This window comes from Pseudophryne corroboree, chromosome 6 (genome assembly GCF_028390025.1).
Source record: "Pseudophryne corroboree isolate aPseCor3 chromosome 6, aPseCor3.hap2, whole genome shotgun sequence".
Taxonomy (NCBI): domain Eukaryota; kingdom Metazoa; phylum Chordata; class Amphibia; order Anura; family Myobatrachidae; genus Pseudophryne; species Pseudophryne corroboree.
The window spans coordinates 408867473-410020905 of record NC_086449.1 but is presented as its reverse complement, the minus strand read 5'-3'; the positions used below and the strand labels follow the sequence as shown (position 1 = coordinate 410020905).

Sequence of the window (1153433 nt, the reverse complement as noted above, 5' to 3'; positions counted from 1 at the left end):
ATTTCATGACGGCAGCTGGCACACCGATAGCGCATGCAGCTCACATAAAAAGGCTTCTAACAGCGATACAGGAACCCGACAGAGTGGCTGTTATCAAATGTAAAGCACATACATATAGTCAAGACCCAGTGTCACTTGGTAACAGCCGAGCAGACGAAGCCGCAAAGCTTGCAGCTGCTACCCCCATACAGACAGACACCACACAACTGATGGTATTTAATACCATCAACACACAGAAGTTGTGTGAGATGCAGAATTTGTGTTCCACACAGGAAAGAGCAGTCTGGAAGGCAAAGGGATATGGCCAGGAGTCCTCAGGGCTCTGGACGGATGGACATGGTAAACCAGTGGCCCCCAGGGCATACCTTCCATGTCTGGCTGAAGCAGCTCACGGGCTGACTCATCTAGGCAAGGAGGGGATGTGCAAATTGGTAAGAGCATACTGGTGCGCCCCAGGATTCTCCTCTCATGCGGGTAAAAGAGCAATGTCATGCCTTACCTGTCTGAGAAAGAATATTGGAAAAGCAATACCTACAGAACGATCCCATATCCCACCTGCCGGCGGCCCTTTCCAGGTAATACAAATTGACTTCATTCAATTACCCCCATGTCGAAATTTGAAATATGTACTTGTCTGTATAGATGTTTTCTCGAATTGGGTCGAAGCATTTCCAGCAGCTACAAATACTGCCATGTTTACAGCTAAGAAAATTGTGCAGGAATTTGTATGTAGATATGGTATCCCTAGAATCATTGAAAGTGATAGGGGTACCCATTTTACAGGTGATGTCTTTCAAGGAATGTGTAAGTTGATGGGAATTGATAGTAAGCTGCACACTCCGTACCGTCCACAGGCGAGTGCGAAGGTCGAAAGAGTGAACAGCACTATTAAAAATAAATTGAGTAAAGTAATGACAGAGACAGGATTGACGTGGCCAGAAGCTTTACCCATTGTTTTGTATAGCATCAGAACCACTCCCAGGTCCCCCCTTAATCTGTCTCCTTTTGAAATCTTGTTTGGTCGACAACCGCATGTCATGATTAACCCTCAGGATGATTTGAAATGTAACAATGAAGTAACTGTAAAGTACTTGATTAACATGAGTAAGCAGTTGAGGAGTCAAAATGATAATCTGAAGTTGGTGATTCCTGATCTACCAGGTAGTAATTGTCATGACATTGAACCTGGGGATTATGTAATGATACGAAATTTTCTACGCTCAGGTTGTCTTATTGATAGATGGGAAGGACCATACCAGGTCTTATTGACTAGCACCACAGCATTGAAGGTTGCTGAGAGAGAGACTTGGGTCCATTCATCCCACTGCAAAAAGGTTGCCGATCCAGAGAAGTCCCGTGATAAGGAACAGACGGTAGAGGTTGCATCACTGGAGTGTCTGTTCCAGGAGGACTGAGGCGGCACCTGAGCCTTGAAGACCGAAAGCAGTTGTCGACTCCCTTCTCCCTTTTATTGTTTTTCTCCACTTCCCAGCCCCTCTCCCTTAAAATTTCTTTTTCCCCCTTCTCATTCTTCTCTATTTCCTCCTCAAAGATGGACTTGCCCCAAGAGACTGTGATCCGGATTTTGTTGTTAACCATGATGTTGACCAGAGCAGTCTGTTCCGGCGAGAGTACCATAGAGGTCGAGAGAGGTTCTGGAATGGGTTCCGATTATGATGATGGAGGCGTAGTTTTCCAAGATCAACCAAACCAACAAGCAAAGGCGAGTATCAGAAAACGATCCGATAGAAGAAATTGTGATGGATTGTTAGCTGAAGAAAATTGTATCTGTAGGCTCTGTGATAATCTGGTTGAAGATGGATGCATAAAGAAATGCCAATCTAGTTTTAATATCCATATGGACCGGCATCCATTGAGTGACTATCACTCCTTAGTGGGTAACGTGTTAAACCAAACAGATTGTTGGGTATGCTCTCAAGTACCTCAGGGTCACAGCAAATCAGGGCTAGTACCATTTCCTTTAACGTTAGGGGAGGTACTTGAGCTAAGTGGTGGGAGACCGGTGGATCGGAGGTTTAACATCTCCAGCCCTCCTAGTTTGAAGCTCCACCAATACCATGTGGATAGGTCCCTCTTATGTTTCAACATCTCCAATCCCAGAAAACCGGGAAATTGGGAAGTGTCGTGGAGCAACCTTACCATGACCTTTTCACACAGAGCAGATAGAATGCCTACAGATACAGAGCTCGTACGCCATATAGCCAGTAGAGGAAAATCTTTTCGGTATCGATATACCTTAGGAAATAGGATTACTAGAGTTGGAGAGGTATCACCAGGATACTGTGCACATATCGTACAAACTGATACGTGCATTAAGCAGTTGGAAGAATTAGGGTCAGGAGATTTCACCTGGAAGGTTTGTAACATGGTCATGTCCTTCTCCGTCCCTTATGTTCTCCCCGATGACGCATATTTCATATGCGGGAGAAAGGCGTACAAGTGGCTTGCCCCAAACTCTGAAGGATTGTGTTATATTGGAAAAGTATTGCCTGAAGTGATGACTGTTACACATGACAAAATGAAGGACATACACCGTGGTGCCCAAGCTCCTTATACTCACACTCATTATGAGCACCGAGTTAAAAGACAACTGTCAGAAAGGTTAGAGCATCCGGCCTCTGATCTTATCCATGAATCCACCGGGATTCAGGTTCTGGTAGCGTTAGATTTCACTCGTACCGCTCGAGGAGTGATGAATTATAGATACATTTCCGCACTCGCCAATTTGTTAGATAATATCACTGAAATGTATGATGACACGTTTAGATACACTGGAAGAGAACTTCAAGCTTACAAAACAGAACTAGTTCAGCATAGGATGGTTCTTAATTATCTTACAGCAGTAACAGGCGGATATTGTGTTACATTGGCAACACAGTACGGCATAAAGTGTTGCACGTATATCACAAATAGCACCGAGGATCTGGTAGAGGTCATAGACCAAAAGATGGACGATATTCTCCAATTGAAGTGGGAATTTCGTCGAAAACACAATCTCACCCTTGCTGCTGTAGGTAATGAGCTGACTGGTTGGGTGTCATGGTTGAACCCGCGAAATTGGTTCTCCGGTTTGGGAGACTGGGCTCAAGGAGTCATAATGGATGTTGGAAAGTTTCTACTATGTATCTTGGGTGTTGTTATATCGATTGGATTGATATTTAGATGCGGGCAGGCTTTAATGAGGTGCAAACAAAGTACAAGAGTGATGAGCTTGAGGAGCGAGGAAACTGTAATTAACCTGGATTTGATTTATGACCCAATGATAGAAACCAGAATGTGATGAAAATGCGATTATACGGTCCGTTTCTTTCACCTGTTTTTCTGCTTTTCTCCAAGATACAAAGACCCCCTTGGACGAGGAAGTTGACGAGACGCTATACAGACAACAGACAAGCACCAAAGAAGAAGATTTGACAACTTTAAATATGGACACTTGATGAACTTTGCCATGGATCCCCAGTTTCCCTAGTATTTTTAAACTCACGCTAGCCCAACATTTTTGTAAATCTGATGGCACTGACAAAGCTTGTTGCTCATGCCTAAGGAGCAAAACAGCGCAAAGAAGACGACTCTCAACAGATACCGAACACAACTTCAACAACAGATGTACATTTCCCTGACATAGAATATCATTGCATTTTTCGTAAGTGTTCTTTATCTTCATCTCTACAACCCTCAGGTAACGACACACATAGACGATAGGGAATACAGGCACAGATATCAGCAACCACATACCTCCCCCATTCATGTATCATCAACTAAAATGTGCATCCCCATTTTGTTACAACCACAGCCGAAATGAGCTCGGTAGAGTTTGACAGCCCATCCACAGACCTGTACCACAGGATAAGAAGGAATTCAAATGTATACTTCGCAATACCTCGAAGCTTGATTTACCACACGTACGGCACGATGATACATGACCCTCCAAACATGGACTCATACACACATGCTTCTGCTTTCTCACTAGGTCATACCCTCTTCACACCTACTCCACTCTTCTCCCCTACCCAACCATGGAAATCAATTAACCCCTGACTTACATTTTTCTCCTTAAATATTTTAGAAGGTGGCAGTTATTATTGACTGCCAAAGGGTGGACTGTCAAAGTCAGAAAAATGTCTCTATGCACGTTGCCATATTTGCACCGCACACTGGTCCGCGCTGCGCATGCGTACGCTCTCCCGTGAAGGCGCATACCCGCAATAGCGTGCACTCGCAGGCGCGGTATGCGTATTTACGGTAGAGTTTATGTAGTCGTAGCGTGCGACTCATTCGTTACAAATGTTCACAATTAATGTAGTTTGTAGATCATGGTCACCTTGATAGATTCTGAAAGTCTGGTTAAAATAGAAGGTCCCTGAGCTGAGGAATCCCTCTTTGCATCGTACGAAGGGTCTAACAGGAATCATACAGCAGTGTTTGGTACCCATCGGAAGAGTATTTAATTAGTAATATTCCGGTGTTGGTTTGGAGCGTATTAATCGCTCGTGCGAATAGTTATGGACATAAGAAGTTTATGTCCATTTCTATTATTTACACATACTCAGGTATGCGGCGGGAAACCCAGTTTCCCACCCACCTGAGCTGTTGGAAATCGTCACAGCCCACCTGTATGAATCACCCTATGACCTTTTGTTATGATGCAGGGCCGAATTCCTTCGGCCAATGGACAATGGGATTGTAGGACCAGGAGATTGCATTGTGTGTGGGGCATAAATAGGCAGGCCGACCACATCCAGCTCTCACTCTCTCATCAACGGTTATCTGCTGATAGCCGGGAGCTGGATATCGAGGCGCAGGCGATCATACCCTTTGTGCGTAAGTTTCTCTCCGTAATCATTGTCTTTCTGTGAGCCAATTTCTCTCATCTCTCATCTCTCTCTCTCTCTCCCTGTTCTGTTCTCTCATATCTCCCCTAGACTAGGCTAGTATTGTATTGTATTAGATAGTATTGTATTGTATTGCATTTAGGTCAGTGTAGTATTGTCCTTTTGTATTTATTGTTTAGTTCTGTGGTTAGGAAGTCTCTGTTATATTGTAGTGTATCATTTGTACTATTATCCCCTTTTTCAAATATATTAGATATAATACAGTTAATAGGCTTTGGAACCTAAACCAGTATCTGTGTATTTTCTATAGTGTTAAATGTTCACTTGAGCGTCGGTGACGCTCAAGCAGCTTTGTAGTTAGTCAGGTTACACAAGGTTGCACTTACACCCTGTACTCACATTAAGGTATTCTGTGTATTTCATTGGTATAAGGTTTAAACATTAAGGTATAGCGTTGTGAGCGTCTGCGCCGCTGGTGACCTCCTCGTGGTCTCGAGCGTATGCTACGCCATAGCGAATCATTACTCTAGTCATAACCAATAACGTGTCCTGTGATCACTGGGCCGTGAGCGAACGTGACGCTTGAGCGTCTCGCCTACGGCGGAGCGATCGTTACGCAACTAGCGTACCATTACGGTACTTCTTAAGCAAACAGCGTACAGTGTTCTTAGACTTCATAAAGGGTTGTTTATACGACAAAAGGAATTTAGCATTGTCAGCACCCATGCTCTTGCAAAACAATACAAGAAAAACTAGAAAATCCGACCTGCAGGATAGGTAGCAAAAAGGTAAGTCACATGGCAAGGTTCCAGGACGTGAAACTTCCTAATTGTTGGGAGTCCCATGGACTCCCAAAACAGCTGGTAGACCTCTTGCATACTGTTTGAGTAAAATGGTTTCTAACAATGAAAGTGCACAAACCTAAACCCCCCCCCCTTGCCCCCCAACCCCCACCCCACACACACACACATTTTTACATTATACTCATGGGGAGTCTTATTTAGGATTACCACATAAAATGTTACTGCCACACCACATATTTGCCATACCAAGAAGGATAGCTTATATGGGAAGACAAGGGTAACACACATTTTCAGGGGCTGTCATGTTAGGACGCCAGTGACAAGGTCTCTTGGATATTGCCGTAACTGTAATCTATTGGGGCCTAGAAGAAATCAAACATGCTGCCACATATTGTATCTGAAGGTCATTCTGCCAAATTAAGCAAATGATATATGAGCGTCATCTTGCAAGGTCAATGCCCTGGTGGTATGCTTTTGTGGTTTGCGGGGTACCAGAACTTGGGGGCATGGTCATGACATTGCAATGAGCATTTTTACATTGCACATCTTCAGCTCCGTCTTCCATGGAGGAAGGACGTGCCCCTGAGAGTCTCCATAGAGAGATGGCCCTCATATATAGGAAGAAGGCTGCGTCCCTGAGCATGGCCGTAACTAGGTGTGTGCAGAGGGGGCACCGCACATATCGCTGCAGGGTAGGGGGTGATGTTGGCAGCACTTGTCAGGTATCTGTTTTAATTACATTCACTTGTAGCTTCCCCACTACAAGTGAAGCCCATCATCTCCTGACTGCCCATGTCTCCTACCCTGACTCTGACCCCTTCCATAGCTAATACCTATACAACATTCATGAACTCAACTTGTTATTCAGTAACACTGTACTTTATTACATTTCAAGATGCTGACATACCCAGGACTCGAACCCATTGTCTGTGGCATTGCAGTCAGACAATTTATTAATTGAGCTATCTGACATTGCATAGAAAGGTAGATAATTCTAAGCTAGAGAATTCTAACTATTTGAAACTTAACTTGTACTTTGTGAACAAATTATCAGCATTGCGGCCAAGCAAATCTATTTAGAGTGTGGCTGCAAGAGATTGGATGTGTGGCTGCACACTACATAGATCTGCTCAATTGCAATGCTGATTATTTTTTTTACGAAACACCAGTAGCTTCATATAGCGTTCATAGTTTTTATGTAGGATCAAATAGCTCAATGAGTAGGATGTTTGATTAGAATTCAACAGGTTATAGGTTTGAATCCTGGGTGTGGCAGTATATTGAAATGTGTTATTTAATGAAGGGTATTGTAACTGAACAACAGCGAGTTCTCAAGTTACAGTAAGTGCATGAATGTAGTATAAAGAGGATTTTTGTCCAAATTAATTTCCTTGCAGTGGTCTATAAATATGTGTGTAGTATATATACGTATATACATAGATATATACAGATATATATATATATATATTACAGAGTCTTACAACTTGGCAACTGTCTCACACATCATATACCTGCTAGGTTTAATGTGCATTTGCCACACACCTTATGGCTTTTAAAGGTACACTAGTCACCCGACGCTGGCTAATAGATTACTAATAAACAGCTGAGACAGGTTCAAGACAATTGAGTCTACATAGGGGTGCATGAGAAAGCTAGTGGTCACAGTTAATAAGAGTTAACCATAGATTAACCCCACAATATACACACAAATATAAAACCACAGCACTCGCCACCCCAGAAGCGGGGAACACAAGTAGACTCAATTATCCTCAACCTGTGTCAGCTGTTCCTTAGTAATTTATCAGCCAGTGTCAGGTGACTAGTGTACCTTTAAAAGCCATAAGGTATTTGGCAGGTGCACATTAAACCAAATTGGCATATTTGTGGTTATATTATGTGTGAAACAGTTGCCAGGTTTTAAGACTATGTGATAGTGTAGGACCTGCAAGAGGGAGGGGTACCTTGGCGATCGGTTAGCAGGCTTCTGTGCATTGGCCAATTCACTAACTAAAACACCATCCGCCCTCATTCCGAGTTGTTCGCTCGCAAGCTGCTTAAAGGCAGATTTACTCACGCTAAGCCGCCGCCTACTGGGAGTGAATCTTAGCTTCTTAAAATTGCGAACGACGTATTCGCAATATTGCGATTACACCTCTCTTAGCAGTTTCTGAGTAGCTCCAGACTTACTCGGCATCTGCGATCAGTTCAGTGCTTGTCGTTCCTGGTTTGATGTCATAAACACACCCAGCGTTCGCCCAGACACTCCCCCCGTTTTCCAGCCACTCCCGTGTTTTTCCCAGAAACGGTAGCGTTTTTTCACACACACCCATAAAACGGCGAGTTTCCGCCCAGAAACACCCACTTCCTGTCAATCACACTACGATCAACAGAACGATGAAAAAGCCGTGAGTAAAATTCCTAACTGCATAGCAAATTTACTTGGCGCAGTCGCACTGCGGACATTGCGCATGCGCACTAAGCGGAAAATCATTGCGATGCGAAAAAATTTACCGAGCGAACAACTCGGAATGACCTCCCATCATTTGTTTATTGATGTGCTGAGGATAAGTGAGCTTGCTATGGTGAGTGCTGAATTTTCTGTTTGTATTTATCTAAGTAAGTGGTCATAGGCTACATGCACTTCACCCTATGAGTGGTAAGTGCAGTCATGTACCCCACTTCTAGGGTGGTGAGTGCTGTGGTTTTATATCTTTATATATATATATATATATATATATGGGGGGGGGAGGGGCATAATAACATGGGCTTTCTCTGGGATCAATCTTGTCATGCTCATTCCCCACGAGGCATGCACCTTATATCCCTATTGGAAAAATGAGGGGGGGGGGGGGGGGGCGCCAATTCTCTCCCTGGCACAGGCCTAGTTACGGCTCTGCCCCTGAGAGTCTCCGCAGAGAGATGGCCCTTATATATAGGAAGAAGGATATGCCCCTGAGAGTCTCTGTAGAGATACTCCATATAGGAGAGACCTTGCATATTCCACTTCGTCACCACCACTGTATGTAAGTGGATGCATACTCCACTGTCACCACTGTTTGTGTGCTTCCTGTTATCTGCACACCACCTGCATTAACACCACCTGTGTTCCTGGTTGGATGTTTATTATATGCCTGCAATTTGTGCCGGTTATGCATACCAACATTAACCCTGTGTCATCCTGCAACCTGTTATGCAGCCTAGTTAATAAACCTAAGACCTGTTTAAGTTGTTCATTCAGTGGACTGACCTCCATCACACACTGCTGGCAACTATATAAACACCTACAACACAGGTTCTCAAACTCGGTCCTCAGGACCCCACACAGTGCATGTTTTGCAGGTCTCCTCACAGAATCACAAGTGAAATAATTAGCTCCACCTGTGGACCTTTTAAAATGTGTCAGTGAGTAATTAATACACCTGTGCACCTGCTGGGTTACCTGCAAAACATGCACTGTGTGGGGTCCTGAGGACCGAATTTGAGAACCTATGACCTACAACATAGGTCTGCAAACTCGGTCCTCATTACCCCACACAGTGTATGTTTTGCAGGTCTCCTCACAGAATCACAAGTGAATTAATTAACTACACCTGCGGACCTTTTACAATGTGTCTGTGAGTAATTAATACACCTGTGCACCTGCTGGGTTACCTGCAAAACATGCACTGTGTGGGGTAATGAGGACTGAGTTTGCAGACCTATGACCTACAAGATTTGCCAACAAGGGATTCATCTAATAATGATGTTTATCAGTTTAAAAAATGTTTAAAGATGTGATTGAAGTGATTGAATGTGGCAAATGAAAAAGAAAAAGAGCACAAGTGTGGTGGGAAACATTAATAAATTCTGTAATAACAGTAGAGAATCCTGCAGTTTGCAATCTCCTACCTGACATGTCTGCACCAGACAAAACAATATCAATAATGAAGAGTGTTCAATAAAAATCAAAGTACACAGGCACATCATTCATATGAAATATATATTATACTTGCTTTTAGAAATTAAACAAAGTAAATGCTGAAAGCTACCCGAATAAATATTACCTCTGAATATTGAGCAACAGAGATAAAAAGGAGAAAATAAATAATAGGACACATTAAGGAGTCTGTAACACAAGCCTAGTTTGTTTCTAGAGACCAAGAAAGTAAAAAATTTATATGCACTTAGGGATGGGAAGACACAGGAAGCTTTAAAAAAAAAAAAAAAAAAAGAGACAGATCCTCGTCAGAGCCATTTGCAGGAATTGTGGTGGTTTGGGTATAGCCTAGGGTGCTGTAAAATGGCAATGTCCCTTTATAGACATATAGATCCTAAAAATAGTTCACTGAACTGCAAGATGAGTACACTGTTACCCCCTCTGGCCCTCTAACTGACCAACTCACAGTTCATTCATCTCAGTGAATCATTTGAAAAAATGCAGTCAGTTGTCAGTAATGGCAGCTTCATGGCACTAGAATGGCTGTGTTTTGAGATCTGTTCTCTGGATGGACACTATCCAAAAATGTCATTGATTTTCACTCTAGGCATTTTGCATTTGTATAAAACTGCCTGCAGCTTGGCATACCTATAGGCCCTATGTCAAAGTGCACTCTTAACATATACAGGTTGAGTATCCCATATCCAAATATTCCGAAATACGGAATATTCCGAAATACGGACTTTTTTGAGTGAGAGTGAGATAGTGAAACCTTTGTTTTTTGATGGCTCAATGTACACAAACTTTGTTTAATACACAAAGTTATTAAAAATATTGTATTAAATGACCTTCAGGCTGTGTGTATAAGGTGTATATGAAACATAAATGAATTGTGTGAATGTAGACACACTTTGTGAAATACACAAAGTTATAAAAGATATTGGCTAAAATGACCTCCAGGCTGTGTGTATAAGGTGTATATGTAACATAAATGCACTCTGTGCTTAGACTTAGGTCCCATCACCATGATATCTCATTATGGTATGCAATTATTCCAAAATACGGAAAAATACCATATCCAAAATACCTCTGGTCCCAAGCATTTTGGATAAGGGAGACTCAACCTGTACTGTACATTAGATTATTAAACCTTATAATATAAAATGGCCTGTAAATGATTGAAAGCATTTTTGTTTTTAAATCTAAACATTCTTATCAAATAGAGCTAAACTCAGAATACAGAGTTAAAAACAGTAACTTCTGATTGAAATCACCATAGATATAGAAAGCAGCATTAGTTTAGTGTACTTTAAGATAAGAAACAAATTTGTCTTGGGTGAAACTTTGAGATTATCAGGGACAGTCATGCGTAAGAGTGGACGAGTGTTGGCACCCCAATGAGGGTCGGTGCTAGGGTGTTTGGCGACACCCTGCAAATGATAAATGTGCACCCTTCCATACACATACCTCCCAACATGAACCTCTCCAGGAGGGACAGAATGCTCTGCTCCTGGACTTCTCTCTTAATTTATGATTGTTATTATCTGTGGTGAAACACCTTTCTTATCCATTCACCTGTTCAAAACAGGTGCCAGCAATCATACATTAAGAGAAAAGTCAAGAAGCAGAGCATTGTGTCCCTCCTGGAGAGGGTCATGTTGGGAGGTATGCATACATAAAAAAGAAGCATGTACCACAAAAAGGGTGTGATCTCACAAGAAGGGGCATGGCCACACAATAGTATACCCAATTCAAATTACGCCACGCAGTAACGCAATCTTATTCACGTTACAGCACACGTAGTGCCCCTGATTCATAATACACCACATAGTAGTGCCCCTTATTCATGTTACGTCACACAGTAGTGCTCTTTAGTCACATTATGTCACACAGTAGTGCCCCTTATACACGTTATGCTACACAGTAGTACTCCTTATACACAATGCCACAGCAGTGCCCCTTACACATAATTCCCACAGTAGTAGTGCCACACATAATGCCCACAGTAGCAGTGCCCCTTACACATATGTCCAAAGGAGGGGAGGGTAGAGAGGAGAGAGTGTGTTACTGACACAATAGATCAGCGATGAATTGGAGACTTCATAGTCACATATATATTTAACCAGATATAGTACAGTGGCACTCTTAAGGCTTTACTCCAAGCAAGTAAATACAGGCAACTAGCACCAACCGCTAATTCAACATTTCAGTTTTATTTTGAAAAAACTTTCATCAGGACCTGTATATACCTGCTTGTAGTAAAGTCCTAAGAGTGCCACTGTAATGTATCAGGTTATATTGGCCACACTCATGGTCTCACAAAGGCACCAAGGCATTACTGGGTCAGTTTGGAAGAGTGCCGGCAGTTCCTCATCTATATATATAAAACGATGAACGGACCAGAATTTGGGTATGTGGTTCTCTTCAAGTTCCTTAAGTACTGCCTTAATCTATTTTTCTATATATATAATATTCTGTATTATATTATATACAGGTTGAGTCTCCCTTATCCAAAATGCTCGGGACCAGAGGTATTTTGGATATGGGATTTTTCCGTATTTTGGAATAATTGCATACCATAATGAGATATCATGGTGATGGGACCTAAATCTAAGCACAGAATGCATTTATGTTTCATATACACCTTATACACACAGCCTGAAGGTCATTTTAGCCAATATTTTTTATAACTTTGTGCATTAAACAAAGTGTGTCTACATTCACACAAATCATTTATGTTTCATATACACCTTATACACACAGCCTGAAGGTCATTTAATACAATATTTTTAATAACTTTGTGTATTAAACAAAGTTTGTGTACATTGGGACATCAAAAAACAAAGGTTTCACTATCTCACTCTCACTCAAAAAAGTCCGTATTTCGGAATATTCCGTATTTCGGAATATTTGGATATGGGATACTCAACCTGTATATATATATAATGTACATATATGTCCTTTAGCAACATTATCAGTAATGCACCCACCGCACAGTGGGGGTCATTCCGAGTTGTTCGTTCGGTAAAAATCTTCGCATCGCAGCGATGTTCCGCTTAATGCGCATGCGCAATGTCCGCACTGCGACTGCGCCAAGTAAATTTGCTATGCACTTAGGAATTTTACTCACGGCTTTTTCTTCGTTCTGGCGATCGTAATGTGATTGACAGGAAATGGGTGTTACTGGGCGGAAACAGGCTGTTTTATGGGCGTGTGGGAAAAACGCTACCGTTTCCAGAAAAAACGCAGGAGTGGCCGGAGAAACGGGGGAGTGTCTGGGCGAACGCTGGGTGTGTTTGTGACGTCAAACCAGGAATGACAAGCACTGAACTGATCGCAGAAGCCGAGTAAGTCTGGAGCTACTCAGAAACTGCTACGAGGTGTGTAATCGCAATATTGCGAATACATCGTTCGCAATTTTAAGATGCTAAGATTCACTCCCAGTAGGCGGCGGCTTAGCATGAGCAAATCTGCTAAAATCCGCTTGCGAGCGAACAACTCGGAATGACCCCCAGTGTCTGCTTACAGATGCTCTGGGCGGGGGAGGAGGAGGTGAGTGATGACAGATTAATATCCCTGTGTGAGACAGTACTGATTGGGAGGATGATACTAGGCATGTGCATCATCTTCCCTTCAGCTATCTCTATTGCAAAGCAGAGGTCTCTGTCAGAGAGCACAGATTGGCTGGTCACAGACACATGGGCGTCCTAGGCCTGGCTGTGGATGTCACCGTGGCAACAAAGGGGCGAATGAAACACATGTGTTATGGTGAAGAGACTGGCTCTGCCCCCATACTACACCCTGCTTCCCGGTGTCTGCGACACTCTGTAGTCTGTACAGGGCTGACTCCATGTGTGACCGACGTCTCTATTGCAAAGTAGAGATCTGTCAGAGCTCTCTGACTGTCACTGAGTAGCTGCAGCGCATGTGCGGCAGATCCAAATGTGGCCACGGAGTCAGCAGACACAGAGATGGATCTTTCTCCAGCACCAAGGGGGAAGTTAAAAAGAAATAAAATTAAATATGAGCACATTATATGATACACCTTCAGAATTTAGGAAACTATATCATTCTTTAGAAAGATATATTTTCTTGCTTATTACACCAACCGTATCCCAATCACTATTCACTCAATCTTATATGTCAGCCAAGCAGGCAGACAGAGCATACACTAGATCATCTGCAATCACAGGCTAAGTGGCAAAGTAAGTTTCATATATGCAAATTATTTTGCATCTTATTCATTATGTCTATAAAAATGACCACATAACCTCAAACAAAACAGGCCCCACGGGTGCGTCGGCCCACCAGGAATCATCCCTGTAAACCCTATGGCCAATCCGCCTCTGGATGTAGAGCAGGGAGAGCGCCTCTTCAGTCTGGCGCCTCCCTGCTTTGCTGAGCGGATAGCGCTGGTTCTGCCACAATGTTATTTCAGGTGCATCTGCATAACAACATACACAAAGTTGTATGAAAGACATGGCATTCAAAGAAGCATATACAGTAGATTTGGAAAAGTGTGGAATGCTGAATGAATATTTACTGCTTGAATTTTGGCATATTACCCTACACATGAGATTTAAAGTACTTGCATGGCACTTTCAAAGGATTTCATGAAAAGGATACATACAAGGTAAATATGTGTTATATATGCTATCAGGTTACAGGGTTTAACACAAACTGCCTTATACTGAAAGAGACAAAATAACATTGCCTTTTACACATATTGAATCTTGTTCAAAGTTGAATGTACATGTAATTAAACATACCTCCCAAACGTGTCGAGTTTGGCAGGACACTACCGCTTTCTTGGCACTGCCCTGCCATCCCACCTGCTTGCCGCAGTGGAACAGTGGGGTGGGGGGCTCTTACCCGCTGCTCTACTTGGTAGAGCAAGCAGTGAATAAATGCTATCTACATGCGCATGGCGTCTATTCACTTGAGAGAGAGACTGAGAGCATGTCCAGGGCTGGATACGGGATCCCGACAGTCTGGAGGTCAGATGACCAACAGTGGAATTCCGACAGTCAGAATCCTGACACCTCTTTGTAAGTAACCTAACCATACCCCTTATCCTCCCCCTAACCCTCCCTCCCTGCAGTCTAACTGGTCCCTAACTCTCCTTTTCTGCAAACTAATCCTAACGCTCTAGTCCTGCAGTCTAACCCTGACCCTAACCCCCCAACCCCATCCCGCAGCCTAACCCTAAGAGATCACTACAGGGCAGGTGCGGGATCCATTTTATGGCTGTGTGAGACTGTTAGAGCATCATAGTGGAAGACGTATGTATTCCACTTAGCTCCAGAGAGACCTGCGATGTTCTGCAATCCATAACTATTCCACTGTTCATGCACAACTACCCAGTGCCTAAATGCATGCACTGGCTGGTGTGCAGTATAACACCCTGCTATGCCGAAACTCCCCTTCAGGAGAACCAGTGTGTAACAGTGAGTATGACTGTACCTGTTATCTTTCAATAAACCAACAACACTGGTTAAGAAACTGGGCTGGTCATAGCTTGTGTCGTCTGCCAGTGTATGCCTATTACTCTGCAATATCAACAAAATAGAACATTTGTACCTATATGTAGGGCATTCTGGTCATCAACAGTAACATTTGCGTATGGATTATGCCAGATATTTCGCCACCACCTACTGTTTATACTGTAACACTAGCACCCATGATTTACACCATTTTTATACATAACTAACACATTTATTATTCACCGTTTAAACTACAGTTACCTTTCATATACCACAGAATCAGCTCCCTGTCTCATCATGTATGCATAAAATCTCCAAAAAGTTTGCTTAAACACATAATCACTTATATCTGCCTTTTTCCTGATACACATGTCTTCACAATTGCACAAACACAGCCTTACTGTACTTGTCTTATGTTAAAATGTTCATGTCTGCCCCACGCACCCATCCAGGCACAGCTCAGCTTAAGTGACAGAATAACGCAACATTGCATATGTGCATTATGCATTCACACATGCTACGGCTTGCACATAGTACTCATGCGTCAGCACCAAAAACGTTAAACTTCCTTAGCATTATTTGAAAATAACAACCAATCTATTTTATCATTTGGATTTCAAATAATAGAGTCAATCATTAGACCAAGCAGGAGTGATAAAAGTTTCTAATCCTAAAAATAATTGATGCATTTTGGAGCCACACTTTGTAAACAGTATGTCCCAAAGGAGTTAATAGAGAGTAGAATGTTTTATTCTTGTTCTGTAATCTCAGCTTGATTAAGTTTGCAATAATATTTTCATAATTAATTTTTTACTTTATTTTTCCAGAAGCAGTGATATGAGATAGACTAATTACTTTTAATCAAGCTTTCAAATCTTCGCATGAGAGGTTAGTTTGCCATTCATTTAATTTATTTTCCTATTTATTATAACATGCATTCTAGTATTTGAGCCAAACTACATCAAAATAAAATCAAAGATGATAACATATAATAGACAATGTTGTTCTGGAACTTTGTTTCAGTGTACTGTGCTATGAAATTTTAATGATTTTAATGATTTCACTGTGTTTATAAATTAGTTATGGATTTTAGGAAATGATGCAAGTGCAAAAAAGTTTTTTTTTAATCAGCACACCTGAATGCAGGTTTCACCGACATAGGATGTGGTTAGCATCCCAGCACTGGGGATGCTGGTGGTCATGTGATGAAGACGAAATCCCGACACCACTCAGAATCCTGGCGCCGGAAACACAGAAGGCCGACATTCTGAGGGTAACGGCTCTCCTGTTAGGGTTAGGACCTGGGGGTGGGTTAGGGTTAGGCACTAGTTGAGTCTTATCCTTAGCCGCTAACCCATGGGTCTTAACCCAAGTCGCCCCTTCCACTATCTTAGCCCTAGCCACTACCCCAGGCGGGTTAGAGTAGGGGCAAGGGGAGGGGTTAAATAATTACCCTGTCCCCATATTACACCCAAGTATGCAGATGATTACTGAACAAAGTCTCTATGAAAATGCAGGTCTACAAGAGACTTGACATGCATTACTATGGCAGAAAAACACTTGGCAATACTGGAGAAATATGCAGGTATGCTGAATGCTGTGGAGCAAGGCTAAGTCAAAGTCCAGGGAGTCCAAACACTTGGGGCTAAATTTGCTAAGGTTCGTGTTTGCCCAAGTTTCCAATCTATGGAGTGTTTGGCCGTTTTTACAAACGTGGAATTTACCAAAGGAAAAACATGGCAGTGTCGAGTCGAGCCACACTTCAAAACATGGGTACTCATACTCAGTGGCGTAACTTCATCAAAGTTGCCCAGAGGAAAGATAGATGTTGGCGCCCCCCTCATACACACACACATGCCGATGCTTCAACTTTGTAAAACAGATTTAAACCCAACACACAATTATCCAAAAAAACAATAAAAGATTTTATAACAAGAAGACCAGATTTTAGGTTTTGGTTCCATTAACAAAATAGATAAGTTGGCTGAAGAATATTAAAGAAAATAATATTCAACAAAACCTTTAAAGCTTAAAAAAAAAATGTTTAACAATATATAATTTCTATCACAACACAGGTGACATCATGGGTGTTGGAATTACACAAGTGACAACTGAGGGTGGGGTGATGGTAGTAGTATGGGCACAGAGGAGGACAAGGACGTATATTTAGATGGAGATGGCCAGTACCTATAACGGTAATGGAAGCTGGAACACACTATCCTCTATCGGCCTAAAGTTCTGGTACATCAATGCACTTGACTGTGACTGCTTCTCATTCAGATTCTCCGGTTTTCCACACACTAAGCTTCTCACACCGCAAGTTAAAACATCTCCAGGCCTCCAGCAGTGTTTGAGCAGTAAAGTCCAACCAAGTTTTTCCATAAAAACTCCCCCTTCCCAGTGTCATCTCATAATACAGTGGCTCTACAGAACCCTTACAAACAGAAAGGAGTGCTCCATGCAAATACAGTTATGTATTTGAAACTGTTACTGTTAATATCACATAAAATAAAACACAGATAGTAAACTTGAATGCACAATTAATAAAATATATAAAACGCTAATTGGTGTGTACCCGGGGAACCAATAAAAAACACTAAATGTCTCTCCAGTGATGGATATAAGAATAGTATAAAGATACAAATGTATCAGTTGGTGTCCACAGTGGATACAGTTACTCCAGATGGTTTAAAACATATGCTTTGTTGCAACATGCAGATACTCAAAGTTATTTGTGACAGCAATTCAGCGAAAAGGTTCTATCTGCTTTTGGTAACCCATATATCGTCACACCTCAGATATATTGGATCCTATTCAAGGATAGCCTCACAGGTTAATGGTGCAGCCTGCCACTCCTCACATGCAGTATTATTTTATGTAACTGCACACCCTTGGTGAATTTCAAATGTATACTTCCCGAGACTGCATCCAGTAACTTGTATAATCAATAGTAAGTGCAATGTTGCACTGTTGAGGAAACTCTGCCTCCTGTAGACTTCAAAAGCACCCCATCATTAATTATTATAATGTACTCTTCACCAAACATCAGTAATGATTATAATATGCTCCCCACATATCAGTTATTAATATAATGTGCTCCTCACCCCTCCATCAGTAATAGTATAATGTGCTCCTCACCCCACCACCACTTATTAGTAGTTATTATTATAATTTTCCCCTTACCCCATCAGTAATTAGTGTGTGTGTGTGTGTGTGTGTGTGTGTGTGTGTGTGTGTGTGTGTGTGTGTGTGTTCTCATTGCTGCTTACCAAAATGTGCTTCTGACACACCCCTTCCATTGTTCCTCTGTTCTTGTGTTTCTTAACCCCCTTTCTGTACAGTATGTTCTTTAATGTGCCCCTCATCCCCCCACTGTGTCCATCAGTAAAAACGTACTACAGAAAAAAAAAACATCAAGATCCTTGAGCCGCTGTGACCTGCACACTGAAGTCCTGGAAGATTCTATTCATAAAAAGCCTGGGCAAATCACTGCCAGGGAGCTCCGCATAACATCCGGCACAGATATATTAGGGAAAATGGTGGTGTGCGATCCGGGTAAGAAGCTACCAATGAGTGTCACTGTGGAGGAGGATCAGGATGGATGAAGACGCAGGGACCCCTGCCCCACAGCAGTGGACTGCAATGCCCCTTTTCCCAGCAGCAGTGAAGTATTGTGAACTATTTTTGTTATTAACTATAGCCCATATACACTGAGCCTGTGAGGGGTTTGGGGAATATCTGAGCCCCTCCATCTCTTACCTAAGTGCCGCTCTCTCCTCCGGCTCCCCTGGCAGGCAGCGTCACCTCTGCATCCCTGTGCAGGAGCAGGCAACCAGTGGAGATATGGACCTGCATAACCCTACTCCAAGCCTCTGCCACAGCGCCTTCTCTTCAGGGCACATGTCTTGACTCCCTCTACGACCGAACCAGCTACACGATGGCAGTTACGAGGGAGCGGGAGCGCCACTGAAGCTGATCAGTGCTCCGCTCTTCTCAGTCCTTTGTCAGACTAGTAACAGAGTGGGAGCTTTGAGTACTGGGATAATGGAGCGGAGAAGTGCCCCTTCAGGTCTTGGTGCCCTGCTGCAACCGCCTCCGTTGTCTCCGGGAGTTCCGCCACTGCTCACGCAAATACGTACAAATATACCATTGACCAGACTCATAAGTACTTTCCATAGGAAACACTCAAACACGGTAATTTGTCTAAAATCCTGTTTTCAAACACATGCGTAACACTGGCGTAAATTGGTTTAACTCGGGACAGATTATAAATTTCAAATACACCACCTTTTTCCCAGCATGTTTGGCATGTGTCAACTTAAACATCAATTTATAACATTTAAAAATGTTATATATGCTAAACATGCAATTTTTTACGTTTCAACTGAAATCTGGACCATGTTGTGTATTTTGAAATAGTTCATTTTTTAAAAACCAATTAAACCCTCTCTCTTTTGTGTTTGCGTTAGTTCCATGTATGTGTTTTTGCTATATACAAGGATCAGTTTAACCTATTGCAAATTATTACATATGGGGAATTTAATTGGGTGCAAGGTTTAGTGAGGTAAAAATCCTTGTGAACCTTGCACCCAATTTTGGATTATCACGTGTATGTGCTCTCCCGATACCCACAGTATCCAATAAAAATGAATGGTCAACAATTGTGGTGCTTTTCAAAATAAAACTTTATTTTGGGAAAAAAAATGGTCACAGGGTTTTCAGCTCTGCCATTTTGAAACTTCTGATTGCTTAATTAGCAGGGGGGGGGGGGTGTTTAGCACCGGGTTGACCAAAAAAATTGCTCAGCATTTTGTGCTGTTGTGTGAGGACTCAAGCAGTGAAACAGATCACTGGAAACATTGCATATAGCACATCACAGCAGCTATATCCATAGAGGACATGAGATGAAACTAAAAGGATGACTTTGAGAATAATCAACCATCCAGTGAGGAATGTGCTGTTTGTCCTAGTATCATAAGTGTTGCTTATGTGTATCATAAGTGTTGCTTACCCAACACTTATGATACTAAGACACATTCCTCACCGGATGGTTGATTATTCTCCAAGTCATCCTTTGAATCTGACCTCCTAGGTATCATACGCCTCTTTTAAAAACCATCAGGCACTATTGGCCACATGTTAAATGCAGAGTGGCTAGTCTGATTGGTGATAGTGTCCAAGAGAAGTTTTTATCCACAACTTATATTCTCTGATGGTAAATTCAATATACCGCTGATGAAGTCTCGACAAGAGACGAAACGCGTTAGCTTATCTGTCTTTTGAGATGTGACTTCCAATCTGCACTGTTAGAAGGAGGAAATCGTAAAAGAAAATACTGGTCTTATGTTTATCTTGACCCCCATTTTATGTCAATAGGGGGTGAAATTACAAAAGAACTATTATATGCTTATGGACACTAATGCTGCTTTTTATTAACTTTTAATAAATATATGTATGGAAACCTGCTGACTGTTTTTGCATTCCACAAATTGTACTGTTTACAGTAACAACTGTTGATATAATCATAGTTGGGGTGTAGTAGTCACCCTTAGGCGCCAGTTTCACTACTGTTGTATATTTTCTATTTCTTGTACTTTCTAACAGGGAACACAGTGAAACAGGGCAGCCTGTTTATATGTAAACAAGTTTAAAAAGTTTTATAAGTCAATTAGTGCAATAAGGGAAGTTTTATTTTTATATCTATATATATATATATATATATATATATATATATATACACACACACACACACACACACACACAGATATACAGGTTGAGTATCCCATATCCAAAATGCTTGGGACCAGAAGTATTTTGGATATCAGATTTTTCACTATTTTGGAATAATTGCATATCATAATGAGATGTTATGGCGATGGGACCTAAGTCTAAGCACAGAATGCATTTATGTTTCGTTTACACCTTATACACACAGCCTGAAGGTAATTTTAGCCAATATTTTTAATAACGTTGTGCATTAAACAAAGTGTGTGTACATTCACACAATTCATTTATGTTTCATATACACCTTATACACATAGCCTGAATGTCATTTAATACAATAATTTTAATAACTTTGTGTATTAAACAAAGTTTTGTACATTGAGCCATCAGAAAACAAAGGTCTCACTATCTCAGTCTCACTCAAAAAAACGAGTTTTATGGTAAGAACTTACCTTTGTTAAAACTCTTTCTGCGAGGTACACTGGGCTCCACAAGGAATAGACATAGGGGTGTAGAGTAGGATCTTGATCCGAGGCACCAACAGGCTGAAAAGCTTTGACTGTTCCCAGAATGCATAACGCCGCCTCCTCTATAACCCTGCCTCCCTGCACAGGAGCTCAGTTTTTAGTTAACCAGCCCAATGCAGTAGCAGGAAAAGAGACGACAACGGTTAGTAGCCACATATACCACACTCTCACGACAGAAGAAGTGTCAGCGGCTAATGCCATACCAACCCAAAGAAGATAAGTGTGTCAGGGTGGGCGCCTTGTGGAGCCCGGTGTACCTCGCAGAAAGAGTTTTAACAAAGGTAAGTTCTTACCATAAAACTCGTTTTCTGCTGCGGGGTACACTGGGCTCCACAAGGAATAGACATAGGGGATGTCTTAAAGCAGTTCCTTATGGGAGGGGACGCACTGTAGCGGGCACAAGAACCCGGTGTCCAAAGGAAGCATCCTGGGAAGCGGCAGTATCAAAGGCATAGAACCTTATGAATGTGTTCACAGAGGACCACGTAGCTGCCTTGCACAATTGTTCAAGGGTCGCAGCATGGCGGGCCGCCCAAGAAGGTCCAACAGACCGAGTAGAATGGGCCATAATGTGAGCAGGAGCTGACAGACCAGCCCTCACATAAGCATGTGCAATCACCATTCTAATCCATCTGGCCAAAGTTTGCTTGTGAGCAGGCCAGCCCCGTTTGTGAAATCCAAGCAGCACAAAGAGAGAATCAGATTTCCTAATAGAAGCAGTTCTCTTCACATAGATACGGAGAGCCCGTACCACATCCAAAGACCACTCTTTGGGAGACAGATCAGGAGAAACAAGTGCCGGAACCACAATCTCCTGGTTAAGGTGGAACGTAGAAACCACAATCTCCTGGTTAAGGTGGAAAGAAGAAACCAACTTAGGTAAATATCCGGGACGAGTCCTAAGAACCGCCCGGTCACAGTGAAATATCAGATATGGGGAACTACAGGACAAGGCACCCAAATCCGACACTCTTATAGCTGAAGCAATAGCCAACAAAAACACCACCTTAAGGGAAAGCCACTTAAGGTCAGCTGAACCAAGAGGTTCAAACGGAGACTCTTGTAACGCCTCCAAAACCACCGACAAGTCCCAAGGAGCCACAGGCGGGACATAGGGAGGTTGGATACGCAACACGCCCTGACTAAAGGTATGCACATCAGGTAAGGTCGCAATTTTTCTCTGAAACCACACCGACAAGGCAGGTATTTGAACCTTGAGGGAGGCCAGACGCAGACGTAAGTCAAGGCCCTGCTGACGAAAAGCCAACAACTTGGCTATACTAAACTTGGAAGCGTCATAATCGTTAGATGCGTACCAAACAAAGTAAGAATGCCAGACCCTATAGTAAATGCGAGCCGAAGCCGGTTTCCGGGCCCGCAACATAGTTTGAATGACCGCCTCAGAAAACCCTTTAAGCCCTTAAGACGGAAGCTTCAAGAGCCACGCCGTCAAAGACAGCCGGGCTAGGTCCTGGTAGACACAGGGGCCCTGGACGAGGAGGTCTGGGCATTGTGGAAGTAAATTGGACGCTCTGATGATAGACCTTGCAGGTCTGAGAAGCAGTGCAGTCTGGGCCACGCTGGAGCTATGAGAAGCAGATTTTCTTTTTCTTGCTTGAACTTCCGAATTACCCTGGGCAGAAGTGACACCGGAGGGAACACGTACGGCAGCCGAAACTTCCACGGCACCGCCAGCGCATCCACGAATGCTGCTTGCGGATCCCTTGTCCTTGCTCCAAAGACCGGAACCTTGTGATTGTGTCGAGACGCCATCAGATCTACGTATGGAAGGCCCCACTTTTCCACTAGGAGTTGAAACACTTCTGGATGGAGGCCCCACTCTCCAGCGTGTACGTCCTGATAACTGAGAAAGTCCGCTTCCCAATTCAGGACTCCCGGAATGAATATTGCCGATATGGCCGGTAGATGGCGTTCCGCCCAATGTAGAATCCGTGAGACTTCCTTCATTGCCAAACGGCTTTGAGTGCCGCCTTGATGATTTATGTAAGCCACTGTGGTGGCGTTGTCCAACTGTACTTGAACAGGACGGTTCTGAATTAAATGCTGGGCCAGGTTCAATGCATTGAAGACCACCCACAACTCCAGAATGTTGATTGAGAGTGGGGACTCCTCCTTGGTTCACCGACCCTGAAGGGAGTGTTGCACCGCTCCCCAACCTCTGAGACTGGCATCTGTCGTCAACAGGACCCAGTCGGATATCCAGAAGGGACGGCCCCTGCACAATCGTTGGTCCTGGAGCCACCAGTGCAGCGACAGACGGATCTCTGGAGTCAATGAGATCATGTGAGACCTGATCCGGTTAGGCAGGCCGTCCCACTTGGCTAGAATTAGCCTCCGGAGGGGGCGAGAATGGAATTGAGCATACTCCACCATGTCAAAAGCTGAGACCATGAGGCCCAGCACCTGCATCGCCGAATGTATCGACACTTGCGGACGAGAAAGGAAGCAACGAATCCTGTCCTGAAGCTTCAGGACTTTCTCCTGACACAAGAACAACATCTGGTTGTGAGTGTCCAGTAGTGCTCCCAGATGCACCATGCTCTGAGCAGGGATCAGGGAGGATTTCATCCAGTTGATGAGCCACCCATGGGCTTGTAAAAACCGGACCGTCATATCCAGATGATGTAGGAGAAGTTCTGGGGAATTTGCCAGGATTAACAAGCCGTCCAGATACGGCAGTATCCTGACCCCTTGACGGCGGAGTACTACCGTCATCACCGCCATGACCTTGGTGAAGACTCGCGGAGCCGTAGTTAAACCAAAAGGTAACGCCCGAAACTGGTAATTGAGGTTGCCAATCACAAACCTCAGGTATTGCTGATGTGACGCTGCTATAGGAATATGCAGGTAAGCATCCTGTATATCAGGGAGACCATGTAGTCCCCAGGTTCCAAGGCCAGAACTATAAAGCGAAGAGTTTCCATACGGAACTTGGAAACCATCACAAACCTGTTCAATACCTTGAGGTTGTGAATGGGCCGGGAGGACCCATTCGGTTTCGGGACTAGAAACAGCGGAGAATAGTACCCCCGGCCCCTCTGCGCAAGAGGCACTTGTACTACGACTCCTGTATCCAGGAGGGTCTGTACCACCGAATGTAGAGTGTTCGCCTTGTCTGGTCCAACGGGACATCTGTCCGATGAGGGGTCGGTTTTTGAAGGCTATGGCGTAACCTCGAGTGATGACTTCCCATACCCAGGCATCTGAAGCGGTCTTCAACCATTCCTGGGTATACCCTAGAAGCCAGCCCCCCACCTTGGGATCCCCCAGGGGGAGGCCCGCCCCGTCATGCGGCAGGCTTATCGGTCTTGGAAGCTGGCTGACGGGCAGCCCAGGCTCTTTTGGGCTTTGGCTTACCAGGTTTGGAACTGCGGGTCTGCTTGTTGTACGCCTAACCTTTTGCTTTACCTGAAGGACGAAAGGGGCGAAAAGAAGTACCTTTAGCCTTCGACACAGAAGGAGTGGTACTTGGCAGACAGGCAGTTTTGGCAGTAGCCTAGTCAGCCACTATCTTATTTAAGTCCTCCCCAAACAGAATATCTCCCTTGAAAGGGAGTACCTCCAGGGTTTTTCTATAGTCCAGATCCGCAGACCAGGATCTCAGCCACAATATCCGGCGAGCCAGGACTGACGTAATGGAGGCCTTGGCTGCTAGGATACTGGCATCAGAAGCCGCCTCTTTAATATAGCGAGAAGCTGTGACAATATATGACAAGCATTGTCTAGCATGGTCAGAAGAGATTTCAGCTTCTGACTCCAAGGCCCATGCTTCAATAGCCACTGCAGCCCATGTTGCTGCAATAGTGGGCCTTTGTGCAGCACCCGTGAGGGTGTAAATCGCTTTCAGACAACCCTCCACACGTTTATCCGTAGGCTCTTTTAGAGACGTGAGGGTAGTGACAGGTAGAGCTGAGGAAACCACCATCCTAGCCACATGCGAGTCTACTGGAGGAGGCGTTTCCCAATTTTTAGACAGCTCTGGTGCGAGGGGATAGCAAGCCAGCATCTTCTTTTGAGGCACAAACTTCTTAGCCGGGTTTTCCCATGGTTCCTGACGTATATCCACTAGGTGGTCAGAGTGAGGTAAAACTTGTTTAACCACCTTCTGACACTTGAACCTATTTGGTTTCTTAGGAGGGATGGATGGCTCGGGATCATCCGTAATCTGTAAAATCAACTTAATAGCCTCCAAAAGATCAGGAACATCCACATGTGAACTACCCTCCCCATCAGCAGTATCTGTGTCAGAATCTGTGGGGTCAGTGTAAGTGCCGTCTTCATCAGACGAGGTGTCAGTGACAGCAGTGGATTGTGAAGAGATAAGAGCTCGCTTAGAGGACCCCTTGGGCTTGGGCGAGCGAGGGTCAGACTTTTTAGTAGTCAGGGACTGGTTCAACTTCTTCAATTGAGCAGATAAGTCGTCCGCCCACGGCGGGTTAGCTGCAGGGACCACATACGGTTGTACCGGCATAAGGGGTGCCATAGGGGGTGTTAGTTTATTAACTAGCGTATGTAGAAGCGTGGAAAAAGCGGCCCACGGTGGGTCATTATGTACCTCCATTGCCACAGTCCCACTGGGGGGCAAGGAGCCCCCAGAACCAGAGCCCACAGCTGCTATATTCTCCTCATAGGCTTCAGCAACACCAGCAGTGTGTTCAGCCCCAGAACCGTTACCCTCAGAAGCAGACATGATGTAACTTGCAGTATCAGGTAACAGTACAATTGGCAGCAGCACAATACCTCATACCCAAACCCCTGCGCAGTGTAGTCAGCACTAGCAGAGATAAAGGAGAGATATGGTGACTAAAATCACAGAGAAAAATACGTATTAAAGTATATCTTTGTGAAAATCCTATATAAATATAAAACCTGACGCACCAAGCCCCCTCAGGTTACAGAATATAGGGATAGCAAGCTAAGTGAGAGATATGAAATGGACACCACTCAGCAAGCTAATGCACACACAGATAGTCACAGTTTGTACAATGCAGAGGTTATTACTAACAATTATACTGCACTGGACTAGCTTATATATAGCTATATAGTCGATATAACAATGCACAGTAAGAACTGGATGTATATCACAGGGTAATTGTACTAGAAAACCCTGACTAAATGCACTCTTTCTTAACTAACACTGTCTAAAAGGCAGGTAGAATACTTAAGTGTCATGTAAAGTCACAGCACTGACAACCAGGCGGCTTTACACAGGAGGATTTGCCCAAGCAGTCCCAGGAACAGTGAAGCTGAGAGAAATGGCGCCCAGACACTGACAGGGAGTGAGGGAGAGACAGATATGCAGCTCCAGGGCAGGAACATTTGCAGGAAATGGTGCCCTGGGGCTGGGGGAGGGGCTTCAGGTCTAAGCCTTATCCCTCTGCTGGCAAAATCAGGATTTTGGTACTTACCGATAAATCCCTTTCTCCGATTCCACAGGGGCCACTGGAGCGTAGTTACAATGGGGAAATAGTAGGCAGTAATTGGGAGCTGGCACTTTAAAATTCTAACACTGTGGCTAGCTCCTCCCCTACTATCTCCCCTCCAAGCCAGTCTACGTAAAACTGTGCCCGAGGAGAGCTGGAATAAACAAACCTTAAGGTAGAGGAGGTTAATGACCCCCTGTAAACCAGGATAACACAAACTAAACCTGGAACAGAACCTAACAAAAAAACAGGTTAACCTGAACTCAACAAGCAGGCACCTAGTGATCTGCAGACCTTTAAGCAAAAAACAAGGAGGAAACAGCGCTGGGCGGGCGTCCAGTGGCCCCTGTGGAATCGGAGAAAGGGATTTATCGGTAAGTACCAAAATCCTGATTTCTCCTTCATCCACTAGGGGCCACTGGAGCGTAGTTACAATGGGGACGTCCCAGAGCTCCCAAAACGGGTGGGAGAGCGCTGAGAGTCCTGTAAAACCGCTCGACCAAACTGTGATGCAGAGGCCGCAAAAGTGTCAAACTTATAGAATTTAACAAACGTATGTCGGTCCGACCAAGTAGCCGCCCGACATAAAGTAGTCATGGAGACCCCACGGGCAGCCGCCCACGAAGGTCCCACAACGCGCGTAGAGTGCGCTGAAATGGAAAACGGAGGCTCCTGAGCAACCGCCAATAAGACTGTCTGATGGTCAGATGTATCCAATGGCCCAGCTTATGCTGGGACCCCGGCTATTTAGTACGGGAGCATCGTACAGAACAAAGAAGAAAACACTTCGTCGAATAGCCGAAGACCTCTGTAGAGAGAGTCGGCGAGCCCTGACAACATTCAAAGAGGGCCGAAAACACCAGCTTCAGATTTATATGAAAAACGGACATCCCCCCTGGAAGAAACAACCGCTGAGTCTGAAGCTCAGCCGTAACCCCAGTCGAAAAGGGGGAGTTGCCAATAGAGTACTCCCTGAAAGAGAGCCCGAACTTAGGGCCGCCATGCTAATTTCTTTTGGGGAAAAAACGAAAGAGCAGAGACCTAAAATTCAGGTCAACGTAGTCTGAAGCGCAGCCGAGCAAACCACCCAGAGAAAACCAAAGATGACGGCTGAATGGTAAATCAAAAGGGGAAAACCCCTGTTATGCACACTATGCCCCTTAAAGTTTCCCAAAGTGGCAAAAGCGAGAAGAGGTAACCGACTTCCGAAATCGGGGCCCAGTAGGCATAACCGAACTAGGGAACTTCTCCCTTCTGAGGTCTCGTGAACAGTCACGCCGTTAAACGAAACCAGTGTAAGATTGAACAAAGAAAAAGGACCCTGTTGAAGTAGACAGTCCTGCAGAGGAAGGAGCCAAGGCTCCTCTACTGACAACAGGTGCAGGCTGGATCTTTAAGTCATGCGCGGCCAAACCGGAGCCACCGGGAGGACTAGCGCGCATTCTCCTGTTACCGAAAGTGAGGTAGAAATAGAAAAGGAGGCAAGATAGACTAACCAGACACTCCAAGGAGCCCTGAGAGCATCCTCGGCTATTGCCGCCAGAGCTCACGTCCAAGAGTAGTAAAGGGTTAAAGAGTCAGTCAGAACGCCCTGAGGTCGATCCGGAATATCCGCCAACAGCGGACCAGCTGACAAAACTCCGGGGAATGTTCTCTCACCCGGGAGTCTGACCTGGCGGCTTGACCTGGAAAGAAGATTGTTGTCCTCCGCTCAGAGGGGAATGTAGGCGACCACTCATCGAGTCGCAACTTCACTGAAGAAAGAGAGTACCTGGTCGCGAGGAAGGAAAAAACCTCTGACGGACCGAGTTGAGAACCGTCTACGAGGAGCATAAACTGGACCCGTGTCGAACCAGAAGCTCCTGGATCCTCCGGATATTCAGAAGCAACCTAATCTGCAGAGTGGGATTCCAGCAGTAGATTGTCCAATTAGGGAACAGCGCCCAACGTGGGGCTCGAACCCACGACCCTGAGATTAAGAGTCTCATGCTCTACCGACTGAGCTAGCCGGGCTGTTGAAAATGAGTATCCTGTAATGCGAATCTGAGAAAAGCCCGATGAGGAAACCCAACGGAGTTCAGTAAACAGGCATCCTTGAAGACAAGGGACGCGTAAAACCCCCTTTCTTCTTCAAACTAGTAATCACAGACTGAAAGGATTCTAAGGCCAGAATAGGCCTGGCCGAGCCATCTGGCTTCGGCACGGGAAAAGAAAACAAAGGCCTGAGAAATGCCCCGATTCAAATGATATGTGAAAACAGGGATCAACACCCTTTGCGGTTAGAAGCATCTGGAGCGCCGCCTGTAGTATGACTGTCTTGTCATCGTAAACCGGCCGACCCATGCCGAGGGACCCCTGAGACGGTTGGACTCCAAAATCGAGTCTGTAACCGCCCAAGCCTTCCCAGTCCTCCCAGTAGGACCACCGACAGGCGCCTACCCTGGGACCCCCCAGGTGGTAGGAAAGTCTGACCTGCGGTGGGTGTGTTGGATTACCTAAAATCAGACTGGACCAAGGATGCTGAACCTCTGCTTCAGCGTGCTACCATGAGATCCCTTGGCGACGGAGATACCGCCCCTGACTTGGAGTCGAAAGCCTGAAAGGGCACGGAAAGATCTAAAGGAAAGACCGGTAAAGGTCCGTCTTGGAGGTGGCAGCAGTAGGGGAAAGAAAAGTGGACTTACCCCCAAAGGTTCGAGAAATCATGCAGGAAGTTCCTTCCCCTGAACCAGCTGCCCCTTAGGATTCCATGTTCACCTGTCACTGTCGCAGCCCCAGAGGTCGTCGGGTTAAGACAGCCAAGGTGAAACTGCAGGTTCCGAGTATACAGACGTGGAGACCTCAAAAGAATATAAAGCAGAATCGTGATTCTGATCTGTCCCAAAGCATCAGTTGATCCTGATGCGAATTATCCTGTAACCTAGAGGACAATTGTTCCACAACCTACCTGCTCCGGACAAGGTCGTACCCCTGCTGTCGCATAGGTCTCTCAGATGGATCCCTCAGCAAGGTTGCCCCAGGAAAAACGGCAGCCTGTTGGACCGGCGATACATTGAGGGGTATACCCTGGAGAGGCCTGATATCGTTTCCTGCTATCTGCGGGAAAAGGATAGGCAAACAAACATTGTTCGATACCTGAAATTGTGAATTCGGATGTTTCCGGCCACCTACCGGAGCATGCCCAGCTCATTCGAAACTGAACAAGTCGCTGTCATTTCTTCCTTGGCGTCAAAACCCCGAGGGACCTGAAGTGTCCGACCTCTTTATCTGCAGCACCAGACGAACTGCTGTACAATACGCCTCAATATCCTGAGATACTGGTTCAGACTCCACCGAAACATAATCAGTATCTCGTGTAACATGGAGGTTAGCAAGATCCTTTTAGAAACCTGAAAACGTGCAGTCGGATGTCTCCAGGACCCAGAGACACTTGTTCGGACCCCACCGGAAACAGACATCCTCAGTATCCCGGACATCTATTGCCTCCTTCAAGAGAGGTCTCTCATCCGCAGCGTCGTGTAACACTGAGGTTAGCAACCTCCTTTTAGAAACCTGGGGAGAAGAAATGACGGACGGGGTCTCTGGTAACGGTGACCTTACCTGCATAAGCTGAGCTGTTCAAACAGGAACGTCCTGCAGCTGCATTGAGGGCTAATCAGATGGCTCCACCGCACAATCTACACATAACAGGGAATTCTCTGTCCTGGGTGTTACGTTTAGTTAAACGAAAAGAGAAAAGACAGGTTAAAGAAGTGTAACCCTCTATAAACTCTGCACTATAACGTGCCCTGATAGGCACATATCCCTTAAAGTTGGTGTTTGATGGAATTCAATCTGTGTTCAGATGTCCCCGCTATAAGCGTACCGAGCCACTGCAGCTATTTGGCTGATACCACACACATTCCCCCAAATTACACACAGTATTATTACCAAGTGAAACAAAAGAGTAATAAAGGGGTGACAACACCCGCCCTGTGTGTAGTGTACTGCTAATTTAGTAAGCTCCGCTGGTTGCCCAAAATGGCGGCCAGCCTGTGAGTACTGTGGGCTACTATTAAAATGGTTTAGAGAGAAAACCTGACCTAGCACCCATGCCCTGGTGATCTAGTGGGATCGCCTGTACTGCCACAGTGTCCACCGCCAGCGCGCGCGGCCCGCCTCCCACTGACCGTGCTGGATCGCGATAAAGTACGGGTCCCGCAAGCGGGACCCACTCACCACCTCCCAAAGCGCGGCCACGCGATCCCGGAGAGCCCCCGTCGTGTGTGCCTGACCATGAAGAAAACCGGAGCCTCCTGCTGTAGTTACCCGGCAACCAGGGCTCGGGAGTGTAAAGCGCCGCTGGGGAGAGCTGGAGCTGCAGCAGTGAATGTCTCTGACATTTACACACCGCTGCTGCCCTTGTAGTCTTCACTTTTTCTTCAAAAAAGCTCTTCTTAGGGCTGCCTGGAGCAGCTCCTCTGTTATGTGACTGCTATCTGCGGCACCAACTATATTGTATGGTATATATATATATATATATATATATATATGCCAGAATAATTCTATAATGCCTGGAGCAATTTACACAAAACTTGGTACACATATGATTTATAATCTGGAAAGAAATACTGTGGGGGTAAGACACCCCTAGCACCCCTAGGGGTGGGGGTGGGAAGGGGGTGACGTGTAAAAATTCATAGTTTTTGGCCATAACTCTGGAATGCCTGGAGCAATTTACACCAAACTTGGTACACATGTGTCTTACAATCTGGTATGAAATACTGGGGGGTAAGACACCCATAATACCCCTAGGGGTGGGAAGGGGGTGACATGTAAAAATGCACAGTTTTCAGGCATACCTCTGGAATGCCTAGAGCAATTTACACCAAACTTGGTACACATATGTCTTACAATCTGGAAAAAATACTGTGGGGGTAAGACATCCCTAGAGGTGGGGTTGGGATGGGGGTGACATATAAAAATCTATAGTTTTCGGGCATCACTCGGGAATGCCTGGAGCAATTTACATCAAACTTAGTATACATATGACTTACATTCTCAACAAAAATACAGTGGGGGTAAGACACCCCTAGCACCCCTAGGGGTGGGAAGGGGGTGACATGTAAAAATCCATAGTTTTCGGCATAACTCTGGAATGTCTGGAGTAATTTACATAGAGGCACACATGGGTAGGGGCAGAGGCACCCACGTATAAGAGCAGAGGCACCCATGGGTAGGGGCATAGTCACACACGGGTAGGGGCAGAGGCACCCACATGTCAGGGCAGAGGCACCCACAGGTAGGGGCAGAGGCACAAATGGGTAGGGGCAGAGGCACCCACAGGTAGGGGCAGAGGCACACATGGGTAGGGGCACAAGCACCCACAGGTAAGGATAGAGGCACACATGGGTAGGGGCAGAAGCACACACGAGTTGGGGCATAAACATACGGGTAGGAGCAGAGTCACCTATGGGTAAGGGCAGATGCACACAAGGGTGGGGGCACAGGCACACATGGGTGGGGGCAGAGGCATACTTTAGTTTGAAGTTAAGCAAGGAGACCTAGGGCCCTTTGACATAGAGTCAGCCTGCAAACCTAACATATTTAACATACAGCGGGCGGAGCTTGGCCTATCATCCCAGCATTTACAGCACTGAGCAGGGCAGCATCAGAGGTGGGACGGGGCAGAGAAGGAGGCAGATTATTCTCCTCAGCACCAGCATTTTGACAGCATCAATCAGGGGAAGACCAGAGGTGCGGCCTGCCAAAGATTGGTATTATTCTTTAAATTCCATAGCGAAGCACGGGTATTCTGCTAGTATATATATACATATATATATATATTTATATATATATACATAAGAAATCAGTTTGATACACTGTTGCACTGGTGCTCTAGTGAGCTTGAATAAGTCACATACTGGGTGCATCTATTTTATATGCTTCATTTTGTTCCAGTTATATTTAATCATTTTCATTTTCAGACATATATGTGTGATATTTAATAAATATTATAATTATTTTAAATCAGGCTGACTGAATAACTAATGTGATACACTCCATTGTGGTTGTTTTTAGAATTTATACATAGTCACAAACATATACAAATATACAGTCACACACATACAGTGACACACTTATACACATACATACAATCACAATCATAGTCACACACACATATACTGTATATCTGTACAGTCAAACACTTACAAACAGCAACCCACATACAGTCACACACACTTATACACATATAAATACTGTCACATCATCACTTGGCACACTGTCTGCAGCTGCTCCTGACTCCTCCATACGCTGCTAACACTGACTGTGCAGTGCCATGTATCCCTACCCATTGCTGTGACTACAACAGCTGGGGTGCCCCCTGAAAGAAAGAGAAATGGGGCACTTGCCTCCTGTGCGCCCCCTCCCCCCTGTAATCCAGCTTTGGTATGACTTTGGTATCACCAATTATGTAGATTGTGTCATCACTCTATGGCGTCATTAGTAGAGAACTAAAGAACAGAAACAGTTCTGGTAAGAAAGGCCAACGTGGCATATTTAAGTGCCTCATTTTGACCCCAGGATATCTATTACCCAAAATTCTATTAATAAAAGTGACGTTCATCTGGTACAGCAATTAGATATATGAAGCTAACACAATAACTAGGCAGCCAATTGCTTTTTATTACACAATATTGCAGTATTAGTAAAACAAATATGGTGTATATATATATATATATATATACATATATACACACACACACTATTTTACAGAACAAATTAATTAAAATAATCATCACTCACATAAATAAAAACGTTTATCTGTGTAAGAAAAAATACAGTGACAACAGTACACACACAAAAAAAATTACTTTGCATTTTTTCTTGTTGCAGTGAAAATGTTCAGTGTGAGGAGTGCAATAAATTACTTAAAAAAATAAAATAAAAAAAAACTATCAAACTTTGATTTTACTTAAAATAAAGTTCCTTTTTTATCCCAACAAATAAAAAACATATAGAAACACACAAGTCTAATATCCAATTAATAACAAAATGTACACTAACTGCAACACAACAATATTGTCTTTAGAGTTTATATTTATAAATAAAAACTCTGTATATTTACTGGTATCCGGACTCCAGATCGACAGCAAAAAGGTCGACAAACCTTAGGTCGACGCCAATTGGTCGACAAACCTTAGGTCGACAGGGACAAAAGGTCGACAGGGACAAAAGGTCGACAGGAACAAGGTTGAGATGGAAAAAGGTCGACATGAGTTTTTCACGATTTTTTTCTTTTTTGGAACCTTTTCATACTTAACGATCCACGTGGACTACGATTGGAACGGTAATCTGTGCCGAGCGAAGCGGTAGCGGAGCGAAGGCACCATGCCCGAAGCATGGCGAGCGAAGCGAGCCATGCGAGGGGACGCGGTGCACTAATTGGGGTTCCCGGTCACTCTACGAAGAAAACGACACAAAAAAACCTCATGTCGACCTTTTTCCATGTCGACATTGTTCCTGTCGACCTTTTGTCCATGTCGACCTTTTGTCCATGTCGACCTAAGGTGTGTCGAACAATTGGCGTCGACCTAATGTTTGTGACCTTTTTGCTGTCGATCCTGAGTCCCAGACCCATATTTACCGCCCCTGACTTGGAGTCGAAAGCCTGAAAGGGCACGGAAAGATCTAAAGGAAAGACCGGTAAAGGTCCGTCTTGGAGGTGGCAGCAGTAGGGGAAAGAAAAGTGGACTTACCCCCAAAGGTTCGAGAAATCATGCAGGAAGTTCCTTCCCCTGAACCAGCTGCCCCTTAGGATTCCATGTTCACCTGTCACTGTCGCAGCCCCAGAGGTCGTCGGGTTAAGACAGCCAAGGTGAAACTGCAGGTTCCGAGTATACAGACGTGGAGACCTCAAAAGAATATAAAGCAGAATCGTGATTCTGATCTGTCCCAAAGCATCAGTTGATCCTGATGCGAATTATCCTGTAACCTAGAGGACAATTGTTCCACAACCTACCTGCTCCGGACAAGGTCGTACCCCTGCTGTCGCATAGGTCTCTCAGATGGATCCCTCAGCAAGGTTGCCCCAGGAAAAACGGCAGCCTGTTGGACCGGCGATACATTGAGGGGTATACCCTGGAGAGGCCTGATATCGTTTCCTGCTATCTGCGGGAAAAGGATAGGCAAACAAACATTGTTCGATACCTGAAATTGTGAATTCGGATGTTTCCGGCCACCTACTGGAGCATGCCCAGCTCATTCGAAACTGAACAAGTCGCTGTCATTTCTTCCTTGGCGTCAAAACCCCGAGGGACCTGAAGTGTCCGACCTCTTTATCTGCAGCACCAGACGAACTGCTGTACAATACGCCTCAATATCCTGAGATACTGGTTCAGACTCCACCGAAACATAATCAGTATCTCGTGTAACATGGAGGTTAGCAAGATCCTTTTAGAAACCTGAAAACGTGCAGTCGGATGTCTCCAGGACCCAGAGACACTTGTTCGGACCCCACCGGAAACAGACATCCTCAGTATCCCGGACATCTATTGCCTCCTTCAAGAGAGGTCTCTCATCCGCAGCGTCGTGTAACACTGAGGTTAGCAACCTCCTTTTAGAAACCTGGGGAGAAGAAATGACGGACGGGGTCTCTGGTAACGGTGACCTTACCTGCATAAGCTGAGCTGTTCAAACAGGAACGTCCTGCAGCTGCATTGAGGGCTAATCAGATGGCTCCACCGCACAATCTACACATAACAGGGAATTCTCTGTCCTGGGTGTTACGTTTAGTTAAACGAAAAGAGAAAAGACAGGTTAAAGAAGTGTAACCCTCTATAAACTCTGCACTATAACGTGCCCTGATAGGCACATATCCCTTAAAGTTGGTGTTTGATGGAATTCAATCTGTGTTCAGATGTCCCCGCTATAAGCGTACCGAGCCACTGCAGCTATTTGGCTGATACCACACACATTCCCCCAAATTACACACAGTATTATTACCAAGTGAAACAAAAGAGTAATAAAGGGGTGACAACACCCGCCCTGTGTGTAGTGTACTGCTAATTTAGTAAGCTCCGCTGGTTGCCCAAAATGGCGGCCAGCCTGTGAGTACTGTGGGCTACTATTAAAATGGTTTAGAGAGAAAACCTGACCTAGCACCCATGCCCTGGTGATCTAGTGGGATCGCCTGTACTGCCACAGTGTCCACCGCCAGCGCGCGCGGCCCGCCTCCCACTGACCGTGCTGGATCGCGATAAAGTACGGGTCCCGCAAGCGGGACCCACTCACCACCTCCCAAAGCGCGGCCACGCGATCCCGGAGAGCCCCCGTCGTGTGTGCCTGACCATGAAGAAAACCGGAGCCTCCTGCTGTAGTTACCCGGCAACCAGGGCTCGGGAGTGTAAAGCGCCGCTGGGGAGAGCTGGAGCTGCAGCAGTGAATGTCTCTGACATTTACACACCGCTGCTGCCCTTGTAGTCTTCACTTTTTCTTCAAAAAAGCTCTTCTTAGGGCTGCCTGGAGCAGCTCCTCTGTTATGTGACTGCTATCTGCGGCACCAACTATATTGTATGGTATATATATATATATATATATATATATGCCAGAATAATTCTATAATGCCTGGAGCAATTTACACAAAACTTGGTACACATATGATTTATAATCTGGAAAGAAATACTGTGGGGGTAAGACACCCCTAGCACCCCTAGGGGTGGGGGTGGGAAGGGGGTGACGTGTAAAAATTCATAGTTTTTGGCCATAACTCTGGAATGCCTGGAGCAATTTACACCAAACTTGGTACACATGTGTCTTACAATCTGGTATGAAATACTGGGGGGTAAGACACCCATAATACCCCTAGGGGTGGGAAGGGGGTGACATGTAAAAATGCACAGTTTTCAGGCATACCTCTGGAATGCCTAGAGCAATTTACACCAAACTTGGTACACATATGTCTTACAATCTGGAAAAAATACTGTGGGGGTAAGACATCCCTAGAGGTGGGGTTGGGATGGGGGTGACATATAAAAATCTATAGTTTTCGGGCATCACTCGGGAATGCCTGGAGCAATTTACATCAAACTTAGTATACATATGACTTACATTCTCAACAAAAATACAGTGGGGGTAAGACACCCCTAGCACCCCTAGGGGTGGGAAGGGGGTGACATGTAAAAATCCATAGTTTTCGGCATAACTCTGGAATGTCTGGAGTAATTTACATAGAGGCACACATGGGTAGGGGCAGAGGCACCCACGTATAAGAGCAGAGGCACCCATGGGTAGGGGCATAGTCACACACGGGTAGGGGCAGAGGCACCCACATGTCAGGGCAGAGGCACCCACAGGTAGGGGCAGAGGCACAAATGGGTAGGGGCAGAGGCACCCACAGGTAGGGGCAGAGGCACACATGGGTAGGGGCACAAGCACCCACAGGTAAGGATAGAGGCACACATGGGTAGGGGCAGAAGCACACACGAGTTGGGGCATAAACATACGGGTAGGAGCAGAGTCACCTATGGGTAAGGGCAGATGCACACAAGGGTGGGGGCACAGGCACACATGGGTGGGGGCAGAGGCATACTTTAGTTTGAAGTTAAGCAAGGAGACCTAGGGCCCTTTGACATAGAGTCAGCCTGCAAACCTAACATATTTAACATACAGCGGGCGGAGCTTGGCCTATCATCCCAGCATTTACAGCACTGAGCAGGGCAGCATCAGAGGTGGGACGGGGCAGAGAAGGAGGCAGATTATTCTCCTCAGCACCAGCATTTTGACAGCATCAATCAGGGGAAGACCAGAGGTGCGGCCTGCCAAAGATTGGCATTATTCTTTAAATTCCATAGCGAAGCACGGGTATTCTGCTAGTATATATATACATATATATATATATATTTATATATATATATATACATAAGAAATCAGTTTGATACACTGTTGCACTGGTGCTCTAGTGAGCTTGAATAAGTCACATACTGGGTGCATCTATTTTATATGCTTCATTTTGTTCCAGTTATATTTAATCATTTTCATTTTCAGACATATATGTGTGATATTTAATAAATATTATAATTATTTTAAATCAGGCTGACTGAATAACTAATGTGATACACTCCATTGTGGTTGTTTTTAGAATTTATACATAGTCACAAACATATACAAATATACAGTCACACACATACAGTGACACACTTATACACATACATACAATCACAATCATAGTCACACACACATATACTGTATATCTGTACAGTCAAACACTTACAAACAGCAACCCACATACAGTCACACACACTTATACACATATAAATACTGTCACATCATCACTTGGCACACTGTCTGCAGCTGCTCCTGACTCCTCCATACGCTGCTAACACTGACTGTGCAGTGCCATGTATCCCTACCCATTGCTGTGACTACAACAGCTGGGGTGCCCCCTGAAAGAAAGAGAAATGGGGCACTTGCCTCCTGTGCGCCCCCTCCCCCCTGTAATCCAGCTTTGGTATGACTTTGGTATCACCAATTATGTAGATTGTGTCATCACTCTATGGCGTCATTAGTAGAGAACTAAAGAACAGAAACAGTTCTGGTAAGAAAGGCCAACGTGGCATATTTAAGTGCCTCATTTTGACCCCAGGATATCTATTACCCAAAATTCTATTAATAAAAGTGACGTTCATCTGGTACAGCAATTAGATATATGAAGCTAACACAATAACTAGGCAGCCAATTGCTTTTTATTACACAATATTGCAGTATTAGTAAAACAAATATGGTGTATATATATATATATATATATATATATATACATATATACACACACACACTATTTTACAGAACAAATTAATTAAAATAATCATCACTCACATAAATAAAAACGTTTATCTGTGTAAGAAAAAATACAGTGACAACAGTACACACACAAAAAAAATTACTTTGCATTTTTTCTTGTTGCAGTGAAAATGTTCAGTGTGAGGAGTGCAATAAATTACTTAAAAAAATAAAATAAAAAAAAACTATCAAACTTTGATTTTACTTAAAATAAAGTTCCTTTTTTATCCCAACAAATAAAAAACATATAGAAACACACAAGTCTAATATCCAATTAATAACAAAATGTACACTAACTGCAACACAACAATATTGTCTTTAGAGTTTATATTTATAAATAAAAACTCTGTATATTTACTGGTATCCGGACTCCAGATCGACAGCAAAAAGGTCGACAAACCTTAGGTCGACGCCAATTGGTCGACAAACCTTAGGTCGACAGGGACAAAAGGTCGACAGGGACAAAAGGTCGACAGGAACAAGGTTGAGATGGAAAAAGGTCGACATGAGTTTTTCACGATTTTTTTCTTTTTTGGAACCTTTTCATACTTAACGATCCACGTGGACTACGATTGGAACGGTAATCTGTGCCGAGCGAAGCGGTAGCGGAGCGAAGGCACCATGCCCGAAGCATGGCGAGCGAAGCGAGCCATGCGAGGGGACGCGGTGCACTAATTGGGGTTCCCGGTCACTCTACGAAGAAAACGACACAAAAAAACCTCATGTCGACCTTTTTCCATGTCGACATTGTTCCTGTCGACCTTTTGTCCATGTCGACCTTTTGTCCATGTCGACCTAAGGTGTGTCGAACAATTGGCGTCGACCTAATGTTTGTGACCTTTTTGCTGTCGATCCTGAGTCCCAGACCCATATTTACTATAGCTTCCAAGATAATGGTCTGAAATGAAAAAAACACTAACATGAACTTATAGTCATATTTTTTATGTACTGTCTTTAAGTATTTGTTGTAAAATCGTAAAATGATCACATGTAGCTTTGAAATTATTTTTTATTCACAGGACGGTGGAAAGACACCTTTGTAGCCCCTGAGTGGGTGGTGGCTATATCACAGCATGTATGGCTAGTGTTTAGTCGATGAACTTTAATGACAGGTAGAAAAAAATGTCTTTATCACTGACAGTAATTTTATAGGCAGTTACCAACCCTGCTAATCAGAAACATATTATGCTCGAAGAACTAGCTTAAATCAGAAAACACGGCATAATTGGAGGAGGTAGCAGGACTTTCAGTTATATATCAGGTCTGCAAATGTCTAAAACATATTCATGAAAGTAGAAGGCACTAGCATTTTGGGACTTCTTTAAAACAGGTGTCTGGATATTGATGCCTAGCAGTGCAGCTACTGGCAGCTCACTAGTATGAGCAGGGAATGGTAGCAGTGTTGCTTTTACATAAAGCTGCTAATATACACGGAATGTTATAGTTTCAAATATTTCCTACCGTTGAACGTTGACGCTGACATAGAGACTGATGTTATATAGAGTTTTATTCTGCACCAATAAATCATGATACATACTGAAGAGGATGAAGAGATAGAATAGGCTTAACGTCTAAAAGAATTGTATACCTAAACCCATCGTAGAAATACCACCAACTTTTTTTGACAGAGATCAGAAGGAGAAAACAATCTCTGTCAAAAGCTGCAATTGCCATTTAAAAAAACAGGTCTTGAAGGAGTGGTCAACATTTGAACAGCCAGCCTTTGCTAAAGTCTGTCCTTCTACCTTCCATATACTGTAGCAAAGTTGAACAACCCCCTTTATCTGAAGCTGGAGGCTTGTTACTCTGCAGACCACGGTACTGAGACACTAGAGAGCTCTAATGAAGAAGACTGGACACAGCTCTGTTGATGAGGGACAGACAGATTGTAGTAACCTGGTTGAGCTGCAGTGAAAAGGAACACCTGTGATGGCAGTCCGATCCCTACCTTCAGGTATTGGGAAGATCCCCCTATCTGCTACATGAGGGTGTGCAGGTTTTAGTAAGTGAGCATACTAGCAGCTACTTCTTTGGGATTTCAAAATCATAAAGCAAGTATCTCATACATACAATTGATACGTAGTCCAATTGATGTTTGCAAGCTTTACTTTTTATATATATATATATATATATCCTTGCAGCAACAGTCGGCACTCACAAGCTCTCATCCACAGCGTTCTCCGTGCCAGTTCCAAAAGTAACATGCAGCTCCCAAAGATGAACGGCACTGGAGTCAGGTTTTTTGCAAAATTATTGTATTAAGTGGCAACAGCTGTTTCTGGGCAATAGCCCCTTCCTCAGGCCAAAATACAAATACACACAAACAACATAGACAGACTTACCCCTCTAAATACCCCTGGAGCGTGTCTGCTGCCGTGTCTCCTCCGCGCTGCTCCTGCTTCCGGGTCCTGAGCCGCCGCGTCACTTCCGCCTCCTACGTCACCGTTGCCATGACCACCCGGCGGACGCAAGGTAATCGTTGTCATGACTACCCCGCACACGCCAGTCAGAATGGCCCGGCCGCTGTAAAACGTGAGCTCACAGGCTACTCACCCCATCACCAGGTGCCGGGTTGACACGCATCAAGAGACCGCTCCCTACACATAAAAAATAAATGAGAAATGAAATGAACAAATAAATGAATAGTGATGATACAATACAAAAACATACAACATGCAACATAAGACATATAAAAAGAGAGAGACAACAGTATCCTACATCCCATAGAGCAATATAGCATGCAACTACTCTACACAGAAACAGCGTTCTATACAGAAGAAACCTTGTTTTAAAGGGTCACTGTTTTTAAGGATATTGTTCCTAAGAAAACAATATCCCCATGTTGGATATATTATAATTATAAGGAACTTCCGCCACAACTATGAAAGAAATTCCAGGATACATTCACAATGCAATGACCATCTCAGATTGTGGGTGTGACACACCCACAACTCAAAAAACATTCCAGTTGACCTTTTCATTAAGGCCCCGAGGCCAGAATGTGTCCAGTCTCAAAATCCACCGAGTTTCTTTCTCCAACAAAACTTTAGCCCTGTCTCCACCCCTCAGTGTCGGCGGAACATGCTCTATCCCAAAGTATTTTAGTGAATTAATGGTGTGATTAGCAGATAGGAAATGTCGGGCCACCGGTTGGTCCACCGGTTTGCCCTCCAAAATCAATTTGATAGCGGAACGGTGGGCCGCCATCCTTTCGCTGAATTTCCGTGTGGTCTGCCCAATATAGAACAGCCCACATGGACAAATGATTGCATAGACAACAAAGGAAGTGCTGCAAGTAATCACCTGTCTGATGGTATATGTCACGTTACGGGTCGGATGTTTAAAATCCTTACAGGCCATCATATGTCTACACGTCGCGCATTTAGGACAGCGGTAACACCCAGGAGTTTTTTTGTGGATGATGACATTATCCAGCTCCTTCATCCCTGAAATATCAGTTTTTACAATAAGATCACGCAGGTTGGCACCTCTCCTGAAGGCTGTGACAGGACGCAACCCTCTAAAGGATGTCAAGTCTGGGTCTGATGATACTATAGGCCAAAGGGCTTGTGAAGCCCTGCGGATAATAGGGCTAGATGTAGAAAAGTCACAAGGCCATGGAAGGATGTTATTATTTTCCCTCCGAGGTGGATGTAGTAATTCATCCCTAGACATTTGCAGTACTCTGTTTTTTTGTTTCTGTAATGTAGACCAGTCATATCCCCTAACTAGAAATTTATGGATCATATTATCCAACAACCCAGGGACTTTGTCGCGATCACTCGTGATGCGTGCCACCCGCATCATTTGCGACAGGGGGAGTCCCCTTTTAAGGGGTTCTGGGTGATGACTGGATGCCATTAATAATGTGTTCCGGTCCGTGGGTTTTGAGAAGACTTCCGTGGAGATCACGCCATCATGTACCATAATTTTGACATCCAAGAATGTCACTTCCCTCTCATCACACACATAGGTAAATTTGATGGGAGAAGGTAAAGCATTAATTTCTAGCATCAAATCCACGAAAGAATCCCTGCCTCCACCCCACAGCAGGAACACATCATCAATGTATCTTGTATACATTAAGATGTTATCAGCTACCTCCCGATCAAGGAAGAACATTCTATGCTCTTCTGAGAACATGAATACATTAGCGTACGAGGGTGCGACCGATGATCCCATCGCGCACCCCCGCAGCTGTAGATAGAACTCACTATCAAACAAAAAGTAATTCCTGTACAAAGTGAGTTCTAACAAGGTCAAAAACAACTCATGATTGAACGCAGTCGGAGATAAATGTTTCTCAAGGAAGTCCCGCATAGCTCTCATCCCATCCTGATGGGGGATAGATGTGTAGAGGCTGCAAACGTCAAGGCAGCACATTATGGTGCCTGGGGCCACGTTCCGTATTTCTTGCAATTTTAAAATAAAAGAACTGGTGTCCTTTAGAAAAGTGCTCTGTGCCGGCAGTAGTGGCTGAAGAATGGAATCTAGAAGTTGAGACACTGGTTGGTACAATGAATCTCTTGCCGAGATTATGGGTCTCCCCGGGGGGCTGGTTTGGTCTTTGTGCAACTTAGGTATCGTATAAAGCAATGGGCTCTTAGGGTGAATAACACATAAAGCCTTGTGCACCTTGCTGGGTAGATATCCATCATCACGAGCTTTATCCAAAATTGAAAAGAGCTCCTGCTGAAATTGACCCACAGGATTGTCCTGAAGCTTACGATACACACCTTCCTCCCCCAGTTGTGACAGAGCTTCTTGACGATAATACTCAATGTCCAAGATGACTATGGCCCCACCCTTGTCGGCGGGCCGGATGACTATGTCATTATAAGATCGTAATTGAGTGAGTGCTTCTCTCTCCTCAGCCGTTAAATTCCTCTTTATTTTAGCAGGAGCTGCCACATATTTGTTAATGGACTCATCCATTAATCTGCCAAAAGTCTTAATCGACGGGTTCACTGATACTGGGTCAAAGTTGGACCTAGACTTTTTTTGCAAAAAAGGATCAAAGATGGAGACAGTATTAGGTTCATGAGATGTATTCTGAAAGAATTCTTTTAATCTGAGTTTCCTAGTGAACCTATGGAGATCCCTGGACCAGGCAAATGGATCGTGAATATTGGTGGGCACAAAACTGAGTCCTTTGCTGAGGACATCAATTCCGTGTGATGTTAATACCCTTTTGGACAAATTAAAGACTAATTGTAGGTCTTGCCTTGGGCCGCCCTTCTGACCCCTTTTGTTCTGGCCACCCCGGCGGGTGGCAGTGCATCGACTTGAGGCTGGCCATGTTGTGAGCCCCGTCCTAAAGGGGTACCTCCAGACATCTCATCTGTATCAGAGACCATAAAGTCACTATCACTGCTTGACTTCGTACTTTTGTTGCCCTGTTTCTGCCTTTGCCACGGGCGTCGTCTCTGTTGTTGTCTGGACCTTTCCTGGGTGTCCATACCGGCCAGCCAACGATACACCTTGTTATCCTCATAGTCTTGATCAACCGTGATTTTTTTGTTTCGTTTGAATTTTAATAATTCACGACGATATTGGTCACACTGGGTTTTTAATTTACCCATCCAATCTTGTGATTCATCCTGTTGAAGAACCTTTAAGTTGTCCTTTTCAAAGGCTGTGATCTTCTGTCTAATAACTTCCAATTCTCTGTTAGCTTCCTCAATCACTAGGATCATGAGATCAAAGGCACACCGGTTCAGTATACCTATCCACTTTCTTACAAAGTCGGGATTGTGTCGACCAATCGTGGGCACGTTACGCACGCGAAACCCACGTGGGATCTTATGTTCTTTGTAATATTCTGTCAAAGAAATTCCATGTAGTTGAAAGTCTATTTCCCGACGTTTATATTTCATTAATTGAAACAAACAATCTTCTGCTCTCATGGTGGTATCTGTGACCGGTATAACCTCTTTAGACAAAATTCTGTCAATCTGCTCCTGTGTGAAGCCAAAAGTCTCACCCGGGGCCATGGTGCTCATAATCTGGCACCCTGGGATATCTGGTTGTAGAGACATAGTGCTGGCTTTGTACCTATGAAATGTTATGGGTTGTCTCCCAAATCTTGTAAGCAGAGTATTTCAAATTCTGAGGTTCAGTAAAACTGCAGCAGACGGTGCCATACTACAGGTGTTACAAGAACACTACTATATCCTTGCAGCAACAGTCGGCACTCACAAGCTCTCATCCACAGCGTTCTCCGTGCCAGTTCCAAAAGTAACATGCAGCTCCCAAAGATGAACGGCACTGGAGTCAGGTTTTTTATGTGTAGGGAGCGGTCTCTTGATGCGTGTCAACCCGGCACCTGGTGATGGGGTGAGTAGCCTGTGAGCTCACGTTTTACAGCGGCCGGGCCATTCTGACTGGCGTGTGCGGGGTAGTCATGACAACGATTACCTTGCGTCCGCCGGGTGGTCATGGCAACGGTGACGTAGGAGGCGGAAGTGACGCGGCGGCTCAGGACCCGGAAGCAGGAGCAGCGCGGAGGAGACACGGCAGCAGACACGCTCCAGGGGTATTTAGAGGGGTAAGTCTGTCTATGTTGTTTGTGTGTATTTGTATTTTGGCCTGAGGAAGGGGCTATTGCCCAGAAACAGCTGTTGCCACTTAATACAATAATTTTGCAAAAAACCTGACTCCAGTGCCGTTCATCTTTGGGAGCTGCATGTTACTTTTGGAACTGGCACGGAGAACGCTGTGGATGAGAGCTTGTGAGTGCCGACTGTTGCTGCAAGGATATAGTAGTGTTCTTGTAACACCTGTTGTATGGCACCGTCTGCTGCAGTTTTACTGAACCTCAGAATTTGAAATACTCTGCTTACAAGATTTGGGAGACAACCCATAACATTTCATAGGTACAAAGCCAGCACTATGTCTCTACAACCAGATATCCCAGGGTGCCAGATTATGAGCACCATGGCCCCGGGTGAGACTTTTGGCTTCACACAGGAGCAGATTGACAGAATTTTGTCTAAAGAGGTTATACCGGTCACAGATACCACCATGAGAGCAGAAGATTGTTTGTTTCAATTAATGAAATATAAACGTCGGGAAATAGACTTTCAACTACATGGAATTTCTTTGACAGAATATTACAAAGAACATAAGATCCCACGTGGGTTTCGCGTGCGTAACGTGCCCACGATTGGTCGACACAATCCCGACTTTGTAAGAAAGTGGATAGGTATACTGAACCGGTGTGCCTTTGATCTCATGATCCTAGTGATTGAGGAAGCTAACAGAGAATTGGAAGTTATTAGACAGAAGATCACAGCCTTTGAAAAGGACAACTTAAAGGTTCTTCAACAGGATGAATCACAAGATTGGATGGGTAAATTAAAAACCCAGTGTGACCAATATCGTTGTGAATTATTAAAATTCAAACGAAACAAAAAAATCACGGTTGATCAAGACTATGAGGATAACAAGGTGTATCGTTGGCTGGCCGGTATGGACACCCAGGAAAGGTCCAGACAACAACAGAGACGACGCCCGTGGCAAAGGCAGAAACAGGGCAACAAAAGTACGAAGTCAAGCAGTGATAGTGACTTTATGGTCTCTGATACAGATGAGATGTCTGGAGGTACCCCTTTAGGACGGGGCTCACAACATGGCCAGCCTCAAGTCGATGCACTGCCACCCGCCGGGGTGGCCAGAACAAAAGGGGTCAGAAGGGCGGCCCAAGGCAAGACCTACAATTAGTCTTTAATTTGTCCAAAAGGGTATTAACATCACACGAAATTGATGTCCTCAGCAAAGGACTCAGTTTTGTGCCCACCAATATTCACGATCCATTTGCCTGGTCCAGGGATCTCCATAGGTTCACTAGGAAACTCAGATTAAAAGAATTCTTTCAGAATACATCTCATGAACCTAATACTGTCTCCATCTTTGATCCTTTTTTGCAAAAAAAGTCTAGGTCCAACTTTGACCCAGTATCAGTGAACCCGTCGATTAAGACTTTTGGCAGATTAATGGATGAGTCCATTAACAAATATGTGGCAGCTCCTGCTAAAATAAAGAGGAATTTAACGGCTGAGGAGAGAGAAGCACTCACTCAATTACGATCTTATAATGACATAGTCATCCGGCCCGCCGACAAGGGTGGGGCCATAGTCATCTTGGACATTGAGTATTATCGTCAAGAAGCTCTGTCACAACTGGGGGAGGAAGGTGTGTATCGTAAGCTTCAGGACAATCCTGTGGGTCAATTTCAGCAGGAGCTCTTTTCAATTTTGGATAAAGCTCGTGATGATGGATATCTACCCAGCAAGGTGCACAAGGCTTTATGTGTTATTCACCCTAAGAGCCCATTGCTTTATACGATACCTAAGTTGCACAAAGACCAAACCAGCCCCCCGGGGAGACCCATAATCTCGGCAAGAGATTCATTGTACCAACCAGTGTCTCAACTTCTAGATTCCATTCTTCAGCCACTACTGCCGGCACAGAGCACTTTTCTAAAGGACACCAGTTCTTTTATTTTAAAATTGCAAGAAATACGGAACGTGGCCCCAGGCACCATAATGTGCTGCCTTGACGTTTGCAGCCTCTACACATCTATCCCCCATCAGGATGGGATGAGAGCTATGCGGGACTTCCTTGAGAAACATTTATCTCCGACTGCGTTCAATCATGAGTTGTTTTTGACCTTGTTAGAACTCACTTTGTACAGGAATTACTTTTTGTTTGATAGTGAGTTCTATCTACAGCTGCGGGGGTGCGCGATGGGATCATCGGTCGCACCCTCGTACGCTAATGTATTCATGTTCTCAGAAGAGCATAGAATGTTCTTCCTTGATCGGGAGGTAGCTGATAACATCTTAATGTATACAAGATACATTGATGATGTGTTCCTGCTGTGGGGTGGAGGCAGGGATTCTTTCGTGGATTTGATGCTAGAAATTAATGCTTTACCTTCTCCCATCAAATTTACCTATGTGTGTGATGAGAGGGAAGTGACATTCTTGGATGTCAAAATTATGGTACATGATGGCGTGATCTCCACGGAAGTCTTCTCAAAACCCACGGACCGGAACACATTATTAATGGCATCCAGTCATCACCCAGAACCCCTTAAAAGGGGACTCCCCCTGTCGCAAATGATGCGGGTGGCACGCATCACGAGTGACCGCGACAAAGTCCCTGGGTTGTTGGATAATATGATCCATAAATTTCTAGTTAGGGGATATGACTGGTCTACATTACAGAAACAAAAAAACAGAGTACTGCAAATGTCTAGGGATGAATTACTACATCCACCTCGGAGGGAAAATAATAACATCCTTCCATGGCCTTGTGACTTTTCTACATCTAGCCCTATTATCCGCAGGGCTTCACAAGCCCTTTGGCCTATAGTATCATCAGACCCAGACTTGACATCCTTTAGAGGGTTGCGTCCTGTCACAGCCTTCAGGAGAGGTGCCAACCTGCGTGATCTTATTGTAAAAACTGATATTTCAGGGATGAAGGAGCTGGATAATGTCATCATCCACAAAAAAACTCCTGGGTGTTACCGCTGTCCTAAATGCGCGACGTGTAGACATATGATGGCCTGTAAGGATTTTAAACATCCGACCCGTAACGTGACATATACCATCAGACAGGTGATTACTTGCAGCACTTCCTTTGTTGTCTATGCAATCATTTGTCCATGTGGGCTGTTCTATATTGGGCAGACCACACGGAAATTCAGCGAAAGGATGGCGGCCCACCGTTCCGCTATCAAATTGATTTTGGAGGGCAAACCGGTGGACCAACCGGTGGCCCGACATTTCCTATCTGCTAATCACACCATTAATTCACTAAAATACTTTGGGATAGAGCATGTTCCGCCGACACTGAGGGGTGGAGACAGGGCTAAAGTTTTGTTGGAGAAAGAAACTCGGTGGATTTTGAGACTGGACACATTCTGGCCTCGGGGCCTTAATGAAAAGGTCAACTGGAATGTTTTTTGAGTTGTGGGTGTGTCACACCCACAATCTGAGATGGTCATTGCATTGTGAATGTATCCTGGAATTTCTTTCATAGTTGTGGCGGAAGTTCCTTATAATTATAATATATCCAACATGGGGATATTGTTTTCTTAGGAACAATATCCTTAAAAACAGTGACCCTTTAAAACAAGGTTTCTTCTGTATAGAACGCTGTTTCTGTGTAGAGTAGTTGCATGCTATATTGCTCTATGGGATGTAGGATACTGTTGTCTCTCTCTTTTTATATGTCTTATGTTGCATGTTGTATGTTTTTGTATTGTATCATCACTATTCATTTATTTGTTCATTTCATTTTTTATGTGTAGGGAGCGGTCTCTTGATGCGTGTCAACCCGGCACCTGGTGATGGGGTGAGTAGCCTGTGAGCTCACGTTTTACAGCGGCCGGGCCATTCTGACTGGCGTGTGCGGGGTAGTCATGACAACGATTACCTTGCGTCCGCCGGGTGGTCATGGCAACGGTGACGTAGGAGGCGGAAGTGACGCGGCGGCTCAGGACCCGGAAGCAGGAGCAGCGCGGAGGAGACACGGCAGCAGACACGCTCCAGGGGTATTTAGAGGGGTAAGTCTGTCTATGTTGTTTGTGTGTATTTGTATTTTGGCCTGAGGAAGGGGCTATTGCCCAGAAACAGCTGTTGCCACTTAATACAATAATTTTGCAAAAAACCTGACTCCAGTGCCGTTCATCTTTGGGAGCTATATATATATATATATATATAAAATAAAGAAACACTTATGATAGCTGGTCCAATAACAACTCAACAGCTTGCACTCAGTCCATCAAAACTCTCTCAAACAAAATAAACTAAGTGAATGTTGCTCAGGGTGTAGTGGTTAACGAACAGTTATAGAATCAATTTAAAAACAAAAAAAAATCTTCATTAGCCTGTGTTTTTGTTATACTGCAAAAATAAAACAGTAAATGTAGAAGGGTCTATGGTACTAAGCCTTGGAGAGAGATAAAGCAGACAGAGATAAAGTAACAGCCAATAAGCTCCTAGCTGTCATTTTACAAACACAGCCAGTGACATAGCAGTTAGGAGCTGACTGGTTGGTACTTTATCTCTGTCCACTTTATCCCTCTCTAAGCCTTAGTACAGGTTGAGTCTCCCTTATCCAAAATGCTTGGGACCAGAGGTATTTTGGATATGGGATTTTTCCGTATTTTGGAATAATTGCATACCATAATGAGATATCATGGTGATGGGACCTAAATCTAAGCACAGAATGCATTTATGTTACATATACACCTTATACACACAGCCTGAAGGTCATTTTAGCCAATATTTTTTATAACTTTGTGCATTAAACAAAGTGTGTGTACCTTCACACAATTCATTTATGTTTCATATACACCTTATACACACAGCCTGAAGGTCATTTAATACAATATTTTTAATAACTTTGTGTATTAAACAAAGTTTGTGTACATTGAGCCATCAAAAAACAAAGGTTTCACTATTTCACTCTCACTCAAAAAAGTCCGTATTTCGGAATATTCCGTATTTCGGAATATTTGGATATGGGATACTCAACCTGTATATAGACCCCTTTGTCACTTCCTGATTTTCTTTTATTCTGTTATTGTGGAATTCTCTCTTACGTCCCTAATGTTTTGTCCTGCTCATTCCATGTGCAATTTTTAATTAGAAAATACATGATCATTTTCAATTTCTCCTCTAAAACTTAAAAGCTGATAAGGATCTGAGAACAGCAGCAATGGTCATGTTTTACACTTGAAAACAACTCGGGTGTCTGGGATAGATGTGTAGGGAGATAAGATAAAACAGACGCATGCACAACCTATACACAATAATCTAAACATCTTCTGTATCACTTCTCTCATCCTGAGTTGAACTTGAAATCTAATTGTCAACACATTCCATTTTTGGCAAAATAATCATGTAATAAGGCAGCTGAGCTTTATACTTTTTTGTGGTATCTGTTTTTTCATGATGGTGCCGCACTGTTCTTCACTGGTACCGCATACCGATTTCTTCTTCTGATATGTAAAGAGTTTATTTTTCCTACAAAAATCTATTTTTTAAAGTCTGAAAGGCAGTGTTGGGACTTCATATATGTTGTGTCCTTGAGGACTTCAGCTGCACAGACTCAAAATTGTGTTCCTTTTCCTGGAGGAATAAAACAAATTAATAACATGATTATACTGTTAACGCAAATATTCAAACAAACAAGTGATCACTGATCGCTTAAATTGGGTTATTTTCATTTTAGTTTTAAATGGACTTTTATTAAAACATGAAAGCATAGATCAGCAGCATGTTTAAAGAGGATTAAAAAACTAAAACAAACATGTAGTAAGAGCTATGACCAGCAATGTACTATGGCCCTCATTCCGAGTTGTTCGCTCGCAAGCTGCTTTTAGCAGCATTGCACACGCTAAGCCGCCGCCTACTGGGAGTGAATCTTAGCTTAGCAAAATTGCGAACGAAAGATTCGCAATATTGCGAAAAGACTTCTCTGTGCAGTTTCTGAGTAGCTCGAGACTTACTCTTCCAGTGTGATCAGTTCAGTGCTTGTCGTTCCTGGTTTGACGTCACAAACACACCCAGCGTTCGCCCAGACACTCCTCCGTTTCTCCAGCCACTCCCGCGTTTTTCCCAGAAACGGTAGCGTTTTTTCACACACTCCCATAAAACGTCCAGTTTCCGCCCAGAAACACCCACTTCCTGTCAATCACACTCCGATCTCCAGAACGAAGAAAAAACCTCATAATGCCGTGAGTAAAATACCAAACTTCATAGCAAATTTACTTGGCGCAGTCGCAGTGCGAACATTGCGCATGCGCAATTAGCAGAAAATCGCTGCGATGCGAAGAAAATTACTGAGCGAACAACTCGGAATGACCACCAATAAACACAGCCTTTCTGTGCTCCTCAACTGTAAATATAGTGTTGAATTTAACCACTTGCTGTAACTGATTAATATTTTTTTCCAAAAACTGCTCAGAAATTATTGTGTTTTTTTTATGATGTCCAATACAATTTTCTTTCAAAAATAAAAAAATAAAAAACACAAATATTGATGGTCAGAACATTGCGATCATCAATGTTCGGAACATTGCAACAATTGCAACTTCAGATTACTGGCACATTATCCTCTCCCCATTTCCCCTGCGGCTGTTAGTGTCTGCAGCAGCTGTGTGCGGGGTGCTGCTGGGCTGACCTCTCAGCAGTGATCAGCAGCAAGGCAGGCACTGGGGGGTTTAGGGGTCAGGAAGTAGAGGGACCAGAAGTCCCTCTCAGAGCAGCAATTGCAGGAAGCTTCTCTTCCTGCAGCTGCACATACAGATGTGTCCTCATACATCCAGCGTCAATACGCCACACAGCGTGAGATGCCTGGCATGAGTGATCCGCCAGGTCCTGTGAAACTCTGCTACCGTCTGGTGTCTTTTTTGCTGAAAATGCGTCTTAGTCACAACACAATGTGGCTAGGACGCACAAGGTGACTGGTGATTAATTTGTCATATGACACCTGTATATTGTGTGATACTGAGTCTATATCTGTGTATATGTGAACCTTTGCTTTCAGTATCTAGAATGATCCCCTTATGCAGCAATAACTGCATGTAAACGTTTCCAGTAATGTTTGATTAGTCCTGAACATTGGCTTGGGGGAATTCTACACTATTCATCCGTACAAAACAGATTCAACTTTGTTATGTTGGTGGGTTTCCTCTCATGAACTGCTCGCTTCAAGCCCTTCTACAATATTTCGATTGGATTAAGGTCAGGACTTTGACTTGCCCATTCCAAAACTTTACATTTATTCTTCTTTAACCATTGTTTGGTCGAACGATTTGTGTGCTTTAGGTCATTGTTTTGCTGTATGACCCACGTTCTCTTGAGGTGCAGCTCATGGACAGATGTCCTGACATTTTCCTTTAAAATATTCTGATATAATTCAGAATTAATTGTCCCATGTCCCATTAATTGTCCCATGGCAAGTCGTCTTGGGCCAGGTGCAGCAAAACAGGCCTAAACCATGATACCACCACCACCGTGTTTCACAGATGGTATGAGGTTTTTATGCTGGAATGCAATGTTCTCCTTTCTCCAAACATAACGCTTCTCATTTAATAAAAAAAAAATCTATTTTGGACTCATCTGTTCACAAAACATTGTTCCAATAGCCTTCTGTCTTGTCCAGGTGACCTTTAGCAAACTGCAGACAGGAAACAATGGGGCAGATGTATTAATACTGGAGAAGGCATAAAGAAGTGATAAAGCGGTGATAAGTGCAATGTGATAACGCACCAGCCAATCAGCTCATAACTGTCAATTTACATATCAGAGCTGATTGCTGGAGCGTTATTACCTTGCATTTAACACCGCTTTATCACTTCTTTATGCCTTCTCCATGCTTAATACATCTGCCCCAATGTTCTTTTTGGAGAGCAGTGGCTTTCTCCTTGCAATCTGGCCATGCACACCACTGTTGTTCAGTGTCCTCCTGATGGTGGACATTAACATAAGCTTATGTGAGAAAGGCATTCAGGTGCTTAGAGGTTCCCTTGGGTTCCTTTGTGACCCTGCAAACTTTTAGACACCTTGCTCTTGGCGTGATCTTTGTTGGTCGACTACTCCTGGGGAAGGTAGTAATGGTCTGGAATTTTCTCCATTTGTACACAATATATTTGACTGCTGATTGGTGGAGTCCAAATTCTTTAGAGATAGTTTTATAATCTTTTCCAGCCTGATTAAATCAACAACTCTTCTTCTGAAGTCCTCAGAAATCTCCTTTGTTCGTTGCATGATACACGTCCACAAACGTGTTGTGAACATCAGACTTTGATAGATCCCTGTTCTTTTAAAAAGACAGGTTGTCTACTCACACCTGATTGTCATCTCAACTTTCAACTTCAAAATATCTGCTAAACCTAAAGGCTCACATACTTTTGCCACTCACAGATATGTGATATTGGATCATTTCCCTCAATAAAAAATGAGTACATCTAATTTTCTTGTCTCATTTTGTTTTATTTGGTTCTCTTTATCACTTTTAGGACTTGTGTGAAAATCTGAGGTAGTTTTAGGACAAATTTCAGCAGGAAGATAGAAAATTCTGAAGGGTTCACAAATTTTCAAGCACCATTGTATCAAATTAATCAGCACAGTTTCCCTGTGCATCCAACTCGCATTGTGCATCACGCCAAGAGGGGCTGTTTGGCGTGACTGCACCAAAGATATATGAAGACACATCTGTAGGTAGTCAAAATTATTGGGGTTTTTTTTTCTTTACTACTTGTGTCAAAAAACTGGCATTAATATTACCTGCCCCAGTGTCCCATAGCAAAGGCTGATCAGAATATGTAGCTTATGTCTCCACATCCCCGGAGACTCAACTCATTAATTCCCTAACTAATAATTCTATTTTCACCTTTTGGTGCATTCTTAATTATTATTATTATTATTATTATTATTATTATATTTTATTTATAGGGCGCCACAAGTGTTTCGCAGCGCTGTACAAAGGACAGTAAAGGGAGACAGAACTTAGCATAACCGTAAATAAATAACAAAAATAGAGTGCAGGTAACAAAGAGCACCACAATTCTCACAACATAATACAGCTTAGATGTAAGTAGCGAGGGAGTAATCATTGTACTACTTGGGGCTGGTGGCCATAGCTAGAGAGGAGCCTTTACCAGTAGGAGAAAAAGCAGGTAAAGATGGCAGTGGTTAAGGAAACAGATAACAAGAGCTTGACTTAAGCTGTCAACATGCCCAGTTGCAGATGGAGTTGGAGGCCGGGTACGAGGAAGTAATGGACAGGAATAAACGTCACCCCTCCAAGGCCCTTGGTAAGGAACTCTCCTCCATTAGAAGTCGGTTACTAAAGCTCCTAATGGCCAATACTCAGATTACAGATTGCTCCAGAAGTTATACTCTTGTTTCCCCTAGAGGAGCCAAGATAGTTAATCCAACTGATATTGTTAATCAATTTGCTCACCTTTACAACCTGTCCCTTGTTTATCAACCCCTCAACCCTTGCTAACGTCTATCCATGCCTTCCTCTATCTAAGGACCACCTGCTCCCTGGACTCCACAAGAAGTAGAATTAGTGATTCAACCACTATTGGCTGGTAAAGCTGCCTGTCCCTAAAGAGTTTTTTAATTACCGTTTAGTTCCTATCATTATGACTTTGTTCAATTAGGTCATTGACTCTGGTGTACTCCCCTCTCAGATGCTGGAGGTACAAATTGTGACCCTTCCTAAGCCCGTGGACTGTAAGAAATTTTGCTCTACAACTCTTTTGAATAGTGATCTACACTAGGTTAACTGCCAAGTGCAAACCATTTCAGCCCCCTCTTCCCTCTATAATCCACTCTGACCAGGTGGGGGTACATGCCTCAGATAACACCTGTATGGTTTTAAACCTGACTGATTCTATTTCTATATCATGGACTGGTTTAGCTGCTGCTTTCTCTCAAGGTGGAGAAAGTCTTCGGCTAAAGTGGTTGTATATGTATGCTGCCCTTTCCATGTCTGGCTTCCGAGACCAAATTCTTATCTCAATTTTATCTCTCTATAGTGCTCTTTCAATTTATGTATTCTGCTTGTGGATTTCTGACACATTCCCTATTACTAATGGCACTTGTCAAACCCTTAGCTGCTAAACTTAATGTTGCAGGGGAATTACCGGGTGTTAAGGCTGGAAATTTGACTCACAAACTTTGTCTTTTTGCGAAAGACGTTCTTCATTTTGTTATTGAGACATTGACTTCATTGACCCGTCTTCACAATTTATCAGACAGCTTTGGCAGAGATTACTTTTACAAACTGGACACTTATAAATCAGATGCCTTGTCTATTAATGTCTCAGAGGCTAGTATGGTTACAAATAGCTCTAGGTTTAAGTAGAATTGGTAAAAACTTCCCTCCTATATTTAGGCATTTGAATTCCCCTGACTCTTTTGACTGTTTTCAATGGTAATCTGCCATCACTTATTGTACTGCCATCACTTAAGTACTGTAAATCATAGTTTTCCTAAGACATTCCATGGATGGGCCATTTAGCTGTGTTTAAAATGTCACTGCTTCTCAAGCTTATGTACATATTTTGCACAATTCCATTTATTTTTCCAAGGAAGAAACTTGGTGGTCTGGCATTCTCAGACCTCACTAGCTATCAGAAAGCTGGTCTTCTTGCTCAATTTAAAGATTTGGCACCCTCACTCATAGCTAAAAGTTGGATGGCTCTGGAGGTTTGGTGGACCTCCTTTGTTCACTAATTGCTCATGTCCTTCCTACTCCTTCACCCTCTCCTCCACGAGTGCCTCATTAAAGGTTTGGGATATGCCACTTTCTCAGTTTAAATATGTTTCTCTCCCTACTGCTAATATCTCCATTTTAGCTCTTTCAAAGTTAATCCCTAATGCGCACCTAACTACTGGCAGTCCTGTGGCATTAGGTCCCTAGGGGACCTCCTCAATGGTGGTTTCATTCTCTTGTTCTCCTGTTTACAAGATCACTACTACTACCTCCCTTCTCAAGATTTTCTTCAAGTATTATCAAATTAGTCATTGGTTTAAAAGTGTTGCTCATTCTTCTCAGAGGTTAGTTTGTATGCCCCTTTGGGTCTGTTTACTCACCTCACTTCAGGTAAAGGGCAATATATCATACTGGTACTGTTTTCTGTTACAATTGTGTCCTTACATTATTTCGCCTCCCAAGACTTCATGGGAACTAAATCTAGGTCAACCTATTTCTGATGCCCAATGGAAGTTAATATATGCAATGTCCTATCATATGTCCATACATGAAATGAATGTTAAATTGCTCTATAGGTTATATCTCACACCTCAACACATACATGCTATGTGGCCTACACAGTCTAAGTTTTGCTGGAGGATTTGTGGGAAGTCAGTCATGTTTTTCATGTTTGTTGGGGCTGCCTCATGAGCCATACTTTTTGGGATGAAGTCTCTTCTCTGATTAAAAAAGTGCTGAGGCTTACTTTATATCCTACCCCTGAGTCTGCCCTCATCGACCCCTCCCCATCCCAAGTTCAACCTCATCAGAGATATGTGCTGGAACACATTTTCATCGCAGCTCAGGCCACTATAGCTTAATGCTGGAAGCATCCTCTCTAAATTAAGGGTTTTTTTAAAAACCAATTTCATTTTGATATGGAGACAGTCTATATGCCATATTCATCTTCAGCTTCCTCTTCCATAATGAAGTGGTTTGCCTGGCATGAATATGTCACTGATGGCATTGGTGCACTGTTGCTTCCTAAACCTCACCTATGTCACACTCCTATTTAGGTTGAATGAAAGCAATTCTTCTAGATCACAGGTTCTCAAACTCGGTCCTCAGGACCCCACACAGTGCATGTTTTGCAGGTCTCCTCACAGAATCGCAAGTGATATAATTAACTCCACCTGTGGACCTTTTAAAATGTGCCAGTGATTAATTAATACACCTGTGCACCTGCTGGGTTACCTGCAAAACATGCACTGTGTGGGGTCCTGAGGACCGAGTTTGAGAACCACTGTTCTAGATTGATGTGTATTACGTTCTGTGTGGTTATATGCTGTGTTCAGATTATTCGGATTAGAACTCTTTCCACTGTGTTGTATTTATTGGATTCCCTTTCCCTTTTTTATTTTCTGTTCACCCATGTTTTGATACATTGTCAAGAAAAACTATTACTAATAATAAAAAAAGAATATGCAGTCTAGCAATATGTATCACCTTTGTTGCAAGAGACTTCAATTTTCCTAACAGTGACTGTTTATTGGAATACACCACATCATCATCATTGTCTTCGCCTTCCATTATGGCGCAGCTATCGGCGGCAGGAAGCTCACACTCCTTGGAATTTGCCGTCATGATTAGTTTGGAATATTTATACTCCAGCCTAAAATTGAAGAGAGGTCATTGTCAACATCAATTTACTAAAAAGAAAAAACAAATTAAGCTGCACTAGTGTCTTTCATATACTTCTTGCCATGTTGGTTAGTAGCACAATACTAACAACACATCAGGATGAGCTTCCAATTCTATGGTATCTGATAAACAGATTGTATGATTACTCACGCTCCCTGTGGGTCATAAATAAATGGGGTATATGTCTTTTATATGGTCATGCTGTGCTCTGTCACTACTGTATTTCCTGCTTTTACAGAGCCACTAATGTTGACATGTCACTTGCTACACAGCATTTCCTGTTTGCATTAAAAGCATAGAAATCCCACGGTTCTTCATAAAGTGAATTTGAGAATCGGGTGTTGGAAATATTACATACAGTACACTGCACATTTTTAAAGGAAAACATGTTCATAATATTGTTAATTTTCCACTCTCATTGAAAGTTGTAAGCAGTAAACTGCAAAAAAATCAACAACTGAGATGAGCTAAGAACTTCTCTACATAATATTTTACTCTAGCCACAGTGATGTATTGCCCTAAACATAAGAGCTCTAGGGCTGCAAATGTCCACTCAAACTGTGTCCCGAATCTAAACTCTGAGTACTGGAATATGCTATGTTGTATACAGGATACTGACAAATTAACAATCACAATATGACACTATATTATGCCAAATGTTATTTTGTATTGTTCTAATATTCAATAGGAATTTCCTGGAATTCTTCCTAAAGCTGGGTACACACTAGACGATAGTGTGTACCCAGCGATATCATCAGTGACCAGTCCCGGTGACGGCAGCATCAAAACGATGGCAGAGCTGATTGACAGGCAGAGGCTTTTGAGGGGTGGGAGGGGGCATCAACGCGGCATTTAGGGGTGGCATTGTGGCGTTGGGGGGGGGTCGCAGTACAGACAACGTAGGCGTGTCCAGTCTGTTTGCGGGACAGAGCAAGCCCTTTGCTGCTGAGCAAAGCGTTCACATGTTGATGGGGGCGGTGGGGAGTGTCCGGCATGCGGGGTGGACTTGCCCTGTGCTGGGCTAGTGTGAAGGGTTGCAGTTGTGCAATGTTTCGCACAACCCATGCTGAATTGGGCATATCGTTAATAATGTGTGTACCCAGCTTAAGATGGGTTGTGCAGTGCTTTAGCAGTCACAGCACCACAAGAGACAAGTCCTGAGAGTTATGCACGTTATTTACACACTGAAGTATTGAAATGTTTTTGTTGCAAAGTTGAAATGAAAGTATTCAAATTTTTATTTTTTAACATTCATAAACAATATATCAAATAAAACTTACAACTTCCATTCCTAAAATACTAATCTATCAGCACCTCTTTATACAATGCACTATTTGGGGAACTAGCACACTATCCAAACAGTATTTTCAACAAAGTACTGTGAAGTGTGGGGAGAACCGAAATTCTCCTGCAGCATTAGATATGGCTTTTCCAACAAATGTGTCCACATGCATCTTGTATCAGTACGCCACGCAGCTGGAGATGCCTGGCATGAGTGAGCTGACCGGTCCCGTGCAACTCCATTAACGTCGGACGTCTTTTTTTGCCGAAGGCGTGTCTTATTCGCATCAGTATGTGAATAGGAAGCACAAGCAGACTCTGCTGTTTAAAATGATATGTGGCATGCCTATATTCTCTGTGCATCTGTGGCTGTATCTGCATACAAAATGGTACATTACAGTGTTCTCTAAGAAAACACAGTAACATACCATTTCATATGCAGATGCAGCCACGGTTGCACACAGAATATAGGGGGTCATTTCGAGTTGATCGCACGTAGCAACTTTTTGCTGCTCGTGCGATCAACCTGACGCCGCCTATGGGGGAGTGTATTTTAGCATAGCAGGGCTGTGAACGCTTGTGCAGCCCTGCTATGCTAAAAAAGTTTCACGTAAAACAAGACCAGGGTCAGACTCACTTACCCTGTGCGACGGATCCAGCGATGAAGGTCCCGGTCCAGACGTCAGACATCCGCCCTCTAAACGCCTCAACACGCCTGGACTTACCACGCCTGGAAAACGGTGAGTATCAGCCCCGGAACGCCTCCCGTCTGTCCGTCTTCTTGCGATCGCCGCTGTGATCACATTTGTCGCTGGCGGCGTCATTGCAACAACGCACGTATGCAATGCATCTGCCGCGCATGCGCATTTCCGACCCGTTCGCACCGCAGCGAAGAACCGTAGGCATGCCGCATATCCTTTTAATCAGCATAAGCTGCTTGGGTGTCATATTCACATCATGCAAATAAGACGCATGTTAATGGAAAGAGTTGCACGTAAAGATGCTCAGTGCTACAGGGTAACGCTACAGTATGGTGCGACTAGGAGGGCTGTTAACGCACAGGGAGACTAGATGTAAGTGTACACATCTGTAAATCACCAGGCTGGATATTTCAGGAACAGATGGAAAAATTACCATTGAACCACTCACTATTATGTTAGTTGGAGAGGTGGATGTTGAAACCTAGGGGGTAATTCCAAGTTGATCGCAGCAGGATTTTTTTTAGCAATCGGGCAAAACCATGTGCACTGCAGGGGAGGCAGATATAACATGTGCAGAAAGAGTTAGATTTGGGTGGGTTATTTTGTTTCTGTGCAGGGTAAATACTGGCTGCTTTATTTTTACACTGCAAATTAGATTGCAGATTGAACACACCCCACCCAAATCGAACTCTCTCTGCACATGTTATATCTGCCTCCCCTGCAGTGCACATCGTTTTGCCCAATTGCTAACAAAAATCCTGCTGCGATCAACTTGGAATTACCCCCCTAATTACAGGTAGTGGGAACTCTTGTATAATAATCCAGAATAAACCCTAATAACACACACATTTTATGGCATATAATAAATGAAAGCATATAATACATTAAAAATAAAACCTTTCTCAAAAGCTGAATGAGGAAAATTTGAAAATGTATTCTTACTTTTGGTTTTTCTTCCAGAAGTAGCAGGTCAGCGCTACAAGCAGAACTGCTGCAAAGGCTCCCACCCCGGCGCCCACTTTCAGCCAGAAGTCTATTGATTCACAGGCCGCTGTTCTTTTCTCAGGCAGGGAAACACCTCGCATGCAGAGCTTTGGCTCATTCCACACATAATGAGTTTCCTTTCATTTAAAACAAATAGTAAATGTACAGTAAATGTTATAAATCTAGTGCCTGTAACCATGTCGTTCCACTTTTATATGTGCAGGCATCCAGGCATGACCTCAAAAGGAATTTATGGACAAATTAGTTTAACACTTATTTTGTATTTGGAAAAATAAACTTCAGCTCACTCCTGAACAAAGATACTAAACTGGCAATGGACCCATAGGTTACAACATGTTTAATATTCCATATCACCCTTCGTACGATTTCCAAAGAAAGAGGTAAAATCTAGAGACATGAATGTACAGTTGGACCTACAGGTGTAAAATGCATCTGGAAAAAACACACATTGGTGGTCATTCCGAGTTGTTCGCTAGCTGTTTTCGGTCGCAGCGCAGCGATCAGGCAAAAAAATGGCACTTCTGCGCATGCGTATACGGTGCAATGCGTACGCGCAACGTACTTTCACAAAGGCCGTTGCAGTTTCACACAAGGTCTAGCGACGCTTTTCAATCGCACTGCTGGCCGCAGAGTGATTGACAGGAAGTGGGTGTCTCTGGGAGGTAGCTGACCGTTTTCGGGGAGTGTGTGTAAAAACGCAGGCGTGTCAGAGAAAAACGCAGGAGTGGCTGGGGAAACGTAAACGTGGCTGGCTGAACGCAGGGCGTGTTCGTGACATCAAAACAGGAACTAAATAGTCTGCAGTGATCGCAAGCTAGGAGTAGGTCTGGAGCTACTCTGAAGCTGCACAAAATTATTTTGTAGCCGCTCTGCGATCCTTTTGTTCGCACTTCTGCTAAGCTAAGATACACTCCCAGAGAGCGGCGGCTTAGTGTGTGCAAGCAGCTAGCGAGCGAACAACTCGGAATGAGGGCCATTATGTACAGTAGGCATTCCCAACCTCAGCCATCAAGGCGCACTAACAGTGCAGGTTTTAGTGATATCCATGCTTGAGCAAAGGTGACTTAATTAGTAGCTCAGTTATGTTGATTTAACCATCTGTCCTCAAGCATGGATATCCTCAAAACCTATAATGTTAGTGTGCCTTGAGGACCGAGGTTGGGAAACACTGATATACAGTATATCTAACAATGTGCCCAGCTCTGCAAGGTTAGCATATGTGCCAGGTTTAAGTCAGGACATACTCCTTTACTATTTAATTAAGCAAGTAAAATATTAGTATTTTAGACATCCAACAGTGAAGCAATCAAAGAAGGTCATAGCTAGAAATCCAGTTAATTAAATACCTGGTGTCCTTTTCTACAGGCTCCTTCTATTTTCTGATAGTCATTCTCTGTACAAAGTGGGCATGCTTCTGAAGTCTCCCAAAGGAAAAAAAAATTGCACCCATCACAGGTACCTGCTGGACACAGTCTACAAGATAGAAGTAGAAGGGAAATAAATATATCACCTTATACTAAATAAAAATGAACTGCTTCAATATAATATATACACTTGAATAGTTTGTACTTCATTATGTTGCACTACATTCACAGAATGGACAGATCACTAATGAAAACTGAATATGAGTCAACAGAATAAACATTGAATAGCAACAGAAAGAACCTACACATTGATAAATCAAAAGAATATACATACACACTGATGCATCAAAGGAATATTCACACACACACACTGTTGAATCAACTCAATATGAAAATACACTGATGAATCAACAGACTATGCATACAGTACACTGATGTATCAATGGAATATCTATATATACTGATGTACAGTATCAAAGGAATGGCATGTGTACGTACCACCATTTTGTTTTGTTCTATTTCAATGTGTCATATTATCTACACACAGGCCATTTTTATCAACATCCATTACCCAGTGTGTTAATGCAATGTTAATGTGTTCTTATTAAAAATGACATAACTTCTATTTTAGTTCTGACTGACCTTTTATAATCTGTCTTCAGCTTCTCTAACAGATAGATGGTGTTAAACAATGCAGTCTGCTAAGCCATTGCCTTACATTTCACAAGTAATTGCAGGAACCTTCAATTATTTTAAATACATGACACATTAAAATAACTAGTACTGTAGGGCTGTAAAGCTCACAATGAAAAGGCAGCACACGTTGGCTTAGCATTCCGAGCATTTGTCATCTGAAATAAGCTTTAATTAGTAAACTTTCAAAGAACTGTAGCCATGTTAAATTTCAATACAAATTTCTGAGCCCACCGCTTTTGGGGAAAAATAAAAGAAAACAGATGAAATTATAAAGGGTTACTGCAAATAGCAGACATGTAATACTAATTAATAAAAATAAGTAGCAGCACTAGTAATGTAATACTAATTACCTGGGCACCAAGATGTCTCCCTGACTATGTCTTGTGGGGTTACACCTCATAGATATTACAGTAGCTCTTCCTTTGTCACATGAAGATGTAAGTGCTGAAGATCTGAGGAAACATACAGTCATAACTATAACTATAAAGCTGTTTAGAAAATTAAACGTAAGTTAGCAAAAGGTTTGTGATTTTGCATTAGTTAAAAAAAATTCATATTGGAGATAAAATACAGTGATTATTTTGTCTGTAATTCTCTTTATAAAGTGGTGCATACAGATGTGTCCTCATACATCGTTGCTTCAGTTGGGCCAAACAGCCCCGCTCAGTTCGCCAGGTCACGTAAGACTTTGTTAGCGTTGAACGTCTTTTTTTGTGGAAATTCATCTTAGAATGCACCAGGGGACTGTGCTGATTAATTTGATATGCAACACTTGTATATCTGTGTGCGACTGAGTCTCTTAAAATGCTATAATGTAGCAGCCGCAGCTTTTATCCAATACGTTTCGTTGTGCTCCGTGTACAGAATCAGTCACACACAATATTCAATCAACACAGTCTCCTGGTGCATCTTAGCCACATTGCGCTGCGAATAAGATGTATTTTGGCAAAAAAAGACGCCCGTTGCTAGCAGAGTTGCACAGGACTTGTCAACTCACTCCCACCAGGCATCTATGCTGCATGGCATATTGAGGCTAGATGTATGAGGACACATCTGTAACTGGCGGTAGCCCGTGTCCTGTGTGCAATTTATTTTTATAAATTCTATTACAGGTTGAGTATCCCATATCCAAATATCCGAAATACGGAATATTCCGAAATACAGACTTTTTTGAGTGAGAGTGAGATAGTGAAACTTTTGTTTTTTGATGGCTCAATGTACACAAACCTTGTTTAATACACAAAGTTATTAAAAATATTGTATTAAATGACCTTCAGGCTGTGAGTTTAAGGTGTATAAGAAACATAAATGAATTGTGTGAATGTACACACACTTTGTTTAATGCACAAAGTTATAAAAAATATTGGCTAAAATGACCTTCAGGCTGTGTGTATAAGGTGTATATGTAACATAAATGTATTCTGTGCTTAGACTTGGGTCCCATCACCATGATATCTCATTATGGGATGCAATTATTCCAAAATACGGAAAAATCCCATATCCAAAATACCTCTGGTCCCAAGCATTTTGGATAAGGGATACTCAACCTGTATTAGTAATTGTGATGATGCAAAAGGTGATTTACTTAAGTTGAAAACTTGGGGCTAATTGGGCTGATTCTGTGTGAACTAGCATAGCATAAATTGCGTAAAATCGCTCTGAGCATATACAGAGAATTGGCCTTACATATACATGTTTTAGCTTGATTCTGGCAATTATGTCTGCTTTAGCCTTGAGAATGCTTGTGCGGGTCAGAGAAGAGTACAGTAAGGCCATGTACTTGTTTATGAAAACTCTATTATTTGATGATATAAAATTATTATACTGGTAATAAAATCTATATACAGCACCTTTACTCTCATGACTTCATAAAACATTGAGAAATACTATGATGGATTGAAAAATAAAAATAAGCTGAGCAATCCCGTATTTCAGGTCCACAAATGAAACCCAGAGACAGCACAAAGCATTCAAACAGTCTATGCAGCTGCTTAGTCCATTACCATAGGGTGATCCTTCACCCGATACTGTATGTTATATTACTGTTTGGGCTACATGTGTGCTTTATGGTGGCGCTCATGTGATGCCTCTGTGAGGGACTAACAGCTACTTGTTTAGTCTCAATACTAGAATAGCTTTTGCTGTCTGTTTTTGTCAAATACATGTGAAATATGTAATATGACCATTATATATACAAGAACAGATGATGTATAGTAGCTGGGTGTAGCTGTGAATTAGACAGAATAGTTCATTGTGTTTGTAAAAAGATAAAACTCCAGTGCACATATAACTTACTTGTAGAAGAAGTTGACATCAGGTATCTTATTTTGAGAAGGAAATATGTCCGTCCTGATACTGATTCCTCCCAAACTTTTATTAGTTGTAGCACCTGCATCCATAAATACAACACATTCATATGATGATTAATTGTATCTGCCAGCTACATCTGAAATCCACAGTATTTATTCCAGATTATATAGATTTCAAATATACAAACACATGGTACCATAAGATATACAGTATACCTACTGAAGTGAGAATTGTTTAACATTATCAGTTCTGTTACCAAAAGTAATGAACATGTTGCAAAATGTCTTTAACAGTGTAACCTTCAATTTTATGTAATATGCACAAATACTCAATAAAGGGAACCATTTACAAACACAACACAAATGATTGCAATCAGTTTAACTAGTTTCTGACAATTACTCATTATAAAATGACCAGTTGAGATAATGAATGCTATTGCAACAAGTAGCTATAACTAATATGAAGTCAGCTTAGCATCGCCGCATGCTGTGTTGCCCTCTCCTAGTTAATCAACAGTTAAATACTTGGATAGTTCTCAAACTAAATAAATCACTATAACAACTCACAACAGTTTGTGGCTAATAGGCCCTACATACTGGGCGATTTGACTACAAGATATGAACGATCTCGTTCATTAATGAACGAGATAACGTTCATATCGTGCAGTGTGGAGGCTCCAGCGATGAACGATGTGCGGCCCCGCACTCGTTCATCGCTGGTGCCCCGTCGGCTGTGCATGCAGGCCAATATGGACGATCTCGTCCATATTTGCCTGCACTTCTGCGGAGCCGGGTGACGGGGGGAGTGAAGAAACTTCACTCCCCCCGTCACTGTACCCCCGCCGCCGGATCGCCCGTCTGCCGTATCGGCAGTCGGGCAGCTCGGCGGCGTATCGCCATGTCTGTAGGGCCTTTAGAATTCAAGAAGCTCTTGAATTCATGTATTTTTATTATAACTACCAATGGTCATTTTACAGTCTCCTAGGCATGCACTGAGATGTTTCGTCTGATCACACTAACAGGCTGCAATGTAGCCAAAAATGATCGTAAAGATCGATTCGTTTGTATCAGTTTGTAGCATAACCCCATCACTCAACCCATGGGTCAAGGGGCAAGCCTGGACCGCAGGGGCTAAATGTAATAGCCTGAGAAGCAGGAAGTGCAAGATTTGGTGCAAGTCTGGACTGATTTTTAAAGCAGCAATCAATTACACAGCAAAACCAACATGGTTATGCCATGTAAATGACTGCCGCTTTAAAAATCCGGCCAGACTCGTACAGAATACCGCACTTCCTGCTTCTTGCTGGCTATTACATTTAGCCACATGTGTCCAGTCAATGTGGATTTCTTTTGTCTGTTCTATTTGCCAACAGCATTTCCTATTATTATTTTTCCTGCTGACATTCAAACATATTAAAACAAATATTTATACAAAATCCATATACAGCAGAAGTCATTATATGTTACCCACACACTGTTATCCTTGACGGTAAAATGATTTGCTGAGAAAAGCATTTCCAAAATGGATGATTGTGCTTTATCACAGTATTCTAGATCCGGCAAACAGGTTTTGACCTCATTAAGGGAGATTTAGCTGTAATGCTGCTAACATTGTATATTCTAGTAAGAGTCATATAGAATCAGCCAATTATTTAATAGTTCAAGTTAAGGAATTGTGCTTCTCCAGGAAAACATAAGGGCCACCCATTAATTGGACTGCAACAGAATGCATATGCACTAGTCAGGGATAGTTCACATGGGACTTAAATTAAGTATATTTTTAAATAAATGGAGTCCTAAAGACTTAGCTAGAATTATGAGGTAAACAGCATAAATGAACATTTTCCTATATCAGTCAAAAAAGATATTAGCTGAATGTAAATGACTGATTCATATTGGGTACAGTTATTTGTATTATTTCATCATGTTATTATATACATACTATTAACTCATATTTGTAGTAATACCTAGAAACATATCAGCCAAGCTGACAGACTGTGACGAGAGTGCGGTTCGGAACCCTTTGCTGTCTGATGGAATGATAGTAGACTGGCATACAAAAGACTTTATGAAAGTAGATGTGTCTTCGGCATCGGCTTCCATGTCTTTTGCTGTCACATCAGTAATGTTGTCAGTGCACACGGCCATTTTTTCCCCCTTAGAAGGAAAAATAAAAATGAATTTACAATATGTGAATTAGAATACATTTATTTCCAAGTATTTTTTTAAACCACTTATTCTACCTTGTCAGCATCAAACAAATTATCCCAAAATTACATCTCTACCCTAGATTGTAATCTCTGAGACCACTAGTTATGCAGATGTGCTAGGTGTAATTAATTTAGGATAGCCAAAAATGTAACTTGACTGGATAACAATGACTGGATCTGTAAATCATGTACCTGCATCATCTTAACCAGAGCCGGCCCTAACCAATATGATGTCCTAGGCAAGATTTTGGCTGGTGCCCCCTAGCACCACGGCTGGTTCCGCCTCTGACCTTGCGCCTCTTTCCCAGCACCATCACCCCTCACCCATAGCAGTCCTTATTTTGGTATTTGTACCCCTATATTTTAAATAGGAACAGTTCGCACATTTGGCGCACAGCCCAAAAAGGGGTGCGTTTTTGCTGGCAAGGGGCATGGCCACACAATAGTACCCCCAATTCCAATTACGCCACACAGTACTGCAACTTTATTCACATTTGATCATGCGATAGTGTCCATAATTCATATTACATCCCACAGTAGTATCACATTACCTTATAAACGTTACTCCTCACAGTAGAGCACCTTATTCACATTACATCACACTGAATTGCTCCTTATTCACATTACACCACACCCTATTGCTCTTTATTCACATTAGACGACACAGTAGTGCCCTTTCTATACGCAATGCCATAGTAGAGCACCTTATACACATAATGCCACACATTAGTAATGCATTTATACACATAATTTCACGCAGTAATGCCCCTTACACATATGAGACACATTATTAATGTCCTTATAAACATAATGCGCCTTACACATTATGATAACCTTTATTAATGCCCTTTTACACATAATGTCCCTTACACATATGCCGCACATTATTAATGACCTTAAACACATAATGACACACATAATGTCCCTTACACATGTGCTACACATTATTAGTGCCCCTATACACATAATGACACACATACAGTAGTACCCTGTTACACATATGCCGCACATTATTAATGCCCTTATACACATAATGACACACATAGTGCCCCTTACACATATGTTGCACATTATTAATGCATTTTTACATGACACACATAATGCTCCTTACACATATTCCGAACACTACTGCACAACCAACCCACTCACATGCACACAGCACTCACACTGCCACAAACACTGTGACCTCTGCCTATGCTTGGATACAGATGTGTCCTTATAAATCTTGCCTCAATGCTAATGTCGGGCACCTTTTTTTAATGAAAATGCATCTTATTTGCATTGCTATGTGGCTAGGATGCAGAAGCAGCTTCCGCTGATTAAAATGATATGCAGCATGTCTGTATACTGTCTGAGACTGTGGCTGTATCTGCATATGAAATGCTACACACAGAATATAGGCATGCCGCATATCATTTTAATCAGCAGAAGCTTCTGATGACCCTAGGCATATCAAATGCCCTATGCAATTGCCTAGTTTGCCTATGCCTATGGCCGGCTCTGATCTTAACAAGCCTTATACAATATGGGTCTGATTCTGTACACAGTCAGTATCCCATTGTGTACACAGAAATAATGTGGACATTTGCTTCTTCTGTAGAGTTGTGTGCATCTACTGTATGTGTCTGTACTTATGGAAATAGGCATTGTCACCATCAGCAGCTATAAACTTAATACATGCTGCAAGAGATCCACCTAACCTCTGACGCTACGTATACCTATATCAGCATAGCCCTCAATTGCATATACACACCCACAGAACGCAAAGCCTGTTTGCACCCGCTCCATTTTCACCCAGTTATGCCTATTCTGCCACAAGTGAGGGTGTGAATGAGATGCGTACGACTCAATCACCAGTAGTTGCATAGGCTCGAATATGGGGTATGCACAGTGTGAAAAATTGTATACAAAATGAATCAGCATGCAAATCTATATGAGCCCTATATATGTAAAAATAGGATTACCTACCGGTAAATCCTTTCTCATAGTCCGTAGAGGATACTGGGGTTCCATATAGTACCATGGAGTATAGACGGGTCCACTAGGAGCCATGGGCACTTTAAGAATTTGATAGTGTGGGCTGGCTCCTCCCTCTATGCACCTTCTACCAGACTCAGTCTAGGATACTCTGCCTGAGGAGACGGACATACTTTGAGAGAAGGATAGATAAGAAAAGTGGTGAGATTACGAAGCAGCACACAGAACAATAGGAAAGCCATTCTAACCAAACTGGAAACACGAACAGCAACCGCTGAACAAACCAGAATACTTAACCAAGTAACAGTGCAGGAAGAATGAAGCACCGGGTGGACGCCCAGCATCCTCTACGGACTATGAAAAAAGGATTTACCAGTAGGTAATTAAAATCCTATTTTCTCTTACGTCCTAGGGGATACTGGGGTTCCATTTAGTACCATGGGGAAGTACCAAAGCTCCCAAACCGTGTGGGAGAGTGCTGAGGTTCCTGCAGAACTGATTGACCAAACTGAAGGTAGTCAGAGGCCAAAGTATCGAACTTGTAAAACTTATCAAACGTGTTCAAACCTGAACAAGTAGCTGCTCGGCAGAGCTGTAAAGACGAGACACCCCGGGCAGCCGCCCAAGACGGTTCGAACCCACCGACCTTGTCGTGTGGGCCTGAACTAAATTTCAGAATTGGTAAGCCTGCCGTGGAATAAGCATGCTGGATAGTGAGCCTGATCCAGTGTGCAATGGACTGCTTAGAAGCAGGACACCCAATCTTATTGGGATCATAGAGAACGAACAGCGAGTCAGATTTCCTGTGACGAGCTGTCCTCTTTACATACACCTTCAAAGCCTTCACAACATCCAAAGACTTTAAATTAGCAGAGGTATCCGTAACAGCCGGAACCACAATAGGTTGGTTGGTGTGAAACGCGGACACTTTAGGAAGAAATAGCTGATGAGTTCTGAGTTCAGCTCTGTCCTCATGGAAAATAAAGTAGGGGCTCTTGTGAGACATCGCACCTAGCTCCGACACGCATCTCACTGAAGCCAAGGCCAACAGTGTGACTGTCTTCCACGTAAGATATTTAACATTTACCTCCTGTAACGGTTCAAACCAGTCCAATTGGAGGAACTGCAGCACAAAATTGAGATCCCAAGGTGCCGTAGGAGGCACAAAGGGAGGTTGGATGTGCAGAACACCTTTCAAGTACGTCTGGACCTCAGGAAGAGAAGCCAATTCTTTCTGAAAGAAAAAGGACAAGGCCGAAATCTGGACTTTTATGGAGCCCAGACGTAGGCCCACATCCACACCCGACTGCAAAAAAAAGCAGAAAAGTCCCAGATTAATTTCTTCCAAATACAGCAGTAGTGTTTAGACGTTACCCCCTTCCTGGCTTGGATCATAGTCGGGATGACTTTGTCAGGGATGCCTCTCCTGGCAAGAATCAGCCGTTCAACTTCCATGCCATCAAACAAAGTCATGGTAAGTCTTGATAGAAGAACGGGCGCTGTTGCAGAAGATCCTCGCGAAGAGGTAGAGGCCACGGATCTTCAAAGAGCATCTCTAGGAGGTCGGCGTACCAGGCCCTTCTTGGCCAGTCCGGAGCTATGAGAATTGCTTGAATCTTTTACCCTCTTTATTCTTTTCAGAATTCTTGGGATCAGAGGAAGTGGAGGAAACACGTACACCATCTGATATACCCGTGGAGTCATTAGATCGTCCACCGCCTTTGGGTCTCTCGACCTGGAACAATACCGCTTGAACTTCTTGTTGAGACGAGAGGCCATCATGTCGATCTGTGGAGTGGATAACCCCATTGACTTGTCAAGCACCTGAACTCCTCCAGGTGAAGACCCCCCCTCCACCCCAAGTTCAGGTCATGTCTGCTGAGGAAGTCTGCTTCCCAGTTGTCTACTCCCGGAATGAAGATCGCCGACAATGCCGCAGCATATTTTTCTGCTCAGAGGAGAATTCTTGACACCTCTGACATTGCTGCTCTGCTTTTTGTTCCGCCCTGTCGGTTTATGTACATCACTGCCGTCACATTGTCCGACTGGACCTGAATGGCCCAATCTTGAAGATATGAGGCCTGCAGAGGGGCATTGTATATATCCCTGAGTTCCAGAATGTTGATTGGAAGGACGACTTCTTGACTATCTTTCTTGAAACTGCACTCCCTGGGTAACAGCTCCCCAACCTCTGAGGCTTGCGTCCGTAGCAGAATCCAATTTTGAATCCCGAACCGTCGGCCCTCGATCAGGTGAGAAGTCTGTAGCCACCGCAGAAGGGAGATCCTTACCCTTGGAGACAGACGGATCCACTGGTGCATGTGAAGATGTGATCCGGACCATTTGTCCAACAGATCGAGCTGGAAGGGTCGTGCATGAAACATTCCATACTGAAGAGTCTCGTAAGAGGCCACCATTTTTCCCAGAAGGTGAATGCCTAGGTGCACCGATATCCAGGATGGCTTCAGGACATCCCGAACCATCGAATGGATTACCAATGCCTTTTCCAATGGAAGAAACACTTTCTGCGATTGTGTGTCCAGTATCATTCCCAGAAATGGGAGCCTCCGAGTTGGCTCTAAGTGAGATTTCGGAAGATTCGGAATCCAGCCGTGATCCAGGAGTAGTTGGGTTGTTAGGCCAATGCTGTTCAACAACCTCTCCCTGGATGGAGTCTTTATCAAAAGATCATCCAGGTACGGAATTATGTTCATTCCCTGCTTGCGAAGGAGAAACATCATCTCTGCCATCACCTTGGTGAACACCCTCGGTGCCGTGGAGAGACCAAAAGGTAGGGCCTGGAACTGGTAGTGATAGTCTTGCAGTGCAAACCGTAGATAAGTCTGATGAGGCGGCCAGATCGGAGTGTGAAGTTACGCATACTTGATATCCACAGACACTAGGAATTCCCCCTTCCTACAGACCTGATCAGCACTCTCAGAGACTCCATCTTGAACTTGAACACACCTAAGTATGGGTTCAATGATTTTAGATTCAGAATTGGCCTTACCGAACCGTCCGGTTTCGGTACTATAAACAAGTTGGAACAATACCCCTTGTTTTGGAGATGAGGTGGAACTGGAACAATGACCAGCGTTTGTACCAGTTTTTGAATGGCATCCTGTAAGGTTATACTTGCCTCCTGTGAAACTGGTAAGCCTGATTTGAAGAATCTGTGAGGTGGGAGTTCCTGAAACTCCAGTCTGTAACCCTGGGAAATAAGATCTATGACCCAGGGATCCTGGCATGATGTTGTCCAGATGTGATTGAAATTTTTTAGTCGGGCTCCCACCTGCCAGTCTTTCAGGCATCACGGTCCACCGTCATGCTGAAGGCTTTGCGGAAGCAGAGCTGGAGCTCTGTTCCTGAGAACCGGCAGTTGCTGGTTTGCGTAGTTTACTTCTAGCGCCTCTGTTGGCTGTAGAAGATTCTCTGGCTTTGCCCTTAAACTTGGCAGTCCGAAAGAACTGTAGGATAGGTCCTGAGTAGGTCTTCCTAGTTGGGGGAGCTGCAGAAGGAAGATATGTAGACCTACCCGCAGTAGCTTTGGATATCCATTTGTCAAGTTCGTCTCCAAATAAGGCCTCTCCTGTGAAGGGTCCGCCTTCCACGCCTTTGCTGGAGTCCGCATCTGCAGTCCACTGGCGTAACCATAAGCTCCTGCGTGCCGTGGTGCATGCATTAAGCAAACCCACTTCTTTTATGGCTTCCACCATAACGTTCGCAGAGTCCTGTAAATGTTGCAGGAGTAAAACAATCTCCCCCCTAGATAAGGAATCCAACCCCTCAATTAGGTTACCTAACCATCTAGCAATGACTTTAGTAATCCACGCACATGAAATAGTGGGTCTCTGGGCCACCCCAGCAGCCATGTACAAGGATTTGAGTGTAGTCTCAATCTTGCGATCAGCCGTATCTTTCAGGGAGGCTGCACCAGGGACAGGCAACACTATTTTCCGTGACAGCCTGGATACTGATGCATCCACTATCGGTGGATTTTCCCATTTTTTCCTATCCTCCGGAGGAAAAGATGAGAGTAACCTTTTAGGGGTATTCAATTCCTTTGACACAGGTAAAAAGACTGAGGATTTCTTTTTTACATTAAAATAAGATTCCTCACACTCCTCTGCCACTTTGTTAGGAATTTGCAGAACGTCTCTGATAGCTTCTATAAGAGCCTCTATTCCCTGTGACAGAACAGCATCCCCCCTCTTCTGAATCCACCTCCCCCTCCTCCATGTCTGACCCATCAGCGTCAGAGTCAGAATGCAGGATATGAGCCAGAGTTCGCTTTTGTGGACAAATAGCAGGGGACTGAGATGCTTGTTTGGGGACTGAGTCTCTATTCATAATTTCATCCACAGACTGTCTTAAGTATTGCGTCTCTTTCTCATGGCGGGACAATTTATTAGATATATTGGAAATCATTACTTTAATGGAATCCAGCCACGCTGGTTTAGCCCGGCTAGCCTGAGAAGGTGCACTACACTGCGTACATAGTAGTGAGCTCCCTGGGGAAGAGGGACACTCTGCCGTACATGAAACACACTCTTTGCTTGACATATTGTAAATGTGACAGCATACACACACAGGAAAAGGTTAAAAGCACATTTAACCCACAAAGAGCCCTTCCAGGGAGACACAGAGGTATTAGGAGCCTGAACACGGCGCCCTTATTGCTAATGCCAAGCTTAGCTGGGTCGCAGACTAAGTACTCAGATTGGGGACTTAGTACACTAATAATCGCTCCCCCCCTGCTATGACCCCCTGGTACCGCTGAGGTAATCTGGAGTCACACCGGAGGAGCTGCGCGTCCCTGTCAGTCAGCGTCTGTGTCCACTGCAGAGGGAAAATGGCGCTGGTGGAGCTGCTGGGTCCTCTCATAGTGAAGCCACGCCCCTTCAATAGCGCGCAGTCTTTTCGCTTTTTTTATACTGGCTGAGGTAATTTTGTGCTTAAAATGGAGCCAGATCCGTTTTAAGACTTTGTTTGCCAGTGTGGGTACTGTGTCCAGTGTACTGAGACGCAGTTGTGTACTGAGTCTGGAGACGCAATCCACCCCAGTGAGAAGCCGTGCGTCTCCGTATCCTCATGCCGCCATAATGCCCGGCGACCCGCTAGTCGGGACGCCGGCTTAGTACGCATCACTGTTCTTTCTTCTGGCTCTGTTAGGGGGTGGCGGCGTGCTGCGGGAATGTACGCTCGCCGTGGTGGGGCTTACGAATAGTTCCCTCAGGATCTAGTGTCCTGTCAGTGGGGAACGGGACCATTAACCCTTCATGACATTGCCCCCCCTTCCCAAGTCCCACGAAGCAGGCAGGCTGGTGCTATCCAGACCTGCCTGAAAATAGCAAACAGAAAAATAAATGCAGAAAACTTTTCAGGAGCTTCCATAAGCGTGACAGGCTCCTCCGGGGACATTTTCTAAACTGGTAGGAGGGGCATAGAGGGAGAAGCCAGCCCACACTATCAAATTCTTAAAGTGCCCATGGCTCCTAGTGGACCCATCTATACCCCATGGTACTAAATGGAACCCCAGTATCCCCTAGGACGTAAGAGAAATATGCTTGAAGTACATTTTAGGAATAGAATTATCTATTCAGCATTTCCAATGCTTCCACCCAGAGAATTCAAGGTTTACAGGTTGATGGATCAAGCAGAGTGGAGAAATGGACCAGTGGACAAGGTACCCATAGCAACCAATCAGCTACAGGGTTTAAAATGATAGGCACTGCTGATTGGTTGTCTGACCTTGCACCCTCAAATGTTCCCATGAAAATAATTACTCCTGACAAATAATAGAAGATTATTATTTATTATTAATGTAAAGCATACTTTGATAGATAGATAGATAGATAGATAGATAGATAGATAGATAGATAGATAGATAGATAGATAGATAGGATAGATAGGATAGATAGATTTATATGTATAAATAATATAATATATCATTGCATATCTAAGTGTCTGGAAACTTACTCCATTTCCACACAAACTGATGTTGAAAACATGAAAGTATTTTGTTCCTTTTGAAGTGAAACTGGGTCCATTAATAAGTGTCCCGACACTGCTGAGATTGTTGAATTTGTACATCAAGCTCTGATTTTCATATGTGTACGACATATAGCAGTCACTGTAACAGGCCGAGTGATCCTGGAAATGAGTTGATGCCCAGTTATATATCAGCATGCTTAGTATACATTGATACAATATTAATACAATATTTTGGGTCTGTATAAATATTTATACAGAAAATAAGAATTTACTCACCGGTAATTCTATTTCTCGTAGTCCGTAGTGGATGCTGGGAACTCCGTAAGGACCATGGGGAATAGACGGGCTCCGCAGGAGACTGGGCACTCTAAAAGAAAGATTAGGTACTATCTGGTGTGCACTGGCTCCTCCCTCTATGCCCCTCCTCCAGACCTCAGTTAAGGAAACTGTGCCCGGAAGAGCTGACACAACAAGGAAAGGATTTGGAATCCAGGGTAAGACTCATACCAGCCACACCAATCACACAGTACAACTTGTGATAACCATACCCAGTTAACAGTATGAACAACAACTGAGCCTCAGTAACAGATGGCTCATAACAATAACCCTTTAGTTAAGCAATAACTATATACAAGTATTGCAGAGAGTCCGCACTTGGGACGGGCGCCCAGCATCCACTACGGACTACGAGAAATAGAATTACCGGTGAGTAAATTCTTATTTTCTCTGACGTCCTAGTGGATGCTGGGAACTCCGTAAGGACCATGGGGATTATAACAAAGCTCCCAAACGGGCGGGAGAGTGCGGATGACTCTGCAGCACCGCATGAGCAAACTCAAGGTCCTCCTCAGCCAGGGTATCAAACTTGTAGAACTTAGCAAACTTGTTTGACCCCGACCAAGTAGCAGCTCGGCAAAGCTGTAAAGCCGAGACCCCTCGGGCAGCCGCCCAAGAAGAGCCCACCTTCCTTGTGGAATGAGCTTTCACCATTTTGGATGCGGCACTCCAGCCGCAGAGTGAACCAGCTGAATCGTGCTATAGATCCAGCGAACAATAGTCTGCTTCGAAGCAGGAGCGCCAACCTTGTTGGCTGCATACAGAATAAACAGCGAGTCAGACTTTCTGACTCCCGCCTTTCTGGAAACATAAATTTTCAAAGCCCGGACTACGTCCAGCAACTTGGAATCCTCCAAGTCCCTAGTAGCCGCAGGCACCACAATAGGCTGGTTCAAAGGAAACGATGATACCACCCTAGGAAGAAATTGGGGACGAGTCCTCAATTCTGCCCGGTCCATATGGTAGATCAGATAATAAGAATTTACTTACCGATAATTCTATTTCTCGGAGTCCGTAGTGGATGCTGGGGTTCCTGAAAGGACCATGGGGAATAGCGGCTCCGCAGGAGACAGGGCACAAAAGTAAAGCTTTTACAGGTCAGGTGGTGTGTACTGGCTCCTCCCCCCATGACCCTCCTCCAGACTCCAGTTAGGTACTGTGCCCGGACGAGCGTACACAATAAGGGAGGATTTTGAATCCCGGGTAAGACTCATACCAGCCACACCAATCACACCGTACAACTTGTGATCTAAACCCAGTTAACAGTATGATAACAGAGGAGCCTCTGAAAGATGGCTTCCTAAACAATAACCCGAATTAGTTAACAATAACTATGTACAAGTATTGCAGATAATCCGCACTTGGGATGGGCGCCCAGCATCCACTACGGACTCCGAGAAATAGAATTATCGGTAAGTAAATTCTTATTTTCTCTATCGTCCTAAGTGGATGCTGGGGTTCCTGAAAGGACCATGGGGATTATACCAAAGCTCCCAAACGGGCGGGAGAGTGCGGATGACTCTGCAGCACCGAATGAGAGAACTCCAGGTCCTCCTTTGCCAGGGTATCAAATTTGTAAAAATTTACAAACGTGTTCTCCCCTGACCACGTAGCTGCTCGGCAGAGTTGTAATGCCGAGACCCCTCGGGCAGCCGCCCAAGATGAGCCCACCTTCCTTGCGGAATGGGCCTTAACAGATTTAGGCTGTGGCAGGCCTGCCACAGAATGTACAAGTTGAATTTTGTTACAAATCCAACGAGCAATCGACTGCTTAGAAGCAGGTGCACCCAACTTGTTGGGTGCATACAGTATAAACAGCGAGTCAGATTTTCTGACTCCAGCCGTCCTTTAAATGTATATTTTTTAAGGCTCTGACAACGTCCAACAACTTGGAGTCCTTCAAGTCGTCTGTAGCCGCAGGCACTACAATAGGCTGGTTCAGGTGAAACGCTGATACCACCTTAGGGAGAAAATGCGGACGCGTCCGCAGCTCTGCCCTATGTCGAATGGAAAATTAAATAAGGGCTTTTATAAAACAAAGCCGCCAGTTCAGATACTCTCCCGGCCGAAGCCAGGGCCAGTAACATAGTCACTTTCCATGTGAGATATTTCAAATCCACATTCTTTAGTGGTTCAAACCAATTGGATTTGAGGAAATCTAAAACTACATTTAGATCCCACGGTGCCACCTTAGGCACCACAGGAGGCTGTATATGCAGTACTCCTTTGATAAAAATCTGGACCTCAGGGACTGAGGCCAATTCTTTTTGGAAGAATATTGATAGGGCCGAAATTTGAACCTTAATAGATCCCAATTTGAGACCCATAGACAATCCTGATTGCAGGAAATGTAGGAAAACGACCCAGTTGAAATTCCTCCATCGGAGCACTCCGCTGCTCGCACCACGCAACATATTTTCGCCAAATACGGCGATAATGCTTCGCGGTGACTTCCTTCCTTGCCTTTATCAAGGTAGGAATGACTTCTTCTGGAATGCCTTTTCCTTTTAGGATCTGGCATTCAAACGCCATGCCGTCAAACGCAGCCGCGGTAAGTCTTGAAAAAGACAAGGACCCTGCTGAAGCAGGTCCCTTCTCAGAAGTAGAGGCCACGGATCGTCCGTGACCATCTCTTGAAGTTCCGGGTACCAAGTCCTTCTTGGCCAATCCGGAGCCACTAGTCTTACTCCTCTTTGCCGTATAATCCTCAATACCTTTGGTATGAGAGGCAGAGGAGGAAACACATATACGGACTGGTACACCCAAGGTGTTACCAACGCGTCCACAGCTATTGCCTGCGGATCTCTTGACCTGGCGCAATAACTGTCCAGTGTCTTGTTGAGGCGAGACGCCATCATGTCCACCATTGGTTTTACCCAACGGTTTAATAGCATGTGGAAAACTTCTGGATGAAGTACCCACTCTCCCGGGTGAAGGTCGTGTCTGCTGAGGAAGTCTGCTTCCCAGTTGTCCACGCCCGGGATGAATACTGCTGACAGTGCTATCACGTGATTCTCCGCCCAGCGAAGGATCCTGGCAGCTTCTGCCATTCTGTTTCTTGTGCCGCCCTGTCTGTTTACATGGGCGACTGCCGTGATGTTGTCCGACTGGATCAACACCGGTCTTCCTTGAAGCAGAGGTTCCGCCTGGCTTAGAGCATTGTAGATTGCTCTTAGTTCCAGAATGCTTATGTGAAGAGACTTTTTCAGGCTCGACCACACTCCCTGGAAATTTCTTCCCTGTGTGACTGCTCCCCAGCCTCTCAGGCTGGCATCCGTGGTCACCAGGATCCAATCCTGCATGCCGAATCTGCGGCCCTCCAATAGATGAGCCTCCTGCAACCACCACAGAAGGGATACCCTTGTCCTCGGCGACAGGGTTATCCGCAGGTGCATCTGAAGATGCGACCCTGACCATTTGTCCAACAGATCCCTTTGCATGGAATCTGCCGAAAGGGATTGCTTCGTAAGAAGCTACCATTTTTTCCCAGGACTCTTGTGCATTGATGTACAGACACCTTTCCTGGTTTTAGGAGGTTCCTGACCAGGTCAGATAACTCCTTGGCTTTTTCTTCGGGAAGAAAAACCTTTTTCTGAACTGTGTCCAGAATCATCCCCAGGAACAGCAGACGAGTTGTCGGCATTAATTGGGATTTTGGAATATTCAGAATCCATCCGTGCTGCTTTAGCACCTCTTGAGATAGTGCTAAACCCATCTCTAGCTGTTCTCTGGACCTTGTCCTTATTAGGAGATCGTCCAAGTATGGGATAATTAATACGCCTTTTCTTCGAAGAAGAAATATTATCTCGGCCATTACCTTTGTAAAGACCCGAGGTGCCGTGGACAAACCAAACGGCAGCGTCTGAAACTGATAGTGACAGTTTTGTACAACGAACCTGAGGTACCCCTGGTGTGAGGGGTAATTGGAACGTGGAGATACGCATCCTTGATGTCCAAGGATACCATAAAGTCCCCTTCTTCCAGGTTCGCTATCACTGCTCTGAGTGACTCCATCTTGAACTTGAACTTCTTTATGTACAGGTTCAAGGACTTCAGATTTAGAATAGGCCTTACCGAGCCATCCGGCTTCGGTACCACAAAAAGAGTGGAATAATACCCCTTCCCTTGTTGTAGAAGAGGTACCTTGACTATCACCTGGTGAGAATACAGCTTGTGAATGGCTTCCAAAACCGTCTCCCTTTCTGAGGGGGACGTTGGTAAAGCCGACTTCAGGAAACGGCGAGGTGGCTCTGTCTCTAATTTCAACCTGTACCCCTGAGATATTATCTGCAGGATCCAGGGATTTACCTGCGAGTGAGCCCACTGCGCGCTGTAATTTTTGAGACGACCGCCTACCGCCCCCAAGTCCGCTTGCGAAGCCCCAGCGTCATGCTGAGGCTTTTGTAGAAGCCGGGGAGGGCTTCTGTTCCTGGGAAGGAGCTGCCTGTTGCTGTCTCTTCCCTCGTCCTCTGCCTCGTGGCAGATATGAATAGCCCTTTGCTCTCTTATTTTTAAAGGAACGAAAAGGCTGCGGTTGAAAAGTCGGTGCCTTTTTCTGTTGGGGAGTGACTTGAGGTAGAAAGGTGGATTTCCCGGCCGTAGCCGTGGCCACCAAATCCGATAGACCGACCCCAAATAACTCCTCTACGCATCGCCTGTCCACTGTCGTGTCCATAAAGCTCTTCTGGCCGAAATGGACATAGCACTTACCCGTGATGCCAGTGTGCAGATATCTCTCTGTGCATCACGCATATAAAGAAATGCATCCTTTATTTGTTCTAACGACAGTAAAATATTGTCCCCGTCCAGGGTATCAATATTTTCGATCAGGGACTCTGACCAAACTACCCCAGCACTGCACATCCAGGCAGTCGCAATAGCTGGTCGTAGTATAACACCTGCATGTGTGTATATACCTTTTTGGATATTTTCCATCCTCCTATCTGATGGATCTTTAAGTGCGGCCGTCTCAGGAGAGGGTAACGCCACTTGTTTTGATAAGCGTGTTAGCGCTTTGTCCACCCTAGGAGGTGTTTCCCAGCGCTCCCTAACCTCTGGCGGGAAAGGGTATAAAGCCAATAACTTCTTTGAAATTAGCAGTTTTTTATCGGGGCACCCCACGCTTCATCACACACGTCATTTAATTCTTCTGATTCGGTAAAAACTACTGGTAGTTTTTTCACACCCCACATAATACCCTGTTTAGTGGTACCTGTAGTATCAGCTAAATGTAACATCTCCTTTATTGCCAAAATCATATAACGTGTGGCCCTACTGGAAAATACGGTTGATTCGTCACCTTCACCACCGGAATCAGTGCCTGTGTCTGGGTCTGTGTCGACCGACTGAGGCAAGGGGCGTTTTACAGCCCCTGACGGTGTTTGAGGCGCCTGGACAGGCACTAATTGAGTGTCCGGCCGCCTCATGTCGGCAAACGACTGCTTAAGCGAGTTGACGCTATCCCGTAATTCCACAAATAAAGGCATCCATTCTGGTGTCGACCCCCTAGGAGGTGACATCCTCATATTTGGCAATTGCTCCGCCTCCACACCAATAACGTCCTCATACATGTCGACACACACGTACCGACACACAGCAGACACACAGGGAATGCTCTATACGAAGACAGGACCCACTAGCCCTTTGGGGAGACAGAGGGAGAGTCTGCCAGCACACACCAAAAAGCGCTATATATGACAGGGATAGCCTTATGATTAAGTGCTCCCTTATAGCTGCTTTTATATTGATATATTGCCATTTATTTTGCCCCCCCTCTCTGTTATACCCTGGTTTCTGTAGTGCAGTGCAGGGGAGAGACCTGGGAGCCTTCCTGACCAGCGGAGCTGTGACAGAAAATGGCGCCGTGTGCTGAGGAGATAGGCCCCGCCCCTTTTCCGGCGGGCTCGTCTCCCGCTATTTAGTACATTTAGGCAGGGGTAAATATCTCCATATAGCCTCTGGGGCTATATGTGAGGTATTTTTAGCCTTTTTAAAGGTTTTCATTTGCCTCCCAGGGCGCCCCCCCCCCAGCGCCCTGCACCCTCAGTGACTGCCGTGTGAAGTGTGCTGAGAGGAAAATGGCGCACAGCTGCAGTGCTGTGCGCTACCTTAAGAAGACTGCAGGAGTCTTCAGCCGCCGATTCTGGACCTCTTCTTGCTTCAGCATCTGTGAGGGGGCCGGCGGCGTGGCTCCGGTGACCATCCAGGCTGTACCTGTGATCGTCCCTCTGGAGCTTCATGTCCAGTAGCCAAGAAGCCAATCCATCCTGCACGCAGGTGAGTTCACTTCTTCTCCCCTCTGTCCCTCGTTGCAGTGATCCTGTTGCCAGCAGGAATCACTGTAAAATAAAAAAACCTAAGCTAAACTCTCTAAGCAGCTCTTTATGAGAGCCACCTAGAATTGCACCCTTCTCGGCCAGGCACAAAAATCTAACTGGAGTCTGGAGGAGGGTCATGGGGGGAGGAGCCAGTACACACCACCTGACCTGTAAAAGCTTTACTTTTGTGCCCTGTCTCCTGCGGAGCCGCTATTCCCCATGGTCCTTTCAGGAACCCCAGCATCCACTTAGGACGATAGAGAAAAGGGTTTTTACATGACAAAACCGCCAATACTGACACATGCCTAGCCGAAGCTAAGGCCAATAGCATGACCACTTTCCACGTGAGATATTTTAGCTCCATGGGCTTAAGTGGCTCAAACCAGTGGGATTTCAGGAAATCCAACACAACGTTAAGATCCCAAGGTGCCACCGGTGGCACAAAAGGAGGCTGAATACGCAGCACCCCTGGAACAACGTCTGAACTTCAGGCAGTGAAGCCAGTTCTTTTTGAGAGAAAAATGGATAGGGCCGAAATCTTGACCTTTATGGATCCTAATTTTAGGCCCATAGTCACTCCTGACTGTAGGAAGTGCAGGAATCGACCCATCTGGAATTCCTCTGTAGGGCCTTCCCGGCCTCACACCAAGCAACCTATTTTCGCTATATACAGTGAAAAAGTCTTGCTGTCACGTCTTTCCTAGCCTTTATCAGCGTAGGAATAACTGCATCCGGAATGCCCTTTTCCGCTGTGATCCGGCGTTCAACCGCCATGCCGTCAAATGCAGCCACGGTAAGTCTTGTAACAGACAGGGCCCCTGTTGCAACATGTCCTGTCTGAGAAGCAGAAGCCCAGAGTCCTCTGAGAGCATTTCTTGCAGCTCCGGGTACCGAGTCCTTCTTGGCTCATTCGGAGCAAAGAATATTGTTCTCACTCCTCCTTTTATTACAATTCTCAGTCCTTGGGTATGAGAGGAAGAGGAGGGACTACATAGACCGACTGGAACACCCACCGTGTTACTAGTGCGACCACAGCTATCACCTGAGGGTCCCTTGACCCGGCCTAAAACCTTTTTTAGCTTTTTATTGAGGTGGGACGCCATCTAGTCCACCTGAGGCAGTTCCCATCAATTTGCAAACTGCGTGAAGACTTCCTGATGAAGTCCCCACTTTCCCGGGTGGATGCCTGCTGAGGAAGTCTGCTTCCCAGTTGTCCACTCCCGGAATGAACACTGCTGACAGTGCGCTTACTTTATTCTCCGCCCAGCAAAGAATTCTGGTGGCTTCTACCCTCGCCACCCTGCTCCTTGTGCCGCCTTGGCGGTTTACATGAACCCCTGTGGTCGGACTGGATCAGAACCGGGTGGTCGCGAAGCAGGATCTCCGCTTGACTTAGGGCGTTGTATATGGCCCTTAGTTCCAAGATATTGATGTGAAGGCAAGTCTGTTGACTTGACCACAGACCTTGGAAATTTCTTCCCTGTGTAACTGCCCCCCACCCTTGGAGGCTTGCATCCGTGGTCACCAGGATCCAGTCCTGAATGCCGAATCTGCGGCCCTCGAGAAGGTGAGCACTCTGCAGCCACCACAGGAGAGACACCCTGGCCCTGGGGGATAGGGTGATTAACCGATGCATCTGAAGAGGTGATCCGGACCATAAAGCACGGGGAGAATATATAAACTCTACACAGTTAGGGTCATGGTGGGAATCGAACCCATGACCTCAGTGCTGTGAGGCAGTAATGCTAACCATTACACCATCCGTACTGCCATCTTGTCCAGTAAGTCCCATTGGAAGGTCCTCGCATGGAACCAGCCTCGTATGATGCCACCATCCTTCCCAGGACTCGAGTGCAGTGATGCACTGACACCTGTTTTGGTTTTAATAGATTCCTGACCAGTGTCATGAGCTCCTGAGCTCTCTCTATCGGGAGATAAACCCTTTTCTGGTCTGTGTCTAGGATCATGCCTAGGAGAGGCAGATGAGCTGTAGGAACCAACTGCGACTTTGGAATATATAGAATCCAGCCGTGTTGCCGTTATACTTCCAGAGAAAGTGATACGCTGTTCAGCAACTGCTCTCTTGATCTCGCTTGTATGAGGAGATCGCCCAAGTACGTGATAATAGTGACACCTTGCTTCCGCAGGAGCACAATCATATCCGCCATTACCTTGGTTATGACAATCCCGTACCGCAATTCTGAGGTACGCCTAATGAGGTGGATAAATGGGGACATGAAGGTATGCATCCCTTATGACCCGATTCACAATAAAATCTCCCTCTTTTTAGGCTTGCCCTGACCGCTCTTAGCGATTCCATCTTGAACTTGACCTTCTCAGGTATATGTTCAGGGATTTTTAATTCAATATGGGTCTGACCGAACCGTCTGGTTTCGGGATTACAACATGGTCGAATAATAACACCCTCTTGTTGAAGGAGGGGACCCTTGACCACCACCTGTTAAAGATACAATTTGTGAATTGCAGTTAACACTGGCTCCCTCTCTTGGGGGGAAGCCCGCAGGGCCGTCGGTGAGGGGGCATCTTCTCACAGTCCAGCTTGTATCCCTGAGACACAATATCTATTGCCCAGGGACCTAACGGGGAGTGAACCCACTTGTGGCTGAGCTTACGAAGTCGTGTCCCCACCGGGCCTAGCTCCGCCTGTGGAGCCCCAGCGGCATAGGTGGATTTTTGTAGGGGCCGGGGAGGACTTCTGTTCCTGGGAACTAGCTGTGTTGATCCTGGCTCTGACAAGAAAGGACGCACCTCAGACTTTCTTGTTTCTTTATTCGAAAGGCTGCATTTAATAATGTCGTGCTTTCTTAGGCTGTGCAGGAATATAAGGCAAACTAGCAGAATTACCTGCTATAGCTGTGGAGACCAGGCCCGAGAACCCTTCTCCACACAATCCTCAGCCTTCCATATGCCTCTTAAGTTGGCATCATCTGTCCAATGAATATTCTACAGGACACGTCAAACAGAGATCGACATAGCTTTGACTCTAGGACCCAGTATACTCATGTCTCTTTGGGCATGCTTTATAACTATATATCTATCACTTAAGACAGCATCTTTAATATATTTACTAGTGTCTCAATCTCTGCTGATAAGGTACCTGTCCACGCTGCCACAGCGCTATAAACCCCTGCCGACACAATCGCCGGTCTGGGTAGTATACTAGAATGTGCATGCTATCTTCAGGATCCCTGAGAATAGCAAGTGCTACCGTCTGTGCAAACAGGACACCCTAGGGGAAGATTCTCAACACATCCTGGCCCTAGTGGGAAAAGGATACAGCCTGAGAATTCTCTTGTGGGAAGCTGCCGTCTCTTGTCTGGAGATTCCCGCTCTTTTTCCTCATGAGAGGAGGGAAATTTACCTCAGCATTCTTCCCCTTAAACATGTGTACTCTCGTGTCAGGGACAGATGAGTCATCAGTGATATGCAAATCATCTTTTATTTCAATAATCATATATTGAATACTTTCTAGCCATCTTGGCTGTAACTTTGCATTATCGTAGTCGACAGTGGAGTTAAACTCCATGTCGATACCAGTGTTTGTTATATGGATAGTGAGCATTGTGAGACTCTGAAGGACTCTGTGACATAGGGACAGACCTGGGTAGATTTCCTGTCTGTTCCCTAACCATTTGTGCAATAAATTTACCTTAGCACTTACACATATCCAAACAGGTGTCGGCGTTGTCGACGGAGACACCCTCTCACACACGTATCCGCTCTATCACCTCCTTAGAGGAGCCTTTTACCTCAGACATGTCGACACACGCGTACCGACACACCACACACACAGGGGATGCTCTATTTGAGGACAGTTCCCCCACAAGGCCCTTTGGAGAGACAGAGAGAGAGTATGCCAGCACACACCCCAGCGCTATATAACCCAGGGATTACACTACAACTCAGTGTTTACCCAGTAGCTGCTGTATATACAATTTTTGCGCCTAAATTTATGTGCCCCCCCTCTCTTTTCACCCTTTGTGTACCAGGATTCTGCAGGGGAGAGCCTGGGGAGCTTCCTTCCAGCGGAGCTGTGAAGAAAAAATGGCGCTGGTGTGCTGAGGAAGAAGGCCCGGCCCCCTCAGCGGCGGGCTTCTGTCCTGTTTCTGACTAAAAATGGCGGGGGTTTTACACATATACAGTTTTCCAGACTGTATTATGTGTATATATTGCCAAAAGGTATACTTATTGCTGCCCAGGGGGCCCCCTACCCCCCCCAGCGCCCTGCACCCTACAGTGACCGGAGTGTGTGGTGTGCAGTGGGAGCAATGGCGCACAGCTGCAGTGCTGTGCGCTACCTTAATGAAGACCGGAGTCTTCTGCCGCCGATTTTATCTCCTTCTTCTGTCTTCTGGCTCTGCAAGGGGGACGGCGGCGCGGCTCCGGGAACGGACGATCGAGGTCAGGCCCTGTGTTCGAACCCTCTGGAGCTAATGGTGTCCAGTAGCCTAAGAAGCACAAGCTAGCTGCACGCAGGTAGGTTTGCTTCTCTCCCCTCAGTCCCACGTAGCAGTGAGTCTGTTGCCAGCAGATCTCACTGAAAATAAAAAACCTAACAAATACTTTCTTTCTAGCAAGCTCAGGAGAGCCCACTAGGTGCATCCAGCTCTGGCCGGGCACAGATTCTAACTGAGGTCTGGAGGAGGGGCATAGAGGGAGGAGCCAGTGCACACCAGATAGTACCTAATCTTTCTTTTAGAGTGCCCAGTCTCCTGCGGAGCTCGTCTATTCCCCATGGTCCTTACGGAGTTCCCAGCATCCACTAGGACGTCAGAGAAAAGTGATTGAATTATAACAGAGAACATTTCTGTTCATTATTGCCATACTGGTGTTGTACATGTTACCACCTATTAATATTAAAACCATTCTACAAATGACCTGTGTGTAAATCTTAGTGGCTTATTATTATTGCTAGGCAATTTCGCCATTACTGTCCTTACATGTTTTTGTTATTACAAGGTTCTATACACATGGTATCTGAAGAAGGACCTTGGTATACAAGACTGTGTGTGTGTAGGTTACACAACATATAACATACCCTGTTGCTTCTACTCGCAGGACCACACGGAATGCAGGCCTCTATTCCATACACTTGATGTGGTGAAAGATACGTGTTGGGTGGGCATTCTTTACACGTGCTGCTCTCCTTATCAATATAGTTACCAGCAGGACAAGGCACACAAGCTGATCCGAACTGCGGAGAACCCATGGCACAAGCACGGCAATTTGATGCTACTCCATCCATAACATTGGTGGCAGTTATTGAATAGATCTTTACAACGTCATTTACATAACGCCGACTCTGAATAGAAAACAGAAGTTAGGCAAAACATATATGAATAAATCAGAATAACTTAATCCCCACCACTATAACCCATTTCACTGAAATATTATTAATTTGCATACATTAAACATGTGATCAATGAGCTTTCCAGCATATATAGACAGTGTATGGCTTTCACTACACAAGCAACCAGAAAAAAATGTTCTCATTCTTTCTAAAGCTAACTACAAAGCCAATAGATAAATGTCCACTGGTCCATTTCTCCACTACTTGAGAGACTTGCCTACACTCGCCTCACACTTTCTTAACTCGCACAACTTACTGGACCTACTTCAGTCAAGCTTTTGTGCCCAACACTCCACAGAGACAGCACTAACTAAGGTAGTGAATGATTTGGTCACTGCTAAATCTAAAGAACATTACTCTCTACTTATTCTCCTTGATCTCTCTGCTGCTTTTGACACTGTTGACCACTCTCTTCTCATACAAACACTACATTCCCTAGATCTTCAGGACACAGCCCTTTCTTGGTTACAACCTACATATCTAATCGCTCCTTCAGTGTTATTTTTCTGAGTCCACCTCGTCTTTGCTACCTCTATCAGTTGGAGCACCACAAGGCTCAGTTTTAGGTCCTCTGCTTTTCTCAATCTATACCACAGCTCTTGGCAAACTAATCAGCTCTTTCGAATTTCAGTATCATCTGTATGTGGATGATACTCAAATCTACCTATCCTCCCCAGATTTGTCACCATCTGTATTGGGCCGTATCACTGAATGGATTTCTGCCATTTCATCTTGGATGACATCTAGCCACCTTAAACTTAATATTTCCAAAACAGAATGAATTATATTTCTACTGGTCAATAACAGCTACCAACCTGATATCTCTATCACTATTGAAAGCTCAACAATCAACCTTACACCACAAGCTCGCTGCCTAGTTGTCATTCTTGACTCTGAACTGTCCTTTGTTCCCCAAATTCAATCGGTCACAAAATCACGTTACATACATATAAGAAACATATCCAAAATACGACCATATCTTACACAAGACACTGCAAAATCTCTAATCCATGCTCTCATTATCTACCACATTGATTATTGCAATAGTCTTCTGACTGGTCTTCCCAAAAATAGTCTCTAACCACTACAATCCATTTTGAATGCAGCTGTAAGGCTGATTTTTCTCGCTAGACATTAATCGTTTGCAGCAGCGGATCCACTCTGTCAGTTCCTCCATTGGTTACCAGTATTCTACCGTATTCAATATAAAATACTTTTACTTACATACAAGGCTATTAACCAAACTGCACCAACATACATCTCTTAACTCATCTCAAAATATTTCCCTACCCGACCTCTCCGCTCTGCACAAGATCTGCGTCTGTCATCCACACGCGTTACTTGCTCCCACTCAAAACTATAGGACTTTATCCCGGCTGCGCCCACTCGGTGGAATGCCCTCCCACGCACAATAAGATTCACCTCTAGTCTCCAAAATGTTCCCTGAAAACTCACCTCTTCAGGAAAGCTTATCAAATTCTGGACCCAGCCACACAACCTTCAATGCCTCCCTATCTAATTACATCCCCTCTGCACAGTCCACACATGACATAACCTTACATATTTTGACTTTCTTCACTTTCACACTCTCCTTAACCTTGGCCAACATTGCAGGGTGACCATATCATACAGCCCATAAAGAATCTTTACAATTTGGTGGACCATTATGCAACAGACAGCATCTATCCTTGTGCATCAATGCAGATTTCCCTACAGACAGTAAGCTTGCGAGCAGGGCCCTCCTAATCAGTTACAGTGTAAGCTTTTACACATATGCATGCATTTTTTTTGTGAACATGCGCAGGGCAAACTCGCACAATTTATGTTTTAGTCTAACACCAGCACCAGGCCCTGTATCACTATGATTGCGCTATATAAAAGTATTCCTCAAATAGGAAAACAACTTATTGTGTTAAAGTATTGCTAATATACTAACATCTTGGGCTTGATTGGTCCTCTGGAATGCCCAGGTAAACATATAAGTAGCGTTTTTTGATATGATGTGAGTATATGACTGTTTTTCTCGGTTTCCTCCCCATGACTCCACCACACTTGTAGTCTTTCTGTTAACATCCTATAGAAGAAAATGTATTAGCACTATTAATAATATAACACATATCCAGTCAGTTTTCTTAAGAAAACATTTGTCCAGTCCAGTCTACAGCTATTTACATTGTACAATGACTACTGCCTCCAGACATGAAGAGTAGATCTGCAGAATATTTATGTACTACACTGGTAAATAAAAAATGTTATTACATTTTTAATTGTTGATCACATATTTAAAAGTAAGACAACACAAGATTTCCCTAGCATACTACCATGGACCAGTAATGAGATTTACATCCTCTAGGATAGTAAGCTCTTAATTCGTGCTATTATCATGTAGTGTTAGGACCACCCTATCAAAGATACCTTGAAGTGTCTTGTAGCTTAACCTTATTTTTGCAAATTTATGCAACTGAGATCACTGCATTGCTACTATCATATAGGATGTAAATCTCATTAATGGTCCATTATACTATGCTGGCAGAATATTGTGTTGTTTTGTAATGGACAAATAAACTGATTTTAGCAACTTGCATTTTCGTGTAGCACATACAGTATTTAAAATGTAATTGTGTGGGCACTGAGGGCCTAATTCAGCATGGAATGCTGCTCCGACAGCGTTCGCATGCTAAAGCCCTCTGCAGCGTGCGCACGTGAAGAAGCCGCACAGTGAGATGCAACAGCATCTCATACGTGCGATTGTCTCTGCTAGATTGACAGGCAGAGGCGTTCGTGGGGCGGGAGGGGGCGTTGCGTCAAGGTTTTAACAGAGCGGTCCGGACAACGCAGGCGTGTCCGGAACATTTCTGGGGCGGGCATCGGCAGCTGTGTGACATCACACGCAGCCACAGCGACCCGAAACATGGCCTTAGCAGCTAGGCTGTGTAGGCAGAGGGCAACCCTAAACATGCGAGAGCATCACCGTCACTCACATGTTTGCACGGGTAAGGTGCAGGACCTGGCATGCGGGGACTTACACTGTGCTGGTCGTCCCCCCACATGTCAGAAAAAAGGGTTGTAGGTGTGCGGTTTCTCACATGTCTACAACCCATGCTGAATTAGGCCCTGAGTTATAAACCCAGAAGTCAATATAGAACAAATAATTTTCAAACTGTGCAAACCTGTGAATTGTTGCCTATATCACTTTAAATGGATCCTCACTAATACTCCACAGGATCCAAATAAAATTATAACTGTCTCACACTGGCACAATCAAAGTTTACATCTCACAGTTCAGAGCACAGAAGAGGTCTTGCTTTCTTTATTTAGAGCATCTGTGTGATGGAACACAATCCAGGTAAATCTTAATAAATCCCAGCTCAATTTCAGTCCCTCTTACTCTGCACCAATTTAAAAAGGAGAAGGAATTCCTTATCTCAAAAACAAGCACAAAGACCAAAAAGTGCCAGATATACGAGTAAATAATGTATTCATACATCAAATTCACATTTAAAAGCATTTAGCCACATTCAGTGGGTTGGATATATACGTTGGTTGTGACCAGAGGACATGTATCCCCAATCCACTGAATGTGGCTATATGCTTTTATTTTATTTTGTTTGGTCTTTGTGCCTGTTTTTGAGATTTACTCTCCTATTTGATTTAACACTTAACTGGCATGGTCAGAATTCATGCAACTGCGCCGTCCCACCCTGTCCCCCAGTTTTTGACGAGGAGATCCGTTCTGCAGATGTGCATAATATAATGTTTAAATATTTAAAAAAAATACTTTTTCAACTTTATTAAATAAAATAAATTTAAAAAAACAATGTTGTTAATGCTTTTGAAGGGAAAAATCATCAGTTAAGTGGTTGGTGCATAGTAAGAGGTGGCTCCGAGGGCTGCTTATTGGTGCTTGAGGCACCTGATGTCAGCGTCCGGAGTCTTACCGGTACGCTGGGGCCGCGGGGCTGGCTTCCTTGGCGTTGTGCGGGCAGCGGCGGAGGTGGGCTGCTGCGCCGGATCCGTGGGCAGCAGTAGCGGAGGTGAGGGGGTCCGCTCGTGGCGGCGGGACGCCGCTACAGCGGGTCGCTCTTGCTGAACCGTTGCTTGGAGACCAGGGGCAGTGAGCAATGTGGCTTTGCAAAAAGGTCTGCATTACTGGGCGCCGCCATGTTGGAGACCAAGTTTTAAGCATAGTTCCTGTTTCCTGTTTCTTCCAGCCAATCCAGGGGAAGCTCTCCCTATAAAAGGGGGCTGGTTTAGGACAGGGATGCCAGTGCTTCAAGTTACAACCCTGTTGTAGGTGCTTTAGCCTGTGCTCCCAGGATTCCTGCTGTATCTTGGTTCCTCCTGATCCTGCTTGGTCGGTTCTCTGTTGCTGCTGCAGCCCTGCCGTTTCTTGCCTGCTACTGCCTGTGGAAGCGCTCCTGGAAAACCCGGTCCAGTAAGACTCTTTGGGCACAGTCGGCCCCGGGTCTTCTGCCTCGTCTTTCAAGCCACACTCCACAGATCTCCTTCACCAGCCACGCCTTTGTACCACCGACCACAACCTGCAGATTGTTATCTTCAAGCCTCGTTTACCACAGTCCACAGTCCTTGTCTCCAGCCACGTTTTCAACTACCATCCACAGTTCCACAGTTCACCATCTAGTCTCGTCTTTCAAATCACAGTCCGCAGTTCTTCACCTCCAGCCACGTCTTTAACCATTGTGCTTCAGCCTCAGTTCCCTACCTCAGCCCTGTACATAATAAATACTTTCCATTGACTCTCAAACCCCGCCTACGTTCTTCATTGCTCCGTGTCCCATGCGAAGGAACTATATCCAGCCCCCTCATCTGGTTCATTCATAGCCTGCTACCTCCTCGGGCAAATCTCACCTGCCAGACGTGACACCTGAAGCATAATCCCTGATAGCTGGCAGGACTAACTGAATAGCCCCATGTGAATTAATTAGCTGCGGCAAATTATCGTAGCTAATTGAATACCGTCATAGGGCTTAATTCAGATCTGACCGCAGCAGCAAATTTATTAGCTAGTGGGCAAAAACCATGTGCACTGTAGGAGGGCAGATATAACATGTGCAGAGAGAGTTAGATTTGGGTGGGTTATATTGTTTCTGTGCAGGGTAAATACTGGCTGCTTTATTTTTACACTGCAATTTAGATTTCAGTTTGAATACACCACACCCAAATCTAACTCTCTGTGCACATGTTATATCTGCCCCCCCAAGGTGCACATGGTTTTGCCCATTAGCTATCAAATTTGCTGCTGCAATCAGATCTGAATTAGGCCCTAAGGGGTCTATTTACTACGCCATGGACCGTTATAAAGTACCAGCCAATCAGCTCCTAACTGACATTTTTCAAACCCAGCCTGTGACATGGCAGTTAGAAGCTGATTGGCTGGTACTTTATCTCCATCCACTTTATCTCCATCCAAGGTTTAGTAAATAGACCCCATAGTCTCTTAAGATTCATGAAAATCACTATTCTACCTGTGTCTGTAATGTCCTAGCTAGGCACAAGCTCGTACGAATTATTACTCTAAACTTCCGTAAAAAGTAATCAGCAAATTAAGGTGAGAGATAAAGGGACAGACCATGGAAAACTATTGTAGAGCATACCTTCAACACAGGGAAAGTTTTGCTAATGAGAATGGCGAGTAGTACAGTAACAAACAGTGACAAAAGGAATATTAGTGTTAGAATTGTGGTGGACTTTTTTAACAAGTACAAATTGAAAATTAATTTGAGGTAGCAGCAAGACAATTTGAATGTGAGAAGTGAAAATGTTGAGTAGTACTCCTAATCAACCCCTAATTTAAAAACTTCAAAAAGAACACAAAAAGAAAAGTGGTGATAATGCAAGAACATATTTAGTAAGAATGATTACTGTACCTATTTCGTTACAGGGTACAATCAGCGTGGGCGGCTGTACATGCCCTAACAGTGCAGCACTTGAATTGCTCCATCGGGCGCAATCTAGTGACCACCGGCATCCGAAAAATTTGAATTCCCACCACAGAGGTGAGGAGCAGCTTTTATTATATAGGCTTACTGGTTACAGCATTGGTTTGCATATCACCTTTGCACCATTTTATAAATATCGCTATTAATGTCCTCTTAAATGCTAGTAATTAATATGTTCATGAGTAAAGGAGGACAGGCAGTGCCAATTAGGTAAAAACTGTATATGAAGCAGTGAAAAGTGTGGAGAAGTGAGCCAGTGGAGAAGTTGCCCATGGCAACCAATCAGCATTGAAGTAACATTTATAATTTGCATACTATAAAATTATACAGAGCAGCTGATTGGTTGCCATGCACAACTTCTCCACTGGCTCACTTCTCCACGCTTATCACTGCTTTATACATTTACCCCAGTATCACTAAGACATCAGAGCATTGCCAGCTAATTCACTGATCTATTATGGCGTCTTCGGGCTTGCATAATAAAATGAAAAAATATCATCTGGGATTATGTTTTATTGATGAGCTGTAGCATACTGTCACTGGTGTAGTCTATTGTAAAGAGTAATATGTTAGTGGGAAAGAAAATCTGTCATTCTGTTGGAAGCCAAATCAACCACAATGAATCACATGTTTTAAAGAAGCTTCCAGTAACAAACATTTGATACACTCACCACCATGAAGTACAACACGCAGTCTGCTGAACAAATGGTTTCAAATACGAAGGTGATCCTGCCCAACTCTGCGCCATTTGCTCCTGTCATTGATGTGGGAGGTCTGAAAAATGTCAGGTAAAACATGGAAGATTTTAAAAGGTTTCCATTTTGCACTGTGAGCTTATTTTTCATTTTTTTTTTCTCTTTTTTTTTTTTTATATTGCTATAAATTCAACCACAACATTAATGAATTCAGAGTACAGTACATTCCAGGATTCATTTACAGTCTGGCATACAATCATTTTTTACACATTTACTCATTTCACTGTACATGTGCAGCAAAATGCTCCAGTATATAGATGTTTGCACACCATAGACTGGCATTTCTTAGGAACAAGGTGGAGAAATGGAGGTGGCTAAACGTCTGCTGATTATAGTAAGGGCAAGTTCCAGTGTAATACATGATGATGATGATGATGATGATGATGATGATGATGACTATCAGCCACACTAACCGGTAATTTGTATCTTGACCCCTCTGGCTGATAGTTATTCCTTTTTACGGTTATATATATATATATATATATATATATATATATAGCAGGATGCGTCAAGCATCGCATTTTGCATGCAATGTATTCCGCCAATCTTCGCAAGCATAGCAGCAGGGGGCCAGTTCTTGCCCTTTTGGCACCCCGGGCGGAAAATAGGGACATGGCTTCATACAGGGGGCGTGGTCAGTTATGCTCCCTGTACAGTAGAGTAGCGCCGCTGAAAAAAAAAAAATTAATACTTACTATCCCCGCTCCCGATCGCTGCAGACCTCCGCCGGTGCCGCTCCTCTCCTCGGATCTGGCATAGACAGACACTAGAGGTCAATTATGCCCCCTAGCGTCTGTGTCAGTCTCTCAATGCTGTGCGGTGCGCGATGACGTCCTCTCCACGAAGGGAAACCAGACGCTTAACGTCTAGTTCCCTTCACAGCGGGGAACCAGCGGGATCAGCGACGGACACAGCGGGAACCAGCGGGATCAGCGACGGACACAGCGGGCAGCACAGCAGTAGCGGATCTTGCCATGGTGTGGCGCCCTCCGGATGGCGCCGGCGCCTTCTGGAAGGCGGCGCCCCGGGCAAAAGTCCTGCTTGCCCATGTCAAGATCCGCTACTGCATAGCGGTACATTTACTAACGCTGAATGCTTGAAGAAAATCACAAAGGACGGCTCTCCTGATAGAAGCTGTCCTTTGAGATAATAGGACTTTTGTGTTTATGACCCGGGAGTCCTATCTATGTATGTGGTTGCTGACGCATGCAATGTGAGAAGGTGCTGGGAGGGATGCGGTTGGGTCCCTCTCAGGGGAAAACGCAAAAAGAAGCCCATCGGCTTCTATTGGGTAATGCCATCTAAAATTGGTGTTACCCACCGGGTCCAAGCTTCAGAATGTATTGCATTCCGGAGCTTGGTGCATATGTGAAAAGCAGCCAAACTCCCATACGTATTGCGGCATAGTTCAAACGTGCCTGGCTGTGACCGGTAGCAGCTGGCATTCAATCCCTAGACTTCAATGGGTCACACATAGTCGCAGGCACACGTGTCGCGCTTTCGCTGCCAACAATGAGCATGGCTACATCTGTATGTAAGTTCTGTATGCAGATGTATCCAAATCTAACTGAGGACCTCTGAGTCCATAACTTAGCTACTTAATTAGGTTCTTGCAAACCACATCCACAAACCACAAACTCCTCTGCACGCGTGTCCCAATCCATTCTGTTCCCATGGGCGTTTCTGAATGGTTACAGGTGAGGGTGACTAACAGCCATGGGTGTGTCATTGTCAATGACAGCGTGTAAAGACGCAGTTGCACTGACACTGGCATCCATGTTCACTTGGACATTTTGCGCTGGCAATACGTAAGTGCAATGTCTGATGGTGCATCGATAGTGTGGTTGTCTCAATATGACATCCATCAGCCACAGCATTAGCATAAAGACTATATAAACTGCCCCCACCTCGCAGCTGCCCCTACTTTTGGAGAAAATAATAGTAACAACTTCCTATAAATAATCTACCTTCACATAAGAGTGCATTTCAGTGATATATCATCCTATAAGTGTTCACTATAGAAATATATTTTGATGTGCAACATACACATAACAAAAAATATAGAGATAGAGTTGTAATAAAGAATTGTAACTTACTTAAATCCTGGGATATGCATATTTAAGAGAAGGTAATCATTGTCTGAGCCCCCAGACCCACTCTGAACAAGATCTCCTGCAACTTCCCAACCTGCAGAAAATATATGTGAATGTAAATGTATGGACAAGAAAATGCACATCTATACAACAAGCTTCTCAGACACATATTAGTATTGTAGTGAAGTTACAGGTAGGTAAATAATGGAACGAATAAGAAACAAAGCAACATAACTGGAAACATTCTAGTAAATGTGTCTAAGCCAAGAGGTGGAAATTTCTGGCTGGGAGAGAGATTAAGGAGTATATTTATTAAGGTGTGAGTTTTTTAGAAGTGGAGATATTACCCATAGTAACCAATCAGATTGCACTTAACATTTATCTAGCTGCTTCTAGAAGGTAATAGCTCGAATCTGATTGGTTGCTATGGCCAACTTCTCCACTTCTAAAAAACTCACACCTTAGTAAATATACCCCTAAAGGCCAGGAGTAAAGCAGGGGGCAGAATTAAGTGTGGCAAAAGGCAGTGTGCTTGGGAGACAGTGGACATTTTAGTGTTGTTAACAGTGATTTATATTTGATGGGAAATGTGACTCTAAATATAGGGCTGAATGAAAATATGGTGTTTTGGATGCCAAAGAGTGATAATGACATCACCAAAACTCATGGTGATATACTGGCCCTTGAGGTCTATGCTAGTATATTAACTTTTTGAAATAGTAGTTGTAAAGGACAAAGTGCCTAATAGTACCCACCCCTCCAGATCTATCCAGGCTACTGGCAGTCACACATGGAGTCTGCCCATTGTTTTCCTATGCTGATACTGCCACCTACGGTCACTCTGATCTGCTGTCTCATGGACCTCATCATGTACCATGTACTTTCGTCCCACTGACAGTTATGTTTGGACTCTACTCCTAGCGTTTGCAACCACCCATTTTGCGTTCATCTCTTCTAGGCGTGACCTATTCTATCCAGGTAATCCTACGTATTGCGGCCAAGACAGCTTCCTCGTCTGGCACCTTTTGTGGGTGAAATATACAACCCATGGAAGTTTTTACCCAAAATGCCTGCTCTAGGTTTTATTTTTAGTTATGTATTACTTAATCTTTTGTACTATTGGGGCTATTCAGAGTTTTTAGCAAACCAAAAAAAGCACACTAATGGGCAAAACCATGCTACACTGCAGGCGGGGCAGACGTAATATGTGCAGAGAGATTAGATTGCTTAAGCACAGCTGACTTAATTAAAACCTCAGTCAGTTTGATTATATCATCTGTGCACAAGCAGGGATATCCCTAAAACCTGGACTGTTGGGGTACTTTTGAGGACCGCATTCAGGGGCCACTCTTCTACTATTTTGAATTTTATGTGGCAGAAACTATAAATATACTATACTGGTTGATCAGCGACTCTTATGAGAATTTAACATGTATTTACACATTTAGAAGCTGCCTGATTTTGAACATTAAGCATCAACCAAATTGCTTTTTCCTACTTGGACTCTAATGTTAGATATATGTCTATATATAATACCCATACCTCCCAACATAACCCTCTCCAGGAGGGACAGAAAACTCTGCTCCTGCACTTCCCTCTTACTATATGATTGCCATCACCTGTGGTGAAACACCTTTCTTATCCATTAACCTGTTCAACACAGGTGCCAGCAATCATAAATGAAGACAAAAGTCCAGAAGCAGAGCATTTTGTCCCTCCTGGAGAGGGTCATGTTGGGAGGTATGAATACCTAATACCCCTTTCACATCGCACAAATAACCCGGTACCGACACGGCATATTGCCGTGTCGAACCGGGTCAGTGTGCGATGTGAAAGCACACTGGCCGATTTAGCGGGTCGCCTGACCCGGTAAATCAACCCGGTAAAAAAGAAGGGTTTTACCCGGGTTGATTACCGGGTCAGGTGCAGTGTGAATGGGAGCCGTGTCGATGCGACACGGTTCCCATTCACAAGATAGGGAGAGGCGGCGCTGGAGATGAGCTCATCTCCCGACGCCGCCTCCACCCCCGCCCCTGCTGCTGCTGCGCGCTCCGTTGTTATGGCAACCGACCCGGTATATTGCCGGGTCGGAAAGCCAGCAGCGGAGTGCAAATGCCGGATCCCATCCGGTAAGTACACGTTTGTCTTACCGGGTAGGATCCGGCATTTGCAGTCTGAATGCAGCATAAGTAACCTACAGTATAAAGGTGATAGATCTTAAAAAGTCAAATTGATATTCTGTGTTATTTTGTTTTATTTGTATAGCTGGTACAAATACAGCTTGTTTAAAAAATATCAACAGGTGTTAAACAATTCTTTCTTTTACAATTTTAGCAAACAGTGCTGTTGCTTCTTGCCTAAAAAATAAAAAGGATTCTCCAGCAGGGGGAGACATTATACCAGAAATGATGCCCAGACCTTGATCTCCCTGGCTATTCTCCAGCTGTTCATAGCAGATAATAATGCTCAGAACTGCCTAATCTACCTTCATTGATAAGTGATAAACTATTCCTAACTAATATAAAAAGTTAGTCTCTCAGCTGCGGCTTACCATTCATTCCATCACACTTGGAATTTCCCACATTAAAGCAGGAAGTCTTCATGTTGCCTGGGAGGATGTTCCACCACTTATACTCATAGCCTAGGATGGGCTCTGTTCCAGCAGGACACTGCTTACACTCTGTACGGAAAATAAAGAAAACCATGGAAAAGAGTAACAAAAGTTGCAGATCTGCTGTGTAAAATAAACCTACTTTTGAGCTTAGATCTTAGCATCTGTAGTGAGAGTGACATATTTGTTCCTTGCAAATGGACTTCATTTTAATATATACTCAGAGGTGTAATAGATTGGACTTGTACTTTTTGCACTTTATGGGCCCAATTCCGATGTGGTTGGAGGTGCACCCTGTGTGCGCAAAGTACCAATTATCGGTACTTTGCGCATGCGCAGGAACCGAACCCTACCGAACTTCACATCTCGAGCCCGGATCCAAGCCAGGCTCAAATTTTCCCTCTTGACTCGGAAAGCCGAACGCGGCAAAACATCATCATCCCGCTGTCGGATTCTCGCTGGATTTGGATTCCATGTAAGAAGCAGCGCGTCCCCGCCATTTTCAATCCAGTCTCGGAGAGTGTATAGAGAGGATGTGTCCTCAGTGTTCAGTGTCTGTGTGTTGGGGCTGGAAAGTGTGGTGGCAAGTGTTGTACTGCTCAGTCCAGTCCAGTGTAGTCACTCAGTGTATTGTGCTGCATCAATCCAGGCAGTCACAGTGTTGGTGTTCTCTGCTGCCATATATCCAGTGTAGCTGTAAAGTGGTGCTGTGTTGTGCAGACCAGTCCAGTGTAGTCAGTGTATTGTGCTGTATCAGTCCAGGCAGATATATCCAGTGTAGCTGTAAAGTGGTGCTGTGTTGTACAGACCAGTCCAGTATAGTCAGTGTATTGTGCTGTATCAGTCCAGCCATTCACAGTGTTGGTGTTCTCTGTGTTATATGTCCACTGCTGCAGTATAATAATTATAACAACAACGTGTTGTGCTGCATCAGACCAGTGGTAGTGTCCTGTGTCATCAGTAATTCCAGTGACGATATACGCTGCTGCTATATGTCCACTGCCGTTTTTGTTTATATATGTCCATGTGCTGTTTGGGGCCTATATTTTAATCTGCCATTTTGTATGCCACTGCAGTGCCACTCCTAGATGGGCCAGGTGTTTGTGTCGCACACTTGTGTCGCTTAGCTTAGTCATACAGCTACCTCATTGCACCTCTTTTTCTTCTTTGCATCATGTGCTGTTTGGGGCCTATTTTTTAAATCTGCCATCCAGTGTAGCTGTATAAAGTGGTGCTGTGTTGTGCAGACCAGTGGTAGTGTCCTGTGTCATCAGTAATTCCAGTGACGATATACTGTACTCTGCTGCTATATGTCCACTGCTGCAGTATAACAATTATAACAACCTGTTGGGCTGCATCAGACCAGTGGTAGTGTCCTGTGTCATCAGTAATTCCAGTGATGATATACGCTGCTGCTATATGTCCACTGCTGCAGTATAACAATTATAACAACCTGTTGGGCTGCATCATACCAGTGGTAGTGTCCTGTGTCATCAGTAATTCCAGTGCCGATATACGCTGCTGCTATATGTCCACTGCTGCAGTATAACAATTATAACAACCTGTTGGGCTGCATCATACCAGTGGTAGTGTCCTGTGTCATCAGTAATTCCAGTGACGATATACGCTGCTGCTACTGTATATGTCCACTGCTGCAGTATAACAATTATAACAACCTGTTGGGCTGCCTCAGACCAGTGGTAGTGTCCTGTGTCATCAGTAATTCCAGTGACGATATACGCTGCTGCTACTGTATATGTCCACTGCTGCAGTATAATAATTATAACAACCTGTTGGGCTGCCTCAGACCAGTGGTAGTGTCCTGTGTCATCAGTAATTCCAGTGACGATATACGCTGCTGCTATATGTCCACTGCTGCAGTATAACAATTATAACAACCTGTTGGGCTGCATCATACCAGTGGTAGTGTCCTGTGTCATCAGTAATTCCAGTGACGATATACGCTGCTGCTACTGTATATGTCCACTGCTGCAGTATAACAATTATAACAACCTGTTGGGCTGCCTCAGACCAGTGGTAGTGTCCTGTGTCATCAGTAATTCCAGTGACGATATACGCTGCTGCTACTGTATATGTCCACTGCTGCAGTATAATAATTATAACAACCTGTTGGGCTGCCTCAGACCAGTGGTAGTGTCCTGTGTCATCAGTAATTCCAGTGACGATATACGCTGCTGCTACTGTATATGTCCACTGCTGCAGTATAACAATTATAACAACCTGTTGGGCTGCCTCAGACCAGTGGTAGTGTCCTGTGTCATCAGTAATTCCAGTGACGATATACGCTGCTGCTACTGTATATGTCCACTGCTGCAGTATAACAATTATAACAACCTGTTGGGCTGCATCAGACCAGTGGTAGTGTCCTGTGTCATCAGTAATTCCAGTGACGATATACGCTGCTGCTATATGTCCACTGCTGCAGTATAATAATTATAACAACAACGTGTTGTGCTGCATCAGACCAGTGGTAGTGTCCTGTGTCATCAGTAATTCCAGTGACGATATACGCTGCTGCTATATGTCCACTGCCGTTTGTTTATATATGTCCATGTGCTGTTTGGGGCCTATTTTTTAATCTGCCATCCTGTATGCCACTGCAGTGCCACTCCTAGGTGGGCCAGGTGTTTGTGCCGCACACTTGTGTCGCTTAGCTTAGTCATACAGCTACCTCATTGCACCTCTTTTTCTTCTTTGCATCATGTGCTGTTTTGGGCCTATTTTTTAAATCTGCCATCCTGTCTGTAACTGCAGTTCCACTCCTAGTTGGGCCAGGTGTTTGTGCCGCACACTTATGTCGCTTAGCTTGGCCATCCAGGTACCTAATTGCACCTATTTCTCTGACGTCCTAAGTGGATGCTGGGGACTCCGTCAGGACCATGGGGGAATAGCGGCTCCGCAGGAGACAGGGCACAAAAGTAAAAGCTTTAGGATCAGGTGGTGTGCACTGGCTCCTCCCCCTCTGACCCTCCTCCAAGCCTCAGTTAGGTTTTTGTGCCCGGCCGAGAAGGGTGCAATCTAGGTGGCTCTCATAAAGAGCTGCTTAGAGTAAAAGTTTTATTAGGTTTTTTATTTTCAGTGAGTCCTGCTGGCAACAGGCTCACTGCAACGAGGGACTTAGGGGAGAAGAAGTGAACTCACCTGCGTGCAGGATGGATTGGCTTCTTAGGCTACTGGACACTAGCTCCAGAGGGACGATCACAGGTACAGCCTGGATGGGTCACCGGAGCCGCGCCGCCAACCCCCTTGCAGATGCTGAAGAGAGAAGAGGTCCAGAAATCGGCGGCTGAAGACTTCTCAGTCTTCATGAGGTAGCGCACAGCACTGCAGCTGTGCGCCATTGCTCTCAGCACACTTCACACCAACGGTCACTGAGGGTGCAGGGCGCTGGGGGGGGCGCCCTGGGCAGCAATGAAAGTACCTATACTGGCTAAAAATACATCACATATAGCCTCTGGGGCTATATGGATGTATTTAACCCCTGCCAGGTTGTCAGAAAAACGGGAGAAGAAGCCCGCCGAAAAGGGGGCGGGGCCTATTCTCCTCAGCACACAGCGCCATTTTCCCTCACAGAACTGCTGGAGGGAAGGCTCCCAGGCTCTCCCCTGCACTGCACTACAGAAACAGGGTTAAAACAGAGAGGGGGGGCACTTATTTGGCGATATGATTATATATTAAGATGCTATAAGGGAAAACACTTATATAAAGGTTGTCCCTGTATAATTATAGCGTTTTGGTGTGTGCTGGCAAACTCTCCCTCTGTCTCCCCAAAGGGCTAGTGGGGTCCTGTCCTCTATCAGAGCATTCCCTGTGTGTGTGCTGTGTGTCGGTACGTGTGTGTCGACATGTATGAGGACGATGTTGGTGAGGAGGCGGAGCAATTGCCTGTAATGGTGATGTCACTCTCTAGGGAGTCGACACCGGAATGGATGGCTTATTTAGGGAATTACGTGATAATGTCAACACGCTGCAAGGTCGGTTGACGACATGAGACGGCCGGCAAACAAATTAGTACCTGTCCAGGCGTCTCAAACACCGCCAGGGGCTTTAAAACGCCCATTTACCTCAGTCGGTCGACACAGACACAGACACGGACACTGACTCCAGTGTCGACGGTGAAGAAACAAACGTATTTTCCTTTAGGGCCACACGTTACATGTTAAGGGCAATGAAGGAGGTGTTACATATTTCTGATACTACAAGTACCACAAAAAAGGGTATTATGTGGGGTGTGAAAAAACTACCTGTAGTTTTTCCTGAATCAGATAAATTAAATGAAGGCGCTCACACGCTTATCACAAGTGGCGTTACCGTCTCCAGATATGGCCGCCCTCAAGGAGCCAGCTGATAGGAGGCTGGAAAATATCCTAAAAAGTATATACACACATATTGGTGTTATACTGCGACCAGCGATCGCCTCAGCCTGGATGTGCAGCGCTGGGGTGGCTTGGTCGGATTCCCTGACTGAAAATATTGATACCCTTGACAGGGACAGTATTTTATTGACTATAGAGCATTTAAAGGATGCATTTCTATATATGCGAGATGCACAGAGGGATATTTGCACTCTGGCATCAAGAGTAAGTGCGATGTCCATATCTGCCAGAAGATGTTTATGGACACGACAGTGGTCAGGTGATGCAGATTCCAAACGGCACATGGAAGTATTGCCGTATAAAGGGGAGGAGTTATTTGGGGTCGGTCCATCGGACCTGGTGGCCACGGCAACAGCTGGAAAATCCATTTTTTTTACCCCAAGTCACATCTCAGCAGAAAAAGACACCGTCTTTTCAGCCTCAGTCCTTTCGTCCCCATAAGGGCAAGCGGGCAAAAGGCCAGTCATATCTGCCCAGGGATAGAGGAAAGGGAAGAAGACTGCAGCAGGCAGCCCATTCCCAGGAACAGAAGCCCTCCACCGCTTCTACCAAGTCCTCAGCATGACGCTGGGGCCGTACAAGCGGACTCAGGTGCGGTGGGGGGTCGTCTCAAGAGTTTCAGCACGCAGTGGGCTCACTCGCAAGTGGACCCCTGGAGCCTACAAGTAGTATCCCAGGGGTACAGATTGGAAATTCGAGACGTCTCCCCCTCGCAGGTTCCTGAAGTCTGCTTTACCAACGTCTCCCTCCGACAGGGAGGCAGTATTGGAAACAATTCACAAGCTGTATTCCCAGCAGGTGATAATCAAAGTACCCCTCCTACAACAAGGAAAGGGGTATTATTCCACACTATATTGTGGTACTGAAGCCAGACGGCTCGGTGAGACCTATTCTAAATCCGAAATATTTGAACACTTACATACAAAGGTTCAAATCAAGATGGAGTCACTCAGAGCAGTGATAGCGAACCAGGAAGAAGGGGACTATATGGTGTCCCTGGACATCAGGGATGCTTACCTCCATGTCCCAATTTGCCCTTCTCACCAAGGGTACCTCAGGTTCGTGGTACAGAACTGTCACTATCAGTTTCAGACGCTGCCGTTTGGATTGTCCACGGCACCCCGGGTCTTTACCAAGGTAATGACCGAAATGATGATTCTTCTTCAAAGAAAATGGACGATCTCCTGATAAGGGCAAGGTCCAGAGAACAGTTGGAGGTCGGAGTAGCACTATCTCAAGTAGTTCTACGACAGCACGGGTGGATTCTAAATATTCCAAAATCGCAGCTGTTTCCGACGACACGTCTGCTGTTCCTAGGGATGATTCTGGACACAGTCCAGAAAAGGGTGTTTCTCCCGGAGAAGAAAGCCAGGGAGTTATCCGAGCTAGTCAGGAACCTCCTAAAACCAGGAAAAGTGTCAGTGCATCATTGCACAAGGGTCCTGGGAAAAATGGTGGCTTCTTACGAAGCGATTCCATTCGGCAGATTTCACGCAAGAACTTTTCAGTGGGATCTGCTGGAAAAATGGTCCGGATCGCATCTTCAGATGCATCAGCGGATAACCCTGTCTCCAAGGACAAGGGTGTTTCTTCTGCGGTGGCTGCAGAGTGCTCATCTATTAAAGGGCCGCAGATTCGGCATTCAGGACTGGGTCCTGGTGACCACGGATGCCAGCCTGAGAGGCTGGGGAGCAGTCACACAGGGAAAAAATTTCCAGGGAGTGTGATATAGTCTGGAGACTTCTCTCCACATAAATATACTGGAGCTAAGGGCAATTTACAATGCTCTAAGCTTAGCAAGACCTCTGCTTCAAGGTCAGCCGGTATTGATCCAGTGGGACAACATCACGGCAGTCGCCCACGTAAACAGACAGGGCGGCACAAGAAGCAGGAGGGCAATGGCAGAAACTGCAAGGATTCTTCGCTGGGCGGAAAATCATGTGATAACACTGTCAGCAGTGTTCATTCCGGGAGTGGACAACTGGGAAGCAGACTTCCTCAGCAGGCACGACCTCCACCCGGGAGAGTGGGGACTTCATCGGGAAGTCTTCCACATGATTGTGAACCGTTGGGAAAGACCAAAGGTGGACATGATGGCGTCCCGCCTGAACAAAAAACTGGACAGGTATTGCGCCAGGTCAAGAGACCCTCAGGCAATAGCTGTGGACGTTCTGGTAACACCGTGGGTGTACCAGTCGGTGTATGTGTTCCCTCCTCTGCTTCTCATACCCAAGGTACTGAGAATTATAAGACGTAGAGGAGTAAGAACTATACTCGTGGCTCCGGATTGGCCAAGAAGGACTTGGTACCCGGAACTTCAAGAAATGCTCACAGAGGACTCATGGCCTCTGCCGCTAAGAAGGGACTTGCTTCAGCAAGTACCATGTCTGTTCCAAGACTTACCGCGGCTGCGTTTGACGGCATGGCGGTGGAACGCCGGATCCTAAGGGAAAAAGGCATTCCGGAAGAGGTCATTCCTACCCTGGTCAAAGCCAGGAAGGAGGTGACCGCACAACATTATCACCACATGTGGCGAAAATATGTTGCGTGGTGTGAGGCCAGGAAGGCCCCACGAAGAAATTTCAACTCGGTCGATTCCTGCATTTCCTGCAAACAGGAGTGTCTATGGGCCTCAAATTGGGGTCCATTAGGGTTCAAATTTCAGCCCTGTCAATTTTCTTCCAGAAAAGATTGGCTTCAGTTCCTGAAGTCCAGAAGTTTGTCAAGGGAGTACTGCATATACAACCCCCTTTTGTGCCTCCAGTGGCACTGTGGGATCTCAACGTAGTTCTGGGATTCCTCAAATCACATTGGTTTAAACCGCTCAAATCTGTGGATTTGAAATATCTCACATGGAAAGTGACCATGCTGTTGGCCCTGGCCTCGGCCAGGCGAGTGTCAGAATTGGCGGCTTTGTCTCACAAAGCCCATATCTGATTGTCCATTCGGACAGGGCAGAGCTGCGGACTCGTCCCCAGTTTCTCCCTAAGGTGGTGTCAGCGTTTCACCTGCACCAGCTTATTGTGGTACCTGCGGCTACTAGGGACTTGGAGGACTCCAAGTTGCTGGATGTTGTCAGGGCCCTGAAAATATAGGTTCCAGGACGGCTGGAGTCAGGAAAACTGACTTGCTGTTATCCTGTAGGCACCCAAAAAACTGGGTGCTCTTGCTTCTAAGCAGACGATTGCTAGTTGGATGTGTAGTACAATTCAGCTTGCACATTCTGTGGCAGGCCTGCCACAGCCAAAATATGTAAATGCCCATTCCACAAGGAAGGTGGGCTCATCTTGGGCGGCTGCCCGAGGGTCTCGGCTTTACAACTTTGCCGAGCTGCTACTTGGTCAGGGGCACACCCTGGCTGAGGAGGACCTGGAGTTCTCTCATTCGGTGCTGCAGAGTCATCCGCACTCTCCCGCCCGTTTGGGAGCTTTGGTATAATCCCCATGGTCCTGACGGAGTCCCCAGCATCCACTTAGGACGTCAGAGAAAATAAGAATTTACTTACCGATAATTCTATTTCTCGTAGTCCGTAGTGGATGCTGGGCGCCCATCCCAAGTGCGGATTGTCTGCAATACTTGTACATAGTTATTGTTACAAAAATCGGGTTATTATTGTTGTGAGCCATCTTTTCAGAGGCTCCGCTGTTATCATGCTGTTAACTGGGTTCAGATCACAGGTTGTACAGTGTGATTGGTGTGGCTGGTATGAGTCTTACCCGGGATTCAAAATCCTTCCTTATTGTGTACGCTCGTCCGGGCACAGTATCCTAACTGAGGCTTGGAGGAGGGTCATAGGGGGAGGAGCCAGTGCACACCACCTGATCCTAAAGCTTTTACTTTTGTGCCCTGTCTCCTGCGGAGCCGCTATTCCCCCATGGTCCTGACGGAGTCCCCAGCATCCACTACGGACTACGAGAAATAGAATTATCGGTAAGTAAATTCTTATTTTTTCTTCTTTGCATCATGTGCTGTTTGGGGACTAGTTTTTGAATAGTGCCATCGTGTCTGCAACTGCAATGCCACTCCTAGATGGGCCAGGTGTTTGTGCCGCACACTTGTGTCGCTTAGCTTAGTCATACAGCCACCTCGGTGCAACTTTTAGGCCTAAAAACAATATTGTGAGGTATTCAGTGTTCAGAATAGACTGGAAATGAGTGGAAATGATTGTTATTGAGGTTAATAATACTGTGGGAGCAATATTACCCCCAAATTCTGTGATTTTAGCTGTTTTTATGGGGGGGGTTCAAAAATCATCCAGATCCAAAACCAAAACACGAAAGGATGGTTTTGGCAAAACCTAGCCAAAACCAAAACACGAAAATGGAATTAGAACCAAAACCAAAACACAAAACACGAAAAGTGCCCGCCGCACATCTCTACATTTAAGGTCAACATTCATTATACCAACATTCGTCACGTGGACATAGAATGTCAACAAACTATCCCTGGTGGTCTAGCAGTGACTTACGTGATCCCCACACCAGCGGCAGCTTCTAGGTCTAGGTTCTACGTCTTTTTTGGCCAATTTCACTAAGCACCTTAATCCGCTTACCCTGTATTCCATCAGAAAATGTACCAAATGGACAGGGAGAACAGGCAGATGTTCCATTGCTGTAAAAGCCTGGATTGCAGGGTGGACAGTTTTCCTTCTGCCCAGATGCTGGAAGCTGGATAGCATTGGGCAGGTCTTGTCTGCAAATCTTCGGTTCAATCCATTTATACAAGATCTGTGTCTAAATGAGAGATACAGAAAAAAATACATATATATGTTATACATGTTATGTTATACAATTATATTAAATTATATTTTTACCAGTGAAGCATTGTTTATAAGATTCAATTATTTATTCTGTTGTAGTTATTATTATTATTATTATTATTATTATTATTATTACATTTAAAGCACGTGAGTTGCATTAATCACCTGTGTCAAAGTAAACACAATAAAAAGTTATAATACTGAATCTTCTTAATAACACACAATACAGCCTGAAGTACAAGCAATTATGTTTGAGCTCCAAATATATTTGTGCTACAATCACCCAGAACCTTTAGTAATCTACATTATGAAATAATAGGCAACAGAAACAAGGATAAGCAGAAAGCTTTGAAAATAGCATGTCATTTTATATTTACTGCAAAACACAAGAGTAACAAACACAAAGAATGCACAACATAACTGCAATATAAATATATTACAAATATATTTGTATACTAAACCGCTTTAGTACATGAGACTTTGCAGTGATTCATACTATGGCCCTCATTCTGAGTTGTTCGCTCGCTAGCCGCTTTTCGCAGCAGTGCACACGCTAAGCCGCCGCCCTCTGGGAGTGTATCTTAGCTTAGCAGAATTGCGAACGAAGTATTCGCAATATTGCGAAAAGATTTTTCTTTGCAGTTTCTGAGTAGCTCGAGACTTACTCTTCCACTGCGATCAGTTCAGTGCTTGTCGTTCCTTGTTTGACGTCACAAACACACCCAGCGTTCGCCCAGACACTCCCCCGTTTCTCCAGCCACTCCCGCGTTTTTCCCAGAAACGGCAGCGTTTTTTCACACACACCCATAAAACGGCCAGTTTCCGCCCAGAAACACCCACTTCCTGTCAATCACACACCGATCACCAGAACGAAGAAAAAACCTCGTAATGCCGTGAGTAAAATACCAAACTTCTTAGCAAATTTACTTGATGCAGCCGCAGTGCGAACATTGCGCATGCGCAGTTAGCGGAAAATCGCACCAATGCGAAGGAAAAGAACGAGCGAACAACTCGGAATGAGGGCCTATAAGTGGCTCTTTAACGATTGTGTGCTTAACACAAAACGTGCACATATCACATAGTTTTCTCAGTAGCCATATGATGAGCTTTTAGTTCATTGCTGTAAACTGATTTTATTTTTATATCTCTATATATGCAGTCTGCAATTACATTTTTGCAAGTAATTTTTTATACTGAATGTTATATTAACATAAATCAGCAAACAGACAGAGGGCCTAATTCAGACCTGATCGCAGGAGCAAATTTGTTAGCAAATGGGCAAAACTTTGGGCCATGGGGGTCATTCCGAGTTGATCGCAGCTGTGCTAAATTTAGCACAGCTACGATCAGATACTCAGACATGCGGGGGGATGCCCAGCACTGGGCTAGTCCGCCCCGCATGTCAGTGCCGCCCCCTGCCATCCCCCCCCCCCCCCCCCCCCGTGCTGAAATGCAAAAGCATTTCAGGAATAACTCCCGGCCAGCGCAGCTCCTGCAGCTGGCCGGGAGAACCTCCTCGCTGCCTGGGTCGGCCGGTCCGTGCCCCCTAAACGGCGGCTTAACGCCGCCGTCCAGCCCCCTACCGCCCAGCGACCGCCTCTACCTGTCAATTAGGCAGAGGCGATCGCTACAATACAACGGCCTTCGGCCGCCCAGCATGCGCCGGTGCACTGCGGCACCGGCGCGTGCGCAGATCTGACCCGATCGCTGCGATAAACTGCAGCAAGCGATCGGGTCGGAAATGACACCCCTAATTCAGACCTGATGTTTGTGCAGCTCTGCTAAAGAAGCAAACACACACTTGCACAGACTTTACCCCTCCCCCTGTATGTGGTGACTATCTGATCGCAGGGCTGCAAAAAACGCACCCTAGCGATCAGGTCTGAATTACCCCCTATTGAGCAGTTTAAAAATTGGTCATATTGCGACGTCAATGTCATATATGTATTTGTACAGTATCTACATACATTCCAAATAACTTTTTCAGAAAACTTTGCAGTTTTCAGAAAATAGTACTGTATTAGATTTCTTTATATAGCTTCATACGGCAAATTATACCTATAGCAAATTAAATATACCCAAAATGGCCAAAGAAAAGCTTGTTTTGTACTTAAATTGCAAGAAAGTGAACTACAAGCGAAAGTGTGTATTTCCCAAACTGGGTGCCGACTCCTGAGAGGCACTTGCAGGGATGCCACAGGTTGGTGGTCCAGGACCAATTCAAATTATTTATGCTCCATGTAATAACAAAACCAGTGAATCCTAACATATGTAGACAAACAGAAGCATCACATAACTGACAGCTAAGCATAACTAATCAGTTTGCTGTATTTCTAAGCACTTTTCTTTATAGGGGTCCAGCGCAAAAAATGCTAATGCTCTATGGTTCTGTGATTCAAGACAGTTTAGAAACTATTGGTATACACTTGAAAATAATAAAAAAAAATTCTACTACTTTGAATGAAACAGATAAAATGTGTAGTAACAATTTGGTAGCCCAACAAGCTACATATTGTTTTCAAAATTAGACCACCAACTGCATTATATTAGGGTACCTTTGTGTTTACTGATGCCAGGATTTGGGAGATCCAGCCACTAGAATCCTCATTCCCGAACATTTATCCTTTTTGGTGTAGTGGTTATAAAGACAACCAGAGAATAACTGTTCAGGTGCCACATCATTTAAAAGAGAGGACTTCTTCCTTTGACATGAGGGTAACATGGAGTCTGTGGGTGCCAGGATTCGAGAAATAGCATTTTTGGTGCACCGCGTCCCTCATTACCTGGATCTTTCCATAACCTTTTATTTCAGTGTTTTGACTGCGCTATGTAGTCATAATGTCGACAGTGAAAATGTCAACACTCATAACGTTGACATGGACATAATGTTGACATTGTCAGTATGTCGCCATTCTCATGTCCTCTTCACAGCTGCAGCACCATGAAGAATTAGTGTTTTTCCTCCATTTAAATTTGCGTAGTGGTAGGAAGAATGGGGCTTAACATTGGGAGATGTTATGTACATCTGGAGGACAAGTCCCATTTGTACTGAACAGTGAAAGAGTTAGACAGGCTAGGTCAAGAGATATTTCATTTATAACTGGTGAGGTAAGCACGTGATTACGGGAGTATGGGAATGGACCAGTGGTGAGAGGCAAGTTGATGATTTTTGAAAATCGGCCTTGGGGAACCGGAGATATCCAGCTTCAAAGCAGTGGTCCCCATCCAAGCCTGTTAATTGCTCTTCCCAGCCAGATATCTCGGGTTCTGTCTGACTTAGAATTTTTTTGAGGGTGTATTTCGTTGGACAGTAGCAGCTTGTCTCTACTATGCCCAGAACCAGAGATATCATCCTTCCAGCAGGTGGATCCTGCTCCAGCTCCACACACCTGGTATGCAGTTTTATATTTTCATTGGTGGATTGCTCTGGCTCCTGAACTCTGATCCCCAAGTCCCCAGTACTTCCTGAAAGGTGGGACTCTCTAGTTTTGTATCCTATTTCCAGGAACTGGAGATATCTGCAGTCAAGCAAGCTGCCCTCCCACAGGAAAATTATGAATATTAAGCCCACTCCACTATCCACCCCTCCCCTGTGTATTAAACACCCCCTACCACCCTGAAAGTCACGTACTGGGGCCCCTTCATTCTGTCCAATGCCCCCTTGTACAGTTTAGTGTTTTCCCTCGATCCCATCTCCCATCATCTGTGCAGTAAAGGAGTAATTAGCAGAAATTATCGCTCCAGGTCCTACATACTGAGCGGAAGATGGAACACCCCCTAGCGCCCGCGGGACATCACAGCTGCCGCTGATAGCACCCCTGCACCCCTACCACTTGAGGATTGGTAGGGGCCCCAGTGCATTGCTTTGCCCAGGAGCCTACACTGCTGTTAAGACGGCCCGGGGATTGAGGGTGGAGGTTGATAGAATGATTGTTTTTACTTTTAAACACCGTTAAGTAGAGAATATACTGAGGAATATTTGTTGAGCGCAGAAGGTTTGTGAGTTTAACAATCTGAGTGGGAAAAAGGATAGGACAAATGCACTGTACCATTTCAAGAGTAAGAAATTACCTTCCCTTCACTGTCACAGGCTGTATGTATTTGGAAAAAATCTTTGGCTGTGCATGGAGGACGGGCTAAACATCTACTAGATCCTTCATCTGAAACATAAAAATACATAATGATTACTTTTAGAATTGCAGCTACAGATAATAACTGGTGACAGCTTTTATTTTCATGATACTTTCTGAAATTACTGCAATCCTATAAGAGAATTAAGTGCTGTGTATTCTAAGGGGGGAATATAATTGCCTGCTGGTGAAAACAGGAGGCTGCCTCGGGCTTTAATGGCTGAGGCTATTCAATAGCACTCCCGATTTCCCCCAATAGCCTTGTTATCTGCCATTAAAGTGGCATATTAACGGGTCGGGCGCTAACGCACAGAATCCATGAAAAGTTGACAGAAGGTCAGTCCTTTTCTGGGAACATTTGGGTACCTTTGACTCAGGGGCCCATCAGCACTGCACACCCTACACTGATTACACTCACCAGCAGTAAACTTCTAGTAATCAACCTCAAACACCTCAAAACTTCCATATACTTCTGCCAAGCCACCACCTGTACCTCAAATATATATCGGTCATTTAAAATGGAGATGACTAAAAATGTCTGATTTTAGTAGACATAAACAGCAAAGTGATAATAAGAGCTTACCTGAATATTGGGTCTCCAAATTACATTGCATGCATTTGCTAGCTCCTCTGTCAGAATATGTGTTCCGGGGACATGTCTTGCAAAATGAGGATCCTGGTTGATCACTGTATGTGCCAGGCTTGCAAGGAAAACACTCCGATGTGTAGGCAACACCTGTAGGAGAGCATTGTGAGCAAAGGCAAATTATTCAATAAAAAGCAAATTAGTGCGTTAGAAATCAAGAGCCAATGATTACTATAAAATAGTAAAATCAATCATCTATATTGCTTGGGAGTGTTGAATAAATAATCATTTCAATCAAAATGTTACAAGAGGTGATTTGCTGCTAGTCTGAAAAACAATTTAAATGCAGGATTCAGGTTCAGCCCTTAGTTAAGTACAGTATTCACACTCTAGTCCACAGGTTCTCAAACTCGGTCCTCAGGACCCCCACACGGTGCATGTTTTGCAGGTCTCTTCACAGAATCACACATGACATAATTAGCTCCACCTGTGGGCCTTTTAAAAAGTGTCAGTGAGTAATTAATACACCTGTGCACCTGCTGGGTTACCTGCAAAACATGCACTGTGTGGGGTCCTGAGGACCGAGTTTGAGAACCCCTGGTCTAGTCGATGCAGAGACATCTCCCATGAAATGTAACCAGTTACAGTAAGTATAATGGGAGAAAGATTTCAGCAGCAAAAGGGTAAAGTACAAATAGTTTGGCATTTACAACACCTTGAGGACTAAGGGGGAGGTGTACAAAGCCTTGGAGAGTGATAAAGTGGAGAGAGATAAAGTGCCAGCCAATCAGCTCCTAACTCCTATGTTACAGGATGTGTTTGAAAAATGACAGGAGCTGACTGGTTAGTACTTTGGGCCTACTGTAATGCAGGTTTGTATGCAAATGCAATTGTGTTTGTGATTTTCTAGTTTTTCTAGGCTACGGAATAGCTAATGTCAGCAAATGAAGCTGCCGCCCATAAATGAAAAGAGACGCCCACTGGAGCTATCGCAAACTCATTCATAATTGCATACACTGTCGCAGCCTATATGCAAAAACAAGGAGCATCAAGATTAAAGGTTGACATATGGCCATGCAGACTGAGGAATAACGACGCAGGTGCCATATTTTGCATATATGAGTTTACTGCCGACGAAAGATACACACCATGAAAACAGTCATGACATGCCTGCGTTTTTCTAGCCACTCACTTAACGCCTCCAAACGGTCAATTCCTGTCAATCACCATGAAATTCTCATTACGACATAGCAGCGGTACCTTGATGCATGCGCATTGCGATCTCAGCACATGCGCAATTTGATAATTGCTCCATTGCGTACAAACATGATCTCTCTCATTATCTCTCTCCACTTTATCGCTCTCTAAAATGTAGTACCTCTGCCCCTAAGTTGTGTGCACTTGTAACAGAAGACTTGGGGGAGAATGATCAAAGCTTGGAGAGAGATAAAGTACCAACCAATCAGCTTTTAACTGTCAGTTTGTAGGCTGCATTCGAAAGATGACAGTTAGGAGATGATTGGTTGGTACTTTATCTCTCTCCACTTTATCTCCAAGCATTGATAACACTCCATCTTGATTCAGAAAACAGTGCATTTTACAGTATAGTTATATACAGTATTATGCAGTGCTTTACAGAGAATATTTCCTGCTTGAGCTAGAGACCTCACATCTTGTCATACTATCTTGGGGGTGCGTCACTACAATTTATGTTACCTTCTATCGTAATGTTCTTTATCAGCACAGGCTTCACCACTTTTGACCCAAGAAGAATGCCTGTTGTCCTCCAATACAAAATGTTAGTTCCGGATTTTAGAGCCACCTGTAATTAGAAAATGGTAATACTGATATTCTTCTTTTGTGTGTATCTTGCCTGGAGAAATTCACAAACGGGGAGGCTATTTACAACGGCAAAACATCCTCTGCCCAGTGCAAAGTCAGCTTTGATTACGCAGCGACCTCACTGTGCCCAAGTGCAGCTACAGGTCTGCCAACATTCACTTGTATAGCAAGTCTGTGGAATTTGCAGGGCAACAGATGTTTGTACAGGCTGAAGCAGTTGGGAGCAGTGAGGCAGTTCCTTGCTAAGTAGGCCCTGATTCTACCCAAAGGTGAGCTTTGTTTTGTGGAGCAGTGCAGAAATGAGAATCATTTTGTTGAGCAATATTACTGAAATTAAATGAAAGGCTATAGAGGTCACATTTTAGAAGCATTCTCATAGTATTTTTACGCCACATAAGGCATAACTTTTGCACCGTCACAGAGCTGCCAGTCTTCAGGTTTTAGTCTATGTTCATTTCAATGAAAGGGCGGCATTAAAGTAGTACCAGGTTGGACTTTGATTTGACAATTATACTTTTACACACATTTTGCGCCTCTCTGCACACCGATGTGCACTTCTAGTTTGCTGAGACGTCTCCCATGAGTGTGGAAGATTACACCTTGAAGCCCTGGGTGTACCATCTCACACACGTTCCACCAAGGCATATTGAAGTTTGCTTCATGCATTCTTTGTAAATAGGGTCAGTTGTTACTGGGATGTATGTATCATAAATATATTAGAAATGTGCTGGGAGTTCCTGGGCAGTGACTGGGAGGTGCGTTCCTTGGAGGTGACTGGGAGGTGCGTTCCTGAGCAGTGACTGGGAGGTGCGTTCATGGACGGTGACTGAGAGGTGCATTCCTGGACGCTGACTGGGAAGTGCATTCCTGGTCGGTGACTGGGAGGTGCGTTCATGGACTGTGACTGAGAGGTGCATTCCTGGGCGGTGACTGGGAAGTGCGTTCATGGACGGTGACTGGGAGGTGCATTCCTGGGCGGTGACTGGGAGGTGCGTTCATGGACGTTGACTGGGAGGTGCGTTCATGGACGGTGACTTGGAGTTGCATTCCTGGGCGGTGACTGAGAGGTGCATTCCCTGGCAGTGACTGGGAGGTGCATTCACTGGCGGTGACTGGGAGGTGCATTCCTGGGAGGTGACTGGGAGGCGCATTCCTGGGCGGTGACTGAGAGGTGCGTTCATGGACGGTGACTGGGAGGTGCATTCCTCGGCCGTGACTGGGAGGTGCGTTTCTGGGCAGTGACTGGGAGGTGCGGTTTTGGGCGGTGACTGGGAGGTGCGTTTCTGGGCGGTGACTGGGAGGTGCGTTCCTGGGCGTGACTGGGAGGTGCGTTCCTGGGCGTGACTGGGAGGTGCGTTCCTGGATGGTGACTGGGAGGTGCATTCCTGGGAGGTGCATTCCTGGGCGGTGACTGGGAGGTGCATTCCTGGGCGGTGACTGAGAGGTGCATTCCTGGGCGGTGACTGGGAGGTGACTATTCGGACATATAAAAATGGCCTGTCTTATGGGCGTGCTATGGGAGTGTTGCAGACGTGTTGCTGAAGTGGTTGCATACACAGACAATGAATGTCACCACTGGAGGCCATACTCAGATGGAAATCTGCACCTATCATAGGGCTGGGCAAGTTTCAATGGTGCAGTCAATGGTGGTGTCTAAAGAAGCACCAAAGGGTATTACAGCATTTGAAGACCTTCAAAGTGGATGCCTCAGTTCATGCACATTCAGACACACTTTTGTATGCAAAGGGAAGGGGTTTATACTAGCATTAGCATATAGTCGTAGATACAGCTATGGCAAAAGACGCTAAAGCGGTCGCAACAGAGCGACTCAGAACTAGGTCTTGTGTGTTTGTGGCTAATACAGGCTCCTGATCCAATAAAGATCCAGGAAGGAAGAATATCTTATCAGTTGGGTGATAAATCCTGCCACACAATGAGTGCACTGACCAGAGGCTTTTCTAAATTGGTGCAGTTTGTTCGGTGCACATGGGTCACTGGGTCCAGGTGGGCCCACACCGCACCCATATATTATACTTACCTGTCCGGAGTCCCGAGGCAGCCATTTTCCAAGTAATTTCTGTCCGTAGTGAAGGGCCGCCACGGTCAATTCCGAGTGATTTGTGCATATGCACTGAAGATGTCTCCTGGGAACAAGGCGCAGACGACATGTTCCTGGAGACCTGCACATGCGCAGTACACTCTGGCATTATGCCAGAGTCTACTTGCTGCCGGAGAGGAGGGGGCCCGTGATGGAGGCTGCACGCGGGTCCCCACCTCTCTTAAAACGCCCTTGGCACTGACGTATGTGTTCAGAAAACATTGTGCTACTATTATTATCCTTTGTTTATAATGTGCCTCAAGAGTTCATAGTGCTATATAAGTGAATAAGTTCCATGAGTCATTCACAAGTGGTGGGAATACGTGTGTCAGAAGCTTATCCTCATCGTAATATAGTATAACAAGTATGAATCCTTACCGAATGATGCATCCATTCACTGTTATCCGATAATTTCACCCACTTATCTGATGTGGAACCTGTCTCCTGGCACTGGTCATTCTGAGTCTAGAAAAAGCAACAGGCAGAAATGAATAATAGGTCCTGGAGAAATCAGTAAATTACAGGGTATTGTACACATTAAACATGGAAAACTTTTTCTCGAAATGCCTTAAAATCTGTAACAATTTTGATGTGGCCCCATTTCAATTACACAGGATATACACAATGCGGATGTACTTAGGGGCTCTTGGTGCTACAAAACTTTGTCTTTACCATACACATACTGAAAACCTATTTAGGAAATTAAGCACACGGAAAGAAGACACTGAAATCTGTACAACTGATGAAATGGGGTGGTCTTCACTTTGCCGGCAGCCAGGCTCCCGACGACCAGCATACCGGTGCCGGAATTCCGACCGCCGGCATACCGACAGTTCTTCTCCTTCTTGGTGGTCCACGAACCTCCCTGGAGGTAGAATAGATAGCGTGGCCCGCAAGGGGCTCATTTGTGCTCGCCCAGCTGTTGGTATGCCGGCGGTCGGGATTCCGGCGCCGGTATGCTGGTCGCCGGGAGCCCGGCTGCCGGCATAACATACTACACCCGATGAAATGGTCCCTGGATACATGGACACAACGGGCCCGATTCATGTTTGTAAGCACACCAAAAAAGCACACAAATGGGCAAAACCATGCTGCATTGCATGTGGCGCATTTGTTACATGTGCAGAGTGATTTTTATTTGGGTGGGGAGTGACCAAACTGAAATCTAAATTGCAGTGTAAAAATAAACCGGTCTAAAATTAGTGGGCTACATGCAAAAGCAGCCAGTATTTACCCTGCACAGAAACAATATAACCCACCCAGATCTAAATCTCTCTATACATGTTACATCTGCCCCACCTGCAATAGCTTTGACCAGATATGCGTTTTTAGCTTTACTAACAATCCTGAGTCAGGCCCCCAGCATGTCCGGGATAGAAATGCAGCCTAGAGGACAATATCAATGAACAGCATTAGGATGCCAACAATTTATAAACCTATTGATGTCATAAAATATCTACTTCACATCATTAGAGCAGAGGATGTAATTTTCCCCAACAGAATAGCTATCATAGTACATGGGACTGGTACCTGATAGCTGAGTTTGACAGTCTAAATCTAATTGCAATGATTGTATGTGTCACACAACTTGTTTGGTGTATGAGAGTCAGGAGGTTAAATGTACGAAGAATTCTTATTGCCTTTTAAACCAAATTGCTGGCAGTCTAAAGGGTCTAAATGCATTATTTATTCACCATCATATTTCAGTGTCTATTTCAAAGCGCCTCTCATGTGTTTTCTGTCTAAAAACCTTGACTGCCCTTCTACTCTAGACTCCGAGTATGAATCCACCGGCAGATTCAATGCACTGCACATATCATGCTGACATTTGCAGGCATTGTTATGTAACACAGAGTAAATGGTTAATGGGGGAGAAAAATCATGGAGTCCCCCCTCCCAAATCAGTAACCAGGCCCGGACCTCTCAGTCTTGGCTAGTATGGGGAAACAGGGGGAAAAGATGGCATGAGGTTCCACCTATTTTCCTATGAGCACACTAATTTGCAGAGAGCAACCATTCCTACACTCTCAGCCAATCAGCATTTCCCCATTCATTTCAATGGCAGTGTGCGTGAATGACTTGTCATTTTGTGTTGGTACAGTGTACAGAGCCTGTCCGTGGGGTTCTGCCCATTTTTGTTTTACCATGACTGTTAGATAAAATTTAAGAGATAGCTATAACATGTGGTGTGCGAGTACTGTGATTAAGTTAATATTTTCTTTACAGATGTCGTACCGGTGCCAGCAGGTCCTCAATGTCTGGGCATGCTGGCACTTGTTATTCCACAAGTACCATCATGCCTGGTCAGGCATGCTGGGACCTGTAGTCTGCCTGTAAACAACAATGGTTTTCGTTATGGCAGGGGAACCCCATACTGTGTGTTTCCCTGCAATTTCCCGTCAAATTTTCCGTTAGTAAATCTCTGATTTGCTAAATCGTAGAAAAACCCAAAATTGTGGCTTAGTAAATTTACCCCAGGAGCTTTTCACAAGTTACTTTCACTCTGAAACTCTTTCACTTGACTCAAGTTCAGAACACGGGACCCCTGGGCTATCAGTTTCATTATCCATGTGGACATCTAATGGGAATAGTAACCTGTGGTGAGCCAAACGAGCCACCGTACCCGAACCGTGGCAAGCGAAGCGAGCCTGTGAGGGTACACTTTTTAATGTTCTGAACAAGTGTAATGATGTTCTAAAGCAGTTTAGCTATGCTAATCCTTGTGGTCCCATGTTCTGAACTTGAACTCTTTCACTCATTGACTTTCCATGACCTTTGATATATATATTCTTAATTGAGAGTACCAAAAAATACTCAGCAATATTAATATTACTTTTGCAATTGATGCAAGTCAAAGATGGAAAACATGTGAGTTAAACTAGTACGTTTAAAATGGTAATACATTGATTATTCAGAAAAAAAATCTTACAAAGAATTCAAAAAATATGTTGTTGTCAAGATACTGATAGTCAAATGACACAGATCCAGCTTTCTTCAGATGCACGGCATAGATAAGGGAAACTGTGCAGTCATCTCGATTTGATTCAATGTAATTTCCTTGAGGAATCCATGATGAACTGAGAAAATATAAATAAAAAAATAAATAATATCAACAATGCCCTTGTTTTATCACAAAACATCACCTCTGGACTTAAATTGAAGATACAATGGCAGTTACTTACAATAAATATAGTATCAGAAGTAAAGAGAATTGTTGAGAGTTCACCAAAATGAGGTCAAACCTGGAAAATGTGCTGTTTTTGAAAGTTTACTGCAATACATATGGTTCCTCATATGTATTAAAATGGTATTAAAAACAAGCTCAAGCCATTGAGGTCCCACCTCACAATTTACAGGACTTAAAGGATCTGCTGCTTATATCTTGGTGCTAAATACCACAGAGCACTTTCAAAGATCTCATGGAGTCCATGCCTTGATAAGTCAGAGCTCCACTCCACCGCCGCATAACAGCTTGCAGCAATTTCTGGGTCAGTGCAATCGAAGTTCCAGTATACCATACCACTGCATACTGTATGTATATATATATATATATATATATATATATATATATATATATATTTATATTTATTAATTTATTATAATTATTTATTTACAGTTTCTTATATAGCGCAGCATATACTGTTGCACTTTACAATTGGAAACAAGAGTAATAAGACCAACTGGGTAATAACAGGCAGACATAGAGGTAGGAAGGCCCTGCTCATACATTTACAATCTATAGGGAATTAGGAAGGATACACAAGGATAGGCATTATCTATAGCACAGCAGTCCCACCAGATTGCAAAGACAGTCCTGATGGAATCTAATCAAATATGAATGCTTCTGATGGTCATGTGGGAAGTTCAGGAATTTGATAGGCTTGCCTGAAGAGGTGAGTTCTCAGGGAATGCTTGAAAGTTTGGAAGCTAGAGTAGAGTCTTATTGTGCGTGGGAGGGCATTCCATAGGGTGGGTGCTGCCCGAAGAAAGCCCTGCAATTGTGAATGGGAGCGAGTGAACTGTGCAGCTGCGAGAAGCAGGTCTTGTGCAGAACGGAGAGATTGAGTTGGGAGATATTTTGAGATAACTGAAGAGATATACATATGTTGGTGTAGTTTGGGTAATAGCTTTATATATGAGTAGAAGTATTTTAAATTGAATACGGTAGAATATGGGAAACCAATGGAGGGACTGATAAAGTGAATCTGCAGATGATGAATGTCTTGCTAGGAAGATTAGCCTTGCTGCTGCATGCAGAATGGATTATAGTGGTGAGAGTCTTTTCTTGGGAAAACCAGTAACGAGACTATTGCAATAATCAATGCGGGAGTTAAAGAGCATGTGCAGTGTCTTGTAAGATACAGTCATATTTTGGATGCATGTAACATGATTTAGAGACAGATTGAAAGTGTGGCACAAATGACGGTTGAGTCAAGGATGACACCTAGGCAACGAGCTTGTGGGGTAGGGTAGATTGTCAATTTGTCAACAATTACAGAGATATCAGGTTGGTAACTACTCTTAGATGGCAGGAATATAACTATTCTGTTTTGGAAATGTTGAGTTTTAGGTGGTGAGATGACATCCAAGATGAACTGGCAGAAAGGCATATATACATATATACATACTGCTGAGAACTATTTTTGTTAAGCTGCATGTATTTCAGGTTTAGCAGTTTAAGGCCCTAAGTCCTATTTGTCCTTGAGGGTTGTGTTAACTCGGTTTCACCTTAAACATAACTGAAGTGGGGTTTTTTGCATTCTTACTTAACCTAGATTGATTATTATGGGAGAAATGTATCCGATCTTGGAGAGAAATACAGTGGAGAAGCTGAACATAGCAACAAATCATCTTGTGCAGTAACTGTCATCTAGCACAGACTGTAAAATAACAGAAGCTGATTGGTTGCATGTAAAGTGACAGAAGCTGATTGGGTGGTTATCTTTCCACTGTATCTCTCTCCAAGATTTTTCTATGAAATTTTATGGTGTTTATAGATGTATTTAAATTTACCATACTATAAGGTTTTATTAATCTTGCCCTGAAGTTCTGTAGTTATGAATGATTGACAGATGCAGCAATCTTACTAACATGTATGTTAGATATGTGAATACTGTTTAATATTCTCCAGTTTCTACCACGTATATGCTGAAGTGATTATATGCTGCAGAAAATGTAGTTTAAATGACCACTGAAAGCCCTCATTGGCTATCAATTTGGCCAAACTCGAAGGTGGATCCAACTACTGAGCAGACAAGCCAAGCAACCAGATCAATGGATCCAAATTAGTAGTCAGGCAATGACCACACGTTTGAAGATGGCAGTTCTTGGCCTACAGTATCACATTTTCAGGCAGTCTTTGTTGATGTTTCATTGATGACAATTAGACATTACCTGAGATTATTTGCTATTTTGGAGTAAACACTGAATAGACTAGGTCCTATTCAATCTCAAACTACTCATTAATCAAATTTGCTTCATTTGTGAACAGTCCATGATAAATGTTACAGTATGTCAATGCACTTATGTTTTCTTTTGCACAACATAAAGATTCATAAAAAGGGGACAAAGAGGACTTGATTCAGATGTGGTTGGAGTAGCTATTGCTGCTGCTGACAAGGATGTGGTAATGCAGCAGAGGCATCTGGTATAAGTAGACGCCTCCAGTTTGCAGGACACAGCATTGGATCACCTGCAACACTATTGGCTGGCTGCGAGACCCATGGGGTTGCGCAAGCCGACTGCCGAAGATCCGACAGAGATCTTGGCCTCGTCACTCCCCTACAATGGAGGGAAACGGAGCCTATCACTGTCCCCTCCCAGCCCTCAAATGGCAGCAGATTGTCAATCAGTACGTGCACTCACAAGAAGTAGAAAGATAATGAGAATCTGCGCAAACGTTACCGGTGCAGCTAAAATCTATAGTTCACAGTGCATATCCCTTTGCACCAAAAATTATAACAGATATAGTATAGAAGTTGAAAAATAGATCAAAGCGCTCCAATTACACCCAAGGTTATAAATGTACACCAAACGATGAAAAAATAAACCAATAGCAGTACCGTGATATATAATATCGATACACAATTATCAGACTTTGTAATTGATTTGTAGTTCCTTCACCTAAAAGAGCTTTTTACGGCTCAAAAAGGGAATAGAAAAGAGAAAGTGCAATAGTGCAAATTATCTTTTTTTACAATAAAGAATTTATTTGATCCATCACATTTGTACCTAACGAAAATCAGTCACTGGCGTATAGATATCCTCATAGGCAATAACAGCAGCAGGTGACCGAATCTCTGAGGGTTGTAAATCGAGACTCCACGGATGGATATTTCAATACCAAGATGTAACCCCTTCACACCTATATGAGTATGAATCACTCGTGGGGAGTATAAGTGATAAAAAGTGCAATAGTGCAATTAACCTTTTTAAAAGCATACACATTTATTTTTAAAACATCGCACTTACACCAACACAGACGTTAAAGAACACAGAAAAGTGTCTCCAAATGGATTCAGCAGCAGCAGGAAACAGGGTTCTGAATGCTCCAGATGGAAAATGGAACCAAGGATAGGGGCTCCGGAAACCACGGTCCAGGTCAGCAACCCGATGCCAGCTGAAGATGTAAGTCCACACAGAGTACACCAGGGAGACACATACGCGTAAGTGTAAGTGTAAGTGCATGTTTTAAAAATAAATGTGTATGCTTTTAAAAAGGTTAATTGCACTATTGCACTTTTTATCACTTATACTCCCCACGAGTGGTTCATACTCATATAGGTGTGAAGGGGTTACATCTTGGTATTGAAATATTTACAACCCTCAGAGATTCGGTCACCTGCTGCTGTTATTGCCTATGAGGATATCTATACGCCAGTGACTGATTTTCGTTAGGTACAAATGTGATGGATCAAATAAATTCTTTATTGTAAAAAAAGATAATTTGCACTATTGCACTTTCTCTTTTCTATTCCCTTTTTGAGCCGTAAAAAGCTCTTTTAGGTGAAGGAACTACAAATCAATTACAAAGTCTGATAATTGTGTATCGATATTATATATCACGGTACTGCTATTGGTTTATTTTTTCACCGTTTGGTGTACATTTATAACCTTGGGTGTTATTGGAGCGCTTTGATCTATTTTTCAACTTCTATACTAAATCAGTACGTGCACAGTACAGGTCCGGCGCATGTGTATAGTTCCGAACATCGGTACTTTGCAGCATGAACCACAGCTACGTTGGGACCTGAATCAGGCCCAGAATGCGGATGGCATTCAGTAACTATCCTAATAAATGTTGGAGGTTTAAACAAAACACATACTTATCACAGCTGTCAGGTCTATTTCCAGAAAAGTCAGCAGTGGTCTCCATAAATGTTGCCACATTGGAAAATCCTGAAGGCATCTCGTCCCATTCATCAAACTTGATCCCAGTTCCCAGTGAGTATGTTCCCGATGCACACTGTGTGCATAACTGGGACTTAATTTCCAAGTAGTGTCCTGCTTCACAAGAAAAAGCTGCAAAACACAAACAACATAAGTTACTGACAATTAGTTGGAATATTTAACATTAGTCTCTATATGTTGATATAAATTAATTAGATTAGTAGATAAGCATTAGTACAATGAAAAGAGATACTATAGCACAGTGGTTCTCAAACGTTTTTTTGAAACACGGCGCCCTGGAGTATCAGAATTTTTTTCACGGTACCCCTAGGCCAAAAGTTGCTTACTGAGAAATTTAGAAAGAAATATAAATTAAATAAATTGTGTTTATAGGTCATCCTTAGGTTCAGTTGTGTTGTGAGGGACAATATTTGCTTCTGTTTGTCCACATTTTAAGTTTGTCAGCCACCAGCACTGGTTTTGCCTATTACAATGACCATAAATAATTTGAATGTGTCCTGGACCACTAATCCAAGGCACCCTTGCAAATGCTGCAAGGCACATAGGGGGTAATTCCAAGTTGATCGCAGCAGGAATTTAGTTAGCAATTGGGCAAAACCATGTGCATTGCAGGGGAGGCAGATATAAAGTGCAGAGAGAGTTAGATTTGGGTGTGGTGTGTTCAATCTGCAATCTAATTTGCAGTGTAAAAAATAAGATTTTACTCACCGGTAAATCTATTTCTCGTAGTCCGTAGTGGATGCTGGGAACTCCGAAAGGACCATGGGGAATAGCGGGCTCCGAAGGAGGCTGGGCACTCTAGAAAGATTTATGACTACCTGGTGTGCACTGGCTCCTCCCACTATGACCCTCCTCCAAGCCTCAGTTAGGACACTGTGCCCGGACGAGCTGACATAATAAGGAAGGATTTTGAATCCCGGGTAAGACTCATACCAGCCACACCAATCACACCGTACAACTCGTGATACTATATCCAGTTTGACAGTATGAAAACAACTGAGCCTCTCAACAGATGGCTCAACAATAACCCTTTAGTTAGCAATAACTATTTACAAGTATTGCAGACAATCCGCACTTGGGATGGGCGCCCAGCATCCACTACGGACTACGAGAAATAGATTTACCGGTGAGTAAAATCTTATTTTCTCTGACGTCCTAGTGGATGCTGGGAACTCCGAAAGGACCATGGGGATTATACCAAAGCTCCCAAACGGGCGGGAGAGTGCGGATGACTCTGCAGCACCGAATGAGAGAACTCAAGGTCCTCCTCAGCCAGGGTATCAAATTTGTAGAATTTTGCAAACGTGTTTGCCCCTGACCAAGTAACAGCTCGGCAAAGTTGTAAAGCCGAGACCTCTCGGGCAGCCGCCCAAGATGAGCCCACCTTCCCTGTGGAATGGGCTTTCACTGATTTTGGATGCGGCAGTCCAGCCGCAGAATGCGCCTGCTGAATCGTGTCACAGATCCAGCGAGCGATAGTCTGCTTAGAAGCAGGAGCACCCAGCCTGTTGGGTGCATACAGGATAAATAGCGAGTCAATTTTCTTGACTCTAGCCGTCCTGGAAACATAATTTTTCAAGGCCCTGACAACGTCCAGTAACTTGGAATCCTCCAAGTCCCTAGTAGCCGCAGGCACCACAATAGGTTGGTTCAAGTGAAAAACTGATACCACCTTAGGGAGAAACTGGGGACGAGTCCTCAATTCTGCCCTCTCCATATGGAAAATCAGATAAGGACTTTTATATGACAAGGCCGCCAATTCTGATACACGCCTGGCCGAAGCCAAGGTCAATAACATAACCACTTTCCGCGTGAGATATTTTAGATCCACGGTTTTTAGTGGTTCAAACCAATGTGATTTTAAGAAACTCAACACCACGTTGAGATCCCAAGGTGCCACTGGAGGCACAACCGGGGGCTGAATATGCAGCACTCCTTTTACAATGTCTGAACTTCAGGTACTGAAGTTAATTCTTTCTGGAAGAAAATCGACAGAGCCGAGATCTGTAACTTAATGGAGCCTAATTTTAGGCCCATAGACACTCCTGCTTGTAGGAAATGCAGAAATCGACCTAGTTTAAATTCCTCTGTTGGGGCCTTTTGTGGCCTCACACCAAGCAACATATTTCCGCCATATGCGGTGATAATGTTTTGCAGTTACATCTTTCCTGGCTTGAATCAGCGTAGGAATGACTTCCTCCGGAATGCCCTTTTCCTTTAGGATCCGGCGTTCAACCGCCATGCCATCAAAACGTAGCCGCGGTAAGTCTTGGAACAGACAGGGCCCCTGCTGCAGCAGGTCCTGTCTGAGCGGCAGAGGCCATGGGTCCTCTGATATAATTTCTTGAAGTTCTGGGTACCAGGCTCTTCTTGGCCAATCCGGAACCACGAGTATCGTTCTTACTCCTCGCCTTCTTATTATTCTCAGTACCTTTGGTATGAGAGGCAGAGGGGGGAACACATAAACCGACTGGTACACCCACGGTGTTACCAGCACGTCCACAGCTATCGCCTGAAGGTCCCTTGACCTGGCGCAATATCTTTTATAGCTTTTTGTTGAGGCGGGACGCCTTCATGTCCACCTGTGGCCTTTCCCAATGGTGTACAATCCTTTGGAAGACTTCTGGATGAAGTCCCCACTCTCTCGGGTGGAAGTCGTGTCTGCTGAGAAGATCTGCTTCCCAGTTGTCCACTCCGAGAATGAACACTGCTGACAGTGCTAACACATGATTTTCCGCCCATCGGAGAATCCTTGTGGCTTCTGCCATCGCCATCCTGCTTCTTGTGCCGCCCTGTTGGTTTACATGGGCGACTGCCGTGATGTTGTCTGATTGGATCAGGACCGGCCTTTTGAAGCAGAGGCCTTGCCTGACTCAGGGCATTGTAAATGGCCCTCAGTTCCAGAATATTTATGTAGGGAAGTCACCTGACTTGACCAAAGTCCCTGGAAGCTTCTTCCCTGTGTGACTGCCCCCCAGCCTCAAAGGCTGGCATCCATGGTCACTAGGACCTAGTCCTGTATGTCGAACCTGCGGCCCTCTTGAAGATGGGCACTCTGCAGCCACTACAGTAGAGATACCCTGGTCCTTGGAGACAGGGTTATCAGCCGATGCATCTGAAGATGTGATCCGGACCACTTGTCTAACAGGTCCCCCTGAAAAGTTCTTGCATGGAACCTGCCGAATGGGATTGCTTCGTAGGAAGCTATCATTTTTCCCAGGACTCGCGTGCAATGATGCACCGATAACTGTTTTGGCTTCAGGTGGTCTCTGACTAGAGATGACAGCTCCATGGCTTTCTCCTCCGGGAGAAACACTTATTTCTGGTCTGTGTCCAGAACCATCCCCAGGAACAGTAGGAAACAGCTGTGTCTTTGGACTGTTTTGAATCCAACCGTGCTGTTGTAGCACTTTCCAAAATAGTGCTACCCCGACTAGCAACTGCTCCTTGGACCTCGCCCTTATAAGGAGATTGTCCAAGTACGGGATCATTAAAAAACTCCCCTTTTTCGAAGGAGTATCATCATTCCGGCCATTACCTTGGTAACACCCTCGGTGCCATGTACAGTCCAAACGGCAGAGTCTGGACTTGGTAATGGTAATCCTGTACCACAAACCTGAGGTACTCCTGGCGAGGATAGTAAATGGGGACATGCAGGTAAGCATCCTTGATGTCCCGGGATACCATGTAATCCCCCTCGTCCAGGCTTGCAATAACCGCCCTGGGCGATTCCATCTTGAACTTGAATTTTTTTTATGTATGTGTTCAAGGATTTTAAATATAAAAAAGGGTCACACCGAACCATGCGGTTTCGGTACCCCAAACCGTGTGGAATAGTAACCCCGTCCTTGTTGAAGTAGGGGCACCTTAAGTATTACCTGATGGGAATACAGCTCATTAATTGCCTCTAGCACAGCCTCCCTGCCTGAGGGAGTTGTCGGCAAGGCATATTTGAGGAAACGGCGGGGGGAAGACATCTCGAATTCCAGCTTGTACCCCTGAAATACTACTTGAATGAAACAGGGATCCACCTGTGAGCGAGCCCACTGATCGCTGAAATTTTTGAGACGGCCCCCCACCGTACCTGGCTACACCTGTGGTGCCCCCGCGTCATGCTGTGGACTCAGAGGAAGCGAGAGAAGAATTATGATTCTGGGAACAGGCTGACTGGTGCAGCTTTTTCCCTCTTCCCTTGTCTCTGTACAGAAAGGAAGCGCCTTTGACCCGCTTGCTTTTCTGAAGCCGAAAGGACTGTACCTGATAATACAGTGCTTTCTTAGTCTGTGAGGAAAACTGAGGTAAAAATATTTCTTCCCAGCTGTTGCTGCGGATACGAGGTCCCAGAGACCATCCCCAAATAATTCCTCACCCTTATAAGGCAGAATCTCTATGCGCCTTTTAAAGTCAGCATCACCTGTCCAGTGACAGGTCTCTAATACCCTCCTGACAGAATGGACATTACATTAATTTTGGATGCCAGCCGGCAAAATATCCCTCTGTGCATCCCTCATATATAAGACGACGTCTTTAATATGTTCTCATGTTAGCAAACTAGTATGTTTGACAGGGTCACCGACCACGCTGCAGCAGCACTATCTGCAGGTCTCAGTCTAGTACCTGAGTGTGTAAATACAGACTTCAGGATAGCCTCCTGCTTTTTATCAACAGGTACCTTCAAAGTGGCCGTTCCTAAAACGGCAGTGCCACCTATTTTGACAACCGTGTGAGCGCCTTATCCACCCTAGGGGATATCTCCCAGCGTAACTTATCCTCTGGCGGGAAAGGGTACGCCATCAGTAACTTTTTTGAAATTACCAGTTTCTTATCAGGGGGAACCCACGCTTCTCACACACTTCATTCATTCATCTGATGGGGGAACAAAACACTGCCTGCTTTTTCTCCCCAAACATAAAAACCCATTTTTAGAGGTTAATGTCAGAAATGTGTAACACATTTTTTATTGCCGGGATCAAGTCACGGATGTTCCTAGTGGATTGTGTATATGTCTCAACCTTGTCGACACTGGAGTCAGACTCAGTGTCGACATCTGTGTCTGCCATCTGAATGAGCGGGCGTTTTTGAGCCCCTGATGGCCTTTGAGACGCCTGGGCAGGCGCGGGCTGAGAAGCCGGCTGTCCCACAGCTGTTACGTCATCCACCCTTTTATGTAAGGAGTTGACACTGTCGGTTAATACCTTTCACCTAACCATCCACTCTGGTGTCGGCCCCACAGGGGGCGACATCACATTTATCGGCATCTGCTCCGTCACTATATAAGCCTCCTCCTCAAACATGTCGACACAGCTGTACCGACACACCGCACACACACAGGGAATGCTCTGACTGAGGACAGGACCCCACAAAGCCCTTTGGGGAGACAGAGAGAGAGAGTATGCCAGCACACACCAGAGCGCTATATAATGTGGGGATTAACACTATAACTGAGTGAATTTTCCCCAATAGCTGCTTGTATATACAATATTGCGCCTAAATTTAGTGCCCCCCCTCTCTTTTTAACCCTTTGAGCCTGAAAACTACAGGGGAGAGCCTGGAGAGCTTTCTTCCAGCTGCACTGTGAAGAGAAAATGGCGCCAGTGTGTCTGAGGGAGATAGCTCCGCCCCTTTTCCGCGCCCTATTCTCCCGCTTTTTTCTGGATTCTGGCAGGGGTATTTACCACATATATAGCCTCTGGGGCTATATATTGTGGTATTTTTGCCAGCCAAGGTGTTTTTATTGCTGCTCAGGGCGCCCCCCCCCCAAGCGCCCTGCACCCTCAGTGACCGGAGTGTGAAGTGTGCATGAGGAGCAATGGCGCACAGCTGCAGTGCTGTGCGCTACCTTGGTGAAGACTGATGTCTTCTGCCGCAGATTTTCCGGACCTCTTCTTGCTTCTGGCTCTGTAAGGGGGACGGCGGCGCGGCTCCGGGACCGAACACCAAGGACTGGGCCTGCGGTCGATCCCTCTGGAGCTAATGGTGTCCAGTAGCCGAAGAAGCCCAATCCGGCTGCAAGCAGGCGAGTTCGCTTCTTCTCCCCTTAGTCCCTCGCTGCAGTGAGCCTGTTGCCAGCAGGTCTCACTGAAAATAAAAAACCTAATTCTATACTTTCTTTCTAGAGGCTCAGGAGAGCCCCTAGTGTGCATCCAACCTCGGCCGGGCACAAGATCTAACTGAGGCTTGGAGGAGGGTCATAGTGGGAGGAGCCAGTGCACACCAGGTAGTCATAAATCTTTCTAGAGTGCCCAGCCTCCTTCGGAGCCCGCTATTCCCCATGGTCCTTTCGGAGTTCCCAGCATCCACTAGGACGTCAGAGAAATAAAGCAGCCAGTATTTACCCTGCACAGAAATAAAATAACCCACCCAAATCTAACTCTATCTGCACATGTTATATCTGCCTCCCCTGCAGTGCACATGGTTTTGCCCAATTGCTAACTAAATTCCTGCTGCGATCAACTTGGAATTACCCCCACAGTTTCAGAACCACTGCTGTAGCATATAAAAATCACTGCTTCATTTTTTCAATGTCAGGCACATGGGGTCATATTTGCTGAAGGAGTTGGTTTCACTTTAAACTGTAGCAAATGTTTTAAAAGAATGGACTAAACCTATTCCACTATCTTAATTGGTTTCTAGCCATTGCACATAGACAGCATTCTTTCAGACCAGAATTTCAGGTCATTCCTGCTGCACTGGCAGAAAGTATTTCACTTGATGCTCTCGGCATGTGTAAATGTACAAAGATCACCTGCAGCTTAACTGTGTTTTATGTGCGCATTTTGTATCAATATGTTTCTCTACATGTCCATTCAACCCATTTAATGTACTATCTTAAGATGTCCCAGTGTGCCTAAAACCCTGTATTATAAGCAATCATTGCTTCTATCCGGTCATTTTCTATTAACTTTTTTCACTTTAAAAATCTGTATTTTTGTACTTGGCTGAGAGTCCCCCCACTACTTGCTGTATGTAACATGGTCTTATCAGTCACAAATAACTTGGACACCTACAGTACTCATCACCTTCAGCATTGCTCTGCTTTCCCTGTAGTGTAAAAATCAATTTATTTTTTTTCTAGAGGTCTAATGAATGGATGAACTACTAAAGAAATAATCAACCATAAAAGCACCATGGTTTACAAACTGCCTGCTAATCTAATTGTACAGCGCAACAGAATTTGTTGCGCTATATAAGAAAAACTGTTAATAAATAAATAATCATCATCACTGTCCTGATTTTAACAATGGAAAAGATAGAATCCAGCCAAGCGCTGATGGGAAAAAAACAGTTAAAACTGGACAAATTAATGAGCAGCTTCTGACAGGTCAGAGAACTCAAAAATAATGTTGTTTGACCTATCAGAAAGTGAGTAATCTCATTACATGAGGCAATCATTACGTACTGAATAAGGTGCCAGATAATATTAAGAATTTTCTTATAGGAGTAATATCATTTTGTATATAAACAGTATTAGGAAACAAATTATTGTTTCTTTTTTTATTAAGGAAGTATTATTATTATTATTTATTCTTATTATTAAAGGGAAATAATAAGATTTTACTCACCGGTAAATCTATTTCTCGTAGTCCGTAGTGGATGCTGGGAACTCCGAAAGGACCATGGGGAATAGCGGGCTCCGAAGGAGGCTGGGCACTCTAGAAAGATTTATGACCACCTGGTGTGCACTGGCTCCTCCCACTATGACCCTCCTCCAAGCCTCAGTTAGGACACTGTGCCCGGACGAGCTGACATAATAAGGAAGGATTTTGAATCCCGGGTAAGACTCATACCAGCCACACCAATCACACCGTACAACTCGTGATACTATATCCAGTTTGACAGTATGAAAACAACTGAGCCTCTCAACAGATGGCTCAACAATAACCCTTTAGTTAGCAATAACTATTTACAAGTATTGCAGACAATCCGCACTTGGGATGGGCGCCCAGCATCCACTACGGACTACGAGAAATAGATTTACCGGTGAGTAAAATCTTATTTTCTCTAACGTCCTAGTGGATGCTGGGAACTCCGAAAGGACCATGGGGATTATACCAAAGCTCCCAAACGGGCGGGAGAGTGCGGATGACTCTGCAGCACCGAATGAGAGAACTCAAGGTCCTCCTCAGCCAGGGTATCAAATTTGTAGAATTTTGCAAACGTGTTTGCCCCTGACCAAGTAACAGCTCGGCAAAGTTGTAAAGCCGAGACCTCTCGGGCAGCCGCCCAAGATGAGCCCACCTTCCCTGTGGAATGGGCTTTCACTGATTTAGGATGCGGCAGTCCAGCCGCAGAATGCGCCTGCTGAATCGTGTCACAGATCCAGCGAGCGATAGTCTGCTTAGAAGCAGGAGCACCCAGCCTGTTGGGTGCATACAGGATAAATAGCGAGTCAATTTTCTTGACTCTAGCCGTCCTGGAAACATAATTTTTCAAGGCCCTGACTACGTCCAGTAACTTGGAATCCTCCAAGTCCCTAGTAGCCGCAGGCACCACAATAGGTTGGTTCAAGTGAAAAAACTGATACCACCTTAGGGAAAAACTGGGGACGAGTCCTCAATTCTGCCCTCTCCATATGGAAAATCAGATAAGGACTTTTATATGACAAAGCCGCCAATTCTGATACACGCCTGGCCGAAGCCAAGGTCAATAACATGACCACTTTCCGCGTGAGATATTTTAGATCCACGGTTTTTAGTGGTTCAAACCAATGTGATTTTAAGAAACTCAACACCACGTTGAGATCCCAAGGTGCCACTGGAGGCACAACCGGGGGCTGAATATGCAGCACTCCTTTTACAATGTCTGAACTTCAGGTACTGAAGTTAATTCTTTCTGGAAGAAAATCGACAGAGCCGAGATCTGTATCTTAATGGAGCCTAATTTTAGGCCCATAGACACTCCTGCTTGTAGGAAATGCAGAAATCGACCTAGTTGAAATTCCTCTGTTGGGGCCTTTTGTGGCCTCACACCAAGCAACATATTTCCGCCATATGCGGTGATAATGTTTTGCAGTTACATCTTTCCTGGCTTGAATCAGCGTAGGAATGACTTCCTCCGGAATGCCCTTTTCCTTTAGGATCCGGCGTTCAACCGCCATGCCATCAAAACGTAGCCGCGGTAAGTCTTGGAACAGACAGGGCCCCTGCTGCAGCAGGTCCTGTCTGAGCGGCAGAGGCCATGGGTCCTCTGATATAATTTCTTGAAGTTCTGGGTACCAGGCTCTTCTTGGCCAACCCGGAACCACGAGTATCGTTCTTACTCCTCGCCTTCTTAGTATTCTCAGTACCTTTGGTATGAGAGGCAGAGGGGGGAACACATAAACCGACTGGTACACCCACGGTGTTACCAGCACGTCCACAGCTATCGCCTGAAGGTCCCTTGACCTGGCGCAATGTCTTTTATAGCTTTTTGTTGAGGCGGGACGCCTTCATGTCCACCTGTGGCCTTTCCCAATGGTGTACAATCCTTTGGAAGACTTCTGGATGAAGTCCCCACTCTCTCGGGTGGAAGTCGTGTCTGCTGAGAAGATCTGCTTCCCAGTTGTCCACTCCGAGAATGAACACTGCTGACAGTGCTAACACATGATTTTCCGCCCATCGGAGAATCCTTGTGGCTTCTGCCATCGCCATCCTGCTTCTTGTGCCGCCCTGTTGGTTTACATGGGCGACTGCCGTGATGTTGTCTGATTGGATCAGGACCGGCCTTTTGAAGCAGAGGCCTTGCCTGACTCAGGGCATTGTAAATGGCCCTCAGTTCCAGAATATTTATGTAGGGAAGTCACCTGACTTGACCAAAGTCCCTGGAAGCTTCTTCCCTGTGTGACTGCCCCCCAGCCTCAAAGGCTGGCATCCATGGTCACTAGGACCTAGTCCTGTATGTCGAACCTGCGGCCCTCTTGAAGATGGGCACTCTGCAGCCACTACAGTAGAGATACCCTGGTCCTTGGAGACAGGGTTATCAGCCGATGCATCTGAAGATGTGATCCGGACCACTTGTCTAACAGGTCCCCCTGAAAAGTTCTTGCATGGAACCTGCCGAATGGGATTGCTTCGTAGGAAGCTATCATTTTTCCCAGGACTCGCGTGCAATGATGCACCGATAACTGTTTTGGCTTCAGGAGGTCTCTGACTAGAGATGACAGCTCCATGGCTTTCTCCTCCGGGAGAAACACTTATTTCTGGTCTGTGTCCAGAACCATCCCCAGGAACAGTAGACGTGTCGTAGGAAACAGCTGTGTCTTTGAACTGTTTAGAATCCAACCGTGCTGTTGTAGCACTTTCCAAAATAGTGCTACCCCGACTAGCAACTGCTCCTTGGACCTCGCCCTTATAAGGAGATTGTCCAAGTACGGGATCATTAAAAAACTCCCCTTTTTCGAAGGAGTATCATCATTCCGGCCATTACCTTGGTAACACCCTCGGTGCCATGTACAGTCCAAACGGCAGAGTCTGGACTTGGTAATGGTAATCCTGTACCACAAATCTGAGGTACTCCTGGCGAGGATAGTAAATGGGGACATGCAGGTAAGCATCCTTGATGTCCCGGGATACCATGTAATCCCCCTCGCCAAGGCTTGCAATAACCGCCCTGGGCGATTCCATCTTGAACTTGAATTTTTTTATGTATGTGTTCAAGGATTTTAATATAAAAAAGGGTCACACCGAACCATGCGGTTTCGGTACCCCAAACCGTGTGGAATAGTAACCCCGTCCTTGTTGAAGTAGGGGCACCTTAAGTATTACCTGATGGGAATACAGCTTATTAATTGCCTCTAGCACAGCCTCCCTGCCTGAGGGAGTTGTCGGCAAGGCATATTTGAGGAAACGGCGGGGGGAAGACATCTCGAATTCCAGCTTGTACCCTTGAAATACTACTTGAATGAAACAGGGATCCACCTGTGAGCGAGCCCACTGATCGCTGAAATTTTTGAGACGGCCCCCCACCGTACCTGGCTACACCTGTGGAGAAGCGAGAGAAGAATTATGATTCTGGGAACAGGCTGACTGGTGCAGCTTTTTCCCTCTTCCCTTGTCTCTGTACAGAAAGGAAGCGCCTTTGACCCGCTTGCTTTTCTGAAGCCGAAAGGACTGTACCTGATAATACAGTGCTTTCTTAGTCTGTGAGGAAAACTGAGGTAAAAATATTTCTTCCCAGCTGTTGCTGTGGATATGAGGTCCCAGAGACCATCCCCAAATAATTCCTCACCCTTATAAGGCAGAATCTCTATGCGCCTTTTAAAGTCAGCATCACCTGTCCAGTGACAGGTCTCTAATACCCTCCTGACAGAATGGACATTACATTCATTTTGGATGCCAGCCGGCAAAATATCCCTCTGTGCATCCCTCATATATAAGACGACGTCTTTAATATGTTCTCATGTTAGCAAACTAGTATGTTTGACAGGGTCACCGACCACGCTGCAGCAGCACGCTCTGCAGGTTTCAGTCTAGTACCTGAGTGTGTAAAAACAGACTTCAGGATAGCCTCCTGCTTTTTATCAACAGGTACCTTCAAAGTGGCCGTATCCTAAGACGGCAGTGCCACCTATTTTGACAACCGTGTGAGCGCCTTATCCACCCTAGGGGATATCTCCCAGCGTAACTTATCCTCTGGCGGGAAAAGGTACGCCATCAGTAACTTTTTTGAAATTACCAGTTTCTTATCAGGGGGAACCCACGCTTCTCACACACTTCATTCATTCATCTGATGGGGGAACAAAACACTGCCTGCTTTTTCTCCCCAAACATAAAAACCCATTTTTAGAGGTTAATGTCAGAAATGTGTAACACATTTTTTATAGCCGGGATCAAGTCACGGATGTTCCTAGTGGATTGTGTATATGTCTCAACCTTGACGACACTGGAGTCAGACTCCGTGTCGACATCTGTGTCTGCCATCTGAATGAGCGGGCGTTTTTGAGCCCCTGATGGCCTTTGAGACGCCTGGGCAGGCGCGGGCTGAGAAGCCGGCTGTCCCACAGCTGTTACGTCATCCACCCTTTTATGTAAGGAGTTGACACTGTCGGTTAATACCTTTCACCTAACCATCCACTCTGGTGTCGGCCCCACAGGGGGCGACATCACATTTATCGGCATCTGCTCTGTCACTATATAAGCCTCCTCCTCAAACATGTCGACACAGCTGTACCGACACACCGCACACACACAGGGAATGCTCTGACTGAGGACAGGACCCCACAAAGCCCTTTGGGGAGACAGAGAGAGAGTATGCCAGCACACACCAGAGCGCTATATAATGTGGGGATTAACACTATAACTGAGTGAATTTTCCCCAATAGCTGCTTGTATATACAATATTGCGCCTAAATTTAGTGCCCCCCCTCTCTTTTTAACCCTTTGAGCCTGAAAACTACAGGGGAGAGCCTGGGGAGCTTTCTTCCAGCTGCACTGTGAAGAGAAAATGGCGCCAGTGTGTCTGAGGGAGATAGCTCCGCCCCTTTTCCGCGGCCTATTCTCCCGCTTTTTTCTGGATTCTGGCAGGGGTATTTACCACATATATAGCCTCTGGGGCTATATATTGTGGTATTTTTGCCAGCCAAGGTGTTTTTATTGCTGCTCAGGGCGCCCCCCCCAAGCGCCCTGCACCCTCAGTGACCGGAGTGTGAAGTGTGCATGAGGAGCAATGGCGCACAGCTGCAGTGCTGTGCGCTACCTTGGTGAAGACTGATGTCTTCTGCCGCCGATTTTCCGGACCTCTTCTTGCTTCTGGCTCTGTAAGGGGGATGGCGGTGCGGCTCCGGGACCGAACACCAAGGACTGGGCCTGCGGTCGATCCCTCTGGAGCTAATGGTGTCCAGTAGCCTAAGAAGCCCAATCCGGCTGCAAGCAGGCGAGTTCGCTTCTTCTCCCCTTAGTCCCTCGCTGCAGTGAGCCTGTTGCCAGCAGGTCTCACTGAAAATAAAAAACCTAATTCTATACTTTCTTTCTAGAGGCTCAGGAGAGCCCCTAGTGTGCATCCAACCTCGGTCGGGCACAAGATCTAACTGAGGCTTGGAGGAGGGTCATAGTGGGAGGAGCCAGTGCACACCAGGTGGTCATAAATCTTTCTAGAGTGCCCAGCCTCCTTCGGAGCCCGCTATTCCCCATGGTCCTTTCGGAGTTCCCAGCATCCACTAGGACGTTAGAGAAAATGAGTTAATTGTTTATGGGTGTTAAAAACATTTTTATGACAGGGGCAACATTTTTTATTTTTGTTCCCACCATTTTTATAGCTGTAATTTAAGGCATTAAAACAGCTCCGCCAGGTATCTACTACTATCGGTAAAAAATAACTTATCATAAAACACATCTAACTAACATCTAACATCGGGGTATATTATTAGCTCAACATAATTAACCAAGCTTAATCTGGGCGACCAGTGCACATTCTTCTCATCCCCCTAATTGTAACTGTGCATTGTGTATCTGAGATCTCAGGAAACCATTAATATGAACAAAGGGGGATGACAAAAAAACCTGTTGCAGAAATGTAAATAAAGCAAAAGGTTATAATGAAGCTCAAATACACAGGAATCCCTGTCATGCATCTGTGTCCACAATACAGCATACAGTACCCCAGAAACAGTGAGAACATCGCTCAAAGTCCTGCCTACTACATACCTCATTATGGAATACATATGATATCCCGGCACATGGTATGCCGGCTGTCAGTATACCAACAGCAGCATCCATCTGTTTGAATCCCGGCAGCGAATCCCCTCATGGGCTCGTTGTGCTCCCCACGCTTTAGGCCCGGGAGAGCTGTTCAGATGGGGGGAGGGGTGGGGTGTGGAATGTGCAATAGCATCTTACCTTTATCAGGAAAGCGGGTCCTCACCCGGCGCCAACTTCCCAGTGATATTCGGGAAGTTGGTGAAAATGCTGTGGCGCCATATGGGGGGTACGGGTCCCAATTATGCACACCCGGGTATCAACAGCTGAGGAATGACACCAAACTGCCGGCTCCTGCTCAGTGACAGGAGCTGGGTGCTGCACTTTAACATTACGTTCAGCACCTGGTTCCTCTCGCTGTGTAGGAGCCGGCACTGCAGCAATAGCACTCTCCGGGGGCAGCCCGTATCTCCCGAACACCCGGAATGCTGAAAATGGAGGTTTGAGCCATGAGGCCACACCCCTCCCGCTAAGCCATGCCCCCATTTTACAGCCACCAGCACCTGGTGTGTTTAGGGACAGTGATGCCCCTGTGCATATGGACTAGAGAGCAAAGAGTCTTTAGAGTCAGAGTATGTGCTTTCACTGTGTGGCGCCATCCTCTCGAAGTTATCACTGTAAAGATGGCGGCGCGGAGGTGGGACCTGCTTCTAAGGTTCAAGGTAAATATACATTCTATAAAATGATAGGTAGATGCTGATTAGTTGCTATGGGCCACTTCTCCACTGGTCCACTTCTGCACTCTTTTCACTGTTTGATACATCAACACAATTTTTTCCCAAATGGTAGAGACATTGATATCTCGTTCGTCATATACCCTTTTTTCATACATGCACCACTGCAAGGTACCCAATTAAAAAACATTACAATGTTTGTAGATAGGCAACTACTTTCTATTCCTTAATTAATTGCAACTATTTTTCTTCCGTCTGAAAACAGTGCTTGGTCTCGCTTCATTTATGTGTAAAATGAATCATAAAATGAGGGACAACAGATGTCTGACTCTATATAACGTCTGACACTTTTGTGTAATTGAAGGTTTTAGTGACACTGGTGGAAATGGACACAGAGATGTAGTTTTTAGCATAAAGATCGAAAGTATAGAAATACAATACAAACATAACAAAAACATATGTTCCAGAATCAGACTATTACTGCAGATTAACGATACCTCCTGCGTACCTGTAAAGTTGTAATAACTGCCACCCCCAACCCCAATCCTTAAATAGAGTATATCTCCTTCACAATGTGCCTCATCCACCTGGTAGTTAAATGTAAAAACTCTTAAAATTGTCTAACAAATGAACCCTTGTTCTGTATGCCTAGTCCACACAAGCCATGTATAGCACCTCCACAGGAGCTGCCATCTCAAACCACAAATCTATGCACTTCCCTGGAACAACGGGCGCATCTGCGCAAAAACAGACAGGCACTGCGCTACACTTTGGTAAATGTCCTTTCCTCATATGTGCGCATACTCACTATCGTGCATAAACAAAAGATTTACTAGGAGGAAGTAAGTCAAAACATACAAAGATAAAATGATTTCATTTCTCCAGAACCTCAAAATACTATTAATACGGCAGCTCAACAATTCTTTAGCCTGTAGCAGAGATGATTATTTCCATTAGAACAACTCGAAAATGATGCAATGTCGTTAACGATTTTCCTTGAACTCCCCGGCAGTCCCGGACTCACAATATCGTTCACAAGTGTTCATTTTGACAAATGATCTACTAACGACCAAACAAACGATCTGCACCAAATCACTAACGAGAATGAAAAATTTTGCCTGCAAAAGGTAAGATCTGAAGGAACGACAAACGACCTGTGGGACTGCGCATCAGATCGTTATCGTTAGTGGAAGCTACACGATTTGCACTATTACTAATGATTTATCGATCCAATGTGTCGAAATTGTGCACATCGTGCACAATATTGTTCTAATGTGTGGAGGCCTTTAGACTCGTTAACACATCATCCATATAACAAAGGGATTACAAAGAACTAGAAGGCCTCTGGATCTCTGCTCATTTATGCTTGATGTCTGTCTGTGTTATTAGACCTCTGTGTAACATAAAGGTCAACAATATAATAAATTGCACAAAATGCAATTAATATGTGACTGGATTTGATTTCATGAGACAGAAAATGGATGAACTGAAATGATTGTTTTAATAAGTTAAGCCTGCCTGCACAGAGCCGGCCATAGCCAATTTGATGCCCTAGGCAAAATTTTGTCTGGTGCCCCCTATCACTGCCGCTAGTTCTCCATCTGACCCAGCAACACAGGCAGTGGGGCCCACCGGGTGGTTACCCTGTGGGCCAGTTCAACCCTGCATAATGCAACACAGTAATGCCGATAATACACATAATTCCACACAGTAATGCACCTTACACATATGCCCCCCAGTAGTAATGCCCATAATACACATATGCCCCACGTTACTAATGCTAGTAGCTCGCGCTCGCACCCGTTAAAGGGGCACCCTACAAGGGATGTGACCTCATAGGGTATACCATCCTTTGCAAGCCTCACCCTTTATTTTCGCTTGTTGGTTGGACACAGATAGCAGCAATGTCCAGATACTGCCACACTTGCTGGTTATACAAAAAGACCAGTATCAAACATGTAGCAACTGTCCATTCTCTTCACTGTTCAGTGTGTTTGCTGGTGTCTATTACTCCCGGCAATTGCATGCCCTTTATTTTATACTGGGGTAGCGATATGCTCTGCTCTTCAGTCTGATGCATCTGAAAGTCACGCGGCACTGAGGTTTCATATAGAAATAGTGCAACGCAACTTACTGACCACGTTACAGTACTGGATGGCAGGGGAATTTTTACGGCATGGACTGACTGAGAAATAAAGCGTGGGGAGAACACTGCCCATGTTATACCCCTGCAGACACCTGGGGTTTGCACAGTGTTAAGGGACACACACAAGATGGCAGGGTTCCCCTCCCCCATATGCACAAGCAGTATAGGTGAAGTCAGAGTTATGTGGAGCAGTCATCCAAAATACACATGTGGTATCATAAGGAGCCATCCAGTAATAACTTTATATAGTCAGTGAAAATGTCACATGTTCAGGAATTGCAGTTACCAGGCTCCAGCTGTCCTCTCACAAGTAAGGGGCATTCAAGCATGTCGGAGGGAGTTTAACTAACTTTAAGGGACAGTGTGCATTCTATTTGATAAATGTAAACAGCAGTGTATGCAAGTACTGATTGAATACATTTGGAAAGTAACAGATAGTTTGCAGACTGTCCCTCCCAGCATGAGTTACTGCAGGGACACACTTGGATGCCCCTAGACATGCTTGGATGCCCTAGGCAAATGCCTAGCCTGCCTATAGCTAAGGCCAGCTCTGTGCCTGGATGAAATACAATTGAATGTGCTGTGGAGGGAGGTAAATCTTTCTAATAGACTATACATGTTCTACTTTAGACAGCATGCATGTGACTAGTGGAAAGCAAGGGGGAAGGGGAGGGGGGGGTCATTGGTTTCCATAACAGCCATAATGATATGTCAGGTACCGGTGGAATCAAAAGGCTCATATTTAATAAGAGTACACATCTAAAGGGGGGTACACATGGAGAGATCCGTGTTTAAAATCTAAGCAATCTGACTAGATTGCTTAGATTTTAAGCACGTATCTGCCGTGTGTATGCCCCCCAGCGATAGCAATGCGCGGCCCACGTATCGCTATCGCCGGTGCTAGATTGAGCCTGCATGCAGATTTGCAGAGACAACTAGACAACATGTGGTTATGCAGGCGTAACCATGGAAACCCAAGGTAGAGTTGACTGCATTCGTTTAAAATGAATAAGAGTGAGGTAGACTAAGAAAATTAAAGCCACTCCCACCAACAGAATGCTTATATAATCAGGGCCGTCTTAACAGCAGTGTAGGCCCCTGGGCACAGCAATGCACTGGGCCCCCTACCCATCCTCCAGCGATAGGGGTGGGGGGTGCTATCAACGGCAGCTTTGATGTCCCGTGGGCGGTAGGGGGTGTTCTATCTTCCATTCAGCATGTAGGACCTGGGGCAGTAATTTCTGCTAATTACTCCTTTACTGTACAGATGGGGCTAAACTGTAGAAGGGGCATTGGGTTGAATGAAGAAGCCCTAGTACATGACTTTCAGGGAGGTAGGGGGTGTTTAATACGTAGAGGAGGGGTGGATAGTGGAGTGGGCTTAATATTTATCAATTTCCGGCGGGAAGGCAGCTTGCTTGACTGCAGATATCTCAAATTCCTGAAAATTTATTTCTTAGGTTTGAATGGGATAATAAAAAACTAGAGAGTGCCACTTTTCAGGAGGTTCTGGGGACTTGGGGATCAGAGTTCAGGAGCCAGAGCAATTCTCCAATGAAAATCTAAAACTGCATATTAGGCATGTGGAGCTGGAGCAGTGACCAGCTGCTTGAAGGCTGATATCTCTGGTTCTGGGCATAGTAGAGACAAGCTGCCAGTGTCCACCAAAAGGGGAGAGTCACAGCTTTAGGATTATACCCTCAGAAAAACTCTAAGTCAGACAGTACCCGAGATATGTGGCTGGAAAGAGCAATTAACAGGCTTGGATGGGGACCACTGCTTTCAAGTCTGATATCTCCGGTTCCCCATGGCCGATTTTCAAAAATCTGGTACCCCTGGAAAGAGGGGACCCTCAGCTATTAGCCTAGGGCCCTTATACTCCTGGGGCCCTTGGGCAAGAGCCCATTGAGCCCATACGAAAAGACGGCCCTGTATATAATTGAAGTCGAATTGAAGTTTAATTATCTCCCCCCACACCCTTCCCTTCCCTTTCCTTGCTGTTTGAAATGGTTATCTTCCATTTCTTCTTCTCTGGGTGATCTGCTTTCCTGGTTTTCTGTTTGAACCACTCATTAAGGTTTTAGTGCCCTCAGTCTGCTCTTATTGAGGTACCTCGCAAAACAATATTTTTAAAAACCTATTACAATGAGGAACTAGTATTAGTTACAAGCAGTCCATCAGTCTCCACAACCTGTATTTCAGACACTTTAATACCCTGAAATCTGGGGTACCACTGTTTACTTATAAGGTGAAGCAGAGACAAGAAGGCAGCCCTGTCAATCAAACAAGGCTGCTATGAACTTCAAGTGACCCTTCTAGCTGAACAGACTTTGAATGTGCTGAGGGTTACGGACGTTAGGTCGACACAACTTAAGTCGACACTCATTAGGTCGACCAATGAAGGTAGACAATGACATTAGGTCGACATGCATTCGGTCGACATGTAATAGGTCGACAGATCAAAAGGTCGACATGAGTTTACAAAAAAAATTCCATTGTGGGATTATTTCATACTTAACGATCCACGTGGACTATGATTGGAACGGTAATCTGTGCTGAGCGAAGCGGTAGCGGAGCGAGGCACCTTGCCTGAAGCATGGCAAGCGAAGCGAGCCATGCGAGGGGACATGGTGCACTAATTTGGGTTCCCCATCACTTTACGGGGAAAACGTCACCAAAAACAGTCAAAAACCTCATGTCAACCTTTTGACCTGTCGACCTAGTACATGTCGACCTAATGGCCATGTCAACCTATTGTCCCTGTCGACCTAATGCATGTCGACCTTATATGGTCGACCTATCTTGTGTCTATCCAACGACCCATACCCTGTGCTGATAGGGTGGGAAGACTGTCCTGGAGCCCCAGTAGCATTCAATAATGCAGGTGTTGGTACCCTCAGCTGATTGGGAACTGATGTTGTGAGGCAGAAGTCTAGTGGGGTCCCCCTGTGCCAGAGTGACCTGGCCATTCAGCTGGAATCTTTGAGGAGGGACAGAGCTACTCAGATCTAGAAGAGAAGCAGCAGTGTGTTCCTGGAGGGGGTCTAGTCAGTGGGTGTCTGAACGGGATCCGGTCTGAAGATCGACAGTGTCTAGGTCGACAATGTTTAGGTCGACCACTATAGGTCGACATGGACGGAATGTCGACAGGGTTTCTAGGTCGACACGTGCTAGGTCGACAGGTCTAAAGGTCGACATGAGTTTTTCAATTTTTTTTTTCTTTTTTTGAATTTTTTCATACTTAACGATCCACGTGGACTACGATTGGAACGGTAAAGTGTGCCGAGCGAAGCGAAGGCACCATGCCCGAAGCATGGCGAGCGAAGCGAGCCATGCGAGGGGACGCGGTGCACTAATTTGGGATCCCGGTCACTCTACGAAGAAAACGACACCAAAAAAAAAAAAAATTCCTCATGTCGACCTTTAGACCTGTCGACCTAGCACATGTCGACCTAGAAACCCTGTCGACCTTCCATCCATGTCGACCTAGTGACTGTCGACCTATAGTGGTCGACCTAAACATTGTCGACCTAGACACTGTCGATTTGATGAACCACACCCGTCTGAACTCAGCAGAGCAGCAGCGTGGAGTGTGGCAGCCCAGTTCCTGGTATGGATAGGACAGTGTGGTGTGGAGAACAGTAACCAGTGGTCATAGCAGAGAAAGACAGTGCTGGAGCGAAGGCATCGCAGGGCATGAAGAGATGGTGGTGTGCGCTGATCCTGGGGCAAGAAGTCCATTGGATCCTGCTGAAGAGCCTCGAGACCAGCCAGGGGATAATCATGAGGTGCCGTTAGCCCACACCCGGCTACAGATAGAAGCCACAGACATTTGCTGGATGTGCCGCTGTTAAACAGCAGCTTTCTCCAGAGGCTGCCGCTGTCTGAGGGAGCCATGACTGGAGGAGCGAGTCACTGTGTGTCAGCTGAGAAAGAAGAGGCTGACCCTGACTCCAGTACCCTAGAGATGAAGGCTACTGAGACCCCATTCCGTTCAGTGCTGCTGCCAGTCTCCATCCCAACCATGAGAGAGCCCTTTCTCAGTGTAACCAGAGTACAGGAGAGGCTGGTGCCTATTCACACCTACACCAACACTCCGCAATGCACTAGTGATTCTAAGCATGTAAACTTTGCATAACTAGGGAGACCTGCCCTGCTAATAACCTGCTCTTAATGGTGTTATTGGGAGCGTCCCAGCTAAGAAGGGAAAGCAACTATCCACAACAGGTCCTCCCTGTCCTACTGCACCATGATTGCTAATTAACCAGAAAGTATGGTTTTACACAGGAAGACTGCTTTGTTTAATAGCCAATGTCATGTTTAATGGTTAAAGCTAGTGAGGAAATGCATGCCTACTTGAACGACTGTCTGCAAAGCTGCTTGTTCAACGAACAAGCGAACTCAATTGCTATTGGCTCTATACTCCAAGCTTATACAGAGAGATGGCTATGTCAAAGCCAATGGGGTTAATTCACACCTGATCGCTGCCTTATTGACAGGCAGAGACGGTCGCTGGGCAGGAGGGGGCAGGCCGGCGGCATTTGTCTGCCGTTTAGGGGGCGCAGTCCGGGCAACGCAGGCATGCCCGTACCGTTGGGGGGGCTTGCCGCGGTGGCTGCGTGACGTCACACGCAACCACTGCGACCCAGGCAGCGACGAGTAGCTCCCTGCCAGCGCGCAGGAGCTACGCTGGTAGGGAGCTACTCTTACAGTACAAAAGCATCGCAGCTGTGCAATGCTTTTGTACTTGTGCAGGGGAGGGGGGCAGGCCTGACATGTGGGGCGGATTAGCCCTATGCTGAGCGTCCCCCCGCATGTCTGAAGACCGATCAATCTGAATTAGGCCCAATGTCTTGTTGAATTGTCTGATATACAGATGTGTCCTCTGTCATCTATAGTCCCACATGCAAATGCATTGCGGGTGCGTGCATCACAGCTGCGGAAGCATGCGCACCATGCAATGTTATAGATTGCAGGTGCATATACAGTACACAGTGGCGTAACTACAGTTCCCGCAGGCACAGAGGCTTGGAGCCGCAGGGCTGGGGGGGGCGCCGTCGCTGTTTACACTGCAGATTCTAATGCAGACTACCTGTCCGCATGTCAATATGATAAAAGTCCACCCAAAATCAGGATTTTGGTACTTACCGATAAATCCCTTTCTCCGATTCCACAGGGGCCACTGAAGTGTAGTTACAATGGGGAAATAGTAGGCAGTAATTGGGAGCTGGCACTTTAAAATTCTCACACTGTGGCTAGCTCCTCCCCTACTATCTCCCCTCCAAGCCAGTCTACGTAAAACTGTGCCCGATGAGAGATGGAATAAACAAACCTTAAGATAGAGGAGGTTAATGACGCCCTGTAAACCAGGATAACCCAAACCAAACCTGGAACAGAACCGGACAAAAACCAGGCTAGCCTGAACTCAACAAGCAGTCATATGGTGATCTGCAAACCTTTAAGCAAAAAACAAAGAGGAACAGCGCTGGGCGGGCGTCCAGTGGCCCCTGTGGAATCGGAGAAAGGGATTTATCGGTAAGTACCAAAATCCTGATTTCTCCTTCATCCACTAGGGGCCACTGGAGTGTAGTTACAATGGGGACGTCCCAGAGCTCCCAGAAACGGGTGGGAGAGCGCTGAGAGTCCTGTAAAACCTGCTCGGCCAAACTGTGATGCAGAGGCCGCAAAAGTGTCAAACTTGTAGAATTTGACAAAACGAATGTCGGTTCGACCAAGTAGCCACCCGACAAAGTATTCATGGAGACCCCACGGGCAGCCGCCCACGAAGGTCTTACAACGCGCGTAAAGTGCGCTGAAATGGAAAACGGAGGCTCCCTAGCAACCGCCAAGAAGACTGTCTGATGGTCAGATGTATCCAACGGCCCAGCGTATGCTGGGACCCCGGCTATTTAGCACAGGAGCATCGTACAGAACAAAGAAGAAAAACACTTCATCGAATAGCCTAAGACCTCTGTAGAGAGAGTCGGCGAGCCCTGACAACATTCAAAGAGGACCGAAAAATACTAGTGTCAGATTTATATGAAAAATGGACATCCCCTCTGGAAGAAACGACCGCTGAGGCCGAAGCTCAGCCAGGGGAGTTGCCAATAGAGTACTCCCTGAAAAAGAGGCCAAACTTACGGCCGCTAGGCTAATTTCTTTTGGAAGAAAACCGAAAAAGGCAGAGACCTAAAATTCCGGTCAGTGTGGTTTGAAGCGCAGCGGAGCAAAACCTCCCAGAGAAACCAAAGATTAATGGTAACTGAAAGAAGGGGAAAACCCCTTTTATCCTTATTATGTCCCATAAAGTTTTCCAAAAGTGGCAAAAGCGAGAAGAGGTAACAGACTTCTGAAATCGGGGCCCCGTAGGCCTAACCGAACTAGGGAGCTCCTCCCTTCTGAGGTCTCGTGAACAGTCACATGGTTAAACGAAACCAGTGTAAGATTGAACAAAGAAAAAGGAGCCTGTTGAAGTAGACAGTCCAGTCGAGGTAGGAGCCAAGGCTCCTCTACTGACAACAGGCGTATCTGTATCTTCAAGTCATGCGTGGCCCAACCAGCGCCACCGAGAGGACTAGCATGCATAATCCCCTCCTGTGTTACTGAACATGAGGTAGAAATAGAAAAGGAGGCAGGATAGAATAACCAGAAAACTCCCCGGAGCCCTGAGGGCCTCCTCGGCTACTGCCCCCAGAGCTCACGTCCGAGAGTAATAAAGGGTTAAAGAGTCAGTCAGAACGCCCTGAGGTCGATCCGAAATCTCCGCCCACAGCGGACCAGCTGACAAAACTCCGGGGAATGTTCCCTCACCCGGGAGTCTGACCTGGTGGCTTGACCTGGAAAGAAGATTGTTGTCCCCCGCTCAGAGAGGAATGGAGGCGACCCCTCATTGCGTCGCAACTTGACTGAAGGAATAGAGTACCTGTTGCCGAGGAAGGAAAAATCCTCTGACGGACCGTTTTGAGAAACGTCTACGAGGAGCATAAATTTGGATCTGTGTCGAATCAGAAGCTCCTGGATCCTCCGGATATTCAGAAGCCACCTAATGTACAGAGTGGGATAGTAGCAGTAGATTGTCCCATTAGGGAACCAACGTCACCTACTGCCCTTGAAAAAGAGTTATTCTGTGATCTTCCTCAACTCTGTGGGAGCGGAAGAGAGACCGAAAGGAAAGGACTGACAGTGAAAATGAGAATCCTGTAATGCGAACCTGAGAAAAGCCCGTCCAACGGAAATCAGTAAACAGGCATCTCTGAAGACAAGGGACACGTAAAACTCCCTTTCTTGTTCAAACTAGCAATCACAGACTAAAAGGATTCTAAGGCCAGAATAGGCCTGTCCGAGCCAACTGGCTTCGGAACATGAAAAGAAAACAAAGGCCTGAGAACTGTCCTGATTCAAATGATATGTGAAAAACAGGGATCAACACCCTTTGCGGTTAGAAGCCTATGGAGCGCAGCCTGCAGTATGACTCTCTTGTCATCGTAAATCGGCCGACCCATGCCGAGGGACTCCTGAGACGGTTGTACTCCAAAATCTAGTTTGTAACCGCCCAAGCCTTCTCCCACCGACCTGCGCCTACCCTGGGACCCTCCAGGTGGTAGGAAAGTCTGTGTAGTGAGTGTATAGGATGACATAAAATCAGACTGGACCGAGGATGTTGAACCTCTGCTTCAGCTTTGAACCCTGAGAACCCCTGGCGACGGAGATATCGCCCGTGTCGAGTCGAAAGCTTGAAAGGGCACGGAAAAATCTAAAGGAAAGACCAGTAAAGGTCTGTCTTGGAGCTGGGGCAGTAGTAGGAGAAAGCAAAGTGGACTTACCTCCAATGGTTCAAGAAATCCTGCAGAAAGTTCCTTCCCCAGAACCATCTGCCCCGTAGGATTTCATGTTCACCTGTCACTGTCGCAGCCCCAGAGGTGTCGGGTTAAGACAGCCCAAGCGAAGATGCAGGGTCCGAGTCTGCAGACGTTGAGACCTCCAAAGAACATAAATCAGAATCGTGATTCTGACCTGTACCAAAGTATCAATTGATCCTGATGCGAAACATCCTGTAACCTAGAGGACAATTGTTCCACAACCTACCTGCCCCGGACACGGTAGAACCGCGCTGCCGTATATGTCGATGGATCCCTGAGCAAGGTTGCCTTAGGAAAACGGCAGCTTGATGGACCGGCGATACATCGAGGGGTATACCCTAGAGAGGTTCTGATACCATCTCCTGCCGTCTGCGGGGAAAGGATAGGAAAACAAACATTGTTTGATACCTGATATTGTGTATTCGGGTGTCTGTCGGCCGCCTACCGGAGCCTGCCCAGCTCATCCGAAACTGGACCAGTCGCTGTCATTTCGTCATTGGCGTGGAACCCTGATGGACTTGACGTGTCCGCCTCCTTTACCTGCAGTATCAGATGAACTGCTGTATAATGCATCTGGATATTCTGAGACACTGGTTCAGATCCACAGAAAACAGACATCATCAGTAATGTATGGAATGTTAGCAAGGTTCCTTTAGAAACCTGGAAAGGTGAAATGACGTACCAGGTCTCTGGTTAACAGTGACATTACCTGCATAATCTGTGCTGTTCAAACAGGAGTGTTCTGCCGGTGCGTGGAGGGCTAAGCAGATGGCTCCACCGCATACTTCACACCTAAGAGGGAATTCTTTGACTATCCCAGGTGAGACAAACGAAAGGAGAAAAGGTGGGTTAAATAAACAGAGCCCTACGTAAGGTCTGCACTATAATGTGTAGTGACCGACACGATTCAAATAAACTTTCTGGAGCAGCGGAGACCTGAACCAGTAGCGCTGCGCTGTGGAACAGGAGTCTTAGCCCTAGGCTATAGGAGCTCTCCTTAAAGTTTTGTTTGGATTCAAACCCTGGTGTTCAGATACCCGCTACTAGCGTACTGAGCCACAGCGCTATTTGTCTGATGCCACACGCATTCCCCAAATTACAAATTACAAATAGCATTAGTAACTAGTGACACCCAGGAATAATAAAGGGAAGGCAACACCCCGCCCTGTATGTAGTGTACTGCTAATTTAGGTGCACCAGATGTTTCTCGGAGGTTGCGCTGGCTTTTCAAAATGGTGACCAGCCTGTGAGAAAAGATGGGGGAAAATGTTATGTGGCAAAATGGGGTATTCTGTTATTAGAAAACATTGCGGAAATGTTTGTTTTATCCCCTATATATGGTATTGTATGGATATATCTATATACATACCCACACACACTTAAATATATATATACAAACATAACTATATATATATATATATATATATATATATATACACACACACACCACAGTGAACCCATCTAATAGGGTAGATAAATACTGTGGATTGGTAGGTAAAGAAATACTGCACAGTAGATTTTTAATTATTAATGAGCTGAGCCCCAGCTCCTGTAATAGAGCAGATTTCCTGATCTACATGTATGAAATGCCGGGCAGAGGACTCTACTGCAGGGAGAAATGTAGCTATATTTTAGCAGCACGAAGCATGGAAAAGCTAAAAAACCCCAGAGACAGGGTCTGTTGCCTAGAGACACTGAGCTTGGGAGCCCGCTGAGTAAAGCGGGTTATAAGCCTTCACTCCCCCCCTCCTAACCTTCTTCATGCAAAGAAATCCTCCCTGCACAGCCAGGAGAGGAATGAGCCTTCAGCGGGAGACTGTGGAGCGGCATGCTGCAGCTGCGCGGGGAGCGGAGAGAGCCCGCCGTACAGAGCGGGAGTTAGCTCCCCCCCCCCCCCCCCCCGCTTCGGCGCCAAATTTAAATCCGCTGCCAATGTATCCCCCGGCCGCCTTGCTGCGGCCGGGGAGCGGGTAAATGTAACCCCCGGCCGCCTGTATGCTGCGGCCGGGGATCGGTGTGTAACTGTAACCCCCCCGGCCGCCTGTATGCTGCGGCCGGGGAGCGGTGTGTAACTGTAACCCCCCGGCCGCCTGTATGCTACGGCCGGGGAGCGGAGAGTCTGAGCCCGCCGGACGGAGCTGGAGTTAGCCCCCCTGTTCCGGCGCCACTTTTAATTTTAAAAACCCGCTATGTATTACCTGGCTGCCTGTAAGTTTGTATGCTGCGGCCGGGTAGTGTAAATGTATCACCCGGCTGCCTGTCTGCTGCAGCCGGGGATTAATGAGCGCTGAGCCCGCTTACAGAGCGGGCTGAAGCTCCGTCCCCCTCATAATGGCGCCAAGTATTAGTAAGTGCGCCCTCCCCTCTCCTGATGCACTGCAGCCTTATAAGGGGGTTAGAGGTTAGGCTGGCGCAGGACACAACGCAGTAAAGACAGCACATCTAAAGAGTCTCACTCTGCACATATTAATGTAAAATCACACATCAGTCTGGAGGGGGGGAGATTGTACTCACCGCTGTGATGTAGACCGATCGGCCCCGACACGCGCCGCACGCAGCGGTGTCCGGCCCCTTTTGTCTTCTGCTGGTGGAGCGGCCCCGACACGCGCCGCACGCAGCGGTGTCCGGCCGCTGATACTCACCGCTGCCGTGCTGCCGGAATCTTCTGCTGGATGGAGTGGCCCCGACAGGCGCCGCACGCAGCGGTGTCCGGCCAACTCAGGAGAGCTCAGTGTCTCCCTCAGCCGGGGCCCATCCCGAGCCGCACGCAGCTGCGATGGGACCCCGCTGGCAGCTCCCGCGGTGCAGACTGGCAGTGGCAGAGCTGCCAGTCTGTGTGTGCAAGAAAGAAAAAATAAAATAATAAAGAAAAAAGAAAAATTTCTTCAGCTAAACCCAAGTGAACCAGCTCACATCGGGCACTAACTAAGACTGGCTTGGAGGGGAGATAGTAGGGGAGGAGCTAGCCACAGTGTGAGAATTTTAAAGTGCCAGCTCCCAATTACTGCCTACTATTTCCCCATTGTAACTACACTCCAGTGGCCCCTAGTGGATGAAGGAGAAATGGCTGCTGCCTTGGAGGAGACAGATGTTAGAGGTCATACTTGACCCCTAGCATCTGTCTGACAGGGAGCCGAGAAGTGCCAGGGGCGCATAGCACTGGCGGCACCATGACCCCTAGAGCATGAAAACCCTGGCAATGAGCAAAACACACCCCTGGCAATGAGCATTACTCCACCCCTGGCAACCAGCATGACACCCACAGCATGAAAACCCTGGGCAATGAGCATTACACACTTGCGGTGTGTTGCATAATGTATCACGGGCATTGTGGTGTGTGGTATATTGTGTCAGGGGCATTGTAGTGTGTGGCATTATGTATCACGGGTATTACGGTGCGTGGCATAATGTGTCTGGGGCATTGCGGTGTTTGGCATATTGTGTAATGGGCATTACGGTGTGTCGTATAATGTGTCACGGCATTACGGTGTGTGGTATAATGTGTCACGGGCATTGCGGTATGTGGTATAATGTGTAATGGGTTTTCCAGTGTGTGGCATAATGTGTAGGGGGCATTATGGTGTGTGGTATAATGTGTCACAGGCGTTACGGTGTGTGGTATAATGCATAATGGGCATTGCAGTGTGTAATGTGTAAGGGGCATTACCATAAGGAGGAAAAAATGACAAAAAAAGTAAGGTGCATGAACCAGGATTTTTTTCCCCCTGTGGTGGCAAATGTCATGCAGGTTGTAAAACTGGGGTATAAGGTAGTCTTTTCCTGCAATGCCAATCCCCTTATAGTAAGGCATTGCGGTGTGTGGAATAATGCATAGTGGGCATTGTGGTGTGTGGCATAATGTATATCAGGCACTACGGTGTGTGGCGTAAAGTATAACGTGCATTGCAGTGTGTGGTATAGTGTGTCAGGGACATTGTGGTGTGTAGCATAATGTCTCATGGTCATTGCGGTGTGCGGCATAATGTATTATGGGCATTGCGGTGTGTGGTATATTGTGTCAGGGGTATTGTAGTGTGTGGCATAATGTATCATGCGTATTATGGTGGGTGGCATAATGTGTCAGGGGCATTATTGTGTGTGGCATATTGTGTAATGGGCATTACGGTGTGTGGTATAATGTGTAATGGGTTTTGCAGTGTGTAGCATAAATGTGTAAGGGGCATTACGGTGTGTGGTATAACGTGTCACAGGCATTACGGTGTGTGGTATAATGTATAATGGGCATTGCAGTGTAAGGGGCATGAATTAGGATTTTTTTTTTTCCTGTGGTGGCCAATGTCATTCAGGTTGTAAAACTGGGGTATAAGGTAGTCTTTTCCTGCAATGTCAAGCCCCTTGTAGTGAGGCCACACCCCTTGTAGTGACACCAGGCCCCCTTTTTGGAGCACGCGTGCACAAACTCTTTTCTAATTGCAATGGGGTGGCGTTTTTTTTGGCTTGCGGGAGCAAAATCTCTAGTTAAGCCACTGGCAGCACACCCACACTCAGCAGGAACACTAATCTCAGAAAACGTGCTGCCAATGCCCACTGCCGCGGATAAGATGACAACGAGCACATCTGCAGTAACACATGCAAGACTGTCTGCTTATTGGTTATCAGCTGTATGCATTAACAAAAAGACTTTATGATTTTGAAACGGATGACATGCTGAACTGTTTAATAAGTAAAGGCAACAAAAGCATATTTGGAACGTGGTTTAATTTGCCAATAGTTTTGTCATTTATAGTTTCATCAAAATAAAATGTTATCCCAATTTCCTTCTTTCCGTTGCTTACCTGCAAATGTGTTCATACCATGTACTACTCCTGTACCTGTCCCACAGACACGGTAACATGACTGATGGACGCAGCTCCGAACTGATGCCTGTACCCCGACTGACAGACACTGCAACTGTAGCAAACAAAGATACTAAGCTGGTACCCCTACTGATAGACTCTACACTTGTAGCAGCAGGTGTAATTTGGTGCAATGCAGGTTGACCGTGGAAGGGGGATCCCCTCAAAAGTGTCCTAGTGTTTCATTTCTGCTGCGGGGTACACTGGGCTCCACAAGGAATGGACAAAGGGGTGTAGAGTAGGATCTTGATCCGAGGCACCAACAGGCTCAAAGCTTTGACTGTTCCCAGAATGCATAGCGCCGCCTCCTATATCACCCCGCCTCCCTGCACAGGATCTCCGTTTTGTAGTTGGTGCTGCAGTAAGCAGGCACTTAACAGAGGGGCTGCTCCAGGCAGCCCTAAGAAGAGCTTTTTTTCTGAGGAAAAAAGTGAAGACTTCAAGGGCAGCAGCAGTGTTACATGTCAGTGGACATTCACGGCTGCAGCTCCGGCTCTCCCCAGCGGCGCTGAACACTCCCGAGCCCTGGTTGCCGGGTAACTACAGCAGGAGTATCCAGTTTTCTTCTTGTCAGGCACACACGACCAGGGACTCTCCGGGATCGCGTGGCCGCGCTCCGGGAGGTGGTAAGTGGGTCCCGCTTGCGGGACGCGGTCTTTATCGCAATCCGGCGCGGTCAGTGGGAAGCGGGCCGCACGCCCTGGCGGCGGACACTGTGGCAGTACAGGCGATCCCACTAGATCACCGGGGCATGGGACAGGTCAGGTTTTCTCTATAAACCGTATTATTAGAGCCCGCAGTACCCGGTGGTTTTGCCAGCAGGGGGATAGAGCTTGGACCTGAAGCCCCTCCCCCAGCCCCAGGGCGCCATTTTCTGCAAATGTTCCCGCCCTGGATCTGCATATCTGTCTCTCCTTCACTCCCTGGCAGTGTCTGCGGCTCCATTATCCCTCAGCTCACTGTTCCTGGGAATGCTTGGGCAAATCCTCCTATGTAAAGCCGCCTGGTTGTCAGTGCTGTGACTTTACAAGACACTTAAGTATTCTACCTGCCTTTTTTAGTCAGTGTTAGTTAAGAAACAGTGCACTTAGTCAGGGTTTCCTAGTACAATTACCCTGTGATATACATCCAGTTCTTACTGTGTACTGTTATATCTATTGTTATATAGCTGTGTAAGCTAGTCCAATGCAGTATTATTGTTAGTAATAACCTCTGCATTGTACAGACTGTGACTATTTGTGTGTGCATTTGATAGCTGAGTGGTGTCCATTTCGGGTCTTTCACTCAACCTGCAATCCCTATATTACATAACCTGAGGGGGCTTGGTGCATCAGGTTTTATCTAATATAGGATTTTCACAAAGATATACTGTATTACGTATTTTTCTCTGTGATTTAGTCACCATAACTCTCCTTTATCTCTGCTGGTGCTGACTACACTGTGCAGGGGTTTGGGCTAGAGGTATTGTGCTGCGACAAATTGTACTGTGTTACCTGATACTACAAGTTATATCATGTCTGCTTCTGAGGGAAACGGTTCTGGGACTGAACACACTGCCGGTGTTGCTGAAGCCGCAGATACCTATGAGGAGAATATAGCAGCTTTGGGCTCTGGTTCTGGGGGCTCCTTGCCCCCCAGTGGGACGGTGGCAACGGGGGCAAATAATGACCCGCTGTGGGCCGCTTTTTCCACGCTTCTTCATACGCTAGTTCATAAACTAACACCCCCTATGGGACCCCAAATGCCGGATCAACCGTTTGTGGTACCTGCAGCTAACCCGCCGTGGGTGGACGATTTATCTGCTCAAATAAAGAAGTTGAACCAGTCCCTGACTACTAAAAAGTCTGACCGTCGCTCGCCTACGTCCAAGGGGTCCTCTAAGCGAGCGCTTGTCTCCTCACAATCCACTGCTGTCACTGACACCTCGTCGGATGAAGACGGCACTTACACTGACCCCACAGGTTCTGACTCAGATAAGGCTGATGGGGAGGGTGGTTCACATGTGGATGTTCCTGATCTTTTGGAGGCTATTAAGTTAATTTTACAGATTACGGATGATCCCGAACCATCCATTCCTCCTAAGAAACCAGATAGGTTCAAGCGTCAGAAGGTGATTAAACAAGCTTTACCTTACTCTGACAACCTACTTGATATACGTCAGGAACCCTGGGAAAACCCGGGTAAGAAGTTTGTGCCTCAAAAGAAGATGTTGGCTCGCTATCCCCTCGCGCAGGAGCTGTCTAAGAATTGGGAAACGCCTCCTCCAGTGGACTCACATGTGGCTAGGATGGTGGTTTCCTCAGCTCTACCGGTCACCACCGTCTCGTCTCTAAAAGAGCCTACGGATAAACGTGTGGAGGGTTGTCTGAAAGCGATTTACACCCTCACGGGTGCTGCACAAAGGCCCACTATTTGCAGCTACTTGGGCTGCAGAGGCCGTTGAAACATGGGCCTTGGGAGTTAGATGCTGAAATCTCCTCTGACCATGCTAGACAATGCTTGTCTTATATTGTCACAGCTTCTTGTTATATTAAAGAGGCGGCTTCTGATGCCGGTATCCTGGCAGCCAAGGCCTCTACTACGTCAGTCCTGGCTCGCCAGATATTGTGGCTGAGATCCTGGTCTGTGGATCTGGACTCTAGAAAAACCCTGGAGGTACTCCCTTTTAAGGGAGAAATTCTGTTTGGGGAGGATTTAAATAAGATTGTGGCTGACTTGGCTACTGCCAAAACTGCCTGTCTGCCAAGTACTGCTCCTTCTGTGTCGAAAGCTAAAGGTACTTCCTTTCATTCCTTTCGTCCTTCAGGTAAAGCAAAAGGTCAGGCTTACAACAAGCAGGCCCGCACTTCCAAACCTGGTAAGACTAAGCCCAAAAGAGCCTGGGCGGCCCGTCAGCCAGCTTCCAAGACAGATAAGCCTGCCGCATGACGGGGCGGGCCTCCCTCTGGGGGATCCCAGGGTGGGGGGCCGGCTTCTAGGGTATACCCAGGAATGGTTGAAGACCACTTCAGATGCCTGGGTACGGGAAGTCATCACTCGAGGTTACGCCATAGCCTTCAAAAACCGACCCCATCATCGATTTTGCCAGACAGATGTCCCGTTGGACAAGACAAAGGCAAACACTCTACATTCGGTGGTACAGACCCTCCTGGATACAGGAGTCGTAGTACAGGTGCCTCTTGCGCAGAGGGGCCAGGGGTACTATTCTCCGCTGTTTCTAGTCCCGAAACCGAATGGGTCCTCCCGGCCCATTCTCAACCTCAAGGCATTGAACAGGTTTGTGAAGGTTTCCAAGTTCCGGATGGAAACCCTTCACTCTATAGTTCTGGCCTTGGAACCTGGGGACTTCATGGTCTCCCTAAATATACAGGATGCTTACCTGCATATTCCTATAGCAGTGTCTCATCAGCAATACCTGAGATCTGCGATTGGCAACTGCCATTACCAGTTTCGGGCATTACCTTTTGGTTTAACAACGGCTCCGCGAGTCTTTACAAAAGTCATGGCGGTGATGACGGTGGTACTTTCCGCCGTCAAGGGGTCAGGATACTGCCGTATTTGGACGACTTGTTAATCCTGGCAAATTCCCCAGAACTTCTCCTGTGTCATCTAGATGTGACGGTCCGGTTTCTGCAAGCCCACGGGTGGCTCATCAACTGGAAGAAGTCCTCCCTGATCCCTGCTCAGAGCATGGTGCATTTCGGAGCACTATTGGACACTCACAACCAGCGGTTGTTCCTGTCTCAGGAGAAAGTCCTGAAACTTCAGAACAGGATTCGTTGCTTCCTATCTCGTCCGCAAGTGTCGATACATTCGGCGATGCAGGTGCTGGGCCTCATGGTGTCAGCATTCGACATGGTGGAGTATGCTCAATTTCACTCTCGCCCCCTCTCCAGAGGCTGATTCTAGCCAAATGGGACGGCCTGCCTCACCGGATCAGGTCTTAAATGATCTCATTGACTCCGGAGGTCCGTCTGTCGCTGCTCTGGTGGCTCCGGGACCAACAACTGTACAGGGGCCGTCCGTTCTGGATATCCGACTGGGTCCTGTTGACGACAGATGCCAGTCTAAGAGGTTGGGGCGTGGTGCTGGAGCAACACTCCCTTCAGGGGCGGTGGACCAAGGAGGAGTCCCTCCTCTCGATCAATATTCTGGAGTTGCGGGCGGTCTTCAATGCCTTGAACCTAGCCCAGCATTTAATTCAGAACCGTCCTGTTCAAGTACAGTCGGACAACGCCACCACAGTGGCTTACATAAATCATCAAGGCGGCACTCGAAGCCGCCTAGCAATGAAGGAAGTCTCACGGATTCTACAGTGGGCAGAACGCCATCTACCGGCCATATCGGCAATATTCATTCCGGGAGTCCTGAATTGGGAAGCGGACTTTCTCAGTCGTCAGGGCGTGCATGCCGGCGAGTGGGGCCTCCATCCAGAAGTGTTTCAACTCCTAGTGGAAAGGTGGGGTCTTCCAGACGTAGATCTGATGGCGTCTCGACACAATCACAAGGTTCCAGTCTTCGGAGCAAGGACAAGGGATCCTCAAGCAGTATTCGTGGATGCGCTGGCGGTACCGTGGAGGTTTCGGCTGCCGTAAGTGTTCCCTCCGTTGTCACTCCTGCCCAGGGTAATTCGGAAGTTCAAGCAAGAAAAAGTAATTCTGCTTCTCATAGCTCCAGCGTGGCCCAGACGGCACTGGTTCTCAGACCTGCAAGGCCTATCGTCAGAGCGTCCAATTCTACTTCCACAACGCCCAGACTTCCTCGTTCAGGGCCCCTGTGTCTACCAGGACCTAGCCCGGCTGTCTTTGACGGCGTGGCTCTTGAAGCTTCCGTCTTAAGGGCTAAAGGGTTTTCTGAGGCGGTCATTCAAACTATGTTGCGGGCCCGGAAACCGGCTTCGGCTCGGATTTACTATAGGGTCTGGCATTCTTACTTTGTTTGGTGCGCATCTAACCATTATGACGCTTCCAAGTTTAGTATAGCCAAGTTGTTGGCTTTTCTTCACCAGGGCCTGGACTTAGGCCTGCGTCTGGCCTCCCTCAAGGTTCAAATATCTGCCTTGTCGGTGTGGTTTCAGAGAAAAATTGCGACCTTACCTGATGTGCATACCTTTACTCAGGACATGTTGCATATCCAACCTCCCTATGTCCCGCCTGTGGCTCCTTGAGACTTGTCGGTGGTTTTGGAGGCGTTACAAGAGTCTCCGTTTGAACCTCTTGGTTCAGCTGACCTTAAGTGGCTTCCCTTAAGGTGGTGTTTCTGCTGGCTATTGCTTCAGCTATAAGAGTGTCGGATTTGGGTGCCTTGTCCTGTAGTTCCCCATATCTGATATTTCACCGTGACCGGGTGGTTCTTAGGACTCGTCCCGGCTATCTACCTAAGGTGGTTTCTTTGTTCCACCTTAATCAGGAGATTGTAGTTCCGGCACTTGTTTCTCCTGATCTGTCTCCCAAAGAGCGGTCTTTGGATGTGGTACGGGCTCTCCGTATCTATGTGAAGAGAACTGCTCCTATTAGGAAATCTCTTTTTGTTGTGTTTGGGTTTCACAGGCAGGGCTGGCCTGCTCACAAGCAAACTCTGGCCAGATGGATTAGAATGGTGATTGCAGATGCTTATGTGAAGGCTGGTCTCTCTGCTCCTGATCACATTAAGGCCCATTCTACTCGGTCTGTTGGACCTTCTTGGGCGGCCCAACGTGGTGCGACCCTTGAACAATTGTGCAAGGCGGCTACGTGGTCCTCTGTGAACACGTTCATAAGGTTCTATGCCTTCGATACTGCCGCTTCCCAGGATGCTTCCTTTGGACGCTGGGTTCTTGTGCCCGCTACAGTGCGTCCCCTCCCATAAGGAACTGCTTTAGGACATCCCCATTGTCCATTCCTTGTGGAGACCAGTGTACCCCGCAGCAGAAAACGAGTTTTAAGGTAAGAACTTCCTTAAAACTCTTTCTGCGAGGTACACTGGGCTCCACAAGGCACCCACCCTGACGCACTTAGCTTCTTTGGGTTGGTATGGCATTAGCCGCAGACACGTCTCCTGTCGTGAGAATGCAGTGTTGTGGCTACTAACCGTTGTCGTCTCTTTTCCTGCTACTGCATTGGACTGGTTAACTAAAAACTGAGATCCTGTGCAGGGAGGCGGGGTGATATAGGAGGCGGCACTATGCATTCTGGGAACAGTCAAAGCTTTGAGCCTGTTGGTGCCTCGGATCAAGATCCTACTTTTCACCCCATTGTCCATTCCTTGTGGAGCCCAGTGTACCTCGCAGAAAAAGTTGTAACAAAGGTAAGTTCTTACCATAAAACTCGTTTTTTGAAACATAAAAACCCTAACTCCAGGGCCACTTGCTTGTGTTTGCCACCCCAGGCTGAAAGTTGACAGCTTGCCCCCGCGCTTGTGGATGGGATAAAAAATATAAGGACCTGACGGTTTTGTTGGACCCTACTCTGAGCGTAGATGCTGCAATCACCCCATTTTGTGTCATCTCTTCTAGGGGTAAAACTAATTCACACTGGATAATCCTACTTAGTATGCCCAAGATGGCTGCCTCACCTAGTACCTTATAAGGGTGGAATACACAACCTGTGGAGGCTATTACCCAAAATAGTTACATCAATCCTGCCTAATGCTTACTGTGCGCTCTAGGTTTTCTTTTTTATGTCTGTGTGGCTTGTCTATTGCTGTATTACTTAAATCTTTTGTATCATGTGCATTGTTTTTGATGTCTGTAAAGTCCTGTTAGAGAAAGAGCGCTATATAAATATTATTATTATTATTATTATTATTATTATTATTATTAATGTAGTGTTGAACTGTGTAATGGATATCAAATGCATGACATTATTTATGTTAAAGGATAACAGTGTATAGTGAGTTCTTCAGACTTGGGAGGAATCCTGGGATATTGAGCGCCAAGAAGATTAGGCCTCACCCGGTTCCTCTGAGCCACTGCAATGTGGTAATTTGCTGCAGCAATGGTTGTTTTTTTATTATTTGAAAACTGGTGACTTCTATCACCTTTGTAACATAATTTGTCTAATGCTGGTATCTCCTTATATTCTGATTGCTCTATTGGGGTATATAGTACAAGTACTTCTACAGATCTGTCCATGCTCATCCTACATTTAATCACTTTCCGCAATATGTATGCGATTATACGCACCTTGCCTTCGACTAGTTTCTGTGGCCGCATTGATTTCAACGGGAGTGGGTGCATACGCACATGCCCGGGCACACTATTCGCGGCAAACCAGTTGCCACGAATAGACTTTAAGATGAGTAGGGACACATCTGTATTTTACTGTGGGACAAAATCCAGATTACATAATCTTGGTACTTGCTTTTACAATATTCTGGTCATTCATTGTGCCAGTGGGAAAAATCACTTGCCACTCTGAGGAGGTGTATAGTAGTAGGGAAGGTGTGAGAATCCAGTATTGTGCTGTCAGTCTAAATCACACCTCGAATCTATGGGGTGATTCAGACCTGATCGCAGGGTTGTAAAATTTGTTGTGCTGCAATCAGATAATCGCCGCCCAAGGGGTGGTATATTCGCCGTGCAAGTGAACGATCGCATGTGTAAGCCGAGCTGCAAAAAATCCCTCAGCCAGCGGACAGCTGCAAATCCGTTTGCAGCTCACTCACTGTGTGCAGTCTGTGCGCAGCCCAGGACTTACTCCTACAGTGCGATGAGAACAGGCTGATCGGGTCCGGAGTTGACATCACACTCTCTCCATGAAAATGCTTGGGAACGCCTGCGTTTTCCCTGACACACCAGAAAATGGTCAGTTACCATCCACAAACACCCTCTTCCTGTCAATCACCTTGCGATTGAAATTTTCGCACCAGCCTGTTGCTGTCCGACGATGCCTGTTGTTGTTTGCAAACGCGCATGCGCATTGCGGTGCATACACATACGCAGTCTATCGATGATCGCTAACTGTGCGAAAACGCACAGCTGCGATCAGGTCTGAATCGGGCCCTTAGTTCCTTGTAGTGCCCACACTTTGGTAACAGTAGCCATTTCCTGATTGGTGGGGGTGTCACACAATCAGTGAATTATGTAAAGGCCCGTACACACTAGTCGATATATCGGCCGTTTTCTTGAACAGCCGATATATCGCGGGACCGTCGGCCAGTGTGTACGGCCGATACGTCTGTGAACTCCGTCGTTCACAGACGTATCGCGTCGGCCGCGCAGCACAGCCGACGGCCAATATATCTACCGATATATTGGCGCGTCGCTGTGTGTGTACGGGGCGGTCGGCCGACCGCCCGCACACATGCTGCGGCGGCCGGCGGTGATTGACAGCTGAACTGGGCGGGCGTGTGTACACGCCCGCCAACTTCATGACGTCAGTCCCCGACGTATCGAGCAGTGTGTATGCGCAGCACACTGCCCGATCCGACCATAGATATATCTGCAGATCAATTAATTTGCAGATATATCTACTAGTGTGTACCCACCTTTAGATTGATGCGAGTCTGGGCACTCACTGCATAGCATTCTGGGCAGAGGCGGATTTGCCGCAAGGCAACCTAGGTGCCTGCATAGGGCCGGCGGGTCCTGAGGACGGGCCCCACAAAATCCGGTCCTGGCCCCACAAGGCTCCATTCCCAGAGGAGCACTACCTGCAGACATCTGGTGTGTGTGCTTTACTGGCGGAACTACGGTGTCCTGTTTAACAAGCATTCAGCACTGTGTCCGTCGGTGGCTGTGTCACTCACTGCCCGGAGCCTCGCGAGATGATATCATCATGTCGCGGGACCATAAGCTCTGCAGTGGCGGGCGGAACTGTGAGTCAGCTGTGCAGCGGGCAGGCGGTTGTGTCTATGTTACCTTTGTGATCAGGACCTGGAAGTGACATAACAAGAGGGCAGGAGAGAACTTCCACCCTTACAGCACCTAAATGTTTTCTCCGTTCGTTCGCCACAGGTTACTATTCCAAATAGTTTGTGACATGGACCCAGGGGATTATGGAAAAGGTCCTCTCCACGAAGGGAAACTAGATGCTACCCGGGCAGGCAGGAAGAATCACTGAATAGCAGATAAGCAGTGACTTCCCCTTTCTTCATATGGTCCCCGCAAGCTGGACCCGCCCATCCTGTACTCCGAGTGACCAGTGGATGATGTCATGAGGCAGGGCTTGTTATGTGACATCTGACTGTGAGTGTAGATAGTATAGCTTGGGTTACTGGGTATGAGATGCATACCTCCCAACATGGCATTTGTGAAATGCAGTGGAGAGTTGGTGATCTGGTTTAGGAAAGATGGTGGACAGGGTGAGGAAAGGGGACAGGCTGGGCTAGTAGTTGGCTGGTCAGTTGAGATGTGAGGGCAGGCTATGTGAGAATTGGGGGCGGGCTATGTGATTATTGAGGGCAGGCTATGTGAGAATTGGGGGCGGAGTTGAGATGTGAGGGCAGGCTATGTGAGAATTGGGGCGGAGAATTGGGGGCGGAGTTAGTATAGGAGTCAAGGTTTGCTGGCCGGGGGTTGTTTAGGAAGAAGAGCGGCTGAGAGGGAGTGATATTTGTATGTTGGGGTGAGGGGGGAGTGAGGGACAGCAGCAAGGCCCCAGGAGAGTAACAGTAGCAGGGGGGTGGGAGAGGGACAGCAGCTGGGCCCCAGGGGGCTTACAGGGTAAGAGAGAGAGTTAACTAGAAGTGGATGGGGGGGAGGGGGGGGGTCAGCAGCAAGGGGGAGAGGGTTGGCTGGGGAAGATGGGTGACAATTAAGCAGGATATAAGAGGGAGAGCTGAGCGTGAGCAGAAAAATTAAGAGAGTACACAGGACAAAGGAGAGCTGAGGGGAAAATGCTGTTTGGATACGGGAGGTGGAGTGAGAGTCCAGGATGGCAAAGCATGCAGCCGCTGGCGATATGGTTTTCCGGTAGAGAGGACGGTGGGAGTAGGCCCTCAGACCAAGCTCAGCAGAAGAAGTTGGATCAGCTGACGATGGAAACAGGTGCAGCCAGCAATCTCGAGGTTAGTGTGTTTTGTCTGTATGTATACAGATAGTTTACTTTTAATTAGATCTTACACTGTGGGACGGAGTCAACTGTTCAACCCTCCCTCCCGCCCCCTATTGCGCCTGCTGGCGGTTTTCTAATGTTACTGCTGATGGGCGCGACAACTTCATTTCAGCTTGCTACCCCCGGAGGTAAAAAAATATATATGGTGCTATGGTTTGTTTGAGGGAGGGGCCCCCAAACCGGTATCTTGCCTAGGGCCCCATGAGGTGTAAATCCACTTCTGATTCTGGGGTAGACACAGACACATAGCCAGGGAATCTCAGTGAAGACAAAGAGCTTGTTCATTTAAACATATGCAGACATGGACAAGAACCAGCTATCTCTTGTTAATAATTTGCTATGTAAGAGCATACAGTACTTATAATATGCTGAAGTAGAGTATCAGAAAAGCAGGAGGAATGTACCATGTAATAGATCGACAAACAAACCTCCACCTTCTCTAAATAATAAGAATCTTACATTGATCTGGATTGTTATGATGTATTACAGCAGTTTGGTATAGCTATGTGACTTGTGAATGTCAGTTTCCTGAATCACAGCTACGTGACATTTTGTAGGCTATATGATACAAATCTAATAGCCTGTGTTTTGCAGGCACTGATGTGTTTTTGGCAATACTGGGGGTCATTCCAAGTGGATCGCTTGCTGCATTTGTTCGCAGCACAGCAATCAGGCTAAAAAATGGCAGTTTTGCGCATGTGGCGCAATGCGCACACGCGTCGTACGGGCACAATGAACAATGTAGTTTTGCACAGGGTCTAGCAATACATTTCAGTCGCACTGGTGGCCACAGGGTGATTGACATGAAGTGGGCGTTTCTGGGTGTCAACTGAACGTTTTCAGGGAGTGTTCGGAAAAACGCAGGCGTGCCAGGAAAAACGCAGGCGTGGCTGGGCGGGTTTGTGACGTCAAAACAGGAACTGAACAGTCTGAAGTGATCGCAAACGCTGAGTAGGTATTGAGCTACTCTGAAACTGCACAAAAAAACTTTGCAGCCGCTCTGCGATACATTCGTTCGCTCTTCTGCTAAGCTAAAATACACTCCCAGTGGGCGGCGGCATAGCGTTTGCACGGCTGCTAAAACTAGCTAGTGAGCGATCAACTCGGAATGACCCCCACTGTCACTAGATTTAAGTAGCAATTAGCAAAACCAACCTGTTGCCCTGCACAGACCCGAATGTGAGCTAGAGAGCTGCAGGGACATGAGTAGAGAAACCAAAAGGCGCACTTTTTATACAGATAACCAAAAAAATCATGGCCCTCATTCCGAGTTGATCGGTCGCAAGGCGATTTTAGCAGAGTTGCTCACGCTAAGCCTACGCCTACTGGGAGTGTATCTTAGCTTCTTAAAATTGCGACCGATGTATTCGCAATATTGCGATTACAAACTACTTAGCAGTTTCAGAGTAGCTTCAGACTTACTCGGCATCTGCGATCAGTTCAGTGCTTGTCGTTCCTGGTTTGACGTCACAAACACACCCAGCGTTCGCCCAGACACTCCCCCATTTCCCCGGCCACTCCTGCGTTTTTTCCGGAAACGGTAGCGTTTTTTCCCGCACGCCCATAAAACGGCCTGTTTCCGCCCAGTAACACCCATTTCCTGTCAATCACACTACGATCGCCGGAGCGATGAAAAAGCAGTGAGTAAAAATACTATCTCCATTGTAAAATTACTTGGCGCAGTCGCAGTGCGAATATTGCGCATGCGTACTAAGCGGAATTTCACTGCGATGCGATGAAAAATACCGAGCGAACGACTCGGAATGAGGGCCCATATTTTTCTTGAGAATAGCATCTTTTGTTCCTGTTATAAAGAGACATCTAAATCCTCTAATGTGAAAACATATACAGATACATACATCTTGCCTCAATATGCCACGCAGTGGGAGATGCCTGGCATGAGTGAGCTGACAGGTCCCGTGCAACTCTGGGTCTAATTCAGACCTGATCGCTAGGGTGCGTTTTTTTCGTCGCCGCCTACAGGGTGAGGGTGTAGTCACTGTGCAGAGGTGCGATCGCATTTGTGCAGAGAGCTGCAAAAACAAAATTTTGTGCAGTCTCTGCACAGCTCAGAACTTACTCTTCCAGTGCGATGATCCGGCCAGGAGCTGGCGTCAGGAACCCTCCCTTGAAACAGTTGGACATACCTGCGTTTTTCCGGACACTCCCTGGAAACAGTCAGGTGACACCCACAAACGGCCTCTTCCTGTCAATCTTCTTTTACGACCCTGCTCGGTACCAGGTTTATTCCTGGGACCGACCTGGGTAGCCTGTAGTGTGAATGGTGCGACCCGGGTGGAGCTGAAAATACGTGATTGGCTGGTTCTTTTTCCAGTTTTCATGAGCTTATTATTGTGAGCCAAAAAAAACCTCCGCTTTCATGAATGGCAGGGCAGACACGGGTTCAGTGCGAATGGGGTCAAACCAGGAATTTCCAAGGTCCCAGGTGTAGTGTGAAAGGGGATCCCTAGCTGGGAAACGGGTTGAAGCCATGTGCAAAAACCTATTTTGGAGTCACGTCGGAGTCCCAGCTCATGGTATAAGTAAAATATTCAGAGCCCCTGGAAAATGGATGAATGTAGTTTTTCATGGGACTGTGTCGGTTTATTAATACAGAATATTAATTGCAGCTTGTGACTGTCCTGCAATTCAGCAGGTGTGTCAAGAAGAAAGGGAACTGAAGATGTAATCTTATTTGGTTGCTGGTTATGACAAGCATCACAAAAATTATAAATAGGATCAGACTGGCCCACTAGGGTACCACACCCTATACTCTAGTGACCCTGCAGTCATGGCTGGATTTAGCTGGGGACGCATGGCATATGGTGCCCCCCCCCCCCTCCCAAAACATGTGTTTCTAAAATGAAAGGCAATTTACCTGAAGCTACCACAGGATCCTCTAATATGGCACTACAAGGCTCAGCAGTCTCACCAGTTACTGATCCTATACATGTATTTCAGAACAGTATTTAGATTAACCCTTCCCTAAGACGCACGTGTGATAGGCCAATAAATTGATTCTGAGTAACTTTCACTTTGTGTATTACGGTGTAGCTGAACCCTATGCTTCCGCGGGCCACCTGTGGGTGGCCTATGACACCATTTCCTTCACTGACACAGCACTGGTTATATGGCAATCCTATATTACCAATATTGTTTGTGTGAATGACATTTAGTGACTAGATATGTCTGTATGCCTGGGCATGCCCCTTCAACATTCAGCCATTCATGCCATATTCTTATATTTATTATAATTAAAGGAATTACAGTTATTTTGTTTAGGGAGGTACACAGAACTATTTTACTGCATAAACCATAGCACTGCTATATAATAAACCATACTGTACCTCTCAACAGGACGGGATGCCGGCGGTCAGTAGACAGACCGCGGTATCCCGATGATCAAAATCCCAACAGTGGAAGGTAAATATACTTACCTTCCCCAATGGCCTCCTAACCCTAACCCTCCCTGTTTGTAGCCTAGACCTAACCCCCCCCCCCCTCCCCCCACCACCACCACCACATCTCCGCAGCCTAAACCTAACCTTTTCCCTCCCTCAGCCTAACCCTCCTTGGGGGTGCCTAACCCTATCTCCCCCTCCCCGCCGCCTAAACCTAACCCTCCCCCAGCAGCCTAAACCTGACCCCCCATCACCACTGCGGCTTACCTCTCCGGTAGCCTGGCAGTGTAGCGATCGGAATCCCGGGTGTCGGGATGTTGGTGCTGGGATTGTGGTCTCTGTCGACATTTCGGCACAAGCATTGTTGTTATGGAATGCCGACGATCAGAATACTAACCACGGTATCCCGATGATCAAAATCCCAACATTACCTTCCCCAATGGCCTCCTAACCCTAACACTCCCTGTCTGTAGCCTAAACTCTCCCCCCCCCCCACCACCACCACAGCCTACCCCTAACCCACCCCCACCCCTTCCCCACAGCCTAAACCTATCCCTTCTCATCCCGGCAGTCTAACTCACCCAGGGGGTGCCTAACCCTATCTCCCCCTCCCTGCAGCCTAACCCTAACCCTCCCCCAGCAGCCTGAACCTAACCCCCCCCCCCCCCCCCAACACCACTACTGCGGCTTACCTCTCCGGTAGCCTGGCAGTGTAGCGATCGGAATCCCGGGTGTTGGGATGCTGGTGCTGGGATTGTGATCCCTGTTGAGATTTCGGCGCCAGCACTTTGTTATGTGTTGGGATTATGGCGTTGGGATTTTACCAGCGGACGGGATGCCGGCGGTCAGCATAGCAACCGAGGTATCCCGATGGTCAAAATTCCGACAGGGATTGTGATCCGTCTGGATTCGCCGCCGGCATTCCGTTACATGTCGGAATTCCTGCATCGGTATTTTGACAGACAGGATCCCGACCGCCGCTATCCTAACCGGATCCCCTCACAACATATAGATATGGAAAGTTGTAATAGCATATAGTAAAATACCAATCAGTGACTCAGCAGCAGGTGGCAGTTTATTTATCAGAGAATAAAATGGCTGCATTAGGTAAAAAAACTAAATCAAGAGTTTGTATTGCTAAAAATATTTCTCTGATAAAAGGATTAAATGACTCATACAAAAGCAGCAAAGGTTTTGCATGTTCATATATGAAGTGATATAATGGTCAACTTACTGCAGTCCTTTCCTTTGACTGGATCTGGCAAGCCAGCACACGGCTTTTCTGGGTTTGGTATAGCAACTCTCCACCTGGATCCTGTATTATCACATTCTGTGTATTCGTAATGATAGTCATTCTGAAAAATTCACCAATAAAATCATTAGATTATAGTAGTCTGTCTGTTTAATGTGCAATGTACACATTAAGAAACATCAACTTAGATTTAGACAGTTTAGCTCAAAGTGAAATAAGGAAGGTACCGTATGAGCTGGTAAATAAAACAAAGGGGTGGTGAGTAGGAGAGCCAATTACAAGACACAACCAAAAGATTGCGGCTTGTGATTGGTCCACATGCTCACCATTTAAAGTTGCTTAACAAAATGACATTTGATGGTTCTTTATTACACCAAATTATTATCTGCACTACAGACCCAGCAGAGTCTCAGGAAAAATGGCTACATCAGGGCTGGCCAAACCGGTCCTCGAGATCTACCAACAGTTCATGTTTTCCAGGTCTCCTGAATATCTGTAGAATTGTCAGTTAGGAATGAATGCAGCACATCTTAATTAGTAATTACTACACCTGTGCACCAGCTAGGAGGAATGGAAAATGTGAACTGTTGGTAGATCTCAAGGACTGGTTTGGCCAGCTCTGGGCTACATAAAATATCCCCTGAGGATCCACCTAGGGCAGAGGTTCTCAAACTCGGTCCTCGGGGGCACACACAGTGCATGTTTTGCAGGTCTCCTCACAGAATCACAAGTGAAATAATTAGCTCCACCTGTGGACCTTTTAAAATGTGTCAGTGAGTAATTAATACACCTGTGCACCTGCTGGGTTACCTGCAAAACATGCACTGTGTGGGGTCCTGAGGACCGAGTTTGAGAACCTGTGACCTAGAGTAAGGAGGCACCTTTGGAAAATATTTCCCTTGGAGGTAGTGCAGTTTTAACAATGTCTCATATTTATATAGAGGCAGTTAGTAAACGTATTTTCTTTAAAAAAAACACTATAATTAGTTTTGATCTGAAAAATGTGCAGCAAAAAGAGATATTTATATAAAACAATAGTGCATGCATACATTTCAAAGAAATAATTAATATTTAGATTATTTCTGTAGTGCGCGTCCCAATGGATCCTGCACATAATGCTACAGTGCAAATGGTTTAACTCAAAGTAAAATAAAAATGTACATTATGAAAGCAGTTAACAAAACAGGGATGTAATGAAAAGGTCAACAATGACAATGTTGACATTCATAATATATACTACAATGGGGGTAATTCAGCACATCTACAATCAATTACTCTGACATGCAAGGGGGACGCTCAGCACAGGGCTAGTCCGCCCCGCATGTCAGGCCCCCCCCCCCCTCCCCCGTGCAGGTGCAAAAGTATCGCATGGCCGCAATGCATTTGCACCCGCCGAGTAGCTCCCTGGCTGTGCAGCCTATCTGCGCTGGCGGGCTGCTCTACCCGCCGAGTCCTGGGTTACAGCTGCTGTGTGTGACGTTCGCAACGGTCCGGACATGCCTGCGTTGTCCGGACCACGCCCCACCAACGGTGTTCTAACGCAGTTGGCATGTCCCTCCCGCCTCGCGGTCGCCTCTGCCTGTCAATCAGGCAGAAGCGATCGCAGCCCTGAGATGCGTTTAGCATCTCACTGGGCCTCCCAGGGTGCACACGCGCAGTGCGCCTCCACAAAGGGCCCAATGTCCACAGTTATGATGTTGGCATTAGCAGTGCTCAAGCACCCACAGAGTGGGTTCCTATGCAATCATCTAATATCCCTTTCAGACATATCCTTTCAACCCAGGATATTGCCGAGGCATGCAGCTCAACATTTTCAAGATGTTGACTCATGAAATGTCGACACAGGGTTATCTCGAGCTGGTGGGGAGGGGGGGGGGTTAATAGGTTTAGGCACCAGTGGGAGGTCTAGGGGTAGGGATAGGGGAGAAATATTTACCTGGGGGATCACAGCTCTGTCCCGTAAGTGACAGCCACATGACCGCTGGGACCAGGAGCCGCGCTGGAGAGGCTGCAGCTGTCATGAGCAGGTAAGTCACTGCTGGGCTACCGAGGATGAAATGTCAACATTCTAACATGTTGCCATTTCAACCCTGTATACATGATGATAGTCTACATGGTCAGTGTCGTCATCATGACCATGTAATTTTACTGCACATCTGACAAAACTGGTAAAACTGGCAACAAAATACAATGGACAATATTATTTATATGTGAAATAAAGCTAAAGCTACTAAGTAAACAGACTCATTTCACGGATATGCCCAATTTATTTACAGTAGAATCACCACTGGTGTTACACCCACAGCTGGCTGCTACAGGGAGCAGTGCTTCACATGAGACAGAACAGGCATTCCCAACCTCGCTCCTCAAGGCACACTAACAGCGTAGGTGTTAGTGATATCCGGGCTCTAGCACAGATGGTTAAATAAAAATAACTGAGGTGCTAATTAAGTCACCTGTGCTCAAGCATGGCTATCACTAAAACCTGCGCTGTAAGTGTGCCTTGGGGATAGAGGTTGGGAAAGCCTGGACTAGAACAATTATAAGAATTCTTTTAATTAACAAATACACAATTAGGACTGTAGTAAAATGTATAACTAGAAATGTCCTTTATTTAAATGTAAGTAAAAAAACAAACAGAAAAATCGTAATATTGATTGGGATATACAGATTTGTTGTTTGCTTCTATCTACTGCCCACCACCATTGCAATAGAACAGTGGTTCTCAAACCCAGTGCTCAGGACCCCACACAGCTCACGCAGGTGCACAGGTGAACTCATTACTCATGGACACATTAAAAAATATCCACAGGTGAAACTAATTATTTAACTTGTGATTCTGTGAGGAGACCTGGAAAACATAAACAGTTTGGGGTCCTGAGGACCGAGTCTGGGAACCTGTGAAATAGAATCTAGTGGAGGCTACTGAGATAGGGATACAGTTATTAGGTCGACAGTCATTAAGTCATCCAATATTGGTCAACATGCATTAGGTCGACATGGTCACTATGTCGACATGGAAAAAGTCGACATGCGTTTTTTGTATTTATTTTTTTCATTTTTTTGCACTTTTTCATACTTTACGATCTACGTGGACTATGTTTGGGAATAGTAACCTGTGCCGAGCGCAGTGGTAGAGGAGCGAGGCACCTTCCCCGAAGCATGGTGAGCAAAGTGAGCCATGCGAGGGGACACGGTGCACTAATTGGGGTTCCCGGTCACTCTACGAAGAAAACGACACCCAAAAAAGTAAAAAAACCTGATGTCAACCTTTTTCTGTGTCGACCTTGTTCATGTCGGCCTAATGACCACGTCGACCTAATACGTGTCAACAAATAGTGGTCGACGTAATGACTGTCGACCTAAGTGTGGTCGACCTAATGACCCATACCCCTGAGTTATGATCCAATGTGTTCTCTTGTGTTTAATAAACTTCATTTGCAAACCTTTATAAACTCCGAAAAACAAAGCATTTACTTGCTAGGAATTCCATTCATTCCCTTAACTTATTCATTTTTACATGCATCCACTAATATTCACCGAGATACATTTTTAAGCCTTGTCCTTCAGAAAGTTAATAATGGACACCTGATCTGCAATAATGATTACCCTGCTTTCTGAATGTAAAGGCAACACATCATTCTAAGCCAGACACAGGCAGAAGGGCATATTTACTAAAAGTAAGATTTGGTGTCTACTTGAAACAGATAGGCATCAAAACAGAACTGCAACAGTATTTCCCTATGGGGCACTGACAGGCTTATTATCTAATGCAATAATAATTACACAAAAGTCATCTAAGGATCCATAAATAGAAAATATTCAAAATGAAACATAACTTTTATTATAAAATTCCTTAAAATAAGTTAGCAAGAGAAATATGAAGTGACAAAGGTGTAAATTGTAAAAATGTATTCAAGTGAGATAAACCTCCATTGTGATAATAGTGTCTCAATAAATGTACACAAAATAATACCTTTGTGTTTAATATGGATACAAAGTAACCTAATTTGTAACCTCTCTCCTCTAGAGGAATTAATACAGGCTTTATATACTGTAGGACCTCATTCAGGGCCAGTTGCTGCTGCTCTCATGCAGCAAAGTACAGATTATCGGGTCCTTTACGCAGGACCCGTTCTGCGTGTGCATGCATGGGTCCTGCGATGAAGGTAACAAGACAGTAGCAGACTTGCTACTGTCTGGGGGTGGGGACGTGTCGACTCTGTTTAGCGGAAGGGAAGAGGCCACGGATCTCTGTCGTAGGTCAGAGATTCCCTGGCGTCGGTGACCATGGGTGCTGCAAGACACCCAATAGTGTGAGAGATCCGATGCTGCGTCGCTCGGATCACTACTGCAGCAGGAGGCTTCTGCTTGTAATAGACACCTCCTGCTGCATCACCATACAGTGCTATCCAAGGAAGCAGCAGTGATACAGTAGCAACTCCAACCACATCTGAATCACCCCCATAGTGAAGCTGGCTAGGGACGAGAGTATTATACTCCCATTATATAAATCACTTGTGAGGCCACACCTTGAATACTGTGTACAATTCTGGCCACCTTACTACAAAAAGGATATCCTGGAGCTAGAAAAGGTTCAAAGGCGGGCAACCAAACTAATTAAAGGTATGGAGACGCTGGAATACGAGGAAAGGCTTGCAAGACTAGGCATGTTTACACTGGAAAAGAGGAGATTAAGAGGGGACATGATCAACATTTACAAATATATAAGGGGACAATATACAGATCTTGCGCAGGACCTGTTTTTGGTTAGATCAACACAGAGAATTCGTGGACACTCGCTCAGGTTAGAGGAGAGGAGATTCCGCACAATACGGCGTAAAGGCTTTTTTACGGTAAGGACGATACGTGTTTGGAATTCCCTGCCTGAGGGAGTTGTAATGGCCGACTCAGTCAACACCTTTAAGAATGGGTTAGATAAATTCCTAATGGATAAGGATATCCAGGGTTACGGGGCATAGTCACGCACTATGGTTATTATAAAAAAGAGGGGTAAAACGTAACGGCAGTCATCAACTTCAGTCAAAATTTTATACAAAATAATCGTGCATAGGAGACCAGATGAGAGAGGGTGCGGGCTGGACTGGTAGTTGAGTAGCCAAACAAGGAGTGCAGGTGGGCTGTATGATCAGAGGAGGCAAAGTTACAGGTAAAGATAGAGGGTTTGCTGAGAGGGACAGAGAGGGACAGGGGGCATGGCCTGCAGCTCACTGAGCGCTGTCCATGCCCCCATAGTGACAAAAATGGGGATGCAACTTGCGATTGAGGTGCTTGTCATGAGGCCACACCCCCTATACCATGAGACCATACCCCCAATTTTGGTTACTGTCCCTCCTAGACTGTCACAAAAGTTGGGAGCTATGCAGTGTGTTGAGCTGCAGTGAAGAATCCAAAAAATCTGGATGTTTTCATTTACAATCATGGACTGTGGGAGGCTCCACACTGAATGTGAGAGGGTAGGCAACTATGGCTTATGTCCAATAACAGCCTCTTGTGCTATCATTGTGGCCACTTGCTATCTTATTTAATACTCTTTTGCAATTCAGGATGATTTCCTTTTTTATACACTTTACATAGAACGCACACTGAAAGGTTAATATGTGATACTTGTCAGATGGATGCAATTTCTAATTGTGTTACACGTGTTACACGTGTTGTTCTGACTTTGGGCCTATTTCAGACCTGAATGCAGCAGCAAAATTTTCTCTAACGGCAAAACCAGGGGCCTAATTCAGAGTTCATCGCAGCAGCAACTTTGTTAGCAGTTGGTCAAAACCATGGGGTCATTCCGACCTGATCGTAGCTGTGCTAAACTTAGCACAGCTACGATCGCTCACACTGACATACGGGGGGACGCTCAGCACAGGGCTAGTCCGCCCGGCATGTCAGGCTGGCCCGCCCCCCGCATAAGTACAAAAGCATCGCACAGCGGCGATGCTTTTGTACTTGAAGAGTAACTCATGGCCAGCGCAGTGGCTGCATGTGACGTCACGCAGCCGCTGTGGCCCGCCCCCCTGCACGGTCCGGTCACGCTTGCATTGGCCAGACCGGGCCCACAAAATGGCGGCCGCCGTGTCGCCCCCTCCCGCCTAGCGACCGTCTCAGCCTGTCAATCAAGCAGAGGTGATCACTAGGTAACGACAGCTGTCGGCTGTCTTGCATGCGCACTTCTGACCTGATCACTGCGCTGCGATGAACGGCAGCGAGCGATCAGGTCAGAGTGATCCCCCATGTGCACTGCAGGTGTGGCAGATATAACATGTGCAGAGAGAGATAGATTTGGGTGGGTTATATTGTTTCTGTACATAGGCGTGCGCAGCACATTTTATTAGGGGGTGCACTGTCGGAGGGGCGTGTCTAGCACCATCTATTGATGGTCAACGCAATATAAAATATCCACCCTTGTACTAATCCTAATAAAGCAGATACATTGTCAGATGTTGTGGTGTGCACCAAACAAACACCCCTGATGGCACTCACTGCAATTACGCTGCTCCTCCTCAGCCTGGTCTGGCTCCCCCTCACTTTCCCCTGCAAGCTGCAGCAGCTTACTTACAAGTCAGTCAGTCACTGACAGTCGCAGACTAGTACTGCTGCTGCTGGAAAAATGAGTGACGTGTCAATGTTGCTGCCAACTGCCTGCCAGTATTGAATTTGTCTTCCTAAGAGTAACACTGGCTGCATGCTGAGCCTCATCAGTGGCTGGCGTTGGCATAGCATAAAAGGAGAGAGGTGGGCATGTGGCGGGTGTGGCGGGTGGGCGTGCGAGCAACATGACGTAATCACATCACGCTGTTTTTGTACATGGGGGTGGAGCCGGGAGTTTGAAAGCCGGTGGCAGTGGCACCCTTGATTAACCCATGCGTCCAGTCAGTAATGCAGTCCTGACAGGGTGCAGAGCAGAGGGGACAGTAATCTACCTGCTCGGCGATCGCTGCATCAGGCATGTGAGATTGGGGTGCCAGACATTAGGGGGTGCCTGTGCGCACCAGGTACCCCCCCTGCGCACACCTATGTTTCTGTACCTTTCTACCTCCTTCCAGTCACACAAAATATATATTATGTTTGACAATCTAGCATAGTATAGTTTCCAAATAATATCTAACATGTTAAAATGTAGTCAATTTATTACTAAACCAAATGTAATGGCTTAATGGACCTTCATTAATCATGCACACACATCTTCCCCTAAGCAGTATAATAGTGTATAATAAGACCAATGAATTATATATGATTACGTTAGTCTATATAGGGAAACCCAGGATACCAAGGTATCATTCTGCAACTCATCTCTCACTGGACTTAATTTACATGAATTCAATTCTTAACCACATACCTGGCACTAACTCATGGGATGTAACCACGGCCAGTTGTGATTTACCTGATACGGTCACATCCCATGCATCCAAGCTGTCCGCTGTATCCCCCATTTGTTATGGAGGAAATAACTTATGCACAGATTTCCTTCTCCTACTCTGGCCTCCCAGGAGTGATGTCTAGATCTGTGACCACTTACATTGCACCTGAAATTGCACCACAGAATGCCATGCGAATGACACTCTGGTTAGTCATAACAAAAGTTCCCCTGTGAGCACAAATATGCTGATATCTGTGTGTGCAGAGCAGTGCCGTAACTAGACATTTTAGCGCTGTGTGCAAGAAACAGTATCGGCGACCCCCCATAGGGGCGTGGCTTCGTGGGGAAGGGGCGTGGCTAGAAAATTATGCCAATTCATATTACGCTGCACAGTAGTCTCCATTATTCAAATTACACCGAACAGTAGCGCCACTTACACACATTACGCCAGGTAGAGCTCCTGTCAAACATTACAACAGGCAGAGTTCCCTTAGACACAGTACAGCAGGTAGAGTCACCTTTTACACATTACGGCAGGTAGAGTCACCTTTTACACATTACCCTGGGGGAGAGAGAGATGGAGAGAGATATTGATTTTATGCTGACTTCCCTCCAGCCCAAACGCTGCAGACACAGGGGAAGACCAGCAGCGAAGCCTAGTGAGGGACGGGAAGCTGCAGGCTGGGGTGCTGCTGCAGTGGTCAGTGTGAGCTCAGCTGGACTGAATGCCTCCTCCGTCCTCCCCTGACTGCCCGCCCGAACGCCACAGCAACTCGTGGCACGGGGCGCTGTGGGAGACAGTTGGGAAAGACGTCATCACGTCTCTCCCTAGACACTGCAGGGAGGAGGGAGGCAGAGCATCTGATTGGGCCCAGGGAGAAGGCGCTGCGTTGGTGCAGGTTGTGGGTGCGCTCAGCAGCAGAGGAGCTGAGCGCACACCACACACAGCAGGGGTAAATGCAGAATTTGTAAAGGGGGGTTTCCAGATTATATATTTATGAATCCATATCAGTAACGGCACTCGGAGTTGGCATGAGGCAAAGAAGATTTGTATTAGACAAGCGTTTTCAGGGCATGCGAACTGTCATGAAAAGAACATAAATAATAATTGTGTGATCCTGATTACAGGGCGCATGCCCTGAAAACGGTTGTCTAATACAAATCTTCTTTGCCTCATGCCAACTCCGAGTGCCGTTACTGATACTGATAAGGATTCATGTTGATTATGCTATCTGTGCGCCGGAGTGCCTTTAATAAAGCAGTAATTACCTTCTTTTTTTTTTATATATATATATATATATATATATATATATTACAGTATTTCCCACACAAGTGGGAATGATAGCACTCCCCAGACTGAATAAATTGCAGTAATAAAAAACATCATTTCATGAAGGAAAAAATAGATCTCACAGTTTCAAAGGAAATCCACATAAACACCAACATTTCCGTCCTCACTGGGACCTTTGTCAAGGCACATGCAGCACAGTCAAAAGGTTCAGCAGCAGTCAATTCAAAGTAAGGGAACTGGAACATGAGACTCAGTCTCCCAGGCCCCTGTTAAATACCTGGACTAATTAGTGAAAAAACGCCACTCCAGTTCCTCACAGAGGAGGAAATGAGTGTGGAGCGTGGTGGAACGTGCGGTGAACCGCACGGGTCACTTCCGGTATTACCGGAAGTGACGTCGGCGCCGACGAACAGCATAATGCTAAACAAAAAATAAGATTTTACTCACCGGTAAATCTATTTCTCGTAGTCCGTAGTGGATGCTGGGGACTCCGTAAGGACCATGGGGAATAGACGGGCTCCGCAGGAGACTGGGCACTCTAAAGAAAGATTTAGTACTATCTGGTGTGACTACAAACAAATATTTGTGGTCACAAACTTTGCGCTAATAGCAGCCCGTGTCCTAAATGGTAGTGTCACCAACACTTACAGAAAACAGTACAATGGAATGGAAAATTTACCATACAGGTCAAGGCGCTTTGATATTAAATAGACCAGGATCTTATGCAGATTTCATTGATCCAGGATTTGCTTAAAACAATAAAAAAAAACACCATCATAGTGTAAAATGTTACATATATAACATAAAACTAAAACTAAAAGTTTGGACTCGTACCCCAACTTATGGTCTACTAGGTAGTAGACATATATCGCTTTTACTCAGAGGGTGGATCAACAGGATGGAGATTCCCAATCTCTTTTCCAACCTTCCTTGAAGACAATCTTCCCCAAGCAGAGTGTTCACAATATATATAAAAAAAGGTCCACGTATCCTCCCGTCTCCTCCACCCAGTGTTATCGAAACGCGTTGGTGGAGGAGACGGGAGGATACGTGGATCACTCATCTGCTCGCATGCTGGTTCCTGGGGACGCCTGGATCATTACATGCTTGTTTACTTTGTACATCAGGTGAGAGTCCACTATCTACCCACAGTGTTTTTATTGGATGTTTTAATAAATGGTGTTACACTATTTGGAGTTTCTTTCCAATTTTATATATTGTGAACACTCTGCTTGGGGAAGATTGTCTTCAAGGAAGGTTGGAAAAGAGATTGGGAATCACCATCCTGTTGATCCACCCTCTGCGTAAAAGCGATATATGTCTACTACCTAGTAGACCATAAGTTGGGGTACGAGTCCAAACTTTTAGTTTTAGTTTTATGTTATATATGTAACATTTTACACTATGATGGTGTTTTTTTATTGTTTTAAGCAAATCCTGGATCAATGAAATCTGCACAAGATCCTGGTCTATTTAATATCAAAGCGCCTTGACCTGTATGGTAAATTTTCCATTCCATTGTACTATCTGGTGTGCACTGGCTCCTCCCTCTATGCCCCTCCTCCAGACCTCAGTTAAGGAAACTGTGCCCGGAAGAGCAGACATTATAAGGAAATGATTTTGGAATCCCGGGTAAGACTCATACCAGCCACACCAATCACACCGTATAACTTGTGATACACTTATCCAGTCAACAGTATGAACAACAACAGAGCATCAACAATGGATGCCAACATAACATAACCCATTATTAAGCAATAACTATATACACGTATTGCAGAAAGTCCGCACTAGGGACGGGCGCCCAGCATCCACTACGGACTACGAGAAATAGATTTACCGGTGAGTAAAATCTTATTTTCTCTAACGTCCTAGTGGATGCTGGGGACTCCGTAAGGACCATGGGGATTATACCAAAGCTCCCAAACGGGCGGGAGAGTGCGGATGACTCTGCAGCACCGAATGGGCAAACTCAAGGTCCTCCTCAGCCAGGGTATCAAACTTGTCGAATTTTGCAAATGTGTTTGAACCCGACCAAGTAGCAGCTCGGCAGAGCTGTAAAGCCGAGACCCCTCGGGCAGCCGCCCAAGAAGAGCCCACCTTCCTTGTGGAATGGGCTTTCACTGATTTTGGATGCGACAATCCAGCCGCAGAATGAGCCTGCTGAATCGTGTTACAGATCCAGCGGGCAACGGTTTGCTTTGAAGCAGGAGCACCCAACTTGTTGGGGGCATACAGGATAAACAGCGAGTCAGTTTTCCTGACTCCAGACGTTCTGGCTACATAAATCTTCCAAGCCCTGACTACATCTAGTAACCTGGAATCCTCCAAGTCACGAGTAGCCGCAGGCACTACAATAGGTTGGTTCAAATGAAAAGATGACACCACCTTTGGCAGAAATTGGGGACGAGTCCGCAATTCTGCCCTGTCCATATGAAAAACCAGATAGGGGCTTTTACATGACAAAGCCTCCAATTCTGACACACGCCTAGCCGAAGCTAAGGCCAATAGCATGACCACCTTCCACGTGAGATACTTTAGCTCCACGGTCTTAAGTGGTTCAAACCAGTGGGATTTCAGGAAACCCAACACCACGTTGAGATCCCAAGGTGCCACTGGTGGCACAAACGGGGGCTGAATATGCAGCACTCCCTTAACAAACGTCTGAACATCAGGAAGAGACGCCAGTTCCTTTTGAAAGAAAATGGATAGGGCCGAAATCTGGACCTTTATGGATCCCAACTTCAAGCCCACAGTCACTCCAGACTGTAGAAAGTGCAGAAATCTGCCCAGTTGGAATTCCTCTGTAGGGGCCTTCCTGACCTCACACCAAGCAACATATTTTCGCCATATGCGGTGATAATGCTTCGCTGTCACGCCCTTCCTAGCCTTTATCAGCATAGGAATAACTTCCTCCGGAATGCCTTTTTCCGCTAGGATCCGGCGTTCAACCGCCATGCCTTCAAACGCAGCCGCGGTAAGTCTTGGAACAGGCAGGGCCCCTGTTGCAACAGGTCCTGTCTGAGAGGCAGAGGCCATGGGTCCTCTGTGAGCATTTCTTGCAGTTCCGGGTACCAAGACCTTCTTGGCCAATCCGGAACAATGAGTATTGTTCTCACTCCTCTTCTTCTTACGATTCTCAGCACCTTGGGTATGAGAGGAAGAGGAGGAAACATATAGACCGACTGGAACACCCACGGTGTTACCAGGGCGTCCACAGCTATCGCCTGAGGGTCCCTTGAGCTGGCGCAATACCGTTGTAGCTTTTTGTTGAGAGACGGGACGCCATCATGTCTACCTGTGGCAGTTCCCATCGATTTGTAATCTGAATGAAGACTTCGTGATGAAGTCCCCACTCTCCCGGGTGAAGGTCGTGCCTGCTGAGGAAGTCTGCTTCCCAGTTGTCCACCCCCGGAATGAACACTGCTGACAGTGCTTGCACGTGATTCTCCGCCCACCGAAGAATCCTGGTGGCTTCCGCCATCGCGACTCTGCTTCTTGTGCCGCCCTGGCGGTTTACATGAGCCACCGCGGTGATGTTGTCTGACTGAATCAGCACCGGTTGGTTGCAAAGCAGGGGCTCCGCTTGACTCAGGGCGTTGAATATGGCCCTTAGTTCCAGGATATTGATGTGCAGACAAGCCTCCTGACTTGACCACAACCCTTGGAAGTTTCTTCCCTGAGTGACTGCTCCCCACCCTCGGAGGCTCGCATCCGTGGTCACCAGGACCCAGTCCTGTATGCCGAACCTGCGGCCCTCGAGAAGGTGAGCACTCTGTAGCCACCACAGAAGAGACACCCTGGCCCTGGGGGACAGGGTGATCAGCCGATGCATCTGAAGATGCGATCCGGACCATTTGTCCAACAGATCCCATTGAGAGATCCTCGCATGGAACCTGCCGAAGGGAATGGCTTCGTACGATGCCACCATCTTTCCCAGGACTCGCGTGCAGTGATGCACCGACACCTATTTCGGTTTTAAGAGGTCTCTGACTAGAGTCACAAGCTCTTGAGCCTTCTCCGTCGGGAGAAACACCTTCTTCTGGTCTGTGTCCAGAATCATGCCCAGAAAGGGCAGACGCGTCGTAGGAATCAGCTGCGACTTTGGGATATTCAGAATCCAGCCATGCTGTTGCAATACTTCCTGAGAGTGCGCTACGCTGATCTGCAACTGCTCCCTTGACCTCGCCTTTATGAGGAGATCGTCCAAGTATGCTTTCTCAGGACCACCATCATTTCTGCCATTACCTTGGTAAATATTCTCGGTGCTGTGGAGAGCCCAAACGGCAACGTCTGGAATTGGTAATGACAGTCCTGTACCACAAATCTGAGGTACTCCTGATGAGGCGGATAAATGGGGACATGCAAGTAAGCATCCTTGATGTCCAGAGACACCATAAAATCCCCCTCTTCCAGGCTTGCAATGACCGCTCTGAGCGATTCCATTTTGAACTTGAATCTTTTCAGATAAATGTTCAGGTACTTTAAATTTAATATAGGTCTGACCGAACCGTCCGGTTTCGGTACCACAAACATTGTGGAATAGTATCCCTTTCCCTGTTGAAGAAGGGGAACCTTTACCACCACCTGCTGGAGAAATAGCTTGTGAATTGCCGCTACCACTACTTCCCTTTCTATGGGGGAAGCTGGCAGGGCCGATTTTAGGTAACGTTGAGGGGGCATCACCTCGAATTCCAGCTTGTATCCCTGAGACACAATCTGTATAGCCCAGGGATCCACCTGTGAGCGAACCCACTGGTGGCTGAAATTTCGGAGACGCGCCCCCACCGCTCCTGGCTCCTGTGGAGCCCCAGCGTCATGCGGTGGATTTAGTGGAAGCCGGGGAGGACTTCTGTTCCTGGGAACTAGCTGTAAGGTGCAGCTTTTTCCCTCTACCCCTGCCTCTAGCAAGAAAGGAAGCACCTCTGACCTTCTTGCTTCTTTGTGCGCGAAAGGACTGCATTTGGTAATACGGTGCTTTCTTAGGTTGTGAGGGAATATATGGCAAAAAGTTTGACTTCCCAGCAGTAGCTGTGGAAACCAGGTCTGAGAGACCGTCCCCAAACAATTCCTCACCCTTGTAAGGTAACACCTCCATGTGTTTTTTGGAGTCGGCATCACCTGTCCACTGCCGAGTCCACAGGACCCTCCTGGCAGAAATTGACATTGCATTAATTCTAGAGCCCAGTAGGCAAATGTCCCTCTGGGCATCCCTCATATATAGGACAGTGTCTTTTATATGCCCCAGGGTCAGCATAATAGTATCCCTGTCCAAGGTATCCATTTCCTCAGACAGGTTATCTGTCCACGCTGCTACAGCACTACACATCCACGCCGACGCAATTGCCGGCCTCAGTAGAGTCCCTGAATGTGTATAAACAGATTTCAGGATACTTTCCTGCTTTCTATCTGCAGGATCCTTTAGGGTGGCCGTATCCTGCGACGGCAGGGCCACCTTCTTAGATAAGCGTGTGAGAGCTTTATCTACCCTAGGGGAGGATTCCCAGCGCACCATGTCCTCTGGCGGGAAAGGGTATGCCATAAGTAACCTTTTGGAAATCAGGACTTTCTTATCTGGGGAATCCCACGCTCTTTCACATAACTCATTTAACTCATGTGAAGGGGGAAAAGTCACCTCTTGCTTTTTCTCCCCATACATATAAACCCTCTTGTCAGGGACAGGATTTACCTCTGATATGTGTAAAACATCCTTCATCGCTATAATCATGTAACGTATAGCTTTTGTCATTTTCGGTTGCAATTTTGCATCATCGTCGTCGACACTGGAGTCAGAATCCGTGTCGACATCTGTGTCAACCAGTTTGGATAGTGGGCGCTTTTGAGACCCTGAGGGCCTCTGCGCTGTAGGATCAGGCATGGGTTGAGACCCTGACTGGCCCGAGGTATCAGCTTTATCCAACCTTTTATGTAAGGAGTTTACATTATCATTTAACACCTTCCACATATCCATCCAATCCGGTGTCGGCACCGTCGGCGGCGACAAGTCAGTCAACTGCACTTGCTCTGCCTCCACATAGCCCTCTTCGTCAAACATGTCGACACACGCGTACCGACACACCACACACACAGGGGAAGCTCTAAATGAGGACAGGACCCCCACAAGGCCTTTTGGAGAGACAGAGAGAGAGTATGCCAGCACACACCCCAGCGCTATATAACCCAGGGATTACACAGTAACTTAGTGTTTACCCAGTAGCTGCTGTATTATGATTAATGCGCCTAAATTTATGTGCCCCCCCTCTCTTTTTTACCCTTCTACCGTGATTCTGCAGGGGAGAGCCTGGGGAGCTTCCTCTCAGCTGAGCTGTGGAAGGAAAATGGCGCTGGTGAGTGCTGAGGAAGAAGGCCCCGCCCCCTCAGCGGCGGGCTTCTGTCCCGCGATTTTTTTGTAAAATAAATGGCGGGGGCTCATACATATAACAGTGTCCAACTGTCTATATGCAGCTTTCGCCAGGAGGTATCAATTGCTGCCCAGTGACCGGAGTGTGTGGGTTAGTGTGGGCGCAATGGCGCACAGCTGCAGTGCTGTGCACTACCTCATGTGAAGACAGGAGTCTTCTGCCGCCGATTTCGATGTCTTCTCCGCTTCTGCCGGCTTCTGTCTTCTGGCTCTGCGAGGGGGGCGGCGGCGCGGCTCCGGGAACGGATGACAAGGTCAGGTCCTGTGTTCGATCCCTCTGGAGCTAATGGTGTCCAGTAGCCTAAGAAGCGCAACCTAGCCGCAGTTAGTAGGTTTGCTTCTCTCCCCTCAGTCCCACGTAGAAAATAAAAAAACCTAACTAAAATACTTTCTTATTAGCAAGCTCAGGAGAGCTCACTAAAAGCACCCAGCTCTGTCCGGGCACAGATTCTAACTGAGGTCTGAAGGAGGGGCATAGAGGGAGGAGCCAGTGCACACCAGATAGTACTAAATCTTTCTTTAGAGTGCCCAGTCTCCTGCGGAGCCCGTCTATTCCCCATGGTCCTTACGGAGTCCCCAGCATCCACTAGGACGTTAGAGAAATAATGCTGGCAGTGATAAATGAGTAGAGCAGCGCCTATCAAATAGCGCTGTTAGAGCGCTGGGTCATATGTAATAGCGCATTAAGGCTAGTGTATGTGCGTTCCAATGACCGGAAGTGAAACGTCACTTCCTGTTCGGCGGGACCAGCGGTTGTGCTAACATAACAAAAGATACTAAAGGCTAAACAGGGGTACTGTAGGCTGAGCAAACAGGACAGCACTGCAGCGGCGGCCGGCGGGCAGATGGTCCTGCCAGATGGTGCGCCCACAGTGCAGTTGCGCTGTGTGCAATGCCCCTCTGGCACACACCTAGTTACGGCTCTGGTGCAGAGATCATCTGCAGCAGGAGGGACTGATGATTCTCCCCCCTGTACAATGCTCTTCTGCATTCTGCAGTGAGGTAAGGGGACAGGACTATGGCACAAGGGAGTGGGGTAATGGGGGTATCTTCTGCTATGGGAGGGGGGAGGGGTTTATGCCCCACAAAACTGATTTTTGGTTGGGGGGGGTTATACTAAAAACGTACACAGGCAATGCATATAAAGTGATAGGGAAGGTGTGGTACCAATACATGGGTGCCCAGTGCCACTGGGGTGGGTGTTCTGCCACTGGGATCTATTAACATTAGGGGGGCAATACTGCTGCAATACAGCCTCTAGGTATATATTTTGTAAATAAAATATTCAAATATATTTTGAACAATACATTCAAAACTTGAATAAATAAATAAATAAAAAGATAATTTCTAACCAGTTTTTGGTGAAAAAAATCTCAGTTCAGTGGTTAAAATGGGAAAATGCAAGTACAAACATTGGGTGTGGTTAGACTATGTTTGAAAATATTCCAGTTTTCTGGGTAAAGTTCACATTAAAGCCATTAAGCAGAGGAAACCTGTTTCATCACCAGGAAACATGAAAATACAAGGATAGCAAGTGCATAGACTGCAGAGAATACTGGATGTTTACAGCAAAATGTCTCATTGACTGTTAGGTACAGTATATACTGGACTTTACAATAACACTACATGGAAATATAAATAACTGCTGATATATTTAAATAATCATAGCTCTTAGTCACTTACATTTAGATACTTTTTTTTATTCATTTGACATTTATAGCCCATTATCATGACTTCAGCTGAGATTTTCAGGTTCAACAATAAAACACATCTGGACATGATTATGTGACATAACCAATTACTTTTCTAGTGATGTTCTGTCAATAAGTCGAAGGCGGGTGTATCGTATTTGCCAGTTAGAGCTGCCACCTTGTGCCTCGCAAGCTGATTGTATTTCCTCCTTATTGTTTTTTTCAGAATGTCAATAAATCAACAACTCAATGTGAATGGTAAGAGCTGTAGTGTCATTGACAGACATGTTAATAAATGTGGTTGAAAGGGATGTATCTATGGTCCTGGCGCGATCCCGCAAGGGGCTTTACTGCGCTCACCCCCCTGCCGGCATTCTGGCGGCCGGGATCCCAGTGTCGGTGTGATGTCCGCCGGGATCCCAACTGTCGGTCACCCAATCCCAACCCCAGTTGCCGTTCAGGTTGCCTACTATCTGCCTGCTTGAGGACACCTTCTGACCACGTTCCCAGGCCCCAGGGTAAACTAAAAGGTATATGGAAACGGGGCCTGGACTGCACACCCTAGCTTATTTTAATGGGATGTGCTCCAGTCAGTCAGCCATGACTCAGTCTGCCATGGTTGTACAATTTGGACAATTTCATGTAATTAAATATTAATTGGACCCTTCTTGTTTATTCAAGAATCAGCATTCTGACAGACATTCACTATCTGGCTGCAGGCTGGGAGGCAGGTAAAGAATACTGCCTGGCCACTCTGATTTTATGAACACCACCCACCTCTGCCCAAATGCACCTAGAATTGAGGGGCCCTGGGCAGCTGCTCAGTGTGCCTATATGTTAAGATGGCCCTGCTTACAACCCATATAAAAAATAAGATTTTAAACCTACCGGTAAATCTTTTTCTCCTAGTCCGTAGGGGATGCTGGGGACTCCGTAAGGACCATGGGGTATAGACGGGCTCCGCAGGAGACATGGGCACTTTAAGACCTTTTAATGGGCGTGAGCTGGCTCCTCCCTCTATGCCCCTCCTCCAGACCTCAGTTATAGAACTGTGCCCAGAGGAGACGGACAGTACGAGGAAAGGAATTTTGTTAATCTAAGGGCGAGAGACATACCAGCCCACACCACACACACCGTACAACATGGTATATACTAAACCAGTTAACAGTATGAACGAACAGTATCAGCCAGAGACTGATCTCAACTGTAACATAACCCTTATGTAAGCAACAACTATATACAAGCCTTGCAGATTTAGTCCGCACTGGGACGAGCGCCCAGCATCCTCTACGGACTAGGAGAAAAAGATTTACCGGTAGGTTTAAAATCTTATTTTCTCTTACGTCCTAGAGGATGCTGGGGACTCCGTAAGGACCATGGGGTTTATACCAAAGCTCCAGACCGGGCGGGAGAGTGCGGATGGCTCTGCAGCACCGATTGAGCAAACATGAACTTGTAAAATTTTGCAAAAGTGTTTGAACCCGACCACGTAGCTGCCCGGCAAAGCTGCAATGCCGAGATGCCTCGGGCAGCCGCCCAAGAAGAGCCCACCTTCCTAGTGGAATGGGCCTTTACTGATTTTGGTAATGGCAATCCAGCCGTAGCATGAGCCTGCTGAATCGTCTTACAGATCCAGCGTGCAATAGTCTGCTTAGAAGCAGGAGCGCCAACCTTGTTGGCTACATACAGAACAAACAGTGCCTCTGTTTTCCTAACCCGAGCCGTTCTGGCTATATAATTTTTTAAGGCCCTGACTACATCAAGGGACTTGGAATCCTCCAAGGCATCCGTAGCCACAGGCACCACAATAGGTTGGTTCATGTGAAAAGACGAAACCACCTTAGGCAGAAATTGACGAGTCCTCAACTCTGCTCAATCCACATGGAAAATCAGATAGGGTCCTCTTGTGAGACAAAGCCGCCAATTCGGACACCCGCCTTGCAGACGCCAAGGCCAACAACATGACCACTTTCCAAGTGAGAAACTTCAATTCAACTGTTTGAAGAGGTTCAAACCAGTGTGATTTAAAGAACTGTAACACCACGTTAAGGTGCCACGGTGCCACTGGGGGCACAAAAGGAGGTTGGATGTGCAGCACTCCTTTTACAAAAGTCTGGACTTCTGGGAGAGAAGCCAATTCCTTTTGAAAGAATATAGATAAGGCCGAAATCTGCACCTTAATGGAGCCTAACTTTAGGCCCATATCCACTCCTGTTTGTAGAAAATGAAGAAAACGACCCAGCTGAAAATCTTCCGTAGGAGCATTCTTGGTTTCACACCAAGACACATATTTCTTCCAGATACGGTGATAGTGCTTCGCCGTTACCTCCTTCCTAGCTTTTAATAGAGTAGGGATGACTTCCCCCGGAATACCTTTCCTAGCTAGGATCTGGCGTTCAACCGCCATGCCGTCAAACGTAACCGCGGTAAGTCTTGGAACACACACGGCCCCTGTTGTAACAGGTCCTCTCTGAGAGGAAGCGGCCAAGGATCTTCTTTGATCATTTCCTGAAGATCTGGATACCAGGCTCTTCGAGGCCAATCTGGGACAATGAGTATTGTCTGCATTCTTGTTCGTCTTATGATTCTCAATATTTTTGAGATGAGTGGAAGTGGAGGGAACACATAGACCGACTGAAACAGCCACGGTGTCACTAGGGCGTCCACTGCCACTGCCTGAGGGTCCCTCGACCTGGAACAATACGTCCGAAGCTTCTTGTTGAGGTGTGACGCCATCATGTCTATTTGAGGGAGTCCCCAACAACTTGTTACCTCTGCAAAGACTTCTTGATGAAGTTCCCACTTCGACTAGAGCCCTGACGAAGCTCTAATACAGAGTGAAATGCGCATAGGGGAATAGCCATGCGCCGCTAGGGAAAATGAAATACTATCAGTTAGAAAATTTATTCCATTGTGTTACCTGTTAGATAGAATGTATGTCAGCAGTATACCTATGCACATCCAGACATTGACTAGTGCAGTGCGGTGCTGAGACAAACGGCAGCCCGCAACACAAACAGCACTAGTCTCTCTATACACATTTGTGGTATCTAGCAGTAAAGATTAGGAACATGTCAGTTGTGCACTAAATTTGTGGCACCTGACAGCTGAGACTAGAATTATTCTCACTGTGTGCTAAAGTGTATGTATCTGGATAATAGCTGCTATTGGCATGAGCCTTTCACATACATGAATTGACATAAGCTATATATAAATGCATCACCTCTTTCAGAGGGACATACAACAATAAACATTTAATAAATCAAATGAGGGAATGTAATTGAATCCCTTTTTGAATGGCTTATGCATGATTAATTTGTAACCGTATCGTCAGCCTGGGAGGCGACATGGTATAATTAATAACGTTATATGTATATGTGTATATAATAAGGACGCCATATAAGAAATACTTTGATTGTTTCCTCTTGCCTATGATAAGGATGAAAAACCCGTTACCAGTATGTCTAATTTGGAATGAGGTACTGCAGACCTCTATTTGATATGGTGGCAAAATTCTAACACAGAAAGACATCCTGTTCAATAAAGCAACAATTGTATCGGTATAACATTCTGCTGTGTACTAAAGTTGTTACATGTATCACCCAGAAGCAACTATTACTTTTGGCAGGATAGAAACACAGAAGTAAAGCCCGAATGGGAAACCTTTCCCTTACTAAACAATTAGATTAACTGTGGCAGATTTATTAATAATATTATTACTGGCCAGGGGCTGTTATACACAATATACACGTATATACTCTAATTATATTTGTCTGAGGAACACAGTAGTGGAATATAATCCATATAATAAATATAAACTAATAAGTAGCGGCACACGGCTCAGTTTTTAATTTTCTTTATTATTTGGCACTAGGACAAAACAAATTCTTTCTTTCTTTTGTTTTGTTCTCTTTTTTCTGATTCACGTCTAAACTATCTTTTATCAATTTTATATTTCACTGTTTACGGCCCAATCTAAGGGTCTTAATACTTCATATGGGATACTAATAAAGTTGATACATTCCATATGGGTATTGCGAAGTACTAAGAATCAAGTGTTAATACATATATATATAAAAAGTGTATAAGGACACAGATCCAGTATCAAGAATTTTTGTTATTTTTGTTGGTGGGAGTGAGTGCATCCAAAGAAACTGATCCCTTTTTCTTTACCCTTTCTGAAGTTCCCACTCCCCTGGATGGAGATCATGCCTGCTGAGGAAGTCTGCTTCCCAGTTGTCTACTCGCGTCCGTGGTCACGAGAACCCAATCTTGAATTCCGAACCTGCGACCCTCTAGAAGGTGAGCACTCTGGAGCCACCACAGGAGAGAGACCCTGGCCCTGGAGGACAGGCGTATCCTCCGATGCATCTGGAGATGGGACCCTGACCATTTGTCCAGCAGGTCCCCCTGAAAAGTTCTTGCATGGAACCTGCCGAATGGAATGGCCTCGTAGGCCACCACCATCTTTCCCAATACTCGAGTGCATTGATGACCTGACACTCTTTTTGGTTTCAGCAGGTCCTGGACCATGTTCTTGAGTTCCTGGGCCTTTTCCATTGGGAGAAAAACCCTCTGTTTTTCCGTGTCCAGAATCATGCCCAAAAACGACAGCCGAGTTGTCGGAACCAACGGCGACTTTGGCAGATTTAAAATCCAGCCGTGTTGTTGTAGTACTCTCGGGGGGAGAGACACGCTTTTTAGTAAATGTTCTCTTGATTTTGCTTTTATCAGGAGATCGTCCAAGTATGGGATAATTGTGACCCCCTGCTTGCGCAGGAGCACCATCATTTCCGCCATTACCTTGGTGAAAATTCTCGGGGCCGTGGAAAGACCAAACGGCAACGTCTGAAACTGGTAATGACAATCCTGTACAGCGAATCTCAGGTACGCCTGATGAGGAGGATATATGGGGACATGAAGGTATGCATCCTTTATGTCTAGTGACACCATAAAATCCCCCTCTTCCAGGCTGGAGATCACTGCCCGGAGAGATTCCATCTTGAATTTGAACCTTTTCAAATATAGGTTTAGGGATTTTAGATTCAGAATTGGTCTGACTGAGCCATCCGGCTTCGGGACCACAAATAGGGTTGAATAAAACCCCTTCCCCTGTTGCAATAGGGGAACCTTGATAATCACTTGCTGTTGACACAGCTTTCGTATGGCAGATGAAACTTTTGCTCTCTCTGGGGGAGAAGCTGGCAAGGCCGATTTGAAAAATCGGTGAGGAGGCACATCTTCGAACTCCAGTTTGTAGCCTTGGGATACAATTTTGACCACCCAAGGATCCAAGTCTGACTGAACCCAGACCTGGCTGAAGAGTTGAAGACGTGCCCCTACCGGTGCGGACTCCCGCAGCATAGTAACATAGTATCTGAGGTTGAAAAAAGACAATTGTCCATCGAGTTCAACCTATTTGTGGTGTCCTATGCATGATGATTTGACTAAAATTTCTGACTGATGCTGCTGTCAGCCGTTGCATTTTATCCCTATTTATAGTAACTATAATGCATGACTATGCACCATACCCCTGGATATCCTTATCCAATAGGAATTTATCTAACCCATTCTTAAAGGTGTTGACAGATTCCGCCATTACAACTCCCTCGGGCAGGGAATTCCAAACACGTATTGTCTTTACCGTGAAAAAGCCTTTACGCCGTATTGTGCGGAATCTCCTTTCCTCTAACCTGAGCGAGTGTCCACGAGTCCTCTGTGTTGATCTAACCAAAAACAGGTCCCGCGCAAGCTCTGTGTATTGTCCCCTTATATATTTGTAGATGTTGATCATATCCCCTCTTAGTCTCCGCTTTTCCAATGTAAACATGCCTAGTCTTTCAAGCCTTTCCTTGTATTCCATCGTCTCCATGCCCTTAATTAGTTTGGTCGCCCTCCTCTGTACCTTTTCAAGCTCCAGGATATCCTTTTTGTAGTACGGTGCCCAGAACTGTACACAGTATTCAAGGTGTGGCCTCACTAGTGATTTATATAACGGGAGTATAATACTCTCGTCCCTAGCATCAATACCCCGTTGTATGCATGCCAAGAGAAACATCTAATGATGGGCGTATGGGTTCGGTATGGATTACCGGCGGGCAGGATGCCGGCTGTCAAAATCCCGACAGCATCATCCCGCCCGCCAGAATGCAAGCAGCGGGGCGAGCACAGTAAATGAAATGCATCCCAGGTGTACAAGTGTCTACATTGATTGTATTTGTGTGAAAATGCACTTTACTGTACTTGGCCTATGCTTTCCTGCCCCTTCCCACACATTAAGTATAAGATGAAACCTCAATCTGTATTTGAACAGAAGTGTGTTTTTTGTAAGCATTCCAATAAAAGCAAATTACTGGGATAATGCTTCCATATAAGCAGCTTACAGATAACTGTGATCATTAGCCTTTAGTGGGCTATTATATTTGAATAGGGAGGGCGGAGCACAGCATGGTTCAGGTTTATGTAATTGTACAAGACAAAGGCAAACAATGATAAAGAGGTGAGCTGATCATAAGCACACGCAGCTGTTATGTGCATTGTACTGTATCTGAACTTGACACCCACCAAAAGAGCTATTGCTGAATGTTACATATGCTTATAAATGGGTGTATAATATATTTGAAAACTCTGACTCCTTTTTAGGACTTATAACAAAAAAAACCTAGTACCTGTATTTGTGTTGACGCAAAACAAACAAATTTGTAAGCATTTTTTACAGAATAATATGATTTCTTTTTTTATCTCACATAGTGCATAGACTTGAAGGTACAATACACATGCATTTTTACAATTAGTTATAGAGTGGGTGTTGTTAAACATGATATCAAGATTAGATCATCCTGCAACCTCACCTGGTAATTTGACATATTGGGGGTAATTCCAAGTTGATCGCAGCAGAATCTAACTCTTTCTGCACATGTTATATCTGCCTCCCCTGCAGTGCACATGGTTTTGCCCAATTGCTATCAAAAATCCTGCTGCGATCAACTTGGAATTACCCCCTTTGTTGCTTAAGATGGACTATTACTATTATTGCATTTACGCATGGTATCTGTTATTAATCCATTTTACCTTGTACTTCTATGTGTAATTTACTGACTAGTTTGCATGTCTCTCCATACTGTTGCATCACAAACTCCCCTATTCTTGCAATCCCACCCCTGTACCCTTCTTCCCAATAAAACGTATCTAGTATCTCCGCCCACTGCAACCTTCTGCTCTTTTTCTTTTCTCTGTAGCTGCCCACCACGTGTTACTCTTTTATGAATGGCGCATCCTGCCCCACTGTAATCTATGTAGTGCACCCTAGATGGTTGCTTCTCCTGGTACTTTCAAGGGCAGGATGAACAAACTGTTGAACTAATTATGCAGTGAGTGTCTTGTTAGTGATACCCCTTTCCCACTAGCTTTAAAAACCCGGATCTTTGCACGGGGTCGTGCATCGACCCGTGTTTTTTTGTAGTGGAAACGGCTCCCTCAAAAAACACCTGGGTCAAGCTACCTGGGTCGGACACGGAAATGACCCGGATAAGGGTGCAGTGTAAACAGGTTACCCGGGTCGTCCAATCTGGACATGTTTACAGCATGCCTAGAGCCCATACCTCCCTGACTGCAGTGACCCGTGTGCGGTTGGGAGGTTGGGGGACACAGCATATGCTGTTAGCGCTGCTGTCTGTCCTGTTATGCTGCGCAGTCCGGGAAGGGTGTGTGCCAGAGGCTGGGGGCAGCCCAGCAGCTTCCAGAGTGCTTGGCTTGCCCCCAGCGTGACGGTGGGCAGCTTCGGATTGGGGGCGTGGCTAACATGACCGAGGTCATGCCCTGAGGGTCCCGATTTGCCAGTTTTCCGGGCGCTTGGAGATGATGTCATCGGCTGGATATTCCCGGGTCGCCCGCAGTGGAAAAGGGGTCATGTCTCAGGTCTGACCTGGCTTGGAACCGTGTACCAAGACGCGTGACTTTAGTGGAAAAAGGGTATCACTGTTCATTTTATCCTTGTCCAGTATGTCCTATTTCCATGTATTGCTTAGTGCACATTGTTGTCAATGTAGTGCACCTAACATGGCTGCTTCCTGGTACTCTGTTGTATAGAATGAACAATGCATATAGGTCTGATGATTTTTACCTCCCCCATTATGTGTCATCAGTTCCAGGTATTTCCTTTTCAGCCCAGTGTAATTCTATGTAGTACACCGAACTTAGATCCTTCATGGGTAGGATAAATAATCCTTGCTAATGATGACCCAAAATGGCTGCCTCACCTTTATTATCCTCATGGCTTCTGTATTTCATGCAAATCTTAACTTCTGTATTATGTTCATGGTTTCTGTATTGTTTGAAAAACTAGGCCACTGTATTATGGGCCTCATTCCAAGTTGATCTTCGCTAGCTGCTTTTAGCAGCAGTGCAAACGCTAAGCCGCCGCCCTCTGGTAGTGTATCTTAGCTTAGCAGAAGTGTGAACGAAAGGTTAGCAGTTCTGCTACTAAAAAATTTCTTGCTCGATACCTACCTTGCGATGACTGCAGAATGTTTAGTTCCTGGCTTGACGTCACAAACACGCCCTGCGTTCGGCCAGACACTCCCCCGTTTCCCCAGCCACTCCTGCGTTTTTACCTGGCACGCCTGCGTTTTTTAGCACACTCCCTGAAAACGCTGAGATGCAGCCCAGAAACACCCACTTCCTGTCAATCAAACAACGAACACTCGAGCGACTGAAAAGCGTCGCTCGAGCTTGTGTAAAACTACAAAGTTTTGTGTGAAAGTACTTAGCACATGCGCACTGCGTACCATGCGCATACGCATAAATGCCATTTTTTTTCACCTGATCGCTGCGCTGCGAAAACCGGCAGCGAGCGATCAACTCGGAATGAGGGCCTATGCTCATAATATCTGTTAAGCACCTTGAGTCCTATTAGAGAAAAGTGCTAAATATAAAATTATTATATGTTATAGGCAAAGTATAATGTGACAGGCAGCTATATTCTGGAGCACTGTGATTGATTCCTATATTTACCAAGAGACCAGCATTTCCTGGGAGAGACCTAAATCATGTCACAAATATGTCAGCATACCCTCCAACATTTTACACATGAAAACCGGTACAAATTAGAAAAGGGGGCATGGCCACGGGAAAAGGGGAGTGGTCACGCCCTCTTTCCTATACTTTCAATGTTAATTTGGATAGTCAAAAATCGGTACAAAGCCCTTTTTGGCAGGTACAAACCATGAAAAAAGGTACAGTTGGAGGGTATCTGTCAGAGGTAAAATATTAGTCAGCACAGGCATCAGAGACTGACGCTCTGTGAGCCATGCGTTTCTAGGACAGCAAGTGTATCCTTTCCTGGAATGAGGGCTACTTGAAAATGGAAGGTGCGGGCAAAATAGCTACTTACCACACTGTGTTTTTCATAACCTTTGCTCTTTCCAGTTCAATATTGAGGATGGTTATGGATCAAGTTATGGTGAGTGCAAAGGTTTTACTAGCTACTAATACAGTGGGTAGCACGGATGGTGTAATGGTTAGCATTACTGCCTCACAGCACTGAGGTCATGGGTTCGATTCCCACCATGGCCCTAACTGTGCGGAGTTTGTATATTCTCCCTGTGCTTGCGTGGGTTTTCTCCGGGTACTCCGGTTTCCTCCCACTATCCAAAAATATACTGGTAGGTTAATTGGCTCCCTACAAAAATGAACCCTAGCACGAATGTGTGTGTGTGTGTGTGTGTGTGTACATATGATAGGGAATATAGATTGTAAGCTCCACTGGGGCAGGGACTGATGTGAATGGCTAAATATTCTCTGTAAAGCGCTGCAGAATATGTGTGCGCTAAATAAATAACTGGCAATAATAAAAAGTGGCGTAACTAGAAATTTTTCTCCCCCAAGCCAAAAAAAAATTCTGGTATCCACCCCCCCCCCCCCCCCCCTTCCCCCCTTTGTAATTTCTGAAGTAAAGGATGTGCATGTGATCCAAAAAAAGGGGTGTGGCCTCGCTGCAAGGGCATGGTCTCATTGCAAGGGGTGTGGCATTGCAGGAAAAGACTACCTTATACCCCAGTTTTGCAACCTGCACGCCCAGACATTGGCCACCACAGGAAAAAATAACCCTGATTCATGCCCCTTACATTATTTGTCATTTTTCCTCCTTATAGTAATGCCCCCTACACATTATGCCACACACTGCAATGGCCCTTACACATTATGCGACATGCTGTAATGCCCATTACATATACCACATGCCGTAATGCCCCTTACACATTATGCCACACACTGTAATGCCCCTGACACATTATGCCACACACCATAATGCCCGTGACACATTATTCCACACACCGTAATGCCCATTACATATTATACCACACACCGTAATGCCCATTACACATTATTCCACACACCGTAATGCCCATTACACATTATGCCACACACCATAATGTCCATTACACATTATGCCACACACCTTAATGCCCATTACACATTATGCCACACACAGTAATGCCCATTATACATTATTCCACACACTGTAATGCCCATTACACATTATTCCACACACCGTAATCCCATTACACATTATGCCACACACCATAATTCCTATTACACAATATGCCACACACCGTAATGCTCCTGACACATCATGCCACACACTGTAATGCCTGTGACACATTATGCCACACACCGCAATGCCCGTGACACATTATGCCACACCGCAATGCCCATGATACATTATGCCACACACCATAATACTTGTGATACATTATGCCACATATAAAAATGCCCCTGAAACATTATACCACATACCGCAATGACCAAGATACAGTATGCCACACACTATAATGGTTGGGTGTCATGCTCGTTGCCAGGGGTTTTCATGCTGTTGGTGTCATGCTCGTTGCCAGAGGTGTGTAATGCTTGCTGTCAGTGGTTTCATGTTCATTGCCAGGGGTTTCATGCGCTGGATGTCATGCTCATTGCCAGGTGTTTTCATGCTGTCAGTGTCATGCTCGTTGTTAGGGGTATAAGGCTCCTGCCAGGGCTATGCACTCCCGGCACTTCTACGCTCTGTCAGACCGGGGCTGGCTGGCAAAATTTAGCTTGGGGGGCATGTACAAAGCACTGGCTCATGAGTGGCAGCCTATCTTTAACCACTTGCCTGGCATAAACGTATGGGTTACAAGCGTAACCGGGAGTGCCTTACCTGACAAGGTTGTATCCATATGTCCGGCACACCCCGCTGCTTCCCCACTCTGTTCTAGAGGAAATCTATTCTGCACAAGTGCAGAATGGATTTCCTCCTGCTGCTGCCGCCCCGTGGCAGTGATGCTGTGGTCTGTGACCGCCAACATAGCTCCCAAAATCGCATACTAGAATGCTGTACAAATGCACATTGGAGCGCATGCACCTGAACTAAAAGAGCAAGGAGGGAATACAGATGGAGGGGAGCCTGGGGCACATGAGGAGGAGGTGGTGAGCCAGGGACAGGAGGAGACAGGGACTGGGAGTCAGAGATTAGATGTAGATGGGAGCTGGGGATTCAGGAGGAGGAGGTGGGGAGCCAGGGACAAGAGAAGACAGGGACTGGGAGTCAGAGATTAGAGGTGATGGGGAGCTATGGATACAGGAGGAGGAGGAGGAGGTGGGGAGCCAAGGACAAGAGGAGACAGGGACTGGGAGTCAAAGAATACAGGTGGAGGGGAGCTGGGGACAAGAGAAGATAGGGACTGGAAGTCAAAGATTATGGGTGGTAGGGAATCAGGGATAGGAGGAGTAGGTGGGGCCAGGAGAAGAAGGTGGTGTTCTGGGTAACTGCCCCCCCCTGGGTAACTGCAGGGGGGCATACTATCCATGGACCATCAGCTTCATTGTGTGTGGGGATCAGTTATGGTGATCCTTGCAGAGCATCTACTGTACATGTTTATCACACAAGTGGATGCAGAGTCTCATGGGAGCACTAGACACAGTAAATGGCTGTTGCTCTCTCTTCATTAGAATCCTCTTACCGTACCCTTTCTTCCCACCACAGTATGACTACATGGGTATTAGTTGGTTAGTTGTGGATGGAGCCGCTGGCACTATCAGGAGAAGACAGGAGCGTTAGGATAGCATGATTAGGCAGAGACAGGAGAAGGATGTTGGGTGCCAAGTGTTAGAGGCAAAAAGATGTGGACTGCTGGGGCCAGGTGCACTGCGGTGACATCCTTACTCGCGGCAGGCGCCTTTCCATTAAGTAATTTAACTGACACAATCAGTGGCAGAGAAGGACGGAGAGTCAGTGAGGAGGCGGGGCTACGAGTGTACTGTACACTGTACTGGCTGGCCAGGCACTCTGTCTAGCAATAGGCAGTGCACGCCGGTCACACGGCCCAAGGTGCTGGAAATGGGACTGGCTCGGGGGGCATCTGTCACCCGGCCCAGTCTACCACTGCAGCCAGACACTAGCGGTCAAGTATGACCTCTGGCATCGGTCTAATCCATAGCAGATTGACATGCGGACGGCTAGTCCGCATGGGAATCTGCACTCAAACAGCGGCGGCGCCCCCGCAGCCCTGCGCCTCCAAGCCTCCACAGTGGCTGTGAGGGTGGTAGTTACGCCACTGTATACATACTAGTCAATGGTTGAGAGTAGGGGCACTACTGATACAAATGTAGACACTACAGGGACAATGCAGAGTTGCATGTAAATCAGCTGCAAGTATGGATGAATTGCATTAACGTAAATAAATGTGTGATGCACACATATTTGCAGTGAAAATGTATCAATTAAACTTTTATTAGCATTAATTAGAATGTAAATTTTGTAACTATGTTATTAGCAAACTAATTAAAATATAGAATGTGTGTAACAAAGAAAATAAGTGAGTTAAAATCTCAGAGACTGGTAATCCCAAATGCTTTTAATATCTATCATATCCATCATTAGTTTAGTACCAAATGATGCTGGTATGTGCTGTATATGTGATTATTGGTAGGATATTAAGTAATGTATTACATTGCTTGTTGATTAATATCACGCAGGGATTAAGATTTATATATTCAATTATATTTTTTATTGTTTGATATACCATAATCTGTAAAGAGTTGAGAACAAAATATCTCTCACATACCAATAGAAGCTCTAATTTATTTGTGTAAAGATAAATGTGGGGTCTATTTACTAAGTCTTGGATGGAGATACAGTCACTGAAGATAAAGTATCAGCCAATCGTCTCCCAACTGCTGTGCCACAGGCTGTTTGAAAAATGACAGTTAGGAGATGATTGGCTGGTACTTTATCTCCAGCGACTTTATCTCCACCCTAGGCTTAGTAAATAGACCCCTAAATCAGCAAATGAATAACACCATACAATTTATATGTTGCTCAGGAAATTCTCTTCCCCAGCGACCTAGATATTATATTATTCCCTATGTGGAGTGGAAACAAATATTGAATAACCATATACGTTGGTTGATACCAATAAAGATTGGTCCAGTTTTAATATACTGTGTAAGTGGCCTGGGAGATTGAACATTTGGATTGTTGCTGGTACATTATCCCGGTGAAGCTATAATTATCCCTGAGCTATAATTATATTCTAGCACTTAACATAATTCTTACATTTCAATAGTTGTGAATGATCCCCCGGATTCTACTGCTGATGTAGATTTAACCCCCCACTTGCCATTTGTAATGATGTCAACAGTGAGGGGGTTAACGTAGGAGTGTGTGTTATGTGGTCAGCTATGGGGTGGTGTGGGGGAGGTTGCCATGGCCACCCAAGAGGTGTTATAAATTGCAGTGATGCAAGGTGAGGGACAGTTGGAGGGCGCTGCTGAGTACATGAGAGCCCCATAAGAGTGGGGGGGGGGGTGTTTTCCGCCTCTACTGAAAGGACAGATTTAAAGATGCAGAAACAGAAACTAAGGGGGAGTGAAGATGAGCATAGTTTAGGCCGGGGAGCCAGCTACATGACCCGTGAGGAGAGAGATAACCCAGAGAACAGAGAAGGGATGCCTTGTTCAGGCCCCAGAGAGGACAGCAGTTAATAACATACCTTTCAGCTATAACAGCTGTTAAGATTACCTGGGAGAAAGTGTGGGAGTCAGAGCTACTGAGACATACAGCGACTGTGTCAAACAAAACCGGACGGGGGAGTGACAGGGGTCCCCAGTGTTGGTGACATTGTTCGTGGGTGGTGTCCAGTGTGAATGGCCGGAGGGAGCTAGTAAGTAGGGTGCATCCAGTGGAGCTATCGGGGAAGGCTGATGCTGCAGAAGAATATATGAGAGGTACTTAGATGGTATCCAGATAGACAGAAAACAGATAGTCAATAGATGGACACCAGATGGTCGACAGTCAAAAGGTCGACAGGGTCAAAAGGATGACAGGTGGACACAAAAAAGGTTGACACAAAGTTTTTCATGATTTATGTTGCAGGTTAGGGTTACAGTTAGGCACTTGGGGAAGGGTTAGGCTACCGGAGGGGTTGGTTAGGCACTTGGCAGAATCTTAGGGTTAGGCTGCGAAAGGGGGTGGTTAGGTTTAAAATGACATTAAAAAAATTGTGTCAACTTTTTCTGTGTCGACCATTTGCTTGTCAACCTTTTGATCCGGTCGACCATCTGGTGTCAACCTACTGTAAAGCACAACGGAATTTGCTGCGCTATATAAGAAACTGTTAATAAATAAATAAACTGTCTATCAACATACTGTCGATCTTTAAATCCGCACCCACTCAGACATGCAGTACAGCAGTAGAGCCATAGTTACAACTAGAATTGATACAGTTACAACTAGAATTATCACACCAGAGGTATCATTCACGTTAGAGACATAATAATTTCCCAGTGACATCTGGATATTATAGCGGAGTATCACTGCAGCTCTATACTTAAGGAGCAGCTTATGTAACAAGTATAGTATATTTTCAGGGCACAACTCCCCATAGTGATCAGCTCTTAAATTATTTATACATAAGACAAAGTACCAGGCATAATGCAATTTATATTAATAATGAATTTCTCCTATATATTGAAGCTTATTAACTGAAAACAGTGGGAACATACAGTACCAAATGAAAAGGGCGAATTTAGGGGTTAGTGCACCCCTTGGCACAACAGTATTGGCTACCACTATCATCCAGTTTTATTATTTGTCATTGTTTTGTTTAGAAGTACTCATTTTGGTAATTGGTATATTTGTTTAGTATAATATAAGCTAATAATAAAACAAGCCATGAGCTATGACTTTCCTTTTTTTGTTGTAATTCCGTATACATGTTTACTAAGTAAGACAGCTTACAGGGCAGTCTGCACATGTCCTGCCCATTCAAACTCAACTGAAGATGGTGTACAATACATTGGAGTGGACATACAGTAATTTGTGGTTACTGTTAATTTCAGAATGACAGTAATGAAACATGTGCTTCACGCACCTAATTTGAAATTCGCCACTGCCAAATGGACAAGTGAGCATACCAAGTTACCAAATCCATAATGTATCATCTAAATATAACTATTCCCACCTACCCTGCACTCTAGAGATTTCAAGCAGGTTTCTACTGTCTACACTGTAACTGTTGTCCCACACCAGGGGCGCTTTAAGAGAAGAGGAGGCCCGTGTGCAGCCTCCTCCATTCGGGTCCCCTCCTCTCTGCCAACAGAGCTGGAGAGTCTGAGCTCTAGAGGGCTCAGACTCTACTGCGCCTGTGCAGAACACCGGGAAAATGGAGCGGCGGACATTTTCCAAGCGATTTCTCTACTGTACATGCACAGGACACCGTGAAAATGGCCGCTGCACCATTCTCACAGTGATTCCACAGCACTGCCTGCGTTGGCTCGGGACTCCGGAGGGACAAGTATTAAAAAAATGGGTACAGCCCCCTCTGGCACATGTGCACTGCACCCATTATAGATACGCCAGTGCCCCACACCTTCTATTTCTCAATGAGACCGGCTAACATCGTAAATATCACACTGCGAGTAGCAGAAGTCGCTGAATGGAGGGTTTTCTAAATAACTGAGTAAACAATTATTCCTAGTAGAAATAATTTGATGAATAAAGGGAATATAAATACTTTATATAACTAAGGAGCATATTATAGTAACTTAGAGCCTCATTTAGGGTAACTAGCTCTTGTAATTAATTTGAAATGCTAGTAGATAAGTATATTGTATACTAACTTACTGCAGGTGGAGTTCAGTTACATCTTATTGCTGTAGTGAAATAAATTATTTTTTATTTGAGAACCCTCTGCTATCTGAGTGTACCTTTGCTGAGAATTACTTGGGATTGCTTTTATATAAAATTGTTCAGCTAGCCCATTGCTGCAGTTGTGTATGCCTCGCAATTCATACGCAAGATCGGGAACATCGAAGGGGTAAAGTCAATCTGCGGCAAGCCAGAGTATTAACAAATCTGCTCATGCTGTTACCTGCAAGTGATCGCAGATGACGTCGGAGACCCGCCCACCAAATGGCAATGACATGCCTACGTTTTTGCCACCACTCCCACAAAACGCCATGTAACCACTCCTAAACGCTCACTTCCTGTCAATCACTGTGCGATCACATCGCTGTAGTATTGTGAACACACCACGATCGCAATGCAGCTTTGGCACATGCGCATTGCGTACATGGCGCATGCGCTGTCTTTCGATAGTCGACTAAATTGTGAAAAATCTCAGTTGCAATCCATGCTGAACTAGGCCCTTTGTCAACTATGGGATTCATTCAAATTTTTTTTTTTTCAACACTTAAACCAGTTGAGTTTGCTTCATGTATGTTTCTTTAGTTTGCTTCATGTATGTTTTATTATTTTGTTTCATGTATGTTTTATTATGTATTATTATTAATAATTCTCATTGTATCATGGGAGTTATTATTTAATGGCTTGATCATAATTGCAGTAAATAAGTACAATCATATGTTGGATCTGTGTACAGTTTAGACAGAAATAAGGAGCAGTCAGCAGGAATGGGACACTCGTATGTGAGCCAACTGTCAGCGGCTGTGACAAACAACTGGATTGTAGGGGTTCAATGCAGTGATCACACAATCTAAGGCATTAACCAAACATGTATTTATGACTTTACCTGTAAAATAAGAATTTACTCACCGGTAATTCTATTTCATGTAGTCCGTAGTGGATGCTGGGTACTCCGTAAGGACCATGGGGTATAGACGGGCTCCGCAGGAGACTGGGCACTCTTAAAAGAAAGATTAGGTACTATATCTGGTGTGCACTGGCTCCTCCCTCTATGCCCCTCCTCCAGACCTCAGTTAGGGAAACTGTGCCCGGAAGAGCTGACATTACTAGGAAAGGATTTGGAATCCAGGTTAAGACTCATACCAGCCACACCAATCACACTGTACAACTCGTGATAACTATGCCCAGTTAACAGTATGAACAATAACTGAGCCTCTCTCAACAGATGGCTCATACAATAACCCTTTAGTTAAGCAATAACTATATACATGTATTGCAGAGAGTCCGCACTTGGGACGGGCTCCCAGCATCCACTACGGACTACGAGAAATAGAATTACCGGTGAGTAAATTCTTATTTTCTCTGACGTCCTAGTGGATGCTGGGTACTCCGTAAGGACCATGGGGATTATACCAAAGCTCCCAAACGGGCGGGAGAGTGCGGATGACTCTGCAGCACCGAATGAGCAAACTCAAGGTCCTCCTCAGCCAGGGTATCAAACTTGTAGAATTTTGCAAAAGTGTTTGAACCCGACCAAGTAGCAGCTCGGCAAAGTTGTAAAGCCGAGACCCCTCGGGCAGCCGCCCAAGAAGAGCCCACCTTCCTCGTGGAATGGGCTTTTACTGATTTAGGATGCGGCAGTCCAGCCGCAGAATGTGCAAGCTGAATGGTGCTACAGATCCAGCGAGCAATAGTCTGCTTTGAAGCAGGAGCACCCAGCTTGTTGGGTGCATGCAGGATAAATAGCGAGTCAGTTTTTCTGACTCCCGCCGTTCTGGAAACATAAATTTTCAAAACCCGGACTACGTCCAGCAACTTGGAATCCTCCAAGTCCCTAGTAGCCGCAGGCACCATAATAGGTTGGTTCAAATGAAACGATGATACCACCTTAGGGAGAAATTGGGGACGAGTCCTCCATTCTGCCCTTTCCATATGGAAGATCAGATATGGGCTTTTTCATGACAAAGTCGCCAATTCTGACACACGCCTAGTCCAAGCTAAGGCCAAAAGCATGACCACTTTCCACGTGAGATATTTTAGCTCCACGGTCTTAAGTGGCTCAAACCAGTGGGATTTTAGGAATCCAACACACGTTAAGATCCCAAGGTGCAACTGGAGGCACAAAAGGGTCTGAATATGCAGCACCCCTGTAACAACGTCCGAACTTCAGGCAGTGAAGCCAGTTCTTTTTGAGAGAAAAAGGGATAGGGCCGAAATCTTGGCCTTTATGGATCCTAATTTTAGGCTCATAGTCACTCCTGACTGTAGGAAGTGCAGGAATCGACCCCCCTGGAATTCCTCTGTAGGGCCTTCCCGGCCACACACCAAGCAACCTATTTTCGCCATATACAGTGAAAAAGTCTTGCTGTCACGTCTTTCCTAGCCTTTATCAGCGTAGGAATAACTGCATCTGGAATGCCCTTTTCCGCTAGGATCCGGCGTTCAACCGCCATGCCGTCCAACGCAGCCGCGGTAAGTCTTGGATCAGACAGGGTCCCTGTTGCAACATGTCCTGACTGAGAGGCAGAGGCCATGGGTCCTCTGAGAGCATTTCTTGCAGTTCCGGGTACCGAGTCCTTCTTGGCCAATCCGGAGCAAAGAATATTGTTCACACTCCTCCGTTTATTACAATTCTCAGCCCTTGGGTCTGAGAGGAAGAGGAGGGAATATATAGACCGACTGGAACACCCACGGTGTTACTAGTGCGACCACAGCTATCGCCTGAGAGTCCCTTGACCCAGCGTAAAACCTTTTTTATCTTTTTATTGAGGTGGGACGCCATGTAGTCCACCTGAGGCAGTTTCCATCAATTTGCAAAACTGCGTGAAGACTTCCTGATGAAGTCACCACTTTCCCGGGTGGAGGTCGTGTCCACTCCCGGAATGAACACTGCTGACAGTGCGCTTACTTGATTCTCCGCCCAGCGAAGAATTCTGGTGGCTTCTACCCTCGCCACCCTGCTCCTTGTGCCGCCCTGGCGGTTTACATGAGTCCCTGCGGTCTGACTGGATCAGAACCGGTTGGTCGCAAAGCAGGAACTCCGCTTGACTTAGGGCGTTGTATATGGCCCTTAGTTCCAGGATATTGATGTGAAGGCAAGTCTGTTGGCTTGACCACAAACCTTGGAATTTTCTTCCCTGTGTAACTGCCCCCCACCCTCTGAGGTTTGCATCCGTGGTCACCAGGACCCAGTCCTGAATGCCGAATCTGCGGCCCTCGAGAAGGTGAGCACTCCGCAGCCACCACAGGAGAGACACCCTGGCCCTGGGGGATAGGGTGATTAACCGATGCATCTGAAGATGTGATCCGGACCACTTGTCCAGTAAGTTCCATTGTCCTTGCATGGAACCAGCCGAAGGGGATGGCCTCGTATGATGCCATCATCCTTCCCAGGACTCGAGTGCAGTGGTGCACTGACACCTGTTTTGGTTTTCAATGGATTCCTGACCAGTGTCATGAGCTCCTGAGCTCTCTCTATCGGGAGATAAACCCTCTTCTGGTCTGTGTCTAGGATCATGCCTAGGCGAGGCAGATGAGCTGTAGGAACCAACTGCGACTTTGGAATATATAGAATCCAGTCGTGTTGCCGTTTCACTTCCAGAGAAGGTGATATGCTGTCCAGCAACTGCTCTCTTGATCTCGCTTTTATGAGATCATCCAAGTATGTGATAATAGTGACACCTTGCTTCCGCAGGAGCACCATCATATCCGCCATTACCTTGGTGAAATTGGTAATGACAATCCCGTACCGCAATTCTGAGGTACGCCTGATGAGGTGGATAAATGGGGACACGAAGGTATGCATCCCTTATGTCCCGATTCATTTCAGGCATGCAATGACCGCTCTTAGCGATTCCATCTTGAACCTGAATTAGGGATTTTAATTCAATATGGGTCTAACCGAACCGTCTGGTTTCGGGATTATAACATGGTCGAATAATAACACCCTCTTGTTGAAGGAGGGGACCCTTGACCACCACCTGTTGAAGATACAATTTACGAATTGCAGTTAACACTGGCTCCCTCTCTTGGGGGGAAGCCCGCCGGGTCCTCGGTGAGGGGGCATCTTCTCACAGTCCAGCCTGTATCCCTGCGATACAATTTCTATTGCCCAGGGATCTAACAGGGAGTGAACCCACTTGTGGCTGAACTTACGAAGGCGTGTCCCCACCGGGCCTAGCTCCGCCTCTGGAGCCCCAGCGACATGCGGTGGATTTTTGTAGAGGCCGGGGAGGACTTCTGTTCCTGGGGACTAGTTGTGTTGTACAGCTTCTTTCCTCTGCCCCCGGCTCTGACAAGAAAGGATGCACCTCAGACTTTCTTGTTTCTTTATTCGAAAAGCTGCATTTAATAATGTCGTGCTTTCCTAGGCTGTGCAGGAATATAAGGCAAAACATCAGAATTACCAGCTATAACTGTGGAGACCAGGCCCGAGAACCTTTCTCCACACAATCCTCAGCCTTCCATATGCCTCTTAAGTCGGCATCATCTGTCCAATGTATATTCTACAGGACACGTCAAGCAGAAATCGACATAGCTTTTGTCTCTAGGACCCAGTATACTCATGTCCCTTTGGGCATGCTTTATAATTATATATCTATCACTTAAGACAGCATCTTAAAATATTTATATGCATACTAGGGTCTCAATCTCTGCTGATAAGGTACCTGTCCACGCTGCCACAGCGCTACAAACCCATGCCGACACAATCGCCGGTCTGGGTAGTATACTAGAATGTGCACGCTATCTGCAGGATCCCTGAGAATAGCTAGTGCAAACAGGACACCCAAGGGGAAGATTCTCAACACATCCTGGCCCTAGTGGGGAAAGGATACAGCCTGAGAATTCTCTTGTGGGAAGCTGCCGTCTCTTGTCTGGAGATTCCCGCTCTTTTTCCTCATGAGAAGAGGGAAATTTACCTCAGCATTCTTCCCCTTAACATGTGTACTCTCGTGTCAGGGACAGATGAGTCATCAGTGATATGCAAATCATCTTTTATTCCAATAATCATATATTGAATATCTTTTAGCCCTCTTGGCTGTAACTTTGCATTATCGTAGTCGACAGTGGAGTTAAACTCCGTGTCGATACTTTGTTATTTTGGATAGTGAACATAGAGAGACTCTGAAGGACTCTGTGACATAGGGACAGACCAGGGTAGATTTCCTTTCTGTTCCCTAACCTTTTGTGCAATAATTTTACCTCAGCACTTACACATATCCAAACAGGTGTCGGCGTTGTTGACGGAGACACCCTCCCACACACTTATCCGCTCTATCACCTCCTTAGAGGAGCCTTTTACCTCAGACATGTCGACACACGCGTACCGACACACCACACACACAGGGGATGCTCTATTTGAAGACAGTTCCCCCACCAGGCCCTTTGGAGAGACAGAGAGAGAGTATGCCAGCACACACCACAGCGCTATATAATACAGGGATGTACACTATACTGAGTGATTTTTCCCCTATAGCAGCTTATATACACAGTTTTGCGCCTAAATTTATGTGCCCCCCCCCCCTCTCTTTTTTACCCTTTGTGTACCAGGATACTGCAGGGGAGAGCCTGGGGAGCTTCCTTCCAGCTGAGCTGTGAAAAGAAAATGGCGCCGGTGTGCTGAGGAAGAAGGCCCGGCCCCCTCAGCGGCGGGCTTCTGTCCTTTTATGTACTTTAATGGCGGGGGTTAATGCACATATACAGTTTATCAGACTGTATTATGTGCTTTTCGCCAAGTAAGGTAATCTAATTGCTGCCCAGGGCGCCCCCCCCCCCCCAGCGCCCTGCACCCATCAGTGACCGGAGTGTGTGGTGTGCTAAGGGAGCAATGGCGCACAGCTGCAGTGCTGTGCGCTACCTTAATGAAGACCGGAGTCTTCAGCCGCCGATTTTCAACTTCTCTTCGTTCTTCTGGCTCTGCAAGGGGGACGGCGGCGCGGCTCCGGGACCGGACGACCGAGGACTGGGCCTGTGTTCGATCCCTCTGGAGCTAATGGTGTCCAGTAGCCTTAGAAGCCCAAGCTAGCTGCAAGCAGGTAGGTTCGCTTCTCTCCCCTCAGTCCCACGTAGCAGTGAGTCTGTTGCCAGCAGATCTCACTGAAAATAAAAAACCTAACAAATACTTTCTTTTCTAGGAAGCTCAGGAGAGCCCCTAGGGTGCATCCAGCTCTGGCCGGGCACAGATACTAACTGAGGTCTGGAGGAGGGGCATAGAGGGAGGAGCCAGTGCACACCAGATATAGTACCTAATCTTTCTTTTAAGAGTGCCCAGTCTCCTGCGGAGCCCGTCTATACCCCATGGTCCTTACGGAGTACCCAGCATCCACTAGGACGTCAGAGAAAAAATATAATTCAAGTCACATTATTTTTGGCAGACAACATGACTGGCATAAGGTTAGATTACCTATACATCTTTCCTCCACTGGTTTCAAAGTATTCCTTGTTATTTTAAGAGATCATTTCACTTTTTTACATTTTCCTTGCACAATCTAAACAGTTTTAACCACATTCAGAGTTGTACGCACATGCCTACGCAGTTGCGATTTTTCAGACTACAGACTTGCTAATCATCGCAAGAGAAGCTGCCGCCCAGAGAAGAATACAGACACCCACCGGAGCCATCGCAAAGTCCTCCGCAGCTGTGTACACATGCGCAGCACCAACGCAGTAACGTGGAAAAAATACTACCCAATTGAGTCTATGGCTATGCAGACTTGCCGTGGCAGTAGTGATGCTGGTGCCATGTTTCTCTACGTACACGATGGCAGCTGATAACAGATACATGCGCCTAAAATGGCTGTGACACACCTTGGTTTTTGCCACCACTCCCCATTGCCTCTCCCAAATGGTTCCTTCTGGTAAATTTTTCTGCATTTAGGGCCCGATTCAGACCTGATCGCTGCTGTGCATTTTCGCACAGCAGGCGATTATTAATTGACTGCGCATGCATATGCACCGCAATGCGCATGCGCATCAATGAACAGCAACAAGCTGGTACGAAAATTTCGATCGCACAGCCAATCGCAAGCTGTTTGACAGGAAGAGGCCGTTTGTGGGTGGTAACTTTTTGGGAGTGTCAGGAAAAATGCAGGCAGGACATTTTCGCACAGCGTACACATGCGATCGCACACTTGCACGGGTGAATTTACACTCCCCCTTGGGCGGCGACTATTTGATTGCAGGACAACAAAATTAGCAGCACAGCGATCAGGTCTGAATTAGGCCCTTAGATCCTCATTGTACCTTGGTGCATGCACAGTGTAATCGCAGTGCATGTGCAGTCTACCAATAATTGCTCAGTTGTGTTAACATCGACATTGGGTACAAATCGGAATCAGTCCCTAAGTGAGAACAAGGGTTATTATCCTATTATACCTGTCAGTCTCTTGAATCTAGATTTTAAGATGTTGGCTAAAATTATGGTCATATGGCTTCGAACTATGCTTCCTTCAATCCTAACAGAACATCAGCTGGGAAAATGTCCAAGGACGTCATGCAGGGAAAGCTATAAGCGCAGCAGTGGCAGCATCACATGGTTTGTCTGGTGACCGGAACATGCTTCTGAGTCTTGATATTCATAGAGCATTTGATATGGTATTGTGGTCACACCTATTTCAAATATTGGAGGAGTGGGGTTTTGAGAGAGGATTCATTGATCTGATACTGTATTTTGATCATAACTCTTACACATCTTTCTTACTGAATGGAATTGTGGGACCCCGTTTTTACTTAGAAAAGGGCGCTCAGCTCCCTTTTAATTTGGCATTAGACCTCTTACTTAGAACCCTACAAAACTGGCATCTATTTTAAGGAGTAAAAATGGCTATTTCAAGGTGTAATAGAGATCAAATTATCAGCATTTGCTGATAACATTCTCTTTTATGTTGCTAACCCCAAACAATCTTTATCTCAAATACTGAAAAAAATTAATCTATTTGGCACAATTTCATGTTGACACATCAATATGGACAAATATACAGCACTACTATTTGATGGAAGGGCTATACGTCCCTAATGGTCTGCGCAATTCTCTTTTGAATGGGCTAAAAACTCTATCCCATATTTAGGAATAGTTTTACCTCGAAATCTAGCAAACTTATACAGGTTTACTGTTAGTAAATCCAATAACATGCTCTCTGGGGATATAAAGGGATGGAAGCGTCTACCACTATCTTTTTTGGGAAGGGCTAAACAACTAAAGATGGTAGCAATTCCCCGTCTATTATACCCATTACAATCACTTCAGCTAATCTTAACAAAAAAAGATGTACAACAAATTAACTCATTATTTTGCAAATTCATTTGGAAGTGAGGCCGAGCTCGGATAGCTTTCACACGGCTCTTCTGAGACACCTACGAGACTGGCTCCACAAAACTTCTATATACACTAAAGTTTCTTTAGAACATAGTTTCCCTGAGGTACATATAGATCCAATCTGTTTTCTCCACTAACATGACCAGGTTATCAGAATCATTAAAACTGAGCCCACTTCTATGGACAGCTAGGAAAATGTGGCACATCCTCTGCCATAAGGCAGGGCTGAATGCGTATTATTTCCTACTGTTAAGGGGGGTACTCACGGAGCGATATTCTAAGCAATCTGACTAGATTGCTTAGAATTTAAGCATTATCGCTCCATGTGTACCCCCTACAGCGATAGCGATGCGCAGCCCCGCGCATCGCTATCGCTGGTGCTAGATTGGCCTGCATGCAGGCCAATCTAGCGGGTCGCTCACTTTACCCGCTGGGTGAAATGAGCGCCCCCCCCGTCTCCCCCCGCACGCTCAGCACAGATCGCGCTGTGCTGAGCAGCGGGAGAGATGTGTGCTGAGCAGTTCGCTCAGCACACATCTCTCCCACATCGGCCCGTCTATGTGGGCCTTTACTGTTAATTCCAAATCCTAACTTTCCGAACGGCGTGGCTGTTCTCCCCTTCACTATGTGGAGATTGGTAGGGACATACAATAGTAGATCCCTAAGCCTCATGTGCAATACCATCCTTACTTAAACCATCCTCGACGGCACCTAATCCTGCAGTTTTCTGCCACCCTGATACTTTTGTCAGTGTTTATTTACCCTGTACTTGTCCTATATTGCCTTTAACTGTAAAGGCCCATACACACTAGCCGATTTTGAGCTCAAAGTAGATCCCTTTTGGCGTTTTGAGCTACTCTGAGCTCAAACTCGGCCAGTGTGTATGGCCGGGCGATGAGCGGTGAGCACTACTGCGCGCTCCCACATCCTCGCTGGCTGCAGCTGTCCGTCGGTGTTTGAACAGCCGAGTGAAGCACTTTCCACAGTCCCCTACCTATTTTAGCTTATCAGAAGCGCGATTGCTTGTTTCGCAGAGCGGCTACAAAGTTTTTTTGTGCAGTTTCAGAGTAGCTCAAAACCTACTCAGCGCTTGCGATCACTTCCGACTGTTCAGTTCCTGTTTTGACGTCACAAACCTGCCCAGCATTCTCCAAGCCACACCTGCGTTTTTCCTGGCACGCCTGCGTTTTTCAGAAAAACGGTCAGTTGACACCCAGAAACGCCCACTTCATGTCAATCACTCTGCGGCCACCAGTGTGACTGAAATGCATTGCTAAACCCTGTGCAAAACTACATCGTTCATTGTGCTCGTACGACGCGCGTGCGCATTGTGCAGCATACACATTCGCAGAACTACCGTTTTTTAGCCTGATCGCTGCGCTGCGAACAAATGCAGTTAGCGATCAACTCGGAATGACCCCCTATGCACAGTATATATTTGATTTTCTCTACACTGCTTTTCTACCGACATTAGAACACCAAAACATTTATATGTTAATGGTATATTCATCATATCATCTATTGAATACGGTTCTATTTAATGAACATGATGTCCTTTTCCATGGTATGTGCAAGGTCAGATATATTACTATTGTAAACAATAAAAACATCTGTTACCAACATTTTATTTTAACAGTTACAATGTGTATTGCATACTGTTGTAAAAAAAAAAAAAAAGAATCACCAACGGTGTTACAGTGTGCAGCAGGGGCACAGACAGTGGACAACTCAATGGCTGCACATTCAGGCCAGTAAACAAGGGGAAGGCTGACACCCGCATTTGCATATTATTACTCCCAGAGCCGGCCTTAGCTATAGGCAGGCTAGGCATTTGCCTAGGGCATTCAAGCATGTCTAGGGGCATCCAAGCATGTCCCTGTAGCATCTCATGCTGAGAGGGACAGTCCGCAAACTAACTGTTACTTTCCAAATGTATTCAATCAGTACTTGTATACACTGCTGTTTACATTTGTAAAAAAAAATGCACACTGTGCCTTAAACTTCCTCTGACATGCTTGAATGCCCCTGACTTGTGAGACCTCAGACAGACAGCAGAAGCCCAGTAAATGTAATTCCTGGACCTGTGACATTTTTACTGACTATATAAGGTTATTACTGGATGGCTTCTTATGATAACACATGTGTATTTTGGAAGACTGCTTCACAGAAACCTGACATCACCTATACTGCTTGTGCACATGGGGGAGGGGGACCCTGCCATCCTGTGTGTGTCCCTTATCCCTGTGCAAACACCAGGTGTCTGCAGGGACATAACATGGGCAGTGTTGTCCCCACACTTTATTTCCTAGTCAGTCCATACCGTAAAATTCCCCTGCCATCTAGAACTGTAATGTGGTCAGTAAGTTGCGTTGTGCTATTTCTATATGAAACATCAGTGCAGCGTGACTTTTGGACACATCAGACTGGAGGGCAGAGCATTTAGCTCCCACAGTATAAAGTAAAGTGCATGCAGTTAACGGGAGTAACAGACACCAGCAAACACACTGAATAGTGAAGAGAATGGACAGTTTCTACATGTTTGATACTGATCTTTTTGTATAACCAGCAAGTGTGGCAGTATCTGTGGCAGTATATGTGTATTATGGGCATTACTAATGTGGGGCATATGTGTAAGGTGCATTACTGTGTGATTATGTGTATTATGGGCATTACTAATGTGGGGTATATGTGTAAGGTTCCTTTACTGTGCGGAATTATATGTATTATGGTCATTACTGTGTGGCATTGTGCAGAGATGAACTGGCCCACAGGGTAACCCCCCGGTGGGCCCCACTACCTGAGCGTTGCAGGTACAGATGCAGAACTAGCGGCGGAGCTAGGGGGCACCAGACAAAATTTTGCCTAGGGCATCAAATTGGCTAGGGCCGGCTCTGATTACTCCCGATCAGCAGCATCTACCTCTGAATCAGGCCCCAATAGACATTGCAACATGTGTGTGCAGCGCATGGCTGGCCAATGGCAAGTTCCATGTGTTTATCAGTAATCAGACAGAGCTTATCAGTCTTGTCCCAGACACATTGTCATGTCAACACCAATAAAGCCTGATATACGTTACTAGTGTTTATCAAGCCATTTACAAAGCACTGTTATAGAAGAAGCTCCAGTTGTCTTCATGTAACTTGTTGGACACTGAAGTGCACTATTAAATGTAATACAGTTGTAAGATGGTGCAAGAATGATTAGCCTGTATATATGTGGTAGAATAACATATCTGGATAAGGGTACTGAGAACAAACAAATTCCATTAATAACCACCACATCTAGTCTTGTTACTTTATATAGTGTTTGTGTGATTAAACAGCTCCTTGAGCTCTCTGCTGATAATGTCTCCTAGTAATGCCATGCATGGACCTCAGTATGTGAGTAGAATGTCAACGCACTTTATCACTGAGAAACATTTATGAAAGGTATCCCTGATGGTTTTATCTTGGTTGCATAGGTGTCAGAATCTGGGGGATGTGACAGTTGTATATTTAATACCAGCTGTCTTTTTAATTATATGGTCATTAACATGTAAACATTGGTTTGGTATACCTGTAAATCGCATAACAGCTACAAAGCAGTCTATTTATTATATGAAGAAAATACCTAAATCTGTCAAAACCCACTGCTTTACCCTATTTAAGAAGCCCCCTCGTCCGCCATATCTAAAGCCAGGAATCAATAGTGGTTGCATTTGCTGGCTGTCTTCAGCAATGACTTCCCCATGTAAAGCATACTTGCCTACCTGCCCCTCTCCATGAGGGAGAAAATGCTCTGTTCCTGGACTTTCCTGGTAATGTATGATTGCCATCACCTGTGGTGAGATAGTTAATTGATATGAAAGGTGTTTCACCACAGGTGATGGCAATCATACATTACCAGGAAAGTCCAGGAACAGAGCATTTTCTCCCTCATGGAGAGGGTCAGGTAGGCAAGTATGATGCAAAGTATCTTAGGATAACGACAGCTGAGGTACCAGGCAGGAACACATGCCTCCTTATTAACGTAAAGCACTCTGTCCTTTGTTAATTATCTTAAGATAATTACTTATTTCTATTTTTGTCCAAATAGAATACCACTGCGCTCATAACGAACAATATATAATACTGTACGTATCTGATCCTTACGAAGTGAAAAAAATAGGATTATTTGTATAATATTATCTATTTACTAGTAAATAATTTTACAATTCCAATGCATGAACTAACCATTAAACATTTATCTAGTACAATACATAAAATTAAATTAAAATAAACACTTAATAAAAGCATGCAGTCTCCGAATGCTCAGAATAAGTTCAGTTGGTAAGGCGACAGAGTAATATAAAGGAATACTGATATTGGGCTAGTTCAGTAAGGATTGCAGTTTCTGCGTTCAAATAGTTGCCGCCCAGACATAGAGAAAAAACGCCCATTGTAAAAATTGCGAATGCACCGCAATATGCAGGCTGATCGGAAAATCATACGCAATTCCCGGAACATCGAAGATTTTTCCTATCTGCGCCAGGCAAGGTCGTCCACAGTTTTTGCTAAACAAGAGGCTGGAAGTGGTTATCGCTGACGTCAGAGGCCCTCCTTCAAAACGCCTGGACACACCTGCATTTTTTCAGACACACCCAGAAAACAGCGGGTTTCCGCCCATAAATGCCGGCATCCTGTCAGTCAAACAGCGGCTGCATTGCGACCACAATGTGTACGCATTTTTAGTCGCTGTTCTTGCTAGCATGCATGCGCAGTCGTTCCATAATCAACCGAATTGCGATTAGCAAATTTTGCGATCCTTACTGAATTGGGCCATAGTCCATGGCACAATGTATCCAGCATGTAATAACCAGCAGCAGTATGCAATGAACAGTTGTGCGCTCAGGCAGTTAGTAAAGCAGTTAGTATCTCAGAGAAGAGTCTGCTAGTTAGGTAAGTGTACCCACAAGTGTAATGATGAGGCAACAGTTTGTACTAAGTGGTTAGGCAGTGGATGGTAAACTGAATTAGTCATAGGCAACGATAGGAATAGCATTAGGGGGATTTCCCAGTTACTCAAGCTGTCCCTACCGATAGCCTTAGAGTCCTGCTGTTGGGCCAGAATCAGAGCTAATGTATTTGCAGCTGTGATTCTGTACACAGCATATGTAGGAAAATATACTAATGCAGTAGCTGCCTGGAGATGTAGTGAGACGCCCACCAATGACATCACAAATCCCAGCACCCACCTGCATACACAAATGCAGCGGTGGTCACTTATCCTTTCATAACTGACTCCATGAATAACCCTGTGGTTGTGCAGAGAGACTGCGGGGACTGAGACACTGGCACCATGTTTACTGCGTACGGAATCGCAGTTGTAGGCTGAAACAATAGTGGTTGAGTCACGCCTGCATTTTTGATTGTCAATCACTTTGTGAATAAATTCTCAGTGTGAGCGGCATCGCTAAGATACCTTGGCGCATGTGCTGTGTGACCAAGATGTATGCGCAGTATCCCAATAATCGCTCATTTACATAGATATCGGCACTGCTTACAATTCTTATACAGGCTGTTGTACGGGTATAAAAAAAAGTGGCCGTTGAGTGCAAGGGACCAGCCGCCGCCAGGAAGCCAGGTCGTGTACAACTCCAAAGGACACCCTCAGGAATACATTATGGAGGTCGGTTCTGCTGTGAATGTGTTTGTCCAACTTATTTTTCCTACATAAGCTACTACTGTAAGCCCAACTGCAGACGTCTAGTGCACTGTGCACATGTGATGCGGAGACTCCAGGTCATAAATGCTTAAAAGGGAATAGGACTGGCCCACACATCGGTAAGTCTTTCCTTAGCATTTCCAGCCAGCTGCTCAAGAGAATCTCTACTGGTAAATTGCAGTAACAGAATGTTTCCTATCAGTGATCTAAAATGTAACTATTGTAGGACATTCATAAATATACTCCTTTGACAAAGGGAGAAGAACCCTAAATCCTGCGATGCTGCAGTTTTTGCAGGAATTAGTATTCTCCCTACTTGCCAGTTCTCGCGGCCTGCGTGATCATCCAGGGTTTCTTGAGTGGTAGTAGTTAGGTGTTTAAGGCCCCTAGGCAGAGGCGGATTGGTCATAGGGTTTACAGGGAAGATTCCCGGTGGGCCGACACACTGGTGGGGCCTGTCTTGTTTGAGGACGTGGTCATTTTTAAAGACATAATGAATAAGATGCAAAATAATTTGCATATATGAAAATGACTTTGCCACTTAGCCTGTGATTGCAGATGATCTAGTGTATGCTCTGTCTGCCTGCTTGGCTGACATATAAGATTGAGTGAATAGTGATTGGGATACGGTTGGTGTAATAAGCAAGAAAATATATATTTCTAAAGAATGATATAGTTTCCTAAATTCTGAAGGTGTATCATATAATGTGCTCATAATATTTAATTTTATTTCTTTTTAACTTCCCCCTTGATGCTGGACATGCCCACTATCTGGAAAGTCTTGGGGGGAGGGTGCTGCTGCCATGGCCCATGGCTAGACCGTACACCTCTGGTGCTGCCCAAGTGGGGCCACTAGTACAAATTTTGCCAGGGCCGCTTTTTGTTTCCAATCCGCCCCTGCCCCTAGGCACATTATTGGCTGCGCTGCCTTCCCCCCTCACCCCCCCCCCCCCCCCCCTACAACTTTACAACTGCCATCAGCCTTCACAGTCACACGCAGTTAAGCATAGCTGCAGAGACACCCAGCAGCAGCGGCAGGCGGCTCTGCAACAACACCATGACAGTATAACTATAATTATACAATAGAGAAAAACTTGCGCTCCAAAACAATAGTGCCGCAATAAATACTGAGGTGGTCACCATCACCTCCAATAACTCAACAATAAAGACAAAGTACATGCAATATTTTTGGAAGCATTTAAATGACTAAGTACTGGACATCTGAGAACATCTTTGAAGACCCTCAATGAACTGTAGATGGGCCCATTAATACCATGGAGGATACCGACAATTGCAAGTATTTTGTCTTTATGACAGTATCACTGCTGGCTCCCAGGTGCCCCTCCGACTGACCCCCGCTGGGATTTTATTTTTAAACATACTTCATTAATTTAATTGTTTGTTGAATCTGGCACTGGAAGCCTGAGTCCGAGCTGCCACTTCCAGTGCACATGCAAGTGACACCTAACTTGCCAGGCAAGCTCTTTCTATTGAGGCAACTGCATCAGGGAGCTGGTCTGTTTGTTTGTTTGTTTGTTTGTTTGTTTGTTTGTTTGTTTGTTTGTTTTTTAAATTGACTCAATGTTTTCTTTCTATCGCTGTGAAGAGCAGCTATAGAAAATCTGTCTTTTGTGATTTGATAAATATGTCCATTAGTGGGAGATGTATCAAACCTTCTAAACTGATAAATTGGAGAAGTTGCCCATAGCAATTAATCAGCTGTTGTCATTTTATAGAAGGGGCTAGCTAGATAAATGATAGTTAGCTACTGATTGGTTGCTTTGGGCAACCCTCCATATTTTCCCTTACAAATTTTGATATGGTACTGGTATGAAAACTAAAAAACAAATATACAGCATAACCTGTGTATATTGTAGTATTAATTGATTATCTTTGGCATACTTATTGCATATAGAGAGGTTCCAAACAGTAATACTTTAACAACTAGCCTCAGTTATTAAGTGGGAATGTGATCTGACCTACATTGGCATGGCATGCCTATAAAAGGAGAAATCCCATCTCAGACAGCAAAGTCTTAAACAGTCTTTATCTTACTCATCATCGTTAGCACAGTGGAATAAAGTTTTAATTAATTTGGTATTTCATGTATACTTTGGCTGTCCACAATTGCAAGTTCCAGGGCCATTATTTACCATGCCAGGAATTTTAAATGCAATTATTTAGGCAGGCTTAAAGTGATGGAATGACACAAGGGGGTTATATACTAATGGCCAATTTGTCGAAGTCAGAGGCTTTGGCCGACAGGTTTAAAACAGCAACACGAATCAATGCTATACAAGCCTGATTTAGTATTGATTCCCGCTGCCTTTTTAAAACTGTATATTGCTGATAATCTGCAACCAGAAGAGGGGTGGACATTTCACAGTATTAGCTGTGCACTGACCATAGAAGGGCCTGCTATTACCATGGAATAAAGTAATAAAGCCTTGCATATACTATGGAAAGAGGGGTACATTTAAAAAATAATATTTTAGGAGGTCAGAAAACCCTCCCTTCCAAACACTCCCAGACCACTGCCACCCACAAACGACCTCTTCATGTCAATCTCCTTGCGATTGCTCATGCGTTCGGAAATCTCGCACCATCATGTCGCTGACCGGCGATCCCCATTGCTGCGGTCCATCGTGCCTGTGCATTGTGGTGCATACACATGCGCAGTTCAGATCTGATTGCAGGCTGTGAGAAATCACAGCCTAGCGATCAAGTCTTATCGCACTTGCAATTTCATCAAGCATAAAAAATGCACTGAATAAGAAAAAGTCAATCTATGGTGTAATACAAAAATCCACTTGCTGCATCATGTCCTTCACACACAACCTGTTATTTTACTTAATCATTTTGTTTTTCCTTTGCGAAAATGAACAAAATTACAAAAATAAAATAAAATCACATAAAATGTAAAAAAAAGTGGAAACATATTCTTGTAATTGAGCATATAAAGTATATAAACACTTGGGAGACATTAGTCAATGGATATATTTCCAGTTTAAATTACATACTGAGTGTTTTACATTATACATTTTATGCTGCATTGCAAGTACGTAAGTCAGTTGTAAGAGTAGTCTCATGTGGTTTACAAGTTGTTCCCATTTTTGTCAACAAAAATATTACATTCAGAATACTTATTTGCCTGATAAATTTGAATTAATATGGTTTGTGAGTAATGTTTGACTCAAAATAAATCAAGGTTTGGTATTTAAGGGGCAATACAATTATTTCCCTTCCAGCTGCAACTAGATGGCACCTGACGTAGCAATTCAATTGTTGCTCTGTTGGGACGCCAGTACAGCGGGGGTATATATTTTTTCTCGCATCCTCCTGAGGTGGCAAGAAAAAATGTGTGAATACTCTGTGGTTTGGGTGTCCTAACAGCTGTTTGGCCACATTAAGCAGGAGTTTAGATGGGTTTAGCCGCTATACCTGGTCTAATTGGGCGCAACAAATGCCATAATTAATGGGCGCCTGGAACAATTTAATTGCCCCGTCAGATGTCAGAGTACGTAAGAACATAAGTGCCTATTTATCAACCTTTCATGAAGAGATTTATTTTATCTAAGCTATTTTGGGAGGGGGACTCATCTGCAATACTTGCCAGCAGCAGTAAGCCTGAGATTCAATAAACATAAATATATATTTCTAAATAGAAAAAATTAGATGTTGATAATGATGGCAGGACAGTGGTGGGACTGGTATATATGTGATAGCAACCTTGCTTTAGCTATAGGGGGTATAGGTCATTAGGTCGACCACACTTAGGTCAACAGTCATTAGGTCGACCACTATTGGTCAATGGTGACTAGGTCGACAGCTGAAATAGGTCGACATGAACAAGGTCGACGTGGAACAAGGTCGACATAAGTTTTTTTAACTTTTTTGGTGTCGTCTTCTTCGTAAAGTGACTGGGAACTCCAATTTGTGCACCGTGTCCCTTCGCATGGCTCGCTTTGCATGCCATGCTTTGGGCAAGGTGATTACTATTCCCAATTGTAGTCCACGTGGATCGTAAAGTATGAAAAAGTAAAAAAAAAATTGCATTTAAAAAAAAAAATTCATGTCGACCTTTTTCCATGTCCACCTAGTACATGTCAATCTAGTGACCATGTCGACCTAATGCATGTTAAGCATTAGTGGTCGACCTAATGACTATTGACCTATGTGTGGTCGACATAATGACCGTATTCCATAAATGGCTACCCCATTCCTGGTTATAGCCCTGACTATATTTACTTTTCAGAGGTTTTTGGAATTATTAAATAGATCCCATAAGCCTGGTTACGCCAGAAGTTTGTTTTTACAGAATTTTCCTGATTTTATCCCCCATCTCCCCTGTTACCTGCTCATTACTCTTTATTAGAAGCATTTCATTCAGGAGAGCCATGGGTAGGCTTTATTTTATGCTGCGAAAATACGGTGCAATCATCGTGGCATGGATTCTGGCTTCCTTTAATGGGCAGGGGGCAGAACACAAATCAAGAAAATTCTTCAATAATGAAAGTTGAAGATAAGTAATAAGGTGCATAGGATTACATTATAACTAAAAAGTAAATATAGTCAGCGCCAAAGACATTTTGAATAAACTAAAATACACAGAAATGAAGATAAATCTCAGACTTTTCATCTGAATAATGTAACTATACTGCGCTATTACACTTCATCAGATAGCTAAGTACATATGCAAAGCTGTGACTGATTTTACTTAGAAGATTTTAAACCTGTATAGTAGGGAAAATTGCATCACGTGGGCGTGGGGCATGCCCTTTATCTTGTTTGGTTTAAACTTTGTTTTACAACACTAACTTGGAGTATTGTGTATTGTGCAGAGTAGCTATGGTCTTGTTATCACCAACTCAATCCTAACTTATTTCAATTGAGTTCCCAGTTTCACATGTCATGACAGCCTGTACTGTCACAGGAACCATACATCAGGCTTAAATCGGAACCTTTCCCCATAAGGTCTGGATATTGGAGTAACATTTTGGATGTACCCGATTTTTATAAAAGAAATTGCAGAGATCGGCGAGTTGGGGATCTTTAACATGCTGTTTTCCTCAATTCTGCTGATGGATCATTGATCGTTGATGGCCACCGATCCACAAATTAAATCAGCAGAACAGAGAATAGAGGCCGTAGATGTATGGCCTGCATAGCTTGTGATAGGCACATATTTCATACCTCACTACAATTAAAAAAAAGCCTTGGTCATTATACCCAAACCATGCCTCCAATACAACACACTATCCAAACCTTGCCAGGATCTGCTCAACCGCACTCACATGGTTGTTCATAACTCAGGAATATTGGGAGATATATGGGGGGGATGTAATAGGGTGTGAGAAAAAGGAAGGTTGATTTTGCCATGTAAATGATTGCCTCTTTAAAAAACATGGACTTAACCTGGGTACACAGTGCCTGATAGATTGACCGTTCTATTGAACGACCGATAAATTGCTGGCCCGTCGGCCAGTGTGTACCAACAATATGTTTGTGAACGCCGTTGTTCACAGAAATATCGCGTCGGCCCTGCTGCACACATGATGACCAATATATCTACAGATATATTGGTGCATCAATGTGTGTGTATGGGTGGCCAGCCAACCGCCCGTACACATGCTGCAGAGGTTGGCGATGATTGACGTCTCAACTGAGCAGGCGGATGAAAATGCCCGCCAAGTTCGTGGATGCACAAAACACTTCCCGATCCTCCTATAAATATATCTGCAGATATATCGATCAGTGTGTACCCAGCATTACAGTATTGAGAGATTTAACAACATACAAGTTTGAAGCAGGCAAGAAAAGTGGATGCTAGACACAACATAACCATGTAGAAGGCAGCAACAGTGCTATAATTTTTCCCACTTATGTTTCAGGTATGGAAGGACCAAAATAAACTAAAAATGCATGAACTGGTCAAAAATCTATTATGGAAATACAAAATGTATTAGCACTTAATATGTAAGTCTCCAGGCTTATAGCAGGCAGTGCAGCACGTAAAGAGGACACCAGTATTCACAACATGCTTGGCCCAATAGATCTCCCATGCAGTCCTGGGTGGCATGGAAGGCCATCCGTATTATTTTATATTGCTGTCATTCATCGATATCCCTGCTTATACAAGTTTAATAATGGACGTAGTCAATGGTTGGTCAGTGTGTGACACAATCAATTTTCTACCCTTTGTAGAGTGCTGGCAGGCAGCATATTACATGCAATCTAATAAAGCAAACAGATCAGGAACAGCATTTATATCATATATAGCATAGTTCCTTGCATGCTGACTGCACATGCAATAACACTGACCGAATGAAAGGAAAACGTTATATTACCTGATAGAACCTACGGAGCATGCACTTTTGTAAAAATGAGACAAACTATATTATCTACGGAGAATGGTCAGTGGTACCATATCAGAATGGTCAGTGGTACCATATCATTCAGTGCATTGGATTTTGAATGCACTCTTTGTTCATTCAAAACACATTGAAAAGTAATAAGTGATGCTGCCATAAGTAACATTTTAGTGAATCACATTTTTAACAAAATGCATGGATTGCGAACTTTGCAACGTATGTTTCAGTTATGAAAGTGCATGGCCTAACCCAATTCTTAATACAGTGCAGAAACAGAACTGGCCTGTATATATGTACAGCATTCAGAAGTATGCAGTATTCACCCTGCATGCAGAATATTTGTATTTGCACACCTTGCAATGTCATAGTTTGCTCAGCTGGAAATTCTGTACCCAGGCAAAATAGCATCTAACTCTAAATTAGCCCCTTCAGTCAGTGTGTCATAAGCTGAATTTGGTTTTAACTTTTTTTAATTAAATTATATATCTGGCATTATATCATACTTACCTACATTGTAAGTCTCCTCTCCGGGAGAAGCCCGGAGAGGAGACGCTGCAGGTGTCTTCGGCGGTTCGGGGCCGGACTGTGACCTCACTAAGCCCAGCCCCCGCATCGGGAAATGCCGCGATTCGCGGGTCCGCGGGGAAGGGGGCGGGGCTAAAATGACGCGATTTGCGTAATTTTAACCCCTTCTCCACCCGACGGACCCGCGAATGCTGGAGGTTATCTCTCCATCCTGCTCGCATCACTAGGGTGCGAGCAGGATGCGGGAGACCTGCCCACTCTTCCGGGGGTGCGGAGGGCTACCCCAAAAAACGGGAGCCTCCCGCAGCTTCCGGGAGAGTAGGTAAGTATGGCATTATTGTATTATACATATATGAAGTTGGCCAGGGAAGCGCAGATTCTGCGCTAAATTACAGCGTAGGTTGCCAAATCAGGCAGGAACACCAATACATTACAAACGGAGAGTGCATACCCTTCAAATACGTCTACCAACATGTCCAAAAATTTCTGGGCCATGCACACATACCAAGGGGTAAATTTACTAAGGTGGGAGTTTTTTTAGAACTAGTGATGTTGCCCATAGCAACCAATCAGATTCTACTTAACATTTATCAAGCTGCTTCTAGAAGATAATAGATAGAATCTGATTGGTTGCTATAGGCAACATCACCAGTTCTAAAAAAAACTCCCACCTTAGTAAATTTATCCCCAAGTTGGTGTACCCAGAATACAAGTTCCATCTTATAATTTATTCTTCATGTATGTACGTACAGATACATTCAGCTTACTAAATCACTTTAATTTTACAGTACTCTCCCCTACTCTAACTTCCTTCATAATATGTGTAAATATTGTGTGGTGTGGTGTGGTGTAATGTTACTGTATATGTGGGACAGCATGGACGGTGTAATGGTTAGCATTACTGCCTTACAGCACTGATGTCATGGGTGCAATTCCCACCATGGCCCTAACTGTGTAGAGTTTGTATATTCTCCCCAATGCTTTCATGGGTTTCCTCCGGGTACTCCGCTTTCCTCCCACAATCCAATAATGTACTCGTAGGTTAATTGGCTCTAACAAAAAATAATCTTAGCGCGTGTGCGTATGTATACATGTGGTAGGGAAAATAAGATTTTACTCACCGGTAAATCTATTTCTCGTAGTCCGTAGTGGATGCTGGGAACTCCGTAAGGACCATGGGGAATAGACGGGCTCCGCAGGAGACTGGGCACTCTAAAAGAAAGATTAGGTACTATCTGGTGTGCACTGGCTCCTCCCTCTATGCCCCTCCTCCAGACCTCAGTTAGGATACTGTGCCCGGAAGAGCTGACACAATAAGGAAGGATTCTGAATCCCGGGTAAGACTCATACCAGCCACACCAATCACACCGTATAACTCGTGATACTATACCCAGTTAACAGTATGAAATATAACTGAGCCTCTCAACAGATGGTTTAACAATAACCCTTTAGTTAGGCAATAACTATATACAAGTATTGCAGACAATCCGCACTTGGGACGGGCGCCCAGCATCCACTACGGACTACGAGAAATAGATTTACCGGTGAGTAAAATCTTATTTTCTCTGACGTCCTAGTGGATGCTGGGAACTCCGTAAGGACCATGGGGATTATACCAAAGCTCCCAAACGGGCGGGAGAGTGCGGATGACTCTGCAGCACCGAATGAGAGAACTCAAGGTCCTCCTCAGCCAGGGTATCAAATTTGTAGAATTTAGCAAACGTGTTTGCCCCTGACCAAGTTGCAGCTCGGCAAAGTTGTAAAGCCGAGACCCCTCGGGCAGCCGCCCAAGATGAGCCCACTTTCCTCGTGGAATGGGCTGTTACTGATTTAGGATGCGGCAATCCAGCCGCAGAATGCTCCAGCTGAATTGTGCTACAACTTCAGCGAGCAATAGTCTGCTTAGAAGCAGGAGCACCTATTTTGTTGGGTGCCTACAGGATAAAAAAACGAGTCAGTTTTCCTGACTCCAGCCGTCCTGGAAATATAAATTTTTAAGGCCCTGACTACGTCCAGTAACTTGGAATCTTCCAAGTCCCTAGTAGCCGCAGGCACTACAATAGGTTGGTTCAAGTGAAAAGCTGATACCACCTTAGGGAGAAACTGGGGACGAGTCCTCAATTCTGCCCTATCCATATGGAAAATCAGATAAGGGCTTTTACATGACAAAGCCGCCAATTCTGACACACGCCTGGCCGAAACCAAGGCCAATAACATGACCAATTTCCACGTGAGATATTTCAAATCCACAGTTTTAAGTGGCTCAAACCAATTTGATTTTAAGAAACTCAACACCACGTTGAGATCCCAAGGTGCCACAGAAGGCACAAAAAAGGGGCTGAAAATGTAGCACTCCCTTTACAAATGTCTGAACTCCAGGCAGTGAAGCCAGTTCTTTCTGGAAGAAAATCGACAGAGCCGAAATCTGGACCTTAATGGAACCCAATTTTAGGCCCATAGTCACTCCTGACTGTAGGAAGTGCAGAAAACGACCCAGCTGAAATTCCTCTGTTGGGGCCTTCCTGGCCTCACACCACGCAACATATTTTCGCCAAATACGGTGATAATGGTTTGCGGTTACTTCTTTCCTGGCTTTTATCAGCGTAGGAATGACTTCCTCCGGAATGCCCTTTTGCTTTAGGATCCGGAATTCAACCGCCATGCCGTCCAACGCAGCCGCGGTAAGTCTTGGAACAGACAGGGCCCCTGCTGTAGCAGATCCTGTCTGAGCGGTAGAGGCCATGGGTCCTCTGATATTATTTCTTGAAGTTCTGGGTACCAAGCTCTTCTTGGCCCATCCGGAACCACGAGTATCGTTCTTACTCCTCGTTTTCTTATTATTCTCAGTACCTTTGGTATGAGAGGCAGAGGAGGGAATACATAAACCGACTGGTACACCCACGGTGTTACTAGACCGTCCACAGCTATTGCCTGAGGGTCCCTTGACCTGGCGCAATATCTAGTTTTTTGTTTAGGCGGGACGCCATCATGTCCACCTGTGGCCTTTCCCAACGGTTTACCAACAGTTGGAAGACTTCTGGATGAAGTCCCCACTCTCCCGGGTGTCGGTCGTGCTGAGGAAGTCTGCTTCCCAGTTGTCCACTCCCGGAATGAACACTGCTGACAGTGCTAAGACGTGATTTTCCGCCCATCGGAGAATCCTTGTGGCTTCTGCCATCGCCATCCTGCTTCTTGTGCCGCCCTGTCGGTTTACATGGGCGACTGCCGTGATGTTGTCTGATTGGATCAGTACCGGCTGGTTTTGAAGCAGAGGCCTTGCCAGACTTAGGGCATTGTAAATGGCCCTCAGTTCCAGAATATTTATGTGCAGGGACGACTCCTGACTTGACCAAAGTCCTTGGAAATTTCTTCCGTGTGACTGCCCCCCAGCCTCGAAGGCTGGCATCCGTGGTTACCAGGACCCAGTCCTGTATGCCGAATCTGCGGCCCTCTTGAAGATGAGCACTCTGCAGCCACCACAGTAGAGATACCCTGGTCCTTGGAGACAGGGTTATCAGCCGATGCATCTGAAGATGCGATTCCGACCACTTGTCCAAGAGGTCCCACTGAAAGGTTCTTGCATGGAACCTGCCGAATGGAATTTTGCTTCGTAAGAAGCTACCATTTTTCCCAGGACTTGTGTGCAGTTATGCACCGATACCTGTTTTGGTTTCAGGAGGTCTCTGACTAGAGATGACAGCTCCTTGGCTTTCTCCTGCGGGAGAAACACTTTTTTTCTGTTCTGTGTCCAGAACCATCCCCAGGAACAGCAGGCGTGTGGTAGGAACCAGCTGTGACTTTGGAATGTATAGAATCCATCCGTGCTGATGTAGCACTTCCCGAGATAGTGCTACTCCGACCATCAACTGCTCCATGGACCTCGCCTTTATAAGGAGATCGTCCAAGTACGGGATAATTAAAAACTCCCTTTTTTCGAAGGAGTATCATCATTTCTGCCACTACCTTGGTAAAGACCCTCGGTGCCGTGGACAGTCCAAACGGCAGTGTTTGGAATTGGTAATGGCAATCCTGTACCACAAATCTGAGGTACTCCTGGTGAGGATGGTAAATGGGGACATGTAGGTAAGCATCCTTGATGTCCAGCGATACCATGTAATCCCCCTCCTCCAGGCTTGCAATAACCGCCCTGAGCGATTCCATCTTGAACTTGAATTTTTTTATGTATGTGTTCAAGGACTTCAAATTTAAAATGGGTCTCACCGAACCGTCCGGTTTCGGTACCACAAACAGTGTGGAATAGTAACCCCGTCCTTGTTGAAGTAGGGGCACCTTGACTATCACCTGCTGGGAATACAGCTTGTGAATTGCCTCTAGCACAGCCTCCCTGCCTGAGGGAGTTGTCGGCAAGGCAGATTTGAGGAAACGGCGGGGGGGAGACGCCTCAAATTCCAGCCTGTACCCCTGAGATACTACTTGAAGGATCCAGGGATCCACCTGTGAGCGAGCCCACTGATCGCTGAAATTTTTGAGGCGGCCCCCCACCGTACCTGGCTACGCCTGTGGAGCCCCCGCGTCATGCGGTGGACTCAGAGGAAGCGGGGGAAGAATTTTGATTCTGGGAACTGGCTGACTGGTGCAGCTTTTTTCCCTCTTCCCTCGTCTCTGTGCAGAAAGGAAGCGCCTTTGACCCGCTTGCTTTTCTGAAGCCGAAAGGACTGTACCTGATAATACAGTGCTTTCTTAGGCTGTGAGGAAACCTGAGGTAAAAAAAATTTCTTCCCAGCTGTTGCTGTGGATACGAGGTCCCAGAGACCATCCCCAAACAATTCCTCACCCTTATAAGGCTCTATGTGCCTTTTAAAGTCAGCATCACCTGTCCAGTGTCGGGTCTCTAATACCATCCTGACAGAATGGACATTGCATTAATTCTGGATGCCAGCCGGCAAAATATCCCTCTGTGCATCCCTCATATATAAGATGACGTCTTATGTTCGCAAAATAGTATCCCTGTTTGACAGGGTTACAGACCACGCTGCAGCAGCACTATCTGCAGGTCTCAGTCTAGTACCTGAGTGTGTAAATACAGACTTCAGGATAGCCTCCTGATTTTTATCAGCAGGTACCTTCAAAGTGGCCGTATCCTAAGACGGCAGTGCCACCTTTTTTGACAAACGTGTGAGCGCCTTATCCACCCTAGGGGATATCTCCCAGCGTAACTTATCCTCTGGCGGGAAAAGGTACGCCATCAGTAACTTTTTAGAAATTATCAGTTTCTTATCGGGGGAACCCACGCTTTTTCACACTTCATTCACTCATTGGATGGGGGAACAAAACACTGCCTGCTTTTTCTCCCCAAACATAAAACTCTTTTTTAGTGGTACTTGGGTTAATGTCAGAAATGTGTAACACATTTTTTATTGCCGGGATCATGTAACGGATGTTCCTAGTGGATTGTGTATATGTCTCAACCTCGTCGACACTGGAGTCAGACTCCGTGTCGACATCTGTGTCTGCCATCTGAGGTAACGGGCGTTTTTGAGCCCCTGATGGCCTTTGAGACGCCTGGGCAGGCGCGGGCTGAGAAGCCGGCTGTCCCATAGCTGTTACGTCATCCAGCCTTTTATGTAAGGAGTTGACACTGTCGGTTAATACCTTCCACCTATCCATCCACTCTGGTGTCGGCCCACAGGGGGCGACATCCCATTTATCGGCATCTGCTCCGCCTCCACATAAACCTCCTCATCAAACATGTCGACACAGCCGTACCGACACACCGCACACACACAGGGAATGCTCTGACTGAGGACAGGACCCCACACAGCCCTTTGGGGAGACAGAGAGAGAGTATGCCAGCACACACCAGAGCGCTATATAATGTAGGGATAAACACTATCACTGAGTGAATTTTCCCCAATAGCTGCTTGTATAAACAATATTGCGCCTAAATTTAGTGCCCCCCCTCTCTTTTTAACCCTTTGAGCCTGAAAACTGCAGGGGAGAGCCTGGGGAGCTGTCTTCCAGTTACACTGTGAAGAGAAAATGGCGCCAGTGTGCCGAGGGAGATAGCTCCGCCCCTTTTTCGCGGACTTTTCTCCCGCTTTTTTATGGATTCTGGCAGGGGTAATTATCACATATATAGCCTCTGGGGCTATATATTGTGATTATTTTGCCAGCCAAGGTGTTTTTATTGCTGCTCAGGGCGCCCCCCCCCAGCGCCCTGCACCCTCAGTGACCGGAGTGTGAAGTGTGTATGAGGAGCAATGGCGCACAGCTGCAGTGCTGTGCGCTACCTTGGTGAAGACTGAAGTCTTCTGCCGCCGATTTTCCGGACCATCTTCATGCTTCTGGCTCTGTAAGGGGGACGGCGGCGCGGCTCCGGGAACGAACACCAAGGACGGGTCCTGCGGTCGATCCCTCTGGAGCTAATGGTGTCCAGTAGCCTAAGAAGCCCAAGCTAGCTGCAAGCAGGTAGGTTCGCTTCTTCTCCCCTTAGTCCCTCGTTGCAGTGAGCCTGTTGCCAGCAGGTCTCACTGTAAAATAAAAAACCTAACATATACTTTCTTTCTAGGAGCTCAGGAGAGCCCCTAGTGTGCATCCAGCTCGGCCGGGCACAGAAATCTAACTGAGGTCTGGAGGAGGGGCATAGAGGGAGGAGCCAGTGCACACCAGATAGTACCTAATCTTTCTTTTAGAGTGCCCAGTCTCCTGCGGAGCCCGTCTATTCCCCATGGTCCTTATGGAGTTCCCAGCATCCACTAGAGAAAATAGATTGTAAGGTCCACTGGGGCAGGGACTTATGTAAATGGACTAAAAATATTCTCGGTGAAGCGCTTCGGAATACGTGTGCGCTATATAAATACCTGGCAATAAAAATGTGTGTCTATATTGCCTAGCATGAATATAATGTATGTGCCTGTATTGATTAGTACAGTGACAATTCACACACTCAATTTACTGACATATCGCTCACCCATTCTACATTCATAAAACATAGAGAACACGTTTTACTAAGATACTGTACTACTGCATGCACAAACACATTGCTGATGCATAACATAGAGCATGCAGATTTTTTTTTATTAACATTTGTTCATAAAGCACAAGCAATTACGTTTGCAGCACTCATATGGCACACATTTCACTGACAAATACAGTATATCACACACATACACTTTACTGACACATCTGTAAGTTTTACTAACATGTTCAGCTTACTAACAGCTCAACTTTATTGACCAAATCTGTTACACAGATTTACACACAGACCCACACTCTATCAAACTACACACTCATGTAGTCACCTCGCTTTTAGGAATGTTTCCTGACAAGCTGGAGTTGTAGGTTACATTCTTAACTGTATCTAATAAGAAGCCTACTGGACGGGAGGAGGAGGAAACAGGGTCACATTAGATAAGACTGTCATGAAGCCCTGTACTTATGGCTCTCAATTGTTTCTAAACACAAACCCTGCCTGCACACACATGTCAATAAATTAGGCTTCATCATCAAAGTACAATAACCCTCAGTGTCCTGGCTACTGTATTTTTACAAGCAGATTAGGTTAATGTGCCTTTACCATCCCCAGCCCAACACTTCTCCAGTCCTCCCATAGGCAAACGCATGGGGGGGTTTCTGATTGCACGGAAACCCCCCTTCTCTTGGCAAGTTGCTCAAATTTTGTGTTAAATATAAATACTGTAGTCCATACAGTATCCAGTTTAAAAAAACAACAATGTTTACATTAATATCCAGGGTCGTGACTAGATTATTCTACCACTCCCCCAGACTCCAGCACTTGCTCTGTTCCGCAGAGTGGGAGATTGTGGAATGCATTTGGAAACCCCCCTCTAGAGATCCTGCGTTTGCCACTGCCTCCTGTTTAGCTTGGCTTATATAATGATAGCAGGAAGCCTCGCTGCCTTTTGTGCATCCAGCAGTGAGTGTTAGGATATTAGAGTGGAAAGGCAGATTACTGTCACAAGACAAGCACTGCTGCTACCAGGCAGATACGAATGACTGCTATAGGAGTCATGTTTCAGACAGGGAACTGCTTGCACTGCAATGGATCTCTTTCCATTCACATTTGGCTAGGATATTCTACACTACTATTGAATAACCTAATAGCATTGCTGGGAAACGTACAGTTACGATGTTTATATGAAAATGAACGTTTAATATCCTATGGAGAATCGAGTATTATCCAAGAAGATAACAGCTGTACACATACAGTTCTACTATTTAAAGGGCCAGACCAACCAGGCTTCTCATGGGCACAGCCCAGTGTGCTGGGGGCTCTGACAGCTCCGTACGTTTCCCTGACACAGATACGGAATGCATAACCCCTAATAACTAATAGGTAATGTGTCTTTGCTCGGTGAATTTAGGTTTCTCTGTCGCTATATACAGTGCCCTACTGTGCAGTATGATCACAGGCAGCCCCTGCACTAGAGATGGATTTGGCACAACAATTACGGTCTAGCTTCTCCTGTATTGCAAAATGTGAGCTACACGGATCCCATTTAATAGGCTTAGACAAATCCTAGCCTCACCTCATAACAAGTGGGTAGATTGCTCAGAGCTGTTCCTAGGAGCAACTGTAGGCAGACGCCGAGGCATCCAGTCCAGCAGAAGAAGCCCATCTTCAATCCTGATCAGTGAACGCAAAGATCAGCAGATGCTGTATACTGTATGACGCTGTGTTATGCTGGGTGTGCTGGGTTACGCTGTATTCACGTTGCTGATGTCTGGAGGATGAGGAGGATGCTCCCTCTATTTCATTGCTCTTCACCTGCTCACAGTGCCACTAGAACAGCGACAAAGCCGGCTGGTGACATCATGACAAGGTGGAGGGGGGACAAAAGGGTGGGTGGGTGGAGAGAATTGGGCTGTTCACTACAACAAGGCAGTGCTTGGGTGTTGACAGTGCTCCCTGCAAGCGAGGACTGTAGTGACAAGCAGCTCCAGTCAGTGATTTCAGTAGACGAATAAACATTAAACACATACAATTAGCAAAGTTTCAGCCCATAAAAAATAACAGAAAACAGATATCCAGCTATATAGTATTATTATTATCATCATCATCATCATTATTATTATCTTTAACTTTTACATAGTGCCACAAGCAGGGGCACTACAAGAGAGGTGGAGACCTGTGCGCAAACTCCGTCTGGCCCACTCCTCTTTAGCTGGCAGCGTTGTAGACTCTGGGCACTGGGGTCACTAAAGGACTCTAGAGCATGCGCAAATCTCCAGGAAAATGGCATGGCAGCCATTATGCCTTAGATTTCCTTACCGCGCATGTGCAAATCTCTGGAAAAATGGGCGCCGCGCCATTTACCGGAGTTTGCTTAGAGATGCTGCTGCAGACGGGGGATTCCGGAGAAGTGAGTATTTAAAAAATGGGTTCAGGGTGTGTGGACCGGGTGTGGTTCATCAAATCGACAGTGTCTAGGTCGACAATGTTTAGGTCGACCACTATAGGTCGACAGTCACTAGGTCGACATGGATGGAAGGTCGACAGGGTTTCTAGGTCGACATGTGCTAGGTCGACAGGTCTAAAGGTCGACATGAGGATTTATTTATTTTGGTGTCGTTTTCTTCGTAGAGTGACCGGGATCCCAAATTAGTGCACCGCGTCCCCTCGCATGGCTCGCTTCGCTCGGCACACTTTACCGTTCCAATCGTAGTCCACGTGGATCGTTAAGTATGAAAAAATTCAAAAAAAGAAAAAAATGTGAAAAACTCATGTTGACCTTTAGACCTGTCGACCTAGCACATGTTGACCTAGAAACCCTGTCGACCTTCCATCCATGTCGACTTAGTGACTGTCGACCTATAGTGGTCGACCTAAACATTGTCGACCTAGACTCTGTCGATCTTCAGACCGGATCCCGTGTGGACCCCCCCCCCCCCCAGGACCCAGAGGGCTCGTGTGCACCGCACACACTGCGCCCATTGTAAATACACCAGTGGCCACAAGGCCAGCACTGTACAATGTACAATAAACAGGAACAGTGTGAACTGTGAACACTAAAAAAACCAAAACAACTTACATGAAAAACATTGCAGAACAAGGACAGATCAGCAAGTTATAAGACCGAAATCAGAGCAGGACCTATGAAACCAAAGTATTTTCAATACAAGTAAATTCAAAGGTGGTTGTATTTCTTTTTCGCCCACACCAAGACGTGGAGCTGCATTATTGATGGGGCGTGGCCTAACGGGACATTACACTTAATATCACTTTAAGGTTTGCATAAAGTGTATAGAGAGAAGTGTACATAGTCATATGTACTGTAGGTCACCATGAACATAATGGTGTTTATGTTGAAAATGCCTCCTCTACATAGAGAAGAGCTGCCCAACAGGTTGACCAGATGCAGGTTTTCAATTTACTATTTGTGTTTGTTGGGATCCCAGGCTTATGTTGTGAGCAGCATGGTGCCACAATGGTTTTGGGTTTAATTCCCAAATAAACCCTATTTGTATGGAGTTGGTATAAACTTACCATCTTTGCTTGGGTTTCTTTTGGGTATGCCAATTTCCTCCCACAATACATGCGCACTGCCCGATTCAGATAGCGGGGTTTAACCCACGTGTTAAGCCCCAAGGGAGATCTTTTCCTTGTAGCCTCAGGAGCTGGGTGAAAAAAGTCTACAAGAAAACCACTGGGGGTTTAACGAGCAGGGAAACCCATACATTCCACATTTTAAACAGACTGCATGGGTTAACCTTGTGTTTAATGCATGGGAAAAAGGCTGTTTTATTGAATAGCTCCAGGCATGACTTCCAGAGCTATCCCCTGCACGGCTAATTAGATTCCCCCCTTAATATTTTACAGGTACAGTATGCAAACTTTGAGACAGATTGTCACTTCCTGCACAATGTGGCATAACTGTTAACCACTTCAGTGGTATGCCCAGAAGATTTCCGGGGCCAGCTGCACTGTGTAGACTGGCTACCCCGAAAATTTTCTGGCGCATGCCACTGCTCCCTCCTCTTTGCACTCCGCTTGGCCGATGGACTATTGAAGAATGACGCGTTCGCACCGTGACATCACAACATGATCGCGTCATTCCGCAAAACTACGCCAGCCGAGCGGAATATAAGAGAGTAGCGGGGGAGAGGAGTTTAGTGCTGGCGGGCTAGTGTCTGCCAGCAAATGCTGCCCCTAGGGATGGCCATCGGTGGGTTATCTCTAGCTACCCCTAGGCAACGAGCATTCCCTAAGGCAACGAGAATTCCCCGTGGCAACAAGCATGGATCCGAGCATAAAACCCCTGGCAAAGATCTTGGAGGAGGCAGGGAGAACCGCGCCCGAGTGGGCGCCCGAGCGGCTCATACTGGCCGGAACTTTCAGGCTGTGGGGGTACTTCTGTGGGGCTGGCGGCGTGCATCAGCCCAAGGGGCTCCTGGGTTGACTCACTGATTGTTTGCGGACCTGCTGGAGCTCAGCAGCGGCGGCCATCTTAGGGGTGACATGCGGGATCAGTTTTCTGTTTTATTATTAATAAGCTCTCATAGCCCCTGCTCTCCTCAGAACAACAGTGCAGCTCCCAGCCTATTACACCACCTGTTGTCTGCCAGCCGCCCGCATATAGAGAAGCATCTGGGGCCGTGTTGTAAGCGTCGGTTCCGGCTGCCGCACGCTGCCTGCCGGCAGACCTAACAGAGGACAAGCTCCGGTGCCACACTGCAATAGACGGCTCCTGGGGACACTCATTTACAGACGACCAGGTACGATTGTGGGACCGCCTACTCTTGTTCCTCCCTCCGACGCTGCCTGGTCCTTACTCTCCCCGGCTCTGGTGTCACGCTGATATCCATTGCTGTTAGTGCCACTCACTATTTATCAGCTGCCCTAGGAGGATAGCGTTGGGGTCACTGGCCCTTATCTCCCCCTCTGCACTGCCTGGGATGCTGGCTTAGCAAAGCAATTTGTCCTACCTGGACCGCGATAAGGTTTTTTTTATACCTTTCCCTTTTCTACTTAACATACATCCAACAAACAACGTCTGTGTCTCTTTTTACATTTGTGATACCCCGCCTACCCTCTCCACTTTCCCATAATGGCGCAAAGAAACAAGAAAAACACGCAGGCCCCCACAAATTTTTTGGTACAGAAATCTAAGGGCCCCCCAACTCCTGCATTGCTCACGGATTCTCCTTCCTCCCCCTGCTCATCGGAGATGGGTATTGACCCACAGATCCAAGCAGTTATGACCAGTTTACTTGAAGGGGTACAGTCCGCCTTTAAGCAAGAACTTTCCACAGCTATCGCCGAGTTCAAATCTGATCTCACAGTCCTTGGTAATCGTACAGACGCTCTTGAATCAAAGACAGACGACCTTTGCCGCTCTCAGCATCGTCTTGATTCGGAGCTCTCCAGACTCCATGATGAGCTGGAGGACCTCAAGGAACGTCAAGAAGATCAACAGAATCGCTCCCGTCGCAACAATTTGCGCATCCGCGATGTGGCGGAATCAATCCTTAGCTCTGCACTACCGTCCTTTCTGAAAGACTTCTTTCAACACATCTTACCTGACCTTTCGGACGCTGATTGTCTTTGTGATAGAGCCCACAGAGCGCTCCGAGCGAAACCGGCCCCGACACAGCCGCCCAGGGATGTCATAGTTTGTCTACATTATTTTCATTCAAAGGAACGTATTCTGATGTCAATACGAGACTCTCCAGTGATCGACTTCCGGGATATGCAATTGCAAGTTTTTCAGGATCTGGCCCCCTCCACCATTCAAAAGAGACGGGACCTCCAGCCTGTTACTCGTATACTACGCCAACAACAAATACGATACAGGTGGGGATTTCCCTTCATGTTACAAGTTACAGCGAACAATTCTACTTACTCCATCAAAACCTTAAATCAAGGTCAGGATCTGTTGGCTAAACTTGGTCTCCTCCCTGCACCGTCACCTGATGGTGGGACTGCCTCTTCCTCTGGGCCACGACGCTCCCAGATCCCCCCGCCTGAATGGACGAGGGAAACTCGTCACCGCAACGACACCAATGACCCTCCTTGATTTTGGCGAAATCTTTCTGATTACACTTGGACAGTTCTCGACACTTTAGAAATGTGTCTCCTGACGAGAGGAGACTCTTGCTATCGTCTTCCATCGTTTAATGTGCTTGTCATGGGCTCTGATATTGCTCACCAAGATTTAATGTTTGTCATGTGTTTCGCCTAGCCTGGTACTACTACGCTGGGCTTATCCCGTTTGCCTTGTCTCCCCCTTGTCCCCCCCCCCTCCACCCCCTTCCCCTTTTCTTTTCTTTTTTCTTTTTTTCTCTTTTTTGTTGGTTATGACACAGTACGTTTTTGTGTATTGTTTTTCATATTTTGGGTTACATTATTGTATCTTCGGCTCCATCCGACTCAACTATTGCGGTCCAGAGGGACCTGCTTCTCCTGCATTAGTTTGCTGTTCCCACTACCCCCGTGCTCCCTTTATTTGCTACTACAAAGTATGATGTTTTATATTTGTGTAGCGGTCCTTGATTGGGACCCTATCATTCAGGGTTTTCTCCCGTATGGGTTCTCTGTCACTTTCTTTTCTTCTATATTTCTCATTCTTGTTTTCTGCTGTTCTTCATCTTTCCTTTTCCTTCTTCCCTGGGACGGGTTTTCACTGCTCCTTTTTTGTTCTTTGGTATCACATGGTGCTTAAACTGTTTTCTATAAATGTTAACGGGCTTAACTCTCCCAAGAAACGTACAGTGATGTTGTCCGCCTGTCGGAGAGAGAAGGCTGATATAGTTTTCCTCCAAGAGACCTATTTCACCGGTACACACTCTCAACTTCACGGTAAGCATTTTACCCAGACCTTTTTTGCCTCTGCTGACTGTAAAAAAAGGGGGGTAGCTATATTGATCCACCGTAATATCCCATTTGTCCACACTACAACCATAGCTGATCCAGATGGCCGATACCTGATAGTGATTGGAACGCTCCGCACTGATATTGTAACTCTCGTGTCTGTATACGCCCCTAATCAAGACCAATCCCATTTTTTTCGCACACTCTTTGTTCGTCTTAATAGAGTAGCACAAGGCCACATTATTTTAGGTGGGGACTTTAACACTGTGCTTGATCCCTTCTTAGATAAATCTACTCCTCCTAAAACTAAGAAGGAAGCATCCCCGTCTGATGCTGCCCTCACATTGACATCCTCCCTCACGCAACTTGATTTACAAGATACCTGGCGTCTTATAAACACTCCAACGCTAGAGACTATACCCATTTCTCTGCACCTCATCAGCATTACTCTCGAATAGATATGATACATGTATCTCACTCACTCTCGACGTTGATATCTGATTCAGGCATCACTCCCTGTTCATGGACGGACCATGCAGGAGTGTATATCCTGGTCGACCTCTATGGAACCCCTAATAAGTCCCGTAAATGGCGTCTTGATTATACTCTTCTTTCGCACCCCTCCACTCTCTCAGACACTAAATTGAACCTGAATTTTTTTTTTTGTAGGAAAAAGCCTCCCCAGAAGTCTCTCCTAGCCTAGTTTCTGTCACACTTGCGGGTGCGCTGGGTCTCCCGGCGGTCGCCGCCCCCGGTGGGCTCCGGGTTGTCACGTCTTGCTGGCGCTGCCTCCGACGGGTTCCCGGGGTGTGGGCGCCGCCATTGCGCCCGGCGTCCATGGGAGCGTGGTGGGCGGGTGACGTTATCAGACCCTTCCGCCAATTGGGAGAGAGCGGGAAGTTCAAAGGAAGACGCCGTGCAGGGCTCCGGCGCCTGAGTATCGTCTCTACTATGATCATCAGTGCTAGCAGCGTTCAATGAGTTCTCTAACTGAACGTCTCCTGAGTTCCAGCGTTTGCAGAGTATCTCCCAGTGGAACATTTCCTGTGCTAACAGCGTTTGCAGAGTATCACTCAGTGGAACATTTCCTGTGCTACCAGCGTTTGCAGAGTATCACTCAGTGGAACATTTCCTGTGCTATCAGCGTTTGCAGAGTATCACTCAGTGGAACATTTCCTGTGCTATCAGCGTTTGCAGAGGATCACTCAGTGGAACATTTCCTGTGCTTCCAGTGTTTGCAGAGTATCACTCAGTGGAACAATCACTGTGCTACCAGCGTTACAGTGTATCACTCAGTGGAGTATTCACTGTGCTCCCAGCGTTACAGTGTATCACTCAGTGGGACATTCTCTAAGCTACAGTGTTTCTCTTAGAGGGATACCTCCTGTGTTTCCAGTATTACATGTTATCTCTAAGTGGAACTCCTCCCATACTTCCAGAGTTACACTGAATCTTAAATCCTCATTTATTTCTTCAACACCGCTCTCAAGTTCCTCATTCTTCAAACATCGCTCACAAGTTCTTCATTCTTCTGTGTGCTTCACCATCGTTCTCAAATCCTCATTCATTTCTTCAGCATCGCCCACAAGTTCTTCATTCTTCTGTGTGCTTCACCATCATTCTCAAATCCTCATTCATTTCTTCAGCATCGCCCACAAGTTCTTCATTCTTCTGTGTGCTTCACCATTGTTCTTAAATCCTCATTAATTTCTTCAGAATCGCCCACAAGTTCTTCATTCTTCTGTGTGCTTCACCATCGTTCTCAAATCCTCATTCATTTCTTCAGCATCGCTCACAAGCTCTTCATTCTTCTGTGTGCTTCACCACCGTTCTCAAATCATCATTCAATTCTCTAGCATTACACGCCAGTTACTATGGCTAGTTCTGCATGAGGAAAACCTACATCCGGCCCTCCCTGCTCCGGCCCAGCTGTGGTTCCTCTTCCCGACCATCGGAAGAACCCCCGAGTTCTCAACATTCCGAACCCAGGTCAGTGACAGTATACTCAGGCCACATGGACCCGGGGGATCGGAACCCAGAGTCAAGTGCCATCCAAAACTTGGTTTCCCGAGTTCAGAGTCAGGAGGCGGCACAGGGCCAGGTGATGCAGTACCTCCAGGAATTGTCCGGCCGGCTGGATCAAATTCAGGCTTCCCTGGCTTCTATAGTTACGGCTCCATTTCCAGTACCCGCTCCAGTGGTTGTCACCAGTAATGTTCAATGCCTGTCTGGAACCAGGTCACGCCTTCAGCTTCCCACTACCTCTCGCTATAATGGGAATCCAAAGAATTGCCGTGGTTTTCTCAACCAATGCGAGGTGTATTTTGAACTTCTCTCACACAACTTCCCCACGGATCGGGCCAAAGTGGCATACATTATTTCCTTACTTGAAGGTTCAGCGTTGGATTGAGTGTCTCCGTTGTGGGAGCGATCTGACCCTTTGGTTTCCAGTTACACCAATTTCATCGCGTCATTCCGAAGGATTTTTGATGAGCCCGGCAGAATGACCGCTGCTTCCTCGGACCTGCTCCGAGTCCGTCAAGGCTCCCGTTCAGTGGGACAATATGTGATTCACTTCCAGACCATAGCCTCAGAACTACGCTGGAATAATGATGCTCTCCGGGCCGCTTTCTGGAACGGGCTCTCCGACCGTCTAAAGGACGAGCTGGTCACTAAAGATCTGCCAGATTCCTTAGAACAGTTGATCTCACTCTGTGTCAAGGTGGATCTTCGTATGCAGGAACGAGGTGGCGAACGTAGTCGGTCGGATCGACCCAAATTCCGGTCTCTCCCATCAAAGCAAACAGTTACCTCAAGTTCGGATGAGCCCATGCAAATCAATCGATCCCGGCTGTCCCCGGAAGAACGACAGCGCCGTCGTGAGGGTAAACTCTGCCTCTACTGTGGAGCCGCGGATCACTTTATCAAATTCTGCAAGTCCCGTCCGGGAAACGGGCAGTCCTAGCTTGTTCCGGAGGAGTCGAGTTAGGTATTTCATCTGAATCTTCTCCGATAGTGGATTGTTTACTTTCCGTGTCTTTGTTTTCTGAGTCTATAGCCAAACCTGTTAAGGCCCTGCTGGACTCCGGGGCTGCAGGGAACTTTGTTTCTCTTTCTTGTGTTCAGAGTCTGGGTTTACCGTTACAGTCTGTCAAACGACCTATTACGTTGACCGCCATCAATGGAACCAAAATATCTAATGGTCTTATTACAAGTCGCACAGAGCCAATCAAGCTGCAGGTCGGAGCTCTGCATCAAGAACATCTGGAGTTCCTAGTAATTCCGGAGATGCCTCATGATCTTGTTCTTGGTCTACCTTGGCTTAGAATTCACAATCCTCACGTTGACTGGAAGTCGTCACAAATAATGTCCTGGAGTTCGTTTTGTCACTCTAATTGTCTCACTCCTGTTTACCCGCTCCGTGCTTCTTCCAAGTCGGATGAGGAGCTCATTCCGGAGGCCTATCGGGAGTTCACAGACGTATTTTTGGAACAGACGGCCGATCAGTTACCACCCCATAGGTCCTGGGACTGTCCCATTGAGCTCATCCCAGGAAAAAGGCCACCCCGGGGACGCACATATCCCTTGTCATTACCCGAGACCCAAGCTATGTCGGACTATATCAAGTCTAATCTGCTGAAAGGATTCATTCGCCCCTCTACCTCCCCGGCTGGGGCAGGTTTCTTTTTCGTGAAGAAGAAGGACGGAGGGTTAAGACCATGTATTGATTATCGTGGCTTAAACGATATCACTGTTAAGAATAAATACCCTTTACCGCTAATCACGGAGCTATTTGATAGGGTTCGGGGAGCCCACGTTTTCACTAAGATCGACTTAAGAGGAGCCTATAATTTGATTCGTATCCGACAGGGGGACGAATGGAAGACGGCCTTCAATACCAGGGACGGGCATTACGAGTATCTGGTAATGCCGTTTGGCCTCAGCAATGCCCCTGCCGTTTTTCAGGGATTTGTCAATGGAAACTTCCGAGATATGCTATACCAAAGCGTAGTAGTGTACTTGGATGACATTCTGATATTTTCTAAGAATCTTGCAGAGCACAGAGTACAGGTCAAAGAGGTACTTCTTCGCCTACGAAAGAATCGTCTCTACGGCAAGATTTCCAAATGTGTCTTTGAGGTCCCTTCAATTCCATTCATTGGTTATGTCATTTCAGGTACGGAGCTTCGCATGGATCCGGAGAAACTCACTGCCATTCGGGACTGGACTCAGCCTGTCTCCTTGAAAGCGGTACAAAGATTTCTGGGCTTTGCAAATTACTACTGGAAATTTATAAAGGGATTTTCTACCATTGTTGCACCTATTACAGCCCTAACCAAAAAGGGGTCTGACCCAAGTCACTGGTCTTCAGAAGCTGTAGTAGCGTTTGCCCGGTTGAAATCAGCCTTCATGTCTGCTCTGGTACTCCAACAACCACATTTTTCAAAACCATTCTTCTTGGAAGTCGATGCTTCTTCAGTAGGCATCGGTGCCGTTCTTTCACAGTACTCCTCTGATGGGAAGTTACATCCATGTGGTTTCCATTCTCGTAAGTTCTCTCCTGCTGAACGAAACTACACCATTGGAGATCAGGAGCTTTTAGCAATAAAATCTGCCCTAGAAGAATGGAGGTACTTATTGGAAGGTGCTAAACACCTAATTACGATTTACACCGATCACAAGAACCTGTTGTATATCAAGACGGCCCAGTGCTTGAATCCCCGTCAAGCTAGATGGGCGCTCTTTTTCACTCGATTCTCGTTCGTTATTAAGTACCGGGCCGGGACTCTTAACGCTAAGGCTGATGCTCTGTCTTGTTCTTTAACGGCCTCGGATGAGGAGAATTCCTTTGAAAAGAGTTTGATTCTCAGTCCAGTCTCTATTTCAGCAGCTTCCACCGCTCTGGGTCCTCCTCCTGGGAGAATGTCTGTACCAGTTGAATTTCGACCAAAGTTGCTGCAGTGGGCTCATATCTCCAAGTTTTCCGGTCATCCTGGTGTTCAGAAAATGTGTGAATTTTTACGAAGGTCATATTGGTGGGACACCATGAAGAAGGATATACAAGATTATGTCAATTCATGTCCTCAATGTGCTCAGCACAAAACTCTTTGTCTGCCTCCTGCGGGGTTGCTTCGTCCACTGTCCATTCCTAAGAAACCCTGGACCCATATTTCTATGGACTTTGTTACCAAATTACCCATCTCCAAGGGTTACAATACCATCTGGGTGATTATTGACCGCTTTTCTAAAATGGCACATTTTGTTCCGTTGACCGGGTTACCAACGGCTCCCAAGTTGGCTTTACTATTTATTCGAGAACACTTCCGCCTGCACGGGTTACCTCGGGAGATAGTCTCTGATCGTGGGATACAGTTCACTGCAAGATTCTGGAGGGCCCTCTGTTCAGCTTTACAAATAAAACTCAAGTTCTCATCTGCTTACCATCCACAAACCAATGGGCAAACTGAACGCGTCAATCAAGATTTAGAGACTTTTCTCTGCGTTTATCTTTGTCCTTCGCAGGATGATTGGGTGGAACTGTTACCCTGTGCCGAATTTGCCCATAATCATCTGTATCACTCTTCCACTGGTGAGTCCCCATTCTTCATTAATTATGGATTCTGTCCACGAGTCCCAGAATTACCCATCTTTCCTTCGGAGGATGTTCCTGCTGCAGCTTCTACTCTCCAGCACTTCAGTCAAATCTGGAATAGGGTTCATGCTAATCTCAAGAAAATCTCTGGCCGCTACAAATTCTTTGCGGATAGAAAACGACGAGCAGCTCCGCAATACAAAGTTGGTGACAGGGTATGGCTCTCTACCCGCAATCTTCGTTTAAGAGTACCCGCTATGAAGTTTGCTCCAAGATTCATCGGTCCTTACCCCGTTTTGCAAGTCCTGAACCCGGTTGTCTGCAAATTGGGATTGCCTTCCCACTTTCGGGGTACCAAATTTGTTCCATGTTTCTCTCCTTCGTCCCCTCATTTTAAATCGGTTCCATTCAGAGTCTCTTAGGCCGACCTCGGTAGAGACTGAAGCCGGAACAGATTTTGAAATCAAAGCTGTTCTTGACTCTCATTATCTTCAAAAGAATTTACAGTATCTGGTAGAATGGAAAGGTTATGGTCCTGAGGAGAGGAGCTGGGTCAAAGCGTCTGAAATCTCTGCTCCCCAATTAATCCGGATCTTTCATTCTAAGCATCCCACGAAACCAGGAAAGTGTCCAGGGGCCACTCCTAGAGGAGGGGGTACTGTCACACTCGCGGCGCTGCGGCTGCCGCGCTTACCGCTCTGGGTGCGCTGGGTCTCCCGGTGGTCGCCGCCCCCGGTGGGCTCCGGGTTGTCGCGTCTTGCTGGCGCTGCCTCCGGCGGGTTCCCGGGGTGTGGGCGCCGCCATTGCGCCCGGCGTCCATGGGAGCATGGTGGGCGGGTGACATCATCAGCCCCTTCCGCCAATTTGGAGAGAGCGGGAAGTTCAAAGGAAAACGCCGCGCAGGGCTCCGGCGCCTGAGTATCGTCTCTACTATGATCATCAGTGCTAGCAGCGTTCAGTGAGTTCTCTAACTGAACGTCTCCTGAGTTCCAGCGTTTGCAGAGTATCTCCCAGTGGAACATTTCCTGTGCTACCAGCGTTTGCAGAGTATCACTCAGTGGAACATTTCCTGTGCTACCAGCGTTTGCAGAGTATCACTCAGTGGAACATTTCCTGTGCTATCAGCGTTTGCAGAGTATCACTCAGTGGAACATTTCCTGTGCTATCAGCGTTTGCAGAGTATCACTCAGTGGAACAAACATTGTGCTACCAGAGTTTGCAGAGTATCACTCAGTGGAACAAACACTGTGCTACCAGCGTTTGCAGAGTATCACTCAGTGGAACAAACACTGTGCTACCAGCGTTTGCAGAGGATCACTCAGTGGAACATTTCCTGTGCTTCCAGTATTTGCAGAGTATCACTCAGTGGAACAATCACTGTGCTACCAGCGTTACAGTGTATCACTCAGTGGAGTATTCACTGTGCTCCCAGCGTTACAGTGTATCACTCAGTGGGACATTCTCTAAGCTACAGTGTTTCTCTTAGAGGGACACCTCCTGTGTTTCCAGTATTACATGTTATCTCTAAGTGGAACTCCTCCCATACTTCCAGAGTTACACTGAATCTTAAATCCTCATTTATTTCTTCAACATCGCTCTCAAGTTCCTCATTCTTCAAACATCGCTCACAAGTTCTTCATCCTTCTGTGTGCTTCACCATCGTTCTCAAATCCTCATTCATTTCTTCAGCATCGCCCACAAGTTCTTCATTCTTCTGTGTGCTTCACCATCGTTCTCAAATCCTCATTCATTTCTTCAGCATCGCCCACAAGTTCTTCATTCTTCTGTGTGCTTCACCATCGTTCTCAAATCCTCATTCATTTCTTCAGCATCGCTCACAAGCTCTTCATTCTTCTGTGTGCTTCACCACCGTTCTCAAATCATCATTCAATTCTCTAGCATTACACGCCAGTTACTACGGCTAGTTCTGCATGAGGAAAACCTACATCCGGCCCTCCCTGCTCCGGCCCAGCTGTGGTTCCTCTTCCCGACCATCGGAAGAACCCCCGAGTTCTCAACACTCCGAACCCAGGTCAGTGACAGTTTGGGAAGCACATAAAGCCACTATTCGCGGCCACTTTATTTCTAAGGCCTCAGCCATACGTAAGAAAGCAGCACAGGAAGTTTCCTCATTGGAATCTCAAATTTCTGCGCTTTTAGCCCAACATAAAATTGCCCCACGCGACTCTCTACTCTCCCAGATAAATAACCTCAGAGGTCAGTTAAACACCCTTTTATCGCGGAGAGCGGCAGCTATACTACAGAAGCTCCATCAAAAATTTTATGATAAAGCAGATAAAATAGATAGTCTCTTAGCTAATAAGTTAAGAAGTAAGCGAGCTGTGGGACTGATAGAAAAACTACATTCTTCTACACTTGACGCACTCACTTATGATCCTAAATTGATGGTGGAGGAATTTCTGAATTATTATAGCTCCTTATATACTCTTCCTGCCCCCCCTCTTCCCTCCGATGGTCCAGAGGGAGCATGTTCATATTTGTTGGGTGCCCCCTTGCCGGATTTGACAGAGCAACAGATTTCTCTTCTTAATGCGGATATATCGCTGGAAGAGACGGTTGTCGCTATCAAATCTATTCGGTCGTCAGCTGCCCCTGGTCCAGACGGCTTTACCGCTCAGTATTACAAAACATTCCATACGGAATTGGCTCCATACCTTACATCGCTCTTTAATAGTGTTCTAGAGGGAGCATCATTTGTGCCAGCGACTGTACAAGCTGACATTACTGTGATTCCGAAGCCAGAAAGGGATCCCACGCGATGTTCCAACTATCGCCCGATTTTTTTGCTGAACGTAGATCTTAAGATATACGCTAAAATCTTAGCCAACCGCTTATTATTTATTTATTTATTAGCAGTTTCTTATATAGCGCAGCATATTCCGTTGCGCTTTACAATTAGAACAACAATTATAGAACAAAACTGGGCAAAGACAGACAGACAGACAGACAGACAGTAGCTCCCCTACTTACACAACTGATACACCCGGACCAAGTGGGCTTCATTTCTGGCCGCCAGGCCTCCGATAATACCAGGAGAGCCATAGATTTGATTCACTCTATCCATAAACAGAAACTACCCTCGTTGTTGCTAGCATTAGATGCCGAGAAGGCTTTTGACAGAATTTCCTGGCCCTTCGCTTTCTCTGTACTCCGGAGGATGGGTTTTTCTGGCAAATTTCTGGAGGGTGTTTTGGCGCTTTACAGATCCCATACTACCACGGTTTCTGTTAATTGCCTCACCTCTTCCGCGTTCAATATCACTAATGGCACCAGACAGTGATGCCCACACCCCGTTGCTATTTGCCCTGGTTAAGGAACCGCTGGCAGCAAGGATCCGAGCCAATATAGATATAGCTGGAGTGCGGGTGGACCCTACTGAACATAAAATTGCGTTATACGCTGACGATGTCCTAATATCTCTGGGATCCCCATCTCAGTTGCTGCAGCCGCTCCTTTCTGAGATAGAACTCTACTCTAAACATTCAGGTTTTAAACTTAATACGAGTAAGACTGAAGTATTGAATTTTTACATCCCCGGACAGATTAAGCTCTCTTTGGAAAATTCCTTTCCATTTCAATGGCACAAGCAAAAGATTAAATACCTAGGTATTTTTCTAACGCATAGCCATCATCAATTTTACCAAGCTAATTTCCCTAGGCTTTTAGATCGAATTAAGTCAGATTTGTCTTCTTGGTCTAGCCTCTTTATCTCCTGGATAGGTAGGGTTAACTCGGTGAAGATGAACGTGCTCCCTCGGATACTTTACCTGTTCCAGACCTTCCCAATATTTATTCCTCCATCTGTTTTTAAATTCTTACAGTTTCATACATCACAATTCATATGGGCGAATAAGCGTCCCCGTGTCCGACTGAAACTCTTACAGCACCCCACATTTAGTGGCGGCCTAGGCATCCCAGATTTTAGAAGATATTATTTAGCCACACAGCTCTCATCCTGCGTACAATGGTGCAACCCCGAATCTAGAAGGGTCTGGGTATCTATAGAAGCCGCCGAAATGGGTCTCTCTACTCTCTCTTCTCTGGCTTTCGAAATCCTTCCGCCCCAGAACTATAGCATCTCACCCCGTGGTTTCCCGCTCACTAACGGTTTGGGACTTGGCCAATAGGAAGTATGGCTTGGCCCCAGCCCCATCCCCTATCATCCCAATTTTACACAACCCTGCATTCCCTCCTGGTACAAATAAATCACTGTTTGCTCCTTGGCAAGATAGAGGTATCTTATATCTGAATAATATATTACCAGGGATACTAGTTTTCCACAGTTTTCTCAGATTCAAGAAACTATTGACATTCCCTCTAGGTATTTTTATAAATTTTTACAACTCAGACATTTTAATTCCTCAATGGGCCGCATCCGCTCTAGTAGACCTCTGACCACGTTTGAGACTATATATTTCAGACATCACTCAACCAAAGGCCTAATTTCCCTCTTATATACTACTCTCACTGGGGACACTTCCTCTCAGCGTGATCCTCATGAGAGAGCATGGGAAACAGACCTAGGCTCGGCTTTAGATGGCGAGGAATGGTCTGAGGCCTGGGGTAACGCGGCGTCTATCTCCATCTGCGTTAGAATCAAAGAGAATGTCTAGAAATTATTGTATAGATGGTATTATTTACCATCTCGCTTGGGCAAAATGTACCCGGATACGTTGGATAGGTGCTGGAGAGGATGTTGCAGATTTCTATTCCTTTTGACCCTAAATACATTCTCCTCCCCTTAAACCTGTCAATGCTGACAACATTTCAAAATAAAAACCCCTGGCAAAAAGCATGACACAGAGCATGAAACCCCTGGCAACACGCATAAAACCCCAGGCAACGCGCATGAAACCCCTGGCAACGCGCAGGTAAAAAAAAATAAAAACCCACCCTGGGAGGTGTGACCAAATTCAAAAAAGTCACCACTGAAGAGGTTAATTGAGCATTACTCAGGGGTGGATACGGATCAAAATGACAGGGGGGGGGGGCACAATCACAGGGGAAGGGAATCTTTTTTTGCACGCAGAAGGCACTTTTGCTCCTGGAATAGTGGATTTGGCCTCACAAGGGGTGTGGCCTCAGAGGGAATGCTGTAGACACACCCTTATTTTCATCACACGTCCCTTATACCAGCCTCCTCACCCACTCCCTAGCTCATGCCAACCTTTGACTCCTTAGTCCTCACCCACTCCCCTCAGCAGTCACAGCCAGGCTCTTCTTCCTGAATTTGGCCTCAGAGTGAAAGTGTGCTCTTCCCCCTCCTGGCCCGTTCCCACACACAGCAATGCTCAACTCTTCACCTCAATCTCAGTCTGCTTTTCTGAAGACAGGGTCAGGCGTGGGTGATGCCAGAGGGAGACAGTGGATGATGACAGGGAATGGGTGACAGGGGGAGGCAGTGGGTGACGCCCGGGAATTGGTGATGGGGAGACAGTGGGTGATGCCTGGGAATGGGTGACGGAGAGTGAGTGGGTGATGCCAGGGACTGGGTGACAGGGGGAGGCAGTGGGTGATGCCAGGGAATGGGTGACAGGGAGATACATTGGGTGATGCCAGGGGAGATAATGGTAGACATAGAGAATGATGGGAGGAGGCAGTGGGTAACAGGGAGAAGGTGATAGGGAGAGGCAGTGGGTGACAGGAAAGGGTGATGGGGAGAGGCAGAGGGACATGGTGAAAGGCAGTGAGTGACAGGGAGAGGGTGATGGGGAGAGGCAGTGGGTGACAGGAAAGGGTGATGGGGAGAGGCAGTGGGTGACATGGAGGTTATAGGAAGAGGCAGTCGGTGACATTCGGTGACAGGGAGGTGACAGAGAGGCAGTGGGTGACAGGGAGAGACAGTTGGTGGCAATGAGAGGGTGATGGGGAGAGGCAGTGGGTGACAGTGAGAAGGTTATAGGGAGAGACAGTGGGTGACAAGAAAGGGTGATGGGGAGAGGCAGTGGGTGACAGGGAGAGGGTGTAGAGAGGCAGTGGGTGACAGGGACGTGACTCTGTGAGGCAGAGGGTGACTGGGAGTGGCAGTGGGTGACAGTATAGGGTGATGGGGAGAGACAGTGGGTGACAAGGAGCGGGTCTGCACCAAAATCTATTCATACCAGTTTTATCCATTGGATGAGTGAACTCTGTCAAATATCATATACTGTGAATGCCAACACCTGTGAGAACTCAGGGCACTCCTGTCATTTACTTAACATAAGGTGCTGCTAAACAACATATAAAAGTCTCAGTTGGAGTGAGCTTTATTACATCTGCTTGCTGGACCCACCTTATATTCATCTGATATCATGACATGTTGAATGTTAAGGACTGGATGTTATAATTATCATTGGTAACCACAATATATTAAGCAATTTGATATATTATGCAGCTAATCTGATGAATAAATATATATATATATATATATATATTTTATGTACTGTTAAGATTTAGGAGCAGCTGTGAGCAATATTATAAGTGACCTTTTATTGTAGATAATAATTTCGATTGATATACTTCTTGTGCGCCTGGATTTTTTTGTATATATTTGACAGAGAGAGGATGATGAGGAGAGGCAGGGGGTGACAGGGAGAGACATGGTGATGGTGAGAGCCTGTGACGGAGGTGATAGGAGAGGCAGTGGGTGACAGGGAGAGGGTAAAAGGGAGAGGCAGTGGATGACAGGAAAGGGTGTTACAGGGAGCGGCAGTGGATGACAGGGAGAGGCAGTTGGTGACAGGCAGAAGGTGATGTGGAGGCAGTGGGTGACAGTAAAAGGTGACGGGGAGAGGAAGTGGGTAATAGGGAGGTAGGGGGACATGGGGAGAGGCAGTGGGTGACAGGAAAGGGTGATGGGAGAGGCAGTGGGTGACAGGAAAGGGTGATGGTGAGAGACAATGGGTGACAGGAAAGGGTGATATTTGAGAGGCAGTAGGTGACAGGGAGAAGGCGATGGGGAGAGGCAGTGGGTGACAGGAAAGGGTGATTGGAGAGGCAGTGTGTGACAGGAAAGGGTGATGGGGAGAAGCAGTGGGTGACAGGAAAGGGTGATGGGGAGAGGCAGTGGGTGACAGGAAAGTGTGATGAGGAGGCAGTGGGTGAAGCCAGGGAATGGGTGACAGGGAGGGGCAGTGGGTGACACCAGGGGAAGATAGTGGGTGACAGAGGATGAGGAGGAGAGGCAGTGGGTGAGGAAGATGGTGATGGGAAGAGGCAGTGGGTGACAGGGAGAAGTTGAAAGAGAAAGGCAGTGGGTGACAGGGAGAGGCAGTAGGTGATGGAGAGTGGCAGTGGGAGACAGGGAGAGGGTAATGGGGAAAGGCAGTGGGTGACAGGGAGAGGATGATGAGGAGAGGCAGTGGGTGACGGAGCAGCAGAGGGTGACAGGGAAAGGCAATGGGTTAAAGGGAGAGTGTGATGGAGAGAGGCAGTGGGTAACAGGAAAAAAATGATTGGGAGAGGCAGTGGATAACAGAGAGAAGGTGATGGAGAGAGCCAGTGGATGATGGGGAGAGGCAGTGGGTGAAAGGAAATGGTGTTGCAAACAGGCAGTAGGTGACAGGGTGAGGGTGATGGGGAAAGGCAGTGGGTGACAGGAAGGTGACAGGGTGAGGCAGTGGGTGATGGAGAAGGTGCCAGGGAGATGCAGTGGGTGACAGGGAAAGGTTAATAAGAAGAGGTGGGTGACAGGTGGGAGAGGCAGTGGGTGACAGGAAAAGGTGACATGGAGAGGCAGTGGGTGACAGGGAGAAGGTAACAGGGTGAGGCAGTGGGTGACAGGAAATGGTGATGGGTTAAGGCAGTCAGTGACAGAGAGAGGTTGATGGGGAGAGGGTGACAGGGAGAGGCAGTAGGTGATAAAAAAAAAGTTACGGGAAGACGCAGTGGCTGACAGGAATGGGTGGCTGGGAGAAGGTGATGGAAAGAGGCAAGACTAACAGTAAAGGGTGATGTGGAGAGGCAGTGGGTGATAGGGAGATGGTGATTGGAAGAGACAGTGGGTGACAGGGAGGTGATGGGGACAGGCAGTGGGTGACGGGAGAAGTTGATGGGGAGAGGCAGTGAATGCTAGGTAGAGGGTGATGAGAAGAGGCAGTGGGTGACAGGAAAGGGTGATATGAACAGGCAGTGGTTGACAGGGAGAGGGTGATGGGGAGAGGCATTGGGTGACGGGAAGGTGATGGGGTGAGGCAGTGGGTGACAGGGAGAAGGTCCCAGGATGAGGCAGTGGGTGACAGGAAGATGATAGGGTGAGGCAGTGGGTGACAGGAAAGGGTGATGGGAAGAGGCAGTGGGTGAAAAGGAGAGGGTAACAGGAAGATGCAGTGAGTGATGGGGGAGGCAGTGGCTGACAGGGAGAGGCAGTGGGTGACAGGCAGTGGCTGACAGGGAGAGGCAGTGTGTGACAAGGAAAGGGGATAGGAAAAGGCAATGGGGGACAGGGAGAGGCAGTGGGTGTCAGGGAGAAGCAGAGGGTTACAGGAAGAGGGTGATGTCTTGGAAAGGCAGAGGGTGATGGGGAGAGGTAATAAGGAGATAGTGATGCAGGGGAGAGGCAGATGTTGAGGTAGTAGGTGATAAAGCTAAATATTTATCTTATATAAAACCCTTTATGAGGTCTAAGAACAATGTACGCTATTCACGTATGGAGTACCGTAAGGGTACGCTCGTTGCGTAGCAATCGCTTAGCCGTAGTCGAGACGCTCAAGCGTCACGTTCGCTCACGGCCAAGAGATCACAGGCGGGCACACTATTGGCTGCCGTCTAACGTAATGATTCGCTATAGCGTAGCGGACGCTCGGGACCACGAGGAGATCACCAGCGGCGCTGACGCTCACAATGTTAAACCTTTATATCTAAACCATAAACAGTGTATTATGCAGTAAAACCTTAGTGTAGAAATAGGGTGTAGATGCAACCTAGTGTAACCTTATTAACTCAAATGCTGTTCGAGCGTCACCGACGCTCTGAGAATACTAAACACTATAAGAAATACACAGATACCTGGGCTTAGGGTCCAACGCCTAATATATATATATTATGAATGATATACTTGCAAAAGAATTAACACAATACAAGTCATACACTACAATATAACATAGACTACCTAACCAGATAACTACACAGGAAATACAATACAATACAATTATGTTTTAAGGGAAAATAAGAGAGAAAGAGGAGAAGAGAGAGAGAGAGAAATGGCCCACAATAACAGTAAGAACAATATGGTTGCGGAGAAACACTTACGCACAAGGGGAAACGATCGCATGCGCCTCTGGACATCCAGCTCCCGATTTTCAGCAATGATAACCGTTGAAGAGTGAGCTGGATGTGATCGGCTTGTCTATTTATGCCCCACACACAATACAATTCAATGGTCCCTACAATCTCATTGTTCATTGGACACAGGAATTTCTCCTCGCACTATAACAAAAGGTCATAGGTTGATTCATACAGGTGGGCTGTGACGATTTCCAACAGCTCAGGTGGGAGGGAAACTGGGTTTCCCGCCGCATGGCTAAGTAAGAGCAAATAATAGTAAATGGACATAAACTTCTTATGTCCATAACTATTCGCACGAGCGATTAATCCGCTCCAAACCAACACCGGAATATTGCTAATTAAATACTCTTCTGATGGGTACTAAACACCACTGTATGACTCCTGTTAGACCCTTCGTACAATACAAAGAGGGATCCCCCTGTCCAGGAACATGCTATATTAACTAAACTTTCAGAATCTATCAAAGGGGCCATGATCTACAAAATACATTATATAGTTAAAATATGTAACGATTGAGTCGCACGCTACGATCACATAAACTCTACCGTAAATACGCATACCGTGCGCCTGCGGGTGCCCGCGACTGTGAGTATGCGCACGCACGGGAGAGCGTACGCATGCGCAGTGCGGACGTGTATGAGGTGCAAATATGGCAGTGTGTATAGAGATATTTTTCTGACTTTGACAGTCCACCCTTTGGCAGTCAATAATAACTGCCACCTTCTAAAACATTTCAAAAAGAGAAAAATATATGTCAGGGGTTAATACATTTCCATGGTTGGGTAAGGGAGGAGAGAGGAGAAGGTGTGAAGAGGGTATGACCTAGTGAGATAGTAGAAGCATGTGTGTATGAATCCATGTTTGGGGGGGCCATGTATCATCGTGCCGTACGTGTTGTACATCAAGCTTCGAGGCATTGCGAAGTATACATTTGAATTCCTTCTTATCCCGTGGTACGGGTCTGTGGATGGGCTGTCAAACTTTACCGAGCTCATTTCGGCTTTTGGTTGTAACAAAATGGGGAGCACATTTTAGTTGATGATACATGAATGGGGGAATATGTGATTGCTGATATCTGTGCCTGTATTCCCTATACTATGTGTGTAATTACCTGAAGGTTGTAGAGATGAAGAAAAGACATAATTACGGTAAATGCAGTGGTATTCTATGTCAGGTAAATGAACATTTGTCGGTTGAAGTCTTGTTTGGTGTCTGTTGAATGCAGTCTTCTTTGTGCTTTTGCCCATAAGGTGCGAGCAAAAGCTTTGTCAATGTCCATAGATTTACAAAAGTGTTGGGCTAGCGTAATTTTAAAATTTCTAGGGAAACTGGGGATCTATGGCAAAGTTCATCAAAAATCTGTGTATCAGGTTGTCAAAACTTCTTCTTTAATCCATCTGTTGTCTGTATATCAGCTCATCAAATTCCTCGTCCAAGTGGGTCTTTTTACCTTGGAGGAAACGGAAAAACAGGTGAAAGAAACGGACCGTAGGAATCGCATTTTCATCACATCATTGTTTCTACATTTGGGTCATAAATCAAATCCATTGGAATTACAGTTTCCTCACTCCTTAAACTCATCACCCTGGTACTTCGTTTACACTTCGTTAAAGCCTGACCGCATCTAAATATCAAGCCAATCGTTATGATAACACCTAAGATACATAGGAGAAACTTCCCAACATCCATTATGACTCCTTGAGCCCAGTCTCCTAAACCAGAGAACCAATTTCGCGGGTTCAACCATGACACCCAACCAGTCAGCTCATTACCTACAGCAGCAAGAGTGAGATTGTGTCTCCTGCGAAATTCCCACTTCAGTTGGAGAATATCGTCCATCTTTTGGTCTATGACCTCGACCGGGTCCTCGGTGCTATTCGTAATATATGTGCAACATTTCACGCCGTATTGTGTTGCCAGTGTGACACAATATCCGCCTGTCACTGCTGTGAGGTAATTAAGAACCATTCTATGCTGTACCAGTTCTGTTTTATAAGCTTGAAGTTCTCTTCCAGTATACCTAAACGTGTCATCATACATTTCAGTGATATTATCTAACAAATTTGCAAGCGCAGATATGTATTTATAATTCAACACTCCTCTGGCGGTGCGAGTGATGTCTAACGCGATTAGAAACTGAATCCCGGTGGATTCATGGATCATGTCAGAGGCCGGATGCTCTGTTCTTTCTATCAGGTGCCGTTTAACTACGTGCTCGTAATGGGTGTGAGTATAAGGAGTTTGGGCAACACGGTGTATGTCTTTCATTTTGTCATGTGATACAGTCATTACTTCAGGCAGTACTTTTCCAATATAACACAATCCTTCAGAGTTTGGGGCAAGCCACTTATACGCCTTTCTCCCGCATATGAAATATGCATCATCGGGGAGAACATATGGGACGGAGTAGGACATAACCATATTACACACCTTCCATGTGAAATCTCCTAACCCTAATTCTTCCATCTGCTTAGTACACGCATCAGGTTGTACGATATGTGCACAGTATCCTGGTGATACCTCTCCAACTCTCGTAATCCTATTTCCTAAGGTATACCTATACCGGAAAGATTTTCCTCTACTGGCTATGTGGCGTATAAGCTCTGTATCTGTAGGCATTCTATCTGCTCTATGCGAAAAGGTCATGGTTTGGTTACTCCATGACACTTCCCAATTTCCCGGCTTTCGGGGATTGGAGATGTTAAAACATAATAGGGACCTATCCACATGGTATTGGTGGAGCTTCAAACTAGGAGGGCTGGAGATATTAAACCTCCTGTCCACCGGTCTCCCACCACTTAACTCAAGTACCTCCCCTAACGTTAAAGGAAATGGTACTAGCCCTGATTTGCTATGACCTTGAGGTACTTGAGAGCATACCCAACAATCTGTTTTATTTAACACACTACCCACTAAGGAGTGATAGTCACTCAATGGATGCCGGTCCATATGGATATTAAAACTGGATTGGCATTTCTTAATGCACCCATCCTCAACTACGTTGTCACAGAGCCTACAGATACAGTTTTCTTCAGCTAACAATCCTTCACAATTCCTTCTATGGTCAATGCTATCGGATCGTTTTCTGATACTCGCCTTTACTTGTTGGTTAAGTTGTTCTTGGAAAACTACGCCTCCATCTTTATCATCAGAACCCATTCCAGAACCTCTCTCGACCTCCATGGTACTCTCGCCGGAACAGACTGCTCTGGTCAACATCATGGTCAACAGGAAAATCCGGATCACAGTCTCTTGGGGCAAGTCCATCTTGTAGGAGGAAACGGAGAAGAATGAGAAGGGGGAAAAAATAATTTGAGGGAGAGGGGATGGGAAATTGGAGAAAAACAATAAAAGGGAACAGGGGATCGACAACTGCTTTTGGTCTTGTGATTTTCAATGCTCAGGTGCCGCCTCAATACTCCTGGAACAGACACTCCAGTGATACAACCTCTACCGTCTGTTCCTTATCACGGGACCTCTCTGGATCAGCAACCTTCTTACAGTGGGACGAATGAACCCAAGTCTCTCTCTCAGCAACCTTCAATGCTGTAGTGCTAGTCAATAAGACCTGGTATGGTCCTTCCCATCTGTCAATAAGGCAACCTGAGCGTAGAAAATTCCGTATCATTACATAATCCCCAGGTTCAATGTCATGACAATTACTATCTGGTAAATCAGGAATCACCAACTTCAGATTATCATTTTGATTCCTTAACTGTTTACTCATGTTAATCAAGTATTTTACAGTCACTTCATTGTTACACTTCAAATCATCCTGAGGGTTAATCATAACATGCGGTTGTCGACCAAACAAGATTTCAAAGGGAGACAGATTAAGAGGGGACCTGGGAGTGGTTCTGATGCTGTACAGTACAATGGGTAAAGCTTCTGGCCATGTCAATCCTGTCTCTGCCATCACTTTACTCAGTTTATTTTTAATAGTGCTGTTCACTCTTTCCACTTTCGCACTCGCCTGTGGACGGTATGGAGTGTGCAGCTTGCTATCAATTCCCATCAATTTACACATTCCTTGAAAGACATCACCTGTAAAATGGGTACCCCTATCACTTTCGATAATTCTAGGGATACCATATCTACATACAAATTCCTGCACAATTTTCTTAGCAGTAAACATATCTAGATCTGGTAATCCTCCACCTTCACTTAATTTCAAGATTTGGATGTGTTTTATTTAACCAGAATATACAGATACCTTTTAAAGATTCATTTTTTCTATGCTCTGGTAATTTCCCATCTACCACCTTTTGCTTGTAACAACTGTTTTACCAGTATTTTGTATTGTCAGTGTATTAAAATATTGTGAACATATTACACTATATATCTCAATTTTCTCTTCTATATATGGACCCATGACATTGGAATCTCATGTTAAAACCCACGAAAGAGGTTACATAAGGGAAGTACCAATTTTCTGATTATTAATCGTCCCGATAAGCGCACATCTTCTGGTTAAACTTCACTGTATTACATTTCTGTTTGGGGATTGGGGCTATCCCCTTTACCAGTTGAATTGCAGCATATATCGGTTGGCGCCACGACTCTTCTCTATTTCACACTTAACCATAGCGGTATTTGTGGCCGCCGGAAATGCTTCGACCCAATTTGAGAAAACATCTATACAAACAAGTACATATTTCAAATTTCGACAAGGGGGTAATTGTATAAAGTCAATCTGTATTACCTGGAAAGGGCCGCCGGCAGGTGGGATATGAGATGGTTCTGTAGGTATTGCCTTTCCAATGTTCTTTCTTAAACAGGTAAGGCATGACATTGCTCTCTTACCTGCATGAGATGAAAATCCTGGGGCGCACCAATATGCTCTTACCAACTTGCACATCCCTTCCTTGCCCAGATGAGTCAGCCCGTGAGCTGCCTCAGCTAAACATGGAAGGTATGCTCTGGGGGCCACTGGTTTACCGTGTCCATCCGTCCAGAGTCCTGAGGACTCCTGGCCATATCCTTTTGCCTTCCAGACTGCCTTTTCCTGTGTGGAACACAAATTTTGCATCTCACACAACTTCTGTGTGTTGATGGTATTAAATGCCATCAGTTGTGTGGTGTCTGTCTGTCTGGGGGTACCAGCTGCTAACTTAGCAGCTTCGTCTGCTCGGCTGTTACCAAGTGATACTGGGTCTTGGCTATATGTGTGTGCTTTACATTTGATAACAGCCACTCTGTCGGGTTCCTGTATCGCTGTTAGAAGCCTTTTTATGTGAGCTGCATGCGCTATCGGTGTACCAGCTGCCGTCATGAAATTTCTGAGGCGCCATAGGGCTCCGAAATCATGGACTACCCCGAATGCGTATCTAGAGTCGGTGTAGATATTGGCTGATTTACCCTTAGCCAATTCACATGCTCTGGTTAGGGCGACCAGTTCAGCAACCTGGGCTGAGTGAGGTGGGCCTAGCGGTTCCGCTTCTATGGTGCCTTGGTCATCTACGACTGCGTATCCAGTACACAAGTCTCCCGAGTCTGACTGTCTATGACAACTACCGTCCGTGTAGAACGTAAGTTCTACATCTTCCAGTGGGTTGTCACTGATGTCAGGCCTTGCGGTAAAATTTTGGGTCAAATATTCCATACAATCATGTGTGTCTTCCTTTGTATTAAATCCTCCTTCCCCACCACTCTCATCCTCCACCCTTTGTGCCTGTCCAGGCACACCTGGGAGATATGTTGCAGGATTTAATGCACTGCATCTCTTTATGGTGATGTTTACGGGGGCCATTAGTGCCAATTCCCATCTTGTAAACCGCGCTGATGAGACGTGCCTGGTTTGGGCAGAATTTAACAAGGCTGACACTGCATGTGGTGTATGAATTGTGAGGTTGTGACCTAGCACTACATCTTCGCTTTTCGTTACTAGCAATGCTATCGCAGCAACGCTTCGCAAGCATGTGGGGAGGGATCGCGCTACCGTGTCTAGCTGAGCGCTGTAATATGCTACTGGCCTGCTGGCATCACCGTGCTTTTAAGTTAGTAAGCCTGCCGCGCAACCAGCACTTTCTGTTCCGTATAGCTCAAAGGGTTTCCCATAGTCTGGCATACCTAATGCTGGTGCCTGCGTTAGGCACTGTTTAAGTCTCTCAAATGCCGTCTCAGACTCGTCTGTATGCGAAATCCGATCAGGTTTGTTTGAGGAGACCATCTCCTGCAAGGGTAACGCTAGAATGGAAAACCCTGGGATCCAATTACGGCAATACCCACACATTCCTAAAAATGTTCTGATCTGTTGCTGGGTTTGTGGCAGAGTCATGTCTCTAATTGCTTGAATTCTATCAGCGGTCAGGTGTCTCAGTCCTTGTGTTAGACAGTGTCCCAAATATTTTACCTTAGTTTGGCATAATTGCAACTTGTCTTTGGAAACCTTGTGTCCTGTGTCTGAAAGATGAAACAGGAGCTGTTTCGTATCCTTCAGGGATGCTTCCAATGAATCAGAACACAGTAGTAGATCATCCACGTACTGTATTAATACTGATCCACTCACTGGTTGGAAAGACTGTAAACAATCATGCAAAGCCTGGGAAAAGATACTTGGACTGTCTATGAAACCTTGTGGTAATCGAGTCCATGTGTATTGGACTCCTCTGTATGTGAATGCAAACAAATATTGGCTGTCAGGGTGCAGAGGTACCGAAAAGAAAGCGGAGCAGAGGTCAATAACAGTGAAAAATTTCGCAGTGGGAGGGATTTGCATTAGGATGACAGCTGGATTTGGCACTACGGGGAACTGACTCTCAACTATTTTGTTAATCCCCCTTAGATCCTGCACTAGCCGGTAACCCCTCCCCCCACTCTTTTTCACAGGGAAGATGGGACTATTGGCAGTGCTGGACGTTCTTACCAGAATGCCCTGTTGTAGCAAGCGCTCTATTACTGGGTAAACTCCTAACTCCACCTCTGGCTTCAGAGGGTACTGTGGGATTTTTGGAGCTATCCTACCATCTTTTACTTGTACAACTACCGGAGCTACGTTTGCCATTAATCCAGTGTCCTGTCCATCTTTAGTCCAAAGTGACTCTGGTATCTGAGATGTCATTTCTTCTACTTGGGAGGGAGTCCTATTTGTCATAATGGCATGTGACATTAATTTTGATGGGGAGTCTAACATGTCTCGCACTTCCTGGGCGTGATTCTCAGGTATGTCTAAGAATACACCTTCAGGAGTACAATAAATGACGCACCCCATTTTACACAGTAAGTCTCTTCCCAGGAGATTTGTCGGTGCCGATGCAGCCAGCAAAAAGGAATGCTTGGTATGTAAAGGCCCTATTGTAATCTCGGCTGGCTTGCTAACAGGGTAATGCTGGACTACTCCTGTTACTCCCATGGCTGGAATTGTCCTACCAGTGGTTCTCATGCCCACTGTCGAATTTATCACTGATTTGGCCGCCCCCGTATCTACAAGAAAGTTTAATGATTTACCAGCTACATTAATTGCAACTTCGGGTTCACTTCCAAGGCTTGCAATCAATTTTACTGGCTGCAGATTACAGATATGGCCACACCCCTATTGGGTATGGTGACCTCCCTGAATCCCGCTGGCAGCAACTACTTGTGAGGGAGTTAGCTGGGAACTACCAGAGGCGTGCCAGTCTCTGTTCGGGGGGTATCTTTTTGTTTCCCCTGTATGTGGCTCATAACTCCGTCTCTGTGGACCCTGATCCCAATGTCGTGTGTCGTGTCGTTGTCTAGGGGGTTGATAAGATTTTTGTACATTTCTTGATCTACAGTCTCGTGCAAAGTGTCCCTGTTTGTGACAAAAATAACATGTTACCACATTTGACTTACCCACAGGGTTTGGTGATATTAACACAGGCTGTTTTGTGGTCAGGGCCTGTATACTTACTGACATTAACTTATCACCTTGTGACTCCCTGTGTCTGGTGATATTCCGGTCGTGATCAACAGCAGCCTCTCTCAAAGTAGCCACAGACAGACCTCGCCAACATGGTTGTGTGGTCTGTACCCTAGTCTTTAATGACTCTTTTAAACCATCCATCAGTACCGATACTGCTACTTCTCGATGGTTTATGTTTGTTTTAATGTCCTCTATGCCTGTGTATTTTGCCATCTCTGATAATGCTCTGTGAAAATACTCTGCAGCTGTTTCTGACTCCTTTTGTTTAATGGAGAATATCTTGTTCCATTTAACTACCGCTGGGAAATATTCATTTAACTGTAAACTTATTCTTTTTACATTATCTTTGTTGTACACATCTGTAAGAGGTACATCCTGATCTAATCCACAGTCAGCTAAAAATTGAGTTGCGTCGTCATTGGAGGGTAAACAAGCTCTTAGCAGTACTTGCCAATCTTTATTATTGGGCTCTAAAGTGTTTCCTAGGTCTCTGATGTATTTTTGGCTAGCAACTAAATCTTTTCTAGGGTCAGGGAATTCAGACACTATGGTCCTTAATTCCATTCGGGTAAACGGGCTATACATGGCGATGTTCCTAACAGGAGTGACTCCTGAAGTGTCCGTTTTCCCATTTGGCACTACTATTACCTTAACAGGATTAATTCTAACAACATCATTCTGTGTAGATTCTGCAGTTTGTGGTGAAATAGTTTCAGCATAGTGTATGGTGCCGTACTTACCCGTTGATACGACCTCACCTGTCCCTCTGCTAGGGGGCTTTGTTACTAATCTTATGGGTTGGGCCGTGCCTACTGTTGTTTCTGATATGGTGGCTGCTAGAGAGAGCGCTGATATTGTTGCCGATTCGTCCTCTTGATCACACTCCTGGGGAAAGTTCAAAACAGGGTACAACTTGCACGGGTTAATACTTGCATTGGTTAATTGGTTAACATTATCTTTAACATTTACACAGTTGCTAAGTGTTTGTTTGTTACACCTTAGTGCGTCATTCTCCACAACCAATTTCTCTCCTGGTATGTATGGTGGCGGTGGGGCCGTGGCTATCAGTTTCTTGATAGAGCCAGATCCCGCCGCCTGAGCCAATCCTCTCTGTATGTCACCCTCCTGTTGCCACAACTGCAAATAATCATAATGCTTGATTCGTCTCTTTGCTGATTTAATGAGACATATCCTTCTCCTTAAATTCGTTAACACTTCTGGGCTGAAGCTACCTATTCTTGGGAATTTCTCCCCGTCATGAGTGCCTTCCGTATTTTTCACACATTACGTACCTTGCCGACCCGATTGGTCGGTTTATAGAATCAACCTGAACCGAGGTTGATCGCCCCCTTCCTGAACAACTGGCCCCCATAATTTGCAGGTGTTATGGAACCTTACAAAAAACCAAGATATTCACGATAGGTTGGCGGTGAAGTTTACCGAGCACCTCACTCACTCGCCCACGCCGACCAATACGACCTGATCACACTGATATAGTGCTGGCGTACTCGACCCAGGGCCCCTATTAACCTTTGTTTACTGGAACATGTGGGTGTGATCCGAAGAGCATTAACCCTTTCCAGTAAAGGTGTGGTTGTCAGATAGTTCCTGAGTGACCAGCGAACTTCCCTTTTTGAAAAAATAAAAAATTACACAAATCACGTTAGAATGTACAAATAGCGTTTATGACCTTCGTACACAAATAGTACCGGTCAGGTTTACTAATGCACACAATTACGTGCGGTACAATCGTTCAGCACATAAGCAACTAATCTTATGTACGGAGCGACCAGCGGAATCGAAAATTGCGGCTGCGAATTCCTTCAGCAAGAGCTTGTATGGCCTATATGGGTGTTGCACCAACCCTTTTTTTTGGTGTTGTGCCTGTGGACTCTATAGCGGACTTCCTTGTCTGCTGTACCTAGACCTCCTGGTCTGTTATGCGACCTCCTGGTCTGACCTCCTGGTCTGTTACAGTATGACCTCCTGGTCTGCTACACTCTAATGCTCAAATTTTATGTTTAACCAAGGATGCCTCCCTAGCCACCGTGCATGTCACTTACACGTATGTACCTCACGAGAACTCGATGATTTCTTTTGGTTCAATCCTCAAAATTGTAAAAACAAACACTCACTCACCACATATACACTTTTGTTTCTATTTCTATTTCTGCGCAGAAATTTCTCTTTAGACCAGATGTGTTACAAATTAGGAGAAGGATCTATTAATTTAAATTTCGAATTTAAAATAGATTTGCGCTACTTATTGCCTGTTGCGCTATTTATCGCCTGTTGCGTTACTTAAAAATCAACACTATCGTGTGACTTGAGTTACGTGGGCGTACCCAGACGCTCCGTTGCGTAATTTACGCTGCGTGCGTCGGCCTTTGCGTACGCGAGTCTCCCTTTGTTAGAGACACGTGTACACCAGTCTTTGTCCACTGTAACACAACTAACACGTTTTATCAATGTAGATGATCCTCGATCATCTACCGCACACCACACCAATCTCTCCTTTTACCTTTAGGTAGAGCTGTGTGTATTTCTATACCTTAACTGTATTACCTTTACTCTTTAACTATGAAATAGCGGCAAATCTCTCTTAGTACGTTTATCAATTATACAATGGCAAACAGGAGAGTGATATATGAAAATACACGAATGAAAAGAAATGCAGATATGCGTGCGTGTGTACGCAAGACAGAAATAAACAGTTTTAAAAAGACACTATCGTTTTGTTCTTACCTCCGGTCCCGGATTCCTTCAGCACCCTTTACTAAGCGAAGCAGACGCTTATCCAAACAGCACTACGAGGAATATGACCTCCCGCCCTTTGCTGCTGGATAATGTCTGCTGAAATTACCTAGTGCAGATATGTGAAGGACGGGCGAGCCGCCAATTGATAAAGCTAAATATTTATCTTAGATAAAACCCTTTATGAGGTCTAAGAACAATGTACGCTATTCACGTATGGAGTACCGTAAGGGTACGCTCGTTGCGTAGCAATCGCTTAGCCGTAGTCACGCTCACGGCCAAGAGATCACAGGCGGGCACACTATTGGCTGCCGTCTAACGTAATGATTCGCTATAGCGTAGCGGACGCTCGGGACCACGAGGAGATCACCAGCGGCGCTGACGCTCACAATGTTAAACCTTTATATCTAAACCATAAACAGTGTATTATGCAGTAAAACCTTAGTGTAGAAATAGGGTGTAGATGCAACCTAGTGTAACCTTATTAACTCAAATGCTGTTCGAGCGTCACCGACGCTCTGAGAATACTAAACACTATAAGAAATACACAGATACCTGGGCTTAGGGTCCAACGCCTAATATATATATATTATGAATGATATACTTGCAAAAGAATTAACACAATACAAGTCATACACTACAATATAACATAGACTACCTAACCAGATAACTACACAGGAAATACAATACAATACAATTATGTTTTAAGGGAAAATAAGAGAGAAAGAGGAGAAGAGAGAGAGAGAGAAATGGCCCACAATAACAGTAAGAACAATATGGTTGCGGAGAAACACTTACGCACAAGGGGAAACGATCGCATGCGCCTCTGGACATCCAGCTCCCGATTTTCAGCAATGATAACCGTTGAAGAGTGAGCTGGATGTGATCGGCTTGTCTATTTATGCCCCACACACAATACAATTCAATGGTCCCTACAATCTCATTGTTCATTGGACACAGGAATTTCTCCTCGCACTATAACAAAAGGTCATAGGTTGATTCATACAGGTGGGCTGTGACGATTTCCAACAGCTCAGGTGGGAGGGAAACTGGGTTTCCCGCCGCATGGCTAAGTAAGAGCAAATAATAGTAAATGGACATAAACTTCTTATGTCCATAACTATTCGCACGAGCGATTAATCCGCTCCAAACCAACACCGGAATATTGCTAATTAAATACTCTTCCGATGGGTGCTAAACACCACTGTATGACTCCTGTTAGACCCTTCGTACAATACAAAGAGGGATCCCCCTGTCCAGGAACATGCTATATTAACTAAACTTTCAGAATCTATCAAAGGGGCCATGATCTACAAAATACATTATATAGTTAAAATATGTAACGATTGAGTCGCACGCTACGATCACATAAACTCTACCGTAAATACGCATACCGTGCGCCTGCGGGTGCCCGCGACTGTGAGTATGCGCACGCACGGGAGAGCGTACGCATGCGCAGTGCGGACGTGTATGAGGTGCAAATATGGCAGTGTGTATAGAGATATTTTTCTGACTTTGACATAGGTGATAGGTAGGGAAAGTGGGCGATGGAGAGGAAATTGGTGTCATGGAGAGGGTGATGGGAAGTGGTTGACAGAAAAAGGTGATGGAGAGGCAGTGGGTGACATTGCTGTTCAATGGTTGGGGAGTTTATACTGAAGGTGCGGCTGTTCTATGGGTGGGGGGTGATACTGAAGATGCTGCTATGGGTGGTGTCCCACAAGGTTATGTACTATCTACTATATATATATATATATATATAGTATAGCTATATACTATCTTACTATCTATACTATATACTATACTTTTTGCAGCATACATGCTATCATTGGGTGAAATCATTCTTAATTCACATACAAATCTAGTTAGGAGGCCTCTAGTATACTTAATCTAACAATTTTTCCCCAAAAAAAACGCTCCGAGATTGTAAGGATTTTTTCTGAGTGAATTAGGTGAAGAACATGAATTTAACCCTATCCAAAATGATTTTACTAAAAAAAAAAAATTAAAAAATGAAAAATAAATAAATATATATATATATATATATATTTGTACATGCAGCCCGGCACTCCACTTGCAAGACGAGACGCCCCGGTGCCCTCAGGGAGAAGGATACAAAACAAAAAAAACTGCGGCACTCGGGGACTGATACAAAGTCACTGTATTAGGCAAAACAAAACATCCATCGACGTTTCGGGGAATCAACCCCTTTCTCAAGATGTAGGAAAAAACAAGAAAAGAGAAGTCACACTCACCTTTAAAAGAAGAGGGAGAGCCCGCCTCACCACCCGTGTGTGTGTTCCCGAGCCTCCGTTTCCGGCATGGGGGGGCGCCAGGAGATGACGCACCATGACGTCCGCGCTGTGCCCGGCCACCCGTTGCCTGGCAACGCCTGACGCTCGTCCGCGGACCAGAGGCTAGGGAAGAGAAGAAAAAACAGAGAAGGCAGCGCTATAGAGATAGATACCAACACATAGATCACATAGCAAATTGTGGTCAAATGAAAGCCTAATAGATGCAACCACCTTATCCCTTATTATAGTCAAAGCTCGCCCAGCCGGCACTAGTAAAAATAGGAGTTTAAGAAATACCCGCATGCAAGAGAGGGGAAACAGTAGCTGTGCTAACTCGCAGCTAGAGCAGTGTAACTCATAGTGATAATCATCGGAACAAGTTTAACAAAATGAAACAAATTTAACCAAAGAACAGGTCCTGGCATCCCCTGCACCAGTGATGCTAATGTCCCTGTGATTGATAAAATAAACTCCGATCTCAGGGTGTCAGCGCGCTACTTAGTTCCACATAATGTAGAGACAGTCCCTGGCCAACTTGTATCAGGCGGGAATTGTTGTCGTATTCAACAGTTACCCGAAAGTACTCCACACAATTCTTTCGTTGAGGCCCGCTGGGGCCTCAACGAAATGAGTTACAACGAGTTACTCATTGCTGCTCTAGCTGCGAGTTAGCACAGCTACTGTTTCCCCTCTCTTGCATGCGGGTATTTCTTAAACTCCTTTTTTTACTAGTGCCGGCTGGGCGAGCTTTGACTATAATAAGGGATCAGGTGGTTGCATCTATTAGGCTTTCATTTGGCCACAATTTGCTATGTGATCTATGTGTTGGTATCTATCTCTATAGCGCTGCCTTCTCTGTTTTTTCTTCTCTTCCCTAGCCTCCGGTCCGCGGGACGGGCGTCAGGCGTTGCCAGGCAACGGGCGGCCGGGCACAGCGCGGACGTCATGGTGCGTCATCTCCTGCCGCCCACCCATGCCGGAAACGGAGGCTCGGGAACACACACACGGGTGGTGAGGCGGGCTCTCCCTCTTCTTTTAAAGGTGAGTGGGACTTCTCTTTTCTTGTTCTTTCCTACATCTTGAGAAAGGGGTTGAATTCCCTGAAACGTCGATGGATGTTTTGTTTTGCCCAATACAGTGACTTTGTATCAGTCCCCGAGTGCCGCAGTTTTTTCTGTTATATATATATATATATATATATACACACACACACACACACTGCTCAAAAAAATAAAGGGAACACTTAAACAACACAATGTAACTCCAAGTCAATCACACTTCTGTGAAATCAAACTGTCCACTTAGGAAGCAACACTGATTGACAATCAATTTCACATGCTGTTGTGGAAATGGAACAGACAACAGGTGGAAATTATAGGCAATTAGCAAGACACCCCCAATAAAGGAGTTGTTCTGCAGGTGATGACCACGGACCACTTCTCAGCTCCTATGCTTTCTGGCTGATGTTTTGGTCACTTTTGAAAGCTGGCGGTGCTTTCACTCTAGTGGTAGCATGAGACGGAGTCTACAACAGACTGTCCAGGAGTTGGCGGATGCTTTAGTCCAGGTCTGGGAGGAGATCCCTCAGGAGACCATCCGCCACCTCATCAGGAGCATGCCTAGGCGTTGTAGGGAGGTCATACAGGCACGTGGAGGCCACACACACTACTGAGCCTCATTTTGACTTGTTTTAAGGACATTACATCAAAGTTGGATCAGCCTGTAGTGTGTTTTTCCACTTTAATTTTGAGTGTGACTCCAAATCCAGACCTCCATGGGTTAATAAATTTGATTTCCATTGATAATTTTTGTGTGATTTTGTTGTCAGCACATTCAACTATGTAAAGAACAAAGTATTTAATAAGAATATTTCATTCATTCAGATCTGGGATGTGTTATTTTAGTGTTCCCTTTATTTTTTTGAGCAGTGTATATATATATTTTATTCTTTTTTTAATCCCCCCAAAACATCGAAACATCGATCAGGAACATTGCGGCTTTCATTTTGATATCCTCCAGGTAAACAGGAGGGCCTTGGGGGGGTCCTGACAAGCTGACCGATCAGCAGTGATCGGCAGCACGGCAATCAGTAGGGGAGAGTGCAGGGAGGCAGAGGGACATCCGGTTCCTCTGACAGCAGCAGCGGAGGGAAGTTTCCCTTCCCTGCCGCTGTTAACACTATTTATTTGACTGGTCGCATCCTGTGCGACCAGGTCAGATAAAGCACTTGCAGTCATGGTCGCATCTGATGCGACCATGCCATGCAAGTGTTTAATAACTATGGGGGTAATTCCAAGTTGATCGCAGCAGGAAATTTTTTAGCAGTTGGGCAAAACCATGTGCACTGCAGGGGAGGCAGATATAACATGTGCAGAGAGAGATAGATTTGGGTGTGGTGAGTTCAATCTGCAATCTAAATTGCAGTGTAAAAATAAAGCAGCCAGTATTTACCCTGCACAGAAATAAAATAACCCACCCAAATCTAACTCTTTCTGCACATGTTATATCTGTCCCCCCTGCAGTGCACATGGTTTTGCCCAACTGCTAAAAAATATACTGCTGCGATCAACTTGGAATTACCCCCTATATCCTCTGAGGCGCCGGCTATTTTGGGAGGGACGTTTTCAACATTTGAAGTAGACAGGAATGAACAGTGGCCCTGGCCTGGACGCCAGACCCACAGTGGTAACCGGGAGAGCCCGTGACAACTGGCAGAACCCCTGACAACTTGCAGGTACTTGCATAATTACTGTGTGGCCATAATATGCTGACAAGGGCATTAATGTGGGGCATAATGTGGTGCCAGGGGCATTACTGTGTGGTGCATAATTTGGTGACGGGCAGAGCCCATGACAACTGGCAGAACCCCTGACAACATGCAGGTACTTGCATAATTACTGTGTGGCCATAATATGGTGACAAGGGCATTAATGTGGGGACTTAATATGTTGCAAGGGGCATTATATGGTTTTGCTCTGTGTGTACATATGAATTTTATTTCTCTTACGTCCTAGTGGATACTGGGGGACTGTACTTTAGTACCATGGGGTATAGATCGGGCCCACTGGACCCTGGCACTTTAAAAACCTTTAGTGTGTGTGTATGTGTCTGCGGGCTCCTCCCCTCTATGCCCCTCCTACCAGACTCAGTTTAGAAAAATGTGCCCAAGGAGTCAGGTGCATTTCTCTGGAGCTCCAGAGAGTTTCCTTTATTTTTTTAATTTCAGGTAGTACTGGTTGGCAACCAGTCTACCTGCTTCGTGGGATTAAGAGAGGGGACCGAACCAACCTCCTGAGGGTTAATGGTTTGTAATCCCAGCTGACAGGACACTGAGCTCCTCTAACAGATGCCAAAGATCGTCAGGTGCGGTGAGTGTTAACACCAGGGTCCCGGTTAGCGGGTTCCCGGTGTGGTTTGACGGCATGTCACGGGCCTCGAGCTGCGGTGCCCGCCGTGGACTACACTGGCTCAGCGGGCTTATGCTCCACAATGCTCATTGTCATTAGGCTTTGTGCGTACTGTATATTGTAATTCAGCCAGTATAAGCATTAGTGGGTGGGGCTTTACAGGGGCGGGGCTTCCTGGAGAGCGAGACCAGAGGCGGAAAGGCGCCATTTCCTGCTGCTGCGGATCATCAAGGATGCATGCACACTGCTCCTTCAAGGACCCACGCTGTTGCAGACTCTGTACTGGTACCAAGGGGTCATAGCAGGAGGGGAGCACATCAGCAGTAGCGCCGCTGAACATCTATAAGGTGATACACATATTTTCACACACTGCGCTGCTGTGTTCTGTGTGCTGGTCCCTGTTTCTCTGTGCCACTCCAGGGGCTCTCTAGGGTCTGTGTGGAGGTGTTTTTCAGTGTGTTGCGCTGTACTACAGTTGTGTACAATATGTCTGTTGACATGGTTATGTGTGCTGCTTGTAACTCTACCCCTTCTTCTGCGGGGTCCCTCATGTGTAAACAGTGCTCCTTATCTACACAGGGACACAGTTCACAGGTACCTGACTGGCTAGATACTTTTATGAGCATGATTCACAATGTGAATTCAGAAATAGCTGCAGCTAAGAAGGAGAGACAGGTGTTAAAACAGTCTTTTGATTGTATGGCCAAAGCAGCAGATACAAGAAAGGCTTCTCAGCCCCCTCTGTTGGTTTCACATAAACGCTCACTGCCACAGGTGCTTCAGTCTGATTCTGATCAGCCTGATGTGGATGATGATGATATGGATGCGGACAGCTCTCTGTCCCCCGGGGTGGAGGCCCTTATTTATGCTGTGAGAGGTTCTTCACATACAAAATCAGGAGGCAGAACAAGATGAGTATTTGTACTTTATAATGTTAGACCCAAGACCTCAGCCACATTTCCCGTGTCTAAGGAATTAAACTCCCTGGCCAGGTAAGCATGGGTAAACCCTGACAAGAAATGTAAAACTCCTCAGAGGTTTTTATCTACTTTTCCCCTCCAAGCTGAGGACAGGAAGGTATGGGAAAACCCCCCATCAGTCGAAACGTCTGTGTCCAGACTGTCTAAGAAATTGGCACTGCCGGTGCCATGGGCTATATCCTTAAAGACCCTGCTGACCGTAAAATTGAGGCCACTCTCAAGGCAATATATATGGCAGCGGGTGTTGCACAGCGCCCCACGATAGTTTGTGGTTGGATTTCCAGGGCAGTAGTCAAGTGGTCCGATAATATTATTAATGGATTAGACACTCTGCGCCAGGATGAGGTCATTACTCTGCTGCAACACATACAGGATGCTGCAAATTTTATGAGCAAGGCTATAAAGGAATTGTATAAGATAAATGGCCGCACTACTGCTATGGCAGTTTCGGCACACAGAGCTCTGTCGTTACGTCAATGGTCAGCGGAAACTGATTCCAAAAAGGGTGTAGAAAATCTTCCCTTTACAGGTGATGCCTTGTTTGGGGACGAGTTAAATAAATGGATATCCCAGGCAACGGAGGGTAAGTAAGTCTACCTATCTGCCGTCGGCTGCGCCACCTGCTAGATGTTCTTACACAGGACCCTCCTTGCAGTCCTTTCGTGTGGCAAGGTTCAGAGGCCGGGACCGAGGGGTCTCCACCACTCCGAGAGGATCTCGTGGTAAGTCCCGTAAACCTGTAACTGCTGCGTCCCTGGACCAGACCACCGGATCCCCTGCCACTAAGCCTTCTGCGTGACGGTTGGCAACAGCAGCAAGGCGACTTTCAGGTAGGTGCTCGCCTTCAACACTTTGCCCACGTGTGGGCAAAGTCCTGTCGGGATACTTGGGTGAGGGACCTCATTTCACAGAGATTCCGTCTGGAATTTCAAGAACTTCCTCCTCACAGATTTTTCAAATTGGGCTTACCAGTTTCACCCGCAGCAAGAGGCTATTCAAAAACTTTTGCGGACAGGGGTCGTGGTTCCAGTACCTCCTCCATTACACAACAGGGGTTTTTACTCCAGTCTTTTTGTCGTTCCAAAACCAGACGGTTCGGTGTGACCCATTTTGAACCTGAAGTCTCTAAACCCGTATCTGCAGGTGTTCAAATTCAAGATGGAATCCCTGAGGGCAGTGGTGTCTAGTCTGGAGGAGAGGGAATTCCTGGTATCTCTGGATGTCAAGGATGCTTACCTACATATTCCCATGTGGCCCCCTCATCAGGCTTACCTCAGGTTCGCCATATTGGACGACCATTTCCAGTTTCAGGCCTTACCCTTCAGCCTTTCTACAGCTCCAAGGGTCTTCACCAAGGTCATTGTGGAGATAATGCTGCAACTGCGCATGATGGGAGTCAACATAATCCCCTACTTGGACGATCTCCTAATAAAGGCTTTGTCCAGGGAGCATCTACTGCACAGCATAGATCTGACGACTCGCCTACTTACGGATCATGGGTGGATCCTAAATTTTCAGAAATCTCACCTGGAACTGACCCAACGTCTACAGTTCCTGGGAATGATACTGGTTACAGTATCTCAAAAGGTGTTCTTTCCGATGGACAAGGCCTTGGCTATCCAGGCTCTGGTCCGCTCAGTGCTCCTTCCTCGCAAGGTATCCATACATCTTTGCATCCGCTTGCTGGGCAGGATGGTTGCTGCTTACGAGGCAATCCAATACGGCAGATTTCATGCCCGGACATTTCAGCTGGATCTGCTGGACAAATGGTCGGGGTCTCACCCTCACATGCATCAGGAAGTGACCTTATCTCTGAAAGCCCGGATTTCTCTTCTGTGGTGGCTACAAGTTCCTCAACTGATAGAAGGCAGGAATTTCAATATCCACTCGTGGATTCTACTGACAATGGATGCCAGCCTTCGGGGTTGGGGGGCTGTGACCCAAGAGACCCAGTTCCAGGGGATATGGTAAGTGCAGGAATCTGCTCTGCTGATAAACATCCTGGAACTCAGAGCAATCTACAATGCTCTGCTGCAAGCTTCCCATCTCCTGATAGATCAGGCGATCCAGGTTCAATCGGACAACGCTACGGCGCTGGCGTACATAAACCGACAAGAAGCAGAGCAGCGATGCGAGAAGTGTCAAAAATCCTCATCTGGGCGGAGGCCAATGCAAAGGCCATCTCAGCTATATTCATTCCAGGAGTGGACAACTGGAAAGCAGACTTCCTCAGCAGACACAACCTCCATCCGGAGGAATTGGACCTACATCCCCAGGTGTTTCAACAGTTAATTCACCAGTGGGGCTGTCCGCAGATAGATCTGATGTCTTCTCGTCTCAACAAGAAGCTATGCTGTTACTGTTCCAAAACGAGGGATCCGCAGGCTGTAGCAGTGGATGCGCTGATGACGCCATGGACGTACCAGTTTGTGTACCTGTTCCCTCCTCTACCGCTAATCCCAAGGGTTCTAAAAAGACTAAGAAGGGAAAGCATTCAAGCAGTTCTAATTGCCCCGGACTGGCCTCGACAGGCGTGGTACTCGGGCTTCCTAATCATGGCTCTGGAGGATCCCTGGCCTCTGCCGCTTCAAAAGGATCTTCTTCAACAAGGTCCATTCATTAATCCAGACTTACAGCGGCTATGTGTACGGCTTGGAAGTTAAGAGGGAGATTCTAGCGAGAAAAGGTCTTCTCTCCAGGGTTATTTCTACTATGGTCCAGGCCAGGAAGATGGTTACGCCTAAACATTATCATTGTATCTGGAAAAAAGTATGTTTCCTGGTGTGAAAGTAGAAAAGGTTTCTCCCGTGGAATTTAGAATTGGTTGTTTTCTACTTTTACTGCAAGCGGGAGTGGATATGGGCCTACGTTTAGGCTCCATCAAGGTGCAGATTTCTGCGCTCTCTATTTTCTTCCAGAAACAACTTGCCATGTTGCCGGAAGTACAAACTTTCATAAAAGGAGTTCCTTATATGGAACCACCCTTCGTACCTCCCATGGCTCCGTGGGATCACAATGTGGTTCTGTCCTTCCTTCAATTGGACTGATTTTAACCCTTACATAGGGTGGAGTTGAAATTTCTTACCTAGAAGACGGTGAAGTTATTAGCATTGGCGTCAGCCAGACATGTCTCTGAATTGGGGGCCTTATCATGTAAGAGCCCTTATTTTACTTTTCATGTAGACAAGGCGGAACTCAGGACCCAACCTCAGTTTTTGCCAAAAGTGGTATCAGCTTTTCATGTGAATCAACCCATTGTGGTTCCTGTGTTGTTTGATGTTTCCATTGATCCAGAGTCCTTGGATATGGAGAGGGCTCTGAAGATTTATGTGAAACGGACTACTCATCATCGGAAGTCTGACTTGCTGTTTGTCCTTTATGATGCCACCAAGATTGGTCATCCGGCTTCTAAGCAATGAATTGCTCGTTGGCTCAGGTTGACCATTCAACAGGCCTATACTTCGGTGGCTCTGCCTTTGCCAACATCTATTCAGGCCCACTCGACGAAGTCTGTGGACTCTTCCTGGGCGGCTGCCCAATGGATATCGGCCTTGAAATTGTGCCGAGCTGCTACTTGGCTGGTTCGAACACTTTTGTTAAGTTCTATCAGTTCGACACCTTGGCCAAGGATGACCTTCAGTTGGTCAGGCAGTTTTACAGGGGTCTCAGCACTCTCCCATCTGTTTGAGAGCTTTGGGACTTCCCCATGGTACTAAAGTACAGTCTCCCAGTATCCACTAGGACATAAGAGAAAATAGGAATTTGATACCTACCGGTAATTCCTTTTCTCGTAGTCCGTAGTGGATACTGGACGCCCACCTCAGAGCTTCGATTCCTGCTTACCTGAGTGTTCGGTTGGCCCGCCGCTGCGGTCCCTTTATGCTGTTGGGATAGCTTTGCTATCCTGGCTAGGTTGGTGCTGCTACCCTCTGTTCTGGTTAGCGCCCTCCTATTTTGGTTATGGTTGTGTGTTGGCTTAGTGCCTCACCACTGTTGTACCTGTTTTCTTCTCTCGTGGTATGTCCATCTCCTCGGGCACAGTTTCCTAGACTGAGTCTGGTAGGAGGGACATAGAGGGGAGGAGCCAGCACACACATACACACTAAAAGTTTTTAAAGTGCCAGGCTCCAGTGGACCCAAACTATACCCCAGGGTACTAAAGTACAGTTCCCCAGTATCCACTACGGACTACGAGAAAAGGAATTACCGGTAGGTATCAAATTCCTAATTTTTTTTTTTTTTGGGGTGAGGGCTGACTATTTTGTCAGTACTGGGCCCCACAATTTCTGATGGCAGACCTGGCCGGAATCAAGCACTTAATTCCCTCTGAAGATTTGGCAAAAGTCATACATGCATTTCGATCTAGTAGTATCATCTCAATTAGACTACTGCAATGCCCCCTGCATGTTAGGAATCTTGGACTTGCTTAATGTTGAGACTCTTGGACTTGTGTGGAATTGTGGTTCTTGGACTTGATGAACGTGGAGATTCTTGGTCTTGATAAACATTGGGATTATTAGACTTGACAAATGTGAGGATATTTGGACTTGCTTGATGCTAAGGGAACTCCAGAAGTTTGGGGTGAGTCCCCTAGAGCCCTCGAGAGGGTCTTCCTCCAATAACAACCCCCAACTGTTCCCTTAGTGCTTGATGCACACACCGGTACTTAGGGGACCCCCTGGACTTTATACCTCCAGCAGTAGGAGCTCACCCAATAGACTGAAGACCCCGGATAGCACTGAGAAATGACTGAGAGGGAGGAACACAATTGCCTGGGGAGTGAGGTAAGAGCTGGATTAGAATCTCTGGTACGGCAGGTGTTACACTGTGCTGATGGTATGCAGGTTGCAAGCTGAAGTACTGGAGAAGGCAGATGAAGGATGCTACAATAAGCTTTAGGCGGAAGCAGGCAGGGCAGGAGTCAGGTCACTGACAGATAATGAGTTAATCTGGACAGGCGTTAGGGGCCAGTGGTTTACACTACAGGTATAAACTAAAACCAGCACTAAGGGAGTGGCCAGGAGAGTATATAAAGGTAGCTGTACCAGCAGCTACCAGACAGCCAGAGGGAGCAGTGATTACCTAAAGATGTGCAGTTGCATGTTCTCACAGAGAGCAACTGCCCTGCCTCCTGGTTACCCAGCAACTGAGAATGCTGTCTGCATCCAGTGTCCCAGTTGCCAAGTGTCTGGTGGTCCCCAGCAGCCAGTGTGGCCACCACGTCTAGGTTGCTAGGCGCCAGGCAGGGACGCAGCATCCCGATCGCCTGGCAACGACTGGGACCTGTGTCTAGCATGAGTCGCACGGGGGATTGTGATACTGCCTTGGTCTCCCAGCAAAAGAATTGCACTGCTTGCAGATGATACAAAACGCAGCTGCCAGGCTGTTAACCAACAGCCACATAACACTCATTCTATACTCTGCACTGGCTGCCTATAAGGTGGTTTATCTTTTTAAATTTTGGCTTACTGACTTTCAAAGCCCTCAGATGTGTTAAAATGCATCTTATTCGCATCACGATGTGGATAAGACGCACAAGCAGACTCTGTTGATTAAAAGGATAGGCAACATTTTAATCAGCAGAGCCTGCGTAAGAAATACACTGTAATGTAACATTTCGTACGCATATACAGCCACTGTCACCCACAGAAAATAGACATGCCACTGTAAAAGTTGATTAACATACAGCACAGAAAAAGCAGTACCTTTTACACTGAAATTCGAGCAGCTGTGGCTGCTGGATGTAATCTTTAACCTACGTACTTTTTACTCACTTAGCGTACACACACACCGACACGCTGTAAGCACAATGCAGCTACACGTGTGGCTGAAATACACTTTAAACCTTAGCAGGAAAGAGACACGACACCAATTGTATTTAAAATGCTGGGATCCGACCCACCAACATATAATTGCAAAAAGGGGGTTACAATGACAATACAATCACAATAAGAGAAAAGAGGCTACAATCAATAGTACATACGTTTGTTTCGCCAGTGCCACACGGACCCGGTGCTCAGTCAATCAATAAAGATGACCTTCAGAGAGAGAGAGAGACTGGCCAGGCAGCTTGGCTTTTTATACATTTGGCTAAAACATAATACAATAGAAACTGTAATCTCTTCACCTATAGGTCAAAGGGCTGGTCATTTACAGTACAGGAGGGGTCATAGGTTGGTTTGAATAGGTGGGCGATGCCTGGTCCAGGTGCACTTGCAGTTGGTCTCCACTGGGTTCCCTCTGAATATCAGAGTACAGTAAATACAGTATAATAGTAATATTCTGTTCCTGCGCATATCTATGCGCAGGAGCGTGCTATCTTCGGAAAACTGCTACCGGAATGTTGCCCTTAAAATACCCTACAGCTAGATACCAAACACCACCTCCTAACCTAATGCTGTCCCCTCATATCCTGTAAAGGTGAATCTCTTTGTTATTGTACCTTTAAACAAGTATAACTTGCTGGTGTGGTGCATGTGGGCTATGTGTATATTTTGCACTATGTGGATAAAATATGAGATATGTCTTCGTGGCTTTTCCGTGCGAATACAAATGCTACCGTAATTACTCATACCACGCGCTATATGCAGGACCGTGTGAACGGTCATACACAACTTGCGAATATGCGCACGTACGGCAGAACAAGTACGCGCACGGAGGCCATCTGTGTGGTGTTTGTACTTGGTGCATGTGACAATAATATTTTTGACTTCGATACCACATATAATTTTGATCAGCAGAGCCTGCTTGTGCATCCTATTTGCATCGTTATGCGAATAAGGCATATTTTAATGGAAAAAGTCACATGAAATACACAGTGCTATTAATTCACACCACGGAATGGAGTGACTTGAAGAGCTGTTTAATGCGCAAGGAGACTAGATGTAGGTGGACACATTTGTACATAACCAGGGCCAGGGCTATAACTAGGTGTGTACAGAGTGTGCTACTGCACAAAGCACTGCAGGGTAGGGGATGCTGTTGGCTGCACTTATCAATTTTATTTTAATTACTTTTAACATGCTTTAACCCTTGTTGAAGCCTAGCATCTCCTGAAACCCCATGTCTTCTACCCCTACTCAGGCCCGGTTTGGCCACCGGGTTTACCGGGGAATCCCCCGGTGGGCCGATTGGAGTGTTCAGCCGCCTGTCCTCTGTGGCCCCGCCCCCTCCACCTGCTTATACATTGTGAGCACCGCTGGCCGCTTCTCAGGAGAGCTGCCCCCCCCCTCCGCGTCACCAGGCAGCTTGTTAGCGCCGCGCCCATTGGCCGCTATCAGGAGAGCCGGCCCGCCCCCTCTCACATCACCCTGCGCCTTGTGAGAGCCACGGCCACTGGCCGCTATCAGGGGAGCCGGCCCGCCCCCCCCCCCCCCCCCCTCCGCGTCACCAGGCTGCTTGCTTGTGAATTGTGAGCGCGGCACTGCGCTGTGGTCACTGGAGGCTACCTAGAGAGCCGGCCTGCTCCCACCTCACCTTCCTGACTGGCCACAGACGCCATCGGTGCGGACCTTGCATGGGAAGAGAAGGTGCGGCCGCGGTGGGTGCTCGTCCTGCAGAAGGAGAGGTGAAGTGAGTATGACTACACTACTTCTCTAAATGCATGTTCCTCTCCTGTGTTGGTGCAGTGACATGTCCTGACTGGGAGCAACATGTTGTTACAGTATTATGTCTGGGGGTATAGGGTAGGGTATGGGGTGTAATATATCTCTGGGGTATGAGGTCTAATTTTATGTCTGAGGATACGAGGTTTTGGGTGTAATATTATATCTGGGTATTCTAGGTATGGGGTGTTATTTTATGGTTGATTCTATATCGGAGTGGGAGAAGGGACCTTCTGACGTACCTAGGGGAGGAGACACGTCACCAGGGGGAGGAGCTACGGGTGAACAGGGTACCCGAAAAGTACCCTCGCTTCGCTCGCCACGCTTCGGGCTCGGTGGCTCGCTCCGCTTCGCTCGCCACCTGATTACTAAAGGTAATAGTTGGTGGCGTGGATAGTAGAGGTACTATGCCGCTGGCATAGCTCCTCTCCCTTATGTCGTGGCTCCTCCCCCTGATGGAAAAGGTCCCTTAGCCCACTTGATTCTAGCATCTACCATAATGTTATGTCTGGAGGTATGAGGTGTAATATGTTGTCTTTGGGTGTGAGGTGTAATATGTCTGGGGTGTGAGGTGTACAATTATATCTGGGGTTATGAGGTGTAATATTATGTATGGGGGTATGAGATGTAATATGTCTGTGGGTATGAGGTGTTCTATAATATTTGGAGGTGTGATATGTCTGGAAGTATGAGGTGTAATATATCTGGAAGTCTTATTAAATGTATGCATTGTGTCCAGTAATGTAAACCACAATGAGGTTGGAGCGGCATTCCTAGAATGTGACCTATCCTGCATGTTGCATTCCTCGCTCATTGTCAGTCTCTGCTCAATGGATCTTCAGAGAAAGGAAACTGCAAACTGTCTGGTTAAATTGTCCTGGCTCATCCTCAAATCATAATCGTATCCAGAGGCGTCAAGAGGCGGGACACCTGGGTGTCACCCTTTAATGGGATGACACCAAACAAGAGCCGCACACCTCGCACCTGCTGCATCCCCTTCATGAAACTGTCACTGACACAGTCTGTGTGTCAGAGAGCACGGACCTGGCCGCGGCGCACTCGCACCTGCTTGGGGGGTGGGGGGGAGTTGGATGTGATCGTAACTGTGCCGCGGCAGATGGAATCTTCTTGTAGGTGGGGGATTGTAACTGCAGTGCTCTATTTGCCGTCCGGCACTAAGCACTACAGTTACGATTGCACCCCCCGCCGACTCGAAATCATACACCCCCGCCTGCAACAAGAAGACTCCACCGCGGCACAGTTATGATCGCATCCCTCCCCCTTGCTGACTCAAACATCACCCCCCCTGCTGGAAGACTCTACTGCGGCAGGGTCCATTAGTAATCCATGCACGCCGGTCCCATGACGTCATCACGCCTCCACTCCGCCGCTTGCACTACTGGGACTCTGGGAGGGAGAAGTGGGAGTAGGCTAAAGACAGAGCTGCTATGCTCAGTGCTGCCGTTACTTCAGGAAGCCTAGGGAGGACCTGCCTTGAATTTGATTGCGCACCTCAATATCAGCCTTCTGCTGTCACTCCCTAGCTGGCTGCAAGTAATTTCAGCTGCCAGTTGAATGTGGAAAGTTTAATCAGTGGCGTCTAGATAGTATAATGTGGTGCATAATGTGTAAAAGGGGTATATGTTGTGGTAAACTACACTAAAGGACACCCCCCCTTTTGAGTGGCCATTGCTCTTTTCCGAAGGGGTGCGCATAATTGCAACCTTCATTTTTTCATACCCCCACTTCAAAATTTCCACTTCGACCAGTGTGTGTGTGTGTGTGTGTGTGTGTGTGTAGGGTGGCAATGATGAGGGATATTCTGTAGCGGAGATGATCTAACTTATTCTGTGCTAAGGAGAGATCTGTCTGAGGGGACTATTCTACGCTAAGGGAGATGATCTGTCTGAAGAGAGGGGAGTTATTTAGTTCTAAAGGAAGGGGATGATCTATTTTTAGGCCCGGCAACTTTGGGGGTGAAAGGGACACTTGTACCGGGCCTCGAAGGTCACAAGGGCCCCTGGAACAAGGAGCACAAAAATCAGGACTACTGCGCCTAGTAATGTTTTAATAATGCAGCGCCTAATAATGGTTCGCAAATTAAAACTGCAGAGACCCAGAGCACCGGAAGTAGCCACTGGGGGTCATTCCGAGTTGTTCGCTCGTTGCCGATTTTCGCAACGGAGCGATTAAGACGAAAATGCGCATGCGCATGATACGCAGTGCGCATGCGCTAAGTATTTTAGCACAAAACTTAGTAGATTTACTCACGTCCGAACTAAGAATTTTCATCGTTGAAGTGATCGTAGTGTGATTGACAGGAAGTGGGTGTTTCTGGGCGGAAACTGACCGTTTTCTGGGAGTGTGCGGAAAAACGCAGGCGTGCCAGGATAAAACGCAGGAGTGTCTGGAGAAACGGGGGAGTGGATGGCCGAACGCAGGGCGTGTTTGTGATGTCAAACCAGGAACGAAACGGGATGAGCTGATCGCAGTGTAGGAGTAAGTCTCGAGCTACTCAGAAACTGCTAAGAATTTTCTATTCGCAATTCTGCTAATCTTTCGTTCGCAATTCTGCTGAGCTAAGATACACTCCCAGAGGGCAGCGGCTTAGCGTGTGCAATGCTGCTAAAATCTGCTAGCGAGCGAACAACTCGGAATGACCCCCACTGTGCTCTCCACAGTGCATTCCAGCAACCACGCAGCAGAGTCGGGCAGAGCAAATGCAGCAGGAGCTGTACCATCACCACTGCACACTGCATCACAAATGTGGGAGAGGGAAGCCTAAAACCGCAGAGAATACACCAGCAAAGGTTACCTATTAATCATCCCGGCTGGTATAGTCAGCTATACATCAGGACTGTCCGTTCTCTCCCAATCACATTCTCTCTCTCTCTATCTCTCTGGCAGGCTTTAAAATGCCTTAACACAGTGGTTCCCAAACATTCTTTCTATCATGGTACCCTAGGGCACAGGTTGTCAAACTCTGTCCTCAGAACAACAAACAGTGCATCTTTTCCAGGTCTCCTCGCAGAGTCACAAGTGAAAAAATTAGCTCCACCTGTTCATCTTTTGAAATGTGTTAGTGAGTAATGAATATTCAGATAGAGCCCTCCTCATCTATGCCTTTAACAGGATTAACTGACACAGGGCAGTCGGACTTAGGGGCCAATTCAGTAAGGTTAGCAAATTCTGCTAATCAGCAGAATTTGCTAACCATTAGCACGCATGATGGGGGCCGCCCAGCGCTGGGCAAGGCCGCCCAGCATGCTGACCGGCTCCTCCCCCCCTGCTTCAAGCAGAAATTGCAAACAGCACGCAATTTCTGCTTGTTAGCAGAAATTAAGGATGACTCCTGCCAGCGCAGCTTAGCTGCGGCCGCAGGAGTCCCGGCGCCATTTTTGTAGTCACAGCGGCTGCGTATGATGTCACGCAGCCACACCCCCGACACGCCCCCGTTCGCGCGTACCAGCCCACCGTTTTGGCTGGCACGCCCCTGCAATGCTCCGTTTCCACCCAGAAAACGGAGCGTTGCCGCCCCGCGACCGCCTCTGCCTGATTGACAGGCAGAGGCAATCGTAATTTCTGCGCCCCCCGCAGAAATTGCAGGTGCATGCGCAGTAGAGCCTGCTGCGCAAGCTCCCGTGGCCCCTCAGCAAAAATTCCGTACAAATCGCTACTTGCGATTCATACTGAATTTGCCCCTTAATGTCCTGCTGTATTGTTCTCTCTGTATTGTATTGCAGCTGAGAACAATAGATGAAAGGCTTATGCTAATAAACCATGGTGCGCCTAGGTGCAGCAGAGAAGCCTAGATGAGCGTGGCTCCATCTGTACCTGTTCACATGCCTGATTATCTGCATAACGTGAGCTGTTTGGGATCCTGAGGACCGAGTTTGAGAACCACTGTAATAGAGTATAGCATGAAGTAGCTATAATTGCTTTAAAATGTATTTAGTGAGAGTGCAGAGGATGAAGTGTCACCCCAGTTATAATTTGTTAACTACTTCTGCTGCAACACAATACCATATACACTTTTTAATGTGTTAGGTTTAGCTACTATGACATGCTCTGCCTTTTGTTGGTGTAACTCCGCCTACATTACATTTTGAAGCAGTAATCCCGTCTACTTTGGTATTGGTCCCGCCTACAGTTGATTTGGTACTGCCCACAAGGCCACTTCTAGAAGTTTTTCCAGGGCCACTTTTATCTATCAATTCATCCCTGCCCCTACTCCTTCTGTTGCTAATACCTATACAACATTCATGAACTTAATATTAAAGCTCTTTGTTATTCGGTCACACTGTCCTTTATTACATTTCAAGATGCTGACATGCTTGGTATTCAAACCCATTTTTTTGTGGCATTGCAGTTAGACACTGTATTCATTCAGCTATCTGCCCTTACATAGAAAGCTAGAGAAAGTCTAAACTATAGAATTATAACTATTTGAAGTTTGTACTTTGTGAAAAAATGATCAGCGTTGCAGCTGAGCAGATCTATGTAGTGTGTGGCTACAAGGAATTGGATGTGTGGCTGCACACTACACACATCTGATCAATTGCAATGCAGATTTTTTATTTTTTTACAAAGCTACAAAGTAGCATTATATAGTTCTTATAGTTTTTACGCAGGATCAAATGGATCATAGGTCTGCAAACTCGGTCCTCATTACCCCTCACAGTGCATGTTTTGCAGGTCTCCTCACAGAATCGCAAGTGAAACAATTAACTCCACCTGCGGACCTTTTAAAATGTGTCTGTGAGTAATTAATACACCTGTGCACCTGCTGGGTTACCTGCAAAACATGCACTGTATGGGGTAATGAGGACCGAGTTTGCAGACCTATGAAATAGCTCAATAAGTGGGGTGTTTGACTGGAATGCAATAGGTTATAGGTTTGAATCCTGGGTATGGCGGTATATTGGAATGTGTAATTTAATAAAGGATATTGTAAATGAATAACAATGAGCTCTCAAGTTAAGTGCATGAATTTAGTATAAAGAGGATTGTGTCCAAATTCATTTTCTTGCAGTGTAGGAAGGGGCATCATAGCATGGGCTTTTTCTGGGATCAATTTTGTCATACTGCTTCCTCACGAGGCATGTGCCTTATGTCCCTATTGGAAAAAAAGGGGAGGGTGCCAATTCTCTCTGGCATAGGGCACCAGAAAGTCTAGTTAAGGCTCTGACCAGGGCCCAAGGTGCCTGAAGCATCTTCTGATCCCAAACTGCACTGCTTGATTGCTGCGATCTGTAGAGGGACTTTTAGCAGTACCTTCAATCTCCTAGAATTCACCTGGTGGTCGAGCTTTTAGCCATGCCGCTGTGACTCTATGGAACTCGATTCCCTGTACAATTTGAGAGACCCCCACTCTAGAATTCTTCAAAAACAGACTCAAGACTTTTCTGTTTACTCAAGCATTTCCTTAATTTCCTTTTAGTATCTCAATGCTCTTTGTATTTTATGAAAAGTTTTTCTGTATTTTGTTTTTGTACTGTATTATGTTCATTCTATCTGTTAAGCACCTTGAGTCTTATTGGACAAAGAGCGCTATATAAATATAAAAGTATGAATATTATATTACAGTTTGCAAACCTACACAACACATTTACCACTCGACCTAAAAAGCTTCAGATGTCATACTATCAACTGGACCACTTTTCTGTACATTTGCCGTCTTTGTGTAAAATATATATATATATATGTATATATATACACACACACACACACTATATATATATATATATATATATATATATATATATATAAAAAGAATAAGTTTGTACGCAAATATCTTCCACAGCTCTCAAGGTGAAAGCTGCCAAATCTTGCAGTTATTTAGCATCAAAAAATGTAACTATTAGACCACATGGTGATAATGCACCTATGTGACAAAGCGGCAGAGTGACAAATATTGAAAAAAGGAGGAGATTTATGGTAGACTTACCATTGTTAAATCTCTTTCTGAGAGGTACACTGGGTTCCACAGGGAATACATTGGGTGTAGAGATGGATCTTGATCCAGGCACCAACGGGTTAAAGCTTTAGCTGACCCAAGATGCATTGGGGCTTCCTCTATAACCCCGCCTCCAGGCACTGTGAGCTCAGTTTTGTTAACCAGTCCAGTGCAGGAGCAGGTAAAAGAGAAGGCAGATGTTAGTCACATAGAACCACATTTTCACGACAGTAGAAGGGACCAGCGGCTAATGCCATACAAACCCATAGAAGCCAGGTGCGTCAGGGCAGGCGCCCTGTGGGGGTGGTCTTCAGTATGCCGACTGTCGGGATCCCGGCGCACAGTAAACCGGCGCCGGAATCCCGACAGCCAGCATACCGACACTTTTTCTCCCTCGTGGGGGTCCACGCCCCCCCTGGAAGGAGAATAAAATAGCGCGCCACCGTGCCCGCAGCATGGCGAGCGCAGCGAGCCTGCAAGGGGCTCATTTGCGCTCGCCACACTGTCGGTATGCCAGCGGTCGGGCTCCCGGCGCCAGTATGCTGGTCGCCGGGAGCCCGGCCGCCGGCATACCATACTACACCCCCCTGTGGAACCCAGTATACCTCGCAGAATGAGATTTAACAATGGTAAGTCTACCATAAATCTCTTTTTCTGCAGCGGGGTACACTGTGTTCCACAGGGAATACATTGGGGATGTTCCAAAGCAGTTCCTCAAGGGAGGGGATGTGCCTTAGCGGGTATGAGAACCTGGCATCCAAAGGAAGTATCCTGAGAGGCGGAAGTATCAAAGGCATAGAACCTAATGAACGTGTTCACTGAGGACCATGTAGCCACCTTGCACAAATGTTCTGCGGACACGCCATGGCGGTCCGCCCAAAAAGGTCCAACAGACCGAGTAGAATGGACTTTAATAGCAGCAGGAGCTGGAGGTCCAGCCTGTGCATAAGCTTGTGCAATCACCATTCTAATCCATCTGGCCAAGGTTTGCTTAGTCACAGGCCAGGTACATTTGTAAAACCCAAAAAGTACAAAAACGGAATCTGACCTCCTGATAGAGGCAGTCCTCTCCACATATATACGGAGAACCCGTACCACATCCAAAGACTGCTCTTTGTAGGACAAACCAGAAGAGATGAAGGGCGGAAGCACAATCTCTTGGTTAAGGTAAAAAGATAACACCACCTTAGGCAAATAACCAGAACTGCCCGGTCATGGTGAAATATCAGAAAGGGTGGACGACAGGACAAAGCGCCTAGGTTCAACACCCTCCTAGCAGAGGCAATAGCCAGTAGGAACAGGACCTTTACTGTGAGCCATTTAAGGTCCACTGACTCAAGAGGTTCAAATGGAGACTCTTGCAGGGCATTCAGAACAACAGACAGATCCCTTGGAGCCACAGGAGGGACATAGGGAGGCTGAATCCGTAAAACACCCTGAGTGAAAGTATGAACGTCAGGAATAGACACAAATTTTCTCTGAAACCATACCAACAAGGCAGGGATATGAACCTTGAGGGAGGCCAGATGAAGGCCTAAGTCCAGGCCTTGTTGCAGAAAAGCCAGATGTTTGGAAGTACTGAATTCGTAAGCCTCGTAATTCTTAGTAGCACGCCAGTTGAAGTAAGAATTCCAGACCCTATAATAAATCTGCGCAGATGCCGGTTTGCGGGCCTTCAGCATAATTTGGAGGACCGCCTTGGAGAATTCTTTGGCCCTCAGGAGTAAAGCTTCAAGAGCCATGCCGTCAAAGCCAGTCTGGCCAGGTCTGGATAGACACAAGGGCCCTGAATGAGGAAGTCTGGGCATTGAGGAAGTAGAAGAGGACGCTCTATCGATAGACCCTTCAGGTCTGAGAAACAATGCTATCTGGGCCATGCTTGAGCGACTAAAAGTAGTATTCCTCCTACTTCTTTGAACTTCCGTAGTACCCTGGGCAGGAGTGACACTGGAGGGAACACGTAGGGCAGCCGAAAGTTCCATGAAATTAGCCAGTGTGCCCACGAACGCTGCTTGAGGATCCCTGGTTATTTATCCGAAGACCAGAACATTGTGATTGTGTCGAGACGCCATCAGGTCTACATCTGGTAGGCCCCACTTGTTCACTAGGAGTTGAAAGACTTCCTGATGAAGACGCCACTCTCCGGCGTGCACATCCTGACAACTGAGGAAATCACCTTCCCAGTTGAGGACTCCCGGGAATGAACACTGCCGATATTGCCGGCAGAAGGCGTTCTACCCAACGACGGATTTTTGACACTTCCATCATTGCCATGCGGCTTCGAGTGCCACCTTGATGGTTTATGTACGCCACCATGGTGGTGTTGTCTGACCGTACTTAAACAGGCCTGTTCTGTATCAGAGGCAGTGCAAAAGACAAAGCATTGAACACTGCCCACAATTCCAGAATGTTTATCAGAAGGAGTGATTAATCCATGGTCCACCGACCCTGGAAAGAGTGTTGCTCCAACACCGTGCCCCAATCCCTTAGATTGGCGTCCGTAGTCAGTAGGACCCAGTTGGGGATCCAGAAGGGACAACCCCTGCTCAACTGCTAATCCTGTAGCCACCAGGTCAGCGACAGACGAACCTCCAGAGTCAAGGAGATCATGTGAGACCTGATCCAATGAAGCAGGCCATCCCACTTGGAAAGGATTAACCTCTGTAGAGGGCAGGAATGGAATTGAGGGTACTCTACCATGTCGAAAGCCGACACCATGAGGCCTAGTACTTCAATCGCCGAGTGTATCGACACTCTTGGGCGAGAAAGGAAGTACTTGATTCTGTCCTGAAGTTTCAGGACCTTCACTGGAGACAGAAACAGCCATTGACTGTGTGTGTCCAGTAGTGCCCCCAGTTGCACCATGCTCCGAGCAGGGACCAGCGAGGACTTCTTCCAGTTGATGAGCCACCCGTGGGCTTGTAGGAAGTTTACCGTCAGTTGTAGATGACTGAGGAGGACATCGTGGGAGTTTGCCAGAATCAGCAAATCACCAAGATACGGCAGGATCCTGACTCCATGGCGACGGAGATGAGCAGTCATCCCAGCCATAACCTTGGTGAAGATCCAAGGGACCATGGCCAGTCCAAACAGCAGAGCCTGGAATTGATAGTGAAGGTTGCTGATAGCAAATCGCAGATATTGCTGATGCGATATGGCAATAGGCATATGCAGGTAAGCATCTTCTATATCCAGGGATACCATATAGCCTCTGGGTTTCATGGCCAGTACAATTGAGCGCAGTGTCTCCATACGGAACTTGGACACTTTCATAAACTTGTTCAGTGATTTGAGGTTGAGAATAGGTCGTAAAGACCCATCAGGTTTTGGGACTAGAAACAGGGTCAAGTAGTATCCTCTGCCACTCTGGGACAGAGGTACCGGCACTACCACTCCTGTATCCAGGAGGAAACACACAACCATCTGTAGAGCTTGCGCATTTAACGGATCCAAAGGGATAATCGTTGTGCAGAACTGTAGAGGGGACGTCTCTTGAAAGAGACTGCGTACCCATGAGAGACGACTTCTCGCACCCATGCGTCTGAAGTGGTCATTAACCAGACCTGGATGAATCATAGAGGCTTGTCATGAGAAGCAGGCTGATGAGCAGCCCAGGTTAGTTAGGACTTAGGCTTAGTGGTTGTTGGGAGCACAAGACAATCTCGGGTATGCCTGACCTTTGCTTTCCCTTAAGGCATCAAGTTGGGGGGAAAAGTAAGAGGGAATTGTATGGTTGACGCACTGGAAAAGATTACTTTATCTTAAAACTTAACCTTTATTAGATATACATTAAATTATGAATTAATTACCCAGACATCAGTGAAACATAAGAGTTAAAATCAGACAGACTAACATATATGTGAAACCTAGAAGATAGGAAATTGTGAATAAAGAAATTTAAAAGGCGTGTCCGCGTGCATATGGTACGTATAATACTCGTGGGATTATTGTGTCTATTCAAATATTGCCATTATCTGGTCCATTGACAATATGATTCTTTCAATGTAATGGCTGTTACTCTAATGTTGTCAACCGGCTGCCTTATGAATATCTATTTATTCACCAAAAATATCTCCTGGGAATTAATCCCAAATATAGAGACTGTGAATATCACTAGGTGTATAAATGCAGATTGACTCCACTAAGCAGATATGAAATAATATATATAGCCAATTGTTACTGCTACATCTCAGGATATTGTAATGCTGGGCCGGAATCAAATAGAAGATGAATATCTCTATCACCGAATTATTCTTCGAGAAGGTAAGTATTAGTTTGCACCTACTGTCTGTGTTAATACATAGAAACAGATTTTTCAAGGGTATATGTAGAGGGGAGTGGAGAGAGGGGATTTTATTTGGGGGATATGGCAGTCCCGACTATGGTATGGATCATTAAGGGATATAGCAGTCCCTATTTCTAATATTCACCACATGTATTCCCAACCTCGTGCGATAGTCTGTATTTCGTTCTATCAGACCCGCTTGAAATCACTTCTCTATTGAGATATTTTATTTAGAGGTATAAAGCTGTGTCGTTCAAGGAGATCATACTCCTTTAAGAGTACACGTCAACCCCATATATCATATCCCTTGCTGGTATTTCATTAACATAATGCAATTAGATATATGATATAAAGTAGTACTAGACGGAGTGGTGCTAATAAACTTTGCAAATCCCACACTTTTTACACCTTCCCAGTGATGGTAAATAAATTCATCTATTAAGACATATGGCCACCTTTTAGTTTCAGATGTTAGCCACGTTATTTGATATAATGTAGTGTATTGAAATCGTACTGAACCAGTATTCTATCTGATCATACAGCTACCATCTGGTTCTAAATATTCTCAAGTTACTTGCTACAGTGTAATATATTGCCTATTGTAGTTTTAAGGCAGAAAGCAGGGAAAAGTGGTACCTTATGCTTTCTGTGCAGGAGTAGCATTTGAGAGAAAGGCAGTCATAGTAGCCTCCGATTCAGACCCAATTTTTAATTAGGTCTTCCCCAAATAAGATTTCCCCAGTAAAGGGGAATACCTCCAAGGATTTTTGGAGTCCAGATCCACCTTCCATGATCTCAACCACAGAATATGGCAAGCCAGGACAGACGTATTTGACGCCTTGGCAGCCAGTACACCCGCCTCAGGGAACGCCTCCTGGTGTAGAAAAAGGTGGCGGTGGTATTGTGAGAAAGGGAATGTCTGCAATTGTCAGATATATCCTCGGGCAGCTCTTCCTCTAATGCCTGATCCAGTCATCAATCTATTTTGCAGCCCCAAGAGGACGCAATCGTGGTCTATGTACAACACCCGTAAGGGAGTAATAGACTTCAGGCATCCCTCCACATGATTATCTGTCGGTTCCTACAGTGAGGGGACAGTGGTGAGAGGCAGAGTGGATGACACCCGATGGGTGACACATGAGTTCACTAGCAGTGAATTACCTTCTTGTTTTTTAACTCTGCAGGGGGAGGATATCGAGCTAATGCCCGTTGTAGACAGGGGTAATGTCTTCCCTGGATTAGACCTGGGTTTTATTTACCCTCTGACGTGTGAACATATCAGTTTGTTTAATCACAGTAGGGGAATTCTCTTACCATCAGTGATTTGTAGGATTTGTTTCCCAGTAACCACAAGGGCAGTGGTATCATTTAGCAATGAAAAATCCTTGTCAGAAACACCTAATATAAGGACTGACAGGACAGCATGATCCCCCTCTCTTCAGATAAAATATCAGAGAGACTATTGGATAGGGAGGAGGGAGCAGCCTGCTTAGATGACCCAGGGACACAAGAGTGACCTGGAATAGGGTTTTACCTGACCAAGGAATGAGTCATATGCTACAACCCGTGAGGTGAAATTTTCCCGCCCAAAGCATAGTAACCATGGGGACATCAGTGACTGTAATGTTACAGGTGGTCCCATAGGGGGCATAAAGCGTTCAACTAGAGTACCCAGTAGGTTTGAGAATGCAGCCCAGGTTGGCTCCAGATTGATTACAGGAGCTGCGGACTGACTGGGAGATGTATGAGGCACAGTACACAGACCATCACACAAAACTTCCCCCTCAGGTAAATCCGTTGCGCATGCACTGCAGGATGCAGGAGCATCCCCAGATTTACTGCCCTACATGTTAAACATTATATGCACATGCAACAGAGAGCGGTTTAGTACGATGAAGCCAGACAGAGTACAATTCCTGCAAATACATTCGTTAGCATGTGACTGAGTGCCCAGTACACAACACCTGCGAATAAATCTGGTATTATGTGACTGAGTACACAGTAGGTTACACGTAATAGGTAAATACTATGACGCACTATATATTGACCCAGACGTACCTAGTCCCCTAGGGTACAGTATACAGTGATAGATATAATAAGAATTTACTTACCGATAATTCTATTTCTCATAGTCCGTAGTGGATGCTGGGAACTCCGTAAGGACCATGGGGAATAGCGGCTCCGCAGGAGACTGGGCACAAAAGTAAAAGCTTTATGACTAGCTGGTGTGCACTGGCTCCTCCCCCTATGACCCTCCTCCAAGCCTCAGTTAGGATACTGTGCCCGGACGAGCGTACACAATAAGGAAGGATTTTGAATCCCGGGTAAGACTCATACCAGCCACACCAATCACACCGTACAACTTGTGATCTGAACCCAGTTAACAGTATGATAAACGTAGGAGCCTCTGAAAAGATGGCTCACAACAATAAACAACCCGATTTTTGTAACAATAACTATATACAAGTATTGCAGACAATCCGCACTTGGGATGGGCGCCCAGCATCCACTACGGACTATGAGAAATAGAATTATCGGTAAGTAAATTCTTATTTTCTCTGACGTCCTAGTGGATGCTGAGAACTCCGTAAGGACCATGGGGATTATACCAAAGCTCCCAAACGGGCGGGAGAGTGCGGATGACTCTGCAGCACCGAATGAGAGAACTCCAGGTCCTCCTCAGCCAGGGTATCGAATTTGTAAAATTTAGCAAACGTGTTTGCCCCTGACCAAGTAGCTGCTCGGCAAAGTTGTAAAGCCGAGACCCCTCGGGCAGCCGCCCAAGATGAGCCCACCTTCCTTGTGGAATGGGCTTTTACAGATTTTGGCTGTGGCAGGCCTGCCACAGAATGTGCAAGCTGAATCGTACTACAAATCCAACGAGCAATCGTCTGCTTAGAAGCAGGAGCACCCAGCTTGTTGGGTGCATACAGGATAAACAGCGAGTCAGATTTTCTGACTCCAGCCGTCCTGGAAACATATATTTTCAGGGCCCTGACTACGTCCAGCAACTTGGAGTCCTCCAAGTCCCTAGTAGCCGCAGGCACCACAATAGGCTGGTTCATGTGAAACGCTGAAACCACCTTAGGGAGAAATTGAGTCCTCAGTTCTGCCCTGTCTGAATGAAAAATTAGGTAAGGGCTTTTATATGATAAAGCCGCCAATTCTGAGACACGCCTGGCTGAAGCCAGGGCTAACAGCATGACCACTTTCCATGTGAGATATTTTAATTCCACAGTGGTGAGTGGTTCAAACCAATGTGACTTTAGGAGACTCAACACTACATTGAGATCCCAAGGTGCCACTGGAGGCACAAAAGGAGGCTGTATATGCAGTACCCCTTTGACAAACGTCTGAACTTCAGGCACTGAAGCCAGTTCTTTTTGGAAGAATATTGACAGGGCCGAAATTTGAACCTTAATGGACCCTAATTTTAGGCCCATAGATAGTCCTGTTTGCAGGAAATGCAGGAAACGACCCAGTCGAAATTCCTCTGTAGGGGCCTTCTTGGCCTCACACCACGCAACATATTTTCGCCAAATGCGGTAATAATGTTTCGCGGTTACATCCTTCCTGGCCTTGATCAGGGTAGGGATGACTTCATCTGGAATGCCTTTTTCCTTCAGGATCCGGCGTTCAACCTCCATGCCGTCAAACGCAGCCGCGGTAAGTCTTGGAACAGACAAGGTCCCTGCTGGAGCAGGTCCTTTCTTAGAGGTAGAGGCCACGGGTCCTCCGTGAGCATCTCTTGAAGTTCCGGGTACCAAGTCCTCCTTGGCCAATCCGGAGCCACGAGTATAGTTCTTACTCCTCTCCTTCTTATGATTCTCAATACTTTGGGTATGAGAGGCAGAGGAGGGAACACATACACTGACTGGTACACCCACGGTGTTACCAGAGCGTCCACCGCTATCGCCTGAGGGTCCCTTGACCTGGCGCAATATCTGTCTAGTTTCTTGTGGAGACGAGACGCCATCATGTCCACCTTTGGTTTTTCCCAACGGTTTACAATCACGTGGAAGACTTCTGGGTGAAGTCCCCACTCCCCCGGGTGGAGGTCGTGTCTGCTGAGGAAGTCTGCTTCCCAGTTGTCCACTCCCGGAATGAACACCGCTGACAGTGCTGTCACATAATTTTCCGCCCAGCGAAGAATTCTTGCAGCTTCTGCCATTGCCCTCCTGCTTCTTGTGCCGCCCTGTCTGTTTACGTGGGCGACTGCCGTGATGTTGTCCGATTGGATCAATACCGACTGACCCTGAAGCAGAGGCCTTGCTTGACTTAGGGCATTGTAAAGTGCCCTTAGTTCCAGGATATTTATGTGAAGAGATGTTTCCATGCTTGACCACAAGCCCTGGAAATTTCTTCCCTGTGTGACTGCTCCCCAGCCTCTCAGGCTGGCATCCGTGGTCACCAGAATCCAGTCCTGAATGCCGAATCTGCGGCCCTCTAGAAGATGAGCACTCTGCAACCACCACAGGAGAGACACCCTTGTCCTTGGAGATAGGGTTATCCGCTGATGCATCTGAAGATGCGATCCGGACCATTTGTCCAGCAGATCCCACTGAAAAGTTCTTGCATGGAATCTTCCGAATGGAATCGCTTCGTAAGAAGCCACCATCTTTCCCAGGACCCTTGTGCATTGATGCACTGACACTTGTCCTGGTTTCAGGAGGTTCCTGACTTGCTCGGATAACTCCCTGGCCTTCTCCTCCGGGAGAAACACCTTTTTCTGGACTGTGTCCAGAATCATCCCTAGGAACAGTAGACGTGTTGTTGGAATCAGCTGCGATTTTGGAATATTTAGAATCCACCCGTGCTGACGTAGCACTACCTGAGATAGTGCTACTCCGACCTCTAACTGTTCCCTGGACCTTGCCCTTATCAGGAGATCGTCCAAGTAAGGGATAATTAAGACGCCTTTTCTTCGAAGAAGAATCATCATTTCGGCCATTACCTTGGTAAAGACCCGTGGTGCCGTGGACAATCCAAACGGCAGCGTCTGAAACTGATAATGACAGTTTTGTACCACAAACCTGAGGTACCCTTGGTGAGAAGGGTAGATTGGGACATGGAGATAAGCATCTTTGATGTCCAGAGACACCATATAGTCCCCTTCTTCCAGGTTCGCTATCACTGCTCTGAGTGACTCCATCTTGAATTTGAACCTTTTTATGTAAGTGTTCAATAATTTCAGATTTAAAATCGGTCTCACCGAGCCGTCCGGCTTCGGTACCACAAACAGCGTGGAGTAATACCCCTTTCCCTGTTGTAGGAGGGGTACCTTGATTATCACCTGCTGGGAATACAGCTTGTGAATAGCTTCCAATACTGCCTCCCTGTCGGAGGGAGACGTTGGTAGAGCAGACTTCAGGAACCGGCGAGGGGGAGACGTCTCGAATTCCAATTTGTACCCCTGTGATACTACCTGCAGGATCCAGGGGTCCACTTGCGAGTGAGCCCACTGCGCGTTGAAATTTTTTAGACGGGCCCCCACCGTGCCAGAGTCCGCTTGTAAAGCCCCAGCGTCATGCTGAAGACTTGGCAGAAGCGGGGGAGGGCTTCTGATCCTGGGAAGAGGCTGCCTGCTGCAGTCTTTTTCCCCTTCCTCTGCCCCGGGGCAGAAATGAGTGGCCTTTTGCCCGCTTGCCCTTATGGGGACGAAAGGACTGAGTTTGAAAAGACGGTGTCTTTTTCTGCTGAGAGGTGACCTGGGGTAAAAAGGTGGATTTCCCAGCCGTCGCCGTGGCCACCAGGTCCGATAGACCGACCCCAAATAACTCCTCCCCTTTATACGGCAAAACTTCCATATGCCGTTTGGAATCCGCATCACCTGACCACTGTCGTGTCCATAAACTTCTTCTGGCAGAAATGGACAGCGCACTTACTCTTGATGCCAGGGTGCAAATATCCCTCTGTGCATCTCGCATATATAGTAATGCATCCTTTAAATGCTCTATAGTCAATAATATACTGTCCCTATCCAGGGTATCAATATTTTCAGTCAGGGAATCCGACCAAGCCACTCCAGCGCTGCACATCCAGGCTGAGGCGATTGCTGGTCGTAGTATAACACCAGTATGTGTGTATATACCCTTTAGGATATTTTCCAGCTTTCTATCAGCTGGTTCCTTGAGGGCGGCCGTATCAGGAGACGGCAACGCCACTTGTTTTGATAAGCGTGTGAGCGCCTTATCTACCCTAGGGGGTGTTTCTGGGTCTGTGTCGACCATCTGAGGTAACGGGCGCTTTAGAGCCCCTGACGGTGTTTGAGACGCCTGGACAGGCACTAACTGATTTGCCGGCTGTCTCATGTCGTCAACAGTTTTTTGCAAAGTGCTGACACTGTCACGTAATTCCTTCCATACGACCATCCAGTCAGGTGTCGACTCCCTAGGGGGTGACATCACTATTACAGGCAATTGCTCCGCCTCCACATCATTTTCCTCCTCATACATGTCGACACAATCGTACCGACACACAGCACACACACAGGGAATGCTCTGATAGAGGACAGGACCCCACGAGCCCTTTGGGGAGACCGAGGGAGAGTTTGCCAGCACACACCAGAGCGCTATATATATACAGGGATAACCTTATATAAGTGTTTCTCCCTTCTATAGCTGCTGTATTTGTATTATCTGCCAATTAGTGCCCCCCCTCTCTTGTTTTACCCTGATTCTGTAGCAGGACTGCAGGGGAGAGTCAGGGAGCCGTCCTTCCAGCGGAGCTGTGAGGGAAAATGGCGCTTGTGTGCTGAGGAGATAGGCTCCGCCACCTTTTCGGCGGCCTTTTCTCCCGCTTTTTTTAGGAAAACTGGCAGGGGTAAATGCATCCATATAGCCCAGGAGCTATATGTGATGCATTTCTTTAGCCATATAAGGTTTAAAACGTGTTTTATTGCGTCTCAGGGCGCTCCCCCCCCAGCGCCCTGCACCCTCAGTGACCGGAGTGTGAAGTGTGCTGAGAGCAATGGCGCACAGCTGCAGTGCTGTGCGCTACCTTATTGAAGACAGGAACGTCTTCTGCCGCCGATTTTTCCGGACCTCTTCGCTCTTCTGGCTCTGTAAGGGGGCCGGCGGCGCGGCTCCGGGACCCATCCAAGCTGAGCCTGTGATCGTCCCTCTGGAGCTAATGTCCAGTAGCCAAGAAGCCCAATCCACTCTGCATGTAGGTGAGTTCGCTTCTTCTCCCCTTAGTCCCACGATGCAGTGAGCCTGTTGCCAGCAGGTCTCACTGAAAATAAAAAACCTATCTAAACTTTTACTCTAAGCAGCTCAGGAGAGCTACCTAGCATGCACCCTTCTCGGCCGGGCACAAAAATCTAACTGAGGCTTGGAGGAGGGTCATAGGGGGAGGAGCCAGTGCACACCAGCTAGTCATAAAGCTTTTACTTTTGTGCCCAGTCTCCTGCGGAGCCGCTATTCCCCATGGTCCTTACGGAGTTCCCAGCATCCACTAGGACGTCAGAGAAATCTGGAATACACCGCAGTGAAATCAGTTAGCAGATACAGGCACACAGTCACGTTTGCAATGCAGATAATTATTTTCATGACAATAAAATTGCATTGGATTATTATATGAACACATACAAAAAAAAAATATATATATATATATATATATATATATATATACACTGCTCAAAAAAATAAAGGGAACACTTAAACAACACAATGTAACTCCAAGTCAATCACACTTCTGTGAAATTAAACTGGCCACTTAGGAAGCAACACTGATTGACAATCAATTTCACATGCTGTTGTGGAAATGGAATAGACAACAGGTGGAAATTATAGGCAATTAGCAAGACATTAAATAAAGGAGTTGTTCTGCAGGTGGTGACCACAGACCACTTCTCAGCTCCTATGCTTTCTGGCTGATGTTTTGGTCACTTTTGAAAGCTGGCGGTGCTTTCACTCTAGTGGTAGCATGAGACGGAGTCTACAACCCACACAAGTGGCTCAGGTAGTGCAGCTCATCCAGGATGGCACATCAATGCGAGCTGTGGCAAGAAGGTTTGCTGTATCTGTCAGCGTAGTGTCTACAGCATGGAGGCGCTATCAGGAGACAGGCCAGTACATCAGGAGACGTGGAGGAGGCCATAGGAGGGCAACAACCCAGCAGCAGGACCGCTACCTTCGCCTTTGTGCAAGGAAGAACAGGAGGAGCACTGCCAGAGCCCTGCAAAATGACCTCCAGCAAGCCACAAATGTGCATGTGTCTACTCAAATGATCAGAAACAGACTCCATGAGGGTGGTATGAGGGCCCGACGTCCACAGGTGGGGGTTGTGCTTACAGCCCAACACCGTGCAGGACGTTTGGCATTTGCCAGAGAACACCAAGATTGGCAAATTCGCCACTGGCGCCCTGTGCTCTTCACAGATGAAAGCAGGTTCTCACTGAGCACATGTGACAGACGTGACAGAGTTTGGAGACGCCAAGGAGAAAGTTCTGCTGCCTGCAACATCCTCCAGCATGACTGGTTTGGCAGTGGGTCAGTAATGGTGTGGGGTGGCATTTCTTTGGGGGTCCGCACAGCCCTCCGTGTGCTCGCCAGAGGTAGCCTGACTGCCATTAGGTACCGAGATGAGATCCTCAGACCCCTTGTGAGACCATATGCTGGTGCGGTTGGCCCTGGGTTCCTCCTAATGCAAGACAATGCTAGACCTCATGTGGCTGGAGTGTGTCAGCAGTTCCTGCATGTCGAAGGCATTGATGCTATGGACTGGCCCGCCCGTTCCCCAGACCTGAATCCAATTGAGCACATCTGGGACATCATGTCTCGCTCCATCCACCAACGCCACGTTGCACCACAGACTGTCCAGGAGTTGGCAGATGCTTTAGTCCAGGTCTGGGAGGAGATCCCTCAGGCCACCTCATCAGGAGCATGCCCAGGCATTGTAGGGGGGTCATACAGGCACGTGGAGGCCACACACACTCCTGATCCTCATTTTGATTTGTTTTAAGGACATTACATCAAAATTGGATCAGCCTGTAGTGTGTTTTTCCACTTTAATTTTGAGTGTGACTCCAAATCCAGACCTCCATGGGTTAATAAATTTGATTTCCATTGATAATTTTTGTGTGATTTTGTTGTCAGCACATTCAACTATGTAAAGAACAAAGTATTTAATAAGAATATTTCATTCATTCAGATCTAGGATGTGTTGTTTTAGTGTTCCCTTTATTTTTTTGAGCAGTGTATATATATATATATATATATATATATATATATATATATAACAATGCACGGTCTGAGACCGGATGTATATATCAGAATACTCGTACAATATATTCTGACACAGGTACACTTGTTCTTAACTAACGCTGTTTTAATATCGACATGTAATAATTAAGTGTTTGTAAAACCACTGCGCTGATGTACAGTGCTCTCTCTGCCCTAGCTGCTGCAGCACCTCTGTATCGACTTCTGCAGAATCTCTCTCTGCGCCTGAGGCTGCAGCACTTCTCTGTACATTGATGCTGCAGCAGCACCTCTCTCTTTCCTGGAAGCTGCAGCACATGTCTCTACTTCAGATGCTCCTGAGGAAGCTGGACATATTATATTATACACCAGCGAAACGCGTTGAGTTTGCACGCCACTGATGCCGCAATTGTCTGGAACCCACGCTTCCAAGCCATCCTGAGAACCAGCACTCAATTTGAGACCCACCTTCATCGTTCCAGCAGTTTTTTGGAAAATGTATTCAGCACACAAAGGACATCCCAGCTGATTTCACCAGGAGAGTGCTATCTTCCAAAGATCTTGTTATTTCCAGGAGTTGGACATATTCTCAGCATTTAAAGGACATCCCAGCTGATGAAACAAGGACTGCCTTTTCCCACCAACCACTCTGGTAAACAGATCCATATATTTCTGCTAGATTGTGGGTCTCAACTTAAATTTAAGTGGAACAATTGCTATCCGTGGCCTCAATTATTATCACTGGCATTTACAAAACAATATATGTGAATTTTGTTTTTAATGTTTTATATTAAATGTTATGCATTATTAATACAAGACCAATTGTCATTTATTAGCTAACAGTCAGCGCTGGTATACTGTACCTTTCCATATATTTGCATATTTTTATCTGGGGATATTTGACCACTCCAATACCAGCAGCTGTTGATAGCACACCTGTATACACATTTTTTCTCTCCATAATTTCTATTACCTCTACAACCGTTCACATAATAGCCTGTGAAGAGATTAGCACTGCTGTCTGTCTGGTTTTCACCTGGTCAGGTTTTGTAACCTCCCCCCCCCCCCCCCCCCCAACAGATTTTCAGGATACTGTATGCATTTCTGTGATCTTGAATTACAAATGCATAGAAAAAAAAACAAAAAACAAGGGAGGGTAAAGAGATTAACAGGAAACATTAACCTAGGGCAGTGGTTTCCGAACTTTTTTGAATCACGGCGCCCTAGAATATCAGAATTTTTTTCACGGCACCCCTAGGCCAAAAATTTCTTAATGAGAAATTTAGACAGAAATATTACATTAAGTAGATTGCGTTTATATGTCATCCTTAGGGTCAGTTGTGTGGTGAGGGACCAGATTTGCTTCTGTTTGGCCACATATTTTATGACTGGCAGCCACCAGCACTGGTTTTGCCTGTTATATTGACCATGAATAATTTGAATTGGTCCTGGACCACCAACTCAGGGCACCCCTGCAAGTGTCCCGAGGCACCCCAGGGAGCCACGGCACACAGTTTGGGAACCTCTGACCTAAGAAATTGTATGGATGAAGCACTAGTTATCCCTGATAATTTATGTTATTATAAGCCACCATAAAATGATTACCACTGCAGCAAAGCTTTGTATATTGTATCAGAGGGAATTATTTGGTTTAGACAGAGTAAATCAATTTAGGATAAAGAAGCACAATCTGTATGCAGCAGCATATAGAAGAGATATAACTGTAGTACTGTTCACACTAATAATAAGAATTTACTTACCGATAATTCTATTTCTCGGAGTCCGTAGTGGATGCTGGGGTTCCTGAAAGGACCATGGGGAATAGCGGCTCAAAAAGTAAAGCTTTAGGATCAGGTGGTGTGCACTGGCTCCTCCCCCTATGACCCTCCTCCAAGCCTCAGTTAGGTACTGTGCCCGGACGAGCGTACACAATAAGGAAGGATTTATGAATCCCGGGTAAGACTCATACCAGCCACACCAATCACACTGTACAACCTGTGATCTGAACCCAGTTAACAGTATGATAACAGCGGAGCCTCTGAAAAGATGGCTCACAACAATAATAACCCGATTTTTGTAACTATGTACAAGTAATGCAGATAATCCGCACTTGGGATGGGCGCCCAGCATCCACTACGGACTCCGAGAAATAGAATTATCGGTAAGTAAATTCTTATTTTCTCTATCGTCCTAGTGGATGCTGGGGTTCCTGAAAGGACCATGGGGATTATACCAAAGCTCCCAAACGGGCGGGAGAGTGCGGATGACTCTGCAGCACCGAATGAGAGAACTCCAGGTCCTCCTTAGCCAGGGTATCAAATTTGTAGGATTTTACAAACGTGTTTGCCCCTGACTAAATAGCCGCTCGGCAAAGTTGTAAAGCCGAGACCCCTCGGGCAGCCGCCCAAGATGAGCCCACCTTCCTTGTGGAATGGGCATTTACATATTTTGGCTGTGGCAGGCCTGCCACAGAATGTGCAAGCTGAATTGTATTACACATCCAACTAGCAAAAGTCTGCTTAAAAGCAAGAGCACCCAGTTTGTTGGGTGCATACAGGATAACAGCAAGTCAGTTTTCCTGACTCCAGCCGTCCTGGAACCTATATTTTCAGGGCCCTGACCACATCTAGCAACTTGGAGTCCTCCAAGTCCCTAGTAGGCGCAAGACACCACAATAAGCTGGTTCAGGTGAAACACTGACACCACCTTAGGGAGAGAACTGGGGACGAGTCCGCAGCTCTGCCCTGTCCGAATGGACAAACAGATATGGGCTTTTTTGAGAAAAAAAACACCAATTTGACACTCGCCTGGTCCAGGCCAGGTCCAAGAGCATGTTCACTTTTCATGTGAGATGCTTCAAATCCACAGATTTGACTGGTTTTAAACCAATGTGTTTTGAGGAATCCCAGAACTGCGTTGAGATCCCACAGTGCCACTGGAGGCACAAAAGGGGGTTGTATATGCAATACTCCCTTGACAAACTTCTGGACTTCAGGAACTGAAGCCAATTCTTTCTGGAAGAAAAATCGACAGGGCCGAAATTTGAACCTTAATGGACCCCAATTTGAGGCCCATAGACACTCCTGTTTGCAAGAAATGCAGGAATCGACCGAGTTGAAATTTCTTCGTGGGGCCTTCCTGGCCTCACACCACGCAACATATTTTCGCCACATGTGGTGATAATGTTGTGCGGTCACCTCCTTTCTGGCTTTGACCAGGGTAGGAATGACCTCTTCCTGAATGCCTTTTCCCTTAGGATCCGGCGTTCCACCGCCATGCCGTCAAACGCAGCTGCGGTAAGTCTTGGAACAGACATGGTACTTGCTGAAACAAGTCCCTTCTTAGCGGCAGAGGCCATAAGTCCTCTGTGAGCATCTCTTGAAGTTCCGGGTACCAAGTCCTTCTTGGCCAATCCGGAGCCATGAGTATAGTTCTTACTCCTCTACGTCTTATAATTCTCAGTACCTTAGGTATGAAAAGCAGAGGATGGAACACATACACCGACTGGTACACCCACGGTGTTACCAGAACGTCCACAGCTATTGCCTGAGGGTCTCTTAACCTGGCGCAATACCTGTCCCGTTTTTTGTTCAGACGGGACGCCATCATGTCCACCTTTGGTAATTCCCAACGGTTTACAATTATGTGGAAAACTTCCCCATGAAGTTCCCACTCTGCCGGGTGGAGGTCGTGCCTACTGAGGAAGTCTGCTTCCCAGTTTCCATTCCCGGAATGAAACACTGCTGACAGTGCTATCACATGATTTTCCGCCCAGCGAAAAGTCCTTGCAGTTTTTGCCACTGCCCTCCTGCTTCTTGTGCCGCCCTGTCTATTTACGTGGGCGACTGCCGTGATGTTTTATCCCACTGGATCAATACCGGCTGACCTTGAAGCAGAGGTCTTGCTAAGCTTAGAGCATTATAAATTTACCCTTAGCTATATTTATGTGGAGAAAAATCTCCAGACTTGATCACACTCCCTGGAAATTTTTTCCTTGTGTGACTGCTCCCCAGCCTCTCGGGCTGGCCTCCGTGGTCACCAACATCCAAAACTGAATGCCGAATCTGCGGCCCTCTAGAAGATGAGCACTCTGTAACCACCACAGGAGAGACACCCTTGTCCTTGGATATAGGGTTATCCGCTGATGCATCTGAAGATGCGATCCGGACCATTTGTCCAGCAGATCCCACTGAAAAGTTCTTGCATGAAATCTGCCGACTGGAATTGCTTCGAAGGAAGTCACCATTTTTTTACCATGGCCCTTGTGCAATGATGCACTGATTTTAGGAGGTTCCTGACTAGCTCGGATAACTCCCTGGCTTTCTCTTCCGGGAGAAACACCTTTTTCTGGACTGTGTCCAGAATCATCCCTAAGCACAGGAGACTTGTTGTCGGGATCAGCTGCGATTTTGGAATATTTAGAATCCACCCCTGCTGTTGTAACATTATCCGAGATAGTGCTACTCCGACCTCCAACTGTTCCCTGGACTTTGCCCTTATCAGGAGATCGTCCAAGTAAGGGATAATTAAGACGCCTTTTCTTCGAAGAAGAACCATCATTTCGGCCATTACCTTGGTAAAGACCCGGGGTGCCGTAGACAATCCAAACGGCAGCGTCTGAAACTGATAGTGACAGTTCTGTACCACGAACCTGAGGTACCCTTAGTGATAAGGGCAAATTTGGGACATGGAGGTAAGCATCCCTGATGTCTCGGGACACCAGATAGTCCCCTTCTTCCCGGTTCGTTATCACTGCTCTGAGTGACTCCATCTTGATTTGAACCTTTGTAAGTGTTCAAATTTTTTTAGATTTAGAATAGGTCTCACCTAGCCTTCTGGCTTCAGTACCACAATCTAGTGTGGAATAATACCCCCTTTTCTTGTTGTAGGAGGGGTAATTTAATTATCACCTGCTGGGAATACAGCTCGTGAATTTTTTTCCATACTGCCTCCTTGTCGGAGGGAGACCTTGGTAAAGCAGACTTCAGGAGCCTGCGCAGGGGAAACGTCTCGACATTCCAAACTGTACCCCTGGGATACTACTTGTAGGATCCAGGGGTCCTGTACGGTCTCAGCGTCATGCTGAGAGCTTGTCAGAAGCGGTGGAACGCTTCTGTTCCTGGGAATGGGCTGCCTGCTGCAGTCTTCTTCCCTTTCCTCTATCCCTGGGCAGATATGACTCTTATAGGGACGAAAGGACTGAAGCTGAAAAGACGGTGTCTTTTTCTGCAGAGATGTGACTTAGGGTAAAAACGGTGGATTTTCCAGCAGTTGCCGTGGCCACCAGGTCCGATGGACCGACCCCAAATAACTCCTCTTCCTTTATACGGCAATACACCTTTGTGCCGTTTGGAATCTGCATCACCTGACCACTGTCGTGTCCATAAACATCTTCTGGCAGATATGGACATCGCACTTACTCTTGATGCCAGAGTGCAAATATCCCTCTGTGCATCTCGCATATATAGAAATACATCCTTTAAATGCTCTATAGTCAATAAAATACTGTCCCTGTCAAGGGTATCAATATTTTTAGTCAGGGAATCCGACCAAGCCACCCCAGCTCTGCACATCCAGGCTGAGGCGATCGCTGGTCGCAGTATAACACCAGTATGTGTGTATATACTTTTTATGATATTTTTTCCAGCCTCCTGTCAGCTGGCTCCTTGAGGACGGCCCTATCTATAGACGGTACCGCCACTTGTTCTGATAAGCGTGTGAGCGCCTTATCCACCCTAAGGGGTGTTTCCCAACGCGCCCTAACTTCTGGCGGGAAAGGGTATACCGCCCATATTTTCTATCGGGGGGAACCCACGCATCATCACACACTTCATTTAATTTATCTGATTCAGGAAAAACTACGGTAGTTTTTTCACATCCCACATAATACCCTCTTTTGTGGTACTTGTAGTATCAGAAATATGTAACACCTCCTTCATTGCCCTTAACGTGTGGCCCTAATAAGGAATACGTTTGTTTATTCACCGTCGACACTGGATTCAGTGTCCCTGTCTGTGTCTGTATCGACCGACTAAAGTAAACGGGCGTTTTAAAACCCCTGACGGTGTTTTTGAGACGTCTGGACCGGTACTAATTGTTTGTCGGCCGTCTCATGTCGTCAACCGACCTTGGCGCGTGTTGACATTATCACGTAATTCCCTAAATAAGCCATCCATTCCGGTGTCGACTCCCTAGAGAGTGACATCACCATTACAGGCAATTGCTCCGCCTCCTCACCAACATCGTCCTCATACATGTCGACACACACGTACCGACACACAGCACACACACAGGGAATGCTCTGATAGAGGACAGGACCCACAAGCCCTTTGGAGAGACAGAGGGAGAGTTTGCCAGCACACACCAAAAACGCTATAATTATATAGGGACAACCTTATATAAGTGTTTTCCCTTATAGCATCTTTTTAAAATATTTCTAACGCCAAATTAGTGCCCCCCCTCTCTGTTTTAACCCTGTTTCTGTAGTGCAGTGCAGGGGAGAGCCTGGGAGCCTTCCCTCCAGCCTTTCTGTGAGGGAAAATGGCGCTGTGTGCTGAGGAGATAGGCCCCGCCCCTTTTTCGGCGGCCTCGTCTCCCGCTCTTAACGGATTCTGGCAGGGGTTAAATATCTCCATATAGCCCCCGGAGGCTATATGTGAGGTATTTTTAGCCAAAAAAGGTTTTCATTTGCCTCCCAGGGCGCCCCCCTCCCAGCGCCCTGCACCCTCAGTGACTGCCGTGTGAAGTGTGCTGAGAGGAAAATGGCGCACAGCTGCAGTGCTGTGCGCTACCTTAAGAAGACTGAGGAGTCTTCTGCCGCCGATTCTGGACCTCTTCTCGTTTCAGCATCTGCAAGGGGGCCGGCGGCGAGGCTCCGGTGACCATCCAGGCTGTACCTGTGATCGTCCCTCTGGAGCTAATGTCCAGTAGCCAAGAAGCCAATCCATCCTGCACGCAGGTGAGTTCACTTCTTCTCCCCTAAGTCCCTCGTTGCAGTGATCCTGTTGCCAGCAGGACTCACTGTAAAATAAAAAACCTAAGCTAAACTTTTCTAAGCAGCTCTTTAGGAGAGCCACCTAGATTGCACCCTTCTCGGCCGGGCACAAAAATCTAACTGAGGCTTGGAGGAGGGTCATAGGGGGAGGAGCCAGTGCACACCACCTGATCCTAAAGCTTTACTTTTTGTGCCCTGTCTCCTGCGGAGCCGCTATTCCCCATGGTCCTTTCAGGAACCCCAGCATCCACTAGGACGATAGAGAAATATATATTATATATATATCTCACTACAGTAGAATGGGTTTTGCTACATCAGTTAGATTTTTTTTTGTTGGCAGTCTTCTCATGTAAGAATGATTCTTATGTTAATGTATCACAAAGAAGCTATGCTAAAGCAGACCCTCCAACATGATCCGCCCCACTAGGTACAAACTGCTCTGTTTCTGGACTTCCCTCTTAATTTATGATTTCCATCACCTGTGTTGAACTAGTTAAATGATAAGAAAGCTGTTTCTTCACAGGTGATGGCAATAATAAATTAAGAGGGAAGTCCAGAAACAGAGCATTTTGTACCTAGAGGGGCGGGTCATGTTGGAGGTATGCTAAAGCAAGTACTGTATCATACCTCCCAACATGACCCTCTCCAGGAGGGACACAATGCTCTGCTCCTGGACTTTTCTCTTCATTTATGATTGCTATCACCTGGGCTGAAACACCTTTCTTATCTATTAACCTGTTCAACACAGGTGCCGGCAATCATACATTAAGAGAAAAGATGAGAAGCAGAGCATTTTGTCCCTCCTGGAGAGGGTCATGTTGGGAGGTATGCTGTATATATGTTCTTAAAGTCATGCAACCCAAAGTATAGTATGTACTAAGGGTGGCAACAATTTCAGTGTTGGATTGTTCATGTAATAGCAGATTTTACTGGGTTCTTTTAACTGCAATATATTTAAGCATACCTCCCAACATGACTACCTCCAGGAGGGACAGAATGCTCTGCTCCTGGATTTCCCTCTTAATTTATGATTGCCATCACCTGTGCTGAAACACCTTTCTTTATTCACTTACCTGTTCAAAACAGGTGCTGGCAATCACAAATTAAGAAAAAAGTTCAGAAGCAGAGCATTGTGTCCCTCCTGGAGAGGGTCATGTTGGGAGGTATGCTTTAAGTATAAACAATATATACTAGGTTCATACCTCCCAACATGACCCTCTCCAGGAGGGACAGAATGCTCTGCTCCTGGACTTTTTTTTCAATTTATGATTGCCGGCATCTGTTTTGAACAGGTTAATGGATAAGAAAGGTGTTTCAGCACAGGTGATGGCAAATCGTAAATTAAGAGGGAAGTCCAGAAGCAGAGTATTGGAGAGGGTAATGTTGGTATGCAAGTTTAACAACGCAAAGTAAAATAAAGAAGAAAAACAAGTCTGGCATACACTGTAGGTACAAAGGGGAAATTCTGAAAAAAGTAATCATGAATGTGTTTTTGTTTTGTTGGTTTATTTTTGTCTGTCTGTCCACCAAGCTTCTAATGCATACTTTACACAACTTTATTACACTTTTATGGAACTTCCAATTTTAAAGATCTTTGCAATGCTGGCCTAACAAAAAGCCAGTTTAGAAAACAATTCTTCCTTTTTTACTTAATGGGATAGTTGCAAATCCCCATTTTACGGTTGTGTGTGTGTGTGTTTTTTTTTATCTGACGAGAACAGGTGTGTCTGCAATGCATAAACTCCACTCTCTCCCCTGCTTAAAGGCATTAGGCGGTACTTTTGTCTTCTTTGTTTAAATACAACTTTCTTATCTTTGCTACAGTGTATTATTAAGAAAACCCCACCCAATTCTAATTTAGTCACAGCATTTATACTAAGACAGCATTATTTACAGTATATTTAGCAATTTGTTCAGCACAGATGTGGTCACACAGCAAAATTAGCTGTTCACAAACACATGCACCTGTATAGTATACTGAACGTGACTGCTAATCCAGAACATAAACGCCAGTAACAGTGAGTGTGTTTTCACAAACATTGTGGAGAGCAATCCAGAAACATTTTAAAGAAACAAAACACTCACCCAACCTGCCAATAGCAGGAATAAATGAGGAATCTGGCTGCGTATGAAAAAACAGAAGTACATTTATTGTAAGTAGTTCAAAGACATTGGGGCTTATGTAATAGTCTACGAAATGCAGGTGCAGGCATGATTGCAGAGAGTCTGACCATATTTAAAAAGCAGCAATCATATAAAAGGCAATAACAGAATCCTCAGGGTGATGTCAAGGAAATTATGGATGTATTTTTTTGTGGTGTGCAGTTAGATACATTTTTAGGCTTACCATACTATCCCTTTAAACCGGGATAGTGGACATAGGGGGTAATTCAGAGTTGATCGCAGCAGCAAATTTGTTAGCAGTTGGCCAAAACCATGTGCACTGCAAGGGGGGGGGGGGGGGGGGGATGGGGCAGATATAACATTTGCAGAGACAGTTATGGGCTCTACACACTAATAGATTTCACTGCACGATATGAACGTTCTCATTCATTAATGATCGAGAACTCGTCCATATCGTGCAGTGTGTAACGGCCCGCGCTCGTTAATCGTTGGTGCCGGGTCGCTTATGCATGCAGGCCAATATGGACAATCTTGTCCATATTAGCATGCACTGCTATGGAGCCGGGGCAGGGGGGGCGGGGAGAATGAAGAAACTTCACTCCCTCCGTCATCCCCCCCCCCTGCCGACAGGTCGCCCATTGGCCGTATCCGCCATCGGGCAGCTCGGCGGCGGAATGTGTAGGGCCCATTAGATTTGGGTGTGTTATTTTGTTTCTGTGCAGGGTAAATACTGGCTGCTTTATTTTTACACTGCAATTTAGATTTCAGTTTGAACACACCCCACCCAAATCTAACTCTCTCTGCATATGTTATATCTGCCCCCCTGCAGTGCACATGGTTTTGCACAACTGCTAACAAATTTGCTGCTGCGATCAACTCTGAATTACCCTCATAATTAATTCTATATATTTGTTCAGATTTTCATGCAAGTCATGCAAATAAATTAGGAGGAACAAAATCCATGGTTACTATAGTTCAAGCAACTAATTGTCTTCAAGAGTCCATTGCTGCATTCTCCTACAGCATAGGTTCTCAAACTCGGTCCTCAGGACCCCACACAGTGCATGTTTTGCAGGTAACCCAGCAGGTGCACAGCTGTATTAATTACTCACTGACACATTTTAAAAGGTCCACAGGTAGAGCTAATTATTTCGCTTGTGATTCTGTGAGGAGACCTGAAAAACATGCACTGTGTGGGGTCCTGATGACCGAGTTTGAGAACCTCTGTCCTACAGGATCTACATATACCGGTAATTGCAAAATTAAAGGGGGATACATAGAGATCCGTTCTTAAAATCTAAGCAATCTGACTAGATTGCTTAGATTTTAAGCACGGATCTCTTATGATTATGCCCCATAGCGATGGCGATGCATGGCCCCGTGCGTCGCTATCGCCAGTGCTGAAATGGCGATAGCCCCCCCCCCCCCCGCTCAGCATACATTGCGCTGTGCTGAGCGGTCTGTGACAAATCGCTCAGCACACATCTCTCCCCGTGTGTACTGCCCTTAATGTTTTAGGTACTAAGGTGCTTAGACCTGCAGGTGGCGCTCACCCCTTCCCCATGGCTAAATAAGAAAGCACTGTCGCAGAAGGATCTGCCTTCTGTGTTTATGCTGTTCAGGTTCAACAGGGTGTGGTAGATTTTGTTGACATTCACAATGCCGGCAATAGACTGTCTGAATGTTGACATTAACAATGTTGACATTCATCATGTCAACACTGATGTAATGTCTGCATAGTTGAAATGTTAACAATGTTCTGCTAATTCTATTCCTAAACCTAATACCAAACCTAATGGTAACCCTAATCTCAATGGAAATTTCCACATTATTACAGTATTGATATTTCCAATTTTGACTTTCTGTCATAGTCAACATTTTGTAAGTGTCAACATTAATGATGTTGAAATTTTAACCATGTCGACATCATCAATGTTGACATTTTGCGATCAACATTGTGATTGCATACCGTTTAATACACTTTGACAGTAATGCTATTTTTTGCTGTTTTATCAGCCTCTCAACTCCAAAATATTTCAGACACTTCCTTCGAATTCCATGCTACCACATGGCTATTGTCCTTTATTCCACCACATTAAGAATGGAAGTCACAGTAGCCACAAATACAAGGTGACTCCTTGAAAGTGGGAGACATGAAATGAGACAATGCACATTTATATTGGTAGTACAATGTAATAGCTGTCTCAATGTAAAAAACTAGTCATGCCCACCATTGGCTTACAAAAATAAGTTCTGTGGCATTTTCATGTTGGCAGTCCCAAGATCACATCAGACTGCTTTCTCTAACCTTTGTCCTTGCAACTCTACATACGTGGTCTTTATCACAAGTCTGGCCTCTGAAGGCTAAAACACTATTTGTAGTTTGTGAATTGTAGAGTCACAAAACTGGTTTATATTGGGCCTGATTCAGATGTGGTTGAATGTGCTGTTACAGCAGTGATAGCGCTGTATGGTGATGCAGCAGGAGTTGTCTATTACAAGCAGACGCTTCCTGCTGTTGTAGGATCACTCACCATTGGGTGGCTTGCAGCATTGGGTGGCATGGGGACGTGCAAGTCGCACAGTGCAGAGGCCAGGAAATCTCTGTGCAACCACGGGGATCCTTGGCCTCTTCCTGCCCCCTAAACGGTGCGAAACTAAGGCCGTCACCACCCCCTTCCCACCCCCAAATGACAGTACAGTGTCAGTCACTGACAGTCTGCTGCCGTCCTGCTTCCTACATCGCAAGACCCATACACCCATGTGTAGAACGGGTCATGCGCATGTGCAAAGTACAGAACATTGGTTCTTTGCGCATGATGTTGCAGATTCTTCAGGATCTGAATGACCCTCATTGTTCCTCTAAAAAAAATATTCCTTAAACTGCACTGATAGCTAAAGTCGTGAAGTTTTTTTACTCATGCATGCCCTGTACAAATCAACTTTTATATTCAGGTATTCAATTCACAACAGATTTGGGCATAAAATGCTTCAGATCACCCCCGCAAGCCTGCACAAATGAAGCCCTGCATCACCTGGCCCCCAGCATATCAGACATAGAGCAAAAACACCCGGACTCTGCTACTTGTGCTGGGTGACTTCAACAGGACCAACCTAAGCCAGGAAATACCAAAGTTCAAACAACAGGTGACGTGCCCCACAAGGGAAGGGGCGCACCCTGGATCATTGCTACACTACCCTCAAGTCTGCCTTCCGCTCTTGGCCTATCCAACCACTGCCTTGTCCATCTTCTCCCCACATACATGCAGAAGCTGAAAGCGGCCAAGCCAGTTGTCAAAACGGTCAAGAAATGGACCGATGAGGCTAAGGTGAAGCTACAGGCCTGCTTCGACTGCACGGACTTGGAGGTCTTCGCAGCCGCGGCATCCGACCTAAACGACCTAACCGACACCACAACATCCTACATCAGATTCTGCGAGGACATGTGTGTACCTACCAAGACTTACCGAACCTACAATAACAACAAGCCATGGTTCAACACCCAGCTGAGGCAACTTCGCCGGGCCAAAGAGAAGACCTACAGCAGCAAAGATAGAGCACTATCCAACCGCGCTAGGAACTCCCTAGTGAAAGGAATCAGACAGGCGAAAAAGCAGTTCTCGGACAAGCTGGAAAAAGGTCTCTCAACCAAGGACCATGTATCCGTATGCAAAGGTATGCAGGCCATCACCAACTACAAGACACCCCCTACGCACGCCACCATGAACCAGAAGCTAACAAACGAGCTGAACCTCTTCTACTGCAGGTTCGATAGAGACGCTCCCTGTGAACCACACCAACTCCTCCCCACTGCCCTCACCTCTGATTGCCAACCCCAAGCACTGCAGATTGCCCATGAGGAGGTGGAGATGTTTAAGAGGGTCAATCCAAGGAAAGCACCCGGTCCTGACAAAGTATCCCCATCTGCCCTGAGAGCATGCGATGGTCAGCTAGCCCCCCCCCCCCCCCCCGCCATATTATCCAAAATATTTAATGAATCGCTAAAAATATGCAAAGTTCCCTCCTGCTTCAAAATCTCCACAATCGTTCCAATCCCCAAGAAACCTAATATCACAAGCCTGAATGACTACAGACCGATTGCACTGACGTCTGTGGTCATGAAAGTGTTCGAGCGCCTGGTTCTGAACCACCTTAAAGCTGTGACCAGCCCCCATCTAGACCCCCTTCAGTTTGCCTACCGAGCGAATCGTGCATTGAGGATGCTGTCAACCTGGGCCTGCACCACATCCTGCGGCATCTGGACACGCCTGGAACCTACGCGAGGATCCTGTTTGTAGACTTCAGCTCGGCCTTCAATACAATCAACCTCAGCATTCTCTACCACAAACTACTCCGCCAAAGGGTCTCGGAAGCAATCTGATCCTGGATCGTGGACTTTCTGACCAACAGAATACAGGTGGTCAAAGCGGAAGGATTCACCTCCCAAGCTCGGTCCATCAGTACTGGGGCACCCCAGGGCTGTGTCCTCTCACCCCTGCTCTTCTCCCTGTACACTAATGACTGTTCCTCTGAGTCCCAGTCGGGTAAAATCATTAAATTCACCGACGACACCACCGTCATTGGCCTCATAAAAGAAGGGGACGAATCGGACTACAGACGGGAAGTGGATCAGTTGGCCTGGTGGTGCAGCTGTAACAACCTGGAACTCAACCCACTTAAAACCGTTGAGATGGTAGTAGACTCTAGGAAGAAACCAGCTGAAGCAACCCCACTAATCATAGCCGATAGTGCGGTACCGTTAGTGGACTCCTTCAAGTTCCTGTGGACTACTATCTCTAGAGACCTCAAGTGTGGACCAAATGCAAATGCCACCATCGGAAAGGCGCAGCAGAGGCTGTTCTTCCTAAGGCAACGTAAGAAGTTTAACATCCCACAGAATCTCCTGCTCCTCTTCTACTCCGCAATTGTAGAAGCTGTCCTGTGTTCCTCAATTATTGTCTGGTATAGCTCCGCCAGCGAGAGAGACAAACGCAGGCTCCAAAGAGTGGTAAGGTCTTCTGAGAAGATCTTCCGCCTTTCCATGACCTGTACCGGTCTAGAGCCAAACAACGGGCGACTAGGATAGTCAATGATCCGCCTCACCCGGGCTATAGCGAGCTCAACCTGCTGCCATCCAGGAAAAGATACAGGGCCATTCCCACCAGAACCAATAGAAGCCTCAAAAGCTTCTTTCCTCAAGCAGTCCAACTGCTGAACTCCTGACAAATCGCCGGGCTGACTGACTGTCCAGTCGCTCTACTCCGATCTTCTGATTGGAACAAACACTGTGTACTTAATCTGTATACTGCATATATTCCCCCCCACTCTTGTCTACGTGTTCCCCCCTGGCTGCTGCACTGTAAACCGAAAACAAATTCCTAGTATACGCAAGTGTACCTGGCTAATAAAGCGGATTCAGATTGATAAACACATCTGTATAGTCTATCAACAGCAATCCAAGTGCCAAACAAAAAGGCAAATAAAAGTCTGGAGGAAAATAGCAATTTTTGTAATCATCAACATGACTATGTCTTGACTTGTTTTCAGTCGCAAAATTGGTTTATAAGTTCTACTTCATCTTTTAGAGCCTGTTTTGTGCTATCTATGAATTTCTTCCACAATCTTTTCAATCCTATGCCCATCGCCCTCTTCCTACAGTTTGTGATTTACAGCACTCTTTACAATTGTCCCAAGTCTTTGTTAAGGGGCCTACACATGGTGCGATTCTGCCTATGTGGCAGATTTACACTCTGCGATTTCCCTTGAAGTCCACGGAGCCCAAAACCACAGATATTGACTATACACATGGTGTGATTTTCGCTATGTACGATTTTTGCTATGGACAATTTTGACTATACTATGTACTAGATTGTAGACCTTCTAGTCAAAATTGACCAGTACAGTCTATTTTTTTCTTGCGATACCGACCCCCCGGGAGCGTGCATCGGCATCACAAGCTGTATACACACATTGCGATATGTACTATGTTTTCTACCGATATAGGCTATTTAATCCATATTGGTAGTTCGAATCGCACCATGTGTATGTGGCTTTAGGGTTAGAGCGAAGGGTTACAAGAATGCCTTAAACTCCAAGCACAGAAAATCCGGATAGCTGCATAAATGATTGAAGCTGGACTAAGATCCTGATTCAGAGAGGTACGCAATGCCGATGGTAATGCAGTTAAGAGATTATCAGCCAACTTTGCATGCATCGTAATCGAACTGTGCACGCACAAAGGTATCTTTGCATAGTTGCTTGCAGTGAGGATTTATTCACAAACTGATTGGCAATCAGAGACCATTTAAGGACATTATGAGGAGCGATAGCAAAAATGCAGGCATGTCACAACAATTTTGGTGGAGTCTGTCAGCCTACATCTGCAATCCTGTACGCGGAAAACATGGTACCAGCTTCTCAGTTATTGCAGCCATTTTGCATGACCATAGGGTACTCGGATGGTTAATGGGGAGGGATGAGGAGGTGTAGAGGAGGCTTTATAAACAGTTTACTAGCTTGGGAGGGGAAATTATAAAATAAAAAAAATAGGATTTTAATACCTACCGGTAAATCCTTTTCTCTTAGTAGAGGATGCCTCGTAGAGGATGCTGGGGACTCCAAAAGGACCATGGGGTATAGACGGGATCCGCAGGAGACATGGGCACTTTAAGACTTTGAACGGGTGTGAACTGGCTCCTCCCTCTATGCAGGGCCGGTTCGAGCGCTTGCAGCGCCCCGGGCAGGCAATGGGGCGTGGCTTCATACAGGGGGCGTGGTCAGTTACGCCCCCTGTACAGTATGAGCGCCGCTGAAATGATGTGCGGTGCGCGATGACGTCAGCTACGCGTCTAGTTCCCTTCGTGGAGAGGACCTTTGTGTACGCGTCTAGTTCCCTTCATGGAGAGGACCTTTGCTGTGCGGTGCGCGATGACGTCTAGTTCCCTTCACAGCGGGGGGCAGCGGGACAGACCGGGCAGCGGGGGGCACAGCAGCAGCGGATCTTGCCATGGTGCGGCGCCCTCCGGATGGCGCTGGCGCCCTCCGGAAGGTAGCGCCCTGGTCAAAAGTCCTGCTTGCCCGTGGCAAGATCCGCTACTGCCTCTATGCCTCTCCTCCAGACTCCAGTTATAGAACTGTGCCCAGGGAGACGGACATTTCGAGGAAAGAATTTATTGTTTAAACACGGTGAGCGTCATACCAGCTCACACCTCAAACATGCCGCAGAACGGTGGCATTCAATAGAACACCAGCCGACGGCATGAAAAATATACAGCAATATGCTGACCGAAAATGTAACACAACCTGTGTGTAAACACAACCAATAATAGCATACCGCATGCCATGGCAACAGACTGACTGAAAAGAAACACAACATGAGTGTAACCATAACCAATAACTGCAGATACAGTACGCACTGGATCGGGCGCCCAGCATCCTCTACGGACTAAGAGAAAAGGATTTACCGGTAGGTATTATTTTCTCATACGTCCTAGAGCAGGGCTGGCCAAACCAGTCCTCGAGATCTACCAACAGTACACATTTTCCAGACCACCTAGCTGGTGCACAGGTGTAGTCATTACTAATTAAGATGTGCTGCATTCATTCCTAACTGACAATTCTACAGATCTCCAGGAGGCCTGGAAAACATGAACTGTTGGTAGATCTCGAGGACCGGTTTGGCCAGCCCTGTCCTAGAGGATGCTGGGGACTCCAAAAGGACCATGGGGTCTATACCAAAGCTCTAGAACGGGCAGGAGAGTGCGGATGACTCTGCAGCACCGATTGCCCAAACAAGAGGTCCTCATCAGCCAGGGTATCAAACTTGTAGAATATCTGCAAAATTGTTTGAACCCGACTAAGCAGCTGCTCTGCAAGGCTATAAAACCGAGACCCCTCGGGCAGCCGCCCAGGATGAGCCCACCTTCCTGGTAGAATGGGCCTTCACTGATTTCGGTAAAGGCAATCCAGCCGTAAAATGAGCAAGCTTAATCGTATTACAGACCCAGCGTGCAATAGTCTGCTTGGCAGCAGGAACCCCAATCTTGTTGGGAGCATATAGGATAAACAGATCCTCTGTTTTCCTGATCTGAGCCAATTTGGCAACACAAAATTTTAAAATTCAGACCACATCGAGATACTTCGATGTCGCCCAGCGTCAGTAGCCACCGGCACCACAATAGGTTGGCTCAAGTGAAACCGATGAAACCACTTTTGGCAGAAACTGCTGCCGAGTTCTCAACTCCGCTCTAACTTCATGGAAGATTAAACAGGGCTCTTGTGAGACCAAGCCGCCAACTCAGACACCCGCCTTGCGGATGCCAAGGTCAACCGCATGACCACTTTCGAAGTGAGGAATTTCAACTCAACCATACTGAAAAGTTCAACCAAAGAAATTGCAGGAACTGCAACACCACGTAAAGATCCCATGGCGCCACAGAGGCACAAAGGGAAGATGGATGTGTAAGACTCCTTTTACGAAAGTTTGAAACTCTGGAAAGGAGGCCAATTGTTTTTGGAAGAAAACCGATAAAGCTGAAATCTGAACCTTAATCGAGCCCAACCTAAGATCGCATCCACACGATCTTGTAAGAAAAGAATGGAGAAAACGATCCAACTGGAATTCTTCCGTAGGAACCTTCTTGGATTCACACCAAGTCACAAAATTTTCTCCAAATATGGTGGTAATGTTTTGACGTTACTTCTTTTCTGACTGAAGAAGAGTAGGGTAGACTTCACTGGGAATACCCTTTCGGGCTGGGATCCGACGTTCAATCTCCAAGTCGTCAATGGAAACCGCGGTAAGTCTTGGAACACACATGGCCCCTGCTATAACAGATCCTCTCACAGAGGAAGAGGTCAGGGATCTCCTATGAGTAATTGCTGAAGATCCGGATACCAGCCCTCCTTGACCAGTCTGGAACAATGAGGATCACCTGAACCTTTGTTCTTCTTATAATCTTTAACATCTTTGGAAAGAGTGGAAGTGGAGGGAACACATAGACCGACCGAAACACCCACGGTGTCACTAGGGCATCCACCGCTATCGCTTGAAGGACCCTCGACCTGGAACAATATTTCTGAAGTTTCTTGTCGAGGCGAGACGCCATCTTGTCTATTTGCGGAATTCTCCAAAGACTTGTCACTTCTGTGAAAACCGCTTGATGAAGACTCAACCCTCCTGAACGGAGAACGTGCCCGCCGAGGACGTCTGCTTCCCAGTTGTCCAAACTTGGAACGAACATCGCTGATAGAGCGCGTAAATGTTTTCGTCGCCCAGCGGAAAATCTTTCTGGCTTCTGCCATTTCTTCTCTGTTTTTTGTCTGTAGAAAACCGTTATAAACGGCCCTTAACTCTAGACCGTTAATGAGGCGACAAGTATCCTAACATGACACTTGTCCTCGGTGAGAATGGCGCCACTACTATAGGAGCGAGATACTGGTCTTAAAACCATGATTATCCCAGGTGGGAACCGGACCACTTGTCCAACAGGTCCCGCTAAACACTCAGGCCTGCAACCTGCCCACTGAATGGCCTCGTAGTCCCCAACCATCTTTTTCAGCAACTGAATGTATTGACGGATTGACACCGTTGCAGGTCTGCCAGACTCTGAATTCTCAGAACTTCCCTTTTTTTTTTTTGGAAGCAAATAAACTCTCCTCAGTACTGCCTCTAATAATATTGCCCAAGCCGATCACCGCGTCGTTGGGACCAACAGGGATTCTGGCAAGTCCTGTTGTTGAAGAACTGTCAAGGAGAAAACAACGTTTTGCACCATTTGGCTTCTTGATCTCTCCGTAATTCGGAGAGCGATCCAGTACAGAATAATTATGACTCATTACTATCGAAGGAAACCCATCATACCGCCATCACCCTGGTGAAATGGAAACAACAATCCTGAATCGCAAACCTCAGGTAAGCCTAATGCGGAAGAAACCATAATTAGACATCCTTACTCCTCTTTCAGAGTGGAGAACCCTGCCATGAGAGATTCCCTCATGGAGTTTAAGTAGGAATATTGGGATTTGTCTGACCGAGCCGTCCGGCCTCGGGAGCACGAAAAAGCTTGAATAACAGCTTCTTCCCTTTTTTTTTTTTATGACTGGAACAGCAGGACAATGACCTGATCCTGACACAACTCTTGCATTGCGTCACATACTACCTCCCTGTCATGAGGAGGATCGGTAAGGTCGATTTGAAAAAATCGGTGAGGGGAACGCCTGGAAACTCCCATATGTCCCCCTAGGGGCTCTATCCTTAACTCACTGGTCCATGTCCTTTCCAGGACTGACTGAAGAGTTTTAGACGTGGTCCCACCAGTGTGGGCCCCCGCAAGATAGACCCAACGTCCTGCGGTGGACGTGGCAGAAACAGCGGATGATTTCTGCTCCTGTGAACCTGAAAAGGCAGCTGACCTCTTACTTTTTTTTTTTTTTTACCTTCCTTTACCTGCAAAGAAAGGGGAATCCTTATCTATTCGGTCGAAATGACTGCATCCTACAACAATGCGTCACCAACCGTTGTGAGGGAACATAGGGCAAGAAGGTAGACTTACCCGTGGCACCTGCCGAGAGCATATTAACAAGGCCATCACCAAACCAGGCTTCACCTTCATGATGAAGAGACTCCACTTCTTCAGCATTTGCATCCCTTTGGTGAATCCACAAAGCCCTCCTAGCCGAGACCGCCATGGAAGTCGACCGCGCACCCAAGAGTCCCATCCCTTGTAGTCGCACGGCAGTATGCTGCAATGTTCTAGCTATGACCCAACTTAAGGAGTATCACATCTCTCCCCAGGGTAATTATATCGGATGACGAAGTAACCGACCATTTCTGAATACAAGCACTCCCCCCTGCGCATGCAATGCAAGTATAATCAAAGCATATAATTAAAATATCACTTAGCTTCCTGTAAACGATCCTTTGTGACAGGGCCCCGTGCAGAACAGGGGTTGACTCTCACTTTATTCTATCCACGGCGGGAAAAGAATAAACACTCGGACTCCTCGTGATGATCTTGTAACGGCTGACCTAGAGTTATTCAACAGAGCGACCAGCACATGAGAAGGAAAAGTTTACTTCAGCATTCATTATAAATTTTTTGTATAAATATACACATTTAAATACACATATACACACATATATCTATATATACATATCTCATATATATATATATTTATTTATTTTTTGTCAGGAACAGCAGGGTACCTAGTGACATTAATACGTTCTTAATGTGTATGAAACATGTACTGAATGCCAATGTTGTGGATCTAATCAGGAAACATTATGGTCGACATAAGACATAGTATTCGTGTTGACAACAGGGAGTAGTAACTGGGCAAAATAACATTTTGCGACCTCAAGGGGTCTGAGGGAAATATATATATTATTAATATTGCGCCCCCACAAATATTACTACGTCCGTGCTCGAGCCACAGATCAATGCAACCGTACCATACATATATATATCCTGATGAAAATGCCTAAATAAACGGCATTGAAACGTTGTGATTTACTACGCTCTATGACTGATTTATTGGAGTGCCGCACCTACCCTCTACGTACACATTTTCTTGTGAGGGCACCCAGTCGTACTTTTATTTCAAGTGGCCGTGCCGGACCCATCTGTTGTCTATATATATATATATATATATATATATATATATATATATATATACACACACACAGGTATAGCTTTTTGAAATGCATCACATTATCATGTTAATTTATACCCAGTCAGATTAGTTGGTGCTGACAGGGTCACCCACACACGCCTGTGTCTCCCATATAGTTTTTTCTTTTGGAAAAGCATACAACTACTGACATGTTGACACTTAATTTCATAAATCAAGTACCATCAGGAGTCGGCGGTGCCGACAGAGGGATCCCCATAGCCATTTGTGGCAGAGCACTCAGACATGCCGACACACGTGTACTAAACACCCACCGACATTACACTGACTATAAGGGGTATATTCCAGTACCTGACAGGGAAAACACAGAAAACGTTAACCAGCTCATTTACCACACGCTCATTATATATAGTGCTTTATTTATTTTTTACATATATTGCACTAAATCGCTGTGCCCCCCCGTTTTACACTGTGAGCTGTTCATCAGTGTTTTGGCAGGGCCAGCGTCTCTGTGAGGAGAAAATGGCGCTGGATAGAGCAGAGAGGGCTAAGCCACGCCCCCTTATTGGCACGCATCAGTCCCGCTACTTTTTTAAAGTTTTATACTGGCGGGGGTCTGTATATAGTGCCTATGCACTATAGACCTCTTTGCTAGGCTAATATATGAGGTATATTGCTGCCCAGGGCGCCCCCCCTGCGCCCTGCACTCTTGTAGTGCCGCTTGTGTTTGGGAGCAATGGCGCGCAGCGCGACCGCTGCGCAGTACCTCAGAGACACTGAAGTCTTCTGCCGTCACTGAAGTCTTCTGTTGTTCTTTTACTCACCCGGCTTCTTTCTTCTGGCTCTGTGAGGGGGGTGACGGCGCGGCTCCGGGAACGAGCATCTAGGCGTACCTAGCAATCAGACCCTCTGGAGCTAATGGTGTCCAGTAGCCTAAGAAGCAGAGCCCTGAAACTCACAGAAGTAGGTCTGCTTCTCTCCCCTCAGTCCCACGATGCAGGGAGCCTGTTGCCAGCAGTGCTCCCTGAAAATAATAAACCTAACAAAGTATTTTCCGAGAAACTCAGTAGAGCTCCTCAGTGTGTGACCAGTCTCTCTGGGCACAGAATCTAACTGGAGTCTGGAGGAGGGGCATAGAGGGAGGAGCCAGTTCACACCCATTCAAAGTCTTAAAGTGCCCATGTCTCCTGCGGATCCCGTCTATACCCCATGGTTCTTTTGGAGTCCCCAGCATCCTCTAGGACGTATGAGAAATGATGCATAGGGAGACAAGGGGGGTAGGACTAAACAGTGGGGGCCCCATTGACACTGGGGCGAGGGGGCTCTGACACTGGGATCTATTACCACTAGAGGGGTGGGGGTAGGTAAAGCTGGGCATCTTCTAACAATTTTTTTTTTTTAACTTTTTTCAAACAAATAAATAACCCCCCCCCCCCCCCCACACACACACACACACACACACACAATTTCTGATTGTTTTTTTGCAACAAAAATTGTCAGTTAAGTGGTTAAAACCACTTGCAGTATATACTATTGATTGTTTTTATTATCTGGTGCAATCTCTTATCAATTTCCGTAGTACAGTAAGTCTAATAGTAAACTTACTGAACTACTGTGATTTCAGCTATGGTCTGACAGTGTGAAGAGGTACAAGGTCTATGCTGAAGGAGGCCCAGAAAGAACACTGAGCCTGCTCAATTAAGATATCCACTCCATTGAAACACCCCCCATCTTTCAACCTTCCCTGGAGAAAGATTCCATCCAGAGGAGGTTGCTGAATCTTTCTGCAAACAAGCTTCCATCACTGGAGCCCAGATTAGTGAGGTTGCATTACTTTCCGGCAGTGAAACACTTGAATCTTTTCAGGCCAGGGTGGTGAGTTAATCAGTCATATGTGTTTGGCGTCGTGAACAGTGGACCAGGGAAGAAAGTAGATGGCATGGAGTGTTGAAAACAGTGGCCGCTAGTAGGATCAAGTAGTAAGATGGCAACAGACCATTGAGAACAGTAGAAACCAGCAGAATCAAATTAGAAATTGCCTGTCCTGGGACAGCAAAAGGCTCTTTGTAAGATCTTTATAATCGCTTTGCTCTCTGCTGCCCAGCTGAAGCTGGCAACTGATAAGAGAAGATACTACTGTAGGATCAAAAGAAGAAGGCCTGAATTGTCCTAAAAAAGTAAGACTTTTGGGAACCTTTCCGCCAACAAGGGGCACTACAGAGCCATTAGGATGTCCCATTAGAGGCCTGTTTCGGCAACTTAAATCTGGGTACACGAGTTTGATACCGGCACGATTTGCCATATTGGAACGAGGAATCGTGCATATCGTCTGATGTGTTTGCTCAATTGCACGCTCCCATGGTTCTCATGCAACATTTTCCACTCACACATGCTGCACAGCCAACTGCATGATACCGCATGCAGAACCATGCATATTAATGAAGGACAGAACAGTGGGGGTAATTCCAAGTTGATCGCAGCAGGAATTTTTTTAGCAGTTGGGCAAAACCATGTGCACTGCAGGGGGGCAGATATAACATGTGCAGAGAGAGATAGATTTGGGTGTGGTGAGTTCAATCTGCAATCTAAATTGCAGTGTAATAATAAAGCAGCCAGTATTTACCCTGCACATAAACAAAATAACCAACCCAAATCTAACTCTCTCTGCAAATGTTATATCTGCCCCCCCTGCAGAGCACATGGTTTTGCCCAATTGCTAAAAAATTTCCTGCTGCGATCAACTTGGAATTACCCTCAGTGATCATTCCATTCTTCATTAAATGTTCCTGGTGTGTAGCAACAATCTGTCATGGTCTGGGGCGTAGGGAAATCATCCGAACCATCTGCCCGATTGACGGTTGTCCTGATGTGTCGCCGGTTTAAGGTTTTATGGCTCCCCACTGGAGCCATCCAGCATGCCTTTGTCCCTCAAAGTGGCTACTGTGTTTTGCCAATAGCTCTGACCACCAGTTAATGGGCAGGTGTTAGGCCTGGCACTTCTCTCCCTTTCACTACACCACTAACACTGTTTTGTATAGCATGCAGCAGGCACTATTTGCTTAACCTATGTGAGAACAACCATTTGCAGCTTAGCTGCACCTTCTTAGTTATAAGTGGAGGTGCTTGAAATGCGTATACCTGTGCCCGTACTTGCATGCATGGTATGAAACCACACAAGATACGCTCCATAAGGTCCAAAGAGCTTAAGTGATGCCCTAATTAAGAAACTATTAAAAGGTAAAAAAAATGTTTTAATTCCTAGCCAAAGACCATATCAAGGGGTCATCTCCACGGGAAAGGAGTCACTAAGATGCTCTCTGTATTGCTTGTCACTAGGATGCTCTATTTTGAAAATAGTTTGGCAGCGTTATAGGGGAAATTAATTTTAACCCAGTCCTTGTTTTGTGTTGGCATAATCTACAGTTTAAGCCAGATTCATGTATTTTCTCTCCTATCTGCCCCTGTTTGTATTAAATGGTTCAGAATAACAAGACATTATTAATATTCAGATTGGATTCTGCAGGTGCACAGTCTCTATGGCAGTGTTACCATAGTTACAGCATTCAGGCTGCATTATTCAGTAAGTAAACCATATATCATTGTTACATGAATACATATTTGGTGCACACAGTGTTCATTGCATGTTCACGTTGTCAATGACAAGATAAGAAACATAATCTGGGTTTTTTTGTACCCCAAGTATGGGTGTAGGGATATTCCATGGCCATTATTAAACAGAAATACATCTTTAAAAAGCCTTTAAGTCTTTATAAAAGACAAAAGTTATTGTTATAAAAGCAAATGTTTATCAAATAAGGCATGTCAACAGATGTAGTTTTTTATAAGTTGCATTTCTTGGTAGTTAACCTTTCAAAAACACCATTTATTTGAAAATCGAATCAAGTTCTGATACTGAGAATTTTTTTTTTATTTTTTTTTACTAAAAGCACACAAAGCATGCAGAAAAAGTATCCGGTCAAATGGTCGACAGTAACCATGTCAATGTTCATAAGGTCAAAACTGCAATGTCAACATCATCTAACTGTAGACAAGTTCACAATACCGACATGTGAAATGTCCACATTTTTAGGTTGCTGGCAGGGTTAGACACCAGCTGGGTTAGGCTATCTGGGGAGGTTAAGTTGCTGGGGGTTGATGGGGGGTGGGTTAGGGTTAGGCACCTGGAGGAGGGTAGGGGTTAGGGATAGGAGTAGAAATGCTCACCAGAACATAGCACCATCACAGTTCCGCACCAGAAGTGACTGTCGCAGCACTGTCGATACCTGGAAGCCGACGCTGGAGCATCTGCAGCCGCCGGGAGAAGGTAAAACACCACTAAAAAACTGTTTGTCTACAGTTCATCATATCAACACAATATCCAAGCAGACATGATGAATGTCGGCATGTCACCGTCGACATCCTGAGCATGCCAACATGTTAAATGTCAACAGTTCGACCCTGTTGACATTCCTATGTTTAACCTAATGACTGTCGACCAGTCATGCCACACCCACAGAAAATGTAATAAACATGATATTAATCCAAACAACATATTGAATGTAAGCTTAGAATGTAAGCTCTCACGAGTAGGGCCCTCTTCCATCATGTGCTTATCCTTTTCTTACTTTAATAATCCTCAACTGCCCAAATCCTGCAGTTTTGTGGCCACTTTGGAACTTATCTCTGTCGTTTACTAGTGTAGTTATGCTTAGTTACCCTGTACTTGTCCTATAATGTCTTCAACTGTAAGTCACTGTCTTTCTGTTTTGATTATGTGCATATGTACTCTGTAATTGGGCGCTGCGGAACCCTTGTGGCGCCATATAAAGGATGATAATAATAATAATAAAAAAATAATATTCAACCAATCCAAAAGTGTATGGCATAACAACCTTTTTAGACTTTTGGAATTGTAGCACAGAAAACGACTTTTCCTTAAACAGAACTTTACCAAATTAAAAAATAAGTGAAAAACCTTGATGGGAGGTAATTATATTCATGGTTATTAAGAAGGTGTAGAAAGAGACCAGACCCTTGTTCCAAAAATGGTGACAGCAGGACTGAACGAGTTAACCCTTATGCCGCGGTGCTAGTTGAAATGGGCCAGACGCAGGGCACCATAGCTCTGAAACCTCATTTTTAAATGTCTGTCTAGCACTAGGTGCCATTGATTAAAAATTAATTTTTGTTGTTATGTGTTGCGGTGCGACCCCAGTTCACATCCGCTGATTACGGCGAGGCAATAGGTTAGTCCCCGGTTCACCGCACTGGGGGTCTGTATGCAAAGAGCCACTGCAGCCAGGACGTAGTCCCGGGGATGTAGGGTTGTGTCCTGAAAACTTGGGACCAAGAGCATAGCTATTGGTGCCCCAGCCATGCAAGGCGGCAGGAAGCAACTACAGCCAGGCAATTGTCCCAGGCTGTAGGGCTATGAGTACCACATGCTGGGGGATCGCAGAGGGGCCGGGCATGGTAGATTGCAGTTAACCCCCTGTGGAGAGCGTAAACAGCCATTGTAGCCTAGTTCAGAGCTGTATATATATATATATATATATATATATATATTAGTGATGTGCACCGGAAATTTTTCGGATTTTGGTTTTGGGTTCGGTTCCGCGGCCGTGTTTTGGGTTCGAACGCGTTTTGGCAAAACCTCACCGAATTTTTTTTGTCGGATTCGGGTGTGTTTTGGATTCGGGTGTTTTTTTCAAAAAACCCTAAAAAACAGCTTAAATCATAGAATTTGGGGGTCATTTTGATCCCATAGTATTATTAACCTCAATAACCATAATTTCCACTCATTTCCAGTCTATTCTGAACACCTCACAATATTATTTTTAGTCCTAAAATTTGCACCGAGGTCGCTGGATGGCTAAGCTAAGCAACACAAGTGGCCGACACAAACACCTGGCCCATCTAGGAGTGGCACTGCAGTGTCAGGCAGGATGGCCCTTCAAAACAATACTCCCCAAACAGCACATGACGCAAAGAAAAAAAGAGGTGCAATGAGGTAGCTGTGTGACTAAGCTCAGCGACCCAAGTGGCCGACACAAACACCTGGCCCATCTAGGAGTGGCACTGCAGTGTCACGCAGGATGGCCCTTCAAAAAAATACTCCCCAAACAGCACATGATGCAAAGAAAAATGAAAGAAAAAAGAGGAAGGTCAGGCATCGCAACCGACACAATTGGACTCTCCTTGGGGATTTGTGATTTCGAAGAACGCACAGTTCTTTGCTGTGCTTTTGCCAGCTTAAGTATTTTCTTTTTTCTAGTGAGAGGATGAGTGCTTCCATCCTCATGTGAAGCTGAACCACTAGCCATGAACATAGGCCAGGGCCTCAGCCGTTCCTTGCCACTCCGTGTCGTAAATGGCATATTGGCAAGTTTACGCTTCTCCTCAGACGCTTTTAATTTTGATTTTTGGGTCATTTTACTGATCTTTTGTGTTTTGGATTTTACATGCTCTGTACTATGAATTTGGGCATCGGCCTTGGCAGACGACGTTGATGGCATTTCATCGTCTCGGCCATGACTAGTGGCAGCAGCTTCAGCACGAGGTGGAAGTGGATCTTGATCTTTCCCTATTTTTTTAACCTCCACATTTTTGTTCTCCATATTTTAATGCGCACAACTAAAAGCCACCACAGGTATACAATGTAGATGGATGGATACTATAGTATTATATTACTTATGGACGACGAGTGCACTGACGACACAGAGGTAGGTACAGCCGTGGCCTACCGTACTGCTATATATATATATATATATATATATAATATATTGTATAATAATAATAATAACGGACCTGGTGGACACTGTCAGCAGACTGCTAAACTAGTATGAAGAAAAAAAAAACCACCACAGGTATACAATGTAGATGGATGGATAGTATAGTATTATATTACTTATGGACGACGAGTGCACTGACGACACAGAGGTAGGTACAGCCGTGGCCTACCGTACTGCTATATATATATATATATATATATATATAATATACTGTATAATAATAATAACGGACCTGGTGGACACTGTCAGCAGACTGCTAAACTAGTATGAAGAAAAAAAAAACCACCACAGGTATACAATGTAGATGGATGGATAGTATAGTATTATAGTACTTATGGACGACGAGTGCACTGACGACACAGAGGTAGGTACAGCCATGGCCTACCGTACTGCTATATATATATATATATATATATATATATATATATAATATACTGTATAATAATAATAACGGACCTGGTGGACACTGTCAGCAGACTGCTAAACTAGTATGAAGAAAAAAAAAAACCACCACAGGTATACAATGTAGATGGATGGATAGTATAGTATTATAGTACTTATGGACGACGAGTGCACTGACGACACAGAGGTAGGTACAGCCGTGGCCTACCGTACTGCTATATATATATATATATATATATATATAATATACTGTATAATAATAATAACGGACCTGGTGGACACTGTCAGCAGACTGCTAAACTAGTATGAAGAAAAAAAAAACCACCACAGGTATACAATGTAGATGGATGGATAGTATAGTATTATAGTACTTATGGACGACGAGTGCACTGACGACACAGAGGTAGGTACAGCCATGGCCTACCGTACTGCTATATATATATATATATATATATATATATATATATAATATACTGTATAATAATAATAACGGACCTGGTGGACACTGTCAGCAGACTGCTAAACTAGTATGAAGAAAAAAAAAAACCACCACAGGTATACAATGTAGATGGATGGATAGTATAGTATTATAGTACTTATGGACGACGAGTGCACTGACGACACAGAGGTAGGTACAGCCGTGGCCTACCGTACTGCTATATATATATATATATATATATATATAATATACTGTATAATAATAATAACGGACCTGGTGGACACTGTCAGCAGACTGCTAAACTAGTATGAAGAAAAAAAAAACCACCACAGGTATACAATGTAGATGGATGGATAGTATAGTATTATATTACTTATGGACGACGAGTGCACTGACGACACAGAGGTAGGTACAGCCGTGGCCTACCGTACTGCTATATATATATATATATATATATATAATATACTGTATAATAATAATAACGGACCTGGTGGACACTGTCAGCAGACTGCTAAACTAGTATGAAGAAAACAAAAACCACCACAGGTATACAATGTAGATGGATGGATAGTATAGTATTATATTACTTATGGACGACGAGTGCACTGACGACACAGAGGTAGGTACAGCCGTGGCCTACCGTACTGCTATATATATATATATATATATATATATATAATATACTGTATAATAATAATAACGGACCTGGTGGACACTGTCAGCAGACTGCTAAACTAGTATGAAGAAAAAAAAAACCACCACAGGTATACAATGTAGATGGATGGATAGTATAGTATTATATTACTTATGGACGACGAGTGCACTGACAACACAGAGGTAGGTACAGCCGTGGCCTACCGTACTGCTATATATATATATATATATATATATAATATACTGTATAATAATAATAACGGACCTGGTGGACACTGTCAGCAGACTGCTAAACTAGTATGAAGAAAAAAAAACCACCACAGGTATACAATGTAGATGGATGGATAGTATAGTATTATATTACTTATGGACGACGAGTGCACTGACGACACAGAGGTAGGTACAGCCGTGGCCTACCGTACTGCTATATATATATATATATAATATACTGTATAATAATAATAACGGACCTGGTGGACACTGTCAGCAGACTGCTAAACTAGTATGAAGAAAAAAAAAGCCACCACAGGTATACAATGTAGATGGATGGATACTATAGTATAGTATTATATTACTTATGGACGACTAGTGCACTGACGACACAGAGGTAGGTACAGCCGTGGCCTACCGTACTGCTATATATATATATATATATATATATATAATATACTGTATAATAATAACGGACCTGGTGGACACTGTCAGCAGACTGCTAAACTAGTATGAAGAAAAAAAAACCACCACAGGAGTGTTTTTCAGGCAGACAAACGTATACTGGACTGGTGGTCACTGTCAGCAAAACTGTGCACTGTACTCCTGCTATAACTGCTCCCCAGTCCCCACAATTAGGCAGTGTGAGCAGTGCACTCAGCACAGATATATGCAGCAGTGCAGCACACTGAGTGAGCACAGATATGGTGGAGCGTTTTTTTTCAGGCAGAGAAACAACGGATTAAACTTACTGGTGGTATAATCAAAACCCTGCACTGTACTCCCTAACAGCTGCTCCCCGTCCCCAATCCTCCCCACAATTATAACTAAGTCACTCAGTCTTTTCTACTATAACGGAGAGGACGCCAGCCACGTCCTCTCCCTATCAATCTCAATGCACGTGTGAAAATGGCGGCGACGCGCGGCTCCTTATATAGAATCCGAATCTCGCGAGAATCCGACAGCGGGATGATGACGTTCGGGCGCGCTCGGTTTTACCGAGCAAGGCGGGAGGATCCGAGTCGCTCGGACCAGTGAAAAAAAAGGTGAAGTTCGGGCGGGTTCGGATCCAGAGGATCCGAACCCGCTCATCACTAATATATATATATATATATATATATATATATATATAGAGAGAGAGAGAGAGAGAGAGAGAGAGAAAGAGAAGGCGTGTGTGGCACTTGCAGCTCATAAGAGGACAACTGACCCACAATGGCAGTGATCGCAGTCTGAAGGCCTTTGCCTAGTGTGCTCATGCAGCGGGCGTACTGCGCACCCAGTGAGATGCGAATGCATCTCACTGGTGCAATAGCATCTGTCTGATTGACAGGCAGAGGCCGCGGTGGGGCAGAAGGGGGCTTGCCAACGGTGTTAGAGCGCCGTTGGTGAGGCATGGTTTGGACAGAGCAGGCATGTCCGCACTGCTGCGGGGGGCGGGCCGCGGCAGCTGCGTGACGTCACACGCGTCTGCTGTGACACAAAACCCAGAGGGTAGTAGGCTGCGCAGGTAGGGAGCTACTTGGCGGGTGTGAAAGCATTGCCGCCGCGTGATGCTTTCGCACCCATGCAGGGCCTGACATGCAGGGCGGACTAGAAACTGATCGTAGATTTGCTAAATTTAGAGTTAGATTTGGGTGGGTTATTTCGTTTCTGTGCAGGGTAAATACTGGCTGCTTTATTTTTACACTGCAATTTAGATTACAGTTTGAATACACCCCACCCAAATCTAACTCTCTCTGCACATGTTATATCTGCCCATCCTGCAGTGCAAATGGTTTTGCCCAACTGCTAACAAATTTGCTGCTGCGATCAACCCAGAATTACCCCCATAGTCTAATAAATGTCACTTCACAATAGAAGCCATATGCAATGAAAGATACAATCTCAAAATATAGGGAGTCATTCTGACCTGACCGCAAGCTGCCGTTTTTCGCAGCGGTGCGATCAGGTCTGTAGTGCACCTGCGCATGGGTAAAAATGCGCATGCACGTCGCCGGAGGCGTCAACTGACCGTTTTCAGGGAGTGTACGTCTGAACACAGGCATGCCCAGCCGTTTCCAGGGAGGGATCCTGACGTCAGCTCCGTCCTGGATGATCGCAGCGGGCGAGTAAGTCCTGAGATGTGCCGAAACTGCACAAACTTTTGTTTGTTCAGCTCTCTGCACAAGCGAGCGCAGCCCTGCACAGTGATTCCTCCCTCCCCTGTAGGCGGCGACTACCTGATCGCAGCAGTGCTAAAAGTAGCCTGCTAGCGATCAGGTCGGAATGAGGGCAATAGAGAAAAACAACTGCTAGATAATAAAAGCAGGAATCTATGTTAGCGCTACCAAATAGGCTACAATGTATCTATATAGATGCAATACCCTTACGAGATGAACATATTACAAACTTATAAAGTTATAATGAAACGCAGGATACTGAGGGAATAATTAGGAAAAAAACATGCATATTAATGAAGGACAGAACAGTGATCCTTCATAAATCTTCCTGGTGTGTACCAACAATCTGTCATGGTCTGGGGAGTAGGGAAATCGTCCCAACCATCTGCCCGATTGCCGGTTGTCCTGATGTGTAGCCGGTGTAAGGTTTTATGGCTCCCCACTGTAGTCCTCCAGCATGCCTTTGTCCCTCAAAGTGGCTACTGTGTTTTGCCAAAAGCTCTGACCACCAGTTAGTCACATAGAACCACATTCTCACGACAGGAGAAGGGACCAGTGGCTAATGCCATACAAACCCAAAGAAGCTAAGTGTGTCAGGGTGGGCGCCCTGTGGAATCCAGTGTACCTCGCAGAAAGAGATTTTCTGCAATGGGGTACACTGGGATTCCACAGGGAATACATCGGGGATGTCCTAAAGCAGTTCCTCATGAGAGGGGATGCATCGTAGCGGGCACAAGAACCCGGCGTCCAAAGGAAGCATCATGGGAGGCGGAAGTATCAAAAGGTATAGAACCTAATGAACGTGTTTACAGAGGACCACGTACCCGCCTTGCACAATTGTTCAGCGGACGCGCCATGGCGGGCCGCCCAAGAAGGTCCAACAGACCGAGTAGAATGGGCTTTGATAGCAGTAGGAGCTGGGAGTCCAGCCTGCACATAAGCTTGTGCAATCACCATTCTAATCATTTGGCCAAGGTTTGCGTATTTGCAGGCCAGCCACGTTTGTGAAAACCAAAAGTACAAAAAGGGTATCTGACCTCTGGATAGAGGCAGTCCTCTCCACGTAGATACGGAGAGCCGAACCACATCCAAAGACAGTTCTTTGGAAGACAAACCAGAAGGGATAAAAGCCGGAACCACAATCTCTTGATTAAGATGAAAAGACGATACCACTTTAGGTAGATAACCTGGGCGAGTTCGAAGAACTGCCCGGTCACGGTGAAAAATCAAAAAGGGTGGACGACTAAGTCCGACACCCTCCTAGCAGAGGCAATAGCCAGCAGAAACACGTCCTTAAGCGTAAGGCATTTAAGGTCCACAGACTCAAGAGGTTCAAAGGGAGACTCTTGCAGGGCATTTAAGACAACAGTCAGATCCCATGGAGCCACAGGAGGTACATAGGGAGGCTGAATCCGTAAAATACCCTGAGTGAAAGTATGAACATCAGGAATAGACGCAATTTTTATCTGAAACCACACCGACAAAGCAGATATATGAACCTTGAGGCAGGCCAGATGAAGGCCTAAATCTAGGCCTTGTTGCAGAAAAGCCAAAAGCCTGGAAGTTCTGAACGAATAGGCATCATAATTCTTAGCAACACACCATGTGAAGTAAGAGTTCCAGACCCTGTAATAAATCCGAGAAGAGGCCGGTTTGCGTGCCTTCAACACAGTTTGAATAACCGCCTCGGAGAATCCTTTGGCCCTCAGGAGTGAAGCTTCAAAAGCCACGCCGTCAAAGCCAGTCTGGCCAGGTCCGGATAGACACAAGGGCCCTGAACGAGGAGGTCTGGGCATTGAGGAAGTAGAAGAGGACGCTCTATCTATAGACCTTGCAGGTCTGAGAACCAATGCCATCTGGGCCATGCTGGAGCGACTAGAAGTAGTATACCTCTTTCTTGCTTGAACTTCCGTAGTATCCTGGGCAGGAATGACACTGGAGGGAACACGTATGGCAGCCGAAAGTTGCATGGAACTGCCTGTGCGTCCACGAACGCTGCTTGAGGATCCCTTGTCCTTGATCCGAAGACCGGAACCTTGTGATGGTGTCGAGACGCCATCAGGTCTACATCTGGTAGGCCCCACTTGTCCACTAGGAGTGTTTTTTTTCCAGCACTGATTTTTATTAAAAACAAGTTTTCTTTTTGCAAGGGGAAGGGGTACAGAAAAGAAAAAAGGAAGGGGCGGGGAGGTACATAGAACCAAGGGAACAGGATGTAAACATGCAAATATAAAAATTGTCAGAAAGTCAAATATAACAATCCAATATAGATACAACAGAAAAAATACAAAGTCATCTTGGAAAAAGATACAGATAAACACGGGCCAAACATGAAAACATATCAATAAACAGATAATTAAAGACACAGGGCTAGTAAGGTAAGGCCGGTGCACAGGGTAGAAGTATAAGCCGAGTCAGTTAGAGAGAAGGTGAAACACCCCCTCCAGCAGTAACGTAGTCATACCATGCCCTCCATTTCACCATTGGGGAGGAGGCCGCAGAAGAGTAAGACAGGAACTCAGTTTCCATAGTAAAATGGAATTGAATTTGTTGGTGACTAGGGATAGAGGAGGGGAAGAAGCTTGTGCAGCCCTAGCAGCTATACAAATATGCCCCACCAGGTATCTCTGATGAGGTGGTTTCTCAGCAGGAAAAATGTGGAGCAGGGCTATGGCCGGAGAGGGGGTGAGGGACAGGTGTAAGACCGTATTAATCAAAGCAAATATCTTGCTCTAGAAATGTCGAAGGGAAGGACAGGACTAGAAAATATGGAAAATATGGCCTACTTCCCACAGTTACGCCAGCAATATTTGGAACAAGACTACCAGAATGTATGTAGCCTGTCCGGTGTTAAATATAGTCAATTAAGGAGTTTGATATGCATATCCGTGTGATTCAAACACTTAGAAATTCGGTAAGAAGAAATAAAAATTTGTTCCCATTGGGCTTCAGATAGGGGAAGATCCAAGTCTTGTTCCCATTTCAGCTGCACATTAGACTTTGTAGTAATAAGCAAGCTGACAAGCGTCCTATACCAAAATGAGATGTGCCCTCTGGAGTCACACAGAGATACACGCTTTAAGACAACCTTGGATAACGGGTTCGGGGGAGCCACCTGTCTAGGCAAGCCTTTGTACCAGTGGTGAATTTGAAAATAATGCAGTAATTCTCCACTGGGGAGATTATATCGAGACTGGAGTTGAGAAAATGATAGCATAACATTACCATCCAGAAGGTCCCCCAAGACAGTCAAACCACAAACAAACCAGGTAGAGAGATTTAAATTAGGGATTAATTAAGCTATGGCTCGTAGTGAGATAGTAGAATAAGGAAATTGATGTCCAGACAGGAGAGTCACCAATTTATCCCAGATTTGTAAAGCTGTTCTAGTGGCGGGGAGGAGGGCCAATAAGCGGGGTCTAGAGTTTGGGTATATCTTAAAAAGGTCTTCTAAGGGAAGGTCCAAACTCCCAGTACGTTCAAGAGATACCCACCCCACTGCAGACTCCCACTCAACCAGTATTTTAGCTGGGCCAGCACACATGCCTCCTGGTAAAGAACCAGGTCGGGCATATCTAGCCCTCCCTTTCTGCGAGGGAAAATCATTTTCGACCAAGCCAATCAGGGTGGCCGTGCCTTTTCAGACATAGCGTAGCATTATAGCACAACACCTATCAAGGTACGTTTTAGGGAAAAGAAAAGGTATGGTTCGGTATAAGTACATGAGTTTAGGTAAGAGAGTCATTTTGAAGGCTGCTAGGCGGCCAATCCACGAAATATCATAAGATAACCAGGACTTAGTCAGGTCTAAAAAACTATTAATGAGTGGAGGTAAGTTAACTTCAAAAACAGAGGCCGTAGAAGGTGGGATTTGGATCCACAAATACTGAATTGAAGCCGAACGCCAGTTATATGGATATTGTGATTGAAGGGTGGACACTATGGGAGCTGGAAAATGAATGGGGAGAGCATCTGTCTTTGTCGTATTCATTTTATAAAAGGAAGCTTCACTATACTGTCCCAAGATAGCATGCAAACATGGAAGAGAGGATAGTAACAAACATCCGCAAAGAGCCACAACTTGTGAGTAGTAGTGCCAAAAGTCACCCCTGGGAAGCCCCCAGACATCCTAACCTTCTCAGCAAGAGGTCCTATGCCCAACGTAAATATTAAGGGTGATAGAGGACAACCCTGTCAGGTTCCATTCGTAATAGGGAATTTATCGGAGAGGAAACCGTTACTAAATACCCGTGCAGAGGGGGAGCTGTATACAGATAAAACCGAAGAAAGAATATGGCCACTAAAACCAAACTTGTCTAGAACCGAGGACATGTATTGCCAGTTCAGTCTATCAAACGCCTTCTCGGCATCTAAAGAGAGCAGGAGAAGGCCAGTGTTAGAGGGAACAATATCAATCAAGTCAAAAACTCTACGGGTATTGGGGGTAATTCCAAGTTGTTCGCAGCAGGATTTTTGTTAGCAATTGGGAAAAACCATGTGCACTGCAGGGGAGGCAGATATAACATGTGCAGAGAGAGTTAGATTTGGGTGGGGTGTGTTCAATCTGCAATCTAATTTGCAGTGTAAAAATAAAGCAGCCAGTATTTATCCTGCACAGAAATAAAATAACCCACCCAAATCTAACTCTTTCTGCACATGTTATATCTGCTTCCCCTGCAGTGCACATGGTTTTGCCCAATTGCTATGAAAAATCCTGCTGCGATCAACTTGGAATTATCCCCAATGTCAGAAGCCTGTCTACCAGGCACAAACCCAACTTGGTCGTAGGCAATGAGAGATGGCAGAAAGACATTTAAACGAAAAGCGCCAAGTTTGGCAAAAATGTTAATATCGCCGTTCAATAGTGCAATGGGCCTATAATTTTGGCAATGTGCTGGGTTTTTACCTGGCATGGGTATAGTGATAATTTGAGCCTCCAGCATTTCTGCAGGGAAAGCACCAAGAGAGGAGACTGAATTATACAAGGAGGTCAGGGTGGGCGATAATTGGTCACAAAGAGAAACGTAAAATTCATTAATGAAGCCATCTGGACCGGGGGCTTTATTATGCAGGAGTGATTTAATTACTTGAACTACCTCAGAGGAGGTCCACGGGGCATTTAATGTCTCGAGTTGTTCCGCAGAAAGGGAGGGGAGTTTGACATCAGCTAGGAAGGATCAGGGCCGGATTAACAATGGGGCTGATGGAGCTGCAGCTCCAGGCCCACCAGCAAACTAGGCCCACAGCAACTGCATACCGTTTTTCTGCTGTAGACAGGAATTTTTTTCCCTGCTGCAGCAGCCAGCGAGTGAGCGGCCGAGACCCGCCCCCAAGTTGAAGCACCCCCTTTCCCCACCATCAGCTGCGGAGCTGGTATATAAAATGTCGCCGCCGGGCTGGCGCACATGGTCTACCATTTACAAAGCAGCGCGCGCACAATGACTCCTCCGCGCCGCGTGACATTATTGCGTGTGATGTCACAATGGCACGGTCCGCGCAGTGACGACCTGCCAGGAAAGTGGGTTAATGTGTCCCCGCAGGGCCGGCTCAGAAGTGACTGACTATGATCAGGCTGGGAACGGGGGAGCAGCGTAATAGTTCCCCTGGCCGCCCACAACCCGATCATCCGTGGGCTGCCGCAGATGAAAGCCGGAGCAAGCAGATTCCAGAGCGGTGACAGAGGAGGGCAATGCTGCTTTGCTGATTGGAGCAGAGCTGCAGCTGTGCTGCTGTCATACAGCATACAGCCCTGTGAAGTGTGACTCCTCTTCTTTGCTACTGCTGACAGTGACAGGCAGGTCTACTGTTTCAAGTGGCAAAGTGTTAAAGGTTTACAGTGCACTTTGCATCGCTAGTGCTGCTGCTGCTGCTGCAGAGAAGACGCTGCATTGTATAGGACCAGCCCATCACTGAATGAGGAACAGGAGAAGAGAAACAGTTCATAATCGAGGTAGGGTCAAGAGGTCATGATACACAATTATACCAAATATACTAGGTTTCTGCAACCACTGATTTTGCAGCTGCAGGAGCACACAGGGTATGCTGGAACTTGTAGTCCAAAAACCAGCTGGTTGCATGTAAGAGTGCACATGTACACAACTTGCATCATATTGATAATAAGGGATTGGGAATGAAATTCCATCAGTCAGGATGCCGGTGGTCACATGACCGACTGTGGCAACCCGACAGTGAGAATTCCGACACCGGATGGGGTTAAGTATTTTACCCCTCGCACCTCTGCTATCTCTTGGGGTACTTTGAGAGGCGTCTCGCTGAAAGCAGCAGTGTAGAGACGCACAGTCACTTACATGGGAGACCATAATCAGAGCAAGTTTTGATGGTACGACCAATGATGAGTCGATCTGGAGAGGCTTTCTCCCTGCTCTGCAACTATCAACTGTTTTTGTGCCTGTAAAGCAGAGCAGCAGCACCAAGACTTAACAAGAAGATTGTTTTTGCTTGATATACAGCCCACCAGCGCATCCCATAGCAAGATACACTAGCAGATCAGCCTGCGGTTTGGAGTTATTAAGACAGAGCTCCTTGTTGATTTACGCACTGAACTGCACCATGTTGTACACATGCTTCAGAGAGCGGTCCCCTACTGGCTGGCGTACCAGTAAATTAAGGCCCCACCTCCTTCCTTACCCTGGAGCCCACAGCAGTCTATCAGCGGCGGATCCAGCGCATCCCCCATGGAGATGTACAGAGCTCTCTTGCAGCGCCTAGGGTATATTGCTCTGCAGGGCAGGATTGATCGTCTGCAAATATTATAAGTTGCAACCCACAATCCTTCTGCGTTCAATTATTTTATTCACAGTCCTGTCTAAAGTTTTGATACAGCATGAAAAGAAGTGCAATTATTTAAAAAGTTTGTTTTGTTTGCTATTTATTTGAAACGCTATGCATAAATAGGATGGTGAACCTAAAGTGCACTAAATAATTACAGCAAGTGTGTTCATAAAAACCGCTGCCTGCACTGCTGCAGTGATCAGCACAGCGCAAGCAGTAGTTATAGGATTTGTCTGTGCCCCCATGACAGCTGTTGCCTGGTGGAGATCAATGCTTGCATTGGCATCGGGAGTTCCACCATATATGCGTATATGTATGTGGGAATGCAGTTAAAATACCGGCTGTCGGGATCCTGGCATTCAGGAAACCGACGCCGGAATCCAAACAGCCAGTGAAATACCGCCTGACTGAATCCCAACCTATACAGAGTATTCCCACTCGGTTGGTGGGTCCATGCCACCAACCGAGTGTGAATATAACCTGTGTCGAGTGAAGCGAGCCACCAGGCCCAAAGCAGGGTGAATGTAGCGAGCACGCAAGGGGACTCGCTGTCGGTATACTGACAGTCGTCATCACGTCTGATGGTAAAACATACTTATTCCTGTATGTGTTATATACGTACTATACTTTAATCAAAAAAGCATTAATGTTGGTTTTTATGTAGCGGCATTTACATAAAGCTACTAACTCTGAATCAGCCCACACGGTACGCATTCTCTCCTGTTCTTTTTGTTGTACTGTGGAAATACATTTATATAAATTACACGAGCACTAGTATATAATGATTTACACACATTTTCAGTTACATACTGCACTATTTGGCACATTGATTGGACTATTGAGGATGATGGCCACCCTTTCTGAAAAAGGAGGTGTGTTCACATTTTGTTTTATATGATTTTAATTTTGGGACTTTTTCTATTTTCTCTGTATGTCTTTGTTTAAATAATTTATTTGTTGGAGCCGGAGGAGATATAGGGGGTCATTCCGAGTTGTTCACTCGTTGCCGATTTTCGCTATGCTGCGTTTTGTTGCTAACTGCGCATGCGCATGGTACGCAGAGCGAATGCGCTAAGTTATTTAACACAAAACTTAGTAGATTTGCTGGTGTTCGAGCAACGCTTTTCAGTCGCACTGCTGATCGGTGAATGATTGACAGGAAAGGGGCGTTTCCGGGTGGTAACTGAGCGTTTTCCGGGAGTGTGCTAAAAAACGCAGGCGTGTCAGGGAAAAACGCGGGAGTGTCTGGAGAAATGGGGGAGTGGTTGGCCGAACGCAGGGCGTGTTTGTGACGTCACACTAGGAACTAAACGGACTGAGCTGATTGCAATCTGTGAGTAGGTCCGGAGCTACTCAGAAACTGCAAGGAATTATTTATTAGCAGTTCTGCTAATCTTTCGTTCGCTATTCTGCTAAGCTAAGATACACTCCCAGAGGGCGGTGGCCTAGCGTGTGCAATGCTGCTAAAAGCAGCTAGCGAGCGAACAACTCGGAATGAGGGCCATAATTGGGTATTTAAGCGCTGACATTTTTCTATGTTTCAAACACACATACATACACACACATAAGTATATATACAAAACTGACCCCCCCCCCCCCCCCCCCCCATATCAGTAGCCACACTCCGGCCATGCTTTCACACCCCTTGCAGCGGTACACAATAGGCCCTTCATAAATTTCAGCTCCAGGCCCGTGAGGACCTTAATCTGGCACTGGGAAGGATCGTATAGAATCAGGAGTGGGTTGTAAAGTAAGGGGATCAGAAGAAAGATTGTACAGCTTGGTATAATATCTAGCGAATTGATTTGCTATGTCATATGGATTGGACACTTTACCACTCTGAGGAGAGTTCAGATGTCTAATCCTATTACGAGCCTGGAGAGCACGGAGCTTGCGAGCCAGCATTTTCCCTGGTCTATTACCAGTCAGGTAAAATTTCTGTCTCAACCTATTTAAAGCAAACTGGGTCCGTCTCATAAGGAGTTTCTGAAGTTGGCCTCGGATATCCTTTAATTCCCTACATAGGGCCCTAGAGGGGTGGAGCTTATTCCTATCTTCAACCTCCTTAAATTTAGATTCCAAGTCTTGTTGTTGGATAGCTTGTCGTTTGAGTCTAGCACCGGCGTGGATCGCAGTGCCTCGCACAACTGCCTTAAGGGCACACCAGAAAGTCGTGATAGAAGTATCTGAGGGAGAAGTAGTTTCCATATAGAGGGAGATGCAATCATCAATCGCTTTTTTAGATATAGGGTCCGATAGCAGGTGGGCAGATATGCGCCACGGCCGAGGGGGGGTAAATTGGTGGCAAATATTCCAAGACCATAGGAGAGGAGCATGATCTGACCAGGAAATAGGCAAACATCCACCTGTGCTGAGTGCTGCAAAGTCCACTTATCGCAAAGAATAAGATCTATGCAAGAGTAGGAATTGTGCACTGGAGAGAAATATGTATAATCTCTCGAAGTTGGGTTCTGAACTCTCCACAAGTCATACAGGTCATATTCTGCCAGCAAATTACGGAAGGCTAGTGACGGGCCAGCTGAAGCAGCAGACATCTGGGAAGGAGACCAAGGAGATCTATCTAATTTAGGATCAAGCACTAAATTATAGTCGCCCAACATAAGCAGGGCACCCTGACGAACCCTTGCTATAGTCGAGCAAACTTTTCTAAGGAACGGGACTTGGTTAGAATTGGGAGCGTAGAGAGACACAATCGTAACCATCTTATCCTCCAATTTTTCAACTAGAATGAGGAAACGACCATTCTTGTCAGCTATCTGGGACAGCAGTTCAAACGAAACAGAGCTCCGATAAAGAACAGCCACTCCATTTCGCTTGAAGGGGCCATTTGCAAAAAAGCCAACTGGGTATCTCCGGTCCTTCAGAGCCGGGGGGACCTGCTGACGAAAAATGTGTTTCTTGCAAAGCAATTATGTCAGCTCTGTGTTTATGAAAAGTGGACAAGGCAAGCCTGCGTTTATTGGGGGAGTTCCACCCTTTAACATTCAATGAATATATTCGTACCATTTAAAATATAGAAAAAGCAAAAACAGCTGACATCCCAAATGGGAGGGACAAACTAGGGAAAAAAGAGGAAAGGACAGGCAGGAAAAACCAAAAGGGCCCAGTATGTCGGGACCACATTGCTACTGCAAGGGAAAGGTATGCAGTAGAAAAAGTATGGGGAGGTGGCGGTAGTATCACCACCCGAGGTACAAAAGGCACATGTATACCTGGAGCAATAACGTATAGCCAAACTACAAGTACCAATAAGGGTACCAAAAAGCACACCAACAAATAATTTAAGTGACTAGTGAGATACCCTCATGCGTACAGTAATAAGAAAAAGAAGGATAAAAGAGATAGAATCAGAGGAAAATGCAGGTACACATAGTAATATAAACAGCAAATGAAGGAACCAAAAGCATACACATATATAACAGATAAACTCACGTATCCGATATGCATTATAGGGGGGACGGAGTCCCCAACCAAACATGAAGATCAACCAGGAACTACATTCATTGGAACATAGAGTACTCAGTCAGGTCGCAGACCACTTACGGGTAAGTGGCAGGCGAGGTTTCAATGTAGAGGGCACTTTGATCGAAACATCCCAGTCATTAAGCAACTTAACCCCAGCGTTCAGAGTGGCAACTAAGTAGGAGGAATTGTCATGGGAAATCACCAATTTCACTGGGAAGCCCCATCTGTATCTAATGTCATGAGAACGTAGTGCCTCCATGATAGGAGCCAGAGCTCTACGTTTAGAGATGGTCAGTGCAGAGAAGTCAGGAAATATTTGTAGGCCTCCAAGCGAATCCGAATCAGACGCAGATCTAGCAGCTTGCATTATCCGTTCCTTGGTCGTGAAGAAGTAAACACGGAGGAGGGTATCCCGAGTGTAGGAGGCGGGAACTGACCTCGGTTTCGGAAGCCGGTGAATGCGATCAATGAGAAGATCCCTGTCGTCCGCCCCAGGGAGCAGTTTGCGGAAGAGGGACATAGCATAGTCCAGAAGTTCCGAATTGGCCACGGAGTCTGGGATACCCCGGATTTTAATATTATGTCTCCGCGACCCGTCCTCTATATCCGCCATTTTGTCTTTATACGACTCCATCTTAGCTTGTTGTCGGTCATGGGCCGAAATAAGGTCATTATGAGAGGACACCAGTTTCTCTATTTTACGTTCAAGATGGTCTGTACGATCACCTAAAGCAGTTAACTCCACTTTAACTTCAAGGATAGCCAGGGAGAGGTCTTGAGTGAGCTCAGATTTAAAAGCCGCAAGGACTTGACACAGAGTCTTGACAGTGAGAGGATCCGTAGAATTAGAGTCCACCCCAGGGACTGATAAGGAATGGCCAGAGCTCTCCTTAGTACGGTCAGGTTGGCTCGAGGGGATGGAGCTCCCGGCAGGAGACGAGGACATACGCGCCCCTTTTTGATTAGAGAAGGCTACCGGGGGCGTGAGTGCGTCCTTAATTTTTTTTAGGGGGCATCGTTAGAGGGCTGCAGTAGAAGGAGTAGACGAGTGAAACGGAAAGGCCAAAGCGTCACAGTCCCTGGGGGCAGAGCAGTATGCTGGTTCCAAACAGAAGCTAATACATATGCATAAGAACCCCGGGTGGAGGCGTAGAGAGGACAGAGCACATCACATCCCTATCCAAACATTAATACATGCAGGAGATTTTTGCAGGGTCGGGGAGAAATGGCAAATATGAGAGAGGCACAACAAATCCCAGCAAGGGGGTACTCACAGATCAAGAACAGGGGATTCCAGCAAAAATCGGCAGCACTACCATGTAATGTAATATACACCCCAAGGGAGATGCAGTAGCAAAAGCTGGAGGAGAGCCCCAGGCAGATAACACTGGTCCTGGTCCAGCTCAGGGTTCAGTTTCAGCCTCAGAACAGAGCTGCACAGACTGGAAAATCTAAAACGGCCACCGGCTGTGAATGTCTTCTTCCCAGCTGGAGACAGAGGTGGATCCCAGGCACACAGGAGTGAAAGCACAAGGGCCCACGGGTCCTCGGCCTCTGGGAGCCCCCAGAGACCCTCCAGGAGCCTGCAGGGAGAGGTAGGGGCCGTCCAGCGAAGCCACGTCCCGTTTTTCCTGGTCCTGGAAGTCCGGCCCGGGTAGGCTTGAAAATTTAGTCCCTGGCTTTAGGGCAGAAGGTAGGCCGCAATCCACGGGAGCCTCCAGGAGTGCTCCCCGATTCCGCGGACCTCACCAACCGGCCAGCGCACAGCAGCAGGAGTGGGGGAGAGGACACCAGGCGGAAAGGAGCAGAGATGGGTGTGCAGGGAGGGAGAGAAGTGCCTGAAATCTCCACTAGGAGTTTTAAGACTTCCGGATGAAGACTACACTCTCCGGCGTGAACATCCTGACGACTGAGGAAATCCACTTGCTGGTAGATGGCGTTCCGCCCAACGGAGGATTTTTGATACTATCAGCATTGCCATGCGGCTTCGAGTGCCGCCTTGATGATTTATGTATGTCTGATTGTACTCGAACAGGCTTGTTCTATACCAGAGGCAGGGCAAGCTTCAACGCATTGAACACTGCCCGCAATTCCAGAATGTTTATTGGGAGGAGAGATTCATCCCTGGTCCACTGACCCTAGAGAGCGAGTTGCTCTAACACCATGCACCAACCCCGCAGACTGGCGTCCGTTGTCAGGAGGACCCAGTTGGAGATCCAGAAGTGACGGCCCCTGCTCAACTGCTGGTCCTGTAGCCACCATTTCAGTGACAAACGAACCTCTGGAGTCTAGGAGATCATTTGAGACCTGATCTGATGGGGCATGCCGTCCCGTTTGGAAAGGATTGACCTCTGCAGAGGGCGGGAATGAAATGGAGCGTACTCTACCATGTCGAAAGCCGACATCATGAGGCCTAGTACTTGCATTGCCAAGTGTATCGACACTTGGGCGAGAGAGGAAGTATCTAATCCTGTCCTGAAGTTTCAGGAATTTCTCTGAAGACAGAAACAATCTCTGGCTGTGTGTGTCCAGAAGTGCCCCCAGGTGCATCATGCTCCGAGCAGGGACCAGCGAGGATTTTTTCCAGTTGATGAGCCACCCGTGGGCCTGTAAAAATTGGACAGTGAGTTTCAGATAACTGAGGAGAACTTCTTGGGAGGTCGCCAGGATCAGCAAGTCGTCCAGATACGGCAGGATCCCGATTTCCTGACAGCGGAGAAGGGCTGTCATCACGGCCATGACCTTGGTGAAGATCAGAGGAGTCGTGGCCAGTCTAAATGGCAGAGCCTGGAACTGATAATGGAGGTTGCCAATAGCAAACCATAGATATTGTTGATGCGAGACGGCAGTAGGTATATGCAGGTAAGCATCCTGTATGTCCATGGATACCATATAATCGTCGGGTTCCATGGCCAGTAACAATAGAGCGCAGAGTTTTCATACGGAATTTGGACACTCTCACAAATTTGTTCAATGCTTTGAGGTTGAGTAGGATCCATTTTGCTTTGGAACTAGAAACAGGGTTGAATAGTATTCCCTGCCTCTCTGGCACAGATGTACCAGCACTACCACTCCTGTGTTCAGGAGGGATTGCACAAGCAAGTGTAGAACTTGCACTTTCAACAGATCCAAAGGGATTACCGTCAAGCAGAACTGGCGAGGGGGATGTCTCTTGAAAGAGATTGCGTACCCGTGAGAGACAACTTCCCGCACCCAGGCATCCAAAGTGGTCTTTAACCAGGCCTTGGCGAACTGCAGAAGTCGGCCTCCCACCCTGGGGTCCCCCAAGAGGAGGCCCGTCCCGTCATGCAGCAGGCATGTCTTGTTTGGAAGAAGGCTGACCAGGATTGTTTAGGTTTGGGCTTAGTGGATTTGGAAGTACGAGCCTGTCTCGGGTACGCTTGACCCTTTGCCTTCCCTGGAGGTCGAAAGGAACGAAAAGTGGTACTCTTTGCCTACGGTGCAGAAGGATTAGTACTTGGGAGAAATGCAGTCTTAGCAGTTGCCAAATCAGTCACAATCTTATTCAGATCCTCCCCAAACAGGATGTCTCCCTTAAAAGGGAGCACCTCCAAGGTCTTTTTGGAGTCCAGGTCCACCTTCCACGACCTCAACCACAGAATTCGACAAGCCAGTATAGACGTAGTAGATGCCTTGGCTGCCATTACACCTGCCTCAGAGGCCACCTCCTGAATATAGTCAGAAGCTGTGGTAATATGAGACAGATATTGTCTGGCAGTGTCAGAAATATCCTGAGGCAGCTCATCCTCAATTGCCTGAACCCATGCTTCAATTCCTTTCGAGGCCCATGATGCTGCTATAATGGGTCTACGTACAGCATCGGTAAGAGAGTAAATAGACTTCTGGCATCACTCCACACGCTTATCCGTCGGTTCCTTCAGTGAGGTGACAGGCGGAGTACATGACACCACAAGATGGGTGACATGAGAGTCCACTGGCGGTGGAGTTTCCCACTTGTTACTCAACTCCGCAGGGATAGGATAATGAGCTAGCATCTTGTTAGACAGGGAAAATTTCTTTCCTGGAAACGACCAGAATTCCTGACGTATGTCAAGTAAATGGTCAGAATGTGGTAAGACTACTTTAGTAACCTTCTGACGTTTGAACTTATTAGGTTTCTTAGACGCAGTAGTGGTATCGCTCTCATCAAAAGAATTATCCGAAATAATAGTGGATTGTGGGGAAGAAATGGCCCGCTTAGATGACTGCTTGACCCCAGAGGGGCGTGGGGTAGACTTTTGTCTAACCAAAGATTGATTTAACTGTTGTAACTGGGCAAACAGAGTGTCCGCCCAGGGAGGATTAACTACAGGGACAATATGTGACTGCAATGGCACAGGAGTTCCTACAGAGGGCGTAAAACGTGTCAAAAGCATATGCAGCATACTTGAAAACACTGCCCAAAGTGATTCCTGATTGGCCACAAGTGCTGCAGGCTGACTGGGAGATGTATGGCACCCAGTGCCTGAACCATCAGCTAAAACTTTCCCCTCAGGTAAATCCTTGGTGCCAACACTGCAGGATGCAGAAGCGTCTGTGGATTTCCCGCCCTGTGTTGCAGACATTATAGGGAATGTAGCCTTAGAGCGTAACAGTACAATATAGCCAGAAAAACACAATACTTGCAAATAACCCCAGTAAATAAAGGGCACAAACAGAGGATTAAAGCGGTATGAGGTGACTGAAATGCACACAAAAAAATAGGATTTTAATTACCTACCAGTAAATCCTTTTCTCGTAGTCCGTACAGGATGCTGGCGTCCACATTAGTACCATGGGTTATAGACGGGTCCCTTGAGAGCCATGGGCACTTTAAGAGTTTAATAGTGTGGGCTGCTCCTCCCTCTATGCCCCTCCTACCAGACGCAGTCTAGAAACTGTGCCCGAGGAAACGAACATACTTCGAGAGAAGGAAATACACAGATAGTGGTGAGATTCACACCAGCTCACACTTAACAACAGAAAACCAAGCTAACCAGCTTGAAACAAGTCAGCAATGGCTGAACAACAGTACTTAACCAAGTAACAATGCAGTATTTAGCCAAGTAACAATGCAGTATTTAACTAAGTAACAAATGCAGGAAAATGAAGCGCTGGGCAGGTGCCCAGCATTCTCTACGGACTACGAGAAAAGGATTTACCGGTAGGTAATTAAAATCCTATTTTCTCTTACGTCCTAGAGGATGCTGGGGTCCACATTAGTACCATGGGGATGTACCAAAGCTCCCAGTACGGGAGGGAGAGCGCGGAGGCTCCTGCAGACCCGATTGACCAAACTTTAGATCCTCAGAAGCCAAAGTATCGAACTTGCAGAACTTAGCAAACGTGTTCGACCCAGACCAAGTAGCCGCTCAGCAAAGCTGTAAAGCCGAGACACCCCGTAGCAGCCGCCCAGGAAGAACCCATTTTACGAGTAGAGTGGGCCTTAACAGATTTTGGACACAGCAAGCCTGCCGTAGAATAAACATGCTGGATAGTAAACCTGATCCAGCAAGAAATTGTCTACTTAGAAGCAGGACACCTAACCTTGTTGGGATTATAAAGGACAAACAGAGCGTCTGACTTTCTGTGACGAGAAGTTCTCTTCACATAAATCTTCAAAGCCCTTACAACATCCAAGGATTCTGAAGTAATGGTGGAGTCAGTAGCCACGGGCACCACAATAGGTTGGTTGATATGAAAAACCGACACAACCTTCGGAAGAAATTGCTGACGCATCCTGAGCTCAGCTCTATCTTCATAGAAAATCAAGTAGGGACAATTTCTTTCCAAGTAAGAAATTTGACATCAATCTCCTGTAAAGGTTCGAACCAATCCGACTGCAGGAATTGCAACACCACATTAAGATCCCAAGATGCCGTAGGAGGAACAACGGGAGGTTGGATGTGCAGAACCCCTTTCAAGAAAGTCTGAACCTGTGGGAGGACAGCCAATTGTTTCTGGAAGAAAATGGACAAGGCCGAAATCTGGGCTTTTATGGAGCCCAAACGCAGGCCCACATCCACACCTGCTTGCAGAAAGAGAAGAATCCGACCTAGTTGAAACTCCACCGCAGGAAACTTCTTGGATTCACACCAAGACACATACTTTTTCCAAATTCGATGGTAATGTTTAGACGTTACTCCTTTCCTAGCCTGTATCAGGGTAGGAATAACCTTGTTCGGAATGCCCTTCCGAGCTAAGATCTGGCGTTCAACCTACATGCCGTCAAACGTAGCCACGGTAAGTCTTGATAAGCGAACGGCCCCTGCAGCAGAAGGTCCTCGCGAAGAGGAAGAGGCCTCGGATCTTCCAGCAGTAACTCCAGAAGATCCGCGTACCATGCCCTTCTTGGCCAGACCGGAGCAATGAGGATTGCCTGAACTCTTGTTCTTTTTATTAGCTTGAGAATCCTTGGAATGAGTGGAAGTAGAGGGAACACATACACTGACTTGAACACCCACGGAGTTACCTGGGCGTCTATCGCCAAAGCCTGTGGGTCCCTCGACCTGGAACAGTACCTCCAAAGCTTCATGTTGAGGTGGGAGGCCATCATGTCTATTTGAAGTATACCCCCAAAGACTTTTCACCTCTGTGAACACCTCTGGGTGGAGGCCCCACTCTCCTAGAAGGAGATCGTGTCTGCTGAGGAAGTCCGCTTCCCAGTTGTCCACTCCCGGAATGAAGATTGCTGATAGCGCCACCGCGTGCTTTTCCGCCCAGAGGATGATTCTTGTTACCTCTGACATTGCAGCTCTGCTCTTCGTTCTGCCTTGTCGGTTTATGTAGGCCACTGTCGTTACGTTGTCCGGCTGAATCTGAATGGCTTGATCTTTCAGAAGATGTGCTGCTTGTAAAAGACCATTGTACACGGCCCTTAGTTCCAGAATGTTTATCGGAAGGATGGATTCCAGACTTGACCACCTTCCTTGGATGTTTTCCTCTTGGGTGACTGCACCCCAACCTCTGAGACTTGCATCCGAGGTTAGGAGGATCCAATTCTGAATCCCAAACCTGCGGCCCTCTAGTAGGTGAGAAGTTTGCAGCCACCAGATGAGCGAGATTCTGGCTTTCGGTGACAGACGTATCCTCAGGTGCATGTGAAGATGAGGTCCCGACTATTTGTCCAGGAGATCCAGTTGGAAAGACCGTGCATGGGCCCTCATTCCGAGTTGATCGGTCGGTATTTTTCATCGCATCGCAATGAAAATCCGCTTAGTACGCATGCGCAATATTCGCACTGCGACTGCGCCAAGTAATTTAACAATGAAGATAGTATTTTTACTCACGGCTTTTTCATCGCTCCGGCGATCGTAATGTGATTGACAGGAAATGGGTGTTACTGGGCGGAAACACGGCGTTTTATGGGCGTGTGGATGAAAACGCTACCGTTTCCGGAAAAAACGCAGGAGTGGCTGGAGAAACGGAGGAGTGTCTGGGCGAACGCTGGGTGTGTTTGTGACGTCAAACCAGGAACGACAAGCACTGAACTGATCGCACAGGCAGAGTAAGTCTGAAGCTACTCTGAAACTGCTAAGTAGTTTGTAATCGCAATATTGCGAATACATCGGTCGCAATTTTAAGAAGCTAAGATACACTCCCAGTAGGCGTAGGCTTAGCGTGTGTAACTCTGCTAAATTCGCCTTGCGACCGATCAACTCGGAATGAGGGCCATGAAATCTTCCGTTCTGTAGAGCCTCGTAGGAGGCAACCATCTTCCCCAGAAGGCGAATGCACTGATGAACCGATACCCGGGCTGGCTTCAGGACATCTCGGACCATTGTTTGTATCACCAACGGTTTCTCCGCTGACAGAAACACCCTCTGTACTTCTGTGTCGAGGATCATCCCCAGTAAGGACAGTCTGTCGGCTCCAAATGCGACTTTGGAAGATTCAGGATCCATCCATGATTCTGGAGTACTTGAGTTGAGAGAGCAATGTTCTGTAACAGCTTCTCCCTGGAAGACGCTTTTATCAGTAGATCATCCAGATAAGGAATTATGTTCACACCCTGCTTGCGGAGGAGTAGCATCATCTCCGCCATGACCTTGGTGAACACCCTCGGTGCCGTGGTGAGGCCAAACGGCAGTGCCTGGAACGGATAGTGACAGTCCAGCAGCGCAAATCTTAGATAAGCCTGGTGAGGCGGCCAGATCGTAATGTGAAGGTACGCATCCTTGCTATCTAGGGATACCAGAAATTCCCCCTCCTCCAGACCTGAGATCACCGCTCTCAGAGACTCCATCTTGAATTTGAATTCCCTCAAATAAGGGTTCAATGACTTTAGGTTCAATATTGGCCTGACCGAACCATCCGGTTTCGGTACCACAAAAAGGTTTGAGTAATAACCCTTGTTTGTTAGGTGAGGTGGAACTGGAACAATGACATTTGACTTTAGCAATTTTTGAATGGCTTTCTGTAGGATAGCACTTTGTCAGCAAAGCTGGTAAGCCTGATTTGAAGAATCTGTGAGGTGGGAGTTCTTGAAACTCCAGTCTGTACCCCTGGGTAACAATATCTAGTACCCAGGGGTCTAGGCATGATGACGCCCAGACATGATTGAAATTTCTGAGTCTTGCGCCCACCTGCCCGATCTCCAGGCTGGGAGGTCCACCATCATGCCGAGGATTTTGAGGAAGCAGAACAAGGTTTCTGTTCCTGGGAACCTGTTGGAGCAGGTTTTCTGGATTTCCCCCGACCTCCTCTAAAGAAAGTAGAAAGGGGTTTGGACTTTTTAACTTACTCGATCCGAAAGGACTGCATAGTAGACGTCGGATAAGATTTCCTAGTCGGCAGTGTTGCTGAGGGAAGGAAGGTTGACTTACCCGCAGTTGCTGTGGAGATCCACGCATCTAATCTTCCCCAAACAGAGCCTGACCTGTGAAGGGCAGGTTCTCCACACTTTTCTTGGATTCCGCATCCGCAGACCATTGGTGCAGCCAGAGTCCCCTGCGTGCCGAGACAGCCATGAAAGAAGCCCTTGCATTAAGATGGCCAAGGTCCTTCATGGCCTACACCATGAAACCTGCAGAATCCTGTATGTGACATAAAAACTATTTAATGTCACTTCTATCTATAGAATCCAATTCCTCTAGTAATGTGCCTGACCACTTTACTATGGCTTTAGAAATCCACGCACAGGCAATAGTGGGTCTTAAAGCTATGCCAGTAGCTGTGTATAGTGCTTTGAGCATAGTCTCAATCTTGCGGTCAGCCAGCTCTTTTAAAGCGGTGGACTCAGGGACAGGTAAAACCACCTTCTTTGACAACCTAGATACAGAAGTGTCTACTACAGGCGGGGTTTCCACTTTTTCCTGTCCTCAGGGAAAGGAAAAGCAAGGATCTGGAGTTTTTCCTCCGGGTTTGCCCAGGATTTTTCAAACAATGCGTTTCGTTCCTTAGACGCAGGGAATGTAAGGGAAGATTTCTTATTGTCAGTAAAGTAAGCCTCCCCTACTTGCTCAGGTACCTTATCAGTAATGTGTAAAATGTCCCCAATAGCCTCAATCATGAGTTGCACCCCCTTAGCAAGGGATGCATCTCCCTCCTGCATATCCCCATCACCGTCCCCTGTATCAGATACGGTATCCGTGTCAGCTTGCATTATCTGTGCAAGAGCACGCTTTTTAGGGTATACAATTGGGATCTTTGATAAGGTAGTGGGAGCTGAATACGACAAAACCTCAACAGACTTTTTCAAAACCTGTGTTTCAGACTCATTTTGAGCTATCCAAGATGAAATCTGGCATATCATTCCCCTAATAGAATCCACCCATGGGGGTTTGGATTCAGAAGGCTGAGACAGCCACACAGCGCCCCACTAGGCAGTTAATACACTAAACTGCCAGCGCTGACTGAATAACCTTAAGATTAAACAGTGATTATTACACTCCCCCCCCCCCCCCCCCCCCAGTCTATAACACCCTGGTACCGCAGAGGTATGTTGGAGTTATGTGGAGGGCAGCGCTCCCTGTCAGCGCCTCTTCAGTGTGATCTGCAGGGAGAAAATGGCGCTGGTGAGTGCTGGATCTGCTGAGAAGCGCCGCCCTCTGTAATGACGCATCTTCCCACTTTCACAGATTATACTAGCTTGAGGTGATTTAGCTGCTAACAGTGGGATTAGCCCGTTAGCATATGTGGCCAGTGTAAGGTATTTGCGCTGGCCCAGGGTGCCCCTCCCAGCGCCGCACATCAAGTACCGCTGAGCCCTCCAGAGCGCAGCCTGTCAGAGCTGCGCTCCCAACCATGTGCCGCCATTCTCGCTGGCGTCATACTCACCACTCTTCTATCTTCTGCTCTGTTAGGGGGTGGCGGCAGTGCTGCGGGAGTGAGCGGTCACCTCGTGGGCTTGCGATCAGCAATCTCAGGAGCTCAGTGTCCTGTCAGCGGAGATAGAGAACCATTAACTTCTAGAGTTGGTTCCTACACCCCCCCCCTAAGTCCCACGAAGCAGGGAGGCTGTTGCCAGCAGCCTTCCTGTACCTAACACTCTTAGAAAAACAATAAAACTAGAAAAACACCTAGGAGCTCCCCTAGCTGTGACCGGCTCCACCGGGCACATTTTCTAAACTGGGTCTGGTAGGAGGGGCATAGAGGGAGGATCCAGCCCACACTATCAAACTCTTAAAGTGCCCATGGCTCCCAAGGGACCAGTCTATACCCCATGGTACTAATGTGGACCCCAGCATCCTCTAGGACGTAAGAGAAAAACACAAAACAGTATATACTGTGTAGCATTATATATATATATATATATATATATATATATATATATATATATATACACACACACACACATATACATACATACATACATAAAGAGGAATGTCCCACACTCTCACCCAACCTAAAGACAGCCACTGGGGTGCCAATCAAAGCCCCATCCCGCTAGGGGATGGACCCATAGTACAGTGCAGAGTTTTCCACTAGCCATGGAAATGATAGCACTCTCCAGACAAAAAACTATGAAATCAAAGTAATATCTTTACTCAAAAAAAGGGGCAAAACAAGTCAAAACAGTTCCACATATATTGGTAATCTCTCACCAATGTTTCGGTCCCCATTCAGGACCTTTCTCAAGGTGTCCAACAATCCAGCTGTGTCACAGAGTCAGATGTATATACTTCATGTATATTGCACATTTCTGACTCTGTGACACAGCTGGATTGTTGGACACCTTGAGAAAGGTCCTGAATGGGGACCGAAACATTGGTGAGAGATTACCATTATATGTGGAACTGTTTTGACTTGTTTTGCCCCTTTTTTGAGTAAAGATATTACTTTGACTTCATCTGGAGAGTGCTATCATTTCCACGGCTAGTGGAAAACTCTGCAATTATATATATATATATATATATATATATATATATGAGACCCTGATGCACCTAGCCCCCCAGAGTACAGAATATAATGATAGCAAGTAGTGTGATACACAAGAATGAAATCCACACAGCAGCTACAGGCACACTCAGTCACAGGTACGATGCAGAAGTTATTACAGATAAACAATAAAACTGCACTGTACTAGCAAAACTACATAGAGATATGTATGTATATAGATATAACAATGCACAGTAGATACTAGATGTATATCACAGAATACTTGTACTCAATACTCAGGTAGCAGTACACTTGTTCTTAACTAACACTGTCTAAAATGACATATAGGGGTATATTTACTAAAGTCACGATTTTGACCGAGTTGGTGTTTTTTCTTCAAAGTGTCATCTCAGGAATTTACTAAACTCAAATCTCGGCAGTGATGAGGGCATTCGTATTTTTTTGGTGGGCTGTGTAAAAAAAATATGAATGAATACACCATCGGTCAAGCACGGCTGTTTAAAATTAGAACTCAATCATTTATCAAAAATTCGTATTTCTAATTATCACCGTTATAGGACCATTTCGTCCGTGAAATTTAGAGGTTCATAAAAAAATATGTTTTTCAAATAGACCTGCTTTTGAGAAGCGTGTTTAGATGTGTTTCATGTAAAACCTAAGTTCAGCCTACATTTGTTGAAACATAGGCCCTCATTCCGAGTTGTTCGCTCGCAAGCTGCTTTTAGCAGCATTGCACACGCTAAGCCGCCGCCTACTGGGAGTGAATCTTAGCTTAGCAGAATTGCGAACGAAAGATTCTCAAAATTGCGAATAGAAATTTCTAAGCAGTTTCTGAGTAGCTCGACACTTACTCTGCCACTGCGATCAGTTCAGTCAGTTTCGTTCCTGGTTTGACGTCACAAACACACCCAGCGTTCGCCCAGACACTCCCCCGTTTCTCCAGCCACTCCCGCGTTTTTCCCAGAAACGGCAGCGTTTTTTCACACACTCCCATAAAACGGCCAGTTTCCGCCCAGAAACACCCACTTCCTGTCCATCACAATACGATCACCAGAACGAAGAAAAACCTTGTAATGCCGTGAGTAAAATACCAAACTTCTTAGCAAATTTACTTGGCGCAGCCGCAGTGCGAACATTGCGCATGCGCAGTTTGCGGAAAATTGCTGCGATGCAATGAAAAATAACGAGCGAACAACTCAGAATGAGGAACATAAAACAGTACCTAACTACATGATTACAATCCCACACACACACAAATGGATGTTGCCCTGTGTTGCATTAAATTTATGTGTTCATTTTTTAAACTTTATGTGTTACACATGTTATCAATAATAACATAATATGTCTTAACTCATTATAACTATATTAATTTTGGACACAAATCAGGTGTTTATTGTGCAAACAAATGTGTTTATTTTTTGTTTAGAAAATAATCAAAAATATAAAATAGAAACACAGATAATCTTTACCCCCCTAACAACCCAACACCTGTTGCTGCTTAAAAATTTTTTTTGGTGTGGCCCTTAGATCCGGCAGAGTCGGGGCCAGGGACATTAGCTCTTCTTCTTGATCTTCTAACTGGGGATGAAATAGGCGTAGTTAACGGTCTTGTGGTTTCAGAGCTTGTGCTCGCTTGTTGATTGCGTAGGTTGACAATATTGTGGCTGAGGTTGCTTAATGTTGCATTCAGTTGGATGTTTGATGACGTGCTATTTTCTATTATTCTGGCTAGACTTTCACATAGTCGATTGTTTGAATCAAGGAGATTGAGGTAGTTCTGATGTTGCCTCATTTGGTCGTCCATAATCCTGGCCATGGTGAGCATCATGTTACTGGTATCAGCCCGCATTTGTTCCATGCATGTGGCAATTCTGCTGAGTTCAGAATTTTGTCTGCACATAGTGCGACTTAATCTGGGGAGATAATGGGGAAGACTTGACAGCAGCTGGGTCTGTCTGCGAAGACACTCCATATGTTGTGGTTGCTGGGTTGTCCAGCTGTCACAAAAGGCCTGGAATGTGTTTTGTGGCGGTGGTGTGGCTGTGCTCAATTGTGGTGGTGGAGTGGTTGGAGGCGGAGGACCAGCCATAGGTGGCGAGCTTGGTGTTGTCGGGTCTACCGGCTGCAGGTTAAGGACATAAGTTTCCTCCATTTCATCTGACTGGTGTGCAGGGGGCATGTTGCCTTGATCTGTGTGTGTATGAATGGAATCATATTTTAGTTTTTTTTTGTTTTGTATTAATTATCTTTTGTACATATTTGTTTAAATAACACCAACAAGTTAAATATAATTGTTTTGCAAGTCCATACCTACATAAGCAGAAATTTTGGCTACCCATTATGCCAGTGTTTCTCAAAAACTGTGAGCAGTGGCTCCCTGTGGTGTCTAGGGACACTTGCAGGTGTGGTTTGGGTTGGTGGTCCACGACCAAATCTTTTTTTTTTTTTTGCTCAATATAATAAGCTAAACTAGTGCTAGTAGCTGTCAGTCATAAAATATGGGGACAAACAGAAGTAAATATTTTCACACAACACACAATTGAGGCTAAAGGTGCATACACACGGAGAGATTTTGACTATGAGAGATTTTGACTGAGCGATTTCCATTGAACTGGCAGTAGGAGATTTTGACTAACTTTACCAGAGATTTTGACTAACTTTTCCAGCGATTTTGGCTATGAGCGATTTTGGCTAACTCATTCAAGCAAGGAGATGCTTTTTCTTTTCCAGCGACATAGCCAAATTTGACTTGCCTGCACAGTCTATTTTTAGCAGCGATAGCGACCTGGCAGGGACGCGCATCGCTATCGCTGGCTATGTACACATGGAGAGATATGCACTAACTTTCTGAGCGATTTTGACTATATAGTCCAAATCGCTCAGTTATATCGCTCCGTGTGTATGCACCTTAAGGATGTCATATAAACACAATCTACTTATTTTAAGTTTTCTTGCAAAATTTTTCAATAAGTTATTGTTTGGCTAGGGGTGCCATGTTTAAATTTAGATCACTCTAGGGAAGGGGTGGCCAACCAGTCGGAGGCAAAGAGCCAGAAAAGATCCATAGGCAAGTGCAAGAGCCACTATCATGCGCGTGCGCAAAAATGGGGGGGTGGCCTAGTTGTCACAAAGCCACGCCCCATTTTTGTGCACACACCTTTCGGTATGATGTTTGTAGGAGTGTGACCTTGTGTCATAACCCTGTTTAGTCATGTTGTACAGTGCCACATACATATAAAAATGCCAAAAAATAGATGCCACCACAGTGCCAGATAAATATATGCCTACAGTGCCAGATACATATATACGCCCCCAGTGCCAGATATGCCCCCACAGTGCCAGATGTGCCCCCGATGCAGATACACATGTCCCCACAATGCCAGATATGCCCCCACAGTGCCAGATATGCCCCCGATGCAGATACACATGTCCCCACAGTGCCTCCCACAGTGCCAGATATGCCCCCACAGTGCCAGATATGCCCCCGATGCAGATAGACATGTCCCCACAGTGCCTCCCACAGTGCCAAATATGCCCCCACAGTGCCAGATATGCCCCCGATGCAGATACACATGTCCCCACAGTGCCAAATATGCCCCCACAGTGCCAGATATGCCCCCGATGCAGATACACATGTCCCCACAGTGCCTCCCACAGTGCCATATATGCCCCCACAGTGCCAGATATGCCCCCGATGCAGATACACATGTCCCCACAGTGCCTCCCACTGTGGCAGATATGCCCCCACAGTGCCAGATATGCCCCCGATGCAGATACACATGTCCCCACAGTGCCCCCCACAGTGCCAGATATGCCCCCACAGTGCCAGATATGCCCCCGATGCAGATACACATGTCCCCACAGTGCCCCCCACAGTGCCAGATATGCCCACACAGTGCCAGATATGCCCCCAGTGCAGATACACATGCCCATACAGTGCCAGATATGCCCACAGTGCCAGATACGCCCCAGTGCAGATACACATGCCTATACAGTGCTAGATATGCCCCAGTGCGGATATGCCCCAGTGCAGGTACACATGCCCCCACAGTGCCAGATATGCCCCCAGTGCAGATACACATGCCCCCACAGTGCCTCATATGTCCCCAGTGCAGATACACATGCCCACACAGTGCCAGAAATGCCCACACAGTGCCAGATATGCACCAGTGCAGATATGCCCAAGTGCAGGTACACATGCCCTCACAGTGCCAGATATGCCCCCAGTGCAGATACACATGCTCCCACAGTGCCTCATATGCCCCCAGTGCAGATACACATGCCCCCACAGTGCCTCATATGCCCCCACAGTGCAGATACATATGCCCCCACAGTGCAGATACACATGCCCCCAGTGCTGATACATATGCCGCCACAGTGCCTCACTCCCCCCTCCCAAAAAAACAAAAACAAAGTGCTGCTTACCGCGCTGCTGTGAGGGGAAGGAGAGCGCAGCGCGCACCTCTCCTACCCCTCCACCTCTGGCGGCGCTGTGTATCTTCATTTCGGCGCCGGCCCGTGAGCCAATCAGAGCTCGCGGACCGGCAGCCAATCAGGAGCCTTAGCTGCCGGTCCGCGAGCTCTGATTGGCTCACGGCCCGCCGCAGAATTGAAGATACACACCTCCGCTGGAGACCTGCTGCTGCGAGTCTGGTGTGTTGGGCAGCAGTGGCCGGGAGCGCATCGAGCCACATGCGGAGGATGAAAGAGCCGCATGCGGCTCGAGAGCCGCGGGTTGGCCACCGCTGCTCTAGGGCACCGTGATTACATAAAGTTTGGATACCACTGCATTATGGCATGCTATTGTTATTTTGTCACAATATATTAACCTTCACAACCTTAAGCCTAAACATAATGTTAAGTGACATTTGCAAGTTCAAACCCTGGTTTAGTGTGATTCTGACTAAATAACTTGGTTAGTATATTACAGTACATCTGTGATGGCTATACTAAACTAAATGTTAATATTTTATATGTAAATATTTACTCAAGGTCCCAATATTATTCTGTGTGCATACGTTAAATTCACATTTGGTAGTATATGTCTGCACAATATGGTAGTGTTTGCTTCAAATGTACGGACAGAATAATCCTAAACTTTATTTGTAATTTATAAAGGGTTGCCCATGTCAAAAGCATTTTCTGAAATCAGTGTAAAGGCTAATCTAATAAGATTACTGTGTGTGTTTGTAGGTAGAAAAAAAATTTGTAATGGTTTTTTTTTTGTGTGTTTATTTTTGGACTCACCTGGAATTTGAGGGGACTGCAGTTGAAGTGGTGGGGAGGACGCAAGGAAATCAGACGGCGGCCTTGATGCGACCGTACTGATGCGTTGCGTTGGTGGAGAGGCAGATTGTGCTCTGGGCAGATCCTGTCATGGTCTTTTCTGTGCCACGTGTTGACGCGTTGTGGATCTGTGGCCTGTGCGCATTTGCGCAGTCGGATGATGGCGGGATGGACCTATGTGAAACAAATTTACTTGTCTAAACTTTACAATGATTTTAACTCCTCCTTAAGTGTTAATGTGTTTCACATTTACCTTCTGCAACATCAGCACAATGTTCAACATTTGAAGGAGTGGTTTGGCGTCTGCGTTTCCGAGCCACTGTAATACAAAGAAACATATGATTTGTACACACAAATGCATTTGCAAACAACAATAACAACAAACAGCATTTCTCAAAAATTAGTTACAAACACATACATAACCATACATTAGAAAACAAATCCTCAAAACTGAAACACAAAAATAAGATTTTAAACCTACCGGTAAATCTTTTTCTCCTAGTCCGTAGAGGATGCTGGGGACTCCGTAAGGACCATGGGGTATAGACGGGCTCCGCAGGAGACATGGGCACTATAAAGAACTTTAGAATGGGTGTGCACTGGCTCCTCCCTCTATGCCCCTCCTCCAGACCTCAGTTAGAGAACCTGTGCCCAGAGGAGACCGACAGTACGAGGAAAGGATTTTGGTAACCTAAGGGCAAGATTCACACCAGCCCACACCATCCTCACCGTATAACCTGAAATATACGCAACCAGTTAACAGTATGAACAAACAATATCAGTCAGCGACTGATCTTAACTGTAACATAACCCTTATGTAAGCAAGAACTATATACAAGTCATGCAGAAATATGTCCGCACTGGGACGGGCGCCCAGCATCCTCTACGGACTAGGAGAAAAAGATTTACCGGTAGGTTTAAAATCTTATTTTCTCTTACGTCCTAGAGGATGCTGGGGACTCCGTAAGGACCATAGGGATTATACCAAAGCTCCAAACCGGGCGGGAGAGTGCGGACGACTCTGCAGCACCGATTGAGCAAACATGAGGTCTCATCAGCTAGGGTATCAAACTTGTAGAATTTAGCAAAAGTGTTTGAACCCGACCAAGTAGCTGCTCGGCAAAGTTGTAAAGCCGAGACACCTCGGGCAGCCGCCCAAGAAGAGCCCACCTTCCTAGTAGAATGGGCCTTTACCGAATTTGGTACCGACAATCCAGCTGTAGAATGAGCGTGCTGAATCGTGTTGCAGATCCAGCGAGCAATAGTCTGCTTAGAAGCAGGAGCGCCAACCTTGTTGGCTGCATACAGGACAAACAAAGCTTCTGTTTTCCTAATTTGAGCCGTCCTGGCTACGTAAATCTTTAAGGCCCTGACTACATCAAGGGATTTGGAATCCTCCAAATCTCCCGTAGCCACAGGCACCACAATAGGTTGGTTCATATGAAACGATGACACCACCTTAGGCAAAAATTGAGGACGAGTCCTCAACTCTGCTCCATCCACATGGAAAATGAGATAGGGGCTCTTATGAGACAAGGCCGCCAATTCGGACACCCGCCTTGCAGATGCCAAGGCCAACAACATGACCACCTTCCAAGTGAGAAATGTTAACTCAACAGCTTGAAGAGGCTCAAACCAGTGAGATTTTAGGAACTGTAACACCACGTTAAGGTCCCATGGTGCCACTGGGGGCACAAAAGGAGGCTGAATGTGCAGCACTCCCTTTAAAAAAGTCTGGACTTCTGGGAGAGAAGCCAATTCTTTCTGGAAGAATATAGAAAGGGCCGAAATTTGTACCTTAATGGAGCCCAACTTTAGGCCCATATCCACTCCAGTCTGTAGAAAGTGGAGAAACTGGCCCAAGTTGAAGTCTTCCGTAGGAGCATTCTTGGCTTCACACCAAGAAACATACTTCCTCCAGATACGGTGATAATGTTTCGCCGTCACCTCCTTCCTAGCTTTTATCAGAGTAGGGATGACTTCCTCCGGAATACCCTTCCCAGCTAGGATTTGACGTTCAACCGACATGCCGTCAAACGTAACCGCGGTAAGTCTTGGAACACGCAGGGCCCCTGCTGTAACAGGTCCTCTCTGAGAGGAAGAGGCCATGGATCTTCTGTGAGCAGCTCCTGAAGATCTGAATACCAGGCCCTTCGAGGCCAATCTGGAACAATGAGTATTGTCTGCACTCTTTTTCGCCTTATGATTCTCAGTATCTTTGAGATGAGAGGAAGAGGAGGGAACACATAGACCGACTGAAACACCCATGGTGTCACGAGAGCATCCACCGCTACTGCCTGAGGGTCCCTTGACCTGGCACAATACCTCCAAAGCTTCTTGTTGAGGCGTGACGCCATCATGTCCATTTGAGGAAGTCCCCAAAGACTTGTTATCTCTGCAAAAACTTCTTGATGAAGTTCCCACTCTCCTGGATGGAGATCGTGTCTGCTGAGGAAGTCTGCTTCCCAGTTGTCCACCACCGGAATGAATACCGCTGACAGAGCGCTTACGTGATTTTCTGCCCAGCGCAGAATCCTGGTGGCTTCCGCTACTGCCACTCTGCTCCTTGTCCCGCCTTGGCGGTTTACATGAGCCACGGCTGTGACGTTGTCTGATTGAATCAGAACCGGTAGGTCGCGAAGAATATTCTCCGCTTGTCGTAGGCCGTTGTATATGGCCCTCAATTCCAGTATGTTGATGTGCAGACAAGCCTCCTGGCTTGACCACAGTCCCTGAAAATTCCTTCCTTGTGTGACTGCTCCCCAACCTCGGAGGCTCGCGTCCATGGTCATCAGAACCCAGTCCTGAATGCCGAACCTGCGACCCTCTAGTAGGTGAGCACTCTGGAGCCACCACAGGAGAGACACCCTGGCCCTGGGGGACAGAGTTATTTTCTGATGTATTTGAAGGTGTGACCCGGACCACTTGTCCAGAAGGTCCCACTGAAAAGTCCTCGCATGAAACCTGCCGAAGGGGATGGCCTCGTAAGGTCACCACCATTTTCCCCAGTACTCAAGTGCACTGATGGACTGACACTCTTTTCGGTTTCAACAAGTCTCTTACCATGTTCTGGAGTTCCTGGACTTTTTCCCTCGGGAGAAAAACCCTCTTTTGTTCTGTGTCCAGAATCATGCATAAGAAAGACAGCCGAGTCGGTGGGACCAACTGCGACTTTGGTAGATTTAGAATCCATCCATGTTGCTGTAGCACTCCCAGGGAGAGTGACACGCTTTTCTTCAACTGTTCCTTTGATCTCGCTTTTATCAGGAGATCGTCCAAGTACGGGATAATTGTGACTCCTTACCTGCGTAGGAGCACCATCATTTCCGCCATTACCTTGGTGAACACCCTCGGGGCTGTGGAAAGCCCAAACGGCAACGTCTGAAACTGGTAATGACAGTCCTGTACAGCGAATCTCAGGTATGCCTGATGAGGAGGATATATGGAGACGTAAAGGTATGCATCCTTTATGTCCAATGACACCATAAAATCCCCTGCCCTGAGCGATTCCATCTTGAACTTGAACCTTTTTAAGAACAGGTTCAAAGATTTTAGATTTAGAATGGGTCTGACCGAGCCATCTGGTTTCAGGACCACTAATAGGGTTGAATACTACCCTTTCCACTGTTGTGTTAGGGGAACCTTGATAATCACTTGCTGTTGACACAGCTTTTGAATTGCAGCTAAAATTATCTCCCTCTCTGGGGGAGAAGCTGGTAAAGCCGATTTGAAGAATCGACGAAGAGGCACGTCTTCGAATTCCAGCTTGTAGCCCTGGGATACAATTTCCATCGCCCAAGGATCCACGTCCGACTGAACCCAGACGTGGCTGAAGAGTCGAAGACGTGCCCCCACCGGTGCGGCCTCCCTCAGTGGAGCCCCAGCATCATGCGGTGGATTTAGTAGAAGCCGGGGAGTGCTTCTGTTCCTGGGAACTGGCCGTAGCAGGCATTCTTTTCCCTCTACCCTTACCTCTGGCGACGAAGGAAGAGCCCCGACCTCTTCTGGACTTATGCGACCGAAAGGATTGCATCTGATACTGAGGAGTCTTCTATTGCTGTGGGGGAACATAAGGCAAAAAGGTAGATTTACCTGCAGTAGCTGTGGAAACTAGGTCCGCGAGACTTTCCCCAAATAAAACCTCACCCTTGTAAGGTAAAACTTCCATATGTCTCTTTGAGTCGGCATCACCCGTCCATTGGCGGGTCCACAGTGCTCGCCTAGCCGAGACCGCCATCGCATTGGCCCCCGACCCTAGTAGTCCGACATCTCTCTGAGCGTCTCTCATATATAAGACTGCGTCCTTGATGTGACCTAAGGTCAACAAAATGGTATCCCTATCTAGGGTATCAGGATCAGCTGACAAGGTATCTGTCCAAGCTGCTACCGCGCTACAGACTCAAGCCGATGCTATAGCCGGTCTGAGTGACACACCAGTATGTGTATAAATTGATTTTAAAGTCGTTTCTTGCTGCGATCAGCAGGATCTTTAAGAGCTGCCGTGTCTGGGGATGGTAGCGCCACCTTTTTGGATAAGTGCGTCAAAGCTTTGTCCACCCTGGGCGAGGATTCCCACCGTACCCTGTCCTGTGCCGGGAAAGGATAGCCATAAGAACTCTTTTGGGAATCTGCAGTTTTTTGTCTGGAGTTTCCCAAGCTTTTTCAAATAACGCATTCAGCTCATGAGATGGGGGAAATGTTACCTCAGGTTTCTTTTCCTTAAACATGTGTACCCTCGTGTCGGGGACAGAGGGGTCATCTGTGATATGCAAAACATCTTTTATTGCAATAATCATATAATGAATACTTTTGGCCACCCTTGGGTGTAGCCTTGCATCATCGTAGTCGACACTGGAGTCAGAATCCGTGTCGGTATCAGTGTCTGCTAATTGGGATAGGGGACGTTTTTGAGACCCAGAAGGGCCCTGTGACACCGTCAACGCCATTGATTGACTCTCCGTATTATCCCTGGACTCTGCTTTGTCCAATATCTTATGTAACAAGGTCACATTTGTATTTAAAACATTCCACATGTCCAACCAATCAGGTGTCGGCGTTGCCGACGGAGACACCCCAATCATCCGCTCCACCTCCTCTCTAGAAGAGCCTTCCGCCTCAGACATGCCGACACAGGCGTACTGACCCCCCCCCACACACACAGGGATTGTATATACATACTCATGTGCCCATGCTCCCTGATGTATGTGGGCAAAACGATTCGTCCATTCCGGGACAGAATGGCGAATCATCGCCTATCCATCAGAACAGCAATAAATGTTGGACACTCAGATAAGCCTGTAGCAAGGCACTTCTACGAGGCAAAGCATACCCTGGCATCACTTAAATGCATGATTATAGATCGGATATTACCCCTGAAGAGGGGAGGTGACAGAGCAAAACTACTGTTGCAACGAGAGGCATCATGGATCTACCGGCTGGACACTATACGCCCGCGGGGCCTAAATGAAGGCATTCATTATGGAGTATTTCTGGAATAATCTTCAATTTCATGTCTTCGAACTTATATTATTTCATTCTTCACACCTTTTTATTTTTTTATTTTATCTTTATATATATATATATATATATATATATATATATATATGCATACATATATTTTTTATAATTTTTTGCGGTTCTGGATTTCCGCAATTGGATGGTCTGTGTCTGTACCCTAAATTGCTAAAGCTTGTTAAAGAATAAACAATATAGTAGTAATATAGCTAAATAATATAACTAAGTATACTAGAGTCCATGTAATATTAGCCAAATATGGCTCCTTTTGAGACACATATATCCACTGTATTAATTGCCAACATATGGGTGTACTGATAATCCTTCTTAAATGTGACTCCTGATCACCATGGTAACTTTGTCACCTCATGCCATTTATATATACTAACTAATGCACACTACACCTCTGGCCATGGAACTGGAATTTGCGTTCCAGAGACCGGAAGTACGGAGTTTCAGTGTAACACCCTATTTCTATTCAGCTAGACTGATCGCATACTTCCGGTAATGTGATCGGAGCGTTACCTCATAGAAGATCTGAAGTCTTCAGCCGCCTTTGAAGTCTTCTTTCTTCGTATACTCACCCGGCTTCTATCTTCCGGCTCTGCGAGGAGGACGGCGGCATAGCTCCGGGACGAACGGCGAGGGTGAGACCGGCGTTCCGACTCCCTCTGGAGCTAATGGTGTCCAGTAGCCTAAGAAGCAGAGCCTATCATTTAAGTAGGTCTGCTTCTCTCTCCTCTATCCCACGACGCAGGGAGCCTGTTGCCAGCAGCGCTCCCTGAAAATAAAAAACCTAACAAAATTCTTTTGCAGAGAAACTCAGGAGAGCTCCCCTGTAATGCACCCAGTCTCCTCTGGGCACAGGATCTAACTGAGGTCTGGAGGAGGGGCATAGAGGGAGGAGCCAGTGCACACCCATTCTAAAGTTCTTTATAGTGCCCATGTCTCCTGTGGAGCCCGTCTATACCCCATGGTCCTTACGTTGTCCCCAGCATCCTCTAGGACGTAAGCGAAAGAGTAATGCAACTTCATCACAATGTGGTAACAACTAGGCAACACACATGGCGACAGATGCGTAGCATACAAAATTAAACAGATTAATGTTACAAACACTAATCAGAACACATACAATTTTGACTGAAAAACAAACTACATACCAAATGCATACATTACATTTTAAAAAAACTTAGGAATAAAAAAAGTATTTGTGAAACCACAAAACACCACCTAGAAAAGCGTCTTTACTTTAAAATTCACTAAACATCATGTGAACATGTGTCCTTAACCAATAAATCATGAAGACACCACACTTACACCTTTGCAGATAAATGGTGTGTCCCACCAATTACCAATACAATCTATTCTAAATAAGGTACCTTTCACCAGGTACATTATTAAGGACCTTAAATAATTGGTAACACACAATAGTAACACCCAGGAGATTTTACACAAACAATGATAGCCACAATTACACACACTAATACACACTAAACTAGCATAGTCCAAATATAACACATAGCACATACTTACCGACTTCTGGGCTGCTCTCTCCGGGAGAGAGCAGCCCGTCGGCTTAGCAGGGGGGACTGGCAGTCAGGTGACGCGCAAGGGGGCGGATCGGAGGCGGACCGGGGGCGGAACAGGGGCGGGCCGAAGGCGGAACGGGCGTGGCTTCTGAAACGCATCATTTAAGCCACGCCCCCCGCTGTGTAATGCCGCGATTACCGGCATTATACAGCAGGGGGCGTGGTTACGATGACGCGATTCAACAAGAATCGCGTCATCGCCTGCCCGGACCGCCCACTTTACTCGTTAAGTGGGCGGCGGGCAGGGGGTGACCCCCGTAAATCGGGAGACTTGCCTGCTCTTCCGGGGGGCCGGGAGGGTCACCCGTTTTTCGGGAGCCTCCCGGCCATTCCGGGAGGGTAGGCAAGTATGACATAGCAGGACTCCAAAGTTTTATCAACAAAACAATTGTACACAAAAACCCCCCATAAAAACTACTCACCATCCTGCCTGGGCTGATCTGAATCACGCACATAAGTGGCCCCAACCACTTCGCGAGAAATTAAGCTCCGCACTGGCTCCTCCCACTCCACATAAGTTGCGATATACGGATGCCCACCACCGGTTTGACGGGCAGACTTGGCCTCCTTGGCCTTGACACGGCGCTTTATGTCGTAAAAACGTTTACGACATGTGTCCTCTGTCCTGCGAACAACTCCCTCACTATTCACTGCAGCTACAACTTTAGCCCAAATAGCACTCTTTCTGCGAGAAGTGACTTTGGAGGCCTCAGCGCCAAAGAGCTGCCGATGATGGCGCATCAGCTCACCAACCAGCGCAACATTTTCTGCATAACAAAACTTCACGTTGCGCCCGGTCTTCGTAGTGGTGCGTGGCTGCGGAGCCACAGCACCATCACTCTCACTAGAGTCCACAGTAGCAACCTTCCCCTCCGACTCACTAACACCCTCAACCTCACTCAACACCTCCACTTCACTCACCTCCCCCACCTCACTGACCTCTGACTGAGACATAATTGACACAAACAAAAAATAACACGAATAACAAAATACACAAAACACACTCCTCCACTAACACTACACACCAAACACACCCACCCAAACACACCCACACACACACACACACACACACACACACACACACACACCAATAGACTAAAATAAAAAACAGCCACTAAAAATAAGACACACTTCAAAACACCACAACAATAATCACAAGACGACTTACAAACCAAATACACCACTCCGCAATCACTTAAACTCACCTAACCAACTTTCCACAACTCCTACCGCAAACAACACTACCTCTCTCCTCTCCACTAGCTAAACCCACGAGGTCCGTCCGGTTTGGGGCGTATTTATACTATGCTGCACAGACACTCCTCCATCACAAACCCAACCAATCACGGACGAGTGACGAAAACAAAAGTCAGAAAAAAACACGGCCGGGAAGGGAGTAAAATCTCGGCCGTGACAAAAATAATACGAAACCGTAAAAAAAAACACAAATAATACGGCCGCAAAATAAAAAATCGGCCGCATTAGGACCTTACAAAATACGAATAACATCGACATCGGAAAATACGAATAACAAAAATACGACAGCATAGTAAATGAGGCGTACAAAAAAAAGTTGCAAATTATCACTCCCGATGTCATTCGTGTTTAATCGTCAAACAAATTTCGAAAAATACGAATCTTAGTAAATATACCCCATAGAATACTTAAGTGCCTGTAAATGCACAGCGCTGATGAGACAGGTGGCTTTACAGAGGAGACAGTGCCCTGCAGTCCCGGAGATCAGCCGCAGCTACTTGTGTAAAGATGGCGCCAAAATCTCTGTCAGGGAGTGAGGGTGAGTGAAATGCAGCTCCAGGGCGGGAACACCAGCAGTAGATGGCACCTGGAGCTGGGGGAAGGGCCACAGGCCAGCACCTTATCCCCTATGCTGGTCCTCACCACCGGGTACTGTGGAGCCTATGTAAAATGGATTTTAGTAAATCCGACCTGTGCTCCCTGCCCTGGTGGATATAGTGGGGTCCCTGTGCAGTACAGTGTCCACGCCAGTGGCGCAGTACGTCTCCTGGGACTGCGATTTACCGGTGGTCCAGCCTGGGGGACCCTCTTACCTCCTCCCTGATGTGCAGCCACGTGATCCAGGAGAGCGTCAGCGGTGGTGTGCCTGAAGACCGGTGCGCCTCCGCTGCAAGTACCCAGGAACCCGGCCGTGGGAGTATGCAGCGCTGCTGGGGAGGTGATAGAGCCGCAGCACAGAATGTCAGAATGACATAAACAGTGCTGCGGCCCTTTAAGTCTTCTTAAAAAGCTCTTTTCAGGGCTGCCTAGCGCAGCCCCACCTGTTAGTGACCTGGTCTGCAGGCACCAATTTCCAGACTGAGCTCCAGTGCCCGGAGGCGGAGTTATAGAGGAGGCGGTGCAGTGCATCCTGGGAACAGTCAAAGCGCTAGCCTGTTGGTGCCTCAGATCAAGATCCAACTTTACACCCCCAATGTATTCCCTGTGGATTCCCAGTGTACCCCGCTGCAGAAAATGTGTTACCCGCAATCAAATAATTACAGCTCGTACAAGAACATTTAAACCATCCAAGTTTCTTTTGGGTTAAAAATCCCCCAATGGACGGATTTCCTCTATTTGAGATGTCTGTCTTTACAAGTATGTCACGTAATTTGCAAGCACGACTGTAACATGGCATTAGATCAGTCTCTACTAATTTAAGATCTGTTTCCATCTGAATTATATTCTAGTGTTTCTTAAAAATGTTATTTATCTTATCAGAAAGATTATTGAATTGACTAACCCATGGTAATTTTGATTTGTTCATAGGTTTCTCTTTATTTTTCAGCAGGTCGCTCCGGTCAAGGGCTAAATCTTTATTTTTACATGACAGTAAGTTTTTTTAAACTGTAGGCCCTAGTGAGGAACGTGGTAATGAGTTCATCAATTTGAATACAAGCTTTCGCTGGATCACTATTTATCCTCATAATTCTGATCATTTAAGAGTATGGTAAACCATAGTTCAGTTTTTTTGGATGGAAACTTCACCAATGAAGGAAGGTGTTATGATCCATGCTTTTAGTAAACACAGTAGTAGTCTCAGCATTTTCAATTGCAATCCTGACATCTAAAAAGTCAATTGTACAGTATGTTGATCCAATTTATATGTCAATTTGACAGGGCTTGATGTTGCATTATGCATATCCAAGGTGTTAATCAACAGTTCCTGTGGGCCATTCCGGAACAAGAGCAGGTCATCTATATATGTGGTGTAAATAAATACATTAGAAGCAATGGTTGCGTCGCCAAAAAAGATATCAGATTCTACGTCGAACATAAAAATGTTCGCGTATGTTGGGGCAACCGCCAAACCCATCGCAAACCTTTTATTTTGTAGTAAGAATTTGCCATCATAACGGAAAATATATAGTTATGGTAGACTTACCATTGATAACTCTATTTCTCCTAAGTCCACAGTATCCACAGGATAAACATTAGGATATGAGGTAGCGATAGTGGATTGGCACCAACGATCAAAGCTTTCGGCCTCCCAGAATGAAACGGGCCAGTCCCCTATATCCTCGCTCCCTGGCTCAGGCAATTCAGTTGTTTTCCAAAGCTCAAGGCAGAAGCATGATAGAGAGCTCTAATCAGGCGAGAAGAACACACATGCACACCCTACCCTACAAGAAGGAAGAGGTTAGTAGGTGAAAGGATCCTCAAATCAGGTGCGTCAGGATGGGATCCCTGTGGATACTGTGGACTTAGGAGAAATAGAGTTATCGATGGTAAGTCTACCATAACTATATATTTCTCCTGCATGGTCCACAGGTTATCCACAGGATAAACGTTGGGATGTCCCAAAGCAAATTTAGTGGTGGGGACGCTCCTGATTGGACAGGAGAATCCTTCGCCCGAATTCAGCGTCCTGAGAGGCAAAGGTATCAAAGGCATAATGTCTAATGAATGTGTTAATGGAAGACCATGTGGCTGCCTTACATATCTGTTCTGCTGAAGCACCACGTTGTGCTGCCCATGACAGACCTACCTTACGAGTAAAGTGAACAGAGACATTAGCCGGAATAGGGAGATCAGCTTGAGAATATGCTTCTGAAATCGTCATCCGAAGCCACCTTGCCAGTGTCTGCTTGTCAGCAGGCCATCCTTTCTTGTGAAATCCGTAGAGAACAAAGAGAATGTTTGTCTTTCTGATGGCACTGGTACGATCCACGTAGACCCTTAAGGCACGGACTACATCCAATGATGCATCTCTCGCAGAAAGGTCCGGCCTTTGGAAGGCCAGGACTACAATTTCTTCGTTAAGGTGGAATTTAGACACCACCTTAGGAAGATAACTAGATTTGGTTCTTAGAACCGCTCTATCTGGATGAAAAATCAGATAAGGAGGGCAACATAAATATGAAACTCTTCTAGCTGAAGCAATAGCCAGTAGAAAGAGAGCTTCATCTGTAGGCCATTTAAGATCCACTTGCTTTTGTGGTTCAGATGGAGCAACTTGAAGCGCCTTTAGAACTAAACAAATCCCAAGGCACTGCAGGAGGAACAAAAGGATGCTGGATGTGAAGCATTCCTTGGAAGAAAGTGCGAACATCTTGTAGGTTAGCAATTTTCTTTTGGAACCTTATAGTCAATGCTGACACCTGCACTCTAAAGGAAGCCACCAGCAGACCTTTGTCCATTCCTCCCTGAAGGAATGCTAGGACTCTGGAAACAGACCTAGGATCAAATTTCCGGTCACTGCACCATTGAATATAGGCTTGTCATATTCGGTGATAAATGCGAGCTGAGGATGGTTTCCTTGCACTGAGCATTGTTTGAATTACCTGTTGTAGGAATCCTCTTTCTTTCAGAATGGAGGTCTCAAGATCCACGCCATCAAAGACAGTCAATCCAGGTGCTTGTAATAGCAAGGACCCTGTGACAGTAGATCTGGATGTTGAGGGAGTAGGAATGGAACATCCATCGACAGCCTCTACAGATCTGTGCACCAAAGTCTTCTGGGCCAAGCCAGAGCTATTAGTATCACGGTGCCCTTTCCTTGTTTTACCTTTCACATTACCTTGGGCCATAGAGCGATGGGTGGAAACACATAGGCCAGACAAAAGTCCCATCTCACTGACAGGGCATCCACAAAGGTCGCTCTGGGATCCTTTGTTCTTGACCTGTATGCGGGAACTTTGTTGTTCTGACGGGACGCCATGAGATCTATCTCCGGTAACCCCCACTTGTCTACCAGAGGCTGGAAGACCTCGGGGTGCAAAGCCCATTCGTTTGCATGAATGGCGTGTCGACTGAGAAAATCCACTTCCGGGTTTAGGACTCCTGGAATAAACACTGCGGACAAGACTGGATGATGAAGTTCTGCCCACCTTAACGTGCGGCTTACCTCCTTCATTGCTTTTTGGCTGCGAGTTCCTCCTTGATGATTGAGGTACGCTACTGCTGTTGCATTGTCTGAGTGAATTTGAACTGGTTTCCCCTGAAGAATGTTCTTTGCCTTAATATGAAGTTCCAATATATTTATTGTCAGGCAACTTTCTTCCTTGGTCCACTGCCATGGAAGCAACTTCTTCCGGACACTGCCCCCCAGCCCTGAAGACTGGCATCCATGGTCAGTACTTCCCAATCTGATATCCAAAAGTGTCACCCTTTGTCCAGATGGGATGTCTGTATCCACCAGGCTAATGATCTCCGTACTTCCAGAGGAGCACCATAGTCTGAGTTTTTACTGTCTGATGAAAACCATTCAATTTGGAAAGGATCAGACGTTGCAGATGCCACAAAGTGGAACTGAGCATACTCCACCATGTTGAATGTCGACACCATCAATCCCATGACACGCATTGCTGCGTGAAAGGATACCCTTTGACTGTGTAGCAGCTCCTGAATCCTTGACTGAATTTTGGATATTTTGTTTAGAGGTAAAATTACTCTTTGAAGACCAGAATCCAACACAGCCCCCAAGTGAGTCATCCGTTGTGACGGAACCAGGGACGACTTTGCCCAATTCATGAGCCAACCATGTCTCTGCAAACAATCTATTGTCTGTTGCAGATGACACTGAAGCAATTCCTGAGATTGTGCAAGGATTAATAAATCGTTGAGGTATGGAAAAATCCTTATACCTTGCTGATGTAGATAAGCCGCCATTACGACCATAATTTTAGTGTATACTCTGGGAGCTGTGGCCAGTCCAAATGGTAGGGCCTGAAACTGAGAATGTTGCTGGAGGATAGCAAACCTGAGATAGCGCTGATGGGACAGTGCTATAGGAACATGAAGGTAAGCATCCTGTATATCCAGGGATACCATAAAATCCTCCGGCTCCATGGCCAAAATAATGGAACGTAAAGTCTCCCAAATGTACTTGTTCAGCACTTTGAGATTGAGTATGGGACGGAACGACCCATTTGGCTTCTGGACTAGAAACAGGTTGTAATAAAAACTTTGCCCTCGCTGTGCAAGGGGAACTGGAATTATCACTCCTGACTGAAACAACTTCTGAACTGCCACTTGCAAAGCCCTGGCCTTTGTTTACAAAAAAAAAACATTTGAGGAGGGTGTTTCTGTGGTGGACTGCTGCCAGATCTGTGCAAAATGAAGAAGGCGGCAACCCACCCTGGTGTAGGCCCGCACCATCAGGCTGATAAGCTTATCTTCTGACTTGGAAGCCGGCCCCACTGGTAGACCAATGCTTTTTAGTCTTCCCAACTTGTCAGATTGAGACTATTTGCCATAATTCTTTTCCTTTTCCTTGAGTCCGAAAGGGCCGAAAAGTGGAAACCTAGGCTTGGATTTGTGTGTGGAAGGAAACTTCACTTTCTTGGAGTCTGCTTCTGACTCCAAAATAATGTTTAATTCTTTGCCAAAAAGAATATCTCCAGTAAAAGAGTCAGCTTTCCATGTACGTAGCCAAACTGTTCTGCGAGCTGCTACTGCCGAGGCTGATACCTGAGACTGATACCTGAGAGGCAATTGTACCCAGGCTGCTTCTTACATAAAAATAGCTGCCCGTTTGATATGTGCAATATGGTATTTTTGCTCTCTAGATGCCAATGAAAGATCATCCTCCAATGCATCAGCCCAGGCTGCCACTGCTTTTGAAATCCAGGCAGAAGCCATGGCTGGTCTTACGATTGCCCCAGACAAGGAGAAAATGGTTTTCAGAAAACCATCTATTTTCCTATCTGTAATAACATTTAATGATGTTGAAGGCAGAAGTAATGTAAATTTTTGCACTAATCGAATGACATGCGTATCTACTTTGGGGGCCACCTCCCTATCTAAACAGTCCCCAGCCGGAAGAGGATAATGGGATTTCCATTTCTTTGGAATTCTAAACTGCTTACTGGGTGTTATCCAAGCCTCTTGCATAATTTCCGTCAGCTGTTCTGACCCAGAAAATTCAGTCCTGACTGTTCTGGGACATTTAAAACACAGGTTCCTTAGATTTTAACAAAGGCTCTGCTTCCTCCTCTAAGGATAGAATGGCTTTCATAGCACTAAGTAGCTCAGTTAAGTCCACTGAGCTGAGACCTTCATCCTCGTCTCTGTATGCAGACCCGGAGTGTGACGAGTCCTTATCCTCTGACGAGTCCCCATCTGAAACATGTGTAGACTGTGATCGCTCGCTAGGTTTTTTTTTACACTGCTGCGAACAGATAGCCTCCGCCCATAGGGGAGTGTATTTTCACTTTGCAAGTGTGTGCACGCATGTGTAGCAGAGCTGTAAAAACAGATCTTGTGCAGTCTTTGAGTAGCCCAAGACTTAGGGTGTGTACACACGGTGAGATATTTTCTTTCAATTTTTACTATATAGTCAAAATCGCAAGAAAAGTTAGTGCAGATCGCAAGCTGAAAGTCACCTTGTGATCCCGATTCGATCCCGATGCGCGGTCCCACCAGGTCGGCATCGCAAGAAAAGATAGACTGTGCAGGCAAGTCAATCCTTGCTAGATCGGTGTACTATCTAGTTCATCTCACATGTCAATGACATCTCAAATAAGCCAAAATCTCACATAAGCCAAAATCGTAAGCACACATAGTCCATATCTCAAGAAAAGTTAGTCAATATCTGTGCTATCTGGGCTCCAGGGAGTTCAAGGGAAATCGCAAGTGAAAATCGGGCATAGCAAGGATCTCGCCGTGTGTACACACCCTTACTCAGCCGCTGCGATCACTGCAGCCTGTCCGGGACCGGAATGGACGTCAGGAACCCTCCCTGCAAATGCTTGGACATGCCTGCATTTTTCCAACCACTCCCAGAAAACGGTCAGTTGTCACCCACAAACAGCTTCTTCCTGTCAATCTCCTTGCGATCGCCCATGCAAATGGATTCTTTGCACAAACCCATTGCTGAGTGGCGATCCACTTTGTACCTGTGCGACACGCCTGCGCACTACGGTGCATACACATGCACAGTTCTGACCTGATCGCAATGCTGCAAAAAACGCTAATGAGCGATCAGGTCTGAATTACCCCCGTTGTTTCATGTCTATGTGATTTACTTTCCACTGGCCTTTCAGGCTGTTTTTGTTGAAAGGCTGCAGATTCCTATACTGGATGTGATAAACCCCAGGGGGAATGTTGCATGTAAGGGTTAATGGGCTAACCTATCCCTGGTATAGGAGCTGGCATTATCTGCTCAGCTATACTGGATAATGTCAGTGCAAAAATAGCCCATGTGGATTCAATTTGAACCTGTGCCTGTCTTGGATTATTCAGGAGGCTTTGGTGAAAGTTAGAACAGTTTGCACATAATCCATTGTGAACCAGATCCTGAGAGATTAACCCATTTTGGCAAGACAAACATGAAATGAGTGTTGGTGCTGCTGCGGAGAGTGTATCCTCCTCACCATTGCCTCCCTTAGACATGATAAACAAATCACACACCTGTACAGTGTTACTACAAAATTTGTGACTGCAATCACATTAAAACGTGTAAAAGTGAAATACAATCCGATCCCTCCCTGCTTTGTAGTCAGCAATCAGTTACAGGTTATACATTAGTATAATAAGCAATATGAGCGCATATTCAACTACAGATACATTTCAAGTATGTAGGAGAAACATATTACTGCATTACCTTATATAGGACTTTAAACGTATTCAGTCGCACAGCGAAAGAAACAGTAGCAATAGTTTACAGACTCATATGCATCAGGCACTTATCCAACTATTCGTACCTAATGGTAGATAGAGACTTAGGGGGTAATTCTGAGTTGATCGCAGCAGGAATTTTGTTAGCAATTGGGCAAAACCATGTGCACTGCAGGGGAGGCAGATATAACATGTGCAGAGTGTGTTAGATTTGGGTGGGGTGTGTTCAATCTGCAATCTAAATTGCATCGTAAAAATAAAGCAACCAGTATTTACCCTGCACAGAAACAAAATAACCCACCCAAATCTAACTCTCTCTGCACATGTTATATCTGCCTCCCCTGCAGTGCACATGGTTTTGCCCAATTGCTAACAAAATTCCTGCTGTGATCAACTCAGTATTACCCCCTTAGTGCTGTATCACTCAGCTCAGGAGAGAGGAACACATGGAGACTTCACCCCGCTTCCAGGACTGATCAATACATTAGTGAATGCTGAGTGGATCTAGATGCTAATAGTGTACACAAACGCCCAGTGAACCTAAAGTGAACACAGACGCCCAAGTGAACACAGACGCACCAGTCATACAGCCTCCTATGCTGCGACTGGGTTCTTTTAGACACACAGCATCTCAGATGGAAGCGGGAAATCAGTTCATGGCGGGAAACTCGGAGGAAACTGGTCATGATTCGGGGGGAGGGGCGACCAGGGGAGCATCTTACTCCCCACTGCTGACATCAACCCCAGGGATCGCAGCCTCACACTAATCCCTGGAGCCTATGATCCCCGGGGCCTAGTGCTGGTGCACACAAGGTGGCAGCCGCATCAACTACTGTTTGGTAGTCTCCTCCCGAAACAGCGCGGCTGTGTCTTGCGTCTCCCCCGCTAAGCGGAACCGATGCCTTACCTTCTCCCCATACTCCTGCCACAGCCTGGTAACATCCGCTGGACTTGCTAGTACATCTGACACAGACACCTGCCGAAACAGCACTGTACAAGTGGGTAAGTGTTGTCGCGACCCGGCGGAGAGTTGTTGGAGCGATTCTTTCTAAGGTGCGTGTAAGAAGCTTTTTAGAAAACTTGCTCAAAAACGTAAGACTATAAAAATAAATTAAATAACAAGCTTATGGCTGCACGCAGGTGAGTTCGCTTCTTCTCCCCTTAGTCCCTCGGTGCAGTGAGCCTGTTGCCAGCAGGTCTCACTGAAAATAAAAAACCTACTTTAAACTTTTACACTAAGCAGCTCAGGAGAGCCCCTTAGCCTGCACCCGTCTCGTTCGGGCACAAAAATCTAACTGAGGCTTGGAGGAGGGTCATAGGGGGAGGAGCCAGTGCACACCAGGTAGTCCTAAAGCTTTTTACTTTTGTGCCCAGTCTCCTGCGGAGCCGCTATTCCCCATGGTCCTTTCGGAGTCCCCAGCATCCACTAGGACGTTAGAGAAATCAGCAGCCCAAAGATCGTGGTTCGACTCCTGCTGCACCAACATAAAAACTGAATTGCCTGAGCCAGGAGGCGGGGATATAGGGGACCGACCCGTTGCATTCTGGGAGGCCGATAGCTTTGATCGTTGGTGCCAATCCGCTGTCGCTACCTCATATCCCAATGTTTATCCTGTGGATAACCTGTGGACCCTGCAGGAGAAAAGTTCTTAGTAAGAATTAACTATAAAGATGCACAATGATATAAATAGGAGTCACAGGGATTGTACTCTTGTTGTTTAAAAGTCTCCTCACTGCTGCCAGACCTTCATGATGTGGAATTATTGTATAGAAGCTGGTAAGATCTATGGTAACCAACCATAGACCTTCAGGGATCTTACCAAGATCGTTGAGCTTATTCAGCAGCATGGTAGTGTCCGTAAGAAAATTCTTTTGATTCTAGATCAGCGGCTGCAGTATGGAATCCAACAGGACAGCTATGGGTTGGAAGAGAGAGCTTCTGGCCGCAATAATGGGGCGACCAGGTGGAGGGTTAAGACCCTTTTGAATTTTGGGCAACATATAGAGTAAAGGGACTATTGGAAATTCAGGAATGAGAAGATTGAACACGTCTTCTGTAATAAATAGATAACCTGCCATCAAAAGAATTAGTGGGAACAAAAGAAAGTCCTATAGACAGAACACTGTTTTCGCTGGCTGTCGGTTCAAAGCTGGACAAATTAAATATTAGTTTAGTGACATCTATTAGACTATATATTATGTATATCTGTTAATTCTTACTAAGAACTTTTTTCTTTATGACAGCAAATTCTTTCTACAGAATAAAGGGTGTGCGATGGGTTTGGCGGCTTTTATGTTCGACGTAGAATCTGATATCTTTTTTAACGACCCAACCATTGCTTCTAATGTATTTTTTTTACAACAGATATATAGATGACCTGCTCTTGTTCTGGAATGGCCCACAGGAACTGCTTGGATATACATAATGCAACAACAAGCCCTGTCAAGTTGACATATAAATTGGATCAACATACAATTGACTTTTTAGATGTCAGGATTGCAATTGAAAATGCTGAGACTACTACTGTGTTTACTAAAAGCATGGATCATAACACCTTCCTTCACTGGTGAAGTTGCCATCCAAAAAAACTGAACTATGGATTACTGTACTCTTAAATGATCAGAATTATGAGGATAAATAGTGATCCAGCGAAAGCTTGTATTCAAATTGAACTCATTACCACGTTCCTCACTAGGGCCTACAGTTTATAAAACTTACTGTCATGTAAAAATAAAGATTTAGCCCGTGACCGGAGCGACCTGCTGAAAAATAAAGAGAAACCTATGAACAAATCAAAATTACCATGGGTTAACCAATTCAATATTCTTTCTGATAAGAGTAATACCATTTCTAAGAAACACTGGAATATAATTCAGACGGATACAGATCTTAAATTAGTAGAGACTGATCTGATGCCATGTTACAGTCGTGCTCGCATATTACGTGACATACTTGTAAATACAGACATCTACAATAGAGGAAAACCATCCATTGGTGGATTTTTAATCCAGAAGAAACTTGGATGTTTTAAATGTTCTTGTACGACCTGTAAATATTTGATTGCAGGTGACACATTTTGACATACTCGGTTCGGTACCAAATTTTCCATTTGACATCATCTGACTTACGAAACCACGCATGTGGTATACCAGATCATTTGCCCATGTGGACTATCATACGTGGGTAAAACGACAAAAAAATTCAAGGAGCGCATGACCAATCGCCGATCTGCCATAAGATCAGCCCAAGCTAACGGCAATAGTGAGCAACCACTAACACGCCATTTTCTTGATGTACGGCATAATCTGGCCAGCATCAAATATTGTATGATAGATCACATTGCCCCTACACGAAGTGATGGGAACCATGGCACTGCACTCCTTAGATGTGAATCCAGATGGATTCAACTCCTGGATACTGTTAGTCCCACCAAAGGCCTTATAGATATGATCCCATAATCTTGTTTCTTCTGATCAGGTTTTTTCCTAATTATTCCCTCAGTATCTTGCCTTTCATTATAACTTTATGGGCGATATTCAAATTACATATCACACCCAATCTCCTTTCTAAAATGATCCCCATTATCGCGCATATCGCGCCCACAGTAATCAGATTTAGCTGTGTAAAGGGTTGGGTGCCTTGCTACTCCAGGGGTAGCGAACTGAAATAATGATACCACACCCCCGAGGGCAGAAAAAGAACGGGTGTGGAAAGGGGTGAAAAGAATTTAATACCGCCCTATAAATTTGTAATATGTTCCTCTCATAAGTGTATAGTATCTGTATAGATACATTGTAGCCTATTTGATCTAACATGGATTCCTGCTTTTATTATCTAGCAGCTTTTCTCTGTATCATGAGATTGTATCTTTCATAACTTATGGCTTCTATTGTAAAGTGACATCTGTATTATGTATATTATGTATATTTGTCCTCCTGTAATGTTTTACGTGTTTACCAGACCTTTATTAGTGTTTACAGTGACACCGTGTCATTTATAGAGGTTACTTTTTTGCCTCTGTTTCTTTTTCCAGTGGATGTAATCTTTCACATGGGTGTTTCCATGGGGATGGAACTCTGACATACTCCGTGTCATTTGCGGTGACGTTATTCAAATGCGCCGCAGCCGGACCGCATACAGCGGGAAGCGGCTGGTGTCTATCCATTTGCACAGTGGTGAATACTTTTAATGTCTGTTTGTGTCCTGCCAAAAATGTAACACATAGAAACGTTGATATCTATTTGTGGGCCAGTTGTCTTCTAGTGAGCTGCGGGTGCCGCACATTCCTTTTCTCTATTCTGTTGCTGCATTTGTGAGGGGACCAAGCGAAGCTACCATTATTCCGCGAGTGCCGGGTTTCCAGATTTATATATATATATATATATATATATATATATATAATGTACAGTTGGGTGCGGCACTCAAGACGGCTTAAATAAATAACAAAGGATGAGTGCCGCCCATACAAAGGAAATATAATATATATATATATATATATATATATATATATATATATATATGGGAGACAGAGGATAGGGGTATCGGCGACTTGTGTTGTTTAGTTAATAAAAATATACTTTGGTATTTTTAAATGACTAGAAAGCCTTTCTTAAAAGCCAATATCAATATGAGAGTAAAATAGAACGTTTAAAAAAAAAATACAGGACAAAAAAAGTGCAACTAAAGTTATATAATAAGTGATATATAGTAAAAAATGGTAAAAAATTAGTAAAAGAAAAACTTATTAAAATCAGCGCAGGTATAGTATCAGACTTATCTTAGTAACAATGGAGGTCAAAGGAGAACCCAACGCGTTTTGTCCTTTAGGACTTCATCAAGGGGTCCCCTGTTGTATTCTGCATAACCTATGTGAATTTCAGAGGGAGGAATTCCTACCAGAGTGGACAGTGCAGGCTTCCGTTGCGTACCCAGCACTTGATTGTGAGGCCTCATTGGTTGACCATTCTGGAAGTACAGAACAGATGAGGTCTGCTATAATGACCAACCTTCCCTCATTACTCTGTTAAGTTTTTTCAGTTTGTATATTCTGCTAATTGTTGTAGCTACAAAAAATAAACCTGTCTAGTTGACGTTCTGCTACTGTGTCGATAACAAATGTACAACATCAATACCCAATTTGAAATGGATGTATCAAGCATTTTGTTTGTAAGTAAAAATAGGACAATTCCAAAGATTAACAAAAGCTCAGAGACCTTATAATTTTAATTTGTATATAACTTTGGTAAATAAAGTAGTGAAATCTTTACAGTAATAAAAGACAAACCAGTAATAGTGTAGGAAAAATACTCCAATGAATTTAAAACCAACTTTTTTTTTCATGCCATGATTGTTGTTAACCTGAAAGAAAACCCAATAAAAATATGTTATAAAACCAACTTTTTTAAAAAACAATAACCATTTAAGATAAATTACGGTAAACAGGAGACTCTGTAGTTGTCTCCGTTTCAGAAGGTGATTGGGTGTGTTGAGGCTGGGTATGTCGAGGATGGGTATAGTGAGTTTGAGTTAGTGGAGGTGGGCTTTGTTGAGGTTGGTTATGCCAAGGATGGGTATGGTGTGGCGTTTGTTGAGGTGGGGTATGTTCATAGTAGGGGGGCCAGGGTTATAGTGGGTATACGGTTGAGGGTAGTTTGGTGGCACTGTGTGCAGTCCTTCAATGCATTGGAACATTCGGTCAAATATGGACATTTGAAATTCCTGCATTTTCCTCTGACGTTCTCTTGCATCCCTATTATAGGTTCCCTGCATAGAGATCAGCTGGGTCATAAATGTGTTGTTCATGTCTTGGTCTGCCTGCAAAAATCGTTCAAGACGTGCATCTTCTCGATCAGCCATGGCAGCATCCATCTGCTCTAATTTCTCCACCAGGACAGTAGTCATAATTCTTGCAGCTTGCTCCGTTTTGTTTGGGCGGCGCCTCCTTGGCGGAACAGTATATACTGTGGACACAAGTCAAATAATTATGTTAGTGGAATTTGCAAAGAGCTTATATAAAATAGCAGTGTTGTTTGCAAACGTGTTTGTGGTCTCCTCCCACCTACACACTGCGTATACTCTGCAACATTTATCATTTTTTTATTGTATGCATTTATTTAGTAATGTATCAGTAATTATTTTAAATAATTTATTACGTTAATGTTATTGTTAAGATTTAATGACGTTAATGTTTAGAGTTGTTAGTTTGTGGTTAGTTTACGTTAATTGTTAATTATTATGTTTTTAGGATTGTTGTGCTTACTGTTTCCACGTAAAGGCTGCGTTTGTGCAATTGGGGCCATTTGACTTGGCCCAGCCTCTGTGTCTTCTGGCGCATCAGTGGTTGCAGTTCTGCTGGGTTCCTGTACAATTGGGTCAGGCATAGTGGTTTGCATCAGTTGCGTATCATCATCATCCAGTACGAGTGGTGGAGATGGTGGTGATCGGGTGTCTGGGTCCTGTATGCTGCAGGTGGAAGCAGCACAGGCCTGTCTTGTTTCTGCTGCTGCTATGCTGGAGGATAAGCTAACCGGTGTTGCAAGTGCTGTGTGGCCAAATATAGTGGCACACTCCATACGGGCAGCACCACTTCTATTTCAGTTGTGGTCGTGGACCTTATGGAAATTCCTTTAAAGGGCCTTTAGTTTATTGATTACCTGCTGGGAGGTACGGTGGAATCCAGAGGCTGCAAGCATCTTTGTTATGTTTTTGTACGTGATTGCATCCTTAACAGTCCCTGTCATTTGGTGGGTGATTTCAGACTCCCCTCTTATCCGCAACAGCTCCCTAACCTCATCCTCACTCCAGTTTGCCATATTCTCCAAGCACTGTAGCAATGTAAATGCAGTATAAATAAAAACACGCTGTTTAAATCATGCTGCCTGTTTATTTCCGGGTTCAGACTGGTGACATCATGCAGGGAGACAACCTATCACCTCCTTTTTAAGATTACCGGGTTGAATATACTGGGTCTGAGGCTTTCACACTGCCAAATGAACTGATTCCGAACCATGTAGGATCCTTCTTTTTACACGGGGTGAAATACCGGGCTGTTTGACCCGGTAAATTCCTAATGGCGCTTTCACACTGCAGCTCAAACCGGGTTGACACGGCTATCACTGACCTGGTTTGGGAGTGTTGTGGACTCGGGGTTTCTTCCGATGACCGGGAAGAGGAACCGCAACTGGGCCGCAGCAGAGATGGCCGAATGTAGGTTTTCTTCATGCAGGATTTGGATGACAGGCAGGAGGCACGTGTGGATGCGGAAGGTCTCCTGAAAAGACAAGACTTGAAGAGGTGCTGATGAATTTGGTGAAGAATACCGTGAGCTCACCGAGAGCGATACGGAGGAGCTGGGAGACACTGAGGTGCTTGGAGACGCTGAGGTACTTGGAGGCGCTGAGGTGCTTGGAGGCACTGAGGTGCGTGGAGACGCTGAGGTGCTTGGAGACGCTGAGGTGCTTGGAGGCACTGAGGTGCTTGGAGGCACTGAGGTGCGTGGAGGCGCTGAGGTGCGTGGAGGCGCTGAGGTGCGTGGAGGCGCTGAGGTGCGTGGAGACGCTGAGGTGCTTGGAGGCACCGAGGTGCATGGAGACGCTGAGGTGCTTGGAGGCACTGAGGTGCGTGGAGACGCTGAGGTGCTTGGAGGCACTGAGAACACTGGAGACTGTGAGACGGAGGACCCGCTGAATGCTGGAAACACTGGAGAAGGGAGTACTGAAGTCGGTCACTAAGGAGAGACGATACTCAGGTGCCGGGCTCTGTCTGGCGTCCACCTTTGAATTCCCCGCCTTCCTCCGATTGGTGGAGGGGAGCCAGCGATGTCACCCGCCCACCACCCACGTGACAGCCGGGCGCAATGGCAGCGCCCACGCTCCGGGGAACCGCCCAGCGACCACTGGAGGCGGGGACCGCCAGGAGGACCAGCGGACACGCAGGGGTAAGCGCGGCGGCCACTGCCCCTGGCGTGTGACAGTACCCCCTCCTCCAGGAGTGGCCCCTGGACACTTTCCAGGTTTCGTTGGATGTTTGGAATGGAAGATCCGAACTAGTCGAGGAGCAGTGACTTCGGAAGCTTTTACCCAACTTCTTTCCTCAGGACCATAGCCTTTCCACTCCACTAGCTACTGAAGATTCTTGTGGTAGTAGCGGAAGTCTAGAATCGTTTTGATCTCAAATTCTGTTCCTTCGGTCTCCACCGAGACCGGACTAGGAGACACTGACTGGAAACGATTTAAAATAAGAGGCCGGAGGAGAGAAACATGGAAAGAATTTGGTACACGAAAATGAGAGGGCAATCCCAATTTACAGACTACAGGGTTTAGGACTTGTAAAACTGGATAAGGCCCGATGAATCTTGGAGCAAACTTCATAGCGGGCACTTTTAGACGGAGGTTGCGGGTGGAGAGCCATACCCTGTCGCCAACTTTGTATTGAGGAGCTGCTCGTCGTTTTTTGTCTGCAAAGAACTTGTATCGAATGGAGATTTTCTTGAGATTAGCATGAACCTTACTCCAAATTTAACTGAAGTGCCGAAGAGTGGAAGTAACAGCAGGGACATCCTCTGAAGGAAGGAGTGGTAATTCTGGAATTCGTGGATGGAATCCATAATTGATGAAGAATGAGGACTCACCCGTGGAAGCGTGATACAGATGGTTATGGGCGAACTCAGCCCAGGGTAACAGCTCCACCCAGTCGTCCTGTGAAGGAGAGAGATAAATGCGGAGAAATGTCTCTAAATCCTGGTTGACTCGTTCGGTTTGCCCATTGGTTTGTGGATGATAAGCAGATGAAAACTTGAGTTTTATTTGCAACGCCGAACAGAGAGCCCTCCAAAACCTTGCAGTGAACTGTACCCCTCGATCAGAAACTATTTCCTGAGGTAACCCATGCAAGCGAAAGTGTTCTCGGATAAATAGTAGAGCCAACTTGGGAGCCGTTGGTAGACCTGACAACGGAACAAAGTGTGCCATTTTTGAGAAGCGGTCAATAATCACCCAGATGGTATTGCAACCCTTGGAGAGAAGTAATTCGGTAATGAAGTCCATAGAAATATGGGTCCATGGTTTCCTAGGAATGGACAGTGGACGAAGCAAACCGGCAGGAGGCAAACGAGGAGTTTTGTGCTGAGCACACTGTGGACAAGAGTTGACATAGTTTTGTATATCCCTCCTCATGGTGTTCCACCAATATGTCTTCCGTAGAAACTCGAACATTTTCTGGGCTCCTGGATGACCGGAGAACTTGGATATATGGGCCCACTGCAGTAACTTTGGTCGAAATTCCACTGGTACAGACATTCTCCCAGGAGGAGGTCCTAGAGAAGTGGGAGCTGCGGAAATGGAAACTGGACTGAGAATTAGACTCTTCTCAAGGGAATTCTCTTCATCTGAGGCCGTTAGGGAACGGGACAGCGTGTCGGCTTTGGCGTTGAGAGTCCCAGCCCAGTACTTAATAACAAACGAGAACCCGAGTGAAGAAGAGTGGCCATCTAGCTTGACGGGGGTTTAGACATTGGGCAGTTTTGATATACATCAAGTTCTTATGATCGGTGTAAATATCAGAAGATAAGAAGGGGCGAGACAAACCGCACTAAATCGCTCCCGTCTCTAAAGAAAACCTCCTAAGAGAGGAGGTGAATTTCAACAGGAGACTGGTAAAATATGTATGTAACCAACTACCTTATTATTTAGAGAAAGAATATCTTTCAAATAATTTCAATGGTTGGTGGTGCTCCCCAGAGTCAGAAATAGCACAATGTTATAGAAAGAACAGCTGAACCGGAGCTGATGCCGCTGCTAGTGGGAGACTTGTGAGCCCACACGCCCGTGATCCGGGCTTCTCTTTATACCACAATGGTCTATTCCTGATTCTTGCACTCAAACTCAGCTAACTCTCATTCCCGCATTGCGCTGCAGCTCCCTGCAATGTCTTTGGACACCAGGTAGCTGCATGCGCTCTAACGGGAACAGCAGAACGGCTTCTCTCTTCCTTCGCAATCAGCGGAACACCCGGCCACTCTCTCATCTTCCATCCGCTGATTACCATAGGCGCAGGTAAAACCATGATGGAATGACAGCAGAAGTTGCAGGATTAATTCCCTGGTTTCTTTCTCTCTCTCATGTCAGATGAGCATGGTTAACTTTCCATTATCTGCCACATGTTATCATGATCATATAGTTTTGTCACCATGATGTGCCCCAATCACCTCTAATTGGTATTTATACCCAATTCATATGTGTTTTTTTGGTGAATATGTGCAATTGAAATAACTAGCCAATACACTGTCTATTTTATATTTGGAAGTTCATCTTGTTTAAATGCATCTATGATTCATACATGCTCTTATATCTAAACATAGATTAGTCCAATCACCTTATTATACAAGCTAATTATGACCATAAATGCTTAGATCTTAAATATTTAGATAAGGTGGTTAAAACGTCACATTGTGACGTCCTTTATGAGAAACTTGCATTTCATAGATGTGATTGAATAAATGGTATTAGCGGTTGCAACTATAAAGGCACATTGTATCTCTTTAACTTGAAAAGAACAAACTAATTACGGTATAATATCCTTTACAGATAAATTGTGGACACCTGGGTGTATCAGTCGAAAGCTATATCCACTTATTGCACTCTACAAATGTAAATTTACCTACATACCGGCTTTTTACTACAATAAGAATACGGTTGCAATTTGTATTTCACAACACGAGCATAGTGGTTTTATACTGCTCTTTCAGTCTGAGCTCTGTGATAAATCTTTGTTGCAGCATGTGTGTGTATGAGTTTGCATTTGTGGGAATTTGGTTTAACTCATTTTTTGACAGTGTCCTCAAAGTACAATTTACTGAATAACATGGTATTAAGGTAATGGTATACCAACATAAACCTTTTTTTGATCAATCTAAATTACCCTTGTCTTAAGAATTTTCAACATAATAATACTAAATGAGATTGAGAGTATTACCATCGGTCGCCTATACCGAGTAGATTAATAGCCGGATAGAGCTACCTACCAATAGGAAGGAAGCAATTCAACAGCAGTGCTATACGCACTCTGATACCATTTCATGATATTTCTTGTTCTATACTAAGCAGTGCCGCAGGGTTAGGTTACCCCGATACCAATATAGGTCTTAATAAGGATAGGAATGTGGTTATCAATTGTGGGCTTTCACAACCCATAAAATACCCACTTTGGGAATTATTTCATACCAAATTGAATAGCAGGGCATGATTTTATTGCTGCAAAAAAAAATTTTGTATAAAAATTTTTCTGTATACATAATCTCTGATATTTTAAACATATTAAATAAAAGTTACATTTTACTAACAATAGTACTCTTCCTGTACAGGTGTATTATATTTAAGAGTGCCCCCAAAAAAGAGTCTTCTTTTCTTTCTATAACATTGATCGGTGTAAATAGTAATTAGATGTTTAGCACCTTCCAATAAATATCTCCATTCCTCCAAGGCAGATTTTATTGCCAAAAGTTCCTGATCTCCAATAGTGTAGTTTCGTTCCGCAGAGGAGAACTTCCAAGAATGGAAACCACATGGATGCAACTTTCCATCAGAAGAGTACTGTGAAAGAACGGCTCCAATGCCGACTGAGGAAGCATCGACTTCCAAGAAGAATGGTTCTGAGAAATTTGGCTGCTGGAGTACCGGAGCTGACATAAAAGCTGACTTCAACCGGGCAAACGCTACTATGGCTTCTGAAGACCACAGACTTGGATCGGATCCCTTTTTTGTCAATGCAGTAATGGGTGCAACAATGGTGGAGAATCCCTTAATTAATTTTCTGTAGTAATTCGCGAAGCCCAGGAATCTTTGTACTGCCTTGAGAGAGAGAGGCTGAGTCCAATCCCGAATGGCCGAGAGTTTCTCCGGATCCATGCGAAGCTCCATGCCTGAGATGACATAACCGAGAAACGGAATTGAAGGAACCTCAAAGGTACATTTGAATATTTTGCCGTAAAGACGATTTCTTCGTAGGCGGGAAAGTACCTCTTTGACCTGTACTCGGTGCTCCGCGAGGTTCTTGGAAAAAATCAGAATGTCATCCAAATACACCACTACACTTTGATATAACATATCTCGGAAGACTTCGTTTACGAATCCCTGGAAAACGGCAGGAGCGTTACTGAGACCGAACGGCATTACCAGGTATTCGTAATGCCCGTCCCTGGTATTGAAGGCAGTCTTCCATTCATCCCCCTGTCGAATGCGTATAAGATTATAGGCTCCTCTCAAGTCGAGCTTCGTAAAAACATGGGCTCCACGAACCCTGTCAAATAGCTCCGTGATTAGTGGCAAGGGATATTTATTCTTAATGGTGATATCGTTTAAACCACGATAATCGATACATGGTCTTAATCCCCCGTCCTCCTTCTTCACGAAGAAGAAACCCGCTCCAGCCGGGGAGGTAGAGGGACGGATGAATCCTTTAAGCAGATTAGACTTAATATATTCCGACAAAGCCTGGGTCTCAGGTAGTGACAAGGGATATGTGCGCCCCCGGGGTGGCATCTTCCCTGGGATAAGCTCAATGGGACAGTCCCAGGGTCTATGGGGTGGTAACTGATCAGCCGCCTGTTCAGAGAAGACATCCGCGAACTCCCGATAGATCTTCGGAATGAGTTCTTCATCCGACCTGGAAGACGCACGGAGCGGATAAACGGGTGTGATGCAACTAGAAAGACAAAACGAGCTCCAGGACAATATTTGCGACGACTTCCAGTCGACGTGAGGGTTATGAATTTTGAGCCAAGGCAACCCCAGGACCAGATCGTGGGGCATCTCCGGAATCACTAGGAACTCTAAACGCTCTTGATGTAGAGCTCCGACCTGTAGCTTGATGGGCTTTGTACGACTTGTAATAAGACCATTGGTTATTTTGGTACCGTTGATAGCAGTCTGCGTAATAGGTCTTTTGATAGACTGCAGCTCTAAACCCAGCCTCTTAACACAAGAAAGAGAAACAAAATTCCCTGCAGCCCCAGAGTCCAATAGGGCATTAAGAGGTTTGGCAACTGACTCAGAAAACAGAGATACGGAGAGTAGACAATCCACAGTCGGAGAAGATTTGGCCGTGACCCCCAACTTGACTCCTCCAGAACAAGCTAGTCCTGCCCGTTTCCCGGACGGGATTTACAGAACTTGATAAAGTGATCTGCGGCTCCACAGTACAGGCATAGTTTACCCTCACGATGGCACTGTCGTTCCTCCGGAGACAGTCGAGATCGGTTAATTTGCATGGGCTCGTCCGGACATGGTACAACCGCTTGCCTCGGAGGAAGAAGCCGAACCCTGGACCGATCCGACCGACTACGTTCACCACCACGCTCCTGCATGCGGAGGTCTACCTTGACGCAGAGTGAGATCAACTCTTCTAGTGGATCCGGCAGATCCCTAGTGACCAGCTCGTCTTTCAGAGAGCCCGTTCCAAAAGGCGGCCCTGAGAGCGTCATTATTCCAGCGTAGTTCTGAGGCAATGGTCTGGAAATGAACAACGTACTGCCCCACAGAACGGGAGCCTTGACGAACACGAAGCAAATCAGAGGAAGCGGCGGTTGCCCTGCCGGGCTCAAAGATTCTTCGGAAGGACGTGATGAAATTGGTGTAATTGGAAACCAATGGATCAGATCGTTCCCATAACGGAGACACCCAATCCAACGTTGACCCTTCGAGCAGGGAAATAATATACGCCACCTTAGACCGATCCGTAGGGAAATTATGAGAGAGAAGCTCGAAGTGCACCTCGCACTGGTTTAAAAAACCACTGCAATTCTTTGGATTCCCATTATAGCGGGAAGGAGTAGGAAGCTGAAGGCGTGACCTGGTACCGGCCGGAGGTTGGACGTTACTGGAAACGGCAACTGGAGCAGTTACGGGAACTGAAACCGGAATTACGGAAGCTGAGGATGCTTGAATTGGATCCAATCGGCCGGACAATTCCTGGAGATATTGCATCACCTGGCCCTGTGTCGCCTCCTGAGTCTGAACTCGGGAAGCCAAACTTTGGATGGCGCTTGACTCTGTGTTCCGATCCCCCGGGTCCATGTGGCCTGAGTATACTATCACTGACCTGGTTTGGGAGTGTTGTGGACTCGGGGTTTCTTCCGATGACCGGGAAGAGGAACCGCAACTGGGCCGCAGCAGAGATGGCCGAATGTAGGTTTTCTTCATGCAGGATTTGGATGACAGGCAGGAGGCACGTGTGGATGCGGAAGGTCTCCTGAAAAGACAAGACTTGAAGAGGTGCTGATGAATTTGGTGAAGAATACCGTGAGCTCACCGAGAGCGATACTGAGGAGCTGGGAGACACTGAGGTGCTTGGAGACGCTGAGGTACGTGAAGACGCTGAGGTGCTTGGAGGCACTGAGGTGCGTGGTGACGCTGAAGTGCTTGGAGGCACTGAGGTGCGTGGAGACGCTGAGGTGCTTGGAGACGCTGAGGTGCGTGGAGACGCTGAGGTGCTTGGAGGCATTGAGGTGCGTGGAGACGCTGAGGTGCTTACGCTGAGGTACTTGGAGGCACTGAGGTGCGTGGAGACGCTGAGGTGCTTGGAGGCACTGAGAACACTGGAGACTGTGAGACGGAGGACCCGCTGAATGCTGGAAACACTGGAGATTGTAGAACAGCGTACATGTTTGCACAAGGGAGCACTGAAGTCTGTCACTAAGGAGAGACGATACTCAGGCGCCGGGCTCTGTCCGGCGTCCACCTTTGAATTCCCCGCCTTCCTCCGATTGGTGGAGGGGAGCCAGCGACGTCACCCGCCCACCACCCACGTGACAGCCAGGCGCAATGGCGGCGCCCACGCTCCGGGGAACCGCCGGGAGCAGCGCCGCCAGACACCGGGACCCAGCGACCACCGGAGGCGGGGACCGCCAGGAGGACACGCAGGGGTAAGCGCGGCGGCCGCTGCCCCTGGCGTGTGACAATGGCTCAAACTCAGAAATATACCGGGTTATTTTTGCGATGTGAAAGGGGTATTAGTCACACAGACTATTTTTGTAGCTTTATTTATTACTGGGATTACATCCCACAAGTGGCGCTGTATTCTATTTTTCTCATTATATATATATATATATATATATATATATATATATATTATATATATATATAGTTCCACACTGTTACACAATGTAGTAGGGTTGTATGTGATCTCTTTTCCTCTGCTTAGATTTAAAGTAAAAAATATGTGTACCCTCCTCCCATGTGCAATAGACCTTTGACGTGCACTTTCAATAAATAGATGTATACAAAACATGAAATCACCACGAAGTATGATGAGTTTTATTTGTAAGCTTCAGATGGAACGTCATCACCAATCCTAGAGCAAGTACATCACAGGCTTTGATCCAGGCCCTCTCTTTTGGTCTGTAGCTCTTTCATTTGACCAAAGGCTGTGCCTGAAACAAGAGATCAAGATGTCCTTGACCTCATATTGGTCCTTGACCATGTTGTGTCTGAATCTTCTGAGAGACCTAATTTGGAGTGGAAAAAAAAACCCCAAACAGTTTAAACCCAAGGATTTCAAGGAGGGAAAATAAGAATTTACTTACCGATAATTCTATTTCTCGGAGTCCGTAGTGGATGCTGGGGTTCCTGAAAGGACCATGGGGAATAGCGGCTCCGCAGGAGACAGGGCACAAAAAGTAAAGCTTTAGGATCAGGTGGTGTGCACTGGCTCCTCCCCCTATGACCCTCCTCCAAGCCTCAGTTAGGTACTGTGCCCGGACGAGCGTACACAATAAGGAAGGATTTATGAATCCCGGGTAAGACTCATACCAGCCACACCAATCACACTGTACAACCTGTGATCTGAACCCAGTTAACAGTATGATAACAGAGGAGCCTCTGAAAAGATGGCTCACAACAATAATAACCCGATTTTTGTAACTATGTACAAGTAATGCAGATAATCCGCACTTGGGATGGGCGCCCAGCATCCACTACGGACTCCGAGAAATAGAATTATCGGTAAGTAAATTCTTATTTTCTCTATCGTCCTAGTGGATGCTGGGGTTCCTGAAAGGACCATGGGGAATATACCAAAGCTCCCAAACGGGCGGGAGAGTGCGGATGACTCTGCAGCACCGAATGAGAGAACTCCAGGTCCTCCTTAGCCAGGGTATCAAATTTGTAGGATTTTACAAACGTGTTTGCCCCTGACTAAATAGCCGCTCGGCAAAGTTGTAAAGCCGAGACCCCTCGGGCAGCCGCCCAAGATGAACCCACCTTCCTTGTGGAATGGGCATTTACATATTTTGGCTGTGGCAGGCCTGCCACAGAATGTGCAAGCTGAATTGTATTACACATCCAACTAGCAAAAGTCTGCTTAAAAGCAAGAGCACCCAGTTTGTTGGGTGCATACAGGATAACAGCAAGTCAGTTTTCCTGACTCCAGCCGTCCTGGAACCTATATTTTCAGGGCCCTGACCACATCTAGCAACTTGGAGTCCTCCAAGTCCCTAGTAGGCGCAAGACACCACAATAAGCTGGTTCAGGTGAAACACTGACACCACCTTAGGGAGAGAACTGGGGACGAGTCCGCAGCTCTGCCCTGTCCGAATGGACAAACAGATATGGGCTTTTTTTGAGAAAAAAACCACCAATTTGACACTCGCCTGGTCCAGGCCAGGTCCAAGAGCATGTTCACTTTTCATGTGAGATGCTTCAAATCCACAGATTTGACTGGTTTTAAACCAATGTGTTTTGAGGAATCCCAGAACTACGTTGAGATCCCACAGTGCCACTGGAGGCACCAAAGGGGGTTGTATATGCAATACTCCCTTGACAAACTTCTGGACTTCAGGAACTGAAGCCAATTCTTTCTGGAAGAAAAATCGACAGGGCCGAAATTTGAACCTTAATGGACCCCAATTTGAGGCCCATAGACACTCCTGTTTGCAAGAAATGCAGGAATCGACCGAGTTGAAATTTCTTCGTGGGGCCTTCCTGGCCTCACACCACGCAACATATTTTCGCCACATGTGGTGATAATGTTGTGCGGTCACCTCCTTTCTGGCTTTGACCAGGGTAGGAATGACCTCTTCCTGAATGCCTTTTCCCTTAGGATCCGGCGTTCCACCGCCATGCCGTCAAACGCAGCTGCGGTAAGTCTTGGAACAGACATGGTACTTGCTGAAACAAGTCCCTTCTTAGCGGCAGAGGCCATAAGTCCTCTGTGAGCATCTCTTGAAGTTCCGGGTACCAAGTCCTTCTTGGCCAATCCGGAGCCATGAGTATAGTTCTTACTCCTCTACGTCTTATAATTCTCAGTACCTTAGGTATGAAAAGCAGAGGATGGAACACATACACCGACTGGTACACCCACGGTGTTACCAGAACGTCCACAGCTATTGCCTGAGGGTCTCTTAACCTGGCGCAATACCTGTCCCGTTTTTTGTTCAGACGGGACGCCATCATGTCCACCTTTGGTAATTCCCAACGGTTTACAATTATGTGGAAAACTTCCCCATGAAGTTCCCACTCTGCCGGGTGGAGGTCGTGCCTACTGAGGAAGTCTGCTTCCCAGTTTCCATTCCCGGAATTAAACACTGCTGACAGTGCTATCACATGATTTTCCGCCCAGCGAAAAGTCCTTGCAGTTTTTGCCACTGCCCTCCTGCTTCTTGTGCCGCCCTGTCTATTTACGTGGGCGACTGCCGTGATGTTTTATCCCACTGGATCAATACCGGCTGACCTTGAAGCAGAGGTCTTGCTAAGCTTAGAGCATTATAAATTTACCCTTAGCTATATTTATGTGGAGAAAAATCTCCAGACTTGATCACACTCCCTGGAAATTTTTTCCTTGTGTGACTGCTCCCCAGCCTCTCGGGCTGGCCTCCGTGGTCACCAACATCCAAAACTGAATGCCGAATCTGCGGCCCTCTAGAAGATGAGCACTCTGTAACCACCACAGGAGAGACACCCTTGTCCTTGGATATAGGGTTATCCGCTGATGCATCTGAAGATGCGATCCGGACCATTTGTCCAGCAGATCCCACTGAAAAGTTCTTGCATGAAATCTGCCGACTGGAATTGCTTCGAAGGAAGTCACCATTTTTTTTTACCATGGCCCTTGTGCAATGATGCACTGATTTTAGGAGGTTCCTGACTAGCTCGGATAACTCCCTGGCTTTCTCTTCCGGGAGAAACACCTTTTTCTGGACTTGTTGTCGGGATCAGCTGCGATTTTGGAATATTTAGAATCCACCCCTGCTGTTGTAACAGTATCCGAGATAGTGCTACTCCGACCTCCAACTGTTCCCTGGACTTTGCCCTTATCAGGAGATCGTCCAAGTAAGGGATAATTAAGACGCCTTTTCTTCGAAGAAGGACCATCATTTCGGCCATTACCTTGGTAAAGACCCGGGGTGCCGTAGACAATCCAAACGGCAGCGTCTGAAACTGATAGTGACAGTTCTGTACCACGAACCTGAGGTACCCTTAGTGATAAGGGCAAATTTGGGACATGGAGGTAAGCATCCCTGATGTCTCGGGACACCAGATAGTCCCCTTCTTCCCGGTTCGTTATCACTGCTCTGAGTGACTCCATCTTGATTTGAACCTTTGTAAGTGTTCAAATTTTTTTAGATTTAGAATAGGTCTCACCTAGCCTTCTGGCTTCAGTACCACAATATAGTGTGGAATAATACCCCCTTTTCTTGTTGTAGGAGGGGTAATTTAATTATCACCTGCTGGGAATACAGCTCGTGAATTTTTTTTTTTTTTTCCATACTGCCTCCTTGTCGGAGGGAGACCTTGGTAAAGCAGACTTCAGGAGCCTGCGCAGGGGAAACGTCTCGACATTCCAAACTGTACCCCTGGGATACTACTTGTAGGATCCAGGGGTCCTGTACGGTCTCAGCGTCATGCTGAGAGCTTGTCAGAAACGGTGGAACGCTTCTGTTCCTGGGAATGGGCTGCCTGCTGCAGTCTTCTTCCCTTTCCTCTATCCCTGGGCAGATATGACTCTTATAGGGACGAAAGGACTGAAGCTGAAAAGACGGTGTCTTTTTCTGCAGAGATGTGACTTAGGGTAAAAACGGTGGATTTTCCAGCAGTTGCCGTGGCCACCAGGTCCGATGGACCGACCCCAAATAACTCCTCTTCCTTTATACGGCAATACACCTTTGTGCCGTTTGGAATCTGCATCACCTGACCACTGTCGTGTCCATGAACATCTTCTGGCAGATATGGACATCGCACTTACTCTTGATGCCAGAGTGCAAATATCCCTCTGTGCATCTCGCATATATAGAAATACATCCTTTAAATGCTCTATAGTCAATAAAATACTGTCCCTGTCAAGGGTATCAATATTTTTAGTCAGGGAATCCGACCAAGCCACCCCAGCTCTGCACATCCAGGCTGAGGCGATCGCTGGTCGCAGTATAACACCAGTATGTGTGTATATACTTTTTATGATATTTTTCCAGCCTCCTGTCAGCTGGCTCCTTGAGGACGGCCCTATCTATAGACGGTACCGCCACTTGTTCTGATAAGCGTGTGAGCGCCTTATCCACCCTAAGGGGTGTTTCCCAACGCGCCCTAACTTCTGGCGGGAAAGGGTATACCGCCCATATTTTCTATCGGGGGGAACCCACGCATCATCACACACTTCATTTAATTTATCTGATTCAGGAAAAACTACGGTAGTTTTTTCACATCCCACATAATACCCTCTTTTGTGGTACTTGTAGTATCAGAAATATGTAACACCTCCTTCATTGCCCTTAACGTGTGGCCCTAATAAGGAATACGTTTGTTTATTCACCGTCGACACTGGATTCAGTGTCCCTGTCTGTGTCTGTGTCGACCGACTAAAGTAAACGGGCGTTTTAAAACCCCTGACGGTGTTTTTGAGACGTCTGGACCGGTACTAATTGTTTGTCGGCCGTCTCATGTCGTCAACCGACCTTGGCGCGTGTTGACATTATTACGTAATTCCCTAAATAAGCCATCCATTCCGGTGTCGACTCCCTAGAGAGTGACATCACCATTACAGGCAATTGCTCCGCCTCCTCACCAACATCGTCCTCATACATGTCGACACACACGTACCGACACACAGCACACACACAGGGAATGCTCTGATAGAGGACAGGACCTACTAGCCCTTTGGAGAGACAGAGGGAGAGTTTGCCAGCACACACCAAAAACGCTATAATTATATAGGGACAACCTTATATAAGTGTTTTCCCTTATAGCATATTTTTTATATATTTCTAACGCCAAATTAGTGCCCCCCCTCTCTGTTTTAACCCTGTTTCTGTAGTGCAGTGCAGGGGAGAGCCTGGGAGCCTTCCCTCCAGCCTTTCTGTGAGGGAAAATGGCGCTGTGTGCTGAGGAGATAGGCCCCGCCCCTTTTTCGGCGGCCTCGTCTCCCGCTCTTAACGGATTCTGGCAGGGGTTAAATATCTCCATATAGCCCCCGGAGGCTATATGTGAGGTATTTTTAGCCAAAAAAGGTTTTCATTTGCCTCCCAGGGCGCCCCCCTCCCAGCGCCCTGCACCCTCAGTGACTGCCGTGTGAAGTGTGCTGAGAGGAAAATGGCGCACAGCTGCAGTGCTGTGCGCTACCTTAAGAAGACTGAGGAGTCTTCTGCCGCCGATTCTGGACCTCTTCTCGTTTCAGCATCTGCAAGGGGGCCGGCGGCGAGGCTCCGGTGACCATCCAGGCTGTACCTGTGATCGTCCCTCTGGAGCTAATGTCCAGTAGCCAAGAAGCCAATCCATCCTGCACGCAGGTGAGTTCACTTCTTCTCCCCTAAGTCCCTCGTTGCAGTGATCCTGTTGCCAGCAGGACTCACTGTAAAATAAAAAACCTAAGCTAAACTTTTCTAAGCAGCTCTTTAGGAGAGCCACCTAGATTGCACCCTTCTCGGCCGGGCACAAAAATCTAACTGAGGCTTGGAGGAGGGTCATAGGGGGAGGAGCCAGTGCACACCACCTGATCCTAAAGCTTTACTTTTTGTGCCCTGTCTCCTGCGGAGCCGCTATTCCCCATGGTCCTTTCAGGAACCCCAGCATCCACTAGGACGATAGAGAAATATGGAATGAGTTTTGCACTCTGAGACAGGGTGGCAACCGTAATTTGTAAGGTACAAGATTGATGACCCGGGTGATGTAGATAGCCCCATGATACAGGGTGCAAACTTCATAGACAGTACTCAGTACTCTGAGACATAGGTTATGGGTCAACAGCCAAAAGCTGTCTCCTATCGGCATGGATCTTATAAGCGTTAAGACGTTTTAACCAGTGTGGTTCGTACCTGATGCCAGTGGTTGTTGTGTGCAGATTTGGCCCAGGAGAGCAGGATTGTCAAATCATCTTGGGATGAGAGCTGTACAGCCAAAATAAATCTCTTAAATCCTGATTTAATTAACTTGTTTTGACTGTTGGACTAGGGATTGTAGTGCAAGGAGAAATTGAGTTTAATCACCAGAGTTTAGCCACAAAAACCTTTCAAGATTGATGACTGGCAGGTGAATTGCTAGACAAGTATAAATTCTGGGGTTGAACAGTAGACCAGTACAATTATGTTGATATGAAAGAAATCTGTACTAAATAAAGAATCCAGCAGAACTTAACAAAAGTAACTTGCAGATGTACAGAAAAACAGGGTAGAACACTGTTGAACAAAGAATCCAGCAGAATGAAACACTTGCAGTAAGGGTGTACTTAATAGACCCGGGTACTGGTACAGGAGTATTTGGCACAGGTGCAGATTGGAGAAAAACTAAGCAGGGAATTCAGGAACCAGGCGTGAAGCTGGATACAGGCAAGTATCTCAGGACCAGGTACAGGGATCAGGTTTGAAACTGGTTAGAAGCTAACAAACTTAACACAAGCTATAACTGTCCCTGAAACCCCAGGACTGGCTGACTGACTTCTAAAATAAAACAAGACCAATCACTGCAGCACACAAGGACAGGCCCCTAACAACCTGCTGCAGCTGGAAATGTAATAAGGAGAGCAGCATGTTCCAGCTAATTAGACCAGCTGACTGGCCCTACACACTGGCCGATTTTTTGAAAGATATGAACGATCTCGTTCATAAATGAACGAGAACTCGTTCATATCTTTCAGTGTGGAGACTCCAGCGATGAACGATGCGCGTCCCCGCGCTCGTTCATCGCTGGTCTCCCGTCGGCTGTGCATGCAGGCCAATATGGACGATCTCGTCCATATTTGCCTGCACTTCAATGCAGCCGCGTGAGGGGGGGAGTGAAGAAACTTCACTCCCCCCGTCACTGCCCCCCCCCCCCCCGCCGCCGGGTCGCTCGTCGGGCACCTCGGCGGCGCATCGGGAAATGTGTAGGGCCCCTAAGACTGCTCACAGACAACAGCACCTCTGGCAGCCCAGAGGTACTGCAAGCCAGAAACACAACAGCAGCACCTCTGGCAGCCCAGAGGTACCTGAAAGGGTTAAAGCTCGTCTCTGCTTCAATGTCATAGAATTGCTTGTGTTATAGAACTTAATGTTCCAGCACATTTTTTGCTACTGTCCTTGTCTGTTATCTTTTTTATACCGTGTGAATAACCTTCCTATTTGAGTACCAACTTGCCCATATATGCATATCCTTCCACTGCGGCAGTTCCTAGCCAATCATGTTATGTTAGCCCCCTTTGTGTTCTGTCCAATTAGTTATTGACTTTGGATATACACGCCCTAAATCCTTTCTTTTATATACTTTTGTTAAACCAACAATAAACAGTGTGAATCTTTACTGCTTGTGTTGTGCATGTTACTCGTAGCATAAAAGGTTTACACTCACGGACGTCTAAGAGGCTATCACATCGAGGGTTAAGGAAATAAGGAGGAATCCTTTCAAGTGGGGGCTCCGTCCGCGATTCAGTTGATCGTCCCCGGATGGTAAGATAGAGAATTTATTGTCTGTCTTTGCCATACGGGATTGCGGTCATACACTGAAGCTGAATCCGTGTCAGTGTTCTGGGAACACGTGACCAAACATCTTTAATGTCTGGGACTTAAAGATACGTCTGAGAAGGGACCGGGGGTCCAAGCGCAATTCTCCAAAGACGTTAGTATCTGGGATACTTAAAATAGACCTGGGAGTCTATACATAACGTAGATTTTACCTCGATTTGATTGTCTATTATGTTATGGCCATAACAGATATTAGAGTATAAGTTTCATGTATTCAGCTTGACGGGTGGTAAGTGCACGTCTGTTGAATACCCTTATAACTTTCTTGCTTCCTATCACAATACGCTGCATTTCCAAGTCCCTGTACGAGTGGTGAGTAAACGTACAGATTATTACTATCAATTGTTGTGTTAAAGTACTATGCAGATGATATTGTGATATTGTCAATAACTAATTAACTGGTTAGCTGATGCATGCATAGAAAGTTGTTGGAAATTGTGTTTTTACTATGGGCTCTGGTCAGAGTAAGAAAACTGTATACCCCCCTCCGAGACATGTAAAGAATACGTGGCCCGTAGTTCTACCTCTGATTATTATTTGATTGATCCCTGGGTGGATAATTTAGCAGGGTAGACAGAGAAAGCAGGACAGGACCCATTCCTACGGGAAGGCAGTAATTACCCTTTCTATATGGAGGATTACAAATATCAGTTCCCAACAGCACAGAAGGGAGGAAGTGAGAAACTGTAAATCTTTGAAATCCCTCTCGCCTCCCCCTTACATTCCAATATATCCTGCGCTTAAAGACAAAGATCTCTTAGCAGCAGTAACCCTTTCACACCAGATGGGATCGCCTCCAACTCCACTGCTAGAAAATGCGTCCACTAGCTCTATCCCTAACGCACCAGTAACCCAGAGTTTAGATAATAGTAAAACACTGTCCCAAGCCCACCATTACCCCCGATGGCTGTATATCTTATTTGCGCAAAGCTTGCAAAGGACGCAGCTATACACATATGAAGGAAGTCTTTAAAACCCGTGCTCCTTTGCCTGTGTTTCTTTGCCTGTCGCTGTAGCTTGTAAACAGAAACCTTCATAGTCTGTTACTGAGTTTTGGAAAAGGTTTAAGGACTGCTGGACAGATGACGCTGGCTTACCTTTGCTTAACTCAGAAAGCTTACTCATTTCCACCTTCATTAACAACCTTCTACCTTCTGTCATAGTTTCTGTTAAGCAAAGCGTCTCTTCCTGGACTTCTGATAGTACGATAGATTAAAAAAAAAAACATCTGTATGAGAAAGAGGCTGCAGGGTGTTTTGATGTAAAGAAACCTGCACTCACTCATAACTATCAGAACTCCAGACGCTTTGACAGGCAGAACCAACCCCGCAGTCAGGGAAAGATTCACCTCTGCTGCCACTTATTATAAATGGAAGTAAAGTTCCCTTTTTTGTGGACAGCGGTGCAACAACCAGTGTTTTGTGTTCTGACCTATATGATGGTGATTTGGAAAAGACTGCTCCTTCAATGGGAGTCAATGGGATACCCACCAATGCCTGACTTAGCTCAAGTAAACCCCGCTCTTTGGTCGGAAGGTCCATATGACACTGGCCTAATCTCATGCACACCATATAAGGCCAATCTCAAACCCGACTCACAACCTGTTTATCAAAAGCAGTATCCCCTCTCACCAGTAAAGATAGAAGGTCTCATACAGCAATTCTTACAACAGGGTATTCTCAGACATATTGTATCACCATACTGTACTCCTGTGAACCCTGTTGCCAAAGCTGATGGCAGTATAAGATTTGTACAGGATCTCAGAGCGATCAATCAGTTAATTGTCCCAATTGCACCAATTGTTCCAGATGTAAACTCACTCATTTCTGCAATCCCTGCAGATGCTGCGTTCTTCTCTGTAATTGATTTGAAGAATGCCTTTTTCAGCATACCTGTAGATTCACAGACACAATTACTTTTTGCCTTTTCTTTTGAGGGTAAACAACTTACCTGGTGCAGATTATTGACGCACCTGTTGTCTCCAGGCCACATTGGGGCCCTGGCAACCTCACCATGGTTCAGTCCTGCTACAGTATGCAGATGATCTGCTGCTCTGTAGTCAAACTGAGGAGGCCTGCCGAGAGGATGGTGTTTCATTACTAAACTGGCTTTGTGAATGTGGACACAAGGTGTCCAAAACAAAAATGCAATGGTGTAAAAAGCATGTTGATTACTTAGGTTTTGTGCTCACTCAGGGAGAGAGGAAAGTCAGTCCACAACGCATACAGTCTGTATTGGGCCTGGTCACCCCAACTACCCAGAAGGAACTACTGTCCTTCCTGGGTATGGTAAATTACTGCAGACAGTGGATTTCTGATTGCTCTTATTATGATAACATTTTGAGACAAGCCACACTGAAGGACAAACCTAAAACTGTACAATGGTCACAAGAAATGTTAACTGCATATGAAAGTTTAAAATGTATGTTGATGAAAAGTCCGGCACTTGGCCTCCCCAATTATGTACTACCTTTCCATCTATATGCAAGGGACAATTGTAAAACCATGGCGGGGGTGCTCACACAGTTTCATGGAGGGAAGTTGCGCCCCGTGGCATTTTTTTTCCAAAGTCATGCCAGTGTCTGTGCAAGGTATGCCTGCCTGCCTCAGGGCTTTGGCAGCCTGTGCAATGGTTGCAGAAATGGCCACTACCCTCACTTTAGGCCACATCACAGTACTCCACACCACACATGATGTCCTGGCAATACTTAAAGGCTTACACACACAGCACATGTCAGCACAACGCCTTAGTGGATATGAAGTACTCCTTTTGAGTAACCCTACCCTTACCATTAAGTACACTGCTAGTTCTTCTGGCCCTGCACCCATTCTCAATGCCCTTTTAGGCTTGAAAGGTCCCGAGGATGAACCACCCGACCTACATGACTGTGCTGCTTCCATTGAAGCTGAAACTTCACCCAGACTTGACATGTCTCCCGTTCCCATACCAGGCGCAGACATAGTTTTTGTTGACGGCTCCTGTAGTAGGCCCAATGACAATACATACCAGGCTGGCTATGCCATTGTCACCCTCTCTGACACTGTGTTGGAAGCCCTACCAATACCTTATCAGTCCGCGCAAGCTGCAGAACTCATTGCACTCACTAGAGCATGTCCCTCCCTTGACAACGTCCATCTGCTCACTCAACTTCAAGCTGCTGCGACTAATACTGATCTCTCCGACTGGACTTACCCAATTCTGCAGAAAAAATCCTAAATCAGGATTAATCTGCAAAGAGGGGAAACCCTGTGTGCCCCGGTCCGGTGCCCCTTTGCTCGTTGCCCATTGCCGTGGTGTTGGTCACCGTGGTGAAGCCACAACACTCCTCCTACTAACCAATGATTTTTATGTTACTAATGCCAAATCACTTGTGGACCAGTATGTTAGCAGATGCATCACCTGCCTCAGGAACAACCCTAACAACCCTAATAAAGCTAAACACCAGCATCTTGAATACCCCACCACCCCTTTTACACACTTACAAATTGATTTTACCCATATCCCTGGTACAGGTAAACAAGAATATGCCCTGGTCATTGTAGATATGTTCTCTCGCTGGCCAGAAGTATTCCCAACTAAGTCAGAGGATGCTAAGACAGTAGCAAGAATCCTAACACAGAAAATCATCCCTAGATGGGGGTGCCCCCTGCAAATAAATAGTGATAAAGGCTCAGCCTTTACAGCCAAAATCACACAGGCCTTAGTAAAAGCTCTGCAGGTGGAGTGGAAGTTTCACATCCCGTACCACCTGCAGAGTTCAGGGGTCGTAGGAAGAATGAATAGGACCCTCAAAGACAAACTAAGGAAGGCCACAGGAGGTACCTTCCACAAATGGAAGCAGGTCCTTCCCATTATCCTAGCAGAAATCAGAATGACCCCACAGAAAACTCTAGGATACTCACCCTTTGAAATACTAATGGGTAGACCCTTCCCCACACCCTGGGCTAAGAAACCGTTGATAATACAGGAAGGAGATCTAGAACTTATAAGGGAAGAGTATGTCAGGGCCCTCATAACCAAACTTGATGAGATTGAACATGATGTTGTTTGTAAAAATCCTTTGAACCCACAGGAACCAACACATCCTTTCAAAGTTGGAGACAGAGTCGTGGTAAAAGTACTCCCAAAGAACAAGACTCCGGGAGACTTCACCTATGGTCCAGAGACAGAAGTCGTTGCTGTAACCCGAACCGCAGTCCTGACAGAAGAGAGTCCCACCTGGATCCATGCTTCCCGAGTAAAGAAAATTCCTAGACCAGACCTAGAGGAGGAAATAGGTGATTCCAGTGAGGTACGAACAGGGGCGGACAGCCCTGACCTCCCACCTAGCGAAGACAGAAGACCAGAGGAGGATGAAGAAAATGCCCCCTATCTTTACCCTGGGGACTATCTTGATAGCCCTACTGGCCCATTTTCCCCTCTCAATGACTGAGGTTGATATAACTCAGAATAAGGGAAACTGACACTATGGTATAACTCTTCCACCACATACACTGCAACCTACATACTAGATTATTTCCAATTCCCCCCAACTAGCTGCTGTCCAAAAGTCTGTTGACTACCAGATCCGCGCTGACCCCACAGACAACCTAAGCCCCGAGGTACCTTATATTTGCGTTACAGGCCATAACTGGGGAAATGATTGCAGCTCATGGTCCGCGGCTGCCTGGAACACAGGTACCCCATGGGGCTAGAAGCCCGCTGAAGCCTTAGATGAGAAGGATAAACACGGAACATCATTAACTCAACGATTAACCCTTCTTAAAATGCCCAACAATTACTGCAACTCCCGCTCAGGCTAAAAATTGCGCCACGGGCGCGCAGAAAGACGTAAGCTTTGCAAGAATCATATAGTATAACAATAATGATTCTAAGAGGGGATTGAAAGGGTTAAAGCTCGTCTCTGCTTCAATGTCATAGAATTGCTTGTGTTATAGAACTTAATGTTCCAGCACATTTTTTGCTACTGTCCTTGTCTGTTATCTTTTTTTATACCGTGTGAATAACCTTCCTATTTGAGTACCAACTTGCCCATATATGCATATCCTTCCACTGCGGCAGTTCCTAGCCAATCATGTTATGTTAGCCCCCTTTGTGTTCTGTCCAATTAGTTATTGACTTTGGATATACACGCCCTAAATCCTTTCTTTTATATACTTTTGTTAAACCAACAATAAACAGTGTGAATCTTTACTGCTTGTGTTGTGCATGTTACTCGTAGCATAAAAGGTTTACACTCACGGACGTCTAAGAGGCTATCACATCGAGGGTTAAGGAAATAAGGAGGAATCCTTTCAGTACCCCAAGCCAGAAACATAACAGCAGCACTACTGGCAGCCCAAAGGTACTGCGTGCCAGACAATATAAATGGCAGTGTCCTGACAACGCCACAATCTGATACAATTTCCACAGCAGTCATTAAGACAGAATATTTATTTGATGAAAAGCTAAGCCAGTATTGGAGCTGTCAGAAAGGCTATGAGGAAAAATAAAATGTGCCATCATAGAAAATCGAACCACTTTTTCATGAATTCCATGAAAATGTGGTCTATACAGTCATAGGCATAGACAGAAGCAGAAGTTGACATGCCGGAAAATGTCTAGGACTCTTGTGCTGAGAACATCAGTACCAGGCTGCCACAAATTGTTATACACCGTGGATGAGTGTGGTCCACTACTAACCTTGGACACTAAACGTCCGAGTCTTTAGTCCCCCATACACAGGTCCAATTTTACCTGTTTTCATCTGATTCAGACAGATCGGGCCCATACATCGGATGAAAACAGGCCAAATCGGACGTGTTTGACATCCGATCCGATGCGTGTTCCCATGCGCAGCGGATCGAAGCCTGGAGATCATATGTGCATCACATATGATCTATCGGAATCGGATGCACCTGCGATGTATCGCATCCGATCTGGTCTGTAAGTGTGTGCCAGCGGGCTGCACTGCTAGCACACACCTATAGTCTGCAGTGCGGGGAAGCCCCAGGCAGGAGAGGCGCTCTCCCCCTCCGTGATCCCCCAATCCTTCCCCGTTGGAGAGCGAGGCTGCAGTAGCGGCGGGATGCAGGAAATTTCAAAACTCCTATTCAAATGAATGGGCGGCTGCTGATTGGCTGAGAGAACTCTCTCAGCCAATCAGCGGCTGCCTATTCATTTGAATAGGAGTTTTGAAATCTGTCTCCTGCCTCTACCCCAGCCTGTTCCCCGCCAGTAGATCCCCGGGAGTCCTTTACATGAGATACATTGCATGTAAAAAATGGCACATCAAGTACCAAATCGTTTGAAGCCCTTCCGGGGAACTTCAAAGGAAATCGGGTCCGACTTGTCACCTATGTATGGGGGCCTTTAGACACCTGCGTGACCAAAAAATTTGCAATAGTGAACCCATCAGAGCAATCTTTCATGTATATTCTCTGCTAAAATGTCTTCTCCTGTGAAATGATGACCTGCTTAGTGAGAGCAATACATAAGAGATCGATAATGGGACATTGGGGCCTAATTCAGCATGGATGGCTATTTAGAGAAATTGCAAATTGAGTGATTATGGAATGACTGCGCATGCTTAGCATTCGAATTGCGCGCGCACTAGGGTTAATATCGACAAATTGCATACAGATCATAATCGCAATGTAACCGCTGTTTGACTGATAGGAAGCCACCGTTTCTAGATGGAAACCTGCCCTTTTCTGGGGTGTCAGAGAAAACTCAGGCGTGCCCAGACATTTTTGGGGAGGGTGTCTGACATCAGCCCAGACCACTTCCAGGCCATCTCAGTCGCAGATTAGTGGCAGCCCCAGACCTACTCACATTTGCTCAGACACAAAGATTTTTCAATGTTCTGGAAATTGCGTATGCATCTGCGAGAAGATAATGAACTGCCATGCATTCGCAAATCTGGAAGGGTAATTTTTTATTCCTGTCGGGGTGGTGCCTTTCTATTCACAGACAACTGCAAAATCTCTGAACAGCGATCAATGCTGAATTAGGCCCATAGTTCCATTAAAGATGGAACTTTCCTCCTCCAACAGAGACAGAAATAAGGCATCAGCTTTACAATTCTTGGAACCTGGACGGAAAGACACCTGAATGTTAAATTGGGAACAGCACCCACCTGGACTGACAAGAATCCATGCACTGTGCAGACATGAGGTAGAGTAAATATTTATGGTTAGTGAAAATGGTACCTCCATTCTTCCAATGCCAGTTTTATAGGAAGCAGTTTCTTGTCACCAATGGCATAATTCCTCTCTGCTGGCAGTCATTTTCATGAGAAGAACATGCAAGGATGCTACTTCCCATCAGGTGTTCCCTGCGAGAGTATGTCCCTAACTCCAACAGATGTCCACCTCCAAATAGAATGGACTGGCAATGTCTGGTTGTCTCGGGTTAGAGGCATAGAAGGTGGTCTGTTTTAGCTGCTGGAAAGCTGGTTGAGCCTCTTTGGACCACTTAGCGGGATTAGCCTTGCTCCTGGTAAGAGCAGAAAGTGGTGCAACCACCTTGGAATAGCTTCAAATAAACCTATGATAATAGTTGACAAACTAGGCACTGTTGGATTGCCTTTAGGGCCGACTCAGAAAGGCTTGTACTTTATCCAGATCAAGAGCGGTTCTAGGCACGGGCAAGCCGGGCGGGTGCCCAGGGCACTGCGGCCTGAGGACGCAGCCACAGTCACCCCGCAGGCGCCCACCGCCCATCCTGGCTGCAGCAGGCGCCGTAGGCTGTGTGGGTGCCTGCTGCAGCCGGCACCTTCCACCTCAGTGGTGGCCGGAGCTCACTCCTGTGCGGCGCTATGGGAGAGACGTCATGAAGTCTCTCCCATAGATCTGAGGAGCGGGTGGAAGCAGGAGCAGAGCTGATGAGAGTTGTGTTTTTGTGTGTTTGTGCATGTGTGTAAGTGGCGCTACTAGGTAGCATCTCTTCAGGGGGCATCTTTACTGGGGACATTTCTACTGCGGGCATAACTACAGGCGGCATATCTACTGGGAGCATAACTACTGGAGGCATTACTAATGAGGGCATTGCATAGGGGGCACTTAAAAAGTGCAATGTGTATAAGGGGCTACCTGTCACAGTATGTATAAGGGGCTACCTGGTGCAATATGTATAATGGTCTACCTGGTGCAATGTATGTAAGGGGCTACCTGGCGTAGCATGCTCGTATAAGGGGCTCTGCTCTAATGTGGTGTTTTGTGTGTAAGGGGCTCTAACATGGTATAAGGGGTACTACTGTGTGGTGTAATGTGACTGATGGACACTACTACGTGGTCTAATGTGAATTTGTACTATTCTGTGGCCACGCCCCTTCCCTATGAAGCCACGCCCCTATTTTTCCCATGTGTCTTTGGTGCACACTAACCCTGTTTTGTCTGGCAATGGGGAGGGAGGGGGCTCCAAAGGAAACTTTCGGCCTGAGCGCCACAAGGTCTAGAACCGGCCCTGATCCAGATCTTGAGATGATGTGCCCAAGGATGAGTATGGGTTTTACCTCAAAAACATGTAATTCTATTTTTCAGTACAGTATTGTTCCTTAGGTGATGGAGAACCTCCTTGACATATTTGCAGTGGGACTAATCGTCAGTGGAAAAGATAAGGATATTGGCCCTCATTCCGAGTTGATCGGTCGCAAGGCGAATTTAGCAGAGTTACACACGCTAAGCCGCCGCCTACTGGGAGTGAATCTTAGCTTCTTAAAATTGCGACCGATGTATTCGCAATATTGCGATTACTAACTACTTAGCAGTTTCAGAGTAGCTCCAGACTTACTCTGCCTGTGCGATCAGTTCAGTGCTTGTCGTTCCTGGTTGACGTCACAAACACACCCAGCGTTCGCCCAGGCACTCCCACCGTTTCCCCGGCCACTCCTGCGTTTTTTCCGGAAACGGTAGCGTTTTCAGCCACACGCCCCTGAAACGCCGTGTTTCCGCCCAGTAACACCCATTTCCTGTCAATCACATTACGATCGCCGGAGCGAAGAAAAAGCCGTGAGTAAAATTACTTTCTTCATAGTAAAGTTACTTGGCGCAGTCGCAGTGCGAACATTGCGCATGCGTACTAAGCGGATTTTCACTGCGATGCGATGAAAAATACCGAGCGAACAACTCGGAATGAGGGCCATTATCTAGATACACAACGATGCTATGATAGAGGAAATCTCTGAAGATTTTATTGACAGAGGGGGTAATTCCGAGATCATAGCTGTGCTAAATTTAGCACAGCTACGATCATTCACACTGACATGCAGGGCGACGCCCAGCGCAGGGCTATCCCGCCCCGCATGTCAGTGCCGCCCACTGCCGAAGAAGTGCAAAGGCATCGCACAGCAGAGATGCCTTTGCACTTCAAGAGTAGCTCCCAGCCAGCGCAGCTTTAGCGTGCTGGCTGAGAGCTACTCATTGCTCCCCAGCGGCTGCCTGTGACGTCACTCAGCCGCTGCGGCCCACCCCCCGTTCGGTCCGGCCACGCCTGCGTCGGGCGGACCACGTCCACGAAACGGCGGCCAAACGCCGCCGTTCCGCCCAGCGACCGCCTCTGCTGGTCAATCAGGCAGAGGCGATCATAGCGACCCGACGGCCGAAGGCCGTCTGGCATGCGCTGGCGCACTGCGGCGCCGGCGAATGCGCAGTTCTGACCCGATCGCACCCCTGCGATAAACTGCAGCGTGTGATCGGGTCAGAATGACCCCCAAAGTTCTGGAGCATTTCTAGGGACAAAAGGCATGTTAAGGTATTCATAGTGCCCATTCCATGTATTAAAAGCTGGTTTCCACTCATCTCCCTCCCTGATTCTGATTATGCGCCCCTCAGAGATCCAATTCACCTTGATGAATTATACAGATATCTAGGGTAGGGGGTTTCATATTTTGACTAAGATATTGTGGAGTCCTCAACAGTAAATACAGGGTACAAGCCTCCGTCCTTTTTCTATAATAATAAGAACTCTGCAGCTAAAGGTAAAGAAGATGGTGGATAAAACCTCTTTCCAGATTCTCCTTCATGTAATGAGACACAGATTGTGTCTCAGGTATAGAGGAGAGACTTTGCCAAGGTCTATCCTGGGATGAGATCTACTGGGCAATTCCAGTGCCTATGAGGTGGTAAGGTCTCTGTGGCTTGTTTGGTGAAAATATCCAACAACTCTCTTGATGGAATGGCTGAGGCTTCAGTAGTAAAGGCGGGACAATGTGGAAGGATGCGTTTTAAACATTTCTTGGAACAGGCCAGACCCCATTCCAGGATTTTAGGGGTGTCCAGTTGACATGGGATTATGCGGTTGTAGCCAAAAAACCCAAGGACTAGTATACCCCTTTCACTTCGCTATTGCCAGGTCCCACCCTGTAATTGGTAAGGACCCGGCCTTTAACCCTAACAACTGGCTCCCTGACCCGGGTCAGGTTGCCATAGCGGTTGGGGGGGGTGAAGCTGGCATCGGAGGGGGGCGCGCTGGGAGATGAGCTCGTCTCCGTGCCACCTCTCCCTGTGTAGTGAACAGGTCCCGGGTCACATCAACCCAGCAACCCGTTCACACTGCCCCTGACCCGGTATTCAACCCGTGAATAACACTGCTTTATTCCCGGGTTGAATTACGGGTCAGGCGACCCGGGAATTCTCCATAGGCCCTTTCACACCGCACAGCAATATGCCTGATCGATACCGTGTTATTTGTGCGGTGTGAAAGGAGTATTAGACTGGAAGCTTTGTAGATATGAAAAAACTAGTTCATGTCAATCATGCACCAGACTGAAGTATGTATAGATATGTGTTAACCAACAATGTTTTGTATGTTTTATTAGTATAATTTTAAAATATTTTAGGGAGTATAGAAGTATGTAATATACTGGAAGACATAAGAGAAGGTTCTTCCGTGAGAATGATTTTCCTCCTATAAACAATTTGTAAAATAATGTTTGCATTGGCTTACTGATACATTGCCAAATAGGGTGAAGAGAGCAAATAGAGCAAAGAGATTTTAATACCGACCGGTAAATCCTTTTCTCTTAGTCCGTAGAGGATGCTGGGGACACCATAAGTACCATGGGGTATAGACGGGATCCACAGGAGACATGGGCACTTTTAGACTTTGAATTGGTGTGAACTGGCTCCTCCCTCTATGCCCCTCCTCCAGACTCCAGTTATAGGAACTTTGCCCAGGGTGACGGACATTTCGAGGAAAGGATTTATTGTTAACTAAGGTGGGACACATACCAGCTCACACCTCAAACACGCCGTACAACATGGCATTTAACAGAAACTCCAGTCAACAGCATAAACAACGTCAGGAACAGGCTGACCATAACGTAACACAACCCGCGTGTAAACATAACTAATAACTGCAGATAGAGTCCGCACTGGGACGGGCGCCCAGCATCCTCTACGGACTAAGAGAAAAGGATTTACCGGTAGGTAGTAAAATCCTATTTTCTCATACGTCCTAGAGGATGCTGGGGACACCATAAGAACCATGGGGTTTATACCAAAGCTCTAGAAAGGGCGGGAGAGTGCGGATGACTCTGCAGCACCGATTGACCAAACATGAGGTCCTCATCAGCCAGGGTATCAAACTTGTAAAATTTCACAAAAGTGTTTGAACCCGAACCAAGTAGCTGCTCGGCAGAGTTGTAATGCCGAGACTCCACGGGCAGCCACCCAGGATTAGCCTACTTTTCTGGTAGAGTGGGCCTTCACTGATTTCGGTAACAGCAATCCAGCCGTAGAATGAGCATGCTGAATCGTATTACAGATCCAGTGCGCAATAGTCTGCTTGGAAGCAGGCGTTCCAATCTTGTTGGCAGCATACAGGATAAACAGAGCTTCCGTTTTCCTAAGTTGAGCCGTTCTGGCGACATAAATCTTCAAGGCCCTGACAACATCAAGAGATTTTGACTCCTCGAAGGCGTCAGTAGCCACTGGTACCACAATAGGCTGGCTCATGTGGAACAATGAAACCACCTTCGGCAGAAATTGTTGACGAGCCCTCAACTCCGCTCTATCTTCATGGAAGATTAAATAAGGACTCTTGTAAGACAAAGCCGCAAACTCAGACACCCACCTTGCGGATGCTAAGGCCAATAGCATGACCACTTTCCAAGTGAGAAATTTCAACTCAACCTTCTGTAAAAGTTCAAACCAATGTGATTGAATAACATGCAAACACCACGTTAAGATCCCATGGTGCCACTGGGGGCACAAATGGAGGTTGGATATGCAAAACTCCTTTCACAAAAGTCTGAACTTCTGGAAAGGAGGCCAATTGTTTTTGGAAGAAAACCGATAAGGCCGAAATTTGCACTTTAATCGAGCCTAACTTTAGGCCCACATCCACACCTGCTTGCAGGAAATGGAGAAAACGCCCTAGCTGAAATTCTTCCGTAGGAGCCTTCTTGGATTCACACCAAGACACATTTTCTCCAAATACAGTGATAATGTTTAGACGTTACTCCTTTTCTAGCCCGAAGAAGTGTGAGAATAACTTCACTGGGAATACCCTTTCGGGCTAGGATCCGGCGTTCAACCGCCAAGTCGTCAAACGTAGCCGCGGTAAGTCGTGGTACACGCACGGCCCCTGCTGTAACAGATCCTATCGTAGAGGAAGAGGCCAGGGATCTCTTATGAGTAATTTCTGAAGATCTGGATACCAAGCCCTCCTTGGCCAGTCCGGAGCAATGAGGATCACCTGAACCTTTGTTCTTCTTATGATCTTTAGCACCTTTGGAATGAGTGGAAGCGGAGGAAACACATACACCGACTGAAACACCCATGATGTTACCAGCGCGTCCACCGCTATTTCTTGAGGGTCCCTCGACCTGGAACAATATCTCTGAAGTTTCTTGTTTAGGCGAGACACCATCATGTCTATTTGAGGAATTCCCCAAAGATTTGTAACTTCTGTGAAGACCTCTTTATGAAGACCCCACTCTCCTGGATGGAGACCGTGTCTGCTGTGGAAGTCTGCTTCCCAGTTGTCCACTCCTGGAATGAAGATTGCTGACAGAGCGCTTGTATGTCTTTCGCCCAGCGGAGAACTTTTGTGGCCTCTGCCATTGCCGCCCTGCTCTTTGTTCCGCCCTGGCGATTTATGTGCGCTACTGCTGTTATATTGTCCGGTTGTATTAGGACGGGCCGGTTGCGAAGAAGACGTTCCGCTTGAAGAATGCCATTGTAAATGGCCCTTAACTCCAGAACGTTTATGTGTAGACAAACTTCCTGGCTTGACCATTTTCCCTGGAAGGTTTCCCCGTGTGACTGCTCCCCAGCCTCGGAGACTCGCATTCGTGGTTACTAGGATCCAGTCCTGGATCCCGAACCTGCGTCCCTCTAGGAGGTGAGAGCTGTGCAGTCACCACAGGAGTGAGATTCTGATCTTGGAGGATAGAATTCTTTTCCAATGTATGTGCAGATGGGATCTGGACCACTTGTCCAATAGGTCCCACTAAAACACTCTGGCATGGAATCTGCCAAACTGAATGGCCTCGTAGGCCGCCACCATCTTCCCCAGCAACTGAGTGCATTGATGAATTGATACTCTCGCTGGTTTTAGAATTTGTTTGACCAAACTCTGAATTTCCAGAGCCTTCTCTTCTGGAAGAAAAACTTTCTGTAATTCCGTGTCCAGAATCATTCCCAAAAACAACAGCCGCTTCGTCGGATTCAACTGTGACTTTGGCAGGTTTAGGAGCCAACCATGTTGTTGCAGAACTGTCAGGGAGAGCGCAATGTCCTGCTCCAGCTTGTCTTTGGATCTCGCCTTTATTAGGAGATCGTCCAGGTAAGGGATAATTGTGACTCCTTGACTGCGAAGGAGAACCATCATTTCCGCCGTTACCTTGGTGAAAATCCTCGGAGCCGTGGACAGACCAAACGGCAACGTCTGAAATTGGTAATGACAATCCTGAGTAGCAAACCTCAGGTAAGCCTGATGCGGATGATATATGGGGATGTGTAAGTAGGCATCCTTTGTGTCGACCGATACCATGAATTCCTCGAGACTGGAGAACACTGCTCGGAGAGATTCCACCTTGAATTTTAATTTTCTTAGGTAAAGATTGAGGGACTTTAGGTTCAGAATTGGTCTGACCGAGCCGTCTGGCTTCGGAACCACAAACAGGCTTGAATAAAATTCTTCTCCCTGTTGTGCCGGGGGAACCCTGGCAATGACCTGATTTTGATACAACTTTTGTATTGCATCGCATACTACCTCCCTGTTCAGAAGAGAAGCTGGTAAGGCTGATTTGAAAAAACGTTGAGGGGGGACGTCTTGAAACTCCAGTTTGTACCCCTAGGACACTATATCTAAAATCCACAGGTCTAGGGCCGGACGAGCCCAGAATTGACTGAAGAGCTTGAGACGTGCCCCCACCGGTGCAGACTCCCGCAGGGAAGCCCCAGTGTCATGCGGTGGATTTGGCAGAAGCTGGGGAGGACTTCTGCTCCTGAGATCCTGCCACGGCCGGAGATCTTTTACCTTTTCCTCTTCCTCTATTAGCAAGGAAGGAATAACCTCGGCCTTTTTTGTATTTATTTGGCCGAAAGGACTGCATCTGCAAGTGGTGAGCTTTCTTTTGTTGTGGAGGAACATAAGGTAAAAATGACGACTTACCCGCGGCAGCCGTAGATACCAACTCAGCGAGACCTTCACCAAACAATACACCCCCTTTATACGGTAGAGACTCCATAGCTTTCTTAGAGTCACCATCAGCATTCCATTGATGAATCCACAATGCTCTCCTAGCTGAGACTGCCATGGCATTGGCCCTTGATCCCAAGAGGCCAATATCTCTCGCCGCTTCCTTTAGGTAGGCTGCAGCGTCCCTGATATAACCCAGCGTTAAAAGGATGGTATTCCTATCCAGGGTATCTATATCAGATGACAAGTTATTTGCCCACTTTTCGATAGCACTACTCACCCACGCAGATGCAATAGCTGGTCTGAGTAGTGTACCTTTGGTGACGTAAATGGATTTTAGCGTATTTTCCTGTCTACGATCCGCAGGATCCTTAAGGGCTGCCGTGTCAGGAGACGGTAAAGCCACCTTTTTAGACAACCGTGATAGTGCCTTGTCCACAATGGGAGGTGACTCCCACTTTCCTCTATTCCCAGAGGGGAACGGATATGCCATTTGAATCCTTTTGGGACTCAGAAATTGTGTCAGGATTTTCCCACATTCTTTCAAAAAGGGTATTCAGTTCATGAGAGGGAGTAAACGTTACCTCAGGTTTCTTTCCCTTATACTTATGGAGATATGCAACACGTCTTTTATTGCCACAATCATGTACTGAATGCTTTTTGCCAATTTTGGGTCTAATCTGGAATCACTATAGTCGACACTGGAGTCAGTGTCCGTGTCGGTATCTGCTAACTGAGCAAATGAACGTTTGTGACCTCGAGGGGGTCTGGACCTGTGATAACACATCCTCCACAGATTTTTTCCATACCTGGTTCTGAGACTCAGATTTATCTAATCTCTTATTAATTAGAGCCAAATTAGCTTTCAAAGCATTCAACATATATACCCAGTCAGGAGTCGGCAGTGCCGACAGGGTCACTCCCACAGCCGTTTCTGCCCCTAACACAGTCTCCTCCTGGGAAGAGCACTCCGCCTCAGACATGCCGACACACCTGTACCGACACCCACAGACACATTGGGCCAAAAGGGGGACATACTGTTAGGGTCTCCTGCTCTGTGCTGCCACGTCGTCATGGCAACCGGGAGACAAGTGCTAGCGGAGTAACCTGAGCGTAGCGGATACTCCGGTTCGGGTCTTTTGCTGTGCAGTGGTTACAGGCTCTGTGCACGGCGGGGGATCCGGTGCTGGTTTTTGTGCTCACAGTCTGTGAGGTCTGAGTGGGGCGTGGACAGCACCTGCTATATAAACCCTCTTCTCAGGTTAGGCAGATGCTGCTGAATCTTTGTTGGTTAGTCAGTTCCTGAAAGCTAGCTAGTACTGTGTAAACTTTGTATTTGTTTGTTGCTTACTGCAAATAGGCCTTGGGATTTGGTATTACACTCTGCCAATCCAGACCTAGCAGTAAGACTGAAGTCAGTCGTTTAACCTGCTGGGGTTCTTTTGCTACTCTGTGAACCTAGCAAGTTTGCGGCTGTATTCTCAGACTTGCCTGCCAAAATCCTCTCTCACTGTGCAAGGTGTTCAGGTGTCAGTTTAGTGGCAGTAAGCTGAACCAGTGCACTGCAAGTGAGGACTAGGATTGTGGAGACTCTCCTTGTGTCTATTATTCCATCTCTGACCAAGGAGTTTACTGCCACACCCGTTGGTAACCCTTCAGGGTTTTGCTGTTGCCCTTAGCAACAGCATTTCGGGTTCTTTACGTATTAAATCACAACATCTCGCTTCTTTCCATCTGAGCATTCCTAATACTAGGGAGACACCCAGTTTCTTAGCCTTTGGGCTTCTCTGTCACTTTGTGTTTATTTTGTTACCCATTCACCTTCTATGTATGTAATGTCATATTCCCCAGTCTGTCTGTGAGTTCATTTGTTTTGCATCCCTCTCCGTTCAGACACCAGTACATTCCTGCTGGCAGTGGTGTGCATAACATATTCAGCAGCCTAATACTCCTGTTGAAATTTTGTGGGAATATGGAGCATACCCCTCAAAATACTTTGCAACAGGTGGTCGATCAGGTGCAGGTACTGACTCGACAATTTAATGATTTGTCCATTATAATGCACACCTCGCAGGCCGCTGGCGGAGCTCCCGCAGCAGCAGTGCCTTCAGGGGTTAAGGAGCCGAAAGTAAATCTCCCGGATCGTTTTTCTGGAGATCGCTCGCAGTTCTTTTGTTTCAAGGAGAGCTGCAAGCTATATTTCCAGCTTAGGCCTCAGTCTTCTGGGTCGGAGATTAAGCGGGTGGGCATAGTGATTTCCTTGCTACAAGGAGACCCACAGGTCTGGGCATATGGGTTGCAGCCTGACTGTCCATCGCTTAAAAGTGTTGATGCTTTTTTTACGGCACTGGGCATATTGTATGATGACCCTGACAAGACGGCCTCAGCCGAGGCTCAGATTTCGATCCTTAAGCAAGGGCGAAGGCCAGTTGAGGTTTATTGTACGGAGTTTCGGAGGTTGGCCCATGATACCCAGTGGAATGACCCAGCCCTGAGACACCAGTACCGAAGAGGTCTTTCTAACCAGTTAAAAGACCAACTGGTACAATATCCCTTGCCTGATAACTGCATGAGCTGATCCAAGCTATCTATTCGGGTGGATAGACGGCTGAGAGAGCGCAGGCTTGAAAGGGAGACCGAGGTTTCCTTCTTTCCCAAGGGAACCTCAGACTCTGAGGAATTTTCCGAGGAGCCTATGCAGATTGGGGCTACCCGCCTCTCCTTGCGTGAGAAGACGCGGAGGAAACAGCAGGGGTTATGTTTGTACTGTGGGAATAAAGGTCATGTGGTAGTATCATGCCCAGAAAAGCCGGAAAACTTCAGGGCCTGAGGGTGATGGGAAATATCCTGTCAGGCCAGAAGTCAGAATTTCCCAAGAAGACTTTTATCATTCCGGTGACCTTTAAGATCCTCGGTCAAACTGTCAAGACTGAGGCCTTTGAGGACAGTGGGGCCGACGGGGTTTTTATGGACCGCCAATTCGCCCTGAAACACTCTGTTCCCTTAGTACCCTTGGCATCGGAAATTGAGATTTGTGGGTTAAACGGGGAACCATTATCCCAGGGTAAAATTACCTCTTGCACTAGCCAGATTTCTTTGTTTATTGGAGCCACACACTCTGAAAAATTGTCCTTTTATGTGACTGTCTGTACTTTTGCCCCATTGGTGTTGGGGTTACCCTGGTTAAGGGCCCACAATCCTCAATTTGACTGGGTCTCTGGGGAGATTCTTAGTTGGGGTACTGATTGTTTCAGGAGTTGCTTGAGCCTTCCAGTCAGGCTTTCGCAGCTAAGTTTGCCAGGATTGCCAGGATGTTATGCAGATTTTGCGGACGTGTTCTCCAAAAGAGTTGCAGAGGTACTACCTCCCCATCGTCCCTATGACTGTGCCATTGATTTGTTGCCGAATGCTAAGCTTCCCAAGAGCAGGTTGTACTCCCTGTCACGTCCTGAGACTCAGGCTATGGCAGAGTACATTCAGGAGAACTTGGCTAAGGGATTTATCAGACCTTCACAGTCTCCAGTTGGGTCGGGGTTCTTCTTCGTGGGTAAAAAGGACGGTTCGTTGCGACCCTGCATCGACTTCAGGGAATTGAACCGTATCACGATTAAAAACTCATACCCACTGCCTCTCATTTCGGTCTTGTTTGACCAGCTTCGTACTGCCACCATTTTTTCTAAGATTGACCTACGCGGTGCGTACAATCTAATCCGAATAAGAGAGGGGGATGAATGGAAGACTGCCTTTAATACCCACTCAGGGCATTATGAATATTTGGTGATGCCTTTTGGGCTCTGTAATGCCCCGGCAGTCTTCCAGGACTTCATGAACGATGTGCTCAGGGAATATTTGGATAGATTCTTAGTTGTATACTTAGATGACATCCTAATCTTCTCCCATTCCCTGGAGGAACATCGGAAGCCAGTACGCTTAGTCCTCCAGAAACTCAGAGACCACCGGCTTGGGGCGAAGCTGGAGAAGTGCGAATTTGAAGTTCAGCAAATCGCATTTCTAGGATATATTATCTCCCCAGAAGGTTTCCAAATGGAGGGTTCCAAGGTACAGGCAGTCCTGGATTGGGTGCAGCCGACTAGTTTGAAGGCGCTTCAGCGTTTTCTGGGCTTTGTGAATTTTTATAGACGATTTATCGCTGGATTTTCGTCTATAGTGGCGCCCTTGGTGGCACTCACTAAGAAAGGGGCGGATGTTGCTCACTGGTCTTGTGAGGCCAAAGCGGCTTTTGCCCGTCTCAAAAGGGCATTTGTCTCGGCCAAGGTGCTGCGACACCAAGATCCAGAGCGTCCTTTTGTGGTGGAGGTGGATGCCTCTGAGATGGGTATTGGGGCAGTGCTCTCTCAGATGGGGGTGTCTGATAATCGCCTTCATCCCTGTGCTTACTTTTCCCGTAAAATTTCGCCTGCCGAGATGAATTATGATGTGGGTAACCGGGAATTGTTGGCTATTAAGGATGCACTCGAGGAGTGGAGACACTGGCTTGAGGGGGCTAAGTTTGTGGTCTCAATTCTCACCGACCATAAGAATTTAGCATATTTAGAGTCAGCGAAGCGCCTCAATGCCAGGCAGGCACGATGGGCTTTGTTTTTTGCTCGCTTTAATTTTTTGATAACATATCGCCCTGGGTCAAAAAACATCAAGGCTGATGCGCTCTCGCTGAGTTTTGCTCCAATCCAGGAGACCACCGAGGAGCCATTGCCCATTGTGTCCCCATCATGTATTAAAGTGGGCATTACCCAGGACCTCTTGTCATTAGTCCTTAGAGCACAGGAGCAGGCTCCTCCAGACCTTCCGGTAGGTCTTTTGTTTGTGCCTCCTAGGTTAAGACAGCGAGTGTTCCTGGAATTCCATGCCAAAAAGTCGGCAGGTCACCCGGGTATTGCCAGAACTCGGGAGTTGCTATCTAGGGCGGTGTGGTGGCCCTCGGTGGCTAGGGATGTGGATCAGTGGGTTCGGGCATGTGACATCTGTGCCCGAAATAAGACTCCTAGAGGCCCATTACATCCACTCTCTATTCCATCTAAGCCATGGACCCACATTTCAATGGATTTTGTGGTGGACTTGCCCAAATCCTCGGGGATGACAGCCATCTGGGTTGTCGTTGACAGGTTTTCGAAGATGGCGCACTTCGTTTCATTGGTTGGGCTGCCATCGGCCAGACGCCTGTCTGAATTATTTATGCTGCATGTTGTGCGCCTCCACGGGTTGCCACTTGATGTGGTCTCTGACCGCGGATCCCAGTTTGTGGCCAAATTCTGGAGGGCATTTTGTTCCGATCTCCAGATTTCTGTCAGCTTGTCGTCAGGCTACCATCCGCAGTCTAATGGGCAGACTGAAAGGGTGAACCAGTCCTTGGAGCAGTTCCTCAGGTGTTATGTCTCCAAGTGTCAGACTGACTGGGTTGCTCATCTGTCCATGGCGGAGTTTGCCTATAACAACGCGGCTCACTCTGCTACAGGGATCTCTCCCTTCCTTTGTGTGTATGGGCATCATCCTAAGGCCAATTCTTTTGACCCCCAGGACTCCACGCCTGGTGTTTCCTCTGTGGTTTCGGTCCTTAGAGGTATTTGGAGGAAAGTGAAGAAAGCCCTTGTGTCTGTGTCATTAGTGACCAAAAGGGTTTTTGATAAGCGGAAAAGACCCTGCAGCTTCAAATTAGGCGACTTCGTCTGGTTGTCTACCAAGAATTTGAAGTCGAGACAGCCATCTCATAAGTTAGGCCCCCGGTTCATCGGTCCTTATAAGATCACTAGGGTTATCAATCCGGTGGCATTTCAGTTAGATCTACCCCGTTCTTTGGGTATCAATAAAACATTTCATTGTTCCCTTTTAAAACGGGCGATTAGTAATCCTTCTTCCAGTGGAAGACCTTCCCCTCTTCTGATACGTGGCCAGAGGGAGTTTGTTGTTGAAAGGATTCTTGACTCCAAGATGGTTCGGGGTCGGCTGTCATTTTTGGTGCACTGGAAGGGGTATGGCCCGGAGGAGCGGTCGTGGGTGCGCAGTTGTGATCTTCATGCCCCCAGACTGTTACGCTCTTTCTTCTCGCAGTTCCCCGATAAACCCGGTGGTAGGGGTTCTTTGACCCCTCGTCAGAGGGGGGGTACTGTTAGGGTCTCCTGCTCTGTGCTGCCACGTCGTCATGGCAACCGGGAGACAAGTGCTAGCGGAGTAACCTGAGCGTAGCCGATACTCCGGTTCGGGTCTTTTGCTGTGCAGTGGTTACAGGCTCTGTGCACGGCAGGGGATCCGGTGCTGGTTTTTGTGCTCACAGTCTGTGAGGTCTGAGTGGGGCGTGGACAGCACCTGCTATATAAACCCTCTTCTCAGGTTAGGCAGATGCTGCTGAATCTTTGTTGGTTAGTCAGTTCCTGAAAGCTAGCTAGTACTGTGTAAACTTTGTATTTGTTTGTTGCTTACTGCAAATAGGCCTTGGGATTTGGTATTACACTCTGCCAATCCAGACCTAGCAGTAAGACTGGAGTCAGTCGTTTAACCTGCTGGGGTTCTTATGCTACTTTGTGAACCTAGCAAGTTTGCGGCTGTATTCTCAGACTTGCCTGCCAAAAACCTTTCTCACTGTGCAAGGTGTTCAGGTGTCAGTTTAGTGGCAGTAAGCTGAACCAGTGCACTGCAAGTGAGGACTAGGATTGTGGAGACTCTCCTTGTGTCTATTATTCCATCTCTGACCAAGGAGTTTACTGCCACACCCGTTGGTAACCCTTTAGGGTTTTGCTGTTGCCCTTAGCAACAGCATTTCGGGTTCTCTACGTATTAAATCACAACATCTCGCTTCTTTCCATCTGAGCATTCCTAATACTAGGGAGACACCCAGTTTCTTAGCCTTTGGGCTTCTCTGTCACTTTGTGTTTATTTTGTTACCCTATCACCTTCTATGTATGTAATGTCATATTCCCCAGTCTGTCTGTGAGTTCATTTGTTTTGCATCCCTCTCCGTTCAGACACCAGTACATTCCTGCTGGCACTGGTGTGCATAACACATACCCACAGTAAAGCCTGTCAGAGAAACACAGAGGGAGTTTGCCAGCTCACAACCCAGCGCCTCTCCCGGTTCTGAAACCTTAATATATAATGCCTCAGACCATGCAGCGCTTTATAACAACTTATTTAAGCACAAAATTTGCTGTGCCCCCCCCCCCTTCCCCCGTTTTGCACTCTGTTACTTGTTATAGCAGTGGTGAGGAAGGACCAGCGTCTCTGCAGCTCTGGAGAGAAAATGGCACCGATGAGAGCTGTGAGGGCTAAGCTCCGCCCCCTTCATGGCGCGCTTCAGCCCGCTATTTTTTAAAACTAATAATGCTGGCGGGGGTAAGAATTCAGTGCCAAGGCACTCCAATTTCACTTTGCCAGCCTGAAAAGAAGATTTTTATGCTGCCCAGGGCGACACCCCCCCCCCCCCCCGCACCCTGTAGTGCCGCTGTGTGTGGGAGCATGGCGCGCAGCGCGATCGCTGTGCGGTACCTCAGAAGCCGTCACTGAAGTCTTCTATCTTCTTCTACTCACCTGTCTTCTGACTTCTGGCTCTGCAAGGGGGGTGACGGCGGGCTCTGGGAGTGAACCCCTAGGCGTACCTAGTGTTCCAAACCCTCAGGAGCTAATGGTGTCCTGTAGCCAAGAAGCAGAGCCTTTAAACTCACTAGAAGTAGGTCTGACTTCTCTCCCCTAAGTCCCACGATGCAGGGAGACTGTTGCCAGCAGTTCTCCCTGAAAATAATAAACCTAACAAAGTCTTTTCAGAGAAACTCAGTAGGGCTCCTCAGTGTGCATCCAGTCTGACTGGGCACAGATTCTAAACTGGAGTCTGGAGGAGGGGCATAGAGGGAGGAGCCAGTTCACACCCATTCAAAGTCTTAAAGTGCCCATGTCCCCTGCGGATCCCGTCTATACCCCAGGGTTCTTATGGTGTTCCCAGCATCCTCTAGGACGTATGAGAATAATATTTTATTTAATGTGCTGCATATTATTTTAGCACTATAATAAGAATTTACTCACCGGTAATTCTATTTCTCGTAGTCCGTAGTGGATGCTGGGTACTCCGTAAGGACCATGGGGATAGACGGGCTCCGCAGGAGACTGGGCACTCTTTAAAGAAAGATTAGGTACTACATCTGGTGTGCACTGGCTCTTCCCTCTATGTCCCTCCTCCAGACCTCAGTTAGGGAAACTGTGCCCGGAAGAGCTGACAAAACTAGGAAAGGATTTGGAATCCAGGGTAAGACTCATACCAGCCACACCAATCACACCGTACAACTTGTGATAACTATACCCAGTTAACAGTATGAACAACAAACTGAGCCTCATTAAACAGATGGCTCAGAACAATAACCCTATAGTTAAGCAATAACTATAAACAGGTATTGCAGAAGTCCGCACTTGGGACGGGCTCCCAGCATCCACTACGGACTACGAGAAATAGAATTACTGGTGAGTAAATTCTTATTTTCTCTGACGTCCTAGTGGATGCTGGGTACTACGTAAGGACCATGGGGATTATACCAAAGCTCCCAAACGGGCGGGAGAGTGCGGATGACTCTGCAGCACCGAATGAGCAAACTCAAGGTCCTCCTCAGCCAGGGTATCAAACTTGTAGAATTTTGCAAACGTGTTTGATCCCGACCAGGTAGCAGCTCGGCAAAGTTGTAAAGCCGAGACCCCTCGGGCAGCCGCCCAAGAAGAGCCCACCTTCCTCGTGGAATGGGCTTTAACTGATTTAGGATGCGGCAGTCCAGCCACAGAATGTGCAAGTTGAATCGTGCTACAGATCCAGCGAGCAATAGTCTGCTTAGAAGCAGGAGCACCCAGCTTGTTGGGTGCATGCAGGATAAACAGCGAGTCAGTTTTTCTGACTCTAGCCGTCCTGGAAACATAGATTTTCAGGGCCCGGACTACGTCCAGCAACTTGGAAGCCTCCAAGTCCCGAGTAGCCGCAGGCACCACAATAGGTTGGTTCAAATGAAACGCTGATACCACCTTAGGGAGAAATTGGGGACGAGTCCTCAATTCTGCCCTGTCCATATGGAAGATCAGATAGGGGCTTTTACATGACAAAGCCGCCAATTCTGACACACGCCTAGCCGAAGCCAAGGCCAAAAGCATGACCACTTTCCACGTGAGATATTTCAACTCCACGGTCTGAAGTGGCTCAAACCAATGTAATTTTAGGAAATCCAACACAACATTGAGATCCCAAGGTGCCACTGGAGGCACAAAAGGGGGCTCAATATGCAGCACTCCCTTAACAAACGTCTGAACTTCAGGCAGTGAAGCCAGTTCATTTGAAAGAAAATAGACAGGGCCGAAATCTGGACTTTTATGGATCCCAATTTTAGGCCCATAGTCACTCCTGACTGTAGGAAGTGCAGAAATCGACCCAGCTGAAATTCCTCTGTTGGGGCCTTCATAGCCTCACACCAAGCAACATATTTTCGCCATATGCGGTGATAATGTTTTGCTGTCACATCTTTCCTAGCTTTTATCAGCGTAGGAATGACTTCAAGCGGAATGCCCTTTTCCATCAGGATCCGGCGTTCAACCGCCATGCCGTCAAACGCAGCCGCGGTAAGTCTTGGAACAGACAGGGCCCCTGCTGTAGCAGGTCCTGTCGGAGCGGCAGAGGCCAAGGGTCCTCTGAGATCATTTCTTGTAGTTCCGGGTACCAAGTTCTTCTTGGCCAATCCGGAACGATGAGTATAGTTCTTACTCCTCTCTTTCTTATTATCCTCAGTACCTTTGGTATGAGAGGAAGAGGAGGGAACACATAAACCGACTGGTACACCCACGGTGTCACTAGAGCGTCCACAGCTATCGCCTGAGGGTCCCTTGACCTGGCGCAATATCTTTTTAGCTTTTTGTTGAGGCGGGACGCCATCATGTCCACCTGTGGCCTTTCCCAACGATTTACAATCAGTTGGAAGACTTCTGGATGAAGTCCCCACTCTCCCGGGTGGAGGTCGTGCCTGCTGAGGAAGTCTGCTTCCCAGTTGTCCACTCCCGGAATGAACACTGCTGACAGTGCTATCACGTGATTTTCCGCCCATCGGAGAATCCTTGTGGCTTCTGCCATTGCCATCCTGCTTCTTGTGCCGCCCTGTCGGTTTACATGGGCGACCGCCGTGATGTTGTCTGACTGAATCAGCACCGGCTGGTTTTGAAGCAGGGGTTTTGCTTGAATTAGGGCATTGTAAATGGCCCTTAGTTCCAGAATATTTATGTGTAGGGAAGTCTCCTGACTCGACCATTGTCCTTGGAAGTTTCTTCCCTGAGTGACTGCCCCCCAACCTCGGAGGCTTGCATCCGTGGTCACCAGGACCCAGTCCTGTATGCCGAATCTGCGGCCCTCGAGAAGATGAGCACTCTGCAGCCACCACAGCAGAGACACCCTGGCCCTCGGGGACAGGGTGATCAGCCGATGCATCTGAAGATGAGATCCGGACCACTTGTCTAACAGATCCCACTGAAAGATCCTTGCATGGAACCTGTCGAAGGGAATTGCTTCGTAAGAAGCTACCATCTTTCCCAGGACTCGCGTGCAGTGATGCACCGACACCTGTTTTGGTCTCAGGAGGTCTCTGACCAGAGATGACAACTCCTTGGCCTTCTCCTCCGGGAGAAACACCTTCTTCTGTTCTGTGTCCAGAATCATACCCAAGAACAGCAGACGCGTCGTAGGAACCAGCTGCGACTTTGGGATATTCAGAATCCAGCCGTGCTGTTGCAGCACTTCCTGAGATAGTGCTACTCCGACCAACAACTGCTCCATGGACCTCACCTTTATAAGGAGATCGTCCAAGTACGGGATAATTATAACTCCCTTCTTTCGAAGGAGTATCATCATTTCGGCCATTACCTTGGTAAATACCCTCGGTGCCGTGGACAGACCAAACGGCAACGTCTGGAATTGGTAATGGGATTCCTGTACCACAAATCGGAGGTACTCCTGGTGAGGTGGGTAAATGGGGACATGTAGGTAAGCATCCTTGATGTCCAGTGATACCATATAAACCCCCTCTTCCAGGCTTGCAATAACCGCCCTGAGCGATTCCATTTTGAACTTGAACTTCCTTATACAAGTGTTCAAGGATTTCAAATTTAGAATGGGTCTCACCGAACCGTCTGGTTTCGGTACCACAAACATTGTGGAATAGTAACCCCGTCCCTGTTGAAGGAGGGGAACTTTGATTATCACCTGCTGGAGGTACAGCTTGTGAATTGCCGCGAGTACTACCTCCCTGTCTTTGGGAGTAGCTGGCAAGGCTGATATGAAGTAACGGCGAGGGGGAGACGTCTCGAACTCCAGCTTGTATCCCTGAGATACCACTTGTAGAACCCAGAGATCCACCTGTGAGCGAACCCACTGGTCGCTGAAGTTCCGGAGACGGGCCACCACCGCACCTGGCTCCACCTGTGGAGCCCCAGCGTCATGCGGTGGACTTAGTGGAAGCAGGGGAGGATTTTTGTTCCTGGGAACTGGCTGTATGGTGCAGCTTTTTCCCTCTACCCCTGCCTCTGGGCAGAAAGGACGCGCCTCTAACCCGCTTGCCTTTCTGAGGCCGAAAGGACTGTTCTTGATAATACGGTGCTTTTAGGCTGTGAGGGAACCTGAGGTAAAAAAGTCGACTTCCCAGCTGTTGCTGTGGATACGAGGTCCGAGAGACCGTCCCCAAAAAATTCCTCACCCTTATAAGGCAAAACTTCCATGTGCATTTTAGAATCAGCATCACCTGTCCACTGCCGAGTCCATAATACTCTCCTGGCAGAAATGGACATTGCATTAATTCTAGATGCCAGCCGGCAAATGTCCCTCTGTGCATCCCTCATATATAAGACTACGTCTTTAATATGCTCTATGGTTAGCAAAATAGTGTCCCTGTCGAGGGAATTAATGTTATTAGACAGGGAATCAGACCATGCTGCTGCAGCACTACACATCCATGCTGAAGCAATAGCAGGTCTCAGTATAGTACCTGAGTGTGTATACACAGACTTCAGGATAGCCTCCTGCTTTCTATCTGCAGGCTCCTTTAAGGCGGCCGTATCCTGAGACGGCAGTGCCACCTTTTTTGATAAGCGTGTGAGCGCCTTGTCCACCCTAGGGGATGTCTCCCAGTGTAACCTATCCGTTGGCGGGAAAGGGTACGCCATTAGTAACCGCTTAGAAATCACTAGTTTCTTATCTGGGGAACCCCACGCTTCTTCACACAATTCATTTAACTCATCAGATGGGGGAAAAGTCACTGGCTGCTTTTTCTCCCCAAACATAATACCCTTTTTTGTGGTAACCGGGTTAATGTCAGAAATGTGCAACACATTTTTCATTGCCGTAATCATGCATCGGATGGCCCTTGTGGATTGTACATTTGTCTCATCCTCGTTGACACTGGAGTCAGACTCCGTGTCGACATCTGTGTCTGCCATCTGAGGTAGCGGGCGTTTTTGAGCCCCTGATGGCCTCTGAGATGCCTGGGTAGGCGTGGGCTGAGATGCCGGCTGTCCCAAAGCTGCGTCATCGAACCTTTTATGCAAGGAGTTGACACTGTCGGCTAATACCTTCCACCAGTGGCGGTTCTTGCCACGGGCAAGCGGTACTTTTGCCCGGGGCGCCACCTTCCGGAGGGCGCCGGCGCCATCCGGAGGGCGCCGCACCAGGGCAAGATCCGCCACTGTGCCCCCCGCAGTGCCCTGCTGTGCCCCCCCCCGCTTTGAAGGGAACCAGACGCGTAGCGTCTAGTTTCCCTTCATTGAGAGGACCTTAGTTGTGCGGTGCGCGATGACGTCATCGCGCACCGCACAGCAAAGGTCCTCTCCATGAAGGGAAACTAGACGCTACGGTCTAGTTTCCCTTCATGTAGAGGACCATTGCTGTGCGATGCGCGATGACGTCATCGCGCACCGCACAGCATAGTGGCACAGACACTAGGGGTCATAATTGACCTCTAGTGTCTATGCTGTTCTATGGGAGAGACGTAATAACGTCTCTCCCATAGATCGAAGAGAGGAGAAGAGCGGCGCCGCCGGCGGATGGGGGTCTGCAGAGGTCTGGATCAGGAACGGGGATGGTAAGTATACTTTTTTTTTTATTTTATTTTTTCTTTCAGCGTCGTGACCACGCCCCCATTTGAAGCCACGCCCCCATGTTTTGCCCGGGGCGCCACAAGGCTAAGCACCGGCCCTGCCTTCCACATATCCATCCACTCTGGTGTCGGCCCCGCAGGGGGCGACATCACACTTATCGGCACCTGCTCCGCCTCCACGTAAGCGTCCTCATCAAACATGTCGACACAGCCGTACCGACATACCGCACACACACACACAGGGAAGGCTCTGACTGAGGACAGGACCCCACAAAGTCCTTTGGGGAGACAGAGAGAGAGTACGCCAGCACACACCAGAGCGCTATATAATAAGATTTTACTTACCGATAAATCTATTTCTCGTAGTCCGTAGTGGATGCTGGGGACTCCGTCAGGACCATGGGGAATAGCGGCTCCGCAGGAGACAGGGCACAAAAGCAAGCTTTTAGGATCACATGGTGTGTACTGGCTCCTCCCCCTATGACCCTCCTCCAAGCCTCAGTTAGGTACTGTGCCCGGACGAGCGTACACAATAAGGAAGGATCTTGAATCCCGGGTAAGACTCATACCAGCCACACCAATCACACCGTACAACTTGTGATCTGAACCCAGTTAACAGTATGATAACAATGAAGTAGCCTCTAAAAAAGATGGCTCACCACAATAATAACCCGATTTTTGTAACAATAACTATGTACAAGTAATGCAGACAATCCGCACTTGGGATGGGCGCCCAGCATCCACTACGGACTACGAGAAATAGATTTATCGGTAAGTAAAATCTTATTTTCTCTAACGTCCTAGTGGATGCTGGGGACTCCGTCAGGACCATGGGGATTATACCAAAGCTCCCAAACGGGCGGGAGAGTGCGGATGACTCTGCAGCACCGAATGAGAGAACTCCAGGTCCTCCTCAGCCAGGGTATCAAATTTGTAGAATTTTACAAACGTGTTCCCCCCTGACCACGTAGCTGCTCGGCAAAGTTTTAAAGCCGAGACCCCCTCGGGCATCCGCCCAAGATGAGCCCACCTTCCTTGTGGAATGGGCATTTACAGATTTTGGCTGTGGCAGGCCTGCCACAGAATGTGCAAGCTGAATTGTACTACAAATCCAACGAGCAATAGTCTGCTTAGAAGCAGGAGCACCCAGCTTTTTGGGTGCATACAATATAAACAGCAAGTCAGACTTTCTGACTCCAGCCGTCCTGGAAATATATATATATATATATATATCTATATATTTTTAGGGCCCCGACAACGTCTAGCAACTTGGAGTCCTCCAAGTCCCTAGTAGCCGCAGGCACCACAATATGTTGTTTCAGGTGAAACGCTGACACCACCTTAGGAAGAAACTGGGGACGAGTCCGCAGTTCTGCCCTGTCCGAATGGAAAATCAAATATGGGCCTTTTTAAGACAAAGCCACCAATTCTGACAATCGCCTGGCCGAGGCCAGGGCCACATCATGGTCACTTTCCATGTGAGATATTTCAAATCCACAGATTTGAGCGGTTCAAACCAATATGATTTGAGGAATCCCAACACTACGTTGAGATCCCACGGTGCCACTGGAGGCACACAAGGGGCTGTATATGCAATACTCCCTTGACAAACGTCTGGACTTCAGGAACTGAAGCCAATTTTTTCAGGAAGAAAATCTACAGGGCCGAAACTTGAACCTTAATGGACCCCAATTTGAGGCTCATAGACACTCCTGTTTGCAGGGAGTGCAGAAATCGACCTAGTTGAAATTTTTTCGTGGGGCCTTCCTGGCCTCACCCACGCAACATATTTTTACCACATGTGGTGATAACGTTGTGCGGTCACCTCCTTCCTGGCTTTGACCAGGGTAGGTATGACCTCTTCCGGAATGCCTTTTCCCTTAGGATCCGGCGTTCAACCGCCATGCCGTCAAACGCAGTCGCGGTAAGTCTTGGAACAGACAAGGTCCCTGCTGGAGCAGGTCCTTTCTTAGAGGCAGATGCCACGGTTCCTCTTGGAACAGACATGGTTCTTGCTGAAAGCAAATCCCATCTTAGCTCCCGAGGCCATTAGTCCTCTGTGAGCATCTCTTGAAGTTCCGGGTACCAAGTCCCTCTTGGCCAATCCGGAGCCACGAGTATAGTTCTTACTCCTCTACGTCTTATAATTCTCAATACCTTGGTTATGAGAAGCAGAGGAGGGAACACATACACCGACTGTTACACCCACGGTGTTACCAGGACGTCCACAGCTATCGCCTGAAGGTCTCGTGACCTGGCGCAATACCTGTCCCGTTTTTTGTTCGGGCGGGACGCCATCATGTCCACCTTTGGTCTTTCCCAACGGTTCACAATCATGCGGAAAACTTCCCGATGAAGTTCCCACTCTCCCGGGTGGAGGTCGTGCCTGCTGAGGAAGTCTGCTTCCCAGTCGTCCACTCCCGGAATGAACACTGCTGACAGTGCTATCACATGATTTTCCGCCTAGCGAAAAATCCTTGCAGTTTTGACCACTGCCCTCCTGCTTCTTGTGCCGCCCTTTCTGTTTACGTGGGCGACTGCCGTGATGTTATCCCACTGGATCAATACCGGCTGACCTTGAAGCAGAGGCCTTGCTAAGCTTAGAGCATTATAAATTTGCTCTTAGCTCCAGTATATTTATGTGGAGAGAATTCTCCAGACTTGATCACACTCCCTGGAAATTTTTTTCCTGTGTGACTGCTCCCCAGCCTCTCAGGCTGGCCTCCGTGGTCACCAGCATCCAATCCTGAATGCCGAATCTGCGGCCCTCTAGAAGATGAGCACTCTGTAATCACCACAGGAGAGACACCCTTGTCCTTGGATATAGGGTTATCCGCTGATGCATCTGAAGATGCGATCCGGACCATTTGTCCAGCAGATCCCACTGAAGAGTTCTTGCGTGAAATCTGCCGAATGGAAGCGCTTCGTAATAAGCCACCATTTTTACCAGGACTCTTGTGCAATGATGCACTGACACTTTTCCTGGTTTTAGGAGGATCCCGATTAGCTCGGATAACTCCCTGGCTTTCTCCTCTGGGAGAAACACCTTTTCCTGGACTGTGTCCAGAATCATCCCTAGGACCAGCAGACGTGTCGTCGGAACAACTGCGGTTTTGGAATATTTAGAATCCACCCGTGCTGTCGTAGAACTACTTGAGATAGTGCTACTCCGACCTCCAACTGTTCTCTGGACCTTGTTCTTATCAGGAGGTCGTCCATTTTCTTTGAAGACGAATCCTCATTTCGGTCATTACCTTGGTAAGGACCCGGGGTGCCTTGGACAATCCAACGGCATCGTCTGAAACTGATAGTGACAGTTCTGTACCACGAACCTGAGGTACCCTTGGTGAGAAAAGTAAATTTTGGGACATGGAGGTAAGCATCCCTGATGTCCCGGGACACCATATAGTCCCCTTGTTCGCTATCACTGCTCTGAGTGACTCCATCTGGATTTGAACCCTTGTAAGTGTTCAAATTTTTCAGATTTAGAATCGGTCTCACCTAGCCTTCTGGCTTCAGTACCACCATATAGTGTGGAACAATACCCCTTTCCTTGTTGTAGGAGGGGTAATTTTATTATCACCTGCTGGGAATACAGCTTGTGAATTGTTTTCAATACTGCCTCCCTGTCGGAGGGAGACATTGGTACAGCAGACTACAGGAACCTGCGAGGGGGGAAACGCCTCGACATTCCAATCTGTACCCCTGGGATACTACTTGTAGGATCCAGGGGTCCTGTACGGTCCCAGCGTCATGCTGAGAACTTAGTAGAAGCGGTGGAGGGCTTCTGTTCCTGGGAATGGGCTGCCTGCTGCAGTCTTCTTCCCTTTCCTCTATCCCTGGGCAGATATGACTCTTATAGGGACGAAAAGACTGAGGCTGAAAAGACGGTGTCTTTTTCTGCAGAGATGTGACTTAGGGTAAAAAACGGTGGATTTTCCAGCAGTTGCCGTGGCCACCAGGTCCCATGGACCGACCCCAAATAACTCCTCCCCTTTATACGGCAATACATCTTTGTGCCGTTTGGAATCTGCATCACCTGACCACTGTCGTGTCCATAAACATCTTCTTGCAGATATGGACATCGCATTTACTCTTGATGCCAGAGTGCAAATAACCCTCTGCGCATCTCGCATATATAGAAATGCATCCTTTAAATGCTCTATAGTCAATAAAATACTGTCCCTGTCAAGGGTATCAATATTTTTAATCAGGGAATCCGACCAAGCCACCTCAGGTGAGGTGATCGCTGGTCGCAGTATAACACCAGCATGTGTGTGTATACTTTTTAGGATATTTTTCAGCCTCCTATCAGCTGGCTCCTTAAGTACGGCCCTATCTGTAGATGGTACCGCCACTTGTTCTGATAAGCGTGTGAGCGCCTTATCCACCCTGAGGGGTGTTTCCCAACGCGCCTTAACTTCTGGCGGGAAAGGGTATACCGCCAATAATTTTCTATCGGGGGAAACCCACGCATCATCACACACTTCATTTAATTTATCTGATTCAGGAAAAACTACAGGTAGTTTTTTCACCTCACACATAATACCCTTTTTTGTGGTACTTGGAGTATCAGAAATATGTAACACCTCCTTCATTGCCCTTAACGTGTGGCCCTAAAGGAAAATACGTTTGTTTCTTCACCGTCGACACTGAAATCAGTGTCCGTGTCTGGGTCTGTGTCGACCGACTGAGGTAAATGGGCATTTTACAGCCCCTGACGGTGTTTGAGACGCCTGGACAGATACTAATTTGTTCGCCGGCCCTCTCATGTCGTCAACCGGCTTGCAGCGTGTTGACATTATCACGTAATTCCATAAATAAGCCATCCATTCCGGTGTCGACTCCCTAGAGAGTGACATCACCATTACAGGCAATTTGATCCGCCTCCTCACCAACATTTTCCTCATACATGTCGACACACACGTACCGACATACAGCACACACATAGGGAATGCTCTGATAGAGGACAGGACCCACTAGCCCTTTGGGGAGACAGAGGGAGAGTTTGCCAGCACACACCAAAACGCTATAATTATCCAGGGACAACCTTTATATAAGTGTTCCTCCCTTATAGCATTTTAATATATGTACATATCGCCAAATCAGTGCCCCCCCTCTCTGTTTTAACCCTGTTTCTGTAGTGCAGTGCAGGGGAGAGCATGGGAGCCTTCCCACCAGCATTTCTGTGAGGGAAAATGGCGCTGTGTGCTGAGGAGAATAGGCCCCGCCCACTTTTCGGCGGGCTTCTTCTCCGGAGTTTGTGATATCTGGCAGGGGTTAAATACATCCATATAGCCTCAAGGGCTATATGTGATGTATTTTTCGCCATACAGGTATTATACATTGCTGCCCAGGGCGCCCCCCCCGCGCCCTGCACCCTCCGTGACCGCTGTGAGAAGTGTGCTGACAACAATGGCGCACAGCTGCAGTGCTGTGCGCTACCTGATGAAGACTGAAAGTCTTCTGCCGCCTGGTTCCGGACCTCTTCAATCTTCAGCATCTGCAAGGGGGGTCGGCGGCGCGGCTCCGGGACGAACCCCAGGGCGAGCCCTGTGTTCCGACTCCCTCTGGAGCTATGTCCAGTAGCCTAAGAATCCAATCCATCCTGCACGCAGGTGAGTTGAAAATCTCTCCCCTAAGTCCCTCGATGCAGTGAGCCTGTTGCCAGCAGGACTCACTGAAAATAAAGAACCTAAAAACTTTTTCTAAGTAACTCTTTAAGAGAGCCACCTAGATTGCACCCTTCTCGGACGGGCACAAAAACCTAACTGAGGCTTGGAGGAGGGTCATAGGGGGAGGAGCCAGTACACACCATGTGATCCTAAAAGCTTGCTTTTGTGCCCTGTCTCCTGCGGAGCCGCTATTCCCCATGGTCCTGACGGAGTCCCCAGCATCCACTAGGACGTTAGAGAAAACAGAGGTATTTACACTATACACAAAGTAAATTTTCCCCCAATAGTTGCTTATATCACAATTTGCGCCTAAATTTATGTGCCCCCCCTCTCTTTTTTACCCTTTCTGTAGTGTATACTGCAGGGGAGAGCCTGGGGAGCGTCCTTCCAGCGGAGCTGTGAAGAGAAAATGGCGCTGGCTGTGCTGAGGAAGATAGCCCCGCCCCTTCAGCGGCGGGCTTCTCCCGCTTTTTTAATAATAATTATGGCGGGGGATTAGGCACATATACAGTTTAGAACTGTATTATGTGCATTTTGCCACTTAAGGTATACTAATTGCAGCCCAGGGCGCCCCCCCCCCCCAGCGCCCTGCACCCACCAGTGACCGGAGCGTGTGGTGTGCTGTGGGAGCAATGGCGCACAGCTGCAGTGCTGTGCGCTACGTTATTGAAGACCGGAGTCTTCAGCCGCCGATTTTCTCCGGAATCTTCCGTCTTCTGGCTCTGCAAGGGGGACGGCGGCGCGGCTCCGGGAACGGACGATCGAGGTCGGGCCCTGTGTTCGATCCCTCTGGAGCTAATGGTGTCCAGTAGCCTTAGAAGCACAAGCTAGCTGCAAGCAGGTAGGTTTGCTTCTCTCCCCTAAGTCCCATGTAGCAGTGAGTCTGTTGCCAGCAGATCTCACTGAAAATAAAAAACCTAACAAATACTTTCTTTATAGTGAACTCAGGAGAGCCCACTAAGTGCATCCAGCTCTGGCTGGGCACAGATTCTAACTGAGGTCTGGAGGAGGGGCATAGAGGGAGGAGCCAGTGCACACCAGATGTAGTACCTAATCTTTCTTTAAAGAGTGCCCAGTCTCCTGCGGAGCCCGTCTATCCCCATGGTCCTTACGAAGTACCCAGCATCCACTAGGACGTCAGAGAAATAAAAGTTTATGAACAAAACAAATACTGAACATGTAATTTTCAAACAAAAGCCTCACAATACAATGGGCCTAATTCAGATCTGATCGCAGCAGCAAATTTGTTAGCAGTTGGGCAAAACCTTGGGGGTAATTCCAAGTTGATCGCAGCAGGAATTTTTTTAGCAGTTGGGCAAAACCATGTGCACTGCAGGGGGGGGGGCAGATATAACATTTGCAGAGAGAGTTAGATTTGGGTGGGTTATTTTGTTTCTGTGCAGGGTAAATACTGGCTGCTTTTTTTTTTCCACTGCAATTTAGATTGCAGATTGAACTCACCAAACCCAAATCTAACTCTCTCTGCAAATGTTATCTGCCCCCCTGCAGTGCACATGGTTTTGCCCAACTGCTAAAAAAATTCCTGCTACGATCAACTTGGAATTACCCCCCATGTGCACTGCAGGTGTGGCAGCTATAACATTTGCAGAGAGTTAGTATGGGTGGGTTATTTTGTTTCTGTGTAGGGTAAATACTGGCTGCTTTATTTTTACACTGTAATTTAGATTTCAGTTTGAACACACCCCACCCAATCTAACTCTCTCTGCACATTGTACATCTGCCCGACCCCCCTCACGCTCGTGCACATGGTTTTGCACATTTCTTAACAAATTTGCTGCTGCGATCAGATCTGAATTAGGCCCAATGTTCAGTATGACATCCAACTTGAATAAAATCACAATTCTTGTTTCCTGTTGTCCATGTACCATGTGACAAATGCTTAATATAACCCTTGATTTCCTATATAGTCCTACGTTAAAACGTATCAAAGATTGGTGAGAGCTAAAGTGGAGAGAGATACCATACCAGCAAATCTGCTCCTGTCATTTTTCAAACACAGCTGTAAACATGACAGAAGCTGATTGGTTTGTACTATATTTCTCTCCAAACTTTGATAAATCTACCCCATAGAGAGAAAAAAAACACTCAAAACCAAAGGAAATAGTGACCTACTATAGCAATTAATATTAATAAGGTCAGACGGCAGTTTGTTAATTTAAAACCTACAATATGCCAATAATACAGTACAATGCTGCCCTGTGCTGGGCACAGTCACCGTGAGACAGGTAGCACAGTGTCCAGCACGCCGACCGCCTCCATGTCAGGTAAGGGCAGAAGCAGTTAGGCTGGAATGCCATTTCCGTTTCCTACGTGGCGGAGGAGGCGCGTCTCTCTGTGCTCTATGGGCTGATCTGTTCCTGCATCCTGGTACCTCGGAGCCTCCATCCTGCTCGTCAAGTGCCCGGACTAAAAACAGGAAGTGAGTATGAGGCCCGGCCCTGTGGCAGCCAGCCGGGCCCCAGCGACAGCGTAGCGGCCATATCCCCGTTGTCCCGGCTCCTGCCGGCACGAGAGAGCCCGAGCTGTGGCCGTCACTATCACACACGTCCTGTCAGTCAGTGTGCGGGCTCCTGCATACAGTACATAGCGCTCATTAACCCCTTCCTGGCTGCACTGTGCTGCTGTCGCTGTGTAATAGGTTATATACGGGCTGTAACTATGTATCATGCGTCTGTTATATTATCTCCAAGATGCATCTCCCTCCACATGCTGTGTGTGCGCCATCCGATACGTAGCTGCGCATTGTGTTTACGATTGAATCTACAGATGAATTAGCCAGAGTCCCTGTTGATTGTCATTTCTGTATCACCTCTTTCAGCATTTATGAAGCCAGTGAGTCTTATTAAAAGAAGTAGCATTAAAAATAAGTTATGCACTTTGTTTTGTTTTTGTTTGTTTTTTAATTACTTTTTTGGGGTGAACAAATCATACGTTAAAGTTCTTCAACTGGTCAGCATGTTCTCTTATCTCCTAGAAGCTTACCTTCAAAGTAAAGTTGTAGTCGAAATAAAGTATTCAGGTATGGGCTCTTTGGGTTTTTTGGCTAACTTTATCTATAAAATTGGGCACCATGTCGAACGTATTCTGAATTAGATTTAATGATAACCCCTATCTTTCCCCACGCCAAGGCTCATATATTACACAACTTTTATGTACAATCGCACCAGATTGTTCTGTCTGTGCATTTCACGGCTGACGTCCATTTCCAGTAAATTATTACTATGAGCACAATTGCATGCTATTTATTACAGATGTCTCCTTGCTTGAATTGCGCCATTAGCGCCAAAGTGCAACCCATTAACACGTTGTGAAGTGCTACCTTTTTTCACCAAAACAGTGGTCACCATTTAGTATTGCACTGAAATTATGCAAATTTGGATAAAATTAGAAGAGTTATGTCATGAAAGAGAATTTGCGCTGTGAAGTTGTGCCTTTTATAGTTGTTTATTATCCTTATTGTCACTGTTGTATTACATTGCTTCCCAGAGCTCTTCAGAGCAATTGGTGGAAAATTTGTAACAGTGCTCTCAACTCCTGTCCAGTTGTGATTCCGGCATCCGGCATTGTGATCAATGCCGAGATCCCAGTGTTAGGATTCTGGCGTCCGTATTCGAACTGCCGGCATCCCGAACACTGGTATGCTAACCGGATCCCCTCCTGTCCACCTGCACTACCAATAACTTGTGTTTTCATGAATTCTGTCTCTGAGGACATATAATTGCTAATTCAGCCAATTGGATCTCACCAGTGCATGATTAAAGACATCCTGAAACTATGAGATATTGGGGGGATTGTAGGGTATTTGAGAAACACTCATATGACATTTACAAAATTACTTAAATTTTTTTTTTTTTTACATTTTGTTTGGCTAATGTCTGTATTACAGATTCAGGGCCCGTTCGCATGCTAAATCCCTTTTCTCTTACGTCCTAGTGGATACTGTGGATCTGTACTTTAGTACCATGGGTTATAGATTGGGTCCACTGGAGCCTGGCACTTTAAAACCTTTAGTGTGTGTATGTGTGTGCTGGCTCCTCCCCTCTGTGCCCCTCCTACCAGACTCAGTTTAGAAAAATGTGCCCAAGGAGCCGGGTCCATTTCTCTGGAGCTCCAGAGAGTTTACTTTATTTTTTATTTTAGTTCTTTATTTTCAGGTAGTACTGGTTGGCAACCAGTTTACCTGCTTTGTGGGACTTAGAGGAGGGACGGAACCAACCTCCTGAGGGTTAATGGTTCGTAATCCCAGCTGACAGAACACTGAGCTCCTGTGGTGCTGTTTCACATACCATTACTGTGTGTGCCCACGCCAGCAGCTAGCCGCCACCCTCTAACAGATGGCGAAGATCGTCAGGTGCTGTGAGTGTTAACACCGGGGTCCCGGTTAGCGGGTCCCCGGTGCGGTTTGGCGGCATGTCACGTGGCGGTCACGGGCCTCAAACTGCGGTGCCGGTCGCGGACTACACTGGCTCCGCAGTGCTCCCTGTCATTTAGGCTTTGGTGTATATTTTTATATGCACATCAGCCAGTATAAAATACTAAGGGACCGCGCGCCATTACAAGGGGCGGGGCTTCTTGGAGAGAAAGACCAGAGGCAGGAAGGCGCCATGTCCTGTTGCTGCGGATCATCAAGGCTTCATGCATGCTGCTCCTCCACGGACCCTCACTGTTGCAGACTTCTGTACTGGTACCAGGTGGTCATGGCAGGGGGGGGGGGAGAGCACGCCAGCGGTAGCGCCACTGCGCATTTAAGGTTATACACATAATTTCACACACTCTGCTGCTGTGTTTTGTGTGCAAGTCACCGTTTTCCTCATTGTCACTCCAGGTGCTCTCTAGGGTATGTGTGGAGGTGTTTCAGTGAGCTGCGCTGTAGTACAGTCGTGTACATATGTCTGTGGACATGGTTATGTGTGCTGCTTGTAACTCTACCCCTTCCTTAGCGGGGTCCCTCCTGTGAACAGTGTTCCCTATCTCCACAGGGACACAGTTCTCAGGCACCTGACTGGCTGGATCATTTTAAAAGCATAATTCAGAATGTAAATTCAGAATTAGCTGCTGCTAAAAAGGAGAGACAGGTGTTAAAACAGTCTATTGATTGTATGGCTAAGGCAGCAGATACCAGAAAGGTTTCTCAGCCCCCTCTGTTGGTTTCACATAAATGCTCACTGCCACAGGTGCTCCAGTCTGATTCTGATCAGCCTGATGTGGATGATGATGATATGGATGAGGACAGCTCTTTGTCCCCTGGGGTGGAGGCCCTCATATATGCTGTAAGAGAGGTTCTTCACATACCAGATCAGGAAGCATAACCAGATGAGGAGGTGTACTTTAATGTTAGACCCAAGGCCTCAGCCACTTTTCCTGTGTCTAAGAGCTTTGGGACTTCCCCATGGTACTAAAGTACAGATCCCCAGTATCCACTAGGACGTAAGAGAAAATAAGAATTTCTCTATCGTCCTAGTGGATGCTGGGGTTCCTGAAAGGACCATGGGGAATAGCGGCTCCGCAGGAGACAGGGCACAAAAAGTAAAGCTTTAGGATCAGGTGGTGTGCACTGGCTCCTCCCCCTATGACCCTCCTCCAAGCCTCAGTTAGATTTTTGTGCCCGGCCGAGAAGGGTGCAATCTAGGTGGCTCTCCTAAAGAGCTGCTTAGAGAAGTTTAGCTTAGGTTTTTTATTTTACAGTGAGTCCTGCTGGCAACAGGATCACTGCAACGAGGGACTTAGGGGAGAAGAAGTGAACTCACCTGCGTGCAGGATGGATTGGCTTCTTGGCTACTGGACATTAGCTCCAGAGGGACGATCACAGGTACAGCCTGGATGGTCACCGGAGCCTCGCCGCCGGCCCCCTTGCAGATGCTGAAACGAGAAGAGGTCCAGAATCGGCGGCAGAAGACTCCTCAGTCTTCTTAAGGTAGCGCACAGCACTGCAGCTGTGCGCCATTTTCCTCTCAGCACACTTCACACGGCAGTCACTGAGGGTGCAGGGCGCTGGGAGGGGGGCGCCCTGGGAGGCAAATGAAAACCTTTTTTGGCTAAAAATACCTCACATATAGCCTCCGGGGGCTATATGGAGATATTTAACCCCTGCCAGAATCCGTTAAGAGCGGGAGACGAGGCCGCCGAAAAAGGGGCGGGGCCTATCTCCTCAGCACACAGCGCCATTTTCCCTCACAGAAAGGCTGGAGGGAAGGCTCCCAGGCTCTCCCCTGCACTGCACTACAGAAACAGGGTTAAAACAGAGAGGGGGGGCACTAATTTGGCGTTAGAAATATATAAAAAAGATGCTATAAGGGAAAACACTTATATAAGGTTGTCCCTATTTCTCTATCGTCCTAAGTGGATGCTGGGGTTCCTGAAAGGACCATGGGGAATAGCGGCTCCGCAGGAGACAGGGCACAAAAAAGTAAAGCTTTTACCAGATCAGGTGGTGTGCACTGGCTCCTCCCCCTATGACCCTCCTCCAGACTCCAGTTAGATTTTGTGCCCGAACGAGAAGGGTGCAATCTAGGTGGCTCTCCTAAAGAGCTGCTTAGAGAAAGTTTAGCTTAGGTTTTTTACTTTACAGTGAGTCCTGCTGGCAACAGGATCACTGCAACGAGGGACTTAGGGGAGAAGTAGTGAACTCACCTGCGTGCAGAGTGGATTTGCTGCTTGGCTACTGGACACTAGCTCCAGAGGGACGATCACAGGTACAGCCTGGATGGTCACCGGAGCCGCGCCGCCGGCCCCCTTGCAGACGCTGAAGAGAGAAGAGGTCCAAAATCGGCGGCTGAAGACTCCTGAGTCTTCATAAAGGTAGCGCACAGCACTGCAGCTGTGCGCCATTTTCCTCTCAGCACACTTCACACAACAGTCACTGAGGGTGCAGAGCGCTGGGGGGGGCGCTCTGAGAGGCAAATAAAAACCTTATTAGAGGCAAAAAATACCTCACATATAGCCCACAGAGGCTATATGGAGATATTTAACCCCTGCCTAACTTCAAAAATAGCGGGAGACGAGCCCGCCGTAAAAGGGGCGGGGCCTATCTCCTCAGCACACAGCGCCATTTTCTCTCACAGAAAAGCTGGAGAGAAGGCTCCCAGGCTCTCCCCTGCACTGCACTACAGAAACAGGGTTAAAACAGAGAGGGGGGGCACTGATTTTGGCGATATTGTATATATATAAAAGATGCTATAAGGGAGAAACACTTATATAAGGTTGTCCCTATATAATTATAGCGTTTTTGGTGTGTGCTGGCAGACTCTCCCTCTGTCTCCCCAAAGGGCTAGTGGGTCCTGTCCTCTGTCAGAGCATTCCCGGTGTGTGTGCTGTGTGTCGGCACGTGTGTGTCGACATGTATGAGGACGATGTTGGTGAGGAGGCGGAGAAATTGCCTGTAATGGTGATGTCACTCTCTAGGGAGTCGACACCGGAATGGATGGCTTATTTAGAGAATTACGTGAGAATGTCAACACGCTGCAAGGTCGGTTGACGACTGAGACGGCCGACAATCTATTAGGACCGGTCCAGGCGGCTCAGAAACACCGTCAGGGGTTTTAAAAACGCCCATTTACCTCAGTCGGTCGACACAGACACAGACACGGACACTGAATACAGTGTCGACGGTGAATAAACAAACGTATTTCTCATTAGGGCCACACGTTAAGGGCAATGAAGGAGGTGTTACGTGTTTCTGATACTACAAGTACCACAAGAAAGGGTATTATGTGGGAGTGGAAAAAACTACCTGTAGTTTTTCCTGAATCAGATAAAATAAAATGAAGTGTGTGATGATGCGTAGGGTTACCCCGATAGCAAATATTGGCGTTATACCCTTTCCCGCCAGAAATTAGGGTACGTTGGGAAACACCCCTTAGGGTGATAAGGCGCTCACACGCTTATCAAGTGGCGTTACCGTCTCCAGATACGGCCGCCCTCAAGGAGCCAGCTGATAGGAAGCTGGAAAAATATCCTAAAAAGTATATACACACATACGGTGGTTATACTGCGACCAGCGATCGCCATCAGCCTGGAGATGCAGTGCTGGGTTGGCTTGGTCGGATTCCCTGACTGAAAATATTTTATTCATGTAGAGCATTTAATAGGATGCATTCTATATATATGTATGTGAGATGCACAGAGGGATATTTGCTCTCTGGCATCAAGATAAGTGCGTTGTCCATATCTCCCAGAAGATGTCAGGGACACGACAGTGGTCAGGTGATACAGATCCCATACGGCAGATGGAAGTATTGCTGTATAAAGGGAAGGAGTTATTTGGGGGTCGGTCCATCGGACCTGGGGACCACAGCAACAGCTGGGAAATCCAACCTTTTTTACCCCAAGTTACATCTCAGCTAAAAAAGACACCGTCTTTTCAGCCTCAATCTTTCCTTTCCCATGAGGGCATGCAGGCAAAAGGCCAGTCATATCTGCCCAGACATAGAGGTAAGGGAAGTAGACTGCAGCAGGCAGCCCTTTCCCAGGAAAAGAAGCCCTCCACCGCGTCTGCCAAGTCCTCAGCATGACGCTGGGGCCGTGCAAGCGGACTCAAGGTGGGGGGGTAGTCTCAAGAGTCTCAGGGCGCAGTGGGATCACTCGCAAGTTGACCCCTAGATCGTACGAGTATTATCCCAGGGGTAAAGATTGGAGAGTCGAGACATCTTCTCCTCGCAGGTTCCTGAAGTCTGCTTTACCAACGGCTCCCTCCGACAGGGAGGCAGCATTGGAAACAATTCACAAGCGGTATATCCAGCAGGTGATAATCAAAGTACCCCTCCTACGACAAGGAAAAGGGTATTATTTTTCCACACTATATTGTGGTACTGAAGCCAGACGGCTTGGTGACACATAGTCTAAATCTAAAATGTTTTGAACACTTACATAAAAGGTTCAAATCGAGATAAAGTCACTCAGAGCAGTGATAGCGAACCGGAAAAAAGGGGACTATATGGTGTCCCTGGACATCAAGGATTACCTCCATGTCCAAATTTTGTCCTTCTCATCAAGGGTACCTCTGGTTCGTGGTACAGAACTGTCAATATCAGTTTCAGACGATGCCGTTTGAATTATCCACGGCACCCCGGGCCTTTTTACCAAGGTAATGGCCGAAAAGATGTTTCTTCAAAGAAAAAAGGCATCTAAATTATCCCTTACTTGCACGACCTAAAAAGGGCAAGTTCCAGAGAACAGTTGGAGGTCGGAAGAGCACTATCTAAAGTAGTTCTTCGACGGCACGACTGGATTCTAAATATTCCAAGAATCGCAGCTGTTTTCCGACGATACGTCTGCTGTTCCTAGGGATGATTCTGGACACGGTTCAGAAAAAGGTTTTTCTTCCCGAGGAAAAAGCCAAGGAGTTATCCGACCTGTCAGGAACCTCCTAAAACCAGGAAAGGTGTCTGTACATCAATGCACAAGAGTCCTGGGAAAAATGGTGGCTTTTTACGAAGCAATTCCATTCGGCAGATTCCATGCAAGAATTTTCCAAAGGGATCTGTTGGACAAATGGTCAGGGTCGCATCCTCAGATGCACCTGCGAATAACCCTGTCGCCAAGGACAAGGGTATATCTTCTGTGGTGGTTGCAAAAGGCTCATCTATTGGAGGGCCGCAGATTCGGCATACAGGATTTGATCCTGGTGACCACGGACGCCAGCCTGAGAGGTTGGGGAGCAGTCACACAAGGAAGAAACTTCCAGGGGGTATGGACGAACCTGGAAAAGTCTCTTCACATAAACATTCTGGTACTAAGAGCAATCTAAAATGCTCTAAGCCAGGCGGAACCACTCCTGCAAGGAAAACCGGTGTTGATTCAGTCGGACAACATCACGGCGGTCGCCCATGTAAACAGACAGGGCGGCACAAGAAGCAGGAGTGCAATGGCAGAAGCTGCCAAGATTCTTCGCTGGGCGGAGAATCACGTAATAGCACTGTCAGCAGTGTTCTTCCCGGGCGTGGACAACTGGGAAGCAGACTTCCTCAGCAGACACGATATTCACCCGGGAGAGGGGGGTCTTCATCCAGAAGTCTTCCACATGCTAATAAACTGTTGGGAAAGACCAATGGTAGACATGATGGCGTCTCGCCTCAACAAGAAACTGGACAAGTATTGCGCCAGGTCAAGAGATCCACAGGCAATAGCTGTGGACGCACTGGTAACACCTTGGGTGTACAAATCAGTATATGTGTTTCCTCCTCTGCCTCTCATACCAAAGGTATTGAAGATTATACGGTGAGGAGGAGTAAGAACAATACTAGTGGCTCCGGATTGGCCAAGAAGGACTTGGTACCCGGAACTTCAAGAGTTGGTCACGGACGACCCGTGCCCTCTACTTCTGAGAAGGGACCTGCTACAACAGGGTCCCTGTCTCTTTCAAGACTTACCGCGGCTGCGTTTGACGGCATGGCGGTTGAACGCCAGATCCTAAAAGGGAAAGGCATTCCAGAAGAAGTCATTCCTACCTTGATTAAGGCAAGGAAGGAAGTCACCGCGAAACATTATCACCGCATTTGGCGAAAATATGTCGCGTGGTGCGAGGATCGGAGTGTTCCGACGGAGGAATTTCAACTGGGTCGTTTCCTACATTTCCTACAATCAGGATTGTCTATGGGTCTCAAATTGAGATCTATTAAGGTTCAAATTTCGGCCCTGTCAATATTCTTCCAAAAAGAATTGGCCTCAGTTCCTGAGGTACAGACTTTTGTTAAAGGAGTACTGCATATACAGCCTCCTGTGGTGCCTCCGGTGGCACCGTGGGATCTAAATGTAGTTTTAGATTTCCTCAAATCCCATTGGTTTGAACCATTGAAAAAGGTGGATTTTAAATATCTCACATGGAAAGTGACTATGTTACTGGCCCTGGCTTCCGCCAGGAGAGTATCTAAATTGGCGGCTTTATCTTATAAAAGCCCTTATCTAATCTTCCATTCGGATAGGGCAGAACTGAGGACTCGTCCGCATTTTCTCCCTAAGGTGATATCAGCGTTTCACCTGAACCAACCTATTGTGGTGCCTGCGGCCACTGGCGACTTGGAGGACTCCAAGTTGTTGGACGTTGTCAGAGCCTTAAAAATATACATTTCAAGGACGGCTGAAGTCAGAAAATCTGACTCGCTGTTGATACTATATGCACCCAACAAGTTGGGTGCCCCTGCTTCTAAGCAGACGATTGCTCGTTGGATTTGTAACACAATTCAACTTGCTCATTCTGTGGCAGGCCTGCCACAGCCTAAATCTGTTAAGGCCCATTCCACAAGGAAGGTGGGCTCATCTTGGGCGGCTGCCCGAGGCGTCTCGGCATTACAATTCTGTCGAGCAGCTACGTGGTCGGGGGAAAACACGTTTGTAAAATTCTACAAATTTGATACCCTGGCAAAAGAGGACTTGGAATTCTCTCATTCGGTGCTGCAGAGTCATCCGCACTCTCCCGCCCGTTTGGGAGCTTTGGTATAATCCCCATGGTCCTTTCAGGAACCCCAGCATCCACTTAGGACGATAGAGAAAATAAGAATTTACTTACCGATAATTCTATTTCTCGGAGTCCGTAGTGGATGCTGGGCGCCCATCCCAAGTGCGGATTATCTGCAATACTGTACATAGTTATTGTTAACAAATTCGGGTTATATTGTTAAGGAGCCATCTTTAAGAGGCTCTTTCTGTTATCATACTGTTAACTGGGTTTAGATCACAAGTTGTACGGTGTGATTGGTGTGGCTGGTATGAGTCTTACCCGGGATTCAAATTGCCTCCCTTATTGTGTACGCTCGTCCGGGCACAGTACCTAACTGGAGTCTGGAGGAGGGTCATAGGGGGAGGAGCCAGTGCACACCACCTGATCTGGTAAAAGCTTTACTTTTTTGTGCCCTGTCTCCTGCGGAGCCGCTATTCCCCATGGTCCTTTCAGGAACCCCAGCATCCACTACGGACTCCGAGAAATAGAATTATCGGTAAGTAAATTCTTATTATAATTATAGCGTTTTTGGTGTGTGCTGGCAAACTCTCCCTCTGTCTCTCCAAAGGGCTAGTAGGTCCTGTCCTCTATCAGAGCATTCCCTGTGTGTGTGCTGTGTGTCGGTACGTGTGTGTCGACATGTATGAGGACGATGTTGGTGAGGAGGCGGAGCAATTGCCTGTAATGGTGATGTCACTCTCTAGGGAGTCGACACCGGAATGGATGGCTTATTTAGGGAATTACGTGATAATGTCAACACGCGCCAAGGTCGGTTGACGACATGAGACGGCCGACAAACAATTAGTACCGGTCCAGACGTCTCAAAAACACCGTCAGGGGTTTTAAAACGCCCGTTTACTTTAGTCGGTCGACACAGACACAGACAGGGACACTGAATCCAGTGTCGACGGTGAATAAACAAACGTATTCCTTATTAGGGCCACACGTTAAGGGCAATGAAGGAGGTGTTACATATTTCTGATATTACAAGTACCACAAAAGAGGGTATTATGTGGGATGTGAAAAAACTACCGTAGTTTTTCCTGAATCAGATAAATTAAATGAAGTGTGTGATGATGCGTGGGTTCCCCCCGATAGAAAATATGGGCGGTATACCCTTTCCCGCCAGAAGTTAGGGCACGTTGGGAAACACCCCTTAGGGTGGATAAGGCGCTCACACGCTTATCAGAACAAGTGGCGGTACCGTCTATAGATAGGGCCGTCCTCAAGGAGCCAGCTGACAGGAGGCTGGAAAAATATCATAAAAAGTATATACACACATACTGGTGTTATACTGCGACCAGCGATCGCCTCAGCCTGGATGTGCAGAGCTGGGGTGGCTTGGTCGGATTCCCTGACTAAAAATATTGATACCCTTGACAGGGACAGTATTTTATTGACTATAGAGCATTTAAAGGATGTATTTCTATATATGCGAGATGCACAGAGGGATATTTGCACTCTGGCATCAAGAGTAAGTGCGATGTCCATATCTGCCAGAAGATGTTTATGGACACGACAGTGGTCAGGTGATGCAGATTCCAAACGGCACAAAGGTGTATTGCCGTATAAAGGAAGAGGAGTTATTTGGGGTCGGTCCATCGGACCTGGTGGCCACGGCAACTGCTGGAAAATCCACCGTTTTTACCCTAAGTCACATCTCTGCAGAAAAAGACACCGTCTTTTCAGCTTCAGTCCTTTCGTCCCTATAAGAGTCATATCTGCCCAGGGATAGAGGAAAGGGAAGAAGACTGCAGCAGGCAGCCCATTCCCAGGAACAGAAGCGTTCCACCGCTTCTGACAAGCTCTCAGCATGACGCTGAGACCGTACAGGACCCCTGGATCCTACAAGTAGTATCCCAGGGGTACAGTTTGGAATGTCGAGACGTTTCCCCTGCGCAGGCTCCTGAAGTCTGCTTTACCAAGGTCTCCCTCCGACAAGGAGGCAGTATGGGAAAAAATTCACGAGCTGTATTCCCAGCAGGTGATAATTAAATTACCCCTCCTACAACAAGAAAAGGGGGTATTATTCCACACTATATTGTGGTACTGAAGCCAGAAGGCTAGGTGAGACCTATTCTAAATCTAAAAAAATTTGAACACTTACAAAGGTTCAAATCAAGATGGAGTCACTCAGAGCAGTGATAACGAACCGGGAAGAAGGGGACTATCTGGTGTCCCGAGACATCAGGGATGCTTACCTCCATGTCCCAAATTTGCCCTTATCACTAAGGGTACCTCAGGTTCGTGGTACAGAACTGTCACTATCAGTTTCAGACGCTGCCGTTTGGATTGTCTACGGCACCCCGGGTCTTTACCAAGGTAATGGCCGAAATGATGGTTCTTCTTCGAAGAAAAGGCGTCTTAATTATCCCTTACTTGGACGATCTCCTGATAAGGGCAAAGTCCAGGGAACAGTTGGAGGTCGGAGTAGCACTATCTCGGATACTGTTACAACAGCAGGGGTGGATTCTAAATATTCCAAAATCGCAGCTGATCCCGACAACAAGTCTCCTGTGCTTAGGGATGATTCTGGACACAGTCCAGAAAAAGGTGTTTCTCCCGGAAGAGAAAGCCAGGGAGTTATCCGAGCTAGTCAGGAACCTCCTAAAATCAGTGCATCATTGCACAAGGGCCATGGTAAAAAAATGGTGACTTCCTTCGAAGCAATTCCAGTCGGCAGATTTCATGCAAGAACTTTTCAGTGGGATCTGCTGGACAAATGGTCCGGATCGCATCTTCAGATGCATCAGCGGATAACCCTATATCCAAGGACAAGGGTGTCTCTCCTGTGGTGGTTACAGAGTGCTCATCTTCTAGAGGGCCGCAGATTCGGCATTCAGTTTTGGATGTTGGTGACCACGGAGGCCAGCCCGAGAGGCTGGGGAGCAGTCACACAAGGAAAAAATTTCCAGGGAGTGTGATCAAGTCTGGAGATTTTTCTCCACATAAATATAGCTAAGGGTAAATTTATAATGCTCTAAGCTTAGCAAGACCTCTGCTTCAAGGTCAGCCGGTATTGATCCAGTGGGATAAAACATCACGGCAGTCGCCCACGTAAATAGACAGGGCGGCACAAGAAGCAGGAGGGCAGTGGCAAAAACTGCAAGGACTTTTCGCTGGGCGGAAAATCATGTGATAGCGCTGTCAGCAGTGTTTCATTCCGGGAATGGAAACTGGGAAGCAGACTTCCTCAGTAGGCACGACCTCCACCCGGCAGAGTGGGAACTTCATGGGGAAGTTTTCCACATAATTGTAAACCGTTGGGAATTACCAAAGGTGGACATGATGGCGTCACGTCTGAACAAAAAACGGGACAGGTATTGCGCCAGGTTAAGAGACCCTCAGGCAATAGCTGTGGACGTTCTGGTAACACCGTGGGTGTACCAGTCGGTGTATGTGTTCCATCCTCTGCTTTTCATACCTAAGGTACTGAGAATTATAAGACGTAGAGGAGTAAGAACTATACTCATGGCTCCGGATTGGCCAAGAAGGACTTGGTACCCGGAACTTCAAGAGATGCTCACAGAGGACTTATGGCCTCTGCCGCTAAGAAGGGACTTGTTTCAGCAAGTACCATGTCTGTTCCAAGACTTACCGCAGCTGCGTTTGACGGCATGGCGGTGGAACGCCGGATCCTAAGGGAAAAGGCATTCAGGAAGAGGTCATTCCTACCCTGGTCAAAGCCAGAAAGGAGGTGACCGCACAACATTATCACCACATGTGGCGAAAATATGTTGCGTGGTGTGAGGCCAGGAAGGCCCCACGAAGAAATTTCAACTCGGTCGATTCCTGCATTTCTTGCAAACAGGAGTGTCTATGGGCCTCAAATTGGGGTCCATTAAGGTTCAAATTTCGGCCCTGTCGATTTTTCTTCCAGAAAGAATTGGCTTCAGTTCCTGAAGTCCAGAAGTTTGTCAAGGGAGTATTGCATATACAACCCCCTTTTGTGCCTCCAGTGGCACTGTGGGATCTCAACGTAGTTCTGGGATTCCTCAAAACACATTGGTTTAAAACCAGTCAAATCTGTGGATTTGAAGCATCTCACATGAAAAGTGAACATGCTCTTGGACCTGGCCTGGACCAGGCGAGTGTCAAATTGGTGGTTTTTTTCTCAAAAAAGCCCATATCTGTTTGTCCATTCGGACAGGGCAGAGCTGCGGACTCGTCCCCAGTTCTCTCCCTAAGGTGGTGTCAGTGTTTCACCTGAACCAGCTTATTGTGGTGTCTTGCGCCTACTAGGGACTTGGAGGACTCCAAGTTGCTAGATGTGGTCAGGGCCCTGAAAATATAGGTTCCAGGACGGCTGGAGTCAGGAAAACTGACTTGCTGTTATCCTGTATGCACCCAACAAACTGGGTGCTCTTGCTTTTAAGCAGACTTTTGCTAGTTGGATGTGTAATACAATTCAGCTTGCACATTCTGTGGCAGGCCTGCCACAGCCAAAATATGTAAATGCCCATTCCACAAGGAAGGTGGGCTCATCTTGGGCGGCTGCCCGAGGGGTCTCGGCTTTACAACTTTGCCGAGCGGCTATTTAGTCAGGGGCAAACACGTTTGTAAAATCCTACAAATTTGATACCCTGGCTAAGGAGGACCTGGAGTTCTCTCATTCGGTGCTGCAGAGTCATCCGCACTCTCCCGCCCGTTTGGGAGCTTTGGTATAATCCCCATGGTCCTTTCAGGAACCCCAGCATCCACTAGGACGATAGAGAAAATAAGAATTTACTTACCGATAATTCTATTTCTCGGAGTCCGTAGTGGATGCTGGGCGCCCATCCCAAGTGCGGATTATCTGCATTACTTGTACATAGTTACAAAAATCGGGTTATTATTGTTGTGAGCCATCTTTTCAGAGGCTCCGCTGTTATCATACTGTTAACTGGGTTCAGATCACAGGTTGTACAGTGTGATTGGTGTGGCTGGTATGAGTCTTACCCGGGATTCATAAATCCTTCCTTATTGTGTACGCTCGTCCGGGCACAGTACCTAACTGAGGCTTGGAGGAGGGTCATAGGGGGAGGAGCCAGTGCACACCACCTGATCCTAAAGCTTTACTTTTTGTGCCCTGTCTCCTGCGGAGCCGCTATTCCCCATGGTCCTTTCAGGAACCCCAGCATCCACTACGGACTCCGAGAAATAGAATTATCGGTAAGTAAATTCTTATTTTAATACCTACCGGTAATTCCTTTTCTCGTAGTCCGTAGTGGATTCTGGGCACCCGCCTCAGTGCTTTGATTCCTGCTTACCTGAGTAAGTGTTTGGTTGGCCCGACGGCATCTCACATGTGCGGACGCCTCTGCCTGACGGACAGGCAGAGGCGCTCACGGGGAGTTGCGTTGGCGTTTGGGGGGGGGCGTGGTCTGGACAACGCAGGTGTGTCTGGACCATTTGCGGGGCGGGCCGCGACGGTTGCGTGACGTTACTCACAGCCACTGCGACCCAAAAGTTGGCTGCCATCTATCTTTGCAGCTAGGCTACCGTTACAATGCAAGCTCTTTGCTGCTGAGCGAAGAGTTTGCATGACAGTGCAATAATCCATCATTCAGCTTGCTTTACGTGCTGTTGTACAAAAAAAAAAGTGACATGGTCAATTACAATTTGGATAACCTTGTTAACAATCTATATAAAGTTCTCATAACAAACATTATTTCTCTAACGTCCTAGTGGATGCTGGGGACTCCGTAAGGACCATGGGGAATAGACGGGCTCCGCAGGAGACATGGGCACTTTAAGAAAGAATTTAGATTCTGGTGTGCTCTGGCTCCTCCCTCTATGTCCCTCCTCCAGACCTCAGTTTGAATCTGTGCCCGGACGAGCTGGGTGCTGTTTAGTGATTTTGTTAGGTTTTTTTATGTTCAGGGAGCTCTGCTGGCAACAGACTCCCTGCAACGTGGGACTGAGGGGAGAGAAGCAGCCCTACTCTCTGCAGATAGGTCTTGCTTCTTAGGCTACTGGACACCATTAGCTCCAGAGGGATCGTACACAGGATCTCACCCTCGTCGTCCGATCCCGGAGCCGAGCCGCCGTCCCCCTCGCAGAGCCGGAAGACAGAAGCCGGGTGAAAGAAGCAAGAAGACTTCGAAATCGGCGGCAGAAGACTCCAGTCTTCACTGAGGTAGCGCACAGCACTGCAGCTGTGCGCCATTGTTCCCACATTACACCCACATACTCCGGTCACTGTAAGGGCGCAGGGGGGGGGCCCTGGGCAGCAATTAGAGACCTCTTTGGCAAAAGTTTGCATATATACAGTTGGGCACTGTATATATGTATGAGCCCCCGCCAAAAATTGTACATGAAAGCGGGACAGAAGCCCACCGTCGAGGGGGCGGGGCTTCTTCCTCAGCACTCACCAGCGCCATGTGTTTTCTCCACAGCACCGCTGAGAGGAAGCTCCCCAGCCTCTCCCCTGCAGTTACACGGTAGAAGAGGGTAAAAAGAGAGGGGGGGCACATAATTAGGCGCAAAAATCAATATAAACAGCAGCTACTGGGTTAACATTAAGTTACTGTGTTATTCCTGGGTTAATAGCGCTGGGGTGTGTGCTTGCATACTCTCTCTCTCTCTCTCTCTCTCTCTCTCCAAAGGCCCTTGTGGGGGAATTGTCTTCAGATGAGCATTCCCTGAGTGTGTGGTGTGTCGGTACGTGTGTGTCGACATGTCTGATGTAAAAGGCTCCCCTAAGGAGGAGATGGAGCAAATATGTGTGTGAGAGGGTGTTTCCGTCGACAACGCCGACACCTGTTTGGATATGTGTAATTAAGTGCTAAGGTGAATTTATTGCACAAAAGATTAGAGAACAGACAGGGAATCTACCCATGTCTGTCCCTATGTCGCAGAGACCTTCAGAGTCTCAATGATCACTATCCAAAATAATAGACACTGATATCGACACGGAGTCTGACTCCAGTGTCGACTACGATAATGCAAAGTTACAGCCAAAATGGCAGAAAAGTATTCAATATATGATTATTGTAATAAAAGATGATTTGCATATCACTGATGACTCATCTGTCCCTGACACAAGGGTACACATGTTTAAGGGGAAGAAAGCTGAGTTCCCTCCTCTCATGATTAAAAAGAGCGGGAATCTCCAGACAAGAGACTGCAGTTTCCCACAAAGAATTCTCAGGGAGTATCCTATCCCTACTAGGGCCAGGATACGATGGGAATCTTCCCCTAGGGTGTCACGTTTGCCCAAAAGGTAGCCCTGACGTAACAGCTATCCTCAGGGATCCTGCAGATAGCGTGCACATTCTGGTACACTACTCAGACTGGCGATTGTGTCGGCATGGGTTTATAGCGCTGTGGCAGCGTGGACAGGTACCTTATCAGCAGAGATTGAGACCCTAGTATGTGTGTGTGTGTGTGTGTGTATATATATATATATATATATATATATATATATATATATATATATATATATATATTAAAGATGCTGTCTTAAGAGATATATATATATATATATATATATATATATATATATATATATATATAAAAAACATGCCCAAAGAGACATGAGTCTACTGGATCCTAGAGTCAAAGCTATGTCGATTTCTGCTTGACGTGTCCTGTAGAATATGCAATGGACAGATGATGCCGACTTAAGAGGCATATGGAAGGCTGAGGATTGTGTGGAGAAGGGTTCTCGGATCTGGTCTCCACAGCTATAGCTGGTAATTCTGATAGTTTGCCTTATTTCTCTGACGTCCTAGTGGATGCTGGGGACTCCGTAAGGACCATGGGGAATAGACGGCTCCGCAGGAGACTGGGCACATCTAAAGAAAGATTTAGGTCTATCTGGTGTGCACTGGCTCCTCCCACTATGACCCTCCTCTAAGCCCCAGTTAGATTTCTGTGCCCGGCTGAGCTGGATGCACACTAGGGGCTCTCCTGAGCTCCTAGGAAGAAAGTGTTTGTTAGGTTTTTTATTTTCAGTGAGACCTGCTGGCAACAGGCTCACTGCATCGAGGGACTAAGGGGAGAAGAAGCGAACCTACCTAAGTGGTGGTAGCTTGGGCTTCTTAGGCTACTGGACACCATTAGCTCCAGAGGGATCGAACACAGGACCCGACCTCGTCGTCCGTTCCCGGAGCCGCGCCGCCGTCCCCCTTACAGAGCCAGAAGCAAGAAGGTGGTCCGGAAAATCGGCGGCTGAAGACTTCTGTCTTCTCCAAGGTAGCGCACAGCACTGCAGCTGTGCGCCATTGCTCCTCATGCACACCACACACTTCGGTCACTGATGGGTGCAGGGCGCTGGGGGGGGGGGCGCCCTGAGCAGCAATACTGACACCTTGGCTGGCAAACTGGCACCATATATAGCCCCAGAGGCTATATAGGTGCTTTTTAACCCCTGCCAGAATCCATAAAAATGCGGGAGAAAGTCCGCGAAAAAAGGCGGAGCTATCTCCTTCAGCACACTGGCGCCATTTTTCCCTCACAGCTCCGTTGGAGGGAAGCTCCCTGGCTCTCCCCTGCAGTCAATACTACAGAAAGGGTTAAAAAGAGAGGGGGGGCACAATTTAGGCGCAGTATACAATATATATAGGCAGCTATAAGGGAAAACACTCTTATATGTGATATCCCTGTGATATATATAGCGCCCTGGTGTGTGCTGGCATACTCTCCCTCTGTCTCCCCAAAGGGCTTTGTGGGGTCCTGTCCTCTGTCAGAGCATTCCCTGTGTGTGTGCTGTGTGTCGGTACGGCTGTGTCGACATGTATGAGGAGGATAATGATGTGGAGGCGGAGCGAATGCCTGTAAATGTGATGTCACCCCCTGCGGGATCGACACCGGTGTGGTTGGACTTATGGAAGGATTACGTAAAAGTGTCAACTCCTTACACAAAAGGTCGACGACACAGAACAGCCGGCTACTCAGCTTGTGCCTGTTCCAGCGTCTCAAATGTCATGGGGGGGCTCTAAAAACGCCCGCTACCTCAGATGGCAGAAACAGATGTCGACACGGATACCGACTCCAGTGTCGACGACGATGAGACTAGTGTACCCTCCAAATAGGTCCACCCGTTACATGATTGAGGCAATGAAAAATGTATTACACATTTATGATAATACCCCAGGTACCACATAAAAGGGTATTATGTTTGGTGAGAGAAAACTACCAGTAGTTTTTCCTGCATCTGAGAAAATAAAATGAGGTGTGTGAGGAAGCGTGGTCTTCCCCCGGTAAGAAATTGATAATTTCTAAATGGTAATTGGCAGCGTACCCTTTCCCGCCAGAGGATAGGTCACGTTGGGAAACACCCCATAGGGTAGATACAGCGCTTACACGCTTATCAGAAAAGGTGGCACTACCGTCTCCGGATACGGCCGCCCTGAAGGAACCTGCTGATAAAAAGCAGGGGGTTACCCTAAAAGATATAGTCACACACTCGGGCATTATATTGCGACCAGCCATTGCTTCGGCATGGATGCGCAGTGCTCCCGCTGCGTGGTCAGATTCCCTGTCGGAAAATTACTATGGATAGGGACAATATTTTGCTGACAATAGAGCATATAAAAGACGTGGTCTTATACATGCGTGATGCACAGAGGGATATTTGCCGGCTGGCATCAAAAATAAGCGCTAGGTCCATTGCCGCCAGACGGGGGTTATGGACTCGGCAATGGTCAGGCGATGCCGACTCGAATCAGCACATGGAAGTTTTGCCCTATAAGGGGGTAAAACTGTTTGGGGATGGTCTTTCAGACCTCGTTTCCACAGCTACTGCTGGGAAATCGACTTTTTTGCCACAGGCTACCCCACAACAAAAGAAAGCACCGTATCATCAAGTACAGTCCTTTCGGCCCCAGAAAAGCAAGAGGGCTAGAGGCTCATCCTTTCTGCCGAGAGGCAAAGGTAGAGGAAAAAGCTGCAGCACACAGCTAGTTCCCAAGAGCAGAAGTCCTCCCTGCGTCCGGTAAGTCCACAGCATGACGCTGGGGCTGCTCAGGCGGACCCGGGTACGGTGGGGGCCCGTCTCAGAAATTTCAGCGCCCAGTGTGCTCTCTCACATGGATCCCTGGGTCCTTCAAGTAGTATCTCAGGGGTACAGGCTGGAGTTCGAGGCATTCTTCCCCCCGCCGTTTCCTAAAATCTGCCTTGCCGGCACCTCCCTCTGCCAGGGAGGCGGTGTTGGTGGCTATTCAACACTATAATCACAACAAGTGATTGTCAAGGTGCCCCTCCTTCAGCAAGGAAGGGGTTACTATTCCACAATGGTTGTGGTACCGAAACAGAACGGTTCGGTGAGACCCATCTTAAAATTAAAATACTTGAACTTTTATATCAGAAGATTCAAGTTCAAGATGGAATCGCTCAGGGCGGTTATTACGAGCCTGGACGAGGGGGATTACAGGGTCTCCCTGGACATCAAGGATGCGTACCTGCATGTCCCCATTTACCCTCCTCACCAGGAGTACCTCAGATGTGTGGTACAGGACTGTCACTATCAGTTCCAGACGCTGCCGTTGGAGTTGTCCACGGCACCGAAGGTCTTTACCAAGGTAATGGCCGAAATGATGATACTCCTTCGCAAGAAGGAAGTTTTTATTATCCCGTACTTGGACGATCTCCTGATAAAGGCGAGGTCCAAAGAACAGTTGGTAGTGGGGGTAGCACTCTCTCGGGAAGTGCTACAACAGCACGACTGGATTATCAATATTCCAAAGTCACAGCTGGTCCCGACGACACGTCTTCTGTTCCTGGGAATTATTCTGGACACAGACCAGAAAAGAGTGTTTCTTCCAGTGGAAGCACACGAGTCCTGGAAAAAATGGTAGCTTCGTACGAAGCATAATTCCATTCGGAAGGTTCCACGTAAGGACGTTCCAGTGGGACCTGTGGGACAAATGGTCCGGGTCCCATCTACAGATACAACAGCGGATAACCCTGTCGGCAAGAAACAGGTTGTCGCTGCTGTGGTGGCTGCAGAGGGCTCATCTACTAGAGGGCCGCAGATTCGGAATACAGGACTGGGTCCTGGTGACCACGGAGGCCAGCCTTCGGGGCTGGGGTGCAGTCACACAGGGAAGAAATTTCCAAGGAGATTTCGCTTCACATAAATATTCTGGAGCTAAGGGCCATTTATAATGCCCTATGCCAAGCAAGGCCCCTGCTTCAGAACCAGCCGGTACTGATCCAATCAGACAATATCACGGCGGTCGCCCATGTAAACAGACAGGGCGGCACAAGAAGCAGGATGGCGATGGCAGAAGCCACAAGGATTCTCGATGGGCGACCTACACCCGGGAGAATGGGGACTTCTTCCAGAAGTTTTCAAAATGCGGGTAAACCGTTGGGAATGACCACGGGTGGACATGATGGCGTCCCGCCTCAACAAAAAGTTGAAAAGATATTGCGCCAGGTCAAGGGACCCTCAGGCGATCGCTGTGGACGCTCTAGTGACACCGTGGGTGTACCAGTTGGTTTATGTGTTTCCTCCTCTACCTCTCATACCCAAGGTACTGAGAATAATAAGAATGCGAGGAGTGAAAACCATACTCGTGGTTACGGATTGGCCAAGAAGAGCTTGGTACCCAGAACTTCAAGAGATGCTGGCAGAGGACCCTTGGCCTCTGCCGCTCAGACAAGACCTGCTGCAGCAGGGACCCTGTCTGTTCCAAGACTTACCGCGGCTGCGTTTGACGGCATGGCGGTTGAACACCGGATCCTAAAGGAAAAGGGTATTCCGGAGGAAGTCATCCCTACCCTGATCAAAGCCAGGAAGGATGTCACCGCAAGACATTATTACCGCATTTGGCGGAAATATGTTGCTTGGTGTGAGGCCATGAAGGGTCCGAAGGAGGAATTTCAACTGGGTCGATTCCTACACTTCCTGCAAGCAGGGGTGACGTTGGGCCTCAAATTGGGGTCCATCAAGGTCCAGATTTCGGCCCTGTCGATTTTCTTCCAGAAAGAACTGGCTTCACTGCCTGAAGTTCAGACTTTTGTCAAAGGAGTTCTGCATATTCAGCCTCCTTTTGTGCCCCCAGTGGCACCTTGGGATCTCAATGTGGTTTTGGCATTCTTGAAATCACATTGGTTCGAACCACTTAAGACTGTGGAATTGAAATATCTCACGTGGAAAGTGGTCGTACTGTTGGCCCTGGCTTCGGCCAGGCGGGTTTCAGAATTTGCGGCTTTGTCTTGAAAAAGCCCTTTTCTGATTTTCCAGATGGATAGGGAAGAATTGAGGACTCGTCCTCCGTTTCTCCCGAAGGTGGTCTCAGCTTTTCACTTGAACCAACCTATTGTGGTGCCTGCGGCTACTAGGGACTTGGAGGATTCCAAGTTGCTGAAAGTAGTCAGGGCCCTGAAAATTTATGTTTCCAGGACGGCTGGAGTCAGAAAAACTGACTCGCTGTTTATCCTGTATGCACCCAACAAGCTGGGTGCTCCTGCTTCTAAGCAGTCTATTGCGCGCTGGATTTGTAGCACTATTCAGCTGGCGCATTCTGCGGTAGGATTACCGCAGCCTAAATCAATAAAAGCCCATTCCACAAGGAAGGTGGGCTCATCTTGGGCGGCTGCCCGAAGGGTCTCTGCTTTACAACTTTGCCGAGCAGCTACTCGGTCAGGGGCAAACACGTTTGCAAAATTCTATAAATTTGATACCCTGGCTGAGGAGGACCTGGAGTTCTCTCATTCGGTGCTGCAGAGTCATCCGCACTCTCCCGCCCGTTTGGGAGCTTTGGTATAATCCCCATGGTCCTTACGGAGTTCCCAGCATCCACTAGGACGTCAGAGAAAATAAGATTTTACTCACCGGTAAATCTATTTCTCGTAGTCCGTAGTGGATGCTGGGCGCCCATCCCAAGTGCGGATTGTCTGCAATACTTGTACATAGTTATTGTTACAAAAATCGGGGTTTGTTGTGAGCCATCTCTTCAGAGGCTCCAATTGTTATCATACTGTTAACCGGGGTTCCTATCACGTGTTATATGGTGTGATTGGTGTGGCTGGTATGAGTCTTACCCGGGATTCAAAAATCCTTCCTTATTGTGTCAGCTCTTCCGGGCACAGTTCCTAACTGAGGCTTGGAGGAGGGTCATAGGGGGAGGAGCCAGTGCACACCTATAGTCAAAGTTCTTTTTAGGTGCCCTATCTCCTGCGGAGCCCGTCTATACCCCATGGTCCTCTATGCCCCTCCTCCAGACCTCAGTTAGATTCTGTGCCCAGAGGAGAAAGGGTACACTGCAGAGAGCTCTCCAGAGTTTTCTGTTTTAAAAGAATTTTGTTAGGTTTTTTATTTTCAGGGAGTCCTGTTGGCAACAGGCTCCCTGCATCGTGGGACTGAGGAGTGAGAAGCAGGGCTGGCTTTACGGTTGGGCTCTGTTTCTAGGCTACTGGACACCATTAGCTCCAGAGGGTGTCGGAACACAGGTCTCACCTGGGGTTCGTCCCGGAGCCGCGCCGCCGTCCTCCTCACAGATGCCGAAGATAGAAGCCGGGTGAGTATGAGAAGGCAGAAGACATCAGGAGGCAGAAGACATCAGATCTTCATGAGGTAAGGCGCGCAGCGGTAAGCTGCGCGCCATTGCTCCCACTATACACACACAGAGCAGCACTGAAGGGTGCAGGGCACTGGGGGGGACGCCCTGGGCAGCAATATTCCTCACTTCTGGGCATGTTAAGATGGATTAGGCTGCGGAGGCAGTAAATCCAAGAATCCCCCGCCATTTTAATTAAAAAAGCACTGGGACCGAAGCCCGCCGCCGGGTGGGCAGGGCTTGATCCTCAGCACTAACCAGCGCCATTTTCTCCACAGAGGCTGCATGCTGAACGCTGGCTCCCTGGTCTCTCCCCTGCTGAACTTCACAGGCTGGAAAAAAGAGGAGGGGGGCACATTGGCGACGCAGTGAGTGGGAATTGGAATATTATTATATAAAAAAGCGCTATCTGGTCATATTTTTCCAGTGTTATTAAGCGCTGGGTGTGTGCTGGCATACTCTCTCTTTGTCTCTCCTAAGGGCCTGGTTGGGGTTTTGTCCCCTTGTAGGTTAATCCCTGTGTGTGTGGGGTGTCGGTACGTGGAGTCGACATGTCTGAAGCGGAAGGCTTCTCCAAGGAGGAGGTGGAGCAAATGAGTGGTGTGTCCCCGTCGGTTGTGCCGACTCCAGAATGGATGGACATGTGGCATATGTTGAATGCAAGTGTGGCATCTTTACATAAAAGGCTTGATAAGGCTGAATTAGGGGGGACATCAGGGGGTCAATCCTCGGATTGGACCGACTCACAGGGCCCGTCGGGGTCTCAAAAGCGTCCCTTAACACAAGACAGTACTACCGACACGGATTCTGATTCCAGTGTCGACTATGACAAAGTAAAATTGCACCCTAGGGTGACTAAAACCATTCAGTGTATGATTGTGGCAATAAGGGATGTGTTGCATATTGAGGATGAACCCTCGGTCCCTGACACAAGGGTACACATGTTTAAGGAAAAGAAACAGATTATTAATTTCTCTAACGTCCTAAGTGGATGCTGGGGACTCCGTCAGGACCATGGGGATTAGCGGCTCCGCAGGAGACAGGGCACAAAAATAAAGCTTTAGGATCAGGTGGTGTGCACTGGCTCCTCCCCCTATGACCCTCCTCCAAGCCTCAGTTAGGTTTTTGTGCCCGTCCGAGCAGGGTGCAATCTAGGTGGCTCTCCTAAAGAGCTGCTTAGAAAAAGTTTTTTAGGTTTTTTATTTTCAGTGAGTCCTGCTGGCAACAGGCTCACTGCATCGAGGGACTTAGGGGAGAGAATTTCAACTCACCTGCGTGCAGGATGGATTGGCTTCTTAGGCTACTGGACACCATTAGCTCCAGAGGGAGTCGGAACACAGGTCTCACCCTGGGGTTCGTCCCGGAGCCGCGCCGCCGACCCCCCTTGCAGATGCCGAAGTTGAAGAGGTCCAGAGGTCCAGAAACAGGCGGCAGAAGACTTTCAGTCTTCATAAGGTAGCGCACAGCACTGCAGCTGTGCGCCATTGTTGTCAGCACACTTAATACCAGCGGTCACTGAGGGTGCAGGGCGCTGGGGGGGGCGCTCTGGGCAGCAATGTATTATACCTTTTTTATGGCTAAAATACATCACATATAGCCCTTGAGGCTATATGGATGTATTTAACCCCTGCCAGATCTCACAAACTCCGGGAGAAGAGCCCGCCGTTTTAGGGGGCGGGGCTTATTCTCCTCAGCACACGGCGCCATTTTCCTGCTCAGCTCTGCTGAGAGGAAGGCTCCCAGGCTCTCCCCTGCACTGCACTACAGAAACAGGGTTAAAACAGAGAGGGGGGGCACTTATTTGGCGATATGATTACATATGTGAAAATGCTATAAGGGAAAACACTTGTATAAGGGGTTGTCCCTGTATAATTATAGCGTTTTTGGTGTGTGCTGGCAAACTCTCCCTCTGTCTCCCCAAAGGGCTAGTGGGGTCCTGTCCTCTATCAGAGCATTCCCTGTGTGTGTGCTGTGTGTCGGTACGTGTGTGTCGACATGTAGGAGGATGATGTTGGTGAGGAGGCGGAACAAATTGCCTGTATGGGTGATGTCACTCTCTAGGGAGTTGACACCGGAATGGATGGCTTATTTAGGAATTACGTGATAATGTCAACACGATGCAAGGTCGGTTGACGACATGAGACGGCCGGCAAACAAATTAGTACCTGTCCAGGCGTCTCCGACACCGTCAGGGGCTTGTAAAAACGCCCATTTACCTCAGTTGGTCGACACAGACACAGACACGGACACTGACTTCAGTGTCGACGGTGAAGAAACAAACGTATTTTCCTTTAGGGCCACACGTTACATGTTAAGGGCAATGAAGGAGGTGTTACATATTTCTGATACTACAAGTACCACAAATAAGGGTATTATGTAGGGTGGGAATAATCTACTTGTAGTTTTTCCTGAATCAGATAAATTAAAGTGTGTGATGATACGTGGGTTTCCTCCGATGGAAAATTATTGGAGGTATACCTTTTCCCGCCAGAAGTGAGGGCGAGTTGGGAAACACACCTTAGGGTGGATAAGGCGCTCACACGCTTATAAAAACAAGTGGCGTTACCGTCTCCAGAAACGGCCGCCCTCAAGGAGCCAGCTGATAGGAAGCTGAAAAATATCCTAAGAAGTATATACACACATACTGGTGTTATACTACGACCAGCATTCGCCTCAGCCTGGATGTGCAGCGCTGGGGGGGCTTGGTCGGATTTCCTGACTGAAAATATTGATACCCTTGACAGGAACAATATTTTATTGACTATAGAGCATTTTAAGGATGCATTTCTATATATGCGAGATGCGCAGAGGGATATTTGCATTCTGGCATCAAGAGTAGATGTGATGTCCATATCTGCCAGACGATGTTTATAGACACGACAGTGGTCAGGTGATGCAGATTCCAGACGGCACATGGAAGTATTGCCGTATAAAGGGGCGGTCCATCGGACCTGGTGGTTATGGCAACAGCTGGAAAATCCACTTTTGTTACCCCAAGTCACATCTCCGCAGAAAAGGACACAGTCTTTTCAGTCTCAGTCCTTTCGTACCCATAAAGGCAGGCGGGCAAAAGGCCAGTCATATCTGCCCAGGGTTAGAGGAAAGGGAAGAAGACTGCAGCAGGCAGCCCATTCCCAGGAACAGAAGTCCTCCACAGCTTCTGCCAAGTCCGCAGCATGACGCTGGGGCCATACAAGCGGACTCAGGTGCGGTGGGGGGTCATCTCAAGAGTTTCAGCACGCAGTGGGCTCACTCGCAAGTGGACTCCTGGATCCTACACGTAGTATCCCAGGTGTACATTGGAAATTCGAGACGTCTTCCCCTCACAAGTTCCTGAAGTCTGCTTTACCAACGTCTCCCTCCGACAGGGAGGCAGTATTGGAAAAAAATTCACAGGCTGTATTCCCAGCACGTGATAATCAAAGTACCCCTCCTACAACAAGGGAAGGGGTATTATTCCACACTATATTGTGGTACTGAAGCCAAACGGCTCGGTGAGATCTAAAAGATTTGAACAATTACATACAAGGGTTCAAATCAAGATGGAGTCACTCAGAGCAGTGATAGCGAACCAGGACGATATGGTGTCACTGGATATCAGGGACGCTTACCTACAAGTCCAAATTTTGCCTTTCTCACCAAGGGTATCTCAGGTTCGTGGTACAGAACTGTCACTATCGGTTCAGACGCTGCCGTTTGGATTGTCCACGGCACCCCGGGTCTTTACCAAGGTAATGGCCGAAATGATGATTCTTCCTAAAAGAAATATGGACGCTTTCCTGATAAGGGCAAGGTCCAGAGAACAGTTGGCGGTCGGAGTAGCACTATCTCAAGTAGTTCTACGACAGCACGAGTGGATTCTAAATATTCCAAAATCGCAGCTTTTTCCGACGACACGTCTAATGTTCCTAGGGATGATTCTGGACACAGTCCAAAAAAGGATGTTTTCTCCCGGAGAAGAAAGCCAGGGAGTTATCCGAGCTAGTCAGGAACCTCCTAAAACCAGGAAAAGTATCAGTGCATCATTGCACAAAGGGTCCTGTGAAAAATGGTGGTTTCTTACAAAGCGATCCCGTTCGGTAGATTTCACGCAAGAACCTTTCAGTGGGATCTGCTGGGAAAATGTTCCGGATCGCATCTTCAGATGCATCAGCGGATAACCCTGTCTCCAAGGACAAGGGTGTTTCTTCTGCGGTGGCTGCAGAGTGCTCATCTATGAAAGGGCCGCAGATTCGGCATTCAGGACTGGGTCCTGGTGACCACGGATGCCAGCCTGAGTGGCTGGGGAGCAGTCACACAAGGAAAAAATTTCCAGGGAGTGTGATTAAGTCTGGAGACTTCTCTCCACATAAATATACTGGAGCTAAGGCCAATTTACAAGGCTCTAAGCTTAGCAAGACCTCTGCTTCAAGGTCAGCCGGTATTGATCCAGTGGGACAACATCACGGCAGTCGCCCACGAAAACAGGGCGGCACAAGAAGCAGGAGGGAAATGGCAGAAACTGCAAGGATTCTTCGCTGGGCGAAAAATCATGTGATAACACTCTCAGCAGTGTTAATTCCGGGAGTGGAAAACTGGGAAGCAGACTTCCTCAGCATAACCTCCACCCGGGAGAGTGGGGACTTCAGCAGGAAGTCTTCCACATGATTGTAAACCGTTGGGAAAAACCAAAGGTGGACATGATGGCGTCCCGCCTGAACAAAAAACTAGACAGATATTGCGCCAGGTCAAGGGACCCTCAGGCAATAGCGGTGGACGCTCTGGTAACACTGTGGGTGTACCAGTCATGGTATGTGTTCCCTCCTATGCATCTCATACCAAAAGTACTGAGCATCAAGGAGATGAGTAAGAACGATACTCGTGGTTCCGGATGGGTCAAGAAGGACTTGGTACCCGGAATGTCAAGAGATTCTCACGGAAGAACCGTGGCCTCTACCTTTAAGAAAGGACCTGCTCCAGCAGGGGCCTTGTCTGTTCCAAGACTTACCGCGGCTGCGTTTGACGGCATGGCAGTTGAACGCCGGATCCTGAAAGGGCATTCCAGATGAAGTCATCCCTACCCTGGTCGAAGCCAGGACGGATGTAACCGCAAAACATTTTCACCGCAATTGGCGAAAATATGTTGCGTGGTGTGAGGCCAAGAAGGTCCCTACAGAGGAATTCCAACTGGGTCGTTTCCTACATTTCCTGAAAACAGGACTGTCTATGGGCCTAAAATTAGGGTCCATTAAGGTTCAAATTTCGACCCTGTCAAATTTATTCCAGAAAGAACTGGCTTCAGTGCCTGAAGTTCAGACGTTTGTAAAAGGGGTACTGCATATACAGCCTCCTTTTGTGCCCCCAGTGGCACCTTGGGATCTCAATGTTTTGAGTTTCCTAAAGTCACATTGGTTTGATCCACTCACCACTGTGGACTTAAAATATTTCACATGGAAGGTGAAGATTCTATTAGCCCTGGCTTCAGCCAGGCGTGTGTCAGAATGGGCGGCTTTATCATATAAAAGCCCTTACTTAATTTTTCATTCTGACAGGGCAGAATTGAGGACTCGTCCTCAATTTCTCCTTAAGGTGTTTTCTGTTTTTCACATGAACCAACCTATTGTGGTACCTGCGGCTACTAGGGACTTGGAGGACTCCAAGTTACTTGACGTTGTCAGGGCCCTAAAAATATATGTTTCCAGGACGACTGGAGTCAGAAAATCTGACTCGCTGTTTAGCCTGTATGCACCCAACAAGATGGGTGCTCCTGCTTCTAAACAGACGATTGCTCGCTGGATTTGTAGTACAATTCAGCTTGCTCATTCTGTGGCAGGCTTGCCACAGACAAAATCAGAAAAAGCCCATTCCACAAGGAAGTGGGCTCATCTTGGGCGACTGCCTGAGGGGTCTCGGCTTTACAACTTTGCTGAGCATTTACTTGGTCAGGGGCAAACACGTTTGCTAAATTCTACAAATTTGATACCCTGGCTGAGGAGGACATGGAGTCTCTCATTCGGTGCTGCAGGGTCATCCGCACTCTCCCGCCCGTTTGGGAGCTTTGGTATAATCCCCATGGTCCTGACGGAGTCCCCAGCATCCACTTAGGACGTTAGAGAAAATAAGAATTTACTTACCGATAATTCTATTTCTCGTAGTCCGTAGTGGATGCTGGGCGCCCATCCCAAGTGCGGATTGTCTGCAATACTTGTACATAGTTATTGTTACAAAAAAATCGGGTTGTTATTGTTGTGAGCCGTCTGTTCAGAGGCTCCTACGTTTTGTCATACTGTTAACTGGGTTCAGATCACAAGTTGTACGGTGTGGCTGGTATGAGTCTTACCCGGGATTCAAGATCCTTCCTTATTGTGTACGCTCGTCCGGGCACAGTATCCTAACTGAGGCTTGGAGGAGGGTCATGGGGGGAGGAGCCAGTGCACACCACCTGATCCTAAAGCTTTATTTTTGTGCCCTGTCTCCTGCGGAGCCGCTAATCCCCATGGTCCTGACGGAGTCCCCAGCATCCACTACGGACTACGAGAAATAGAATTATCGGTAAGTAAATTCTTATTTTTCCCACATCTCATGAATTAAATGATTTCTTTGGAAAAGCTTGGGAGACTACGGAAAAGAGACCGCAGATCCCCAAAAGAATTTATATGGCATACCCCTTCCCTAAGCAGGACAGGGAGATTTGGGAATCACCCCCCACTGTGGACAAGGCCCTGACGCGCTTGTCCAAGAAAGTGGCGCTACCGTCTCCTGACACAGCGGCCCTTAAGGACCCTGCAGATCGCAGGCAAGAAACTACCTTAAAGTGTATTTATTCTCATACGGGTGCTGTGCTAAGACCGACAATTGCGTCGGCATGGGTGTGTAGCGCAATTGCAGCTTGGACAGATGAGCTGACAGATCAATTTGATAATATGGATAAGGATACTATATTCTTAACTCTAGCCCATATTAAAGACGCAGTCTTATTTATGAGGGATGCTCAAAGGGACATTGGACTGCTAGCTTCTAGGTCCAATGCCATGTCTATCTCGGCGAGAAGATCCTTATGGACTCACCAATGGACGGGTGATGCGGATCCAAAAAAACATATGGAAGTACTACCCTATAAGGGGGAGGTATTGTTTGGGGATGGGCTGACGGACCTGGTTTCCACAGCTACAGCAGGTAAATCAAATTTTTTACCATACATTCCCCAACAGCAAAAGAAAGTTACACCCTATCAGATGCAGTCCTTTCAGTCGCACAAGTCCAGAAGAGGTCGGGGATGCTCTTTCCTCGCCAGAGGTAAGGGCAGAGGCAAAAGAGCCCGGCAGGTGCCCAGGACCAAAAGTCCTCCCCGGCTGCTCCAAAACCCACAGCATGACGCTGGGGCTCCCCTGAGGGAGTCCGCACCGGTGGGGGCACGTCTTCGACTTTTCAGTCAGACCTGGGTCAGATCAGACCTGAATCCCTGGGTGTTGGAAATAGTTTCCCAGGGGTACAAACTGGAATTCGAGGAGGTGCCCCCGCGCCGATTTTTGAAATCGGCCCTACCAGCTTCCACATCGGAAAGGGATGTAGTGTTAGCTGCAATTCAAACGCTGTGTATACAGCAAGGGATAATCAAGGTTCCCCTGCACCAGCAGGGAAGAGGTTACTACTCAACCCTATTTGTGGTCACGAAACCGGACGTTTCGGTCAGACCTATTTTGAATCTGAAATCCCTAAACCTGTACGTAAAAAGATTCAAATTCAAAATGGAATCACTCAGAGCGATAATAGCCAACATGGAGGAGGGGGAGTTTATGGTGTCTCTGGACATAAAGGATGCGTACCTGCATGTCCCCATATATGCCCCCCATCAGGAATACCTGAGATTCGCTGTACAGGATTGTCATTACCAATTTCAGACGTTGCCATTTGGACTTTCCACTGCCCCGAGGATTTTCACCAAGATAATGGCGGAAATGATGGTGGTCCTGCGCAAGCATGGAGTCACAATTATCCCATACTTGGACGCTCTCCTGATAAAAGCGAGATCAAGGGAGAAATTACTGAGCAGTGTGGCGCTCTCTCTGAGAGTGCTCCAGCAACACGGTTGGATTTTAAATCTACCGAAGTCACAGTTGATTCCGACAACTCGACTACCGTTCCTAGGTATGATACTGGATACGGAACAAATGAAGGTCTTCCTCCCAATAGAGAGTGCCCATGACATCCAGAACATGGTCAGAGACCTGCTAAAACCGAAAAGGGTGTCAGTTCACCAATGCACTCGAGTTCTGGGGAAAATGGTGGCGGCCTACGAGGCCATTCCCTTCGGAAGGTTCCATGCAAGGACTTTTCAATGGGACCTTCTGGACAAGTGGTCCGGGTCCCATCTGCACTTACATCGGAAAATAACTCTGTCCCCAGGGACCAGAGTGTCTCTCCTGTGGTGGTTGCAAAGTGCTCACCTGCTGGAGGGTCGTCGGTTCGGAATTCAGGATTGGATCCTGGTTACCACGGACGCGAGCCTCCGAGGATGGGGAGCGGTCACACAGAGAAAAAAATTTCAGGGACTTTGGTCAGACCAGGAGTCCTGTCTACACATCAATGTGTTGGAACTCAGGGCCATTTACAACGGCCTTCGACAAGCGGAGAGTCTTCTTCGAAACCTACCGGTTCTGATTCAATCAGACAATGTCACAGCAGTGGCTCATGTGAACCGCCAAGGCGGGACAAGAAGCAGAGTTGCGATGGCGGAAGCCACCAGGATTCTTCGCTGGGCGGAAAATCATGTAAGCGCTCTGTCGGCTGTCTTCATTCCGGGAGAGGACAACTGGGAAGCAGACTTCCTCAGCAGACACGATCTCCATCCAGGAGAGTGGGGACTTCATCAAGAAGTCTTTGCAGACATAACACGTCTTTGGGGAACTCCTCAAATAGACATGATGGCGTCACGCCTCAACAAAAAGCTTTGGAGGTATTGTGCCAGGTCTCGGGACCCTCAGGCAGTGGCAGTAGACGCTCTGATAACACCGTGGGTGTTCAAATCGGTCTACGTGTTTCCTCCTCTTACTCTCATCACAAAGGTGTTGAGGATCATAAGGCAAAGAAGAGTACAGACGATACTCGTTGTCCCAGACTGGCCTCGAAGGGCCTGGTACTCAGATCTACAAGAGATGCTCACAGGAGATCCCTGGCCTCTTCCTCTGAGGGAAGACATGTTGCAACAGGGGCCCTGTGTATTTCAGGACTTACCGCGGTTACGTTTGATGGCATGGCGGTTGAACGCCGAATCCTAGCGAAAAAGGGGATTCCGGAAGAGGTCATCCCTACTTTAATAAAGGCTAGGAAGGAGGTGATGGTTAAGCATTATCACCGTCTCTGGCGAAAGTATGTGTCTTGGTGTGAGACCAAGAATGCACCTACGGAAGATTTTCTTCTTGGTCGTTTTCTCCACTTCCTACAGACAAAAGTGGATATGGGCCTGAAATTAGGCTCTGTTAAGGTTCAGATTTCGGCCCTCTCGATTTTCTTTCAGAAGGAATTGGCTTCTCTTCCAGAAGTCCAGACGTTTGTAAAGGGAGTGCTACACATCCAGCCTCCTTTTGTGCCTCCAGTGGCACTGTGGGACCTCAACGTGGTGTTGCAGTTCCTAAAATCACACTGGTTTGAACCCCTTAACAAGGTTGAGTTGAAATTTCTTACTTGGAAGGTGGTCATGTTGTTGGCCTTAGCATCAGCAAGGCGAGTATCAGAATTTGGCGGCTTTGTCACACAAAAGCCCCTACTTGATTTTTCATGTGGATCAAACTGAATTGAGAACACGTCCGCAATTTTTGCCTAAGGTGGTTTCTTCATTCCATGTGAATCAACCTATTGTAGTGCCTGTGGCTACAAGTGACCTGGAGGATTCCAGATCCCTGGACGTAGTCAGGGCCTTAAAGATTTATGTAGCCAGGACGGCTAGAATTAGGAAAACAGAGGCTCTGTTTGTCCTGTATGCGGCCAATAAGATTGGCGCACCTGCTTCGAAGCAGACTATTGCTCGCTGGATCTGTAATACGATTCAGCAGGCTCACTCTACGGCTGGATTGCCGGTACCAAATTCGGTTAAGGCCCATTCCACTAGGAAGGTGGGCTCTTCTTGGGCGGCTGGCCGAGGCGTCTCGGCATTACAACTTTGCCGAGCGGCGACTTGGTCGGGGTCAAACACTTTTGCTAAATTCTACAAGTTTTATACTCTGGCTGATGAGGACCTAGCGTTTGCTCAGTCGGTGCTGCAGAGTCATACGCACTCTCCCGCCCGATTGGATGCTTTGGTATAAAACCCATGGTCCTTACGGAGTCCCCAGCATCCTCTAGGACGTAAGAGAAAATAAGATTTTAAACCTACCGGTAAATCTATTTCTCCTAGTCCGTAGAGGATGCTGGGCGCCCGTCCCAGTGCGGAAACTCTGCAAGACTTGTATATAGTTGTTGCTTACATAAGGGTTATGTTACAGTTGAAATCGGTCTTGGACCATTACTGTTGTTGTTCATACGGTTAACTGGTTATGTATGATCCAGGTTACATGGTATGATTGATGTGGGCTGGTATGAATCTTGCCCTTGGATTTCTAAATCCTGCCTTGTATTGTCCATCTCCTCTGGGCACAGTTCTCTAACTGAGGTCTGGAGGAGGGGCATAGAGGGAGGAGCCAGTGCACACCCATAGTAAAAGTTATTTTTAGGTGCCCTATCTCCTGCGGAACCCGTCTATACCCCATGGTCCTTACGGAGTCCCCAGCATCCTCTACGGACTAGGAGAAATAGATTTACCGGTAGGTTTAAAATCTTATTTTCAGACGTTGCCGTTTGGTATCTCCACGGCCCCGAGAATATTCACCAAGGTAATGGCGGAAATGATGGTGCTCCTGCGGAAGCAAGGTGTCACTATTATCCCACACTTGGACGATCTCCTCATAAAAGCGAGATCAAAGAGAGCAGTTGCTGAACAGCGTATCACTTTCTCTGGAAGTGTAACGGCAACGCGGCTGGATTCTATATTTTCCAAAGTCGCAGTTGGTTCCTACAGCTCATCTGCCTCTCCTAGGCATGATCCTAGACACAGACCAGAAAAGGGTTTATCTCCCGATAGAGAGAGCTCAGGAGCTCATGACACTGATCAGGAATCTATTAAAACCATAACAGGTGTCAGTGCATCACTGCACTCGAGTCCTGGGAAGGATGGTGGCATCATACGAGGCCATTCCCTTCAGCAGGTTCCATGCGAGGACCTTCCAATGGGACTTACTGGACAAGTGGTCTGGATCACATCTTCAGATGCATCGGTTAATCACCCTATTCCCCAGGGCGTCTCTCCTGTGGTGGCTGCAGAGTGCTCACCTTCTCGAAGGTCGCAGATTCGGCATTCAGGACTGGGTCCTGGTGACCACGGATGCAAGCCTCCGAGGGTGGGGGGCAGTCACACAGGGAAGAAATTTCCAAGGGCTGTGGTCAAGTCAGGAGACTTGCCTTCACATCAACATCCTGGAACTAAGGGCCATATACAATGCCCTACGTCAAGCGGAGTCCCTGCTTCGCGACCAACCGGTTCTGATTCAGTCAGACAACATCACCGCAGTGGCTCATGTAAACCGCCAAGGCGGCACAAGGAGCAGGGTGGCGATGGTAGAAGCCACCAGAATTCTTCGCTGGGCGGAGAATCACGTAAGCGCACTGTCAGCAGTGTTCATTCCGGGAGTGGACAACTGGGAAGCAGACTTCCTCAGCAGGCACGACCTCCACCCGGGAGAGTGGGGACTTCATCAAGAAGTCTTCACGCAGATTGCAAGTCGGTGGGAACTGCCACAGGTGGACATGATGGCATCCCGCCTCAACAAAAAGCTGCAGAGATATTGCGCCAGGTCAAGAGACCCTCAGGCGATAGCTGTGGACGCACTAGTGGCACCGTGGGTGTTCCAGTCGGTCCATGTATTTCCTCCTCTTCCTCTCATACCCAAGGTGCTGAGAATCATAAGGAAAAGAGGAGTGAGAACAATACTCATTGTTTCGGATTGGCCAAGAAGGACTTGGTATCCAGATCTGCAAGAAATGCTCACAGAGGACCCGTGGCCTCTGCCTCTAAGACCGGACTTGTGCAACAGGGTCCCTGTCTGTTCCAAGATTTACTGCGGCTGCGTTTGACGGCATGGCAGTTGAACGCCGGATCCTAGCAGAAAAAGGCATTCCGGATAAGGTCATTCCTACGCTGATAGAGGCTAGGAAGGATGTGACGGCTCAACATTATCACCGTATATGGCGAAAATATGTGGCTTGGTGTGAGGCCAGGAATGCCCCTACAGAGGAATTCCAGCTGGGCCGTTTCCTTCACTTCCTACAGTCGGGAGTGACTTTGGGCCTTAAATTGGGTTCCATTACGGTTCAGATTTGGGCCTTATCCATTTTCTTTCAAAAAGAACTGGCTTCTCTGCCTGAAGTTCAGACGTTTGTAAAGGGAGTGCTGCATATTCAGCCCCCTTTTGTGCCTCCAGTGGCACCTTGGGATCTTAACGTGGTGTTGAGTTTCCTGAAATCACACTGGTTTGAACCAAAACGGTGGAAGTAAAATATCTCACGTGGAAGGTGGTCATGCTATTAGCCTTGGCTTCGGCTAGGCGTGTGTCAGAATTGGCGGCTTTGTCACATAAAAGCCCTTATCTGGTTTTCCATGCGGATAGAGCAGAATTGCGGACCCGCCCACAATTTCTGCCGAAAGTGGTTTCATCCTTTCATATAAACCAGCCTATTGTGGTGCCTGTGGCTACTACTGACTTGGAGGATTCCGAGTCACTGGATGTGGTCGGGGCTTTTTAGGTTTATGTAGCCAGAACGGCTAAGGTTTAGGAAAACAGAATCTTTGTTTATCCTGTATGCTTCCAACAAGCTTGGGGCGCCTGCTTCAAAGCAAACTATTGCTCGCTGGATCTGTAGCACGATTCAGCAGGCTCATTCTGCGGCTGGGTTGCCGCTGCCTAAATCAGTTAAGGCCCATTCCACAAGGAAGGTGGGCTCTTCTTGGGCGGCTGCCCGAGGGGTCTCGGCATTACAGCTTTGCCGAGCGGCTATTTGGTCAGGTTCAAACACCTTTGCAAAGTTCTACAAGTTTGATACCCTGGCTACCCTTGCTCATTCGGTGCTGCAGAGTCATCCGCACTCTCCCGCCCGTTTGGGAGCTTTGGTATAATCCCCATGGTCCTTACGGAGTCCCCAGCATCCACTAGGGCGTTAGAGAAAATAAGATTTTACTTACTGGTAAATCTATTTCTCGTAGTCCGTAGTGGATGCTGGGCGCCCGTCCCAAGTGCGGACTTCTTCTGCAATGCTTGTTTATAGTTATTGCTTGAATAAGGGTTATGTTATAGTTGCATCAGAGTTTATCTGATGCTCTGTGATTGTTCATACTGTTAACTGGGTAAAGTTATCACAAGTTATACGGTGTGATTGGTGTGGCTGGTATGAGTCTTACCCTGGATTCCCAAAATCCTTTCCTTGTACTGTCAGCTCTTCCGGGCACAGTTTCTCTAACTGAGGTCTGGAGGAGGGACATAGAGGGAGGAGCCAGAGCACACCAGAATCTAAATTCTTTCTTAAAGTGCCCATGTCTCCTGCGGAGCCTGTCTATTCCCCATGGTCCTTACGGAGTCCCCAGCATCCACTACGGACTACGAGAAATAGATTTACCGGTAAGTAAAATCTTATTATCAGTAGCAAACAGTATATCAAATATCACAGTGCATGTTGTATAGGCTGTGCAGAAACTTTGGTATAGTGGGAAACTTCAGTTAACATTGATCCCCAGGGGGTAATTCAGTTGACGCCAATAGCTGGCATTACAGAGATTTTGTTTTGCCTGCCTGGCGAAAGTGCTGTTTTTTCACGGCCATGTTCACGAAAACACATAGCTCTAGATCTTATTCCAGATCCTGTGTATTTTCGCATGAAAATGGGTTCATATTTCCTGTGAAAAATGGGGTGTTAATGGAATTGCATGGAAAGATTTACCACGGATAGTTGAATTCCCCTCTAGTCTGAGTCAGGGGCGTACGCAATTTTCTAGAAGAGGGATTCCGATTACAACTGCTTGATTTCATTTCAGAGTGTGTGTGGCTGGCCCTTTGAGAAGCTATATTTTGCCTCATACAAAGTGCAGTGTATGTAATACATCAGACATACAGTATACAGTGTCAGCGATTGCAGGAAACCATTAGATGCAGCAGTAGGACCAGTTAGTCTGGGCTGAATGTTTGTTTCTTTTCTGGATGTGGACACCATTCCACAATCCAAGTCTCCTGCTCTGTGGAGCTTTGAAGCAAGTCCGGGAGTCTTTAGGATTGGCTGAAGAACCTAACACTGACCCTGGACAGGATGTAGTTATGTGACCGGCAGTACTGACAGCTATATCCCGAACCCTCTAAATCCCGACAGTCGGCATGCCGACTAGCATAGACTTTGCACTCGTTTTCGTTATGCTCGCCCCTCACCGTCATTCTAATGCCGGAATCCCGCGGTCGGTATGCTGACGGCCGGGATCCCCAGTGCCGGCCAAGCATACCCAACCCCCCTAGACATATATGTGCACATTGGTCTCCTTATTCACTGGATGGTGTATGTAATACAGTATAAATAAACTATAGATGGTCTCTAGTATAGGCTGTAAGGGAGAGAGTCAAAATAAAGCACTTTCTCTTACTTCCTAGATGATACTGGTGTTCCATTTAGTACCATGGAGTATAGACGGATCCACTAGGAGCCATGGGCACTTTAAGAATTTGATAGTGTGGGCTGGCTCCACCCTCTGTGCCCCTCCTACCAGAGTCCGTTTAGAAAATGTGCCCGTAAGGAGCCGGTCACGCTTATGGAAGCTCCTGAAGAGTTTTCTGCATTTATTTTATATATTTGTTATTTTCAGTCAGGGCTGGTTGGCACCAGCCTGCCTGCTTCGTAGGACTTGGGGGAAGGGAACGGCCCAACCTCTTGAAGGGTTAATGGTCCCGTTCCCAACTGACAGGACATTGAGCTCCTGAGGGAACTATTCACAAGCCCCACCACGGCGAGCGTACATTCCTGCAGCACGCCGCCACCCCTAACAGAGCCAGAAGAATGAAGAGTGGTGAGTACTAAGCCGGCGTCCAGATTAGCTTGTCACCGGCCATTATGGCGGCATGATGGTACGGAGATGCATGGCTTCTAACCGAGGTGTAATGCGTCTCCAGACACAGTACAGAGCTGCGTCTGGGTGCACTGTACACAGTACCCACACTGGGAAAAACAACCTTAAAACGGTTTTCTCTCCATTTTAAGCAACAGATTACCTCAGCCAGTATAAACAAAGCGGGAAGACCGCGCGCCATTGAAAGGGTGGGGCTTCACTATGAGAGGATCCAGCAGCTCAACAGTGCCATTTTCCCTCTGCAGTGAACACGGACGCTGACTGAAAGGGACGCGCAGCTCCTCCGGTGTGACTCCAGATTACCTCAGCGGTACCAGGGGGTCATAGCAGAGGGGGGAGCGATTATTAATGTACTAAGTCCCCTATCGGGGTACTTAGTCTGCGACCCGGCTAAGCTTGGCAATAGCGATAAGGATGCGATGGGGGCTGGCTCCAAATAACTCTGTGTCTCCCTGAAGGGCTCTTTGTGGAGTAAATTGTGCTTTAACCTTTTCCTGTGTGTATGTGTGTGTGTGTGTGTGTGTGTGTGTGTGTGTGTGTGTGTGTGTGTGTGTGTGTTGTCACATTTACATTATGTCAGGCAACGAGTGTGTTTCTTGTACACAGCGGAGTGTTCCTCTTCACCAGGGGGCTTACTGCTGGGTGCTCAGGGCAGTGCACCTTCCCAGAATAGCGGGGCTGAACCGGAATGGGTTCATTCCATTAAGGGAATATTCTCAAATATTTCTACAAAACTATCCCGCAATGAGAAAGAGACGCAATACTTAAGACAGACTGTGGATGAGTTTATGAATAGAGACTCAGTCCTCAAACCAGCGTCTCAGTCCCCTCCCGTTTTGTCCGCAAAAACGATCTCTGGCCCATATCCTGCAGTCTGACTCTGATACTGACGGATCAGACATGGAGGAGGGTGAGGTGGATTTGGAGGGGGGGGATGCTACTCTGTCACAGGGAATAGAGGCTCTTATAGAGGCTATCAGAGATGTTCTGCAAATTCCTGATAAGGTGTCAGAGGAGTTTGAAGAATCTTATTTTAATGTAGAGAAGAAGTCCTCAGTCACTTTTCCTGCGTTAAAGGAATTGAATACCCTGTTGGAGTTTTTCTTAAACCGAGCGCTTGAGAAAGAATCCGGACTTGGATTTGAAACGCATTGGAGAAGAAAGAAGCAAACCCTAAGGACACTAACACCGCCGCCATCAGCATTCGTGCTACCGGAAGTAAAGACCCGAACTTCCGGTCACGGCGGATCGGACAGAGTAGCGGCTACAGTGCGGCCAGCGGGAGGAGGACTTGGGGAGGCAGCTACGGCCCAACACGCAGGAGAGACCAGCCTGCCCATCAGCACAATATCGCTGCCATCAATACCGGAACCTCCGGTCACGCCCGTATCAGAAGAATAGGGTAAGTCAGGGATAGTTACACCCCAAGAGACTGCGCCCCTCTGAATAAGTGTCCAAAAGCTCCAAACAAATTATCAACAAAGGAGCTGTAAACATTGCACTTTACCCTTATCCCCCCATTTACATATTATTTATTTTATTTTCATTTCTATTTTATTTTATTCAATTTTTATTATTATATTTTTATTTTTATTGCTTTATTCATTATTTTTATTTATTTATTTTTCATTTTCATTTAGTACTCTTACAGAACACTACGTATTAGCACACATAAGCGCTCGATTTAAGAAAAACTCCAACAATTTACCCACAAACAACCTGAGCAGCTTTTTCTTCACAGCGCAGCAAACTATACAACTTTTTCTGAATTGAATACCCTGTTTGAAGAACCGTGGGTTAATCCTGATAAGAAATTTCAAATCCCTAAAAGGTTGCTCTCATCTTTTCCTTTTCCTCTGGAGGATAGGAAAAAATGGGAAAATCCACCGATAGTGGACGCATCAGTCTCTAGGCTGTCAAGAAAAATTTTATTGCCTGTCCCTGGTGCAGCCTCCCTAAAAGATATGGCTGATCGTAAAATTGAGACTACACTCAAATCATTGTACACAGCTGCTGGGTTGGCCCAGAGACCCACTATTGCATGTGCGTTGATCACAAAAGCCATTGCTAAATGGTCGTGTAACCTAATTGAGGGGTTAGATTCCTTGTCTAGGGGGGATGTTGTTTTACTCCTGCAGTATATACAGGACTCTGCAAACTTTATGGTGGAAGCCATAAAAGAGATTGGTTTGCTTAATGCACGCACCACCGCTATGGCTGTATCAGCATGCAGGGGCTTGTGGATACTCCAGTGGACTGCTGATGCGGACTCCAGGAAAGGCGTTGAAGGCCTACCATTCGCAGGAGAGGCCTTGTTTGGAGACGAACTAGTCAAATGGATCTCCAAAGCTACTGCGGGTAAGTCTACGTATCTTCCTTCCGCAGCTCCTCCAGCTAGGAAAGCTTATTCAGCTTTAAACTTACAGTCCTTTCGGACAGCAATGGGTTGAGGTTTTGGAATCTGCACTGGATCGGATTGTGAATGAGCGTTGAACAATTTTTAAACCATGAAAAACGTCTGTAATGACCAACATATAGCTACCGATTATACCGATTGGGTTTTTGCGGTAGAGCTGGGTTGGTGGTGCTCCCGGACTTTAGTTCAGAACAAACTATTATAGGGAATTTTTTCTTTCACGAAGAGGCAAAAGAAAAAAAAGACTGTTGTGTTGTCTCACTGGGGCACACTTTGTTTTCAGTCTATGTACATATGTTATATGCATGTGAAAACCAGATAAATACAAATTTAAAACTTAACTTTTATTAATATTTTAATCAGATGGTACTGTTGCTTATATCAACAACAGTTGATTAAAACAGAATTAAACAATGGTATGTTACTCACTTATTATAGGGTAGGTGGCAAGTTGGTGGTCTGCACACCCACTGAATTAGAAGTGTGTGTTAATATTTGACGTTCATCAAAGCGAAAATATGGAATTTCTTGTTCTCTCTATCAACTTATGATATGTTGTTTATATATTCATAAGAGAGGAACAAGAAAACCGGCTTCTCAACTGCCGACTTCTTCTGGATGGAAAAGAATTGTGGGCGTCGTTTGATAATAGTACTTAAGATATTAAATGGATATTCAGTGATATTGACCTATATTTATTGGTGGGAATAGAGGATATAGGAAAGTATTGCAGAACCAGTCACTTCTGCTTTTGCCCATCTGTATCCATCGAATGGGCAATGAGAGAGTGTATTGTCGCCTCAATTTTCTGGTTTATGAAGGAAGTAGGTACACTTCTGCTTTCCTGGGTACATAAATGGGTTGTGTATCCCTTGATACTACAGTACCCGGTATTCCCAGAGGGTCTCCCTTTCTGGTACTAACCAGGCCCAACGCTGCTTGGCTTCCAAGATCAGACGAGATCGGGCATGTCCAGCGTGGTGAGACTGTAGAAAGTTAGGAAAACATCTACTGGCATGCGGGAGTACCCAATTGGATGAGAGAGTGTATGAAAGGAGTTTTCCAGTAATTGACAGAGTAAGTGTAGAATATATGGAATAGAGAAGTGATAGACCTGATATTTCAGGATGAAAGGATAGAATCAGTGTAGCACTTCTGCTGTCCACTGGGAGGCCCCTGTTACCATACTGGGCATTGCAGAGGATAATCCTTTAATTGTGGATGAGAGAGTGCATGAATACAAGTAGAAGTGGATAATTATCAGTTCAGGTATGGGTTGCAAAAAATATATACACCACAATACTCAAAGATGGTTGCTAGTAAAGAGGAAAGTGGGCAGGTTCGGGGGATATGGAATAAGATATCCACAAGTCTACCCAAATAATCTGATTGCTCAAAAAGTGGTTCAATCCACAAAAGAGTTTCCAAGCAAGGGGAGAATAATAATTATCAAAATCCTATACAAGATTTTACATTGCTCCCTTATTTCTATGTCAGAGTTCATGAAGTGTATTGAGGATGGTATATCCTTATTCTGCAAGAGAGTAATAGGTAACCAATTTATACATTCAGATATGAGTTGCAAAGAGTACACCACAATACTCAGAGATGGTTGCCATACATCATCCCTTTAAGCATAAATAAACATGAAAAAACACTCACACGCACTGTTTGTTTGGGTATGCCCTATGTCCTAAACATGAAATGGATCAGTACAAAAAGATGATGTTAAAGTTATATAATATGGTTTGTAAATATTATGGTAACACACTCTCCTTGAATAGGAATGACTCAATTATTAACTGCACCACATTGCTATTTTTCAAAGCAATACAAATTTTGCCAGCTCAGGCTCACTGTGTTAATTTGCTGCACAAGAATTTATATGCGTTTATATGTGTGCAGTATCCAGGGGAGTGCGGCTGGTGCTGTTATTCTTAAGGAGCAGAGACAGAGTCACTGTCTGTGACACTTGCACAGAGTGGGAATGCCAATACCCCGCTGCCGCTGTGTAACGTGGGTGGGAGCTGGGGATGGAATCCCTGTGTGGAGAGCTGCTTAGGACAGCAAGGGACGATATTTCATACCTGTGTGTGTATCAAGAGGAGTCAGCCCGCCGGAGCTCAGTTGCGGAGATCCCGGAAGTCGGGCGCCGGACCGGAAGTGGCGCGCGTTTCGCTGGGAGGAGCTTGTTCACCTGATCGTCAGCCAAGTTTAAGGGAAATCCAGAAGTGCTTCTACGGCGTCTAGAGGTGCAAGAGGTAAACCACGCAAACCAGCAACTGCAGGTGTTCAGGAACAGAGCTCTTGCTCTGCTTCCTCAAAACCTTCAGTATGACGGTGGACTGCGAGGCCTGGAGGACTGTCAGGAGCCCGACTAAAATTCTTCAGTCACATCTAGTCAAGTTCGTGCCGGGATCCCTGGGTAATAGATCTTATTTCCCAGAGCTACAGACTGGAGTTCCAATAGCTCCCACCTCACAGATTCTTCAAATCAGGCTTACCAGCTTCACAAGAGGCAAGTATAACTTTACAGCAGGCCATCCAAAAACTGGTACAAACTCAAGTCATTGTTCCAGTTCCACCTCATCTACACAACAAGGGGTACTATTCCAACTTGTTTGTAGTACCGAAAACCGGACGGTTCAGTACAACCAATTCTGAACCTCAAGTCCTTGAACACGTTCTTAAGAGTGTTCAAGTTCAAGATGAAGTATCTGAGAGCAGTGATCTCAGGTCTGGAGGAAGGGGAATTCCTAGTGTCTTTGGATATCAAGGATGCGTACCTTCACATTCTGATCTGGCCGCCTCATCAGGCTTATCTACGGTTTGCACTACAGGACTGTCACTACCAGTTCCAGGCCCTGCCATTTGGTCTCTCCACGGCACAGAGGGTGCTCACCAAAGTGACGGCAGAGATGATGTTTATACTCCGCAAGCATAATTCCGTACCCCGACAATCTTCTGATAAAGGCGCCGTCCAGGGAGTGGTTGCTGGACAGCATTGGCTTCTCATCCAAACTTCTCCAGGGTCACGGGTGGATTCTGAACCTTCCGAAATCTCACCTAGAGCCAACACGGAGGCTCCTATTCCAGGGAATGATACTGGACACGGAGTCGCAGAAAGTGTTCCTTCCATTGGAAAAGGCATTGGTAATCCAGTTGATGGTTCGGGATGTCCTAAAGCCAACCCGGATATCTGTGCATTTATGCATTTGGCTCCTGGGGAAAATGGTAGCCTGTTACGAGGCGCTTCAATACGGAAGATTTCACGCAAGACCCTTCCAGCTCGATCTGTTGGACAAATGGTCCGGATCGCATCTTCACATGCACCAGAGGATTCGTCTGTCGCCAAAAGCCAGGATCTCCCTTCTGTGGTGGCTACAGACCTCTCGCCTCGTCGAGGTTCGGAATTAAGGACTGGTTCATGTTAACTACGGACGCAAGCCTCCGAGGTTGGGGAGCAGTCACCCAGGGTTGCAGTTTCAAGGAAGATGGTCAAGTCAGGAAGTCATCCTTCCAATCAACATTCTGGAATTCAGGGCCATATACAACGCCCTTCTGCAGGCCTCATATCTTCTTCAGGATCGGGCCATTCAAGTCCAGTCGGACAATGTGACGGCAGTGACGTACAGGGCGGAACGAAAAGCAGAGCAGCAATGTCAGAGGTATCAAGAATTCTCCTCTGGGCAGAAAAAAATTGCTGTGGCATTGTCAGCGGTCTTCATTCCGGGAATAGACAACTGGGAAGCAGACACCACCTGCACCTGGGGGAGTGGGACCTTCACCCGGAAGTGTTCAGGTGCTTGACACGTCAGTGGGGATATCCACAAATTGACATGATGGTCTCTCGTCTCAACAAGAAGCTCAAGAGGTATTGTTCCAGGTCGAGAGACCCACAGGCAGTGGCGGTAGATGCTCTGACAACTCCATGGGTCTATCAGATGGTGTACGTGTTTCTTTCACTTCCTCTGATCCCAAGAATTCTCAAAAGAATAAAAAGGGAAAAGATTCAAGCAATACTCATTGCTCCGGACTGGCCAAGAAGGGCCTGGTATGCGGACCTTCTGGAGATGCTCCTCGAGGATCCGTGGCCTCTACCTCTTCGCGAGGATCCTTCTGCAACAGGGCCCGTTCGTCTTTCAAGACTTACCGCGGCTACGTTTGCCGGCATGGAAGTTGAATGGCTGATTCTAGCCAGAAGAGGGATCCCTAATAAAGTTATCCCGACTATGATCCAAGCCAGTAAGGGGGTAACGTTTAAACATTACCACCATATTTGGAAGAAATACGTCTCTTGGTGTGAGAGCAGATCTTATTCTGCTGTGGAATTTCACCTGGGACGTTTCCTGCTTTTTCTGCAGGCAGGTGTGGATGTGGGCCTACTTCTGGGCTCCATAAAAGTCCAGATTTCGGCCGTGTCCATTTTCTTTCAGAAACAATTGGCTTCTCTCCCTCAGGTCCAGACGTTTTTGTAAGGTGTTCTACGCATCCAACCTCCCTTTGTGCCTCCCGCGGCACCTTGGTATCGTAAAGAGGTCAGCTCATCACAGGAAATCCGACTCGCTGGGTGTCCTGCTTCAAAGTAGACAGTTGCACGCTGGATCAGGCTCATTATCCAGCATGCTTATCCCACGGCAGGCTTGCCGGTTCCAAAATAAGTACAGGCCCACTCTACTAGTTCGGTGGGTTCTTCCTGAGCGGCTGCCCGGGGTGTTTTGGCTTTACAGCTCTGCCGAGCAGCTACTTGGTCAGGTTCGAACACGTTTGCTAAGTTCTACAAGTTCGATACTTTGACCAAACTGAAGGTCCTCAAAGGCCAATCAGTTCTGCAGGAACCTCAGCACTCTCCCACCCAGTTTGGGAGCTTTGGTACATCCCCATGGTACTAAATGGAACCCCAGTGTCCTCTAGGACATAAGAGAAAATAGGATTTTAATTATCTACTGGTAAATCCTTTTCCCGTAGTCCGTAGAGGATACTGGGCGCCCGCCCGGTGCTTCGTTCTTCCTGCACTGTTACTTGGTTAAGTATTGTTGGTTCTGCTGTTGCTGTTCCTGTTTAAAGTTGGGTTAGCTTAGCTTTCCTCTGTTTTGTGAGGCTGGTTCGAAATCTCACCACTATCCTTTTATATCCTTCTCTCAAAGTATGTCTGTCTCCTCTGGCACAGATTCCTAGACTGAGTCTGGTAAGAGGGGCATAGAGGTAGGAGCGAGCCCACACTATCAAATTCTTAAAGTGCCCATAGCGCCTAGTGGGCCTGTCTATACCACATGGTACTAAATGGAACCCCAGTGTCCTCTACGGACTACGAGAAAAGGATTTACCGATAGGAAATCAAAATCCTATTTTCTGCATCAAATTTATCTCATACTGTATAAGTAAGATAAGTGGTCAGGAAAGGGTTAAACATCCCTTAACAAATATACATACATAATATAACGAGACAAAGTTGAGCTTTCTAAGCACATCTTCTCCTACTTCATGATAAGATGCCAGTCTCTTCCTGCTGGTAGCTACTCTCTGGTCTGGTGCACTGATTAAGCGCTCAGATTCACAAACACACAACAGACTTGGTAGGAAAAGCTGCCACTGAGCATGATTATTATTATTATGCTTTATTTATATCGTGCCACAAGCAATCCGTAGCGCCCAGTTACAGAATACAGAAAAATCAAAACAGGACAATAGTGACTTAAGGTGGGTACACACTATTAGATATATCTGCAGATCAATTGATCTGCAGATATATCTATGTACGGATCGGGCAGTGTGCTGTGCATACACACAGCCCGATCCGTCGGGGGACTGACGTCATGAACTGGGCGGGCGCCCGCTCGCGCCCGCCCAGTTCACCTGTCCATCACCGCCGGCCGCCGCAGCATGTGTACGGGCGGTCGGACGACCGCCCCGTACACACACAGCGACGCGCCAATATATCGTTAGATATATTGGCTGTCGGCTGTGCTGCGCGGCCGACGCGATACGTCTGTGAACGGCGGAGTTCACAGACGTATCGCCCGTACACACTGGCCGACGGTCCCGCGATGTATCGGCCGTTCAAGAGGACGTGAGGGTTGAGGGCCCTGCTCGTCAGAGCTTACATTCTAAAGGGGAGGAGAAGACAGACAGGGGTGACACAGCTGGGGTAGACAGTGAGCGCGGAACAGAGGATTAGGATGAGATTTGGCTGGGTTTGGTGAAGAAGTGGGTCTTGAGAGCCTGTTTGAGGTTTTTTAGAGTGGTGGAGAGTCTGAGGGGGAGAGGTAGGGAATTCCAGAGAGAGGAAACAGCATGTGAGAAATCTTGAAGGTAGGAGGTGGAGGAAGTAATCAGTCGACAGGACTCTGTTCTGCCCCTTCTACTGTGTGTTGTGGCTGCAGTTCTAGTAAAGTTTATGCTACTGCTATTATAGTGCATTTAGCTTTCTGAGTGATAACAGCTATGGTGGCCAATTCCGGGCCGTTTTTTCAATCCCGAGTATCGGGATTGAAAAATGATCAATACCGGGATTCCAGGGATACTCGGGATTGGTTTCTTTTCAATGTGTCCCATCTCCCCGCTCTGCCCAAACCACATAACTGACCCTAATCTGGATGGACGGGAGGGCGGGTCACTTACTGAGCGGAGGTGAGATGCGGGGCAGTGCAGGTGGTGAACTCCGATGGGCGGCTGGCTGTGCAGCGTGACCTCTGACGTCATGTCAGGCTGTGCAGTGCGCATAGCCGGGGTCAAAGGGAACTGAGCAGGGGGAGCCGGGCAGCTTCTGAGCCTCCTGAGGACCCTCAAGGCTGCCCTGCATAGAAAAAAGTAAGGTGGTGGCAAATCCCGAAATCCCTGGGATTGGAAGCTCCAATCCCAGCCAGATTTAGGTTGGATTGCAAATTCTGCTAAGTAGCAGATTTTCCAATCCATGAGATCGCATGCTAGGGGCCGCCCATCGCAGGGCAAGGCCGCCCAGCATGCTGACCGCTGCTTTATCAAGCAGCAACTGTGATCGCACCGCAGTTTCTGCTTGATAGCAGAAGACCCGCCAGCATTTTTTAGATCACGGTGGCTGCATGTTATGTCACACAGCCGCCGTGATCAAGCAGAAAATGCGGGTGTATGCACAGGAAGGGCATTGCTCATGCGCCCGCATCGTTTTCGTAATTGTGATCCAACCTGAATCAGGCCCTTAGGCTGGGATCCTGCCAATCCTGATCCCGGGATAGGCTTCCATGATGATGATGATTTTTTTTCTGGTATTGTTGGAGTAATGCAAAATATTAAACATTGTTTCACATATTCAGCTCATGGACACATTTATTGCCTTTTTTCTATTACAGGTTAAGTATCCCATATCCAAATATTCCGAAATACAGAATTTTTTTGGGTGAGATAGTGAAACCTTTGTTTTCTGATGGCTCAGTGTACACAAAATTTGTTTAATACACAGTTATTAAAAATATTGTATTAAATGACCTTCAGGCTGTGTGTATAAGGTGTATATGGAACATAAATGCATTCTGTGCTTAGACTCTGGTCCCATAGGCAGGATATCTCATTATGGTATGCAATTATTCCAAAATACGGAAAAATCCAATATCCAAAATACTTCTGCTCCCAAGCATTTTGGATAAGCTATACTCAACCTGTATTTATATTGCACCAACAAACCAGTAGTACTCTTTGTCATACATTGAATTGCTTGTGATGGGAAACATGACATACGTGAAACATGTAAGGTATTATAATGACAATAGTGGCTGTTGGTGAAGATACGTATTCATGTGTACAGCTGTGTTAATAACTTGCTCCTATCCTTTGGTGGTTACAGGCAGTGGCCTGGCTCCTGGTATTTGGTGGCTACAGGTACTGTCCTAGTTCCATTCCCCAGTTATTTGGTATATGCAGGGCATTGCAGGCACTGTTCTAGTTCCTGGCTCAGGAAACATAACCACAAGTAAAGGGACCGTTCCTGGCAGTAATCTGGCTCCAGTCAGTTGGGGATTGCTTTTCCCTGAGTTATCCAATTAAATGCCGATACCCCATGTGTTAAGCCCCAGAGGGTGCACTTACTGCAGGTTTTTCCTCACAACATAAGGTGCTGCGAGGAAAAAAAATCTGCATTAAATGCACCTTCTGGGGTTTAACGCGTGGGGCAACCCATAGATTCCGGGCACTTGACATGGAATCTGTGGTTTAACATGCACTAGCCGAACGTTTGCTATGTAGAAAAAATGTGTAATAATAGAATAGCTCCGGGTGTTAAACCTGGAGCTTCACATGCTTGGCAAACACCAGTGCTAATTGAATCTGTCCCACAAAGTACCAATCAATGTTATGAATGAGAAGCAGCCAGCAGCTTCTTATGTGTGAAGCTGATGGCTGCTGCCCTCCAAGTAGGTGTTACATAGGTGTACCTGGTAACACTGGGAGGGGTATTGATGGCTATCAATGAGATAACCATTGAACCATCGATGGTTTGCTCACATTTATGGTTACCTGTGCTGGAGGGCATGGTGGACCAATCAGAGTCAGGGATGGGGGCTAGTGAGCCACTGCAGGATGAATATTTTTTATCAATACTAATTAGGGGGAAAAATAACCATTGGCTTCCAGACTGCAATCAATGGTGGAGAACCATTGTATATCGGCCATCGTTATCAGTGGCAAACCATCAATGATTGTTAATTGTGGATGTCCATCCCTAGGGAGTTGGGAGTAGTCACACCTCAGTTACGTTCACATTGGTGGCGTGACTGTGTGTCATCCCCATTGCTCACCAAGCTGCGGGCATACCCAGCACTTCCTGATCTGCCGAGCATGAAAGTTCCAAGATTATGCCATCCCCACCTACCAACTGCTAAGGTAAGCAGTAGTGGTAGAGACAAAACGGGTGTGGCAGCTGTGTAATAGCGACGCCCCCGGTTTTGTCTCAATTTTTTGGCCAGTTTCTGGCAGTTTTTCTAGCTCTGGGAAGTCTGTTATTACAGTCATGTAATGTACAGTTCTTAAAAGAAAATGCAGAATTTTAAATTTGCTTTTTAATAAATGTACACTTACTGTTTTTATCCTTTATTAACTTTATATACTATTAACCGTAACTTATCTTTCAGGGATACACAAAATGATGTAGAAGTTGGGATCCCGTCAGTCAAATCTAGAAGCCAGCAAGAACTATTAAAGGTAAGCAATTTACTTCAATATATTTCATTCTCAAAACGTTGGCACCAGTAGTACATTTTTAGGTTCATTGGGTATAGTATATATACTGTATACTATAAAACCTTTTTAAATTAACTTATTTCTCTTACGTCCTAGAGAATGCTGCGGTCCACATTAGTACCATGCGGTATAGACGGGTCCACCAGGAGCCATTGGCACTTTGAGAGTGTGGGCTGGCTCCTCCCTCTATGCCCCTCCTACCAGAATCAGTTTAGAAAATGTGCCCGGAGGAGGCGGTCACAGCTAGGGGAGCTCTCCTGAGCTTTCCTAAAAGAAGTTTTGTTAGAGTTTATTATTTTACAGGGAGGCTGCTGGCAACAGCCTCTCTGCAGCGTGGGACTAAGCGGGGGGAGCAGTGTCCGCCCTGCGGGGTCTGAGCCACTGACGCTGACTGGACACTGAGCTCCAGAGGGGTCTGATCGGTCTACGCCACAGGGGAACCGCTCGCCCCAGCAGCATACCGCCGACCCCTTACAGAGCTGAAGCAAGTGGTGAGTTAGTCACCGACCCCCCTAGCAAGCGGGGGGCCGGTGTGAAGATGGCGGCAACCTGTAAGGTACCAGAGGCACACTGTGCGGCGCTGTGAGGGGCGCCCTGGGCCAACGCTTACCCCTCACACTGGTCAGCAAGCCTGTCGGGGTCCAGGGATATCAGCCAGCACAAATCCTCAGGCCAGTTTAAACTTCAGGTGAGCGGGAAGACAGCGCCATGAAGGGGGCGGAGCTTCTCCTCAGAGCGGACCCTACAGCGTTCCAGCGCCATTTTCCTGCATGCAGTAGCTGAAGGAAGATTCTGGTCCCTCCACAGCAGCTCCAGCTTACTGTATAACGGTACCAGGGGATTGTAGAAGGGAGGGGTGGCTGATGTATTGACTGTTTGTCCTATTAAGGAGCACAAGTCAGCGCAGATAAGGGGTTTCTCCTTGTGATAAAGCGCTGGTGCGGGTTGGCTCCAATCTCTGTCTCTCTCTTGCCATTCTTGGGGGGAAACTCTGTCTGGCCCCACCTGTGTGTGTGTGTGGAGTGTTTGGTGGTCTCCTTTAGCAATGTCCAGGGATACTGTGTCATATGCTGCAGAGGATTTATCCTCCCAGGATGATCCCATTCCATGTAATCAGGTTAGCACTGGTTTAGCACAGATTCCTGCAAGGGAACCAGAGTGGTTTTCCTCTATCAAACTTTGGATTTCTCAGATTTCTGACAGGGTTGCTAGTAATGAATCTGCAACCCAGGTATTGCAGAACTCTATGGCTGTATGGCCCTTGTCTGGTACCTCAGGACACCCCGGTATATATCCCCACAAACGTGCGCTTGTGCAGGTAACACAAGACGACACGGATACCGATACTGACACTACAGATGGTGATGGGGATGTGTTACGGGAGTCTGCATCGCTAGCAAAGGGGGTGCAGCTGTTGATAGAGGCTATCAGAGATGTGTTAAAAATTAATGATACCACACCTGATCAGGTTGAGGAGGCTTTTTTCACAGAAAATAAAAAAGCCTCGCTGACCTTCCCTGCGTCACAGGAATTAAACGCTATTTTTGAAAAAGCAAGGGTAAACCCTGAAAAGAAATTTCAGATCCCCAAAAGGGTCCAGGTGGCGTTTCCTTTCCCTGACGAGGACAGGAAAAGATGGGGAAAACCCTCCCATTGTTGACGCATCTGTGTCCAGACTCTCAAAAAAGGTGGTTTTGCCTGTTCCAGGTTCTACCGCCTTAAAGGAGCCAGCAGATAGAAAGACTGATAACACGCTTAAATCAATGTACACTGCTTCTGGGGCCATATTACGTTCCACTATTGCTAATGCATGGATTGCAAAAGCAATAATGAAGTGGTCGGCTACCTTGCTTGAGGATTTGGATACAATGGATAGGGATGACGTTGCTTTATTTTTCTCTTACGTCCTAGAGGATGCTGGGGACTCCGTAAGGTCCATGGGGTATAGACGGGCTCCGCAGGAGACATGGGCGCTACAAAGAATCTGGCATAGACACTGGGGAGGCAGTAATTCTTTATATCCCCGGCCAGTTTGAAATATTTTGAGCGGGACCGAAGCCCGCCGCCGGAGGGGGCGGAGCTTGGTCCCTCAGCACTAACCAGCACCATTTTCTCCACAGAGATCTGCAAAGAAGCTGTCTCCCCGGTCTCTCCCCTGCTGAACACGGTGACACAGGGCTGAAAAGAGGAGGGGGGCGAGGGGGCACTTGTAAGGCGCAGTGAGTGTATTACACAGTAATCTAATATAAAAGCGCTGTTATCTGGGACATTATTTTCCAGTGTCAGTTGGCGCTGGGTGTGTGCTGGCATACTCTCTCTCTGTCTCTCCAAAGGGCATTGTTGGGGAACTGTCTCCTTATAACTATATCCCTGTGTGTGTGGGGGTGTCGGTACGAGTGTGTCGGCATGTCTGATGCGGAAGGCTCAGCTAAGGAGGAGGTGGAGCTGATGACTGTGGTGTCGCCGTTGACAACGCCGACTCATGATTGGATGGACATGTGGAATGTTTTAAATGCAAATGTGACCTTATTACATAAGAGATTGGACAAAGCAGAGTCCAGGGAAAGAGCAGGGAGTCAATCCACGGCTTCGGCTGGGTCACCGGGCCCTTCTGGGTCTCAAAAACGTCCCCTATCCCAGATAGCAGACACTGATACCGACACGGACTCTGACTCCAGTGTAGACTACGATGAAGCGAGGTTGCACCCGAGGGTGGCAAAAAGTATTCATTATATGATTATTGCAATAAAAGAGGTTTTGCATATCACAGATGACCCCTCGGTCCCTGACACGAGGGTGCGCATGTATAAGGAAAAGAAACCTGAGGTAACCTTTCCCCCATCCCATGAACTTAATGAGTTATTTGAAAAGGCTTGGGAAACTCCTGATAAACTGCAGATTCCCAAGAGGATTCTTATGGCATATCCTTTCCCTGCACGGGACAGGGTACGTTGGGAATCCTCACCCAGGGTGGACAAGGCTTTAGCACGCCTGTCCAAGAAAGTGGCGCTACCGTCTCCGGACACGGCAGCCCTCAAAGATCCTGCTGATTGCAGGCAGGAAACTACTTTAAAGTCTGTTTATGCGCATACAGGTGCTTTGCTCAGACCGGCAATTTCATCGGCATGGGTGTGTAGTGCAGTTGCAGCTTGGACAGATACCTTGTCAGCTGACCTTGATACCCTAGATAGGGATACCATTTTATTAACCTTAGGCCACATTACAGACGCAGTCTTATATATGAGGGATGCTCAAAGAGACGTTGGGCTGCTGGGGTCGAGAGCCAATGCCATGGCGGTTTCTGCTAGGCGCGCCCTGTGGACTCGCCAATGGACGGGTGATGCCGACTCAAAGAAACATATGGAGGTTTTGCCATACAAAGGTGAAGTTTTATTTGGGGAAGGTCTCGCGGACCTGGTTGCCACAGCTACCGCGGGTAAATCTACCTTTTTGCCTTTTGTTCCCCCACAGCAAAAGAAAACTCCATAGTATCAGATGCAGTCCTTTCGGTCGCGTAAGTCCAGAAGAGGTCGGGGCTCATCTTTCCTCGCCAGAGGTAAGGGTAGAGGGAAAAGAATGCCTGCTACGGCAAGTTCCCAGGAGCAGAAGTCCTCACCGGCTTCTACTAAATCCACCACATGACGCTGGGGCTCCACTGAGGGAGTCCGCACCGGTGGGGGCACGTCTTCGACTCTTCATCCAGGTCTGGGTTCTGTCAGATGTAGATCCTTGGGCGATGGATATTGTATCCCAATGCTACAAACTGGAATTCGAAGAGGTGCCCCCTCGCCGATTTTTCAAGTCGGCCTTCCCAGCTTCTCCCCCAGAGAGGGAAGTAGTGTTCGCTGCAATTCAAAGGCTGGATCAACAGCAAGTGATTGTCGAGGTTCCCCTAGTCCAACAGGGGAAAGGGTACTATTCGACCCTGTTCGTGGTCCCGAAGCCGGATGGTTCGGTCAGACCCATTTTAAATCTAAAATCCCTAAACCTGTACTTGAGAAAGTTCAAATTCAAGATGGAATCGCTCCGGGCTGTGATCTCCAGTCTGGAAGGGGGGGATTTTATGGTGTCACTCCTCGACATAAAGGATGCATACCTTCATGTCCCCATATATCCTCCTCATCAGGCGTACCTCAGATTCGTTCTACAGGACTGTCATTACCAGTTTCAGACGTTGCCGTTTGGGCTTTCCACGGCCCCGAGGATTTTCACCAAGGTGATGGCGGAGATGATGGTGCTGCTGCGCAGGCAGGGAGTCACAATTATCCCATACTTGGACGATCTCCTGATAAAAGCGAGATCGAGAGATCAATTGCAGAAGAGCGTGTCGCTCTCCCTGAGAGTGCTACAACAACACAGTTGGATTCTCAATCTGCCAAAGTCACAATTGATTCCAACGACTCGACTATCATTCCTAGGCATGATTCTGGACACGGAACAGAAGAGGGTTTCTCTTACGTCCTAGAGGATGCTGGGGACTCCGTAAGGACCATGGGGTATAGACGGGCTCCGCACCGCAGGAGATAGGGCACCTAAAAAGAACTTTTACTATGGGTGTGCACTGGCTCCTCCCTCTGTGCCCCTCCTCCAGACCTCAGTTAGATCTTGTGCCCAGTGGAGAATGGGTGCACTGCAGAGAGCTCTCCAGAGTATTCTGTTGAAAAAGAATTTTGTTAGGTTTTTTATTTTCAGGGAGTCCTGTTGGCAACAGGCTCCCTGCATCGTGGGACTGAGGGGAGAGAAGCAGGGCTAGCTTAACGGTTGGGCTCTGTTTCTAAGGCTACTGGACACCATTAGCTCCAAGAGGGAGTCGGAACACAGGTCTCACCTGGGGTTCGTCCCGGATCCGCGCCGCCGTCCTCCTCACAGATGCTGAAGAAAGAAGCCGGGTGACTATGAGAAGGTAGAAGACATCATAGGCGGCAGAAGACATCATATCTTCATGAGGTAAGGCGAGCAGCGGTAAGCTGCGCGCCATTGCTCCCATTCACACACACAGAGCAGCACTGAAGGGTGCAGGGCGCAGGGGGGAGCCCCCTGGGCAGCAATAAACCTCACATTTGGGCACTGACAAGGTAGATTAGGCTGCTGGGCAGTAATTCTACGATCCCCCGCCATTTTCTATAAAAAAAATCACCGGGACCGAAGCCCGCCGTCGGGTGGGCGGAGCTTGATCCCCAGCACTAACCAGCGCCATTTTCTCCACAGAAGCTGCATGAGGAAAACGCTGGCTCCCTGGTCTCTCCCCTGCTGAACATTCAGGCTGGAAAAAAGAGGAGGGGGGCATTTTGAGCGCAGTGAGTGGGAATCTGGTCATTTTATATATAAAAGCGCTATCTGGTCAAATTTTTCCAGTGATATTAAGCGCTGGGTGTGTGCTGGCATACTGTCTCTCCGTCTCTCCTAAGGGCCTGGTTGGGGTTTTGTCCCCTTATAGGTTAATCCCTGTGTGTGTGGGGTGTCGGTACGTGGTGTCGACATGTCTGAAGCGGAAGGCTTTTCCAAGGAGGAGGTGGAGCAAATGAGTGGTGTGTCCCCGTCGGTTGTGCCCACTCAGGAATGAATGGACATGTGGCATATGTTGAATGCAAGTGTGGCATCCTTACATAAGAGGCTTGATAAGGCTGAATTAGGGGGGACATCAGGGGGTCAATCCTCAGATTGGACTGACTCACAGGGCCCGTCGGGGTCTCAAAAGCGTCCCTTAACACAAGACACTACTACCGACACGGACTCTGATTGCAGTATCGACTTTGACGAAGTGAAATTGCACCCTAGGGTGACAAAAAGCATTCAGTGTATGATTGTGGCAATAAGGGATGTGTTGCATATTGCGGATGAACCCTCGGTCCCCGACACAAGGGTGCACATGTTTAAGGGAAAGAAACAGATTATAAATTTCTCTGAAGTGGATGCTGGGACTCCGTAAGGACCATGGGAATAGCGGCTCCGCAGGAGACAGGGCACAACTAAAGAAAGCTTTAGGACTACCTGGTGTGCACTGGCTCCTCCCACTATGACCCTCCTCCAGTTAGAATCTTGTGCCCGGCTGAGCTGGATGCACACTAGGGGCTCTCCTGAGCTCCTAGAAAGAAAGTATATTTTAGGTTTTTTATTTTACAGTGAGATCTGCTGGCAACAGACTCACTGCAGCGAGGGACTAAGGGGAGAGAAGCAAACCTACCTGACTGGAGATAGTTTGGGCTTCTTAGGCTACTGGACACCATTAGCTCCAGAGGGATCGAACACAGGACCCGACCTCGATCGTTCGGTCCCGGAGCCGCGCCGCCGTCCCCCTTACAGAGCCAGAAGCAAGAAGTGGTCCGGAAAATCGGCGGCAGAAGACCTCGGTCTTCAACAAGGTAGCGCACAGCACTGCAGCTGTGCGCCATTGCTCCTCATGCACACCTCACACTCCGGTCACTGATGGGTGCAGGGCGCTGGGGGGGGGCGCCCTGAGCAGCAATATAAACACCTTGGCTGGCAAATCATCACAATATATAGTCCCAGGGCTATATATGTGATAAATTACCCCTGCCAGAATTCCTGAAAAAAGCGGGAGAAAAGTCCGCCGAAAAAGGGGCGGGGCTAACTCCCTTAGCACACTGGCGCCATTTTTTCTTCACAGTGCAGCTGGAAGACAGCTCCCCAGGCTCTCCCCTGTAGTTTTCAGGCTCAAAGGGTTAAAAAGAGAGGGGGGGCACTAAATTTAGGCGCAATATGTGTATACAAGCAGCTATTGGGGGAAAAATCACTCAGTTATAGTGTTAATCCCTGCATTTTATAGCGCTCTGGTGTGTGCTGGCATACTCTCTCTCTGTCTCCCCAAAGGACTTTGTGGGGTCCTGTCCTCAGTCAGAGCATTCCCTGTGTGTGTGCGGTGTGTCGGTACGGCTGTGTCGACATGTTGGATGAGGAAGGTTACGTGGAGGCGGAGCAGAGGCCGATAAATGGGATGTCGCCCCCTGTGGGGCCGACATCAGAGTGGACGGATAGGTGGAAGGTATTAACCGACAATGTCAACTCCCTACATAAAAGGCTGGATGACGTAACAGCTGTGGGACAGCCGGCTTCTCAGCCCGCGCCTGCCCAGGCGTCTCAAAGGCCATCAGGGGCTCAAAAAACGCCCGTTACCTCAGATGGCAGACACAGATGTCGACACGGAGTTTGACTCCAGTGTCGACGAGATTGAGACATATACACAATCCACTAGGAACATCCGTTGCATGATCTCGGCAATGAAAAATGGTTACACATTTCTGACATGAACCCAAGTACCACATAAAAGGGGTTTTATGTTTGGGGAGAAAAAGCAGCCAGTGTTTTGTTCCCCCATCAGATGAGTGAATGAAGTGTGTAAAGAAGCGTGGGTTCCCCCGATAAGAAACTGGTAATTTCTAAAAAGTTACTGATGGCGTACCCTTTCCCGCCAGAGGATAGGTCACGTTGGGAGATATCCCCTAGGGTGGATAAGGCGCTCACACGTTTGTCAAAAAAGGTGGCACTGCCGTCTTAGGATACGGCCCCTTTGAAGGAGCCTGCTGATAAAAAGCAGGAGGCTATCCTGAAGTCTGTATATACACACTCAGGTACTATACTGAGACCTGCAATTGCCTCAGCATGAATAGTGCTGCTGCAGCGTGGTCTGATACCCTGTCAATATTAATACCCTAGACAGAGATAATATTTTGCTAACATAGAGCATATTAAAGACGTCGTCTTATATATATGAGGGATGCACAGAGGGATATTTGCCGGCTGGCATCCAGAATTAAGGCAATGTCCATTCTGCCAGGAGGGTATTAGAGACCCGGCAGTGGACAGGTGATGCTGACTTTAAAAGGCACATGGAGATTCTTCCTTATAAGGGTGAGGAATTGTTTGGGGATGGTCTCTGGGACCTCGTATCCACAGCAACAGCTGGGAAGAAAAACATTTTTTTTACCTCAGGTTTCCTCACAGCCTAAGAAAGCACCGTATTTTCAGGTACAGTCCTTTCGGCTTCAGAAAAGCAAGCTGGTCAAAGGCGCTTCCTTTCTGCACAGAGACGAGGGAAGAAGGAAAAAGCTGCACCAGACAGCCAGTTCCCAGGATCAAAAATCTTCCCCCGCTTCCTCTGAGTCCACCGCATGACGCTGGGGCTCCACAGGTGGAGACAGGTGCGGTGGGGGCGCGTCTCGGGAACTTCAGGGACCAGTGGGCTTGCCCACAGGTGGATCCCTAGGTTCTGCAAGTAGTATCACAGGGATACAAGCTGGAGTTCGAGGCGACTCCCCCTCGCCGTTACCTCACATCAGCCTTGCCTGCTGCCCTCGGAGAAAGGGAGGTAGTACTGGCGGCAATTCACAAGCTGTACTTCCAGCAGGTGAAATCAAGGTACCCCTCCTTCAACAAGGCCGGGGTTACTATTCCAAAATGTTTGTGGTACCGAAACCAGACGGTTCGGTGAGACCCATTCTAAAATTGAACTCCTTGAACACTTATATACGAAAGTTCAAAATGGAATCGCTCAGGGCGATTATTGCAAGCCTGGAGAATTTCATGGTATCATTGGACATCAAGGATGCTTACCTGCATGTCCCTATTTACCCTCCTCACCAGGAGTACCTCAAAATTGTGGTACTGGTTTGTCATTACCAATTCCAGACGTTGCCGTTGGTCTGTACCCGGCACCGAGGGTATTTACCAAGGTAATGGCCGAAATAATTATCCCGTACTTGGACGATCTCCTTATAAAGGCGAGGTCCAGTGAGCAGTTGTTCGTCGGAGTAGCACTATCTCGGGAAGTGCTACAACAGCACGGCTGGATTCTGAATATTCCAAAGTCGCAGCTGGTTCCTACGACGCGTCTACTGTTCCTGGGTATGGTTCTGGACACAGAACAAGAAAAAATAAGAATTTACTCACCGGTAATTCTATTTCTCGTAGTCCGTAGTGGATGCTGGGAACTCTGTAAGGACCATGGGGAATAGCGGGCTCCGAAGGAGGCTGGGCACTCTAGAAAGATTTATGACTACCTGGTGTGCACTGGCTCCTCCCACTATGACCCTCCTCCAAGCCTCAGTTAGGACATTGTGCCCGGACGAGCAGACATAATAAGGAAGGATTTAGAATCCCGGGTAAGACTCTTACCAGCCACACCAATCACACCGTACAACTCGTGATACTATATCCAGTTTGACAGTATGAAAACAACTGAGCCTCTCAACAGATGGCTCAACAATAACCCTTTAGTTAACAATAACTATTTACAAGTATTGCAGACAATCCGCACTTGGGATGGGCGCCCAGCATCCACTACGGACTACGAGAAATAGAATTACCGGTGAGTAAATTCTTATTTTCTCTAACGTCCTAGTGGATGCTGGGAACTCCGTAAGGACCATGGGGATTATACCAAAGCTCCCAAACGGGCGGGAGAGTGCGGATGACTCTGTAGCACCGAATGAGAGAACTCCAGGTCCTCCTCAGCCAGGGTATCAAATTTGTAGAATTTTGCAAACGTGTTTGCCCCTGACCAAGTAGCTGCTCGGCAAAGTTGTAAAGCCAAGACCCCTCGGGCAGCCACCCAAGATGAGCCCACCTTCCTTGTGGAATGGGCATTTACAGATTTTGGCTGTGGTATGCCTGCCACAGAATGTGCAAGCTGAATTGTACTACAAATCCAGCGAGCAATAGACTGCTTAGAAGCAGGAGCACCCAGCTTGTTGGGTGCATACAGGATAAACAGCGAGTCAGAGTTTCTGACTCCAGCCGTCCTGGAAACATATATTTTCAGGGCCCTGACAACGTCTAGCAACTTGGAGTCCTCCAATTCACTAGTAGCCGCCGGCACCACAATAGGCTGGTTCAGGTGAAACGCTGACACCACCTTAGGAAGAAATTGGGGACGAGTCCTCAATTCTGCCCTATGCATATGGAAAATCAGATAAGGGCTTTTACATGATAAAGCCGCCAATTCTGACACTCGCCTGGCTGAAGCCAAGGCCAATAACATGACCACTTTCCACGTGAGATATTTTAGATCCACGGTTTTTAGTGGCTCAAACCAATGTGATTTTAAGAAAACTCAACACCACGTTGAGATCCCCAGGTGCCACAGGGGGCACAAACGGGGCTGAATATGCAGCACTCCTTTCACAATGTCTGAACTTCAGGTACTGAAGCTAATTCTTTTTGAAAGAAAATCGACAGAGCCGAGATCTGTACTTTAATGGAGCCTAGACTCAGGCCCATATTCACTCCTGCATGCAGGAAATGTAGAAATCGACCTAGTGGAAATTCCTCTGTTGGGGCCTTTTTGGCCTCGCACCATGCAACATATTTCCTCCACATGCAGTGTTAATGCTGTGCCGTAACATCTTTCCTGGCTTTAATAAGCGCAGGAATGACTTCTTCCGGAATACCCTTTTCCTTCAGGGACGGCGCTCAAACGCAGCCGCGGTAAGTCTTGGAACAGACAGGGCCCCTGCTGAAGCAGGTCCTGTCTGAGCGGCAGAGGCCATGGGTCCTCTGATATCATTTCCTGAAGTTCCGGGTACCAAGCCCTTCTTGGCCAATCCGGAACCACGAGTATCGTTCTTACTCCTCGCCATCTCATTATTCTCAGTACCTTTGGTATGAGAGGCAGAGTAGGGAACACATAAACCGACTGGTACACCCACGGTGTCACTAGAGCATCCACAGCTATCGCCTGAGGGTCCCTTGACCTGGCGCAATATCTCTTTAGCTTTTTGTTGAGGCGGGACGCCATCATGTCCACCTGTGGCCTTTCCCAACGGTTTACCAACAGCAGGAAGACTTCTGGATGAAGTCCCCACTCTCCCGGGTGTAGGTCGTGTCTGCTGAGGAAGTCTGCTTCCCAGTTGTCCACTCCCGGAATGAACACTGCTGACAGTGCTAGTACGTGATTTTCCGCCCATCGGAGAATCCTTGTGGCTTCTGCCATTGCCATCCTGCTTCTTGTGCCGCCCTGTCGGGTCACATGGGCGACTGCCGTGATGTTGTCTGACTGTATCAGTACCGGCTGGTTTTGAAGCAGGGGTCTTGCCTGACGTAGGGCATTGTAAATGGCCCTCAGTTCCAGAATTTATATGTAGGGAAGTCTCCTGACTTGACCATAGGCCCTGGAAGTTTCTTCCCTGTGTGACTGCTCCCCAGCCTTGAAGGCTGGCATCCGTGGTCACCAGGACCCAGTCCTGTATGCCGAAACTGCGGCCCTCTAGAAGATGAGCACCCTGCATCCACCACAGTAGAGACACCCTGGTCCTTGGAGACAGGGTTGTCATTTGATGCATTTGTCTAAGAGGTCTCACTGGAAGGTCCTCGCATGGAACCTGCCGAATGGAATTGCTTCGTATGAAGCCACCATTTTTCCCAGGACTCGTGTGCAACGATGCACCGATACCCTTTTTGGTTTTAGGAGGTCTCTGACTAGAGATGACAGCTCCTTGGCTTTCTCCTGCGGGAGAAACACTTTTTTCTGTTCTGTGTCCAAAATCATCCCCGGGAACAGTAAGCGAGTGGAAGGAACCAGCTGTGACTTTGGAATGTTCAGAATCCAGCCATGCTGTTGTAGCACCTCCTGAGATAGTGCTACTCCGACCAGTAACTGCTCCCTGGACCTTGCCTTTATAAGGAGATCGTCCAAGTATGGGATAAATAAAAACTTCCTTTTTTTTGAAGGAGTATCATCATTTCTGCCATTACCTTGGTAAACACCCTCGGTGCCGTGGACAGTCCAAACGGTAGTGTCTGGAATTGGTAATGGCAATCCTGTACCACAATCTGAGGTACTCCTGGTGAGGAAGATAAATAGGGACATGCAGGTAAGCATCCTTGATGTCCAGGGATACCATGTAATCCCCCTCGTCCAGGCTTGCAAAAACTGCCCTGAGCGATTCCATCTTGAACTTTGTTATGTAAGTGTTCAAGGATTTCCATTTTAAAATGGGTCTCACCGAACCGGCTGGTTTCGGTACCACAAACAGTGTGGAATAGTAACCCCGTCCTTGTTGAAGTAGGGGCACCTTGACTATCACCTGCTGGGAATACAGCTTGTGAATTGCCTCTAGCACAGCCTCCCTGCCTGAGGGAGTTGTCGGCAAGGCAGATTTGAGTAAACGGCGGGGGGGGAGACGCCTCGACTTCCAGCTCGTACCCCTGAGATACTACTTGAAGGATCCAGGGATCCACCTGTGAGCGAGCCCACTGATCGCTGAAATTTTTGAGGCGGCCCCCCACCGTACCTGGCTACGCCTGTGGAGCCCCCGCGTCATGCGGTGGACTCAGAGGAAGCAGGGGAAGAATTTTGATTCTGGGAACTGGCTGCTGGTGCAGCTTTTTCCCTCTTCCCTCGTTTGACCCGCCTGCTTTTTTGAAGCCGAAAGGACTGTACCTGATAATACAGTGCGTTTCTTAGGCTGTGAGGAAACCTGAGGTAAAATATTTTCATCCCAGCTGTTGCTGTGGATACGAGGTCCCAGAGACCATCCCCAACCAATTCCTCACCCTTATAAGGCTCTATGTGCCTTTTAAAGTCAGCATCACCTGTCCAGTGTCGGGTCTCCAATACCCTCCTGACAGAATGGACATTGCAATAATTCAGGATGCCAGCCGGCAAAATATTCCTCTGTGCATCCCTCATATATAAGACGACGTCTTATGTTCGCAAAATAGTATCCCTGTTTGAAAGGGGTACAGACCACGCTGCAGCAGTCTGCAGGTCTCAGTCTAGTACTTGAGTGTGTAATTACAGACTTCAGGATAGCCTCCTGCTATTTATCAGCAGGTACCGTCAAAGTGGCCGTATCCTAAGACGGCAGTGCCACCTTGACAAACGTGTGAGCGCCTTATCCACCCTAGGGGATATCTCCCAGCGTAACTTATCCTCTGGCGGGAAAAGGTACGCCATCAGTAACTTGTTAGAAATTACCAGTTTCTTATCGGGGAAACCCACGCTTTTTCACACTTCATTCACTCATTTGATGGGGGAACAAAACACTGCCTGCTTTTTCTCCCCACACATAAAACCCTTTGTTTTTAGTGGTACTTGGGTTAATGTCAGAAATGTGTAACACATTTTATATTGCCGGGATCATGTAACGGATGTTCCTAGTGGATTGTGTATATGTCTCAACCTCGTCGACACTGGAGTCAGACTCCGTGTCGGCATCTGTGTCTGCCATCTGAGGGAGCGTTGATGGCCTTTGAGACGTCTGGACAGGCGCGGGCTGAGAAGCCGGCTGTCCCATAGCTGTTACGTCATCCAGCCTTTTATGTAAGGAGTTGACACTGTCGGTTAATACCTTCCACCTATCCATCCACTCTGGTGTCGGCCCACAGGGGCGACATCTCATTTATCGGCATCTGCTCCGCCTCCACATAAGTCTCCTCATCAAACATGTCGACACAGCCGTACCGACACACCGCACACACACAAGGAATGCTCCAATGAGGACAGGACCCACAAAAGCCCTTTGGGGGGATAGAGTGAGAGTATGCCAGCACACACCAGAGCGCTATATAATGCAGGGACTAACTGAGTTATGTCCCCTATAGCTGCTTTTATATAATTTATACTGCGCCTAAATTTAGTGCCCCCCCTCTCTGTTTTAACCCTGTTCTGTAGTGTAGACTGCAGGGGAGAGCCAGGGAGCTTCCCTCCAACGGAGCTGTGAGGGAAAAATGGCGCCAGTGTGCTGAGGAGATAGGCTCCGCCCCTTTTTTGCTGACTTTTCTCCCGCATTTTTATGGAATCTGGCAGGGGTTAATATACATCCATATAGCCCTGGGGGTTATATGTGATGTATTTTTGCCAGCCAAGGTGTTTATATTGCTGCTCAGGGCGCCCCCCCCCAGCGCCCTGCACCCTCAGTGACCGGAGTGTGTGGTGTGCATGAGGAGCAATGGCGCACAGCTGCAGTGCTGTGCGCTACCTTGGTGAAGACTGATGTCTTCTGCCGCCGTTTTTCCGGACCTCTTCTTGCTTCTGGCTCTGTAAAGGGGACGGCGGCGCGGCTCCGGGACCGAACACCAAGGACTGGGCCTGCGGTCGATCCCTCTGGAGCTAATGGTGTCCAGTAGCCTAAGAAGCCCAATCCGGCTGCAAGCAGGCGAGTTCGCTTCTTCTCCCCTTAGTCCCTCGCTGCAGTGAGCCTGTTGCCAGCAGGTCTCACTGAAAATAAAAAACCTAAATCTATACTTTCTTTCTAAGGGCTCAGGAGAGCCCCTAGTGTGCATCCAACCTCGGCCGGGCACAAGATCTAACTGAGGCTTGGAGGAGGGTCATAGTGGGAGGAGCCAGTGCACACCAGGTAGTCATAAATCTTTCTAGAGTGCCCAGCCTCCTTCGGAGCCCGCTATTCCCCATGGTCCTTACGGAGTTCCCAGCATCCACTAGGACGTTAGAGAAAAGGGGTTTTCTCCCGGAGGAGAAGTCCAAGGAGTTGTCGTCTCTAGACAGAGACCTCCTAATACAAATACAGGTGTCGGTGCATCAATGCACGCGAGCCCTGGGAAAGATGGTAGCTTCTTACGAAGAAATTCCATTCGGCAGGTTCCATGCAAGGATCTTCCAGTGGGATCTGTTGGACAAGTGGTCCGGGTCGCATCTTCAGATGCATCGGTGGATAACCCTGTCTCCAAGGGCCAGGGTGTCGCTGTGGTGGTGGCTGCAGAGTGCTCATCTTCTAGAGGACCGCAGATTCGGCATACAGGACTGGGTCCTGGTGACCACGGATGCCAGCCTTCGAGGCTGGGGGGCAGTCACACAGGGAAGAAACTTCCAAGGACTATGGACAAGTCAGGAGACTTCCCTACACATAAATATTCTGGAACTAAGGGCCATTTACAATGCCCTACGTCAGGCTAGACCCCTGCTTCAACACCGGCCGGTGCTGATCCAGTCAGACAACATCACGGCGGTCGCTCATGTAAACCGACAGGGCGGCACAAGAAGCAGGATGGCGATGGCAGAAGCCACAAGGATTCTCCGATGGGCGGAAAATCATGTGTTAGCACTGTCAGTAGTGTTCATTCCCGGAGTGGACAACTGGGAAGCAGACTTTCTCAGCAGACATGACCTCCACCCGGGAGAGTGGGGACTTCATCCAGAAGTCTTCCAAATGATTGTACACCGTTGAAAAAGGCCACAGGTGGACATGATGGCGTCCCGCCTCAACAAAAAGCTAAAAAGATATTGCGCCAGGTCAAGGGACCCTCAAGCGATAGCTGTGGACGCTCTGGTAACACCGTGGGTGTACCAGTCGGTGTATGTGTTCCCTTCTCTGCCTCTCATACCCAGGGTAATGAGAATAATAAGTAGGAGAGGAGTAAGAACTATACTCATTGTTCCGGATTGGCCAAGAAGAGCTTGGTACCCAGAACGCCAAGAAATGATCTCAGAGGACCCATGGCCTCTGCCGCTCAGACAGGACCTGCTGCAGCAGGGGGCCTGTCTGTTCCAAGACGTACCGCGGCTGCGTTTGATGGCATGGCGGTTGAACGCCGGATCCTGAAGGAAAAGGGCATTCCGGAGGAAGTTATCCCTACGCTAATTAAAGCTAGGAAAGAAGTGAGCGCAAACCATTATCACCGCATATGGCGGAAATATGTTGCGTGCTGTGAGGCCAGGAAGGCCCCAACGGAGGAATTTCAACTAGGTCGATTTCTGCACTTCCTACAGTCAGGGGTGACTATGGGCCTAAAATTGGGTTCCATTAAGGTCCAGATTTCGGCTCTATCGATTTTCTTCCAAAATAGAACTGGCTTCACTGCCTGAAGTTCAGACTTTAAGGGAGTGCTGCATAGTCAACCCCCGTTTGTGCCTCCAGTGGCACCGTGGGATCTCAACGTGGTGTTGGATTTCCTGAAGTCGCATTGGGTTGAGCGACTTAAATCCGTGGAGCTAAAATACCTCACGTGGAAAGTGGTCATGCTGTTGGCCTTGGCGTCGGCCAGGCGTGTATCAGAATTGGCGGTTTTATCATGCAAAAGCCCTTATCTGATTTTTTTATATGGATAGGGTGGAATTGAGGACTCGTTCCCAATTCCTTCCTAAGGTGGTATCAGTGTTTCATGTGAACCAACCTATTGTGGTGCCTGCGGCTACTTGGGACTTGGAGGATTCCAAGTGACTGGACGTAGTCAGGGCCCTGAAAAATATATGTTTCCAGGCGGCTGGAGTCAGGAAAACTGACTCGCTATTTATCCTATATGCACCCAACAAGCTGGGTGCTCCTGCTTCTAAGCAGACTATTGCTCGCTGGATCTGTGGCACGATTCAACTTGCACATTCTGCGGCTGGACTGCCGCACCCTAAATCTGTAAAAGCCCATTCCACGAGGAAAGGGGCTCTTCTTGGGTGGCTGCCCGAGGGGTCTCGGCTTTACAAATTTGCCGAGCTGTTACTTGGTCGGGTTCAAACACTTTTGCAAGAGTCTACAAGTTTGATACCCTGGCTGAGGAGGACCTAGAGTTCGCTCATTCGGTGCTGCAGAGTCATCCGCACTCTCCCGTCCGTTTGGGAGCTTTGGTATAATCCCCATGGTCCTTACGGAGTCCCAACATCCACTTAGGATGTCAGAGAAAATAAGATTTTACTCACCGGTAAATTTATTTCTCGTAGTCCGTAGTGGATGCTGGGCGCCCATCCCAAGTGCGGATTGTCTGCAATACTTGTATATAGTTATTGCCTAACTAAAGGGTTATTGTTGAGCCATCTGTTGAGAGGCTCGGTTATATTTCATACTATTAACTGGGTATAGTATCACGAGTTATACGGTGTGATTGGTGTGGCTGGTATGAGTCTTACCCGGGATTCAAAATCCTTCCTTATTGTGTCAGCTCTTCCGGGCACAGTATCCTAACTGAGGTCTGGAGGCGGGTCATAGTGGGAGGAGCCAGTGCACACCAGGTAGTCCTAAAGCTTTCTTTAGTTGTGCCCAGTCTCCTGCGGAGCCGCTATTCCCATGGTCCTTACGGAGTCCCAGCATCCACTACGGACTACGAGAAATAGATTTACCGGTGAGTAAAATCTTATTTTTCCCACATCTCATGAACTAAATGATTTCTTTGAAAAAGCTTGGGAGACTCCGGAAAAGAGACCGCAGATCCCCAAAAGAATTTATATGGCATACCCCTTCCCTAAACAGGACAGGGAGCGTTGGGAGTCACCTCCCACTGTGAACAAGGCCCTGACGCGCTTGTCCAAGAAAGTGGCGCTATCGTCTCCTGACACAGCTGCCCTTAGGGACCCTGCAGATCGCAGGCAAGAGACTACCTTAAAGTGTATTTCTTCTCATACTGGAGCGGTCCTTAGACCGACAATTGCGTCGGCATGGGTGTGTAGCGCGATTTCAGCTTGGACAGATGAGCTTACAGCTGATTTTGATAAGATGGATAAGGATACTATATTCTTAACTCTAGCCCATATTAAAGACGCAGTCTTATTTATGAGGGATGCTCAAAGGGACATTGGTTTGCTGGCTTCTAGGGCCAATGCCATGTCTATCTCTGCGAGAAGATCCTTATGGACTCGCCAATGGATAGTGATGCAGATTCCAAAAAACATATGGAAGTTCTACCCTATAAGGGAGATGTATTGTTTGGGGATGGGCTGACGGACCTGGTTTCCACAGCTACAGCAGGTAAATCAAACTTTTTACCATTTATTCCCCAACAGCAAAAGAAAGTACCACCCTATCAGATGCAGTCCTTTTCGGTCGCACAAGCCCAGAAGAGGTCAGGGATCCTCCTTCCTTGCCAGAGGTAAGGGCAGAGGCAAAAGAGCACCTGCTTCGGCAGGTGCCCAGGAACAAAAGTCCTCCCCGGCTACTCCAAAGCCCACAGCATGACGCTGGGGCTCCCCTGAGGGAGTCCGCACCGGTGGGGGCACGTCTTCGACTTTTCAGCCAGGCCTGGGTCAGCTCAGGCCTGAATCCTTGGGTGTTGGAAATAGTTTCCCAGGGTTACCAACTGGAATTCGAGGAGGTGCCCCCGCACCGATTTTTCAAATCGGCCCTACCAGCTTCCGCATCGGAACGGGATGTAGTCTTAGCTGCAATTCAAATGCTGTGTCTACAGCAAGTAATAATCAGGGTTCCCCTGAACCAGCAGGGAAGAGGTTACTACTCAACCTTATTTGTGGTCCCGAAACCGGACGGTTCGGTCAGACCTATTTTGAATCTGAAATCCCTAAACCTGTACATAAAAAGATTCGAATTTAAAATGGAATCACTCAGAGCGATAATAGCCAATATGGAGGAGGGGGAGTTTATGGTGTCTCTGGACATAAAGGATGCGTACCTTCATGTCCCCATATATTCCCCCCATCAGGAATACCTGAGATTCGCTGTACAGGATTGTCATTACCAATTTCAGACGTTGCTGTTTGGGCTTTCCACGGCCCCGAGGATTTTCACCAAGATAATGGCGGAAATGAAACAGAATAGATTATAGAGAACTACTCAGTGCGCAAACCAGCAGCTTAAAAAAGTGTTTTTCTCCTATGAGGTTCCTTTAACCCTCACCACAAGTGTAAAGAAATAGAATATGGAGATTTCCACTTAACTAGCGCTATGTGTGGACTCTTCTTTGTTCCAGATCATTCCATCTCATTATCCAGATCAGTTTGACATATGAAAGTAAAAAAGTTATGTATAGTGTAATACCGTTTTAATTAACAATGACACAATAACATAACATATAAAAAGCAAGGATAAAACAAATGAGCTTTGCAACATAGATTATGGGGTCAAATTATTTAGCCAAATCCCCTGAAGAGGCAAGTGAGGCAATGTGCATTTACCAGAATTATAGGGAACTGTGGTTTAGACAGTCCCTAACAGCGCGTGTGTCCCGTAATGGGTGTTCCGGACCAGCCCATCCACCGCACAGATCTTTATTGCTGAGTCCTGGATAAGTGCTCCCTCCTCACTGGCGTCTAAAGTAGGAAACCAACGCGTTTCAACTCTCAACTGGAGTCTTTTTCAAGGTTTGAATGATGACCCTCTTGACAGTTACATTTTTAAATATCCCTCCACCAATCACATTCCGTGGTTTGCAGCAGGGGAAGATTAGATAATTAGTCCTTCCTTGATGACGTCAGCTCGAGTCCCGTCGTCCATTCCTATTTACAGCGGTTGTCATGGCGACCGTTGTCATAGCAGGAGTTCCCTATTCTACTGCGCCTGTGATGCCGCCGAACGTCTTTGTTCCGGCTTCCTCGTTGCCCTGGCAACCCGTTTGTCCTTTGGCGCGACGTCATTTCCGGTGACGCTTAACTGGAATGTATAACCTTCCAGTACTCGTTTTGAGGATCCACGTCCATCATTACCTTAACATCTCTATTACCTATATGACGGACATTTATTTGAGTAAATTTAGAAACAATTCTTGTTCTGTAGCGGAACGTCACTTCCGGTGACATAAGGTGATTCTAAAATAATTGAATCATACAGAAAATAATTGGATCATGCTAACAAAATATACACATGAGTAATCAAACTGAGTAATAACTGTATATACATTAAAAATATAAATAACTTATTTTTAAAAAGTATTAATAATCTCCTATGTTAAAAAACCTATAAAAACCATTTGATTTCAAAATCCGAGTTTAGGCCACCGGGTTTGAGTGTTCCCAAATCATAGATAGCCTTCATTTCGGCTTTTGCTAGTTGATTGGTTTTATCATTTCGCCTCCAATGACCTTTTATATGCCGAATACCACAGAACATTTTAATTGCCCCTGTGTTTCTCTGGTGATGTGTTAAAAAATGTTCTGACAATGAATGCGTTATCAGTCCATTTTTGATGTTCCGTAAATGCTCGCTGATGCGAACTTTGAGGGGTATTGATGTACGTCCTATATACCAGAGTCCACAATTACAATTTATGGCATACACCACATTGGAACTATTACAAGTAATAAAGTCACTTATTTTCCAATTATTTCCATTTATGGACGCTTCTGTAATTTTTCCTGTATCTGACTTTACACCTCTACACCCTAGGCACAAACCACACCTAAAGAAGCCTTTGGATTTAATCGTAGACATCGGCTTAATTGGTGGTTGTGTGCTTTTTACCAAAGAAGTTTTCAGACTGGGGGCTTTTCTAAATATACATTTAGGCTTTATAGGTAGACAATTCCCAATGACTGGGTCTTTTTTCAAAATTCCCCAGTGTTTCTTAAGGGATTGTTCTATGCTCTTATATTGACTACTGAATGATGTAATAAAGGCCCACTCAAATTTATTCGTTTCTCTATCGAGCGGTCGGGAATGTAATAGGTCCTTTCTTTCTATGGTTGCCACCTTATTCATGGCATCCTGTACTTTATTGTTCTGATACCCTGAGGATAGAAATTTTTCTTTCATTTCTTCCGCTTGAGTTTCAAACAGTTTGGGGGTGGTGCAATTTCGTTTTAAGCGTTTAAATTGTCCCTCTGGTATGGACGCCAACCAGTTAGGGTGGTGACAGCTGGTGAAACCTATATATGCCCCAGAGTCAGTCGGTTTTTTAAAATTCATTGTTTGAATGTGGTTATCTTCAATGAATAGTGTTACATCTAAAAAATTAATCCTATCCTTACTAGACTCAAAGGTAAAGTGGATATTCAAAGTATTATTGTTTAAATAATTCTTAAAATCCGTTAATAATTCTTCCCCTCCTCTCCAAATAAAAAACACGTCATCTATATATCTCCGCCATGACACCAGGTTCGCTCCGAATTGGCAGTGACTGCTAATAAGATTGGCGCACCTGCTTCGAAGCAGACTATTGCTCGCTGGATCTGTAATACGATTCAGCAGGCTCATTCTACGGCTGGATTGCCGATACCAAATTCGGTTAAGGCCCATTCCACTAGGAAGGTGGGTTCTTTTTGGGCGGCTGCCCGAGGCGTCTCGGCATTACAGCTTTGCCGAGCGGCGACTTGGTCGGGGTCAAACACTTTTGCTAAATTCTACAAGTTTGATACTCTGGCTGATGAGGACCTAGCGTTTGCTCAGTCGGTGCTGCAGAGTCATACGCACTCTCCCGCCCGATTGGATGCTTTGGTATAAACCCCATGGTCCTTACGGAGTCCCCAGCATCCTCTAGGACGTAAGAGAAAATAAGATTTTAAACCTACCGGTAAATCTATTTCTCCTAGTCCGTAGCGGATGCTGGGCACCCGTCCCAGTGCGGAAACTCTGCAAGACTTGTATATAGTTGTTGCTTACATAAGGGTTCTGTTACAGTTGGAATCGGTCTTGGACCGTTACTGTTATTGTTCATACGGTTAACTTGTTATGTATGATCCAGGTTACATGGTATGATTGGTGTGGGCTGGTATGAATCTTGCCCTTGGATTGCTAAATCCTGCCTTGTATTGTCCATCTCCTCTGGGCACAGTTCTCTAACTGAGGTCTGGAGGAGGGGCATAGAGGGAGGAGCCAGTGCACACCCATAGTAAAAGTTCTTTTTAGGTGCCCTATCTCCTGCGGTGCGGAGCCCGTCTATACCCCATGGTCCTTACGGAGTCCCCAGCATCCTCTACGGACTAGGAGAAATAGATTTACCGGTAGGTTTAAAATCTTATTTTTTCTCCCGATGGAAAAAGCCCAGGACCTTCAGAACATGGTCAGAGACTTGCTAAAACCAAAAAGAGTGTCTGTTCATCAATGCACTCAAGTTCTGGGGAAAATGGTGGCAGCCTACGGGGCCATCCCCTTCGGCAGGTTTCATGCAAGGACGTTTCAGTGGGACCTCCTGGACAAGTGGTCCGGGTCCCATCTACTAATACATCAGAAGATAAGCCTGTCCCCCGGGCCAGGGTGTCTCTCCTGTGGTGGCTGCAAAGTGCTCACCTTCTAGAGGGTCGCAGGTTCGGCATTCTGGACTGGGTTCTGGTGACCACGGACGCGAGCCTCCGAGGATGGCGGAGCAGTCACACAAGGAAGAAATTTTCAGCGGCTTACGGTCAAGCCAGGAGGCTTGTCTTCACATCAACGGACTGGAATTGAGGGCCATATACAACGGCCTACGACAAGCGGAGGATCTTCTTCGCGACCTACCAGTTCTGATTCAATCAGACAACGTCACAGCCGTGGCTCATGTAAACCGCCAAGGCGGGACAAGGAGCAGAGTGGCAATGGCGGAAGCACCAGGATTCTTCGCTGGGCGGAAAATCACGTAAGCGCTCTGTCAGCGGTCTTCATTCCGGGAGTGGACAACTGGGAAGCAGACTACCTCAGCAGACACGATCTCCATCCAGGAGAGTGGGGACTTCATCAAGAAGTTTTTACAGAGATGACAAGTCTTTGGGGAATTCCTCACATAGACATGATGGCGTCACGCCTCAACAAGAAGCTTCGGATGTATTGTGCCAGGTCAAGGGACCCTCAGGCAGTAGCGGTGGACGCCTTGGTGACAACTTGGGTGTTTCAGTCGGCCTATGTGTTCCCCCCTCTTCCTCTCATCTCAAAAAATATTGAGAATCATAAGACAAAAAAGGGTGAAAACAATACTCATTGTTCCAGATTGGCCTCGAAGGGCCTGGTATTCAGATCTTCAGGAGATGCTCACAGAAGATCCATGGCCTCTTCCTCTCAGGGAGGACCTGTTACAACAGTGGCCCTGCGTGTTCCAAGACTTACCGCGGTTACGTTTGGCGGCATGGCGGTTGAACGCCGAATCCTAGCTGGGAAAGGTATTCCGGAAGAAGTCATCCCTACTCTGATAAGGGCTAGCAAGGAGGTGATGGCAAAACATTATCACCGTATCTGGAGGAAGTATGTTTCTTGGTGTGAAGCCAAGAATGCTCCTACGGAAGATTTCCATCTGGGCCGTTTTCTCCACTTTCTACAGACAGGAGTGGATATGGGCCTAAAATTAGGCTCCATTAAGGTACAGATTTCGGCCCTATCTATTTTCTTTCAGAAGGAATTGGCTTCTTTCCCAGAAGTCCAGACTTTTGTAAAGGGAGTACTGCACATCCAGCCTCCTTTTGTGCCCCAGTGGCACCTTGGGACCTTAACGTGGTGTTTCGGTTCCTGAAGTCTCACTGATTTGAACCTCTTCAAACGGTTGAATTGAAATTTCTCACTTGGAAGGTGGTCATGTTGTTGGCCTTGGCATCTGCAAGGCGGGTGTCCGAATTGGCGGCCTTGTCTCACAAGAGCCCCTATTTGATTTTCCATGTGGATAGAGCAGAGTTGAGGACTCGTCCTCAATTTTTGCCTAAGGTGGTTTCTTCATTTCACATGAACCAACCTATTGTGGTGCCTGTGGCTACGAGTGACTTGGAGGATTCCAAGTACCTGGATGTAGTCAGGGCCTTAAAAATCTATGTAGCCAGGACGGTTCGGGTTAGGAAAACAGAAGCACTGTTTGTCCTGTATGCAGCCAACAAAGTTGGCGCTCCTGCTTCGAAGCAGACTATTGCTCGCTGGATCTGTAACACGATTCAGCAGGCTCATTCTACGGCAGGATTGCTGTTACCAAATTCGGTCAAGGCCCATTCCACTAGGAAGGTGGGCTCTTCTTGGACGGCTGCCCGAGGCGTCTCGGCTTTACAGCTTTGCCGAGCAGCTACCTGGTCAGGTTCAAACACTTTTGCAAAGTTCTATAAGTTTGATACCCTGGCTGATGAAGACCTTGCGTTTGCTCAGTCGGTGCTGCAGAGTCGTCTGCACTCTCCCGCCCGGTCTGGAGCTTTGGTATAAACCCCATGGTCCTTACGGAGTCCCCAGCATCCTCTAGGACGTTAGAGAAAATAAGATTTTAAACCTACCTGTAAATCTTTTTCTCCTAGTCCGTAGAGTATGCTGGGCGCCCGTCCCAGTGCGGACAAAATCTGCAAGGCTTGTATATAGTTGTTGCTTACATAAGGGTTATGTTACAGTTGAGATCAGTCTTTAGCTGATACTGTTTTGTATTCATACTGTTAACTGGTTGCGTATATACCAGTTTATATGGTGTGGGCTGGTGTGAATCTTGCCCTTAGATTAACTAAATCTTTTCCTCGTATTGTCCATCTCCTCTGGGCACAGTTTCTCTAACTGAGGTCTGGAGGAGGGGCATAGAGGGAGGAGCCAGTACACACCCATTCTAAAGTTCTTTATAGTGCCCATGTCTCTTGCGGAGCCCGTCTATACCCCATGGTCCTTACGGAGTCCCCAGCATCCTCTACGGACTAGGAGAAAGATTTACCGGTAGGTTTAAAATTTTATTTTACGCAACATACATGATTCTGCGGGTTTTATGGTTGACTCCATGAAAGACCTGGGTTACATGGCTGCCGGAATTTCTTCCATGTCTGTTTCAGCTCATCGGGGACTTTAGCTGCGCCAGTGGTTGAAAACGCGGAATACAGAAGAAGTGTGGAGTCGCTGCCCTATACAGGTCAGGCTCTCTTTGGGAAAGCTCTAGATGCGTGGATTTCTACTGCCACAGCGGGTAAATCTCAGTTTCTTCCCTCAGCAGCACCTGCTCCGAAGAAATCATTCTCCTCAGCTGCGCAGCAGTCCTTTCGGCCTAACAAGCCTAGAAAGGCCTGGACTTCCAATACCTTCTTTAGGGGAGGTCAAGTTAAGTCCAAGAAACCTGCCGCTGCAGGTACCCAGGAACAAAAACCTGCGTCAAGTACCCCTAAGTCCTCCGCATGACGGTGGACTGCTAGCCCTGGTGGTGGGGCAAGTGGGAGCGAGACTCAGACATTTCAGTCATGTCTGGGTGTCGTCCGGCCTGGATCCCTGGATACTAGATATGGTGTCTCAGGGATACAGACTGGAATTTCAAAGTCTCCCTCTGCACCGTTTTTTCAAGTGTGGTTTACCAACTCTGTTGGAAGACCTCACAGTTCTTCAGAACGCTGTCCAAAAGCTGGTAGAGGCACAGGTCATTGTGCCACTACCACCTCACATGCTGACCAAAGGTTACTATTCGAACGTTTTCGTGGTACCGAAACTGTATGGTTCGGTCAGGCCTATTCTGAACCTAAAATCATTGAACCCCTGTTTAAAGGAGTTCAAGTTCAAGATGGAGTCTCTCAGGGCGGTGAATTCCTGGTATCCCCGGATATCAAGGATGCGTACCTTCACATTCCGATCTGGCTGCAGCATCAGGCTTATCTCCGTTTCGCATTGCTGGGCTGTCATTATCAGTTCCAGGCCCTGCCATTTGGACTCCCCACAGCACCAAGGGTATTTACCAAGGTGATGGCGGAAATGATGATACTGCTCCGCAAACAGGGTGTGAACATCATTCCATACCTGGACGATTTTCTGATAAAGGCGTCGTCCATTGATAAGCTACTGCAGTCCATTGTTCTCACAACACGACTGCTCCAAAGTCACGGTTGGATTCTGAACCTTCCAAAGTCCCATTTGGAACCAACCCAGAGGTTGTCTTTTCTGGGAATGATCCTGGATACGGAAGTGCAGCGTGTGTTTCTTCCGCAGGAAAAGGCGTTGGTGATACAAACTATGGTCCGGGATGTCCTGAAGCCACAGCAGGTGTCTGTTCATCAATGCCTCCGCCTATTGGGAAAGATGGTGGCCTCTTACGAGGCTCTTCAGTACGGGAGGTTCCATGCCTGGCCCTTCCAACTGGATCTCCTGGACAAGTGGTCGGGATCTCACCTCCACATGCACCAGCGAATTTGTCTGTCATTAAAGGCGAGGATTTCACTCCTCTGGTGGCTTCAGCTGCCTCACCTCCTGGAAGGCCGCCGGTTCGGACTGGGTCCTGCTAACAACGGATGCGAGCCTAGGGGCTGGGGAGCGGTCGCTCAAGGTGTACCTTTCCAGGGAAGGTGGTCAAGCCTGGAAGCTGGCCTGCCCATCAGCATTCTGGAACTAAGAGCCGTAAACAACGGTCTTCTTCAGGCGGCTCCTCTTCTGAGAATCGGGCCATTCAGGTGCAGTCGGACAACGTAACAACAGTGGCTTACATAAACCGACAGGGCGGAACGAAGAGCAGAGCGGCAATGTCAGAGGTGTCAAGAATACTCCTCTGGACAGAAAAGCACGCATTGGCGCTGTCAGCCATCTTCATTCCGGGAGTAGACAACTGGGAAGCAGACTTCCTCAGCAGACATGATCTCCATCCAGGAGAGTGGGGACTCCATCTGGAAGTGTTCAAGGACTCAACGAATCTTTGGAGCTTGCCCCAAATAGACATGATGGCCTCTCGTCTAAACAAGAAGCTTCAGCGTTATTATTCCAGGTCGAGGGACCCACAGGCAGTGGCAGTGGACGCCCTGGTGTCTCCGTGGGTGTTCCAGTCAGTGTACATGTTTCCTCCACTCCCACTCATCCCAAGAATCCTAAAGCTCGTAAGGTGAACAAGGGTTCAAGCGATCCTCATTGCCCCGGACTGGCCAAGAAGGACTTGGTACGCGGACATTCTGAATCTCCTGCAAGAAGATCCGAGGCCTCTTCCCCTTCGGGAGGACCTGCTACAGCAAGGGCCGTTCGCCTATCAAGACTTACCACAGCTACGTTTGACGGAATGGAAGTTGAGCGCCTGATTCTGGCTCAGAAGGGCATTCCGAAGAAAGTTATTCCTACCCTCATATAGGCTAAGAAAGGGGTAACGTCTAAACATTACCATCGTATTTGGAAGAAATATGTCTCTTGGTGTGAGTCCAAGAGCTTTCCTGCGGTGGAGTTTCAACTGGGACGTTTCCTCCTCTTCCTGCAAGCAGGAGTGGATATGGGCCTGCGATTGGAATCTGTGAAGGTCCAGATTTCGGCCCTATCCATTTTCTTTCAGAAACAATTGGCTGCCCTCCCTGAGGTTCAGACCTTTTTGAAGGGGGTTCTGCATATCCAACCTCCCTTTGTTCCGCCTACGGCGCCCTGGGACCTTAACGTGGTGTTGCAGTTCCTCCAGTTGGATTGGTTTGAGCCTCTACAGGAGGTGGAGGTCAAATATCTCACGTGGAAGGTGGTCACTTTGTTGGCCTTAGCTTCTGCTAGGCGGGTGTCTGAACTGGGGGCTTTATCCTGTAAAAGCCCTTACTTGATCTTCCACGAAGATAGGGCTGAGCTCCGGACACGCCAGCAGTTTCTTCCAAAGGTTTTGTCGGCATTTCATATCAACCAACCTATTGTGGTGCCAGTGGCTACTGACTCCTCTATTACATCAAAGTCCTTGGATGTCGTAAGGGCTCTGAAGATTTGAGAACATCTCGTCACAGGATGTCGGACTCTCTGTTTGTCCTGTATGATCCCAAGAAGATTGGTTGTCCTGCTTCTAAGCAGACGATATCTCGCTGGATCAGGTTCACTATCCAGCGTGCTTATTCTACGGCTGGATTGCTGTGTCCAAAATCTGTCAAGGCCCACTCTACTCGTAAGGTGGGGTCTTCCTGGGCAGCTGCCCGGGGTGTCTCGGCATTACAACATTCCCTAGCTGTAACTTGGTCTGGGTCGAACATGTTTGCAAAGTTTTACAAGTTCGATACTTTGGCCTCTGATGATCTGAAGTTCAGTCAATCAGTTCTGCAGGAGCCTCCGCGCTCTCCCTCCCGTTCTGGGAGCTTTGGTACATCCCCATGGTACTAATGTGGACCCCAGCATTCTCTAGGACGTAAGAGAAAATAGGATTTTGGTTACCTACCGGTAAATCCTTTTCTCGTAGTCCGTAGAGGATGCTGGGAACCCGCCCAGCGCTTCAATTTCCTGCAAATGTTATTTGGTTCAGTACCGCTTAGTTTTAGTTGAGTACTGCATTGTTACTTGGTAAGTAATGTTTCAGCTGTTGCTGAGTAGTTCAAGCTAGTTGTCTTGACGTGCCTTGTATGTGTGAGCTGGTATGAATCTCACCACTATCTGTGTTAAGTTCTCCTCTCGAAGTATGTCGTCTCCTCCTGCACAGTTTCTAGACTGTGTCTGGTAGGAGGGGCATAGAGGGAAGAGCCAGCCCACACTCTCAAACTCTTAAAGTGCCAATGGCTCCTGGTGGATCCGTCTATACCACATGGTACTAATGTGGACCCCAGCATCCTCTACGGACTACGAGAAAAGCATTTACCGGTATGTAACCAAAATCCTATTATTCCTATATTTTGTAAAACTTTTAGTTAAGTTATTGTTGATTAATAGCTTCGGCATATAGATCTCTGCATACCATACTCTGCCTGCAGAGTGCGCTTTCCTCTATAATGGCACATACACACTGTGCGATATTTTAGTAAATGCTGCTTCCCCCCCCCCCTTCTGAGTGATATTGACTAAAATATCGCACAGTGTGTATGCTGCAAACGACAGCTGATGTGCGTTCCCAGGGGTCGTTAACATCCCCCTCTGTCATCTGTACATGCAGCACAATTTTGGTTACGTCGCCAAAATTGCATGTTCGGGACGGTCACGGCGTGACATCACTGACCGATATCGGTTGAGCCATAAATAATAAATAATATATTTAATTAAATGTAAAATATACTTTTCCAGATCTATCAAACTTTTGTGAGTCACGGTGCCCTAGAGTATAAAAAAAATAAAAAATATTTTCACTGCACCCCTAGGCCAAAAGTTTCTTACTGAGAAATTCAGAAAATAATATAAAATTAAGTAAATTGTGTTTATAAGGTTTATGGGGGTCATTCAGGTACGGTTGGACTTTCTTGGAAGCAGCAGTGATAGCACTGTATGTAAATGCAGCAGGAGGCGTCTATTACATGCAGACACCTCCTGCTGCACCAGTGATCCGAGCTGCGTCCTAGGACGCTGCATTGGATCATAGCACCCACCATTGGGGCGACTTGCAGCACCCATGGTGCCATGCAAGCTGCCAGTCGCAGAGGCCAGGAAATCTCCAACGGAGATCCCTGGCCTCTTACCACCCCCTAAACGGCGACGATGCGCCTCCGTTTTTCCAAACAGAACCTGTCTCCGCCCCCTCCATGTTCCTGAAATGGCATTAGACTGTCAATCATTGACAGTCTGATGCCGGCCTGCGTCCTTTGCCGCAGGACCCATTTACGTATGCGCAGAATGGGTCATGCGCAAAGTACATAAAATCTTTACTTTGCGTCGATGATCTCAGGTGCAACCGCACCTGAATGACCCGCCTATATGTCATCCTTAGTTTCTGTTATGAGGTGACAGACAGGATTCACTTTTGTTTGTCTACATATTTTACAATTGGAAGCCACAAGTGCTGGTCCTGGACCACCAACCCTGCAAGTGTCCCGTGGCACCTAAAGGCTCCTAGGCTTACCTTTTGGGAACCACTGACATATGTATAGCTACAGTGCAGACTTTCTTATATACAGCAGATTAATGACTGTTCTGTACCAATATGAGTGACATCACAGAAACTATTCTTGATGTTAGTCACAAGTTCAGTCATATTACTGTCACCCTGTCTGCATATTTCATATTAAAGGATAATTATATATCTGTTTATGATAGTTTAATCAGCTCTCACAATTTCATTTATTTAGGTGTAAATGGATAATCCTATCGCAGCAGTGTTATAAAGATACATATGATTCTAAACTGGCGCCCCAAATTCTAATACAGTAAGAAACAAGCCAAGGTTATCATACTGGAAATACTTGTGAGTGACCAATGAGTGAATAAACCTACTGCAGCAGTGACTGTTATAAATAGTTTTTTTTCTAGACATTTTATGTTAGTAAGGGAGTTCTTATCGTGCTTCTCAAATTCTAATACCAACCCGGCTCAGCATTTGTTGTTCCTCACATTATCCAGCGGTCAGCTGTAGTTCCCTGTTTCCAATTAGACAAATTGCTGCCTCAGAGGATTTCTTACAGTACTGTATTAGAATTTGAGAAGCAAGATCAGAACTCCCTTACTAGTATAAAAGGTCCAGAAAAAAACCTTTGTACAGTAGCTTTATAACTGAGCCATATACTTCTGCACATATGCATAGAGCCAGTATACGGACGGTACCAGATAAAGTTGTGTGTATATCTATACCCCTGCCCCTCCATCCCATGCCTTTTTGAATTATCTTGATTGATTGTGACACTGTAAGTGGATATTTAAGTGCCTGGCCTTAGAAATGGGAACTACTTTGGTGTATCAGCATTATATCTGTGTTTGTTTTCATGTAGGTTGAGTATGAGCACAGCTGAAGAAGAGTCTGGAACAGTGAAAGTACAAGCCACCAGGAACGCTCTAACACTCACACAGGACCTTGATGGAAACTTAATCCTCCATTGTCCTCAAAATGGTACCATGATTTCCTTCTATCAGTGCATAAAACGGACAATGTACATGGAAACACTTAAGTAAATGAGAAACTAAATGTATTCAAAGTAATGGCATCTATTCCAAGACTCAACTACTGTATACCTTGTCACAGTTCACAAGCAACAGTATTTTGCATGATAATCCTACTGTATTTCTCATTCCCAGGTAAATATATCCTCAGCAAACAATAGCATTGCTCTGGTGTCAACTGTAGACCACAATTCTTGAGCATCAATTTGAGATTCATGACAGGATAGAAAATCAATATTTACCTGATTGAAGTTGCACAATGTTTACCCGGTGTTTCCATTTTCTTGTCCAAAGTGTTTGTCTTGTATTTAGTGGTATACGTTTACCACTATTAACACTCACTATACAAATATTTACAGTTGCCTGTTTTTAAAACTTTTCTATGATGACTTCCACACCAGTGTCAAAATACATTAACTCTCATAAGTATAAAAAAGAAATAACATTGTGTAGTAATAATTTAGGTAACCCCTTCATCACTGGAGAAGCATTGCACTTTGGTGACAAAAACAACGTTCTTGTACAGTTTTCATTCTTTCTTAACTGGGGTAGACTAATAGTAGGGGAAATTCAATAAACTTGTGCCTGCACATGTTTATGGGGCAAGTTGCCATTGCAACAGGGTGTGTAAATACCGGCAACGGCATCAGAACTCTCCCCCTGCGCGGCTTGCCGACTCATTGGACTCTAACATTGTTGCTTGCATCCCTATGGGGCTACGAACAAAGATCTGCATTTCCCACCTATAAAGTAAATAGCAACTGTAATATGTTTCCCCTAATGGATCCACTGTAAACTATATCTTATACTACCAATAGTACAACTAGCGCTAGACTCAGTACAACATTTGTATTACTTCTGTTTTACGTGTAATATTTAATTCAGACCTTTTACTTTTAGCTCCATGTACGAAACAATATAGGTTAGGAACTCCAGGTTTCCATTCATGGTGTTATCTGTACTTCTAGACAGTCTCAGCAATGTGCGCCCTCTGTTTAGAACCATTTTTATATTTACTAACGATGGAGTAAGTAACAAGTCCAAAATTGGCTTTTGCTCTGTACCTAGCTCCTGATCAATTACACTTAATTACAGGTTACTGTATATTAGCATTTTATTAGCAAATAATTTCCCCATATACAGTGGCTATGAAAACTATTGACACCTCTTTCGCATTTTTCACATTCTATATGGCGCTATCATGAAATTAAAATTGATTTATTTGAAAATTCGTACCACCACATTCTTATTAGCATAAAATACACACATGCTAAGAATGATCAATCTTTATACAATCTGTTATCTTCGTTGGGCACATAATTGATTGTGTTCCACTTGTGTGCAATTCTGGCATTTCAGTTGAAGTCCAAATAAATACAGCAGTCTGAGAGATTCCACGGTTTGTCAGTCCATTTTCAAGCAATACAGATTGTCCTCATACATTATTGCTGCAGTTGCGCTAAACAGCCCATCTTAGCATGCCAGGTCCTTTGCAAATCTGCCAGCACTGGCTGTCTTTTTCATGTCTTGTTACCTGAAAATGTCTTAGCTGAAAAGCATTGTGACTAGGACACACCAGGAGACCGTGCTAAATTAATCTGATATGTGACACTTGTTTATCTGACTGCGACTGAGTCTAAATCTGTATACAAAGTGCTACGATGCAGCGGCCACGGTTTTTTTTTTTTTTTAATGCCGAGTTCTGTTGTGATTCATATACAGACTCCATTGCTCACAAATTATGTTTTCTCTTACGTCCTAGAGGATACTGGGGATCTATTTAGTACCATGGGCTATAGACGAGTCCACTAGGAGCCATGGGCACTTTAAGAATTTGATAGTGTGGGCTGGCTCCTCCCTCTATGCCCCTCCTACCAGACTCAGTTTAGAAAATGTGTCCGGAGGAGCCGATCACGCATATGGAAATTCCTGAAGAGTTTTCTGCATTTATTTTTTTGTTTGTGATTTTCATGCAGGATTTGATGGCACCAGCCTGTCTGCTCCGTGGGACTTAGGGAGGGGGGGCGGCCCAACCTCTTGAAGGGTTAATGGTCCTGTTCCCCCGCTGACAGGACACTAGCTCCTGAGGGAACTATTTGCAAGCCCCACCACGGCGAGCGTACACTCCTGCAGCACGCCGCCACCCCTAACAGAGCCAGAAGAAAGAAGAGTGGTGAGTACTAAGCCGATGTCCCGGTTAGCGGGTTGCCGGCCATTATGGCGGCATGAGGGTACGAAGACGCGTGACTTCTAACCGGGGCGGATTGCGTCTCCAGACTCGGTACACCACTGCGTCTCAGTACACTGTACACAGTACCCACACTGGCAAACAAAGCCTTAAAATGGTTCTGTCTCCATTTTAAGCACAAATTACCTCAGCCAGTATAAAATAAGAATTTACTTACCGATAATTCTATTTCTCGGAGTCCGTAGTGGATGCTGGGGTTCCTGAAAGGACCATGGGGAATAGCGGCTCCGCAGGAGACAGGGCACAAAAAAGTAAAGCTTTACTAGGTCAGGTGGTGTGCACTGGCTCCTCCCCCCATGACCCTCCTCCAGACTCCAGTTAGGTACTGTGCCCGGACGAGCATACACAATAAGGGAGGCATTTTGAATCCCGGGTAAGACTCATACCAGCCACACCAATCACACCGTACAACTTGTGATCTAAACCCAGTTAACAGTATGACAACAGAAAGGGCCTCTTAAAGATGGCTCCTTAACAATAACCCGAATTAGTTAACAATAACTATGTACAAGTATTGCAGATAATCCGCACTTGGGATGGGCGCCCAGCATCCACTACGGACTCCGAGAAATAGAATTATCGGTAAGTAAATTCTTATTTTCTCTATCGTCCTAAGTGGATGCTGGGGTTCCTGAAAGGACCATGGGGATTATACCAAAGCTCCCAAACGGGCGGGAGAGTGCGGATGACTCTGCAGCACCGAATGAGAGAACTCCAGGTCCTCCTTTGCCAGGGTATCAAATTTGTAAAATTTTACAAACGTGTTCTCCCCCGACCACGTAGCTGCTCGGCAGAGTTGTAATGCCGAGACCCCTCGGGCAGCCGCCCAAGATGAGCCCACCTTCCTTGTGGAGTGGGCTTTTACAGTTTTAGGCTGTGGCAGGCCTGCCACAGAATGTGCAAGTTGAATTGTGTTACAAATCCAACGAGCAATCGACTGCTTAGAAGCAGGTGCGCCCAACTTGTTGGGTGCATACAATATAAACAGCGAGTCAGATTTTCTGACTCCCGCCGTCCTTGCAATGTATATTTTTAAGGCTCTGACAACGTCCAACAACTTGGAGTCCTCCAAGTCGCTAGTGGCCGCAGGCACCACAATAGGTTGGTTCAGATGAAATGCTGATACCACTTTAGGGAGAAAATGCGGACGAGTCCGCAGTTCTGCCCTATCCGAATGGAAGATTAGATAAGGACTTTTATAAGATAAAGCCGCCAATTCAGATACTCTCCTGGCAGAGGCCAGGGCTAGTAACATAGTCACTTTCAATGTGAGATATTTCAAATCCACCTTTTTCAATGGTTCAAACCAATGGGATTTGAGGAAATCTAAAACTACATTTAGATCCCACGGTGCCACCGGAGGCACCACAGGAGGCTGTATATGCAGTACTCCCTTGACAAAAGTCTGGACCTCAGGGACAGAGGCCAATTCTTTTTGGAAGAATATTGACAGGGCCGAAATTTGAACCTTAATGGATCCCAATTTGAGACCCATAGATAATCCTGATTGCAGGAAATGTAGGAAACGACCCAGTTGGAATTCCTCCGTCGGAACCTTCCGATCCTCGCACCACGCTACATATTTTCGCCAAATGCGGTGATAATGTTTCACGGTGACTTCCTTCCGTGCCTTAATCAAGGTAGGAATGACTTCTTCTGGAATGCCTTTCCCTTTTAGGATCTGGCGTTCAACCGCCATGCCGTCAAACGCAGCCGCGGTAAGTCTTGAAAAAGACAGGGACCCTGCTGTAGCAGGTCCCTTCTCAGAGGTAGAGGCCACGGTTCGTCCGTGAGCATCTCTTGAAGTTCCGGATACCAAGTCCTTCTCGGCCAATCCGGAACCACTAGTATTGTTCTTACTCTTCTTTGCCGTATGATCTTCAATACCTTTGGTATGAGCGGCAGAGGAGGAAACACATACACTGACTGGTACACCCAAGGAGTTACCAGTGCGTCCACAGCTATTGCCTGTGGATCTCTTGACCTGGCGCAATATTTGTCCAGTTTCTTGTTGAGGCGAGACGCCATCATGTCTACAATTGGTCTTTCCCAACGGTCTATTAACATGTTGAAGACTTCTGGATGTAGACCCCACTCTCCCGGATGAAGATCGTGTCTGCTGAGGAAGTCTGCTTCCCAGTTGTCCACGCCCGGGATGAACACTGCTGACAGTGCTATCACGTGATTCTCCGCCCAGCGAAGAATCTTGGCAGCTTCTGCCATTGCACTCCTGCTTCTTGTGCCGCCCTGCCTGTTTACATGGGCGACCGCCGTGATGTTGTCCGACTGAATCAACACCGGCTTTCCTTGCAGGAGAAGTTCCGCCTGGCTTAGAGCATTGTAGATTGCTCTTAGTTCCAGAATGTTTATGTGAAGAGACTTTTCCAGACTCGTCCATACTCCCTGGAAGTTTCTTCCTTGTGTGACTGCTCCCCAGCCTCTCAGGCTGGCGTCCGTGGTCACCAGGATCCAATCCTGAATGCCGAATCTGCGGCCTTCTAATAGGTGAGCCTTCTGCAACCACCACAGAAGTGACACCCTTGTTTTTGGTGACAGGGTTATTCGCAGGTGCATCTGCAGATGCGACCCTGACCATTTGTCCAACAGATCCCTTTGGAATATTCTTGCATGGAATCTGCCGAATGGAATTGCTTCGTAAGAAGCCACCATTTTTCCCAGGACTCTTGTGCATTGATGTACTGACACTTTTCCTGGTTTTAGGAGGTTCCTGACCAGATCGGATAACTCCTTGGCTTTTTCCTCTGGAAGGAAAACCTTTTTCTGAACCGTGTCCAGAATCATTCCTAGGAACAGCAGACGAGTTGTCGGGATTAAATGGGATTTTGGAATATTCAGAATCCACCCGTGTTGTCTTAGCACCTCTTGAGATAGTGCTAAAGCTGTCTCCAGCTGTTCTCTGGACCTTGCCCTTATTAGGAGATCGTCCAAGTATGGGATAACTAATACGCCTTTTCTTCGAAGAAGAATCATCATCTCGGCCATTACCTTGGTAAAGACCCGAGGCGCCGTGGACAATCCGAACGGCAGCGTCTGAAACTGATAGTGACAGTTTTGAACAATGAACCTGAGGTACCCCTGGTGTGCGGGGTAAATCGGAACGTGTAGATACGCATCCTTGATGTCCAAGGATACCATAAAGTCCCCTTCTTCCAGGTTCGCTATCACTGCTCTGAGTGACTCCATCTTGAACTTGAACTTTTTTATGTAGAGGTTCAAGGACTTCAGATTTAGAATAGGCCTTACCGAGCCATCCGGCTTCGGTACCACAAATAGAGTGGAATAATACCCCTTTCCTTGTTGTAATAGGGGTACTTTGACTATCACCTGCTGAGCGTACAGCTTGTGAATGGCTTCCAACACCCTCTCCCTTTCGGAAGAGACGGTTGGTAAGGCAGACTTCAGGAAACGATGAGGAGGATCCGTCTCTAATTCCAACCTGTACCCCTGAGATATTATCTGCAGGATCCAGGGGTCTACCTGCGAGTGAGCCCACTGCGCGCTGTAATTTTTGAGACGGCCCCCCACTGTCCCCGAGTCCGCTTGAGAGGCCCCAGCGTCATGCTGAGGTTTTTGCAGGAGCCGGGGAGGGCTTCTGTTCCTGGGAAGGAGCTGCCTGTTGGTGTCTCTTCCCTCTTCCTCTGCCTCGTGGCAGGTACGACAAGCCCTTTGCTCTCTTATTTTTGTAGGAGCGAAAAGGCTGCGGTTGAAAGGTCGGTGCCTTTCTCTGTTGGGGAGTGACTTGAGGTAAAAAAGTGGATTTCCCGGCAGTAGCCGTGGCCACCAAGTCTGATAGACCAACTCCAAATAACTCCTCCCCTTTATACGGCAAAACCTCCATGTGACGTTTTGAATCCGCATCGCCTGTCCACTGTCGTGTCCATAAGGCTCTTCTGGCTGAAAAGGACATAGCACTCACCCGAGATGCCAGTGTGCAAATATCCCTCTGTGCATCACGCATATAGATAAATGCATCCTTTATTTGTTCTAACGACAGTAAAACATTGTCCCTATCTAGGGTATCAATATTTTCAATCAGGGATTCTGACCAAACTACTCCAGCACTGCACATCCAGGCAGTTGCTATAGCTGGTCGTAGTATAACACCTGCATGTGTGTATATATTCTTTTGAATAACTTCCATCTTTCTATCTGATGGATCCTTAAGTGCGGCCGTCTCAGGAGAGGGTAACGCCACTTGTTTGGATAAGCGTGTGAGCGCCTTGTCCACCTTAGGGGGTGTTTCCCAGCGCGCCCTAACCTCTGGCGGGAAAGGGTATAATGCCAATAACTTTTTTGAAATTATCAACTTTTTATCAGGAGCAACCCACGCTTCATCACACACGTCATTTAATTCTTCTGATTCAGGAAAAACTGTTTGTAGTTTTTTCACACCATACATAATACCCTGTTTTACGGTATCTGTAGTATCAGCTAAATGTAACGTCTCCTTCATTGCCAAAATCATATAACGTGTGGCCCTACTGGAAAATACGTTTGAATTTCTACCGTCGTCACTGGAATCAGTGCCCGTGTCTGGGTCTGTGTCGACCGACTGAGGCAAAGGGCGTTTTACAGCCCCTGACGGTGTTTGAGGCGCCTGGACAGGCATTAATTGATTGTCCGGCCGCCTCATGTCCTCAACAGACTGTTTAAGGGAAGATAAACCATCACGTAATTCCACAAATAAAGGCATCCATTCTGGTGTCGACCCCCTGGGGGGTGACATCTGCATATTTGGCAATTGCTCCGCCTCCACACCAATATCGTCCTCATACATGTCGACACCACGTACCGACACACACCGCAAACTCACAGGGAATGCTCTAATGAAGACAGGACCCACTAGCCCTTTTGGGGAGACAGAGGGAGAGTCTGCCAGCACACACCACAAAGCGCTATATATACAAGGGATATCCTTATATTAAGTGCTCCCTTATAGCTGCTTTAATATATATATATATAGCCATTAATGTGCCCCCCCTCTCTGTTTTACCCTGTTTCTGTAGTGCAGTGCAGGGGAGAGACCTGGGAGCCGTTCTGACCAGCGGAGCTGTGACAGAAAATGGCGCCGTGTGCTGAGGAGATAGGCCCCGCCCCTTTTTCGGCGGGTTCTTCTCCCGCTATTTTTCCAGTCAGGCAGGGGTTAAATATCTCCATATAGCCCCTATGGGCTATATGTGAGGTATTTTTAGCCTTGTATAAGGTTTATATTTGCCTCTCAGAGCGCCCCCCCCCAGCGCTCTGCACCCTCAGTGACTGCCCAGTGAAGTGTGCTGAGAGGAAAATGGCGCACAGCTGCAGTGCTGTGCGCTACCTTATGAAGACTGAGGAGTCTTCAGCCGCCGGTTTCCGGACCTCTTCACGCTTCAGCATCTGCAAGGGGGTCGGCGGCGCGGCTCCGGGACCGGACTCCACGGCTGGGCCTGTGTTCGATCCCTCTGGAGCTAATGGTGTCCAGTAGCCAAGCAGCAAATCCACTCTGCATGCAGGTGAGTTTACTACTTTCCCCCTAAGTCCCACGTTGCAGTGATCCTGTTGCCAGCAGGACTCACTGTAAAGAAAAAAAAAACCTAAACTAAACTTTCTCTAAGCAGCTCTTTAGGAGAGCCACCTAGATTGCACCCTTCTCGTTCGGGCACAAAATCTAACTGGAGTCTGGAGGAGGGTCATGGGGGGAGGAGCCAGTGCACACCACCTGACCTAGTAAAGCTTTACTTTTTTGTGCCCTGTCTCCTGCGGAGCCGCTATTCCCCATGGTCCTTTCAGGAACCCCAGCATCCACTTAGGACGATAGAGAAAAAAAGCGGGAAGACTGCGCGCCATTGAAGGGGCGGGGCTTCACTATGAGAGGATCCAGCAGCTCCACCAGTGCCATTTTCCCTCTGCAGTGGACACGGACGTTGACTGACAGGGACGCAGTACCAGCGGGGTCATAGCAGGGGGGGAGCGATTATTACTGTACTGGGTCCCCAATCTGGGTACTTCGTCTGCGACCCGGCTAAGCTTGGCATTAGCAATAAGGGCGCGGTGTGCTGGCTCCAAATACCTCAGTGTCTCATTGGAAGGGCTCTTTGTGGGTTAATTGTGCTTTTAACCTTTCCTGTGTGTGTGTGCTGTCACATTTACAATATGTCTGGCAAAGAGTGTGTTTCATGTACGGCAGAGTGTTCCTCTTCCCCAGGGAAGCTCACTACTATGTACTCAGTTTAGTACACCTTCTCAGGCTAGCCAGTCTGAACCAGTGTGGCTGGATTCCATCAAAGGAATGATTTCCAATATCTCTAATAAATTGACCCGCAATGAGAAAGAGACGCAATACTTAAGACAGTCTGTGGATGAGATTATGAACAGAGACTCAGTCCCCAAACAAGCGTCTCAATTCCTTTCCATTTATCGACAAAAACGAACTCTGGCCCATATCCTGCAGTCTGACTGACGGTGAGAGGTCAGACATGGAGGAGGGGGGATGTAGATTCAGAAGGGGGGGGACGCTGCTCTCTCACAGGGAATAGAGGCTCTTATAGAAGCCATCAGGGATGTGCTTCAAATTCCTGATAAGGTGACAGAGGAGTGTGAGGAATCTTATTTTAATGTAAAAAAGAAGTCCTCAGTCACTTTTTCTGTGTCACAGGAATTGAATACCCTGTTTGAAGAACTGTGGGTTAATCCTGATAAGAAATTTCCAATCCCTAAAAGGTTACTCTCCTCTTTTCCTTTTCCTCCTGAGGATGGGAAAAATGGGAAAGTCCATCGATAGTGGATGCATCTGTGTCCTGGTTGTTACGGTAGATTGTGTTACCCGTCTCTGGTGCAGCCTCCCTGAAAGACATAGCTGATCGTAAGATTGAGACTACACTCAATTCCTTGTACACAGCTGCTGGGGTGGCTCAGAGACCCACTATAGAATGTGCGTGGATTACTAAAGCCATTGCTAAATAGTCGGGTAACCTTATGGAAGGGTTGGATTCCTTATCTAGGGGGGAGATTGTGTTACTCCTGCAACATATACAGGACTATGCGAACTTTATGGTGGAAGCCATAAAAGAAGTAGGTTTGCTTAATGCATGCACCACTGCTATGGCAGTGTCAGCACACAGGGGCTTATAGTTATGCCAGTGGACTGCGGACGCGGACTCCAGGAAAGGCGTGGAAGGTCTACCCTTCACAGGAGAGGCCTTATTTGGAGATGAACTGGACAAATGGATCTCCAAATCTACTGCGGGTATGTCCACATATCTTCCTTCTGAAGCTCCCCCGACCAGGAAGACCTACTTAGGACCTACCCTACAGTCCTTTCGGACTGCCAAGTTTAAGGGCAAAGTCAGAGGATCTTCTACTGCTAACAGAAGCGCAAGAGGTAAACCATGCAAACCAGCAACTGCCGGTTCTCCGGAACAGAGCTCCAGTTCTGTGTCCTCAAAGCCTTCTGCTTGACCATGGACCACGAGGCCTGGAAGACTGATAGGTGGGAGCCCGACTAAAAAATTTCAGTCACATCTGGACAACATCATGCCAGGATCCCTGGGTCATAGATCTTTTTTCCCAGGGCTACAGACTGGAGTTTCAGGAGCTCCCACCTCACGGATTCTTCAAATCAGGCTTACCAGTTTCACAAGAGGCAAGTATAACCTTACAGGATGCCATTAAAAAACTGGTACAGACTCAGTCATTGTTCCAGTTCCACATCATCTGCAAAACAAGAGGTACTATTCCAACTTGTTTGTAGTACCGAAACTGTATGGTTTGGTAAGGCCGATTTTAAATCTAAAATGGTTGAACCCGTACTTTCAAGTGTTCAGATTCAAGATGGAGTCTCTGAGAGCGGTGATCTCCGGTCTAGAGGAGGGGGATTCCTAGTGTGTCTGGATATCTAGGATGCGTACCTTCACATTCCGATATGGCCGCCTCATCAGGCTTATCTACGCTTTGCACTACAGGACTGTCAGTACCAGTTCCAGGCCCTGCCATTTGGTCTCTCCACGGCACCGAGGGCATTCACCAAGGTGATGGCAGAGTTGATGTTTCTCCTTTGCAAGCAGGGAGTGAACATAATTCCGTACCTGGACGATCTTCTGATAAAGGCACCGTCCAGGGAAAGGTAGTTGGACAGCATTGGTCTCACAACCAAACTACTCCTGGATCACGGGTGGATTCTAAATCTCCCGAAATCTCACTTAGAGCCAACTCGGAGGCTTCCATTTCTGGGAATGATACTGGACACAGAGTCACAGAAAGTTTTTCTTCCGTTGGAAAAGGCATTGGTAATCCAGTCGAGGGTTCGGGATGTCCTGAAGCCAACCCGGATATCTGTGCATCTATGCATTCGCCTTCTGGGGAAAATGGTGGCCTCTTACAAGGCACTTCAGTATGGAAGGTTTCATGCGAGGCTCTTCCAGCTGGATATGTTGGACAAATGGTCTGGATCGCATCTTCACATGCACCAGAGGATCCGTCTGTCACCAAAGGCCAGGATCTCCCTTCTGTGGTGGCTACAGACCTTTCACCTAATCGAGGGCCGACTGTTCGGGATTCAGAATTGGATTCTGCTAACCACAGACTCAAGCCTCAGAGGTTGGGGAGCGGTCACCCAGGGGGTGCAGTTTCAAGGAAGATGGTCAAGTCAGGAAGTCATCCTTCCAATCAACATTCTGGATCTCTGGGCTATATACAACGCCCTTCTGCAGGCATCATATCTTCAAGATCGAGCCATTCAAGTTCAGTCGTACAATGTGACGGCAGTAACGTACATAAACTAACAGGGCGGACCGAAAAGCAGAGCAGCGATATCAGAGGTATCAAGAATTCTCCTCTGGGCAGTAAAACACGCTGTGGTGTTGTCGGTGGTCTTCATTCCTGAGTAGACAACTGGGAAGCAGACTTCCACTGCAGACGCAACCTATACCTGGGGGAGTGGGCCTTCATCCGGAGGTGTTCAGGTACTTGAAACGTCATTGGGGATGTCCACAAATCGACATGATGGCCTCTCGTCTCAACAAGAAGCTCAAGCGGTATTGTTCCAGGTTGAGAGACCCACAGGCAGTGGCAGTGGACGCTCTGACGACTCCATGGGTCTGTCAGTTGGTGTACGTGTTACCTCCACTTCCGCTGATCCCAAGAATTGTGAAAAGAATAAAAAGGGAAAAAGTTCAAGCAGTTCTTATTGCTCCAGACTGTCCAAGAAGGGCCTGGTACGCGGACCTTCTGGTGATGCTCCTGGAAGATCCGTGGCCTCTACCTTTTCGAGTGGATCTCCTGCAACAGCGCCTGTTCGTCTATCAAGACTTAACACGGCTTTGTTTGACGGCATGGAAGTTGACGGCTGATTCTAGCCAGGAGGGGCATCCCTGACAGGGTCATCATGACTATGATCCAAGCCAGGAAGGGGGTGACATCTAAACATCACCATTGTATTTGGAAGAAATACGTCTCTTGGTGTGAGAGCAGAAAATATTCCGCGGTGGAATTTCATCTAGGACGTTTCCTGCTTTTTCTGCAGTCTGGTGTGGATGTGGGCCTACGTCTGGGCTCCATAAAAGTCCAGATTTCGTCCTTGTCCATTTTCTTTCAGAAACAACTGGCGTCTCTTCCTGAGGTCCAGACGTTCTTGAAAGGGGTTCTGCACATCCAGCCTCCCTTTGTGCCTCCCATGGCACCTTGGGACCTCAATTTGGTGCTGAAGTTCCTCCAATCAGACTGGTTTGAACCTTTACAGGAGGTAGACGTAAAATGTCTTGCTTGGAAAACATTCACACTGTTGGCCTTGGCTTCAGCAAGACGTGTTTCAGAGCTGGGGGGGTTGTCTCACAAAAACCCCTATTTAATCTTCCATGAGGACAGAGCTGAACTCAGGACTCATCAGCAATTTCTTCCTAAGGTGGTGTTTGCTTTTCACATCAACCAACCAATTGGGGTTCCGACACCTCTGTTACGTCAAAGTCTTTGGATGTTGTGAGGGCTTTGAAGGTGTATGTGAAGAGAACCGCTCGTTACAGGAAATTGGACTCGCTGTTTGTTCTTTATGATCCCAATAAGTTTGGGTGTCCTGCTTCAAAGCAGTCAATTGCATGCTGGATCAGGCCCAAAATCTGTACAGGCCCACTTGACTAGGTCAGAGGGTTCTTCTTGGGCGGCTGCCCGAGTTGTCTCAGCCTTACAGCTCTGCCGAGCAGCTACTTGGTCAGGTTCAAACACGTTTGCAAAGTACTATAAGTTCAATACCCTGGCATCTGAGGACCTTCAGTTTGGTAAATCAGTTCTGCAGGACCCTCAGCACTCTCCCTCCCAGTTTGGGATCTTTGGTACTTCACCATGGTACTAAATGGATTACCAGTATCATCTAGGAAGTAAGAGTAAATAGGATTTTAATTACCTACCGGTAAATCCTTTTCTCATAGTCCGTAGAGGATACTGGGCGCCCGCCTAGTGCTTAGTTCGTCCTGCACTGTTACTTGGTTAAGTATTGTTGTTTGGTTCAGCTATTGCTGTACCTGTTCCAAGTTTGGTTAGCATGGCTTTCCTCTTGTTTGTGTGTGCTGGTTCAGAATCTCACCACTATCCTTTTATTTCCTTCTCTCAAAGTATGTTTGTCTCCTCGGGCACAGTTTCCTAGACTGAGTCTGGTAGGAGGGGCATAGAGGGAGGAGCCATCCCTCACTATCAAATTCTTAAAGTGCCCATGGCTGCTAGTGGACCCGTCTATACCCCATGGTACTAAATGGATCCCCAGTATCCTCTACGGACTACGAGAAAAGGATTTACCGTTAGGTAATTAAAATCCTATTATTATTTCATATTAAATTAATCAGCACAGTCCCCTGGTACTTTCTAGTAGCACTGCATTGTGACTAAGATGCATTTTTTGGGAAAGAGACGCAAAAGATTCCCAGTGGTAGCAGAGTTGCATGGGACTTTGTGGCTTACTCATGCCAGTCATCTCGCACCACATGATGTACTGAGGACACATTTGTAGCCTCTTCATAAACATCTAAGAACTTGACAGCAAACCAAAAGCAACTGCTCTTGAGACATACCAATTAGTATACAGTGATCGCAAAAACACGGCATAGCGCGTATTTTACCCAATATTAAGGCCCAGGGACTCACTTTTTCTGAATGGGTGGGTCCTCAGGGATGCGCTCCACTGGGATTGTCTGGAGGTGTAATGATTGATGTCTCCCTTGTCCAGCTGCAGAGAGAACTAAAAATGTGGAGAAGGAGCCTCTTGGTCAAGGGAGACATCAATCATTACACCTCTAGCCAATCTGAGTGGAGCGCGTCCCCAGGGACACACCCATTTAGAAAAAGTGTATATGACGCTTCCCTGCTTCCCTGGCGCTCTGGCCGTGACAGTGACCATCTGTGCATTCATACCACAGCAGCTACCAGCCTGTTCAGTGCTGGCGCTGCTGCACTTCTGATCAGCTGACGCGCTCCTTTAGCTTTAAACCACATGGGGGAGCTGCAGATTTGGGCACCCAGCCATGGCAGGCACGTGGCTGTTTGCACCTTCCTGTGGCTACTTTGAGCAGGGTCTGGTGTTTGTCCTGGGCATTGTGCATGGGGAACTTCCTGCATGTGTCTGCGCTTCTGCATGGGTGGGGGGCGACACTAATGGGCCCTACACATTAGGCGATAACACTGAACGATATGAACGTTCTCGTTCCATTAATGAATGATAACTTGTTCATATCGTTCAGTGTGTAGGCACCAACGATGAACGATGCGCAGCCCCACGCACGTATATCGTTGGTGCCCGATCGCTTATGCATGCAGGCCAATATGGACAATCTCGTCCATATTAGCATGCAGTGACACACTCAGTGTTCGCAAATCCCGATAATTGACAGCGGTGACTTGACAATAAAAAAACTCTGGGTCCCACAGGACGCGCTGTGACCAAACTGCACGCTGTCCTGTGCTGTCAGTTACTTTCATTCTCCAATGGCAGAGGAAGGGGAGGAGACCATGGATAGTGTGATTTCCCGCCTTCCCCTCACTCTCTGCTGTGCACGGGACCCACAATATCCATGCTGCTGAGTATGGCTAGGGGGCTGTCATCTCCGGCCGGGCATGAAGCTAGTGACCTTACGTGGTGCCGCATCAGTAATTACAGGAGCCAGTGAAGTAAGCCGTTTGCGGGGATAATGAGATGCCAGCGGTAGGTGGCGGGACAGCAGGTGGCTCGGGGCACTGGCACACACAGGGGAAGTGGGGGGGTGCTGCTGCCGCGCCAATAGTTTCTTTCTTCAGGTGCAGCCGCAGCGCTGCACTCAGGGCTTCAAACTCAGGGATTGCGGCAGGGAGTAACCACGGAGGTTCCGGGAAGTTGCTGCAGTGCACTCCTCAGCTCTGCTCCGGACACAAGGTGAGAGTGCAGAGCCGGTGAGTGAAGCGGGTGGTGGCTGGGCTTGCTGTGGTGGGTTCCCACGGCGTCTGTTGGGGTGGGGGGGTGGTACGACGACTGGGGGTCTGAAGTGGTGGCTGCAATGTGTAAGTGATCCTCTACCTGGTGCAATGTGTATAATGTGCCCCTCCTGGCGCATTGTGTATAACGTGCTTTATCTGGCGCATTGTGTATAACGTGCTTTATCTGGCGCATTGTGTATAACGTGCTTTATCTGGCGCATTGTGTATAACGTGCTCTACCTGGTGCAATATGTATAACATGCTCTATCTGGTGCAATATGTATAACATGCTCTACCTGGCGCAGTGTGTATAGGAGGTTCTACCTGGTGCAATGTGTATAAGCGGCACTACTGTGTGGTGTAATGTGAATTGGCACTATTATGTGGTCACGCCCCTTCCCCAGGAGCCATGGCCCTAAATTTCTCATACGTCCTAGAGGATGCTGGGGACTCCAAAAGGACCATGGGGTATAGACTGATCCGCAGGAGCTTGGGCACACTATAAAGACTTAAACTGGGTGTGAACTGGCTCCTCCCTCTATGCCCCTCCTCCAGACCTCAGTTAGACTTTGTGCCCAGGAGTGATGGGTCACACACTAGGGGAGCTCTCCTGAGTTTCTCTAAAAGACTTTGTTAGGTTTTTTATTTTCAGGAAGACCTGCTGGCTACAGGCTCACTGCATCGTGGGACTGAGGGGAGAGAAGCAGGACCTACTTCTTCTTAGTTCAAGGGCTCTGCTTCTTGGCTACTGGACACCATTAGCTCCAGAGGGTTCGATCACTTGGTGCGCCTAGCTGCTTGTTCCCGGAGCCACGCCGTCACCCCCCTCACAGAAGCCAGAAGAAAGAAGCCGGGTGAGTATGTGAAGAACAAAAGACTTCAGTAACGGAGGTACAGCGGTCGCGCTGCGCTCCATGCTCCCACACAACAATGGCACTCACAGGGTGCAGGGCGCTGGGGGTGGAGCGCCCTGGGCAGCAGGTTGCTGATGTCTTTTTATGGCTGGCATAAAAGCATTTGGGTGCCTGGGCACCGTGTCTCATACCCCCGCCAGCATATAACTGCGCGCTGCGCACCATTACTTCCCCGCCGCCGGCTCCCACGGGTGCAGGGCGCTGGGGGGGGAGCGCCCTGGGCAGACATTTTACAGTTTTATGTGTGACACTCTGGCGGTGCCGGGGCTCCGTGTCCCGGATGCCCGCCAGCATGTTGTAGCGCACTACGCGCCATTTCTTCCCCGCCGCCGGCTCTCACGGGTGCAGGGCGCTGGGGGGGGGAACGCCCTGGGCAGCATATTACAGGTGATGGTGAATAGTTAAGCTGGCAGTGCCGGGGCAACATGTCCCGGACCCCCGCCAGCGTGTTGTAGCGCACTGCGCGCCATTTCTCCACCGCCACCGGCTCCATGGGTGCAGGGGGCTGGGGGGGAGCGCCCTGGGCAGCATTTCTTGAATCATCCCGGGCGGGGGAACATACCCGGACACCCGGTGTCTTCACCCCGCCAGGGCACCGCAGCGTGCGTGCTGCGCTCCATCGCTCACACACACCAACGGTTTCCGTGGGTGCGGGGGGGGCGCCCTGGGCTGCCTTTTGGACATATAGGGGTATATACAGGGTGTTAATCCCTGTATATAAGCCCCCAGCTCAATTTATGGTTATATATGTTTGAGCGGGCTTAAGCGCGCCGGGAAGGGGCGGAGCTTAGCCCTCACAGAGTCAGCGCCATTTTCCTCAGGACTTGCTGGATAGTGAGATGGATGGGGGGCACAGTGTTTTTAATGCTATATGGTTGTCATATAGCATTATGTTTGATAATGGACGCATAATCACTCTTATATTACATAAATTCACTGTTTCCCTGTTTGTACCCACTATTGGTTAGTCGACATATGTCGGCAGGTGTGAAGGCTTTGTCATAAGCTGCTGTGGAGATAACTGCCGGCTTCGCCGGCGCATGCCGGTACTTGATTCGGAAAATGAAGTATTAGCAAATGGGTGTGTGTGTGCTTAAACAGTAAACACGATAGGGGAGATACAGTTGTTTATGGATGCCCTGTTGGCATCAACGGTATATTTCCTGGGTAAAAGAATTATCAGGCGGTTATTGCCTTGTACCTGTATATATATGTATATTTATAGGTATATGTGGGGGGAGTGTTATCAAAATTGTATTGGTATGCTTCCCTCAGACCCCTCGGGGTTCCGTGATTATTATTATTTTTTGCCCACTTACTATTTCTTGCTGTCGACGTTTACTAAGTTTTCTGTCGACCATAACGTTCCTGGTGGATCCACATCGGGGGCATGTCAGTACATGGTCATACACATTCGCAACACATTACTGTCACTAGAGACCTGACAGGTCTGGACAATCCACTTGCGTATGGGTTATATCTATATGTGTATATATGTAGATATAGGTTATATATGCATGGTTAGGATATATGTGTTTTATTGGGTATTACTTGATGTACCGGTATATCCATGAATGCTGAATAATGGTATTCTTTTCATGTGCTGATCGCTCTGTTGATTAAGCTCTAGATTGGCCGTGACGAGTTGGTTTCGATCCTCTCAAGGAGTCCGAATATTATTCTCTTCACAACGCGGAGAGAAAATTATGACAGTCAACTCCTGGTCGACGCAGAGCCCGGTCGCAAAGGATCATACACAGGCAGCTAAGTGAAATTTTATTTCTATACTTTGACCTTATTTGCACTGTATGCACTTGAGGGAGTGTTGTATTCGGGTAGGCATCCGACAACATTACCCTACCCAGAGTGGGTAGGCTTGCCTATGTTTATTATACCTTATAACATTGCAGCAGGCTGCCACGTGATAGCAGGAGGTGTGACCGGAAAAATGCGGAGGATGTCTCCGGGAGATGCTGGTGGGAGGTATACAGCTGTTTGGTGTGGCCTCTGTTCAGTCAATCTCGGCGGATTCCACTGGTAAGTCTAACTTTGTGAGTTAGGTTACTTCACAACGGTTGGTGACGCATTCTTTGGTGGGCTGCAGTCGTTTTAACCGGTTCGATACCGTTCTCTTTTCCTTTTCTGTGCAGACAGTGGAAGGTGAAAGGGTAAGTGTTCTGCAACCTTGTTAGGTTCGCAGAAGTGGATGTCGTTTTCTGTTTCCACTACATCCACCACTGGTCGCTGAGTCTATCTGGCTGGTCCTCACTCCGGTGAGCACTCGTCTACTAATTTTCAGTTAGTCCGGGAATAGACTGGGACCTGTGAGTTAGTTATAGAATCCAAAGGGGGACATTCTGAGTTACGGTTGTTTCCCCTTACTGTTTTTTCTAATAGATCTTGCCGTTCCCCTCTGGAAGGGGAGGTAGTACGCGTCGCCATACAGAGGTGCGTCAGGTTCAGGACATTGTATGATTGTCCCTGTATAAAGATGCAAATCGTTGTTTCTCTCTGACGGTTCGTCGGCACAGGGATTGACTGTTGTTCCCAACGACGCTGAGGTCGAAAGTGGGTTTCAGAGTAGATACTGACCGGTTAAGGTTCGGTGTTTTTCCTGTGGAAAGAGGTCTGAGGATCCAGAGTTGGATCGGTTTTGAGGTGACACCTCATCAATATGTTCTGTTAAAAAAAACAAAAAAATTAAAAAAAAACAGATGGGTGCGGCCTAAGAGCCCTTTTTCGGTGAGCAGGTCTAATACCAGAGTGGTTTTCAAGGGACCAGTTGGAAATGTGATCCGGGTCTCACATGCGCATGCACCGGAATATGATCCTAACGGCCAGGACATCGCTACTGTGGTGTCTGTTCGGTTCTCTCCTTCTAGAGGAATGAAGGTTCGGGATCCAGGTTTAGATCCTGGTGTCCGTGCATACAGATCTCCGAAGCTGGGGAGCAGTCCTTTGCAAGGGACGTATTTTCAGAGGATAAGGTCAAGTTGGGAAACTTGTCTGCTATAAGCTTTCTTGAATTAATAGTTATTTTCGACGAACGTATTCTTCGTGTTCTGCCCGTGTTAGTTCTGCCAGACGACTTGTCAGCAGTGGCGTAAGTAAGCCGCTATGGCGGAACAAGGAGCAAAGTGGCAATGGCGGAAGATGCACAGTTTGCAGTTGAGTGGGAAGTCTGGTAAACGCTATGTTAGCAGTCTTCGTTCCGGAGGTAAACGACGGTGAAATAGATTTCCTCTGCTGACGCGATATCCAGCCGGAAAAAATTCAGTCGTCATTCGAGAAGCTTTCCCAGACGTGACTAGTCTTTGAGGAGTGTCGCAATTGGACGGGTTGGCGTCTCGCCTCAACGAGAGGCCTAAGGGAGATTGTTCCAGGTCAAGGGACACTCAAGATATAGCAGTAGACATCCTCGTGACACCGTGGCTGTTTTTAGTCGGTCTATGTGGCCTCTCCGCTTTCAGTTTTCTGACGGTGGTAAGCGTAAGATGATCGAAGGTTCCGGTGATCCTCTTGAATCCGGTCTAGCCAGCGAGGGTTGGCTATCCAGTTTTCTCTGACGTCCTAGTGGATGCTGGGACTCCGTCAGGACCATGGGGATTAGCGGCTCCGCAGGAGACAGGGCACAAAAATAAAAGCTTTAGGACTAGGTGGTGTGCACTGGCTCCTCCCCCTATGACCCTCCTCCAAGCCTCAGTTAGGTTTTTGTGCCCGTCCGAGCAGGGTGCAATCTAGGTGGCTCTCCTAAAGAGCTGCTTAGAAAAAGTTATTAGGTTTTTTATTTTCAGTGAGTCCTGCTGGCAACAGGCTCACTGCAACGAGGGACTTAGGGGAGAAGAAGTGAACTCACCTGCGTGCAAGATGGATTGGCTTCTTAGGCTACTGGACACCATTAGCTCCAGAGGGATCGAACACAGGCCCAGCCATGGAGTCCGGTCCCGGAGCCGCGCCGCCGACCCCCTTGCAGATGCCGAAAAGTGAAGAGGTCCAGAAACCGGCGGCAGAAGACTTTTCAGTCTTCATGAGGTAGCGCACAGCACTGCAGCTGTGTGCCATTGTTGTCAGCACACTTCACACCAGCGGTCACTGAGGGTGCAGGGCGCTGGGGGGGGGCGCCCTGGGCAGCAATGATAATACCTTGTTCTGGCTAAAAATACATCACATATAGCCCCTGGGGCTATATGGATGTATTTAACCCCTGCCAGGTCTCACAAACACCGGGAGAAGAGCCCGCCGAAATAGGGGGCGGGGCCTATCTCCTCAGCACACAGCGCCATTTTCCTGCACAGCTCCGCTGCGAGGAAGGCTCCCAGGACTCTCCCCTGCACTGCACTACAGAAACAGGGTAAAAAAACAGAGAGGGGGGGCACTTTTTTGGCGATATTGATATATTAAGCTGCTATAAAGGAAACAACACTTCTGTAGGGTTGTTCCTATATATTTATAGCGCTTGGGTGTGTGCTGGCAAACTCTCCCTCTGTCTCCCCAAAGGGCTAGTGGGGTCCTGTCTTCGATAAGAGCATTCCCTGTGTGTCTGCTGTGTGTCGGTACGTGTGTGTCGACATGTATGAGGACGATGTTGGTGTGGAGGCGGAGCAATTGCCGGTAATGATGATGTCACCCCCTAGGGAGTCGACACCGGAATGGATGGCTTTGTTTATGGAATTACGTGATAATGTCAGCACGTTACAAAAATCAGTTGACGACATGAGACGGCCGGCAAACCAGTTAGTACCTGTCCAGGCGTCTCAGACACCGTCAGGGGCTGTAAAACGCCCTTTACCTCAGTCGGTCGACACAGACCCAGACACGGACCCTGAATCTAGTGTCGACGGTGAAGAAACAAACGTATTTTCCAGTAGGGCCACACGTTATATGATCACGGCAATGAAGGAGGCTTTGCATATCTCTGATACTGCAAGTACCACAAAAAGGGGTATTATGTGGGGTCTGAAAAAACTACCTGTAGTTTTTCCTGAATCAGAGGAATTGAATGAAGTGTGTGATGAAGCGTGGGTTAACCCCGATAGAAAACTGCTAATTTCAAAGAAGTTATTGGCATTATATCTATTCCCGCCAGAGGTTAGGGCGCGCTGGGAACACACCCTAGGGTGGATAAGGCACTCACACGCTTATCAAAACAAGTGGCGTTACCGTCTCCTGAAACGGCCGCCCTCAAGGATCCAGCTGATAGGAGGCTGGAAACTACCCTGAAAAGTATATACACTCATACTGGTGTTATACTGCGACCAGCCATCGCCTCTGCATGGATGTGCAGTGCTGGGGTGGTTTGGTCGGATTCCCTGACTGAAAATATTGATACCCTGGATAGGGACAGTATTTTATTGACTATAGAGCAATTAAAGGATGCTTTTCTTTATATGCGAGATGCTCAGAGGGATATTTGCACTCTGGCATCGAGAGTAAGTGCGATGTCCATATCTGCCAGAAGAAGTTTATGGACGCGACAGTGGTCAGGTGATGCGGATTCCAAACGGCATATGGAAGTATTGCCGTATAAAGGGGAGGAATTATTTGGGGTCGGTCTATCGGATTTGGTGGCCACGGCAACAGCCGGGAAATCCACCTTTTTACCTCAGGTCCCCTCCCAACAGAAAAAGACACCGTCTTTTCAGCCGCAGTCCTTTCGTTCCTATAAGAACAAGCGGGCAAAAGGACAGTCATATCTGCCCCGAGGCAAAGGAAGGGGTAAGAGAGTGCACCAAGCAGCTCCCTCCCAGGAGCAGAAGCCCTCCCCGGCTTCTGCAAAGCCCTCAGCATGACGTTGGGGCTTTACAAGCGTACTCAGGGGCGGTGGGGGGTCGACTCAAGAATTTCAGCGCACAGTGGGCTCACTCACAGGTGGACCCCTGGATCCTGCAGGTAGTATCTCAGGGTTACAGGTTGGAATTCGAGAAGTCTCCCCCTCGCCGGTTCCTAAAGTCTGCTCTGCCAACGTCTCCCTCAGACAGGGCGACGGTATTGGAAGCCATTCACAAGCTGTATTCTCAGCAGGTGATAGTCAAGGTACCCCTCCTACAACAGGGAAAGTGTATTATTCCACACTATTTGTGGTACCGAAGCCGGACGGCTCGGTAAGACCTATTCTAAATCTGAAATCTTTGAACCTGTACATACAAAAATTCAAGTTCAAGATGGAGTCACTCAGAGCAGTGATAGCGAATCTGGAAGAAGGGGACTTTATGGTGTCCCTGGACATCAAGGATGCTTACCTGCATGTCCCAATTTGCCCTTCACATCAAGGGTACCTCAGGTTCGTGGTGCAAAACTGTCATTATCAGTTTCAGACGCTGCCGTTTGGATTGTCCACGGCACCTCGGGTCTTTACCAAGGTAATGGCCGAAATGATGTTTCTTCTGCGAAGAAAAGGCGTATTAATTATCCCTTACTTGGACGATCTCCTGATAAGGGCAAGGTCCAGAGAACAGCTGGGGGACGTAGTAGCACTAACCCAAGTAGTGCTGCAACAGCACGGGTGGATTCTGAATTTTCCAAAATCTCAATTGACCCCGACGACACGTCTGCTGTTCCTGGGAATGATTCTGGACACGGTTCAGAAAAAGGTGTTTCTTCCGGAGGAGAAAGCCAGGGAGTTATCCGAACTGGTCAGGAACCTCCTAAAACCAGGAAAAGTGTCTGTGCATCAATGCACAAGAGTCCTGGGAAAAATGGTGGCTTCTTACGAAGCGATTCCATTCGGCAGATTCCACGCACGAACTTTTCAGTGGGATCTGCTGGACAAATGGTCCGGATCGCATCTGCAGATGCATCAGCGGATAACTTTGTCTCCACGGACAAGGGTGTCTCTTCTGTGGTGGTTGCAGAGTGCTCATCTGTTAGAGGGCCGCAGATTCGGCATACAGGACTGGGTCCTGGTGACCACGGATGCCAGTCTGAGAGGCTGGGGAGCAGTCACACAGGGAAGAAACTTCCAGGGAGTGTGGTCAAGCCTGGAGATGTCTCTTCACATAAATATACTGGAGCTAAGAGCGATTTACAATGCTCTAAGCCTGGCAAAACCCCTGCTTCAGGGTCAGCCGGTGTTGATCCAGTCGGACAACATCACGGCAGTCGCCCACGTAAACAGACAGGGCGGCACAAGAAGCAGGAGGGCAATGGCAGAAGCTGCAAGGATTCTTCGCTGGGCGGAAGATCATGTGATAGCACTGTCAGCAGTGTTCATTCCGGGAGTGGACAACTGGGAAGCGGACTTCCTCAGCAGACACGATCTACACCCGGGAGAGTGGGGACTTCATCCAGAAGTCTTCCACATGATTGTGAACCGTTGGGAAAAACCAAAGGTGGATATGATGGCGTCCCGCCTCAACAAAAAACTGGACAGGTATTGCGCCAGGTCAAGAGACCCTCAGGCAATAGCTGTGGACGCTCTGGTAACACCGTGGGTGTTCCAGTCAGTGTATGTGTTTCCTCCTCTGCCTCTCATACCAAAAGTACTGAGAATTATACGGCAAAGGGGAGTAAGAACGATACTCGTGGCTCCGGATTGGCCAAGAAGAACTTGGTACCCGGAACTTCAGGAGATGCTCACGGAAGATCCGTGGCCTCTACCTCTAAGACGGGACCTGCTTCAGCAGGGACCGTGTCTATTCCAAGACTTACCGCGGCTGCGTTTGACGGCATGGCGGTTGAATGCCGAATTCTAAGGGAAAAAGGCATTCCGGAAGAGGTCATCCCTACCCTGGTAAAAGCCAGGAAGGAGGTGACTGCACAACATTATCACCGCATTTGGAGAAAATATGTTGCGTGGTGTGAGGCCAGGAAGGCCCCGACGGAGGAATTTCAACTGGGTCGATTCCTACATTTCCTGCAAACAGGATTGTCTATGGGCCTCAAATTAGGGTCCATTAAGGTTCAAATTTCGGCCCTGTCGATTTTCTTCCAGAAAGAATTGGCTTCAGTTCCTGAAGTCCAGACTTTTGTAAAAGGAGTACTACATATACAGCCCCCGGTTGTGCCCCCAGTGGCTCCGTGGGATCTTAATGTAGTTTTGGATTTTCTCAAATCCCATTGGTTTGAGCCACTCAAATCGGTGGATTTGAAATATCTTACATGGAAAGTAACCATGCTACTGGCCCTGGCTTCAGCCAGGAGAGTGTCAGAATTGGCGGCTTTATCGTATAAAAGCCCATATCTGATTTTCCATTCGGACAGGGCAGAACTGCGGACGCGTCCTCAGTTTCTGCCTAAGGTGGTTTCAGCGTTTCACCTGAACCAGCCTATTGTGGTGCCTGCGGCTACTAGCGATTTGGAGGATTCCAAGTTGCTGGACGTTGTCAGGGCATTGAAAATATATATTTCAACGACGGCTGGAGTCAGAAAATCTGACTCGCTGTTTATACTGTATGCACCCAACAAGCTGGGTGCTCCTGCTTCTAAGCAGACGATTGCTCGTTGGATTTGTAGCACAATTCAACTTGCACATTCTGTGGCAGGCCTGCCACAGCCTAAATCTATCAAGGCCCATTCCACAAGGAAGGTGGGCTCATCTTGGGCGGCTGCCCGAGGGGTCTCGGCATTACAACTCTGCCGAGCAGCTACGTGGTCGGGGGAGAACACGTTTGTAAAATTCTACAAATTTGATACCCTGGCTAAAGAGGACCTGGAGTTCTCTCATTCGGTGCTGCAGAGTCATCCGCACTCTCCCGCCCGTTTGGGAGCTTTGGTATAATCCCCATGGTCCTGACGGAGTCCCAGCATCCACTAGGACGTCAGAGAAAATAAGATTTTACTTACCGATAAATCTATTTCTCGTAGTCCGTAGTGGATGCTGGGCGCCCATCCCAAGTGCGGATTGTCTGCAATACTTGTACATAGTTATTGTTACAAAAAAATCGGGTTGTTATTGTTGTGAGCCGTCTGTTCAGAGGCTCCTACGTTTGTCATACTGTTAACTGGGTTCAGATCACAAGTTGTACGGTGTGATTGGTGTGGCTGGTATGAGTCTTACCCGGGATTCAAAATCCTTCCTTATTGTGTACGCTCGTCCGGGCACAGTATCCTAACTGAGGCTTGGAGGAGGGTCATAGGGGGAGGAGCCAGTGCACACCACCTAGTCCTAAAGCTTTTATTTTTGTGCCCTGTCTCCTGCGGAGCCGCTAATCCCCATGGTCCTGACGGAGTCCCAGCATCCACTACGGACTACGAGAAATAGATTTATCGGTAAGTAAAAGCTTATTTTTCATGGTTTACTCATAGAAGATTACTGCCCTCTTACTCTACGTGAGGTAATGTTACAACAAGATCAGGGCGTGTATCATGACTTACCGCGGCTGCGTCTGACGGCGGGGCGGTTGAATGCCATATCCTAAGCCGAACGGGTGTTCCCAGTGAAGTCGTTTCCTCAATTCTTCAGGCTAGGAGAGAACTAACGGCAAAGCGTTACCACCGTAGTTGGAGTAGTTATGTGTCTCAGTGTGTATCCGGGAAGGTTCCTATGGCAGACTTTCAGCTAGGTTGTGCTTATCCATACTTTACAAGCCGGTGTGGATGCAAGCCTAATAAGTTTCTTTACAAAATTTCTCTCTTGGAAAGTGGTCATGCTATTGGCTTTGAGGTCCGCAAGGCGAGTGTCGGAAGTGGTGGTTTTGTCTCACAAGTGCCTTGTTTGATCTTTCAGGTGGATAGAGAGGAATTGAGTACTCGGTTGGTAGTTCTACCAAGAGTGGTTTCTGGGTTTCGCAGAAATCTGCATATTTTTATGCCGGTGGTTAATTAGGCATTAGTTGATTCAAATTCCCTCGATCTAGCCAGGGATTTGAGTATGTAGGTCGCCAATTTGGCTCAATTTGGAGAAACAGAGGCTCTGTTTGTCTGGTATGTTCCCAACATGGTTTGGGAGACTGCGTTATGCAGTCTGTTACACGCTGAATCTGTGATGCGGTTTGGCATGTTCGTTCTACGGTTGGATTGCCGTTACCGAAGTCGGTGGAAGCCCATTCTAATGGACAGATGGGCTCTTCTTGGGCGGATGCCCGAGGAGCCTCGGCGGTTCATCTTTGCCGAGCGGATTCTTGGTCGGGATCAAACGCTTTTGCTATGCTCTACAAGTTTGATGCCCTGTTTTTTTTGGGGACCTTTTGTTTGCTCATTCGGTGCTGCAGAGTCGTCCGCACTCTCCCGCCCGTTTTGGAGCTTTGGTATAAACCCCATGGTCCTTTTGGAGTCCCCAGCATCCTCTAGGACGTATGAGAAAATAGGATTTTAGTACCTACCGTTAAATCCTTTTCTCTTAGTCCGTAGAGTATGCTGGGCGCCCGTCCCAGTGCGTACTGTGTCTGCAGTTATTGCTTTTGGTTACACCCTGGTGGTGTGTTTTCTCTGTCAGGCGGTTGCTACCGTTGTTCATGCCATGGCATGCGGGGTCTTATTTTTGCTTATGTGGACACACGGTTTGTGTTACATATTCTCTCAGCATGTGGCTGTGTTTTGTTCATGCCGTTGGCTGGTATTCTACTGAATGCCACGCTCTACGGTGTGTTTGAGGTGTGAGCTGGTATGACACTCACCGTGTTTATAACAATAAATTCTTTCCTCGAAATGTCCATCTCTCCTGGGCACAGTTTTCTAACTGAGTTCTGGAGGAGGGGCATAGAGGGAGGAGCCAGTTCACACCCAGTTTAAGTCTTTATAGTGTGCCCAAGCTCCTGCAGATCCGTCTATACCCCATGGTCCTTTTGGAGTCCCCAGCATCCTCTACGGACTAAGAGAAAAGGATTTACCGGTAGGTACTAAAATCCTATTTTTTGCGGCGCGCCTTTGACGCGCACTGCCTTTAGTCTGGGGTCTTGGAGGTGGAGCAGCAATTCACTTTCTGCTAAAGGGCACCAAAATGTCTAGTTACAGCTCTGGTGGAGGGTGTCCTGTATGCTACACAGCCCAGTAGCACTGTCACCCCATCCCCCAACCTTGCAACACTTTTTTGTAGTGTCCAAATAAGATTAAGATTAATAAGAACCTTTAATCCGATGGGACCCAGAAAAGGACCGATAGGACCCCAATTTTTAAAAGTGAGGGGTCCCTGGGACCCACTTTTTGGGGGGGCTCAGCACGATCACTGTTATATGTAAAATAATATTTTAAATACTTTTAATATCTCCGGGAGCACTGTCCATTCCATCATAAAGAAATGGAGAGAATATGGCAAACTGTTTATTTGTCTATAACAAAACATCCTCAGCAATTAACATCCATACAAGAAAGGAGCTTGTTAGAGAGTCGAGGCCACCAAGAGTCCTGTGGTGGTTGCGACTATTTTCCATGGCAGAGATGGGAACCAGTTGCCCATGGAGCAATATCCTGGGCACTTTACAAATCTGCATTTGCGGAGGTAGGGGTCAAAAAGAAAACTGCCGGAATGTATATTAGAGACACATATACCTGTACCAAGTGGAAGTACTATGGCCAGATGAGACCATGAATAAACATTTGGCCTGTAGCCTAATACTAAGTATAATGCTATGTGGGATATTTCACTACTTTAGAGACTGTAAAACTAAGTAAGGGTTTATTTTGCATACATTGCATGTGCTTGCAAATGTGTACCAAATTGTAGCAAAAAAGGGGGGAACCTGGATTGCACATCCTATTACTAAAGATATCAAGAGGTGCACTGCTATCATGCTGAGGCTTCTAATACTATGTTGGAGGAAGAGAGATGCAGATGCACACTCTTATCACTAAGAACACTGATAATAAAAATAATTTAAATAAACCCTCACAATTAACATGGAGTATAATTGAAGTTCTTAGCACACATTTGCGCAAATAAGCGGGCCCATGTACCGCGGCCAGGTGACTTCATCACATGGGTCCCTAACATCCCTAATATTATCACATTCTATAAATTTATACAGGACTTACCTCTAAATAGGGCCTTATCAATGTGTGATCTGAAATGCAGGAACCCAGCTAATTAAAACACCTGAGGGTGAATGGGAGGAGTGCCAATCCAGAGGAAGGAAGCCTTGCCTTCCAGTGTACAATATATACACAAATATAGTGGAAAAAAGGGGGGAACCTGGATTGCACATCCTATTACTAAAGATATCAAGAGGTGCACTGCTATCATGCTGAGGCTTCTAATACTATGTTGGAGGAAGAGAGATGTAGATGCACACTCTTATCACTAAGAACACTGATAATAAAAATAATTTAAATAAATCCTCACAATTAACATGGAGTATAATTGAAGTTCTTAGCACACATTTGCGCAAATATGCGGGCCCATGTAATTTATAGAATGTGATAATATTAGGGATGTTAGGGACCCATGTGATGAAGTCACCTGGCCGCGGTACATGGGCCCGCATATTTGCGCAAATGTGTGCTAAGAACTTCAATTATACTCCATGTTAATTGTGAGGGTTTATTTAAATTATTTTTATTATCAGTGTTCTTAGTGATAAGAGTGTGCATCTGCATCTCTCTTCCTCCAACATAGTATTAGAAGCCTCAGCATGATAGCAGTGCACCTCTTGATATCTTTAGTAATAGGATGTGCAATCCAGGTTCCCCCCTTTTTTCCACTATATTTGTGTATATATTGTACACTGGAAGGCAAGGCTTCCTTCCTCTGGATTGGCACTCCTCCCATTCACCCTCAGGTGTTTTAATTAGCTGGGTTCCTGCATTTCAGATCACACATTGATAAGGCCCTATTTAGAGGTAAGTCCTGTATAAATTTATAGAATGTGATAATATTAGGGATGTTAGGGACCCATGTGATGAAGTCACCTGGCCGCGGTACATGGGCCCGCATATTTGCGCAAATGTGTGCTAAGAACTTCAATTATACTCCATGTTAATTGTGAGGGTTTATTTAAATTATTTTTATTATCAGTGTTCTTAGTGATAAGAGTGTGCATCTGCATCTCTCTTCCTCCAAATTGTAGCAACCAATCAGATATTTTGCTTCACTGTTCAATTTGCAGTAGCCAGATTAAAAGCAAACTGCAGATTAGTTGTGGTTTAGTGCAAGTTTTGTTAGCATTGTTCGTAAATGAGCAATATGGAGGGAAAAATGGTTGTCCGTTTAAGAAAAAGACAAATTTTGGAGGAAAGCTGCTGCAGTCTACAAAAGACCTATGTCTAGGGAAAATATTTATTTTCTAGCAAGACAGACAGCTAAAGCACATTTCAGTAGCCTAATCCCATGGAGAATCATGCTGACCAATGGTCCTCATCGAACACCATTGAAGTAATGTGTGAAAACTGCACTGTTTTGATGTGCAGCACTAGTGGAGACTTATATCCCCCATCCACTAGCGAGATTTATCTCAGCAATGAGCTGGATCCTTTTTTCCTGCGATCTGACAGGCAGCTTTCCGGGAGCCCTGCGATTGCGATCTGCTACTTTAGTATATTTTTTACATCTGATTTATCGCATGTAATCTAATGTGGTGCCAAGGTGCCAGTCAAGTGACTCCTCCAAGCAATCGCATGCGACCGGATCGCAGGTGTACAAGTGCACTGATTTACGATCAGATCTGAATTAGGCCCTTACCTGTATAGGCTCATGGTTGTAAATAAAGCTAAAGGTGCTTCTTAAAACTAAAAAAGTGTATTGAATAATTCTGTCATTTGTGTTGTAATTAATGAAAACATTTTTAATGAGACCATGCAGATTATTTTGTGGGGCTGCGGTTCATTTTATATTTGAAAGAATTTCCATATCCATCCATTTTGATTCCATGATGTAAGAAAATGTGGAAACTGTATAAGGGTGTAAATACTTTTTACGAATTGATGCTCCTGGAAGTAATTATTGGAGGCGAGTGTTGCACAGGTGAACTAAGATTCCCCTACCAAAGCTCATCAGCTAACCAGCTAGGGCAGACCACACTGCGTATGGAGTAGGCGCACTGGCACACCAAGCTTAACATATCAATGCAAAGTGAGAGATAATTAATTTTATGATAAGACTACTGATGTAAGATTAAGGGGGAGGGGGTGATTTAATTAGCCATGGGTGTTACTGCGAGCATGTTAGCTCCCGGGTTAAGAGCCCGGAACTATTCAATTACTGCCCGCAGTGAGCCCTGAGTGTGTACTTCATGCAGATTTGTATTCGCAACTCAGTAGGGTGCCACCAGAAATCCGCATTAAGTGCACCCTTGGGGCAACCTGTTTATCCCTGCTGCTATATATGTATTGTTAAATTTGTATTTATTTTTATTGTATTTTGTGAAATTTTTACAGTGTTGTAGTTTTTTTTTTAGCACATATGAACTCTTTACTATGGATCTTTAAGTGTTGAAAGTTGTGATGTTTGCTTACATAGTTTTTCTCTAACGTCCTAGTGGATGCTGGGGACTCCGTCAGGACCATGGGGAATAGCGGCTCCGCAGGAGACAGGGCACAAAAAGTAAGCTTTTAGGATCACATGGTGTGTACTGGCTCCTCCCCCTATGACCCTCCGCCAAGCCTCAGTTAGGTTTTTGTGCCCGTCCGAGCAGGGTGCAATCTAGGTGGCTCTCATAAAGAGCTGCTTAGAAAAAGTTTTTTAGGTTTCTTATTTTCAGTGAGTCCTGCTGGCAACAGGCTCACTGCTACGAGGGACTTAGGGGAGAGAAGTGAACTCACCTGCGTGCAGGATGGATTTGCTTCTTAGGCTACTGGACACCATTAGCTCCAGAGGGATCGAACACAGGCCCAGCCATGGAGTCCGGTCCCGGAGCCGTGCCGCCGACCCCCCTTGCAGATGCCGAAGTTGAAGAGGTCCAGAGGTCCGGAAACAGGCGGCAGAAGACTTTCAGTCTTCATAAGGTAGCGCACAGCACTGCAGCTGTGCGCCATTGTTGTCGGCACACTTCACACCAGCGGTCACTGAGGGTGCAGGGCGCTGGGGGGGGCGCCCTGGGCAGCAATGTATAATACCTTTTTCTATGGCTAAAATACATCACATATAGCCCTTGAGGCTATATGGATGTATTTAACCCCTGCCATATATCGCAAACTCCGGGAGAAGAGCCCGCCGTTTTAGGGGGCGGGGCCTATTCTCCTCAGCACACAGCGCCATTTTCCTGCTCAGCTCCGCTGTGAGGAAGGCTCCCAGGACTCTCCCCTGCACTGCACTACAGAAACAGGGTAAAACAGAGAAGGGGGGCATATTTTGGCGATATTTTTATATATTAAGCGCATATAACAGAAACAACACCTTTTAGGGTTGTTTATATACATTTTTATAGCGCTTTGGTGTGTGCTGGCAAACTCTCCCTCTGTCTCCCCAAAGGGCTAGTGGGGTCCTGTCTTCGATAAGAGCATTCCCTGTGTGTCTGCTGTGTGTCGGTACGTGTGTGTCGACATGTATGAGGACGATGTTGGTGTGGAGGCGGAGCAATTGCCGGTAATGGTGATGTCACCCCCTAGGGAGTCGACACCGGAATGGATGGCTTTAATTATGGAATTACGTGATAATGTTAGCACGCTGCAAAAGTCAGTTGACGACATGAGACGGCCGGAAAACCAGTTAGTACCTGTCCAGGCGTCTCAGGCACCGTCAGGGGCTGTAAAACGTCCCTTACCTCAGTCAGTCGACACAGGTACCGACACAGATGAATCTAGTGTCGACGGTGAAGAAAGAAACGTATTTTCCAATAGGGCCACACGTTATATGATCACGGCAATGAAGGAGGCTTTGCATATCTCTGATACTGCAGGTACCTCAAAGGGGGGTATTATGTGGGGTGTGAAAAAACTACCTGTAGCTTTTCCAGAATCAGAGGAATTGAATGACGTGTGTGATGAAGCGTGGGTTAACCCCGATAGAAAACTGCTAATTTCAAAGAAGTTATTGGCATTATACCCTTTCCCACCAGAGGTTAGGGCGCGCTGGGAAACACCCCCTAGGGTGGATAAGGCGCTCACACGCTTATCAAAACAAGTGGCGTTACCGTCTCCTGATACGGCCGCCCTCAAGGATCCAGCTGATAGGAGGCTGGAAACTACCCTGAAGAGTATATACACACATACTGGTGTTATACTGCGACCAGCAATAGCCTCAGCCTGGATGTGCAGTGCTGGGGTGGTGTGGTCGGATTCCCTGACTGAAAATATTGATACCCTGGATAGGGACAGTATTTTATTGACTATAGAGCAATTAAAGGATGCTTTTCTTTATATGCGAGATGCTCAGAGGGATATTTGCACTCTGGCATCGAGAGTAAGTGCGATGTCCATATCTGCCAGAAGAAGTTTATGGACGCGACAGTGGTCAGGTGATGCGGATTCCAAACGGCATATGGAAGTATTGCCGTATAAAGGAGAGGAATTATTTGGGGTCGGTCTATCGGATCTGGTGGCCACGGCAACAGCCGGAAAATCCACTTTTTTACCTCAGGTCACCTCCCAACAGAAAAAGACACCGTCTTTTCAGCCGCAGTCCTTTCGTTCCTATAAGAACAAGCGGGCAAAAGGACAGTCATATTTGCCCAGAGGCAAAGGAAGGGGTAAGAGGGTGCAGCAAGCAACTACTTCCCACGAACAGAAGCCCTCCCCGGCTTCTACAAAGCCCTCAGCATGACGCTGGGGCTGTGCAAGCGGACTCAGGGGCGGTGGGGGGTCGACTAAAGATTTTCAGCACACAGTGGGCGCGCTCACAGGTGGACCCTTGGATCCTGCAGGTAGTATCTCAGGGTTACAAGTTGGAATTCGAAAAGTCTCCCCCTCGCCGGTTCCTAAAGTCTGCTTTACCAACGTCTCCCTCAGAAAGGGCGACGGTATTGGAAGCCATTCACAAGCTGTATTCTCAGCAGGTGATAGTCAAGGTACCCCTCCTACAACAGGGAAAGGGGTATTATTCCACACTATTTGTGGTACCGAAGCCGGACGGTTCGGTAAGACCTATTCTAAATCTGAAATCCTTGAACCTGTACATACAGAAATTCAAGTTCAAGATGGAGTCACTCAGAGCAGTGATAGCGAATCTGGAAGAAGGGGACTTCATGGTGTCCCTGGACATAAAAGATGCTTATCTGCATGTCCCAATTTACCCTTCACACCAAGGGTATCTCAGGTTCGTGATACAAAACTGTCATTATCAGTTTCAAACGCTGCCGTTTGGTTTGTCCACGGCACCTCGGGTCTTTACCAAGGTAATGGCCGAAATGATGGTTCTTCTACGAAGAAAAGGCGTATTAATTATCCCTTACTTGGACGATCTCCTAATAAGGGCAAGGTCCAGAGAACAGCTGGAAGTCGGAGTAGCACTAACCCAAGTAGTGCTTCAACAACACGGGTGGATTCTGAATCTTCCAAAATCTCAATTGACCCCGACGACACGTCTGCTGTTCCTGGGAATGATTCTGGACACTGTTCAGAAAAAGGTGTTTCTCCCGGAGGAGAAAGCAAGGGAGTTATCCGAACTTGTCAGGAACCTCCTAAAACCAGGAAATGTGTCAGTACATCAATGCACAAGAGTCCTGGGAAAGATGGTGGCTTCTTACGAAGCAATTCCATTCGGCAGATTCCACGCACGAATATTTCAGTGGGATCTGCTGGACAAATGGTCCGGATCGCATCTGCACATGCATCAGCGGATAACACTGTCACCAAGAACAAGGGTGTCTCTTCTGTGGTGGTTGCAGAGTGCCCATCTGTTAGAGGGCAGCAGATTCGGCATACAGGACTGGGTCCTGGTGACTACGGATGCCAGCCTACGAGGCTGGGGAGCAGTCACACAGGGAAGAAACTTCCAGGGCGTGTGGTCAAACCTGGAGACGTCTCTTCACATAAATATACTGGAGCTAAGAGCGATTTACAATGCTCTAAGCCTGGCAAAACCGCTGCTTCAGGGTCAGCCGGTGTTGATCCAGTCGGACAACATCACGGCAGTCGCCCACGTAAACAGACAGGGCGGCACAAGAAGCAGAAGAGCAATGACAGAAGCTGCAAGGATTCTTCGCTGGGCGGAAAATCATGTCATAGCACTGTCAGCAGTGTTCATTCCGGGAGTGGACAACTGGGAAGCAGACTTCCTCAGCAGACATGACCTCCACCCGGGAGAGTGGGGACTTCATCCAGAAGTCTTCCACATGATTGTGAACCGTTGGGAAAAACCAAAGGTGGACATGATGGCGTCCCGCCTCAACAAGAAACTGGACAGATATTGCGCCAGGTCAAGAGACCCTCAGGCAATAGCTGTGGACGCTCTGGTAACACCGTGGGTGTACCAGTCCGTGTATGTGTTTCCTCCTCTGCCTCTCATACCAAAGGTACTGAGAATTATACGGCTACGGGGAGTAAGAACAATACTCGTGGCTCCGGATTGGCCGAGAAGGACTTGGTACCCGGAACTTCATGAGATGCTCACGGAAGAGCCGTGGCCTCTACCGTTAAGAAGGGATCTGCTTCAGCAGGGACCTTGTATGTTCCAAGACTTACCGCGACTGCGTTTGACGGCATGGCGGTTGAACGCCGGATTCTAAAAGAAAAGGGCATTCCAGAGGAAGTTATTCCTACCTTGATTAAAGCCAGGAAGGAAGTGACCGCACAACATTATCACCGCATTTGGAGAAAATATGTTGCGTGGTGTGAGGCCAAGAAGGCCCCAACGGAGGAATTTCAATTGGGTCGATTCCTACATTTCCTGCAGGCAGGATTGTCTATGGGCCTCAAATTGGGGTCTATTAAGGTTCAAATTTCGGCCTTATCGATTTTCTTCCTGAAAGAATTGGCTTCAGTGCCTGAAGTACAAACCTTTGTCAAAGGTGTACTACATATACAGCCCCCGATTGTGCCTCCAGTGGCACCGTGGGATCTCAACGTAGTTTTGGATTTTCTCAAATCCCATTGGTTTGAGCCGCTCAAATCGGTAGATTTGAAGTATCTTACATGGAAAGTAACCATGCTACTGGCCCTGGCTTCAGCCAGGAGAGTATCAGAGTTGGCGGCTTTATCGTACAAAAGCCCATATCTGATTTTCCATTCGGACAGGGCAGAACTGCGGACGCGTCCTCAGTTTCTGCCTAAGGTGGTTTCGGCTTTTCACTTGAACCAGCCTATTGTGGTGCCTGCGGCTACTAGCGACTTGGAGGACTCCAAGTTGCTGGACGTTGTCAGAGCATTGAAAATATATATTTCAAGGACGGCTGGAGTCAGAAAATCTGACTCGCTGTTTATCCTGTATGCACCCAACAAGATGGGTGCTCCTGCGTCTAAGCAGACGATTGCTCGTTGGATCTGTAGCACAATCCAACTTGCACATTCTGTGGCAGGCCTGCCACAGCCTAAATCTGTAAATGCCCACTCCACAAGGAAGGTGGGCTCATCTTGGGCGGCTGCCCGAGGGGTCTCGGCATTACAACTTTGCCGAGCAGCTACGTGGTCAGGGGAGAACACGTTTGTAAAATTTTACAAATTTGATACTCTGGCTAAGGAGGACCTGGAGTTCTCTCATTCGGTGCTGCAGAGTCATCCGCACTCTCCCGCCCGTTTGGGAGCTTTGGTATAATCCCCATGGTCCTGACGGAGTCCCCAGCATCCACTAGGACGTTAGAGAAAATAAGAATTTACTTACCGATAATTCTATTTCTCATAGTCCGTAGTGGATGCTGGGCGCCCATCCCAAGTGCGGATTGTCTGCAATACTTGTACATAGTTATTGTTACAAAAATCGGGTTATTATTGTTGTGAGCCATCTTTTCAGAGGCTTCTTTGTTGTTATCATACTGTTAACTGGGTTCAAATCACAAGTTGTACGGTGTGATTGGTGTGGCTGGTATGAGTCTTACCCGGGATTCAAGATCCTTCCTTATTGTGTACGCTCGTCCGGGCACAGTACCTAACTGAGGCTTGGAGGAGGGTCATAGGGGGAGGAGCCAGTACACACCATGTGATCCTAAAAGCTTACTTTTTGTGCCCTGTCTCCTGCGGAGCCGCTATTCCCCATGGTCCTGACGGAGTCCCCAGCATCCACTACGGACTATGAGAAATAGAATTATCGGTAAGTAAATTCTTATTATTTGTTGCTGCACACCCCTTCTTAACGTCTTTCTTTTAGTATCTGAACATGACCAGAGCTTTGAGGTGACAATGACTGCCACCACAGAAGTGGCAGATGATGATATTAATGAAGAATCCGTAACTCAGATTCAGGTAAATAAACTAATGTATAAAAGACATTCTACCCTTGTAACTATATCTCATCCGTGTTGACAATTGTTCTAGGACTCGGAAGCATATAACAGCAACATGTGAGTTGGGATGGGAACAGTAACTATAAATATCTCCTTAACGTGCTCCAACCTCCTCTAGATTCCTCTGCAGTGGCTCTTCCTATTCAGCCTTGCATAACTTTGGGAGATATAAAGGAATTTGTTTTCTTTAGTTCTATCCTTAAATATTTGCTTTGCTAGAGCTATCAGGATTCATGTGAGAGTGGAGAAAACTGTGCACAGAACAAGATGATAAAAATAATATGTGGTATATTTAAGTTAGCAAAATACATGTGGGGGATGTAAGAGGGTGCAGATTTTCCCGAGATTTTGCAGTGAGATACAAAACCAGGTTGTTGCCTTCCTCATCCGATAACACAAAGTTGGAAATACACAGTACTCATTATATCATTATATGCTGTAGCATTAACATTTCTCTTCACTGAAATGAAGGGACCGAAGCCAACCACAGTAACCACCTCAGACCATTATTATTTTCCGCTCAACTTTACAATTGGTAGTATACATTTGGGCAGGAAGCATCCTCTGTCTGATGTGTTTTGTTGCGCATGGTGATCTGAGGCTTTTGTGCTTCTTGCTCTGTAATGGAAACCCAATCCATGTAGCTCCCAATGAACCGTTCTTGTGCTGTGTCTGGGGAGGGAGGGGATTTTACATAAAGTAGGGAATATTTTTCTGTATACATAAACCTACATAGATTCATCAAACCCTTACCAACTCTTTACAAACAGCAGGATGTTTTCTTTTCTTCAAATGCTTCACTGGGTTTTCATTTAAAGTATACATTTTGTAGTTGTGGCCCAATAGTTTTATTTTGGGATCATCAGTACATAACAGTGTGTTTGAGTTTTTTAAGTTATGTTTTACATAATTAAGACATTTATTTATGTGATGAGGTCTTTGGAAATATTTACTTCTGACAACTCCTTTCAGATCATTTTTGTGCAAGCACATCTGTACTGTGTCCCACTACCCCAGAGTCCGCTAAACCTTTCTCATATTATGTGTGTTCTTTGCAGGTATGGACTGGCCAAATGGCCTGATGGGCTGGTCTGGCAAAGCAGCTTGGCCGAGTAGTTCTGTTCTGCTATACGGCAGACAGAAAGCCAGAGGCAGGCCGAGCAGCTCCGCCTCCTGGTGCTCTGCGCGGCTGCCTAGCTCTCATAAACAGGGTCTGGCCGAGCAGCTCCGCCTCCCAGCACTCTGTCCAGCTTACCAGCACTCTGTCCAGCTTCCCAACATACAGAAAGACAGGGGTGTGCTGCTAGGTTAAGTCCCTGTGAACCGTGACCGTGTTTCATGTTGTGCACGTTAGAATGCCGGGGCCGTTTCACAGCCCCAGTCTGTTCCTGGTTCTTTGCATTTGTCACCAGTTTATAAGAAGTTCTATCAGAACATATTTCTGGGACTTCAAGGTTTCATCTTTCAACAGTTCCCCTTAACTGGCATTTCTTTTTTTGATAATATAGGTTTTTTTGAAATTCAGGCAAGAGAATAAGCATTGCGACAATAATAGGTGAAATATGGCAGGCATCTAAACAGATACAATGCTGTATGCAAAGGTATAACAATGGTAATATAACAATAAGATAATAGAACGGATTTTAAACAAATGAGGTGCCGAATTCCATTTCTTATTAGTAGAGTAAGTAGCACAACGTTAACTAAGAGGCACAGTGTCAATGACCAGGGTCATAATACCTATGGTCGATCATAAAAAGGGGGAGAAGAGAGGAAAGAAAGGGAGAAGAAGACAAAATGAAAAAAAAAATAATAATAATAATAATAATAAAGATCCAGGGGTGGACAAGCTGGGTTTTCCCATAATGGGGTAAGGCGGGACAGGTGTGTCGACAGCTACAATTTTTTTGTTTAACTTGTCTCACACATGGAGCGTTAAGTCTACAGTGGGAATCGTGAGGGTGAACGAGAAATCTGGGTTTTCGTGAGAGCCACGGTAAGTGGGAAGTGGGAGACTGACGACATATCTACTAAATCACTTTCTTGATCAACCCATCTTTTGACCTGTCGGGGTCGAATGCCAAGCTGCCAATTGACTAAGCCGAGTAGCATCATAATACCGTTGACAGATAGGTAAACCTAATCCTCCAGTTCGCATTTGTTTAGCGAGAATGTCCTGACGGATTCATGTTTTTTTGTGGTTCCATATAAACTTACAAATCGAGGTTTGAAGAGAGCTATAAGCAGAAGGAGGGACTGGTATGGGTAGTGTTTGGAAAAGGTAAAGCAGTCTGGGAAATACATTCATTTTTACTCGTTGATTCACACCACCCAGGATATGAAGTGCGAGCTCCATAGTTGCAGGTCATTCTGAATTGTTCTAAAGAGAGGAGGGTAATTAGTTCTGTAAAGGGAGCCAAATAATTTAATAATATGGACACACAGGTATTTCAGTGATATGTTTCTCCAAGTAAAGTCAAAGTTAGACTGTAATAGTAGTTTCGTGCAGCCAGGGAGTTGGAAGGGTAGGGCCTCCGATTTAGCATGGTTGATTTTATAACCCGATAATTTCCCGAACGTGGACAACTCTTGGAACAGGTTTGGGAGAGAGACAAGAGGTTTGGTTAATGTGAGTAGTATGTCATCTGCAAATAAAGAAAGGGTATAGTGAGATTGCTTAATTGGTATGCCAGTTATATCGGGATTATCACGGATACGACTGGCAAGTGGTTCGATTATAAGCGCAAAAATGAGCGGTGACGGGGCAACCTTGTCTAGTCCCATTAGTAATCGAGAAGGAGTCAGAGATGAGACCGCTTGCTTGTACCGTAGCTGAAGAATTATAATATAGAGCTTGAATAGCCTGTAGAAACTTGCCCCGGAAGCCAAAGTGACATAGCATGTGAAACATAAATGGCCAGGAGACCCTGTCAAAGGCTTTTTCCTCATCCAATGCAAGCACTAGGGAAGGGAGCTTATTTACGTTAATATCATTTACAATGTCAATAGTGTGTCTGGTATTATCAAGCGCTTGCCGGTGCGGGACGAAGCCCGCTTGATCAAGATGGATTAAACTGGGTAGGAGCGGATTCAGCCTATTAGCCAGCACTTTAGCAAAGATTTTTAGGTCGGAGTTGAGTAAGGAAATTGGGCCTAACAAGGCCTTCCCTTTTTTAAACAAGGCAGCCTACCTCATCAAGTGAGGGGCCACTTTGTTTGACACAAGATGGGAGAGATATATGGTTTAGCCACCCCCAGTATCTGAGTGAAATGTTATTTTTGTGTACTGTTTCAGTCATTGTCTTGTGAACAAAAGAGATCTGACTACTATGGTGTTTCAGTCATTGGGCCTAATTCATGTTTAACAGAGCTATTATCGGCAAACTGCGCATGTGGAGCAATATTCAGATCCTGAAAGATCTGCGTTGGGATGTGCAAAGTGACAATTATCGGTTCTGGACCCATTCTGCGCGTGTGTGAAGTGCTCCTGCGACTTCGGAAGCAGTTTGGAATTAGATTGTCAGTGATTGACAGTCTGATGCCGTTTGAGGCGGGGAGGAGTCAGCAATTGCCTCAGTGACACCACCACCAGCCGCCCAGTGGTGTGTCAATGATCTGATGTTGCATCCTAGGATGCAGCTCGGATCACTACTGCAGCAGGCGGCGTCTGCTTTTAATAGACACGTCCAGCTGCATCACCATACAGCACTATCACTGCTGCTTCTGAAATAGGCCCGTGATGCGAACTTTGTCGAAGACAGGAAGTGGCCATTTGGCGGTATTAACGGAAAGTGGTTGGGAAAACGCAGGCATATCATGGGTGTTTTCAGGGTGTACATCTTCTGATAGCTGCATGGTCATACATGCAAATATTTATTTATTAACAGTTTCTTATATAGGGTAGCATATTCTGTTGTGCCTTACAATTGGAACAACAGTAATAGAATAAAACTGGGTAAAATCAGACAGACCTAAAGGTAGGAGGGCCCTGCTCACAAGCTTACAGTATATAGGGAGATAGGCATTGCTACACAAAGATATATGCTACTTATTGCATAAATGTCCACCAGATTGCAAAGGTTCTTAATGGGCTGTATGATATAGTCACCCAGCAATGTTGGCCAAGGGTCAGGAGGGTGTGAAAGTGAAGAAAGATAAAAGTAATGCATGTGGATGAGACGCAGATCTTGTTGAGAGTGGAGAGGTTGTCTGTGGAAATATTTTGAGATGACTGAAGAGATGTATGTTGGTGCAGTTTGGTTAATAGCCTTGTATGTAAGTACAAGTATTTTATATTGAATATGGTAGAATACCGGTAACCAATGGAGGGACAGACAGAGTGGATCCGCAGACGATGAACATCTAGTAAGTAAAAATCAGCCTCGCAGCTGCATTCAAAATAGATTGTAGTGGTGAGAGTCTATTTTTTGGAAGACCAGTCAGAAGACTATTGCAATAATCAATGCAGGAGATAATGGGGTAAATTTACTAAGGTGGGAGTTTTTTTATTTTTTTATATAGAACTGGTGATGTTGCTCATAGCAACCAATCAGATACTACTTAACATTTATCTAGCTGCTTCTAGAAGATAATAGATAGAATCTGATTGGCTGCTATGGGCAACATCACAGTTCTAAAAAAACTCCCACCTTAGTAAATTTACCCCTATGAGTGCATGGATTAGTGTTTTTGCTGTGTCTTGTGTAAGGTATGGTCGTATTTTGGATATGTTTCTTATGCTGCTTTCAGATCGCAAATGCCGGATCCTACCAGGTAAGAGAAACGTGTCCTTACCATGTGGGATCCGGCATTTGCTCTCCTCTGCTGGCTTTCCGACCCGGCAATATACCGGGTCGGTTGCAATAGCAGCGGGGGGCGCAGCAGGGGCGGAGGTGGAGGCGGCGCTGGGAGATGAGCTCATCTCCTGCGCCGCCTCTCCCTATGCTGTGAATGGGAACCGTGTCGCATCGGAACGGCTCCCATTCACACTGCACCTGACCCGGTATTCAATCCGGTAATAACCCTTCTTTTTAACCGGGTTGAATTACCGGGTCAGGCGACCCGCTAATTCGGGAAAGGCGCTTTCACATCGCACACTGACCCGTTTCGACACGGCAATATACCGTGTCGATACCGGGTTATTTGTGCGATGTGAAAGGGGTATTAGATGTATGTAACAAGATTTTTACACAGATTGAATGTGGGGAACAAAGGACAGTTCAGAGTCAAGAATGACAGCTAGGCAGTGAGCTTGTAGTGTAGGGTTGATTGCTGAATTATCAACAGTGATAGATTAATCAAGTTGGCAACTATTATTGGCCGGTGGAAATATAATTCTGAGTTGCTACTGCTGTGGCTAGTCTGCGATACGCTTTACCAGCATTTGAGATGCCGGTGGTCAGAAGACCGCAGCATCCAGATGTAGAGAATCCCATCAGGGGGTAGGTAGATAAATAGACTTACCCTCCCCCAATACCCCCCTAGCCCTAACCCTCCATTTCCTGAAGCCTAGCCCTAACCGTCCCAAGGGGTGTAATCCTAACCTCTAATCAGTGGTTTGGACACTATGGGGAAAATTGCGTATGATGCCTACAATGTGCTGTTGCAATGGTGCTCCTAACTTGCAACCCAATAGGGGGTGCTTATTAAAATACGTGATTTAAGAACTACTGTAAAGCTGGGTACACACTATCGGTTAATTTAAGCGAACGACTGATATATTGTGAGCCCGTTGGCAGATACGTACCACCGATGTGTTTGAACAATGTAATTCACAGACCTATCGCGTCGGCTGTGCAGCCCAGCCGATGCATGATATATCTTCAGATATATCGGCCGATATGGCTGTGTGCGGGTAGCTGACGTCACAGCTGAGCAAGCAAATTCAAATGCCTGCCCAGCTGGGTTCTCTGACCGATACCTTGAACGGCCGATCAGTAAGTGTCTGTACTTGGATTGGTCAGCGTGTCAGCCGATGTTTCGGTCAGGTGTTTTCCCAGCCTAAGTGTGGCTGATGTGTACACTACATCGCTGGCATTGCACCTGATTGAGTTGCCCCCCACCTCCCCCATATTACTGTATCTGAAATGTAACAAATCAGACCACGCTGAACCAAAGCGGAGCTATAGAATCTGTCAGATAAGATGCATAAGCAGGTAAAGAATCACTGTAAAACATTCATGACATCTTCCAGCTTAGCAGCACATGAAGTTTTCTGACACACACTAATGCTGTCAGTTCCTGGCCATCTAATCGCATCAAATCTCACCCTACCAGCCTCATTCTTTGCATCAAACACAGGAGAGTCTATGCTTACTATTTTGGTTGCCCCACACATCACATAGACAAAAATTAAAGTAGTGGAATTAACCACCACCTCTCCTGGCGCTAGTAATCAGGTGGCAGAAAAATAAAAATAAAATCAGTGTAACACCAGTTGCAAATGAGAAAAGGGGCCTTGCCGGGGACCGCAAAAGACAACCAAAAACTGTTAATGAATATAATCACTGCGCTTGGTGAACCTTGAAATATATAACTTGTTATATGTATAGAAAAAACTTGCACGTGCACTGTATGATGGGCCTAATTCAGACCTGATCGCTGTTGTGCAAAATCGCACAGCAGCTGATTATCGAATGACAGTGCATGCGTATGCACTGCAATGCGCAGGTGCGAGCCCAAACAGTGACAGAGTGGTGCGAAAATTTTGATTGCTATGCGTATGCAAGGTAATTGACAGGAAGCAGACGTTTGTGGATGGTAACTGGACATTTTCTGAGAGTGTCAGGAAAAACGCAGGCGTTCCCAAGCGTTTTCTGGGAGGGTGTGTGACGTCCTCTCCGGCCCTGTTTGTATCGCACTGTAGGAGTAAGTTCTGGGTTACGCACAGACTGGAAAAATCATTAGATGGTGAGTGAGTTGCGAAAGTATTTGTAGATGACCGCTGTCTGGTGTAGTTTTCTCTTACATCCTAGAGGATGCTAGGTTAGTACCATGGGGTATAGATGGGTCCACTGGGAGCCACTGGCACTTTAAGAGTTTTAGAATGTGGGCTGGCTCCACCCTCTATGCCCATCCTACCAGACTCAGTTTAGAAAATGTGCCCGGAGGAGCCAGTCACAGCTAGGGGAGCTCCATGGAAGTTTTTCTAGTTTTATTTTTTTCATTAGAGTTTAGGCACAGGGAGGCTGCTAGCAACAGCCTTCCTGCTTCGTGGTACTTAGGGGGGGGAGTAGTGTCCAACCCTGAGATGTTAATGGTCACTATCTCCGCTGACAGGACACTGAGCTCCTGAGGGTGATGATCGCCCAAGGCGACGGCTCACTCCTGCAGCATGCCGCCACCCCCTTACAGAGCCAGAAGATTCCGGTGGCGAGTGAATCACCGGCGACCCCACAAGCGGGAAGCCGGTGTGAATGGCGGCAACAGGGTAGGCGCGCAGTACTAACTGCGATCCAGAGAGCTCAGCGGTACACAGTACGGCGCTATGAGGGGCGCCCTGAGCCAGCGCAGATACCCTACACTGGTCACTCAAGGCTATCAGGGACCTCGGTAACGCTGCTAGCAAAATCCTCAGCCCAGTATAATCTTTTGAAAATGCGGGAAAAGGCGCCATTTCCAGGGGGCGGAGCTTCTCCTCAGAGCGGACCCAGCAGTGTTCAGCGCCATTTTCTCCCTGCAGATACAGCACCAGAGACGCTGACAGGGAGTGCTGTCCCTCCACACGACTCCAACTATCCTGAGTGGTACCAGGGGGAAGGCTGTGTATTATCTGTGTAGTCTATTAAGGTACACAGTCAGCGCTGTGTATTATCTGTGTAGTCTATTAAGGTACACAGTCAGCGCTAGGTTAGTTATACTACCTAATTGAGCGCTGTGTGCGTGCTGGCTCCAAGCTCTGTGTTTCTCTTAAGGTACTTGGGGTGGACACTGTGGGGTATATTTACTAAAATTCGTATTTTCCCGTCTGAGGTCAAAGTTCAATCACGAATGACATCGAAAGTGTAAAGTTGCAACTTTTTGAATTTATTACGACTAATTTACTAAGCTGTCGTATTCTGCATTTTCGGATTTACCGATGTCGATGTCATTCGTTTTTTTTTGCAGTGTTTTACGTGAGTGACTTGTAAAACACTGCCGACTTTAATACAATGAATCTCGGCCGGATCTGAGAGATCCGTGCTGGGCTTCATTGTGCACCTTTTTAAAAAATGAAAAAATGAAATCAGTGTTAAAATAAAAATTGCGTGGGGTCCCCCCTCCTAAGCCAAACCAGCCTCGGGCTCTTTGAGCCGGTCCTGGTTGAAAAAATATGGGGGAAAAAAATGTCAGGGGTTCCCCCATATTTAAACAACCAGCACCGGGCTCTGCGCCTGGTCCTGGTTCCAAAAATACGGGGGACAAAAAGCGTAGGGGTCCCCCGTATTTCTGAAACCAGCACCGGGCTCCACTAGCCAGATACATAATGCCACAGACGGGGGACACTTTTATCTAGGTCCCTGCGGCCCTGGCATTACATAACCAACTACTCACCCCTGGCCGGGGTACCCTGGAGGAGTGGGGACCCCTTCAATCAAGGGCCCCCCCCCCGCTCCAGCCACCCAAGGACCAGGGGTGAAGCCCGAGGCTGTCCCTCCCCCCCCATCCAAGGGCTGCGGATGGGAGGCTGATAGCCTTTTTGTCAAAAAATGAATATTGTTTTTAGTAGCAGTACTACAAGTCCCAGCAAGCCTCCCCCGCAAGCTGGTACTTGGAGAACCACAAGTACCAGCATGCGGAGGAAAACCGGGCCCGCTGGTACCTGTAGTACTACTACTAAAAAAATACCCCAATAAAAACAGAAGACACACACCTTGAAAGTAAAACTTTAATACATACATCCACCCCTCTATATACACATACTTACCTATGTTCACACGAGGGTCGGTCCTCTTCTCCATGTAGAATCCATGGTGTACCTGTAGGAAAAATTATACTCCCAAAATCCAGTGTAGATGGCTCCTCTTTTAATCCATTTGTAATCCAGGTACTTTGCAAAATAAAAAAACGGACACCCGACCTCGCAGTGAAAGGGGCCCCATGTTTTCACATGGGACCCCTTTCCCCGAATGCCAGGAACCCCCTCTGACTTATGTCTAAGACGGTTCCATCAGCCAATCAGGGAGCGCCACGTTGTGGCACCCTCCTGATTGGCTGTGTGCTCCTGTACTGTATGACAGGCAGCACACGGCAATGTTACAATGTAGCGCCTATGCGCTCCATTGTAACCAATGGTGGGAACTTTGTGGTCAGCGGTTGACCGAAAGTAACCTCACCGCTGACCACAAAGTTCCCACCATTGGTTATAATGGAGCGCATAGGCGCTACATTGTAACATTGCCGTGTGCTGCCTGTCATACACTACAGGAGCACACAGCCAATCAGGAGGGTGCCACAACGTGGCGCTCCCTGATTGGCTGATGAAACCGTCTTAGACATAAGTCAGAGGGGGTTCCTGGCATTCGGGGAAAGGGGTCCCATGTGAAAACATGGGGCCCCTTTCAGTGCGAGGTCGGGTGTCCGTTTTTTTATTTTGCAAAGTACCTGGATTACAAATTGATTAAAAGAGGAGCCATCTACACTGGATTTTGTGAGTATACTTTTTTCTACAGGTACACCATGGATTCTACATGGAGAAGAGGACCGACCCTCGTGTGAACATAGGTAAGTATGTGTATATGGAGGTGTGGATGTATGTATTAAAGTTTTACTTTCAAGGTGTGTGTCTTCTGTTTTTATTGGGGTATTTTTTTAGTAGTAGTACTACAGGTACCAGCGGGCCCGGTTTTCCTCCGCATGCTGGTACTTGTGGTTCTCCAAGTACCAGCTTGCGGGGGAGGCTTGCTGGGACTTGTAGTACTGCTACTAAAAACAATATTCATTTTTTGACAAAAAGGCTATCAGCCTCCCATCCGCAGCCCTTGGATGGGGAGGACAGCCTCGGGCTTCACCCCTGGTCCTTGGGTGGCTGGAGGGGGGGGACCCCTTGATTGAAGGGGTCCCCACTCCTCCAGGGTACCCCGGCCAGGGGTGACTAGTTGGTTATGTAATGCCAGGGCCGCAGGGACCTAGATAAAAGTGTCCCCCGGCTGTGGCAATATGTATCTGGCTAGTGGAGCCCGGTGCTGGTTTCAGAAATACGGGAGACCCCTACGCTTTTTGTCCCCCGTATTTTTGGAACCAGGCGCAGAGCCCGGTGCTGGTTGTTTAAATATGGGGGAACCCCTATCATTTTTTTCCCCATATTTTTTCAACCAGGGCCGGCTCAAAGAGCCCGAGGCTGGTTTGGCTTAGGAGGGAAGACCCCACGCAATTTAAAAATAAAAAACACTTTCCCACCCCTTTCCCCTGAACAACATGCACGGATCTCATGGATCCGTGCATGCCTATCCAAACACGGGGAAAAAAAGCAGGTCTGTTTTTTTTAGCACTTTTTCACGAATTGTATTTCAGCACGGCAGTGTTTGGCTATTGTCGGCAGTGTTTGTGATTTGCACTTTTTAGTAAATTACCGATTTCTACCAAATTGCAGGCGTATTTGACCGATGGTGTATTGATTCGTAATTTTTTCCTAGGACTTCCAAAATATTACGAATGCCCTCATCACTGCCGTGATTTGAGTTTAGTAAATTCCCGAGATGACACTTTGAAGAAAAAACATCATCTCGGTCAAAATCGGGACCTTAGTAAATATACCCCTTAGTGTCTGACATTTTCCTGTGTGTGTGTGTGGGTGTATGTTTTCTCACATATTCATGTCTAGGGACTCTATGTCTTAAGCTGCAGAGAACGTTTCATCCCCAGAGGAATCCATTCCATGTACTCAGGAATGTAATGTATTGTCTCAGATTCCTATTGCTGAACCAAAATGTCTGACTTGTATTAAGGGAATGATGTCTCAGATCTCTACTACGGTAGCTCATACTGAGACTGAAACTCAGGTTTTAAAGAATTCTATGGCAGTTTGGTCAGGTTCTGTTCCTATTCCTTCTAAACCCCCTAGCATATACCCAAAGAAACGTGCACTTGCCTAGATTATGCAAGATGACACGGATACCGACTCTGACACGGCAGGCGGTGACGGGGATTTGCTGAGGGGAGCGGCATCCCTGGCTAAGGGGGTGCAGCTCATGATTGAGGCCATTAGAGATGTCTTAAACATTACTGACACACCACCTGAGCAGGTTGAGGAGGCTTACTTCACAGACAATAAGAAAGCCTTGCTAACCTTCCCTGCGTCTAAAGAATTAAACGCTTTATTTGAAAAATCCTGGGAAACCCCGGAGAAAAAATTCCAGATCCCCAAGAGGGTTCTGTTTGCTTTTCCCTTCCCTGAGGAGGATAGAAAAAGATGGGAAAACACACCCATAGTTGACGCATCTGTCTCCAGACTGTCATAAAAGGTGGTTTTACTTGTCCCTGGTTCTACCGCGTTAAAAAGAACCGGCTGATCGTAAAATTGACAGTACGCTCAAATCCATATACACTGCTTCAGGGGTGGAGTTAAGGTCTACTATTGCTTGTGCATGGATCTCAAAAGCTATAATAAATTGGTCAGGCACGTTACTAGAGGACTTAGATACAATGGATAGAAGTGACATAGAACTGTTTTTCCGTAACATACAGGATCCTGCGGGATTCATGGTGGAATCCATGAAGGACCTGGGTACGCTGAATGCAAGGATATCTTCCATGTCTGTCTCAGCTCGCAGGGGACTCTGGCTACGCCAATGGTCGGCAGACACGGAATCCAGAAGTGTGAAAAACCTACCCTACACAGGTCAGGCTCTATTTGGGGAAGCGTTGGATGTGTGGATTTCCATGGCAACTGCGGGTAAGTCACCTTTTCTTCCCTCAGCTACACATTCTACGCAGAAACCCTTTTCTTCATCTGCATCGCAGTCCTTTCGGAGACCAAGACAAAAAAGTCCAAGCCTACTACCACCTTCTTTAAAGGTGGGCATGCAAAATCCAAAAAGCCTGCACTCGCAGGCTCCCAAGACCAGAAGCCTGCTTCTGGTTCCTCAAAAGCCTCAGCATGACGGTGGACCGCACAGCCTGGAGGACGGACTGGTGGGTGTTAGGCTCAGATGTTTCAGCCACGATCTGCTGGCAACAGACTCACTGCAGCGAGGGACTAAGGGGAGAAGAAGCGAACCTACCTAACAAGTGGTAGTTTGGGCTTCTTAGGCTACTGGACACCATTAGATCCAGAGGGATCGACCGCAGGACCCGACCTTGGTGTTCGTTCCCGGAGCCGCGCCGCCGTCCCCCTTACAGAGCCAGAAGCACGAAGAAGGTCCGGAAAATCGGCGGCAGAAGACTTCGGTCTTCACCAAGGTAGCGCACAGCACTGCAGCTGTGCGCCATTGCTCCTCATGTACACCTCACACTTCGGTCACTGATGGGTGCAGGGCGCTGAGGGGGGGGCGCCCTGAGGGCAATAAATAACACCTTGGCTGGCAAAATATACATCATATATAGTCCCAGAGGCTATATAGATGTAAAATTACCCCTGCCAGTATTACAGAAAAAGCGGGAGAAAGTCCGCCGAAAAGGGGGCGGGGCTTCTCCCTCAGCACACTGGCGCCATTTTCCCCTCACAGTTCCGCTGGAAGGAAGCTCCCTGGCTCTCCCCTGCAGTCTAAGAATACTACAGAAGGGTAAAAAAGAGAGGGGGGCACTAAATTTAGGCGCAGTATATATATTATATATATGTAATATATATAAAAAAGCAGCTATAGGGAAAACACTCATTGATAGTGGGATCCCAGTGTTATATAGCGCTCTGGTGTGTGCTGGCATACTCTCTCTCTGTCTCCCCAAAGGGCTTTGTGGGGTCCTGTCCTCTGTCAGAGCATTCCCTGTGTGTTTGCGGTGTGTCGGTACGGCTGTGTCGACATGTTTGATGAGGAGGCTTATGTGGAGGCGGAGCAGATGCCTGTAAATGTGATGTCACCCCCTGCGGGGTCGACACCTGAGTGGATGGTGCTGTGGAAGGAATTACGTGACAGTGTCGACTCCTTACATAAAAGGTTTGACGACATACCTAATGTGGGACAGCCGGCTTCACAGCCTGTGCCTGCCCAGGCGTCTCAAAAACCATCAGGGGCTCTAAAACGCCCGCTACCTCAGATGGTTGACACAGATGTCGACACGGATACTGACTCCAGTGTCGACGACGAAGAGACTAATGTAACTTCCAGTAGGGCCACACGTCACATGATTGAGGCAATGAAAAATGTGTTGCACATTTCTGATGTTACCCCCGGTACCACAAAAAAGGGTATAATGTTTGGAGAGAAAAAACTACCAGTAGCTTTTCCTCCATCTGAAGAGTTAAATGAAGTGTGTGAAGAAGCGTGGGCTTCCCCTGATAAAAAGATGGTAATTTCTAAGAGGTTACTAATGGCGTACCCTTTCCCGCCAGAGGATAGGTCACGCTGGGAAACATCCCCTAGGGTGGATAAAGCGCTCACACGCTTGTCAAAGAAGGTGGCACTACCGTCTCCGGATACGGCCGCCCTGAAGGAATCTGCTGATAGAAAGCAGGAGGCTATCCTGAAATCTATATATACACACACAGGTGTGATACTGAGACCGGCTATAGCTTCAGCCTGGATGTGCAGCGCTGCTGCTGCGTGGTCAGATTCCCTGTCAGAAAATATAGATACCCTTGACAGGGACACTATTTTGCTAAACGTAGAGCATATAAAAGACGCACTTTTATACATGAGGGATGCACAGAGGGATATTTGCCGGCTGGCATCCAAAATTAGTGCAATGTCCATTTCTGCCAGGAGAGGGTTATGGACTCGGCAGTGGACAGGTGATGCAGATTCCAAACGACACGTGGAAGTTGTGCCTTATAAGGGTGAGGAATTGTTCGGGGATGGTCTCTCGGACCTCGTTTCCACAGCAACAGCTGGGAAGTCTACATTTTTACCCCATGTTCCCTCACAACCAAAGAAAGCACCGTATTATCCCAATAGGGGCAAGCGGGTTAAAGGCGCGTCCTTTCTGCCCAGAGGCAGAGGTAGAGGGAAAAAGCTGCAGCATACAGCCAGTTCCCAGGAGCAAAAGTCCTCCCCCGCTTCCTCTAAGTCCACAGCATGACGCTGGGGCTCCACAGGCGGAGCCAGGTACGGTGGGGGCCCGTCTCAAAAATTACAGCAATCAGTGGGCTCGCTCACGGGTGGATCCCTGGATCCTTCAAATAGTATCTCAGGGGTACAAACTGGAATTCGAGACGTCTCCCCCCCGTCGTTTCCTCAAATCTGCCTTGCCAACCACTCCCTCAGGCAGGGAGGCAGTGTTACAGGCAATTCAAAAGCTGTATTCACAACAAGTGATAGTAAAGGTGCCCCTACTTCAACAAGGAAGGGGTTACTATTCCACAATGTTTGTGGTACCGAAACCGGACGGTTCGGTGAGACCCATTTTAAATTTGAAATCCTTGAACACGTATATAAAAAAATTCAAGTTCAAGATGGAATCGCTCAGGGCGGTTATTGCAAGCCTGGACGAGGGAGATTACATGGTATCGCTGGACATCAAGGATGCTTACCTACATGTCCCCATTTACCATCCTCACCAGGAGTACCTCAGATTTGTGGTACAAGATTGTCATTACCAATTCCAGACGTTGCCGTTCGGTCTCTCCACGGCTCCGAGGGTCTTTACCAAGGTAATGGCGGAAATGATGATACTCCTTCGAAGGAAGGGAGTTTTAATTATCCCGTACTTGGACGATCTCCTGATAAAGGCGAGGTCCAGAGAGCAGTTGTTGGTAGGGGTAGCACTATCTCGGGAAGTGCTACAACAGCACGGCTGGATTCTAAACATTCCAAAGTCACAGCTGGTCCCTACGACACGCCTGCTGTTCCTAGGGATGGTTCTGGATACAGAACAGAGAAAAGTGTTTCTCCCGGAGGAAAAGGCCAAGGAGCTGTCATCTCTAGTCAGAGGCCTCTTAAAACCAAAACAGGTGTCGGTGCATCATTGCACGCGGATCCTAGGAAAAATGGTAGCTTCCTACGAAGCGATTCCATTCGGCAGGTTTCATGCAAGAACCTTTCAGTGGGACCTGTTGGACAAGTGGTCCGGATCGCATCTTCAGATGCATCATCTGATAACCCTGTCTCCGAGGACAAGGGTGTCTCTGCTGTGGTGGCTGCAGAGAGCTCATCTTCAAGAGGGCCGCAGATTCGGCATACAGGACTGGGTCCTGGTGACCACGGATGCCAGCCTTCGAGGCTGGGGAGCAGTCACACAGGGAAGAAACTTCCAAGGACTATGGTCAAGTCAGGAGACTTCCCTGCACATAAATATTCTGGAACTAAGGGCCATTTACAATGCCCTAAGTCAGGCAAAACCCCTGCTTCAAAACCAGCCGGTACTGATCCAGTCAGACAACATCACGGCGGTCGCCCATGTAAATCGACAGGGCGGCACGAGAAGCAGGACGGCGATGGCAGAAGCCACAAGGATTCTCCGATGGGCGGAAAATCACGTGTTAGCACTGTCAGCAGTGTTCATTCCGGGAGTGGACAACAGGGAAGCAGACTTCCTCAGCAGGCACGACCTCTACCCGGGAGAGTGGGGACTTCATCCAGAAGTCTTTCAAATGATTGTAAACCAGTGGGAAAAACCACAGGTGGACATGATGGCGTCCCGCCTAAACAAAAAGCTAGAAAAATATTGCGCCAGGTCGAGAGACCCGCAGGCGATAGCTGTGGACGCTCTGCTAACACCGTGGGTGTACCGATCGGTTTATGTGTTCCCTCCTCTTCCTCTCATACCAAAGGTACTGAGGATAATAAGGAGAAGAGGAGTAAGAACTATACTCATTGTTCCGGATTGGCCAAGAAGAGCGTGGTATCCGGAACTTCAAGAAATGATGTCAGAGGACCCATGGCCTCTACCGCTCAGACAGGACCTGCTACAGCAGGGGCCCTGTCTGTTCCAAGACTTACCGCGGCTGCGTTTGACGGCATGGCGGTTGAACACCGGATCCTGAAGGAAAAGGGCATTCCGGAGGAAGTCATTCCTACGCTGATAAAAGCTACGAAAGAAGTAACCGCAAACCATTATCACCGCATATGGCGAAAATATGTTGCGTGGTGTGAGGCCAGGAAGGCACCAACGGAAGAATTTCAGCTGGGCCGGTTCCTGCACTTCCTACAGTCAGGGGTGACTATGGGCCTTAAATTGGGTTCCATTAAGGTCCAGATTTCGGCTCTATCGATTTTCTTCCCCAGAGAATTGGCTTCACTACCTGAAGTTCAGACTTTTTTTAAGGGAGTGCTGCATATTCAGCCCCCTTTTGTGCCTCCAGTGGCACCTTGGGATCTCAACGTGGTGTTGGATTTCCTAAAGTCACATTGGTTTGAGCCACTGAAAACCGTGGATTTGAAATATTTCACGTGGAAAGTAGTCATGTTGTTGGCCTTGGCTTCGGCCAGGCGTGTTTCAGAATTGGCGGCTTTGTCATGTAAAAGCCCTTATCTGATTTTCCATATGGATAGGGCAGAATTGAGGACTCGTCCCCAGTTTTTCCCCAAAGTGGTATCAGCTTTTCATCTGAACCAACCTATCGTGGTGCCTGCGGCTACAAATGACTTGGAGGCTTCCAAGTTGTTGGATGTAGTCAGGGCCCTAAAAATTTATGTTTCCAGGACAGCTGGAGTCAGGAAGACTGACTCGCTCTTTATCCTGTATGCGCCCAACAAGTTGGGTGCACCTGCTTCTAAGCAGACTATTGCTCGCTGGATCTGTAGTACGATTCAGCTTGCACATTCTGCGGCTGGACTGCCGCATCCTAAATCAGTGAAAGCCCATTCCACGAGGAAAGTGGGCTCTTCTTGGGCGGCTGCCCGAGGGGTCTCGGCTCTTCAACTTTGCCGAGCTGCTACTTGGTCAGGGGCAAGCACGTTTGCAAAATTCTACAAATTTGATACCCTGGCTGAGGAGGACCTTGAGTTCTCTCATTCGGTGCTGCAGAGTCATCCGCACTCTCCCGCCCGTTTGGGAGCTTTGGTATAATCCCCATGGTCCTTACGGAGTCCCCAGCATTCACTTAGGACGTTAGAGAAAATAAGAATTTACTCACCGGTAATTCTATTTCTCATAGTCCGTAGTGGATGCTGGGCGCCCATCCCAAGTGCGGATTGTCTGCAATACTTGTATATAGTTATTGCTTAACTAAAGGGTTATTGTTGAGCTATCTGTTGAGAGGCTCAGTTGTTATCATGCTGTTAACTGGGTATTGTATCACGAGTTATACGGTGTGATTGGTGTGGCTGGTATGAGTCTTACCCGGGATTCAAAATCCTTCCTAATTGTGTCAGCTCTTCCGGGCACAGTATCCTAACTGAGGTCTGGAGGAGGGTCTTAGTGGGAGGAGCCAGTGCACACCAGTAGTCTAAAATCTTTCTTTATAGTTGTGCCCAGTCTCCTGCGGAGCCGCTAATCCCCATGGTCCTTACGGAGTCCCCTGCATCCACTACGGACTATGAGAAATAGAATTACCGGTGAGTAAATTCTTATTATCTTGGTGTGAATCCAAGAGGTTTCCTACGGTGGAGTTTCAACTGGGATGGTTTCTACTCTTCCTGCAAGCAGGTGTATATGGGCTTGAGGTTGGGATCCGTAAAGGTCCAGATTTCGGCCTTATCCATTTTCTTCCAGAAACAGCTGGCTTCCCTCCCCGAGGTTCAGACTTTTTTGAAGGGGTTCTGCTCATCCAGTCTCCCTTTGTGCCGCCTGCGGCACCCTGGGATCTTAACGTGGTGTTGCAGTTCCTCCAATCGGATTGGTTCGAACCTTTACAGGAGGTTGAGGTCAAGTTTCTCACATGGAAGGCTTTCACTCTGTTGGCTTTAGCTTCTGCTAGACGTGTGTCGGAGCTGGGGGCTTTGTCTTGTAAAAGCCCCTACTTGATCTTCCATGAAGATAGAGCTGAGCTCCGGACACGTCAGCAGTTCCGTTCCAAAGGTTGTGTCAACTTTTCATATCAACCAACCTATTGTGGTGCCAGTTGCTACTGACTCCTCAATTCCATCAAAGTCCATGGATGTTGAAAGGGCGCTTAAAATATATGTGAAGAGGACTGCTCGTCACAGAAAATCGGACTCTCTGTTTGTCCTTTTATGATCACAAGAAATTTGGGTGTCCTGCTTCTAAGCAGACGATCTCTCGCTGGATTGGGTTTACTATCCAGCATGCGTATTCTACGGCAGGTTTGCCGTGTTCAAAATCTGTTAAGGCCCACTCTACTCGTAAGGTGGGTTCTTCCTGGGCGGCTGCCCGGGGTGTCTCTGCTTTACAGCTTTGCCGAGCGGCTACTTGGTTCGGATCGAACACGTCTGCAAATTTCTACAGGTTTGATACTCTGGCCTCTGAGGACCTTAAGTTTGGTCAATCAGTTCTGCAGGAGCCACTGCGCATGTGCTCTAAGCCCCCCCCCCCCCCCCCCCCCCCCCCACCCTGTTCTGGGAGCTTTGGTACATCCCCATGGTACTAATGTGGACCCCAGCATCCTCTAGGACATAAGAGAAAATAGGATTTTAATTACCTACCGGTAAATCCTTTTCTCGTAGTCCGTAGAGGATGATGGGCGCCCAGCGCTTCATTATCCTGCAGTGTTTACTTGATTCAGTACTGCTTTTTTCGTAGTTAAGTACTGCTTTATTATTTGGTTCAGTTATGTTATTCAGCTGTTGCTGAGTTTTCAAGCTGGTTAGCTTGGTTTGCCTTGTTTGTGTGAGCTGGTGTGAATCTCGCCACTATCTGTGTAAAATCCTTCTCTCGAAGTTGTCCGTCTCCTCGGGCACAGTTTCTAGACTGAGTCTGGTAGGAGGGGCATAGAGGGAGGAGCCAGCCCACACTATTAAACTCTTAAAGTGCCAGTGGCTCCTGGTGGACCTGTCTATATCTCATGGTACTAATGTGGATCCCAGCATCCTCCACAGACTACGAGAAAAGGTTTTACCAGTAGATAATTAAAATCCTATTTTCGTACACTTGCACTGGGCGGGTTTTCACTCTCTATGGGCGGCGACTATCTGATCGTAGACCTCTGCAAATTTGCAGAGGAGCGATCAGGTCTGAATTAGGCCCGAGAACTGATACTGCCTGCCAGTACAGTACTCCTTAGCTGTTAATGGAGCCGGGGGGACCACGCTGATCAACCTTACCCGAGTAACTTATCGGGAGTGGTAACTAATATTACACAAGTTAACATTTGCATACGTGAGAAATAAATTATTAGGAAATATTCCTGCAGTGGGACACCAGTGGCAGGTTTTGTATGGCATAGTATCTCCCTATAAACTTTAGCTGCTGACTTTAATGTTGCATCATGGACTGTGCATGGCAAGATAATAATTTTAATCACAACGACGTAACAAGTGGATACATTGGTTACTTTGTAGCCGCTTTTTAAAGTTAGAGTTGTACTGTGAACTGTTTGTATTCAGAATTCTATCTATTGGCAATATTAATTGCCTTTTAGCAACGATTGGACAAATTTGTTTCTTTTTTCATCTAAAGGTGAATGGAAGTCTATAACAGGCCTGCTTACATTTTATCCACTACAAACATTAAATGTGTGATATGTATTGAAAACTGTAAAATATTTTTGTGTATGTATATATGTTTTCTAAGTGATATCATTCAAATAAAGTGTGTATGTATATGTCTAAAGCAAGCCTTGTGTGTTTTCATTAAGGAGCAAACAGAGGTGCTCAGTTCATATATACACAAAGTTCCAACAAAGGAATTGCTCTCTGGTATTCCTTTCACACCGCCTGAGGCTGACACGGGAGCTTTCAGGGTGCGACCCGCCTTAGGCGCCCTGACTCCTCTGCAACCCAGTATATTGCCAGGTTGGTGACGTCAACGGTGACGGTTCTTGGAGATCACATGATCTCCAAGTGGCAAGTGCCACCCGTACACACATAGTGAAAGGGAAATGGGTTGCATCGATATGGCTCCTGTTCACACCGCACAGCGAGCCGGGTTGAACACGAGTTCGACCCTGTATTTTTCCTCTGTCACCTTTCAGACCGCACATGAACATACATATATGTATGTGTACGTATGGAACGAATACCTGGGTGCCCTTGTTCTATCAATGTTTCAGACGCCTTTATTTGCGCCTTTCGTCAGTATCCTGACGAAAGGCGCAAATAAAGGCGCCTGAAACGTTGATAGAACAAGCTTGTGGAGCTGTGTGTTTTCTCTTGCAAATCCTTGGAGTGCCGCCCATCAATCTGTGCTATATATATATATATATATATATATATATATATATATATATACACGTGTGTGTGTGTATATATATATATATATATATATATATATATATATATATATATATACGTGTGTGTGTATATATATATATATATATATATACGTGTGTGTGTATATATATATATATATATATATACATGTGTGTGTGTATATATATATGTGTGTGCGTGTGTATATGTATTCACACATTATTTAGTGATTTTTTTCTATACATATAACAATTTATATTTCAAGGTTACCATACCAAGCGCTATGATTACATTAATTACCACACATCACATACACATCTTATATTTCCTCTTTGCTTAGCCACACCCTCTTAACCCATACACAATACACTGTTCTCCCCACATTCCACACCATTTTAATGCCACACTTTACACAGGGATCCCAATTCCACCTTATTATCTACATCAGAGCTTCTTAAATTCAGTCCTTGGGACATACATTAACAGTGCATGGTTTCCACATCTCCCTGTTGGAGCACAGTTGTAGTCATTACTGACTGACACAGTTTAAAAGATCTAGAGGTGGTTCTAATTAGATCACTTGTGATTCAGTGATAACACCTGGAAAACATGCATTGTTTGTGTGTCCCGAGGATTGAACTGGTCTACACCAACGCCTGTATGTACAATACTATTGATCTCCCATATTTCTCCTACTGCCTAAACAAATTAAATATTGTATGTTATGTGCCTTAATGTCTATACTAATTGCCTTACAGACCTGTAAACACCACACATTGCAATAATCATATACCTAATACACATCTCCTCTTTATATAATACACAACTAAAAACTACTTTAACTGGTGTTTGCTTAAACATGACCCAACTTTTATCATGCCTAGATTTGTGACACTAATATCCTTAAAATATAATTTTACAACAGGCAATGACTGGGTCAATTTTCTTAGTATTCGTACTAGTAATAATGACTTACCCACAAGTCCATGCTGACCCCATATACCAGCAAAGTGTTATAATGAGCCTAAAGGGCCCTACACATTTAGCGATCCGCCGCCGAGCTGCCCGACGGCGGATACGGCCAACGGGCGACCCGGCAGCGGGGGGCAGTGACGGGGGGAGTGAATTTTCTTCACTTCCCCCGTCACCCGGCTCCATAGAAGTGTAGGCAACTATGGACGAGATCGTCAATATTTGCCTGCATGCACAGCCGACGGGGTACCAGCGATGAACGGGCGCAGGGTCGCGCATCATTCATCGCTGGTGCCTCCACACTGAAAGATATGAATGGTATCTTGTTCATTAATGAACAAGATCGTTCATATCTTTCAGTCAGATCGCCCAGTGTGTAGGGCCTATAACAAGTGAAATGTTTCGTATTAATTAGCACTAAACCACTGACTTCTAGTGGTATACTCTAAACTTATAGTAATGTTTACAATGTTAGTACTGCATAATATTGCATTGTATATATTTCTTTAATTATGTGGAACTGAATATATGAATAAATATGTATAGAAATAGTTAGGGAATACACTGTCTTCCTTTAAATGTAGGTTGCATTGTATATTAACATAGAACACTGATTGTGTTTTACCCCACGCAGTGAACTCATGCAAAAACAAGTTCCCTAACATTCTATGTTTTAGATTTATTTTATATATACATTTACAGTCAATGGGGTTATCAGTGTTTCCTTTATGAAAGCCACTTGTGTAGCACAGGAACCAAGGGTATGTAGTTTTGCCCACACACCTAATGTTGGTAAACATACCACATCATTTTACCATAGTAAATGTTTAAGAATGAAAGTGAGGAAAAGTTTGTGTGTGTGTTGGCTTATGCAGTGCACTCATATCCAGTCATGGCTCTGCTTAGTTATACAGTGCATCCGGAAAGTATTCACAGCGCTTCACTTTTTCCACATTTTGCCATGTTACAGCCTTATTCCAAAATGGAATAAATAACTTTTTTTCCCTCCATATTCTACACACAATACCCCATAATGACAACATGAAAAAAAGTTTTTTTGAAGATTTTTGCAAATGTATTAAAAATATAAAACTAAGAAATCACATGTACATAAGTATTCACAGCCTTTACCATGAAGCTCAAAATTGAGCTCAGGGGCATCCTGTTTCCACTGATCATCCTTGAGATGTTCCTACAGCTTTAATTGGAGTCCACCTGTGGTAAATTCAGTTGATTGGACATGATTTGGAAAGGCACACACCTGTCTATAAAAGGTCCCACACTTCACAGTGCATGTCTGAGCACAAACAAAGGATGAAGTCAAAGTAATTGTCTATAGCTCTCTGAGACAGGATTGTCTCGAGGCACAAATCTGGGGAAGTGTACAGAAAAATATCTGCTGCTTTGAAGGTCCCAATGAGCACAGTGGCCTCCATCATCCGTAACTGGAAGAAGTTTGGAACCACCAGGACTCTTCCTAGAGCTGGCTGGCCGTCTAAAGTGAGCGATCGGGAGAGAAGGGCCCTAGTCAGGGAGGTGACCAAGAACCCGATGGTCACTCTGTCAGAGCTACAGCATTCCTCTGTTGAGAATCGAGACACTTCTAGAACAGGGGTGGCCAACCAGTCAGAGACAAAGAGCCATGATATCTTGTTAGGTACATCAAAAAGCCGACTTCGAGCCGAAGGTGCACTTGCAAAAATGGGGTGTGACCTTGTGCCTGCTAGGCCACGCCCCTGGTATAAAATACATTGAAAAAGCCAGATCCAACATAAAATACAATGAAAAAGCCACTTCTACATCAAATAATTGAAAAGGCCAGATCTGCATAAAATACATTGAAAAGCCAGATTCACATAATACACTTCAGTTCCCCCATGTGTCACTCCAGCCAGCACCTGCCTGTGTCATTCCAGCCAGCTCCCCCATGTGTATTTGGCTCCCTCAGTTCTCAGTCTACGTAGTGCTGCTGCATGTCTGGCTGGAGTGTGGCAGTTTACAGATCTCTTGTGGTCACGTGACTTTGAGTGTTGGGAGCCACATTTGAATAAAGAAAGAGCTGCATGTGGCTCAAGAGCCACGCGTTGACCACCACTGTTCTAGAAGGACAACCATCTCTGCTGTAATCCACCAATCAGACCTGTATGGTAGAGTGGCTAGATGGAAGTCACTCCTTAGTAAAAAGCACATGGCAGCCCGCCTTGAGTTTGCCAAAATGCACTTGAAGGTCTCTCAGATCATGAGAAACAAAACCGGAAGACTAGTCAGGATAGAGTGAATAATGAATGCAGCAATGTACAGAGACATCCTACCTGCTCCAGAGCGCTCTTGACCTCAGACTGGGGCGACGGTTCATTTTTCAGCAGGACAACGACCCTAAGCACACAGCCAAGATATCAAAGGAGTGACTTCAGGACATCTCTGTGAATCTACTTGAGTGGCCCAGCCAGAGCCCAGACTTGAATCCGATTCAACATCTCTGGAGAGATCTGAAAATGGCTGTGCATCAACGCTTCCCATCCAACCTGATGGAGCTTGATAGGTGCTGCAAAGAGGAATGGGCAAAACTGCCCAAAGATAGGTGTGCCAAGCTTGTGGCATCATATTCAAAAAGACTTGAGGCTGTAATTGCTGCCAAAGGTGCATCAACATGTGGTTTCATAGTTTTTTATTTTTAATACATTTGCAAAAATCTCAAAAAAACTTTTTCACACTGTCATTATGGGCAATTGTGTGTAGAATTTTGAGGGAAAAAATAAATTTTCTCCATTTTGGAATAAGGCTGTAACATAACAAAATGTGGAAAAAGTGAAGCGCTGTGAATACTTTCCGGATGCACTGTACATTGGTACATTCAGTTACTGAAATTCTTTTTCTTTTTAAGATCCTCCAAAATGAGCAACTTGGTGACCTCTCTCCTGGAGGCAATGATGAGGTGTCTACAGTAAGCCGTGCCTGGTTCACTAGCAAAGAAGACAAAGATTCTCTCACCAACAAAGGTATATATATATAAATGGAAAGTGTATAGCAGTTATTAGATACGTATTATACCAGTTTATTTGCAAAGTGTTAGGTCAGATGTGTTCCCTAAGAAAATGTCTTGACTATAAAACCCCTTTTCCCTTACAGTTCAATAACTGCACCTCTAGAGTATAGGCCAGTGGTTCCCAAATTGGTGTCTCAGGACACTTGCAGGGGTACCCTAGGTTGATGGTCCAGGACCAGTTCAAGTTATTTATGGTCAATGTAATAGGCAAAACTACTGTACTGCGGAGTACCTAGGTGTAGGAAGCTTTTGCCTGCTCTCCCGCTTATATCCTTGAACTATATCCTGTTTGTTATAGCTGTTTCTCCACTAAACTCACTATTGCAGCAGGATATTATCTCCTGATCACCAGGATCTCTGAGGTGGGATCCTGTATAGTGCCTTTCTGCCTGTTTTTCGGAGTTCTCTGCGGCTGGGTCCTCTCTCACTGGGGCTTGGTGTCTTGGCTCCAGCGGCTATTCTGGGGCATTATACTTACCTGAGGGCTGCATCCTGTCTCCTGGCTGTGTCCTCCGAGATCCTGTGTGCAACTCCTGCCAGTATCTTCTCTTCGACCCCCCCTGTCTGCTGCAGTGTTTGGGGTGTGTTGGACGTGGGCTGCCACCATTTTGTTGCTGTCCTCCTCGGCTGCGGCACAGATCCCCTGGCTACTCCAGCACCTCTTGGGCGGTGGATAAAGTCCTGCCAGCTTGACATTACTGCTGCTGCGGCTGTATTCCCTTGTCTCCTACTTCTGCGGTCATCTGCCTGGTGCATCTTGCTGTTGGTCTGCTGGTAAGCTCTGGTGGTGTTATTTGGGATGTAAAAGACCGCACAGACCTCTAATATACTCTAATATCTGGTATTATATTTTTGTCTTACCCCTGATCAGAGATTGATTTGTCCTTAGACTGGACTGACAATATATCTTTAGGGGGGTGCACCTGGAATAGAACTATTCAGTATTGGGCAACAGAGAAAAAAAGATATTCCTTTGTTAGGGCACACAGGGACTAATACCATTCATTTAACTATAAGTCATTATCCTTTCGGATAGTGACCACTAATGTTAAAATATAACTTTTATTATGTAACGTTAATAGCTGGCGAAATATGTGAAACAAAATAATAAATTTGTGCAAAAAGTGAGACAAAAAAATTTATTTAAAATTAAAGTGATATTAAAAAGGCTAAACCACTGAATATGCTTAATTTATTTATTCCTTATTAGGATATATTCCTAGTTGCTGAACAGTAATTTTTTTTATAATTGTAAATTGTTTCTCTTAATGTGTGTGTAACTCTGGCCAGACACTCTTACTCTGCTACAGTAGTGTTAAGTAGCTACCCGTTGTTAACATGCCATATGATTCTTCAATTCATAACTAAAAGGCACTAGTGAATTTACTTAAATGTATACATTCTCCATCATTAATCCTTGCCTTATGAGTTGGCACGTTATTATAAACGGTTGTGTATGTTAATCATTACACACTTGTCTAGTCAGAAAGATGACTGTGAGCCTGCTGCTATTCCACTGCAAATTCTATTAAGGTAGAGCACGGAAGGATCACTTGTTAAATGACCCGTGGATGTATTTTCTACTGTGAATTAATATGAGCCACTCACTTCAATTCGATATTGGACTATTATCGGCTTTATAATTAGCCAGTTGAATTTATTGGATTGTGGCTCAGGTTTATTCACAACTGACAGTCTTGTTGGTTACCTTGCAGCATGTGTGACATTAATTAGTGAGCCATGTCCAACATACACGCTGTCTGATAGATTCACATAAATTTGTACCCTGAACTATGTCAGAGATGTGGTATCTGAACTCACTTTATTGTCCCAGATTACAAATTGAATATAATCAATTAGTGTCGTCTCATGTATTTCACTGCTGACGGCTAAGATCTAATAACTGGTGCAGGTTATAAAGTTCTATTCTCCGCAATTGTATGTGTCAGCTCGTTCACACTGATTACCCATTAATCTTTGGGATTAATTGACAAGATGTGTCTCACAGACTAATTGGTTAGATCACGGTGTGTATGTAATTATTCACTATACACCATTCCCCGTCAAACAAATACCCAGTCTAGTGATATTCACAAAAAGTTGGTATATCTAGGATTGTATCCCAAATGAGAGTTTGGGAGCTCATTGACATGCATCACGTCTCGCATGAGAACTAATTTAATGTTAAATCATGCGCTGCAGCCACGGACTCAGTGTGGTATCAGCACGGACTTGTGAGTTTCCCCGCTCTCCGTCAAACTTAACGGCTCACTGAAATTGCTGTTGTAGCACACACATGCCGCTATCTGAAATCCTTCTAGCTCCTACGTACACACATAAAATAATTAAACTATTCTAGCAACATACTTATATTATCAAGCACATTTTTTAAACATTTATAGGGCTTATCCACCCATGCAGTGGTTTAAACTGAATAAAAACGGACACGTTTCCACGTGTGCCGCTCAGCCTAACGATCGTTTCGCTTATACAGCTTAATCATAGGAACCCGATTACCGGGTGAAAGGAAGCTATATACGTCCGACTCAGTTGCGATTGGATATGTCTCTTGATTGACGTGTTCGCCCGCCAATCAGTTTTGTTTATGTATTTCTTATGTTATGCTCCTAATCAGAGTCAGTATTCTTGAAGTATAACTTCAATCTACATACTTTCTTCATATATTTATGATTAAAAAATATATATATTTAAACAAGGAGAGAGAGGAGAAGGAGAGGAGGTTGAAAAATGTGACGTAATGGATATGACAGAGGTTTATTCGAGGCATGTTTCACTCATCATGTGTCATTGGGTATAGGATCCCATCAATGTTCACATCCTTATATAGGTAATTCACTATATTCCTAATTGTTCCAAGGACAGCTATTTCCATCCATCACATTAATGTTACAGGATGGATATGATGTGTATGAGAGACATATATATGTAAATTCTATATATCTCTTTGATCAGTCGAGTGAAGTCACATAAATTAAATGGGAAACCATAATAAAATATATTAAAATATATTAATCCTATCATTTTCTATATAATAAAATATAAATAAAATTAACATAAAAATGAAATAATAATGGTAAGTTAGCATATTTAGCTCATATAGGATCTTAGAAAATATCAACTAAATTATTTGTTTTTGATAGTGTAAAAATAAAGTGAATTGTGTTGATAAGGTGAGATATATTGTATATAAACATAAAACCATATGATCCACGTTGTGGATCATATTGATTCTTTTTCAGTGATAAATAAATTATAGTGAATAAAGTTCAATAAATAACATAGGCATTGATCAATGTCCTATGAGGTGTGAATAAACAATCCTATTGTTCTTATTAGCATATCAAGTATTGTGAACCAATTGAGTGCAAGTTCATGTGATAAATTTAAAATAAACAACAAAAAGTGAAAGTGAAAAAAAGCAAAAAGTGATCAAAATATACTTGTTTTATTCTGTGGTTGTGATGCATTTATGTGTTTATTTTAATACTTAAAATATCCTTTACTTGTAAACCTAAACCATCCCAATGTTGGCTTCATTCGCTTGTGCATACATATATACCCCTGGCATCCGGAATCATCCAACTAGGGGCATAGATTTCGCTGGATTTATCCCACAAGGGGGGGAAAACACTGACCGTATCTATCATATATTACAAAAAGGCACCAAAATTGATGTTCTCATTTAATCCATGAGGGTGTAATCCATTTAATAGGAAAGTCCATCGACTCTCCCTTTTTGACAGTTCTTGCGTCAAGTTGCCACCCCTAATACCCATGTGGATTTGTTCTATTCCAAAAGCCCTTAGATCTGTAGTTCTTCCATCATGTTTTTCATAAAAATGTTTAGCTACAGATGTGAGTTGCTTGAATCTGCCATAATCTCTTTTGCTGTTCCTGATTGTGCCTACATGTTCAAGAACTCTTTGTTTCAGTGGTCTTGATGTCATTCCAATATACCTTTTGTCACATGTGCAGGTTAGGCAATAAATTACCCCAGATGTTTTGCAATTGATATAATCATCGATCTTATGTGTTCTACCAAATTTGTCCTTAAATGTAATTGTCTTCACCATATAGTCACAGGCTTTACATTCCCCACATCTGAAGGATCCTACAATGGGTTTCTTTTTACTTTCTTTAGAATCATAATGGCTATGAACCAAACTGTCCCTCAAATTTGTTGCTCTCCGCCAACTGATGGACGGTCTTGGGCCAAGTTTTTCTGCCAAATCTGGATCTAGGGTCAGAATTGACCAATGTTTGTTCAGGATCCTCTGGATTTCCTCCCATTCCGAACAGTAATCTCCAATAAATCTGATGATTTCTGATTTTTTAGGTCTGACATTATTGGGGTGTAGTAAATGATTCCTATCCGTTTGTTGTGCTTGGTACTTGGCTTTTTTTATTGCCCTCTTGCTGTAGCCTCTTCTCAAAAGTCTCTCACTAAGTTCTTTGGCTCTAAGTTCGTATTTTGTCATATCCGAGCAATTTCTCCTCATTCTGAGAAATTCTCCTCTCGGAATGCCCCTCAGAACAGCAGGATAATGTGCACTTGATTTGTGTAGTACACTATTTGTGGCTGTGTGTTTCCTATGGAGATCTGTGGAAATTGTTCCATCTTCCATTTTCATTATTTTCAGGTCTAGGAAGGTCACCGTTGTTGTGTTTATCTCACAGGTGAGCTTGAGATTTAGTTCATTTGTGTTTAGTATATTCAGAAAGTCTTTGAATTTGTCATGAGGACCATCCCAAAATATTAGGAGGTCATCAATATACCTCATCCATATCAATATGTATTTGGTATATGGTTCCATGTTCTCATGGAAGACAATTGTCTCCTCCCACCATCCCAAATACATATTAGCATAGGTGGGGGCACAAGCCGCCCCCATCGCTGTGCCCCTCACCTGCAGGTAATACTTATCATCAAATACAAAGAAATTTGGTGGTGTGCTAGATGCCGCCATCTTTCCACTGGTCTTCTTCTCTGCTGGTACTAACACCTTACCGATGGATAACTCTGTGCAGCAAATCCTTCAGGCAATTACTGCCTCCACACAGAGGCTTCTCACTAAGTTCAGAGATATGGCAGCTGTAACTTTTAATTCTTTCACCGCCGTCCGCATTCATGATATGCCAGCGCAACTTCTGGATTTTATCTCAGTCCATGGGTGTCAAGACTCCATTGTGGGCTTTCTGAAGATCCGTTATACATTTCTGCTGTACTTTTCTGTGCGTCCCTGCATAGGCGGGAGGTACATGTGCAGTGTGAGTTAGATTTGGGTGGGTTATCTTGTTTCTGTGCAGGGTAAATACTGGCTGCTTTATTTTTACACTGCAGTTTAGATTTCAGTTTGAACACACTCCACCCAAATCTACTCTCTCTGCACATGTTTATATGTGAAGACTTCAAGAGCTGCAGCAGAGACACTGTGAGTGTTAAAAGTCAGTCAGACATCTCCTGCTGCAGCTCCATCACCTCCCCCAGTGGCGCTGTATACTCCCGCACCCTGGTTGCCGGGTACTTACAGCCAAGGCTCCGGTTTTCATCTGTCAGTCACACACCCCACCGCAGCTCTCCAGGATCGCGTGGCCTCACTCAGGGAGGAGGTAAGAGGGTCCCCCAGACGGGACCTGCTGGAAATCTCGATCCGGTGGGAGGCGGGCCGCGCGCACTGGCGTGGACACTGTGGCAGTATAGGGACCCCACTAGACCACCAGGGCAAAGGGCACAGGTCGGTTTTACTAAAAACCGTTTGCTATAAAGCCCGCAGTACCCGGTGGTGAAGTCCAGCAAGGGGATAAGGCTTTGACCTGTAGCCCATCCCCCCAGCCCCAGGGCGCCATTTTGAGTAAATGTTCCCTGGAGCTGCATCTCTTTCTCTCCCTCACTCCCTGTCAGCGTTTGGGCGCCATCAGGACAAGCTGAGCTGATCCTGGGACTGTTTGGGCAAATCATCCTCTGTAAAGCCGCCTGCATGTCAGCGCTGTGCATTTTACAGGACACTTAAGTATTCTACATGTCTGCTGACAGTGTTAGTTAAGAAACAGTGCATTTAGTCAGGGTTATTTAGTACAAGTACCCTGTGATATACATCCAGTCTTTACTGTGCATTGATATATCTATTAAGTGTAGTATTACTATGTATTGTTAGTCCAGTGCAGTTTTATTGCATGTCATAATTTCTGCATTGTACAATGTGACTATGTGTGTGTGCATATAGCTGCTGTGTGACCTCCATTTCGTGTATCTCACTCAGATTGCTATCCCTATATTCTGTAACCTGGGGGGGCTAAGTGCATCAGGGTTATTATTAATATAGGCGTTTCACAAGATATACTTATTGTGTATTTTTCTCTGTGATTTTTAGTCCCCATATACCTCTGGAACTCTCTGTTTGTGCTAATACACTACTCAGGGGGTTCTTGCCAGGTGTTGTGCTGCTGATATTGTACTGGGATGCCTTGAATTGAGCTTTCAGATATGTCAGCTACAAGGGGTGATGAAGCTGGGGCTGATCCCACAGTGTGTGGTGGTGATGCGGCAGACACGTTTGAGGATAATATAGCAGCTGAGGGTTCAGGTTCTGGGGGTTCCTTACCTGCCAGTGGGACCGTAGCAACAGGGGTTCAAAATTACCCACCTTGGGCTACTTTCTCCACGTTATTGAATACGCTGGTAACTAGACTTACGCCCCCTATGGGACCTCCTGTACTGGTACAACCGCTTATGGTCCCTGCGGTTAATCCGCCATGGGCAGATTAACTGTCCACTCAGTTACAGCAATTGAACCAATCACTGACTAAACAGAAATCTCACCCTCGTCCACCTAAGACCAAGGGGTCCTCTAAGCGGGCCATTACTTCCTCACAATCCACTAACGTCCCAAATACCTCGTCTGATGAGGATGGCGTATATACTGACCCCACAGACACTGATTCTGATGCTTCTGATGGGGAATCTGTTTCACAGGTGGATGTTCCTGACTTGTTGGAGGCTATCAGGTTAATTCTTCAAATTACTGCTGACCCAGAGCCTGATACTGCCCCTAAGAAACAGGACAGATTTAAACATCAGAAAGTGGTTAAACAAGTTTTACCTCACTCTGACCATTTGGTTGACATACGTCAGGAATCCTGGTAAAATACAGGAAATAAATTCACGCCTCGCAAGAAGATGCTGGCTCGCTATCCCCTCGCGGCGGAGCTAAGTAATAATTGGGAGACGCCCCCGGCAGTGGAGTCGCAGGTGGCGCGGCTGCTGGTATCCTCAGCTCTGCCTGTAACTACCGCCACGTCTCTGAAAGAACCGATGGATAAGCGTGTGGAGGGTTGTTTAAAGGCGATTTACACCTTAGTTGGTCCACCGGCCCACCATTGCAGCGACTTGGGCTGCAGAGGTTATTGAAGCGTGGTCTCAGGAGTTGGAAGCTGAGCTGCCTTCCAATGTTTCTGATCATGCTAGACGATGTCTGTCGTATATTGTCACGGCTTCTCATTACATTAAAGAGGTGGCTTTTGATGCTGGTATTCTGGCGGCCAAGGCTTCTACTACGTCCATTTTGGCTCGCCGGATTCTCTGGTTGCGGTCCTGGTCTGTGGTTTTGGACTCTAAGAAAGCCCTGGAGGTGCTCCCTTTTAAGGGAGACATTCTTTTTGGAGAAGACCTCAACAAGATAGTGGCTGACTTAGCTTCTGCTAAAACAGCATGTCAACCTAGTACTGCTCCTTCGGTACCGAATGCTAAGAGTACTTCCTTTCGCTCCTTCCGTCCTTCAGGGAAAGCAAAGGGTCAGGCGTACCCGAAACAGGCATGCACTTCCAAACCCAATAAGCACAAACCTAAATGGGCCTGGGCTGGCCGTCAGCCTGCTTCCAAAATGGACAACCCTGCTGCATGACCGGGTGGGACTCCCTTTGGGGGATCCCAGGGTGGTGGGCCGACTTCTAGGATTTACCCAGGAATGGTTAAAGACCACTTCATATGCCTGGGTACAGGAAGTCATCACTCGAGGGTACGCTGTATCCTTCAAAAATCGTGCCCCTCATCGATTTTGCCTGACAGACGTCCCTTTGGATCAGGTAAAAGCAAAAACTCTTCATTCTGTGGTACAGTCCCTCCTTGACAAAGGAGTAGTAGTACAGGTGCCTCTGGCTCAGAGGGGCAGGGGGTAATATTCACCGCTGTTCCTAGTCCCGAAACCGAATGGATCCTCTCGGCCCATTCTCAACCTCAAGTCCTTGAACAAATTTGTGAGGGTTTCCAAGTTTCGTATGGAAACTCTTCGCTCTATTGTTCTGGCCTTGGAACCTGGGGATTATATGGTCTAAAGAAATGAAGGGTAACCCCTAGATTGATTATGCACAGGATATAAAAAAAAATATCAGAAACAATAATTTTTATAGAACCAGCCAATTTATAAACAAAATCTTTTAACCACAAATTTCATATTCGAATTTATTATGCTGGAGGTGCACCAGAAAGCAGAAATACAGTACAGGTTGAGTATCCCATATCCAAATATTCCGAAATACGGAATATTCCGAAATACAGAATTATTTGAGTGAGAGTGAGATAGTGAAACCTTTGTTTTCTGATGGCTCAATGTACACAAACTTTGTTTAATACACACAGTTATTAAAAATTTTGTATTATAAGACCTTCAGGCTGTGTGTATGAGGTGTATATGAAACATAAATGAATTGTGTGAATATACACACACTTTGTTTAATGCAAAAAGTTATTAAAAATATTGGCTAAAATGACCTTCAGGCTGTGTGTATAAGGTGTATATGAAACATAAATGTATTCTGTGCTTAGACTTGGGTCCCATCACCATGATATCTCATTATGGTATGCAATTATTCCAAAATACGGAAACATCCGATATCCAAAATACTTCTGGTCCCAAGCATTTTGGATAAGGGATACTCAACCTGTATTGAAATATGGGGGTGAGTAGGTAAAGCAGAACCTACTCATAGAAGGCTTTTTTTTGGGGTGCACTCTTTTTATTAAGCTTTGTTAGTTAATTTAAAACATAACTTATTTAGTATTAACTAAAATAATGTGATAATTTTTAAACAATAATACTATGAACAAGGAATAATTAAATTACTATTCCTAAAAGAGCCAAATAATTATTTTATAAATCTTCTAGGCTCAATATTCTACAGTGGTCTAAATAATTATTTATAGACACTCAATAATTCAGTCTATATCTGTAGACACTAGATGTAAGTAACTCAGTTTGCGAGAATATAGTGATGAAATTCCCATAAAATTATGGACAGTGTAAATTGGACAAGGTATTATAGAGAAGTATTCATGTAATATAAACCTATGTAGGTTAATACATCTATGAATACTCTTGCTCTGATTACACTGATTATATGGCAGCAGTCATAGGCGGCATAGGAGATATTACTGTGCTAGGTTCACAAAGACAATACTGTAGAGAAAACAGTGGTAAACCTATTTCTCAGACATGTTCAACAAGTAGAAAGGCTACAATTGTAACATGATTCTTGACACCTTACTCAAAACATGTAGATACTGATTAGCAACAATAGTATCAAATAACAGTGTTTAGCTGCATGAAAAAATGGGAGAAGAGAGTTTTACCTTAATAGTATCTCATGCTGGTTGAGGCAAGTGTCAAAAAAAATTTGTGCTAATTAAAGCAAATATAAATAATTCATGCAGTTTTACAGACACATAGATGAAATAGTTGTAAATTGATTATACACAATAATTAGGTATATATTGGAAAGCATGTCACAGCAGTTGGAAAATAGTTATAAAGAACAATAAATCAAAGTACTTATCAATCAGTTAAATAACCTGAGCTGTCCAAATTGTAATACAGGTTAATAGGTAATTATAACTCAGATGGATGATTAATTATAATATGATAGTATATAGAGATCTGTGTATAGGTGAGAAATCCCTTCTAAAGCAAAAGGGTCAGGCGTACCCGAAACAGGCTCCTACTTCCAAACCCAATAAGACCAAACCTAAATGGGCCTGGGCTGCCCGTCAGCCTGCTTCCAAAACGGACAAGCCTGCTGCATGACCAGACGGGCCTCCCTCTGGGGAAACCCCAGGGTGGTGGGCCGACTTCTAAGATTTACCCAGGAATGGTTGAAGACCACTTCAGATGCCTGGGTACGGGAAGTCATCACTCGAGGGTACGCTGTATCCTTCAAATATTGTGCCCCTCATCCATTTTGCCCGACAGACGTCCCTTTGGATCAGGTAAAGGCAAAAACTCTTCATTCTGTGGTACAGTCCCTCCTTGACACAGGAGTAGTAGTACAGATGCCTCTGGCTCAGAGAGGCAAGGGGTATTATTCACTGCTGTTCCTAGTCCCGAAACCGAATGGATCCTCTCGGCCCATTCTCCACCTCAAGTCTTTGAACAAATTTGTGAGGGTCTCCAAGTTTCGTATGGAAACTCATCGCTCTATTGTTCTGGCCTTGGAACCTGGGGATTATATGGTCTCCCTGGATATACAGGATGCTTACCTGCATATTCCCATGGCAATGTTGCATCAGCAGTACCTGAGGTATGCGTTTGGCAACCTCCATTACCAATTTCGGGCGTTACCTTTTGGTTTGACCACGGCTCCGCGAGTCTTCACCAATGTCATGGCGGTAATGACGGCTGTACTCTGCCGTTAAGGGGTCAGGATCCTGCCATATCTGGACGACTTGTTGATCCTGGCAAATTCCCCAGAAATTCTCCTACGCCATCTGGATCTGACTGTCGGGTTTCTTTCTGCATGCCCACTGGTGGCTCATCAACTAGAAGAAATCTTCCCTGGTCCCTGCTCAGAGCATGGTGCACCTGGGGGCTTTGTTGGACACTCACAGCCAGTGGTTGTTTTTGTCCCAGGAGAAAGTCCTGAAGCTTCAGGACAGGATTCGATGCTTCCTATCTCGTCCGCAAGTGTCGATACATTCGGCAATGTAAGTGCTAGGTCTCATGGTGTCGGCTTTCGACATGGTGGAGTACGCTCAATTCCATTCCCGCCCTCTGCAGAAACTGATGCCAGGTGGGACGGCCTGCATCACCGGATCAGGTCGCAAATGATCTCCTGGTCTCCGGAAGTCCGTCTGTCACTACGCTGGTGGCTGCAGGACCATCGATTGAGAAAGGGGACCATTCTGGATCTCCAATTGGGTCCTTCTGACGACGGATGCCAGTCTGAGAGGTTGGGGCGCGGTGTTGGAGCAACACTCTCTTCAGGGTCGGTGGACCAGGGAGGAGTCTCTCCTCCCAATACACATTCTGGAATTGCGGGTGGTGTTCAACTCGCTGAACTTGGCCCAGCATTTAATACAGAACAGACCACGGTGGCGTACATAAATCATCAAGGCGGCACTTGAAGCCGCATGGCAATGAGGGAAGTATCAATTATTCTTCAGTGGGTGGAACGCCATCTGCCAGCCATATCGGCAGTATTCATTCCGGGGGTCCTAAACTAGGAAGCGGACTTTCTCAGTCATCAGGACGTACACGCCGGAGAGTGGAGCCTCCATCCAGAAGTGTTTCATCTCCTCGTGGACATGTGGGGCCTTCCAGATGTGGACCTGATGGCGTCTCGACACAATCACAAGGTTCCGGTCTTCGGAGCAAGGACAAGGGATCCTCAAGTAGCGTTCGTGGACGCACTGGCAATTCCATGGAACTTTCGGCTGCCATAAGTGTTCCCTCCGGTGTCACTCCTGCCCAGAGTAATAAGGAAGTTCAAATTAAGAAGGAGGAATCCTACTTCTGATCGCTCCCGCGTGGCCCAGACGCCATTTGTTCTCAGACCTTCAGGGTCTCTCAATAGAGCGTCCCCTTTTACTTTCGCAGCGCCCAGATCTCCTCGTTCAGGGCCCCTGTGTATATCAGGATTTATCCCGGTTGGCTTCGACGGCATGGCTCTTGAAGCTTCCATCTTCAGGGCCAAAGGATTTTCTGAGGCGGTCATTCAAACCATGTTGAAAGCCCGGAAACCGGGTTCTGCTCGGATTTATCATCGGGTCTGGAATTCTTACTTTGCTTGGTGCGCCTCTAACAATCATGACGCTTACAAGTTTAGTACGGCCAAACTTTTGGCCTTTCTACAACAGGGCCTGGACTTGTGCCTTCGTCTGGCCTCCATCAAGGTTCATATTTCTGCCTTGGCGGTTTGGTTCCAGAGAAAAATTGCAACCTTACCTGATGTTCATACGTTAACTCAGGGTGTGTTGCGTATTCAACCTCCTTATGTCCCGCCTGTGGCTCCTTGGGACTTGTCGGTGGTTCAGGAGGCGTTGCAAGGGTCTCCGTTTGAGCCTCTTGAATCTGCAGACCTTAAGTGGCTTTCTCTTAAGTTATTGTTTCTGCTGGCTATTGTCTCTGCTAGACGGGTGTTAAATCTGTGTGCCTTGTCTTGTAGGTCCCCATTTCTGATTTTTCACCGTGACTGGGCGGTTCTTAGAACACGTCCCGGGAATTTACCTTAGGTGGTGTCTTCTTTCCACCTTAATCAGGAGATCGTGCTCTCCAATCTAAATCGCTGCACATTTTTAGTCTGCCCCACATCCAGCCTAACATGGTTTTGCCAAGGTGCAGTCAGTTCTTTTTTTTTTCTTTCTTTTTTTTCCCCCCGCTTTGACCCAACTCTGAATCAGGCCCTGTGTCTCTATTAGTTATGTTCTGCCAGGAAGTCAAGCTATAGCTTTTCTCTGTGATGTGCTTCATGTCAGCAGCAGTCATTGCAAAGAGTCCCTCATGACTTCTTACTTTATTGCATAATGTTAAATAACATAGTTTGGAAACAAGACTTTTTAGCAGGTATACGATATTGGCAATTCTTGTGTGTACCGTACAGTTATTTTCCCTTTTTTCATTTTTTGTAAGGTCACAGATGGAAGCAGGGCATGTGGTCTAAAGAGGAAATTGCCATCCTAATGAGCAACATTGACCGTTACTTAAAGGTACGGATTTATTCATAGGATTCAATAGTTGACACCTAATAATCTAACTTTGGAGTGCAATATTGCTTAGATCCTGTAGTGTGCACAATCCATCAGTTACAGCTGCCTGTGTAGAACCTAGCTCTTAAACATAACATTACTATGAAGGTGATTCAGACAGAGCAGTTCATAAATATCTGCTGTCAAAATATAATTACTGAAATCCATATTTTATTGGAGAAAAGACCTGTTTATGAAGTTAGTCTGCATGCAACACCACCGCCTATTTGTAAAAAGCACTGTAGTCTGGTATGCTTTTTATTTGTTTTCCTGACAAATGTCCTTGCTGATTTAGGCCCATGGCATTAAAGATGCAACTGAAATCATTTTTGAGATGTCGAAAGATGAAAGGAAAGACTTCTATAGGACGATAGCATGGGGTTTAAATCGTCCACTCTTTGCTGTATACAGAAGAGTCCTTCGCATGTATGATGACAGGAACCATGTGGGAAAGTATGTGGCAAACGGAAAACTTCTATCTAATAGATAACCTAACATAATACATTTTATTGTACATATTAAAATAATTCTTCATTCTTTTGTATGCACCACTACATTCTATATACTTCATGATAGTATATGTAATGATATTTCCCTGCTTGATGCTTCTTGAATTCTCTGTACTCTTTCCATTCATCCTTGTGGAAATGTTTCTAAGCTGCTGGGAGCAAACAAAGCCCTGAAAAGCTGTAGCATAAGGCGAAATGCGCATCGGTGTAGCCATATGCCGTCCGCACTAGAAATCAATAACCTATAGCTCTAGAGAATATGATCCGTTATTTGCCACAATATTATACATGCTGCATAATACATGGGGAAGTGCAGGCACTATAGAATTAAAGTCTCGTCCATGAACACTGCAGATAATGGAGTGAAATAAGGGACATATGGACAAGCATGCACGCACGCTTGGATATAACTGTTTCTCTTACGTCCTAGAGGATGCTGGGGACTCCGTAAGGACCATGGGGGTGTAGACGGCTCCGCAGGAGACATGGGCACTTTAAGACTTTAGAATGGGTGTGCACTGGCTCCTCCCTCTATACCTCTCCTCCAGACCTCAGTTAGATCCTGTGCCTAGTGGAGACTGGGTGCACTGCAGGGGAGCGCTACTGATTTTCTCTGAAAAGACTTTTGTTAGGTTTTTTATTTTCAGGGAGCACTGCTAGCAACAGGCTCCCTGCATCGTGGGACTGAGGGGAGAGAAGCAGACCTACTTAAATGATAGGCTCTGCTTCTTAGGCTACTGGACACCATTAGCTCCAGAGGGTCAGAACGCAGGTCTCACCCTCGCCGTTCGTTCCGGAGCCGCGCCGCCGTCCTCACAGAGCTGGAAGATAGAAGCCGAGTGAGTATGAGAAGAAAGAAGACTTCAAAGGCGGTAGAAGACTTCAGATCTTCAATGAGGTACACGCGCAGCGGTAACGCTGCGCGCCATTGCTCCCAACACACACACAGAAGGCACTGTACGGGTGCAGGGCGCAGGGGGGGCGCCCTGGGCAGCAATTATTACCTCAAAAACAGCACTGGCACAGGTCTCAGATACTGCGGAGGCAGTATAGTATAAAATCCCCGCCAGTATAAAGAAATTGAGCGGGACCGAAGCCCGCCGTCGAGGGGGCGGGGCTTGATCCTCCAGCATCAGCCAGCGCCATTTTCTCCACAGCATGCTACAGAGAAGTGCTCCCGGACTCTCCCCTGCTGAACAATAACGGGGCAAAAACGAGGGGGGGGGGGCACATTTATTTGGTGCAGATTGAACATATATTTATATATATATATATATATATATATATATATAAAGCACTATTTAGGCTGGGACCTTGGTTTCAGTATATTGTGGTGCTGGGTGTGTGCTAGCATACTCTCTCTCTGTCTCTCCAAAGGGCCTTATTGTGGGTCAGTCCCCATATTTATTTATCCCAGTGTGTGTGGGGGTGTCAGTACGTGTGTGTCGACATGTCTGAAGCGGAAGGCTCGTCTAGGGTGGAGGCAGAGCAGATGGTGGTGGTGTCTCCGTCTGCACAGCCGACACCTGATTGGGTGGACATGTGGGGGTATATTTACAAAGATTCGTGTTTTTGCCGTTTTTAAGGGTGTTTGAACTCGAATGGTATCGGGTGCATTTTACTGCAACTTTTTGAATCCTGATACGATCATTCACTAAGCTGCCGATTTTTCCAAATTCATATTTTCCGATGTCGATGTGATTCGTAATGTCAGGCAGTGTTTTACGGGAGTGATGAGTAAAACACTGCCTGACAAAACACAAGGAATCCCGGCCGGATCTGTGAGGTCCGTGCAGGGCTTCATTGTGTACCTTAAGAAGGTGTTTAAAGTGTTAAAAATTCAGAAAAAAATTGCGTGGGGTCCCCCCTCCTAAGCACAACCAGCCTCGGGCTCTTTGAGCCGGTCCTGGTTGACAAAATATGGGGGGGGGAAATGACAGGGGTTCCCCCATATTACATCAACCAGCACCGGGCTCTGCGCCTGGTCCTGGTTCAAAAAATACGGGGGACAAAAAGCGTAGGGGTCCCCCGTATTTCTTAAACCAGCACCGGGCTCCACTAGCCAGGTGCATAATGCCACAGCCGGGGAACACTTTTATTGTGGTCCCGGCGGCCCTGGCATTACATACCCAACTAGTCACCCCTGGCCGGGGTACCCTGGAGGAGTGGGAACCCCTTAAATCAAGGGGTCCCCCCTCCAGCCACCCAAGGGCCAGGGGTGAAGCCCGAGGCTGTCCCCCCCATCCAAGGGCGGCGGATGGGGAGCTGATAGCCAAGTGTAAAAAAATCAGAATATTGTTTTTAGTAGCAATACTACAAGTCCTAGCAAGCCTCCCCCGCAAGCTGGTACTTGGAGAACCACAAGTACCAGCATGCGGTGGAAAACCGAGCCTGCTGGTACCTGTAGTACTACTACTAAAAAAATACCCAACAAAAAACAGGACACACACACCGTGACAGTATTAGTTTATTACATAAATGCACACCTCCAAACATACATACTTACCTATGTTCACACGAGGCTCGGTCCTCTTCTCCATGTAGAATCCTCGGGGTACCTGTGAAAAAAATTATACTCACATAATCCAGTGTTGCTTGTCTTCTTTGTATAATTCACGTACTTGGCAAAACAAAACAATGGAAACCCGACCACGCACTGAAAGGGGTCCCATGTTTACACATGGGACCCCTTTCCCCGACTGCCAGGACCCCCCTGACTTTTGTCAAAGAGGGTCCCTTCAGCCAATCAGGGAGCGCCACGTCGTGGCACTCTCCTGATTGGATGTGTGCTCCTGTAGTGTCTGTGAGGCGGCACATGGCAGAGATACAATGTAGCGCCTATGTGCTCCATTGTATCCAATGGTGGGAACTTTGCGGTCAGCGGTTGACCGAACGTAACCTCAGCGCTGACCGCAAAGTTCCCACCATTGGATACAATGGAGCGCATAGGCGCTACATTGTATCTCTGCCGTGTGCTGCCTCACAGACACTACAGGAGCACACAGCCAATCAGGAGAGTGCCACGACGTGGCGCTCCCTGATTGGCTGATGGGACCCTCTTTGACAGGAGTCGGGGGGGTCCTGGCAGTCGGGGAAAGGGGTCCCATGTGTAAACCTGGGACCACTTTCAGTGCGTAGTCGGGTTTCCGTTTTTTTGTTTTGCCAAGTACGTGGATTATACAAAGAAGACAAGCAACACTGGATTATGTGAGTATAATTTTTTTCACAGGTACCCCGAGGATTCTACATGGAGAAGAGGACCGAGCCTCGTGTGAACATAGGTAAGTATGTATGTTTAGAGGTGTGCATGCATGTAATAAACTTATACTGTCACGGTGTGTGTGTGTCCTGTTTTTTGTTGGGTATTTTTTTAGTAGTAGTACTACAGGTACCAGTGGGCCCGGGTTTTCCACCGCATGCTGGTACTTGTGGTTCTCCAAGTACCAGCTTGCGGGGGAGGCTTGCTAGGACTTGTAGTACTGCTACTAAAAACAATATTCTGATTTTTTACACTTGGCTATCAGCTCCCTATCCGCCGCCCTTGGATGGGGGGGACAGCCTCGGGCTTCACCCCTGGCCCTTGGGTGGCTGGAGGGGGGGACCCCTTGATTTAAGGGGTTCCCACTCCTCCAGGGTACCCCTGCCAAGGGTGACTAGTTGGGTATGTAATGCCAGGGCCGCCGGGACCACAATAAAAGTGTCCCCCGGCTGTGGCATTATGTACCTGGCTAGTGGAGCCCGGTGCTGGTTTAAAAAATACGGGGGACCCCTACGCTTTTTGTCCCCCGTATTTTTTGAACCAGGCGCAGAGCCCGGTGCTGGTTGATGAAATATGGGGGAACCCCTGTCATTTCCCCCCCCCATATTTTTTCAACCAGGACCGGCTCAAAGAGCCCGAGGCTGGTTATGCATTTTTTTTCCTGTTTTTACACTAAACACACCCTTTCCCATAGATAACCATGCACAGATCTCACTGATCCGTGCATGGTTATCCAAACTCGACTGGAAAAAGCAGGTCAATTGTTTTGCTGCTTTTTTTTAACGATTCGCAAAAAAATAGACCCGCACTTGAGCACTCAGAGACTAACACCCAAATACGAATGAATAGTGAATACCCGTATTGTATGAAATTACAGCCGCATTTGACCGATGGTCTATTCATTCGTATTTCAGAACTTTTCCGTTAAATCCATTACGAATAGACCAGACACTGCCGAGATTTGTGCTTAGTGAATTCCCGAATTGGGACTTTGAAAAAAAAAACACAAGTCGGACAAACTCGATTTTTTAGTAAATATTGGCCGTGGAATGTTTTGAATGCTAATGTGGCTTTATTACAGATTGGACAAAGCAGAGTCCAAAGACAAGCAGGGAATTAACCCATGGCTTTTACGGTGTCCCAGGACCCTTCAGGGTCACATAAACGTCCCTTTACCCAGTTAGCAGACACTGATACAGACACGGATTCCAACTCCAGTGTCGACTAGGATGATGCAAGGTTGCACCCATGGGTCGCGAAAGTATTCAATATATGATTATTGCAATAAAAGATGTTTTACATATCACAGAGGATTCCTCTGTCCCCAGGGCCGACGCTACCACTAGGCAGCTTTAGGCAGCTGCCTATGGGCGGTTACCACTGGAGGGCGGTACCGCACACTGAACGAAGCAGAGAACGCTTTCTTTATCACCCTGCCTCACCTCAGCTCAGCCAAGCTTCTGCTCCTCTTTAAGAGACGAGGAGCAGCCAGGGATGTCGTGGGTGGACAATTGCTGACAATTGTTCAACGTGAGTGGGTTAGTGAATCATCCATTTTTAACCACTGACTGTCCCTTCCTCCTGTATCTGCAATCCTGCCGCGTGACCCCCCCCCCACGATTGTGCTCCCAAATATTACCCCCCCCCCGCGCGATTATGTTACTTGCCCCCCTCCGCATCGTTAAGGTGCAGGGGATGCAGCTGCTACGGGGCCCAAGATGCCCGCCGCTCCCCTTCACCCGTCACACCGCTGCATCTGATTATTATTATTATTATTTTTTTAATATTAATTTTTATTATTTTGCGGGTAAACACAGCAATTGTGATAGGGGTACAGAAAAGAAAAGGGAGGGGGGGAGGTAGGGGGGGTACACACAACAGTCAGCATAATACAAAATAACATATAGAGCATTATACAAAACATTGTACGTAAAAAGAGCAATGCAAAAATAAACATGCCATCATAGGGATTAGATTAAGCTAGCAGCGGATATACCTAAGCGTCTGGAGGGGGCGTGGGGTTTGGTGAACGGTTAAGCCAATAGGTGGACCACGGGAACCATCGGAGCAGTGGGGATGTTGAGGTAGAGGCATAGGCCACACCCGCAGTCTCGAATTCGTAGTGCGACTGAACGGCCATTTCTATAGCAGAGATATGTGGAGCCTCGGTGGAACGCCAAAGGCGAGCAATTGAAAGTTTTGTCGAGATAAGGATATGGCCGAGGATATAGCGGTCTTCTGGCGTTAAATCACCATAGTATAGATGTAGGAGGGCCAGTCGTGTATGGGGGAAGATATGTTGGCCTAGCACTGAGTCTATAAGGTGGAAGACCGAAGTCCACAGGGGGGTAAGCACAGGGCAATCCCAGAAAACATGCAGTAAAGTACCAACCATGCCACAATTCCTCCAGCACATTTTAGATGTGGAGGGTTGCATCGCATGGAGGCGGGAAGGGGTGAAATACAGGCGGTGAAGAAGTTTATAGGATAGTTATATATGTGATATACATTTAGAAACTGGGTAGCAGGATCTGTATATCGTTTCCCATTCCTCTTCTGAGATTGAGCATCGCAGATCAACTTCCCATTTTATTTGGGAGGGGGCTTTCTGCAGTCTTTGGGGATTATTGATGTAATTATACCATTTGGTAATACCACCCCTACCTTCCCCTATTTCCAGGGACCTTTGAACAAATTTAGGCAAGAAGGGGGGGGGGGGGGATAGTGGGTGTCGAGACTCCATGGAGCCAATGTCTAAGCTGCAAATATTTATAAAATTCCCCATGTGGTAGAAAGAAAGTTTGTTATATCTGGGCAAAAGAAAGAAGGGCACCATGCGCCATAATATCCTGTAAGGACCGGATTCCCTGTGATATCCAGCCATCAAATCTCAAATCAGGGATCAAGGAGGCTATTCCATTCAATGATATGGTCGTGGTAGGGAGAGTTATATAATTTCCACTTCGCATTATCTCTAGCCAAGCTTTCCTAGTGGATTGGACAGAGAGAGATTGATTGATTAAAACTGTGCCCTCAGATTTAGGGAGTAACAATACATCAGTCAGGGGTAGCGGGGCTATAAGACCTTGTTCAAGTTGTACCCATGATTTATACGTGGGTTGGATATACCATGCCCCTATATGTGCCAGTCGGCAAGCCAGTTGGTATGAGTGTAGATCCGGCTATGCCAGGCCCCCGTCTCATTTGGGCCGAGTCATTGTTTTCCTGGCTAACCTTGGTTTCTTGCCTTTCCAAACATAGGAGTTAAATATTGCATTAAATTTGGCTAGAAGGGAGTTGGGAACGAGGAGCGGGATGGCACGGAACAGGTACATAAGTCTGGGAAGGATGGTCATTTTCAACGCGGCTATTCTCCCCAGCCATGATACATGTTGCATCATCCAGTCCGAGACTAGAGTTGTGGATTTGCGCAAAAGAGGGGGGAAGTTAGCGGCTATCAGATCGTCTAGCTTCGCAGTAATATGGATTCCCAGATATTTGAGGCTTCTATCCTGCCATGAGTACGAGTAGGAAGCCTTCAGTTCGGACAAGAGGGGTGGTGTGAAATTAATAGGGAGGGCCTCTGTCTTAGTGTTATTAAGTTTATAGTAGGATACTGCTGAGTATTCGGACAAGAGTGTGTGTAGCGCTCTCAGGGAGGAGGAAGGGCTAGTGAGCGTCAAAAGGACATCGTCTGCGAAAAGACAAATCTTATGGGAATGTCCCGAAAATTCCACACCCTTAATCGAGGGCGAGGATCGAATTTTCTCAGCCAATGGCTCCATTGCCATAGCGAAGACTAATGGGGATAGGGGGCACCCTTGGCGAGTGCCGTTCGTAATGGGAAAAGAAGATGAGAGCAGTCCGTTCACACACACCCTTGCCGAGGGGAGAGAATATAAGGCCATAATGGATGAGAGAACTCTACCGGTGAGGCCGAACTTTCGTAGAACCGCCTGCAGGTATCCCCAGTGGAGGCGGTCGAACGCCTTCTCCGCGTCAAGCGAGAGCAATAGTAGGGGAGATTCTGATCTAGAGAAGGCGTCCAGCACATTTATCACTCGCCGAGTGTTGTCGGGGGATTGTCTGCCGGGAACGAAGCCCACCTGGTCACTGTGGATTATAGAGGGAAGTAGAGGGTTAAGCCTGTTGGCCACTAACTTCATAGATTTTCAAATCTGTATTTAATAAAGCTATGGGGCGATAGTTGGGCATCATGGCTGAATTTTTCCCTGGTGTAGGAAAAGCCACTACGCGGGCTTCCAGCATCTCAACTGGAAAGTTCCCTATTGAGGAGGCGTGATTAAAAACTCCGTCCAGAATAGGGACCAGAGTGTCTTTGAAACATTTGTAGAAATTGTTTATAAACCCATCAGGGCCTGGGGCTTTGTCTAGTGGGAGTGAGTCTATAGCCTGGCTAATTTCCTTCTGCGACCATGGTTGGTTTAAAGTCTGCACAGTATCCAGGTCGAGGGAGGGAAGGTTGACCTCTTCCAGAAAGGCTGCTATATTAGCTGGTGTAGGTTGTGGGGTAGAGACATCGTCTTTTAGATTATAGAGGGTGGAGTAATAAGAGGCAAAGGAGTTAGCTATATCCGATGGGTCGGTTATCTTGATATTGTGTGAATTGATGATATATTTCACCCTTTCCTTAGCATTTTTCCCCCGCAATTTGCGAGCAAGCATTCTACCCGCCCTATCTCCTTGCATATAGAACTTCTGCCGCAGACGGAAAAGGTTTTTACGGACCTCCGTTAATTCTAATTTATTCAGCTCATCCCTGACCTGGGTCAAGTCTCGATATATTTTCTTATTAGAGGGGTTCAACTTAAGCAGAGCATCTAGGTCGTTAAGACGGGCTTCGAGTTCTACCCGTTTTTCCCGGGAGGTCCTGCGTATATAAGCAGCCGCTTGAATTGACGCTCCTCTAATCACCGCCTTGAGGGCGCACCAATGCGTGAATACGGACGTTTCTGCTGGGGTGTTAGTTTCAACATATAGGGAGAGGGCCTGAGCTATAGACCGATGGGCATCCGGGTTTAAAAGGAGATAGTCCCTAAGGCGCCATAAGGTAGGAGTGGGCCTCACTTGGCGGGGGTTCCACCGGACTGAGAGGGCAGAGTGATCAGACCACGATACTGGCAGGATAGAAGCCTTCGCAATCTGTTGGAGAGTCCACTTATCCGATATCGCCAGATCGATCCTAGAGTAAGAGCCGTGGACTGGGTAGAAGAACGAATAGTCCCTATAAGTCGGGTTCTTAGCCCTCCAAACGTCATAAAGGTCATATTCATGCATTATATTTCTAAAGGCATGGGAGCTGTCGCGTTGCGAATCTCCCTTGGGAGGGGGGCGGGCCTGGGATCTATCCACCGCTGGATCAAGGACCATGTTAAAGTCACCCAACAGTAGTAAAGCACCCGTGAGGTGCTTCTGAAGGACTGTGAAGAATTTCCTAAGGAAAGGTATTTGTTTAGTGTTGGGAGCATATAGCGTAGCTATAGTGACCGGCCTATCTTCCAATTTGCCTGTCAGTATAAGGTACCTGCCTTCTTGGTCTGAGATCTGGCACTCTAGAGAGAAATCACAAGAATTTGAAAATAATATTGCCACTCCTGCTTTCTTTTTCGGGCCATTGGACATATAGCCCGAGGGGAATTTATTATCTCTGAAAGAGGGGGGTGACGAGAACATAAAGTGGGTCTCCTGCAAGGCTACTATATGTGCCTTACATTTTGCAAAGTGACGTAGGGCCAATCGTCGTTTATTCGGTGAATTCAGCCCCTTTACATTTAGTGATAGTACATTAACCATTAGGCATATCTGAGTACTGTGCTATTATCAGGTTGCAATTAAAATTTATGTAATAGGATCTGCTAGAATGAGTGTGTGTTAAAACTTGGAGAGACGGGAAGAACAGGGAGGGTACAAGGAATAGTAAGAAGGGGACATAGAGCGGGCACCACAAGGGTGCTAAATAGGGTTGCCCAGTAAGGCAACACATGGGGTCGGGGCGAGGTGCGGGGAGTTATCTCCCCACCACTCCTAAAGCATTCAACCTAAAAATTTAAGTAAGTAACTGACCGCGAGGGTCTACAAGTCCTATGCCTCCTCACGGGGAGCTCAACATATAACATAAATAACATCAAGAGGAGCAGCAGCGTCCCGTTTAGCGGAGCCAAGGTAAGCATGGTCAATATGAATATAGTGAAAACATTACACAATACACATCCTAAGTTAAACTGGTGCCGCGTAAATGGATAGGGAAAAATAACTACTGTATGTTCCCCCGGGATAACATCCAGGAGGGCATAGCAGCGGCACAGTGTGTCATAAAGATATGCAGGAAAAACAAAGTCATGCTTGACAATGGCATACAACCTGGTAGAGGAAATCAGTGTCTAATGTCCATTGTCTGCCTTCGACCACTCCTGCGTCAGCTTGAGACCTGCCGGAGCCTTTTCAGATGTATCTTCTCTCCTCCAGGAGTCCAGTATTTTCAGACCCGCTTCTGGCGTGATTATCGCGTGCATAACGCCATTACGTCTTACCAACAATTTCGTCGGGAACCCCCAACGGTATAGGATATCGGCTTTCCTAAGCGCCGAAGTCACCGGGTAGAACGACCGTCTCAAGGCTAGGGTGGCTGCCGAAAGGTCTCCGTAGATTTGTACTTCTCCAAGGGTCTTGGCTGGCAGGTCCTGGCGCATAGCCGCCCGCAATATTTGTTCCTTGATATGGAAGTAATGCATCCGCATTAGAGTGTCTCTCGGAGCGTCCTTCGGGGCATTTCTAGCCTTCGGTAGGCGATGGATGCGGTCGATGAGAAAGTCTTCAATAGAGTTGGTTGGGAGAAGCGCCATGAAGAGGTCCGTCGCAAATTGAGTGAGCTCTGCGTTGGTGACGGTTTCTGGAATGCCTCGGAGTTTTATATTATTACGGCGTGACCTGTCCTCAAGGTCACATGTCTTCCGCCGTAGATCCGCGACTTCGGCCTGGAGTTCTTCAAGTTGGGTAATCACCTCATTATGTGACTTCACCACCTCCTCACACTTATTTTCGAGATGATCTGTGCGGTGGCCTATAGCGTCTACCGATTGTTGGCAACTTTGAAGCGCTGTCTTAACTTCCATCGAGATGTCATCTTTAAAGGAAGCCAGTAATTGCCGCATAGACCCTAGTGTGAGGGGTGCATCATCATCGAGTTGATATAGTTTTGTTTGATTCACCCTAGGGGTCACGGATATGTCATCTCCACTCCGGAGTTGCTTAGGTGCGGAGTCCGGTATGCCGGAATGTTTCTGGCTTTGGAAAGACGGGGATTGTTTAAAGAAGGCGACCTGGCGGGTTGGAGTCGGGTCTTTTTGGCGTTTGGGCGCCATAATCCCGTTGTGGAAATCCTCACCCTAATGTCGTATATACGTTAAATCGGACCCAGGAGGAGGAGAGAGAAACCTATGTCAGCTCTATATGCATGCACCGGCAGTTTTACTTCTTCAGGAGTGGTGGGGAGTTCCACACATCGCGTTGGAGATCACATCAGAACGGCCTGGCAAGAGATGAGTAACCCCACGGCATCCGGTCGGCGGGCTTTAGCGGGGATGTATTATCCTTATACGTATGTCTAGCTTTCTCTTGTGCAGGTAAATTTGAGTATCAGGGAGTGAACATGCACCGCGCCTACCTCATGTATAGAGGCACGGAGAAGCTGGTGTATTTTGCAACGAAAGATGCTTGACAGAGGCAGAACTGCAGTATTGGCTATTTGCCAGTATTCAAGGTGGTGCCTCTAGCTTCCTGTCACAGGCCTTTTATATCTTAGGTCCCTGGGTACCCTGTTAACGTTGGTGGTGTCAGCGGATGTGGGCCAAGGGCTCCGGGGTCCCCGTCTCCCCCCCCCTCTCGTCTAGACTCTCAGCAGGGAACTCGGCTCTCTTCTGGGGAGGCTCACACAGATGCAGTCTGAGGCTCCAAGATGGCCGCCGGCCAGTGCACAGGTCAGAAAAGTGCACTTTTAATATATAACCCCCGTGGTCTGGTGGCTGTTACCTCGTCCTGCGGGCGGCCAGGGGTCCTGGGCAGGCTGGGGAGCGGTGTGGGGAGAGCAGACGGAGTCTGGCGGCGCTACGGGTCCCGTTCCGCCCGCGAACCGGACCCGGAGCTCAAAATCGGGACGGCGGCAAACTCGAGGTCCCGGTCTCTGGAGCTCTAGTAGGCCTTAATTTCAAAAATGCTGCCGCGGCCTCCCGGCGGGTTCCCCTTGACCAGGGAGACGTTCACAGCCGTGGGTAAGGTCAGGCAGGGTATAGCCCAGTGCAAGGAACACCTAGTATTGTGGGTTTTAATCTTGCATATGCAGGAGCTCCTGCACAGCACTTCTTCCTCCTACAGCGTCCAAGCCACGCCCCGCATCTGATTATTTTTTTACAATTAATTGCTCGGCTCCCACCACTTCCCATGTCCTCACTCCACCACCACAGCTCCGCCGCTCCCCTCCCACAGACAGAAATGCAGATCATGCAGAATAACATGAAGCCCCGGTGCTAGGCATGCGCTGATGCTTCCAGTGGGTGGGTCTTCGGCCGAGCACATACTGTACGATCACAGTAGAAGTAGCTAGGCTTCAGAGCTTCACTGCCGAGTGCCGCGCTCTCTTATACCATGAAACGTGTGCTGTGCGGTCAGGCTGCACGGCACTCGGCAGTGAAGCTCTCTGTTCCTTTCCTTCATCTTCTCCACCAGCAGCTGAGTGACTGTTCCGGTTCACCTGCTTCTGTGTGTGTGTTGGCTTCACCTGACTCTTTCTGTGAGGCTGTACTGTGGAGCAGCAACTGTGGGCATGGGGGGTGAGGCTGTACTGTGGAGCAGTGACTGTGGGTATGGGGGGGTGAGGCTGTACTATGGGGTAGTCACTGTGGGCATGGGGGGGTGAGGCTGTACTGTGGGGTAGTCACTGTGGGCATGGGGGGTGAGGCTGTACTGTGGAGCAGTGACTGTGGGCAAGGGGGAGTGAGACTGTACTATGGGGTAGTCACTGTGGGCATGGGGGGGGGGTGAGACTGTACTGTGGAGCAGTGACTGTGGGCCTGGGGTGTGAGGCTGTACTGTGGAGCAGTGACTGTGGGCATGGGGGGGGTGAGGATGTACTGTGGGGTAGTCACTGTGGGCATGAGGGGTGAGGCTGTACTGTGGAGCAGTGACAGTAGGCATGGGGGGTGAGGCTGTCCTGTGGAGCAGTGACTGTGAGCATGGGGTGGTGAGGCTGTACTGTGGAGTAGTCACTGTGGGCATGGGGTGGGTTTGGCTGTACTGTTGGACAGTAACTGTGGGCACTGGAGAGGGGGGGGGGGTTGGAGGCTAGTGTATGTCCTGCCATGAGGCAGTAACTATGGATATTGGGGGTATATGTGCTAGTATGAGGCAATGTGAGGTTAAACCTGGACAGTACCTGTGGGCATTGTGGGGGGGGGGGGGGTATGTGCTTGGCATATGGCTGTATAATGTGTAATGCTGTGCAGTAACTGTGGGAATGGGGGGGGTATGTGATGGGCATGAGGGCCGCACTCTCCCACGATCAGGGCCGGTCCGATGTTCCGCAACTCCCCCCCCCCCCCCCCCCCCCCCCCCTTCCCCGAACAGCACCACTGTACTCAGTGGTGGAGTTTCAGAAATGTGCCTTGTGAAGTAATGACACAGCCGCGTATTCTATAAGATACGAGCGTGCAGGGGCATTCTGCAGTTACTGGTGATGAGTCGGGAACCTGGATGGCTGGCAGCTGCAGTACAAGCACAGAATCCCTGGATGGGCACCTCCTTGGACATTGGCAGGTTGGTGTTATCTGGGCATTACTGTGTGGGGCGTAATGTGCAATGGGCATCACGGTGTATATGGCTTATTGCAGTGGCTATTACTGTGTTGGGCATATGTGGTGTTAGGGGGATTACTGTGTGTGGGACATTATGTGTCACAAATGGGCATAACTGTGTAATGGGCACTACTACTACATGGCATAACATGGTATAAAGGGCACTACTACTACATGGCATAACGTGGTGTAAAGGGCACTACTACAACATGGTATAACATGAATGGGCTCTACCATGTTGTAAGATGAATAAGGGAAACTACTGTGGTGCATCGTGAATAAGGGGCACTATTTGAATTGAGGGAACTAGTGTGTAGTCGCCCCTACTTCCAAGCGAGTTATTAGTAACCTCAGTGTCCACCCTGCATAGTACCGCCATTTTCTGTCTGGCACAGCCCGCTCTGTGCTGTTCTGACCCCATCACCTCAAAACCACAACCCCACTCACTGTCACTCTTGCAAAGTACAGGGGGGTATGCAATATGGTTTGTTGGTTCCGCACTAGCAGTGCGCTGTAGGGCCACACTAAAATATAAGTAGATGTGAAAATAACCAATGTAAATAGTGCTAATAACCAAATCTTTGGATAGCACTTTGCTATTGGTGGTGCTCCCAAAACACTTTTGTAGATGAACTACACATATATGGGGAAAGAGAAGGACAAAAGAATTCCTTTTTGGGAGCACTCTTATTTGAAAATGACAGTCAATCAAAACAGTATAAGGTAGATAATGTAATGATGAATAATCTAAAACAGGGGTGGGGAACCTTTTTTCTACCGAGGGCCATTTGGATATTTATAAAATCCTTCGGGGGCCATACAAAAATTTTCAACTTAAAAAATGACCCTGCCCCCCAGTAGGTCTGCCCCTTAGAGTTACTGTGTGTGCGCGCCGGAGGCGCGCACGCGCCCAAAAAATGGGTGTGGCCAGTTAAAATGGGACGTGATACACATATGCCCCCAATAGTGCGGTGCCAGATCCACAATTGCCCCCACAGTGCCAGGTATACAAATGCCCCTCACAGTGCCAGGTATACAGATGCCCCTCACAGTGCCAGTGCCAGGTATACAAATGCCCCCCACAGTTCCAGGTATACAAATACCCCCCACAGTGCCAGGTATACAGCCCCCACAGTGCCAGGTATACAGATTCCCCCACAGTGCCAGGTATACAAATGCCCCCCACAGTGCCAGGTATACAAATACCCCCCACAGTGCCAGGTATACAGCCCCCACAGTGCCAGGTATACAGATTCCCCCACAGTGCCAGGTATACAAATGCCCCCCACAGTGCCAGGTATACAAATACCCCCCACAGTGCCAGGTATACAGCCCCCACAGTGCCAGGTATACAAATACCCCCCACAGTGCCAGGTATACAGCCCCCACAGTGCCAGGTATACAAATGCCCTCCCCTCTCCCCTCCGTGCAGCTTACCGTGGACGCGACGGAGGAGAGCGAGGCTGTCGGGTGAAAGCGGCGGCGTGTAGTACTTCAAATCAGCCGCCGGTTCGAGAGCCAATCAGAGCTCGCGGACCGGCAGCCGCGGCTCCTGATTGGCTGCCGGTCCGCGAGCTCTGATTGGCTCACGGACCGGCGGCTGGTTTGAAGTACTACACGCCGCTGGTCCCATTCTACAGCCGCGCTCTCCTCCGTCTCCCTGCTCTGACAGCTGAGACACGCTGCCGCCCGACTGAGCGGCAGCGTGTCTCACTGACACAACCTGGTGGGCCGGACCAAACGGCTTCCCCACCCCTGATCTAAAACATAACATTTATTCTGTTCCTTTAAAATATCGACCTGTATGGTCCAAATAATTAGAATCTCTATCTTAATTTCTAAATAAGAGATAGAAAGGTGAAAATATAGATTAAAATAGTGAGAGTGGGTAGCATAGGTATGCTCCACCAGTGTTGTCAGGTGAAAATATAGGTGATCATCTTGGTGATATCCACAGTGCCTGGTATTCCTAAGTGGTCTCCCCTCAGAGTACTAGCCAGGTCTATCCTATCAGCTTCCGAGATTGAAGATCGGGCTACTTTCAGGATAGTACGACCTTGAACAGTGAAGATGATAAATGAAGGAAGAAAGAACCCACTTCTGCTGTCTGTACTCTGCCTGCTATACGTCACTGAATAAATTGGCCCCAGACTTTTCCAGATGAGAGAGTGTTGGAAAAGAGAGCCGTAACCAGTCTAGGAGTGGAATAATTCACTGGATATCACGGTCATGTTCCACTTTCAATAGAAGAAAGAAGAAAGAAAGATGACACTTCTGCTTTCTGTTGTGACAGCAAAATGTACGCTGAAAAGGACAGAGCCCTTGCCAGCACTGCTGTCAGCCAGATGAGAGAGTGATAGAAAAGGTAAGAAGAGGTACAGATCAATAAGAATAAGTGTTTGAGATGTTAAATATTAATTATATTAATTCATTCATTTGAAAACATAGAGAAGAACAACATCCCAGTCACATATATAATTGATCACCTCTAAATATGGAAACCAAATGTACACACTGACATCAATAAATAAATAAATACGCTAATAATTCTGAATGGCAAATAAGCTGGAGTTCTAGACATTAGTTCAATAGCGTGTATTATATCCTGAACATTTAGGCATTCGACATATCATAATAATTCCGGTTAAATGATCAAACCGGAGTAACAGTGTCTGTGGAAATAAACAGGATCCTATTCACCTGAAACACATTATTAAATGATGGGTCATTAGTGACATAGTAACCTTGATCTCTCACATAAAAGGCTAAAATGAAACAATGTTGCAAAAGAAGTCATCAAACATAAATCTTCAGAATCATTCAGAGATTCATGAATCTTCTTTTAAACGAACTGTAAAATGAGCCTATATCCGTTCTGACAGGTTGAAATAATAATCATTGATACTGAATTTTCATAGAGAAAAAGGAGTGATAACTGCACATATGAATCCTTAATTATACTCATAACTGTTGCAAGATTACAGATGGTATGTCATCAGAAAGAAGGAATTCATAGGAATAATTCAGAGAATCATTTTCTGCTGATAAAGCTATATATTAAATTCATAGCAGTTCTGACACATTGAATTACTAATCAATAGTGTAAAGCAGTCATGAATCAGACCTTTTTACAGAAAAGTAAATTGCAACAAATGTAACAAATATACCAAAGCACCTCCATGATAATTTTTGATAATTTATAGGGAACAGCAGGGAAATGTTCTTAACTGACACGGATACTGAGTATATGTACTGATAAATTCAAGTGTCAAACCTGCAGTCAGGTATATATATATATATATATATATATACATATATGCGTCCCCGGTAAATGGTCTTCAAATATTGGCGTGAAAATGTGAGGGGAAGGAGGGGGATTTCTTTTGAAATCATGTCTATTTTAGGACGTTCCAATAATAAACAAAATACACACATATATATATCTCCTCCGCAACTTCTGTATTGGGTCTGACAGAATCTTCCTCTTCTTTATAATTGATTCATTTACCTTGATACGTATCTTGTAGACATTTATCTATATACATCAATGCTTATTGTACCAAAAAGTTTTAGACATATACTTGTATATGTGTGTCTAAATCTTTTGTACCAATCTCCTGGCTCTATATACTGAATTGTGTATTGCTTCTTCTTTTCTTTTTCTGTTTTGAATTGGGTTTATTTAACAATGAAATTCTTGCTGTCCTGGCCTTTTGGCCCTATCACATTAAGCAACTCAGATTCACCTGTCAATATAATTGTTATATCAATTTATCAATCAACTAGGGTGGATGAACTCTGGATTTGTACTAACTATTAGGATAAAATGTGGCGCCATTTGAATTCATTATCTGGGTACTATGGGAAATGTACATTATTTATGAAGTGAAAATCGTTTATCCGGTTAATTTCTTTGACTCTAATTACCAGTGATCATGTGTTCATCCCCTTATAAACTTGTGGCTGGGCTTGTGGGATTGAGGCTCCCGTGAACAAGCCCAGCGGTGAAACGTACGTCGGGACTGACGTCATCAAAGGACGTGGTGCAGTCACGGCCCCTTTTCTAGTGCGGGCGGCCGCTGCACCTTGGCGTGTGTGAGGTGTATACGGAGAGTGGAAGCAGGCTGGCCGGGAGCGGCAGACGAGACTGACAACGCCGGCATCCAAGTTGGTTTGGAGCGGCGTTTGGTAATATTTGAAGACCACTTACCGGGGACGCATATATGTGTATATATATATATATATATATATACCTGATTGCAGGTTTGACACTTGAATTTATCAGTACATATACTCAGTATCCGTATCAGTTAAGAACATTTCCCTGCTGTTCCCTATAAATTATTAAAAATTATCATGGAGGTGCTTTGGTATATTTGTTACATTTGTTGCAATTTACTTTTCTATAAAAAGGTCTGATTCACGACTGCTTTACACTATTGATTAGTAATTCAATGTGTCAGAACTGCTATGAATTTAATATATAGCTTTATCAGCAGAAAATGATTCTCTGAATTATTCCTATGAATTCCTTCTTTCTGATGACATACCATTTGTAATCTTGCAACAGTTATGAGTATAATTAAGGATTCATATGTGCAGTTGTCACTCCTTTTTCTCTATGAAAATTCAGTATCAATGATTATTATTTCAACCTGTCAGAACGGATATAGGCTCATTTTACAGTTCGTTTAAAAGAAGATTCATGAATCTCTGAATGATTCTGAAGATTTATGTTTGATGACTTCTTTTGCAACATTGTTTCATTTTAGCCTTTTATGTGAGAGAGCAAGGTTACTATGTCACTAATGACCCATCATTTAATAATGTGTTTCAGGTGAATAGGATCCTGTTTATTTCCACAGACACTGTTACTCCGGTTTGATCATTTAACCGGAATTATTATGATATGTCGAATGCCTAAATGTTTAGGATATAATACACGCTATTGAATAATGTGCTAGAACTCCAGCTTATTTGCCATTCAGAATTATTAGCGTATTTATTTATTTATTGATGTCAGTGTGTACATTTGGTTTCCATATTTAGAGGTGATCAATTATATATGTGACTGGGATGTTGTTCTTCTCTATGTTTTCAAATGAATGAATTAATATAATTAATATTTAACATCTCAAACACTTATTCTTATTGATCTGTACCTCTTCTTACCTTTTCTATCGCTCTCTCATCTGGCTGACAGCAGTGCTGGCAAGGGCTCTGTCCTTTTCAGTGTACATTTTGCTGTCACAACAGAAAGCAGAAGTGTCCTCTTTCTTTCTTCTATTGAAAGTGGAACATGACCGTGATATCCAGTGAATTATTCCACTCCTAGACTGGTTATGGCTCTCTTTTCCAACACTCTCTCATCTGGAAAAGTCTGGGGCCAATTTATTCAGTGACGTATAGCAGGCAGAGTACAGACAGCAGAAGTGGGTTCTTTCTTCCTTCATTTATCATCTTCACTGTTCAAGGTCGTACTATCCTGAAAGTAGCCCGATCTTCAATCTCGGAAGCTGATAGGATAGACCTGGCTAGTACTCTGAGGGGAGACCACTTAGGAATACCAGGCACTGTGGATATCACCAAGATGATCACCTATATTTTCACCTGACAACACTGGTGGAGCATACCTATGCTACCCACTCTCACTATTTTAATCTATATTTTCACCTTTCTATCTCTTATTTAGAAATTAAGATAGAGATTCTAATTATTTGGACCATACAGGTCGATATTTTAAAGGAACAGAATAAATGTTATGTTTTAGATTATTCATCATTACATTATCTACCTTATACTGTTTTGATTGACTGTCATTTTCAAATAAGAGTGCTCCCAAAAAGGAATTCTTTTGTCCTTCTCTTTCCTCATATATGTAGAGTACAGGGGGGCCCTCTGAAAATCTTGCTATGGGGCCCACAAAGGTCTAGTTACGCCCCTGACTGCTGCGTGTGGGTTACATTGGGTGAATGCTGTGTGTGGGTGACTGCTGTGTATGAATGTGTGCGACAGTGGGTGACTCCTGTGTGAGTGACTTTGCTAAGTTTAAATTGCCACCATATCTGCCGTTGTGCTGCTGATTTGAGATGTCTATGTCCCTGCTTGGGGAAGGAGCTGCTTTGGATGAGAAATCGCATTGGGGAGAGGGGCTAGGGGTTAAAGAAAAGAAAGCTAGTGAGAGGTGTGGGGATGAGAGAAGGAATCAGGTAGGCAGTGGGGCAAGGACGCAGGCAGGGAGTGAAACAAGCAATGAGAGGTGCGGGGAATGAGGGGGGGGGGGGGGGGGGGGCAGGTGTTGAGAGGGAAGAAGGAGCCGAACGGGTAGCAGGCAAAATGTGAGGAGTAAGTAAAGGTGAGAGACACAGGCATTCAGACACCAAGGAGAGCATTTTTTTTTTTTTTTTTTGGGGGGGGGGGGGGGGGGGGGGTGAAGTTTTGCCTAGGGTGCCGAGATACCTTGCACCGGCCCTGTCTGTCCCTGACACAAGGGTTGGCATGTTTAAAGGAAAGTAAACTAACTCATCTCATGAGCTGATCGTTTTTTTTTATTTAAAAAAGCTTGGGAGACTCCTGACATTAGACTGCAGGTTCCCAAGGGAATTATTATGGCGTATCCTTTCCCCTCAAAGGACAGTTACGGTGGACAAGGTGTTAAAGCGCTGGTCCAAAAAGGTAGCATTTCCGTCCCCTGATACGGCGGCTCTATAGGATCCTGCGGATCGTAGGCAGGAATCTACCTTAAAATCAATTTATGCGACTATTTAGACCTGCAGTAGCGTCGGCAGGGGTAGGTAGCGCAATTACAGCTTGGGCTGATAACTTGTCTTATGAAATTGACACCCTAGATAAAGATAGTATGGTATTGACCTTAGGTCACATCAAGGACGCAGCACTATATATGAGAGAGGCTGCGAGAGATATTGGGCTTTTGGGTTCAAGAGCTAATGCCATGGCAGGTTCTGCTAGTAGGTCCCTGCGGACCCGTCAATGGACAGGTGATGCTGGCTCAAAGAGTCATATGGAGGCTTTACCTTGCAAGGGTTAAGTTTTATTTGGGGAGAGCCTCGCGGACTTGGCTTTCACAGCTACCGGGGGTAAGTCATCTTTTTTGCCTTACGTTCCCCCACAGCAAAAGGAAACACCCTAATAACAGATGCATTCCTTTCGGTCGCGTAAGTCCAGAAAGGGGCGTGGTTTTCTTTCCTCGCCAGAGGTAGAGGGAAAAGAAAACCGGCTACGGCTAGTTCACAGGAAAAATGTCCTCCCCGGCCTCTACCAAATCCATCAAAGAGGTGCTTCCACACCGATTTTCAAATCGGCCTTGCCAGCTACTTCCCCGGAGAGGAAAATAGTTTTGGCTGCCATACTAAGGCTGTGTCAACAGCAAGTGATTATCATGGTTCCCCTAGTGCAACAGGGAAAGGGGTTTTATTCAACCCTATTTGTGGTCCCAAAGGCGGATGGCTCGGTCAGACCAATTCTGAATCTATAATCCCTAAACCTATATTTAAAGAGGTTCAAACTCAAGATGGAATCTCTCAAGGCAAGGATATCCAGCCTGGAAAGGGGGGGATTTTATGGTGTCACTAGCCATAAAGGATGCATACCTTCATGTCCCCATATATCCTCCTCATAGGGCGTATCTAAGATTCGCTGTACAGGATTGTCATTACCAGTTTCAGACGTTGCCGTTTGGGCTTTCCACGGCCCTGAGAATTTTCTCCAAGGTAATGGCAGAAATGATGGTGCTCCTGCGCAAGCAAGGGGTCACAAGTATCACATACTTGGACAATCTCCTGATTTATGCGAGTTCAAGGGAACAGTTATTAAAAACCGTGTCTCTCTCCCTGAGAGTACTACAACAGCGCAGCTGGATTCTAAATCTACCTAAGTCGCAGTTGGTTCCGACAACTCGGCTGTCTTTTTTGGGCATGATTCTGGATACGGGAAAACAAAGGGGTTTTTCTCCCGGTGGAAAAAGCCCAGGAACTCCAGAACATGATCAAAGACCTGTTAAAGCCAAACAGAGTGTCAGTTCATCAATACACTCGAGTATTGGGAAAGATGGTGGCGGCCTACGAGGCCATTCCATTCAGCAGGTTCCATGCAAGGACTTTTCAGTGGGACCTTCTGGACAAGTGGTCAGGGTCCCATCTGCGGATACATCGGAAGATACCCTGTCCCCCAGGGCCAGGGTCTCTTTCTCTCTTTCTCTCTCTCTCTCTCTCTCTCCTGTGTTGGCTCCAGAGTACTCCCCTTCTAGAGGGTCGCAGGTTCGGCATTCAAGATTGGGTTCTTGTGACCAAGGACGCAAGCCTCCGAGGATGGGGAGCGGTCACACAGGGAAACAATTTTCAGGGAATATGGTCAAGCCAGGAGGCTTGTCTACACGTCAATATACTGGAATTAAGGGCCATATACAATGGCCTCCGACAGGCGGAGAATCTTCTTTGCAACCTACCTGTTCTGTTACAGTCAGAAAACGTCACAGCCAGGGCGCATGGAAACCGCCAGCGCGGGACAAGAAGCAGAGCAGCAATGGCAGAAGCCACCAGGATTCTTCGCTGGGCGGAAAATCATGTAAGCGCTCTGTCAGTGGTCTTCATTCCTGGAGTAGACATCTGGGAAGCAGACTTCCTCAGCAGACACGATCTCCATCCAGGAGAGTGGGGGCTTCATCAAGAAGTCTTTGCAAAGGTGACAAGTCGTTGGGGACTTCCTCAAATAGACATGAGGGTGTCACGCCTTAACAGAAAGCTTCGGACGTATTGTTCCGGGTCAAGGGACCCTCAGGCAGTGGCAGTGGACGCCCTGGTGACACCGTAGGTGTTTCAGTCGGTCTCTGTGTTCCCTCCACTTCCTCGCATCTCAAGGATATTGAGAATCATAAGACGAACAAGAGTGCAGACAATACTCGTTGTTCCAGATTGGCCTCGAAGGGCCTGGAGTTCAGATCTTCAGGAAATGATCACAGAAGATCCGTGGCCTCTTCCTCTACCCTGTGTTTTCCAAGACTTACTGCGGTTACGTTTGACGGCATGGCGGTTGAACACCAAATCCTAGCTAGGAAAGGTATTGCGGATGAAGTCGTCCCTACTCTTATTACAGCTAGGAAGGAGGTAACGGCGAAACACTATCACCGTATCGGGAGAAAATATGTGTCTTGGTATGAAGCCAAGAATGCCCTAAGGATGATTCTCAACTGGGTAGTTTTCTCCATTTTCTGCAGTCAGGTCTGGATATGGGTATGAAGTTAGGCTCCATTAAGGTGCAGATTTCGGGTTTATCTATATTCTTTCAGAAGGAATTGGCTTATCTCCCAGATGTCCAGACTTTTGTAAAGGGAGTGTGGCTCATCCAACCTCCTTTTGTGCTTCCAGTGGCACCGTGGGACCTTAACGTGGTGTTACAGTTCCTTAAATCACACTGATTTGAACCTCTTCAAACAGTTGAATTGAAGTTTCTCACTTGGAAAGTGGTCATGGTATTGGTCTTGACATCTGCAAGGCGGGTGTCCGACTTGGCGGCTTTGTCTTACAATAGCCCCTATCTGATTTTCCATGTGGATAAAGCAGAGTTGAGGACTCGTCCTCATTTTCTGCCTAAGGTGGTTTCGTCATTTCATATGAACCAACCTATTGTGGTGCCTGTGGCTACGGGTGCCTTGGAGGATTCCAAGTCCCTTGATGTAGTCAGGGCCTTAAAGATTTATATCGCCAGAACGGCTAGGGTTAGGAAAACAGAAGCACTGTTTGTCCTGTATGCAACCAACAAGGTTGGCGCTCCTGCGTCTAAACAGACTATTGCTCGCTGGATCTGTAACACGATTCCGCAGGCTCATTCTACGGCTTGATTGCTGGTTCCAAAATTCGTTAAAGGCCCATTCCACTAGGAAGGTGAGCTCTTCTTGGGCGCCTGCCCGTGGCGTCTTGGCATTACAGCTTTGCCGAGCTGCTACTTGGTCGGGTTCAAACACTTTTGCAAGATTCTACAAGTTTGTTACCCTGGCTGATGAGGACCTCATGTTTGCTCAATCGGTGCTGCAGAGTCATCCGCACTCTCCCGCCCGGTCTGGAGCTTTGGTATAATCCCCATTGTCCTTACAGAGTCCCCAGCATCCTCTAGGACGTAAGAGAAAATAAGATTTTAAACCTACCGGTAAATCTTTTTCTCCTAGTCCGTAGAGGATACTGTGCGCCCGTCCCAGTGTGGAAAAATTCTGCAAGGCTTGTATATAGTTATTGCTTACATAAGGGTTATGTTGCAGTTGAGATCGGTCTCGGACTGATGCTGTTGTTCATGCTGTTAACTGGTTTAGTATATACCATGTTGTACGGTGTGTATGGTGTGGGCTGGTATGTATCTCGCCCTTAGATTAACAAAAATCCTTTCTTCGTACTGTCAGTCTCCTCTGGGCACAGTCCTAACTGAGGTCTGGAGGAGGGGCATAGAGGGAGGAGCCAGTGCACACCCATTCTAAAGTCTTAAAGTGCCCATGTCTCCTGCAGAGCCGTCTATACCCCCATGGTCCTTACGGAGTCCCCAGCATCCTCCACGGACTAGGAGAAAAAGATTTACCAGTAGGTTTAAAATCTTATTTTCTGATTATATAATTGAACGAAATGGGATACCACCTTGTAATATAAATATTCCAAATGTGTAATAGCACCAGATTTATGTGCTAGGGACACGTTTCTATTATTGATCATGTACGGGAAACATTGTCGTTCATCTATGCATATATAGAAAGTAATTAATTTACATTTCATTCATAATAGTTACTATTGATACTTGTATTAACCACAGTGAATACATAGCAGTGATACAAGTACACAGAAAAAATTACATTACATTGATATCTTGCTGAAAAGAAATACCATCTCATTCTAGTATAGAGACACATATATCAGTGTTTAAACTTGATTTACAGCATATTTCGCAACTCAATATATACAAGAGACTCTTGGAATTATACAGGTTTCATTTAGCTGTTCGGTGTCTGTGGTTATTTGAGAAGTACAGCAGTGTCTGTGGGAACATGGATACAATTGTATCGAGGACAGAAACTGTCCACAAGCATTTGATGAATAACAACTGTATCAATTACTGCGAGACTCATAGAATACATGAGTCAACTATTCCAACGTGTAGAAATATGTTCATAATGGTTACTATCTATGTGTATATTCATGAACATGCAATAGACATGACCGTGTGTTTGCATTTATTTCCCAATACGTTTTGGAAACAGAAACAGTTCATTTCAAAATATCCATTTATTGTAACAAAGAAATATTAGACCAATAGTGGAGAAAATATAATAGGCCCTTACTTTATATGATACCCCACGAAAGCAGAGGTGTAGCAAGGTGTCATGGTGCCTGGAGCAAGGTATGTTTCGGCGCCCCCCAACCCTGTACTGAATTGGGGGCGTGGCCACCTGGGCTGGTTCTAGACCTTGTGGCACTCAGAGCAAAAGTTTCCTTTTTGTGCCCCCCCCCCCCCCCACACACACACACACACCCGCAGGAGAAACATAGTGCGCGCCGGAAAAAAAAGGAGCATGGCTGCATAGGGAAGGGGCATCGCCACAGTTATGCCGCCTGTAGTTATGGACCCAGTAGTTGTGCCCCCTGTAGCTGTGCCCGGAGTAGTGGTGCACCCAGTAGTTGTGCCAGCGGTAGATTTGCCACCTGTAGTTGTGCCCCCTGTAGCTGTGCCCCCTGTAGATTTGCCCCTAGTAGTTGTGTTCGCTGTAGATTTGCTCCCAGTAGTTGTGCTCCCTGTAGATTTGCCCACAGTAGTTGTGCTCCCTGTAGATTTGCCCACAGTAGTTGTGCTCCCTGTAGATTTGCCCCCAGTAGTTGTGCTCCCTGTAGATTTGCCCCCAGTAGTTGGGCTCCCTGTAGATTTGCCCCCAGTAGTTGGGCCCCCTGTATATTTGCCCACAGTAGTTGTGCTCCCTGTAGATTTGCCCCCAGTAGTTGTGCTCCCTGTAGATTTGCCCTCAGTAGTTGGGCCCCCTGTATATTTGCCCACAGTAGTTGTGCTCCCTGTATATTTGCCCCCAGTAGTTGTGCCCCCTGTATATTTGCCCCCAGTAGTTGTGCACCCTGGTGCGCCGCTTACACACACAAGGAAAAACCACAAACAAAACAATACTCACCTGTCCTGCTCCTGCTGCTCCTTCTCCGCAGTCCTGTCCCATCTGGCTGCGGCGCGTCTCCACCCGTCGGGCGTCTGACGTCATGACGTCAGCCGCCCGTGCATCGCAAAGCATGGAGCAGGGGAGGGAGCTGACACTGCTCCGGCTCGCAACTGTCAGTGACTGACAGCTGCGAGCTCCGTGCGGCCAGACGGAGGTCCCGGTGGATTTGAGCTGCAGCGCCCTGTACTGTCTTGGGCGCCTGGAGCTCGAGCTCCACTGGAACCACCCTCCCTACGCCCCTGCATGAAAGCATGTATTATAATTGCATATAAGTGAAGAGTACATGATAATAAAGTACAGTAATAGAACTTGTTGCAATTATATTCAGAACCTAAATTGTACACAAAAAAATCAGAGCATAGGAACACTTAAATTCAATAAAGAATTTGGTAAGTGACGCATGAGAATAAGAGACGACACATGGCCTGTTTTTTATTCTTTGTTTTCATTTATACACAAATATATATATATTTTTTCATCACGTTATTCTATCTCCATTATTAAATTTTTTTCCCCGCTTAGCATTACCCCAATAATTCAACATGTGGAAAATAAATAAAAGAATCTAGCTCCACGTGGGTATCTGTACTGGTTCTTTCGTTCTCCATTTTTTCCCTCTCGCATCATTTCAAAGCCTGGAGCCATCATGTTTCGCACTAGAAATATATTTCATCTCATAAAATATATCAATCATGATAGAAGAACTCTTCAGTTTGGCTTAACCAATTTCAGATAGGACTTAGATAACCTTTATGAGCAGCTGTTCATTTTTATTTTTCATTCTGCTCAAGCGTAAATAATATAGAAATATATTATTCTTTTGTTATTTTATTTTCTATTAACTAGAGAAAAACACAGACTAAAATAAGAGATTAATTGTTTTTCTATTTCTTCTAATAGTTCATTTGACAGATATAGAGGAATGCCAAAAAATTATCCCAAAATGTATTTGCTTACCTTTTCTCAGAATGTTCTGTCCAGATCTTAGGGAAATACATGGTCAGAAAAGGGAATCTATTTAAGTGGGGTTGGGAACATTTATTTTTCGCTACAATACCATTTATGTCTGCGTGTTCCAGCTATGCTAAGCATGCAAATGTTGGGGAAAGGAGGACACTAGCAGAAGTTTAAAGAGCAAGAGGTATGTCAAGCACAAAGATTGCAGAGGCTGAGGACAGTGGGGTAAATTTACTAAGGTGGGAGGTTTTTTTAGAACTGGTGATGTTGCCCATAGCAACCAATCAGATTCTATCTATTATCTTCTAGAAGCAGCTAGAAAATTAAGTTGAATCTGCTTGGTTGCTATTAGCAACATCACCAGTTCTAAAAAAAACTCCCACCTTAGTAAATTTACCCCAGTTGATAGACACTCAATAGATAGATACCATATGTTAGACAGACATTAGGTCGACAGGGTCAAAAGGTCGACATGAAATTGTCGCCATAAAAAAGATAGACAAATGTTTTTGTTTTTTTTTAATTTAACATGTTTTTGGACTATTTCATACCTTCTCTATCCATGTCAGCATAGAGTTGGTTATAAACCTTATGGTGAGCGCAGCGAGACACCGAGCCCGAAGCGTGGCGAGCGAAGCGAGCCCTGCGATAGTAAGCCTTTCTACAATTGGGAGTCCCAGATGACACAAACCACAAAAATGCAAAAAACATGGTGTCTACCTTTTTCGTGTCGACCTTTTGACCCTGTCGACCTAATGTCTCTAACATACAGTATGGTGTCTATCTATTGACTAACTATCAACCCACACCCGTGTCTGAGTGTACCATTACTTTGTATCAGGGCATTGAGGGGACACAACTGCCACATTCATCAAGACCATTTGTTTTTAATTTGATATCACTATTTGCAGATCAGAGGTATGCAACTAGTGTGTGCTGAAACGTTCCACAACAGCTGAATTGTCATAAGTTATCTAGTTTAGGTGTTTTAAAATGACAAACATTTCTTTGTTTTAATTAGATTTTGTATTTAGTTGCATATTAAAATAGTCTGCCGTATAAAAGACTTGCTTTTCATTTAGAAATAATGTTTCATAATTGTCAAAATACAAAAGCTGTTTTCAGTGGATGTTATGTTTCTCTCTTGCAGATACACACGTACTGAGATTGAAAGACTTAGAGAGTAAGTGCTATACAATACATGTGAAGTTTCATGTCCGTTACGTAAAATCTAAGGGAGAGGGCATTGTATTTGTTTCATGGCCTTGGTAGAAGGAAGATGTGAAGTACACTTGCTGTCTTCTATTATTACTAAGTGGTATAGCCAAGCCCCATAAAACATTGCTATTTTTCTTGTGTTTTCTTTAAGGTTACGTGTGAAGCATGGGAATGATTGGGCTACAATAGGAGCTGCTCTGGGCCGCAGTGCCTCATCCGTGAAAGATCGCTGTCGACTAATGAAAGAGACATGTAAAACAGGTGCAAAACCTCTTCAGATTGAAATTATACTTTCATCTAGATGTCTGCCTTATTGTGTTATTAAAATAAATATCTAATGATTATTATTCCCCTATTATTACCAACAGTTATTGAGATGGCACATTTTTATAGAAGCTATTCTTATTTTCACAAATATTAAATAAAATATGCATACAGTGTTGAATTGGGTTCAACACAGGAAAGCCAAGGAATGTATTAGTGGTAACTATTCTATAGGTGACGGCAGATGATAGGCATCTTGTTGGAATAGGATAATGAAGTAGTTTTTATTGCTCAGTAGTAACTTTTAAAATAGCTGTTAAACATCACTTAAAGGTGATTATACGGGTGTGGTTCATTAGGTCGACATGCATTAGGTTGACATTCATTAGGTCGACATGGAAAAAGGTTGACATGAGTTTTTTGACTGTTTTTGGTGTCGTTTTCTTTGTAAAGTGACGGGGAACCTCAATTAGTGCACCGCATCCCCTCGCATGGCTCGGCACAGGTTACCGTTCCCAATTGTAGTCCATGTGGATCGTTAAGTATGAAAAAGGTGAAAAAAATGAAAATAATTGTGAAAAAGCACATGTCGACCTCCAATGGTCGACCCAGTGTATGTCGACCTAACGACCGCCTCCCGATTATACACATTCACAGACAAGAACAGATGAAATAAACCTTACATGTTATACAGTTTTTACTCACAGATTGGCAGGGGATAAAACAGCCCATTGTTCCTTTAGCCCAGAGGTTCCCAAACTTTGTGCCGTGGCTCCCTGGGGTGCTTCGGGACACTTGCAGGGGTGCCCTCAATGGTTACTCATGGTTCAGATAATAGGCAAAACCAGTGCTGGTGGCTGCCAGTCATAAAATGTGAGGCCAAACAGAAGCAAAGCTTGTCCCTCACCACACAACTGACCCTAAGGATGACATATAAACGCGATCTACTTAATTTCTTTCTAAATTTCTCAATAAGAAATTTTTGGGCTAGGGGTGCCGTGAAAAAAATTCTGATATTCTACGGCGCCGTGATTAAAAAAAGTTTGGAAACCACTGCTTTAGCCACTTTAGGTTGATTCACTTATATGTGAATCAGTCTGGTGCTGGTTAACACTGTTAAAATTACATTATAGTAGTGATGGCGTGTTTTGCCACTCTGGAAGGGTAAAGGGGAAATTGAGTAAGCGTACTAATAGCAAGTCATATCCACCCTCTTACAGACATTATATCCCATTCAGTCCATGCACCCCTTCTCTTTAGCCTTCTATTTCCATCCCTTTTTTTTTTTTGGTCATTATTTCACTCCTCTATCGCTAGCTCGGTTCTATTCTTTATGGGGTATATTTACTAAAATTCGTGTTTGTGCCGATTTGTTGGGAGTTTAATCTCGATTTTTATCGGACTTTTTTACTGCAACTTTTTGAATTCATCTACGCTAATTTACTAAGCATAAATTTCCCACAGATAAGCATGCACGGATCTCAGTGATCCGTGCATGACTATCAAAACACCCCAGGAAAAAGCAGGTCTATTTTTTTGCTGCTTTTTCTTACGATTAGCAAAAAAAATACAACCGCAATTGAACATTCAGGGACAAACACCAAAATACGAATGAATAGTAAATTCCCGTATTGTATAAACAAACAGCCGCGTTTGACCGATGGTCTATTAATTCGTATTTCTGCCCTCTGCCATGAAAACCATTACGAGTAACCCCAACACTGGCGATATTTGTGCTTCGTAAATTCCAGAGATGACACTTAGAAAAAAGAAAAAAAAACTCGGACAAAATTGGAACCTTAGTAAATATACCCCTATGCTTCCTTTCACTTTTTAAACACATTCGCCCCCTTCCTCAGCATCACTATTACACACTTAATCTTCTGCTTCTTCTCAAAAATATACCCATCATCATTCACCTCTCTTGATAATCCACTTATTAATGTTTCATCTTCATCATTATCGCTATCCTGTCCTCTTCATTATCACTAACCCCAATCCTGCATCATTATCCCTTGCATCAATCATCATTGCCTCTATGCAGAGGATTTAAATATTAAATCATCCAGCCCAGATTTAATTGCACCAGGGTGGAGAGACAACTGTGAAGTCTTATTATCCTGGTTGCTCATGAGCTGAGAGCAAGTACACCCTTTCCAGCATAGTTTTAAAACTTTTGTAAAGGTCCAGGCTGATTCACATACAAGATTTGTGAAAATGTGCTGACTGGGGGATGAGGAGCTGGATTACCCCACTCCAAACTGTGAGCAGAGTGACCTAAAAGGGCAGCAAATCCCCATATAAAGATATTCTCTATTCTAAGTGTGCAAGCAACGGCGGTATCTGGTGACCAAGTAACACTAGTAGGAATGGTCAGTAATGGCATGTCATTGACTGGAAGAGGAACCTCAAAACAAATATCTAACTTTTACCACAGTGCTGCTTGGAATAAAACCAGCTTGATCTAAAAAGCAAAACGAATTGTCCTAAATCATGCAGGATACAACTCCCCAGCACTGAGATGCCATGGCTCAATGTTTAGGTTCTATAGTAACCTGGTAGGCGTAGTCTGTCAAGACCTGCAACAGAGAACTAGTGCATTTGTCTTAATTCAAGGTAGATGTTATTTTGCTGTTCTAGTCTGTTAAATGGGGTAACATTTAGTACAGTTATCTAATTTTTCAGGGAAGTGGACTGATGAAGAAGAGCGACGGTTAACAGATGTTGTCCATGAACTAACTGGTACAGAAGCCGGTGATATAGTGACACAAGGAGTCTCCTGGGCTTCAGTGGCAGAACGAGTAGGAACACGCTCAGAAAAACAATGTCGTTCCAAGTGGTTAAACTATTTGAATTGGAAGCAGAGTGGTGGAACACAATGGACCAAAGAAGATGAAATCAATTTAATTTTGAGGTTTGACTAGTCCTCGTTATTTGGATTTCATTTTCAACTAATATGAGATTCATATTCCAACATTTATTATATCAAATATCACACTTTGCATCAAGCTTCCAAAAAGCATGTGGAATTGAACATGTCGAGTGTATGGGTGTAAGTTTTTGTTATATGGGATAATGCACTTTCTTATTAGTGCTGAGATGTTGCGGCATGTAATGTGGTGCTTCCTATATGCTACTCTCAAAATTGTTTTTAATTTTTCTTAATACTTTATTATGACATATGATACAAATGTGTCCTCATGCACATAGCCTCAATATGCCCTGTGACCCGCCAAGTCCCTTGCGACTCTGCTAGTATCAGGCATCGTCTTTTTTGTCATTGTGGCCCAATAATGCAACCTATTGCGCTGTAATGGAGACTGCTGATTAATTTAAGGTGCAAAACTTGTATGTGTGTGACTGAGTCTGTATACGAAGCACAACAGAACTTGGCATGGAAAAAAAATGTGGCCATCTAATTGTAGCACTTCAAATACAGAGTCAGACTCAGTCGCACAAAGATATACGAGTGTTGCATACTAAATAAATCCATGCAGTCTCCTGGTGCATACTAGCTACACCGTATTACTAAGACGCATTTTCATGTGAAAAAGATGCCTGGTGCTAGCAGAATCCCACGGGATCTTGTGCAACAAGAAGGTCTATTTGGTGCGACTGTAGCAGTAGTGTATGAGGACACACTTGTAGCTTTATATGGTCCCGTCTTTTTTATTTTTTTATTTTTTTTATTAACCTTACCATGCCACGCGTTACATCACATTGTTATTATGGGACAAATGCTAAAACCTGTGGCTGAAAGTTGAGTTATTGACAACTTTATAAATGTTTTCATAAGGAAATGCAATGGAAAAAACATTAAAAGTGTCCTTTTATTGTGTCCCATCTCTTATGGTCAGTAAAAATGCTTCTAGTACTCGTCAAAAGATAGCAAATAGAAGAACTGTACGTTATACACATAGGGTCTAAAAATAGATTTTGTTTAAAAAAAAAACCCCACATATAAAAAATAGCTTGTGTTTTGTGACCCCACTATTAAAGCCAAGGAAGAGAGGTTCAAGGTAGCATCTGAATAGACGCAGACACGTGTTGTGTAAGAGAAGAGCTGTATCGGGCAAAGTGAGGAGCAAGGGCAGCTGTTTGTTCTGGGTTTTCTCCCTGAGATCCAGTGCGTGTTACGCATCAGAGTGTAATAGAAAAAAATATATGGTACTTACAAATTTTCTGAAATTAAATAATTTAAAAAATACAGTAAATATTTTATTCTCCTTTCCCTTATATATATATATATATATATATATATATATGTATATTTTTTACACACTAGAATAACAGAGCTTGGCGTGTTGGATGAAAATGACATTAACTGGGATATATTGGCAGAAGGTTGGAGCAGTGTCCGCTCACCTCAGTGGCTGAGAAGTAAATGGTGGACTGTCAAGAGGCAAATTGCAAACCACAAAGACGTTTCCTTTCCTGGTAATGTACATTAGTTAAAACCATTGTCAAGAAATTCAGTGCCCTTGGTTAAAAAGCACTTACAGGATCTTGCTTTGGTTCTTATTGCAAACAGTATGTGCCTATAATATAGAATTCTTCTACTTATTTTACTTTATGCAAACAAAAATAAACGTTTTCACACAATAAGCAGAATTGGTTAGAATTAATATTCTTAACATGCACACTGAGCTAAGTCACTTAAGGCCCGTACACACTGGCCGATATATCGGCCATTCTCTTGAACGGCCGATATATCGCGGGTCCGTCAGCCAGTGTGTACGGCCGATACGTCTGTGAACTCCGTCGTTCACAGACGTATTGCGTCGGCCCCGCAGCACAGCCAACGGGCAATATATCTACTGATATATTGGCGCGTCGCTGTGTGTGTATGGGCGGTTGCTGCGGCGGCCGGTGGTGATTAACAGTTGAACTGGGCGGGCGTGTGTACACGCCCGCCCAGTTCATGACGTCAGTCACCGACGGATCGGGCACTGTGTATGTTCAACATACTGCCCGATCCGTCTATAAATATATCTGCCGATCAATTGATCGGCAGATATATCTTTCAGTGTGTACCCACCTTTAGTTTAAGACCTATAAAATGTGCAGATATTAAAACTTGTACTGTATCCCAAACATTTAGAGATTATGGTCTTGGTGCTTATAATTTCATTGTTTTTGACTCTTCATATGACGTACCTGGATTTTTTTATTTCTGCACAGCTTGTATGTGTCAGTATGTGTGCAGGCCAAAAGTGAGTCACCGTTTTTTGTTGGTGTATGGAATTCCCTGTTTTATCATTGTAAAGTAATTATGGGGTATATGCAATTGCGGTCGAATTCCCGAAATTGTCGAATTTCGGGTCATTTTCGACCAAAAAAAAAATCGCCTATGCAATTCAGTGCTTTCCGACCAAAAAACGGACTTTCAAAATTCGACTTTTTGAAATTCGAATTTTTGCAAATTCGACTTTTCTGCAATGATACAAGTGCTGCAATTCGACCAAAGCATATTCAATTCAAGTTTGGAAATTCGACAGCAGGGCTTTTAGACAGCAAATTCGTCATTTTCAATCCGCCACACTTTGGAGGGTGAAAACAAATAAAAAAATTTTAAACATGTTTTTTTTTGTGTTTTTTTTTCTGGGAATAGAAGATCTATTTATATTAGAAGGGATTAGGTACTTTTTTTTTTGGAGGCACAAATATTATTTATATTTTTTTTAAAATATTACATTTTTTTTAATTTTTTTTTTAATGCTGGAACGGTAAAATCATAAAAAAAAATGGCGTGGGGTCCCCCCTCCAAAGCATAACCAGCCTCGGGCTCTTCGAGCTGGTCCTGGTTCTAAAAATGCGGGGAAAAAATTGACAGGGGATCCCCCGTATTTTTAAAACCAGCACCGGGCTCTGCGCCTGGTGCTGGTGCCAAAAATACGGGGGACAAAAAGAGTAGGGGTCCCCCGTATTTTTAACACCAGCATCGGGCTCCACTAGCTGGACAGATAATGCCACAGCCGGGGGTCACTTTTATGCCGTGCCCTGCGGCCGTGGCATTAAATATCCAACTAGTCACCCCTGGCCGGGGTACCCTGGGGGAGTGGGGACCCCTTCAATCAAGGGGTCCCCCCCCCCCAGCCACCCAAGGGCCAGGGGTGAAGCCCGAGGCTGTCCCCCCCCATCCAATGGGCTGCGGATGGGGGGGCTGATAGCCTTTTGTGATAATAAAAAGATATTGTTTTTTGCAGTAGTACTACAAGTCCCAGCAAGCCTCCCCCGCAAGCTGGTACTTGGAGAACCACAAGTACCAGCATGCGGGAGAAAAACGGGCCCGCTGGTACCTGTAGTACTACTGGGAAAAAAATACCCAAATAAAAACAGGACACACACACCGTCGACAGTAAAACTTTATTTCATACGTCGACACACACATACCTATGTTCACACGCCGACATCGGTCCTCTTCTCCATGTAGAATCCACGGATACCTGAAAAGAAAAGTTCAATATACTCACCTCAGCCATGGTCCAGAGATAAATCCACGTACTTGGCAAAAAAACAAAGCGAACACCCGCTCCATGCCGGACTGAAAGGGGTCCCATGCTGACACATGGGACACCTTTCCACGAATGAGACCTGTCAGTGACAGCTGTCACAGACAGGTCTCTAAGCCAATCAGGAAGCGCAACTTCGTTGCGCTCACCTGATTGGCTGAGCGCTGTCTGCACTGTGACAGCGCATCGCACAGCTCCCTCCATTATATTCAATGGTGGGAACTTAGCGGCTAGCGGTAAGGTCACCCGCCGGTCAGCGGCTGACCGGCGGGTGACCCCACCGCTACCCGCAAAGTTCCCACCATTGAAAGTAATGGAGCGGCTTTGCGAGGCGCTGTCACAGTACAGACAGCGCTCAGCCAATCAGGTGAGCGCAACGGCAGTAGCGCTTCCTGATTGGCTGAAGGGACATCAGTGACAGGAGTCACGTGATGTCCCGGCATTCGGGAGAAAGGGGTCTGATGTGAAAACATTGGACCCCTTTCTAGTCCGGTATGGCTCGGGTTTTTGCGTTTTCTTTTTTTTTAACAAGTACGTGGATTTATCTCTCTGGACGCTGGAAGGTGAGTATCATTTTTTCACAGGTACCCTCGGATCGTCGGAGACCGTGGCAGTCGGCGTGTCAACATAGGTAAGTATGTGTGTGTCGGTAGTGTGTAATAAAGTTTTACTGTCAAAGGTGTCTGTGTCCTGTTTTTATTTGGGTATTTTTTCCCCAGTAGTACTACAGGTACCAGCGGGCCCGTTTTTCTCCCGCATGCTGGTACTTGTGGTTCTCCAAGTACCAGCTTGCGGGGGAGGCTTGCTGGGACTTGTAGTACTACTGGAAAAAACAATATCTTTTAATTTTCACAAAGGCTATCAGCCCCCCCATCCGCAGCCCATTGGATGGGGGGGGACAGCCTCGGGCTTCACCCCTGGCCCTTGGGTGGCTGGGGGGGGGGACCCCTTGATTGAAGGGGTCCCCACTCCCCCAGGGTACCCCGGCCAGGGGTGACTAGTTGGATATTTAATGCCACGGCCGCAGGGCACGGCATAAAAGTGACCCCCGGCTGTGGCATTATCTGTCCAGCTAGTGGAGCCCGATGCTGGTGTTAAAAATACGGGGGACCCCTACTCTTTTTGTCCCCCGTATTTTTGGCACCAGCATCAGGCGCAGAGCCCGGTGCTGGTTTTAAAAATACGGGGGATCCCTGGCCAATTTTTCCCCTGCATTTTTAGAACCAGGACCAGCTCAAAGAGCCCGAGGCTGGTTATGCTTTGGGGGGGGACCCCACGCCATTTTTTTTTCGGGTTTTTCACGATTTTTCCCGTTTTTTAAAATCGCGGCAAAATCCGCCAAATCGGCCGATTTTCGCCCGCGACCCTGGCGAATCCGTTTTTCATTGAATATGGTGAATTCCGGAAGCCACCTTCCGGAATTCACCTGGCGAATTTGGTCGAATTTGAAAAACGGCGAAAATTGCCGCGAATTCGACCGCAATTGCATATGCAACTCTTTCGACCAATATAGATAGTGCATTCAATAAATAATATATTGACATTTCGGCTTTGCTCTGCAGATGTGATTTTAGCTTTATCATCTAGATGTGTTTTAAGAAGAAACCCTGTTCCTCACTACTTCCATCCATCTCCTCGGGATCCGGTCTCTAGGTCGACACTATCTAGGTCGACCACTATTGGTCGACAGTAACTAGGCCGACAGGGTCTCTAGGTCAACATGTTCTAGGTCAAAAGGTCGACATGAGTTTTTCACGATTTTTTCCTTTTTTTTTAACTTTTTCATATTTAACAATCCACATGGACTACGATTGGAACGGTAATCAGTGCCGAGCGAAGCGAGGCACCTTGCTTGCGAGCCATGCAAGGGGACACGGTGCACTAATTGGGGTTCCCGGTCACTCTATGAAGAAAACGACACCAAAAAAACATAAAAAACTCATGTCAACATTTTAAACTGTCGACCTAGTTACTGTCGACCAGTAGTGGTCGACCTAGACACTGTCGACCTAGTTATCTACCTTCCATACCACACCCCTCCTCCTCATGTTTATATTGTTTAGTGCTATCTGTAATCATTTCTAGGCACTAACTAACCAGATTATTTGCTTTCTATAATTTTTTTTTTTCTCTAACGTCCTAGTGGATGCTGGGGACTCCGTAAGGACCATGGGGAATAGACGGGCTCCGCAGGAGACTGGGCACTCTAAGAAAGATTTAGTACTACTGGTGTGCACTGGCTCCTCCCTCTATGCCTCTCCTCCAGACCTCAGTTAGAATCTGTGCCCGGACAGAGCTGGGTGCATTTTAGTGAGCTCTCCTGAGCTTGCTAATAAGAAAGTATTTTAGTTAGGTTTTGTATTTTCAGAGAGCTTCTGCTGGCAACAGACTCTCTGCTACGTGGGACTGTGGGGAGAGAAGCAAACCTACTAACTGCGGCTAGGTTGCGCTTCTTAGGCTACTGGACACCATTAGCTCCAGAGGGATCGAACACAGGAACCTGACCTTGTCGTCCGTTCCCGGAGCCGCGCCGCCATCCCCCTCGCAGAGCCAGAAGACAGAAGCCGGCGGGTTGAAGCAAGAAGACGTCAAAATCGGCGGCAGAAGACTCCTGTCTTCATATGAGGTAGCGCACAGCCCACACACTCCGGTCACTGTAGGGTGCAGGGCGCAGGGGGGGGCGCCCTGGGCAGCAATTAAGTACCTCCTGGCAAAAGCAGCATATATACAGTTGGGCACTGTTATATGCATGAGCCCCCGCCATTAATTTTACACAAAATCGCGGGACAGAAGCCCGCCGCTGAGGGGGCGGGGCCTTCTTCCTCAGCACTCACCAGCGCCATTTTCTCTCCACAGCTCCGCTGAGAGGAAGCTCCCCAGGCTCTCCCCTCAGACTCACAGTAGAAAGGGTAAAAAGAGAGGGGGGGCACATAAATTTAGCGCATTAATTATATATACAGCAGCTACTGGGTGAACACTAAGTTACTGTGTGATTCCTGGGTCATATAGCGCTGGGGTGTGTGCTGGCCTACTCTCTCTCTGTCTCTCCAAAAGGCCTTGTGGGGGTCCTGTCCTCATATAGAGCATCCCCTGTGTGTGTGGTGTGTCGGTACGCGTGTGTCGACATGTTTGACGAAGAGGGCTGTGTGGAGGCAGAGCAAGTGCAGATGAATGACGTGTCTCCGCCGACGGCGCCGACACCTGATTGGATGGATATGTGGAAGGTGTTAAATGATAATGTAAACTCCTTACATAAAAGGTTGGATAAAGCTGATGCCTTGGGACAGTCGGGGTCTCAGCCCATGCCTGATCCTACAGCGCAGAGGCCGTCAGGGTCTCAGAAGCGCCCACTATCCAAAATTGTTGACACAGATATCGACACGGATTCTGACTCCAGTGTCGATGACGATGATGCAAAATTGCAGCCTAAAATGGCTAAAGCCATCCGCTACATGATTATAGTAATGAAGGATGTTTTGCACATATCAGAGGTAAACCCTGTCCCTGACAAGAGGGTTTATATGTATGGGGAGAAAAAGCAAGAGGTGACTTTTCCCCCTTCACATGAGTTAAATGAATTATGTGAGAAAGCGTGGGATTCCCCCGATAAGAAAGTGCTGATTTCCAAAAGGTTACTTATGGCGTACCCTTTCCCGCCAACGGGCAGGATGCGCTGGGAATCCTCCCCTAGGGTAGATAAAGCTCTGACACGCTTATCTAAGAAGGTGGCCCTGCCGTCACAGGATATGGCCGCCCTAAAGGATCCTGCAGATAGGAAGCAGGAAAGTATCCTGAAGTCTGTTTATACACATTCAGGTACTCTACTGAGGCCGGCAATTGCGTCGGCCTGGATGTGTAGTGCTGTAGCAGCATGGACAGATAATCTGTCTGAGGAAATGGATACCTTAGACAAGGATACCATTTTACTGACCCTGGGGCATATAAAAGATGCTGTCCTATATATGAGGGATGCCCAGAGGGACATTTGCCTACTGGGCTCTAGAATAAATGCAATGTCAATTTCTGCCAGAAGGGTCCTGTGGACTCGGCAATGGACAGGTGATGCCGACTCCAAAAAAGCACATGGAGGTTTTACCTTACAAGGGTGAGGAATTGTTTGGGGACGGCCTCTCGGACCTAGTTTCCACAGCTACGGCTGGGAAGTCAAACTTTTTGCCATATATTCCCTCACAGCCTAAGAAAGCACCGTATTACCAAATGCAGTCCTTTCGATCACAAAGAAGCAAGAAGGTCAGAGGTGCGTCCTTTCTTGCCAGAGGCAGGGGTAGAGGAAAGAAGCTGCACCATACAGCAAGTTCCCAGGAACAGAAGTCCTCCCCGGCTTCCACTAAATCCACCGCATGACGCTGGGGCTCCACAGGAGCCAGGAGCGGTGGGGGCGCGTCTCCGAAATTTCAGCCACCAGTGGGTTCGCTCACAGGTGGATCCCTGGGCTATACAGATTGTGTCTCAGGGATACAAGCTGGAATTCGAAGTGATGCCCCCTCACCGTTACCTCAAATCGGCCCTGCCAGCTTCCCCAATGGAACGGGAAGTAGTGTTAGAGGCAATTCACAAGTTATATCTCCAGCAGGTGGTGGTAAAGGTTCCCCTCCTTCAACAGGGAAGAGGATACTATTCCACAATGTTTGTGGTACCGAAACCGGACAGTTCGGTCAGACCCATATTGAATTTAAAGTCCCTGAACATTTATCTGAAAAGATTCAAGTTCAAAATGGAATCGCTCAGAGCGGTCATTGCAAGCCTGGAAGAGGGGGATTTTATGGTGTCTCTGGACATCAAGGATGCTTACTTGCATGTCCCCATTTATCCACCTCATCAGGAGTACCTCAGATTTGTGGTACAGGACTGTCATTACCAATTCCAGACGTTGCCGTTTGGGCTCTTCACGGCACCGAGAATATTTACCAAGGTAATGGCAGAAATGATGGTGCTCCTTCGAAAGCAAGGAGTCACAATTATCCCATACTTGGACGATCTCCTCATAAAGGCGAGGTCCAGAGAGCAGTTGCTAATCAGCGTAGCACACTCTCAGGAAGTGCTGCAACAGCACGGCTGGATTCTGAATATCCCAAAGTCGCAGCTGATTCCTACAACTCATCTGCCTTTTCTGGGCATGATTCTGGACACGGACCAGAAGAAGGTATTTCTCCCGGCAGAGAAGGCTCAAGAGCTCGTGACTCTAGTCAGAGACCTCTTAAGACCGAAACAGGTGTCGGTGCATCGCTGCACGCGAGTCCTGGGAAAGATGGTGGCATCATACGAAGCCATTCCCTTCGGCAGGTTCCATGCGAGGATCTTTCAATGGGATCTGTTGGACAAGTGGTCCGGATCGCATCTTCAGATGCATCGGCTGATCACCCTGTCCCCGAGGGCCAGGGTGTCTCTTCTGTGGTGGCTACAGAGTGCTCACCTTCTCGAGGGCCGCAGGTTCGGCATACAGGACTGGGTCCTTGTGACCACGGATGCGAGCCTCCGAGGGTGGGGGGCAGTCACTCAGGGAAGAAACTTCCAAGGGTTGTCGTCAAGTCAGGAGGTTTGTCTGCACATAAATATCCTGGAACTAAGGGCCATATACAACGCCCTGAGTCAAGCGGAGCCTCTGCTTCGAAACCAACCGGTGCTGATTCAGTCAGACAACATCACCGCAGTGGCTCATGTAAACCGCCAGGGCGGCACAAGAAGCAGAGTGGCGATGGCGGAAGCCACCAGGATTCTTCGTTGGGCGGAGAATCACGTGCAAGTACTGTCAGCAGTGTTCATTCCGGGAGTGGACAACTGGGAAGCAGACTTTCTCAGCCGGCACGACCTCCACCCGGGAGAATGGGGACTTCATCACGAAGTCTTCACTCAGATTACAATCGATGGGAACTGCCACAGGTAGACATGATGGCGTCCCATCTCAACAAAAAGCTACAAAGGTATTGCGCCAGGTCAAGAGACCCTCAGGCGATAGCTGTGGACGCACTGGTAACACCGTGGGTGTTCCAGTCGGTCTATGTGTTTCCGCCTCTTCCTCTCATACCCAAGGTGCTGAGAATCGTAAGAAGAAGAGGAGTGAGAACAATACTCATTGTTCCGGATTGGCCAAGAAGGACTTGGTACCCGGAACTGCAAGAAATGCTCACAGAGGACCCGTGGCCTCTGCCTCTCAGACAGGACCTGTTGCAACAGAAGCCCTGTCTGTTCCAAGACTTACCGCGGCTGCGTTTGACGGCATGGCGGTTGAACGCAGGATCCTAGCGGAAAAAGGCATTCCGGAGGAAGTTATTCCTACGCTGATAAAGGCTAGGAAGGACGTGACAGCAAGACACTATCACCGTATATGGCGAAAATATGTTGCCTGGTGTGAGGCCAGGAAGGCCCCTACAGAGGAATTCCAGCTGGGTCGGTTCCTGCACTTCCTACAGTCTGGAGTGACTATGGGCCTGAAGTTGGGGTCCATAAAGGTCCAGATTTCGGCCCTATCCATTTTCTTTCAAAAGGAACTGGCTTCTCTTCCTGAAGTTCAGACGTTTGTTAAGGGAGTGCTGCATATTCAGCCCCCTTTTGTGCCACCAGTGGCACCTTGGGATCTCAACGTGGTGTTGGGTTTCCTGAAATCCCACTGGTTTGAGCCACTTAAGACCGTGGAGCTAAAGTATCTCACGTGGAAGGTGGTCATGCTATTGGCCTTGGCTTCGGCTAGGCGTGTGTCAGAATTGGCGGCTTTGTCATGTAAAAGCCCCTATCTGGTTTTCCATATGGACAGGGCAGAATTACGGACTCGTCTGCAATTTCTGCCGAAGGTGGTGTCATCTTTTCATTTGATCCAACCTATTGTGGTGCCTGCGGCTACTCGTGACTTGGAGGATTCCAAGTTGCTTGATGTAGTCAGGGCTTTGAAGATCTATGTAGCCAGGACGGCTGGAGTCAGGAAGACTTGCTTCAAAGCAAACCATTGCTCGCTGGATCTGTAGCACGATTCAGCAGGCTAATTCTGCGTCTGGTTTGCCGCATCCAAAATCAGTGAAAGCCCATTCCACTAGGAAGGTGGGCTCTTCTTGGGCGGCTGCCCGAGGGGTCTCGGCATTACAGCTTTGCCGAGCAGCTACTTGGTCGGGTACAAACACATTTGCTAAGTTCTACAAGTTTGATACCCTGGCTGAGGAGTACCTTGTGTTTGCCCATTCGGTGCAGCAGAGTCATCCGCACTCTCCCGCCCGTTTGGGAGCTTTGGTATAATCCCCATGGTCCTTACGGAGTCCCCAGCATCCACTAGGACGTTAGAGAAAATAAGATTTTACTCACCGGTAAATCTATTTCTCGTAGTCCGTAGTGGATGCTGGGCGCCCGTCCCAAGTGCGGATTTTCTGCAATACGTGTACATAGTTATTGCTTAATAAAGGGTTATGTTATGTGGGCATCCATTGTTGATGCTCTGTTGTTTGTTCATACTGTTGACTGGGTAAGTTTATCACAAGTTATACGGTGTGATTGGTGTGGCTGGTATGAGTCTTACCCTGGATTCCAAAATCCTTTCCTTGTAATGTCAGCTCTTCCGGGCACAGTTTCCTTAACTGAGGTCTGGAGGAGGGGCATAGAGGGAGGAGCCAGTGCACACCAGGTAGTACTAAATCTTTCTTTAGAGTTCCCAGTCTCCTGCGGAGCCCGTCTATTCCCCATGGTCCTTACGGAGTCCCCAGCATCCACTACGGACTACGAGAAATAGATTTACTGGTGAGTAAAATCTTATTTTTTTTTACTATTCTATGTAACAGAATCTATTTTACCTGAATATTTCTTTAGTCAGCCTGCTGCTAATGCCTATTGTAGGAGAGCGCCCAGCATGGTGCCTCCCTGTGTTGCTATGTCACTGACTCCCTGCCTCATGGGTTAGCAGTTAGTCACTCTATCAGAATTGTGCTGTACATTTAATAGGACATTGCATTTCCTGATCATTCTATTTGTTTTAAAACATGGGCTAGTAGAAATATGTTTTTCATATTAAAGATTTCTTATGTTTAGTTTGTCTTCCTTTCTAGACTTCAGTTTGGTTTGTAGTGGTTTTGTGATCTATTCCATTGCCTCTTCTATCTGGATAGATGGCCTTCTAGGTGTTTCCTCATCAGTAAACATGCTCATTTCAAGTTAAGCAGGTCTAGGGTAGTTATCATGGTTGCAAGTTCATGTTCAATTCTGTCACATCAGTCTTATTGCTATGGCGCGATATACTGTAGGTTGCCATTCTCTCCCATACATTCCATACCTGCTTTTTTTAGTGACATTGGGCCATGGCTAGCACTAGGCAATCAATCTTTTTTCTTTATATTTGGACCATTCTTGTTGCCTCTGTCCTCCTATTAAATACTTTTATATGAGACATTTGTTAACTGATCTTCTCACTTTTCTTTCTTTTTGTGTCTTATATCCTGCCTTTACAGGCATTGCATGTGTTAAATAAGTAGAATGCAGGAGCTGTATGGTTAACTAAGGAGTGGGGAGATAAATAGAACAGTTATTATTATTACTTATTATTTATTACCAGTTATTTATATGGTGCGCACATATTCCGCAGCGCTTTTACAGAGAGAATATTTGGCCATTCACATCAGTCCCTGCCCCAGTGGAGCTTACAATCTATATTCCCTACCACATGTAAACACACTAGGGTTAACTAGGGTTAATTTTTGTTGGGAGCCAATTAACCTGCCAGCATATTTTTGGATTGTGGGTGGAAACCAGAGTACCCGGAGGAAACCCACGCAAGTACGGGGAGAATATACAAACTCCACACAGAGCCATGGTGAGAATTGAACCCATGACCTCAGTGCTGTGAAGCAGTAATGCCAGCCATGAAACCATCCGTACTGCCCATTATATTATTATTATTATTATTATTATTATTATATTACTGTTTATCATAGGTATCGCACTTGGGGAAATATGTAATAGCCTGCGCTGTGCAGGCTGTGTGGTAAGTTCTACGAGAGTGCCCGTATTTTTAAAGCGGCAATCTTTTAAAAGGCAAAACAGACCTAGTTTTGCCTTGTAAATAATTGCAGCTTTAAGAAATGTGGCAGACTTGCAGAACTGCCTGCACATCACAGGCTATTACATATTGCCATTGCTATGCTTATGCAGATGTTCATTCATTCAGCATTGGTATCACTTAATGAATATTGGTTTTACTCTGACTTCAATACTACTTCACTTCATCATGGATTTTCAGTGTCTTCTGCATAAAACTATACTAATGTATTGCTAACAATCACCCGCCATTAACATAGTACTTAGAAACTTCTCACTGTAAATATTAGTCTATTTAGGCTTACAGCACAATCCGTTAGTGAACGTTAATGATCTTTCTCATACGTCCTAGAGGATGCTGGGGTCCACTTCAGTACCATGGGGTATAGACGGTTCCGCAGGAGCCATGGGCACTTTAAGACTTTTCAAGGGTGTGAACTGGCTCCTCCCTCTATGCCCCTCCTCCAGACCTCAGTTTTAGAAATGTGCCCAGGCAGACTGGATGCACTCCAGGGGAGCTCTACGGAGTTTCTCTGAAAAGACTTATGTTAGGTTTTTTTATTTTCCGGGAGGACTGCTGGCAACAGTCTCTCTGCTTCGTGGGACTGAGGGGGCAGAAGTAGGAACCAACTTCCTGAAGAGTTTCATGGCTCTGCTTCTGGCAGACAGGACACCATTAGCTCCTGAAGGGAACTGAACGCTAGCTGTGCCTAGATGCTCACTCCCACAGCACGCCGTCACCCCCCTCACAGAGCCAGAAGTCAGAAGACAGGTGAGCGTTAGAAGAGAGATCTTCAATCAAGGTGACGGCTAAAGGTACCGCGCGGCTGGCGGGAGCGCAGCGCGCCATGTTGCCCACACATATACAGGCACTGCAGGGTGCAGGGCGCGGGGGGCGCCCTGGGCAGCATGAAACCTTATAAAACTGGCTGAAAAGGGGCATAAGATGCCGAGGCACAGTCCTACCCCCGCCAGTATAAAAATTTACCTCAGAAATGCTGAGGAGAAACGTGCCATTACGGGGGCGGAGCTTCCTCCTCAGTCAGCCAGCACACTGCTCAGCGCCATTTTCTCTCCTCAGGCGGCAGAGAAAACACTGGTCCTCCTACACTACTGAATACAAGTATCAGGGTGCTAAACATGGGGGGCACAGTGAAATTGGTGCTTTATATTGTGTATTGACATTATAAAAAAGCGCTGCATGTCAGTGGGCATTTTGGTGTTTCACAGGCATTGTGTTACTGGCGCTGGGTTTGTGAACTGGCTGCTCCTATCTGTGTCCTTCTGACAGATTTTACTGTGCGTCTGTCCCCTATAAGTCCCGGAGTGTCTGTGGTGTGTTTGTGCATGTGTGTGACATGTCTGAGGCAGCAAGTCCTTCCTCTGAGGGAGCCATTTTAGGGACACAGAGTTATAATGTGGTGGCGCTGCCGGCACACCACGAGCCTGAATGGGTGAAAGAAATACGTGATAGTGTGAATCATATCAGTAGGAGATTAGATAAGTCTGAGTCTCATGCAGAAAGCTGGAGAAAATCAGTGGAAGATGTGATTTTTTATAGTTCTGCCCTTTCATCCGCAGGCGACCCCTCTGGGTCACATAAGAGATTGCAAACATTGTACATACCGATACCGACACGGACTCTGATTCCTGTGTCGACGATAGTGATTCCAGGGGGATAGATCCCAAATTGGCAAAAAGCGTACAATATATGATTGTTGCTATAAAGGAGGTCTTAGAAGTTACAGAAACCCTACAGTACCTCAGGAGAAGGCTTATTTCTATAAGGAAAATAAATGTAAGGTAACTTTCCCTCCTTCCCATGAGCTAAATACTCTTTTTGAGGGAGTTTGGATGAATCCTGAAAAGAAATTTCATATTCCCTAAAGGATTCAGGTTGCTTATCCTTTCCCATTAGAGGACAGGAAAAGATGGGAATCACCCCCGGTGTTAGACAGTGCACTGTCAAGGTTAACAAAAAAGGTGATTCTCCCTGCGCCTGGGACGGCTTCACTAAAGGAGCCGGCAGACCGCGAAATGGAGACTACGTTAAAATCTATTTATGTGGCCAATGGTACGCTGCTCAGACCCACCATTGCTTGCGCGTGGGGGAGTCGTGCTATCGAAAATACTCCTAACGTTAGGTCATATCAAAGACGCTGCTGCATACATGCTAGAAGCTATGAAGGATATTGGACTCTTGGGTTCAACAGCCGCTACCATGGCAGTATCGGCTCGGAGGGCATTGTGGATTCGCCAGTGGAATGCTGATGCAGATTCCAAAAGAAATATGGAGGCTCTCCCGTATAAAGGTGAGGCCTTATTTGGTGATGGGCTGGATGCGTTAGTCTCGGCGGCTACCGCAGGTATGTCGACATTCTTGCCTTATGCTCCTGCACCGGCGAAAAAGACACATCACTCTCATATGCAGTCCTTTCGGCCCAACAAATACAAAAAGGCCAAAGGTTCCCCCTTCTTTGCAGGAAGAGGAAGGGGGAAGAGGAAAGAAATCCGCAGCGTCTCCAGGATCCCAGGAGCAGAAGTCAACCCCTGTTTCTGCCAAATCTTCAGCATGACGCTGGTGCTGCCTTGCGGGAGTCCGCTCAGGTGGGAGCATGTCTGAAACTTTTCAGTCAAATCTGGATCCAATCTGGCCTGGACCCATGGGTCTTACAAATAGTGTCCCATGGGTATAAACTGGAGTTTCAAGACGTCCCGCCATGCCGATTTTTCAAATCGACCTTGCCAGCTTCTCTTCCAGAAAGAGAGGCAGTAACAACGGCAATTCAAAAAATTTATGTCAGGATCAGGTCATTGTCCTGGTACCCTTGCCACAGCAAGGAGAAGGTTTTTATTCAAGCCTCTTCCTAGTTCCGATGCCGGACGACTCGGTCAGATCGATTTTAAACCTGAAAAATCTGAATCGCTACCTGAAAAGGTTCAAGTTCAAGATGGAATCCCTGAGGGCAGTGATTTCCATTCTGGAGGAGGGGGAATTCATGGTGTCAGTTGACATAAAGGATGCTTACTTGCATGTTCCCATTTATCCTCCTCACCAAGCTTATCTGAGATTCGCAGTACAGGATTGCCATTACCAGTTCCAGGTGGTCCTCCTTTGTCAAAAAGGAGTCAATATAATTCCTTATCTGGACGATCTCCTGATAAAAGCGAGATCCAGGGAACAGTTGGTGCAGAACATCACACTCTCCCTGTCAATGCTCCAACAACACGGTTGGATCATGAATTTTCCAAAGTCGCAGTTGGAACCAACGACAAGATTGTTCTTTTTAGGGATGATTCTGGACACAGAAGTACAGAGAGTTTTTCTTCCAGTGGAAAAGCCTCTGGAAATCCAGAAATTGGTCAAACAAATATTGAAACCAACAAGCGTGTCGATCCATCAATGCATTCGGTTGTTGGGGAAAATGGTAGCGGCCTACGAGGCCATACAGTTTGGCCGCTTTCATGCCAGAGTATTCCAGTGGGACCTGTTGGACAAGTGGTCCGGGTCCCGCCTACACATGCACCGGAAGATAATCCTGTCATCCAAAGCCTGTGGTGGCTACACAGTTCTCACCTACTAGAGGGACGCAGGTTCGGGATTCAGGACTGGGTCCTGGTAACCACGGATGCAAGTCTCCAAGGTTGGGGAGCTGTCACACAGGGGGAAAGCTTCCAAGGAAAATGGTCAAGTCAGGAAGCCTGCCTTCACATAAACGTTCTGGAATTGAGAGCCATTTACAACGGCCTTCTACAAGCGGTACATCTTCTTCAAGATCATTCCATGCAGATCCAGTCGGACAATGTAACAGCAGTCGCGTACATAAACAGGCAAGGCGGAACGTAAAGCAGAGCGGCAATGGCAGAGGTGACAAGGATTCTCCTCTGGGCAGAAAGACATGTAAGAGCTCTGTGAGCAATTTTCATTCCGGGAGTGGACAACTGGGAAGCAGACTTCCTCAGCAGACACGATCTTCATCCAGGAGAGTGGGGCCTCCACCAAGAAGTCTTCGCAGAGGTGACAAGTCTTTGGGTAATTCCTCAAGTAGACATGATGGCATCTCGTCTAAACAAGAAGCTTCAGAGATATTGTTCCAGGTCGAGAGACCCTCAAGCAATAGCAGTGGATGCACTGGTGACCCAGTGGGTGTTTCGGTCGGTATATGTTTTCCCTCCACTTCCACTGATTCCACAAGTTCTCAAATTAATAAGAAGAACAAGAGTTCGAGCAATCTTCATTGCCCCAGACTGGCCAAGGAGGGCTTGGTATCCAGATCTTCAGGAGTTGCTCATAGAAGATCCTCGGCCTCTTCCTCCTCTAGAGGACCTACTACAGCAGGGGCCGTGTGTGTATCAAGACTTACCGGGCTACGTTTGACGGCATGGCTGTTGAGCGCCGGATCCTAGCCCGAAAGGGTATTCCCAAGGAAGTCATCCCCACTCTTATTCAGGCCAGGAAAGGAGTAACGTCTAAACATTACCACCGTATTTGAAATATGTGTCTTGGTGTGAATCCAAGAAGGCTCCTACGGAAGAGTTTAAGTTGGGACGTTTTCTTCATTTACTGCAGGCTGGTGTGGATGCGGGCCTTAGATTGGGTTCAATCAAGGTCCAGATTTCGGCCTTATCAGTTTTCTTTCAAAAACAATTGCCCTCCCTTCCAGAAGTTCAGACCTTCGTGAAAGGGGTTCTGCACATCCAGCCTCCATTTGTGCCTCCAGTGGCACCATGGAACCTTAATGTGGTGTTGCAGTTCCTTCAATCGGATTGGTTTGAACCTCTGCAGGAGATTTCTCACTTGGAAAGTGGTGATGCTTTTGGCCTTGGCATCCGCAAGGCGGGTGTCTGAGTTGGGGGCCCTGTCTCACAAGAGCCCTTACCTGATCTTCCATGAAGATAGGGCAGAGTTGAGAACTTGGCAACATTTTCTTCCAAAGGTGGTTGCATCTTTCCACATAAACCAACCTATTGTGGTGCCAGTGGCTACTGACACTTTCACTGAGTAAAAGTCTCTAGATGTGGTTAGAGCTTTGAAGATTTATGTCACAAGAACAGCTCGGATACGGAAAACAGAGGCTATGTTTGTCCTGTATGCTCCCAACAAGATTGGGTGTCCTGCTTCTAAGCAGACTATTGCGCGCTGGATCAGAGGTACGATTCAGCACGCTCATTCTACGGCAGGATTGCCGATACCGAAGTCGGTGAAGGCCCATTCTACTAGGAAAGTGGGCTCATCCTGGGCGGCTGCGGGGCGTCTCGGCTTTACAACTTTGTCGAGCAGCTACTTGGTCAGGGTCAAACACATTTGCTAAATTTTATAAGTTTGACACTTTGGCCGATGAGGACCTCAAGTTTGGTCAATCGGTGCTGCAGGGTCATCCGCACTCTCCCGCCCGTACTGGAGCTTTGGTATAACCCCATGGTACTGAAGTGGACCCCAGCATCCTCTAGGACGTATGAGAAAATAGGATTTTAATACCTACCGGTAAATCCTTTTCTCCTAGTCTGTAGAGGATGCTGGGCACCCGACCCAGGGCATACTTTACCTGCAGTTTGTTCATTATAGTTACACAAGTTGTGTTACATTTGTTTTCAGCATGTTGCTGTAAATGGTTCATGCCTGTTGGCGTGTGTTATGTTGAATGCCATGTTGTGCGGCATGGTTGAGGTGTGAGCTGGTATGAATCTCACCATTAGTATAAAAGTAAATCCTTTCCTCGAAATGTCAGTCTCCCTCGGCACAGTTCCTATAACTGAGGTCTGGAGGAGGGGCATAGAGGGAGGAGCCAGTTCACACCCTTGAAAAGTCTTAAAGTGCCCATGGCTCCTGCGGAACCGTCTATACCCCATGGTACTGAAGTGGACCCCAGCATCCTCTACGGACTAGGAGAAAAGGATTTACCGGTAGGTATTAAAATCCTATTTTTTTACACAGTCCTCCAATATAGCCCAGGCAGTTCAATAAACCGTTTTACACATGGGTAGTTGTCCTTCACTAGTCAGAATTTGGTGTTTATTGGCAGCCTTGTTTGATGATGAATGTATTTATGTTTTCAGTGTTAATTAAAGGTCTGCGGCAGTTACATGAAAACCAGGCTACTCTCCTGGGTACTCAGGAGCTGGAGAACAAAACGGACATCCAGTCCCAGAGCAGTAACTCCAGTGTGCAGCACGTTCAGATAAGAGTAGCTCACTTGGAGGACAGCCCAGGCCTTCCTCAGAGTTCATTGGCAGCATTGCAGATCCCTGTACAGATAACTCATCTTTGTAAGCACAGCTACAATTTTATTGTTGTTTTTTCCAATTCCAAGTGGGGCCTATTTAAAAAGCATATAATGGGGGATATTTATCCAAGGTTGGTGAGAGATAAAGCACTAACCAATCATTTCTCTCCCAAATCTCTGTCTAAGCTTTGATAAATCTATCCTAAATATGAAATAGTATAGATTAGGTGTCTAAAAAATCGCACCAAATCACACGTTTGTAATTTGCGATTTTTAAAAATAAATCGCAAATGTAATAGGGTGATAATTTTAAGGTTAAAATGGAATTCGCATGCGATTATTTGCGGTTTTTAGTAAAGGAAACATGCGATTTTTAATAATAAAAACATGCGGTTTTTAGGTCAGGTTTTTATTACTTAGAAACATGCACAGATCAGTGTGATCTGTGCATGCTTCTGTCTGTAAAAATAAAGAAAGTGTTAAAAATTAAAAACGACGTGCAGGTCCCCCCCAAAGCATAACCATCCTCGGGCTCTTTGAGACGGTCCTGGTTGCAAAAATACAGGTAAAAATTGATTGGGGTTCCGCGTATTTAAACAACCAGTACCGGACTCTTGGAATGCTCCTGGTTCCAAAAATACGGGGGACAAACGAAGTAGGGGTCCCCAGTATTTTTTAACCAGCACCGGGCTCCACTAGCCAGGGAGGTGATGCCGCAGCCGTGGGACACTTTTATATAGGTCCTTGCGGCCAAAGCATCCCTCCCCCCCAACTAGTCGCCCCTGGCCGTGGGTTCCCTGGGGGAATGGGGACCCTTTAAATGAAGGGGTTCCCCCCTCCCCCTCCAGGCATCCAAGGGATGGGGTGAAGCCCCTGGGCGGTGGATAGGGAGCTGATTGTGGGTGACCTCAATTAACCTCGCAGTTAGCCTCAGACCGCAATCTTCCCACCATTGACTATAATGGAGGACCGCAATCCTCCATTCTAGCCAGTGCGCTCCGCCTGATTGACAGTCCCCTGTATTTTTGGAACCAGGATCGGTCCAAGAGTCCGGTGCTGGTTGTTTAAATACGGGGAACCCCTAATCAATTTTTCCCCCTGTATGTTTACAACCAGGACTGGCTTAAGGAGCCCGAGGCTGGTTATGCTTTTGGGGGGGACTTGCACGTCATTTTTATAAAAAATATTTTAACACCGTCTTTACTGTTACAGACAGAAGCATGCTCGAATCTCACTGATCTGTGCATGCTTCTCCAAAAATCGCCAGTCTATACCTGGTCTCTTATTCTGGCGATTTTTGGTAAGGTTTTGTGTGCAAGTGAAAAGATTGCATCCTATTACATTTGCGATTTTCATTGTTTTCAATGGGAAAACATCTGGATGCGATTTTTCACTTGCGATTTTTGGTATATGTTCAAAACTTGCGATTTTTAACAAAATCGCAAGCTATTACATATGCGATTTTCGGAAAATGTGTGAATTTGCGTTAAAAATCGCACATTTTACGAAATCGCACCCTATTACATTTAGCCTTAGATGTTATTTTTATAGACATCAGTGATAAAGGTGTACTAGATGCTTACAGAAAAAATAATTATATTATCTGTGGATAATGGAGCTTGTTTTTAGGAATGTGGGCAAATTCCCATTATGGGGGGAATTCAGTTGTCCGTTATTAACCCATTTTCATGTGAAAAACTGGCTTTTATCGCAATTCGCAAAAAAGGACCTATCCAATTAATCACAAAAATTTTCCGGCAATAATTTTCCATAGTTTTATTGCAAATTTCTTTTCACCACCTTCTAAGCAGGTGAAAAGTTGGGGAAAACCCCCTTTTTTTAAGGTAAAAATGTCGGGACTTTGTTCAGAAGCAATAGGACACCCCCCTTGATGACTAATTAGACACTTAGAATATTTTAATTAGCTTAATTATGCCAATAACTTCATGTTTTTTAGGGGGCGAAAAAAGCAAAATGCAGGATATTTGGTATAAGGAATGGGGCAGGTATATGAGGGTGCTTTATGAGTGGGACAAGTGGTTTAAGGCTTGGAGGTGTAGGAGTTATTGGGTGGTTTGTTTGTTTTCAACTTTTTTTTCCTCGCCACACCGGGAACGAATGGGACGCACATGCGTAGTAGACGCTCACGCGTTCCATTCACTATGCCTAGGCACGCTTCTGGCCCTCGCCTGCGATGCAGCCACATTCAATGAGCATGGCTCCATCTGTGGTTTATCTTTTTTGGGGGTACAGACAAATTTTCCCATTTCTCTTACGTCCTAGTGGATGCTGGGGACTCCAAAAGGACCATGGGATATAGACGGGATCCGCAGGAGACATGGGCACACTATAAGACTTTGAATGGGTGTGATTTGGCTCCTCCCTCTATGCCCCTCCTCCAGACCTCAGTTAGATTCTGTGCCCAGAGAGACTGCACACACACTAGGAGAGCTCTCCTGAGTTTCTCTGAAAATACTTTGTTAGGTTTTTTATTTTCAGGGAGACCTGCTGGCTACAGGCTCCCTGCTTCGTGGGAGTGAGGGGAGAGAAGCAGACCTACTTCTTCTGAGTTCAAAGGCTCTGCTCCTAGGCTACTGGACACCATTAGCTCCAGAGGGTTCGATCACTTGGTGCGCCTAGCTGCTTGTTCCCGGAGCCGCGCCGTCAACCCCCTCACAGAAGCCAGAAGAAAGAACCCGGGTGAGTATAAAGTAGATCAGAAGACTTCAGTGACGGCAGAAGACTTCAGTAACGAGGTACCCCGCAGCGGTCGCGCTGCGCGCCATGCTCCCGCACACACTTCAAACGGCACTTGCAGGGTGCAGGGCGCAGGGGGGGCGCCCTGGGCAGCATGATTACTGGAGGATAAAACTGGCACAAATATATATATTATAAGTGCATAGGCACTAAATATAGCCCCCGCCAGTATAAATATTCAAATTGTGAGCGGGACTACAGCGCGCCGGTGAGGAGACGTGACCCTCCCAGCTTACCAGCGCCATTTTCTCTTCACAGGCTGCAGAGACGCAGGCCCAGACCTCCCCTCTCCTGAATTTTGGTGCTATTAACCCTTTTTATAATAACAGCGCAGACATCTGAGGCAGTGTATATTTGCTCTCAGCACTGGGGTGTGAGCTGGTAAACTCCCTCTGTGTTTCTCTAACAGGCTTTCCTGTGGTGCTGTCCCCTATAGCCAGTGTGTTTGTGCGTGTCGGTACGTGTGTGTCGACATGTCCGAGGCTGAGTGCTCCTCCCTGGAGGAAGTTGCAGGGGGCGCAGTTAAGGAGCTGGGAGTGACTGTGTCGGCACCGCCGACTGCTAATTGGGTGGATATGTTGAGTACATTGAATGCAAATGTGGCGTTATTGACTAAAAGACTGGATAAATCTGATTCTCAGACACAAACGTGGAGAAAATCCATGGAGGACACCTTGTCTCAGGTACAGGTCCCCTCAGGGTCACAAAAGCGTTCATTTACCCAGATGGCGGATACTGATACCGACATGGACTCTGATTCCAGTGTCGTCTATAGTGAGGCCAGTTTACATCCAAAATTGGTTAAGAGTATTCAGTACATGATTGTGGCAATTAAAGATGTTTTACATATTTCTGAAGTACCTGCTGTTCCAGATACAAGGGTATGTTTGTATAAGGGAAAAAAGCCTGAGTTGGCGTTTCCCTCCTCTCATGAGCTGAATGCTCTTTGTGAAAAAGCTTGGGAATCTCCTGACAAAAGGTGGCAGATTCCCAAGAGAATTCTAATGGCATATCCTTTCCCCTCTGACGACAGGGAAAAGTGGGAGTCATCTCCCAATGTGGACAAGGCTCTATCACGGCTGTCCAAGAAGGTGGCGCTTCTGTCTCCTGACACTGCTGCCCTCAAGGACCCTGCGGATCGTAAGCAGGAAACGACCTTGAAATCCATTTATGTCACTACGGGGGCACTGCTCAGACCTGCCGTGGCGTCGGCATGGGTGAGTAGTGCTATTGGTAAGTGGGCAGATAATTTGGCATCTGACATGGATATCCTGGATAGGGATAACAGTCTTTTGACTCGGTTATATCAGGGACGCTGCAGCTTACCTAAAGGATGCGGTGAGGGATATTGGCCTCTTGGGATCAAGGGCCAATGCCATGGCAGTCTCGGCCAGGAGAGCACTGTGGATTCATCAATGGAATGCTGATGCCGAGTCTAAGAAAGCTATGGAAGCTCTCCCATATAAAGGTAGTGTCTAGTTTGGTGACTGCCTCGCTGACCTGGTGTCTACGGCTACAGCGGGTAAGTCATCCTTTCTTCCTTATGTTCCTGCACAACAGAAAAAGACACCCCATTATCAGATGCAGTCCTTTCGGCCTAATAAATACAAAAAGGAAGAGGGTCGTCCTTCCGTGCCTCTAAAGGTAGAGGAAGAGGAAAAAGGTTGCCTGCTGTGCCAGGCTCCCAGGACCAGAAGTCCTCCCCGGCTTCTGCCAAGTCCACTGCATGACGCTGGGGCTCCTCTACGGGAGTCCGTACCGGTGGGGGCACGTCTCCGTCTCTTCAGTCAGGTCTGGTTTCACTCGGGCCTGGATCCTTGGGTGTTAGACATAGTGTCCCAAGGGTACAAACTGGAGTTTCAGGAGGTGCCCCCCCACCGATTTTTCAAATCAGCCTTGCCAGTTTCTATCCCAGAAAGGGTAGTAGTGAATGCTGCGATACTAAATCTGTGTCAACAGCGTGTCATTGTCACGGTACCCCCGTCTCAACGGGGAGAAGGGTTTTATTCGAGCCTCTTTGTTGTACAAAAGCCGGACGGCTTGGTCAGACCGATCCTGAACCTAAAATCCCTCAATCTGTATTTGAAAACTTTCAAGTTCAAGATGGAATCTCTTCGAGCAGTGATCTCCAGTCTGGAAGGAGGGGGGGGGGGATTTTATGGCGTCCGTCGACATAAAAGATGCCTACTTACATGTCCCAATATATCCTCCGCATCAAGCTTTCCTGAGGTTTGCGGTGCAGGATTGTCATTACCAATTTGGTCTTTCCAATTTGGTCTTTCCCTGGCCCCGAGGATCTTCCCCAAAGTAATGGCGGAAATGATGGTACTCCTATGCAAGCAGGGTGTCACAATTATCCCGAACTTGGACAATCTCCTGATAAAGGCGAGATCAAAGGAGCAGTTGCTAAGAAACGTGGCACTCTCCCTGACAGTTCTGCAACAACATGGTTGGATTCTAAATTTGCCAAAGTCACAGTTGATTCCGACAACTCGGCTGTCTTTCTTGGGCATGATCCTGGACACGGAACTGCAGAGAGTGTTTCTCCCAGCGGAAAAAGCTCTGGAAATCCAGACCATGGTCAAGGAGATCCTGAAACCAGCAAGAGTATCGATTCATCAATGCACTCGGGTGCTGGGGAAGATGGTTGCAGCTTAGGAAGCCATTCCGTTTGGCAGGTTTCATGCCAGGGTATTTCAGTGGGACCTGTTGGACAAGTGGTCCGGGTCTCACCTGTACATGCATCGGAAAGTAAGTCTATCTTCCAGGACCAAAATATCTCTCCTGTGGTGGCTTCAAAGTTCTCACCTCCTAGAGGGACGCAGGTTCGGGATCCAGGATTGGGTCCTGGTGACCACGGCTGCAAGTCTCCGAGGCTGGGGAGCAGTCACACAAGGAAGAAATTTCCAGGGAAAATGGTCAAGCCAGAAAGCTTGTCTGCACATAAACGTTCTGGAATTAAGAGCCATCTACAACTGCCTTCTGCAAGCGGAACACTTTCTTCGAGGTCTACCGGTCCTGATTCAGTCGGACAACGTAACAGCGGTGGCGTACATAAACCGCCAGGGCGGAACAAAGAGCAGAGCGGCGATGGTGGAGGCCACAAAAGTTCTCCGCTGGGCGGAAAAGCATGTAAGCGCTCTGTCAGCGGTCTTCCTTCCGGGCGTGGACAACTGGGAAGCAGACTTACTCAGCAGACACGATCTCCATCCAGGAGAGTGGAGTCTTCATCAAGAGGTTTTGGCAGTGACAAGTCGTTGGGGAATTCCTCAAATAGACATGATGGCATCTCGCCTCAACAAGAAGCTTCCGAGATATTGTTCCAGGTCAAGGGACCCTCAAGCCAGTGCAGTGGACGCCCTGGTAACTCCGTGGGTGTTTCAGTCGGTATATGTGTTCCCTCCACTTCCACTCATTCCAAAAGTGTTGAGGATCATAAGAAGAACAAGGGTTCAGGCGGTACTCATCGTTCCAGATTGGCCACGGAGGGCCTGGTATCCGGATCTTCAGGAATTACATATAGAAGATCCCTGGCCTCTTCCTCTCAGAGAGGATCTGTTACTGCAGGGGCCGTGCGTCTTCCAGGACTTACCGCGGTTGCGTTTGACGGCGTGGAGGTTGAATGCCAAATCCTAGCTCGAAAGGGTATTCCCGGGGAAGTCATCCCCACTCTCCATAAGGCTAGAAAGGAGGTCACGGCGAAGCATTATCACCGTATTTGGAGAAAGTATGTGTCTTGGTGTGAAGCCAAGAAGGCTCCTACGGAGGAGTTTCAGCTGGGTCGTTTCCTCCATTTTTTGCAGGCAGGCGTGGATGCAGGCCTGAAATTAGGTTCCATTAAAGTACAGATTTCGGCTTTATCTATTTTCTTTCAAAAAGAATTGGCCGCCCTTCCAGAGGTTACTTTCGTGAAGGGAGTGCTGCACATCCATCCTCCGTTTGTGGCACCGTGGGATCTTGACGTGGTGTTGCAATTTCTTATGTCTCACTGTTTTTAAACCTTTGCGAAAGGTTGAGTTTAAATTTCTCACTTGGAAAGTGGTCATGCTTTTGGCCTTGGCTCCCGCAAGACAGGTGTCGGAATTGGCGGCTTTGTCTCACAAGAGCACCTATTTGATTTTCCATGTGGATAGAGCGGAATTGAGGACTCGTCAGCAATTTCTGCCGAAGGTGGTTTCTTCATTTCACATAAACCAACCTATTGTGGTGCCTGTGGCTACGGATGCCGTGGCTGTGTCAAAATCTCTCGATGTAGTGAGAGCTTTGAAAATTTGTGTCGCCAGAACGGCTCAAATTAGGAAATCAGAGGCTCTGTTTGTCCTATATGCTCCCAACAAAATTGGGGCTCCTGCTTCCAAGCAGACTATTGCACGCTGGATCTGTAATACGATTCGGCATGCTCATTTTACGGCTGGATTGCCGTTGCCGAAGTCGGTGAACGCCCATTCTACCAGGAAGGTGGGCTCATCTTGGGCGGCTGCCCGAGGAGTCTCGGCGTTTCAACTTTGCCGAGCAGCTACGTGGTCGGGTTCAAACACTTTTGCTAAGTTCTACAAGTTTGATACCCTGGCTGATGAGGACCTCATGTTTGCTCAATCGGTGCTGCAGCGTCGTCTGCACTCTCCCGCCCGGTCTGGAGCTTTGGTATAGACCCCATGGTCCTTTTGGAGTTCCCAGCATCCTCTAGGACGTAAGAGAAAATAGGATTTTCATACCTACCGGTAAATCCTTTTCTCCTAGTCCGTAGAGGATGCTGGGCGCCCGTCCCAGTGCGGACTGTTATTTGCAGTTGTGTTGGTAGTCCTTGCTTCTGTTACACGTAGGTTGTGTATCGGTTATGTTCAGCTTGTTGCTGTTTTTAGTTCATGCTGTTCACTGGTATTGCTTACAAGCCATGTTGTACGGTGTGTTGTGGTGTGAGCTGGTGTATTTCTCACCCTTGGTTAACAAAAATCCTTTTCCTCAATGTCCGTCTCCCTGGGCACAGTTCCTATAACTGAGGTCTGGAGTAGGGGCATAGAGGGAGGAGCCAGTTCACACCCATTCAAAGTCTTATAGTGTGCCCATGTCTCCTGCGGATCCCGTCTATACCCCATGGTCCTTTTGGAGCCCCCAGCATCCTCTACGGACTAGGAGAAAAGGATTTACCGGTAGGTATTAAAATCCTATTTTTTACCTACACTTAATGCCAGTAGCGCCAGGACTAATTATTGCGCGATTTCCACTTTTTGCAAATTTCTAATTTGATTAGGCAAAAAATGGGAGCCTGCATACTGGCAATAAGCAGCATTTTTGTGTGATATGTGCGAAAAATTAATCCACAAAAAACTACCGCGTTGTCACGGACAACTAAATTCCCCCCTATGTATCCATTGATACAGAATTGGTACTATGACCATTGATCATTAATGATACTTATAATATATTTAATGTGACAATCAAAACTTACATTTGTAAACATTACTCTGTATTGCATGATCAAGTAAACACTATAGGGAGTTTCCAATTATCCACGGCTGATGACCATGGGTAATTGAATCGCTGGGGCCCCCGAAGCGGCGGGATCCTCCCCCCCAATGCCGCAATTTATCACAGATTATGCTTGGGGTGTCTCAAGCACCCGAAGCATAATACACGATAAGCGGCTGCCGAAGCCGCGATAACACATGGGATCGGGGATATATCCCCAGTCCCAAGTGTTATCGCGCAATCGCAGGTCCGTTTTCGCACATTGAAAATAGCCTGTAATAGGATACCGCGATCGGTCATTAATTGCGATATCATGCCATTTTCACAAGACGAAAAAGGATCATGGATAATTGGACACCCCCCTCCCCTTTGTCTATGAGCTTTAAACCATTTAAATCTTTTTTTACATAAAGGCCCATTACCATTAATATATATCTGTGTTCCAGATACATTTGTCCAAATAAGAGGTATATAAATGAACCTGTGATTATAATTCTCATTCTTATAGTAGTCCGTGGAGTTATTGTCCTATTTGTTATTTTTTTTTTCTCTCAAACTATTTTATTTTCTTCTGATTTTTTTAAATACGATTGCAGTAATTTAGACAAATTTAGCAAACTTACTTAAAATGTACTTTAGTGAATATTCTTATATGCTAATTTGGCTGGTCAATGTAATAATCATTTCTCTGTGGTGATAAATATGCTGGCATACATAGTAATATTCCTGTGTGTTATAGCTTCATCAGACTCCTCCTCTCCCAGTGCTGACCCAGAAACACTTTCAGGTGGAACACTACAGACATTTGAGATCCTGCCGGTATGTTCTTGGCTATTAACTAAAAAGATCTCACATTGGTTTTATCACTTTATTTGCATGTAAACATAGGGCCTAATTCAGACCTGATCGCTGTTGTACGATTTTGCATGACGGGCGATTATCGAACAACTACGCATGCGTATGGATCGCAATGCGCAGGCACAAGGCCAAACTGTGAAAGAATGGTGCGAAAATTTCGAACGCTAGGCGTACGCAAGTTGATTGACAGGAAGCGGACGTTTGTGGGTGGTAACTGGCCTTTTTCTAGGAGTGTCAGGAAAAACGCAGGTGTTCCCAAGCGTTTTCTGGGAGGGTGTGTGACGCCAGCCCCGTTCAGCCTGTTTGTATTGCACTGTAGGAGTAAGTCCTGGGCTACGCACAGACAGCACACACTGGAAAAATCACTCATGGTGAGTGAATTGTGAATGTATTTGCAGATGTCTGCTGTCTGGCTAAGTTTTTGTACGGCGTACGCATGCATTCGCAAACTTGTGTGGGCGAGTTTTCACTCTCTATGGGCGGCGGCTATCTGATCGCAGATCTCTGGAAAAACGCAATCAGGAGCGATCAGGTCTGAATTAGGCCCTTAGTTTCTGTGGCCTATTTAGAGAATTATATTTCAAGTAACACATTTATTTATATCTTTAAGTCTTTCTACTTACAGCCAAGTGGCACCACAGGCACCTTTATCCTGCAGACGGGTTCTAGCCAAAGTCTTCCATTAACACTGACCTCAAGCCCAGGTGTGACCCTGACATCAAACACTTCCCCAGCATCACCGGAGCAGATTATTGTGCACGCCTTATCTGTGAGTAAGAGCACACATGCTAACTGCATATATAGTAACGGGAGGAAAAACCTTTTACTGAAGAAGATAAAATTATATGTTAAACACACAGTGCAAGTTAATGAAACATCTGTGATGAACCTTAATACCTGCAAGAGTTGTGGCTGTAAAATAGTTTAATTGCAAATGTCTGGTCTATAATTTTATTTTCTCTTACGTCCTAGAGGATGCTGGGGTCCACATTAGTACCATGGGGTATAGACTGGTCCACTAGGAGCCACTGGCACTTTGAGTTTGAGAGTGTGGGCTGGCTCCTCCCTCTATGCCCCTCCTACCAGACTCAGTTTAGAAAATGTGCCCAGAGGAGCTGGTCACAGCTAGAGGAGCTCTACAGAGCTTCTTTAGTAAAGTTCAGTTTAGAGTTTATTATTTTACAGGGAGGCTGCTGGCAACAGCCTCCCTGCTTCGTGAGACTAAGGGGGGAGTAGTGTCCGCCCTGCGGGGTCTGAGCCACTATCTCCGCTGACAGGACACTGAGCTCCTGAGGGGATCGAACGTTCCCCGCCACAGGGGATCGCTCACCCCGGCAGCATGCCGCCACCCCCTTACAGTGCCAGAAGATTGTGGCGAGTTAGTCACCGGCCCCCCTTGCAAGTGGGGAGCCGGTGTGAAGATGGTAAGGGTAAGGAGCGCAGTGGTACTTTGTGTGGCGCTGTGAGGGGCGCCCTGAGCCAGCGCCTACACCCTACACTGGTCACACAGCCTGCCGGGGTCCAGGGATCTCAGCCAGCATTAATCCTCAGGCCAGTATAATCCTATGAAGAGCAGGAAGACAGCGCCATTAAGGGGGCAAAGCTTCACCTCAGAGCGGACCCAGCAGCGTTCAACGCCATTTCTCATACGTCCTAGAGGATGCTGGGGACGACATCAAGACCATGGGGTATAGACGGGATCCGCAGGAGACATGGGCACTCTAAAGACTTTTCATTGGTTGTGAACTGGCTCCTCCCTCTATGCCCCTCCTCCAGACCTCAGTTTTAGAAATGTGCCCAGGTCGACTGGATGCACTCTGAGGAGCTCTACTGAGTTTCTCTGAAAAGACTTATGTTAGGTTTTTTATTTTCAGGGAGATCTGCTGGCATCAGACTCCCTGCTTCGTGGGACTGAGGGGGCAGAAGCAGAACCAACTTCCTCAGAGTTTCATGGCCCTGCTTCTGGCTGACAGGACACCATTAGCTCCTGAAGGGAACTGAACGCTAGCCGTGTCTAGATGCTCACTCCCACAGCACGCCGTCACCCCCCTCACAGAGCCAGAAGTCAGAAGACAGGTGAGTATGAGAAGAATGATCTTCAATCAAGTAAGTGACCGCTGAGGTGCGGCGCGGCTGGCGGGAGCGCAGCGCGCCATTGCTGCCCACACACACAGGCACTGCAGGGTGCAGGGCGCGGGGAGGGGGGGGGTAGGGGCACTCTGGGCAGCAAGAAAAATACCTCAAACTGGCTAAAAGGGGGCATAAGATGCCCAGGCACAGCCCTACCCCCGCCAGTATTAATATTATGAAAAGTTTGAGGTAAAAAGGGCGGAGCTTCTTCCTCAGGCAGCCAGCACACTACTCAGCGCCATTTTCTCTCTCTCCTCAGGCTGCAGAGAACACGCTGGTCCTCTCCTCCACTTCTGACAAGTACAGGGTGCTATAAAGGGGGGGCACATAGCGATTGTGGTGCATTTGATAGTGTATATTACTATTTTAAAGCGCTTTTGGGCTGTGGACATACTGTGTTCACAGGCAATACTGGCGCGGGGTTTGTGAACTGGCTGCTCCTATCCTGTGTCCCTCTGACAGATTTTACTGTGGGTCTGTCCCCAAAATAAGTCCCAGTGTGTCTGTGAGTGTGGTGTACACGTGTGAGGCATGTCTGAGGCAGGGAGTTCCTCCCCGGAGGAAGCCATTTTAGGGACACAGAGTTGTAATGTGGTGGCGCTACCGGCACACCAAGAGCCTGCATGGGTGAAAGAGATACGTGACAGTATGCATCTGATTAACCGTAGATTGGATAAGTCTGAATCTAAGGCTGCATGCTGGAGAAAATCTGTGGTAGATGTGATTTTTCAGGATGCTGTTATTCCTTATGCGGGCGGCCCCTCTGGGTCACATAAGAGGCCATTTGCAAATGTTGTAAACACTGATACCGACACAGATTCTGATTCTTGTGTCAACAATAGTGAATCCAGAGAGATAGATCATAAATTGGCAAAAAGTATACAATATATGATTGTGGCTATAAGGGACGTGTTGGAGGTTACAGAAAGCACTCCTGTACCTCAGGAGAAAGCTTATTTATGTAAGGAAAAGAAATCCAAAGTCACGTTCACTCCTTCACACGAACTAAATGCTCTGTTTGAAGGGATGTGGGTGAATCCTGATAAAAAATGTCATATTCCCAAAAGGATTCACATTGCTTATCCTTTCCCGGTTGAAGACAGGAAAAAATGGGAGTCACCCCCTGTGTTAGACAGTGTACTTTCCAGGTTGACAAAGAAGGTAATTCTCCCTGCTCCTGGCACAGCTTCTCTTAAAGAGCCGGCAGACCGCAAAATGGAAACGACATTGAAATCCATTTATGTTACCAATGGTACACTGCTCAGGCCCACTATTGCCTGCGCATGGGTGAGTCGCGCTATTGAAAAATGGTCAGAAAGCGTGTCATCAGAAATTGACACGATTGATAAAGATGAGATACTCCTTAAGTTAGGGAATATCAAGGACGCTGCCGCCTACATGCTGGAAGCAATGAAGGATATTGGACTCTTGAGTTCACAAGCCACTACCATGGCAGTATCGGCTAGGCGGGCGTTATGGATTCGCCAGTGGAACGCGGGTGCAGATTCCAAAAGAAACATGGAGGCTCTCCCATATAAAGGTGAGGCCTTATTTGGCGATGGCCTGGATGCGTTAGTCTCGGCGGCTACCGCAGGTAGGTCAACATTTTTGCCCTCTGCGCCTGCACCGGCAAAAAAGACCTATCACCCACAAATGCAGTCCTTTCGGCCCAATAAATACAAAAAGACGAGAGGTTCCCCCTTCTTTGCAGGAAGGGGAAGGGGAAAGAAGCCCACACCGGCTCCAGGTACCCAAGAGCAAAAGTCTACCCCTAATTCGACCAAATCTCCAGCAGGACGCTGGAACTCCCTTGCGGGAGGCTGCTCGGATGGGGGCATGTCTCAAACTCTTCAGCCAGGATTGGATTCTGTCTTGCCTGGACCCCTGGGTGTTGCAAATAGTATCCCAGGGATACAAACGAGTTTCAAGACGTTACCCCATGCCGATTTTTCAAATCGACCTTGCCAGCTTCTCCGCCAGAGAGAGAAGCAGTAACAGCGGCAATTCAAAAAATTATGGTGGTCATTCTGAGTTGTTCGCTCGCTAGCTGCTTTTAGCAGCATTGCACACGCTAAGCCGCCGCCCTCTGGGAGTGTATCTTAGCAGAAGTGCGAACAAAAGATTAGCAGAATTGCGAATAGAAATTTCTTAGCAGTTTCTGAGTAGCTCCAGACTTAGTCATTGCGATCAGTTCAATCAGTTTCGTTCCTGGTTTGACGTCACAAACGCACCCAGCGTTCGCCCAGACACTCCCCCGTTTCTTCAGACACTCCTGCGTTTTTCCCAGAAATGCCAGCGTTTTTTCGCACATGCCCAGAAAACGGCCAGTTTCCGCCCAGAAACACCCACTTCCTGTCAATCACACTACGATCACCAGAACGATGAAAAATCCTCGTTATGCCGTGAGTAAAATACCTAACTTTTGTGTAAAATAACTAAGCGCATGCGCTCTGCGAACCTTGCGCATGCGCAGTAAGCGACTAATCGCAATATAGCGAAAATCGGCAACGAGCGAACAACTCGGAATGACCCCCCATGTCAAGACCAGGTCATAGTCCTGGTACCGTTGTCACAACAAGGGCGGGGTTTTTATTCAAGCCTTTTTGTTGTTCCGAAGCCGAACGGCTCGGTCAGACCGATCCTAAATCTAAAAAAATCTGAATTTCTTCCTGAAAAGGTTCAAGTTCAAGATGGAATCACTTTGGGCGGTGATTGCCAGTCTGGAGGAGGGGGACTACTTGGTGTCGCTGGACATAAAGGATGCTTACCTGCATGTTCCCATTTATCCTCCTCACCAGGCTTATCTGAGATTCGCGATTCAGGATTGCCATTACCAATTCCAGACGTTACCTTTCAGTCTCTCCACGGCGCCGAGGGTATTCACCAAGGTGATGGCATGGTCCTCCTTCGTCAGAAAGGAGTCAATATAATCCCTTATGTGGACGACCTCCTGATAAAGGCGAGATCCAGGGAGCAGTTATTACAAAACATATCCCTCTCCCTGTCAATACTCCAACAACACGGGTGGATCATAAATTACCCAAAGTCACAGTTGGAACCGAAGACAAGGTTGTCTTGCCTCGGGATGATTCTGGACACAGAAGTTCAGAGAGTATTTCTTCCGCTGGAAAAGGCTCTGGAAATCCAGAAAATGGTAAAACAGATATTGAAACCATCAAGTGTGGCGATCCATCAGTGCATTCGGTTGTTGGGGAAGATGGTGGCGGCCTACGAGGCCATACAGTTTGGCAGGTTCCATGCCAGGGTATTCCAATGGGACCTGTTGAACAAGTGGTCGGGGTCACACCTACACATGCACAGAAAGATAATCCTGTCGTCAAAAACCAGGATTTCGCTCCTGTGGTGGTTGCACAGCTCTCACCTGCTAGAGGGACGCAAGTTCGGCATTCAGGACTGGGTCCTAGTAACACGGATACAAGTCTCCGAGGCTGGGGAGCAGTCTCTCAGGGAGATAACTTCCAGGGACGTTGGTCACATCAGGAAGCCTGCCTTCACATAAACGTGCTGGAGCTAAGAGCCATTTACAACGGCCTTCAACAAGCGGTACATCTTCTTCAAGACCGTCCCGTGCAGATCCAGGTGGACAATGTAACAGCAGTCGCATACATAAACAGGCAGGGCGGAACGAAAAGCAGAGTGGCATTGGCAGAGGCGACAAAAATCCTCAGCTGGGCAGAAAAACATCTACAAGCTCTGTCGGCAATATTCATTCCAGGAGTAGACAACTGGGAAGTAGACTTCCTCAGCAGACACGATCTCCATCCAGGAGAGTGGGGCCTCCACCAAGAAGTCTTCGCAGAGGTGACAAGTCTTTGGGGAGTTCCTCAAATAGACATGATGGCGTCTCGTCTCAACAAGAAGCTTTAGAGATACTGTTCCAGGTCGAGAGACCCTCCAGCAATAGCAGTGGATGCACTGGTGACCCAGTGGGTGTTTCCGTCAGTGTATGTTTTCCCTCCACTTCCGCTGATCCCAAAAGTACTCAGGATCATAAGAAAGACAAGGGTTTGAGCAATCTTCATTGCCTCAGACTGGCCAAGAAGGGCTTGGTACCCAGATCTTCAGCAGTTACTCATAGGAGATCCTCGGCCTCTTCCTCCTCGGGAGGACCTGCTGCAGCAGGGGCCGTGTGTGTACCATGACTTACTGCGGCTACGTTTGACGGCATGGCTGTTGAGCGCCGTATCCTAGCCAGGAAGGGTATTCCTAAGGAGGTCATCCCCACCCTTATTCAGGCCAGAAAGGGAGTAACGTCAAAACATTACCACCGTATTTGGAGAAAATATGTGTCTTGGTGTGAATCCAAGAAAGCTCCTACGGAAGAGTTTCACTTAGGACGTTTTCTCCATTTTTTGCAGGATGGTGTGGAGACGGGCCTACGATTGGGATCAATCAAGGTCCAAATTTCGGCCTAGTCATTGTTCTTCCAAAAACAATTGGCCTCTCTTCCAGAGGTTCAGACCTTCGTGAAAGGGGTTCTGCACATCCAGCCTCCATTCGTGCCTCCAGTGGCACCATGGGACCTTAACGTGGTATTGCAGTTCCTTCAATCGGATTGGTTTGAGCCTCTACAAAAGATAGAGTTGAAGTTTCTCACTTGGAAAGTGGTGATGCTTTTGCGGGTGTCTGAATTGAGGGCCTTGTCTCACAAGAGCCCTTACCTGATTTTCCATGAAGATAGGGCAGAGTTGCGGACTCGCCAACATTTTCTTCCAAAGGTGGTTTCTGCTTTTCACATAAACCAACCTATTGTGGTGCCAGTAGTAACTGACACATTCACTGATTCAAAGTCTCTAGATGTGGTTAGAGCTTGAAAATCTATGTTGCTAGAACAGCTCGTATACGGAAAACAGAGGCTCTGTTTGTCCTGTATGATCACAACAAGATTGGCTGTCCTGCTTCCAAGCAGACTATTGCATGTTGGATTAGAAATACGATTCAGCAAGCTCATACTACGGCTAGATTGGCGTTACCGACGTCGGTGAAGGCCCACTCCACTAGGTAGGTGGGCTCATCCTGGGCGGCTGCCCGGGGCGTCTCGGCATTACAACTTTGCCGAGCAGCTACTTGGTCAGGGTCAAACACATTTGCTAAGTTCTACAAGTTTGACACCTTGGCCGATGAGGACCTAAAGTTTGGTCAATCGGTGCTGCAGGGTCATCCGCACTCTCTCGCCCGTACTGGAGCTTTGGTATAGAACCCATGGTCTTGATGTCGTCCCCAGCATCCTCTAGGACGTATGAGAAAATAGGATTTTGATAACCTACCGGTAAATCTTTTTCTCCTAGTCCGTAGAGGATGCTGCGCGCCCGTCCCAGTGCGTACTTTACCTGCAGTTTAGTTATTACAGTTACACAAGTTGTTTTATCTTGGTATCAGCATGTTGCTGCAATTAGCTCATGCCTGTTGGCGCGTGTTTTATTGAATACCATGTGTGCGGCATGGTTGAAGGTGTGAGTTGGTAGATATCTCACCACTAGTTAAGTAATTCCTTTCCTCGAAATGTCAGTCTCCCTGGGCACAGTTCCTACAACTGAGGTCTGGAGGAGGGGCATAAAGGGAGGAGCCAGTTCACACCCAATGAAAAGTCTTTAGAGTGCCCATGTCTCCTGCGGATCCCGTCTATACTAGAGATGAGCGCCTGAAATTTTTCGGGTTTTGTGTTTTGGTTTTGGGTTCGGTTCCGCGGCCGTGTTTTGGGTTCGACCGCGTTTTGGCAAAACCTCACCGAATTTTTTTTGTCGGATTCGGGTGTGTTTTGGATTCGGGTGTTTTTTTCAAAAAACCCTAAAAAACAGCTTAAATCATAGAATTTGGGGGTCATTTTGATCCCAAAGTATTATTAACCTCAAAAACCATAATTTCCACTCATTTTCAGTCTATTCTGAATACCTCACACCTCACAATATTATTTTTAGTCCTAAAATTTGCACCGAGGTCGCTGTGTGAGTAAGATAAGCGACCCTAGTGGCCGACACAAACACCGGGCCCATCTAGGAGTGGCACTGCAGTGTCACGCAGGATGTCCCTTCCAAAAAACCCTCCCCAAACAGCACATGACGCAAAGAAAAAAAGAGGCGCAATGAGGTAGCTGACTGTGTGAGTAAGATAAGCGACCCTAGTGGCCGACACAAACACCGGGCCCATCTAGGAGTGGCACTGCAGTGTCACGCAGGATGTCCCTTCCAAAAAACCCTCCCCAAACAGCACATGACGCAAAGAAAAAAAGAGGCGCAATGAGGTAGCTGACTGTGTGAGTAAGATAAGCGACCCTAGTGGCCGACACAAACACCGGGCCCATCTAGGAGTGGCACTGCAGTGTCACGCAGGATGGCCCTTCCAAAAAACCCTCCCCAAACAGCACATGACGCAAAGAAAAAAAGAGGCGCAATGAGGTAGCTGACTGTGTGAGTAAGATAAGCGACCCTAGTGGCCGACACAAACACCGGGCCCATCTAGGAGTGGCACTGCAGTGTCACGCAGGATGGCCCTTCCAAAAAACCCTCCCCAGACAGCACATGACGCAAAGAAAAAAAGAGGCGCAATGAGGTAGCTGTGTGAGTAAGATAAGCGACCCTAGTGGCCGACACAAACACCGGGCCCATCTAGGAGTGGCACTGCAGTGTCACGCAGGATGTCCCTTCCAAAAAACCCTCCCCAAACAGCACATGACGCAAAGAAAAAAAGAGGCGCAATGAGGTAGCTGACTGTGTGAGTAAGATAAGCGACCCTAGTGGCCGACACAAACACCGGGCCCATCTAGGAGTGGCACTGCAGTGTCACGCAGGATGGCCCTTCCAAAAAACCCTCCCCAAACAGCACATGACGCAAAGAAAAATAAAAGAAAAAAGAGGTGCAAGATGGAATTGTCCTTGGGCCCTCCCACCCACCCTTATGTTGTATAAACAGGACATGCACACTTTAACCAACCCATCATTTCAGTGACAGGGTCTGCCACACGACTGTGACTGATATGACGGGTTGGTTTGGACCCCCCCCAAAAAAGAAGCAATTAATCTCTCCTTGCACAAACTGGCTCTACAGAGGCAAGATGTCCACCTCATCATCATCCTCCGATATATCACCGTGTACATCCCCCTCCTCACAGATTATCAATTCGTCCCCACTGGAATCCACCATCTCAGCTCCCTGTGTACTTTGTGGAGGCAATTGCTGCTGGTCAATGTCTCCGCGGAGGAATTGATTATAATTCATTTTAATGAACATCATCTTCTCCACATTTTCTGGATGTAACCTCGTACGCCGATTGCTGACAAGGTGAGCGGCGGCACTAAACACTCTTTCGGAGTACACACTTGTGGGAGGGCAACTTAGGTAGAATAAAGCCAGTTTGTGCAAGGGCCTCCAAATTGCCTCTTTTTCCTGCCAGTATAAGTACGGACTGTGTGACGTGCCTACTTGGATGCGGTCACTCATATAATCCTCCACCATTCTTTCAATGTTGAGAGAATCATATGCAGTGACAGTAGACGACATGTCCGTAATCGTTGTCAGGTCCTTCAGTCCGGACCAGATGTCAGCATCAGCAGTCGCTCCAGACTGCCCTGCATCACCGCCAGCGGGTGGGCTCGGAATTCTGAGCCTTTTCCTCGCACCCCCAGTTGCGGGAGAATGTGAAGGAGGAGATGTTGACAGGTCGCGTTCCGCTTGACTTGACAATTTTCTCACCAGCAGGTCTTTCAACCCCAGCAGACTTGTGTCTGCCGGAAAGAGAGATCCAAGGTAGGCTTTAAATCTAGGATCGAGCACGGTGGCCAAAATGTAGTGCTCTGATTTCAACAGATTGACCACCCGTGAATCCTTGTTAAGCGAATTAAGGGCTCCATCCACAAGTCCCACATGCCTAGCGGAATCGCTCCGTGTTAGCTCCTCCTTCAATGTCTCCAGCTTCTTCTGCAAAAGCCTGATGAGGGGAATGACCTGACTCAGGCTGGCAGTGTCTGAACTGACTTCACGTGTGGCAAGTTCAAAGGGCATCAGAACCTTGCACAACGTTAAAATCATTCTCCACTGCGCTTGAGACAGGTGCATTCCACCTCCTATATCGTGCTCAATTGTATAGGCTTGAATGGCCTTTTGCTGCTCCTCCAACCTCTGAAGCATATAGAGGGTTGAATTCCACCTCGTTACCACTTCTTGCTTCAGATGATGGCAGGGCAGGTTCAGTAGTTTTTGGTGGTGCTCCAGTCTTCTGTACGTGGTGCCTGTACGCCGAAAGTGTCCCGCAATTCTTCTGGCCACCGACAGCATCTCTTGCACGCCCCTGTCGTTTTTTAAAAAATTCTGCACCACCAAATTCAAGGTATGTGCAAAACATGGGACGTGCTGGAATTTGCCCATATTTAATGCACACACAATATTGCTGGCGTTGTCCGATGCCACAAATCCACAGGAGAGTCCAATTGGGGTAAGCCATTCCGCGATGATCTTCCTCAGTTGCCGTAAGAGGTTTTCAGCTGTGTGCGTATTCTGGAAAGCGGTGATACAAAGTGTAGCCTGCCTAGGAAAGAGTTGGCGTTTGCGAGATGCTGCTACTGGTGCCGCCGCTGCTGTTCTTGCGGCGGGAGTCCATACATCTACCCAGTGGGCTGTCACAGTCATATAGTCCTGACCCTGCCCTGCTCCACTTGTCCACATGTCCGTGGTTAAGTGGACATTGGGTCCAGCTGCATTTTTTAGGACACTGGTGAGTCTTTTTCTGAGGTCCGTGTACATTTTCGGTATCGCCTGCCTAGAGAAGTGGAACCTAGATGGTATTTGGTAACGGGGGCACACTGCCTCAATAAATTGTCTAGTTCCCTGTGAACTAACGGCGGATACCGGACGCACGTCTAACACCAACATAGTTGTCAAGGCCTCAGTTATCCGCTTTGCAGCAGGATGACTGCTGTGATATTTCATCTTCCTCGCAAAGGACTGTTGAACAGTCAATTGCTTACTGGAAGTAGTACAAGTGGGCTTACGACTTCCCCTCTGGGATGACCATCGACTCCCAGCAGCAACAACAGCAGCGCCAGCAGCAGTAGGCGTTACACGCAAGGATGCATCGGAGGAATCCCAGGCAGGAGAGGACTCGTCAGAATTGCCAGTGACATGGCCTACAGGACTATTGGCATTCCTGGGGAAGGAGGAAATTGACACTGAAGGAGTTGGTGGGGTGGTTTGCGTGAGCTTGGTTACAAGAGGAAGGGATTTACTGGTCAGTGGACTGCTTCCGCTGTCACCCAAAGTTTTTGAACTTGTCACTGACTTATTATGAATGCGCTGCAGGTGACGTATAAGGGAGGATGTTCTGAGGTGGTTAACGTCCTTACCCCTACTTATTACAGCTTGACAAAGGGAACACACGGCTTGACACCTGTTGTCCGCATTTCTGTTGAAATAGTTCCACACCGAAGAGCTGATTTTTTTGGTATTTTCACCTGGCATGTCAACGGCCATATTCCTCCCACGGACAACAGGTGTCTCCCCGGGTGCCTGACTTAAACAAACCACCTCACCATCAGAATCCTCCTGGTCAATTTCCTCCCCAGCGCCAGCAACACCCATATCCTCCTCATCCTGGTGTACTTCAACACTGACATCTTCAATCTGACTATCAGGAACTGGACTGCGGGTGCTCCTTCCAGCACTTGCAGGGGGCGTGCAAATGGTGGAAGGCGCATGCTCTTCACGTCCAGTGTTGGGAAGGTCAGGCATCGCAACCGACACAATTGGACTCTCCTTGTGGATTTGGGATTTCGAAGAACGCACAGTTCTTTGCGGTGCTACTGCTTTTGCCAGCTTGAGTCTTTTCATTTTTCTAGCGAGAGGCTGAGTGCCTCCATCCTCATGTGAAGCTGAACCACTAGCCATGAACATAGGCCAGGGCCTCAGCCGTTCCTTGCCACTCCGTGTGGTAAATGGCATATTGGCAAGTTTACGCTTCTCCTCCGACAATTTTATTTTAGGTTTTGGAGTCCTTTTTTTACTGATATTTGGTGTTTTGGATTTGACATGCTCTGTACTATGACATTGGGCATCGGCCTTGGCAGACGACGTTGCTGGCATTTCATCGTCTCGGCCATGACTAGTGGCAGCAGCTTCAGCACGAGGTGGAAGTGGATCTTGATCTTTCCCTAATTTTGGAACCTCAACATTTTTGTTCTCCATATTTTAATAGGCACAACTAAAAGGCACCTCAGGTAAACAATGGAGATGGATGGATACTAGTATACAATTATGAATGGACTGCCGAGTGCCGACACAGAGGTAGCTACAGCCGTGGACTACCGTACTGTACTGTGTCTGCTGCTAATATAGACTGGATGATAATGAGATGTAGTATGTATGTATAAAGAAGAAAGAAAAAAAAACCACGGGTAGGTGGTATACAATTATGGACGGACTGCCGAGTGCCGACACAGAGGTAGCTACAGCCGTGGACTACCGTACTGTACTGTGTCTGCTGCTAATATAGACTGGATGATAATGAGATGTAGTATGTATAAAGAAGAAAGAAAAAAAAAAACCACGGGTAGGTGGTATACAATTATGGATGGACTGCCGAGTGCCGACACAGAGGTAGCTACAGCCGTGGACTACCGTACTGTGTCTGCTGCTAATATAGACTGGATGATAATGAGATGTAGTATGTATGTATAAAGAAGAAAGAAAAAAAAAACACGGGTAGGTGGTATACAATTATGGACGGACTGCCGAGTGCCGACACAGAGGTAGCTACAGCCGTGGACTACCGTACTGTACTGTGTCTGCTGCTAATATAGACTGGTTGATAATGAGATGTAGTATGTATGTATAAAGAAGAAAGAAAAAAAAACCACGGGTAGGTGGTATACAATTATGGATGGACTGCCGAGTGCCGACACAGAGGTAGCTACAGCCGTGGACTACCGTACTGTACTGTGTCTGCTGCTAATATAGACTGGATGATAATGAGATGTAGTATGTATAAAGAAGAAAGAAAAAAAAAAACACGGGTAGGTGGTATACAATTATGGATGGACTGCCGAGTGCCGACACAGAGGTAGCTACAGCCGTGGACTACCGTACTGTACTGTGTCTGCTGCTAATATAGACTGGATGATAATGAGATGTAGTATGTATGTATAAAGAAGAAAGGAAAAAAAACCACGGGTAGGTGGTATACAATTATGGATGGACTGCCGAGTGCCGACACAGAGGTAGCTACAGCCGTGGACTACCGTACTGTACTGTGTCTGCTGCTAATATAGACTGGATGATAATGAGATGTAGTATGTATAAAGAAGAAAGAAAAAAAAACCACGGGTAGGTGGTATACAATTATGGATGGACTGCCGAGTGCCGACACAGAGGTAGCTACAGCCGTGGACTACCGTACTGTACTGTGTCTGCTGCTAATATAGACTGGTTGATAATGAGATGTAGTATGTATGTATAAAGAAGAAAGAAAAAAAAACCACGGGTAGGTGGTATACAATTATGGACGGACTGCCGAGTGCCGACACAGAGGTAGCTACAGCCGTGGACTACCGTACTGTACTGTGTCTGCTGCTAATATAGACTGGATGATAATGAGATGTAGTATGTATAAAGAAGAAAGAAAAAAAAAACCACGGGTAGGTGGTATACAATTATGGATGGACTGCCGAGTGCCGACACAGAGGTAGCTACAGCCGTGAACTACCGTACTGTGTCTGCTGCGACTGGATGATAAATAATGATATAAAAAATATATATATATCACTACTGCAGCCGGACAGGTATATATTATATAATGACGGACCTGCTGGACACTGTCTGTCAGCAGAATGAGTTTTTTATAGAATAAAAAAAAAAAACACCACACAAGTCACACGACGAGTGTTTAACTTTTTCAGGCAATCACAATATAGTATACTATACTGGTGGTCAGTGTGGTCAGGTCACTGGTCAGTCACACTGGCAGTGGCACTCCTGCCTGCAGCAAAAGTGTGCACTGTTTAATTTTAATACTATGTATGTACTCCTGGCTCCTGCTATAACCTATAACTGCTCCCCAGTCTCCCCCACAATTAAGCTGTGTGAGCACAGTCAGATATTATACATAGATGATGCAGCACACTGGGCTGAGCACAGATATGGTATGTGACTGAGTCACTGTGTATCGTTTTTTTCAGGCAGAGAACGGATTATATTAAATAAAACTGCACTGGTGGTCACTGGTCAGTGGTCAGTCACTAGTAAACTCTGCACTCTCTAGTACTCCTAAGCTCCAGTAAATCAAGTGTCTCTGTCTCAATCTCACTCTCTCTCTTCTAATCTAAATGGAGAGGACGCCAGCCACGTCCTCTCCCTATCAATCTCAATGCACGTGTGAAAATGGCGGCGACGCGCGGCTCCTTATATAGAATCCGAGTCTCGCGATAGAATCCGAGCCTCGCGAGAATCCGACAGCGTCATGATGACGTTCGGGCGCGCTCGGGTTAACCGAGCAAGGCGGGAAGATCCGAGTCGCTCGGACCCGTGTAAAAAAACATGAAGTTCGGGCGGGTTCGGATTCCGAGGAACCGAACCCGCTCATCTCTAGTCTATACCCCATGGTTTTTATGTCGTCCCCAGCATCCTCTACGGAATAGGAGAAAAGGATTTACCGGTGGGTTATCAAAATCCTATTTTTCCTGCCTGCAGAAGCGCTGTCAGTGATGTGCAGTCCCTCCACAGCAACTCCAGCTATCTCTCACGGTACCAGAGGGTTGTAGAAGGGGGGGAGGAGGCTGTATAAAGACTGGGTAACCTATTAAGGTGCACAGTCAGCGCTAGTTTAGGGTCTCCCTATACCTGGTAAGCGCTGTGTGTGGGTTGGCTCCAGTCTCTGTGTCTCTCTTGCCATTCTTGGGGGTGAAACTCTGTCTGTACTCCCCTGTGTGTGGAGTGTCTGTGGTCTCCATTAGCTATGTCCAGGGACTCTGTGTCATATGCTGCAGAGGATATGTCCTCTCAGGATGATCCCATTCCATGTAATCAGGATTGCACTGTTTTAGCACAGATACCAGCAAGGGAGCCTGAATGGTTATCCTCTATCAAATCCATGATTTCTCAGATTTCTACTAGGGTTGCACAGAATGAATCTGCAATTCAGGTTTTACAGAACTCTATGGCAGTTTGGTCCGGTTCTGTTACCTCAGCGCCCCCCTCAGGAATTTCCCATAAACGCGCTCTTGCACAGATTATGCAGGATGACACGGATACCGATTCAGACACGGCAGACGGAATGGGGATGGGCTTAGGGGATGGGCTTAGGGGGTGCCACATCTCTTGCTAAAGGGGTGCACTTGATGATAGAGGCTATAAGGGATGTGTTGAATATTCGTTAGCTATGGGAGCATACCGCACAGGCTAGATACAATTATGAATTCTAAGTACCAAGATAGAATAATGGAATCTGAGAAAATAATATTTTCTATCCAGATCTACATTTGGTGGTGCACCCAGAGTCAGTGTAAAGCTTTGCAGACACAGAAGGAGAAAGAAAAGACTCTTTTGTGGGTGCACTCTTTGTATCATAGAAAAATCAATAGAAGTAATGAATCATGAAAAGAATATAAAATGAATTAAGTTTTATTAAATTCCTAGTAAAATATATAAGTAGTTTGGTTGATTATTTAAAGATAACACAATTAATGATAATAACAAAATTGACAATAAAGATTGGTGAGAATTTACAAATCACTACTGTCTGCCATGCTTTGGAAATTAATTGAGAATTATACTGCATGTGGTAGATTCACAGATTGATCCCAGTACATAATTTAATCAAATTTGATGATGAAAAAAATATATATATGTCACACACCTGAGCCTACGCAATAATACAAAGACGTCTGTTCGGTCAGACAATAAGAGCCGCCAAAAGAAGGTGATAAGTGAATAAAATTAGGAGCAGAAAAAATTAGAAAGGTGTGAATCTGCTGTCAGTGTTAAACACTGGACATGATAATCATACTCTACTACACCGGATCTTCCTTAGGAGTCTCCTACCGGAGTAGTGGTTCAGCCCAACACTGATTAGCTTCCAAGATCGGATGGATTCGGGCGTTTCCAGTGTGGTATGGTAGTAGAGTGGTACATGGGTGATTTTAGTCACTTTGGAGTCACTGATGAGATTTCACGGAAAATTGAAAGAGGATGGCAACAGAAAAGTGAAGTGGAAAAGAAATAGATGGATCTACTGCCAGCGTTAGACAGAGATGGGAGACTCTGAATCGTTGGTGAGAGTCCGGAAAAATAGAAATAGAAAAGACATAAGAGAAAGTGTTATTGACATGGGAATTTAACACTGGTACTAAGGGAAATCCCAGTAATAGCACACAGAAAATACTGTGAATGGTACCAGTGTGGATGAACACACAAAAAAACAACTTGTTAGGTTAATAGGTAATGCTGTGGTAAGTATTAAGGAAGATGAGAGAGATACTTAATTAACCATTAGTGGCTATAGAGACTATAGCTGATAGAGAGAGGGTGAGATAAATCACAAGTAAGAGGACAGGGTGTGCATAATCCCTATACACACTCAATGAACTCCTAATGTTGCACAGAAATATAGTATCAATAGGTATGCAAAACACAATGAAGAAAAGAAAGATTTTGTGATATAAACAAATGTCAATGGAAGCTGCAATGGAAATACTGTTGCAAGATGCTTAAAATAAGCTAAGAGAACAGGTGTCTAATAAAAAATGAGAACATTGTTGCCACAAGTTAATCCTGCGACACACTTGCTATATGCATATATAAACTCAAGTTAGAGTCACTTTCATTGATCCAAGAAAGATACGGTGCCCTGCTGGTAGAGAATTACATAATAATAATAAATAATATGTATATTAATATATAGGTATTGATCTCCTGTAGCGGCGGTCTCTGGTTTAGAATGCAAAAAGGTTTAGTTTACCAATGTAAGTATTGTGCCGCTGCAGAGGCTGGAATCCAGCGCAATGCAGATCTCTGTTCCCCGGAGAATAGGACCATGCGGCACGGCTCAGACGGTCCGTCCGGAAGGGCAGACAGCATGGTAGGTGATTGGGACAGAGGACGGCTCCAACGAGTCAGCTGCGGAAGACGGCGGGCGGATCAGTCCGTTTCAGTAGACAGCAGGGCAGGCGAGCGGAGCAAAAGACAGCTCAGACGAATGGGCTGCAGGAGGCGGCAGGAGGATCAGTCCATGGTGGCAGACAGCAGTGTATGTGAGCGGGACGGAATATTGCAGATTCAACACATGAGCAGGTTGAGGAGGCTTACTTCACTGACAATAAGAAAGCCTCGCTAACCTTCCCTGCGTCCAAAGAATTAAATGCTATATTTGAGAAAGCATGGGAAAACCCGGAGAAAAAATTCCAGATCCATGAAAAGGGTTCTGGTTGCTTTGCCCTTCCCTGAGGAGGATAGGAAAAAATGGGAAAACCCACCCATAGTGGACGCGTCTGTATCCAGACTCTCTAAAAAGGTGGCTTTACCTGTTCCAGGATCTACCGCCTTAAAAGAGCCGGATGATCGCAAAATTGATACTACGCTCAAATCCATATACACGGCTTCAGGGGCGATACTACGGCTTACTATTGCCTGTGCATGGATTTCCAAAGCTATAGTAAAGTGGTCAGGCACGTTACTTGAGGATTTGGATACCATGGATAAAAGTGATGTAGAATTGTTTTTACGTAACATTCAGGATTCTGCAGGATTTGTGGTGGAATCCATGAAGGACCTGGGTTCGATGGCTGCAGGAATTTCTTCCATGTCTGTCTCAGCTCATCGAGGACTGTGGCTGCGCCAGTGGTCTGCCGATGCGGAATCCAGGAGAGGTGTGGAGACACTACCCTACACAGGTCAGGCTGTCTTTGGGGAAGCGTTGGATGCGTGGATCTCCACAGCTACAGCGGGTAAGTCACCTTTTCTTCCCTCAGCTACACCTGCTGCGAAGAAACCTTTTCAATCAGCGGGTTCACAGTCCTTTCGTGTTACTAAAACAAGAAAGGCCAAACCGTCCAACACCTTCTTTAGAGGAGGTCGGCCAAAATCCAAGAAACCTGCTGCTGTAGGTTCCCAGGAACAGAAACCTGCTTCTGGTACGCCAAAGTCCTCAGCATGACGGTGGACAGCGCAGCCTGGAGGTAGGGCCGGTGGGGGCGAGACTCAGACATTTCAGTCACGTCTGGGTGTCGTCCGGCCTAGATCCCTGGGTACTAGATATTGTGTCCCAGGGGTACCAGCTGGAATTTCAAAATCTCCCTCCTCACCGGTTCTTCAAATCATGCTTGGCTACTCTACAGGGAGCCATCCAGAAGCTGGTGGAGGAACAGGTTATTGTACCAGTTCCTTCCCAGATTCAAAACAAAGGTTACTATTCAAACCTTTTTGTGATGCCGAAACCGGATGGTTCAGTCAGGCCCATTCTGAACTTAAAATCACTAAACCCCTTTCTGAGGGAGTTCAAGTTCAAAATGGAGTCTCTCAGGGCAGTAATATCAGGTCTGGAGTAGGGGGAATTCCTGGTATCCCTAGATATCAAGGATGCGTACCTCCACATTCTGATTTGGCTGCCGCATCAGGCTTATCTCCGATTTGCTCTGTTGGACTGTCATTTCCAGTTCCAGGCCCTGCCATTCGGCCTCTCCACAGCACTAAGGTTATTCACCAAGGTGATGGCGGAAATGATGGTTCTCCTCCGCAGACAGGGGGTGAACATTATTCCATATCTGGACGATCTGCTGATAAAGGCATCGCCCAAGGAGAAGCTGTTACGGTCCATAGCTCTCACAACCCAGCTTCTCAGGGAACATGGTTGGATCCTGAATCTGGGTATTCCAGTCGGTGTACGTGTTTCCTCCACTTCCACTCATTCCAAGAGTTCTCAAACTCATAAGGAGAACAAGAGTTCAGGCAATACTCATTACTCTGGACTGGCCAAGAAGAGCTTGGTACACGGATCTTCTGGATCTACTGCTAGAAGAGCCGAGGCCTCTGTCTCTTCGGAAGGACCTGCTGCAGCAGGGGCGAAGGCTGTCACTCTGTTGGCCTTAGCTTCTGCTAGACGTCTGTCTGAGCTTCGGACACGTCAGCAGTTTCTTCCGAAGGCTGTGTCGGCATTTCATATCAACAAACCTATTGTGGTGCCAGTTGCGGCTGACTCCTCAATCTCATCAAAGTCCTTAGATGTTGTAAGTGCTCTAAAGATCTATGTGAGGAGGACTGCTCGTCATAGGAAATCGGACTCTCTGTTTGTCCTGTATGATCCCAAGAAAATTGGGTGTCCTGCTTCTAAGTAGACGATCTCTCGCTGGATCAGGTTCACTATCCAGCATGCGTATTCTACGGCAGGCTTGCCGTGTCCTATGTCTGTTAAGGCCCACTCTACTCGTAAGGTGGGTTCTTCCTAGGCAGCTGCCCGGGGTGTCTCGGCATTACAACTCTGCCGAGCAGCTGCTTGGTCGGGGTCGAACACGTTCGCAAAATTCTACAAGTTCGATACTTTGGCCTCTGAGGACCTCAAGTTTGGTCAATTGGTTCTGCAGGAGCCTCCACGCTCTCTATCCCGTTCTGGGAGCTTTGGTACATCCCCATGGTACTAATGTGGACCCCAGCATCCTCTAGGACGCAAGAAAAAATAGAATTTTAATTACCTACCGGTAAATCCTTTTCTCGTAGTCCGTAGAGGATGCTGGGCGCCCGCTCAGCACTTCGTTATCCTGCAATGGTTATTTAGTTCAGTACTGCTTAGTTCTGGGTAAGTACTGTTTTGTTACTTGGTAAGTAATACTGTTCAGCCATTGCTGATGTTTCAAGCTAGTTAGCTCGGTTTGCCTTGTGTGTGAGCTTTTGTGAATCTCGCCACTATCTGTGTAAAATCCTTCTCTCGACGATGTCTGTCTCCTCGGGCACAGTTTCTAGACTGAGTCTGGTAGGAGGGGCATAGATGGGAGGAGCCAGCCCACACTTTCAAACTCTTAAAGTGCCAATGGCTCCTAGTGGACCCGTCTATACCCCATGGTACTAATGTGGACCCCAGCATCCTCTACGGACTACAAGAAAATGATTTACCGGTAGGTAATTAAAATCCTATTTTCTCTTTCATTCATTCGGGGGGGCACTGCTAGCTTGGAATGTAGAGTGTGTCATCTGAGGGTGGGCACATCTTCAAACTAGAATTTTCTCTGGCTGGGTCCACAGGTTATCCACAGGATAACATTGGGATATGCCGGAGCATGTGTTTTTTTTCTCTTGAGTGACTTTTCTTAACAGCGTCTTAAACGCATGCTAGAAAGAGTCGCTCCAACAACTCTCCACCGGGTCGCAACAACGCTTACCTTCGCGGTACAGTGCTGTCTCGGCAGGCGTCTGTGCCGGATGATTCTAGCAGGTCCAGCAGACGTTACCAGGCTGTGGCTGGAGCATGGGGAGAAGGTAAGGCATCGGTTTCCTCTTACTAGGGGGTCCGGACACAGCTTCACTGTATTGGAGGAGACTACAAACTGGTTGATGCGCCGCCACTCTTAAGTGCAACAACGCTATGCTTTAGGGATCATAGGCGCCAGGACTAGGTTGAGGCCGCGATCCTTAGAGTTTAAGTCAATGGGGGGAGTTAGACGCTCTCCTGGTCGCCCCTCCCCCAAGTTCATGACCAGTTTCCGCGCGTATCCCGTCCATGAACTAATGACCTCACTTCCGTCTCAGACGCTACCACGAGGGTACTCGGTCGCAGCTTAGACGCTGCGGTTGTGTACACTAGAGTTGCCGCCTAGACCGAGTTGCAGACCGTAGCGTCTGCATACACTTCGCGTTCACTGAGCGTCTGTGTCCGTTAGTGAGCGTCTGTGTCTCTCATCAGTTATCGGAGCGGCAGTGTACACCAGTAGCGTCTGAATCCACTCAGCATCTTTCGAGCGTATTGAGCGATTGTGGAAGTGTGGTGAGTCTCCCTGTATCCAACTCTACGAAGAAAGGGTTATACAGTACTAAAATTCTCTCTACTTGATAGTATGAATTGTTAATTTTGGTACATATTGCATACGAGGCCTGTATATTACTGTTGTTTTCTACATGATATGTCTGAAAAACTGGTTAAAAACAGAAATACAATTTTCCCACTTACTTGTAAGTTATTATGATGGTGATTGTATTCTCATATGACAACGTCTAATATTTTAACATGTGACTGACTACTAGTATGTGTGCTGACTTTTATATGTTGTCAGTTCTATTCTGAACCTCAATTCAGGTGCACGGTTGTGGTCAGATTCATCTCACTTCTATATATCTATATATAGGTGATTTTCAGTCACAAATTGTGTAGTTGTGAAAACAGAATATTTTACTATGTCTGTGAGCGGCAAAAGTGACGATGATAATTTATCATGCACTCCTACATCCTTAACATGTTTATCTTGTAAAACAGGGTTAATTGGAATACTTATGAGGGGTTATGTGCAAACTGATTTGCTTATCGGCAAAGTAAATAGCAGGATTTGGTTCAGCAACTAGTAGAACCACCATGGATTATGTTCGCGCAGACTTTGTCTTCAATAGCGGACAGATTAACTCCGGCAGTTCCACCCCAGGGAATAGGTTACACTGTTAACCCATACATGCAGCTCCCTCCTTATTGTTTGGTTCCAGTAGCATCTACAAGTAACCAGGTTAACCAAGGTGCAGGTAAGACTAATATAGATACGTCTATGTTGCAGACGACACAAGATGATACAACAGATGATGATACAGTATATTCAAATACTCCATATGATGATCAGTCGCAGGGTTTCATCTCAGAGGATATAGCTGAGCTTATTGATGCAATGAAGGCTATTCTCTCTTTGGAGGAAGCAGCCAAAGCAGTGTCGAAATCTAAAGCACTTGTGTTTAAACGAACAAAATCAGTTAAGACTGAATTCCCAGGGTCAGAGGATCTGATGGAAATGATGGAAGAACCCTGGGCTACGCCCAGTAAAAAATATAAGATTCCGAAAAAGTGGGATTCTTATTATCCATTTCCAGCTGCAGATTTTTCAAAAAGAGAAGTTCCTCCTAAAGTAGATGCACATGTGCTGCGACTTGTGCATAAATCTGCTTTACCGTTGTCATTTTCCTCACTAAATGATGTCACAGACAGAAGGGTAGATAGCTTCTTGAAAAATATTTTTTCTCTATCAGGAGCGGAGGCAAGGCCTGCTATGGCTACAGCCTGGATGGCAAGGGCAATGGTAGAATGGGTGGAGGAATTAGAGAATGACCTCTCTCCACCTAATAGGGAGCAGGAGTCTCATCTAGGCCGTATAAGGCAAGCTGCGCAATATTTGGAAGAAGCAGCAATTGATAAGGGTACGATTGCTTCTAAAGCATCAGCCTTGACAGTAGCCGCTCGTAGAGCAGTTTGGCTACGCACTTGGAAAGCAGATGCAGAATCCAAGAAAGCTCTGGAAGCATTGCCTTTCACTGGTAATATATTGTTTGGAAAACAATTGTCAGATGTTCTAGAATTGGAAGCTGAATCCAAAAAGGTCAGATTTCTGGCTAGTTATAACCCTAAGACTAGGGGTTCAAAATTTCGGCCATTTCGATGGCAAGGCAAAGCAAAAGCTAAAGAGGAGCCTAAGCAACCCCAGTTCAATAGATCAGCCAGGGGTAGGAAGCAATGGGCTAGTAGAAGGCCAGCTTCCAAGCCTGAACAGAAGCCATCAGCCTGAGGATACGGGCCTCCATCTGGAGGATTCCAGGGTTGGGGGCCGACTCCTTCAGTTTGCACACATATGGCAACAGTCGACGACAGATGCTTGGGTGCAGAAGGTGGTATCTCTTGGTTATGGTTTCCCCTTCAGGAGGCAGCCTCCTCAAAGGTTTTTTTTACCAGCCCGTCTCGTATAGAGTCGAAGGCCAATGGCCTGCAAGAAGCAGTTCAGAAATTGCTTCAGTCTGGTGGTAATTATCCCAGTACCCCCGTTGCAACGGGGACAGGGTTTTTACTCCAATCTATTTTTGATTCAGAAGCCAAATCGTCATTCTGACCAATTCTCAATTTCAAAATGTTAAACAAATACATTTGGATCCCAAGGTTCCACATGGAAACATTACGCTCCATAGTTTTGGCCATGGAACCGGGAGATTACATGGTATCTCTGTATATAAAGGATGCTTACCTACATGTGCCTATAGCACGGTCTCATCAATGTTACCTCAGGTTTGCCATCCTCCAGCAACATTTTCAGTTCCAAGCTTTGCCCTTCGGGCTAGCAACAGCACCCAGGGTATTTACCAAAATTATGGTGGTTATGGCAGCTTATCTCCGCAAGCAGGGGATAAGAATATTTCCATACCTCGACGACCTTTTAATCCTAGCACATTCGCAGGAATTACTTTTAAGCCATCTTCAACAGACTGTAGTTTGTCTGCAAAGACACGGGTGGCTCATAAACTGGGAAAAGTCATCTCTGAATCCGTCACAACGGATGGTCCATTTGGGGGCCATATTGGACTCAGGTCTACAGAGAATTTTCTTGCCAGAGAAAAAGATATCCAAGGTGCAGGTCATGACTAAGGAGTCGTTGCACACTCAGACAATGTCAGTCCATGCAGCAATGCGGCTGTTGGGTCTGATGGTGTCAACCTTCGACATGGTGAAATATGCACAATTCCACTCCAGACCTCTACAGCACCTTATTCTGACCAAATGGAACGGAAATCATCAGACAATAAAAAAACAGATGATAAAGTTTCCGGTAAACGTAGGATGGTCTCTAGCTTGGTGGCTACAGAGGGACCATTTAAACAAGGGGAGACCCTTTTGGATAAAGGAATGGCAAGTCATGACAACAGATGCCAGTCTTCAAGGCTGGGGAGCGGTGCTCGAAAGCCTTTGGTTACAGGGAAGATGGACCATAAGGGAAAGTCGCCTGCCAATAAATCTGTTAGAAATAAGGGGCATATATAGGGCTCTAGTGCAGGCAAAGGACAGTCTGCAAGGAAGACCAGTCCAGATCCGCTCAGAGAATGCAACAGCGGTAGCGTACCTCAATCATCAGGGAGGAACTCACAGCAAGAGACTGATGGAGGAAGTAACTCGCATATTAAGGTGGACTAAGCTCCATCTTCCAGCTTTGTCAGCAGTGTTTGTTCCAGGAGTGCTGAACTGGGAAGCGGACTTTCTCAGTCGACACACCATCCAGGAAACCGAATGGGCATTACACCCAGAAATGTTTCAGACTCTAGTAAACAGATGGGGTCTGCCAGAGATAGATCTCATGGCGTCTCGTTTGAACAACAAAGTTCCATTATACGGATCAAGAACAAAGGATCTTGTAGACGCACTGTCAGTGAATTGGAAGTTTCATCTGGCATATCTGTTTCCTCCAATCTCCCTGTTACCCAGGGTAGTGAGAAAAATAAAGCAAGCAAAGGGAGCCATAATTCTAATAGCTCCAGCTTGGCCCAGAAGGCATTGGTACACAGATCTACTAAGGATGTCCGTGGAAGCACCAATACTACTCCCTCAATGTCTAGATCTGCTAATGCAGGGTCCTTGTTAGCACAGCCATCTGGATCGTCTGTCTTTGATGGCGTGGCTGTTGAAACCTCTATCCTAGAAGCTAGAGGATTTTCAAAACAAGTAATTCAAACTATGCTTAGAGCAAGAAAGCCTTCTTCAGCTCGTATTTATCATCGAATATGGCAAGCCTATAATTCATTGGTGTAGTGAAAAAAGTTTGAATCCAAGATCTTTTAAAGTATCCAGGATTTTGGATTTTCTTCAAGCAGGATTGGATAAGGGGTTGAAAGTAGCTTCCTTGAGAGTTCAAGTATCAGCATTAACTGTGTGGTTTCAGAGAAAGATTGCTGACTTACAGGATGTGCGTACTTTCTTTCAGGGAGTTGTACACATTCAACCTCTATTTGTTCCTCCTGCAGCTCCCTGGGATTTGAATCTGGTTCTTAAAATCCTTCAGGGACCTCCGTTTGAACCACTTAAGAGAGCAGATCTTAAATGGTTAACGGCTAAAGTACTCTTTCTACTGGCAATGGCGTCAGTTAGAGTGTCAGATTTAGGAGCACTGTCGTGTAAGTCTCCTTTTTTAATTTTTCCCCCAGATAAAGCAGTTCTCAGAACTAGATCTGGTTATCTTCCAAAGGTGGTTTCAAAGTTTCACCTTAACGAGGAGATTGTAGTCCCAGCTTTTCAGGTATCGGGACTTTCTGCGGGAGAAGCGTCGCTGGACGTGGTCCGGGCGTTAAGAATCTACGTAGATCGTACTAGTGCCATCAGAAAAACAGATTCTCTCTTCATCCTCTACGGATTTCATAAAAGAGGATGGCCTGCTAGTAAATAGACGCTGGCAAGATGGCTCCGAATGGTAATTTCAGAAGCTTATTCTCGTGCTGATCTCCCTACTCCGGCTAATGTCTCTGCTCACTCTACACGTAAGGTAGGTCCTTCATGGGCAGCACAACATGGTGCTTCAGCAGAACAGATTTGTAAGGCAGCCACATGGTCTTCCATTAACACTTTCATTAGACATTATGCCATGGATACTTTTGCCTCTCATGACGCTGAATTCGGGCGAAAGGTTCTCCTGTCTAATCAGGAGCGTCCCCACCACTAAAACTGGCTTTGGGAATCCCAATGTTATCCTGTGGATAACCTGTGGACCCAGACAGAGAAATATACGTTATGGTAAGAACTTACCGTTGATAACGTGATTTCTCTTATGTCCACAGGTATCCACAGGGGTCCCACCCTGACGCACCTGATTTGAGGATCTTTACAATCACTAAACCTCTTCCCTCTTGCATGGATGGGTGTGCATGTGTGTTCTTATCGCCTGAATAGGTTTCTACCTGATGCTCCTGCCTAAATTGCTGTGGAAATAACTGATTTGACTGAGTCAGTGGGCGGGATTATATGGAGAAGCCCCGATGCATCCTGGGAGGCCAGAAAGCTTGTGACCGCTTGGTGCCATTTCCGCTGTCGCTCCGGCATATCCCAATGTTATCCTGTGGATACCTGTGGACATAAGAGAAATCACGTTATCAACGGTAAGTTCTTACCATAACGTATATATTTGTAACTAAGCTCCACCTTTCTACATTCCATCTATGCCTATTAGCCAATATAAATCAGGTTAACTTTTGTGACCATAGGGGTAACGTCTTCTGCGAGCTGGTCTGGCAGTAACATTTATTTTTGTATATATTTTTTATTTATTTTGTCATTCTTTTTTTAAATGTAACAACTTACACAGAGGTTGCCGCTAGGAGCAGTATTTAGCGCTGTGTTAGCTGCGACTGCTAAGGTTTTTTCTATTGCTTTTTATTTATAAATTTTATTGGCGGTATAGGACAATACTGTACATAATGGCAAACGAGAAAATAAACCTGAGAGAATCAGCAGAGGAGATATAAAACAGACATATTAGACATGTATATGGGAGTTTGTAAAGATGATTTCTGAAAGCCAGGAAACAATTGAGAGCCAAATACACTGTTCATCATTTGACAGTAACAGAGGTCAGATGCCTACATTTCAGGTAATTGGAATGAGGGGAACTAGGGAGGAAAAAAGGGAAAAGTGGTACCGGGGAAGGAGAAAATATTAAATGATGGACCATAACAGGAGACTAGGGGAGAACAGCAAAACTAAAACAGAAACAATTCAGCACAGAGGCGAGAAAATGGCATGATACCAAATCCAGTCATCCATTGTGGTTGAGTAATCTCTAAGTATGCTAGTCATCAATTCTGTCTCAAAGACAACCCAAATCTGTTTCCGGAGAACATCAATAGTAGTTTGCGATTTTCAAACTCTAGCAAGTAGGCAGGTAGCAGCACTTACAATGTGCTGTATGAGCTTGTTAAGGAGCTTAGGAGTATCTGAGAGAGAGAGAGAGGTAGGAAAAAGTGTTTGAAATGAAAAGGTACAGTAACACCAATTAATGACGTAATGAGGCAGTGGACATCAGACCAGAATCTCTGTAGAACCGGGCAGCTACACAAGATATGGAAAAAAGTGTCAAGTATTTGTCAGTTTCTACAACATATTGGAGAACAGTTGGGAAATAATTTTACATAGTTTGTTTGGGACTAGATACCATCGAAAGAGTAGCTTATATGCATTTTTTTAATAAATTTGAGCACAGATACAGGATTTTGCTATCCCCAGAGCAAATTTTTGTCCAATCCTTCACATCCAGAATTCCACCGACATAAGTCTACCAACCCAGCACATGAGCAAGTTTTCATGAGCTTGATAAAGTGAGAGTATAGTGGTCAAGTGTAGAGAAGAGGGCCTGGACACTACACCATAGAGGCAAAGCTGTTAATAGAAGGTGATGGGTCTAGCAGAGAGTCTGGTTCTGAGATTTTGGAGAAAATTATGATTATGGAGGCGTTGATAGAATGAAAAAGTCTGGAGATAACATTTATTTTATAAGTAGGTAGATTCCATCGAACCAACAAATCATTGAGAAAGTGAATACTGGAGTGCATCGAAGTAGAAAATCCAGTAGGGTTAGTACCTAAGAGAAACTCTGGGTTAAACCAGTGTGGAATCAATTGGGATGGGACAGGAACTAAATTATAAATCTTGTTGAGGCCCCAGAGGTATGGCATCACTGAGGAAGTGGAGAGAGAACCAGCTATAACAAATTAAAATGGGCGTGTAATGTTCAACTCTATTGGGCTGCCATCAGAAAACATTGAAGCAGCTCCTGTTCATCCTGCTACTCTAATGCTTTGTAGTTATTACATATACAGCAATATATGCCAGAGGACATAGGGGGAGCAGGCTGGTAAGAATCTTGAAGGTCCAGGATTGCTGCCACTGGGGAGGGTGGCACGTTAAAGAGTATAGGGGGTCATTCCGAGTTGTTCGCTTGCTAGTAGTTTTTAGCAGCCGTGCAAACGCTATGCCGCCTCCCACTGGGAGTGTATTTTAGCTTAGCAGAAGTGCGAACAAAAGGATTGCAGAGCGGCGTAAAAGTTTTTTTCGTGCAGTTTTAGAGTAGCTTAAAACCTACTCCTCGCTTGCGATCACTTCAGACTGTTCAGTTCCTGTTTAGATGTCACAAACACGCCCTGCATTCGCCCAGCCACGCCTGCATTTTTCCTGGCACGCCTGCGTTTTTTCGAACACTCCCTGAAAACGGTCAGTTGACACCCAGAAACACCCACTTCATATCAATCACTCTGCGGCCAGCAGTGCGACTGAAAAGCTTCGCTAGACCCTGTGTGAATTTACATAGTTAGTTGTAATAGTACGATGCACGTGCGCATTGCGCCGCATGCGCAGAAGTGCCGTTTTTTTTTGCCTTATCGCTGCACAGCGAACGAATGCAGCTAGCGATCAACTCGGAATGACCACCCTAGTCCGTTCACCCTTACAATGTGTGCTGCAATAATGAGGAAAGAACGGATGAGGCCTCTAGAATTCAGGTGGTGGAGGGCGGTAAGGCTAAACACAGTAACATGTATCCATAGCCAAATGCCCAGTGGAGAACCAGGACACCATACACTCACCGTAGGGCAACTAGAGTCACAAAGGAGGCTGAGTGACAAAGCAGTCTATTTACTAAGCCTTGGATAGAGACAAAGTACAGGCCAATCAGCTCCTAACTGACATTTCTCTTACGTCCTAGAGGATGCTGGGGACTCCGTAAGGACCATGGGGTATAGACGGGCTCCGCAGGAGACATGGGCACTATAAAGAACTTTAGAATGGGTGTGCACTGGCTCCTCCCTCTATGCCCCTGCTCCAGATCTCAGTTAGTTCCTGTGCCCAGAGGAGACTGGGTGCATTACAGGGAGCTCTCCTGAGTTTCTCTAAAAAAAGAATTTTGTTTGTTTTTTATTTTCAGGGAGCACTGCTGGCAACAGGCTCCCTGCATCGTGGGACTGAGGAGAGAGAAGCAGACCTACTTAACTGATAGGCTCTACTTCTTAGGCTACTGGACACCATTAGCTCCAGAGGGAGTCGGAACGCAGGTCTCCCCTTGCCGTTCGTCCCAGAGCCGCGCCGCCGTCCTCCTCACAGAGCCGGAAGACAGAAGCCGGGTGAGTATAAGAAGAAAGAAGACTTCACAGGCGGCAGGAGACTTCTGATCTTCCCTGAGGTTAGCCATCGCTCACACACACGGCAGGCACTGATGGGTGCAGGGGGAGGGGGGGGGGGCCCTGGGCAGCAATATAAACCTCTAGGACTGACAAATACATATATATATAGGCTGCGGAGGCAGTAGATTTAAAAATCCCCTGCCCGTATTACAAAATTGAGCAGGACCGAAGCCCGCCGCTGGAGGGGGCGAAGCTTGATTCCACAGCACTAACCAGCGCCATTTTCTCCACAGAGCACTGCAGAGAAGCTGGCTCCCCGGACTCTCCTCTGCTGAACACGGTGACACAGGGCAGAAAAGGGGGGGGGGGGGGGCATTTGTAAGGCGCAGTGAGTGTATTATACAGATAATTATATATAAAAATGCTATATTATGTGGGAATTTGTTTCCAGTGTCAGTTGGCACTGGGTGTGTGCTGGCATACTCTCTCTATGTCTCTCCAAAGGGCCTTATGTCTCCATATAAATATATCCCTGTGTGTGTGGGGGTGTCGGTACGAGTGTATCGACATGTCTGAAGCGGAAGGCTCATCTAAGGAGGAGGTGGAGCAGATGATTGCGGTGTCTCCATCGGCAATGCCGACACCTGATTGGTTGGACATTTGGAATGTTTTGAATGCAAATGTGACCTTATTACATAAGAGGTTGGACAAAGCAGAGTCCAGGGAAAAAGCAGGGAGTCAATCCATGGCTTTGACTGTGTCACAAGGCCCTTCAGGGTCTCAAAAACGTTTTCTATCCCAAATAGCAGACACTGATACCGACACGGATTCTGACTCCAGTGTCGACTACGATGATGCAAGGTTACACCCACGGGTGGCCAAAAGTATTCAGTATATGATTATGACAATATAAGTTGTTTTGCATATCACAGATGACCCCTCTGTCCCTGACACGAGGGTGCGCATGTATAAGGAAAAGAAACCTGAGGTAACCTTTCCCCCATCTCATGAGCTGAACGAGTTATTTGAAAAAGCTTGGGAAACTCCAGACAAAAAACTGCAGATTCCCAAGAGGATCCTTATGGCGTATCCTTCCCCTGCACAGGACAGGGTACGGTGGGAATCCTCGCCCAGGGTGGACAAGGCTTTAACGCGCTTGTCCAAGAAGGTGGCGCTACCGTCTCCAGACACGGCAGCCCTCAAGGATCCTGCTGATCGCAGACAGGAAACTACCTTAAAATCTATTTATACGCATACGGGTGCTTTACTCAGACCGGCAATAGCATCGGCATGGGTATGTAGCGTGGTTGCAGCTTGGACAGATACCTTGTCAGCTGATTTTGATACCCTAGATAGGGATACCATTTTATTGACCTTAGGTCACATTAAAGACGCTGTCTTATATATGAGAGATGCTCAAAGAGACGTTGGGCTGCTAGGTTCGAGAGCCAACGCCATGGCGATTTCTGCTAGGCGAGCCTTGTTGACCCGCCAATGGACGGGTGATGCAGACTCAAAGAAGCATATAGAGCAGGGGTGTCCAACCTTTCACCTTCCCTGGGCCACATTAGAAGATGAAAATTTGGTTTGGGCCGCACATAAAATAAAATAACAGTAACGATACCTGAATGAGAGACAGATTACTTACCTACATCCCACGCCGGTCACGTCCACTTGTCCAGTAGAATCCAAAAGGGTCGGTGTCACAACTGAGGGCCTGAGCTGACGGGAGGCAGCCTCAGTTGTAGGGGCTGAGATGTAACGGAACCTGGGAGGTTGTATCAGACCCCTAGACATGTAAGTAACATGTAGAATAACTGCCCGAAGGCGTGACCACGACAACCAGGATAAAAGTCAATGATGTTTATTATGACAAACTCCGTAACACAGCAGCAGTAAAAGGAAACATAAAAGTCAACAGAGGATAAATACAATTCCTGGGTACTACAGGGTGGCAAGGGCCACAGGCACTGGTAGTGTGAGACAGTTCTTATAATCTTCTAGTTGGAAAGTCCTTACCAGGCCTGACTGTAGCAATGGAAAGAACCCAGGATCGTACCAGCTGATGTTCCAGGAAAGGCTGGGCTGCTGAAGGTAAAACGGCTGCTGTGGATACTGGCTGGAACCAGACTGTTGTTGGTACGGAGTGGATACTGGCTGGAACCAGTTAAATAATTAACGAACTTGAGAGCGATGAAATAATAATGAAGTTTGGAGTTTGAGAGCGGTGAAATAATAATACCGGTGGAGAGTGGTAAACTGCAGAAAGGACACCGGCCCTTTAAGAGAAGCTGTACACTGCTGGAAGCTGGGCTGGAAGCAGGTGATTGTTGTAGCTGGAAACAGGTGAGTCCAGAATGGATCGGAGAGTCAGGCTACACCGCAGATGGAATGCTGGTGCGGGTCTCTGTAGCAGAAGTCTGGAGACAGGAGCTGGAACCTGGAAGACAACCACAGGAGAGAGACAAACTGGAACTAGGTTAGACAACCAAAGCACTGACGCCTTCCTTGCTCAGGCACAGCATATTTATACCTGCAGCAAGGAAGGGGTTGGCTAGGCAATTATGCAGATTAACAATACAGACAGCAGATTGGTGGAAATGATCAGATGACAAAATCCAAGATGGCTGCGCCCATGCAGACACTTGGAGGGAAGTTTGGTTTGTAATCCATGTGAGAATTGAAACAGCAATGGCGGCGCCGGCCACAGGAGACAGGAGACGCCAGACTGATGATTGCACATCTAAACCACGCGGGCACAGCGGAGGCCGCTGCTGACGTAATCGCCACTCTGACACTCTGCATGCAGGAACTCAGGGACAGCGGTGGAGGCCGCGGGGAACGCCATTCCAGATGTTACATGGCGCCGCGGTGACCGCGTCTCAGAGTGACAGGAGAGGAGGCAGGAATGTGGACATCAGTGTAACGGATGGGATCCGGTCCTGGAACGCTGAGCCAGCCTCAGGAGGCATCTGAAGGGTAAGTAATGGCGTCCAGATACCCGGATCGTGACAGCACCCCCCCCTTTAGGAGTGGCCCCAGGACACTTCTTAGGCTTTAAAGGAAACTTTGCGTGGAAATTTCAGGCCAAGGCAGGAGCATGGACGTCTGAGGCATTGGTCCAAGAGCGTTCTTCAGGACCATAGCCCTTCCAGTCAATGAGGTATTGTAACTGACCGTAACGGAAACGTGAGTCCAAAATCTTGGCCACCTCGTACTCGACTCCCCGTTGAGTCTGAACTTTGGGAGCTGGAGGAAGTGCGGAATGAAACCGATTCAGGATCAGCGGTTTCAACAAAGAAACATGAAATGTCCTGGGTATTTTCAAGAAGGATGGTAACTGTAACCTGTAGGCAACAGGATTGATGACTTGTTCAATCTTGAAGGGTCCGATGTAGCGAGGTGCAAATTTCATGCTGGGAACTCTCAACCTCATTCTTCGTGGACAGCCACACACGATCACCCACCTTGAGAGCAGGAACCGCTCTACGCTTCCTATCGGCAAACTTCTTATACCTGAATGAGGCTTTAAGCAGGGCTGCGCGGACGTTCCTTCAGTTATTTGAAAACTGACGCAAGGTGACATCCACTGCTGGAACAGAAGTTGCGGGAAGCGGTTGGAATTCTGGGACTTTAAGGTGGAATCCATAATTAATGAAGAATGGTGTAGAAGAAGATGAGGAATGGTATTGATTGTTGTGGCTGAACTCGGCCCAAGGAAGGAGTTGAACCCAGTCATCTTGAGAGGAAGACACATATATACGGAGGAAGGCCTCCAAGTCCTGATTCACCCTCTCGGTTTGACCATTGGTCTGAGGATGGTAAGCCGTGGAAAACTTTAACTTGACTTGGAGGGCTTGACACAAACTTCGCCAAAATTTGGCTACAAATTGTACTCCACGATCCGAGATGATCTCTTCAGGAAGACCGTGAAGTCGGAAGATCTCTTGTATAAACACTTGAGCCAACTTGGAAGCTGACGGAAGACCGGTGAGAGGGATGAAATGTGCCATCTTGGTGAACCGGTCAACTACCACCCAGATGGTATTAAACTTGTTGCAGATAGGTAGATCGGAAACAAAGTCCATCGACAAATGGGTCCAAGGTCGACGGGGAACAGATAATGGAACCAGTTGCCCCGCAGGCGACTGGCGGGAGACTTTGTGTTGGGCACACTTTGGGCAGGAGGCAATAAATTCCATAATGTCCTTCTTCAGAGTTGGCCACCAGTAGGACCTAGAAATAAATTCAAGGGTTTTCTGAATGCCTGTATGTCCAGAAAAACGGGAAGCATGGGCCCAATGCATGAGCTTCTTCCTTAGAACTGGCTTAACAAAACTTTTCCCTGGTGGAGGCGTAGAGTCCATCCCTACCGTGGAGAATGCCAACGGATTAATAATAGGATGCTTGTCTGCAGACTCGGACTCATTTTCTTGCTCCCATGAGCGGGAAAGGGCATCGGCCTTACGATTCTGAGAACCCGGACAGAACTGGAGTTTAAAGTCAAACCTAGAGAAGAAAAGTGCCCATCTGGCCTGACGAGGATTCAGACATTGTGCGCCTTTGAGATATAAAAGATTTTTGTGGTCGGTAAGTATGGTGATTGAGTGGGAAGCTCCCTCCCAACAGGTATCTCCACTCCTCCAGAGCGAGCTTGATGGCTAGCAACTCCTGATCGCCAATGGCATAGTTGCGCTCAGCTGGGGAGAACTTCCGGGAGAAGAAACTGCAAGGATGTAGATGTCCATCTTTGGCCCTCTGGGATAACACTGCTCCTACTCCAACGGAGGAGGCATCTACCTCTAAGATAAAAGGAGAGTCGGTGTCGGGCTGTTTCAGAACTGGTGCAGAGATGAACCGTTGCTTCAGAAGGTGAAAGGCCTGTGTAGCTTCCTCGGACCACATGGACGGATTAGCACCTTTCTTGGTTAATGCAGTGATAGGCGCCACAATGGTGGAAAAGTCTCGTATAAATTTTCTATAATAATTGGCGAACCCTAAGAACCTCTGGACCCCTTTGAGGCTTAAGGGTATAGGCCAATTCTGGATTGCTTGGAGTTTCTCAGGATCCATCTCTAGTCCGGAACCGGACACAATGTAACCTAGAAACGGAATGGTTTTAACTTCAAACACACACTTCTCCAATTTACAATAGAGGTGATTGACACGGAGACGGGAAAGAACCTCTTTTACCCAGAAACGATGATCTTCGAGATTATTAGCAAAGATGAGGATGTCGTCTAGATAAACCACGACATGGCGGTACAAGATGTCCCTGAAAATCTCATTCACGAAGTGCTGGAAGACTGCTGGAGCGTTGCTCAATCCGAAGGGCATGACGAGGTACTCATAATGTCCGTCACGGGTGTTAAAGGCGGTCTTCCACTCGTCACCCTCACGGATTCGGATGAGATTGTAGGCACCCCTCAAGTCCAGCTTTGTGAAAATAGTTGCACCACTAACTCTATCAAAGAGCTCGGTAATCAGGGGTAAAGTATCGGTTCTTGACGGTAATGTCGTTCAGACCTCTGTAGTCGATGCACGGACGCAGACCACCGTCTTTCTTCTTAACGAAGAAGAAGCCTGCGCCGGCAGGAGAAGAAGATGGTCGGATGAAACCCTTCGCCAGGTTCTCTTTGATGTACTCTTCCATGGAGTGTGTCTCAGGCAGAGACAACGGATAAGTTCGGCCTCGCGGTGGAACCTTCCCTGGAATGAGGTCGATTGGGCAGTCCCATTCTCTATGAGGAGGAAGGATATCAGCAGAGGCTTTACTGAACACGTCCGTGAAGTCTTGATATGGAGGAGGCGGAACATCAGATGACCTGGGGAAGGAAGAACAAACAGGAAGAGCTTTGGCTAAACAAGTCTCAGCACAGGAGGGACCCCATGCCAGTATTTGCGTAGTCGTCCAGTCAATTGATGGGTTGTGGAGACGGAGCCATGGAAGGCCTAAAACCACTGGATGTGTGGCTCTTGGAATCACTAAAAAAGAAATATACTCAGAATGAAGAACTCCCACTCTCAGACGAACTGGAAGAGTCCTTAAGGAAATGACTGCGTCAAAAATCTTGCTGCCATCCACGGCAGTCAAAGAGATGGACGAGGACAGTCTCTCGGTGGGTAGGGACCACCGTTTAACATAAGCTTCGGTTATGAAATTCCCAGCTGCTCCGGAATCAAGGAGGGCAATGACGTTCCTGTAACGTTGAGCAATTTGGAGCGACACTGGGAGGTTACAGTCATGAGGAGATGGAGAGGAGATCATTACTCCTAGCCGGCCCTCTCCTTGGCGAGCTAGGATCTGGAGTTTCCCGGACGTTTGGGACAGGCATTGATAGTGTGCGACGGAGCTGCACAGTAGAGACTGAGAGACTCAGAGAGACGTCTTCGGCGCTCAGCGGGAGATAGACGGGAACGACTAATTTGCATAGGCTCATCCTTGGATGGAGATGGTTGACGAGGAGGAGGAGCAGAAGATTTAGGAGTAGATGATCTTCCTCGCTCGGTTGCTCTCTCTCTGAAACGTAGATCAACCTTCGTGCAAAGAGAAATTGGCTCATCCAACTTAGAGGGCAAGTCTCTGGTAGCTAACTCATCCTTGATGCGTTCTGATAAGCCATGCCAGAATGCAGCATACAGGGCCTCGTCGTTCCATGCCAGTTCGGATGCCAGGATTTTAAACTGTATAAGATACTGTCCCACAGTACGTGTTCCCTGGCGTAAACGGAGAATCTCAGATGAAGCAGATGTTATCCGGCCTGGCTCGTCGAAGATGCGCCTGAATGTAGCTACAAAGTCAGTATAGGAGGATAGCAGGGGATCAGACTTCTCCCATAAAGGTGATGCCCAGTCAAGGGCTGAGCCACTGAGAAGGGAGATGATATAGGCAATTTTGGTACGGTCACTGAAGAAATTGCCAGGTAGAAGCTCAAAGTGGATTTCACATTGATTGAGAAATCCCCTGCAGAACCTTGGAGATCCATCAAATTTTGCTGGCGTTGGAAGATGAAGATGTGGACTGGAAATGGGTAAGGTGGGTGGGGTTACAGCTGGTGTCACTGTAGTGGACGCACCGGACGTGCCAGGTCCACGGAGGGTCGTTTGAATCCCATCCAGCCGTGTAGAGAGATCCTGGAGACAGCGGATGATGTGGCCCTGTGCAGCCTCCTGATGTTCAAGTCGGGCTGCCAGTTCTTGCATCGGCCTGGCCGCTTGATCCTGGTCTCCGGCTGGATTCATTAGGTCAGTGCTTACTGTCACAACTGAGGGCCTGAGCTGACGGGAGGCAGCCTCAGTTGTAGGGGCTGAGATGTAACGGAACCTGGGAGGTTGTATCAGACCCCTAGACATGTAAGTAACATGTAGAATAACTGCCCGAAGGCGTGACCACGACAACCAGGATAAAAGTCAATGATGTTTATTATGACAAACTCCGTAACACAGCAGCAGTAAAAGGAAACATAAAAGTCAACAGAGGATAAATACAATTCCTGGGTACTACAGGGTGGCAAGGGCCACAGGCACTGGTAGTGTGAGACAGTTCTTATAATCTTCTAGTTGGAAAGTCCTTACCAGGCCTGACTGTAGCAATGGAAAGAACCCAGGATCGTACCAGCTGATGTTCCAGGAAAGGCTGGGCTGCTGAAGGTAAAACGGCTGCTGTGGATACTGGCTGGAACCAGACTGTTGTTGGTACGGAGTGGATACTGGCTGGAACCAGTTAAATAATAAACGAACTTGAGAGCGATGAAATAATAATGAAGTTTGGAGTTTGAGAGCGGTGAAATAATAATACCGGTGGAGAGTGGTAAACTGCAGAAAAGGACACCGGGCCTTTAAGAGAAGCTGTACACTGCTGGAAGCAGGTGATTGTTTGAGAGCGGTGAAATAATAATACCGGTGGAGAGTGGTAAACTGCAGAAAGGACACCGGCCCTTTAAGAGAAGCTGTACACTGCTGGAAGCTGGGCTGGAAGCAGGTCATTGTTGTAGCTGGAAACAGGTGAGTCCAGAATGGATCGGAGAGTCAGGCTACACCGCAGATGGAATGCTGGTGCGGGTCTCTGTAGCAGAAGTCTGGAGACAGGAGCTGGAACCTGGAAGACAACCACAGGAGAGAGACAAACTGGAACTAGGTTAGACAACCAAAGCACTGACGCCTTCCTTGCTCAGGCACAGCATATTTATACCTGCAGCAAGGAAGGGGTTGGCTAGGCAATTATGCAGATTAACAATACAGACAGCAGATTGGTGGAAATGATCAGATGACAAAATCCAAGATGGCTGCGCCCATGCAGACACTTGGAGGGAAGTTTGGTTTGTAATCCATGTGAGAATTGAAACAGCAATGGCGGCGCCGGCCACAGGAGACAGGAGACGCCAGACTGATGATTGCACATCTAAACCACGCGGGCACAGCGGAGGCCGCGGCTGACGTAATCGCCACTCTGACACTCTGCATGCAGGAACTCAGGGACAGCGGTGGAGGCCGCGGGGAACGCCATTCCAGATGTTACATGGCGCCGCGGTGACCACGTCTCAGAGTGACAGGAGAGGAGGCAGGAATGTGGACATCAGTGTAACGGATGGGATCCGGTCCTGGAACGCTGAGCCAGCCTCAGGAGGCATCTGAAGGGTAAGTAATGGCGTCCAGATACCCGGATCGTGACAGTCGGTACCTATGAAAATTATACTTACAAACGAATTAATGAATATTATGCCCTCACTGACGCGGGAAGACGTTGCCCCTTGTAGTTGTGCCCCTGTAGCTGTGCCCCTTGTACTGTGCCCCTTGTAGCTGTGCCCCTGTAGCTGTGCCCCTTGTACTGTGCCCCTTGTAGTTGTGTCCCTGTAGCTGCGCCCCTTGTAGTTGTGCCCCTTGTAGTTGTGCCCCTTGTAGCTGCGCCCCTTGTAGCTGTGCCCCTTGTAGCTGCGCCCCTTGTAGTTGTGCCCCTTGTAGCTGCGCCCCTTGTAGCTGCGCCCCTTGTAGCTGCGCCCCTTGTAGCTGCGCCCCTTGTAGCTGTGCCCCTGTAGCTGCGCCCCTTGTAGTTGTGCCCCTGTAGCTGCCCCCTTGTACTGTGCCCCTTGTAGTTGTGCCCCTGTAGCTGCGCCCCTTGTACTGTGCCCCTTGTAGCTGTGCCCCTGTAGCTGCGCCCCTTGTAGTTGTGCCCCTGTAGCTGCCCCCTTGTACTGTGCCCCTTGTAGTTGTGCCCCTGTAGCTGCGCCCCTTGTACTGTGCCCCTTGTAGTTGTGGCCCTGTAGCTGCCCCCTTGTACTGTGCCCCTTGTAGTTGTGGCCCTGTAGCTGCCCCCTTGTACTGTGCTCCTTGTAGTTGTGGCCCTGTAGCTGCCCCCTTGTAGCTGCCCCCTTGTACTGTGCCCCTTGTAGTTGTGGCCCTGTAGCTGCCCCCTTGTACTGTGCCCCTTGTAGCTGCGCCCTTGTACTGTGCCCCTTGTAGTTGTGGCCCTGTAGCTGCCCCCTTGTACTGTGCCCCTTGTAGCTGCCCCCTTGTACTGTGCCCCTTGTAGTTGTGGCCCTGTAGCTGCCCCCTTGTACTGTGCCCCTTGTAGCTGCCCCCTTGTACTGTGCCCCTTGTAGTTGTGGCCCTGTAGCTGCCCCCTTGTACTGTGCCCCTTGTAGCTGCCCCCTTGTACTGTGCCCCTTGTAGTTGTGGCCCTGTAGCTGCCCCCTTGTACTGTGCCCCTTGTAGCTGCCCCCTTGTACTGTGCCCCTTGTAGTTGTGGCCCTGTAGCTGCCCCCTTGTACTGTGCCCCTTGTAGCTGCCCCCTTGTACTGTGCCCCTTGTAGTTGTGGCCCTGTAGCTGCCCCCTTGTACTGTGCCCCTTGTAGCTGCCCCCTTGTACTGTGCCCCTTGTAGTTGTGGCCCTGTAGCTGCCCCCTTGTACTGTGCCCCTTGTAGCTGCGCCCTTGTACTGTGCCCCTTGTAGTTGTGGCCCTGTAGCTGCCCCCTTATACTGTGCCCCTTGTAGCTGCCCCCTTGTACTGTGACCCTTGTAGTTGTGGCCCTGTAGCTGCCCCCTTGTACTGTGCCCCTTGTAGCTGCCCCCTTGTACTGTGCCCCTTGTAGTTGTGGCCCTGTAGCTGCCCCCTTGTAGTTGTGGCCCTGTAGCTGCCCCCTTGTACTGTGCCCCTTGTAGCTGCCCCCTTGTACTGTGCCCCTTGTAGTTGTGGCCCTGTAGCTGCCCCCTTGTACTGTGCCCCTTGTAGCTGCCCCCTTGTACTGTGCCCCTTGTAGTTGTGGCCCTGTAGCTGCCCCCTTGTACTGTGCCCCTTGTAGCTGTAAAAAAAACCACACACACACACAGACTCATACTTACCGCTCCTGCAGCGCTGCCTCCGTCTCCGTCCACCGCTCCTCTCTGCTGTACTACGGGAGGGACGTCTGTACAGGACACTGTACAGCGGCGCAGGCCGCTGCCACGGACTTCAGATCTTGATTTCCCCCCCCCCCTTCCCCGGACACTGTACAGCGGCGCAGGACTTCAGATCTTGATTCCCCCCCCCCCCTTCCCCGGACACTGTACGGCGGCGCAGGACTTCAGATCTTGATCCCCCCCCCCCCCCCCTTCCCCGGACACTGTACAGCGGCGCAGGACTTCAGATCTTGATTCCCCTTGAGTCCCAGCAGCAGCAATCCAATCAGGATGTGCTGACAGCCTTCTGGGGCCGGCTCAGCCTCACATGTGGTGTCCGTACTCGAAAAAAAAAAAAAAAAACCTCTGCTGCAGCGCTGCTCCTGGGCCGCATTACTAGCCGACTTGGGCCGCATGCGGCCCGCGGCCCGCGGGTTGGACAAGCCTGATATAGAGGTTTTATCTTACAAGGGTGAAGTTTTGTTTGGGGAAGGTCTCGCGGACCTGGTTTCCACAGCTACCGCGGGTAAATCTACCTTTTTGCCTTTTGTTCCCCCACAGCAAAAGAAAACTCCACAATATCAGATGCAGTCCTTTCGGTCGCATAAGTCCAGAAGAGGTCGGGGCTCATCCTTCCTCGCCAGAGGTAAGGGTAGAGGGAAAAGAACGCCTGCTTCGGCTAGTTCCCAGGAACAGAAGTCCTCCCCGATTTCTACTAAATCCACCGCATGAGGCTGGGGCTCCACTGAGGGAGTCCGCACTGGTGGGGGCACGTCTTCGACTCGTCAGCCAGGTCTGGGGTCTGTCAGACGTGGATCCTTGGGCGATGGAAATTGTATCCCAAGGCTACAAACTGGAATTCGAAGAGGTGCCCCCTCGCCGATTTTTCAAGTCGGCCTTGCCAGCTTCTCCCCCAGAGAGGGCAGTGGTGTTAGCTGCAATTCAAAAGATGTGTCAACAGCACGTGATTATCAAGGTCCCCTAGTCCAACAGGGAAAAGGGTACTATTCAACGCTGTTCGTGGTCCCGAAGCCGGATGGCTCGGTCAGACCGATTTTATATCTAAAATCCCTAAACCGGTACTTGAAAAAGTTCAAATTCAAGATGGAATCGCTCCGGGCCGTGATCCCCTGTCTGGAAGGGGGGGATTTTATGGTGTCGCTAGACATAAAGGATGCATACCTTCATGTTCCAATATATCCTCCTCATCAGGAGTACCTGAGATTCGCTGTACATGACTGTCATTACCAGTTTCAGACGTTGCTGTTTGGGCTTTTCACGGTCCCGAGGATTTTCACCAAGGTGATGGCGGAGATGATGGTGCTCCTGCGCAGGCAGGGAGTCGCAATTATCCCGTACTTGGACGATCTCCTGATAAAAGCGAGATCGAGAGATCAATTGCTGAAAAGCGTGTCACTCTCCCTGAGAGTGCTACAACAGCACGGTTGGATTCTAAATCTGCCAAAGTCACAATTGATTCCAACGACTCGACTATCATTCCTAGGCATGATTCTGGACACGGAACAGAAGAGCGTTTTTCTCCCAATGGAAAAAGCCCAGGACCTCCAGAACATGGTCAGAGACCTGCTAAAACCAAAAAGAGTGTCTGTTCATCAATGCACTCGAGTTCTGGGGAAAATGGTGGCAGCCTACAAGGCCATCCCATTCGGCAGGTTTTATGCGAGGACATTTCAGTGGGACCTTCTGGACAAGTGGTCCGGGTCCAATCTACAAATACATCAGAAAATAAGCCTGTCCCACAGGGCCAGGGTGTGTCTCCTGTGGTGGCTGCAGAGTGCTCACCTTCTAGAGGGTCGCAGGTTCGGCATTCAAGACTGGGTTCTGATGACCACGGACGCGAGCCTCCGAGGATGGGGAGCAGTCACGCAAGGAAGAAATTTTCAGGGACTATGGTCAAGCCAGGAGGCTTGTCTACACATCATACTGGAATTAAGGGCCATATACAACGGCCTACGACAAGCGGAGAATCTTCTTCGGGACCTACCGGTTATGATTCAATCAGACAACGTCACAGCCGTGGCTCATGTAAACCGCCAAGGCGGGACAAGGAGCAGACAGGGCCGTCTTTTCGTATGGGCTCAGTGGGCTCTTGCCCAAGGGCCCCAGGAGTATAAGGGCCCTAGGCTGATAGCTGAGGGTCCCCTCTTTCCAGGGGTACCAGATTTTTGAAAATCGGCCCTAGGGAACCAGAGATATCCGACTTCAAAGCAGTGGTCCCCATCCAAGCCTGTTAATTGCTTTTCCCAGCCAGATATCTCGGGCTCTGTATGACTTACAGTTTTTCTGAGGGAACATTTCAAAAGCTGGGACACTCCACTTTCGGTGGACACTGGCAGCTTGTCTCTACTATGCAAAGAACCAGAGATATCAGCCTTCAAGCAGCTGGTCCCTGCTCCAGCTCTTCACGCCTGGTATGCAGTTTTATATTTTTGTTAGTGGATTGCTCTGGCTCCTGAACTCTGATCCCCAAGTCCCCAGTACCTCCTGACAAGGGAGACACTCTAATTTTTTTATCCCATTCAAAGCTAAGAAATCTTTTTCCAGGAACTTGAGATATCTGCAGTCAAGCAAGCTGCTCTCTCACCAGAAAATTATGAATATTGAGCCCACTCCACTATCGACCCCTCCTTTACATATTAAACACCCCATACCGCGCTGGAAGTCATGTACCGGGGCCCCTTCATTCAGCCCAGTGCCCCCTTCTACAGTTTAGTGTTCTCCCTCCCACCCCATCTGTGCAGTAAAGGATTAATTAGCAGAAATTACTGCTCCAGGTCCTACATGCTGAGCGGAAGATAGAACACCCCCTACCCTCCCGCGGGTGTCACAACTGAGGGTTTAGGCTGACGGGAGGAAGCCTCAGTTGTAGGGGCTGGAATGAAGTTAAACTTAGATGGTTTAATCAGACCCCTGGACATGTAAGTGTGGAAGGAAACCCGAAGGTGTGACCATGACAAGCAGGTTAAAAGTTAAATGAAAGTTTATTAAACAGACTCCGTATAAATCACAACAGCATTCACAGTCAGTATTAGCAGTGGCAGATAATACAGTTCCTGGATCACTAAACCATTAAAGGTATAACAGGGCACTGGTAGGTTGCAGAACGGATGTTATAGTCCTTGGGTGGAATAACCTTACCAGGCCAGGCTGTAGTAGTGGAGACAACCGAGGAACACGCCAGTAGGTGTATGAGATGATGCTGGTAACTGGAATGCACTGTAGGGGTCACTGGACGGAACCAGCCAGATGGTGGAGATACGGAGTTAAAACTGAAAGATGCTAGGGTGCGTGGAAACAGATGAAATGAAGAGTGGTTACCGGTGGTAGTGGATACTGCTGGTAAGTAGAAATCCGCTGGGAGAACACCGGCTCTTTAAGGAGGTTGAATTCTGTTGGAAGCAGGTTGCTGGAAACAGATGGGTTAATAGCTGAAAGCTTGGAAGCTGGAAGCAAACGAAGTAATAGCTGAAAGCTGGAGCAGTCACAGAGGATTGCAGAGTCAGGCTGCACCGCAGGATGGAAAGCAGGTGCGGGTCTCTTTGTGGATGCTGGAGACAGGAGCTGGAACCTGGAGAAACAAGCCACAGGAGAGAGAGACTGGAACAAGGTATGACATTCAAAGCACTGACATCTATCTGGCCTAGACACAGGATACTTATACCTGCTGCTATGCAGGCATTGGCTAGGCAATTATGCAGATTCCAGAGATGGTGGATTGGAGGAATTGGAGCATGTGATCAAATCCAACATGGCTGCGCCCATGCTGGAACCTGGAGGGAAAACTGGTTTGTAATGAAATGTGCAAACATAGTGATAATGGCGGCGCCGGCCGCGGAGGACAGGAGACGCCAGACGACAGCTACATGCTGAGACACCTGGAGGGCAGCAGAGGCCGCGGCAGGCATGATACATGATTCTGAGAACCTGCAGCAATAACACAGTAACGGCGGCGGAGGACGGGAGACGCCATGTTGGATTCAAACATGGCGCCGCTGTGGTAGTGTCTCAGAATGACAGGAGGGATGTGCAGAGTGTTGACACAGATGAGATCCGGATTTGGAATGCTGGGCCAGTCTCAGAAGACACCTAAACGGCAGGTAATGGCGTCCAGATACCCGGATCGTGACAGCGGGACATCAAAGCTGCCGCTGATAGTACCCTCACCCATGGAGGATGGGTAGGGGCCCCAGTGCATTGCTGTGCCCAGGGGCCCACACTGCTGTTAAGACGGCCCTGGGAGCAGAGTGGCAATGGCGGAAGTCACCAGGATTCTTCGCTGGGCGGAAAATCACGTAAGCGCTCTGTCAGCAGTCTTCATTCCGGGAGTCGACAACTGGGAAGCAGACTTCCTCAGCAGGCACGATCTCCATCCAGGAGAGTGGGGACTTCATCAAGAAGTTTTTGCAGAGATAACAAGTCTTTGGGGAATTCCTCAAATAGACGTGATGGCGTCACGCCTCAACAAGAAACTTCGGAAGTATTGTGCAAGGTCAAGGGACCCTCAGGCAGTAGCGGTGGACGCCCTGGTGACACCATGGGTGTTCCAGTCGGTCTATGTGTTCCCTCCTCTTCCTGTCATCTCAAAAATATTGAGAATCATAAGACAAAAAAGAGTGCAGACAATACTCATTGTTCCAGATTGGCCTCGAAGGGCCTGGTACTCAGATCTTCAGGAAATGCTCACAGAAGATCCGTGGCTTCTTCCTCTCAGGGAGGACCTGTTACAGCAGGGGCCCTGCGTGTTCCAAGACTTACCGCGGTTACGTTTGACGGCATGGCGGTTGAACACCGAATCCTAGCTGGGAAAGGTATTCCGGAAGAAGTCATCCCTACGCTGATAAAGGCTAGGAAGGAGGTGACGGCGAAACATTATCACCGTATCTGGAAGAAATATGTTTCTTGGTGTGAAGCCAAGTATGCTCCTACGGAGGATTTCCATCTGGGCCGTTTTCTCCACTTTCTACAGACAGGAGTGGATATGGGCCTGAAGTTAGGCTCCATTAAGGTACAAATTTCGGCCCTATCTATATTCTTTCAGAAGGAATTGGCTTCTCTCCCAGAAGTCCAGACTTTTGTAAAGGGAGTCCTTTTGTGCCCCCAGTGGCACCATGGGACCTTAATGTGGTATTACGGTTCCTAAAATCTCACTGGTTTGAACCGCTTCAGACTGTTGAATTAAAATTTCTCACCTGGAAGGTGGTCATGTTGTTGGCCTTGGCATCTGCGAGGCGGGTGTCCGAATTGGCGGCATTGTCTCACAAGAGCCCCTATCTGATTTTCCATGTGGATAGAGCGGAGTTGAGGACTCGTCCTCATTATTTGCCCAAGGTGGTTTCATCATTTCATATGAACCGACCTATTGTGGTGCCTGTGGCTACGGGTGACTTGGAGGACTCCAAGTCCCTGGATGTAGTCAGGGCCTTAAAAATCTATGTAGCCAGGACGGCTCGGGTTAGGAAAACGGAAGCACTGTTTGTCCTATATGCGGCCAACAAAGTTGGCGCTCCTGCTTCGAAGCAGACTATTGCTCGCTGGATCTGTAACACGATTCAGCAGGCTCATTCTACGGCAGGATTACCGTTACCAAATTCGGTCAAGGCCCATTCCACTAGGAAGGTGGGCTCTTCTTGGGCAGCTGCCCGAGGCGTCTCGGCATTACAGTTGTGCCGAGCAGCTACTTGGTCGGGTTCAAACACTTTTGCAAAATTCTACAAGTTTGATACCCTGGCTGATGAGGACCTTGCGTTGGCTCAGTCGGTGCTGCAGAGTCATCCGCACTCTCCCGCCCAGTCTGGAGCTTTGGTATAAACCCCATGGTCCTTACGAAGTCCCCATCATCCTCTAGGACGTAAGAGAAAATAAGATTTTAAACCTACCGGTAAATCTTTTTCTCCTAGTCCGTAGAGGATGCTGGGCGCCCGTCCCAGTGCGGACTAAATCTGCAAGACTTGTATATAGTTGTTGCTTACATAAGGGTTATGTTACAGTTGGAATCAGTCTTTGACTGATACTGTTTTTTCGTTCAGACTGATACTGTTTTTTCGTTCAGACTGTTAACTGGTTGCGTATATTCTAAGTTATATGGTATGATTGGTGTGGGCTGGTATGAATCTTGCCCTTAGATATACAAAATCCTTTCCTCATATTGTCCATCTCCTCTGGGCACAGTTTCTCTAACTGAGGTCTGGAGGAGGGGCATAGAGGGAGGAGCCAGTGCACACCCATAGTAAAAGTTCTTTAGAGTGCCCATATCTCCTGCGGAGCCCGTCTATACCCCATGGTCCTTACGGAGTCCCCAGCATCTTCTACGGACTAGGAGAAAAAGATTTACCGGTAGGTTTAAAATCTTATTTTTTTCAAACACAGCCTGTGACATGGCAGTTAGGAGCTGATTGGCCTGTAATTTATCTCTGTACACTTTATCTCCATCCAAGGCTTAGTAAATAGACCTCAAAGGCTCCAGGTGCCCGCCACCGTGCAGGCACACAGTTCTCCAGATCAGCAGGTGCTCCACAAAGCAGGGACAGCCTAGATCCATTACATGCCATCCCGGGACTCAGCAAATAGGATCAGCAGTAACCAGGAAATGGATGCAGGTACCACTGGACGGTCCGGCAGTGGGGACATGTGTGGCCACTTACCAGCTGGTGGAGAAGGTGAATTAGTCCGGAGGAAAGGGGGTGAAACCATGTGTGAGGCAATAATGCATAATTCATATTTTCAAGACATGAAATTAATTACATTTTCAACAATATTTTATTTAATTGGAATATTAACAAATAAAATCTTCAATATGATTATCATAATTTGTGATGCAAAGGTTGATGTGCTTTGCAAGATTCATGTTAACTCGATGCTATAACTCTGTATTCTTTAGGGACACTATGTACGTGTACGTGTGTGTGTGTGTGTGTATGTATGTGTGTGTATGTATGTGTGTGTATATATATATATATATATATATATATATACATATTATTTAAGCCACATATAGTATAATTTGTTAAAAAGTCTATTTTGCAAAGGCTTCTTCCCCAAGTATGGTCCTTTGCCAGTAGGGACCAGAAAGGTTTTATGGTGTGGTGCTCCTGGGGAGTGCCAAACACATTTGATACATGTTCAAATAGTCCCCTTAATTGTTAAAAATCCTTTCATGAAGATGTGGACAACTGAGTAAATCTTCTTTCAATGCCTATAACGAGACTCTCATACCAGAGTATGCCCAATGACAGTCAATAAATATTTGTCTGTTTCATTCACATTTGGTTTTATTTAAAACAATGTATAAAAACCTTCATAACACACCTATAACATGGCCATTGTAGGTAAGATGTTAATAACTCGCTGTCTCCCCTAAAAGGGGTGAGCTCGTTGAACTCCACTCTTTCAGTTATTGAAACAATATCACCCAACACGTTTTGTCAATAACAACTTCCTCAGGGCTGTTTATTTCAAACGTGTGAGCTTCTAGTAATAAACTTCAACCCTCTATCGAAAAAGCAAATTGTACGTCCTTTGAAATGCACTAAAGGATGTAACTGGCTGCTCTTGTCAAAAGTATAATTCAGCTTACAGGTTAAACACTGGATAACCTACCCAGACTGGTAGTTCTTAATTCCCTCAATTGGGGTTATAATGGATGGCAGCCACCCTGCAGTAGTGTTCAGCTCACAGGTCAGATAGAGAATGCTACCCTATCAAATATTGATTGACTGTCATTGGGTGTACTCTGGTATGAGAGTCTCGTTATAGACATTGAAATAAAATCTCCTTTGTTCACATCTTCTTGAAAGGATTTTGAACAAGGAATTAAGGGGACTCTTTGACCCTCTCTTAGTTGTGTTTGGCACTCCCCAAGACCACCATTCCTTATGGACACTGTACACCAGGGGTGTGGAACCTGCGGCCATCCAGCTGTTGGTGAACTACAAATCCCAGCATGCCCTGAAACAGTTTTACCATGGCCAAATAGCAAACCTGTCGCAGGGCATGCTGGTATGTGTAGTTCAGCAACAGCTGGAGGGCCAAAGGTTCCCCACCCCTGCTGTACACCAATAGTCTAACATAACAAATTCCCACACCAAGGAATTCTCTAATTCAGGTGAAATATTGATGGGATACAGTCCTCCAATTCAAAAAGTTAATATAAAAGAATCTCTGGATTCTATCCTGGAATATACCCTAACACGGTTGGTGAAAGTATGTGATAGACCTGCCAGTTTGACCACAATTGGTAAATATCTAATAGACAACTGCGTCTTGGCCCACCAGTTTGGAGATATGTACTCGAGCTTCTCTAGAGGCAAATGAGCCTGACAGTTTTCCCAGTGTGTGCTTTGTTCTATACTTTGATATTATGAAATGTATTATATTTCATTTGTGTAGTACGATGCTGTATAACACATGCGCCTTTGGCATACACTCTGGGTAACACATGCATCGTACAAGGTTTCAGTATTTTTTGCACGTTATAAAAAAATCACCCAACTACGTGCATGTTGGCATTACATGCAGCCTAGAATCAGGCCTAAGCTACCATCCTTTATGTTATGGCTCTACGGAACATATTCTTTTGTACAAAGTTCTCATTTAGCCAGGTTTTTCCTTCAGTATGATTACTAGCAGACAGGACTGAATTGCTCACTCTACAGATTGTCACCTTTCTTTCCCTGCATCTGTTCACAGCCCGAGCACCTACTCAATACAAGTGACAGTGTCACAGTCCACTGCCATACACCTGGTATTATTATTCGCACACTTGCTTCTGATGAAATATCTACACCACTTTGTCAGACTGAGGTTTCTATTGATTCGGACTTGCAGCAAAATCCTCAGAGCTCTCTGGACACAGACTCTCTGCCCCAGGAGACCCAGCACACTGACATAACCCTCAGACATGACTCTTTGTATTGCACTGAGCAATCCTTAAAGATGAGGGTCAGGAGCAACACGAAACTACTGCACCATCCTGTACCGAGTGACGAAGGTATCGCAAGTGCACACATAAAGACAGATGACTGTCACATTGACTTGGTGGAAAGCTATGTGAAAGAAGTAAGTACTGCATTGCCAAATAATGGAATTTTGTCATTGAGTCATTAGGTGCACATCAAGTATCTGCTTTTACTTCTTTTTTTTCCGGAGAACTTCAAAATGATCAGTGGACACCCATAACATACGTTGTGAATATGTTGCAATCAGGGAATATACTGTTTTGTTTTGTTTTTTTCAAGTTACTTTTTTTTTGCTTTTGAAAAACATGACATATTATTAGTTACGACCTTGCTTACATATAATTGTCTACAACCCCTAGTATTGTATGTTATCTACTGTAACTCGATCCACGTTCCCTTCCCTGAGCTACTGCTGTTGTAAGATTTTATAATTATTATATAATAGTAATGTTATTTATACAGCACTTTTCTCCAAAAGGACTGCCTGTTTTACCTTTGTATTTTAGAAATGACATGATACGAATAAACTTAAGTATTACCACAAAAAAAAAGAGAGCAATAATTTTTTTGATTTTTTTTTTTTACATTTTTGGAAACTAGAGGCACATTTAATGAGTAAATAGGTTTAACTTATTTGACTGGTTCACTAAGCATATACTGTATGCAACTGATAAGGGCTCATTTCTATTTTGCTTAGCTATATGAAGAATATATGCCATACATTGCACTGGCTAATTATTATAATAGTGTTAGTAGTACTATTTAAACACAATTGCCAGTCTATATTTTCCACCCAGTGCACAGTGTTAGGTGTATTTCTCACATGATTATGGAAAGCTTGCATCACTGAGTTCTAGTATGCTTTATAATTAAAATGTTAAATAATCTACATACGTTTCATCTGATGTAGGATCTCCGACCCTCGGATCTAGAAGAACAAGCTGACCAGCCTGCTTTGGGAGGAACAGTGCTTATTGTCCCATCATGCCATGGTTACATACAGACTGATGATATTGATGGAGAGTCTGTGCTTCCTCTTACAACATTTGCAGGTAGCAGGAGTGAATGTTCAGTAGGCTTTCACTGATTCAGCACTGACGCAGTTGATAGAACCTACTTGGAATCTTTCCATAACTTTTTAGATATTATACCTGTAGCTATCCCATACTGCTTCTATCCAATCTGACAAAATCTAACCTTGAAATCTATTTAAATTTAATTTGTAAGGTGGTGTTTTCATTTTATTTTTTGAACCATGTAGTCTTGATGGTGAAGACGTTAATACAGTGTAAGTGGTTTATTTATAAGTGGTGCCTTATAAAAGGCGCTGCTTCGTAGAGTATTTAAACCTGAAAATGAAAAGGACAGTGTTCTGTTTTGTTATTGAAAGTATTGCCCTATTATTTCCCGGGCTTAAACACGTCAGGAAGCCGAAGTTTATAAATAATCAAACCCCTAAGTACATTTTTTGAGTCCACAGAATCGGGTGGGGGGGGGAAGAGGTGTGTGTGTGTATGTATATATATATATATATATATATATATGTGTGTGTGTGTGTGTCTATATATATATATATATATATATATATATATAAAAAATTGTATTCAGACGCCGGACTATTACACCAGCAGCGACTGTAATGACATTGTATTCAAATACGTATGCTTTACTATGGAGTTGGTCCCTTTTTGCGGCTATAACTGCTTCCACTCTTCTTGGAAGGCTTTCCACAAGATTTTGGACTGTTTCTGTGGGAATTTGTGCCCATTCATTCTGTAGAGCATTTATGAGGTCATGCATTGATGTTGGACAAGTTGGCCTGTCTCGTAATCTCCGTTCCAATTCATCCCAAAGGTGCTCTATGGGGTTGAGGTCAGGTCTGTGTGTGGGCCAGTCAAGTTCTTCCACACCGAACTCATCAAACCATGTCTATTTTATAGTCCTTGCTTTGTGCACTGAAGCACAGTTATGTTGGAATAGAAACGGGAAGCATAGCATTGTCCAAAATGTCTTGGTATGCTGAAGCATTAAGATTGCCCTTCACTGGAGATAATAGGATTTTGGTTACCTACCGGTAAATCCTTTTCTCGTAGTCCGTAGAGGATGCTGTAGTCCACATTAGTACCATGGGTATAGACGGGTCCACCAGGAGCCATTGGCACTTTAAGAGTTTGAGAGTGTGGGCTGGCTCCTCCCTCTATGCCCCTCCTACCAGACTCAGTCTAGAAACTGTGCCCGAGGAGATGGACATCTTCGAGAGAAGGATTTAACACAGATAGTGGTGAGATTCATACCAGCTCACACATACAAGGAACATCAAGCTAACTAACTTGAAAAACTCAGCAACTGCTGAAACATTACTTACCAAGTAAAAATGCAGTATATAACTAAACAAAGTTGTACTGAACCAGATAACGGTTGCAGGAAAACGAAGCGCTGGGCGGGTGCCCAGCATCCTCTACGGACTACGAGAAAAGGATTTACCGGTAGGTAACCAAAATCCTATTTTCTCTTACGTCCTAGAGGATGCTGGGGTCCACATTAGCACCATGTGGATGTACCAAAGCTCCCAGAACGGGAGGGAGAGCGTGGAGGCTCCTGCAGAACTGATTGACTGAACTTCAGATCATCAAAGGCCCAAGTATCGAACTTATAGAACTTAGCAAACGTGTTCAACCCAGACCAAGTTGCCGTTCGGCAAAGTTGTAATGCCGAGACACCCCGGACAGCTGCCCAGGAAGACCCCACCTTACGAGTAGAGTGGGCCTTAACAGATTTTGGACACGGCAATCCTGCCGTAGAATAAGCATGCTGGATAGTGAATCTAATCCAGTGAGATATAGTCTGCTTTGAAGCAGGACACCCAATTTTCTTGGGATCATACAGGACAAACAAAGAGTCCGATTTCCTGTGACGGGCAGTCCTCTTCACATAGATTCTCAAAGCCCTCACAACATCCAAGGATTTTGATGACATTGAGGAGTCAGTAGCCACTGGCACCACAATAGATTGGTTGATATGAAATGCCGACACAACCTTTGGAAGAAACTGCTGAGGTGTCCGGAGCACAGCTCTATCTTCGTGGAAGATCAAGTAAAGGCTTTTACAAGACAAAGCCCCCAATTCTGACACACATCTAGCAGAAGCTAAAGCCAACAACGTGACAGCCTTCCATGTAAGAAATTTGACCGCAACCTCCTGTAGAGGCTCAAACCAGTCTGACTGGAGGAACTGCAACACCATGTTAAGGTCCCAAGGCGCCGTAGGCGGTACAAAGGGAGGTTGAATGTGCAGAACTCCCTTCAAAAAAGCCTGAACCTCAGGGAGGGCAGCCAATTGTTTCTGGAAGAAAATGGACAGGGCCGAAATCTGGACCTTCACAGATCCCAACCTCAGGCCCATATCCACACCTGCTTGCAGGAAGAGGAGGAAACGTCCCAGTTGAAACTCCACCGTAGGAAACTTCTTGGATTCACACCAAGAGACATTTCTTCCAAATATGATGGTAATGCGTAGACGTTACCCCTTTCCTAGCCTGTATCAGGATAGGAATGACCTTCTTCGGAATGCCCTTCCGAGCAAGTATCAGGCGCTCAACTTCCATGCCGTCAAACGTAGCCACGGTAAGTCTCGATAGGCGAACGGCCCCTGCTGCAGCAGGTCCTCCCGAAGAGGAAGAGGCCTCGCTCTTCCTGCAAGAGATTCAGAAGGTCCGCGTACCAAGCCTTGGCCAGTCTGGAGCAATGAGGATCGCTTAAACTCTTGTTCTCCTTACGAGCTTTAGAACTCTTGGAATGAGTGGAAGTGGCGGAAACACGTGCACGACTGGAACACCCATGGAGACACCAGGGCGTCCACTGCCACTGCTTGTGGGTCCCTCGACCTGGAACAATAGCATTGCTTGTGGGTCCCTCGACCTGGAACAATAGCATTGAAGCTTCTTGTTGAGACGAGAGGCCACCATATCTATTTGAGGTAACCCCCAAAGGTCTGTTATTTCCTTGAACACCTCCGGATAGAGACCCCACTCGCCTGGATGGAGATCGTGTCTGCTGAGGAAGTCTGCTTCCCAGTTGTCCACTCCCAGAATGAAGATTGCTGAGAGCGCCAACGCGTGTTTTTATGCCCAGAGGATGATTCTTGTCACCTCTGACATTGACGCTCTGCTCTTCGCTCCGCCCTGTCTGTTTATGTAAGCCACCGTCGTTACATTGTCTGACTGTACTTGAATGGCCCGATCTCTTAGAAGATGGGCCGTCTGAAGAAGAATGTTGTAGACGGCTCTTAGTTCCAGGAGGTTGATCGGCAGGCCGGCTTCCAGACTTGACCACCTTCCTTGGAAAGTTTCCACTTGAGTGACTGCGCCCCAGCCCCGAAGGCTCGCATCCGTAGTTAGAAGGACCCAGTCCTGAATCCCGAACCTGTGGCCCTCCAGAAGGTGAGGCAATTGGAGCCACCAGAGGAGTGAAATCCTGGCCTTTGGCGACAGACGAATTCTCTGGTGCATGTGGAGATGAGATCCTGACCACTTGTCCAGGAGATCCAGTTGGAAGGCCCGAGCATGGAACCTCCCGTACTGGAGAGACTCGTAAGAGGCCACAATCTTTCCCAAAAGGCGAATGCATTGATGAACCGTCACCCGGGCTGGCGTCAGGATATCCCGGACCATTGTTTGTACCACCAACGCCTTTTCCTGCGGAAGAAACACCCTCTGCACTTCTGTGTCGCGGATCATCCCCAGAAAAGACAACCTCTGGGTTGGTTCCAAATGTGATTTTGGAAGGTTCAGAATCCAACCATGGAGTCTGAGTAGGTGGGTTCTGAGAACAATGGACTGCAACAGCTTCTCCTTGGACGATGCCTTTATCAGCAGATATGGAATGATGTTCACCCCTTGTTTGCGGAGGAGAATCATCATCTCTGCCATCACCTTGGTGAACACCCTTGGTACTGTTGAGAGGCCGAATGGCAGGGCCTGGAACTGGAAATGACAGTCTAGTAATGCGAAACGGAGATAAGCCTGGTGCGGCAGCCAAATCGGGATGTGGAGGTACGCATCCTTGATATCTAGGGATACCAGGAATTCCCCCTGTTCCAAACCTGATATCACCGCCCGGAGAGACTCCATTTTGAACTTGAAAGGGGTTCAGTGATTTTAGGTTCAGAATGGGCCTGACCGAACCATCCAGTTTCGGTACCACGAAAAGGTTCTAATAGTAACCTGTGGTTTGCAAATGAGGAGGAACTGGCACAATGACCTGTGCCTCACCAACTTCTGGACAGCCTCTTTTAGGACATTTCTGTATGCCAGTAGAACTGGCAAGCCTGATTTGAAAAATCGGTGAGGAGGGAGATTCTGAAATTCCAGCCTGTATCCCTAGGACACAATATCTATCACCCAGGGGTCCAGGCTGGACGATACCCAGACGTGACTGAACTGTCTGAGTCTCGCTCCCACTGGCCCCACCTCCAGGCCGCGCAGTCCACCGTCATGCGGAGGACTTTGGCGTACCTGAAACAGGCTTTTGTTCCTGGGAACCTGCAGCAGCAGGTTTCTTGGATTTAACTGGACCTCCCCTAAAGAAGGTATTGGACGGTTTGGCCTTTCTAGGCTTGTTAGGCCGAAAGGACTGTGATGCTGATGAAGAGAAGGATTTCTTCGGAGCAGGTGCAGCTGAGGGAAGAAACTGAGACTTATCCACTGTAGCCATGGATATCAACGCATCCAAAGCTTCCCCAAAGAGAGCCTGACCTGTGTAGGGTAGGGACTCCACACTTTTCCTCGATTCCGCGTCGGCCGACCAATGGTGCAACCACAGTCCCCGACGAGCTGAAACAGACATGGAAGAGATCCCCACAGCCATGGAACCCAGGTCTTTCATGGATTCTACCATAAAACCTGCTGAATCGTGAATGGTATGCAAAAACAATTCAACATCACCCTTATCCATCGTATCCAAATCCTCAAGTAATGTGCCTGACCACTTTACTATAGCTTTTGCAATCCATGCACTAGCAATAGTGGGACGTAATATGGTCCCCGAAGTGGTGTACATTGATTTAAGTGTATTATCAATTTTACAATCAGCCGGCTCCTTTAAGGCAGTAGATCCCGGAACAGGAAAAACAACCTTTTTTGAGAGTCTGGACACAGATGCGTCAACAATTGGCGGGTTTTCCCATTTTTTTCTATCCTCCTCAGGGAAAGGGAACGCCACCTGGACCATTTTAGGGATCTGGAATTTTTTCTCATGGATTTCCCATGCTTTTTCAAATATAGCATTTAATTCCTTTGACGCAGGGAAGGTTAGCGAGGCTTTCTTATTTTCAGTGAAAAAAGCCTCCTCAACCTGCTCAGGTGTGGTATCATTAATATTCAACACATCCCTGATAGCCTCTATTATCAATTGCACCCCCTTTGCAAGAGAGGCAGACCCCCGCAACACATCCCCATTATTGTCTGTGGTGTCAGAATCGGTATCCGTGTCATCTTGCAGGACATGAACAAGCGCACGTTTGTGGGGGTATGTAGCGGAGCGTCTTGAGGTACCAGAATCGTGCCATACTGCCGTAGAGTTCTATAATACCTGGGTTGCAGATTCATTACTTGCAAGCCTGTCTGAAATCTGAGAAATCCAAGATTTGATAGAGGAAAACCACTCAGGTTCCCTTGCTGGAATCTGTTCTAAACCAGTGCTATCCCGATTACATAGAATGGGATCATCCTGGGAGGACATATACTCCGCAGCATATGACACAGTGTCCCTGGACATAGCTAAAGGAGACCACCAAACACTCCATCCACACCCCCCCCCCCCCCCCCCCCCTCCACCCAAATAGCAAAGATGTAAGTGGACACATCAGTAGCCGTCTACAATATCCAGACACGTTTGCGTTCAGTCTACTATACAATTAAGGAAATCTTTAATATTTACATTTGCTGCATAATTGTGAATATTACATGTACACTTTTTATATAAAGGAATTTATAGTGAAGGTTTTAGTGATTTTTTTTTTTAATGAAAAAAAATGTTTTAAATAGGGTTGATGCTACAACATTAAGTTGTTCTGTTCTTCACTGGGTTAATTAATAAAAGATTGATAAAAGCTGGGTACACACTGACAACGCACATGATCGCGCATCAGCATTTCATAGTGTGTACACACTGGATGATTTTAAACAATATGTCGTACTGATGCGTCGGAATCGTCCATATCGCTTAAAATATTGTCTAGTGTGTATGCACTTTAGAGTACATAAAGTTGACCACAATGAAAGCATTTTCTATTTCAGTGGTTCTCAAACTTGGTCCTCAGGACCCCACACAGTTCATGTTTTACAGGTCACCCAGCACATGCACAGGTGTACTCATTACTCATGGACACATTTTAAAAGATCCACAGGTGGAGCTAATTATTTCACTTGTGATTCTGGGAGAAGACGTGGAATTATGAAGTGTTTGGGTCCCGCGGACCAAATTTGAAAATCTGTGTTCTATTCAGTACTACATATGGAATAAGACAGTGGCAAAGGACACCTAACAATACTGTACTGCACACAGAGGTGTCCAAGTAGAAGCATGTCTGCTGTGCATAACACAGCAATGGAAAGCCGTAAAATCAAAATGCTTTCTTACCTAATAGCTCTCCTTTTTATCTTTATCCATGTGGTATCCCTCTTGTATTTTTATGAAAATAGGATTTTAATACCTACCAGTAAATCCCTTTCTCTTAGTCCGTAGAGGATGCTGGGGACTCCAAAAGGACCATGGGGTATAGATGGGATCCGCAGGAGACATGGGCACTTTAAGACTTTAAATGGGTGTGAACTGGCTCCTCCCTCTATGCCCCTCCTCCAGACCACAGTTATAGGAACTGTGCCCAGAGGAGACGGACATTTCGAGGAAAAGGATTTTGTTAAACTAAGGGTGAGATACCTACCAGCTCACACCACCACACACCGTACAACATGGCCTGTTACAACAACCAGTTAACAGCGTGAACCAAAACGATCAGCAACAGGTTGACCTTAACCAAAACACAACCATTGTGTAACATAAGCAATAACCGTTAACAAGTACTGCAGATAGAGTCCGCTCTGGGACAGGCGCCAAGCATCCTCTACAGACTAAGAGAAAAGGATTTACCGGTAGGTATTAAAATCCTATTTCTCTAACGTCCTAGTGGATGCTGGGGACTCCGTAAGGACCATGGGGAATAGACGGGCTCCGCAGGAGACAGGGCACTTTAAGAAAGAATTTGGATACTGGTGTGCTCTGGCTCCTCCCTCTATGTCCCTCCTCCAGACCTCCGTTTGAATCTGTGCCCGGACGAGCTGGGTGCTACTTAGTGAGCTCTCCTGAGCTTGCTATAAGAAAGTATTTTGTTAGGTTTTTTATTTTCAGAGAGATCTGCTGGCAACAGACTCTCTGCAGCGTGGGACTGAGGGGAGAGAAGCAGCCCTACTCACTGAAGATAGGTCCTGCTTCTTAGGCTACTGGACACCATTAGCTCCAGAGGGATCGTACACAAGATCTCACCCTTTGTCGTCCGATCCCGGAGCCGCGCCGCCGTCCCCCTCGCAGAGCCGGCAGACAGAAGCCGGGTGAAAGAAGCAAGAAGACTTCGAAATCGGCGGCAGAAGACTCCAGTCTTCAAACTGAGGTAGCGCACAGCACTGCAGCTGTGCGCCATTACTCCCACATGTTATACCCACATACTCCGGTCACTGTAGGGGGGGTGGGGGGGGGGCCTGGGCAGCAATTAGGACCTCTTGGCAAAAGTTGGGCATATATACAGTTGGGCACTGTATATATGCATGAGCCCCCGCCATAATTTTACACAGAAACGCGGGACAGATGCCCGCCGCTGAGGGGGCGGGGCTTCTTCCTCAGCACTCACCAGCGCCATTTTCTCTCCACAGCTCCGCTGAGAGGAAGCTCCCCAGGCTCTCCCCTGCAGATTCACGGTAGAAGAGGGTAAAAAGAGAGGGGGGGCACATAAATTAGTCGCAAAAACATTATATACAGCAGATCCTGGGTTAACACTAAGTTACTGTGTGATTCCTGGGACATATAGTGCTGGGGTGTGTGCTGGCATACTCTCTCTCTGTCTCTCCAAAAGGCCTTGTGGGGGAACTGTCTTCAAAAAGAGCATCCCCTGTGTGTGTGTGGTGTGTCGGTACGCTTGTGTCGACATGTTTGACGAGGAAGGCTATGTGGAAGCAGAGCGGGAGCAAATGAATGTGGGGTCGCCGCCGACGGCGCCGACACCTGATTGGATGGATATGTGGAAGGTTTTAAATGATAATGTTAATTCCTTGCATAAAAGGTTGGATAAAGCTGAAACCTTAGGACAGTCAGCCCATGCCTGATCCTATGTCGCAGAGGCCGTCAGGGTCTCAGAGGCGCCCACTATCCCAAATTGTTGACACAGATATCGACACGGATTCTGACTCCAGTGTCGATGGCGATGATGCAAAGTTACAGCCTAAATTGGCTAAAGCCATCCGTTATATGATTATAGCAATAAAGGATGTGTTGCACATCACAGAGGAAACCCCAGTCCCTGACAAGAGGGTTCATATGTATGGGGAAAAAAGACAGGTGGTGACCTTTCCCCCTTCACATGAGCTAAATGAGTTTTATGTGAAAAGGCTTGGGAATCTCCAGATAAAAAACTGCAGATTTCCAAACGGATGCTTATGGCGTATCCTTTCCCGCCAACGGACAGGTTACGCTGGGAATCCTCCTCTAGGGTGGACAAAGCTCTCACACGCTTATCCAAGAGGGTAGCCCTGCCGTCACAGGATACGGCCACCCTAAAAGATGCTGCGGATAGAAAGCAAGAGGGTACCCTGAAGTCCATTTATATACATTTAGGTACCTTACTAAGGCCAGCAATTGCGTCGGCCTGGGTGTGTAGTGCTGTAGCAGCATGGACGGATACCTTATCTAAGGAACTTGATACCTTGGACAAGGATACTATATTAATGACCCTGGGGCATATAAAAGACGCTGTCCTATATATGAGAGATGCTCAAAGAGACATTAGCCTTCTGGGCTCTAGAATAAATGCAATGTCGATTTCTGCCAGTGGGTCCTGTGGACTCGGCAATGGACAGGCGATGCCGACTCAAAAAGGCAAATGGAGGTTTTACCTTACAAGGGTGAGGAGCTGTTTGGGGAGGGTCTCTCGGACCTGGTCTCCACAGCTACTGCTGGAAAGTCAAATTTTTTGCCATATGTTCCCTCACAACCTAAGAAAGCACCGTATTACCAAATGCAGTCCTTTCGATCACAAAAAGGCAAGAAAGTCCGAGGTGCGTCCTTTCTTGCCAGAGGCAGGGGCAGAGGAAAGAAGCTGCACGACACAGCTAGTTCCCAGGAACAGAAGTCCTCCCCGGCTTCCACTAAATCCACCGCATGACACTGGGGCTCCACAGGCGGAGCTAGGCCCGGTGGGGGCGCTTCTCCGAAATTTCAGCCACAAGTGGGTTTACTCCCAGGTGGATCCCTGGGCACTAGAGATTGTGTCTCAGGGATACAAGCTGGAATTCGAAGAGATGCCCCCTCACCGATACCTCAAATCGGCCCTGCCAGCTTCCCCCTTAGAGAGGGAAATAGTGTTAGCTGCAATTCACAAATTGTATCTTCAGCAGGTGGTGGTCAAGGTTCCCCTCCTTCAACAGGGAAAGGGTTGTTATTCGACCATGTTTGTGGTACCGAAACCGGACGGTTCGGTCAGACCCATATTGAATTTAAAATCCCTGAACATATACCTGAAAGGGTTCAAGATGGAATCGCTCAGAGCGGTCATCGCAAGCCTGGAAGGGGGGGATTTTATGGTGTCTCTGGACATAAAGGATGCATACCTTCATGTCCCTATTTATCCACCTCATCAGGCGTACCCCAGATTTGTGGTACAGGATTGTCATTACCAATTCCAGACGTTGCCGTTTGGTCTCTCCACGGCACCGAGAATATTTACCAAGGTAATGGCAGAAATGATGGTGCTCCTGCGAAAGCAAGGGGTCACAATTATCCCATACTTGGACGATCTCCTCATAAAGGCGAGGGGTCACAATTATCCCATACTTGGACGATCTCCTCATAAAGGCGTGCTACGCTGATCAGTTGCTGATCAGCGTAGCACGCTCTCGGGAAGTGTTACAACAGCACGGCTGGATTCTAAATATTCCAAAGTCGCAGTTGATTCCTACGACTCATCTGCCCTTCCTGGGCATGATTCTGGACACAGACCAGAAGAGGGTTTATCTCCCAATGGAGAAGGCTCAGGAGCTCATGACACTGGTCAGAGACCTATTAAAACCAAAACAGGTGTTGGTGCATCACTGCACGCGAGTCCTCGGAAAGATGGTGGCATCATACAAGGCCATTCCCTTTGGCAGGTTCCAGCCGAGGACCTTTCAATGGGATCTGTTGGACAAGTGGTCCGGATCACATCTTCAGATGTATCGGCTGATCACCCTATCCCCCAGGGCCAGGGTGTCTCTCCTGTGGTGGCTGCAGAGTGCTCACCTTCTCGAGGGCCGCAGATTCGGCATTCAGGACTGGGTCCTGGTGACCACGGATGCAAGCCTCCGAGCGTGGGGGGCAGTCACACAGGGAAGAAATTTCCAAGGGCTGTCGTCAAGTCAGGAGACTGGCCTTCACATCAATATCCTGGAACTAAGGGCCATATACAACGCCCTAAGTCAAGCGAAGACCCTGCTTCGCGACCAATCGGTGCTGATTCAGTCAGACAACATCACCGCAGTGGCTCATGTAAACCGCCAAAGCGGCACAAGGTGCAGGGTGGCGATGGCGGAAGCCACCAGAAATCTTCGCTGGGCGGAGAATCACGTAAGAGCACTGTCAGCAGTGTTCATTCTGGGAGTGGACAACTGGGAAGCAGACTTCCTCAGCAGGCACGACCTCCACCCGGGAGAGTGGGGACTTCATCAAGAAGTCTTCACGCAGATTGCAAGTCGGTGGGAACTGCCACAGGTGGACATGATGGCATCCCGCCTCAACAAAAAGCTACAGAGGTATTGCACCAGGTCAAGAGACCCTCAGGCGATAGCTGTAGACGCACTAGTGACACCGTGGGTGTTCCAGTCGATTTATGTATTTCCTCCTCTTCCTCTCATACCCAAGGTGCTGAGAATCATAAGAAAAAGAGGAGTGAGAACAATACTCATTGTTCCGGATTGGCCAAGAAGGACTTGGTATCCAGATCTGCAAGAAATGCTCACAGAGGACCCATGGCCTCTGCCTCTAAGACAGGACTTGTTGCAACAGGGGCCCTGTCTGTTCCAAGACTTACCGCGGCTGCGTTTGACGGCATGGCGGTTGAACACCGGATCCTAGCAGAAAAAGGCATTCCGGATGAGGTCATTCCTACGCTGATAAAGGCTAGGAAGGACGTGACGGCTAAACATTATCACCGTATATGGCGAAAATATGTTGCTTGGTGTGAGGCCAGGAATGCTCCTACGGAGGAATTCCAGCTGGGCCGTTAACTTCACTTCCTACAGTCGGGAGTGACTTTGGGCCTGAAATTGGGTTCCATTAAGGTCCAGATTTCGGCCCTATCCATTTTCTTTCAAAAAGAACTGGCTTCTCTACCTGAAGTTCAGACGTTTGTAAAGGGAGTGCTGTATATTCAGCCCCCTTTTGTGCCTCCAGTGGCACCTTGGGATCTTAACGTGGTGTTGAGTTTCCTGAAGTCACACTGGTTTGAGCCGCTCAAAACAGTGGAGTTTAAAATTTCTCACGTGGAAGGTGGTCATGCTATTAGCCTTGGCTTCAGCTAGGCGTGTGTCAGAATTAGCGGCTTTGTCACATAAAAGCCCCTATCTGGTTTTCCATATGGACAGGGCAGAATTGCGGACCCGTCCACAATTTCTGCCAAAAGTGGTGTCATCTTTTCATATGAACCAACCTATTGTGGTGCCTGTGGCTACTCGTGACTTGGGGGATTCCGAGTTACTAGATGTGGTCAGGGCTTTGAAGGTTTATGTAGCCAGAACGGCTAGAGTCAGGAAAACTGAGTCGCTGTTTATCCTGTATGCATCCAACAAGCTGGGTGCTCCTGCTTCAAAGCAAACTATTGCTCGCTGGATCTGTAACACGATTCAGCAGGCTCATTCTGCGGCTGGATTGCCGCTTCCAAAATTAGTAAAAGCCCACTCCACAAGGAAGGTGGGCTCTTCTTGGGCGGCTGCCCGAGGGGTCTCGGAATTACAGCTTTGCCGAGCAGCTACTTGGTCAGGTTCGAACACTTTTGCAAAGTTTTACAAGTTTGATACCCTGGCTGAGGAGGACCTTGTGTTTGCTCATTCGGTGCTGCAGAGTCATCCGCACTCTCCCGCCCGTTTGGGAGCTTTGGTATAATCCCCATGGTCCTTACGGAGTCCCCAGCATCCACTAGGACGTTAGAGAAAATAAGATTTTACTTACCGGTAAATCTATTTCTCGTAGTCCGTAGTGGATGCTGGGCGCCCGTCCCAAGTGCGGACTTCTTCTGCAATACTTGTATATAGTTATTGCTTAAATAAGGGTTATGTTGTGGTTGCATCAGGGTTGATCTGATGCTCCGTTGTTGTTCATACTGTTAACTGGGTAAGTTTATCACAAGTTATACGGTGTGATTGGTGTGACTGGTATGAGTCTTGCCCTGGATTCCAAAATCCTTTCCTTGTACTGTCAGCTCTTCCGGGCACAGTTTCTCTAACTGAGGTCTGGAGGAGGGACATAGAGGGAGGAGCCAGAGCACACCAGTATCCAAATTCTTTCTTAAAATGCCCTGTCTCCTGCGGAGCCCGTCTATTCCCCATGGTCCTTACAGAGTCCCAGGCATCCACTACGGACTACGAGAAATAGATTTACCGGTAAGTAAAATCTTATTTTTCTCCTTCGTCCTAGAGAATGCTGAGGACTCCAAAAGGACCATTGGGTTTATACCAAAGCTACAGACCGGGCGGGAGAGTGCAGATGACTATGCAGCACTGATTGAGCAAACATGAGGTCCTCATCAGCCAGGGTATCAAACTTGTAGAATTTTGCAGAAGTGTTTGAACCCGACAAAGTAGCTGCTCGGCAAAGTTGTAATGCCGAGACACCCCGGGCAGCCGCCCAAGACGAGCCCACCTTCCTAGTGGAATGGGCCTTCACCGAATTCGGTAACGGCAATCCAGCCGCAGAATGGGCATGCTGAATCGTATTACAGATCCAGCGTGCAATAGTCTGCTTAGAAGCAGGAACCCCAACCTTGTTGGAAGCATACAGGACAAACAGCGCCTCTGTTTTCCTAATACGAGCCGTTCTGGCTACATAAATTTTCAAAGCTCTGACCACATCGAGCGACTTAGAATCAGCCAAGGCTTCAGTAGCTACAGGTACCACAATAGGTTGGTTCATGTGAAACGAAGAAACCACCTTTGGGAGAAATTGTTGACGAGTCCTCAATTCCGCTCTATCAACATGGAAAACCAAGTAGGGGCTTTTGTGAGACAAAGCCGCCAACTCTGACACCCGCCTTGCAGACGCCAAGGCCAATAGCATGACCACTTTCCAAGTGAGAAATTTCAACTCAACCTTTTGTAAAGGTTCAAACCAATGTGACGTCAGGAACCGTAACACCACGTTAAAGTCCCATTGAGCCACCGGGGGCACAAATGGAGGTTGGATGTGCAGTACCCCTTTCACGAAAGTCTGTACTTCTGGAAGCGAGGCCAATTCCTTTTGAAAGAAAATAGATAAGGCTGAAATCTGTACTTTAATGGAGACTAACTTTAGGCCCGCATTCACACCTGCTTGCAAAAAATGGAGAAAACGACCCAGCTGAAATTCTTTCGTAGGCGCCTTCTTGGATTCGCACCAAGACACATATTTTCTCCAAATACGGTGGTAATGCTTCGCCGTTACCTCCTTCCTAGCTTTCAGTAGAGTCGGAATGACCTCTCCGGGAATACCCTATCGAGCTAGGATTTGGCGTTCAACCGCCATGCCGTCAAACGCAACTGTGGTAAGTCTTGGAACACGCACGGTCCTTGCTGTAATAGATCCTCTCTCAGAGGAAGAGGCCAGGGATCTCCTATGAGTAATTCCTGAAGATCCGGATACCAGGCCCTCCGTGGCCAATCTGGAACAACGAGTATCACCTGAACCCTCGTTCTTCTTATGATCCTTAACCTTTGGGATGAGTGGAAGTGGAGGGAACACATAGACCGACTGAAACACCCACGGTGTCACCAGTGCGTCCACTGCTATTGCTTGAGGGTTCCTCGACCTGGAGCAATATGTCTGAAGCTTCTTGTTGAGGCGAGATGCCATCATGTCTATTTGAGGCAGTCCCCAACGACTTGTCACTTCTGCAAAGACCTCTTGATGAAGACCCCGCTCTCCTGGATGGAGATCGTGTCTGCTGAGGAAGTCTGCTTCCCAGTTGTCCACGCCTGGAATGAAGACCGCTGACATAGCGCTTGCATGTTTTTCCGGCCAGCGAAGAATCCTTGTGGCCTCCGCCATCGCCGCTCTGCTCCTTGTTCCGCCCTGGCAGTTTATGTGCGCCACCGCTGTTATGTTGTTACGACTGAATCAGGACGGGTAGGCTGCGAAGGAGATGTTCTGCTTGTAGGAGGCCGTTGTAAATGGCCCTTAATTCCAGAATGTTTATGTGCAGACAAGCTTCTTGGCTTGACCATTTTCCCTGGAAATTTTCCCCCTGTGTGACTGCTCCCCAACCTCGGAGACTCGCATCCGTGGTTACCAGGACCCAATCCTGGATCCCGAACCTGCGACCCTCTAGAAGGTGAGAACTTTGGAGCCACCACAGGAGAGAAATCCTGGCCCTGGGGGATAGGCTTATCCTCCGGTGCATGTGTAGATGGGACCCGGACCACTTGTCCAACAGGTCCCACTAAAAAGTCCTGGCATGAAACCTGCCAAACAGAATGGCCTCGTAGGCCACCACCATTTTCCCCAGCACTCGAGTGCATTGATGAATCGACACTCTTGCCGGTTTCAGAAGTTCCTTGACCATGTTCTGGATTTCCAGAGCTTTTTCCAACGGGAGAAAAACTCTCTGTAGATCCGTGTCCAGAATCATGCCCAAGAACGACAGCCGTGTTGTCGGAATCAACTGTGACTTTGGCAAATTTAGGAGCCAGCCATGTTGCTGCAGAACCGTCAGGGAGAGTGCAATGTTTTCTCTTAACTGCTCCTGTGATCTCGCCTTTATCAGGAGATTGTCCAAGTATGGGATAACTGTGACCCCTTGCTTGCGCAGGAGCACCATAATTTCCGCCAGTACCTTGGTGAAAATCCTCGGGGCCGTGGAAAGACCAAACGGCAACGTCTGAAATTGGTAGTGACAATCCCGAACAGCGAACATCAGTTACGCCTGATGAGGAGGAGAAATGGGGATATGTAGGTAAGCATCCTTTCTGTCGACAGACACCATAAAATGCCCCCCCTCCAGACTGGAGATCACTGCTCGGAGAGATTACATCTTGAATTTGAAAATTTTCAAATATAGATTGAGGGATTTTAAGTTCAGAATCGGTCTGACGAGCCATCCGGCTTCGGGACCACAAACAGGCTTGAATAAAACCCTTCTCCCCGTTGTGACAGGGGTACCTCGACAATGACTTGCTGCTGACACAGCTTTTGTATTGCCGCACACACTACCTCTCTTTCCGGAAGAGAAACTGGCAAGGCCGATTTGAAAAATCGGTGTGGAGGCACGTCTTGAAACTCCAGTTTGTATCCTTGGGTTACAATTTCCAGCACCCAAGGTGTCACTGACCTGGGTTGGGGATGTTGTGGACTCGGGGGTTCTTCCGATGGTCGGGAAGAGGAACCACAGCTGGGTCGGAGCAGAGATGGTTGGATATAGGTTTTCCTCATACAAGACTCTGATAGTTAGGATTGGTGAAAAAATGCTGAGGAACTTTATTATGGGAATGCTGAGGAACTTTATTATGGGAAGGGAGCAATACAGCGACACATGAAAGAAAGAGAACTTGTGGGCAATGTCAAAGGCTACTGGAGAATTTGTGAGCAATGTTTAAAGGCACTGATCAATGAAGAATTTGTGAGCGATGGTGAAAGATACTGAAGAATTTGTGAGCGATGTTTTGAAGACACTGATGAATGAAGAACTTGTGAGCGATGATGAAAGACACTGAAGAATTTGTGAGCGATGTTTAAAGACACTGATGAATGAAGAACTTGTGAGCGATGATGAAAGACACTGAAGAATTTGTGAGCGATGTTTAAAGACACTGATGAATGAAGAACTTGTGAGCGATGATGAAAGACACTGAAGAATTTGTGAGCGATGTTTAAAGACACTGATGAATGAAGAACTTGTGAGCGATGATGAAAGACACTGAAGAATTTGTGAGCGATGTTTTGAAGACACTGATGAATGAAGAACTTGTGAGCGATGGTGAATGACACTGAAGAATTTGTGAGCGATGTTTAAAGACACTGAACGCTGGAAACACTAAAGTTGGTTCAGCCCGCAGGCCATGCTGAATCCAGGGAGCGCTGGCAACTGTACTGCAGAGGAACACACTAGTTGCTCGGATCACTGGAGACTGTGCTGCAGGAAGGCACCCTGAATGCTAGAAGCACTGGAGTATAGCTGCTGGGGAACACACTGCGTACGGGAGCTCTGGCATCCACTTCAGAAAAGAGACAATACTCAGGCGTCGAGGCTCTGCCCGGCGTCTGGTTTTGAATCTCCCGCCTCTACTGGATTGGTGAAGCGGGTTAGTGACGTCGCCTGCTCCCCTTCCACGTGACGCCGGCTGTCATGGCGGCGCCCACGCTCCGGGAAACCGCCGGGAGCCGCGCCAGCCAGACGCCGGGACCCGAGGACCGCCGAAGGCGGGGACCGCCAAACGGACCAGCAGCCACGCAGGGGTAAGCGCGGCGGCCGCTGCCCCCGGCGTGTGACAGTACCTTCTCCTCCAGGAGTGGCCCCTGGACACTTCCCGGGCTTTGTTGGATGTCTGGAATGGAAGATCCGCACCAGTCGAGGAGCCGTAACTTCAGTAGCTTTGACCCAGCTCCTCTCCTCAGGGCCATAACCTTTCCATTCTACCAAGTACTGCAGATTCTTGTGAAGATAACGTGAGTCAAGAATAGCTTTGATTTCAAATTCCGTTCCGGCTTCAGTCTCTACAGAGGTTGGCCTAGGGGACTCTGAATGGAACCGATTTAAAATAAGGGGACGAAGGAGAGAAACATGGAAGGAATTTGGTACCCGAAAGTGGGAAGGCAAACCCAATTTGCAGACAACCGGGTTCAGAACTTGCAACACGGGATAAGGACCAATGAACCTCGGGGCAAACTTCATAGCGGGCACTCTTAAACTGAGATTGCGGGTAGAGAGCCATACTCTATCACCAACTTTGTATTGGGGAGCTGCCCGTCGCTTCCTATCCGCAAAGAATTTGTAGCGGCCGGAGATTTTCTTGAGGTTAACGTGAACCCTACTCCAGATTTGACTGAAGTGCGAAGAGTAGAGGCTGCCGCAGGAACATCTTCCGGAGGACAGACGGGTAATTCTGGAACTTGAGGATGGAATCCATAATTAATGAAGAATGGGGACTCACCAGTGGAAGAGTGGTACAAATGATTATGGGCAAACTCGGCCCAGGGCAACAGTTCCACCCAATCATCTTGCGAAGGAGAGAGATAAACGCAGAGAAAAGTCTCTAAATCTTGATTGACGCGTTCAGTTTGCCCATTGGTCTGAGGATGGTAGGCAGATGAAAACTTAAGTTTTGTTTGTAAGGCTGAACAGAGGGCCCTCCAGAATCTTGCAGTGAACTGCACCCCCCGATCAGAGACTATTTCCTGCGGAAATGTTCACGGATAAATAATAAAGGCAATTTGGGAGCTGACGGTAACTCGGTCAAAGGAACAAAATGTGCCATCTTAGAAAAGCGGTCAATAATCACCTAGACGGTATTGGGACCCTTGGAGAGGGGCAATTCGGTGACAAAGTCCATAGAATATGGGTCCAAGGCCTCTGGGTCCAATGCCTCTTAGGAATGGACAGTGGATGAAGCAACCCCGCAGGAGGCAGACGAAGAATTTTGTGCTGAGCACATTGAGGACATGAGTTGACATAATCTTGTATGTCCTTCTTCATAGTGTCCCACCAGTATGACCTTCGTAGAAACTCCCACATTTTTTGAACTCCAGGATGACCGGAAAACTTGGAGGTATGAGCCCACTGCAGCAACTTCGGTCGAAATTTAGCTGGTACAGACATTCACCCAGGAGGAGGACCCAAAGCGGTGGGAGCTGCCGAAATAGAAACTGGACTGAGAATCAAAGCCTTTCCAACGGAATTCTCCTCATCCGAAGCCGTTAAGGAACGAGATAGAGTATCAGCCTAGGTGTTAAAAGTCCCGGCCCGGTACTTAATGACGAACGAGAATCGAGTGAAGAAGAGCGCCCATCTAGCTTGACGGGGATTCAAGCACTGGGCTGTCTTGAGATACAGCAAGTTCTTGTGATCGGTGTAAATCGTAATTAGGTGTTTAGCACCTTCCAATAGATATCTCCATTCTTCCAGGGCAGATTTTATTGCCAAGAGTTCCTGGTCTCCGATGGTGTAGTTTCGTTCAGCAGGGGAGAACTTGCGAGAATGGAAACCACATGGATGTAACTTCCCGTCAGAGGAGTACTGTGAAAGCACGGCACAGATACCTACTGAGGAAGCATCGACCTCCAAGGAGAATGGTTTTGAAGAATTCGGTTGCTGGAGTACCGGAGCGGACATAAAGGCTGCTTTCAACCGGACGAACGCTGCTACAGCTTCAGAAGACCAGTGACTTGGGTCAGACCCCTTTTTGGTTAGGGCAGTAATAGGTGCCACAATGGTAGAGAATCCCTTTATGAATTTCCGGTAGTAATTCGCAAAACCCAGAAATCTTTGTACCGCTTTCAAGGAAAGAGGCTGAGTCCAGTCCCGAATAGCAGTAAGTTTTTCCAGATCCATGCGAAGCTCCGTACCTGAGATGATGTAACCAAGAAATGGAATTGAAGGAACCTCAAAGGTACATTTGGAGACTGTAGAGATGATTCCTTCGAAGAAGAAGAAGAAGTAGTACCTCCTTGACCTGAACTCTGTGCTCTGTGAGATTCTTAGAAAATATCAGAATGTCATCCAAGTATACCACTACCCTTAGGTATAACATATCTCGGAAGATTTCATTCACAAATCCTTGGAAGACGGCAGGGGCATTGCTGAGGCCAAACGGCATTACCAGATATTCGTAATGCCCGTCCCTGGTATTGAAGGCCGTCTTCCATTCGTCCCCCTGTCGAATACGTATCAAATTATAGGCCCCCCTTAAGTCGAGCTTGGTGAAGACATGGGCTCCGCGAACCCTATCAAATAGCTCCGTGATGAGCGGCAAAGGATATTTGTTGTTAATGGTGATATCATTTAAGCCGCGGTAGTCTATACATGGTCTCAACCCTCCGTCCTTCTTCACAAAAAAGAAGCCTGCTCCCGCCGGGGAGGTAGAGGGGCGAATGAATCCTTTCTGTAGATTAGACTTGATATAGTCCGACATGGCTTGGGTCTCGGGTAATGATAAGGGATAAGTGCGTCCCCGGGGTGGCATTTTCCCTGGGATGAGCTCAATGGGACAGTCCCAGGGTCTATGGGGTGGTAACTGATCGGCCGCCTGTTCCGAAAACACGTCTGTGAACTCCCGATAGGCCTCCGGAATGAGCTCCTCATCCGACTTGGAAGATACACGGAGCGGGTAGACAGGAGTGAGACAATTAGAATGACAAAATGAACTCCAGGATACTATTTGTGACGACTTCCAGTCGACGTGAGGGTTGTGTACTTTAAGCCAAGGAAGACCAAGAACCAGATCGTGAGGCATCTCCCGAATAACTAGGAACTCCAGATGTTCTTGATGCAGAGCTCCAACCTGCAGCTTGATTGGCACTGTGTGACTTGAAATAAGACCATTAGAAATTTGGGTACCATTGATAGCAGTCAACGTAATAGGTCGTTCGACGGACTGTAACTGTAAACCCAGTTTTTGGACACAAGAAAGAGAAACAAAATTCCCTGCAGCCCCAGAGTCCAGCAGAGCCTTAACAGGTTTGGCTATAGACCCAGAAAACAGAGACACGGAGAGTAAACAGTCCACTGTCGAAGAAGGTTTAGATGTAACCCCTAACTCGACTCCTCCGGAACAAGCTAGGACTGCCCGTTTCCCGGACGGGACTTACAAAACTTGAGAAAGTGAACTGCAGCTCAACAGTAGAGGCAGAGTCTACCCTCACGACGGCGCTGTCGTTCTTCCGGGGACAGCCGAGATCGATTAATTTGCATAGGTTCGTCTGGACTTGGGGTAACCGTTTGCTTAGACGGGAGAGACCGGAATCTGGATCGTTCTGACCAATTACGTTCGCCACCTCGTTCCTGCATACGAAGATCCACCTTTACACAGAGTGAGATCAACTGTTCTAAGGAATCTGGCAGATCCCTAGTGATCAGTTCGTCTTTTAGATGGTCGGAGAGCCCATTCCAGAAAGCGGCCCGGAGAGCATCATTATTCCAGTGCAGTTCTGAGGCTATGGTTTGGAAATGAATCACATACTGTCCCACTGAACGGGAGCCTTGTCGGACTCGGAGCAAGTCCGAAGAAGCAGCGGTCGTTCTGCCGGGCTCATCGAAGATCCTTCGGAATGACGTGATGAAATTGGTGTAACTGGAAACGAACGGGTCAGACCGCTCCCATAACGGAGACACCCAATCCAACGCTGAACCTTCAAGCAAGGAAATAATGTACGCCACCTTGGACCGATCTGTGGGGAAGTTGTGTGAGAGAAGTTCAAAATGTACCTCGCATTGGTTGAGAAAACCACGGCAATTCTTTGGATTCCCATTATAGCGAGAAGGAGTGGGAAGCTGAAGGCGTGACCTGGTTCCAGAGATTGAACATTACTAGGGACAACCACAGGAGCGGGTACTGGAGCTGGAGCCGGAACTACTGAAGCCAGAGAAGCATGAATTTGATCCAGCCGGCCGGATAACTCCTGGAGATACTGCATCACCTGGCTCTGTGCCGCCTCCTGACTTTGAACTCGGGAAACCAGGTCCTGGATGGCGCTTGCCTCTGGGTTCCGATTCCCCGGGTCCATGTGGCCTGAGTATACTGTCACTGACCTGGGTTGGGGATGTTTGGACTCGGGGGTTCTTCCGATGGTCGGGAAAAGGAACCACAGCTGGGTCAGAGCAGAGATGGTCGGATATAGGTTTTCCTCATACAAGACTCTGATAGTTAGAATTGGTGAAAAAATGCTGAGGAACTTTATTATGGGAAGGGAGCAATACAGCGACACATGAAAGAAAGAGAACTTGTGGGCAATGTCAAAGGCTACTGGAGAATTTGTGAGCAATGTTTAAAGGCACTGATCAATGAAGAACTTGTGAGCGATGGTGAAAGACACTGAAGAATTTGTGAGCGATGTTCAAAGACACTGATGATTGAAGAACTTGTGAGCGATGATGAAAGACACTGAAGAATTTGTGAGCGATGTTTTGAAGACACTGATGAATGAAGAACTTGTGAGCGATGATGAAAGACACTGAAGAATTTGTGTGCGATGTTTAAAGACACTGATGAATGAAGAACTTGTGAGCGATGGTGAATGACACTGAAGAATTTGTGAGCGATGTTTAAAGACACTGAACGCTGGAAACACTAAAGTTGGTTCAGCCCGCAGGCCATGCTGAATCCAGGGAGCGCTGGCAACTGTACTGCAGAGGAACACACTAATTGCTCGGATCACTTGAGACTGTGCTGCAGGAAGGCACCCTGGATGCTAGAAGCACTGGAACACACTGCGTACGGGAGCTCTGGCATCCACTTCAGAAAAGAGATGATACTCAGGCGCCGAGGCTCTGCCCGGTGTCTGGTTTTGAATCTCCCGCCTCTACTGGATTGGTGAAGCGGGTTAGTGACGTCACCTGCTCCCCGCCCACGTGACGCCGGCTGTCATGGCCGTGCCCACGCTCCGGGAAACCGGCAGGAGCCGCGCCAGCACCCGAGGACCGCCGAAGGCGGGGACCGCCAAACGGACCAGCAGCCACGCAGGGGTAAGCGCGGCGGCCGCTGCCCCTGGCGTGTGACACAAGGATCCAGGCCTGAGAGAACCCAGAGCTGACTGAAGACGCGCCCCCACCGGTGCGGACTCCCGCAGGGGAGCCCCAGCGTCATGCGGTGGACTTGGCAGAAGCCGGGGAGGACTTCTGCTCCTGGGAGCCTGCCACAGCCGGCGATCTTTTTCCTTTTCCCTTACCTCTTGCCGCAAGGAAGGATGACCCACGTCCTTTCCGGAATTTCTGCGACCGAAAGGACTGCATCTGGTATTGAGGCGTTTTCTTTTGCTGTGGAGGAACAAAAGGCAGAAAAGAGGACTTACCCGCAGTAGCTGTAGAAACCAGGTCCGCGAGGCCTTCACCAAACAAAACTCCACCCTTATAGGGCAGAACCTCCATAGCCTTCTTAGAATCCGCATCACCATTCCATTGATGAGTCCACAATGCCCTCCTAGCCGAGATTGCCATGGCATTGGCCCTTGATCCCAAGAGGCCAATATCTCTCGCAGTCTCCTTTAGATAGACTGCAGCATCTCTGATATGACCTAGTGTCAAAAGCATGCCATCCCTATCCAGGGTGTCCATTTCAGATGACAAGGTATCTGCCCACTTTTCAATCGCGATACTCACCCAACCGATGCCACGGCCGGCCTGAGCAGCGTCCCCGTCGTGACATAAATAGATTTCAAGGTAGCTTCCTGCCTACGATCAGCAGGATCCTTAAGGGCCGCCATTTCAGGGGACGGTAGCGCCACCTTCTTAGACAATCGCGCTAGAGCTTTGTCTACCGTGGGTGTTGACTCCCCCCTAACCCTGTCTTGAGAAGGAAACGGATATGCCATAGCAATTCTCCTGGGAATCTGCCACCTCTTGTCTGGAGTTTTCCAGGCCCTTTCAAAAAGAGCGTTCAGTTCATGAGAGCGAGGAAACGTTACCTCCGGTTTCTTCCCCTTAAACATACAGATCCTTGTCTCAGGGACAGCAGGGTCTTCCGTGATATGTAACACGTCTTTTATCGCCACAATCATGTATTGAATACTCTTAGCCACCCTAGGATGCAACTTTTCATCATTATAGTCGACACTGGAGTCAGAATCCGTGTCGGTATCAGTGTCTGCTATCTGGGTAAATGAACGTTTTTGGGACCCCGAGGGGGACTGAGTGTGTGGCACCACCTCTCCCATGGATTGTCTCCATGCTTGGTTCTGAGACTCCGATTTGTCCAACCTCTTATGCAACAATGCCACACTTTTATTTAAAACATTCCACATCTCAACCCAATCAGCAGTCGGCGGTGCCGACGGAGTCACTCCCTCATTGTTCAGCCCCCACGCGAGCCTCCTCCTGGGAAGAGCATTCAGCTTCTGACATGCCGACACACGCGTACCGACACCCCCAAACACACTGGGCTAAAGGGGACAGACCCACAGTAAGGCCTTTCAGAGAGACAGAGAGGGAGTTTGCCAGCTCACACCCAGCGCCCCACTGGTCTGAAGAATGAAACAATGCCCCAGACCTATAAGCGCTGTTTTATAATAATAATAATAATAACCAACACCAAATTGTCGTCCCCCCCCCCTTGTTTTTAACACCGTTACTTGTGACAGCAGTGAAGGGCCAGGAGCAGCGTCTCTGTAGTAACCTGTGGAGAGAAAATGGCGCTGGTCAGAGCTGGAGGACGAAGCCCCGCCCCCTACATGGCGCGCTTATGTCCCGCATTTTTTTTATACTGGCGGGGGGTCTCCTAACAGTGCCTCCGCACTGTATATACATGCCAGTCCTTATTTTTGAGGTTTTTATTGCTGTCCAGGGCGCCCCCCCTGCATCCATGTAGTGCCTGTGTGTGCGGGAGCAATGGCGCGCAGCGCGACCGCTGCGCGGTATCTCAGGAAGACTGGAGTCTTCTTTGCTTCGGTTACTCACCTGTCTTCTTTCTTCAGGCTCTGTGAGGGGGGCGGCGGCGCGGCTCCGGGAACGAGCAGCTTGTGACCCAAGTGATCAGTCCCTCTGGAGCTAATGGTGTCTAGTAGCCTAAGAAGCAGAGCCTTTCAACTCACAGAAGTAGGTCTGCTTCTCTCCCCTCAGTCCCACGATGCAGGGAGCCTGTTGCCAGCAGCGCTCCCTGAAAATAAAAAACCTAACAAAAGTCTTTTTAGAGAAACTCAGTAGAGCTCCCCTGGTGTGTGACTCTGGGCACAGAATCTAACTGAGGTCTGGAGGAGGGGCATAGAGGGAGGAGCCAGTTCACACCCATTTAAAGTCTTAAAGTGCCCATGTCTCCTGCGGATTCCGTCTATACCCCATGGTCCTTTTGGAGTCCCCAGCATCCTCTAGGACGAAGGAGAAAATAGTCTTGGCCATTTTTATTCATATGATTTGACATGTTGAGATATGTGTTGTTATTATTATCATTTTGCTTAAACCTATATTTGTGGTATGATGCATTTAATACATAGTATTGGGAAACACATTAAAATGCTAAAAATAGCACGTGCAATATTCTAGTTTTGGCCTTTATCACCACATTAAGGTTTTGAAGGCTGACACTGATTAAACAAAAACAATGCAGTCTTTGGGCCTACTAAGGCATAACCTAAGAAAGACAGAGTTAGGCAAGTTTATTACCTGGGTTACAGCCAGAAACAGTCCCTACTGGTAAATCTGTAAAATGTATATGGGGGGTAATTCCAAGTTGATCGCAGCAGGAAATTTTTTTAGCAGTTGGGCAAAACCATGTGCACTGCAGGGGGGGCAGATATAACATTTGCAGAGAGAGTTAGATTTGGGTGAGGTGTGTTCAATCTGCAATCTAATTTGCAGTGTAAAAATAAAGCAGCCAGTATTTACCCTACACAGAAATAAAATAACCCACCCAAATCTAACTCTTTCTGCACATGTTATATCTGCCTCCCCTGCAGTGCACATGGTTTTGCCCAATTGCTATCAAAAATCCTGCTGCGATCAACTTGGAATTACCCCCATGGTTTCAGTTCTGTCGGCAAACAGAGGTCAGGCTCAAGAAAGTAATTCTTAGCTCCTGGTGGAGGACAAAAGAGAGGACTCTGCTTAAAAGTTTGAATGCTAAGTACAGTATTCTGTCCTCTCATTGGAAGATTTTATCAATTGGGATCAGTGATTCAGTTCCATTTCAGATTCCTGTGTGTGTTTAGTATGAATCAAGGACACAGTCAATCTTTTTAGAGTTCCTCCCTGATGGGTTTTAGAGGTCCCGGAAAGGCTCAGTCGTATGTCTGGCCAATCACATATTACTAGCCACAGAAGTAATTCGATCAGCCACAGGAAGGCGCTTCTATTCAATCTTGTTTTTAAAAAAACAAAACCTCATCATAGCGGGCGAGTCAATGTATAAGGAGCTGTACACAGCAACTCCGTGAGCATACTCATGTTATGGGGCAGGTTGTGATGTTCCCAGAGTTTGGTGTGTAACAGGATGATGGATAAAATTGGAGTTACATTTTTTTTTCTGAATCCATTGAGGAACACTATTCTATCCAGTTACAACCTAGCTCCCTCGTTTAAAGCTTACCAAAGTTCATTTTTTTTTAGTCTGTTACACTTTTACTTTTATTTTATAAGGACTGGTTATGTCTTGACTTTACAAAATACCAACAAGATGGAGATACCTTCATTCTGCTGGACACTCAAGAGAAGCTTAAGACCTTTGCAATACTTAAAGGTGGTAATTCCGAGTTGATCGCACGTAGCAACTTTTTGCTGTTCGTGCGATCAACTTGATGCCGCCTATGGGGGAGTGTATTTTAGCATAGCAGGGCTGCGATCACTTGTGCAGCCATGCTATGCTAAAAAAAGTTTCATGCAAAACTAGACCAGGGTATTTACTTACCCTGTACTAGTTACTTACCCTGTGCGACGGATCCAGCGACGAAGGTCCCGGAATTGACATCAGACACTCGCCCTCCAAACGCCTGGATCCGCCTGCGTTTGCCTCACCACGCCTGGAAAACGGTGAGTATCTGCCCCGGAACGCCTCCTGTCTGTCCGTCTCCTTGCGATTGCCGCTGCGATCACTTTTCCCGCAGACTGCGTCTCTGCCCGGCGACGACGCGCATGCGCAATGCGTCCACCGCAAATGCGCATTTCCTACCTATTCGCAGCACAGCGAAGAACCGCTCCATGCGAACGGGTCGGACTGACCCCCAAAGTGCCAGCATCTACACAGGATCGGCAGGGTTTAATGTTTTCCAAAGGACTCCAAAAAATATTTAACACAAGTAATCCTGATATTATTTTATAGCTTAATTTAATTGCGATACAGACACTGATTAACTTATTTTTTTTTCTAGATCCCATTTTACAGCACCACAGGGATAGATCCCACCATATTGACTCATCGATAGAAGGACCAGACTCTGACGACTTAAAAGATGCTGAAGATTTATAAAATTGTAACTAAATATGCATTCCTAGCCTTCTGTTTAACCTTGCTGCACTCATTCCACTCTTCATTCCAGTTGTTACAGTTTGTTAAAGGTCAGCAAAATCAGTTTGTTTTTTACTTAAACCAATGCAAAATATGCACTACTAGCCAATGTTACAGACTTGTATTTCTTGCTCTGTTTGCCAGCACTGCTGCAGGGTCAATTGTCCTCACACAAGACAATAAATTAGTATTGTCCCTCCCTCCTTGAACATCAGAGTTCAGTGCTCAGTAATTAGCATAACAAGCAGCTTTTTGTGCGCACATCATTCATTTTACACAAGGAATTCAGGCTTTGTTATAGCCTTCCATTCCAATACGCTACCTAACTTAAATGGAAGATCAGTCTTGTTGTCAGACTCAAAGACACTATTGTTAAAAGGAATTATACTTTAATATTAGCAATATAAAAATATATCATTAGTTCTGGCACTAATGAGACATTGTTTACAGTGACTGATCATTGTAATAAAAAACCAAGTCAAAAATACAATGCAGTGAAAATACACTATGAGGGCACCCCATTTATTTTATATAATTTTAAAACAAAAATTGGACACTTTTCAACCAAAGGAGAAAGTCTAGTATTTACTAACCAGTGGGTCGTCAAAGCTGCCAGTCATCGTCAATGGAAATAAAGGTTTAGAAAATCAGATTTAGGGGTCTATTCAATTAAAGTTGGAACTGCCGTCTATTCGGAAAGACAGCAGTTTCCGACATTTTTAGGTCGAATCATGATTCGACCTATTCAGTTGGGTTGCAGTTTTTCCAACGTGTCGGAATACACATGGATTATCCGCGGATCTACGTGTTTTGTCGGATTTGTGGCCAAATCAGACAGGTTTTAGTCCCATTTTCGACAATGTCAATCAGACTTTAAAAAAAGTTGGATTGACCTTGTCGAAAACGGGCAAAACCAGTCGGATTTGCACGCAAATTGAATACTGCATTGTCAGATCTTCTCCGTCGGAGAGGATCCGACATGCATTGAATAGACCCCTTAGCATTCATTCCTATTGACGTTTTAAATTCTTTGGGTAAAACAAACTTTGACAAACCGCTGGGTAGTAAGCATACCCCTAAGAGTAATATACTACAATGACTGGATACTAAGATCCTTTTGTTTCTAATAATAAACAGTTATCAGAAGCCCTTTCGCAGACTGTGACTGTGCATTTTAAATGCAGCTACACACAAAAAGGCCAATATTTTGTAAATGGTGCTATGTATATATTTATGGAATTGAGCATTATATGTAGACCTACATTTTTTAGCTTTCACAGAAGATGGGTGACCGTTTTTCATTGCAAATTGGTTTTTTTAACAACCATCCCTCACATCATAATTTATTTTATAATGAATATCTGGGAGTTTTAAATAGCCACACTGGTGAACAGATGAAGGAAATGGATAAAATGGCAATCCTCCCAAACCTGTAAGGTAGCCGTGAAATACAAAATGCAGTTTTATAGTACTGGACGTACAGAAAAATTATTACAGTAGCATCTAGCGCAATGAATGTTAGCTGTGTACAGGAAAGGTATCATTTGTTGGGGAGGAGTTATTTCACACTCAAAACTCCTGTTAAAAAAAAAAATATATACATCAGTGTGGACAAAGCCTAATGCTGGGCATGCACCCTGAGATTACTCACTGTCAGAAAATTATCTGACATTGCCATACACAGTCAGAGAATTCTACTGTGTCTACAATGAAAAGTATATCCTCTTTCAGATCTGAGCAGCAATTATCACATCTGTCAGTCATGCTGAAAGATTTCTTATGACTGACAGAGCGACAGTTGCTGATATTTCTTAAGGCGGTCATACATTGTGTATTTCCGCATTAAGAAATAACTTTTATTAAAATGATACATGTTAGCATAAGTCAAATGTCAAGAGACCTTGTATGAACCCCAGGCATATTTAAAGGTGTTATCCTGTGCCTTCTAGACCCACTCCCCTCAGTACCATTATCATCCAGGCCAAGGCGAAAATGCACTTAAGCAATGTTTCACTGCTAACGTGTTTTACTCCACGACTAGAATTCTGCATTTCACTGCTCGAGCGTTCTGCAATTTCAGGTTTCCTGACCTTAGGGGAATGCATATCCTATATGACTTCATTGCCCACAGAAATAAACCTTAAAAAAAAAAAAAAAGCAGGCATGTAAATTTATTTATTTAAACCCACAGAATCAAAATGTTACAGCCTAATAGTACAATTTTGGTCATGTGAAATATAGTACTTACTGGCATCTGTTGCATAGTAAAAAAGAAATCTGTATTATATTTAAAGAAAATAAAGAATATTTAACAAATTGTGCACTCTTTGTTTGTTCTGAGTTTGTCAGTTATGCTGAAAAAAAAACACCCCCAAAAAACCCAAATCCCACAAATCAACATTCAGTGAAAGAAAGAAGTACCAGTGAGTGGCTCTCACCAGATCTTTAAGTGCAACAATGGTTTAAAAGAAAACAGTCTCTTATGGCAGTAGCTCTCCCCTTACTAAAATGAACAACAAAATAAAACTTCTGTGTTTGCTCCGCAATATATTTCCATCTTCCTGTTGCATTACAGTACAACATGCTTCTCAGTGCAGTTTATGGTGCTTTTCTCCATGCTTCATTTCCCCACATCATGAAAGTATAAGTTGGCACATATACATAACATGACAATAGAAAATAAGATATAGTAGATCAGATTCCTGAACTTGGGTTCCAGGTCCCCTTGCCGGTACCAAAAAATCTGTAAGAAAGTAATATTTCAACACAAGTTACAGCTCCTTATCACAGTTTGCCAAACTCCACCATCACACACCATGTTTTAAGGCTATCCATGCTTGAGCACAGGTCAATTTGATTTAATGATCTGGACTGATGCATGGATCGCCTTAAAACCTGGACTCTGCCTTAATTAAAACAGAAGAATACTGCAAATGTGGCAAGTAAAACATGATCAGTAACTCAGACTCTCAATGTGATCTATGAGTCAATGAAAAAAAAATTGTCTTGATGAATCTTAGATTAAGATGGGAATATGTGAATGTCATTAGTGTTAGGAGCCGCCGCTGTGGCTCCCTCCCCCTGCGTGTCTTGGCTGTTGCTAAGTGACCGGGACCCTGCATGACGCTGGCCGCGGGTGGTCTTCAGGATGCCGAATGTCGGGATCCCGGCGCACAGTATACCGGCGCCGGAATCCCGACACCCCGCATACCGACAAATATTCTCCCTCATGGGGGGGTCCACGACCCCCCTGGAGGGAGAATAAATAGCGTAGCGCGCGACCGTGCCCGCAAGGGGCTCATTTGCGCTTGCCACGCTGTCGGTATGCCGGCGGTCGGGCTCCCAGCGCCGGTATGCTGGTCACCGGGAGCCTGGCCGTCGGCATACCATACTACACCCCTGGCCGCAATGGCCCCAATGGGATCTATGCAACCGGGACACTTGGCGGCCACACTGGTCGCATGTTGGTCCCATCTGTTATTAAGCAGCCGGGATGCTTTTGTGCTATGTGCAGCTGCTCAGCTGCATTGCATTTAAATTTTAGGGAATTTGCCTCTGTTGAGTCTTGTGATTGGTGCCTGATCTTGGTAAATAGCAGGGTGAGCTTACCCTCCCTGCTGGTTATAGCTTCATCCCAGAGAGAAAGACTGTAGTTATATAGCAACTTGTGCATCTCAGTACAGTATTTATGATATAAATTCGATTTTGTACATTGTATAATACTAGCACATGTTCTATACAAACATAGCAAAAATACAGTATGTAGCAGCATATGCTGGAGCTTTTGTGGACCTGTGTGAACAAGTACATTACATGTTCTACTAGGTCTTCCAGATAATATATTAAGGTGTCACCTGTGTCATCCCTGTCTGTCTACCCCTCCCCTTAGAATGTAAGCTCTCACGAGTAGGGCCCTCTTCCCTCATGTGCTTATCCTTTTCTTACTTTAATAATCCTCAACTGCCCAAATCACGCAGTTTTTTGGCCACCTGGAACTTATCTCTGTCATTTACTGGTGTAGTTATGCTTAGTTACCCTGTACTTGTCCTAAATTGTCTTCAAATGTAAGTCACTGTTTTCCTGTTTTGATTATGTGCATATGTACTCTGTAATTGGGCGCTGCGGAACCCTTGTGGCGCCATATAAATAAAGGAAAATAATAATAATAATAATAATAAGATTTTAAACCTACCGGTAAATCTTTTTCTCGTAGTCCGTAGAGGATGCTGGGACTCCATAAGGACCATGGGGATAGACTGGCTCCGCAGGAGACATGGGCACTTAAAGAAAGACTTTGGATCTGGGTGTGCACTGGCTCCTCCCTCTATGCCCCTCCTCCAGACCTCAGTTAGAGAAACTGTGCCCAGAGGAGACGGACAGTACGAGGAAAGGATTTTTGTTAATCTAAGGGCAAGATTCATACCAGCCACACCAATCACACTGTATAACCTGTGATATACTATCTAGTTAACAGTATGAAACAACATCATATCATTGGTCCAAAACCGACAAAACTATAACATAACCCTTATGAAAGCAATAACTATATACAAGTCTTGCAGAAGTAGTCCGCACTTGGGACGAGCGCCCAGCATCCTCTACGGGACTACGAGAAAAAGATTTACCGGTAGGTTTAAAATCTTATTTTCTCTAACGTCCTAGAGGATGCTGGGACTCCGTAAGGACCATGGGGATTATACCAAAGCTCCCAAACGGGCGGGAGAGTGCGGATGACTCTGGAGCACCGATTGAGCAAACAGGAGGTCCTCCTCAGCCAGGGTATCAAACTAATAGAACTTTGCAAAGGTGTTTGACCCCGACCAAGTAGCAGCTCGGCACAGCTGTAGTGCCGAGACCCCTCGGGCAGCCGCCCAAGACGAGCCCACCTTCCAAGTGGAATGGGCCTTAACCGATTTTGGTAACGGCAATCCCGCCGTAGAATGCGCTTGCTGAATCGTATTACAGATCCAGCGAGCAATAGTCTGCTTTGAAGCAGGGCCGCCAACCTTGTTGGCTGCATACAGGACAAACCGTGCTTCTGTTTTTCTGATCCTAGCCGTTCTGGCCACGTAAATCTTCAAAGCCCTGACCACATCAAGGGACTCTGAATCCTCCAAGACACGTGTAGCCACAGGCACGACAATAGGTTGGTTCATATGAAAGGATGAGACCACCTTAGGTAGGAATTGAGGACGGGTCCGCAATTCCGCTCTATCCATATGGAAAACCAGATAGGGGCTTTTATGTGATAAAGCCGCTAATTCCGAAATTCGCCTAGCCGAAGCCAAGGCTAAGAACATGACCACCTTCCAAGTGAGATATTTCAACTCCACTGTTTTAAGTGGTTCAAACCAATGTGACTTAAGAAAACTTAACACCACGTTAAGGTCCCAAGGCGCCACCGGAGGTACAAAAGGAGGCTGAATATGCAGTACTCCCTTCACAAAAGTCTGTACTTCAGGCAGAGAGGCCAATTCCTTTTGAAAGAAAATGGATAAGGCCGAAATCTGAACTTTAATGGAGCCTAATGTTAGGCCCAAATTCACTCCAGTTTGTAGGAAGTGAAGAAAATGGCCTAGATGGAATTCTTCCGTAGGAACATTCCTGGCCTCACACCAAGAAACATATTTTCTCCATATAAGGTGATAATGTTTAGATGTCACATCCTTCCTAGCCTTTATTAGCGTAGGAATTACCTCATCCGGAATACCTTTTTCCGCTAGGATCCGGCGTTTAACCGCCATGCCGTCAAACGCAGCCGCGGTAAGTCTTGGAACAGACAGGGACCCTGTTGCAACAGGTCCTGTCTTAGAGGAAGAGGCCACGGATCTTCTGTGAGCATTTCCTGCAGATCCGGATACCAGGTCCTTCGTGGCCAATCTGGAACAATGAGTATTGTTCTCACTCCTCTTTTTCTTATTATTCTCAACACCTTGGGTATGAGAGGAAGAGGAGGAAATACATAGACCAACTGGAACACCCACGGTGTCACTAGGGCGTCCACAGCTACCGCCTGAGGGTCTCTTGACCTGGCGCAATACCTTTGTAGCTTTTTGTTGAGACGGGACGCCATCATGTCTATTTGGGGCAGTCCCCACCGACTTGCAATCTGTGCGAAGACTTCCTGATGAAGTCCCCACTCTTCCGGATGCAGGTCGTGTCTGCTGAGGAAGTCTGCTTCCCAGTTGTCCACTCCCGGAATGAACACCGCTGACAGTGCGCTTACATGATTCTCTGCCCAGCGAAGAATTCTGGTGGCTTCCGCCATCGCCACTCTACTCCTTGTGCCGCCTTGGCGGTTTACATGAGCTACTGCGGTGACGTAGTCTGACTGGATCAGAACTGGTCGGTCGCGAAGTAAGGTCTCCGCTCGACGTAGGGCGTTGTATATGCCCTTTAGTTTCAGGATGTTGATGTGAAGACAAGTCTCTTGACTTGACCAAAGGCCTTGGAAATATCTTCCCTGTGTGACTGCTCCCCAACCTCGGAGGCTCGCGTCAGTGTTCACCAGGATCCAATCCTGAATGCCGAACCTGCGGCCCTCTAGAAGGTGAGCACTCTGCAGCCACCACAGGAGAGATACCCTGGCCCTGGGGGACAGGGTGATCCGCTGATACATGTGCAGATGTGATCCGGACCATTTGTCCAATAGGTCCCATTGGAAAGTCCTTGCATGGAACCTGCCGAAGGGAATGGCTTCGTATGTCGCCACCATTTTTCCCAGGACTTGAGTGCAATGATGTACTGACACTTGTTTTGGCTTCAACAGGTTCTTGACTAGAGTCATGAGTTCCTGCGCTTTTTCTATCGGAAGAAAAACCCTTTTCTGGTCTGTGTCCAGAATCAAGCCCAAGAAGGGCAGACGAGTCGTAGGGATCAACTGCGACTTTGGAATATTGAGAATCCAGCCGTGTCGCTGTAACACCTTCAGTGAAAGGGATACGCTGTTCTGCAACTTCTCCCGTGATCTCGCTTTTATGAGGTGATCGTCCAAGTACGGGATAATTGTGACACCCTGCTTGCGCAGGAGCACCATAATTTCCGCCATTACCTTGGTGAAAATTCTCGGGCCGTGGAAAGCCCAAACGGCAACGTCTGAAATTGGTAATGACAATCCTGTACCGCAAATCTCAGGTACGCCTGATGAGGAGGATATATGGGAACATGCAGGTATGCATCCTTTATGTCCAGAGATACCATAAAATCCCCCCCTTCCAAGCTGGCGATGACCGCTCTGAGCGATTCCATCTTGAACTTGAACCGTTTTAAGTAAAGGTTCGGGGATTTTAAATTCAAAATGGGTCTGACCGAACCGTCCGGTTTCGGGACCACAAACAGAGTTGAGTAGTACCCCTTCCCTCTCTGAAGCAGGGGAACCTCGGCCACCACTTGTTGACACAATTTGTGAATCGCATGTAACACTATCTCCCTTTCCAGGGGAGAAGTTGGTAGCGCCGATTTGAAAACCGGCGAGGAGGCACCTCTTCGAATTCCAGCTTGTATCCCTAGGAAACAATTTCTATTGCCCAGGGATCCACCTGTGAGTGAACCCAGATGTGGCTGAAAAGTCGAAGACGTGCCCCCACTGGAGCGGACTCCCTCAGGGGAGCCCAAGCGTCATGCGGTGGATTTTGCAGAGGCCGGGGAGGACTTCTGTTCCTGGGAACTAGCTGTGTTGTGCAGCTTTTTTCCTCTGCCCTTACCCCTGGCAAGAAAGGACGATCCACGTACTCTTTTGCTTTTATTTGAATGAAAGGACTGCATTTGATAATGAGGCGCTTTCTTAGATTGTGAGGGAATATAAGGCAAAAAATTTGATTTACCTGCCGTAGCTGCGGAGAAGAGGTCCGAGGGGTCCTCTCCAAACAATTCCTCACCCTTGTAAGGCAAAAACTCTATATGCCTCCTTGAGTCGGCATCACCCGTCCACTGTCTGGTCCATAAGACTCGCCTAGCAGAAATAGACATAGCGTTTATTCTGGAACCCAGTAAACTAATGTCTCTTTGAGCATCCCTCATATATAAGACAGCATCTTTTATATGCCCTAGGGTCATTAAAATGGTATCCTTATCAAGGGTCTCAATATCCGCTGATAAGGAATCTGTCCATGCTGCTACATCACTACAAACCCAGGCCGACACAATTGCCGGTCTGAGTAACGTACCAGAATGTGTGTAAATGGACTTCAAGGTAACCTCCCGCTTGCGGTCAGCAGGATCCTTGAGGGTAGCCGTATCTTGGGATGGGAGCGCTATCTTTTTTGATAAGCGTGTCAAAGCTTTGTCTACCATAGGGGAGGATTCCCACCGTATTCTGTCCTGTGACGAGAAAGGATACGCTATTAGAATTCTTTTTTTGGAATCTGCAGTTTTTTGTCTGGAGTTTCCCACGCTTTTTCCCATAATTCGTTCAGCTCATGTGAAGAAAGAAAGGTGACCTCAGGTTTCTTTCCCTTATACATGTGTACCCTCGTGTCAGGGACAGGGGGTTCCTCTGTGATATGCAAACATCTTTAATTGCGATAATCATATCGAATACATTTAGCCACCCTTGGCTGCAATTTTGCATCATCGTAGTCGACACTGGAGTCTGAATCCGTGTCGGTATCTGTGTCAACTATTTGGGATAGTGGGCGCTTCTGAGACCCCGAAGGTCCCGGCGACATTGGAACAGACATGGGTTGACTCCCTGACTGTACCCTAGCTTCAGCTTTGTCTAATCTTTTGTGCAATAAATTAAAATTAGCACTTAAAACATTCCACATATCCATCCAGTCAGGTGTCGGCGCTGCCGACGGAGACCTAACATTCATACACTCCCCCTCCTCCTTAGGTGAGCCTTCAACCTCAGACATGCCGACACACGTGTACCGACACACCACACACACAGGGAAGCTCTTTTCTGAAGACAGGTTCCCCACCAGGCCCTTTGGAGAGACAGAGAGAGTATGCCAGCACACACCCCAGCGCTATATGACCCAGGAAAAAACACAGAATGTTTACCCAGTAGTGCTTTTGTAGCATGTATATGCGCCAATTATGTGCCCCCCCCCCCCCCCTCTACTTTAAAACCCTCTTTCACCGTGTGTCAAGCAGGGGAGAGTCCGGGGAGCTTCCTCTCAGCGGTGCTGTGGAGAAAAATGGCGCTGGTGAGTGCTGAGGGAGAAGCCCCGCCCCCTCGGCGGCGGGCTTCTGTACCGCTCAAATTTCTTAACATGGTGAGGGCTCTTTTTATACATGTACAGTGCCCAGCTGTACATGTATATATGTGTATTTGCCACAGGAGGTTTTTATTGCTGCCCAGGGCGCCCCCCCCCCCTGCACCCTTACAGTGACCGATGTGTGCGAGGTGAATGGGAGCAATGGCGCACAGCTTCACTGCTGTGCGTTACATCTATGAAGATCAAGGAGTTTTCTGCCGCCTCTGAAGTCTTTTCCTCACATACTCACCCGGCTTCTATCTTCCGGCTCTGGGAGGAGGACGGCGGTGCGGCTCAGGGACGGAGGGTGAGACCTGCGTACCGATCCCTCTGGAGCTAATGGTGTCCAGTAGCCTAAGAAACAGAGCCCTGAAACTCAGAGAAGTGGGTCTGTTTCTCTCTCCTCAGTCCCTCGATGCAGGGAGCCTGTTGCCAGCAGGCTCCCTGAAAATTAAAAAACCTAACTAAAATACTTTCTTTTACAGGAAACTCAGGAGAGCTCCCTGAAAGCACCCAGTCTCCACTGGGCACAGTATCAAACTGAGGTCTGGAGGAGGGGCATAGAGGGAGGAGCCAGTGCACACCCAGATCCAAAGTCTTTCTTAAAGTGCCCATGTCTCCTGCGAAGCCACTCTATCCCCATGGTCCTTACGGAGTCCCAGCATCCTCTAGGACGTTAGAGAAAGGTGGGAATTCAGTTAGCCACGGTAAAGAACCACGGCCAATTGATCCCCAGGGGGTAATTCAATTACCCCCAATAGCCGGCACTATCAGGAATATAGTTTCACCTCCTGGAGGAAGGAGAGACCAAATCCCCGATAACTGCAGTTTTTTCACGGACGCAATCGCGATAAACAGATGGATCCGGGCTAAGTTACCAGATCCCTTAGTTTTCGCACAAAAATTACTATGATAAAAATGGGATAATTGCATTGTCCTGAAAAAATAAATAAATAGGATTTTAATACCTACCGGTAAATCCTTTTCTCCTAGTCCGTAGAGGATGCTGGGGACACTTCAAGAACCATGGGGTATAGACGGGATCCGCAGGAGACATGGGCACTTTAAGACTTTGAATGGGTGTGAACTGGCTACTCCCTCTATGCCCCTCCTCCAGACTCCAGTTATAGGAACTGTGCCTAGGGAGACGGACATTTCGAAGAAAAGGATTTATTGTTAAACTAACTGAGATACATACCAGCTCACACCACAAAACACGCCGTACAACATGGCATTCAACAGAAATCCAGTCAACGGCATGAACAATGTCAGCAACAGGCTGACCAGAACAGAAACACAACTCGTGTGTAACATAACCAATAACTAATAAGTAATTGCTGCAGATAGTCTGCACTGGGACGGGCGCCCAGCATCCTCTACGGACTAGGAGAAAAGGATTTACCGGTAGGTATTAAAATCCTATTTTCTCATATGTCCTAGAGGATGCTGGGGACACTTCAAGAACCATGGGGTTATACCAAAGCTCCAGAATGGGCGGGAGAGTGCGGATGACTCTGCAGCAACGATTGACCAAACCTGAGATCCTCCTCAGCCAGGGTGTCAAATTTGTAAAATTTCGCAAACGTGTTTGCACCTGAAAAGTAGCTGATCGGCAAAGTTGTAACGCCGAGACCCCCCCGGGCAGCCGCCCAGGATGAGCCCACCTTTCTGGTAGAGTGAGCCTTCACTGATTTTGGCAACGGCAAACCAACCGTAGAATGAGCATTCTGTATTGTAGTACAGATCCAACGCGCAATAGTCTGCTTAGAAGCAGGATTCCCAATCTTGTTGAGCATACAGGACAAACAAAGCGTCCGCTTTCCTAAGTTGCGCCGTCCTGGCGACATAAATCTTCAAAGCCCTAACCACATCGAGGGATTTTGACTCAGCGAAAGCGGCAGTGGCCACAGGCACCACAATAGGTTGGTTCATGTGGAACGATGAAACCACCTTTGGAAGAAACTGTTGACGAGTCCTCAACTCTGCTCTATCTTCATGGAAGATTAAGTATGGGTTCTTGTGAGACAAGGCCACTAACTCAGACACCCGCCTTGCGGATGCCAAGGCCAACAGCATGACCACTTTCGAAGTGAGAAATTTCAACTCTATCTTTTGTAAAGGTTCAAACCAATGTGATTGAAGGAACTGCAACACGTTAAGATCCCACGGTGCCACTGGGGGCACAAATGGAGGTTGGATGTGCAGCATGCCTTTCACGAAAGTCTGAACTTCCAGAAGGGAAGCCAATTCTTTTTGAAAGAAAATTGATAAGGCCGAAATTTGTACTTTAATTGAGCCCAACTTTAGGCCCGCATCCACACCTGCTTGCAGAAAATGGAGAAACCGGCCTAGCTGAAATTCTTCCATAGGAACCCTCTTGGATTCACACCAAGACACACATTTTCTCCAAATACGGTGATAATGTTTCGCAGTTACTTCTTTTCTAGCCCGAAGAAGTGTGGGAATGACTTCACTAGGAATACCCTCTTGGGCTAGGATCCGGCGTTCAGCCGTCAAACGTAGCCGCGGTAAGTCTTGATACACGCACGGCCCCTGCTGTAACAGATCCTCTCGTAGAGAAAGAGGCCAAGGATTTCCTACGATTAATTCCTGAAGATCTGGGTACCAAGCCCTTCTTGGCCAGTCCGGAACAATGAGGATCGCCTTAACTTTTGTCCTTCTTATGCTCTTCAGTACCTTTGGAATGAGCGGAAGCGGAGGGAACACGTACACCGACTGAAACACCCACGGTGTCACTAGGGCGACCACTGCTATTGCTTGAGGATCTCTCGACCTGGAACAATATCTCTGAAGTTTCTTGTTGAGGCGAGACGCCATCATGTCTATTTGAGGAATCCCCCAAATACTTGTCACTTCTGCGAAGACCTCTTGATTAAGACCCCACTCTCCTGGATGGAGATCGTGTCTGCTGAGGAAGTCTGCTTCCCAGTTGTCTACTCCTGGAATGAATATCGTTGACAGAGCGCTTGTATGTCTTTCCACCCAGCGGAGAATTTTTGTGGCCTCTGCCATTGCTGCTCTGCTCTTTGTTCCGCCCTGGCGGTTTATGTGCGCTACCGCTATTATATTGTTCGACTGTATCAGGACAGGTAGGTTGCGAAAAAGACTTTCCGCTTGAAGAAGGCCGTTGTAAATGGCCCTTAACTCCAACACGTTTATGTGTAGAGAAACTTCGTGGCTTGACCATTTTCCCTGGAAAGTTTCCCCTTGTGTGACCGCTCCCCAGCCTCGGAGACTCGCATCCGTGGTCATTAGGATCCAATCCTGGATCCCGAACCTGCGTCCCTCTAGGAGGTGAGAGCTGTACATCCACCACAGGAGCGAGATTCTGGTCTTGGAGGACAGGATTATTTTCCGGTGCATGTGCAGATGGGATCTGGACCACTTGTCCAACAGATCCCACTGAAACACTCTGGCATGGAACCTGCCAAATGGAATGGCCTCGTAGGCCGCAACCATCTTCCCCAGCAACCGAGTGCATTGATGGATTGACACTCGCTGGTTTCAGAATTTGTTTGACCAGACTCTGAATTTCCAGAGCCTTCTCTTCTGGAAGGAAAACTCTCTGTAATTCCGTGTCCAGAATCATTCCCAAAAACGACAGTCGTTTTGTCGGACTCAACTGTGACTTTGGCAAGTTTAGGAGCCAACCATGTTCCTGTAGAACTGACAAGGAAGTCGTAATGCTCTACAGCAAGCGGCCCCTGGATCTCACCTTTATCAGGAGATCGTCCAAGTACGGGATAATTGTGACTCCTTGTTTGCGCAGGAGAACCATCATTTCCGCCATTACTTTGGTGAAAACCCGCGGAGCTGTGGACAGACCAAACGGCAATGTCTGAAATTTGTAAACCTCAGGTAAGCCTGATGCGGAGGATATATGGGGATGTGTAAGTAGGCATCCTTTATGTCTACCGACACCATAAAATCCCCTTCTTTCAGACTGGAGATCACTGCTCGGAGAGACTCCATCTTGAATCTGAACTTTTTTTTAGATAGAAATTGAGGGATTTTAGGTTCAGAATTGGTCTGACCGAGCTGTCCGGCTTCGGGACCACGAACAGGCTCGAATAAAAGCCCTCTCCCTGTTCGGACGGTGGCACCCTGATAATCACTTGATTTTTACACGGCTTCTGTATTGCATCGCATACCACCTCCCTGTCCTCCGGAGAAGCTGGTAAGGCCGATTTAAAAAATCGTCGAGGGGGAACGTCTTGAAACTCTAGTTTGTACCCTTGGGACACTATTTCTCACACCCAAGGTTCCAGGCCCGAACGAACCCAGAACTGACTGAAGGAGTTGGAGATGTACCCCCACCGGTGCGGACTCCCGCAGAGGAGCCCCAGCGTCATGCGGTGGATTTGGCAGAAGCCGGGGAGGACTTCTGCTCCTGGGACCCTGCCATGGCAGGAGATTTTTTACCTTTACCTCTTCCCCTATTAGCAAGGAAGGAATAACCTCGGCCCTTTTTGTATTTATTTGGCCGAAAGGACTGCATCTGAAACGGGTGAGTTTTCTTTTGTTGTGGAGGAACATAAGGTAAAAATTACGACTTACCCACATTAGCCGTAGATACCAAATCAGCGAGACAGTCACCAAACAAAACGCTACCTTTATATGGGAGAGACTCCATAGACTTCTTTGAGTCAGCATCCGCATTCCATTGATGAATCCACAATGCCCTCCTAGCTGAAGTAGCCATAGCATTGGCTTTTGATCCCAAAATGCCAATATCTTTCGCCGCTTCCTTCAGGTAAGCTGCGGCATCCCTGATATAACCCAGCGTTAAAAGGATACTATCCCTATCTAGGGTATCTATATCAGATGACAAGTTATCTGCCCACTTTTCAATAGCACTACTCACCCATGCAGATGCAATGGTTGGTCTGAGCAGAGTACCTGTGGTGACATAAATGGATTTTAACGTATTTTCCTGTCTACGATCTGCAGGCTCCTTAAGGGCTGCCGTGTCCGGAGATGGTAACGCCACCTTTTTTGATAACCTTGACAGGGCCTTGTCCACAATGGGGGATGACTCCCATTTATCCCTATCCCCAGAGGGGAACGGATACGTCACCTGGATCCTTTTGGGAATCTGAAACTTTTTAGAAGGATTTTCCCACATTTTTTCAAAAAACGTATTCAGTTCATGAGAGGGCTGAAACGTTACCTCAGGTTTCTTTCCCTTATACATACAGACCCTAGTATCATAACAGCAGGGTCCTCAGTGATATTTAAGACTTCTTTTATTGCCACAATCATGTACTGAATGTTCTTAGCCAATTTTGGGTCTAATCTGGTCTCATTATAGTCGACACTGGAGTCCGTGTCAGTATCTGTGTCCGCCAACTGAGTGAACGAACATTTATGTGACCCCAAGGGGGTTTGGACCTGTGATAATACATCCTCCACAGACTTCTTCCATGCCTGGTTCTGGGAGTCAGATGTATCCAATCTTATTAATAAGAGCCACATTAGCATTTAAGGCATTCAACCAATCAGGGGTCGGCGGTGCCGACAGGGTCACTCCCACAGCCGTTTCTGCCCCTAACACAGTCTCCTCCTGGGAAGAGCACTCAGCCATAGACATGTCGACACACGTGTACCGACACCCACAGACACACAGGGCAAATAGGGGACGGACCCACAGTAAAGCCTGTCAGAGAAACACAGAGGGAGTTCGCCAGCTCACACCCCAGCGCTCAATCCCGGTTCTGAAAACTTATTAAGCCCCAGACCTGTAGCGCTTTTATGATAACTTATAACTGCACCAAATCTTTGTGCCCCCCCCCCCCCATTTTGCACCCTGTTACTTGTACAGTGGCAGGAGGAAAGGACCAGCGTCTCTGCAGCTTCTGAGAGAGAATATGTTGCTTAATGGCGCACTTCAGCCCCGCTATATTTTAAATAAATAATTCTGGCGGGGGTTCGGACTTAGTGCCTAGGCACTGTTTTCCACTTCTGCCAGCTGAAAAGTTTTTTATGCTGCCCAGGGCGCCCCCCCGCGCCCTGCAGTGCCGCTGTGTGAGTGGAAGCATGGCGCACAGCGCGATCTCTGTGCGGTACCTCAAAGCCGTCACTGAAGTCTTCAGATCTTCTTCTACTCACCTGTCTTCTGACTTCTGGCTCTGTAAGGGGGGTGTCGGCGGGCTCTGGGAGTGAACCCCTAGGCGTACCTAGTGTTCCAAACCCTCAGGAGCTAATGGTGTCCTGTAGCCAAGAAGCAGAGCCTTTAAACTCATCTGAAGTAGGTCTGACTTCTCTCCCCTAAGTCCCACGATGCAGGGAGACTATAGCCAGTAGTCCTCCCTGAAAATAAAAAACCTAACAAAGTCTTTTTCAGAGAAACTCAGTAGAGCTCCTCAGTGTGTATCCAGTCTGCCTGGGCACAGAATGTAACTGAAGTCTGGAAGAGGGGCATAGAGGGAGGAGCCAGTTCACAACCATTCAAAGTCTTAAAGTGCCCATGTCTCCTGCAGATCCCGTCTATACCCCATGGTTCTTGAAGTGTCCCCAGCATCCTCTAGGACGTATGAGAAATTGTGGTAAATATCGGTATTCACTGTGATTTTTTACCATGAAAACGGGATTGCGGATAATTGAATTACTCCCTAAAGCATTTAGGGGGGTATTCAATTAGTGCCAAATTTTCTGACAGTCAGAATAGTGGCACTTTTCACACGCTGTTAGGTCGAATTTACATTCGACCTATTCAAAGTGCAGATTTTTCGACTGTCGAAAAATCCGGCACAGTCTGAAAACACGTGGATCGGCAAATTACTCGCCGATCCACGTGTTTTTGTTTTCAACTATTTTCTGTGGCCGCAGATTCCACTTGTTAGCAAGTCGAATCCACATTGTCTGACAAGTGGCCAAAAATGGCCGGGATTGAATAGCTATGTCCAGATTTTTTGGCTATCTGAAAAATCCTGACATAATTGAATATACCTCTATATATGCGTTCTTACCTCCTTTTAGACAATGCAATACTGATAGTCCAAAAAATGTGAGCAAATTAACTTGTACATGCACTCTCACAACTGTTCAGTTTGGGGCAATGTTGGCTGAAGCATTAACACATACTGTAGCAAAATGCTGTTAGAGTGTTTCTTAACATACTACACTGATATGTGTATGAATGCACTTTGGTAAACTGAGTAGATAGACTATAGCTGCTATTTTCCAACACCCAAGCATGCGAACAAGCCCTTGCTCTGCACATGGCAGTGTAATTTCTGAGCTCCTCATAACACTAGCACTGATATTATGAACTCTTTGGGTAGAATTCAATTGTTTGAAAAAGTCGGTTGGGTGTCTGTTTTTTCCTGTCTATTAGATAGGAAAAAACAGACACCCAAGTGACTTTTCAAACAATTGAATACCCCCCTTTGAATGCTGCAAAACTAAAATATTCACAGCACTCAGTGCATATGCAGTAAGGGAAGGACTCAAAACCAAGATGTACAGTATATTTATTTAATAACCTCAAAAAATAGTATTCTAATGTTTTGTACTTACCAGTATGAGACCGGTTATTGAGCACAAAAAAATGCAGACAGCAAAAAAGACATTCACTGGTTTTGGAGGTGGTTGAGGGAAGACGAAAGCACTGATAAATGTTACCTATGTGCGAGTAAAGGAAATATCAAATTAAGAAATGTAAAATTGCATTAAAAAAAACCCAAAACAAAACCTTTTAGCTAAGATAGTACGTGCATTTCTAAGCATAATGTTCTTGTGCAGTCATCAAAGGAATGGCCACCACTACCATAATCCGTTCGAGATTAGAGGGTGTGGTATGTTAGATAGAATAGATTTAGGTCGACCACTATTAGTCGACAGGGACTTTAGGTCGACATGAGGGTTTTTTTTGGGGGGGGGGGGGGGGGGGGGTTGGTGTCGTTTTCTTCGTAGAGTGACCGGGAACCTCAATTAGTGCACAGTGTTCCCTCAGGCAAGGTGCCTCGCTGCACTCTGCACAGGTTACCATTCCCAATGGTAGTCCACGTGGATTGTAAAGTATGAAAACGTTCAAAGAATGTGAAAAACTCATGTCGACCTTTTGTCATGTCAACCTACTGTCCCCGTCGACCTAGAAACCGGATCCCAGATTAGGCAAGGGTGAAGCTAGCCCGTCTGTCTCCTGGGGCAAAGACTCCTCATAGCGCCCCAACACTGACTGGAAAATCTAACATTTTAATGGGTTTTGCCCCATGCATAATCAATGGCTAATTTCTGGAAAGGGTTGGTCTTGAAACAAGCTTTTTGTCCTACAATTAATTTTTAAAACTAGGTTATTTTCTTTATCAAATACCAATTTGACATTTCAAGCCTCCAAAAAGTAAGCCATTGCTGTAAGTCAAAGTTAAGACATTTGTCTATATTAAACTATGCTAGATTATAGTGATAGCATATACCAGAGAGCAGGATCCAGTACTCACACAAATCTAGCTATGCTGGCGCGCAAATGCTAGTAATTGAATGTATTGCACTTGCTTGTTACAAGTTTAGCCTGAAATGCCCTTGAATACCTCTTGGAAATTACAAGTGGTCAACAGAAACCAAGAAGAATTGTAATGAGGTTTAAGAGGAGTTCTTACTTTCTATTTAATCATTTGTTTGGTCAGTTTGTTTCAAACAAAGTACTGTTGCTATTCAGTTTAAAAAAAAAACGGAACAGGAAAGATTCCGCACAGGGTTATTGTGTATATGACTATTTTTAATCAATATATGTAGTCTTTAAGCAATTTCAGATTGTTGCGCTTTTTACACTTTGATCCAACTATTACTTCAATAGTGCGGCAAATTTCTATGATACAGGATGTTAGTGGCGCTCCCAGGAGCTAGAGCTAGCAATTGAATTTAGTAGATTATCGTAAGATAACCACATAAATAAGTCCTTTTTCTCTACTACTAAGTTCACTACTCTCATAGTAATGTACAATAGTCTAGAAAATACACATACGTAATTAAACAGCTCGGGAACATATGCTGAAACAGAAGTGGGGAAGAAATCTGCTCTATACCATTTACAACTAAATATTTATATAGAAAGCAGTATTACAATACTGGATATGTTTTAACAATTAACGTGATAAAGGCTCCTAAATACTTACCAGGACCAGCAGGGTTGTTAACCCACCAACGATAAGGTTAATGATTCTGTCCTAAAAGCAGAGATGGAAAACATGGGTGGAGTGAGCATGCTACAGAGAAAACAAGACCAGAGAGCTATAGACGTTTAGACTCCTCACTGGGAATGTAATAGGGTATGAGAATCAGAAAGTGAGATTTTGTCTTAAAGTGGCAATCATTTACATGAAAAAAACAGTTTGATTTTGCCATGTAAATGATTACCACTTAAATAAATAAATAAATAAATAAATAAAAAGCAAAATCTCTCACTTTGATTCTCATACCCTATTACCTCCCCCCAATTCTTGTTAAATTACAGGTTTACTGAATCTGTAAAACTACTATAATGTAGCACAACATTATGACAAACCTAAAACATTACATTTCTGTATGGTGTGTTTTCTTTTCTGAATTAAAAAAAAAAAAGTGACCAAAGTGTCAGCTTCAAAATATTGGTCACCCATTAGAAGGATTAATTAAGGCCACAATACTTCATTAAGTATGGATAAGTAAGGTACTTTTCCATCATGCAATACCATCAGGGAGGCGTCTGATTGGCTCCAAATTTATTCTGCAGCAGGACAATGACCCCAAACATAACAGCCAATGTCATTAAGAATTATCTTCAGCGTAAAGAACAAGGAGTCCTGGCAGTGATGACATGGCCCCCACAGAACCCTAATCTCAACATCATTGTGTCTGTCTGGGATTACATGAAGAGACAGAAGGATTTCAGCAAGCCTACAGCCACAGAAGATCTGTGGTCAGTTCTTCAAGATGTTTCAAACAACCTCCCAGCTGAGTTCCTTTTATAAACTGTGTGCAAGTGTAATTAGAAGAATTGATGCTGTTTTGAAGGGAAACGGGATTTGATTTAGATATTGAAATATTAATTTAATTTACATCTCTTCTGTTCATTCACTTTGCATTTTGTTAATAAAAATAAACTATTAACAAGCATTCTTTTTTCTGCCTAAACGTTTCACACTTTCCTACAAATTTAGCATAGTACTGTATAATAATTATAGATATACTTTTTATTATATATATTTATTACACACACACTGCATGGGACTCTAACATAAATACTTTATCTACCGCACTGATTATTGCAATAGTCTCCTGACTGGTCTTCCCGCTCTGTCATTTCCTCCATTGGTTACCGGAATTTTACTGTAATCAATATAAAATACTTTTACTTACATACAAGGCTATAAACCAAACTGTGCCAACATACATCTCTTCACTCCTCTCAAAATATATCTCTACCCAACTTCTCCACTCTGAACAAGATCTGCATCTCTCTTCCACATGCATTACAGGTCTAAATCTGGGCTGTGCCCACTTTGTGGAATGCCCTCCCACACACAATAAGACTCAGCTCTAGTCTGCAGATTTCAAACGTTTCCTGAAAACTCACCTCTTCAAACAAGCTTATAAAATTCTGGACCCTTCAACAGTACCTTCCATGTCTCCCTATCTAATTCATCCCCTCTGTACAGTCCACATCTAACCGTACATATTTTGTCTTTCTTCCCTTTCACACCCTTATGACACTTGGCCAACATTGCTGGGTAACCATATTATACAGCCCATTAAGAACCTTTGCAATCTGGTGGACCGTTATGCAATAGGTAGCATCTATCCTTGTGTAGCAATGCCTATCTCCCAATATACTGTAGGCTTGTGAGCAGGGCCCTCCTACCTCTATGTCTGACTGATTTTACCCAGTTTTGTTCTATTACTGTTGTCCCAATTGTAAAGTGCAACGGAATAAGCTGTGCTATATAAAAAACTGTTAATAAAGTAAATAAATATAGGAAGATTGTTTCCTATAAATTATTAAAAAGGCACCCCAACCATGAGTAGGACTGCCAAGACAAACTATGGTCCCAGGAGAGACATGGGGGTGGGGGGACTAGAAAATAGCTCCTGGTGCATGTTACCTTCTCCACAGCTTGGCCAGGCTCCTCATAAAATGGCAAGCCTGGGTAATCCATTCCTTAAGAATTATTAATTGTTTTGAAAATACAGATTTCTGTGGTATCCAGATAATAATGTATAGGTCGACATGTACAAACGGTCAACACACTAAAGGATCAACATATGGTTTGTTAACATGTTTTCCCAAAATTTGCTTGATTTAGTATTAACATGAACTACGATTAGGGATAGTATTTTGTGGCGAGCACCACAGTAGCTGAGCGATCCACCTTACCCGAAGCATGGCAAGCCCACAAGGGTACACGTTTATATACTGATGGTAGTCAGATGTTGCTAAACATACAAGATTTGACCCCAAAAAACTTGTCCACTACTGTCATGTCGACCTATTGACCTAAATACTATAGATCTTCTATTCCACACCCGATTTTGTCAAGGACGAGCTAGAGAAAAATGTATCCCTCACTAATGTCCCAATTTAAGCAGTACTACTCAGGAAACAGGTGCTGCCCACATCTGCAGAATTTATAGCCTATAAATAGAACTGGGGTGACAACAGCATCAATTCTGCTTTGTACTGTGGTTGGAGTATTACAGGAGAGCTCTGCGTTGCACATAAGAACATTTTATTTAATTCCCAATCATAAAAAAAAAAAAAAAAAAAATTCTAGTTACATTATTTTTTTAATCCATCTACTTTGCTGTTCATATATATATATATATATATATATATATATATATATATATACACACACACACACATACACATATATATATATATACACATATATATATATATATATATATACACATATATATATATATATATATATATATATATATATATATATATATATATATACATATATATATATATATATATATATATATATATACACACATATATATTAACATATATATATATATACACACACACACACACACACACACATCACAACTAACTGCTCTTGCAGTGTGATCCGGTTTTGGATTTGTTTGGGTACTAACCTATACAATAAATATGAATCACTCTTTTCAAGTATTTATTATAAACTCAGCTTTACAGTATACAAATGTAAAAAGATAAAGATTAAAAAGTGATAGTCCTACATTTGGCGCTAAGTTTTGTGCTGTTATATCTATTCGCTGCAGTGATCCGTAGACGAATTAGGAATCTAAAGGTTATTACACAACTTCACAAAATGTTCCAATTGCCCATTCTTGTCTAAAAATAATCAATTAAAAATACTGGGAGACTTTTGAAACCAATGTAAGACAAATGCACAAAATGTTCAGGTTTATTTAACTCAAGAAAACACAAGAGCTGTTAAATTAACCTTGCCTAACCATCAGGAATAAACAGAAAATAGGTTTTATACCAACCATTATAACATTAACAATCCATTAAATGTAAATTTAGGACTTATGTATTTAAGCATTTTATTCTAGTGAACTGTAGGACCTGAATGATCAAACTAATTTCTATCAATTGGACAGGGATAGTTTTATTCTCCGTAGGTTAATGAAGTGATAGATGGTATGTAGCTAGCTTCAATATTCATCTTTACTTCAATGGTTCAATAAGCACAATTAGGAAACTATCTCCAAATCAGAGAAAGATCCATCTGTTTGTAAAAACTACAGTCCTACTGATTATTACATTTGGATATTAAAATATATGCCACACTTCTAGAAACTCAAATAAGCCCCTTTCTCCAGGAGCTCATCCAGCCTGATCAAGTAGGTTTTGCAAACTAGAGGACAATACTCAGAGTCCCGAATCTGGTAGAGATGGTCGCTAGAAATCAATGAAAAGAAGAAGTTTTGCTCTCATTAGACATGGACTAAACCTTTTGTGTACTCCACTGGTATTAGATAAAGGTAGGATTACTAAATTTGGTTTACAAAATTAGATTTTGAGATTGACTTGAGCTTTGAATGAAGGCTCTTCACTTAAGGTATTTAGCAATAGTTTAGTATTTCTGGAATTTCCCATAACGTTACTAGACAGAGGCACACCCTTTCTCTGCTGATTTTAATACTAGTAACTGAGCCTCTAGCTACAATAAGCAGGTCTTCCTCCACAATTACAGGGCTCACCTCCTCACTGTGACCCATTGGGAGACTTCACTACTGACCCTCCATAAAATGTTTATCAGAACTGCTTTTTTTTTTTTTTTTACAAATTGAATACATCCAAATTTGATGCCCTTTCATTTCATTTCATAGAGGGAAAGTTGATTAAGATTAGACAGATTTAAAACCAACTTGACCAAGACTTATGATGTCTCCAATTGGGTCAAACACAACACCTCTGGTATAAAATTAAGTTTCACTTATGTACCATCCTCAGTTCTCTAAACTACTTCTTACATTACTCAACTGTTGTGATACTACAAGTCCAGTACCATTCCCACGCTCTCAGCCATTATTCCTATGGAGTGACCCGGTCACAGTTGTTGCTGCTCTGCTGGACACTGCACAGAGTCAGTCCATCAGGATTTTGTTTGCCAACACTCAGTGATGCCTACATGGGACTAAGAGGAGCTGCTTCATGGCTTTTGTGTGCAGCATTAAAGTGGAGAAGGAGGGTGTGTCTGGGAGTGTTTTTTTCAATAAAGCAAAAAAACATGCATTGTGCGAGCAAAGTTATTTTAATATTTTCTTTACAGACAGACTACAGGTGCCAGTGGGCCTTTGATGTCTGGGCTTGATGGGACTTGTCGGCTGCCTGTACAGAACAGTATTATTAAAATTTTAATTACCGCCGACACCAAGGATGCTGGGAATAGTATTGAAATCCCAGAGCAGGTTGTTCCTGGGGCTGGTGGATCCCACCTTCTAAGGAATTGCAGCCCTGACCAATTTGGGGCTGGTTAATGTCATAGGAGGGGACCCTAAGATGTGTGCATCCCTGCTATATATAATGATACCCACTAGCTGGTTCACCATGATGCTGGTTATTGGAAAATCAGGGGAAGCACACACGGAGCTCACAGGAGTCTGGGCCACAGGTCGACTGTTATCAGTGGCTGTTATTTTATTATGATTGTCGTTCTTATGATCCTGTCAACTTTATGTCCTTGTCAACCTTTTAGTTGCTTACATTTTGTCAGTCGACATTTTGACTGTCTAAATTTTGACTACATCTTCGTACTTTTTTTTTAAAGGTTTGGCTTTTATTTGCTGAATGACGTGTCCTAGGATACACACTGCCCATTATTTCATATAGCAACATATACAAACAAGTTTTTGAAGCATTATGCTGTAGCATATTACAATACAACAATTTATTGAAACAGTTCATTGACTTGATAGAATACTGCGAGTACGTATACATTTTGACTTTCATTTAAATATAATAAGATTTTAAACCTACCGGTAAATCTAGATCTCCTAGTCCGTAGAGGATGCTGGGGACTCCGTAAGGACCATGGGGTATAGACGGGCTCCGCAGGAGATAGGGCACCTAAAAAGAACTTTTACTATGGGTGTGCACTGGCTCCTCCCTCTATGCCCCTCCTCCAGACCTCAGTTAGAGAACTGTGCCCAGAGGAGATGGACAATACAAGGCAGGATTTAGCAATCCAAGGGCAAGATTCATACCAGCCCACACCAATCATACCATGTAACCTGGAACATACATAACCAGTTAACAGTATGAATAAAAAACAACAGTAACGGTCCAAGACCGATGTCAACTGTAACATAACCCTTATGTAAGCAACAACTATATACAAGTCTTGCAGAGTTTCCGCACTGGGACAGGCGCCCAGCATCCTCTACGGACTAGGAGAAATAGATTTACCGGTAGGTTTAAAATCTTATTTACTCTTACGTCCTAGAGGATGCTGGGAACTCCGTAAGGACCATGGGGTTTATACCAAAGCATCCAATCGGGCGGGAGAGTGCGGACGACTCTGCAGCACCAACTGAGCAAACGCTCATCATCAGCCAGGGTATCAAACTTGTAGAATTTAGCAAAAGTGTTTGACCCCGACCACGTCGCCGCTCGGCAAAGTTGTAAAGCCTAGACGCCTCGGGCAGCCGCCCAAGAAGAGCCCACCTTCCTAGTGGAATGGGCCTTAACCGAATTTGGTACCGGCAATCCAGCCGTAGAGTGAGCCTGCTGAATCGTATTACAGATCCAGCGAGCAATAGTCTGCTTTGAAGCAGGAGCGCCAATCTTATTGGCCGCATACAGGACAAACAGAGCCTCTGTTTGCCTAATTCTAGCCGTCTTGGCTACATAAATTTTTTAAGGCCCTGACTACGTCCAGGGATCTGGAATCCTCCAGGTCACCGGTAGCCATAGGCACCACTATAGGTTGATTCATATGGAACGACGAAACCACTTTAGGCAAAAATTGCGGACGTGTCCTCAATTCAGCTCGATCCACATGAAAAATCAAGTAGGGGCTCTTGTGTGATAGAGCCGCCAATTCTGACACTCGCCTTGCTGATGCTAAGGCCAACAACATTACCACCTTCCAGGTAAGAAATTTCAACTAAACCTTGTTAAGCGGTTCAAACCAGTGTGATTTTAGGAACTGCAACACCACGTTCAGGTCCCATGGTGCCACTGGAGGCACAAAAGGGGGCTGGATGTGCAGCACTCCCTTTACAAACGTCTGGACTTCTGGAAGAGAAGCCAATTCCTTCTGAAAGAAAATCAAGAGGGCCGAAATCTGTACCTTAACCGAGCCTAATTTCAGGCCCATATCCACGCCTGTCTGTAGGAAGTGGAGAAGACGACCCAAATGAAAATCTTCCGTAGGTGCATTCTTGGTCTCACACCAAGACACATACTTTCGCCAGATACGGTGATAATGTTTTATCGTCACCTCCTTCCTAACCTTTATTAAAGTAGGGATGACCTCTTCCGGAATCCCCTTTTTTGCTAGGATTCGGCGTTCAACCGCCATGCCGTCAAACGTAACCGCGGTAAGTCTTGAAATACACAGGGCCCCTGCTGCAACAGGTCTTCCCTCAGAGGAAGAGGCCAGGGGTCTCCTGTGAGCATTTCTTGTAGTTCCGAGTACCAAGCCCTTCGAGGCCAGTCTGGGACAACGAGTATCGTCTGTACTCTTCTTCGTCTTATGATCCTCAACACTTTCGTGATGAGAGGAAGAGGAGGGAACACGTAGACCGATTCGAACACCCACGGTGTTACCAGTGCGTCTACTGCTACTGCCTGAGGGTCCCGAGACCTGGCGCAATGCCTCCGAAGTTTTTTGTTGAGGCGTGACGCCATCATGTCTATTTGAGGAGTTCCCCAAAGACGTGTTACGTCTGCAAAGACTTCTCGATGAAGTCCCCACTCTCCTGGATGTAGATCATGTCTGCTGAGGAAGTCTGCTTCCCAGTTGTCCACTCCCGGAATGAAGACAGCCGACAGAGCGCTTACATGATTTTCCGCCCAGCGAAGGATCCTTGTGGCTTCCGCCATCGCGACTCTGCTTCTTGTCCCGCCTTGGCGGTTCACATGAGCCACTGCTGTGACATTGTCTGATTGAATCAGAACCGGTAGGTTTCGAAGAAAACTCTCCGCTTGTCGAAGGCCGTTGTAAATGGCCCTGAGTTCCAACACATTGATATGTAGACAGGACTCCTGGTCTGACCAAAGACCCTGAAAAGTCTTTCCCTGTGTGACCACTCCCCATCCTCGGTGGCTCGCGTCCGTGGTAACCAGGATCCAGTCCTGAATCCCGAACCTGCGACCCTCCAGCAGGTGAGCACTTTACAACCACCACAGGAGGGACACTCTGGTTCCTGGGGACAGAGTTATTTTCCGATGTAAATGCAGATGGGACCCGGACCACTTATCCAGAAGGTCCCATTGAAAAGTCCTTGCATGGAACCTTCCGAAGGGAATGGCCTCGTAGGCCGCCACCATTTTCCCCAGAACTCGAGTGCATTGGTGAACTGACACCCTTTTCGGTTTTAGCAGGTCTCTGACCATGTTCTGGATGTCTTGGGCTTTCTCTATTGGGAGGAAGACCCTCATTTGTTCCATATCCAGTATCATACCTAGGAACGGTAGTCGAGTTGTCGGAATCAACTGTGACTTCGGTAGATTTAGAATCCAACCGTGTTGCTGGAGCACTCTCAGAGAGAGCGCCACACTGCTCAGCAATTTCTCTCTTGATCTCGCTTTTATCAGGAGATCGTCCAAGTATGGGATAATTGTGACTCCATGCTTGCGCAGGACCACCATCATTTCCGCCATTATCTTGGTGAAAATCCTCGGGCCGTGGAAAGCCCAAACGGCAACGTCTGAAATTGGTAATGACAATCCTGTACAGCGAATCTCAGGTATTCCTGATGGGGGGCAAAATATGGGGACATGAAGGTACGCATCCTTTATGTCCAGAGACACCATAAACTCCCCATCCTCCATGTTGGCTATTATTGCTCTAAGAGATTCCATATTGAATTTGAATCTTTTTATGTACAGGTTTAGGGATTTCAGATTCAAAATCTGTCTGACCGTACCGTCCGGTTTCGGGACCACAAATAGGGTTGAATAGTAACCTCTTCCCTGCTGGTGCAGGGGAACCTTGATTATCACTTGCTGTATACACAGCGTTTGAATAGCAGTTAACACTACATCCCTTTCCGATGTGGAAGCTAGTAGGGCCGATTTGAAAAATCGGTGCGGGGGCACCTCCTCGAATTCCAATTTGTAACCCTGGGAAACTATTTCCAACACCCAGGGATTCAGGTCCGAACTGACCCAGGCCTGACTGAAAAGTCGAAGACGCGCCCCCACCGGTGCGGACTCCCTCAGGGGAGTCCCAGCGTCATGCTGTGGGTTTTGGAGCAGCCGGGGAGGACTTTTGTTCCTGGGCACCTGCCGAAGCAGGTGCTCTCTTGCCTCTGCCCTTACCTCTGGCGAGGAAAGAGGATCCCCGACCTCTTTTGGACTTGTGCGACCGAAAGGACTGCATCTGATAAGGTGTTGCTTTCTTTTGCTGTTGGGGAATATATGGTAAAAAATTTGATTTACCTGCTGTAGCTGTGGAAACCAGGTCCGTCAGCCCATCCCCAAACAATACATCACCCTTATAGGGTAGTACTTCCATATGTTTTTTGGAATCCGCATCACCCGTCCATTGGCGAGTCCATAAGGATCTTCTCGCTGAGATAGACATGGTATTGGCCCTAGAAGCTAGCAATCCAATGTCCCTTTGAGCATCCCTCATAAATAAGACTGCGTCTTTTATATGGGCTAGAGTTAAGAATATAGTATCCTTATCCATAGTATCAAATTGATCTGTCAGCTCATCTGTCCAAGCTGCAATTGCGCTACACACCCATGCCGACGCAATCGTCGGTCTTAACACAGCACCCGTATGAGAATAAATACCCTTTAAGGTAGTTTCTTGCCTGCGATCTGCAGGGTCCTTAAGGGCCGCTGTGTCAGGAGACGGTAGCGCCACCTTCTTGGACAAGCGCGTCAGGGCCTTGTCCACCGTGGGGGGTGATTCCCAAATCTCCCTGTCCTGCTTAGGGAAAGGGTATGCCATAAAAATTATTTTGGGGATCTGCGGTCTCTTATCCGGAGTCTCCCAAGCTTTTCCAAAGAACTCATTTAATTCATGAGATGTGGGAAAATTAATAATCTGTTTCTTTTCCTTAAACATGTGTACCCTTGTGTCGGGGACCGAGGGTTTATCCACAATATGCAACACATCCCTTATTGCCACAATCATACACTGAATGGTTTTAGTCACCCTAGGGTGCAATTTTACTTCGTCATAGTCGACACTGGAATCAGAATCCGTGTCGGTAGTAGTGTCTTGTGTTAAGGGACGCTTTTGAGACCCTGACGGCCCCTGTGAGTCGGTCCAATCTGAGGATTGACCGCCTGATGTCCCCCCTAAACCAGCCTTATCAAGCCTTTTATGTAAAGATGCCACACTTGCATGCAACGTATGCCACATGTCCATCCAATCTGGAGTCGGCACAACCGACGGGGACACACCACTCATTTGCTCCACCTCCTCCTTGGAGAAGCCTTCCGCCTCAGACATGTCGACACACACGTACCGACACCCCACACACACAGGGAGTTACATATAAGGGGACAAAACCCCAACCAGGCCCTTAGGAGAGACAGAGAGAGAGTATGCCAGCACACACCCAGCGCTTAAAAACACTGGAATATATGACCAGATAGCGCTGTTATATGTATATAATTGTAATCTCCACTCACTGCGTCGCCAAAGTGCCCCCCTCCTCTTTTTCCCAGCCTGTGAAGCTCAGCAGGGGAGAGAACAGGGAGCCAGCGTTTCCTCATGCAGTCTCTGTGGAGAAAATGGCGCTGGTTAGTGCCGAGGATCAAGCCCCGCCCACCCGACGGCAGGCTTCGGTCCCATCAACTTTCTATAGAAAAATGGCGGGGGTTACCGGATTTACTGTGCCACAGCCTAATCCATGCTTATCAATGCCAAATATGAGGAATATTGCTGCCCAGGGCGCCCCCGATGCACCCTTCAGTGCCTGCTTGTGTGTGTGTGACTGGGAGCAATGGCGCGCAGCTTACCGCTGCGCGCTTACCTCATGAAGATCTGATGTCTTCTGCTGCCTGATGTCTTCTTTGCCTTCTCATACTCACCTGGCTTCTATCTTCGGCATCTGTGAGGAGGTCGGCGACGCGGCTCCGGGACGAACCCCAGGTGAGACCTGTGTTCCGACTCCCTCTGGAGCTAATGGTGTCTAGCCTTAGAAGCAGTGCCCAACTTGACAAGCCAGCTCTGCTTCTCTCTCCTCGGTCCCACGATGCAGGGAGCCTGTTGCCAACAGGACTCCCTGAAAATAAAAAACCTAACAAAATTATTTTTCCACAGAAAACTCTGGAGAGCTCTCTGCAGTGCACCCATTCTCCTCTGGGCACAAGATCTAACTGAGGTCTGGAGGAGGGGCATAGAGGGAGGAGCCAGTGCACACCCATAGTCAAAGTTCTTTTTAGGTGCCCTTTCTCCTGCGGAGCCCGTCTATACCCCATGGTCCTTACGGAGTCCCCAGCATCCTCTAGGACGCAAGAGAAATTCACAATATATATGACAAAATTAAAACTATGCAAATTAGAATTATGTTCCACTGCTATACATTTACTAAATATTATTTTAATGCAGGCTACTTTTAGGATTAGAGTCAGAATTACAATTCATTTACATCACAACAATTTCTTTCATCCCAATTTTTTATATTTTAAGCTGCATAATAATATCCCCGGAGTGCAGCAGTGTTTTCCCAGGACTCCAGAGTTCCTCTTACATCCCCAGCTGAAAACCAGTGCTTTGTGATGTTTTGGAGGAAAGCGTGAGCAGGTGGTCCAATCAGGAGCCACAATCAGATGCGACCATGCCTGCAAGTGCTTTATCTGATCTGGTCGCACAGGATGCGACCAGTCAGATAAACAGTGTTAGCAGCAGCAGAGAAGGGAAACTTCCCTCCACTGCTGCTGTCAGAGGGACTGGAAGGTCCGTCTGCCTCCCTGCACTCTCCCCCATTAATTGCCGTGCTGCCGATCACTGCTGATCGGTCAGCACGGCAGGACCCCTCCCTCCAGCGGCTGCAAACAATAGCAGCCGCTGGGGAGTGTAAATTAACCCCCCAAGCCCCCCCCACGTGTACCTGGAGGCTGTCCCAGCTTTCAAAATGAAAGCCGCGATGGTCGTGATGTTCCCGATCGATGTTTTGATGCTTGCAAAAATAATTTACAAAACATATTTTTTCCATTTTTTTAACTAAAATAATTTTGTATAGAGTTACATTTTTGTTCTTCACCTAATTCACCAATAAAAAACCCCGACAATTTCAGAGCGGTTTTTGGGTAAAAAAAATTGTCAGTTAAGTGGTTAAAGTGGTGGGGAAAAAAATGTGGGAGTGCCATTTTTAAATGCATAGTCGCATTGTGAATACATTTATAAAATAAAAAATGTTTTTAGAAAAATGCCCTTTTATTTGCATAACTGATGAATGAATATTCAAAAAGTCAGATGACATTCTGAGCCCTTTCCCTCCGGTGCACTTGGCAGTTTGCGGTTATTACATTTTAAATATTCAACATCTGTTCTAACTTTAAAAAACTTGAAGTGCTTCCTTAATACTTTTAGTAAGAGTATACTCACCCTTGCAGAGTTCTCCCCAAACAAAGGTCTGTTGTCCGGGCCACCGGTTCCATAGGTCCTGGTGGTATAGTCCTCCATTATAAACGGAGTATGTTCTTCAGTCATTAACCTAGTGTTTCTGTGTATTAAAGCATACACCTGATGGCAGGGAAGCTGATGCATTCAGAACATGGTACTGAAAGAAACTTGTTCCTAGAGTGCACCCACTTGCGGAGGAAACACCAATGTTTCACTACTTGTTTAACAATAATCCTTGGAATGTTTACTTCATGGTAATGTGCCGTCTGAAGAAAAAAAAAAGAACATTGAATGTCAGACTATAAACTGAAGAGGAGCCGAGGAATGCTTACATTGGAAGGTGTGGTGACATAGGCATGTGTGTTATCAGATGATAAAGTCATGTACCTCTCCCTCACATGTTTCTTTAACAATTTACCCTAAAAGGGCTAGACTAGCTACAGATCAAGTTCACCAAATTGTGCAATAATCCTGGGGTTAGGGATACAGAGATCCACACATACACCACGAGTCAATTGATATATAGTTCTGTGCTACCATATTCTTACAATAAAACCTTATTTCCTTTTAGACTGTGTTTTAAAGCAACAATATGAGTATTAAGGATTTGGTGGAGACTTATATGAATGCATGGACATGTGACTAACACATTATTATTAAGCATGCCCAATCTTCTGATCTGGAAAACTAAGTGGTGTTGGGCCTGGTTAGTACTTGGATGGGAATCCACCAGGGTATACCAGATGCTAGAGATATTTTCTGCATAGAGTAAGAATTGTTTATTTATGGTGTAAACCTACACGTTGCCAACACTGACACAACCATTGTGTATTGATTGGCTATGCATATGATGTTGCATTTTCTACAGTTTTTGCCTTATTGGATTGAGATAAAATAGACCTCTGTTCTATGAAGACTTCAATTGACTGTTTAATATGTTTGTAACATGTATTAAATGTATATATGGTGTATGTGTATCCAACAGACCCAAATAAAAGTTATGTTTTAAATATAGTGATGAGTGCTGCCAAAGTGGAGTCTACTTTTTGTTTTGTGTATATATTCTATTCCTGACTTTGTGGGAGCGCCACCAGACAAACCTACCTCCATGTAATCGCTCTTTGGAAATTTCTGATTATAAGTGAGATATTTACCCATTGTTTGCAGGTTAAAATATGTACAAATACCGCATGTGCCCATGCAGACACTCCTGAGCACTGACAAACCCCAACTACAAGTTTTTTAGGCATGCTGGTAGCATGGTTCCTGGCTTTAATTGTGCCCATCTATAACTAGCTTCTTATTGATCCTCCACAGGCACCTGACCAATAAGCTAATACCCCTTTCACACTGCAGCTTTAACCCGGTAAATTGACGATTTTTCAGCCTTCCTAAACGGTTCTAGCTGCGATGTGAAAGAGCCACCTTGAATTTACCGTTTTCAAAATACTGGTATTTTGAAACGGTTAAAAAGCAGGGTCCTACCCGGTTCAGAACCTTTTCACTGTGCAGTGTGAAAGGCTCTGAAACGGTATTTCCAAGCCACAGGAGGTGATAGGCTGTCTCCATGTGTGATGTCACCAGGCAGAAGCAGGAAGCTAGAGGAAAAACACATCAGACACATGAGAGTGGGTTTAGAAGCGTTTTCTTACTGCAAATATATTATACAATGGCAACTAGGAGTGATGAAGAGGTGAGGGAGCTGCTAAGAATCAGAGGGGATGAGGAAATCTGCAGACAAATAACTGGGACAGTCAAGGATGCACTCATATATAAAAACATGGTTAAAATGCTTCAAGCTGCTGGGTTCCATCGTACAACTATCCAAATTATTAATAATTAATTAATTAATAATTATTAATAATGTGTGGGCCAGAAAAGTCCATTTATAATGACAACCACTGTTTTCTATGGGTAAACGGGTTCAGTGTGAAAGGTATCAAAACGGTAATGAAATGGTAATATACTGGTTACAACATGCGATGTGAAGGGGGTTTAACTGCTCAGACCTGTTTTAAGAACCATTTAAAGAACCGTTTCAAAAGCAGGGTTTGCGATGTGAAAGCAGCATAAGTGTATGTATTTTTCCTTGCAGTGCTGTCCAGAACCATTTATTCCAGCATTCCTTCAGTCTCCATAGCTATAAAAGTGCCCATTAAGTATTTACAAATATGTGATTACCCCAGAGGCATGAAAACAACAGATTGCTAAAAAGAATGATAAGACAAAAGGCCACTTGTATAGTAAAATCATAATGTTCCCTACAGACAGGTCAATTGTAAGACAGACCCCAGTCTGCTGGGCTGAAATGACAATACAAGTATACTATTTTCATACACTGGTTTTATTTAGGACTCATTTACTTATTTTTAACAACATCAGAAAAGAGTGCATAGAATATTCATTTATGTCACTTAGCAGCATCAGTTATTATACAGTTTATCTATTCTTACGGAACACTAAAAACGCAGCACCTGTGCATTACACAGCACAGATTTAAGTATCCTCTTGAAGAAATTGGTCATGCGGCTCTGTAGCCTAATTCAGGTGACTTCAATGTCAGATCTGATTTTTGTATACATTAACCGAACGGTCTGCAAACCACGATATTGTATGACCTACTGGTAAGGAAAGGATGAACGTTACACAGGTGTGTAGAACAGCATTTGCAAGACAAATAAAAATGTGAAGTGTGCCAACTCAATATTGGAGTGTGTTAGGAGAGGGATATGTTGGGAAATAGATAATGTTTACACAATGTTAAGAATTTGACTACTCAAACATTGTGAAATAGTGACTTTTTTTCTACACACACACACACACACACACACACACACACACACACACACACACACACACACACACGAAAAAAAGGCATGTTTAAGTCCCACTTTTCAAGACAGGGATCAGAAGACTAGTTCTGCACTGACCAGTTTGGGAGCTGGTTTTAATTATAATTAGGGGCCTAAAGCTGCATGTGTCTGCAAATGGTATAACCACCATCAGATACAGCAGGGGTTCTCAACTTTAGTCCTTATGTACCACCAACAGGTCATTCTTTCATCTTGCACAGGTGAGTTAGTCTATTTTGCTGGGTCAGTAATACCGCTTTCAGATCGCAAATGCCGGGTCGCACCCGGGAATTGGAAAAAGGTCCTTCCCGGGTGCGACCCGGAATTGGACCCTGAGAACTGGCTTCCCGACTCGGCAATTTGCTGGGTCGGGTTGCTATTAGGGTCGGGGACTGCGGCGGCATCAGGGGCGGAGGCGGCGCTGGGAGATGAGATCATCTCCAAACCTCCTCTTCCTATACTGTGAACGGATACCAGGTCGCATCGACACGGGTAACCCCTTCACACCCTTTCAGACCGCACAGCGACCCGCGTCAACCTAGCAATATACCGGGTCTATACTTATTTGTGCGGTCTGAAAGGGGTACAATTATCCAACCTGCTTCCACAGACAGAAATCCTCAAAACATGACCTGTTGGAAATAAATGAGAAATGAGGTTGAGAATCATTGAGATCTATCCATCCTGGGCTGATTATCACCATATTGTGGAAACCAATATCATGGGGTTAGAATGCTAACCAGCTCTCAGAATGAAGGTGGTTACACACTTTTTTTAATCAGCTGATCGGCAAAATGCTCCCGATCAGACGAGTGCTGTATCCCAAGCTTGACTTCCCGTGAGCCTCATACACACAATGCTAGAAATAGCTCAGTGTGCACAAGTTTCTTTGGGATCGAGGTTGGTTGGACAAATATTAAATAGCACATGATATGCGACCTCATGGTGGTAAACGCTCCTATTTACAAACCCTTTACAATTATCAACACGTTCATCCGATCTTGTATGATCGGGCCGACAAATGTATAGGTCTGTACCTAGCTTTATTTGGGCAACGGTCGTTTCTACTGAACATGTTCCAGAATACTAGAACCCTGGACAAATGTGCCCGATATCATGAACACTGCTCTCTATATGGAGCAGCACTATAGTGTCACCAGAGCCCCTTTCAGACATAATTACCCAGCTTCAACCCGGCTCAGACACGGGACACAGAACATGGGTTGAAGCCAGAGCTACCACTTTCACACATGGGTGACGACCCAGGAATAACCCTTCATTTTAGCTGTTACCCGACTCATGAAGAAACGGGTCTCACCCGACCACCGGAATAGCATACCGAGCCAGGTTGTCCCATTTGTCTCATGAGTTATTTAAATAGTAAAATTTTCTAGCTTCATCTCTATTCTCAAGTTATGCTAACTGAATCCTGTGGTGTTTTTTATTATTAATTATTATTATTAGTTTCCTTTTAACCTGTGAAAGTGCCCACAGATTACATTATGTATCCCTTCTACCATTACCCTTCCTGTGTGTAACTGTGGCAGGCTCCTTTTTGTTTGCTTCTCTGTATACAGCTGCACTTTATACGAAATGTACAATGTATACAGTACAATGGGGGTCATTCCGAGTTGTTCGCTCGGTAAATTTCTTCGCATCGCAGCGATTTTCCGCTTAGTGCGCATGCGCAATGTCCGCACTGCGACTGCGCCAAGTAAATTTGCTATTCAGTTTGGAATTTTACTCACGGTTTTTTCCTCGTTCTGGTGATCGTAGTGTGATTGACAGGAAGTGGGTGTTTCTGGGCGGAAACTGGCCGTTTTATGGGTGTGTGTGTGAAAAAATAAGAATTTACTTACCGATAATTCTATTTCTCGTAGTCCGTAGTGGGTGCTGGGAACTCCGTAAGGACCATGGGGAATAGCGGCTCCGCAGGAGGCTGGGCACAAAAAGAAAGCTTTAGGACTACCTGGTGTGCACTGGCTCCTCCCCCTATGACCCTCCTCCAAGCCTCAGTTAGGATACTGTGCCCGGACGAGCGTACACAATAAGGAAGGATTTTGAATCCCGGGTAAGACTCATACCAGCCACACCGTATAACTCGTGATACTATACCCAGTTAACAGCATGATAACAGAGGAGCCTCTGAATAGATGGCTCACAACAAGAACCCGATTAGTTAACAATAACTATGTACAAGTATTGCAGACAATCCGCACTTGGGATGGGCGCCCAGCATCCACTACGGACTACGAGAAATAGAATTATCGGTAAGTAAATTCTTATTTTCTCTGACGTCCTAGTGGATGCTGGGAACTCCGTAAGGACCATGGGGATTATACCAAAGCTCCCAAACGGGCGGGAGAGTGCGGATGACTCTGCAGCACCGAATGAGAGAACTCCAGGTCCTCCTCAGCCAGGGTATCAAATTCATAGAATTTTGCAAACGTGTTTGCCCCTGACCAAGTAGCTGCTCGGCAAAGTTGTAAAGCCGAGACCCCTCGGGCAGCCGCCCAAGATGATCCCACCTTCCTTGTGGAATGGGCTTTTATTGATTTAGGCTGCGGTCATCCTACCGCAGAATGCGCCAGCTGAATAGTGCTACAAATCCAGCGCGCAATAGACTGCTTAGAAGCAGGAGCACCCAGCTTGTTGGGTGCCATCAGGATAAACAGCGAGTCAGTTTTCCTGACTCCAGCCGTCCTGGAAAAATAAAATTTTCAGGGCCCTGACTACGTCCAGCAACTTGGAATCCTCCAAGTCCCTAGTAGCCGCAGGCACCACAATAGGTTGGTTCAAGTGAAAACCTGAGACCACCTTCGGGAGAAACTGAGGACGAGTCCTCAACTCTGCCCTATCCATATAGAAAATCAGATAAGGGCTTTTACATGACAAAGCCGCCAATTCTGACACACGCCTGGCCAAGGCCAAGGCCAACAGCATGACCACTTTCCACGCAAAATACTTTAGCTCCATGGTTTTAAGTGGCTCAATCAATGCGACTTTAGGAAATCCAACACCACGTTGAGATCCAAAAAGTGCCACAGGAGGCACAAAAGGAGGCTGAATATGTAGTACTCCTTTAACCAAAGTCTGAACTTCAGGCAGTGAAGCCAGTTCTTTCTGGAAGAAAATCGACAGAGCCGAAATCTGGACCTTGATGGACCCCAATTTGAGGCCCAAACGTCACCCCTGCTTGCAGGAAGTGCAGGAATCGACATAGTTGAAATTCCTCCGTCGGGGTCTTCATGGCCTCCCACCAAGCAACAAATTTTTGGCAAACGCGGCGATAATGTCTTGCGGTGACATCCTTCCTGGCTATGATCAGGGTAGGGATGACTTCATTCGGAATACCCTTTTCCTTTAGGATCCGGTGTTCTACCGCCATGTCGTCAAACGCAGCCGCGGTAAGTCTTGGAACAGACAGGGTCCCTGCTGCAGCAGGTCTTGTCTAAGCGGCAGAGGCCAAGGGTCCTCTGCCAGCATCTCTTGAAGTTCCGGGTACCAAGCTCTTCATGGCCAATCCGGAACCCCGAGTATGGTTTTCACTCCTCGCCTTCTTATTATTCTCAGTACCTTGGGTATGAGAGGTAGAGGAGGAGACACATAAACCAACTGGTACACCCACGGTGTCACTAGAGCGTCCCCAGCGATCGCCTGAGGGTCCCTTGATCTGGCGCAATATCTTTTCAACTTCTTGTTGAGGCGGGACGCCATCATGTCCACCCGTGGTCATTCCCAACGGTTTACCCGCATTTGGAAAACTTCTGAATGAAGTCCCCATTCTCCTGGGTGTAGGTCGCCCATCGGAGAATCCCTCTGGCTTCTGCCATCGCCATCCTGCTTCTTGTGCCGCCCTGTCCGTTTACATGGGCGACCGCCGTGATGTCGTCTGATTGGATCAGTACCGGCTGGTTCTGAAGCAGGGGCCTTGCTTGGCTTAGGGCATTGTAAATGGCCCTTCGCTGCAGAATATTTATGTGAAGCGAAATCTCCTTGGAAATTTCTTCCCTGTGTGACTGCACCCCAGCCCCGAAGGCTGGCATCCGTGGTCACCAGGACCCAGTCCTGTATTCCGAATCTGCGGCCCTCTAGTAGATGAGCCCTCTGCAGCCACCACAGCAGCGACACCCTGTTTCTTGCTGACAGGGTTATCCGCTGTTGTATCTGTAGATGGGACCCGGACCATTAGTCCCACAGGTCCCACTGGAAACGTCCTTGCGTGGAGTCTTCCGAATGGAATTATGCTTCGTACGAAGCTACCATTTTTCCCAGGACTCGTGTGCATTGATGTACCGACACCTGTCCTGGTTTTAGGATGTCTCTGACTAGAGATGACAACTCCTCGGCTTTTTCCACTGGAAGAAACACTCTTTTCTGGTCTGCGTTCAGAAACATTCCCAGGAACAGAAGACGTGTCGTCGGGACCAGCTGTGACTGTGGAATATTGAGAATCCAGTCGTGCGGTTGTAGCACTTCCCGAGAGAGTGCTACCCCCACTACCAATTGTTCTTTGGACCTCGCCTTTATCAGGAGATCGTCCAAGTACGGGATAATAAAAACTTCCTTCTTGCGAAGGAGTATCATCACTTCTGCCATTACCTAGGTAAAGACCTTCGGTGCCGTGGACAACTCCACCGGCCGCGTCTGGAACTGATAGTGACAGTCCTGTACCACATATCTGAGGTACTCCTGGTGAGGAGGGTAAATGGGGACATGCAGGTACGCATCCTTGATGTCCAGGGAGACCCTGTAATCCCCCTCGTCCAGGCTCGTAATATCCGCCCTGAGCGATTCCATCTTGAACTTGAATCTTCTGATATAAAAGTTCAAGTATTTTAATTTCAAGATGGGTCTCACCGAAACGTTTCGGTACCACAACCACTGTGGAATAGTAACCCCTTCCTTGCTGAAGGAGGGGCACCTTGACAATCACTTGTTGTGATTATAGTGTTGAATATCCACCAACACCGTCTCCCTGGCAGAGGGAGGTGCAGGTAAGGCAGATTTTAGGAAACGGCGGGGGGAAGAACGTCTCGAACTCCAGCCTGTACCCCTTAGATACTACTTGAAAGACCCAGGGATCCATGTGAGAGAGCCCACTGTCCGGTGAAATTTCTGAGACGGGCCCCCACCGTACCCGGGTCCGCCTGAGCAGCCCCCGCACCATGCTGTGGACCTACCGGACGCAGGGAGGACTTCTGCTCTTGGGAACTAGCTGTGTGTTGCAGCTTTTTCCTCTACCTTTGCCTCTCGGCAGAAAGGATGAGCCTCTAGCCCTCTTGCTTTTCTGGGGCCGAAAGGACTGTACTTGATGATACGGTGCTTTCTTTTATTGTGGGGTAGCCTGTGGCAAAAAAATCGATTTCCCAACAGTAGCTGTGGAAACGAGGTCTGAAAAACTATCCCCAAACAGTTTTACCCGCTTATAGGGCAACTTCCATGTGCCGATTCGAGTCGGCATCGCCTGACCATTGCCAAGTCCATAACCCCCGTCTGGCGGCAATGGACCTAGCGCTTATTTTTGATGCCAGCCGGCAAATATCCCTCTGTGCATCACGCATGTATAAGACCACGTCTTTTATATGCTCTATTTTCAGCAAAATATTGTCCCTATCCATAGTTATTTTCCGACAAGGAATCTGACCACGCAGCGGGAGCACTGCACATCCATGCCGAAGCAACGGCTGGTCGCAATATAATGCCCTAGTGTGTGACTATATCTTATAGGGTAACCTCCTGCTTTCTATCAGCAGGTCCCTTCAGGGCGGCCGTATCCGGAGACAGTAGTGCCACCTTTTCTGATAAGCGTGTAAGCGCTGTATCTACCCTATGGGGTGTTTCCCCGCGTGACCTATCCTCTGGCGGGAAAGGGTACGCTGCCAATAACCGTTTTAGAAATTATCAATTTCTTACCGGGGGAAGACCACTCTTCCTCACACACCTCATTTAATTTCTCAGATGCAGGAAAAACTACTAATAGTTTTCTCTCACCAAACACAATACCCTTTTATGTGGTACCTGGGGTATAATCATAAATGTGTAATACATTTTTCATTGCCTCAATCCTGTAACGGGTGGACCTATTTGGAGGGTACACCAGTCTCATCGACGTCGACACTGGAGTCAGTATCCGTGTCGACATCTGTATCTGTTATCTGAGGTAGCGGGCGATTTTAGAGCCCCCCATGACATTTGAGACGCTGGAACAGGCACAAGCTGAGTAGCCGGCTGTTCTGTGTCGTCGACCTTTTATGTAAGGAGTTGACACTTTCACGTAATCCCTCCATAAGTTCAACCACACCGGTGTCGACCCCGCAGGGGGTGACAACATATTTACAGGCATTCGCTCCGCCTCCACCTCATTATCCTCCACATACCTGTCGACACAGCCGTACCGACACACAGCACACACACAGGGAATGCTCTGATAGAGGACAGGACCCCACAAAGCCCTTTGGGGAGACAGAGGGAGAGTATGCCAGCACACACCAGGGCGCTATATATCACAGGGATAGCACCTATAAAAAGTGTTTTCCCTTATAGCTGCATATATATATGTATACTGCGCCTAAATTGTGCCCCCCCCCTCTCTCTTTTTAACCCTTTCTGTAGTGTATTAACTGCAGGGGAGAGCCAGGGAGCTTCCCTCCAACGGAGCTGTGAGGGAAAAATGGCGCCAGTGTGCTGAAGGAGATAGCTCCGCCCCTTTTTCGCTGACTTTTCTCCCGCATTTTTATGGATTCTGGCAGGGGTTAATGTACATCCATATAGCCCTGGGGGTTATATGTGATGTATTTTTGCCAGCCAAGGTGTTAATATTGCTGCTCAGGGCGCCCCCCCCCCCCCAGCGCCCTGCACCCATCAGTGACCGCAGTGTGAGGTGTGCATGAGGAGCAATGGCGCACAGCTGCAGTGCTGTGCGCTACCTTGATGAAGACTGATGTCTTCTGCCGCCGATTTTCCGGACCTCTTCTTGCTTCTGGCTCTGTAAGGGGGCCGGCGGCGCGGCTCTGGGACCGGACTCCGAGGCTGGGCCTGTGTTCGATCCCTCTGGAGCTAATGGTGTCCAGTAGCCTAAGAAGCCCAAGCTGGCTGCTAGCAGGCAGGTTCGCTTCTTCTCCCCTTAGTCCCTCGATACAGTGAGCCTGTTGCCAGCAGGTCTCACTGAAAATAAAAAACCTAAAACTAACTTTTATCTAAGAAGCTCAGGAGAGCCCCTTAGATTGCACCCTGCTCGGTCGGGCACAAAAATCTAACTGAGGCTTGGAGGAGGGTCATAGGGGGAGGAGCCAGTGCACACCAGGTAGTCCTAAAGCTTTCTTTTTGTGCCCAGTCTCCTGCGGAGCCGCTATTCCCCATGGTCCTTACGGAGTTCCCAGCATCCACTAGGACGTCAGAGAAAACGCTACCGTTTCTGGGAAAAACGCGGGAGTGGCTGGAGAAATGGAGGAGTGTCTGGGCGAACGCTGGGTGTGTTTGTGACGTCAAACCAGGAACGACAAGCACTGAACTGATCGCAGATGCCGAGTAAGTCTCGAGTTACTCAGAAACTGCACAGAGATGTCTTATCGCAATATTGCGAATCTTTCGTTCGCAATTTTAATATGCTAAGATTCACTCCCAGTAGGCGGCGGCTTAGCGTGTGCAAAGCTGCTAAAAGCAGCTTGCGAGCGAACAACTCGGAATGACCCCCAATGTACAGAAAAAGCAGGGGGGGGGCGATTAGATATTTTTTTATTTATTAAAATAAATTGTAGTGTACACACAATAAAAGGGTATTAAAAGTATGAAATAAATGTATATAGAAAGTGTCAGTATCCCTTTACATTAGAAAATGACAGTTATTGCAATACTAGTGGTAAATAGAAGCCTTTAAATAGATTGAGATAGGGAAATATTTATGCACAGCAATTACAGGCTGTACAAAGGTGGGCATCCCTTTTTAAGCAGCGATTGAACATAAAACATTTGCTTAAGTAGGGAATTTAAAACAGTGAAGTCATATTTTCTCCAAGCAATGTAACTCATGAACTGAACTTGAAACTAAAAAATATGCTAAACTGCAACATTTTTTCAAGTCAGTATTATCACTTCAACGTGTATTAATTGGGGACTGAAATATGGAATTCTGATCTATGTGACGTGAAGCTCAGTAAAGATCACATGCACCTACATCAATCTCACACCAGCAGACATAAGAGTATGGAAGTCTGCAGGGCGACACTTTAGGGTCATTTAGAAAAAGAAGAGCAAAGTCATATTTTTGTCTAATGGCCCCCATACACTTGTGCGATACCCTGCGATGTGACATTGCAGGTGCGATGAAATCGCACCTGAATTGCCAAAATGATTACCATGCGATCATGCGATAGACTGCATGGTAATCACGTGATGGTCACGTCACCACCGGGTGGGAGCGGCCTCTGCCCGCTTCCGGGGGGTGCCCATCGCACATCGCAGTGCGATAATAAGATTTTACTTACTGATAAATCTATTTCTCGTAGTCCGTAGTGGATGCTGGGGACTCCGTCAGGACCATGGGGATTAGCGGCTCCGCAGGAGACAGGGCACAAAAATAAAGCTTTAGGATCAGGTGGTGTGCACTGGCTCCTCCCCCTATGACCCTCCTCCAAGCCTCAGTTAGGATACTGTGCCCGGACGAGCGTACACAATAAGGAAGGATTTTGAATCCCGGGTAAGACTCATACCAGCCACACCAATCACACCGTACAACTTGTGATCTGAACCCAGTTAACAGTATGACAACGTAGGAGCCTCTGAACAGACGGCTCACAACAATAACAACCCGATTTTTTTGTAACAATAACTATGTACAAGTATTGCAGACAATCCGCACTTGGGATGGGCGCCCAGCATCCACTACGGACTACGAGAAATAGATTTATCGGTAAGTAAAATCTTATTTTCTCTAACGTCCTAGTGGATGCTGGGGACTCCGTCAGGACCATGGGGATTATACCAAAGCTCCCAAACGGGCGGGAGAGTGCGGATGACTCTGCAGCACCGAATGAGAGAACTCCAGGTCCTCTTTAGCCAGGGTATCAAATTTGTAGAATTTTACAAACGTGTTCTCCCCCGACCACGTAGCTGCTCGGCAGAGTTGTAATGCCGAGACCCCTCGGGCAGCCGCCCAGGATGAGCCCACCTTCCTTGTGGAATGGGCCTTGACAGATTTAGGCTGTGGCAGGCCTGCCACAGAATGTGCAAGTTGAATTGTGCTACAAATCCAACGAGCAATCGTCTGCTTAGAAGCAGGAGCACCCAGCTTGTTGGGTGCATACAGTATAAACAGCGAGTCAGATTTTCTGACTCCAGCCGTCCTTGAAATATATATTTTCAATGCCCTGACAACATCCAGCAACTTGGAATCCTCCAAATCGCTAGTAGCCGCAGGCACCACAATAGGCTGGTTCAGGTGAAACGCTGACACCACCTTATGCAGAAAATGAGGACGCGTCCGCAGTTCTGCCCTGTCCGAATGGAAAATCAGATATGGGCTTTTATACGATAAAGCCGCCAATTCTGACACTCTCCTGGCTGAAGCCAGGGCCAGTAGCATGGTTACTTTCCATGTAAGATATTTCAAATCCACCGATTTGAGTGGCTCAAACCAATGGGATTTGAGAAAATCCAAAACTACATTAAGGTCCCACGGAGCCACTGGGGGCACAACCGGGGGCTGTATATGTAGTACTCCCTTGACAAAAGTCTGGACTTCAGGAACTGAAGCCAATTCTTTCTGGAAGAAAATCGACAGGGCCGAATTTGAACCTTAATGGACCCCAACTTGAGGCCCATAGACAATCCTGTTTGCAGGAAATGTAGGAATCGACCCAATTGAAATTCCTCCGTGGGGGCCTTCCTGGCCTCACACCACGCAACATATTTTCTCCAAATGCGGTGATAATGTTGTGCAGTCACCTCCTTCCTGGCTTTTACCAGTGTAGGAGTGACCTCTTCCGGAATGCCTTTTTCCCTTAGAATTCGGCATTCAACCGCCATGCCGTCAAACGCAGCCGCGGTAAGTCTTGGAATAGACACGGTCCCTGCTGAAGCAGGTCCCGTCTTAGAGGTAGAGGCCACGGATCTTCCGTGAGCATCTCCTGAAGTTCCGGGTACCAAGTTCTTCTTGGCCAATCCGGAGCCACGAGTATCGTTCTTACTCCCCTTTGCCGTATAATTCTCAGTACTTTTGGTATGAGAGGCAGAGGAGGAAACACATACACTGACTGGAACACCCACGGCGTTACCAGAGCGTCCACAGCTATTGCCTGAGGGTCTCTTGACCTGGCGCAATACCGGTCCAGTTTTTTGTTGAGGCGAGACGCCATCATGTCCACCTTTGGTTTTTCCCAACGGTTCACAATCATGTGGAAGACTTCTGGATGAAGTCCCCACTCTCCCGGGTGTAGATCGTGTCTGCTGAGGAAGTCTGCTTCCCAGTTGTCCACTCCCGGAATGAACACTGCTGACAGTGCTATCACATGATCTTCCGTCCAGCGAAGAATCCTTGCAGCTTCTGCCATTGCTCTCCTGCTTCTTGTGCCGCCCTGTCTGTTTACGTGGGCGACTGCCGTGATGTTGTCCGACTGGATCAACACCGGCTGACCCTGAAGCAGGGGTTTTGCCAGGCTTAGAGCATTGTAAATCGCTCTTAGCTCCAGTATATATATGTGAAGAGACATCTCCAGGTTTGACCATACTCCCTGGAAGTTTCTTCCCTGTGTGACCGCTCCCCAGCCTCTCAGACTGGCATCCGTGGTCACCAGGACCCAGTCCTGTATGCCGAATCTGCGGCCCTCTAACAGATGAGCACTCTGCAACCACCACAGAAGAGACACCCTTGTCCGTGGCGATAAGGTTATCCGCTGATGCATCTGCAGATGCGATCCGGACCATTTGTCCAGCAGATCCCACTGAAAAGTTCGTGCGTGGAATCTGCCGAATGGAATCGCTTCGTAAGAAGCCACCATCTTTCCCAGGACTCTTGTGCATTGATGCACAGACACTTTCCCTGGTTTTAGGAGGTTCCTGACAAGTTCGGATAACTCCTTGGCTTTCTCCTCCGGAAGAAACACCTTTTTCTGAACCGTGTCCAGAATCATTCCCAGGAACAGCAGACGTGTCGTCGGGGTCAATTGAGATTTTGGAAAATTCAGAATCCACCCGTGCTGTTGTAGCACTATTTGGGTTAGTGCTACTACGTCCCCCAGCTGTTCCCTGGACCTTGCCCTTATCAGGAGATCGTCCAAGTAAGGGATAATTAATACGCCTTTTCTTCGTAGAAGAAACATCATTTCGGCCATTACCTTGGTAAAGACCCGAGGTGCCGTGGACAATCCAAACGGCAGCGTCTGAAACTGATAATGACAGTTTTGCACCACGAACCTGAGGTACCCTTGATGTGAAGGGCAAATTGGGACATGCAGGTAAGCATCCTTGATGTCCAGGGACACCATAAAGTCCCCTTCTTCCAGATTCGCTATCACTGCTCTGAGTGACTCCATCTTGAACTTGAATTTTTGTATGTACAGGTTCAAAGATTTCAGATTTAGAATAGGTCTTACCGAGCCGTCCGGCTTCGGTACCACAAATAGTGTGGAATAATACCCCTTTCCCTGTTGTAGGAGGGGTACCTTGACTATCACCTGCTGAGAATACAGCTTGTGAATGGCTTCCAATACCGTCGCCCTGTCTGAGGGAGACGTTGGCAGAGCAGACTTTAGGAACCGGCGCGGGGGAAACTTCTCGAATTCCAACCTGTAACCCCGAGATATTATCTGCAGGATCCAGGGGTCCACCTGTGAGTGAGCCCACTGTGCGCTGAAATTCTTGAGTCGACCCCCCACCGCCCCTGAGTCCGCTTGTAAAGCCCCAACGTCATGCTGAGGGCTTTGCAGAAGCCGGGGGGGGCTTCTGCTCCTGGGAAGAAGCTGCTTGGTGCACTCTCTTACCCTTTCCTTTGCCTCGGGGCAAATATGACTGTCCTTTCGCCCGCTTGTTCCTATAGGAACGAAAGGACTGCGGATGAAAAGACGGTGTCTTTTTCTGTTGGGAGGGGACCTGAGGTAAAAAGGTGGATTTCCCGGCTGTTGCCGTGGCCACCAAATCCGAGAGACCGACCCCAAATAATTCCTCCCCCTTATACGGCAATACTTCCATATGCCGTTTGGAATCCGCATCACCTGACCATTGTCGCGTCCATAAACTTCTTCTGGCAGATATGGACATCGCACTTACTCTCGATGCCAGAGTGCAAATATCCCTCTGTGCATCTCACATATATAGAAATGCATCCTTTAAATGCTCTATAGTCAGTAAAATACTGTCCCTATCCAGGGTATCAATATTTTCAGTCAGGGAATCCGACCAAACCACCCCAGCACTGCACATCCATGCAGAGGCGATGGCTGGTCGCAGTATAACACCAGTATGAGTGTATATACTTTTCAGGGTAGTTTCCAGCCTCCTATCTGCTGGATCCTTGAGGGCGGCCGTTTCATGTTTTGATAAGCGTGTGAGCGCCTTATCCACCCTAGGGGGTGTTTCCCAGCGCGCCCTAACCTCTGGCGGGAAAGGATATAATGCCAATAACTTCTTTGATATTAGCAGTTTTCTATCGGGGTTAACCCACGCTTCATCACACACTTCATTCAATTCGTCTGATTCAGGAAAAACTACAGGTAGTTTTTTCAGACCCCACATAATACCCCTTTTTGTGGTACATGCAGTATCAGAGATATGTAAAGCCTCCTTCATTGCCGTGATCATATAACGTGTGGCCCTACTGGAAAATACGTTTGTTTCTTCACCGTCGACACTAGATTCGGTGTCCGTGTCTGGGTCTGTGTCGACCGACTGAGGTAAAGGGCGTTTTACAGCCCCTGACGGTGTCTGAGACGCCTGTACAGGTACTAACTGGTTTTCCGGCCGTCTCATGTCGTCAACTGATTTTTGTAATGTGCTGACATTATCACGTAATTCCATAAATAAAGCCATCCATTCCGGTGTCGACTCCCTAGGGGGTGACATCACCATTACCGGCAATTGCTCCGCCTCCACACCAACATCGTCCTCATACATGTCGACACACACGTACCGACACACAGCAGACACACAGGGAATGCTCTTATCGAAGACAGGACCCCACTAGCCCTTTGGGGAGACAGAGGGAGAGTTTGCCAGCACACACCCAAGCGCTATAAATATATAGGAACAACCCTATAGAAGAGTTGTCTCCCTTATAGCAGCTTAATATATATCAAAAACGCCAAAAAAAGTGCCCCCCCTCTCTTTTTTACCCTGTTTCTGTAGTGCAGTGCAGGGGAGAGTCCTGGGAGCCTTCCTCGCAGCGGAGCTGAGCAGGAAAATGGCGCCGTGTGCTGAGGAGATAGGCCCCGCCCCCTATTTCGGCGGGCTCTTCTCCGGAGTTTGTGAGACCTGGCAGGGGTTAAATACATCCATATAGCCCCAAGGGCTATATGTGATGTATTTTTTAGCCAGAACAAGGTATTCTCATTGCTGCCCAGGGCGCCCCCTGCAGCGCCCTGCACCCTCCGTGACCGCTGGTGTGAAGTGTGTGACAACAATGGCGCACAGCTGCAGTGCTGTGCGCTACCTCATGAAGACTGAAAAGTCTTCTGCCGCCGGTTTCTGGACCTCTTCGCTTTTCGGCATCTGCAAGGGGGTCGGCGGCGCGGCTCCGGGACCGGACTCCATGGCTGGGCCTGTGTTCGATCCCTCTGGAGCTAATGGTGTCCAGTAGCCTAAGAAGCCAATCCATCCTGCACGCAGGTGAGTTCACTTCTTCTCCCCTAAGTCCCTCGTTGCAGTGAGCCTGTTGCCAGCAGGACTCACTGAAAATAAAAAACCTAAAAACTTTTTCTAAGCAGCTCTTTAGGAGAGCCACCTAGATTGCACCCTGCTCGGACGGGCACAAAAACCTAACTGGGGCTTGGAGGAGGGTCATAGGGGGAGGAGCCAGTGCACACCACCTGATCCTAAAGCTTTATTTTTGTGCCCTGTCTCCTGCGGAGCCGCTAATCCCCATGGTCCTGACGGAGTCCCCAGCATCCACTAGGACGTTAGAGAAATATTGTCTGTGTTTTCAAAAACACATGCAATCGCACTGCGATGCGATAAATAATAAGATTTTACTCACCGGTAAATCTATTTCTCGTAGTCCGTAGTGGATGCTGGGGACTCCGTAAGGACCATGGGGAATAGACGGGCTCCGCAGGAGACTGGGCACTCTAAAGAAAGATTTAGTACTAACTGGTGTGCACTGGCTCCTCCCTCTATGCCCCTCCTCCAGACCTCAGTTAAGGAAACTGTGCCCGAAAGAGCAGACATTATAAGGAAAGGATTTTGGAATCCCGGGTAAGACTCATACCAGCCACACCAATCACACCAGTCAACAGTATGAACAACAACAGGGCATCAACAATGGATGCCAACACAACATAACCCATTATTAAGCAATAACTATATACACGTATTGCAGAAAGTCCGCACTAGGGACGGGCGCCCATCATCCACTACGGACTACGAGAAATAGATTTACCGGTGAGTAAAATCTTATTTTCTCTAACGTCCTAGTGGATGCTGGGGACTCCATAAGGACCATGGGGATTATACCAAAGCTCCCAAATGGGCGGGAGAGTGGGGATGACTCTGCAGCACCGAATGGGCAAACTCAAGGTCCTCCTCAGCCAGGGTATCAAACTTGTAGAATTTTGCAAATGTGTTTGAACCCGACCAAGTAGCAGCTCGGCAAAGCTGTAAAGCCGAGACCCCTCGGGCAGCCGCCCAAGAAGAGCCCACCTTCCTTGTGGAATGGGCTTTCACTGATTTTGGATGTAGCAATCCAGCCGCAGAATGAGCCTGCTGAATCGTGTTACAGATCCAGCGGGCAACGGTTTGCTTTGAAGCAGGAGCACCCAACCTGTTGGGGGCATACAGGATAAACAGCGAGTCAGTTTTCCCGACTCCAGCCGTTCTGGCTACATAAATCTTCAAAGCCCTGACTACATCTAGTAACCTGGAATCTTCCAAGTCACGAGTAGCCGCAGGCACTACAATAGGTTGGTTCAAATGAAAAGATGACACCACCTTTGGCAAAAATTGGGGACGAGTCCGCAATTCTGCCCTGTCCATATGAAAAACCAGATAGGGGCTTTTACATGACAAAGCCGCCAATTCTGACACACGCCTAGCCGAAGCTAAGGCCAATAGCATGACCACCTTCCACGTGAGATACTTTAGCTCCACGGTCTTAAGTGGTTCAAACCAGTGGGATTTTAGGAAACCCAACACCACGTTGAGATCCCAAGGTGCCACTGGTGGCACAAAAGGGGGCTGAATATGCAGCACTCCCTTAACAAACGTCTGAACTTCAGGAAGAGACGCCAGTTCCTTTTGAAAGAAAATGGATAGGGCCGAAATCTGGACCTTTATGGATCCCAACTTCAAGCCCATAGTCACTCCAGACTGTAGAAAGTGCAGAAATCTGCCCAGTTGGAATTCCTCTGTAGGGGCCTTCCTGGCCTCACACCAAGCAACATATTTCGCCATATGCGGTGATAATGCTTTGCTGTCACGTCCTTCCTAGCCTTTATCAGCGTAGGAATAACTTCCTCCGGAATGCCTTTTTCCGCTAGGATCCGGCGTTCAACCGCCATGCCGTCAAACGCAGCCGCGGTAAGTCTTGGAACAGGCAGGGCCCTGTTGCAACAGGTCCTGTCTGAGAGGCAGAGGCCATGGGTCCTCTGTGAGCATTTCTTGCAGCTCCTGGTACCAAGGCCTTCTTGGCCAATCCGGAACAATGAGTATTGTTCTCACTCCTCTTCTTCTTACGATTCTCAGCACCTTGGGTATGAGAGGAAGAGGAGGAAACACATAGACCGACTGGAACACCCACGGTGTTACCAGGGCCTCCACAGCTATTGCCTCATGTTCTCTTGACCTGGCGCAATACCGTTGTAGCTTTTTGTTGAGACGGGACGCCATCATGTCTACCTGTGGCAGTTCCCATCGATTTGTAATCTGAATGAAGACTTCGTGATGAAGTCCCCACTCTCCCGGGTGAAGGTCGTGCCTGCTGAGGAAGTCTGCTTCCCAGTTGTCCACCCCCGGAATGAACACTGCTGACAGTGCTTGCACGTGATTCTCCGCCCACCAAAGAATCCTGGTGGCTTCCGCCATCGCGACTCTGCTTCTTGTGCCGCCCTGGCGGTTTACATGAGCCACCGCAGTGATGTTGTCTGACTGAATCAGCACCGGTTGGTTGCGAAGCAGGGGCTCCGCTTGACTCAGGGCGTTGAATATGGCCCTTAGTTCCAGGATATTTATGTGCAGACAAGCCTCCTGACTTGACCACAACCCTTGGAAGTTTCTTCCCTGAGTGACTGCCCCCCACCCTCGGAGGCTCGCATCCGTGGTCACCAGGACCCAGTCCTGTATGCCGAACCCGCGGCCCTCGAGAAGGTGAGCACTCTGTAACCACCACAGAAGAGACACCTTGGCCCTGGGGGACAGAGTGATCAGCCGATGCATCTGAAGATGCGATCCGGACCATTTGTCCAACAGATCCCATTGAAAGATCCTCGCATGGAACCTGCCGAAGGGAATGGCTTCGTACGATGCCACCATCTTTCCCAGGACTCGCGTGCAGTGATGCACAGACCTGTTTCGATTTTAAGAGGTCTCTGACTAGAGTCACAAGCTCTTGAGCCTTCTCCGTCGGGAGAAACACCTTCTTCTGGTCTGTGTCCAGAATCATGCCCAGAAAGGGCAGACGCGTCGTAGGAATCAGCTGCGACTTTGGGATATTCAGAATCCAGCCATGCTGTTGCAACACTTCCTGAGAGTGCGCTACGTTGATCTGCAACTGCTCCCTCGACCTCGCCTTTATGAGGAGATCGTCCAAGTATGGGATAACTGTGACTCCTTGCTTTCTCAGGATCACCATCATTTCTGCCATTACCTTGGTAAATATTCTCGGTGTCGTGGAGAGCCCAAACGGCAACGTCTGGAATTGGTAATGACAGTCCTGTACCACAAATCTGAGGTACTCCTGATGAGGCGGATAAATGGGGACATGCAAGTAAGCATCCTTGATGTCCAGAGACACCATAAAATCCCCCTCTTCCAGGCTTGCAATGACCGCTCTGAGCGATTCCATTTTGAACTTGAATCTTTTCAGATAAATGTTCAGGGACTTTAAATTTAATATAGGTCTGACTGAACCGTCCGGTTTCGGTACCACAAACATTGTGGAATAGTATCCCTTTCCCTGTTGAAGAAGGCGAACCTTTACCACCACCTGCTGGAGAAATAGCTTGTGAATTGCCGCTACCACTACTTCCCTTTCTATGGGGGAAGCTGGCAGGGACGATTTTAGGTAACGTTGAGGGGGCATCACCTCAAATTCCAGCTTGTAACCCTGAGACACAATCTGTATAGCCCAGGGATCCACCTGTGAGCGAACCCACTGGTGGCTGAAATGTCGGAGACGCGCCCCCACCGCTCCTGGCTCCACCCGTGGAGCCCCAGCGTCATGCGGTGGATTTAGTGGAAGCCGGGGAGGACTTCTGTTCCTGGGAACTAGCTGTAAGGTGCAGCTTTTTTCCTCTACCCCTGCCTCTAGCAAGAAAGGAAGCACCTCTGACCTTCTTGCTTCTTTGTGCGCGAAAGGACTGCATTTGGTAATACGGTGCTTTCTTAGGTTGTGAGGGAATATATGGCAAAAAGTTTGACTTCCCAGCAGTAGCTGTGGAAACCAGGTGAGAGAGACCGTCCCCAAACAATTCCTCACCCTTGTAAGGTAACACCTCCATGTGTTTTTTGGAGTCGGCATCACCTGTCCACTGCCGAGTCCACAGGACCCTCCTGGCAGAAATTGACATTGCATTAATTCTAGAGCCCAGTAGGCAAATGTCCCTCTGGGCATCCCTCATATATAGGACAGTGTCTTTTATATGCCCCAGGGTCAGCATAATGGTATCCCTGTCCAATGTATCCATTTCCTCAGACAGATTATCTGTCCACGCTGCTACAGCACTACACATCCACGCCGACGCAATTGCCGGCCTCAGTAGAGTCCCTGAATGTGTATAAACAGATTTCAGGATACTTTCCTGCTTTCTATCTGCAGGATCCTTTAGGGTGGCCGTATCCTGCGACGGCAGGGCCACCTTCTTAGATAATCGTGTGAGAGCTTTATCTACCCTAGGGGAGGATTCCCAGCGCACCCTGTCCTCCGGTGGGAAAGGGTACGCCATAAGTAATCTTTTGGAAATCAGGACTTTCTTATCTGGGGAATCCCACGCTCTTTCACATAACTCATTTAACTCATGTGAAGGGGGAAAAGTCACCTCTTGCTTTTTCTCCCCATACATATAAACCCTCTTGTCAGGGACAGGGTTTACCCTCTGATATGTGTAAAACATCCTTCATCGCTATAATCATGTAACGTATAGCTTTTGTCATTTTCGGTTGCAATTTTGCATCATCGTCGTCGACACTGGAGTCAGAATCCGTGTCGACATCTGTGTCAACCATTTTGGATAGTGGGCGCTTTTGAGACCCTGAGGGTAGGATCAGGCATGAGTTGAGACCCTGACTGGCCCGAGGTATCAGCTTTATCCAACCTTTTATGTAAGGAGTTTACATTATCATTTAACACCTTCCACATATCCATCCAATCAGGTGTCGGCACCGTCGGCGGCGACACCTCAGTCAACTGCATTTGCTCTGCCTCCACAAAGCCCTCTTCGTCAAACATGTCGACACATGCGTACCGACACACCACACACACACAGGGGAAGCTCTAAATGAGGACAGGACCCCTACAAGGCCTTTTGGAGAGACAGAGAGAGAGTATGCCAGCACACACCCCAGCGCTATATAACCCAGGGATTACACAGTAACTTAGTGTTTTTACCCAGTAGCTGCTGTATTATGATTAATGCGCCTAAATTTATGTGCCCCCCCTCTCTTTTTCACCCTTCAACCGTGATTCTGCAGGGGAGAGCCTGGGGAGCTTCCTCTCAGCGGAGCTGTGGAAGGAAAATGGTGCTGGTGAGTGCTGAGGAAGAAGGCCCCGCCCCCTCAGCGGCGGGCTTCTGTCCCGCGATTTTTTGTAAAATAAATGGCGGGGGCTCATACATATAACAGTGTCCCACTGTCTATATGCAGCTTTCGCCAGGAGGTATCAATTACTGCCCAGGACGCCCCCCCCTGCGCCCTACAGTGACCGGAGTGTGTGGGTTAGTGTGGGCGCAATGGCGCACAGCTGCAGTGCTGTGCGCTACCTCATGTGAAGACAGGAGTCTTCTGCCGCCGATTTCGATGTCTTCTCCGCTTCTGCCTTCTGGCTCTGCGAGGAGGACGGCGGCGCGGCTCCGGGAATGGACAACAAGGTCAGGTCCTGTGTTCGATCCCTCTGGAGCTAATGGTGTCCAGTAGCCTAAGAAGCGCAACCTAGCCGCAGTTAGTAGGTTTGCTTCTCTCCCCTCAGTCCCACGTAGCAGAAAGTCTGTTGCCAGCAGAAGCTCTCCGAAAATAAAAAACCTAACTAAAATACTTTCTTATTAGCAAGCTCAGGAGAGCCCACTAGGAGCACCCAGCTCTGTCCGGGCACAGATTCTAACTGAGGTCTGGAGGAGGGGCATAGAGGGAGGAGCCAGTGCACACCAGTAGTACTAAATCTTTCTTTAGAGTGCCCAGTCTCCTGCGGAGCCCGTCTATTCCCCATGGTCCTTACGGAGTCCCCAGCATCCACTAGGACGTTAGAGAAATTAAGTGCAGCATTTATTATCTTGTGACGCAAGATTCGACCGGCGTACACGCGCATCGCATGGTACCTAAAATGTGCATACAATCCTTCGATTTATCTCACAGATGCGGTCGAAATTGAAGGATTGTACCTGATATCTCACAAGTGTATGTTGACACATGAAAAGGTTGACATGGATTTTTTTTACTGTTTTTGGTGACATTTTTTCCGTTACATGACCAGGAACCCCAATTAGTGTACCGCGTTCCCTTGCATGGCTCGCAAAGGTGCCTCGCGCAGGTTACCGTTCCCAATCGTAGTCCACGTGGATGGTAAAGTATGTGAAAGTGATTTTTTTTTTAAAGCCATGTCGACCTTTTCATGTGTCGACCAATAGTTGTCGACCATCCAAACGGATACCGCCTGTAACATGACAGGATCTAGCTGACTGGCATTCTTTCTCTCCAGGCTAATTACATAGATCCCTAAGAGGCCTCAGCATGTACTGAATATCCAACACCTGGACTAGACTAAATATGTGTAGATTGCAGGGGGTATATGTGTTACAGAAGTACCAGAAACTACTCACTGAAGCTCATTTATGAACATGGAAAGTCATGTGGGCAGATAAAATGCATGAGCAAGGAAAGCAGCTAAAAGACAGCTACAGAGCGCTATGCACACACTGTGACATTCCAATGTTTAACGTGATCTGCATAAAACTGGAGATTAACATACAACAGTCTCAATGAGACTACTTACGTGAATAAACACTATACCAACTGTTTACAGGTACCACATTTTATTTACATATGTCAGCAACAGAGCTACTTTTCCTTATGCTGTTTCACCTTTCCCTTTATATCTCATAACAGTAAAACAAGGCAGACACTAGATGTTACTGCTACACACATTTTACGTGATGAGGTTTAATCAACCATAATACAACTGAAGAGTTTTAAAGTTGCACTATGTACTCTGAAGTACTGAGGATTGTACATGTACAACATGGGGCTGATACAGACTTGAATGTACACCTGTGTTGGTAGACTATCTTGCATAAATGTACACTGTGCATGCTCTGAAAGTGAGTGCCCGCAGAAACAAGATTTTTAACACATTCCGATTAATGACCAGAGAGTAGGAATGGCTATTGGTGGTACCATTGGTGGATAACCTCATTTGTATATAACCCGATTGGGAACCACTGGTGGTTTCGCCCACTAATGGTCATCCCTGTTCTATTACGCACAGGGCAGTGGGTCAATCAGAGATGGGGGTGGGGCTTTGCGATTGCACGGAAGGGGGACTAGGGGGTTCATGCTGATAATGCAAATTCATGCTGATGATGATGTGTAGTAAACCTGATTCATATATGACGGTGATCTAAATACATGTGCTGTTTCTTTTGAGCAACGTACATCCATTTTACTTATACCAACGGCCGTCTTATCCGCATTGTAGGCCCTGGGCAAAGTAATGCACTGGGGCCAATACACACCCATTCATGAAATCCAATTAAAAAGAATCAAAACATGCCCCTCCTGCGGTCCTGTGCCATCTCTTCGTATGCTCCCATAAAGTAAATTGTTGTCAGCACTGAGATTGGTGGATAGCTCCAGTCACCCACCCACCAATAAGCATGCTGGTAGCTACTCATTGCCTGGGTGCAGGCTGGGAGGCAGGTAGAGAGAATGCTGATGCCTGGCAACTCCATGACCACCACCTGCCCCTGCTCGAAACCCCTAGAATTGTGGGGCCCTATGTAAGCCAGAGGTGCTTTCATTCCCCATGCAGTCAGCTATAGTAAAGGGTGATGACTGGGTGGCCAGCCTGTAGTGCACAGGGAAAGGGCTCTGGAAAGAACACATATAACTACTGTATTGCCATAGTCACTGGCAGCAGCCACCTCACCGACCAATAGCAGGTGTAACCCTCCGCCTGCCAGGACAGCCTGTGCACGCCGCCAGCTACGGCTGGGGGGCAATAACGCTCCGCAGTGCCCTCACTTAAGTGTAACTGCGTCTCTATGCACCGACAACAGCCGAACAGCTTTCCTCGGTGCACCCGCCGTACTGCCTCCTCCAGCCCGGCGCAGCACCCCCTGATGTTATCTCACCTGTAACATCCCGTTAGCACGCAGCACACAGCGCGGTAAGTCAGCCCCGGCTGCGGCACACAGTTACCCGGACAACCATGACCAGCACAACTCTGGAGGGGCAGCGACTGAACATAAGTCTGCGCATGCGCACTCGTGCCCATCTTCACCTATTGGTGAGACGTCAGTGTCGGCGGCGGGCAGTAGTGACACGCCCATCCAGGCGTCAGCGGCGGCGCCGGGAAAGAGATAGGTAGGAACTGAGGCGGCGGCAGGGACACTCCGGGCAGGAGCAAATAGTGTGTGTTTCCAGCTGGTGGCCGCCGGCTCTTTGGCTGAGGAGGCGGCGCTACTGGTGCTCTGGGGCGCTGATGTGTTTTGTATCTAAAACGGAGTAATGACTGTTTCTTTCCTTGCAGGTTACATGGTTGTGGTGCGAGCGTGACTGATGTGAGATGTGTATGGCCACTTTGCTTAGGCATCTATCGGCTTTTATTTTAATATGGTGTATAATAAGTACGGAAATATTTAGTAAGAGCCTAATAGACTCTTGGGGTGGATTCAATTAGCCGCAGGGTTTACCCTGTGACTAATTGATGCATTAAACCTATTCAATTAGTGGGTTAACCCGCGCAAGTCCTCAGGGGTCAGAGTGAACTTTGCAACTCCAGAAGCTGCAAGGAAAAAGCGTAAAATTCCTCCCCCCAAAAAAAAATCAGATGCGCATGGGAATAAAAACCACAGTGATTATGCAGTTTCGCAAAATCAGTGGTTTTCTGCACGTGAATACCAATTTTTGGGTGCAGGAAAATGTCTGTTTTATTGAATAGCCTTACCCTGTGACGCAGTGTTTTTTGCCAGAAATTACCAGTGGGGTAAACCCCACAGCTAACTGAATTCCCCCTTGGAGGTCAGTACAGTTAACCGCACCTGATCTTGTCCCTGACTCATCTTTGTTTTATGTGCAACCCAAACTGTGCCCAACAAGTGGGGCTCATCATCCACTCTGGAAAAGGTGATTTTATTTTAATCTAACTTCCCCACTGGTATGGGTGGCAGATGGGGAAAGTTGCATGAAGTGCTGTCGTTTATCACATGGATGCCAATGGCTCTATAATCAATGTAAATGTAATTTACAGAAAGTTGTGGACAGGGACTTTTAAACCTCAGTATCTTACTCACGATATAACATAAAAGGATAGGAGCGCCCTTGTTTGATAGAGGAAAGGTCCCTCTTTTGAACTTTGTGCCCCAATACAAATGTTTGCAGCAAAAGCTCTTTCCCCGACCTACAGTAGCATCCATAAAATCAGGAAAACGCAAATTGAAAGAGAGGTGTTCAAATGATGCAGCCCTCTTATTAGTTATTGTCTAGTCACCATCGGCCAATACAGGGCATTTTTGAGCCCTATCCCTCCCCATAATGAGGCATTCCTTTCTTTGAAATGAAGCAGACTGTTCGCAGCTATTTACTCAGCACTGCAGAAATAATAGGATTTTAATTACCTACCGGTAAATCTTTTTCTCGTAGTACGTAGAGGATACTGAGAATCCATTTAGTACCATGGGGTATAGACTGGTCCACTAGGAGCCTTGGGCACGTTAAGAATTTGATAGTGTGCGCTGGCTCCTCCCATCTGTGCCCCTCCTACCAGACTCAGTCTAGGAAACTGTGCCTGAGGAGATGGACATACTTTGAGAGGATAGATAAGAAACGTGGTGAGATTACAAACCAGCACAGAGAACAATAGGAAAGCCATTCTTACCAAACTTGAAACATGAGCAGCAACAGCTGAACAAACCAGAATACTTAACCAAGTAACAGTGCAGGAAGAATGAAGCACCGGGCAGGCGCCCAGTATCCTCTACGGACTACGTGAAAAGGATTTACCGGTAAATAATTAAAATCCTATTTTCTCTTACATCCTAGAGGATACTAGGAATCCATTTAGTACCACGGGGAAGTACCAAAGCTCCCAAACTGGGTGGGAGAGTGCTGAGGTTCCTGCAGAACTGATTGACCAAACTGAAGGTCCTCAGAGACCAAAGTATTGAACTTGTAAAACTTTGCAAACATGTTCGAACCTGACCAAGTAGCTGCTCGGCAGAGCTGTAAAGCCGAGACACCCTGGGCAGCCGCCCAAGAAGAACCCACGACCTAGTAGAGTGGGCTTGTGCAGATTTTGGAACCGGCAAGCCTGCTGTGGAATAAGCATGCTGGATAGTGAGCCTGATCCAGCGTGCAATAGACTGCTTTGAAGCAGGACACCCAATTTTATTGGGATCATAGAGAACGAACAGTGAGTCGGATTTTCTGTGACGAGTTGTTCTCTTTACATACACCTTCAAGTCCTCACAACATCCAAAGACTTTGAAGTAGCAGAGGTGTTCATCACAGCCGGAACCACAATAGGTTGGTTGATGTGAAAAGCGGACACCACCTTAGGAAGAAATTGCTGACGTGTTCTGAGTTCAGCTCTGTCCCCATGGAAAATTAAGTAGGGACTCTTGTGAGACAACACCCCTAGCTCCGACACGTCTTTCTGAGGCCAAGGCCAACAGTGTGACGGTCTTCCACATAAGGTACTTTTTGTCAACCTCCTTTAACGGTTGAAACCAGTCTGATTGGAGGAACTGCAGCACCAAATTGAGGTCCCAAGGTGCCGTGGGAGGCACAAAGGGAGGCTGGATGTGCAGAACACCTTTCAAGAACGTCTGGACCTCAGGGAGAGAAGCCAATTCTTTCTGAAAGAAAATAGACAAAGCCGAAATCTGGACTTTAATGGAGCCTAGGCGTAGGCTCACATCCATTCTGCAGAAAAAGTAAGAGACGTCCCAGATGAAATTCCACCGCAGAATATTGTCTGCTCTCACATCAAGAGACATACTTCTTCCATATACAGTGGTAATGTTTAGACGTGCCCCCCTCTCCCCCCCCCTGGCTTGGATCATAGTCTGGATGACCTTGTCAGGAATCCCTCCTGGCTAGAATCAGCCATTCAACTTCCATGCCGTTAAACGTAGCCACGGTAAGTCTTGATATATAAACGTGCCCTGTTGCAGAAGATCCTTGCGAAGAGGTAGAGCCCACGGATCTTTGATCAGCATCTCGAGAAGATACACGTACCAGGCCCTTCTAGGCCAGTCCGGAGCAATGAGGATTGCTTGAACTTTTTCTTTTTTATTCTCTTTAGAATTCTTGGGATCAGAGGAAGTGGAGGAAACACGTACACCAGCTGGTAGACCCATGGAGTTGTCAGAGTGTCTACCGCTACTGCTTCTGTGTCTCTCGACCTGGAACAAGATCGCTTGAGCTTCTTCTTGTAACGAGAGGCCATCATGTCGATCTGTGGATATCCCCACCGACGTGTCAACCACCGGAACACCTCCGGGTAGAGTCCACACTCCCCGGGTGCAGGTCGTGTCTGCTGAGGAAGTCTGCTTCACAGTTGTCTACTCCTAGAATGAAGACTGCCGATAACCCCATGGCGTGTTTTTCCACCCAGAGAATTCTTGACACCTCTGACATTGCTGTTCTGCTTTTCATTCCATCCTGTCAGTTTATGTATGTTACCGCCGTTACATTGTCCGACTGGACTTTAATGGCCTGATTCTAAAGTATAGATGAGGCCTGCAGAAGGGCATTGTAGATTGCCCTGAGTTCCAAGATGTTTATTGGAAGGACGACTTCCTGACTTGACCATCTTCCCTGAAACTGCACCCCCTGGGTGACTCTTCCCCAACCTCTGAGGCTTGCGTCTGTGGTTAGCAGAACCCAATTCTGAATCCCGAACCGCCGACCCTCGACAAGGTGAGAAGTCTGTAGCCAGCACAGAAGGGAGATTCTGACTTTTGGTGACAGACAGATCCTCTGGTACATGTGAAGATGCGAACCGGACCATTTGTCCAACAGATCCAACTGGAAGGGCCTCACATGAAACCTTCCGTACTGAAGCGCCTCGTAGGAGGCCACCATTTTCCCCAGAAGGTGAATGCACAGATGCATCGAGATCCGGGTTGGCTTCAGGACAGGCCAAACCATCAAATGGATTTCCATAGCCTTCTCCGAGGAAAGGAACACTCTCTGAGACTCTGTGTCCAGTATCATTCCCAGGAAGGAAAGCCTCTGCGTCGGTTCCAGGTGAGATTTTGGTAAGTTCAGAATCCACCCGTGATCCAGGAGCAGGCTGGTTGAGAGGCTAATGCTGTCAAACAACCGCTCCCTGGACTGTGCCTTTATCAGAAGATCGTCCAGGTACGGAATTATGTTCACTCCCTGTTTGCGGAGTAGAAACATCATCTCTGCCATCACCTTGGTAAAAACTCTCGGTGCCGTGGAGAGACCAAATGGCAGGGCCTGGAACTGGTAGTGGCAGTCCTGCAGTGCAAACCATAGATAAGCCTTATGAGGTGGCCAGATCGGAACGTGAAGGTACGCATCCTTGATATCCACTAGGAATTCCCCCTCCTCCAGATCTGAGATCACCGCTCTCAGAGACTCCACCTTGAATTTGAACACTCGTAAGTACGGGTTAGACGACTTGAGGATCAAAATCGGTCTTACCGAACTGTCCGGTTTCGGTACTACAAACAAGTTGGAATAATATCCCTTGTCTTGCAGATGAGGTGGAACTGGAACAATGACCTGAGTCTGTACCAGTTTTTGAATGGCACTCTGTAAGGTTATACTTGCTTCCTGTGAAACTGGTAAGCCTGATTTGAAGAATCTGTGAGGTGGGAACTCCTGAAACTCCAGTCTGTAGCCTTGGGAAATAAGATCTATGCCCCAGGGATCCTGGCATGATGTTGTCCAGATGTGACTGAAAAACCTTAGTTGAGCTCTCACCTGCCAGTCTTCCAAGCATCAGAGCTTACCCGCAGTAGCTTTAGAGATCCATTTGTCTAGTTTCATCTCCAAATAAAGCCTCTCCTGTGAAAGGTAGGCTTTCCTGGAGTCCGCAGTCCACTGGCATAGCCATAAGCCTCTGCGTGCTGACACTGCCATAGCAGTGGTGCATGCATTAAGCAAGCCTATTACTTTTATGGCTTCCACCATAAAGTTCACAGAGTCCTGTATATGTTGCAGGAGTAAAATAATCTCCCCCTGAGACAAGGTACCTAACCCCTTAATTAGGTTACCCGACCATTTTGCGATGGCCTTAGTAATCCACCCACAAGCTATAGTGGGTCTCTGGGACACCCCAGAAGCTGTATACAAAGTTTTGAGTGCATTCTCATTTCTACGATCAGCCGTGTCTTTTAGAGGGGCTGCACCAGGAACAGGCAATACAATTTTCCGTGACAGCCTGGATATTGATGCAGCCACTATCGGTGAATTTGCTCATTATTTCCTATCCTCTGGAGGAAAAGGGAAAAGATGATCTCAATCTTTTAGGGGTTTGTAATTTCCTATCAGGATTAACCCATGGTTCCTCAAACAGGGTATTTAGTTCCTTTTGACTCAGGAAAAGTGGCTGAGGATTTATTTTTTTATAAAATAAGATTCCTCAGATTACTCTGTTACCTTATCAGGAATATGCAGAACTTCTCTGACAGCTTGTATGAGAGCCTCTATTCCCTGTGACAGAATAGCCCCCCCCCCCCCCCCCCCCCTTCTCTGAGTCCACCTCCCCCTCCTCGTCTGACCCCTCATCATCAGAGTCAGACTGCAGGGTATGGGCCAAAGGACGTTTTTGCGGACAAATGGCAGGGGATTGAGACGCTGGTTTGGGTATTGAGTCTCTGTTCATACACTCAGTCATCGATTGTCTCTTTCTCATTGCTAAACAATTTAGTAGAAATATTGGAAATCATTCCCCTATTGGAATCCTGCCAAGCTGTCTCTGCCCCGCTAGCCTGGGAGGGTGCACTGCACTGAGTACACTGCAGTGAACCCGCTGGCGAAGAGGAACACTGTGCCTTACATGAAACACACTCTTTGTCTGACATACTGTGACAGCACACACATACAGGAACAGGTTAAATGCACACAAAGAGACCTTCAAGAGAGACACAGATATAGCCTGGAGCCAGCACACAGCACCACTACTGCTAATGCCAAGCTTAGCCATGTTGCAGGCTAAGTACACAGATTGGGGACTTTGTACACTACTAAGCGCTCCCCCCTGCTATGACCCCCTGGTACCGCTGAGGTAATCTGGAGTCTCTCTGGAGGAGCTGCGCGTCCCTGTCAGTCAGCGTCTGTGTCCACTGCAGAGGGAAAATGGTGCTGGTGAGCTGCTGGATCTGCTCTTAGTGAAGCCCCCCCCCTTTAATGGCGTGCGGTCTCCCTGCTTTTTTATACTGGCTGAGGTAATTTTAGTGCCTAAAATGGAGTCAGCCCCCTTTTACGTCTGTAATGCCAGTCTGGGTACTGTGTACACACGTAGTGTACTTAGACTCCGTTCGCTCACTCAGAAGCGGTGCGTCTGCACTGTGTCTGGAGATTCATCCGCCTGCTGTAGAAACCATGCGTCTCCGTACCCTCATGCCGCCATAATGGCCGGCGACCCGCTAACCGGGACGCTGGCTTAGTACTCGCCACTCTTCTATCTTTTGGCTCTGTTAGGGGTGGCGGTGTTCTGCGGGAATGTACGCTAGCCGTGGTGGGCTTGCGAATAGTTCCCTCAGGAGCTAGTGTCCTGTCAGCAGGGAATGGGACCATTAACCCTTCAAGAGGTTGGCCCGTTCCTCCTCCTAAGGGTGTGTACACACGGTGAGATCCCTGCTATGTTCGATTTTGACTATGCGATTTCCCTTGAACTCCCCCAGATAGCACAGATTGTACAGATTTTGACTGTCTGTGCTTGAGATTTTGTCTATGTACGATTTTGACTAAGTGCCAATTTTAACTATACTTTGTACTAGATTGTACACTAGATAGTCAAGATTGACTTGCCTGCACAGTCTATCTAGCCTTGCGATACCGACCCCACGGGAGCGCGCATCGGGATCGAATCAGTATCACAAGCTGCCTAACTCCTTGAGATATGCACTAACTTTTCATAAGATTTTGACTATATAGTCAAAATCTCACAGATTTATCTCACCGTGTGTACACACCTTAAGTCCCACGAAGCAGGCAGGCTGGTGCCATCTAGCCCTGCCTGAAAATGACAAACATACAAAATAAATTCAGAAAATTCTTCAGGAGCTTCTAGCGACGTGACCGGCTCCTCCGGGCACATTTTCTAAACTGAGTGTGGTAGGAGGGGCATAGAGGGAGGAGCCAGCGCACACTATCAAATTCTTAAAGTGCCCAAGGCTCCTAGTGGACCCGTCTATACCCCATGGTACTAAATGGATTCCCAGTATCCTCTAGGTGATCACCAATGACTTAAACAGTATTAAGAAAAAAAATCCCATATATTGTCAAATTAAAAAGAAGTTCCTACATGTAATGCATGAGCTTTCCTAGTTTAAAAAATGGCCTTATTAAGCTGTGATTTTATACCTACATATAGTAGGGTAATTAGTGTGCCAGAGCTATCCAATTAGCCCCGAAAAGCCCCGGGCGAGGTGCGGGGCAGGGATTTTGTTTTGCGGTTTCTCACTGAACTTGTGTGTTTTTGGGAGGAGAGCTATTTTTTAAAGGCTAATCTAATTGTATAGCCTGTAAAAAATATTGGTGAAACATCAGTAAGAAGTGCGAAAAACGGATGTTGTCAAACCGATGTTTTATCTAAACATAAAATATATACATGTAGGCATATTATAATGTTAGTGGGATTTTTTTTCACAAAAAAATCTGCATGTACAGTAGAATCCTGCTGTTGCAATTTTTGAACAATTAATGCCAAAGAAAGATAAACCAAAATTTGGCAAAAGGAGGGGCTGTCTCCAATATTATCTCTCAAAACAAGAAATGAGCATTTTTGCAGAAAAAGGTTTATGTAAATAGTGTGGCCTCTTTACAAAGTTTCTCCCATGCAGTAGCGGATCTTGCCACGGGCAAGCAGGACTTTTGCCCAGGGTGCCGCCTTCCGGAGGGCGCCGCACCATGGCAAGATCCTCCACTGTGCCCCCCGCTGGTCCCCTGCTGAGAAGGGAACCAGACGCTACGCGTCTAGTTTCCCTTCGTGGAGAGGACCTTTGCTGTGCGGTGCGCGATGTCATCGCGCACTGCACAGCATTGTGGCACAGACGCTAGGGGTCATAATTGACCTCTAGTGTCTGTGCTGTGCTATGGGAGAGACGTGATGACTGACGTCTCTCCCATAGATCCGTGGAGAGAAGAGCGGCGGAGGTCTGCAGCGGTCTGGAATCAGGAGCGGGGATCGTAAGTATACATTTTTTTTCTTTCAGCTGCGCTTCAAGGGGGAAAATGGGGGCGTAACTGACCACGCCTCCATATGAAGCCACACCCCTATATGTTTGCCAGAGGCGCCACAAGGGCAAGAACCGGCCCTGCGTAGATGATACAAGCAAGGGTGACCAGCTAACATATGATGAGGTGGGGTGTGTACTGGGGACAGGTTTTTATGGTATCTGAAGAATAGTTTGCTTTTTAAGAGTCGTGGAGAACAAGCCTTCAGCAAAAAGGTGTACGCCATCCTCATTTCACAATGAGTTGAGCCCTTGGTGGAAAACATTCGAAGAAAGGAATCGTCATTGGACTGTTATGATTCTGTTCCTTATTTCTCTGACGTCCTAGTGGATGCTGGGAACTCCGTAAGGACCATGGGGAATAGACGGGCTCCGCAGGAGACTGGGCACTTTAAAGAAAAGATTAGGTACTATCTGGTGTGCACTGGCTCCTCTCTCTATGCCCCTCCTCCAGACCCCAGTTAGAATCTGTGCCCGGCCAGAGCTGGGTGCTCCTAGTAGGCTCTCCTGAGCTTACTAGTAAAGAAAGTATTTATTAGGTTTTCTATTTTCAGTGAGCTTCTGCTGGCAACAGACTCACTGCTACGTGGGACTAAGGGGAGAGAAGCAAACCTACCTGCTTGCAGCTAGCTTGTGCTTCTTAGGCTACTGGACACCATTAGCTCCAGAGGGTTCGAACACAGGCACCTGTCCTCGTTCGTCCGTTCCCGGAGCCGCGCCGCCGTCCCCCTCGCAGAGCCAGAAGAACAGAAGCTTGAAGACGACGAAATCGGCGGCAGAAGACTCCTGTCTTCATTTAAGGTAGCGCACAGCACCGCAGCTGTGCGCCATTGCTCCCAGCACACTTACACACTCCGGTCACTGTAGGGTGCAGGGCGCTGCGGGGGGGGCGCCCTGGGCAGCAATTGAAGTACCTTTTAGCAATAAAAATACATATATACAGTCTGGCACTGTATATATGTAAAAAACCCCGCCATTTTTTCACACAGAAAGCGGGACAGAAGCCCGCCGCTGAGGGGGCGGGGCCTTCTTCCTCAGCACACCAGCGCCATTTTCTATTCACAGCTCCGCTGGAAAGAAGCTCCCCAGGCTCTCCCCTGCAGTATCCAGATACACAAAGGCTGAAAAGAGGGGGGGCACATAAATTTAGGTGCAAATTTGTATATACAGCAGCTACTGGGTAAACACTGAGTTGTAGTGTAATCCCTGGGTTATATAGCGCTGGGGTGTGTGCTGGCATACTCTCTCTCTGTCTCTCCAAAGGGCCTTGTGGGGGAACTGTCTTCAAATAGAGCATCCCCTGTGTGTGTGGTGTGTCGGTACGCGTGTGTCGACATGTCTGAGGTAAAAGGCTCCCCTAAGGAGGAGATAGAGAAAATGTGTGTGAGAGGGTGTCTCCGTCGACAACGCCGACACCTGTTTGGATATGTGTAAGTGCTGAGGTGAATTTATTGCACAAAAGATGAGAGAACAGACAGGAAATCTACCCATGTCTGTCCCTATGTCGCAGAGACCTTCAGAGTCTCACAATGATCACTATCCAAAATAATACACACTGATATCGACACGGAGTTTGACTCCAGTGTCGACTACGATAATGCAAAGTTACAGCCAAAATGGCTGAAAGGTATTCAGTATATGATTATTGTAATAAAAGATGATTTGCATATCACTGATGACTCATTTGTCCCTGACACAAGGGTACACATGTTACGGGGAAGAAAGCTGAGGTAAATTTCCCTCCTCTCATGAGGAAAAAGGGTGGGAATCTCCAGACAAGAAACTGCAGCTTCACACAAGGAATGCTCAGGCAGTATCCTTTCCCCACCAGGGCCAGGATGTGATGGGAATCTTCCCCTAGGGTGTCACGTTTGCCCAGACGGTAGCACTAGCTGTTCTCAGGGATCCTGCAGATAGCGTGCACATTCTAGTACACTACTCAGACCGGCGATTGTGTCGGCATGGGTTTATAGCGCTGTGGCAGCGTGGACAGGTACCTTATCAGCAGAGATTGAGACCCTAGTATGCATATAGATATATATATATATATATATATGTATATATATATAGATATATACATATTGAAGATGCTGTCTTAAGAGATAGATAGATAGATAGATATATATATATATATATATATATATATATATATATATATATATATATATATATGCCCAAAGAGACATGAGTATACTGGGTCCTGGAGTCAAAGCTATGTCGATTTCTGCTTGATGTGTCCTGTAGAATATGCACTGGACAGATGATGCCGACTTAAGAGGCATATGGAAGGCTGAGGATTGTGTGGAGAAGGGTTCTCGGACCTGGTCTCCGCAGCTTTAGCTGGTAAATTCTAATTTCTCTAACGTCCTAGTGGATGCTGGGAACTCCGTAAGGACCATGGGGAATAGCGGGCTCCCAAGGAGGCTGGGCACTCTAGAAAGATCTTAGACTACCTGGTGTGCACTGGCTCCTCCCACTATGACCCTCCTCCAAGCCTCAGTTAGATTTCGTGCCCGGCCGAGGTTGGATGCACACTAGGGGCTCTCCTGAGCTCTTAGAAAGTTATAGTCTTAGAATTTGTTATTTTCAGTGAGACCTGCTGGCAACAGGCTCACTGCAGCGAGGGACTAAGGGGAGAAGAAGCGAACTCGCCTGCTTGCAGCCGGATTGGGCTTCTTAGGCTACTGGACACCATTAGCTCCAGAGGGATCGACCGCAGGCCCAGCCTTGATGTTCGGTCCCGGAGCCGCGCCGCCGTCCCCCTTACAGAGCCAGAAGCAAGAAGATGGTCCGGAAAATCGGCGGCATGAAGACTCTGTCTTCACCAAGGTAGCGCACAGCACTGCAGCTGTGCGCCATTGCTCCTCTCACACACTTCACACTCCGGTCACTGAGGGTGCAGGGCGCTGGGGGGGGCGCCCTGAGGCAGCAATAAAAACACCTTGGCTGGCTAAAATACCTCAATATATGGCCCCAGGGGCTATATATGAGGTAAATACCCCTGCCAGAATTCCATAAAAAACGGGAGAATAGGCTGCGAAAAAGGGGCGGAGCCTATCTCCTCCGCACACTGGCGCCATTTTTCCCTCACAGCTCGGCTGGAGGGAAGCTCCCTGGCTCTTCCCTGCAATTCTACAGTACAGTAAGAGGGAAAAGAGAGGGGGGGCATTAAAATTGGCACTGTATACAGTATATTATATAAAAGCTATTAGGGACATAACTCAGTTAGTCCCTGTATATATATAGCGCTCTGGTGTGTGCTGGCATACTCTTACTCTGTCCCCCCAAAGGGCTTTTGTGGGTCCTGTCCTCGTTTAGAGCATTCCCTGTGTGTCTGCGGTGTGTCGGTACGGCTGTGTCGACATGTTGAATGAGGAGGCTTATATGGTGACAGAACAGAGGCCGATATATGTGATGTCGCCCCCTGTGGGGCCGACACCAGAGTGGATGGATAGGTGAAAGGTATTAACCGACAGTGTCAACTCCTTACATAAAAGGGTGGATGACGTAACAGCTGTGGGACAGCCGGCTTCGCAGCCCGCGCTTACCCAGGCGTCTCAAAGGCCATCAGGGGCTCAAAAACGCCCGCTCTCTCAGATGGCAGACACAGATGTCGACACGGAGTCTGACTCCAGTGTCGACAAGGTGGAGACATATACACAATCCACTAGGAACATCCGTGACGTGATCCCGGCAATAAAAAATGTGTTATACATTTCTGACTTTAACCCAAGCACCTCTAAAAATGGGTTTTAGGTTTGGGGAGAAAAAACAGGCAGTGTTTTGTTCCCCCATCAGATGAATAAATGAAGTGTGTGAAAGCGTGGGTTCCCCCGTTAAGAAACTGGTAATTTATAAAAAGTTACTGATGGCGTACCCTTTCCCGCCAGGTGGATAAGTTACGCTGGGAGATATCCCCTAGGGTGGATAAGGCGCTCACACAGTTGTCAAAAAAGGTGGCACTGCCGTCTTAGGATACGGCCACTTTAATAGGTACCTGTTGATAAAAAACAGGAGGCTATCCTGAAGTCTGTATTTACACACTCAGGTACTAGACTGAGACCTGCAGATAGTGCTGCTGCAGCGTGGTCGGTGACCCTGTCAAACAGGGATACTAGTTGGAAAACATAAAAACATATTAAAGACGTCGTCTTATATATGGGGGATGCACAGAGGGATATTTTGCCGGCTGGCATCCAAAATAAATGTAATGTCCATTCTGTCAGGAGGGTATTAGAGACCTGTCACTGGACAGGTGATGCTGACTTAAAAAGCGCATAGAGAGCCTTATAAGGGTGAGGAATTATTTGGGGATGGTCTCTGGGACCTCGTATCCACAGCAACTGCTGGGAAGAAATAATTTTACCTCAGGTTTCCTCACAGACAAAGGTACAATCCTTTCGGCTTCAGAAAAGCAAGCGGGTCAAATGGCGCTTCCTTTCTGTACAGAGACAAGGGTAGAGGGAAAAAAGCTGCACCAGTCAGCCTGTTCCCAGAATCAAGATTCTTCCCCCACCTCCTGTGAGGCCACACCATGACGCGGGTGCTCCACAGGTGTAGCCAGGTACGGTGGGGGGCCGTCTCAAAAAATTTCAGCAATTAGTGGGCTCGCTCACAGGTGGATCCCTGTTTCTTTCAAGTAGTATTTCAGGGGTACAAGCTGGAATTCGAGATGTCTCCCCCCCAGCCGTTTCCTAAAATATGCCTTGCTGACAACTCCCTCAGGCAGGGAGGCTGTGCTAGAGGCAATTAATAAGCGGTATTCCCAGCAGGTAATACTCAAGGTGCCCCTACTTCAACAAGGACGGGGTTACTATTCCACACGGGTTGGGGTACCGAAACCGCATGGTTCGGTGTGACCCATTTTATATTTAAAATCCTTGAACACAAAAATTCAAGTTCAAGATGGAATCGCTCAGGGCGGTTATTCCAAGCCTGGACGAGGGGGATTACATGGTATCCTGGGACATCAAGGATGCTTACCTGCATGTCCCCATTTACCATCCTTGCCAGGAGTACCTCAGATTTGTGGTACAGGATTACCATTACCAAGTCCAGACACTGCCGTCCAGACTGTACATGGCACCGAGGGTGTTTTATCAAGGTAATGGCCGAAATGTTGATACTCCTTCAAAAAAAAGGGAGTTGTAATTATCCCGTACTTGGACAATCTCGTTATAAGGGCGAGGTCCAAGGAGCAGTTGGTAGTCGGGGTAGCACTATTTTGGAAAGTGCTACAACAGCATGGTTGGATTCTAAACAGTCCAAAGTCACAGCTGGTTCCTATGACACGTCTACTGTTCCTGGGGATGGTTCTGGACATAAACCAGAAATAGTGTTTCTCCCGGAGGAGAAAGCCAAGGAGTTGTCATCTCTAGTCAGAGACCTCCTGAAGCCAAAATAGGTAGCGGTGCATCATTGCACGCGAGTCCTGGGAAAAATGGTAGCTTCCTACGAAGCAATCCCATTAGGCAGGTTCCATACAAGAACTTTTCAGAGGGACCTGTTGGACAAGTGGTCCGGATCGCATCTTCCGATGCATAGGCTGATACCCTGGTCCTTGGAGACAGGGTTATCTCTACTGTGGTGGCTGCAGAGTGCCCATCTTCAAGAGGGCCGCAGGTTCGGCATACAGGACTAGGTCCTAGTGACCATGGATTCCAGCCTTTGAGGCTGGGAGGCAGTCACACAGGGAAGAAATTTCCAGGGACTTTGGTCAAGTCAGGTTATTTCCCTACACATAAATATTCTGGACCTGAGGGCCATTTACAATGCCCTGAGGCCGGCAAGGCCTCTGCTTCAAAACCAGCCGGTACTGATCCAATCAGACAACATCACGGCAGTCGCCCATGTAAACCAACAGGGCGGCACAAGAAGCAGGATGGCGATGGCAGAAGCCACAAGGATTCTCCGATAGGCGGAAAATCATGTGTTAGCACTGTCAGCAGTGTTCATTCCCGGAGTGGACAACTGGGAAGCAGATCTTCTCAACAGACACGACCTCCACCCGGGAGAATGGGGACTTCCTCCAGAAGTCTTCCAATAGGATTGTACACCATTGGGAAAGGCCACAGGTGGACATGATGGCGTCCCGCCTCAACAAAAAGCTATAAAAGATATTGCACCGGGTCAAGGGACCCTCAGGCGATAGCTATGGACGCTCTGGTAACACCGTGGGTGTACCAGTCGGTTTATGTGTTCTCCCCTCTGCCTCTCATACCAAAGGTACTGAGAATAATAAGAAGGCGAGGAGTAAGAACGATACTCGTGGATGGCCAAGAAGAGCTTGGTACCCAGAACTTCAAGAATTTATATCAGAGGACCCATGGCCTCTGCCACTCAGACAGGACCTGCGGCAGCAGGGGCCCTGTCTGTTCCAAGACTTACCGCGGCTGCGTTTGTCGGCATGGCGGTTGAACGCCGGATCCTGAAGGAAAACGGCATTCCGGAGGAAGTCATTCCTACGCTTAATAAAGCCAGGAAAGAGGTTACAGCAACTCATTATCACCGCATATGGCGAAAATATGTTGCATGGTGTGAGGCCGAAAGGGCCCCAACAGAGGAATTTCAACTAGGTCGATTTCTGTATTTCCTGCAAGCAGGAGTGACTATGGGCCTTAAATTGGGTTCCATTAAGGTACAGATCTCGGCTCTGTCGATTTTCTTTCAAAAAGAACTAGCTTCAGTACCTGAAGTTCAGACATTTATAAAAGGAGTGCTGCAGAGTCAGCCCCCGTTTGTGCCTCCTGTGGCACCTTGGGATCTCAACGTGGTGTTGAGTTTCTTAAAATCACATTGGTTTGAACCACTAAAAACCGTGGATCTGAAATATCTCACGTGGAAGGTGGTTATGTTATTGGCCTTGGCTTCTGCCAGGCGAGTATCAAAGTTGGCGGCTTTGTCTTGTAAAAGCCCTTATTTGATTTTCCATATGGATAGGGCAGAATTGAGGACTCGTCCCCAGTTTCTCCCAAAGGTGGTGTCAGCGTTTCACCTGAACCAGCCTATTGTGGTGCCTAGGCTACTAGGGACTTGGAGGACTCCAAGTTGCTAGACGTTGTCAGGGCACTGAAAATATATGTTTCCAGAACGGTTAGAGTCAGAAAATCTGACTCGCTGTTTATCCTATATGCACCTAACAAGCTGGGTGCTCCTGCTTCTAAGCAGACTATTGCTCGTTGGATTTGTAGTACAATTCAGCTTGCACATACTGTGGCAGGCCTGCCACAGCCAAAATCTGTCAATGCCCATTCCACAAGGAAGGTGGGCTCATCTTGGGCGGCTGCCCGAGAGGTCTCGGCTTTACAATTTTGCCGAGCAGCTACTTGGTCAGGGGCAAACACGTTTGCAAAAATTCTACAAATTTGATACCCTGGCTGAGGAGGACCTGGAGTTCTCTCATTCAGTGCTGCAGAGTCATCCGCACTCTCCCGCCCGTTTGGGAGCTTTGGTATAATCCCCATGGTCCTTACGGAGTTCCCAGCATCCACTAGGACGTTAGAGAAAATAAGAATTTACTCACCGGTAATTCTATTTCTCGTAGTCCGTAGTGGATGCTGGGCGCCCATCCCAAGTGCGGTTTATCTGCAATACTTGTACATAGTTATGGTTAACTAAATCGGGTTATTGTTGAGCCATCTGTTGAGAGGCTCTATTGTTTCATACTGTTAACTGTGTTTCATATCACGAGTTGTACGGTGTGATTGGTGTGGCTGGTATGAGTCTTACCCGGGATTCAAAATCCTTCCTTATTGTGTACGCTCTTCCGGGCACAGTACCTAACTGAGGCTTGGAGGAGGGTCATAGTGGGAGGAGCCAGTGCACACCAGGTAGTCTAAGATCTTTCTAGAGTGCCCAGCCTCCTTCGGAGCCCGCTATTCCCCATGGTCCTTACGGAGTTCCCAGCATCCACTACGGACTACGAGAAATAGAATTACCGGTGAGTAAATTCTTATTATTTTGCCTTATATTCCTGCACAGCCTAGGAAAGCACGACATTATCAAATGCAGCCTTTCGAATAAAGAAACAAGAAAGTCCGAGGTGCGTCCTTTCTTGCCAGAGGCGGCGGCAGAGGAAAGAAACTGCACAACACAGCTAGTTCCCAGGAACAGAAGTCCTCCTCGGCCTCTACAAAAATCCACCGCATGTCGCTGGGGCTCCACAGGCGGAGCTAGGCCCGGTGGGGGCACGCCTTCGTAAGTTCAGCCACAAGTGGGTTCACTCCCGGTTAGATCCCTGGGCGATCGATATTGTGTCTCAGGGATATAAGCTGGACTTTGAGAAGATGCCCCCTCACCGACGGCCTTGCCGGCTTCCCCCCACGAGAGGGAAACAGTGTTAACTGCAATTCACAAATTGTATCTTCAACAGGCGGTGGTCAAGGTTCCCCTCCTTCAACAAGGAGGGGGTTATTATTCGACCATGTTGTAGTCCCGTAACCTGACGGTTCGGTGGGACCCATATTGAATTTAAAATCCCTGAACATATACCTGAAAAGGTTCAAGTTCACGTTGAAATCGCTAAGAGCGGTTATTGCAAGCCTGAAAGGTGACTCGGGACATAAAGGATGCATACCTTCAGGTCCCCATTTATCCACCTCATCAGGCGTACCTCAGAATTACGGTACGGGATTGTCATTACCAATTTCAGAGGTTGCCGTTTGGTCTCTCCACGGCCTTGAGAATGTTCACCAAGGTAATGGTGGAAATGATGGTGCTCCTGCGGAAGCAAGGTGTCACTATTATCACGTACTTGGACGATCTCATAAAAGCGAGATCAAGAGAGCAGTTGCTGAACAGCGTATCACTTTCTCTGGAAGTGGAACGGCAACACGGCTGGATTCTATATATTCCAAAGTCGCAGTGGGTTCTTACAGCTCATCTGCTTCTCCTAGGCATGATCCTAGACACAGATCAGAAAAGGGTTATCTCTCGATAGAGAGAGCTCAGGAGCTTGTGACACTGGTCAGGAATCTATTAAAACCAAAACAGGGGTCAGTGCATCACTGCACTCGAGTCCTGGGAAGGAGGGTGGCCTCATACGAGGCCATTCCCTTCGGCAGGTTCCATACGAGGTCCTTCCAATGGGACTTACTGGACAAATGGTCCGGATCACATCTTCAGATGCATCGGTTAATCACCCTATCCCCCAGGGCCAGGGTGTCTCTTCTGTGGTGGCTGCAGAGTGCTCATCTTCTCGAGGGCCGCAGGTTCGGCATACAGGACTGGGTCCTGGTGACCACGGATGCAAGCCTCCGCGGATGGGGGGCAGTCACTCAGGGAAGAAACTTCCAAGGGCTGTGGTCAAGTCAGGAGACTTGTCTGCACATAAATATACTGGAACTAAGGGCCATATACAACGCCCTGAGTCAAGGGGAGCCCCTGCTTCGAGACCAACCAGTGCTGATTCAGTCAGACAACATCACGGCGGTCGCCCATGTAAACCGCCAGGGCGGCACAAGAAGCAGGATGGCAATGGCGGAAGCCACAAAGATTCTTCGTTGGGCGGAGAATCCCGTGCAAGCACTGTCAGCAGTGTTCATTCCGGGAGTGGACAACTGGGAAGCAGATTTCCTCAGCAGACACGACCTCCACCCGGGAGAGTGGGGACTTCATCAAGAAGTCTTCACACAGATTGCAAATCGATGGGAACTGCCACAGGTGGACATGATGGCGTCCCGCCTCAACAAAAAGCTAAAAAGATATTGCGCCAGGTCAAGGGACCCTCAGGCGATAGCTGTGGACGCGCTAGTGACACCGTGGGTGTTCCAGTCGGTATATGTGTTTCCTCCTCTTCCTCTCATACCAAAGGTGCTGAGAATTGTAAGAAAAAGAGGAGTGAGAACAATACTCATTGTTCCGGATTGGCCAAGAAGGACTTGGTACCCGGAACTGCAAGAAATGCGCACAGAGGACCGATGGCCTCTGCCTCTCAGACAGGACCTGCTGCAACAAGGGCCCTGTCTGTTCCAAGACTTACCGCGGCTGCGTTTGACGGCATGGCAGTTGAACGCCGGATCCTAGCGGTAAAAGGCATTCCGGATGAAGTTATTCCTACGCTGATAAAGGCTAGGAAGGACGTGACAGCAAAGCATTATCACCGTATATGGCAAAAATATGTTGCTTGGTGTGAGGCTAGGACGGCCCCTACAGAGGAATTCCAGCTGGGTCGATTCCTGCACTTCCTACAGTCAGGAGTGTCTATGGGCCTAAAATTAGGGTCCATAAAGGTCCAGATTTCGGCCCTATCCATTTTCTTTAAAAAAGAACTGGCTTCACTGCCTGAGGTTCAGACGTTTGTTAAGGGAGTGCTGCATATTCAGCCCCCTTTTGTGCCACCAGTGGCACCTTGGGATCTTAACTTTGTGTTGGATTTCCTGAAATCCCACTGGTTTGAGCCACTTAAGACCGTGGAACTAAAGTATCTCACGTGGAAAGTGGTCATGCTGTTGGCCTTAGCATCGGCTAGGCGTGTGTCAGAATTGGCGGCTTTGTCATGTAAAAGCCCTTATCTGATCTTCCATATGGACAGGGCAGAATTGCGGACTCGTCCCCAATTTCTCCCAAAGGTGGTATCATCGTTTCATTTGAACCAACCTATTGTGGTGCCTGCGGCTACTCGGGACTTGGAGGACTCCAAGTTGCTGGACGTAGTCAGGGCTTTGAAAATATATGTTTCCAGAACGGCTGGAGTCAGGAAGACTGACTCGCTGTTTATCCTGCATGCACCCAACAAGCTGGGTGCTCCTGCTTCAAAGCAAACTATTGCTCGCTGGATCTGTAGCACGATTCAGCTGGCTCATTCAGCGGCTGGATTGCCGCATCCAAAATCAGTAAAAGCCCATTCCACAAGGAAGGTGGGCTCTTCTTGGGCGGCTGCCCGAGGGGTCTCGGCTTTACAGCTTTGCCGAGCGGCTACTTGGTCGGGTTCAAACACCTTTGCAAAGTTCTACAAGTTTGATACCCTGGCTGAGGAGGACCTTGTGTTTGCTCATTCGGTGCTGCAGAGTCATCCGCACTCTCCCGCCCATTTGGGAGCTTTGGTATAATCCCCATGGTCCTTACGGAGTTCCCAGCATCCACTAGGACGTCAGAGAAAATAAGAATTTACTCACCGGTAATTCTATTTCTCGTAGTCCGTAGTGGATGCTGGGCGCCCGTCCCAAGTGCGGACTTTCTGCAATACGTGTATATAGTTATTGCTTAAATAAGGGTTATTGTTATGAGCCATCCGTTGAGTGAGGCTCAGTTGTTGTTCATACTGTTAACTGGGTAAGGTTATCACAAGTTGTACGGTGTGATTGGTGTGGCTGGTATGAGTCTTACCCTGGATTCCAAAAATCCTTTCCTTGTAATGTCAGCTCTTCCGGGCACAGTTTCCCTAACTGAGGTCTGGAGGAGGGGCATAGAGGGAGGAGCCAGTGCACACCAGATAGTACCTAATCTTTTCTTTAGAGTGCCCAGTCTCCTGCGGAGCCCGTCTATTCCCCATGGTCCTTACGGAGTTCCCAGCATCCACTACGGACTACGAGAAATAGAATTACCGGTGAGTAAATTCTTATTTTCTACCTACTTCTTGTAAGTGCACTATTATAATTGGAATCCACATGGTGATTGTGTTTCCCCCACCTTTGGTTACAGAAGAGTTTTGAGGGGTCACTGGACGCCCTCCTACTGCATTTTGTGGGTGTCGACACACCGTTTGGGGGGCGCATGCCGGCCAAATATTTATAGACTTGCTGCAGATGCAGTGGCATACCCCCCAACTGTACCTTTTTGGCAGGTACAGTACCTTTTTTTTTATGGTCTGTACCAATTTCTGGCTCTCCAAACCTCCATTAAAAGTCTAGGAAAAGGGGCGGGGCCATGCCACTTTACCCATAGCCACGCCCCCTTCTCGTATTTGTACCGATTTTTATGTGTACATAGGGGGTCATTCCGAGTTGATCGCTTGCTAGCAATTTTTAGCAGGCGTGCAAACGCATTGTGGCTGCCCACTGGGGAGTGTGTTTTCGCTTTGCAGAAGTGCGAACGCTTGTGCAGCAGAGCGCCTGCAAAATCTTTTTGTGCAAAACAAGACCAGCCCTGTAGTTACTCTTCGTGTGCATTGATTCTAATGACGGAGGGACGGCTTGTGATGTCACACACCCGCCCAGCCACGCCTGCGTTTTTCCAAACACTCCCTGAAAATGGTCGGTTGCCACCCAGAAACGCCCACTTCATGTCAATCTTCCTGCGTTCGGCCGTGCGACAGGAATGTTCGTTAGACTCTGTGCAAACCCATGATGCTCATTGTACATGTACGACGCGCCTACGCATTGCGGTGCTTGCGCAGAAATGCAGATTTTTAGCCTGATCACTGCGCTGCGAACAACGGCAGCTAGTGATCAACTCGGAATGACCCCCATTGTTGGAGGGTATGTTGCTGCAGAAGCAGTGGGCCTATTTTGGGGTATGGACCTGGAGCTGCAGCTCCATCAGCCCCATTGGTAATCCTGCTCTGGGAACACACAACAACCAAAGTGCAGACCCTCCAATTGGATGTAACCTGTGTGGGAGGGCGTTTCTCGCCCAATCAGCTGTGGACTGGGTGTGATAGCCCTGCCGCTAACCCAATGAGAGCTCCTAGTCATGCCCAGCGTTATACACACAGGCACAGAGTCACAGATTTGGGCTTTTGCAGAGGAGATGAATATATAAGTAATTAGAATAGTGGGCAATAAGGAAATTTTGTAGCTTACTGCCTCTCCACACTATGTTCATTATCAAATAAATATCTGCTGTGCAAATAAATGTATTGACAAGAAATAACCTCCAGTTATTAAGTAACACATGTGTATGTATATTTAATACAAACAGAGTCATTGATAACAGCAAATAGATAATGAATTGAAGCTATATAAATAATTTATTGAATGCATAAAGGCAGCACCTAATAGATTGCAGAACACATGCAACACTGAGAAAAATTGGATTTCCTTAGTATAGAGAAATATATAATATAAGGAGACGAGTGGAGCAGTCTTCTTTTTTTCTTCAAATTTTCACGTTTCTATCTTTAAGCACCTATATTTAATTTGTGAAATTGATTTTAACCTCTATATTTTACTGCTGTGTGACCATCTGTAAGTGTAAGTTTTTTTAAAGCGGCAATCATTTGCAAGGCAAAACCAACTTGGTTTTGCCTTGTAAATGATTGTCGCTTTTAAAAAAAACGTATGAGTTCGTCCGGAATCTCGGAGCTTCGACTGTCTCGCACTGCATTGCATTTGGCCCCTTATTTCTATTCCTTGGAACGTTCTGAAGTTTAGCTCCCATTATTTTCCGAATAATAATTTTTATATGCAAATGCTTCCCTCCCTGCAATCACATATGTTGCTGTACTAGCTAATGCCCACCCCCAAAACCTGATTGAAAAAGCCATTCTCCAGGATCACTTTTTATAAATGTGTCCTGGAATCCTTCCTCCCAATATAATACAGAAGCAAATCCTCCAATATGACCTCTGCCATCGGGTACAAAATACTCTGCTTTGGACTTCCTTCATAATTTCTGATTGTCTTCACCAATGTTGAACTAGGCAGTTGATAAGAAAGGTGTTTGCCCGCAGTCATAAATTAAGAGGGAAGCCCAGGAGCAAAGCACTTTGGGGGTCATTCTGACCCGATGGCACGCTGCAGTTTTTTGCAGCCGTGCGATCCGGTCACAACAGCTCATGCATGCGGGCCGCAATGTGCAGGCGCCTTGCTGCCATTGCCGGGCAGCGACGAGAAGAACGAAGAAAGCATTTGCAGCGGCGAACGCAAGAAGATTGACAGGGAAAGGCTGTCTGGAGGTGTCAACTCACCGTTTTCTTGGAGTGTCGAAGAAAATGCAGACGTGCCTGGCCGTTTGCAGGGAGGGATCCTGACGTCAGCTCCAGGAAGGATCATCAAAGCTGATAAGTCTTGAGCTGTGCAGCGACTGCACAAACTTTTTGCCTGTGCAGCTCTCTGCACAGCCGATCGCAGCCCTGCACAGCTCAAACCCCCTCCCCTGTAAGCGGCGATTACCTGAACCCAGCAGTGCAAAAAATAGTCTGCGTGTGACCAGCTCGGAATTACCCCCTTTGTACCTGGTAGGACGGGTCATGTTGGAGGGTCTGCAAAAGGTCAGTTGAACAATTTAACTTTCACTTTCAAAGTCTGGTTTGTATAATGGTAAATGAAATTAATGACAAAAAAGACAATATTTACTATAAAATATGTGCATCTTCAGCAGGACACAAAACAAATAAAAGATATCACTGTTAACACATTAGTAAATTTATTGGACATGCCAGTTCACATCAAAGTGCAGTGATATTCAGTAGATATAAACTTTTACTTTATGGACTTCTCTGTCTTCACACTCCCTTTGTTTATTGTAATAGTAGAACGTATTGTCCTTCCTTTGCAGTTTTTTCACAAATCCAGTGTCTGGCCAACGATCTACCTAAAACAGGAAAATACAATGATTATAATCAGGTGAATTATGTAAAAGTTTGTTTTTTTATGACTTTATCAGACAGTACAATTATAGTTTATATATAAGTTTAATTATAGTTAAATTGTGAATGGAATAATGAAAACTTAAGGCCTAAGAAATCTATTAAAAAATGTACCACATACCTACTAGAGGAGACTTCACCTCACACAGCGTTCAGCCCTGCCTAGGTGATATGAGCATTGTCCCTTTTTCCCCCCTATATTATTTCTTGAAATTATAATTATTTGTGTGACTATATAAACTTTTTAAAGTAATAATTATATTCTTGTAACCTTTCTTTTTCTGTAACTATAAATTTAGAAATTTTGACTTGGTTAAAAATCTTAATCTTAGTTCTGGAATCTGTGTTTTCACACCGAAACCTACTGATGCCCATGTTACCTAATTTCTCTGACGTCCTAAGTGGATGCTGGGGACTCCGTCAGGACCATGGGGAATAGCGGCTCCGCAGGAGACAGGGCACAAAAGTAAAAGCTTTAGGATCAGGTGGTGTGCACTGGCTCCTCCCCCTATGACCCTCCTCCAAGCCTCAGTTAGGTTTTTGTGCCCGGCCGAGAAGGGTGCAATCTAGGTGGCTCTCCTAAAGAGCTGCTTAGAGTAAAAGTTTTGTTAGGTTTTTTATTTTCAGTGAGTCCTGCTGGCAACAGGCTCACTGCAACGAGGGACTTAGGGGAGAAGAAGTGAACTCACCTGCGTGCAGGATGGATTGGCTTCTTAGGCTACTGGACACTAGCTCCAGAGGGACGATCACAGGTACAGCCTGGATGGGTCACCGGAGCCGCGCCGCCGACCCCCTTGCAGATGCTGAAGAGAGAAGAGGTCCAGAAATGGCGGCTGAAGACTTCTCAGTCTTCATGAGGTAGCGCACAGCACTGCAGCTGTGCGCCATTGCTCTCAGCACACTTCACACCAACGGTCACTGAGGGTGCAGGGCGCTTGGGGGGGCGCCCTGGGCAGCAATGAAAGTACCTATGCTGGCTAAAAATACATCACATATAGCCCCTGGGGCTATATGGATGTATTTAACCCCTGCCAGGTTGTCAGAAAAACGGGAGAAGAAGCCCGCCGAAAAGGGGGCGGGGCCTATTCTCCTCAGCACACAGCGCCATTTTCCTACACAGCTCCGCTGCTAGGAAGGCTCCCAGGCTCTCCCCTGCACTGCACTACAGAAACAGGGTTAAAACAGAGAGGGGGGGCACTTATTTGGCGATATTATTATATATTAAGATGCTATAAGGGAAAACACTTATATAAGGTTGTCCCTGTATAATATAGCGTTTTGGTGTGTGCTGGCAAACTCTCCCTCTGTCTCCCCAAAGGGCTAGTGGGGTCCTGTCCTCTATCAGAGCATTCCCTGTGTGTGTGCTGTGTGTCGGTACGTGTGTGTCGACATGTATGAGGACGATGTTGGTGAGGAGGCGGAGCAATTGCCTGTAATGGTGATGTCACTCTCTAGGGAGTCGACACCGAAATGGATGGCTTATTTAGGGAATTACGTGATAATGTCAACACGCTGCAAGGTCGGTTGACGACATGAGACGGCCGGCAAACCAATTAGTACCTGTCCAGGCGTCTCAAACACCGTCAGGGGCTTTAAAACGCCCATTTACCTCAGTCGGTCGACACAGACACGGACACTGACTCCAGTGTCGACGGTGAAGAAACAAACGTATTTTCTCTATCGTCCTAAGTGGATGCTGGGGTTCCTGAAAGGACCATGGGGAATAGCGGCTCCGCAGGAGACAGGGCACAAAAGTAAAGCTTTTACAGGTCAGGTGGTGTGTACTGGCTCCTCCCCCTATGACCCTCCTCCAGACTCCAGTTAGATTTTTGTGCCCGGCCGAGAAGGGTGCAATTCTAGGTGGCTCTCATAAAGAGCTGCTTAGAGAGTTTAGCTTAGGTTTTTTATTTTACAGTGATTCCTGCTGGCAACAGGATCACTGCAACGAGGGACAGAGGGGAGAAGAAGTGAACTCACCTGCGTGCAGGATGGATTGGCTTCTTGGCTACTGGACATGAAGCTCCAGAGGGACGATCACAGGTACAGCCTGGATGGTCACCGGAGCCACGCCGCCGGCCCCCTCACAGATGCTGAAGCAAGAAGAGGTCCAGAATCGGCGGCTGAAGACTCCTGCAGTCTTCTTAAGGTAGCGCACAGCACTGCAGCTGTGCGCCATTTTCCTCTCAGCACACTTCACACGGCAGTCACTGAGGGTGCAGGGCGCTGGGGGGGGAGCGCCCTGGGAGGCAAATGAAAACCTTTAAAAAGGCTAAAAATACCTCACATATAGCCCCAGAGGCTATATGGAGATATTTACCCCTGCCTAAATGTACTAAATAGCGGGAGACGAGCCCGCCGGAAAAGGGGCGGGGCCTATCTCCTCAGCACACGGCGCCATTTTCTGTCACAGCTCCGCTGGTCAGGAAGGCTCCCAGGTCTCTCCCCTGCACTGCACTACAGAAACAGGGTATAACAGAGAGGGGGGGCAAAATAAATGGCTATATATATATATATATATATATATTAATATAAAAGCAGCTATAAGGGAGCACTTAATCATAAGGCTATCCCTGTCATATATAGCGCTTTTTGGTGTGTGCTGGCAGACTCTCCCTCTGTCTCCCCAAAGGGCTAGTGGGTCCTGTCTTCGTATAGAGCATTCCCTGTGTGTCTGCTGTGTGTCGGTACGTGTGTGTCGACATGTATGAGGACGTTATTGGTGTGGAGGCAGAGCAATTGCCAAATATGAGGATGTCACCTCCTAGGGGGTCGACACCAGAATGGATGCCTTTATTTGTGGAATTACGGGATAGCGTCAACTCGCTTAAGCAGTCGTTTGCCGACATGAGGCGGCCGGACACTCAATTAGTGCCTGTCCAGGCGCCTCAAACACCGTCAGGGGCTGTAAAACGCCCCTTGCCTCAGTCGGTCGACACAGACCCAGACACAGGCACTGATTCCGGTGGTGAAGGTGACGAATCAACCGTATTTTCCAGTAGGGCCACACGTTATATGATTTTGGCAATAAAGGAGATGTTACATTTAGCTGATACTACAGGTACCACTAAACAGGGTATTATGTGGGGTGTGAAAAAACTACCAGTAGTTTTTACCGAATCAGAAGAATTAAATGACGTGTGTGATGAAGCGTGGGGTGCCCCGATAAAAAACTGCTAATTTCAAAGAAATTGGCTTTATACCCTTTCCCGCCAGAGGTTAGGGAGCGCTGGGAAACACCTCCTAGGGTGGACAAAGCGCTAACACGCTTATCAAAACAAGTGGCGTTACCCTCTCCTGAGACGGCCGCACTTAAAGATCCATCAGATAGGAGGATGGAAAATATCCAAAAAGGTATATACACACATGCAGGTGTTATACTACGACCAGCTATTGCGACTGCCTGGATGTGCAGTGCTGGGGTAGTTTGGTCAGAGTCCCTGATCGAAAATATTGATACCCTGGACAGGGACAATATTTTACTGTCGTTAGAACAAATAAAGGATGCATTTCTTTATATGCGTGATGCACAGAGAGATATCTGCACACTGGCATCACGGGTAAGTGCTATGTCCATTTCGGCCAGAAGGGCTTTATGGACACGACAGTGGACAGGCGATGCGTAGAGGAGTTATTTGGGGTCGGTCTATCGGATTTGGTGGCCACGGCTACGGCCGGGAAATCCACCTTTCTACCTCAAGTCACTCTCCAACAGAAAAAGGCACCGACCTTTCAACCGCAGCCCTTTCGTTCCTTTAAAAATAAGAGAGCAAAGGGCTATTCATATCTGCCACAAGGCAGAGGACGAGGGAAGAGACAGCAACAGGCAGCTCCTTCCCAGGAACAGAAGCCCTCCCCGGCTTCTACAAAAGCCTCGGCATGACGCTGGGGCTTCGCAAGCGGACTCGGGGGCGGTAGGCGGTCGTCTCAAAAATTACAGCGCGCAGTGGGCTCACTCGCAGGTAAATCCCTGGATCCTGCAGATAATATCTCAGGGGTACAGGTTGAAATTAGAGACAGAGCCACCTCGCCGTTTCCTGAAGTCTGCTTTACCAACGTCCCCCTCAGAAAGGGAGACGGTTTTGGAAGCCATTCACAAGCTGTATTCTCAGCAGGTGATAGTCAAGGTACCTCTTCTACAACAAGGGAAGGGGTATTATTCCACTCTTTTTGTGGTACCGAAGCCGGATGGCTCGGTAAGGCCTATTCTAAATCTGAAGTCCTTGAACCTGTACATAAAGAAGTTCAAGTTCAAGATGGAGTCACTCAGAGCAGTGATAGCGAACCTGGAAGAAGGGGACTTTATGGTATCCTTGGACATCAAGGATGCGTATCTCCACGTTCCAATTACCCCTCACACCAGGGGTACCTCAGGTTCGTTGTACAAAACTGTCACTATCAGTTTCAGACGCTGCCGTTTGGTTTGTCCACGGCACCTCGGGTCTTTACAAAGGTAATGGCCGAGATAATATTTCTTCTTCGAAGAAAAGGCGTATTAATTATCCCATACTTGGACGATCTCCTAATAAGGGCAAGGTCCAGAGAACAGCTAGAGATGGGTTTAGCACTATCTCAAGAGGTGCTAAAGCAGCACGGATGGATTCTGAATATTCCAAAATCCCAATTAATGCCGACAACTCGTTTGCTGTTCCTGGGGATGATTCTGGACACAGTTCAGAAAAAGGTTTTTCTTCCCGAAGAAAAAGCCAAGGAGTTATCTGACCTGGTCAGGAACCTCCTAAAACCAGGAAAGGTGTCTGTACATCAATGCACAAGAGTCCTGGGAAAAAATGGTAGCTTCTTACGAAGCAATCCCTTTCGGCAGATTCCATGCAAAGGGAGCTGCTGGACAAATGGTCAGGGTCGCATCTTCAGATGCACCTGCGGATAACCCTGTCGCCGAGGACAAGGGTATCCCTTCTGTGGTGGTTGCAGGAGGCTCATCTATTGGAGGGCCGCAGATTCGGCATGCAGGATTGGATCCTGGTGACCACGGATGCCAGCCTGAGAGGCTGGGGAGCAGTCACACAGGGAAAAAATTTCCAGGGAGTGTGGTCGAGCCTGAAAAAGTCTCTTCACATAAGCATTCTGGAACTAAGAGCAATCTACAATGCTCTAAGCCAGGCGGAACCTCTGCTTCAAGGAAGACCGGTGTTGATCCAGTCGGACAACATCACGGCAGTCGCCCATGTAAACAGACAGGGCGGCACAAGAAGCAGGAGGGCAATGGCAGAAGCTGCCAGGATCCTTCGCTGGGCGGAGAATCACGTGATAGCACTGTCAGCAGTATTCATCCCGGGCGTGGACAACTGGGAAGCAGACTTCCTCAGCAGACACGACCTTCACCCGGGAGAGTGGGGACTTCATCCAGAAGTTTTCCACATGCTATTAAACCGTTGGGTAAAACCAATGGTGGACATGATGGCGTCTCGCCTCAACAAAACACTGGACAGGTATTGCGCCAGGTCAAGAGATCCGCAGGCAATAGCTGTGGACGCGCTGGTAACACCTTGGGTGTACCAGTCGGTATATGTGTTTCCTCCTCTGCCTCTCATACCAAAGGTATTGAGGATTATACGGCAAAGAGGAGTAAGACTAGTGGCTCCGGATTGGCCAAGAAGGACTTGGTACCCGGAACTTCAAGAGATGGTCACGGACGATCCGTGGCCTCTACTTCTGAGAAGGGACCTGCTTCAGCAGGGTCCTTGTCTTTTTCAAGACTTACCGCGGCTGCGTTTGACGGCATGGCGTTTGAATGCCAGATCCTAAAAGGAAAAGGCATTCCAGAAGAAGTCATTCCTACCTTGATAAAGGCAAGGTAGGAAGTCACCGCGAAGCTTTATCGCCGTATTGGGCGAAAATATGTTGCGTGGTGCGAGCAGCGGAGTGCTCCGATGGAGGAATTTCAACTGGGTCGTTTTCCTACATTTCCTGCAATCAGGATTGTCTTTGGGTCTCAAATTGGGATCTATTAAGGTTCAAATTTCGGCCCTATCAATATTCTTCCAAAAAGAATTGGCCTCGGTCCCTGAGGTCCAGATTTTTATCAAAGGAGTACTGCATATACAGCCTCCTGTGGTGCCTAAGGTGGCACCGTGGGATCTAAATGTAGTTTTAGATTTCCTCAAATCCAATTGGTTTGAACCACTAAAGAATGTGGATTTGAAATATCTCACATGGAAAGTGACTATGTTACTGGCCCTGGCTTCGGCCGGGAGAGTATCTGAACTGGCGGCTTTGTTTTATAAAAGCACTTATTTATTTTTCCATTCGACATAGGGCAGAGCTGCGGACGCGTCCGCATTTTCTCCCTAAGGTGGTATCAGCGTTTCACCTGAACCAGCCTATTGTAGTGCCTGCGGCTACAGACGACTTGAAGGACTCCAAGTTGTTGGACGTTGTCAGAGCCTTAAAAATATACATTTAAAGGACGGCTGGAGTCAGAAAATCTGACTCGCTGTTTATACTGTATGCACCCAACAAGTTGGGTGCACCTGCTTCTAAGCAGTCGATTGCTCGTTGGATTTGTAACAAAATTCAACTTGTACATTCTGTGGCAGGCCTGCCACAGCCTAAATCTGTTAAGGCCCATTCCGCAAGGAAGGTGGGCTCATCTTGGGCGGCTGCCCGAGGGGTCTCGGCATTACAACTCTGCCGAGCAGCTACGTGGTCAGGGGAGAACACGTTTGTAAATTTTTGCAAATTTGATACCCTGGCAAAGGAGGACCTGGAGTTCTCTCATTCGGTGCTGCAGAGTCATCCGCACTCTCCCGCCCGTTTGGGAGCTTTGGTATAATCCCCATGGTCCTTTCAGGAACCCCAGCATCCACTTAGGACGATAGAGAAAATAAGAATTTACTTACCGATAATTCTATTTCTCGGAGTCCGTAGTGGATGCTGGGCGCCCATCCCAAGTGCGGATTATCTGCAATACTTGTACATAGTTATTGTTAACTAATTCGGGTTATTGTTTAGGAAGCCATCTTTCAGAGGCTCCTCTGTTATCATACTGTTAACTGGGTTTAGATCACAAGTTGTACGGTGTGATTGGTGTGGCTGGTATGAGTCTTACCCGGGATTCAAAATCCTCCCTTATTGTGTACGCTCGTCCGGGCACAGTACCTAACTGGAGTCTGGAGGAGGGTCATAGGGGGAGGAGCCAGTACACACCACCTGACCTGTAAAAGCTTTACTTTTGTGCCCTGTCTCCTGCGGAGCCGCTATTCCCCATGGTCCTTTCAGGAACCCCAGCATCCACTACGGACTCCGAGAAATAGAATTATCGGTAAGTAAATTCTTATTTTCCATTTGGGCCACACGTTACATGTTAAAGGCAATGAAGGAGGTGTTACATATTTCTGATACTACAAGTACCACAAAAGAGGGTATTATGTGGGGTGTGAAAAAACTACCTGTAGTTTTTCCTGAATCAGATAAATTAAATGAAGTGTGTGATGATGCGTGGGTTTCCCCCGATAGAAAATTATTGGCGTTATACCCTTTCCCGCCAGAAGTTAGGGCGCGTTGGGAAACACCCCTTAGGGTGGATAAGGCGCTCACACGCTTATCAAAACAAGTGGCGTTACCGTCTCCAGATACGGCCGCCCTCAAGGAGCCAGCTGATAGGAGGCTGGAAAATATCCTAAAAAGTATATACACACATACTGGTGTTATACTGCGACCGGCGATCGCCTCAGCCTGGATGTGCAGCGCTGGGGTGGCTTGGTCGGATTCCCTGACTAAAAATATTGATACCCTTGACAGGGACAGTATTTTATTGACTATAGAGCATTTAAAGGATGCATTTCTATATATGCGAGATGCACAGAGGGATATTTGCACTCTGGCATCAAGAGTAAGTGTGATGTCCATATCTGCCAGAAGATGTTTATGGACACGACAGTGGTCAGGTGATGCAGATTCCAAACGGCACATGGAAGTATTGCCGTATAAAGGGGAGGAGTTATTTGGGGTCGGTCCATCGGACCTGGTGGCCACGGCAACAGCTGGAAAATCCACCTTTTTTACCCCAAGTCACATCTCAGCAGAAAAAGACACCGTCTTTTCAGCCTCAGTCCTTTCGTCCCCATAAGGGCAAGCAGGCAAAAGGCCAGTCATATCTGCCCAGGGATAGAGGAAAGGGAAGAAGACTGCAGCAGGCAGCCCATTCCCAGGAACAGAAGCCCTCCACCGCTTTTGCCAAGTCCTCAGCATGACGCTGGGGCCGTACAAGCGGACTCAGGTGCGGTGGGGGCTCGTCTCAAGAGTTTCAGCGCGCAGTGGGCTCACTCGCAAGTGGACCCCTGGATCCTACAAGTAGTATCCCAGGGGTACAGATTGGAAATTCGAGACGTCTCCCCCTCGCAGGTTCCTGAAGTCTGCTTTACCAACGTCTCCCTCCGACAGGGAGGCAGTATTGGAAACAATTCACAAGCTGTATTCCCAGCAGGTGATAATCAAAGTACCCCTCCTACAACAAGGAAAGGGGTATTATTCCACACTATATTGTGGTACTGAAGCCAGACGGCTCGGTGAGACCTATTCTAAATCTGAAATATTTGAACACTTACATACAAAGGTTCAAATCAAGATGGAGTCACTCAGAGCAGTGATAGCGAACCAGGAAGAAGGGGACTATATGGTGTCCCTGGACATCAAGGATGCTTACCTCCATGTCCCAATTTGCCCTTCTCACCAAGGGTACCTCAGGTTCGTGGTACAAAACTGTCACTATCAGTTTCAGATGCTGCCGTTTGGATTGTCCACGGCACCCCGGGTCTTTACCAAGGTAATGGCCGAAATGATGATTCTTCTTCAAAGAAAAGGCGTCTTAATTATCCCTTACTTGGACGATCTCCTGATAAGGGCAAGGTCCAGAGAACAGTTGGAGGTCGGAGTAGCACTATCTCAAGTAGTTCTACGACAGCACGGGTGGATTCTAAATATTCCAAAATCGCAGCTGTCTCCGACGACACGTCTGCTGTTCCTAGGGATGATTCTGGACACAGTCCAGAAAAAGGTGTTTCTCCCGGAGGAGAAAGCCAGGGAGTTATCTGAGCTAGTCAGGAACCTCCTAAAACCAGGAAAAGTGTCAGTGCATCATTGCACAAGGGTCCTGGGAAAAATGGTGGCTTCTTACGAAGCGATTCCATTCGGCAGATTTCACGCAAGAACTTTTCAGTGGGATCTGCTGGAAAAATGGTCCGGATCGCATCTTCAGATGCATCAGCGGATAACCCTGTCTCCAAGGACAAGGGTGTCTCTTCTGTGGTGGCTGCAGAGTGCTCATCTACTAAAGGGCCACAGATTCGGCATTCAGGACTGGGTCCTGGTGACCACGGATGCCAGCCTGAAAGGCTGGGGAGCAGTCACACAAGGAAAAAATTTCCAGGGAGTGTGATCAAGTCTGGAGACTTCTCTCCACATAAATATACTGGAGCTAAGAGCAATTTACAATGCTCTAAGCTTAGCAAGACCTCTGCTTCAAGGTCAGCTGGTATTGATCCAGTGGGACAACATCACGGCAGTCGCCCACGTAAACAGACAGGGCGGCACAAGAAGCAGGAGGGCAATGGCAGAAACTGCAAGGATTCTTCGCTGGGCGGAAAATCATGTGATAGCACTGTCAGCAGTGTTCATTCCGGGAGTGGACAACTGGGAAGCAGACTTCCTCAGCACGACCTCCACCCGGGAGAGTGGGGACTTCATCGGGAAGTCTTCCACATGATTGTGAACCGTTGGGAAAGACCAAAGGTGGACATGATGGCGTCCCGCCTGAACAAAAAACTGGACAGGTATTGCGCCAGGTCAAGAGACCCTCAGGCAATAGCTGTGGACGTTCTGGTAACACCGTGGGTGTACCAGTCGGTGTATCTGTTCCCTCCTCTGCTTCTCATACCTAAGGTACTGAGAATTATAAGACGTAGAGGAGTAAGAACTATACTCGTGGCTCCGGATTGGCCAAGAAGGACTTGGTACCCGGAACTTCAAGAGATGCTCACAGAGGACTCATGGCCTCTGCCGCTAAGAAGGGACTTGCTTCAGCAAGTACCATGTCTGTTCCAAGACTTACCGCGGCTGCGTTTGACGGCATGGCGGTTGAACGCCGGATCCTAAGGGAAAAAGGCATTCCGGAAGAGGTCATTCCTACCCTGGTCAAAGCCAGGAAGGAGGTGACCGCACAACATTATCACCACATGTGGCGAAAATATGTTGCGTGGTGTGAGGCCAGGAAGGCCCCACGAAGAAATTTCAACTCGGTCGATTCCTGCATTTCCTGCAAACAGGAGTGTCTATGGGCCTCAAATTGGGGTCCATTAAGGTTCAAATTTCGGCCCTGTCTATTTTCTTCCAGAAAGAATTGGCTTCAGTTCCTGAAGTCCAGAAGTTTGTCAAGGGAGTACTGCATATACAACCCCCTTTTGTGCCTCCAGTGGCACTGTGGGATCTCAACGTAGTTCTGGGATTCCTCAAATCACATTGGTTTAAACCGCTCAAATCTGTGGATTTTAAATATCTCACATGGAAAGTGACCATGATGTTGGCCCTGGCCTCGGCCAGGCGAGTGTCAGAATTGGCGGCTTTGTCTCACAAAAGCCCATATCTGATTGTCCATTCGGACAGGGCAGAGCTGCGGACTCGTCCCCAGTTTCTCCCTAAGGTGGTGTCAGCGTTTCACCTGAACCAGCTTATTGTGGTACCTGCGGCTACTAGGGACTTGGAGGACTCCAAGTTGCTAGATGTTGTCAGGGCCCTGAAAATATAGGTTTCCAGGACGGCTGGAGTCAGGAAAACTGACTTGCTGTTATCCTGTATGCACCCAACAAACTGGGTGCTCTTGCTTCTAAGCAGACGATTGCTAGTTGGATGTGTAGTACAATTCAGCTTGCACATTCTGTGGCAGGCCTGCCACAGCCAAAATATGTAAATGCCCATTCCACAAGGAAGGTGGGCTCATCTTGGGCGGCTGCTCGAGGGGTCTCGGCTTTACAACTTTGCCGAGCTGCTACTTGGTCAGGGGCACACCCTGGCTGAGGAGGACCTGGAGTTCTCTCACTCGGTGCTGCAGAGTCATCCGCACTCTCCCGCCCGTTTGGGAGCTTTGGTATAATCCCCATGGTCCTGACGGAGTCCCCAGCATCCACTTAGGACGTCAGAGAAAATAAGAATTTACTTACCGATAATTCTATTTCTCGTAGTCCGTAGTGGATGCTGGGCGCCCATCCCAAGTGCGGATTGTCTGCAATACTTGTACATAGTTATTGGTACAAAAATCGGGTTATTATTGTTGTGAGCCATCTTTTCAGAGGCTCCGCTGTTATCATGCTGTTAACTGGGTTCAGATCACAGGTTGTACAGTGTGATTGGTGTGGCTGGTATGAGTCTTACCCGGGATTCAAAATCCTTCCTTATTGTGTACGCTCGTCCGGGCACAGTATCCTAACTGAGGCTTGGAGGAGGGTCATAGGGGGAGGAGCCAGTGCACACCACCTGATCCTAAAGCTTTTACTTTTGTGCCCTGTCTCCTGCGGAGCCGCTATTCCCCATGGTCCTGACGGAGTCCCCAGCATCCACTACGGACTACGAGAAATAGAATTATCGGTAAGTAAATTCTTATTTTTTACGTATTAATAATTGTGTTTGGGGGTGAGAGCAGGTGTTCACCCTGGGCTTGACCCAAAAGGTACTTTTGCTGGTGGCTGTTACCGCATTGATTTACCACATGCGATGAGGTAATCAGCAAGGTGTCACTGGCCACGTTCCCAGATTGCCGTATCTGGTGATTCGCTGCGCCTGTAATCCTGACAATGAAAAAAATGTGCCTTCCAAATTACAATTCCTCCAACAGCAGATGGGTATACTTGGGTCCATGTTATAAAGATGGGTGGGAACACAGGGGGTAATTCAGACCTGATCGTTACTGTACGTTTTTCGCACAGCTGGCGATCAACAATAGACTACGCATACATATGCACCGCAATGTGCACGTGCGTCGGCAAACAACGTGCATTGCCGGTCAGTGACAGGGTTTTGCGAAAATTTCATCTGCACAGGCGTTCGCAAGGTGATTGACAGAAAGAGGTCATTTGTGGGTGGTAACTGACCGTTTACTGGGAGTGTCCATAAAACGCAGGCATTCCTAAGCGTTTTCAGGGAAGGTGTGTGACGTCAGCTCCGGCCCTGATCAGCATGTTCTCATCGCACTGTAGGAGTAGTCCTGGGCTGCACACACTGGATTTTTGTAGCTTGGCATACACATGCGATCGCACACTTGCACGGCGAATTTACACTCCCCCTTGGCCGGCAACTATCTGAATGCAGGACAGCAAAGTTAGCAGCCCAGCAGTCAGGTCTGAATCACCCGCACAGTACAATCTGTAAAGTAATTTGTATGTATTTTCTATAATATGCACACAAACGGAGCTAGAGGTTGCTTGGCTGCAGCTTTCTTCCCAGTCACTGGCAGGTAGGATTCTGCCAAGTTCAGGTTCCCAGGCACTCGTGAGGGTTCTTATGACCAGGAGAAGGGGTCTGCAGCTCGGAATAAAAGACAAGGCCCTTGGTGGAAGCCTGTCAGAGGCACAATGATTCACAGGTGGAGAGAGGTCTAGTCGCTAATTGTTGTTTGACATCAGTATGGAAATGTTGAAGGAATTGGAAGATATTTTTATGAGGGATGTTAAATTTCTCTTATAACTCCAATATCAAGGGGAAATAAGGACCATTAGTAATGTCTAAAAATCTAACACCCCTTTGTTTCCAATATGAAGAAAGGAAAGTCTCGGGGGAAAGCTCAAGTTATTATATAATGGTATGAGGGAATTAAATAGTTTTAAGCCAGGCAATTATATTTTAAATTACTGTATTTAACAGGCTAGGCCTATCTTATTAGCTTTCTTAAAAACTTCCAAGCCTAGAGAACTCTAGAAAATTGCTACCTACTCTTCTGGAATTTCCGGAAGACAGTTATTCTGGGATAGTGGACAACCCTCCTGTATTTGCCCACTACTCCCAGAGGGAGGGGGGTAATGATTTATAGTGCCACACCCCTTCCCAGTGTTTGGTAGGCAGCTTTAAACATGGGGCACAATCAAAGGCAAGTGACCCGGCTTTTCTACCAGCGAATGCAACAGAAAAATGGGTATGGCAAAAAGTGTTGAAGGTGTAGTTTATCTCATGTGAGTGGGTTAAATAGCTTTCTCTATCGTCCTAGTGGATGCTGGGGTTCCTGAAAGGACCATGGGGAATAGCGGCTCCGCAGGAGACAGGGCACAAAAAGTAAAGCTTTTTCCGATCAGGTGGTGTGCACTGGCTCCTCCCCCTATGACCCTCCTCCAGACTCCAGTTAGATTTTTGTGCCCGGCCGAGAAGGGTGCAATCTAGGTGGCTCTCCTAAAGAGCTGCTTAGAAAAAGTTTAGCTAGGTTTTTTATTTTACAGTGATTCCTGCTGGCAACAGGATCACTGCAGCGAGGGACTGAGGGGAGAAGGAGTCAACTCACCTGCGTGCAGGATGGATTGGCTTCTTGGCTACTGGACATCAAGCTCCAGAGGGACGATCACAGGTACAGCCTGGATGGTCACCGGAGCCACGCCGCCGGCCCCCTTACAGATGCTGAAGACAGAAGAGGTCCAGAATCGGCGGCTGAAGACTCCTGCAGTCTTCAAAAGGTAGCGCACAGCACTGCAGCTGTGCGCCATTTTCCTCTCAGCACACTTCACACGGCAGTCACTGAGGGTGCAGGGCGCTGGGAGGGGGGCGCCCTGGGAGGCAAAATAATTACCTATAAAGGCTAAAAATACCTCACATATAGCCCTACAGGCTATATGGAGATATTTAACCCCTGCCTAATTTTTCTAAATAGCGGGAGACGAGCCCGCCAGAAAAGGGGCGGGGCCTATCTCCTCAGCACACGGCGCCATTTCCTCTCACAGCTCCGCTGGTCAGGACGGCTCCCAAGTCTCTCCCCTGCACTGCACTACAGAAACAGGGTAAAACAGAGAGGGGGGGGCACATTTATGGCGATATTTTGATATAACAAAGCAGCTATAAGGGAGCACTTAGTATAAGGCTATCCCTGATATATATATAGCGCTTTTGGTGTGTGCTGGCAAACTCTCCCTCTGTCTCCCCAAAGGGCTAGTGGGTCCTGTCTTCGTTAGGAGCATTCCCTGTGTGTCTGCTGTGTGTCGGTACGTGTGTGTCGACATGTATGAGGACGATATTGGTGTGGAGGCGGAGCAATTGCCAAATATGAGGATGTCACCCCCTAGGGAGTCGACACCGGAATGGATGCCTTTATTTATGGAACTACGGGATAGTGTCAACACGCTAAAGCAGTCGTTTGACGACATGAGGCGGCCGGACAATCAATTAGTGCCTGTCCAGGCGACTCAAACACCGTCAGGGGCTGTGAAACGCCCTTTGCCTCAGTCGGTCGACACAGACCCAGACACAGGCGATGACTCCAGTGGTGACGGTGACGAATCAACCGTATTTTCCAGTAGGGCCACACGTTATATGATTTTGGCAATGAAGGAGGCGTTACATTTAGCTGATACTACAGGTACCACTAAACAGGGTATTATGTGGGGTATGAAAAAACTACCTATAGTTTTTCCTGAATCAGAAGAATTAAATGACGTGTGTAATGAAGCGTGGGTTGCCCCTGATAAAAAGCTGATAATTTCAAAGAAATTATTGGCATTATACCCTTTCCCGCCAGAGGTTAGGGAGCGCTGGGAAACACCTCCTAGGGTGGACAAGGCGCTAACACGCTTATCGAAACAAGTGGCGTTACCCTCTCCTGAGACGGCCGCACTTAAAGATCCATCAGATAGGAGGATGGAAAATATCCAAAAAAGTATATACACACATGCAGGTGTTATACTATGACCAGCTGTAGCGACTGCCTGGATGGGCAGTGCTGGGGTAGTTTGGTCAGAGTCCCTGATTGAAAATATTGATACCCTGGACAGGGACAATATTTTACTGTCGTTAGAACAAATAAAGGATGCATTTCTTTATATGCGTGATGCACAGAGGGATATCTGCACACTGGCATCACGGGTAAGTGCTATGTCCATTTCGGCCAGAAGAGCTTTATGGACGCGACAGTGGACAGGCGATGCGGATTCAAAACGGCATATGGAAGTTTTGCCGTATAAAGGGGAGGAGTTATTTGGAGTCGGTCTATCAGATTTGGTGGCCACGGCTACAGCCGGGAAATCCACCTTTCTACCTCAAGTCACTCCCCCACAGAAAAAGGCACCGACTTTTCAACCGCAGCCCTTTCGTTCCTTTAAAAATAAGAGAGCAAAGGGCTATTCATATCTGCCACGAGGCAAAGGTCGAGGGAAGAGACAGCAACACGCAGCTCCTTCCCAGGAACAGAAGCCCTCCCCGGCTTCTACAAAAGCCTCAGCATGACGCTGGGGCTTCTCAAGCGGACTCGGGGACGGTGGGCGGTCGTCTCAAAAATGACAGCGCGCAGTGGGCTCACTCGCAGGTAGATCCCTGGATCCTGCAGATAATATCTCAAGGGTACAGGTTGGAATTAGAGACGGATCCACCTCGCCGTTTCCTGAAGTCTGCTTTACCAACGTCCCCCTCCGAAAGGGAGACGGTTTTGGAAGCCATTCACAAGCTGTACTCTCAGCAGGTGATAGTCAAGGTACCTCTTCTACAACAAGGGAAGGGGTATTATTCCACTCTTTTTGTGGTACCGAAGCCGGATGGCTCGGTAAGGCCTATTCTAAATCTGAAGTCCTTGAACCTGTACATAAAGAAGTTCAAGTTCAAAATGGAGTCACTCAGAGCAGTGATAGCGAACCTGGAAGAGGGGGACTTTATGGTATCCTTGGACATCAAGGATGCGTATCTCCACGTTCCAATTTACCCCTCACACTAGGGGTACCTCAGGTTCGTTGTACAAAACTGTCACTATCAGTTTCAGACGCTGCCGTTCGGATTGTCCACGGCACCTCGGATCTTTACAAAGGTAATGGCCGAGATGATGATTCTTCTTCGAAGAAAAGGCGTATTAATTATCCCATACTTGGACGATCTCCTAATAAGGGCGAGGTCCAGAGAACAGCTAGAGATGGGATTAGCACTGTCTCAAGAAGTGCTAAAACAGCACGGGTGGATTCTGAATATTCCAAAATCCCAGTTAATGCCGACAACTCGTCTGCTGTTCCTAGGGATGATTCTGGACACGGTTCAGAAAAAGGTTTTTCTCCCGGAGGAAAAAGCCAAGGAGTTATCCGAGCTTGTCAGGAACCTCCTAAAACCAGGAAAGGTGTCTGTACATCAATGCACAAGAGTCCTGGGAAAAATGGTGGCTTCTTACGAAGCAATTCCATTCGGCAGATTCCACGCAAGAATTTTCCAAAGGGATCTGTTGGACAAATGGTCAGGGTCGCATCTTCAGATGCACCTACGGATAACCCTGTCTCCAAGGACAAGGGTGTCTCTTCTGTGGTGGTTGCAGAGTCCTCATCTATTGGAGGGCCGCAGATTCGGCATACAGGATTGGATCCTGGTGACCACGGACGCCAGCCTGAGAGGCTGGGGAGCAGTCACACAAGGAAGAAACTTCCAGGGAGTATGGACGAGCCTGGAAACGTCTCTTCACATAAACATTCTGGAACTAAGAGCAATATACAATGCTCTAAGCCAGGCAGAACCTCTGCTTCAGGGAAAACCGGTGTTGATCCAGTCGGACAACATCACGGCAGTCGCCCATGTGAACAGACAGGGCGGCACAAGAAGCAGGAGTGCAATGGCAGAAGCTGCAAGGATTCTTCGCTGGGCAGAGAATCATGTGATAGCACTGTCAGCAGTGTTCATCCCGGGAGTGGACAACTGGGAAGCAGACTTCCTCAGCAGACACGATCTTCACCCGGGAGAGTGGGGACTTCATCCAGAAGTCTTCCACATGCTGGTAACCCGTTGGGAAAGACCAATGGTGGACATGATGGCGTCTCGCCTCAACAAAAAACTGGACAGGTATTGCGCCAGGTCAAGAGATCCGCAGGCAATAGCTGTGGACGCGCTGGTAACGCCTTGGGTGTACCAGTCGGTGTATGTGTTTCCTCCTCTGCCTCTCATACCAAAAGTATTGAGAATTATACGGCAAAGAGGCGTAAGAACGATACTAGTGGTTCCGGATTGGCCAAGAAGGACTTGGTACCCGGAACTTCAAGAGATGATCACGGAAGATCCGTGGCCTCTACCTCTAAGGAGGGACTTGCTTCAGCAGGGTCCCTGTTTGTTTCAAGACTTACCGCGGCTGCGTTTGACGGCATGGCGGTTGAACGCCGGATCCTAATGGAAAAAGGCATGCCGGAAGAAGTCATTCCTACTTTGATTAAAGCAAGGAAAGAAGTAACCGTGCAACATTATCACCGAATTTGGCGAAAATATGTTGCATGGTGCGAAGATCGGAGTGCTCCGACGGAGGAATTTCAACTGGGTCGATTCCTACATTTCCTGCAATCAGGATTGTCTATGGGTCTCAAATTGGGATCTATTAAGGTTCAAATTTCGGCCCTGTCGATTTTCTTTCAAAAAGAATTGGCTTCAGTCCCTGAAGTCCAGACCTTTGTTAAGGGAGTGCTGCATATACAGCCCCCTGTGGTGCCTCCAGTGGCACCGTGGGATCTCAATGTAGTTTTGGATTTTCTAAAATCTCATTGGTTTGAACCACTAAATAAGGTGGATTTGAAATATCTCACTTGGAAAGTGACCATGCTTCTAGCCCTGGCTTCTGCCAGGAGAGTGTCAGAATTGGCAGCTTTATCTTACAAAAGCCCATATCTGATTTTCCATTCGGACAGGGCAGAACTGCGGACTCGTCCGCATTTTCTCCCTAAGGTGGTGTCAGCATTTCATCTGAACCAGCCTATTGTAGTGCCTGCGGCTACAAGTGACTTGGAGGACTCCAAGTTACTGGACGTTGTCAGAGCATTAAAAATATATATTGCAAGAACAGCTGGAGTCAGAAAATCTGACTCGTTGTTTATATTGTATGCACCCAACAAGATGGGTGCTCCTGCGTCTAAGCAGACGATTGCTCGTTGGATCTGTAGCACAATCCAACTGGCACATTCTGTGGCAGGCCTGCCACAGCCTAAATCTGTAAAGGCCCACTCCACAAGGAAGGTGGGCTCATCTTGGGCGGCTGCCCGAGGGGTCTCGGCATTACAACTTTGCCGAGCAGCTACGTGGTCAGGGGAGAACACGTTTGTAAAATTTTACAAATTTGATACTCTGGCTAAGGAGGACCTGGAGTTCTCTCATTCGGTGCTGCAGAGTCATCCGCACTCTCCCGCCCGTTTGGGAGCTTTGGTATAATCCCCATGGTCCTTTCAGGAACCCCAGCATCCACTAGGACGATAGAGAAAATAAGATTTTACTTACCGATAAATCTATTTCTCGGAGTCCGTAGTGGATGCTGGGCGCCCATCCCAAGTGCGGATTATCTGCATAAATTGTACATAGTTATTGTTAACTTATTCGGGTTATTGTTGTAGGAAGCCATCTTTCAGAGGCTCCGCTGTTATCATACTGTTAACTGGGTTTAGATCACAAGTTGTACGGTGTGATTGGTGTGGCTGGTATGAGTCTTACCCGGGATTCAAAATCCTCCCTTATTGTGTACGCTCGTCCGGGCACAGTACCTAACTGGAGTCTGGAGGAGGGTCATAGGGGGAGGAGCCAGTGCACACCACCTGATCGGAAAAAGCTTTACTTTTTGTGCCCTGTCTCCTGCGGAGCCGCTATTCCCCATGGTCCTTTCAGGAACCCCAGCATCCACTACGGACTCCGAGAAATAGATTTATCGGTAAGTAAAATCTTATTATTGAAATATATGAAAAATTGTAATGACAAAGAGTTATAAAACAAATGCAGATATGTCCTCATACATCTGTGCTGCAGCCATGCCAAACAGCCCCTCTTGGTATGCCAGGTCACGTGAGAATCGTCAAGCAGCAGGCGTCTTTTTGCCGAAAATGCATCTTAGTCACAATGCAATGTAACTAGGACACACTAGGAGAATGTGCTAAATAATCTGATAAATGACACTGTGTGTGACTAAGTGTCTGAGTCTGTATATGAAATGCTACAATGTAGCAGCCGCAACTTTTTCCAATACAAGTTCCATTGTACTCTGTATACAGACTCAGTCACACGCAATATACAAGTATCATACATCAAATTAATCAGCAAAGTCTCCTCATGTGTCCTAGTCGTATTGCTTTGCAACTAAGATTTATTTTCATCAAAAAAAGCAGAGGTACATGGGACCTGGATGATCACTCATGCCAGGCATCTTGCGCTGTATTCCATATTGAGGCTAGATGTATGAGGACGCATCTGTACATCACCTACCAGCACTATCTGACTAAGCTGGGACTACTCTAATCACTGATACACAATAAAGGGACCATTCTTATTGTAGCATTGTGTGTTGAGGGGGCAGGACCTATATTCATGGCCTCACTGTTCACCGAGAAGTCCAAGCAGTTTGCAGGGGTACCCCCTTGTTGTGGAGCGGTGATGTCAGCCACGGTGGGCAGGTCTCGGCGGCTGGAAGCAAGTGTTTGCTTGCTTATGTGGGGTAACGTCTATTTAAACACAATGTACCTTTATCTTTGAGAAAGGTCCCAATAAAGTGGACCTAGACATCAAATGCATTAATAGACTTAAGTGTCATTTCTTTATGACATTAGCAGGGGTGCCTTGGATTGATGGTTCAGGACCAATTCAAATTATTTATGATCAATGTAAGAGGCAAAACGAGTAATGGTGGCTGACAATCATAAAATATGTGGACAAACTGAAGCGAATCCTGTCCCTTCACAACATAACTGAGCCTATGGATGACATATAAACACTAATTAATGTAATAATTGTTTTCTAAATTGATCAATAAGAAACTTTCGGCTTAGGGTTGACGTCCCAAAAAATTCTAATACTCTAGGACGTCGTGATTCAAAATAGTTTGGGAACCACTGGTGTAGTTGGAAATTATTTCAGTACCAGGAGGAATAAAGCAAACTCTTTTGGCAGAAAAGAAAACTTTACAGATAGCTACGGCAGTAGCAGGCTTAACAGTTCAAATTAAAGTCTCAATACATTTCATCTTGGATGACATTTCGCAACCTCAAACTTAATTTCTCTTACGTCCTAGAGTATGCTGGTGACTCCGTAAGGACCATGGGGTGTAGACGGGCTCCGCAGGAGACATGGGCACTCTAAAGACTTTAGAATGGGTGTGCACTGGCTCCTCCCTCTATGCCCCTCCTCCAGACCTCAGTTAGATCCTGTGCCCAGAGAAGACTGGGTGCACTGCAGGGGAGCTCTCCTGAGTTTCTCTGTAAAAGACTTTTGTTAGGTTTTTTATTTTCAGAGAGCGCTGCTGGCAACAGGCTCCCTGCATCGTGGGACTGAGGAGAGAGAAGCAGACCTACTTAAATGATAGGCTCTGCTTCTTAGGCTACTGGACACCATTAGCTCCAGAGGGTCGGAATGCAGGTCTCACCCTCGCCGTTCGTCCCGAAGCCGCGCCGCCGTCCTCCTCACAGAGCCGGAAGATAGAAGCCGGGTGAGTATTAAGAAGAAAGAAGACTTCAAAGGCGGCAGAAGACTTAAGATCTTCACTGAGGTAACGCGCAGCGGTAACGCTGTGCGCCATTGCTCCCACACATACACACACAGCGGGCACTGTAAGGGCGCAGGGGGGGCGCCCTGGGCAGCAATATTAGCCTCAAGGGACACTGGCATATAGGTTAGATACTGCGGAGGCGGTATATTAAAGAACCCCGCCAGTATAAATAATTTGAGCGGGACTGAAGCCCGCCGCAGAGGGGGCGGAGCTTGATCCTCCAGCACTAACCAGCGCCATTTTCTCCACAGCACACTGCAGAGAAGCTGGCTCCCCGGACTCTCCCCTGCTGAACACGATTACAGAGGGCAAAAAAGAGGGGGGGGGGGCACATTTAATTGGCGCAGTGAGTGTAATTATTTATATTTATATAAAAGCGCTGTACTAACTGGGATTTTATTCCAGTGTCCGGTGGCGCTGGGTGTGTGCTGGCATACTCTCTGTCTCTCCAAAGGGCCTTATTGGGGGACTGTCTCCATATAGATATATCCCTGAGTGTGTGGGAGTGTCGGTACGTGTGTCGGCATGTCTGAAGCGGAAGGCTCATCTAAGGAGGAGGTGGAGCAGATGATTGTGGTGTCTCCGTCGGCAACGCCGACACCTGATTGGTTGGATATGTGGATTGTTTTAAATGCAAATGTGTCTTTATTACATAAGAGATTGGACAAAGCAGAGTCCAGGGATAAAACAGGGTGTCAATCCATGGCTTTGGCTGTATCACAGGGCCCTTGAGGGTCTCAGAAACGTCCCCTGTCCCAAGTAGCAGACACTGATACCGACACGGATTCTGACTCCAGTGTCGACTACGATGATGCGAGGTTACACCCAAGGGTGGCCAAAAGTATTCATTATATGATTATTGCAATAAAATATGTTTTGCATATCACAGATGACCCCTCTGTCCATGACACGAGGTTATACATGTTTAAGGAAAAGAAACCGGAGGTAACCTTTCCCCCATCTCATGAGCTGAATGAGTTATTTGAAAAAGCTTGGTAAACTCCAGACAAGAAACTGCAGATTCCCAAGAGAATGGGTGTATCCTTTCCCTGCACAGGACAGGTTCCGGTGGGAATCCTCGCCCAAGGTGGACAAGGCTTTAACGCGCTTGTCCAAAAAGGTGGCGCCTACCGTCTCCAGACACGGCGGCCCTCAAGGATACTGCTGATCGCAGACAGGAGACTTCCTTAAAATCAATTTATACACATACGGGTGCCTTGCTCAGACCGGCAATAGCGTCGGCTTGGGTTTGTAGTGCTGTAGCAGCTTGGGCAGATACCTTGTCAGCTGACATTGATACCCTAGATAGGGATACCATTAAAGACGCAGTCTTATATACGAGACGCTCAGAGAGACATTGGGTTGCTAGGTTCGAGAGCCAACGCCATGGCGATTTCTGCTAGGCGAGCCCTGTGGACCCGCCAATGAACGGGTGATGCCGACTCAAAGAGGCATATGGCAGTTTTGCCTTACAAGGGTGAGGTTTTATTTGGGGAAGGTCTCGCGGACCTGGTTTCCACAGCTACCGCGGGTAAATCCACTTTTTTACCTTATGTTCCCCCTCAGCAAAAGAAAACACCACAATATCAGATGCTGTCCTTTCGGTCGCATAAGTCCAGAAGAGGTCGGGGCTCTTCCTTCCTCGCCAGAGGTAAGGGTAGAGGGAAAAGAATGCCTGCTACGGCTAGTTCCCAGGAGCGGAAGTCCTCCCTGGCTTCTACTAAATCCACTGCATGATGCTGGGGCTCCATTGAGTGAGTCCGCCCCTCTTCAGCCACGTCTGGGTTCAATCAGACGTGGATCCTTGGGCGATGGAAATTGTATCCCAAGGATACAAGCTGGAATTTGAAGAGGTGCCTCCGCGCCGATTTTTCACATCGGCTTTACCGGCGTCTCCCCCAGAGAGGGAGATAGTTTTAGCTGCAATTCAAAAGCTGTATCAACAGCAAGTGATTGTCAAGGTTCCCCTAGTTCAACAGGGCAAAGGGTACTATTCAACCCTGTTTGTGGTTCCGAAACCGGATGGCTCAGTCAGGCCCATTCTAAATCTAAAATCCCTAAACCTGTACTTAAAAAAGTTTAAATTCAAGATGGAATCGCTCCGGGCGGTTATCTCCAGCCTGGAAGGGGGGGATTTTATGGTGTCACTAGACATAAAGGATGCATACCTTCATGTCCCCATATATCCCCCTCATCAGGCGTACCTGAGATTCGCTGTACAGGACTGTCATTACCAGTTTCAGACGTTGCAGTTTGGGCTTTCCACGGCCCCGAGGATTTTCACCAAGGTAATGGCGGAAATGATGGTGCTCCTGTCACAATTATCCCATACTTGGACGATCTCCTGATAAAAGCGAGATTGAGAGATCAGTTGCTGAAAAGCGTGTCGCTCTCCCTGAGAGTGCTGCAGCAACATGGCTGGATTCTAAATCTACCAAAGTCACAGTTGGTTCCAACGACTCGGCTATCTTTCTTAGGCATGATTCTGGACACGGAACAAAAGAGGGTTTTTCTCCCGATGAAAAAAGCCCAGGAACTCCAGAACATGGTCAGAGACCTGTTAAAACCAAAAAGGGTGTCGGTCCATCAATGCACTTGTGTACTGGGAAAAATGGTGGCGACCTACGAGGCCATCCCCTTCGGCAGGTTTCATGCGAGGACATTTCAGTGGGACCTTCTGGGTCCCATCTTCAAATTCATCAGAAAATAAGCCTGTCCCCCAGGGCCAGGGTGTCTCTCCTGTGGTGGCTGCAGAGTGCTCACCTTCTAGAGGGTCGCAGGTTCGGCATTCAAGACTGGGTTCTGGTGACCACGGACGCGAGCCTCCGAGGATGGGGAGCAGTCACACAAAGAAGAAATTTTCAGGGAACATGGTCAAGCCAGGAGGCTTGTCTACACATCAACATACTGGAATTAAGGGCCATATACAACGGCCTACGACAAGCGGAGAATCTTCTTCGCGACCTACCGGTTCTGATTCAATTGGACAACGTCACAGCCGTGGCTCATGTAAACCGCCAAGGCGGGACAAGGAGCAGAGTGGCAATGGCGGAAGCCACAAGGATTCTGCGCTAGGCGGAAAATCACGTAAGCGCTCTGTCAGCAGTCTTCATTCCGGGAGTGGACAACTGGGAAGCAGACTTCCTCAGCAGACACGATCTCCATCCAGGAGAGTGGGGACTTCATCAAGAAGTGTTTGCAGAGATAAGTCTTTGTGGACTTCCTCAAATAGACATGATGGCGTCACGCCTCAACAAGAAGCTTCGGAGGTATTGTGCCAGGTCAAGGGACACTCAGGCAGTAGCGGTAGACGCCCTGGTGACACCATGGGTTTTTCAGTCGGTCTTTGTATTCCCTCCTCTTCCTCTCATCTCTAAAATATTGAGAATCATAAGAAGAGAAAGAGTGCAGACGATACTCGTTGTTCCAGATTGGCCTCGAAGGGCCTGGTATTCACATCTTCAGGAGATGCTCACAGAAGATCCATGGCCTCTTCCTCTCAGGGAGGACCTGTTGCAGCAGGGGCCCTGCATGTTCCAAGACTTACCGCGGTTACGTTTGACGGCATGGCGGTTGAACACCGAATCCTAGCTGGGAAAGGTATTCCGGAGGAAGTCATCCCTACTCTGATAAGGGCTAGGAAGGAGGTGACGGCGAAACATTATCACCGTATCTGGAGGAAGTATGTTTCTTGGTGTGAAGCCAAGAATGCTCATACGGAAGATTTCTCTATCGTCCTAGTGGATGCTGGGGTTCCTGAAAGGACCATGGGGAATAGCGGCTCCGCAGGAGACAGGGCACAAAAAGTAAAGCTTTTTCAGATCAGGTGGTGTGCACTGGCTCCTCCCCCTATGACCCTCCTCCAGACTCCAGTTAGATTTTTGTGCCCGGCCGAGAAGGGTGCAATCTAGGTGGCTCTCCTAAAGAGCTGCTTAGAAAAAGTTTAGCTAGGTTTTTTATTTTACAGTGATTCCTGCTGGCAACAGGATCACTGCAGCGAGGGACTGAGGGGAGAAGGAGTCAACTCACCTGCGTGCAGGATGGATTGGCTTCTTGGCTACTGGACATCAAGCTCCAGAGGGACGATCACAGGTACAGCCTGGATGGTCACCGGAGCCGCGCCGCCGGCCCCCTTGCAGATGCTGAAGTCAGAAGAGGTCCAGAATCGGCGGCTGAAGACTCCTGCAGTCTTCTAAAGGTAGCGCACAGCACTGCAGCTGTGCGCCATTTTCCTCTCAGCACACTTCACACGGCAGTCACTGAGGGTGCAGGGCGCTGGGAGGGGGGCGCCCTGGGAGGCAAATGAATACCTATAAAGGCTAAAAATACCTCACATATAGCCCCTAGAGGCTATATGGAGATATTTAACCCCTGCCTGATTTTTCTAAATAGCGGGAGACGAACCCGCCAGAAAAGGGGCGGGGCCTATCTCCTCAGCACACGGCGCCATTTCCTCTCACAGCTCCGCTGGTCAGGACGGCTCCCAAGTCTCTCCCCTGCACTGCACTACAGAAACAGGGTAAAACAGAGAGGGGGGGGCAAATTTATGGCGATATTTTGATATAACAAAGCAGCTATAAGGGAGCACTTATTATAAGGCTATCCCTGATATATATATAGCGCTTTTGGTGTGTGCTGGCAAACTCTCCCTCTGTCTCCCCAAAGGGCTAGTGGGTCCTGTCTTCGTTAGGAGCATTCCCTGTGTGTCTGCTGTGTGTCGGTACGTGTGTGTCGACATGTATGAGGACGATATTGGTGTGGAGGCGGAGCAATTGCCAAATATGAGGATGTCACCCCCTAGGGAGTCGACACCAGAATGGATGCCTTTATTTATGGAACTACGGGATAGTGTCAACACGCTAAAGCAGTCGTTTGACGACATGAGGCGGCCGGACAATCAATTAGTGCCTGTCCAGGCGACTCAAACACCGTCAGGGGCTGTGAAACGCCCTTTGCCTCAGTCGGTCGACACAGACCCAGACGCAGGCACTGACTCCAGTGGTGACGGTGACGATTCAACCGTATTTTCCAGTAGGGCCACACGTTATATGATTTTGGCAATGAAGGAGGCGTTACATTTAGCTGATACTACAGGTACCACTAAACAGGGTATTATGTGGGGTATGAAAAAACTACCTATAGTTTTTCCTGAATCAGAAGAATTAAATGACGTGTGTAATGAAGCGTGGGTTGCCCCTGATAAAAAGCTGATAATTTCAAAGAAATTATTGGCATTATACCCTTTCCCGCCAGAGGTTAGGGAGCGCTGGGAAACACCTCCTAGGGTGGACAAGGCGCTAACACGCTTATCTAAACAAGTGGCGTTACCCTCTCCTGAGACGGCCGCACTTAAAGATCCATCAGATAGGAGGATGGAAAATATCCAAAAAAGTATATACACACATGCAGGTGTTATACTACGACCAGCTGTAGCGACTGCCTGGATGGGCAGTGCTGGGGTAGTTTGGTCAGAGTCCCTGATTGAAAATATTGATACCCTGGACAGGGACAATATTTTACTGTCGTTAGAACAAATAAAGGATGCATTTCTTTATATGCGTGATGCACAGAGGGATATCTGCACACTGGCATCACGGGTAAGTGCTATGTCCATTTCGGCCAGAAGAGCTTTGTGGACGCGACAGTGGACAGGCGATGCGGATTCAAAACGGCATATGGAAGTTTTGCCGTATAAAGGGGAGGAGTTATTTGGAGTCGGTCTATCAGATTTGGTGGCCACGGCTACAGCCGGGAAATCCACCTTTCTACCTCAAGTCACTCCCCAACAGAAAAAGGCACCGACTTTTCAACCGCAGCCCTTTCGTTCCTTTAAAAATAAGAGAGCAAAGGGCTATTCATATCTGCCACGAGGCAGAGGTCGAGGGAAGAGACAGCAACACGCAGATCCTTCCCAGGAACAGAAGCCCTCCCCGGCTTCTACAAAAGCCTCAGCATGACGCTGGGGCTTCTCAAGCGGACTCGGGGACGGTGGGCGGTCGTCTCAAAAATTACAGCGCGCAGTGGGCTCACTCGCAGGTAGATCCCTGGATCCTGCAGATAATATCTCAAGGGTACAGGTTGGAATTAGAGACAGATCCACCTCGCCGTTTCCTGAAGTCTGCTTTACCAACGTCCCCCTCCGAAAGGGAGACGGTTTTGGAAGCCATTCACAAGCTGTACTCTCAGCAGGTGATAGTCAAGGTACCTCTTCTACAACAAGGGAAGGGGTATTATTCCACTCTTTTTGTGGTACCGAAGCCGGATGGCTCGGTAAGGCCTATTCTAAATCTGAAGTCCTTGAACCTGTACATAAAGAAGTTCAAGTTCAAAATGGAGTCACTCAGAGCAGTGATAGCGAACCTGGAAGAGGGGGACTTTATGGTATCCTTGGACATCAAGGATGCGTATCTCCACGTTCCAATTTACCCCTCACACTAGGGGTACCTCAGGTAAAGGCGTATTAATTATCCCATACTTGGACGATCTCCTAATAAGGGCGAGGTCCAGAGAACAGCTAGAGATGGGATTAGCACTGTCTCAAGAAGTGCTAAAACAGCACGGGTGGATTCTGAATATTCCAAAATCCCAGTTAATGCCGACAACTCGTCTGCTGTTCCTAGGGATGATTCTGGACACGGTTCAGAAAAAGGTTTTTCTCCCGGAGGAAAAAGCCAAGGAGTTATCCGAGCTTGTCAGGAACCTCCTAAAACCAGGAAAGGTGTCTGTACATCAATGCACAAGAGTCCTGGGAAAAATGGTGGCTTCTTACGAAGCAATTCCATTCGGCAGATTCCACGCAAGAATTTTCCAAAGGGATCTGTTGGACAAATGGTCAGGGTCGCATCTTCAGATGCACCTACGGATAACCCTGTCTCCAAGGACAAGGGTGTCTCTTCTGTGGTGGTTGCAGAGTCCTCATCTATTGGAGGGCCGCAGATTCGGCATACAGGATTGGATCCTGGTGACCACGGACGCCAGCCTGAGAGGCTGGGGAGCAGTCACACAAGGAAGAAACTTCCAGGGAGTATGGACGAGCCTGGAAACGTCTCTTCACATAAACATTCTGGAACTAAGAGCAATATACAATGCTCTAAGCCAGGCAGAACCTCTGCTTCAGGGAAAACCGGTGTTGCTCCAGTCGGACAACATCACGGCAGTCGCCCATGTGAACAGACAGGGCGGCACAAGAAGCAGGAGTGCAATGGCAGAAGCTGCAAGGATTCTTCGCTGGGCAGAGAATCATGTGATAGCACTGTCAGCAGTGTTCATCCCGGGAGTGGACAACTGGGAAGCAGACTTCCTCAGCAGACACGATCTTCACCCGGGAGAGTGGGGACTTCATCCAGAAGTCTTCCACATGCTGGTAACCCGTTGGGAAAGACCAATGGTGGACATGATGGCGTCTCGCCTCAACAAAAAACTGGACAGGTATTGCGCCAGGTCAAGAGATCCGCAGGCAATAGCTGTGGACGCGCTGGTAACGCCTTGGGTGTACCAGTCGGTGTATGTGTTTCCTCCTCTGCCTCTCATACCAAAAGTATTGAGAATTATACGGCAAAGAGGCGTAAGAACGATACTAGTGGTTCCGGATTGGCCAAGAAGGACTTGGTACCCGGAACTTCAAGAGATGATCACGGAAGATCCGTGGCCTCTACCTCTAAGGAGGGACTTGCTTCAGCAGGGTCCCTGTTTGTTTCAAGACTTACCGCGGCTGCGTTTGACGGCATGGCGGTTGAACGCCGGATCCTAAAGGAAAAAGGCATGCCGGAAGAAGTCATTCCTACTTTGATTAAAGCAAGGAAGGAAGTAACCGTGCAACATTATCACCGAATTTGGCGAAAATATGTTGCGTGGTGCGAAGATCGGAGTGCTCCGACGGAGGAATTTCAACTGGGTCGATTCCTACATTTCCTGCAATCAGGATTGTCTATGGGTCTCAAATTGGGATCTATTAAGGTTCAAATTTCGGCCCTGTCGATTTTCTTTCAAAAAGAATTGGCTTCAGTCCCTGAAGTCCAGACCTTTGTTAAGGGAGTGCTGCATATACAGCCTCCTGTGGTGCCTCCAGTGGCACCGTGGGATCTCAATGTGGTTTTGGACTTTCTAAAATCTCATTGGTTTGAACCACTAAATAAGGTGGATTTGAAATATCTCACTTGGAAAGTGACCATGCTTCTAGCCCTGGCTTCTGCCAGGAGAGTATCAGAATTGGCAGCTTTATCTTACAAAAGCCCATATCTGATTTTCCATTCGGACAGGGCAGAACTGCGGACTCGTCCGCATTTTCTCCCTAAGGTGGTGTCAGCATTTCATCTGAACCAGCCTATTGTAGTGCCTGCGGCTACAAGTGACTTGGAGGACTCCAAGTTACTGGTCGTTGTCAGAGCATTAAAAATATATATTGCAAGGACAGCTGGAGTCAGAAAGTCTGACTCGTTGTTTATATTGTATGCACCCAACAAGATGGGTGCTCCTGCGTCTAAGCAGACGATTGCTCGTTGGATCTGTAGCACAATCCAACTTGCACATTCTGTGGCAGGCCTGCCACAGCCTAAATCTGTAAAGGCCCACTCCACAAGGAAGGTGGGCTCATCTTGGGCGGCTGCCCGAGGGGTCTCGGCATTACAACTTTGCCGAGCAGCTACGTGGTCAGGGGAGAACACGTTTGTAAAATTTTACAAATTTGATACTCTGGCTAAGGAGGACCTGGAGTTCTCTCATTCGGTGCTGCAGAGTCATCCGCACTCTCCCGCCCGTTTGGGAGCTTTGGTATAATCCCCATGGTCCTTTCAGGAACCCCAGCATCCACTAGGACGATAGAGAAAATAAGATTTTACTTACCGATAAATCTATTTCTCGGAGTCCGTAGTGGATGCTGGGCGCCCATCCCAAGTGCGGATTATCTGCATAAATTGTACATAGTTATTGTTAACTAATTCGGGTTATTGTTGAAGAAGTGCCATCTTTCAGAGGCTCCGCTGTTATCATACTGTTAACTGGGTTTAGATCACAGGTTGTACGGTGTGATTGGTGTGGCTGGTATGAGTCTTACCCGGGATTCAAAATCCTCCCTTATTGTGTACGCTCGTCCGGGCACAGTACCTAACTGGAGTCTGGAGGAGGGTCATAGGGGGAGGAGCCAGTGCACACCACCTGATCTGAAAAAGCTTTACTTTTTGTGCCCTGTCTCCTGCGGAGCCGCTATTCCCCATGGTCCTTTCAGGAACCCCAGCATCCACTACGGACTCCGAGAAATAGATTTATCGGTAAGTAAAATCTTATTTTCCATCTGGGCCGTTTTCTCAACTTTCTACAGACAGGAGTGGATATAGGGCTGAAGTTAGGCTCCATTAAGGTACAGATTTCGGCCCTATCTATATTCTTTCAGAAGGAATTGGCTTCTCTCCCAGAAGTCCAGACTTTTGTAAAGGGAGTGCTGCACATCCAGCCTCCTTTTGTGCCCCCAGTGGCACCATGGGACCTTAACATGGTGTTACAGTTCCTTAAGTCACACTGGTTTGAACCTCTTCGAACAGTTGAGTTGAAATTTCTCACTTGGAAAGTGGTCATGTTGTTGGCCTTGGAATCTGCGAGGCAGGTGTCCGAATTGGCGGCTTTGTCTCACAAAAGCCCCTATCTGATTTTCCATGTGGAGAGCCATTTTCTCTCCACAGCTCCGCTGAGAGGAAGCTCCCCAGGCTCTCCCCTGCACGATAGAGAGGGTGAAAAAGAGAGGGGGGGCACATAAATTTGGCGTAAAAACAATATATATACAGCAGCTACTGGGTTAACACTAAGTTACTGTGTGATTCCTTCAGAGTCTCACAATGCTCACTATCCAAAATAATAAACACTGATATCGACACGGAGTTTGACTCCAGTGTCGACTACGATAATGAAAGTTACAGCCAAAATGGCTGAAAGGTATTCAAAATATGATTATTGTAATAAAAGATGATTTGCATATCACTGATGACTCATTTGTCCCTGACACAAGGGTACACATGTTAAGGGGAAGAAAGCTGAGGTAAATTTCTCTCCTCTCATGATGAAAAAGAGTGGGAATCTCCAGACGAGACTGCAGCTTCCCACAAAAAATTCTCAGGCAGTATCCTTTCCCCACTAGGGCCAGGATGTGATGGGAATCTTCCCCTAGGGTGTCACGTTTGCACAGAAGGCAGCACTAGCTATTCTCAAGGATCCTGCAGATAGCGTGCACATTCTAGTACACTACTCAGACCGGCGATTGTGTCGGCATGGGTTTATAGCGCTGTGGACAGGTACTTTATCAGCAGAGATTGAGACCCTAGTATGCATATAGATATATATGTATATATAGAGATATATATTTATTAAAGATGCTGTCTTAAGAGATGGGTATATATATATATAAAACATGCCCAAAGAGACATGGGTATACTGGGTCCTAGAGTCAAAGCTATGTCGATTTCTGCTTGACGTGTCCTGTAGAATATGCAATGGACAGATGATGCCGACTTAAGAGGCATATGGAAGGCTGAGGATTGTGTGGAGAAGGGTTCTCGGACCCGGTCTCCACAGCTATAGCTGGTAATTCTGATATTTTGCCTTATATTCCTGCACAGCCTAGGAAAGCACGACGTTATTAAATGCAGCCTTTCGAATAAAGAAACAAGAAAGTCCGAGGTGCGTCCTTTCTTGCCAGAGGCGGGGGCAGAGGAAAGAAGCTGCACAACACAGCTAGTTTCCAGGAACAGAAGTCCTCCCCGGCCTCTACAAAAATCCACCGCATGTCGCTGGGGCTCCACAGGCGGAGCTAGGCCCGGTGGGGGCACGCCTTCGTAAGTTCAGCCACAAGTGGGTTCACTTCCTGTTAGATCCCTGGGCAATAGATATTGTGTCTCAGGGATACAAGCTGGACTTTGAGAAGATGCCCCCTCACCGACGGCCCGGCCGGCTTCCCCCCACGAGAGGGAAACAGTGTTAACTGCAATTCACAAATTGTATCTTCAACAGGTGGTGGTCAAGGTTCCCCTCCTTCAACAAGGAGGGGGTTATTATTCGACCATGTTGTAGTCCCGAAACCAGACGGTTCGGTCGGACCCATATTGAATTTAAAATCCCTGAACCTGAAAGGGTTCAAGATGGAATCGCTAAGAGCGGTTATTGCAAGCCTGAAAGGGGGAGATTTTATGGTGACTCGGGACATAAAGGATGCATACCTTCATGTCCCAATTTATCCACCTCATCAGGCGTACCTCAGAATTGCGGTACGGGATTGTCATTCGCAATTTCAGACGTTGCCGTTTGGTCTCTCCACGGCCTTGAGAATAATCACCAAGGTAATGGCGGAAATGATGGTACTCCTGCGGAAGCAAGGTGTCACTATTATCACGTACTTGGACGATCTCCTCATAAAAGCGAGATCAAGAGAGCAGTTGCTGAACAGCGTATCACTTTCTCTGGAAGTGTAACGGCAACACGGCTGGATTCTATATATTCCGAAGTCGCAGTTGGTTCTTACAGCTCATCTGCCTCTCCTAGGCATGACCCTAGACACAGACCAGAAAAGGTTTTATCTCCCGATAGAGAGAGCTCAGGAGCTCGTGACACTGGTCAGGAATCTATTAAAACCAAAACAGGTGTCAGTGCATCACTGCACTCGAGTCCTAGGAAGGAGGGTGGCATCATACGAGGCCATTCCCTTCGGCAGGTTCCATACGAGGACCTTCCAATGGGACTAACTGAACAAGTGGGCCAGATCACATCTTCAGATGCATCGGTTAATCACCCTATTCCCCAGAGCCAGGGTGTCTCTCCTGTGGTGACTGCAGAGTGCTCACCTTATCGAAGGTCGCAGATTCGGCATTCAGGACTGGGTCCTGGTGACCACGGATGCAAGCCTCCGAGGGTGGGAGGCAGTCACACAGGGAAGAAATTTCCAAGGGCTGTGGTCAAGGCAGGAGACTTGCCTTCACATCAATATCCTAGAACTAAGGGCCATATACAACGCCCTAAGTCAAGCGGAGACCCTGCTTCGCGACCAACCGGTTCTGATTCAGTCAGACAATATCACCGCAGTGGCTCATGTAAACCGCCAAGGCGGCACAAGGAGCAGGGTGGCGATGGTAGAAGCCACCAGAATTCTTCGCTGGGCGGAGAATCACGCAAGCGCACTGTCAGTAGTGTTCATTCCGGGAGTGGACAACTGGGAAGCAGACTTCCTCAGCAGGCACGACCTCCACCCGGGAGAGTGGGGACTTCATCAAGAAGTCTTCGCGCAGATTGTAGGTCGGTGGGAACTGCCACTGGTGGACATGATGGCATCCCGCCTCAACAAAAAGCTACAGAGGTATTGCGCCAGGTCAAGAGACTCTCAGGCGATAGCTGTAGACGCACTGGTGACACCGTGGATGTTCCAGTCGGTTAATGTGTTTCCTCCTTTTTCTCTCTTACCCAAGGTGCTGAGAATCATAAGGAAAAGAGGAGTGAGAACAATACTCATTGTTCCGGATTGGCCAAGAAGGACTTGGTATCCAGAGCTGCAAGAAATGCTCACAGAGGACCCATGGCCTCTGCCTCTAGGGCAGGATCTGTTGCAGCAGGGACCTTGTATGTTCCAAGACTTACCGCAGCTGCGTTTGACGGCATGGCGGTTGGACGCCGGATCCTAGTAGAAAAGAGGTTATTCCTACGCTGATAAGGGCTAGGAAGGACGTGACGGCTAAACATTATCACCGTATACGGCGAAAATATGTTGCTGGGTGGGAGGCCAGGAATGCCTCTACAGAGGAAGTCCAGCTGGGCCGTTTACTTCACTTCCTACAGTCGGGAGTGACTTTGGGCCTAGAATTGGGGTCCATTAAGGTCCAGATTTCGGCCCAATCCATTTTCTTTCATACAAAACCTAGCTTCTCTTCCTGAAGTTCAGACGTTTGTAAAGGGAGTGCTGCATATTCAGCCCCTTTTTTGTGCCACCAGTGGCACCTTGGGATCTTAACGTGATGTTGAGTTTCCTGAAATCTCACTGGTTTAAGCCGCTTAAGACCGTGGAGTTAAAATATCTCACGTGGAAAGTGGTCTAAAATTGGCGGCTTTGTCATGTAAAAGCCCCTATCTGGTTTTCCATATGGACAGGGCAGAATTACGGACTCGTCCGCAATTTCTGCCAAAAGTGGTGTCATCTTTTCATGTGAACCAACCTATTGTGGTGCCTGCGGCTACTCGTGACTTGGAGGATTCCAAGTTACTAGATGTAGTCAGGGCTTTGAAGATTTATGTAGCCAGATCGTCTGGAGTCAGGAAACCTGACTCGCTGTTTATCCTGTATGCATCCATCAAGCTGGGTGCTCCTGCTTCAAAGCAAACTATTGCTCGCTGGATCTGTAACACGATTCAGCAGGCTCATTCTGCGGCTGGCTTGCCGCCTCCAAAATCAGTAAAAGCCCATTCCACAAGGAAGGTGGGCTCTTCTTGGGCGGCTGCCCGAGGGGTCTCGGCATTACAGCTTTGCCAAGCAGCTACTTGGTCGGGTTCAAACACTTTTGCAAAGTTCTACAAGTTTGATACCCTGGCTGAGGAGGACCTTGTGTTTGCTCATTCGGTGCTGCAGAGTCATCCGCACTCTCCCTCCCGTTTGGGAGCTTTGGTATAATCCCCATGGTCCTTACGGAGTCCCCAGCATCCACTAGGACGTTAGAGAAAATAAGATTTTACTCACCGGTAAATCTATTTCTCGTAGTCCGTAGTGGATGCTGGGCGCCCGTCCCAAGTGCGGACTTCTTCTGCAATACTTGTATATAGTTATTGCTTAAATAAGGGTTATGTTATGGTTGCATCAGGTTTGTCTGATGCTCTGTTGTTGTTCATACTGTTGACTGGGTATGTTATCACAAGTTATACGGTGTGATTGGTGTGGCTGGTATGAGTCTTACCCTGGATTCCAAAATCCTTTCCTTGTGATGTCAGCTCTTCCGGGCACAGTTTCCTTAACTGAGGTCTGGAGGAGGGGCATAGAGGGAGGAGCCAGTGCACACCAGTAGTACTAAATCTTTCTTAGAGTGCCCAGTCTCCTGCGGAACCCGTCTATTCCCCATGGTCCTTACGGAGTCCCCAGCATCCACTACGGACTACGAGAAATAGATTTACCGGTGAGTAAAATCTTATTTTCTCTTCCTTCACTTTCCCTTCTTCCTGAACCCGGTTCATCATTGATGTGTGACCATATCATGCAGCCCACCATGAGCCTGTGGAATCCGGTGGACCATTATGTAATAGATAGTGCCTATACTTGTGTATCAGTCCCTATTTCACTTTATATTGTAAGCTTGCGAGCAGGGCCTGTTGTTTCCAATTGTAAAGCGCAACATAATTTGGTGCGCTATATAAAAAAATTACTAATAAACAAAAAAATAAATAATTTAAGCACCAGCAGAGTGGTCTGATACTCAACAAAAATCAAAGTCCAAACAATAGCTAGGGGTCAAAGCCAGAGGGTGTCATCAACCAAAGACAAGGGGTCAAGATCAGTATAGCACTCTGGGATGATGGCTGTATACTGATTTCTGAAGATTAATAAATAAAAGTTCTTGAGAGAATGTAGACAGTACTCCTGTATTGTGCCTGTGTTAAGGCATTTTATTACTGATGTCTGGTAATTGCCATAAAGAGTGCACATGTGCAGGATTATTTTCACTGCAGTGATTTCATTTTTGCACTGTTAAAAATCTGGGGCGATTTACGAGTTCTTCCTCAGTGAAGGTGGGCAAATCAAGAGATAGGGGGAACAAAGGGTATAAGGTGGCTACCACTTTTCTTACCCTATTTCTTAAGATAAGTGTCAGTTAGGGATTGTGCAAATAATTATTCCAGTTCTTCTGGTGACCCATACAAGCCAGCTCATCCTTAATTCCATAATAAAGCCCAAAACAACATGGTATTTGGGTAGCGCTGTCATAGGGATCATTTAAGGGTCGATCCATATAGGGGGTAGTCCATGCTAAACGATCTCCTTTTAGAATGGAGAGGATCAGTATAGTACTGTAGGTACAGGATTTCACAATATATTGCAAATGCTATTGAGCTATAAACAGTATTGTTCAGGCTTACCGCCTCTTTTATTGACGCTGCACTGCTGAAACCCTGAGTTGGCAATTCAAGTCCCACTGTGGTGTCCTTTGCATGAAACATCCTGCATACGTGCTAGCTAGACAACACATGCCATATCAGAAAAGAAGCATTATTTTTTTTAGAATGTGAACCCTGTAGGCTAACAGCAGCATACAGTATTAATCTCAATTAACAGCAGGATAAATCATGGTCTCTACCAGCACATGTTCAATTCAGACTATAGCGGTCATCTCAAGTTTTAGTTTTTGTTTTTTTTTAAATATTATATTTCATAATTATTACTAGAATATGTATTTACCAGGGCAGTGATTTCAAATGAGAGGGTTGTGGGATAGAAAATGTAGGCTCCTATAATTAAGATTTTATATTAAAATAACTTTAAAAAAATTATATTTTCTTATCAAATAATGGCAATTATTTCCCTTTTACAGATTGTGCCATAGATAATATTCTTTGTAATAATGATATGCTAATATTTACCTGCTCCCTACACAGAGCATCTGTGTTATGAACTGAGTATCTGGAACTATGGGGACTGGGTGGCAACTGGGGACGGTCGGTTGGTGCCTGCAGAGCTAGTCTTCTCCTACAGCAGCCGCGTTTGAATGGGCAAATTAGGTCCACCCAGACTCCGAAGCCCCCAGATCTTACAAGGTAACAAGGCACCAACTGAGACTGAGGGTAAATAAGGGGAAAGCTAACTAAGACTAGCGTGACTACCAATGGGAGAGAATACAGAAAAGACCAGGAACAGATTATGTGATCCCAACATAGGAACCAAGGCACAGAGTGTTGAAAGCTATGACACTGAATATACGAGTGATTGTGAATGCAGCAATGCATAAGATGTAATAAGCAACTTAATAAACTGTGAAAGCAACAATGCTCAAAGATGTTATAAGGGACAATAAACTGTGAAAGCAACAATGCTCAGCAGGGGTTATAATACAGAAATGCAGGCAAGCAGTGTCTGTGTGGAAACTCCACAAAAACCTGAGTACACGGATAGCTGGTTCTGGTCAGGTAATCAATCTGGCAAGCTATCCGGGTCATGGGTTCAACACAGGCAGACAGGATCTCATACGAGCTGACAGGTTTTCACTGAAGCAGGAACTCAGGTGACGGGTAATGAATTTAGGTTTCTGTCAGGACGGTACACAGGATTCTAACTAGAGATCACAAGTAGCATAATAGAACCAATTGCACAGGTTCAAGATTCCACCATAGGACAGGGCCCGGACACAGGTACAAACAGGAACATGTAGCTATCACTGGCCACAGGTGAATGGCAGGCTGGGTAATAAAGAAAGCACGCCCCAATCAGGATGGCTGGAAGCCAGACACAAGGTAATGGCCTAATTATCTGACAGGTGAGACTGCACAGGCCACACACACAGGAGACAGGCTGCAGTTACACAGACTCACCACATAATGGCCTAATTATCTAACAGGTAAAACTGCACAGGCCACACATACAGGAGACAGGCTGCAGTTACACATACTCACCAAAGGCAACTCACAACAGTACCCTAACCAAGTACATGAGAAAACCTGTAATGCTAGCAGAAACACAAAATAAAAACATAAACAGTATGCAAACAGGGATGAGCCACGGCGGTGGCTCATGACAATCTGTTTCCAGTGATGCATTTCTCTGTAAACACCTCTATCCCTTTTCTAGCAAGAGGCAAATTATGCAATATTAATAAAAGCAATGTTCCCCGTTAACTGTCCTATCAATGGCAACCACAGGCATGACAACCACACAATCATAACTGTGCTTAATTTATTATAATACTGAAAGCAGATTTAGTTGTTTAAACAAAAACAATTGACTGTTAGGGTGCTTCAGTTAATGGGTGTACTGTACTGTTTTTATGATTGATTTGGTCATTACCATTAAATAAACCCCTATAAGCATTACAGAGTAGAATTATACAGTTCAAGATATTATTAGACACAAGCAACTTCCCAGGCAGAATTCTAAAACCAGGCATGCTGTGAGAATAAAAGCTGAACAAAATCTGGTTAAGAATTTCTCCACATTTTATATGCATTAATGATAAAAATTAAAAGAAAAGTAAATTGCAGGAATAATTCAATTATTAGTGAAACCCCGGTAAATTATTTTTTATCCAATCTGAAGCTGGTCCCCTGTTCCCCAATCAATAAACAAATCTGATCATTGTATTATAGCAAGATAAATATTTATCATTTTTCATTATCATTCAGTAAGTTTTACATGTACTTTTTCAGTCTACTAAGCTCCACTATAGAATCTCCAATTCTAGAATCAGAGTGCTGTAAATAAAGAACTGGGTACAATGTAAAGCACTTACCATTTCTACTTGCTTTATATGCATGTATTCCACTTCATCTCTATATCCAGCTGTTTGGAATCTGTACAAGTTTTCAATGTCATCAGACCACTGCTTTGCACGAGTCATTGATTTTGGTTTAACATCACAGCTAATGGCGCCAGACTCTTCTCCAGACATTGCACTAAGATCTTCTGGTTGTACTCAATCACATCAAATTGATTTCTGGGAGAGCAAAATAAACTATTTTTAAGAACTGAGGTTGGACAACATTACGTATATATTTAGAATGTAAGCTTTCACATACAGCTTCTCCACCCCAGGGGTAGGCAACATGCAGTCCTCCAATTGCTGTGCAACTACATACAGATGTCGCCATGCTCATCCAGCTAGTGTTCATTCTAGCACCCTGCACCTTTCAAAATGCGTGCAGTACCTCTTTCCTGCCTGGAGTGTCACTCTCTGTTGTGGTGCTTCTCAGCACACTCTGATCTGTTACTCAGTGCTGTGATACAGACCTGTGTGCGCTGAGAAGCACCAGAGCAGAGAGCGACACCCCATGCAGGAAAGAGGAACTGCACAGGATTTGAAAGGTGCAAGGTGCTAGAATGAACACTACATCCAGCAATGCGTACATGTATGGCATGACTAGTGTGCCTTTGACTGTGAGGCATGGGCTCGCTAATAAAGTCTATGGGTGATTGCTAAGTGTGACTGCACAGCCCGGCGTGCCTTGCAGCATGCCGTGAGGCATATGCCCATGCATACGCCTCGCAGCAAAGATGTACAAGGCTACATTTGTACTGTTAGTTTCAGCTGTATTCAGATGAAACTCATTTTTCACATTCAGGCCATATACGAGTGGCTATTAAATAACGAGACTGTACTTGTAAAAAATAAGCCATACTGCGTGAGTTAAAAGGGAGAAGGGGAACATTGACCCTGGACTATCCCAAAACAGTTTAGCAACTTTCAACCCTCTTGCACAGATACAGTAGTTTGCTGTCAAACAACGTTCAAACAAGTTGTGTTTTTCCCATCCATCATAAAAATGCTTAGTTCAAAAGTAGAGCAACATGTTAAACATCCACCAAACCTTTCTGTATACTAACCAAGGCTTACAGGTCAGATTGTATGTCACATGCATGTGTATTTGAATGGCACAAAAGATTTAGTGACAGTAGTAAGGATGTCAAAGATGATAAACATCCCGGAAGGCCTTGCACATCAAGAGCAAATTTAAATATATATATATATATATATATTATGCATAAAGGGTGTCAGTATGAACAACTTCACTTCAGCAGCCACAGCTGGGACAGTGACAGCATGGCTGCTTCCAGTGCCGGTCAAAAGTGGCTGCGAACCAATCACGGCCTTTGGTCGTAGCCAAATTCGATAATTCCATGGAGCAGCAGGGCTGGCCCAATCATTACACTGGATATGAAGCCAGAGCGCCACACTGAGGATGATGCTGCTGCCGTCAAGGACTGTGAGTCACAATCATTCGGTTCCCCACTTTGCTTTGAGGGTGCTATGATGGGAGAGAAGTATTGAGCTATGAGGGGTGCTGTGATATGATGGGTGAGGGGTTCTGTGCTGTATTGGGTGCATCCCACTGAGGGATGCTGTGATAAGTGAGCTGTGGGGTGCTATCCTGTGATTGATGCTGTGATGGGAGAAGGGTGTTGCGCTATAAGGTCAGGAGTGCTGTTATGGGAGAGGAGTGCTGTGCTGAGAGGTGTGCATTGCTGTGAGGGGAGAGGTTCTGTGCTGTTCTGTGTGGGGAGAGAGGTTCATAGCCGTAAAAGGTGCTCTGATGGGAGAGGGGTACTTTGCTGTGAGGGGTGCTGTGCTGTGAGGGGAGAGGGGAAAGAAGACCTCCTGAAGAAAAGAGGAAGGACCCCCCCCCCCCCCCATTGGTTAGACACCCCACTGGTCTGAAATCCTAATAATAGTATCCCCCACTGCCCCTTAGTAGCAAAAAAACAAAACAACACACCATGTTTTATAAACCACCCCTGCATCTCTGCATACAAAGAAATCAGCTAAAATGTGCTGGGAGAGGAATGAAGTTCCCATCCCCACACTGTGCTTCTCTGGGTCATGCACTCCAGAATGCTGGATGCACAGGCATTCTGGGGCGTGATTTTGGCAGGGATGTCTGCGGTCAGAGACTGCTGCGTCACTGCCGGGTCCGGGAGGCATTGGACGCTGGTGGGTCCAGAGAGCCCGGGGGCAGTGCACTTCGGGGGCAGCACGTAGCATGTGATGTGACCAAGCCAGGTAATGTACACCTGGCTCCAGTCGCATCACGTGTGACCATGCCATTCAGTGGTTAAGCATAATGATGCATGATGAGGGTCACTCATATTGGACCTGCCTTGTGTACTTTTTCTTTTATTGTGCTACTTTTTCTCCCAATCTTGCCTACTAGTTTGTAAATAGTGTACTTGATTTTTGTCCCAAAGGTGGTTGTTTAAATTTGCAGATTTGGGAAGGACTTGGTCAGGATTTTCATGTACATGCCAGAAAATGGTCATGACCATTGATGATGGTGTTTGAGGCCACACCCTATTGAACATGTTCTTGTCACACTGTGGGCTTGCACAGTGCCCTGGGAGTTGGTAGGTAGCCCCCAGCCTCTCCTGGCATATGCACGTCTCAATTTATCTGCTCAGTGACTAGCGCCTTCCCCCCCCCCCCTTCCCCGCCCACAGCAAGACAGTGACTGAAAAGCAGGACTGTCCTGCTGAAGTTGGGATTGTTAGGAGTCATGGATTAAGCATAAGCCAATAGTCGGTGATATCTGATCGGGTTGGGTTTGCGTGACCGGTGATCTCCATACCGACGCTGGGATCCCGACTTTTAGATGCCCGGGGCTCGCCACAGGTTTTATTCCCACTCTATAGGTGTCATGGACACCCACGAGTGGGAATAGTGCCTGTTAGTCGGCATGCCAACTACATTAATCCTGCATCCATCTCTGATTAAGGCCCTTAGTTCACAAATAGCGTACTAGGCACTTATGATTAGTGTTTTGATGTGACTATGTAGCAAAATCCGTGGCTCAATAAATGGGGCTATTAGATGCAATTTGAGAATATGTGTAGTGGAAAAATCTGCATATACACTGAACTTTACTTCAAGCTGAATTGGCAACATTGCTCCCTAGCTGGCATAATGTAAGAACAGCTGTTAATGTTGAAAGAATGTGATAATGATCCCATGTGATAATCCAGAGCCAATGTACTGAGATCTGGCAACTTGATGATGTCACAGAAAATGTCTCCATAGCACAGTAGCACAGTAGTTTATTTTATATAAAGGTGTGTGGCCATCTTTGGTTAATTTAGCTCTTTTCATTCTAGTGTAGTGTGAAAAGTAGAAGCAAACTATTTTCACAATGAAATTCCCAACACAACACATAGGCCAATACAGGAAATAACTAACCATCATTCCTACTCATTTAGGTCAGAGATTTGTGTGTATGGCCTTTTGTGTAATAGTGCACTATCTGCATATTTACCCTAATTACAGTATTTAAATCTTTTCCCACTTAACTATGATGCTTCCTTATGCGCCTTTATATTTGCACTATTATAGACCCCTTCCTACCTGTCAGTTCCCACTACCCTGTCATAGAGGTTAGCTAATGGATACAAAAGTCATATACCTGTATATATATATATATATATATATATATATATATACATACATACACACACACACTACCATTCGTTAAACAGTTTGGGGTCACCCAGAAAATTTCGTGTTTTACATGAAAACTGACTCTTATTTATCAAATTAGTTGCATAATGAATAGAACATATAGTCAAGACATTGGCAAGGTTAAAAATAATTATTTTTATTTGAAATAATAATTTTGTCCTTCAAACTTTGCTTTCGTCAAAGAATGCTCCTTTTGCAGCAATTACAGCATTGCAGACCTTTGGCATTCTAGCTGTTAATTTTTTGAAGTAATCTGAAGAAATTTCACCCCATGCTTCCTGAAGCACCTCCCACAAGTTGGATTGGCTTGATGGGCAGTTCTTGAGTACCATATGGTCAAGCTGCTCCCACAACAGCTCAATGGGGTTGAGATCTGGTGACTGCGCTGGCCACTCCATTACAGACAGAATACCAGCTGCCTGCTTCTTCCCTTGCATAATTTGGAGGTGTGCTTTGGGTCATTGTCCTGTTGGAGGAGGAAACTGGCTCCAATCAAGCGCTGTCCACAGGGTATGGCATGGCGTTGCAAAATGGAGTGATAGCCTTCCTTATTCAAAATCCCTTTTACCTTGTACAAATCTCCCACTTTACCAGCACCAAAGCAGCCCCAAACCATCACATTACCTCCACCATGCTTGACAGATGGCATCAGGTAATCTTCCAGCATCTTTTCACTTGTTCTGCATCTCACAAATGTTCTTCTGTGTGATCCAAACACCTCAAACTTCGATTTGTCTGTCCATGACACTTTTTTCTAATCTTCCTCTGTCCAAAGTCTGTATTCTTTTGCCCATATTAATATTTTCCTTTTATGGGTCAGTCTCAGATATGGCTTTTTCTTTGCCACTCTGCCTAGAAGGCCAGCATCCCGGAGTCGCCTCTTCACTGTAGACTTTGACATTGGCGTTTTGTGGGTACCATTTAATGAAGCTGCCAGTTGAGGACCTGTGAGGCGTCTATTTCTCAAACTAGTGACTTTAATGTACTTGTCTTCTTGCTCAGTTGTGCACCGGGGCCTCCCACTTCTCTTTCTACTCTGGTTAGAGCCTGTTTGTGCTGTTCTCTGAAGGGAGTAGTACACACCGTTGTAGGAAATGTTCAGTTTCTTGGCAATTTCTCGCATGGAATAGCCTTCATTTCGAAGAACAAGAATAGACTGTCGAGTTTCACATGAAAGTTCTCTTTTTATGGCCATTTTGAGAGTATAATCGAACCCACAAATGTGATGCTCCAGATACTCAACTAGCTCAAAGGAAGGCCAGTTTTACAGCTTCTCTAACAAGCAAACCCGTTTTCAGCTGTGCTAACATAACGGCACAAGACTTTTCAAGGGTTTTCTAATCATCCATCAGTCTTCTGACGTGAGTAGCAAACACAATGTACCATTAGAACACTGGAGTGATGGTTGCTGGAAATGGGCCTTTATACACCTATGTAGATATTCCTTTAAAAAACTGCAGCTAGTATAGTCATTTACCACATTAACACTGTATAGAGTGTATTTCTGGTTAATTTAATGTAATCCTCATTTTAAAAAAAGTGCTTTTCTTTCAAAAATAAGGAAATTGTCTGGGTGACTCCAAACTTTTGTACGGTAGTGTATATACAGTTGCAAGAAAAAGTATGTGAACCCTTTGGAATTTCCTGGATTTGTGCATAAATTGGTCATAAAATGTGTTCTGATCTTCATCTAAGTCACAACAATAGACAAACACAGTCTGCTGAAACTAATACCACACAAACAATTATATGTTCTCATGTTTTTATTGAACACACCATGTAAACATTCAAAGTGCAGGGTGGACAAAGTATGTGAACCCTTGGATTTAATAACTGGTTGACCCTCCTTTGGCAGCAATAACCTCAACCAAACGTTTCCTATAGTTGCATATCAGACCTGCACAATGGTCAGGGGGAATTTTGGACCATTCCTCTTTATAAAACTGTTTCAGTTCAGCAATATTCTTGGGTTGTCTGGTGTGAATCGCTCTCTTGAGGTCATGCCACAGCATGTCAATTGGGTTGAGGTCAGGACTCTGACTAGGCCACTCCAGTAGGCGTATTTTCTTCTGTTGAAGCCATTCTGTTGTTGATCTAGTTCTGTGCTTTGGGTCGTTGTCCTGTTGCATCACTCATCTTCTGTTGAGCTTCAATTGGTTGACAGATGGCCTTAAGTTCTCCTGCAAAATATCTTGATATACTTGGGAATTCATTTTTTCGTTGATGACAGCAATCTGTCCAGGCCCTGAGGCAGCAAAGCAGCCCCAAACCATGATGCCCCTCCACCATACTTCACAGTTGGGATGAGGTTTTGATGTTGGTGTGCTGTACCTTTTTTTCTCCACACATAGTGTTGTGTGTTCCTTCCAAACAACTCAACTTTGGTTTCATCTGTCCACAGAATATTTTGCCAGTAGTGCTGTGGAACATTAATGTGCTCTTTTGCAAACTTCAAACGTGCAGCAATGTTTTTTTTGGACAGCAGTGGCTTCCTCCGTGGTATACTCCCATGAACTCCATTCTTGTTCAGTGTTTTACGTATGGTACATTCGTCAACAGAGATGTTGGCATGTGCCAGAGATTTCTGTAAGTCTTTAGCTGACACTCTAGGATTCTTCTTCACCTCACTGAGCATTCTGCGCTGTGCTCTTGCAGTCATCTTTACAGGACGCCCACTCCTAGGGAGACTAGCAACAGTGCTGAACTTTCTCCATTTATAGACAATTTGTCTTACCATGGACTGATGAACATCAGGGCTTTTAGAGATACTTTTGTAACCCTTTCCAGCTTTATGCAAGTCAACAATCCTTAATCGTAGGTCTTCTGAGAGCTCTTTTCTGTGAGGCATGGTTCACATCAGGCAATGCTTCTTGAAAATTGCAAACCCAAAACTGGTGTGTGTTTTTTATAGGGCAGGGCAGCTTTAACCAACACCTCCAATCTCGTCTCATTGATTGGACTCCAGGTTGGCTGACTCCTGACTCAAATTAGCTCTTGGAGAAGTCATTAGCCTAGGGGTTCACATACTTTGTCCACCCTGCACTGTGAATGTTTACATGGTTTGTTCAATAAAACATGAGAACATATAATTGTGTGGTATTAGGTTCAGCAGACTGTCTATTGTTGTGACTTAGATGAAGATCAGAACACATCTTATGACCAATTTATGCACAAATCCAGGAAATTCCAAAGGGTTCACATACTTTTTCTTGCAACTGTATGTGTGTGTGTGTGTGTGTGTGTGTGTGTGTGTGTGTGTGTGTGTGTGTGTGTGTATATGTATATATATATATATATATATATATATATATATATATTTGACCAAAAGTGCATTTCATGCTCGGAATTTGAAAGTAGCTTAGCCCATTAAATGACACATGGGATGAAAGTGCACCCAGGGTGATGTAAATAGTGAATAACCATCACATATGCTCTACTAGAGTTTATAAAAATAACAACAGCAAAAAAACGGTCCACAATAAAGGAAATTTTCTATAATACAGGTTTAACACATTTTTTTTAGAATAAAGGTCGAAGAAAAAACAGATGGAACTAGTGGCCAGATTTATCAAGCCTTGGAGAGTGATAAATAGAACGGTGATAAAGTACCAACCAGTCACCTCCTGTCATTTTTCAAACACAGCCTGTAACATGGCAGTTAGGAGGTGACTGGTTGGTACTTTATCATCGTGCTATTTATCACTCTCCAAGGCATGATAAATCAAGATGTCCTAATTCAACACTGCTTATTTTAAACTACCTTCAGCATATTCCGCTTTACAGTCACAATTATACAGGGGAGACAGTTTAGGAAGACTTTAACGTTTCAATGGAGTGTACATAAATGTCTGAAGGGATGTAAGGCACTGGGGGTTGAGGCAATAACCCAGGGATTCTGTGCCCTGTACTTGTGGATTAACATTACACTAATTTTGCTGGATATTTTCACAAATCATGCTCCCGATTACTTTGCAATTCAATGAGTACCGACAAGTCTCATTTGTCACACAATTCTGCAGTGTGTGACCTTTGTGGAATATATGAGAGAGTGGGGAAATCGTTCTGAACCACCCAATAAAGAGGAAAATAAGATAGGACACTGTAGAAGACTGTTAGTGGCCATAAGCAAAGTATTGGAGCAGGGTTGGCTGGTTTAAACCTGCCTTTCACGCAGTCCATTCTGGCTTCTATGGGCTGCTGCTGATCAGTCCATAGAAGCTGGGGGCTTGCAAATGCTCAGTCGCACTGTGGCATCTGCGCATGTGCCAGTCCTGGCACCTGCTGGATCCACTGTGCAGGTGCCGGGATCTGGGGCTCTATGTCTCGTCTCCTCTCCGAGCTTGGGGGTAGCGGCTGCCACCCTAGTTAATGTAAGTAGGAGCGGCCACTGGCTGTGACTACAGGCATAGCGCTGTGACTTCTTGAAAAAAACAAGTGTTTTTATTCAAAATGTTTAACGACAGTGACATGACCAGTACTAATGCTTAAATCTTCCTTTTTGTGTGTGTGTTTCTCTGAAAAGTGCTTTTGCATTTTCTATTAATATTCAGATTTAATTATATGTAATAAGTAGAACTAATACTTCTTATTCTTATTTTCAATTTCATCTATCTCTGAGTGCACTTTGTATGTACATATATTCAGATGTAGTAGGAATAATGGTGGTCATTCCGAGTTGTTCGCTCGCTGACGTTTTTAGCAAAATTGCGATCAGGCTAAAATCCGGCAATTCTGCGCATGCGTATGGGCCGCAGGGCGCACGCGCTAAGTACTATCACACAAAACTATGCAATTTTACACAGGGCCGAGCGACGCTTTTCAGTCGCTCTGCTGATCGGTGAGTGATTGACAGGAAGTGTGTGTTTCTGGTCGGAAACTGAGCGTTTTCCGGGAGTGTGCTAAAAAACGCAGGCGTGTCAGGTAAAAACGCAGGAGTGGCTGGGGAAAGGGGGGAGTGGCTGGCCAAACGCAGGGCGTGTTTGTGACGTCAAACCAGGAAACAAACAGTCTGCAGTGATCGCAATCTAGGAGTAGGTCTGGAGCTACTCAGAAACTGCAGGGAAATATTTAATAGCAGAATTGCTAATCTTTCATTCGCAATTCTGCTAAGCTAAGATACACTCCCAGAGGGCAGCGGCCTAGCGTGTGCATTGCTGCTAAAAGCAGCTAGCGAGCAAACAACTCAGAATGAGGGCCAATATTCAGTAAAAAGTTGGTTTTATTGAAATATGCTAAATAAATCATATCAAAGCCTAATAACTTTGGATTGTTAATGTTAGAAAGCATTAAAGCATGGTTGATCAAGGTTTCCAATACATAGCAATGTTTCGCAGTATTAATATAATATGCAGGATTAAAAAAAAAGTCATTAAAACATTAATGCAAAAGAAAAAAAAGTTTAAACAAAAAAAAGTTTTTTTTTGTTTTTTAAACTGTCTTTTCCAACCCTGTATTGGAGGCAAGTATGTACTACAGCTGCACTTATTGTGCCACTATACATGTTCCTGATTTGCATCGCCCCTTATCTAGGCAAAGCAATAACGCCAAGCTGTATTAAAATTCGGTCACTGGAGGGGATAGAGAAAACCCTCCCCTCCAGTGATCACTGCAAGTCCTGCAGCACATCAGCCTTGGGATGAAGTGATGTGTCTTGCCTCCTGGTTGGACACAATGGAATGCACAATCGCCAGATCTTGAAAAACATTGATAGATCTTGTGTGAACAGCACACATACTGGCACATAATCCTGCTGAGAAGTGTAAAAACAAAAGGCCATAGAAGTGTGCTTATCATTTTGGTTTTATTTTTGTTTCTCTAAAACCTGAGGTGCATGGCTTCAGACACCCAGCGCAGTGCAAAAACTGTGCTGGAGCCAAGGGACTTTGGACCCTTTCCAAAAAGATAAGGGCCCCATTACTCCTCATACCTCAAAAAGCCCACTAAAGGGGAAAATGAAATTCAGATCTTCCCTTGCTGAAGGACCCTTTAAATCCCTCGGTCTCGGACTCAGGGTTGACATCAATTAGGTCGACACCAATTGGTTGGCACACATTGGGTCGGCACCTGAAATAGGTCGACGTGGACAAAAAGTCGACGAGAACAATGTCAACATGGAAAAAGGTTGACATGAGGTTTTTTACGTTTTTTTGGTGTCATTTTCTGCGTAATGTGACGGGGAACCCCAATTATTGCAGGTTACCGTTCCCAACTGTAGTCTATGTGGATCGTAAAGTATGAAAAAGTTCAAAAAAATGACAATTTTTTTTTTAAAAACTCATGTCAACCTTTTTCCATGTCAACCTTGTTCATGTCAACCTATTTCAGGTGTCGACCTAAGGTGTGTCGACCTAAGTGGTGTCGACCTGGAGTCCGGATACCTAAATTCCTGACCCCTGAAGCCAAAAGTCCCCTTAGGGGCAAGGGTCTTGTCGCCCGTTTCAACCCATGGTTGGTGAAGCTTCCCCCTGGGAAATGGAATCTTCGGCACCACAAAAGGAGAGAGCTTCATGAAACTAGGGGAGAGAGGGCTGCCCATAAGGGTCTTGTCTAAATGAAATTGAAAAAAGGCTCAACAAGTGTATAAATAAAAAAGCCACAAAACTTATCCTTTCCCCAGCCAGGCCAGCACAAAGAGAAAATGGTGCAGCCTGAAAAATAATGTGCAGTGCTAAAGTGCCTTACTAGTGCATAGGTGACTTCCAAAACTAGTACACGTTCAGACATCCCTGGCTCAGGAGGCACCAGGGGCACATAGTACCTCGTACTTAAGCTCACCGGCCTTTTGGCCAGAGAATCAAGTGACAATCCATGGCCTACTGTATGGGTATGTACAACTGATCTTAGCCAAAGATACTGTAGAAAAAGGGATTTTCTCAGCGTTATCCGTTTTGCATACATATTAATGTTCATCAGTGTCAAACAACGCTAGTTACAGGGCATGGTGTCAAATGGTTACATTTTGCTTTATTAAAAAAAAAAAAATGGAAAAATTATATGCAGCAACTATATTTCAGCAACTAAACGTGTACAGAGAAGAATTTAGGGGATACATAAAAGTGTCTCTAGTGATTTTCTAAGTATGTATATACAAAATTGCAAAATGTTGGAAAAACACTTGCAACTTCCCATCTGCAAGTAAAAAAAAACCTTTTCCCGTCACTACAATATCTAAACGAACATTTCCCAAGTAATTAAAACCAGTTTTCTGCTTTTTAGATAAATCAACAACAACAACAACAAAAAAATTATGTCTTTATCGACTATACGTTGCTATTTCAAAATCTCTAAATACGTTTTCTTCTTCAGGGTCCATAGGGGTCCACAGGGATTACCTATGGACTTTGTAGAAAGAGAGTTAACAAAGGTAAGTTTACCATAACTCTTGTTATGGGTGTGGTGTGGTATGGAAGGTAGATAGTAGACAGTGTCTAGGTCGACCACTATTGGTCGTCAGTAACTAGGTCGACAGGGTCTCTAGGTCGACATGTTCTAGATCGACAGGTCACAAGGTCGACATAAGTTTTTTATGTTTTTTTTTATGTCGTTTTCTTCATACAGTGACCGGGAACCCCAATTAATGCACTGTGTCCCCTCGCATGGCGCAGGGTGCCTTGCTGCACTCGGCACAGGTTACCATTCCCAATTGTAGTCCACGTGGATCGTTAAGTATGAAAAGGTTAAAAAAAAGAAAAAATGTGAAAAACTGATGTCGACCCTTTGACCTGTCGACCTAGAAACCCTGTCGACCTAGTTACTGTCGACCTAGATAGTGTCGACCTAGAGACCGGATCCCCTTGTTATTATGCATTGGGAGGCGTGTCCCATAGGCACTACACTGTGCCCTGACATTTTGGCCTAAAATAAGGATTTGTATCTACTTTTCACCTAGTCTGGAGCTGCGAACTTAAATCTGTGTCAACTGCCTATGTTAACCCAACACTGATTTGTAACCCACGTTAAGCAATTGTCGACAATTTGTTGCTAACTGAATTTAGACCCTTGTAGTCCTTAATGGGCTGCATGTAAATCTACAGTATGTAGCAGATGTATACCAGCTGACACATGCACAAAGAATGATTTACTGCAGGAGATCTGAGAGGGTTCATGTCTGACTAATAGTATATAGGGAATAGTTCCCGGCCTGTAGATAGCAGCAGTATGACAATGGGGTAAATTCAATTCACCGACAGTTGAATAGCGCCGGGAATTAGCTTCCGGCGCTATTCAATTCAGCTGAAGATAAGTCGGCGAAGGCCCGTTCTCCGACTTAACTCCCTGCCGCGATGCTGATTCCCGACAGAATCAGCCTCGCGCCGGCTGCGCGGCAGCACTGTTGTCGGATTTCCTCTCTCATCCCCCCGGGGTGAGAGAAGAATTCCCGACAATTAATGTCACTTGACGCTGTATTGAATAGCGCCGGGAGCTAATTCCCGGCACTATTTAACTATCGGAGAATTGAATCGACCCCAATGAGAACTGCGGGACATGGCAACATAAGTGGCAGGGCCGGTGACAGGGGGGGTCAAAGGGGACACTTGTACCAGGCACCAAGGATCAGAGGGGCCCAAGTATACGCCGCTTAGTGCCCGGGAGGGATGTAGCCGTCTTGTCCAAATAGGGCAGCGAGCTGTAGGCAGTAGTGACAGGAGCCTCTCACATACAGTGCCTGTGTGGCGGGAGTGTGCGCCTGCTCTTCTGGGTCCAGCTCTGTTGCAGGCAGCTATGGGACATGGCATCAGCTCCGCTGGCCAGGATTCTTGCACCCTGCGCCGGCTTCTTCTGGTGGGGTGAGGGGACATGATTCCTGCTGTGTGGCGTTTGGGTGTCAATACTGGGAATACAGGTAGTTCTCTTCCCGAGGTAAGCGTGGATTGGTGAGGGGATAAAGGGCTTTAAGATGGGATGGGGGAGCTGGGAATGCAGCATGGAGTCATTTGGGAGATACAGACTGTGTGTGGGGGATGAAGGAGAGATATACATATTTATATAAATATTTATTTATTGACAGTTTCTTCTACAGAGCAGCATATACGGTTGCGCTTTAAAAAAAAAAAATATATATATATACATATATATATATTTTTTGTATAATCTGTTTTTATTTAGAACAATATAACAATACAGGGATTGCATCACATTTCAACAAAAGAAGAAGGAGATCGTCAGGACACAAATGAGGGTCTAATATATCATAGCCATAAAGAGTAGGGTAGCGCATCGTCCCCATCGCTGGGGTTCAGTGTAGGCACTAGCGTTAGTAGGTGTTTCTGTAACATCCATCTGATGTCCTTTCGGCATCAATCCATACTATAATGCAATCGTAGTATCCCTAATAGCATTGTGGAGAAGTAGTAGAAGAGAGAGTGGAATGAAAAGAGAGGAATAGAAGAGAGAGAGCAATGTGTGACCAGACTGGGGATAGCTATCAAATTGGGGGTGGGGGGTGGTACAGTCTATCTGTTCGATCAATTGCGTGGGTAAATCATTTGACAGCGTAGACATAGTCCTTATAATCTTTGGAAGACATATACTCTATCCAGGGCATCCATATGGTCATAAACTCCGAGAGTTTATCTCTGGAGACCAGTAGGAGGATATTTTCCATATTCATGTAATAACTAATTCTGTTAAACCATAATTTCCTAGTGGGTGGAAGTTAGGATCTCCATAGTGTGGGGATGACTGCCCTCGCTGCATTAGACAGGTGTCGAAGTAGCGATGTTTTGTGCTGGGCCAGTGAGATTGAGGAATGGGAAAGTAACCAGAAAGCTGGGTCTGTGGGGACTGGAGTGTGAAGTATGTCTTGAGAGATGGACACAACATCCCTCCAGAATGGTTTTAGTAGGGGACAATTCCACCAGATATGCACCAGGGAGCCTGTGGTGCTGAGACATCTCCAACATCTGTCCGTCACTCCAGGATACATGAAGTGGAGGAGAGAGGGGTGCCTGTACCATCTCATCAAGAGCTTGTATTGAGTTTCCCTGACTTGTATGCAGACTGAGCTTTTGTGGGATTTGAGGAATATCATCTGCCAGTCTTTGTCTGTTAGGGGAATCCCGAGGTCTCTCTCCCAAGCCAGCTGAAAGGGCGTCTGGGCGTTTGGGGTCTGCAGTAGTCTATAAAGTGAGGAGATGGTGTGCTGGGGGGGGCATGTGGCGACGCACATCCTCTCGAACTGGGTTAACTCTCGTGAGGCCTGGAGATACCTACGCTCGGAGTGCAAAAAGTGTCTAAGTTGCAGGTATTTCCAAAAGTCGCGTTGCGGGATTTCCCACTTGGATCGTATTTCTGAGAATTGCTTAACTCCTGAGGATACTGCCATCTGACCTACTCTAAAGAGGCCCTCGAGGACCCAGTCACGAAAGTGAGAGGGTGTTAAGCCGGGTTGGAAGTCAGGGTTGGCTAGAAAAGAGGTCAGTGGGCCAAAATCGGAGGAGAGGAAGGGCCAACGGCGTGCCTTTTTCCAGAAGGAGAGGGTCGCTGTAATAGTTGGGTGGGGGGAGGGGGGTTTGGGCAGGGAGGGGAGCCAGGGAAAGATCTCTGGGAATTGTTGCATGTATAGTCCCTCTATAGTCACCCATTGCTTTGTGTCTCGACTCCTCGTCCAGTCCAGAACCCTATTGAGCAGTATTGCCCAGTAGTAGCCTCTAATGTCAGGCAATTGAAAACCACCACTTCGGGTAGAGCGGGTCATAATGGATCGGCTTATTCTTGGTCGTCTCCGAGACCAGATGAATTGTTGTATTAAAAGTTGGATGGATCTGAACCAGGAGTCTGGGATCTGTATGGGGAGGGTTTGTAGTTTGTAGAGTAGTTTAGGGAGAGTATTCATCTTTACAACGTTCACCCTCCCCAGCCAAGAGAGTGGCCTGAGGTACCATCTGCTATAATCAGCCCTGAGTGTTCGGAGGAGGGGGGTAAAGTTTAAAGTGTATAAGTGAGATAGGTCGTTTGGCAGTTGTATTCCCGGGTAAGACAAATGAGAAGCATTCCAAGTAAAGGGGAAGGATTGTTTAAGTTTAGCTACGGTGTCGGGGGGGGGGGGGGGGGGAGGAGATGTTCAAGGCGCATGATTTGGACATGTTGATCTTAAAGTTGGAGAGTGATCCGAAGTGGGATGGCTCTCGCATAAAGTGGGGGAGGGAGGAGATCGGGTGTGTTATTGTGGCTAGTAGATCGTCCGCAAACAGGGAAAGTTTGTGCTCCGTATCACCAATCATCAAGCCCTTGATGTCTTCATTGGCCCTAATAGCTCTAGCAAAAGCTTCGATACAGAGGACAAAAAGTAGAGGGGATAATGGGCAACCCTGTCTTGTCCCATTGCTAATGGGGAAGGATTCGGACAAAGATCCATTCACTCGTACCCGTGCTGTGGGAGATCTATAAAGACCCATTATCCTATCAAGCATCTGGTGACCCAGTCCAATATGCTCCAGCACGGACCTCATAAAGCCCCAACCGACCCTATCAAAAGCCTTTTCAGCATCAGTGGACAATAACACTGTGGGTGGGCCACCTTGGGATGCAATATGAATCAGGTTCAGTAACTTAGTGGTGTTATCCTTGGCCTCGCTGCCTGGGACAAACCCCACCTGGTCGTTGTGGATTAGGGAAGGCAGGAATGCGTTCAATCTGTTTGCCATTAATTTTGCGAAGAGCTTGACATCGACGTTTAGGAGAGATATGGGTCTATAGCTGGAGCATACCGAGGGGTCCTTACCAGACTTGGGCAGAACGGAGATGTGTGCTTCTAAGGATTGGCTAGAGAAATGGGTGTTTGCGGATATTGAATTAAAGGCTTGGAGAAGGTAAGGAGAAGTGAGATCTCTGAATTGTTTATAATAAGTGATGGTGAAGCCATCTGGTCCTGGGCTTTTGCCAGACGGTGTCATGGTCAGGGCAGTCTCCAGTTCTTGTTGGGTAAAGGGTAGTTCCAATGCTTCCCTGTCTAAAGGTAGCAAGACAGGGTAGGACACCTTTTCTAAGTATGCCTTTGCCTGTAAATAATCATATGGGGGAGCGGTGTTGTCCGATCGATTTTCTAGATTATATAGTGTTAGGGTCTCCTGCCCTGTGCTGCCACGTCGTCATGGCAACCGGGAGACAAGTGCTAGCGGAGTAACCTGAGCGCAGCTGATACTCCGGTTCGGGTCTTTTGCTGTGCAGTGGTTACAGGCTCTGTGCACGGCAGGGGATCCGGTGCTGGTTTTTGTGCTCACAGTCTGTGAGGTCTGAGTGGGGCGTGGACAGCACCTGCTATATAAGGCCTCTTCTCAGGTTAAGCAGATGCTGCTGAATCTTTGTTGGTTAGTTAGTTCCTGAAAGTTAGCCAGTACTGTGTAGCTTTGTATTTGTTGTTGCTTACTGCATATAGGCCTTGGGATTTGGTACTACACTCTGCCAATCCAGACCTAGCAGTAAGACTGGAGTCAGTCGTTTAACTTGCTGGGGTTCTTTTGCTAGTCTGTGAACTTAGCAAGTTTGCGGCTGTATTCTCAGACTTGCCTGCCTAAATCCTGTCTCACTGTGCAAGGTGTTCAGGTGTCAGTTTAGTGGCAGTAAGCTGAACCTGTGCACTGCAAGTGAGGATTAGGATTGTGGAGACTCTCCTTGTGTCTATCATTCCATCTCTGACCAAGGAGTTTACTGCCACACCCGTTGGTAACCCTTTAGGGTTTTGCTGTTGCCCTTAGCAACAGCATTTCGGGTTCTCTACGTATTAAAACACAACATCTTGCTTTTTCCATCTGAGCATTCTTAATACTAGGGAGACACCCAGTTTCTTAGCCTCTGGGCTTCTCTGTTCACTTTGTGTTTATTTTGTTACCCTATCAGCTTCTGTGTACGTAATGTCATATTCCCCAGTCTGTCTGTGAGTTCATTTGTTTTGCATCCCTATCTGTTCAGACACCAGTACATTCCTGCAGGCACTGGTGTGCATAACAGTTCAGACACCAGTACATTCCTGCAGGCACTGGTGTGCATAACAGTTCAGACACCAGTACATTCCTGCAGGCACTGGTGTGCATAACATATTCAGCAGCCTAATACTCCTGTTGAAATTTTGTGGGAATATGGAGCATACCCCTCAAAATACGTTGCAACAGGTGGTCGATCAGGTGCAGGTCCTGACTCGACAATTTAATGATTTGTCCATTAAAATGCACACCTCCCAGGCCGCTGGCGGAGCTCCCGCAGCAGCAGCACCTTCAGGGGTTAAGGAGCCGAAAGTAAATCTCCCGGATCGTTTTTCTGGAGATCGCTCGCAGTTCTTTTGTTTCAAGGAGAGCTGCAAGCTATACTTCCGGCTTAGGCCTCAGTCTTCTGGGTTGGAGATTCAGCGGGTGGGCATAGTGATTTCCTTGCTACAAGGAGACCCACAGGTCTGGGCATATGGGTTGCAGCCTGACTGTCCGTCGCTTAAAAGTGTTGATGCTTTTTTTACGGCACTGGGCATGTTGTATGATGACCCTGACAAGACGGCCTCAGCCGAGGCTCAGATTTCGATCCTTAAGCAAGGGCGAAGGCCAGTTGAGGTTTACTGTACGGAGTTTAGGAGGTTGGCCCATGATACCCAGTGGAATGACCCAGCCCTGAGACACCAGTACCGAAGAGGTCTTTCTAACCAGATAAAAGACCAACTGGTACAATATCCCTTGCCTGATAGCTTGGATCAGCTCATGCAGTTATCCATCCGGGTGGATAGACGGCTGAGAGAGCGTAGGCTTGAAAGGGAGACCGAGGTTTCCTTCTTTCCCAAGGGAACCTCAGACTCTGAGGAATTTTCCGAGGAGCCTATGCAGATTGGGGCTACCCGCCTCTCCTCGCGTGAGAAGACGCGGAGGAGACAGCAGGGGTTGTGTTTGTACTGTGGGAATAAAGGTCATGTGGTAGTATCATGCCCAGAAAAGCCGGAAAACTTCAGGGCCTGAGGGTGATGGGAAATATCCTGTCAGGCCAGAAGTTAGAATTTCCCAAGAAGACTTTTATCATTCCGGTGACCTTGAAGATCCTCGGTCAAACTGTCAAGACTGAGGCCTTTGTGGACAGTGGGGCCGACGGGGTTTTTACGGACCGCCAATTCGCCCTGAAACACTCTGTTCCCTTAGTACCCTTGGCATCGGAAATTGAGATTTGTGGGTTAAACGGGGAACCATTATCCCAAGGTAAAATTACCTCTTGCACTAGCCAGATTTCTTTGTTTATTGGAGCCACACACTCTGAAAAATTGTCCTTTTATGTGACTGTCTGTACTTTTGCCCCATTGGTGTTGGGGTTACCCTATTTAAGGGCCCACAATCCTCAATTTGACTGGGTCTCTGGGGAGATTCTTAGTTGGGGTACTGATTGTTTCAGGAGTTGCTTGAGCCTTCCAGTCAGGCTCTCGCAGCTAAGTTTGCCAGGATTGCCAGGGTGTTATGCAGATTTTGCGGACGTGTTCTCCAAAAAAGTTGCAGAGGTACTACCTCCCCATCGCCCCTATGACTGTGCCATTGATTTGTTGCCAAATGCTAAGCTTCCCAAGAGCAGGTTGTACTCCCTGTCACGTCCTGAGACTCAGGCTATGGCAGAGTACATTCAGGAGAACTTGGCTAAGGGATTTATCAGACCTTCACAGTCTCCAGTTGGGTCGGGGTTCTTCTTCGTGGGTAAAATGGACGGTTCATTGCGACCCTGCATCGACTTCAGGGAATTGAACCGTATCACGATTAAAAACTCATACCCACTGCCTCTCATTTCGGTCTTGTTTGACCAGCTTCGTACTGCCACCATTTTTTCTAAGATTGACCTACGCGGGGCGTACAATCTAATCCGAATAAGAGAGGGGGATGAATGGAAGATTGCCTTTAATACCCACTCAGGGCATTATGAATATTTGGTGATGCCTTTTGGGCTCTGTAATGCCCCGGCAGTCTTCCAGGATTTCATGAACGATGTACTCAGGGAATATTTGGATAGATTCTTAGTTGTATACTTAGATTACATCCTAATCTTCTCCCATTCCCTGGAGGAACATCGGAAGCATGTACGCTTAGTCCTCCAGAAACTCAGAGACCACCGGCTTGGGGCGAAGCTGGAGAAGTGCGAATTTGAAGTTCAGCAAATCACATTTCTAGGATATATTATCTCCCCAGAAGGTTTCCAAATGGAGGGTTCCAAGGTACAGGCAGTCCTGGATTGGGTGCAGCCCACTAGTTTGAAGGCGCTTCAGCATTTCCTGGGCTTTGCGAATTTTTATAGACGATTTATCGCTGGATTTTCGTCTATAGTGGCGCCCTTGGTGGCACTCACTAAGAAAGGGGCAGATGTTGCTCACTGGTCTTGTGAGGCTAAAGCGGCTTTTGCCCGTCTCAAAAGGGCATTTGTATCGGCCAAGGTGCTGCGACACCCAGATCCAGAGCGTCCTTTTGTGGTGGAGGTGGATGCCTCTGAGATGGGTATTGGGGCAGTGCTCTCTCAGATGGGAGTGTCTGATAATCGCCTTCATCCCTGTGCTTACTTTTCCCGTAAATTTTCGCCTGCCGAGATGAATTATGACGTGGGTAACCGGGAATTGTTGGCTATTAAGGATGCACTCAAGGAGTGGAGACACTGGCTTGAGGGGGCTAAGTTTGTGGTCTCAATTCTCACCGACCATAAGAATCTGGCATATTTAGAGTCAGCGAAGCGTCTCAATGCCAGGCAGGCACGATGGGCTTTGTTTTTTGCTCGCTTTAATTTTTTGATAACATATCGCCCTGGGTCAAAAAACATCAAGGCTGATGCGCTCTCGCGGAGTTTTGCTCCAATCCAGGAGACCACCGAGGAGCCGTTGCCCATTGTGTCCCCATCATGTATTAAAGTGGGCATTACCCAGGACCTCTTATCATTAGTCCTTAGAGCACAGGAGCAGGCTCCTCCAGACCTTCCGGTAGGTCTTTTGTTTGTGCCTCCTAGGTTAAGACAGCGAGTGTTCCTGGAATTCCATGCCAAGAAGTCGGCAGGTCACCCGGGTATTTCCAGAACTCGGGAGTTGCTATCTAGGGCGGTGTGGTGGCCCTCGGTGGCTAAGGATGTGGATCAGTGGGTTCGGGCATGTGACATCTGTGCCCGAAATAAGACTCCTAGAGGGGTTCCTGTTGGCCCATTACATCCACTCTCTATCCCATCTAAGCCATGGACCCACATTTCAATGGATTTTGTGGTGGACTTGCCCAAATCCTCGGGGATGACAGCCATCTGGGTTGTCGTTGACAGGTTTTCGAAGATGGCGCACTTCGTTCCACTGGTTGGGCTGCCATCGGCCAGACGCCTGTCTGAATTATTTATGCTGCATGTTGTGCGTCTCCACGGGTTGCCACTTGATGTGGTCTCTGACCGCGGATCCCAGTTTGTGGCCAAATTCTGGAGGGCATTTTGTTCCGATCTCCAGATTTCTGTCAGCTTGTCGTCAGGCTACCATCCGCAGTCTAATGGGCAGACTGAAAGGGTGAACCAGTCCTTGGAGCAGTTCCTCAGGTGTTATGTCTCCAAGTGTCAGACTGACTGGGTTGCTCATCTGTCCATGGCGGAGTTTGCCTATAACAACGCGGCTCACTCTGCTACAGGGATCTCTCCCTTCCTTTGTGTGTATGGACATCATCCTAAGGCCAATTCTTTTGACCCCCTGGACTCCACGCCTGGTGGTTCCTCTGTGGTTTCGGTCCTTAGAGGTATTTGGAGGAAAGTGAAGAAAGCCCTTGTGTCTGTGTCAGTAGTGACCAAAAGGGTTTTTGATAAGCGGAAAAGACCCTGCAGCTTCAAATTAGGAGACTTCGTCTGGTTGTCTACCAAGAATTTGAAGTTGAGACAGCCATCTCATAAGTTAGGCCCCCGGTTCATCGGCCCTTATAAGATCACCAGGGTTATCAATCCGGTGGCATTTCAGTTAGATCTGCCCCGTTCTTTGGGTATCAATAAAACATTTCATTGTTCCCTTTTAAAACGGGCGATTAGTAATCCTTCTTCCAGTGGAAGACCTTCCCCTCTTCTGATACGTGGCCAGAGGGAGTTTGTTGTTGAAAGGATTCTTGACTCCAAGATGGTTCGGGGTCGGCTGTCATTTTTGGTGCACTGGAAGGGGTATGGCCCGGAGGAGCGGTCGTGGGTGCGCAGTTGTGATCTTCATGCCCCCAGACTGATACGCTCTTTCTTCTCGCAGTTCCCCGATAAACCCGGTGGTAGGGGTTCTTTGACCCCTCGTCAGAGGGGGGGTACTGTTAGGGTCTCCTGCCCTGTGCTGCCACGTCGTCATGGCAACCGGGAGACAAGTGCTAGCGGAGTAACCTGAGCGCAGCTGATACTCCGGTTCGGGTCTTTTGCTGTGCAGTGGTTACAGGCTCTGTGCACGGCAGGGGATCCGGTGCTGGTTTTTGTGCTCACAGTCTGTGAGGTCTGAGTGGGGCGTGGACAGCACCTGCTATATAAGGCCTCTTCTCAGGTTAAGCAGATGCTGCTGAATCTTTGTTGGTTAGTTAGTTCCTAAAAGTTAGCCAGTACTGTGTAGCTTTGTATTTGTTGTTGCTTACTGCATATAGGCCTTGGGATTTGGTACTACACTCTGCCAATCCAGACCTAGCAGTAAGACTGGAGTCAGTCGTTTAACTTGCTGGGGTTCTTTTGCTACTCTGTGAACTTAGCAAGTTTGCGGCTGTATTCTCAGACTTGCCTGCCTAAATCCTGTCTCACTGTGCACGTATTAAAACACAACATCTTGCTTTTTCCATCTGAGCATTCTTAATACTAGGGAGACACCCAGTTTCTTAGCCTCTGGGCTTCTCTGTTCACTTTGTGTTTATTTTGTTAACCTATCACCTTCTGTGTACGTAATGTCATATTCCCCAGTCTGTCTGTGAGTTCATTTGTTCTGCATCCCTATCTGTTCAGACACCAGTACATTCCTGCAGGCACTGGTGTGCATAACAGTTCAGACACCAGTACATTCCTGCAGGCACTGGTGTGCATAACAGTTCAGACACCAGTACATTCCTGCAGGCACTGGTGTGCATAACATATAGAAGGGAGTAGTACTGTTTGAAGCTTGCCGCGATTTCTGGGGTTCTGAATCGGAGGGTATTCCCGAGATCTTTTACAGTATTAATGTACAAGGAGGAGCGTTGGGCCTTGAGAGCCTGGGCCAAAAGGCGACCAGGTTTATTACCCCATTGGTAGTATTTAGAGTTACATTTTCGAACAGAGAGTTGAATGCTATCAGTAAGGGATTTCTTTAGTTGGGCCCGTGTATCTAGTAGTTCTAGGTAATCAGTTTTATGTAGGGATTCGAGACGATGTAGTTGGTTTAGCAATTTAGTGATTAATGCTGATTTCTGCTTCTTCATAAATGTCCCCAGCTGTATGAGTTTACCTCGTATGGTGCATTTATGTGCTTCCCATAGGGTAATCTTTGAGACATCATCGGTGTCATTCATGGAGAAGAACTCAGCCAAAGCTTTTTCTATTTCACCTCTGCAATATTGGTCTTGCAGCAGTGACTCGCTGAGGCGCCAGGTCCATTGACCTGGGGTATTCTGGGGGGTCGAAAGCGTCATGTGTACTGGGGCATGATCAGACCAGGTTATCGAGCCTATAGAGGAGTCTATCAATAAGGGGCGATGCCTGTGACTCAGAAATATATAATCGAGGCGGGAATAGGCATTGTGTGGGGGGGAATAGAAAGAGTAGTCCCTGTTTGAGGGGTGAAGAATCCGCCAGGAGTCAGCTAGTTGGAGGTCGTGAAACATTTTCCTAACCTGTCGGTATTGGCGTTGGGAAGTCCGGGGAGCATTAGTAGATGAATCTAGTGATGGATCCATTATCCAGTTCAGATCACCTCCAAGAACAACCACCCCAGCAAGGAGTTGCTCCACTCGGAAGAGTGCATTGCGGAAAAATGGGACCTGATCCTTATTTGGGGCGTAAAGTGCAATAAATGTGTATGGACAGGTGCATATTTTACAACGCACCATCAAGAGACGACCCGGGACCAATTTATGGACCGAGATGTCTGATTGCTGGAGGGTCCTAGAAAACACTATCGCTACGCCTTTCGATTTAGAATCGGGATTGTTATTGTAAAAAGCCTGGGGGTAGCGGTAATTGGTCAGGGGAGGATTCTTGGCTGAAATTTTAAAATGCGTCTCCTGGACCATTGCAACGTCTATTCTATCGGCCCAAAGGGACCTTAAAAGAGACGATCTTTTCTCCGGGACATTTAGACCCTTCGCATTAGTCGAAGCGATTTTAATTTTGTCGGTGGACGTCATGGGAGATATGTATTATGATGGAGTGCGTTGAGTTCAGAATGGTCAGTGAAAGGAGAGAAAGAGAAGTAGGGAGGAAAAAAAAGAGGGACAGAGCATGGAGAAAAAACTATAATAACATTCAAACAACATTCAAAAAAAACCGCATTGGGGTAACCGATCCGTCTAAGGATCGGGCACCCAAGAGGCCAAACAGCCAGAGGCGGGTGTGGGGCAGATAAGGGAGCCACCGCCAAAGGCATGGTGATAATGAGATAAGACATTGTAGTAAACAGTATACATATATAAACTAAACTGAGTGTAAATAAGCTATAAATCTTAAACCTCATCAACATAAGGAAATCTTCAAATAGTGAAAAATATATAAGAAGTTTCGTAATAATAGCACAAGACATAGTAATGATCAATGACCCATTACGTATTGGGGAGGTGAGGTCAGGGCCTCAGTAACAGCGGAAGTTCACATGGAGGTTCTTCAGTAGCATGAAGTGGTATCACGCTATAATCCAAGAATAGTGTCCCGCTGTAACCTGCAGAGATTCCGGAAGTAGGACTAGGGCAAACAAAGGGGTCTAGATAATCGGTCAGGTAACATGTGAATCCTTGTTGGGAGGGGATCCAGTTGTGCCTTTCCCTCCAGCCTTTCGTACCACCTGCCAAGGTGGTCCTGTGTTCAGGGGTTGGAAATATGGTAAATCTGGAATAGGGAAGTCCCAATCGCGTAGGTCAGGTTTTGGTATGCCAAGTCCCATGCAAAACTCTGGGAGATCCGAGTGGGAGTTGAGGGTGTGGGTTTTTCCGGAGGAAGAGACCTGGAGGCTGAAGGGGAAGCCCCACCGATATTTCAATTGACGTTTGCGAAATTCTTCCGTCAGGGGCTTGAGGGCTTTCCGTTGTTGTAATGTGTGCCAGGACAGGTCTTGGTATATTTGTATCGCAGAACCATTGAAGTCCACTCCATCAAGTTGGCGCACTTTGCGCATGATGTCTTCTTTTTGGGAGAAATAATGCAGCCTGCATATGACATCTTGTGGTCTATCTGCGGGGAGGCCTCTTGGTTTCAGGGCGCGATGAGCCCTATCGAGGGTAATGGTATCATTAGGGTCGCTACCTAGGATCTCGTTAAAGATCTTCGTTAGGGCGTCGATCAGGCCTGTTGGAGGAACTTCTTCTGGTAGGCCACGTATGCGAATATTGTTTCTCCTCCCTCTGTTGTCCAAATCTGTCAACCGCAGCTGAAGGGAGCGGATCTCCGATGATTGAGTTTCAATGACGGTCGTCAATGACTTTAGAAAAGTATCAGAGGAAGTTTGATGATCTTCTAAGCTCGACACCTGGTCAGAGATGTGGGAAATGTCTTGTCTCATAGCAGCCAGTTCCCGTCTCACTGTGTCTTGTAAGTCTTGTTTAGTGGGTAGGGTCTTCATGTAAGCTAATATATCTTGCAGGCCTTTGTCACCCGAGGGGCGAGCATATGGTGTATCTGCGCTTGGAGAAGACGGGTGGGGAGCTGGCGGGAGAATGGGGGAGGTTGCTGCAGGAGGGTTGTCAGATGAAGCGGGCGAAGTAGATTGTAAGAAGGGCCTCATTGCAGATTGCGACATGTTCCCCCGAGGAGTCGGTTTGCCGGTCTTCTGGGAAGATTTCTTGTTCTTGGACATAACTCAGTTAGCATCAAGATGCTTAATTTCCCGGGATCGAGTTGACGAGGTGAGATATGATTACATGATTAGCATAAAAGTGCCTTCAGCGGTATGGCTCCCCGTGGGTTGGCATCAGCGGCACATTACGGCGTCAGTGTCCACGGCAGCCGGTTTAAATGCATATCTTAAAGCATTATAGGATCTGAGAGGCTGAAATGTGATCATATAATATCTCTCATTTAAGCAGAGGTATATTTCTTCAGTAAATTACCCCACTAGGGGGAGTCTTCGATGTGAGCTGCAATATAGAGCCTGTGGCTTGGTGAGTACCAGTGCCTGCTGGGTATTATTTAGGAATGGAGACCCCCGGATTCAGAAGGGGAACTAGGCCCCGGCCTGCAGGTGAGTGATGGAGCGCCCCTCGGCACCACAACCCAGCCCCAAGAGCAGAGAGTATGCTGGTGAGGTGGGAGTGTGTTTTTATGTGGGGTATATTGTGCCTGGCAGGTCAGTGCTCTCCGGCCGGGATCTTCAAAGGCCGGGTGTCCGGGAGTGCGGTGGGCTCTGTAGACCTCAGAGCGTGTGAGGCGTGAGTTCAGTGTGTCCCTTCCCCGAGGCCGCCGAGCAGCCGTGCGTTCTGGGCGGGAGAAGCAGCCGTGTCTCGGAGCCGCGGAAGGGAGGCAGCCAGCCCGCGAATGACCGGGCGGATCAGTGCGGGCAGCTGGCGCAGCAGTCGCAGGGCGGGCTCCGGCTATGGAGCGCACTCACCGCCTCGTGGAGATCCGTCCCCTCGTCCCGCCGGCGGGTCTCGGTATGTGCAGAGAGGGCCGATCGATCACAGCAGGGAGCCCGTGTGTAGCTGGTGGATGGCGGGCGGGTGCCGTCAGTTGTCGTCTCCACTCCAGGCCCCGGCTTCCGTTTGGGGGGGTAGGCCGCAGTCCGCAGGAGTGCTTAAAAGCGCTCCCCGACTCCGCGGGTTCCCCAGGAGTTAGCAGCAGGGTAAGGAGGACCCCTTGGGTATCTTTTTGTTTGTCAGGGGTGCGGGAATAGGGGATTAGGAGCCTTAATGTGTGCCGTCTGGGGAGAGCTGGGACACTGCACGTCCTCTCCACTTGCCAGCCAAGCCACGCCCCCCCTACATATATATATATATATATATATATATATATATATATATCTCCGTATGGTCCGGCTCTCCATCTAATTGAAATACCTATCCGGATGCCTTCACATAACATGCATTCACACGAACCTCCGGGTGCGGCACTCCTGGACTTTAACGAAAATCACGGCTCAAATAGGCTGGTATTGCAAACGATGGCTCGCTATAGCGAATAAATGCTCTATGGACTTAATATTACTCATAATAGAGCAATCCACTAAGGAGATGAACCTGGTGAAGGACAATATCACGGCTCATGAGGCTCTTCATAAAGCAGCCTTATTAAATGATACAACAGTTAACTGGTATGAAAAATTAACAGCCCAGATGCAAACATTTAAACGTGAACTCATCAAGTTCAAAAAACGGATGAAGGTGGATGCCGAATATGAGAACAACACGGTATATACATGGACCGGTGGTCCAAGAAATGCATATAATAGGAAGCCTTTCTTTCGGAGGGGTAGAGGGAGAGATTATGCAGGAGGTTCATCTACAGAGTTTAATTCATTAAGTACGGATACAGAGAGAAAACAACCACGGCAGAGATCCAAACGTAATTTTGGCCCTTTAGGTGTGATGACAAGAGCGAGATATATGGGAGAAGGAGGACAAGGGCACGACAACACAACAGGCGTGGAGGGCAATGGTGCCGACAAAATAGCGGGCACAAAACCACCCCGCCATCAGAGAACTTAGTAGTAAATCTTTCCTCTTACAAACTCTCATCATTGGAAAATAGAGTGCTTTCATACGGATTATCATTTGTACCGACGAACACCTTTAAATCATTCCAATGGCAGGTGGAGCAACATCGATTGTGTCGTCAACTTAAATTAAAGGAATATTTTTCCAGGCTTAAACCGGAGCAAAGTAGTACAGATGAAGTCCTACAAGCACTACGCAAATTACTACCGAAAGCGACATTTGAGTCGTCTAATTCTACAATCAAGACGTTCATGAGAATGATGGGTAATGAGGTTGGTAACCATATATCGCACCCACCTCCTATCCGACATAACCTACAGAGGGATGAGTACCAAGCATTAATGAGATTATCAAAAAATGAGAACTTGATCTTCAGGCCAGCAGACAAGGGAGGTGCCCTTGACATACAGGACATTGACAAATATATTATGGAGATAAATAGACAACTCATGGATAAGGACACATATAGAATACTGGATAGAGATCCTACTGCCCCATTTAAGATTGAATTGAAGAATATGCTGACACACGCAGTCGACAATAGGATCATTACACCTAAGTTATGTGGAGCCTTGATGCCTGAGTATCCTAAGGTACCAATTATGTATACCACTCCCAAGATCCACAAGTCTATGGTTGACCACCCTGGTCGTCCTATAATTGCGGCAGTTGAATCTTTATTCCAACCCATATCAGTATACATTGATACTGTTTTACAGCCCAGCATTCAAGCACATCCGAACTATCTTATGGATACTTCTGCGCTGCTGAGAAAACTAAATGCCCTAACAGATGTGGACGATGACATCTGGCTCTGCAGTGTGGACGTGTGCAGTCTGTACACGGTCATCCCACACGAGGAGGGACTTGCGTCAGTTAGGCGCTTCCATAGTGATAATCCACTATATACTGGTCCTGACCTTGATTTTTTGGCGTGCCCGCGTGTATCTGACATATGATGTTATAAAACAAAATGTATATTTATTTGTAGGGAAATGACTGTTACTAGAGAAGCTGTATGGGGCTGCTCATAACTGAGGAGAGGATATTAAGCATTGTAAATTGTAACAAATGTGTCTAATGCCACCTGCTGATAGCTGCTGATTCTAACAACACATACTTAAAAATAGGATGCTTATTATCAGAGTCTGCAACAAATGTTTCAAGTATTATACGCTGACAGCAGTTGAAGTTGTGAATACTACATGCTGTTGGTAGCAGAACTCCTAATACTTTAAGCACAGCAGCTGAGGTCCTAGATAGTATATAGAGACATTAGCTAACTCCTATTGATAGGAATAATCCTATTGAGTGGGAGACAGGCGACCCTATATATAGGACGATATGGCTATTATCATATATATCAGCTGCAATAATTGTGATACATTGTATGTGTGTTAAACTGCTACAGTGAAATATTCCCTGAAATTAAGGGATAGTGAAAAGTTACAACACTAATACATTACACTGTAACACACTACATTACAGCAAATAACGTGGCTAACATCTGAAACTTAAAGGTGACTATATGCCTTAACAGATGAATTTATTCACCATCACTGGGAAGGTGTAACAAGTGTGGGACTTGTAAAGTTCATTAGCACTACTCTGTCTAGTATTACTTTACACTATATTCAATTACATTATATTAATGAAATACCAGCAAGGGATATGATATATGGGACTGACATATATTCTTAAAGGAGTATGGTCTCCTTGAACGCTACAGCTTTATACCTCTAAATAAAACATCTCAATAGAGAAGTGATTTCAAGCGGGTCTGATAGAACGAAATACAGACTACCGCACGAGGCTGGAAATATATGTGGTGGATATTAGAAATAGGGATTGCTATACCCCTTAATGATCCATATCATAGTCGGGACTGCCATATCCCCTAAATAAAATCTCCTCTCTTTATTTCCCTCTACATATACTCTTGAAAAATCTGTATCTGCGTATTAACACAGACAGTGAGTGCAAATTAATACTTACCTTCTCGAAGAATAACTTGGAGATAGAGATATTCATCTTTTAGCTGATTCCGGCCCAGCATTACAATATCGTGAGATGTAGCAGAATTAATTGGCTATATATAATAATTTTTCATATCTGCTTATTGGAGTCAATCTGCATCTATACAACCCAGTGATAGTTACAGTCTCTAGGTTTGGGATCTATTCCCAGAAGATATTTTTGCTGAATAAATAGACATCATAAGATAGCCGGTTGATAACATTAGAGTAACAGCCATCGCATTGAAAGAATCATATTGTCAATGGATCAGATAATGGCAATATTTGAACAGATACAATAATCCCACGAGTATTATACGTACCAAATACACGCGGACACGCTTTTTAAATCTCTTTATTCACAATTTCCTATCTTATAGGTTTCACATATATGTTAGCCTGTCTGATTGTAACTCTTATGTTTCACTGTTGTCTGGGTAATTAATTTATAATTTAATGTATATCTAATAAAGGCTAAGTTTTAAGATAAAGTAATCTTTTCCAGTGCGTCAAACATACAGTTCCTTCTCACTTCTCCTCTCAACTTGATCTTCAGGCCAGCAGACAAGGGAGGTGCCCTTGTCATACAGGACATTGACAAATATATTATGGAGATAAATAGACAACTCATGGATAAGGACACATATAGAATACTGGATAGAGATCCTACTGCCCCATTTAAGATTGAATTGAAGAATATGCTGACACTTGCAGTTGACAATAGGATCATTACACCTAAGTTATGTGGAGCCTCTATGCCTGAGTATCCTAAGGTACCAATTATGTATACCACTCCCAAGATCCACAAGTCTATGGTTGACCCCCCTGGTCATCCTATAATTGCGGCAGTTGAATCTTTATTCCAACCTATATCAGTATACATTGATACTGTTTTACAGCCCAGCATTCAAGCACATCCAAACTATCTTATGGATACTTCTGCGCTGCTGAGAAAACTAAATGCCCTAACAGATGTGGATGATGACATCTGGCTCTGCAGTGTGGACGTGTGCAGTCTGTACACGGTCATCCCACACGAGGAGGGACTTGCGTCAGGCGCTTCCTTAGTGATAATCCACTATATACTGGTCCTGACCTTGATTTTTTGCTTGATTTACTGCGGCTTGTACTTACAAAAAATTATTTTATGTTTGATGGTAAGTACTACCTGCAGCGTATAGGTTGTGCGATGGGGTCCAGTGTGGCCCCATCGTACGCTAATATCTATATGTTCCAGGTAGAAACTGACGTCATCTTTTCTAATCCTGAAATTGCTAATAATGTGACCTTTTACACCAGATTTATAGACGATTTATTGATTTTTTGGAGAGGTAGTCAAGAGTCGTTTATAACCATGATGGAGGGACATAATAGCCGAGAATGCCCTGTCAAATTTACATATACTATTAGTAAGACTGAAGTACATTTTTTAGATGTCCTCATAAAGAAATATGAAGGTAAAATCATTACATCCCTCTATACTAAAATAACAGATTGGAATAATCTCCTCCATTGTAAAAGTTTTCATCCAAGACCCCTCAAACAGGGCCTCCCTTTTTCTCAATTACTCCGCGTGAAAAGAATCACTTCTGATCCCAAGTTGGCAGATAAACAGATGAATATCATGATTAATAAATTTCATGCGAGAGGATATCGGTTAAATTATCTATTACAGGCTAAAGAGAAAGTACTCCAATTGGATAGGGATACAATACTCACACAGAATAAACTAAGTACAAATACAGCTATGATCCCTTGGGTACAGGAGTATAATCAGCATAGTAATAATATTAGTAAGATCTCTAAGAAATGGTGGCCCATGGTCCAGACAGATGAGGAGTTAAAATTAAACAATACCAAATTTATGAGCTGCTACACTAGGAGTCGTAACTTGCGTGACATCTTGGTAAGAACGGATGTTAGATCTAATTACATTACTAAGAGTGGTAGTGTTCAGAGCAGGAATATGGGATGTATAAGATGTGCGTGTACTACATGCCAGTTCCTGATCCCGGGAGATACATTTTATCACCCAGGATCAGGTTATAAATATAAAATCAGATACACGCTCACATGTAATACAAAATTTACAATATACCAAATAATTTGCCCTTGTGGCAAGTCGTATGTGGGCAAGACGGAACGAGCATTTAAAGAACATATGGCAGCCAACGTAGTGCCATAAAAGCAGCTATCCTCAAGGGGGATAGTGAGCAGCCAGTAGCTCGACATTTTAGCAGAGCCAAACACCCCTTGAGTACTCTACGATACAGAATGATTGACCACATACCACCTCTAATTAGAGGTGGCAGTAGATCACTCAAATTACTTCAGCGCGAGTCTGAATGGATTTTCAGACTCGATACACTTAGCCCCAAGGGGCTTAATGAACACTTGGGTCTAAATTGGTTCCTTTAGTGTATATGAGTATACTGATAGGATTGCACGTTGGTCAGGTATATTACTATTGTAGCGGCTTATTTTAGTAGGTAATTATCAAATGTTTTTGGCTTTTCTGCAGTATTGATTTACACTATATTATATTTAAGAGTAATGTAGTACAAGATGGTTTAATTATTATGCGCTTTAGGTCTGTGTTATCTGTATTTTTAAATGTTTGTCAATTATGCACTTGCACTTTGTGTATTCCTTATAGGATGTAATGTGGGTGTATTGGTGAATTTCCAGCCCGCCCAGGTGAGGCGTGAGTTGGAATCAGTGGCGGAACTAGCGCGCGGTGGGCCCAGGTGTGACAAAATGCTTTGGGCCCCCACATCCCATCCAAGTCCACCCCCTCACCCCTGGAGAGGATCTGGTGAGGGGGACCTGCTCAGGGCCAGAGAAATGGATACCTAGCAACAACAGTGCCGTAACTAGACATTTTAGCAGTGTGTGCAAGAAACGGCATCGGAGCCCCACCCCTGCATGCAAAACAGGGGCAGTGCGCGCCTTAGGCGCGCACAAAAATACATAGTGGCGTGGCTTCGTGGGAAAGGGGTGTGGCCACAAAATAATACCAATTCATAAAGTAGTAGTCTCCATTATTCAAATTACGCAGCACAGTAGCACCACTACACCAGGTAGAGACCCTTTTACACCTTACAGCGGACAGATTCCTCTTTTTACACATTACGGCAGACAGCGTTCCCTTTTTACACATTACGGCAGACAGCGTCCCCCTTTTTACACATTACGGCAGACAGCGAGCACTTTTTACACATAACGGCAGACAGCGTCCCCTTTTTACACATAACGGCAGACAGCGTGCCCTTGTTACACATAGCGGCAGACAGCGTACACTTTTTACACATAACGGCAGACAGCGTACACTTTTTACACATAACGGCAGACAGCGTGCCCTTGTTACACATAGCGGCAGACAGCGTACACTTTTTACACATAACGGCAGACAGCGTCCCCCTTTTTACACATTACGGCAGACAGCGTACACTTTTTACACATAACGGCAGACAGCGTCCCCTTTTTACACATTACGGCAGACAGCGTGCCCTTGTTACACATTACGGCAGACAGCGTCCCCCTTTTTACACATTACGGCAGGCAGATTCCCCCTTTTTACACATAGCGGCAGGCAGATTCCCCATTTTTACACATAGCGGCAGGCAGTCCCCCATTTTTACACATTGCGGCAGGCAGATTCCCCCATTTTACACATTGCGGCAGGCAGATTCCCCATTTTTACACATTGCGGCAGGCATATTCCCCCTTTTTACACATAGCGGCAGGCAGTCCCCCATTTTTACACATAACGGCAAGCAGATTCCCCCTTTTTACACATTGCGGCAGGCAGATTCCCCCTTTTTACACATTGCGACAGGCAGATTCCCCCTTTTTACACATTGCGGCAGGCAGTCCCCCATTTTTACACATTGCGGCAGGCAGTCCCAACAAAGACAGAAAGAAAGAAAGAAAGAAAGAAAGAAAGAGAGAAAGAAAGAAAGAAAGAAAGAAAGAAAGAAAGAAAGAGACAGAAAGAAAGAAGAATTATACTTACACTCTCCACAAGCTCAGGCTCCTCGGTGCAGCTTGACGATTCCCGGGCAGGAGAGAAGGAGGAGGAGGGAGGTGGAGGAGGGAGCCGCAGCTGCGCTGTGTTATTGGTGGAGGCGCTGCTGCCCCTCTGCTTCACTATAGGCTGTTCTCGGAAGACAGCCTATAGTGAAGCAGAGGGGCTGCAGCAGCGCCTCCACCAGTTACAAAGCGCTGCTGCGGCTCCCTCCTCCACCTCTTTCCTCCTCCTTCCCCCGTACCGCTGCTCCTCTCTCCGGGCGGCTGTGCGCTGCGGGCAGCGGTTGCCCGCAGCGCACAGCGGCATGTAATGAGTCAGTTTGACTCTTTACATGCTTTGGGCCCCTGGACAGAGGCGGGCCCCAGTGCAACGCACTGTTTGCACTGGCGGTAGTTCCGCCTCTGGTTGGAATGATGTCATTGATGACGAGTGGCCGGACAGGTGGGAGGTCCTGGTTCTCGGCTTCCTGCGATTGGCGTCCATGTGGAGGGTACACTTATTTAGGTGAGACATTTATGTATGTTTTGTTGTCTGATGAAAGTGCCTTAATAAACGTGGCACTGAAACGTTAATATACCAGCCTATTTGAGCCGTGATTTTCGTTAAAGTCCAGGAGTGCCGCACCCGGAGGTTTGTGTGTGTGTGTGTATATATATATATATATATATATACGGTATCCGGACTCCAGGTCGACAACAAAAAGGTCGACACACCTTAGGTCAACGCCAATTGGTCGACACACCTTAGGTCGACATGGACAAAAGGGCGACATGGACAAAAGGTAGACAGGAACAAGGTCGACGTGGAAAAAGATCGACATGAGTTTTTCACAATTTTTTTCTTTTTTGGAACCTTTTCATGCTTAACGATCCACATGGACTACGATTGGAACGGTAATCTGTGCCGAACGAAGCGGAGCGAAAGCACCATGACCGAAGCGAGGGGACACAGTGCACTAATTGGGGTTCCCTGTCACTCTACGAAGAAAACAACACCAAAAATAAGAATTTACTTGCCGATAATTCTATTTCTCATAGTCCGTAGTGGATGCTGGGGACTCCGTAAGGACCATGGGGAATAGCGGCTCCGCAGGAGACTGGGCACATCTAAAGAAAGCTTTAGGATTAACTGGTGTGCACTGGCTCCTCCCCATATGACCCTCCTCCAAGCCTCAGTTAGGATACTGTGCCCGGACGAGCGTACACAATAAGGAAGGATTTTGAATCCCGGGTAAGACTCATACCAGCCACACCAATCACACCGTATAACCTGTGATCTGAACCCAGTTAACAGTATGATAACAGAGGAGCCTCTGAAAGATGGCTCACAACAATAATAACCCGATTTTTGTAACAATAACTATGTACAAGTATTGCAGACAATCCGCACTTGGGATGGGCGCCCAGCATCCACTACGGACTATGAGAAATAGAATTATCGGTAAGTAAATTCTTATTTTCTCTAACATCCTAAGTGGATGCTGGGGACTCCGTAAGGACCATGGGGATTATACCAAAGCTCCCAAACGGGCGGGAGAGTGCGGATGACTCTGCAGCACCAAATGAGAGAACTCCAGGTCCTCCTCAGCCAGGATATTAATTTTGTAGAATTTTACAAACGTATTTGCTCCTGACCAAGTAGCTGCTCGGCAAAGTTGTAAAGCCGAGACCCCTCGGGCAGCCGCCCAAGATGAGCCCACCTTCCTTGTGGAGTGGGCATTTACAGATTTTTGGTTGTGGCAGGCCTGCCACAGAATGTGCAAGCTGAATTGTACTACAAATCCAACGAGCAATAGTCTGCTTAGAAGCAGGAGCACCCAGCTTGTTGGGTGCACACAGGATAAACAGCGAGACAGATTTCCTGACTCCAGCCGTCCTGGAAACATATATTTTCAGGGCACTGACAACGTCTAGCAACTTGGAGGCCTCCAAGTCCCTAGTAGCCGCAGGCACCACCAATAGGTTGGTTCAGGTGAGACGCTGAAACCACCTTGGGGAGAAACTGAGGACGAGTTCTCAATTCCGCCCTATCCGAATGGAAAATCAGATAAGGGCTTTTTCAGGATAAAGCCGCCAATTCTGACACGCGCCTGGCCCAGGCCAGGGCCAACAGCATGACCACTTTCCATGTGAGATATTTTAACTCCACAGATTTAAGTGGTTCAAACCAATGTGACTTTTGGAACCCAAAACTACATTGAGATCCCAAAGTGCCACTGGAGGCACAAAAGGAGGCTGTATATGCAGTACCCCTTTTACAAACGTCTGAACTTCAGGGACTGAAGCTAGTTCTTTTTGGAAGAAAATTGACAGGGCCGCAAATTTGAACCTTAATGGACCCCAATTTCAGGCCCATAGACACTCCTGTTTGTAGGAAATGTAGGAATCGACCCAGTTGAATTTCCTCCGTCGGGCCTTACTGGCCTCGCACCACGCAACATATTTTCGCCAATTGCGGTGATAATGTTTTTGCGGTTACATCCTTCCTGGCTTTGATCAGGATAGGGATGACTTCATCCGGAAAGCCTTTTTTCCTTCAGGATCCGGCGTTCAACCGCCATGCCGTCAAACGCAGCCGCGGTAAGTCTTGGAACAGACAGGGTCCTTGCTGGAGCAGGTCCCTTCTTAGAGGTAGAGGCCACGGATCCTCCGTGAGCATCTCTTGAAGTTCCGGTTACCAAGTCCTTCTTTGCCAATCCGGAGCCACGAATATAGTGCTTTCTCCTCTCCATCTTATCAATCTCAGTACCTTGGGTATGAGAGGCAGAGGAGGGAACACATACACTGACTGGTACACCCACGGTGTTACCAGAGCGTCTACAACTATTGCCTGAGGGTCTCTTGACCTGGCGCAATACCTGTCGAGTTTTTTAATCATGTGGACGACTTCTGGGTGAAGTCCCCACTCTCCCGGGTGGAGGTCGTGCTGAGGAAGTCTGCTTCCCAGTTGCCCACTCCCGGAATGAATACTGTTGACAGTGCTATCACATGATTTTCCGCCCAGCGAAGAATCCCTGCAGCTTCTGCCATTTCCCTCCTGCTTCTTGTGCCACCCTGTCTGTTTACGTGGGTGACTGCCATGATGTTGTCCGACTGGATCAACACCGGCTGACCTTGAAGCAGAGGTCTTGCTAAGCTTAGAGCATTGTAAATGGTCCTTAGCTTCAGGATATTTATGTGAAGTGATGTATCCAGGCTTGACCCTAAGCCCTGGATATTCCTTCCCTGTGTGACTGCTCCCCAGCCTCGCAGGCTGGCATCCGTGGTCACCAGGACCCAGTCCTGAATGCCGAATCTGCGGCCCTCTAGAAGATGAGCACTCTGCAACCACCACATGATGGATACCCTTGTCCTTGGTGACAGGGTTATCCGCTGATGCATCTGAAAATGCGACCCGGACCATTTGTCCAGTAGGTTCCACTGGAAAGTTCTTGCGTGGAATCTAACGAATGGGATTGCTTCGTAGGAAGCCACCATTTTTACCCAGAACCCTTGTGCATTGATGCACTGAGACTTGGTTCGGTTTTAGGAGGTTCCTGACTAGCTCGGATAACTCCCTGGTTTTCTCTTCCGGGAGAAACACCTTTTTTCTGGACTGTGTCCAGGAACATCCCTAGGAAACAGAAGACAAGTCGTCGGAACCAGCTGCGATTTTGGAATATTGAGAATCTAATCGTGCTGCCGCAACACTACCTGAGATAGTGCTACACCGACTTCCAACTGTTCCCTGGATCTTACCCTTATCAGGGAATCGTCCAAGTAAGGGATAACTAAAATTCCCTTCCTTCGAAGGGATATCATTTCGGCCATTACCTTGGTAAAGACCCGGGGTGCCGTGGACCATCCCTACGGCAGCGTCTGAACTGATAGTGACAGTTCTGTACCATAACCTGAGGTACCCTTGGTGAGAAGGGTAAACTTTGACATGAAGGTAAGCATCCTTGATGTCCCAAGACATCATGTAGTCCCCTTCTTCCAGGTTCGCAATCACTGCTCTGAGTGACTCAATCTTGAATTTGAACCTCTGTATGTAAGTGTTCAAAGATTTTAGATTTTAGATTTAGAATCGGTTTCACCGGGCCGTCTGGCTTCGGTACCACAATAGTGTGGAATAATACCCCGTTCCCTGGTGCAGGAGGGGTACCTTGATTATCACCTGCTGGGTGAATGGCTTCCAAAACTGCCTCCCTGTCAGAGGGAGACGTCGGTAAAGCCGACTTTTGGAAACGGCGAGGGGGAGACGTCTCGAATTTCAATATGTACCCTTGAGATATTACCTGAAGGATCCAGGGGTCTACTTGCGAGTGAGCCCACTGCGCACTGAAATTAATTGAGAACGGGCCCCCACCGTGCCTGAGTTTGTAAGGCCCTAGCGTCATACTGAGGGCTTTTGCAGAGGCGGGAAAGGATTTCTGTTCCTGGGAACTGGGTAATCTCTTCAGCCTTTTTCCTCTCCCTCTGTCACGAGCAGAAAAGAGGAACCTTTTGTCCGCTTGCCAACAAAGGACTGCGCCTGATAACACGGCGTCTTATTTTGAGAGGCGACCTGGGGTACAAACGTGGATTTCCCAGTTGTTGCCGTGGCCACCAGGTCTAAAAGACCGACCCCAAATGTCCCCTTTTAAAGGCAATACTTCCAAATGCCGTTTGGAATCCGCATCACCTGACCATTTTACTGGTAGAATTGGACAACGCACTTATACTTGATGCCAGTCAGCAAATATTCCGCTGTGCATCATGCATATATAGAAATGCATCTTTTAAATGCTCTATAGGCAATAATATACTATCCTTATCTAGGATATCAATATTTCCAGTCAGGGAATCCGACCATGCCAACCCAGCACTGCACCTCCAGGCTGAGGCGATTGCTGGTCGCAGTATAACACCAGTATGTGTGTGAATACATTTTTGGATACCCTCCTGCTTTCTATCAGCAGGATCCTCAAGGGCGGCCATCTCATGAGAAGGTAGAGCCCTTGTTCTTACAAGCGTGTGAGCGCCTTATCCCCCCTAGGGGGTGTTTCCCAACGCACCCTAACCTCTGGCGGGAAAGGGTATACAGCCAATACTTTTTAAGAAATTATCAATTGTTATCGGGGGGAAACCCACGTATCATCACACACCTCATTTTATTTTTCAGATTCAGGAAAACTACAGGTAGTTTTTCCCTCACCGAACATAATACCCCTTTTTGGTGGTACTCGTATTATCAGAAATGTATAAACATTTTCCATTGTCTCAATCATGTAACGTGTGGCCCTACTGGAAATCACGGTTGTCTCTTCACCGTCGACACAGGAGTCAGTATCCGTGTCGGCGTCTGTATCTGCCATCTGAGGTAACGGGCGCTTTAGAGCCCCTGACGGCCTATGAGACGTCTGGACAGGCACAAGCTGAGTAGCCGGCTGTCTCATGTCAACCACTGTTTTTTTATATAGAGCTGACACTGTCACGTAATTTTCAACAGTACATCCACTCAGGTGTCGACCCCCTAGGTGGTGACATCACTGTTACAGACACTCTGCTCCGTCTCCACATCATTTCTCCTCATACATGTCGACACAAACGTACCGACACACAGCACACACACAGGGAATGCTCTGATAGAGGACAGGACCCCACTAGCCCTTTGGGGAGACAGAGGGAGAGTATGCCAGCACACACCAGAGCGCTATATATATATATACAGGGATAACCTTATATAAGTGTTTTTCCCCTTATAGCTGCTGTATGTTTTAATACTGCGCCTAATTAGTGCCCCCCTCTCTTTTTTAACCCTTTCTGTAGTGTAGTGACTGCAGGGGAGAGTCAGGGAGCTTCCCTCCAACTGAGCTGTGTGGGAAAATGGCGCCAGTGTGCTGAGGAGATAGGCTCCGCCCCCTTTTCGGCGGCCTTATCACCCGTTTTTCTGTATATTCTGGCAGGGGTTAAATGCATCCATATAGCCCAGGAGCTATATGTGATGCATTTTTTGCCATGTAAGGTATTTTTATCGTGTTTTATTGCGTCTCAGGGCGCCCCCCCCAGCGCCCTGCACCCTCAGTGACCGGAGTATGAAGTGTGCTGAGAGCAATGGCGCACAGCTGCAGTGCTGTGCGCTACCTTATTGAAGACAGGAACGTCTTCTGCCGCCGATTTTTCCGGACCTCTTCGCTCTTCTGGCTCTGTAAGGGGGCCGGCGGCGCGGCTCCGGGACCCATCCAGGCTGAACCTGTGATCGTCCCTCTGGAGCTAATGTCCAGTAGCCAAGAAGCCCAATCCACTCTGCACGCAGGTGAGTTCGCTTCTTCTCCCCTTAGTCCCTCGATGCAGTGAGCCTGTTGCCAGCAGGTCTCACTGAAAATAACAAACCTAAACTAAAACTTTCACTAAGAAGCTCAGGAGAGCCCCTAGTGTGCACCCTTCTCGTCGGGCACAGAAATCTAACTGAGGCTTGGAGGAGGGTCATAGGGGGAGGAGCCAGTGCACACCAGTTAATCCTAAAGCTTTCTTTAGATGTGCCCAGTCTCCTGCGGAGCCGCTATTCCCCATGGTCCTTACGGAGTCCCCAGCATCCACTTCGGACGTTAGAGAAAAAACATAAAAAACTCATGTCGACCTTTTTCCATGTCGACCTTGTTCCTGTCGACCTTTTGTCCATGTCGACTTTTTAGCCATGTCGACCTAAGGTGTGTCGACCAATTGACGTCGACCTTTTTGTTGTCGACCTGGAGTCCCAGACCCATATATACACTGCTCAAAAAAATGAAGGGAACACTAAAATAACACATCCTAGATCTGAATGAATGAAATATTCTTATTAAATACTTTGTTCTTTACATAGGTGACTGTGCTGACAACAAAATCACACAAAAATTATCAATGGAAATCAAATTTATTAACCCATGGAGGTCTGGATTTGGAGTCACCCTCAAAATTAAAGTGGAAAAACACACTACAGGCTGATCCAACTATGATGTAATGTCCTTAAAACAAGTCAAAATGAGGCTCAGTAGTGTGTGTGGCCTCCACCTGCCTGTATGACCTCCCTACAACCCACACAAGTGGCTTAGGTAGTGCAGCTCATCCACGATGGCACATCAATGCGAGCTGTGGCAAGAAGGTTTGCTGTGTCTGTCAGCGTATGTCCAGAGCATGGAGGCGCTACCAGGAGACAGGCCAGTACATCAGGAGACGTGGAGGAGGCCGTAGGAGGGCAACAACCCAGCAGCAGGACCTCTACCTCCGCCTTTGTGCAAGGAGGAACAGGAGAAGCACTGCCAGAGCCCTGCAAAATGACCTCCAGCAAGCCACAAATGTGCATGTGTCTACTCAAACGATCAGAAAGAGACTCCATGAGGGTGGTATGAGGGCCCGACGTCAACAGGTGGGGGTTGTGCTTACAGCCCAACACTGTGCAGGACATTTGGCATTTGCCAGAGAACACCAAGATTGGCAAATTCACCACTGGCGCCCTGTGCTCTTCACAGATGAAAGCAGGTTCTCACTGAGCACATGTGACAGACGTGACAGAGTTTGGAGACGCCAAGGAGAACGTTCTGCTGCCTGCAACATCCTCCAGCATGACCGGTTTGGCAGTGGGTCAGTAATGGTGTGGGGTGGCATTTCTTTGGGGGGCCGCACAGCCCTCCGTATGCTCGCCAGAGGTAGCCTGACTGCCATTAGGTACCGAGATGAGATCCTCAGACCCCTTGTGAGACCATATGCTGGTGCGGTTGGCCCTGGGTTCCTCCTAATGCAAGACAATGCTAGACCTCATGTGGCTGGAGTGTGTCAGCAGTTCCTGCAAGACGAAGTCATTGATGCTATGGACTGGCCCGCCCGTTCCCCAGACCTGAATCCAATTGAGCACATCTGGGACATCATGTCTCGCTCCATCCACCAATGCCACGTTGCACCACAGACTGTCCAGGAGTTGGCGGATGCTTTAGTCCAGGTCTGGGAGGAGATCCATCAGGAGACCATCCGCCACCTCATCAGGAGCATGCCCAGGCGTTGTAGGGAGGTCATACAGGCATGAGGAGGCAACAGACACTACTGAGCCTCATTTTGACTTGTTTTAATGACATTACATCAAAGTTGGATCAGCCTGTAGTGTGTTTTTCCACTTTAATTTTGAGGGTGACTCCAAATCCTGACCTCCATGGGTTAATAAATTTGATTTCCATTGATCATTTTTCTGTGATTTTGTTGTCAGCACATTCAACTATGTAAAGAACAAAGTATTTAATAAGAATATTTCATTCATTCAGATCTAGGATGTGTTATTTTAGTGTTCCCTTTATTTTTTTGAGCAGTGTATATATATATATATATATATATATATATATATATATATATATATACACATTCGAAGCAGAACCGTCACTCGTAGCTAAACTTCATCTGGTGGGTGCCTTCAGTAAAATATGGATAATGAACAGCAACAGACTGTGGCACTCCGGAACTTGAAAAGATGATTTACTGGTTCACATCTGAAAACATTCTCACATGCCTATAGCAGCCAACGTTTCGGTGCCGCAAGCACCGTTGTCAAGGCAGGCATAACAGAATAACAAAATAGTGATAAACACAGACACACAAAAACGTCTTACCTAAATAGGAGGGAGTCATCTTGCCGCGGGAGAGCCGGGCCCGGCGGGCGCTTCCGTCTGCAGCTGCTGGCGGAGCGTCACTTCCGGTGACGTCAGTCGGCTTCCGTCCCGGTTACCTAGGCAACCACAATACAACAGCGCTGTCAGGTTGCCATGGTGCCGAAGCTTTGCCGCTGAGTAATCTCCCCGGCCCTCCACGGGGCAAACTGTGTGGGAATACAAGCATCTCATTAAGAAAAAACAAAGTAAAAAAATAAAAACTAACAAAAAACAACTTACAAAAAACAAATAGCGATTAGCAAATGCCCACGAATAATAACATTTCTCTAACGTCCTAAGTGGATGCTGGGGACTCCGTAAGGACCATGGGGGATTAGCGGCTGCGCAGGAGACTGGGCACAACTAAAGAAAGCTTTAGGACTACCTGGTGTGCACTGGCTCCTCCCACTAAGACCCTCCTCCAGACCTCAGTTAGATTCTTGTGCCCGGCCGAGCTGGATGCACACTAGGGGCTCTCCTGAGCACCTAGAAAGAAAGTATATTTAGGTTTTTTATTTTCAGTGAGATCTGCTGGCAACAGACTCACTGCAGCGAGGGACTAAGGGGAGAAGAAGCGAACCTACCTAACAGGTGGTAGTTTGGGCTTCTTAGGCCACTGGACACCATTAGCTCCAGAGGGATCGACCGCAGGACCCGACCTTGGTGTTTGTTCCCGGAGCCGCGCCGCCGTCCCCCTTACAGAGCCAGAAGCACGAAGAAGGTCCGGAAAATCGGCGGCAGAAGACTTCGGTCTTCACCAAGGTAGCGCACAGCACTGCAGCTGTGCGCCATTGCTCCTCATGTACACCTCACACTTCGGTCACTGATGGGTGCAGGGCGCTGGGGGGGGGGCGCCCTGAGGGCAATAAATAACACCTTGGCTGGCAAAATATACATCATATATAGTCCCAGAGGCTATATAGATGTAAAATTACCCCTGCCAGTATCACAGAAAAAGCGGGAGAAAGTCAGCCGAAAAGGGGGCGGGGCTTCTCCCTCAGCACACTGGCGCCATTTTCTCTTCACAGTGCAGCTGGAAGACAGCTCCCCAGACTCTCCCCTGTAGTTTTCAGGCTCAAAGGGTTAAAAAGAGAGGGGGGGCACTAAATTTAGGCGCAATATATGTATACAAGCAGCTATTTGGGGAAAAATCACTCAGTTAGAGTGTTAATCCCTGCATTATATAGCGCTCTGGTGTGTGCTGGCATACTCTCTCTCGGTCTCCCCAAAGGACTTTGTGGGGTCCTGTCCTCAGTCAGAGCATTCCCTGTGTGTGTGCGGTGTGTCGGTACGGCTGTGTCGACATGTTGGATGAGGAAGGTTACATGGAGGCGGAGCAGTGGCCGATAAATGGGATGTCGCCCCCTGTGGGGCCGACACCAGAGTGGATGGATAGGTGGAAGGTATTAACCGACAGTGTCAACTCCTTACATAAAAGGCTGGATGACGTAACAGCTGTGGGACAGCCGGCTTCTCAGCCCGCGTCTGCCCAGGCGTCTCAAAGGCCATCAGGGGCTCAAACAACGCCCGTTACCTCAGATGGCAGACACAGATGTCGACACGGAGTCTGACTCCAGTGTCGACGAGGTTGAGACATATACACAATCCACTAGGAACATCCGTTACATGATCTCGGCAATGAAAAAATGTGTTACGCATTTTCTGACATGAACCCAAGTACCACATAAAAGGGGTTTTATTTTTGGGGAGAAAAAACAGCCAGTGTTTTGTTCCCCCATCAGATGAATGAATGAAGTGTGTAAAGAAGCGTGGTTTCCCCCGATAAGAAACTGGTAATTTCTAAAAAGTTACTGATGACGTACCCTTTCCCGCCAGAGGATAGGTCACGTTGGGAGATATCCCTTAGGGTGGATAAGGCGCTCACACGTTTGTCAAAAGGTGGCACTGCCGTCTTAGGATACGGCCACCTTGAAGGAACCTGCTGATAAAAAGCAGGAGGCGATCCTGAAGTCTGTATTTACACACTCATGTTATATACTGAAACCTGCAATTGCCTCAGCATAAATAGTGCTGCTGCAGCGTGGTCTGACACCCTGTCAGATAATATTAATACGCTAAGACAGGGATAATATTTTGCTAACATTGAGCATATTTAAGACGTTGTCTTATATATAAAGGATGCACAGAGGGATATTTGCCGGCTGGCATCCAGAATTAATGCAATGTCCATTCTGCCAGGAGGGTAGTAGAAACCCGGCAGTGGACAGGTGATACTGCATTTAAAAGGCACATGGAGATTCTGCCTTATAAGGGTGAGCTATTGTTTGGGGATGGTCTCTGGGACTTCATATCCACAGCAACAGCTGGGAAGAAATTTTTTTACCTCAGGTTTCCTCACAAAAGCCTAAAGAAAGCACCGTATTTTCAGGTACAGTCCTTTCGGCTTCAGAAAAGCAAGCGGGTCAAAGGCGCTTTCTTTCTGCACAGAGACAAGGGAAGAAGGAAAAAGCTGCACCAGTCAGCCAGTTCCAGGATCAAATATCTTCCCTCGCTTCCTCTGAGTCCACCGCATGACGCTGGGGCTCCACAGGTGGAGACAGGTGCGGTGGGGGCACGTCTCGGGAACTGCAGGAATCAGTGGGCTTGCCCACAGGTGGATCCCTAGGTTCTGCAAGTAGTATCACAGGGATACAGGCTGGAGTTCGAGACGACTCCCCCTCGCCGTTGCCTCACATCAGCCTTGCCTGCTGCCCTCGGAGAAAGGTAGTACTGGCGGCAATTCACAAGCTGTACTTCCAGCAGGTGAAATCAAGGTACCCCTCCTTCAACAAAGCCGGGGTTACTATTCCAAAATGTTGTGGTACCGAAACCAGACGGTTCGGTGAGACCCATTCTAAAATTGAAATCCTTGAACACTTATATACGAAGGTTCAAGTTCAAAATGGAATATCTCAGGGCGATTATTGCAAGCCTGGAAAATTTCAGGGTATCACTGGACATCAAGGATACTTACCTGCATGTCCCTATTTACCCTCGTCACCAGGTGTACCTCAAAATTGTGGTACAGGATTGTCATTACCAATTCCAGACGTTGCCGTGGGTCTGTCCCCGGCACCGAGGGTATTTACCAAGGTAATGGCCGAAGTACTTATCCCGTACTTGGACGATCTCCTTATAAAGGCGAGGTCCAGGGAGCAGTTTTTCGTCGGAGTAGCACTATCTCGAGAAGTGATACAACAGCACGGCTGGATTCTGAATATTCCAAAGTCGCAGCTGGTTCCTACGACGCGTCTACTGTTCCTGGGTATGGTTCTGGACACAGAACAGGATAAAAAGGGTTTCTCCCGGAGGAGAAGTCCAAGGAGTTGGCGTCTCTAGACGGAGACCTCCTAATACAAATACAGGTATCGGTGCATCTATGCACGCGAGCCTTGGGAAAGATGGTAGCTTCTTACGAAGAATTTCCATTCGCCAAGTCTCATGCAAGGATCTTCCAGTGGGATCTGTTGGACAAGTGGTCCGGGTCGCATCCTCAGATGCATCGGCGGATAACCCTGTCTCCAAGGGCCAGGGTGTCGCTGTGGTGGTGACTGCAGAGTGCTCATCTTCTAGGGGGCCGCAGATTCGGCATACAGGACTGGGTCCTGGTGACCACGGATGCCAGCCTTCAAGGCTGGGGGGCAGTCACACAGGGAAGAAACTTCCAAGGCCTATGGAAAAGTCAGGAGACTTCCCTACACATAAATGTTCTGGAACTATGGGCCATTTACAATGCCCTAAGTCAGGCTAGACCCCTGCTTCAACACCGGCCGGTGCTGATCCAGTCAGACAACATCACGGCGGTCGCTCATGTAAACTGACAGGGCGGCACAAGAAGCAGGATGGTGATGGCAGAAGCCACAAGGATTCTCCGATGGGCGGAAAATCATGTGTTAGCACTGTCAGCAGTGTTCATTCCCGGAGTGGACAACTGAGAAGCAGACTTTCTCAGCAGACACGACCTCCACCCGAGAGAGTGGGGACTTCTTCCAGAAGTCTTCCAAATGATTGTACACCGTGGGGAAAGGCCACAGGTGGACAGGATGGTGTCCCGCCTCAACAAAAAGCTACAAAGATATTGCGCCAGGTCAAGGGACCCTCAGGCGATAGCTGTGGACGCTCTGGTAACACCGTGGGTGTACCAGGCGGTGTATGTGTTCCCTTCTCTGCCTCTCATACCCAGGGTAATGAGAATAATAAGAAGGAGAGGAGTAAGAAGTTCTGGGTGGCCAAGAAGAGCTTGGTACCCAGAACTCCAAGAAATGATCTCAGAGGACCCATGGCCTCTGCCGCTCAGACAGGACCTGCTGCAGCAGGGGGCCTGTCTGTTCCAAGACGTACCGCGGCTGCGTTTGACGGCATGGCGGTTGAACGCCGGATCCTGAAGGAAAAGGGCATTCCGGAGGAAGTTATCCCTACGCTATTTAAAGCTAGGAAAGAAGTGAACGCAAACCATTATCACCGCATATGGCGGAAATAGGTTGCGTGCTGTGAGGCCAGTAAGGCCCCAAAGGAGGAATTTCAGCTAGGTCGCTTTCTGCACTTCCTACAAGTCAGAGGTGACTATGGGCCTAAAATTGGGTTCCATTAAGGCCCAGATTTCGGTTCTATCGATTTTCTTCCAAAATAGAACTGGCTTCACTGCCTGAAGTTCAGACTTTTGTTAAGGGAGTGCTGCATAGTCAGCCCCCGTTTGTGCCTCCAGTGGCACCGTGGGATCTCAACGTAGTGTTGGATTTCCTGAAGTCATATTGAGTTGAGCCACTTAAATCCGTGGAGCTACAATACCTCACGTGGAAAGTGGTCATGCTGTGGGCCTTGGCGTCGGCCAGGCGTGTATCAGAATTGGCGGCTTTGTCAAAAGCCCTTATCTGTATTTTATATGGATAAGGCGGAATTGAGGACTCGTTCCCAATTCCTTCCAAAGGTGGTAGCAGTTTTTCATGTGAACCAACCTATTGTGGTGCCTGCGGCTACTTGGGACTTGGAGGATTCCAAGTTTCTGGACGTAGTCAGGGCCCTGAAAAGTATATGTTTCCAGGACGGCTGGAGTCAGGAAAACTGACTCGCTATTTATCCTGTATGCACCCAACAAGCTGGGTGCTCCTGCTTCTAAGCAGACTATGGCTCGCTGGATCTGTAGCACGATTCAACTTGCACATTCTGCGGCTGGACTGCCGCACCCTAAATCTGTGAAAGCCCATTCCACGAGGAAAGTGGACTCTTCTTGGGCGGCTGCCCGAGGGGTCTCGGCTTTACAAATTTGCCGAGCTGTTACTTGGTCAGGTTAAAACACTCTTGCAAGAGTCTACAAGTTTGATACCCTGGCTGAGGAGGACCTTGAGTTTGCTCATTCGGTGCTGCAGAGTCACCCGCACTCTCCCGCCCGTTTGGGAGCTTTGGTATAATCCCCATGGTCCTTACGGAGTCCCCAGCATCCACTTAGGACGTTAGAGAAAATAAGATTTTACTCACTGGTAAATCTATTTCTCGTAGTCCGTAGTGGATGCTGGGCGCCCATCCCAAGTGCGGATTGTCTGCAATACTTGTATATAGTTATTGCCTAACTAAAGGGTTATTGTTGAGCCATCTGTTGAGAGGCTCAGTTGTTATCATACTGTTAACTGGGTATAGTATCACGAGTTATACGGTATGATTGGTGTGGCTGGTATGAGTCTTACCCGGGATTCAAAATCCTTCCTTATTGTGTCAGCTCTTCCGGGCACAGTATCCTAACTGAGGTCTGGAGAAGGGTCTTAGTGGGAGGAGCCAGTGCACACCAGGTAGTCCTAAAGCTTTCTTTAGTTGTGCCCAGTCTCCTGCGGAGCCGCTAATCCCCCATGGTCCTTACGGAGTCCCCAGCATCCACTACGGACTACGAGAAATAGATTTACTGGTGAGGAAAATCTTATTATTACACTGCCCACTGAAAATGACGGGGCTCAATGGGGTAATCCTAAACACAAGTGAAAACAATCTGTGCTAAAACGCAGGTCTGAGAAGGCAAACTACTAGCAATCCTGGCACAAGAGGTGACCTGGACGATTGGTGGGTAGGCCAATATCATTGACCAACGATATACTAACAACCTCTTATGATATACCAAATTATACTGTAATGATCGCTTAGTGCATCTGCACCCCCTTTTGTCTGTGTGTACTACTTTATTCTCAGCAGCATAGCACCTTTCATTACTGGAGGGTGTGCAATTTAGAACCATTTCCCCTACTATGTATATGTGTAGAAATACACACCTAAGGTTTGAGAATGCCTCAAATCTAGATTGGCACCCCTCCCCAACCACCCTCTATGTTTTTAAGCAGGGAAACCAACAAGGACTGCACAGTGACACAGGCATAATTTTAAGTAAGTCCTATTTATTTATACATAGTGTCAGTCAACTTGGGGTCGGCGTTTGGACGTAGGGTCCCCCGTGCCTGTTCTGGCTGGACTGTCTCAGGGCATCACCATTTAAATACACAGTCACTTTTTATATCTGTTTGTCCATTATTTATGTATGCACATTTTTTTTCCCCACATACTCTCTACCTTTAAACTCATAGTAGGGACCTCCATATACTCACACTTTATATCCCTTTATTATCACTATTTTTTGGTGTGATGCCCTGGGGGAGTCCTTTGCTGGATCATGTTTGGGGGTTTCCTGCATTCCGGATGTTGGCCCCATAGTGTTAGGAACCTGCCCGACAAGAGGTGACCTGGACGATTGGTGGGTAGGCCAATATCATTGGCCAACGATATACTAACAACCTCTTATGATATACCAAATTATACTGTAATGATCGCTTAGTGCATCTGCACCCCCTTTTGTCTGTGTGTACTACTTTATTCTCAGCAGCATAGCACCTTTCATTACTGGAGGGTGTGCAATTTAGAACCATTTCCCCTACTATGTATATGTGTAGAAATACACACCTGAGGTTTGAGAATGCCTCAAATCTAGATTGGCACCCCTCCCCCACCACCCTCTATGTTTTTAAGCAGGGAAACCAACAAGGACTGCACAGTGACACAGGCATAATTTTAAGTAAGTCCTATTTATTTATACATAGTGTCAGTCAACTTGGGGTCGGCGTTTGGACGTAGGGTCCCCCGTGCCTGTTCTGGCTGGACTGTCTCAGGGCATCACCATTTAAATACACAGTCACTTTTTATATCTGTTTGTCCATTATTTATGTATGCACATTTTTTTTCCCCACATACTCTCTACCTTTAAACTCATAGTAGGGACCTCCATATACTCACACTTTATATCCCTTTATTATCACTATTTTTTAGTGTGATGCCCTGGGGGGGTCCTTTGCTGGATCATGTTTGGGGGTTTCCTGCGTTCCGGATGTTGGCCCCATAGTGTTAGGAACCTGCCCGACAAGAGGTGACCTGGACGATTGGTGGGTAGGCCAATATCTTTGGCCAACGATATACTAACAACCTCTTATGATATACCAAATTATACTGTAATGATCGCTTAGTGCATCTGCACCCCCTTTTGTCTGTGTCCCTCCTATTTAGGTAAGACGTTTTTGTGTGTCTGTGTTTATCACAATTTTGTTATTCTGTTATGCCTGCCTTGACAACGGTGCTTGCGGCACCGAAACGTTGGCTGCTATAGGCATGTGAGAATGTTTTCTGATGTGAACCAGTAAATCATCTTTTCAAGTTCCGGAGTGCCACAGTCTGTTGCTGTTCATTATCCATATTTTACTGAAGGCACCCACCAGATGAAGTTTAGCTACGAGTGACGATTCTACTTCGAATGTGTATCCTTGGAGCTGCTTGCTCCATCACGGAACCGAGCACCACCAGCAAGTTTTATATAGGCTGTGCCAGACACAGCCACCCTTTGGAGTAATTACGTGTATAGCATCACAAGATGGATTCCAACAGTACCGAGATTGCAAACTCCAGCAATGTGGCCGGCAACAAATTTCCCTTGGGCTGTAAAGGCATGCCAATTACCAAGGGGTTCGTACACCGTTTTACAGATGAGGAGGTGGAGGATATTCTGTTTAAGGATGAGTGGCCAAATAAAGACACGCAGCAAACAACGGAGGAGGTCTGTGAACAATTAATTAAGTTAAAGAAACGTGAAATTGACTATCTCATGCATGGCATTTCTTTAACAAAGTATTACAGACAACAAATGATACCCCGGGGCTTTCGTGTACGCAATGCACCCACAATCGTCCGCTTCAATCCAGACTTCTGCCAGAAATGGATAGGGATTGTAAACAAATGCAGTCTGGATTTGATGCTCTTAGTCATCCAGGAATCTGAAAGAGAACTTGTGGCAGCACGGGAGAAAATTTCCAAGTTAGAAACTGAACATGTGACCATTCTGACGAGAGAATCTAACAATGATTGCTATTCGTCGATCAAACAAAAGATTGAAATCAGAACGACTTGACAAGATTCAAAACAAAAAAATTTGAAACAGTGCAGAACGACTATGATTCTCACCGAGTGTATCATTGGTTAATGGGTGGGGAAAATCGACAAATCCGCAATACCGGCACATACTCTAGGCAAAGCTGGCGTAGACGCAGAGAACAAAGGGGACGTGAGCTCCCCGCATCCAACAGTGACAGTGTGTTTGTGATCCGAGATTCCGACGACCCTTTGGAAGGACCATCAGCCCCTTTAGGCCCCGCAGCACCAATTGTACAACATTCCAGAACAAGTGCAAAGCCACCCGTCGCGGGGGTCAAAACGCGAGGCAAAAGAGAAGACAAGTCTCAGAAAAGCAAGGCCAAGAAAAATTAATTTATAACCTATCCTCTAGAATATTGACTCCAGCCGAGGAGAGTGTATTAAACAAAGGCTTGTCTTTCGTCCCAACCAATATACACCGTGATTTGAATTGGAAAGTCAAGTTACATCAATTTTCCCGTAAGCTCAGATTGCAAGAATTTTTTCAGAATTCCGCCTCCCTTACACAGAATACCCCCAATCAGCGATTCCTGTCAAAAAGAAGCACCTCCACTTTCGATCCAGTGTCCTCCAACAACTCCATTAAAACATTTACGCGCATGATGGATGATTCGGTGAATAAATTTGTCCACGCACAACCCATGCAACATTACAACCTCAGCCGCCAGGAACATTCAGCCTTACAACAGCTGTCCTCGTATCGGGATATCATAGTGCGCCCCGCCGATAAGGGGGGCGCCATAGTTATACAGAATTTAGGAGACTACATGGTTGAAATTGAACGGCAACTTGCCGATGAGGAGGTCTATCAAAAATTACCGGGGGACCCCACAACACAGTATCAATCAGAATTACAGGAGATCCTACAGGAAGCGTCAACACAAGGATTACTGGATAAGAAAATCTTTAAAGCTCTTCAACAACCCTTCCCAGTAAGTCCTATCCTGTATAGTGTAGTGATGAGCGGGTTCGGTTTCTCGGAAACCGAACCCCCCCGAACTTCACGCTTTTTACACGGGTCCGAGGCAGACTCGGATCTTCCCGCCTTGCTCGGCTAACCCGAGCGCGCCCGAACGTCATCATCCCGCTGTCGGATTCTCGCGAGGCTCGGATTCTATCGCGAGACTCGGATTCTATATAAGGAGCCGCGCGTCGCCGCCATTTTCACACGTGCATTGAGATTGATAGGGAGAGGACGTGGCTGGCGTCCTCTCCGTTTAGAATAGAAATAGATAGTGAGAGTGAGACACTTGATTTACTGGAGCTTAGGAGTACTCAGAGAGTGCAGAGTTTACTAGTGACTGACCAGTGACCACCAGTGCAGTTTTATTATTATTTAATATAATCCGTTCTCTGCCTGAAAAAGAACGATACACAGTGACACAGTATACCATATCTGTGCTCAGCCTCAGTGTGCTGCATCATCTATGTATATCTGACTGTGCTGAGTGCTCACTGCTCACACAGCTTAATTGTGGGGGAGACTGGGGAGCAGTTATAGCAGGAGTACATATATTTAACAGTGCACACTTTTGCTGCCAGAGTGCCACTGCCAGTGTGACTGACCAGTGACCAGTGACCACCAGTATATTGTGATTGTCTGCCTGAAAAAGTTAAACACTCGTTGTGTGGTGTTTTTATTCTATAAACGCATTCTGCTGACAGTGTCCAGCAGGTCCGTCATTATATAATATATACCTGTCCTGCAGTAGAGATATATATATATTTTTTATATCATTATCATCCAGTCTAAACTAGCAGCAGACGCAGTACGGTAGTCCACGGCTGTAGCTACCTCTGTGTCGGCAGTCGCTCGTCCATAATTGTATACCTACCTGTGGTGGGTTTTTTTTTTTCTATCTTCTTCATACTAGTAGTTAACTTTAGGAGTCTGCAGTGCTGACAGTGTCCAGCAGGTCCGTCATTATATAATATATACCTGTCCGGCTGCAGTAGTGATATATATATATTTTTTATATCATTATCATCCAGTCTATATTAGCAGCAGACGCAGTACGGTAGTCCACGGCTGTAGCTACCTCTGTGTCGGCAGTCGCTCGTCCATCCATAATTGTATACCACCTACCTGTGGTGTTTTTTTTTTCTATCTTCTTGATACTAGTAGCTTACTTTAGGAGTCTGCAGTGCTGACAGTGTCCAGCAGGTCCGTCATTATATAATATATACCTGTCCGGCTGCAGTAGTGATATATATATATTTTTTATATCATTATCATCCAGTCTATATTAGCAGCAGACGCAGTACGGTAGTCCACGGCTGTAGCTACCTCTGTGTCGGCAGTCGCTCGTCCATCCATAATTGTATACCACCTACCTGTTGTGTTTTTTTTTTCTATCTTCTTGATACTAGTAGCTTACTTTAGGAGTCTGCAGTGCTGACAGTGTCCAGCAGGTCCGTCATTATATAATATATACCTGTCCGGCTGCAGTAGTGATATATATATATTTTTTATATCATTATCATCCAGTCTATATTAGCAGCAGACGCAGTACGGTAGTCCACGGCTGTAGCTACCTCTGTGTCGGCAGTCGCTCGTCCATCCATAATTGTATACCACCTACCTGTGGTGTTTTTTTTTTCTATCTTCTTGATACTAGTAGCTTACTTTAGGAGTCTGCAGTGCTGACAGTGTCCAGCAGGTCCGTCATTATATAATATATACCTGTCCGGCTGCAGTAGTGATATATATATATTTTTTATATCATTATCATCCAGTCTATATTAGCAGCAGACGCAGTACGGTAGTCCACGGCTGTAGCTACCTCTGTGTCGGCAGTCGCTCGTCCATCCATAATTGTATACCACCTACCTGTTGTGTTTTTTTTTTCTATCTTCTTGATACTAGTAGCTTACTTTAGGAGTCTGCAGTGCTGACAGTGTCCAGCAGGTCCGTCATTATATAATATATACCTGTCCGGCTGCAGTAGTGATATATATATATATTTTTTATATCATTATCATCCAGTCTATATTAGCAGCAGACGCAGTACGGTAGTCCACGGCTGTAGCTACCTCTGTGTCGGCAGTCGCTCGTCCATCCATAATTGTATACCACCTACCTGCTGTGTTTTTTTTTCTATCTTCTTGATACTAGTAGCTTACTTTAGGAGTCTGCAGTGCTGACAGTGTCCAGCAGGTCCGTCATTATATAATATATACCTGTCCGGCTGCCGTAGTGATATATATATATTTTTTATATCATTATCATCCAGTCTATATTAGCAGCAGACGCAGTACGGTAGTCCACGGCTGTAGCTACCTCTGTGTCGGCAGTCGCTCGTCCATCCATAATTGTATACCACCTACCTGTGGTGTTTTTTTTTTCTATCTTCTTGATACTAGTAGCTTACTTTAGGAGTCTGCAGTGCTGACAGTGTCCAGCAGGTCCGTCATTATATAATATATACCTGTCCGGCTGCAGTAGTGATATATATATTTTTTATATCATTATCATCCAGTCTATATTAGCAGCAGATGCAGTACGGTAGTCCACGGCTGTAGCTACCTCTGTGTCGGCAGTCGCTCGTCCATCCATAATTGTATACCACCTACCTGTGGTGTTTTTTTTTTCTCTATCTTCTTGATACTAGTAGCTTACTTTAGGAGTCTGCAGTGCTGACAGTGTCCAGCAGGTCCGTCATTATATAATATATACCTGTCCGGCTGCAGTAGTGATATATATATATTTTTTATATCATTATCATCCAGTCTATATTAGCAGCAGACGCAGTACGGTAGTCCACGGCTGTAGCTACCTCTGTGTCGGCAGTCGCTCGTCCATCCATAAGTATACTAGTATCCATCCATCTCCATTGTTTACCTGAGGTGCCTTTTAGTTGTGCCTATTAAAATATGGAGAACAAAAATGTTGAGGTTCCAAAAATAGGGAAAGATCAAGATCGACTTCCACCTCGTGCTGAAGCTGCTGCCACTAGTCATGGCCGAGACGATGAAATGCCATCAAAGTCGTCTGCCAAGGCCGATGCCCAATGTCATAGTACAGAGCATGTAAAATCCAAAACACCAAATATCAGTAAAAAAAGGACTCAAAAATCTAAAATAAAATTGTCGGAGGAGAAGCGTAAACTTGCCAATATGCCATTTACCACACGGAGTGGCAAGGAACGGCTGAGGCCCTGGCCTATGTTCATGGCTAGTGGTTCAGCTTCACATGAGGATGGAAGCACTCAGCCTCTCGCTAGAAAAATGAAAAGACTCAAGCTGGCAAAATCACAGCAAAGAACTGTGCGTTTTTCGAAATCACAAATCCACAAGGAGAGTCCAATTGTGTCGTTTGCGATGCCTGACCTTCCCAACACTGGACGTGAAGAGCATGCGCCTTCCACCATTTGCACGCCCCCTGCAAGTGCTGGAAGGAGCACCCGCAGTCCAGTTCCTGATAGTCAGATTGAAGATGTCAGTGTTGAAGTACACCAGGATGAGGAGGATATGGGTGTGGCGCTGTGGAGGAAATTGACCAGGAGGATTCTGATGGTGAGGTGGTTTGTTTAAGTCAGGCACCCGGGGAGACACCTGTTGTCCGTGGGAGGAATAGGGCCATTGACATGCCTGGTGAAAATACCAAAAAAATCAGCTCTTCGGTGTGGAAGTATTTCAACAGAAATGCGGACAACATTTGTCAAGCCGTGTGTTGCCTTTGTCAAGCTGTAATAAGTAGGGGTAAGGACGTTAACCACCTCGGAACATCCTCCCTTATACGTCACCTCCAGCGCATTCATCATAAGTCAGTGACAAGTTCAAAAACTTTGGGCGACAGCGGAAGCAGTCCACTGACCAGTAAATCCCTTCCTCTTGTAACCAAGCTCACGCAAACCACCCCACCAACTCCCTCAGTGTCAATTTCCTCCTTCCCCAGGAATGCCAATAGTCCTGCAGGCCATGTCACTGGCAATTCTGACGAGTCCTCTCCTGCCTGGGATTCCTCCGATGCATCCTTGCGTGTAACGCCTACTGCTGCTGGCGCTGCTGTTGTTGCTGCTGGGAGTCGATGGTCATCCCAGAGGGGAAGTCGTACTCGTAAGACCACTTTTAGTACTTCCACCAAGCAATTGACTGTCCAACAGTCCTTTGCGAGGAAGATGAAATATCACAGCAGTCATCCTGCTGCAAAGCGGATAACTGAGGCCTTGGCATCCTGGGCGGTGAGAAACGTGGTTCCGGTATCCATCATTACTGCAGAGCCAACTAGAGACTTGTTGGAGGTACTGTGTCCCCGGTACCAAATACCATCTAGGTTCCATTTCTCTAGGCAGGCGATACCGAAAATGTACACAGACCTCAGAAAAAGACTCACCAGCGTCCTAAAAAATGCAGTTGTACCCAATGTCCACTTAACCACGGACATGTGGACAAGTGGAGCAGGGCAGGCTCAGGACTATATGACTGTGACAGCCCACTGGGTAGATGTATGGACTCCCGCCGCAAGAACAGCAGCGGCGGCACCAGTAGCAGCATCTCGCAAACGCCAACTCTTTCCTAGGCAGGCTACGCTTTGTATCACCGCTTTCCAGAATACGCACAGCTAAAAACCTCTTACGGCAACTGAGGAAGATCATCGCAGAATGGCTTACCCCAATTGGACTCTCCTGTGGATTTGTGGCATCGGACAACGCCAGCAATATTGTGTGTGCATTAAATCTGGGCAAATTCCAGCACGTCCCATGTTTGCACATACCTTGAATTTGGTGGTGCAGAATTATTTAAAAAACGAGAGGGGTGTGCAAGAGATGCTGTCGGTGGCCAGAAGAATTGCGGGACACTTTCGGCGTACAGGCACCACGTACAGAAGACTGGAGCACCACCAAAAACGCCTGAACCTGCCCTGCCATCATCTGAAGCAAGAAGTGGTAACGAGGTGGAATTCAACCCTCTATATGCTTCAGAGGTTGGAGGAGCAGCAAAAGGCCATTCAAGCCTATACAACTGAGCACGATATAGGAGGTGGAATGCACCTGTCTCAAGCGCAGTGGAGAATGATTTCAACGTTGTGCAAGGTTCTGCAACCTTTTGAACTTGCCACACGTGAAGTCAGTTCAGACACTGCCAGCCTGAGTCAGGTCATTCCCCTCATCAGGCTTTTGCAGAAGAAGCTGGAGACATTGAAGGAGGAGCTAACACAGAGCGATTCCGCTAGGCATGTGGGACTTGTGGATGGAGCCCTTAATTCGCTTAACAAGGATTCACGGGTGGTCAATCTGTTGAAATCAGAGCACTACATTTTGTCCACCGTGCTCGATCCTAGATTTAAAACCTACCTTGGATCTCTCTTTCCGGCAGACACAAGTCTGCTGGGGTTCAAAGAACTGCTGGTGACAAAATTGTCAAGTCAAGCGGAACGCGACCTGTCAACATCTTCTCCTTCACATTCTCCCGCAACTGGGGGTGCGAGGAAAAGGCTCAGAATTCCGAGCCCACCCGCTGGCGGTGATGCAGGGCAGTCTGGAGCGACTGCTGATGCTGACATCTGGTCCGGACTGAAGGACCTGACAACGATTACGGACATGTCGTCTACTGTCACTGCATATGATTCTCTCCCCATTGAAAGAATGGTGGAGGATTATATGAGTGACCGCATCCAAGTAGGCACGTCAGACAGTCCGTACTTATACTGGCAGGAAAAAGAGGCAATTTGGAGGCCCTTGCACAAACTGGCTTTATTCTACCTAAGTTGCCCTCCCACAAGTGTGTACTCCGAAAGAGTGTTTAGTGCCGCCGCTCACCTTGTCAGCAATCGGCGTACGAGGTTACATCCAGAAAATGTGGAGAAGATGATGTTCATTAAAATGAATTATAATCAATTCCTCCGTGGAGACATTGACCAGCAGCAATTGCCTCCACAAAGTACACAGGGAGCTGAGATGGTGGATTCCAGTGGGGACGAATTGATAATCTGTGAGGAGGGGGATGTACACGGTGATATATCGGAGGATGATGATGAGGTGGACATCTTGCCTCTGTAGAGCCAGTTTGTGCAAGGAGAGATTAATTGCTTCTTTTTTTGGTGGGGGTCCAAACCAACCCGTCATTTCAGTCACAGTCGTATGGCAGACCCTGTCACTGAAATGATGGGTTGGTTAAAGTGTGCATGTCCTGTTTATACAACATAAGGGTGGGTGGGAGGGCCCAAGGACAATTCCATCTTGCACCTCTTTTTTCTTTCATTTTTCTTTGCGTCATGTGCTGTTTGGGGAGTAGTTTTTGGAAGGGCCATCCTGCGTGACACTGCAGTGCCACTCCTAGATGGGCCAGGTGTTTGTGTCGGCCACTTGGGTCGCTTATCTTAGTCACACAGCTACCTCATTGCGCCTCTTTTTTTCTTTGCGTCATGTGCTGTTTGGGGGGTGTTTTTTGGAAGGGCCATCCTGCGTGACACTGCAGTGCCACTCCTAGATGGGCCAGGTGTTTGTGTCGGCCACTTGGGTCGCTTATCTTAGTCACACAGCTACCTCATTGCGCCTCTTTTTTTCTTTGCGTCATGTGCTGTTTGGGGGGTGATTTTTGGAAGGGCCATCCTGCGTGACACTGCAGTGCCACTCCTAGATGGGCCAGGTGTTTGTGTCGGCCACTTGGTTCGCTTATCTTAGTCACACAGCTACCTCATTGCGCCTCTTTTTTTCTTTGCGTCATGTGCTGTTTGGGGGGTGTTTTTTGGAAGGGCCATCCTGCGTGACACTGCAGTGACACTCCTAGATGGGCCAGGTGTTTGTGTCGGCCACTAGGGTCGCTTATCTTAGTCACACAGCTACCTCATTGCGCCTCTTTTTTTTCTTCTTTGCGTCATGTGCTGTTTGGGGAGTAGTTTTTTGAAGGGCCATCCTGTGTGACACTGCAGTGCCACTCCTAGATGGGCCAGGTGTTTGTGTCGGCCACTTGGGTCGCTGAGCTTAGTCATCCAGCGACCTCGGTGCAAATTTTAGGACTAAAAATAATATTGTGAGGTGTGAGGTGTTCAGAATAGACTGAAAATGAGTGGAAATTATGGTTATTGAGGTTAATAATACTTTGGGATCAAAATGACCCCCAAATTCTATGATTTAAGCTGTTTTTTAGGGTTTTTTGAAAAAAACACCCGAATCCAAAACACACCCGAATCCGACAAAAAAAATTCGGTGAGGTTTTGCCAAAACGCGTTCGAACCCAAAACACGGCCGCGGAACCGAACCCAAAACCAAAACACAAAACCCGAAAAATTTCCGGTGCTCATCACTAGTATAGTGTCCCCAAAATTCACAAGAACGCAACCCATCCACCGGGTCGACCCATAATCTCGGCTAGAGATTCATTGTACAGCCCAATCTCTTTATATCTAGATTGCATTCTTCAACCGCATGTAATTAAACAAGCAACATTAATCAAAGATACAACGTGTTTTCTAAAACGGCTATCAAGTATTAAAGACATCCCACAAGGCAGCATCCTGTGTACACTGGACATCAACAGTCTGTACACCTCCATCCCCCATTCAAAAGGGTTGGCGGCAGTCAGGCGGTTCTACGAGTCCCAATCCATCACTGACTTGAACATCGAGGTTTTTATGAAACTTCTGGAACTTACACTGTCTAGGAACTACTTTATCTATAATGGCCAGTTCTATCGGCAGCTGTCCGGTTGCGCCATGGGTAGCAACGTGGCACCCAGCTACGCGAACATTTTCATGCTCCAGGAAGAAATAGAAATGTTCTTTACCAACGCGGACTATACACAGCACATTCGATGCTACATGCGCTACATTGACGACCTGTTCATCCTCTGGACAGGCAGTGAGTTCTTAATACATATGATTGAGGGGATCAATAACCGAAACTCCACCATTAAAGTTACTCACCAGTACAGTTACACCTCAATTCACTACTTGGATGTTTTGGTCTCAATTGGCCTCGATAGGTTACACACAGAAGTGTACTCTAAACCTACGGACAGAAATACACTCTGTTGGCATCAAGTCATCACCCCAAATCTCTAAAACGTGGGTTACCTAAACCCCAAATGATGAGGGTGGCAAGAATTGCGGACAATCCTGCCACCGCAGCTACAGGCATTGATAACATCATAGACCGATTTGTAGCACGGGGCTATAATCTCAACTTGTTGAAACAACAGAAACAGGAAGTTTTGTCCATTGGTCGAGACCAATTACTTCAGCCGAAAAAACGTAACAGAGAAGAAACTATTCCGTGGAAAAATAAGAATTTACTTACCGATAATTCTATTTCTCATAGTCCGTAGTGGATGCTGGGGACTCCGTAAGGACCATGGGGAATAGCGGCTCCGCAGGAGACTGGGCACATCTAAAGAAAGCTTTAGGACTATCTGGTGTGCACTGGCTCCTCCCCCTATGACCCTCCTCCAAGCCTCAGTTAGGATACTGTGCCCGGAGGAGCGTACACAATAAGGAAGGATTTTGAATCCCGGGTAAGACTCATACCAGCCACACCAATCACACCGTATAACCTGTGATCTGAACCCAGTTAACAGCATGATAACAGAGGAGCCTCTGAAAGATGGCTCACAACAATAATAACCCGATTTTTGTAACAATAACTATGTACAAGTATTGCAGACAATCCGCACTTGGGATTGGCGCCCAGCATCCACTACGGACTATGAGAAATAGAATTATCGGTAAGTAAATTCTTATTTTCTCTAACGTCCTAAGTGGATGCTGGGGACTCCGTAAGGACCATGGGAATTATATCAAAGCTCCCAAACGGGCGGGAGAGTGCGGATGACTCTGCAGCACCAAATGAGAGAACTCCAGGTCCTCCTCAGCCAGGATATCAATTTTGTAGAATTTTACAAACATATTTGCTCCTGACCAAGTAGCTGCTCGGCAAAGTTGTAAAGCCGAGACCCCTCGGGCAGCCGCCCAAGATGAGCCCACCTTCCTTGTGGAGTGGGCATTTACAGATTTTTGGCTGTGGCAGGCCTGCCACAGAATGTGCAAGCTGAATTGTACTACAAATCCAACGAGCAATAGTCTGCTTAGAAGCAGGAGCACCCAGCTTGTTGGGTGCACACAGGATAAACAGCGAGTCAGATTTCCTGACTCCAGCCGTCCTGGAAACATATTTTCAGGGCACTGACAACGTCTAGCAACTTGGAGGCCTCCAAGTCCCTAGTAGCCGCAGGCACCACAAATAGGTTGGTTCAGGTGAGACGCTGAAACCACCTTGGGGAGAAACTGAGGACGAGTCCTCAATTCCGCCCTGTCCGAATGGAAAATCAGATAAGGGCTTTTTCAGGATAAAGCCGCCAATTCTGACACGCGCCTGGCCCAGGCCAGGGCCAACAGCATGACCACTTTCCATGTGAGATATTTTAACTCCACAGATTTAAGTGGTTCAAACCAATGTGACTTTTGGAACCCAAAACTACATTGAGATCCCAAAGTGCCACTGGAGGCACAAAAGGAGGCTGTATATGCAGTACCCCTTTTACAAACGTCTGAACTTCAGGGACTGAAGCTAGTTCTTTTTGGAAGAAAATTGACAGGGCCGAAATTTGAACCTTAATGGACCCCAATTTCAGGCCCATAGACACTCCTGTTTGCAGGAAATGTAGGAATCGACCCAGTTGAATTTCCTCCGTCGGGCCTTACTGGCCTCGCACCACGCAACATATTTTCGCCAATTGCGGTGACAATGTTTTTGCGGTTACATCCTTCCTGGCTTTGATCAGGATAGGGATGACTTCATCCGGAATGCCTTTTTTCCTTCAGGATCCGGCGTTCAACCGCCATGCCGTCAAACGCAGCCGCGGTAAGTCTTGGAACAGACAGGGTCCTTGCAGGAGCAGGTCCCTTCTTAGAGGTAGAGGCCACGGATCCTCCGTGAGCATCTCTTGAAGTTCCGGTTACCAAGTCCTTCTTGGCCAATCCGGAACCACGAATATAGTGCTTACTCCTCTCCATCTTATCAATCTCAGTACCTTGGGTATGAGAGGCAGAGGAGGGAACACATACCCTGACTGGTACACCCACGGTGTTACCAGAGCGTCTACAGCTTATTGCCTGAGGGTCCCTGGACCTGGCGCAATACCTGTCGAGTTTTTAATCATGTGGAAGACTTCTGGGTGAAGTCCCCACTCTCCCGGGTGGAGGTCGTGCTGAGGAAGTCTGCTTCCCAGTTGTCCACTCCCGGAATGAATACTGCTGACAGTGCTATCACATGATTTTCCGCCCAGCGAAGAATCCTTGCAGCTTCTGCCATTGCCCTCCTGCTTCTTGTGCCACCCTGTCTGTTTACGTGGGTGACTGCCGTGATGTTGTCCGACTGGATCAACACCGGCTGACCTTGAAGCAGAGGTCTTGCTAAGCTTAGAGCATTGTAAATGTCCCTTAGCTTCAGGATATTTATGTGAAGTGATGTCTCCAGGCTTGACCATAAGCCCTGGATATTCCTTCCCTGTGTGACTGCTCCCCAGCCTCGCAGGCTGGCATCCGTGGTCACCAGGACCCAGTCCTGAATGCCTAATCTGTGGCCCTCTAGAAGATGAGCACTCTGCAACCACCACAGGAGGGACACCCTTGTCCTTGGTGACAGGGTTATCCGCTGATGCATCTGAAGATGCTATCCGGACCATTTGTCCAGCAGGTCCCACTGGAAAGTTCTTGCGTGGAATCTGCCGAATGGGATTGCTTCGTAGGAAGCCACCATTTTACCCAGAACCTTTGTGCATTGATGCACTGAGACTTGGCTCGGTTTTAGGAGGTTCCTGACTAGCTCGGATAACTCCCTGGCTTTCTCCTCCGGGAGAAACACCTTTTTCTGGACTGTGTCCAGGATCATCCCTAGGAACAGAAGACACGTCGTCGGAACCAGGTGCGATTTTGGAATATTGAGAATCCAATCGTGCTGCCGCAACACTACCTGAGATAGTGCTACACCGACCTCCAACTGTTCCCTGGATCTTACCCTTATCAGGGAATTGTCCAAGGAAGGGATAACTAAAATTCACTTCCTTCGAAGGAATATCATCATTTCGGTCATTACCTTGGTAAAGACCCGGGGTGCCGTGTACCATCCATACGGCAGCGTCTGAACTGATAGTGACAGTTCTGTACCATAAACCTGAGGTACCCTTGGTGAGAAGGGTAAATTTTGACATGAAGGTAAGCATCCTTGATGTCCTGAGACATCATGTAGTCCCCTTCTTCCAGGTTCGCAATCACTGCTCTGAGTGACTCAATCTTGAATTTGAACCTCTGTACGTAAGTGTTCAAAGATTTTAGATTTAGAATCGGTCTCACCGAGCCGTCCGGCTTCGGTACCACAACAGTGTGGAATAATACCCCATTCCCTGTTGCAGGAGGGGTATCTTGATTATCACCTGCTGGGAATACAGCTTGTGAATGGCTTCCAAAACTGTCTCCCTGTCAGAAGGATTCATTGGTAAAGCCGACTTTAGGAAACGGCGAGGGGGAGACGTCTCGAATTCTAATTTGTACCCCTGAGATATCACCTGAAGGATCCAGGGGTCTACTTGCGAGTGAGCCCACTGCGCGCTGAAATTCATTGAGACGGGCCCCCCACCGTGCCTGATTCTGCTTGTAAAGCCCCAGCGTATACTGAGGGCTTGGCAGAGGCGGGAGAGGGTTTCTGTTCCTGGGAACTGGCTGATTTCTGCAGCCTTTTTCCTCTCCCTCTGTCACGGGGCAGAAATGAGGAACCTTTTGCCCGCTTGTCCACGAAAAGACTGCGCCTGATAATACGGCGTCTTCTCATGTTGAGAGGCGACCTGGGGTACAAACGTGGAATTCCCAGCTGTTGCCGTGGCCACCAGGTCTGAAAGACCGACCCCAAATAACTCCTCCCTTAATAAAGCAATACTTCCAAATGCCGTTTGGAATACGCATCACCTGACCACTGACGTGTCCATAACCCTCTACTGGTAGAAATGGACAACGCGCTTAGACTTGATGCCAGTCGGCAAATATTCCGCTGTGCATCACGCATATATAAAAATGCATCTTTTAAATGCTCTATAGGCAAAAATATACTGTCCCTATCTAGGGTATCAATATTTTCAGTCAGGGAATCCGACCACGCCAACCCAGCACTGCACATCCAGGCTGAGGCGATTGCTGGTCGCAGTATAACACCAGTATGTGTGTAAATACCTTTTAGGATACCCTCCTGCTTTCTATCAGCAGGATCCTTAAGGGCGGCCATCTCAGGCGAAGGTAGAGCCCTTACAAGCGTGTGAGCGCTTTATCCCCCCCTAGGGGGTGTTTCCCAACGCACCCTAACCTCTGGCGGGAAAGGATATAATGCCAATAACATTTTAGAAATTATCCGTTGTTATCGGGGGAAACCCACGCATCATCGCACACCTCATTTAATTTCTCAGATTCAGGAAAACTACAGGTAGTTTTTCCTCACCGAACATAATACCCCTTTTTTTTGGTGGTACTCGTATTATCAGAAATGTGTAAAACATTTTTCATTGCCTCAATCATGTAACGTGTGGCCCTACTGGAAGTCACATTCGTCTCTTCACCGTCGACACTGGAGTCAGTATCCGTGTCGGCGTCTATATCTGCCATCTGAGGTAACGGGCGCTTTAGAGCCCCTGACGGCCTATGAGACGTCTGGACAGGCACAAGCTGAGTAGCCGGCTGTCTCATGTCAACCACTGTCTTTTATACATATATATATATATATATATATATAATAAGAATTTACTCACCGGTAATTCTATTTCTCGTAGTCCGTAGTGGATGCTGGGAACTCCGTAAGGACCATGGGGAATAGCGGGCTCCGAAGGAGGCTGGGCACTCTAGAAAGATCTTAGACTACCTGGTGTGCACTGGCTCCTCCCACTATGACCCTCCTCCAAGCCTCAGTTAGGATACTGTGCCCGGACGAGCGTACACAATAAGGAAGGATTTTGAATCCCGGGTAAGACTCATACCAGCCACACCAATCACACCGTACAACTCGTGATATGAAACCCAGTTAACAGTATGAAACAACAGAGCCTCTCAACAGATGGCTCAACAATAACCCGATTTAGTTAACAGTAACTATGTACAAGTATTGCAGATAAACCGCACTTGGGATGGGCGCCCAGCATCCACTACGGACTACGAGAAATAGAATTACCGGTGAGTAAATTCTTATTTTCTCTGACGTCCTAGTGGATGCTGGGAACTCCGTAAGGACCATGGGGATTATACCAAAGCTCCCAAACGGGCGGGAGAGTGCGGATGACTCTGCAACACCGAATGAGAGAACTCCAGGTCCTCCTCAGCCAGGGTATCAAATTTATAGAATTTTGCAAATGTGTTTGCCCCTGACCAAGTAGCAGCTCGGCAAAGTTGTAAAGCCGAGACCCCTCGGGCAGCCGCCCAAGATGAGCCCACCTTCCTTGTGGAATGGGCATTGACAGATTTTGGCTGTGGCAGGCCTGCCACAGAATGTGCAAGCTGAATTGTATTACAAATCCAACGAGCAATAGTCTGCTTAGAAGCAAGAGCACCCAGCTTGTTGGGTGCATATAGGATAAACAGCGAGTCAGATTTTCTGACTCTAGCCGTTCTGGAAACATATATTTCAGTGCCCTGACAACGTCTAGCAACTTGGAGTCCTCTAAGTCCCTAGTAGCCGCAGGCACCACAATAGGCTGGTTCAGGTGAAACGCTAACACCACCTTTGGGAGAAACTGGGGACGAGTCCTCAATTCTGCCCTATCCATATGGAAAATCAGATAAGGGCTTTTACAGGACAAAGCCGCCAATTCTGATACTCGCCTGGCAGAAGCCAAGGCCAATAACATAACCACCTTCCACGTGAGATATTTCAGATCCACGGTTTTTAGTGGTTCAAACCAATGTGATTTTAAGAAACTCAACACCACGTTGAGATCCCAAGGTGCCACAGGGGGCACAAACGGGGGCTGAATATGCAGCCCTCCTTTAACAAATGTCTGAACTTCAGGTACTGAAGCTAGTTCTTTTTGAAAGAAAATCGACAGAGCCGAGATCTGTACCTTAATGGAGCCCAGTTTTAGGCCCATATTTACTCCTGCTTGCAGGAAATGCAGAAATCGACCTAGTTGAAATTCCTCCGTTGGGGCCTTTTCGGCCTCACACCATGCAACATACTTCCGCCATATGCGGTGATAATGAGTTGCTGTGACCTCTTTCCTGGCTTTAATAAGCGTAGGAATGACTTCCTCCGGAATGCCCTTTTCCTTCAGGATCCGGCGTTCAACCGCCATGCCGTCAAACGCAGCCGCGGTAAGTCTTGGAACAGACAGGGCCCCTGCTGTAGCAGGTCTTGTCTGAGCGGCAGAGACCACGGGTCCTCTGAGATCATCTCTTGAAGTTCCGGGTACCACGCTCTTCTTGGCCAATCCGGAACCACGAGAATTGTGTTTACTCCTCGCTTTCTTATTATTCTCAATACCTTTGGTATGAGAGGTAGAGGAGGGAACACATAAACTGACCGGTACACCCACGGTGTCACTAGAGCGTCCACAGCTATCGCCTGAGGGTCTCTTGACCTGGCGCAATACCTCTCTAGTTTTTTGTTTAGGCGGGACACCATCATGTCCACCTGTGGACGACCCCATTGATTTACAATCATTTGGAAGACTTCTGGATGAAGTCCCCACTCTCCCGGGTGGAGGTCGTGCCTGCTGAGAAAGTCTGCTTCCCAGTTGTCCACTCCCGGGATGAACACTGCTGACAGTGCTAGTACATGATTCTCCGCCCATCGGAGAATTCTTGTGGCTTCTGCCATTGCCATCCTGCTTCTTGTGCCGCCCTGTCGATTCACATGGGCGACTGCCGTGATGTTGTCTGACTGGATCAGCACCGGCTGGTGTAGGAGCAGGGATTTTGCTTGACTTAGGGCATTGTAAATGGCCCTTAGTTCCAGAATATTTATGTGAAGGGCAGTCTCCTGACTTGACCATAGTCCTTGGAAGTTTCTTCCCTTTGTGACTGCCCCCCAGCCTCGTAGGCTGGCATCCGTGGTCACCAGGACCCAGTCCTGTATGCCGAATCTGCGGCCCTCCAGAAGATGAGCACTCTGCAGCCACCACAGAAGAGACACCCTGGTTCTTGGGGACAGGATTATCAAGCGATGCATCTGAAGATGCGATCCGGACCACTTGTCCAACAGGTCCCACTGAAAAATTCTGGCATGGAACCTGCCGAATGGAATTGCTTCGTAAGAAGCTACCATCTTTCCCAGGACCCGCGTGCAGTGATGCACCGATACCTGTTTTGGTTTTGGGAGGTCTCTGACTAGAGAAGACAACTCCCTGGCTTTCTCCTCCGGGAGAAACACTTTTTTCTGGACTGTGTCCAGAATCATTCCCAGGAACATTAGACGTGTCGTGGGACCAGCTGTGACTTTGGGATATTCAGAATCCAGCCGTGCTGGCGCAGCACTTCCTGAGATAGTGCTACTCCCACTAACAACTGTTCCTTGGATCGTGCCTTTATTAGGAGATCGTCCAAGTATGGGATAATTAAAACTCCCTTTTTTCGAAGGAGTATCATCATTTCCGCCATAACCTTGGTAAATACCCTCGGTGCCGTGGAGAGTCCAAACGGCAGCATCTGGAATTGGTAATGGCAATCCTGTACCACAAATCTGAGGTACTCCTGGTGAGGATGGTAAATGCGGACATGCAGGTAAGCATCCTTGATGTCCAGGGATACCATGTAATCGCCCTCGTCCAGGCTTGCAATAACCGCCCTGAGCGATTCCATCTTGAACTTTAATTTTTTTTTATTTTTTTTTTGTATGTGTTCAAGGATTTCAAATTTAAAATGGGTCTCACCAAACTGTCCGGTTTCGGCACCACAAATAGTGTGGAATAGTAACCCCGGCCTTGTTGAAGTAGGGGTACCCTGATTATCACCTGCTGGGAATACAGCTTGTGAATCGCTGCTAGCACCGCCTCCCTGTCTGAGGGAGCAATCGGCAAGGCAGATTTTAGGAACCGGTGGGGTGGAGCCGCCTCGAATTCCAGCTTGTATCCCTGAGATACTATTTGAAGGATCCAGGGATCCACCTGTGAGCGAGCCCACTGATCGCTGAAATTCATGAGGCGGGCCCCCACCGTACCTGGCTCCGCCTGTGGAGCCCCACCGTCATGCGGCGGACTTGGAAGAGGAAGCGGGGGAGGACTTTTGTTCCTGGGAACCTGCTGTTTGCTGCAGCCTTTTTCCCCTACCTCTGCCTCTAGACAGAAAAGACCCTCCTTTTCCCCGCTTGTTTTTCTGGGTCCGAAAGGACTGAACCTGATAAAATGGCGCCTTCTTAGGCTGTGAGGGGACATGGGGTAAAAATGCTGACTTCCCAGACGTTGCTGTGGAAACTAGGTCGGAGAGACCATCCCCAAATAATTCCTCCCCTTTATAAGGCAAAACTTCCATGTGCCTTTTGGAATCTGCATCTCCAGTCCACTGGCGAGTCCATAAGCATCTCCTAGCAGAGATGGATCATGCACTTACTTTAGATGCCAGCCGGCAGATTTCCCTCTGTGCATCTCTCATGTATAAGACTGAGTCTTTGATATGGTCAATTGTTAGCAGAATCGTGTCTCTGTCTAATGTGTCAATATTTTCTGACAGTTTATCTGACCACGCAGTGGCAGCACTGCACATCCATGCTGACGCAATAGCTGGTCTAAGTATAATGCCTGAGTGTGTATATACAGACTTCAGGATCGCCTCCTGCTTTCTATCAGCAGGTTCCTTAAGGGCGGCCGTATCCTGGGACGGTAGTGCCACCTTTTTAGACAAACGTGTGAGCGCTTTATCCACCCTAGGGGGTGTTTCCCAACGTAACCTATCCTCTGGCGGGAAAGGGAACGCCATTAGTATCTTCTTAGGAATTACCAATTTCTTATCAGGGGAAGCCCACGCTTCTTCACACACTTCATTTAATTCATCTGACGGGGGAAAAACTACAGGTAGTTTTTTCTCCCCAAACATAATACCCTTTTTTGTGGTACCTGGATGTAAATCAGAAATATTTAACACCTCTTTCATTGCCTCAATCATGCAGTGAATGGCCTTAACGGGCATTAAATTTGACTCATCGTCGTCGACACTGGTGTCAGTATCCGTGTCGACATCTACTTGTGCCATCTGAGATAGCGGGCGTTTCAGAGCCCCTGATGACTTTTGAGACACCTGGACAGGCACGAGCTGAAGACTCGGCTGTCCCACAGTCGGCATGTCGTCAAATTTTTTATGTAAGGAGTCTATACGTGCACTCATTTCCTGCCATAAACTCATCCACTCAGGTGTCTGCCCCCCAGGGGGTGACATCCCTGCTAAAGGCATCTGCTCCCCCTCCACATCATTATCCTCCTCAAACATGTCGACACAGCCGTACCGACACACTCCACACACACAGGGAATGCTCAAACAGAGGACAGGACCCACAAAAAGCCCTTTGGGGGGACAGAGTAAGAGTATGCCAGCACACACCAGCGCGCTATATATATACAGGGACTAACTGAGTTATGTCCCTAATAGCTGCTTTTCAATAAAATATATATACTGCCAAATTTAATGCCCCCCCTCTCTTTTCCCTCTTACTGGTACTGTAGATTGCTGGGAAGAGCCAGGGAGCTTCCTTCCAGCAGGAGCTGTGAGGGAAAAATGGCGCCAGTGTGCTGAGGAGATAGGTTCCGCCCCTTTTTCGCGGCCTATTCGCCCGCTTTTTATGGAATTCTGGCAGGGGTATTTACCTCATATATAGCCCCTGGGGCTATATATTGAGGTATTTTAGCCAGCCAAGGTGTTTTTATTGCTGCCTCAGGGCGCCCCCCCCCCCCCCCAGAGCCCTGCACCCTCAGTGACCGGAGTGTGAAGTGTGTGAGAGGAGCAATGGCGCACAGCTGCAGTGCTGTGCGCTACCTTGGTGAAGACAGAGTCTTCATGCCGCCGATTTTCCGGACCATCTTCTTGCTTCTGGCTCTGTAAGGGGGACGGCGGCGCGGCTCCGGGACCGAACATCAAGGCTGGGCCTGCGGTCGATCCCTCTGGAGCTAATGGTGTCCAGTAGCCTAAGAAGCCCAATCCGGCTGCAAGCAGGCGAGTTCGCTTCTTCTCCCCTTAGTCCCTCGCTGCAGTGAGCCTGTTGCCAGCAGGTCTCACTGAAAATAAAAAAATCTAAGACTATTACTTTCTAAGAGCTCAGGAGAGCCCCTAGTGTGCATCCAACCTCGGCCGGGAACGAAATCTAACTGAGGCTTGGAGGAGGGTCATAGTGGGAGGAGCCAGTGCACACCAGGTAGTCTAAGATCTTTCTAGAGTGCCCAGCCTCCTTCGGAGCCCGCTATTCCCCATGGTCCTTACGGAGTTCCCAGCATCCACTAGGACGTCAGAGAAATATATATATATATATATATATATAAAACGAAATAGAGGAGATGGCGCCAAGGGAGTTATATCAACGCCCTACCTAAAAACGGACCCTTACAGTACTCTCCGGATAAATTACGTCAGATAACAAATACTAACATAAAAATTTTTCTCTAACGTCCTAAGTGGATGCTGGGGACTCCGTCAGGACCATGGGGATTAGCGGCTCCGCAGGAGACAGGGCACAAAAATAAAGCTTTAGGATCAGGTGGTGTGTACTGGCTCCTCCCCCTATGACCCTCCTCCAAGCCTCAGTTAGGTTTTTGTGCCCGTCCGAGCAGGGTGCAATCTAGGTGGCTCTCCTAAAGAGCTGCTTAGAAAAAGTTTTTAGGTTTCTTATTTTCAGTGAGTCCTGCTGGCAACAGGCTCACTGCATCGAGGGACTTAGGGGAGAGAAGTGAACTCACCTGCGTGCAGGATGGATTGGCTTCTTAGGCTACTGGACACCATTAGCTCCAGAGGGAGTCGGAACACAGGTCTCACCCTGGGGTTCGTCCCGGAGCCGTGCCGCCGACCCCCCTTGCAGATGCCGAAGATTGAAGAGGTCCAGAAACAGGCGGCAGAAGACTTTTCAGTCTTCATGAGGTAGCGCACAGCACTGCAGCTGTGCGCCATTGTTGTCAGCACACTTCACACAGCGGTCACTGAGGGTGCAGGGCGCTGAGGGGGGCGCCCTGGGCAGCAATGTATAATACCTTTTTTATGGCTAAAAATACATCACATATAGCCCTTGAGGCTATATGGATGTATTTAACCCCTGCCAGGTCTCAGAAAAACGGGAGAAGAAGCCCGCCGAAAAGGGGGCGGGGCCTATTCTCCTCAGCACACAGCGCCATTTTCCCTCACAGAAATGCTGGTGGGAAAGCTCCCAGGCTCTCCCCTGCACTGCACTACAGAAACAGGGTTAAAACAGAGAGGGGGGGCACTTATTTGGCGATATGTATATATATATTAAAATGCTATAAGGGAAAAACACTTATATAAAGGTTGTCCCTGTATAATTATAGCGTTTTTGGTGTGTGCTGGCAAACTCTCCCTCTGTCTCCCCAAAGGGCTAGTGGGGTCCTGTCCTCTATCAGAGCATTCCCTGTGTGTGTGCTGTGTGTCGGTACGTGTGTGTCGACATGTATGAGGACGATGTTGGTGAGGAGGCGGAGCAATTGCCTGAAATGGTGATGTCACTCTCTAGGGAGTCGACACCGGAATGGATGGCTTATTTAAGGAATTACGTGATAATGTCAACACGCTGCAAGGTCGGTTGACGACATGAGACGGCCGGCAAACAAATTAGTACCTGTCCAGGCGTCTCAAACACCGTCAGGGGCTGTAAAACGCTCATTTACCTCAGTCGGTCGACACAGACACGGACACTGACTCCAGTGTCGACGGTGAAGAAACAAACGTATTTTCCTTTAGGGCCACACGTTACATGTTAAGGGCAATGAAGGAGGTGTTACATATTTCTGATACTACAAGTACCACAAAGAAGGGTATTATGTGGGGTGTGAAAAAACTACCTGTAGTTTTTCCTGAATCAGATAAATTAAATGAAGTGTGTGATGATGAGTGGGTTTCCCCCGATAGAAAATTATTGGCGGTATACCTTTTCCCGCCAGAAAACACCCTTTAGGGTGGATAAGGCGCTCACACGCTTATCAAAACAAGTGGCGGTACCGTCTCCAGATAGGGCCGCCCTCAAGGAGCCAGCTGAGAGGCTGGAAAATATCCTAAAAAGGTATATACACACATACTGGTGTTATACTGCGACCAGCGATCGCCTCACCCTGGATGTGCAGCGCTGGGGTGGATTGGTCGGATTCCCTGACTGAAAATATTGATACCCTGACAGGGACAGTATTTTATTGACTATAGAGCATTTAAAAGATGCATTTCTATATATGCGAGATGCACAGAGGGATATTTGCACTCTGGCATCAAGAGTAAGTGCGATGTCCATATCTGCCAGAAGATGTTTATGGACACGACAGTGGTCAGGTGATGCAGATTCCAAACGGCACATGGAAGTATTGCCGTATAAAGGGGAGGAGTTATTTGGGGTCGGTCCATCGGACCTGGTGGCCACGGCAACAGCTGGAAAATCCATCTTTTTTACCCCAAGTCACATCTCAGCAGAAAAAGACACCGTCTTTTCAGCCTCAGTCCTTTCGTCCCCATAAGGGCAGGCGGGCAAAAGGCCAGTCATATCTGCCCAGGGATAGAGGAAAGGGAAGAAGTCTGCAGCAGGCAGCCCATTCCCAGGAACAGAGCCCTCCACCGCTTCTACTAAGTCCTCAGCATGACGCTGGGGCCGTACAAGCGGACTCAGGTGCGGTAGGGGGTCGTCTCAAGATTTTCAGCGCGTAGTGGGCTCACTCGCAAGTGGACCCCTGGATCCTACAAGTAGTATCCCAGGGGTACAGATTGGAAATTCGAGACGTCTCCCCCTCGCAGGCTCCTGATGTCTGTTTTACCAAGGTCTTCCTCCGACAGGGAGGCAGTATTGGAAACAATTCACAAGCTGTATTCCCAGCAGGTGATAATCAAAGTACCCCTCCTACAACAAGGAAAGGGGTATTATTCCACACTATATTGTGGTACTGAAGCCGGACGGCTCGGTGAGACCTATTCTAAATGGGAAATCTTTGAACACTTACATACAAAGGTTCAAATCAAGATGGAGTCACTCAGAGCAGTGATAGCGAACCAATAGGGTGTCCCTGGACATCAAGGATGCTTACCTCCATGTCCCAAAATTGCTCTTCTCACCAAGGGTACCTCAGGTTCGTGGTACGGAACTGTCACGATCAGTTTCAGACGCTGCCGTTTGGATTGTCCACGGCACCCCGGGTCTTTACCAAAGTAATGGCCGAAATGATGACTCTTCTTCAAAGAAAAGGCGTCTTAATTATCCCTTACTTGGACGATCTCCTGATAAGGGCAAGGTCCAGAGAACAGTTGGAAGTCGGAGTAGCACTATCTCAAGTAGTTCTACGACAGCACGGGTGGATTTTAAATATCAAAAATCGCAGCCGTTTCCGACGACACGTCTGCTGTTCCTAGGGATGGTTCTGGACACAGTCCAGAAAAAGGTGTTTCTCCCGGAGGAGAAAGCCAGGGAGTTATCCGAGCTAGTCAGGAACCTCCTAAAACCAGGAAAAGTGTCAGTGCATCATTGCACAAGAGTCCTGGAAAAAAAAAAAAAAAAAAATGGTGGCTTATTACGAAGCGATTCCATTCGGCAGATTCCACGCAAGAACTTTTCAGTGGGATCTGCTGGACAAATGGTCCGGATCGCATCTTCAGATGCATCAGCGGATAACCCTATCTCCAAGGACAAGGGTGTCTCTCCTGTGGTGGTTACAGGGTGCTCATCTTCTAGAGGGCCGCAGATTCGGCATTCAGGATTGGATGCTGGTGACCACGGAGGCCAGCCTGAGAGGCTGGGGAGCAGTCACACAGGGAAAAAATTTCCAGGGAGTGTGATCAAGTCTGGAGACTTTTCTCCACATAAATATACTGGAGCTAAGGGCAATTTACAATGCTCTAAGCTTAGCAAGACCTCTGCTTCAAGGTCAGCCGGTATTGATCCAGTGGGACAACATCACGGCAGTCGCCCACGTAAACAGACAGGGCGGCACAAGAAGCAGGAGGGCAATGGCAGAAACTGCAAGGATTTTTCGCTGGGCGGAAAATCATGTGATAGCACTGTCAGCAGTGTTCATTCCGGGAGTGGACAACTGGGAAGCAGACTTCCTCAGCACAACCTCCACCCGGGAGAGTGGGGACTTCATCGGGAAGTCTTCCACATGATTGTGAACCGTTGGGAAAGACCAAAGGTGGACATGATGGCGTCCCGCCTGAACAAAAAACTGGACAAGTATTGCGCCAGGTCAAAAGACCCTCAGGCAATAGCTGTGGACGTTCTGGTAACACCGTGGGTGTACCAGTCGGTGTATGTCTTAACTCCTCTGCTTCTCACACCCAAGGTATTGAGAATTATAAGACGTAGAGGAGTAAGAACTATACTCGTGGCTCCGGATTGGCCAAGAAGGACTTGGTACCCGGAACTTCAAGAGATGCTCACAGAGGACTCATGGCCTCTGCCGCTAAGAAGGGACTTGCTTCAGCAAGTACCATGTCTGTTCCAAGACTTACCGCGGCTGCGTTTGACGGCATGGCGGTTGAACGCCGGATCCTAAGGGAAAAAAGGCATTCCGGAAGAGGTCATTCCTACCCTGGTCAAAGCCAGGAAGGAGGTGACCGCACAACATTATCACCACATGTGGCGAAAATATGTTGCGTGTTGTGAGGCCAGGAAGGCCCCACGAAGAAATTTCAACTCGGTCGTTCCTGCATTTCCTGCAAACAGGAATGTCTATGGGCCTCAAATTGGGGTCCATTAAGGTTCAAATTTCGGCCCTGTCGATTTTCTTCCAGAAAGAATTGGCTTCAGTTCCTGAAGTCCAGAAGTTTGTCAAGGGAGTACTGCATATACAACCCCCTTTTATGCCTCCAGTGGCACTGTGGGATTTCAACGTAGTTCTGGGATTCCTCAAATCACATTGGTTTAAACCGCTCAAATCTGTGGATTTGAAATATCTCACAGGGAAAGTGACCATGCGGTTGGCCCTGGCCTCGGCCAGGCGAGTGTCAGAATTGGTGGCGTTGTCTCACAAAAGCCCATATCTGATTGTCCATTCGGACAGGGCAGAGCTGCGGACTCGTCCCCAGTTTCTCCCTAAGGTGGTGTCAGTGTTTCACCTGAATCAGCTTATTGTGGTACCTGCGGCTACTAGGGACTTGGAGGACTCCAAGTTGCTAGATGTTGTCAGGGCCCTGAAAATATAGTTTCCAGGACGACTGGAGTCAGGAAAACTGACTGGCTGTTATCCTGTATGCACCCAACAAACTGGGTGCTCTTGCTTCTAAGCAGACGATTGCTAGTTGGATGTGTAATACAATTCAGCTTGCACATTCTGTGGCAGGCCTGCCACAGCCAAAATATGTAAATGCCCATTTCACATGGAAGGTGGGCTCATCTTGGGCGGCTGCCCGAGGGCTCTCGGCTTTACAACTTTGCCGAGCTAATACTTGGTCAGGGTCACACCCTGACTGAGGAGGACCTGGAGTTCTCTCATTCGGTGCTGCAGAGTCATCCGCACTCTCCCGCCCGTTTGGGAGCTTTGGTATAATCCCCATGGTCCTGACGGAGTCCCCAGCATCCACTTAGGACGTTAGAGAAAATAAGAATTTACTTACCGATAATTCTATTTCTCGTAGTCCGTAGTGGATGCTGGGCGCCCATCCCAAGTGCGGATTGTCTGCAATGCTTGTACATAGTTATTGTTACAAAAAAATCGGGTTGTCATTGTTGTGAGCCGTCTGTTCAGAGGCTTCTACGTTTTATCATACTGTTAACTGGGTTCCGATCACAGGTTGTACAGTGTGATTGGTGTGGCTGGTATGAGTCTTACCCGGGATTCAAGATCCTTCCTTATTGTGTACGCTCGTCCGGGCACAGTATCCTAACTGAGGCTTGGAGGAGGGTCATAGGGGGAGGAGCCAGTACACACCACCTGATCCTAAAGCTTTATTTTTGTGCCCTGTCTCCTGCGGAGCCGCTAATCCCCATGGTCCTGACGGAGTCCCCAGCATCCACTACGGACTACGAGAAATAGAATTATCGGTAAGTAAATTCTTATTATTAAAACAACATATAAACCCGACACAAATGTTCATAAGTATACAGATTTGATACATTTACATTTGTCGCACAATTTGAACAATCAGTTTGTAGTTATGAGGAAAAAGCGTAGATATATCACTACAATTTCCTCCTTCTCCTTATTGTAGATTCGGAGGTAACATCAGATAATAGATAGATAAATAATCCAACGCGTTTCGTCTTGTTCCAAGACTTCATCAGGGGTAAAATCTCTTCATTTCAGAACATATTATCAGCACATAAAAGGTCATTCAAAGATGTATGAACAACGTTTCAATATTTCAATGGGACTTGATTGATACAGCGAGGACCATACCTCATATATCATCAGCTTGAGTCTGACATTCAGATATTCGAATATGGGGAAGATTCATATGTGTATAGAATCTAACTGGTTCACTATATATATACTAGCAGAAGAATGGGCAGCACTCCATGGCATGGATTATAGATAATGAAAACAGCTACATCAGCTACTTCAAAGCTTCAGATGCCTTTACTTAGCACCTTTTGTCAGGCACCTGAAACGTTGAACTAAACTGATGTAGCTGTTTTCATGATTTATAATTCGTGGAGTGCTGCCCGTTCTTCTGCTAGTCTGTGTGGTTCCATATATCTATCTATCTATCTATCTATCTATCTATCTATCTATCTATCTATCTATCTATCTATCTCACTCTCTCTATACACACATGTAAGTGTGTGTGTGTGTGTGTGTGTGTGCGCACACACACACACACACACACACACACACACACACACACACACACACACAAATAAAAATTAAAATCATATAGAATCAGAGGGGGGCCCCAGGATTTATTTTGCCAGCCCTGTTGAGAGGTTAGGACATATCGGCTAATCACACCGTATGTGCGATGACTCCCTGCCCAAGTAACTGCACACAACCCCGTGTAAAATATTGATTATCCCAGAGGTGAATCTCAACTAGCACCGGGACGTGCTCCTCCCTCTTACCGGAGCTTCTGGGAAGCGGCACCTAGCAGCGGCTGTTACAGGACGAGTCTCCGGTATCCTAGCAACTCATGACGCGCTGCTCTGGGAGGGGAAACGGACACACCAACACAAAATGGGCGGGGCCCGCACGGTAGTTGCAGAAGCCAATGAGGGTCTGTGTTCTTGGTCAGCTGATAAGTGATGAATGCAACTTTCTGAGAGAGAGAGAGGGGCTGCTCTCTTCCGGTCTGTGCTGCTGTATGAGACATATCCCTGCGCGGGATCCGGGGTCACTGTGACTAGTAGCGGGATGTATGTGAGCGGGGCTGTGGTGTCTCTGTGAGCGCTGTACTCTCTGCACAGCCAACCGCATCCATTATGGTAGAATTACCTGCACTCTGCTTCTAGAGCTGACGCCCTCGTCTTATTGGCTGGTGGGAGCCCTATACAGAGGGCAGGGCGCTGATTGGTTGTTGCGGTGTCCAGTCTCCAAGTAGCAGCCGCAAATGCTGCTTCCGGTACCTGAAGGCTATCGCTACGGTCTGTGCCGCCGCCATGAGCTCTTTCCAGGGCCGCATGAGAGAGTATCCCGCTATGTCCATAGACAAGTTCGACAGGGAGAACCTCTCCGCTAAGGCGTACTTCCTGTCCCACTGCCACAAGGGTGAGTGTAAGCCGCCCACAGGTAACTTCTGATCAGGCCTGCCCTCGGGTCCTCTTTACATTACAGGTCAGCTCTTCCTCATTGATGGTGCCGTTGCCGGTACGGTAGATGCTAGAATCAACTGGGCTAAGGGACCTTTTCCGTCTGGGGGAGGAGTCACAACACAAGGGGGAGGAGCAAGGCCAGCGGGATGGTTCCTCTACTATCCACGCCACCAACTATTACCTTTAGTAATCAGAGCGAAGCGAGCCCGCGAGGGTACTTTTCGGGGTACCCTGTTTGCCCGTAGCTCCTTCCCCTGGTGACGTGTCTCCTCCCCTAGATACGTCAGAAGGTCCCTTCTCCCACTCCGAAATAGAATCAACCTTGCCGGTACTCGTCTTGCGGTAGCCTCTCGTTACCCTTCGTGGAGAGGACCTTTCCCATAATGCAGTAGGTCCACGTTAACTATTTGGAATAGTAACCTATGGTGAGCGCAGCGGATCGAGAAGTTGACAGGCTATGCTCTGTGTATGGGGCAGGAGTCAGAGCAGCAGCATGTTCTCTTCCTGGGGCTGACAGACCCCTACATGGGGCTGGCCAGTAAGATGAGTGTGTGGGCATGGCGCCATTGATAGAGGAAATCCAGTGGTTCTTCGCCATCAATTGCTGACAGACAGAGCTGACTCTAATGTTGGCCATACATTACTACAGCTCGATTTAGCACCGTACAATCTATCGTACCTCTGCAATTGCGGGGGGCCGGGATAGGCTGATCATGTATGCAGCACGTATGATCAGCTGATGCAACCCGTGTTGCATTGCATCGTATTCGCACCTATTAACATACACGATGTGCATGCAATGGGTCGAATTATAGGTCGATTTCGTGTATTCATACACGATATCGACCTAGTGTATGGCCAGCATAAGTTGATGCCGTAGGCCAGAGCCGGGCATAGGCAAACTAGGCAATTGCCTAGGGCATTTGATATGCCATGGGGCATCATCAGCTTCTGCTGATTAAAATGATATGCGGCATGCCTATATTCTGTATGTAGCATTTCATATGCAGATACAGCCACAGTCTCACACAGTATATAGGCATGCTGCAAATCAGTTTAATCAGCAGAAGCTGCTTGTGCATTCTAGCCACGTAGCAATGCAAATAAGATGCATTTCCATTAAAAAAAAGGTGCCCAACGTTAGCATTGATGCAAGATTTGTGAGGACACATCTGTATCCAAGCAGAAGCAGAGGTCACAGTGTTAGTGGCAGTGTGAGTGCTGTGTGCATGTGAGTGGGTTGTTTGTGCAGTAGTGTTCAGCATATGTGTAAGGAGCATTATGTGTGTTATGTAAAAATGCATTAATAATGTGCAACATGTGTAAAGGGCCACTATGTGTGTCATTATGTGTATAGGGGCACTAATAATGTGCAGCAAATGTGTAGTGGACACTGTGTGTCATTATGTGTATAAGAGCATTAATAATGTGCGGCATATGTGTAAGGTACATTATGTGTAAAAGGGCATTAATAAAGGTTGTCATAATGTGTAAGGTAAATTATGTTTATAAGGACATTAATGTGTCTCATGTGTAAGGGGCATTACTGTGTGGAATTGTGTATAAATGCATTACTAATGTGTGGCATTATGTGTATAAGGTGCTCTACTATGTGGCGTTGCATATAGAAAGGGCACTACTGTGTCGTCTAATGTGAATAAAGAGCAATAAGGTGCGGTGTAATGTGAATAAGGAGCAATTCAGTGTGATATAATGTGAATAAGGGGCTCTACTGTGAGGCGTACCGGTAAATCCTTTTCTCTTCATCCTCTACGGACTCTGGGGACACTTCAAGAACCATGGGGTATAGACGGGATCCACAGGAGACATGGGCACTTTAAGACTTTCAAAGGGGTGTGAACTGGCTCATCCCTCTATGCCCCTCCTCCAGACTCCAGTTATAGGAACTGTGCCCAGGGAGACGGACATTTTGAGGAAAAGGATATATTTTTAAACAAAGGTGAGATACGTACCAGCTCGCACCTCAAGCACGCCGTGCAACATGGCATTCAACAACGCAAGTCAACGGCATGAACAACATCAGCAACAGGCTGACCATAAACGTAACACAACATGTGTGTAACCATAACTAATAACTGCAGATACAGTACGCACTGGGACGGGCGCCCAGCATCCTCTACGGACTAAGAGAAAAGGATTTACCGGTAGGTATTAAAATCCTATTTTCTCATACGTCCTAGGGGATGCTGGGGACACTTCAAGAACCATGGGGTTTATACCAAAGCTCTAGAACGGTCGGGAGAGTGCGGATGACTCTGCAGCTACGATTGACCAAACATGAGGTCCTCATCAGCCAGGGTATCAAACTTGTAGAACTTCGCAAAGGTGTTTGAACCCGACTAAGTAGCCGCTCAGCAAAGTTGTAAAGCCGAGACCCCTCGGGCAGCTGCCCAGGATGACCCCACCTTTCTGGTAGAATGGGCCTTCACTGACTTCGGTAACGGCAATCCAGCCGTAGAATGAGCCTGCTGAATAGTATGACAGATCCAGCACGCAATAGTCTGCTTGGAAGCAGGAGCCCCAATTTTATTGTGTGCATACAGGACAAACGGAGCCTCTGTTTTCCTAAACTGAGCCGTTCTGGTGACATAAATTTTCAAAGCTCTTACTACATCGAGAAGCTTCGATTCCAACAAGGCGTCAGTAGCCACTGGCACCACCATAGGCTGGTTCAAGTGGAACGATGAAACCACTTTCGGCAGAAACTGCTGACGAGTCCTCAATTCTGCTCTATCCTCATGGAAGATCAAATAACGGCTCTTGTGAGACAAGGCCGCCAATTCAGACACCCACCTTGCGGATGCAAATGCCAACAGTATGACCACTTTCCAAGTAAAGAATTTCAACTCTGCCTCCTGTAAAGGCTCAAACCAATGAGATTGAAGGAACTGCGACACCACGTTAAGATCCCATGGTGCCACAGGGGGCACAAAGGGAGGTTGGATGTGCGATACGCCTTTCACGAAGGTCTGAACTTCTGGAAAGGAGGCCAATTGTTTTTGGAAGAAAACCGATAAAGCCGAAATTTGAACTTTAATTGAGCCCAACTTTAGGCCCGCATCCACACCGGCTTGTAGAAAATGGAGAAAACGTCCTAACTGAAATTCTTCTGTAGGAGCTTTCTTGGATTCACACCAAGACACGTATTTTCTCCAAATACGGTGGTAATGTTTTGACGTTACTCCTTTCCTGGCCTGAGTAAGAGTAGGGATGACTTCCTTGGGAATACCTTTTCGGGCTAGGATCCGGCGTTCAACCTCCAAGCCGTCAAACGAAGTCGCGGTAAGTCTTGGAACACGCACGGCCCCTGCCGTAATAGATCCTCCCTCAGAGGAAGAGGCCAGGGATCTCCTGTGAGTAATTCCTGAAGATCTGGATACCAAGCCCTCCTTGGCCAATCTGGAACAATGAGGATCGCTTGAACCTTTGTTGTTCTTCTTATTAGCTTTATCACTTTTGGAATGAGTGGAAGCGGAGAAAACACGTACACCGACCGAAATACCCACGGTGTCACTAGGGCGTCCACCGCTATTGCTTGAGGGTCTCTCGACCTGGAACAATATCTCTGAAGTTTCTGGTTGACGCCATCATGTCTATTTGAGGCATTCCCCAAAGAGCTGTCACTTTTGCAAAGACCTCTTGATGAAGACCCCACTCTCCTGGATGGAGATCGTGTCTGCTGAGGAAGTCTGCTTCCCAGTTGTCCACTCCTGGAATAAAGATCGCTGACAGAACGGTTGCATGCCTTTCCGCCCAACGGAGCACCTTTGTGGCCTCTGCCATTGCCGCTCTGCTCTTTGTTCCGCTCTGGCGGTTTATGTACGCTACTGCTGTTATGTTGTCCGACTGAATTAAGACGGGCCGATAACGAAGAAAATGTTCCGCTTGCAGAAGGCCGTTGGGAATGGCCCTTAACTCCAGCACGTTTATGTGTAGACAAATTTCCTGGCTTGACCATTTTTCCTGGAAGCTTTCCCCCTGCGTGACTGCTCCCCAGCCTCGGAGACTCGCATCCGTGGTCACTACGATCCAGTCCTGGACCCCGAAACTGCATCCCTCTAGGAGCTGAGAGCTGTGTAATAATAATAATAATAATAATAATTTTATTTATATAGTGCTCTTTCTCCAATAGGACTCAAGGCGCTTAACAGATACATAGCATAATATAGTACAGAAAATAATGAAGTACATTTTCATAAAATACAGAAGCATGAAGATACTAAAGGGGACATTATGGAAATGCTTGAGTAAACATAAAAGTCTTGAGTGTAGCCACCACAGGAGTGAGATTCTGTTCTTGGAGGACAGGGTTATCCTTCGGTGCATGTGCAGATGGTACCCGGACCATTTGTCCAACAGGTCCCACTGAAACACTCTGCCATGGAATCTGCCAAACTGAATTTCCAGAGCCTTTTCCACTGGAAGAGAAACGCTCTGTAATTCTGTGTCCAGAATCATTCCCAAAAACGACAGCAGTCCCGTCGGTACCAACTGCGATTTTGGCAAGTTTAGGAGCCAACCATGTTGCTGCAGAATTGTCAGGGTTAGCGTAATGTTCTGCAGTAATTGGTCCCTGGATCTCGCCTTTATCAGGAGATCGTCCAAGTACGGGATAATTGTGACTCCTTGTTTTGCTTTTCACCCACTGCCTCTTCCATAGCGTCACCCACTGCCTCTTTCCAGCCTCTCCCATTGCCTTTCACCCACTGCCTCTTAAATAGCGTCACCCACTGCCTCTTTCCAGCCTCTCCCATTGCCTTTCACCCACTGTCTCTTAAATAGCGTCACCCACTGCCTCTTTCCAGCCTCTCCCATTGCCTTTCACCCACTGCCTCTTTCCAGCCTCACCCATTGGCTGTCACCCACTGCCTCTGCCATAATATCCCCCAGTGCCTGTCACCCCTGCCTCTCCTCAGCGTCACCCAAATGGGAACATGTAAGTCGGCATCCGTTATGTCTACCAACACCATAAAATCCCCCTCCTCCAGACTGGAGATCACAGCCCGGAGAAATTCCATCTTGAATTTGTTTGTTTTTGTATTTTTTAGGTAGAAATTGAGGGATTTGAGGTTCAGGATTGGTCTGACTGAACCATCTGGCTTTGGAACCACAAACGGGCTCGAATAAAAGCCTTGTCCCTGTTGCGACGGGGGAACCCTGACAATGATCTGATCGTGACACAATTTTTGTATTGCGGCGCATACCACTTCCCTGTCTGGAAGAGAAGCTGGTAAGGCTGATTTGAAAAATCGGTGAGGGGGGGGGGGGGGGGGGGGGGGGACATCTTGAAACTCCAGTTTGTACCCTTGGCACACTATTTCTAAAACCCATGGGTCTAGGCCCAAACGAGCCCAGAACTGACTGAAGAGCCTGAGACGTGCCCCCACCGGTGCGGACTCCCGCAGAGGAGCCCCAGCGTCATGCAGTGGCCTTGGCAGAAGCCGGGTAGGACTTCTGCTCCTGGGAACTGGCCACGGCTGGTGATCTCTTACCCTTTCCCTTTCCTCTAGTAGCAAGGAAGGAAGACCCTCGGCCTTTTCTGTATTTATAGGGCCGAAAGGACTGCATCTGATACTGGTGTGCTTTCTTTTCTGGTACAGACACATAAGGTAAAAAGGATGACTTACCCGCGGTAGCCGTAGATACCAACTCAGCGAGGCAGTCACCAAACAATACACCACCTTTATACGGTAGAGACTCCATAGCTTTTTGGAGTCAGCATCAGCATTCCATTGATGAATCCACAATGCTCTCCTAGCTGAGACTGCCTTGGCATTGGCCCGTGAACCCAAGAGGCCAATATCTCTCGCAGCTTCTTTTAGGTAGAGTGCAGCGTCCCTGATATGACCTAGCTTCAGGAGAATGTTATCCCTATCCAGGGTATCCAATTCAGATGACAGGTTATCTGCCCATTTTTCGATAGCACTACTCACCCACGCAGATGCAATGGCTGGTCTGAGTAGCGTACCCGTGGAGATATAAATGGATTTCAATGTACTTTCCTGCCTACGATCCGCAGGATCCTTTAGGGCTGCCGTGTCAGGGGATGGAAGAGCCACCTTTTTGGACAGCCGTGATAAAGCTTTGTCCACAATGGGGGGTGACTCCCAAATTCCCTATCCCCAGAGGGAAACTGATACGCCACTACAATTCTTTTGGGAATCTGAAAATTTCTGTTGGGATTTTCCCAAACATTTTCACAAAGCGCGTTCAGTTCATGAGAGGGAGGAAATGTTTACCTCAGGTTTCTTCCCTTTATACATACAGACCCTAGTATCAGGAACAGTAGGGTCCTCAGTGATATGTAATACATCTTTTAAAGCCACAATCATGTACTGAATGCTCTTTGCCAGTTTTGGATCTAATCTGGCATCACTATAGTCGACACTTGAGTCAGTGTCCGTATCCGTGTCTGCCAGCTGGGCAAATGAACGTTTTTGTGACCCCGAAGGGGTCTGGACTTGAAACAACACATCCTCTACGGATTTGTTCCAAGCCTGGTTCTGAGATTCAGATTTATCCAATCTTTTATTAATCAGAGCCACATTTGCATTCAAAGCACTCAAAACATTCACCGAATCCGGTGTCGGCAGTGCCAACAGGGTCGCTCCCACAGCCTTTTGTGTCCCCAACACAGTCTCCTCCTGGGAGGAGCACTCCGCCTCAGACATGCCGACACACGTGCACCCACCACACGCAGATACTCTGGGCCTATAGGAGACAGACCTACAGCAAAGCCTGTCAGAGTGACACAGAGGGAGATACAGCCAGCTCACAGCCCAGCGCCCAAAACACGGTCTGAACACTACAGATAGTGTCCCAGACCTGCAGCACTTTTATAATCTAGTGTAATGCACCAAAATCGCTGTGCTCCACCCGTTTTTCACCCTGTTACTTGTTACATCAGTGTGAGGAAGGACCAGCGTCTCTGCAGCCATGTGAAGAGAAATGGCGCCGGGCTGTGTGCTGTGAGGGTTAAGCCCCACCCCCTTAATGGCGCGCTTCAGACCCACTTATTTTTAAACTTTTTGCCACTGGCGGGGGTCCGGACCGTGGCCAGGCACCCTGTCCACTGTTGCCAGTCAGAAATATGAGGTTTATGTGCTGCCCAGGGCGCCCCCGCGCCCTGCACCCTGCGGTGCTATTGTGTGTGGGAGCATGGCGCGCAGCGCGGCCGCTGTGCGGTACCTCAAAGCCGTCACTAAAGTCTTCTGATCTTCTTCTACACACTTGTCTTCTGGCTCTGCAAGGGGGTCGACGGCGGGCTCTGGGAATGAACCCCTAGTGTTCCAAACCCTCAGGAGCTAATGGTGTCCTGTAGCCGCAGAAGCAGGGAGCCTATTGCCAGCAGTGCTCCCTGAAAATAAAAAACCTAACATAAAGTATTTTCAGAGAAACTCAGTAGAGCTCCTCAGTGTGCATCCAGTCTGCCTGGGCACTGATTATAAACTGGATTCTGGAGGAGGGGCATAGAGGGAGGAGCCAGTTCACAGCCCTTTGAAAGTCTTAAAGTGCCCATGTCTCCTGTGGATCCCGTCTATACCCCATGGTTCTTGAAGTGTCCCCAGCATCCTCTAGGACGTATGAGAAAAGGGGCAGATGTATTAAGCCCGGAGAAGTGATAAAGCAGTGATAAGTGGAAGGTGATAATTCACCAGCCAATCAGCTCCTAACTGTCATTTTTCAAATCCGAAATGAGTGGCTGCTGTGTTATCACCTTCCACTTATCACTTCTCCAGACTTAATACATCTGCCCCTAAGTTACAAAAGTAGTTATGTGCATGGGTACATGGGTATACAATAATAGCAATCCAGTTATAATGCAAAGGAATGAGGTTTATAATGCCAAGGAAGGTTTATCAATAAACCTCATTCCTTTGCATTATAACCTGATTGCTATTATGAACTGATTGTATGCTGACCGCATGCCAATAATAGCAACAGATAGTCGGGATCCCGGCTGTCAGAATACCGACGTCGGGATCCCGACATGGCCACCATACCACCGCCGGTATACCGGCGAGGTAGGTGATTCCCCCTTTATGGTTGTCTGCGTCACCCATAGAGGGAGAATAGAACCTGTGGCAAGCGTAGCTCGCCACCATGCCTGCAAGGGGCTTTTTTGCGCTCGCCCCCCTGCCATCATTCCTCCGCTCAGGATGCTGATGTCGGGATCCTGACATTCTGCATCCCAGACTTCGGTATCTCATACCAATCCCTTATTATTATATACCCAATTCACGTGCACAGACCCATGCATGTAACATGCTGCTGCTTGTTCTGTCCATAGTGTGTGAGGCCTGGGGACTGTCACAGGGTCTTCTACTCAGACAGGCAGCACACAGGTGTTTGCATGGAGATGCGTAGCTACTGCTTTGAGCTGGGGATAGTCAGTGACTGTCACTGGGTGATGTTGGGGAGAGTCGGTGGATGACAGGCAGGTGGTGATGCTATGGGAGAGGCAGTGGTTGACGCTGGAGAGACGTAGTGTGTAAAGCGCCATACACACTTGCAGATGCATTAAATTTTGACGATCGATCTGAATGATGACCGATCATCGTCCAAATTGACTTGCATTGCAAAGCGACGGCGAACCAATGATTGTTGACCGCGGGGCCGTGCATAGTTCATCATTTGTGCATACACACTGAGCGATATGAATGATTTCTCGTTCATTACTGAACAAGATCGTTCATATCATCCACACACATCAGCAAGTGTGTAGGTCGCTTAAGAAGCAGTGGGTGACGCTGAGGAGAGGCAGGGGGTGACAGGCACTGGGGGATATTATGGCAGAGGCAGTGGGTGACAGCCAATGGGTGAGGCTGGAAAGAGGCAGTGGGTGAAAGGCAATGGGAGAGGCTGGAAAGAGGCAGTGGGTGACGCTATTTAAGAGACAGTGGGTGAAAGGCAATGGGAGAGGCTGGAAAGAGGCAGTGGGTGACGCTATTTAAGAGGCAGTGGGTGAAAGGCAATGGGAGAGGCTGGAAAGAGGCAGTGGGTGACGCTATGGAAGAGGCAGTGGGTGAAAAGCAATGGGAGAGGCTTGAGAGGCAGTGGGTTACAGGCACTGGGTGACTGGGGAGAGGTAGAAGGTTGCAGGGAGACAGAGAGTGAGTGGGTGATGAGAAAAAGGCAGAGGATGATGGGGAGAGGCAGTGGGTAACACTGCATGCTGATCTGCATGCACTACACCCGTCAAACCCAGCAGCTACTGGAACTCCATTTTCTCTATCGTCCTAAGTGGATGCTGGGGTTCCTGAAAGGACCATGGGGGATAGCGGCTCCGCAGGAGACAGGGCACAAAAAAGTAAAGCTTTACTAGGTCAGGTGGTGTGCACTGGCTCCTCCCCCCATGACCCTCCTCCAGACTCCAGTTAGATTTTGTGCCCGAACGAGAAGGGTGCAATCTAGGTGGCTCTCCTAAAGAGCTGCTTAGAGAAAGTTTAGTTTAGGTTTTTTTCTTTACAGTGAGTCCTGCTGGCAACAGGATCACTGCAACGTGGGACTTAGGGGGAAAGTAGTAAACTCACCTGCATGCAGAGTGGATTTGCTGCTTGGCTACTGGACACCATTAGCTCCAGAGGGATCGAACACAGGCCCAGCCGTGGAGTCCGGTCCCGGAGCCGCGCCGCCGACCCCCTTGCAGATGCTGAAGCGTGAAGAGGTCCGGAAACCGGCGGCTGAAGACTCCTCAGTCTTCATAAGGTAGCGCACAGCACTGCAGCTGTGCGCCATTTTCCTCTCAGCACACTTCACTGGGCAGTCACTGAGGGTGCAGAGCGCTGGGGGGGGGCGCTCTGAGAGGCAAATATAAACCTTATACAAGGCTAAAAATACCTCACATATAGCCCATAGGGGCTATATGGAGATATTTAACCCCTGCCTGACTGGAAAAATAGCGGGAGAAGAACCCGCCGAAAAAGGGGCGGGGCCTATCTCCTCAGCACACGGCGCCATTTTCTGTCACAGCTCCGCTGGTCAGAACGGCTCCCAGGTCTCTCCCCTGCACTGCACTACAGAAACAGGGTAAAACAGAGAGGGGGGGCACATTAATGGCTATATATATATATATTAAAGCAGCTATAAGGGAGCACTTAATATAAGGATATCCCTTGTATATATAGCGCTTTGTGGTGTGTGCTGGCAGACTCTCCCTCTGTCTCCCCAAAAGGGCTAGTGGGTCCTGTCTTCATTAGAGCATTCCCTGTGAGTTTGCGGTGTGTGTCGGTACGTGGTGTCGACATGTATGAGGACGATATTGGTGTGGAGGCGGAGCAATTGCCAAATATGCAGATGTCACCCCCCAGGGGGTCGACACCAGAATGGATGCCTTTATTTGTGGAATTACGTGATGGTTTATCTTCCCTTAAACAGTCAGTTGAGGACATGAGGCGGCCGGACAATCAATTAATGCCTGTCCAGGCGCCTCAAACACCGTCAGGGGCTGTAAAACGCCCTTTGCCTCAGTCGGTCGACACAGACCCAGACACGGGCACTGATTCCAGTGACGACGGTAGAAATTCAAACGTATTTTCCAGTAGGGCCACACGTTATATGATTTTGGCAATGAAGGAGACGTTACATTTAGCTGATACTACAGATACCGTAAAACAGGGTATTATGTATGGTGTGAAAAAACTACAAACAGTTTTTCCTGAATCAGAAGAATTAAATGACGTGTGTGATGAAGCGTGGGTTGCTCCTGATAAAAAGTTGATAATTTCAAAAAAGTTATTGGCATTATACCCTTTCCCGCCAGAGGTTAGGGCGCGCTGGGAAACACCCCCTAAGGTGGACAAGGCGCTCACACGCTTATCCAAACAAGTGGCGTTACCCTCTCCTGAGACGGCCGCACTTAAGGATCCATCAGATAGAAAGATGGAAGTTATTCAAAAGAATATATACACACATGCAGGTGTTATACTACGACCAGCTATAGCAACTGCCTGGATGTGCAGTGCTGGAGTAGTTTGGTCAGAATCCCTGATTGAAAATATTGATACCCTAGATAGGGACAATGTTTTACTGTCGTTAGAACAAATAAAGGATGCATTTATCTATATGCGTGATGCACAGAGGGATATTTGCACACTGGCATCTCGGGTGAGTGCTATGTCCATTTCAGCCAGAAGAGCCTTATGGACACGACAGTGGACAGGCGATGCGGATTCAAAACGTCACATGGAGGTTTTGCCGTATAAAGGGGAGGAGTTATTTGGAGTTGGTCTATCAGACTTGGTGGCCACGGCTACTGCCGGGAAATCCACTTTTTTACCTCAAGTCACTCCCCAACAGAGAAAGGCACCGACCTTTCAACCGCAGCCTTTTCGCTCCTACAAAAATAAGAGAGCAAAGGGCTTGTCGTACCTGCCACGAGGCAGAGGAAGAGGGAAGAGACACCAACAGGCAGCTCCTTCCCAGGAACAGAAGCCCTCCCCGGCTCCTGCAAAAACCTCAGCATGACGCTGGGGCCTCTCAAGCGGACTCGGGGACAGTGGGGGGCCGTCTCAAAAATTACAGCGCGCAGTGGGCTCACTCGCAGGTAGACCCCTGGATCCTGCAGATAATATCTCAGGGGTACAGGTTGGAATTAGAGACGGATCCTCCTCATCGTTTCCTGAAGTCTGCCTTACCAACCGTCTCTTCCGAAAGGGAGAGGGTGTTGGAAGCCATTCACAAGCTGTACGCTCAGCAGGTGATAGTCAAAGTACCCCTATTACAACAAGGAAAGGGGTATTATTCCACTCTATTTGTGGTACCGAAGCCGGATGGCTCGGTAAGGCCTATTCTAAATCTGAAGTCCTTGAACCTCTACATAAAAAAGTTCAAGTTCAAGATGGAGTCACTCAGAGCAGTGATAGCGAACCTGGAAGAAGGGGACTTTATGGTATCCTTGGACATCAAGGATGCGTATCTACACGTTCCGATTTACCCCGCACACCAGGGGTACCTCAGGTTCATTGTTCAAAACTGTCACTATCAGTTTCAGACGCTGCCGTTCGGATTGTCCACGGCGCCTCGGGTCTTTACCAAGGTAATGGCCGAGATGATGATTCTTCTTCGAAGAAAAGGCGTATTAGTTATCCCATACTTGGACGATCTCCTAATAAGGGCAAGGTCCAGAGAACAGCTGGAGACAGCTTTAGCACTATCTCAAGAGGTGCTAAGACAACACGGGTGGATTCTGAATATTCCAAAATCCCATTTAATCCCGACAACTCGTCTGCTGTTCCTAGGAATGATTCTGGACACGGTTCAGAAAAAGGTTTTCCTTCCAGAGGAAAAAGCCAAGGAGTTATCCGATCTGGTCAGGAACCTCCTAAAACCAGGAAAAGTGTCAGTACATCAATGCACAAGAGTCCTGGGAAAAATGGTGGCTTCTTACGAAGCAATTCCATTCGGCAGATTCCATGCAAGAATATTCCAAAGGGATCTGTTGGACAAATGGTCAGGGTCGCATCTGCAGATGCACCTGCGAATAACCCTGTCACCAAAGACAAGGGTGTCACTTCTGTGGTGGTTGCAGAAGGCTCACCTATTAGAAGGCCGCAGATTCGGCATTCAGGATTGGATCCTGGTGACCACGGACGCCAGCCTGAGAGGCTGGGGAGCAGTCACACAAGGAAGAAACTTCCAGGGAGTATGGACGAGTCTGGAAAAGTCTCTTCACATAAACATTCTGGAACTAAGAGCAATCTACAATGCTCTAAGCCAGGCGGAACTTCTCCTGCAAGGAAAGCCGGTGTTGATTCAGTCGGACAACATCACGGCGGTCGCCCATGTAAACAGGCAGGGCGGCACAAGAAGCAGGAGTGCAATGGCAGAAGCTGCCAAGATTCTTCGCTGGGCGGAGAATCACGTGATAGCACTGTCAGCAGTGTTCATCCCGGGCGTGGACAACTGGGAAGCAGACTTCCTCAGCAGACACGATCTTCATCCGGGAGAGTGGGGTCTACATCCAGAAGTCTTCAACATGTTAATAGACCGTTGGGAAAGACCAATTGTAGACATGATGGCGTCTCGCCTCAACAAGAAACTGGACAAATATTGCGCCAGGTCAAGAGATCCACAGGCAATAGCTGTGGACGCACTGGTAACTCCTTGGGTGTACCAGTCAGTGTATGTGTTTCCTCCTCTGCCGCTCATACCAAAGGTATTGAAGATCATACGGCAAAGAAGAGTAAGAACAATACTAGTGGTTCCGGATTGGCCGAGAAGGACTTGGTATCCGGAACTTCAAGAGATGCTCACGGACGAACCGTGGCCTCTACCTCTGAGAAGGGACCTGCTACAGCAGGGTCCCTGTCTTTTTCAAGACTTACCGCGGCTGCGTTTGACGGCATGGCGGTTGAACGCCAGATCCTAAAAGGGAAAGGCATTCCAGAAGAAGTCATTCCTACCTTGATTAAGGCACGGAAGGAAGTCACCGTGAAACATTATCACCGCATTTGGCGAAAATATGTAGCGTGGTGCGAGGATCGGAGGGTTCCGACGGAGGAATTCCAACTGGGTCGTTTCCTACATTTCCTGCAATCAGGATTATCTATGGGTCTCAAATTGGGATCCATTAAGGTTCAAATTTCGGCCCTGTCAATATTCTTCCAAAAAGAATTGGCCTCTGTCCCTGAGGTCCAGACTTTTGTCAAGGGAGTACTGCATATACAGCCTCCTGTGGTGCCTCCGGTGGCACCGTGGGATCTAAATGTAGTTTTAGATTTCCTCAAATCCCATTGGTTTGAACCATTGAAAAAGGTGGATTTGAAATATCTCACATTGAAAGTGACTATGTTACTAGCCCTGGCCTCTGCCAGGAGAGTATCTGAATTGGCGGCTTTATCTTATAAAAGTCCTTATCTAATCTTCCATTCGGATAGGGCAGAACTGCGGACTCGTCCGCATTTTCTCCCTAAAGTGGTATCAGCATTTCATCTGAACCAACCTATTGTGGTGCCTGCGGCCACTAGCGACTTGGAGGACTCCAAGTTGTTGGACGTTGTCAGAGCCTTAAAAATATACATTGCAAGGACGGCTGGAGTCAGAAAATCTGACTCGCTGTTTATATTGTATGCACCCAACAAGTTGGGCGCACCTGCTTCTAAGCAGTCGATTGCTCGTTGGATTTGTAACACAATTCAACTTGCACATTCTGTGGCAGGCCTGCCACAGCCTAAAACTGTAAAAGCCCACTCCACAAGGAAGGTGGGCTCATCTTGGGCGGCTGCCCGAGGGGTCTCGGCATTACAACTCTGCCGAGCAGCTACGTGGTCGGGGGAGAACACGTTTGTAAAATTTTACAAATTTGATACCCTGGCAAAGGAGGACCTGGAGTTCTCTCATTCGGTGCTGCAGAGTCATCCGCACTCTCCCGCCCGTTTGGGAGCTTTGGTATAATCCCCATGGTCCTTTCAGGAACCCCAGCATCCACTTAGGACGATAGAGAAAATAAGAATTTACTTACCGATAATTCTATTTCTCGGAGTCCGTAGTGGATGCTGGGCGCCCATCCCAAGTGCGGATTATCTGCAATACTTGTACATAGTTATTGTTAACTAATTCGGGTTATTGTTAAGGAGCCATCTTTAAGAGGCCCTTTCTGTTGTCATACTGTTAACTGGGTTTAGATCACAAGTTGTACGGTGTGATTGGTGTGGCTGGTATGAGTCTTACCCGGGATTCAAAATGCCTCCCTTATTGTGTATGCTCGTCCGGGCACAGTACCTAACTGGAGTCTGGAGGAGGGTCATGGGGGGAGGAGCCAGTGCACACCACCTGACCTAGTAAAGCTTTACTTTTTTGTGCCCTGTCTCCTGCGGAGCCGCTATCCCCCATGGTCCTTTCAGGAACCCCAGCATCCACTACGGACTCCGAGAAATAGAATTATCGGTAAGTAAATTCTTATTATACTTTACCTGTCGAGGCTTCAGTTCCCAGTACCTCACCCCTCTCTCTACCGCAGGTCCTGGAGCCAGTTTCCAGTCTCCTAGCAAATAAATATGCTCTAACCTTACCCGGCCACCGATGCTGGGAACTGCCAACTCCCGGAGTGCACTGCGATGCTTGTCTCCTTTTGTCCTGATGTCACCAGCGATCGCAGGAGGGGGTGATGGTGTTGTGCACCCACCAGTGTGTGTGTGTGTGTGTGGAGGTTTGGGGAGTGAAGTTCATTTTCAGTGACAGGTTCAGCAACACTGAGCAGATAAAAAACATTTGTATATAACCTGCGCAGTTGTGTTAAGCAGCTTCAAATCAAAGTAGTCACATGAAATATAAGATGAGTGCTATTGTGTTTGTGTTTGTTTTTTTTTGTCAACCAATAATGATACAATTTTTAAAATATATAAATCCTATATGGTAAAATTACTGGCATAATAATAACCTTTAATCTTTAAACTCTTTAGTGAATTAGTATAGCGTTAGTCTAATACTGGTGGAATATGGGACTTAGTGGTGAGAAGTGTCATAAGATCCTTTTTCTCTTACGTCCTAGAGGATGCTGGGGACTCCGTAAGGACCATGGGGATAGACTGGCTCCACAGGAGACATGGACACTAAAAAAGAACTTTAGGTATGGGTGTGCACTGGCTCCTCCCTCTATGCCCCTCCTCCAGACCTCAGTTTGATACTGTGCCCAGAGGAGACTGGGTGCATTACAGGGAGCTCTCCTGAGTTTCCTGGAGAAAAGTAATTTGTTAGGTTTTTTATTTTCAGGGAGACCTGCTGGCAACAGGCTCCCTGCATCGTGGGACTGAGGAGAGAGAAGCAGACCTACTTAAATGTTAGGCTCTGCTTCTTAGACTACTGGACACCATTAGCTCCAGAGGGAGTCAGAATGCTGGTCTCCCCTTGCGGTTCGTCCCGAAGCCGCGCCGCCGTCCTCCTCGCAGAGCCGGAAGATAGAAGCCGGGTGAGTATTGGAAGGCAGAAGACTTCAGAGCTTCACTGAGGTAACGCTGCGCGCCATTGCTCCTACACAACACACACAACGCACACTGTTGGGTGCAGGGCGCAGGGGGGGCGCCCTGGGCAGCAATGTTATACCTCTAGGACTGGCTATATAGATATATACACTTTATTTGGTGTTATTTATGAGAATTCCCCGCCAGTTTGTTTAAAAGAGTGTGACCGAAGCCTGCCACTGAGGGGGCGGAGCTTGTTCCTCAGCACTCACCAGCGCCATTTTCTCCAGAGCACACGCTGAGAAGCTGACTCCCCGGACTCTCCCCTGCTGATCACCGGTGACAGAGGGTTTTAAAAAAAGGGGGGGGGGCACATAATTGGCGCAGTGTGTGTGTGTATGTGTGTATGTGTATATATATATATATATATATATATATATATATATGCGCTATATCTGAGTAATTTTTTCCAGGGTTATTGGCGCTGGGTGTGTGCTGGCATACTCTCTTTCTGTCTCTCCAAAGGGCCCTGTGGGGGATCTATCTCCAGATTAGAGATTTCCCTGAGTGTGTGCAGTGTCGGTACGTGCGTGTCGGCATGTCTGAAGTGGAAGGCTCTCCTAGGGATGAGGTGGAGCGCATGAGTGTGGTGTCTCCGTCGGCAACGCCGACACAGGACTGGTTGGATATGTGGAATGTCTTAAATGCAAATGTAAATTTATTGCATAAACGTTTGGACAAAGCAGAGTCCAGGGATTGTACAGGGGGTCATGCCCTGCCTTTCCCTATGTCACAGGGGCCTTCTGGGTCTCAAAAACGCCCACTTTCTCCAGTAGTAGACACAGATACCGACACGGACTCTGAATCCAGTGTCGATTATGATGATGCGAGGTTGCAGCCAAAATTGGCAAAGAGTATTCATTATATGATTATTGCTATAAAGGCTGTACTGCATATTATAGATGACCCCGCTGTACCTAATCCAAGGGTCCACATGTTTAAAGAAAAGAAACCTGAGGTTACCTTTCCACCTTCTTTTGAATTAAATGAGTTATTTGAAAGTGCTTGGGAAACTCCAGACAAGAAACTGCAGATTCCCAAAAGGATTCTTATGGCGTGTCCTTTCCCGATCAAGGACAGGATACGGTGGGAATCCTCCCCAAGGGTGGACAGGACAAAGCGTTGACGTGCCTTTCCAAAAAGGTGGAGCTGCCGTCTCAGGGATCCTGCTGATCGCAAGCAGGAGACTACCTTGAAGTCAATTTACACACATACTGGTACTTTACTCAGACCGGCAATAGCGTCGGCTTGGGTTTGTAGCGCTGTAATAGCGTGGACCGATACCTTATCTGCTGATTTTGATACGATGGATAAGGAAACTATTTTGTTGACCCTGGTCCATATTAAGGATGCGGTCCTTTATATGAGAGAGGCTCAGAGGGATGTGGGCATACTGGGATCCAGAGCGAACGCTATGGTGATTTCTGCCAGGCGAGCACTGTGGACCCGACAGTGGACAGGTGATGCAGACTCGAAACGGCATATGGAGGTTTTGCCTTACAAGGGTGAGGAACTGTTTGGGGAAGGCCTCACGGACCTAATTTCCACGGCTACGCCGGGTAAATCAGCTTTTTTACCTTATGTTTTCTCACAGCCTAAGAAAGCACCACATTATCAGATGCAGTCCTTTCGGTCGCATAAATCCAAGAGAGCTCGGGGATCTTCCTTTCTTGCCAGAGGTAAGGGCAAGGGGAAAAAGCTGCCAGCTACAGCCAGTTCCCAAGAACAGAAGGCCTCCCCAACTTCTACTAAATCCACCGCATGACGCTGGGGCTCCGCTGGGGGAGTACGCTCCAGTGGGGACACGTCTTTGTCTTTTCAGCCAAGTCTGGGTTCACTCTCGGGTGGATCCCTGGGCAATAGACATTGTTTCCCAGGGGTACAAGCTGGAATTCGAAGAGGTGCCTCCTCGCCGGTTTTTCAAATCGGTACTACCGACTTCTTCCCCAGAGAGGGAAGTAGTTTTGGCAGCAATTCAAAAGTTGTGCCTTCAACAAGTGGTGGTCGAAGTTCCCCTGCTGCAGCGGGGGATGGGCTATTACTCAACCCTGTTTGTGGTCCCGAAACCGGACGGTTCGGTCAGACCCATTCTGAATTTAAAATCCTTAAACCTATACTTAAAGAGGTTCAAGTTCAAGATGGAATCGCTCAGAGCGGTCATCGCAAGCCTGGAAGGGGGAGATTATATGGTGTCCCTGGACATAAAGGATTCATACCTTCATGTCCCCATATATCAACCTCATCAGGCGTTCCTGAGATTTGTTGTGCAGGATTGTCATTACCAATTTCAGACGTTGCCGTTTGGGCTTTCCACGGCCCCGAGGATTTTTACCAAATTAATGGCGGAAATGATGGTGCTCCTGCGCAAGCAGGGGGTCACAATTATCCCATACTTGGACGATCTCCTGATAAAAGCGAGATCGAGAGAACAGTTGCTGGACAGCGTATCACTCTCCCTGAGGGTATTGCAAAAACACTGTTGGATTCTCAATCTACCGAAGTCACAGTTAGTTCCAACGACCCGATTGCCTTTCTTAGGCATGATTCTGGACACGGAACGGAAGAAGGTCTTTCTCCCGATGGAAAAGGCCCAGGAACTTCAGAGCTTGGTCAGAGACCTGTTAAAGCCAGACAGGGTGTCGGTACATCACTGCACTCGAGTTCTGGGAAAAATGGTTGCGTCTTACGAGGCCATTCCATTCGGCAGGTTCCATGCAAGTACTTTTCAGTGGGACCTTCTGGACAAGTGGTCCGGGTCACATCTACAGATTCATCAGATGATCCGCCTGTCCCCCAGGGCCAGGGTATCTCTCCTGTGGTGGCTGCAGAGTGCTCACCTTCTAGAGGGTCGCAGGTTCGGCATTCAGGACTGGGTTCTGGTAACCACGGACGCGAGCCTCCGAGGATGGGGAGCAGTCACACAGGGAAGAAACTTCCAAGGTCTGTGGTCAAACCAGGAGGCTTGTCTACACATCAACATACTGGAATTAAGGGCCATATACAACGGCCTTCGTCAAGCGGAGACTTTGCTTCGAGGTCTACCGGTTCTGATTCAGTCAGACAACATCACAGCAGTGGCACATGTAAACCGCCAAGGTGGCACAAGGAGCAGAGTGGCAATGGCAGAAGCCTCAAAGATTCTTCGATGGGCGGAGAGTCATGTAAGCGCTCTGACAGCAGTCTTCATTCCGGGAGTGGACAACTGGGAAGCAGACTTCCTAAGCAGACACGATCTGCATCCAGGAGAGTGGGGACTTCATCAGGAAGTCTTTGCAGAGATTGCAAGTCAGTGGGGACTGCCTCAAATAGACATGATGGCTTCACGCCTCAACAAGAAACTTCCGAGATATTGCGCCAGGTCAAGGGACCCTCAGGCGGTTGCAGTGGACGCTCTGGTGACACCGTGGGTATTTCAGTCGGTCTATGTGTTCCCTCCTCTTCCTCATCTCAAAGATACTGAGAATCATAAGACGAAGAGGGATTCAGACAATTCTCATTGTTCCAGATTGGCTTCGAAGGGCCTGGTATCCGGATCTGAAGGAAATGCTCACAGAAGATCCGTGGCCTCTTCCTCTCAGGGAAGACCGGTTACAACAAGGGCCCTGTCTGTTCCAGGACTTACCGCGACTGCGTTTGAAGGCATGGCGGTTGAACGCAGGATCCTAGCGGAGAAGGGCATTCCTGATGAGGTCATTCCTACTCTGATAAAGGCTAGGAAGGAGGTGACATCGAAACATTATCACCGGATCTGGAGGAAGTATGTGTCTTGGTGCGAAGCCAAGACTGCTCCTCCGGAAGAATTCCATATGGGCCGTTTTCTCCACTTCCTGCAAACTGGAGTGAATTTGGGCCTAAAGTTAGGCTCCATTAAGGTTCAGATTTCGGCCCTATCCATTTTCTTTCAAAAGGAATTGGCTTCTCTTCCAGAAGTGCAGACGTTCGTGAAAGGGGTGCTGCATATCCAGCCTCCTTTTGTGCCTCCAGTGGCACCATGGGACCTTAATGTGGTGTTACAGTTTCTTAAGTCTCACTGGTTTGAACCTCTTCAAAAAGTTGAATTGAAGTATCTCACTTGGAAGGTGGTCATGTTATTGGCCTTGGCTTCGGCGCGGCGAGTGTCGGAGTTGGCGGCTTTGTCTCCCAAAAGCCCTTATCTGATTTTCCATGTGGATAGAGCGGAGTTGCGGACTCGCCCTCAATTTTTGCCTAAGGTGGTTTCTTCTTTTCATATGAACCAACCTATTGTGGTGCCTGTGGCTACAAGGGACGTGGAGGATTCAGAGTCCCTGGATGTGGTCAGGGCATTGAAAATTTATGTGGCCAGAACGGCTCGGGTTAGGAAAACAGAGGCCCTGTTTATCCTGTATGCAGCCAACAAAGTTAGCGCTCCTGCTTCTAAGCAGACTATTGCTCGCTGGATCTGTAACACGATTCAGCAGGCTCATTCTACGGCTGGATTGCCGTTACCGAATTCGGTATAGGCCCATTCCACTAGAAAGGTGGGCTCTTCTTGGGCGGCTGCCCGAGGCGTCTCGGCATTACAACTTTGCTGAGCGGCGACTTGGTCAGGTACAAACACTTTTGCAAAATTCTACAAGTTTGATACCTTGGCTGAGGAGGACCTCATGTTTGCTCATTCGGTGCTGCACAGTCATCCGCACTCTCCCGCCCTTTTTGGAGCTTTGGTATAATTTCCATGGTCCTTACGGAGTCCCCAGCATCCTCTAGGACGTAAGAGAAAATAAGATTTTAAACCTACCGGTAAATCTTTTTCTCCTAGTCCGTAGAGGATGCTGGGCGCCCATCCCAGTGCGGACAACATTCTGCTAGACTTGTATATAGTTGTTGCTTACATAATGGTTATGTTTCAGTTTGGATCAGTCTTGGACTGATACTGTTTTGTTTCATACTGTTGACTGGTTCGTATATACCATGTTATACGGTGTGAATGGTGTGGCTGGTATGAATCTTGCCCTTGGATTTCCAAAATACTTTCCTCGTATTGTTCGTCTCCTCTGGGCACAGTTTCTCTAACTGAGGTCTGGAGGAGGGGCATAGAGGGAGGAGCCAGTGCACACCCATACCTAAAGTTCTTTTTTAGTGCCCATGTCTCCTGTGGAGCCCGTCTATTCCCCATGGTCCTTACGGAGTCCCCAGCATCCTCTACGGACTAGGAGAAAAAGATTTACCGGTAGGTTTAAAATCCTTATTTTTTTTGTTCTTTGCAGATCACATGAAAGGACTACGAGCTCCCCTCTTGAAGCGAAGATTGCAGTGTTGGTATGCTATTTGTATTATAACTTTGTAGCCTTCACTTAAAAGGACACTAACGTCAACATTGTGTGTTCAATCTGTTTTTAACTATAGAATGGTTGATCACCAGACTTAGGTTTCCATCAAAGCTTGCACTATTCATTGTGCTGGCCACACTTACTGCAGGTTTGGCACCAAGACAGTAATGTAAACATATTGGTAAATGTGATTAGAAGATGATTGTTGTTCTCCTGTGCACCATCTCCCTCTGACCACACCAAATGGCAGCAATAAAGATGGAAAGATCTAGCTGTGTAGACGGTGGTATGCATTTTGTCCAGTTGTGTTCCTAATCCTGGCGCGCTGGCCAAGCAGGAAGATTGGCTTTTGTGAGCAGCACTAGGTTCTATTGCTACATAGCTGAAATGGTTATCTGTTACCTCAGCCAGGTTAATGTACTGAATGGAGCAAACTGGCACCACGTTGGGCTATAGATCCTGTGGATGTGCATGCAGAGTTTCTGAATCAAATAGCAATTTACATTTTAGTTTTGTATAATTGATAATTAAATATTAACAATTTGTTTTTAAGCTTAAAGAAAACAGAAATTTATGTTTTATCATTGGAAATTGTTTCCCTTAAATTGAACGTAAATAACAGCCAAACCAGCTGTTCGTACCAAGTTCGTAATCCATGAATGCTTCTCATAATTGAAAATGTCTCACTTTGTTTTTCTATATTTTATAGCCTGAAGGTTTACTTGTATTGTTCTCCAGTCACAAAGGAACTGCTGCTAACAAATCAAAAGTATGCATTTTGGGAATCTCGCATAGTAAGTATACTGTACACTACTGTTCTTCTGCTATGTATTTTTCTTTTAAACATTGCAACAAATGCTGGGAATTTCCATGTATTTACTGTCCATGCTTTCATAAAACATATTCGGAAAATAGTGCAGTATAGGAACCTATTGCCTGTGTTGTGGTGTCTATGATGTGCACAGGCAGCTGTGATGTCTGCAGTATGGCTATTGCAGAAACAAAATGGTGCCTGTATTGCTTTATTGCAGGAAGTCCCAACCCACTTACATCATTGCTGTGGGTGGTCTTCAGTATGCCGAATGTCGGATCCCGGTGCACAGTATACCGGCGCTGGAATCCCGACACCCGGCATACCGACAGATGTTCTCCCTCGTGGGGGTCCACGACCCCCCTGGAGGGAGAATAAATAGCGTGCACCGTGCCCGCAAGGGGCTCCTTTGCGCTCGCCATGCTGTCGGTATGCCGGCGGATGGGCTCCCGGCGCCGGTATGCTGGTCGCCGGGAGCCCGGCCACCGGCATACCATACTACACCCCATTGCTGTGTGTGTAAACAGTATTGTTGGCATTGCACAGAGATAAATGGATCTGTTTCTGTTCCACTATTTTCTCCAAGTTTGTAGTTAACATGTCTTTTATTAGAAAGTGTCTCTGTGTTTATAATGAAATAAGCCTTTATAAAAAAAAACGTAACCCATTTGCTGGTTTAAGCATGGCAGGATGTTTGACCTGTACACACATTTCAGACGGGTGTAGTATGGTATGCCGGCTGTCGGGGTCCCGGCGCACGGCATACTGGCGCCGGAATCCCGACTACCGACAGCGTGGCGAGCACAAATGAGCCCCTTGCAGGCACGGTGGCTCGATTCTCCCTCCAGGGAGGTCGTGGACCCCCAAGAGGGAGAAACTGTGTCGGTATGCCGGCTGTTGGGATTCCGGCGGCAGTATACTGTGCGCCGGGACCCCGACAGCCGACAAACTGAAGACCACCCATTTCAGACAGGTGAAACCGGTGGTCAGTAATGATGATTTGTTCTTTGTGTTTAGAGAGCAATTGAAGTGGATACTCCAACTCAGATTTATTTGATTGATGAAGCTACTGATGAAGTAAGTATTTGTTTATTGTTGTTTGTTCTCTTGCTAATTTCTCTTACGTCCGTAGAGGATGCTGGGTTCCACATTAGTACCATGAGGTATAGACTGGTCCACTAGGAGCCATGGGCACTTTAAGAGTTTAATAGTCGGCTGGCTTCCCCCCTCTATGCCCCTCCTACCAGACTCCGTTTAGAAAATGTGCCCGGAGGAGCCGGTCACAGCTAGGGTAGCTCCCATAGGAGTTTTTCTCCTTTCTTTTTTTTTTTTTTTTTAGTTAGGCACAGGGAGGCTGCTGGCAACAGCCTCCCTGCTTCATGGGGGGTAGTGTCCAACCCTCTGAGGTTAATGGCCACTATATCCGCTGACAGGATACTGAGCTACTGAGGGTGTCGATCGCTCGCTCCCGCAGCACTGCCACCACCCTCTAACAGAGTCAGAAGACGTAGGTGGTGAGTTGGACACCGGTGACCCGACAAGCGGGAATCTAGTGAGAATGGCAGCATCAGTGTGGGAGCGCAGCGCTGAGGCTGCGCTCCGGAGGGCTCAGAGGCACAGAGGTGTGACGCTGTGAGGGGCGCCCTGGGCCAGCGCAGACACCCTTACACTGGTCACAGAAGCTATCAGGGGCACTGTACTGCTGCTAGCATTGATTACCTCAGGCTAGTATAATCTTTAAAAATGCGGGAAGATGCGCCATTTTAGGGGGCGGAGCTTCTCCTCAGAGCGAATCCAGCAGCTCACCAGCGCCATTTTCTCCCTGCAGATCACGTACAAAGGCGCTGACCCTCCACGTAACTCCAGCTTATCCTGTGCGGTACCAGGGGGATATAGAAGGGGGTGTAGGGGAGTGTACATTGCTGTGTAGGCTATTAAGGTTGCACAGTCGGCGCCAGGCAATTATCTACTGGGGCGCTGTGTGGGCTGGCTCCATAACTGTGTCACTCTGAAGATACTTGGGGGAAACTGTGTCTGACATTTTCCTGTGTGTGTGTGTGCGTGCTATATATTTCACATTACAATGTCTAGGCACTCTGTATCTTGTGCTGCAGAGTATGTATCTTCTCCAGAAGGTCCATTCCATGTACTCCAGAATGCAATACACTGTCTCAGCCCTCTGAACCCGAACCCAAGTGGGTGGCTTCTATTAAGGGGATGATATCCCAGATTTCATCTAGGATAGCTCATTTGAGACTTTTAAAACCTGTGTTTCAATCTGTGGACGTTTTGTTGTATTCATCTCCCACTACCTCATCTATGTCCCCTGGTATATGCCCCAAAAAGCGTGCTCTTGCCCAGGTAATGCAAGTCGACACAGATACCGACTCTGATACGGGTGACCGTGATGGGGACATTCTGGGGGGGGAGGCATCCCTTGCTAAAGGGGTGCAGCTAATGATTGAGGCCATTCGGGATGTTTTACACATTACTGACAAGGTACCTGAACAGGTCGAGGAGGCTTTCTTTACAGACAATAAAAAAGTCCCCCTTACCTTTCCTGCGTCTAGGGAATTTAAATGCAATATTTGAAAAATCCTGGGAAAACCCAGAGAAAAAATTCCAGATTCCAAAGAGAGTTCTGATTGCTTTTCCTTTCCTTGAAGAGGATAGGAAAAAGTGGGAAAACCCTCCTATAGTAGACGCTTCTGTTTCTAGATTGTCTAAAAAGGTGGTTTTACCTGTCTCTGGGTCTACCGCTTTGATATAACCGGCAGACCACAAGTTTGAGACTACACTCAAATCCATATACACTGCTTCAGACGTGGCGCTTAGCCCCACTATTGCTTGTGCATGGATTTCTAAAGCCATAGTAAAGTGGTCAGGCACGTTACTAGAGGATTTAGATACTATGGATAGAAGTGACATTGAAATGTTTTTACGTCACATACAGAATTCTGCGGGTTTCATGGTGGAGGCCATGAAGGACCTTGGTAATCTGACTGAATGGACATCTTCCATGGCTGTCTCGGCACGCAGGGGACTCTGGCTGCGCCAGTGGTCTGCGGATGCGGAATCCAAGAAGAGTGTGGAGAACCTACCCTTCACAGGTCAGGCTTTATTTGGGGAAGCTTTGGATGCTTGGATCTCCACGGCAACCGTGGGTAAGTCAACCTTTCTTCCCTCAGCCACTCCGACGCCAAAGAAATCCTTCTCTGCATCTACAATGCAGTCCTTTCGGACCGCAAAGGGTATGAAGTCCAAGTCCCCTTCCACCTTCTTCAGAGGTGGTCGGGGAAAATCCAGAAAACCTGCACCGGCAGGTTCCCAGAAACAGAAACCTGGGTTCTGTTTCCTCAAAATCCTCAGCATGACGGTGGACCTCCCAGCCTGGGGGTCGGGCAGGTGGGAGCACGTCTAAAAATTTTCAGTCAGGTCTGGGCGTCCTCAGGCCTGGACCCCTGGGTACAAGATATCGTAACTCAGGGGTACAGACTAGAGTTTCAAGAGCTCCCACCTCACAGATTTTTCAAATCGGGCTTACCAGCTTTGCTGACAGAAAGGCTATCTTACAAGACACCATTCAAAAATTGGAAAAGGCAAATGTCATTATTCCAGTTCCATCTCACCTGGAAAACAAGGGTTACTACTCAAACCTTTTTGTGGTGCCGAAGCCAGACTGTTCGGTCGGACCAATATTGAACCTCCAATCGTTAAATCCATATTTGAGGCAATTCAAGTTCAAGATGGAATCTCTGAGAGCGTTGATCTCAGGTCTGGAGGAGGGGGAATTCCTGGTATCCTTGGATATCAAGGATGCATACCTTCACATTCCTATTTGGCCGCCACACCAGGCTTATCTCAGGTTTGCGCTGTTGGACTGTCACTATCCGTTCCAGGCGCTGCCATTCGGCCTATCCACGGCACAGAGGGTGTTCACCAAGGTAGTGGAAGAGATGATGCTTCTGCTCCGCAAGCAGGGTGTGAACATAATTCCATATCTGGACGATCTGCTGATAAAAGCATCGTCCAGGGAGTTGTTGTTGCAGTCCATTGCTCTCACGACTCGACTGCTTCGGGCTCATGGTTAGATCCTGAATCTTCCAAAGCATCATTTGGAGCCGATAAGAAAACTGTCCTTCCTGGGGATGATTCTCGACACTGAAGTGCAGAGGGTGTTTCTACCGGTGGAAAAAGCATTGGTGATCCAATCAATGGTCTGGGATGTCCTGAAGCCAGACCGAGTATCGGTTCATCAGTGCATTTGCCTTCTGGGGAAGATGGTTGCCTTCTACGAGGCTCTACAGTACAGAAGATTTAATGCACGGTCTTTCCAGCTGGATCTCCTGGACAAATGGTCAGGATCTCATCTTCGCATGCACCAGACAATACGTCTGTCGCCGAAAGCCAGAATCTCTCTCCTCTGGTGGCTGCAGACTTCTCACCTACTGGAGGGCTGCAGTTTCGGGATTCAGAAATGGATTCTTCTAACCACGGATGCAAGTCTCAGAGGTTGGGGAGCAGTCACTCAAGGGGAAAACTTCCAAGGAAGGTAGTCGTCTGGAATCCATACTTCCAATAAACATTCTGGAACTAAGAGCCGTGTACAACGGTCTTCTACATGCGGCACATCTTCTAAAAGATCAAGCCATTCAAGTTCAGTCAGACAATGTAACGATAGTGGCCTACATAAACCGACAAAGCAGAACGAAAAGCAGAGCTGCAATGTCAGAGGTAACCAGAATCATCCTCTGGGCGGAAACACGCGCGGTCAGTAATCTTCATTCTGGGAGTAGACGACTGGGAAGCGGACTTTCTCAGCAGACACGATCTACATCCAGGAGAGTGGGGCCTCCACCCAGAGGTGTTCGCAGAGGTGACAAGCCTTTGGGGCATTCCTCAAATAGACATGATGGCCTCACGCCTCAACAAGAAGCTTTGGAGGTATTGTTCCAGGTCGAGGGACCCACAGGCAGTGGCAGTGGATGCCCTGGTAATTCCGTGGGTGTTCAAGTCAGTGTATGTGTTTCCTCCACTTCCACTCATCCCAAGGATAATCAAAAAAACAAGAGTTCAGGCGATCCTCATTGCTCCAGACTGGCCAAGAAGGGCTTGGTATGCGGATCTTCTGGAGTTACTGCTGGAAGATCTGAGGCCTCTTCCTCTTCGAGAGGACCTTCTACAACAGGGACCGTTCGCTTATCAAGACTTACCACGGCTACGTTTGACGGCATGGAGGTTGAACGCCAGATCTTACCTCGGAAAAAGCATTCCGAAAAGTTATTCCTACCCTGATACAGGCTAGGAAAGGAGTAACGTCTAAACATTGCCATCGCATTTGGAAAAAGTGTGTGTCTTGGTGTGAATCCAAGAAGTTTCCTACGGTAGAGTTTCAACTTGGGCAGTTTCTTCTCTTTCTGCAAGCAGGTGTGGATGTGGGCCTACGTTTGGGCTCCATAAAAGTCCAGACTTCGGCCTTGTCCATTTTCTTTCAGAAACAGTTGGCTTCCCTCCCTGAGGTTCAGACTTTCTTGAAAGGGGTGCTACACGTCCAGCCTCCCTATGTGCCTTCTACGGCACCTTGGGATCTTAACGTGGTGTTGCAGTTCCTGCAATCGGATTGGTTGAGCCTTTACAGGAGGTTGAGGTCAAGTTTCTTAGTTGGAACGCGGTTACACTGTTGGCATTAGCTTCTGCTAGGCGTGTGTCTGAATTGGGGGCATTGTCCTATAAGAACCCCTACTTGATTTTCCATAAAGATAGAGCTGAGCTCAGGACGCGTTAGCAATTTATTCCAAAGGTTGTGTCGGCTTTTCTTATCAACCAACCTATTGTGGTGCCAGTGGCTACTGACTGCTCAATTACCTCAAAGTCCTTGGATGTTGTGAGGGCTTTGAGGATTTATGTGAAGAGGACTTCACGTTACAGAAAGTCGGACTCTCTTTTTTTCCTTTTATGATCCCAACAAGATGATTGGGTTTCCTGCTTCTAAGCAGATGATTTCTCGGTGGATCCGGTTCACTATCCAGCATGCTTATTCTACGGCAGGCTTGCCGTGTCCAAAATCTGTTAAGGCCCACTCTACTCATAAAGTGGGTTCTTCCTGGGCGGCTGACCGGGGTGTCTTGGCTTTACAACTTTACTGAGCAGCAACTTAGTCAGGGTCGAACACGTTTGCTAAGTTCTACAAGTTCAATACTTTGGCCTCTAAGGACCTAAAGTTTGGTCAATCTGTTCTGCAGGAGCCTCCGCGCTCTCCCTCCCGTACTGGGAGCTTTGGTACATCCCCATGGTACTAATGTGGACCCCAGCATCCTCTAGGACGTAAGAGAAAATAGGATTTTGGTTACCTACCGGTAAATCCGTTTCTCGTAGTCCGTAGAGGATGCTGGGCGCCCGCCCAGCGCTTCGTTTTCCTGCAGTTGTTACTTGGTTCAGTACTGCTTTGTTACTTGGTTAAGTACTGCTGTTCAGCTGTTAATGAATTGTTTCAAGCTGGTTAGCTTGGTTTGCCTTGTATGTGTGAGCTGGTGTGAATCTCACCACTATCTGTGTATTTCCTTCTCTTGAAGTATATCCATCTCCTCGGGAACAGTTTCTAGACTGAGACTGGTAGGAGGGGCATAGAGGGAGGAGCCAGCCCACATTATTAAACTCTTAAAGTGCCCATGGCTCCTAGTGGACCCGTCTATACCCCATGGTACTAATGTGGACCCCAGCATCCTCTATGGACTACGAGAAAAGGATTTACCGGTAGGTAATTAAAATCCTATTTTGCTTGCTAATTGGTTACAACATGTCAGTAAATTTACTAACCGTGCATATTTTGGCAAACTTTTGTCTGTTGGCAAAAAGAAAATAAAAGATTAAGATCAGTAAAAAATGTAAGATGTGTATTAGATGGCATTCCCCACAGCAATGCTAATAAACACTGGTTGATTTTCAGTCTGTACGTGCAGATTCAGTTATGGGCACGTTGTCTGAAAGCCGTTGTGAGCAGAATACGCCTACTGTAATGCATGACACATGTATGTGCATAACACAAATCTGATCTTTTATGTCCATTTTTCCACTAAATGCATTGAAAAATGACGTATTTCAGCATAAATGTTTCCCATTAGTAAATCTTTATATAAATGTAAAAAACTCTGACATTAGTAATCCTATCGAGAATCCACCCACAGATGCTGGAGGTGACACTCTAAATGCCAAGCTTGCCATCTTATAACTACTGCACCCAGAAATCATCTTTAGGGCGGTATTCAATTAAGCCGCCCCAGGCTACCCAATTAGCCATGATGCCAGCACTTATCCGAGATTTTGTATCACCTACCTTATGCAGGCGAAACCAAATCCGCAAAAGCAGGCTTATTTTTCCCAGTCGCAGCCGTGGAAACATACGGGCCTACAGCATTTTGCGGATCCTATGTGTTTTCAGTTGAATATCCCTCTTACAGTTAAGACTGCTCTGCGCATATTTCTCGGTCGTATTGTGTGTGTGTGTCTTCTGGAAGTAATAATGAAACATTTGTAAAGGAGATGATTTGAAAAGAAAAATATTTTATTTTGTAAAATACATTTAATTTCTCTTGCAGAAAGAAGCTGTTTTGGTCACACTTTTACCAGCGGGTCACTGTCCAGGCTCTGTAATGTAACATACTCCGTAATGCTTTTTACTATGTCTGCTCTATTTAAACAATATTGTTTCCCTTTTGTCTTTTTTTTTTTAAGTCGAACTGAGATGGTCGGAAATGGGGCCAAAACCTGTCGAATTTGGCCCCGTTTCCCTCAGAAGTACGTGAATCGGCAGCTATACCGCCAATTCACGTACTATTCGACAAGTCAAATTCCCTGACTTTTCGAAAAAAAAAGAAAAAAAAAAAGCTGGGGGCTGAATAGGTCGGAACCCCTTCTGACCTGAAAAAGTAAAAAACTGACATCTTTTTCGACAAGACGGCAGTTTCGACCTTGATTGAATATACCCCTACGAGTTTAAAATGTCCTATTTGTGTGTCAGTGTTTTATGTTGCCGATAAAAACAGGAAGAGGCCCCCAATGAAAGTGTAGGTTTTGTCTCTCAGAGTGAGGGATACAAGCTGTTTTATAGCCACAGTAACAGCAAGTGTGCAGGTGTTTGTAGCTACAAGTTTTGTTGTTTAAACAGTTATTATTTTTTTATTTAAAAATACCATCTTTACCACTGAAAGTGGGAGTTCATTTCGGTGCATTTACACTTTGCAGGACAACCGTATGAAGTTGAACTGATCACTTTGCTTTTCACGGTGTGCTTTGTATTGATTTTATACCTATATATAAATGTAGGTTGGAATTCATATATTCATCTTGTTGCATGATACACCCAGGGCCGGCAACAGAAATCTTGGGGCCCTGTACAGTGATATCTCTGGGACCCCCGCAGTCTGTTTCTCCCCAATGAGTCCATGCTGCATTCCCATCCCTCCCCCACCCCATCCCAAAGCCCTGTATACCCTCACCAAGGCACTCTTACGTCGTAGAGAGACTCACCTGAATTGCACTCCCCAGTACCCAGACCCGAACACCGCACAGCAGACCCCCTCCAGAAGAGTCTGGTGCAGGGCATGGGAATCCTGGCCAGCAGAGCTGCAGCCATGTCCCGTAACTGCACACTCGTGCCGCACAGCCACTGTGTGCAAGAGGCTCCTGTCACTCTGAGGCTGTGTCCACGCTGCCCACAGCTCGCTGCCCTATTTGGACAAGACGGCTCAAATCCCTGCTGGGCACTAAGTGGTGTAGCCCTGGGGCCCCTCTTATCCTTGGGGCCCCATACAAGTGTCCCTGCTGGCCCTGTATACACCTACCAGTGTCTTTATCGCCGTTCTATTTATTGCTCTCTGAGGCTTGATAAATCTGGGCCTTAGTGACTGTTGGTTTTGATTCAGGTACAGATATTATTATTATTATTATTATTAATAATGCATTTTATTTATTAGGTGCCTCAAAGTGTATGCAACTACAGGTTCACTATACTTGCTTAATATTTTGTTTACTATAAGTCTTCATTGCTAACTTCCTACGACTTCCTACACTTTATGTGCTAGTGCTCTGATTTGACTGCTATTACTTTATTCCTATAAACAGTTGTCCTGTGTTTAATGATTTCTGTTTTATATCCTCTAATATTTCACACATTGGGGCAGATGTATTAACCTGGAGAAGGCATAAGGAAGTGATAAACCAGTGATATGTGCAAGGTGATAAACACACCAGCCAATCCGCTCCAATATGTAAATTAACAGGATCTGATTGGCTGGTGCCTTTATCACCTTGCACATGTCACTGATTTATCACTTCCTTATGCCTTCTGCAGGTTAATACATCTGCCCCATTGTCTTATAGATAAATTAGGCTGATTTTTTTTTTAAATTATTATTATTATTATTATTATTATTATTATTATTATTGTTATACAGTTAAATTATGTATTTAACTGATTTTACACGATGAATTGAGATGATGCTGATACTCAAATGTATTTCAGGTTTTTGTTTCAAGGACAAAATGGTACCGTTCTATACACTGGGGATTTCAGGCTGGCTAAAGGAGAAGTTGCTCGTATGGAACTCTTGCATTCTGGAAACAGGTGCTGAGGACAGTGCTTTACCGTGATATTGCTGCTGTAATCAGGGCCGTCTCTACCATTAGCCTGCTTCCTAGGGCGCCACTGAGTTTGCCTATTGTAAAGTTAAGGATGTCTCTGAGAGAGACCTTTTCATACTTAATGCAGGATGCAGCTGTGGAACTTGTAATATGCTATCGCCACACTTTCACCCGAGAGGCTAGGAAGTGGGTATTGGTTTGTGGTGGTGGGGGGCGCAGTAGGAAGAATATTTGCCTGGGTGCCGAGAAACCTTGCACCGGCTCTGGCTGTAAGAGGTTTAGAAATGTGTTCATATGGGTTTAAAAACCTATTTTATGCCAATATGTAAAAATATTGTGTTACAGCACGGGTGATTGGGTACTGCCCATTGTCTTTGTTAAACATAATTCACTAATGTAACTTATAGTGACATAAGGTCATTTGGGACACTAGATTCAGTACCATCATTGATCTGTACAAGTATTATTATAATCCTGTTTTATTTATGTGGTACCACCCAGGGTACACAGTGCCTTACAATGAAAATGTGATATGTTTAATAGTGCTATATCTCTGGGAGTTATTGCCCAGTCCCTGTTACCTTTCACACCTGTTGATTGGTATGTGGGGTATAGGAGGGCTCATGGTTTGTAAGTGCTCATGGGGGGGATTCAATTAGCCGCGGTAAATTACCATGGACTAATCGATCCTCCAGGGCTATTCAATTAGCCCTGACTGCAGCCCACAGGTTGCCTTTAACAGGGATTTAGATTTGGGTTTGAGGAGACTAGAAAAGAAGTCCCTGATATATAGCCTGTTATCGGGCACCGCGCGCCCATTAACACACAGGCCCAAAAACTTTCCTGGATTCTGTGAGTTAATGCCTGATCACAGGGTAATTTATTGGGCGAGAAAAAAGGGCTCTAATAGAATAGCCAACCTTTTTTCTCACCTAGTAAACTACTGGGTGTAATTGAATTCCCTCTTAGGGCGGGATTCAATTCCCTTCACTTATTTCCACACGTTTTTTTTCTGCCCTCAGGGACGTTGTATCATTATTTCATCTTGCTACCCCACGAAGTAGTGAGGCACCCAACCCTTTACACAGTAAACCTGATTACTATGGGTACAATATGCGCGATAACAGAGGTCATTTTAGAAAGGAAATTGGGCATGATATATCATTTGAATCTCACCCTTATTGTCTACAAAGGTTTTTGTTGAGATCCAAACTGTTATGATTGGAATACACATTTCTCTAACGTCCTGGTGGATGCTGGGGACTCCGTAAGGACCATGGGGAATAGACGGGCTCCGCAGGAGACTGGGCACTCTAAAGAAAGATTCAGTACTATCTGGTGTGCACTGGCATCTCCCTCTATGCCCCTCCTCCAGACCTCAGTTAGAATCTGTGCCCGGCCAGAGCTGGGTGCTCCTAGTGGGCTCTCCTGAGCTTGCTAGAAAAGAAAGTATTTTGTCAGGTTTTTTATTTTCAGAGAGCTTCTGCTGGCAACAGACTCTCTGCTACGAGGGACTGAGGGGAGAGAAGCAAACCTACTCACGGCAGCTAGGTAGCGCTTCTTAGGCTACTGGACACCATTAGCTCCAGAGGGATCGAACACAGGTACCTAACCTTGATCGTCCGTTCCCGGAGCCACGCATCCGTCCCCCTCGCAGAGCCAGAAGTACAGAAGCAGCAGAAGCATGAAGACATCAAAATCGGCGGCTGAAGACTCCTGTCTTCACTTAAGGTAGCGCACAGCACTGCAGCTGTGCGCCATTGCTCCCACAGCACACCGCACACTCCGGTCATTGTAGGGTGAATGGCGCAGGGGCGCCCTGGGCAGCAATTAATTACCTTTTTGGCAAAAATAGACATATATACAGTCTGGGACTGTATATATGCCCGAGCCCCCGCCATTTTTTACACATTAAAGCGGGACAGAAGCCCGCCGCTGAGGGGGCGGGGCCTTCTTCCTCAGCACACCAGCGCCATTTTCTCTTCACAGCTCCGCTGGAAGGACGCTCCCCAGGCTCTCCCCTGCAGTATACAGGTGCAATAGAGGGTAAAAAAGAGAGGGGGGGGGCACATAAATTTAGGCGCAGAGATATATTTAACAGCAGCTACGTGGTAAACGCTAAGGTACAGTGTAATCCCTGGGTTATATAGCGCTGGGGTGTGTGCTGGCATACTCTCTCTCTGTCTCCCCAAAAGCCTTTGTGGGGTCCTGTCCTCAGACAGAGCATTCCCTGTGTGTGTGCTGTGTGTCGGTACGCCTGTGTCGACATGTTTGATGAGGAAGGATACGTGGAGGCAGAACAAGCGCAGCTGAGTGTGGTGACGGTGCCGACACCTGATTGGATGGATATGTGGAAGGTGTTAAATGATAATGTAAACTCCTTGCATAACAGATTGGATAAAACTGTAACCTTGGGACAGTCAGGGTCTCAGCCCATGCCTGATCCTACAGCGCAGAGGCCGTCAGGGTCTCAAAAGCGCACACTATCCCAGATAGTTGACACAGATGTCGACACGGAATCTGACTCCAGTGTCGATGACGATGAGGCAAAGTTGCAGCCTAAAATGACTAAAGCCATCCGCTACATGATTGTAGCAATGAAGGATGTATTACACATTTCTGAGGAAAATCCTGTCCCTGACAAGAGGATTTATATGTATGGGGAGAAAAAGCATGAAGTGACTTTTCCCCCTTCACATGAATTAAATGAATTATGTGAAAAAGCGTGGGATTCCCCTGACAGGAAGGTGATCATTTCCAAGAGATTACTTATGGCGTATCCTTTCCCGCCAACGGACAGGTTACGCTGGGAATCCTCCCCTAGGGTAGACAAGGCGTTGACACGCTTGTCTAAGAAGGTGGCCCTGCCGTCTCAGGATACGGCCGCCCTAAAGGATCCTGCGGATAGAAAGCAGGAAGCTATCCTGAAGTCTGTTTATACACATTCTGGCACACTGCTGAGGCCAGCAATTGCTTCGGCCTGGATGTGTAGTGCGGTAGCTGCATGGACGGATACTCTGTCTGAGGAGATAGATACCCTGGACAGGGACACTGTTCTACTGACCCTGGCACATATCAAGGACGCGGTCCTATATATGCGGGATGCCCAGAGGGACATTTGCCTGCTGGGCTCTAGAGTAAACGCAATGTCCATTTCTGCCAGAAGGGTCTTATGGACTCGGCAATGGACAGGGGATACCGACTCTAAAAAACACATGGAGGTTTTACCTTATAAGGGTGAGGAATTGTTTGGGGACGGTCTCTCGGACCTAGTTTCCACAGCTACGGCTGGGAAGTCAAATTTCTTGCCTTATGTCCCTCCACAGCCTAAGAAAGCACCGTATTACCAAATGCAGTCCTTTCGTTCTCAGAAGAGCAAGAAGGTCAGAGGTGCGTCCTTTCTTGCCAGAGGCAGGGGTAGAGGAAAAAAGCTGCACCATGCAGCTAGTTCCCAGGAACAAAAGTCTTCCCCGGCTTCCACTAAATCCACCGCATGACGCTGGGGCTACACAGGCGGAGCCAGGAGCCGTGGGGGCGCGTCTCCGACATTTCAGCCACCAGTGGGTTCGCTCACAGGTGGATCCTTGGGCTATACAAATTGTGTCTCAGGGATACAAGCTGGAATTCGAGGTGACGCCCCCTCACCATTACCTAAAATCGGCCTTACCAACTTCCCCATGGAAAGGGAGATAGTGTTGGCGGCAATTCACAAACTTTTACTCCAGCAGGTGGTGGTAGACGTTCCCCCCTTCAACGGGGAAGGGGCTACTATTCCACTATGTTTGTGGTACCGAAACCGGACGGTTCGGTCAGACCCATTTTAAATTTAAAATCCCTGAACATTTATCTGAAGAAATTCAAGTTCTAAATGGAATCGCTCAGAGCGGTCATTGCAAGCCTGGAAGAGGGGGATTTTATGGTGTCTCTGGACATCAAGGATGCTTACTTGCATGTCCCCATTTATCCGCCTCATCAGGGGTACCTCAGGTTTGTGGTACGGGACGGTCATTACCAATTCCAGACGTTGCCGTTTGGCCTGTCCACGGCACCGAGAGTTTTTACCAAGGTGATGGCGGAAATGATGGTGCTCCTTCGGAAGCAAGGGGTTACAATTATCCCATACTTGGACGATCTCCTCATAAAGGCGAGGTCCAGGGAGCAGTTGCTGATCAGCGTAGCACACTCTCAGGAAGTGTTGCGTCAGCACGACTGGATTCTGAACATTCCAAAGTCGCAGCTGATTCCTGCGACGCGTCTACCCTTCCTGGGCATGATTCTGGACACAGACCAGAAGAAGGTGTTTCTCCCGGAGGAGAAGGCTCAGGAGCTCGTGACTCTGGTCAGAGACCTCCTAAAGCCAAAACAGGTGTCTGTGCATCACTGCACACGAGTCCTGGGAAAGATGGTGGCGTCATACGAAGCCATTCCCTTCGGCAGGTTCCATGCGAGGATCTTTCAGTGGGATCTGCTGGACAAATGGTCCGGATCGCATCTTCAGATGCATCAGAAAATAACCCTGTCTCCAAGGACAAGGGTATCTCTTCTGTGGTGGATACAAGGTGCTCACCTCCTCGAGGGCCGCAGATTCGGCATACAGGACTGGGTCCTGGTGACCACGGATGCAAGCCTCCGAGGGTGGGGGGCTTGCATCCGTGGTCACTCAAGGAAGAAACTTCCAAGGGCTGTGGTCAAGTCAGGAGACTTGTCTGCACATAAATATCCTGGAGCTACGGGCCATATACAAGCGGAGTCTCTGCTTCGAGACCAACCAGTGCTGATTCAGTCAGACAACATCACGGCAGTCGCTCATGTAAACCGCCAGGGCGGCACAAGAAGCAGGGTGGCAATGGCGGAAGCCACCAGGATTCTTCGTTGGGCGGAGAATCACGTGCAAGCACTGTCAGCAGTGTTCATTCCGGGAGTGGACAACTGGGAAGCAGACTTCCTCAGCAGACACGACCTCCACCCGGGAGAGTAGGGACTTCATCAAGAAGTCTTCACGCATATTGTAAATCGATGGGAACTGCCACAGCTGGACATGATGGCGTCCCGCCTCAACAAAAAATTAAAGAGGTATTGCGCCAGGTCAAGGGACCCTCAGGCGATAGCTGTGGACGCACTGGTGACACCGTGGGTATTCCAGTTGGTCTATGTGTTTCCTCCTCTTCCTCTCATACCCAGGGTACTGAGAATCGTAAGAAAAAGGGGAGTGAGAACAATACTCATTGTTCCGGATTGGCCAAGAAGGACTTGGTACCCGGAACTGCAAGAAATGCTCACAGAGGACCCATGGCCTCTGCCTCTCAGACAGGACCTGTTGCTACAGGGGCCCTGTCTGTTCCAGGACTTACCGCGGCTGCGTTTGACGGCATGGCGGTTGAACGCCGGATCCTAGCAGAAAAGGGCATTCCGGATGCAGTTATTCCTACGCTGATAAAGGCTAGGAAGGACGTGACAGCAAAACATTATCACCATATATGGCGAAAATATGTTGCTTGGTGTGAGGCCAGGAAGGCCCCTACAGAGGAATTCCAGCTGGGTCGATTCCTGCACTTCCTACAGTCAGGTGTGACTATGGGCCTAAAATTAGGGTCCATAAAGGTCCAGATTTCGGCCCTATCCATTTTCTTTAAAAAAGAACTGGCTTCACTGCCTGAGGTTCAGACGTTTGTTAAGGGAGTGCTGCATATGCAGCCTCCTTTTGTGCCACCAGTGGTACCTTGGGATCTTAACGTGGTCTTGGGTTTCCTGAAATCCCACTGGTTTGAGCCACTTAAGACAGTGGAGCTAAAGTATCTCACGTGGAAAGTGGTCATGCTGTTGGCCTTAGCCTCAGCTAGGCGTGTGTCAGAATTGGCGGCTTTGTCATGTAAAAGCCCCTATCTGGTTTTCCATATGGATAGGGCAGAATTGCGGACTCGTCCGCAGTTTCTGCCAAAGGTGGTGTCATCTTTTCATTTGAACCAACCCATTGTGGTGCCTGCGGCTACTCGTGACTTGGAGGATTCCAAGTTGCTTGATGTAGTCAGGGCTTTGAATATCTATGTTGCCAGGACGGCTGGAGTCAGGAAAACTGACTCGCTGTTTATCCTGTATGCATCCAACAAGCTGGGTGCTCCTGCTTCAAAGCAAACCATTGCTCGCTGGATCTGTAACACGATTCAGCAGGCTCATTCTGCGGCTGGATTGCCGCATCCAAAATCAGTGAAAGCCCATTCCACAAGGAAGGTGGGCTCTTCTTGGGCGGCTGCCCGAGGGGTCTCGGTATTACAGCTTTGCCGAGCTGCTACTTGGTCGGGTTCAAACACGTTTGCAAAATTCTACAAGTTTGATACCCTGGCTGAGGAGGACCTGGTGTTTGCCCATTCGGTGCTGCAGAGTCATCCGCACTCTCCCGCCCGTTTGGGAGCTTTGGTATAATCCCCATGGTCCTTACGGAGTCCCCAGCATCCACTAGGACGTTAGAGAAAATAAGAATTTACTCACCGGTAATTCTATTTCTCGTAGTCCTTAGTGGATGCTGGGCGCCCGTCCCAAGTGCGGACTTTCTGCAATACGTGTATATAGTTATTGCTTAACTAAGGGTTATGGTTATGTAGCATCGGTTGAGTGATGCTCAGTTGTTGTTCATACTGTTAACTGGGTAAGTTTATCACAAGTTGTACAGTGTGATTGGTGTGGCTGGTATGAGTCTTACCCTGGATTCCAAAATCCTTTCCTTGTAATGTCAGCTCTTCCGGGCACAGTTTCCTTAACTGAGGTCTGGAGGAGGGGCATAGAGGGAGGAGCCAGTGCACACCAGATAGTACTGAATCTTTCTTTAGAGTGCCCAGTCTCCTGCGGAGCCCGTCTATTCCCCATGGTCCTTACGGAGTCCCCAGCATCCACTACAGACTACGAGAAATAGAATTACCGGTGAGTAAATTCTTATTTTTTTTTCCTTACTATGAATTCCCAAGAGTATTGTTTTTTGTGTTTATAACTTTCTTTATAGATTTCATCAATATTATCTACCCAATCAATGCAAAAATATGTTCTAATGGGCTTAGTTGCACAGATATTTAAGTGGAATGCTAAATTCGGTTGACATTGAATTCCTATTTCAACCAAAAATGTTGTTGCCTTTATAATACACTGAACAAACTTACATAGAAAATAATGCATACTACCCAGTCTCTGGCAGTGACACATTGCAGATAACTACATCTATAGACCATCACTGTGTCTCTGCAGCATGCTGTACAGGAAGTGCCAGAAAGCCCGATGACCTCTGGTGGGGTCACATCACTAGTTTTAGTGGGTATGACCACTTTCTGGTGCAGCTTACGGGTCCAGTGTTAAGAAAGGTATCTAGTGCAAGCTGTGTGTCCTACTCATCATTTTTTGGAAACAAACTGTTTCCCAAGCTATTCCCCCCCATCACCCACACTTGTATTTTTATTTTTTTATTTTTTTTTAAAGTGTTCTCCAGACTTTATGTAATTATACTGTAGACTGATTCTTTTTTGTTAATATTTTACAGAGTGAAAAACATTGAAAGCATTTATTTGGATACAACATTCTGTGACCCCAAATTTTTTCAGATTCCTAGTAGGGTAAGTCTTTGGGTCAGTGGAAATTATATTTTGTTCTTTTAGAAACTAATGTTTCTGTGGATTCTTCTCGTTGTAGGAGGAATGCTTGATCGGGATTTTAGAGTTGGTACGCAGCTGGATAACGCTGAGTCCTTACCATGTTGTCTGGCTTAACTGCAAAGCAGCTTATGGATATGAATATCTATTCACAAACCTGAGTGAGGAATTTGGAGCAAAGGTAAGAGACGCCTATTCTTATTCATGTTAAATGACATCAGTCCAATTACACAGAGCTGTACAGTGAATATGTAATCACACCTCCTGCTTGCATTAGTGATCCAAGCTGCGACCTAGGATGCAGCATCGGATCATCTGCGACAACATCGGCCGGCTGCTTGACCCATGGAGTCGCGCAAGCCAGCTGCCGAAGCTCTGACCAAGAGGCCAGGAAATCTGTTATCCAGTGCAGAACCTGTCCTCGCATGCATAGTACGGGTCTGACACAAAGCACCGATACCTTGCAGCATGCACCGCTATTCTGTCGGGACCCGATATGCCCTGGGTGGGTGGAGTTACAAGTCTCCCGCAAGCAGTGACTGCCAGTGGGGTTGGAAGAGGGAGTGTGGCTTTATCAAGCTCTGCTTCCTTGTAGCTGCTACACACACAAAATGTGGGTTGTAGGGCATTAAATGTGCAGCAGTTTTTAAAGTTATGGCCCCTTACAATAACACTCTCTGCTTTGCAGGACTTACAGTAGTAGATTCAGGGGATGGCACTTACACACCGTCTTTGAAATGATGTGCCTCCTTAATAGTTTTCAGACAGATCTTTTGCACTGTGAATAGGGCTGGTGTAAGTGCGCACTGATGGTGATGTGTATCAAAAGAAGCGTCTGGATAGTGGCGAGACAAATCTACACATCTAGCTCTGTGCACACAGTGTGGGAGTAATTTAATGCTGACTTGCATTCAACTCTGTATCAGCAGCATAAAGTAGAATACGCCTCTAAAAATACAAAAAATGCTTTTTTATTAAACAAGCTGGACATAATTTAACATTCAAAGCTGCCCACCACTTACTTAGCAACTGTTGATGACAGATTTAGTAATTTTTACACCAAATTTACCATCTCAAACTATGATTGGCACATATTTAGAAAATATTATTAATATTCTAATGTGAGGTCTTGTGAGTCACTAAATATCCATAGGTGAGGGAAAATAAAGAGTAATAAAATAAGCCTCTTAGTTAATCATTTAGCAGTTACGTTTATTTGCGCTTGTATTATGCCCTGGGGAATATGGGAAAGTTTTTTTTTTTTTTTTCTGTTGATCACGAATGTGCGTTTTTATATTGCTTTACATTTGGCTTATTAAGTGTTAGTTACACAGAGACTCTTGGAACTCCATAAATAGATTTACAGTCAGTGTCTGATTTGTCCTGGATACACCCAAACAGTTATTAATTTGCTATTGAATAGTTGATAACTGATGTGTTGTTATTAATAGTAAAATGTGTAACTCAAGGAATATTGCATTTGCCCTTAATCAGAGCTAACAAAAGGGTGTTTCCGTCGAATGTGTATTTTAAAAATGTAATACCTTTGATTGTAGGTGCACGTGAATAAATTAGATATGTTTAGGAACATGCCTGAGATTCTTTGCCACATTACAACTGATTCCCGGACACAGATTCATGCGTGTCGGCATCCACTGGTAAGTTAAACTCAAAATAAGTTAATATTTTTAATATTAAATATTTATACGTATACAAGTGACTTCTATACAGTGCATCCGGAAAGTTTTCACAGCGCTTGACTTTTCCCACATTTTGTTATGTTACCGCGTTATTCCACAATGGAATAAATTCATTTTTCCCTCAAAATTCTACACACAATACCCCATAATGACAACGTCAAAAAAGTGTTTTTGAGATTTTTGCAATTTTATTAAAAATAAAAACGAAGAAATCACATGTACATAAGTATTCACAGCCTTTGCCATGAAGCTCAAAATTGAGCTCAGGTGCATCCTGTTTCCTCTGATCATCCTTGAGATGTTCCTACAGCTTAATTGGAGTCCACCTGAGGTAAATTCAGTTGATTAGACATGATTTGGAAAGACACGCACCTGTCTGTATAAGGTCCCACACTTGACAGTGCATGTCGGAGCACAAACCAAATATGAAGTCAGAAGGAATTGTCTGTAGACAGGCACAAATCTGGGGAAGGGCACAGGAAAATATCTGGAAGCTTTGAAGGTTTGAGCTTCATGGCAAAGGCGGTGAATACTTATGTACATGTGATTTCTTAGTTTTTTTTTAATTTTTAATAAATTTGCAAAAGTCTCACTGTTTTCACGTTGTCATTATGGGGTGTTGTGTAGAATTTGGAGGGAAAAAATTAATTTCTGCAGCGGGGTACACTGGGATTCCACAGGGAATACATCGGGGTGTAGAGTTGGATCTTCATCCGTGGCACCAACAGGCTAAAGCTTTGACTGTTTCCAGGATACATTGCACCGCCTCCAGACACTGGAGCTCAGTTTATAAGTTGGTGCCTGCAGTTCAGGTCACTAACAGGTGGAGCTGCGCTAGGCAGCCCTGAAAAGAGCTTTTTAAGAAGACTTCAAGGGCCGCAGCACTATTTATGTCAGTCTGACACTCTGTGCTGCAGTTCCATCACCTCCCCAGCAGTGCTGCATACTCCAGCAGCTTGGTTCCCGAGTACTTCCAGTGGAGGCACATCGGCTGTCATCAGGCACACCACCACTGACCCTCTCCAGGATCACGTGGCTGCACATCAGGGAGGAGGTAAGAGGGTCCCTCAGGTTGGACCCGCCGGTTAATCGTTGTCCCGAGAGACTGACCGCGCCGCTGGCGTGGACACTGTACTGCACAGTGACCCCACTATATCCACCAGGGCACGGGAGCACAGGTCGGATTTACTAAAATCCATTTTTTATAGGCTCCACAGTACCCGGTGGTGAGGCTCAGCATAGGGCAGAGGTACTCAAACTCGGTCCTCGGGGGCCCACACAGTGCATGTTTTGCAGGTCTCCTCACAGAATCGCAAGTGAAATAATTAGCTCCACCTGTGGACCTTTTAAAATGTGTCAGTGAGTAATTAATACACCTGTGCACCTGCTGGGTTACCTGCAAAACATGCACTGTGTGGGCTCCCGATGACCGAGTTTGAGAACCTCTGGCATAGGGGATAAGGCTGACCTGTAGCCCCTCCCCCAGCTGCTGGCGCCATCTACTGCTGGTGTTTCTGCCCTGGAGCTGCATTTCGCTCTCCCTCACTGCCTGACAGAGATTTTGGCGCCATCTTCACTACTAGCTGGGCTTATCTCCAGGACTGCAGGGCTCAGTCTCCTCTGTAAAGCCGCCTGTCTCATCAGTGCTGTGCATTTGCAGACACTTAAGTATTCTACATGTCATTTTAGACAGTGTTAGTTAAGAACAAGTGTGCTCCTATCTGAATATTTAGTACAAGTATTCTGTGATATACATCTAGTATCTACTGTGCATTGTTATATCTATACTCATACATATTTATATGTAGTTTTACTAGTCCAGTGCAGTTTTATTGTTTATATGTAATAACTTCTGCATTGTACATGTGACTGAGTGTGCCTGTAGCTGTTGTGTGGATTTCATTCTTCTGTATCACACACATTGCAATGCGCATGTGCGACGTAATTTCACAAAAGCCGAAGCAGTTTCACACAAGGTCTAGCGACGCTTTTCAGTCGCACTGCTGGCTGCAGAGTTATGACAGGAAGTGGGTGTTTCTGGGAGGTAACTGACCGTTTTCGGGGAGTGTGTGGAAAAACGCAGGCGTGACAGATACCAAAGCAGGCGTGGCTGGTCGAACGCAGGGCGTGTTCATGACGTCAAAACAGGAACTAAACAGTCTGAAGTAATCGCAAGCTAGGAGTAGGTCTGGAGCTGCTCAGAAGCTGCACAATCTTTTTTTGTAACCGCACTTTTTTCATTCGCACTTCTAAGATACACTCCCAGAGGGCGCGCGGCTTAGCGTTTGCACGACTGCTAAAAGCAGCTAGCGAGCGAACAACTCGGAATGAGGGCCTATATTCTGTACCCTGAGGGGCTCGGTGTGTCAGGGTCCCATATTTATAGTGCTACACAGAATATACAATTTGGTATTTTTACTATGTGTTTCAGTCACCTCATACCGCTTAAATCCTCTGTTTGTGTCCTGTATTTACTGTCACATTTGCAGGTATTGTGTTTGTCTGGCTATATTGTACTGTTACGCTCTAAAGCTACATTCCTTATAATGTCTGCCACACAGGGCGGGAAATCTGCAGATGCTTCTGCATCCTGCAGTGCTGGCACCACGTATTTACATGAGGGGGACGTTTTAGCTGCTGGTTCAGGCGCCCAGTCAACTTGCAGCACCTGTGGCCAATCAGGACCCACCTTTGGCAGCGTTCTCAAGTATGCTGAATACACTTGTGACACGTCTTGCGCTCCCTGTGGGACCTCCTGTTTCGTTACTGCCACATATTGTCCCTGTACTTAATCCGCCCTGGGCGGATACTCTGTCTACCCAATTACAACAATTAAATCAATCTTTGGTTAGACAAAAGTCTGCCCCGCGCCCCTCTGGGGCCAAGAGGTCATCTAAGCGGGCCATTTCTTCTTCACAATCCTCTAATATTTCGGATAATTCTTCCGATGAGGATGGGAAATTTACTGAACCGTCAGACACTGAATACAGTTGCTTCTGATGAGGAATCTACAACCCAGGTTGATGTTCCTGACCTAGTGGAGGCTATTAAGCTAATTTTCCAAATAGATGATGGCATTGAGACTACTACTGCATCTAAGAAACAAACCTGATAAGTTCAAACGTCAGAAGGTTGCTAAAGTAGTCTTACCACATTCTGACCATTTAATTGACATACGTCCGGAATCCTGGTCGTCTCCAGGAAATACATTTTCCCTGTCTAAAAAGATGTTAGCTCGTTATTCTATCCCTGCGGAGTTGAGTTACAAGTGAGCAGTGGCCGTCCCTTCTCGATCGCCAGTCTGCGGGGTTGGGGCGCAGTGTTGGAGCAACACTCTCTCCAGAGTCGGTGGACCAGGGAGGAATCTCTCCTCCTGAAAAAACATTCTGGAATTGTGGGCAGTGTTCAATGCATTGATACTAGCCCTGCCTCTGGTACAGAACAGGCCTGTTCAAATACAATCAGACAACGCCACTAGTGATGAGCGGATTCGGTTTTACTCGGTTTTACTCGGTTCTCAAAACCGAATCTTATTGGCTATCCAAAACACGTGACATCAGTGAGCCAATAAGATTCGGTTTTGAGAACCGAGTAAAACCGAATCCGCTCATCACTAAACGCCACCACGGTGGCGTACATAAATCATCAAGGCGGTACTCGAAGCCGCATGGCAATGCTGGAAGTATCAAATCCCCTGTTGGGCATAACGCTATCTGCCAGCAGTATCGGCAGTGTTTATTCCTGGAGTCCTGAACTGGGAGGCGGATTTCCTCAGTTGTCGGGACGTTCACGCCGGAGAGTGGAGTCTTCATCCGGAAGTCTTTCAACTCCTAGTGGACAAGTGGGGCCTACCAAATGTAGACCTTATGGCGTCTCGACACAATCACAAGATTCCGGTCTTCGGATCAAGGACAAGGGATCCTCAAGCAGCGTTCTTGGACGCACTGGCAATTCCATGGAACTTTCAGCTGCCATAAGTGTTCCCTCCAGTGTCGCTCCTGCCCAGGGTACTACAGAAATTCAAGCAAGAAAGAGTAATACTACTTCTAGTCGCTTCAGCGTGGCCCATACGGCATTGGTTCTCAGACCTGCAGGGTCTATCGATAGAGCGTCCTCTTCTACTTCCTCAATGCCCAGACCTCCTCGTTCAGGGCCCTTGTGTCTATCCGGACCTGGCCAGACTGGCTTTCACGGTGTGGCTCTTGAAGCTTTACTCCTGAGGGCCGAGGGAATCTCTGAGGCGGTTATTCAAACTATGTTGAAGCCCCACAAACCAGCTTCTGCACGGATAAATTACAGGGTCTGGAACTCTTACTTCACATGGTGTGCTGCTAAGAATTATGATGCCTATTCGTTCAGAACGTCTAGGCCAGGCATGTCCAAACTGCGGCCCTCCAGCTGTTGAGAAACTACACATCCCAGCATGCCCTGACACAGCTTTAGCATTCTCTGACAGCAAAACTGTCAGGGCCTGCTGGGATATGTAGTTTCACAACAGCTGGAGGGCCGCAGTTTGGACATGCCTGGTCTATGCTTTTGGCTTTTCTGCAACAAGGCCTAGATTTAGGCCTTTGTCTGGCCTCCCTCAAGGTTCATATATCTGCCTTGTCTGTGTGGTTTCAGAGGAAAATTGCGTCTATTCCTGACATTCTACTTTTCACTCGGGGTGTGTTACGGATTCAGCCTCCCTATGTCCCGCCTGTGGCTTCATGGGATCAGTCTGTTGTCTTAAATGCCCTACAAGAGTCTCCATTTGAACCTCTGGAGTCTCTGGAACTTAAATGTCTTACACTTAAGGTTGTGTTTTTACTGGCATTGCCTCTGCTAGGATGGTGTCGGACTTAGGCGCTTTGTCCTGTCGTCCACCCTTTCTGATTTTTCACTATGACCGGGCAGTTCTTCGAACTCGTCCTGGTTATCTACCTAAGGTGGTATCATCATCTTTTCATCTTAACCAAGAGATTGTGGTTCCGGCCTTTATCTCTTCTGGTTTGTCCTCCAAAGAGCAGTCTTTGGATGTGGTACGGGCTCTCCCTATTTACGTAGAGAGGACTGCCTCCCTCAGGAGGTCAGATACCCTTTTTGTACTTTTTGGTTTTCACAAACATGGCTGGCGGATTAGAATTGTGATTGCACAAGCCTATGCACAGACTGGTCTTCCAGCTCCTGCTGCTATTAAAGCCCATTCTACTCGGTCTGTGGACCTTCTTGGGCGGCCCATCGAGGCGCGTCCGCTGAACAATTGTGCAAGGCGGCTACGTGGTCCTCAGTGAACACGTTCATCAGGTTCTATACCTTTTTGATACTTCCGCCTCCCAGGATGCTTCCTTTGGACGCTGGGTTCTTGTGCCCGCTGCGGTGCGTCCCCTCCCATGAGGAACTGCTTTAGGATATCCCCGATGTATTCCCTGTGGAATCCCAGTGTACCCCGCTGCAGAAAAGGAGATTTATGGTAGACTTACCATGATTAAATCCTCTTTCTGCGAGGTACACTGGATTCCACAGTGCTCCCATCCTGACGCACTTAGCTTCTTTGGGTTTGTATGGTATTAGCTGCTAGTCCCTTCTCCTGTCGTGAGAATGTGGTTCTATGTAACTAACATCTACAGTCTTTTACCTACTACTGCATTGGACTAGTTAACGATACTGAGCTCCAGTGCCTGGAGGCGGGGTTATAGAGGAGGTGGTGCAATGCATCCTCGGAACAGTCAAAGCTTTAGCCTGTTGGTGCCTCGGATCAATATCCAACTCTACACCCCGATGTATTTCCTGTGGAATCCAGTGTACCTCGTAGAAAAAGATTTCACCATGGTAAGTCTACCATAAATCTCCTCTTTATTCTATTTTGGAATAAGGCTGTAACATAACAAAATGTGGATAAAGTGAAGCGCTGGGAATACTTTCCGGATGCACTGTATGTGTTTTAAATAAAGGGTCTCCTTTACAATGCATAAAACCTTTCGGCAAAGTCCAAGGGTATGGACTGGCTGATGGATTGTGTGGTAGTGTTGAGCTGTTGCTCCTGGTTTTGCAGTGCCAAGTAAAAATAGGATTTATTTTTCTGGATTGCTATAAATTTAGATTTTTATTACCCCTTTAGTCTCTGTCTCAGCCAAAAAGTGGGGTTATGTGACATTGCTGAGGCGGAAGTGGTGAGTCACATATTGGTCTTTGCAGTCACATTCCTTTTAGGCACCACTTTAGCATTTGCCCCCCTTTGCTAACTGAGAGTGTAAAGCAGGCTTTCCCAACCACGGTCCTCAAGGCACACTAAAGGTGGGTACACACTAATAGATATATCTGCAGATCAATTGATCTGCAGATATATCTATGGACGGATCGGGCAGTGTGTTGTGCATACACACTGCCCGATCCGTCGGGGACTGACGTCATGAACTGGGCGGGCATGTACACACACCCGCACAGTTCAGCTGTCAATCACCACCGGCCGCCGCAGCATGTGTACGGGCGGTCGGCCGACCGCCCCGTACACACACAGAGACGCGCCAATATATCGGTAGATATATTGGCCGTCGGCTGTGCTGCGCGGCCGACGCGATACGTCTGTGAACGACGGAGTTCACAGACGTATCGGCCGTACACACTGGCCGACGGACCCGTGATATATCGGCCGTTCAAGAGAACGGCCGATATATCGACCAGTGTGTACGGGCCTTAACAGTGCAGGTTTTAGTGATATCCTGGCTTCAGCACAGGTGACTTACTTAGTAACTCAGTTATTTTGATTTAACAATCTGTGCTGCAGCCTGGATATCACTAAAACCTGCACTTGTTGGTGTGCCTTGAGGACCGTGGTTGGGAAAGCCTGGTGTAAAGCCATAAATTAAGCTGAATGGAGTAGTATTTATTCAAGATAATGTTATGAAATTGGAGGTTATAAAGAGGTGACGGGTTATACTTTATGTTTCACTGTATGTCTGTTGAGGTTATCTCTGCTCCAGCACAAAGCCAGGCGAAATTATAGTTTAGTGATGTTCTCCTGAGTAGGTGGTTATCTTCAAATGTACTAGGAGGACTGCCTAGGCACATCGGTGACAAAAAATGTGAGGCACCTTTCTCCATATATGTAGCACCGAGATAAAATGCATACACACTTCAACGGGTAAAGCAGGTAAATCATTTTGTTTTCTTGGACTATTAATGAGACTCTGAGTTTAGTGAAAGATAATGTCAGTATTTCTGTATGCAGCAGGGCAGTTTGGTTTTGTCCTTGTAACCATATGGGACCTTTACATAACCAATGTGATTTTCTTTTTCTGGTACAGTTTCAAACCTTAAAGTAAAACATTTAAGACTAGCCAGCCATACACCTAAAGATTCATTGTCCGATCTGGCTGGTTGGAACGAAAATCTGATAATACATATGGGAGCAAATAACAACTGACCATTTGCTCCAAAATTTCGGAAAACTGACAAAAACAGTCATTCAGACAAATTTGTTAAATTAAGTGGATAACCAATTTGTCTGACCATTTTTGTCTGTTTTTCAGTGATTGGGAGCAAAGTGTCAATTGTCATTTACTCCTATACATTACCATATTTTCATTCCAACCAGCCAGATTAGACAATGAATCTTTAGGTGTATGGACAGCTTAAGGTCACAGATCTGATTGTGTCATTGTTCAGTGATCTTTTCAGCATTTCCTATGACAAAAACGCACGTTATGTAAAGAGTAAAAACCATAATGTTTGACTCTCTCCACTAGAAGTTTGACTGAAATGACTTTGGCTTTTTTTTTAAAGAATGAAGCATTTCTGCGAATGAACAGATTGCCCTGTGGAATGTATTCACGTGATGGGGTCCCTTTGCGTGTCATCTCAATTAAACCATCAACTATGTGGTTTGGTGAGCGGACCAGGAAAACAAATGTGATTGTGAGGTATGTATTGGGTGACCATTAGTCCAAGTCAAATATTATTTTTATTATTATTAATGATAATAAACGTGTCAAGGCTACTGAAGCAAGCGTGACAGCAGTGGAGCAGTACTTACTGGACGCTAGGAGTATTTGTTAGACACTGGGGGAATTATCAAGATTCCCCTCATTGCAATCCATCGCTGGACTTTTACTTACCTCTGGTATGGAGGCTCTCTAGCCATTGACTGCTCGCCTTTTTACTGCTGATTGTTTTAATTGTGAGACTATTTTGCACTCCAATACGGAGTCATGTATACCAAAGAGAAGAATATCCACTGCGAGGCCAATAGCAGCTGATAAAGTGGTGTCAAATCCTGAGTATTACAGATGCAAGAAAAAGAAATAAACCAGCGCTGTTACTTATCCTATCTCCGCAGTTTAAATCAAAAATTTAAAATTAAGAATTAAAAATTATAAACAGACAGGTTAAAATAAAGTTTATCAAAATTTATTAAAACATAAATGCTCCAATAACACTGTCTCACTATTTGTGTCACCACCATTGGTGATAAGGCATTAAGGTAGGACTATCACATTATCACATTAAACTCTCAATCAGTTAGTTCAATTAGGATATTACCCAACCAGGGTAATTTCTAGCAGTCCCTTGGCAGATATGCTGTATTGCCGTGCAACAGGGTTTCCGCACTTAGATCCAGTGGGTATCCATAAACTGAAGTAGAGTGTGATGAAGTCAGTCCCAAATATACAATATGTCCATATCTGGATCCAATTGGTGGTGACTGGAGACAGTGGTTCATTGAGTTGTCTCAGAGATTCCATTATATAATCATCACGATTTAATACAACCAGACCCCCGCCTTTATCGGCTTCTTTGATTATTATTGATGTATCCTTAGTCAATATATTAAGTGCTCTCTTTTTCTCTGACGTCCTAGTGGATGCTGGGAACTCCGTAAGGACCATGGGGAATAGACGGGCTCCGCAGGAGACTGGGCACTCTAAAAGAAAGATTAGGTACTATCTGGTGTGCACTGGCTCCTCCCTCTATGCCCCTCCTCCAGACCTCAGTTAGAATCTGTGCCCAGCCAGAGCTAGGTGCTCCTAGTGGGCTCTCCTGAGCTTGCTAGAAAGAAAGTATTTGTTAGGTTTTTATTTTCAGTGAGATCTGCTGGCAACAGACTCCCTGCTACGTGGGACTGAGGGGAGAGAAGCAAACCTACCTGCGTGCAGCTAGCTTGTGCTTCTTAGGCTACTGGACACCATTAGCTCCAGAGGGTTCGAACACAGGGCCTGACCTCGATCGTCCGTTCCCGGAGCCGCGCCGCCGTCCCCCTTGCAGAGCCAGAAGACAGAAGAAGGAGATGAAATAGGCGGCAGAAGACTCCGGTCTTCATTAAGGTAGCGCACAGCACTGCAGCTGTGCGCCATTGCTCCCACAGCACACCACACACTCCGGTCACTGTAGGGTGCAGGGCGCTGGGGGGGGGGGGGGGGTGGCGCCCTGGGCAGCAATTATATTACCTTTTGGCTAAATATACACATAATACAGTCAGCTAACTGTATATGTGTAAAAAACCCCGCCATTAAGTTAAAGAAAACGCGGGACAGAAGCCCGCCGCTGAGGGGGCGGGGCCTTCTTCCTCAGCACACCAGCGCCATTTTCCCTTCACAGCTCCGCTGGAAGCACGCTCCCCAGGCTCTCCCCTGCAGTATCCAGGTACAAGACGGGTTAAAAAGAGAGGGGGGGCACATAAATGTAGGCACAAATCGATAAAACCAAGCAGCGATTGGGAAAATCACTTATTAGCAGTGTAAATCCCTGTGTTATATAGCGCTGTGGTGTGTGCTGGCATACTCTCTCTCTGTCTCCCCAAAGGACTTTGTGGGGTCCTGTCCTCAGTCTGAGCATTCCCTGTGTGTGTGCGGTGTGTCGGTACGGCTGTGTCGACATGTTTGATGAGGGTTACGTGGAGGCGGAGCAGGGGCAGGTACATGTGGTGTCGCCCCCGACGGGGCCGACACCTGACTGGATGGATATGTGGAAGGTCTTAACCGACAGTGTCAACTCCTTACATAAAAGGTTTGATGACGCAGCAGCCTTGGGACAGCCGGGGTCTCAGCCCGCGCCTGCCCAGGCGACTCAGAAGCCGTCAGGGGCTCATAAACGGCCGCTAGCTCTGATGGTAGACACAGATGGCGACACGGAGTCTGACTCCAGTGTGGATGAGGATGAGACAAATGTACAGTCTACAAAAGCCATCCGATGCATGATTACTGCAATGAAAGATGTATTGCACATTTCTGATATTAACCCGGTTACCACCAAAAGGGGTATTATGTTTGGGGAGAAAAAGCAGCCAGTGACTTTTCCCCCATCTGATGAATTAAATGATTTGTGTGAAGAAGCGTGGAGTTCCCCTGATAAGAAACTAGTGATTTCTAAGAGGTTACTGATGGCGTACCCTTTCACGTCAACGGATAGGTTACGTTGGGAAACATCCCCTAGGGTGGACAAGGCGCTAACACGCTTATCTAAAAGGGTGGCACTGCCATCTCAGGATACGGCCGCCCTAAAGGATCCTGCGGATAGAAAGCAGGTAGCTATCCTGAAGTCTGTGTATACACACTCTGGTACTCTACTGAGACCTGCTATTGCTTCAGCCTGGATGTGTAGTGCTGCAGCAGCATGGACTGATACCCTGTCGGACAACATTGATTCCCTCGACAGGGATACTATTTTGCTAACCATTGAACATATAAAAGACGTCGTCTTATATATGCGGGATGCACAGAGGGACATTTGCCTGCGGGCATCTAGAATTAATGCAATGTCCATTTCTGCCAGGAGAGTATTATGGACTCGGCAGTGGACAGGTGATGCAGATTCTAAAAAACACATGGAGGTTTTGCCTTATAAGGGTGAGGAACTATTTGGGGATGGTCTCTCGGACCTCGTATCCACAGCAACTGCTGGGAAGTCGACTTTTTTGCCTCAGGTTCCCTCACAGCCTCAGAAAGCACCGTATTATCAAATGCAGTCCTTTCGGCCTCAGAAAGGCAAGCGGGTCAGAGGAGCATCCTTTCTGGCCAGAGGCAAGGGTAGAGGAAGGAAGCTGCACCAGGCAGCCAGTTCCCAGGAACAAAAATCCTCCCCTGCTTCCACTAAGTCCACCGCATGACGTTGGGGCTCCACAGGCGGAGCCAGGTGCGGTGGGGACGCGTCTCCGAAACTTCAGCAACCAGTGGGTTCGCTCACAAGTGGATCTATGGGTTGTACAAATTGTATCTCAGGGATACAAGCTGGAGTTCGAGGCGACTCCCCCTCGCCGTTACCTCAAATCAGCCTTGCCAGCTGCTCCCAGGGAAAGGGAGGTAGTACTGGCGGCAATTCACAAGCTGTACCTCCAGCAGGTGATAATCAAGGTCCCCCTCCTTCAACAGGGCAGGGGTGACTATTCCACATTGTTTGTGGTACCGAAACCGGACGGTTCGGTGAGACCCATCCTGAATTTAAAATCCTTGAACACTTATATAAAGAAGTTCAAGTTCAAAATGGAATCGCTCAGGGCGGTTATTGCAAGCCTGGGAGAGGGGGATTTTATGGTGTCGCTGGACATCAAGGATGCTTACTTGTATGTCCCCATTTACCCACCTCACCAGGAGTACCTCAGATTTGTTGTACAGGACTGTCGTTACCAATTCCAAACGTTGCCGTTTGGTCTCTCCACGGCTCCGAGAATATTTACCAAGGTAATGGCCGAAATGATGATACTCCTTCGAAGAAAGGGAGTTATAATTATCCCGTACTTGGACGATCTCCTCATAAAGGCGAGGTCCAAAGAGCAGTTGTTGGTCAGCGTAGCACTCTCTCAGGAAGTGTTGCAACAGCACGGCTGGATTCTGAATATCCCAAAGTCGCAGCTGATCCCTACGACGCGTCTGCTTTTCCTGGGAATGATTCTGGACACAGAACAGAAGAAGGTGTTTCTCCCGGAGGAGAAGGCCCAGGAATTGTCATCTCTGGTCAGGGACCTCCTGAAACCAAAACAGGTGTCGGTGCATCACTGCACGCGAGTCCTGGGAAAGATGGTGGCTTCTTACGAAGCAATTCCCTTCGGCAGGTTCCATGCAAGGATCTTTCAGTGGGATCTGTTGGACAAATGGTCCGGATTGCATCTTCAGATGCATCGGTTGATCGCCCTGTCCCCAAGGGCCAGGGTGTCTCTGCTGTGGTGGCTGCAGAGTGCTCCTCTTCTCGAGGGACGCAGGTTCGGCATACAGGACTGGATCCTGGTGACCACGGATGCAAGCCTCCGAGGATGGGGGGCAGTCACTCAGGGAAGAAACTTCCAGGGACAGTGGTCAAGTCTGGAGACCTCTCTACACATAAATATATTGGAACTAAGGGCCATCTACAACGCCCTGAGTCAAGCAGCGCCCCTGCTTCAAAACCAATCTGTACTGATTCAGTCAGACAACATCACGGCGGTCGCCCATGTAAACCGCCAGGGCGGCACAAGAAGCAGGATGGCAATGGCAGAAGCCACAAGGATTCTTCGATGGGCGGAGAAGCATGTGCTAGCACTGTCAGCAGTGTTCATTCCGGGAGTGGACAACTGGGAAGCAGACTTCCTCAGCAGGCACGACCTCCACCCGGGAGAGTGGGGTCTTCATCAAGCAGTCTTTACACAGATTGTAAATCGTTGGGAACAGCCACAGGTGGACATGATGGCGTCCCGCCTCAACAAAAAGCTAAAAAAATATTGCGCCAGGTCACGGGACCCTCAGGCGATAGCTGTGGACGCACTAGTGACACCGTGGGTGTACCAGTCGGTTTATGTGTTCCCTCCTCTTCCTCTCATACCCAAGGTACTGAGGATAGTAAGAAAGAGAGGAGTAAGAACTATACTCATCGTTCCGGATTGGCCAAGAAGAACTTGGTACCCAGAACTACAAGAAATGATCTCAGAGGACCCATGGCCTCTGCCTCTCAGACAGGACCTGTTACAGCAGGGGCCCTGTCTGTTCCAAGACTTACCGCGGCTGCGTTTGACGGCATGGCGGTTGAACGCCGGATCCTAGCGGAAAAGGGCATTCCGGATGAAGTTATTCCTACGCTGATAAAGGCTAGGAAAGACGTGACGGAAAAACATTATCACCGTATATGGCGAAAATATGTTGCTTGGTGTGAGGCCAGGAAGGCCCCTACAGAGGAATTTCAGCTGGGTCGATTCCTGCACTTCCTACAGTCAGGAGTGACTATGGGCCTAAAATTAGGATCCATAAAGGTCCATATTTCTCTGGCTGGGTCCACAGGATTATCCACAGGATAACATTGGGATATTGTCGAGCGACAGCGAAAATGGCACCAACACGGTCACGAGCTTTCTGGCCTCCCAGGATGCATTGGGGCCTACACTATATAGTCCCGCCCACTGACTCAGTCAGATCAGTTTTTTGCTTGGTGCGGCAGGAAGCCGCATGGTCACAGGGCTGCTGTGAAAGCAGCCTCAAGTTTTCATTACTTTATTTTTATAGACTTACTGTTTTGGTTTGAGCGACTTCTCTTAACAGCGTCTTAAACGTGTATTAGAAAGAGTCGCTCCAACAACTCCCCACCGGGTCGCAACAACGCTTACCTTCGCGGTACAGTGCTGTCTCGACGGGCGTCTGTGTCGGATGTTCTAGCAGGTCCAGCAGACATTACCAGGCTGTGGCCGGAGCATGGGGAGACAGTGAGTATATGGACTTCCTCTTACTAGAGGGGTCAGGACACAGCTACGCTGATTTGGTGGAGACTACAAACAGCGTGTTGATGCGCCGAACATCTCGAGTGTGACAGCGCTACGCTCCGGGGATCATAGGCGCCAGGACTAGGTGAGGCCGCGATCCTGGGAGTTTAAGTCAACAGGGGGTTTCAGACGCTCTCCTGGCCGTCCCTCCTCCGAGTTCATGGCCAGTTCCCGCGGGTCCCTCGTTTCATGAACTGAATGACCTCACTTCCGGCTCAGACGCTACCACGAGGGTACTCGGTCGCAGCTTAGACGCTGCGGTTGTGTACACTGGATATAAACCCGCCCAGACCGAGTCGCAGGCCTTTAGTGTCTGCATGCACGTGGAGTCGCTCAGCGTCCGTGTCCGTTGGTGAGCGTCCGTGTCCGTTATCAGTTACCAGGAGCGGCAGTTTACACCAGTAGCGTCTGAATCCACTCAGCGCTTTCGAGCGTCTTTGCTTGGATATGGAAGTGTGGTGAGTCTCCCTGTATCCCGCTCCCTGGAGGCAGGGTATACAGTACTAAAAATTCCTTCTACTTCTTAGTGTGCACTGTTAATTTTTAGTACCTATTGCATATGAGACCTGTATATTACTGTGTTTTCTGCATGTTATGTTGAAAAAGAACCAGTTAAACAGAAGTACAATTTTCCTACTTATGTATAAGTTATTATGGAGGTTGTATTCTCATATGACAATGTCTAATGCTTTAACATGTGACTGACTGCTAGTATGTGTGCTGACTTTTCTGTGTAATGTCAGTCCTGTTCTGACCCTCAAATCAGGTGCACTGTGGTCAGATTGATTTCACCTCTATATACTGATTATAGGGTGTGGTTCAGTCACAAAATTGTGTAGTCAATATCAGAAAAAATGTCTGTGAGCGGCAAAAGTGATGAGGAGAATTTGTCAAGCACTCCTACAGCCCTAACATGCTTATCTTGTAAGTCAGGGGTAATTGATATGATTCAATTGGTCACTTATGAGGGTTTGTGTGCAAACTGTTTCGCTTTTCAGCGAAGTAAAAAACAGGAGTTAGTTCAACCTCCAGTAGAGCCACCATGGAATATGTTCGCAAAGACTCTGTCTTCAATAGCGGACAGGTTAGCTCCAGTAGCACCACCTCAAGGGTTAGGTTACACTATGAACCCATACATGCAGCTCCCTTCCTATGGTTTGGTTCCAGTAGCCTCTACAAGCAACCAAGGGGTAGGTAAGACTAAGACAGATACGTCTGTATGGCAGACTACACAAGAGGATACATCGGATGATGATGCGGAAACAATAGATTCAACTCCGTATGATGATCAGTCGCAGAGCTTTAGTTCAGATGATGTAGCTGAACTCATTAATGCAGTAAAGGCTGTGCTTTCTCTGGAAGAACCAGCCAAGACAGCGTTAAAAGCAAAAGCACCTGTATTCAAACGAACAAAGTCAGTGTGAGCTGAATTTCCAGCGTCAGAGGAGTTGACGGAAATGATGGATGAGTCTTGGGCAGCGCCCGGTAAAAAGTATAAGATTCCTAGGAGATGGGATTCTTATTATCCATTTCCTGCTGGAGATTGTTCGAAGAGAGAAGTTCCTCCAAAAGTAGATGCACATGTTCTGCGACTAGTGCACATATCTGCTTTGCCACTGTCATCTACCTCTTTGACAGGACATGAGAGTAGTAGAGGGTAGAGAGCCTATTAAAAAATATTTTTTCTCTTGTGGGTGCAGTGGTAAGACCTGCTATGGCTTCGGCCTGGGTAGCAAAGGCAATGGGCGAATGGATAGAGGAACTAGAGAATGACATCCCCTCTCCTACTAGGGAGCAAGAGGATCGTCTTTGCCGTTTAAGACAATCTGCCCAGTATTTAGAAGAAGCAGCCATTGATGTAGGCACTGTTGCTTCTAAAGCTTCAGCCCTGGCAGTAGTCGCTCGCAGAGCAGTCTGGCTACGGACCTGGAAGGCAGATGCGGAGTCCAAGAAGGAATTGGAAGCATTGCCTTTCGTGGGTAATATATTATTTGGAAAACCTTTATCGGATATCCTAGAGTCAGAGGCTGAATCAAAGAAGGTCAGATTTCCGGCTACCTACAACCCTAAGTCCAAGGGTTTAAAATTTCGCTCATTTTGCTGGCAAAGCAAAGCGAAAGGTAAAGAGGAGCCTAAACAACCCCAGTTTAAATCCAGGGGTAGGAAGCAGTGGGCTAGCAAAAAGCCAGCTTCCAAACCTGAACAAAAGCCCTCAGCCTGAAGAGACAGGCCTCCGCCTGGAGGATTCCAGGGTTGGGGGCCGACTCCTGCAATTTGCACACACATGGCAACAGTCAACAACAGATGCCTGGGTGCAGAAGGTAGTATCTCAGGGGTATGGGTTCCCATTCAGGAGGCAGCCTCCTCAAAGATTTTTTTGCACCAGCCCGTCTCGTATAGAGTCGAAGGCCAATGCCCTGCAAGAAGCAGTCCAAAAATTACTGCAGTCAGGTGTGATTGTCCCAGTACCTCCATCACAAAAGGGACAGGGGTATTACTCCAATCTGTTTCTAATCCAGAAACCAAATGGGTCATATTGACCAATTCTAAATCTGAAGATGTTGAACAATTACATATGGATCCCGAAGTTCCACATGGAGACGTTACGCTCCATAATGTTGGCTATGGAACCGGGAGACTATATGGTATCTCTGGATGTGCGGGATGCTTACCTACATGTGCCTATAGCACTATCACATCAGTGTTACCTCAGGTTTGCCATCCTCAAGGAACACTTCCAGTTCCAAGCTCTGCCCTTCGGGCTAGCTACAGCACCCAGGGTGTTTACCAAGATCATGGTGGTTATGGCAGCTTGTCTGCGCAAACAAGGGATAAGGATATTCCCATACCTAGACGACCTATTAATCTTAGCACAGTCGCAAGATTTACTGTTGAGCCATCTCCAACAGACGATAGTTTGTTTACAGAGACACGGGTGGCTCATAAATTGGGAGAAGTCGTCCCTGAATCCATCACAGCGGATGGTTCATTTGGGAGCCATATTGGATTCAGACTTACAGAGAGTTCTCTTACCAGAGAAGAAAATAGTCAAGGTGCAGGTCATGGCTCAGGAAGCGTTGCAAGCCCAGACAATGTCAGTCCATGCAGCAATGCGACTGTTGGGTCTGATGGTATCAACGTTCGACATGGTGGAATATGCGCAATTCCACTCCAGACCATTGCAGCATCTCATTTTGACAAAATGGAAAGGAAATCCTCAAACAATAAAGATGATAAAGATTCCAGTAGATGTAAAAAGGTCTCTAGCATGGTGGCTACAGACAGACCATTTAAACAAGGGGAGACCCTTTTGGATAAAAGAGTGGCAAGTCCTGACGACAGATGCCAGCCTGCAAGGTTGGGGGGCGGTACTCGGAAGCCTATGGTTCCAGGGAAAATGGACCGCAAGGGAAAGTCGCCTGCCGATAAATCTGTTAGAAATAAGAGCCATTTACTTGGCCCTAGTTCAGGCAAAGGACAATCTACAAGGAAGACCAGTCCAGATCCGCTCAGACAATGCGACGGCAGTAGCATACCTAAATCATCAAGGAGGGACTCACAGCAAGAGTCTGATGGAGGAAGTAACTCCCATTCTAAAGTGGGCAGAACTCCATCTCCCAGCATTGTCAGCAGTATTTGTCCCGGGTGTACTAAATTGGGAAGCGGATTTTCTCAGTCGGCACACCATTCAGGAAACCGAATGGGCACTACACCCAGAAGTGTTTCAGACACTGGTGAACAGATGGGGTCTACCGGAGATAGACCTTATGGCGTCTCGTCTAAACAACAAAGTTCCGAGGTACGGATCAAGAACAAGGGACCCAGGAGCAGTCCTGGTAGACGCACTGTCAGTAGAATGGAGGTTTCAGCTGGCATATCTGTTCCCTCCAATATCTCTGTTATCCAGAGTAGTGAGAAAGAAAAAACAGGCAAAAGGAGCAATCATTCTAATAGCTCCAGCTTGGCCAAGAAGGCATTGGTACACAGATCTGTGGAGAATGTCCGTGGAAGCACCGATACTGCTCCCTCAACGTCCAGATCTGTTAATGCAGGGTCCTTGTTGTCACAGTCATCTGGATCGCCTGTCTTTGACGGCGTGGCTGTTGAAACCTCTATCTTAGAGGCTAAAGGATTTTCAAAGCAAGTAATCCAAACTATGCTTAGAGTAAGAAAGCCTTCTTCGGCCCGTGTATATCATAGAATATGGCAAGCCTATATTCATTGGTGTTCTGGAAAAAATTACAATCCAAGAGCCTTTAAAGTAGCTAGAATTTTGGATTTTCTGCAGGCAGGATTGGATAAGGGGTTGAAGGTTGCTTCCTTGAGGGTGCAAGTCTCAGCGTTGACTGTATGGTTTCAGCAGAAGATTGCTGACCTACAGGATGTACGTACGTTTTTCCAAGGAGTAGTACATATTCAACCTCCATTTGTTCCTCCTGCAGCTCCCTGGGATTTGAATTTAGTTCTTAAATTTCTCCAGGGTCCTTTGTTTGAACCACTTGAGAGAGCGGATCTTAAGTGGTTAACGATTAAAGTTCTTTTTTTACTGGCAATGGCGTCAGCCAGAAGAGTGTCCGATTTAAGAGCATTATCATGTAAGTCTCCTTTCCTAAGTTTTTTTCCAGACAGAGCAGTTCTCAGAACGAGATCTAGTTATCTTCCAAAGGTGGTGTCAAAGTTTCACCTGAATGAAGAGATTGTAGTCCCAGCTTTTCAGGTATCGGGACTATCTGCGGGAGAAGCGTCACTGGACGTGGTCCGGTCTTTAAAAATCTATATAGATCGTACTAGTGCCATCAGGAAAACAGATTCCCTCTTCATCCTCTACGGATTCCATAGGAGAGGATGGCCTGCTAGTAAACAGACGCTGGCGAGATGGCTCCGAGTGGTAATATCTGAAGCTTATTCTCATGCAGATCTCCCTATTCCGGCTAATGTCTCTGCACACTCTACACGTAAGGTAGGTCCTTCTTGGGCAGCACAACAGGGTGCATCAGCAGAACAGATATGTAAGGCAGCCACATGGTCTTCCATAAACACATTCATCAGACATTATGCCTTGGATACTTTTGCCTCTCATGACGCAGACTTCGGGCGAAAGGTCCTCCTGTGCAATCAGGAGCGTCCCCACCACTAAAATGGCTTTGGGAATCCCAATGTTATCCTGTGGATAATCCTGTGGACCCAGCCAGAGAAATAAACGTTATGGTAAGAACTTACCGTTGATAACGTGATTTCTCTTATGTCCACAGGTATCCACAGGGATCCCACCCGGATGCATCTGATTTGAGCATCTAGACAAACACTAAAAACCTCTTCCCTTCTTGTATGGAAGGGTGTGCATGTGTGTTCTTATCGCCTGTACAGGTCTCTACCTAATGTTCCTGCCTATAATCGCTGTGGAAAGAACTGATCTGACTGAGTCAGTGGGCGGGACTATATAGTGGAGGCCCCAATACATCCTGGGAGGCCAGAAAGCTCGTGACCGTGTTGGTGCCATTTTCGCTGTCGCTCGACAATATCCCAATGTTATCCTGTGGATACCTGTGGACATCAGAGAAATCACGTTATCAACGGTAAGTTCTTACCATAACGTTTATTTCGGCCCTATCTATTTTCTTACAAAAAGAACTGGCTTCACTGCCTGAAGTTCAGACGTTTGTTAAGGGAGTGCTGCATATTCAGCCCCCTTTTGTGCCTCCAGTGGCACCTTGGGATCTTAACGTTGTGTTGGATTTCCTGAAATCACACTGGTTTGAGCCACTTAAGACCGTGGAGCTAAAGTATCTCACGTGGAAGGTGGTCATGCTGTTGGCCTTGGCTTCAGCTAGGCGTGTGTCAGAATTGGCGGCTTTGTCATGTAAAAGCCCGTATCTGATCTTCCATATGGACAGGGCAGAATTGAGGACTCGTCCCCAATTTCTCCCAAAGGTGGTATCAGCGTTTCATTTGAACCAACCTATTGTGGTGCCTGCGGCTACTCGGGACTTGGAGGCTTCCACGTTGCTGGACGTAGTCGGGGCTTTGAAAATCTATGTAGCCAGGACGGCTGGAGTCAGGAAAACGGACTCGCTGTTTATCCTGCATGCACCCAACAAATTGGGTGCTCCGGCTTCAAAGCAAACTATTGCGCGCTGGATCTGTAACACGATTCAGCAAGCTCATTCTGCGGCAGGGTTACCGCATCCTAAATCAGTAAAAGCCCATTCCACAAGGAAGGTGGGCTCTTCTTGGGCGGCTGCCCGAGGGGTCTCGGCTTTACAACTTTGCCGAGCAGCTACTTGGTCAGGGGCAAACACGTTTGCTAAATTCTACAAATTTGATACCCTGGCTGAGGAGGACCTGGAGTTCTCTCATTCGGTGCTGCAGAGTCATCCGCACTCTCCCGCCCGTTTGGGAGCTTTGGTATAATCCCCATGGTCCTTACGGAGTTCCCAGCATCCACTAGGACGTCAGAGAAAATTAGAATTTACTCACCGGTAATTCTATTTCTCGTAGTCCGTAGTGGATGCTGGGCGCCCGTCCCAAGTGCGGACTCTCTGCAATACATGTATATAGTTATTGCTTAACTAAAGGGTTATTGTTATGAGCCATCTGTTACTGAGGCTCAGTTGTTGTTCATACTGTTAACTGGGTATGGTTATCACAAGTTGTACAGTGTGGCTGGTATGAGTCTTACCCTGGATTCCAAATCCTTTCCTTGTTGTGTCAGCTCTTCCGGGCACAGTTTCCTTAACTGAGGTCTGGAGGAGGGGCATAGAGGGAGGAGCCAGTGCACACCAGATAGTACCTAATCTTTCTTTTAGAGTGCCCAGTCTCCTGCGGAGCCCGTCTATTCCCCATGGTCCTTACGGAGTTCCCAGCATCCACTACGGACTACGAGAAATAGAATTACCTGTGAGTAAATTCTCATTTTTTCTTTTTTGGAGAAATTTGAACTTTGTTTTTTATCTTGTGTACATAGATTCTTAAAATCATCCAAAGTTATCTTATAAAAGGTTTCAATACTACTGCTGTTTGCACTGATAGGGAAGAACTCTGACTTCAGTTTGAACTGTCCAGGGTTGGTAATATCATATATTTTCTTAGGGGGGAAATGTTCTCACAATCTACATGATTCTCCTCCAGATTTGATAAGAGAGCATGATCAGTGCTATCTAATACTATTGGGATGGAGTCGTCTCAATGCTCTGTTAGGCGTTTTTTTGCAAACAAAAAAAAACGTTTACGGCAACATATAGATCGAAAATGTTGGGTGCACTTGTTGGTGAAAACTTAAGTCCTCTGCTGAGAAGAGAGTTGACTTGCTTGATAGATTAAATACATTGGCGGGCTTTTTGCAAGCTTCTTGGAGTTTTCTTTCTTTCTACCTCCTCTGTTCCCTCTTGACTTGTATTTCTTTGACGTTTTGGTGTGGCCCCCAATTCCATGTTCCTGTAATCTTGAGATCCCCAACTGTTGTGTCTTATGCGGGTCCCTAAAAAATCCCTCCCAGAGGTGACATCTCTAGTGTGATCCCTATCTGGCATATCTCTAGTGTTTATATTGTAAGTGCTTTTCTTTCTAGCATTCCACTGGATCGAAATCCATCAGTTTGAGTGGCATACCTATCTCTTAAAGGTGCATATCTGTTGGTATGAGAAAAGTCTTTCCCCTGTTGGTTGTGATGGATAGGACTATATGCTCTTGATTTCCCTCCTCTATTCTGTTTTGGTGTTCATCTCTCAAGGTTTTCTCCCTGCAGTGTTGATCTATTTTTTTTTGTTTATAAGACCTTACAATATCATTGTGGTAGTCAGACAAAGCTCTTTGCATCTTGTTTCGTTTCCATCAAGGTTCTTTCAAACCTGATTAATCTCTTATTTATTTTCCTATCTTTTTCCTTATAATCTGACCTGGCAGTATATTTATCTAGAGACTTCTAGAAAGCAATCCTACCTGTCCACCTGGGACATAACACAAGAAAATATATCTGAACCTGATACTGTTGATATGAATAGAGATCTGTATCAACTTGAGGATTTATTAAAGGCAGAGTTCCGACTTTGGTTAGATAGTACAAACTTACAAAAATATATAGATAAAAAAATGATACCAAGGGGTCTCCGCCTTTTTAAACCCTCAATATTTCAAATTGATGCCGAATATCAAATAGAATGGGACCAAATTTTGGACCATTGCTCATTATCTCTTATCCGTTTGATTGTTAAATTCAGAACATCTAAGGTACAAACCATAGAGAAAGAGGTTGAAAATTTGAAAGAAGTCTTATTGGCTCTCGGATGTCGTGTTTTGGATAGCCAATAAGAAAAATCCAGATAAATCAGAATTTGCATTAATTTTGGCATTAAGAACAGAGTAAATCCAAACCTGCACATCTGTAATGTTTTTTGTTTGTTTTTTTTCATTTCAAAATCATTGGAGCCTTAGATATGCATCATGTTATGGTGATCCCGTGCCTCAGTTCCAGCTTACTGGACTGAAACTGTTAATTCACAGTAAAATACAATCTGTCTATGTCATTGTCCCCATATTGTGTCCACACTGTTGCAAACACAACTACCCACTCTCACAGCTAATTGAATCAGTCCCTTACAGAAAGTTTCTGTTGGCTAAGTAGCAACGGTAGGACTAGTCAATAGCAGCAGTTTACTCATAGTAAGATGAATACCGACACAACATTCCTAAGTGTGGTCATAAATTACTTTTAGGTCTAAAACAGGATTATTGAAAGTCAATTTTAGCTAATTCTAAACAAGTTGTTTTTGTAAGCGATATACATAACTGATGGTTTGGAGAGACCTCTAATGTGCCTAATTGTTGAGAGCAGAAGATCCTCTCACTTGCTCTGATGGGGCTTTTTTACACAAACACCACGGTTGGTCAGGTGGGATCGGTATGCGTGACTTTGCGAACGGGATGCCAGCGGTCACCATACAGACGCCAGCGTCACAATCATGACAGGGCTGAGGTAAGTATTCTACCTAGCCCCATAACCCTCCCTTACTGCAGCCTAACCCTAACCTCCTCCCTTAGTGCCTAACCATAATCTCCTCGGTTAGCACCTAAACCTACCCCCACTTACCGCAGCCTAACCCTAACTGTCTCCCGTTAGTTCCTAAACCTAACCCTTTCCTCCTCCCCAGTCTAACCCTAACCCCCACCACTTCCCCACGGGTGGCACCTTAACCTAACCAGACAGGATCTTGAATGTATAGCGATTAGGCACCTCAAACAAGCAACCATTGGATTCATCAGGGAGCCAGTCAGATTGACGGAACACAACTAACATATTAAATGCCTTTTCTCTCTCCTAACTCTGGCAAAAAGTAAATGTGACAAATAATCCACTAAAGGAGTGGTGCCCAAACTTTTTGTAATCATGGCGCCCTAGAATATCAGATTTTTTTTCATGGCACCCCTAAACCAAAAATTTCTTATTGAGAAATTTCGAAAGAAATATTACATTAAGTAGATCGCGTTTATATGTCATCCTTAGGGTCAGTTGTGTGGTGAGGTACAAGATTTGCTTCTGTTTGTCCACATATTTTATGACTGGCAGCCACGAGCACTGGTTTTGCCTATTATATTGACCATGAATAATTTGAATTGGTCCTGGACCACCAACCCAGGGCACCCCTGCAAGTGTCCCGAGGCACCCCAGGGAGCCACGGCACACAGTTTGGGAACCTCTGCACTAAAGTTATGGTTTTCGTGTGTGAGAAATAATTTGTGTGTTTTTTTTATTTGCTAGAAACCTAATTTGCTACTATTTGCAAAGTTATTGTGTGTGTACGTGTATATTGTATTTTAGCAACTTTAAACTTATTTAACTTTAAATATTTAAATAGCTAAAATCCTAAGTAGAAAATGCGAAGAAAAAAATCAGCATTGTGCTTCAGCCTGAAAAACCTTTTGCTTTGTTCTTGTAGAGCAGGAGACAGCTCGTATAGAGCGTGCTTTTCCTTCCATTCGTCATACAGTGAGGTATGTAACACTGCTGCAATGGCTCTAACATTATACCACTTGTAATGACTACAGGGCCCCACCTTGGTCTGCTTATCTATATCATTATATTGTACTTGGGAGCCTGTTAGGTAACCTACACTAAACAGGTTTCTCTTTAACATTAACAATATCCATATCCCCCATATCCACTCATTGCCTCAAATGCCTCTATGTTAAAGTATTGATGCACCTTTTAAAAATGTAATCTTTCTTTTTGCTTTTTTTTATACAGATTAAGGATTTTCTAAGTTACATCAAACCTGTAAATGTTTATCCCAATGTGATTCCTGTTGGAAAAACATTAGCCTATGTAGAGGAAATGTGAGTAAATGTTATTAACTTCAGTAGAAATGACAAACTCTTACTTGCTCGTAATAAGAAAACAAAACAAACACTTAGCAATGTACAATGCATGGAAGGATATCAGGTGTAGCAGTGTTCCATAGACTTGTCCTCAGTCACTTATGCCCTTACAGCTGTAGGTACGCATTCCTCATATTTCAATTCTGTAACCTGAAAATGTTGTTTGACTAGTATACTGTACATAAATGTAAATCTCTTTCTTAATCTACCGTTAAAAAATATATCTCCTGCTGAGCAAGGGTTCATATGTGTATCTTACCTGTGAACAAACGTTCTTCACTGAGTCTGCCTCAAGTTTCCTTGATCAGGTTTGACTGCCCAGCTTACCATTTTCACTGCCCATCCCCCCAGTGTTATCTTGGGTGGAGGTAATGGTAGATTGACAGACTGTGAGGCATTACCACAGCCCTGCCCTTACGATGTTTCACTCTCTACTGCACTCATTCGCACACTGTTCTATATTCCGGAAGAATGGCTGACACTGAAGATTGTTAGCAGTGCAAGCCTGACTTAGTTAAGCCCTGCACAACGAGGGGCGTTATTGTATAAAAAAAATCTTTGGAAATTTTCTATGAAAAAAAATCTTTAAGGGTATGTTTCATGGTGGCTAACACAGAGAAAATAGAAGCTGTTTTAAATATTCATCTGTTAAAACTGTAATTGCACAAAGCATAAACAAAATATATATGGATATATTAAGGGGCTCTTTACTATTTTGTGTGGCTAAATCCGATCTAGATCTAATCTGATTAGAATAGATACCTGTGCGGACAAATATGCTTCCTTTACCTATAGTACAATACAAATTATAAGTTGCAGCTTGTTTACAGCTTGGAACAATTACACTTCTAGTTTCTTCTCTTATGGGACAAATCAGCAATGTTTTATTTAACACCACCTGAAACCCATCAATGAGTTAGGAAAAGTATTAAAAACACACATTCTTATCTTAATACAATACATTGGTACAAGCAGGGGGTATTTTTGAGCACCTAGATGATCTACTATCTGAACCCCACTCCTTCAAGGCATAATGTTGTGATTCGTGGATGTCATTTTGGCTCTGCCCTCCATACACCTGCGAATCATGGTATTATGCACCCGCGATCTCTGCTTACACAGTGTAAATGCCCCTGGAGCCATGAGGACAGCATAGCAAGGCTAGTCAGATCCAAGCCAGTGCTACCTCGGTGCCAGGGAAGGATGAGGTAAGAGCAGAACTGTGCCTCTAGGCAGCTGATACAATGTAGTGTTCCTGCACACAGACTGCACCTGTTGTACACACTCTGTTTAGCTTTCTATAAATTTAAAGTTTATTTTTATCTGTAATCTGAACTCTAAAATGTCCCAAATAAAACGTGTTATTATTATTTGCCACATCAGTCTGGATCTCATCATAGAATGATGTGATCAGTTATTAAATTACATTTTTTTATTAACTTGATGGTTTTCTGTTTAATTTGTGGAAATTTCAATATTTATATTATTGCCTATTTTCTCCTTTGTGTACTGTTAGTTTTTAACAAGTAGTTGTCCTAATTAAGATGACAGCTTAGATAACATTTGGATATCTATATATTAATAGCAGAAGGATGACTTTTATGAGTGACATATTTCTATGATACCATTGTCTGAGCAGGGCACATCATATATAAAATTCAAGGTCTTGGCCCATAGGTTTGTATTATAATTGGTTTCTTCATTTTGATAGCAAAACATCCGCCTCTCATCTACAATGCATTACCACTGTGCTCTGGAAAAAGTGAAATTTGGTGAATTCTCACTGTGCCCTTGCTGGGTGGTCTGGAAACTGTGGCAGTTATTTGTAGCCTCCCACTAAGCAAGATTTTTTTTTTTTTAAATTCGACTCCTAAGGTGATTAAAAGGGGTAACATGTCCGCTATATATTAGTACAATTGGGTATGAAGCCGCACTCAATCCTATGCAAATCAGCATGGTGCAGGGTACAAAATTAATTCATAGAGACACTCCCCCAATCCAAAAAGATGAGGCAGAACCAGCACTCACTGGAATCAATGAAGAAGCTTTATTGGTGTGGTATTCTTTGGGTCCCAACGTTCCGTTTCAACTGTTGCCAGTTTTCCTCAGGTTCCTGAGGAAATGTATGTATGTATGTATGTATGTATGCTTGTGTGGTCCTGACGACTGTGCGTTAGTTTCGAAACATTGCCCATTGAAAATACAAGTTTTTACCTGCTTTATGAAAGTTCCCGGTACCGTCTTACAGGTGCATTATGTACGGGCATGGGAACAAGATGATCTATTGTATGGAGTGCTGGCTGATATATATAATGAACATTTTTAGATCACCCCCCCCCTTCACCCTTGCATAGTGCATACATTGTATGTATGTACATGGTATGCTTTGTTTAAGTCTGAAATCTGCCCTACCTCTTACAGCTTGAAGCCTCTCTGTAGATCTTACTTGGAAAGCTCAGAAATTAAGTATATGCCACTGGGTTGTCTGAAGAGATCTCGGAGCACAACTTTACAGGATACAGGTAAAAAGCTTTATATTTTTAATACTGTTTAACTGATTTAAATAGTTACGAATGTTATGATTTGCCACAATGTTATTGACTAACATCCACTAATGTCTAGAATTGTGGCTCCGTTTACCTCTTGAAATAATGCTTCACTAAAAACTAACGTTTCTTCCTTTTCTCTACCTGAGGATGATTAAGTCATAGGTAATACTCATTTAGAGCTGGAAAAAAAACTACCATCAAGAATCCTAAAACTTAAATAGATTCTCATTGCATACTTGGCAAGATATAAGTGTGCTACTTACATTTGTTTGGGTAGGATAGAAAGAAAACCCCTATAAAACACCAGAAACTGATGTGTACAAAAACCTGCACCTCACAGCGGGATCCGGTCAATGCCTGCAGTCGGAGTCCCGATACTGGTCAGAGAACGCCAGAATACAGACTACTGGCATCCCGAACGTACGGATACCAGGGCTGGGTAGGCTGTTAAGTTTAGGCAGTATAGGGCAGGTTAGGGCGAGGCTGTGGTGGGGAGGGTTGGGCTGTGGGGAGGGGGGGAGGGTTGGGCTGCAGGTAGTGAGGGTTAGGAGGAGAGAGGGGGAGGGTATTATGATCGCTGGCATCCCAGGCGCCGGGATCTTGATACCATCCCCTCACAACATGGCAAGGACAGGCAGAAGACAATCGCTTGCATTTTTAATTAGAAAGAAACCAGTATATAAAAATACAGAATTACAGAATTAATTGTTCCATTCTCAGACAAGTTTGTTGAAATAAGTGGATTATTGAGTGAACATAAATAGCTAGTGATAGAGATAAAGAAGCATAAAGTGGGGAGAGAACTTATAATGAATTTTAATTGATGAAAGAACAAAAGGTTGCACAACGCCATGCATCTGTAATACCCATGACACATACGCTGGCAACACAGCTGAACAGGGGAATGTGGAGGGTCCCAACATGACTGAAGTAGTAGGACAGCCGGGTATTTTCTAAATATATTCTAAATTTGGATGTTTTGTTTCTTAATGAAGGAGCAGCCATGTGACGAAAGGCTTAGGCACATAGGAAGACTATTAAGAGGATGTCATTGGTTTATTGTAACAACAGCAGCAGCCCAGAAAAATATGAATGAAGTAGTGAGCATCCATATCACTGTGGGCCTGTCTGTGTGCTCACAGAAAAGTGAGTAATGATAGCAAGTTGTCAGCACCAAATGTTTCACTAACCTAGTTTCCTTCTAGCTGAACAAATTCTATGGGGCAATTTAATTGCGGTTAGCAGGTGTAATTAACGCTAGAATTCGCAATGCGATAATGCCGGTTATCGCATGACTGTATCACAGTTCAGGTGCCGGGACAGCGCTTGCGTTAAAGCCCAGTCCCAGCGAATCCCTTCCGCGTCTGTAACGTGTATATTGCATTTATGATATACAGTTTGCTACTGCGCATGTGCCGTTGTTAGAACGGCCATGCGCAGCTTCCCATCAGAGAAGAGCCGCGAGCCCATGTCGCCTCCGATGGATGCTGTACTGCAGGGAGAGGGTAGCTCTCTTCTACACCCGACACCACAAGCATACGGGCCGGGGACAACTGAGAGGAGGGAGGGAAGCCCACAGCTACACCAGACTAGAGGTGGCATAATGTAAACAAATATAGCTGCTGTAAATAAAATTTCTCTGACGTCCTAAGTGGATGCTGGGACTCCGTAAGGACCATGGGGAATAGTGGCTCCGCAGGAGACAGGGCACAACTAAAGAAAGCTTTAGGACTACCTGGTGTGCACTGGCTCCTCCCTCTATGACCCTCCTCCAGACCCCAGTTAGAATTTTGTGCCCGGCTGAGCTGGATGCACACTAGGGGCTCTCCTGAGCTCCTAGAAAAAGAAAGTTTATTTTAGGTTTTTTATTTTCAGTGAGATCTGCTGGCAACAGACTCACTGCTACGAGGGACTAAGGGGAGAGAAGCGAACCTACCTGCTTGCAGCTAGCTTGGGCTTCTAAGGCTACTGGACACCATTAGCTCCAGAGGGATCGAACACAGGGCCCGACCTCGATCGTCCGTTCCCGGAGCCGCGCCGCCGTCCCCGTCCCCCTTACAGAGCCAGAAGCAAGAAGAGTCCTGGAAATCGGCGGCAGAAGACTTCGGTCTTCAAACAAGGTAGCGCACAGCACTGCAGCTGTGCGCCATTGTTTCCCATTCAACACCTCACACTCCGGTCACTGATGGGTGCATGGCGCTGGGGGGGGGGGCGCCCTGGGCTGCAATATTAAGTACCTTGGCTGGCAAAAAAACACATAACAGTCATAGAGACTATATATGTGTAAAATACCCCTGCCAGTTATACATAGAAAAAAGCGGGAGAAGTCGGCCGAAAAAGGGGCGGGGCTATCTCCCTCAGCACACTGGCGCCATTTTCCCTCACAACTCCGCTGGAAGGATCGCTCCCAGGCTCTCCCCTTCAAGTAGTATCTCAGGGGTACAAGCTGGAATTCGAGACGTCTCCCCCCCCGCCGTTTCCTCAAATCTGCCTTGCCAACAACTCCCTCAGGCAGGGAGGCAGTGCTAGAGGCAATTCACAAGCTGTATTCCCAGCAGGTGATAGTCAAGGTGCCCCTCCTTCAACAAGGACGGGGTTACTATTCCACAATGTTTGTGGTACCGAAACCGGACGGTTCGGTGAGACCCATTTTAAATTTGAAATCCTTGAACACATATATAAAAAAATTCAAGTTCAAGATGGAATCACTCAGGGCGGTTATTTCAAGCCTGGACGAGGGGGATTACATGGTATCACTGGACATCAAGGATGCTTACCTGCATGTCCCCATTTACCATCATCACCAGGAGTACCTCAGATTTGTGGTACAGGATTGTCATTACCAATTCCAGACGTTGCCGTTTGGTCTGTCTACGGCACCGAGGGTATTTACCAAGGTAATGGCCGAAATGATGATACTCCTTCGAAAAAAGGGAGTTTTAATTATCCGGTACTTGGACGATCTCCTGATAAAGGCGAGGTCCAGGGAGCAGTTGTTGGTCGGGGTAGCACTATCTCGGGAGGTGCTACAACAGCACGGTTGGATTCTAAATATTCCAAAGTCACAGCTGGTCCCTACGACACGTCTACTGTTCCTGGGGATGGTTCTGGACACAGAACAGAAAAAAGTGTTTCTCCCGGAGGAGAAAGCCAAGGAGCTGTCATCTCTAGTCAGAGGCCTCCTGAAACCAAAACAGGTGTCGGTGCATCACTGCACGCGAGTCCTGGGATAAATGGTAGCTTCCTACGAAGCAATTCCATTCGGCAGGTTCCATGCAAGGACTTTTTAGTGGGACCTGTTGAACAAGTGGTCCGGATCGCATCTTCAGATGCATCGGCTGATAACCCTGTCTCCAAGGACCAGGGTGTCTCTGCTGTGGTGGCTGCAAAGTGCTCATCTTCAAGAGGGCCGCAGATTCGGCATACAGGACTGTGTCCTGGTGACCACGGATGCCAGCCTTCGAGGCTGGGGGGCAGTCACACAGGGAAGAAACTTCCAAGGACTATGGTCAAGTCAGGAGACTTCCCTACACATAAATATTCTGGAACTGAGGGCCATTTACAATGCCCTAAGTCAGGCAAAACCCCTGCTTCAAACCAGCCGGTACTGAACCAGTCAGACAACATCACGGCAGTCGCCCATGTAAACCGACAGGGCGGCACAAGAAGCAGGACGGCGATGGCAGAAGCCACAAGGATTCTCCGATGGGCGGAAAATCACGTGTTAGCACTGTCAGCAGTGTTCATTCCGGGAGTGGACAACTGGGAAGCAGACTTCCTCAGCAGGCACGACCTCCACCCGGGAGAGTGGGGACTTCATCCAGAAATCTTCCAACTGATTGTAAACCGTTGGGAAAGACCACAGGTGGACATGATGGCGTCCCGCCTAAACAAAAAGCTAGAAAGATATTGCGCCAGGTCAAGAGACCCTCAGGCGATAGCTGTGGACGCTCTAGTTACACCGTGGGTGTACCGGTCAGTTTGTGTTCCCTCCTCTTCCTCTCATACCCAAGGTACTGAGGATAATAAGGAGAAGAGGAGTAAGAACTATACTCATTGTTCCGGATTGGCCAAGAAGAGCTTGGTACCCGGAACTTCAAGAAATGATCTCAGAGGACCCATGGCCTCTGCCGCTCAGACAGGACCTGCTGCAGCAGGGGCCCTGTCTGTTCCAAGACTTACCGCGGCTGCGTTTGACGGCATGGCGGTTGAACACCGGATCCTGAAGGAAAAGGGCATTCCGGAGGAAGTCATTCCTACGCTGATTAAAGCTAGGAAAGAAGTGACCGCAAACCATTATCACCGCATTTGGCGAAAATATGTTGCGTGGTGTGAGGCCAGGAAGGCCCCAACGGAGGAATTTCAGCTGGGCCGTTTTCTGCACTTCCTACAGTCAGGGGTGACTATGGGCCTAAAATTGGGTTCCATTAAGGTCCAGATTTCGGCTCTATCGATTTTCTTTCAGAGAGAACTGGCTTCACTACCTGAAGTTCAGACTTTTGTTAAGGGAGTGCTGCATATTCAGCCCCCTTTTGTGCCTCCAGTGGCACCTTGGGATCTCAACGTGGTGTTGGATTTCCTAAAGTCACATTGGTTTGAGCCACTTAAAACCGTGGAATTAAAATATCTCACGTGGAAAGTGGTCATGCTGTTGGCCTTGGCTTCGGCCAGGCGTGTGTCAGAATTGGCGGCTTTGTCATGTAAAAGCCCTTATCTGATTTTCCATATGGATAGGGCAGAATTGAGGACTCGTCCCCAGTTTCTCCCTAAGGTGGTATCAGCCTTTCATTTGAACCAACCTATCGTGGTGCCTGCGGTTACTAAAGACTTGGAGGCTTCCAAGTTGTTGGACATAGTCAGGGCCCTGAGAATTTATGTTTCCAGGACAGCTAGTGTCAGGAAAACTGACTCGTTGTTTATCCTGTATGCACCCAACAAGCTGGGTGCTCCTGCTTCAAAGCAGACTATTGCTCGCTGGATATGTAGTACGATTCAGCTTGCACATTCTGCGGCTGGACTGCCGAATCCTAAATCAGTGAAAGCCCATTCCACGAGGAAGGTGGGCGGCTGCCCGAGGGGTCTCGGCTCTACAACTTTGCCGAGCAGCTACTTGATCGGGGTCAAACACATTTGCTAAATTCTACAAGTTTGACACCCTGGCTGAGGAGGACCTAGAGTTTGCCCATTCGGTGCTGCAGAGTCATCCGCACTCTCCCGCCCGTTTGGGAGCTTTGGTATAATCCCCATGGTCCTTACGGAGTCCCAGCATCCACTTAGGACGTCAGAGAAAATAAGATTTTACTCACCGGTAAATCTATTTCTCGTAGTCCGTAGTGGATGTTGGGCGCCCATCCCAAGTGCGGATTGTCTGCAATACTTGTATATAGTTATTGTTTAACTAAAGGGTTAATGTTGAGCCATCTGTTGACAGGCTCAGTTATTGTTCATACTGTTAACTGGGTATAGTATCACGAGTTATACGGTGTGATTGGTGTGGCTGGTATGAGTCTTACCCGGGATTCAAAATCCTTCCTTATTGTGTCAGCTCTTCCGGGCACAGTATCCTAACTGAGGTCTGGAGGAGGGTCATAGAGTGAGGAGCCAGTGCACACCAGGTAGTCCTAAAGCTTTCTTTAGTTGTGCCCAGTCTCCTGCGGAGCCGCTATTCCCCATGGTCCTTACGGAGTCCCAGCATCCACTACGGACTACGAGAAATAGATTTACCGGTGAGTAAAATCTTATTTTAAAAAATAACCGCTTAGGCAAAAAGAGGTCCTTATGATAGGACCGCAACATCAAAGGACAAGACTTAGCCAACCAACTGGACTTACACTCCGGGATTCAGAACGACAAACCACTGATCATGTGCGCAATCTTAGCGTTATCCTGGATGGTGGCTTGACACTAAAACATCTGATATCAGCCACAATCAAATCCTCATTCTTTCACCTGAGGAACATAGCCAGAATCAAGCACTTAATTCCCTCAGATGATCTACCAAAAGTCATACATGCATTTGTATCATTTAGATTAGACTACTGTAATGCCCTCTACCTTGGTCTCCCAGCAAAAGAATTGCACCGCTTACAGCTGGTGCAAAAACAGCTGCCAGGCTATTAACCAACCAGCCCCGCTCTAGCCACATAACACCCATCCTCTACTCCCTTCTCTGGCTGCCTGTAAGATGGCGAATCATCTTCAAGATTGGTTTACTGAGTTTCAAAGCACTACATGACCAATGCCCAAGGTACCTGAAGCAGCTTCTGATCCCATACTGCCTCACTCGATTACTGCGATCTATAGATGAAGGACTTTTATCAGTACCTAGAATCTCCTGTAATTCATCTGGGGGTTGAGCTTTTAGTCATGCAGCTCCGAATCAATGGAACTCACTTCCCCCACACAGTGTCGAGAGGCTAAAACTATAGAATCCTTCTAAAGTAGACTCAAGACTTTCCTGTTTACTCAAGCATTTCCATAATGTCCCCTTAGTATCTACATGCTTCTGTATTTTATGAAAAGCTTTTCTGTACTTCATTGTTTTCTGTACTATATTATGCTATGTATCTGTTAGGCGCCTTGAGTCCTATTGGAGATAGAGCGCTATATAAAATTATTATCGAAAGAGTTCAAAGGCGAGCTACTAAACTGATTTAAAGGGTTAGAGACACTGGAGTACGAGGAAAGGCTAACTAGGTTAAATGTATACTCTAGAAAAGAGACGTCTACTTATGTAAAGGGTCATTACAAGGAGTTAGCAGGGGATTTATTTATTAATAGAACTCTGTATAGGACACGTGGACACTCACTGAGGTTAGAGGAGAGAAAATTCCGTAAAAAACATAGGAAAGGGTTTGGATTTGGAACTCCCTGCCGGAGAAGGTAATAACGGCAGACACTGTAAATGCATTCAAAATCGGAATGGACAGCTTTCTAGCTGAAAAAAGTATCCAGGGCTACAGCATTTAATATATTGACATTAAGTATCTGGGAGTTGTACGAAATATAGTTGACAATTGGTACGAAACCATTATTCCAGCTGGTACATTATAATGTGCACAGCTAAACACAGAATTCAGGTTGAACCCAATGGGCATTTCGCATCTTTTCAACCTCAACAACTATGTTACTATGTATTTAAAAGTATGTGTACAGACTGTAATAAAAACTTCATTAACCTGTGTAGTGTAGCAGGATAATTGATGCTGGTGCTGCTGCCGGAGCCTGTGTAAACACACACATACACGGAAGAGAGGAGGGGTTAGGGGACAGTGAGCTGCTAAGCTCTCTCACTGTGAAGCACAGCCGGATCGCAGTCAGGAGCCTGGATAACGCGGCTCAGAAGCCACGTTCTTATCAGTAGGTGAGGTTCCAAAATTTTTTTACAATTCAAGTTTAAGAAATTTGAGACGGTCACATTTCCCTTTACAATTAAGGGAAATGCGATCTAATTTCTATAAAGAATGTGATAAAGAGGAGTTTTTTTTTAGAATTCTCCTACAATTCCCCTTTAATACATTAGGTGAAACTACAATAATGTGAAAAGGATTTTCACATAATTTTAGTAAAAATAATGTTGATAAATATGCCCCTAAATCATTATTGTTACCATTGATTTGTATAGAGCCACAGGGCTCTACAGCTTTGGACAGTGAAGAAAACAGGGCATGCATAAAACAGGAACATACCAGGTAAAATAAAGAATACATCAAAACAATGGGTAAGGGTGTGTGCTTAAGAGAGAGAATAATGTAGGGGTAAAAAGAGGACAAGAGAAGCGAGCATTAAGCGGAGTTGGGCACAAATATGTGGATTAGTGTCGGTAGTATACTGTAGGAGAGTAGAGACAGTGTTTGATGGGAGAAGTCTTGTAAACAGAAGTGTGAGATGTTATCTAACACAAGGCCTATGTAAAACCCCATACCCACTAGACGAGAAAGTAAAAGACGTGTATAGAAGATAGATAAAAGTGCACCAAAGGCAGCTCCTAGGACCGAAATGGGGAAAAAGTGTCACCTTACACTTGAGCAAATTCAAACTATTCACAGATCACCAGAAGGGTCCCTAGGTGCTCATATGAAAAATAGAAAACAAAACACAAAAAAAAACATATAGTATAGTATGTTCCAATTTTTGTTAAAATAAGGATTAAAATTGATAAGATAAAGTGAGCCTCGTACCACAAATTCCAGTCTACTAGTTGGGCACACTGAAAACGTTTATACAGGAAACTGGCACACCCCGATGTAGCTGTCTCCCTTGTGTATTCTTATCCTCAATAATGTTGTATATGTGGAGAAAACTGAAAACTTCCCATAGTATAATACCGTTTATTTTCACACCACAAAATACATCAAACAAATACAGGGGGAATAAAGACACCCTTTAGAATGGTCTACACAAACAAGTAGACATGTACAGCAAGATCTTAATTGGAAAAACCAGGCGTCCCTGGAACTAGCTGTCACTCCGACCTCCACCGGGTCCCTCTGTCAAAATTTCCAACGCGTTTCAGCACCAAATGGTGTCTTTCAAGGTATCTTGAAAAAGACACCATTTGGTGTTCACAATATGAGCTCCCGCATATCGTTAACGACCACCTCCCTCGTCTGAACATGTACAGACGAGGGAGATCCTTGTTAACGACAGACACCCCGCCGTCGCTCCCTTCCCCGCTGGCATCGACAAGTGTGTATGCACTTGCCGATGCCAGCACACTGCCGCTATATCGGCAGGGCCTTGGCTGGTGTGTACTGGGCTTTCGAGGTAGTCATCCATTCTCTCAAGCAATTCGTCTTTGGGCTGTATCATTTGACTAATGCCCTTTCTGTAGGAAGTCTACCAGAATGCTTCTCCTAAATGTGTCTAAAGAGGAAATATCCACCTTCAGATATTTAGATTTGTTGATTGACACGTACCATCCTACTCTAAACTTATATATAACAAAATTGCCTACAGCCATCGGTGGTGGAGGAGAGCAGGAATATAAATAAAGATGTTTGGTAAATGGTGCAGAAGTGCACAATATCAAAATATTGCTGTCTTGTGCTGGGGACAGCCCTGAAAAGTAGTTATTTTGCTATGGCAGAGATCATATCCTGATGTAGCAGGTAATTACAGGTGAGTGGATATTGGACTAAAATATACCTGCATGCTATTGTCTAATTACTGTTCATAGAAAAAACACATCTAATTACATTCTGCCTGTAGGTTTTTGGTAATCCTTAACATTTGTTCTCTGTTGCAACCTTATTCCAGCTTGTCAAGATCATTTTATGTGGCAGAGATCATGTAGTCTTAACACAAAAAATAATTTTCTATTATTTAACAATGAGAACAAGTTCTTAAACACTTGTCTTGATTTTACATATAGTGCCGCAAATCTATTGCCATGATCTCAATAACATTTTATATATAAATTGTTTTCAAAGACCTCTAAAAATCCTTCTCTGTAGAACCTAAAATAAGAATTTACTTACCGATAATTCTATTTCTCATAGTCCGTAGTGGATGCTGGGGACTCCTTAAGGACCATGGGGAATAGCGGCTCCGCAGGAGACTGGGCACATCTAAAGAAAGCTTTAGGACTAACTGGTGTGCACTGGCTCCTCCCCCTATGACCCTCCTCCAAGCCTCAGTTAGGATACTGTGCCCGGACGAGCGTACACAATAAGGAAGGATTTTGAATCCCGGGTAAGACTCATACCAGCCACACCAATCACACCGTATAACTTGTGATCTGAACCCAGTTACCAGTATGATAACAGAGGAGCCTCTGAAAAGATGGCTCCCAACAATAATAACCCGATTTTTGTAACAATAACTATGTACAAGTATTGCAGACAATCCGCACTTGGGATGGGCGCCCAGCATCCACTACGGACTATGAGAAATAGAATTATCGGTAAGTAAATTCTTATTTTCTCTAACGTCCTAAGTGGATGCTGGGGACTCCGTAAGGACCATGGGGATTATACCAAAGCTCCCAAACGGGCGGGAGAGTGCAGATGACTCTGCAGCACCGAATGAGAGAACTCCAGGTCCTCCTCAGCCAGGGTATCAAATTTGTAGAATTTAGCAAACGTGTTTGCCCCTGACCAAGTAGCTGCTCGGCAAAGTTGTAAAGCCGAGACCCCTCGGGCAGCAGCCCAAGATGAGCCCACTTTCCTTGTGGAACGGGCTTTTACAGATTTTAGCTGTGGCAGGCCTGCCACAGAATGTGCAAGCTGAATTGTACTACAAATCCAACGAGCAATAGTCTGCTTAGAAGCAGGAGCACCCAGCATGTTGGGTGCATACAGGATAAACAGCGAGTCAGATTTCCTGACTCCAGCCGTCCTGGAAACCTATTTTCAGGGCCCTGACAAAATCCAGCAACTTGGATTCCTCCGAGTCCCTAGTAGCCGCAGGCACCACAATAGGTTGGTTCAGGTGAAAACGCTGGAACCACCTTAGGGAGAAACTGAGGACGAGTCCTCAATTCCGCCCTGTCCGAATGGAAAATCAGATAAGGGCTTTTACAGGATAAAGCCGCCAATTCTGACACGCGCCTGGCCCAGGCCAGGGCCAACAGCATGACCACTTTCCATGTGAGATATTTTAACTCCACAGATTTAAGTGGTTCAAACCAATGTGACTTTTGGAACCCAAACTACATTGAGATCCCAAATTGCCACTGGAGGCACAAAAGGAGGCTGTATATGCAGTACCCCTTTTACAAACGTCTAAACTTCAGGGACTGAAGCTAGTTCTTTTTTGGAAGAAAATTGACAGGGCCGAAATCTGAACCTTAATGGACCCCAATTTCAGGCCCATAGACACTCCTGTTTGCAGGAATGTAGGAATCGACCCAGTTGAATTTCCTCCGTCGGGCCTTACTGGCCTCGCACTACGCAACATATTTTCGCCAATTGCGGTGATAATGTTTTTGCGGTTACATCCTTCCTGGCTTTTGATCAGGATAGGGATGACTTCATCCGGAATGCCTTTTTTTTTTTTTTCAGGATCTGGTGTTCAACCGCCGTGCCGTCAAACGCAGCCGCGGTAAGTCTTGGAACAGACAGGGTCCTTGCTGGAGCAGGTCCCTTCTTAGAGGTAGAGGCCACGGATCCTCCGTGAGCCTCTCTTGAAGTTCCGGTTACCAAGTCCTTCTTGGCCAATCCGGAGCCACGAATATAGTGCTTTCTCCTCTCCATCTTATCAATCTCAGTACCTTGAGTATGAGAGGCAGAGGAGGGAACACATACACTGACTGGTACACCCACAGTGTTACCAGAGCGTCTACAACTATTGCCTGAGGGTCTCTTGACCTGGCGCAATACCTGTCGAGTTTTTTAATCATGTGGACGACTTCTGGGTGAAGTCCCCACTCTCCCGGGTGGAGGTCGTGCTGAGGAAGTCTGCTTCCCAGTTGTCCACTCCCGGAATGAATACTGTTGACAGTGCTATCACATGATTTTCCGCCCAGCGAAGAATCCTTGCAGCTTCTGCCATTGCCCTCCTGCTTCTTGTGCCACCCTGTCTGTTTACGTGGGTGACTGCCATGATGTTGTCAGACTGGATCAACACCGGCTGACCTTGAAGCAGAGGTCTCGCTAAGCTTAGAGCATTGTAAATGGCCCTTAGCTTCAGGATATTTATGTGAAGTGATGTATCCAGGCTTGACCCTAAGCCCTGGATATTCCTTCCCTGTGTGACTGCTCCTGAATGCCGAATCTGCGGCCCTCTAGAAGATGAGCACTCTACAACCACCACAGGATGGATACCCTTGTCCTTGGTGACTGGGTTATCCGCTGATGCATCCGAAAATGCGACCCGGACCATTTGTCCAGTAGGTTCCACTGGAAAGTTCTTGCGTGGAATCTAACGAATGGGATTGCTTCGTAGGAAGCCACCATTTTTACCCAGAACCCTTGTGCATTGATGCACTGAGACTTGGTTCGGTTTTAGGAGGTTCCTGATTAGCTCGGATAACTCCCTGGCTTTCTCTTCCGGGAGAAACACCTTTTTTCTGGACTGTGTCCAGGATCATCCCTAGGAAACAGAAGACAAGTCGTCGGAACCAGCTGCGATTTTGGAATATTGAGAATCCAATCGTGCTGCCGCAACACTACCTGAGATAGTGCTACACCGACCTCCAACTGTTCCCTGGATCTTACCCTTATCAGGGAATCGTCCAAGTAAGGGATAACTAAAATTTCCTTCCTTCGAAGGGATATCATTTCGGCCATTACCTTGGTAAAGACCCGGGGTGCCGTGGACCATCCCTACGGCAGCGTCTGAACTGATAGTGACAGTTCTGTACCATAACCTGAGGTACCCTTGGTGAGAAGGGTAAATTTTGACATGAAGGTAAGCATCCTTGATGTCCCGAGACATCATGTAGTCCCCTTCTTCCAGGTTCGCAATCACTGCTCTGAGTGACTCAATCTTGAATTTGAACCTCTGTATGTAAGTGTTCAAAGATTTTAGATTTTAGATTTAGAATCGGTCTCACCGAGCCGTCTGGCTTCGGTACCACAATAGTGTGGAATAATACCCCGTTCCCTGTTGCAGGAGGGGTACCTTGATTATCACCTGCTGGGAATACAGCTTGTGAATGGCTTCCAAAACTGCCTCCCTATCAGAGGGAGACGTCGGTAAAGCCGACTTTTGGAAACTGCGAGGGGGAGACGTCTCGAATTCCAATATGTACCCCTGAGATATTACCTGAAGGATCCAGGGGTCTACTTGCGAGTGAGCCCACTGCGCACTGAAATTCATTGAGAACGGGCCCCCACCGTGCCTGAGCTTGTAAAGCCCTAGCGTCATAGCGTCATACTGAGGGCTTGGCAGAGGCGGGAAAGGGTTTCTGTTCCTGGGAACTGGCTGATCTCTGCAGCCTTTTTCCTCTCCCTCTGTCACGAGCAGAAAAGAGGAACCTTTTGTCCGCTTGCCAACAAAGGACTGCGCCTGATAATACGGCGTCTTATTTTGAGAGGCGACCTGGGGTACAAACGTGGATTTCCCAGCTGTTGCCGTGGCCACCAGGTCTAAAAGACCGACCCCAAATGTCCCCTTTCAAAGGCAATACTTCCAAATGCCGTTTGGAATCCGCATCACCTGACCATTTTACTGGTAGAATTGGACAACGCACTTATACTTGATGCCAGTCGGCAATTATTCCGCTGTGCATCATGCATATATATAGAAATGCATCTTTTAAATGCTCTATAGGCAATAATATACTATCCTAATATTTCCAGTCAGGGAATCCGACCATGCCCACCCAGCACTGCACCTCCAGGCTGAGGCGATAGCTGGTCGCAGTATAACACCAGTATGTGTGTAAATACCTTTTTGGATACCCTCCTGCTTTCTATCAGCAGGATTCTTAAGGGCGGCCATCTCCTGAGAGGGTAGAGCCCTTGTTCTTACAAGCGTGTGAGCGCCTTATCCCCCCTAGGGGGTGTTTCCCAACGCACCCTAACCTCTGGCGGGAAAGGGTATGCAGCCAATACTTTTTAAGAAATTATCAATTGTTATCGGGGGGAAACCCACGCATCATCACACACCTCATTTTATTTCTCAGATTCAGGAAAACTACAGGTAGTTTTTCCCTCACCGAACATAATACCCCTTTTTGGTGGTACTCGTATTATCAAAAATGTATAAAAACATTTGCCATTGTCTCAATCATGTAACGTGTGGCCCTACTGGAAATCACGGTTGTCTCTTCCCCGGCGACACAGGAGTCAGTATCCGTGTCGGCGTCTGTATCTGCCATCTGAGGTAACGGCCGCTTTAGAGCCCCTGACGGCCTATGAGACGTCTGGACAGGCACAAGCTGAGTAGCCGGCTGTCTCATGTCAACCACTGTTTTTTTTATATAGAGCTGACACTGTCACGTAATTTTCAACAGTACATCCACTCAGGTGTCGACCCCCTAGGGGGTGACATCACTGTTACAGACACTCTGCTCCGTCTCCACATCATTTTTCTCCTCATACATGTCGACACAAACGTACCGACACACAGCGCACACACAGGGAATGCTCTGATAGAGGACAGGACCCCACTAGCCCTTTGGGGAGACAGAGGGAGAGTATGCCAGCACACACCAGAGCGCTATATATATACAGGGATAACCTTATATAAGTGTTTTTCCCCTTATAGCTGCTGTGTGTTTTAATACTGCGCCTAAATAGTGCCCCCCTCTCTTTTTTTTTTAACCCTTTCTGTAGTGTAGGGAAGAGCCAGGGAGCTTCCCTCCAACTGAGCTGTGAGGGAAAATGGCGCCAGTGTGCTGAGGAGATAGGCTCCGCCCCCTTTTCGGCGGCCTTATCTTCCGTTTTTTTGTATATTCTGGCAGGGGTTAAATGCATCCATATAGCCCAGGAGCTATATGTGATGCATTTTTTGCCATGTAAGGTATTTCTGTTATGTTTCATTGCGTCTCAGGGCGCCCCCCCCAGCGCCCTGCACCCTCAGTGACCGGAGTGTGAAGTGTGCTGAGAGCAATGGCGCACAGCTGCAGTGCTGTGCGCTACCTTATTTGAAGACAGGAACGTCTTCTGCCGCCGTTTTCTCCGGACCTCTTCGCTCTTCTGGCTCTGTAAGGGGGCCGGCGGCGCGGCTCCGGGACCCATCCAGGCTGAACCTGTGATCGTCCCTCTGGAGCTAATGTCCAGTAGCCAAGAAGCCCAATCCACTCTGCACGCAGGTGAGTTCGCTTCTTCTCCCCTTAGTCCCTCGATGCAGTGAGCCTGTTGCCAGCAGGTCTCACTGAAAATAACAAACCTAAACTAAAACTTTCACTAAGAAGCTCAGGAGAGCCCCTAGTGTGCACCCTTCTCGTCGGGCACAGAAATCTAACTGAGGCTTGGAGGAGAGTCATAGGGGGAGGAGCCAGTGCACACCAGTTAGTCCTAAAGCTTTCTTTAGATGTGCCCAGTCTCCTGCGGAGCCGCTATTCCCCATGGTCCTTACGGAGTCCCCAGCATCCACTTAGGACGTTAGAGAAATAATGTGTAGCTTCTTCTAATACTCTAAGCTTCATGTTTTTACAGATGAGGATGGTAATGAGGATTTATTTGATGATTATCCTTTGACTGATTTGAAGCACAAGATTCACAGAGATGATAAATGGCCATCTAGGAGTCTCTTGGCTGTCAGACTTGAAGACAAACCCATAGAAATGACCATTGCTACCCCAGAACCTATTGCTGCACGAGGAGACTTCATGGAATGTGAGGAATCTAATGGAGAGGATGATGATGAAGAAGAGGAAGAAGTCGATGGCCTAGGATCAATTAAAACAAACGATACTCTGACAAATGAAGACACTTCCTCAGAAATCAGAGACCTAGATGGGAAGAATAAGTTGCATGATTGTTTACCACAAGCTGCCAAAGCACCAGAGGAGGCCCAGCCCCAATGGCGTTCTTTCTTTCAGTCTGTTTCTGCGGAAGGTGGTGATGCCTCACTCATTGAAAACAATGTTGTACCTTCTGGAAAAGAAGGAACTTCTCAATCACCAAAACTGTTCAGTGACTCTGAAGATGATTCAACTCATATATCCTCTATGAACTCCTCCCAATCTACCCATATCTCTGAGCAAGGCAGTCAAGGTTGGGACAGTCAGGCTGACACTGTGCTACTTTCATCACAAGAAAAGAGAGCAATTGACATGTGCACTTCAAATAGAACTTGCTATAATCTATCAGCCATTTCAGAGAATGGATTTCCTGGACACTCCAAAATGGAATCCACACAAAGTGAGAACTGTGCTTTATATCATGGCAGAGTGAGGAATCAAGTTATAAAACCAAGTTTTAGAGAGACCGCAGAATGTATGCACTGTTCAAGGGATCAGGCTGTTCACTGTGACAGTAAGCCAGATTCCCAGGATTCATCCGATTTTGAAATTCCATCCACACCTGGAGCTGAGCAGCCTCAACCAGAAAAACTGCAGCACTTGTATGAACAACTGGCCACACGAGACACTGTCACAGAAGAGCAACAACATTGAACTTCTAATCATGTTATATATTTTTTAAACGTTAAAAAGATATAATTCTATTTTATGTTATTCAAATTGTCCATAATGTTTTTTTTACATTCAGTCTAGCAGACATCTGTTTAGTGCCTACACATTGTGGGGGAGATGTAATATGCCTTGGAGGGATAAAGTACCAGCCAATCAGTCTCTTAACTGCCATGGTACAGGCTTTGTTTGAAAAAAAAAAGACAGAAGCTGATTGGATGGTACTTTATCTCTCCAAGGTGTATTACATCTCCTCTCTGTTTTTTGTAATCTAATGTTGTAAAAAGACCTTCAGAAGTTTTTGTAGAATTTGTAAAACAAGACTTGGTGTACGGCAGAGATTTGGACCAAAAAGCAAAGGTATTTTGAGCTATTGTTGGGTCTACGCGTAAATTTTGCACAAAAATGTAAATATATAAAAAATTAAAAATGTGATGCTCATAGCAGCTGCGCTGTTGAAATCCATTTTATTATGGATGCAGGTGAGCTCCTTCATTAAATTTAAGCTGAGTAATTCTTATAGTATCTCAAATGTATTTTTCTCCGGCTGGGTCCACAGGATAACATTGGGATATGCCGGAGCGACAGCGGAAATGGCACCAAATAGTCATGAGCTTTCTGGCCTCCCAGGATGCATCGGGCTCCTCCATATAATCCTGCCCACCGACTCGGTCAAATCAGTTTTTTGTTTGGTGCGGCAGGAGCTGGACCATGGTCACAGGGCTGCTGCTATGGCAGCCCTAAGCTTTTGTTGTTTTATTTTTATAGTCTTACTGAGTTTTGAGTGATCTTTCCTAACAGCATCTTAAACGCATGCTGAAAAGAGTCGCTCCAACAACTCTCCACCGGGTTGCAACAACGCTTACCCGCGGGTATTAGTGCTGTCTCGACAGGCGTCCATGTCGGATGTTCTAGCAGGTCCAGCAGACGTTACCAGGCTGTGGCCGGAGCATGGGGAGAAGGTAAGGCATCGATTCCACTTACTAGAGGAATTCGGACACAGCTGCACTGTATTGGAGGAGACTACCAAACAGTGGCTGATGCGCCGCCACTCTTAAGTGCAACAGCGCTATGCTGCAGGGATCATAGGTGCCAGGACTAGGCTGAGGCCGCGATCCTTGTGGTTTATGTCAGCAGGGGGAGTCAGACGCTCTCCTGGTCGCCCCTTCCCCCAGTTCATGACCAGTTTCCGTGCGTCTCCCGTCCATGAACTGATGACCTCACTTCCAACTCAGATGCTACCACGACGGTACTCGGCCACAGCTTAGACGTTGCGATTGTGTACACTAGCGTTGCCGCCGAGACCGGGTCGCAGACAGGAGCATCTGCATACACTCATCAGTTACCGGAGCGACAGTGTACACCAGTAGCGTCTGAATCCACTCGGCGTCTGTCGGGCGTATTGATTGATTCTGGAAGTGGGGTGAGTCTCCCTGTATGCCACTTTAACTGAGTAAGGGTTATACAGTACTAAAATTCTTTCTACTTGTTAGTATGAATAGTTAATTTTGGTACACAATGCATATGAGACCTGTACAGTACTGTTGTTTTCTGCATAACATGTCTGAGAAAACTTGTGATAATAGCTGTTTAAAAACAGAAGTGCAGTAATTGTAATCCTACATACTAGAAAAGTATTCTGTGGTTGATTATATTCTCATATGACAATGTCTAATAATTAACATGTGGCTGACTGCTAGTGTGATTGCTGACTTTTATATGTTTGTCAAGCATGGTTTCTGATCCTCAATTCAGGTGCTCGGATTGTGGTCAGATTGAGATCACTTCTATATCTATATAAGTGATTTTCAGTCAGAGAGAGTGTAGTATTTGTAAAAAAACAACAACGGATTATTTACCATGTCTGTGAGCGGCAAAAGACGAGGATACTTTATCAGGAACATGCTTATCTGGTAAAAGGATTTTGCATGGAATAGCCCAGTATCTTACTTATGAGGGGCAACGCCCTGCAAGAAGGAGTGTGGTCACACAGACCTTGTCTACAATAGCTAACAAATTAGCAGCTGCAGTTCCACCCCCGGGAATAGGTTACACTATTAACCCATACATGCAGCTCCCTCCTTATGGTTTGATGCCAACAGCTTCTACAAGTTGCCAGGCTATTAATAGCAGGGTAGATACATCCATGTTACAGACTACACAAGATGATACAACAGATGAGGATACAGTGTATTCAAATACCCCATATGACGACCAGTCGGAGGGCTTCAGCACAGGGGATACAGCTGAGCTAATTGATGCAATGAAAGCTATTATGTGTCTGGAGGAACCAGCCAAGGCAGTGTCAAAATCTAAGGCACCTAAGTCTAAACGTCCAAAATCGGTTAAGACTGAGTTTCCGGAGTCAGAGGATCTGACGGAAATTATGGAAGGACCGTGGGCTACTCCTAATAAAAAGTATAAGATTCCGAAGAAATGGGATTCTTATCCTTTTTCAGCTGGGGACTGTTCAAAAAGGGAGGTTCCTCCTAAGGTAGATGCACATGTTGTACGACTTGTGCGTAAGTCTGCTTTACCATTACCATCTACCTCACTGGATGATGTCACAGATAGAAGAGTAGATGGTTTCTTGAAAAATATTTTCTCTCTCTCAGGGGCTGTGGTAAGGCCAGCTTTGGCTTCAGCCTGGATGGCGAAAGCGGTGGTAGAATGGGCGGAGGAATTAGAGAGTGGCCTCGCCATACCTACCAGGGAGCAGGAGTCTTAGCTAGGCTATATAAAACAAACTGCGCAATATTTGGAAGAAGCCGCAATTGATATGGGTACGATTTGCTTCTAAAGCATCAGCCTTAACGGTAGCCGCTCGTAGAGCAGTCTGGCTACGTACTTGGAAAGTGGATGCAGAATCCAGGAAAGCTCTTGACGTGTTGCCTTTCACTGGGAATATTCTGTTCGGAAAGCAAATGACATATCTTGGAGTCGGAAGCTGAATCCAAGAAAGTTAAGTTTCCGGCTAGCTTTGCCCCTAAATCGAGGGGAGCTAAATTTCTGCCGTTTAGATGGCAAGGTAGATCTAAAGGAAAGGTTGAAACTAACCAACCCCAGTACAATAAATCAGCTAGGGGCAAGAAGCAGTGGGCCAGTAGACGGTTAGCTTCCAAGCCAGAGCAGAAGCCATCAGTTTGAGGGTATGGGCCTCCGCCTGGAGGATTCCAGGGTTGGGGGCCGACTCCTTCACTTTGCACACATTTGGCGCCAGTCGACGACAGATGCTTGGATGCAGAAGGTGGTATCTCTCTGTTATGGTTTCCCTTTCAGGAAGCTACCTCCTCAACGGTTCTTTTGCACCAGCCCGTCTCGTATAGAGTCGAAGGCCAGGGCTTTGCAGGAAGCAATTTAGAAATTGCTTCAGTCTGGGGTAATTTATCCCAGTACCCCTGACACAAAGGGGACGGGGGTTTTTACTCAAACCTGTTTTTGATCCAGAAGCCAAATGGATCATTCCGACCAGTTCTCAACTTCAAAGGGTTAAACGAATACATTTGGGTTCCAAAGTTTCACATGGAGACGTTACGCTCCATAGTATTGGCCATGGAACCAAGAGATTTCATGGTATCTCTGGATGTACATGATGCTTACCTGCATGTGCCCATAGCACGGTCACATCAGTGTTACCTCAGGTTTGCCATCCTCCAGCAGCATTATCAGTTCCAGGCTTTGCCCTTTCTGCTAGCAACAGCCCCCAGGGTATTTACCAAGATTATGGTGGTTATGGCAGTTTATCTACACAAGGAGGGAATAAGATTTTTTGCATACCTAGACGATCTGTTAATCCTGGCTCAATCCCAGGAGTTAGTCTTGGGCCATCTCCCAACAGTCTACAAAGACACAGATGGCTCATAAATTGGGAGAAGTCGTCCCTGAATCCATCACAACAGATGGTTCACTTGGGGGCCATATTGGATTCAAGTCTACAAAGGATTATCTTCCCGGAGAAGATCATCTCCAAGGTACAGGTAATGACTCAGGAATTGTTGCACAGTCAGACAGTTTCAGTCCATGCAGCAATGCGACTGATGGGTCTGATGGTGTCAACATTCGACATGGTGGAATATGCGCAATTCCACTCCAGACCCTTACAACACCTCATTCTAACCAGATGGGATGGAAGACATCAGACAATAAAGAGACAGATGATAAAGCTTCCAGTAAGCATAAAAAGGTCACTAGCTTGGTGGCTACAGATGGACCATGTAGACAAGGGGAGACCCTTTTGGATAGCAGATTGCCAAGTACTGACAACGGATGCCAGTCTTTAAGGCTGGGGAGCAGTGTTCAAAAATGTTTGGTTCCAGGGAAAATGGACCACAAAGGAAAGTTGCCTGCCAATAAATTTGTTAGAAATAAGTGCCATATATATATGGCTCTAGTTCAGGCAAAGGACACTCTGCGGGGAAGACCAGTCCAGATCCGTTCATACAATGCAACAGCAGTAGCGTACCTCAACCATCAGGGAGGAACTCACAGAAAAGAACTGATGGAAGAAGTAACTCGCATACTAAGGTGGGCAGAACTTCATCTTCCGGCATTGTCCGCAGTGTTTGTACCGGGAGTGCTAAACTAGGAAGCGGATTTTCTCAGTCGACACACCATTCAGGAGACTGAATGGGCATTAAACCCGGAGGTATTTCAAACTCTAGTAGACAGATGGGGTCTGCCAGAGAGAGATCTCATGGCGTCCCGTTGGAACAACAAAGTTCCAGCATACGGGTTGATCCTTGTAGATGCACTGTCAGTGAAATGGGAATTTCATCTGGCATATCTATTTCCTCCTATCTCCCTGTTGCCCAGGGTAGTGAGGAAAGTAAAGCTGGCAAAGGGAGCCATAATTCTAATAGCACCAGCCTGGCCCAGAAGACATTGGTACATAGATCTGCAAAGGATGTCCCTGGAAGCTCCAATTCTGCTTCCTCAATGTCCAGATCTACTGACGCAGGGGCCTTGTTGTCACAGCCATCTGGAACGGCTGTCTTTGACGGCGTGGCTGTTGAAACCTCTATCCTGAAATCAAGAGGTTTTTCACAACAGGTAATTCAAACCATGCTTAGAGCAAGAAAGCCTTCTTCAGCTCGGATTTATCATCAAATATGGCAGGCCTATATTCTTTTGGTGTAACAAGGGAGGTATGAATCCAAGAACTTTTAAAGTATCCAGGATTTTGGATTTTCTCCAAGCAGGAATGGATAAGAGTTTAAAAGTGGCTTCTTTGAGAGTTCAAGTATCAGCATTAACTGTATGGTTTCAGAAAAAGATTGCGAACCTGCAGGATGTGCGTACTTTCTTTCAGGGAATGTTGCACATTCAACCACCGTTTGTTCCTCCTGCAGTACCCTGGGATTTAAATCTGGTTCTTAAATTCCTTCTGGGAGCTTCGTTTGAACCACTTAAGAGAGCAGATCTTAAATGGTTAACGGCTAAAGTTCTTTTTCTACTGGCAATGGCGTCAGCTAGAAGAGTGTCAGATTTATGGGCACTATCGTGTAAGTCTCCTTTTCTGATTTTTTATCCAGATAAAGCAGTTCTCAGAACTAGATCTGGTTATCTTCCGAAGGTGGTCTCAAAGTTTCACCTGAACGAAGAAATTGTAGTCCCGGCTTTTCAGGTGTCGGGTATGTCTGCGGGAGAAGTGTCGCTGCATGTAGTCTGTGCATTAACAATCTATGTGGATCGTACTAGTGCCATCAGAAAGACAGGTTCTCTCTTCATTCTTTACGGATTTCACAAAAGAGGATGGCCTGCTACTAAACAGATGCTAGCAAGATGGCTTTGAATGACAATTTCAGAAACATATTCTTGTGCTGATCTCCCTGTTCCGGCTAATGTCTCTGCACGAGTGTAGTATGGCTGACCGGCGGTCAGTCAGCTTACCGACGCCGGGATCCCGGCGGGGAGGGGTGAGTGCAGCAAGCCCCTTGTGGGCTCGGTGGCCACGGGTTCTATTCCCACTCTATGGGTGTCGTGGACACCCACGAGTGGAAATAGTCCCTGTTGGTCAGCATGCCGACCATCGGGATAGTGAGCCGGCAGGATGGTGGAGAGGAGGTCATGTGACTGTCGGTCAGCAGACCGGCGGTCACATGAATACCACCCCTCTGCGCACACTACATGTAGGGTAGGTCCTTCATGGGCAGCACAGCATGGTGTTTCAGCAGAACAGATTTGTAAGGCAGCCACATGGTCTTCCATTAACACATTCATTAGACATTATGCCTTGGATACTTTCTCTATCGTCCTAGTGGATGCTGGGGTTCCTGAAAGGACCATGGGGAATAGCGGCTCCGCAGGAGACAGGGCACAAAAAGTAAAGCTTTAGGATCAGGTGGTGTGCACTGGCTCCTCCCCCTATGACCCTCCTCCAAGCCTCAGTTAGATTTTTGTGCCCGGCCGAGAAGGGTGCAATCTAGGTGGCTCTCCTAAAGAGCTGCTTAGAGAAGTTTAGCTTAGGTTTTTTATTTTACAGTGAGTCCTGCTGGCAACAGGATCACTGCAACGAGGGACTTAGGGGAGAAGAAGTGAACTCACCTGCGTGCAGGATGGATTGGCTTCTTGGCTACTGGACATTAGCTCCAGACGGACGATCACAGGTACAGCCTGGATGGTCACCGGAGCCTCGCCGCCGCCCCCTTGCAGATGCTGAAACGAGAAGAGGTCCAGAATCGGCGGCAGAAGACTCCTCAGTCTTCTTAAGGTAGCGCACAGCACTGCAGCTGTGCGCCATTTTCCTCTCAGCACACTTCACACGGCAGTCACTGAGGGTGCAGGGCGCTGGGAGGGGGGCGCCCTGGGAGGCAAATGAAAACCTTTTTTTGGCTAAAAATACCTCACATATAGCCTCCGGGGGCTATATGGAGATATTTAACCCCTGCCAGAATCCGTTAAGAGCGGGAGACGAGGCCGCCGAAAAAGGGGCGGGGCCTATCTCCTCAGCACACAGCGCCATTTTCCCTCACAGAAAGGCTGGAGGGAAGGCTCCCAGGCTCTCCCCTGCACTGCACTACAGAAACAGGGTTAAAACAGAGAGGGGGGGCACTAATTTGGCGTTAGAAATATATAAAAAAGATGCTATAAGGGAAAACACTTATATAAGGTTGTCCCTATATAATTATAGCGTTTTTGGTGTGTGCTGGCAAACTCTCCCTCTGTCTCTCCAAAGGGCTAGTGGGTCCTGTCCTCTATCAGAGCATTCCCTGTGTGTGTGCTGTGTGTCGGTACGTGTGTGTCGACATGTATGAGGACGATGTTGGTGAGGAGGCGGAGCAATTGCCTGTAATGGTGATGTCACTCTCTAGGGAGTCGACACCGGAATGGATGGCTTATTTAGGGAATTACGTGATAATGTCAACACGCGCCAAGGTCGGTTGACGACATGAGACGGCCGACAAACAATTAGTACCGGTCCAGACGTCTCAAAAACACCGTCAGGGGTTTTAAAACGCCCGTTTACTTTAGTCGGTCGACACAGACAGGGACACTGAATCCAGTGTCGACGGTGAATAAACAAACGTATTCCTTATTAGGGCCACACGTTAAGGGCAATGAAGGAGGTGTTACATATTTCTGATACTACAAGTACCACAAAAGAGGGTATTATGTGGGATGTGAAAAAACTACCGTAGTTTTTCCTGAATCAGATAAATTAAATGGTGTGTGATGATGCGTGGGTTCCCCCCGATAGAAAATATGGGCGGTATACCCTTTCCCGCCAGAAGTTAGGGCGCGTTGGGAAACACCCCTTAGGGTGGATAAGGCGCTCACACGCTTATCAGAACAAGTGGCGGTACCGTCTATAGATAGGGCCGTCCTCAAGGAGCCAGCTGACAGGAGGCTGGAAAAATATCATAAAAAGTATATACACACATACTGGTGTTATACTGCGACCAGCGATCGCCTCAGCCTGGATGTGCAGAGCTGGGGTGGCTTGGTCGGATTCCCTGACTAAAAATATTGATACCCTTGACAGGGACAGTATTTTATTGACTATAGAGCATTTAAAGGATGTATTTCTATATATGCGAGATGCACAGAGGGATATTTGCACTCTGGCATCAAGAGTAAGTGCGATGTCCATATCTGCCAGAAGATGTTTATGGACACGACAGTGGTCAGGTGATGCAGATTCCAAACGGCACAAAGGGGTATTGCCGTATAAAGGAAGAGGAGTTATTTGGGGTCGGTCCATCGGACCTGGTGGCCACGGCAACTGCTGGAAAATCCACCGTTTTTACCCTAAGTCACATCTCTGCAGAAAAAGACACCGTCTTTTCAGCTTCAGTCCTTTCGTCCCTATAAGAGTCATATCTGCCCAGGGATAGAGGAAAGGGAAGAAGACTGCAGCAGGCAGCCCATTCCCAGGAACAGAAGCGTTCCACCGCTTCTGACAAGCTCTCAGCATGACGCTGAGACCGTACAGGACCCCTGGATCCTACAAGTAGTATCCCAGGGGTACAGTTTGGAATGTCGAGACGTTTCCCCTGCGCAGGCTCCTGAAGGCTGCTTTACCAAGGTCTCCCTCCGACAAGGAGGCAGTATGGGAAAAAATTCACGAGCTGTATTCCCAGCAGGTGATAATTAAATTACCCCTCCTACAACAAGAAAAGGGGTATTATTCCACACTATATTGTGGTACTGAAGCCAGAAGGCTAGGTGAGACCTATTCTAAATCTAAAAAAATTTGAACACTTACAAAGGTTCAAATCAAGATGGAGTCACTCAGAGCAGTGATAACGAACCGGGAAGAAGGGGACTATCTGGTGTCCCGAGACATCAGGGATGCTTACCTCCATGTCCCAAATTTGCCCTTATCACTAAGGGTACCTCAGGTTCGTGGTACAGAACTGTCACTATCAGTTTCAGACGCTGCCGTTTGGATTGTCTACGGCACCCCGGGTCTTTACCAAGGTAATGGCCGAAATGATGGTTCTTCTTCGAAGAAAAGGCGTCTTAATTATCCCTTGGACGATCTCCTGATAAGGGCAAAGTCCAGGGAACAGTTGGAGGTCGGAGTAGCACTATCTCGGATACTGTTACAACAGCAGGGGTGGATTCTAAAGATTCCAAAATCGCAGCTGATCCCGACAACAAGTCTCCTGTGCTTAGGGATAATTCTGGACACAGTCCAGAAAAAGGTGTTTCTCCCGGAAGAGAAAGCCAGGGAGTTATCCGAGCTAGTCAGGAACCTCCTAAAATCAGTGCATCATTGCACAAGGGCCATGGTAAAAAAAATGGTGACTTCCTTCGAAGCAATTCCAGTCGGCAGATTTCATGCAAGAACTTTTCAGTGGGATCTGCTGGACAAATGGTCCGGATCGCATCTTCAGATGCATCAGCGGATAACCCTATATCCAAGGACAAGGGTGTCTCTCCTGTGGTGGTTACAGAGTGCTCATCTTCTAGAGGGCCGCAGATTCGGCATTCAGTTTTGGATGTTGGTGACCACGGAGGCCAGCCCGAGAGGCTGGGGAGCAGTCACACAAGGAAAAAAATTCCAGGGAGTGTGATCAAGTCTGGAGATTTTTCTCCACATAAATATAGCTAAGGGTAAATTTATAATGCTCTAAGCTTAGCAAGACCTCTGCTTCAAGGTCAGCCGGTATTGATCCAGTGGGATAAAACATCACGGCAGTCGCCCACGTAAATAGACAGGGCGGCACAAGAAGCAGGAGGGCAGTGGCAAAAACTGCAAGGACTTTTCGCTGGGCGGAAAATCATGTGATAGCACTGTCAGCAGTGTTTCATTCCGGGAATGGAAACTGGGAAGCAGACTTCCTCAGTAGGCACGACCTCCACCCGGCAGAGTGGGAACTTCATGGGGAAGTTTTCCACATAATTGTAAACCGTTGGGAATTACCAAAGGTGGACATGATGGCGTCCCGTCTGAACAAAAAAACGGGACAGGTATTGCGCCAGGTTAAGAGACCCTCAGGCAATAGCTGTGGACATTCTGGTAACACCGTGGGTGTACCAGTCGGTGTATGTGTTCCATCCTCTGCTTTTCATACCTAAGGTACTGAGAATTATAAGACGTAGAGGAGTAAGAACTATACTCATGGCTCCGGATTGGCCAAGAAGGACTTGGTACCCGGAACTTCAAGAGATGCTCACAGAGGACTTATGGCCTCTGCCGCTAAGAAGGGACTTGTTTCAGCAAGTACCATGTCTGTTCCAAGACTTACCGCAGCTGCGTTTGACGGCATGGCGGTGGAACGCCGGATCCTAAGGGAAAAGGCATTCAGGAAGAGGTCATTCCTACCCTGGTCAAAGCCAGAAAGGAGGTGACCGCACAACATTATCACCACATGTGGCGAAAATATGTTGCGTGGTGTGAGGCCAGGAAGGCCCCACGAAGAAATTTCAACTCGGTCGATTCCTGCATTTCTTGCAAACAGGAGTGTCTATGGGCCTCAAATTGGGGTCCATTAAGGTTCAAATTTCGGCCCTGTCGATTTTTCTTCCAGAAAGAATTGGCTTCAGTTCCTGAAGTCCAGAAGTTTGTCAAGGGAGTATTGCATATACAACCCCCTTTTGTGCCTCCAGTGGCACTGTGGGATCTCAACGTAGTTCTGGGATTCCTCAAAACACATTGGTTTAAAACCAGTCAAATCTGTGGATTTGAAGCATCTCACATGAAAAGTGAACATGCTCTTGGACCTGGCCTGGACCAGGCGAGTGTCAAATTGGTGGTTTTTTTCTCTCAAAAAAGCCCATATCTGTTTGTCCATTCGGACAGGGCAGAGCTGCGGACTCGTCCCCAGTTCTCTCCCTAAGGTGGTGTCAGTGTTTCACCTGAACCAGCTTATTGTGGTGTCTTGCGCCTACTAGGGACTTGGAGGACTCCAAGTTGCTAGATGTGGTCAGGGCCCTGAAAATATAGGTTCCAGGACGGCTGGAGTCAGGAAAACTGACTTGCTATTATCCTGTATGCACCCAACAAACTGGGTGCTCTTGCTTTTAAGCAGACTTTTGCTAGTTGGATGTGTAATACAATTCAGCTTGCACATTCTGTGGCAGGCCTGCCACAGCCAAAATATGTAAATGCCCATTCCACAAGGAAGGTGGGCTCATCTTGGGCGGCTGCCCGAGGGGTCTCGGCTTTACAACTTTGCCGAGCGGCTATTTAGTCAGGGGCAAACACGTTTGTAAAATCCTACAAATTTGATACCCTGGCTAAGGAGGACCTGGAGTTCTCTCATTCGGTGCTGCAGAGTCATCCGCACTCTCCCGCCCGTTTGGGAGCTTTGGTATAATCCCCATGGTCCTTTCAGGAACCCCAGCATCCACTAGGACGATAGAGAAAATAAGAATTTACTTACCGATAATTCTATTTCTCGGAGTCCGTAGTGGATGCTGGGCGCCCATCCCAAGTGCGGATTATCTGCATTACTTGTACATAGTTACAAAAATCGGGTTATTATTGTTGTGAGCCATCTTTTCAGAGGCTCCGCTGTTATCATACTGTTAACTGGGTTCAGATCACAGGTTGTACAGTGTGATTGGTGTGGCTGGTATGAGTCTTACCCGGGATTCATAAATCCTTCCTTATTGTGTACGCTCGTCCGGGCACAGTACCTAACTGAGGCTTGGAGGAGGGTCATAGGGGGAGGAGCCAGTGCACACCACCTGATCCTAAAGCTTTACTTTTTGTGCCCTGTCTCCTGCGGAGCCGCTATTCCCCATGGTCCTTTCAGGAACCCCAGCATCCACTACGGATTCCGAGAAATAGAATTATCGGTAAGTAAATTCTTATTTTTGCCACTCATGACGCAGAATTCGGGCGAAAGGTTCTCCTGGCTAATCAGGAGCGTCCCCACCACTAATAATGGCTTTGGGAATCCCAATGTTATCCTGTGGATAACCTGTGGACCCAGCCGGAGAAATATACCTTTATGGTAAGAACTTACCGTTGATAACGGGATTTCTCCTATGTCCACAGGGATCCCACCCTGACGCACCTGATTTGAGGATCTTGACAATCACTAAACCTCTTCCCTCTTGTATGGAAGGGTGTGCATATGTGTTCTTATCGCCTGAATAGGGTTCTACATGATACTTCTGCCTAATTGCTGTGAAAACAACTGATTTGACTGAGTCGGTGGGTGGGATTATATGGAGGAACCAGATACATCCTGGGAGGCCAGAAAGCTTGTGACTATTTGGTGCCATTTCCGCTGTTGCTCCAGCATATCCCAATGTTATCCTGTGGACATAGGAGAAATCCCGTTATCAACGGTAAGTTCTTACCATAACGGAATATTTAAGTGAAGTATATTATTTTTTTATAAGTATAGCAACATAAAAACAGTCACTTGCATAAACATACCATGACAGCACTTCTCAGTGTGAAGTAGCACAATAGCAAACCATGTTCAAATTGACACTCATGATAAATAATATTACAGAAATGCTGTCAAGAGCAAGTTGACAAAATATATAGAAAAAACATGAAAAGACAAAGAAAATGCCCATTTTCTCTAGCATCCATAAGGGATATTGGGTAACTTAGTACGATGGGGATAGACTGGGTCCAGAGGAGCCGATGCACTTGAAATTTCTTCACTGGGTGTTCTGGCGCCTCCCCTCTATGCCCCCTCCCACAGGCAGTTTAGAAAAAAGTACCCTCAGGAGAGGATGCACATCTCTGCAGCTCCAGAGAGTTTTCAATTTATTTTAAACTTTTATTGTTTTCGGTATGCTGTTTGGGGGCGGGGGCGGTCACCGGCCTTGCGAGGTGCATAGCCACTTCCCTGCCGCAGGACCACCGTCCTGAGAGGTTGTTTGTTCAGCGGGGCACTGCGCCCTGGCTGTCGCAATCGCAGCACGCCCTTAACATATGCCTGAAGGTGACGTCTGTGATGAGTTAAAAATGCGGCTGGGCGTGGCATACCGGACCCCCTTGGAGGAGACCCGCTAGAGTTCCCCGTGCAAACTGGCTCAAGATGGACGCTAGAAACTTACAAAAACTCTCACGTAAAGTTGAATGCCAGTGGCGTAAATCTCGTAGTTCAAGTGACTTTCTCACATATAAGACCACCTACCACTCTTCTCGTAATGCTCTGGACACTGCCAAACAAACATATTTTCAATCTCTCATCTCTGCTCAAGCCTCTAACCCCAAGTGACTTTTTAATACATTTAAATCACTTCTTGTCCCTCCCTCACCTAACCCACCAGCCACTGTCAGTGCGCAAGATCTTGCTTCCTATTTCAAGGACAAGATCCGAAATGAAATGGTATGCTCTTCCACAGCAAGTGACCTGCTCAATTCCCTGCCTGAACCCTCTAACACCTTCTCTTCCTTTGATCCTACAAATGAAGATGAAGTATCTGCACTCTTTTCATCTGCCTACTCTAATACCTCTCCCCTTGACTCTATACCCTCACAAATTAGTAAAGCTCTGTCTACTGTGCTCATCCCAACCTTAACGAAAATCTGTAATCTCTCTCTGTCTACTGGTATCTTTCCTTCTCTATACAAGCATGCAGTGATTACTCCCATTCTGAAAAAACAAAACTCTGACCCGAACTCTCTCTCTCTCTCTAACTACCGTCCCATCTCTCAGCTCCCATGCCCCTCCAAGCTACTTGAGAGACTTGCCTACACTCGCATCACACACTTTCTTAACTCACACAGCCTACTGGACCCACTTCAGTCAGGATGTCGTGCCCAACACTCCACAGAGACAGCACTGACTAAGGTAGTGAATGATTTGGTCACTGCTAAATCTAAAGGACATTACTCTCTACTTATTCTCCTTGATCTCTCTGCTGCTTTTGACACTGTTGACCACTCTCTTCTCATACAAACACTACAATCCCTAGGTATTCTAATCGCTCCTTCAGTGTTCGTTTCTCTGATTCCACCTCTCCTTCGCTACCTCTCTCAGTTGGAGTACCGCAAGGCTCAGTCCTAGGTCCTCTGCTTTTCTCTATCTATACCACATCTCTTGGCAAACTAATCAACTCTTTCGGATTTCAGTACCATCTGTATGCGGATGATACTCAAATCTACCTATCCTCCCCTGATTTGTCACCATCTGTGTTGGGCCGTGTCACTGAATGCCTTTCTGCCATTTCATCTTGGATGACATCTCGCCACCTCAAACTTAATATTTCCAAAACAGAATTAATTATATTTCCACCGGCCAATAGTAGTTTCCAACCTCATATCTCTATCACTGTTGAGAACTCGGCAAACACCCCTACCCCACAAGCTCGCTGCCTAGGTGTCATTCTTGACTCTGAACTGTCCTTTGTTACCCACATTCAATCTGTCTCAAGATCATGTTACATACATCTAAGAAACATATCCAAAATACAACCATATCTTACACAAGACACAGCAAAAACTCTAATCCATGCTCTCATTATCTCCCGCATTGATTATTGTAATAGTCTCCTGACCGGTCTTCCCAAACATAGGCTCTCACCACTACAATCCATTTTGAATGCAGCTGCGAGGCTAATCTTCCTTGCCAGACGTTCATCGTCTGCAGATCCGCTCTGTCAGTCCCTCCATTGGTTACCGGTATTCTACCGTATTAAATATAAAATACTTTCACTCGCATACAAGGCTATTAACCAAACTGCACCAACATACATCTCTTCACTCATCTCAAAATATCTCCCTACCCGACCTCTCCGCTCTGCACAAGATCTACGTCTCTCATCCACACGCATTACTTGTTCACACTCAAAATTACAGGACTGTATCCGGGCTTCACCCACTCTGTGGAATGCCCTCCCACACACAGTAAGACTCGCCTCTAGTCTCCAAACCTTTAAATGTTCCCTGAAAACTCACCTCTTCAGACAAGCCTATCAAATTCCAGACCCACCCACATAACCTTCAGTGCTTCCCTATCTAATTACATCCTCTATAGAGTATTCATAACATATCTTGTCTTTCTTTAGTCTCACACCCTCCTGACACTTGGCCAACTTTGTGGGGTATCATCATACAACCCATTAAGAACCTAGCAATCTGGTGGACCATTATGCAATAGGTAGCATCTATCCTTGTGTATCTATGCCTATTTCCCTATAGATTGTAAGCTTGCGAGTAGGGCCTTCCTACCTCTATGTCTGTCTGTTTTTACCCAGTTTTGTTCTATTACTGTTCTAATTGTAAAGCGCAACGGAATATGCTGCGCTATATAAGAAACTGTTGATAAATAATAAATAAATAATAAGATGGCTTAAACTAGCACTTATGTGATGTTTTTAAGCATGATAGGAGACTTTGCCAGTATAAAAATCACTGTATTTCTGGCGCCATTGGTGGTGGGGGGGCGGAAGGTCGAGCTACCTCAGAGCGGGACCAGAGTCGTTTTGGCTCCTTCCTCTGCTTAATGCAGCAGCAAACAGCACACACAGCTCTTCCTGACTCACAAGACACGCTGGAAAACTGGTACAGGGTGTAGCATAGGGGGAGAGCTGCTATTGTACACAATCTGGGTCCTCTACAGGACAGTATTTACTAGTGTTTCACTGTAATATTAGCTGACAGCCTCACTGGGACTGTGCAGCTAGGGGTGTGCTGGTGTCTTTCTGTGTGTGTCTCCTCTCACAGTAAGGGCAGGCTTGATCAGTATACTGTCTGTGTATATGTTATTGTGATTACTATAAACATGGGTAAAAGCAAACTCTGCAGTGTGTGCCACACTAGATTCTCTCCCTTATCTACTGATTCTCTTTCATGTGAACAATGCAACCAATCTTCACAAATCAGTGAAGGGGCTGGGGGAGAGGGTCCAGAGCCCTCCTGGCTAGGGGCTCTTAAAACTATGATGTCTGATATGTCATCACAACTGTCTGCTAATGTTCAGAAAACTCAGCTACTACAACAGGCTGTTGCAGACTTAGCTGCTAGGGCAGATATTACACAGCCCTCCATCTCTCATGCAGGTCCCTAGAAGCGTGGTTTACCTGCCCTACTCTCTGATTCAGATGAGGATATACAGGAGGATGGGGATGACTTAGATCCCATTAGTGGGGATTCTGCTCAGGGTATTGAACCCCTCCTTCTGGCTATAGGAGAGCTCCCTCTAGAGGACACTGTGTCACAGCTGTCGTTATTCTTTACACAAAACAAGCCTAATGTTACTTTCCCTGATTTTGCAGAGTTAGATGACCTTTCAAGTTGGCCTGGAAAAATCTAGACGAAAAATTCCAAGTGTCAAAAAAGTTTTTGCGCACTTTCCCATTTGCTCCTGAAGGTAGGAAATTCTGGGAAGAACCCCCGGGGGTTGACGTATCAGTTTCTCGACTGTCCAAAAAGGCGGTGCTGCCTGCCCCGGGCTCCTTTACCATGAAGGATCTTGGGGACAGAAAGATAGAGACTACTCTCAAATCTATTTACATGGCAGCAGGTGTATCGCAGAGGCCGGTCATAGCAGGTTGCTGGGTGACCCATGCCATTCATACGTGGGCTACTCAAATTCAGGGGGGCCTCTCCAGGGATATGCCTCTGGTCACCTATGGTGACTCTCCTCAAGCACATTCAGGACATTACATGAGTCCTGTGTGACTCGCTTAAGGAGATGGGGAATGTTAATGCTAAGACTTCTGCCATGGCAGTGTTGGCATGCAGGGCTTTGTGGTTGCGTAAGTGGATAGCGGACGCAGAATCAAGGCGCAGTGTGGAATCCCTCCCCTTTTCTGGGGAATGGGTCTTTGGTAATCCATGTATCCAACTCAACCCCAAAGTCACTGCTGGGAAATCCACGTTTCTTCCCTCTGGGGTACCGCCGGCTAGGTGTTCCTACCCGGGGCCATCTGTTCAGTCCTTTCGATCTAACAGATTTCGATCTAGGGCCAGAGGTGCCTCCAATGCGAATAGAGGCACCAGAGGTAAGTCAAAAAGACCTGCCACCACCGGTTCTCAGGAACAGACCACCAGTTCTGCTTCCACTAAGGTTGCAGCATGACTGTGCCCACCCAGCCCGAGGAGATCTCGAGGAGGGAGCTCGACTGCGTCACTTGAGTGGGTTACATTGTTTCTGTGCAGGGTAAATACTGGCTGCTTTATTTTTTCACTGCAATTTAGATTTCAGTTTGAACACACCCCACCCAAATCTAACTCTCTGCACGGTATATATCTAGCCCCCACCACCACCACTACAGTGCACATGGTTTTGCCAATTAAAGATTTTGCTTTTGCCATCAACCCTTAATTAGGCCCAATGTCATGAAAACAGTCCCTCGACATTGCCATAAAAGTATCCACTACAGTACACTGCCATTGCCAAAATGAGCAAGCCCACATTGTGGACACTCCGTATCTCTTTGAATACTCGTCATACACATACATTCCGGGGTGTAATGTACTTTTTGTAAAGTAAATATTTGAAATTCTTGGTATCTAACACACAACGTAGGCTCTAAGTTCACCTCCCATTTAGCCTTCAAATAAAATAAAACTTTGGGGGGGGGGACAGAGGATTGCGTGCCATATAAGGTGGTGACTACCTTTTGTAAGTCCCAATTTTGCTGAACATGTCTCTTAAGCACACCACAGTCAAATAATTGCTTAACTCTGCAGCAAGAGCATGTGTCGGTTGTAGGCATGGGTAAAAGGCTGGTGTTAGAATATCATTCAATTGAATATCATTCAACTAGTGTGTACTCGATGCAGGGTTCCGTCCCAGGCTAGTAGGGCAGAACCGTCATGGCAGGAATCCATTAGGGGAATGATTTCCACAATCTCTACTAAGTTATCTCGGACTGAGAAAGACGCAATACTTAAGACAATCTATGACTGAGTTTATGAAAAGAGACTCAGTACCCAAACCAGCATCTCAGTCCCCTACCATTTGTCCGCAAAAACGCACTTTGGCCCATATCCTGCAGTCTGACTTGGATGATGAGTACTCAGAAATGGAGGAGGGTGAGGTGGACGCAGAGGTGGGGGAGAGTACTCTGTCGCAGGGAATAGAGGCTCTCATAGACGTTATCAGAGAAGTTGTAAATATCCCTGATAAGGTGACAGAGGAGAGTGAGAAATCTTATTTTATTATAAAAAAGAAATCCTCAGCCACTTCTTAATACCCTGTTTGGAGAACCGTGGGTTAGTCCTGATAGGAAATTTCAAATCCCTAAACGGTTGTTATCCTTTACTTTCCCTACTGGGGATAGGGAAAAATTGGAAAATCCACCGTTAGTGGATGCATCAGTATCAGGCTTTCAAGAAATTTTTTTTGCCTGTCCCGGGTGTAACCTCCCTAAAAGACGCTGCTGATCGTACAGCTGCTGGGGTGACCAAGAAACCCACTATAGCATGTGGGTGGATTACTAGAGCCATTCCCAAATGGTCGGGTAACCTTTTTGAAGGGTTAGACACCTTGCCTCAGGAGAAGGTTATCTTGTTCCTACAGCATATACAGGACTCTGCAAATTTTAAGGTGGATGCCATAAAAGAAATAGGCTTGCTTAATGCACGCACTATGGCTATGGCAGTGTCTGCACGCAGGGGTCTGTGGCTACGCCAGTGGACTGCGGATGCGGACTCCAGGAAAGGCGTGGAAGGCCTACTTTTCACAGGTGAGGCCTTATTTGGAGATTAACTTGACAAATGGATCTCCAAAGCTACTGCGGGTAGGTCCACATACCTTTCTTTCTGCAGCTTCACCAGCTAGGAAGGCTTACTCGGGTCCCAATTTACAGTCCTTTCGGACTTCCAAGTTTAGGGGCAAACCCAGAGGTTCTTCTACAGCCGCCGGAGGCGCTAGAGGTAAACCACGCAAACCATCAACTGCCGTTTCACAGGAACAGGGCTCAAGCTCTGATTTCTCAAAACCTTCAGCATGATGGTGGACCGCGATTCCTGGAAGACTGACAGGTGGGATATCGGCTAAAATTCTTCAGTCACATCTGGACAGATCGTACCAGGATCCCTGGGTCATAGATCTTATTTACTAGGGCTACAGACTGGAGTTCCAGGAGCTCCCACCTCACAAATTCTACAAATCAGGCTTACCAGTTTCACAAGCGGTAAGTATAACTTTACAGGACGCCATTCAAAAACTGGTACAGACTCAGGTCATTGTTCCAGTTCCACCTCATCTGCAAAACAAGGGGTACAATTCCAACTTGTTTGTAGTACCAAAACCGGACGGTTCAGTAAGACCGATTCTGACCCTTAAGTCATTGAACTCGTACTTTCGAGTGTAAGATGGAGTCTCAGAGCGGTTATCTCAGGTCTGGTGGAGGGGGAATTCCTAGTATCTCTGAATATCAAGGATGCGTACCTTCACATTCCGATCTGGCCGCCTCATCAGGCTTATCTATGGTTTGCGCTGCAGGACTGTCAATACCAGTTCCAGGCTCTGCCATTTAGTCTCTCCACGGCACCGAGGGTGTTTACTAAAGTGATGGCAAAGATGATGTTTCTACTCCACAAACAGGGAGTGAACATAATTCCATACCTGGATAATCTTCTGATAAAGGCACCGTCAAAGGGAGCGGTTGTTGGACAGCATTGGCCTCTCAACCAGACTACTCCTGGATCACGGGTGGATTCTGAACCTACCAAAATCTCGCCTAGAACCAACACACAGGCTTCCTTTCCTGGGAATGATACTGGACACAGTCTCTCAGAAAGTGTTCCTTCCCTTGGAAAAGGCAATGGTAATCCAGTCGATGATGTTCGGGCTGTCCTGAAGCCAACACGGATCTCTGTATCTGTGCATTCGCCTTCTGGGGAAAATGGTGGCCAGAATATCCATCTGTCGCCAAAAGCCAGGATCTCCCTTCTGTGGTGACTACAGACTTCTCACCTAGTTGAGGGTCGGAGTTTCGGGATTCAGAATTGGATTCTGCTAACCACAAACACAAGCCTCAGAGGTTGGGCGCAGTCACCCAGGGGGTGCAGTTTCAAGGAAGATGGTCAAGTCAGGAAGTCGTCCTTCCAATAAACATCCTGGAACTCAGGGCTATCTACAATGCCCTTCTGCAGGCCTCATCTCTTCAGAATCAGGTCATTCAGGTCCAGTCGGACAATGTGACGGCAGTGATGTACATAAACCGACAGGGTGGAACGAAAAGCCGAGCTGCAATGTCAGAGGTGTCGAGAATTCTCCTCTGGGCGGAAACGCACACCGTGAAGTTGTCAGCGGTTTTCATTTCGGGAGTAGACAACTGGGAAGCAGACTTCCTCAGCAGACATGACTTGCACCAGAGGGAGTGGGGCCTTCACCCGGAGGTGTTCCAGCAGTTGACACGTTGGTGGGGATATCCACAAATCGACATGATGGCCTCTCGACTCAACAAGAAGCTCAAGTGGTATGGTTCCAGGTCGAGGGACCCACAAGCAGTGGCGGTAGATGCTCTGACAACTCCGTGGGTCTACCAGCTGGTACGTTTAATGGCATGGAAGTTGAACAGCTGATCCTAACCAGGAGAGGGATTCCTGACGAGGTCATCCCGACTATGGGGTATATTTACAAAGATTCGTGTTTTTGCCATTTTGAAGGGTGTTTGAACTCGAATGGTATCAGGTGCATTTTACTGCAACTTTTTGAATCCTGATACGATCATTCACTAAGCTTCCGAGTTTTGCACAATCGTTTTTTCCGATGTCGATGTGATTCGTAATATCAGGCAGTGTTTTACGGGAGTGATGAGTAAAACACTGCCTGACAAAACACAAGGAATCCTGGCCGGATCTGTGAGATCCGTGCAGGGCTTCATTGTGTACAATAAAAAGTTGATTAAAGTCTTAAAAAATCTGAAAAAAATTGCGTGGGGTCCCCCCTCCTAAGCACAACCAGCCTCGGGCTCTTTGAGCCAGTCCTGGTTGAAAAAATATGGGGGGAAAAATGACAGGGGTTCCCCCATATTTAATCAACCAGCACCAGGCTCTGCGCCTGGTCCTGGTTCCAAAAATACGGGGGACAACCGTATTTTTGAGACCAGCTCCGGGCTCCACTAGCCAGGTACATAATGCCACAGCCGGGGAACACTTTTATACTGGTCCCTGCGGCCCTGGCATTACATACCCAACTAGTCACCCCTGGCCGGGGTACCCTGGAGTGGGAACCCCTTAAATCAAGGGGTCCCCCCCTCCAGCCACCCAAGGGCCAGGGGTGAAGCCAGAGGCAGTCCCCCCCATCCAAGGGCGGCGGATGGGGGGCTGATAGCCTTTTGAAAAAATGTGAATTGTTTTTAGTAGCAGTACTACAAGTCCTCCCCCGCAAGCCTCCCCCGCAAGCTGGTACTTGGAGAACCACAAGTACCAGCATGCGGTGGAAAACCGGGCCCGCTGGTACCTGTAGTACTACTACTAAAAAAATACCCCCCAAAAAACAGGACACACACCGTGACAGTATAAGTTTATTACATACATGCACACCTCCATACATACATACTTACCTATGTTCCCACGAGGCTCGGTCCTCTTCTCCATGTAGAATCCTTGGGGTACCTGTGAAAAAAATTATACCTCACATAATCCAGTGTAGAATCAGACCTTTGTATAATCCACGTACTTGGCAAAATAAAACGGAAACCCGACCACGCACTGAAAGGGGTCCCATGTTTACACATGGGACCCCTTTCCCCGACTGCCAGGACCCCCCCTGACTCCTGTCAAAGAGGGTCCCTTCAGCCAATCAGGGAGCGCCACGTCGTGGCACTCTCCTGATTGGCTGGGTGCTCCTGCAGTGTCTGTGAGGCAGCACACTGCACAGATACAATGTAGCTCCTATGCGCTCCATTGTAGCCAATGGTGGGAACTTTGCGGTCAGCGGTTGACCGAAAGTAACCTCGCCGCTGACCGCAAAGTTCTATGCAAGACATCACAGCAAACCAGAGTATCAATAACCTGCAATCAGCTGCATAACAAATACTTTGGTTATACAATCATGTATAACAATATACAGGAATGGATTATGCACTCTGTTTGAACAATAAACTGTTTCACATAAGTATGTATATCTGCATGTAGTGGGCAGCCAGATAAATTTTCTTGCCAGCTTACTTCTGTCACTATTACAAAATTAATAAATAAATAGAAAAACTCCTTTGTGGTTTGCATAAACATAATTTGCAGTTTAGGACTCAAATAATGGTTAAGGGATATAGCTACTGGGGTCAATCCAATTGCGAGCAATGTTCTCGCTCCCCCGCTTTACGACACCTCCCATAATTTTGTTTGCAGTCCTGTAGGGATTCAGTATGATATGCCGGATGTCGGGATTCCGGCGGGCAGGAGACTGATACTGAGAATGCAACAGCCAGAATACCGTCGGCGAGCGCAGCGTGCCCCTTGCGGGCTTGCCACGCTTCGGGCCCGGTGGCGATACACGGTTAGATTCCCTCTCGGGTGGTGGAATGGACCACTACCCAAGTGAGGATTCCAGGTGGCGGTCGGGATTCTGACCTCCAGTATTCCACCGGGTGTAAGGATTCACCCACATTGGATGACCCCTATATTTGAATAAGGAAAGAAAAGCTTAGTCACTGCTTACTGAAATTAAATTAAAATTCATTTATTATGCCATTTGTTTCCTATGTGGATCAGAGTTTTCTGTCTTCAAACTTGTAAATTCAGGTAAACTTGTAGTTTTGGGGTTTTTTCCTACAGAAGATCTAGCTGACTGGTGAAACCCTTCAAAATAAAGTATTACAATTTATTTAGCACAATAAAAAAAAACAATACAAAAGGAAAATCACTAAAATATACATTGTGTCCTTTTAAAATAAACCTTGTCACAGCATAGTAAAATATGGATGTCTGTTAAAATTAAAGTTACATTAAAGGAATCCTCTGCAAGTTGCAGCTCCACATCTGCAAGTTGTCCGTACTCTTTTCTTAGCTGGGCTCAACTCAATAGAATCTGTACTAAGGTCCCCAGAACCTAGAAGGACAAGAGGGGTAGACGTTTATACATTTTATAGGTCAGCTGTAAGTTTAACCTTTTAAGGGGCAACCAAACCTAAAGCGGAGGTTTGTCCAATACAATAATTTATGAACCACATTTGTAAAAATAGGATTTTAATACCTACCGGTAAATCATTTTCTCTTAGTCCGTAGAGGATGCTGGGGACTCCAACAGGACCATGGGGTATAGACGGGATCCACAGGAGACAAGGGCACTTTAAGACTTTAAATGGGTGTGAACTGGCTCCTCCCTCTATGCCCCTCCTCCAGACCTCAGTTATAGGACCTGTGCCCAGAGGAGACAGACATTTAGAGGAAACGGATTTTGTTAAACTAAGGGTGAGATACATACCAGCTCACACCACAACACACCGTACAACATGGCATTTAACTAAAACCAGTTAACAGCGTGAACCAAAGAGATCAGCAACAGGCTGACCTTTACCAAAACACAACCTTTGTGTAACATAAGCAACAACTATTTACAATTACTGCAGATAGAGTCCGCACCGGGACGGGCTCACAGCATCCTCTACGGACTAAGATAAAAGGATTTACCGGTAGGTATTAAAATCCTATTTTCTCCTTCGTCCTAGAGGATGCTGGGGACTCCAAAAAGGACCATGGGGTTTATACCAAAGCTCCAGACCGGGCGGAAGAGTGCGGATGACTCTGCGGCACCGATTGAGCAAACATGAGGTCCTCATCAGCCAGGGTATCAAACTTGCAGAATTTTGCAAAAGTGTTTGAACCCGACCAAGTAGCTGCTCGGCAAAGCTGTAATGCCGAGACACCTCGGGCAGCCGCCCAAGATGAGCCCACCTTCCTAGTGGAATGGGCTTTCACGGATTTCGGTAACTGTAATCCAGCCGTAGAATGAGCCTGCTGAATTGTATTACACATCCAGCGTGCAATAGTCTGCTTAGAAGCAGGAGCGCCAACCTTGTTGGCCGCATACAGGACAAACAGCGCCTCTGTTTTCCTAACACAAGCCGTTCTGGCTACATAAATTTTCAAAGCTCTGACCACATCAAGAGACTTGGAATCCGCCAAGGCTTCAGTAGCCACAGGCACCACAATAGGTTGGTTCACGTGAAACGACGAAACCACCTTAGGCAGAAATTGTTGACGAGTCCTCAATTCCGCTCTATCCACATGGAAAATCAGATAGGGGCTTCTGTGAGACAAAGCTGCCAATTCGGACACCCGCCTTGCGGACGCCAAGGCCAATAGCATGACTACTTTACAAGTGAGAAATTTCAACTCAATCTTTTGTAAAGGTTCAAACCCAGGGCCGGTGCTAGGGTGTTCGGCGCCCCCCTGCAAACTATAAAATTGCGCCCTCCCATATTCCGTTGGCGTGCGCCGGGAAAAGGGGTGTGGTCTCACAACTAAGGGGCATGGCCACACAATAGTACCCCCATTTAAAATTACGCCACAATGTAGCACAATCTTATTAATCTTATACGTAATGCCCCACCCGTAGTAGTAGCGTCCTTCTATGTAATGCACCCCAGTAGTAGTAGCACCCTTATACATAATGCACTCACAGTAGTAGTAGCATCCTTATACATAATGCCCCCCAGTAGTAGTAGCATCCTTATACGTAGTGCCCCCCCAGTAGTAGTAGCATCCTTATACATAATGCACACAGAGTAGTAGTAGCATCCTTATACGTAGTGCACCCCCAGTAGTAGATGCGTCCTTATATACGTAATGCCCCCCCCCAGTAGTAGAAGCGTCCTTATACGTAGTGCACCCCCAGTAGTAGAAGCGTCCTTATACGTAGTGCACCCCCAGTAGTAGAAGCGTCCTTGTACGTAATTCCCCCCTAGTAGTAGTAGCGTCCTTATACGTAATGCCCCCCCCACAGTACTAGTAGCGTCCTTATACGTAATGGCCCCCCCAGTAGTAGCATCTTTACATGTAATGCCCCCCCCTGTAGTAGTAGCGTCCTTATGCATAATGCCCCCCCAGTAGTAGCATCCTTATACGTAATGCCCCTCTAGTAGTGGTAGCATTGTTATACGTAATGCCCCCCGAGTAATAGTAGCGTCCTTATATATAATGCCCCCAAGTAGTAGTAGCGTTCTTATACGTAATGGCCCCCCCCCCCCCCAGCAGTAGTAGCGTCCTTATACGTAGTGCACCCCCAGTAGTAAAAGCGTCCTTATACGTAATTCCCCATAATAGTAGTATCGTCCATATACGTAATGCCCCACAGTAGTAGTAGCGTCCTTTTACATAATGCACCCCCAGTAGAAGCCTCCTTATATGTAATTCCCCCGTAGTACTAGTAGCGTCCTTATAAGTAATGCCCCCCCCCAGCAGTAGTAGCGTTGTTACGCGTAAAGCCCCCCCTGTAGTAGTAGCATCCTTATACGTAGTGCACCCACAGTAGTAGTAACATCCTTATACGTAATTCCCCCCTAGTAGTAGTATCGTCCTTATAAATAATGGCCACCCCAGTAGTAGCGTAGTTTCACGTAATGCCCCCCTGTAGTAGTAGCGTCCTTATACGTAATGCCCCCCCAGTAGTAGTAGCGTCCTTGCATGTAATGGCCTCCCCCAGTAGTAGCGTCATTATACGTAATGCCCCCCCCCCAGTACTAGCGTCCATAAAGTGCGCGTACGCAGACATACCTCACACACACATATACACACACATACACACCCACCCACCATATGCGCACACACACACACACACACACACACACCACTTACCTAAGCCAGTCTCCCTCTGTACTGCAGTGCAGCCTGGTCAGTGTAGCTCCGCCCCTTCTGTCCCGGTTAGCCCCGCCCCCTTTCGGCCCGTTAAGCTCCGCCCCCGTATGTCCCGTACTCAGCCGCTGTCACACGGGGAGGGGAGGCAGGAGGTTTTTGATTCTGCAGACGCTGCTGCCAGTGACTGTCATACAGTGACAGACACAGCAGCAGCAGGGGGGACAGGAGTCACAGGACGGCGCAGCAGTGAAGGGATTCAGAGCAGGGAAAGCGCCTCTCTGTCCCAGCGCCTCCCTGCACTGCATCCCTTCGCTGAGCGGGTAGCGCCGGGCCTGTTCAAACCAATGTGACGTAAGGAACTGTAACACCACGTTAAAGGTCCCACGGTGCCACTGGGGGCACAAAGGGAGGTTGGATGTGCAGCACACCCTTCACAAAAGTCTGTACTTCTGGAAGTGAGGCCAATTCCCTTTGAAAGAAAATTGATAAGGCCGAAACCTACACTTTAATGGGGCCTAACTTCAGGCCCGCATCCACACCTGCTTGCAAAAAGTGGAGAAAACGACCCAGCTGAAATTCTTCCGTAGGAGCCTTCTTGGATTCACACCAAGACACATATTTTCTCCAAATACGGTGATAATGCTTCGCCGTTACCTCCTTTCTAGCTTTAAATAGAGTGGGGATGACTTCCCCGGGAATACCCTTTCTAGCTAGGATTTGGCGTTCAACCACCATGCCATCAAACGCAACCGCGGTAAGTCCTGGAACACACATGGCCCCTGCTGTAACAGGTCCTCTCTTCGAGGAAGAGGCCAGGGATCTCATGTGAGTAATTCCTGAAGATCCGGATACCAGGCCCTCCGTGGCCAAACTGGAACGAGTATCGCCTGAACCCTTGTTCTTCTTATGATCCTTATCACCTTTGGGATGAGTGGAAGTGGAGGGAACACATAGACCGACTGAAACACCCACGGTGTCACCAGTGCGTCCACTGCTATTGCTTGAGGGTCCCTCGACCTGGAACAATATGTCTGAAGCTTCTTGTTGAGGCGAGACACCATCATGTCTATTTGAGGAAGTCCCCAACGACTTGTCACTTCTGCAAAGACCTCTTGATGAAGACCCCACTCTCCTGGATGGAGATCATTCCAGGAGTGGACAACTGGGAAGCAGACTTCTTCAGCAGACACGAACACCGCTGACAGAGCGCTTGCATGTTTTTCCGCCCAGCGAAGAATCTTGGTGGCCTCCGCCATTGCCGCTCTACTCTTTGTTCCTCCCTGGAGGTTTACGTGCGCCACGGCTGTAATGTTGTCCGTCTGAATCAGGACGGGCAGGTCGCGAAGAAGATGTTCCGCTTGCCGAAGGCCGTTGTAGATGGCCCTTAACTCCATCACGTTTATGTGAAGACAAGCTTCATGGCTTGACCATTTTCCCTGGAAATTTTGTCTCTGTGTGACTGCTCCCCAACCTCGGAGACTCGGTCCGTGGTCACCAGAACCCAATCCTGGATCCCGAACCTGCGACCCTCTAGAAGGTGAGAACTTTGGAGCCACCACAGGAGAGAAACACTGGCCCTGGGGGACAGGCTTATCTTCCGGTGCATGTGCAGATGGGACCCGGACCACTTGTCCAGCAGGTCCCACTGAAAAGTTCTTGCATGGAATCTGCCAAACTGAATGGCCTCGTAGGCCGCCACCATTTTCCCCAGCACTCGAGTGCAGTCATGAATCGACACTCTTGGCGGTTTCAGAAGTTCCCTGACCATGTTCTGGAGTTCCTGAGCCTTTTCCAACGGGAGAAAGATTCTCTGCAGTTTCGTGTCCAGAATCATGACCAAAAACGACAGCTGAGTTGTCGGAATCAACTGCGACTTTGGTAAATTTAGGAGCCATCCATGTTGTTGCAGCACCTTCAGGGAGAGCGCAACGCTTTTTAGTAACTGATCCCTTGATCTCACCTTTATCAGGAGATACTCCAAGTATGTGATAATTGTGACCCCTTGCTTGCGCAGGAGCACCATCATTTCCGCCATTACTTTGGTGAAAATCCTCGAGGCCGTGGAAAGACCAAACGGCAACGTCTGAAATTGGTAGTGACAATCCTGAACAGCGAACCTCAGAAACGCCTGAGGAGGAGGATATATGGGGACACGTAGGTATGCATCCTTTATGTCGACTGACACCATAAAATTCCCCCCCTCCAGACTGGAGATCATAGCTCGGAGAGATTCCATCTTGAATTTGAATCTTTTTAAATACAGGTTGAGGGATTTTAAGTTCAGAATCGGTCTGACCGAGCCATCCAGCTTCGGGACCACAAACAGGGTTGAATAAAGCCCTTTCCCCCGTTGTAACGGTGGAACCGTGACAATGACTTGCTGTTTACACAGCTTTTGTATTGCAGCACACACTACCTCTCTCTCTGGATGAGAAACTGGTAAGGACGATTTGAAAAATCGATGTGGAGGCACGTCTTGGAACTCCAGTTTGTATCCTTGGGTCACAATTTCCAGCACCCAAGGATCCAGGCCCAAGCGAATCCATACTTGACCGAAGAGCTGAAGACGTGCCCCCACTGGTGCGAACTCCCGCAGCGGAGCCCCAGCGTCATGCGGTGGATTTGGTAGAAGCCGGGGAGGACTTCTGCTCCTGGGAGCTTGCCACAGCCGGCGATCTTTTTCTTCTTCCCTTACCTCTGGCCGCGAGGAAGGAAGATCCACGTCCTTTCCTGAATTTACGAGACCGAAAGGACTGCATCTGGTATTGGGACGTTTTCTTTTGCTGTGGAGGGACAAAAGGCAAAAAACCAGGTCCGCGAGGCCCTCACCAAACAAAACTTCACCTTTGAAGGGCAGAGCCTCCATAGACTTTAGAGTCAGCATCACCATTCCATTGATGAGTCCACAACACCCTCCTAGCCGAGATTGCCATGGCATTGGCCCTTGATCCCAAGAGGTCAATATCTCTCGCCGCCTCCCTTAGATATATCGCTGCGTCCCTGATGTGACCCAGCGTTAAAAGCACGCTATCCCTATCCAGGGTGTCTATGTCAGATGACAAGTTACCTGCCCACCTTTCAATAGCGCTACTCACCCATGCCGATGCCACGGCCGGCCTGAGCAGCGTACCCGTAGTAACAAATAGATTTTAAGGTAGTTTCCTGCTTACGATCCGCAGGATCCTTTAGGACCGCTGTGTCAGGGGATGGTAGCGCCACCTTCTTGGACAAACGCGTCAGAGCTTTGTCCACCGTGGGTGAGGATTCCCACCGTAACCTATCCTGCGAGGGAAAAGGATACGCCATAGCAATCCTCCTGGGAATCTGCAGTCTCTTGTCAGGAGACTCCCAAGCTTTTTCAAAAAGAGCGTTCAGTTCATGAGAGGGAGGAAACATTACCACAGGTTTCTTTCCCTTAAACATACAGACCCTTGTGTCAGGGACAGGGGGTCTTCCGTGATATGTAACACATCTTTAATTGCCACAATCATGTACTGAATACTCTTAGCCACCTTAGGATGTAACTTGGCATCATCATAGTCGACACTGGAGTCGGAATCCGTGCCGGTATCTGTGTCTGCTATCTGGGTAAATTAACGTTTCTGTGACCCTGAGGGGTCTGAGATTGTGACAAAACATCTCCCATGGATTGTCTCCATGCTTGGTTCTGAGACTCAGATTTGTATAACCTCTTATGCAATAAAGCCACACTTACATTTAAAACACTCCACATATCTACCCAATCAGCAGTCGGCGGTGCTGACGGAGTCACTCCCACACTCTGCTCAGCTCCCACACCAGCCTCCTCCTGGGAAGAGCCTTCAACCTCAGACATGTCGACACACGCGTACCGACACCCCCAAACACAATGGGCTATAGGGGACAGACCCACAGTAAGGCCCTTCAGAGAGACAGAAAGAGAGTTTGCCAGCCCACACCCCGCGCCTCACCGGTCTGAAGGAATTAAATAATGCCCCAGACCTGTAAGCGCTTTTATACCAAGTAATCAACACCAAATTTTCGTGCCCCCCCCCCTCGTTTCGTGCACCCTGTTACTTGTGTACAGCAGTGAAGGGCCAGGAGCAGCGTCTCTGCAGCAAGCTGTGGAGAAAATGGCGCTGGTTAGAGCTGAGGAAGCCCCGCCCCCTACATGGCACGCTTCGGTCCCGCTTTTATTTATACTGGCGGGGGTCTGTATACATTGCCTATGCAAAAGTGAGGTTTTATTGCTGCCCAGGGCGCGCCCCCCCCCCCCCCCCCCTGCGCCCATATAGTGCCGCTTGTGTGGGGGAGCAATGGCGCGCAGCGCGACCACTGCGCAGTACCTCAGGAAGATCTGAAGTCTTCTGCCGCCTTTGAAGTCTTCTTGCTTCTACTACTCACCCAGCTTCTCTCTTCAGGCTCTGTGAGGGGGACGGCGGCGCGGCTCCGGGAACGAGCAGCTAGGCGCACCAAGTGATCAGACCCTCTGGAGCTAATGGTGTCCAGAAGCCTAAGAAGCAGAGCCTTTGAACTCACAGAAGTAGGTCTGCTTCTCTCCCCTCAGTCCCACGAAGCAGGGAGCCTGTTGCCAGCAGTGCTACCTGAAAATAATAAACCTAACAAAAGTCTTTTTTAGAGAAACTCAGTAGAGCTCTCCTAGTGTGCAACCAGTCTCCTCCACAGAATCTAACCGAGGTCTGGAGGAGGGGCATAGAGGGAGGAGCCAGTTCACACCCATTTAAAGTCTTAAAATGCCCATGTCTCCTGCAGATACAGTCTATACCCCATGGTCCTTTTGGAGTCCCCAGCATCCTCTAGGACGAAGGAGAAAATAAGATTTTACTTACCGATAAATCTATTTCTCGGAGTCCGTAGTGGATGCTGGGGTTCCTGAAAGGACCATGGGGAATAGCGGCTCCGCAGGAGACAGGGCACAAAAAGTAAAGCTTTTCCAGATCAGGTGGTGTGCACTGGCTCCTCCCCCTATGACCCTCCTCCAGACTCCAGTTAGGTACTGTGCCCGGACGAGCGTACACAATAAGGGAGGATTTTGAATCCCGGGTAAGACTCATACCAGCCACACCAATCACACCGTACAACTTGTGATCTAAACCCAGTTAACAGTATGATAACAGCGGAGCCTCTGAAAGATGGCTTCCTTCAACAATAACCCGAATTAGTTAACAATAACTATGTACAATTATTGCAGATAATCCGCACTTGGGATGGGCGCCCAGCATCCACTACGGACTCCGAGAAATAGATTTATCGGTAAGTAAAATCTTATTTTCTCTATCGTCCTAGTGGATGCTGGGGTTCCTGAAAGGACCATGGGGATTATACCAAAGCTCCCAAACGGGCGGGAGAGTGCGGATGACTCTGCAGCACCGAATGAGAGAACTCCAGGTCCTCCTTAGCCAGAGTATCAAATTTGTAAAATTTTACAAACGTGTTCTCCCCTGACCACGTAGCTGCTCGGCAAAGTTGTAATGCCGAGACCCCTCGGGCAGCCGCCCAAGATGAGCCCACCTTCCTTGTGGAGTGGGCCTTTACAGATTTAGGCTGTGGCAGGCCTGCCACAGAATGTGCAAGTTGGATTCTGCTACAGATCCAACGAGCAATCGTCTGCTTAGACGCAGAAGCACCCATCTTGTTGGGTGCATACAATATAAACAACGAGTCAGATTTTCTGACTCCAGCTGTCCTTGCAATATATATTTTTAATGCTCTGACAACGTCCAGTAACTTGGAGTCCTCCAAGTCACTTGTAGCCGCAGGCACTACAATAGGCTGGTTCAGATGAAATGCTGACACCACCTTAGGGAGAAAATGCGGACGAGTCCGCAGTTCTGCCCTGTCCGAATGGAAAATCAGATATGGGCTTTTGTAAGATAAAGCTGCCAGTTCTGACACTCTCCTGGCCGAAGCCAGGGCTAGAAGCATGGTCACTTTCCATGTGAGATATTTCAAATCCACCTTCTTTAGTGGTTCAAACCAATGAGATTTTAGAAAGTCCAAAACCACATTGAGATCCCACGGTGCCACTGGAGGCACCACAGGAGGCTGTATATGTAGCACTCCCTTAACAAAGGTCTGGACTTCAGGGACTGAAGCCAATTCTTTTTGAAAGAAAATCGACAGGGCCGAAATTTGAACCTTAATAGATCCCAATTTGAGACCCATAGACAATCCTGATTGCAGGAAATGTAGGAATCGACCCAGTTGAAATTCCTCCGTCGGAGCACTCCGATCTTCGCACCACGCAACATATTTTCGCCAAATTCGGTGATAATGTTGCACGGTTACTTCCTTCCTTGCTTTAATCAAAGTAGGAATGACTTCTTCCGGCATGCCTTTTTCCTTTAGGATCCGGCGTTCAACCGCCATGCCGTCAAACGCAGCCGCGGTAAGTCTTGAAACAGACAGGGACCCTGCTGAAGCAAGTCCCTCCTTAGAGGTAGAGGCCACGGATCTTCCGTGATCATCTCTTGAAGTTCCGGGTACCAAGTCCTTCTTGGCCAATCCGGAACCACTAGTATCGTTCTTACGCCTCTTTGCCGTATAATTCTCAATACTTTTGGTATGAGAGGCAGAGGAGGAAACACATACACCGACTGGTACACCCAAGGCGTTACCAGCGCGTCCACAGCTATTGCCTGCGGATCTCTTGACCTGGCGCAATACCTGTCCAGTTTTTTGTTGAGGCGAGACGCCATCATGTCAACCATTGGTCTTTCCCAACGGGTTACCAGCAAGTGGAAGACTTCTGGATGAAGTCCCCACTCTCCCGGGTGAAGATCGTGTCTGCTGAGGAAGTCTGCTTCCCAGTTGTCCACTCCCGGGATGAACACTGCTGACAGTGCTATCACATGATTCTCTGCCCAGCGAAGAATCCTTGCAGCTTCTGCCATTGCACTCCTGCTTCTTGTGCCGCCCTGTCTGTTCACATGGGCGACTGCCGTGATGTTGTCCGACTGGATCAACACCGGTTTTCCCTGAAGCAGAGGTTCTGCCTGGCTTAGAGCATTGTATATTGCTCTTAGTTCCAGAATGTTTATGTGAAGAGACGTTTCCAGGCTCGTCCATACTCCCTGGAAGTTTCTTCCTTGTGTGACTGCTCCCCAGCCTCTCAGGCTGGCGTCCGTGGTCACCAGGATCCAATCCTGTATGCCGAATCTGCGGCCCTCCAATAGATGAGCACTCTGCAACCACCACAGAAGAGACACCCTTGTCCTTGGAGACAGGGTTATCCGCAGGTGCATCTGAAGATGCGACCCTGACCATTTGTCCAACAGATCCCTTTGGAAAATTCTTGCGTGGAATCTGCCGAATGGAATTGCTTCGTAAGAAGCCACCATTTTTCCCAGGACTCTTGTGCATTGATGTACAGACACCTTTCCTGGTTTTAGGAGGTTCCTGACAAGCTCGGATAACTCCTTGGCTTTTTCCTCCGGGAGAAAAACCTTTTTCTGAACCGTGTCCAGAATCATCCCTAGGAACAGCAGACGAGTTGTCGGCATTAACTGGGATTTTGGAATATTCAGAATCCACCCGTGCTGTTTTAGCACTTCTTGCGACAGTGCTAATCCCATCTCTAGCTGTTCTCTGGACCTTGCCCTTATTAGGAGATCGTCCAAGTATGGGATAATTAATATGCCTTTTCTTCGAAGAAGAATCATCATCTCGGCCATTACCTTTGTAAAGACCCGAGGTGCCGTGGACAATCCGAACGGCAGCGTCTGAAACTGATAGTGACAGTTTTGTACAACGAACCTGAGGTACCCCTGGTGTGAGGGGTAAATTGGAACGTGGAGATACGCATCCTTGATGTCCAAGGATACCATAAAGTCCCCCTCTTCCAGGTTCGCTATCACTGCTCTGAGTGACTCCATCTTGAACTTGAACTTCTTTATGTACAGGTTCAAGGACTTCAGATTTAGAATAGGCCTTACCGAGCCATCCGGCTTCGGTACCACAAAAAGAGTGGAATAATACCCCTTCCCTTGTTGTAGAAGAGGTACCTTGACTATCACCTGCTGAGAGTACAGCTTGTGAATGGCTTCCAAAACCGTCTCCCTTTCGGAGGGGGACGTTGGTAAAGCAGACTTCAGGAAACGGCGAGGTGGATCTGTCTCTAATTCCAACCTGTACCCCTGAGATATTATCTGCAGGATCCAGGGATCTACCTGCGAGTGAGCCCACTGCGCGCTGTAATTTTTTGAGACGACCACCCACCGTCCCCGAGTCCGCTTGAGAAGCCCCAGCGTCATGCTGAGGCTTTTGTAGAAGCCGGGGAAGGCTTCTGTTCCTGGGAAGGAGCTGCCTGTTGCTGTCTCTTCCCTCGACCTCTGCCTCGTGGCAGATATGAATAGCCCTTTGCTCTCTTATTTTTAAAGGAACAAAAGGGCTGCGGTTGAAAAGTCGGTGCCTTTTTCTGTTGGGGAGTGACTTGAGGTAGAAAGGTGGATTTCCCGGCTGTAGCCGTGGCCACCAAATCTGATAGACCGACTCCAAATAACTCCTCCCCTTTATACGGCAAAACTTCCATATGTCGTTTTGAATCCGCATCGCCTGTCCACTGTCGCGTCCATAAAGCTCTTCTGGCCGAAATGGACATAGCACTTACCCGTGATGCCAGTGTGCAGATATCCCTCTGTGCATCACGCATATAAAGAAATGCATCCTTTATTTGTTCTAACGACAGTAAAATATTGTCCCTGTCCAGGGTATCAATATTTTCAATCAGGGACTCTGACCAAACTACCCCAGCACTGCACATCCAGGCAGTCGCTATAGCTGGTCGTAGTATAACACCTGCATGTGTGTATATACTTTTTTGGATATTTTCCATCCTCCTATCTGATGGATCTTTAAGTGCGGCCGTCTCAGGAGAAGGTAACGCCACTTGTTTAGATAAGCGTGTTAGCGCCTTGTCCACCCTAGGAGGTGTTTCCCAGCGCTCCCTAACCTCTGGCGGGAAAGGGTATAATGCCAATAATTTCTTTGAAATTATCAGCTTTTTATCAGGGGCAACCCACGCTTCATTACACACGTCATTTAATTCTTCTGATTCAGGAAAAACTATAGGTAGTTTTTTCACACCCCACATAATACCCTGTTTAGTGGTACCTGTAGTATCAGCTAAATGTAACGCCTCCTTCATTGCCAAAATCATATAACGTGTGGCCCTACTGGAAAATACGGTTGATTCGTCACCGTCACCACTGGAGTCAGTGCCTGTGTCTGGGTCTGTGTCGACCGACTGAGGCAAAGGGCGTTTCACAGCCCCTGACGGTGTTTGAGTCGCCTGGACAGGCACTAATTGATTGTCCGGCCGTCTCATGTCGTCAAACGACTGCTTTAGCGTGTTGACACTATCCCGTAGTTCCATAAATAAAGGCATCCATTCTGGTGTCGACTCCCTAGGGGGTGACATCCTCATATTTGGCAATTGCTCCGCCTCCACACCAATATCGTCCTCATACATGTCGACACACACGTACCGACACACAGCAGACACACAGGGAATGCTCCTAACGAAGACAGGACCCACTAGCCCTTTGGGGAGACAGAGGGAGAGTTTGCCAGCACACACCAAAAGCGCTATATATAACAGGGATAGCCTTATAATAAGTGCTCCCTTATAGCTGCTTTATATATATCAAAATATCGCCATAAATTTGCCCCCCCTCTCTGTTTTACCCTGTTTCTGTAGTGCAGTGCAGGGGAGAGACCTGGGAGCCGTCCTGACCAGCGGAGCTGTGAGAGGAAATGGCGCCGTGTGCTGAGGAGATAGGCCCCGCCCCTTTTCCGGCGGGCTCGTCTCCCGCTATTTAGTGAATCCAGGCAGGGGTTAAATATCTCCATATAGCCTCTGGGGGCTATATGTGAGGTATTTTTAGCCTTTATATAGGTTACATTTGCCTCCCAGGGCGCCCCCCCCCAGCGCCCTGCACCCTCAGTGACTGCGTGTGAAGTGTGCTGAGAGGAAAATGGCGCACAGCTGCAGTGCTGTGCGCTACCTTTAGAAGACTGCAGGAGTCTTCAGCCGCCGATTCTGGACCTCTTCTGACTTCAGCATCTGCAAGGGGGCCGGCGGCGCGGCTCCGGTGACCATCCAGGCTGTACCTGTGATCGTCCCTCTGGAGCTGATGTCCAGTAGCCAAGAAGCCAATCCATCCTGCACGCAGGTGAGTTCACTTCTTCTCCCCTCAGTCCCTCGTTGCAGTGATCCTGTTGCCAGCAGGACTCACTGTAAAATAAAAAACCTAAGCTAAACTTTTTCTAAGCAGCTCTTTAGGAGAGCCACCTAGATTGCACCCTTCTCGGCCGGGCACAAAAATCTAACTGGAGTCTGGAGGAGGGTCATAGGGGGAGGAGCCAGTGCACACCACCTGATCTGGAAAAGCTTTACTTTTTGTGCCCTGTCTCCTGCGGAGCCGCTATTCCCCATGGTCCTTTCAGGAACCCCAGCATCCACTAGGACGATAGAGAAATAATATTAATACACTAGTAAAACGCCTACAAACAGTTATCCAATTACACCACCCATTTATTAAATGTATTTTTATCTTGAATGATTCAGGAAGCCAAAATATGGCACCCTAAATAGTTTCCACACTTCAGAGAATGAATGGAGAATCAGATGAATTACTGCAGCTAGTTATATTTAGAAAGGAAATACTAATCTACACAGCTCATCCAATCAAAAGAAGCTAAAGTTTAAACCCATGCATATCTTGCCACTGTAACATCCTAAGGTAGATATTCAATTAGCCACAGTAATTTACAGCGGGTAATTGACCCACACACCCCCGGGATATTCAAATGAGGCAGGCAAAAAAATAATACCCATTAACCAGCCCCATCAGCTCCGTTTTTTTTTGCGAAAACACTTAGAATTTGGGTAAGTTCCCAGAACTATGTGTTTTTGTAGGAAAATATTAAAGAAAGAAAAAACATTTGGGGAAAATTGTGTTGGGTAGAAAAAAAAATAGAAAAAAGTCTGGGGTATTTGAATATGCCCCCCCTAAGCACTGATAGTATTTTGGTAATATCCAGTGTTACAATAATGCTTAATATGTGAACACAAAAGTACAGTTTGAAAAAGAAAATAATTTGTTATAGATTTTTTTCTTAGCGCCTTGTAACAAAAAAAAACACAACTGCAAAGTGCTGAAAATGGTGGAAAGGTGTGTGTGTGTGTGTGTATATATATATATATATATATATATATATATATATATATATATATATATATATATATAGGTAAAATGTATATATAATTAACAAGCACAGTTACCTTTCATTTGGTAATCAAATGTAAGTTCCTCTCCAGCTTTGATCGGTCTTGTTGAAAACAATGCAATACGAGGGAGACGCACGTCCAAGTTATCTATGAAAACGTTGTACACTTGAAGATTGGGATCACACTAAAATGCAAGAGAGGGCTCTTAAGCATCACAGATACCATACAGTACAATGATTAACATGTTCTAGAAACAGAAAAATGGTAATATATAAAGTTTCCTAAACTGTGCATATACAAGTATATAGAAAGGGAATAGGGCACTGCTAGAGTCACATTCCATTACACAATAAAGAGCACAATATACAATGTTTGCATCGATTATGGGCAACCTAAATAATGAATATGACCAATATTGGAAGACAAATTGCATGGGTTATTACTCCTTTTAAATATCTGCTTACACTGTGATTTACAAAGTGTGAGACATTCCCATATCGCGCGGCATCAACAGTAAACTCATCTGACTCGTAGTCTAAGTCAAAGAGATAAGTGATTCCTGTACTGTCATACTGCCGACCTCTTTTCTCTGCCTCTTCACTTGTTATTACCTGAAAGAAATCAGAACAATTGGATTAACAAGAAATTTGCCTGCCCATATATTTTATATTAAAGTGATTATTTTTTTTAAATATGACCTAAAGTGAGGTTTTGTACTGATAAAATAACACAAATGCTCATGCCATAAATGCATAACCAAGCCTTATTTTTCCAGAAAGATGCTTTAAATAAGGTTGCCCCTGATGTCACTGAAGACAGGACATTGAAATTATTCCTCCAACCCTGGACTTCATTATGATTTTTTAAGTGGCAAAACAGACCTGTTCTACCACAAAAGGCTCTAATAACAACCTGTAAACAAGATCCATCCTAACCCTTTATGGGAAAACGCATACTCAAGAGCACTGTAACTGATGTAGTAAAAACATTTAAAACATACAAAGGCAAAACATAAGATGGGCAGTGTCAGCTCTCATGATTGGTTTAAAATAAGACTGCTCTACTAACCCGCTGTTATTTTAGGAGCGAGAGGGGTGAAAAAGTTGAACAGTTAAAGCTAACCATCCTGAAGTAATACATAAAAATACTCGGCAGATGATAAAACATTTGTCGTAAACAATCAGTATTAATGAATGCAAAACTACAACAAACATCCAAAATGAGAGAAGGATGCTGTCTATAAACAGGGGTAACACTGTAACCCCGCACTGTGGGGAAAAATAAAAAGAAGTCTTTAAAGGTGTTATTTATACAGTATGATATACTCAAACAATCTAACAATTTAATGAGTGTATAAAAGATTAATCTATAGGAGGTGTAGAATATATAATATAAAACAGCAACATACAGTATAAAAGCTCAGTGACTGGGTGTCCTATTAGCCGTGATCATTTTCCCCCCAAATAAAATGGGCTGACAGATGGTCATTATACAGCTATCAAATTAAAGCCTTTGTTTTTTCGTAAGAAAAATGTCCCATTTTCGTCAACTAAGACATGGGTTCCGGGATAAGTATCCAGACCCATGTGTTATCGCGGCTCTGAAGGCTGTTTATTGGGGGACTCTGCTTTGCATGCCCATAATCCTCCGATAAACGCCGGCAATCAGTGCTAATTATATAGCCCCCGGTGAATCCATTAGCCACAGTAAATTACTGTGGCTAATTGGATACCGCCCAAAGCTGGTATAACTATCTTGAAGAGACTTTGCATTTTGAGTTGGAGACAATCACACAAATGTTACAAGCATATTGCCAGTTCATCCACATATTAATACACTAATTCACTTAAAATAACTAATAAAATGATTTATAAATAAAGGTTATTACTGTAAATCCTATTGTCAGAGTACATTGGAGATCATTGGAAACTATGAATATGAAGTCTCACCAAGAGAACAAGTACTTAAAATCTACATTGAAGGACTCCTCTCCCTACATACAAGTCTGCCACTGGTCTTTACTAACCAATGGGGGTAAATGTATGAAGGTGCGATATGGGGGAGAAGCGGTATCAGCGCATGTTACGTGCGCTATACCGCTTCTCCACCATGTAAGAAGGCTGCGGTGCAAGCCACGGGACAGAAGAGAACCAAAAAAAATAAAAAAAAGAAGAGCAGAATGAACAATGTCCTCCTATAACAAACACAAAAGGTGAATAGAAAACTAGATTTAAAAAGGGTCCAGTATCCCCTAATGGTCTTGGAGAAAATAGGATTTTAATACCTGCCGGTAAATCCTTTTCTCCTAGTCCGTAGAGGATGCTGGGGACTCCAAAAGGACCAGGGGTATAGACGGGATCCGCAGGAGACATGGGCACACTATAAGACTTTGTATGGGTGTGAACTGGCTCCTCCCTCTATGCCCCTCCTCCAGACCTCCGTTATAGGAACTGTGCCCAGGGAGACGGACATTTCGAGGAAAAGGATTTTTGTTAACCAAGGGTGAGAAACACACCAGCTCACACCACAACACACCATACAACATGGTTTACAAGTAATACCTGTTAACAGTATGAACTAAAAACAGCAACAAGCTGAATATAACCGATACACAACCTTTGTGTAACAGAAAACAATAACTATCAATACAACTGCAAGTAACAGTCCGCACTGAGACGGGCGCCCAACATCTTCTACGGACTAGGGGAAAAGGATTTACCGGTAGGTATTAAAATCCTATTTTCTCTTACGTCCTAGAGGATGCTGGGGACTCCAAAAGGACCATGGGGTCAGACCAGGCGGGAGAGTGCGGATGACTCTGCAGCACCGATTGAGCAAACATGAGGTCCTCATCAGCCAGGGTATCAAACTTGTAAAACTAAACAAAAAAGTGTTTGAACCCGGCCACGTAGCTGCTCGAAAAAAGTTGAAGCGCTGAGACTCCTCGGGCAGCCGCCCAAGATGAGCCCACCTTCCTGGTAGAATGGGCTTTCACCGACTTCGGCAACGGCAATCCAGCAGTAGAATGAGCATGCTGAATCGTATTACAGATCCAGCGTGCAATAGTCTGCTTGGAAGCAGGAGTCCCAATTTTGTTGGGAGCATATAGGACAAACAGAGCCTCTGATTTCCTAATTTGAGCCGTTCTGGCGACAAATTTTCAAAGCTCTTACGACATCGAGAGATTTTGGCACCAACACGGCATCCATAGCCACAGGCACCACAATAGGTTGATTTATGTGAAACGAAGAAACCACCTTCGGCAGAAATTGTTGACTAGTCCGCAATTCCGCTCTATCCACATGGAAAATCAAATAGGGGCTCTTGTGAGACAAAGCCGCCAATTCCGACACCCGACTTGCGGACGCCAAGGCCAAAAGCATGACCACTTTCCAAGTGAGAAATTTCAACTCAACCTTTCGCAAAGGTTCACACCAGTGAGACATAAGAAACTGTAACACCACATCAAGATCCCACGGTGCCACGGGTGGCACAAACGGAGGATGGATGTGCAGCACTCCCTTCACGAAAATCTGAACCTCTGGAATGGCGGCCAATTCTTTTTGAAAGAAAATAGATAAAGCCGAAATCTGCACTTTAATGGAACCTAATTTCAGGCCTGCAACCACGCCTGCCTGCAAAAAATGGAGGGAACGACCCAGCTGAAACTCCTCCGTAGGAGCTTTCTTGGCTTCACACCAAGACACATTCTCCGAATACGGTGATAATGCTTCACTGTGACCTCCTTTCTAGCCTTAAGGAGAGTGGGGATGACTTCCCCAGGAAAACCCTTTCGAGCTAGGATTTGGCATTCAACCTCCATGCCGTCAAACGCAGCCGTGGTAAGTCCTGGAAGACGCATGGCCCCTGCAGTAACAGATCCTCTCTGAGAGGAAGAGGCCAAGGATCTTCTATGAGCAATTCCTGAAGATCCGGATACCAGGCCCTCCGTGGCCAATCTGGAACGATGAGTACCGCCTGAACCCTTGTTCTTCTTATGATCCTCAAACACTTTTGGAATGAGTGGAAGTGGAGGGAACACATATACCGACTGAAACACCCACGGAGTTACCAGGGCGTCCACTGCACTGACTTGAGGGAACCTTGACCTGGAACAATATCTCGGCAGCTTCTGGTTGAGGCAAGACGCCATCATGTCTATTTGAGAAATTCCCCAACGACTTGTCACTTCTGCAAAAACCTCCTGATGAAGACCCCACTCTCCTGGATGGAGATCGTGTCTGCTGAGGAAGTCTGCTTCCCAGTTGTCCACGCCCGGAAGGAAGACCGCTGACAGAGCGCTCACGTGCTTTTCTGCCCAGCGGAGAACTTTTGTGGCCTCCGCCATTGCAGCTCTGCTCTTTGTTCCGCCCTGGCGGTTTATGTACGCCACCGCTGTTGCGTTGTCCGACTGAATCAGGACAGGTAGACCTCGAAGAAAATGTTCCGCTTGTAGAAGGCTGTTGTAAATGGCTCTTAATTCCAGAACGTTTATGTGCAGACAAGCTTCCTAGCTTGACCATTTTCCCTGGAAATTTCTTCCTTGTGCGACTGCTCCCCAGCCTCGGAGACTTGCATCCGTGGTCAGCAGGACCCAATCCTGGATCCCGAACCTGCGTACCTCTAGGAGGTGAGAACTTTGAAGCCACCACAGGAGAGATATTCTGGTCCTGGAAGATAGACTTATTTTCCTGTGCATGTGCAGGTGAGACCCGGACCACTTGTCCAACAGGTCCCACTGAAATACCTGGGCATGAAACCTGCCAAACAGAATGGCTTTGTAAGCTGCAACCATCTTGCCCAGCACCCAAGTGCATTGATGAATCGATACCCTTGCCGGTTTCAGAATCTCCTTGACCATGGTCTGAATTTCCAGAGCTTTTTCCGCTGGAAGAAATACTCTCTGCAGTTCCGTGTCCAGGATCATGCCCAAGAAAGACAACCGAGTTGTCGGAATCAACTGTGATTTTGGCAAATTCAGAATCCAACCATGCTGTTGCAGAATTGTCAAGGAGAGCCACGTTTCTTAGCAACTGCTCCTTTGATCTCGCCTTTATCAGGAGATCGTCCAAGTATGGGATAATTGTGACACCCTGCTTGCGTAGGAGTACCATCATTTCCGCCATTACTTTGGTGAAGACCCTCGGGGCCGTGGAAAGAACAAACGGCAACGTCTGAAATTGGTAATGACAATCCTGCACCGCAAACCTCAGGAAAGCTTGATTTGGAGGATATATTGGGACATGTAAGTAGGCATCTTTTATGTCGACTGACGCCATAAAATCCCCCCCTTCCAGACTGGAGATCACTGCCCGAAGAGATTCCATCTTGAATTTGAAAGTTTTCAAATACAGATTGAGGGATTTTAGGTTCAGGATCGGTCTGACCGAGCCGTCCGGCTTTGGTACAACAAAGAGGCTCGAATAAAACCCTTCTCCCCGTTGAGACGGAGGTAACGTGACAATGACACGCTGTTGACACAGCTTTTGTATCGCAGCACTCACTACTTCCCTTTCTGGGATAGAAACTGGCAAGGCTGACTTGAAAAATCGGTGGGCGGGCACCTCCTGAAACTCCAGTTTGTACCCTTGGGACACTATGTCTAACACCCAAGGATCCAGGCCCGAGTGAAACCAGACCTGACTGAAGAGTTGGAGACGCGCCCCCACCAGTACGGGCTCCTGTAGGGGAGCCCCAGCGTCATGTAGTGGACTTGGCAGAAGCTGGGGAGGACTTCTGGTCCTGGAAGCCTGGCACAACAGGTGACCTTTTTCCCCTTCCTCTACCTTTAGAGGCAAGGAAGGACGACCCTCTTCCTTTTTTGTATTTATGAGGCCGAAAGGACTGCATCTGATAATGGGGTGCCTTTTTCTGTTGTGCAGGAACAGAAGGAAGAAAGGATGACTTACCCGCTGTAGCCGTAGGCACCAGGTCAGCGAGGCCGTCACCAAACAGGACACTACCTTTATATGGGAGAGCTTTCATAGCTTTCTTAGAGTCGGCATCAGCATTCCATTGATGAATCCACAGCGCTCTCCTGGCCGAGACTGCCATGGCATTGGCCCTTGATCCCAAGAGGCCAATATCCCTCGCTGCATCCTTTAGGTAAGCTGCAGCGTCCCTGATATAACAGAGAGTCAAAAGAATGTTATCCCTATCCAGGGTATCAATGTCAGATGCCAAATTATCGGCCCACTTACCAATAGCACTACTCACCCACGCCGACGCCACGGCAGGTCTGAGCATGGCACCCGTAGTGACGTAAATGGACTTTAAGGTCGTTTCCTGCTTACGATCCGCAGGGTCCTTAAGGGCAGCAGTGTTAGGAGACGGAAGCGCCACCTTCTTGGACAGTCGTGATAGAGCCTTGTCCACATTGGGAGATGACTCCCACTTTTCCCTGTCGTCAGAGGGGAAAGGATAAACCATTAGAATTCTCTTGGGAATCTGCCACCTTTTATCGGGAGATTCCCAAGCTTTTTCACAAAGCGCGTTCAGTTCATAAGAGGTGGAAAACGTCACCTCAGGCTTCTTTCCCTTATACAAACAAACCCTTGTATCTGGAACAGCAGGTACTTCAGAAATATGTAAAACATCTTTAATTGCCACAATCATGTACTGAATACTCTTAACTAATTTTGGATGTAAACTGGCCTCACTATAGTCGACACTGGAATCAGAGTCCGTGTCGGTATCCGTATCCGCCATCTGGGTAAATGAACGCTTTTGTGACCCTGAGGGGGCCTGTACCTGAGACAAGGCGTCCTCCATGGATTTTCTACACGTTTGTGTCTGAGAATCAGATTTATCCAGTCTTTTAGTCAATAACGCCACATTTGCATTCAATGTACTCAACATATTCACCCAATCAGCAGTCGACAGTGTCACTCCCAACTCCTTATCTGCGCCCCCAGTAACTTCCGGGGAGGAGCACTCAACCTCAGACATGTCGACACACACGTACCGACACGCACAAACACACTCGCTATAGGGGACAGACCCACAGGGAAGCCTGTTAGAGAAACACCCCCCCCCCCCGTTTTGCTCCCTGTACTTGTTCAGGAGTGGAGGTCCGGGCCAGCGTCTCTGCAGCCTGTGAAGAGAAAATGGCGCTGGTAAGCTGTGAGGGCTAAGCCATACCCCCTCACCGGCGCGCTGTAGTCCCGCTCAAAATTCAAATCTTTATACTGGCGGGGGCTATATTTAGTGCCTAGGCACTTATAATATATATATTCTGGCCAGTTTTATCCTCCAGTAACATGCTGCCCAGGGCGCCCCCCCCCCATGCGCCCTGCAAGTGCCGTCTGAAGTGTGTGTGGGAGCATGGCGCTGCGCGGTACCTCGTTACTGAAGTCTTCTGTACTACTTTATACTCACCCGACTACTTTCTTCTGCTTCTGTGAGGGGGTTGACGGCGCGGCTCCGGGAACAAGCAGCTAGGTGCACCAAGGTGGTCATTCCGAGTTGTTCGCTCGCAAGCTGTTTTTAGCAGATTTACTCACGCTAAGCAGCCGCCTACTGGGAGTGAATCTTAGCATCTTAAAATTGCGAACGACGTATTCGCAATATTGCGATTACACCTCTCTTAGCAGTTTCTGAGTAGCTCCAGACTTACTCGGCATCTGCGATCAGTTCTGTGCTTGTCGTTCCTGGTTTGACGTCACAAACACACCCAGCATTCGCCCAGACACTCCTCCGTTTCTCCAGCCACTCCCGCGTTTTTCCCAGAAACGGTAGCGTTTTTTCACACACACCCATAAAACGGCCAGTTTCCGCCCAGAAACACCCACTTCCTGTCAATCACATTACGATCACCAGAACGATGAAAAAGCCGTGAGTAAAATTCCTAACTGCATAGCAAATTTACTTGGCGCAGTCGCAGTGCGAACATTGCGCATGCGCACTAAGCGGAAAAACGCTGCGATGCGAAGAAATTTACCGAGCGAACAACTCGGAATGACCCCCCAAGTGATCAAACCTTCTGGAGCTAATGGTGTCCAGTAGCCTAAGCAGCAGAGCCTTTGAACTCAGAAGAAGTAGGTCTGCTTCTCTCCCCTCACTCCCACGAAGCAGGGAGCTTGTAGCCAGCAGGTCTCCCTGAAAATAAAAAACCTAACAAAGTATTTTCAGAGAAACTCAGGAGAGCTCCCCTAGTGTGGGTCCAGTCTCTCTGGGCACAGAATCTAACTGAGGTCTGGAGGAGGGGCATAGATGGAGGAGCCAGTTCACACCCATTCAAAGTCTTATAGTGTGCCCATGTGTCCTGCGGATCTCGTCTATACCCCATGGTCCTATTGGAGTCCCCAGCATCCTCTAGGACGTAAGAGAAAAGGATTTAAAATGGAGGTATAGAAAAAATCATGTTTACCCAATTTGGGGACACTAAAAACCTTATCCAGTTTATACCAAAGATGCCTCCAACTAGCATTTCCATTCAGTGTACTTTCTGGTAAAACTGCTTTTGTTTTCTCAGAAAGATAACAGATAGGGACAAAACTTGAACCTGCTGAGACAAACATCTCAAACCCCTCCGGCCTACCTGCATGAAACGTAGAAAATGGGCAGCAGGACGCAGTGGAGTTTGAGATCGCCGGAGGTGCGGGATCCAGCAGATCTCAGACCTTTTTTAAAGGGGTAATCACTTACAAGACAAAACCATGCCTTGTAAGTGATTGCACTTTTAAAAGAAGTCCGAGATCGCCCCGCACCTCTGGCGATATCGGACTCCGATACATCCCGCTGCAGGCATCTGAAAGGAAGGTACTGTAGGAATCCCCTTCTTTTTGCATCAGGAGATCTAAAGCTTCCAACACCCTACCATAATTGTTTTCCTAACCTCAAGCAAGGCCTCAACCACCCCTCGCAGACAAGTCCTTAGCCTTACGTATCAGGTCTTCAGCCACACTGTTAAAAGCCAGGCAAGTGAAACCTCAGCAATGAAACAGGGTCAGGTCTTAGATACAGACAACATGATGGGCTGCCATGTTCAAAATGTCAATGTAGCACAATCTTCATGGCCAATCAAGAATACAATTTATTTTTAACTTCTTTAGAACCAGTGAAAGCATTTTACAGGGGAAACCAGTAAATCAGATGAAAATTACAATTACAAGTAATTAACATGGCGTCTACCAACAATGCCTTCAGATCCCTAATTCTTAATCAAAAGCACTCAACCTTGTTGTTCAGTTGAGATGCCATCATGTGAACATCTGGCAGACAACAGCTACAACATTACATTCCACCCACTACAATACACTGTATGCGGCTGGTTTCGCTCAAGGAAAGGGAACTCTTGGTGTCTTCCTATTTGTTGAGTTATACAACTGCCATGGTATTATCCGACTTGATCTTTATAGTCTTTACTCAAAAAACCACTAACCAACACTCTGAGTTCTAGCACTTTTATCTGGAGCATTGATTCCTCTTAAGTCCAAAGACCATGAAAGCAGCACTGAAGGACGTTCGTTGTCGCAATAGTCTAATCCCAAACTGCGAAGGTGAAACTGTTGATGTGGTCTCCCCTCAGCCAACAGACACATTCTGGGAGCTAGATTGATTTACTGGCATGGTCAAGCGATGCAACTTGTTCAAATAGAATTTCAACAGAGTTTGATCGAGAACCCACACCAATAAAACTACTCAAACTGCAACTACTTGAAGAAAGAACATCCATCCCAAGGCCTCCACGGAAAAAGACTTTACCAGTTCCTGTAACAAAACAATATTCTCTTCTGGAAAGAACATTCAGTGAGATGGTGCGAATGTAAATTTCTTGTAGGTTATAACCCATCCATGAGATTCGAAGGACTGTGGGGCTAATTCAGACCTGATCGTAGATGTGCTAAATTTAGCACATCTATGATCAGTCACACTGACATGCAGGGGGACGTCCAGCACAGGGCTAGCCCGCCCCGAACATCAGTCCCTGCCTCGTCACACAAATACAAAAGCATCGCACAGCGGCAATGCTTTTGTACTTCAGGATTAGCTCCCAGCCAGCGCAGTTCCTGCACGCTAGCAAGGAGCTTGTTGTCGCTGCCCGGGTCGCAGCGGCTGCGTGTGACGTCACGCAGCCGCTACGGGCCCCCCCTAACGGTTTGGGCACGCCTGCGTTGCCGGACCATGCCCCCTAAATGGCAGCTAAATGCCGCCAGCTCGCCCCGCGACCGCCTCTGCCTGGCAATCAGGCAGAGCCGAACGCAGAGCTACGACAGTAGTCGGCTGTCTGCCATGCGCCGGCGCAGCACATGCGCAGTTCAAACATGATCGCTGCTGTACGTTTTGATCAGGTCTGAATCAGCCCGTGTCAGCTATCATGCATGTGCAAGCAGAATGGTTCATCTACTCCAGTATCTTATTTATACTTATTGTCTGCTTCCCAGGTCTCAAGCCAGAACATCTAGTAAGCAGAGACTACAGAGCCTCAAATTTTATCTCAAATGAGCTCTGCATCCAAAGCACATTGCATCACATAAAACACACGTGCTCAAACATGATCAGCAAGTAAAACCGAGGTCAACAAGCCCTTCATATGCTGTTCTGAACAACTCTACCATTTTGTCAGTTGGAGGATAGGACAGATAAGCGATAAGAGGTCCCAGACACCAAGTAAATGTATTTAACAGAGCCCTCAACCATCCTTAAGTCTCTGCACTAGGATGTGAATAGTGGTGGTATTGGGTAGGGGCAGAGGAAGAACAGTTACAAGAATTAAGCAGGCTTGATATTTTATACTCAAGTTAAACAAGTGGGTTCTGAAGGAATAATATGATCATTCAGCAATGCAAGATACAAGAAAAACTAGTTCTCTTATATTTTTGGGAGCAATACTTAACTCTCACTGTAGCATCCCTTAAGCTGTAGCAAATGTATTTGTCCTTTCTAGACACACCCTATTAAATGTATGAGCAACAACCTTATGCACACACATATACATACATACATACATACATACATACATAAACAAAAGGGCTCATTCTCATTTGTATTTTTTTTTTGCATGCAATACAACTTGAAAGCTGCACTGTTGCAACCACAGCCTTTGTAGGTCTCCCATTGTTTTGGAAATGAAAACAAGAACCCCTTCAAGAGACATGACAAATGCAATAAAATAGTTTTGAGAACCTATTCTCAATAAGGCCATGAAAGGAATTAGATGTCTGGTATTATAGGAACCCTAAAAATGCTGTCCGTTTCTACTTTCTCATGGTAAAATACCAAATAGGTGTTTATATTAACATATGATAAACAGGATAAAAATAAAGCACACCCAACAATCAAATGTGATATGTATATAACAATGACAATTTTGAAAAGTGATTGCAACGCATACCTCGCCAACATATTCCATGACAAAGCTGTGCCTCTTGATTTTCTGGAGTGTTTTAACCCCCCAGCCACGTCCATTGTGTGTCCTAAAGATGCATAATGAGTAGGGGGGCCCTTTCTGTACCACACGATTGGGACAATCCAAATCGCATTTACATCTAGAGTTGCATTCATAAATAGGCCGTCCAGGTTGAATCTTAATTTGTTTGTGTTCATTGTAAGCGAAAAGAACCCCTGCCTCCTCAGGGCAACATTTACCTGTAAAGCAATCTTTACATTCACAGCCAACAACGGCTTCACCCAAAGTAATAACTCCAGGAGAGGCTTTGTAATCATTAATGTAATAGAAGTCTCTGGGAGGACCCTCAAGATCCACATCATTTTCCACAAATAGCATTCCATTATGGGATTTTTTCCTATTCAGTTCTTCCTCCCAACGCTTAAGTATAATTCGTTGCTTAGCCCTTTTGACAATATAGTCAACAACTGAACAGTCCAAAGATTTAATACTATTCTTCAGCCCACTTCCTTTACTGGGCTTCAGTTCAGACAAAAACTTGTAGAGATCACTGTAAAAGTGCTTCAAAAGTGTTGGACATTTAAGGTTTTCTTTGGGCTCCCATGTATTATTTGACTCCGGCCATCCTTTCCATTTCACAAGGAAGTACTCCGCACCCTTTAAGTACACAAAAAAAAAAATTATCCACCATATATTTTAATTACCTTTATAATAAATACTTTGGTCGAAGATGGTTATATACACTGTTCGACAGAATGTACATTGCAGTTTTTTTTTTTTATATACAGGGTAGACCTTATATTTAAAAAAAAAGATCCATGTCAATTTTGCTGAATTAACCCCTAAACAAAATGCTACATAGGTGGAGATTTCCATTATAGGAATGGGCGCTTGATGTACAGCATTTTGGACAGAGCAAATAAGAGAAACAGCAAGCTTCATTTACTAATAATTTGTGGTTGCAAATATGGACACCACAATAGCAATTTGTATTTTGTTAAATTATATACTAGAGATTACTCAGGATCTAGTTATTAAGTTGAAAATAACAATGTTGACAGTTATGATGTCAACACATGGTCACATTCTCCGAATGCTGTCTGAAAGAGATATATACCTTTACTATTTTATGGTCACAGAGATATTCCACTTCATAATTATTTAGATTCCTCCTGGTTATTCCAATACATTTGCAGATAAGGGACTCTTTCCGACACAATTCTTGAAGAGTCTCATTAGAGGCAAGGCATGGCACACACCAAGCTGTGGGGGATAAAACTCTGTGTTAGCACTGTATTTTCCATACAATTCCAACATTTTAAAATCAGGATCACATTTCTTAGGACAAGAGAAATAGCCATACATAATTAACATCCCCCCCAGGAATTTTGAAGGCCAGGGTACCAGTGTGCAGGGCAAGCACAGCCCCCTCAACATCACTAATGGGGGCAGGCCAGCCCTCTCAACGTCACTGATGGTGTGCCCTAGCCCACAGTGTCACTGATGGGGAGGTGCTGGGCTTTCCACAAGCTCTACCTACAATGTGAATAGATGTCACGTGCGGGCACATGGCATCTATTCACGTGGCAGCATTTGGCAGGGCACATTTTGCCCTTTGAAAATCGGGCAGGGTGCAGGACCCTGCTAAAACAGCCTAGCGTGAACACTACATATCAGATGTGATGAAACTGTAGAATTTGTTTGTAGCACAGAATGGGAGCTATTTACAAAAGTGGTACTAATAATAAGGCGGAAAAACAAACAAACCGTCGGACATTTCATTTGTTGATCCAAGGAGTGAGTGAGTGAATATGTACGTACGTACGTACACACACACAGTAGTGGCCAAAATTATGGATACCTTTCGTAAAATGTGCCTTTTTGAAGTTTATCAGCTTATAGCACTAATATATTTTAGTATTATACCAAAAAGCACACAGCATTACAATGGCAATTTAATTAAGAACACAATACAACATCATACAATGAACTTTATAACACAATTTTACATTTTTGTAACAGTTATACGTACTGAACTGTAGAAAAGTAAATTTCTTAGTTTTGCACAATATTCATTTGTACTTCGTCGGGAAGCCTTTTGCTGCAGTTACATACCTCCCAACATTGGTGGCAAGTGGGTCGGGAGCTTTGGTATTCAGAAAGCACACCCGCATCAGATGAGGGGTAGAGCCTAAGGAAAAGGGGTGGCGCCTTTTCTCACTCCCTTTTCCGTCACTGTAGGGGAATGCCCAGCACTCTCCGTTATGCATGCACACAGTGTCTATTCACCCACTGCTTACCCACTAATCTGCATAGTTTGTGCCCCCCCCCCCCAACTGCTCCCCCGTCCCCACTGCAGGACACTCATGTATTTGCTGCTAATTAAAGTGCCATTGATCACATAAATTAGTCCCACACCTTTTGCTGTCATACATCCCCATAGTATAACACTAACTGGATGCGTCACAGTAGGTGTTGTGCACTCAGGTAGCAAATTTTCTCCAATTCTTCTGCGGACCTATTTCATGCCATCACTACCAAAAGTGGATATTCTGGATTTGTCACTCCAAATGACACTGTTCCATTGTTCTTCTGACCAATTAATAAGCATTTTAGCCCATTCTAATCTTTTATGTCTTTGCTTGAGAGTTAAAAGCGACCTTTTCCTTGTTATTCTGGCGTTTAATCCAAAATATTGAAGTCTGTGTCCAACAGTCCTGGCACTGATGTTTACACCACATTCACGTAAATCATTTTGGATTACCTCAGATGATTTTTTTCTGTCTCTCAAGCACAGTTTTTTCATTCTTCTATCACAGCATGGTATTGTGGATCTTTTACCTTTACCAATTTGATTATGAATGGACAGTCTGTTGATACTTATTCCACAGTTCCAAAGTTTCTCCTTTAGCTATGTTGCCATCTGCTTTTCTTATTATTTTTTTGTAAGTGTTACCTTCTTCATGTTAAATAATTATTTTGTATCACTTTCTAGGTGACCAGTCAGCTCTCTTTACTTTGATTGTCATCCTAAATAAGTTATACAGCTTACTTCAGGAAATGAAAGTAAAATAAACACATAAAAAACAGTGACCAGCTTTGTGATAAACAACTAAATAAAAAGGTTTTACTTTCAATTCTGGTAAGCAACAAATGTGAGCTTACTCATGCTAACCACTTATTGGATCCATTTTGTGGCATTGCAACACCTGATTGGCTCTCAGAACAAACAACACTCCTATTGGTCACAATTTTAAGTTGAAATCCCCACTCTTTACAGATAAAGTCTCCCATTCTTTATAGAGCTATAACTTTTTATGTAACTATTATCCTTTATTTATATGGCGCCACAAGGGTTCCGCAGCGCCCAATTAGAGAGCACATATGCACATTATCAAAACAGGAAAACAGTGACATACAGTTGAAGACAATATAGGACAAGTACAGGGTAACTAAGCATAACTACATCAGTAGACAGAGATAAGTTTCAAGGTGGCCAAAAAAAAAACTGCGGGATTTGGGCAGTTGAGGATTATTAAAGTAAGAAAAGGATAAGCACATGAGGGAAGAGGGCCCTGCACGTGAGAGCTTACATTCTAAAGGGGAGGAGCAGACAGACAGGGGTGACACAGATGGGGTAGACCAAGCATGGGACACGGGGTTAGGATGAGATTTGGCTCGGTTTGGTAAAGAAGTGGGTCTTAAGAGCCCGTTTGAAGTTCTGTAGAGAGATGGAGAGTCCGAGAATTCCAGAGAAAGGGAGCAGCACGTGAAAAATCTTGGCGATAGGAGTGGAAGTAATCAGTACACAGTAGAGTCGGTGTGCATTAGTAGAGCGAAGAGGACGGGTGGGAGAGTAAAGGGAAATAAGGTCAGAGATGTAAAATGGGAGTGGGTGAGTGCTTTGCAAGTGAGTGTGGGAAGTTTGAATTGGATATTGAAAAGGAAGGGGAGCCAGTGAAGGGCTTGTAGGAGAGGGGAGGTGGATGTAGTGCATTTGGTGAGGAAGAGGAGCCGGGCTGCAGCATTGAGGATAGATTGGAGGGGAGAGAGGTAATTGTCAGGGAGCCCAGTTAGGAGGAGATTACAGTAGTCCAGTCTGGAAATAATTAGTGAGTGAATAATGATCTTAGTGGCATCCTTGGTGAGAAAACGAGATTTATGGTAAGAACTTACCGTTGTTAAATCTTTCTGCAAGGTACACTGGGCTCCACAAGGAATAACATTGAGGGTGTAGAGTAGGATCTTGATCCGAGGCACCAACAGGCTCAAAGCTTTAGACTGTTCCCAAGATGCACAGCGCCGCCTCCTCTATAACCCCGCCTCCATGCCAGTGAGCTCACTCACCACAGGAGAGGGTGTCAGAGGCTATGCCAATACCAACCCAAAAAAGCTAAGTGCGTCAGGGTGGGCGCCTTGTGTAGCCCAATTTACCTCGCAGAAAGATTTAACAACGGTAAGTTCTTACCATAAATCTCGTTTTCTACTGCGAGGTACACTGTATTCCACAGGGAATAACATCGGGGATGTCCTAAAGCAGTTTCTTATGGGAGGGGACGCACTCTAGCGGGCACAAGAACCAGGCGTCCAAAGGAAGCATCCTGTAAAACGGCAGTATCAAAGGCATAGAACCTAATAAACGCGTTCCTCGAGGACCACGTAGCCGTCTTGCACAATTGTTCAAGGGTCGCACCACGGTGGGCAGCCCAAGAAGGTCCAACCGACCGAGTAGAATGGGCTTTGATGGTAGCAGGAACCGGACGACCAGCCTGTACATAAGCATGTGCAATCACCATTCTAATCCATCTGGCCAATGTCTGCTTAGAAGCAGGCCAGCCACGTTTGTGAAAAACAAACACAAAAAGAGAAATCGGATTTCCTAATGGAGGAAGTTCTCTTCACATAGATACGGAGAGCCCACATCCAAAAGACCGCTCTTTGGAAGACAACTCAGGAGAATTAAAAGCTGGAACCACAATCTCCTGGTTAAGGTGGAAAGAAGTCACCACCTTGGGCAAATAACCTGGGCGTGTCCGAAGAACCGCCCGGTCACGGCGAAAAATCAAATAGGGGGACTTATAGGATAAGGCACCCAAGTCCGAGACCCTTCTAGCTGAAGCAATAGCCAGCAAAAACAACACCTTAAGGGAAAGCCACTTAAGGTCAGCAGAGGTAAGAGGCTCAAACGGAGACTCTTGTAAAGCCTCCAAAACCACTGACAGATCCCAAGGGGCCACAGGTGGCACATAAGGAGGCTGAATCCTCAGCACACCCTGAGTGAATGTATGGACATCAGGCAGGGTAGCGATCTTTCTCTGAAACCAAACCGACAAGGCCGAGATGTGAACCTTGAGGGAGGCCAGACACAGGCCTAAATCCAGGCCTTGTTGGAGGAAGGCCAATAGTTTGGCCGTACTAAACTTGAAAACGTCATGATTGTGAGACGCACACCAAGTAAAGTAAGCATTCCAGACCCTATGGCATATCAGAGCAGAAGCCGGCTTACGGGCCTTCAACATAGTTTGAACGACCGCCTCAGAAAAACCCTTGGCCCTCAGGACGGAAGCTTCAACAGTCATGCCGTCAAAGCCAGACGGGCCAAATCCTGGTAAATACAAGGTCCCTGAACAAGGAGGTCTGGTCGTTGTGGAAGTAGAAGGGAATGATCCAACGAGAGGACCTGTAGATCGGAGAACCAGTGCCGCCTGGGCCACGCTGGAGCGACTAGAAGCAGGTTTCCGCCTTCTTGCTTGAACTTCTGTATTACTCTGGGCAGGAGGGACACCGGAGGGAACACATACGGCAGCCGAAAGTTCCACGGGATTGATAGAGCATCCACAAACGCAGCTTGAGGATCCCTTGTCCTTGCTCCGGAGACCAGAACCTTGTGATTGTGTCGAGACGCCATCAGGTCCACGAGAAGTAGAAACACCTCCGGATGTGGGCTCCATTCTCCGGCGTGCACGTCTTGATGACTGAAATAGTCCGCCTCCCAGTTCAAAACGCCGGAATGAACACTGCTGATATAGCCGGCAGATGGCGTTCTGCCCACTGAAGAATCCTTGATACTTCCCTCATTGCCATGTGGCTTCGAGTGCCACCCTGAAGATTGATGTACGCCACCGTGGTAGCGTTGTCCGATTGTACTTGAACAGGTCTGCTCTGTATCAGATGCTGGGCCATTGTCAACGCATTGAACACTGCCCGCAGTTCCAGAATGTTTATCGGGAGTAGAGACTCCTCCTCGGTCCACCGACCCTGGAGAGAGTGTTGTTACAACACAGCGCCCCAACCTCTCAGACTGGCATCAGTTGTCAGTAGGTCCCAGTTGGAAATCCAGAAGGGACGGCCCCTGGTCAATCGTTGGTCCTGAAGCCACCAATTCAAGGACAGACGTACCTCCGGAGATAGGGAAGATCATGTGAAATCTGATCCGGTGAGGCAGGCCGTCCCACTTGGACAGAATCAACTTCTGCAGAGGGCGAGAATGTAATTGAGCATACTCCACCATGTCGAAAGCCAACACCATGAGACCTAGCACTTGCATCGCCGAATGGATCGACACTTGACGACGGGATAGGAAGCATCGAATCTTGTCCTGAAGCTTCAGGACTTTTTCCTGAGACAGGAACAACCACTGGTTGTGGGTGTCCAATAACGCTCCCAGGTGTACCATGCTCCGAGCCGGAACCAGGGAGGATTTCTTCCAGTTGATCAGCCATCCGTGGGCATTCATGCACTGGATTGTCAAATCGAGATGACACAGGAGAAGTTCTGGGGATCTCGCCAGGATCAACAAATCGTCTAGGTATGGTAGTATCCTGACCCCTTGACGGCGTAGCATGGCAGTCATGACCGCCATAGCCTTGGTGAAGACTCGCGGAGCAGTTGTCAAACAAAAAGGTAACGCCCGAAATTGGTAATGAAGGTTGCCCACTGCAAACCGCAGGTACCGCTGATGAGATACCGCAATAGGAATATGTAGGTAGGCATCATGTATGTCCAGGGAGACCATACAGTCCCCAGGCTCCATGTCCAGAACAACAGAGCGCAGCGTTTCCATACTGAACTTGGAAATTCGCACATGCTTGTTCAAGGACTTCAGATTGAGAATGGGCCGCGAGGACCCGATCGGTTTCGGGACTAGAAACAGCGGTGAATAGAACCCCTTGCCCCTCTGAGTCAGAGGCACCTGTACCACCACTCCCGTGGAAAGGAGGGAATGTACCACCGAGTGCAACGTGTTTGCTTTTGCCGGATCCAGAGGCAAATCTGTTAGGCAAAATCGAGGAGGGGGGCGATTCATGAAGGGTATGGCGTAACCCCCCGAGCAACGACTTCCCTCACCCAGGTATCCGAAGTGGTCTTCAACCATTCCTGGGTAAAACCTAGAAGTCGCGCCCCCCCCCCACCCTGGGATCCCCCAGAGGGAGGCCCGCCCCTTCATGCGGCCGGCTTATCAGTTTTTGAAGCTGGCTGACAGGCGGCCCAAGCACGCTTCGGTCTAGGGCTTGGCAGGCCTGGAAGTACAGGCTTGCTTTGGGTACACCTGACCTTTTGCTTTACCTGGAGTACGAAAGGGCCAAAGGAAAGTACTTTTAGCCTTCTGTGCGGAAGGAGCCGTACAAGGTAGGCAGGCTGTTTTAGCAGTAGCCAGGTCAGCCACAATCTTATTGCGGTCTTCTCCAAAGAGATTTCCCCTCCCCATCTGAAACATCAGCGTCAGTGTCCGAGGGGTCAATGTAAACACCGTCCTCCTCGGAGGACGTGTCAGTTAAGGCCGCGGATCGGAAGGAGGTAATGGCCCTTTTAGAAGACGACTTAGTCTTATGAGGGCGAGAGTGACCCTTATATTTGGACATGGATCGGTTCAAATGCTGTACCTGAGTGGAAAGCTGATCCGCCCATTGTGGGTTCACGGCGGGGACCATAATCTGTGGTAGCGGCACAGGTGGTCTCACAGGGGGCGTCAATTTAGTTACAAGCGTGTTTAACAATGTGGAAAATGTAGCCCAAGGTGGTTCTTGTTATGCTCCAAGTGCTACCGACCCACTGGGGGGCAAGGAAGCCCCTGAACCTGAACTCTCAGCTGCTAAATTATCCTCCACTCCGTTAGTGGCCTCACTACCATGCAGTGTGGGAGAGGCTCCAACCTCGTTGCCACGTGTAGCAGACATAACAATACGCACAGTAATAGGCAACCCGGTACAAAAAGTTATTTTTTTTATTATTTTTTTGTAGCAGCGCTATACCTAGTAAGAACTCTCAGAGAAACCGCTGAAGCTGGCACAGACCGAGGGTTCAATAGGAATAGAACATATGGTGACTATAATTCACAAGTAAAAAATACTCCAGTAGCATATCTTGTGAAACAATCCTATATTAACAGGTATAGTAATATAGGAATAGCACGCTGAGTGAAATACCCTGCAATAAGGCAACCACGCAGCAGCTACATGCACACACACGTATATAGTCACAAACGTACCATGCAGAAATTATGTACCATAAACTGCACTGGACTAGTAATACTCACAAACGTACCATGCAGAAATTATGTACCATAAACTGCACTGGACTAGCAATTCAAAGTAATACTCAGTATAGCTATATGTGATAACAGTAGATCTAACACACACAGTAAGCACTGGACGTATATCACAGGGTGTTTATACCACACAACCCTGACCGTATGCACTCTTTCTTAACTAACACAGTTGCAGGTAGAATACTCAAGTGTCCTGTAGGAAGCACAGCACTGGCAGTCAGGCGGTTCCACAGAGGAGGATTTGCCCTAGCAATCCCAGGAACAGCAAGGCTCTATCTGAAATGGCTGCTGACCAGGAGTGAGGGAGAAGGAAGCAGCTCCAGGGTGGGAACATTGCAGAAATGGCACCTCCTGGGACTGGGGGGAGGGTCCTCAGGTCCGGCCTGCTCTCCCTGCTGGCATCCCCACCGGGCTTGCGGGCAGTAAAAAGGTGATTTTTGTTACTTACCGTATAATCTCTTTCTCTGATTCCATCTGGGGGACGCTGCGCCATTACTTGTGGGTTAGAGGTGTGTGGTTGTGGAGTTTGGCACAGAACTATTAAAACCTGACTCCTCCCCCCTCTAACCCCTCCCATCTCCTTCCTGCCTAGCCAGTACCTCAGTTAACGTTTAGCCAAGCCAAAGGAGATAGATCAAAGAAAATTAACTGGTTAAACCAGACAAACATCTGGGAGGGATCGCAGCGTCCCCCAGATGGAATCAGAGAAAGAGATTTTACGGTAAGTAACAAAAATCACCTGTTCTCTTTCATCCATCTGGGGGACGCTGCGCCATTACTTGTGGGATTTCCCAAAGCAAGCTAATAAGAGGAGGGAGACGGGGACGGCATAGCCGTCCGCAAAAAAGTGACGCCCAACAAAGGCAGTCTACAAACCGAAAGTCTGAAAACTGTAAAACTGTTTAAACGTATGCACAGACGAGCAGGTCGCCGCCCGATACAGCTGCTCTATAGATGTAACCCCGCGAACAGCCCAAGAAAACTCCAACAGCTCGAGGCGAAGGAGCTCGGATCGATTTAGGAATTGAAACATCAGAAGACTGTTTGCTGACCGAAGTTACCCAACGAGCCATAGTGTACTTGGAAGTTGTCCAATCTCGTTTTGGACGCATCAATCAAAAACCAACAAAGCATCCGTTTGATGGATAGAATCTGCACGAGATAAAGAAATCCGTAAGGCCCTAAGGACATCTACAAGTCAACTGGGAATCCTCCCTGGAAGGAAAAGGAGTAAACGCTAGAGGGACGATGAAGAAGTAAACGCTGGAGGGACGATGTCCTGATTAGATGAAACGCTGACAACCTTCGGAAGAAAGGTTTTGTTCGCAGAACCACCCGATTTTCCTGAAAAACCAACAAGGGTGGTCTGTAAGACCATAGCTTTCAATACAGATACTCATCTTGCGGAGGCAATTTTTAATAGAAAGACAACAGCGGAACGTTCGCCAAAGGCTCAATGTAGATCCGTAAGGACTAAGTTAAAGTCCCAGGGAATAACCGGAGGAACAAAAAGTGGTTAAATCCGCAGAAATCCCTGATGGAACGTGAGAACGTCTCGAATGATAGCCATTCTCTTTTGAAAAAGAACCGACAAGGCAGAAGCCTGACCCATTTGTGAAGAAAGTCTCAGACCCTTATTGAGACCCTCCTAAAGGAAGAATAACAGACAAGGAACTCTAAACAAATCCGGTAGTAAACCACGCTTTTTACACCAAGCAATGTAAATATGCCACAGTCTGTGGTAATTCCAGAAGCCACCGGCATGAATCATAATTTACACAACAGGACGGGAATAAAACTTTTTTTTTTTTTTTAAAGAAAACCAGCCGATCTAACCTGGGTGGTGAGATGTTCCTTGAATCATAAGATGTGGATGCAGAGGGAGTCGGAATGGTTCCCTGATGACCACAGTGCGCAGAAGAGCGTACCACTGTCAGTTTGGCCAATCTGGGGCCACCAGAATGATTGGAAGACCGTCTCTCTGAATGCGTTGAAGCAGACTTGGGATCAGTGGAAGTGGTGGCACATATCTCAGTTGAAAGTGCCACAGCGCCATCAGTGCGCCGATTAAAATTGCTTGAGGGTCCTGAGTACACGACCCGTAGAGATGAAATTTATTGTTGAGACGAGACGCCATCAGATCTACATCGGGCATCCCCGACCGGGCTACTAGAGTCAGAAACCCCACCCGGTGAAGTTCCCACTCTCCCGGATGCACCGTGTGACGGCTTAAGAAATCCACTTTTTAGGTCTCGAGTCCTGGCATGTGAATCGCGGGTCTGGCCGGAACCCAATGTTCCGACCATAGGAGAATCTGATCGTGTCAAGGCAGATCCGCTTCGAGTGTCTCCTTGCTTGTTTATGTATGTAACTGCCGTGGTGGTGTCGGACTGAATCCGCACTGGATGACCCTGTACTCTGGTTTGAATCTGCAGTAGTGTCTACCGGATTGTCCTCAACTCCAAGATGTTGATCTGCAACTTCTACTCTTTGACTGACCCAGAACCCCTGAAATTGAAGAGTCTGAAAAGCCGTACTCCAACCTATGAGGTTGACATCAGTAGTGACCATCACCCAAGGCCAAAATGTGAACTGAACTTTTGTTAAATTGGAGCTGTAAAGCCACCAGCGAAGCAACTGACAAGTCTGTACCGACAAGCGGAATAGCTGTAAATGGAGATGGGTTCCTGTACAAGTCCAACGGATGAGAATCTGCGCCTGAAGGAGTCGAGCATGAACCTGGTATATGGAACTGCCTCGAAGGTTGCCACCACCTCGTCTAACACCTGCATGTATCGGAGAACCGAAACCACCTGTAAATGCTGCAGTGTTCAAATTCGGGACTGTATGTCCTGACTGAGGAAGAAATACTTTCTGGTTGTTGGTATCGAATAAGAGTCCCAGAAAATTATTTTCTGAGAAGGAAGCCAAGACGACTTTTGGACAATTTATTATTGATCCGAATGGCTGTAGAGTCTCTATTGTGAAACGCAAGTTCTGTTGAAGAATCAACTGACTGTATCCTGAGTAACAGATCATCCAAATACAGAGTAATGTTGACTTCCTGACACTGCCACCGCATGGTCCATGATCTTTGTGAATACCGGAGAAGCCGTGGATAAGCCAAAGGGAAAAGTATCAATAGGAACAAGCAGATAGGCGTCTTATGTCTAATGAAGCCAAATATCCCCCTGGTTCCATGGCGATGATAATCGAGTGGATGGAGTCCATTCTGAGCTTTTGTTGAAACGAACAGTCTAGTTTGTCCACGAGTACAATCCCCGACCTCTCTGCGGAGTGGGAACTAGAAAAATTTTACTTCATTTCGTAGAAGAGTGGCTGTTGCATGATGAAAAGCTCGACATCTGGAGGGACCGTTTGGAAGAGAAGTGAAGAACACACGATATGGGACTGGTTCCTCGAGATCTAACGTATATCCTTTGGATATGACCTCCGTCACCCACCTATCTGGTTTCGACAGGAGCCACCCTTCGTTGAACTGTAGTAACCGAGTCCCAACCGTCACTGCTCCCTCCGGCGTCATGCAGTAGGTCTGTCGGAAGGTTTACTTCCACCTCTGAAACTCTTTTCATGGATATGTGGAGACAGCACGAAAGGAATGGAACTACCGCTGTCCTGTACATGAAAGGAACGATCCCTTGTAGTATTCGGTTTCGGAGGAACCGCCAGAAGAAAGGGGCTCCTGCCCTTCTGTAGTAGCTGAAATAATCTTCTTTGATTCCGACCCAAAGAGAACTCACCTTCAAAGGGTACCGCCGCCAAGGTCTGTTTGGAGTCACAATCGGCATTCCAAACCTGAAGCCAAAGAGACCGTCTTGCTGACACGGTCAAGGCAGAAATACGGGAGCGCCGCATAGTAGAATCAATCAAGGTCTCACCCACATAAGTAAGCCGAAATTTGTTCTGCTAATTGAATGTCTTCTGATGGATCGTCAGACTGCATTCCAGATATGACCTGTGTTAGTCAGTCATCCGTGGCCCTGAGGATCCAAGCGCCAGCTAGAATCGTGATGAAGAAAACAGATTTAGGCATTGCTGCCATCGTCCTATCTGTAGGATCTTTCAATGTCACCGACTGTACCGAAGGAATAGCCGTAGCTCCTGCTAAATGGGAAATGGAAGCGTCTACCTTTGGGTCTGTTTTCTGTAAAAGAATATAGAAATTTTAACTTCTGAGGGACTTGGGAGCGAGAAACCGGCTTAAGTTAGGGCTCCTTTAAAATATCCCTGTTAGTAATAGTCTGACGGATGGTGTCTATCAGCACTCTAACACCTGAGCTATTAGACCAATCACTTTCCCAGACCGAAACTTCGTCCCACTCTGGGTCTACGTCCCCATTTTCCCATGGAAATGACTCCAACTCCTCCCCCATAAAGTTATAGCGTGCAAGGGTTGTGGCCGTGTTGTATCAGAAAAACTGCCGGCAGAGTTTATAAACTTGTTTAGGGATTGAGTTAAATTAGTAATACATGTGCCCATATTTTTTGAGTCCACAGAGACAGGTCCGCAGAACTTCCCTGTTGGACCACCCCAGATGCACCAGAACATGTCCGTTCACATTGTACGCAGGCAATTTAAACCCCCGAGGGTGTCTTCCCCCTTGTAGATCTGTCTTTTTTTTTTTTTTTAAACAAATGCACTACCAAAGAACTATAAACACAGTAGAGTAGTGGACAGTATTGTGAAGCATACTGTGTAATTTATATTGAAACAAATACTGTTAACTTTAATAGAAATCCTCTAGGTGACACTAGGATTGAACCCAGGTCCCTCTATACCACAGATCTCTGTATAGAATAACACAATGCCCCCAAAGTATACTTGCTGTTAGGTGATCCCCCCTGAATAAACAGGGTGAGTTTTTCCAAGTTGTGTGCTGCACCGCGTCCCCCGTACTGCCTCTGGAGAAAATGGCGCCCGGCTCTGTAGACGCTGGATCAGAGTGTGTGAGGTAGTGCAGGGCGGGAATCCCTTCTTTGAAGCAAGTAAGCGCCGGGTAGCTCAGCATAGGCGCGCTATAACCGGAAGTCTGCAGATTCTGTGTTCGGGTAGCGGCTCCCGCGCACCGCTACATACAGCGTGTCTCTTCGGGAAGCGGCTCCCGGGTGCCGTTACCTACAGCATCTGTTGTTCTAGCAGTGGCTCCCGCACGCCGCTATGTACAGCGGCTCGATCGGTAGTGGCTCCCGCGCGTCGCTACTTACAGCGGCTCTGTTCGGCAGCATCTAGTAAACCCCCAGGGAGTGACTCACCACTCTCCCGGGCTACTCAGAGGTGACCCCCCCTGTAGCAGAAATAAATAAATGCTTGTGCGGGAGGTTGGGGGGGGGGGGGGGGGGAGAGGGATGGAGGGGGGACACGCAGGGTAATAAAAATAAAATCAAATATATATATCTATATGAAAAATATAGAAAGATATAGGGAAGGATAGACCAATACTGTCAGAGACAGATTGTGTCTATCCTGTACCTTCTCACTGCCGACTTCTTAGAAATAGGAATCCAGCCCCAGTGACCGAAGTATGGTGACCTCCAGCGGCAGATTATAGAGTGGGACTTCTATCTAACCCCACTCTAGTAGTACCTGTCACCTGTATACAGGGACTAGGCACTCAAATCATAAAATAAGAAAAAAACCTAACTAAAATCTTCAGAGAAAAAAATCTGTGTCTGTACTCCACAGGCACAAAACAAAAACTGAGGTACTGGCTAGGCAGGAAGGAGATGGGAGGGGTTAGAGGGGGGAGGAGTCAGGTTTTAATAGTTCTGTGCCAAACTCCACAACCACACACCTCTAACCCACAAGTAATGGCGCAGCGTCCCCCAGATGGATGAAAGAGAAAAAGCAGGGGAGTGGGGGGGGGGGGGGGGGGGGGGGGGTAAATGGTACAACGTCCCCCCCTGACCTGTGCCCATACAGAATCACCCTGGTGGCTAGTGGAACATCAGCCCAGTAATCTGTGTCCAGGCCAGCGCGCGGCCCGCCTCCTACGGCAGCGCGGGATCGCGGTGCAAAGTGCAGCACAGAAGCCCTTTACCTACCCCTTGTCAGCGGCCCCAAGAAGCCGTGGCAATATATGAGAGACATTGTCGAGCATGCTCAGATGCATATCAGAAGGCAGTTCCGCCTCGAGTTCCTGAGCCCACACCTCAACAGCTTCAGCAGCCCAAGTCGCTGCAATAGTTGGCCTTTGTACAGCTCCAGAAAGGGGCCCCAGAAAGGGGCCCACTCCCCTGCTTTCTTTACTGCCCGCAAGCCCGGTGGGGATGCCAGCAGGGGGATCGCTTTTAAACAGCCCTCCACACGACGATCCGTCGGTTCCTTCAGAGAGGTGACGATAGATACTGGCAGGGCAGAGGAAACAACCATACGCGCCACATGAGAATATACATGCGGAGGGGTTTCCCAATTTTTACACACCTCTGCAGAGAGAGGATAGCGAGTCAACAGTCTCTTATTCGGTGTAAACTTTGTCCCCCGATTTTCCCAGGATTCCGGACGTATGTCAATCGGGTGTTTAGAGTAGGGTAAAACCTGCTAAACCACTTTCTTACTCTTAAACCTATCGGGTTTCTTGGAGACAGTCTCAGGCTCAGAATCATCAGCCACCTGAAGACTGAGGCGTATCGCCTCAATCAAATCCGAGACATCCACGGATGATTTCCCCTCCCCATCTGAAACATCAGTGTCTGAGGGGTCAGTATATGCACCGTCCTCCTCGGAAGACGTGTCAGTTAAAGCCGCGGATCGGGAGGAGGTAATGGCCCTTTTAGAAGACGACTTAGGCTTATGCGGGTGAGAGTGACCCTTAGATTTGGACAAGGATCGGTTCAATTGCTGTAACTGAGTGGAAAGCTGATCCGCCCATGGCGGGTTCACAGCGGGGACCATAAGCTGTGGTAGTGGCACAGGTGGTCCCACAGGGGGCTTCAATTTAGTTACAAGCGTGTTTAACAATGTGGAAAATGTAGCCCAAGGTGGTTCTTGTGATGCCCCAAGTGCTACCGACCCACTGGGGGGCAAAGAACCCCCTAAACTTGAACTCTCAGCTGCTAAATTACCCTCCCTTCCGTCAGTGGCCTCAGTACCATGCAGTGTGGGAGAGGCCTCAACGTCGTTGCCACGTGTAGCAGACAAAACTATGCGCACAGTAAAGGGCAACCCGGTACAAATTGTAGGAGCACTATACCTAGTAAGAACTCTCACAGAAACAGCCGAAGCTGGCACAGACCGACAGTTCAATAGGAATAGAACATATGGTGACTATAATTCACAAATAAAAAATACTCCAGTAGCATATCTTGTGAAACAATCCTATATTATCATCAGAGAAAACCTGACACACTTGGCCCCCACAGGAATAGCACGCTGAGTGAAATACCCTGCAATAAGGCAACCACGCAGGAGCTAAATGCACCCACACGTACAGTTGTGCTCATAAGTTTGCATACCCTAGCAGAATTTGTGATTTTCTGGCCATTTGTCAGAGAATATAAATGATAACTCACAAACTTTTCTTTCACTCATGGTTAGTGGTTGGGTGAAGCCATGTTTTGTGTCAAAGTCGAAAAATATTCCAGAACACACAGCACGTATAAAATACACACACATGCCCACTGCACGTGCACTTGTTCCGCCGTGCGTGCACATATCCGCAATTTGCGTATGGTCGCTCCCGCGGTCCTGCCCGTGGTGTGGGTATTTACGGTTGAGTTTGTGAACGCATAGAGGGCTATCAAAACATTACATATTTAATCCAAATAGTGCACATTGTACACATAGTCCCCCTGCACCACATCAGCAAGTATCAACAGTTTAAATGATTTCAGAACAAAGGGATTCACCTTTGCATGATAGGAGGGGACAGACTAAGGTTATAAGGTGGTGTCTGGTATCCAGCTGTAGGGTATTTTAAGGGTAACATTCCGGTGTTGGTTTGCGGAAGATCGCATGTTCCTGTGGATAGTTATGTGCAGAAGCAGAATATAGGTATAAACTGTATTTACTGTATATTATGTATGCGGCGGGAATCCAGAGGAGACCACCCACAAGAGCAGTTGAGAAAGACATCGCCCACCTTTTCAAATCAACCTATGACCTCTCCTGTACTGTAAAGATGCATCCCTGTGGCCAATGGACAAAAGGGATTACAGTATCCATTGTATTGCTTTTGGAAGTATTGTATAAAAAGCCTGTTGCTTCCTGGCCGGTCAGAAGACTCTTAACGCTATCTACCTGATTAGCGGAGGACTGGACCAGGAAGCGCATGCGAATATTCTCACGTATGTACATTGACTGTAGCCATTTACTCTGTTGTATTGTAGTGCATAACTTGTATTGTTAACCCCCTTTCAGATATATTACTCTGTGGTGTCGGAACCCAGTGATTAACTACAAATCGGTGTGGTGTCCTCTTTTCCCTGCTAGGGTTTAAAGTGTATTACATTTCCTAACTGTATAAGGTTTTAAAGTGTATTAATTGAGTGTGTACGCGCTGCGTGAACGAAGTACCCTCAGCGCGGCGTTTGTACGCAGAGTCCGTACACGGTACGGGACTCATTACTCAAATAGCGTAAAAGGAATATAGAGTGCATATTAAGTTTAGCGGCCGTAGCGGCTCCATGGTAAAAGTGTGTTTAAAGGTATAGCTTTATGGTTTAAGATAATATCGACATTATCAATTGGAGGCATCGTCCGGTTTTTCCACATACCGGCAGCCTAGCAGGTTAAAGCAGACTTTATCTATCAGCAAAGGGCGGACAGGTATCCTATGTGAACCTTTTTCTGGCCGTAGGATACACTGGCAAACCCTATTTTATTGCTGATTAGACGGCATCTGCTCTGCATGGTTTGTAGGGATGCTGGTGGGACCCGTAAAGTAAATACGCAAAGCTATTTTAAAAGTCTGTGAATTTCTGTTTGGCGCCAAATGCGCACACAACAGAAGCATACACCTGTACTTTGTATACCTGCTCATATTGTTGCCATAAAAAAAAACTGATTACTAGATTCATTTTGACCTGTGCAGAGAAATTTGTTGCTATTTAGTTAAAAAATAAGAATTTACTCACCGGTAATTCTATTTCTCGTAGTCCGTAGTGGATGCTGAGTACTCCGTAAGGACCATGGGGAATAGACGGGCTCCGCAGGAGACTGGGCACTCTTAAAAGAAAGATTAGGTACTATATCTGGTGTGCACTGGCTCCTCCCTCTATGCCCCTCCTCCAGACCTCAGTTAAGGAAACTGTGCCCGGAAGAGCTGACATTACTAGGAAAGGATTTGGAATCCAGGGTAAGACTCATACCAGCCACACCAATCACACTGTACAACTTGTGATAACCATACCCAGTTAACAGTATGAACAACAACTGAGCCTCAGTCAACAGATGGCTCGAAACAATATCCACTACGGACTACGAGAAATAGAATTACCGGTGAGTAAATTCTTATTTTCTCTGACGTCCTAGTGGATGCTGGGTACTCCGTAAGGACCATGGGGATTATACCAAAGCTCCCAAACGGGCGGGAGAGTGCGGATGACTCTGCAGCACCGAATGAGCAAAGGCAAGGTCCTCCTCAGCCAGGGTATCAAACTTGTAGAATTTAGCAAATGTGTTTGAACCCGACCAAGTAGCAGGTCGGCAAAGTTGTAAAGCCGAAACCCCTCGGGCAGCCGCCCAAGAAGAGCCCACCTTCCTCGTGGAATGGGCTTTTACCGATTTAGGATGCGGCAATCCTGCCGTAGAATGAGCTTGCTGAATCGTGTTACAGATCCAGCGCGCAATAGTTTGCTTTGAAGCAGGAGCACCCAGCTTGTTGGGCGCATGCAGGATAAACAGCAAGTCAGTCTTCCTGACTCCAGCCGTCCTGGCTACATAGATTTTCAAAGCCCTGACTACATCTAGTAACTTGGAGTCCTCCAAGTCCTGAGTAGCCGCAGGCACCACAATAGGTTGGTTCAAATGAAACGCTGATACCACCTTAGGGAGAAATTGGGGACGAGTCCTCAATTCTGCCCTGTCCATACGGAAGATCAGATAATAAGAATTTACTTACCGATAATTCTATTTCTCATAGTCCGTAGTGGATGCTGGGAACTCCGTAAGGACCATGGGGGAATAGCGGCTCCGCAGGAGACTGGGCACAAAAGTAAAAGCTTTATGACTAGCTGATGTGCACTGGCTCCTCCCCCTATGACCCTCCTCCAAGCCTCAGTTAGGACACTGTGCCCGGACGAGCGTACATAATAAGGAAGGATCTTGAATCCCGGGTAAGACTCATACCAGCCACACCAATCACACCGTACAACTTGTGATCTGAACCCAGTTAACAGTATGATAAACGTAGGAGCCTCTGAAAAGATGGCTCACAACAATAAACAACCCGATTTTTGTAACAATAATTATATACAAGTATTGCAGACAATCCGCACTTGGGATGGGCGCCCAGCATCCACTACGGACTATGAGAAATAGAATTATCGGTAAGTAAATTCTTATTTTCTCTGACGTCCTAGTGGATGCTGAGAACTCCGTAAGGACCATGGGGATTATACCAAAGCTCCCAAACGGGCGGGAGAGTGCGGATGACTCTGCAGCACCGAATGAGAGAACTCCAGGTCCTCCTCAGCCAGGGTATCGAATTTGTAAAATTTAGCAAACGTGTTTGCCCCTGACCAAGTAGCTGCTCGGCAAAGTTGTAAAGCCGAGACCCCTCGGGCAGCCGCCCAAGATGAGCCCACCTTCCTTGTGGAATGGGCTTTTACAGATTTTGGCTGTGGCAGGTCTGCCACAGAATGTGCAAGCTGAATCGTACTACAAATCCAACGAGCAATCGTCTGCTTAGAAGCAGGAGCACCCAGCTTGTTGGGTGCATACAGGATAAACAGCGAGTCAGATTTTCTGACTCCAGCCGTCCTGGAAACATATATTTTCAGGGCCCTGACTACGTCCAGCAACTTGGAGTCCTCCAAGTCCCTAGTAGCCGCAGGCACCACAATAGGCTGGTTCATGTGAAACGCCGAAACCACCTTAGGGAGAAATTGAGGGCGAGTCCTCAGTTCTGCCCTGTCTGAATGAAAAATTAGGTAAGGGCTTTTATATGATAAAGCCGCCAATTCTGAGACACGCCTGGCTGAAGCCAGGGCTAACAGCATGACCACTTTCCATGTGAGATATTTTAATTCCACAGTGGTGAGTGGTTCAAACCAATGTGACTTTAGGAGACTCAACACTACATTGAGATCCCAAGGTGCCACTGGAGGCACAAAAGGAGGCTGTATATGCAGTACCCCTTTGACAAACGTCTGAACTTCAGGCACTGAAGCCAGTTCTTTTTGGAAGAATATTGACAGGGCCGAAATTTGAACCTTAATGGAACCTAATTTTAGGCCCATAGATAGTCCTGTTTGCAGGAAATGCAGGAAACGACCCAGTTGAAATTCCTCTGTAGGGGCCTTCTTGGCCTCACACCACGCAACATATTTTCGCCAAATGCGGTGATAATGTTTCGCGGTTACATCCTTCCTGGCCTTGATCAGGGTAGGGATGACTTCATCTGGAATGCCTTTTTCCTTCAGGATCCGGCGTTCAACCTCCATGCCGTCAAACGCAGCCGCGGTAAGTCTTGGAACAGACAAGGTCCCTGCTGGAGCAGGTCCTTTCTTAGAGGTAGAGGCCACGGGTCCTCCGTGAGCATCTCTTGAAGTTCCGGGTACCAAGTCCTCCTTGGCCAATCCGGAGCCACGAGTATAGTTCTTACTCCTCTCCTTCTTATGATTCTCAATACTTTGGGTATGAGAGGCAGAGGAGGGAACACATACACTGACTGGTACACCCACGGTGTTACCAGAGCGTCCACCGCTATCGCCTGAGGGTCCCTTGACCTGGCGCAATATCTGTCTAGTTTCTTGTTGAGACGAGACGCCATCATGTCCACCTTTGGTTTTTCCCAACGGTTTACAATCACGTGGAAGACTTCTGGGTGAAGTCCCCACTCCCCCGGGTGGAGGTCGTGTCTGCTGAGGAAGTCTGCTTCCCAGTTGTCCACTCCCGGAATGAACACCGCTGACAGTGCTGTCACATAATTTTCCGCCCAGCGAAAAATTCTTGCAGCTTCTGCCATTGCCCTCCTGCTTCTTGTGCCGCCCTGTCTGTTTACGTGAGCGACTGCCGTGATGTTGTCCGATTGGATCAATACCGACTGACCCTGAAGCAGAGGCCTTGCTTGACTTAGGGCATTGTAAATTGCCCTTAGTTCCAGGATATTTATGTGAAGAGACGTTTCCATGCTTGACCACAAGCCCTGGAAATTTCTTCCCGGTGTGACTGCTCCCCAGCCTCTCAGGCTGGCATCCGTGGTCACCAGAATCCAGTCCTGAATGCCGAATCTGCGGCCCTCTAGAAGATGAGCACTCTGCAACCACCACAGGAGAGACACCCTTGTCCTTGGAGATAGGGTTATCCGCTGATGCATCTGAAGATGCGATCCGGACCATTTGTCCAGCAGATCCCACTGAAAAGTTCTTGCATGGAATCTTCCGAATGGAATCGCTTCGTAAGAAGCCACCATCTTTCCCAGGACCCTTGTGCATTGATGCACTGACACTTGTCCTGGTTTCAGGAGGTTCCTGACTAGCTCGGATAACTTGTTGGAATCAGCTGCGATTTTGGAATATTTAGAATCCACCCGTGCTGACGTAGCACTACCTGAGATAGTGCTAATCCGACCTCTAACTGTTCCCTGGACCTTGCCCTTATCAGGAGATCGTCCAAGTAAGGGATAATTAAGACGCCTTTTCTTCGAAGAAGAATCATCATTTCGGCCATTACCTTGGTAAAGACCCGTGGTGCCGTGGACAATCCAAACGGCAGCGTCTGAAACTGATAATGACAGTTTTGTACCACAAACCTGAGGTACCCTTGGTGAGAAGGGTAGATTGGGACATGGAGATAAGCATCTTTGATGTCCAGAGACACCATATAGTCCCCTTCTTCCAGGTTCGCTATCACTGCTCTGAGTGACTCCATCTTGAATTTGAACCTTTTTATGTAAGTGTTTAATGATTTCAGATTTAAAATCGGTCTCACCGAGCCGTCCGGCTTCGGTACCACAAACAGCGTGGAGTAATACCCCTTTCCCTGTTGTAGGAAGGGTACCTTGATTATCACCTGCTGGGAATACAGCTTGTGAATAGCTTCCAATACTGCCTCCCTGTCGGAGGGAGACGTTGGTAGAGCAGACTTCAGGAACCGGCGAGGGGGAGACGTCTCGAATTCCAATTTGTACCCCTGTGATACTACCTGCAGGATCCAGGGGTCCACTTGCGAGTGAGCCCACTGCGCATTGAAATTTTTGAGACGGGCCCCCACCGTGCCTGAGTCCGCTTGTAAAGCCCCAGCGTCATGCTGAAGACTTGGCAGAAGCGGGGGACGGCTTCTGATCCTGGGAAGAGGCTGCCTGCTGCAGTCTTTTTCCCCTTCCTCTGCCCCGGGGCAGAAATGAGTGGCCTTTTGCCCGCTTGCCCTTATGGGGACGAAAGGACTGAGTTTGAAAAGACGGTGTCTTTTTCTGCTGAGAGGTGACCTGGGGTAAAAAGGTGGATTTCCCAGCCGTCGCCGTGGCCACCAGGTCCGATAGACCGACCCCAAATAACTCCTCCCCTTTATATGGCAAAACTTCCATATGCCGTTTGGAATCCGCATCACCTGACCACTGTCGTGTCCATAAACTTCTTCTGGCAGAAATGGACAGCGCACTTACTCTTGATGCCAGGGTGCAAATATCCCTCTGTGCATCTCGCATATATAGTAATGCATCCTTTAAATGCTCTATAGTCAATAATATACTGTCCCTATCCAGGGTATCAATATTTTCAGTCAGGGAATCCGACCAAGCCACTCCAGCGCTGCACATCCAGGCTGAGGCGGTTGCTGGTCGTAGTATAACACCAGTATGTGTGTATATACCCTTTAGGATATTTTCCAGCTTTCTATCAGCTGGTTCCTTGAGGGCGGCCGTATCAGGAGACGGCAACGCCACTTGTTTTGATAAGCGTGTGAGCGCCTTATCTACCCTAGGGGGTGTTTCCCAACGCGCCCTAACCTCTGGCGGGAAAGGGTATAATGCCAATAATTTATTAGAAATCAGCAGTTTTTTATCGGGGGAAACCCACGCTTTGTCACACACCTCATTTAATTCATCTGATTCAGGAAAAACTATGGGTAGTTTTTTCACACCCCACATAATACCCCTTTTTGTGGTACTTGTAGTATCAGAAATGTTCAAAGCCTCCTTCATTGCCGTGATCATGTAACGTGTGGCCCTACTGGACATTACGTTTGTCTCGTCACCGTCGACGCTGGAGTCAGTATCCGTGTCTGGGTCTGTGTCGACCATCTGAGGTAACGGGCGCTTTAGAGCCCCTGACGGTGTTTGAGACGCCTGGACAGGCACTAACTGATTTGCCGGCTGTCTCATGTCGTCAACAGTTTTTTGCAAAGTGCTGACACTGTCACGTAATTCCTTCCATACGACCATCCAGTCAGGTGTCGACTCCCTAGGGGGTGACATCACTATTACAGGCAATTGCTCCGCCTCCACATCATTTTCCTCCTCATACATGTCGACACAATCGTACCGACACACAGCACACACACAGGGAATGCTCTGATAGAGGACAGGACCCCACGAGCCCTTTGGGGAGACAGAGGGAGAGTTTGCCAGCACACACCAGAGCGCTATATATATACAGGGATAACCTTATATAAGTGTTTCTCCCTTCTATAGCTGCTGTATTTGTATTATCTGCCAATTAGTGCCCCCCCTCTCTTGTTTTACCCTGATTCTGTAGCAGGACTGCAGGGGAGAGTCAGGGAGCCGTCCTTCCAGCGGAGCTGTGAGGGAAAATGGCGCTTGTGTGCTGAGGAGATAGGCTCCGCCCCCTTTTCGGCTGCCTTTTCTCCCGCTTTTTTTAGGAAAACTGGCAGGGGTTAAATGCATCCATATAGCCCAGGAGCTATATGTGATGCATTTCTTTAGCCATATAAGGTTTAAAACGTGTTTTATTGCGTCTCAGGGCGCTCCCCCCCAGCGCCCTGCACCCTCAGTGACCGGAGTGTGAAGTGTGCTGAGAGCAATGGCGCACAGCTGCAGTGCTGTGCGCTACCTTATTGAAGACAGGAACGTCTTCTGCCGCCGATTTTTCCGGACCTCTTCGCTCTTCTGGCTCTGTAAGGGGGCCGGCGGCGCGGCTCCGGGACCCATCCAAGCTGAGCCTGTGATCGTCCCTCTGGAGCTAATGTCCAGTAGCCAAGAAGCCCAATCCACTCTGCATGCAGGTGAGTTCGCTTCTTCTCCCCTTAGTCCCATGATGCAGTGAGCCTGTTGCCAGCAGGTCTCACTGAAAATAAAAAACCTATTTAAACTTTTACTCTAAGCAGCTCAGGAGAGCTACCTAGCATGCACCCTTCTCGGCCGGGCACAAAAATCTAACGGAGGCTTGGAGGAGGGTCATAGGGGGAGGAGCCAGTGCACACCAGCTAGTCATAAAGCTTTTACTTTTGTGCCCAGTCTCCTGCGGAGCCGCTATTCCCCCATGGTCCTTACGGAGTTCCCAGCATCCACTAGGACGTCAGAGAAAAGGGCTTTTACACGACAAAGCCGCCAATTCTGACACACGCCTAGCCGAAGCTAAGGCCAATAGCATGACCACTTTCCACGTGAGATATTTTAGTTCCACGGTCTTAAGTGGCTCAAACCAGTGGGATTTCAGGAAATCCAACACAACGTTAAGATCCCAAGGTGCCACTGGAGGCACAAAAGGGGGCTGAATATGCAGCACTCCCTTAACAAACGTCTGAACTTCAGGTAGTGAAGCCAGTTCTTTTTGAAAGAAAATAGACAGGGCCGAAATCTGGACCTTTATGGATCCTAATTTTAGGCCCATAGTCACTCCTGACTGTAGGAAGTGCAGGAATCGACCCAGCTGGAATTCCTCTGTAGGGGCCTTCCTGGCCTCACACCAAGCAACATATTTTCGCCATATACGGTGATAATGTTGTGCTATCACATCTTTCCTAGCCTTTATCAGCGTAGGAATCACTTCATCTTGAATGCCCTTTTCCGTTAGGATCCGGCGTTCAACCGCCATGCCGTCAAACACAGCCGCGGTAAGTCTTGGAACAGACAGGGCCCCTGCTGTAACAGGTCCTGTCTGAGAGGCAGAGGCCATGGTTCCTCTGAGATCATTTCTTGTAGTTCTGGGTACCAAGTTCTTCTTGGCCAATCCGGAACGATGAGTATAGTTCTTACTCCACTCTTTCTTACTATCCTCAGTACCTTGGGTATGAGAGGAAGAGGAGGGAACACATAAACCGACTGGTACACCCACGGTGTCACTAGTGCGTCCACAGCTATCGCCTGAGGGTCTCTTGACCTGGCGCAATATTTTTTTAGCTTTTTGTTGAGGCGGGACGCCATCATGTCCACCTGTGGCCGTTCCCAACGGTTTACAATCTGCGTGAAGACTTCTGGATGAAGTCCCCACTCTCCCGGGTGGAGGTCGTGCCTGCTGAGGAAGTCTGCTTCCCAGTTGTCCACTCCCGGAATGAACACTGCTGACTGTGCTAGCACGTGATTTTCCGCCCATCGGAGAATCCTTGTGGCTTCTGCCATCGCCATCCTGCTTCTTGTGCCGCCCTGGCGGTTTACATGGGCGACCGCCGTGATGTTGTCTGATTGAATCAGCACTGGTTGGTTTTGAAGCAGGGGCTCTGCTTGACTCAGGGCGTTGTAAATGGCCCTTAGTTCCAGTATATTTATGTGTAGTGAAGTCTCCTGACTTGACCACTGTCCCTGGAAGTTCCTTCCCTGAGTGACTGCCCCCATCCTCGGAGGCTTGCGTCCGTGGTCACCAGGATCCAGTCCTGTATGCCGAATCTGCGGCCCTCGAGAAGATGAGCACTCTGCAGCCACCACAGCAGAGACACCCTGGCACCAGAGACACCCTGGCATCTGAAGATGCGATCCGGACCATTTGTCTAACAGATCCCACTGAAAGATCCTTGCATGGAACCTGCCGAAGGGAATTGCTTCGTAAGAAGCCACCATCTTTCCCAGGACTCGCGTGCAGTGATGCACCTACACCTGTTTTGGTTTCAGGAGGTCCCTGACCAGCGATGACAATTCCTGGGCCTTCTCCACCGGGAGAAACACCTTCTTCTGTTCTGTGTCCAGAATCATGCCCAGGAAGAGCAAACGCATCGCAGGAATCAGCTGCGACTTTGGGATATTCAGAATCCAGCCGTGCTGTTGCAACACTTCCCGAGAAAGTGCCACGCTGACTAACAACTGCTCTCTGGACCTCACCTTTATAAGGAGATCGTCCAAGTACGGGATAATTATAACTCCCTTCTTCCGAAGGAGTATCATCATTTCGGCCATTACCTTGGTAAATACCCTCGGTGCCGTGGACAGACCAAACGGCAACGTCTGGAATTGGTAATGACAGTCCTGAACCACAAACCTGAGGTACTCCTGGTGAGGTGGGTAAATGGTACATGCAGATAAGCGTCCTTGATGTCCAGCAACACCATAAAATCCCCCTCTTCCAGGCTCGCAATAACCGCCCTGAGCGATTCCATTTTGAACTTCCTTACATAAGTGTTCAAGGATTTCAAATTTAGAATGGGTCTCACCGAACCGTCTGGTTTCGGTACCACAAACATTGTGGAATAGTAACCCCGTCCCTGTTGAAGGAGGGGAACCTTGATTATCACCTGCTGAAGGTACAGCTTGTGAATAGCCGCCAGCACTACCTCCCTTTCCCTGGGAGCCGCTGGCAAGGCTGATTTGAGGTAACGGCGAGGGGGAGTCGCCTCGAACTCTAGCATGTATCCCTGAGATACCACTTGTAGAACCCAGAGATCCACCTGTGAGCGAACCCACTGGTCGCTGAAGTTCCAGAGACGCGCCCCCACTGCACCTGGCTCCACCTGTGGAGCCCCAGCGTCATGCGGTGGACTTAGTGGAAGCAGGGGAGGATTTTTGTTCCTGGGAACTGGCTGTCTGGTGCAGCTTTTTCCCTCTACCCCTGCCTCTGGGCAGAAAGGATGCGCCTCTGACCCGCTTGCCTTTCTGAGGCCGAAAGGACTGTACTTGATAATACGGTGCTTTCTTAGGCTGTGAGGAAACCTGAGGTAAAAAAGTCGACTTCCCAGCTGTTGCTGTGGATACGAGGTCCGAGAGACCGTCCCCAAACAATTCCTCACCCTTATAAGGCAAAACCTCCATGTGCCTTTTAGAATCAGCAACACCTGTCCACTGCCGAGTCCATAATACTCTCCTGGCAGAAATGGACATTGCATTAATTCTAGATGCCAGCCGGCAAATGTCCCTCTGTGCATCCCTCATATACAAGACAACGTCCTTTATATGCTCTATGGTTAGCAAAATAGCATCCCTGTCGAGGGTATCAATGTTGTCTGACAGGGTATCAGACCATGCTGCTGCAGCACTACACATCCATGCTGAAGCAATAGCAGGTCTTAGTATAGTACCTGAGTGTGTATATACAGACTTCAGGATAGCCTCCTGCTTTCTATCTGCAGGCTCCTTTAGGGCGGCCGTATCCTGAGACAGCAGTGCTACCCTTTTAGATAATCGTGTGAGCGCCTTGTCCACCCTAGGGGATGTCTCCCAGCGTAACCTATCCGTTGGCGGGAAAGGGTACGCCATATCAGTAACCTCTTAGAAATTACTAGTTTCTTATCAGGGGAACACCACGCGCTTCTTCACACAATTCATTTAATTCATCAGATGGGGGAAAAGTCACTGGCTGCTTTTTCTCCCCAACAGAATACCCTTTTTAGTGGTAACCGGGTTAATGTCAGAAAATAAGATTTTACTTACCGATAAATCTATTTCTCGGAGTCCGTAGTGGATGCTGGGGTTCCTGAAAGGACCATGGGGAATAGCGGCTCCGCAGGAGACAGGGCACAAAAAGTAAAGCTTTTCCAGATCAGGTGGTGTGCACTGGCTCCTCCCCCTATGACCCTCCTCCAGACTCCAGTTAGGTACTGTGCCCGGACGAGCGTACACAATAAGGGAGGATTTTGAATCCCGGGTAAGACTCATACCAGCCACACCAATCACACCGTACAACTTGTGATCTAAACCCAGTTAACAGTATGATAACAGCGGAGCCTCTGAAAGATGGCTTCCTTCAACAATAACCCGAATTAGTTAACAATAACTATGTACAATTATTGCAGATAATCCGCACTTGGGATGGGCGCCCAGCATCCACTACGGACTCCGAGAAATAGATTTATCGGTAAGTAAAATCTTATTTTCTCTATCGTCCTAGTGGATGCTGGGGTTCCTGAAAGGACCATGGGGATTATACCAAAGCTCCCAAACGGGCGGGAGAGTGCGGATGACTCTGCAGCACCGAATGAGAGAACTCCAGGTCCTCCTTAGCCAGAGTATCAAATTTGTAAAATTTTACAAACGTGTTCTCCCCTGACCACGTAGCTGCTCGGCAAAGTTGTAATGCCGAGACCCCTCGGGCAGCCGCCCAAGATGAGCCCACCTTCCTTGTGGAGTGGGCCTTTACAGATTTAGGCTGTGGCAGGCCTGCCACAGAATGTGCAAGTTGGATTGTGCTACAGATCCAACGAGCAATCGTCTGCTTAGACGCAGGAGCACCCATCTTGTTGGGTGCATACAATATAAACAACGAGTCAGATTTTCTGACTCCAGCTGTCCTTGCAATATATATTTTTAATGCTCTGACAACGTCCAGTAACTTGGAGTCCTCCAAGTCACTTGTAGCCGCAGGCACTACAATAGGCTGGTTCAGATGAAATGCTGACACCACCTTAGGGAGAAAATGCGGACGAGTCCGCAGTTCTGCCCTGTCCGAATGGAAAATCAGATATGGGCTTTTGTAAGATAAAGCTGCCAGTTCTGACACTCTCCTGGCCGAAGCCAGGGCTAGAAGCATGGTCACTTTCCATGTGAGATATTTCAAATCCACCTTCTTTAGTGGTTCAAACCAATGAGATTTTAGAAAGTCCAAAACCACATTGAGATCCCACGGTGCCACTGGAGGCACCACAGGAGGCTGTATATGTAGCACTCCCTTAACAAAGGTCTGGACTTCAGGGACTGAAGCCAATTCTTTTTGAAAGAAAATCGACAGGGCCGAAATTTGAACCTTAATAGATCCCAATTTGAGACCCATAGACAATCCTGATTGCAGGAAATGTAGGAATCGACCCAGTTGAAATTCCTCCGTCGGAGCACTCCGATCTTCGCACCACGCAACATATTTTCGCCAAATTCGGTGATAATGTTGCTCGGTTACTTCCTTCCTTGCTTTAATCAAAGTAGGAATGACTTCTTCCGGCATGCCTTTTTCCTTTAGGATCCGGCGTTCAACCGCCATGCCGTCAAACGCAGCCGCGGTAAGTCTTGAAACAGACAGGGACCCTGCTGAAGCAAGTCCCTCCTTAGAGGTAGAGGCCACGGATCTTCCGTGATCATCTCTTGAAGTTCCGGGTACCAAGTCCTTCTTGGCCAATCCGGAACCACTAGTATCGTCCTTACGCCTCTTTGCCGTATAATTCTCAATACTTTTGGTATGAGAGGCAGAGGAGGAAACACATACACCGACTGGTACACCCAAGGCGTTACCAGCGCGTCCACAGCTATTGCCTGCGGATCTCTTGACCTGGCGCAATACCTGTCCAGTTTTTTGTTGAGGCGAGACGCCATCATGTCCACCATTGGTCTTTCCCAACGGGTTACCAGCAAGTGGAAGACTTCTGGATGAAGTCCCCACTCTCCCGGGTGAAGATCGTGTCTGCTGAGGAAGTCTGCTTCCCAGTTGTCCACTCCCGGGATGAACACTGCTGACAGTGCTATCACATGATTCTCTGCCCAGCGAAGAATCCTTGCAGCTTCTGCCATTGCACTCCTGCTTCTTGTGCCGCCCTGTCTGTTCACATGGGCGACTGCCGTGATGTTGTCCGACTGGATCAACACCGGTTTTCCCTGAAGCAGAGGTTCTGCCTGGCTTAGAGCATTGTATATTGCTCTTAGTTCCAGAATGTTTATGTGAAGAGACGTTTCCAGGCTCGTCCATACTCCCTGGAAGTTTCTTCCTTGTGTGACTGCTCCCCAGCCTCTCAGGCTGGCGTCCGTGGTCACCAGGATCCAATCCTGTATGCCGAATCTGCGGCCCTCCAATAGATGAGCACTCTGCAACCACCACAGAAGAGACACCCTTGTCCTTGGAGACAGGGTTATCCGCAGGTGCATCTGAAGATGCGACCCTGACCATTTGTCCAACAGATCCCTTTGGAAAATTCTTGCGTGGAATCTGCCGAATGGAATTGCTTCGTAAGAAGCCACCATTTTTCCCAGGACTCTTGTGCATTGATGTACAGACACCTTTCCTGGTTTTAGGAGGTTCCTGACAAGCTCGGATAACTCCTTGGCTTTTTCCTCCGGGAGAAAAACCTTTTTCTGAACCGTGTCCAGAATCATCCCTAGGAACAGCAGACGAGTTGTCGGCATTAACTGGGATTTTGGAATATTCAGAATCCACCCGTGCTGTTTTAGCACTTCTTGCGACAGTGCTAATCCCATCTCTAGCTGTTCTCTGGACCTTGCCCTTATTAGGAGATCGTCCAAGTATGGGATAATTAATATGCCTTTTCTTCGAAGAAGAATCATCATCTCGGCCATTACCTTTGTAAAGACCCGAGGTGCCGTGGACAATCCGAACGGCAGCGTCTGAAACTGATAGTGACAGTTTTGTACAACGAACCTGAGGTACCCCTGGTGTGAGGGGTAAATTGGAACGTGGAGATACGCATCCTTGATGTCCAAGGATACCATAAAGTCCCCCTCTTCCAGGTTCGCTATCACTGCTCTGAGTGACTCCATCTTGAACTTGAACTTCTTTATGTACAGGTTCAAGGACTTCAGATTTAGAATAGGCCTTACCGAGCCATCCGGCTTCGGTACCACAAAAAGAGTGGAATAATACCCCTTCCCTTGTTGTAGAAGAGGTACCTTGACTATCACCTGCTGAGAGTACAGCTTGTGAATGGCTTCCAAAACCGTCTCCCTTTCGGAGGGGGACGTTGGTAAAGCAGACTTCAGGAAACGGCGAGGTGGATCTGTCTCTAATTCCAACCTGTACCCCTGAGATATTATCTGCAGGATCCAGGGATCTACCTGCGAGTGAGCCCACTGCGCGCTGTAATTTTTGAGACGACCACCCACCGTCCCCGAGTCCGCTTGAGAAGCCCCAGCGTCATGCTGAGGCTTTTGTAGAAGCCGGGGAAGGCTTCTGTTCCTGGGAAGGAGCTGCCTGTTGCTGTCTCTTCCCTCGACCTCTGCCTCGTGGCAGATATGAATAGCCCTTTGCTCTCTTATTTTTAAAGGAACGAAAGGGCTGCGGTTGAAAAGTCGGTGCCTTTTTCTGTTGGGGAGTGACTTGAGGTAGAAAGGTGGATTTCCCGGCTGTAGCCGTGGCCACCAAATCTGATAGACCGACTCCAAATAACTCCTCCCCTTTATACGGCAAAACTTCCATATGTCGTTTTGAATCCGCATCGCCTGTCCACTGTCGCGTCCATAAAGCTCTTCTGGCCGAAATGGACATAGCACTTACCCGTGATGCCAGTGTGCAGATATCCCTCTGTGCATCACGCATATAAAGAAATGCATCCTTTATTTGTTCTAACGACAGTAAAATATTGTCCCTGTCCAGGGTATCAATATTTTCAATCAGGGACTCTGACCAAACTACCCCAGCACTGCACATCCAGGCAGTCGCTATAGCTGGTCGTAGTATAACACCTGCATGTGTGTATATACTTTTTTGGATATTTTCCATCCTCCTATCTGATGGATCTTTAAGTGCGGCCGTCTCAGGAGAGGGTAACGCCACTTGTTTAGATAAGCGTGTTAGCGCCTTGTCCACCCTAGGAGGTGTTTCCCAGCGCTCCCTAACCTCTGGCGGGAAAGGGTATAATGCCAATAATTTCTTTGAAATTATCAGCTTTTTATCAGGGGCAACCCACGCTTCATTACACACGTCATTTAATTCTTCTGATTCAGGAAAAACTATAGGTAGTTTTTTCACACCCCACATAATACCCTGTTTAGTGGTACCTGTAGTATCAGCTAAATGTAACGCCTCCTTCATTGCCAAAATCATATAACGTGTGGCCCTACTGGAAAATACGGTTGATTCGTCACCGTCACCACTGGAGTCAGTGCCTGTGTCTGGGTCTGTGTCGACCGACTGAGGCAAAGGGCGTTTCACAGCCCTTGACGGTGTTTGAGTCGCCTGGACAGGCACTAATTGATTGTCCGGCCGTCTCATGTCGTCAAACGACTGCTTTAGCGTGTTGACACTATCCCGTAGTTCCATAAATAAAGGCATCCATTCTGGTGTCGACTCCCTAGGGGGTGACATCCTCATATTTGGCAATTGCTCCGCCTCCACACCAATATCGTCCTCATACATGTCGACACACACGTACCGACACACAGCAGACACACAGGGAATGCTCCTAACGAAGACAGGACCCACTAGCCCTTAGGGGAGACAGAGGGAGAGTTTGCCAGCACACACCAAAAGCGCTATATATAACAGGGATAGCCTTATAATAAGTGCTCCCTTATAGCTGCTTTATATATATCAAAATATCGCCATAAATTTGCCCCCCCTCTCTGTTTTACCCTGTTTCTGTAGTGCAGTGCAGGGGAGAGACCTGGGAGCCGTCCTGACCAGCGGAGCTGTGAGAGGAAATGGCGCCGTGTGCTGAGGAGATAGGCCCCGCCCCTTTTCCGGCGGGCTCGTCTCCCGCTATTTAGTGAATCCAGGCAGGGGTTAAATATCTCCATATAGCCTCTGGGGGCTATATGTGAGGTATTTTTAGCCTTTATATAGGTTACATTTGCCTCCCAGGGCGCCCCCCCCCAGCGCCCTGCACCCTCAGTGACTGCGTGTGAAGTGTGCTGAGAGGAAAATGGCGCACAGCTGCAGTGCTGTGCGCTACCTTTAGAAGACTGCAGGAGTCTTCAGCCGCCGATTCTGGACCTCTTCTGACTTCAGCATCTGCAAGGGGGCCGGCGGCGCGGCTCCGGTGACCATCCAGGCTGTACCTGTGATCGTCCCTCTGGAGCTGATGTCCAGTAGCCAAGAAGCCAATCCATCCTGCACGCAGGTGAGTTCACTTCTTCTCCCCTCAGTCCCTCGTTGCAGTGATCCTGTTGCCAGCAGGACTCACTGTAAAATAAAAAACCTAAGCTAAACTTTTTCTAAGCAGCTCTTTAGGAGAGCCACCTAGATTGCACCCTTCTCGGCCGGGCACAAAAATCTAACTGGAGTCTGGAGGAGGGTCATAGGGGGAGGAGCCAGTGCACACCACCTGATCTGGAAAAGCTTTACTTTTTGTGCCCTGTCTCCTGCGGAGCCGCTATTCCCCATGGTCCTTTCAGGAACCCCAGCATCCACTAGGACGATAGAGAAATGTGCAATACATTTTTCATTGCCGTAATCATGCATCGGATGGCCCTTGTGGACTGTACATTTGTCTCATCCTCGTCTACACTGGAGTCAGACTCCGTGTCGACATCTGTGTCTGCCATCTGAGCTAGCAGGCGTTATTGAGCCCCTGATGGCCTCTGAGACGCCTGGGCAGGCGCGGGCTGAGATGCCGGCTGTCCCAAGGCTGTTACGTCATCGAACCTTTTATGTAAAGAGTTGACACTGTCGGTTAATACCTTCCACATATCCATCCACTCTGGTGTCGGCCCCATAGGGGGCAACATCACACTTATCAGCTCCTGCTCCGCCTCCACGTAGCCCTCCTCATCAAACATGTCGACACAGCCGTACCGACACACCGCACACACACAGGGAATGCTCTGACTGAGGACAGGACCCCACAAAGTCCTTTGGGGAGACAGAGAGAGAGTATGCCAGCACACACCACAGCGCTATATAACACAGGGATTTCCACTATACTGTGATTTTTCCCAATAGCTGCTAATACACAAATTGCGCCTAAATTTGTGCCCCCCCTCTTTTTTTACCCTTGTCGTACTGGATACTGCAGGGGAGAGCCTGGGGAGCGTCCTTCCAGCGGAGCTGTGAAGAGAAAATGGCGCTGGCTGGGCTGAGGAAGATAGCCCCGCCCCCTCAGCGGCGGGCTTCTCCCGCTTTTTATAATGTTAATGGCGGGGTTTTTTGCACATATACAGTGTTATACACTGTATTATGTGCTAATTTATGCCAAAAGGTAAACTAATTGCTGCCCAGGGCGCCCCCCAGCGCCCTGCACCCAACAGTGACCGGAGTGCGTGGTGTGCTATGGGAGCAATGGCGCACAGCTGCAGTGCTGTGCGCTACCTTAATGAAGACAGGAGTCTTCAGCCGCCGTTTTTCATCTTTATCTTCCGTCTTCTGGCTCTGCAAGGGGGACGGCGGCGCAGCTCCGGGAACGGACGATCGAGGTCGGGCCCTGTGTTCGATCCCTCTGGAGCTAATGGTGTCCAGTAGCCTTAGAAGCACAAGCTAGCTGCAAGCAGGTAGGTTTGCTTATATCCCCTCAGTCCCTCGTAGCAGCGAGTCTGTTGCCAGCAGATCTCACTGAAAATAAAAAACCTAAAATACTTTCTTTTCTAGTGAACTCAGGAGAGCCCACTAGGTGCATCCAGCTCTGGCCGGGCACAGATTCTAACTGAGGTCTGGAGGAGGGGCATAGAGGAAGGAGCCAGTGCACACCAGATATAGTACCTAATCTTTCTTTTAAGAGTGCCCAGTCTCCTGCGGAGCCCGTCTATTCCCCATGGTCCTTACGGAGTACCCAGCATTCACTAGGACGTCAGAGAAATATAGAATAAATATTAAGGAAGTAAACGTAAAACACAAATACAGTCTGGCCTAGTTAAACAGGTTTATACAGAAAGAAACTGTGTTGTGTTAAGTAAACGATTATAGGTAATATCGCTTACATTCATAGAAGTGTGGGATTTGTACTATTGCGGACGTACGGTTTTTGTACACGTGTCTCGGACAAAGTACGGGACTGCGTACGCAACGTAAAGACATACGCACGGTCGCGTGTTTACGCAACGTGCGTAAGGGTACGACCGCTAAGTACAAATTACACAATAGCATTGTTTAGTTTAGGGGCGGGACAGTAGCCACGGTACAATAGCACAAATTGCCAAGATTTAGTTTAAATAAAACCTTTTTACTGTATTACCTCTGGTACTAAGGCTGTTTATCTGAATGAAAGATAATTTTCTGTACAGAAAAACCAAAATGTATTTGAGTGAACGAACGTGAGTGAGCAAACATAATAAAGGTTTTGTGGACCCAGGAAATTCGGGATCCCGTCGAGTGGTACACCAGGTGAGTGGAGACTTGGTAGCGTGAGATAGCTGACTCACATTAATATAAATTGAAGTACAAAGGAGCAAGGTAGCAGAGTACCGCAGCCCAGGGGGTTAGCGAAGGTTTACCCATTTAGTTTTGTTGATACGCTCCGGCTGAGGTTTCGCAGCCTGAAAAATTGATTGCAGTGGTCGTACAGCAGATAAGTAACAAGTACCTATACGCTGTGCGATTGGACCGCGCGTTCGTGGGTGCAATATCTAGCGCAACGTGATTCCCTTTTTACGAGGTTTGCGTAAAATCGCGGTATCATTAGCGCTATATATAGCATACGCAAGCGTGATTTGTGTATAATAAAGGTTTAGGGAGTTTTCGCTGGTCTCTCAGGAAATCTCCAACAACTTATATTTACTGGAAAGGGTAAGTTATTCCCAGATACTTCCAGTAAATAGAGGTTACACAGGGCCCTAGGTTGGGTACATTGCCTTCGCTATCAACAGTGTATGGTAGTACTGGCCAACGTGGGCGGTGAGCGGGTGAAGAGCGCTCAGAGAACTTTCACCGTTGCCTTATATTGAGTATTTTGGTTATTTTTGTGGGATTAGTCGCAAGGACAACACCTGCAAAATATGGGGGCCAGTTGCTCAAGTAAGGGACGTTCAACCAGGGTTCAGGTTGACATACCGCGACCCAGGGGGTCAGCGAGGTTCATAATGTTTAAGAAGTATGGACCACACACAGAAGTTTTGTGCAATGAATGGGAACGTATGACTGCGGAAGATAGGGAACCATTCCCTAAGGTAGGCAGTTTTGAACCAGAGGTATTGCAGAATTTAAGGATTAGGATATGTCTGATAAAATCCCGAAAGCAAAGGGTCAGACACACAAACTGTTTAAACTTATGGCAGCAAGAGGGCGATATGCAAAGAGAATTAGCTCACGCAGCAGGTTCCAAACCTAGCAGGAAAATGATGGCAACCGCACCACCACCACCGTATATTGTAGGGGAGAAAGTGGCTACAGACAATGGCATATTGGTATCCGATAAGAGTATAGTTGATAAATGTACTAACGCTAACCCTTGCAAGTTGTATCCCATTTTAAACTTTCCTCAGGACTGCGAGCAAGAAGATGAGCCCAACACGATATCGGCACTCCCTCTAGCAGCCACCATACAGAATACTCAGGTGGGCACGGCCCAACCAGTAAGATCAGTAGTAAGGCCCCCTAGCGGAGGGATAAGTGAGGTCGTGTCCACAGGTAAGTACGGTACCATACATTATGCAGAGACAATAGCACCTCAGATTGTGGAGTCAACTCAGAATGACGTAATCGAACTAAATCCTGTCAGGGTGATCGCAGTCCCCAATGGGAAGACTGACGCTCAGGGAGTCCCTCCCATCAGGAACATTGCTATGCATTGTCCCTGGTCCCGGACAGAATTGAGGACAATTATGTCTGAATTTCCCGATCCCAGAAAGGATCTAGTCGCATGCCAGAGGTTCATTAAAGAATTAGGTAACGGCACCGAACCCACCAACAACGATTGGCGAACAGTGCTACGAGTATGTTTACCTTCCAATATTGACCCCGCGAAATTCATTACCGATTGTAAATTAGACGCAGAAGTACCTCTCACTGATGAGTACACTCAGGAGAATGTACGACAAATCAATCTGCAATTAGGAGTATATTTCCCTACTGTTGTCAAGTCGAATAAAATCTTTTCCATAAGACAAAAAGAAGGTGAAATGGCATCTGAATATTTCCACTGAGCACTGCTGGAAATGGCTAGATACACTGGGATCGAGGACATTAAGGAAAATGTAAATCACAGGGAGGTAGCTGTGTCAGTATTAATGGACGGGTTAAAAGAGACATTAAGAACAAGGGTACAAACCACTCTACCTAACTGGAGAGGTATCTCGGTGGCTGCATTAAGAGAGTCCGCTATCGAGCACGATCGAACGTCATTAAACACAGGGAGTCACAGGGGGATAAGCTGATGACAGTAAGTATAAATGCTCTTACAACGAAACCGCATCAGCCAAAACCCCAGACCCCTGACGGTAAGTCACGTGTAGTAGTATGCTATAACTGTCAGAAGGAAGGACATTTTGCACGGAATTGTAGGTATACAAACACACACAAGGTATACCGACCCCCTAGACCAGGATATGAACCACACTATAATACACATAATAGGGATCAGGGATCGCATAGGAGAAGTTATGAGCCGCATGCAGGGGAAACAAGGAGGTACCCACCTAGGAGGGACTGGCAGACCTCCGAAAATTCTCAGTTACCTCCCTCGCATGTTGTAGCTGCCAGTGCGCTGCGGGAGAGTCACAATATACAATAGGGGTTGGGCCACACCTGTAGTCTGCAGCCAGTGAAGTTGATTGCTAGCCTTGGTAGTGAACCGGAGGTCGCAGTTGATGTAGCTGGTAGATCATTACCTTTTCTGGTAGATACAGGGGCGGCCAGGTCAGTGTTAAATTCGACGGTAGGTATGAAAACCATGGGTAAAACAATTTCGGCAATGGGAGTAACAGGAGTAGTGCAACACTACCCTTTGAGTAGACCTGCGGAGATTACGATAGGGCCTTTGCAGACCAAGCATTCTTTTTTGCTAGCTGCATCAGCTCCGACTAATCTACTTGGGAGAGATGTATTGTGTAAAATAAGGTGTTATATATTGTACTCCTGAGGGTGTCTTCTTGGATATTGTCAAAGTCGAAAAATATCATAATGCATATGCCTTGTACTAACACCAGGCGCATGCCCGCTGTGCGCGCGCCCATTCTGCCGTGTGTGCACATACTCGCAATTTGCGTATGATCGCTCCCGCGTTCCTGCGGGTGGTGTGCGCATTTACGGTAGTGTTTGTGAGCGCATAGAGGGTTATCAAAACATTCCATATTTAACCCAAATAGTGCACATTGTACACATAGCCCCCTGCACCACATCAGAAAGAAATAGCTGTTTAAAATAGTTACTGAACAAAGGGATTCACCTTTACAGGATAGGAGAGGACAGAACAAGGTTACAAGGTGGTGTTTGGTATTCAGCTGTAGGGTATTTTAAGGGAAACATTCCGGTGTTGGTTAGAGGAAGATCGCATGTTGCAGCGTATAGTTATGTGCAGAAGTAGAATATAGATATAAAATTGTATTTACTATGCATTATGTATGCGGCGGGAATCCAGAGGATACCACCCCCAAGAGCAGTTGAGAATGACATCGCCCACCTTTTCAAATCAACCTATGACCTCTCCTGTAATGTAAATGAACATCTCTGTGTCCAATAGACAAAGGGATTACAGTGACCATGTATTGTTTTGGATGAAGTGAATAAATAGAGCTTGCAGCAGGCTTGGTCACACAAGACTCTGAACGCTTTCTACCTGATAGCGGAGGACTGGTCCAGGACGCCCTTGCGAACGAATTCTCACGTATGTACATTCTCTGTAGCCATTATTCTGTTTAGATATCATGTTCGCTTGTAGTGTATAAATTGTATTGTTATTTCCTTTTGTCTAATTAATCCGCAGTGGCGTTAGAACCCTGTGGTCTTACCCCATATCGGTGTTGTGTTCTCATTTCTCTGCTAGGGGTTATAGGGTTATTATATTCACAAACTGCTTAAGGTTTTAACGTGTATTTGGTAAAGGGTACGCACTGTGAGTACTTTGTACCGACAGCGCTGCACAAGGTTTAAAGTGTATCATCATTACAGTGCCGTGCTGCAGAAGGTTTAAAGCATAAACGTATCATTACATTGTATCACTAACTAGGTTTAAAATCTATCATCCTATTGTGTGCGCGCGGTGTGTACTTTGTACTCCCGGTGCGGCGTCCTGTACGCTAAGTCCGTAAGCTATAGGACTCTGTACGCAAATAGCGTACACAGTATGTAGCGTGTGTATTCAATCTAGCGGCCGCAGCGGCCCCACGATAAAAGTGTATTTAAAGTTATAGCTTTATGTTTAAAGATAATAATTGACATTATCAATATACCCGAGAATCACGTTCAGGAAGTGCAGGATATGTTAGACACCCCACAAAGGCGAATGTCGCACTCTGCTGGTATAGACAGGTGTCCATCCAAGGTAGAGGAAATGATCTCACAAATACCGGGATCCCTCTGGACCAAAGATGGACAAGACACTGGATTGATGGCGAATGTAGCTCCCGTAGTAGTGCAAGTAAAAGATGGTAGGATAGCTCCAAAAATCCCTCAGTATCCTCTGAAGCCAGAGGTGGAATTAGGAGTGTACCCAGTCAGAGAGCGCTTGCTACAACAGGGCATCCTAGTTAGGACGTCCAGCACTGCCAATAGTCCCATCTTCCCTGTGAAAAAAGTGGGGGGAGGGGTTACAGGCTAGTGCAGGATCTAAGGGGGATAAATAAGATAGTTGAGAGCCAATTCCCTGTAGTGCCAAATCCAGCTGTCATCCTCATGAAATTTCCCCCTACTGCAAAATTTTTCACTGTCATTGACCTCTGTTCTGCTTTCTTTTCTGTCCCTCTGCACCCTGACAGCCAATACCTGTTCGCATTCACATACAGGGGAGTACAGTACACCTGGACTCGCCTACCCCAAGGTTTCATTGACAGCCCAAGTATTTTCTCCCAGGCTTTGCATGACTGTTTACAATCCTTTCAACCTGAGAGCGGATCAGTATTAATACAGTATGTAGATGACTTACTGCTGTGTTCTGATTCACTCGAATTGTCCTTGAAAGACACGAAACAGCTTCTGTTTCACCTTTCTAATACGGGACACAAGGTTTCAAAGGATAAGTTGCAGTTGTGCCAGACCAGGGTAAAATATTTGGGACATTGCTTGACGCAAGGACTCAAGACATTTCCCCGCTGATAGAATACAGGCGATTTGAGACATGACTCTGCCACAAACCCAGCAACAGATCCGCACTTATCTTGGAATGTGTGGGTACTGCCGAAACTGGATCCCAGGGTTCTCCATACTGGCTTTACCTTTGCAAGAAATGGTCTCTTCAAACAAACCAGATCGAATCTCGCACACAGATGAGTCCTAACTGGCATTTGAGAGACTCAAACAGTGCCTATCACAGGCACCTGCATTAGGCATGCCAGATTATGGGAACCCTTTGAATTGTACGGTACGGAAAGTGCTGGGTGTGCGGCAGGTGTCCTAACCCAGAGACATGGTGATGCCAGCAGGCCGGCAGCTTACTACAGTGCACAGTTGGACACCGTAGCGCGGTCTCTCCCCACATGCTTGCGAAGTGTTGCGATAGCTTTGCTAGTAAGAAAAAGCGAAGACGTAGTGTTAGGACACAACCTGACAGTCCATACACTTCATGCAGTGTCAGCCTTACTGAACTCCGCCCAAACCAGACATGTCTCATCGGCACGGTTTACAAGGTGGGAATTAGCACTAATGGCCCCTGTAAACATCACCATAAAGAGATGCAGCGCACTAAATCCTGCAACTTATCTGCCGGGTGTGCCTGGACAGGCAGAAAGGGTGGAGGATGAGAATGATGGTGAAGGAGGATTTAGTGCAGACACTGACACGCATGATTGTATGGAATACCTGAATCAGACTTTCACTGCAAGACCCGACATTAATGACAACCCACTGTAAGGCGTAGATTTTACTTTTTACACTGACGGTAGTTGCCACAGACAGACGGACTCGGGAGACACGTGTACTGGATACGCAGTCGTAGATGACAGAGGTATCATAGAAGCTGAACCCCTGGGCCCACCGCACTCAGCACAAGTTGCTGAGCTGGTCGCCCTAACCAGAGCGTGTGAATTGGCCAAGGGTAAGTCAGCCAATATATACACAGATTCTAGGTATGCCTTTGTAGTGCATGATTTCGGGGCCCTATGGCGCCTCAGAAATTTCATGACGGCAGTTGGCACACCTGTAGCGCATGCATCCCACATAAAAAGGCTTCTAACAGCGATACAAGAACCAGACAGAGTGGCTGTTATCAAGTGCAAAGCACACCCTTACAACCAAGATCCAATCTCACTTGGTAACAGCCGGGCAGACAAAGCTGCTAAATCAGCAGCCAGCACCCCCATACAAACAGATATCACATCACTGATGACATTCAACACAATCAACACACAAAAATTAATTGAAATGCAAAAATAAGAATTTACTTACCGATAATTCTATTTCTCGTAGTCCGTAGTGGATGCTGGGACTCCGTCAGGACCATGGGGAATAGCGGCTCCGCAGGAGACAGGGCACAAAAGTAAAAGCTTTAGGATCAGGTGGTGTGCACTGGCTCCTCCCCCTATGACCCTCCTCCAAGCCTCAGTTAGGATACTGTGCCCGGACGAGCGTACACAATAAGGAAGGATTTTGAATCCCGGGTAAGACTCATACCAGCCACACCAAATCACACTGTACAACCTGTGATCTGAACCCAGTTAACAGCATGATAACAGCGGAGCCTCTGAAAAGATGGCTCACAACAATAATAACCCGATTTTTGTAACAATAACTATGTACAAGTATTGCAGACAATCCGCACTTGGGATGGGCGCCCAGCATCCACTACGGACTACGAGAAATAGAATTATCGGTAAGTAAATTCTTATTTTCTCTGACGTCCTAGTGGATGCTGGGACTCCGTCAGGACCATGGGGATTATACCAAAGCTCCCAAACGGGCGGGAGAGTGCGGATGACTCTGCAGCACCGAATGAGAGAACTCCAGGTCCTCCTCAGCCAGGGTATCAAATTTGTAGAATTTTGCAAACGTGTTTGCTCCTGACCAAGTAGCAGCTCGGCAAAGTTGTAAAGCCGAGACCCCTCGGGCAGCCGCCCAAGATGAGCCCACCTTCCTTGTGAAATGGGCATTTACATATTTTGGCTGTGGCAGGCCTGCCACAGAATGTGCAAGCTGAATTGTACTACACATCCAACTAGCAATCGTCTGCTTAGAAGCAAGAGCACCCAGTTTGTTGGGTGCATACAGGATAACAGCAAGTCAGTTTTCCTGACTCCAGCCGTCCTGGAAACCTATATTTTCAGGGCCCTGACAACATCTAGCAACTTGGAGTCCTCCAAGTCCCTAATAGCCGCAGGTACCACAATAAACTGGTTCAGGTGAAACGCTGACACCACCTTAGGGAGAAACTGGGGACGAGTCCGCAGCTCTGCCCTGTCCGAATGGACAATCAGATATGGGCTTTTGTGAGACAAAGCCACCAATTCTGGCACTCGCCTGGCCGAGGCCAGGGCCAACCGCATGGTCACTTTTCATGTGAGATATTTCAAATCCACAGATTTGAGCGGTTTAAAATGTGATTTGAGGAATCCCAGAACTACGTTGAGATCCCACAGTGCCACTGGAGGCACAAAAGGGGGTTGTATATGCAGTACTCCCTTGACAAACTTCTGGACTTCAGGAAGTGAAGCCAATTCTTTCTGGAAGAAAATTGACAGGGCCGAAATTTGAACCTTAATGGACCCCAATTTGAGGCCCATAGACACTCCTGTTTGCAGGAAATGCAGGAATCGACCGAGTTGAAATTTCTTCGTGGGGCCTTCCTGGCCTCACACCACGCAACATATTTTCGCCACATGTGGTGATAATGTTGTGCGGTCACCTCCTTCCTGGCTTTGACCAGGGTAGGAATGACCTCTTCCGGAATGCCTTTTTCCTTTAGGATCCGGCGTTCCACCGCCATGCCGTCAAACGCAGCCGCGGTAAGTCTTGGAACAGACATGGTACTTGCTGAAGCAAGTCCCTTCTTAGCGGCAGAGGCCATGAGTCCTCTGTGAGCATTTCTTGAAGTTCCGGGTACCAAGTCCTTCTTGGCCAATCCGGAGCCACGAGTATAGTTCTTACTCCTCTACGTCTTATAATTCTCAGTACCTTGGGTATGAGAAGCAGAGGAGGGAACACATACACCGAATGGTACACCCACTGTGTTACCAGAACGTCCACAGCTATTGCCTGAGGGTCTCTTGACCTGGCGCAATACCTGTCCAGTTTTTTGTTCAGGCGGGACGCCATCATGTCCACCTTTGGTCTTTCCCAACGGTTCACAATCATGTGGAAGACTTCCCGATGAAGTCCCCACTCTCCCGGGTGGAGGTCGTGCCTACTGAGGAAGTCTGCTTCCCAGTTGTCCACTCCCGGAATGAACACTGCTGACAGTGCTATCCCATGATTTTCCGCCCAGCGAAGAATCTTTGCAGTTTCTGCCATTTCCCTCCTGCTTCTTGTGCCGCCCTGTCTGTTTACGTGGGCGACTGCCGTGATGTTGTCCCACTGGATCAATACCGGCTGACCTTGAAGCAGAGGTCTTGCTAAGCTTAGAGCATTGTTTTATGTGGAGAGAAGTCTCCAGACTTGATCACACTCCCTGGAAATTTTTTCCCTGTGTGACTGCTCCCCAGCCTCTCCGGCTGGCATCCGTGGTCACCAGGACCCAGTCCTGAATGCCGAATCTGCGGCCCTTTAGTAGATGAGCACTCTGCAGCCACCGCAGAAGAAACACCCTTGTCCTTGGAGACAGGGTTATCCGCTGATGCATCTGAAGATGCGATCCGGACCATTTTTCCAGCAGATCCCACTGAAAAGTTCTTGCGTGAAATCTGCCGAATGGAATCGCTTCGTAAGAAGCCACCATTTTTCCCAGGACCCTTGTGCAATGATGCACTGACACTTTTCCTGGTTTTAGGAGGTTCCTGACTAGCTCGGATAACTCCCTTGCTTTCTTCTCCGGGAGAAACACCCTTTTCTGGACTGTGTCCAGAATCATCCCTAGGAACAGCAAATTGTCGTCGGAAACAGCTGCGGTTTTGGAATATTTAGAATCCACCCATGCTGTCGTAGAACTACTTGAGATCGTGCTACTCCGACCTCCAACTGTTCTCTGGACCTTGCCCTTATCAGGATATCGTCCATTTTCTTTGAAGAAGAATCATAATTTCGGCCATTAACTTGGTAAAGACCCGGGGTGCCGTGGACAATCCAACCGGCATCGTCTGAAACTGATAGTGACAGTTCTGTACCACGAACCTGAGGTACCCTTGGTGAGAAGGGCAAATTGGGACATGGAGGAAGCATCCCTGATGTCCCGGGACACCATATAGTCCCCTTCTTCCTGGTTCGCTATCACTGCTCTGAGTGACTCCATCTTGATTTGAACCTTTGTATGTAAGTGTTCAAATATTTCAGATTTAGAATAGGTCTCACCGAGCCGTCTGGCTTCAGTACCACAATATAGTGTGGAATAATACCCCTTTCCTTGTTGTAGGAGGAGTACTTTGATTATCACCTGCTGGGAATACAGCTTGTGAATTGTTTCCAATACTGCCTCCCTGTCGGAGGGAGACGTTGGTAAAGCAGACTTCAGGAACCTGCGAGGGGGAGACGTCTCGAATTTCCAATCTGTACCCCTGGGATACTACTTGTAGGATCCAGGGGTCCTGTACGGCCCCAGCGTCATGCTGAGGACTTGGCAGAAGCGGTGGAGGGCTTCTGTTCCTGGGAATGGGCTGCCTGCTGCAGTCTTCTTCCCTTTCCTCTATCCCTGGGCAGATATGACTGGCCTTTTGCCCGCTTGCCCTTATGGGGACGAAAGGACTGAGGCTGAAAAGACGGTGTCTTTTTCTGCTGAGATGTGACTTAGGGTAAAAAAGGTGGATTTTCCAGCTGTTGCCGTGGCCACCAGGTCCGATGGACCGACCCCAAATAACTCCTCCCCTTTATACGGCAATACTTCCATGTGCCGTTTGGAATCTGCATCACCTGACCACTGTCGTGTCCATAAACATCTTCTGGCAGATATGGACATCGCACTTACTCTTGATGCCAGAGTGCAAATATCTCTCTGTGCTCTATAGTCAATAAAATACTGTCCCTGTCAAGGGTATCAATATTTTCAGTCAGGGAATCCGACCAAGCCACCCCAGCACTGCACATCCAGGCTGAGGCGATAGCTGGTCGCAGTATAACACCAGTATGTGTGTATATACTTTTTAGGATATTTTCCAGCCTCCTATCAGCTGGCTCCTTGAGGGCGGCCGTATCTGGAGACGGTAACGCCACTTGTTTTGATAAGCGTGTGAGCGCCTTATCCACCCTAAGGGGTGTTCCCTAACTTCTGGCGGGAAAGGGTATACCGCCAATAATTTTCTATCGGGGGAAACCCACGCATCATCACACACTTCATTTAATTTATCTGATTCAGGAAAAACTACATGTAGTTTTTTCACACCCACATAATACCCTTTTTTGTGGTACTTGTAGTATCAGAAATATGTAACACCTCCTTCATTGCCCTTAACATGTAACGTGTGGCCCTAAAGGAAAATACGTTTGTTTCTTCACCGTCGACACTGGAGTCAGTGTCCGTGTCTGTGTCTACGTCGACCGACTGAGGTAAATGGGCGTTTTAAAGCCCCTGACGGTGTTTGAGACGCCTGGACAGGTACTAATTTGTTTGCCGGCCGTCTCATGTCGTCAACCGACCTTGAAGCGTGTTGACATTATCACGTAATTCCTTAAATAAGCCATCCATTCCGGTGTCGACTCCCTAGAGAGTGACATCACCATTACAGGCAATTGCTCCGCCTCCTCACCAACATCGTCCTCATACATGTCGACACACACGTACCGACACACAGCACACACACACACACAGGGAATGCTCTGATAGAGGACAGGACCCCACTAGCCCTTTGGGGAGACAGAGGGAGAGTTTGCCAGCACACACCAAAACGCTATAATTATACAGGGACAACCTTTATATAAGTTTTTTCCCTTATAGCATCTTAATATATAATCATATCGCCAAATAAGTGCCCCCCCTCTCTGTTTTAACCCTGTTTCTGTAGTGCAGTGGAGAGCCTGGGAGCCTTCCCACCAGCAGTTCTGTGAGGGAAAATGGCGCTGTGTGCTGAGGAGATAGGCCCCGCCCCCTATTCCGGCGGGCTCTTCTCCCGGTTTTTCTGAGACCTGGCAGGGGTGAAATACATCCATATAGCCTCAGGGACTATATGTGATGTATTCTTTTTAGCCAGAAAAGGTATTAACATTGCTGCCCAGGGCGCCCCCCCCAGCGCCCTGCACCCTCAGTGACCGTTGGTGTGAAGTGTGCTGAGAGCAATGGCGCACAGCTGCAGTGCTGTGCGCTACCTCATGAAGACTGAAAAGCCTTCAGCCGCCGGTTTCTGGACCTCTTCTTACTTCGGCATCTGCAAGGGGGTCGGCGGCGCGGCTCCAGTGACCCATCCAGGCTGTACCTGTGATCGTCCCTCTGGAGCTAGTGTCCAGTAGCCTAAGAAGCAAATCCATCCTGCACGCAGGTGAGTTCACTTCTTCTCCCCTAAGTCCCTTGTTGCAGTGAGCCTGTTGCCAGCAGGACTCACTGAAAATAAGAAAAACTATCAAAACTTTTACTCTAAGCAGCTCTTTATGAGAGCCACCTAGATTGCACCCTTCTCGGCCGGGCACAAAAACCTAACTGAGGCTTGGAGGAGGGTCATAGGGGGAGGAGCCAGTGCACACCACCTGATCCTAAAGCTTTTACTTTTGTGCCCTGTCTCCTGCGGAGCCGCTATTCCCCATGGTCCTGACGGAGTCCCAGCATCCACTAGGACGTCAGAGAAATTTGTGTTCTCTACAGGAAAAGGCGGTCTGGAGGTCAAAGGGGTATGGCCAGGAGTCCTCAGGACTCTGGACAGGGTAAGCCAGTGGCCCCCAGAGCATATCTTCCAAGCTTAGCTGAGGCGGCACACGGTCTGACTCATCTGGGTAAAGAGGGAATGTGTAAGCTGGTGAGAGCCTACTGGTGTGCGCCAGGATTCTCTTCTCATGCGGGTAAGAGAGCAATGACATGTCTTACTTGCTTGAGGAAGAATATTGGAAAGTCAATACCAACAGAACCATCCCATATCCCGCCGACAGACGGCCCTTGTCAGGTAATACAAATTGATTTCATACAGTTACCACCCTGTAGGAATTTAAAATAAGATTTTACTTACCGATAAATCTATTTCTCATAGTCCGTAGTGGATGCTGGGACTCCGTAAGGACCATGGGGAATAGCGGCTCCGCAGGAGACAGGGCACAAAATAAAAGCTTAAGGATCAGGTGGTGTGCACTGGCTCCTACCCCTATGACCCTCCTCCAAGCCTCAGTTAGGATACTGTGCCCGGACGAGCGTACATAATAAGGAAGGATATTGAATCCCGGGTAAGACTCATACCAGCCACACCAATCACACCGTACAACTTGTGATCTGAACCCAGTTAACAGTATGATAAACGCAAGGGAGCCTCTGAAAAGATGGCTCACAACAATAATAACCCGAATTTTTGTAACAATAACTATATACAAGTATTGCAGACAATCCGCACTAGGGATGGGCGCCCAGCATCCACTACGGACTATGAGAAATAGATTTATCGGTAAGTAAAATCTTATTTTCTCTGACGTCCTAGTGGATGCTGGGACTCCGTAAGGACCATGGGGATTATACCAAAGCTCCCAAACGGGCGGGAGAGTGCGGATGACTCTGCAGCACCGAATGAGAGAACTCCAGGTCCTCCTCAGCCAGGGTATCAAATTTGTAGAATTTAGCAAACGTGTTTGCCCCTGACCAAGTAGCTGCTCGGCAAAGTTGTAAAGCCGAGACCCCTCGGGCAGCCGCCCAAGATGAGCCCACTTTCCTTGTGGAATGGGCTTTTACTGATTTTGGCTGTGGCAATCCTGCCACAGAATGTGCAAGCTGAATTGTACTACAAATCCAACGAGCAATCGTCTGCTTAGAAGCAGGAGCACCCAGTTTGTTAGGTGCATACAGGATAAACAGCGAGTCAGATTTTCTGACTCCAGCCGTCCTGGAAACATATATTTTCAAGGCCCTGACAACGTCAAGCAACTTAGAGTCCTCTAAGTCCCTGGTAGCCGCAGGTACCACAATAGGTTGGTTCATGTGAAATGCAGAAACCACCTTAGGTAGAAATTGAGGACGAGTCCTCAATTCCGCCCTGTCAGAATGAAAAATTAAGTAAGGGCTTTTATATGATAAAGCCGCCAATTCTGACACACGCCTGGCTGAAGCCAAGGCTAACAGCATCGACACCTTCCATGTGAGATATTTTAAGTCCACAGTGGAAAGTGGTTCAAACCAATGTGACTTTAGAAAACTCAACACCACATTGAGATCCCAAGGTGCCACTGGAGGCACAAAAGGAGGCTGTATGTGCAGCACCCCTTTTACAAATGTCTGAACTTCAGGTACTGAAGCCAGTTCTTTTTGGAAGAAAATCGACAGGGCCGAAATTTGAACCTTAATGGACCCTAATTTTAGGCCCATAGACAGTCCTGTTTGCAGGAAATGAAGGAAACGATCCAGTTGAAATTCCTCTGTAGGGGCCCTCTTGGCCTCACACCACGCAACATATTTACGCCAAATGCGGTGATAATGTTTTGCGGTTACGTCCTTCCTGGCTTTGACCAGAGTAGGAATGACTTCTTCTGGAATGCCTTTTTCCCTCAGGATCCGGCGTTCAACCGCCATGCCGTCAAACGCAGCCGTGGTAAGTCTTGAAACAGACAAGGCCCCTGCAGTAGCAGGTCCTGTCTTAGAGGTAGAGGCCACGGTTCTTCCGTGAGCATCTCTTGAAGTTCCGGGTACCAAGTCCTTCTTGGCCAATCCGGGACCACGAGTATAGTTCTTACTCCTCTCCTTCTTATGATTCTCAGTACTTTTGGTATGAGAGGCAGAGGAGGGAACACATACGCTGACTGGTACACCCACGGCGTTACCAGAGCGTCCACTGCTATTGCCTGAGGGTCCCTTGACCTGGCGCAATATCTGTCAAGTTTTTTGTTTAGACGTGACGCCATCATGTCCACCTTTGGTTTTTCCCAACGGTTTACAATCAGGTGGAAGACTTCTGGGTGAAGTCCCCACTCTCCCGGGTGAAGGTCGTGTCTGCTGAGGAAGTCTGCTTCCCAGTTGTCCACTCCCGGAATGAACACTGCTGACAGTGCTATCACATGATTTTCCGCCCAGCGAAGAATCCTTGCAGCTTCTGCCATTGCCCTCCTGCTTCTCGTGCCGCCCTGTCTGTTTACGTGGGCGACTGACGTGATGTTGTCCGATTGGATCAACACCGCCTGACCCTGAAGCAGAGGTTTTGCTTGACTTAGGGCATTGTAAATGGCCCTTAGTTCCAGAATGTTTATATGAAGAGATGTTTCCATGCTTGACCACAAGCCCTGGAAATTCCTTCCCTGTGTGACTGCTCCCCAGCCTCTCAGGCTGGCATCCGTGGTTACCAGGATCCAATCCTGAATGCCAAATCTGCGGCCCTCTAGTAGATGAGCACTCTGCAGCCACCACAGGAGAGACACCCTTGTCCTTGGCGACAGGGTTATCCGCTGATGCATCTGCAGATGCGATCCGGACCATTTGTCCAGTAGATCCCACTGAAATGTTCTTGCATGGAATCTTCCGAATGGAATCGCTTCGTAAGAAGCCACCATTTTTCCCAGGACCCTCGTGCACTGATGCACTGAGACCTGGCCTGGTTTTAGGAGGTTCCTGACTAGCTCGGATAACTCCCTGGCCTTCTCCTCCGGGAGAAACACCTTCTTCTGGACTGTGTCCAGAATCATTCCTAGGAACAGTAGACGTGTCGTTGGAATCAGCTGCGATTTTGGAATATTTAGAATCCACCCGTGCTGACGTAACACTACCTGAGATAGTGCTACTCCGACTTCTAACTGTTCCCTGGATCTTGCCCTTATCAGGAGATCGTCCAAGTAAGGGATAATTAAAATGCCTTTTCTTCGTAGAAGAATCATCATTTCGGCCATTACCTTGGTAAAGACCCGAGGTGCCGTGGACAATCCAAACGGCAGCGTCTGAAACTGATAATGACAGTTTTGTACTACAAACCTGAGGTACCCTTGGTGAGAAGGGTATATTGGGACGTGGAGATAAGCATCTTTGATGTCCAGAGACACCATATAGTCCCCTTCTTCCAGGTTCGCTATCACTGCTCTGAGTGACTCCATCTTGAATTTGAACCTTTTTATGTAAGTGTTCAAGGATTTCAGATTTAAAATTGGTCTCACCGAGCCGTCCGGCTTCGGTACCACAAACAGCGTGGAATAATACCCCTTTCCTTGTTGCAGGAGGGGTACCTTGATTATCACCTGCTGGGAATACAGCTTGTGAATGGCTTCCAAAACTGCCTCCCTGTCGGAGGGAGACTTTGGTAAAGCAGACTTCAGGAACCGACGAGGGGGAAACGCCTCGAATTCCAGTTTGTACCCTTGCGATACTACCTGTAGAATCCAGGGATCCACTTGCGAGTGAGCCCACTGCGCGTTGAAATTCTTGAGACGGGCCCCCACCATATCCGAGTCTGCTTGTAAAGCCCCAGCGTCATGCTGAAGACTTGGCAGAAGCAGGGGAGGGCTTCTGCTCCTGTGAAGCGGCTGCATGGTGCAGTCTTTTTCCTCTTCCTCTGCCCCGGGGCAGAAAAGAGTGGCCTTTTGCTCGCTTGTACTTATGGGAACGAAAGGACTGAGTTTGAAAAGACGGTGTCTTTTTCTGCTGATGTGGAGTGACCTGGGGTAAAAAGGTGGATTTTCCAGCCGTTGCCGTGGCCACCAGGTCCGATAGACCAGCCCCAAATAACTCCTCCCCTTTATACGGCAATACTTCCATGTGCCGTTTGGAATCCGCATCCCCTGACCACTGTCGCGTCCATAACGCTCTTCTGGCAGAGATGGACATAGCACTTACTCTTGATGCCAGGGTGCAAATATCCCTCTGTGCATCACGCATATATAGTAATGCATCCTTTAAATGTTCTATAGTTAACAAAATATTGTCCCTATCCAGGGTATCAATATTCTCAGTCAGGGAATCCGACCATGCGACTCCAGCACTGCACATCCAGGCTGAGGCGATTGCTGGTCGCAGTATAACACCAGTATGTGTGTATATACTTTTTAGGATATTTTCCAGCCTTCTATCAGCTGGTTCTTTGAGGGTGGCCGTATCAGGAGACGGTAACGCTACTTGTTTAGATAAACGTGTGAGCGCCTTATCTACCCTAGGGGGTGTTTCCCAACGCGCCCTAACCTCTGGCGGGAAGGGATATAATGCTAATAATTTTTTAGAAATTAGCTGTTTTTTATCGGGGGAAACCCACGCTTTTTCACACACCTCATTTATTTCCTCTGACTCAGGAAAAACTATTGGTAGTTTTTTCTCACCCCACATAATACCCTTCTTTGTGGTACTTGTAGTGTCAGAAAGGTTCAATGCCTCTTTCATTGCCGTGATCATGTAACGTGTGGCCCTACTGGACATTACGTTTGTCTCGTCACCGTCGACACTAGACTCAGTATCTGTGTCAGGGTCTGTGTCGACCCACTGAGGTAACGGGCGTTTTAGCGCCCCTGACGGTGTCTGAGACGCCTGGACAGGCACTAATTGATTTGCCGGCTGTCTCATGTCGTCAACAGTTTTTTGCAAATTGCTGACATTATCACTTAATTGTTTAAATACAATCATCCAGTCAGGTGTCGACTCCCTAGGGGGTGACATCACCAACACAGGCAACTGCTCCGCCTCCACATCATTTTCCTCCTCATACATGTCGACACACGCGTACCGACACACAGCACACACACCGGGAATGCTCTGATAGAGGACAGGACCCCACTTAGCCCTTTGGAGAGACAGAGGGAGAGTCTGCCAGCACACACCCAGCGCTATATATATATATACAGGGATAACCTTATATAAGTGTTATTCCCTTATAGCTGCTGTTATTATCGTTATTTGCTGCCAAAAATGCCCCCCCTTCTCTTTTTTACCCTGATTCTGAAGCAGGACTGCAGGGGAGAGTCAGGGAGCCGTCCTTCCAGCGGAGCTGTGAGGGAAAATGGCGCTTGTGTGCTGAGGAGATAGGCTCCGCCCCTTCACGACGTCCTTATCTCCCGCTTTTTTGTGTAAAAATGGCAGGGGATTAAAATACATCCATATAGCCCAGGAGCTATATGTGATGTATTCTTTTTGCCACCTAAGGTATATTGTTATATTGCGTCTCAGGGCGCTCCCCCCCAGCGCCCTGCACCCTCAGTGACCGGAGTGTGAAGTGTGCTGAGAGCAATGGCGCACAGCTGCGGTGCTGTGCGCTACCTTAGACTGAAGACAGGATGTCTTCTGCCGCCGATTTCACCGGACCTCTTCGTCTCTTCTGGCTCTGTAAGGGGGACGGCGGCGCGGCTCCGGTGACCCATCCAGGCTGAACCTGTGATCGTCCCTCTGGAGCTAATGTCCAGTAGCCTAAGAAACCCGATCCACTCTGCACTCAGGTGAGTCCGTTTCTTCTCCCCTTAGTCCCACGATGCAGTGAGCCTGTTGCCAGCAGGACTCACTGAAAATAAAAAAAACTAAACTAAACTTTTATTCTAAGCAGCTCAGGAGAGCCACCTAGATTGCACCCTTCTCGGCCGGGCACAAAAATCTAACTGAGGCTTGGAGGAGGGTCATAGGGGGAGGAGCCAGTGCACACCACCTGATCCTTAAGCTTTTATTTTGTGCCCTGTCTCCTGCGGAGCCGCTATTCCCCATGGTCCTTACGGAGTCCCAGCATCCACTAGGACGTCAGAGAAAATATGTTAGTCTGTATTGATATGTTTTCCAATTGGGAAGAAGCGTTCCCTGCTGCCACAAATACTGCTACGTTCACTGCAATGAAAATTGTGCAGGAATTTGTGTGTAGATATGGTATCCCTAGAATAATTGAAAGCGATAGGGGTACCCATTTTACAGGTGAAGTCTTTCAGGTTATGTGCAAACTGATGGGAATTAATCGCAAGCTGCATACTCCGTACCGCCCACAGGCGAGTGCGAAGGTGGAGAGAGTAAACAGCACTATTAAGAATAAGCTGAGCAAAGTGATGGTTGAAACTGGATTGTTGTGGCCAGAAGCTTTGCCACTAGTATTGTACAGCATCAGAACCACTCCCAGGTCCCCACTTAACCTATCACCCTTTGAGATTCTTTTTGGCCGACAACCCCATGTAATGATAGACCCCCAGGATGATTTGAAATGCAATAACGAAGTGACTGTAAAATATTTGGTTAAGATGAGCCAGCAGCTGAGGAATCAAAACAGAAATCTAAAGCTGGTGATTCCTGACCTGCCAAACAGTAATTGTCATGACATTGAACCTGGGGATTATGTAATGATTCGAAATTTTCTACGCTCAGGTTGCCTCATTGACAGGTGGGAAGGACCGTACCAAGTCTTACTAACCAGCACGAAGGCATTAAAGGTTCCCGAAAGAGAGACTTGGGTCCACTCGTCCCACTGTAAGAAGGTCGCTGACCCAGAGAGAACCCGTGACAAAGAGCAGAGTGTAGAGAACATCGTATCACTGGAGTGTCTGTTCCGGGAAGGTTGAGAGGCAGTACTGTTGAGACGGCACCTGAGCGCGGAGAACAACAAGATCAGAGGCGGTTGTCGCACCAGTTTTTCTTTTTTATTATTTTCTCCATCTCCCACTACCCTCCTTCTCTCCCCCTTCTTGTTTCCTTTCTCTCCCCTTAACAAGATGGACTTACCCCAAGAGACTGCGTTCCGGGTTTTCCTGTTAATCCTGTTGTTGACCAGAACAGTCTGTTTCGGTGAAAGTCCCAGAGAGGTCGAGAAAGGATCTGGAATGGGTTCTGATGGCGAGGACGGATTTGTAGAATTCCAAGAGCAACACATCACTCGAGCAAAGGCGAGTATCAGAAAACGATCTGATAGTCAGGGAGCTCGGAGGCTCTGTGAAGGGTTATTGGCTGAGGAAAATTGCATTTGTAGGAATTGTGAGAACATAGTCGAGGATGGGTGCATCCAGAGATGTCAGTCCAGCCTTAATATCAACCTGGACCGTCATCCATTGAGCGATTACCACTCACTAGTGGGTAAGGTCTTAAACCAGACAGAATGCTGGGTGTGCTCACAAGTACCTCAAGGTCAGAGCAAGTCAGGATTAGTACCGTACCCTTTAGCAATAAATGAGGTACTCAAATTACGGGGTGGGAGACCGGTGGACAAGAAATTTTATATTTCTAGGCCCCCTAGTTTGAAGCTCCACCAGTATCATGTAGATAGATCCTTATCATGTTTCAACATTTCCAATTTCCGAAAACCAGGAAATTGGGAGGTGATATGGAATAATCAAACCATGGCCTTTTCTCACAGAGCTGATAGGATACCTATAGACTCTGAACTTGTACGCCAAATAGCCAACAGTGGAAGGTATTTTCGGTATAGGTATACTCGAGGAAGCAAGACCATGTGGGTTGGAGAAGTATCACCAGGGTACTGTGCTCATATCATCCAGCCTGATACTTGTACTGAGCAGATGGGAGAACTAGGGATTGGGTTTTTCACTTGGAAAGTTTGTAATATGGTAATGTCATATTCTGTCCCGTATGTTCTCCCCGATGATGCCTATTTCATATGTGGGAGGAAGGCGTATAAGTGGCTTGCCCCGAACTCAGAGGGATTGTGTTATGTTGGAAGAGTGTTGCCAGAGGTCATGACCATAACCCATGATAAGATAAAAGACGTTCACCGCAGTGCTCAGGCTCCTTATACTCATACTCACTATGAACACATCGTCAAGAGACACCTCATAGATAGGACAGAGCACGTAGCCTCTGATTTGATCCACAAATCCACCGGGATTCAATTCCTTCTTGCATTAGACATCACCCGTACTGCCAGAGGAATTATAAATTATAGGTATATCCATGCGCTATGTATGACGACAACTTCAGGTACACGGGTAGGGAATTGCAAGCTTACAAAACAGAATTGCTCCAGCATAGGATGGTCCTCAATTATATCACAGCCGTGACGGGTGGGTACTGTGTCACTTTGGCAACTCAATATGGTGTGAAGTGCTGCACGTATATTACAAACAGCACTGACGACCCCACAGAGATTATCGATCAAAAGATGGATGATAAATTGCAGTTGAAGAGGGAGTTCCAGAGGAGACACAACCTTACCCTGACCGCTGTGGCAGTGATCGCGCTGAGCCAAAAAAAAAAGTGGGTCCCAGGGACCCTTCACTTTTTAAAATTGGGGTCCTACCGGTCTTTTTCTGGGTCCCATCGGAATGAAGGTTCTTATTAATTTTAATCTTGTTTGGACACTACAAAAGTGTTGCAAGATGGGGGGATGGGGGTGACAGTGCTGCTGGGCTGTGTAGCATGCAGGACACCCTGCACCAGAGCTGTAACTAGACATTTTGGTGCCCTTAGGCAGAAAGTGAATTGGTGTTCCACCACGCAGAACTTAAAGCATAGGTAGTGCGCGCCGTAGGCGCGCTGCAAAATGTTAAGGCGTGGCTTCATAGGGAAGGGGCGTGACCACATAATAGTGTCAATTCACATTACACCACACAGTAGTGCCGCTTATACACATTGCACCAGGTAGAACCTCCTATGCACACTGCGCCAGGTAGAGCACGTCATACACTTTGCTCCAGGAACAGCACGTCATACACTTTGCACCAGGCAGAGCACGTTATACACATTGCACCAGGTAAAACACCTTATACACATTGCGCCGGGTACAGCACGTTATACACACTGCGCCGGGTACAGCACGTTATACACACTGCGCCGGGTACAGCACGTTATACACACTGCGCCGGGTACAGCACGTTATACACACTGCGCCGGGTACAGCACGTTATACACATTGCACCAGGTAGAGCACTTACAAGTTGCAGCCACCACCACAGACCCCCAGTCACCCCTACAGCAAGACCAGCCACCACCCACTTCACTCACTGGTGCCGCACTCTCACCCTGTGTCCGGAGCTGAGGAGAGGAGTGCAGTCAGCTGCTGCGCTGTAAAAAGCTACAGTTTGCTCTGCAGCAGCTTTCCTAAAACTCCATGGCTACCCCCCTGCCGCGAACCCTGATTCTAAAGCCCCGAGTGCCTCACTGCGGCTGCATCTGAAGAAATAAACTATCGGTGCAGCAGCAGCATGGATCGGACTTGCGGGGGGTAGGTACTCAGAGCACACAACATTTCCCCTACGTGCGCCAGTGCCCCCAGCCGCTGCATCTTCCCCGGTCTTGATCCCTCGAACGGCTTCCTCCGCTGACCGATGTGGCAGAGCTTCATGCCCGGCCGGAGATGACGGCCCCCAGCCACACAGCGGGCTGGATGTTCTGGCCAGGTCCCGTACAGAGCAGAGAGGGGAAGGCGGGAGATCACGCTCTCCATGGTCTCCTCCCCTCTCTCTGCCATTGGAAAGTTAAAGTGACGGACAGCACAGGACAGCGCTGCTGATTGGTCAGAGCGCATCCTGTGGGACCCTGCGTTTTGGTTTTTTTGCGTCACCGCTGTCAATTAACGGGTAAAATACGCGCTATAGCGCGTATTTGCGAACACTGTGTGGGTAATGAGCTGACCGGCTGGGTCTCATGGTTGAACCCACGAAATTGGTTCTCAGGATTAGGAGAGAGTGGGCTCAAAATGTTACTATGAGTGTAGGGAAGTTTCTCCTTTGTATCCTGGGAGTCGTCATAATTATTGGCTTGATATTTAGGTGTGTTCGAATTCTAACACGGCGCAAGCACGGCACAAATTTGATGAGTTTAAGGAGCGGGGGCATTGTTACAGCAGCAGATTTAATTTACGACCCATCCATAGAGACAGTGTTATGATAAGACATGATTGCAAATTAATTCCATGGCCTGTTTCTTTCACCCGTTTTTCCTTTGTCTCCCCCTCTGCCCAGATACACTGATCCGGAAAAGATATCGACTATACCCAAGAATGATTACGAAAATGTTATGTGAATGTATTTTAGATATGCGTCTTATCTTCTTCTCTACAACCTTCAGTTAGTGACACACATAGTCGACAGGTGATATCCACATATACTAGCACTCACATATGTTCCCCCTCCATGTATCATCAACTAAATGTGCACCCCATTTGTTGGAACAAGAAGCCGAAAAAGAGCTTGGTAGTGTTTGTTGGCCCACTTACAGACCCTTAATACGGGATAAGAAGGATTTAATGTATACTTCGCAATACCTCGAAGCTTATCTAGAACATATACGTCACGATGATACATGCCCCTCAGACATGGATTCATACATACATGCTTTTTACTATCCCACTAGGTCATACATTTCCCACCTACCACTCTCCTCCTCCCATCCAATCATCTGTAGATAATGTATTGATATTTTTCTGTTTAATGTTTAGATAGTGGCAGTTATTGCTGACTGCCAAAGGGTGGACTGTCAAAGTCGAAAAATATTCCAGAACACACAGCACGTATAAAATACACACACATGCCCACTGCGCGTGCACATATCCGCAATTTGCGTATGGTCGCTCCCGCGGTCCTGCCCGTGGTGTGGGTATTTACGGTTGAGTTTGTGAACGCATAGAGGGCTATCAAAACATTACATATTTAATCCAAATAGTGCACATTGTACACATAGTCCCCCTGCACCACATCAGCAAGTATCAACAGTTTAAATGATTTCAGAACAAAGGGATTCACCTTTGCATGATAGGAGGGGACAGACTAAGGTTATAAGGTGGTGTCTGGTATCCAGCTGTAGGGTATTTTAAGGGTAACATTCCGGTGTTGGTTTGCGGAAGATCGCATGTTCCTGTGGATAGTTATGTGCAGAAGCAGAATATAGGTATAAACTGTATTTACTGTATATTATGTATGCGGTGGGAATCCAGAGGAGACCACCCACAAGAGCAGTTAAGAAAGACATCGCCCACCTTTTCAAATCAACCTATGACCTCTCCTGTACTGTAAAGATGCATCCCTGTGGCCAATGGACAAAGGGATTACAGTATCCATTGTATTGCTTTTGGAAGTATTGTATAAAAAGCCTGTTGCTTCCTGGCCGGTCAGAAGACTCTATACGCTATCTACCTGATTAGCGGAGGACTGGACCAGGAAGCGCATGCGAATATTCTCACGTATGTACATTGACTGTAGCCATTTACTCTGTTGTATTGTAGTGCATAACTTGTATTGTTAACCCCCTTTCAGATATATTACTCTGTGGTGTCGGAACCCAGTGATTAACTACAAATCGGTGTTGTGTCCTCTTTTCCCTGCTAGGGTTTAAAGTGTATTACATTTCCTAACTGTATAAGGTTTTAAAGTGTATTAATTGAGTGTGTACGCGCTGCCTGTACGAAGTACCGTCAGCGCGGCGTTTGTACGCAGAGTCCGTACACGGTACGGGACTCATTACGCAAATAGCGTAAAAGGTATATAGAGTGCATATTAAGTTTAGCAGCCGTAGCGGCTCCATGGTAAAAGTGTGTTTAAAGGTATAGCTTTATGGTTTAAGATAATATCGACATTATCAATTGTCAAACTGTGTTTACGCTTTTTAAATCATAATGACAACAAAAACTACCCAAATGACTGATCAAAAGTTTACATACCCCAGTTCTTAATACCGCGTATTGCCCCCTTTAACATCAATGACAGCTTGAAGTCTTTTGTGGTAGTTGTGGATGAGGCTTTTTATTTTCTCAGATGGTAAAGCTGCCCATTCTTCTTGGAAAAAAGCCTCCAGTTCCTGTAAATTCTTGGGCTGTCTTGCATGAACTGCACATTTGAGATCTCCCCAGAATGGCTCAATGATATTGAGGTCAGGAGACTGAGATGGCCACTCCAGAACCTTCACTTTATTCTGCTGTAGCCAATGACAGGTCGACTTGGCCTTGTGTTTTGGATCACTGTCATGTTGGAACGTCCAAGTACGTCCCATGCGCAGCTTCCGGGCTGATGAGTACAAATTTTCCTCCAGTATTTTCTGATAACATGCTGCATTCATCTTGCCATCAATTTTGGCAAAGTTTCCAGTGCCTTTGTAGCTCACACTTCCCCAAAACATCAGCGATCCACCTCCGTGTTTCACAGTAGGAATGGTGTACCTTTCATCATAGGCCTTGTTGACTCCTCTCCAAATGTAACGTTTATGGTCTCATCACTCCAAATGACTTTGTTCCAGTAGTTTTGAGGCTGGTCTCTGTGCTGTTTGGAGTATTGTAAGCGGGATGCTTTGTGGCATTTGCGTAGTAATGGCTTTCGTCTGGCGACTCGACCATGCAGCCCATTTTTCTTCAAATGCCTCCTTATTGTGCATCTTGAAACAACCACACCACTTTTTTTCAGAGAGTCCTGTATTTCAGCTGAAGTTATTTGTGGATTTTTCTTTGCATCCCGAACAATTTTCCTGGCAGTTGTGGCTGAAATTTTTGTTGGTCTACCTGACCGTGATTTGGTTTCCACAGAATCCCTCATTTTCCACTTCTTAATTAGAGTTTGAGCACTGCTGATTGGCATTCTCAATTGCTTGGATATCTTTTTATATCCCTTTCCTGTTTTATATAGTTCAATTACCTTTTCCCGCAGATCCTTTGACAATTATTTTGCTTTCCCCATGACTCAGAATCCAGAAACGTCAGTGCAGCACTGGATGAAAGATGCAAGGGTCTTTCAGGAGTCCAGAAACTCACTGACCTTTTATACACACACACACACTGATTGCAAGAAAATAGATCAAAGGTGAGGATGGTTACCTTTCGTGGCCATTCAAACCCGTTTGTGTCAACTTGTGTGCATGTTATCAGGCCAAAATCTCCAGGGTATGTAAACTTTATAATCTCCCTCTATTTACCCCCTCCCACAAAGCGCTCTTTTTAATTTATTTTATTTTATTTTTCCTTCCAATAATTTCAGATACAGTCCCTTTTATCCAGGTCACACCTATCTTCACTCCAGTTGTTATCCACAAACAGTGTGAAATTCCATCTCCCTGTCATCACCTTACCTACATTTTCAATTCCACTCTTAAACGCTAATAACAACAATTGTTTCACAAATTCACCTGTTATGGTTCTCACTCAATTTTCACTCTTTTGTTTTCACCTTTTGATTTCATGTTCACCAATTCCACCGGTAGCGCCGTAACTCCTGGTATCCACATCCCCACTAGGCTGCACCACTTATCATGCATTCCTTCTTAAATTTATAATTCTAACCAACTCACACATCCTCACCACATAGGTACCCCACACCAACATTACAATCAATTCCCCTTATGGGATACTCCAATCACATCCTTCCATCACCCCAGTCCCACTATCACACACACTAGTCCTGTTTTCCTTTTTCCTCAACAGACACAACATCCAATTAGAATCCCCCCCATTCTCTTTTTCAATTTTATTTTTAATTTTAACCTTTTCCAATTTTAATCACCTATCCCTTCAAGGGATACTTCAATAATTCTGCTTAACATTTCAGGATTATTCTTTCAACATCTCACAATTTTCTCAACGCCTCACATTCATCACTACACACATAATCTACAATTGACACGTATCATTTATCCGCACCTCAGCAGCATCACTTTTAACTAACTATTACCTCACCATCCCCAGTGTGATACTTAATATAAATCTAACCCATTGGTAATCATGTTAATTTAGGCAGGAACAACATCTTTTATTATTCTAGTTTCATCATTACACACATATAGTCCAGCCCCTTTTCTTAATTGACACATGATTTCGTAACTCAAATTTCCTTTGTGATATTTAAACTTCCCCTACATGATCTAACATAATTAAACCAAAATGTTTAACCATTTTTTCCCCCCCTGCACATCATTATGCAACGTTGTCTTCAGCTTTTGATCTTACATGCAGTGGCAGACAATATATGATTAAGTTTTTTCCTTAAATAATACTCAGCAGGAATCCCTTTAATATGTTTGTTTAGTACAAGGCTTTGCGCATGATATGCCATTAGGGAAGTGCTTTATTTAAGCCTTCCTTTTTATATGCAATTATCCGGTTTTTTATTCTCTCCTTTTTATCAGTCAACATTTATCATTGTTTGATATTTCCCATTTTTACGTTTTATTGCCATCTACTAATAAAAAATTATTTTCCCCACAATTGCCTTTTTTTTCCATACTCGCTTTCGTGCAATGGACCGTGGATTGCAAGTGAAATCAGGACTGAACATATTGCATTTAGAAAACCAGTCACACCTGCGCAATAACCTGAACATGCACGACACACCCCCATTCTGATTGGTTATCTACGATCCTCCAGCAAGATAAAGCCCGCATGATGCCATTCCACGAACAGGAAGTGACCAAGCCCGGAGAACGGGCGAAACGCGTCTTCCGTACTCCACTGCCTGGGGTATAGCCGATTCCCGATTGTCTGAATTCTGCACAGCTCCGTTCATCCAGCCGCCAGATCCACGGACCGCCGCACACCGCCGAGACGTGATACCTGCTACCTAGCGCTCCATCCCAAATACAGAGACTTTATCTCCTACACGTATCCGATAGACTGCGTTACTCCGTGGACACATCACGGGAGACTGCCCGGCCCTGTGGACACATCGTGGTGCACAATTTCAGCACGCGCTGGACTCCACAGTTTACACTTTACTCTGCCTGCTACCAGTGATTGAATATTTTCTTCATCCCGGTAATATCCGTGCAATTATATTATATTTCTCACTGGCATTAACTTCTATGTCCATTATATATATTGCCTCATAATATTGATTTACATTAAGTTTATCATAACAGTCCTTTTTGATTCTAAAATAGACTTGTTAATTTTAGGCTTTTGATATATAAACGGTTGATTATTTTATGATATAATAAGAATTTACTTACCGATAATTCTATTTCTCGGAGTCCGTAGTGGATGCTGGGGTTCCTGAAAGGACCATGGGGAATAGCGGCTCCGCAGGAGACAGGGCACAAAAAAGTAAAGCTTTACTAGGTCAGGTGGTGTGCACTGGCTCCTCCCCCTATGACCCTCCTCCAGACTCCAGTTAGGTACTGTGCCCGGACGAGCATACACAATAAGGGAGGCATTTTGAATCCCTGGTAAGACTCATACCAGCCACACCAATCACACCGTACAACTTGTGATCTAAACCCAGTTAACAGTATGACAACAGAAAGGGCCTCTTAAAGATGGCTCCTTAACAATAACCCGAATTAGTTAACAATAACTATGTACAAGTATTGCAGATAATCCGCACTTGGGATGGGCGCCCAGCATCCACTACGGACTCCGAGAAATAGAATTATCGGTAAGTAAATTCTTATTTTCTCTATCGTCCTAAGTGGATGCTGGGGTTCCTGAAAGGACCATGGGGATTATACCAAAGCTCCCAAACGGGCGGGAGAGTGCGGATGACTCTGCAGCACCGAATGAGAGAACTCCAGGTCCTCCTTTGCCAGGGTATCAAATTTGTAAAATTTTACAAACGTGTTCTCCCCCGACCACGTAGCTGCTCGGCAGAGTTGTAATGCCGAGACCCCTCGGGCAGCCGCCCAAGATGAGCCCACCTTCCTTGTGGAGTGGGCTTTTACAGTTTTAGGCTGTGGCAGGCCTGCCACAGAATGTGCAAGTTGAATTGTGTTACAAATCCAACGAGCAATCGACTGCTTAGAAGCAGGTGCGCCCAACTTGTTGGGTGCATACAATATAAACAGCGAGTCAGATTTTCTGACTCCAGCCGTCCTTGCAATGTATATTTTTAAGGCTCTGACAACGTCCAACAACTTGGAGTCCTCCAAGTCGCTAGTGGCCGCAGGCACCACAATAGGTTGGTTCAGATGAAATGCTGATACCACTTTAGGGAGAAAATGCGGACGAGTCCGCAGTTCTGCCCTATCCGAATGGAAGATTAGATAAGGACTTTTATAAGATAAAGCCGCCAATTCAGATACTCTCCTGGCAGAGGCCAGGGCTAGTAACATAGTCACTTTCAATGTGAGATATTTCAAATCCACCTTTTTCAATGGTTCAAACCAATGGGATTTGAGGAAATCTAAAACTACATTTAGATCCCACGGTGCCACCGGAGGCACCACAGGAGGCTGTATATGCAGTACTCCCTTGACAAAAGTCTGGACCTCAGGGACAGAGGCCAATTCTTTTTGGAAGAATATTGACAGGGCCGAAATTTGAACCTTAATGGATCCCAATTTGAGACCCATAGATAATCCTGATTGCAGGAAATGTAGGAAACGACCCAGTTGGAATTCCTCCGTCGGAACCCTCCGATCCTCGCACCACGCTACATATTTTCGCCAAATGCGGTGATAATGTTTCACGGTGACTTCCTTCCGTGCCTTAATCAAGGTAGGAATGACTTCTTCTGGAATGCCTTTCCCTTTTAGGATCTGGCGTTCAACCGCCATGCCGTCAAACGCAGCCGCGGTAAGTCTTGAAAAAGACAGGGACCCTGCTGTAGCAGGTCCCTTCTCAGAGGTAGAGGCCACGGTTCGTCCGTGAGCATCTCTTGAAGTTCCGGATACCAAGTCCTTCTCGGCCAATCCGGAACCACTAGTATTGTTCTTACTCTTCTTTGCCGTATGATCTTCAATACCTTTGGTATGAGCGGCAGAGGAGGAAACACATACACTGACTGGTACACCCAAGGAGTTACCAGTGCGTCCACAGCTATTGCCTGTGGATCTCTTGACCTGGCGCAATATTTGTCCAGTTTCTTGTTGAGGCGAGACGCCATCATGTCTACAATTGGTCTTTCCCAACGGTCTATTAACATGTTGAAGACTTCTGGATGTAGACCCCACTCTCCCGGATGAAGATCGTGTCTGCTGAGGAAGTCTGCTTCCCAGTTGTCCACGCCCGGGATGAACACTGCTGACAGTGCTATCACGTGATTCTCCGCCCAGCGAAGAATCTTGGCAGCTTCTGCCATTGCACTCCTGCTTCTTGTGCCGCCCTGCCTGTTTACATGGGCGACCGCCGTGATGTTGTCCGACTGAATCAACACCGGCTTTCCTTGCAGGAGAAGTTCCGCCTGGCTTAGAGCATTGTAGATTGCTCTTAGTTCCAGAATGTTTATGTGAAGAGACTTTTCCAGACTCGTCCATACTCCCTGGAAGTTTCTTCCTTGTGTGACTGCTCCCCAGCCTCTCAGGCTGGCGTCCGTGGTCACCAGGATCCAATCCTGAATGCCGAATCTGCGGCCTTCTAATAGGTGAGCCTTCTGCAACCACCACAGAAGTGACACCCTTGTCTTTGGTGACAGGGTTATTCGCAGGTGCATCTGCAGATGCGACCCTGACCATTTGTCCAACAGATCCCTTTGGAATATTCTTGCATGGAATCTGCCGAATGGAATTGCTTCGTAAGAAGCCACCATTTTTCCCAGGACTCTTGTGCATTGATGTACTGACACTTTTCCTGGTTTTAGGAGGTTCCTGACCAGATCGGATAACTCCTTGGCTTTTTCCTCTGGAAGGAAAACCTTTTTCTGAACCGTGTCCAGAATCATTCCTAGGAACAGCAGACGAGTTGTCGGGATTAAATGGGATTTTGGAATATTCAGAATCCACCCGTGTTGTCTTAGCACCTCTTGAGATAGTGCTAAAGCTGTCTCCAGCTGTTCTCTGGACCTTGCCCTTATTAGGAGATCGTCCAAGTATGGGATAACTAATACTCCTTTTCTTCGAAGAAGAATCATCATCTCGGCCATTACCTTGGTAAAGACCCGAGGCGCCGTGGACAATCCGAACGGCAGCGTCTGAAACTGATAGTGACAGTTTTGAACAATGAACCTGAGGTACCCCTGGTGTGCGGGGTAAATCGGAACGTGTAGATACGCATCCTTGATGTCCAAGGATACCATAAAGTCCCCTTCTTCCAGGTTCGCTATCACTGCTCTGAGTGACTCCATCTTGAACTTGAACTTTTTTATGTAGAGGTTCAAGGACTTCAGATTTAGAATAGGCCTTACCGAGCCATCCGGCTTCGGTACCACAAATAGAGTGGAATAATACCCCTTTCCTTGTTGTAATAGGGGTACTTTGACTATCACCTGCTGAGCGTACAGCTTGTGAATGGCTTCCAACACCCTCTCCCTTTCGGAAGAGACGGTTGGTAAGGCAGACTTCAGGAAACGATGAGGAGGATCCGTCTCTAATTCCAACCTGTACCCCTGAGATATTATCTGCAGGATCCAGGGGTCTACCTGCGAGTGAGCCCACTGCGCGCTGTAATTTTTGAGACGGCCCCCCACTGTCCCCGAGTCCGCTTGAGAGGCCCCAGCGTCATGCTGAGGTTTTTGCAGGAGCCGGGGAGGGCTTCTGTTCCTGGGAAGGAGCTGCCTGTTGGTGTCTCTTCCCTCTTCCTCTGCCTCGTGGCAGGTACGACAAGCCCTTTGCTCTCTTATTTTTGTAGGAGCGAAAAGGCTGCGGTTGAAAGGTCGGTGCCTTTCTCTGTTGGGGAGTGACTTGAGGTAAAAAAGTGGATTTCCCGGCAGTAGCCGTGGCCACCAAGTCTGATAGACCAACTCCAAATAACTCCTCCCCTTTATACGGCAAAACCTCCATGTGACGTTTTGAATCCGCATCGCCTGTCCACTGTCGTGTCCATAAGGCTCTTCTGGCTGAAATGGACATAGCACTCACCCGAGATGCCAGTGTGCAAATATCCCTCTGTGCATCACGCATATAGATAAATGCATCCTTTATTTGTTCTAACGACAGTAAAACATTGTCCCTATCTAGGGTATCAATATTTTCAATCAGGGATTCTGACCAAACTACTCCAGCACTGCACATCCAGGCAGTTGCTATAGCTGGTCGTAGTATAACACCTGCATGTGTGTATATATTCTTTTGAATAACTTCCATCTTTCTATCTGATGGATCCTTAAGTGCGGCCGTCTCAGGAGAGGGTAACGCCACTTGTTTGGATAAGCGTGTGAGCGCCTTGTCCACCTTAGGGGGTGTTTCCCAGCGCGCCCTAACCTCTGGCGGGAAAGGGTATAATGCCAATAACTTTTTTGAAATTATCAACTTTTTATCAGGAGCAACCCACGCTTCATCACACACGTCATTTAATTCTTCTGATTCAGGAAAAACTGTTTGTAGTTTTTTCACACCATACATAATACCCTGTTTTACGGTATCTGTAGTATCAGCTAAATGTAACGTCTCCTTCATTGCCAAAATCATATAACGTGTGGCCCTACTGGAAAATACGTTTGAATTTCTACCGTCGTCACTGGAATCAGTGCCCGTGTCTGGGTCTGTGTCGACCGACTGAGGCAAAGGGCGTTTTACAGCCCCTGACGGTGTTTGAGGCGCCTGGACAGGCATTAATTGATTGTCCGGCCGCCTCATGTCCTCAACTGACTGTTTAAGGGAAGATAAACCATCACGTAATTCCACAAATAAAGGCATCCATTCTGGTGTCGACCCCCTGGGGGGTGACATCTGCATATTTGGCAATTGCTCCGCCTCCACACCAATATCGTCCTCATACATGTCGACACCACGTACCGACACACACCGCAAACTCACAGGGAATGCTCTAATGAAGACAGGACCCACTAGCCCTTTTGGGGAGACAGAGGGAGAGTCTGCCAGCACACACCACAAAGCGCTATATATACAAGGGATATCCTTATATTAAGTGCTCCCTTATAGCTGCTTTAATATATATATATATAGCCATTAATGTGCCCCCCCTCTCTGTTTTACCCTGTTTCTGTAGTGCAGTGCAGGGGAGAGACCTGGGAGCCGTTCTGACCAGCGGAGCTGTGACAGAAAATGGCGCCGTGTGCTGAGGAGATAGGCCCCGCCCCTTTTTCGGCGGGTTCTTCTCCCGCTATTTTTCCAGTCAGGCAGGGGTTAAATATCTCCATATAGCCCCTATGGGCTATATGTGAGGTATTTTTAGCCTTGTATAAGGTTTATATTTGCCTCTCAGAGCGCCCCCCCCCAGCGCTCTGCACCCTCAGTGACTGCCCAGTGAAGTGTGCTGAGAGGAAAATGGCGCACAGCTGCAGTGCTGTGCGCTACCTTATGAAGACTGAGGAGTCTTCAGCCGCCGGTTTCCGGACCTCTTCACGCTTCAGCATCTGCAAGGGGGTCGGCGGCGCGGCTCCGGGACCGGACTCCACGGCTGGGCCTGTGTTCGATCCCTCTGGAGCTAATGGTGTCCAGTAGCCAAGCAGCAAATCCACTCTGCATGCAGGTGAGTTTACTACTTTCCCCCTAAGTCCCACGTTGCAGTGATCCTGTTGCCAGCAGGACTCACTGTAAAGAAAAAAACCTAAACTAAACTTTCTCTAAGCAGCTCTTTAGGAGAGCCACCTAGATTGCACCCTTCTCGTTCGGGCACAAAATCTAACTGGAGTCTGGAGGAGGGTCATAGGGGGAGGAGCCAGTGCACACCACCTGACCTAGTAAAGCTTTACTTTTTTGTGCCCTGTCTCCTGCGGAGCCGCTATTCCCCATGGTCCTTTCAGGAACCCCAGCATCCACTTAGGACGATAGAGAAATAACATTGTTCGCTACACAGAGTATCAGAGCCCTGGTCAGTTATAAAATCTGACATATTCATTCTTATATCGCTGAATCTCTTTTCTTCTCTTCTTTTCCCCCCTCTCCCTGTTTCCCAATATCCATTAGGAGAGACTGATTATAGTAGCATTGTCTGTTCCAGATATTTTAATCATGTTTTCTGTTTTGACATTATTGTAACAAGAACAGCAACCCACTTTATTTTGTTGCCATTAATCAGCTACCTTGTTACATCTCTCGATATAGGATATCCTATTGGGAGACACACGATATCAATTTACCAGGATGTGTCTAATGATCTAAAATTACATCTTTGTTTCATGTACAATTAGCCTCCTTTGACATCTAGGATTATTACCATTATAAATACCTTATGCATCCATAATTCAAAGGTATATCCAATTACAGTCACTGTTTTGGAATATTTCATTGTACCGTGCCCTACTTTTCTATTTTCCCTGACTTTCCCTATTTTTCAGGACTCTCACCACTGATTCAGGGGTATTTATCCCTGTCTAACATTGGCAGCAGATCCCCTATTTTTCCTCTTCAATCTACATCTACCTTTCCCTTCCCCATTCGTGAACTCTCATCAGTGATTCCAGAGCATTAGATATTGAATATTCCTTCTACGCTCATACCACACTGGCAACGCCCGAATCCTTCCGATCTTGGAAGCTAAGCAGTGTTGGGCTGGGTTAGTACTCAAGTGGGTGACTCTTGAGGAATACTCAGTTCAGTAGAAGCATTTGGACGGATATGCTCAGCGTCTAAAACTGACAGCAGATTCATCTTGCTCATTCAGCCTTCTTTATTGTCATCTATTCCTTTCTTAAGTCTCTCTCACAAGAGATACATTATCTACCTCAACTAGGCAGCAATTGACATGCATACCGATGTAGGACATATAGCGTGCTTCTCAGGCTTATATTTGAATATATAGCATTCTCAAGCCTATATTTGATAATAATCGGCATTTCTAAACCCAGGCAGCCTAGAACCATCATTCAGTATTTTTACTGCTAACATCTGTTCTATGTTCCCCTACCCTTCCCCCCATTTTTCTTTCTTTCGATTGACAAAGTACCCTACTACTATTTTATTGTTGTTACAAATAAAAACTATATCTTTTAAACTTTCTCGTTTCTTTGAGACGGCTATATATACATACAAAAGAGTGCGCCCACAAAAGAGTCTTCCTTTCTCTCCTTATTTGTGGTATGCTTTGTTGCTGACTCAGGGTGCACCACCAATCTTAAGATTATTAGAAAACATTGGTTTTCTTTTTTCATTTATTACATCTTGGTTAAGATACTATCTATACTATATACACTTATTATTCTCCAGTGCGGTATAACCCCAATACATGAATGTATGTAAACTTTTGATCAAGGTCATTTGGGTAGTTTCTGTTGTCATTATGATTTAAAAAGAGTAAACACAGTTGTTTGACAAAAAATGGCTTCACCCAACCACTAACCATGAGTGAAAGAAAAGTTTGTGAGTTATCATTCATATTCTCTGCCAAATGGCCAGAAAATCACAAATTCTGCTAGGGTATGTAAACTTATGAGCACAACTGCATATAGTCACAAACATACCATGCAGAAATTATGTACCATAAACTGCACTGGACTAGCAATACAAAGTAATACTCAGTATGCCTATATGTGACAACAATAGATATATCAAACGCAGTAAACACTGGATGTATATCACAGGGTGTTTGTACCACACAACCCTAAAGGTATGCACTCTTTCTTAACTAACACAGTCGCAGTGACAGGTAGAATACTCAAGTGTCCTGTAGGAAGCACAGCACTGGCAGTCAGGCGGTTCCACAGAGGATTTGCTCCAGCAATCCCGGGAACAGCAAGGCTCTATCCGTAATGGCTGCCGACCGGGAGTGAGGGAGAAGGAAGCAGCTCCAGAGCGGGAACATTGCTGAAATGGCGTCCTGGGGCTGGGGCCTCAGGTCTGGCCTGCTGGCATCCCCACCGGGCAGTAAAGAAAACAGGGGGGGGGGGGGGGGGGGGAGGAGGAAATGGTACAACGTCCCCCCTGACCTGTGCCCATACAGTATGTCCCTGGTGGCTAGTGGAACATCCTCGGTGCAAAGTGCGGCACAGAAGCCCCTTACCTCCCCCTCGACAGCGGCCCCCGCGATCCGGTAGACAGCGGTGTGTGTGTGCGAGACTCACGTGAAGAGAGAGAAGAAGCCGGCGCCTCCGCTGCAGTGAACCGGCAACCGCAGGAGTATACAGCGCAGCTGGGGTTGATGGAGCTGCAGCAGAGACGTCTATCAGACACAGCCTGCTGCAGCCCTTGTAGAATCTTTTCTTCAAATTTAAAGCTAAGAATAGGCTGCCTGAGGCAGCCCCCTGTTAAGTGACCTGCTACTGCAGGCACCAACTACAAACTGAGCTCACCGGCATGGAGGCGGGGTTATCGAGGAGGCGGCGCTGTGCATCTTGGGAACAGTCTAAAGCTTTGAGCCTCGGATCAAGATCATACTCTACACCCCGATGTTAATCCTTGTGGAGCCCAGTGTACCCAGCAGTAGAAAAATCAGATAGGGGGACCTACAAGACAAGGCACCCAAATCTGATACCCATCTAGCAATGGCAATAGCAGTAAAGACCTTGAGGGAAAGCCACATAAGGTCGGCAGATTCAAGAGGTTCAAAAACGGAGACTCTTGCAAAGCCTCCAGAACCACTAACAAATCACAAGGAGGTACAGGAGGAACATAGGGAGGTTGAATCCGTAAAACACCCTGAGTGAATGTATGAAACCATACCGACAAGGCAGAAATATGAACCTTGAGGGAGGCCAGCCGAAGGGCCAAGTCCAGGCCCTGTTGTAGGAAGGCCAAAAGTTTGGCCGTACTAAACTTGTGGACGTCATGATTGTTGGATGCACACCAAGCAAAGTAAGAATTCCAGACCCTATGGTAAATCCGAGCAGAAGCCGGCTTACGGGCCTTCAATATAGTTTGAATGACCGCCTCAGAAAATCCTTTGGCCCTCAGGACGGAAGCTTCAAGAGCCACGCCGTCAAAGCCAGTCGGGCCTGATCCCGGTAAACACAAAGGCCCTGAACGAGGTGGTCTGGTCATTGCGGAGGCAGAAGAGGACGCTCTAGCGAGAGACCCTGTAGGTCTGAGAACCAATGCCGTCTGGGCCACGCTTGAGCTATTAGAAGGATTCCTCCTTCTTGCTTGAACTTCCTCACTACTCTGGGCAGGAGTGACACTGGAGGGAACACGTACGCATCCAAAAGTTCCATGGAATTGCCAGTGCGTCCACGAACACCACTTGAGGATCCCTTGTTCTTGCTCCAAATACCGGAATCTTGTGATTGTGTTGAGACGCCATCAGGTCTACATCTGGTAGGTCCTATTTGTCCACTAGGAGTTGAAAGACTTCCGGATGAAGACTCCACTCTCCGGCGTGCACGTACTGACGACTGAGGAAGTCCGCTTCCCAGTTGAGGACTCCGGGAATAAACACTGCCGATATGGCTGGCAGATGGCGTTCCACCATACAAAGGATTTTTAATACTTCCATCATTGCCATTCGGCTTCGAGTACCGCCATGATGATTTATGTACGCCACCATGGTGGTGTTGTCTGACTGTACTTGAACAGGCATTTTCTGTACTAGAGGTAGGGCTAGTGTCATCGCATTGAACACTGCCTTCAATTCCAGAATGTTTATCGGAAGGAGAGATTCCTCCCTGGTCCACCGACGCTGAAGAGAGTGTTGCTCCAACACCGCGCCCCAGCCCCACAGACTGGCATCTGTCGTCAGAAGGACCCAGTTGGAGATCCAGAAGGGACGACCTCTGCTCAGTTGCTGGTCCTGTAGCCACCAGCTCAGTGACAAGCGGACCTCCAGAGTCAAGGAGATCATGCGAGTCTTGATCCGGTGAGGCAGGCCGTACCACTTGGGAGTGTATCAACCTCTGCAGAGGGCGGGAATGAATTTGAGCGTACTCCACCATGTCAAAAGCAGACACCATGAGGACTAGTACTAGCATCGCCGAGTGTACCGACACACATGGGCGAGAGAGGAAGCATTTTATCTTGTCCTGAAGTTTAAGGACCTTCTCCGGAGACAAAAACAACCGCTGGTGCATTGTGCACCATGCTCTAAGCAGGGACCAGGGAAGATTTCTTCCAGTAGATGAGCCACCCGTGGGCTTGCAGGAATTGGACCATCAGTTCCAGATGACAGGAGAACCTCTGGAGTGTTCGCCAAGATCAACAAGTCGTCCAGATACGGCAGGATACTGATACCTTGACGGCGGAGTATAGCAGTCATTACCTTGGTGAAAATTCTTGGAGCCGTGGTCAGACCGAAAGGTACGGCCTGGAATTGAAAATGTAGGTTACCGATACCAAAACGCAGGTATTGCCGATGCGACACTGCAATAGGTATATGCAGGTAAGCATCCTGGGATACCATATAGTCCTTGGGCGCCAAAGCCAAAACAATAGAGCGAAGAGTTTCCATACGGAATTTGGAAACCTTCACAAATTTGTTCAAAGACTTTAGGTTGAGAATGGGCCGAGAGGACCCATTCGGTTTCAGGACTAGGAACAGCGTGGAATAGTACCCCCTGCCCCTATGAGCCAGAGGCACCGGCACTATCACGCCTGTATCCAGGAAAGATTGTACCACCATACTGAGAGTTTTTGCTTTTACCTGATCCAAAGGGATGTTTGTTGAGCAAACCTGGCGAGGGGGACATTTCTTGAAAGAGATGGCGTATCCGTGAGTGACCCAGGCGTCCGAAGTAGTCTGTAACCACACCTGAGCAAACCGTAGAAGTTGGCCTCCCACCCTGGGAACCCCCAGGGGGAGGCCCGCCCCGTCATGCAGCAGGTTTGTCTGTTTTGGAAGCAGGCTAACGGGCAGCCCAGGCACATTTAGGTTTGGGTTTAGAGGTTTTGGAAGTGCGAGCTTGTTTTGGGTACGCCTGACCCTTTGCTTTACCTGGAGGTCGAAAGGAACGAAACAAAGTACTCTTAGCCTTCGGAGCAGTACTAGGCAGACATGCAATCTTAGCTGATGCCAAGTTAGCAACAATCTTGTTGAGATCTTCTCCAAAAAGAATGTTACCCTTAAAAGGGATCACCTCCAAGGTCTTTTTAGAGTCCAGATCTACGGACCAGGACCGCAACCAGAGAATCCAGCGAGCCAGAATGGACGTAGTAGATGCCTTGGCCGCAAGGACACCAGCATCAGATGCCGCCTCCTGAATATAATGAGAGGCTGAAATAATATATGAAAGACACTGTCTAGCATTATCAGGAAAATCTGACAGTAGTTCCGCTTCGACTTCCTGAACCCAGGCTTCAATAGCTTTTACCGCCCAGGAAGCCGCAATAGTGGGCCTATGCACAGGTCCAGCAAGAGTGTAAATGGACTTCAAGCAACCTTCCATACACTTATCCGTAGGTTCCTCCAGCGAGGTAACAGTAGTGACAGGCAGAGCAGAGGAAACCACCAGACGCGCGATTTGTGAATCCACCGGCGGAGGTGTTTCCCAATTTTTACTTAACTCTTCAGCAAGGGGGTAACGAGCTAGCATCTTTTTAGACAGGGAAAATTTATTTCCTAGATTTTCACAGGATTCTTGACGAATGTCAACCAAGTGGTCAGAATGAGGCAAGACTAATTTAGTAACCTTCTGACGTTTAAACTTATCTGGTTTCTTAGAGGTAGCTGGAGGCTCTTCGTCATCATCGATTTGAAGAATTAGCCTGATAGCCTCCAAGAGGTCAGGAACATCCACTTGTGTCAGAGATTCCCCATCAGAAGCATCTGCATCAGTGTCTGAAGGGTCAGTGTAAGCGCCATCTTCATCGGATGAGGTATCTGAAACATGTGTGGATTGTGAGGAAGTAATGGCCTGTTTAGATGACTCCTTGGTCTTAAGTGGGCGAGAGTCAGGACTTTGCTTAGCCAGAGACTGATTTAATTGCTGTAACCGAGAGGACAGTGTATCTGCCCATGGCGGATTAACTGCAGGTACAATATGTGGCTGTACTGGCACAGGAGGTCCCATAGGGGGCGCAAGTCTAGTTACTAGCATAGTCCGTAAATTAGAGAAAGCAGCCCAAGGTGGGTCTTGATTTGCACCCGTTGCTGCAGACTGACCAGGGGGTATAGAACCCTCAGTACCTGAATCCTTAGCTGCAATGTTTTCCTCCGAGTAGTCCGTGGCGTCAGCACTGCATGGTGCAGGATCAGCCATGGATCTACCACCCTGTTTAGCAGACATTATATGTAAGCATAACCTTAGGGTGTAATAGTACAAAATACGCAGACAAATTACCTGACCAAAAAAAACCCTGTATAGTGCGACTGCACAGCAGAGCACAGACAGAGGATTTAAGGATTTGGTGACTGTAAAACACAGAGAAAAATACCAAAGTAGTATATCCTGTGAAACACTATATTACATGAGAACCCTGACGCACTTAGCCCCCCTCAGGGTACAGAATATAGGGATAGCAATACTTGTGAGATACACAAAATAGAGATCACACAGCAGCTATTGTCACACACTCAAGTCACATGTACAATGCAGAAATTATTACCAACAACAATTAAACTGCACTGGACTAGCAATACTAAGTACAAACTGTACTACCAAGGTAAAGCTATATAGGTATATAGATATAACAATGCACAGTAAAGACTGGAAGTATATCACAGGGTACTTGTACTAAATATCCCTGTAGTAATGCAATTGTTCTTAACTAACACTGTCTAAATGACATGTAGAATACTTAAGTGTCCTGTAAATGCACAGCGCTGATGATGCAGGCGGCTTTACAGAGGAGACATTGCTCAGCAGTCCCAGAATCAGCTCAGCATGTGTGTAATGGCGCCCAAACGCTGACAGGGAGTGAGGGAGACGGAGAGATGCAGCTACAGGGCGGGAACATTATCAGTAAATGGCGCCTGGGGCTGGGGGAGGGGCTACAGGTCAGAGCCTTATACCCTTGCTGGACTTCACCACCGGGTACTGCTGGGCCTATTAAAGTGGATTATTAGGTAAGCCGACCTGTGGCCCTTGCCCTGGTGGTCTAGTGGGGTCCCTGTACGGCCACAGTGTCCACGCCTGCGCACGCGGCCCTTCTCCTAGAGACCACAGCGGATCGCGATTTTCAGCGGGTCCTCTCTTACTTCCTCCCTTTAATGCGGCCACGCGATACTGGAGAGTAGCGGCAAGTGTGTGCGCCTGGATGAGAAACCGGAGCCCTCTGCTGTAAGTACCCGCCAACCAGGGCGCGGGAGTATACATCGCCGCAAGGGGAGGTGAGGGAGCAGCAGCACGATATGTCAGAATGACATATAGCACTTTTAAGTGCCTGTGCTGCGGCCCTTGAAGTCTTCTGTCTTCTAAAAAAGCTCTTTTCAGGGCTGCCTGGCGCAGCCCTCCCTTAGCTGCCTGCACTGCAGGCGCCAAGTTACAAACTGAGCTCCTGTGCACGGAGGCGGGGTTATAGAGGAGGCGGCGCTGTGCATCTTGGGAACAGTCAAAGCTTTTAGCCTGTTGGTGCCTCAGATGAAGATCCAACTCTACACACCCCGATGTTATCCCTGTGGAACCCCAGTGTACCTCGCTGCAGAAATGGTGAATACAAAAAGTGGAAGTGCACCCAAAACAGTAAAAAAAAAAAAAAAAGTATGCAATATGGAAAAACAGAAACATACTCTCCTGTTTGGGGCACTCGTTTACCTTAATAAACAATCTGTATAAAACGTAACTTTTAAAAAGTATAAAAATAAGATTTTACTTACCGATAAATCTATTTCTCGGAGTCCGTAGTGGATGCTGGGGTTCCTGAAAGGACCATGGGGAATAGCGGCTCCGCAGGAGACAGGGCACAAAAAGTAAAGCTTTTCCGATCAGGTGGTGTGCACTGGCTCCTCCCCCTATGACCCTCCTCCAGACTCCAGTTAGGTACTGTGCCCGGACGAGCGTACACAATAAGGGAGGATTTTGAATCCCGGGTAAGACTCATACCAGCCACACCAATCACACCGTACAACTTGTGATCTAAACCCAGTTAACAGTATGATAACAGCGGAGCCTCTGAAAGATGGCTTCCTTCAACAATAACCCGAATTAGTTAACAATAACTATGTACAACTTATGCAGATAATCCGCACTTGGGATGGGCGCCCAGCATCCACTACGGACTCCGAGAAATAGATTTATCGGTAAGTAAAATCTTATTTTCTCTATCGTCCTAGTGGATGCTGGGGTTCCTGAAAGGACCATGGGGATTATACCAAAGCTCCCAAACGGGCGGGAGAGTGCGGATGACTCTGCAGCACCGAATGAGAGAACTCCAGGTCCTCCTTAGCCAGAGTATCAAATTTGTAAAATTTTACAAACGTGTTCTCCCCTGACCACGTAGCTGCTCGGCAAAGTTGTAATGCCGAGACCCCTCGGGCAGCCGCCCAAGATGAGCCCACCTTCCTTGTGGAGTGGGCCTTTACAGATTTAGGCTGTGGCAGGCCTGCCACAGAATGTGCAAGTTGGATTGTGCTACAGATCCAACGAGCAATCGTCTGCTTAGACGCAGGAGCACCCATCTTGTTGGGTGCATACAATATAAACAACGAGTCAGATTTTCTGACTCCAGCTGTCCTTGCAATATATATTTTTAATGCTCTGACAACGTCCAGTAACTTGGAGTCCTCCAAGTCACTTGTAGCCGCAGGCACTACAATAGGCTGGTTCAGATGAAATGCTGACACCACCTTAGGGAGAAAATGCGGACGAGTCCGCAGTTCTGCCCTGTCCGAATGGAAAATCAGATATGGGCTTTTGTAAGATAAAGCTGCCAATTCTGACACTCTCCTGGCAGAAGCCAGGGCTAGAAGCATGGTCACTTTCCATGTGAGATATTTCAAATCCACCTTTTTTAGTGGTTCAAACCAATGAGATTTTAGGAAGTCCAAAACCACATTTAGATCCCACGGTGCCACTGGAGGCACCACAGGAGGCTGTATATGCAGCACTCCCTTAACAAAGGTCTGGACTTCAGGGACTGAAGCCAATTCTTTTTGAAAGAAAATCGACAGGGCCGAAATTTGAACCTTAATAGATCCCAATTTGAGACCCATTGACAATCCTGATTGCAGGAAATGTAGGAATCGACCCAGTTGAAATTCCTCCGTCGGAGCACTCCGATCTTCGCACCACGCAACATATTTTCGCCAAATTCGGTGATAATGTTGCACGGTTACTTCCTTCCTTGCTTTAATCAAAGTAGGAATGACTTCTTCCGGCATGCCTCTTTCCTTTAGGATCCGGCGTTCAACCGCCATGCCGTCAAACGCAGCCGCGGTAAGTCTTGAAACAGACAGGGACCCTGCTGAAGCAAGTCCCTCCTTAGAGGTAGAGGCCACGGATCTTCCGTGATCATCTCTTGAAGTTCCGGGTACCAAGTCCTCCTTGGCCAATCCGGAACCACTAGTATCGTTCTTACGCCTCTTTGCCGTATAATTCTCAATACTTTTGGTATGAGAGGCAGAGGAGGAAACACATACACCGACTGGTACACCCAAGGCGTTACCAGCGCGTCCACAGCTATTGCCTGCGGATCTCTTGACCTGGCGCAATACCTGTCCAGTTTTTTGTTGAGGCGAGACGCCATCATGTCCACCATTGGTCTTTCCCAACGGGTTACCAGCATGTGGAAGACTTCTGGATGAAGTCCCCACTCTCCCGGGTGAAGATCGTGTCTGCTGAGGAAGTCTGCTTCCCAGTTGTCCACTCCCGGGATGAACACTGCTGACAGTGCTATCACATGATTCTCTGCCCAGCGAAGAATCCTTGCAGCTTCTGCCATTGCCCTCCTGCTTCTTGTGCCGCCCTGTCTGTTCACATGGGCGACTGCCGTGATGTTGTCCGACTGGATCAATACCGGTTTTCCCTGAAGCAGAGGTTCTGCCTGGTTTAGAGCATTGTATATTGCTCTTAGTTCCAGAATGTTTATGTGAAGAGACGTTTCCAGGCTCGTCCATACTCCCTGGAAGTTTCTTCCTTGTGTGACTGCTCCCCAGCCTCTCAGGCTGGCGTCCGTGGTCACCAGGATCCAATCCTGTATGCCGAATCTGCGGCCCTCCAATAGATGAGCACTCTGCAACCACCACAGAAGAGACACCCTTGTCCTTGGAGACAGGGTTATCCGTAGGTGCATCTGAAGATGCGACCCTGACCATTTGTCCAACAGATCCCTTTGGAAAATTCTTGCGTGGAATCTGCCGAATGGAATCGCTTCGTAAGAAGCCACCATTTTTCCCAGGACTCTTGTGCATTGATGTACAGACACCTTTCCTGGTTTTAGGAGGTTCCTGACAAGCTCGGATAACTCCTTGGCTTTTTCCTCCGGGAGAAAAACCTTTTTCTGAACCGTGTCCAGAATCATCCCTAGGAACAGCAGACGAGTTGTCGGCATTAACTGGGATTTTGGAATATTCAGAATCCACCCGTGCTGTTTTAGCACTTCTTGAGACAGTGCTAATCCCATCTCTAGCTGTTCTCTGGACCTCGCCCTTATTAGGAGATCGTCCAAGTATGGGATAATTAATACGCCTTTTCTTCGAAGAAGAATCATCATCTCGGCCATTACCTTTGTAAAGATCCGAGGTGCCGTGGACAATCCGAACGGCAGCGTCTGAAACTGATAGTGACAGTTTTGTACAACGAACCTGAGGTACCCCTGGTGTGAGGGGTAAATTGGAACGTGGAGATACGCATCCTTGATGTCCAAGGATACCATAAAGTCCCCCTCTTCCAGGTTCGCTATCACTGCTCTGAGTGACTCCATTTTGAACTTGAACTTCTTTATGTACAGGTTCAAGGACTTCAGATTTAGAATAGGCCTTACCGAGCCATCCGGCTTCGGTACCACAAAAAGAGTGGAATAATACCCCTTCCCTTGTTGCAGAAGAGGTACCTTGACTATCACCTGCTGAGAGTACAGCTTGTGAATGGCTTCCAACACCGTCTCCCTTTCGGAGGGGGACGTTGGTAAAGCAGACCTCAGGAAACGGCGAGGTGGATCTGTCTCTAATTCCAACCTGTATCCCTGAGATATTATCTGCAGGATCCAGGGATCTACTTGCGAGTGAGCCCACTGCGCGCTGTAATTTTTGAGACGACCGCCCACCGTCCCCGAGTCCGCTTGAGAAGCCCCAGCGTCATGCTGAGGCTTTTGTAGAAGCCGGGGAGGGCTTCTGATCCTGGGAAGGAGCTGCGTGTTGCTGTCTCTTCCCTCGACCTTTGCCTCGTGGCAAATATGAATAGCCCTTTGCTCTCTTATTTTTAAAGGAACGAAAGGGCTGCGGTTGAAAAGTCGGTGCCTTTTTCTGTTGGGGAGTGACTTGAGGTAGAAAGGTGGATTTCCCGGCTGTAGCCGTGGCCACCAAATCTGATAGACCGACTCCAAATAACTCCTCCCCCTTATACGGCAAAACTTCCATATGCCGTTTTGAATCCGCATCGCCTGTCCACTGTCGCGTCCATAAAGCTCTTCTGGCCGAAATGGACATAGCACTTACCCGTGATGCCAGTGTGCATATATCCCTCTGTGCATCACGCATATAAAGAAATGCATCCTTTATTTGTTCTAACGACAGTAAAATATTGTCCCTGTCCAGGGTATCAATATTTTCAATCAGGGATTCTGACCAAACTACCCCCGCACTGCCCATCCAGGCAGTTGCTACAGCTGGTCGTAGTATAACACCTGCATGTGTGTATATACTTTTTTGGATATTTTCCATCCTCCTATCTGATGGATCTTTAAGTGCGGCCGTCTCAGGAGAGGGTAACGCCACTTGTTTAGATAAGCGTGTTAGCGCCTTGTCCACCCTAGGAGGTGTTTCCCAGCGCTCCCTAACCTCTGGCGGGAAAGGGTATAATGCCAATAATTTCTTTGAAATTATCAGCTTTTTATCAGGGGCAACCCACGCTTCATTACACACGTCATTTAGTTCTTCTGATTCAGGAAAAACTATAGGTAGTTTTTTCATACCCCACATAATACCCTGTTTAGTGGTACCTGTAGTATCAGCTAAATGTAACGCCTCCTTCATTGCCAAAATCATATAACGTGTGGCCCTACTGGAAAATACGGTTGATTCGTCACCGTCACCACTGGAGTCATCGCCTGTGTCTGGGTCTGTGTCGACCGACTGAGGCAAAGGGCGTTTCACAGCCCCTGACGGTGTTTGAGTCGCCTGGACAGGCACTAATTGATTGTCCGGCCGTCTCATGTCGTCAAACGACTGCTTTAGCGTGTTGACACTATCCCGTAGTTCCATAAATAAAGGCATCCATTCTGGTGTCGACCCCCTAGGAGGTGACATCCCCATATTTGGCAATTGCTCCGCCTCCACACCAATATCGTCCTCATACATGTCGACACACACGTACCGACACACAGCAGACACACAGGGAATGCTCCTAATGAAGACAGGACCCACTAGCCCTTTGGGGAGACAGAGGGAGAGTTTGCCAGCACACACCAAAAGCGCTATATATATATCAGGGATAGCCTTATAATAAGTGCTCCCCTATAGCTGCTTTGTTATATAAAAATATCGCCATAAATTTGCCCCCCCTCTCTGTTTTACCCTGTTTCTGTAGTGCAGTGCAGGGGAGAGACCTGGGAGCCGTCCTGACCAGCGGAGCTGTGAGAGGAAATGGCGCCGTGTGCTGAGGAGATAGGCCCCGCCCCTTTTCCGGCGGGCTCGTCTCCCGCTATTTTGAGAAATCAGGCAGGGGTTAAATATCTCCATATAGCCTCTAGGGCTATATGTGAGGTATTTTTAGCCTTTATAGGTACTCATTTTGCCTCCCAGGGCGCCCCCCTCCCAGCGCCCTGCACCCTCAGTGACTGCCGTGTGAAGTGTGCTGAGAGGAAAATGGCGCACAGCTGCAGTGCTGTGCGCTACCTTTAGAAGACTGCAGGAGTCTTCAGCCGCCGATTCTGGACCTCTTCTGTCTTCAGCATCTGCAAGGGGGCCGGCGGCGCGGCTCCGGTGACCATCCAGGCTGTACCTGTGATCGTCCCTCTGGAGCTTGATGTCCAGTAGCCAAGAAGCCAATCCATCCTGCACGCAGGTGAGTTGACTCCTTCTCCCCTCAGTCCCTCGCTGCAGTGATCCTGTTGCCAGCAGGAATCACTGTAACATAAAAAACCTAGCTAAACTTTCTCTAAGCAGCTCTTTAGGAGAGCCACCTAGATTGCACCCTTCTCGGCCGGGCACAAAAATCTAACTGGAGTCTGGAGGAGGGTCATAGGGGGAGGAGCCAGTGCACACCACCTGATCGGAAAAGCTTTACTTTTTGTGCCCTGTCTCCTGCGGAGCCGCTATTCCCCATGGTCCTTTCAGGAACCCCAGCATCCACTAGGACGATAGAGAAATGCAGTTTAATTCAAATGTTTTTGTGATCAGGCGTGACTGCATTACTTATTCTTGTCGCACCAAATGCACCAGATTTAGATGTGTAAATCTATGCAAACCCGTCCCGTTTGCCCAAAAGGCAGTTTGACCACCCAGTCTACATTGCCATGATTTTTGCTTACCACCTTAAGAGGTGGAGAGCAGATATCATTCCGTTGTTTGCAAACAGCTGAACAATTGAATAGGTGCTGTTGTGCCCCCATTGCTACCAGCTGCGCTTAGAACTACTGAATACGCCCCACTAAAATCTGCCTTAAGACCCTGCTTTGATTGGGCTCACAGACATACATATACACGCAGAGAGGGGGAAAGATATTTTATACACATTGCATTAATTGTGCACAAACATCACATAGCCCTGGCACTCAGCCAGAATAGTTTAATACTAATTTATAACATGTCATTCATGGCACATCACAAAACAGACTGGATCTGGCAATTTCCTTGTACCGCGAGTAGAAAGTTTCACACTTTAAAATTATACTTCAGGCCTGTTGCAGAAAACATTAGATGGGAAGGGGATGTCTTACCAATTAATGGGCTTGATTCAATTCTGAGAGTTAAACAGCCCCAAGAATTAGCTCCCGCGGCTATTCAATACAACGCAATGATAAATTGGAGAATGCCCGTTCTCCCAGACTAAATAGGGTCTTTTGTCGGGAGAACTGCCTCTCTCCAACTTAAGTGCCCCGCGTGATGCTGTTTCCCCAGGTTGGGTGTGCGCGACCGCCGGTCATCATACTGACACCGGAATACTGGCAGGAAGGGGGGTGAGCGAAACAGGCCCCCTGCGGGCTCGGTGGCGAGCTGAGCTCACCACAGGTTCTATTCCCACTCTATGGGTGTCATGGACACCCACAAGTGGAAATAGTCCCTGCTAGTCGGCATGCCAACTGTCGGGATTCTAAGGAAGCGGGATATGTAGTGGGAGGCATTGTGACCCGCGGTCACATACGGGCAGATGTATTAAGCCTGGTGAAGTGATAAAGCAGTGATAAGTACCAGGTGATGACACACCAGCCAATCAGCTCCAATATGTAACTGACAGGAACTGACTGGCTGGTGCATTATCACCTTGCACTTATCACTGCTTTATCACTTCTCCAGGTTTAATACATCCGCCCCATAACTACATCCCATTTCCGCCGCGCCTAGGGCAGAGATCAGCATCACAACGGCACTTTTGTCGGATTTCTTCTCGCACCCTTTCGGGACTGCAGGAAGAAATCCTGTCGTCGGGTTGTCACAGTGCGTTGTAATGAATAGCCCCGGGAGCTAATTCCTGACGCTATTCAACTCTCTCAGAATTGAATCAAGCCCAATGTGTTACACCACTTTTCCACTGATAAAAAAAATCCCAGGTTTCTGCACATGAATGCACAAAATCCTGGATTGTGACAGTGCAAAACCAGGACCTAAGAATTTGCCAGGCTGATAGACAGTGGAAAAGGGGTATTACTGACTTCTTGTGTCAAACTTAAATGTTTTCATTAAGTATTCATGCAGCTTTATAGATGGCCCTCACAAACCACTATATTTTACATAGGCTAATACTACTGTTGGCATCAAAACCTACAGTCCATTTGACCGTCAGTTTATATAGCAGGAACTCAGACACTGAAATAGCTAACATGGGCAATAATAAGAATTTACTTACCGATAATTCTATTTCTCGTAGTCCGTAGTGGATGCTGGGAACTCCGTAAGGACCATGGGGAATAGCGGCTCCGCAGGAGACTGGGCACATCTAAAGAAAACTTTAGGATCACCTGGTGTGCACTGGCTCCTCCCCCTATGACCCTCCTCCAAGCCTCAGTTAGGATACTGTGCCCGGACGAGCGTACACAATAAGGAAGGATTTTAAATCCCGGGTAAGACTCATACCAGCCACACCAATCACACTGTACAACTTGTGATCTGAACCCAGTTAACAGCATGATAATAGAGGAGCCTCTAGAAAAGATGGCTCACTACAACAATAACCCGAATTTTTTGGTAACAATAATTATGTACCAGTATTGCAGACAATCCGCACTTGGGATGGGCGCCCAGCATCCACTACGGACTACGAGAAATAGAATTATCGGTAAGTAAATTCTTATTTTCTCTGACGTCCTAGTGGATGCTGGGAACTCCGTAAGGACCATGGGGATTATACCAAAGCTCCCAAACGGGCGGGAGAGTGCGGATGACTCTGCAGCACCGAATGAGAGAACTCCAGGTCCTCCTCAGCCAAGATATCAACTTTGTAGAATTTTACAAACGTATTTGCTCTTGACCAAGTAACTGCTCGGCAAAGTTGTAAAGCCGAGACCCCTCGGGCAGCTGCCCAAGATGAGCCCACCTTCCTTGTGGAGTGGGCATTTTAAGATTTTTGGCTGTGGCAGGCCTGCCACAGAATGTGCAAGCTGAATTGTACTACAAATCCAACGAGCAATCGTCTGCTTAGAAGCAGGAGCACCCAGTTTGTTGGGTGCATACAGGATAAACAGCGAGTCAGATTTTCTGACTCCAGCCGTCCTGGAAACATGTATTTTCAGGGTCCTGACCACGTCAAGCAACTTGGAATCCTCCAAGTCCTTAGTAGCCGCAGGTACCACAATAGGTTGGTTCATGTGAAATGCAGAAACCACCTTAGGTAGAAAATTTGAGGACGAGTCCTCAATTCTGCCCTTTCAGAATGAAATATTAAGTAAGGGCTTTTATATGATAAAGCCGCCAATTCTGACACCCGCCTGGCTGAAACCAGGGCTAACTCGTCACTTCCATGTGAGATATTTTAAGTCCACAGTGGTGAGTGGTTCAAACCAATGTGACTTTAGGAAACTCAACACAACATTGAGATCCCCAAGGTGCCACTGGAGGCACAAAAGGAGACTGTATATGCAGTACCCCTTTTACAAATGTCTGAACTTCAGGCACTGAAGCCAGTTCTTTTTGGAAGAAAATCGACAGGGCCGAAATTTGAACCTTAATGGACCCTAATTTTAGGCCCATAGACAGTCCTGTTTGCAGGAAATGGAGGAAACGACCCAGTTGAAATTCCTCTGTAGGGGCCTTCTTGGCCTCACTCCACGACCCGGACCATTTGTCCATATTTTCGCCAAATGCGGTGATAATGTTTTGCGGTTACGTCTTTCCTGGCCTTGACCAGGGTAGGGATCTTCAGGATCCGGCGTTCAACCGCCATGCCGTCAAACGCAGCCGCGGTAAGTCTTGGAACAGACAAGGCCCCTGCTGGAGCAGGTCCTTTCTTAGAGGTAGAGGCCACGGTTCGTCCGTGAGCATCTCTTGAAGTTCCGGATACCAAGTCCTTCTTGGCCAATCCGGAACCACGAGTATAGTTCTTACTCCTCTCCTTCTTATGATTCTCAGTACTTTTGGTACGAGGGGCAGAGGAGGGAACACATACACTGACTGGTACACCCACGGTGTTACCAGAGCGTCCACCGCTATTGCCTGAGGGTCCCTTGACCTGGCGCAATATCTGTCTAGTTTTTTGTTTAGACGGGACGCCATTATGTCCACCTTTTGTTTTTCCCAACGGTTTACAATCAGGTGGAAGACTTCTGGGTGAAGTCCCCACTCTCCCGGGTGAAGGTCGTGTCTGCTGAGGAAGTCTGCTTCCCAGTTGTCCACTCCCGGAATGAACACTGCTGACAGTGCTATCACATGATTTTCCGCCCAGCGAAAATCCTTGCAGCTTCTGCCATTGCCCTCCTGCTTCTCGTGCCGCCCTGTCTGTTTACGTGGGCGACTGACGTGATGTTGTCCGATTGGATCAATACCGCCTGACCCTGAAGCAGGGGTTTCGCTTGACTTAGGGCATTGTAAATGTCCCTTAGTTCCAGAATGTTTATATGAAGAGATGTCTCCAGGCTTGACCATAAGCCCTGGAAATTCCTTCCCTGTGTGACTGCTCCCCAGCCTCGCAGGCTGGCATCCGTGGCCACCAGGACCCAGTCCCGAATGCCGAATCTGCGGCCCTCTAGAAGATGAGCACTCAGCAACCACCACAGGAGGGATACCCTTGTCCCTGGTGACAGGGTTATCCGCTGAAGCATCTGAAGATGCGACCCGGACCATTTGTCCAGAAGGTTCCACTGTGCGTGGAATCTGCCGAATGGGATTGCTTCGTAGGAAGCCACCATTTTTACCCAGAACCCTTGTGCATTGATGCACTGAGACTTGGTTCGGTTTTAGGAGGTTCCTGACTAGCTCGGATAACTCCCTGGCTTTCTCCTCCGGGAGAAGCACCTTCTTTCTGGACTATGTCCAGAATCATCCCTAGGAACAGAAGACAAGTCGTCGGAACCAGCTGTGATTTTGGAATATTGAAAATCCAATCGTGCTGCCGCAACACTACCTGATATAGTGCTACACCGATCTCCAACTGTTCCCTGGATCTTACCCTTATCAGGGAATCGTCCAAGTAAAGGATAACTAAAATTCCCTTCCTTCGAAGGAATATCATCATTTCGGTCATTACTTCAGTAAAGACCCGGGGTGCCGTGGACCATCCCTACGGCAGCGTCCGAACTGATACAGTTCTGTACCATAACCTGAAATACCCTTGGTGAGAAGGGTAAATTTTGACATGAAGGTAAGCCTCCTTGATGTCCCGAGACATCATGTAGTCCCCTTCTTCCAGGTTTGCAATCACTGCTCTGAGTGACTCAATTTTGAATTTGAACCTCTGTATGCAAGTGTTCAAAGATTTTAGATTTTAAAATCGGTCTCACCGAGCCGTCTGGCTTCGTTACCACAATAGTGTGGAATAATACCCCGTTCCCTGTTGCAGGAGGGGTACCTTGATTATCACCTGCTGGGAATACAGCTTGTGAATGGCTTCCAAAACTGCCTCCCTGTCAGCGGGAGACGTCGGTAAAACAGACTTTTGGAAACGGCGAGGGGAATACGTCTCGAATTCCAATTTGTACCCCTGAAATATTATCTGAAGGATCCAGGGGTCTACTTGCGAGTGAGCCCACTGCGCACTGAAATTCATTGAGAACGGGACCCCACCGTGCCTGAACTTGTAAAGCCCTAGCGTCATACTGAGGGCTTGGCAGCGGCGGAAAAGGGTTTCTGTTCCTTGGAACTGGCTGATCTCTGCAGCCATTTTCCTCTCCCTCTGTCACGAGCAGAAAAGAGGAACCCTTTTGTCCGCCTGCCAACCAGGACTGCGCCTGATAATACGGCGTCTTATTTTGAGAGGCGACCTGGGGTACATCCCCTCTTTTAAGGCAATACTTCCAAATGCCGTTTGGAATCCGCATCACCTGACCACTTTACTGGAATAATTGGACAACGCACTTATACTTGATGCCAGTCGGCAAATATTCCGCTGTGCATCCTGCATATATAGAAATGCATCTTTTAATTGCTCTATAGGCAATAATATACTGTCCTTATCTAGGATATCATATTTCCAGTCAGGGAATCAGACCACGCCACCCCAGCACTGCACATCCAGGCTGAGGCGATTGCTGGTCGCAGTATAACACCAGTATGTGTGTAATTACATTTTAGGATACGCTCCTGCTTTCTATCAGCAGGATCCTTAAGGGCGGCCATCTCAGGAGAGGGTAGAGCCCTTGTTTTTACAAGCGTGTGAGCGCTTTATCCACCCTAGGGGGGTGTTTCCCAACGCACCCTAACCTCTGGCGGGAAAAGGTATACTGCCAATAACTTTTTAGAAAATATCAATTGTTATCGGGGGGAAACCCACGCATCATCACACACCTCATTTTATTTCTCAGATTCAGGAAAACTACAGGAAGTTTTTCCTCACCAAACATAATACCCCTTTTTTTTGGTGGTATTCATATTATCAGAAAAGTGTAAACTTTTTCCATTGCCTCAATCATGCAATGTGTGGCCCTATTGGAAATCACGGTTGTCTCTTCACCGTCGACACAGGAGTCAGTACCCCTGTCGGCGTCTGTATCTGAGGTAACGGGCGCTTTAGGGCCCCTGTATGAGACGTCTGGACATGCACAAGCTGAGTAGCCGGGCTGTCTCATGTCAACCACTGTCTTTTATACAAAGCTGACACTGTCACGCAATTTCAACAGTACATCCACTCAGGTGTCGACCCCCTAGGGGGTGACAACACTATTTCAGACACTCTACTCCGTCTCCTCATCATTTTTCTCCTCATACATGTCGACACCAACGTACCGACACACAGCACACACACAGGGAATGCTCTGATAGAGGACAGGACCCCACTAGCCCTTTGGGGAGACAGAGGGAGAGTTTGCCAGCACACACCAGAGTGCTATATATATACAGGGATAACCTTATATAAAGTGTTTTTCCCTTTATAGCTGTTGTATTGTTATATACTGCGCCTAATTTGTGCCCCCCTCTCTTTTTTAACCCCTTTCTGTAGTGTAGTGACTGCAGGGGAGAGCCAGGGAGCTTCCCTCCAACTGAGCTGTGAGGGAAAATGGCGCCAGTGTGCTGAGGAGATAGGCTCCGCCCCTTTCTCAGCGTCCTTATCATCCTTTTTCTGTATGTTTTGGCAGGGGTTAAATGCATCCATATAGCCCAGGAGTTATATGTGATGCATTTATTTTAGCCATATAAGGTTTTTTTATCGATTTATTGCGTCTCAGGGCGCTGCCCCCCCCAGCGCCCTGCACCCTCAGTGACCGGAGTGTGAAGTGTGCTGAGAGCAATGGTGCACAGCTGCGGTGCTGTGCGCTACCTTATCTGAAGACAGGATCGTCTTCTGCCGCCGATTTTTCCGGACCTCTTCGCTCTTCTGGCTCTGTAAGGGGGACGGCGGCGCGGCTCCGGTGACCCATCCAGGCTGAACCTGTGATCGTCCCTCTGGAGCTAATGTCCAGTAGCCTAAGAAGCCCAATCCACTCTGCACGCAGGTGAGTTCGCTTCTTCTCCCCTTAGTCCCTCGATGCAGTGAGCCTGTTGCCAGCAGGTCTCACTGAAAATAATAAACCTAAACTAAAACTTTCACAAAGAGCTCAGGAGAGCCCCTAGTGTGCACCCTTCTCGTCGGGCACAGAAATCTAACTGAGGCTTGGAGGAGGGTCATAGGGGGAGGAGCCAGTGCACACCAGGTGATCCTAAAGCTTTCTTTAGATGTGCCCAGTCTCCTGCGGAGCCGCTATTCCCCATGGTCCTTACGGAGTTCCCAGCATCCACTAGGACGTCAGAGAAAAAATAATAGCACCAGAGCAGAGCTGCAGTATGCCATCAGGCCTTGGTTTATAACAGAGGTGGGGAACCTCAGGCCCACGGGATGTATAAGGCCCGCGGAGCCTCTTGATCCGGCCCGGCCAGGCTCACCTAACCGAGGGAGACAACGGGCGCCCCATAGTTCTGATGAGCGGGAGGCCAGGCGGAGGGCAATGGTCCATGGTCCAGAAGCAGGAGCGGGGCTGGTGAGTATAGTGTTTTGTTTTGTTTTTTTCCATTTAATGTATGTGTGTAAGCAGCGCTACTAGGGGGCATATCTAATCAGGCATAACAAGTGACTGGGGGTTTATCTACTGGGGGCAGGCTCATTTTTATGTTGATAATTTTTATATGGCCCTGAAGAATGTTCTAAATATCCAAATGGCCCTTGGTAGAAAAAAAAAAAAAGGTTCCCCACCCCTGGTTTATAAAGTGAAATGTCACCAACAGGTTGCATGGGATATATAGGTTACCTGAAGTTTTTCATATTCACCAGATTACAAAGTCATTCACACAAGTACTGTGACAGTGACTGCAACTGTGCTGCCGCTCACATGGGGTCATCTGCTAAACAAGCTGCTGTCCCTGCACCAGTGTAGTACCCAACGCAGAACCTGCATAAAACGTATGCATCCTGCGAATCTCCAGCAATTACAGCATACTGGGTCTTACAGTTACACAACAGCTGGAAAGTCACAGAGCTAGGGTGACCCATGCTGTGCAATTGTTAACCCCAGCTCCTCGTATGTATACGCGGCTTCCACTTCCGCTCATACAGACACTTTTATATTTAACTAAACACCCGCAAACGTTAAACACGTCCCGTGGATAACCCCGCAACGATTGTCAGCCATTGGGGTGAAGTCACCAGCGGGCACGGCTCACGGGAGCAGGTGGCGGCCCGGCCACACACGAACGAACCCAGCGGCAGCAGCGAGGAGGAGGCAGCAGGCGCTACAGCAGCAGCATTTTGTATCCCGCGCGCCAGTGTCATCATCAGCAGCGCGAGACTCACCTCCACGCGCCGCGGCCATCTTGTCCCCCCGCCAATCAAATCTCCTTCTCGTGACGTCACAACCCCGCTCTCTTCTACTCCTCGGCCAATCTTCGAGCACTATAACCGCCCGCAAACGGAGCACGCCCTAACGTCACCCGGGGCGGGCACTGCAGGGCGGTCCGGTCGTGTCTCCCAGAAAGGAGGAAGCAGCTCCTTTGCCGCCAATATGTCCGGACTTCGGTTTCTTACTTTGTAGTTGGAATAAGTAATGCTTAGTCGGTGTAACGCTGCCCAGTCATTGCTGTAGCTCCCGATCAAGCCCCTGCTATGAATAACACTACATGACCCTGAACGGAAAAAAAACCGTTCGCATGTACGCAATTAACAAAAAGAGCTGAATCTTTCCTGTATGTGATGTCCAATTATATTCACATAGGTACGAATCGAACATGCTCGTATGAGTGCCTATTCCAAAGCTCCCGTTTGCGAGCACTGACGGCCCTTACCTTTAACATACGTCCCTACATGACCCTCTCCAGGAGGGACAGAACGCTCTGCTCCTGGACTTCCCTCTTAATTTACGATTGCCATCACCTGTGTTGAACAGGTTAATAGATAAGAAAGGTGTTACCCCACAGGTGAGGGCAATCATACATTAGGTGGGAAGTCCAGGAGCAGCGCATTCTGTCCCTCCTGGAGAGGGTCATAAGCAAGAACTGCACTTTTAACTGCAATCTTCTTAATCCGAGAAATCAAGATTTGTGTTCATTAAGATAAAAGAGCCCATTTATTATAAGGTTTGAAACTAGGCGATATGTTGGATCTCGCTGACCGGCCTGATATACTGTATGGGGCACATCATACAGATTTATTAAGCTGTGATATATTGCACGGTGATAATATACCAGCTAATCATCTGCTAACTGCCATATTACAGGCTGTGTTTTAGAAATTCCAGTTAGGAGCTGATTGACTGATACTTTGGGGGGCATGTACTAAGCAGTGATAAAAGTGGAGGTGGCCCATGATAACCAATCAGCATTGATGTAACATTTATAATTTGCATACTATAAAAGTACACAGAGCAGCTGATTGCTTGCCATGGGCCACTTCTCCACTTTTATCACTGCTTAGTACATGTCCCCCTTTATCACGTGCTATTTATCATTCTCCAAGGCTTGATAAATCTGGGGCACTGTGTGTACAAACCAATCGCACAGATCATTCATCGCGTCTCCTGATTTGCCTGTACTGCAGCTATATCTGAAGATATCTTTAACACCACCATGCTTCTAGATATGACCATGATAAAGCGTGCAATCGTGTGCTATATAGTTCAATGAGTACAGCTGACCAACATCATTCCATCGGTCGTGCTATATACCACGATCTGGGATAGTCTAGTAGCGTGTACTCAGCTTTTGATATAGTAATTATAATCTCATACCCTCCAACATTTTACACACAAAAATCAGTACAAATTAGAAAAAGGGGTGCCTATTTTCCTATACTTTCAATGGAAGTTTGGAGAGCCAAAAATTGGTACAAACCATAAAAAAAATGTACTATAACTGCTAAAAAAAAAAAGGTACAGTTGGAGAGTGTGTAATCTCTTACTGCTTTTAGCTTAGCAGCAATAAGAAATCATGTAGCACAGGATTCTAGGGATGTGTAAAGTGATTGTGGATGCATTCACTTTACTTTGAGCTACAAGGCTCCTGGTGGCATGCTCTAAAGATGAGGTTAGTGAGCAGGGCCAAGCCCCAGATGGCAAATTTCACAATATAGCAGCCCCTACAGAAACCTATGAGAGCTGCTTTTGAAATCAGGAACAGTGCCATAATACATCCAGGGGATGCTTACATTTCTCTTATGTCCTAGAGGATGCTGGGGACTCCGTAAGGACCATGGGGTATCGACGGGCTCCGCAGGAGACATGGGCACTACAAAGAACTGAATGGGTGTGCACTGGCTTCTCCCTCTATGCCCCTCCTCCAGACCTCAGTTGTTTCCTGTGCCCAGAGGAGACTGACTGCATTACAGGGAGCTCTCCTGAGTTTCTCTGAAAAAATAATTTTGTTAGGTGTTTTATTTTCAGGGAGCATTGCTGGCAACAGGCTCCCTGCATCGTGGGATTGAGGAGAGAGAAGCAGACCTACTTAAGTGATAGGCTCTGCTACTTAGGCTACTGGACACCATTAGCTCCAGAGGGAGTCGGAGCGCAGGTTTCCCCTCGCCGTTCGTCCCAGAGCCGTGCCGCCATCCTCCTCACAGAGCCAGAAGATAGAAGCCGGGTGAGTATAAGAAGAAAGAAGACTTCAAAGGCGGCAGAAGACTTCAGATCTTAACACTGCGCGCCATTGCTCCCACACACAACACACACGAGCAGGCACTGATGGGTGCAGGGCGCAGGGGGGGTGCCCTGGGCAGCAATATAAACCTCTAGGACTGGCATATAAGTATATATAGGCTGCGGAGGCAGTAGTTATGAAAATCCTCCGCCAGTTATACAAAATTGAGCGGGACCGAAGCACGCCGCTGGAGGGGGCGGAGCTTGGTCCCACAACACTAACCAGCGCCATTTTCTCCACAGTGTATTGCAGAGAAGCTGGCTCCCCGGACTCTCCCCTGCTGAACACGGTGACACAGGGCTGAAAAGAGGGGAGGGGGCACTTGTAAGGCACAGTGAGTGTATTACACAGATAATTATATATAATAGCACTATATTATCTGGGAATTTGTTTCCAGTGTCAGTTGGCGCTGGGTGTGTGCTGGCATACTCTCTCTCTGTCTCTCCAAAGGGCCTTATTGGGGAACTGTCTCCATATAAATATATCCCTGTGTGTGGGGGGGTGTCGGTACGAGTGTGTCGACATGTCTGAAGCGGAAGGCTCATCTAAGGAGGAAGGGGAGCAGATGATTGTGGTGTCTCCGTCGGCAACGCCGACACCTGATTGGTTAGACATGTGGAATTTTTAAATGCAAATGTGACCTTATTACATAAGAGGATGGACAAAGCAGAGTCCAGGGAAAAAGCAGGGAGTCAATCCATGGCTTTGACTGTGTCACAGGGCCCTTCAGGGTCTCAAAAACGTTCTCTATCCAAATAGCAGACACTGATACAGAAACGGATTTTAACTCCAGTGTCGACTACGATGATGCAAGGTTACACCGAAGGGTGGCCAAAAGTATTCATTATATGATTATTGCAATAAAAATTGTTTTGCATATCACAGATGACCCCTCTGTCCCTGACACGAGGGTGCGCATGTATAAGGAAAAGAAACCTGAGGTAACCTTTCCCCCCATCTCATGAGCTGAACGAGTTATTTGAAAAAGCTTGGGAAACTCCAGACAAAAAACTGCAGATTCCCAAGAGGATTCTTATGGCGTATCCTTTCCCTGCACAGGACAGGGTACGGTGGGAATCCTCGCCCAGGGTAGACAAGGCTTTAACGCGCTTGTCCAAGAAGGTGGCGCTACCATCTCCTGATACGGCAGCCCTCAAGGATTCTGCTGATCGCAGACAGGAAACTACCTTAAAATCTATCTATACGCATACGGGTGCTTTATTCAGACCGGCAATAGCATCGGCATGGGTATGTAGCGCAGTTGCAGCTTGGACAGATACCTTGTCAGCTGACATTGATACCCTAGATAGGGATACCATTTTATTGACTTTAGGTCATATTAAAGACGCAGTCTTATATATGAGAGACGCTCAAAGAGACGTTGGGCTGCTAGGTTCAAGAGCCAACGCCATGGCGATTTCTGCTAGGCGAGCCCTGTGGACCCGCCAATGGACGGGTGATGCCGACTCAAAGAAGCATATGGATGTTTTACCTTACAAGGGTGAAGTTTTATTCGGGGAAGGTCTTGCGGACCTGGTTTCAACAGCTACCGCGGGTAAATCTACCTTTTTGCCTTTTGTTCCCCCGCAGCAAAAGAAAACTCCGCAATATCAGATGCAGTCCTTTCGGTCGCATAAGGCCAGAAGAGGTCGGGGCTCATCCTTCCTCGCCAGAGGTAAGGGTAGAGGGAAAAGAACGCCTGCTTCGGCTAGTTCCCAGGAACAGAAGTCCTCCCCGGCTTCTACTAAATCCACCGCATGACGCTGGGGCTCAACCTGAGGGAGTCCGCACCGATGGGGGCACTTCTTCGACTCTTCAGCCAGGTCTGGGTTCGGTCAGACGTGGATCCTTGGGCGATGAAAATTGTATCCCAGGGCTACAAACTGGAATTCAAAGAGGTGCCCCCTCGCTGATTTTTCAAGTCGGCCTTGCTAGCTTCTCCCCCAGAGAGGGCAGTAGTGTTAGCTGCAATTCAAAAGCTGTGTCAACAGCGGGTGATTATCAAGGTTCCCCTAGTCCAACAGGGGAAAGGGTACTATTCAACCCTGTTCGTAGTCCCGAAGCCGGATGGCTCGGTCAGACCAATTTTAAATCTAAAATCCCTAAACCTGTACTTGAAAAGGTTAAAATTCAAGATGGAATCGCTCCGGGCAGTGATTTCCAGTCTGGAAGGGGGGGATTTTATGGTGTCACTAGACATAAAGGATGCATACCTTCATGTCCCCATATATCCTCCTCATTGGCTGTACAGGACTGTCATTACCAGTTTCAGACGTTGCCGTTTGGGCTTTCCATGGCCCCGAGAATTTTCACCAAGGTGATGGCGGAGATGATGGTGCTCCTGCGCAGGCAGGGAGTCACAATTATCCCGTACTTGGATGATCTCCTGATAAAAGCGAGATCGAGAAAACAATTGCTGAAGAGCGTATCGCTCTCCCTGAGAATGCTACAACAGCACGGTTGTATTCTAAATCTGCCAAAGTCACAGTTGATTCCAACGACTCGACTATCATTCCTAGGCATGATTCTGGACACGGAACAGAAGAGGGTTTTTCTCCCAATGGAAAAAGCCCGGAACCTCCAGAACATGGTCAGAGACCTGCTAAAACCAAAAAGAGTTTCTGTTCATCAATGCACTCGAGTTCTGGGGAAAATGGTGGCAGCCTACGAGGCCATCCCTTTCGGTAGGTTTCATGCGAGGACATTTCAGTGGGACCTTCTGGACAAGTGATCCGGGTCCCACCTACAAATACATCAGAAGACAAGCCTGTCCCCCAGGGCCAGGGTGTCTCTCCTGTGGTGGCTGCAGAGTGCTCACCTTCTAAAGGGTCGCAGGTTCGGCATTCAAGACTGGGTTCTGATAACCACGGATGCGAGCCTCCGAGGATGGGGAGCAGTCACACAAGGAAGAAATTTTCAGGGACTATGGTCAAGCCAGGAGGCTTGTGGAATTGAGGGCCATATACAACGGCCTACGACAAGCGGAGAATCTTCTGCGCGACCTACCGGTTCTGGTTCAATCAGACAACGTCACAGCAGTGGCTCATGTAAACCGCCAAGGCGGGACAAGGAGCAGAGTGGCAATGGCGGAAGCCACCAGGATTCTTCGCTGGGCGGAAAATCACGTAAGCACTCTGTCAGCAGTCTTCATTCCAGGAGTGGACAACTGGGAAGCAGACTTCCTCAGCAGGCACGATCTCCATCCAGGAGAGTGGGAACTTCATCAAGAAGTTTTTGCAGCGATAACAAGTCTTTGGGGAACTCCTCAAATAGACATGGCGTCAAGCCCCAACAAAAAGCTTCGGAGGTATTGTGCCAGGTCAAAGGGACCCTCAGGCAGTAGCAGTGGACGCCCTGGCGGTTGAACACCGAATCCTAGCTGGGAAAGGTATTCCGGAAGAAGTCATCCCTACGCTGATAAGGGCTAGGAAGGAGGTGACGGCGAAACATTATCACTGTATCTGGAGGAAATAGGTTTCTTGGTGTGAAGCCAAACATGCTCCTACGGAGGATTTCCATCTTGGCCGTTTTCTCCACTTTCTACAGACAGGAGTGGATATGGGCCTGAAGTTAGGCTCCATTAAGGTACAGATTTCGGCCTTATCTATATTCTTTCACATCCAGCCTCCTTTTGTGACCCCAGTGGCACCATGGGACCTTAACGTGGTATTACGGTTTCTAAACTCTCACTGGTTTGAACCGCTTCAGACGGTTGTATTAAAGTTTCTCACTTGGAAGGTGGTCATGTTGTTGGCCTTGGCATCTGCGAGGCGGGTGTCCGAATTGGCGGCCTTGTCTCACAAGAGCCCCTATCTGATTTTCCATATGGATAGAGCGGAGTTGAGGACTCGTCCTCAATTTTTGCCCAAGGTGGTTTCATCCTTTCATATGAACCAACCTATTGTGGTGCCTGTGGCTATGGGTGATTTGGAGGACTCCAAGTCCCTGGATGTAGTCAGGGCCTTAAAAATCTATGTAGCCAGGACGGCTCGGGTTAGGAAAACGGAAGCACTGTTTGTCCTGTATGCGGCCAACAAAGTTGGCGCTCCTGCTTCGAAGCAGACTATTGCTCGCTGGATCTGTAACACGATTCAGCAGGCTCATTCTACGGCAGGATTGCCGTTACCAAATTCGGTAAAGGCCCATTCCACTAGGAAGGTGGGCTTTTCTTGGGCGGCTGCCCGAGGCGTCTCGGCTTTACAGCTTTGCAGAGCAGCTGCCTGGTCGGGTTCAAACACTTTTGCCAAGTTCTATAAGTTTGATACCCTGGCTGATGAGGACCTTGCGTTGCTCAGTCGGTGCTGCAGAGTCGTCCGCACTCTCCCGCTCGGTCTGGAGCTTTGGTATAAACCCCATGGTCCTTACGGAGTCCCCAGCATTCTCTAGGATGCAAGAGAAAATAAGATTTTAAACCTACCGGTAAATCTTTTTCTCCTAGTCCGTAGAGGATGCTGGGCGCCCGTCCCAGTGCGGACTACTTTCTGCAAGGCTTGTATATAGTTATTGCTTACATAAGGGTTATGTTACAGTTGTAATCAGTCTTTGCCTGATACTGTTTTGTTGCATACGGTTAACTGGTTGCGTATATTCCATGTTAAACGGTGTGGATGGTGTGGGCTGGTATGAATCTTGCCCTTGGATTAACAAAATCCTTTCCTCGTACTGTCCGTCTCCTCTGGGCACAGTTCTCTAACTGAGGTCTGGAGGAGGGGCATAGAGGGAGGAGCCAGTACACACCCATTCTAAAGTTCTTTGTAGTGCCCATGTCTCCTGCGGAGCCCGTCTACATGGTCCTTACGGATTCCCCAGCATCCTCTACGGACTAGGAGAAAAAGATTTACCGGTAGGTTTAAAATCTTATTTTTGAAGGCATCCCCCCCAAAATATCAACAAAGTTTTTAGCAATTTTAGCTGAAGAAAGTTATCTATTTTGTTTCTCTTTTCTGATGACTGCAGCTTTTTGTTTCCTTTTGGGAAAAAATGCAGTGGAAACAGTTGTTATGCTACAAAACGCATAACAATCACCTCCAAAACTTGTGCCTCGCGTAATCACCGCTGACCAGAGAGACAATCGTCTGGCTGAGGGCAGTGCTTTGAAGGAACACTTGGAAGCAGACCCAGTTTTCTTTCCCAAAAGTCATAACAGGAGATGAAGCTTGGTGCTACGGGTATGGGGGGTCATTCCGAGTTGTTCGCTCGGTATTTCTCTAACGTCCTAAGTGGATGCTGGGGACTCCGTAAGGACCATGGGGATAGCGGCTCCGCAGGAGACTGGGCACATCTAAAGAAAGCTTTAGGACTATGTGGTGTGCACTGGCTCCTCCCCCTATGACCCTCCTCCAAGCCTCAGTTAGATCTCTGTGCCCGAACGAGAAGGGTGCACACTAGGGGCTCTCCTGAGCTTCTTAGTGAAAGTTTAGGTTTTTTATTTTCAGTGAGACCTGCTGGCAACAGGCTCACTGCATCGAGGGACTAAGGGGAGAAGAAGCGAACTCACCTGCGTGCAGAGTGGATTGGGCTTCTTAGGCTACTGGACATTAGCTCCAGAGGGACGATCACAGGCCCAGCCTGGATGGGTCCCAGAGCCGCGCCGCCGGCCCCCTTACAGAGCCAGAAGGCAGAAGAGGTCCGGAAAATCGGCGGCAGAAGACGTCCTGTCTTCAACAAGGTAGCGCACAGCACTGCAGCTGTGCGCCATTGCTCTCAGCACACTTCACACTCCGGTCACTGAGGGTGCAGGGCGCTGGGGGGGAGCGCCCTGAGACGCAATAATAAACAACTTGGATGGCAAAAGAATGCATCACATATAGCTCCTGGGCTATATGGATGCATTTAACCCCTGCCAAAATACATAGAAAAACGGGAGATAAGGCCGCCGATAAGGGGGCGGAGCCTATCTCCTCAGCACACTGGCGCCATTTTCCCTCACAGCTCCGTTGGAGGGAAGCTCCCTGTCTCTCCCCTGCAGTCACTACACTACAGAAAGGGTTAAAAAAGAGAGGGGGGGGGGGCACTAATTACGCGCAGTATTAAATAAAACAGCAGCTATAAGGGGAAAAACACTTATATAAGGTTATCCCTGTATATATATAGCGCTCTGGTGTGTGCTGGCAAACTCTCCCTCTGTCTCCCCAAAGGGCTAGTGGGGTCCTGTCCTCTATCAGAGCATTCCCTGTGTGTGTGCTGTATGTTGGTACATTTGTGTCGACATGTATGAGGAGAAAAATGATGTGGAGACGGAGCAGATTGCCTGTAATAGTGATGTCACCCCCTAGGGGGTCGACACCTGAGTGGATGAACTGTTGGAAGGAATTACATGACAGTGTCAGCTCTGTATAAAAGACAGTGGTTGACATGAGACAGCCGGCTACTCAGCTTGGGCCTGTCCAGACGTCTCATAGGCCGTCAGGGGCTCTAAAGCGCCCGTTACCTCAGATGGCAGTTACAGACGCCGACACGGATACTGACTCCAGTGTCGACGGTGAAGAGACAAATGTGACTTCCAGTAGGGCCACACGTTACATGATTGAGGCAATGAAAAATGTTTTACACATTTCTGATAATACGAGTACCACCAAAAAGGGGTATTATGTTCGGTGAGGAAAAACTACCTGTAGTTTTCCTGAATCTGAGACATTAAATGAGGTGTGTGATGATGCGTGGTTTTCCCCCGATAACAACTGATAATTTCTAAAATGTTATTGGCATTATATCCTTTCCCGCCAGAGGTTAGGGTGCGTTGGGAAACACCCCCTAGGGGATGATAAAGCGCTCACACGCTTGTAAGGGCTCTACCCTCTCCTGAGATGGCCGCCCTTAAGGATCCTGCTGATAGAAAGCAGGAGGGTATCCTAAAATGTATTTACACACATACTGGTGTTATACTGCGACCAGCAATCGCCTCAGCCTGGATGTGCAGTGCTGGGTTGGCGTGGTCGGATTCCCTGACTGAAAATATTGATACCCTAGATAGGGACAGTATATTATTGCCTATAGAGCATTTAAAAGATGCATTTCTATATATGCGTGATGCACAGCGGAATATTTGCCGACTGGCATCAAGTCTAAGTGCGTTGTTCATTTCTACCAGTAGAGGGTTATGGACACGTCAGTGGTCAGGTGATGCGTATTCCAAACAGCATTTGGAAGTATTGCCTTATTAAAGGGAGGAGTTATTTGGGGTCGGTCTTTCAGACCTGGTGGCCACGGCAACAGCTGGGAAATCCACGTTTGTACCCCAGGTCGCCTCTCAACATGAGAAGACGCCGTATTATCAGGCGCAGTCTTTTCATGGACAAGCGGGCAAAAGATTCCTCATTTCTGCCCCGTGACAGAGGGAGAGGAAAAAGGCTGCAGAAATCAGCCAGTTCCCAGGAACAGAAACCCTCTCCCGCCTCTGCCAAGCCCTCAGTATGACGCTGGGGCTTTACAAGCAGAATCAGGCACGGTGGGGGGCCCGTCTCAATGAATTTCAGCGCGCAGTGGGCTCACTCGCAAGTAGACCCCTGGATACTTCAGGTGATATCTCAGGGGTACAAATTAGAATTCGAGACGTCTCCCCCTCGCCGTTTCCTAAAGTCGGCTTTACCAATGTCTCCTTCTGACAGGGAGACTGTTTTGGAAGCCATTCACAAGCTGTATTCCCAGCAGGTGATAACAAGGTACCCCTCCTGCAACAGGGAACGGGGTATTATTCCACACTGTTGTGGTACCGAAGCCGGACGGCTCGGTGAGACCGATTCTAAATCTAAAATCTTTGAACACTTACATACAGAGGTTCAAATTCAAGATTGAGTCACTCAGAGCAGTGATTGCGAACCTGGAAGAAGGGGACTACATGATGTCTCGGGACATCAAGGATGCTTACCTTCATGTCAAAATTTACCCTTCTCATCAAGGGTACCTCAGGTTTATGGTACAGAACTGTCACTATCAGTTCAGACGCTGCCGTATGGATGGTCCACGGCACCCCGGGTCTTTACCAAGGTAATGGCCGAAATTATGATATTCCTTCGAAGGAAGGGAATTTTAGTTATCCTTTACTTGGACGATTCCCTGATAAGGGTAAGATCCAGGGAACAGTTGGATGTCGGTGTAGCACTATTTCAGGTAGTGTTGCGGCAGCACGATTGGATTCTCAATATTCCAAAATCGCAGCTGGTTCCGACGACTTGTCTTCTGTTCCTAGGGATGATCCTGGACACAGTCCAGAAAAAGGCTTTTCTCCCGGAGGAGAAAGCCAGGGAGTTATCCGAGCTAGTCAGGAACCTCCTAAAACCGAGCCAAGTCTCAGTGCATCAATGCACAAGGGTTCTGGGTAAAATGGTGGCTTCCTACGAAGCAATCCCATTCGGCAGATTCCACGCAAGAACTTTCCAGTGGGACCTGCTGGACAAATGGTCCGGGTCGCATCTTCAGATGCATCAGCGGATAACCCTGTCACCAAGGACAAGGGTGTGCCTCCTGTGGTGGTTGCAGAGTGCTCATCTTCTAGAGGGCCGCAGATTCGGCATTCAGGACTGGGTCCTGGTGACCACGGATGCCAGCCTGCGAGGCTGGGGAGCAGTCACACAGGGAAGGAATATCCAAGGCTTATGGTCAAGTCTGGAGACATCACTTCACATAAATATCCTGAAGCTAAGGGCCATTTACAATGCTCTAAGCTTAGCAAGACCTCTGCTTCAAGGTCAGCCGGTGTTGATCCAGTCGGACAACATCACGGCAGTCACCCACGAAAACAGACAGGGTGGCACAAGAAGCAGGAGGGCAATGGCAGAAGCTGCAAGGATTCTTCGCTGGGCGGAAAATCATGTTATAGCACTGTCAGCAGTATTCATTCCGGGAGTGGACAACTGGGAAGCAGACTGCCTCAGCAAGACCTCCACCCGGGAGAGTGGGGACTTCACCCAGAAGTCTTCCACATGATTATAAACCGTTGGGAAAAACTCGACAGGTATTGCGCCAGGTCAAGGGACCCTCAGGCAATAGCTGTAGACGTTCTGGTAACACCGTGGGTGTACCAGTCAGTGTATGTGTTCCCTCCTCTGCCTCTCATACCCAAGGTACTGAGATTGATAAGATGGAGAGGAGTAAGCACTATATTCGTGGCTCCGGATTGGCCAAGAAGGACTTGGTAACCGGAACTTCAAGAGATGCTCACGGAGGATCCGTGACCTCTACCTCTAAGAAGGGACCTGCTCCAGCAAGGACCCCGTCTGTTCCAAGACTTACCGCGGCTGCGTTTGACGGCATGGCGGTTGAACGCCGGATCCTGAAAAGGCATTCCGGATGAAGTCATCCCTATCCTGATCAAAGCCAGGAAGGATGTAACCGCAAAACATTATCACCGCATTTGGCGAAAATATGTTGCGTGGTGCGAGGCCAGTAAGGCCCGACGGAGGAAATTCAACTGGGTCGTTTCCTACATTTCCTGCAAACAGGAGTGTCTATGGGCCTGAAATTGGGGTCCATTAAGGTTCAAATTTCGGCCCTGTCAATTTTCTTCCAAAAAGAACTAGCTTCAGTTCCTGAAGTTCAGACGTTTGTAGGTACTGCATATACAGCCTCCTTTTGTGCCTTCAGTGGCACTTTGGGATCTCAATGTAGTTTTTGGGTTCCAAAAGTCACATGGGTTTGAACCACTTAAATCTGTGGAGTTAAAATATCTCACATGGAATGTGGTCATGCTGTTGGCCCTGGCCTGGGCCAGGCGCGTGTCAGAATTGGCGGCTTTATCCTGTAAAAGCCCTTATCTGATTTTCCATTCGGACAGGGCGGAATTGAGGACTCGTCCTCAGTTTCTCCCTAAGGTGGTTTCAGCGTTTCACCTGAACCAACCTATTGTGGTGCCTGCGGCTACTAGGGACTTGGAGGACTCCAAGTTGCTAGACGCTGTCAGGGCCCTGAAAATATATGTTTCCAGGACGGCTGGAGTCAGGAAAACTGACTCGCTGTTTATCCTGTATGCACCCAACAAGCTGGGTGCTCCTGCTTCTAAGCAGACTATTGCTCGTTGGATTTGTAGTACAATTCAGCTTGCACTTTCGGTGGCAGGCCTGCCACAGCCAAAAATCTGTAAATGCCCACTCCACAAGGAAGGTGGGCTCATCTTGGGCGGCTGCCCGAGGGGTCTCGGCTCTACAACTTTGCCGAGCAGCTACTTGGTCAGGAGCAAATACGTTTGTAAAATTCTACAAAATTGATACCCTGGCTGAGGAGGACCTGGAGTTCTCTCATTTGGTGCTGCAGAGTCATCCGCACTCTCCCGCCCGTTTGGGAGCTTTGGTATAATCCCCATGGTCCTTACGGAGTCCCCAGCATCCACTTAGGACGTTAGAGAAAATAAGAATTTACTTACCGATAATTCTATTTCTCGTAGTCCGTAGTGGATGCTGGGCGCCCATCCCAAGTGCGGATTGTCTGCAATACTGGTACATAGTTATTGTTACCAAAAAATCGGGTTATTGCTGTAGTGAGCCATCTTTTCTAGAGGCTCCTCTGTTATCATGCTGTTAACTGGGTTCAGATCACAAGTTGTACGGTGTGATGGGTGTGGCTGGTATGAGTCTTACCCGGGATTCAAAATCCTTCCTTATTGTGTACGCTCGTCCGGGCACAGTATCCTAACTGAGGCTTGGAGGAGGGTCATAGTGCACACCACATAGTCCTAAAGCTTTCTTTAGATGTACCCAGTCTCCTGCGGAGCCGCTATCCCCATGGTCCTTACGGAGTCCCCAGCATCCACTACGGACTACGAGAAATAGAATTATCGGTAAGTAAATTCTTATTTTTTATCTCGCAACGGAGCGATTAGTCGCTAATGCGCATGCGCAATGTCCGCAGTGCGACTGCGCCAAGTAAATTTGCTATGCAGTTAGGTATTTTACTCACGGCATTACGAGGTTTTTTCTTCGTTCTGGTGATCGTAATGTGATTGACAGGAAGTGGGTGTTTCTGGGCGGAAACAGGCCGCTTTATGGGTGTGTGCGAAAAAACGCTACCGTATCTGTGAAAAACGCGGGAGTGGCTGGAGAAACGGAGGAGTGTCTGGGAGAACGCTGGGTGTGTTTGTGACGTCAAACCAGGAACGACAAGCACTGAATTGATCGCAGATGCCGAGTAAGTGTGGAGCTACTCAGAAACTGCTAAGAAGTGTCTATTCGCAATTTTGCTAATCTTTCGTTCGCAATTTTGATAAGCTAAGATTCACTCCCAGTAGGCGGCGGCTTAGCGTGTGCAAAGCTGCTAAAAGCAGCTTGCGAGCGAACAACTCGGAATGAGGGCCATGATCCAGAAACAAAACGGCAATACACAGTAACAGTTCTTGAGGTTAAAAAAAGACAAAATGCTTTAGAACTCTAGCTTTGATCATGCATTTAACAAGTCTGGATCATAGGGTTGACAGTAACTAAGTCAACGCCTTAAATAGGTCGACATGAGTTCTTAATATTTTTTGGTGTAGTTTTTCTTCATAAAGTGACCAGGATCCCCAATTAGTGTACCATGTCCGATCGCCATGTTTTGGGCAAGGTGTCTCGCTGCGCTCGTAACGGGTTACTATTTTCAATCGTAGTCAACCTGGATCCGAAATTATGAAAAAGTTTTTAAAAAATGGAGAGAAAAAAAGTTAGAAACTCATGTTGACCTTTTCATGTGTCGACCTTTGCCATGTCGACCTAATGACTGTCGACCTATAGACTGGATACCCATTTGACAGGAAAGGAACTAATTTCACTTACGTCCTAGAGGATGCTGGGGTCCACATTAGTACCATGGGGTATAGATGGGTCCACTAGGAGCCATGGGCACTTTAAGAGTTTAATAGGGTGGGCTGGCTCGTCCCTCTATGCCCCTCCTACCAGACTCAGTTTAGAAAATGTGCCCGGAGGAGCCGGTCACAGCTAGGGGAGCTCCTAGGAGTGTTAGGTACAGGGAGGCTGATGGCAACAGCCTCTCTGCTTCGTGGGACTTAGGGAGGGGGGAGTAGGAACCAACTCTAGAAGTTAATGGTTCTCTATCTCCGCTGACAGGACGCCGAGCTCCTGAGGGTGCTGATCGCAAGCCCACGAGGCGCCCGCTAACTCCCGCAGCACGGCCGGCAATCCCTAACAGAGCCAGAAGAGTGGTGAGTGTGACACCAGCAGCCCAGGAAGCGGGTTGCCGGTGGGAATGGCGGCACAAGGGTGGGAGTGCAGCTCTGATTGGCTGCGCTCCAGAAGGCTCAGCAGCACTTGGTGTATGGCGCTGTGAGGGGGCGTTCTGGGCCAGCACAGCATACTCTACACTGGTCACATATGCTAACAGGCTAATCCTACTGTTTGCAGCGCAAAACTTCAGGCCAGTATAATCTTTAAAGTACGGAAAGATTACAGGGGGCGGGGCTTCTCCTCAGAGCAGTTCCAGCACTCACCAGCGCCATTTTCTCCCCGCAGAACACACTGAAGAGATGCCGACAGGGAGCACTGCCCTCCACATAATTCCAACATACCTCTGCGGTACCATGGTTTTATAGGCCAGAGGTGGGGGGGAGGAGGGGGGGGGTTATGGGGAATGTTATAATTACTGTTTAATCCTATTAAGGTTATTCAGTCAGCGCCGGCCGTTTAGTGTATTAACTGCCTACTGGGGCACTGTGCAGCTGGCTCCACATGCTATGTGACTCTCTGAAGGTACTCTGGGGAAAACGGTGTCTGCATTTTCCTGTTTGTGTGTGTGTGTTTATATATCTCACATAAGCATGTCTAGGGACTCTGTATCTTGTGCTGCAGAGTGTGTATCTTCTCCAGAAGAGTCTATTCCGTGTACTCAGGTCTGCAATATACTGTCTCAGCCTTCTGAATCCGAACCCCCATGGGTGGATTCTCTTAGGGGAAGGATATCCCAGATTTAATCTCGGATGGCTCAAAATGAGACTGAAACACAGGTTTTAAGAAAGTCTGTTAAGGTTTTGTCATATTCAGCTCCCACTACCTCATCAAAAACCCCAATTATATACCCAAAGAAGCATGCTCTTGCCCAGATAATGCAAGCTGAGACGGATACAGACTCTGATACAGGGGACGGTGATGGGGATATGCAAAGGGGAGATGCATCCCTTGATAAGGGGGTGCAACTCATGATTGAGGCTATTAGGGACATTTTACACATTACGGATAAGGTACCTGAGCAGGTAGAGCAGGCTTACTTTACAGACAATAAGAAAACCTCCCTTACCTTCTCTGCGTCTACGGAATTAAACACACTGTTTGAAAAATCCTGGGAAAACCCGGAGAAAAAGTTCCAGATCTCAAAAAGGGTTCTCATTGCTTTTTTCTTTCCCAGAGGACAGAAAAAAGTGGGAAACCCTGCCTGTAGTAGATGCTTCTGTATCTAGGTTGTCTAAAAAGGTTGTTTTTCTTGTCCCTGGGTCCACCGCTTTAAAAGAGCCGTCGGACCGCAATATTGAGATTCCTCTTCGTTCTGCTAATGCACGCAGTCTCTCCTGCCAACTGATTACCTCCTCCCACTCCTACCTTCAAGATTTTGCACGTGCTGCTCCCCATCTCTGGAATGCTCTACCTTTCCCCATCTGACCCTCCACCTCTCTACAAAACTTCAAATGGGATCTCAAGACCCACTTCTTCACCAAACCCAGCCAACTCTCATCCTAACCCTCTGGTCTATGCTCACCGTCTACCCCTTCTGTGTCACTCCGGTCTGTTAGCCCCCCACCTTTTAGATTGTAAGCTCGCAAGAGCAGTGACTTCTTTCCTCATGTGCATTTCCTTTTCTTACTTACACTATCTTCTACTCCATACTCCCTTTGATGGCACCTAACCCCGGGTTTTCTATACCTGTCCTATATTGTCTTGTACTGTAAGTGCTGTTTTCTTGTTTGCTCATTTGATTATGTACTGTGTAATGGGTGCTCCGGATCCCTTGTGGCGCCATATAAAGGATAATAATAATAATTGAGACTATGCTCAAATCACTATGCACAGCTAATGGCATAGCTTTAAGACCCACTATTGCTTGTGTGTGGATTTCTCAAGCCATAGTAAAGTGGTCAGGGACATTACTAGAGGAATTAGATTCTATGAATAGAAGTGACATTGATATGTTTTTACGTCACATGCAGGATTCTGCAGCTTTCATGGTGGAGGCCATGAAGGACCTTGGCCATCTTAATGCGAGGGCTTCTTCCATGGCTGTTTTGGAATGCAGAGGACTCTGGCTGCGCCAATGGTCTGCAGATGCGGAATCCAAGAAAAGTGTGGAGAACCTACCCTTCACAGGTCAGGCTCTGTTTGGGGAAGCGTTAGATGCTTGGATCTCCACGACAACTGTGGGTAAGTCAACTTTTTTCCCCTCAGCAACACTGCCAACTAGAAAATCTTATCCTACGTTTACAATGCAGTCCTTTCGGACCGCGAAAGTTAAAAAGTCCAAACCCCCTTCCACTTTCTTTAGAGGAGGTCGGGGGAATTCCAGAAAACCTGCACCAACAGGTTCCCAGGAACAGAAACGTGGTTCTGCTTCCTCAAAATCCTCGGCATGACGGTGGACCTCCCAGCCTGGAGATCGGGCAGGTGGGAGCAAGACTAAGAAATTTCAGTCACGTCTGGGCGTCGTCATGCCTGGACCCCTGGGTACAAGATATTGTTACCCAGGGGTACAGACTGGAGTTTCAGGAACTCCCACCTCACAGATTCTTCAAATCAGGCTTACCAGCTTCGCTGACAGAAAGTGCTATCCTACAGGAGGCTATTAAAAAATTGCTAAAGTCAAATGTCATTGTTCCAGTTCCACCTCACCTAACAAACAAGGGTTATTACTCAAACCTGTTTGTGGTACCGAAACCGGACGGTTCGGTCAGGCCGATATTGAACCTAAAGTCATTGAACCCTTATTTGAGGGAATTCAAATTCAAGATGGAGTCTCTGAGAGCAGTGATCTCAGGTCTGGAGGAGAGGGAATTTCTAGTATCCCTAGATATCAAGGATGCGTACCTTCACATTCCGATCTGGCCGCCTCACCAGGCTTATCTAAGATTTGTGCTGCTGGACTGTCGCTATCAATTCCAGGCACTGCCGTTTGGCCATTCCACGGCACAGAGGGTGTTCACCAAGGTCATGGTGGAGATGATGCTACTCCTCCACAAGCAGGGTGTGAACATTATTCCTTATCTGGACGATCTGCTGATAAAAGCGTCTTCCAGGGAGAAGCTGTTACAGAGCATTGCTCTCTCAACTCAACTACTCCAGGATCATGGATGGATCCTGAATCTTCCAAAGTCACATTTGGAGCAGACAAGGAGACTGTCCTTCCTGGGAATGATCCTCGACACGGAAGTACAGAGGGTGTTTCTGCCGACGGAGAAAGCGTTGGTGATACAAACAATGGTCCGGGATGTCTTGAAGCCATCCCAGGTATCAGTTCATCAGTGCATTCGCCTTCTGGGGAAGATGGTTGCCTCCTACAAGGCTCTACAGTACAGAAGATTTCATGCACGGTCTTTCCAACTTGATCTCCTGGACAAATGGTCGGGATCTCATCTTTACATGCACCAGAGGATACTTCTGACGCCGAAAGCCAGAATTTCGCTCCTCTGGTGGCTGCAAACTTCTCACCTACTAGAGAGCCGCAGGTTCAGGATTCAGAATTGTATCCTTCTAACCACGGATGCAAGTCTCAGAGGTTGGGGAGCAGTCACCCAAGGGGAAACCTTCCAAGGAAGGTGGTCAAGTCTGGAATCCATCCTTCCGATAAACATTCTGGAACTAAGGGCCGTGACAACGGTCTTCTACAAGCGGCACATCTTCTAAAAGATCAGACCATTCAGATTCAGTCGGACAATGTAACGACGGTGGCCTACATAAACAGACAGGGCGGAACGAAGAGAAGAGCTGCAATGTCAGAGGTCAAAAGAATCTTCCTCTGGGCAGAAAAGCATGCAGTGGCACTGTCAGCAAGCTTCATTCCCGGAGTGGACAACTGGGAAGCGGACTTCCTCAGCAGACACGATCTCCATCCAGGAGAGTGGGGCCTCCACCTGGAGGTGTTCGCGGAGGCGACAGGTCTGTGGGGCATACCTCACATAGACATGATGGCCTCCTACCTCAACAAGAAGCTTCAGAGGTACTGTTCCAGGTCGTGAGACCCGCAGGCAGTGGCGGTGGACACCCTGGTGACTCCATGGGTGTTCAAGTCGTTTATGTGTTCCCTCCACTTCCCCTCATCCCAAGGATTCTCAAACTAATAAAAGGAACAAGAGTTCAGGCAATCCTCATTGCTCCGGACTGACCAAAAAGGGCTTGGTACGTGGATCTACTGGAGTTACTTCTGGAAGATCCGAGGCCTCTTCCTCTTCGTGAGGATCTTCTGCAACAGGGGCCGCTCGCTTATCAAGACTTACCACGGCTACGTTTGACGACATGGACATTGAACACCAGATCTTAGCTCGAAAGTGCATTCCGAAAAAGGTTATTCCTACCCTGATACAGGCTAGGAAAGGAGTAACGTCTAAACACTACCATCGAATTTGGAAAAAGTACATGTCTTGGTGTGAATCCAAGAAGTTTCCTGCGATGGAGTTTCAACTAGGACGATTTCTCCTCTTTCTGCAAGCAGGTGTGGATGTGAGCCTGCGTTTGGGCTCCATAAAAGTCCAGATTTCGGCCTTGTTCATTTTCTTCCAGAAACAATTGTCTGCCCTCCCTGAGTTTCAGACTTTCTTGAAAGGGGTTCTGCACATCCAGCCTCCCTTTGTGCCTCCTACGGCACCTTGGGATCTTAACGTGGTGCTGCAGTTCCTGCAGTCGGATTGGTTCGAGCCTTTACAGGAGGTTGAAGTTTCTTACTTGGAAAGCAGTCACACTATTGGCATTAGCATCTGCTAGACGTGTGTCAGAATTGGGAGCATTGTCCTGCAGGAGCCCCTACTTGATTTTCCATGAAGATAGAGCTGAGCTCAGGACGCGTCAGCAATTTCTTCCGAAGGTTATGTTGGCTTTTCATATCAACCAACCTATTGTGGTGCCAGTGGCTACTGACTCCTCAATCACCTCAAAGTCCTTGGATGTTGTGAGGGCTTTGAAGATTTATGTGAAGATAACTTCTCGCCATAGAAAGTCAGACGCTCTGTTTGTCCTTTATGATTCCAACAAGGTTGGGTGTCCTGCTTCTAAGCAGACAATTTTTCGCTGGATCAGGTTCACTATCCAGCATGCTTATTCTATGGCAGGATTGCCGTGTCCAAGATCTGTTAAGGCCCACTCTACTCGTAAAGTGGGTTCTTCCTGGGTGGCTGCCCGGGGAGTCTCGGCTTTACAACTTTGCCGAGCGGCTACTTGGTCAGGGTCGAACACGTTTGCTAAGTTCTACAAGTTCAATACTTTGGTCTATGAGGACCTTAAAGTTTGGTCAATCGATGCTGCAGGAGCCTCCGCGCTCTTCCTCCCGTACTGGGAGCTTTGGTACATCTCCATGGTAATAATGTGGCCCGCAGCATACTCTAGGACGTAAGAGAATATAGGATTTTAATTACCTACCGGTAAATCCTTTCCTCGTAGTCCGTAGAGGATGCTGGGTGCCCGCCTTCGTTTTCCTGCATTTGTTACTTGGTTAAGTACTGCATTGTTACCTGGTTAAGTACTGTTGTTCAGCAGTTGCCGATTTGTTTCAAGTTGGTTAGCTTGGCTTTCTGTTATGTGTGAGCTGGTGTAAATCTCACCACTATCTGTGTACGTCTTTCTCTCTAAGTATGTCTGTCTCCTCGGGCACAGTTTCTAGACTGAGTCTGGTAGGAGGGGCATAGAGGGAGGAGCCAGCCCACACTATTAAACTCTTAAAGTGCCCATGGCTCCCAAGGGACCCATCTATACCCCATGGTAATAATGTGGACCCCAGCATCCTCTACGGACTACCAGAAAAGGATTTACCGCTACTGACTAAACTTGGTCATAAGACTCGGATGTCATCAGTCTATACTTTATTAAACAATAGGAGCTTCGTTAGAACCTCTAGAGACTCTTAAACTGAAATGGAAAAGAGATCTGGGTAGAATTTCAGACGAGTAATGGAACACGTCGTTAAGCATAATTAAGGAGGCTACGGCATGTGTTAGATGTCAACAGGTACACTTTTGTTTTTCATAGAGCATACCATACGCCGCTAACTATGTACAGAGCGGGATTGCAATATAACTACCTTTGTCCATTGTAAATTGGAAGGGGCAGGATTCTGGCATCGGATGTGGGAATGTCCGTGGGAATATTCCTTCTCGGAACAAATATGGAGAGATGTAGGGTCAACAATTCCATCATTACCCATGCTGGACTCGCATATTTGTTTACTCTGTCTTGGACTAAATGGAATATATAATATACAAGAGGCATAGCCATATAGTCAGCCTTATCACAGTGGCCAAAGTTATTATTGCTCGTGAGTGGATGTCAAATAATTCTCTGGGAGTAGTTAAGTGGAGGGTACTGGTAAATTATATTATAAGGCATGAGAGATTATGTATGCCTCTTGAAATGCCACGGGTAAATTTCACGAGAAGTGGGACTGCTGGAGAAATTCTAGGTTGGGAGTAATACAGGATAATATGGACCTTCCCGAACCTTGATCAAAATAGGAAAACATAGATAACGGGGAAACAATATAATAGAAAAAGGATAAGGATCCAGGAAGAACAAGCTAAATCTGGTAATAAGATGTGGTAATCTCGGGGTGTTGGGGGGGAGGTGGTTAGATAGAATTTTTTTTCTCTCTCCCATGGCTTCCTTTTTTCTTTGACTCTTTTCCCCCCATTTTATGGCCCCGGAGAGAGGGTACATTAGTGAAGTACAGCAATAGTCAGGGGTGGTCAAGTGACCGGAAATATTTAGAAATGCAAAAAAAGACAATGTTATCACTGTAAACAAGGTATGAATCATAAAAATGTCTTCCTGCAGAGGTTTAGGTACTATAGTGTAGTTTGGTCATCATTATATAGGCACATTTGTCTTACTTTAATAATCTTCAACTGTACCACATCCAGCAGTCTTTTGCCACCTGATACTTATTCCAGTGTCATCTGCTGATGTAACTATGTTTATTTACCCTGTACTTATCCTATACTGTCATCAACTGTAAGTTGCTGTTTTCCTGTTTGATTATTTATGTACTCTGTAATTGGGCACTGCGGAACCCTTGTGGCGCCATATAAATAAAGGATAATAATAATCATAATAATTATTATTATAATAATAATAATATCACTAAGAAGTATACGTGATTACAGAGCACTATACAAACATCACATTGATTATAGGTTATTTTAAGATAGTTAGAATGCACAGTAATTTAATACTGGCTTATCACCATGCACCAAATATGTTTATTTAGCTTGTATGTTCACTCATATGAGCTAGTATTATGGTAATAAGTATATCATATTGTAAATGAGCACTTTAATAATTTCACAGGTTTTTTTTTTATATATAACTGGAGTGTATTGAGTCACTATTAAACTGCCTCACCGGTATTTTATTGTTATATAAACTGTGCATGGGGAAGATGGTTTATGGTAGATCTTAGGGAAGGGCAATAAATCCTAGCAACTTTGTGAGGAGGGAAGGATAATATGTGTTATAATATACTTTAGAATCAGTATATTTCTTCTGTCTAGAAATATAATAAGGGAGCTGGGAGAGAGGAGGCCATGGAAGATGGAGACTTTATGTAATGTATGCTGGGAAGGGTAGGGGTATTTTAAAGGAAATGTTGGGTCTGGAATCTTGATCATATAAATGTTTGGCTGTGTGTGTATTACATTTTTTTTGTATGGAATAAGTATGGAAAATTTAATAAAGAAAGACTTAATTAAAAAAGAAATAAAAAAATTTGGAGATCAGATCCTTTATCAACTGCAATGCCATAGGAGTAATATACTGCCTACAGTGCGAATGCTGGATAAGATATGTAGGGATGACTCCTAGAGCCCTAAATCAGATGATTCTTGAACATACTGGAAATATAAGGAATATCACCTCTGATCTGAAAAAGATGAAGAAACTTTCTCCTATGGCCAGACATATCCATAACAACCAACCTCAAAGCATTTGGACAGAAAAAGACACCTGGGAATCTGGGGAGGCAACATCAATAGAACTCAATAAAGCAAATGGATATTTAAATTGGGGACCCTTAGTCTGGATAGACTCAGAATTTTGGAGCATTTTTATAATATATCAATTTAAATATCACTTTGTAGCATCCCGTACATATTATGAGATACAAATCCAGTCAAAGTACAAATTAGTCAACACAATACAAGACTTACCTTGCTCTCAGAATAACCTATATCAACACTTCATCTAATTAGTTAATTGTAATATAAATATATAATTAACAACAACACAATTTCCTTACACTTTATCATCACTTACCTTCACATTAGGATACATAACCCAATCTCCTCAATGGAATTTAGTAGATAATACGAAGGATACAGTAAAATAAAACAATACCAAAAAATGTTCAACCACTATGTTGTTTGGTCAATAAAGTCGATATTTACATTATACACTAATATTATATAATCTATTCACGTATTATCACGTGCACCACACTATTTTAGTAGTCATCGTTTTTCCAGCTATTTTTTTAGAGCACAATAAGCATAACAATAATCCTTCTATAGATGATAATTAGATATGCTACATATTGTGTATCAATTTTATATCACACTATTCATTTGTCTAATTACAATCCCTCCCCTCCAAATTAATATTGCTTTCAACTAATATTGCCTGTAATTACTAGCAAGACTTGATCGTTTTTATTATAGGCATCCATGTGTATACATTCTCTTGTACTATAATTATATATATATATATATATATATATATGACTCTAAATCATATGACTGTGACATGCCCAAATACGGATACGTGCAATATATCTATTCTTCGTTTTTAATATTCTGAACTTATATTTCACTATTTATTAATTGATTTTTTTTTTTTGCAATCTCACCATAAATGTTTTATTTGTATTAATTCACATCATTTAGAATACACTGCAATCCCCAAAATTCAATTCACTACTTCCGGTCTAACCTCATTGGAGGAGACCTGCACTACGTCGCGATTGGCCAACACAGACTTACCTGAAAGGTAGTAATCGCGGCCCCTAAGTAGGGAAAATGCAGTCCTTGAAAAAGCCACCCAGGCGAAACGTGCACGTTGAACGGACAGCGTGCATGCATACTGCTACTAACGATCATGAGTCCAGAGACCGCAACCACAGAAACTACTCCCATACCTACCAATGGATATCGGGCGGGGAGCCGTACCAGATAAGTCCCACCATAGACTATAATTAACAAGGCATGGTTAACGGATAGACCTGCTATGAGCACTATAGTAATATTTATACATGCTGTGATTAGTAACAGTGATTCTGCTTTAAAACTCATGGAGTAATAGGTAGCATGCATGCATAAAGTTAATGAAAATTTGATGCATACACCCTACCGCTAAGGTACCTATTTCAACTACATACTAACTTATATTGACTCATACAGCCTAACCCGGTCTGAATCTTGTCAAATCTGGCA

The 1153433-nt window shown here is 46.8% G+C and overlaps 6 protein-coding genes, 1 long non-coding RNA gene, 1 other non-coding gene and 3 pseudogenes across 16 annotated transcripts; 3 read left to right on the top strand and 8 right to left on the bottom strand.

Annotated features, from left to right (window-relative positions):
- Window positions 1-28690: 28690 nt before the first annotated feature.
- Window positions 28691-28763, bottom strand: TRNAK-CUU (transfer RNA lysine (anticodon CUU)). The gene has a single exon. It is a non-coding gene; the product is annotated as a tRNA-Lys (tRNA).
- A 20063-nt stretch (window positions 28764-48826) lies between these two features.
- Window positions 48827-230224, bottom strand: ELAPOR2 (endosome-lysosome associated apoptosis and autophagy regulator family member 2). The gene is made up of 22 exons (XM_063926927.1): window positions 229952-230224; window positions 167574-167694; window positions 123615-123810; window positions 119219-119366; window positions 116668-116754; window positions 114066-114171; window positions 112347-112499; window positions 111705-111793; window positions 107427-107607; window positions 98418-98546; window positions 95870-95960; window positions 93690-93792; window positions 88995-89132; window positions 86747-87010; window positions 75020-75193; window positions 66821-67010; window positions 64840-64933; window positions 62895-62996; window positions 61831-61957; window positions 60422-60600; window positions 57303-57468; window positions 48827-50713 (listed from the first exon to the last, which is right to left on the bottom strand). Exons 1-22 carry the CDS (start codon window positions 230039-230041, stop codon window positions 50654-50656), a joined length of 2988 nt encoding a protein of 995 aa, XP_063782997.1. The 5' UTR covers window positions 230042-230224; the 3' UTR covers window positions 48827-50653.
- A 118675-nt stretch (window positions 230225-348899) lies between these two features.
- Window positions 348900-427629, bottom strand: LOC134932470 (uncharacterized). The gene is made up of 4 exons (XR_010179359.1): window positions 427535-427629; window positions 353038-353103; window positions 352746-352958; window positions 348900-349688 (listed from the first exon to the last, which is right to left on the bottom strand). It is a non-coding gene; the product is annotated as an uncharacterized LOC134932470 (long non-coding RNA).
- Window positions 427630-427681: 52 nt separating this feature from the next.
- DMTF1 (cyclin D binding myb like transcription factor 1) lies at window positions 427682-716010 on the top strand. 4 transcript variants are annotated; one of them, XM_063926917.1, is made up of 18 exons: window positions 427682-427787; window positions 476979-477048; window positions 507164-507282; window positions 542965-543059; window positions 567278-567392; window positions 580357-580433; window positions 580768-580925; window positions 608425-608457; window positions 608644-608753; window positions 611442-611670; window positions 613042-613193; window positions 630356-630565; window positions 639488-639567; window positions 640232-640375; window positions 687911-688279; window positions 689090-689231; window positions 702108-702225; window positions 715665-715736. In XM_063926917.1, exons 3-17 carry the CDS (start codon window positions 507171-507173, stop codon window positions 702206-702208), a joined length of 2127 nt encoding a protein of 708 aa, XP_063782987.1. In that variant the 5' UTR covers window positions 427682-427787; window positions 476979-477048; window positions 507164-507170; the 3' UTR covers window positions 702209-702225; window positions 715665-715736. The 4 variants fall into 4 exon arrangements, with proteins under 4 accessions (XP_063782987.1, XP_063782985.1, XP_063782988.1 ...); XM_063926915.1 differs by having other exon boundaries at window positions 640217-640375; XM_063926918.1 differs by lacking the exon at window positions 687911-688279 and having other exon boundaries at window positions 640217-640375.
- LOC134937579 (5S ribosomal RNA) lies at window positions 468753-468871 on the bottom strand (annotated as a pseudogene).
- LOC134936984 (5S ribosomal RNA) lies at window positions 655743-655861 on the bottom strand (annotated as a pseudogene).
- Window positions 716011-717961: 1951 nt separating the features above from the next.
- Window positions 717962-771174, bottom strand: TMEM243 (transmembrane protein 243). The gene is made up of 5 exons (XM_063926922.1): window positions 771031-771174; window positions 746241-746524; window positions 734139-734189; window positions 732541-732645; window positions 717962-718544 (listed from the first exon to the last, which is right to left on the bottom strand). Exons 2-5 carry the CDS (start codon window positions 746400-746402, stop codon window positions 718422-718424), a joined length of 441 nt encoding a protein of 146 aa, XP_063782992.1. The 5' UTR covers window positions 746403-746524; window positions 771031-771174; the 3' UTR covers window positions 717962-718421.
- A 63-nt stretch (window positions 771175-771237) lies between these two features.
- On the top strand, window positions 771238-992642 carry DCLRE1C (DNA cross-link repair 1C). 3 transcript variants are annotated; one of them, XM_063926920.1, is made up of 14 exons: window positions 771238-771262; window positions 929645-929696; window positions 930417-930501; window positions 931536-931595; window positions 938114-938169; window positions 940039-940140; window positions 947680-947752; window positions 947829-947969; window positions 949345-949446; window positions 957253-957389; window positions 973117-973171; window positions 973425-973513; window positions 975977-976077; window positions 991152-992642. In XM_063926920.1, exons 2-14 carry the CDS (start codon window positions 929650-929652, stop codon window positions 992111-992113), a joined length of 2010 nt encoding a protein of 669 aa, XP_063782990.1. In that variant the 5' UTR covers window positions 771238-771262; window positions 929645-929649; the 3' UTR covers window positions 992114-992642. The 3 variants fall into 3 exon arrangements, with proteins under 3 accessions (XP_063782990.1, XP_063782989.1, XP_063782991.1); XM_063926919.1 differs by lacking the exon at window positions 771238-771262 and adding an exon at window positions 908252-908392; XM_063926921.1 differs by lacking the exons at window positions 771238-771262; window positions 929645-929696 and having other exon boundaries at window positions 938114-938164.
- Window positions 793616-907921, bottom strand: MEIG1 (meiosis/spermiogenesis associated 1). Of its 4 annotated transcripts, none has more exons than XM_063926925.1 (5): window positions 907750-907830; window positions 890478-890562; window positions 831977-832180; window positions 829617-829709; window positions 793616-793806 (listed from the first exon to the last, which is right to left on the bottom strand). In XM_063926925.1, exons 3-5 carry the CDS (start codon window positions 832133-832135, stop codon window positions 793678-793680), a joined length of 381 nt encoding a protein of 126 aa, XP_063782995.1. In that variant the 5' UTR covers window positions 832136-832180; window positions 890478-890562; window positions 907750-907830; the 3' UTR covers window positions 793616-793677. The 4 variants fall into 4 exon arrangements, with proteins under 4 accessions (XP_063782995.1, XP_063782994.1, XP_063782993.1 ...); XM_063926924.1 differs by lacking the exon at window positions 890478-890562 and adding an exon at window positions 873122-873327 and having other exon boundaries at window positions 907750-907821; XM_063926923.1 differs by lacking the exon at window positions 890478-890562 and having other exon boundaries at window positions 907750-907838.
- A 21967-nt stretch (window positions 992643-1014609) lies between the features above and the next one.
- On the bottom strand, window positions 1014610-1129699 carry SUV39H2 (SUV39H2 histone lysine methyltransferase). The gene is made up of 7 exons (XM_063926914.1): window positions 1129518-1129699; window positions 1041444-1041589; window positions 1040312-1040983; window positions 1029441-1029587; window positions 1029031-1029160; window positions 1014895-1014999; window positions 1014610-1014749 (listed from the first exon to the last, which is right to left on the bottom strand). Exons 1-6 carry the CDS (start codon window positions 1129534-1129536, stop codon window positions 1014896-1014898), a joined length of 1218 nt encoding a protein of 405 aa, XP_063782984.1. The 5' UTR covers window positions 1129537-1129699; the 3' UTR covers window positions 1014610-1014749; window position 1014895.
- LOC134937789 (5S ribosomal RNA) lies at window positions 1108417-1108535 on the top strand (annotated as a pseudogene).
- Window positions 1129700-1153433: the final 23734 nt, after the last annotated feature.

Coding starts and splice junctions, on each gene's coding strand:
- ELAPOR2 (XM_063926927.1), bottom strand. CDS start 230,041: ATGGGCTTCTTCTGCTGGACTGGATGCCTCGGCGTCTGCCTACAGTTG. Junction 167,695..229,951: donor ATCTACCCACTTGTTATGAG/GTGAGGCTAGGA, acceptor TGAATTTTTCAG/AATGACTATCATTACGAATA. Junction 107,608..111,704: donor CCTGTGACAGTGAAGGGAAG/GTAATTTCTTAC, acceptor TCTCTCATTTAG/ACACAGATCTTGTATAAATG.
- DMTF1 (XM_063926915.1), top strand. CDS start 507,171: ATGAGCACAGCTGAAGAAGAGTCTGGAACAGTGAAAGTACAAGCCACC. Junction 580,926..608,424: donor GACAGGAACCATGTGGGAAA/GTATGTGGCAAA, acceptor TCTCTCTTGCAG/ATACACACGTACTGAGATTG. Junction 688,280..689,089: donor TGGAAAGCTATGTGAAAGAA/GTAAGTACTGCA, acceptor CATCTGATGTAG/GATCTCCGACCCTCGGATCT.
- TMEM243 (XM_063926922.1), bottom strand. CDS start 746,402: ATGCATCAGCTTCCCTGCCATCAGGTGTATGCTTTAATACACAGAAAC. Junction 734,190..746,240: donor TTGGGGAGAACTCTGCAAGG/GTGAGTATACTC, acceptor CTCTGCTTTTAG/GACAGAATCATTAACCTTAT. Junction 718,545..732,540: donor CAATAACCGGTCTCATACTG/GTAAGTACAAAA, acceptor ACTTTCTTACAG/ATTTTTTGGTACCGGCAAGG.
- MEIG1 (XM_063926923.1), bottom strand. CDS start 832,135: ATGTCTGGAGAAGAGTCTGGCGCCATTAGCTGTGATGTTAAACCAAAA. Junction 829,710..831,976: donor ATATAAAGCAAGTAGAAATG/GTAAGTGCTTTA, acceptor TTGTCTAGCTAG/CACGTATGCAGGATGTTTCA. Junction 793,807..829,616: donor CAGCGTCAATAAAAGAGGCG/GTAAGCCTGAAC, acceptor TTCCTGTTTTAG/GTAGATCGTTGGCCAGACAC.
- DCLRE1C (XM_063926919.1), top strand. CDS start 908,284: ATGAGCTCTTTCCAGGGCCGCATGAGAGAGTATCCCGCTATGTCCATA. Junction 930,502..931,535: donor CATTTTGGGAATCTCGCATA/GTAAGTATACTG, acceptor CTTTGTGTTTAG/AGAGCAATTGAAGTGGATAC. Junction 931,596..938,113: donor TTGATGAAGCTACTGATGAA/GTAAGTATTTGT, acceptor TTTCTCTTGCAG/AAAGAAGCTGTTTTGGTCAC.
- SUV39H2 (XM_063926914.1), bottom strand. Junction 1,040,984..1,041,443: donor GTGACCATAAAATAGTAAAG/GTATATATCTCT, acceptor GTGTACTTAAAG/GGTGCGGAGTACTTCCTTGT. Junction 1,029,161..1,029,440: donor CACACTTTGTAAATCACAGT/GTAAGCAGATAT, acceptor CTTGCATTTTAG/TGTGATCCCAATCTTCAAGT.